The sequence below is a fragment of the Chiroxiphia lanceolata genome, chromosome W, assembly GCF_009829145.1.
Source record: "Chiroxiphia lanceolata isolate bChiLan1 chromosome W, bChiLan1.pri, whole genome shotgun sequence".
NCBI lineage: Eukaryota > Metazoa > Chordata > Aves > Passeriformes > Pipridae > Chiroxiphia > Chiroxiphia lanceolata.
This window is the reverse complement of record NC_045670.1, coordinates 2,899,406-4,052,838: the sequence shown is the minus strand read 5'-3', so window position 1 is coordinate 4,052,838 and position 1,153,433 is coordinate 2,899,406. Positions and strand designations below refer to the sequence as shown.

The window sequence follows — 1,153,433 nt, the reverse complement described above, 5'->3', positions numbered from 1 at the left end:
TCAGTAGTTTACCTTTAAAAACCACAACCAGATGCAATCATGAACCAGTAAAAGGCCTCACAATTTTCACACATGCATCTGGGAAGAACACAAAAAGCTGCAATGACTTGGGTAAATCCTGACACAGGACAATGGGAACGAGAGGTACAGACCATGAACCAAAGTTCTGTACAGGTTCTGGAACTGGCTACCATTCCATTGCCTTGGGGAAATTTTCTGAACAACCTTTTAATGTTGTAACCGATTCCTGTTATAATGCAAAGTTAGTCTCCCGTCTCGAGAGTTCGTTTCTTCAAGATTGATATGGTTTGAAGCTGGTTCCCTGTCAAGTCTCCAAACCTTACCACAAGAAGTCCCGTGTCCCCCCCAAACCTCAGGGAGAAGAGGGAGAAAAAACAACCAAGAAAACTGAAATGAGAGAGAGACAGCTAAAGCAATATATATAAATATATTTACACTTATATTACAGTTATATACAGTTGAAATATATATACAATTTCACAAGGGAAAGGGAAGGGGGAAGGGAAAAGGAACAAAATCAAAATAAAATATATATATATATCCCAATCAGTAACCCGAGATCTAACAACTAAAAGAAATTAGCAAAAGACTATCTTACTACTCTCCTTGGGACAACAGAAAGTCACGCTGGAACGATCGTCGGCAACCTCTGTCTCCCAAGGTCGACAAGGCCTTACCAGACCTCGCTCCCCAACACGACAGACTCAACAGCAGGGAACCTGCACCTCCAAACCACCAGAAGGAAAGAGAGCGAAGGTCTCTCCTCCTTTCTTCTTATAGCCTGGCTTATGTAAAAATAGTAGGGAATACTGGGTAAATCTGGGCACTTCCTTGGCTACAAACTGGTCACCAAGGAAGGCCTAGACCAAACTACCACAGAGATATTGTTAACCCTCACCTGTTTTTTGAAATGTGTTCTGGTTTATTTCCTGTGAATCATAGAAGGTTTGATTTCTATATAATGCACACAAGATCATGCACTGACATGCCAGGGCCAATAACTGATGGGAACCAAGAGGCTGACAAAGCAGCAATGTTTAACACGATACCTAGAGTCTTAGAGCAAGTCAAATTGTCTCACTCATTTTTCCATCAGAACACATGTTCTCTGAAGAGACAATTCCAGATAACACTCAATCAGGCTCGAGACATTATCATGTCATGCCCAGACTGTCAGAAAATCACACCCATGCCAACTGAGAAAGGCGTTAACCCCAGAGGGTTAATGGCAAATGAGATTTGGCAGATATCATACACATCTCCGAATTTAGCACGTTAAATATGTACATGTAAATAGATACACATTCCCAATACATAACTGCCACAGCACACGCAGGGGAAAAGATCAAGGATATCATTAAACACTGGTTCAGTTGTTTTGCTACCCTTGGTACCGCAAAACAGATCAAGACCGATAATGAACCAGTTTTTATCTCAGAAAAGGTAAGAAATTTCCTGTCAGAATGGAGAATTTCACATGTCACAAGTATCCCACACTTACCAACTGGACAAACAATTATTGAAAGGGCACATCACACACTGAAACGCATGTTAGATAAACAAAAAAAGGGGGGAATCTGTGTAGCCCGCAAGAGCATCTGTGGAAAGCCACGTATGTTATCAATGTTTTAAATTGTGACAGCGCTGAAAGAAGCAGGTATGAAAAGCAGTACAAACCTCAGGCTCTTGCCTCTCCCAAACCACCGGTCATGGTAAGAAACTTGATTTCCGGGCAGTGGACGAGACTGTTAGATCTCGTGACTTGGGGATGAGGTTACGCCTGGGTGGTTGCAGGAAAAGAGCTTAAACGGATTCCTTCCAGGTGTGTAAGACCCTACTTAGGTACACAACCACAGCAACAAGAATCAGATTAACACAGAAGTTATAAAGGAGTTATGTTTATGTTTCAGGTTTACATTCAGGGATGACCAATGTGGCAAAAAGCAGTCTGTATAAAATCTATGAATGTGTGTGAGATGAATGGGATGACGGCCGTCAGTGAATGAGGCGTGAATGACTAAGAGAGTTGTTTGACTGGACAAATGTATGAAACACACAAACACCTCACAAAATAACACTACCTCCGTCACATGGTCACTTTAGGAAAATTTAGTTTGCTAAGCTTAGCCTGTTTCTTAAATAAAGTTGAACCCCCCAGTTATTCAAAACCCTCAGATTAATAAAGATTATAAGTCTATGCACAGTTGGGCTAAGGTTTTTAGGTTAATAAAGTTAGTTCTCCAAGTTGCACTACCCTTTAGGAATATAAGAAACTTTTAAAAGGTTTCCAATAGATGTGTAAGAGGCCAAGGCAAGCGATGTACTGGGTCATTGCAAGTTTTGGCAGTTTACAATGTACTGTTCTGATTGTTTGCACTGTTGTTTTTACACTGTTTTTGTGACCTTCTTAAATAATTGTAGGAAGCGTATTCAAGGTACAGGGGACATGTCGGGGCAGAGAAGCCCAAGGGAGCATGCACCTAGATGGATAACCCCATTGGTTAGAAGGTCACATGCTTCTAAGGGATAAAAGGAAGGGTCGAATTTGAAATAAACCTCTTTGTTCACCATGTCACGAAGAGCGTACATCCTTCTTTATCATATAAAGGACCGCCACGCTATACGTGCACAGCAAGAGCTTTCTAGGAGGGCACCTTTGGTCTGGGAGGAATCTTCGTCCATATAAACTTTTGGGCCTCGGATGGCTGATTCAGGAATGGACCTCCTGCCCACCAATGACTACCCTTCCAAACAGGAAAAAAAACCTGATCCTCCCTCTCTCACCTGCTGTTCGTGCAGCACTCTCAGCACTACGTGCACAGCAAGAGCTTTCTGGGCGGGCACCTTTGGTCTGGGAGGAATATTCGTCCATATTAACTTTTGGCCCTCGGACGGCCGATTAAGGAATGGGGCTCCTACTCTCCAACGATTGCCTTTCAAACTAAGAAAATAGTCCTGACCCCCCATCTCACCCCTTTCCGTTGGTGCAGTACTCTAGGCACTATGTGCACAGCAAGAGTTTTCTGGGCGGGCACCTTTGGTGTGTGAGGAATCTTTGTTTGTATGCAATTTTGGGAGTTGGGTTGGCAGCTGGGAGGTAAAGCTGAAAACAGAAAACAACAGCCCTTAATGACAGCAGAGAAAGACTGGAATCTTTGGTTTTGTGATGCATGTGGTAGGTCATGCTGGGCACTCCATGAGCAGAAGAGCTTTCTGTTCTGGTACCTTTGTTTTTGGAGGAATCTTCTTCCGTTTGCAATTTTGGGAGTCGGGCTAGCAATTGGTAGGTAGTTTTCAAAACAGGAAACAACAGCCCATATCCCCAGGAAAGAAAACCTGGAAACTTTTCTTTTGTGTTGTAGTTGGTTTGTCAGACTGATGACTCCTTTGGCAGGAAGAGTTTTCTATGCTGTCACCTTTGGTGTGGGAGGCATCTTCATCAGTATCCAATTTTGGGAGTAGGGTTGGAAGTTTGGAGGTAAGGGTTAAAACAGGAAACAACAACCCTTATTGCCAGGAAAGAAAGCCTGAAGTTTTGGCTTTGTGGTGCATTTGGCAGGGCTGGGCACTCCATGAGCAGCAAGAGCTTTCTGTTCTGGTAACTTTGTTCTTGGAGGAATATTCGTTCATATGTAATTTTGGGAGTCGGGTTGGCAGTTGCGAGAAAAATTTGAAAACAGAAAATAACAACCTATATGGTCAGGAAAGAAAGCCGGGAAACTCTTGATTTGTGTTGCATTTTGTGTCAGCCTGGAGACTCAATTGGCAGCAAAAACCTTCTGTGCTGGTACCTTTGTTCTGGGAGGAATCTTCATCCGTATGTAATTTTGGGAGTCGGGCTGTCCATTGGGAGGCAGATCTGAAAAAAGCAAACAATAGCCATTTCCCCAGTAAAGAAAGACTGGAAGATTCGGTTTTCTGGTGTACTTGGTGGGTCAACATGGGCACTTTATGGGCAGCAAGAGCTATCTGTACTGTCACCTTTGATGTAAGAGGAATCTTTGTTTGTATGCAATTTTGGGAGTTGGGTTGTCAGTTGGAAGGCAGGTCTGAAAACAGGAAAAACAACCCTTATCGCCAGGAAGGAAAGCCTGGAACCTTTGAATTTGTGGTGCAGTTTGTGGGTCAGCCTGGGGAGTCCACGATCAGAACGAACTTTCTGTGCTGGCACATTTGGTATGGGAGGAATCTTTCTTTATATGCAATTTTGGGAGTCGGGCTGTCAGTTGAGAGGAAGGTCTGAAAACAGGAAAAAACAACCTTTATCCCCAGAAAATTAAGCCCGCAAACTTTGGTTTTGTGGTTCAGTTGGTTGGCCAGGTTGTGCACTCCATGAGCAGCAAGAGCTCTCTGTTCTGGTACCTTTGTTCTTGGAGGAATCTTCATCCGTTTTCAATTTTTGGAGTTGGGCTTGCAGTTGGAAGGGAGGTCTGAAAACAGGAAACAACAGACCTTATCTCCAGGAAAAAAAACCTGGAAGACTGTTTTTTATGGTGCAACTAGTGTGTCATCCTGGGCACTCCAAGGGCAGGAAGAGTTTTTTGTGTTGGCACCTTTGGTGTCGGGGGAATCTTTGTATGCAACTTCAGGATTCAGGCTGGCAGCTGGGAGACAGATATGAAAAAACAAACAACAGCCCTTATCCCCAGGAAAGAAAGTCTGGCGGTTTTTGTTCAGTGGTGCAGTTGGTGTGTCAACCTGAGGACTCCATGGGTAGCAAGAGCTTTTTGTGCTGGCACCTTTGTTCTGGGATGAATCTTCGTCCGTATGCAATTTTGGGAGTCGGACTGTCAGTTGGGAGGCAGATTTAAAAAAAGCAAACAATAGCCATTTCCCCAGGAAAGAAAGACTGGAAGTTTTGGCGTTCTGGCGTACTTGGTGTGTCAGCCTGGGCACTCTATGGGTAGCAAGAGTTTTCTGTGCTGGCACCTTTTGTGTGGGAGGAATCTTAGTCCGTATGCAATTTTTGGGAGTTGGGCTGACCTTTGGGAGACAGGACTGAAAAAAACAAACAACAGCCCATATCGCCAGGAAAGAATGCCTGGAAGCTTTGGTTTTTTGGTGCAGTTGGTGGGTCAGCCTGGGCACACCATGGGCAACAGGAGCTTTCTATGCTGGCACCTTTGCTGTGGGAGGAATCTTTGTTTGTATGCAATTTTGGGAGTACAGTTGACAGTTGGGAGTCAGAAATGAAAACAGGAAAGAAGAGTGCTTATGCCCCGGAAAGAAAATCTGGAAGCTTTGGTTTTGTGATGCAGGTGTTGAGTCATCCTGGGCACTCAATGAGCAGCAAGAGCATTCTATTCATGTACCTTTGGTGTCGGAGGAATCTTTGTATGCAATTCTGTGTGTCTGGATGGGAGTTGGGAGAAAGATCTGAAAAGAGAAAATAACAGCCCTTATAACCAGGAAAGAAAGCCTGGAAGCTTTTGCTTTGTGGTGGAGCAGGTGTGTCATTCTGGGCACTCCATGGGCAGCAAGAACTTTCTCTGCTGGCACCTTTGGTGTGGGACGAATCTTAATCCGTATGCAATTTTGGGAGTCAGGCTGGCAGTTGTGAGGTACGATTGAAAAGAGGAAATAACAGGTTTTATCCTTAGGAAAGAAAACCTGGAAGCTTTGGCTTTGTGGTGCAGTTCATGGGCCAGCCTGGGCACTCCATAAGCAGCAAGAGCTTTCAGTGTTGGCAAGTTTGTTCTGGGAGGAATCTTCGTCTGTATGCAATTTTGGGAATTGGGCTGGCAGTTGTGAGATAAGGTTTAAACAGGAAACAACCATCCTTATACCCAGGAAAGAAAGCCTGGAATCTTTGGCTTTGTGGTGCAACTGGTGGGCCAGGCTGGGCACTCCATGGGCAGGAAGAGCTTTCTGTATTGACACCTTTGTTCTGGGAAAAGTCTTTGTATGCAATTTTGGCAGTCGATCTGGCAGTTGTTAGGCAGGGCTGAAAACAGGAAACCACAACCCTTATGACCAGAAAAGAAAGCCTGGAAGCTCTTGTTTTGTGGCGCAACTGGTGTGTCATTCTGGGCACTCCATTGGAAGCAAGAACTTTCTGTCATGGTCTCTTTGCTGTGGGAGGAATCTTAGTTTATATGGAATTTTGAGTGTCGGGCTGGCAGATGTGAGGCAGGTCTGAAAAGAGGAAACAACAACCATTATCGCCAGGAAAGAAAGCCTGGAAGCTTTGGTTTTGGGGTGCAGTTGGTGGGCCAGCCTAGGCACTCCATGAGCAGCAAGAACTTTCTGTGCTGGCACCTTTGTTCTGGCAGGAATCTTTATATGCAATTTTGGGAGTCAGTCTATCAGTTGGGATGCAGATCTGAAAAAAGAAAACAATAACCATTTCCTCAGTAAAGAAATGCTGGAAGCTTTGGTTTTCTGGTGTACTTGGTGGGTCAGACTGGGCATTGTATTGGAAGCAACAGCTATCTGTTCTGGTACCTTTGGTGTAAGAGGAATCTTTGTTTGTATGCGATTTTGGGAGTCAGGCTGGCAGTTGTGAGGAAGGGCTGAAAACAGGAAACAACAACCCTTATCACCACGAAAGAAAGCCTGGATGCTTAGACTTTGTGGTGCAGTTGGTTACCAGGTTACCAATGGGGCGCCCAGGTTGACCCACCAAGTACACCAGAATGCCAAAGCTTCTAGTCTTTCTTTCCTGGGGAAATGGTTATTCTTTGGTTTTTTCAGATCTGCCTCCCAACTGACAGCCCAACTCCCAAAATTGCAAACGGACGAAGATTCCACCCAGAACAAAGGTATCAGAACAGAAAGCTCTTGCTGTTCATGGAGTACTCAGCCTGGTCCACCAACTGCACTACAAAACCAAAGCTTCCAGGCTTTCTTTCCTGGCGATAAGGGCTGTTGTTTCCTGTTTTCAACCCTACCTCTCAAATGCCAGCCCATCTCCCAAAATTTCAAATGTATGAAGATTCCCCGCAGAACAAAGGTGCCAGCACAGAAAGATCTTCCTGTTCATGGAGTGTTCAGCCTGGTCCATCATCAGCACCACAAAGTAAAATCTTCCAGGCTTTCTTTCCCGGCGATAAAGGCTGTTGTTTCCTGTTTTCAGCCCTGCCTCCCAAATGCCAGCCCGACTCCCCAAATTGCATACGGACGAAGATTCCTCCCATAACAAAGGTATGAGAACAGAAAAATCTTGCTGTTCATGGAGTGCTCAGCCTGGTCCACCATCATGGCCAGTCTTCGCGAACGAAGATTTTGGAAAAGGTCTTTACCCTTCAAGTCTGTGCAGTGGATTTCTTTTTTTTTTTTTGAGACACAGTGTGCCCTGAACTGAGCCCACCCTTTCATCCTAAGTTTCATGTGCCAGGGCTGAGCGAGCGTGGATGGTGGCAGCGAGGTCCTCAGGACATAGGTTTGTTTAGAGTGACCTTCTCTTAGATAGATGGTCATACAGGACTGACGAACTCCATCTCTCAGGAGGAGTTCCCTAACCAAGAATTGAACACAGGCCGCGGCGGTGAGAGCGCCGCAGTCTAACCACTAGACCACCAGGGATCCTCACCTGGCAAACCAAGTGCACCACAAAACCAAAGATTCCAGGTTTTCTTTCTTGGGGATATGGGTTGTTGTTTCCTGTTTTCAGCCCTGCCTCACATCTGCCAGCCCGACTCCCAAAATTGCATACAAAGATTCCTCCCAGAAAAAAGGTACCACCTCAGAAAGATCTTGCTTCCCATAGAGTGCCCAGGTTGGTCCACCAAGTACACCACAAAGCCAAAGTTTCCAGTCTTTCTTTCCTGAGGAAATAGCTATTGTTTGCTTTTCTCAGATCTGCCTCCCAACTGACACCCCGACTCCCAAAATTGCAAACGGACGAAGATTCCTCCCAGAAAAGTGCCAGCACAGAAAACTCTTGGTGCTCATGGAGTGTCGAGCCTGCCCCAAAAACTGCAGCACAAAACCAAAGCTTCCAAGCTTTCTTTCTTGGGGATAAGGACTGTTGCTTCCTCTTTTCAGACCTGCCTCCCAAGTGACAGCCTGACTCCCCAAATTGCAAACAGAGGAAGATTCCTCCCACACCAAAATTGCCAGCACAGAAAGCTCTTCCTGCCCATGGAGTGCCCAGCTTGGCCAACCACTTGAACCACAGAGCCAAAGATTCCAGTCTTTCCTTTTTGGGAATTAGGGTGGTTTTTTACTGTTTTCAGCCGTACCTCCCAACTTCCAACCCTACTACCAAAAATGCATATAGATAAAGATTCCTCCCACACCTAATGTGCCAGCGCAGAAAGCTCTGGCTGCTCATGCAGTGTCCAGTCTCCCCCACAAACTGCACCACAAAGTCAAAACTTCCAGGTTTTCTTTCCTGGCGATAAGGGCTGTTGTTTCCTGTTTTCAGCCCTGCCTCCCAACTGTCAGCTCGACTCCCCAAATTGTATACAGACGAAGATTCCTCCCAGACGAAAGTACCAGAACAGAAAGCTCCAGCAGCTCATGGAGTGCCCAGGCTGACCCATCAACTGCACCACAAACCCAAAGGTTCCAGACTCTCTTTCCAGTATTTTTCAGATCTGACTCCCAACTAACAGCCCGACTCCCAAAATTGTATACGGACGAAGATTCCTCCCAGACGAAAGTACCAGAACAGAAAGCTCCAGCAGCTCATGGAGTGCCCAGGCTGACCCATCAACTGCACCACAAAACCAAATGTTCCAGGCTTTCTTTCCTGTATTTTTCAGATCTGACTCCCAACTGACAGCCCGACTCCCAAAATTGCATAGAAACAAAGATTCCTCCAAAAAAAAAGGTACCAGAACCGAAAGTTCTTACCCTCAGTGGAGTTCCCAGCCTGGCCCACCAACTACACCCCAAAGTCAAAACTTCCAGGTTTTCTTTCCTGGTGACCAAGTCTGTTGTTTCCAGTTTTGAACCATGCCTCCCAACTGCCACCCTGACTCCCAAAGTTGCATACAAAGATTCCTCCCAGAAAAATGTTACCAACACAGAAAGCTCTCTATGTTCATGGAGTGCCCAGACCTGTCCATCAACTGCATCACAAAGTCAAAGCTTCCAGGCTTTCTTTCCTGGGGATAAGGTCTGTTGTTTGCTTCTTTCAGACCTTCCCCCTAAATGCCAGCCCGACTCTCAAAATTGCATACAAAGATTCCTCCGAGAACAAAGGTACCAGAACAGAGAGCTCTTGCTGCCAATGGAATGCCCAGGTTGCCCAAGCAGTTGCACCACAAAGTCAAAACTTCCAGGCTTTCTTCCTTGGGGATAAGTGCTGTTGTTTCCTGTTTTCACCCTTAACTCCCCACTTCCAGCCCTACTCCCAAAATTGCATACGGACAAAGATTCCTCCCACACCAAAGGTGCCAGCACAGAAAACTCTTCCTGCCAATAGAGTTTCCAGGCTGACAAACCAACTGCAACACAAAGCAAAAGTTTCCAGGCTTTCTTTCCTGGGGATAAGGGTTGTTGTTTCCTGTTTTCAACCCTGCCTCCCAACTGCCAGTCCGACTCCCAAAATTGCATACGGATGAAGATTCCTCCCAGACTAAAGTACCAACACAAAAAGGTCTTGCTGCTCATGGAGTTCCCAGGCTGACCCATCAACTGCACCACAAAACCAAAGCTTCCCGGTTTTCTTTCCTGGGAATAAGGGTTGTTGTTTGTATTTTGCAGATCTGACTCCCAACTGAAAGCCCGACTCCTAAAATTGCATACCAAGATTCCTCCCAGAACAGAGTTACCAGAACAGAAAGTTCTTCCCCTCAATGGAGTGCTCAGACTGACCCACCAACTGCACCACAAAGCCAAAGCTTCCAGGTTTTCTTACCTGGCGAGAATGGCTGTTCTTTGCTTTTTTCAGATCTGCCTCCCAACTGGAGACCGACTCCCAAAATTGCATACAGACGAAGATTCCACCCACCCTAAAGTTGCCAGCACAGAAAACTCTTGCTGCTCATGGAGTGCCCAGGCTGATCCATCAACTGTACCACAAAGTCAAAGCTTCCAGGCTTTCTTTCCTGGCGACTAGGCCTGTTGTTTGCTTTTTTCAGACCTGCCTCCCAACTTACAGCCCGACTCCCAAACTTGCATACAAAGATTTCTCCCAGAACAAAGGTACCAGAACAGAGAGCTCTTGCTTCCAATGGAGTGCCCAGGTTGGCCCAGCAGCTGCACCACAAAGCCAAAACTGCCCAGTTTTTTTTTCTTTGGGAATAAGGGCTGTTGTTTCCTGTTTTCAACCTTACCTCCCCACTTCCAACCCTACTCCCCGAATTGCATACGGATGAAGATTCCTCCCATACTAATGTACCAGTAGAGAGAGTTCTTGCTGCTCATGGAGTGCCCATGCTGGTCTATCAACTGCACCACAAGTTAAAGCTTCCAGGTTTTCTTTCCTGGGAATAAGGGTTGTTGTTTGTAATTTGAAGATCTGCCTCCCAACTGAACGCTCGACTCCTAAAATTGCATAGAAAGATTCCTCCCAGAACAAAGGTACCAGGACAGAAAGGTCTTGCTGCTCATGGAGTGCCCAGACTGGCCAACCAGTTGCACCACAAATCCAAAGCTTCTAGGCTTTCTTTCCTGGCGCTAAGGGCTGTTCTTTGCTTTTTTCAGATCTGCCTCCCAACTGCCAGCCCGACTGAATCCAAAAAACTCGGTCCTCAAAACTGCTCAGAGACTTTTTTATCTTTAAACATCAAGGTATTTGTTTATTCAACGTTGGGAGCAAGTCAGCTCACGTTGGACAAACTTGCTCGAAGGTTTCACACAAAATCAGTAGTTTTTATACAATCTTCGTATATGATTAAATGCATATTCAAGTGATTACAACATCTATCTATACATATTAATAACAGGTGGAGTATAGGTGGAGCTCAGGTGGGGCTTGGGGCGGTCCTTCTCTTGGTCCTCAATTTTGGTGGGACACCCGCTCTTCATCCAATGGGTCTGGGGGCTAATTCTCATCTTCCTCGACCTGACCTCCCTTCTCTTCTATTGTTCTTACCCGCTCACTGAGGCTTGGAGAAGGCCTTGGCTCCCAGCCTTTTTCTTCAATTCAAATGTCTACCTTATCTTACTGCATTTCTAATTTATTACCTCTAGGTACTATTCTCTTAAGCTTTGGTCCAGTAAGTAGAACAGAACGAGCACAGATCATTTTGGATGTTGGTAGCTTGTTAGCAGGTCGAAACTTCTCAGTTAACTCTTTTGGGCCTGGCCTCCTGTTTCATTCCCCCCTTTTACTTATAACTTACCAATTCCTTCGTAAATGGGTTTTGATAGGTATTCATCACAGCTCACATTATCTGCATCCTTCTGACCATGGTACTTGATTTCTACCATAGCTAAACACTTAAGACCAATAGTAGAATCATGCCAACTCCTAAAACCAATATTGGATGTATTAAATGGTGCTACTTGTCAGCTACTTGTCTCTTTTGACCTCGGCTTGACCCTTAGCCTGATTAAAGCAATAGGTAAAGCTTGATACCAATGAAAATTTGTTTCTTAACATATTTTAGCAATTTTTTGTTTAATGAGATGATTCATCTTTTCTACTTGCCCACTTGCTTGGAGTCTGTAGGGCATATGCAGTTGCCAATTGATTTTTAGTGCTTTACTTATTGCTTGTACAATTTGTGCACAAAAGTGTGAAACTCTATCTAAAGAGATGTTCTTAGGCATTCCAAAATGTGGTATAATCTCGTTCAACAAGACTTTAACCACTCCTTTTGATTCATTTTTCTACATGGGAAAACTTCAGACCATCCAGAAAATGTGTCAGTCGAAACTAAGAGATAACAGAACTACCCCCCCCTTTTCTTGGGAGCTCATAGAAATTAATTTGCCAAATTTCACCTGGGAAATGCCATTTACTTATTGCCCCTTGGTGTATTTTTTGTTCCAGTATTTCAGACAAAGTTCACATTGGGATGTGACTTGCTCTATTGTGGTAAATAAATTTGGTCCTGCTACTCTGGTCCTTAAATGCTAATAGAGTGAGTCTAAGCCCCAATAGTTTTATCATGTTTTACTTTTACAAATTGCCACACTAATTTTTCTAATAGTATTAACTGACCTGTTTTTAGTTAACCTCACCTTGCCTTCATTTTCATGTATCCACTTATAATCTGTTTCTTGATATTCTACCTGTTGATCTGTGTCTAGTTCTTCTAGCACTGAAGTTGCTACTGGTAGTTCTTTACTTCTTGCAGCAACTAATTCAGCTTCTGCATCAGCTTTTCTGTTTCTTATTTCCAGGACAGTGTTACCTTTCAGGTGTCCTTGGCAGTGCATAATTGCCACCTGAGAGGGAAGTTGTACAGCTTCTTATAATCGTAGAGTTTCTTCAGTATATTCCACAACTTTTCCTTGAAGAGTTAAAAGTCCTCTTTCTTTCCAAATTGCTCCGTGAGCGTGAACCATGCCAAAGGCATATTTGGAGTTAGTCCAGGTGTTAATTTGTTTTCCTTCTGCCAATCCTAAAGTTCGAATGAGAGCTATCAGTTCTGCTTTCTGGGCTGAGGTTCCTGCGGGCAAAGGATTTGATTTGATTACCTCAGTAGTGGTGGTTGCAGCATACCCAGCCATCTTCACACCTTGTCTTATGAAACTGCTGCCATTGGTAAACCAGTCTTCTGCATCCAGGGGTGGTTCTTTTTTAAGGTCCAGGCAGTTGGAGTGCACTGCTTCAATGGTTTCCAGGCAGTCCTGCACGACAAGTGCAACCGAGATTCTTCCTTCTAGGAATGAAGCTGAGTTAACAGTGTTAGTCAACTGAATGGTTATGTCATCTGATTCAGTCAGGACTACCTCATATTTCAGAAATTGGGAGGGTGACAACCAATGATTTCCTTTCTGTTCCAGTACTGTAGATACTGTGTGGAACACTAACACAGTCATTTTCTGTCCCATTGTAAATTTCCTGGCTTCTTCTATATTTATGATCATTGTTGCTACTGCCCTTAGGTAGGTGGACCATCCTTTACTTACTTCATTCAATTGTTTGGAGAAGTAGGTTACTGTTCTTTTGTATGGTCCTTGTTGTTTAGCCAGGACCCCCAGAGCCATTCCTTGTCGTTCATGCGAGAACAACCAAAAGGGTTTTGTTACGTCAGGCAATCCCAACGCCGGAGTCCTCATGAGTTCTCACTTCAGCTGTTTGAAGGCTCCACTTGCTTCGGGGGTCCAGACTAGGTTGCCCTTAGTCATTTTCAGCAGGTCATATAAAGGCTTTGCAATTAGTCCATACCGATAAACAACACCAACCTGTCATTCCTAGAAAGGTTTGAAGGTTTCTCACCATCTGTGGTTTGGGTGTCTGGCAGACGGTTTCCTTTCTTATTGTCCCCAGTGATTATTGTCCTTCAGATACTTCATAATCCAGGTACACCACTTGTTTCTGCACCGACTGTACTTTCTGTTGAGAGACTCGATACCCATTTAAGTCCAAAAAGTTTAGGAGGTTTACTGTCCATTGGACACATTCTTCTTGTTTTTCAGTAACAATCAATAGATCATTCACATATTATAAAAGTACACCCTTTCCCGGTGGTGACTGCCATTGTTCCAATTCTTTAGCTAATTAATTCCCAAAATTGTGGGAATATTTTCGAACCCTTAAGGTAACACTGTCCAAATGAGTTGAGTTTTTCTTCCTGTGGTGGGATTTTCCCACTTGAAGGCAAATATCCTTTGACTTTCCTGTGTTAACGGAAGGCAGAAAAAGGTATCTCTTAAGTCTAATACTGTGAACCAAATTACACTTTCTTTTAATATCGTTATAGGGTATATAGGTTCGCAACAGCTGCATGTCATCATGGCTAGGCTTCGCGAACGAAGATTTGGGAAGGCACTATCCACTTTTGCTACAGGCACGCTGGTGCCTTGTGAGGCCAATACGTGACAGACATATCCGATTGCAAAAGGCACAGCAGAAAGACTCCTTAGATGGTGTATTCTGCAAGACACGGTTCTTTCTGCATTGCCTTTTTTCCTCGAGAGTGATCCTGCGTGTGTTCTCGAAGGAGACAGCTGCGTTATAGATGGCGTGTCTCCAGACCTCCCGATTTGAGGCCAGAGTAGACCAGTTATGGTGATCAATATGGCCAAGGCTGAGATGTTGTTTCAGGGAGTCCTTGTATCTTTTCTTCGGGGTTCCTCTCATGCGGCAGCGAGTGGCAAGTTCACCATAGAGCAGGATCTTAGGGAGGCAGTGGTCCTTCATCCTAGAGACGTGCACTGCCCATCGCAGTTGCGTTCTCAGTAACATGACCTCAATACTTGTGACAGCTGCTTGCTCTAGTACAGATGTATTGGTCACATAATCTGACCAGCGGATGTTAAGGATTGTACGGAGGTAGCGTTGATGGAAGTGTTCTAGGAGACGCAGGTGGTGGCAGTAGATGACCCATGATTCGGAACCATATAGGAGAGTAGACAACACTATGGCTTTGTAAACACTGATCTTGGTGCTTTTCTTCAAGTGTTTATTACGCCATACTCTTTTGTGGAGTTTTCCAAAGGCACTGTATGCCTTAGTTAACCTGTTGTCTATCTCTCCGTCGATCTTACCATCTGAGGAGATGAGGCTACCAAGGTAATTAAACTGTTGGACTGATTTGAGCTCTGATTGGCCAATGGTGATGTGGAGATGATGGGGGACTTCCTGAGGTGCAGGTTGATGGAGGACCTCTGTCTTCTTTAAGTTGACTTCCAGCCCAAATTGCTCAGCAGCAACTGCAAAGCAGGATGTTAAACGCTGCAGGGTTGCTTCTGTGTGGGTAACAAGGGCGGCGTCATCAGCATAAACCAGCTCCCGGACAAGATGGTTTAGGGTCTTGGTGTGGGCCTTCAGTCTCCTTAGATTGAATAGACTTCCGTCAGTACGGTATCTAATGTAGATGCCGTCCTGATCATCGAGGTCTGCTGTGGCCCTTTGGAGCATCATGCTAAAGAAGACGGTGAATAGGGTAGGAGCGAGAACACAGCCTTGTTTCGCACCATTCTTAATTAAAAAGGGCTCAGAAAGTGTGTTGCCATATCTGACTTGGCCGTGCTGATCCTCATGAAGTGAGATGATCATTTTAAGGAACTTGGGGGGACAACCTAAACGTTCCAAAATCTGTCACAGACCTTTTCTGCTCACAGTATCAAAAGCCTTGGTGAGGTCGACAAAGGTTACATAGAGACCTTCTGTTCCCTACACTTCTCTTGCAGTTGTCTGAGGACAAATACCATGTCTGTGGTGCTCCTGTTGGCTCTGAAACCACACTGACTTTCAGGTAGAATTCCTTCTGCTATAGTGGGTATTAGTCTGTTCAAGAGTATTCTTGCCAGGATTTTGCCAGCAGTGGAGAGCAGAGTAATACCGCGGTAGTTTGAGCAGTCAGATTTAATACCTTTCTTCTTATACAAAGTGATGATGACAGCATCACGAAGGTCTGATGGTAGTTCACCGAGTTCCCAACAGCGCGCCACAAACTCGTGAAATTTGGTGTGTAGTGCAAGGCCCCCATGTTTCCAGACTTCAGGTGGAATTCCATCAACCCCAGTTGCCTTGCCGATTTTCACCTGCAGTATGGCCTTGAGGGTTTCTCCTAAAGTGGGGGCTGTATCCAATTCATACTTTACTGGTTGTTGTGTGATGGACTGAATTGCTGAATCTTGGACTACACGGTTGGTACTGAAAAGAGTCTGAAAGTGTTCAGACCATCGATTCAGAATGGAGGTTTTATCTGTTAGAAGGGTTTGACCATCAGCGCTGAGTAGAGGGCTTTGTACCTGGTATGTAGGCCCGTATGCTGTTTTCAAGGCCTCATAGAAACCTTTGTGATCACCTGTATCTGCGCATAATTGAGTTTTTTCAGCTAGATCGATCCACCACTTGTTCTGGATGTCACGGAGTTTCTGTTGGAGCTTGCTGCATGTGAGACGAAAGACTGTTTTTCTTGCGTGACAGGATGGCAGTGCAAGGTGTGCTTGGTGGGTGGTTCTCTTCTTCCTCAACAAGTCTTGGATTTCTTGGTTGTTTTCGTCAAACCAGTCCTTGTTCTTCTTGAGGGAGAACCCTAAGGATTCTTCAGAGGATTGCAGGATGTTGTTTTTAATATGGTGCCAGATTGTTTCAGGAGAGGAATCTGCAGAAGCTGTGGGAATGTTTTCGAGCCTAGTTTGAAGGTTTACCTGGAATCTGTCTCTTACTGTGGCTGATTGGTAATTGTTAACTTGGAGTCTTCTCCTTGGGATGCTGTCCATTTTTGGTTTGAATTTGAACTTAAAATTGAGTTTACAGTGCACAAGTCGATGGTCTGTTTGGCATTCTGCTCTGGGCATCACGCAGGTTGTCTTCAGACTATCCTTCTGCTGAAAGATAGTAGTAGTGACGGTGAGTTGTTGCTCTGCACAGAATTCTAGCAGAAGTCGACCATTATCGTTGCAGTTTCCAACACCATACTTGCCTAATACTCCTTTCCAGGCTTCAAAATTCTTGCCTACTCTGGCGTTGAAATCACCAAGGATAATGATCTTATTGTCTGCAGGAACCTTTTGGGTAAGGAGGCGTAGGTCAGTGTAAAATTTATCTTTTTCAGCGGGGTCAGCTTGGAGAGTTGAGGCATATATACTAAAGATGACAACATGTTGCTTGTTGTTTAGTGGAAGGCGTAGGGAGATAATGCGGTCAGAGTGACCTGTTGGCAGATTTTCGAGTTTAGGAACAATGGAGTTTTTGATCATGAAGCCGACTCCTGAGAGGTGTTTTTCGGTTCTGGACTTGCCTGTCCAAAAGAGTGTGTAGCCGGCACCATGTTCTCTGAGGCTGCCTTCTTCATGAAGGCGAACTTCACTGAGAGCGGCAATGTCGATGTTGAGACGAGGCAGCTCATGGGCAATTAGGGCAGACCGACGCTCAGGACATCCATTATCCGCAGAATCGAGCATGGTTCTGATATTCCAACATGCTAGAGTTAGTTTAGGTACACCTTTGGAGGCAGGTGCATACCTTTGTCTTTTGATCTTTGTGCGACCGCATTGGAAGAAGATACCCGTTGGTCTGCGGTTAACCCACCGGGTGAAAGTGGAGATGAGCTTTGTTTAGGCCACCTTTTCTAGGCCCCTCTCCGAGTGGAGCAAACAGTGCTGTCCTTGAAAAGGCTGCTTGGTCGTTCAAAGTGCTGCCCCAAGAGACTGTCATCTCCGGTCAGTCTCAAATGACCAATATCCTGAACCGCCTGCATGCAGGGTTGGGTCTGCGGCTCCCAGTGCACCTTTCACCTGCCGTTTCGACCCTCGCCCATCGCTACAGGACTTTTTGCATGTGGGTAAAGCCTTCAAGCCTGCGCAATGGATTTTTTAGGTGAGACACAGTGTGTGTGGAACTGAACCCACCCTTTAATCCTGAGGTTCATCTGCCAGGGTCGAGCGAGCTTGGATGGTGGCAGTGAGGTCCTCAGGACGTAGATTTGATTAGAGTGACCTTCTCTTAGATGGATGGCCTTACAGGGTTAAGCGAGCTCCATCTACCCGGGTTTGGGATTGGAGTTGTCCTTCTCCTAGGATGACTGCCAGGAGGTTAATGAGCTCATCCTGCCCAAGAATGTGTTAAATCTGGTCCTACGGTTTTGATCTGTCTGGCATGGGTGACCCTACTGGAGGCATGTACCATATAGCTTGCAACCACACGGGGGTACAGATACTATGTTCCTATTAGAATGCTTTGGGCGAGTCTTTCATTTCCTGCTTTATTATCACCTACCTATAAACAAACTGAAGGAGGTACCCAGGGACAACCCTTTGCCCTGTCCACCGTTTCAGGATGTAACAGAGCAAAGTAAGTATATCCAGAACATGCCAAACCTGGGCAGTAGCCACAGGAGAACCAAAACCAGACAGACAGAACAAACAAAGCAAACATTCTGACCCCAGTACCCATCCAGGCGGGGGTGCCTTTTATTGGCCCCAGCCTGGCGGGGACCGCCATTATTCTAAAAGAACCCACTATCCACCCTGACCTTATCCTTCCCCCACTGTGTTTCCACATATCTTCAGGCACACTATTCACCTGCGACATTTCATACGGGATTGTGCCGCTCTCCCTCCTGCTGGTCGGCGGACCCCCACAGCCCGTTTGACGCACTACGCTAATCCTCCCCCCCACCCAACCCCTCCCCCCCCAACCCTGGAACGCCAAACCTCTGTGTGCTCTGAAGCTTCCTTCTCCTCTTTCATGGAGGTGCAGTACCTGCCGGCAAGGCTCCCCTTGTCTCTCCTTTCTCCTGCAACGGCCGCGTCCGGGGGTACAACCGCCTGCGCAGTGCGGGAAAGGCTCCCGGCAGCCCGGGGGACCCGGTCATGAGGCACGGGAAGCCCCCCCAGCAGGGGGTCCCGCCCCCGGAGCACCGGAAAGGCTCCCGGCAGCCCGGGGGACCGGACCATGAGGCACGGGAAGGTCCCCCAGTAGGGGGTCCCGCCCCCGGAGCGCGGGAAAGGTTCCCGGCAACCCAGGGGACCCAACCACCAACAGTTGCATGTATGTTATAGCTATTTTAATTACTGCTCTTAAATCCTGAACCAACCTATGTGTTCCATTTGGTTTTTTTGACTGGTAAAATTGGGGTGAATTTTAATCTGATTCACACTCTACAAAAGCCTTAATTTCAAAAAGTTATCTATTATTGGCTCAATTCCTCTTCTATCTTCCAGCCTCAGTGCATATTGCTTCCTAATTACTGGGTTTACTCCTGGTCATAATTCTGTTTCAATGGGAGCTGCCCTTTTCGGCTTTCCTGGTGTTTCAATAGCTCAAACTCCTGGGTATACCTGATCTAAAATTTGATTGACATTTGAATTACCCTGGCTTGGCTCCACATAGCTCATTGTTAAACTCAGAGCTGCTATTAATTGTTCTTCCTTTACCTTAAGTTCAATTTTACCTTGTTTGAATTCTATTACAGTTCCCAGATTTTCTAGTAGATCTCTGCCCAATACAAGATTGGATAAATTTGGTAAATTCAGTCCATCACACAACAACCAGTAAAGTATGAATTGGATACAGCCCCCACTTTAGGAGAAACCCTCAAGACCATACAGCAGCTAAAAATTGGCAAGGCAGCTGGGGTTGATGGAATTCCACCCGAAGTCTGGAAACATGGGGGCCTTGCACTACACACCAAATTTCACGAGTTTGTGGTGCGCTGTTGGGAGCTCGGTGAACTACCATCAGACCTTCGTGATGCTGTCATCATCACTATGTATAAGAAGAAAGGTATTAAATCTGACTGCTCAAACTACCGCGGTATTACTCTGCTCTCCATTGCTGGCAAAATCCTGGCAAGAATACTCTTGAACAGACTAATACCCACTATAGCAGAAGGGATCCTACCTGAAAGTCAGTGTGGTTTCAGAACCAACAGGAGCACCACAGACATGGTATTTGTCCTCAGACAACTGCAAGAGAAGTGTAGGGAACAGAACAAAGGTCTCTATGTAACCTTTGTCGACCTCACCAAGGCTTTTGATACTGTGAGCAGAAAAGGTCTCTGGCAGATTTTGGAACATTTAGGTTGTCCCCCCAAGATCCTTAAAATGATCATCTCACTTCATGAGGATCAGCACGGCCAAGTCAGGTATGGCAACACACTTTCTGAGCCCTTTTTAATTAAGAATGGTGTGAAACAAGGCTGCGTTCTTGCTCCTACCTTATTCACAATCTTTTTTAGCATGATGCTCCAAAGGGTCACAGCAGACCTCGATGATCAGGACGGTATCTACATCCGATATCGTACTGATGGAAGCCTGTTCAATCTAAGGCGTCTGAAGGCCCACACCAAGACCTTAAACCATCTTGTCCAGGAGCTGCTCTATGCTGATGACGCCGCCCTTGTTGCCCACACAGAAGCAGCTCTGCAGCATTTAACATCCTGCTTTGCAGATGCTACTGAGTTCTTTGGACTGGAAGTCAGCTTAAAGAAGACAGAAGTTCTCCATCAACCTGCACCTCAGGAAGTCTTCCATCATCCCCATATCACCATTGGCGAATCAGAGCTCAAATCAGTCCAGCAGTTTAATTACCTAGGTAGCCTCATCTCCTCGGATGGTAAGATTGACGGGGAGATAGATAACAGGTTGGCAAAGGCATACAGTGCTTTCGGAAAAGTCCACAAAAGAGTATGGCGTAATAAACACTTGAAGAAAAGCACCAAGATCAGTGTTTACAAAGCCATAGTGTTGTCTACTCTCCTATACGGCTCCGAATCATGGGTCATCTACCGCCACCACCTGCGTCTCCTAGAACGCTTCCATCAGCGCTGCCTCCGTACAATCTTAAACATCCACTGGTCAGATTATGTGACCAATACATCTGTTCTTGAGTAAGCAGCAGTCACAAGTGTAGAGGCCATGCTGATGAGAACACAGCTGCGATGGGCAGGGCACGTCTCTAGGATGAAGGACCACCGCCTCCCTAAGATCTTGCTCTATGGTGAACTTGCCACTGGTTACCGCAAGAGAAGGAGCCCCGAAGAAAAGATTCAAGGACTCCCTGAAACAACATCTCAGCCTTGGCCATATTGATCACCATAATTGGTCTACTCTGGCCTCAAATCGGGAGGCCTGGAGACATGCCATCTATAACGCTGCGGATGCCTTTGAGAACACACGCAGGATCACTCTCGAGGAGAAAAGGTAACGCAGGAAGAACCGTGTCTTGCAGAATACACCATCTAAGGAGTCTTTCTGTTGTGCCTTTTGCAATCGGATATGTCTGTCACGTATTGGTCTCATAAGTCACCAACGTGCCTGTAACAAATGTGGATAAAGCCTTCCCAAATCTTCGTTCGCGAAGCCCAACCATGATTATAATGTTAAAGCTTCTTAACCAAACATAAAATTAACTAGATAGATAAACTTTCTTTTACTAAAATGTAGTGAATAATCTAAAGTTCACACAACACACTTTCTTAAATTCTTCTTCACTTCTAAACTTATGTGCCTTAAAAATATTGAAAAAGGAACTGTGCTCATAATACCTAAAAATTGTGCTTTTGTAATACTGAAAAAATTGTGCTCTCAATAAGACTAAAAATACTGTGCTCTTTTGGTAATTCACTGTTACCTGCAACAGCAACAACATCAGTTCTGTTCTGAAGAACCAGCTTCTTTCCAGGGTTTCATTTATGTGCAGATAGCCAGAGAACACCTGTGCACAAAAAACTTACAACACATGAAACACTTTTGCAAGTCAATAGAGGAGAACTGATATCCTTCTGTCCCCCTTTCCTTTGTGCAAAAGTGTGTTAAGAGTTCTTAATTCACTGATTTCTTTACCAAATACTCTTATACTAATAATTCTAAAGCTATAACAGCTTTATTCTGCAACAAGCTGCAGTTGTACTAATTCTACTATTTAATAATTCTGAAAAGATTTCTAGGAATGTTGCTGATCTGTTCTAAACTCCAGCATTATTGTCTTCATCATCATCATCAGAACTGGTATCTGATTCTGAAGAAGTGTCAGTTTCTACAGACAAAAAGGGTTTTATAGTTGCAGTTATTGCATCAGCTATACAAAATGTTCCTTTCTGCTCAACCATCTTTTTCACAGCCTCTATAAAGTCAAGTGAGTCAGCACTCTTATGTGGTACACTCAATATTTGCTTTGTTTTGTCATTGGCATTGTTATAAGCTAACAAGTCTATGAACTGTGCTTTTATGTCACAATGTATGTCTGGATCTGAGTTTATAGTTTGACGCAAACGATTCACAAATTGATCATGTGGTTCATTAGGTCCCTGTTTGAACTTAGAATGTGAGGGTCTTGTTCTTACATCCCTTACTGCAAGCAATGACTGATAAGCTAAGTTCTGACTAGTTCGTAGTACCTCATTTGAAAACTGTGTTTGCAAATTTACACTGTTGTACTGACCAAAACCCATGAGCATGTCAGGAGTAACACCAAAAAGAGGGTGTCCTTTCTGCTTAGATTGTGCAACCATTGCTGCACAACTGGCTCTCCATTCGTTAAGAAATTCCACTTGCTGAGAAGGAGAAAGTAATACAGATATGATTATACAAATATCATATGGTGTTAAAAAGTGAGCAGTAAAAAGATGCCGCAGTACTACTCGTGTATAATCACTCTTTAAACCATACAGCATAACAGTTATTTTAACTTCTTTTAAAATTTTCCAGTCCAAAGCTTCCCAGGGTTCACTCTCAATTAAAGTTGTAACATTAGAAGGGGCTGTATTCAACTGAACAAACTGTCTCTCTCCTAATTTAGACTCAAGTTCTTGAAAGCGAAGCAATAAAGTGTCTTTAAGGTCTTTTATTGCAAGCATAGTGTCTCTCTGGCTTCCATTATCCAAACTCTCATCATCAGAAGACAAACTTGAGGATGGAAATGATGAAAATAGCTCTTTTGCATTACCACGATTAGGTTTGTCTTTCTCCTCTCGCAGCAGAACTGAAGCAGGTGAAGGAACCATGCTCGCTTCAGCAGCGGCTCCGGTCCCCGTCGGAACGGTGGTGGTTTCTGCCGAAATGGCAGATCTCACTAAGACGGCAGCAGTGTCTGCCAAGGTGGCAGTCCTTGCCAAAATAGCTTCAGTTGCTACGGCAGCACTTGTAGGGGTAACGCCGACTACTGCAGCTGCAGTTTCTGTGGCTGGACTTCCTGGTTCTGATGTAACGACTGCTGATGATGTAATTTCAGGCGACATAGTAGTTTCAGGCGGTAGCGATTCAGCGACATCTAGTGGTTCGGAGGCTCCTAGTAGCTCTGTTCCAGGCAGCGTATGTGCAGTGACAGCTTCTGACTCTACAACCAGCGCAGACGCAGTTGGGGGTGGCTCTGCTGACGACGCAGGCTCAGTAGAAGGTGGTAGTGCTGGCAACGCAGGCGCAGAGAAGAACGGTGGCGCTGGCAGGGTGCCAGCGTTGCTCTCCGCTGCTCCTGCTTTTCTCACAGTCTCTGCATTAACCCTTGGCATAAACGTGCTGCTAAACTGAGCTAGTCCCACTGCTTTCATTAGCGTTCGCGACTGTGCAGCCGCAGGCACTAGGACCTCCCCGCAGACAGACTCATCGGCACGGAGACACGCCGCAGTCCCGCTGCTTCCCGACAAAGGTCCCTGAGCAATTATAAGTTTTCACTGCTCCGTACTTAACTCTTGCAGCGATTCAACTACCAAACGCCAGACTTTAGGGTATTTCCTATATTTTTCAACATTTTTAGACCCTTTTTCCATTTATTCCCATAACTGTTCCTTTATAGCATCCCAAATGGATACCTCAAAGGCAGTTTGAGCGGAGGGGAGTAAATTCTTAGCTCTCGCCCAGACTATTAACCCTTAAAGGGTTTTTTTATCATAATTTGGCTCTCTTAGAGAGACTATATATCAGAGGAGCGTTTCCACAACCTCATCCTCTTTGGATGCCATGGACCCCATGCCTCCTCCCTTGGTCGACTCGCTTGGCCAAGACGAGATTCCAACACCACCGAGCGCGCGGCTTTCTCGTAGCGCCGGGGACAGCACTACCTCACACGACCACTTCCCTCAGCTCCTACTGTTCACCTTACATCCTTGCAGAACTCGACAAAGTAGAAGTCCCTGTGCATCGGGTGCCAGATATCGGCGGATGGGGACAGATATGCATACGAATCAATATGATTAGCAAAAATGTCTGCTTTATTAGAGGAAAGGCAGTTTATATGCTGCTTGTGACACACAGGCATGTGATTCTTCCCCAGGTTACATTGGATACATAAAAGAAACATACTGTGGTGTACAGTACTAATGGGATAACAGCAGGTGTCCGTAAAACTTGTTTTCTTGCCAAAACAACTCCTCCTTCACCTTGGCACAAGACCTGCAGCCATATTAATGGTGCAGTATTTTTACTGTTTGCACCCAACCATGCCAAGGCAAAGGTCTCAGAAATGCAATAGAAATTGTTCACCCAATTTCTACCCTGTAACAAAGTCATTTTAGAAGAATTTAGTTTTGTTAAACTTATCCTGTTTCTTAAATAAAGTTGAATCCCCCAGTTATAAAAAACCCCCAGATTAATAAAAGTTATAAGTTTATACACGGTTGGACTAAGGCCCCTAAGTTAATAAAAATATTTCTCCAAGTTGCACTACCCTATAAGAATATAAGAAAGTTTTAAAAGGTTTACCATAAGAGGTCAAGCAAGCGATGTGTTGAGTCATTGCAAGCTTTGGTAGTTTACAATGTACTGTTCTGATTCTTTGCACTGATTGTTTGTTCTGATTGTTCTAATTGTTATTACACTGTTTTTGTGACCTTCTTGAATAATTGAGAGGGGAGTAATGTAGGAGACGTATCCAAGGCACGGGAGACGTACCAGGGCTGAGAAACCCAAAGAAGCATGCGTCTAAAGAGATAACCCTATTGGTTAGAAGGTCACATGATATCAGGGTATAAAGGGACACGTGGAATTTGAAATAAATCTTTGTCTCACCACCTCACAAGTAGTGTATATAATTCTTTACCATGTAAAGTACCCGTCACGCTATGCCAACTGCCTGCAGGACTCCCAAAATTGCATACAGATGAAGATTCCTCCCAGACTAAAGTACCAGCACAGAAAGCTCTTGCTGCTAATAGAGTGTCCAGACTGGCCCATCAACTACACCACAAAGACAAAGCTTGAAGGTTTTCTTTCCTGGCGACAAGGTCTGTTGTTTCCTGTTTTCAGCCCTGCTTACCACCTGCGAGACGGACTTCCAAAATTGCATACAGACGAAGATTCCTCCCACACTAAAGGTGCCAGCACAGAAAACTCTTCCTGCAATGGAGTCTCCAGGCTGACAAACCAACTGCAAGAGAAAACTAAAGCTTCCAGGCTTTCTTTCCTGGGGATAAGGGCTGTTTTTCCCTCTTTTCTGCTGTACCTCACAACTGCCAGACCGACTCCCCAAATTACATACAAAGATTCCTCCCAGAACAAAGGTGTCAGCACAGAAAGCTCTTGCTGTCCATAGAGTGCCAGGGTGACCCACCAAGTACACCAGTATCCCCTTCTTGGGGATAAGAGTTTTTGTTTCCTGTTTTCAGCCCTGCCTCCCAACTGCCAGCCCAACTCCCAAAATTGCATAGAAACAAAGATTCCTCCCAGAACAAAGGTACCAGCACAGAGAGCTTTTGAACTCAATGGAGTACCCAGTCTAACCCACAAACTGCATCACAAAGTCAAAGATTCCAGGCTTTCTTTCCTGGCGATACAGGTTCTTGTTTTTTCCTGTTTTGAACCATGCCTCCCAACTTCCAACCCGACTCCCAAAATTGCATAGAAACAAAGATTCCTCCCAGAACAAAGGTGCCAGCACAGAAAACTCTTCCTGTCAATGTAGTTTCCAGGTTGACAAACCAACTGCAACACAAAGCAAAACCTTACATACTTTCTTTCCTGTGGATACGGGCTGCTGTTTCCTGTTTTCTGCCCTGCCTCCCAACTGCCTGACTCCCAAAATTGCATACGGAAGAAGATTCCTCCCAGGCTAAAGTTGCCCATACAGAAAGCTCTTCCTGCTCATGGAGTGCCCATCCTGGTCCAGCAGCTGCATCACAAAACCAAAGCTTCCAGGCTTTCTTTCTTGGGGATAAGGGCGTTTGTTTCCTGTTTTCAGCCCTGCCTAACATCTGTCAGCCCGACTGCTAAAATTGCCTATAAAAAAAGATTCCTCCCAGAACAAAGATACCATCAGAGAAAGCTCTTTCTCTAAATTCAGTGCGCGACCTGGCCCACCAGTTGCACCACAAAACCAGATCTTGAAGATTTTCTTTCCTGGCGATACGGGTTGTTGTTTCCTGTTTTGAACCATGCCTCCCAACTGCCAGTCCAACTCCCAAAATTACATACAAACAAAGAATCCTCCCAGAACAAAGGAGTGAGCACAGAAAACTCTTCCTGCAAATGCAGTCTCCAGGTTGGCAAATAAACTGCACCAGAAAGCCAAAACTTCCAGGCTTTCTTCCTTGGGGATAAGGACTGTTTCCTGTTTTAAGCCTTGCCTCCCCACTTCCAACCCTACTCCCAAAATTGCATATGGACGAAAATTCCTCCCACACCAAAGGTGCCAGCATAGAAAGCTCTTCCTGCCAATGGAGTTTCCAGGTTAACAAAAGAACTGCAACACAAAGCAAAAACTTCCAGGTTTTCTTTCCTGGGTATAAGGATTGTTGTTTCCGGTTTTCAGCCTTGCCTCCCAACTGACAGCCCGACTCCCAAAATTGCATATAAACAAAGATTCCTCCCATAAAGAAGATATCAGAACAGAAAGTTCTTGTTGCTCATGGAGTGCTCAACCTGACCCAAAAACTGCACCCCAAAGCCAAATCTTCCAGGCTTTCTCTCTTGGGGTAAGGACTTTTCTTTCCTGTTTTCATCCCTGCCTCACATCTGCCAACCCGACTCCCAAAATTGCATAGAAACAAAGATTCCTCCCAGAAAAAAGGTACCAGCACAGAAAGTTCTTGGTGCTCATGGAGAGCCCAGGCTAACCCATAAACTGCACCAAAAAGCTAAAACTTCCAGTCTTTCTTTCCTGGTAAAATGCCTATTGTTTGATTTTTCAGATCTGCCTCCCAACTGACAATCCTACTCCCAAAATTGCATACGGACGAGGATTCATCGCAGAGCAAAGGTACTGAACCTGGCCCACCAACTGCATCACAAAACCAAAGCTTGAAGGTTTTCTTTCCTGGTGATGCGGCTGTTGTTTCCTGTTTTGAACCATGCCTCTGAACTGCCAGACCGACTGCCAAAATTGCATACGAATGACGATTCCTCCCAGAACAAAGGTGCCAGCAGAGAATACTAATGCTGCCAATGCAGTCTCCAGGCTGACAAATAAACTGCACCAAAAAGCCAAAGATTCCAGGCTTTCCTTTCTGGGGATAAGGGCATTTGTTTCCTATTTTGAGCCCTGCCTCACATCTGCCAGCCCGACACCCAAAATTGCATACAAGCAAAGATTCCCCCCACAGCAAAGATGGCAGCACAGAAAGCTCTTGTTCTCAATGGAGTGCCCAGCCTGGCCCACAAACTCTACCACAAAACCAAAGATTGAAGGTTTTCTTTCCTGGCGATACAGGTTCTTGTTTCCTGATTTGAACCGTGCCTCACAATTGACAGCCCGACTCCTAAAATTGCATACGGATGAGGATTCCTCCCAGAACAAAGGTACAAAACCAGAAAGCTCTTGCTGTTGATGAAGTGCCCAGTCTGGCCCACAAACTGGACCACAAAACCAAAGCTTCCAGGCTTTCTTTCCTGGCGACTAGGCCTGTTGTTTTCTTGTTTTGAACCGTGTCTCAAAACTGCCAGTACGACTCCCAAAATTGCATACAAAGATTCCTCCTAGAAAAAAGGTGTCAGCACAGAAAGTTCTTGCTGCCAATGCAGTCTCCAACCTGACAAACAAAGTGCACCACAAAACCAAAGCTTCCAGGTTTTCTTTCCTGGCAATACGGTCTATTGTTTCCTGTTTTCAGTCCTGCCTCCCAACTGTCAGACCAACTCCCAAAATTGCATAAAAACAAAGATTCCTCAAAGAACAAAGGTACAAGAACAGAGAGCTCTTGCTGCCAAGGGAGTGCCCAGCGTGGTCCCTCAACTGCATCACAATGCCAAAGCTTTCAGACTGTCTTCCGTGGGGTTAAGGGCTGTTGTTTCCTGTTTTCAACCTTACCTCCTCATTTCCAACCCTACTCCTAAAATTGCATACGGACGGAGATTCCTCCCACACCAAAGATGTCAGCACAGAAAACTCTTCCTGACGTGGAGTTTCCAGGCTGACAAACAAACTGCAAAACAAAGCCAAAGCTTCTAGGCTTTCTTTCCTGCGGAATAAGGCCTGATGTGCCTCACAACTGCCAGTCCGACTCCAAAAATTGCATACAAACAAAGATTCCTCCCAGAACAAAGGTGCAAGCACAGAAAACTCTTGCTGCCAATGCAGTCTCCAGCCTGACAAACAAACTGCACCACACAGACAAAGCTTCCAGGCTTTCTTTCCTGGTGAGAAGGGTTGTTGTTTCCTGTTTTCAGCCCTGCCTCGCAACTGCCAGCTGGACTCCCAAAATTGCATAAGGATGAAGAACCCTTCCAAACTAAAGTTGGCAGCACAGAAAACTCTTCCTGCAATGGAGTCTCAAGACTGACCCATCAACTACACCAGAAAACCAAAGCTTCCAGGCTTTCCTTCCTGGGAATAAGGGTTGTTGTTTATATTTTTCATATATGCATCCCAACTGGAATTCTGATTCCCAAAATTGCATACAAAGATTCCTCCAAGAACAAAGGTACCAGTACAGAAAGCTCTTGCTGCTCATGGAGTGCTCAGCCTGACCCACCAACTGCACCCCAAAGCAAAAGTTTCGAGGCTTTCTTTCCTGGTTAAAAGGGTTGTTATTTCCTGTTTTCAGTCCTGCCTCACATTTGGCAATCGGTTCCCAAAATTGCATACAAACATTCCTGCAGCAACAAAGATGCCAGCAGAGAAAACTCTTCCTCTCAATGGAGTGCCAGCCTGGTCCAACAACTGCACCACAAAGCCAAATCTTCCAGGTTTTCTTTCCTGACGACTAGGCCTGTTGTTTCCTGTTTACAGACATGCCTCACAAATGCCAGACCAACTCCCAAAATTGCATACAGACGAAGATTCCTCCTACACCAAAGGTGCCAGCACAGAAAACTCTTGTTGCCAATGCAGTCTCCAGGTTGAAAAACAAACTGCACCACAAAGCAAAAGCTTCCAGGATTTCTTTCCTGGTGATAAGGGCTGTTGTTTCCTGTTTTCCGCTCTGCCTCACAACTGCCAGATCTACTCTCAAAATTGCATACAAAGATTCCTTCCAGAACAAAGGTGCCAGCACAGAAAGCTCTTGCTGCTCATAGAGTGAGCTTCCAGGTTTTCTTTCCTGGCAATAAGGGTTGCTGTTTTCTTTTTTCAGCCCTACCTCCCAAAATTGCAAACGGCTGAAGATTCCTCCCAGAACAAAGGTACCAGAACAGAAAGCTATTGCTGGCAATAGACTGCCCAGGCTGACTCACCAAGTACACCAGAAAGTCAAAGTTTTCAACCTTTCTTTCCTGAAGTAATGGCTATTGTTTCCTGTTTTCAGCCCTGCCTCACATCTGCCAGCCCGACTGCCAAAATTGCACATAAACAAATATTCCACCAACAGCAAAGGTGCTAGCACAGAAAACTCTAGCTCCCAATGGAGTGCCCAGCCGGGCCCACCAACTGCACCACAGTCAAAGCTTGAATGCTTTCTTTCCTGGTGATACGGGCTCTTGTTTCCTGTTTTGAACCATACCTCCCAACTGCCAACTTGACTCCCAAAATTGCATAGAAACAAAGATTCCTCCCAGAACAAAGGTACCAGAACAGAGAGTTCTTGCTGCTCATGGAGTGCCCATCCTGTCCCAGCAGGTGCACTACAAAACCAAAGCTTTCAGGCTTTCTTTCCTTGGGGATAAGGGCTGTTCTTTCTTGTTTTCAACCCTGCCTCCCAACTGCCAGTCCGACTCCCAAAATTGCAAACGAACAATGATTCCTCCCACAACAAAGGTACCAGAAGAGAGAACTCTTGCTGCCAATGGAGTTCCCAGGTTGACCCAGCAGTTGCACCACAAAGGCAAAGCTTCCAGACTTTCTTTCCTGGGGATAAGGACTGTTGTTTGCTTTTTTCAGATCTGCCTCGCAACTGCCAGGCCGACTCCCAAAATTGCATACAAAGATTCCTCCCAGAACAAAGCTGTCAACAGAGAAAACTCTTGCTGCTCATAGAGTGTCCAAGTTGACCCACCAAGTACACCAATAAACCAAAGTTTCCAGTCTTTTTTCCTGGGGAAATGGTTATTGTGTCCTGTTATCAACCCTGCCTCAAATCTGCCAGCCCGACACCCAAAATAGCATATAAACAAAGACTCCTCACACAGCAAGGATGGCAGCAAAGAAAGCTCTTGCTCTCAATGGAGTGCCCAGTCTGGTCCACCAACTGCACCACAAAACCAAAGCTTGAAGGTTTTCTTTCCTGGCGACTAGACCTGTTGTTTCCTGTTTTTAACCGTGCCTCCCAACTGCCAACCTGACTCCCAAAATTACATACAAAGATTCTTCCCAGAACAAATGTGCCAGAACACAAAGCTCTTGCTGCTCATGGAGTGCCCAGACTGGCCCACCAGCTGCAGAACAAAGCCAAAGCTTCCAGACTTTCCTTCCTGGCAATAAGGGATGTTGTTTCCTGTTTTCAGCCCTACCTCCCAACTGCCAGTAAGACTCCCAAAATTGCAAACAGATGAAGATTCCTCCCAGAACAAAGGTGCCAGACCACAAAGTTCTTGCTACTGAGGGACTGCTCAGGTTGACCCAGCAACTGCACCACTAAAGTTTCCGGGCTTTCTTTCCTGGGGATAAGGGCTTTTGTTTCCTGTTTTCAACCCTGCCTCCCAACTGCCAGCCCGACTCCTAAAATTGCATACGGATGAAGATTCCTCTAACACCAAAGGAGTCAACACTAAAAGTTCTTCCTGCCAATGGAGTTTCCAGGCTCACAAACCAACTGCAACACAAAACCAAGGCTTCCCGTCTTTCTTTCCTGGTGATAAGGGCTGTTGTTTCCTGTTTCCTGTCCTGTCTCACAACTGCCAGTCTGACTCCCAAAATTGCATACAAAGATTCCTCCCAGAACAAAGGTGCCAACACATAAAGCTCTTGCTGTCAATGCAGTCTCCAGGCTGAAAAACTAACTGCACCACAAAGGCAAAGCTTCCAGGTTTTCTTTCTTGGGGATAAGGGTGTTTGTTTCCTGTTTTCCGCTTTACCCCCCAACTTCCAGACCTACTTCCAAAATTGCATATGGACGAAGATTCCTCCCACAGCTAAGGTGCCAGCACAGAAAGCTATTGCTGCCACTGGACTCTCCAGGCTGACAAAAAAACTGCAACACAAAGCCAAAACTTCCAGGCTTTCTTTCCTGGCGATAAGGGTTATTGTTTTCTGTTTTCAGTCCTACTGCCAGACCGACTTCCAGATATGCATACAAACAAAGATTCCTCCCACACCAAAGGTACCAGTAGAGAAAGTTCTTGCTGCCCATAGGATGCCCAGACTGACCCAGCAAGTACACCATAAAACCAAATCTTCCAGTCTTTCTTTCCTGGGGAATGGCTATTGTTTGCTTTTTTCAGATCTGCCTACCAACTGACAGCCCGACTCCCAAAATTGCAAACGGACAAAGATTCCACCCAGAACTAAAATGCCAACACAGGAAGCTCTTGCTCCTCATGGAGTGCCTAGCCTCCCCCAGAAACTGCGCTAAAAAACCAAAGTTTCCAGGCTTTCTTTGATGGCGATAAGGTCTGTTGTTTCCTTTTTTCAGACCTGTCTCCCAGTTGAAAGCCTGACTCCCAAAAGTGCAAACAAACAAAGATTCCTCCCACACCAAAAGTACCAGCATAGAAAGCACTTGCTGCTCATGGACTGCCCAACCTGGTCCACCACCTGCACCACAAAGTTTCTAGGTTTTCCTTTTTGGGGATAAGGGTGGTTCTTTCCTGTTTTCAGCCTTACTTCCAAGCTTTCAGTCCTACTACAAAAATTGCATATGCATAAAGATTCCTCCCACACCTAATGTGCAAGCAGAGAAAGCTCTTGTGGCCAGTAAAGTCTCCCGGCTCACAATCCAACTGCACCCCAAACCCAAAGTTTCCAGGCTTTCTTTCTTGAGGATAAGGGCTGTTTCCTGTTTGCAGACCTCCCTCCCAACTGACAGTCTGACTCCCAAAATTGCATAAAAAAAAAGATTCCTCTGCCAGCACTGATAGTTCTTCCTGCCAATAGCGTGCCGAGGCTCACCAACCTAGTACACCAGAATGAAAAACTTCCAGGTTTTCTTTTTTGGGGAAATGGTTGTTGTTTGATTTTTTCAGATCTGCTTCCCAACAACCACCATGACTCCCAAACTTGCATAAAAAGATTCCTCCAACAGCAAAGGTGCCAGCACAGAAAACTCTTGCTCCCAATGGAGAGCCTAGCCTGGTCCACCAACTTCACCACAAAGTCAAAGCTTGAAGGCTTTCTTTCCTGGAAATAAGGGTTGTTGTTTCCTATTTTCAGTCCTGCCTCCCAACTGCCAGACAAACTCTAAAAATTGCATACAGAGAAGATTCCTCCCACACCAAAGGTGCCAGCACAGAAAGCTTTTCCTGCAATGGACTCTCCAGCCTGACAAACCAACTGCAACACAAAACCAAAGCTTCCAGACTTTCTTTCCTGGCGACTAGGCCTGTTGTTTGCTTTTTTCAGACCTGCCTCCCAACTGCTGGCCCGACTCCCATAACGCATACAGACGAAGATTCCTCCCAGCCTAAAGTACCAGCAGAGAAGGCTCTTGCTGCTAATGGAGTTTCCAGGCTCACAAAGTAACTACAACACAAAACAAAAACTTCCAGGCTTTCTTTCCTGTTGATAAGGGCTGTTCTTCGCATTTTTCAGACCTGCCTCCCAACTGCCAACCCAACTCCCAAAATTGCTAACAGATGAAGATTCCTCCCAGAACAAAGGTACAAGAACAGAAAACTCTTGCTGCTCCCATGAGCACTCCATAGTGCCCAGACTGGTCCATCAACTGCACCACAAAGCCAAAGCTTCCAGGCTTTCTTTTCAGGGAATAAGGGTTGTTGTTTGTATTTTGCAGTTCTGCCTCCCAACTGAAAACCTGACTCCCAAAATTGCAAACAGACGAACATTCCTTCCAGAACGAATGTGACAGCACAGAAAACTCTTGCTGCTCATGGAGTGTCCAACCTGTCCCACAAACTGCACCCCAAAGCTAAAACTTCCAGGCTTTCTTTCTTGGGGATAAGGGCTGTTGTTTTCTGTTTTCAACCCTGCCTCACATCTGCCAACCCGACTCCCAAAACTGCATATAAGAAAAGATTCCTCCCAGAACAACAATGCCAGCACAGAAAGCTCTTGAACTCAATGGAGTGCCCAACCTGGCCCACCAACTGCACCACAAAGCCAAAGTTTGGAGGTATTCTTTCCTGGCGATGAGGCCTGTTCTTTCCTGTTTTAAACTGTACCTCCCAACTGCCAACCTGACTCCCAAAATTGCATATAAACAAAGATTCCTCCCAGAACAACGATGTCAGCACAGAAAGCACTTGTTCTCAGTGGAGTGCCCAGCCTGGCCCACCACCCGCACCACAAAGCCAAAGTTTGAAGGTTTTTTTTCCTGGCGAGTAAACCTGTTGTTTCCTGTTTTGAACCATGCCTCCCAACTGCCAACCTGACTCCCAAAATTGCATACAAACAAAGATTCCTCCCAGAACAAAGGTGCCAACACATAAAGCTCTTGCTGTCAATGCAACCTCCAGGCTGAAAAACTAACTGCACCACAAAGGTAAAACTTCCAGTCTTTCTTTCCTTGCGATACGGGTTCTTGTTTCCTGTTTTGAACCGTGCTTCCCAACTGTCTGCCCGACTCCCAAAATTGCTAACGGATGAAGATTCCTCCCACAAAAAAGGTGCCAGCACAGAAAACTCTTTCTGCCCATGGAGTGCCAAGGCTGTCCCATCAACTGCACCAGAAAACCAAAGCTTCCAGACTTTCTTTCCTGGCGATTAGAGCTTTTGTTTGCTTTTACTAGACCTGCCTCCCAACTGTCAACTTGACTCCCGAAATTGAAAACGGACGAAAATTCCTCCCAGAACAAAGGTACCAGAACAGAAAGCTCTTGCTGTTCATGGAGTACTCAACCTGGCCCACAAACTGCACCCAAAAACCAAAGCTTCCAGGCTTTCTTTCCTGGGGATAAGGGTTTTTGTTTCCTGTTTTCAGCCCTGACTCCCAACTGACAGTCGAACTCCCAAAATTGCATACAAACAAAGATTCCTCCCTAAGTAAAGATGCCAGCACAGAAAACTCTTGCCCTCAATAGAGTGCCCAGACTGGACCAACAGTTCCAACTCAAAACCAAAGTTTCCAGGCTTTCTTTCCTGGGGATAAGGGCTGTTGTTTCCAGTTTTCAACCCTTCCTCCAAACTGTCAGCCCTACTCCCAAAATTGCATACAAACAAAGATTCCTCCAGGAACAAAGGTGCCAACACAGAAAGGTCTTGCTGCTCATAGAGTGCCCAGGCTGACCACCAATACACCAGAAAGCCAAAGGTTCCAGTCTTTCTTTACTGGGGAAATGTTTTTTGTTTCCTGTTTTCAGTCCTGCCTTACATCTGCCAGCCCGACCCCCAAAATTGCATACAGATGAAGATTCCTCCCAGACTAAAGTACCAGAACAGAAAACTCTTGCTGCTCATGGAGTGCCCATCCAGGTCCAACAGCTGCACCACAAAACCAAAGTTTCCGGGCTTTCTTCCTTGTGGATAAGGGCTGTTGTTTCCGGTTTTCCGCCCTGCCTCACAAATGCCAGCCCGACTCCCAAAATTGCATACAAACCAAGATTCCTCCCAGAACAAAGGTGGCAGCACAGAAAACCCTTGCTGCTCACTGAATGCCCAGGCTGGCCCATCAACTGCATCAGGAAACCAAACCTTCCAGGCTTTCTTTCCTGGTGACTAGATCTGTTGTTTCCTGTTTTCAGAACTGCCTCCCAACTGCCAGACTGACTCCAAAAATTGCATACTGACGAAGATTTCTCCCACACCAGAAGTGTCAGGACAGAAAACTTTTCCTGCAATGGCGTCTTCAGGCTGACAAATAAACTGCAACACAAAGCAAAAGCTTCCAGGTTTTTTTTCCTGGGGATAAAGGCTGTTGTTTCCTTTTTTCAACCCTCCCTCACAACTGCCAGACTGACTCCCAAAATTGCACACAAACCAAGATTCCTCCCAGAACAAAGGTACCAGCACAGAAAGCTCTTACTGCTCATGGAGTGCTCAGGCTGGCCCACCAACTGCACCACAAAGCCAAAGCTTGAAGGCTTTCTTTCCTGGTGACAAAGCCTGTTGTTTTCTGATTTGAACCGTACCTCCCAACTGCCAGCCTGACTCCCAAAATCGCTTACAAAGATTCCTCCCAGAACAAAGGTGCCAGCACACAAAGCTCTTGCTGCCAATGCAGTCCCCAGGCTAACAAACAAACTGTACCACAAAGCCAAAGCTTCCAGGTTTTGTTTCCTGGCGATAAGGCCTGTTGTTTCCTGTTTTCAGTCCCGCCTCTCAACTGCCAGCCCGACTCCCAAAATTGCATACGGACGAAGACTCCTCCCATAAATCAAGAAGATGCAAAAAAGGAACTCGAGAGGCAAAAGCACATCATCATGGAGGTACAGTCAATGCTCTAACTTTATTCCAAAAATACACACATTATCAAGGGTCCTACAGGGTTCACACGCTCTATTCTGACTTTCTATTGGTTACATTCACTTTCACACACTATATCTATAACTTTATTGGCTGTACTAACCAAGACGCATTTCCAGGTCCCCCCATCTTCTGGTTTCTCACACCCTGGATAACAACCTCCTTCCTTGTTTTCCTCTATGCAGCTTTCTGATATCTGCTGCTCAAGGACACACATCTGCTGCTGGAGAACAGAGGTCCCTGTCGTCCGGCACGCAGGCCGGATTGTGCAAGTAGACCTGAAGCAGTATATGTCGTGCATCATCTAAGATTCTTTCAACAGTTCCCTCTTTTTCTTTTGCACAATCCAGGTCTGACTGATGGTCTTTTGCTTGGTTCAACTCTTTGTTCCATGTGGTTCTTGAAAACTTTTATTTTGCAAATGAAATTTCATTTAACTCAGGGTTATGTGTCTCCCACTCTTTATCCAAAGGTGCTTATGCATATGTGAGGTAATATGGTTTACGCATTTGTGAGTAAAACCAGAATATATTAATAATCATATATTCATACATTCACATGCATACATTCACACAACTTTCATGCGTGATGACCATCACTTCATGCTCTCACACAAACATACTTTTGAGTTGTATTTTACTGTGTTTTCTGGTTGTGAACTGAGAAATTATCATTCTTGTGTTTTGCCCTCAGATGAGTAAGATCTAATTATGCATTTCTTGTTTTTATGAAAGTATAACTTGGAAAACATAAACATATTTCTGCTTCATGTTCAATTCAAAACCCAAATACATACAAACATTCTTATAATTTAAAGATAAATATATACTCCTATTTTTAAAACAAAACACGCACTTCTCTATGCAAATGGGCTTTTGGACTTCAAAGAGAACTTGTCAATAGTCACTACAAAAACTTCAAAATCTCCACTTCTCCACCACATTTAAAACAACTCTGGCTATTTAGGCAAGCAACCTCAAGAAACAGTCATCAAGACCATCTCATGAACTTATCTTTCATCACTCCCCCCCCCTTTTTTTTTTTGTACTGAAATTAAACTGTTAGGTTAGTTGTTGCATGAATAAAAAGCTGTGGTGGTTTAGGCTAGGCCTTCCTTGGTGACCAGTTTGAAACCAAGGAAGGGTCCAGATTTACCCAGTATTCCCTACGATTTTTACGTAAGCCAGATTATAAGAAGAAAGGAGGAGAGGCCTTCGCTCTCTTTCCTTCCGGTGGCTTGGAGGTGCAGGTTCCCTGCTGTTGAGTCTGCCGTGTTGGGGAGCGAGGTCTGGTAGGACCTTGTCGACCTTGGGAGGCGGAGGTTGCCGGCGATTGTCCCCGAGCGACTCTCGGTTGTCCCAAGGAGAGTGGTGGGATATTTTCTTTGCTAACTCTTAGTTACTAGATCTCGGGCTACTGATTGGGATATATATATATACATATATTTTATTTTGGTTTTGTTCCCTTTTCCCTTCCCCCTTCCCCTTCCCTTGTGAAATTGTATATATTTAAAATTGTATATATTTCAATTGTAACATAAGTGTAAATATATTTATATATATCACTTTAACTCTCTCTCTCGTTTCGGGTTTTCTTAGTTGGTTGTTTTTCTCCCTCTTCTCCCTGAGGTTTGGGGGAGGGGACTTCTGGTGGTAAGGTTTGGAGACTTGGCAGGGAGCCAACTTCAAACCATATCAAAAGCTTAGCTTTGTTGACTTTGAGCTTAGTGTCCCGTGTAAGGACAGGTCTTTATATGATTTGCCTGTGGCGTACTGTATCTCAGGGGTCTGTCTTAACATCATCTTCTTTTTCACTGTTTCTGTCAAATGTTTTTGGAGAGTTGTCATCTAATAGCAAAATACCAATTAATCTCAAGTTATACAAGATGGTTGTTTCAGGGACGAAGTTCCCATCTATCAGCACTTGCATCATCCAATTAAGCACAAATACATTCCCACTGCATGGTCTGTGGTTGGACCATGCCATTGTTGAACAAGTTAAGCAGCATATTGATGAAAAACAAGGAAAAAAACATAGAATATCTACAACAAAGGACTAATAGTAAATGGGTAGACAATAATATCTTTGTAACCATATCCATCTTTAGTGAAGAGATCAGAATAGGTTCTAGTTGTTCCTGCTTCATTGGGTCAGCCAGGGTCACTTGCATGCTATGCTGTGGTTGGAGGTAACCATAATCTCTTTGCAGTCAGCATACAGGGGGTCAGCATCCTACTGTTGAATGTAGATGTAATCTCCAAGTTGGAATAGATGAACAGGAGTGTTTAATCTCACGGGTTCGGATTACAGAATGAATCTGTGGAATTTCTGCAAAATAGAGCCTAGACTATTAAACAATTTTCACAAAAGAATTTCAAATTTCAGAATTTTTGTAACTTGACTGTACGAGAATATAGGTTTTATAGTACGAAGTGGTTGGCTGTCAGTTACTAATAAAAGGTTGTAGAGAATCACGTAGGACAAAGCAGGTAGTGCAATACAATCTGGCACCAGACACTGTCACTGCTTGTGTTAAATGGTCAAAGCCTGTGTGCTGTGAAGAACCCAAGAGCATTAAGAGCATAAAGAAAAACATCCAGGACATGATCAAGAGTCACTCAATTAAGGCATGCAGTAAAGGAATGCACAAGTTAGATAAAGCATTCAAACAACAGAAATCATCATGCTATGAAGTTAGCAGTCTATCGAAAGATTGCAGGCATGATGCAAGCTAGGGCCTATGGGGGGAGAAAGGGCGTGTGGGTCCAAAAAACATCAGTCTTTCATTTAGTTAGTTTTGCTAACTAGTCACTGTCTTGCTTTCTAACACAGGGATCTTTTTCTGTGAGGCTCAGCACTTCATGCATTGTTATTTATAATCTTGTGTGGAGTTGTAAATTAAAAGGTTTCTTTTATATGTTGCAGCAGTCAGAGAGGAGAGAGAGAGAGATTTTAAACAATTCTTGCCACTTGCTATAAAACTCCTGCGATAAAGCATATGCAAACAATATCAATTTCCATGAGAGACAATAGAAATATACTATCAATAACTATAATATTGTCTGGTAATTTGACAGTATTATTCAAACTATACTAGCAATCCATTCTTTTAAAGTTTTTCCAGTTTGGATATTATGAAGTAAATTCACTGAAGATATCTCTAAAGCCAGTGAGAGATCTTCAAAAGTCAGTTGATATAGAATTTGGAGTTTGTTTTCAAATTCCAGCTAAATTCATAATACAAATTTAATCATATTATGACTTTCTATATTGGAGTCAAAATGTAAGTTTTATTCCTAACTCTAATTCCTGCTTACCAGCAATACAACATAGAACAATAAGTTAAAATACATTGTTGGTATACCAATCTAAGAAGCAAAAACCTTCTTAGCTCTGGTAATATTTATTAGGGCAAGAGACCTACTACATAAGAAAGAAAAAAAGAAAAAAGTATTTTGTTCTTTAAGATACATTGCCTGCACTGAATGACCAATGCATGGCTGTGGTTGTTGTCCTGATTAATACAAAAGATGAAAAAAGTAATTAGAATAGTTTCCTTAATTTACTGTATTCTGCATCATCCTCCCAACTTCTGGTCAAACTCGCTGGAGCCACAGATTGGCTCCTCTATTCATGAGAATTACTAATGACAGATTGAGAATGAATACATTTTTATTTGTGACTCCATTAATTTTAATATTATTTCCAACCTTTTTTTTTTTTTTAATCTCTACTGTGGTATGTGACTGAGGTTTCAGTTTGCAGTATTTCACTTCTCCCCCCCCCGTCCTGTAGGCAGGGAGATTCAAAGAGAGACAGGAGAGGTTTTTTAGATTTTTTACCCTCCCTTCCACAAACTGTAAGGCAAAAATATTTCTTTCCCCAATCAGAAGATTGCAAAGTTGCAGCCTCTATAAAGCAGGAGGTTTGGCTTTTTTGAGTTTGGCCAGAGGAGGTCTCCTACTCAGTTGTTCCGCAACAAACTATCTCTATTGTGTGAACCACTAACACCTTATCTCTTCCTCTGCTAAGGAGCTAGAGATGGAAACCAGAACTGTGGAAAGATGTGTACTTGTTCGTTTTAAATACCTATTCCCCAAGAGTAACAGAAAAAAGAAAGATGACTATTTCTGTTTTCTCTCTCACTGCAGCCTCTGCTGCTGTTCCTGCTCGCTCTCCCCTGCTACCCTCGCGGGGGGGGGGAAGGGAGAGAGAACCCACTGAAGTTGTTTAGTGTCTGTTCTTGCTGCTGCAACCCCGAACCGCGGCAGTTTGAATAATCTCAAAGGGAAATTCCTATACTCCTGTGTCATCCAAGACACCTCTCCCAGACCCTCATCCCTGGGTTTTAACAGTTACTAACAAACCCATGTTCGCTTCTCCACACACACACACAACCCCCAAAACACACACACACACACACACACACTATCACGGCATAGTTAGCCACACCGTGAGCCCACAACGACACACTGGACAGACAACAGAGTCAACACGAGAGTTAACAGAAACACAGGAAAGCAACCTTCTAGCCTGCTCCCCTTCTCAACAAGAAGTGATACTTTTCCGGGGTTGCTCCATCCCTGTTTCCCTCTGGGGTCACTCCTGATTCTTTCTTGCACCAGGGTTTAAATTAAGGGTTGTCAATGTTGTTGCCCTGCTTGATCAACCTGTTGCGGGGGGGGCCCTGCAGACTGGCAGGGCCATTCTGCGTCCTTTCTCAGAAGCATCAACAGCGTTATAGATAGTGTGTCTCTAGGCCTCCTGATTGGAGACCAGAGTACACCAGTTATGTTGATCAGTGTGACCAGGACTGCAATGTCGTTTCAGGGAGTCCTTGTGTCTTCTCTTCGGGGCTCCTCTCATGCGGCAGCTGGTGGCAATATTCATCGTAAAACAACTAGTCCTTCATCCTTGGGATGTGCCCTGCCTATGGCAGCTGTGTTTTCAGAAAAATGTCTTCAATGTTTGTGACTGTTGTTTGTTCTATACCAGACGTATTGATCACATAATCTGACTGGTGGATGTTTAGCATTGTACAAAGGCAGCGTGGTTAAAGTGCCTTGTTAATCAACCATTCTAGTGGCACAGTTGCGGGATTTTGGGATTTTTTGTTCATGTTGCAGTCATTGATGCTAACTATACGAGACAGATTTGTGCTATGGTCTCCACACCTTATGCTTCAGTGACAATTCCTAAAGGGAGATGAATAGTTCAACTTGTATCTTTTCTGAGTTGTGTTCCCCAAGCAGAGCCTCGTGAGCATCCGGATGGAGGATTTGGTTCTACCGATGCACCACAAGTCTTTTGTTCAGTGCCAATCTCTGCACAATGTCCACGGTTGACCTGTACTCTCTACGATACTTGAAGTTTGCTGTCAGTTGTCCTGGTGGACGAACTTCTGCATTCGAGACCTGATGTAACTATCATTGCACAGACATCCTGGCCAGCCTCCTGGTCTGTGGTCATGCCAGGGGTTTGGGTTGTGAGACTGGGAGGTACTGTTCAGAATTTTCTTTTACAACGTACAGATCCTGTGTGACTTCAGCAGTGGTTCATACCTACAGAACAGCTGTTGGCTCTGCAACAGCTTGTTAAAGAGGAGCTTGATGCTGATCACATTGAACCATCTCAGAATCCTTTAATCACCCCTGTCTTTGTGATAAAGAAAAAATCTGTGAAATGAAGACTGTTGCATGATCTCAGATGGTTACCATGTCAGCATTGGTTTATTGACCCCTTCTATGCTTCCTGCTGAATAACCCATTGTTATTATTAATTTGACAGGTTGTTTTTTCACAATTCAGTTAGACCCCAGTTATAGAAAAAAAAATTGCATTTTCAGTTCCATCTATTAATCATGCAGAACCTTACAAGTGTTATACATAGAAAAGCCTCTCCCAGGAAATGAAAATATTCCTATAATTTGTCAGTGGTTAATGATTCCAACATTATCTCCTGTAATTTTCTGACTGTTTTTGTTGTCATTATATAGGTAATATTTCTGCTGGCTGTGGCCACTGAGGATCAGTTGGGTGTGTTAGAAGCTGAAACCAGAAAGAGTCTACAATCCTTTGACCTAGTAGTTACTCCTGAGAAGGTGCAGTGAGAGGAACCCTGGAAGTATTTAGCATTCAAAATCAAGCCGAAAGCAGTTATTCCTCAGCCAGTTCAATTGGATATTAATATCAAAACTCTTACTGATGTACGAAAGCTATTAGGGTCTTTCAATTGGATTAGGTCCTATTTGGAATTGGTAAACACCCAGTTGGCACCTCTATTTGACCTACTCAAACATTTTGACAATCCTCAGGAACCAAGGGAACTGACTAAAAGAGCAGTTCAAACCATCCAGCAAGTAGAGTAGGTTTTATATTCTAAATTTGTTTCACTAATTGATCATTGTCAAATTGTCTAATTTTGTGTTATTTTTGCAGATCACAGTGTTCCTTTTGGGGTACTGGTACAGTGGTTTGACCATTGGTCTGATCTAGTGCACATCACAGAGTGGTTATTTTTTGCCTTATCGGGCTCAAAAAAAAAAACAAACTGCTCCTGGATTGTTTGAGCTCATAGTTCAAATCATCATTGAGGTTAGAAAAAGGTGTGTAGAGTGTTCTGGCAGAAATCCAGCGTGCATTGTTGTACCTGTACAATCTCGTTACTTTGAGTGGTGCCTTGGAAACAAATGTGAATTGCAAGCTGCTTTAGCTGGGTTCCACAGTCAAATTTCTTATCATTTCCCTTCACATCCCCTTCTTAAGTTATTTCTTAGGGAAATTCCAATTGGACAAAAACACTATGCAGCGCAGAACCCCTTGATGTCCTTGCGGACAGCTCGAGGAAGACTTAAAGAATAGAAAGGGGGAATGAAGGGATAACTCCCTCAGTCTCTAGGTCAGACAAAGTTCTTTATGTGTCAAACCTTTTGACCTTCTCTGACGATTGTCTTTATTTACCTTCTTTTAGAGTTTCAGGAAAAATATGCTGTGCTTGGCAAAAAACCTCCTCCAAACTGATAATCTTGTGATCCCTGTGAGAACTGAGGACAGAGCACAGCATGCAGATGCAGAACTTGTCTCTGGTCAATGGTCTGATCCACATGACTTGATAACTTGGGGAAAGGGATATGTTTGTCTCTACAGATAATAGTCCTCGCTGAATACCTGCACGGTATGTACGTCCTGCTGTTGGTCCTGGAAGTCGTCAGTGCAGTTCCTGACCTGTCAAAGTTCACTCCATGGCATAGTCAAAATGTCTGGGTGACTAATGAAGGAACTAAATCACACGACCTTTTGTGCATCACTGGCGTATCCAGAGCAACCATTTCACACCTGTCTTATTGGTGTTCCTCTGAGTGACATGGAAGCATCTCTCCTGGTGCAGGATATCGTCCGACAGCGTGACTTATTGAAATGGGACTGTCATACTGTGCGCGGGTGTCTTGATCATGTTGATAGTTTGGATGATGTGTTGTCTGTTAACACTCCAAAAGTTAGGTATTTTAGAGTCACTGTTTGTAAAAGACTGTGTATTTTAGTCATCGTGTAGGTTATGACATAGAATGAACACGTGGTGAGTCTATGGTACAGGATGTGTTCCCTGAATCGTCTTTCTATACAAATAGTTCCTTCTGGTGTCGGTAAGAATCGGACTTGGAGTACTCCAGCAGTGAGTGCACCTTGTCGACTCCCTACGGGAGTGTTTCTTCTGTGTGAAGATAGAATCGAACCAGGAATCCCTGCACAACCAATAGGGGGGCCTTGTACATCTAAAAAGTTCGTGGTTGTAGTTGTGTTGCTGATACTGCCTTTTCTAGTGTTGCTCCTGCAAAGGGCACTGCAGGATACGATACAGGCAGTCTCTGTTGCACAACTACAGAATAGGGAGGAATTGTGGGGTGTAGTCACAGCCCCACAACTGAAGTTTGAGGGTTTTGGAATGTTTTAAAATGTTGGACCGTTTTCCATGGGAACAGTGGAGCTAATTAGATAGTTCCCATGGACACAACCTTGAACTGCATGGTTGAGTGCAGGTGCAGCATTCCTCGATGTTTTTGTGGGAATATGTTTGTGTTGTGTGTGTGGGAAAGCAGAAGTGGGAGAACTGAATAAAAAGCTGCCTGCTGCGCTGAGCAGGCAGACGTCTCTCTGGCTCTTCATCCGAGTGTGTCTCTTCATCCTAGTGTGTGTGTGTCGCGTGTCTTTCTTCCCCCCCTCGGGTCAAGGCCTTCGACAGATACCCCTCGACAGATGAAGACTCCTCCCAAAATACAGTTGCCAGCAGAGAAAGTTCTTGCTTCCCATGGAGTGCCCAGTCTGGCCCACCAACTGCACCACAAAACAAAAGCTTGAAGGCTTTCTTTCCTGGCAATAAGGGCTGTTGTTTGCTTTTTTTAGACCTGCCTCCAAACTGCCAACCCTACTCCCAAAATTGCATACAAACAAAGATTCCTCCCACACCAAAGTTGCCAGCACAGAAAGTTCTTGCTGCAATGGAGTCTCCATGTTGAGAAACACACTGCAATACAAAGCAAAAGCTTCCAGACTTTCTTTCCGGGGGATAAGGGTTGTTGTTTCCTGTTTTCAGCCCTGCCTCCCAACTGCCAACCTGACTCCCAAAATTGCATACGGACGAAGATTACTCCCTGTTATGGGTTATAAATCTGAGAGAGGAATTTTCCCTTCCCCTGCTTTCCCTGTAAGAGAAACAGAGTTCGAAGGGGGGAAGGGAGTCGATTAGTCTTACGAAGGAACTGGTTGATCTGCTTAATGGGCCTTTAACTGCTGGGGTGATGGGGGAAGGTTTGAGACAGAGATGGGGAGGACACGAGAGACGGCAGAGTGTTCGGACCAGGACAGGGACGGGGACTGTTTTCAGGCATCTCTAGAGGAAAGTCTGGGAACCAACTCTCTTCCCTGGTTTTTCCGTCCTGGTGAGACCTGCCTACCGATCCTGCACTGCCAGTGTCGTGTGATTCCCGCCGGGGCCGACGAGTCTTTGCTGCTTCTTTTCATTGGAGAGGTCTGTGCTTGCTGGAGAAAAACGGAGAGCCTTGGAAACACTATCATCTGGGAACAGTGAGTCCTCTTGAGGGGTGAACTTTTTTTTCCCCCTCACCCCTTCCCTCCATTGAGGAGAAGGGGTCCCCCCCCGTTTCCCTCTCGATTTCTCCTGCGGGCCGGGGTTGCTCCCTCCAGACCCCTCTACCCACGTGGTGGTTGCCGGAACCCACAGCGTCCCCTGCCGACCACAACCAGGTACTGCAGGTCCTGCACCTTCCAGTGATCCCACAGCGCCCCCTGCCGACCACGACCAGGTACTGCAGGTCCTGTACTTTCCAGTAATCCCACAGCCCCCCCTGCAGGCCACAACAGGGCACTGCAGACCCTGCACCTTCCAGCGATCCAACAACATCCCCAGCAGGCCACAATTAGGACTGTGCTAACGGACAGAGGAGTATCCATTTAGACTTGTTGTTGTTATTGTTGTTTCTTGTTACTGTTTTTGCTAACATACATATATCTTCTAATAAAGGGTTGTTATTTCTTCTGTTTTTCCACATTTTCCTCGAGTAAAGCCCCTTAATTTGACATTACAATTGCAAAGAGAGAGGAGGTTGGTCTACCTCATAACTCATCCTCTTTAGCAAACAGTCCAGTCTCACTACGACTGCGACAGTGTGGAATCCCAGTAGTGTGAGCAATTCCCCAATTTGACAGGAAAGTTCTTACCTTTTGTGATATGAAAGCTGGTCCATTGTCAGTCTTGATTTGTTTTGGGGTACTCAGGGCTGCTAAGCAACTAAACCAGTGTCTTATTACATCCTTGGCCTTTTCTCCAGTATGTGCTGTGACAGTTATGTATTGTGAGTGTCAACTGTGACGTGTACATATTTTAATGTACCAAATTCGACTCTGTGTGTAATGTCTGTTTGCCATATTTCATTAGCCGTTAAGCCTCTGGGGTTAACGCCTTCCTGAGTTGACATGGGTGTTAACTGCTGACAGTCTGGGCACGACATGATTATGTCTCGAGCCTGACTGTTATTTGAAATTGTCTCTTCAGTGAGCATGCATTCTGGTGGAAAAATGACTGAGACAATTTCACCTGCTGTAAAACTCTAGGGACGGTGTTAAACATCGCTGCGGTGTCTGCCTCCCAGTTCCCTTCTGCTATTGGTCCTGTCATTTCTGTATGGGATCTCGTGTGCATTATGTAAAAGTCAAACTTTCTGTGATTGACAAGAAACCATACAGAACGTATTTCAAACAACAAGTGAGGGTTGGCAACATCTCGAAGGAGTGAACTTTCGAGACAGGACACTAACCCTGCTGCGTAACAAGAATCTGTAACAATATTAACAGTTTGTTCTGAAAACTTTCCCAAGGCAATAGGTATTAGCAACCAGTTCCAGAACCTGTACAGAACCTTGGTTCATGGTCTGTACCTCTCATTCCCATTGTCCTGTATCAGGGTTTACCCATGTCACTGCAGCTTTTCGGGTTCGCCCAGATGCATCTGTAAAGACCGTGAGGCCTTTCACTGGTTCATGTTTGCATCTGGTTGTGGCTTTTAAGGATAAATTACTGATTTTTGCCCACAGTCTGTGTCTGGGAAAATGAATGGAAATGTCACTGTCAAAGCTTGCCAAGGTAACCTGGAATCCTGCATCCTCGGCTAGCATCCAGTCGAGGTTGTCCTTTGTAGTCGGGATGTAGATGGTTGCAGGGTTTCTCCCATCCAGTTCCTGTAACCATCCTCTGCCTTTAATGACAAGCTTGGCAAACATTTCATTAGTAGTCCACACAGTTTTAGGTGGTGTGTGGGGCAGAAACAGCCACTCCAGGACCCTCAGTGGATCTTTTTCAGTCTGATCCCACTGAAACAAAACCGTGAATGGCTGGTACCTGCTGAGTACGAGGGCAAGGCAGATTTGCAGTTCAGGATTTCTCCTTCTGCCTTTCTTGGTTTCGATCGCCTTGGCACATGTCTCTAACGCCTGCTTTGCCTCTGCTGTCAGAGACCTGCTAGTCATTTGGTTTGAGTCCCCCTTAAGCAGCTCAAATAGAGGGTGTAACTCCTTCCTGCATTCTTAGCAGGGCACTTAAGGCTATGGTTAAAGAGGCAGACCGCTGTTCCACGGAGCCAACTCCTTGGCAGGCTCGAACCAGCTCAGCAATGGTACAGCTCTTCCTTTTAGGAAGGGCCTGCAAAGCTCTTTTACAGTCTGGGTTTGCGTTTTCGAAAGCCAGTTGCCTAAGAAACATTTCTCTGGCCTCATCGTGCTCAACCTGCCTGTTTAAAGCAGATTGCAGTCTATCTAAAAATTGTGAGTATGGTTCAGTAGAACCTTGTAACACTTTTGTGAATGACAGGTTGCTATCCTGGTCCATAGTGGGTAATTTCCTCATGGTTCTCAAGGCTAGTTTTGCAATTACCTCATATATTTCTCTGGGGTAACCTGACTGGGCACCTATTGTGGTGTAATTCCCCTCCCCGGTTAATTGATTTGTGACCATGCCTGCTTGTGGGCCGTTTGCATACACAGTGCAATTCTCCCGATAATCGGTTAACCAGATGCTGTACTGAGTGTTAGTAAGCACTAATTTCAGTAAAGTCTTCTAGTCATGTGGGGTGAAAACATATGTTGAACTTAACGTTTCCAGATATGCGAACGTATTGGTCAAGGACACACCAGTCTCTCTTACCAATTGCCGCAGTTCCTTCGTCACCCCATATGGCAGAGGTTGGAACCGGGGGGCCTGGTCTGGGTGAAAAACGACTGGGCATGCATGGATAACTTGCAAGTCTCCCACTCGAAACGCCTCTTCCCGACACTGCTCCCACCTGTCAACTGATTTTCCCCTGTTTGTCCCCTCGCCCCCTCCCAGTGGAACCATCCCTGGTCCCTCCTCCTCATCCTCCCATACCTCCCCCCCGTGCTCCCAGTAAACCCGGTTCCCCAATGTAGGGTGGTGGTAGATGATGGACACGTGTCATGGTTTGAGAGCTCCAAAATCCAATTCCCTAGTCCAAACCCCTTCCCACATCTCAATCCAGTGTGACATGTGTTTTCCAGACACCACACGAGACTCCGCATTCTTTCTGAGCTTTACAACTCTTTTCTGCAGTGCTGCTGCAGTTTTAGGACTTCTATTCAGTAGGAGTCCATCCTTTCCACTTAGGAAAGGTCACAAAATGAGTTTGGGGGTTTTATGGTTTAGTTCTTACCCCACAGAATGTTTGCTTTGTTTGTTCTGTCTGTCTGGTTTTGGTTCTCCTGTGGCTACTGCCCAGGCTTGGCATGTTCTGGATATACTTGCTTTGCTCTGTTACATTCTGAAACGGTGGACAGGACAAAGGGTTGTCCCTGGGTACCTCCTCCAGTTTATTTATAGGTAGGTGATAATAAAGCAGGAAATGAAAGACTTGCTCAAGGCGTTCTAATAGGAACATAGTCTCCATTCCCCTGTGTGGTTGCAAGCTATATGGTACATGCCTCCAGTAGGGTCGCCCATGCCAGACAGATCAAAACCGTAGGACCAGATTTAATACATTCTTGGGCAGGATGAGCTCTTTAGCCTCCTGGCAGTCATCCTAAGAGAAGGACAACTCCAATCCCAAACCCGGGCAGATGGAGCTCGCTTAGCCCTGTAAGGCCGTCCATCTAAGAGAAGGTCACTCTAATCAAACCTACGTCCTGAGGACCTCACTGCCACCGTCCAAACTCGCTCGACCCTGGCAGATGAACCTCAGGATTAAAGGGTGGGTTCAGTTCCGCGCACACTGTGTCTCACCTAAAAAATCCACTGCGCAGGCTTGAAGGCTTTACCCACATGCAAAAAGTCCTGTAGCGACGGGCGAGGGTCGAAACGGCAGGTGAAAGGTGCACTGGGAGCCGCAGACCCAACCCTGAATGTAGGCGGTTCAGGATATTGGTCATTTGAGACTGACCGGAGATGACAGTCTCTTGGGGTAGCACCCTGAACGACCAAGCAGCCTTTTCAAGGACAGCACTGCTTGCTCCACTCGGAGAGGGGTCTAGAAAAGGTGGCCTAAACAAAGCTCATCTCCACTTTCACCCGGTTGGTTAACCGCAGACCAACGGGCATCTTCCTCCAATGCGGTCGCACAAAGAGCAAAAGACAAAGGCATGCACCTGCCTCCAAAGGTGTACCTAAATTAACTCTAGCATGTTGGAATATCAGAACCATGCTCGATTATGCGGGTAGCGGACGTCCTGAGCGTCGGTCTGCTCTAATTGCCCATGAGCTGGCTCGTCTCAACATCGACATTGCCGCTCTCAGTGAAGTTCGCCTTCATGAAGAAGGCAACCTCAGAGAACATGGTGCCGGTTACACACTCTTTTGGTCAGGCAAGCCCAGAACCGAAAAACATCTCTCAGGAGTCGACTTCATGATCAAAAACTCCATTGTCCCTAAACTCGAAAATCTGCCGACAGGTCACTCTGACCGCATTATCTCCCTACGCCTTCCGCTAAACAACAAGCAATATGTTGTCATCTTTAGTATATATGCCCCAACTCTCCAAGCTGACCCTGCTGAAAAAGATAAATTTTACACTGACCTGCGCCTCCTTACCCAAAAGGTTCCTGCAGACGATAAGATCATTATCCTTGGTGATTTCAACACCAGAGTAGGCAAGAATTTTGAAACCTGGAAAGGAGTATTAGGCAAGCATGGTGTTGGAAACTGCAACGATAATGGTCGACTTCTGCTAGAATTCTGTGCAGAGCAACAACTCACCATCACTAATTCTATCTTTCAGCAGAAAGATAGTCTGAAGACAACTTGGATGCACCCCCGTTCTAAGCATTGGCACCTCATTGATTATGACTTAGTGCGACAGAGAGACGCCCGCGATGTCCTCCATACCCGCGTGATGCCCAGCGCAGAATGCCAAACAGACCATCGGTTTGTGCGCTGTAAACTCAATTTTAAGCTCAAATTCAAACCAAAGAGGGGCAGCATCCCAAGGAGAAGACTCCAAGTTAACAATCTCCAATCAGCCACAGTAAGAGACAGTTTCCAGGCAAGCCTTCAAACTAGGCTCGAAAACATTCCCACAGATTCCTCTCCTGAAACAATCTGGCTTCATATTAAAAACAGCATCCTGTATTCCTCTGAAGAATCCTTAGGGTTCTCCCTCAAGAAGAACAAGGACTGGTTTGACGAAAACAACCAAGAAATCCAAGACTTGTTGAGGAAAAAGAGAACCGCCCACCAAGCACACCTTGCACTGCCATCCTGTCACGCAAGAAAAACAGCCTTTCGTCTCGCATGCAGCAAGCTCCAGCAGAAACTCCGTGACATCCAGAACAAGTGGTGGATCAATCTAGCTGAAAAAACTCAATTATGCGCAGATACAGGTGATCACAAAGGTTTCTATGAGACCTTGAAAACAGCATACGGGCCTACATACCAGGTCCAAAGCCCTCTACTCAGTGCTGATGGTCAAACCCTTCTAACAGATAAAACCTCCATTCTGAATCGATGGTCTGAACACTTTCAGACTCTTTTCAGTACCAACCGTGTAGTCCAAGATTCAGCAATTCAGTCCATCACACAACAACCAGTAAAATATGAATTGGATACTGCCCCCACTTTAGGAGAAACCCTCAAGGCCATACAGCAGGTGAAAATAGACAAGGCAGCTGGGGTTGATGGAATTCCACCTGAAGTCTGGAAACATGGGGGCCTTGCACTCCACACCAAATTTCACGAGTTTGTGGTGCGCTGCTGGGAGCTCGGTGAACTACCATCAGACCTTCGTGATGCTGTCATCATCACTTTGTATAAGAAGAAAGGTACTAAATCAGATTGCTCAAACTATCGTGGTATTACTCTGCTCTCCATTGCTGGCAAAATCCTGGCAAGAATACTCTTGAACAGACTAATACCCACTATAGCAGAAGGAATTCTACCTGAAAGTCAATGTGGTTTCAGAGCCAACAGGAGCACCACAGACATGGTATTTGTCCTCAGACAACTGCAAGAGAAGTGTAGGGAACAGAACAAAGGTCTCTATGTAACCTTTGTCGACCTCACCAAGGCTTTTGATACTGTGAGCAGAAAAGGTCTGTGACAGATTTTGGAACGTTTAGGTTGTCCCCCCAAGTTCCTTAAAATGATCATCTCACTCCATGAGGATCAGCACGGCCAAGTCAGATATGGCAACACACTTTCTGAGCCCTTTTTAATTAAGAATGGTGTGAAACAAGGTTGCGTTCTCGCTCCTACCCTATTCACCGTCTTCTTTAGCATGATACTCCAAAGAGTCACAGTAGACCTCGATGATCAGGACGGCATCTACATTCGATACCGTACTGATGGAAGTCTATTCAATCTAAGGCGACTGAAGGCCCACACCAAGACCTTAAACCATCTTGTCCGGGAGCTGCTTTATGCTGATGACGCTGCCCTTGTTGCCCACACAGAAGCAGCTCTGCAGCGTTTAACATCCTGCTTTGCAGATGCTGCTGAGCTCTTTGGGCTGGAAGTCAGCTTAAAGAAGACAGAGGTCCTCCATCAACCTGCACCTCAGGAAGTCTTCCATCATCCCCACATCACCATTGGCCAATCAGAGCTCAAATCAGTCCAACAGTTTAATTACCTTGGTAACCTCATCTCCTCAGATGGTAAGATCGACGGAGAGATAGACAACAGGTTAGCTAAGGCATATAATGCTTTTGGAAAACTCCACAAGAGAGTATGGCGTAATAAACACTTAAAGAAAAGCACCAAGATCAGTGTTTACAAAGCCATAGTGTTGTCTACTCTCCTATACGGCTCCGAATCATGGGTCATCTACCGCCACCACCTGCGTCTCCTAGAACGCTTCCATCAGCTCTGCCTCCGTACAATCCTTAACATCCACTGGTCCGATTTTGTGACCAATACATCTGTACTAGAGCAAGCAGCTGTCACTAGTATTGAGGCCATGTTACTGAGAACGCAGCTGCGATGGGCAGGGCACGTCTCAAGGATGAAGGACCACCGCCTTCCTAAGATCCTGCTCTATGGTGAACTTGCCACTGGTTGCCGCATGAGAGGAGCCCCGAAGAAAAGATTCAAGGACTCCCTGAAACAACATCTCAGCCTTGGCCATATTGATCACCATAACTGGTCTACTCTGGCCTCCAATCGGGAGACCTGGAGACACACCATCTATAACGCAGCTGTCTCCTTTGAGAACTCACGCAGGATCACTCTCGAGGAAAAAAGGCAACGCAGAAAGAACCGTATCTTGCAAAATACACCATCTAAGGAGTCTTTCTGCTGCGCCTTTTGCAATCGGATATGTCTATCACGTATTGGCCTCATAAGCCACCAGCGTGCCTGCAGCAAATGTGGATAGTGCCTTCCCAAATCTTCGTTCGCGAAGCCTAGCCATGATCTTTCCCCAAAAAACTCTGTCTGTAGAGCTAGTCTACTCTCTCTGCTGCTGGCTCTTCAGACAACTGTGTCTTCTTTGACTGCATGCTGTTGCTGCTTCTTCAGTTATCTCTTGGTTCTTAGCCACAATCTCTGGACGCTGTTGTTGCTCTGTCTCTGCTCATTCACAGTGGAGAAAACTTCTTTAGCTTTCAACCACAGGTACTTAGCCCAACCTAACGCTGTTCCAAGTCCCTGCAGCCCCCTCCCAGTCAGGGCTGGGGGGCCAGAGCCCCCCAGGGGCTCCTACTCTTTCTCCTCGTGGCTTTCACAACATGGTTACTTCTTCTACAACTACTACAACTAACCTTCTCTTCCGTTCTGCTTGTGATATGTTTATATTTCGCAGAAGCGTTCATTGGGTAAAACTTCAAAACTTCAATGGTCACCACCCCCTGGGGTTTTACTATTTTATAACTTCAGGGGGAAAACTGTTTCCCCCCACCACAGTACGGCAGCGGGGAGGGGCTCTCCCCCCCCCTCCATGCCTATGGCTGGGCCCAGAAGAGTCGGGTCAGCTTCCAGTCTGGCGTGCAAGATGGCTGCACCCAGGTCCGTGCACTGTTCATCCACAGTTTGGGGGGCAAATAGGCTGGGTTCCCCCCCTCATCGCTGCAACGGGGGCCTCCTATGCTGATCCTGTGGACTGGGTTCCCATGTTAGAGGCTCCGTTCCCTCCCCGCGACCCGTGTTTCCGTGGCTACCAGCATCTGACCCGCAATTTAAATCACGAATGTTTCCCTCCTCCCCCTGTAAATCCCTTGGATTTATATATATTCAGGTTATTTCTAGTGAGTTCCCTCCTGTTTGTGCATGTCTGCGTGTGGGATTTGGGCTAGCAGTCTGTGATAAACAAAGTCTCGAGTTTCTATAAGTTTCGAATAATAGTTTATTATATGGTAAAAGCAAGCAGTCGGCTGGGTGACAGAAATGGGACCAGTTTCCCAAATCTGCACACCCCTACTACAGGGTACATTTAGTATTTATCTTAGTTACTTCATGCATATTAATTATATCATTTACATATACATTCTACAGGTTTTTGCTAAGTATTTAATATATGGGTTTTCTTACAGCTAAAGCTAAAGGGTTATCTCTACAACCAGTCATAATTCATGCATCCTTGGACGAACAGGCACCTAAAGATTTAAAGTTCTACTATATTTCATTATTAGGATAGTAAGGAGGTTTTAGACCTCTTGACCTTGTGGGGGTCTGTTTTATTTCTTTATGGGGGTGTAATTAAGTTTTACAATCCATTTGTTTTATTTTTATATAATCACCCATTTGTTTCATGAATCACAATTATTTATTTATCACAAACCTGGCTGGGGATCTGTGTGTTAGTGTGGGGTGAGTGTCCCGTTCGCTCATGGGCTCTGTTCAAGGCAGACATTATTATTGTCCAGGCTGGAATGGCATTATTAGCTTGAGGGTTTCCCACCCGGGCTTTCAGTCTCATGAGGTTTCCGATTTTGTCCCATATTTCTAGGTGTAAGGCTTCTACTAGTGGCAACTGTGATGCTACTGATTTAATAAATTGTACCAGTTCTGTTAATTCAGTCCTTGTGGTCTATATGTGGTAAGGTCTCAATAGGAGAGCCAATGCTTCTGTGTCCTGAGATATTTCAGTAGAAAGTAAGTTTCCCATTGTGGGTATTACCTTACTCTGGTTGCTGTGGGTCCACGTGCATGGGGGGTCCTTTGTTCGGCAGCAGCGGCTCCGAATCTGGTTTTGGTTTGAGTTCTGGCTGATCTTTCGCAGTTTTTTGTCACTCCGGTGCTCTCTGTGGCGACTGCTGTTCTCCGGGTCTCTGCTGCTGCTGTTCCGGCAGCTTGCCGGCGATTGGGTCTCTCTGACGCAGTACTGGGGTCCGACGGTGGCTCCCGGCAGCGTCCGACGGTGCAGGGCGGGAACTCTGGCACAGCGCCAGGGCTCTCGGAGCTGCTAAGGGTTCTAGCAGTGGTGCAGGGCTCGCAGTTGCAGCGGGCGGGCAACTCTCGCTGTGAGAGCGGTATGGGGGGTTTCCTGGGGCGTGCGCAAGCGGCGGTGTGGGAGCCCGCGCCCTCACGGCATGCTGGACTGCTTGGCAGCAGCAGCTGGGCGAGGGGTCACGTGACGGTGCAGGGTGGTTGCAGTGGCGGCGGTGGTAGCGGCGGGGGCGAGTGGCAGTTCGCGCGCTAGCAGCGGTGGTCGACTGTGCAGGCAGTGGCAGTGGACGTGTGCAGTTTGCGACGCTTAGCACTTGGCGCTTGGTTTGGCTCGGGCACTAGGTCGTGGAGCTTGCGCCGCTGCTCGGGGGCAGCCCCTGCCGCGGCGTTGGCTGCTCACGCTGTTCATTCAGCTCCCACTGCTCCACTCACCGCTCAGGTGGTCAAGTCAGCTCCGCTCCGCTTTCTACCACAGATGCTGTCCTGGTTTCTCGGCTTCTTCTTCTTTTTCTTCTTCTCTGTTTCTGTGCACTTTTCTCTAATATTTTTTCCCTAATATTTTTCGAACTTTTGCTAACCTGCGTCTCTCAGAACAGGTTGAGACTGACACTTTAAAGACATCTAAGTTTTTTGGTGAAAAATTCCCGTATTCTGTAACGAATACATTCCCCAGAATTTACCGATATTTCCCTGTTACAGGACTTTTAATCTAGCCTAATCTAGGTTCTAAGCCCCTGAGTTAGGGTGCCATGTGTTGGGTTATTAATACAATAAAGAATTAATGCAGTCCATCTTTCAACCGTAGTGTGGCTAAAAAGAGACTTTATTCAAATACCTTGAACCCACGTGACCTTGTGACCAATGAGAATACATGCTTCCACGCATGTCACCTGGCTTCTCTGCCCAGGATGCTCCTCCCGCATCCCTGGACACACCTCGTACACTTTACAGCCTATCATGCTATTCAAGAACTTAATCTGACCACTTCTGTAAAGGATAATAGAAAGTGTTTTTATAAATACATCAATAGCAAAAGGAGGGGCAAGGGAAACCTCCCTTCTTTATTGGACACTGGGGAAATATAGTTACCAAAGATGAGGAAAAGGTTGAGGTACTTCACACCTTCTTTGTCTCAGTTTTCAACAATAAGACAGGTCGTCCTCAGGACAACTGGCCTCCTGATCTGGTAGACAGGGACGGAGTACTGAATAGCCCCTCTGTAATCCAGGAGGAAGTAGTTAGTGACCTGCTGAGCCACTCAGATGCTTACAAGTCTGTGGGACCAGATGTGATCCATCCTGGGGTGATGAGGAAGCTGGAGGAAGAGCTCACCAAGTCACTCTCCATCGTTTACCAACAGTCCTGGTTCACCAGGGGAGGTCCCAGATGACTAGAAGTTGACCAGTGTGACACGCATCCATAAGAAGGGCTGAAAGGAGGATCGAGGGAACTCCAGGCCTATCAGCCTGACCTCAGTGCCTGGCAAGGTTATGAAGTAGATCATTTTGAGTGCGATCACACAGCACCTACAGGACGGACGGGGGATCAGACCCAACCAACATAGATTTAGGAAGGGCAGGTCCTGCCTGACCAACCTGATCTCCTTTTATGACTAGAGGACCTGCCTGGTGGATGAGGGGAAGGCTGTGGATGTGTCTACCCGGACTTCAGCAAAGCCTTTGACACCATCTCCCATGGTACACTCCTGGAAAAACTGCAACCGACGCCTTGGACAGGGGCACTCTCTGCAGGGTTAGGAACTGACTGGAGGACCGGGTCCAGAGAGTGGTGGTGAACGGTACTGCATCCAGTTGGTGGCCGGTCACTAGTGGTGTCCCCAGGACTCAGTGTTGGACCCAGTCCTGTTTAGTATCTTTATTGATGATCTGGATGAGGGGATTGAGTCCACCATTAGCAAATTTGCAGATGACACCAAGTTGGGGGAGAGTGTTGATCTACTGGAGGGCAGGAGGACTCTGCAGAGAGACCTGGACAGGTTGGTTGGCTGGACTGAATCCAACAGTATGAGATTCAACAAGACCAAGTGCCAGGTCCTGCACTTTAGTCACAACAACCCCCTGCAGTGCTACAGACTGGGGACAGAGTGGTTGGAGAGTGGTCAGGCAGAAAGGGACCTGGGGGTACTGATTGACAGCAGCTGAACATGAGCCATCATGTGCCCATGTGGCCAAGAAAGTCAATGGCATCCTGACCTGTATCAGGAATAGTGTGGCCAGCAGGACCAGGGAAGCGATTCTTCCCCTGTACTCAGTGCTGGTGTGGTCACACCTCAAGTACTGTGTCCAGTTCCAGGCACCTCAGTTTAGGAAGGATGTTGAGGTGCTGGAACGTGTTCAGAGAAGGGGAAGGGTCTGGAGCACAGGTCCTATGAAGAGCAGCTGAGGGAACTGGGGTTGTTTAGCCTGGAAAAGAGGAGGCTCAGGGAAGACCTTAGCACTCTCTACAACTCCCTGAAAGGAGGTTGTAGCCAGGTGGGGGTTGGTCTCTTCTCCCAGGCAACCAGAAATAGGACAAGAGGACACAGTCTAAAGCTGCACCAGGGGAGGTTTAGGTTGGACATTCAGAAGAAGTTCTTCACGGAAAGGGTTATTGGGCATTGAAATGGGTTGCCCAAGGAGTTGATGGAGTCACCATCCCTGGAGGTGTTTAAGAAGAGACTGGATGTGGAACTTAGTGCCATGGTCTAGTTGACAAGGTGGTGTTAGGTCATAGGTTGGACTCGATCTCAGAGGTCTTTTCCAACCTAGTTGATTCTGTGATTCTGTAATGTCCCCTTGATTCTATGAGGTTTTGCAGTGTTACAAAGGTCACTTGATTTCATGAGTTTACAAAATGTCGCATGGTTCCTTTGATTCAATGAGACCCCACATGTCACAATGACCCCTTGGTTCCATGTGACCCTGTAGTGTCATAATGGTCCACTGATTCCATGAGGTTCTGCAGTGTTCCTGGGTTCCTTTGGCTCCATAAGGCTGGTATCGAATTTTGAGATATAATAGAACTAGTAGTGGTTACAACAGAATGTGCCATAGAAAATTTCTATGTAACCAAATCACAGTGTAAAGAAACCAGGCAAGCAGTGAAAAGAAACGAACAAGGAACTTGTGGCCAACGGAAGCAGTCAAGCAGGCAAAGGTGGGCTGTTACACAGAATCACAGAATATGTTGAGTTGGAAGGGACCCACAAGAATCATTGAGTGTCGCTGTTAAAGTCGGGACCGGCAGAGCAACATAGAATCTTCTTTCAAAGCAGGGACAGGATTACAAGAAGGTTGTAGTAACTTTTCGCACATCACAGATGTTAACTTTCTGTTGGTGTCTTCATATAAACATATATCAGGCTATACACGTCATCCTGCTATTGGTACACATAGATCAGGCCATCAGACCATCCACATGTCAACCTGCCATTGATACTTTCATGTATACACACACCAGGATTGGTTGCAAACTAGTAAACACAGTTTTTGTTGAGTCATCCTGACTTGTAAAAAGTACAGGAAGTCCATTTCTGTCTTCCATTTTCTTCCTGTCTGAAAGTTGTCCACATTCCTCTGCATGCTGTGTTCTCCTCCTTTCAGGGGTATACTGTAATCCGGTTTATGTCCACTGCTTCATCGATAAATACCAGGTTGCTGACAGGCTTGCTGTCAACCTTGACAATTCCCCCTCTTTTTTATTTTATGCTGTAAAGATGGTTTTGACAGTCTGTTTCAGGGCCCTTTGCAACAGGCTGATCAAACAAGGCATCAGCACTGGCAACCCCTGATTCAAAGCTAAAAAGAAATACAATATCTTATAATAAGGATGAATAACAACACTTCATCAAGAAAAAATTTAGAGAGTTCATCTATCATTTAGAATAAGGATTCACTATAGTCTGACAGATTTATGTAACATTCTCTTAAAGTCTTAATATTCTAATGTAAAGTATTGTTAAGTTCGCACACATATATATTGTAACACATATATATCTATACAGTCTCTCTCTGTAGTGGTTTGGATTTTGTTTTCCCCCAGAGGCTAAGAAAGTGGTAGCCCCCAAGGGGTGGAAACCCCTGGAAGTTTTGAAATTCTGTCCAGTAGGCGCTCCTGCAAAAATGTAAACATATCACAACCAGATCGGAAAAGAAGAGTTGTAGTTTTTGGTGAGAAGAAGTGACCATGTTGTGAAAGCCACGAGGAGAGGGCAGGAGCCCTCTGGGGGGGGCCTCTGCCCCCCCCCAGCCCCAGTTGGGGACTGCGGAGACTTGGAACAGTGTTAAGTTGGACTATGTATCTGTAACTATGAACTGGGGAATGGTTCTTCACTGTGAGCAGCAACCAGAGATACTGAAAGCCGTGGCAACCAGCACTGACCAGAGGAAAAGCGGTGGCACAGAACCAAAAGATAAGAGAGTAGTAAAACAACCATGCAGCAAAGCAGACAGAACTTCTGCAAGCTGGGAGAGAAAGAACAACAGCAGAGAACAGAACTAAGTTCTACAGGGAGAGAGTTTGGGGGTAAGAACTGCAAAACTCCCCCAAACTTTTCTTTGAGATCCCTCCAAGATGGAGGGGGTGGACTCTTACTGATTAGAAGTCCTAAATGGGTAAAGGAGCTGGGAAGCTCGGTCGTCCTGAGAGCTCAGCCAGGACGGAGTGTGGGAGGTTAATCTTGGAACCCTCCCTTGCTGCAAGCTACAAAGAAGCTCATAGCCATCTTGAGGCAGGGCACAGAAACTCTGCAAGGAACTGGAGTCTCCTGAAGATACCAGACCATCACGAAGACCCCCTGCGTCTCGTGATATGACCGTGGTGATAGCGACCTTTGTCTGGGGTGAACGCAGCCCACGGAAGACCCCTTTGCCTGCGTCAAGGGGTCGAGAGGAGCTTGGAGGCCTCCCTTGTGAGTGCTGGCAGAAATCCAACCATCAGCTGCTGCATGAGAAAAGGACAGATGACTGCTGCCTTAGAGACATTGCTGCTCTGAAGAAGGGATCTGTCCTTCTTTCCCTCCTGGACTTTTATTTGGAGAGGAGAAGAGATCTGATCCATTGTAAATACTATATGTCATGGTAGAGACAGTTGTATTTGTGTGTATAATGTGTTATGATATTTATTTGTACAGTCATTGTAATATATTCCCTTTCCCCATTCTGAGTCTGGTTGTGTTTTGTCTGGAAAAACCCATCTCACATTAGGTTGAGATGTGGGAGGGGGATGGAGCTAGGGAATTGGATTTTTGGGACTATCTCAAACCATGACACTTTCATACAGTCTTTTTTCAGTTATTCATTGGTGGCCACCTCAATCATTCTTCACTCAACATACAACTGGAATTTCCATTACACTTCCACACTTCAATCACGCATTTTACATTTCAGGTAGTTATTGGCTATGTACTTTCCAGTTTGTCATTTTTAGTAGTCACATTTAACAACTGCACCTGGTTTGAAGAGGAACTATTACAAGGAATATAGGGCCTATCAAACCTAAGAGAGATTCATAACAAAAGAGATCTATTCTAATTTAGCATTTGTTTATGCATATACATAATCTCTTTTCTCCCTTTTTTTCTTTAATTTAAAAATGTTCATTTGATGTGTAAAATGTTTTCGTGATAATAACTTGTTCTATGAGTGAGTTAGAAACTTTTGCATATTTGTAGAAATAGAATCTGAGTAAGGTAGAATTTGTTTTTTAAATTTCCAAATATAATAAACTTAGACAAACTAATGTAAGGTTGTAATTAATAATCAGTTGTGTTTTATTTTTTGAGTTTTCTAGTAAAATATCTTTGGATGAAAGAGTAACTATACTCTTTTGTTTCTCTTTTTTAGAAAACTTCACAATTTTGAAAGTATTTGAGTTTTTTAGAATGTTTTCTGGTTTTCAGCAACAATTTGTATTAAAAAAAATTGACTAAGGAACAATTTCTACCTCTCAGTCTTTCTGGCATATGGAGAAGAGAATAGAAATTTATCAAAGAAGCTTACATAGTTTTGTTTTTTGCGCATTGCTATAAAAGGTAAAAAAGGTTTTGATTTTCTCTATTCATTTACTAAGCAACAGTTTAGATTTAAAAAGTTGTGTTTTTCTTAGGCAGTTCTCTGTGTTACCTCACAAAGACGGAAACTTCAAACCAGAAATGGTTTATTTATTTTTCTTTTTTTCTCTGGCAAAAAATGCTTTTGTCAAATAAGATATTTTGGAGTTAGGCATTCTACTAAATAAGTTTACCTTAAAACTTCTTCAATAATCTCCAAAAGTTATCTGTAAAATACAGAAGCAATGAAAGAATGTTTACACAGCTGTTTGCGCGGGAAGGGGGGGGGAGGAAGAGGGAAGGTAGCGCAGCTATGCTTAGCACTACCTTTCACTCCGTTGGAGAATCGCTCCCCCCACACGCTTTGGAATTTTCTTATCACAGGCAGCTGTCAGTAGTTACTTTAAAAACTCTACTTCTCCATTCCTTTAATGCATGTATTTTAAAATAATTTTGGTTATTTAAATGAACAACTTCAGAAAACAGTTAGCAAGACTATGTTATGAAATTGTAAGACAATTTCTTTCTCCAATCAGGAGGTTACAAAGTTGCAGTTTCTATAAAGCAGGATAGTCTCACTCCCCTCCCAGTTCTGAGGGGGTGATTAGAGTTTCTGCTTAGTTGCCAAGCAACAGACCATCTCTACCATTCGAAATACATTCTATTTCTCTCCCTGACAAGGTTGAATTTTTTTTTTTTCAAGGGAGGGTTTTTTACTTTTTCCTTTTTCTCCTGGCAAAGAACTTTGTTTCTCTACATACACACACACACAATAACATTGTGAGCTCACAAAAACTCATTCGACAGACACTAGAGTTAACATGAGAACAGAAATGTGAGAAGGCAGTTTCTGCCCTCCCTTTTCTTCCCCCCGCTGTAGGGGTCATCTTCAGGCTTTTATGACATTAAACTTAATCTGTTGCATATTTTTTGTGTTTTGTCTTACACACATTGTGAGACTGAAACAACTGATTAGTACATGAACAAAAAATAGGTAACTCAGACTGCGAAGAAGCAAGAAAAGAAGGTAGGTGTTGACTCTTAAGTTTGATGACTCATACAGGGACGGGTTTTGCTCACTTGTTTTCTGCCCAGCCGCCCTTGTTCTAGTTTGTCTCTCTCCATTCTCCTATACATCTCGATTTGAATTTCTTTCCTTCGTTGTTTTCTCGGTGGAGTCATCTGGTAGAAAAACTGCTTTTTCTGCAGCAGCAGCAATGGAGAGGAGGGGTCCTTTCTTCTTTTCTGTCTCCAGGAGTGAATTATTAGATTTTTCTGCATTTTTCTGGCTTGGAAGTGTGGTTCAAGGACAGTTTGTTACATCGACAACCTGCTTATCTTTCTGGGCAACTGCGTTTCAGAGTTTTAGTTCTTATATGAATTATTGCATAGATTGTTGCCTCCCGTACCCTTCCAAATCTTTCAGGGTCTCACGGAGCAAGTGTCAGGCAAACACATGAAATGCAACAACGTAGTAGCTTCAAAGCCTTATTTTCAGTACTATAACAGCACACGTCATAAATTAAATTCATTAACCTTGAGACTTTTACAATTCAGGAGGGTTTTCTATGTAGATAAAACTACACTTTCCTCCTTCGTTATATGTTGTCCCTTTATCAAAATTTATGTTGCCAGTGGCTTCCCCCCGTTAGCTTATCTAATGAGGGGTCGATAAAGTCTTAGATCCAGATCTTTTCCGCAACCTCCCCTCTCAAACTTCACTGGCCTCCGTCCCCCCTCATGCGTCTCTCTCTCTAGGAGAGAAAATCTCTGCTCTTTCTAGGAGAGAAGTCACTGCACCTTCCTCTCTCTCAGAGAGGAATCCCTCCGAACTCTTTCCCGGAGTCGGAGATAAATCTTCTTCAAACTCTCTCTTGAAGATAAATCTTCTTCGGCTGCAGCAATCACGACGGCAGTCACCAAATGTCGCTGTAAAGGCGGGACGGGCAGAGCAACATAGAATCTTCTTTCAAAGCAGGGACAGGATTACAAGAAGGCTGTAATAACTTTATTGTAACAGGTTGCAAATATTTATACTTTTCACATATCATACATGTCAACTTTCTATTGGTGTCTTCATATAAACATATATCAGGCTATACACATGTCATCCTGCTATTGGCACACATAGATCAGGTCATCAGACCATCCAGATGTCAACCTGCCATTGATACTTTCATGTATACACACACCAGGATTGGTTGTAAACTCATGACTAGGCTTCTCGAACGAAGATTTGGGAAGGCTCTATCCACGTTTGTTACAGGCACGCTGGTGGCTTATGAGGTCAATACGAGACAGACATATCCAGTTGCAAAAGGCACAGCAGAAAGACTCCTTAAATGGTATATTCTGAAAAACACGGTTCTTTCTGCATTGCCTTTTTTCCTCGAGAGTGATCCTGCGTGTGTTCTCAAAGGAGACAGCAGCATTATAGATTGTGTGTCTCCAGGCCTCCCGATTTGAGGCCAGAGTAGACCAGTTATGGTGATCAATATGGCCAAGGCTGAGATGTTGTTTCAGGGAGTCCTTGTATCTTTTCTTCGGGGCTCCTCTCTTGCGGCAACCAATGGTAAGTTCACCATAGAGCAAGATCTTAGGGAGGCGGTGGTCCTTCATCCTGGAGATGTGCCCTGCCCATCGCAACTGTGTTCTCATCAACGTGATCTCTATACTTGTGACTGGTGCTTGTTCTAGAACAGATGTATTGGTCACATAATCTGACCAGTGGATGTTTAGGATTGTATGGAAGCTTTCTAGGAGACGCAGGTGGTGACGGTAGATGACCCATGATTCGGAACCATACAAGAGAGTAGACAGCACTATGGCTCTGTAAACACTACACGGTTGGTACTGAAAAGAGTCTGAAAGTGTTCAGACCATCGATTCAGAATGGAGGTTTTATCTGTTAGAAGCATTTGACCATCAGCACTGAGTAGAGGGCTTTTTACCTGGATTGCAAACTAGTAAACACAGTTTTTGTCGAGTCATCCTGACTTGTAAAAAGTACAGGAAGTCCATTTCTGTCTTTCATCTTCTTCCTGTTAAAACTTGCCCACATTCTTCTGGATGCTGTGTTCTCCTTTCAGGGGTATACTGCAATTCGGTTTATGTCCACTGCTTCGTCAGTAAATGCCAGGTTGCCGACAGGCTTGCTGTCAACCCCGACAATTGAGTCCAACCCTTGGCCCTAAACAGGATCCTTCCCAAGAGTCACACCATGTGCCTGAGAGGATCATCCAAATGCTACTTGCGCTCTGTCAGCCTTGGTACTCTGGCCCCTGCCCTGGGGAGCCTGTTCAGTGCCCAACCACCCTCTGGGGGAAGAACCGCTGTCTAATACCCAAACTAAACCTCCCCTGACACAACTCCAGGCCATTCCCTTGGGTCCTGTCCCTGGTCCCCACAGAGCAGAGCTCAGGGTCTGCCCCTTCTCTTCCCCTCATGAGGAAGTTGTAACTGCAATGAGGTCTCCCCTCAGTCTCCTCCAGTTGAACAGACCAAGTAACCTCAGCCGCTCCTCACACAGCTTCCCCTTAAGGCCCTTCCCCATCTTTGTTGCCCTCCTTTGGATGGTTCAATATCTTCCTTATATTGTGGTGCCCAAAACTGCCCCAATATTGCAGGTGAGGTCGCCCCAGTGGCCCAACTGGCAATACTGGGCTTGATGCCCCCCAGGCCACAGTTGGCCCTCTTGGTTGCCAGGGCACTGCTGACCCATGTCCAACTGGCCACCGATCAGGACCCCCAGGACTCTTTCCTGGCACTGTTTTCCAGTATCTTATTCCCTAATCTGTCCGTATGTCCGGGGTTGCCCCATCCCAAGGGCAGAATCTGACACTTCCCCTTTTTGAACTCCCTATGGTTGGTGATTGCCAGCCCTCTGATCTGTCGAGGTCTCTCTGCAGGGCCTCTCTGGTTTGTTACTCTCCCTGAGAAGGAAACGGAAAGAGGATAGGTAATTTGATGTGTATTTTACCAATAAGATATTCCATACTATGTTACATCAGTTTAGATATAAAAGACGGGAAGGAAGTAAGGTAGTTGAGCAGAGCAGTCAGGAAGTTCCTTCAGGGGAGAAGAGCATTGGTTGTGGGGAAGTATCTTTATTTTTAGTTCTTCTCTGACTGTATAGTGTTTATAGCACCTTCCCTCTTTGTGTAAATATAAACACCCTTTCTTAGCAGCTTCGAGTCCATAGGTTTTTGGTTTTTCATTCTTTTCCCCCTTTCCCCCTCCCCTTCCCTCCAGAGGGACTGGGCACAGGCCCAGTGGATACCTGGTGTTCAACCAAAGTAAACAATAACAGAGGGACTCAACAGCTTCTTCCAGTTTTGGGTCATTGCAAATTTGCTCAGTGTCCCTTCCAGTCCCGTGTCCAAGTCATTTATGAAGTTGTTGAAGAGCACAGTGCCTAGGATGGAGCCCTGTGGAACCCCACTAGTGACAGGTCGCCAGTCTGATGTCATCTTAGTCCCTGTTACCCTCTGTGCCTGACCCATGAGCAAATTGCTCACCCATCGCATGATGTGTTTATCCAGCTGTGGGCTGGACAGTTTGTCCAGAAGGATCCTGTGAGAGACAGTATCGAAAGTTTTACTGAAATCCAAAAAGATGACATCAACTGGCTTCCCTTGATCAACCAGGTGGGTGACATCATAAAAGTAAACCAAGTTTGATAAGCAGGACTTTCCTCTCATGAAGCTATGCTGGCTGGGATACCCCACAGCAGGTTGGGAGTTCAGGGCATCACCTCGACCCCCCCTTTCCCACCACTCTCTGCCCCACGCCTGCCGCAGCACCAGCTGTTGGGTGGGGAGAACATCCCCCATCAGGCCCCTAGGGGATCCCCCACCTCCCTTTTCCCCCCCCTCTCCCACCCTTTTCCCAATTTCCCCCCAATCCCCAGACCCCCCTGTGCTCAACTGGGGGCTCCCATCCCCCTCCCACTTAGTTTGGGGGTCCCAACCTGCCTTGCACTCAGTTTTGGGGATCCCATCTCACCCCTTTCCCCTTCTCTCCCACCCCTTTCCTATCGTCCCACTAAACCACAGCTCCCCCCATGCTCCATTTGGGGGGTCCCACACCCTCAACCACTCAGTTGAAGGGGTCCCACCCCCCCTTTTCACCTTTTCTTCCCTTTCTCCCTCCCTTTTCCCCTGTCCCACCCTGTTGCAGGTGGGAGTGGAAGGCTTAGACAGAGTTTAATAAAGAAGTCCTGCCGTTGAGTCACAAGGTGCAGAAAGGACTCCCTGGCTTTCTAAACTCCTTCTCAGAGAGGAGCCTGGGGGCAGTTGGATTCAGTCTCAGTCTCAGATTATGCCAATGGTTTACATTTAAGGAATTATAGAGGTGTGATCGGATGACCTCTGTCCTGCAGGTTTTAATGATGGCAAATCAGATATATAAAATGAATTATTTATTATGTTGCCTTAAGAGACCACAGAAAACAGGACTCCGAGTCAACTTAGTGTATAAGATAAAGAGAGTAGGTCCTTTAATTTGAGGCCTGAGGCCCACAGGAATACACATGGTGCGTCTCTCGTGTCCATGGCGTTCCACAATTTAAAGTATTAACCAATCCCAGATTTGTCTGCCCCCCAGCACCTCCCCCTGGCACACCCCTCTGGAAATTGAGGCAGAGGTCTCTGAGACCCCCTCTTCAACATCCTCTTCATCACAGCACGTTCAGTCCTTGGAGCTTCTCCAAAGTTCTGAGTTTGAAGGTCGCTGTGCTTGCGTGGTATCTTGTTGCCCAGGCCAGGGTGCAGATGGTCTTAAACAGAATGAAGGCCTACCCTGAGGGAAGTCTAAACAAGCTAATGGAATTAACAGAATTTTGAGACAGTGATATGGAATGGGGTAACGGTGTTGGGTAAATGTGTAAACTACTGTGCTAAGGGTAAGGGATATAATACAGTTACTTCTAAAATCTACAAAAAGCTAAAAATCCAAAAATCCATAGGCATCAGTTATTAAAAATGATCAAACAAAAGATTTTATTCAGAATTTTTTACTGCACAATATAAATACTAAAACTACTAGTAGTACAGTATAAGATAGGACAGTGCACTATCCTAAAGCAATTGTTGAAGCAATTCTACTAAAGCTGGTAAAAAAGAAATAATTAATAATTAGCAATCGATGTAACTCATCCAGACCAATGCTCGTGGGGAGATCTCTCAGCCTCGAGGAGTGACCTTGGGGAGAGTCCCCACCAAAGGAAGGAATCTCCACACACACACATACCAAGAAGAGTTATGCTAGAAGAACCTGTCCCTATGAAAGTGGACTGGATCTTTAAAATACAAACTGATTGACTGTCAGTCATTTGACTCCAGTGGTTGCCTCACCATCAGGATGTTAATTTGGGGTTGAAGCCAGACTGGTTTCAAACAGAAGCTCCTCTCAGCCCACCACTGATACATTTGCAAATAGGGCATTGTTTGCTTGGACATTCCAGGAGGGAATGTCCCGCCACAGGTCTAAAGTCAACAAATCCCCTCTTCCCAATGAATTTCTGAGGTCAATCTGGGTCCCAATGGATGTTCCTCCCCCGCATTCATCTAGGTGCCTATGGGGAACCAGGAGGATATGGAGACCACTAGCCAGCTGCCTTCCCAATGTGATTCATCAGTGTTGGAAAAATTCTTCCTTTGAATTTAGAAAGATGGTAAAAAACCTGTGAGACAAAGGAAGTGTAATGGAAGGTTTTATTTCAGCGTGCCAGGTGTCCCCAAGCCACTAGGGCCTGGAGGCACACCAACCATTTGAAATCTGTGCCTTTTGTAGTTTTTTCGGTTACATAAGCTGTTACATATTCATTGAATGCCATTTTTTAACCTTAAAAGTTAATTTCTCCAACCAGGGAGGGGGTGTTACCCTTCTTTTTGATTGATTGTGACGTACCCCCCTGGACCTCGTCTGGGGGGTCCCCCTGTACACAATAGGCTACCACATGGCAGAGAAGATGCATCTTTATTTTTTGCATTTTTCCCTATTCCAGGTTGCAAAAAGTTCCCTGGTGTCAGGTTCAGACAGAACCATTCACCCTACAACTCCACGCCATGCCTATTTTAATTAAAAAAGAAAAAAACCCACAAAAACCCCCTCTTTGGTTAATAAAAGCCCCGCCCCCCCTTTCCACTTTTCTACTCAGTTCATTTGCTTGTAATAAAACCAGGTTATTTATTTCTCATAATCAGGAACGCGCATCAAGAGGTCTCTGCCCAATCTGGGTCACTGTGGATCATCCAACACAGATCCTCCAATGGATGATGGAGTTGGAGCAACGAACAAAGCTCTTCCCCCAGTTGGGGTACTTGTAGGGCTTCCCTTACTGGTGGGTCCATTGGTGTGAGGTCAAGCCAGAGCTCCTGGAGAAGTTCTTCCCACACTCCCCACAATTGTTGGGCCTCTCCCCGGTGTGGATGCGACGGTGGATGATGAGGTGGGAGCTGCAGGTGAACCTCTTCCTGCAGTTGGTGCAGCAGAAGGGACTCTCCCCTGTGTGCATCCACTGATGCTTGAGGAGATGCGAGCTGGTTTGATGTGGGAACCAGTTAAGCTGTCAGCACCTGCATTCAGTTAATCAGGATCAAAAATGAGTGTTTTGACCTTGACTGGTGTTTTTGATAAAGAGAGTGCTGTGTTCTCAAAGTAAAAACCACTTTGAACAGTCTGCATGATAGTGTGTGTTTTTCTCCCATGTCTGAACACAACCACCACATGATATGAGGTGAATGTGTGGGATCAAGGCACTGGTTTAGGATGATCCTGGGAATTCTGGTTAACTAAAAGACAAACACCAGGTGCTGTTTACAAAGGAACCCTAAAAAAGGGAAATGCTGGAAAGACAGGTGGACAAATCCCGAAATCGAACTCTGTGTGCAGCCTCATTTTCTCCTTCAGCGCCCATAGTTTGAAACCTCTTCCTACACTCAGAACACTTGTAAGACCATTCTCTGGTGTGGATCTTCTGGTGGTAGATCAGGTGGGATCTCTGGCTGAAGCTCTTCCCACATTCCTCACATGTGTAGGGCCTCTCCCCGGTGTGGATACGACGGTGGGTGTCAAGTTGGGAGTTTTGGTTGAAGCTCTTCCCTCAGTCAGTGCAACGGAAGGACCTCTTCTCCATATGCATCCACTGATGTAGGAGGAGATTCCTGCTGGTCTGAAACCTCTTCCCACATTCCAAGCACTTGTAGGGCCGTTCTCTGGTGTGGATGATCTAGTGGGTGAGGAGGTAGGACCTCTGGTTGAAACTCTTCCCACATTCCCCACATGTGTAGGGCCATTCCCCAGTATGGATGTGCAGGTGGGTGAAGAGGGCAAAGCTCTTGATGAAGCTCTTCCCACATTCCAAGCACTTGAAGGGTTTCTCCCTTGTGTGAAGTTGCTTATGGACCACCAGGTCAGAACTCTGGCTGAAGCTCCATCCGCCTTCCTGTCACAGTGTGGGTCTTTCCTCCTCGGAGCACTGTGGTTGGGTTTGGAGCCTCTCCTCATGGGGATCTCTGTGGCTTTTCCTCCCCGTTGACTTCCTGCACTGTGGAACCATTCAAAACAGTGTCTTCCACGAGGTTCTACTGGGGATTTGTCCTCTGTGCTCTCCATCCTCAGTTCAGGGTCTGGGGAAGGAAGGAAGAAGGACAGGGAGGGGATTCACCTCTGTACCAGAGGGAAGGGCAAGGAGATCCCCCCCGATTTGTCCCCGGGGTTGTTCTGCAACCAGGGGCTATGCTCAGCTGGAAGATGCAGGATGAGAGGGGGAAAGGGGCACTGACTTCCTCCTCATCTGCCTGGGTGTCCCAGGACATCTTCCTCTTCCTTGCAGCCTCCTCTTCCATACGGCCAAGGTTTGGGAAGGAGAAATCCTGGTTTGGGGGGAAAAACAAGTTGTGAGCACATTGGGTTGGGGGTTCCTCCTGCCAAAGTCCATCTCTAGAACTCATCAGGCATCCTGTGTCTGTTAAAGTCTCCATTCAGGTCAAAGAAACCCAAACCACCAAGATTCAGCCCCCATAACCCTCCCACAAGTCCCCCTCTCTGGTCTTCCCACTTTGGGGTTCTGGGGGTCCTCCTTCTCTGGGTTAATGGGAGTCCCATTGGTCCTGGGGTTTCCCCCTCTCTGGGGTCCTGTTTAGGTATACCGGGGGGGTTGGGGGTCCCAGGGGTCCCTTCTCCCCTGACTCTCTGCTTCAGGATGCTGGGCAGTCCCAGGGGTGCCCCCTCTCTTGGTTCTCTACTTTGGCATCCCAGGGGTCCCAGGACCCCCCCTGTCCTTGCAGCCCCCTCTCAAGGCTTTCCATCCTCTCCAGGCTGTCAGAGATTCTGAGGGTTCCCCCTCTCCATGATTGGACCTGCCCAGGCTTCCCCACTACAGACTGTTGGGTGTCCCCCCTCTCCAGGTCTCCCATTTCAGGGTCATGGGGGTCCCAGAGTTCCCCCATCTCCCTGCTCGTCCCCACCCTCCAGGCTACCAGGGGTCCCCCAGCTCCAGTATTGCCCATCTCCACTCTCACCACTCAGGGGGTCCTTGGGGTTCTCACCCACCCCCAACTCTCCCAGGGGTCCCCAAAACCAGTGCCCCCCCACTTCTGTGGTTCTGGGCTGAAAATGGAGGTGGCAGTGCCTGACCCAGGAACACCAACCCCCACTGCAGTGGGGGGACCCCGCATTCCCCCATCCACTGCTGGAACTCTGCCTTGAACCGCCACTAGGACCCTGTCGCAGTCTGATGAGACTGGACTGTTTGTTAAAGAGGATGAGTTATGAGGTAGACCAAACTCCTCTCCCTCTGCAATCGTAATGTCAAATTAAGGGGCTTTACTCGAGGAAAATGTGAAAAAACAGAAGAAATAACAACCCTTTATTAAAGGATATATGTATGTTGGCAAAAACAGTAACAAAAAAACCAAGGAACTAGACAGCAATCCTAGAAAAAACAACAACAACAACAAAAAGTCTAAAAGAATACTTCTCTGTCCTTTAGCACAGTCCTAATTGTGGCCTGCAGGGGGCGTTGTTGGATCGCTGGAAGGTGCAGGGTCTGCAACGCCCTGTTGTGGTCGGCAGGGGGCATTGTTTGGTCACTAAAGGTGCTGGGTCTGCAGTACCTGTCGTGGCCTGCAGGGGGCCGCTGTTGGACCACCGAAGATGTAGTGCCTGCAGTAACCTGTCGTGGTCAGCAGGGGGCGCTGTTGGGCTCCGGTAGCCACCATGTGGGCAGAAGGGTCTGGAGGGAGCAACCCCGGCCCGCAGGAGAAACCGAGAAGGGAAATATGGAGGCCCCTTTTCCTCAACGGAAGGAAGGGGTGAGAAAAAAAAGTTCACCCCCCAAGAGGACTCACTGTTCCCAGATGGTAGTGTTCCAAGGCTCTCCCCTCTTTCTCCCAGCAAACACAGACCTCTCCGATGAAAAGAAGCAGCAAAGACTCGTCGGCCCCTGCGGGAATCACAAGACACTGGCGGTGCAGGACCGGTAGTCAGGTCTCACCAGGACAAAAAAACCAGGGAAGAGAGCTGGCTCCCAGACTTTCTTCTAGAAATGCCTGAAAACAGTCCTGACCTGAGTACTCTGCCATCTCCCGTGTCCTCCCCATCTGCCCAAAACATCCCCCCCTCACTCCAGTAGTTAATGGACCATTAACCAGGTCAACCAGTTCTTTTCTAAGGCTAATCAACTCCCTTCCTCCTTCGAACTCTGTTTCTCTTACAGGGAAAGCAGGGGAAGGGAAAATTCCTCTCTCAGATTTATAACTCATAACAGACCCCCTAAAGAAACCACCTCCTGGGGATCTCCAATATCCCCCCAAGGGGCATTTGCATCTCAGCTTTGAAGTGCTATGAGATCCAAACATCTCCCCTCAAAGAATACACCAGAGACCCTTGAAGATATTTGGGGGAGTTCCCCCTCCCCAGTCACCTGCGGGATGCAGGGTGGGTGATGCTCCCAGGGGCGGGGCAGCTGCAGATACAGTGACCGTCCTCCTCTTCCTGCTTCTTTTCTACCTCCATCCCCGCTCTTCCTCCTGCTATTTCTCCTCTTGCTTCCTCCTGCTTCCCTCCTCCTGCTTCTTCTTCTCAATCCCCTGTCCTCCTCCTCCTCCTCTTCCAGGTAACCCTGGCTGTGTGCATAGACTGGGAACAAGAGGCAGGAGAACACCTATGGGAAGGGATCTGGGGGTCCTGGACATGAGTCAGCAGTGCCCTGGCAGCCAGGAGGGTCAACCATGTCCCAGGGGACATCAGACCCAGCATCACCAGCCAGGTGAGGGAGGGACCTGTCCTGCTCTGCTCTGTACTGGGGCAACCTCACCTTGAGTTCTGGGGGCACTTTGGGGCACCACAACATAAAAAAGACATGAAACCATTACAGGGTCACAAGGATGGGGAAGGGTCTACAGGGGAAGCCATATGAGGAGAGGCTGAGGGCACTTGGTTTGTTCAGCCTGGAGGAGACTGAAGTCAGATCTCATTGGGGTCTTCAACATCCTCCCAAGGGGCAGTGGAGGGGCAGGTACCAATCTCTTCACTCTCAGGACCAATGACAGGACTCAAGGGAATGGTTGGAGCTGAGTTGGGGGAGGTTTAGGTTGGATATCAGGAAAAGGTTTTCCCCCAGAGGGTGGTTGGGCACTGGAACAGGCTCCCCAGGGAAGTGGTCACAGCACTAAGCCTGTGTGAGCTCAAGAAGCATTTGGACAATGCTCTCAGGCAGAGGGTGTGAGTTGCACTCAATGATCCTGATGGGTCCCTCCCAACTCAACCAATTCTCTAGTTCTATGAACTCCCTGATCCACCTTGAGACTTGTGCTCAGCCCCCTGACTCACTCCCTGGAGAACAAAATGCCCAAGGGAACAAAATGCCCCAAAAGTCTGGTTTAAACAAGAGGTTGCACCAGGGGAATGAGAAAAGGGAGCAGATTGGGCCCCCTTGTTCTCTTTGTTCTCTCTCTTTTCTCTGCCTCTCTTGGTTCTCTCTCTCTATCCTCTGTTTCTCTTTCTGGTCTCCCTTTGCCCAGGAGATGTATCTCCTGCTCTGGCATCCTCCACTCCTTCTGGAATTGTTCTTCCAAAGCAAATGCAAAGGACAAAGCTGATCAGAAGCAAAACTACTGCTGGATTCTGGCAGCTGGTTCTGGGCAACTGCAGGAACAGACAGGTCTGAGCAACCAAGTGGATCCAAACCTGAAGACAATCACAGCAAATCAAAAGGTCACAATCTAAAAAACATTTACAAAAAGTACCAGGATCTGTTAGGAATGAGTTTCTGCAGGAACAATGCACAGACCTGTGAGCCCCAATATTTCCACAGCAGGGTCCATTCCCCAACCCGAATGATAGGCAAAACAAACATGAAATGACTGTGATAAACCAGGGGAATCTGCCCAGGCACCTGTATCAGGCACAGAACAGTTCTGTGGCACCAGGGGCTTCCTGGGTGTCAGAATAATTCTGGAGCTAAAGTGGTGACAGACATCAGCTCAGGTCAGATAAGACATGCCAGCATTTATCCCCAGCCCAGGCAGTGCCTCCTCCTGCCCAGTCCAGCCTTCCCAGTCAACACACTCTGTTCCCAAAGCAGGATGCTCCTGGCTTTAGCTGTGACCCTAGAGCACAACCCTGGCATGGGGCTGGAACCATGGTCACTGCTGGGAAGAGAAAACCCACCCCCAGCTGTCCTGGGACTGTGAGGGCTGTTTCCACAGGAATGGATCAGCTGGGCTGGGATCAGGCTGATGATCCTCAGTCGTTGTCTTTCCCCTGCCCAGCCCCACAATTCTGGACCACACAGTTCCCCAGCAGCGCTGGGCTGGGGGCAGGAGCTTTGTCATCACGTCCTTGTGCAGCATCACCTTCCAACAGCCCCAGCCCAGGGCAGATGTGGCGGCAGCATGGGGACTCCATGCCCAGGGGGATCTGTGCCCCTCAAGTCTGCAACGAGACACAGACTCTGATATCACAAACAATAGAATCCACCCTCAGACAGCAGTCAAGAGACAGCAGCTTTCCTGCTACTGCAAGGTCAAAGTCACAAGGAAATAATCTCACTTGTTCCCCCCTCAGTCCCACCAATTTACAACAGGAGAATTCCATCCATAACAATTCCAAATGAGCTACAGCCACATGGCCTGGAAGGTAGCCCAAGGCGGAGACTGGAACCTTTGTTCAGTCCAGACTTTCTGGAAGGCAATGGCCCAACTGCTTTGCCAAGTCATGGCTTTCTAAAAGCTCCTGAAAAAATCCTAGAGATGGGAAATGCTCCAAGTGGCACCTGTGGCAGGGAAGGGGTTTGTCACCTTCCCAAACAACAGGGACTTCCAGACATTTCCAGGGTGGAAAGAGGGAAGGTTGCCTCCTTTAGATTATTTCATATCCAATCGATAGGTTTGTTTTTCCCCACAGTCTCCCCCCAACTGCTCAGGTCTCTCTGCCTCTTTGTTCACTCACTGTAAGGAAGGGGTGGTTGGGAAACACGGACAGTGACTCAAGGGACACCAGTGAGGGGCTGGTGACCAACACCCACCGCATGACACACGGGACAGGGGACACCCGTCACTGAGGGGTTGGGGACCAGCACCAAATCCAAGTTCCCAAAAAGGAGGGGCCAGATGCCAGCAAGCTATTTGTCACAGCGCATTTCTCTGCGTGAGTCTTATGGAGTTTGAGACCCTTCTCCATCTCGCCGAATCAGAAATGTCCATGTGCTTCTCGCACAGAAACATATGTCAGTACAGAAGCAGTCCAGCAAACTGCTTCTGTGGAACTATGCTGGTAGGGCCTTAAACTTTGCTTTTCAGCTTTTCCGACAACTACACCAGAAAGCCAAAGCTTCCAGTCTTTCTTTACTGGGGAAATGGTTATTGTTTGTTTTTTCAGATCTACCTCCCAACTGACACCTCGACTCCCAAAATTGCAAACGGACAAAGATTCCTCCCAGAACAAAGGTGCCAACACAGGAAACTCTTGCTTCCCATAGGGTGCCCAGGCTGACCCACCAAGTACACCACAAAGACAAAGCTTCCAGTCTTTCTTTCCTGGAGAAATGGCTATTATTTGTTTTTTCACATCTGCCTCACAACTGCCAGACCAACTCCCAAAATTGCATACAAACAAAGATTCCTCCCACACCAAAGGTGCCAGTAGAAAAAACTCTTGCTTCTCATGGAGTGTCCAGCCTGGTCCACAAACTGCACTACAAAACCAAAGTTTCCAGGGTTTCTTTATGCCTGGGACAAATGCCTCTCTTCCAACTCCCCAGGAAGGGGAGATAAACCCTGCTGGGCAGCAGCCCAGGGTCTCTGATTGTACCTTGCTCTGCTGGGAAAATGCACATTGTGAGAGAGGAAGGTGGCTCCAGCATGGTTGCTGGATATCCCAGCCCCAGCGCTGGCAAGGACAACATATTCTCTAGGGAAAGTGCTGAGGGATGAGCAGGGAACAGGATGAAGACTCAGTAGGTGATCCTCACGCACACGCAGGCAGCACACGGAACACCCACCAGAGTGCTGCCTGCGAGTGATGGGGTTGGGAGAACCCTAGCCCACCCATCTGAAAGGGCAGCTGAAGGGCTGGGGGCTTGGCAGATGGAAAACCTTACTCCCAGCCCCTTCTCTAGATCAACTCCAGAGCGATACCAGGCACCCATCACACCACAGGAAATGGAGTTTCCTCCACAAAACATTTATGATGATGTGAAAAAGGATGGAATGATGATAATGGTAACAGTAAGAGCATTCCAGTGGAAGTGCTGCACCGCCTCCAGGTGTAACAGGAGATTTTGAGGAACGTGGAGGGTCCTGAGGTTTTCACAATCTTCCCAGGTGGAAGAGCATCATCAAGCTCACTCTCCCTATACCTGGGGGCTCCTGACATGGTTCTGCCCTCATAGGTATCAGAGCAGAGATAACACATTTACAGGAAGGTGAGCACTGCATTTGTACTGAGAGGAAAATGAAGTATGGTCCTGCCACCACCTTCCTGAGCCTCGGGTCACATGGTTGGAAGTCTCTCCTTTCTTACTGCTTTTGTCTGCTCTCTCACTACCTCTAACACTTGGTCTGGCTTGGTCGCACCTCTCTCAATCGCACCTGTCCGTGGGGTTGATACGCTCTCTGTGCCCCTCAGTACAAATGCCGAATCTTCACCTTCCTTTATGTGTGTTATCTCTGCTCTGATACCTAAGAGGGCAGAACTATATCAGGAGCCCACAGGCTCCTCGACAGCACCGCATCCGCGGCATGGCATCTCCCTGCCCCCGCCAACCCCGGCTTTCTGCTCCCGACGGGTCGCCACCTCTCCACCTCCTCTCCCTCCTCTGCATTCTTTTAACTCCACTGTCCTTCTCGACCAAATCCGTCCCAGTACTGAGCCCGACCTCCGCGTCTCTCGGATTCTCGTTGGGTGCGGGCTGGTTGCGGAGGGCAGCGCTGCGGTAGTCGGGGCTGTGCACCGCGGAGGCGGCGGGGCCGGGCGGGGTGGTAGGGGTACCGGTTGGTATCGGGGACCTAAAGATTGACAGGTCATGAGCTTTTTTCATCGACATTACCTCGTCCCTCTCATCCCTCCTTTGCTGGCACGTGGAGACTCCTGAATTGTCTTCCAGTGCACGCGATTGTGAGAATGGTCGAACGGCATGAGAGACAGATCATCCCTCCGGGCTCAGCAGCCCAGGTTCAACCTTTCCTGGTCTGTCCCTGCAGGCAGCAGGAGCACTTCTGCTGGAGACAAAGACCACTTGGGGTTTAGTCAGGGGTTGTGGCACCAGTGCTACGGTGAGGCAGTGCATGGGAGCAGCACCTTACCCAGAGAAAACTCGGACGTGGCATAACGTCTCCCTCCTGCTTTGAACTCATGGAGATGGAGTCTCTGTGAGGAGAGTTCTGTTGTGTCCCTCCTCCTGTTCCTCTTGCTCAGAGGACCAGGGAATAGCCTGTCACACCTGAGCTGGATGTACTGGAACCAGCACATCTGCAGTAGGTTGAGGGACACTCAGAGGCACAGTCAAAAATTTCATTCTCTTTCCCATCTCTTTCACCGCCGTAGGAGGATATTAAGGACGACCAGGGAAGGGTGTGATCTATTCCAGGAGACGATGGCTCAGGAGAAGTTAGGGACACACATTGCAGATGACTGCAGTATGCCCAGACTTGCTCTGCGCTGTGCTGTGTATGTCACTTGGCACCCAGACATTCTGTCACAAACCTGTGCTCTGCGTATTACTGAAACACCCTGTCTTCATAGGGGAGATATTTTACTCAACTGTAGAAAAAATTAACTGGGTCCTCTGTTTCTAAGAAAATCCCCTGAAAGTTCCAAAGAAGACGGTGTCAATGAATCCATGTCCGGCAGGGCGCAGCAATACAACGTCGCGTCCCTAACACGGGGACCGGAGAGCCAGAGGAAGGTCCAACCACGATCTCCGGACACAGGAAGCTGCCCCGTTGGGGCCCGCAGCTCTCTGGACCCTTTAGCAGTGCGTGCGAGGAGCTTGGGGTTGTGGTCCGGGAGGTGTCGGTAGAAATGGATAAAATCACCAATTACTATGTTGTCATGTGAGCACTTGATGGTGATTTCACTGCCCTCGCTGGTCTCTGCAAATGGGTACTGCTCCGCCTGGGCTCTACCCGCAGACACTGGCAGGGAGATGAAGAAAAGCCGTCAGTTTGTTTTTGGCACTGGCTGTTGTTTCCCAGAACAAAGGGCACAGAAGAGGTCAGGACCATACTGAGAAGAATTTTAAGAGGATGTCAAGATGTGAAGAGGTGTAAGTGTCCATTAGAATTAGCTGGAGAGATGAGTGCGGGAAGAGAGGTGGATTGGTGCAGACACTGAAGAATGGAAAGCTACTGGTATAAGCAAAGCAAGAGAGAAAGAAAAGTGGGAAAGGGGAAGGACGGACTGCAGGACTCCGAAGGACAGAAGGTAAAGCAAGGAAACAGGAACGACACGACAAAGAAAAGAGTGATGAGTGTTCCAAGGGAATGATTTATTGAGCAGAGGGAAGGACGGACGGGAGGATAGTTCGGAGGCAGAGTTCTGTGAAGAACCGGCCAGGCAGGACGGTAACCTCGAGGGACCTGCACGAACATCCCAGCCCCTACTCCAGCCCCCACAGTCCCCGGTCGCCAGCCCTGAGCACCAAGTAAAAGTTCGACCAGCGCAGCCAACCCCATTCCCTGCCAGAGTCGCATCCACCGATCCACCGCCCGACCTCTCCCTGCCCCTGCCAACCCCGGTTCTCTGCACCGGGCGGACCGCCTCCTCTCCACCTCCTCTCCCTCCTCTGCCTTCTTCTAGCTCCGCGGTCCTCCTCTGCCAAATCCGCCCCGGAACTGAGCCCGACCTCCGCGTCTCTCGGGCTCTCATTGGGTGCGGGCTGGTTGCGGAAGGCAGGCGAGAGCAGCTGGAACCAGCACATCTGCAGCAGGTTGAGGGGCACTCAGAGGCACAGCCAAAAAGTTCATTCTCTTACCCATCTCTGTCACCTCCATAGAAGGATATGAAGGACCACCAGGGAAGGGTGTGATCTATTTCCGTGTGCACTGGAAAACCCCAGGTCAGCTCCCCAGGACATGCATCCCAGACCTGCCAACCACTCTTGGTTGGCACTCACAATAGAACCACTACTTCCAACACTGGTTTCTCACCAGTCCACAGAGTTTTTTTAGCCTTCCCTGGAGAGACACGGAAGGACTAGACAGGGTGTCTCTCTTTGCATTGAACAGACAAGTCTTGAGCACATACCTGGTGTTGGTGTGGGAACATGACCCTGAGTACGTACAGTTGCCATCAGCCTCCTGGGGGGGCCTTGAAGTTATGTGGGATAAAGAGTGTCTCGGTGTCACTTTGCATTTACTGGTACTAAACCCTGACAAAGCCCCTGGATGCAGCCTGGGATGTGCTCCTCTGGACAGAGTTCCCCGTGTCCATCCCTCAGACTGTGGGGCATCTCAGAAAGTGTCAGAGCAGGTGGTACCCCACAAGGGCTGAGTTGCTTCCAGGCTCCGGGCGTGGCAGTAGGAGTCCCAGGAGATACTGCCCCTGTAGCCATGAACTGTCTATCTGTGTGTGTGCAAGGGAAGGACTCGTGTGCCTGAAACCCTTGCGTGATCGAGCAGTGAGTCCCCACCAGGGCACCACTGGCCAACTGGCCATCCACCAGGACCCCAGAGACCATTTACCAGCACTGCTATGCAGCATGTCGTTCCCAGTCTGTCCGTACATCCGGGGTTGCCCCATCCCAGGGACAGAATCCGGTACTTCTCCTTGTTGAACTTCCTCTGGTTGATGATTGCCCAAACCTCTGATTTGAGGTCTCTCTGCAGGGTCTCCCTCTTCCATGAGGACCCAGAGTGTCACAATAGCCCCTTGATTCCATGGGAATCTGCAGTGTTCTGTGTTCCATGGGTAACATGAGGCCCCATATTGTCACAACAGCACTGAAATGAGAGAGGATCTCCTTTCTGAATGACTTAGTAAATCAGAAGATATAGTTAAAATAAAAATGATATCCTAATCAACAAAGGGATTTGCTTTCTTGGCATGGTAGTGGTCTTTTAAGACTACAATTAGTTTTAGGAGAGAGAATGTAGATGATACATGGAAACTAATCGAACGTGTATCGTATGCCCATCTTCAAGAAATTAGCTTACATGCCTCAGAAAACTTGTTTAATAAGAGATTGTTCTGTTAAGAAGAAAGTCAATTAAATATTCTTTAAGCAAAGGGAAAGTTCTAAGACACGTCTTAGCTGGTCCTAGAACATTCAGTTTAGGGGTTAGAGGTCAGATAGATCAATCAGAGATGCTACGAGGCCTGCTTAGCGAGAAGACCATGCTGCGAAAATGACTACCCCCCCCCCCCCCCCCCCCCGGAAGAAATGGACATTAGATGGCAGTCTTGCTCCACGAATAAAATCCAAGATGCTATTTGACCCCAAAATCATTACATAATTATGGACTGCTTGTGAAGGGGGGGGCTTTCAAGTATCACTGTATTTATATTCAGAAATTAATACTGATTCTTTGAATAATGCATGGCAGAGTACCCCCATAAATCCCAAGCTGAGATCTTAAAGAAATGTTTGATCCAATGGTTTCTGGTCACTGGGTTTAATTCTTTTGGTTTACCCCTTTTATTCCATGAAGTTCCAAAGATATCCCAAGGTTTGTTTAATTCCATGAGGTCCCGTATGACATGAAATACAGAACCCGGTAAATTGTTTCAACAGCGGAACAAAATAGAACCCCTATGAAAAGAGGTCATTTCAATCCTACCCAGAGCACAGGCATATGACCAAGCCTCTGGGTGTCAAGTGACATACACAGCACAGCACAGCGCAAGTCTTGGCATACTGCAGTCATCTGCAATGTGTGTCCCTAACTTCTGAGCCATCGTCTCCTGGATCTCCTCCAGGCAGACACTGCGATTCTCTGGTTCATGAGGATCTTTCTCTTTGGATAGGAGGAGGATTCTGCTCTTGCCTTGAGCGTGGAAAAGATGCAGTATGGGTCTGCAAGACTTGGGGTGTCACTCCTCAAGGATCTGAACACTACATCTCGGAGGTGTGTTGAAGAAGCTGTGAAGGCAGACAGTGCGATTGAGAGAGGTGCGACCAAGCCAGACCAAGTGTTAGAGGTAACACTTGGAAGAACTTTCTGTGCTGGCACCTTTGTTCTGGGAGGAATCTTTGTCTGTGTGTAATTTTGGGAGTTGGGTTGTCAGTTGGGAGGCAGGTCTGAAAACAGGAGAAAAAAGCCTGTGTCGCCAGGAAAGAAAGCCTTCAAGGTTTTGCTTTGTGGTGCAGTTGATGGGCCAGCCTGGGCACTCTATGTGCACTAAGAGCTTTCTGTGCTGGCACCTTTGTTCTGGGAGGAATCTTTGTATGCAATTTTGGGAATTTGACTGGCAGTTGGGAGGCACGGTTCAAAACAGGAAACAACAGGCCTACTCACCAGGAAAGACAGCCTTCAAACTTTGGTTTTGTGGTGCAGTTTGTGGGCCAGGTTGGGCACTCCACTGAGAGCAAGAACTTTCTGAGCTGGCAGATGGGATGCAGATCTGGAAAAAGAAATCAATAACCATTTCCCCAGGAAAGAAAGTCTGGAAGCTTTAGATTTCTGGTGTACTTCGTGGGTCAACCTGAGCACTCCATGAGCAACAGGAGTTTTCTTTTCTGGTACCTTTGGTGAGAGAGGAAAGAAAGACTGGAAGCTTTGGCTTTGTGGTATACTTGGTGGGTCAACCTGGGCACTCTATGACCAGCAAGAGCTTTCTGTACTGGCATCGTTGCTGTGGGAGGAATCTTTTTTGTATGCAATTTTTGGAGTCGGGCTGGCAGTTTTTAAGCAGGGCAGAAAACAGGAAACAACAGCCCTTATCGTCAGGAAAGAAAGACTGGAAGCTTTGGTTTTGTAGTGCAGTTGATGAGCCAACCTGTTCACTCCTTGAGAAACAAGAGCTTTCTGTGTTGGCACCTTTGTTATGGGAGGAATCGTCACCAGTTTGCAATTTTGGAAGTTGGGTTGACAGTTGCATGGAAGGGCTGAAAAAAGGAAACAACACTCCTTATCCACAGGAAAAAAAACCTGGAAGTTTTGGCTTTGTGGTGCACTTGGTGGGTCAGGCTGGGCACTCCATTTGGAGCAAGATCTTTCTGTGTTGGCATCTTTGCTGTTGGAGGAATCATTGTTTATATGCAATTTTGGGAGTCAGGCTGGCAGATGTGAGGCAGGGCTGTAAACAGGAAACAACAGCAATTTGCCCAAGAAAGAAAGACTGGAAACTTTGTCTTTCAGGTGTACTTAGCTGGTCAACCTGGGCACCCTATGGGCAGCAAGAGCTTTCTGTTCTGGTACCTTTGTTCTGGGAGGAATCATTGTTTGTATGCAATTTTGGGAGTCGAGCTGGGAGTTGGGAGGCAGGACAGAAAACAGGAAACAACAGCCCTTATCCCCAAGAAAGAAAGCCTGGAAGATTTTGCTTCGGGGTGCAGTTTTTGGGTCAGGTTGAGCATTCCCAGAGCAGCAAGAGCTTTCTGTTCTTGTACCTTTATTCTGGGAGGAATCTTCGTCCGTTTGCAATTTTGGGAGTTGGACTGTCAGTTGGGAGGCAGATCTGAAAAAACAATAGCCATTTCCACAGTAAAGAAAGACTGGAACCTTTTACTTTCAGGTGTGCTTCGTGGGTCAGTCTGGAAACTGTATGGGCAGAAAGAACTTTCTGTGCTGGCACCTATGTTCTGGGATGAATCTTTGTTTGTATGCAATTTTGGGAGTCGGTCTGGTAGTTGTGAGGCAGGTCGGAAAACAGGAAACAACAGTCCTTATCCCCAAGAAAGAAAACCTGGAAGATTTTGCCTTGTGTTGCAGTTGGTTTGTCAACGTGGAGACTCCATTGCAGGAACAGTTTTCTTTTCTGGTACCTTTGTTGTGGGGGGAATTGTCATCCATATGCAACTTTGGGAGTCGGGTTGGCAGTTGGGAGGCAGCTCTGAATGCCAACAGTAACCATTTCCCCAGTAAAGAATGACTGAAACCTTTGGTTTTCTGTTGTATTGGTGGGTCAGCCTGGGCACTCTATGGACAGCAAGAGCTTTCTGTGCTGGCACCTTTGTTCTGGGAGGAATCTTTGTATGCAATTTTGGAAGTCGGGTTGGCAGTTGGGAGGTAGATCTGAAAAAATAAACAATAACTGTTTCCCCAATAAAAACTGGAACCTTTGGCTTTCTGGTGTGCTTGGTGGGTCAGCCTGGGCACACTATGGGCTGCAAGAGTTTTCTGTGCTGGCACCTTTGTTCTGGAGGAATCTTTGTTTGTATGCAATTTTGGGACTCAGGTTGGCAATTGTGAGGCAGGGTTGAAAACAGGAAAAAACAGCCCTGTGATGGTTTCACTCAGGTCTTCCTGGAGACCAACTTGTAACAAGGAAGGAACTAGGAAGGTGATCAAGGAAGTATTCCATGCAATTCCTTTGCGTAACTGGAGGTAAAAATAAAGCCAGCAGGAGGGACCTCGCTCTCTTCATTTCCGGTGAGGTTCGAGAATGGTGGGTCCCTGTCTCGGTCTGGTTTATCTGGAGTTGAGGCGTACAGCGACTGCTGTAATCTGCCACACGTGAGGGGAGACTGCTGGGGCGTGTCTAACCATCCTGCTTGTTCAAAGGGAAGTGGTGAGATTTACCTTCAGTTGGCTGGTTGACTTGTTTGGTCTTTGTCCCTTTTTGTCCTTTTCCCTTTTCCCCAGGAATTTTTTCCTTTGTGTTGCAGTTGGTTTGTCAGCCTGGAAATTCCATTGCAGGAAGAGCTTTCTGTGCTGGCACCTTTGTTCTGGGAGGAATCCTTGTTTGTATGCAGTTTTGGGAGTTTAGCTGGCAGTTGGGAGGCAGGGCCGAAAACAGGAAACAACAGTCCTTATCGCCAGGAAATAAAGCCTTCAAGCTTTGGTTTTGTGGTGCAGTAGGTGGGTCAGGCTATGCACTCCATTGGGAGCAAGAAGCTTTCTGTGTTGACCTTTGCTGTTGGAGGAATCTTTGTTTATATGCAATTTTGGGAGTCGGGCTGGCAGATGTGAGGCAGAGCAGAAAACAGGAAATAATAGCCATTTCCCCAGGAAAGAAAGACTGGAAACTTTGTCTTTCTGGTGTACTTGGTAGGTCAACCTGGGCACTCTATGGGCAGCAAGAGCTCTCTTTTCTGGTACCTTTGTTCTGGGAGAAATCTTTGTTTGTATGCAGTTTTGGAGTCAGGCTTTCAGTTGGGAGGCAGATCTGAAAAAAGCAAAGAACAGCCCTTATCGCCAGGAAAGTAAGTCTGGAAGCTTTGACTTTGTGGTACAGTTGGTGGACCATTCTGGGAAATGAATGAGCAGCAAGAGTTTTCTGTTCTGGCACCTTTGTTCTGGGAGGAATCTTTTTTTGTATGCAATTTTGGGAGTCGGACTGTCAGTGACGAGGCAGAAATGAAAAAATTAAACAACAATCCTTATTCCCAGGAAAGAAAGTCTGGAAGCTTTGGTTTTGTGGTGCAGTGATGGGCCAGTCTGGGCATTCCATGAGCAGCAAGAGTTTTCTGTGCTGGTACTTTAGTCTGGGAGGAATCTTCGTCCGTATACAATTTTGGGAGTCGGGTTGGCAGTTGTGAGGCAGGGCAGAAAACAAGAAACAACAGCCCTTATCCCGAGGAAAGAAAACCTGGAAGTTTTGGTTTTGTGGTGCAGTTGGTGGACCAGGTTGGGTACTGCATTGAGTGTAAGAGCTTTGTGTACTGGCATCTTTGTTCTGGGAGGAATCTTTATTTATATGCAATTTTGGGAGTCGGGCTGGCAGATGTGAGGCAGGGTTGAAAACAGGAAACAAAAGCCCTTATCCCCAAGAAAGAAAGCCTGGAAGCTTTGGTTTTGTGGTGCAACTGCTGGGCCAAGATGGGCACTCCATGAGCAGCAAGACCGTTTTGGTACCTTTCTTCTGGTAGGAATCTTAGTCCGTTTGCAATTTTGGGTGTTGGGCTGTCAGTTGGGAGGTAGATCTGAAAAAACAAACAATAGCCATTTCCCCAGTAAAGAACGACTGAAACCTTTGGCTTTCTGGTGTATTGGTGGGTTAGCCTGGGCACTCCATGGGCAGCAAGAGCTTTCAGTGTTGGCACCTTTGGTGTGGGAGGAATCTTTGTCCGCATGCAATTTTGGGAGTCGGGCTGGCAGTTGGGAGGCACGGTTCAAAACAGGAAACAACAGGTCTAGTCTCCAGGAAAGAAAGTCTGGAAGGTTTTGCTTTGTGTTGCAGTTGGTGGGCCAGGTTGGGCACTCCACTGAGAGCAAGTTTTCTGTGCTGGCATATTTGCTGTGGGAGGAATCTGTTTGTATGCAATTTTAGGAGTCGGGCTGGCAGATGTGAGGCAGGGCTGAAAACAGGAAACAAGAGCCCTTATCCCCAGGAAAGCAAGTCTGGAAGCTTTGGTTTTGTGGTGCAGTTTGTGAGTCAGCCTTTGTACTCCATGAACAGCAAGAGTTTTCTGTTCTGGTAGATTTGTTCCTGGAGGAATTGTCATCCCTATGCAGTTTTAGGCAGTCGGGTTGGCAGTTGGGAGGTAGGAGTGAAAACAGGAAACAACAGCTGTTATTGCCCGGAAAGAAAACCTGGTTTTGTAGTGCAGTTTGTTTGTCAGCCTGGAGACTGCATTGGCAGCTAGAGTTTTCTGTGTTGTCACCTTTGTTCTGGGTGGAATCTTTGTTTGTATGCAATTTTGGGAGTCAGGTTGGCAGTTGGGAGGCACAGTTCAAAACAGGAAACAAGAGCCCATATCGCCAGGAAATAAAACCTTCAAGCTTTGACTTTGTGGTGCAGTTGGAGGGCCAGGCTGCGCACTCCATTGGCAACAAGAGTTTTCTGTGCTGACATCTTTGCTGTTGGAGGAATGCTTGTTCATATGCAATTTTGGGAGTCAGTCTGGCAGATGTGAAGCAGGGTAGAAAACAGGAAAAAATAGCCCTTATCCATAGGAAAGAAAGTCTGGAAGGTTTGACCTTTGTGTTGCAGTTGGTGGACCAGTTTGGGCACTGTACTGAGTGCAAGAGGTTTCTGTGCTGGCATATTTTTCTGGGAGGAATCTTTGTTTATATGCAATTTTGGGAGTTGGGCTGGCAGATGTGAGGCAGGGCTGAAAACAGGAAACAAAAGCCCTTATCCCCAAGAAAGCAAACCTGGAAGTTTTGGTTTTGGGGTGCAGTTTGTGCACCAGGTTGGGCACTCCATGAGCAGCAAGAGTTTTCTGTGTTGGCACCTTTGTTCTGGGAGGAATCTTTGTACGCAATTTTGGGAGTCGGGCTGGCAGTTGGGAGGCACGGTTCAAAACAGGAAATAGCAGCCCATATCATCAGGAAAGAAAGCCTGGAAGTTTTGTCTTTGTGGTGCAACTGGTGGGCTAGGTTGGGCACTCCATTGAGAGCAAGAGCTTTCTGTGCTCGCATCTTTGCTGTGGGAGGAATCTTTTTTTGTATGCAATTTTGGGAGTCGGGCTGGCAGGAACGAGGAGAGGAATAAGCCCCCAGTGTGACCTCCCCAGTTACCCAGTTGTTGCCTATAAAAATATCTTACCAACCTAACATACCTATAGCAGAAGTGGCATCCTCGGAGAGTCAGTAAGTTAACAAGCTGGCAAGCGTCCCCACCAAAAAGCAACGTTGTCCTTGAAGTAAGCTAGCTCCCCCCGAGAGAACACTATCTGTTTTTAAACAATTAATTGAGAGACCACAACCTCCCAGGTGTGGCCAGCACCGCCCAGCCACAGGCCCTCAGTCCCACCTCCCGGTTATGTAAGTGCACCTCTTCTGCGCGTGCGTGAGAACTTCGGAAATCCACACACGCATGCGCAGTGTGGTTTGGGGGTCTATCTTAATTGAGTCTGGGGCCTAACCTTCCTCACTTCATCATCACTTCCTCCTCCAAATGCCCTTGATGGAAAAGTAACCAATCACAGGACACCAATTAAAACAGTTTATACAAGAAGCTCTCTTCAAGGACAACTTTCCCCCTTATCAGTGCTTTTTTCCCCATAACTTGGCAGGGAAAGAGCAAAGCTTTCACAGGTGCCAGGGCCAAAACCAGACAAAAAGTATCAGCATAAATTCACCCTGGTACAAACAGCCCTTATCCCCAAGGAAGAAAGCCTGGAAGGTTTGGTTTTGAGGTGCAGCTGCTGGGCCAGGACAGCAAGAGCTCTCTGTTCTGGTACCTTTGTACTGGGAGGAATTTTTGTTTGTATGCAATTTTGGGAGTCGGGGTGTCAGTTGGGAGGAAGGTTGGAAAAAGGCAAACAACAGGCCTAGTTGCCAGGAAAGAAAGCCTGGAAGTTTTGACTTTGTGGTGCAGTTGATGAGTCAACCTGGGAACTCCATGAGCAGTAAGAGTTTTCTGTGCTGGCAACTGTAGTCTGGGAGGTGTAGAGGCGTGGCTAAAGGCACAAAGGATGTGCCCAGGTACAGAGCCAAGAGAGCATGCCCCAGAGTTAGTAAACTGATTGGTTAAGAAAGTCACGTGGTATGTAGGGATATAAGGACCGGGAATTTTGAAATAAACACTTTTTGTCCACACCACCGCACGAGGAACGTACTTATTCCTTGTTATACAAGGACCCCACCGCTACATATGGCGCCCGAACAGGGACATTTTAGGTTATATTAAGCTAGATATCTGTCTTGTATCAAGAAATTAGCTGGTGACTCCGGGATCGTCTCGATTTTGCAGAGACGGGAGTCTTTACCACAAAAAACCTTGACGTCAATAATCCGTGGTCTCAGTGGCGTCTGAGAAACGGGAAATTAGTTTAGCGAGTTTGAAAAAATTAGAAATAGTGCACAGGAGAAGAAGTTGAAGAAGAAGCCAAAAGGTCAAAGCAGCAACCGGAGAGAGTGGAGAGGGTCCAACGCAACATCAAAAGCGGTGAGTCCAGTTGAAAGGCATTCTGCACGCCTAAGACTGCTCCCTGAGCGCCAGGTACCTGCAGCTCGGAGACCCGAGCCACGGAGCACCTTAGGATCATCAGGGAAAAGCCTGTTGGTCCCCCGTGTATCGGTCACAGGGTAAAAGTGGCTTGCCGCTGCCGAGAGCCACGGTCGGACCACGTGCGCAAAAGCGGCTCTACCGTTACTGCCCATACCATCCCAGCCCCGCCGCACGACCCCCGCATTGCCTTTCCGCTTAGCGGAAAGCGCAAAGCTCCGTGCCACTCCACCACCGGCCCGGCACCTAGTGCCTGTAGACTTTAGCAACTAAAAAAGCCATAGTTTGAAAGTACTGGGGAAACGGCCGAGCCAAGCATGTGTGCTGGCCGCCCCACCGCGCCGCGGCAGGGACCCACGCCGAGAGTGTTGCTGCCCCTGCCAAACCCGCGCTGCGCTTAAAAACCACGTGGAAAAGGTAGAACTGCACCGCGACCCTATCGGAACCCCTGCTGAGTCCTGCGCATCGGAGGAGGTTGGCCGCCACCTCCTGCCGACCCTGCCTGTCTGTAACGACAGTGTAGACCCTCCAAACTGAGGAAAAACTTTTCAGAAACCGCGGAAACCCCAAAGAACTTTTTGCCGCTTTTCACCGCCTGTTGCCGCCGGACCGGTGCTAGGACCGCCCGCCGGCCCCGCGCCACGCAGCACCCGCCGAGCCGCGCGCGCTGAGGACGTCCCGCGCAGAGCCGCCGTCGCTGTAGCCCACCCCGAGGATCCAGCCACCCCCTGCCCGCCAACGTTCATTGCAGGAGCCGCGCACGCCGCGGACGCCCGCGCCCGCCGATCCTGCCCCACACCGAGTCGCTACCGCCGCCGACCCCCCACGCCGTTGGAGCAGCACCGCACCCCCCCCCGCGCCACAACCGAATCAAGCCCGGACCCCCGCAGAGACGTCGAGAAAAAAACCGCAGAAAAAAGACTGCAGGACAAAACCAAACTGCTACAAAAAGACTCAGAACACGTGTGCTCCCATCCGGTCGTAGATAAGGTAAACACAGACACTTGTTTCCATAGAAACCTCATTATACATTGAAACGAAACACAGACACAAACTTTTGCCAGTTTTTGCAACATAAAAGCAGTTTACTCGGTGATAAACTCTGCCTGCACAAGGCACACAGGGAAGAACAAAAAACCCACACCCCAACCCCTGCACACACTGTTGATAGCAACACAACACAACATAGTAACAGAAACTCAGGGAACATACCAGGGGAGGGACCGGGACGGGAGCCGGGAGAACACAGTTGCTGGGAAGGGATAGAATTGCCATGCAAGTTCCTGACCCACGGAACCGCAGCAAGCAATTCTGTTACAGCGATTGGGGGAGTAATTCAGCGTGCCTACCCCATTTCGCTGCAGATGACCAGCGACCACGTGGCCCCGTGTGGTCGCAGCCATGTTCCCCACCACACGGTCCAAGCCCCGAACTTTCTCTTCTGGCCCAGGCGCAGCCCCGCCTCACCCACAGACACGAGGAGGGAGGCAACCCCGCCCCCTACTCACCCCCTGTACCACCCACCATCCCCCCACAGGGAACAAAGGGGGAGAAATGGGAGGGATGGGGGGAGAGGGAGAAGGAGGGGGAGAAAGAACAAAACATGGTTCCAACGGGAGGGAACAAAGGGGCAGATAAAGAGCAATCAACCAACATGTGGGAACAATGTCTAGACAAGGCAATTAGCATGGAAAGCCTGAATGTTAATCAGGCATGCCCAGACGATATTAACCAAAGCCAGCCCCCTCAGAGTCAAGCCCTGCATAGGGCCACAGAGAACCTGAGGCAGTTGATAAGAGGTTCTGGTCTGTCTTTAACCAAAATTTTCGAATATTTGGAGGCATTGAGTTACACCTATCCTTTCACCACATATGACTGGGAAGAATTGGTAAAATTAGTTCTCAGTGACACCCAATATACAGTTTGGTTAACTGATTTTCAGAAATATTGCTCTGTTCATATTAAACACCCACAGGTGAGCATTAAAGCACACCAATTAAACGGGGAAACAAATGACAATTTAGAAGTACAATCAAAGTACCATAGAGAGATAGTCAGGCGAGCCCTAAAAGCTATGGAAAGCATTTTCACTGCAGATCAAGATAATTATCTGTCCCCCATTAAAGGGTTACAAAGTTATACTGAGTTAAAGTTAAGATGCTTGGACCAGTTGCAGTCTGCTTTAAACAAGCAAATTGAATACAATGAAGCCAGAGAGATGTTGTACGAGTATTTGGTTTTTGAAAGGGAAAATGCAAGCAGTGAAAGAGCTTTGCAGAGCCCTCCTGCAAGGGAGAACTGTGACTTTGTTGAGCTGGTACAGCCCTATCAAAGAGCTAGCTCTGAGAAGCAGCTACCTGCCTCTTTAGTTGCAGCTTTAGATGCCCAGATAAGAGTACAGAAGGAAGTCAGACACACAGTCAGTTGTTTTAGTTGTGGAGAAATAGGTCACTTTCAGGAAAGTTGTCCTTGGAAGCCCCTAATAGCAACATTCCATAAACACCCTAGCAGCAGAGAAATGACTGAGTTGTACCAAGGGTACCATGAGCAAGGCAAAAGATGTGCTGCAAGCACCATACTGCTTGTAGGAGCCCTGCTTGCTGTAATCCTTTGTGGTACTACTTTTCATGTGCAAGAAAGGAAACAAATTAAGGCAAACCACAAAATGCCAATAACCAGCCCCCAAAGTACCCGTGTACCCTGTACCCCAAAGAAAGGTGACAGGTGGAAAACCCTGCCAAGGTTAACAGCAGAACACGCAGTCAAAAAACATGCAGAAGCCTTGCAGATCGGACTGCCCCTACCTATAAGGCTTCTAGCAAATTGGTCACGAGTGGTAACTGATTCAAAAAAACATTCCTTTACCATACTCCTTCACCCTGAGGATGCCCAGAAACCCTTCTTTTCCATCATGGTTTTAATCAGTGCACAGTCTATGCAAAGTCACTGCTGGGCTGCCCTTCCTCAGGGGATGCAAAATACCTTGCTAAAATATCAAACAGCCATAATACATCATTATGCAGAGAACACATTAATAACCACGACCACTAGAAATGAACTGCTATTTGTTCCTGCTACTTTAACCAAAACTGCCCAAGGTACAGATCTTCAGGTTGTTTCAGGAAGAATCCAACAACCACCACTCTAGACTTGCCCGAGACAGGAGAACACAGCAAAAGACTCTACACAGGTGACACGGTTCGAGGTAAAAAACATTTGTATTTACACGAGTTGCAGAAACCTCAGAGAACTAGTAATTGCTTAAAACCTGTCTTAAGCATAACCATAGGGGACCTATACCCTCTCTTTGTGTTGCTAAGGGAGAACTCCAACTTAAAGTCTGACAAATCACTAGCTGCAGAGGCAAACCAAGTGTTAGAGAATTATACCAAGGTGATAAAAAGCAAACAGAACAACAGAGATTCTGAAAGGCAAATCTGCCTAGTTTTTGTTTCCAGCAGGTATGAAGCATTGCAGTTTGTTTCAGTGGGATCAAACTGAGAGAAACCCACTGTTGGTTCTAGAACAGCTTTTTCTGTCATACCACCACCTAAATCTGTGTAAGTTGATAATGAGAGATTTGCAAGCTTGTCATTTAGGGCAGAGCACGACTGAGAAAACTGGACGGAGGAGATCCTGCCTTTATCAACATTCCAGCTTTGAAAGACAATTTGGATAGGATGATGCTGAAGACGCCGGATCTTAAGATGCTCTGGCAAGTTTTAGTGGTAATATTTTAATTCATCTCCTTAAGCACAGATTGTGGCAGAAATCAGCAGTTTACCTTTAAAAGCCACACCAGATGCAAAACTGAACCAGTGAAAGGTCTCGGGGCCTTCACACATGCATCTAGAAAAACACAAAAGGTTGCAAAGACTTGAATAAATCCTGCCACTGATCAGTAAGAAAACTACAGCCATGAACCAAGCTTCTGTATAGTTCTGGAACTGATTGTCATTCGTATCACCTTGGGAAAATTGTTGAACAATACTCTGATGTTATGATTGTGTATATTTTGCTATAAGGTTGATATCCTGTCTTGAAAGTTAATTTCCTTGAGATATTGTTAACCCTTACCGGTTGTTTGAAATGTGTTCTGTTTGGTTCCTGTGAGTTACAAAAGGTATGATTTCTATACAAGTGCACACAAACTCACATCCTGACACGCCACAGACAATAACTGACAGAAACTAAGAAGCTACTAAAGCAGCAATGTTTAACACTATACCCAGAGTTTTAAGGCAAGCAATTGTCTCATTCATTGCATCAGAATACAGGTTCTCTAAGAGACCATTCAAAATAAAAACTACATCATCAAAGTATACCCCCACTGTCAGGAAATCATCTAATGTTGTGTCAGAGAAAGCATTAACCCTAGCTGGTTAATGGCAAGTGAGATCTGGCAAATAGATATATACATATCTGAATTGGACATATTGAAATGTACATACAAATAGATTTACATCCACAAAATATAACTGCCACTACAGCCACTAGACAAAACACAAAAGTGTAAAACACAAGTTAGTTGCTTAGCAACATTGATACACTGAAATGGATTAACATTAATAATAAGCAGCTACTTCCTATCAGATAGGAAAATTCTCATGTTACAAGCATTTCACACTAAACCATGACACAGCAAAAGTAAAATCACATTTTGAAACACATGCTAAGTTTAAACAAAAAGGGGGAGAACCAGTGTAACCTGTAAAAACATCTGTAAAAAGCTATGTATGTTATCAATTTTTGAGTTGTGACAGTGCTGAAAGAAGCAGGTCTGAAAAGCAGCACACAACTCAGGTGTTTGTTTCTCCTAAGCTACTAATCATAGTAAGATTTGATTTCAGGACAACGGACGAGATTCCTAGAATTTATGCCATGGAGAGAAAGTTATGCCTATGCAGATATAGAAAAAAAGAACTCAAGTAGGTTTCTTCCAGGTGTGTAAAACCCTATTCAAATATGTGACCACAGCAGTTGGAACCAGAGTAACGCAGAAGTTTGAAAAGAGTTATGTTATGTTTCAAGTTTACATTAGGAAATGACCAACGTGGTGCAAAGCAGTCTCTGAAATGTGCGTGTGTGTGTGTGTGTTCGTGTGTGTTCAAGTGTGCGGTGGCCACCGATGAATGAGATGTGAGAATGAATGAAAATAGTTGTTTGACTAGTCAAATAATAAAAAACAAACACCTCACAAATGATATTACCTCAACCACAGGTCACTTTTAAGAAATTGTAGTTTGCTAAGATTCCCCAGTTATAAAAACCCTCAGATTAGGAAAAGTTATAGTTTATACACAGTTAAGATAAGACCCCTAAGTTAATAAAGTTTTCCATCCAAGTTGCACTACCCTATAGGAATATAAGAAGGTTTTAAAAAAGGTTTACATTAGAGTTAAGAAACTGAGCAAAGCAATGTGCGGGATCACTGCGAAGCTCGGTAGTTTTATAATGTTGTAAGTGTTAAAATTGTTGTTTGCATTGTTTTTTACATTTCTGTTCATACTGTTTTGGTGACTTCTTAATATAATTAAAAGAGGGGATGTGTAGAGGCGTGGTTAAAGGCACAAAGGATGTGCCCAGGTACAGAGCCAAGAGAGCATGCCCCAGAGTTAGTAAACTGATTGGTTAAGAAAGTCACGTGGTATGAAGGGATATAAGGACCAGGAATTTTGAAATAAACACTTTTTGTCCACACCACCGCTGGAGGAGTGTACTTATTCCTTGTTATACAAGGACCCCACCGCTACAGGGAGGAGTCTTCATCCAAATGCAGTTTTGGGAGTCAGGCTGGCAGTTGAGAGGCAGGGCTGAAAACAGGAAACAACAACCCTTATTGCCAGGAAAGAAAGTCTGGAAGCTTTGGTTTTGTGGTGCATTTTGTTTTTCAGCCTGGAGACTGCATTGGCAGCAAGAGTTTTCTGTGCTGGCAACTTTAGTCTGGGTGGAATCTTCATCTGTATGCAATTTTGGGAGTCAGGTTGTAATTTGGAAGGCAAGTCTGAAAACAGGAAACAACAGACCTAGTCACCAGGAAAGCAAGCCTGGAAGTTTTGGCTTTGTGATACAGTTGATGGGCCAGCCTGGGCACTCCATGAGCGGCAACAGCTTTCTGTGCTGGCAATTTTAAGTCTGGGAGGAATCTTCATCCATATGCAAAGTTTGGAGTCGGGTTGGCAGCTGGGAGGCATGGTTCAAAACAGGAAACAACAGACCTACTCGCCAGGAAAGAAAACCTTCAAGCTTTGGTTTTGTGGTGCAGTTGGTGGACCAGGCTGGGCACTCTACTGAGTGCAAGAGTTTTCTGTGCTGGCATCTTTGCTGAGGGAGGAATCTCTCTTTGGATGCAATTTTGGGAGTCAGGCTGGTAGATGTGAGGCAGGGCGGAAAACAGGAAACAACAGGTCTAGTCACCAGGAAAGAAAACCTCGAAGCTTTGACTTTTTGGTGCAGCTCCTAGGCCAGGATGGGCACTCCATGAGCAGCAAGAGCTCTCTGTTCTGGTACCTTTGTTCTGGGAGGATACTTTGTTTGTATGCAATTTTGGGACTCGAGCTGTCAGTTGGGAGGCAGATCTGAAAAAAGCAAACAATAGCCATTTTCCCAGTAAAGAAAGACTGAAACCTTTGACTTTCTGGTGTATTGGTGCATCAACCTGGGTACTCTATGGGCTGCAAGAGCTTTCTGTGCTGTCACCTTTTTTCTGGTTGGAATCTTTGTTTGTATGAAATTTTGGGAGTTGGGTTGGCAGTTGTGAAGCAGGACTGAAAACAGGAAACAACAGTCCTGTGATGGTTTCACTCAGGCCTTCCTGGAGACCAGCTTGTAATCAGGAAGGAACTAGGAAGGTGATCACAGAAGTATTCCATGCTATTCCTTTATGTAACTGGAGGTAAAAATAAAGCCAGCAGGAGGGACCTCGCTCTCTTCCTTTCCGGTGAGGTTCGAGAATGGTGGGTCCCTGTCTCAGTCTGGCTTATCTGGAGCTGAGGCGTACAGTGACTGTTGTTATCTGCCACGCGTGAGGGGAGAGTGTTGGACCGTGTCTAACCATCCTGCTTGTTCAAAGGGAAGTGGTGAGATTTTGCTAATTTACCTACAGCTGGTTGGTTGACTTGTTTGGTCTTTGTCCCTTTTTGTCCTTTTCCCTTTTCCCTCCCCCTCTTCCCTTTTGGGGATCTGTTAGGGATTTCTGGAGTTGTGGTGTATAGTATTCTCATTGTATATATCTGTCTCATATGAAAAATATATATTATATCTTGCTATAGTTTTGGCTGCTTAGGTCGTTTTTTTTCTTCCCTCTCTGGGAAGCAGGTCCTTGTTGTTGGGTTTCGGGGACTTGGCGAGAAACCAGTTCAAAACTTGCACAAGCCCTTATCCGCAGGAAAGAAATCCTGGAAGTTTTTGCTTTGTGTAACAGTTGGTTTGTCATCCTGGAAATTCCATTGCAGGAAGAGTTTTCTGTGCTGGAACCTTTGTTCTGGGAGGAACCTTTGTTTGTATGCAATTTTGGGAGTTGGACTGGCAGTTGGGAGGCAGGACCGAAAACAGGAAACAACAGCCCTTATCTGCAGGAAAGAAAGCCTGGAAGCTTTGGTTTTGTGGTGGACTTTGTTTGTCAGCCTGGAGAATGCATTGGCAGCAAGAGCTTTCTGTGTTGGCACCATTGTTCTGAGAGGAATCTTTGTTTGCAGGAATCGTTTGGAAGGCGGGCGGACAGTTGGGAGGCACTGTTCAAACCAGGAAACAACAACCCGTATCGTCAGGAAATAAAGCCGTCAAGCTTTGGCTTTGTGGTGCAGTTGGTGGGCCAGGCTAGGCACTCCACTGAGAGTAAGAGTTTTCCGTGCTGGCATCTTTGTTGGGGAAGAATCTTTGTTTATAGGGAATTTTAAGAGTTGGGCTGGCAGTTGGGAGGCACAGTTCAAAAGAGGAAACAACAGTCCTTATACCCAAGAAAGAAAGCCTGGAAGTTTTTGCTTTGTGTTGCAGTTGGTTTGTCAGGTTGGAAATTCCATTGCAGGAAGAACTTTCTGTGCTGACACCTTTGTTCTGGGAGGAATCTTTGTTTGTATGCAATTTTGGGAGTCGGGTTGGCAGTTGGGAGGCACGGTTCAAAACAGGAAACAGCAGCCCGTATCGCCAGGAAAGAAAGCCTGAAAGCTTTGGCTTTGTGGTGGAGTTATTGGACCAGGCTGGGCACTCCATTGAGAACAAGAACTTTCTGTACTGGTCTATTTGCTGTGGGAGGAATGTTCGTCCATATGCAATTTTGGGAGTCGGGCTGGCAGATGTGAGGCAGGGCCGAAAAGAGGAAACAAAAGCCCTTATCCCCAAGAAAGCAAGCCTGGAAGCTTTGGCTTTGTGGTGCAGTTTGTGGGCCAGGCTGGGCACTCCATGAACAGCAAGAGTTTTCTGTGCTGGTACCTTTTTTCCTGGAGGAATCGTCGTCCGTGTGCTGTGGGAGGAATCTTTGTTTGTATGCAATTTTGGGAGTTGGGTTGGCAGTTAGGAGGCACAGTTAAAAACAGGAAACAACAACCCGTATTGGCAGGAAAGCAAACCTTCAAGATTTGGTTTTGTGGTGCAGTTGGTGGACCAGGCTTGGCACTCCATGGAGAGCCAGAGCTTTCTGCGCTGGCGTCTTTGTTCTGGGAAGAATCTTTGTTTATAGGCAATTTTGGGAGTTTGGGTGGCAGTTGGGAGGCAAAGCGGAAAACAGGAAACAAAAGCCCTTATCCACAGGAAAGAAAGCCTGGAAGGTTTTGCTTTGTGTTGCAGTTGGTGGGCCAGGCTGGGCACTCCATTGAGTGGAAGAGTTTTCTGTGCTGGCATCTTGTTCTGAGAGGAATCTTTGTTAGTATGCAATTTTGGGCGTCAGTCTGGCCTTATCCCCAAGAAAGAAGACCTTGAATCTTTTGCTTTGTCTTGCAGTTGGTTTGTCAACCTGGAGACTCCATTGCAGGAAGAGCTTTCTGTGCTAGTACCTTTGGTGTAAGAGGAATCTTTGTTTGTATGCAATTTTGGGAGTCGGGCTGGCAGTTGGGAGACAGGTTTGAAGAAAGCAAACAACAGGTCTAGTCGCCAGGAAAGAAAGCCGGGAAACTCTTTGTGGTGCACCTCCTGGGCCAGGATGGGCAGTCCATGAGCAGTAAGAGTTTTCTGTGCTGTCAACTGTAGTCTGGGAGGAATCTTCGTCCGTATGCAATTTTGGGTATCGGGAAGGCAGTTGGGAGACAGGGCTGAAAACAAGAAAAAACAGGCCTAGTTTCCAGGAAAGAAAGCCTGGAATCTTTGGCTTTGTGGTGGACTTTGTTTGTCAGCCTGGAGACTGCATCGGCAGCAAGAACTTTCTGTGCTGGCACCTTTGTTCTCAGGAGGAATCCTTGTTTGTATGCAATTTTGAGAGTCAGACTGGTAGCTGGGAGGCACGGTTGAAAACAGGAAACAAGAGCCCATATCGCCCGGAAAGAAAGTCTTCAAGCTTTTGCTTTGCGGTGCAGTTTGTGGACCAGTCTACGCACTCCATTGGGAGCAAGATCTTTCTGTGCTGTCACCTTTGCTGTTGGAGGAATCTTTTTTTATATGCAATTTTGGGAGTCATGCTGGCAGATGTGACGCAAGGCAGAAAACAGGAAACAATAGCCATTTCCCCAGGAAAGAAAGACTGGAAACTTTGTCTTTCTGGTGTACTTGGCAGTTAAGCCTGGGCAGTCAATAGGCAACAAGAGCTTTCTGTTCTGGTACCTTTGTTCTGGGAGGAATGGTCGTCCGTTTGCAATTTTGGGAGTCGGGTTGGCAGTTGGAAGGCAGGTCTGAAAAAAGCAAAGAACAGCCCTTATCGCCAGGAAAGAAAGCCTGGAAGCTTCGGTTTTGTGGTGCAATTGGTATGTCAGCCTGGAGACTCCATGGGGAGCAAGAGCTTTCTGTGTTGGCATATTTGTTGTGGGAGGAATCTTTGTTTACATGCAATTTTAGAATTCGGGATGTCAGTTGGGAGGGAGGTCTGAAAACAAGAAATGACTACCCTTATTCCAGGAAAGAAACGTTGGAAACTTTGGCTTTGTGGTGCAGTTTGTTTGTCAGACTGGGGAGTCCATGAACAGCAAGAGGTTTTTGTGCTGGCAACTTTAGTCTGGCACGAATCTTTGTTTACATGCAATTTTGGGAGTCGGGCTGTCAGTTGGGAGGCGGGGCTGAAAACAGGAAACAGCAGTCCCTATCGCCAGGAAAGGAAGCTTGCAAACTTTGGTTTTGTGGTGCAGTTGGTTTGTCAGCCTAGAGACTCCATGCGGGGCAAGAGCTTTCTGTACTGGCGTCTTTGCTTAGGTAGTTGGGCTGTCAGTAGGGAGGCAGGTCTGAAAACAGGAAATGACAGCCCTTATAGCCAAGAAAGAAAGTCTGGAAGCTTTGGTTTTGTGGTGCAGTTGGTTTGTCAGCCTGAGGACTTCATGGGGAGGAAGAGCTTTCTTTACTGGCACCTTCGGTGTCGGAGGAATCTTCGTCCATATGCAATTTTTGTAGTTGGACTCTCAGTTGGGAGGCAGGTCTCAAAACAGGATACAAAAGCCCTTAACCCTAGGAATCACAGATTGAAAGTATTGGTTTTGTGGTTCAATAACTTTCTCAACCTGGAGACTCCATGGGGAGCAAGAACTTTCTGTGCTGGCATCTTTGCTATGGGAGGAATCTTTGTATGCAATTTTGGGTGGTGGTGTGGTAGTTGGCAGGCAGATCTGAAAACAGGAAATGTCAGCTCTTATCCCCAGGAAAGAAAGCCTCCAAGTTTAGGCTTTGTGGTGCACTTGGTTTTTAACCCTGGAGACTCCATGGGGAGGAAGAGTTTCCATGCTGCCATCTTTGGTGTGGGAGGAATCTTTCATTATATGCAATTTTAGAATTCGCACTGTCAGTTGGGAGGCAGGTCTGAAAAAAGGAAGCAACAGCCCTTATTGCCAGGAAAGAAAGCCTGGAATCTTTGACTTTGTGGTGCCCTTGGTTTGTCAGTCTGGGGCATCCATGAACAGCAAGAGTTTTCTCTGCTGCCAACTTTATTCTGAAAGGAATCTTTGTGTAAATGCAATTTTGGGAGTCAGTTTGGCATTTGGGAGGCAGGACTGAAAACAGGAAACAGCAGTCCTTATCGCCAGGAAACAAAACCTGGAAACTTAGGCATTATCATGCATTTGGTTTGTCAACCTGGAACGTCTATGAACAGCAAGAACTTTCTGTGCTCGAAACTTTAGTCTGGGAGGAATCTTTGTTTATATGCAGTTGGGTTGGCTGTTGGGAGGGAGGTCTGAAAACTGCACCACAAAGCCAAAACTTTCTAGCTTTCTTTCCTGAGGATAAGTGAAGTCATTTCCTGTTTTCAGACCTCCCTCCCAACTGTCAGTTGGACTCCAAAAATTGCATACGGATGAAGATTCCTCCCACACCAAAGATGCCAGCATGGAAACTCTTGCTCCCCATGCAGTCTTCAGGCTTACACACCAGCTGCACCACAAAACCAAAGCTTGCAGACTTTCTTTCCTGGTGATAAGGGCTAATGTTTCCTGCTTTCAGCCCTACCTCCCAAATGAAAGCCCAGCTACCAAAATTGCATACAAACAGACTCCTCCCCGACTAAAGTTGCCAGCACAGAAAGTTTTTGCAGTTCCTGGAGTCTCCATGGTTACAAACCAACTGCACCACAAAGCCAAAGCTTCCAGGTTTTCTTTCCTGGTGATAAGGGCAGTTCTTTCCTGTTTTCAGCCCTGCCTCCCAACTTCCAGCCTGACTCCGAAAATTGCATACAAACAAAGATTCCTCCCACAGCAAAGATGCCAGGGTGACAACTTTTGTTCCCCATGGAGTCCCCAGACTGACAAACAAACTGGACCATAAAGCCAAAGCTTGCAGGTGTTCTTTCCTGCGGATAAGGGCTGTTGTTTCCTGTTTTCAGACCTGCCTCCCCACTTCCAAACTGACTCCGAAAATTGCATACAAACATTCCTTCCACAGCAAAGATGCCAGCACAGAAAGTTCTTGTTGCTTATGGACGCCCCAGTGTTATGGGTTATAAATCTGAAAGAGGAATTTTCCCTTCCCCTGCTTTCTCTCTAAGAGAAACAGTGTTCGAAGGGGGAAGGGGACTATTAGCCTTACAAAGGGACTGGCTGGCCTGTTTAATGGCCCATTTGACTGCTGGAGGGAGGGGAGGATGGTTGGGCAGACGGGAGGAGAGGTGAGACGGCAGAGTGCTCTGGCCAGGACAGAGACGGGGACTGTTTTCAGGCATCTCTAGAGGAAAAACCTGGGAGTCAGCTCTCTCTCTCCTGGTTCTTTCGTCCTGGTGAGACCTGACCACCAGACCTGCACCGCAAGTGTCTCGTGACTCCTGCCGGGACTGACCAGTCATTTCTGCTGCTTTTCATCGGAGAGGTCTGTGTTTGCTGGGAGAAAGAGGGGAGAGCCTTGGAACACTACCATCTGGGAACAGTGAGTCCTCTTGGGGGGTAAACTTTTTCTTACCCCTTCCTTCTGTTGAGGAAAAGGGGCCCCCTATTCCCTTCTCGGTTTCTCCTGCGGGCCGGGACTGCTCCCTCCAGACCCCTTTCTCCAACGAGGTGACTACTGGAGCCCACAGCGCCCCCTGTTGACCACAACAGGGCACTGCATACCCTGCACCTTCCAGCGATCCAACAGTGCCCCCTGCAGACCACAATTAGGACTGTGCTAAAGGACAGAGAAGTATTCATTTAGGTTTTTTTTTGGTTGTGTGTTTTTGTTGTTGTTTTTTTTCTAAGATTGCTGTCTAGTTCTTTGGGGGTTTTTTTGTTGCTGTTTTTACCAACATACATATATCTTTTAATAAGGGGTTGTTATTTCTTCTGTTTTTCCACATTTTCCTCGAGTAAAGCCCCTTAATTTTAATATTACAATTGCTTAGAGAGAGGAGTTTGGTCTACCTCATAACTCATCCTCTTTAGTAAACAGTCCAGTCTCATCAGACTGAGACACCCAGGTTGGCAAACCAACTGCACCACAAAGCCAAAACTTTCTGGATTTCTTTCCTGGGGATAAGGGCTGTCATTTCCTGTTTTCAGACCTGTCCCCGGATTGCCAGCCCAACTCCCAAAATTGCATACAAACAAAGATTCCTCCCACACCAAAGATGCCAGGACAGAAAGTTCTTGCTGTCTATGGAGTTCCAGGAATGACACACCAGCTGCAAGACAAAGTCAAACCTTTATGGTTTTCTTTCCTGAGGATAAGGGCTGTTGTTTCCTGTTTTCAGCCCTGCCTCCCAATTGACAGTCCAAATTCTAAAATTGCATATAAAGAAAGATTCCACTCACACCACAGATGCCTGCATGGAAACTCTGGCTCCCCATGGAGTCTCCAGGGTTAAAAACCAACTGCACCACAAAGCCTAAGCTTTCTGGTTTTCTTTTCTTAGGGATAAGAGCTGTTGTTTCCTCTTTTGAGACCTGTCTCTCAACTACCAGACCGACTCCCAAAATTGCATACAAACAAAGATTCCTCCCAGACTAAAGTTGCCAGCAGAAAAACTGTTGCTGTTCATAGATGCCCCAACCTGATAAACCAACTGCACCACAAAGCCAAAACTTCCAAGCTTTCTTTCCTGCGGGTAAGGACTCTTGTTTCGTGTTTTCAGACTTGTCTCCCAAACGTCAGCCCAACTCCAAAAATTACATAGAAACAAAGATTCCTCCCACACCAAAGATGCCAGTAAAGAAAGCTCTTGCTGTTCATGGACTCCCCAGGCTGAAAAACGAACTGCACCACTAAGACAAAGATTCAAGGCTTTCTTTCCGGCGTATAAGGGTTGTTATTTCCTGTTTTCAGACCTTCCTCCCAACTGCCGGCCCGACTCTCAAAATTCCTTACAGACGAAGATTCCTCCCACACCATAGGAACCAGTACAAAAACTCTTGCCCCCAATGGAGTCTCCAGGTTGACAAACCAACTGCATGAGAAAGCCAAAGCTTCCAGGCTTTCTTTCCTGCGGATAAGGGCTGTTGTTTCCTGTTTTCAGCCCTGTCTCCCAACTGACAACCCAACTCCCAAAATTGCATACGAACAAAGGTTCCTCCCAGACTAAGGTTGCCAACACAGAAAGCTCTTGCTGCTCAAGGACTCCCCCGGCTGACAAATTAACTGCACCACAAAGCAAAAGTTTCCAAGGTTTCTTTCCTGGCAATAAGGTCTGTAATTCCCTGCTTTCAGCCCTTCCTCCCAACTGACAACCCGACACCCATAATTGCATATAAACAAAGATTCCTCCCACACAAAAGGTGCCAGCACAGAAAGCTCTTGCTCCCCATGGAGTCTCCAGGCTGACAAACCCACTGCACCACAAAGCCAAAGCATCCAGGCTTTCTTTCCTGAGGATAAGGGCTGTTGTTTCCTTTTTTCAACCCTGCCTCCAACTGACAACCCGAATTCTAAAATTGCATATAAAGGTGATAGCAGACAAAACTCTTGCTTCCCGTGGTGTCCCCAGGCTTAAAAACAAAATGCACCATAAAGTCAAAGCTTCCAGTCATTCTTTCCAAGCGATATGGGCTGTTGTTTCTTGTTTAAAGCTTTGCCTCCCAATTGCCGGACCGACTCCCAAAATTGCACACAAAAAAAGATTTTTCCCACACCAAAGATACCAGCACAGAAAGTTCTTCCTCCCCATGGAATCCCCAAGCTTACAAACCAACTGCACCACAAAGTCAAAATTTACTGGCTTTCTTTCCTGCAGAAAAAGGATGTCATTTCCTGTTTTCAGACCTGTCTCACAACTGCTGGCCCGACACCCAAAATTGCCTATAAACACAGACTCCTCTCACAGTAAAGATGCCAGCAGAGAAAACTCTTGCTCCCCATGGAGTCTCCAGGCTGACAAACCAACTGCACAACAAAGTCAAAGCTTCCAGGCTTTCTTTCCTGCGTATAAGGGCTGTTATTTCCTTTTTTCAGGCCTGCCTCCCAACTGCCTGCCCGACTCCCAAAATTGCATATAAACAAAGATTCCTCCCACACCTAAGATGCTAGCACAGAAAACTCTTGCTACCGATGGAGTCTAGAGGCTCTTGCTTCCCATGGAGTCTCCAGGCTGACAAACCAACTACACCACAAAGCCAAAGTTTGATGGTTTTCTTTCCAAGGGATAAGGGCGGTTGTTTCCTATTTTCAGCCTTGCCTCCAAACTGCCAGCCTGACTCCCAAAATTGCATACGGACCAAGATTCCTCCCACAGCAAAGATACCAGCACGGAAACAGAAAACAACAGCTCTTATTGCCAGGAAAGAAAGCATGGAAACTTTGGTTTTGTGCTGCAGTTTGCTTGTAAGCCTGGAGACTCCATCAGGAGTAAGAGTTTTTTGTGCGGTCGTCTCTTCTGTGGAAGGAATCTTCGTCCATATACAATTTTAGATGTCAGACTGGCTATCTGGGGGCAGGTCTGAAAACAGGAAATGACAACCCTTATCCCCAGGAAAGAAAGTCAGGAAGCTGTCGTTTTGTGCTGCAGTTGGTTTGTCAGCCTGGAGACTCCATGGGGTGCAAGAGTTTTCTGTGCTGGTATCTTTGGTGTGGGAGGAATCTTTGTTTGTATGCAATTTCTGGAGTCAGTCTGGTAGTGTGGAGGCAGTCCTGAAAAGAGGAAACGAGAGCCCTGATCCGCAGGAAAGAAAGCCTGGAGGCTTTGACTTTGTGCTGCAGTTGGTTTGTCAGCCTGGGGCATCCATGAACAGCAAGAGTTTTCTCTGCTGACAACTTTAGTCGGGGAGGAATCTTTCTTTGCATGCAGTTTTGGGAGTCGATCTGTCAGTTGCGAGGAAGGGTTGAAAACAGGAACAGCCCTTATCCTCCGGAAAGAAAGTCTGGAAACTTTGACTTTGTGGTGCACTTTGATTGTCAGCCTGGAGACTCCATGGGGAGCAAGAGCTTTCTGTGTCGGCATTTTTGTTGTGGGAGGAGTCTTTGTTTATATACAATTTAGGGGTGTCAGGCTGTCAGTTGGGAGGTTAGGCTGAAAACAGGAAATGACAGTCCTTATCGCCAGGAAAGTAAGCCAGAAAGATTTGACTTTGTGGTTTAGTTGATTTTTCAGCCTGGACACTCCATGGAGAGCAAGAGTTTTTTGTACTGGCGTCTCTTCTGTGGGAGGAATCTTCTTCTATATGTAATTTTAGGAGTCAGGCTGGCAATCTGGGGGCAGGGTTGAAAACAGGAAATGACAGTCCTTACCCCTAGGAAAGGAAACCAGAAAGCTTTGGCTTTCTGGTGCATTTGGTTTGTCAACCTGGAGACTCCATGGGGAGCGAGAGCTTTCTGTGCTGGTATCTTCGGTGTGGGAGGAATCTTGGTCCATATGCAATTTTGGGAGTCAGGTTGGCAGTTGGGAGGCAAGGCTGAAGGCAGGAAACAAGAGCCCTTATCCACAGGAAAGGTAACCTGCAAGCTTTGGCTTTGTGGTTCACTTAGTTTGTTAGACTTGGCCGTCTATGAACAGCAAGCGCTTTCTCTGCTGGCACCTTTGGTGATGGAGGAATATTTGTTTGTATGCAATTTTCGGAGTGGAGCTGTGAGTTTGGAGGTAGGTCTGATAACAGGAAATGACTGACCTTATCGCCAGGAAAGAAAACCTGGAACGTTAGGCTTTGTGCTGCAGTTGGTTTGTCAGTCTGCAGACGCCATGGAGAGTAAGAGCTTTCTGTGCTAGCGTCTCTTCTGTGGGAGGAGTCTTGTTCCTTATGCAATTTCAGGAGTCAGGCTGGCAACCTGCGGCCAGGTCTGAAAACTGGAAACGACAGCCCCTATCCCCAGGAAAGAAAGTCAGCAGGCATTGACTTTGTGGTGCAGTTGGTTTGTCAGCCTGGGGAATCAAAGGGTAGCAAGAGCCTTCTGTGCTGGCACCTTTTCTGTGGTAAGAATATTTGTTTGTATGCAATTTTGGGAGTTGGTCTGGCAGGTCTGAAAACAGGAAACAGCAGTTCTTATCTGCAGGAAAGAAAGCCTGCAAGCTTTCGCTTTGTGGTGCAGTTGGTTTGTGAGCCTGGAGTCTCCATGGGGAGCAAGAGTTTTCTGAGTTGGCATCTTTGCTGTGGGAGGAGTCTTTGTTTATATGCGATTTTGGTTGTCGGGATGACGGTAGGGAGGCAGGGCTGAAAACACTAAATGACAGCCCTTTTCCGCAGGAAAGAAAGCCAGCCAGCTTTGACTTAGTGCTGCAGTTGTTATGTCAGCCTTGGACATCCATGAATAGGAAGAGTTTCCGGTGTTAGCAACTTTAGTCTGGGAGGAATCTTTGGTTGTTACCAATTTTGGAAGTCGGGCTGTCAGTTGGGAGGCAGGGCTGGAAACAGGAAATGACTGCCCTTATCTGCAGGAAAGAAAACCAACAAGCTTTGGTTTTGTGGTACAGTTGGTTTGTCAACCTGGGGTATCTGTTAACAGCAAGAGCATTCTGTACTGGCATCTTTCTTGTGAGAGGAATCTTTCGTTAAATGGAACTTTAGACGTCGGGTTGTCAGTTGGAAGATTGGTGTACAAACAGGAAACAACAGCCCTTATCGCCAGGAAAGGAAGTCGGGAAGCTGTGAATTTGTGGTGCAGTTCGTTTGTCAGCCTGGGGCTTCCATGAACAGTAAGAACTTTCTGGACTGGCACCTTTAGTTTGGGAGGAATCTTTGTGTGTTTGCAATTTTAGAAGTCGAGCTGTCACTTGGGAGGCAGACATGAAAACAAGAAAATTACAAGACTTATCACCAAGAAAGAAAGGCATAAAGCTTTGGTTTTGTGGTGCAGTTGGTTTGTGAGCCTGGGGTGTCCATGAGCAGCAAGAGTTTTCTGGGTTGGCACCTTTGGGGTGGGAGGAATCTTTGTTTCCAGGGTTTTTTTCCTGGTGATAAGGGTTGTCATTTCTTGTTTTGAGACCTGTCACCAGATTGCCAGCCTGACTCCTAAAATTGCACACAAACAAAGATTCCTCCCACAGAAGTGACGCCAGCACAGACAACTCTTTCTCCCCATGGAGTCTCCAGGTTGACAAATCAACTGCACCACAAAGCCTAAGAGTGCAGGCTTTCTTTACTGGGGATAAGGGCTGATGTTTCCTGTTTTCAGACCTGCCTCCCAACTGCCAGATCGACTCCCAAAACTGCATTTAAACCAAGATTCCTCCCAGACTAAAGATGCCAGCATAGAATGCTCTTCCTGTTCATGGACGCCCCAGGCTGACAAACCAACTGCACCACAAAGCGAAAACTTGCAGTCTTTCTTTGCTGGGGATTAGGACTGTTGTTTCCTGTTCTCAGACCTGCCTCCCCACTGCCAGACTGACTCCAAAAATTGCATACAAACATTCCTTCCACAGAAAAGGTGCCAGCTGCTCATGGACGCCCCAGACTTGCAAACCAACTGCACCACAAAGTGAAAGCTTACTGGCTTTCTTTCCTGGTGAATAAGGGCTGTCATTTACTGTATTCAGCCCTGCCTCCCAAATGCCATCCCGACACCCAAAATTGCATCTAAACAAAGACTCCGCTCACAGCAAAGATGCCAGCAGGGAAGGCTCTTGCTCCCCATGGAGTCTCCAGGGTGACAAACCAACTGCACCACAAAACCAAAGTTTTCTGGTTTTCTTTCCTGGGCATAAGGGCTGTCATTTCCTGTTTTCAGACCTGCCCCAACATTGCCAGCCTGACTCCTAAAATTGCATACGGACAAACATTCCTCCCACAGAAGAGATGCCAGCACAGACAGCACTTGCTCCCCATGCAGTCTCCAGGCTGACAAACCAACTTCACTACAAAGCCAAAGCTTCAAGGCATTCTTTCCTGGCGCTAAGGCCTGTTGTTTCCTGTTTTCAAACCTGTCTCCCAACTACCGGTCCGACTTTAAAAATTGCATACGGACGAAGATTCCTCCCACACAAAAGATGCCAGCACGGAAACTCTTGCTCCCCATGCAATCTCTAGGCTGACAAACCTCTTGCTCTTCATGGACGCCCAAGTCTGACAAACCAACTGCAGCACAAAACCAAAGATTCCAGGCTTTCTTTCCTGAGCATAAGGGTTGTTGTTTTCATCTATCAGACCTGCGTCCCAACTGCCAGCCCAACTCCCAAAATTGCCTACAAACAAAGATTCCTCCCACTGTAAAGATACCAGTAAAGAAAGTTCTTGCTGTCCCTAGAGTCTCCAGTCTGACAAACCAACTGCACCACAAAGCCAAATTGCCAGGTTTTCTTTCCTGGCAATAAGGGTTGTTTTTTCCTGTTTTCGGACCTGCCTCCCAACTGCCAGTTTGCCTCCTAAAGTTGCATATAGTCAAAGATTCCTCCCCCAAAACAGATGCGAGCATGCTCCCCATGGAGTCTTCATGTTGACAAACTAACTGCACCACAAAGCCAAAGCTTAATTGTTTTCTTTCCTGGGGAGAAGGGCAGTAATTTCCTGTTGTCAGCCCTGCCTCCCAGTTGTCAGACCGACTGCCAGATTTGCATACGGACCAAGATTCCTCCCACACCAAAGATGCCAGCACAGAAAGCTCTTGCTCCCCATGCAGTCTCCAGGCTGACAGACCACCTGCACCACAAAGTCAAAGCTTCCAGGCTTTCTTTCCTGACTAAAAGGACTGTTGTTTCCTGTTTTCAGTCCTGCCCCCCAACTGCAGGCCCGACTTTCAAAATTACATATAAACAAAGATTCCTCCCACACCAAAGATGCCAGCACGGAAACAGGAAACAACAGCCCTTATCGCCAGGAAAGACAGCCTGGAAATTTTGGCTTTGTGCTGCAGTTTGTTTGTCAGCCTGGAGACTCCATCGGGAGCAAGAGTTTCTTGTACTGGCATCACTTCTGTGGAAGGAATCTTCATACATATGCAATTGTAGAAGTCAGGCTGGCAATCTAGGGGCAGGGCTGAAAACAGGAAATGACAGTCCTTTTCCCTGGAAAACTAAGCCAGTAAGCTCTGGTTTTGTGGTGCAATTGGTTTGTTACACTGGAGACTCCCTGGGAAACAAGAGTTTTCTGTGCTGTCGTCTTTGGTGTAGGAGGAGTCTTTGTTTATATACAATTTTGGGTGTCGGGATGCCAGTTGGGAGGCAGGGTTGAATACAATAAATGACAACCCTTCACCGCAGGAAGGAAAGTCAGCAAGCTTTGGATTGTGGTGCAGTTGGTTTTTCAACCTGGGGTGTCCATGAACAACAAGAGCTTTGGCAGTTGGGAGGCAGGTCTGAAAACAGGAAACAACAGCCCTTATCGCCATGAAAGAATACCCGGAAGGTTAGGTTTTCTGCTGCTCTTGGTTCGTTAGCCCGGAGACTCCATGGGGAGCAAGAGTTTCCATGCTGGTATCTCTGATGTTGGAGGAATCTTTCTTTAAAAGCAATTTTAGAATTCAGACTGTCAGTTTGGTGGCATGTCTTAAAACAGGAAATAACAGCCCTTATCACCAGGAAAGAAAGACTGGAAATTCAGGTTTTGTGGTGCAATTCGTTTGTAATCCTGGACAATGCATGGGTAGAAAGAGTTTCCATGCTGGCATCTTTGGTGTGGGAGGAATCTTTCTTTATATGTAGTTTTAGAATTCGGACTGTCACTTTGGAGGCAGGTCTGAAAACAGGAAACAACAGCCCTTTTCCCCAGGAAAGAAAGTCTGCAAGTTTTGGGTTTTTGGTGCAGTTGGTTTGTAACCCTGGGGTGTCCATGAACAGCAAGAGCTTTCTGTGCTGGCACCTGTCTTTTGCAATTAATCTTTATATGGAATTTTGGAAGTCAGACTTTCAGTTGAGTGGTAGGTCTGAAAATAGGAAACAAGAACCCTTATCGCCAGGAAAGAAAACCTGGAAGCTTTGGTTTTGTGGTGCAGTTGGTTTGTCAGCCTGAGGAGTCTATGCGGAGAAAGCGCTGTCTGTGCTGGCGTCTCTTCTGCGGGAGGAATCTTCGTCTATATGCAATTTTAGGAGTCAGGCAGGCAATGTGGGGGCAGGCCTGAAAACAGGAAACATCAACCCTTATCCCTAGGAAAGAAAGCTAGCAAGCTTAGGCTTTGTGGTGCAGTTTGTTTGCAACCCTGGAGACTCCATGGGGAGCAAGAGTTTCCATGCTGGCATCTTTGGTGTGGGAGGAATATTTCTTTAAATGCAATTTTAGAATTTGGGCTGTCAGTTGGGAAGCAGGTCTGAAAACAAGAAACAACAGCCCTTATCCCCAAGAAAGAAAACCTGGAAGCTTTGGTTTTGTGGTGCAGTTGGTTTGTCAGCCTGGGCACTCCATGGTCATAAGGGGCTTTCTCTCCTGGGACCATTGCTGTGAGAGGAATCTTTGTATGCAATTTTGGGAGTCGGTATGGCAGTTGGGAGGCAGGGTTGAACTCAGGAAACAAAAGCGCTTATCCCCAGGAAAAAAAGACAGCAAGATTTGGCTTTGTGGTGCAGTTGGTGGGCCAGCCTGGGTACTGCATAGGCAACAAGAGTTTTCTGTGCTGGCACCTTTGGTGTGACGGGAATCTTTGTTCGTATGCAATTTTGGGAGGCCGGTTGGTAGTTGAGAGGCAGGTCTGAAAACAGGAAACAACAGCCCTTATCCCCATGAGAGAAAACCAGCAGGCTTTGGCTTTGTGGTGCACTTGGTTTGTCAGCCTGGACACAGCCTTGAGTTGTGTGACTGAAGTGCAGGTACAGCATTCCTCAGTGTTTTGATGGAAATATGTTTGTGTTGTGTGTGTGGGAAGTAGAAGTGGGAGAACCTAATAAAAGGCTGCCTGCTGCTCTGAGCAGGCAGACATCTCTTTGTCTCATTATCCTCATGCATCTTGTGTGTCGTTCTTCCCCCATCAGACCGAGGTCTTTCGACAGGAACCCAGCGACAGGCGGCTGTTTCCTCTTTTCAACCCTGCCCCCAGATTACCAGCCCGACTCCTAAAATTGCATACGGACGAAGATTACTTCCACAGAAGAGACACCTGCACAGACAGCTCTTGCTCCCGATGGAGTCTCCAGGTTGACAAACCAACTGCAGCACAAAGCCAAAGTTTCCAGGCTTTCTTTCCTGGCGATAAAGGTTGTTGTTTCCTATTTCCGCGCTGGCATCTTTGGTGTGGGAGGTATCTTGGTCGGTATGCAATTTTGGGAGTCAGGCTAACAGCTGGGAGGAAAGGTTGAAAACAGGAAACAAGAGCCCTTATCCGCAGGAAAGAAAGCCTGGAAGCTTGGGTTTTGTGGTGCACTTCTTTGTTAGCCTGGGGCATCGAAGAACAGCAAGAGATTTCTCTTCTGGCACCTTTGGTGTGGGAGGAATCTTTGTATGCAATTTTGAGAGTCAAGCTTTCAGTTTGGAGGCAGGTCTGAAAACAGGAAATGACTGCTCTTATCCTCAGGAAAGAAAACCAGCAAGGTTTGGTTTTGTGGTGTAGCTGGTTTGTTAGCCTGGAGACTCCATGGGAAGCAAGAGCTTTCTGTGTTGGCAACTTTAATCTGGGAGGAATCTTTGTATGCAATTTTAGAATTCGGGCTGTCAGTTGGGAGGCAGGTCTGAAAACAGGAAACGACAGCCCTTTTTGCCAGGAAAGAAAGCCTGGAAACTTTGGCTTTTTGGTGCAGTTGGTTTGTCATCCTGGAGACTACATGAACAGGAAGAGCTTTCTGTGCTGGCAACTTTAGTCTGGGAGGAGTTGCCAGCACAGAAATCTCGTACTGCCCACTGAGTGCCCAGAATGACACACCAGCTGAGAAACCAACTGCACCACAAAGCCAAAGCTTTCTGCCTTTCTTTCCAGAGGATAAGTGTTGCTCTTGCCTGTTTTCAACCCTGCCTCGCAACTGCCAGACTGACTCCCAAAATTTCATAAAAACAAAGATTCCTCCCACAGCAAAGATGCAAGCAGAGAAAGCTCTTGCTGTTCATGGATGCCCCAGGTTGACAAACAAACTGCACAACAAAGGCAAGGTTTCCAGGTTTTCTTTCGTGTGGATAAGTGTTCTTGTTTCCTGTTTTCAGCCTTACCTCCCAACTGTCAATCTGACTACCAAAATTGCATACGGACCAAGATTCCTCTCACACCAAAACTACCAGGACAGAAAGCTCTTGCTCCCCATGGAGTCTCCTGGCTGACAAACCAAATGCACCATAAACCCAAACCTTTCCAGCTTTCTTTCCTGGGGATAAGGGTTTTTGTTTCCAGACCTGCCCCAAGATTTCCAGCCGGACTCCCAAAATTGCATAAAAGCAAAGATTCCTCCCACAGAAGAGGCGTCAGCATAGACAGTTCTTGCTCCCCATGTAGTCTCCAGGCTGACACACCAACTGCAACACAAAACCAAAGCTTCCAGGTTTAAGTTCCTCCGAATAAGGGCTGTTGTTTCCTGTTTTCAGCCCTGCCTCCTAACTGCCGGCCCGAATCCCAAAATTGCATAAAAACAAAGTTTCCTCTCACAGCAAAGATGCCAGCAGAGAAAGCTTTTACTTCCCATCAGTAGTAAGAGCTTTCTGTGCTGACGTTTTTGCTGTTGGAGGAATCTTGGTCTGTATGTAATTTTGGGAGTGAGGCTGGCAGTTGGGAGGCAGGGCTGAAAACAGGAAACAAGAGCCCTTATCCCCAGGAAAGAAAGCCTGGAATCTTTGGCTTTGTGGTGCAGTTGGTTGGTAAGCCTTGGTTGTTCATGAACAGGAAGAGCTTTCTGTGTTGGAAACTTTAGTCTGTTAGGAATCTTTGTTTGTATGCAATTTTGGAAGTTGGGTTGTCAACTGGGAGGCAGGGCTGAAAGCAGGACATGACTGCCCTTATCTGCAGGAAAGAAAGCCTGGAATCTTTGGTTTTGTGGTTCAGTTGGTTTGTAACCCTGGAGACTCCATGGGGAGCAGGAGTTTCTATGCTGGCATCTTTGGTGAGGGAGGAATCTTTCTTTATATGCAATTTTGGAATTCGGACTGTCAGTTTTCAGGCAGGTCTGAAAACAGGAAACAACAGTCCTTATCGCCAGGAAAGAAAGACTGCAAGTTTTGGTTTTCTGCTGCAGTTGGTTTGTCAGGTTTGAGCGTCCATGAACAGGAAAAACCTTCTGTGTTGGCAACTTGAGTCTGGGAGGAGCCTTTGTTTATATGCAATTTTGGAAATCGGGTTGTCAGTTCTGAGGAAGGGCTGGAAACAGGAAATGACTGGCCTTATCCGCAGGAAAGAAAGCCAGGAAGCTTTGGCTTTGTGGTGCAGTTGGTTTGTCAGCCTAAAGACTCCATTGGGAGCAAGAGTTGTCAGTGCTGGCATCTTTTCTGTGGGAGGAATCTTCTATGTGCAATTTTAGGAGTCAGGTTGGCAACATGGGGGCAGACCTGAAAACAGGAAAAAAAACCAGCCCTTATCCCCAGAAAAGAATGTCTGGAAGGTTATGATTTATGGTGCATTTGGTTTTTCAACCTGGAGACTTAATGCAGAGCAAGAGCTTTCTCTGTTGGCATGTTCGGTATGGGAGGTATCTTTCTTTATATACAATTTTACAAGTCGGTCTGGCAGTTGGGACGTAGGTCTCAAAACAGGAAATGACAGCCCTTATCCCCAGGAAAGAAAGCCAGAAAGCTTTGCCTTTGTGGTGGAGTTGGTTTGTCAGTCTGGAGACTCCATGGGGAGCAAGAGTTTTCTGTGCTCGTATCTTTGGTGTGGGAGGAATCTTTGTTTTTATGCAATTTTGGGAGTCAGGCTGTCAGTTGGGAGGCAGGTCTGAAAACAGGAAACAACAGCCCTTATCCGCAAGAAAGAAGGCCTGGAAGCTTTGGCTTTGTGATGCAGTAGGTTTGTCACCCTAGAGACTCCATGGGGAGCAAGAGTTCTCTGTGTTGACATCTCTTCTGTGAGAGGAATCTTCTTCTATATGCAATTTTAGGAGTCAGGCTGGCAATCTGGGGGCAGACCTGAAAAAAGAAAACAACAGCCCTTATCCTCCCGAAAGAAAGCCTGGAAGGTTTGACTTTATGGTGCACTTGGTTTGTCAGCCTGGAAACTCCATAAGGAGCAAGAGTTTTCTCTGCTGGCGTCTTTGCTATGGAAGGAGTCCTTGTTTATATGCAATTTTGGGTGTCGGGATGGCAGTAAGGAGGCAGGACTGAATACAGTAAAGTACAGCCCTTTTCCGCAGGAAATTAAGTCAGCAAACTTGGTTTTGAGGTGCAGTTGGTTTTTCAGCCTGGAGACTCCATGGGGAGCAAGAGTTTCCGTGCTGGTGTCTTTGGTGTGGGAGGAATTTTTCTTTATATGCGATTTTGGGAGTCTGGCTGTTAGTTGGGAGGTAGGTCTAAAAATAGGAAATGACAGCCCTTATCCGCATGAAAGAAAGTCTGGATGCTTTGGCTTTGTGGTGCAGCTGGTGTGTCCTTGTTGGCACTCCATGGAGAGCAAGAGCTTTCTGTGCTGGTAGCTTTGCTGTGGGAGGAATCTTCGTTCGTATGCAATTTTGAGAGTTGGGCAGATAATTTGGAGGCAGGGTTTAAAATAGGAAATGACATCCCTTATCACCAGGAAAGAAAGACTGTAAGCATTGGCTTTGTTCTGCAGTTGGTTTGTCAGCCTGGAGACTCCATTGGGAGCAAGAGTTGTCTGTGCTGGCGTCTCTTCTGTGGGGGGAATATTCGTTCGTATGCAATTTAAGGAGTCAGGCTGGCAATCTGGGGGCAGGTCTGAAGAAAGGAAACGACAGCCCTTATTGCCAGGAATGAAAACCTGCAAGCTTTGGCTTCGTGGTGTAGTGGGTTTGTCAGCTTTCTTTCCAGTGGAAAAGGGCTGTCTTTTCCTGTTTTCAGCCTTGCCTATCATCTGCCAGCCCGACTTCAAAAATTGCATATAAACAAAGACTCCTCCCACAGCAAAAATGCCAGCACAGAAAGCTCGTGCTCCCCATGGAGTCTCCAGGTTGAGAAACCCACTACACCATGAAGCCAAAGCCTGCAGGTTTCCTTTTTTGGGGATAAGGGCTGTTGTTTCCTGTTTTCAGGTCTTCCTCGCAACTGCCAGACCAACTCTCCAAATTGCATTTAAAACTTCCTCCCACAGCCATGATGCCAGCACGGAAAACGCTTACTACGCATGGAGTTCCCAGTTGCACCACAAAGCCAAACCTTGCTGGCTTTCTTTCCTGCGGAAAAGGGTTGTTGTTTCCTGTTTTAAGCCCTACCTCCCAACTGACAGCCCGACTCCCAGAGTTGAATACAAACAGAGATTCCTCCCACACTAAAGGTGATAGCAGAGAAAGCTCTTGCTGCTCATGGACTACCAAGGCTGAAAAACCAACTGCACGTCAAAGCCAAGGCTTGCTGGTGTTCTTTCCTTGCGATAAGGGCTATTGTTTCCTGTTTTCAGACCTGCCTCCTAACTGATAGTCCGACTCCAAAAATTTCATATAAACAAAGATTCCTCCCAGACTAAAGTTGCCAGCTCAGAAACCTCTGGCTGTCCATGGAGTCCCCAGGCTTACAAACCAACTGCACCACAAAACCAAAGTTTCCAGTCTTTCTTTCCTGGGGATAAGGGCTGTTGTTTCCTGGTTTCAGACCTGCCTCCCAACTGACAGTCCAACTCTAGAGATTGCATATAAACAAATATTGCTCAAACACCAAAGATGGAAGCACAGAAAACTCTTGCTGCCAATGGAGTGCCCAGAATGACACACCAGTTGCACAACAAAGCCAAAGCTTCATGGTTTTCTCTCCTGGAGATAAGGGCATTCATTTCCTGTTTTCAGACCTGCCTCCTAACTGACAGTCCAACTCCCAAAATTGAATAAAAACAAAGATTCCTCCCAGACTAAAGTTGCCAGCAAAGAAAGCTCTTGCTGCTCATGGAGTCCCCAACTGCTCCACAAAGTAAAAGTTTCCAGACTTTCTTTCCTGGGGATTAGGGTTGTCGTTTCCTGTTTTCATGCCTACCCGCCGATTGCCAGACTGACTCCTAAAATTGCATACGAAAGAAGATTCCTCCCACAGAAGAGAAACCAGCACAGACAGCTCTTGCGGCCCATGGAGGTTCCAGGGTGAAAAACCAACTCAGACTACGACTCCCAAGATTGCATAGAAACAAAGATTCCTCCGAGACTAAAGCTTCCACCACAGAAAGCTCTTGCTGTTCAAGGACACACAAGATTTACAAACCAACTGCAGCAAAAAGCCAAAGTTTGCAGACTTTAGTGCGGAAAAGGGTGGTTGTTTCCTGTTTTTAGCCCCTCCCAGATTGCCAGCCTGACTCCTAAAATTGCATAAAATAAAAGATTCTTCCCACAGAAAAGATGCCAGCACAGAAAGCTCTTGCTCCCCATGGAGTCTCCAGGCTGAAAAACCAATTGCACCACAAAGCCAAAGCTTCCAGGGTTTCTATTCTGACGATAAGGTCTGGCATTTCTTTTTTCAGTCCTGCCTCCCAACTGCCAGCCCGACTCCCAAAGTTGCATATGGACTAAGATTCCTCCTACAGCAAAGATGCCAGCACAGAAAGGTCTTGCTCCCCATGGAGTCTCCAGGCGGACAAAGCAACTGCACCACAAAGCCAAAGCTTCCAGACTTTCTTTCCTGGCGATAAGGGCTGTTGTTTCCTGTTTTCAACCCTGCCGCCCAACTGTAAGCCTGACTCCCAAAATTGCATACGGACCACACCAAAGATACCAGCACAGAAATCTCTTGCTCCCCATGGATTCTCCAGGTTCACAAAGCAACTGCAAAACAAAGCCAAAGATTCCAGGATTTCTTTCCTGGGGATAAGGGCTGTCATTTCCTGTTTTCAGACCTGTCTCCCAATTGCAAGACTGACTTCCAAAATTGCATATAAACATAGACTCCTCCCACAGCAAAGATGTCTTTCCTGGCAATAAGGGCTGTTGTTTCCTGTTTTCAGCCCTGCCTCCCAACTGCAAGACCGACTTCCAAAATTGCATATAAACATAGACTCCTCCCACAGTAAAGATGCCAGCACAGAAAGCTCTTGCTCCCCATGGGGTCTCCAGGCTGACAAACCAACTGCACCACAAAGCCAAAGCTTGCTGTCTTTCTTTCCTGCGGATAAGGGCTGTTGTTTCCTGTTTTCAGATTTGCCTCCCATCTGCCAGACCGACTCCCAAAATTGCATATAAACAAAGATTCCTACCACAAAAAAGCTACCACCACAGAAAGCTCTTGCTCCCCATGGCGTCTCCGGGCTGACAAACCAACTGCACCACAAAGTCAAAGCTTTCTGGCTTTATTTCCTGGGGAAAAGGGTTGTCCTTTCCTGTTTTCAGCCCTGCCCTCAGATTACCAGCCTGACTTTTTAGATTGCATATGGATGAAGATTCCTCCCGCAGAAGAGATGCCAGCACTGACAACTCTTGCTCCCCATAGAGTCTCCAGGCTGACAAACAAACTGCACCACAAAGCTAAAGCTTCCAGACTTTCTTTCCTGGGGATAAGGGCTGTTGTTTCTTGTTTTCAGACCTGCCTCCCAACTGGAAACCGGGCTTCTAAAATTCCATATAAAGAAAGATTTATCCCAAAAGAAAGATGCCAACACAGAAAGCTCTTGTTGTTCATGGACACCCCAGGCTGACAAAGCAACTCCACCACAAAGTCAAAGTTTCCCGCCTTTCTTTCCTCGTGATAAGGGCTGTGATTTCCTGTTTTCATACCTGCCTCCCAAGTGCCAGACCGACTACTAAAATTGCATTCAAACATTCCTGCCACAGTAAAGATGCCACCACAGAACACTCCTGCTGCCCATGGAATGCCCAGGATGACAAACAACTGCACCACAAAGCCAAAGTTTGCTCTCTTTCTTTCCTGTGGATAAGGGCTCTTGTTTCCTGTTTTCTACCTGTATTGGGACGAAGTTGGGATGATATTTTTGGTCTGTGTTTGGCCTTAGCCACCTGCAGAAGTTTATAGTCCTCCCTGCCAAGTTCACTGATAAAAACAGTGAACTTGGCCTTGGAGGGAGAACTTCTGTATAAACTGTTCTAATTGGTCTCTTGTGATTGGTCAATGGTTCGGCAAGGGCATTTGGAGCAGAAAGTGATGATGAAATGAGGAAGGCTCTCCCCCAGACTCAATTGGGAAAGACCCCCAGTACTCACTGCTCCTGCATGAGGGGATTTCCAAAGTGCTCACGCATGCACAGAAGGGGTGCACTTACATAACTAAGGGGGTGGGATTGAGAACCCCTGACGGGGAGGTACTGACCACACCTCCCCGGGGCAGGAGTTCTCAATGAACTGTATAAAAGCAGACACATTTTCCGTGGGTGGAGCCGGTTCTTCACTAAGGACCGAGTTGCTTTTAGCGGGGACGCCTGCTGAAGTGGGAGCCTGCCAGCACTTTGGAACACACAGCTGCTGCAGAGAGGCTTTATTACTGGTTAGGGTGGGTAAGACTCTCTTATAGGCGACACCTGGGTGAGTAGGGTGTCGAGCCTTCTTTCTGGGGTTTTTCTTCACTTTTTTCTCCTCCCTAATCCCTTTTCCTTAGGCACCTGTTTTTTTTCCTGTTTGCCACCTTTCATAATAAATATTTACTTTGTTAACTAGCAACGGTGTTCAGTTTTCCACGTTCCAGAACCTCTCGAACCTTTTTCCCTGATACAGTAACCCCTCCCCGATACACAACCCGACCTCCCAACTGACAGCCCGACTCCCAAAGTTGAATACAAACAAAGATTCCTCCAGCACCAAAGGTGACAGCAGAAGAAACGCCAGCACAGACAGCTCTTGTTCCCCATGGATTCTCCAGGCTGACAAACCAACTGCACCACAAAGCCAAAGTTTCCAGGCTTTCTTGTTGCCGAGACAGAGAGAATGAACAATTTTCCTACACTCTGTAGGCCTTGCTTGCCATGGAAGTGTCAAGCGTGTATTGTTTATACTTATAGACTGTGTGAAAATATGTGATGCTTATACTTGTTAGTTGTGTATCTAATTATAAGGTTTGAGAACATAATATGTTTATAGAAAGAAAACCTTGAGAAACTGAAGATAATGAAACACCTGCAAATTTAGTAAAACCCTAAAAGCAGATTAATTAGAAAGAGGTTTCTATGCCAAGGATGATTTCAGGTCGCGTGGACAGAACAACAGGTCCAATGAACTGGGGACATGAGACGCGTGCACAGACTGAGCTATCCAATCATCTTATTATGAACATGTACCCTGAGCAAACTAAACTGTATAAAAGTTAACTGATTTAAATAATAAATTGACATATGCCGACCATAATGGCCTGTGAGCATTATGTTCATGCCTCCCCATCGATACTTTCTTTCCTGACAATAAGGGTTATTGTTTCCTGTTTTCAGACCTGCCTCCCAACTGACAGACCGACACCTAAAATTCCATATAAAGAAAGATTTCTCCTACAAGAAAGATGCCAGCACAGAAAGTTCTTGCTGTTCGTGGATACCCCAGGTTTACAAACCAACTACAGCACAAAGCCAAAGTTCACTGGGTTTTTTTCCTGGCGATAACAGCTGTTGTTTCCTGTTTTCAGACCTGCCTCCCAACTGCTGGCCAGACTCAAAAAAATTGCATATGGACCAAGATTCTTCCCACACCACAGATGCCAGCAAGGAAAATCTTGCTCCCCACAGAGTCTCCAGGCTGACAAATCAACTACACCACAAAGTCAAAGCTTACTGACATTCTTTCCTGTGCAAAAAGTCTGTCATTTATTGTTTTCAACCCTACCTCCCAACTGCCAGCCCGACACCCAAAATTGCATATAAACAAAGACTCCTCCCATACCAAAGATGCCAACACAGAAAGTTCTTGCCCCCCATGGGGTCTCCAGGGAGAAAAACACACTGCACCACAAAGCCCAAGCTTGCTGTCTTTCTTTCCTGGCGATAAGAGTAGTCATTTCCTGTTTTCACCGCTACCTCCAACCTGTCAGCTTGACTCCCAAAATATAATATGGACGAAGATTCCTCCCACACCAAAGATGCCAACAGAGAAAGTTCTTGCTCCCCATGGAGTCTCAAGGCTGAAAAACCAACTGCACCACAAAGCCAAAGCTTCCAGGCTTTCGTTCTTGGCTATAAGGGTTGTCATTTACTGATTTCAGACCTACCTCTCAACTGCTAGACCGATGCCAAAAATTCCATACGGACGAAGATACCTCCCACAACAAAGATGCCAGCACAGAAACTCTTGCTCCAAATGGAGTATCCAGACTGACAAACCAACTGCACCAAAAAACCAAAACTTCCTGGTTTTCTATCCCGGGAATAAGGGCTGTCATTTCCTGTTTTCAACCTTGCCTCCCTACTGACAGCCCAAGTCCCAAAATTGCATAAAATAAAAGATTCCTCCCACAGCAAAGATGCCAGTACAGAAAACTCTTGCTCCATATGGAGTCTCCAGGCTGACAAAAATAACTGCACTACAAAGCAAAAGTTTCCAATGTTTCTTTCCTGGGAATAGGGGCTGTCATTTCCTGTGTTCAGACCTCCCTCCCAACTGAAAGCCTGAATTCTAAAATTGCTAATAAAAAAAGATTCCTCTGACACCAAAGATGGCAGCACAGACAGCTCTTACTCCCCATGGTGTCTTCAGGCCGACAAACCAACTGCACCACAAAGTCAAAGCTTCCATGCTTTCTTTCCAGGGGATAAGGGCTGTCATTTCCTGTTTTCAACCCTGCCCCCAGACTGCCAGCGTGACTCATAACTGCATACGGACGAGGATGCCTCCCACAGAAGAGAAGCCAGCACAGACAGCACTTGCTCCCCATGCAGTCTCCAGGCTGACAAACCAACTGCACCAAAAAAACCAAAGCTTCCAGACTTTCTTTCCTGACGATAAGGGCTGTCATTTCCTGTTTTCAGACCTGCCTCCCAACTGACAGACTGACTCACAAAGTTGCATACACAAATTCCTCTCATAGCAAAGATGCCTGCACAAAAAACTCTTGCTACCCATGGAGTAACCAGAATGACACAGCAGCTGCACCACATAACCAAAGCTTCCAGACGTTCTTTCCTGCGGATAATGACTGTTGTTTCCTGTTTTCAGCCCTACCTCCCAACTGGCAACCCGACTCCCAAAGTTAAATACAAACAAAGATTCCTCCCACACCAAAGGTATAGAAGACAAAGCTCTTGCTGCTCATGGACTCCCCAGGCTGACAAACCAACTGAACCACAAAGCCAAACCTTCCAGGCTTTCTTTCCTAGCGATAAGGGCAGTTGCTTCCTCTATTCAGCCCTGCCTCCCAACTACCAGTCTGACTCCCAAAATTTCATACAAACAAAGATTCCTCCCACACCAAAAGTGACAGTACAGAAAGCTCTTGCTCCCCATGGACTGTCCAGGCTGTGAAAGCAAGTTCACCACAAAACCAAAGCTTCCAGGCTTTCTTTCCCGTGAAAATGGGCTGTCATTTACTGTTTTCAGCCCTGTCTCCAACTGCCATCCCTACACCCAAAATTACATACAAATAAAGATTCCTCCAACACCAAGGTGCCAGCACAGAAAGCTCTTGCTCCCCATGGACTCTCCAGGCTGACAAACCAACTGCATCACAAAGCCAAAGCTTACTGGCTTTCTTTCCTGGGGATAAGTGCTGTTGTTTTCTGTTTTCAACCCTGCCTCCCAACTGACAACTCGACTTTTAAAATTCCATAAAATAAAGATTCCTCTCACAAGAAATATGCCAGCACAAAAAGCGCTTGCTGTTAATGAACACCCCAGGCTGACAGACAAACAGCACCACTAAGCCAAAGCTTACTGGTTTTCTTTCCTGCGGATGAGGACAGTCATTTAATGCTTTCAGCCCTGCCTCCCAACTGTCAGCCCGACTCCCAAAGTTGCATATGGACGAAGATTCCTCCCACAGAAAAGATGCCGGTACGGAAACTCTTGCTGCCCATGGAGTCTCCAGGTTGACAAACCAACAACACCAAAAAGCCAAAACTTGCTGGCTTTCTCTCCTGAGGATAAGGGCTGTTCTTTCCTGTTTTCAACCTTGCCTCCCAGCTACCAGCCTGACTCCCAAAATTCCATATAAACAAAGATTCCTCCAAGACTAAAGTTGACAGCACAGAAAACTCTTGATGCTAATAGACTCCCCAGACTGACAAACCAACTGCATCCCAAAGCCAAATATTCAAAAGTTTCTTTCCTGGGGATGAGGGCTGTCATTTCCTGTTTTCAGGCTTGCCTCCCAACTGACAGCTCGACTTCTAAAATTGCGTACAAACAAACATTCTGCCCACAGCGAAGAAGCCAGCACAGAAAGCTTTTACTCCCCATGGAGTTACCAGGTTGACAAACCTGCTTTTCTCTCCTGGGGATAAGGCATGTTTATTCCTGTTTTCAGGTCTGCCTCCCAAATGCAAGACTGACTCCAAAAATTGCATAAAAACAAAAATTCCTCCCACACCACAGTTGACAGCAGAGAAAGCTCTTGCTGTTCAGGAATGCCCCAGGCATACAAAGCAAATGCACCACAAAGCCAAAGCTTGGTGTCTTTCTTTCCTGCGCAAAAGGGTTGTTGTTTCCTGTTTTAAAACCTGCCTCCCAAATCCCAGACTGACTCCCAAAATTGCATATAAACAAAGATTACTCCCAGACTAACGTTGCCTACACGGAAAGCTCTTGCTCCTCATGGGCACCCCAGGTTGACAAAGTGCATCACAAAGACAAAGCTTCCAGACTTCCTTTCCTGGGGATAAGGGCAGCTGTTTCCTGTTTTCAGCCCTGCCTCCCAAGTGCCAGCCCAACTCCCAAAATTGCATACAAACAAAGATTCCTCCCACATGAAAGGTGCCAGCACAGAAAGCTCTTGCTACCCATTGAGTGTCGAGGTTGGTAGACTAACTACACCACAAAGCTTGCTGGCTTTCTTTCCTGGGGATAAGGGCTGTGGTTTCCTGTGTTCAGCCCTGCTTCCCTACTGCCAGCCCAACTCCCAATGGAGTCTCCAGGCTGACAAACCAACTGCACCACAAAGTCAAAGATTCCAGGCTTTCTTTCCTGGCGATAAGGACTGTTGTTTCCTGTTTTGAGACCTGCCTACCAACTGCTGGCCCGACTCCAAAAATTGCATACAAACAAAGAATCCTCCCACACCAAAGATGCCAGCACAGAAAGCTCTTGCTGTACATGGAAGATCAACGTTGACAAACAAACTGCACCACAAAGACAAAGTTTCCTGGCTTTCTTTCCTGTGGATACGAGCAGTCATTTCCTGTTTCCGGTCCTGCCTCCCAACTGACAGCCCGACGTCAAAAATTTTATACAAACAACGATTCCTGACAGTCTAAAGTTGACAACACAGAAAGCTCTTCCTGTTCATGGGCTCCCAAGCCGAACAAACCAATTGCAGTACAAAGCTAAAGCTTGCAGGCTTTCTTTCCTGGTGATTAGGGCTCTTGTTTCCTGTTTTCAGACCTGCCTCCCAACTGCCGACCCGACTCCCAAAATTGCATATGGACAAAGATTCCTCCAACACCAAAGATGCCAGCACAGAAAATCTTGCTCCCCATGGAGTCTCCAGGCTGACAAACAAATTGCACCACAAACCAAAGCTTGGAGGCTTTCTTTCCTGTGGATAAGGGCTGTTGTCTCCTGTTTTCAGTCTTGTCTCCCAACTGCCAACCTGACTCCCAAAATTGCCTACAGACCAAGATTCATCCCACACCAAAGATACCAGCACAGAAAGCTCTTGGTCCCCATGGAGTCTCCAGTGTGACAAACCGAATGCACCACAAAGCAAAAGCTTGCTGGATTTCTTTCCTGGGGAAAAGAGTTGTCATTTCCTGTTTTCAACCCTGCCCCCAGATTGCCAGCCTGACTTCTAAAACTGCATAGAGACAAGGATTCCTTCAACAGAAGAGACGTCAGCACAAAAAGCTCTTGCTCCCGATGGAGTCTCCAGGTTGACAAACTGCCGCACAAAGCCAAAGTTTCCAGGCTTTCTTTCCTGGTGATAAGAGCTGTTGTTTCCTGTTTCCTTGTTGGCATCATTGGTGTGGGAGGAATCTTGGTCCACATGCAATTTTGGGAGTCAAGCTGGCAGTTTTGAGGCAGGGTTGAAAATACGAAACAAGAGTCCTTATCCGCAGGAAAGATAGCCTGCAAGCGTTGACTTTGAGGTTCACTTAGTTTGTTAGCCTTGGGCGTCCATGAACAGCAAGAGCTTTCTCTGCTGGCACCTTTGGTGTTGGAGGAATATTTGTTTGTATGCAATTTTGTTTGTTGGGATGGCAGTATGGAGGCAGGGCTGAAAACAGTAAATGACTGGCCTTATCGCCAGGAAAGAAAGCCAGTAAGCTTAGGCTTTGTGGTGCAGTTGTTTTGTCAGCCTGGAGACTCCATCAGGAACAAGAACTGTCTGTGCTGACATCTCTTCTGTGGGAGGAGTCTTGTTCCGTATGCAGTTTTAGGAGTCAGGTTGGCAATCTGGAGGCAGGTCTGGAAACAGGAAACTACAGTCCTTATCCCTAGGAAAGAAAGCCAGCAGGCATTGGCTTTGTGGTGCAGATGGTTTGTCAGCCTAGGGAATCCATGGGCAGCAAGAGCTTTCTGTGCTGGCACCTGTTCTGTGGTAGGAATATTTGTTTGTATGCAATTTTGGGAATCGGTCTGGCACTTGGGAGGCAGGTCTGAAAACAGGAAACAAAAGCCCTTATCCGCAGGAAAGAAAGTCTGGAAACTTTGGGTTTGTTATGCAGTTGGTTTGTGAGCCTGGAATCTCCATAGGGAGCAAGAGTTTTCTGAGTTGGCATCTTTGCTGTGGGAGGAGTCTTTGTTTATATGCGATTTTGGTTGTCTAGATGGCAGTAGAGAGGCAGGGCAAAACCCAGTAAATTACAGTCCTTTTCCGCTGGAAAGAAAGCCAGTAAGCTTTGGCTTTTTTCTGCAGTTGTTTTGTCAGCCTTGGGAGTCCATGAACAGAAAGAGTTTTCTGTGTTGGCAACTTTAGTCTGAGAGGAATCTTTGTTTGTATGCAATTTTGGATGTCGGGCTGTCAGATGGAAGACAGGGCTGGAAACGGGAAATGAGTGCACTTATCCACAGGAAAGAAAGCCAGTAAGTTTTGGCTTTCTGGTGCAGTTGGTTTGTCAACCTGTGATGTCCATGAACAGCAAGAACTTTTTGTGGTGGTAACTTTGGTGTGGGAGGAATCTTTGTTTTTATGCAATTTTGGGTGTCGGGATGGCAGTTGGGAGGCAGGGCTGAATACAGGAGATGACAGTCTTTTTCCGCTGTAAAGAAAGTCAGCAAACTTTGGCTTTTTGGTGCATTTTTTTCGGTAAGCCTGGAGACTCCATGGGGAGCAATAGTTTCCGTTCTGACATCTTTGATGTGGGAGGAATCTTCCTCGATATGCAATTTTGGGAATCAGTCTAGCAGTTGGGATGCAGGGCTGAAAACAGGAAACAACAGCCCTTATCACCAGGAAAGAAAGCCTGGAAGCTTTGGCTTTGTGGTGCAGTTGGTTTGTCAACCTGGAGACTCCATAGGGAGCTAGGGCTTACTCTCCTCATATCTTTGGAGTGGGAGGAATCTTGGTCAGTATGCAATTTTGGGAGTCAGGCTGGCAATTGGGAGGCAAGGCAGCAAATACGAAACTAAGAGCCCTTATCTGCAGGAAAGAAAACCTGGAAGCTTTGGCTTTGTGGTGCAGTTGGTTTGTCAACCAGGGGCATCCATGAACAGCAAGAGTTCTCTGTGCTGGTTACTTTAGTCTTGGAGGAATCTTTGTTTCTATGCAATTTTGGGAGTCAGGCTGGCAGTTGGGAGGAAGGGCTGAAAGCAGAAAATGACAGCCCTAATTGCCAGGAAAGAAACCTTGGAAACTTGGGCTTTGTGGTGCAGTTGTTTGTCAACCCGGGGAGTCCATGATCAGCAAGAGCATTCTCTTCTATCACCTTTGGTATGGGAGGAATCTTTGTTCATATGCAGTTTTGGGAATCGGGCTGACAGTTGGGAGGCAGGCCTGAAAACAGGAAAAAATAGCACTTATCGCCAGGAAAGGAAGTTTGCAAGCTTTGGGTTTGTGGTGCAGTTGGTTTGTCAGCATGGGGACTCCAAAATTGCATACAAACGAAGATTCCTCCCACAGCAAAATGCCAGCACAGAAAGCTCTTGTTCCCCATGGAGTGCCCACAACGACACACCAGCTGCGCCACAAAGTTAAAGCTTCCAGGCTTTCTTGTCGACGGAAGGGAACGGACAGAGTGCTCCAGGATCAATGTACTCAGGCAAATGTCGTCTTTATTAGAAGAAAGACAGATTATATAGTGCTCATGACACTTAGTTTCTTGTTCACACTACATTGGTTACATAAGGAAAACATGCTCTAGTGTCCACTGTTAATTGGACCACAACAGGTGGTCACAGGAGATGAGAAAACTTTATTCACCTGCCAAAACTCCTCCTTGGCATCTGGCATTAATCCACCTTTGTTCTAACTTCAGGTCCTGTAGCCATCTTAGTGGCGCAGTAATTTTTGCTATCAGCATTCAGCTATGCCGAGGTGTATGTATGGTCAGCATCCTAACCACTAGACCACCAGGGGGCCCCTATGCCAAGGTAATACACACAGAAATGCAAAGAAATTGTTCACACAATTTCTATGTTACGACACTTTCTTTCCTGGCTATAAGAGCTGATATTTTCTCTTTTCAGCCCTGCATCCCAACTGACAGCCCAACTCCCAAAATTGCATATAAAAAAAAAAAAAAAAGAGTCCTCCCACAACAAAGGTGCCAGCACAAAAACCTCTTCCTCCCCATGGATTCTCCAGGTTGACAAACAAACTGCACTACAAAACCAAAGCTTGCAGGTTTTCTTTCCTGGCGATAATAGCTGTCATTTCCTGTTTTCAGCCCTGCCTCCCAAATGCCAGTCTGATTCCCAAACTTCCATTAGGACCAAGAGTCCTCCAGCAACAACGATTCCAGTGTATAAACTCTTGCTCCCCATGAAGTCTTCAGGCTGACAAACCAACTAGAGCACAAAGATGAAGATTCCAAGCTTTTTTACCTGGTGATAAGGGTTGTTGTTTTCTCCTTTCAGACCTGCCTCCCAACTGCCAGCCCGACTCCCAAAACTGCATACAAAGATTCTTTCCACACCAAAGATGCCAGTAGAGAAAACTCTTGCTCCCGATGGAGTCTCCAGGCTGACAAACCAAGTGCACCACAAAACCAAAGCTTCCAGGCTTCCTTTCCTGGGCATATTGACTGTAATTTCCTTTTTTAAGCCCTACCTCCCAACTACCAGACGGACTCCCAAAATTGCACACAAAATAAGATTCCTCCCACAGCAAAGTCACCAGCAGAGAAAGCTCTTGCTCCCGATGGAGTCTCCAGGCTGACAAACCAAGTGCACCACAAAGTCAAAGCTTCCAGGCTTCCTTTCCTGGGCATATTGACTGTAATTTCCTGTTTTAAGCCCTACCTCCCAACTACCAGACGGACTCCCAAAATTGCACACAAAATAAGATTCCTCCCACAGCAAAGACACCAGCAGAGAAAGCTCTTCCTGTTCCTGGAGTCTCCAAGCTGACAAACCAACTGCACCGCAAAACAAAAGTTCCAGGTTTTCTTTCCTGGCAATAAGGGCTGTCATTTCCTCCTGTCAGATATACCTCCCAGCTGACAACCCGACTCCCAAAGCTGCATATGGACGAAGATTCCTCCCACAACAAAGATGCGAGCATGGAAACCTTTGGTCTCCACTGAGTCTTCAGACTGACAAACGAGTTGCACCACAAAGCCAAAGCTTGTTGACTTTCTTTCCTGGGGAGAAGAGCAGTCATTTCCTGTTTTCAGCCCTGCCTCCCAACTGTCAGCTCGACTGCCAGAGTTGCATATGGACCAAGATTCCTCCCACAACGAAGATGCCAGCACAGAAAGCTCTTGCTCCCCATGCAGTCTACAGACTGAAAAACCAACTGCACAACAAACCCAAAGCTTGTTGGCTTTCTTTCCTGCAGATAAGGGTTGTCATTTCCTATTTTAAAACCTGCCTCCCAATTGCCCTCACAACTCCCAAAATTGCATATAAAAATACTCATCCCACAGCAAAGATGATAGCATAGAAAGGTCTTACTCCGCATGGACTCTCCAGGTTGACAAACGAACTGCATCACAAAGCCAAAGCTTTCTCGCCTTCTTTCCTGGCGATAAGGGTTGTCATTTCCTGTTTTCAGACCTGCATCCCGACTTACAGTCTAACAAAAAAATTGCATACGGATGAAGATTCCTCCCATAGCAAAGATGCCAGCACAGAAAGCTCTTGCTCCCCATGGAAACTCCAGGCTGACAAAGAAACTGCACCACAATGCCAAATCTTACTGGCCTACTTTCCTGAGGATATGGGCTGTTGTTTCCTGTTTTAAGACCTGCCTCACAACTACCAGGCCGACTCCCAAAATTGCACACAAAAAAAGATTCCTACATCACCAAAGGTGAGAGCAGACAAAATTCTGCCTCCCCATGGAGTCTCCAGGCTGAACAACCAAATGCACCACAAAGACAGATCTTCCAGGCATTCTTTCCTAGTGAAATGGGCTTTTGTTTCCTGTTTTAAGCCCTACCTCCCAACTACCAGACGGACTCCCAAAATTGCACACAAAATAAGATTCCTCCCACACCAAAGATACCAGCAAAGAAAGCTCTTCCTCCCCATGGAATCCCCAAGCTTACAAACCAACTGCATGACAAAGTCAAAATTTGCTAACTTTCTTTCCTGCAGAAATAGGCTGTCATTTCCTGTTTTCAGACCTGTCTCCCAACTGACACCCTGACACCCAAAATTCCATATAAACAAAGACTCCTCTCACAGCAAAGATGCCAGCAGAGAGAACTCTTGCTCCCTATGGAATCTCCAGGCTGACAAACCATGTGCACAACAAAGTCAAAGCTTCCAGGCTTTCTTTCCTGCATATAAGGGCTGTTGTTTCCTGTTTTCACACCTGTCTCTCAACTGCCAGCCCGACTACCAAAATTGCATATAAACAAAGATTCCTCCCACACCAAAGAGACTAGCACAGAAAGCTCTTGCTACCGATGGAGTCTAGAGGTTCTTGCTTCCCATGGAGTCTCCAGGCTGACAAATCAACTCCACCACAAAGCCAAAGCTTACTGGTTTTCTTTCCTGGGGATAAGGCCAGTCATTTCCTGTTTTGAGGTCTGCCTCCCAACTGCCAACTCGTCTCCCAAAATTGCATATAAACAAAGATTCCTCCCACACCAAAGAGACTAGCACAGAAAGCTCTTGCTACCGATGGAGTCTAGAGGTTCTTGCTTCCCATGGAGTCTCCAGGCTGACAAATCAACTCCACCACAAAGCCAAAGCTTACTGGTTTTCTTTCCTGGGGATAAGGCCAGTCATTTCCTGTTTTGAGGTCTGCCTCCCAACTGCCAACTCGTCTCCCAAAATTGCATACAAACGAAGATTCCTCCCACACCAAAGGTGCCAGCAGAGGAAGCTCTTGCTGTTCTTGGACACCCAAAGCTAACAAACCAAGTGAACAACAAAGCCAAAGCTTCCAGGCTTTCTTTCCTGCGGATAAGAGTTCTTGTTTCCTATTATTAGCCTTGTCTCAAAACTGCCAGCCTCACTCACAAAATTGCATACGGACCAAGATTCCTCCCACACCAAAGATACCAGTACAGAAAGCTCTTGCTCCTTGTGGAGTCTCCAGTATGACTGTTTTCAGTCCTACCCCCAGATTGCCAGCCTGACTTCTAAACTTGCGTACGGACGAAGACTCTTTCCACATAAGAGATGCCAGCACAAAAAGCTCTTGCTTCCGGTGGAGTCTCCAGGCTGACAAACAAACTGCAGCACAAGGCCAAAGTTCCCAGGCTTTCTTTCCTGGTGATAAGAGCTATTGTTTCCTGTTTCCGTGCTGGCATATTTGGCGTGGGAGGAATCTTGGTCCGTATGCAATTTTGCGAGTCAGACTGGCAGTTGGGAGGCAAGGCTGAAAACAGGAAACAACAGGCCTTATCCGCAGGAAAGAAACCCTGGAAGTGTTGACTTGTGGTGCAGTTGGTTTGTCAGTCTGGGGCATCCATGAAAAGCAAGAGCTTTCTCTGTTGGCAACTTTAGTCTGGGAGCAATCTTTGTATGAAATTTTGGAAGTCGGTCTGTCAGTTGCAAGGCAGAGTTGAAAGCAGGAAAGAACAGCCCTTATCCTCAGGAAAGAAAGACTGGAAGATTTGGTTTTGTGGTGCACTTGGTTTGTCAGCCTGGAGAGTCCATGGGGAGCAAGAACTTTCTGTGCTGGCATCTTTGCTGTGGGAAGAATCTTTCTTTATATACAATTTTGGGTGTCGGGGTGTCAGTTGGGAGGTAGAGTTGAAAACAGGATATGACAGCCCCTATCGCCAGGAAAGAAAGCCTGGAATCTTTTTCTTTGTGATGTCGTTGGTTTGTAAGCCTGAAGACTCCATGTGGAGAAAGACTTTCCATGCTGGCATCTTTGGTGTTGGAGGAATCTTTCTTTATTTGCAATTTTCTGAGCCGGACCGGCCGATGGGAGGCAGGTCTGAAAACAGGAAACAAGAGTTCTTATCCGCAGGAAAGAAAGACTAGAAGTTTTGGCTTTCTAGTGCAGTTCATTTGTCAGGCTGGAGACTCCATGGGGAGCAAGAGTTTCCATGCTGGCATTTTTGGTGTGGGAGGAATCTTCGTCCGTATGCAATTTTGGGAGTCGGGTTGACAGTTGGGAGGCAGGTATGTAAACAGGAAACAAGAGCCCTTATCGACCGGAAAGAAAACCTGGAAGGTTTGGTTTTATGGTGCATTTGGTTTGTCAGCCTGGAGAGTCCAAGGGGAGCAAGAGTTTCCATGTTGGCATATTTGGTGTTGAAGGAATCTTTGTCCGTATGAAATTTTGGGAGTCTAGCCAGCAAATGGGAGGCACGTCTTAAAAAAGGAAACAACAGTCCTTATCCCCAGGAAAGAAAGGCAACAAGTTTTGACTTTGTGGTGCATTTCGTTTGACAGCCTGGAGACTCAATGGGAAGCAAGAACTTTCTGTGATGGCATCTTCAGTGTGGGAGAAATCTTTCTTGATATGCAATTTTACAAGTCGGGCGGGCAGTTGGGACGCAGGTCTGAAAATATGAAATGACAGCCCTTATCCCCAGGAAAGAAAGCCAGAAAGGTTTGGCTTTGTGCTGCGGTTGGTTTGTCAGCCTGGAGACTCCATGCGGAGCAGGAGTTTCCGTGCTGGTATCTTTGGTGTGGGAGAAATTTTGGTCCATATGCCATTTTGGGAGTCAGGCTGGCAGTTGGGAAGCAAGACCGAAAACAGGAAACAAGAGCCGTTATCCGCAGGAAAGAAAGTCTGCAAGTTTTGGCTTTGTGCTGCAGTTGGTTTGTCAACGTTGGTCGTTTATGAACAACAAGAGTTTTCTGTGTTGGTAGTTTTCGTCTGGGAGGAATCTTTGTTTCCATGCAATTTTGGAAGTTGGGATGTCAGTTGGGAGGCAGGGATGAAAGCAGGAAATGACTGCCCTTATCCGCGAGAAAGAAAGCCTGGAATCTTTGCCTTTGTGGTGCAGTTGTTTTGTCAACCTGGGTTGTCCATGAACAGCAAGAACTTTCTGTACTGACGTCTCTTCTGTGGGAGGAATCTTCTTCTATATGCAATTTTATGAGTCAGATAGGCAATCTGGGAGCAGGGCTGAAAACAGGAAATGACAGCCCTTATCCCCAGGAAAGAAAGCCTGAAGGTTTGGCTTTATGGTGCATTTGGTTTGTGAGCCTGGAGAATCCACAGGAAGCAAGAGCTTTATGTGCTTGCATCTTTAGTGTGGGAGGAATCTTTGTTTATATGTAATTTTAGAAGTTGGTCTTGCAGTTGGGATGCAGGGCTGAAAACAGGAAACAACAGCCCTTATTCCCAGGAAAGTGAGCCTGGAAACTTTGACTTTATGGTGCATTTTGTTTGTTTGCCTGGAGACTAAATGGGGAGCAAGAACTTTCTCCGCTGGCATCTTCGGTGTGGGAGGAATCTTTGTGTGCATGCAATTTTGGGAGTCGGTCTGTCAGTTGCGAGGCAGGACTGAAAACATGAAAGAAAAGCCCTTATCCTCAGGAAGGAAAGACAGGAAGTTTAGGTTTTGTGGTGCAGTTGATTTGTCAGCCTGGAGACTCCATGGGGAGGAAGAGTTTTCTGTGCTGACATCTTTCCTGTGGGAGGAGTCTTTGTTTATGTCCAATTTTGGGTGTCAGGCTCTCAGCTGGGAGACAGGGCTGAAAACAGGAAATGACAGCCCTTGTTGCCAGGAAAGAAAACCTGGAATCTTTGGCTTTTTGGTGCAGTTGGTTTGTGAGTCAGGAGACTCCATGGGGAGCAAGTGCTGTCTGTGCTGGCATCTCTTCATGGGAGGAATCTTCGTACGTATGCAATTTTAGGAGTCACGCTAGCAATCGGGGGGCAGGTCTGAGAACAGGAAATGACAGCCCTTATCGCCAGGAAAGAAAACCTGAAAGCCTTGGGTTTGTGGTGCAGTTGGTTTGTCAGCCTGGAGACTCCGTGGGGAGTAAGAGATTTCTCTGCTGACATCTTTGCTGTCAGAGGAGTCTTTGTTTACACACAACTTTGGGTGTTGGACTGGCACTTGGGAGACAGGTCTGAAAACAGGAAAGACAGTCTTTTTCTACCAGAAAGAAAGCCAGTAAATTTTGAGTTTGTGGTGCAGTTGGTTTGTAAGCTTGGGGATTCCATGTGGAGGCAGAGTTTTCTGTGCTGGTATCTTTGGTTTTGAGGACTCTTTTTTTGTGTGCAACTTTGGGAGTCAGGCTGCCAGTTTGGAGGTACAGTTTAAAAAAGGAAACAATAGCCCTTACAGCTAGAAAAGAAAGCCTGCAAGCTTTGGCTTTGTGGTGTAGTTTGTTGGTCAGTCTGGAGACTCCATGGGGAGCAAGAGCTTTCTGTGCTGGCATCTTTGCTGTGGGAGGAATGTTCGTCCATATGCGATTTTGGGAGTCGGGCTGTCAGTTGGGAGGCAGGGCTGAAAAAAGGAAACAACAGCCCTTATCACCAAGAAAGAAAGTCAGGAAGGTTTGGTTTTGTGGTGCAGTTTGTTTGTCAGTCTGTAGACTCCAGGAATTGCAATAACTTTCTGTGCTGTCAACTCCTCTCAGACTAAAGTTGCCAGCACAGAGAGTTCTTGCTCTTCGTGTATTCCCCAGGCTAACAAACCAACTGCATCACAAAGCGAAAGCTTCCAGGCTTTCTTTCCTGCGGATCAGGGTTCTTGTTTCCTCTTTTTAGTTTTGCCTCCCAACTGCCAGCCTGTCTCCCAAAATTCCATACAAACAAAGATGCCTGCCACACCAAAGATACGAGTACAGAAAGTTCTTACTCCCCATGGAGTCTCTAGACTGACAAACCAACTACAGCACAAAAACAAAGTTTACTGGCTTTCTTTCCTGGCGATAAGGCCAGTCATTTCCTGTTTTCAACCCTACCTCCCAACTGCTAGCCTGACTCCTAAAATTGCATATGGATGAAGATTCCTCCCAAACCAAAGACACCAGCACAGACAGCTCATGCTCCCCATGGAGTCTTCAGGCTCACAAACCAACTGCACCAGAAACCCAAAGATTCCTGGCTTTCTTTTCTGGCGATAAGGGCTGTCATTTCCGGTTTTCAGCCCTGCCTCCAAAATGACAGCCCGAATTCGAAAATTGCATACAAACAAAGATTCCTGCCAGACTAAAGTTGTCAGCAGAGAAAGCTCTTGCTTTTAATGGATTTCTCAGGCTGACAAACGAATTGCACCACAAAGTCAAAGCTTCCAGGCTTTCTTTCTTGCGGATAAGGGCTGTCATTTCGTGTTTTCAACCATGTCTCCCGACTGCCAACCCGACACCCAAAATTGCATATAAACAAAGACTCCTACCACAGCAAAGATTCCAGCACAGAAAACTCTCGCTTCCCATGGAGTCTCCAGGTTGCCAAACCAATTGCACCACAAAGCGAAAGCTTCCAGGTTATATTTCCTGGGGATAAGGGTTGTTGTTGCCTGTTTTCAACCCTGCCTCCAGATTGCCACCCTGAGTCTTAAAATTGCACATAAAAGAAAATTCCTCCCACAGCAGAGATGCCAGCACAAACAGCTCTTGCTCCCCATGGAGTCTACAGGCTGACAAACCAATTGCACCACAAAGCTAAAGCTTTCAGGTTTTCTTTCGTCGAGATAAGGGCTGTTTTCTCCTGTTTTCAGACCTGTCTCTTAAATGACTGCCCGACAGCCAAAATTGTATATAAACAAAGACAACTCCCACACCAAAGATGCCAGCATGGAAACTCTTGCTCCCAATGGAGTCTCCAGCTTGACAAACCAGTTGCACCACAAAGCCATATCTTCCAGGCTTTCTTTCCTGGCTATAAGGGCTGTCCTTTCCTGTTTTCAGACCTGCCTCCCAACTGACAGCCTGACTCCCAAAATTGCATACAAAGATTCCTCCCAGACTAAAGTTGCCAAAACAGAAAGCTCTTGCTGTTCCTAGGCGAACAAGGTTGACAAAGCAACTGCACCACAAAGCCAAAGCTTGTGGTCTTTCTTTCCTGGCGATAAATTTTGTTGTTTCCTGTTTTCAGACCTGCCTCCCAACTGTCGGCCGATTCCCAAAATTCAATACGGACGAAGATACCTCTGTCATGTTGACTTGTAAAATTGCAAACAAAGAAAGATTCCTCCCACACCGAAGATGCCAACACAGAAAGATCTTACTCCCAATAGAGTCTCCACGCTGACAAACCAAATGCACCACAAAGCCAAAACTTGCTGCCTTTCTTTCCTGGGGATAAGGGCAGTCATTTCCTGTTTTCAGACCTGCCTCCCAACTGCAAGGGTGACTTCCAAAATTGCATACACACAAAGATTCCTCCCACACTAAAGATGCAAACACAGAAAGTTCTTGCTTTCCATGGAGTCTCCAGGCTGACAAACCAACTGTAGCACAAAGTCAAAAATTACTGGCTTTCTTTTCAAATGATAAGGACTGTCAATACCTGTTTTCAGACCTGCCTCCAAACTGACAGCCCGACTTCTAAAATTCCATATAAAGAAAGATTTATCCCAAAAGAAAGATGCCAACACAGAAAGATCTTGCTGTTCATGGACACCCCAGGCTTACAAACCAACTGCATCACAAAGCCAGAGCTTGCTGGCTTTCTTTCCAGCGGATAAGGGCTGTTGTTTCCTGTTTTCAGCCCTGCCTCCCTACTGACAGCCTGACTTCCAAAATTGCATACAAACAGATTCCTCCGAGACTAAAGTTTCCAGCACAGAAAACTCTTGGTATTCACGGAGTCTGCAGGATGACAAAGCAACTGCACCACAAAGCCAAAGCTTGTGGTCTTTCTTTCCTGGCAATGAGCATTGTTGTTTCCTCTTTTCAGACCTGCCTCCCAACTGCCGGTCGATTCCCAAAATTGCATACGGAAGAAGATTCCTCCCACACCAAAGATGTCAGTACGGAAACTCTTTCTCCCCATGCAGTCTCCAGGCTGACAAAACAACTGCACCACTAAGTCAAAGCTTGCTGGTTTCCTTTACTGCGGATAAGGCCAGTCATTTCTTGTTTTCAACCTTTCCTAACAACTGTCAGCCTGACTCCCAAAATTGCATAGGGACCAAGATTCCTCTTACACCAAAGATACCAGCACAGAAAGCTCTTGCTCCCCATGGAGTCTTCAGGCTGACAAACCAACTGCACCAGAAACCTAAAGATTCCTGGCTTTCTTTCCGGGTGATAAGGACTGTCATTTCCGGTTTTCAGCCCTGCCTCCAAAATGACAGCCCGAATTCGAAAATTGCATACAAACAAAGATTCCTGCCAGACTAAAGTTGCCAACAGAGAAAGTTCTTGCTTTTAATGGATGTCTCAGGCTGATAAACCAATTGCACCACAAAGTCAAAGCTTCCAGGTTTTCTTTCCTGCGGATAAGGGCTGTTGTTTCCTGTTTTCGGTCCTGCCTCCCAACTGCAAGACCGACTTTTAAAATTGCATAGAAAGACTCCTCCCACACCAAAGATGCCAGCACAGAAAGCTTTTGCTCACGATGGAGTCTCCAGGCAGACAAACCAACTGCACCACAAAACCCAAGCTTGCAAGTTTCCTTTCCTGGGGATAAGGGCTTTTGTTTTGTGTTTTCAACCCTGCCTCCCAACTCAGAGACCGACTCTCAAAATTTCATACAAAGATTCTTCCCAGAGTAAAGTTTCCAACACTGAAAGTTCTTGCTGTTCATGGACACCCAAGACTGAGAAACAAACTGAAGCACAAAGTCAAAGCTTGCAGGCTTTCTTTCCTGGCTGTTAGGGCTGTTCTTTCCTGTTTTCAGACATGCCTCCCAACTGCCATCCCGACACCCAAAATTGCACATAAACAAAGATTCCTCCCACAGCAAAGGTACCCGCACAGAAAGATCTTGCTCTCCGTGGAGTCTCCAGGCTGATAAACCACCTGCACCACAAAACCCAAGTTTCCAGGCAGTCTTTCCTGCAGATATTGTTTTCTGTTTACAACCCTACCTTCCAGTTGACAGCTAGACTCCCCATATTGCATACAAACAAAAATTCCAACTGCCAGCCCGACTTGTAAAACTGCATACAAACAAAGAATCCTCCCTCAGCAAAGATGCAAGCACAGAAAGCTCTTGCTCCCCACGGAGTCTCAAGGCTGAGAAACCAAATGCACCAAAAAGTCAAAGCTTGCAGGCTTTCTCTTCTGCGGATAAGGGCTGTTGTTTCCTGTTTTCAGACTTGCAGTCTCTGTGAGGAGAGCTTTGCTCTGTCCCTCCTCCTGCTCCTCCTGCTCAGAGGACCGGGAACAGCCTGTCACACCTGAACTGGATGTGCTGGAACCAGCACATCTGCAGCAGGTTGAGGGGCACTCAGAGGCACAACGAAAAGGTTCATTCTCTTTCCCATCGCTCTCACCTCCGTAGAAGGATATGAAGGACCAGCAGGGAAGGGTGCGATCTATTCCCATGTGCGCTGACTTCTCACCCAGCCCACAGAGGTTCTTTAGCCTTTCCTGGAGAGACACGAAGGACTAGACAGGGTGACTCTGTTTGCATTGAACAGACAAACCTTGAGCACACACCTGGTGTTGGTGTGGGGAGATGACCCTGAGCAAGTACAATTGCCATCAGCCTCCTGAGGGAGCTTTGAAGTTATCTGGAACAAAGAGTGTCTCGGTGTCACTTTGCATTTACTGTACTAAACCCTGACAAAACCCCTGGATGCAGCACTGGGGTGTGCTACTCTGGACAGAGCTCCCCGTGTCCATCCCTCAGGCCGTGGGGCTTCTCAGATAGTGGTAGAGCAGGTGGCACCCCACAAGGGCTGAGTTGCTTCCAGGCTCCGGGCGTGGCAGCAGGAACCCCAGGAGATACTGCCCCTGCTACCATGAACTGTCTGTCTGTGTGTGTGCAAGGGAAGGACTCGTGTGTCTAAAAACCCTTGTGTGACCGAGCAGTGAGCCCCCGTCAGGGCACCACTGACTCTTGGTCAGCTGGCCATCCATCAGGACCCCAGAGGCCATTTTCCAGCACTGCTATGCAACATGTCATTCCCAGTCTGTCCGTACATCCGGGGTTGCCCCATCCCAGGGACAGAATCTGGCACTTCCCCTTGTTGAACTTCCTCTGGTTGATGATTGCCCAAACCTCTGATTTGAGGTCTCTCTGTGGAACCTCCCTCTTCCATGAGGCCCTAGAGTGTCACAATGGCCCCTTCAATCCAGGGGAATCTGCAGTGTTCAGTGTTCCAGGTGGTGCATGAAGCCCCATACTGTCAGTAGTAAATCAGAAGTTTTATCTTAGAGAAAAATGATATCCTAATTCTTTTAAGAGTACAATTATTTTTAGGAGAGAGAATGTAGATGATACATGGAAACTAATAGAGAGTGTATCGTATGCCCATCTTCAAGAAATTAGCTTACATGCCTCAGAAAACTTCTTAATTAAGAGATTGTTCTGTTAAGAAGAAAGTCCATTAAATATTCTTTAAGCAAATGGGAAGTTTTACTTGGTCCTAGAACATTTAATTTAGGGGTTAGAGATCAGATAGATCAATCAGAGATACTACGAGGTCTGCTTAGCGAGAAGACCACTCTCCGAACATGACTGGCCCTCCAAGATACTATATGACCCCAAAATCACAACCTTATAATGGACTGCTTGTGAAGGGGGGTGGGGTCTTTCAAGTGTCAAATTCCATGAAGTCCTGCATCTGAGCGCCCCTCAACCTACTGCAGATGTGCTGGTTCCAGCATATCCAGTTCAGGTGTGACAGGCTGTTCCCCAGTCCTCTGAGCAAGAGGAGCAGGCGGAGGGACACAGCAGAGCTCTTCTCACAGAAGCTGCATCTCCATGAAGTTCAAAGCAGGTGGGAGATGCCATGCCATGTCCGAGCTTTCTCTGGGGAAGGTGTTTCTCCCATGCACTGCCTTGCCGCAGCACTGGTGCCACAGCCCCTGACAAAACCCCAAGTGGTCTTTGTCGCCAGCAGAATTGCTCCTGCTGCCAGCAGGGATGCTCCCCAGAACAGTCCAGGAGAGGCTGACCCGGGATTCTGAGCCCGGAGGGATGTTCTGCTTCTCGTGCCCCTCGACCATTCTCAAAAGAGTGTGCCATGAAGGAAAATTCAGGAGTCTCCCTGTGCCAACAAAAGAGAAATCTGGAAGATTTGGCTTTGAGCTGCAGTTGGTTTTTCAGCCTGGAGACTCCATGGGGAGCAAGAGCTTTCTGTGCTGGCATCATTGCTGTGGGAGGAGTCTTTGTTTATATGCAATTTTGGGGGTTGTGCTCTGAGTTGGGAGGGTGGGCTGAAAAAAGGAAATGACAGTCCTTATCACCAAAAAAAGAAAACCAGAAAGCTTTAGTTTTGTGGTGCAGTTGGTTTGTCAGCCTGGAAAATCCATAGGGGGCAAGGGCTTTCTGTGCTGGTATCTTTGGTGTGGGAGGAATCTTGTTCTGTATGCAATTTTGGAGTCAGGCTTGCAGTTGGGAGGCAAGGTTGAAAACAGGAAACAACAGCCCTTATCGCCAGGAAAGAAAGACTGGAAACTTCGGCTTTGTGGTGCAGTTGGTGTGTCATTGTAGGCACTCCATGGGGAGCAAGAGCTTTCTGTGCTGGCGGCTCTTCTGTGAGAGGAATCTTCATCCATATGCAATTATAGGAGTCGGGCTGGCAGTTAGGGGGCAGGTCTGAAAACAGGAAACAACAGCCCATATCCCCAGGAAAGAAAGCCTGGAAACTTTGGTTTTGTGGTGCACTTGGTTTAACTGCCTGGAGACTCCATGGGGAGGAAGAACTTTCTGTGCTGCCACCTTTGGTTTGGAAGGACTCTTTGTTTATATGCAGTTTTGAGAGTTGGGCAGTCAGTTGGGAGGCAGGTCTGAAAACAGGAAACAACAGTCCATATCCACCAGAAAGAAAACATGGAAGTTTTAACATTGTGGTGCAGTTGTTGTGTCATTGTGGGCACTCCATGGGGAGCAAGAGCTTTCTGTGCTGGCATCTATGCTGTGGGAGGAATCTTTGTTCGTATGCAATTTTGAGAGTCGGGCTGGAAATTTTGGGGCAGGGCTGAAAACAGGAAATGACTGTATTTATCCCCAGGAAAGAAAACCAGCAACATTTGGCTTTGTGGTGCAGTTGGTTTGTCAGCCTGGAGACTCCGTAGGGAACAAGAGTTTCTATGCTCGCGTCTTTGCTGTGGGAGGAATCGTTGTCCATATGCAACTTCGGGAGTTGGGCTGTCAGTTGGGAGGCAGGGTTGAAAGGAGGAAATGCCAGCCCTTATTGCCAGGAAAGAAAGTCTGGAAACTTTGGCTTTGTGGTGCAGTTGGTTTGCCAGCCTGGAGACTCCATGAGGAGCAAGAGTTTTCTGTGCTGGTGTCCCTTCTTTTGGAGGAATCTTCGTCCGTATGCAATATTCGGAGTCAGGCAAGCAATCTGGGGGTAAGTCGGAAAACAGGAAATGACAACCCTTATCCGCAGGAAAGAATGCCAGCAAACTTTGGCTTTGTAATGCTGTTGGTTTGTCAGCCTGGAGACTCCGTGGGGAACAAGATTTTCCGAGCTGGCATCTTTGGTGTGGGAGGAATCTTCGTCTGTATGGAATTTTGGGAGTCAGGCCGGCAGTTTAGAACTAAGTCTGAAAACAGGAAACAACAACCCTTATCGCCAGTAAAGAAAACCAACAAGCTTTGACTTTTTGGTGCACTTGATTTGTCAACCTTGGGAGTCCATGCACAGCAAAAACTTTCTGTGCTGGCAGCTTTAGTTTGGATCAAATCTTTGTTTATATGCAGTTTTGGGAATTGGTCTGGCAGTTGGGCGGCAAGTCTGAAAACAGGAAACAACAGCCCTTATCCATCGGCAAGTAAGCCTGGAAGCTTTCGCTTTGTGGTGCAATTGGTTTGTCAGTCTGTGGCATCCCTGAACAGCAAGAGCTTTCTCTTCTGGAAACTTTAGTGTGGGAGGAATCTTTTTTTTTATGGAATTTTGGGAGTAAGTCTTGCATTTGGGAGGCAGGGCTGAAAACAGGAAATAACAGCCGTTATGCTCAGGAAAGAAAGACAGCAAGTTTTGGTTTTGTGGTGCAATTGGTTTGTCAGCCTGGAGTCTCCATGGGAAGCAAGAACTTTCTGTGCGTGCATCTTTACTGTGGGAGGAGTCTTTGCTGATATACAATTTTGGGTGTCGGGCAGGCAGTAGGGAGGCAGGGCTGAAAACAGGAAATGAGAGCCCTTATCGCCTGGAAAGAAATCCTGTAAGCTTTGGCTTTGTGGTGCAGTTTGTTTGTCAACCTGGGTTATCCATGAACAGCAAGAGCTTTCTCTGCTGGAAACTTTAGTGTGGGCGGAATCTTTGTTTGTATGCAATTTTGGGAGTCAGTCTTGCATTTGGGAAGCGGGGTTGAAAAGAGGAAAGAACAGCCCTTATGCTCAGGAAAGAAAGACAGCAAACTTTGGCTTTGTGCTGCACTTGGTTTGTGAGCCTGGAGGCTACATGCGTAGCAAGAGTCACCGTATTGGCATCTTTGTTGTGGGAGGAATCTTTCTTTATATGCAATTTTAGAATTCGTGCTGTCAGTTGGGAGGTAGGTGTGAAAAGAGGAAACAACCACCTTTATCGCCAGGAAAGAAAGCCTGTAAGCTTTGGCTTTGTGCTGCACTTGGTTTGTCAGCCTTGAGACTCCATGGGGAGCAAGAGCTTTCTGTGCTGACGTCTCTTCTGTGGGAGGAATCCTCGTCTGTATGCAATTTGAGGAGTCAGGCTGCCAATCTGGGGGCAGGTCTGAAAAGAGGAAATGACAACCCTTATCCCCAGGAAAGAAAACCAGCAAGATTTGGCTTTGTGGAGCAATTGGTTTGTCAGCCTGGAGACTCCATGGGGAGCAAGAGCTTTCTGTGCTGGCATCTTTGCTGTGGGAGGAGTCCTTGTTTTTATACAATTTTTGTTGTCGGGCTGTCAGTTGGGAAGGAGGGCTTAAAACAGGAAATGACAACCCTTATAGCCAGGAAAGAAAGCCTGCAGGCTTTGGCTTTGTGTTGCAGTTTGTTTGTCAGACTGGGGTGTCCATTAACAGCAAGAGTTTTCTGTGCTGGCATCTTTCTCTGGAATAAATCATTCTTTATATGGAATTTTAGAAGTTAGACTGTAAGTTAGGACTCAGGTCTGAAAACAGGGAACAACAGCCCTTATCCCCCGGAAAGAAAGCCTGGAAGCTTTGGCTTCGTACTGCAGTAGGTTTTTCAACCTGGAGACACAATGAAGAGCAAGAACTGTCTATGCTGACATCTCTTCTGCGGGAGGAATCTTCTTCTGTATGCAATTTTAGGAGTCAGGCTGGCAATCTGGGAGCAGGCGTGAAAACAGGAAAAAACAACCCTTATCCCCAGGAAATAAAGCCTGGAAGGTTTGGCTTTATGGTTCATTTCTTTTGTCAGCCTGGAGACTCCGTGGGGAACAAGAACTTTCTGTGCCAGCATCTTTGCTGTGGGAGGACTGTTTGTTTATATGCAATTTTGGATGTTGGGGTGGCAGTTGGGAGGCAGGGCTGAATACAGTATATGACAGCCCTTTTCCATAGGAAAGAAAACCTGGAATCTTTGGCTTAGTGGTGCAGTTGGTTTGTCAGACTGGAGACTCCATGGGGAGCAAGAGTTTCCGTAACTTTAGTCTGGGAGGAATCTTCGTCCGTATGCAGTTTTGGGAGTCGGACTGGCAGTTGGGAGGGCGGTCTGAAAAGAGGAAACAACAGACCTTATCTGCAGGAAAGAAAGTCTGAAATCTTTGACTTTGTGGTGTAGTTGGTTTGTCAACCTGGACACTCCATGGGGAGCAAGAGCTTTCCGTGCGGGCATCTTTGGTGTGGGAGGAATCTTTCTACGTACGCAGTTTTGGAAGTCGGGCCAGCAGTTGGGAGACAGGTCTGAAAAGAGGAAACAACAGCCCTTATCGCCCGGAAAGAAAGCCTGGAATCTTTGGTTTCCCAAATGTCAGACTGACTCCCAAAAATGCATAAAAACAAAGGTTCCTCCCAGACTAAAGTTGCCAGCAGAGAAAGCTCTTGCTGTTCATGAACATCCCAGACTGACAAACCAACTGCACCAGGAAGCCAAAACTTTCTGGATTTCTTTCCTGGAGATAAGGGCTGTCATTTGCTGTTTTCAGACCTTCCCACAGGCTGCCAACATGACTCCTAAAATTGCATACGGACCAACATTCCTCCCACAGAAGAGACGCTAGCACAGACAGCACTTGCTCCCCATGGAGTCTCCAGGCTGACAAACCAACTACACCACAAAACCAAAGCTTCCAGACTTTCTTTCCTGGCGATAAGAGTTCTTGTTTCCTGTTATCAGCCCTGCCTCCCAACTGCAAGCTAGACTTCTAAAATTGCATATAAAGGAAGATTCCTCCCAGAGCAAAGATGCCAGTACAGCAAACTCTTGCTCCCGATGGAGTCTCTAGGCTGACAAACCAAGTGCACCACAAAGGCAAAGCTTGCTGTCTTTCTTTCCTGAGGATAAGGACTGTTCTTTCCTGTTTTCAGCCCTGCCTCCCAAATGCAATCTCGACACCCAAAATTGCATACAAACAAAGATTCCACCCAGACTAAAGTTGCCAACAGAGAAATCTCTTGCTGTTCATGGATGCCCCAGACTGACAAACCAACTGCACCACAAGCCAAGGATTGCTGGTTTTCTTTCTTGTGGATAAGGGCTCTTGTTTCCTGTTTTCAGCCTTGCTTCCCAACTGCCAGCCCGACTCTTTAAATTACATACAAAGATTCCTCCCGCAGCAAAGGTGCCAGCACAGAAAGCTCTTTCTGTTCATGGACACCCGAGGCTGACAAACCAAGTGCACCACAAAACCAAAGCTTCCAATGTTTCTTTCCTGGCAATAAGGGCTGTCATTTTCTGTTTTCAGCCCTGCCTCCCAACTGACAGTCTGACTCCCAAAATTGCATACAAAGATTCCTCCCAGACTAAAGTTGCCAAAACAGAAAGCTCTTGTTGTTCATGGACGAACAAGGTTGACAAAGCAACTGCAGCATAAATCCAAAGCTTCCAGGCTTTCTTTTCGGCGGATAAGGGTTCTTGTTTCCTGTTTTCAACCTTGCCTCCCAACTGCCAGCCTGACTGCAAAACTTGCATATGGACCAAGATTCCTCCCACACCAAAGATGCTAACACAGAAAACTCTTGCTGTTCATGGACGAACAAGGCTGTCAAACCAACTGCAGCACAAAACCAAAGCTTCCAGTCATTCTTTCCTGCGGATAAGGGCTCTTGTTTCCTGTTTTCTGCCTTGCCTCCAAACTGCCTACCTGACTCCCAAAATTGCATACGGACCAAGATTCCTCCCACACCAAAGATGCCAGCACAGAAACTCTTGCTCCCCATGGAGTCTCCAGGCTGACAATCCAACTGCACCACAAATCTAAAGCTTTCTGCCTTTTTTTCGTTGGGATAAGGGTTGGTTTTTTTCTTGTTTTCAACCTTGCCCCCAGATTGCCAGCCTGACTCCCAGAATTGCATACGGACGAAGATTACACCCACAGAAGAGATCCAGCACAGACAGCTCTTGCTCCCTATGGAGTCTCCAGGTTGACAAACAAACTAAACCAAAAAACCAAAGCTTGTTGGTTTTCTTTCCTCAGTATAAGGGCTGTCATTTCCTGTTTTCAGACGTGTCTCCCAACTGCCTGCCCGACTTCCAAAATTGCATACAAACAAAGATTCCTCCCACACCAAAGGTGCCAGCAGAGGAAGCTCTTGCTGTTCATGGATGCCCCAGGCTAACAAAGCAAGTGCACCACAAAACCAAAGCTTCCAGGCTTTCTTTCCTGCGTATAAGGGTTCTTGTTTCCTGTTTTCAGCCTTGCCTCACTACTGCCAGCCTGACTCCCAAAACTGCATACTCACCAAGATTCCTCCCACATCAAAGATACAAGCAGAGAAAGTTCTAGCTCCCCAAGGAGTCTCCAGGGTAACAAACTAACTGCACTGCAAAGTCAAAGCTTTTTGGCTTTCTTTTCTGCGGATAAGGGCTGATGTTTCCTGTTTTCTGACCTGCCTCCCAACTGACAGCCTGACTCCCAAAATTGCATTCAAACAAAGCTTCCTTCCACACCAAAGATGCCAGTAGAGAAGGCTCTTGCTGTTCATGGATGCCCCAGGCTGACAAACCAACTGATACACAAAATCAAAGCTTCCAGACTTTCTTTCCTGGGGATATGGGCTGTTGTTTCCTGTTTTCAGACCTGCCTCCCAACTGACAGCTCGACTCCCAAAATGGCATACAAATAAAGATTCCTTCCACAGCAAAGATACCAGCACTTACTCTGTGGGAAGCATGTCTAAGACACAAGGGATGTGCCGAGGCAAAAAAGCCCAAGAGAGCATGCCCCGACATAAGTAACCTGGTTGGTTAAAGAAGTCACATGGTGTTAAGGAATAAAATCGCGCCGATTTTTAAATGAAACCTCTTTGTTCACCACACCACATGAGGAACAGTTATTTCCTTGTTATAGAAGGACTTGAGACTGCAACACATGGCGCACCCTAACGTGGGACCCTTTTAACTTTTATTAAGTTTATTAGATTATCCTGGATCAGGTAAAACACGTGGTAGATTCCAGTTATCAAGTCTATTATTTTGACTTGGGAGTCTTTTAACCACAAAAAACGTAGACGTCTTTAAAACCGTTGTCTCAGTGGTGTCTGAGAAACGGAAAGTTAGTTTGGAGCTCCAGAATATTAGGAAAAGTGCACGATAGAAGAAGAAGAAGAACGAAGTAAAGAAGAAACCGACAGATCGAAGTGACCGGAGCAGGCAGAACGAACTCCAACTTACACTGGAGCGGTGAGTCAAGCTGAACGCAGTGGCACAACTCACGCGGTAAAGACTTTTCCGTGATCGGTGCGGTGTGCCGCAGCTCAGAGATCCTTGAAACCGCCAGGGAAAGCCTCACTACTAGCCACTCGCCACGGTTCAGCCGTGTGCGTTAAAAAGGTGGCACCGCTGCTGTCGCATTCCAATATCCTCAGCGACTGCCAGCCCTGCGAAGTTTGCACTGGTTCCTGCCCAGCAGAAACCACTGCAGCTCCCCGCCTACCTACCGCTCCTGCCGGTTCCGCGGTGCGTTTAAAAACCCACGCAACCCTGTCGCACCACATTTAAACCGCGCCGGGACCTGCCGAAAGCTCCGCACCACGTTTTCCCGCTGCAGCGCCCGACCCCCGCACCGCCCAGCGATCTGTGGGGACCCCAGAGCTGCTGCCGTCGCCGGCAAGCCTAGCTACTCGGGCGCCGATCCTGCCCTGCGCAGAACCTCTACCACTGCGAACGCTTTTTCGCCGTAGACAGAACCCTCGCCCACCGCCGCCGCAGCCCCCACCGAGGAACCCAGCTGCCCTCCCCTGCCCGCCGTGGTAGTGCCGCCAGCGTAGAGCCTGCCCCGCGCTGGGGGCCGCCACTCGCCTCTCTTGCCCCCCCAACCACAGTCGCCCATGCCGTTGGAACAACTGCGCGCCCCCCCTACCGCAACCAGAGCAAACCCGGACTCCCGCAGAGACGCCGAGAAGAAAAGCCTCAGAGAAACGACTGCCAGACAAACTGAAACTGCTACACAAAAGAACTCCCAGCCATGTGCACCGGTAACTATCTGGAGATAATGTAACACAGACGCTTGTTTCCATAGAAACCTCACAGAGACATTGAAACACTAAATTTACTGCTAAAATCTTAGCATATTCTGAACCAAGACACACAAACAGACGCAATTACCAAACTTGTAACATAGTAATAGAAACTCACGAGACATACGGAGGCAGGGACGGGAGAGGGGAGTCGGGAGAGCCCGAGTCGCTGGGAAGGAACAAAGTCGAAATGCAAGACCCCGTCCGTGGGATCAATGCAAGGAGCTCTGTTACGGTCATGGGGAACGTGACCCACTATACTCAATACCCCAGGCAGTAGATGAACAGCTACCACATGGCCCTGCCTCCCAACTACCAGACCGAATCCCAAAATTGGATACAAACAAAAATCCCTCCCACACGAAAGATACCAGCACAGAAAACTCCTGTTGTTCATGGATGATCCAGGTTGACAAACCAACTGCATGACAAAGTCAAAGTTTCCAGGTTTTCTTTTCTGGCGATAAGGACTGTCATTGCCTGTTTTCAGACCTGTCCCCAGATTGCCAGCGGGACTCCTAAAATTGCATATGGACGAAGATTCCTCCCACAGAAGAGGCGCCAGCACAGAGAGTTATTGCTTCCGATGCAGTCTCCAGGTTTACAGACAAAATACAGTACAGAACCAAAGCTTCTAGGCTTTCTTTCCTGGTGATAAGGGCTGTTGTTTCCTGTTTTCAGACCTGCCTCCCAACTGACAGCGTGAATTCTAAAATTGCATAAAAAAAATATTCCTCCCACACCAAACACGTCAGCATGGAAACTCTTGCTCCCCATAGAGTCTCCAGGGTTAAAAACCAACTGTACCAAAAAGCCAAATATTCCAGACTTTCTTTCCTGGCGTTACGGGTTGTTGTTTCCTATTTTCAACCCTGCCTCCCAACTGCCGACTCGACTCCCAAAATTACATACAAAGATTCCTGCCAGACTAAAGTTGCCAGAAGAGAAAGCACTTGCAGTTCTTGGATGCCCTAGGCTCACAAACCAAATGCACCAAATGCACCTGTTTCCAACCCTGCCTCCCAACTGACAACCCGACTTCCAGAATTGCATACAAAGAAAGATTCCTCCCAGACTAAAGTTATCAACACAGAAAGCTCTTACTGTTTATGGACGCCCAAACCTGACAAACCAACTGCAGCACAAAGCCAAAGCTTCCCTGCTTTCTTTCCTGCGGATAATGGCTGTTATTTCCTGTTTTCAGATCTGCCTCGCAACTGACAGCCCGACTTCTAAAATTCCATATAAAGAAAGATTCCTCCCACAGAAGATACGACAGCACAGAAAGCTCTGGCTTTTCAGGCATGCCCCACACTGAGAAACCAACTGCAGCACAAAACCAAAGCTTGCAGTCTTTCTTTCCTGGCGATAAGGGCTGTTGTTTCCTTTTTTCAGACCGGTTTCCCATCTGACAGCCCGAATTCTAAAATTGCATATAAAGAAAGATTCCTCCCACACCAAAGATGCCAGCATGGAAACTCTTGTTCCCCATGGAGTCTCAAGGCTTACAAAGCAGCTACAACACAAAACCAAAGCTTGCTGACTTTCTTTCCCGGTGATAAGGGCTGTCATTTACTGTTTTCAGTCCTGCCTCACAACTGCCATCCCGACACCCAAAATTGCGTATAAACAAAGACTCCTCCCACAACAAAGATGCCAGCACAGAAAGCTCTTCCTCCCCATGGAGTCTCCAGGTTGACAAACCAACTACACCACAAAGTTAAAGCTTTCTGGTTTTCTTTCCTGGGGATAAGGTCACTCATTTCCTGTTTTGGGTCTTGCCTCCCAACTACCAGCCTGACTCCCAAAATTGCATACGGACCAAGATTCCTCCCACACAAAATATGCCAGCACGGAAACAGGAAACAACAACCCTTATTGCCCGGAAAGAAAGTCTGGAAATTTTGGCTTTGTGGTGCAGTTGCTTTGTCAGCCTTGGTCGTCCATGAAGAGAAAGAGCTTTCTGTGTTGGCAACTTTAGTCTGGGAGAAATCTTTGTTTGTATGCAATTTTGGAAGGCGGGTTGTCATTTGAGAGGCAAGGTCGAAAACAGGAAATGACTGCCCTTATCTGCAAAAAAGAACACCAGAAAGCTTTAGGTTTGTGGTGTAGTTGGTTTGTCAGCCTGGAGACTCCAGTGAGCAAGAGTTTTCCATACTTGCATCTTTGGTGTGGGAGGAATAATTCTTTATATGCAATTTTAGAATTCGGACTGTCTCTTGGGCGGCATGACTGAAAACAGGAAACAACAGCCCTTATCCCCAGGAAAGAAATATGGAAGCTTTGGCTTTGTCATTAACTTGGTTTGTTAGCATGGGGCATCCATGAATAGCAAGAGCTTTCTCTGCTGGAACCTTTGGTTTGGAAGGAATCTTTGTTTGTATGCAATTTTGGGAGTCAGTCGCAGTTGGGAGGCAGGTCTGAAAAAAGAAAATGACTGGCCTGATCCCCAGGAAAGAAAGCCAGCATGTTTTGCCTTTGTGGCGCACTTGGTTTGTCAGTCTCGAGACTAAATCGGGAGAAAGACCTGTCTGTGCTTGCATCTATTCTGTGGGAGGAATCTTCTTCTATATGCAATTTTAGGGGTCAGGTTGGCAATCTGGGGGCAAGTTTGAAAACAGGAAACAACAGCCCTTATCCCCAGGAAAGAAAACCAGCAAGCGTTGGTTTTGTGGTGCACTTGGTTTGTCAGCCTGAAAATTTCATGGGGAGCAAGAGTTTCCGTGTTGGCATCTTTGGTGTGGGAGGAATATTAGTCCATATGCAGTCTTGGTAGTCGGGCCGGCAGTTGAGAACTGTCTGAAAACAGTAAACAACAGCCCTTTTCAGCCAGCAAGAAAGTCTGGAAGCTTTGGTTTTTTGGTGCACTTGCTTTGTCAGCCTGGGGCATCCATGAACAGCGAGAGCTTTCTGTGTTGGCAACTTTAGTCTGGGAGGAATCTTTGTTTATATGCAATTTTGGGAGTTGGTCTGGCATTTCAGAGGCAGGTCTGAAAACAGGAAACAACAGCCCTTATCTGCAGAAAAGAAAGGCTGGAAGCTTCGGCTTTGTGGTGCAGTTGGTTTGTCACCCTGGGGTGTCCATGAACAGCAAGAGCTTTCTGTGTTGATATCTTTGGTGTGGGAGGAATCTTTGTTTGTATGCAATTTTGGGAGTCAGGCTCTCAGTTGGGAGGCAGGTCTGAAAAGTGGAAACAACAGCCCTTATCCCCAGGAAAAAAATCTTGGAAGCTTAGGCCTTGTGGTGCAATTAGTTTGTAAGCCTGGAGTATCCATGTGGAGCAAGGGATGCCAGCACAGAAACAGGAAACAACACCCCTTATTCTAGAAAAGAAAACCTGGAAGATTTGGTTTTGTGGTGCAGTTGGTTTGTCAACCTGGAGACTCCATAGGGAGCAAGAACTGTCTGTGCTGGTCTCTCTTCTGTGGGAGGAATCTTCGTCCGTATGCAATTTTAGGAGTCAGGTTGGCAATCTGGGGGCAGGGCTGAAAACAGGAAATGGCAGCCCTTTTCCGCAGGGAAGAAAGTCAGCAAGGTTTGACTTTGTGGTGTAGTTGGTTTTTCAGCCTGGAGAATCCATGGGGAGCAAGAGTTTTTGTGCTGGCATCTTTGGTGCGGGAGGAATCTTCGTCCGTATGCAGTTTTGGGAGTCGGGCCGGCAGTTTGGAGGCAGGTTTGAAAATAGGAAATGACAGCCCTTACAGACAGGAAAGAAAGCCTGCAAGCTTTAGCTTTGTACTGTCGTTGGTTTGTCAATCTTGCGTGTCCATGAACACCAAGAGCTTTCTGTGTTGGTAACTTTAGTCTGGGAGGAATCTTTGTTATGTATGCAATTATGGGAGTCGTGTTCTGACTTGGGAAGCAGGGCTGAAAACAGGAAATGACAGCCCTTATCTGCAGGAAAGAAAGAAAGCAAGTTTTGGCTTTCTGGTGCAGTTGGTTCACCAACCTGTGTGCTCCATTGGCAACAAGAGGTTTCTGTACTTGTGCTTTTTTTGTGGGAGGAATCTTTGTTACTCTGCAATTTTAGGAGTCATACTGTCAGTTGGCAGGCAGTTCTGAAAACAAGAAACAACAGCCCTTATCACCAGGAAAGAAAGCCTGGAAACTTTGACTTTGTTGTGCAGTTGGTTTGTCAGCTTGGAGACTACATGGGGAGCAAGAGTTTTCTGTGCTGTCATCTTTGTTGCGAGAGGAATCTTCGTCCGTATTGAATTTTTGAGTCAGGTTTGCAGTTTGGAGACCGGGCTGTGAACATGAATTTACTGCCTTTATACCCAGGAAAGAAAACCAACAAGATTTGGCTTTGTGGTACAGTTGGTTTATAACCCTGGAGACTCCATGGGGAGCAAGAGTTTCGATGCTGGCATCTTCAGTGTCGGATGAATCTTTCTTTATATGCAAATTTAGAAGTCAGGCTTATAGTTGGGAGGCAACTCTGAAAACAGGAAACAACAGCCCTTATCCGTAGGAAAGAAAGTCTGGAAGCTTTGGTTTTGTGGTGCAGTTGGTTTGTCAGTCTGGAGACTCCATGGGAAGCAAGAACTGTCTGTGTTGGCATCTCTTCTGTGGGAGGAATCTTCTTCCTTATGCAATTTTAGGAGTCAGGTTGGCAAACTGGGGGGGAGGCATGAATAAAGGAAACAACAACCCTCATCCCCAGGAATAAAAACCTGGAAGATTTGGGTTTGTGGTGCAGTTGATTTGTCAGCCTGCAGTCTCCATGGGCAGCAAGAGTTTTCTGTGCTGACACCTTTGCCTTGAGAGGAATCTTTGTATGCAATTTTGGGACTCAGTCCGGCATTTGGGATGCAGGTCTGAAACCCAGAAATGACAGCCCTTAATACCAGGAAAGAAAGCCTGGAAGCTTTGGTTTTGTGGTGCAGATTTTTTGTAAGCCTTGAGACTCCATGGGGACTAAGAGCTTTCTCTGCTGGCATCTTCGGTGTGGGAGGAATCTTCTTCCGTACACAATTTTCCATTTCAGGCTCACAATTTGGAGGCAGGTCCGAAAATAGGAAACAAGAACCCTTATCTGCAGGAAAGAAAACCTGGAAGTTTTGACTTTGTGCTGCAGTTGGTTTGTCAACATGGAGACTCCATGGGGAGAAAGAGTATTCTGTGCTGACATCTTTGCTGTTGAAAGAATCTTTGTTTGTATGTCATTTTGGGAGTCAGTCTGGCACTTGGGAGGCAGGTCTGAAAAAAGGAAACAACAGTCCTTACCGCCAGGTAAGAAAGCCTGGAAGCTTTGGCTTTGTGGTGCAGTTTGTTTGTCAACCTGGAGACTCCATGGGGAACAAGAGCTTTCTGTGCTGGCATCTTTGCTGTTGAAGGAGTCTTTCTTTATTTCTTTTTTTGTCAGCCTGGGGCGTCTATGAACAGCAAGAGATTTCTGTGCTGGAAAATTTAGACTGGGATGAGTTGCCAGCACAGAAAGCTCTTGCAGTTCCTGGAGTCTACAGGATGACAAACCAACTGAACCACAAAGCCAAAGCTTGCAGGTTTTCTTTCCTGCGGATAAGGGCTGTCATGTCCTGTTTTCAGACCTGCCTCCCAAATGACAACCAGACTCCAAAAATTGGATAAAAACAAAAATTCCTACCACACCAAAGTTTCCATTACAAAAAACTTTTGCTCCCCATGGAGTCCCCAGACTGACAAACCAACTGCACCACAAAGCCGAAGTTTCCAGGCTTTCTTTCCTGCGAATAAGGACTGTTGTTTCCTCTTTTCAACCGTGCCTCCCAATTGACAGCCCGACTCCCAAAATTGCATAGAAAAAAAGATTCCACCGAGACTAAAGTCGCCTGCACAGACAGTTCTTGCTCCAGTCTCCAAGCTGACAAAACAACTACACCACAAAACCAAAGCTTCCAGGCTTTCTTTTCTTGGGATAAGGGCTCTTGTTTCCTGTTTTCAGACCTCCCTCCCAACTGCCAGACTGACTCCCAAAATTGCATACAAAAATTCCTCCCACAGCATAGATGCCAGCACAGAAAATTCTTGCTACCCATGGAGTGCCCAGAATGACACACCAGTTGCACCACAAAACCAAAGCTTCCAGGTTTTATTTCCTGGGGATAAGGACTGTTGTTTCCTGTTTTCAGCCCTACCTCCCAACTGAAAGCCCAACTCCCAAAGTTGACTAAAAACAAAGATTGTTCCAACACCAACAGTGATGGCAGAGAAAGCTCTTGTTGCTCATGGACTCCCGAGGCTAAAAAACCAACTGCACCACAAAGCCAAAGCTTCCAGGCTTTCTTTCCTGGGGATAAGGGTTGTTGTTTCCTGTTTTCAGACCTGACTCCCAAATGACAGTCCGACTCCAAAAATTGCATACAAACAAATATTCCTCAAACACTTAAGATGGAAACAGAGAAAGCTCTTGCTGTCAATAGAGTGCCCTGAATGACACACCAGTTGCACCACAAAGCCAAAACTTTATGACTTTCTCTCCTGGGGATAAGGACAGTCATTTCCTGTTTTCAGACCTGCCTCCCAATTGACAGTCCGACTCCAAAAATTGCATAAAAAAAAAGATTCCTCGCAGACTAAATTTGCCAGCACCGAAAGCTCTTGTTCCCCATGGAGTCTCCAGGCTGACAAACCAACTGCACCACAAAGCCAAAGTTTTCAAGATTTCTTTCCTGGCGATGAGGGTTGTCATTTCCTGTTTTCAGACCTGCCTCCCAACTGACAGCCTGATGCCTAAAATTGCATACAGAAGAAGATTCCTCCCACAGAAGAGACGCCAGCACAGACAGTTCTTACTTCCCATGGAGTCTCCAGGCTGACAAACCAACTGCACCAAAAAGCCAACGCTTCCAGGCTTTCTTACCTTGCTATAAGGGCTGTTGTTTCCTGTTTTCAGACCTGCCTCCCAACTGCCAGCCCGACTCCCAAAATTGCATACAACGAAAGATTCCTCTCACACCAAAGGTGCCAGCACAGAAAGTTCTTGCTCCCCATGGAGTCTCCAGGTTGACAAACCAACTGCAGCACAAAGCCAAAGTTTCCAGATTTCTCTTTTGCTGGCACAGGGAGACTATTGAATTTTCCTTCAGGGCACATGCTTTTGAGAATAGTCGAGGGGCACGAGAAGCAGAACATCCCTCCAGACGAAGAAACCTGGGTCAGCCTCTCCTGACCTGTTCTTGGGAGCATCCCTGCTGGCAGTAGGAGTACTTCTGCTGGCGACAAAGACCACCTGGGATTTTGGCAGCGGCTGTGGCACCAGTGCTACGGCGAGGCAATGCATGGGAGAAGCACCTTCCCCAGAGAAAGCTCGGATGTGGTGTGGCATCTCCCACCTGCTTTGGACCTTTTGGAGATGCAACCTCTGTGAGGAGAGCCCTACTGTGTCCCTCCTCCTGTTCCTCTTGCTCAGAGGACCGGGGAACAGCCTGTCACACCTGAACTGGATGTGCTGGAACCAGCACATCTTCAGCAGGTTGAGGGGCACTCAGATGCAGGACTTCATGGAATTAAACAAACCCTGGGATATCTTTGAAACTTCATGGAATCAAAGAGGTAAAACAAAAGAATTAAACCCAATGACCAGAAACCACTGGATCCAACATTTCTTTAATATGCCAGCTGGGGATTCATGGGGGTACTCTGCCATGCATAGATCAAAGAATCAATATAAATTTTGGAATATAAATACAGTGACACTTGAAAGACCCCACCCCCCTTCAGAACCCCTTCATAATTAGGTTATGATTTTGGGGTCAAATAGCATCTTGGGTTTTATTCGTGGAACAAGACTGCCATCTAGCGTCCATTTCTTCTGAGAGGGGCAGTCACGTTCAGAGAGTGGTCTTCTCGCTAAGCACGCCTTGTAGTATCTCTTATTGATCTATCTGACCTCTAACCCCTAAATTAAATGTTCTAGGGCCAACTAAGATATGTGTCTTAAAACTTCCCATTTGCTTAAAGAATATTTGACTTTCTTCTTAACAGAACAGTCTCTTATTAAAGAAATTTTCTGAGGCATGTAAGCTAATTTCTTGAAGATGGGCATACGATACACTCTCTATTAGTTTCCATGTATCATCTACATTCTCTCTCCTAAAAATAATTGTACTCTTAAAAGAATTAGGATATCATTTTTCTCTAAGATAAAACTTCTGATTTACTAAGTCGTTTAGAAAGGAGATCCTCTCTCATTTTAGTGCCATTGTGACAGTATGGGGTTTCATGTAACACCTGGAACACTGAACACTGCAGATTCCCCTGGATTGAAGGGGCCATTGTGACACTCTTGGGCTTCATGGAAGAAGGAGGTCCCACAGAGAGACCTTAAATCAGAGGTTTGGGCAATCATCAACCAGAGGAAGTTCAACAAGGGGAAGTGTCAGATTCTGTCCGTGGGATGGGGCAACCCCAGATATATGGACAGACAGACTGGGAATGACACGCTGCATAGCAGTGCTGGAAAATGGCCTCTGGGGTCCTGCTGGATGACCAGCTGGTCAAGAGTCAGTGGTGCCCTGGCAGGGGCTCACTGCTTGGTCACACAAGGACATGAGTCCTTCCCTTGCACACAGACAGACAGTTCATGGCAGCAGGGGCAGTATCTCCTGGGGTTCCTGCTGCCACGCCCGGAGTCTGGAAGCGACTCAACCCTTGTGGGGTGCCACCTGCTCTGCCACTATCTGAGAAACCACACAACCTGAGGGATGGACATGGGGAACTCTGTCCACAGAAGCACATCCCAGAGTTGCATCCAGAGACTTTGCCAGGGTTTAGTACCATAAATGCAAAGTGACACTGAGACACTCTTTGTTCCAGATAGTTCAGGAGTCTCCCCATGGCAGCAAAAGAGAAATCTGGAAACTTTGGTTTTGTGCTGCAGTTGGTTTGTCAGTCTGGAGACTTCATGGGGAGCAAGAACTTTCTGTGCTGGCACGATTGGTGTGATAGGAATCTTTCGTTGTATGCAATTTTGGGAGTCGGGCTGGCAGTTGGGAGGCAGGTCTGAAAACAGGAAACAACAGCCCTTATCCCCAGGAAAGAAAGCCTGGAAGATTTGGTTTTGTGGTGCAGTTGGTTTGTCATTCTGTGGCATCCCTGAACAGCAAGAGCTTGCTGTGCTGGTATCTTTGGTGTGGGAGGAATCTTTGTTTGTATGCAATTTAGGGAGTTGGGCTGTCAGTTGTGATGGAGGGTTGAAAACAGGAAACATCAGCTCTAATCACCCGGAAAGAAGCCTTGGAAACTTTGACTGTGTGGTACAGTTGGTTTGTCCGCCTGGGGAGTCCATGAGAAGCAAGAGCTTTCTGTACTGGAACCTTTCCTATGGGAGGAGTCTTATTTTGTATGATATTTTACAAGTTGGGCTGGCAGTTGAAAGGCAGGGCTGAAAACATGAAATGGCAGTCCATATCGCCTGCAAAGAAAGCCTGGAAATTTGGTTTTGTGGAGCAGTTGGTTTGTCAGCCTGTAGACTCCATGGGTTGCAAGAGGTTTCTGTACTTGCAGTTTTGGAGTGGAAGGAATCTTTGTTTATATGCAATTTTGGGTGTCGGGCTGGCAGTTGCGAGGCAGGTCGGAAAACAGGAAACAACAGCCCTTATCCGCAGGAAAGAAAGACAGCAAGCTTTGGCTTTATGGTGCAGTTGGTTTGTCAGCCTGGAGACTCCATGGGAAGTAAGAGCTGTCTGTGCTGGCGTCTCTTCTGTGGGAGGAATGTTCGTCCGTATGGAATTTAGGAGTCAGGCTGGCAATCTGGGGGCAGGTCTGAAAACAGGAAATGACAGTTCTTATCGCCAGGAAAGAAAGCGAGAAAACTTTGGCTCTGTGCTGCAGTTGCTTTGTCAACCTGGGGACTCCATGAGCAGCAAGAGTTTTCTGTAGTGGCAACTTTAGTCTGGGAGGAATCATTGTTTTTATGCAATTTTGGGAGCCGGACTGTCAGTTAGGAGGCAGGTCTGAAAACAGGAAATGACTGCCCTTATCCCCTGGAGAGAAAGCCATAAAGTTTTGACTTTAGGTGCAGGTGGTGTGTCATTCTGGGCGATCTATTGGCAACAAGAGTTTTTTGTGTTTCCGTCTTAGGTGTTTGTGGAATATTTGTTTGTACGTAATTTTTGGAGTCAGACTGTCATTTGGGAGGCAGTTCTGAAAACAGGAAACAACAGCCCTTTAACACAGGAAAGAAAGCCAGCAAACTTTGTTTTTGTGGTGCAGTTGGTTTGTAAGCATGGCATATCCATGAATAGCAAGAGTTTTCTCTGCTGGCATCTTTCTTGCGGGAGGAATATTTCTTTGTATGGAGTTTCAGAAGTCAGGTTGTCAGTTGGGAGGCAGGTCTGGAAACGGGAAACAATAGCCCTTATCCGCAGGAAAGAAAGCCTGGAAGCTTTGGTTTTGTACTGCAGCTTGTTTGTCATCCTGGGGACTCCATGGGCAGCCAGAGGTTTCTGTGCTGGCAACTTTAGTCTGGGAGGAATCTTTGTTTTCATGCAATTTTGGGAGTCGGACTATCAGTTAGGAGGCAGGTCTGAAAACAGGAAATGACAGCCCTTATCGCAAGGAAAGAAAGTTTGCAAACTTTGACTTTGTGGTGCAGTTGGTTTGTCAGCCAGGAGACTCCATGCGGAGCAAGAACTTTCTGTACTGGCATCTTTGGTGTGGGAGGAATCTTCGTCCTTATGCAATTTTTGGCCTCGTTCTAGCAGCTGGGAGGCAGGTCTGAAAACAGGAAATGACAGTCTATATAGCCAAGAAAGAAAGCCTGGAAGCTTTGGCTTTGTGGTGCAGTTGGTGTGTCATTCTGGGCAGTCCATGGGCAGAAAGAACTTTCTCTGCTTGCAGTTTTCTTTTGGGAAAAGTCTTTTTTGTGTGCAATATTGAGAGTCAGGCTGGCAGTTGGGAGGCAGGGCTGAAAACAGGAAACAATAGCCCTTATCCTAAGAAAAATCAAACTTCCCGGCTTTCTTTCCTGAGGACAAGGGCTGTTGTTTTCTATTTTAAGATCTACCTCCCAACTACCAGACCGACTCACAAAACTGCATACAAACAAAGATTCACCCCAGACTAAAGTTGCGAGCAGAGAAAACTCTTTCTGCCCATGGACTCCCCTGGTTGATAAACCAAATGTACCAAGAAGGCAAAGTTTCCAAGGTTTCTTTCCTGGGGATAAGGGCTGTCGTTTCCTGTTTTCAGACTTGCCTCCCAACTGCCACCAACTCCCAAATTTGAATAAAAACAAAGATTCCTCCCACAAGAATGTTTCCAGAAGAGAAAACTCTTGCTGTTCATGGACGAGCCAGGTTGAAAAACAAACTGCACCACAAAGCAAAAGTTTCTGGGCCTTGTTTCCTGGCGATAAGAGTTGTCATTTCCTTTTTTCAACCCTGCCTCCCAACTGCTAGCCTGACTCCTGAAATTGCATATGGATGAAGAATCCTCCCACACCAAAGATGTCAGTTCAGACAGTTCTTGTTCCCCATGGAGACTTCAGGCTGACAAACCAACTGCTCCACAGAGCTTTCTGGTTTTCTTTCCTGATGATAAGGGCTGTTGTTTCATGTTTTAAGACCTGCCTCCCAACTTCCAGCTCATCTCCCAAAATTGCATACAAAAAAGATTCCTCCCACACCAAAGATGCCAGCAGAGAAAACTCTTGCTCCCCATGGAGTCTCCAGGTTGACACAGTTATTGAACAACAAAACGAATGCTTGCAATCTGTCATTCCTGGGGTAATGGTTTTTGTTTCCTGTTTTCAATCCTGCCTCCCTACTACCAAAATTCCATATAAACAAAGATTCCTCCCACACCGAAGGTGCCAGTAAATAAAACTCTTCCTCCGCATGAAGTCCTCAGGCCAACAAATGAACTGCACCACAAAACCGAAGCTTCCAGGCTTTATTTCCTGGGGATAAGGGCTGTCAGACCTGCCTCCCAACTGACAACCAGACTTCTAAAATTGCATACAAACAAAGAATCCTCCCAGACTAAAGTTGGCAGCACAGAAAGCTCTTGCTCCCCATAGAGTCTCCAGGCTGACAAACCAAGTGCACCACAAAGCCAAAACTTTCTGGCTTTCTTTTCCTGGGGATAAGGGTAGTCATTTCCTGTTTTCAGACCTGCCCCCAGATTGCCACCCTGACTCCTAATATTGCATGCCGACGAAGATTCCTTCCACAGAAGAGACACCAGCACAGACAGTTCTTGCTCCCGATGTAGTCACCAGGTTGACAAACAAACTGCATCAAAAAGCCAACGTTTACAGTCTTTCTTTCCCTGCAAAAAGGGCTGTTGTTTCCTTTTTCCGTACTTGCATCATTGGTGTGGGAGGAATCTTGGTCCGTATGCAATTTAAAGAGTCAGGTTGGCAGTTTGGAGGCAGGTCTGAAAACACGAAACAACAACCCTTGTACGCTAGAAAGAAAGCCCGGAAGTTTTGACTTTGTGGTGCAGTTGGTTTATCAGCCTGGAGACTCCATGGGGACAAAGAGCTGTATGTGTTCGTGTCTTTGGTGTGGGAGGAATCTTTGTTTGTATGCAATTTTAAGTCAGGCTGGCAGTCAGGAGGCAGGACTGAAAACAGGAAATGACTGGCCTTATCGCCAAGAAAGAAAGCCTGCAAACTTTGGCTTTGTGTTGCAGTTGGTTTGTCAACCTGGAGACTCCATCTGGAGCAAGAGCTTTCTGTGCTTGCGTCTTTGGTGTGGGAGGAATCTTCGTCTACATGCAATTTTGGGAGTCGGTCGGTCTGTTGGGAGGGAGGTCTGAAAACAGGAAACAACAGCCCTTATCCCCAGGAAAGAAAGCCAGAAAGCTTTGGTTTTGTGGTGTTGTTGGTTTGTCAGCCTGGAGACTCCATGGGGAGCAAGAACTTTCTGTGCGGACATCTTTGCTGTGGGAGGAGTTTTTGTTTATATGCAATTTTGGGTGTCGGGATGGTAGTTGAGAGGCAGGGATGAATACAGTAAATGACAGCACTTTTCCACAGGAAAGAAAGCCAGTAAACTTTGACTTTGTGCTGCAATTGGTTCGTCAGCCGGGGGCATCCATGAAGAGCAAGAGCTTTCTCTGCTGGCAACTTTAGTGTTGGAGGAATCTTTGTTTTTATGCAATTTTGGGAGTCAGTCTGGCATTTGGGAGGCATGTCTGAAAACAGGAAAGAACAACCCTTATCCTCAGGAAATAAAGACAGTAAGCTTTGGCTTTGTGGTGCACTTGGTTTGTCAACCTGAAGACTCCATGGGGAGCAGGAGTTTCCAGGCTGGCATCTCTGGTGTGGGAGGAATCTTAGTCCTTATGCAGTTTTGGGAATCGGGCCGGCAGTTGGGTGACAGATCTGAAAACAGGAAACAACAACCGTTATCGCCAGGAAAGAAAGACTGCAAAGTTTGACTTTGTGCTGCAGTTGATTTGTCAGCCTTGGTCGTCCATTAACAGGAAGAGTTTTCTGTGTTTGCAACTTTAGTCTGGGAGGAATCTTTGTTTGTATGCAATTTTGGAAGTCGGGCTGTCAGTTGGGAGGCAGGGATGAAAACAGGAAATGACAGCCCTTATCCCCCGGAAAGAAAGCCTGGAAACTTTGGTTTTGTGGTGCAGTTGGCGTCAGCCTGGAGACTCCATGGGGATCAAGAACTTTCTGTGCTGGCATCTTTGCTGTGGGAGGGATGTTTGTCCATATGAAATTTTTGAAGTCGGGTCGGCAGTTGGGAGATAAGTCTGGAAAAAGGAAACAAGAGCCCTTATCACCTGGAAAGAAAGCCTGGAAGCTTTGGTTTTGTACTGCAGTTAGTTTTTCAGCCTGGGGTGTCCATGAACAGCAAGAGCTTTCCGTACTGGATACTTTAGTCTGGGAGTAATGTTTGTTTATATGTAATTTAAGGAGTCAGTCTTGCATTTGTGAGGCAGGTTTGAAAACAGGCCTTATCCGCAGCAAAGAAAGAGAGCAAGCTCTGGATTTGTGCTGCAGTTCGTTAGTCAGCCTGGACACTTTCTGTGCTGGCATCTTTGCTATGGGAGGAGTTTTTTTTATATGCAATTTTGGGTGTCCGGTTATCATTTGGGAGACACAGCTGCAAACAGGAAAAAATAGTCCTCATCACCAGGAAAGAAAGCCATAAAGCTTTGGCTTTCTGGTGCAGTTTTCAGACGTCTCTCCCAACAGCCTACCCAACTCCCAGAATTGCATATAAACAAAGATTCCTCCCACACCAAAGATGCCAGCATGGAAACTCTTGCTCCCCATGGAGTCTCCAGGCTCACAAACCAACTGCACCACAAAACATAAGTTTGCAGGTTTTCTTTCCTGGGGATAAGGACTGTTGTTTCCTGTTTTAAGACCTGAATCCCAACTGCTGGCCTGACTCCAAAAATTGCATATGGACGAAGATTCCTCCCACACCAAAGATGCCAGCACTGAAACTCTTGGTACCCATGTAGTCTCCAGGCTCACAAACAAACTGCACCACAAAGCCAAAGCTTGCTGTCTTTCTTTCCTGAGCATAAGGGTTGTTCTTTCCTGTTTTCAGACCTGCGTCCCAACTGCCAGACCGACTCCCAAAATTTCATATAAACAAAGATTCCTCCCAGACTAAAGTTGCAACACAGAAAACTCTTTTTGTTAATGGATACCCCAGGCTGACAAACCAACTGCAGCACAAAGTCAAAGCTTGCTGGCTTTCTTTCCTGGCGATAAGGGCTGTTGTTTCCTCTTTTCAGGCTTACCTCCAAATTGCCAGCCCTACTCCCAAAACATATACGGACGAAGATTCCTCCCACACCAAAAATGCCAACATGGAAACTCTTGCTCCCCATGGTGTCTCCAGACAGAAAAAACAACTGCACCACAAAGCCAAATATTACTGGTTTTCTTTCCGGGCGATAAGGGTTGTTGTTTCCCGTTATAAGACCTGCCTCCCAACTGCCAGCCCAACTCCCAAAATTACATATAAACAATACCTCCTGTCACAGAAGAGATGCCAGCACAGACAACACTTGCCCCCCATGGAGTCTCCAGGTTGACAAACCAACTGCACCACAAAACCAAAGCTTGCAGACTTTCTTTCCTGGGGATAAGTGCTTTTGTTTCCTGTTTTCAGACTAGCCTCCCAAATGCCAGTCTGACTTCTAAAATTGCATATAAAGAAAGATTCCGCCCACACCAAAGATGCCAGCATAGAAACTCTTGCTCCCCATAGAGTCTTCAGGCTTACAAACAAACTTCACCACAAAGCCAAAATTTGCTGGCTTTCTTTCCTGGCGATAAGGGCTGTTCTTTTCTGTTTTCAGACCTGCATCCCAACTGCCGGTCCAACTCCCAAAATTTCATACGGACGAACATATCTCCCACTGAAGAGACACCAGCACAGACAGTTCTTGCTCCCCATGGAGTCTCCAGGCTGACAAACAAACTGCACCACAAAGCCAAAGATTCAGGCTTTCTTTCCTGAGGACAAGGGCTGTCATTTCCTGTTTTCAGACCTGCCGTCAGATTACCAACCTGACTCCTAATACTGCATACGGATGAAGATTCCTCCCACAGAAGAGATGCCAGCACAGACAGCTCTTGCTCCCCATGGAGTCTCCAGACTGACAAACCAAATGCACCACAAAGCTAAAGTGTGCAGCCTTTCTTTCCTGGCGAGAAGGCCTGTTGTTTCCTTTTTTCCACCCTGCCTCCCAATAGAGAGTCCGACTTCCAAAATTGCATATAAAGAAAGATTCCTCCCACGCAAGAGATGGCAGCATGGAAACTCTTGCTCCCCCTAGAGTCTCCAGAGTTACAAAGCAACTGCACCACAAAGCCTAAGCTTGCAGGCTTTCTTTCCTGGGGATAACGGTTGATGTTTCCTGTTTTCAGACCTGCCTCCGAACTGACAGTCTGACTCCCAAAGTTGCATACAAACCAAGACTCCTCCCACACCAATGGTGCCAGCACAGAAAGTTCTTGCTGTTCATGGTCGTCCCAGGCTGACAAACTAACTGAACCACAAAGTCAAAGCTTTCTGGCTTACTTTCCTGTGGAAAAGGGCTGTTTCCTTTTTTCTGATTTACCTCACAACTGCCGACCCCTCTCCCAAAATTGCATACGGATGAAGATTCCTAACACACCAAAGACGTGAGCACGGAAAGTCTTGCTCCTGATGGAAACTCCAGGCTGACAAACAAACTGCAGCACAAAACCAAAGCTTGCTGTCTTTCTTTGCTGCCGATAAGGTCTCTTCTTTCCTGTTTTCAGATCTGCCTCCCAACTGCCGGACCAACTCCCAAAATTTCATATAAACCAAGATTCCTCCCAGACTAAAGTTGCCAGCACAGAAAACTCTTGCTCTTCATGGACACCCCACGCTGACAAATCAACTGCACCACAAAGTCAAAGCTTCCAGGCTTTCTTTCCTGGCGATAAGGGTTGTCGTTTCCTGTTTTCAGCCCTGATTCCCAACTGACAGCCCGACTCCCAAAATTGCATATGGACGAAGATTTCTCCCACACAAAAGATGCCAGCACGGAAACTCTTGCTCCCCATGCCGTCTCCAGGCTGACAAATAAACTGCGCCACAAAGCAAAAGATTCCAGGCTTTCTTTCTGGGGGATAAGGTCTGTTGTTTCCTGTTTTAAGCCCTGCCTCCTAACTGCCCGATTGACAACACAGATACCTGCACAGAAAGCTCCTACTCCACATGGAATCCCCAAACTTACAAACCAACTGCACCACAATCTGCTGGTTTTCTTTCCTGCAGGAAAAGGCTGTCATTTCCTGTTTTCAGACCTGTCTCCCAACTGCCAGCCCAACACCCAAAATTGCATATAAACAAAGATTCCTCTCACAGCAAAGATGCCAGCAGAGAAAACTCTTGCTCCCCATGGAGTCTCCAGGCTGACTAACCAACTGCACCACAAAGTCAAGGATTTCAGACTTTCTTTCCTGCAGATAAGGTCTGTCACCTACTGTTTTCATACCTGCCTGCAAACTGCCAGACCGAATACCAGAAGGGCATACGGACGAAGGTTCCTCCCACACCAAAGATGCCAGCACAGAAACTCTTGCTCCCCATGGAGTCTCCAGGCTGACAAACCAATTACACCACAAAGCCAAAGTTTACTGGTTTTCTTTACTGCAGAAAAGGGTTGTCATTTCCGGTTTTCAGACGTGCCTTATAACTTCCAGACCGACTACCAAAATTCCATACAAATAAAGATTCCTTCCACACCAAAGGTGCCAGCACAAAAAGCTCTTGCTCCCCATGGAGCCTTCAGGCCGACAAACCAACTACACCACAAAGTCAAAACTTCGAGGTTTTCTTTCCTACAGAAAAGAGTTGTCATTTCCTGTTTTAAGCCCGGCCTCTAAATTGGCAGGTCGACTTTGAAAATTTCATTCGGATGAAGATTCCTCCCACAGCAAAGATACCAGCACAGAAAGCTCTTGCTCCCCATGGAGTGCTCACAATGAGAAAAAAGTTGCACAACAAAGCCAAAGCTTCCAGGTTTTCTTTCCTGAGGATAAGGGTTGTTGTTTTCTGTTTTAAGACCTGCTTCCCAACTGGCAGACCGACTCCAAAAATTGCATACATACAAAGATTCCTCCCAGAGTAAAGTTGACAGCACAGGAAGTTCTTGCTCTGCATGGAGTACCCAGGCTGACAAAACAACGGCACTACAAAGCCAAATTTTCCAGCATTTTTTTCCTGGGAATAAGGACTGTCATTTCCTGTTTTCAGACCTCCCTCGCAACTAAAAGCCTGAATTCTAAAATTGCAAATAAAAAAAATATTCCTTCTACACCAAGATGCCAGCACAGAAAGCTCTTGCTCCCCATGGCGTCTCCAGGCTGACAAACCCACTGCAACACAAAGCCAAAGCTTCCAGGCTTTCTTTCCTGGGACTAAGGACTGTCATTTCCTGTTTTCAGCCCTGCCTCCCAACTGACAGCCTGACTCCCAAAATTTCATACGGAAGAAGATTCATTCCACAGAAGAGATGCCAGCACAGAGAGTTCTTGCTCCCCATCGAGTCTTCAGGCCGACAAACCAACTGCACCACAAAGTCAAAGTTTCCAGGTTTTCTTTACAAGGGATTAGATCTGTCATTTCCTGTTTTCAGACCTGTCTCCCTACTACCACACCAACACCCAAAATTACATACAAAGATTCCTACCATAGGAAAGATGCCAGCAGAGAAATATCTTGCTCCCCATGGAGTTTCCAGGCTTAGAAAGCTCTTGAACCACAAAACCAATACTTGCAAACTGTCATTCCCGTGGTTAAGGTCTGATGTTTCCTGTTTTCAGACCTGCCTCCCAACTGCCAACCTGACTACCAAAATTCCATATAAACAAAGATTCCTCCCACACCGAAAGTACCAGTAAAGGAAGCTCTTCCTCCGCATGAAGTCCTCAGGCTGACAAACGAACTGCACCACAAAGCCAAAGCTTCCAGGCTTTCTTTCCTGGTGATAAGGGCAGTCATTTCCTGTTTTCAGCCCTGCCAACCAACCGACAGCCCGACTTCTAAAATTCCATATAAAAAAATATTCCTCCCAAAAGAAAGATTCTAGCACAGAGAGTTCTCACTGTTCATGGATATCCCACGCTTACAAACCAACTACAGAATTGCATACAAACAAAGATTCTTCCAAGACTAGAGTTGTTGAAACAGAAAACTCTTACTCTTCATAGACGCCCAAGGTTGACAAACAAACTGCAACACAAAACCAAAGCTTCCAGGCTTTCTTTCCTGGCAATAAGGACTGTGATTTCCTGTTTTCAGACCCGTCTCCCAACTGACAACCCCACTCGCATAATTGCATATGGATGAAGATTCCTCCCACACCAAAGATGCCAGCACGGAAAATCTTACTCGCAATGGAGTCTCCATGCTGACAAACCAACTACACCACAAAGTCAAAGCTTTCTGGTTTTCTTTCCTGGGGATAAGGGTTCTTGTTTCCTGTTTTCAACCCTGCCTCCCAACTACCAGCCCGACTCATAAAATTGAATACGGACGAAGATTCCTCCCACACCAAAGATGCCAGCACAGAAAGCCCTTGATCCCCATGGAGTCTCCAGACTGAGAAACCAAATGCACCACAAAGTCAAAACTTCCAGGCTTTCTTTACTGGAAGTAAGACCTGTCATTTCCTGTTTTCAGACCTGCCTCCCAACTGCAAGACCGACTCACAAAATTGCATGCAAAAATTCCTCCCACAGCATAGATGCCAGCACAGAAAATTCTTGCTACCCATGGAGTGCTCAGAATGACACACCAGCTGCACCACAAAACAAAATCTTCCAGGGTTTATTTCCTGGGGATAAGTGCTGTTGTTTCCTGTTTTCAGCCCTACCTCCCAACTCGCAGCCTGACTCCTAAAGTTGAATACAAATAAAGATTCCTCCAACACTAAAGGTGATAGCAGCGAAAGCTCTTGCTGCTCATGGACTCTCGAGGCTGAAAAAGCAACTGCACCACAAAGCCAAAATTTGCTGGCTTTCTTTCCTGGCGATAAGGGCTGTTGTTTCCTGTTTTCAGACCTGCCTCCTAACTAATAGCCCGACACCCAAAATTGCACAGAAACAAAGATTCATCCCAGACTAAAGTTGCCAGCACAGAAACCTCTGGTTGCCCATGGAGTCCCCAGGTTGAGAAACCAACTGCACCACAAAGCCAAAGTTTCCAGGGTTTCTTTCCTGGGTATAAGTGCTGTTTATTTCTCTTTTGAGACCTGCCTTCCAACGGACAGACCGACCCCCAAATTTACATACAAACAAATAGTCCTCAAACACCTAAGATGGAAACACAGATAGTTCTTGCTGCCAATAGAGTGCCCAGAATGACACACCAGTTGCACCACAAAACCAGAGCATTCTGACTTTCTTTCCTGGGGATTAGGGCAGCCATTTCATGTTTTCAGACCTGCCTTCTAACTGACAGTCCGACTCCGAAAATTGCATATAAACAAAGATTCCTCCCAGACTAAAGCTGCCAGCACTGAAAACTCTTGATGCGCATGGAGTCTCCAGGCTGGCAAACCAACTACACCACAAAACCAAAGTTTCCAATGGTGCATTCATGGTGATAAGGGCTGTCATTTCCTGTTTTCAACCCTGTCTTCCAACTGCCAGACCGAATCCCAAAACTGCATATAAACAAAGACTCCTCCCAGAGCAAAGATGCCAACATGGAAACTCTTGCTCCCCATGGAGTCTCCAGGCAGAAAAAACAACTGCAACACAAAACCAAAGCTTTCTGGTTTTTTTTCCTGCGGATAAGGGTTGTCATTTCCTGTTTTCAGACCTGCCCCCAGATTGCCAGCCTGACTCCTAATATTGCATACGGACGAAGATTCCTCCAAAAGAAGAGACACCAGCACAGACACCTCTTACTCCCAATGGAGTCTCCAGGTTGACAAACCAACCACACCACAAAATCAAAGCTTCCAGCCTTTCTTTCCTGGCGATAAGGGCTGTCATTTCCTGTTTTCAGTCCTCCCAGGCAGCTGCCATCCCAACTTCTAAAATTGCATATAAACAAAGAGTCCTCCCAGAGCAAAGATGCCAGCACAGAAAACTCTTACTCCCCATGGAGTCATTAGGCTTACAAACCAACTGCACCACAAAACCAAAGCTTCCTGGCTTTCTGTCCTGTGGATAAGGGCTGTTGTTTCCTGTTTTCAGCCTTGCCTCCCAACTGCCAACCTGACTCCCAAAATTTCATACAAACAAAGATTTCTCTCACACCAAAGATACAAGCACCGAAAGTTCTTGCTGTTCTGCGATACCCCACACTGACAAACCAACTGCACCACAATGCCAAAGCTTCCAAGTTGTCTTTCCTGGCGATAAGGACTGTTGTTTCCTGTTTTTAGCCCTACCTACCAACTGCAAGACCGACTTCCAAAATTGCATATAAACATTGATTCCTCCCACAGGAAAGATGTCAGCACAGAAAGCTCTTGCTACCCATGGAGACTCCAGACTGACAAACCAACTGCACCACAAAGTCAAAACTTTCTGGTTTTATTTCCGGGGGATAAATGCTGTCATTTCCTGTTTTCAACCCTGCCCTCAGATTGCCAACCTGACTCCCTAAATTGCAAATGGACGAATATTTCTCCCACAGAAAAGACACCAGCCCAGACAGCTCTTGCTCCCGATAGAGTCTCCAGGTTGACAAACAAACTGCACCACAAAGCTAAAGCTACCAGGCTATCTTTCCTGGCGATAAGGGCTGTTGTTTCCTGTTTTCAGACCTGCCTCCCACCTGGCAACCTGACTTCTAAGATTCCATATAAAGAAAGATTTATCCCAAAAGAAAGATACCAACACAGAAAACTCTTGCTCTTCATGGACACCCCACGCTGACAAACCAACTGCACCACAAAGTCAAAGTTTCCTGCTCTTCTTTTCTGGTGATAAGGGTTGTGATTTCCTGTTTTCATACCTGCCTTCCAACTGCCAGACCGACTACTTCAATTGCATACAAGTATTCCTGCCACAGTAAAGATGCCACCACAGAAAACTCCTGCTGCCCATGGAATGCCCAGGATGACAAACCAACTGCACCACAAAGCCAAAGCTTGCCCTCTTTCTTTCCTGTGGATAAGGGCTCTTGTTTCCTGTTTTCAACCTGTATTGTGACAAAGTTGGGATGATATTTTTGGTCTGTGTTTGGCCTTAGCCACCTGCAAAAGTTTATAGTCCTCCCTGCCAAGTTCACTGATAAAAACAGTGAACTTGGCCTTGGAGGGAGAACTTCTGTATAAACTGTTTTAACTGGTCTCTTGTGATTGGTCAATGACTCGTCAAGGGCATTTGGAGGAGAAAGTGATGATGAAATGAGGAAGGCTCTCCCCCAGACTCAATTGGGAAAGACTCCCAGTACTCACTGAGTCTGCGTGAGGGGATTTCCAAAGTGCTCACGCATGCGGCAGAAGGGGTGCACTTACATAACCAAGGGGGTGGGATTGAGAACCCCTGACGGGGCGGTACTGACCATACCTCCCCGGGGTAGGAGTTCTCAATGAACTGTATAAAAGTAGACACATTTTCCGTGGGTGGAGCCGGTTCTTCACTAAGGACCGAGTTGCTTTTAGTGGGGACGCCTGCTGAAGTGGGAGCCTGCCAGCACTTTGGAACACGCAGCTGCTGCAGAGAGGCTTTATTACTGGTTAGGCTGGTGTAGTGGTTCGAATCTTGTTTTCCCCCAGAGGCTAAGAAAGTGGTAAAACCTTAAGGGGTGGAAACCACTGGAAGTTTTGAAGTTCTGTCCAACGGGCGCTCCTGCAAAATGTAAACATACCACAAGCAAACGGAAGAGAAGAGTTGTAGTTTGGGTTGTTAGGGAGAGGTGGTCATGTTGTAGAGCCACGAGGAAGGGGTTCTGAGCCCCTCGGGGCCTCTGGGGCCTCCAACCCCCGGTTGGGGGGACTGCAAAGACTTGGAACAGTGTTAGACTGGACTAAGTGTCTGTAGTTAAACCGGGAAATGTTTTCTCCAAACTGGGCAGAGCAGAAAGCAGAGACGCAGCGTCCAGAGACTGGCAGAGAGCCAGGATAGATAAGACCTGAACCGGAGGAGCAGCAGGAACAACATGCAGCACCGCAGAGAAGACTCCTGGAAGGAAAGCTGAGGAAAAGAGAACCAGCAACTGAGAGACAGAGTTCTGGGGGTAAGAACTGATACCAGACCCCCCCCAAACTCCTTTGATCCCTCTGAGAAAAAGAGGGAGATGGACTCCTATTTTGGAGAAGAGTTTTGGACATGCAGCACTGGAGAGAGAGAGGAGCTGAGAAGCCCAAAAGACGTCCCGGAGCTGGACAGGGACGGCCAGATGGAATGCGGGGGGAGTTGACCTTGGCCCCCCTCGCTGCTGCTGACAAGCCTAGCAGCCTGAGACAGAGCACAGGAGCTCTGGTAGAACTCTTGAGGCAAAGGCTTGCAACTGAATGCTGCCCAAGATGTTCTGACTCAGGGGTGAATCCCCTGAGGAAGGGACTTTCACGAAGATGCCCCTGCATTTCATGATATACCTGTGGTGACGCGAGTCTTGTCCCTGCTGGTAGTCCACAGGTGAGGCCTTCACTTGGACTGAAGGAGAACCGAGGGGCTTGGAGACCCCCTTGTGTGTATTGAAAAGAGATCCAGCTACAGCAATCAAATTACTGCTGCGTGGAAGACAGAAGAGGAGCTGCTGCCCTAAATGTGGAAGGGATCTGTCCTTCTTTCCCTCCTGGACTTTTATTTGGAGGGGAGAAGAGATCTGATCCATTGTAAATACTATATGTCATGATAGAGATAGTTGTGATCGTGTGTATAATGTGTTATAGTATTTATTTGTACAGTCATTGTAATATATTCCCTTTCCCCCATTCTGAGTCTGGTTGTGTTTTCTCTGGAAGAACCCATCTCACATTGGGTTGAGATGTGGGAGGGGGAATAGAACTAGAGAATTGGATTTTGGGGCTCTCTCAAACCATGACAGGTGGGTAAGACTCTCTTATAGGTGACACCTGGGTGAGTAGGGTGAGGAGCCTTCTTTCTAGGGTCTTTTGTTCACTTTTTTCTCCTCCCTAATCCCTTTTCCTTAGGTGCTTGTTTTTTTTCCTGTTTGTCACCTTTCATAAAAAATAGTTACTTTGTTAACTAGCAACAGTGTTTAGTTTTCCACGTTCCAGAACCTCTCGAACCTTTTTCCCTGATACAGTAACCCCTCCCCGATACACAGCCCTACCTCCCAACTGACAGACCGACTCCCAAAGTTGAATACAAACAAAAATTCCTGCGGTACCAAAGGTGACAGCAGAAGAGACGCCAGCACAGACAGCTCTTGCTCCCCATGGAGTCTCCAGGCTGACAAAACAACTGCACCACAAAGCCAAAGTTTCCAGGTTTTCTTTCCTGACGATAAGGGTTATTGTTTCCTGTTTTCAGACCTGCCTCCCAACTCACAGACCGACACCTAAAATTCCATGTAAAGAAAGATTTCTCCTACAAGAAAGATGCCAGCACAGAAATCTCTTGCTGTTCATGGACACCCCAGGCTTACAAACCAACTGCATCACAAAGCCAGAGCTTGCAGGCTTTCTTTCCTGGCAATAAGGGCTGTTGTTTCCTGTTTTCAGACCTGCCTCCCAACTGCTGACCAGACTCCCAAAATTGCATACGGACCAAGATTCCTCCCACACCACAGATGTCAGCACGGAAAATGGAGTCTCCATGGAGACTCCATTGCTCCCCATGGAGTCTCCAGGCTGACAAATAAACTACACCACAAAACCAAAGTTTACTGACATTCTTTCCTGCGGAAAAAGGTTGTCATTTATTGTTTTCAGCCCTACATCCCAACTGCCAACCCGACACCCAAAATTGCATATAAACAAAGAGTCCTCCCAGAGCAAAGATGTCAGCACAGAAAGTTCTTGCCCCCCATGGAGTCTCCAGGGTGACAAACCAACGGCACCACAAAGCCCAAGCTTGCTGTCTTTCTTTCCTGGTGATGAGGGCAGTCATTTTTTGTTTTCAGGGTTACCTCCAATCTGCCAGTTTGACTCCCAAAATATAATATGGACGAAGATTCCTCCCACACCAAAGACGTCAGCAGAGAAAACTCTTGCTCCCCATGGAGTCTCAAGGCTGAAAAACCAACTGCACCACAAAGTCAAAACCAGTAAGCTTTCTTTCCTGCGGAAAAGTGCTGTCATTTCCTGTTTTCAGACCTGTCTCCCAACTGACAGCCCCACAACCAAACTTGCATAGAAGAAAAGACGCCTTCCAAACCAAAGATGCCAGCACAGAAAACTCTTCCTCCCCATGGAGTCTCCAGGGTGACAAACCAGCTGCATCACAAAGTCAAGTCTTGTTGTCTTTCTTTCCTGGCGATAAGGGCAGTCATTTCCTGTTTTCAGACCTGTCTCCCAACTGACAAACCCACAACCAAACTTCCATAGAAGAAAAGACTCCTTCCAAACAAAAGATGTCAGCACAGAAAGCTCTTCTTCCCCATGGAGTCTCCAGGGTGACAAACCAACTGCACCACAAAGTCAAATCTTGTCTTTCTTTCCTGGCGATAAGGGCAGTCATTTCTTGTTCTCAGCACTGCTACAAACCTGTCAGCTTGACTCCCAAAATATAATATTGACGAAGATTCCTCCCACACCAAAGACACCAGCAAAGAACCCTCTTGCTCCCCATGGAGTCTCAAGGCTAACAAACAAACTGCACCAAGAAACCCAAGCTTGGTGCCTTTCTTTCCCCCGGTAAAGGACTGTTATTTCCTGTTTTCAGACCTGCCTCCCAACTGCCAGACCAACACACAAAATTGCATACAGAGATTCCTCCCACATCAAAGGTGGCAGTACAGAAAATACTTACTGCCAATGGAGTGACCAGTTGCACCACAAAACCAAAGCTTCCAAGTTTTCTTTTCTGCGGATAAGGGCTGTTGTTTCCTTTTTTCAGCCCTACCTCCCAACTGACAGCTCGACTTCCAAAGTTGAATACAAACAAAGATTCCTCCAACACCAAAGGTGATAGCAGAGAAAACTCTTGCTGATCATGGACTCCCCAGGCTGACAAACCAACGACACCACGAAGCCTAAGTTTCCAGGTTTTCTTTCCTGGCGATAAGGGTTGTTGTTTCCTGTTTTCAGACCTGACTCCCAGCTGACAACCCAACTCCCAAAATTGCATATAAACAAAGATTCCTCCCAGACTAAAGTTGCCAGCACAGAAATATCTTGCTGCCCGTGAAGTCCCCATGCTGACAAACCAAGTGCACCACAAAACCAAAGGTTCCAGGCTTTCTTTCTTGGGGATAAGGGCAGTCATTTCCAGTTTTCAGTCCTGCCTCCCAGTAGACAGCCTGACTTTCAAAATTGCATAGAAACAAAAATTGTTCCCACACTATAGTTCCCAAACCAGAAAACTCTTGCTCTTCATGGACACCCAGGCCTGACAAACCAACTGCACCAGAAAGTCAAAGATTCCAAGCTTTCCTTCCTGCAGAAAAGGGCTGTCATTTACTGTTTTCAGACCTGCCTCCCAACTGCAATCCCTACATTAAAAATTGCATGCAAACAAATATTCATCCCACAGCAAAGATGCCAGAACAGAAAGCTCTTGTTGTTCATTGATGTCCAAGGCTTACAAACCAAGTGAACTACAAAACCAAAGCTTTATTTCCTGCAGATAAGGGCTCTTGTTTCCTGTTTTTAACCTTTCCTCCAAACTGCCAGTATGACTCCCAAAATTGCATACGGACAAAGATTCTTCCCACACCAAAGATGCCAGTAGGGAAACTGGAAACAACAGCCCTAATCACCAGGAAAGAAAGCCTGGAAACTATGGTTTTGTGCTGCAGTTGGTTTGTCAGTCTGGAGACTGCATGGGGAGCAAGTGCTGTCTGTGCTGGCATCTCTTCTGTGAGAGGAATGTTTGTCTGTATGCAATTTTAGGAGTCACACTGGCAGTCTGGGGGCAGGTCTGAAAACAGGAAATGACAACCCTTATCACCCGGAAAGAAAGCCAGAAAGCTTTGGTTTTGTGGTGTAGTTGGTTTGTCAGCCTGGAGACTCCATGAGGAGCAAGAGCTTTCTGTGCTGGCATCTTTGCAATGGGTGGAGTATTTGTTTATATGCATTTTTGGGTGTCGGGATGGCAGTTGAGAGGCAGGGCTGAACATAGCAAATGACAGCCCTTTTCCACAGGAAAGAAAACCAGGAAGTTTTGACTTTGTGGTGTAGTTTGTTTGAAACCCAGGAGACTCCATGGGGAGCAAGAGTTTCCATGCTGGCATCTTTGGTGTGGGAGAAATCTTTCTTTATATGCAATTTTAGTATTCAGGCTCTCTGTTGGGAGGCAAGTATGAAAACAAGAAACAACAGCCCTTATCGCTAGGAAAGAAAGCCAGAGAACTTTGGCTTTCTGGTGCAGTTGGTTTATCATCCTGTGGTGTCCTTGAAGAGCAAGAGTTTCCATGCTGGCATCTTTGGTGTAGGAGAAATCTTTCTTTATATGGAATTTTAGAAGTCGGGCTGTCAGTTGGGAGGCAGGTCTTTAAAAAGGAAACAACAGCCCTTATCGTCAGGAAAGAAAGTCAGGATGCTTAGACTTTGTGGTGCAGTTGTTTTGTCAGCCTGGAGACTTAATGGGGAGCAAGAGCTGTCTGTGCTGGCGTCTCTTCTGTGGGAGGAATCTTAGCCCATATGCAATTTTTAGAGTCAGGCTGGCAGTTGAAAACACGAAACAAGAACCTATATCTGCAGGAAAGAAAACCAGCAAGCTTTGGCTTTGTGGTGCAGTTTGTTTGTGAGGCTGGGGCGTCCATGAGCAGCAAGAACTTTCTGGGTTGGCAACTTCGGTGTGGGAGGAATCTTTGTTTGTATGTAATTTTGGGAGTCGGGCTGGCATTTGGGAGGAAAGTCTGAAAACAGGAAACAAGAGCCATTATCAGCACGAACGAAAGCCTGGAAGGTTTGGTTTTGTGGTGCAGTTTTCAGACGTCCCTCCCAACAGCCAGCCCGACTCCCAAAATTGCATATAAACTAAGATTCCTCCCAGACTAAAGTTGGAACACAGAAAACTCTTGCTGTTCATTAATCATCCAGGCTGACTCCCCAAATTGCATACAAACAAAGATTCCTCCCACACCAAAGATACCAGCGCAGAAAACTCTTGCTCCCCATGGAGTCTCCAGACTGACAAACCAACTGCACCACAAAACCAAAACATGCTGGTTTTCTTTCCTGGTAATAAGGACTGCGTCCCAACTGCCAGACCGACTCCCAAAATTTCATATAAACAAAGATTCCTCCCAGACTAAAGTTGGAAGACAGAAAGCTCTTGCTGTTAATGGATAACCCAGGCTGACAAACAACTGCACCACAAAGCCAAAGCTTGCTGGTTTTCTTCCCTGGTGATAAGGTCAGTCATTTCCCGTTTTCAGCCTTGCCTCCCAAATGATAGACCAACTCCCAAAATTGTGTAAAAACAAAGATTCCTCCCAGACTTAAGTTTCCAGAAGAGAAAGCTCTTGCTGTTCATGGATGATCCACACCAAAGCTTCCAGTCTTTCTGTTGTTTCCTGTTTTCAGCCCTGCGTCCCAAGTGCCGGACCGACTCCCAAAATTGCATATGGATGAAGATTCCTCCAACAGTAAAGATGCCAGCACGGAAACTCTTGCTCCCCAGGCAGTCTGCAGGTTGACAAACAAACTGCACCACAAAACAAACAATTCCAGGTTTTGTTTCCGGGGGATAAGGTCTGTTATTTCCTATTTTAAGCCCTGCTTCTCAACTGACAGCCCGAAACCACAGATACCTCCCACACCAAAGATACCTGCACAGAAAGCTCTTCCTCCACATGGAATCCCCAAGCTTACAAACCAACTGCACCACAATCTAAAAAATTGCTGGCTTTCTTTCCTGCAGAAAAAGACTGTCATTTCCTGTTTTCAGACCTGTCTCCCAACTGCCAGCCCAACACCCAAAATTGCATATAAACAAAGACTCCTCTCACAGCAAAGATGCCAGCAGAGAAAACTCTTGCTCCCCATGGAGTCTCCAGGCTGACTAACCAACTGCACCACAAAGTCAAAGCGTCCAGGCTTTCTTTCCTGCGTATAAAGGCAGTCATTTCATTTTTAAACCTTGCCTCCAAATTGCCAACCTGAATCCCAAAATTGCATACATCCTGGCTTTGTTTCCCGGGGATAAGGGTGTTGTTTCCTGTTTTCAGACCTGTCTCCCAATTCACAGCCTGACTCCCAAAATTTCATACAAACAAAGATTCCTCCCCCACCAAAGATGCCAGCGCGGAAGCTCTTGTTCCCCATGGAGTCTCCAGGTCTACAAAGCAACTGCACCACAAAGCCAAAGTTTACTGTCTTTCTTTCCGGAGGATAAGGACTCTTTTTTCCTGTTTTCAGATCTGCCACCCAACTGCCAGACCGACTCCAAAAATTTCATATGAACAAAGATTCCTCGCAGACTAAAGTGGTCAGCACAGAAAGCTCTTGCTCTTCATGGACGCCCTAGGCTGACAAATCATCTGCACTACAATGTCAAAGCTTCGAGGCTTTCTTTCCTACAGAAAAGAGCTGTCCTTTCCTGTTTTCAGCCCGGCCTCTAAATTGGCAGTCCGAATCTCAAAATTTTATACGGACGAAGATTCCTCCCACAGCAAAGATGCCAGCACAGAAAGCTCTTGCTCCCCATGGAGTGCCCACAATGAGAAACAAGTTTCACAGCAAAGCCAAATCTTGCTGGTTTTCTTTCCTGAGGACAAGGGCTGTTGTTTCCTGTTTTAAGACCTGCCTCCCAACTGCCAGTCTGACACCCAAAATTGCATACAAACAAAGATTCCTCCCAGACTAAAGTTGACAACATGGAAAGTCCTTGCTCCGCATGGAGTCTCCAGACTGGCAAACAACCTGCACCAAGAAGGAAAAGTTTCCAAGGTTTCATTCCTGGGGATAAGGGTTGTCGTTTTCTGTTTTAAGACCTGCCTCCTAACTGCCAGACCGACTCCCAAAATTGCATACAAACAAAGATTCCTCCCAGGTTAAAGTTGCCAGCACAGAATGCTCTTGTTGCCCATGGAGTCCCAAGACTGACATAACAACTGCACTATAAAAACCAAAGCTTGCTGGTTTTCTTTCCTGCGGATAAGTGTTGTCATTTCTTGTTTTCAACCCTGTCGTCCAACTGCCAGCCCTACTCCCAAAAACTGCATATGGAGGAAGATTCTTCCCACAGCAAAGATGCCAGCACAGACACCTCTTGCTCCACATGGAGCCTCTTGGCTTACAAACCAACTATACCACAAAGCCAAACCTTCCAGGCTTTCTTTCCTGCGGATAAGGGCTGTTGTTTCCTGTTTTCAGACCTGCCTCCCAAATGGTAGACCCACTCCAAAAATTGCATAAAAACAAAGACTCCTCCCAGACTAAAGTTTCCAGCAGAGAAAACTCTTGCTATTCATTGATGATCCAACCTGACAAGCAAAAATTGCGCACAAAGATTCCACCCACACCAAAGATACCAGCACAGAAAGCTCTTGCTCCCCATGGAGTCTCCAGGTTGACAAACCAATTGCACCCCAAAGCCAAAGCCGGTTGCCTTTCTTTCCTTTGGATAATGGCTTTTGTTTCTTGTTTTCAGACCTGCCTCCCAAATTCTAGTCCGACTTCTGAAATTGCATATAAAGAAAGATTCCTCCCACACCAAAGATGCCAGCATAGAAACTCTTGCTTTCCATGGAGTCTCCAGGCTTACAAACAAACCTCACCACAAAGCCAAAATTTACTGGCTTTCTTTCCTGGCGATAAGGGTTGTTTTCAGACCTGCATCCCAACTGCCGGTTCGACTCCCAAAATTGCATATGCACGAAGATTCCTCCCACACTAAAGATGCCAGCACAGAAACTCTTACTCCCCAGTCCCGTGATGAAGGATTAGATGGACTTTTCGATTGGATAAAACTCCCCTCTTTACCCAATTGGTCCCGCAAAATCATAATCATGCTAGTGATTTCCCTATTTGCCCTTGTGTTCTTGTGTGCCTGTTTGCCGTGCTTTGTCATTTGTGTTCGCCAGATGGTCATCCACAGTGTCTCCGTGAATGTCACCAAGATTGAAAACAGAAAAGGGGGAGATGCGATGGATGAAAAGACAGAATGGGAGAGATATGTGATTTGGAAAAGCATTAATGGAATCTGAATGGACTTTTTACTCACTGGATAATCCACCCAGTAGACTGGCAGTTTTTCCCCAGTTTATTGTTGTGTGTTTATGAACCCTTGTACACCCCGGTTTATTGTCAAAATTTATAGATCCTGCTGTACCTCCATATTGTCCCTATTTCTCCCTCAGGTTTCCCCTTTGAAAACTGTTTATCTCTTCAGCTCCCTCAGATACCCGAGAGTTCCACCCATCTTTCCCCTGTCCCCCTACCACATCTTTCCCTGAGCTGTCAATCTTTTACACCTCCCCAGCTTAGCATCCACCCCTCAAACCGCGGTTTTTTAAACCCTTGTTTCTCTTGAATAAACTGACATTGCAGTACGAGACCTCAACTGCGTCTGAACCCTAATTGCAGTGCTCGGTCCAATTTCCCCTATCCCAGCGGACCATGGCACTGCACTGCAAAGTCAAAGTTTCCAGGCTTTCTTTCCTGGCAATAAGGGTTGTCATTTCCTGTTTTCAGACCTGCCCCCAGATTGCCACCGTGACTCTTAAAATTCCATATGGAGGAACATTCCTCCCACAGAAGAGACGCCAGCACAGACAGCAATTCTTCCCCATGCAGTCTCTAGGCTGAAAAACCAACTGCACCATGAAGTCAAAACTTGCTGTCTTTCTTTCCTGAGGATAGGGGCTGTCATTTTCAGTTTTCAGCCTTGCCTCCTAAATGGTAGATTAACTCCCAAAAGATAGATTAACTCCCAAAATTCATAAAAACGAAGATTCCTCCCAGACTTAAGTTTCCAGCAGAAAAAGCTCTTGCTGTTCATGGATGATCCACGTTGAAAAACCAACTGCATCACAAAGCCAAAGCTTCCAGCCTTTCTTTCCTGGGGATAAGGTTCCTCATTTCAGACCTGCCTCCCAACTGACAGACAGACTCCTGAAATTGCATACAAACAAAGATTCCTCCCAGACTAAAGTTGCGAGCACAGAAAGCTCTTTCTGACCATGGAGTCCCCAGTCGGACTAACCAAATGCACCACAAAGCCAAAGTTTGCTAGCTTTCTATCCTGGGAAAAAGGGCTGTCATTTCCTGCTTTCAGACTTACCTCCCTACTGACAGCCCAAGTCCCAAAATTGCATATAATCAAAGATTCCTCCCACAGCAAAGATGCCAGTACAGAAAGCTGTTGCTCCGCATGGAGTCTCCAGGTTGACAAAACAACTGCACTACAAAGTCAAACTTGCCAACGATTCTTTCCTGGAAGTAATGGCTGTCATTTCCTGTTTTCAGACCTCCCTCCCAACTGAAAGTCTGAATTCTAAAATTACAAATAAAAAAAGATTCCTCCTACACCAAGATGCCAGCACAGAAAGCTCTTGCTCCCCATGGAGTCTCCAGGCTGACAAACCCACTGCAACACAAAGCCAAAGATTCCAGGCTTTCTTTCCTGGTGGTAAGGGCAGTCATTTCCTGTTTTCAGCCCTGCCCCCCAACTGACAGCCTGACTCCTAAAATGGCATACGGATGAAGATTCCTCCGATACCAAAGATGTCAGCACAGACAGCTCTTGCTGCCCATGGAGTCTTCAGGCCGACAAACCAACTGCACCACAAAACCAAAGCTTCCATGCTTTCTTTCCAGGGGATTAGGGCTGTCATTTCCTGTTTTCAGACCTGTCTCCCAGCTACCACACCGACACCCAAAATTGCATACAAAGATTCCTCCCATAGCAAAGATGTCAGCACAGAAAGCTCTTGTTCCCCATGGAGTCTCCAGGTTGACAAACCAACTGCACCAAAAATCGCAAGATTTCTGGTTTTCAGTTTGCCAGCCTGACTCCTAATATCTCATAGGGACGAGGATTTCTCCCAGAGTAAGAAGTCAGCACAGACAGCACTTGCTCCCCATGCAGTCTCCAGGCTGACAAACCAACTGCACCAAAAAGCCAAATTTTCCAGACTTTCTTTCCTGAGGATAAGGGCTGTTGTTTCCTGTTTTCAGACCGGTCTCCCAAGAGACAGTCGAAATTCTAAAATTGCATACGAAAGAAGATTCCTCCCACAGAAGAGACACCAGCGCAGACAGCTCTGGCTCCCCATGGAGTCTCCAGGCTGACAAACCAACTGCACCACAAAGCCAAAACTTCCTGACTATAAGGGCTGTGAAAGCTAGTGCACCACAAAGCCAAAGCTTCCAGGTTTTCCTTCCTGATGATAAGGGTTGTTGTTTCCTGTTTTCAGAACTGCCTCCCAACTGCTGGTTCGACACCAAAAATTGCATACAGATGAACATTCCTCCCACACCAAAGATGCCAGCACGGAAACTCTTGCTCCCCATGGAGTCTCCAGGCTGACAAACCAACTGTTTCATAAAGTCAAAGTTTCCAGTCTGTCTTTCCTGCGAAAATGGGCTGTCATTTACTGTTTTCAGCCCTCCCTACAACTGCCATCCCTACAAACAAAATTGTATACAAATAAAGATTCCTCCGACACCAAAGATGCCAGCACAGAAAGCTCTTGCTGCCCATGGTCTCTCCAGACTGACAAACCAACTGCACCACAAAGCCAAAACTTCCTGACTATAAGGGTTGCTGTTTCCTATTTTCAACCCTACCTCCAAACTGACAGCCCGACTTCTAAAATTCCATATAAATAAAGATTCCTCCCACAAGAAAGATGGCAGCACAGAAAACTCTTGTTGTTAATGGACATCCCAGACTGACAAACCAACTGCACCACAAAGACAAAGTTCCATATGGACGAAGATTCCTCCCACAGCAAAAATGCCGGTACGGAAACTCTTGTTGCCCATGGAGTCTCAAGTACACCACAAAGCCAGAACTTGCGGGTTTTCTCTCCTGGGGATAAGGACTGTTGTTTCTTGTTTTCAGGTCTGCCTCCCAAAAGCAAGGTTGACTGTTAAAATTGCATAAAACCAAAAATACCTCCCACACTAAAGTTGCCAGCAGAGAAAGCTCTTGCTGTTCAGGAATGCCCCAGGCATACAAACCAAATGCACCACAAAACCAAAGCCTGCTGTCTTTCTTTCCGGAGGATAAGAGCTGGTTTTTTTTGTTTTCAACCCTGCCTCCCAAATGCCAGACTGATTTCCAAAATTGCATAAAAGCAAAGATTCCTCCCACACCAAAGGTGCCAGCAGAGAAAGCTCTTACTGCCCATGCATCGCCCAGGTTGGCCCACCAACTGCACCACAAAGCCAAACCTCACTGTCTTTCTTTCCTGTGGATAAGGGCAGCTGTTTCCTGTTTTCAGCCCTGCCTCCCAACTGCCAGCCCGACTCCCAAAATTGCATACAAACAAAGATTCCTCCTACATGAAAGGTGCCAGCACAGAAAGCTCTTGCTACCCATGGAGTGCCGAGGCTGGCAGACAAACTACACCACAAAACCAAAGCTTGCTCGTTTTCTTTCCTGGGGATAAGGGCTGTTGTTTCCTGTGTTCAGTCCTGCTTCCCAACTGCCAGCCAAGCTCCCAATGGAGTCTCCAGTCTGACAAACCAACTGCACCACAAAGTCAAAGATTCCAGGCTTTCTTTCCTGCGGATACGGGCAGTCATTTCCTGTTTCCAGCCCTGCCTCCAAACTGACAGCCCGACTTCCAGAATTTCATGCAAACAAAGATACCTCCCAGACTAAAGTTGTCAACACTAAAAGCTCTTCCTGTTCATGGACGCCCAAGCCAGACAAACCAATTGCAGCACAAAGCCAAAGCTTGCAGACTTTCCTGGCGATTAGGGTTCTTGTTTCCTGTTTTCAGACCTGCCTCCCAACTGCCGGCCCGACTCCCAAAATTGCATACGGACAAAGATTGCTCCCACACCAAAGATGCCAGTACGGAAACTCTTGCTATCCATGGAGTCTCCAGGTTGACAAACCAACTGCACCACAAAGTCAAAGCTTACTGGCTTTCTTTCCTGGGGATAAGGGCTTTTGTTTCTTGTTTTCAGCCTTGTCTCCCAACTGTCAGTCTGACTCCCAAAATTGCATACGGACCAAGATTCATCCCACACCAAAGATACCAGCACAGAAAGTTCTTGCTCCCCATGGAGTCTCCAGACTGACAAACCAACTGCACCACTAAGCAAAAGCTTGCTGGATTTCTTTCTTGGGGAAAAGGGCTGTCATTTCCTGTTTTCAGTCCTGCCCCCAGATTGCCAGCCTGACTTCTAAAATTGCATACAGACGAAGATTCCTTCCACAGAAAAAACGTCAGCACAAAAAACTCTTGCTCCCGATGGAGTCTCCAGGCTGACAAACAAACTGCAGCACAAATCCAAAGTTTCCAGGTTTTCTTTCCTGGCAATAAAAACTTTTGTTTCCTGTTTTCGTGCTGGTATCTTTGGTGTGGGAGGAAACTTGGTCCGTATGCAATTTTGGGAGTCAGGTTGGCAGTTTTGAGGCAAGGTTAAAAAAAAGAAACAAGAACTCTTATCCGCAGGAAAGAAAACCTGCAAGTTTTGGCTTTGTGGTTTGAAGGGGACAAAAACCAGTTCTCAGCAAAAGGAAACTTGATAAATCTGAATCACAAACCTTGGAAAACAAGGGCTGACAAAAACCTCGTGATCTGAAGGAGCTGGACCCTTCTCACAAGACCTGTTAAAGTTCTACCTTATGGATCAAGTCTGGCTCCAGCAGAAATCAGAAAAGACTTTTGAGATGATTGTATCAAACCATGTCTAAACCCCTGTAATCCCTCTATTCCCCATGTAATCCTACTAGAAGAAAAATTAACTATTTAGAAATTGCAGTAAAAACTTGTGTAATTCCATAATTAACATAACTTGTCCCCTTCATTAACATGTCCAGCCTCAGATGCCTTTAAAATAGTGTTCTCGTGTTCAATAAACTATTCCAGTTCCCCCATACTGGGATCGTGTCTAGCTTTTATTTTTCAGACCGCCACTGTGGTTCACTTAGTTTGTTAGCCTTGGGCGTCCATGAACAGCAAGAGTTTTCTCTGCTGGCACCTTTGGTGTGGGAGGAATCTTACTCTGTATGCAATTTTGGGAGACAAGTTGGCAGTTGGGAGGCAGGTCTGAAAACAGGAAATGACTGACCTTATCCTCAGGAAAGAAAGCCAGTAAGCTTTGGTTTTGTGGTGTAGTTAATTTGTCAGCCTGGAGACTCCATGGGAAGCAAGAACCTCTAGACTCCATCGGTAGCAAGAGGTTTCTGTGCTAGCATCTTTGGTGTGGGAGGAATCTTTGTTTAAATGCAATTTTGGGAGTCGGGCAGGCAGTTGAGAGGCAGGTCTGAAAACAGGAAACAACAACCCTTATACGCAGGAAAGAAAGCCTGGAAGCTTTGACTTTGTGGTGCAGTTGGTTTGTCATCCTGGAGACTCCATGGGGAGCAAGAACTCTCTCTGCTGGCATCTTTGCTGTGAGAGGAGTCTTTGTTTATATGCAATTTTGGGTGTCGGGCTGGCAGTTGGGATACAGGTTTGAAAACAGGAAATGACAGTCTATTTCTGCAGTAAAGAAAGTTAGCAAATTTTGACTTTGTCGTGCCATTGGTTTGTAAGCTTGGGGACTCCATGGGGATGGAGAGCTTTCTGTGGTGGTATCTTTGGTGTGGGAGGAATCTGTTTTTGTGTGCAATTTTAGGAGTCGGTCTACTAGTTGGGAGCCAGGTCTTAAAACAGGAAACAACAGCCCATATCCTCAGGAAACAAAGCCAGCAAGCTTTGGCGTTTTGGTGCAGTTTCTTTGTCAGCGTGGAGATTCCATGGGGAGCAAGAGTTTTCTGTGTTGGCATCTTTGCTGTGGGAGGAATCTTTATTTATATGGAATTTTAGAAGTCGGGTTGTCAGTTGGGAGGCAAGGCTGAAAACAGGAAACAGCCGCTTTTTTTGCCAGGAAAGAAAGTGAGAAAACTTTGTCTTTGTGATGCAGTTTGTTTGTCAGTCTGGAGACTCCATGGGGAGTAAGAACTTTCCGTGCTGGTTTCTTTGGTGTGGGTGGAATCTTTGTTTGTATGCAATTTTAGGAGGTGGGCTGTCAGTTGGGAGGTAAACCTGAAAACAGGAAATGACAGCCCTTATCCCCAGGAAAGAAACCTTGGAAAATTTGACTTTGTGGTACAGTTGGTTTTTCAACCTGGAGACTCCATGGGCAGCAAGAGTTTCCGTACCGGCATTTTTGCTGTGGGAGGAATCTTTATCCATATGCAACTTTGGGAGTCGGGTTGGCAGTTGAGAGGCAGGGTTGAAAGCATTAAATGACTGCCCTTATCTGCAGGATAATGACAGCCGTTTTCCCCAGGTAGATGGGAGGCAGGTCTGAAAAAAGGATACAAGAGCCCTTTTCGCCAGGAGAGAAAGCCTGGAAGGTTTGGCTTTATGGTGCATTTGGTTTGTCAGTCTGGAGACTCCATTTGGAGCAAGAGTTTCCATCCTGGCATCTTTGGTGTTGGAGGAATCTTCGTCCATTTGAAATTTTGGGAGTCTAGCCAGCAGTTGGGAGGCATGTCTTAAAACAGGAAACAACAGTCCTTATAGCCAGGAAAGAAAGGTAGTAAGCTTTGGTTTTGTGGTGCATTTCATTCGTCAGACTGGAGACTCCATGGGAAACAAGAGATTTCTGTGCTGGCGTCTTCAGTGCAGGAGGAATCTTTCTTGATATTCAGTTTTACAAGTCAGGCTGGCAGTTCGGACGCAGGTCTGAAAATAGGAAATGACAGCCCTTATCCCCAGGAAAGAAAGCCAGAAAGGTTTGGCTTTGTGTTGCAGTTGGTTTGTCAGCCTGGAGACTCCATGGGGAGTAGGAGTTTCCGTGATGGCATCTTTGGTGTGGGAGCAATCTTGGTCCGTATGCAATTTTGAGAGTCAGGCTGGCAGTTGGGAGGCAAGGCTGAAAACAGGAAACAAGAGTCCTTATCATCAGGAAAGAAAACCTACAAGCTTTGGTTTTGTGCTGCAGTTGGTTTGTCAGCCTTGTTAGTCCATGAACAGCAAGAATTTCCAGTGTTGGCAACTTTACTCTGGGAGGAATCTTTGTTTGTATGCAATTTTGGAAGTTGGGTTGTCAGTTGGGAGGCAGGGCTGAAAGCAGTAAATGACTGTCCTTATCCGCGAGAAAGAAAGCCTGGAATCTTTGCCTTTGTGTTGCAGTTGTTTTGTCAGCCTGGGTTGTCCAGGAACAGCAAGGGTTTTCTGTACTGACATCTCTTCTGTGGGAGGAATCTTCTTCTATATGCAATTTTATGAGTCAGACTGGCAATCTGGGGGCCGATCTGAAAACAGGAAATGACAGCTTTTATCCCCAGGAAAGAAAGCCTGGAAGGTTTGGTTTTATGGTGCATTTGGTTTCTGAGCCTGGAGAATCCATGGGAAGTAAGAGCTTTCTGTTCTTGCATCTTTGGTGTGGGAGGAATCTTTGTTTGTATGCAATTTTGGAAGTTGGTCTTGCAGTTGGGATGCAGGACTGACAACAGGAAACAACAGTCCTTATCCCCAGGAAACGAAGCCTGGAAACTTTGGTTTTATGGTGCATTTTGGTTTGCTTGCCTGGAGACTAAATAGGGAGCAAGAGCTTTCTCTGCTGGCATCTTCGGTGTGGGAGGAATCTTTGTTTGCATGCAGGTTTGGGAGTCGGTCTGAAAGTTGCGAGGCAGTGCTGAAAACATGAAAGAACAACCCTTATTCTCAGGAAAGAAAGACAGGAAGTTTTGGTTTTGTGGTGCAGTTGGTTTGTCAGCCTGGAGATTCCATGGGGAGCAAGAGTTTTCTGTGCTGGCATCTCTGCTGTGGGAGAAGTCTTTGTTTATGTCCAGTTTTGGGTGTCAGGCTGGCAGTTGGGTGGCAGTGGTCAAAACAGGAAATGGAAGCCCTTGTTGCCAGGAAAGAAAGCCTGGAATCTTTGGCTATTCGGTGCAGTTGGTTTGTGAGTCAGGAGACTCCATGGGGAGCAAGTGCTGTCTGTGCTGGTGTCTCTTCTGTGGGAGGAATCTTCGTACGTATGTAATTTTAGGTGTCATGCTGGCAATCTGGGGGCAGGTCTGAAATCAGGAAATGACAGCTCTTATCGCCAGGAAAGAAAATCTGAAAGTCTTGGTTTTGTGTTGCAGTTGGTTTGTCAACCTGGATACTCCATCGGAAGCAAGAGATTTCTCTGTTGGCATCTTTGATGTCAGAGGAGTCTTTGTTTATATACAATTTTGGGTGTCGGTGTGGTAGTTGGGAGACAGGTCTGAAAACAGGAAATGACAGTCTTTTTCTGCCAGAAAGAAAGCCAGCAAATTTTGAGTTTGTGGTGCAGTTGGTTTGTAAGCTTGGGGATTCCATGGGGAGGCAGAGCTTTCTGTGCTAATATCTTTTGTTTGGGAGGACTCTTTTTTTGAGTGGAATTTTGGGAGTCAGGCTGTCAGTTGGGAGGCAGGGCTTAAAAAAGGAAACAACAGCCCTTACCGCTAGGAAAGGATGCCTGGAAGCTTTGGCTTTATGCTGTAGTTGGTTTGTCAACCTGGAGACTCCATGGGGAGCAAAAGTTTTCTGTGCTGGCATCTTGGCTGTGGGAGGGATGTTCGTCCATATGCAATTTTGGGAGCCGGGCTGTCAGTTGAGAGCCAGGGCTGAAAACAGGAAACAACAGCCCTTGAAAGAAAGCCAGAAAGCTTTGGTTTTGTGGTGTAGTTGGTTTGTCAGCCTGTAGACTCCAGGAATTGCAGGAGTTTTCTGTGCTGGCAACTCCTCCCAGACTAAAGTTGCCAGCACAGAGAGCTCTTGCTCTTCATGTATTCCCCAGGCTGACAAATAAACTGTACCACAAAACCAAAGTTTCCAGACTTTCTTTCCAGGGGATAAGGGCTCTTGTTTCCTCTTTTCAACCATGCCTCCCAACTGTCAGTCTGTCTCCAAAAATTCCATACAAACAAAGATTCCTTCCACGCCAAAGATACGAGCACAGAAAGTTCTTGCTCCCCATGGACTCTCCAGGCTGACAAACCAACTACAGCACAAAGCCAAAACTTGTTGTCTTTCTTTACTGACGATAAGGCCAGTCATTTCCTGTTTTCAGACCTGCCTCCAAACTGCCAGACCAACTCCAAAAATTGCATACAAACAAAGATTCCTCCCAGACTAAAGTTCCGAGCACAGAAAGCTCTTTCTGCCCATGGAGTCCCCAGTCTGACAAACCAAATGCACTCCAAAACCAAAGCTTTCAGAATGTAGTGGTTTGGACTTTGTTTTCCCCCATATCTTCGTGATATGACGTGGTGAAACGACCTTGTCTGGGGTGACGAAGCCCACGGAAGACCCCTCGGTTGGTTGGTGATGGGGCCGAGAGAGAGTTTGGATACCTCCCTCGTGAGTGCTGGCAGAGGTCCAGCAACAGCTGCATGCATGAGAGAACCTGCTGCCTTAGAAGAAGCTGCTGCCCTGAGAGACTGGAAGGGATCTGTCCTTCTTTCCCTCCTGGACTTTTATTTGGAGGGGAGAAGAGATCTGATCCGTTGTAAATACTTATGTCATAGTAGAGATAGCTAAAGTTGCATATAATGTATTGTAGTATTTATTTGTACAGTCATTGTAATATATTCCCTTTCCCCCATTCTGAGTCTGGTTGTGTCTTGTCTGGAAAAACCCATCTCACATTAGGTTGAGATGTGGGAGGGGGAATGGAGGTAGAGAATTGGATTTTGGGCCAGACTTAGATTTTGGCACAGACTTTCTTTCTGGCAGAAAAGGGTTGTTGTTTTCCTGTTTTCCGACCTCCCTCTTAACTGCCAGACCGACTCCCAAATTTGAATACAAACAAAGATTCCTCCAACAAGAATGTTACCAGAAGAGAAAGCTCTTGCTGTTCATGGACGACCCAGGCTGAGAAAGAGACTGCACCACAAAGCCAAATTTTCCGGGTTTTCTTTCCTGGCGATAAGGGCAGTCATTTCCTGTTTTCAGCTCTGCCTCCCAACTGCTAGCCTGACTCCTAAAATTGCATATGGATGAAGATTCCTTCCACACCAAAGACACCAACACAGACAGTTCTTGCTCCCCATGGAGTCTTCAGGCTCACAAACCAACTGCACCACAAAGCCGAAGATTGATGGTTTTCTTTCCTGGCGATAAGGACTGTCATTTCCTGTTTTCAGCTCTGCCGCCAAAACGACAGCCCAAATTCGAAACTTGCATAGAAACAAAGATTCCTGTCAGACTAAAGTTGCCAGCAGAGAAAGCTCTTGCTTTTCATGGATGCCCCAGGTTGTCAAACCAACTGCACCACAAAGTCAAAACCTCCAGGTTTTCTTTCTTGCGGATAAGGGCTGTTGTTTCCTATTTTCAGCCCTGCCTCCCAGCTGCAAGACCGACTTCCAAAATTGCATACAAAGACTCCTCCCACACCAAAGATGCCAGCACAGAAAGCTCTTGCCCACGATGGAGTCTCCAGGTCGACAAAACAACTGAACCACAAAGAAAAACTTTGCTGGTTTTCTTTCCTGCAGATAAGGGTTTTTGTTTCCTGTTTTCAGACCTGTCTCCCAACTGCCAGACCGACTCACAAAATTGCACATAAACAAAGATTCCTACCACAGAAAAGTTGCCAGCACAGAGAACTCTTGCTACCCATGGATTCCCCCGGCTGACAAACCAACTGCACCACAAAGCCAAAGACTACAGGCTTTCTTTCCTGGGGATTAGGGTTGTCGTTTCCTGTTTCCAGACCTGCCCCCAGATTGCCAGACTGACTCCTGAAATTGCATACGGAACAGAACTCCTCTCCCAGAAGAGATGTCAGCATAGACAGCCCTTGCTCCTCATGGAGTCTCCAGTCTGACAAACCAATTGCACCACAAAGTCAAAGCTTCCAGGCTTTCTTTCCTGGCGATAAGGGCTGTTGTTTCCTGCTTTCAGACCTGTCTCTTAAATGACAGCTCGACACCGAATGTTGTATATAAACAAAGACTCCTCCCACACCAAAGATGCCAGCATGGAAACTCTTGCTCCCCATGGAGTCTCCAGGCTGACAAACCAACTGCACCACAAAGCCATATCTTCTATGCTTTCTTTCTTGGCTATAAGGGCTGTCATTTCCTGTTTTCAGAGATGCCTCCCAACCCTAAGTCTGATTTTGAAATTGCAAATAAAGAAAGATTCCTCCCACACTGAAGATACCAACACAGAAAGATCTTGCTCCCCATTCAGTCTCCACACTACACAAACCAAATGCACCATAAAGCCAAAGTTTGCTGTCTTTCTTTCCTGGGGATAAGGGTTGTTGTTTCTTCTTTTCAGACCTACCTCCCAACTGCAAGGACGACTTCCAAAATTGCATACACACAAAGATTCCTCCCACACCAAACATGCAAGAACAGAAACCTCTTGCTTCCCATGGAGTCTCCAGGCTGACAAACCAACTGCACCACAAAGCCAAAACTTGCTGACTTTGTTTCCTGCGGATAAGGACTCTTGTTTCCTGTTTTCATCCCTGCCTCCCAACTGACAGCCCGACTTCCAAAATTGCGTACAAACAAAGATTTCTCCCAGACTAAAGTTGCCAACACAGAAAGCTCTTGCTGGACGACCAAGGTTGACAAAGCAACTGCACAACAAAACCAAAGCTTGCGGTCTTTCTTTCCTGGCCAAAAGAGAACACGCTTGGAGAATGTTCGATGGGCATGAGAAGCAGAACATCCCTCCAGGCTCAGAATCCCGGGTCAGTCTCTCTTGGTCTCTTCTGAGGATCATCCCTGCTGGCAGCAGGAGCACTTCTGCTGGCGACAAAGACCACTTGGGGTTTTGTCAGGGGCGGTGGTGCCAGTGCTACGGCAAGGCAGTGCATGGGAGAAGCACCTTCCCCAGAGAAAGCTCGGACGTGGAATGGCATCTCCCACTTGCTTTGGACTTCATGGAGATGCAGTTTCTGTGAGAAGAACTCTGCTGTGTCCCTCCTCCTGCTCCTCCTGCTCAGAGGACCGGGAACAGCCTGTCACACCTGAACTGGATGTGCTGGAACCAGCACATCTGCAGCAAGTTGAGGGGCACTCAGAGGCACAGTCAAAAGGTTCATTCTCTTTTCCATTGCTGTCACCTCTGTAGAAGGATATGAAGGACCAGCAGGGAAGGGTGTGATGTATTCCCATGCGCACTGGCTTCTCACCCAGCCCACAGAGGTTCTTTAGCCTTTCCTGGAGAGAGACAGAAGGGCTAGACAGGGTGACTCTGCATTGAACAGACAAGTCTTGAGCACACACCTGGTGTTGGTGTGGGGAGATGACCCTGAGCAAGTACAATTGCCATCAGCCTCCTGAGGGAGCTTTGAAGTTATCTGGAACAAAGAGTGTCTCGGTGTCACTTTGCATTTACTGTACTAAACCCTGGCAAAGCCCCTGGATGCAGCTCTGGGGTGTGTTTCTGTGGACAGAGCTCCCCGTGCCCATCCCTCAGGCCGTGGGGTTTCTCAGATAGTGGTAGAGCAGGTGGCACCCCACAAGGGCTGAGTTGCTTCCAGGCTCCGGGTGTGGCAGCAGGAACCCCAGGAGATACTGCCCCTGCTGCCATGAACTGTCTGTGTGTGTGCAAGGGAAGGACTCGTGTGTCTGAAAACCCTTGTGTGACCAAGCAGTGAGCCCCCGCCAGGGTACCACCACCCCGCCAACTGGTCATCCAGTAGGACCCCAGAGGTCATTTTCCAGCACTGCTATGCAACATGTCATTCCCAGTCTGTCCGTACATCTGGGGTTGCCCCATCCCAGGGACAGAATCTGGCACTTTCCCTTCCTCTGGTTGATGATTGCCCAAACCTCTGATTTGAGGTCTCTCTGTGAAGACTCCCTCTTCCATGAGGCTCTAGAGTGTCACAATGGCCCCTTGAATCCAGGGGAATCTGCAGTGTTCAGTGTTCCAAATGTTACATGAAGCCCCACACTGTCACAATGGCACTAAAATGAGAGAGGATCTCCTTTCTAAACGACTTAGTAAATCAGAAGTTTTATCTTAGAGAAAAATGATATCCCAATTCTTTTAAGAGTACAATTATTTTTAGGAGAGAGAATGTAGATGATACATGGAAACTAATAGAGAGTGTATCGTATACCCATCTTCAAGAAATTAGCTTACATGCCTCAGAAAACTTCTTTAATAAGAGACTGTTCTGTTAAGAAGAAAGTCAATGAAATATCCTTTAAGAAAATGGGAAGTTTTAGTTGGTCCTAGAACATGTCTTAGTTGGTCCTAGAACATATAATTTAGGGGTTAGAGGTCAGATAGATCAATCAGAGATGCTATGAGGTCTGCTTAGCGAGAAGACCACTCTCCGAACATGACTGCCCCTCCAAGAAAAAGTGGATGCTAGATAGCAGTATTGTTCCACGAATAAAATCCAAGATACTATTTGACCCCAAAATCACAACCTAATTATGGACTACTTGTGAAGGGGGGTGGGGTCTTTCAAGTGTCAAATTCCATGAAGTCCTGCATCTGAGAGCCCCTCAAACTGCTGCAGATGTGCTGGTTCCAGCATATCCAGTTCAGGTGTGACAGGCTGTTCCCCCGTCCTATGAGCAAGAGGAGCAGGAGGAAGGACACAGCAGAGCTCTTCTCACAGAAGCTGCATCTCCATGAAGTTCAAAGCAGGTGGGAGATGCCATGCCACGTCCGAGCTTTCTCTGGGGAAGGTGCTTCTCCCATGCACTGCCTTGCCGTAGCACTGGTGCCACAGCCCCTGACAAAACCCCAAGTGGTCTTTGTCACCAGCAGAATTGCTCCTGCTGCCAGCAGGGATGCTCCCCAGAACAGACCAAGAGAGACTGACCCGGGATTCTGAGCCCAGAGGGATGTTCTGCTTCTCATGCCCCTCGACCATTCTCAAAAGCGTGTGCCATGAAGGAAAATTCAGGAGTCTCCCCGTGCCAGTAAAAGAGAAATCTGGAAGCTTTGGCTTTGTGCTGCAGTTGGTTTTTCAGCCTGGAGACTCCATGGGGACCAAGAGCTTTCTGTGCTGGCATCTTTGCTGTGGGAGGATTCTTCATTCGTATGCAATTCTGGGTGTTGTGCTCTGAGTTGGGAGACAGGGCTGAAAACAGGAAATGACAACCCGTATCACCAAGAAAGAAAGCCAGAAAGCTTTGGTTTTGTGGTGTAGTTGGTTTGTCAGCCTGGAGAAGCCATGGGGAGCAAGGGTTTTCTGTGCTGGTATCTTTGGTGTGGGAGGAATCATGGTCCATATGCAATTTTTGGAGTCAGGTTTGCAGTTGAAAGGCAAGGCTGAAAGCAGGAAACAACAGCCCTAATCACCAGGAAAGAAAGCCTGGAAGCTTTGGCTTTGTGGTGCAGTTGGTGTGTCATTGTGGGCACTCCATGGGGAGCAAGAGCTTTCTGTGCTGGCGGCTCTTCTGTGAGAGGAAACTTCGTTCGTATGCAATTATGGGAGTCGGATGGGCAGTTGGGAGGCAAGTCTGAAAATAGGAAACAACAACCCTTACCCTCAGGAAAAAAAACCTGGAAGCTTTGGCTTTGCGGTGCAGTTGGTTTGTCAGCCTGGAGAATCCATGGGGAAGAAGAGTTTTTTGTGCTGGCATCTTTGGTGTGGGAGGAGTCTTTGTTTGTATTCAACATTGGGAATCGGGCTGTCAGTTGGGAGGTATGGTTGAAAACAGGAAACAACAGCCCTTATCACCTGAAAAGAAAGCTTGGAAGCTTTGGTTTTGTGGTGGAGCTGGTGTGTCATTCTGGTCACTACATAAGCAGCAAGACTTTTCCGTACTGGCATCTTTGGTGCGGGAGGAATCTTTCTTTATATGCAATTTTGGGTGTCAGAGTGGCAGTTGGGAGGCAGGTCTTAAAACAGGAAACAACAGCCTTTATCGCCAGGAAAGAAAGCCTGGAAGCTTGGACTTTGTGATGCAGTTAGTTTGTCAGCCTGAGAAGTCCATGCAGAGCAAGAGCTTTCCGTGCTGGCACCTTTGGTGTGGGAGTAATCTTTGTTTATATGCCACTTTGGGAGTCGGGCTGTCATTTGGGATGGAGGGCTGAAAACATGAAATGAAAGCCCATATCGCCAGGAAAGACACTTTGGAAACTTTGGCTTTGTGGTGCAGTTGGTTTGTGAGCCTGGGGAATCCATGAGAAGTAAGACATTTCTCTGCTGGCATTTTAAGTCTCGGAGGAATCTTTGTGTATCTGCAATTTTCGAAGTCGGGCTGTCAGTTGGGAGGTAGGTCTGAAAACAGGAAACAACAGCCCTTATATGCAAGAAAGAAAGCCGGGAAGCTTTGACTTTGTGCTGCAGTTGGTTTGTCAGCCTGAAGACTCATTGGGGAACAAGAGTTTCCGTGCTCGCATCTTTGTTGTGGGAGGAATCTTCGTCCATATGCAACTTTTGGAGTTGGGCTGGCAGTTGGGAGGGAGGGTTGAAAAGAGGAAATGACAGCCCTTATCACAAGGAAAGAAAACCTGGAAGCTTTGCTTTGTACTGCAGTTGGTTTTTTAGCCTGGAGACTCCATCAGGAAGAAGAGCCTTCTGTGCTTTCAGCTCTGGTGTCTTTGCTGTGGGAGGAATCTTTGTTTGTATGCAGTTTTGGGAGTCGGGCTGTGAGTGAGGATGTAGGGCTGAAAACAGGAAATGTCAGTCCTTTTTCGCAGAAAAGAAAGCCTGGAAACTTTGGCTTTGTTGTGAAACTTGTTTCTCATTGTGGGCACTCCATGGGAAGCAAGAGCTTTCTTTGCTGGCATATTTGCTGTGGGAGGAATCCTCGTCCATATGAAATTTTGAGAGTGGGGTTACCAATTTACAGACAGGACTGAAAACAGGAAATGAAAACTCAATTCCATCGGAAAGAAAGCCTGGAAGCTTTGGTTTTGTGGTGCAGTTGGTTTGTCAGTCTGAAGACTACATGGTGAGCAAGAGCTTTCTGTGCTGGCCCCTTTGGTGTGGAAGGAATATTTGGTTCTATGCAATTTTGGTAGTCTGTCTGGCAGTTGGGAGGTACGTCTTAAAACAGGAAATGACAGCCCTTTTCTGCAGTAAAGAAAGCCAGGAAGCTTTGGCTTTGTGGTGCAGTTGGTTTTTAAACCTAGAGTCTTCACGGGGAGCAAGAACTTTCTGTGCTCGCGTCTTTCATGTGGGAGGAATCTACGTCTGTATGCAATTTTTGTTTTAGGCTGTTAGTAGGGAGGCAGGTCTGAAAACAGGAAATGACAGTCCTTATCTCCAGGAAAGAAAGTTTGGAAGCTTTGGTTTTGTGGTGCAGTTGGTTTGTCTGCCTGGGGTATCCATGAACTGCAAGAGCGTTCTGTGCTGGCACGTTTGCTGTAGGAGGAATCTTTCTTTATATGCAATTTTTATAGTCGAACTGTGAGTTGGGAGGCAGGTCTGAAAAAAGGAAACAACAGCCCTTATCCCCAGGAAAGAAAGCCAGTAAGTTTTGGGTTTGTGATGCAGTTTGTTTGTCAGCCTGGAGACTGCATGGGGAGAAAGAGCTTTCTGTGCTGCCATCTTTGGTCTGAGTGGAGTCTTGATCTATATGCAATTTTCGGAGTCAGGCTGGCAATTTGAAGGCAGGGCTGAAAAAAGGAAATGACTGCCTTTATACGCAAGAAAGAAAGCCTGGAAGCTGTGACTTTGTGGTGTAGTTGGTTTGTCAGCCTGGAGACTCCATGGGGAGCAAGAGCTTTGTCTGCTGGCATCTATGCTGTGAGAGGAATCTTTCTTTATATGCAATTTTTGGTGTCAGGATGTCAGTAGGGAGGCAGGTCTGAAAACTGGAAATGACAGTTTTTATCGCCAGGAAAGAAAGCTAACAAGCTTTGGTTTTGTGGTGCAGTTGGTTTGTCAAGCTGGAGACTCCATGGGAAGCAAGAGCTCTCTGTGCTGTTATCTTTGTTGTGGGAGGAATCTTTGTTTCTATGCAATTTTGAGAGTCAACCTGCATCATCAATGAACAGTAAGAGTTTTCTCTGCTGGAAACTTTAGTCTGGGAGAAATCTTTGTTTTTATGCAATTTTGGGAGTCGGCCTATCATTTGGTAGGCAGGTCTGAAAACAGGAAACAACAGCCCTTATCACCAGGACAGAAAGCCAGCAAGCTTTGGCTTTCTGGTGTAGTTGGTTTGTGAGACTTCAGACTCCATGGGGAGCAAGAACTTTCTGTGCTGACATCTCTTCTCTGGGAGGAATGTTTGTCCGTATGCAATATTAGGAGTCAGGCTGGTAATCCGGGGGCAGATCGGAAAAGAGGAAATGACAACCCTTATCCCCAGGAAAGAAAACCAGCAAACTTTGGTTTTGTGGTGCTGTTGGTTTGTCAGCCTGGAGACTCCATGGGGACCAAGATTTTACATGCTGGCGTCTTTGGTGCAGGAGGAATCTTCGTCCGTATGGTATTTTGGTAGTCGGACCAGCAGTTTAGAGGTAAGTCTGAAAAGAGGAACCAACAGTCCTTATCGCCAGGAAAAAAAGCCAGCAAGCTTTGGCATTGTGGTGCAGTTGATTTGTCAGCCTTGGACTTCCATGAATAGCAAAAGCTTTCTGTGCTGGCAACTTTAGTTTGGGTTGAATCTTTGTTTATATGCAATTTTGGGAATTGGTTTGGCAGTTGGGAGGTGTCTGAAAACAGGAAACAACAGCCCTTATCCGCAGGAAAGTAAGCCTGGAAGTTTTGGTTTTGTGGTGCAGTTGGTTTGTCAGCCTGGAGACCCCATGGGAAGCAAGAGCTTTCTGTGCTGGTGTCTCTTCTGTGGAAGGAGTGTTTTTTTTATATGCAATTTTGGGTGTCGGGCCGTCAGTTGGGAGGCAGGGCTGAAAACATTAAATGACAGCCCTTATCGCCTGGAAAGAAAACCTGTAAGCTTTGGTTTTGTGCTGCAGTTTGTTTGTCAACCCGGGGTATCCATGAACCGCAAGAACTTTCTCTGCTGGAAACATTAGTGTGGGAGGAATCTATGTTTTTATGCAATTTTGAGAGTCAGTCTTGCATTTGAGAGGCAGCGCTGAGAAAAGAACAACCCTTATGCTCAGGAAAGAAAGACAGCAAGCTTTGACTTTGTGCTGCACTTGGGTTGTGAACCTGGAGACTACATGCATAGCAAAAGTTTCCGTGTTGACATCTTTGGTGTGGGAGGAATCTTTCTTTATATAAAATTTTAGAATTCGTGCTGTCAGCTGGGAGGCAGGTGTGAAAAGAGGAAACAACAACCCTTATCGCCAGGAAAGAAAGACTGTAAGCTTTGGCTTTGTGCTGCTCTTGGTTTGTCCGCCTGGAGACTCCATCAGGAGCAAGAGCTGTCTCTGCTGGCATCTCTTCTGTGGGAGGACTCCTTGTCTGTATGCAATTTTAGGAGTCAGGTTGGAAATCTGGGGGCAGGTCTGAAAAGAGGAAATGACAACCCTTATCTCCAGGAAAGAAAGCCAGTAATATTTGGATTTGTGGTGCAGTTGGTATGTCAGCCTGGATACTCCATGGGGAGCAAGAGCTTTCTGTGCTGGCATCTTTACTGTGGGAGGAGTCTTTGTATATATACATTTTTTTTTGTCGGGTGGTCAGTTGGGAGGGAGGGCTGAAAACAGGAAATGACAGCCCTTATCGCCAGGAAAGAAAGCCTGCAAGCTTTGGCTTTGTACTGCAGTTGGTTTGTCAGCCTTCGTCATCCATGAACAGCAAGAACTTTCTGTGTTGGCAACTTTAGTCTGGGAGGAATCCTTGTTTGTATGCAATTTTGGGAGTCAGGCTGTCAGTTGGGAGGTAGGGCTGAAAACAGGAAATAACTGCCCTTATCGTCAGGAAAGAAAGCCTGGAATCTTTGGTTTTGTGGTACAGTTGGTTTGTCAGTCTGGGATGTCCATGAACAGAAAGAGCTTTCTGTGGGATAAATCATTCTTTATATGGAATTTTAGAAGTCAGGTTGTCAGTTGGGAGGCAGGTCTGAAAACAGGAAACAACAGCCCTTATCCCCAGGAAAGAAAACCTGGAAGCTTTGGCTTTGTGGTGCAATTGGTTCGTCAGCCTGGAGACTCCATGGGGAGCAAGAGGTTCCGTGTTGGCAACTTTAGTCTGGGAGGAATCTTTCTACATATGCAATTCTGGGTGTCGGGCTGTCAGTTGGGAGGCAGGTCTGAAAAGAGGAAATGACAACCCTTATCCCCAGGAAAGAAACCCAGAAAGTTTTGTCTTCCCAAATGCCAGAGTGACTCCCAAAAATTGCATAAAAACAAAGGTTCCTCCCAGACTAAAGTTGCCAGCAGAGAAAACTCTTGCTGTTCATGGACACCCTAGGCTGACAAACCAACTACACCAGGAAACCAAAACTTTCTGGGTTTCTTTCCGGGGGATAAGGGCTGTCATTTCCTGTTTTCACACCTTCCCACAGATTGCCAGTGTGACTTTTAAAATTGCATACAGACGAACATTCCTCCCACAGAAGAGACGCTGGCACAGACAGCACTTGCTCCCCATGGAGTCTCCAGGCTGACAAAGCAACTACACCACAAAGCCAAAGCTTCCAGGTTTTAAGAGCTCTTGTTTCCTGTTTTCAGCCTTGCCTCCCAACTGCCAACTAGACTTCTAAAATTGCATAGAAGGGAAGATTCCTCCGAGAGTAAAGATGCCAGCACGAAAAGCTTTTGCTCCCCATGGAGTCTACAGGCTGACAAACTAACTGCACCACAAAGCCAAAGTTTGCTGACTTTCTTTCCTGACGGTAAGGGTTGTCATTTCCTCTTTTCAGACCTGCCTCCCAAATGACAGACCGACTTCTAAAATTCCATATAAGGAAAGATTTATCCCAAAAGAAAGATGTCAGCATAGAAAGCTCTTGCTGTTCATGGACACCCCGGGCTGACAAACCAACCGCACTAAGAAGACAAAGCTTGCAGGCTTTCTTTCCTGGCGATAAGGTCTGTTGTTTCCTGTTTTCAGCCCTGCCTCCCAACTGACAGCCTGACACCCAAAATTGTATATAAAAAAACCACTCCTTCCACAGAAGAGACACCAGCACAGACAGCTCTTGCTCCCCATGGGGTCTCCAGGCTGACAAACCAACTGCACCACAAAGTCAAAACTTGCTGGCTTTCTTTCCTGGTGATAAGGCCAGTCATTTCCTGTTTTCAGACCTGCCTCCAAACTGCCAACCCCATTCCCAAAATTGCATTCAAACAAAGATTCTCTCCACACCATAGGTGCCAGCAGAAAAAGCTCTTGCAGTTCAAGGATGCCCTAGGCTAGCAAACCAAGTGAACCACAAAGTCAAAGCTTCCTGGTTTTCTTTCCTGGGGATCAGGGCAGGCATTTTCTTTTTTCAGACCTGCCTCCAAACTGCCAGCCCGACTCCCAAAATTGCATACGGAGGAAGATTCCTCCCACAGTAAAGGTTGCAGCACAGAAAACTCTTGCTGTTCATGGACACGCGAAGCTGAAAAACCAAGTGTACCACAAAGCCAAAGATTCCAGGCTTTCTTTTCTGCGGATAAGGGCTCTTGTTTCCTGTTTTCAGCCTTGCCTCCCAACTGGTAGCCTGACTGCAAAAATTTCATATGGACCAAGATTCCTCCCACACCAAAGATGCCAACACAGAAAACTCTTGCTGTTCATGGAGGAAAAAGGCTGTCAAACCAACTGCAGCACAAAGTCAAAGTTTTCAGGCATTCTTTCCTGCTGATAACGGCTCTTGTTTCCTGTTTTCTGCCTTGTCTTGCAACTGTCAACCTGACTCCCAAAATTCCATATGGACCAAGATTCCTCCCACACCAAAGATGCCAGCACGGAAACTCTTGCTCCCCATGGAGTCTCCAGGCTGACAAACAAACTGCACCACAAAGTTAAAGCTTTCTGGCTTTCTTCCATGCTGAAAAGGACTCTCATTTACCGTTTTAAGTCCTGCCTCCCAACTGCCATCCCGATACAGAAAATTGCGTATAAACAAAGACTCCTCCCACAGCAAAGATGCCAGCACAGAAAACTCTTGCTCCCCATGGAGTTTCCAGGCCGCCAAATCAACTACACCACAAAGTCAAAGTTTTCTGGCTTTCTTTCCTCGGGATAAGGGCTGTTGTTTCCTGTTTTCAGCCCTGCCCCCGGATTGCCAGCCTGACTCCCAGAATTGCATACGGACGAAGGTTCCTCCCACAGAAGAGATCCACCACAGACAGCTCTTGCTCCCGATGGAGTCTCCAGGTTGACAAACAAACTGAACCAAAAAGCCAAAACTTGTTCGCTTTCTTTCCTGCGGATAAGGGTTGTCATTTCCTGTTTTCAGACCTTCCTCCCAACTGCCTGCCCAACTCCCAGAATTGCATACAAACAAAGATTCCTCCCACACCAAAGGTGCCAACAGAGGAAACTCTCGCTGTTCATGGACGCCTTAGACTAACAAAGCAAGTGCACCACAAAACCAAATCTTCCAGGCTTTCTTTCCTGCGTATAAGGGCTCTTGTTTCCTGTTTTCAACCTTGTCTCCCTACTGCCGACTTGACTCCTAAAATTGCATACTCACCAAGATTCCTCCCACATCAAAGATACGAGCAGAGAAAGCTCTAGCCCCCCATTGAGTCTCCAGGGTAACAAACTAACTGCACTGCAAAGCCAAAGCTTTCTGGCTTTCTTTCCTGGGGATAAGGGCTGATATTTCCTGTTTTCAAACCTGCCTCCCAACTGACAGCCTGACTCCCAAAATTGCATTCAAACAAAACTTCCTTCCACACCAAAGATGCCAGTTGCGAAAGCTCTTGCTGTTCATGGATACGCCAGGCTGACAAACCAACTGCAACACAAAACCAAAGCGTCCAGGCTTTCTTTCCTGGGGATATGGGCTGTTGTTTCCTGTTTTCAGACTTGACCCCCATATGATAGCACGACTCCCAAAATGGCATACAAAAAAAGATTCCTCTCACAGCAAAGATACCAGCACAGAAAGCTCTTACTCTGTGGGAAGTGTGTCTAAGGCACAAGTGATGTGTCGAGGCAGAAAAACCCAAGAGAGCATGCCCAGACATATGTAACCTGGTTGGTTAAAGAAGTCACATGGTGTTAAGGAATAAAACCGCGCCGATTTTGAAATAAAGCCTCTTTGTTCACCACACGAGGAGCAGTTATTTCCTTGTTATACAAGGGCTCGCGACTGCAACACATGGCGCACCCGAACATGGGACCCTTTTCACTTATATTAATTAGATTATCCTGGATCCAGTAAAACACGTGGTAGATTCCGGTTATCAAGTCTATTATTTTGACTTGGGAGCCTTTTAACCACAAAAAACCTACATGTCTTTAAAACCGTTGTCTCAGTGGTGTCTGAGAAACGGAAAGTTGGTTAGGAGTTCCAGAATATTAGGAAAAGTGCACGATAGAAGAAGAACGAAGAAAAGAAGAAACCGACAGATCGAAGCGACCGGAGCAGGCAGAACCAACTCCACCTTACACCGGAGCGGTTAGCCAAGCTGAACGCAGCGGCACAACTCACGTGGTAAAGACTTTTCCCTGATCGGTGCGGCGTGCCACAGCTCGGAGATCCAGGCCGCAGAGCACCTTGAAACCGCCACGGTTCAGCCGTGTGCATTAAAAAGGCGGCACCGCTGCTGTCACATTCCAACATCCTCAGCGACCGCCAGCCCCGGCAGAAACCACTGCAGCTCCCCGCCTGCCTGCCGTTTCTGCCGGTCCCGCGGTGCACTTAAATGTTACCGCAACCCCGCCGCGCCACATTCAAACCACACCGGGATTTGCTGAAAGTGCCGCACCACGCTTTCCTTCCACTGCCCAGCGATCTGTGGGGACCCCGGAGCTGCTGCCGCCACCCGCACGCCGAGTTGCCCGGGCGCCAATCCTGCCCCACTCAGAGCCGCCGCCACCGTGGACGCCCGTTCGATAGCTATAGACAGAGCCCTTGCCCGCCGCCGCCCGCACCGAGGAACCCAGTCGCCCTCCCCCACCCGCCGCCGCCGAGCCGCCTGCGCCGAGCCTGCCCCGGGCCGGGGGTTGCCACTCACCACAACCGCCCCCCCAGCCACAGCCGCCCACACCGTCGGAACAGCCGCGCGCCCCCCCCACTGCAACCAGAGCAAACCCGGACCCCCGCAGAGATGCCGAGAAGAAAAGCCTCAGAGAAACGACTGACGGACAAACCGAAACTGCTACACAAAAGAACTCCCAGCCATGTGCGCCGGTAACTACCTGGAGATAATGTAACACAGACACTTGTTTCCATAGAAACCTCACAGAGACATTGAAACACTAACTTTACTGCTAAAATCTTACCATATTCTGAACCAAGACACACAAACACACGCAATTACCAAACTTGTAACATAGTAATAGAAACTCACGAGACATACGGGGGCGGGGACGGGAGAGGGGAGCCGGGAGAGCCCGAGTCGCTGGGAAGGAACAAAGTCAAAATGCAAGACCCCGCCCGTGGGATCAATGCAAGGAGTTCTGTTACGGTCATGGGGGACGTGACCCACTATACTCAATACCCCAGGCAGCAGATGAACAGCGACCACATGGCCCGGTGTGGCAGCAACCATATTCCCCACCACACTGACCGAACACTAACCCTCCTCTTCCGGCCCCGGTGCAACCCCGCCCCACCCACACACACAGAGGGGAAAGTAACCCCGCCCCCTACCCACCGCCCACCCCCCCCCCCCCACAGGGAGCCAGGTTTACTGGAGGAAGGGGTGAGGAGTGGGGGGATGGGGAGAAGGAACCAGAGATGGTTCCACCAGGAGGGAACAAAAAGGCAAATGGGGGGAGGTCAGCTAACATGTGGGAGCAATGTCTAGACAAGGCACTTCGGGTGGGAAGCTTGAATAATATTCAGTCATGCCCAAACGATATTAGCCAAAGCCAGTCCCCTCAGCGTCAACCCCTGTATGGGGTTACAGAGAACCTGAGGCATTTGGTAAGAGAGTCTGGTATGTCTTTAACCAATACTTTCAAGTATTTGGAGGCATTGAGTTCCATCTATTCTTTCACCACATATGACTGGAAAGAACTAATGAAATTAGTTCTTAGTGACACCCAATATACAGTCTGGTTAACTGACTTTCAGAAAAATTGCTCTGCTTATATTAAATACCCACAGGCAGGCATCACAGCACACCAGTTAAGTGGGGATGGAAATTATAATTCAATAGATACACAATCAAAATACCATAGAGAGATATGTGACGTAGTAGCCAAGCAAGCCCTAAAAGCTATGGAAAACATTCTCACTACAAACCAAGATGATTATCTGTCCCCCATTAAAAGGTTACAAGGTTGTACTGAACCAAATTTGAGATGTTTAGACCAGCTGCAGTCTGCCTTAAACAAGCAAGTTGAATACAATGAAGCTAGAGAGATGCTATATAAGCAATTGGCTTTTGAAAAGGAAAACACAAGCTGTGAAAGAGTTTCGCAAACCCCTCCTGCAGGGGAAGACTGCAACATTATTGAGCTGATACAACCCTACCAAAGAGCTAGTTCTGAGAAGCACCAACCTGCCTTTTTAGATGCAGCCTTAGATGCCCAGTTAAGAGTACAAAAAGAAGTCAGACACACAGCTAGTTGTGTTAGTTGTGGAGACACTGATCACTCTCAGAAAGATTGCCCCTGGAGACCCCTAATAGCAACATTTCATAAGCACCCTAGCAGCAGAGAATGGACTGAGTTGTACCAAGTGTGCCATAAGCAAGGCAAAAGATATACCGCAAGCATTGCACTGCTTGTGGGGGTACTGCTTGCTGTACTCCTTTGTAGTACCACTTTTCATGTGCAAGAGAGGAAACAACTTAAGGCAAGCCACAATATGCCAATAACCAGCCCCCAAAATACCCATGTACTCTGCACCCCCAAGAAAGGTGACAGGTGGAAAACACTGCAAATGTTAAGAGCAGAACACGCAGTCAAAAAACATGCGGAAACCTTGCAGCTTAGACTGCCCCTACCTATAAGACTTCCAACAAATTGGCCACTAGTGGTAACTGGTTCAAAGCAAACAACCATAATACATCATTATGCAGAGGACACATTAATAACCACGACCACAAGAAATGAACTGCCGTTCATTGTTACTGTTCTAATCAAAACCGTCCAAGATGCAGATCTTCAGATTGTTTCAGGAAGGATCCAGCAATCACAACTCTGGACTTGCCTTGGACAAGAATCCACGCAGCAAAAAAGTTCTCCACAGCTGCTACAGCTCGAGGTAAAAAACGCTTTATATTTACACGAGTTGCAGAAGCCCCAGGGAGCTGCCAATTGCTTAAAACCTGTTTTAACCATAACCACAGGGGGCCTACACCCTCTCTTTGTGTTGCTAAAGGAGAACTCCAACCTAAAGTCTGACAAATTTCTAGCTGCAGAGGTAAACCAAGTGTTAGAAAATTGTACCAGGGTGATACAAAGCAGACAAAACAGGAAAAATCCTGAACAGCAAATCTGCCTAGTCCTTGTTTCCAGCAGGTATGAACCATTGCAGTTTTGTTTCAGTGGGATCAAACTGAGAGAAGCCCACTGTTAGTTCTAGAACAGCTCTTTCTGCCACACACACACCACCTAAAATCTGTGTAAACTGTTAATGAGATGTTTGCAAAGCTTGTTATTAAAGGCAGAGCACGACTGCGGGAACTGGACGGAAGAGATCCTGCCTTTACCAACGTTCCAGCTTCAAAGGACAATTTGGATAGGATGACAGTAGAGGACACAGGATTCCAAGCTGCCCTGGCAAGTTTTGGTGGTAATATTTCAATCCATCTCCCTAAGCACAGATTGTGAGCAGAAATCAATAATTTACCTTTAAGAACCTTCACACATGCATCTAGAAAAACACAAAATACTGCAATGACTTGAATAAATCCTGCCACAGAACAGTAGGAAAAACTACAGGCCATGAACCAAGCTTCTGTACAGGTTCTGGAACTGACTGCCATTCATATTGCCTTGGGAAAAATTTCTGAACAACCCTCTAATGTTGTGACTATGTCTATTATGCTATAAGGTTAATACCCCATCTTGAAGGTTAATTTCCTTGAGATATTGTTAACCCTCACCTGTTGTTTGAAATGCATTCTGTTTGGTTCCTGTGATTTACAGAAGGTATGATTTCTATACAAATACACACAAAATCACATGCTGACAGGTCAGGGCCAATAACTGACAGAAACTGAGAAGTTGCTAAAGCATCAATGTTTAACACCATACCCAGAGTTCTAAAGCAAACAAAATTGTCTCATTCATTTTTCCATCAGAATACACGTTCTCTAAAGAGACCATTCAAAATAACGATTAATAAAACTACATTATCAAGGTATGCCCACACTGTCAGGAAATCACACCCATGCCATCTCAAGGAAGCATTAACCCTAGAGAGTTAATAGCAAATGAGACCTGGCAAACAGATATATACATCTCTGAATTGGACATATTGAAATATGTACATGCAAATAGATACACATCCACAAAACATAACTGCCACTGCATCCACTAGACAAAACGCAAGAGTGTAAAACACAATTATTTAGTTGCTTAGCAACCTTGGTACTCTAAAATGGATTAACAATAATATTAATACAACTTTACTTCCTATCAAATAGGAAAATTCTCACAAGCATTCCACACTAACCCATAAGACAAGCAAAAGCACATCACACATTGAAACACATACTAGATTAAAACAACAAGGGGGAGAATCTGTGTAACCAGCAAAAACATCTGTAAAAAGCTATGTACGTTATAAATTTTTTAAATTGTGACAGCACTGAAAAGAGTAAGTATGAAAAGCAACATAAGCCCCAGGCTTATGTCTCTCCCGAACCACCAGTCATGATAAGGAACTTGATTTCAGGAGTGGACGAGATCCCTAGATTTTGTGACATAGGGAGGAAACTATGCCTATGTAGTTATAAGAAAAGAACTCAAGCAGATTTCTTCCAGGTGTGTAAAACCCTATTCAAGTACGTGACCACAGCAGTAGGAACCAGAGTAACGCAGAAGTTTGAAAAGAGTTATGTTTATGTTTCAGGTTTACATTAAGAAATTACCAATGTGGTAAAAAGCAGTCTGTAAAATGTGTGTGTATGTGTGTGTGTGTCAGTGAAGGGGGCCACCGATGAATGAAAACAGTGAATGAATAAAAGAGTTGTTTGACTGGTCAAATAATAAAACACAAAACACCTCACAAAATAACATTACCTCCACCACAAGGTCAATTTAAGAGAATTTAGTTTTACTAAGCTTATCCTGTTTTTTAAATAAACTTGAATTCCCTAGTTATAAAAAACCTCAGATTAATAAAGGTTATAAGTTCATACACGGTTAGGCTAAAGCCCTAAGTTAATAAAGTTTTCTCTCCAAGTTGCACTACCCTATAGGAATATAAGAAGGTTTTAAAAAGGTTTACAATAAGAAGTATAAGAACACGAGCAAGCGATGTGCTAGGCCATTGCGAGCTTCGGCAGTTTATAATGTTCTGATTGTTTGAATTGTTGTTTCCACTGTTGTTTACACTGTTTTCGTGCCTTCGTTTAGATAATTAGGAGAGGGGTGGTGTGGGAAGCATGTCTAAGGCACAAGGGATGTGCCGAGGCAGAAAAGCCCAAGAGAGCATGCCCCGACATAAGTAACCTGGTTGGTTAAAGAAGTCACATAGTGTTAAGGAATAAAACCGCGCCGATTTTGAAATAAAGCCTCTTTGTTCACCACACCACATAAGGAGCAGCTATTTCCTTGTCATACAAGGACTTGCAACCGCAACATTTCTCCCCATGAAGTCTCCAGGCTGACAAACCAACTGCACAACAAAGCCAAAGCATCCAGGCTTTCTTTCCTAGGGATAAGGGCTGTGGTTTCCTGTTTTCAGAACTGCCTCCCAACTGCCAGCCCGACTCCCAAAATTGCATACAGTCAAAGATTCCTCCCACACAAAGATGCCAGCATAGAAAGCTCTTTCTCCCCTTGGAGTCTCCAGGCTAACAAATCAACTGCAACACAAAGCCAAAGCTTGCTGTCTTTTTCTCCTGGGGATAAGGGCTGTCATTTCCTGTTTTGAGCTCACCTCCAAATTCCCAATCCGACTCTCAAAATTGCATACAAACGAAGATTCCTCCCAAAGCAAAGATTCCAGTACAGAAAACTCTTGCTCCCCATGGAGTGCCCACAATGACACACCAGCTGCACCACAAAGTTAAAGTTTCCAGGATTTCTTTCCTGCGGATAAGGGCTCTTGTCTCCTGTTTTCAGCCTTGCCTCCCAACTGCCAGCCTGACTCCCAAAATTGCATTCGGACCAAGATTCCTCCCACACCAAAGATACCAGCACAGAAAGTTCTTGCTCCCCATGGAGTCTCAAGGTTTAAAAACAAACTACAGAACAAAGTCGAAGATTCCAGGCTTTCTTTCCTGGGGATAAGGGCTGTTGTTTCCTGTTTTCAGACCTGCCTCCCAACTGCCAGTCCGACTCCCAAAATTGCATACAAACAAAGATTCCTCCCACAGCAAAGATACCAGGAGAGAAAGCTCTTGCTGTTCCTGGAGTCTCCAGGCTGACAAACCAACTGCACCACAAAACCAAAGCTCCAGGTTTTCGTTCCGGGCAATAAGGGTTGTCATTTCATGTTTTCAGACCTGCCTGCAAACTGCCAGTCCGACTCCCAAAATTGCATACAAACAAAGATTCCTCCCAGACCAAAGGTGCCAGCAGAGAAAACTCTTGCTGTTCATGGATGCCCAAGGCTAAGAAATCAAGTGCACCACAAAACCAAAACTTTCTGGCTTTCTTTCCTAGGGATAAGGGCTGTTGTTTCCTGTTTTCAGAACTGCCTCCCAACTACCATCCCGACTCCCAAAATTGCATATAAACAAAGATTCCTCCCAAACTAAAGTTGTCAGCACAGAATGCTCTTGCTGTTCATGGATGCCTCAGGCTGCCAAATCAACTGCACCACAAAACCAAATCTTCCAGGCTTTCTTTCCTGCAGATAAGAGCTGTTATTTTCTGTTTTCAGACTTACCTCCCAACTGCCGGCCCGACTCCCAGAATCACATACGGACGAAGATTCCTCCCACACCAAAGATTCCAGCACGGAAACTATTGCTCCCAGTGGAGTTCCCAGGCTGACAAACCAATTGCACCACAAAGACAAAATTGCTGGCTTTCTTCCCTGCGGAAAAAGACTGTTATTTACTGTTTTCAGTCCTGCCTCCCAACTGCCAACCCGACACCCAACATTGCATATAAAAAAAGACTCCTCCCACAGCAAAGATGACATCACAGAAAACTGTTACTCCTCATGGAGTCTCCAGACTGACAAACCAACTGCACCACAAAACCAAAAGTTCCAGACTTTCTTTCTGGACGATAAGGGTTGCTGTTTCCTGCTTTCAGACTTGCCTCCGAACTGACAGCCAGACTTCTTAAACTCCATGTAAAGAAAGATTTATACCAAAAGAAAGATGTTAGCACAGAAATCTCTTGCTGTTCATGGACACCCCAGGCTGAGAAACCAACTGCACCACAAAGTCAAAGCTTGCTGGCTATCTTTCCTGCAGATAAGGGCAATCATTTCATGATTTGAGCCCTGCCTTCCAACTGACAACCCGACTTCCAAAATTGCATACAGACAAAGATTCCTCCCAGACTAAAGTTGCCAACACAGAAAGCTCTTGCTGTTCATGGACGACCAAGGCTGACAAACCAACTGAACCACGAAGCCAAAGCTTCGAGGCTTTCTATCCGGCAGATAATCGTGGTTGTTTCCTGTTTTCAGACCTGCCTCCCAACTGACAGTCCGAATTCTAAAATTGCATATAAAGAAAGATTCCTCCCACACCAAAGATGCCAGCATGGAAACTCTTGCTCCCCATGGAGTTTCCAGGCTGAGAAACCAACTACACCACAAAGTCATATATTCCAGGTTTTTTTTCCTGGGGATATGGGCTGATGTTTCCTGTTTTCAGACCTGCCAGCCCTACACCCAACATTGCATATAAACAAAGACTCCTCCCACAGCAAAGACACAAGCATAGAAAGCTCTTGTTTCCCATGGAGTCTCCAGGCTGACAAACTAACTACAACACAAAGCCAAAGCTTGCTGGCTTTCTTTCCTGGGGATATGGGCAGTCATTCCTGTTTTCAGACCTGCCTCCAAACTGCCAGCCCGACTCCAAAAATTGCATACAAACAAAGATTCCCGCCACACCAAAGGTGCCAGCAGAGAAAGAAATTGTTGTTCATGGACGCCCCAGGCTAGGAAACCAAGTGAAATACAAAGTCAAAGCTTCCAGGTTTTCCTTCCTGGGGATAAGGACTGTTGTTTCTTCTTTTAAGACCTGTCTCCCAACTGCCAGACCAGCTCCCAAAATTGCACACAGAAAAAGATTCCTCCCACACCAAAGATACCAGCACGGAAAGCACTTCCTCCCCATGGAATCCCCAAGCTTAAAAACCAACTGCACCATAAACTCAAAATCTGCTGGTTTTCTTTCATGCAGAAAAAGCATGTCGTTTCCTGTTTTCATACCTGTCTCCCAATTGACAGGCCAACTCCCAAAATTGCATATGGACGAAGATTCCTCCTACCGCAAAGATGCCAGTACGGAAACTCTTGATTCCCGTGCAGTCTTCAGGCTGAAAAACAAACTGCACCACAAAGCAAAAGATTCCAGACTTTCTTTCCTGGGGATATGGGTTGTCATTTACTGTTTTCAGACCTGCCCCCAGTTTGCCAGCGTGACTCCTAAAATACCATGTGGACGAACATTCCTACCACAGAAGAGACGCCAGGACAGACAGCACTTGCTCCCCATGGAGTCTCCAGGCTGGCAAACAAACTGCACCATGAAACCAAGTTTGCTGTCTTTCTTCCCTGAGGAAAAGGGCTATTGTTTCCTGTTTTCAGCCCTGCCTCCCAAATGATAGACCGACACCCAAAATTGCATGAAAACAAAGATTCCTCACAGACTTAAGTTTCCAGCAGAGAAAACTCTTGCTGTTCATGAATGATCCACACTGACAAACCAACTGCACAACAAAGCCAAAGCTTCCAGCCTTTCTGTCCTGGGGATAAAGGCTGTAGTTTCCTGTTTTCAGCCCTGCGTCCCAACTGACACCCTGACGCCCAAAATTGCATAAGAACGAAGATTCCTCCCACACCATAGATGCCAGCACGGAAACTCTTACTCCCCATGCAGTCTCCAGGCTGAAAAACAAACTGCACCACAAAGCAAAAGCTTACTAGCTTTCTTTCCTGGCGATAAGGGTTGTTGTTTCCTGTTTTCAGACCTGCCTCCCAACTGCCAGACCGAAACCACAGATACCTCCCACACCAAAGATACCAGCACAGAAAGTTCTTCCTCTACATGGAATCCCCAAGCTTACAAAGCAACTGCACCACCAACTGAAAATTTGCTGGTTTTCTATTCTGCAGAAGAAGGCTGTCATTACTTGTTTTTAGACCTGTCTCCCAACTGCCAGTCCGACACCTAAAATTGCGTATAAACAAAGACTCCTCTCACAGCAAAGATGCCATCACAAAAAGCTCTTGCTTCCCATGGGGTCTCCAGGTTGACAAACCAAATGCACCATAAAGCCAAAGCTTGCTGTCTTTCTTTCCTGCGGATAAGGGCTGTTGTTTCCTGTTTTCAGACCTGCCTCCCAACTGCCAGCAGAGAAAGCTCTCACTGTTCGTGGACATCCAAGGCTAACAAATCAAGTGAACCACGAAACCAAAGCTTGCAGGTTTTCTTTCCTGCGGATAAGGGCTCTTGTTTCGTACTTACAGCCTTGCCTCAAAACTGCCAACCTGACTCCCAAAATTGCATACGGACCAAGATTCCTCCCAAACCAAGGATGCCAGCACGGAAATAGGAAACAACGGCTCTTATCGCCAGGAAAGAAAGTCTGGAAACTTTGGTTTTGTGCTGCAGTGTTCTTGTCAGTCTGAAGACTCCATCGGGAGCAAGAGTTTTTTGTGCTGGCGTCACTTCTGTTAAAGGAATCTTTGTCTGTATGCAATTTTAGAAGTCAGGCTGACAATCTGGGGGAAGGGCTGAAAACAGGAAATGACAGCCCATTTCCCATGGAAAGAAAGCCAGAAAGCTTTGGCTTTGTGGTGCAGTTGGTTTGTCACACTGGAGACTCCACGGGCAGCAAGAGTTTCCTGTGCTGGTATCTTTGGTGTGGGAGGAATCTTTATCCGTATGCAATTTTGGGAGTCAAGCTGGCAGTTAGGAGGTAAGTCTTACAACAGGAAACAAAAGCCCTTTCCGCAGGAAAGAAAGCTTGGAAGCTTTGGTTTTTTGGTGCAGTTGGTTTGTCAGTCTGGGGCATCCATGAACAGCAAGAGCTTTCTCTGTTGGCAGCTTCAGTCTGGGAGGAATCTTTGTATGCAATTTTGGGAGTTGGTCTGTCAGTTGTGAGGCAGGACTGAAAACAGGAAACAACAGTCCTTATCCTCAGGAAAGAAAACCTGGAAGCTTTCGTTTTGTGGTGCACTTGGTTTGCCAGTTTGGAGACTCCATGGGGAGCAAGAGCTTTCTCTGCTGGCATCATTGCTGTGGGAGGAGTCTTTGTTTATATACAGTTTTGGGTGTCGGGCCGTCAGTTGGGAGACAGGTCTAAAAACAGGAAACAAGAACCCTTATCCACAGGAAGGAAAGACTGGAAGCTTTGGCTTTGTGCTGCAGTTGGTTTGTCAACCTGGAGACTCCATGGGGAGCAAGAGTTTCCGTGTTGGTATCTTTGGTGTGGGAGGAATATTCATCCCTATGCAATTTTGGGAGTCGGGCAGGATTTTGGGAGGCAGGTCTGAAATTTTGGAAGCTGGGTTGTCAGTTTGGAGGCAAGGATGGAAACAGGAAATGACTGCCCGTCTCCACAGGAAAGAAAGCCAGGAAGCTTTGTCGTTGTGGTGCAGTTTGTTCGTCAGCCTTGATCGTACATGAACAGCAAGAGCTTTCTGCGCTGGCATCTTCCTTTTGGGATAAATCTTTCTTTACATGGAATTTTAGAAGTCGGACTGTCAGTTGGGAGGCAGGTCTGAAAAGAGGAAACAACAGTCCTTATCTGCAGGAAAGAAAGCCTGGAAGCTTAGGTTTTGTGGTGCAATAGGTTTGTCAACCTGGAGACTCCAGGAGGAGCAAGAGTTGTCTGTGTTGGCATCTCTTCTGTGGGAGGAATCTACTTCTGTATACAATTTTAGGAGTGAGGCTGGCAATCTGGTGGCAATCCGGAAAACAGGAAACAAGAGCCCTTATCCCCAGGAAAGAAAGCCTGGAAGGTTTGACTATGTGTTGCAGTTGGTTTGTCAGCCTGGAGACTCCATGGGGAGCAAGAGTTTCTGTGCTGGCATCTTTGGTGTTGGAGGAATCTTCGTCCGTATGCAATTTTGAGAGTCTGGCCAGCAGTTGTGAGGCAGGTCTTAGAACAGGAAACAACAACCCTTATCGCTAGGAAAGAAAGTCTGCAAGCTTTGGTTTTGTGGTGCATTTGGTTTGTCAGCCTAGAAACTCAATGGGGTGCAAGAGCTTTCTGTGCTGGCATCTTTGGTGTCGGAGGAATCTTTCTTGATATGTAATTTTACAAGTAGGGCGGGCAGGTGGGAGGCAGGTCTGAAAACAGGAGATGACAGTCCTTATCCCCAGGAAAGAAAGCCAGAAAGTTTTGGCTTTGTGCTGCAGTGGGCTTGTGAGCCCAAACATTCCATGGGGAGCAAGAGTTTTCTGTGCTCGTATCTTTGGTGTGGGAGGAATCTTTGTTTGTATGCAATTTTGGGAGTCAGGCTGGTAGTTGGGAGGCAGTCCTGAAAACAGGAAACAAAAGCCCTTATCCGCAGGAAAGAAAACCTGGAAGCTTTGACTTTGTGGTTTAACGGCGGAGAGGCTCGGACAGAATTGCACACAAATCAATATGATTGGCAAAAATGTCCCCTTTATTAGAGGAAAGGCAGTTTATATGCTGCCTGTGGCACAGAGAGATGTGATTCTTCCCCAGATTACATTGGATACATAAGGAAAACATACTGTGGTGTACAGTATTAATTGGATAACAGCAGGTGTCCATAAAACTTGTTTTCCTGTCAAAAGAATTCCTCCTTCACCCTGGCACAAGGCCTGCAGCCATATTAGTGGCGCAGTAATTATTAGTGTCTGCACCTAGTCATGCCAAGGTCACAGAAAGGCAATAAAATTGTTCACACAATTTCTGTCCTCCGACAGTGGTTCAGTTTGTTTCTCAGCCTGGAAACTCCACGAACAGCAAGAGCTTTCTCTGTTGGCACCTTTGGTGTGGGAGTAATCTTTGTTTGTATGCAATTTTGGGAGTCGAGCTGGCAGTTTGGAGGCAGGTCTGAAAACAGGAAACGAGCCCTTATCCGCCGGAAAGAAAGCCAGGAAGCTTTGGCTTTGTGGTTCACTTGTTTTTTAGCCTTGTGCATCCATGAACAGCAAAAGCTTTCTGTGCTGGCAACTTTAGTCTGGGAGGAATCTTTGTATGCAATTTTGGGAATCGGACTGGCAGTTTGGAGGCAGGTCTGAAAAGAGGAAATTACTGGCCTTATCCCCAGGAAAGAAAGACAGTAAACTTTGGTTTGGTGTTGTATTTAGTTTGTCTGACTGGAGACTCCATGGGAAGCAAGAGCTTTCTGTGCTAGTATCTTTGTTGCAGGAGGAGTCTTTGTTTATATTCAATTTTCGGTGTCGGGATGGCAGTTGGGAGGCAGGGTTGAAAACAGTAAATGACAGCCCTTTTCAGCAGGAAAGAAAGCCAGTAAGCTTTGGCTTTGTGTTGCAACTGGTTTCTCAGCCTGGAGTCTCCATGGGGAGAAGGAGTTTCCGTGCTGGCATCTTTGGTGTGCGAGGAATCTTGGTCCGTCTGCAATTTTGGGAGTCAGGCTGGCAGTTGGGAGGCAAGGCTGAAAACAGGAAACAAGAGCCCTTATCCGCCGGAAAGAAAGCCTGGAATCTTTGGCTCTGTGGTGCAGTTGGTTTGTCAGCCTTGGTCGTCCATGAAGAGCAAGAGCTTTCTGTGTTGGCAATTTTAGTCTGGGAGGAATCTTTTTTTGTGTGAAATTTTGGAAGTCGGGCTGTCAGTTGGGAGGCAGGGCTGAAAGCAGGAAATGACTGCACTTATCCGCAGGAAAGAAATCCTGGAATCTTTGCCTTTTTGGTTGTATCGGGATGAAGTTGGGATGTTATTTTTTGGTCTGTGTTTGGCCCTAGCCACCTGCAGAAGTTTATGGTTCCTCCTGCCAAGTCTTCTTATAAAGCAGTGAACTTGGCCTTGGAGGGAGAACTTCTGTGTAAACTGTTTTAATTGGTTTCTTGTGATTGGTCAATTGCTCATCAAGGGCATTTGGAGGACAAAGTGATGAGGAGGTGATGAAGGCACTCCCCCAGCCTCAATTGGGAAAGAACCCCCTCAATTCACTGCGCCTGTGTGACGGGATTTCCCAAGTGCTCACGCATGCGCAGGAGGGGTGCATTTACATAACCTAGGGGGTGGGATTGAGAACCCCTGATGGGACGGCAGTGACCACACCTCCCTGGGGCAGGTGCTCTCAATAAACTTTAAAAGGCAGACACGTTTTCCTTGGGGGTGCCGGTTCTTCAGGATGGACCAAGTTGCTTTTAGCGGGGACGCCTGCTTGAATTGGGAGCCTGCCCCCCCTTCGGAACACGCAGCTGCTGTAGGGAGACTTCATTACTGGTTAGGTTGGGTAAGATTATCTTATAGGTGACACCTGGGTGAGTATGGGATGTCGAGCCTTCTTTCTAGGGTCTTTTTTGCACTTTTTCCTCCGCCCTAATTCTTTTCCCTCAGGTACCTTTTTTTCCCCTTTTCTCTGTTTCCCACCTTTCATTATAAATGGTTATTTTGTCAACTAGCAACGGTGTTTGGTTTATTCACGTTCCAGAATCCCTCAAACCTGTTTTTCCCTGATATAGTTTCCCCTCCCCGTTACATTTTGGGGTCACGGACAGGATTCTGGTCGTGAAAACTCACTGTTGCTAGGGGGCGGGGGGTCCCGTCGGGACCCCAAACCGGGGAACGCGCTGCCCCTGGGTGAGCAGGACCCCGGGGTTAGTGTCAAACCGCGGGGAACGCACCACCCCTGAGTGGGCGGGGCCCCGTAGGAACAAGTTCCCGCCCGAGTCCGGTCTCCGCCGCACTCTGCGGAGCCCGGTTCCTGGCCGAGCCCTGGTCTTTGCCGCGCTTGGCCCCTCCCCTGCCGAACCGGGCCTCTGCGGAACCCGGTTCCCAGCCAAGCCCGGTCCTTGCTGCGTTCGGCCCTGCCCCTGCCGAGTCTGGTCTCTGCTGCCCTCAGTTCTCAACCGAGTCCAACCTTCGCCACACTCGGTCGCCCCCCCATACTCAGCCCCCTTCCCCTTTGCGTTTTATGTGCATTTTTGTTTGTTTAACTACTGGTTTTCCTGCTTCATCCAGGAGCCCCGGTTCCCAGTGAGCGGAGCCCCGGCCCCCGCTGGCTCCCGCTAGTCGGGAGGGGGTGAGGTTTTTCGACACAGCTAGTAACCTTCCGGGATCCCCGTAGGGACAAACTCTGCCCAGAGGCTGTCACAATTGACGTGGTTGGGGGGGAAATCGGAAGGTTGGCTGCTTACCCCAGGTCTTGCCTTCCCATCCCTATGGGATTGCCCTGACCGTACTGCCATGCCCTCCCTGTTCCTTATTGCGAGTGAGTTGGGCTGGGAAGCGTGAGCAAGAAGCCTAAGTATGAACCGGATAGTAAAACTGTTAGCCTCCCAGAAACAGGATGTGGGGGGGGGTACTCCGTTCATGGAGCGTGCTGGGTGGACCCAGGAGTCCTGGAGTGTTCTCTGGGGCCACCTAGAAACCTGTGCTGGGGCTGCTCCTGTACCGTGGAGTTGCAGTAGCCCGACAAAAGTAATGAAATTGTGGGGGCAGTGAGGCAATAACTGCTAACCTCCAAGTCATTATGAGTTTAGGTTCCTGAAAGTTTAAACATCATGTTAATCTTGGGTTCACGCGGTGGCTATTTAGTTCACGTGGTGGGCACGTGTGAACTGGGATCGCAAACAGATACTACAGGTAGGTATTAAATTATGAGTATGGGAAGGGGGGGGGGGTTGATTTGTGTTTTGTCTCCCACAGGACCCCACTGGCTTCCAGCATGTTTGATAAAAGCTTATCATGAGCAGTAAGAATTCTGGATAGACGTAAGTAGATGCTGAGCAGCATGAGACCAGCCCAAATATCACATAGAAGAAAGCATATCCTAAATATGGTTCATTTGTGTTCACTAACTTCTACTAACTGGTGTGATGATTCAGTCATTGTGTGCCTGTCTCTCGTGTGTCTTGTCCACACCTAATGTTGTGATCTGTGTAATGAACAATGCCTTTCAGGTGATCCTTGTCTATCATTTGTAGTTCTCAATGGGCCTGGCCTGGGCCTGGGAGGATACGGCTACCACAGCCAATGACTACTTGAAAATGTGTGTGTGTGAATGATGGATGATTGAGGTGGTCACCTCAGAGAGCATGAAGATTCTTACAAAATTGGTATTCTATTATAGCCTTATATGAAGATTATGAAATTAGAATCTCAGGTAGAGTTTTCCACTGATATTGTTCCTTAGCTGTGTGAGCTGCGCAGGAGACTACCAGTTTTGGAGCGGGTAAAGACCATAAGCCAGCAAGTATTAATGCAGACTGCAGGGTTAGCAGAACCTAGAGCAGGGTGCACCACTATGCATCCAGGTGCTCAGGAACCATTCTTACAATTTGTAGAAAGGCTGCAAGTTGCTGTAGGAAAGCAGGTTTTGTGACACTCCGTTACAAAACTGCTAGTTACATAACTAGCTGGAGGTTATGCTAATACAGGTTGTCAAGAGTACTATCCTTGGTGCGGTAATGCAGGTTTATGTCGGGATGGGGTCCTTAGACCATCAAAAAATTGCATTTGCATCTGCTATTGCAGTAGTGAGGGTCGTTTGAGCTTTTCTGTGTTTTCCAGGATTTAAATCAGGAGTTGTCTATGTTGCTACCTTGCTGGTTCAGCCCGTCATATGGAGGGGGTCCTTGCCGACTGTCAAGGCCCTCCTGCATGCCTTTCCAAAAAACATCTGCAGCGTTGTGGACAGGGTGTCTTCAGGTCTCCTGGCTGGAGGCCAGAGCAGATTAGTTATGTTGATCAGTGTGCTGTGTGCTCAGCAAAATAGACTGTTTGTCTCCTACCAGACTTATTGCTTGCATAATTTGCAAGTGGTGTTGTATTGTCCACTTCCAAGTTTTTTCTCAGCATCATTTGTACTCCAAGGAGCTCCTTTGCAGAGGATTGTTCCAGCAGGTTTCCTATGCTTCGATCCAGTGCAGTTTCATAGTTTTCACCCCTTTTGGAGTTTTGGGAGAAACACTGTGCTTGGCCAAGGACCTCCTTTAAACTGATGGTCTCGTGGTCCCTGTGGGAGCTGGGGCGGAGTGCAACTTGCAGGTGCGGACCTTGTCCTTCTCACAGTAGCATTCCAGCAATTTACTGTGCTGGGGCATTTCCTCTCAGCCAAAACCTGGGCACCACAGAGTCCCACCAGGACGTAGTTTTTTCTGAGTGTTCTTTGTGCTGTGCTTACTCAGGTGGACTTGGCACAGGGAGGTCTTGCAGGTCAGGCAAGTCTTCACAGCTGGATGGGGATCCTGAAGGCAGAAATCACACAGGATCACCTCCGCTTGCTGCCCCAAACTTTCCTCCTTCTGTTTGCATTGCACTTCCTGCTTTTCCTCCTCTTGATGAACACAAGCATCCAAAAGTTCTCCACTATGTTGCGGAGATGGAAGTTGGGCTTCAGCTCCCCGATGGGACCTGTGGGGGAAAGGCAGAGTGGGCACTTGGAAGGGCCCTGCTGGCATTTCTGCTCCTTCTGGATGCACTCCTTGCAAAAGCTGTGACCGCAACCCAGAGACATGGGGTTCCTGTAAATGTCCAGGCAGATAGAGCAGGTCAGCCCGTCCTTCAGCCTGGCCGCAGCACCCGCCTCGGCCATGGCGACTGAACCTCGTGACAGGGCTGAGAGCAAGGAGGAGGGCACTGGTGGGACACTGAGAGCACAGCATACAGAAGCCTTCAAATGTCAATTTAGTTTCTGGTCCAGATTGTCGTCGTGTCTGGACCGTCTATTTTAATACTAACCCTTGAGGTCTTACAGCCCATAGTTCAAAATAGTTTGCAGGTGACCGGGTGTGGTACCAAGCCCCAGGTGAAAGGAGTTCCTACCCAGCACCTGAGACGGCAGGAATGAATGTGTGGGGGGGTGTTGACTTATAAGCATCCTCCATTCCTTCCTTATTCAGGTATCTAGGTGAGTGCAGACGGATGGTCCAACCATCATGGACATGCCTACTCCTGCAATAAGCAGGCTGCATGTATTAAATAATAGTATACATTTTGTGTTTTATCTAGCAGGTCTCTCATTGTACTGGATCCGGGAAGTCACTCTGTCAAAGGTTACAGGAAGCCCAACGTCATGGACATGTTATTCCTTTCGCTTGTGATAAAAGTGGGATAGTTTTTCTACTGATTGTCACACAGTACTCATATTCTATGTTTGTATCTTTGAAATTGATTGGAGCGTTCCCCTTCCCCTTGGTTTGATATAACACCCCTTTTCAGGTGAGCAACTTCATGCGACTTATATGGGACTACTGACATACCCAGGCGTGCGGAAGATGAAGACAAACCACAACAAAAAGGGAAGACCTATGCCTGGTAGGCATGATGATAATGAAAGGATTGTCGGTTGTGTACCTTCCATGGGCGTCGACTTGATCAAACCAGTAACATTGGGTGTTCTGTTTCATTTGTGCCACGGTTTCACAAACTTCCGGAACCCTCCGGTTTGGACAACTGTCTTTTATAGCATGGAGGCAAGAGGTACCAGCACTATCACTCCATGAGGTGGAGGGGTTGGACTGCAGTCAGGGGCTCGCTATGGCAGGATGGCTTACCCCCGATGAGACCTTGAACTTACAAAAGGAGTGCAAACTTCCCGTGGGGGCAATGGTTAAACCAGGCGGTTGTCTGGTGCTAGATCGCACTCCAGGTGTATAGGACCTGCGATGGCTCCCCATAGGCCCATAAACTAGAGTGGCTGGCAGTTGACCGTTTCATACTATAAAAGATGTATCGAAAATATTAAGTTGTTCCATGGTTTAAACAGAGTTCTAAGTTCTTTCATTGCATTGCTTAAGCCCATGCAAGCGGACACACCGGTTCATCCGTCTGACCATGATATCTGCCAACCGGAGAACGTTCGTCCTACGGACTGCTGATTGTCCAGTAACTGATCACCAGAACACACTCGGACCTCCTTTCTGGGGATGGACATGGTTGTCGGGACAACTTTGCCTGGACTCTCCCTATTTGAAACTCTCACCGGTGCCGTGGTCCAAACACAGACCACGTGGTGGCATGTATCGGGACGAAGTTGGGATGTTATTTTTTGGTCTGTGTTTGGCCCTAGCCACCTGCAGAAGTTTATGGTTCCTACTGCCAAATCTTCTTATAAAGCAGTGAACTTGGCCTTGGAGGGAGAACTTCTGTGTAAACTATTTTAATTGGTTTCTTGTGATTGGTCAATTGCTCATCAAGGGCATTTGGAGGACAAAGTGATGAGGAGGTGATGAAGGCACTCCCCCAGCCTCAATTGGGAAAGAACCCCCTCAATTCACTGCGCCTGTGTGAGGGGATTTCCCAAGTGCTCACGCATGCGCAGGAGGGGTGCATTTACATAACCTAGGGGGTGGGATTGAGAACCCCTGATGGGACGGCAGTGACCACACCTCCCTAGGGCAGGTGCTCTCAATAAACTTTAAAAGGCAGACACGTTTTCCTTGGGGGTGCCGGCTCTTCAGGATGGACCAAGTTGCTTTTAGCGGGGACGCCTGCTTGAATTGGGAGCCTGCCCCCCTTTGGAACACGCAGCTGCTGTAGGAAGACTTCATTACTGGTTAGGTTGGGTAAGATTATCTTATAGGTGACACCTGGGTGAGTATGGGATGTCGAGCCTTCTTTCTAGGGTCTTTTTTGCACTTTTTCCTCCGCCCTAATTCTTTTCCCTCAGGTGCCTTTTTTTCCCCTTTTCTCTGTTTCCCACCTTTCATTATAAATGGTTATTTTGTCAACTAGCAACAGTGTTTGGTTTATTCACGTTCCAGAATCCCTCAAACCTGTTTTTCCCTGATATAGTTTCCCCTCCCTGTTACAGTGGTGCAGTTGGTTTGTCAGCGTGGGGCGTCCATGGGAAGCAAGAGCTTTCTGTGCTGGCACCTTTGGTGTGGGAGGAATCTTTGTTTGTTTGCAATTTTGGAAGTCAGGCTGTCACTTGGGAGGCAGGACTGAAAACAGCAAACAACAGCCCTTATCCCCAGGAAAGAAAGCCTGGAAGCTTAGGCTTTGTGGTGCAGTTGGTTTGTCACCCTGGAGACTCCATGGACAGTAAGAGCTTTCTGTGCTGGCGTCTCTTCTGTGGGAGGAGTCTTGTTCCGTATGCAATTTTAGGAGTCAGGCTGGCAATCTGGGGCCAGGTCTGAAAACTGCAAACGAACAACCCTTATCCCCAGGAAAGAAAGCCAACAGGCATTGACTTTGTGGTGCAGTTGGTTTGTCAACCTGGGGAATCCATGGGCAGCAAGAACTTAATGAGCTGGCATCTTTGCTGTGGGAGGAGTCTTTGTTTATATGCGATTTTGGTTGTCGGGATGACGGTAGGGAGGCAGGGCTGAAAACAGTAAATGACAGCCCTTTTCCGCAGGAAAGAAAGCCAGTAAGCTTTGACTTTGTGCTGCAGTTGTTATGCCAACCTTGGACATCCATGAATAGGAAGAGCTTCCGGTGTTAGCAACTTTAGTCTGGGAGGAATCTTTGGTTGTTACCAATTCTGGAAGTCGGGCTGTCAGTTGGGAGGCAGGGCTGGAAACAGGAAATGACTGCCCTTATCTGCAGGAAAGAAAGCCTGGAAGCTTTGGCTTTCTGGTGCAGTTGGTTTGTCAGCCTGGAGACTCCATGCGGAGCAAGAGCTTTCTATACTGGCACCTTTGGTGTGGACAGAATCTTTGTTTATGTAAAATTTTGGGAGTCGGGCTGTCAGTTGGGAGGGAGGGCTGAAAACAGGAAATGACAGCCCTTATCGCCAGGAAAGAAACCTTGGAAACTTGGGCTTTGTGGTGCTGTTGGTGTGTCAGCCTCAGGAGTCCATGAGCACCAAGGGCTTTCTGTGCTGGCAACATTAGTCTCGAAGGAATCTTTGTTTATATGCAATTTAGGGAGTCTGCCTGTCAGTTGGGAGGCAGACCTGAAAACAGGAAATGACAGCCCTTATCCTTAGGAAAGAATGCCTGGAAGGTTTGGGTTTGTGCTGCAGTTACTTTGTCAGACTTGTGCGTCCATGGAAAGCAAGAGCTTCTGTGTTGGAAACTTTAGTCTGGGAGGAATCTTTGTATGCAATTTTGGAAGTCGGGCTGTCAGTTGGAAGGCAGGTCTGAAAACAGAAAACAACAACCCTTATCGCCAGGAAAGGAAGCCTGGAAGCTTTGACTTTCTGGTGCATTTCGTTTGTCAGTCTGGGGTATCCATGAACAGCAAGAGCTTTCTGGTCTGGCACCTTTGATATGGGAGGAATCTTCGTGTGTTTGCAATTTTAGAAGTCGGACTGTCACTTGGGAGGCAGGTCTGAAAACAAGAAAATTACAAGACTTATCGCCAGGAAAGAAAGGCATAAAGATTTGGCTTTGTGGTGCAGTTGGTTTCTGAGCCTGGGGCGTCCATGAGCAGCAAGAGTCTTCACGGTTGGCACCTTTGGTATAGGAGGAATCTTTTTTTGTATGTAATTTTGGGAGTCAGGCTGACATTTGGGAGGAAAGTCAGAAAACAGGAAACAACAACCTTTATCCACAGGAAAGAACGCCTGCAAGCTTTGGCTTTGTGGTGCAGTTGGTTTGTCAGTCTGGAGACTCCATGGGGATCAAGAGTTGTCTGTGCTGGCATCTTTGATGTGGGAGGAATCTTTGTTTCCAGGCTTTGTTTCCAGACTTTGTTTCCTGGCGATAAGGGCTGTCATTTCTTGTTTTGAGACCTACCGCCAGATTACCAGCCTGACTCCTAAAACTGCATACGGACGAAGATTCCTCCCACAAAAGAGATACCAGCACAGACAGCTCTTGCTCCCCATGGAGTCTCAAGGCTGACAAACCAACTGCACCACAAAACCAAAGCTTGCAGGCTTTCTTTCCGGGCTATAAGGGCTGTTGTTTCCTGTTTCCAGCCCTGCCTCCCAACTCACAGCCCGACTCCAAAAGTTGCCAACACAGAAAGGTCTTGCTGTTCATGGATGACCAAGACTGACAAACCAACTGCAGCACAAAACCAAAACTTGCAGGCTTTCTTTCCTGGCGACAAGGGCTGTTGTTTCCTGTTTTCAGACCTGCCTCCCAACTGCCGGCCCGAGTCCAAAAATTGCATACGGACGAAGATTCCTCCCACACCAAAGATGCCAACATGGAAACACTTGCTCCCCAAGGAGTCTCCAGGCTGACAAACAAACTGCAAGAAAAAGCAAAATCTTCCAGGCTTTCTTTCCTGCTGAAAAGGGCTGTCATTGATAGTATTCAGTTCTGCATCCCAACTGCCATAACGATACCCAAAACTGTATTTACAAAGACTCCTACCAGAGCAAAGATGCCAGCACAGAAAGCTCTTGCTCCCCATGGAGTCTCCAGGCTGACAAACCAACTGCACCACAAAGCCTAAGCTTCCAGGCTTTCTTTCCTGCAGATAAGGGTTCTTCTTTCCTGTTTTCATGTCTGCCCCCAGATTGCCAGCCTGACTCGTAAAATTGCATACAGAATAAGATTCCTCCCACAGAAGAGATGCCAGCACAGACAGCTGTTCCTCCCCATGGAGTCTCCAGGCTGACAAACGAACTGCACCACAAAACCTAAGCTTCCAGGCTTTCTTTCCTGAGGATAAGGACTGTTTTTTGCAGATTTCAGCCCTGCTTCCCAACTGCCGGCCCGACTCCCAAAATTGCATATGGACGAAGATTCCTCCCACACCAAAGATGCCAGTACGGAAACTCTTGCTCCCCATGCAGTCTCCAGGGTGACAAACCTCTTGCTCTTCATTGACGCCCAAGTCTGAGAAACCAAGTGCAGCACAAAGCGAAAGATTCCAGGCTTTCTTTCCTGGCGATAAGGACTGTCATTTCCTGTTTTCAGACCTGACTCCCAGATTGCTAGTCTGACTCCTAAAGAGAGACCAGCACAACCAGCACTTGCTCCCCATGCAGTCTCAAGGCTGACAAACAAACTGCACCTCGAAGCGAAAGCTTGCTGTCTTTCTTTCCTGAGAATAAGGGCTGTTCTTTCCTGTTTTCAGTCCTGCCTCCCAAATGATAGACCTACTCCCAAAATTGTATAAAAACAAAAATTCCTCCCAGACTTATGTTTCCACCAGAGAGAGCTCTTCCTGTTCATGGATGATCCAGGCTGACAAACCAACTGCACCACAAAGCCAAAGCCTCCAGGCTTTCTTTCCTGCGGATAAGGGCTCTTGTTTCCTGTTTTCAACTCTGCCTCCCAAGTTCCAGAACAACTCCCAAAATTGCACACAAAAAAAGATTCCTCCCTCACCAAAGGTGATAGCAGACAATGCTCTTGCTCCCCATGGAGTCTCCAGGCTGACAAGCCAACTGCAGCACAAAGTCAAAGCTTCCAGGTATTCTTTCCTAGCAATAAGGGTTGTTGTTTCATGTTTTAAGCCCTGCCTCCAAACTGCCCGACCCACTCCCAAAACTGCACACAAAAAAAGATACCAGCACAGAAAGCTCTTCCTCCCCATGGAATCCCCAAGCTTACAAACCAACTGCACCACAAACTGCATATGTACAAAGACTCCTACCAGAGCAAAGATTCCAGCACAGAAAACTCTTGCTCCCCATGGAGTCTCCAGGCTGAAAAACCAACTGAACCACTAAACCAAAACTTCCGAGCTTTCTTTCCTGACGATAAGGGCTGTTGTTTCCTCTTTCAGACCTGCCTCCCAACTGACAGCCCGACTCCCAAAATTGCAAATAAAAAAAGATTCCTCCCACACCAAAGATGCCAGCACAAAAACCTCTTGCTGTTCATGGACTCCCCAGTCTGACAAACCTACTACACCACAAAGCCAAAGCTTCCAAGGTTTCTTTCCTGGAAATTCTGATGGCTTTTCCTCTTTATGTCCCTGTCAGTGTCTGCAGGCAGAGCCCAGGTTCAGCAGGACAACATTGGTAGAGACAACAGAGGGCAGTGAAATCACCATAAAGTGCTCACACACCAGTCTAGGAATCGGCGATTTTATCCCTTTCTAACGGCAAAAGACTCCTCCCACAGCAAAGATGTACACAGTAACACACCAGTTGCAGCACAAAGTTAAAACTTCCAGGCTTTCTTTCCGGTGTATAAGGACAGTTGTTTCCTGTTTTCAGACCTGCCTCCCAACTGACAGCCCAACTCTCAAAATTGCATATACACAAAGAGTCCTCCCACACCAAAGCTGCCAGCACAGAAAGCTCTTCCCATGGAGTCTCCAGGCTGACAAACCAAGTGCACCACAAAACCAAAGTTTCCAGGCTTTCTTTCCTGGAGATATGGGCTGTCATTTCCTCCTTTCAGCCCTGCTTCCCAACTGACAGGCCGACACCCAAAATTGCATCGAAACAAAGAGCTCTCCCACAGCAAAGATACCAGCAGAAAAAGCTCATCCTGTTCCTGGAGTCTCCAGACTGACAAACCAACTGCACCACAAAGTCAAAGCTTCCAGGCTTTCTTTCGTGCCGATAAGAGCTCTTGTTTCCTATTTTCAGCCTTGCATCCCAACTGCCAACCTGACTCCCAAAATTGCATACGGTCAAAGATTCCTCCCACACCAAAGATACCAGCACAAAAAACTCTTGCTCCCCATGGAGTCTCCAGGCTGACAAACCAACTGCACCAAAAAACCAAAACTTTGTGGCTTTCTTTCCTGGGAATAAGGACTGATGTTTCCTATATTCAGACCTGCCTCCCAACTGCCAACCTGACTCCCAAAATTGCATACAAAGATTCCTCCCAGACCAAAGGTACCAGCAAAGAAAGCTGTTGCTGTTCATGGATGCCCCAGGCTGACAAACCAACTGCAGCAGAAAGCCAAAGATTGCTGGCTTTCTTTCCTGGGGATAAGGGCTGTTGTTTCCTGTTTGCAGACTTACCTCCCAACTGCCATCCAAACAACAAAAATTGCATATGAATGAAGATTCCTCCCACACCAAAGATGCCAGCACGGAAACTCTTGCTCTCCCTGGATTCTCCAGGCTTGCAAATCAATTGCACCACAAAACCTAAGCTTCCAGGCTGTCTTTCCTCGCGATAAGGGCTGTTGATTGCTGTTTTCAGTCCTGCCTCCCAACTGCTATCCTGACACCAAAAATTGCATATATACTAGGACTCCTCCCACAGCAAAGATGCCATCACAGAAAGCTCTTGCTCCCCATGGAGTCTCCACGCTGACAAACAAACTGCACCACAAATTGAAAGATTTCTGGTTTTCTTTCCTGGGGATAAGGGCTGTTGTTTCCTGTTTTCAACCCTGCCCCCATATTGCCAGCCAGACTCCCAAAATTCCATACCGACAAAGATTCCTCCCACAGAAGAGATCCACCACAGACAGCTCTTGCTCCCAATGGAGTCCTGCCTCCCGAGTGACAGCCTGACTTCCAAAATTGCATACGAACCAAGATTCCTCTCAGACTAAGGTTACCAACACAGAAAACTCTTGCCGTTCATGGACGACTAAGGCTGACAAACCAACTGCACCACAAAGTCAATGCCTGTTGGCTTTCTTTCCTGTGGATATGGGCTGTTGTTTCCTGTTTTCAGACCTTCCTCCCAACTGACAGCCCAAATTCGAAAATTGTATATAAAAAAACATTCCTCCCACACCAAAGATGCCAGCATGGAAACTCTTGCTCCCCATGAAATCTCCAGGCTGACAAACCAACTGCACCACAAAGCTAAAGATTTCAGGTTTTCTTTCCTGCGGAAAAGGGCTGTCATTTCCTGTTTTCAGCCCTGCCTCCCAACTGCCATCCCAACTCCCAAAGTTGCATATGGACGAAGATTCCTCCAACACCAAAGGTGCCAGCACAGAAAACTCTTCCTCCCCATGGAGTCTCCAGGCTGACAAACAAAGTGCAGCCCAAAGTCAAAGTTTTCAGGCTTTCTTTCCTGGCGATAAGAGCTGTTGTTTCCTTTTTCTGTGCTGGATCTTTGGTGTGGGAGGAATCCTGGTCCGTATGCAATTTTGGGAGTCAGGTTGGCAGTTTGGAGGCAAGACTGAAAAGAGGAAACAAGAGCCCTTATCTGCACGAAAGAAAACCTGGAAGCTTTGGCTTTATGCTGCAGTTGGTTTGTCAACCTTGTTCGTCCATGAACAGCAAGAGCTTTCTCTGCTGGCAACTTTGGTGTGGGAGGAATCTCTGGTCGTAGACAATTTTGAGTGTCGGACTGTCAGTTGGGAGGCAGGTCTGAAAACAGGAAATGACAGCCCTTATCATAAGGAAAGAAAGCCTGGAAGTTTTGGTTTTGTGGTGCAGTTGGTTTGTAACCCTGGAGACTCCATGTGGATCCAGAGCTTTCTGTACTGCCATCTTTGGTGTGGGAGGAACCTTTGTTTGAATGCAATTTTCGGAGTTGGGCTGGCAGTTGGGAGGCAGGTCTGAAAACAGGAAACAACAGCTCTTATCCCCAGGAAGGAACGTCTGGAAGCTTTGACATTGTGGTGCAGTTGGTGTGTCAACCTGTAGACTCCAGGAACTGCAAGAGATTTCTGTGCGGGCAACTTCTCCCAGACTAAAGTTGCCAGCACAGAAAACTCTTGCTGTTCATGGATGCCCCAGGATGACAAACCAACTGCACCACAAAGCCAACGCTTGCAGGCTTTCATTCCTGATGATAAGCGCTGTCATTTCCTGTTTTCAGACCTGCCTCCGAACTGACAGCCCGACTTCTAAAATTCCATATAAAGAAAGAATGATCCCTAAAGAAAGATGCCAGCACAGAAAGTTCTTGCTGTTCATGGACGACCAAGGCTGACAAACCAACTGCACCTCAAAACCAAAGCTTACTGCCTTCCTTTCTTGGCGATAAGGGCTGTTGTTTCCTGTTTTCAGGCTTGCCTCCCAACTGCCGTCCCGACTCCCAAAATTGCATACGGATGAAGATTCCTCCCACACCAAAGATGCCAGCATGGAAACTCTTGGTTCCCATGGAGTCTCCAGGCTGACAAACCAACTGCACCACAAAGATTCCAGCCTTTCTTTCCTGCAGAAACGGGCTGTCATTTACTGTATTCAGCCCTGCCTCCCAACTACCAGACTGACACCCATAATTGCATATAAATAAAGACTACTCCCACAGCAAAGATGCCAGCACAGAAAGCTCTTGCTCCCCATGGAGTCTCCAGGCTGACAAACCAGCTGCACCACAAAGCCAAAGCTTGCTGGCTTTCTTTCCTGGGGATAAGGGCTGTTGTGGGGTGAAGTCACAGCCCCACAACTGAAATTTGAGGGGTTTGGAATGTTACAAAGTTTTAGGCCGTTTTCCATGGGAGCAGTGGAGCTAATTAGATAGTTCCCATGGACACAGCCTTGAGCTGTGTGGCTGAAGTGCAGGTGCATCATTCCTCAGTGTTTTGGTGGAAATATGTGCGTGTTGTGTGTGGGAAAGTAGAAGTGGGAGAACCTAAGAAAAGGCTGCCTGCTGTGCTGGGCAGGCAGACATCTCTTTGTCTCACTATCCTCATGTGTCTTGTGTGTCGTTCTTCTCCCATCGGACCGAGGCCTTTCGACAGGTACCCAGCGACAGTAGGTGCCCTGTGTGAGGACCAGACGAAAAGAAAAAAGACTGTTGAGTATTGCCTGGGTTGCAGGGGTATCGCGACCGGAGGTAGGTGAGCTGCAGGGCAAGGCGCAGCGATGTCTCGGTGCTCAGGAGCTGTTAAAGCAGCGGGGTGCTGCAGGACCCGGGTCCAAATGTTCTCTACACCTTAAGGCAAGTGTTTCTGTTGCACTTGGAAGGCACAAGTTGCCTGGAGAGCCTGGGTGCATCTGGCACTTGATAAGGTGCAGGTGAACTCCTGGGAACTTTTTCCTAGTCACCATGGGGGCAGACCTTGTGTGCAAACGAAAGACGTGTGTTTGTCATCTGGAAATCTTTGTTACAGCGTTTTGGTGTTAGACTGGTGAAGCTAAGTTATGTCGCTTGTTACTTTTGTGTCTTCGGACTGGGAGAGAGGCTGCTTTGCCTGGGAGGACATTAGAGTACTAAAGAAGAGGGACTGGGCGGAGCCAAAGGGAGATGAAGCGGGACCGGAGCTGCGGAGCGGGGCCGGGGCAACCAAACGGCCCCGCCAAGATGGACGCACTGCTAGTGACTCGGCAGCACTTGTCCAAGATAATCAAAGACAGCTACGGCATGAATGTACTGCTGATGGCCTGGGAGACGATCTTGTGACCATAGTGGCTGAATTTCACCTTAAGGAGCTTTCTACGTCTCCTCCGGACGGTGCCGTGCCTGTGTACTCGACGCCAGGTGCCTGCACAGCCGTGTCTGGTCCGCCCGCTGTGGGTGCCTGCGGAGCAGCGCCGGGTCCGGTGCCGTTGAGTCCATCTGTGCCCGCGCGGGCAGCGGCAGCCGTGCTGCAGCCCTGGTGGCAGTGGTCACGGCCCTGGGTGCCAGCAGACTGGTACCGGCTGCGGTCCCAGGCACCGGCTCTGGGTGGAGCGACCCTGGCCCCGACCCTGGTCCCGGGCGCGGCGGGCGGCGGCAGCAGTGGCTCCGTGCGGTGTTGTACCCGGCTCCAGCCGGTGCGCAGCCGAGGGCCACCGGGATCGATGCGGCGGCCCCGGCTCGGAGCGGTACGCCCACGCCGCAGCCAAAACAGACCCGGACCCCCGCAGGCACGCTGAAAGAAAAAAACCGCAGAGAAAAGACTGTCAGATAAGCCAAAACTGCTACACAAAGGACCCCGAACACGTGTGCTCCCAGCCGCTCGGGGATAAGGTAAACATAAGACACCCTGTTTCCATAGAAACCTCATGAAACACTGAAACGAAACACAGACACAGGCAATCGCCAGCCCTTGCAACATAAATCAGTTACTCCGTGATAAGTTCTACCCTGCACAAATCACACAGGGAAGAACGAAACAACCCGCACCCCATCCCCCGCACACACTGCTGATAGCAATACAACACAACACAGTAATACAATTCACGAGACGTACCGGGGAGGGACGGGAGACGGGAGCCGGGACACGCGAGTTGCTGGGAAGGGACAGAGATTGCCATGCAAGCTCCTGGCCCACGAGACCAGAGTAGGCGATTCTGTTACAGCGATGGGGTGTATTCGTCCCCCTTCGCTGCAAATGAACAGCGACCACATGGCCCACCATGGCAGCAGCCATCTTGCCACCAAAACGGCCCAAGCCCCAACCTTTCTCTTTCGGCCCAGGCGCAGCCCCGCCCCACCCACACACACAAAGGGGAAAACAACCCCATCCCCTACCCACCGCCCACTACTGCCCCGACACAAAGAACCGGTTTCACCGAGGCAACCGGGGAAGGGGAGGAATGGGAGGAATGGGGGGAGGGGGAGAAGGAGGGGGAGAAGGAACCAGAGATGGTTCCAATGAAAGGGAGCAAAAAGGCACATGGGGAGAGGTCAGCTAACATGTGGGAACAATGTCTAGACAAGGCACTTCGTATGGAAAACCTGAATAGTAATCAGGCATGCCCAAACGATAAGGCAAGCGTCACAGTACATCAGTTAAGCAGGGATACAAATTATAACTCGTTAGATATACAATCAAAACACCATAGAGAAATATGCGATGTAGTAACGAGGCAAACCATAAAGGCTATGGAAAACACTCTCACTAGAAACCAAAATAATTACCTGTCCCTCATTAAAGGGTTACAAAGTTATACTGACTCAAATTTAAGATGTGTAGACCTGCTGCAGTCTGCTTTAAACAAGCAAATTGAATACAATGAAACCAGAGAGATGCGGTACAAGCACTTGACTTTTGAAAGGGAAAACGCAAGCTGGGAAGGAGCTTTGCAGAACCCTCCTACAGGGGAAGACTGCAACACTGTCAAATTGGTACAACCCTACCAAAGAGCTAGCTCTGAGAAGCAGCTACCTGCCTCTTTAACTGCAGCTTTAGATGCCCAGATAAGAGTACAGGAAGAAGTCAGACACACAACTAGTTGTGTTAGTTGTGGAGATGCAGATCACTCTCAGGAAAGTTGTCCTTGGAAGCCCCTAGTAGCAACTTTCCATAAGCACCCTAACAGCAGAAAATGGACTGAGTTGTACACCATAAAGCCAAAACTTGCTGGCGTTCTTTCCTTGCGATAAGGGTTATTGTTTCCTGTTTTCAGACATGCCTCCTAACTGATAGTCCGACTCCCAAAATTACATAGAAACAAAGATTCCTCCCAGGCTAAAGTTGCCAGCACAGAAACCTCTGGTTGCCCATGGTGTCCCCAGGCTTACAGACAAACTGCACCACAAAGTCAAAGCTTCCAGGCTTTCTTTCCTGGCGATAAGCGCTGTTGTTTCCTGTTTTCAGACCTGCCTCCCAACTGACAACCCAGCTCCCAAAATTACATACAAACAAATATTCCTCAAACACCAAAGATGGAAGCACAGAAAGCTCTTGCTGCCAATGGAGTGCCCAGAATGACACACCAGTTGCACAACAAAGCCAAAGCTTTATCACTTTGTCTCCTGGGGATATGGCACTCATTTCCTGTTTTCAGCTCTACCTCCGAACTGACAGCCCGACTCCCAAAATTGCGTATAAACAAAGATTCCTCCCAGGCTAAAGTTGCTAGCACAGCAAGCTCTTGCTGCTCATGGAGTCCCCAGGCTGACAAACAAACTGCAGCACAAAGCCAAAGTTTCCAGGCTTTCTTTCTTGGGGATAAGGGTTATTGTTTCCTCTTTTCATGCCTACCCCCAGATTGCCAACCTGACTCCTAAAATTGCATACGGAAGAAGATTCCTCCCACAGAAGAAACCCCAGCACAGACAACTCTTGCTTCCCATGGAGTCTCCAGGTTGAGAAACCAACTGCACCACTGTAACGGGGAGGGGAAACTATATCAGGGAAAAACAGGTTTGAGGGATTCTAGAACGTGAATAAACCAAACACCGTTGCTAGTTGGCAAAATAGCTATTTATTAGAAAAGGTGGCAACAGGGAAAAGGGGGAAAAACAGGTGCCTGAGGGAAAAAGGATTAGGGCGGAGGAAAAAGTGCACAAAAGACCCAAGAAAGATAGCTCGACACCCTACTCACCAAGTTATCACCTGTCTTACCCACTCTAACCAGTAATAAAGCCTCTTTGTAGCAGCTGCGTGTTCCGGAGGGGTGACAGGCTCCCACTTCAGCAGGCGTCCCCGCTAAAAGCAACTTGGTCCATCCTGAAGAGCCGAACCACCCCCCGGGAAGCGTGTCTGCCTTTATAAAGTTTTTTGAGAACACCTGCTCCGGAGAGGTGTGGTCAGCACCGCCCCGTCAGGGGCTCCCAATCCCACCCTCTTGGTTATGTAAGTGCACCCCTCCTGAGCATGCGTGAGCACTTTGGAAATTCCCTCATGCAGGCGCAGTGAATTGTGGGGGGGTCTTTCCCAATTGAGGCTGGGGGAGTGCCATCATCACCTCCTCATCACTTTGTCCTCCAAATGCCCTTGACAAGCAATTGACCAATCACAACAGACCAATTAAAACAGTTTACACAGAAGTTCTCCCTCCAAGGTCAAGTTCAATGCTTTATCGGAAGACTTGGCAGGAGGAAACGCAAACTTCTGCAGGTGGCTAGGACCAAACACAGACCGAAAAATAACATCCCAACTTCGTCCCGAAACAACCACAAAACCAAAGCTTCCAGGCTTTCTTTCCTGGTGATAAAGGCTGTTGTTTCCTGTTTTCAGACCGGCCTCCCAACTACCAACAAGACTTCTAAAATTCCATATAAAGAAAGATTCCTCCCAAAAGAAAGACACCAGCACAGAAAGCTCTTGCTGTTCATGGACGATCAAGGCTGACAAACCAATTGCAACACAAAGCCAAAGCTTGCAGACTTTCTTTCCTGGCGATAAGGGCTATTGTTTCCTGTTTTCAGACCTGTCTCCCAACTGCCGGCCCGACTCCAAAAATTCCATACGGACGAAGATTTCTCCCACACTAAAGATGCCAGCACGAAAACTCTTGCTCTCCATGGAGTCTCCAGATTGACATAACAACTATACCATAAAGCCAAAGCTTGCTGGCTTTCTTTCCAGTAGAAAAGGGCTGTCATTTCCTGTTTTCAGCCCTGCCTATCACCTGCCAGCCCGACTTCTTAAATTGCATACAAACAAAGACTCCACCCACACCGAAGATTCTTGCATAGAAAGCTCTTACTCCCCATGGAGTCTCCATGCTGACAAACCGACTGCACCACAAAGCCAAAGCTTCCAGGCTTTCTTTCCTGGGGATAAAAACTGTTGTTTCCTCTTTTCAGACATGCCTCCCAACTGACAACATGAATTCTAAAACTGCATATAAAAAAATATTCCTCCCACACCAAAGATGCCAGCACGGAAACTCTTGGTCCCCGTGGAGTCTCCAGGGTTACAAACCAACTGCATCACAAAGCCAAATCATCCAGGCTTTCTTTCCTGGCGATACGGGTTGTTGTTTCCTGTTTTCAACTCTGCCTCCCAACTGCCGGTTCGACTCCCAAAATTGCATATAGACGAAGATTCCTCCAACACCAAAGATGCCAGCACAGAAAACTCTTGCTCCCCATGGAGTCTGCAGGTTGACAAACAAACTGCACCAGAGAGCCAAACCTTACTGCCTTTCTTTCCTGGCGATAAGGGTTGTCATTTCCTGTTTTGAGCCCTGCCTCCTAAATGCCAGACCGACTCCCAAAATTGCATACAAACTAATATTCCTCCCAGACTAAAGTTGTCAGCAGAGAAAGCTCCTGCAGTACATGGATGCCCTAGGTTCACAAACCAAGTGCACCACAAAGCCAAAGCTTCTAGGCTTTCTTTCCTGGGGATAAGGGTTGTTGTTTCCTGGTTTCAGACCTGCCTCCCAAATGCCAACCTGACCCCCAAAATTGCATACAACGAAAGATTCCTCTCACACCAAAGGTGCCAACCCAGAAAGCTCTTGCTCCCCATGGAGTCTCCAGGTTGACAAACCAACTGCAGCACAAAGCCAAAGCTTCCAGATTTCTGTTTTACTGACCTGGGGAGACTCCTGAATTTTTCTTCAGGGCACACGTTTTTGAGAATGGTCGAGGGGCACGAGAAGCAGAACATCCCTCCGGACTCAGAAACCTGGGTCAACCTCTCCTGACCTGTTCTGGGGAGCATCCCTGCTGGTAGCCGGAGTACTTCTGCTGGCGACAAAGACCACCTGGGATTTTGGCAGGGGCTGTGGCACCAGTGCTACGGCGAGGCAATGCATGGGAGAAGCACCTTCCCCAGAGAAAACTCGGACGTGGTATGGCATCTCCCACCTGCTTTGGACTTCATGGAGATGCAGTCTCTGTGAGGAGAGCTCTGCTGTGTCCCTCCTCCTGCTCCTCTTGCTCATAGGACGGGGGAACAGCCTGTCACACCTGAACTGGATGTGCTGGAACCAGCACATCTACAGCAGGTTGAGGGGCACTCAGATGCAGGACTTCATGGAATTAAACAAACCCTGGGATATCTTTGGAACTTCATGGAATCAAAGAGGTAAAAGAAAAGAATTAAACCCAATGACCAGACACCATTGGATCCAACATTTCTTTAATATGCCAACTGGGGATTCATGGGGGTACTCTGCCATGCATGGATCAAAGAATCAATATAAATTTTGGAATATCAATACAGTGACACTTGAAAGACCCCACTCCTCTTCACAACCCCTTCATAATTAAGTTATGATTTTGCGGTCAAATAGCATCTTGGGTTTTATTCGTGGAACAAGATGGTCATCTAGAGTCCATTTCTTATGGGAGGGACAGTCACATTCAGAGAGTGGTCAGAAGAAATGGACGCTAGATGGCAGTCTTGCTCCACGAATAAAACCCAAGATGCTATTTGACCCCAAAATCATAACCTAATTATGGACTGCTTGTGAAGGGCAGGTGGGGTCTTTCAAGTGTCACTGTATTTATATTCCGAAATTTATACTGATTCTTTGATCCATGCATGGCAGAGTGCCCCCACGAATCCCCAGCTGGCATATTAAAGAAAGGTTCAATCCAATGGTTTCTGGTCACTGGGTTTAATACTTTTGTTTTACTTCTTTGATTCCATGAAGTTCCAAAGATATCCCAGGGTTTGTTTAATTCCATGAAGTCCTGCATCTGAGTGCCCCTCAACCTGCTGGAGATGTGCTGGTTCCAGCACATCCAGTTCAGGTGTGACAGGCTGTTCCCCAGTCCTATGAGCAAGAGGAGCAGGAGGAGGGACACAGCAGAACTCTCCTCACAGAGGTTGCATCTCCATGAAGTCCAAAGCAGGTGGGAACTGCCGTACCATGTCTGGGGAAGGTGTTTCTTCCATTCACTGCCTCACCATAGCACTAGTGCTACAGTCCCTGACAAAACCCCAAGTGGTCTTTGATGTCAGCAGAAGTGTTCCTGCTACCAGCAGGGATGCTCCCCGGACAGTCCAGGAGATGCTGAACCGGGTTGTTGAGCTTGGAGGGATGTTCTAACTCTCGTGCCCAAAAGTGCGTACCCGGGAGGAAAATTCAGGAGTCTCCCCGTGCCAACAAAAGAGAAAACTGGAAGTTTTGGTTTTGTGCTGCAGTTGGTTTGTGAGCCTGGAGACTCCATGGGGAGCAAGAGTTTCCGTGCCTGGTATCTTTGGTGTGGGAGGAATCTTGTTCCGAATGGAAGTCTGGGAGTCAGGCTGGCATTTGGGAGGCAGCGGTGAAAAGAGGAAACAACAACCCTTATCGCCAGGAAAGAAAACCTGCAAGCTTTGGCTTTCTGGTGCAGTTCGTTTGTCAGCCTGAAGACTCCACGGGGAGCAAGAGAATTCTTTGCTGGTAACTTTAGTCTGGGAGGAATGTTTGTTTATATGCAATTTTGGGAGTTGGGTTGTCAGTTGGGAGGCAGGTCAAAAATTAGGAAATGACTACCCTTATCGCCAGGAAAGAAAGAGGGCAAGATTTGGGTTAGTTGTTGTACAAGTTTCGAGCTGGCTTCCCGCCAAGTCCCCCGAAACTCGACAACAAGGACCCGCCTCCCAGAGAGGGACAAAGGAAAAAAACCAAGCAACCAAAGCTATAGCAAAAAAAAAAATATATATATATATATTCTACATATGAGACAGATACACAAAAGGAGAATACCACACACCAGGAGGGGGGGGGAAGGGGGGGGGGGAAGGGAGAAGGACAAAAAGGGGCAAGGACCGAACAAGTCAAACAGCCAACCGAAGGCAAACTAGCAAAAATCTCACCACTTCCCTTCGAACAGGCAGGATGACCAGACACGGTCCTCGGCTCTCCCCTCACACGTGGCAGATAACGGCAGTCACTGTAGGCCTCGGCTCCAGATAAGCCCGACTGAAACAGGGACCCACCGTTCTCGAACCTCGCCGGAGAGGAAGAGAGAGTGATCCCTCCCGCTGGTTTTATTTATACCTCAATTTACGTAAAGGAATAGCATGGAATACTTCCGTGATCACTGTTTTAGTTCCTTCCTGGCTACAAGTTGGTCTCCAGGAAGGCCTAGAGTGAAACCACCACAGTTGTGCAGTTGGTTTGTCAGTCTTGAGACTCCACGGGGAGCAAGAGTTTTCATGCTGGCATCTTTGGTGTGAGAGGAATCCTTCTTTATATGGAACTTTGGGTGTCAGGGTGGCAGTTGGGAGGCAGGTCTGAAAACAGGAAACAACAGTCCTTACCGCCAGGAAAGAAATCCTGGAAACTTGGACTTTGTGGTGCAGTTTGTTTCTCAGCCTGGAGACTCCATGGGGAGCAAGAGTTTCCATGCTGGCATCCTTGGTGTAGCAGGAATCTATATGCAATTTTACAATTCAGGCTGTCAGTTAGGAGGCAGGACTGAAAACAGGAAACAACAACCCTAATATTCAGGAATGAAAGATTGCAAGTTTTGACTTTCTGGTGCAGAAGGTTTGTCAACCTGGAGACTCCATGGGGAGGAAGAGCTTTCTGTGCTTTCACCTTTGGTGTGGGAGGAATCTTTGTTTGTATGCAATTATGGAAGTCAGGCTGTCAGTAGTATATAGGGACAAAAACAGGAGATTACAGCCCTTATTGTCTGGAAAGAAAGCCAGTAAGCTTTGGCTTTGTGGAGCAACTCTTTTCTCATTGTGGACACTCCATGGGGAGCAAGAGCTTTCTGTGCTGGCAACTTTAGTCTGGGAGGAATCTTTCTTTGCATGCAATTTTTGTAGTCGGGCTGTCAGTTTGGAGGCAGAGCTGAAAACAGGAAGCAACAGCCCTTATCCACAGGAAAGAAAGCCTGGAAGCTTTGGTTTTGTGGTACAGTTGGTTTGTCAGCCTGGAGACTCCATGGGAAGCAAGAGTTTTCTGTGTTGGCATCTTTGGTGTGGGAGGAATCTTTGTTCATATGCAATTTTGGGAGTCAGGATGGTAGTTGGGAGGCAGGGCTGAAAACAGTAAATGACAGCCCTTATCCGCAGGAAAGAAAACCAAAAGCTTTGACTTTGTGGTGCAGTTGGTTTGTCAGCCTGGGGTATCCATGAACAGCAAGAGCTTTCTGTGCTGACGTTTCTTGTGGGAGAAATCCTTCTTTATATGGAATTTTAGAAGTCGGGCTGTCAGTTGGGAGGCAGGTCTGAAAACAGAAAACAGCCCTTATCACCAGGAAAGAAAGTCTGCAAACTTAGTCTTTGTGGTGCAGTTCGTTTGTCAGTCTGGAGACTCCATCGAGAGCAAGAACTTTCTGTGTTTGTATCTTTGGTGTGGGAGGAATCCTTGTATGCAAATTTGGGATGGCAGTTTGGAGGCAGGGCTGAAAATAGGAAATGACAGCCCTTATCACCAGGAAAGAAAGACAGCAAGCTTTGGCTTTGTGTTGCACTTGGTTTGTCAACCTGGGGCATCCATTAACAGCAGGAGCTTTCTTTGCGGGAAACTTTAGTCTCGGGGGAAAATTTGTTTATATGAAATTTTGGGAGTAGGTCTGGCAGTTGGGAGGCAAATCTGAAAACAGGAAACAACAACCCTTATCACCTGGAAAGAAAACCTGCAAGTTTTGGTTTTTTGGTACAGTTCGTTTGTCAGCCTGGAGCACCCATGAACAGCAAGAGTTTTCTCTGCTGGCACCTTTGGTGTGAGAGGAATCTTTGTTTGTATGGAATTTTAGAAGTCGGGCTGTCAGTTGTGAGGCAGGTCTGAAAATAGGAAATGACTGCCCTTATCCCCAGGAAAGAAAGCTAGAAAGTTTTGACTTTGTGGTGCAGTTTTCAGACCTGCCTCCCAACTGCTAGACCAGCTCCCAAAATTCAAAAAATACAAATATTCCTCCCACACCAAAGGTGACAGTAGAGAAAACTCTTGCTGTTCATGGACGTCTCAAGTTGAAAAACAAAGTGCAACACAAACCCAAAGCTTCCAGCCTTTCTTTCCTGCGTATAAGGGCTCTTGTTTCTTGTTTTCAGCCTTGCCTCCCAACTACCAGTCTGACTCCCAAAATTGCATACGAACAAAGATTCCTCCCACACCAAAGATACCAGCACAGAAAACTCTTGCTCCCCATGGAGTCTCCAGGCTGACAAACCAACTGCACCACAAAGCCAAAACTTGCAGGCTTTCTTTCCAGACGATAAGGGCTGTTTCCTTTTTTCAGCCCTGCCTCCCAACTGACAGTCTGACTCCCAAAATTGCATACGAACAAAGATTCCTCCTACACCAAAGATGGCAGGAAAGAAAGCTCTTGCTGTCCATGGAGTACCCAGAATGACACTTCAGCTGCACAACAAAGCCAAACCTTGCAGGCTTTCTTTCCTGGCAAAAAGGGCTGTCATTTCCTGTTTTCAGCCCTGCCCCCAACTGACAGTTCGACTCCCAAAATTGCATAGAAACAAAGATTTCTCCAATAACAAAGGTACCAGAACAGAAAACTCTTGCTGCTTATGGAGTGCCCAGCCTGGCCTATTAAATGCACCACAAAACCAAAGCTTCCAGGCTTTCTTTCCTGGTGATATGGGTTATTGTTTCCTGTTTTCACCCTTACCTCCAAATTTCCAACCCTATTCCCAAAATTGCATACTGATGAAGATTCCTCCTACACCAAAGGTGCCAGCACAGAAAGCGCTTCCTGCCAATGGAGTCACCAGGCTGACACACCAACTGCAACACAAAAGAAAATTTTCCAGGCTTTCTTTCCTGACCATATGGGCTGTTGTTTCCTGTTTTGAAACCTACCTACCTATTGCCAGCCCGACTCCCAAAATTGAAAACGGACAAAGATTCCTCCCAGAACAAAGGTACCAGAACAGAAAACTCTTGCTGCTCATGGAGTACCCAGCCTACCAACTGCACCACAAAACCAAAGATTCCAGTCTTTCTCTGCTGGCATTAAGGACTGTTGTTTCCTGTTTTCAACTCTGCCTCCCAGCTGCCAGTCCAACTCCCAAAATTGCATATAAACAAAGATTCCTCACACACGAAAGGTGACCTCCTAGTAAGCTCTTACTGTGCACGTATAACGTGGCGGTCCTTTATATGACAAAGAAGGATGTACGCTGTTCGTGATGTGGTGAACAAAGAGGTTTATTTCAAATTCGACCCTTCCATTTATCCCTTAGAAGCATGTGACCTTTTAACCAATGGGGTTATCCATCTAGGTGCATGCTCCCTTGGGCTTCTCTGCCCCAGTACGTCCCCTGTATCTTGAATTATCTTCCTACATCACCCCCTTCACAATTATTTAAGAAGGTCACAAAAACAGTGTAAAAACAACAGTGCAAACAATCAGAACAGTACATTGTATACTACCAAAGTTTGCAATGACCCAGCACATCGCTTGCCTTGGCCTCTTACACATCTGTTGGAAACCTTTTAAAAGTTTCTTATATTCCTAGAGGGTAGTGCAACTTGGAGAACTAACTTTATTAACCTAAAGACCTTAGCCCAACTGTGCATAGACTTATAATCTTTATTAATCTGAGGGTTTTGAATAACTGGGGGGTTCAACTTTATTTAAGAAACAGGTTAAGCTTAGCAAACTAAATTTTCCTAAAGTGACCATGTGGCAGAGGTAGTGTTATTTTGTGAGGTGTTTGTGTGTTTCATACATTTGTCCAGTCAAACAACTCTCTTATTCATTCACGCCTCATTCACTGACAACCGTCATCCCATTCATCTCACACACATTCATAGATTTTATACAGACTGCTTTTTGCCACATTGGTCGTCCCTGAATGTAAACCTGAAACATAAACATAACTCCTTTATAACTTCTGCGTTACTCTGGTTGTTGCTGCTGTGGTTGTGTACCTAAGTAGGGTCTTACACACCTGGAAGGAATCCGTTTAAGCTCTTTTCCTGCAGCCACCCAGGCGTAACCTCATCCCCAAGTCACGAGATCTAACAGTCTCGTCCACTGTCCGGAAATCAAGTTTCTTACCATGACCGGTGGTTTGGGAGAGGCAAGAGTCTGAGGTTTGTACTGCTTTTCATAACTGCTTCTTTCAGCGCTGTCACAATTTAAAACATTGATAACATACGTGGCTTTCCACAGATGTTCTTGCGGGTTACACAGATTCCCCCCTTTTTTGTTTATCTAACATGCGTTTCAGTGTGTGATGTGCCCTTTCAATAATTGTTTGTCCAGTTGGTAAGTGTGGGATACTTGTGACATGTGAAATTCTCCATTCTGACAGGAAATTTCTTACCTTTTCTGAGATAAAAGCTGGTTCATTATCAGTCTTGATCTGTTTTGCGGTACCGAGGGTAGCAAAACAACTGAACCAGTGCTTAATGACATCCTTGGTCTTTTCCCCTGCGTGTACTGTGGCAGTTATATATTGGGAATGTGTATCTATTTACATGTACATATTTAACGTGCTAAATTCGGAGATGTGTGTGATATCTGTTTGCCAAATCTCATTTGCCATTAACCCTCTGGGGTTAACGCCTTTCTGAGATGGCATGGGTGTGATTTTCTGACAGTCTGGGCATGACATGATAATGTCTCGAACCTGATTGAGTGTTATCTGGAATTGTCTCTTCAGAGAACATGTGTTCTGATGGAAAAATGAGTGAGACAATTTGGCTTGCTCTAAGACTCTAGGTATCGTGTTAAACATTGCTGCTTTGTCAGCCTCTCGGTTCCCGTCAGTTATTGGCCCTGGCATGTCAGTGCATGATCTTGTGTGCATTATATAGAAATCAAACCTTCTATGATTCACAAGAAACAAAACAGAACGCATTTCAAACAACAGGTAAGGGTTAACAATATCTCTGTGGTAGTTTGGTCTAGGCTTTCCTTGGTGACCAGTTTGTAGCCAAGGAAGTGCCCAGATTTATCCAGTATTCCCTACTATTTTTACATAAGCCAGGTTATAAGAAGAAAGGAGGAGAGACCTTCGCTCTCTTTCCTTCTGGTGGTTTGGAGGTGCAGGTTCCCTGTTGTTGAGTCTGTCGTGTTGGGGAGCGAGGTCTGGTAAGGCCTTGTCGACCTTGGGAGGTGGAGGTTGCCGGCGATCGTTCCAGCGTGACTTTCTGTTGTCCCAAGGAGAGTAGTAAGATAGTCTTATGCTAATTTCTTTTAGTTGCTAGATCTCGGGCTACTGATTGGGATATATATATATTTTATTTTGATTTTGTTCCTTTTCCCTTCCCCCTTCCCTTTCCCTTGTGAAATTGTATATATATTTCAATTGTATATAACTGTAATATAAGTGTAAATATATTTATATATATTGCTTTAGTTGTCTCTCTCACGTTTCGGTTTTCTTGGTTGTTTTTTCTCCCTCTTCTCCCTGAGATTTGGGGGGGGGATGGGACTTCTTGTGGTAAGGTTTGGAGACTTGGCAGGGAGCCAACTTCAAACCATATCACCTTTATCTGGTGTTTGTTTTGGTTTTGCCACTATTGTTTGGGAACAAGTCTGGGAAGGGAGCCAAGTTGGTGTAAAAATTGACCATTGTTTGGGAACACTACCGGGAGAGCTTCCAAGAACATTTTGTTTATATAAACATAGCTTTGTTTGGGAACAAAGGAAAAAAAGTATATAAACATGGCCTTTTCATTAATTTTCTTGGTTAATTTTACCATTTTCATATATGTTTCTGGGTATCCAGTGAAAACTAACCCAGAAGGCATCTACCAATATCTGCCTTTTCTTAATTGTGACATCAAAGGCCTAGTGACTGAGGTCCCTAGGACCAAAATTGGCCCCAATCCTTACCTAAATTGTTTGGCAACGGTTCTACTATTCCTAAAAGCCATGGAAGTGCTGTTTAACATTGGAAAGGTGGTGTGATACTGCTTTCCTTGTTGCAGGAAAGGCCAAAACTCAAAGGGATTTGCTGGAACTTTGGGAAGGGCCTTGAGAAAACCAGTCCCTGGATGGTAAGGAATCTGGGTCAACTTTGGTAAATTGGTAGGGCGCATGACACCTCCCATTAGTTGTGACTTCACACCAGAGCAGGTGTTTGATCCTGACGAGATAGCACGTCAGTTGGCAAAGGGTGTTTTTCTTACGAGGACCCAAATACGCAGTTTTTTGCTTCGTACTGGGACCTGACGAGTGCCTATCGAGCTGCTGTGGACTATACTCAGAAGGCTAAGACCGAGGCAGAAACTCAAACCCTGCCACCTGAGACCAACGCCACCTCTACTACATGCACTGAAAACTGAACCCAGACTGCACCACCTGAGATACCTCTCGCCCCAGGAGTGACAAGGAAGTCGTGGGTATCGACGCCCAACAGTTTAAGCCTACAACCAGATGGAGATCAAAGCAAGTCACAAGATAACAGAGAGGGGACTGATACCAGTGCCAAAACTCCACCTGTACCTCCATGAGTAGTACCACCAAAGCGGAAACTACAGTTTTGCGGTCAATGACCCCAGCAGAACTCCAGGACTTACAAAGAGATTACACGCATCGACCTGGTGAGCGAATTCTAGCTTGGTTGCTCCGATGCTGAGACCGTGGGGCTAAAGGTCACATATTATCAACTACTGAAGCAGAACAACTAGCTTCCATCTCCAGAGACCGTGAACTTGATCACTTAATTGCAGAGACGAGACCAGACCTCAGTCTTTGGGCGCGACTTGTCTTACGTGCGAGACAAAGGTTTCCATTTAAAGACTATTTACAGTGCCCCATGAGGAAGTGGACCAAGGTAGAAGACGCCGTCCAGTACCTAAGAGAATTGGCATTGTTGGAAGTCATGTATGATGACCCAGAGGGTGTCACTTGCACAATGTCCATGTGGAAGAAGATAATCCAGGGTGCTCCTGCATCATATGTTCATACCTTGGCAGGAATAATGCTTCCAAACACACAAGAAACACTTGTGGGCACACTGTGTACAGTTCTACGACATCTAGAAGAAGCAGTAGAATCTAGGAATGAGTTTTCTAGAGACTATTTTGATTCTAGTTACAGATGAAGACCTGAGAAAGACGAACCTTACGGGCATTCTGAATATGAGGATGACTACGGAGACCACAGGGACAGACGCTACAGAGACAGATCAGCAGACTGGTCTTGACCACGATCTCGATCTTGGTCCCTGTCCCACTCGCGATCTCCTTCCTTCACACGCAGAAGGAGCGAAAACCCTAAGCATAAATCCTTAGTGCAGTGAACTGTGGTCCTGTCTGCACGCCCAAGGAGAAAACATGAGGAAGTGGGATGGTGAACCTACTTCCAGACTCGAGGTCAGAGTGAGAGAACTAAAACGCAAGGAAACCGATAAGAAAGTCATCTACGTAGTAGATGCAGATTTCTTCGAAAGAGAACTGAGATCTCCCAGACACAGGAAGACTGGAGTCCGTTTCCAGGATGACAAGAAAGCCTCTGACAAGCCAAAGCAAAGATCTGACGGTGAATGTTCCAACCAGAACCAATAGAGGGGCCCTGCCTTCTGCCAGGAGAAGGAGACGGATGAGAAAGATAACAGAGTTAACTGGACTGTGTGGGTTTGATGGTCTGGCACATCAGATCCTCAGAGATACCAAGCTTTAATAGATACCAGCGCACAGTGTACGTTAATGCTCTCAGGACATGTGAACACAGAGACTGTTTCAATTCCTGGGGTGAAAGGAGGGTCTCAAGAGTTGTCGGTGGTAGAGGCCGAAATAAGCCTGACAGGAGACCAATGGGAAAAACATTCCATTGTGATGGGACCAGAAGCCCCTTGCATTCTTGGCATGGATTACCTCAGAAGAGGATACTTCAAGGACCCAAAGGGGTACCGATGGGCTTTTGGTATAACCGCGGTGACTGAAGAGGAATCCAAACAATTATCTGCCCTGCCCAGCCTCTCAGAAGGTCCTTCTATTGTAGGATTACTGCTAGTCAAGGACCAGTGAGCTCCGACAGCCACTAAGACAGTGCATAGGCAACAGTACCAGACGAATCGAGATGCTGAGATTCCCATCCATAAGATGATCAGCAAGTTGGAAAGCCAAGGGGTGGTTAGTAGAACACACCCTTCAATAGCCCCATTTGTCCTGTACGTAAGTCCGATGGCGAATGGAGACTGACTGTGGACTATCGTGGTTTGAATGAAGTCACGCCACCATTGAGTGCTGCTGTACCAGACATATTGGAGCTCCAATACGAGTTGGAGTCCAAGACAACGAAGTGGTATACCACCACTGACATGGTCAATGCATTCTTCTCCATTCCCTTAGCAGCAGAGTGCAGGTTGCAGTTTGCTTTCACGTGGAGAGGTGTGCAGTACACGTGGAACCGACTGCCCCAGGGGTGGAAGCACAGTCCAACCATCTGCCATGGACTGATTCAGGCCACACTGGAGAAGGGCAAGGCCCCAGAACATATCCAGTACATTGATGACATCATTGTATGGGGGGGCACAGCAGAAGAAGTCTTCGAGAAAGGAGAGGAAATCATCCAGATTCTCCTTGACACCGGTTTCACCATCAAGAATAAGGTCAAGGGACCTGCCAGAGAGATCCAGTTCCTAGGGGTGAAATGGCAAGATAGACGAAGACAGATACCAACAGATGTCATCAATAAGATTGTAACCATGGCTCCGCCGACCAACAAGAAGGAGACACAAGCTTTCCTGGGGGCCATAGACTTCTGGAGAATGCACATCCCTGAGCATAGCCAGATTGTGAACCCTCTTCATTTTGTGACCTGTAAAAAGAATACCTTTCAATGGGGTCCTGAACAGCAGCAGGCATTCAAACAGATCAAGCAAGAGATTGCACATGCCGTGGTTCTTGGACCAGTTCGGACAGGACCAGACGTGAAGAACGTACTTTACACTGCAGTTGGAAATAAAGGTCCCTCCTGGAACCTCTGGTAAAAGGTGCCTGGTGAGACGCGAGGGCGACCACTTGGTTTCTGGAGCCGAAGCTACAGGGGTTCTGAAACCAATTACACTCCTGTGGAAAAGGAAATTCTGGTGGCCTATGAAGGCATACAAACAACCTCAGAAGTGGTTGGCACTGAAACACAGCTTCTCCTAGCACCCCGACTACCAGTCCTGAGTTGGATGTTCAAAGGGAAGGTGCCCCCTACGCATCATGCCACCGATGCTACATGGAGCAAGTGGATAGCCTTGATTACGCAGCGTGTACGATTGGGAAGCTCAAATCGCCCTGGAATTCTGGAGGTTATCACAAATTGACCTGAAGGTGGGAACTTCAGTCTGGCAGAAGAAGAACCAGTGAACCGAGTTGAAGAAGCTGCCAGATGAAGAAAGGCATTATGCCCTTTTCACTGATGGTTCTTGCCGTATTGTAGGAAGGAACCGGAAGTGGAAAGCAGCTGTTTGGAGTCCCACCCGACGAGTGGCAGAAGCTGCCGAAGGTCAAGGCGAGTCGAGTCAGTTTGCGGAACTCAAAACCATCCAGTTGACCCTGAACGAGAAGGATGGCCAAGGCTCTACCTCTACACTGACTCGTGGATGATAACCAATGCCCTATGGGGATAGTTAGACCGATGGAAGAAGGTGAACTGGAGGTGTGTCAAAAGTAGACCTAGACTGGCATCAGAAGGGAGAGTTGTTCTTAACTCAATGGGCCCATGATGCTTCCGGTCATCAGGGTAGAGATGCCACCCACAGATGGGCACGAGACCGAGGGGTGTATTTAACCATGGATATCATTTCTGAGGTTATCCATGATTGTGAAACCTGTGCCGCTATTAAGCAGGCGAAAAGACTGAAGTCCCTGTGGTATGGTGGACGATGGGATAAGTATAAGTATGAAGAGGCATGGCAGGTTGATTGTATCAAATTGCCACAGGCCTGCCAAGGTAAGCACTATGTGCTTAACATGGTGGAAACAACCACCGGATGACTAGAGACTTTTTCAGTGCCCCATGCAACTGCCCGGAATACCATTCTGGGCCTTGAAAAGCAAGTCCTGTGGCGACACGGGACACCAGAATGTATTGAGTCAGACAACGGGACTCATTTCAAAAATGACTGTCACCACTTGGGCGAGGAAACATTGTATCAATTGGGTGTACCACATTCCTTATCATGCACCAGTTGCTGGGAAGGTTGAGAGATGTAATGGACTGTTGAAGACAACTCTAAAGGCCCTAGGTGAGGGAACTTACAAAAACTGGGATAAGAACTTAGCCAAGGTCACCTGGCTAGTTAACACCAGGGGTTCTGTCAATCGAGCTGGCCCTGCACAAGCAGAATCCCTCCACATTGTTGATGGAGATAAAGTTCCAGCAATCCACTTGAGGGGAATGCTAGGGAAAGCTGTTTGGGTTACCCCTGCCTCAGGTCAAGACAAACCCATTTGTGGGATTGTCTTTGCTCAAGGACCAGGACATACGTGGTGGGTAATGAGGAAGGATGGAGTGATCCAATGTGTGCCTCGAGGAAATTTAACCTTGGGAAAAAAATAATTGAATGTCCTGAGTTGTGTTTTACAGGAAACCAGTCACCAGATGAGAGAGAAAGAGACCTGAACTAAACTGATGCCGGTATCCCATGATGAGACAGCCCAGAACGATGAAACAACCCTAAAATCATAACTGTAGTTATGACTGAGGAGACAAAAGATCTGGACTGAACTGAACTGATGTCAGTATTGATTTCCAACGATGAGACAACTGCACAGAAAGACCAACAAGGACTATATATATATATATATATGTGCATATATATGCGCGGGATGTAGGCGAACATGAGATATAGGTGTTACGTAAAAATAGTATGGAATAAGGGGTGGAGAATGTGGTAGTTTGATCTAGGTCTTCCTTGGTGACCAGTTTGTAGCCAAGGAAGGACCCAGATTTACCCAGTATTCCCTACGATTTTTACATAAACCAAACTATAAGAAGAAAGGAGGAGAGGTCTTCACTCTCTTTCCTTCTGGCGGGTTTGGAGGTGCAGGTTCCCTGCTGTTGAGTCTGTCGTGTTGGGGAGCGAGGTCTGGTAAGACCTTGTTGACCTTGTGTCACAGTCGTAGTGAGACTGGACTGTTTGCTAAAGAGGATGAGTTATGAGGTAGACCAAACTCCTCTCTCTTTGCAATTGTAATGTCAAATTAAGGGGTTTTACTCAAGGAAAATGTGGAAAAACAGAAGAAAATAACAACCCTTTATTAAAAGATATATGTATGTTAGCAAAAACAGTAACAAGAAACAACAATAACAGCAACGTCTAAATGGATACTCCTCTGTCTGTTAGCACAGTCCTAATTGTGGTCTACCGGGGATATTGTTGGATCACTGGAAGGTACAGGGTCTGCAACGCCCTGTTGTGGTCTGCAGGGGGCACTGTGGGATCTCTGGAAAGTACAGGACCTGCAGTACCTGGTTGTGGTTGACAGGGGGCACTGTGGGATCACTGGAAGGTGCAGGACCTGCAGTACCTGGTTGTGGTCGGCAGGGGGCGCTGTGGGATCACTGGAAGGTGCAGGACCTGCAGTACCTGGTTGTGGTCAGCAGGGGGTGTTGTGGGCTCCGGTAACCACCATGTGGGCAGAGGGGTCTGGAGGGAGCAACCCCGGCCAGCAGGAGAAACCGAGAGGGAAACAGGGGGGGACCCCTTCTCCTCAGTGGAGGGAAGAGGTGAGGGAGAAAAAAAAAAAAGTTCACCCCTCAAGAGGACTCACTGCTCCCAGATGATAGTGTTTCCAAGGCTCACTGTTTTTCTCCAGCAAGCACAGACCTCTCCGATGAAAAGAAGCAGCAAAGACTCGTCGGCCCCGGCGGGAATCACACGACACTGGCAGTGCAGGGTTAGTATGCAGGCCTCACCAGGATGGAAAAACCAGGGAAGAGAGCTGACTCCCAGACTTTTCCTCTAGAGATGCCTGAAAACAGTCCCCGTCCCTGTCCTGGTCCGAACACACCGTCGTCTCTCGTGTCCTCCCCATCTCTGTCTCCAACATTCCCCCATCACCCCAGTAGTTAAAGGTCCATTAAGCAGATCGGCCAGTTCCTTTGTAAGGCTAATCGACTCCCTTCCCCCCTTCGAACTCTGTTTCTCTTACAGGGAAAGCAGGGGAAGGGAAAATTCCTCTCTCAGATTTATAACCCATAACATTATCCACCCCTAATTTTCTCTCCCATGCTTTCACACGTTATCAGATTAAATCTTTGAACTTCCTACGTACATGCATCATCCTAACTATGTACACATCCACTAATAGGTAGATACAGATACAGAGTTACATACAGATACAAGTATACAGTTGCAGCCATTTTATCCAAGAATAAGGTCTCCTTGAGGTATGCACCGAGTTTCTCCATCTTCCTGCATCACCCACCAGGTGCAGCCAGGCCCTTGGGCAAAAACAATCCCACGAATGGGTTTGCGTTTGCCCGAGGCAGGGTTAATTCAAACCTTTTTTCCTAACATGCCCCTTATGTGAATCACTGGGACCTTGTCTCCACCCACGGTGTGGAGGGACTCTGATTGGGCAGGACCAGCTCAACTGATGGAGCCTCTGGTGTTAACCAGCCATGTAGCCTCTGTTAGATGCTGATCCCAGTGCTTGTCTGTCCCTCCACCCAATGCTTTCAGGGTGGTTTTCAACAGTCCATTATGCCATTCAACTTTCCCTGCGACTGCTGCATGGTATGGGATGTGGTACACCCACTTGATGCCATGCTCCTCTGCCCAGGTGGCAACTAAGTTGTTTTTGAAATGAGTTCCGTTATCTGATTCGATGCGCTCTGGGGTGCCATGTCACCACAAGACTTGCTTTTCAAGGCCCAGGATGGTATTTCGGGCGGTAGTGTGAGGCACCGGATACGTCTCCAGCCATCCAGTGGTGGTTTCCACCATGGTAAGCACATAGCACTTACCTTGGTGGGTTCGTGGCAGTGTGATGTAATCAACTTGCCAGGCCTCTCCATACCTATACTTACTCCAACGTCCACCATACCATAGGGGCTTCAGTCTCTTAGCCTGTTTAATGACAGTGCAGGTCTCACAGTCATGAATAATCTGGGAAATAATGTCCTTGGTTAAGTCCACCCCTCCGTCTCGTACCCATCTATGGGTAGTATCTCTGCCCTGATGACCTGAGGCATCATGGGCCCACCGTGCTAGGAACAACTCTCCTTTGTACTGCCAGTCCAGGTCCACCTGGGACACCTTGACTTGTGCAACTCGGTCTGCCTGTTCATTGTTGCGATGCTCCTCATTGGCTCGGCCTTTGCGCACATGGGCGTCTACGTGGCGGACTCTCACAATCAACTTCTCTGTCTGGGTGGCAATGTCTTGCCACGTATCAGCGGCCCAGATGGGTTTTCCCCTGCGTTCCCAATTGTCCTTCTTCCATCTGTCCAGCCATCCCCACAGAGCATTGGCCACCATCCACGAGTCGGTGTAGATGTAAAGCTTTGGCCACTTCTCCCATTCAGCAATGTCAAATGCTAACTGGACAGCTTTGAGTTCTGCGAATTGACTCTATTCTCCTTGCCCCTCAGTAACTTCTGAAACTTGTCGGGTGGGGCTCCATACAGCTGCTTTCCATTTACGTTTCATTCCTACAAGGCGACAGGAACCATCAGTAAAGAGGGCGTAGCGCATTTCTTCTTTTGGTAGTTTATCGAATTCTGGGGCTTCCTCAGCCCATACCACCTGTTTTTCTTCTTCTTCATCTACTAGACCAAAACTCTCACCTTCCGACCAGTTTGTGATGATTTCTAGGATCCCAGGGCGATTCAGATTTCCAATATGGGCACGCTGCGTGAGCAGAGCGATCCACTTACTCCATGTAGCATCAGTGGCATGATGTGTGGTGGGTGCCTTTCCCTTAAACATCCAGTTCAGCGCTGGTAGTCGAGGTGCCAGGAGCAGCTGTTCTTCTGTGTCAATCACCTTGGAGGCAGCTTGTACTCCTTCATAAGCCGCTAGGATCTCCTTCTCTGTTGGGGTGTAGTTGGCTTCAGATCCTCTGTAGCTTCGGCTCCAGAACCCAAGTGGGCCCCCTCGAGTCTCACCAGGTACCTTTTGCCAGAGGCTCCAGGAGAGACCTTTATTCCCAGTTGCAGAATAGAGCACATTTTTCACATCTGTCCCTGTCCTGACTGGCCCAAGGGCTACAGTGTGTGCAATCTCTCGTTTAATCTGTTCGAATGCCTGTTGCTGTTCAGGGCCCCACTGAAAATCATTATTTTTCCGAGTTACCAGATAGAGGGGACTTACGATTTGACTGTACTCCGGGATGTGCATCCTCCAGAAACCTATGGCACCCAGAAAAGCTTGCATTTCCTTCTTGTTGGTTGGTGGGGTCATTACTGTGATCTTATCAATGACTTCTGTCGGAATCTGAAGATGCCCATCTTGCCATTTCACCCCCAGGAACTGGATCTCTCGGGTAGACCCCTTAACTTTACTCTTCTTTATGGTAAAACCGGCTCCCAGGAGGATCTGGATGATTTTCTTCCCTTTCTCGGAAACCTCCTCTGCTGTGTCCCCCCATATGATGATGTCATCAATGTATTGTAGGTGTTCTGGAGCCTCACCCTTCTCTAATGTGGCCTGGATCAGTCCATGACAGATGGTGGGACTGTGTTTCCACCCCTGGGGCAGTCGGCTCCAAGTATAATGCACGCCCCTCCACGTGAAAGTGAACTGTGGTCTACACTCTGTTGCTAAGGGAATGGAGAAGAATGCTTTTGCAATGTCAATAGTGGCATACCACTTCGCTGTCTTGGACTCCAACTCATACTGGAGCTCCAACATGTCTGGAACAGCGGCACTCAGCGGTGGGGTGACTTCATTCAGGCTACGATAGTCCACAGTCAGTCTCCATTCTCCGTTAGACTTACGCACAGGTCAGATGGGACTGTTGAAGGGTGAATGGGTCTTGCTGATCACCCCTTGGCTCTCCATCTCACGGATCATCTTATGGATGGGGATCACAGAGTCTCGGTTCGTCCGGTACTGCACTATTGTAGTGGCGATTGGCACTTGTTGTTCCATGACTTTCAGCAACCCTACGACCGAAGGACTCTCCGAGAGGTCGGGCAACGAGTTCAACTCTTTAACCGCCTCGGTCTCCACAGCACCTATTCCAAAAGCCCATCTATGTCCCTTGGGGTCCTTGAAGTACCCGTTCTTGAGATAGTCAATGCCCAGGATACATGGGGCATCTGGACCAGTCACAATGGGGTGTTTCTGCCAGTCTTTCCCGGTCAAGTTCACCTCAGCTTCCACCATGGTCAACTCTTGAGATCCTCCAGTCACCCCAGAAATGGAAATAGTCTCTGGTCCCACATGTCCCGAGGGCATTAACGTACACTGAACGCCAGTATCAACCAAAGCCTGATATTTCTGTGGGTCTGACGTGCCAGGTCATCTGATCCACACAGTCCAATAGACACGGTTGTCCTGTGCCTCTACCTGGCTAGAGGCAGGGCCCCTCTAACATTCATCTTCATCCTACCAGTCACCATTTCCCTCTTGTGAATGTTGATGGGAGGAACCCTCTAGCGGATCAGATCCCTGCCCGCAGGATACTGGTACGGCACTCACTTTCTCAGACTTCCCTTTTTCTTTCTCCTTCAACTCTTGTACTCGGGCTGCTAGGGCACGGGTAGGTTTCCTGTCCCACTGTCTCATGTCTTCTCCATGGTCAGTTAGGAAGTACCACAGCTCAGTTCGTGAGGTCTGTCCGCTCTCTCTAGCTGGGGGGCGTCTGGTTTTCACCGGGGCCATATGGAAATTGTTTTCCTCAATCCTCTCTTTCAAGTCCGTAGTTAATTCCTTGAGTTCATTAATTATTGTCTCTACAGAGGAGATGCGGGCCTGTAGTGGTCCTTCGATCATACTGTCATACAATCGAAGTTTGTTTATTACAGACATCACTGGCTCCCGCTTCTCCCCAGCCTGCAAGGATGTCAGGTAACCTTTATGTGTGGACGGCCCCATACGTGTGAAGCTCCACCACATCTGTGGTGTACACTTAACCTTGTCAGGATCGTTGGTAGATTGCCCATCCCTTCCAAACAATACTTTCAGCAATGCCATTTCTCTCAGCCGTAGGATTCCTTCTTCTATGGTCTTCCAGCTCTTGGTATAATGATCTGCCTGCAAGGACTCTCTGTAAATGAATGTCTCCCTCACACCATCCAAAAACCGTGCCCAGAGAGACAGGGACTTCGATTCCCTCACAAATGCCTCCTCAATGCCCACATCTTGGGCAATAGATCTCAGGAATCTCGCTTCACCGCCATCAAGGTTCACAGCATCACCTGTAGAGTCCCAAACTCAGATCATCCAGGCCAGAACGGGTGCACTCGGACGACGAGTAACGACTGTCCGTAAATTCCGGAGGTTATTATACGATAAAGACTCAGTGATGATTTCTGGCTCTGGAGCAACCTTTTGTGGGGACCCTGCCTCTCCATCATCATCAACTGGGCAAACTGATTTGGCTTTATATTTCTTCCTTTGGATAGGGGCAACCTCCGTTGGCTTAGTCTGCCCCTTAGTTTTGGCCTTATCCTGAGTCTCCTTGGTATTAGGCATCTTGTTCTCATCTTTTCCTTTCCCCTGGAAGTGCTGCACCATACCGAGCAACTTCCTGTAGGCAAATGAAAGGCAGTTGAAACCCTAATGAAATTAAAGGCAGTTGAAACCCTAATGATTTTGGGTAAACTTCCTACCAATTTACTGGGACTAGACCTCCTGAAGGGAAGGTCTTGGACTGATGAGGAAGGAAACATATGGGCTTTTGGAAAAGAAATCCCGTATCTGTGTTTACTAAGTCCTGCCCCTGCTCTTCCTCCCTCCCTAGTACCTAATGTCAAACCTTACCCCTTACCCTTGGGAGCAAGGGAAGGAATCACTCCAGTTATTGGAGATTTAAAAGAAAAAGGAATAGTGATTGCAACACATTGTCCTTACAATTCTCCTATGTGGCCTGTCCGTAAGCCAAATGGTAATTGGAGGCTAACGGTAGACTACCGACATCTTAATGCAAAATGTGTGGTTTACTGATGCCTCAGCTAAACGGGAAGGTAAAGTTTGGAAATATCGTACTGTAGCTTTACAGGTACATACAGGAGACAAAATAATAACTGAAGGAGAAGGCAGTGCACAGGTAGGAGAATTAGTAGCAGTTTGGAGTGTATTTAATCATGAAGCCAAAACCTCTGACTCTGTATATGTCTACACTGATTCTTTTGCTGTGTTCAAAGGGTGTACTGAGTGGCTCCCCTTCTGGGACAAAAATGACTGGGAAGTGAATAGAGTCCCTGTTTGTCAAAAAGAGAAATGGCAAGAAATTCTTGCTATAGCAAAGAAAGGGAATTTTTTAGTCGGATGGGTAGCCTCTCATCAAGAAAATGAAAGTCCCGCTAGCCGCTGGAACAACAAAGTAGATGAACTGACCAGATTAGCCCCTCTAAGTGTAAAAACTCCCGCAGAGAACTGGAACAGATTGTTAGAGTGGTTGCATTTAAAGAGACAGCACACAGGAGGACAAGACCTATACAGAGAAGCAGGAAGCAGGGGATGGTCAGTAACTCGAGAGATGTGCCGCACCTGCATATCCTCATGTGAACAGTGCAGAACCCGACTCGAGTGTCACCCTCTAGAACAACCTCCGTTACATATCAGAGACAGAAAAGGGCTGTGGGACACATGGCAGATAGACTATATTGGACTCTTTTGAAAGTCTGAGGGAAAACAGTATGTCTTAGTGGGAGTGGAAGTCAGGTCAGGATTAGTGCAAACAGAAGCTTTCCCTTGAGCAACCAGTACAAACACTCTAGAAGCTCTTAAAATGTGGTTCAGTTTTTTCCCAAAACCTGTATCTATCCAATCAGATAACAGGTCACACTTCACAGCTGCCATCGTCCAGGAGTGGGCCAAGGAAGAAGGAATCCAGTGGATATTTCACACACCATATTATCCACAAGCAAATGGCATAGTGGAAAGAACAAATGGCCTGCTTAAACGATTTCTAAAACCTCAGAAATCCAACTGGACTGAACAACTTCAGGATACTGTAAAAATGGTGAATGACAGATGGGGAGTAAATGGCTGTCCCAGACTCACAGCTTTTTATCCACAGCCTCCCTCTCTGATACCAGCAACATCAAAACCTGAGAGTAATCAAAAACCCTCTCACCTTCCTGGACAACCTGTATTAGTGGAACTACCTTCTGTAGGAACTGTACCAATGGTACTCACCACTCCCTTGAACATATACACCTGGAAAGCAAAAGATGCTTATGGCAAAGAACACAAAATAAGCTCTCGGTGGATTGTTCCTACATTTTAATATTGGGTCCTAAAAGGGGCCAGACAGACCTTTTTCTTTTCTTTTACAGGTAACCGTACAACGGAGAAAAGTATTCAGAACTGTGAATGAATAATCTCAGATTTGGACTATGGCTCAGTTTACTGGTAACTCTAGTTATAATTTGTTAGTATGGTTACTTACCTTGTACATGTGCTCAGCAGAACAGACTGTTAAAAGTGAAAATCAAAGGAACCTTGCCTGGGAACTAGTCAAAGGGTTTGCAAAAATATGGAATCATACCAATCAGGGTATATGTGTAACTTTACCCGAGTCTGCTGAACAAAGATTGCGATTTTTTATGATACCTTTGAATTTATCTTTTGTTTTTAACATGGTTAGTGTGACAGTCCCATTGCCCCTACCCGAAAAGTGGACCAACAAGAACAACGGAGCCCAAATACACTGTAAAGGTACCCCTATAGTGCATGACCTTTACCAAACTTACACCCCACCTCCTAATATGACTCAAGACTGGATGTCACACACCAAATATTGTAAAACAATACGTCCAAAGGTAAATGTAACCATCTTATCTCAAATTGAATCCCCTCACCCATCTATTACATCAAGTAAAGGTGAATTTAAACCTGGAATGATAACCTTTGAGGAATATAATGCTAGACAACCCTGCCTTATTTACACATGGGATCCACTCTTTGACCCATTATACTCACCAGATGTATACAAAAGTAAATATGCCACAGTTTTTAGTCCTTCCTGGTGTGTACAACTTCCTAATGTAACAAATATAACTCCAATTAACCGGAAAAACTTAATGTGGGCATGGTCTGTACAAGTATTTTTTGAATCCAAATTTACAGAACCCAAATTTACCGTGCCTCAGGTAGAAGAAAGTCCTTTATTCAATTGCTCAAAGGTTATAACATGCAAAGAAGGACCAGGAGATCCTCCAGAAACGTGGTTTTCACTCAGAACTTTGATAAGAGATATGTGTACTTGTTGGAGATACCCTTCTAAAGGCTGGAGAAATCAGGATGAATCCTGTAACTCAACCTACATATATCTTCTTAATCCCTGTGGAGTTCCCTACACCCACTACCCAATCCACGGTACTCCAATAAATACTAAACCAAAAATCACCATCCTTGATCATGCAGACAATACTGACTGTAAAACTGCAAAATATATAACCCCTCTGGGAATGGTTTGGGGATGCTCTGATGGAAAGTTTTATTCACATTTGTCATTAGAGCAGCATGCTGGACTTAGGTGTGGACCTGGAATTCCCTCTCTTTGCCCCAGACGTGTCTTTACTTTCACTAAAGGGTCTAAAGAATGTCATCATCATCGCAGTATTATTCCCTCTTCAAAAGCAACACAAAGACCAGAAGGGGCAATTAAAGGAGTTGATTTTCCAGATTATTACACTACTGGGCAAAAAGCATCCCTTTTTCTTGAGAATTTCTTTACCCCCTATGTCACCTTAAAAAGACACCAATTTGTATTAGAAGATATTACCTGGCAATTAAGTGTTTTAAGCAATTGGACACAACATGCATTTGGAGAATTAAACACTCAAGTCCAGCAAACTACTAAGATGACATTGCAAAACAGATTAGCATTAGATACGTTACTATTAAAAGAACAAGGTTTGTGGAATGTTAAATTTATCAGAAACCGAATGCTGTGTAAGGATTTATAATGCTTCGACCTCCATTCAGGAGGCACGAACAACGAGAGAAATAAGTAACCACACTAGAAATTTATTTTATGCAATGCAACTGCAAGAAGTGTTAGATGGAACATGGGTTACTAACATCCTAGAGTCCTTTGGACTCACTGGATGGGGAAAATGGATAGCACAAATTGGAATAGGAATTGTCATTGGAATTTTGTTCCTAAATATTGGCATTGGCCTAGTTAAATGCATGATAGACCGCTTGTTTGTTTCTTTCTCCCCCTCTGTTCGCTATATTCGTATTACCACCACTGAAGAAAACTACCTCGATGTCCCAAGAAACAATGTCGAACCATGGGGTGGCATGTAACAGACAGTTAACATACAAATGCCAAAAATTATGTTTCGCCATTGTTTCTGCCTGTCAAAAAACTTCCTACCAAAAATTCTGTGTCAGTTTTCCACCAGAAGTTCTTACCAGAATTTTCCCACTGGAGTTTTCCTGCCAAAGGATCCTGTTATTGTTCATGGTTATCATATCTCTTCAGACATCTGAATAGGGCTACGTGCCAAGAAACCACACACAACCTCCTTTGAACACTATAAAAGTTGAGGAGAAATTTAGGAAAAGTAGGGAAAGAGGAGTGGGAAAGAGAACTGGCTATAGTAGCTAAAGATCTCTTCTCCACCTCGCCCTCACCTTTTCTTCTGCCACCGTATGCTGCCTGCCATCACCAGAGATTGAACCTCTGCAATCTTGCAGTGGACTGAGACCCACCGTACTACCTGCATGAGTTTCTCCACCCTGACCATATTTCTGAGGGCCGAGAGGTGCAACCAGACCGGGACCTCTGCAAAGCCTGGGACACGACCAGTGTGAGTGGCGAAGCCCACATCCTGGTTGCATTCCAGAGAACTAAAGCTGTAAAAGACCCCCTGCAGCCAAAGAGATAACATCCAAAGCAGCCGAGACAGAGAAAGAAAAACGGCAGAAAACTACTTCTCTCACTCTCCCCCCACCGTACAGACCAACTCGATGGAAAGGTAGTTTTTGGTAGTATCTTTTCTCTACTTCAAAAAGTAATCTTAGCATTTTCCAACCTTTTCTTATTTTTTCCTCTTTGCATCTTTCAGCAATTAATAAAAACAGTTTTGGTATCAACAGAAAACTTGAATGAGTTTTAATTTTGCTCAAGTGAATATTCGAATCTGAAAGTCCTTTCTGCAATATTTAAGCAGATGGTAACACCCTAACCCTAACCCTAACGATTGAGCTGCCACCCAGGAAAGAAAGCCCTGACCCTCCGTTTCTCGCATTCAGTTGGTGCGCCACTCTCGGCACTATGTGGACAGCACGAGGTTTCTGGATGGGTACCTTTTGTCTGGGAGGAATCTTCGTCCATATGCAATTTTGAGAGTGGGACTGACAGTTGGAGCGCACGGCTGAAAAAGGCAAACAACAGCCCTTATCCCCAGGAAAGAAAGCCTGGAACCTTTGGCTATCTGGTGCAGTTGGTGGGCCACCTAGGCACTCCATGGGCAGCAAGAGTTTTCCATCCTGGCTGTCATGCTTTGAGAGCTCCAAAATCCAATTCCAAACTGTAAACCCTAATGCTAACCCTAACCAGAACTAACCCTAAACCAAACCCTAACCCTAAGCTCTAACCATAACCCTAACAGTAATCCTAATCCTAACCCTAATGACTGACCTACCATGCAGGAAAGAAAGCTCTGACCCTCTGTCTCTCGTGTGTAGTTTGTGCACCACTTTCAGCACTACGTGGACAGCAAGAGCTTTCTGTCCTGGCACCTTTTGTCTGGGATGAATCTTCGTCCGTATGCAATTTTCGGAGTGGGACTGGCAGTTGGAGCACAGGACTGGAAAAAGAAAACAAAAACCCTTATCCCCAGGAAAGAAAACCTGGAACCTTTGGTTCTCTGGTACAGTTGGTGGGTCAGCCTGGGCACTCCATTGCCAGCAAGAGCTTTCTATCCTGGCACATTTTGTCTGGGATGAATCTTCGTCCTTATGGAATTCTGGGAATAGGACAACCTAACACTAACCAAATCCCTAACCCTAACCCTAACTCTAAACCTCACCCTAAACCTAACCCTATGTCAAAACCCTAACCCTAATCCTAACCCTAAACCTAACCCTAAGCCTAACCCTATGTCAAAACCCTAACCCTAACCCTAATGACTGACCTGCCACCCAGGAAAGAAAGCCCTGACCATCTGTCTCTCGTGTGCAGTTGGTGCGCCACTCTCGGCACTATGTGGACAGCAAAAGGTTTCTGGATGAGCACCTTTTGTCTGCGAGGAATCTTCATCCATACGCAATTTTGAGAATGGGACTGCCAGTTGGAGTGCAGGGCTGGAAAAAGCAAACAACAGCCCTTATCCCCAGGAAAGATAGCCTGGAAACTTTGACTCTCTGGTGCAGTTGGTGGGCCAACCTGGGCACTCCATGGGCAGCAAGAGCTTTCTATCCTGGTTGTCATGGTTTGCGAGTTCCAAAATCCAATTCCCTAGTCCAAACCCCCTCCCACATCTCAACCCAGTGTGAAATGGGTTTTCCAGACACCACACGAGACTCAAATGGGGGAAAGGGAATATATATTACAATGACTGTACAAATAAATACTGCAATACATTATATGCAATCTTAGCTATCTCTACTGATGCCAATTTTTGCCCCAAAGAAGGCTTGGAAGAACTGCTCAGAGACAGAATTTTCAGTCAATAAGCAGGAGGTATTTAATTTCACGGCTGGGGAACAGCCAGGTCGCCCTGGACAAACTGCTCCGCTCGAGAAACTTACAATTCAGCTTTTTATACACTTTTTGCCGAGCAATTACATCACATATTATGAATATTCATTATCTTGCAACATCTACTTTTAATATTCATATCAGGCGGAGTCGAGGCGGAGTTGGAGGCGTGGTCTCTAATTTGGGGAGAACTTTGGTGGGAGTTCCTGTCGTCCTTCATCATGAACTCGTGTCCTTTTCACCATCATCTTCATAAACTTTTGAACCCTTCCTAATTTGGGTAGTTTCCTCGTGCTTTTGGCAGGGGTTCTCAGTATCTGGCAAGGGTACCTGATTACTGGGCTTGTCCCCTTCCTTATCTCCCTTTGTGTTTCTTCCATATGTCCTTTTTTGTGTGTGTTAGCATTTTTAGTTCTTTCTGTCCATGCTTGTGTTCCCTCATGTCAGAGTGACCTGTATTTTAGTGAATTTATTGCCTCCACTATTTCTTAATAATGAGTTCTTTATGCCTTGCTTAAAGCTTATTCTGCGTTTAACTCTCTCTAATCCTTACACTGCTCTATTAACTTTTCGGGTTTTACCTGGCTTCATTTCCCCCCTTTTCTTAAAACTTACGAATTCTTTCGTCAAGTTCTAATCCTAGAGGGTGTTGATATGCTTGTACCATTGCCCAGATTATTTGGGTTCTTCTGACTATGGATTTTAACTTGCACCACAAACATATATTCACGAGGGTCAGCAGAAGCATGGCCATGGTTATAATTAATATTGGGTGTATCAGGTAGTGAAAGACTTGCGTTGCTGTTGGGGAGTATCCTGTGAAGATATCCCACCAGTGATGCTGACCTACTTGTGCAACTTTTGTCAGAATATTCTTTATACCTTTTGAATTATGCTCTACCTGCCATAACATGCGTCGAGTCGTTTGGTTCACTTTCTGTACTAGCTTTTCTACTTCAGGATGCACGAGCATTTCTTTGAGGAGCTTAGTGTCCATGCCTATTTGTAGCTTGGGTATTTCATGGTACAAAGTATACTCAGCTTCGATTAACTGCTGCGTAGTTATGGGAGCGGTGTAGTTAAAGTCACAGCCTATAGCTTTAGTGAAGTTACATATGCAAAAGTTAGTATCATTAGTCATTTCATGACAATTATCTATAGTAACATTATTGCAAGCAGTTCGAATACAAACACATCCATTCCCTACATAGAACACTTGTGATTGGACTCTATTGTGTGGAAGCATTTCAAAGGTACATACACTGTCTTCAGCATCTAAGCATAGGTCTTCAGCTTCTATAATGGCATTTTCGCAAATATAACCTAATTGCCCTTTAGGGATACATGCTTCTGTACTAATTGATTGCCACTTGTTCTTAGTACTGTCATAGTTTGCCCAGACATTATGGTCTACAGGTTTGACAATGACACTCTGATGTATAGCTCCTAATGTTAAAATAGGAAATATTGCTCTTTCTTCTGCAGCACTAATAGTGAGGACATAGGTTTCAATGTGTTCCTGTTGTGGATCATAAGTAAAGTTAACCAGTTGCCACCAAGCTTGGTGGTCTTTTTCAAATTGTGTAGTGGAGCTATCCCTTAGTATTGTTTCTCTTATTTCTTGAGGCAGTATGCCGGACATTCCTTCTCTTAATATTCCTGCTGCTACTGATTGTACCCATTGTTGTGTCTGAACACACTGGATAGCAAGTGCTATTTCTTTGCTAATATCTCCAGTATAACCAGCAATTTTAGCAAAATCTTCAGCAGTATGGTTGGCTACTAAGGTCATCAGTCTGACCACTAACGATTGTGTCTCTGCCAAAGTTAGCATGGATGCGCTTAAGGGCACTTTAAGCTTTCCCAAATTAGAAGTGACAGTACTTAACTTGTTTACTAATACTTCTTGATCTATAGTGTTCATTATGCCAAATCCTGTGCCAACCCACCCGCTTATATCTCTTTGTGTCCGTTTGTGGTATGACCTAGTTGCTAACCAGGCATTCCAGCCTTTGAGGTTCTGCTGTATAAACGGTTGACAATCTTTCTGTAAATGTGTAATGTCTGTTTGAATGTTTATCTGTACTTTCTTCATAGAATATGTAGGATCTAACAGCAACTTTAGTTCGTTCGATTGTCTTATTACTTGAGGTCCTATAAAGGTTAAATTATGTATTTTCCTGCATTCTAAAGGTGGAGGGGTTTCACGCAATGGGTTTACGACTGGATCTGTCACTAGTGTAATGACTCGCGTAAAGGCTATGCTGCCTAGAGTGCCTTGTTCAGGGATGGGTTTAGTAATCTTGGCTTCTCTACCGCATGTAAATGACACTGATTGATCTAGCTTGATCAGAATTTCACACTGTGCCCTACCTCCTTCAATACTATCCCACTGACATGAGACTGGTCCCTTCCTCTGAATCCAAACAATGGGCATGGGCTCTTCCTCTTCTACTTGGGTATAAGTAATTAAACCCCGTCCAGCTTCTGGCCAAGATCGAATTGTTAATGTTAATTTATCTGTTTTTCCTATTAGAGATTCAACCTCCCGGCACCCTATTTGGATTCGTTCTCCCTTTTGCGCTGCGAAAGGCTTGCTAACCCATTCCATTACCGTGTGTGGTGGTTTCACTCTAGGCCTTCCTGGAGACCAACTTGTAGCCAGGAAGGAACTAGAAAAGTGATCACGGAAGTATTCCATGCTATTCCTTTACGTAACTTGAGGTATAAATAAAGCCAGCGGGAGGGATCTCGCTCTCTTCCTCTCCGGCGAGGTTCGAGAACGGTGGATCCCTGTTTCGGTCGGGCTTATCTGGAGCCGAGGCCTATAGTGACTGCCGTTATCTGCCCGCGTGAGGGGAGAGCCGAGGACCGTGTCTGGTCATCCTGCCTGTTCGAAGGGAAGTGGTGAGATTTTTACTAGTTTGCCTTCGGCTGGTCGTTTGACTTGTTCGGTCCTTGCCCCTTTTTGTCCTTCTCCCTTTCCCCCCCTTCCCCCCCCCCCCCGGTGTGTGGTATTCTCCTTTTGTGTATCTGTCTCATATGTAAAGTATATACATATATATATATATATATATATATTTTGCTATAGCTTTGGCTGCTTGGTTTTTTTTTCTTTCCCTTTTTCCCTCTCTGGGAGGCGGGTTCTTGTTGTCGAGTTTCGGGGGGACTTGGCGGGAAGCCAGCTCGAAACTTGTACACCGTGTAAGGTTGTTTGTTATGTAGAACGTAGACCTCAAAGTGTGGATTTTCTAAGTCTGGTTGTATGCGTGCACTAGACCACGGTCCCTCTGGAGTAGGGTTTTGGGATAAAACAATACTTATCAAAAGTCCAGTGGTCAATATTGAAAGGGTTCGGAAGGGAGTTGGAGTCATGATGCTGGGTCTTCTTGCTTATCTTCCGGAGCTCTCTTGACTCGGGAGTAGTGAATCCATGTAGGTCGCTCCTTGATCCTAACCGCGGTGAAGGTGGTCAGCAGCACTTGGAAAGGTCCCTCCCACTTCTCTTGTAGGGGTTTTCCTAAAAGATTCTTGACATACACCCAATCACCGGGGTTAAACGGATGCAGCTTACAGTCAGGTTGTTTAGGCTGGTGTTCTATTACTATCGTGGCATTCTTATCAAAATGTTTCCCTACAGCAATTACATAATCATATATATATTGGTTACCTATTTGGTCAATAGCATCGCTATTTACAATCTGCATAGCATAAGGTCTTCCATACAGAATTTCAAACGGACTCAACTTTTCTTTTGATCGAGGTTTGACTCTCAATCTAATTAGAGCAATAGGCAAAGCCTGATGCCAGTGCAAGTTAGTTTCTTGGCATATTTTAGTAATTTGTTGTTTAATAAGATGATTCATTTTTTCTACTTGCTCACTGGCTTGTGGCCTGTAGGGCGTGTGTAATTGCCATTTAATCTGCAATGCTTTGCTTATTACTCTCACAACCTTCGCACAGAAATGTGAACCTCTGTCTGAGGATATACTTCTTGGTATTCCGAACCGTGGTATAATTTCATTTAATAAGACTTTAGTTACCTCCCTCTCTTTGTTTGTCCTGCAGGGGAATACTTCAGGCCACCCAGAAAACGTATCAGTAAGAACCAATAGGTACCGATACCCCCCTTTTCTTGGGAGTTCGGAAAAATCAATTTGCCATACTTCACCTGGAAATTTACCTCGGTTTATTGCCCCTTGGTGTATCTTGGTCCCTGTGTTTGGGTTATTCTTCAGGCACCGTTCGCACTGGGATGTAACTTGCTTTATGGTAGTGAATAATTTCGGTCCCGCTATTCTGGTTTGCAAATACTGATAAAGTGGATCTAAACTCCAATGTGCCTTCTCATGTTCTGTTTTTACAAATTGCCACATTAATTTCCCTGGAATTATTAGTTGCCCTGTTTCCAGCTGACCCCATCCATTATCTAGTAATTTACCTTTGTTCTTTCGAATCCAGTTATGATCTGATTCCTGATAATCTGGTTGAAAATTTGTATCTAGCTCTCCTGGTATTAAAGCTGTTATAGTCACTTCTTCAGTCCTTGCAGCAGCTAATTTAGCTTCTGCATCAGCTTTCCTATTTCCTATCTCTGGAACAGTGTTACCTTTCAGGTGTCCCTTACAATGCATTATGGCCACTTGTGTTGGGAGTTGGACTGCTTCTAACAATCGTAGAATTTCCTCTGCATGTTTGACTGTTTTCCCTTGAGCAGTTAACAGTCCTCTTTCTTTCCAAATTGCTCCATGAGCATGCACGATGGAGAAGGCATACTTAGAGTCCGTCCAAATATTAATTCGCATGCCTTCCGCCAATTCCAGAGCTCGGGTAAGAGCTATTAGTTCTGCCTTTTGGGCTGAGGTCCCTGCAGGTAAAGGATTTGATTCGATTACCTCTTCCGTTGTGGTTACTGCATAACCTGCCATCCTTACTCCTTGCTTCACGAAGCTACTGCCGTCAGAGAACCAGTTGTCCGCATCTTCAAATGGCTCTTCTTTGAGATCCGGGCGGCAGGAGTAGACTGCTTCGATAGTTTCCAGGCAGTCGTGCTCGATTGGTTCTGCTGACATCTTTCCTTCTAAAAATGTGGTTGGATTCACAATGTTAGTTACTTGAATGGTTATGTCGTCTGACTCAGCTAGAATTGCTTGGTACTTTAGGAATCTGGAAGGCGACAACCAATGGCCACCTTTCTGTTCTAGTACTGCAGACACAGTGTGGGACACCAACACAGTCATTTTCTGGCCCATGGTAAGTTTTCTGGCCTCTTCTATGTTTATAATTACCGCGGTCACTGCCTTCAGACAGCTGGGCCATCCTTTGCTTACTTCATCCAACTGTTTAGAGAAGTAGGCTACAACTCTTTTGTGTGGTCCCAACTGTTGTGCTAAGACTCCTAAAGCCATCCCTTGCCGCTCATGAGAGAACAGCCAAAATGGTTTTGTTACATCAGGGAGGCCCAGAGCCAGGGCTCTCATGAGTTCCTGTTTCAATCTTTTGAAAGCTCCCTCTGCTTCGGGAGTCCAGACTAGGGTATTCTTAGTCTCTTTTAGTAAATCATACAGTGGTTTGGCTAGCACCCCATATTGATAGATCCATAAACGGCACCAACCTGTCATTCCCAGAAAGGCTCGTAGATCTCTCACCGTTTCTGGTTTGGGCATTTGGCAGATGGCTTCTTTCCTCGTTGTTCCTAGGGATCGTTGTCCTCTGGAAATCTCGTATCCCAGGTATACTACTTTTTCTTGTACCAGCTGCGCTTTCTGTTGAGAGACTCGATATCCACTTAGTCCCAAGAAATTCAACAGGGAAATAGTCCATTTAACACACTCTTCTTCTAATTCAGTCGCTATCAATAGGTCATCCACGTATTGCAGAAGAGTGTCATTTCCCTGTGGCCTTTCCCATTGCTCCAATTCCTTAGCCAGTTGATTCCCAAAAATTGTTGGGCTATTCTTGTAACCTTGAGGTAACACTGTCCAGGTTAACTGAGTCTTTCTCCCTTTGCTCACAGATTCCCATTCAAAGGCAAAAATCTTTTGGCTTTCTGGGGCTAAGGGAAGGCAAAAGAACGCATCTTTTAGATCTAACACTGTGAACCAAATTAAATTATCCTTTAACTTGGTTAGGAGTGTGTAAGGGTTAGCTACTACCGGATGTAGTGTTTTTGTTATTGCATTCACAGCTCTTAAATCTTGAACTAGTCTATAAGTTCCATTTGGTTTCTTAACTGGCAGAATTGATGTGTTATAGTCTGATTCACATTCTATTAATAACCCTAATTCTAGGAATTTTCTAATTATGGGTTCGATTCCTTCTCTATCTTCCAATCTCAATGGATATTGTTTCCTCACCACTGGTCTAGCTCCAGGTATAAGTTCAATAGTGATAGGTGTTGCCTGTTTTGATTTCCCGGGTACATCAGTAGCCCATACCAACGGGTATGCCTCGCTCATAATTCGTTCTATATTATGGTTTTCAGGTTTTGGTTTTATGCAACTGATCGTCAGACTTAAAGCTGCGATTAGCTGCTCTTCATTTACCTGGAATTCAAGTTTGTCTTTATTAAATTTTATTACGGCTCCTAAATTTTCTAGTAAATCCCTACCTAGTAGAGGCTTTGGGGAATTTGGTAAGTACAAAAACTGATGGATCCCCATTTGCTTTCCAATTTTGTATTTAATGGGGTTTAGGAAGTAAGCTTTTTCTGGTTGGCCTGTTGCTCCCACAACTTGTACAAACTCATCACTCTTTGGCACTAGTTCCTGATTTAAAACCGAAAATGTTGCTCCTGTGTCAATCAAAAAGTCTAATTTCTTTTCACCTTCCCCTAACTCTATTTTAACCAGTGGGTCTGCTAGGGAACGACTCACCGGTCCCCCTCAGTCACTGCTCTGGTGTGCAATGGCAGCATTTGCAGGGCTTTCTCTTAGCTGGGGGCAGTTTCGCTTCCAATGACCTATCTGTAAGCAATTGGAACATTGATTCGGTCCTATTCTGGTGGGCTGGGGTCTGAATCCGCCTCTCCCCCTCATAGGGTAGCTATGACTTCTACCCCTGGCATTTGTGTCTGAGAGTTTTGTGTTTTGAGCAGTCACTACTACTGCTACGACTCGAGCAATTCTTTTGTCTTCTCTTTTCTTCTCTTCTTTTTCTCTGTTATTATATACCTCCCAGGCCTCATTCATCAATGTTTCTAAATCTCTGTTTGCTGGATGTTTAAGTTTTTGCAATTTCCTTCTAATGTCAGGAGTGCACTGTCCCATTACTAACCCCAGCAGTTGTTGTCTCCCTTCTTCTGATGCTGGGTCTAGGGGTGTATATTGTCTCATGGCGGTTCTGAGTCTGTCTAGGAATTCTGAGGGGGTCTCATCTTTTCCTTGTCTAACATCATACAAGGCCGCCCAGTTAATGGCTTTAGGTATTGCATTTCGCAGGCCTAATGCTATTAGTTTCCTGTATTGCACTAGCAGCCCATAGTGAATTGGATTGTTCGGTTCCCAGTCTGGATTACTACTTGGAAATACTACATCCAACGCTTCGGGCAATACGGTGGCATGAGCTTTCCCTGTTTTTAACACAAGTTCCTTCTCCGTTTCCGTTAATTCTGATAACATTACATCTATATCGTCCCAGTCAATGTCTAGGTTCTTTGCTAATAATTCAAACCTCCTAGCTACCCCCTCTGGATTTTTCCTAAAATTCTTTGCTTCTTCTCTCCAACTGTTCAAGTCACTTGTCGTAAATGGTACTTTTATCCGTGCCTGCTCTCCTGCAATGGGCATTATCCGTCGGAGGGGAGCTATTGTATAACTTCCCTCGACCCTCTCTTTTGCTTCTTTTCGTGCTACAGACCTGGTATAATGTGGGTGACTAGTCCCCTCCCCGGGGTCTTCCTCTTGGGCCTCTGTGTCCACTCTATTCTTTCTTTTTTTCTTTTCTCTTTCCTCGTTTCGGTTCCTCGTCCTCGCTTCCCATTCCTACACGATCCTCTTCTGCCAATCCCCTTGCATGGTTCAAGCAGTCCAACCGCCTCTCCTTTTGGATCTGGAGGAGACACTGTTGATGCTCAACCTGCCCGGGGCTACACTCTTCGTCTTCCTCTATTCCTCTAGTATCCCTTTTATCATCTATTTGAATTACTATGTTTAATCTCTGTGGACTGTTTTCCTTTTCCCCCTGAATTACAGTGTCACTACCTTCCTTACTGCATCTCATCTCGGGGAAATTATCCTTCCTTCCGTTGCCCGCTGATCTCGGTGGGCTACTTTCGTCCTCATAATTTTCAACTCTTGGTGTGCTACTTTTTATTCTACAGATTCTTGGACCTTGTATGCTGTCTCCATTCCTTGGTGTACTGTCATCTTTATCTCTACTGTCTTGTGATTTAGGTGTACTACTCTCTTCCCCATGATCCCCCGGTCTTGTCGGGCTACTCTCTCCTTTATCAATTTCTGACCTGGGCGGACTGCCTCCCTCTCTGAAACTTGCTAACCCTTGTGGACTACTCAGTCCCTGCGAGCTACTTTCTCCTTGGCGACTCTCTGATTTTGAGGGGCTACTTTCTTCCCAATACCCGGTCTTAAATCCCTTCAGTTCTAATGAAATATCTCCTAATAGACTAGTGTCTTTTTCACCCTCTTTCCGTTTTGGTAGCGGCACCCCGTATCCTGGTGCATAGGGTTGATACTCCCATAGGCTTACTTCACTTTCTCTGTCACTGTCTCTTCTTTTTAGTTTAAGACACTGTTGTCCGATACTACAGGCGTCGCAACAGCGCTCTTTCGGCCTCAGATTTTTCTTATCCTTTTCTAAAGCTAAAACCAAAGGGTCCTGTGGTGCGACATTTACCCCACATTCCCTCTGCCACTCAGGTTTGTTCCTTAACGTAAAAAACATATCGCAATAAATCACTTCATCCCACTTGCCTAGTCGACGTAGGAACAACATAAGCTGTAAAATAGTGTTGTAATTTGTTGTCCCCTCAGGTGGCCATTTTTCGTCATCGTCTAATTTATACAAAGGCCACCATTGCGTGCAGTATTTTAAGAGTGTCTTTTTGTTTATATTTCCCCCTGGGGCTCCCCCTAGATCTCTCCAATGCTTTAAAATACATCCTAAAGGGGTTTTCATATTTATGTCCTTGCTTTGCTGGTTTCCCATTATTCTTATAGGGACTTAACTATGCGGCAATAGTAAAGTTTTATGGAAGGCGGGGGGTTTACCAAGCTAGTACATCCTACCAGATCCTCTTGCTATACGAGCATCGGTAATATGCCAGCCGACCCAGGGATTGTGCTTCCAGACCGGTGCCCAATTAAGGAAATCTTCTACCACCAGAGGGTCGTATCCCAATCTTCCACTTTCTTTTTCTAATTTTCTTATGAACTCGCTTATGTGATACTCTATTATATCAAGCAATTCTTGTCTCTGGATTTGTACTTCTATGTCTAGCCGGGCTAGACTTCCACCAATATATTCTACCTGAGTAGCTTTCAGTATGTTAGTGAATTGTACTTTAAACTGCAGCACCTTTCTTATTCTATTCCACCGCCTCAAGGTGTTCCTTACTTTATTCCAGCACTTCATGTACACAATTTTCCAGTCGCTTCGTCCGTTTCTGGCCTGCCTCCTCGCGGAGAACAGGAACCGCAGAGCAGGACTCCCACTCGCTTCGCAGCGATGCTGCGTCTCAGTCACACTCACACACGCTTGCACACTTAATATAAAAACTTTCCTACCTTCTGGTTTCTATCTGAGTAATTTACGTCACCACGCAAGGTCGCGAGATGGCGCCGCAGACCGTGAAATACGGGTTTGCTGTCGGCTGTCCGATTTATGTTACAAAATCACAGGATGCCGCTGCAAACTATAAAACACATTCCTTACAGAAAATGCAACCAAGATGTTACAAATACTTGTCTATGCGTATGTTGACAATAGAATTTTACCCACTTAGTTTCTGCTAGATCTTGATTCGACCAGCAGCGTATACAATGGAAATTAAGGGTCCGGTTAAGCGCTATCTCTTGTGTTCCTCTCCGACCCAAAATATATTTTCCGCAATTATTACACAAGGTTCTAATATACAGTGAACAATAACAAAAGGGACAAATCTTAATCCTAGGACTTAAGCGCACTGGTAAAAGCTTATTCACTTTTACAGAACTGAGATTGCAATCATTTCCCATGTAGGGATGTAAGACGTCTTACGAAATGTGCTATTTTAAAAACATTTTACAAAGCAATACATAATTCCAGAAGACGAGCAAACCACTACGAACAGTGATTAAGATGTCACTAATGATAGAACTCTTTCTGTACCCTTAAGTCTCAAATAGCATGTTACAGTTTCTTTTACTCGCTAGCATAAACCAGCGTAGTTCGTAAGAGAGACTCTCAATATATCATTCCTGACTGCTGCATTCCAGGAATTCTCCAACAGTACAAAGAGTTCCCCGGGTCCTAAAAGCCCCTAAAAGCACTCCCAAATCCTTGAACAGTCCCGGAAAAGTTAAAAAAACATCAATCCTTCAAATCTCTAAATCAAACACACTTTTAAATGCATCAGTAGACAATATTTTACCCAACACAGACAGTGAACGAGGGAAATCAGAGTGAGAACACATTCAAGCAAGACACCAAAACATAACCGGCATCACAAAGTAAAGACAATTTTACACTGCAGTGTCGGGACTCTAACCCGATCAGAAAAACTCCTTCTGGGGTTCTTCTGGCAGGACTCTAACCTGCTTCTTTCGGTACCTGGGACTCTAACCCAATACCTGGGACTCTAACCCTTTACCTGGGACTCTAACCCAGTACCTGGGACTCTAACCCTTTACCTGGGACTCTAACCCAGTACTTGGGACTCTAACCCTTTACCTGGGACTCTAACCCAGTACCTGGGACTCTAACCCAGTTGGGATTAATGCCGAGGCGTCCCCCGGCTTCCCTTCGGGAGGTAAGTCTTACCCACGTTAATAAAGCGCTTTGACTTAAAGTATAAAAGAACAAATACCTCTTAATTTGGAGCAGGAAGTTCTTGTCCTCCAGCGCGCGTAGATCCAAGGGGTCTGGGAGACTCTGCCGACAAAAATCCAGTCGGGGGCCCTCAGAGCGTCCCGGCCCCCCGGGTCTCGGCTCGGGAAGACCCTCACTCTCCTGTCTGGCTCGCCAAGATTGATGCCAATTTTTGCCCCAAAGAAGGCTCGGAAGAACTGCTCAGAGACAGAATTTTCAGTCAATAAGCAGGAGGTATTTAATTTCACGACCGGGGAACAACCAGGTCACCCTGGACAAACTGCTCCGCTCGAGAAACTTACAATTCAGCTTTTTATACACTTTTTGCCGAGTAATTACATCACATATTATGAATATTCATTATCTTGCAACATCTACTTTTAATATTCATATCAGGCGGAGTCGAGGCGGAGTTGGAGGCGTGGTCTCTAATTTGGGGAGAACTTTGGTGGGAGTTCCTGTCGTCCTTCATCATGAACTCGTGTCCTTTTCACCATCATCTTCATAAACTTTTGAACCCTTCCTAATTTGGGTAGTTTCCTCGTGCTTTTGGCAGGGGTTCTCAGTATCTGGCAAGGGTACCTGATTACTGGGCTTGTCCCCTTCCTTATCTCCCTTTGTGTTTCTTCCATATGTCCTTTTTTGTGTGTGTTAGCATTTTTAGTTCTTTCTGTCCATGCTTGTGTTCCCTCATGTCAGAGTGACCTGTATTTTAGTGAATTTATTGCCTCCACTATTTCTTAATAATGAGTTCTCTATGCCTTGCTTAAAGCTTATTCTGCGTTTAACTCTCTCTAATCCTTACACTGCTCTATTAACTTTTCGGGTTTTACCTGGCTTCACTACCATGACATAAGTATTTACAATGGATCAAATCTCTTCTCCCCTCCAAATAAAAGTCCAGGAGGGAAGTAGGAAAAGATCCTTTTCCACTCTCAGAGTAGCAATGTCTCTAAGGTAGCAGGTTCTCTTCTTCTCATGCAGCAACCGTAGCTGGATCTCTGCCAGTACTCACGAGGGGGTATCCAAGCCCCTCGACCACTCGTCTTCAAGCGAGGGTCTTATCTTCCGTGGGCTGCATTCACCCAGACAACGGTCGTGTCACCACGGTCATACCACGAAGCACGGGGTTCTTTGTGATGGTCTGTATCTTCAGGGGATTGAAGTCCCCTTTGCAGAACTCTGTGCTCTGTTTCAAGTTGCGGGGGGGGCCAAGGTCACCCCCTCTGCATTCCTTCTCGGAGCTTTTCAGCTCCTTTCTGCAAGTGCTGTAGCACTTTAAGACTCTTTCATGTAAGAGTCCATCATCCTCCTCCTTCCTCGGAGGTCTTAGAGGGGTATGGGGTTTTATTTCAGTTCTTACCCCAACTTCCTCTGTCTCTCTGTAGAACCTAATTCTCTCTCTGCTGATGTCTCTCTCTCGGCTTTCTCAGACAACTCTGTGTCTTCCTTGCACAGTTGCATGTTTGTTTCTGCTGCTTCTCCAGATCAGTTCTTATCTGTTGGCTTTCAGTCATAGCCTCTGTTCACTGCTGTCTCTGCCGCTGCTCACTCACGGTGGAGAAAACTTCTTTCAGCTTTCTAGTTACAGGCACCTAACCCAGTCTAACACTGTTCCAAGTCCCTGTAGCCCCCAACCAGGGGCTGGGGGGCCAGAGTCCCCCCAGGGGGGCTCCTGCTTTCACTCCTCATGACTCTACAACATGGCTACTTCTTCTACAACAACTACAATTACCTTCTCTTCCGTTCTGCTTGTGATATTTATATTTTGCAAAAGCACTCATTGGGTAAAAACCTCAAGGGCCACCACCCCCTGGGGTTTTACCATTTTATAACTTCAGGGGGGAAAACTGAACCCTAACCATAACCCTAACCCTAACCCTAACTCTAACCCTAACCCTAACTCTAACCCTAACTCTAACCCTAACCCTAACCCTAACTCTAGCCCTAACCCCAACCCTAACCCTAACTCTAACCCTAACCCTAACAACTGACCTTCCACCCAGGAAAGAAAGCCCTGACCATCCGTCTCTTGTGTGTAGTTGGTGTGCCACTCTCGACACTATGTGGACAGTAAGAGGTTTCTGGGTGGGTACCCTTTGTCTGCGAGGAATCTTCGTCCGTATGCAATTTTGGGAGTGGGACTGGCAGTTGGATCCCATGGCTGGAAAAAGCAAAAAACAACCCTTATCCCCAGGAAAGAAAACCTGGAACCTTTGACTTTCTGGTATGAATCTGAAAAATCGGTCCGAGAAACTGTTCAGAGACTTTTTTTTTTATCTTTAAGCAGCAAGGTATTTGTTTATTCAACGTTGGGAGTAAACCAGTTCTACTTGCAAGTGCAAAACTAAGCCATTTTATACACTTTGATACATGGTTACATCATTTATTATACATATTAATAAGTAGGCTAGTCTCTGGGCGGAGTCTTTCCAGGCATGCGTCGCCTGCTACTTTGGGGGTCTTCTGCTCAAACCTTCATCCCTCTAGTGGTTGACATGGACATCTTCCTCAATTTGACCTCTTCAATTAGGTGACCTGAATTCTACAAGTTTGCAAAATCCTGGCTCTGGGCCTTCTAGATCTTATTCAGATATCTAGTTTACCTAATTTATTACTGTGTGTGTACTACTCCTATTCTTTCTATAATAAGACCTTTGGTCCAGTGAGCAGAACAGAACATGATATTAACCAGTGCTCCTAAAATGTTCTTCTAGCAAAACAGTTATTGAGGTTTCTTAGCAGGTCAAGATATCTCAGTTAACTCTTTTAGGCCTGGAGCCTGTTTCAGGTACAGTTGGTGGTCTCACCAAGACTTTCGATACCATGAGCAGAAAAGGTCTATGGTAGATTTTGGAACACTTAGATTGTCCCCCCAAGTTCCTTAAAATGATCATCTCACTCCATGAGGATCAACATGGCCAAGTCAGATATGGCAATGCACTTTCTGAGGCCTTTCTAATAACTAATGGTGTGAAACAAGGTTGCGTTTTCACACCAACCCTATTCACAGTCTTTTTCAGCATGATGCTCCAAAGGGTCACGGCAGACCTCGATGATCAGGACGTTATCTAAATTTGATACCGTACTGATGGAAGCCTTTTCAACCCAAGGCGACTGAAGGTCCACACTAAGGCCTTAAACCATCTTGTCCGGGAGTTGTTTTATGCTGATAACGCTGCCCTTGTCGCCCACACAGAAGTAGCTCTGCAGCGTTTAACATCCTGCTTTGCAGACGCTGCTGAGCTCTTTGGGTTGGAAGTCAGTTTACAGACAACAGAAGTTCTCTATCAACCTGCACCTCAGGAAGTCTTCCATCATCCCCATTATCACCATTGGCAAATCAGAGCTCAAATCAGTCCAGCAGTTTATTTACCTAGGTAGTCTCATCTCCTCGGATGGTAAGATTGACGGAGAGATAGACAACAGGTTAGCAAAGGCATATACTGCCTTCAGAAAGCTTCATAAAAGAGTTTGGTGAAATAAACACTTGAAGAAAAGTACAACGATCAGTGTTTACAGAGCCATAGTGCTGTCTACTCTCTTATATGGATCTGAATCATGGGTTGTATACCTGCGACTCCTAGAAACGCTTCCATCAACACTGCGTCCGTACAATCCTTAACATCCGCTGGTCAGAGTATGTGACTAACATGTCTGTTCTAGAACAAGTAGCAATCGCAAGTATTGAGGTCATGTTGCTGAGAACACAGCTGCGTTGGGCAGGGCACATCTCAAGGATGAAGGACCATGGCCTCCCTAAGATCATGCTTTATGGTGAACCTGCCACTGGCTGCCACATGAGAGGAGTCCTGAAGAGAAGATACAAGGACTCCCTGAAACAACATCTCAACCTTGGCCATATTGATCAACATAACTGGTCTACTCTGGCCTCCAATCGGGAGGTCTGGAGACACACTATCTATAACGCTGTTGATGCATTTTGTAAATGTTAATGCTAACCCTAACCATAACTAACCTTAAGCTGAACCCTAACACCAAACTCTAACCTTAACCCTAACCCTAACTAACTCTAAACCGCACCCTAAACCTAACCCTATGTCAAAACCCTAACCCTAACCCTAATCCTACCCCTAAGTTTAACCCTCCGTCAAAACCCTAACCCTAACACTAACCCTAACTCCAACGACTGACCTGCTACCCAAGAAAGAAAGCCCTGACCCTCCATCTCTCGTGTGCAGTTGGTGCTCCACTCTCGGAACTACGTGGACAGCAGTAGGTTTCTGGATGGGCACCTTTTGTCTGGGAGGAATCTTCGTCCGTATAGAATTTTGGGAGTCGGGAGTGCAGGGCTGAAAAAAGCAAACAACAGCCCTTATCCCCAGGAAAGAAAGCCTGGAACCTTTGGTTCTGTGGTGCAGTTGGTGGGCCAGTCTGGACACTCCATGGGTAGCAAGAGCTAAGTAGTAAATCATTGCTATTATGTTTGAGGGGTAACATATAATTTTTTTGTTTGCAAAGGCAATTATGAAAGAAGTGTTTTTTACCCTTTTCTTTAACCAAAAAGTTAGTTGTAAAATCTTGGTTTTCAAAAATTCTAATCTTTTCCTACTCTGAGACAGGGGCAAAAGATATGAAAATGTATATTTCTTTAGGTTTGAGAGATTGATAGACTAGTGGAAGGTCTTTAGTGTAATAGCAGGGCTGTGTTTTTATGGTTTTCTAATAGTGTGTGTAAATGCATCGGTTTTGTTTTAAGGATAGGCCACTGTATTACGGATTTAGGGTTATTTGTTTTTTTGGGTTGTTTGTGAATTTAGCTGCAATAGCACTGCCTTTAGGGAAAGTTTGCTGTCAATTGCCCCTCTCCTTGACTCTGTTCTACAGAATGGGTGATTTTAGTGGGTCTAATGGAAACAGAGTTAATGTCTGGGTTATTGGTGGTTATGATGTCTCTGTTTTACTTTGGGATGCTAGTTTAAGAAAACTTGTTAAACAGGTAGATATGATTCTTACATCTGTTCTGTTGATAAAAATGTTTGATATTTCTGTCTTTGTCTCCCATTCTAATTGTTTACTTTGGGTAAAGGTTAATTTATGCGTGTATGTGTTCTGAATGGGTTTAGAGGTGTGTATTATCTGTGTCATTTGTTGCAGTCCAGTAGGACATCTTTGAGCTTGTATTATGTGAGGGACTTGTTTGCTTCGCTTTATCAAAGCTTTTGCAGCAACTGTGTGTAAAGGGTTATGTGTTTCTGCAGTTGAAATTGTAACTGGTTGTTTCTTTGCTACTTGTTTAGGTTTGGCTTTCCATGTTGTGTATGGCATGTTGGTAAACAGCATTTTAAAATAGTGAGAAGTAAATACTTGATTTAAGGCCACTCCTAGTATTTCTGTCCTTTCCTGCAGCAACACAAAAGAACCTTTTATAATTGCAGATAATTTGTTAATTAGTAAGGTTGTCTTTTTGTGACTTAGAAAGTTAAATATGGTAGTTGATAGCTGTATGTCTACTGTGCTTTGTGGTGTTACTTTTAGATCGTTACCTGTGTCGGTGGGTGATCTGTGAAGTCCCAACTGAGATTCTTGCAGCACAAAACCAAGGACTACTAGTGTTGATGCCTTAAGCCCCTAATGGTTTTTTATTTTTCTAATATTTGTAAGACTTGTAAGTTTTATAAGTAGGTTTTAAAAGCAACCTCCCCCCCCTTTTTGTCCCTTGTTCCTTTCCCTTTCTCCAGTACCCTTGTTTATACATTCCTTAACCCTCTTACCCCATTCTATGCTCCCTATATCAATCCTACTCCTGAAACCAGTAGAAATGTTTAGTCTTTTGTCAAGGCAAGGCCTAGATGGTTGACAGAACAGCATATCTGGGCCTAAACCACAGAATACGGTCAAGAATTAGGTAACTATGTACCCTTTGTGCTCTGATGATGGTGAAGGTGATGAAGTAGGTGGTCCCGAAATGCACCCCAGACCCATTTTCAGGGGGTGGACCCTGGGGCGGACCAGAGTAAAGGCCATAGGGTGGACACATCTGGGATTGGATGGATGGTATTATAAAATGTAACCTCTCGGGCACAGGGGCGTGCGTCTTGTAACATCTTAACCTTGGCAAATAAACCCTTTCTTATCTCACCCCTAATTTACTGCTCTGGAGATTTTTTCAGCACCTAAATCCCACGGCAACATGTTGATAGGATAGTTAATATGTATACTGTCCATTTTAACATCGGTAGCTTTGGTTTCACTGATGGTCTTGACTCGGGTAGGCATATGCTCCATGCATTCTCCCAGTCTGTATTCTACTCTTCAGGTTGAAGTAGTAGCTGTAACCATGTCTTCTGCTCTTCTTTTTCTGCAGGATCTAAAACTGCTTGCCTTTTTTCCAATTCTCTCATCTCGCTGAGCTCGGTTTGCCACAGTTCGACTAGGATTTCTAGGGAGTTGTTCTCTTCTTCTTCCTTTATCAGGCTGTCTCCGGCATAGAAGCTACTCTGAGGCTGGCAGGGGCTGTGGGTTGGTTTCTTGGTAGGAGTGTCACGGTGGTGCTTTAACAGTTGTGCATTCGTTGTGTGTTGGTTCCGTAACTGGTGGTGACAGAAGAGGCACTTTCACTTCTGCCTCGCAGCAGGAGTAAACTAGTTGTGTCCATGTAGCTGCGTGGTCGTTCTGCAGCGGTCTCATGGCTGCTGGGCAGCTAAAGGGAGTTAGCGGATCCCCCTGACCCCCGTAATAGCAGTTTGTCCTTTTCCCCCCCCGGAGAAATGCCTGAACACGGCGGCGGCAGCGGAAGTGAAGGTTTCACTTCCGCCGCGCAGCAGGGGTAACATGGCGGCGTTTTTGTTGTTATTTGCTTTCCGCATGTTGATTGCGCAACCGCCGTGGGCTGGAGAGGCACCCCCACCTCTGCCCCATGGCAGGAGCAAGGTGGTTGTGCCCCTTCTGCCACGTGGTCGCCCCGCAACGGTCCCGGAGTCGGGGCTGCTGCATAACCTAACAAAACTAAGGTGTCTCCCTGACCTTCATGGCAGCTACCCGTGCACTGTACCCCCATCTCCACAGTTGGCAACAGGCGCGAGCAGCTCTACCGTGAATCCGGTCGGAGCGGCAACGGTCCCAGTAAACATCAACACGGCTGGCTGCACAGTCGTTGCAACCACCCCGGTAGCCCCGCGCCATCCAGTGCGCGGCTTCGTGGCGGCTTCGGTCGATAGCAACCCCGCTGATGCAGTGGCTGGGATGGCCGTGGCGGGAAACCCTCTGGCTGCAGGCATGGGGGGGACGCCGGCGAACGCAGCATATGGCTGTGTCGTGAACTCAGCGCCATGCGTCTCTACACCACACGCTGCCGTTGCACTGTTCTCCCCAAGGGGTCCCCCTCCCCCTATCCCCCCCCCTAACGTGCACCCCCCCACACCATTGTTCCCATGCCATGCGGTCGGTAGGGGGGCAGGGGTTGAAGCGGGGGGGGGGGGGGGGGGGTGAGGGGAAAAGAGGTTGGGGGGGGGAGAGTCTATTTTCCTGGGTACATTTGCCTTTTTGTAATGCACATTTAAAACTATCATAATTTCTTTCCATGCAGTTAGATTTTTGAGAGCGTCCATTTTTCCTTCACTGGCTTTTTCAATGAGTTTGCTCCATATTTTTCTCCAGGATGATACTTGATAAGGTCCAGTTAGAGGTAATGTAGGTTCATGCATAGAAATCCACTATAATAAGTCCCACAATTTACTTTCTTCTATGTTTCTGTTCTGTTCTTTTAAAAAATGGATGATTACTTCAGCTTTTTATTTAATTTCTGGAGAAACCCTCTGTGGATGGGTAAGCCACCCTCCCATATTCACCAAAGTTTTTTGGTTACCTCTGTGTGCTGAAGCTCTGTTGTCCCCTTTTCATCCTTTTTTCCTTCCTTTTTGTCCCATTTTGCAGAGGTAACCCAACGCGCTAAATTCTTCATTTTCTTCCTTTTGGTTTTGGCGAAATGGACACCCTCAACAGGCACCCCACAGCTTTACTGCTCCTGGTATCCAATGCCTGTTGAAGCCCCTGTAAATCGGGCAGTCACTTAGGTTGTTGTATGAAGCACGAATGCCGCGGCTGACACCATCAAGTGCCAGAGCAGAAATAACTTTAATAAACAAAGTAGCAGTTTAAATAAAGTGTTAAAACGTGTCACATGATCTCTTAACCAATAAAAATCATTGAGCATGCGTGCAAGCCCGGAAAACTACAAATCCCATAATTCCTTATTACATACTTCCTGCCACACCAACCCTAAAAAAACCTAAAATACCGTTACTCTAAACCTAACCCTATCCCTAACTCTAACACTGACCCTAATTGTAAATAACTCTAAACATCACCCTAAACTTAACCCTACTTCAAAACCCTAACCCTAACCATACCCTAATCCTAACCATAACGACTGACATTCCACTCAGGAAAGGAAGCCCTGACCCTCTGTCTCTCGTGTGCAGTTGATGCACCACTCTCGGAAATACGTGGAAGCAAGAGTTTTCTGGGTGGGCACCTTTTGTCTGGGAGGAATCTTCGACAGTATGCAATTTTGGCAGTGGGACTGGCAGTTTGAGCTCAGGGCTGAAAAAAGCAAACAACAGCCCTTATCCCCAGGAAAGAAAGCCTGGAACCTTTGGTTTACTGGTGCAGTTGGTGGGCCAGCCTGGGCACTCCATGGGCAGCATATATAAGTGTTCCTGGGGGTTATATACTGACTCCCCTTTTTTTTTGCCTTTGGAGCATATTTTTTGTGTGTGGTGTGCTCTTTTTGCCATTTTTGTCTTGTGTGGTATGTTGTGGAATGGAATTTCTTCTGATTTGTGAGATATGTTTTAGTTTTTGTTGAATAACATACAGGATCATTGTTTGTGTTTATGGTTTTTGGAATTTCTGAAATTGCAAAACAATTATGTTAGTATTTGGTAGCATCTTTTGTTTTTTTCTAGTGTGCGTTGTTGTATTACTCTTTTTGGAACATGTGTGAATGGATGTGTATTATGTAAGAGTTAGATTTTGTGTGACTAACAAGGAATTATGTGGTGTGTATTTTTTCAGGTAAATGAGGGGTAGTGAAATCTTGAAGGAAGGAGGCTTCGAGATGCGAAAGTAACTTTGTAGCATAGCATGAATCAATTATAACATTCATAGGTTAATTACAAAACAGTTTAAATGTCTTATGTAAATGAGTAAGTTGTAAAACTTATATAGAGTCCTGGTCCATGGTTTGTACCTTATTGTTCCATTGTCCTCTTTTGTTTGTCTAGATGCAGATGGTTTCAGTGTCTCATTTACTTATTTCTTGTAGTCGTTCTTTACCTTTAAAAACAATCTTGGCAAACATGTTAATAACAGTTCAGTCCATTACAGATGAAAAGTGGGCAGGAACAGATGTGAGGATTAGGTGAATCTGTAGTTTTTTTTGCTTTTAAGTTGAAGTCTTTAAGGGTGATCTTTCGTTGTGTAGTTCTGTAGTGGTTTGGACTTTGTTTTCCCCCAGAGGATAAGAAAAGTAGTAGACCCCAAGGGGTGGAAACCCCTGGAAGTTTTGAAATTCTGTCCAATGAGCGCTCCTGCAAAAATGTAAACATACCACAACCAAACGGAAGAGAAGAGTTGTGGTTTTTAGGTTAGAGGAGGTAACCATGTTGTAGAGCTAAGAGGAAGGGGCTCTGAGCCCCTCGGGGCCTCTGGGTCCCCCCCAAGCCCAGTTGGGGGCTACAGGGACGTGGAAGAGTGTTAAGCTGGACTATGTACCTGTAGCTATGAAGTGGGGAATGGTTCTTCAATGTAAGCAGAGACAGCAGCAGCAGACCAGCACTGACTGGAGGAAAAGCGGCGGCACAGAGTCAAAAGATAAGAGAGTAGCAAAACAACCATGCAGCAAAGCAGGCAGAACTTCTGCAAACCTGAGAGAGAAAGAACAGCAGCAGAGAACAGAACTAAGTTTCTACAGAGAGAAAGCTTGGGGGTAAGAACTGTAAAACTCCCCTAAACTTCCTTGGAGATCCCTCCAAAAATGGAGGGAGGTGGGCTCTTACTGATTAGAAGTCCTAAATGGGTAAAGGAACTAAGAAACTCGGTCGTCCTGAGAGCTCAACCAGGACGGAGTGTGGGAGGTTGACCTTGAGGGGGTCCTCCCTTGCTGCAAGCTACAAAGAAGCTCGCAGCCATCTTTGAGGCAGGGCACAGGAGCTCTGCAAGGGGCTGAGTCCCCTGAAGATAAGGACTGTCGCGAAGACCCCCTGTGCTTCATGATATGAAGTGGTGATAGCGCCCTTGTCCTGGGAAACGCAGCCCACGGAAGACCACTCGTTTGGAGAGACGAGTGGCCGAGGGGGATACCCCCCTCGTGTGTGCTGGCAGAGATCCAGCTATCAGCTGCTGCAAGAAACAGAAGAGAGAGAGAGAACCTGCTGCCTTAGAAGATGCTGCTGCTTAGTGACTGCTACTCTGAAGAAGCTGCTACCCTGAGAGACTGGAAGGGATCTGTCCTTCTTTCCCTCCTGAACTTTTATTTGGAGGGGAGAAGAGATCTGATCCATTGTAAATACTTATGTCATAGTAGAGATAGCTAAGGTTGTGTATAATGTATTGTAGTATTTATTTGTACAGTCACTGTAATATATTCCCTTTCCCCCACTTTGAGTCTGGTTGTGTTTTGTCTGGAAGAACCCATCTCACATTGGGTTGAGATGTGGGAGGGGGAATAGAACTAGAGAATTGGATTTTGGGCTATCTCAAACCATGACAAGTTTTCTTTGTATTGGAGAGTTCATTGTTGGTCCTGTTAAATTTTTTCTGGAACGTTTTACAGTTCTCATTTCTTAATAATATCAGAGCAACTGTAACCAGGTTTAATTCAGTCTCTCAGGTAGTTGCGATTTACAAGCAGCTATTTTGTACTCTTGCTGACACTATGTATGCTGTTCTGTGATAGTAAAATGTTTTGAGAATGTCTGAATGTAAGAAATATGGGGATGTTTAGGATTTTATACTTATTATTTGAATAACATTGTTATGATAATTGCATGGATGTGGATGTATTTGAGAATTTAATAAATTCTAATAACTTTTATTTTTAATAATTCAAATAAAACCACTGGGAAGTTAATGAAAAAATAGGGAAAAAATTTTTAAAGCTGTAGTGTTCTGGTTTTGTGGAGATAAATGTTCTTGGTCAAAATGACACCAATTTACATAGTGAAAGGCAATTGCAAAGGCTTTTAGGCAACAAAGAGAATTTTTTTCTCTCTTTACACTATAAAACAGAAGGTTTCAAATCTTCTTCTTCATCTTGAGTCCAGCAATTGATTGGTAATCAGCATGCAATCTATGCTGAAACAATCTGTAGGTAAATTTATTTAATTCAAATTTAACTCCCTAGTAAACTGCTTATATAGCTCCAGTTTTTATAATATGTGTAGCAATTTCGTTTACTGACTGATAAAAGGTTTATCTTGCATTCTTGAGCATGATTAGAAGAATATGAAACTGCTAAACCTAATAAAGGTTCTGTATCAACCAGTTTTATATTTAAAAAATGTGAATTAATGAATATATTGGACTCTAAAATGGTGAGATGTTAAATTTTATTACATGTGTAAATGTTATTAAACTATTTTTTACCCTTTATTTCTATCATTAAGAAAACAATTTACAATATGTTTAAAAAAACTGATTTGAAAACAAAAAACCCCCAAATGTTACAAGTAAAATGTATATCTTCTTGAAAATGTAAAATGCAGTGGTATGAGTGAACAGGTAATAAAATTTTATTTCACTATATTTTGCTTTCTTTTTCCCATATTATGTAAGAAGGGAGATTCTCAGTGAGAGATGAGAGGGGCTTGTTTGTCATTTTTCTCACCAAGAGGCAAGTCACTTGTGTGTTTAGCTAAAGAGTTAGTAGGAAAGTTTTTATAGGATCAGGAATAGTGGTAGAAGATGACAAAATCTAATTCCATCCAGTTGTTAAGCAGTAAACCATTGTTATTATGTTTGAGGAGCAACACATTATTTCTTTTTTTGCAAAGGCAATCATGCAAGAAGTGTTTTTTACCCTTCTCTTTAACTAAAAAGTAAGTTGTAAAATCTTGGTTTTCAAAAATTCTAATCTTTTCCCACTCTGAGACGGGGTAAAAAGTATGAAAACCCATCTTTTTCTAGGTTTGAGAGATTGAAAGATTAGTGAAAGGGTTTTTGTACATAGCAAGGCTGTGTTTATATGGTTTTCTAGTAGTGTGTGTAAATGTATCACCTCTGTTTTAAGGAAAGACCATTGTTTTATTAATTTAGGGTTACCTGTTTCTTGGGTCACTTGTGGGTTTAGTTGCAATAAAACTGCCTTTGGGAAAAATCCGTTGTTGACTTCCTCTTTGACTGAGGCAGTGTCTGTTTTACAGAATGAGTGATTTCAGTGGGTCCAATGGAAACAGAGTTAATGTCTGGGCTATTGTTGGTTATAATGTTTCTGTTTTGTTTTGGGGATGCTAGTTTAAGAAAACTTGTTAAACAGGTTTGGATGTTTTTTAAGGGCCATTGTGAGGTTATATCTGTTCTGCTGTTAAAAATGTTTGATATTCCTGTCTTTGCCTCCCATTCTAATTGTTTACTTTGGGTATAGACCAATTTATGCATGTTTGTGTTTTGAATAGATTTGGAGGTGTGTATTGCTGTATGCTGTAGCCTTGTGGGGCATCTTTGGGTTTGTGTTGTATGATGGATTTGTTTGTTTTGCTTTATCGAGGCTCTTGCAGTGACTATGTGTAAAGGGTTATGTGTTTCTGCAGTTGAAATTGTAATTGGTTGTTTCTTTGCTACTTGTTTAGGTTTGGCTTTCCATGTTGTGTATGGCATATTGTCTAACAGCATTTTAAAATAGTGAGAAGTAAATACTCAATTTAAGGACCCTCCTAGTATTTCTATTCTTCCCGCCTGCAACACAAAAGAACCTTTTATAATAGCAGATAATCTGTCAGTTAGTAAGGTTGTCTTTTTGTGACTTAGAAAGTTAAATATGGTAGCTGATAGCTGTATGTCTGCTATGTTTTGCAATGTTACCTTTAGATTGTTGGTCATGTCAGTAGGTGGATTGTGATATTCCAACTGAAATTCTTGTAGCATAAAACCAACAGCTGTTATCGTTAGTAACGTGGTCCATATATATATTGTCCATTTTAACATTGGTAACTTTGACTTCACTGATGGTCTCGGCTTGGGCAGGCATATGTTCCGTGCTCTCTCCCAGTCTGTATTCTCCTCTTCAGGCTGAAGTAGTAACTGTAGCCATGTTTGCTGTTCTTCTTCTTCTGTAGGATCTAAAACTGTCTTTTTGTCGTCTCTCTCATCTTGCTGAGTTCAGTTTGCCATAGCTCGGCTGGGATTTCTAGGGAATCAATTTCTCTTCTTTCTCCTCCATCAGGTCGTCTCTGGCACAGAAGCTGCTCTGAGGCTGGCGAAGGCTGTGGGTTGGTTTCTTGGTAGGAGTGCCAGGGTGGTGCTTTAATGGTTGTGCATTTGTTATGTGTTGGTTCCGTAACTGGTGGTGACGGAAAAGGCACTTTCACTTCTGAGTAAACTGACTGTGCCCATGTTGCTGTGTGGTTGTTCTGCAGCAGTCTCATGGCTGCTGTGCAACTAAAGGGAGTTAGTGGACCCCCCTGACCCTCCTAATATCAGTCCGTCTTGTTGCCCCCCTTTTGCGACCCCCGCAGCCACCACTCCGCTTGGTCCGGTGTCTGGTGCGGGGGGCGCCACGAACGGACCTCTCGTGGACCCCGTGACACCCTCCACCACTGCTGTGCCCGATGGGGAAGGGCACCGCCACAAGCGGAATGGCGGTGGCCACAGCTGCCAACAACCCTTATTCCCAGGAAAGAAAGCCTGGAACCTTTGGTTCTCTGGTGCAGTTGGTGGGCCAGTCTGGGTACTCCATGGGCAGCAAGATCATTCTGTCCAGGCACTTTTGTCTGGGAGGAATCTTTGTCCGTATGCAATTTTGGGAGTGGGACTGGTAGCTGGAACACAGGGTTGAAAAAAGCAAAAAACAGCCCTTGTCCCCAGGAAAAAAAACCTGGAAACATTGGCTCTCTGGTGCAGTTGGTGGACCAGCCTCGGTGCTCCATGGGCAGCAAGAACTTTCTGTCCTGACACCTTTAGTGTGGGAGGAATATTCCTCCATATGGAATTCTGGCAATCAGACAACCTAACCCTCACCGAATACCAAACCCTATCCCTAACCCTAACTCTAAATATTACACTATCCCTAACCCTCACCCTAAACCTAACCATAACCCAAACCCTAAACTCTAACGCTAACCCTAACCATAACTAACCCTAAACTGAATGGTAACACTAAACCCTAACCCTAACCCTAATGAACCTTTAAATAAACCGTAACTCTAAATCTAACCCTCTCGCTAACTCTAACCCTGACCCTAACAGTAACTAACTCTAAACCTCACTCTAAATTTAACCATACTTTGAAACCCTAACCCTAACACTAACCTTAATCCTAACAACTGACCTTCCACCCCGGAAAAAAAGCCCTGACCCTCCGTCTCTCATATGCACTTTGTGTGTAGCTCTTGGCACTACGTGGAAAGCAAGAGCTTTTTGGGAGGGCGCCTTTTGTCTGGGAGGAATCTCCCTCCATATGCAATTTTGGGAGTGGGACTGGTCGTTGGAGCACAGGGTTGAAAAAGGCAAACAACAGCCCTTATCCCCAGGAAAGAAAACCTGGAAGCTTTGACTCTCTGGTGCAGTTGGTGGGCCAGCCTGGGCACTCCATGGGCAGCAAGAGTTTTCTATCCTGGCACCTTTAGTGTGGGAAGAATCTTCGTCCATACGGAATTCTGGCAATCAGACAGCCTAACCCCCACCGAATACAAAACCCCAAGCCTAGTCCTAAACATAACCCTAACCCTAAACCTAACACTGTCCCTAAACCTAACCCTCACCCTAAACCTAACCATAACCCAAACCCTAAACCGTAATGCTAACCCTAACCATAACTAACCCTAAACTGAACCCTAACATTAAACACCAACTGTAACCCTAACCCTACCCATTACCCTAACCCTTACCCTAACTAACCCTAAAACAAACCGTAACTCTAAATCTAATCCTATCTCTAACTCTCACCGTGACCCTTATCGTAACTAACTCTAAACCTGAAACAGAGCAAAGCCTGAAGAGTTAACTTAGTATAGCAAAACAAGGTTTGAAGAGTTAACTCAGAATGCATGCTCTGAGGAAAGGCATAAAGAATTGATTTTCAAGAACAATGGAGATAATAAATTCATTAAGGAATGTGGACACACTGACACAAAGAACATGAAGTAAGAGAACAAAATACTAACATAGACAAATAGAAGGAAGACAGAGGGAGATAAGGAAAAAGAGATGAACCAAGGCCTAGGCACTCTTGCCTAATATCAGAAACTCCTGCCAAACACATATTGGAGTTCAAAACTTTACGTGAGAAAGAGGAGTAGACTCAAGACCCCTGAGGCTGAAGTAACTAGATGTACCACAAAGATACTCCCCAAAATGAAGACCGTGTCCCTGACTCTACCCTAACTCCTCATGTTATGAATATTAAAACTAGATGTTGCAATATTATGAATATTCATGTAATATGATGCAATTGCTTGGCAGAAATTGTATAAAAGTTCAACTGTTCATTACCACTGCGGAGCAGTTTGTCCAGGGTGACCTGGTTACTCCCCAATGTTGTTTCAATAAATGCCTCACTGTTTATAGACTTAAAACTTTGTCTCTGAACAGTTCCTCCATGCCTTTTTGGGGGCATAAAATTGGCATCATTTTGGTGAGCCAGGCAGGAGCCTGCTCCGCCCGACCCATAATCCAGGGGGTCAGGGACGCTTGTGGGGTCCCCCGACTGGATTTCTGTCAGCAAAGTCTCCCCAACCCCTTGGTTTCACGCGCTGCTCTATACAAAGGTATTTATGCATTTATATTCTTAACTCAGAAGAGAAGGTGCCTTGTTTAAAGGGGATAGGCCGCTGCCACTCGAAGGGGAGCTGGGGGATGCCGTGCATTAGCCCCAACTGGGTTCGAGTCCCAGGTATTGAAGGTTGTAGGTTAGAGTCCTGCGAATGAGGGTCCCACAAGGGCCCCAAAGTGGGTTAAAGTCCCAACACTGCAGTGAAAAATTGTCTTTACCCTGTGTTGCTGTGTTCACCTTTTATGCTTTTGTGTATTGTCTTAAAAGTGTTTTTGCTCTGACTTGTCTGGTTCACTTTCTGTTTTGTGTGGAATATTGTCCAGTAATGTATTTAAAGTTGTGTTTGACTTAAAGATTTGGGAGACTAATGGTCCTTAATTTTTCCTTTTGAACTGTTTCAAGATTTGGGAGTGTTTCTTTTTGATTTTCTTGAGACAACAGACTTTAGGACCCAGGGGAACTTCTAGTCCTACTAAAGAATTCCTGGAATGCGGTAGTTAGAGATAATGTACCGTGAATTTCTTTGCAATGTTTCATTTTTATATGCTACTTTTTACAAACTGTTCTGGTCTGTGTTAAAATTGTAGTTTGTTTGATTATTTACAGGAGATAACCTCGGTAATCCTGAACAAGTAACAGAAACTATACCACGACATTTGAAACTTAAAAGTGCGGTGATAATTAAAGCTTGGAAAAGACCAAGGGAGTGAATGTTATTGCCAAGATTCACTCAGATTAAGTATATTCTGTTCTTAAGTGGTAATGCAATAGAAAACTTTAAAGAACTTAAAAGTGTGCAAATGTGTGTGTGCGTGAGTGTCTGAGACGCAGCATCACTGTGAAGCGATTGCAGAACCAGAAACAGATAAAGCAACTGGATGCTGTATGTATGAAGTACTGAGACAAAGTAAAAGATATTTTAAGACAGTGGAACAGATTAAGAAAAGTGTGAGCTTGCTGTGATAGTGTGTCATCTGAGAGAATTTATAAGACCATCAATTTAGAGAAGAGACGAACTAGAGTACAACCCCCTAGTGATTTAAAATATTTGCAACTGGAAACCTGTTTAGGAACACGCCCCCTGGATCAACTGGTATATTACTGATGCTCAAATAGTTGGAAGATCCGGGGAGAATCTTTCCTTGAAAGATTAATATTTGTCAGCAGTAACTAGTATATTATAGATAGATATTCTGTGCATGACGTGGTGGGACAGATTGAGAAATCCCAGATAAGTGCATAATTGAGTCCCTATAATAATAATGGGAGGCCAGCAAAGTAAAGAAAGCAACCTGCTGGAATCAGGAAGGGAGGAGAAAGAGAGCACCCCGCAGAAGTCAAAAAGGGATGAAAAAGAAAGTAGTTTGCCAGAATCAGAAAGGAATGGAATAGAAAGTAGCCTGCAAAAGTCAGAAAGAGATAGGGAAGAAAATAACCCTCAGAAACCAGGAAGGGATGAAAGAAAAAAGGACGAAAAGCACAAAGATGAAACAGATACTGAAAGCTTAAAAGACGATCCGGGGAGAGCACATGCTGACCTGTTACCAGGAAATGCAGGGGATATATTCCCAGTAAATAATCTAGATTGGCATCCAAACAACCCAATCCAGTATGAATTATTAACACAATGCAGGAAATTAATCACACTGAGTTTACAGAATGCAATACCTAAAGTAATTAACTGGGCAACTCTTTATAATGTTAGACAAGGATGAGATGAGATGCCTTCAGAATTCTTAGACAGACTTAGAGCTGCTATGAGACAATATACACCCTTAGATCCTGCGTCAAAAGCAGGTAAACAACAATTACTAGCATTATTGATGGGACAGAGTAACCAAGATATTAGAAAGAAGTTGCAAAAACTCGAACATCCTGAAGACAAAGATTTAGAGACATTAATGAATGAAACTTGGAAGGTATACAACAATAGGGAAAGAGAAGGGAAAAAGAAAGAGGATGAGAAAGTTGCTAAAGTTGTAGTGGTAGCAGTGGCAGCCCAAAGCTCAAGGTTCCCGGAGATAAATACTAGAGGCAGAGGTTGTGGTTACCCTGCAAGGGGAAGAGGAGGTTTCCTTTCCCAACAAACCAGAATAAGATCAAACCAGTGTTCCCATTGCTTGCAAATAGATCACTGGAAATCTGAGAGTGCTGCTATCCCCATCAGAGCAGTGACTGAGGAGGACCGGTGAGTCGTTCCCTAGCAGACCCACAGGTTAAGATGGAGTTAGGGGAAGGTGAAAAAGAAATAGAGTTTTAATTGACACTGGAGTTAAATTTTCAGTTTTGAATCAGGAACTAGTGTCAAAAGTGACTAATTTGTACAAGACATGGGAGTGACAGACCAACCAGAAAAAACCTTTATCCTGAAGCTCCATAAATATAAAATTGAGAAACAAATAGAAAATCATCAATTTTTATCTACTCATTTCTTCAAGGTCTCTACTAAATAGGGATTAATTAGAAAATTTAGAAACTGTAATAAAACTCAACAAAAATAGACTTAAATTCCAAGTAAACAAGGAATAATTGATAATGGTTCACTGGTGCAGTTTGTGGACTAACCTGGGCAATCCATGGGCAGCAAGAACTTTCTGTCCTGACACCTTTAGTGTGGGAGGAATTTTCCTCCATATGGAATTCTGGCAATCAGACAACCTAACCCTAAACGAATACAAAAACCTATACCTAACCCTAACCCTAACTCTAAACCTAACACTATCCCTAACCCTTACCCTAAACCTAACCATAACCCAAAAACTAAACCCTAACTCTAACCCTAACCATAACTAACCCTAAGTTGAACCCAAACACTAAACCCTAACTGTAACCCTAACCCTTACACTTACATTAACTCTAACCACAACCATAAAATCAACCATAACTCTAAATCTAACCCTATCACTAGCTCTAAACCTAACCCTAATCGTAACTAACTCTAAACCTCACCCTAAACTTAACCCGACTTCGAAACCCTAACCCTTACTCCAACTTTAATCCTAATGACTGACCTTCCACACAGGAAAAAAAGCCCTGACCCTCCGTCTCTCGTGTGCACTTTGTGCACCACTCTTGGCACTACAAAGACAGCAAGAGTTTTTTGGGTGGGCACCTTTTGTCTGGGAGGAATCTTCATCCACATGCAATTTTGGGAGAGGGACTGGTAGTTGGAGGGCAGGGCTGAAAAAAGCAAACAACAACCCTTGTCCCTAGGAAAGAAAGCCTGGAACCTTTGGTTCTCTGGTGCAGTTGGTCGACCAGCCTGGGCACTCCATGGACAGCAAGAGTTTTCTGTCCTGGTACCATTAGTGTGGGAGGAATATTCCTCCATATGGAATTCGGGCAATCAGACAGCCTAACCCTCACTGAATACCAAGCCATATCCTGAACCCTAACCCTAACCCTAAACCGAACACTGTCCCTAACCCTAACCCTCACCCTAAACCTAACCATAAACCAAACCCTAAAACCTAAGGCTAACCCTAACCATAACTAACCCTAGGCTGAACTGTAACACTAAACCCGAACCGTAACCCTAACCCTACCCATTACCCTAACACTAAACCTAACTAACCCTAAAACAAACTGTAACTCGAAATCTAACCCTATCGCTAACTCTAACCCTGACCCTAATCATAACTACCTCTAAACCTCACCCTAAACTTAACCCTTCTTCAAAACCCTAACCCTAACCCTAACCCTACCGACTGACCTTCCACCCAGGAAAGAAAGCCCTTACCCTCCGTCTCTTGTGTGCAAGTTGTGCACCACTCTTGCACTATTTGGACAGTAAGAGCTTTTTGGGTGGGCACCTTTAGTGTGGGGGGAATCTTCCTCCGTATGCAATTTTGGGAGTGGGACTGAAAGTCAAAGCGCAGGGCTGAAGAAAAGAAACAACAGCCCTTATCCGCAGGAAAGAAAGCCTGGAATCTTTGGTTCTCTGGCGCAGTTGGTGGGCCAGCCTGGGTACTCCATGGACAGCAAGAGCTTTCTGTCCTGGCACCTTTAGTGTGGGAAGAATCTTCATCCATATGGAATTCTGGCAATCAGACAGCCTAACCCTAACTGAATACCAAACTCTATCCCTAACCCTAACCCCCACCCTAAACCTAACCATAACCCAAACCTTAAACCCTACTGCTAACCTGTTGGGAGAACAAAGATTGTGTGTGAACAATTTCCTCTGCATTTCTGTGAGCCTTTCCTTGGCATGGTTGGGTGCAGGCAGTAAAAACAACTGTGTAGCTAACATGGCTCCAGGTTCTGAAGCAGGAACAAAGAAGGTTCCCTGCCAAGGTTAAGGTGGAGTTTCAAGAGGGTGAACGTGTGCCCTGTTGTGGTCCAATTAGCAGTAGACAACAAAGTATGTTTCTCTTATGTATCCAATGCTGTGTGAAGAAGAATCACGCATCCGGGTGTAGCAGCAGTATATAATAAGTGTTCTTCTTGTAATAAACAGACATTTTGCTGACCAAATTGGCCTGTGATCAATCTGTTCCGTCCCCCTCCACCGATACTAACCCTAACCATAATTAACCTTAAACTGAACCCTAACACTAAACCCTAACCGTAACCCTAACCCTAATTCTAACCCTTACCTGAACCCTAACTAACCCTTAAAAAAAATGTAACTTTAAATCTAACCATATTGCTAACTCTAACCCTGACCCTAATCGAAACTAACTCTAAACCTGACCCTACACTTAACCCTACTTCGAAACCCTAACCCTAATCCTAAAGATTGACCTTCCATCCAGGAAAAAAACCCCTGACCCTCCGTTTCTCACCTGTCTTTGGTGCAGCACTCTCGGCACTACGTACCCAGAGTCTTCATCCATATTCAGTTTTTGCCCTCGGACGACCGATTTAGAAAAGGGACTCCTGCCCACGAACAACTGTCCTTCCAACCTGGAAAGAAAGACCTGACCGTCCATCTCTCACCTGCTGTTAGTGCACCACTTTCGGAACTACGTGCACGGCATGACCTTACTGGATGGGCACCTTTGGTTTGGGAGGAAACTTTGTCCGTATTCAATTTTGGCTTTCGGACAGGAGAATTAGGAAAGGGACTTCCTTCCACAAACCACTGCCCTTCCAGTAACAAAAAAAAAGCCCTGACCTTCTGTCTCTCAGTGCTGTTGGTACAACACTCTCGGCACTACGTGCACAGCAAGAGCTTTCTAGGCGGGCTGTCATGGGTTGAAATTGGTCCCCCCTTGAGCGTTTGGGGTGGCTCAGAGGTGATCGGGTGCCAGGGCAGTGTTCCCTGGAGAGCCAATCACCGTCCATGTTATTTACTTCTGCTCAAAATCATATCTACACAGCACCGGAAACTGCAGGACACTTGGGACAGTGTATAACTGGACTGAACTCTGCCTGTGACCAAGGTTAGGGGACTTTTTCCCCCCCGCTGCATTTAGGCTGGTGGGGGGTGGATTTTAAGGTTCAACATTTAAGCAGAGCCAAGTAGACAGGCTGATAAAAATCAACTTGGCGCTCAGGAAAGGAATCCCAGGTGAAATTTGAGACGGACCGGAGAGAGGCCCGGAGGATGTCTCTGCCATGATCTAAATGCAGGACAGCCGAAAACCCGAGGAGGAATCAACATTCCAGGACGCAGAAGCTTAATAAGCTAAGTTAGACTGCAGCAACCTACAAACTGTGGTATGAGACTGAGAGAGAGATCACACAGCAGTAGAAGAGAAAGGACTCAAAGCTACTTTCTTGGACTTCGTGAGAAGAAAAACTGCAGTAAAGAGTTGAAGGTTGGTTAGAGAGTGTTTCAGGGGCCCAGAACACTCCCACGAGACAGAGACTGCGTTACATATCAGACTTGAAAGGCTGCTCCTGGACTAAAGTTAAAGGCAGGAACTTAAAGGACTGATAGAAATGTAAATATATATATATAGTTGCTTTTAGTTTGTACAGTATATTCATTTGTGTAAATAAATGTATATACTTCCCCTTCCCCTATAGAAGCCTCTGACCTGAAAGTTTCTCTCCAGTGTTAGAATAAATTGAGGGAAGGGGTGGGGGGAGTCTGGAAATTGGATTTTAAATTTCTAATGTGGATCAAACTACCACACAGGCACCTTTGGTCTGGGAGGAATCTTCGTCTGTATTCAATTTTGGTCCTCGGACGGCCAATTTGGTAACAGGGTTCCTGCACGCAAACGACTGCCCTTCCAGAGAGGAAGAAAAGCCGTGACCCTCCGTCTCTCACCTGCCGTTGGTGCAGCACTCTCGGCACTGTGTGCACAGCAAGAGCTTTCTGGGCAGGCACCTTTGGTCTGGACGGAATCTTCCGTCCATGTTCAATTTTTGCCCTCAGATGACTGATTTCGGAAAGGGACTCCTGCCCATGAACGACTGCAAGTAAAGCAACAAAAAAAAAACCCTGACCCTCCGTGTCTCACCTGCTGTTGGTGCGCCACTCTGAACACTACGTGCACAACAAGAGCTTTCTGGCGAGCACCTTTCATCTGGGAGGAATCTTCGTCCCTATTCAATTATGCCCCTCAGAAGGTCGATTTGTAACATGGTTCCTGCAGGCAAACAACTGCCCTTCCTACCAAGAAAATAAGGGTTGACCCTCTGTCCCTCACCTGCGGTTGGTGCAGCACTCTTGACATTACGTGCACTGCAAGATCCTTCTGGGCAAGCATCTTTGGTCTGCAAGGAATCTTCGTCTGTATTTAATTTTGGCCCTAGGACAGTCGATTTACGAACTGGGCTCCTACCCGCAAATGACTGCTCTTCCAACCACGAAAGAAGCCCTGATCCTTCGTCTCTCACCTGCTGGTGGTGCAGCACTCTCGACACTATGTGCACAGCAAGAGCTTTCTGGGCGGGCACCTTTGGTCTAGGAGGAATCTTTGTCTGTATTCAAATTTTGCCCTCGGACTGGCAATTTAGGAACCAGGCTCCAGCTTAGAAACAACTGCCCTTCCAGCCAGGAAAAACAGCCCTGACCTTCCATCTCTCACCTGCCATTGGTGCAACACTCTCTGCATTATGTGCACAGCAAGAACTTTCTCTGCGGGCACCTTTGGTCTGGGCCTAATCTTCGTGTGTGTTTAATTTTGGCTCTCAAATGGTCGATTTAGAAACGGGGCTCATGCTCAAGAACGACTGCCCTTCCAGTCAGGAAAAAAGGCCTGACCCTCCAACTCTCATCTGCTGTTGGTGTAGCAATCTGGGCACTACGTGCACAGCAAGAGCTTTCTGGGCGGGTACCTTTAGTCTGGGAGGAATCTTCGTCCATATTCAATTTTGGCCCTTGGACGACCTATTTAGGAACAAGACTCCTGCGCAGAAACGACTGCCCTTCCAGTCAGGAAAGAAAAACCTGACCCTCCATCTTTCACCTTCGACTGGTGTGCCACTCTCGGCATTACGTGGAAAGCAAAAGCTTTCTGGGTGGTCACCTTTCCTCTTGGAGGAATCTTCATCCGTATTCAATTTCGGACCTCGCACCACCATGAGCAACGCGACACTCCTCCCCGCCAACAACTACCCTTTCAGCAAAGAAAAAAAGCCCTGACACTCCGTCTCTAACCTGCCGTTGGTGCAGCACTCTTGGCAGTACGTGCACAGTAAGAGCTTTCTGGGTGAGCACCTTTGGTTGGGAAGGAATCTTCGTCTGTATTCAATTTTGGCTCTCGGACGTCTGATTTAGGAATGGGACTCCTGCCCGCAGACGACTGCCCTTCCAGTTAAGAAAGAAAGCCCTGACCCTCCATCTCTCAATTGCCATTGGTGCAGCACTCTGGGCACTACATGCACAATAACAACTTTCTGGGCGGACACCTTTGGTCTGGGAGGAATCTTCGACCGTTTTCAATTTTGGTCCTCGGACGACCGATTTAGGAACGGGGTTCCATCTCGCAAATGATTGCTTTTCCAACCAGGAAAAAAAGCCCTGACTCTTCGTCTCTCACCTGCTGTTGGTGCAGCACTCTTGGCACTACGTGCACAGCAAGAACTTTCTGGGCGGGCACCTTTGACCCAGAGGAATCTTCATCTGTATTCAGTTTTTGCTATCAGATGGTCAATTTAGGAACGGGGCTCCTGTCCGCAAACAACTGTCCTTCCAGGCAGGAAAGAAAACCCTTACACTCCGTCTCACCTGCCATCGGTGCAGCACTCGGCGCACTACATGCAGAGTAACAGTTTTCTGGGCGGGCATGTTTGGTCTGGGAGGTATCTTCGTCCGTATTCAGTTTCGACCCTCGTACAGGTGAATTAGAAAAGGGTCTTCTCTCACAAACGACTGCCCGTCCAGCCACGAGAAACGCCCTGACCCTCTGTCTCTCACCTGCCTTTGGTGCAGCACTGTCGGCACTTCGTGCACAGAAAGAACTTTCTTGGCGGGCACCTTTGACCCAGGAGGAATCTTTGTATTCAGTTTTGGCCCTCAGAGGACTGATTTAGGAAGGAGGCTTCCTCCCAAAAACTACTGCCCTTCCAACCAGGAAGAAAAGCCGTGACCCTCCATCTCTCACCTGCTCTTGGTGCACCACTCTCGGCACTACGTGCACAGTAAGAGCTTTCTGAGCGGGTACCTTTGGTCTGGGCGCAGTCTTTATCTGTATTTAATTTTGTCCCTCGGATGGCTGATTTAGGAACAGGGCTCATGCCTGCAAACGACAGCCAACCTGGAAAAAAAGCCCTGACCCTCTGTTTCTCACCTGCAGTTGGTGCAGAACTCTTAGCACTACGTGCACAGTAAGAGTTTTCTGGACGGGCACCTTTGATCTGGAAGGAATCTTTGTCTGTATTCAATTTTGACCCTCAGATGGTTGATTTAGGAATGGGGCTCCTGCTCACAGACAACTGCTTTAACAGACAGGAATAAAAGCCCTGACCCTTAGTCTCTCACCTGCTGTTGGTGCAACACTCCGGGCACTACGTGCAGAGCAACAGCTTTCTGGGCAGGCACCTTTAGTCTGGGAGGAATCTTAGTTGATATTCAATTTTTGCTCTTGGATGGCCAATTTAGTAACGGTGCTCCTGCCCACCAACTTCTGCCCTTCCAGCCAAGAAAAAAAGTCCTGACCCTTTGTCTCTCACGTGTTGTTGGTGCAGAACACTCAACACTACGTGCACAGCAAGAGCTTTCTGGACAGGTGCCGTTTGTCTGGATAGAATCTTTGTCCGTATTCAATTTTTGCCCTCGGACGACCGATTTTTAAACAGGGCTCCTGCCCAGGAACGACCAGTCTTCCAACCAGGCAAAAAAGCCCTGACCCTCCGTCTCTCACCTGCTGTTTTTGCAGCTCTCTGGACACTACGTGCGCAGCAAGAGCTTTCTGGGCGGGTACCTTTGGTCTGGGAGGAATCTTTGTCCATATTCAATTTTAACCCTCAAACAGGGATTTTAGGAACAGGGTTCCTGCCTGCAAACGACTGCCCTTCCAGCCAGGAAAAAATGCCTTGTCCTCCGTCTCTCACCTGCCGTTGGTGCGCTACTATTGGCACCGCAAGAGCTTTCTCGATGGTCACCTTTGGTCTGGGCAGACTCTTAGTCCGTATTCAGTTCTGACCCTTGGACGACAGAGTGTGGCATGGCTCTCTGCCCCGCAAATGTCTGCCCTTCCAGCCAGGAAAGAAAGTCCTGTCTTTCCGTTGTTCACCTTCTGTTGGTGCAGTACTCTCGGCACTACGTGCACAGTAAGAGTTTTCTGGGCGGATACCTTTGGTCTGAGAGGAATCTTTGTCCCTATTTAATTTTGGCCCTCGGACGGTCGATTTGGAAACGGGGCTCCTGCCCATGAACGACTGCCCTTCCAACCAGGAAAAAAAACCGGACCCTTTGTCTCTCACCTGTCGTTGGTGCAGTACTCTCGGTACTATGTAAACAACAAGACCTTTCTGGGCGGGCAGTTTTGGTCTTGGAAGAATCTTTGTCTGTATTCAGTTTTGGTCCTTGGAAGGTCAAGTGAGGCGTGGTTCTTCTCCCCATGAACAACTGCCCTTTCAGCCAGGAAAGAAAGCTGCACAGCAAGAGTTTTTTGGGCAGGCACTTTTGGTCTGGGAGGAATTTGCAATCGAATTCAGTTTTGACCCTTGGACAGCCAATTTAGGAACATGACTCCTGCCTGTAAACAACTGTCCTTCCAACCAGGAAAAAAACCTTGTCCGCCATCTCTCACTTGCCGTTAATGCAGCACTCTCGGCACTACGTGGACAACAAGAGCTTTCTGCGAGGGCACCTGTGGTCTGGGAGGAATCTTCATCCGTATTTTTTCTGGAATGTTTTACAGTTCTCATTTCTTAATAATATCAGTTAGAACAATTGTAACCAGGTTTAATTCAGTCTTTCAGGTGGTTGTGACTTCCAAGCAGCTATTTTTCACTCTTGTTGACAAAATGTTTTGATGCTGTGGGATGTAGGTGCTAAAAAATCTCCGAAGCAGTTAATTAGGTGTGAGATAAGGAAAGGGTTTATTATGACAAGGCAAAAGATGTTACACGACGCGTGCACCTACTGTGCCCCAGATACTACATTTTATAATACCATCTATCCAATCCCAAATGTGTCCACCCTGTGACCTTTACTCTGGACTGCCCCAGGTCCACCCCTGAGAAATGGGTCTGGGGTGTATTTTGGGACCCTCTACTTCATCATCTTCACCATCTTCAGAGCACAAAGGGTACATAGTCACCTAGTGCTTGACTTCATTTTGTTATTCAGGCCCTGATTGTTCTGCAAACAATCTAGGCTTTGCTTTGACAAAAGACTAAACATTTCTACTGGATTCGGGGGTAGGAGTGATATAGGGTACATAGAATGGGGTAAGAGGGTTAAGGAATGTGTAAACTATTTGTACTACAGGGAAAGGGAGTGGGGGATGCTGCTTTTAGAATCTACTTATAAAACTTACAAGGCTTACAAATATTAGAAAAATAAAAAACCATTAGGGCCTTAAGGTATCAGTCCTCCCTTTAGAGATTAAACAAGGCTCAAAGATCTTGTTCAATCTCTACTACTTATACATAGTACTAACCATATAACAAGTTATGCAGTTTTTACACTCATATGAATGGTTACTCTATTCATATTCAACTTGGTAACTATGAAGTAAGTTTGTAGAAATAAACTTAATGAAATATCTCTAAGAATTACTCAATATATAATTTAAACTTGTTGCCAAATTTTAGCCAAATCTATAGTGCAAATTCAGCACCCAACTTTTAAAGAATGTTTGGTGCATTTTGCTAAAGCCAAATGTAAATTTAGGTTTTAAACTTAATTCATAGTTCCTGGTTATACTAGGCGATACAAACAAGAGAGGAAAACTTAAACACTATTTTAACAGTCCTTGTAACAATCTTTGCTCTACTCGTCTCAGGAACAGAGGTTTTCTTCTTCCTGGGTGAAATTCAGGGTCCTTGATGATAATTCTGTCCACGTTGGAGATGGTCTGTTGGACTTGAAAACAGTTCCTTCTATTTAACTTGCAGGAGTTTCAGTCTCAGTGTTTAACATAAACTCAGTCCTTGGGCTGGAACAGATGAGTAGGAGTGTCCAGTCTCACAGGTTTAGATGACATGATGAATTTTGCAGTTCCTGCAAAGCAGATCTTAAAACATTAAACAATTTCACAAATAAACCTCTTTTTACAACTAGGGAGTCGATGAAGTGTGACTCTCTGTCTGATGACAATTTCACAGGAATTTTGGATCTTGGAATTCCTGCACTTCAATCTTCTGAGAGAGGAGCTTGTGCTTTTATCACATAAAGGGATTAACTGCCAGTCACAGATTTAACAGGCCAGTCAAGAGCTTACTTGAAGCAGACTGCATCTGGATGCAAACAGCACCCTGGCAGTGCCAGTAGTTCACCACAGAGAGCTTATACTCTCTGGACAAATTCTAGGCCTTACCGGGGGCAGGTTGTCCTGTTCCAACCTGTCCCAGACTGCAGTCAATCATCTTTACCTCATAGAGTGGTCTTACAGGGATCCCTTGCCTGCATGGATAAAAGCTTCCTCACCTGTTATAAAAAGGTGCATTTATAGATATATGAATATCATTGAAACAACAAAGCTAAGAAAGCATTCTCAACAAACTATTTAAGCAACTTAAACTAATTATTCCAACAATGATGTTACCAGATTGTCTCAAGGATTGTAAGCAACTCTGCCCTGCACAAGGCACACAGGGAAGAACAACAACAACAAAAAAACCACACCCCACCCCCTGCACACACTGCTGATAGCAACACAACATAGTAATAGAATTCACAAGACATACCGGGGAGGGACGGGAGGAGGGAGTCGGGAAATGCGAGTCGCTGGGAAGGGACAGAGATTGCCATGCAAGCTCCCGGCCCCCGAGACCACAGCAGACGATTCTGTTACAGCGATGGGGGTGTACTCGCCCCCCTTCGCTGCGAATGAACAGCGACCACATGGCCCACCATGGCAGCAGCCATCTTGTCCACCAAACGGCCCAAGCCCCGACCTTTCTCTTCCGGCCCAGGCGCAGCCCCACCCCACCCACAAACACAAGGAGGGAGGTAACCCCGCCCCCTACTCACCACCTGCACCGCCCACCCCCCCCCCCACAGGGAACCAGTTTCACCAGGGCTACAAGGGGGGAGAAATGGGAGGAATGGGGGGAGGGGGAGAAGGAGGGGAGGAAAGAACCAAACATGGTTCCAACGGGAGGGAACAAAAGGGCAAATGGGGGGAGGTCAGCTAACATGTGGGAACAATGTCTAGACAAGGTAATTCGTATGGAAAACCTGAATGCTAATCAGGCATGCCCAAACAATATGAACCAAAGCCAACCCCCTCAGAGTCAAGCCCTGCATAAGGTCACAGAGAACCTGAGGCATTTGATAAGAGGTTCTGGTATGTCTTTAACCAATACTTTTAAGTATTTGGAGGCATTGAGTTACAGCTATCCTTTCACCACATATGACTGGGAAGAAATAGTAAAACTAGTTCTCAGTGACACCCAATATACAGTCTGGTTAGCTGACTTTCAGAAAAACTGCTCTGTTCATATTAAATACCCACAGGCAGGCATCACGGTACACCAATTAAACGGGGAAGCAAATTATAATTTAGATTCACAATCCAGGTACCATAGAGAGATAGCCAGGCAAACCCTAAAAGCTATGGAAAACATTCTCATTGCAAATCAAGATGATTACCTGTCCCCCATTAAAGGGTTACAAAGTTATACTGAGTTAAATTTAAGATGTGTAGACCAGCTGCAGTCTGCTTTAAACAAGCAAATTGAATACAATGAAACCAGAGAGATGCTATATAAGCACTTGGTTTTTGAAAGAGAAAATGCAAGTTGTGAAAGAGCTTTGCAGAGCCCTCCTGCAGGGGAGAACTGTGACTTTATTGAGCTGGTACAACCCTACCAAAGAGCTAGCTCTGAGAAGCAGCTACCTGCCTCTTTAGCTGCAACTTTAGATGCCCAGATAAGAGTACAGAAGGAAGTCAGACACACAGCTAGCTGTCTTAGTTGTGGAGACATAGATCACTCTCAGGAAGATTGTCCCTGGAAGCCCCTAGTAGCAACATTCCATAAACACCCTAGCAGCAGAGAAATGACTGGGTTGTACCAAGGGTACCATGAGTAAGGCAAAGGATATGCTGTAAGCATTGTACTACTTGTAATAGCATTGTTAGCTGTACTCCTTTTTAGTACCACTTCTCATGTACAAGAGAAGAAACAAATAAGGCAAGCCACAACATACCAATAACCAACCCCCAAAATACCCGTGTACCCTGTACCCCAAAGAAAGGTGACAGGTGGAAAACATTGCAGATGTTAACAACAGAACACGCAGTCAAAAAACACACAGAAGTCTCGCAGATTGAACTGCCTCTACCTATAAGGTTTCTAGCAAATTGGTCACTAGCGGTAACTGATTCAAAAAACCATTCCTTTACCATCCTCCTTCACCCTGAAGGTGCCCAGAAACCTTTCTTTCCCATCATGGTTTTAAACAGTGCACAATCTATGCAAAGTCACTACTGGGCTACCCTTCCTCAGGGGATGCAGAACACCTTGATAAAGTATCAAACAGTCATAATGCATCATTATGCAGAGGACACATTAATAACCACGGTCACAAGAAATGAACTGCTATTTGTTCCTGTTGCTTTAACCAAAACCGCCCAAGGTGCAGATCTTCAGGTTGTTTCAGGAAGAATCCAACAACCACAACTCTGGACTTGCCCTGGACAGGGAAACACAGTAAAAGGGTTCTACACAGCTGACACAGTTCGAGGTTAAAAGCATTTATATTTACACGAGTTGCAGAAGCCTCAGAGAGTAGCCCATTGCTTAAAACCTGTTTTAACCATAACCACAGAGGACCTATACCCTTTCTTTCTGTTACTAAGGGAGAACTCCAACTTAAAGTCTGACAAATCGCTAGCTGCAGAGGTAAACCAAGTGTTAGAGAATTATACCAAGGTGATAAAAAGCAAACAGAACAACTGAGATTCTGAAAGGTTAATCTGCCTAGTTCTTGTTTCCAGTAGGTATTTTGCAGTTTTGTTTCAGTGGGATCAAACTGAGAGAAGCCCACTGTTGGTTCTAGAACAACTCTTTCTGTCATACCACACCACCTAAAATCTGTGTAAACTGCTAATGAGATGTTTGTAAGCTTGTCATTTAAGGCAGAGCACGACTGAGAAAACTGGACAGAAGAGATCCTGCCTTTACCAACATTCCAGCTTTGAAAGACAATTTGGATAGGATGACAACTGAGGACGCCGGATCTTAAGATGCCCTGGCAAGTTTTAGTGGTAATATTTTAATTCATCTCCTTAAGTACAGATTGTGGCAGAAATCAGCAATTTACCTTTAAAAGCCACACCAGATGCAAAACTGAACCAGTGAAAGGCCTCAGGGCCTTCACACATGCATCTAGAGAAACACAAAATACTGCAGTGACTTAAATAAATCCTGCCACTGATCAGTAGGAAAACTACAGCCGTGAACCAAACTTCTGTATAGTTCTGGAACTGATTGCCATTCATATTGCCTTGGGAAAATTTCTGAACAATCCTCTAATGTTATGACTGTGTTTATTTTGCTATAAGGTTAATATCCCGTCTTGAAAGGTTAATTCCCTTGAAATATTGTTAACCCTTACCTGTTGTTTGAAATGTGTTCTGTTTGGTTCCTGCAAGTTACAGAAGGTATGATTTCTATATATATATATACACAAATCACATCCTGACATGCCACAGACAATAACTGACAGAAACTGAAAGCTACTAAAGCGGCAATGTTTAACACTATACCCAGAGTTTTAAGGCAAACAATTGTCTCATTCATTCTCCATCAGAATACAGGTTCTCTAAAGAGACCGTTCAAAATAACAATTAATAAAAACTACATCATCAAGATATACCCACACTGTCAGAAATCACACCCATGCCATCTCAGGAAAGCATTAACCCTAGAGAGTTAATAGCAGATGAGACCTGGCGAACAGAGATATACATCTTTGAATTAGACATATTGAAAATGTACATGCAAATAGATATACATCCACGAAACATAACTGCTACTACATCCACTAGACAAAACGCAAAAGTGTAAAACACAATCAGTTTGTTGCTTAGCAACTTTGATACACTAAAATAGATTAACATTAATAATAAGCAGTTACTTCCTATCAAATAGGAAAATTCTCACATCACGAGCATTCCACACTAAACCATAAAACAGCAAAAGCACATCACATTTTGAAATACATACTAAGTTTAAACAAAAGGGGGGAGAACCAGTGTAACCTGTAAGAACATCTGTAAAAAGCTATGTATGTTATCAATTTTTGAGTTGTGACAGTGCTGAAAGAAGCAGGTCTGAAAAGCAGCACACACCTCAGGTGTTTGTTTCTCCCAAGCTACTAATCATGGTAAGATTTGATTTCAGGACAATGGATGAGATTCCTAGATTTTATGACATGGAGAGAAAGCTATGCCTATGCAGTTATAAGAAAAGAACTCAAGCAGGTTTCTTCCAGGTGTGTAAAACCCTATTCAAATATGTGACCACAGTAGCAGGAACCAGAGCAACACAGAAGTTTGAAAAGAGTTATGTTTGTTTCAAGTTTACATTAGAAAATGACCAACGTCGTGAAAAACAATCTCTGAAATATGCGTGTGTGTGTTCGTGTGTGTGTTCAGTGTACGGTGGCCACCAATGTATGAGATGAGTGAATGAATGAAAATAGTTGTGTGACTGGTCAAATAATAAACACAAAACACCTCACAAAATAACATTACCACCACCACAAGGTCAATTTATGAGAATTTAGTTTTACTAAGATTACCCTGTTTCTTAAATAAAGTTAAATCTCCCAGTTATAAAAACCCTCAGATTAAAAAAGTTATAGTTTATACACAGTTAAAATAAGCCCAAGTTAATAAAGTTATCTCTCCAAGTTGCACTACCCTATAAGAATATAAGAAGGTTTTAAAAAAAAGGTTTACAATAGAAGTATAAGAAGTCGAGCAAGCGATGTGCTAAGATCATTGCAAGCTTCGGCAGTTTATAATGTTTTGATTGTTTGAATTGTTGTTTGCACTGTTGTTTACACTGTTATCGTGACTTAGATATTTAGGAGAGGGGTGATGTGGGAGGCATGTCTAAAGGCACAAGGGATGTGCCAAAGTAAGAGAACCCAAGAGAGCATGCCCCAACTTTAGTAAACTGGTTGGTTAAAGTCACATGGTGTTAAGGAATAAAGCCTCTTTGTCCCACCATCCACGAGGAGCGTACTTCTTCCTTGTTATACAAGGACCCTGCCGTTACAGGATACATCTTGCAGGACCATTGTACTATCGTCATGTAACTTATACTCAAACCTGTGATTAAAGAAAACACAACTCTCAGCCGTTAGACTCCCTAAAATATCTAATTCTTGAAGAGGCAAAGTATGTGGGAGAGAATGATCCCACAAATCCCAATTGCCTGTACATTGCCACATATCTTCACAAAGTGGCTTTGTTAAAGGTCTGAGGCCGGTTGCTATAAGGCTGACCTCACTACCATTTAACGGAACCCCTACCAGACAGGTATGAAAAGGTTGTTCAGGATGTGCAAGCGAGGCACAAAAGGTGTTTAAGGCCTTCATTAAGGTGACCCAGACATTGCGTTCCTTCCATGGACTGATTCGATTCAGCTCCTCTTCGTAGGATGTATCAGCAGCGATCATCCCGATGTAGAACAGGACGCACGCACCATGCAGGAACCCAGCGTGGCCCTTCATCTGTGGAGACACAAGCATAACCTCGTCCCCAAGTTAATAACTCCCCAGTAATGTCCCATTGTCCCGTCTGCAAATTTTTTACCTGCACCTTGGCTCCAGGGGAAACAGCTGAATTTCGTGTCAGAGACGCGAAATGGCGAACTATGGGAGGTTCCTGACAACCTTCTGCAATATGCAAAAAGTTAAGCACATATGTTGCTTTGTTTAATCTTACCTCAGGGGATTCACCTGTCATTCCCCCTTTCTGTTTTTGAAGAAAATGTTTGAGAGTGCCGTGAGCATGCTCAACAATACTTTGACCTGTAGGGGAATGAGAGATGCCCATAACGTGTAACACCCCATTGTTGTAAAAACAATGTAACCCTACTTGATTTGTAAGCTGGGGTATTGCCAGTTTTAAGCTGACTGGGTACTCCGCAAAAAGTGAACGCCTGTTGCCAATGGCGGATGACATCTCGGGCAACCTCACCAGCATGGGCAGTGGCAACGATGACCTGTGAAAAGGTATCGATAGAAACATGAACATATTTTAGATGGTCAAATTCTGGAATGTGAGTTACATCAGATTGCCAAATTTGCAGGACCTGAAGCCCCCGCGGGTTGGTACCATGAAACGTAGGAATATGATAATCCTGGCAATCAGGGCAAGAAGCAACAGTGGATCGTGCATCACTTGCTGTAAGCTGAAACTGTCTCATCAGGGTTCGAAAACCCTGATGGAAGAAACGATGGGACTCAACATCTTGTTGACGCAAATTTGGAACTGGGTCTAATGCTAGTGCAGAAACCAAATGGTCGACCCGTGCATTACCTTCGGTGAAAAAACCTGGAAGAGAAGTATGGTTCCTGATATGGAAAATGTAATAAGGATGTGAGCATTTCTGAATGGTCAACCACAAAAGCTTCAGCACACCAAACAGGAGGGCATTAGACACAGACCCCAAAACAACTTTGTCAAGTCATTGAACTAAACCAGCTACATAAGCAGAGTCAGTGACAATATTTACAGGATTAGTAAAATGTTGAAAGACTAACAAAACAGTACGCAGTTCTACAACCTGTGGAGAACCTTCTTGTTGCTCTACAATGTGATGCCATTGTGAATCAGCATACCACACTATGGCAGCTTTTCCGTTTTTTCCTGACCCATCCGAAAAAACGGTGGGACTGGGTACGGGGTCTCTTGAACTGAGTTGTTTTTGGGCAAATGGTACTTGACTTGCCAATTTCAACAATGGATGAGAGGGGAGATGATAAGTAATTTGCCCAGTAAAATTCATCAGTGCTGCTTGCAACGCTGAGCTATTGGTTAGACTCCACTCAAAATATTCAGCTTGGACTGGTATGACAATGTGTCCTGGATCTCTTGCTAACAACTCAGTACAAAGTAGTCGTACTTTAATAATTATCTGAGCCAATAGTTCAAACAAACCTGGGGTAGTTTTCTTACTGCGGAACGACAAAAAGGCCCATTCCAGTACATGAAGGGGGTCATCTCATTACTCATTCCATTGACAAATCATGGCAGTAGGAATCAATTCATCAATCACCACAAAAACTTGAACTTCTACAGAGAAGTCAATACGTCAGATGTGTTTATTCTGAATGGTTTGTTCCACCAACTCAATCACCTTTTTCACCTTCTGTGTTAAATGATGAGGTGCCGATGGATCAGTGTCACCTTTCAAGAGTTCAAATAAAGGTGCTAACTGAGAAGAGGAGAGGCCTAGGTAAGGTCTCACCCAATTGATGACACCAGCCAATTTCTGAACATCATTCAGATTTTTAATTTCAAAATTTATAGCAATGGGTTGGGGTTGTACTGTGCGGTCAAGGACTTTTAGTCCTAGATACGACCATGGAGATTGGCGTTGCACCTTTTCAGGGGCAACGACAAGGTCAAATTGTTGCAAAGACAAGCGTGTCTGATCTTCCATAAAATTTAAAATCTGAGGTGATGGAGCAACCAAAAGAATATCATCCATGTAGTGATAGCATAAACAGTTAGGAAAACATTCTCTGATGGGACTTAAGGCTTGGGTCACAAACCATTGGCATATGGTAGGAGAATTTTTCATTCCTTGAGGAAGCAACTTCCAATGGTATCTTTGTGTAGGTTCTGCACGATTCACAGACAGAACAGTGAAAGCAAATTTTTCCATGTCATTTGGATCTAAGGGGATGGTAAAAAACCAATCTTTAAGATCCATGGCAATAATTTCCCAGTGCATAGGAATCATGGTTGGGGAAGGCAAACCAGGTTGCAATGCACCCATGGTGACCATAATAGCATTGATCCGTCGCAAATCATGCAGTAACCGCCACTTCCCTGATTTCTTTTTGATAACAAACACAGGAGTGTTCCAGGGACTGTGAGAAGGTTCAATGTGGCCTGCTTTTAACAGTTCTACTACCAACAGATGCAGGGCTTCAAGTTTCTCTTGATTGAGGGGCCACTGGTTTACCCATATCGGTGTGTCAGTCAGCCATTTGAGGCCTAATGTGGGTCTCTTTACACCCTGCAATACAGTGACCCCTAGTGAAAATCCATGGTGATGCGTACCCCCCATTGTGAGAGACAGTCCCGACCCCATAGATTCAGGGGTGCTGTTGTGACGAATGGACATACTGTTGCTACCTGCCCCTCAGGGTTAGTAACAGTCACTGGTTGGGTAGCCATTAAGCTCTGTGCCAGACCTCCCAGGCCCATCACACCTTGAGTGGAGGAAACTACAGGCCATGTGGGAGGCCAATCTTTCTGTGAGATTATAGTGACGTCAGCACCCGAGTCCAAAAGGCCAGATACCTTACATTCTGCAGGTGTGGTGTTGTGCTGAGAAAGGACGCAAGTCATCAATGGATGACTGTCCATCAGCTTCTGAGACCAGCACACTTGTGGAGGTCCTGTAGATCCAAATCCACCGGTGCCACGAGTCACCTGTTCAGTCCTAAGAACACAGCTTAGAAAAGGTACAAGTTGAGCAATTCGAGTCCCTTTTTCTATTGTAACTGGGGGAGTAGAAGTAGACACTATAGCATAAATCTGTCCCTCATAGTCAACATCAATTACTCCTACATGAATGAGAATATCTTGGAGAGTAGCACTAGATCTACCTATGAGCAAAGCACTCAGTCCTCTCCCAATAGACCCCCATGCGTCCAAAGGGACTTTGTGCTTTTGTTGTGTTGTTATAGTTACTGTGTCGGCAGTGGATACATCCATCCCTGCGGATCCACGGGTCTTTCCTGATAACTGGTCACAAAGGTTTGTTTGGGTGGATGGCTGGCAAAAGGATTGTTGGGAGACATGGCAGGTACTTGTGTCCAAGCGCGCCTGTTCGCACTCTTCCTGCAGTTTCCCTGGCTTGTAGAGAAAGGGTGACCATTAAGATGATATTTAGATTGACATTGTTTGGCATAGTGACCATACTTTCCACAGCGACGACATATAAGGGCAATTGTTCCCACTGAGACCTTCTGTTTGTCTTTATTTGGGCAGTCTGACTTCTGATGCCCTTTCTGGTTACATGAGAAACATTTCTGCTCAGAGGTTTTCACTGCTGCCATAGCAGATGCAAATGCAACCATTTGATGGTCTGCGGACCCCACCCTGGCACAAGCTTGTATCACTGCATCAAGGGTAGGTTCTCCTCGCAATGCCTCTATCATCTTCCGACAGTCTGTATTGGCATTATCTCTGGCTAACTGTGTAACCAATACCTTCCGTAACCGAGCGTCAAAAACCTGTTTCTCTACAGCCTCTTGCAGTTTTTCTACAAATTACAAGAATGGTTCCCAGGTACCCTGACGTATGGTTGTGTACCTCGCTCTGGGCTCTGCCAACGCTGCACCCTGCAGCAATGCTTGTTGGCCTATAACTTTCACTTGCTCTAAAACTAGTGGATCCCACGCGACCTGATGTTGTGAGTTAGAATAGTTACCAGTCCCGGTTAAAACATCAGCTCCGTTGCCAAATCGGACATCATCCTGTGGGAACTGCAGATTAACCATGGTCTGGGTGTCTGCCAACTGCTGCCAAATAGTAGTAAACACATTGAACTGCACAGGTGGAAACATTACTTGAGCAAGCATTCTTATATCATAAGGTGTAACTTCATCCAGGCCCTTGGCGGCACACCGGCCCCCCCGACTCGAGTCTACTTGCTGCGCCCTCCCAGAGGGCAGGGAAACTGTCTCCTGCCCTGACGTCATCCCCGTCATGGGATCATCTCCCTCCCAGTTGTCCTGAGGAAGGGGGGGTAGTCCCCCTGGGGCAGTTCCCTCTCCCTTTCACTCTCGTTCTCCTCATCAGAGTGGGGCAGTGGTGACGCAGAAAGAATAGACTGAGCTGGTGTTTTGTACGTTCGATTGCCGACAGCTGCTGACCCCCTCCATACATGCCATCCTCTCCCCACAGGGCAGATCTACACCGAGGTTGAAGCGATGCGCTCCTTCCTAATTTCCCTGCAGGTGCCTTATCTTTTGCTGGACCAGACTGAGTCTCCTGATGAGGAGGTGCGGGAGGGGGAGGCGGAGAGCGCGCAGGGGTATTGGCAGGAGGCACCTCACTCTCAGGCTTTTGATCAGAAGATCCTACCTTATCTTTACCATCCTGTGATTTAATGTCCTTCACCGGTCACATGATTTTCCCCTTCCTTTCCTACACTTTGGGGTAGGCTGGGCACTGGCTGCTCTGGTTCTCGGCTCTGCTCCGCTTGTTATGGGAACAGGCATCTTTATTGTTATAACAACTGTGAAATCGTCGGGTGGCTTTAAAATCTCTATAGCACTCGCACCCACTGCAGTTGCCTGCGTGGGATTAGATGTTACAGGGGAAGGAGCTACCCCCCCCCCCCCCCATGCACCAGCCAACACGGACAGGGGAGGCTCTATACTCTTATCTATTTTCTTTGCCCCAGCCTTTCTCGCAGCTCTCGGTGTCTTTGCTACATCCCGACCTCTGGTCACGCTTACCACACCTGGGGCGGTTCCCGAAACAGCAAGGGCAGAGCTGGGTCTCGCCACCCCTGCAAAGTCAGTGGCTCCAGTTCTCTCTCCTGCTGCCACGCCCAACGGTCCCATAGCCGTCTCCGCCTGGGCCACACTAGTAGGAACCAAAACCTCCTCATTAGTCAGAGCAACAAATGGGATTAGTTTTTCCTGTCCCCGCCTTTCTGTTCTAAACTTCAGGATGGTTCCCAACTCTAATTTCGCTTTCTCTGTCACACGCATTCTCATTGTATCAGACACAGGCAACACTTTTTTCTTCACCGTGCCAGCCAGTTCCGTCGCAGTGGTAACGGTCATTCCAGAAATCTCCCCTGCTCTCTGAGCCGGGAGTTCTGTTGCCACGGCAATGGTTGTTCTTATAATCACCTCACCGCCTGCCGTACTCGCTTTCTGCTTTCTGTCTTGATATACTGCCCAGGCTACATCTAATAGTTCATCAATGTCTCTTTCATTGCCACCTGCCTTTTGCAATTTCCTCTTTATATCGTTTGTAGACTGTCCCACAAACAGGTATACAAGGTGTTTCTTTCCCATATCTGATTCTAAATCAATATCAGTGTATTTTCTAACAACATCTTTCAACCTGTTCAAAAAGTCTGTGGGCGACTCATTTGTCTTTTGCCTGACTTGATATATTTTAACCCAACTTATTTCCTCTGTGGTTGCCCCTACAGCAGTACAGTCAACTGTGTTCACAGCAGTTAATCCTGGGGTCTTTCTTGCACTCGGGGCATGTAGCTCCGTTCTTACAGTTCTCATATCGCTATCGCCACCGATAGAATCAACTGCCTGAGCACCCGTCTGTGGTGCTGGGCTACTCTGTCTCACAAACACCCCTACATTTGGGACCATCGCCCCCCCGGGGCTGACGCCTTCACTTCACTGTCACTGTCTAAGTCAGCGACCCTTACGCCTGCCGCCGTCCCTACACTGACCAATTCCGGTGGCGCTTTCGCTGTGACCTCTAAAATCTCTCTTGTTTCTACAACAGATGCCGCATCTATAACAACTTTCTCTGGTGTTACTATGCCAAAAACAACCTTACTAAAAGTTGACTTTTCAGACTTCACAGTTCTTACTTTGGTACTGATACAACTATCAACTTTAGCTGTTACTTGTTCCACTACTCCCGAGTTCACTTCTGCTGTTGCCATGACAACTTTGTCTGCTCCAGTAAAGCTGCTGGCAGCTGCAGAGCTACAGACTGCTTCTCCTATGCCGGCTGGAACAGGCAGGGTAGACCCCGCCTCCATTGCCCCTGTGGGACCAGGAGTCTCTCCTGCTGTTACTCCTGTTGCAACCTGTTATTTCTGAGCTAGCTAACTCCGCAACATCTGCATAACTCCCGCCTTGCTCTGCTGCACTGAAAGCAGCTTCAGTAAAAGTTGATCTCACAGATCTTATCTGCACCTCCGTGCTTACTCCAACCAAACTGACAGGACTCGCTCCTGCTGGACTCGAGTTAACCCCTCCGGAGGCCTTAATTTGCCTAATCCCTCCTGGTGTGGCCAGATCCACACCAGGGGGTCCTTCAATGGCTCCTTTCTGCTCAGCAGGAGCCAGTCCCGGGCCTCTCCCGGGCTGTTTTCTCTCTGCTCGCCTCTCAATCCAGGGTGTGTTAGCAGAAACATGAACAATTCTGCATACCTGATCTCTTCCCATTTCTGTTCCGCATTGAGGAGTGAAATTAACTTCAACACCATGTCTAGCTCAAAAGAACCGAATTCTGGCCAAGCCACTCCTTTCATCTGTCCAAATAACGACCATGCACTTACAGATAGTCTGCAAAGTTCTTCTTTTCTTAAAATTGTATTGGGACCGGTTAACATCTTCCAATGCTTCAAAACCATTCTCAGGGGGGATTCTTTAGGGATCTCAACTTTTGAATCCACACAAACCATGATTACAAAATACAAAAACAAACCACAACCACACACTGGGATTTGAACTTGTTACCTTAGGGTTATCAGGCTGTTCCTGTAACCTCTCAGCTATTCTACCGAGTCACACTGCTTCTGGAGCTCCACTGGTTCCCCCACAGCGTCAGAGTACTGGAAGGCGTCCCTTCCAAAACCAAAACAGCCCTCGGCTGAAACCCCACTCCAACCTGGGTTAGCAAACTACCCGTTCGCCAGCTGGAAAACGACTTTCACGACTATAACAGGTCCAAACCTTCAAGTTAACTTTCCAGTAACCCGTGTTCCCTATCTCCCGGAACACAAAACTTTCCCGCAGCTGCTAACTAACCAGGTACCTTTTCTCTTATTTGCTCTTTTCTTATCTCACCTCTATGTTCCGTGCTTGCTTCTGCAGATTCTGTGGAACTGGGCTTCTCAGTCCGGGGCGGGAATTATCTCAGATAAAAGCCGGTTTGTTGAGGAATTCCTGCACAATGAAAATTTCCAGTCTGAAGGAGTCCCGGTCCAGGTTTCCCCAGCGTACGGGCCACCAGCTGATGCCATGGGATTTAGGCGCTGAAAAAAATCTCCAGAGCAGTTAATTAGGGGTGAGATAAAGAAAGGGTTTATTATGACAAGGCAAAAGATGTTACACGACGCGTGCACCTACTGTGCCCCAGATACTACATTTTATAATACCATCTATCCAAACCCAAATGTGTCCACCCTGTGGCCTTTACTCTGGACTGCCCCGGGTCCACCCCTGAGAAATGGGTCTGGGGTGTATTTTGGGACCCTCTACTTCATCATCTTCACCATCTTCAGAGCACAAAGGGTACATAGTCACCCAGTTCTTGACTTCATTTTGTTATTCAGGCCCTGATATGCTGTTCTGCAAACAATCTAGGCTTTGCTTTGACAAAAGACTAAACATTTCTACTGGATTCGGGGGTAGGAGTGATATAAGGTACATAGAATGGGGTAAGAGGGTTAAGGAATGTGTAAACTATTTGTACTACAGGGAAAGGGAGTGGGGGATGCTACTTTTAAAATCTACTTATAAAACTTACAAGGCTTACAAATATTAGAAAAATAAAAAACCATTAGGGTCTTAAGGCATCAGTTTTGAGAATGTTTAAATGTAACAAATATGGGGATGTTTAAGATTTTATACTTATTATTTGAATAACATTATTGTGATAATTGCATGGATGTGGATGTATTTGAGAATTTAATAACTTCTAATAAGTTTTATTTTTAATACTACTGGGAAATTAATGAAAAAATAGGGAAAATTTGTAAAACTGTAGTGTTCTGGTTTTGTAGAGATAAATGTTCTTGGTTAAAATGACACTAATTTACATAGTGAAAGATAATTACAAAGACTTTTAGGCAACAAGGAGAATTTTTCTCTCTTTTTATACCATGAAACAGAAGGTTTCAAATCGTTTTCTTCATCTTGAGTTCAGCAATTGATTGGTAATCAGCATGCAATCTATGCTGAAATAATCTGTGGGTAAATTTATTTAGTTCAAATTTAACTCCTTAGTAAATTGCTTATATTGCTCCAGTTTTTATAATATGTGTAGCAATTTTGTTTGCTGATTGATAAAAGGTTTATCTTGCATTCTTTAGCATAGCTAGAAGAATATGAAACTGCTAAACCTAATAAAAGTTTTGTATCAGACAGTTTTATATTTGAAAATTATGAATTAATGAATATATTGGGTTTTAAGATGGTGAGATGCTAAATTTCATTTTATGTGTAAATGTTTTTAAACTATTTTTTGTACTTTATTTCTATTGTTAAGAAAACAATCTACACTACTTTTAAGAAAACTGATTTGAAAACAAAAAAACTACAAATGTTACAAGTAAAATTTATATTTTCTTGAAAATGTGAAATGCAATGGTATGAGTGAATAGTTAGTAAAGTTTTCGTTCGCTATGTTTTGCTTTCTTTTTTCGTATTATGTAAGAAAGGAGATTTTGAGTGAGAGGTGAGAGATGAGAGGGGCTTGTTTGTAGTTTTCCTCACCCAAAGGCAAGTCACTTGTTTGTTTAGTCAAAGAGTTAGTAGGAAATTCTTTATAGGAACAGGAATAGTGGTAGAAAATGACAAAATCTAATTCCACCCAGTTGTTAAGCAGTAAACTATTGTTATTATGTTTGAGGGGTAACACATTATTTCCTTTTTTGCAAAGGCAATCATGCAAGAAGTGTTTTTTACCCTTTTCTTTAACTAAAAAGAAAGCTATAAAATCTCGTTTTTTCAAAAACTTCATTCTTTTCTAACTCTGAGATGGGGCGAGAAGCATGAAAACCCATCTTTCTCTAGGTTTGAGAGACTGATAGATTAGTGAAAGGGTTTTTGTACATAGTGAGGTTGTGTTTATATGGTTTTTTAGTAGTGTATGTAAATGCATTACCTCTGTTTTAAGGAAAGACCACTGTATCACGGATTTAGGGTTATTTGTTTCTTGGGTAAATTGTGGGTTCAGCTGCAATAAAACTGTCTTTGGGAAAAATCCACTTTTAATTGACTTCGTCTTTGACTGAGGCAGTCTCTGTTCTACAGAATGAGTGATTTTAGTGGGTCCAATGGAAACAGAGTTAATGTGTGGGTTATTGCTGGTTATAATGTCTCTGTTTTACTTTGGGATGCTAGTTTAAGAAAACTTGTTAAACAGGTTTGGATGTTTTTTAAGGGCCATTGTGAGGTTATATCTGTTCTGCTGCTAAAAATGTTTGATATTCCTGTCTTTGCCTCCCATTCTAATTGTTTAATTCAGGTATTGGTCAATTTATGCATGTTTGTGTTTTGAGTGGATTTGGAGGTGTGTATTCTTGTATGTTGTAGCTTTGCGGAGCATCTTTGGGCTTGTGTTGTGTGAGGGTTTTGTTTGTTTTGCTTTATCAAGGCTCTTGCAGTGGCTGTGTGTAAAGGGTTATGTGTTTCTGCAGTTGGAATTGTAACTGGTTGTTTCTTTGCTACTTGTTTAGGTTTGACTTTCCTTGTTGTGTATGGCATATTGTCTAACAGCATTTTAAAATAATGAGAAGTAAATACTCGATTTAAGGACCCTCCTAGTATTAATATTCTTCCCCTCTGCAACACAAAAGAACCTTTTATAGTAGCAGATAATCTGTCAATTAGTAAAGTTGTCCTTTTGTGACTTAGAAAATTAAACATGGTAACTGATAGCTGTATATCTGCTGTTTTGTGATATTACCTTTAGATTGCTGGTCGTGTCAGTAAGTCGATTGTGTTGTTCCAGTTGAAATTCTTGCAGCACAAAACCAACAGCTACCATCGCCAGCAACGCAGTCAGTACACGTGCTGTCCACTTCAACATCGGTATCTTTGACTTTGCTGATGGTCTGGGCTTGGGCAGGCATATGTTCTGTGTGTTTTCCCAGTCTGCATTCTCTTCCTCGAACTGAAGTAGTAGCTGTAGCCACGTTTGTTGTTCTTCCTCTTTTGCAGATCCAAAACTGATTGGTTTTTTTCTGGTTTTCTTGTCTCCCTGAGTTCAACTTGCTAAGTTTTCTAGGGCATCAGTTTATCTTCTTCCTCCTCCATCAGGTCGTCTGCGGCGTAGAAGTTGTTCTGAGGCTGGCGAGGGCTGTGGGTTGGTTTCTTGGTAGGAGTGCCACGGTGGTGCTTTAACTGTTGTGTATTTGCTGTGTGTTGGTTGAACTGTTGTTAATGGAAGAGACACTTTCACTTCCGCCTCACTGCTGGAGTAAGTTGACTGTGTCCATGTTGTTGCGTGGTTGTTCTGCAACGGTCTCATGGCCACTGCGCAGCCAAAGGGAGTTAGTGGACCTCCATGACCCCCACAGTAGCAGTCCTTCCATTGCTCCCCCGTCGCAGCCCCCACTGCTGTTGGTGCTCTAACCCCGAGCCCCGCCCGCCCAGTTGCGTCCCCACACTCGCTCCACATTGGTCTTATGGTCACCGCATAGCTAAAAGGAGTTAGTAGATCTTCTTGACTCCCGCAATAGCAACCTGCCTATTGCCCCTCGGCTGCAACCCCCACAGTGCTGGCCCTGGCGGTTTGCACCCCTGCCAGCGCTCCGTTCTGCTGCAGCGCAGCTGCCACCATGCCACCCAGTCCGGGACTGCCCGTGAGCGACCTGACCACTACTCCAGCCCCCCCCGCAACCACTTCACTCGGTGTTGGGGGCACAGTCGTAAGCCCCAAGGCGGTGGCCACAACAGTGGTCGCTGGCATGAAGTTGGCAACCCCCCACGTCGCCACTGCCCCGGTTCTACGCCATCCTGGTGCCGCCACAACCAGGGCAGGTAACGCAGTCGCTAGTGGCTTCTCAACAAAACTACCCGCCAACCATGTCACCGCACGCAAAGTCCCAGTCCCCAATCCCCCACTGTTCCCCCCCAATGTAAGTTCAAGGCAGTCATAACCTCTTTCCATGCTGCTAAGTTTTTGATAGCTTCTATATCACATTCACTTGTTTTTTCAATTAACTTGCTTCCTATTTTCCTCCAGGATAACACTTGGTGAATGCCAGGTAAAGGTAGAGTCAGTTCATTTATGGAAATCCAATACAATAAGTCCCAAAGTCTATTTTTTCTATATTTCTGTTCTGTTCTTTTAGAAAATGAATGATAACTTCAGGTGTCTTTTTAATTTCTGAGGAAAACTTCCCCTTATGGGATAACATCTCTCCCATTTCGCCAGTTTTTGGTTACCTCTGTGTCCTATTTAGGAACAGGGTTCCTGTCCACAAACGACTGTCCTTCCAGTCAGGAAAAAAAACCCTGTTCTCCGTCTCTCACCTGCCGTTGGTGCGCCATTCTTGGCACTACGTGCACAGCAAGAGCTTTTTGGGCAGACACCTTTACTCTGGGAGGAATCTTCGCCCATATTCAATTTTGGCCCTCAGACGGCCGATTTAGAAATGGGGTTCCTGCCCATGAACGACTGCCCTTCCAGCCATGAAAAAAGTCCTGTTCTCCGTCTCTCACCTGCTGTTGGTGCAGCACTCTCAACACTATGTGCACAGCAAGAGTTTTCTGGGTGGGCACCTTTGGTCTGGAAGGAATCCTCGTCCGTATTCAATTTTGGCCCTCAGACGGCCCATGTAGGAACAGGACTCCTGCCTGCGAAAAACTGCCCTTCCAGCCAGGAAAAAAAAACCTTACTCTCCATGGCTCACCTGTTGTTGGTGTGCCTCTCTTGGCACTACATGCACAGCAAGATCTTTCTGGGAGGGCACCTTTGATCTGGGAGGAATCTTTGTCCATATTCAGTTTTGGCCTTCGGACAGTCAAGTGCGGCCCGGCTCTCCTCCCCATGAACAATTGCCCTTCCAGTCAGGAAAAAAAACCTGACCCCCGGTCTCTGACCTGCCGTTGGTGTGCCACTCTTGGTATTACATGCACAGCAAGAGCTTTCTAGGCGGGCACCTTTGGGTTGGGAGGAATCTTCGTCCGTAATCAATTTTGGCCCTCGGACGGTCGATTTAGTCACGAGGTTCTTGCCCGTTAACGACTGCCCTTCCAACCAGGAAAAAAACCCCTGTACTGCGTCTCTCACCTGCCTTTGGTGAGCCACTCTCGGCACTACGTACAGCACAAGAACTTTCTGGGTGGGCCCCTTTGGTCTTGGAGGAATCTTCATCTGTATTCAGTTTTGTCCCTCGGACCGCCTAGTGCAGCGCGGTTCTCCTCCCTCCAAATGACTGCCCTTCCAGCCAGGAAAGAAAGTCCTGACCCTCAGTCTCTCACCTGCCGTTGGTGCAGCACTCTTGGCACTACGCGCACAGAAAGAGCTTTCTGGGTGAACACCTTTTGACTAGGAGGAATCTTCGTCCGTATTCAGTTTTCCCCCTCTGATGGTCGATTTAGGAATGGGGTTCCTGCCCACGAACAACTGCCCTTCCAGTCAGGAAAAAAAAAACCTTGACCCTCCGTCTCTCCCCTGTCATTGGTGCAGCACTCTCGACACTACGTGCACAACAAGAAGATTCTGGGCAGGCACCTTTGGTCTGGGAGGAATCTTTGTCCGTATTTAATTCTAGCCCTCAGATGACCAAGAGCAGCACTACTCTCCTCCCTGTGAACGATTGCCCTTCCAGGCAGGAAAGAAAGCTCTGACCCACCGTCTCTCATTTGCCGTTTGTGCGCCAATCTCAGCAAGAGTTTTCTGGGTGAGTGCATTTGGTCTGGGAGGATTCTTCGTCCGTATTCAGTTTTGGCCCTCGGAACAGTCAATTTAGAAACAGGGTTCCTTCTCGCAAATGACTGCCCTTTCCAGACAGGAAAGAAAGACTTGACCCTCCATCTCTCACCTGCTGTTGCTGCAGCACTCCCGGCACTACATTCATAGCAAGAGTTTTCTGGGCAGGCAGCTTTGGTCTGGGAGGAATCTTTGTCCATATTCAGTGTTTGCTCTCAGACGCCCAAGTGCGGCGCAGCTCTCCTCCCCAGCCCTTCCACCCTGAAAAGAAATCCCTGACCCTCCGTCTCTCACCTGTCGTTGGTGCAACACTCTTGGTACTGCGTGCACAGCAAGAGCTTTCTGGGCAGGCACCTTTGGTCTGGGAAGAATCTTCTTTTGTATTAAATTCTGGCCCTCGGATGACCAATTTACAAACGGGACTCCTGTACAGGAACGTCTGCCCTTCCAGCTAGGAAATAAAGCCCTGACCCTCCATCTCTCACCTACTCTTTGTGCATCACTCTCAGCACTACGTGCACAGCTAGAACGTTGTTGAAGGTTGAGGAACAGCAAGTGCCAATTGCCACCACAATAGTGCATCGCCGGCAGTACCGGACGAACTGAGACTCTGTGATCCCCATCCATAAGATGATCCGTGAGCTGGAGAGCCAAGGGGTGATCAACAAGACCCATTCACCCTTCAACAGTCCCATCTGGTCCATGCGTAAGTCTAACAGAGTGGAGATTGACTGTGGACTATCGTGGTTTGAATGAAGCCACCCCGCCACTGAGTGCTGCTGTTCCAGACATGTTGGAGCTCCAGAATGAGCTGGAGTCCAAGACAGCAAGGTGGTACGCCACTATTGACATCGTGAACACATTCTTCTCCATTCCCTTAGCAGCAGAGTGTAGGTCACAGTTCGCTTTCACGTGGAGGGGCACGCAGTACACTTGGAACCAACTGCCCCAGGGGTGGAAACACAGTCCCACCATCTGCCACGGACTGATCCAGGTCACACTAGAGAAGGGTGAGGCTCCAGAACACCTGCAGTACATTGATGACACCATCATATGGGGGGACACAGCAGAGGAGGTTTCTGAGAAAGGAGAGAAAATCATCCACATTGTCCTGGGAGCTGGGTTTACCATTAAAAAGAGTAAGGTCAAGGGACCTGCCAGAGAGATCCAGTTCCTGGGGGTGAAGTGGCAAGATGGACATCATCAGATCCCGACAGAAGTCATCGATAAGATCACAGTAATGGCCCCACCGACCAGCAAGAAGGAAACGCAAGCTTTTCTGGGTGTCATAGGTTTCTGGAGGATGCATATCCTGGAGAACAGTCAAATCTTAAGTCCTCTCTATCTGGTAACCCGCAAGAGGAATGATTTTCAGTGGGACCCTGAACAGCAACAAGCATTCGAACAGATTAAACAAGAGATTGCACACGCTGTAGCCCTTGGGCCAGTCAGGACAGGACCAGATGTGAAAAATGTACTCTATTCTGCAGTTGGGAATAAAGGTCTCTCCTGGAGCCTCTGGCAAAAGGTGCCTGGCGAGACTCGAGGCCACCCACTTGGGTTCTGGAGTCAAAGCTACAGAGGATCTGAAGCCAACTACACCCCAACAGAGAAGGAGATCCTAGCAGTTTATGGAGTACAAACTGCCTCAGAGGTGATTGACAGAGAACAGCTCCTCCTGGCACCTCGACTACCAGTGTTGAACTGGATGTTTAAGGGAAAGGTGCCCTCTACGCATCATGCCACTGATGCTACATGGAGTAAGTGGATCGCGCTGCTCACACAGTGCCCCGTATTGGAAATCTGAATCACCCTGGGATCCTAGAAGTCATCACAAATTGGTTGGAAGGTGAGAGTTTTGGTCTAGCGGATGAAGAAGAAGAACAGGTGGTATGGGCTGAGGAAGCCCCAGTATACGATAAACTACCAAAAGAAGAAAAATGCTATACCCTCTTCACTGATGACTCCTTTCGCATTGCAGGAATGAAACGTAAATGGAAAACAGTTGTATGGAACCCCACCCGACAAGTTGCAGAAGCTACTGAAGGGGAAGGAGAATCGAGCCAATTCACAGAGCTCAAAACTGTCCAGTTGGCATTGGACATTGCTGAACGGGAGAAGTGGCCAAAACTTTACATCTAAGTCATGGCTAGGCTTCGCGAACAAAGATTTAGGAAGGCTCTATCCACGTTTGTTACAGGTACGCTGGTGACTTATGAGGCCAATATGAGATAGACATATCCGATTGCAAAAGGCACAGCAGAAAGACTCCTTAGATGGTGTATTCAGCAGGATACGATTCTTTCTGCGTTGTCTTTTCTCCTCGAAAATGATCCTGCCAGCGTTCTCAAAGGTAACGACAGCGTTGTAGATGGTGTGCCTCCTGGTCTCCCGATTTGAGGTCAGAGTAGACCAGTTATGATGATCAATGTGGTCGAGGCTGAGATGTTGTTTCAGGGAGTTTACATCTACACTGACTCATGGATGGTAGCCAATGCTCTGTGGGGATGGTTGGACAGATGGAAGAAGACCAATTGGAAACGCAGGGGGAAACCCATCTGGGTCGCTGATACGTGGCAAGACATTGCTACCCGGACAGAGAAGTTGATTGTGAGAGTCCACCTCGTGGATGCCCATGTGCACAAAGGTCAAGCCAATGAAGAGCATCGCAACAATGAACAGGTAGATCGAACTGCACAAGTCAAGGTGTCACAGGTGGATCTGGACTGGCAGCACAAAGGAGAGTTGTTCGTAGCTTGGTGGGTCCATGATGCCTCAGACCATCAAGGCAGAGATGCCACCCATAGATGGGTACGAGACCGAGGGGTGGACTTAACCAAAGACATTATTTCCCAGATTATCCATGACTGTGAGACCTGTGCTGCCATTAAACAGGTTAAAAGACTGAAACCCCTATGGTATGGTGGACGTTGGAGTAAGTACAGATATGGGGAGGTCTGGCAGGTTGATTACATCACACTGCCACGAACCTACCAAGGTAAGCGCTATGTGCTCACCATGGTGGAAGCCACCACTGGATGGCTAGAAACACATCCGGTGCCCCACTCCACTGCCCGAAATACCATCCTAGACCTCGAAAAGCAAGTCCTGTGGCGACATGGTACCCCAGAGCACATAGAGTCAGATAATGGGACTCATTTTAGGAACAGCTTAGTTACCACCTGGGCTAAAGAGCATGGCAAGTGGGTGTACCACATCCCATACCATGCAGCAGCTGCGGGGAAAGCTGAACGGCAGAATGGACTGTTGAAAACTACCCTGAAGGCGTTGGGTGGAGGGACATGCAAGCACTGGGATCAGCATCTAGCAAAGGCTACATGGTTAGTCAACACCAGAGGCGCCATCAACCGAACTGGCCCTGCCCAATCAGAGTCCCTTCACACTGTGGATGGAGACAAGATCCCAGTGATTCACATGAGGGGTATGTTAGGGAAAAAGTTTTGGATTAACCCTGCCTTGAGCAAAAGCAAACCCATTCGTAGGATTGTTTTTGCCCAAGGACCCGGTTGCACCTGGTGGGTGATGCAGGAAGATGGAGAAACCCGCTGTATACCTCAAGGGGACCTTATTTTTGGGTGAACTAGCTGTAACTTTATATCTGCATCTGCATGTAACTCTGTATCTGTACCTGTATTTGTATCTACCTATTAATGGATGCGCACATAGTGAGAATAATGCATGTACGTATGGAGTTCAAAGACTTAATCTGATAAAGTGTGGTAGCATGGGAAAGAAAAGCTATGGGTGGACAGTGTTATACGTTAGAAATCCAGGAGAATTTTTCTTCCCCCTGCCCACCCACTGTAGGAAAGATGGAGTTTGAATGAAAAGAGGGAAGAGAGTCAATTAGCCTTACAAAAGAACTAGCTGGTCAGGCCGCATTCCTAACTGATGGAACATCACAGGCTGGAGGGAGAGGGGAGGAGTTTTGGGAGGGGGTGGCTGGTTCTACTCGGGGGGGAGAGAGGTAGACGGCGGAGTTCGCTCTCTTGAACGGAGACAGAGTCTATGTGCGGGTATTTTTGGAGAAAAAAGCCTGGAAGCCGGGTTTTTTCTGGCTTCTCGTCCTGGTGAAGCCGGATCACTGGTCACAGTTGGCTTTGCACACTGCCTCGTGACTCCAGTCAGAGTCTACTTTGTTTTCATTGGAGAGCTCTGTGCTCATTGAGGGAGAGAGAAGAGGAGCCTTGAGACACCGTCATCTGGGAACAACAGTGAGTTCCGTTGGGGGTGGACTGCATTCCTTTCCCCCTTTCTTCGATTAGGGGAAGGGTCCCCCATTTTATTTTTGGTTTGTTTCATAACTCATCCTCTTTAGCAAACATTCCAGTCTCTTCAGACTGAGATGCCCTTAGACAGCCAATTTAGGAACAAGACTCCTGCCCGTGAACGACTGCCCTTACAGCCAAGAAAAAAAACCCTGACCCTCTGTCTCTCACCTGTTGTTGGTGCAGCACCCTTGGTACTACGTGCACAGTTAGACCTTTCTGGGTGGGCACATTTGGTCTGGGAGGAATCTTCGTTCCTATTAAATTTTGGCCCTCGGTCGATTTAGGAATAGGGTTCCTGCCCACGAAAGACTGCCCTTCCAACTATGAAAGAAAGACCTCCCTCGGGTCTCCTCCCCCCAAACAACTTCCCTTCCAGTCAGGAAAACAAGCCCTGACCCTCTGTCTCTCACCTGTCGTTGGTGCAACACTCTCAGCAGTACGTGCACACCTAGAGGTTTCTGGGCGGGCATTGGTTGGAAGATCATATGACATGAACAGGAAGAGCATTCTGTGCTGGCATCTTTAGTCTGGGAGGAATCTTGGTTTAAATGCAGTTTTGGGAGTCGATCTGGCAGTTGGGAGGCAGGTCTGAAAACAGGAAACATCAGCCCTTATAGCCAGGAAAGAAAGCCTGCACTCTTAGGCTTTGTGGTGCAGTTGATTTGTCAGCCTGGAGACTCCATGGGGAGAAAGAGTTGTCTGTGCTGGCGTCACTTCTGTGGGAGGAATCTTTGTTTGTATGCAATTTTAGGAGTCAGGCTGGCAATCTGGGGACAGGTCTCAAAACAAGAAATGACAACCCTTATTGCCAGGAAAAAAAACCTGGAAACAAAGATTCCTCCCACTCCAAAGGTGCCAACCCAGAAAGCTCTTGCTGCTCATGGACGTCCCAGGCTCACAAACCAACTGCACCACAAAACCAAAGCTTTATGCCTTTCTATCCTGGCGATGTCTTGTAATTTTCTTGTTTTCATGCCTGCCTCCCAAGTGACAACCCGACTTCTAAAATTGCAAACACACAAAGATTCCTCCCAAACTAAAGGTGCCAGTCCAGAAAGTTCTTACTGTTCATGGAAGCCCCAGGCTGACAAACGAACTGCACCACAAAGCCAAAGCTTCCCGACTTCCTTTCCTGGCGATAAGGGCTGTTGTTTCCTGTTTGTTCGCCAATCTTCCAACTGACAACCCGACGTCTAAAGTTCCATTTAACGAAAGATTCCTCTCACAAGAAAGATGCCAGCACAGAATGCTCTTGCTGTTAACAGATACCCCAGGCTGACAAACCAACTGTACCACAAAGCCAAAGCTTGTTGGTTTTCTTTCCTGCAGATAAGGGCAGTCATTTCCTGTTTCCAGCCCTGCCTCCCAACTGACAGCCCGACTTCCAAAATTGGTAACAACCAAAGATTCCTCCCAGACTAAAGTTGCTAACACCGGAAGCTCTTCCTGTTCATGGATGTCCAAGGCTGACATAACAACTGCAGCACAAAGTCAAAGCTGGTTGGCTTTCTTTCCTGCGGAAAAGGGCTGTCATTTAGTGTTTTCAGCCCTGCCTCCCTACCGTCATCCCGACAACCAAAATCGCATATAAACAAAGACTCCTCCCACAGCAAAGATGCCAACTCAGAAAACTCTTGCTCCCCATGGAGATTCCAGGCTCACAAACCAACTGCACCACAAAGCGAAAGCTTGCAGGTTTTCTTTCCTGCAGATAAGAACTGCTGTTTCCTGTTTTCAGACCTGCCAGACCAACTCCCAAAATTGCATATAAACAAAGATTCCTACCACAGAAAAGGTGCCAGCACAGAGAACTCTTGCTACCCATGGATTCCCCCGGCTGACAAACCAACTGCACCACAAAGACAAAGCCTGCTGGCTTTCTTTCCAGGGGATAAGGGCTGCTGTTTCCTGCTTTCCGACCGGCGTCCAGATTGCCAGCCTGACTCGTAAAATTGCGTACGGAACAAGACTCCTCCCACAGAAGAGACGCTAGCACAGAAAGCTCTTACTCTCCATGACGTCTGCAGACTGACAAACCAACTGCAACACAAAGCCTAACATTCCAGGTTTTCTTTCCTGGCGATAAGGTCAGTCATTTCCTGTTTTCAGACCTGCCTCCAAACTCACAGCTCGACTCCGAAAATTGCATACAAACAAATATTCCTCCAACACCAAAGGTGCCAGTAGAGAAAGCTCTTGCTGTTCATAGATGGTCAAGGCTAACAAACTAAGTGAACCACAAAGCCAAAATTTGCAGGTTACCTTTCCTGTGGATAAGGACTCTTGTTTCCTGCCTTCAGCCTTGCCTCCCAACTGCCAACCTGACTCCTAAAATTGCATATGGACCAAGATTCCTCCCACACCGAAGATACCAGCACAGAAAACTCTTGCTCCCCATGGAATCTCCAGTGTGACAAACCAACTGCACCACAAAGCCAGAGCTTTCTGTCTTAGTTTTCTAGGGAAAAGGGTTGTCATTTCCTGTTTTCAACCCTGCCCCTAGATTGCCAGCCTGACTTCTACAATTGCATATGTATGAAGATTCCTTCCACAGAAGAGATGCCAGCACAAAAAGCTCTTGCTCCCGATGGAGTCTCCAGGCTGACAAACAAACTGCAGCACAAAACCAAAGTTTCCAGGCTGTCTTTCCTGGCGATAAGGGCTGTTGTTTCCTGTTTCCGTGCTGGCATCTTTGGTGTGGGAGGAATCTTTGTTTATATGTAATTTTGAAAGTCGGGCCTGCAGTTGGGGGGCAGGACTGAAAACAGGAAACAACAGTCCTTTTAGTCAGGAAAGAAAGCCTGGAAGCTTTGACTTTGTGGTGCAGTTGGTTTGTCAACCTGGAGACTGCATGGGGAGCAAGAGCTTTCTGTACTGGCATCTTTGGTGTGGGAGGAATCTTGGTCCGTATGCAAATCTGGCAGTCGGTCTGACAACTGGGAGGCAGGGCTGACAACAGGAAATTACTGCCCTTCTCCCCAGGAAAGAAAGCCATTAAGCTTTGGTTTTGTGGTGCAGTTAGTTTGTCAACCTGAAGACTCCATGGGGAGCATGCTCGCATCTGTTTTGGGGGAGGAATCTTCGTCTATATGCAACTTTGGGAGTCGAACTGGCAGTTGGGAGGCAGGTCTGAAAACAGGAAAAAACAACCCTTATTGCCAGGAAAGAAAACCTGGCAATTTGGCTTTGTGGTGCAGTTGGTTTGTCAGACTGGAAACTCTAGGGACAGCAAGAGCTTTCTTTGCTGGTATCTTTGCAGTGGGAGGAATCTTTGTAGGTAATTTTGGGAGTTGGGCTGGCAGTTGGGACACAGGTCTGATAGATGAAAACAACAACCCTTATGCTCAGGAAAGAAAGCCTGGAATCTTTGGTTTTGTGCTGCAGTTGGTTTGTCAGACTTGGGCGTCCATGAAGAGCAAGAGGTTTGTCAGCCTAGAGACTGCATGGGGAGCAAGAGTTTCCGTGCTGGCATCTTTTGTGTGGGAGGAATCTTCGTCCGTATGCAATTTTGAAAGTCGGACCGGCAGTTGGGAGACAGGTTTGAAAATAGGAAACAACAGGCCTTAGCGCCAGGAAAGAATGCCTGGAAGCTTTGGTTTTGTAGTGCAGTTGTTTTGTCAGCCTGGAGACTGCATGGGGAGCAAGTGCTGTCTGTGTTGGCACCTCTTCTGTGGGAGGAATGTTTGTCCGTATGCAATTTTAGGAGTCAGGCTGGCAATGTTGGGGCAGGTCTGGAAACAGGAAATGACAACCCTTATGCCCAGGAAAGAAAACCAGAAAACTTTGGTTTTGTGGTGCAGTTGGTTTGTCACCCTGGAGACTCCATGGGGAGCAAGAGCCTTCCCTGCTGGCATCTTTGCTGTGAGCGGAGTCTTTGTTTAGATGCAATTTTGGGTGTCGGGATGGCATTTGGGAGGCAGGGCTGAATACAGTAAATGACAGCCCTTATTCACCAGGAAAGAAAGCCAGTAAGTTTTCACTTTGTGGTGCAGTTGGTTTGCAAACCTGGGGCGTCCATGAGCAGCTGGCACCTTTTCTGTGGAAGGAATGTTTGTATGCAATTTTTGGAGTCGGTCTGGCAGTGGGGAGGCAGGTCTGAGAACAGGAAACAACAGCCCTAATCCCCAGCAAAGAAAGACTGCAAGTTTTCGCTTTGTGGTGCAGTTGGTTTGTCAACCTAAGTGTTTTGAAATAAACCTTAATTCTGCTCTGGCAGTGGTTCGTGTCTGAGCGGGGTTCCTGCCTTAAACAACACCTCATATGGCTGCCCCCATCAGGACTTCACCAGGCACCGGGAACCAGGAGTATTAAGCTCTGGGGTGCCTGCCGGAGGTATCCATATTGCCAGGTTAAAAAAGGAAAAAAAAGAAAGAATACAGTGCGCTGGATTACCTCTGCAAAAAGGGACAGAAAAAAAAGAAAAAAGGACCGGAAGAAAGGACAACAGAGCTTCAGCACACAGAGGCAACCAAAAACTGGTAAAATGGGAGGGAGGTATTCCCATAAGAGGAGGTTTTCCTCAGAAATTTAAAAGACAGTTGAACCTATTATCCATTTTTTAAAAGAACAGAACAGAAATATAGAAAAAAATAGACTTTGGGACTTATTGTATTGGATTTCCATAAATGAACCAGCTCTATCTTTAACTGGCGTTCACTTTGAGGAAAATAGGAAGCAAGTTAATTGAAAAAACAAGTGAATGGGATATAGAAGCTATCAAAAACTTAGCAACATGGAAAGAGGTTATGACTGCCTTGAACCTACATTACAAAGAAGCTAAAATAACTGGGTCAGTGGACCTTTTTGCCCTCAGCCCTGCTCTAACCCCAGCCCCCTCCCCGACCGCGTGGCCCAAAAAAAATAGATTAGGGACGGTGCACGTTAACGGAGAGAAATGGGGGGGATGGGAGTGAGGTGGAGCCCTGGGAGGGGACAGTGCAGTGGCAGCATGTAGTCTGGAAGCGCATGGTGCTGGGTTCACCCTGGAACCATGTGCTCCTTTCTACCCCTCCCCCCAGTCGTCGCCTTTGGCACGTGTTCGGGGTCGAGTACAATGCTCGCCACGGGCGGTGCACCCCCCACGCGCAGGATCAGCGACTGGGGTTTTGCCTGTGGTGCCTGTCACCCAGGCAGTGGCGTGGCCGGTGGGTAGTTTTGTTGAGAAGCTGCCGGGATGGCCTGGAACTGGGGTGGTGACGGCATGGGGGGTTGCCTTGCAGCTTACGGCTGCGCCCCCCATACTGTACGCCGGGTCGGGAGGAGGGGTCGCTCGTGGGCAGTCTAGGACCGGGCGACTTGGGTGCAAACAGCCAGCGTTGGCGCTGTGGGGGTTGCAGCCAGGGTGTAACAGGCAAACTGCTATTGCAGGGGTCAAGAGAATCTGCTAGCTCCCTTTAGCTATGTGGTGGCCGTGAGACCACCGCGGAGAGAGTGCGGGGACGCAACCAGGGTGCCGGGACTCAGGGCTAGGGCACCAACAGCAGCGGGGTTGCGACGGGAGAGCAACAGACGGACTACTGTTGCAGGGGTCAGGGAGGTCCACTAACACCGTTTGGTTGTGCAGCGTCCATGAGGTCACTGCAGAACAACCACGCAGCAACATGGACACAGCAAACTTACTCCAACCATGAGGTAGAAGTGAAAGTACCTCTTCCGTCACCACCAGTTCAACCAACTCACAACAAATGCACAACAGTTAAAACATCACCGTGGTTCTCCTGATAAGAAACCAACCCACAGCCCTTGCCAGCCTCAGAACAGCTTCTACACTGAAGATGACCTGATGGAGGAGGAAGAAGAAAAATTGACTCCCGAGAAAGCTTAACCGAGTTGTGGCAAACTGAACTCAGTGAAACGAGAACCAGAAAAAAGACAAGCAGTTTTTGATCCTGCAAAAGAGGAAGAACAGCAAACATGTCTACAGCTACTACTTCAGCTCGAGGAAGAGAATGCAGACTGGGAGAGCGCACAGGACATATGTCTGCCCAAGTCCAGACCATCAGCAAAGTCAAAGCTACCGATGTTGAAGTGGACAGCACGTGTACTGACTGCGTTGCTGGCGATGGCAGCTGTTGGTTTTGTATTGTGAGAACTTCAACTGGGACAACACAATCCACCTACTGACAGAACCAACAATCTAGAGGTAACACTGCAAAACACAGCAGACATACAGCTATCAGCTACCATGTTTAATTTTCTAAGTCACAAAAGGACAACTTTACTAATTGACAGATTATCTACTATTATAAAAAGGTTTTTTGTGTTACAGGGGGTAAGAATAATAATAATAAGAGGGACCCCAAATCAAGTATTTACTTCACACTATTTTAAAATGCTGTTAGACCATATGCCATACACAACATGGAAAGCCAAACCTAAACAAGTAGCAAAGAAACAACCAGTTACAATTTCAACTGCACAAACACATAACCCTTTACACACAATCACTGCAAGAGCCTTGATAAAGCAAAACAAACAAATCCCTCATGCAACACAAGCCCAAAGACACCCCACAAAGTTGCAACATACAACAATACACACCTCCAAATCCACTCAAAACACAAACATGCATAAATTGGCCTATACTCAAATTAAACATTTAGAATGGGAGACAAAGACAAGAATATCAAACGTTTTTAGCAGCAGAACAGATATAACCTCACAATGGCCCTTAAAAAACATCCAAACCTCATGCGGAATCTTGGTTGGACAGAGACCATGACATGGAACGAAAAGCTGACTGAGAATGGAGGCCTTGGTCCTGACAACATGTTGATGCACTCTGAGAAGGGGAGAAAAACACTAGGAGAAAGCTGTCCCGTGAGAACAAGGATGCTGTCCCATGAGAACAAGGACTTATTTTGAACAAAGTGGCTGCATAAAATGTAAACATGATAAGAAAACAATAACAGATGTGCAGAGGGACTGTGAGAAAGTAAGACTGAAAGGGTCCGCCTATCAACTGTGAAAATTATACTTTGTGTATTTGAATTGACCTATCTGTGTAATATACGTGTGCCTAAAGAGTTGTATTTAAAGAGGTGTAAACTGCAACTCCGGGCTGCTGTTGTTTCTTTTTTCTTTCCAATAAACTTTCTTGCTGGATACTTTGTGTCGCAGTGCGTTGCAACAGCGACAAAGCCTATTTAACAAGTTTTCTTAAACTAGCATCCCCAAAACAGAGACATTATAACCAGCAATAACCCACACATTAACTCTGTTTCCATTGGACGCACTGAAATCACTCATTCTGTAGAACAGAGACTGCCTCTGTCAAAGAGGAAGTCAATTAACAGCAGATTTTTCCCAAAGGTAGCTTTATTGCAGCTGAACCCACAAGTAACCCAAAAAACAGGTAACCCTAAATCAATAAAACAATGGTCTTTCCTTAAAACAGAGGTGATGCATTGACATACGCTATTAGAAAACCATATAAACACAGCCTCACTATGTACAAAAACCCCTTCACTAATCTATCAATCTCTCAAACCTAGAGAAAGATGGGTTTTCATGTTTCTTGCCCCTATCTCAGAGTTAGAAAAGAATGAAGTTTTTGAAAACCGAGATTTTATAGCTTACTTTTTAGTTAAAGAAAAGGGTAAAAAACGCTTCTTGCCTTTGCAAAAAAGGAAATAGTGTGTTACCCCTCAAACATAATAACAATAGTTTACTGCTTAACAACTGGGTGGAATTAGATTTTGTCATTTTCTACCACTATTCCTGTTCCTATAAAAAATTTCCGACTAACTCCTTGGCTAAACAAACAAGTGACTTGCCTTTGGGTGAGGAAAACTACAAACAAGCCCCTCTCATCCCTCACTCAGAATCTCCTTTCTTACATAATATGGAAAAAGAAAGCAAAACATAGCGAAATAAAACTTTACTAACTATTCACTCATACCACTGCATTTCACATTGTCAAGAAGATATAAATTTTACTTGTAACATTTGTAGTTTTTTGTTTTCAAATCAGTTTTCTTAAAAGTAGTGTAGATTGTTTTCTTAACAATAGAAATAAAGGGTAGAAAATAGTTTAAAAACATTTACACATGGAATGAAATTTAACATCTCACCATTTTAAAGCCTAATATATTCATTAATTCATATTTTTTAAATATAAAACTGGTGGATACAAAACCTTTATTGCATTTACCAGTTCCATATTCTTCTAGCTATGCTAAAGAATGCAAGATAAACCTTTTATCAATCAGCAAACAAAATTGATACACGTATTACAAAAACTGGAGCAATATAAGCAATTTACTAAGGAGCTAAATTTGAACTAAATAAATTCACCTACAGACTGTTTCAGCATAAATTGCATGCTGATTACCAATCAATTAATGAACTCAAGGTAAAGAAAAGGATTTGAAACCTTCTGTTTCATGGTATAAAAAGAGAGAAAAATTCTCCTTGTTGTCTAAAAGTCTTCGTAATTATCTTTCACTATGTAAATTAGTGTCATTTTAACCAAGAACATTTAAGTTTATCCCCACAAACCAGAACACTACAGTTTCAAAAATTTTCCCTGTTTTTTCATTAATTTCCCAGTAATTTTAAAAATAAAAGTTATTAGAAGTTATTAAATTCTCAAATACATCCACATACATGCAGTTATCACAATAATGTTATTCAAATAATAAGTATAGAATCTTAAACATCCCCATATTTGTTACATTCAAACATTCTAAAAACATTTTGCTATCACAAAACAACATACATAATGTCAACGAGAGTGCATAATAGCTGCTTGAAAATCGCAACTCCCTAAGAGACTGAATTAAACCTGGTTACAGTTGCTCTGTTATTATTAAGAAATGGAGACTGTAAAACATTCCAGAAAAATTCAACAGGACCAACAATGAAATCTCCAAAGAAAGCTACACAACGAAAGATTATCTTTAAAGCCTTCAACCAAAAAGCAAAAGACACTATAACATAGAGTGACTCATCGCTATTACTTCAAAAACTACAGATTCACCTGATCCTCGCAACTATTCCTGCCCACCTTTCATCTGAAATAGACTGAACTGTTATTAACTTTTGCCAAGATTGTTTTTAAGGGTAAAGAACAACTACAAGAAATGAACAATGAAGTCAGGTAAGGCCTAGAAAGCAAATGTAATATAGCAATACGGAAAGTAGAGAGTTAAAATTCAGAATATAGGTTTTAAACAAAAGCACGAAGAATGTAGTCTTAGAAACAGCGGAGGCAATAAATTATTAAAGAATGCAGGACACACCGACACGAAAGAACAGAAGCATATGTACTCAGGAAAACAGAAGGAACTAAGAGGCTAAAATAAGTATATAAAAGGAAAACAAAGGCTGATAAGGAAAGAAGATGAACCAAAACCTAGGTGTCCTTGCCAAGATATCAGGAACTTCTGCCAAATATGCTAGGAAGATAGCCAAAGTAGGAAAGTTCACAAAGTTCATGATGATGAAAAGAGGGCCAGGAACTCGTAAGGCTGAAGAACAGAAACGACCCTCCCAGATTCTCCCCAAATTGAAGACCACACCCCTAACTCCGCCTAAACTCCACCTGTTATGAATATTAAAAATGTATGTTGCAATATTATGAATATTTATATTGTATGATGCAATTGCTTGGCAAAATTTGTATAAAAGGACCAGTTGTGAGTTGCTGGAAAGAAGCAGTTTTATCCAGGATGACCTGGCTGCTTCCTGGTGCTGTAATTAATAAAGATACCTCCTGCTTATGGACTGAAAAATTTTGTCTTTGAGCAGTTTCTCCATCCGTGCCTTTTTGGGGGCATAAAAATTGGCATCAACAAGACACTGAGACCATCTGCGTCTGGACAAAGAAGGACAATTGAACAATAAGGTACAAACCTTGGACCAGAACTCTATATAAGTTTACAACTTACTCATATACGCAAAACATTTAAATTGTTTTGTAATTAACCTATGAATTAACCTATAAATGTTATAATTAATTCATACTATGCTACAGAGTTACTTTCACATCTCGAAGCCTCCTTTCTTCGAGATTTCACTAACCCTCATTTACCTAGAAAAATACACACCACATACTTCCTTGTTAATCACACAAAATCTAACTCTTACATAATACACATCCATTCACACACACTCCAAATAGAATAATACAACAACACACAAAAAATGTTTCAAAGGCAAAAAAGAAGGGGGTCAGTATATAACCCCCAGGAACACTTATAGAAAACATCATATGTTCTAAATTTCTTAAACTGTAATGATACAAACCATAGCAGATATGAATACCAACATAAAACTAAAATACTTTCATCTTCCAAAACACCAGTTATGATTAAAAATCTAATATCTAGACAATGATCAAGACCAGTAGATCTCATAACTTGAGGGAAAATATATGCCTGTGTATCAAAGAGTACCAAATTACAAAGGATCCCTTCTAAATGTGTCAGGTCTTATATTAGCCCTCCCCTACAACAGAAACAATCACCAGAAAAACTGAGTGAAGAAATTAGATTTGAAGAAACACAACCAACAATAGTAAAAGGAACACACCACACATTAAGAAACATACTCTAAAAACACAAAAAAAGGGGGGGGAAAGATATGGATCCAGTCCCTATATGTGCAAATCTACATTAACACTTCTTCAGAACAGGATCACAAAGAAACAATAAATGATACAACAGAACCAAAAGAAACACACAAACAGTAACCAATACAAAACCAAAACTCCATGATTCAAACACGATAAAAGGTTTAACAATGCATGTGTGAGGAGATAATGAAACGGTGGCCACCGGAGTATGAATGAGAAAGTTGAGTGGACACGTATGTGTGTGTGAACGCAAATACACTTTATAGAATGACATCTTAAACATTACCTCAAAAAACACTACCTCAAACACAACATCTACAACCCAGCACATTTCCCTTTCAAATAAAGATGATGCCATTACACAAAATAACCCTCAGATAAAAGGTTCTACACACCTACAAACCCTAGGTAATTTGAGATGGCTTGAATATTGCACGAACCAATAAATTTTTAAACAGTTCAATAAAGGTCTTGTGACGACAGGTCCTGGTTTTTATAAATAGTTGAAATAAGATTGGTTATGATAAGAATGTTTAAAAATGTATTGTCTCACAACTTGTTAATTATATAGAGAGAGGAGAGATGTGGCAGGAAGAATGTGACAAGTAATCATGGGAGTTGTAGTCTTTTCGGTTCTCACGCATGCTCAAACAATACTTGATTGTCATTGGTTGGAAGATCATGTGACATGTTTAAGAGCTGTATTTAAACCAAAGTGTTTTGAAATAAACCTCAATTCTGCTCTGGCACTGGTTCGTGTCTGAGCAGGGTTCGTCCCTTAAACAACACCTCACCCTTCCAACCAGGAAAGAAAGTCCTGACCCTCTGTCTCTCACCTGCCGTTGGTGCAGTACTCTCGGCACTACGTGCACAGCAAGAGTTTTCTGGACGGGCACCTTTGGTCTGGGAGGAATCTTCGTCCGTATTCAGTTTTTACCCTCGGACGTCCAAGTATGGTGTGGTTCTTCTCCCCGTGAACAACAGCCCTTCCAGCAAGGGAAGAAAGCCCAGACCCTTCATCTCTCACCTCCTGTTGGTGCAACACTCTGGGCACTACATGCACAGTTAAAACTTTCTGTAAGGGCACCTTTGGTCTGGGAGGAATTTTCGTCCGTATTCAATTTTGGCCCTCGGATTTAGGAATGGGGCTCTGGTCCAAGAACGACTGCCCTTCCAGCCAAGAAGAAAAGCCCTGATCCTCCGTCTCTCACCTGCCATTGGTGCAGTACTCTCGACACTACATGCACAGCAAGAGTTTTCTGGGCGGGCACCTTTGGTCTGGGAGGAATCTTTGTCCGTATTCAATTTGGTCCTCGGACGGCCCATTTAGGAACTGGGTTCCTGCCCAAGAACAACTGCCCTTCCAGTCAGGGAAAAAAACCCTGACGCTCCATCTCCCACCTGCCGTTACTGCAGCACTCTCGCCACTACGTGCACAGCAAGAGTTCTACTCTCTGCGAATGACTGCCCTTCCAACCAGGAAAGAAAGACTTGACCCTCAGTCTCTCACCTGCCGTTGGTGCAGTACTCTCGACATTACGCGCACATCAAGAACTTTCTGGTCGGGAAGCTTTGGTCTGGGAGGAATCTTCATCCATATTCAGTTTTGGTCCTCGGACAGCCGATTTAGGAACCGGGCTCCTGCCCAAGAACGACTGCCCTTCCAGCCAGGGAAAAAAGCCCTGACCCTCCGTCTCTCACCTGCCGTTGCTGCAGCACTCTCGCCACTACGTGCACAGCAAGAGCTTTCTGGGCGGGCACCTGTTTTCTGGGAGGAATCTTCTTCCTTATGCAATTTTGGGAGTCGGGCTGGTAGTTTGAGCCCAGGGCTTAAAAAAGCAAACAACAGCCCTTATCCCCGGCAAAGAAAGCCTGGAACCTTTGGTTCTCTGGTACAGTTGGTGGGCCATCCTGGGCACTCCATGGGCAGCAAGAACTTTCTGTCCTGGCACCTTTAGTGTGGGAGGAATCTTCGTCCATATGGAATTCTGGCAATTGGACAGCCTAACCCTAACCGAATCCCTAACACTATTCCTAATCCTAACCCTCACCCTAAACCTAACCATAACCCAAACCCTAAACCCTAATGTCAACCCTAACCATAACTAACCCTAAGCCGAACCCTAACACTAGACCATAATATTTGGGCACGTTATGATTGCACCAAAGACAAATGACAATCAGTCAGTACTCAGGCATGTTTTCCTACGGGACAGGTAGGGTACATCTGTGAAAGTGCTGTGGCAGAAAATGAAGATTTATGCTTAGACACTGAAGATAGTGTAAGTACCTTTTAAATGCTTCCCCATGCTAAGACCCAATCACAAGTCTATTATGTAGGAAATGGATGTGCATGTGTTAAGACTTTTTGTGTTTACCATAGGTAATTATCATGAAGTATCGAATGGTACTAATTTTTGTGTATGTAATTTTACTCGAATCATAGGCTGTGACTACTTTTTTCCAGTGTCTACTAGACAACTGATAGAAGCTGATTATACACTGTACCACAATGTGCCGAAATTGCAGATAGGCATGGATATTAATTTTTTTAAGGCAATGCTTAGACAACCTGACATAGAGAAAGTGTTCCAAGATGTGAACAGAATGACTCAGTGTATGTTCTGGCAAGTGGAACTGAAAGTATAAAAACTATGCTAACTAAAGTGGAACAAGTGGGAGAACATCATTCGTGGGACATATTTACAGGGTATTCCCCTACAGTAACACTGCTGGGATTGACTGATGGGTCAAACCTGTCTTTGCCCCTGGTTCAGGGGCACCTTGGGTGAGAAACTTATTCTATGAGCACTGAGTACTGCTTTTAAGGACTAGAGTTTGTGTTTTACTCCATAATATGTTGGTAGATTGCTTTGTATTTGAGTTTGTGTTTGCTTTATAGTATTATTATAAGCCAGGCAGAAAGGGACCTGGGAGTTTGGATTGACAGGAAGCTGAACATGAGCCAGCAGTGTGCCCAGGTGGCCAAGAAGGCCAATGGCATCCTGGTCTGTATCAGGAACAGTGTGGCCAACAGGTCCAGGGATGTGATTCTTACCCTGTACTCAGCGCTGGTGAGGCCACACCTCAAGTACTGTGTCCATTTCTGGGTCCCTCAGTTCAGGAAGGATATTGAGGGGCTGGAGCAGGTCCAGAGAAGAGTAACAAGGCTGGTGAAGGGACTCGAGCACAAGTCCTATGAGGAGAGGCTGAGGGAGCTGGAGTTGTTCAGCCTGGAGAAGAGGAGGCTCAGGGGAGACCTCATCACTCTCTACAACTACCTGAAAGGAGGTTGTAGCCAGGTGGGCATCAGTATCTTCTCCCAGGCAACCAGCAGTAGGACAAGAGGGCAAGATCGTAAGCTCTGCCAGGGGAGGTTTAGGTTGGATATTAGGAAGAAATTCTTTACAGAGAGGGTAATCAGGCATTGGAATGGGCTGCCCAGGGAAGTGGTGGATTCACCATCCCTGGAGGTTTTTAAGATGAGACTGGATGTGACACTTAGTGCCATGGTCTAGTAACCACAGCAGTGTTGGATCAAGGGTTGGACTTGATGATCTCGGATGTCTTTTCCAACACGGTTGATTCTATGATTCTCTGATTCTTTATATATAATTCCCCTCAAAAAAGGGTTGCTGCAGTGTTTTCCAAAACCAAGATGGTAAACAAATGCATGTTAATTTCAATTTTTCTGGTATTATAGGCAACAAGGAATTAAAAATAAATACTCTAATATTAAAATTCATGCTGTAATAATAGTAATAAATAGAAACTGCCTAGGACTAACAAATGCCAATTATAAATTTATCATACGTGTCAAAGATAATCCCCTTGCCATATTTTTTTTTTAAATCCAAGTTTATTTAGCTAATTGGACAATATATGGCCCAGATTTTGGCTCCATTACAGCCTTGTCCATTTACACCACCAGTGGTCAGTATAACAATGAATCAGAAATATTGCCAGGGCAGAGCTATTGTAGGCTGTCTTAAACATTTTCTGCTTCAGGGAGTAGTAGAAACTGAAGTGGAGAAGGCAGAGCAGTTTCAGGAGCCTGGGTCACGAACAGCCCATGGGCAGCTGTGCAAAGTGATCATGTAGAGGTTGGTCCCTGGTATATGCTAGGTTTGTGGGGAGCACTCTAACAGGGTAGTCCATATGTCTGTTACAACTCACATGGTGTAACAACATGCATATGGGCTTTTCCTCAGAATGACCTGAACTTCTGTTGTACCTTCTCAGTGTAATACTTAATTTGTCAGCTATCACAGTTCCCTTCTTGGATGCAATGGAAAGATTCTCACTGACTTTGGTGGGCTTTGGAACAGTCTGTGATTAGCTGATGATCATCCTCAAAAGATCACCATAGACATATATATCTAATTTTATATTTTAAACTGTGATCTTTCATCTGTGCTGCAATTATAAAGACCTATCAATTAAAAAACCCCACAAAAAACCCACTTCTTTATACAATAAACATCAGCTGATCCAAACTGTCAAGTAGGAATTTTATTAGCACCATATAAATAGAAGTTCTTAGAACACTAAACACATGCCAAAGTCATCAAAGTCATTGGGAGACTGGGACATAGAAGGAATGTTGTCTTGTGACATGCTCTGTCTGGTATGCTTCAGATACAAAACACTTCCACTGGACACTGTTGCAATAACATGCCTGTAAGTAAGTATGGCCAGTCTTCGCGAACGAAGATTTGGGGCCCTCTGGTGGTCTAGTGGTTAGGATGCGGCGCTTTCACCGCCGCGGCCCGGGTTCGGTTCCCGGTCAGAGAAAAAGTCCCCCGGGTAGATGGAGCTCGTTAGCCCTGTAAGGCCATCCATCTAAGAGAAGGTCACTCTATACAAACCTACGTCCTGAGGACCTCACTGCCACTGTCCAAGCTTGCTCGGCCCCGGCAGATGAACCTCAGGAACATGCCTGTAAAGAAAAGTCAAAGGACACTCACTTGCCTTTTAGGATTACTTTTGTAAATTGGCCCTAAAAGATGTTTCATAAATTATAGCAGCAAGACTCAACAGTGTGACCAAATCCTGTGAAGTTTGGACCCTTAAGGGCATCATATAAGAGTTGCAGTTAGACTGTTAACACATGCACATGCACACATGCTGCACTGTCTAAATGTTAAGGTCATGACAGCTTTTGCCCTTTGCTGTACTTGTTCAGGGCAATGGCACAGAACAATCTGAGCTATTAAAAATTCTGCTGTACACTTCCTTCTGCCTGCGTGAGTGTGACTAACCATGAAAGGGGACAGAAATCATACACAGGCTCACAGATCAGTGCTATAAGACAGAAAAAAAGACTCTTTTGAGTACTTGAATCCTATGCAGTTTTCCATTAGGTTTGAAGTGGGTTTTTTAAAGTATCCAAGTATTAGGTCTGATCCTTCTGCTTACACCTCCTTAGAGTTAAATTCTGCTCATCCTGTATATGTATTCCACCAAATTTCAGTAGCATTACATTTGCCTTAATCTAGTAAGGAAGATCAGAATGAAAACATATAACAGAATAACTGAAATAGCCCTGTGTTGAAATATGTAGGAACAAAGTGTTGTCCTGGTAGATCAATAAAAGGTCCTGAGTTAACTGCAATAGTTTAAGTAGTTGTTCTGATCCTTAAGTGGTCACAAACTCTCATGCTACTGTACAGGGACTGTACAAACAGTTATGGCTAAGAATAATGGCAGCAAATATGAGTAGGAAAGGTGTTTGTGCTGAAAGTAACAGCAAGAAAAATGCCCTTTTAAAAATATCTTTCTTTGTTTAATGAAAACTTTAACTACAAAGATACCCTCCCCTCTTGGCAATATAGCTTCTTATGTATTAAAAAACCCAACTTAATGCTGTAGGACTTGCTTGAACAGGCAATCTGAAGGATAATGTCATAGACAGCAGATTCTGTTCTCCTCTGCATCAGTGAAAATCAGAAATTATTTCACTGACTTTAGTGAGCAAAACCAGGTTAATAGATACATCTAAGAAGAAAATGTGACTGGTGTGTGCAAAAAGAGTCTCACTAGGAATTCCCTTGCAGTGAAACTTCTACATATTGATGGAAAAGGAGGCAATATGTCCTCCTCTGTTAGAGTTAAATGCATTTTTGAAAACAAAAGGCAATATTTACATCTCTGTTGCAATGTCATCCTTAGATGACAATTTAAAATAATGAAACATTTGATCAAACTTCTCATGAAGGGATGTGCAGTTTACGCCCAGCAAAGGGATTGTTATACAGCAATGCAATCCACACCACAGTAACCCACTATAATGAATTCTTTGGCAAATTTGCTGTGTCTGTTGAGTTGCCATCTGCTCTGTAAATGGAGAATGTTAATTTCTGAAGTTAGTTGGAGAGCTGTCATCCTGCCCTTTCATGCTGTGTGGCAAAAATCCTTGCTGTTCCTGCTGCCAGCACAGCTCCCTTTCGGCTAGTCACAGGGGGAATGTGGGTATAGCTCAGTCTCTGGAGACCATAGGCATTTTCAGTATCATGTTACCTACAACTTCCTGAAGCAGGTTCAGACAACTAGTAGCCAAAAAAGGTTATCAGCATTCTCACAGATGCTTCAAACACTGTGACAGTGTTGCCATTTTTAAGTGGGAATTGCTAAAATCTCTGTAAGACACAAGGTGTTAAGACTGAGACCTGTCTCTATTAAAAATTTCTTTCAGAGGGTGAGTGATGTTTTTCTAGGGCATGCACCCTCTGGAGTGCCTGTCTCTCACTACTGACAATAGGGAAAGAGTCAAGATGACTAGTTTGGATGGGATGCCTAGTTTTTATACAGACAGGTGAAGTGAGGGGATTCCTGCCTTTATTATAATCAAGTCTTAACTGAAACTTGGGTTATTAGTATACAATCTTCACTGTTCCATCTCCTTTCCTGATCCACGTAGTAAATGTTGCTTTGCCAGGCTGCACACTGTGGAGCTCTGAGCAGCAGAGCTGCCTATTTTTTGCACCTAAGGTTTAGTGCAAGATGCCAGGCTCGCTCTCAAGTCTTGTCTTTCCCTGTACAATGGTTCTCCTGAAGACAAACATACAATTCCTGCCAAAGACAAATCCTAGTGAGGAAATCTTCCTCCTTCAATGGTACCTTTCTGTTCCATTGCTAATTGCTATGAATAGAGTTCATCCTGAATCATAATACATATTCTTCTTGTCTTGAATAAGTTACAGTCCAGGTGAAAGAAAGGGAAGAGGTAAGACAGATTTAGAAACCCAGAAAGCAAAATGCACCCACAAAGTGATCTTATTTTATTTTTTCAAAAGTATTTCTTTTTTTGTCCATATATTTTTAGTGGAAAATGCCATGTTCTTTATGTATACACCTATGTACCATGGGTTTAATCTCATTCTAATAATGATTTTTTTTAATTTTTCAGAAAGAGAAAAAGCAAATGGTCATCCTGATCATCAAAATAAAGTCAGTATCTTTCCATTTTATGAAACTTCCTAGAATGAAAAGCACAGCTTCAGGACAGGGCAAATGGTTGACTACTAAAGCAAAGGGCTTGCATGTTCCTTACTGTACATCACACTTTCTACTCTTAAGTAAAAACCCACTGACTGAAGTACATGTAGTAAACACTCCTAATCCCTGCGGTGAGATGAAAAAGGAACCTGACTTGCAGTTGAAGAAGAGTTTTGTAATAGTCCCAAAGTCCTTTTGAAATTTAAGAACTGATCATCTGTTCCCAACAGAATTATTTTACATGCAGAAAACTTTTAGTCAAATATAAAAGCTCTACTCCTTCAATATCTGAGGCATATCATTATAAATGAAAAAAGTCTTGGGGCACTCCTTGTCAAATTCAGGATTACATCCAGCGTCTGGGCTGGTTGTTTTCTCCAAGTTGATCAAAGATATACAAGCCAAATGAGATGCTATGTGAATGTCTATTTTCCTTTCTTTGCATACAACTTCTCTTCCCCTGCTCTTGTTACGCAATTGTCCTGGCCCTCACTGTGGGTTCCTGGTGTGGTATCTGCCATAGCGAGGCTCTCCAGGTGTGAGAAGCAAGTTGTGACTGCTACCCCCTGCTCCTGACCCCTGGTAATGTGGTTAACATAACTAATGCCATTTTATGAGGCAAGTAGCCATTCTCTGTGACTGAGCAGGTAACATATTTGTTCCCTTTTCCTCATTATAAGGCCCTGAAGGTTCTGTGAACCAAGTGGACAAACCAAACAGATTTCTTCTTCTTCCCCTTCCTACTGGCCTCAAGATTCTTGGGTGCCAGGCTGATTACTGCCTTCCTTACTGGCCTTGAAGGTCCCAAGCACCTGGCCAACCAGGTGTTGTTGATGGCCTGTAATAAGAGACTCCCATCTAAGGGAAACAGAGGGCCCAATATGCAGACTGGACCCAACTCACAGGGAAGTCTGCTGTCTCCCAGGGGCTCAGGTAAGGGACATTACTGGAAAACTGTCCAGTCTAGTAAGGCCCTCTGATTACTTTCTGCTATTGGTTGTTCAAACTGGCAGCAAAGAAATAACAAAGAGAAGTCTGAGGGCAATCAAAAGAGCCTTCAGGGCCCTGGGACAATTGGTAGAGGGATTAGGAGCACCGGTAGTGATTTCCTTGATTCTTCCAGTAACAAGGAATAATATTGACAGGAATAGGCAGATCCATCGGGTCAATACATGACTCTGAGATTGGTGTAATCAGAAAAATTTTGGGATTTTTGACATTACTCAACACCTGTTCTACTGACACCTGATGGGATGCCCCTATCTCAGAGGGGAAAAAGAGTTCTGGCACAGGAGCTAGCAGGGCTTGTTGACAGAGCTTTAAGCTAGCTTGGAATGGGGAAAGGGGCAAAACCAGGCTCACCAACCGTGAGGGATGGGATGGTGTGCCAAAACTTGAAGAAACAAGCACTCATGGGATCCCTCAGTCTGTTTCATGAGTTATTGGCTACAATGATTCTACACCAATGCACGCAGCATGAGGAACAAACAAGAGGAGTTTGAAGCTTTGGCCCAGTCCCAGAGATTTGACATCACTGGCATAAGTGAAACCTGGTGGGATGAGACCTGTAACTGGAGTGCCCTGTTGGATGGTTACAGGCTCTTCAGGAGGGATAGGCAAGGCAGAAGAGGCAGAGGGGTTGCACTTTATGTACTGGAAAAGCTCACAGTTGGCAATGGTACAGTTGAGAGCCTCCGGGTAAGAATCAAGGGGCAAACAAATAATTGGGATGCCATCATGAGAGTCTACTATAGACGTCCCAGCTGGGATGATGACGTTGACAAATTATTCTTTGAGGAACTAAGGGACACTTCCAAGTCAACTGCCCTTGTCCTTATGGGAAACTTCAACTTGCCAGAAATTAACTGGGAGCATCACACAACTGGTACAACTTAGGCCAGAAGATTCCTAAAAAACCTAGATGACAACTGTATGGAACAGGTCCTAAGGGAGGTGACTCTGAAAGATGCCCTCCTTGATCTGCTGCTTGTCAACAGAAAGGATCTCGTAAAAAAAGGAGAGACTGGCCACAGTGACCACAAAGTGATCGAGTTTAAAATCTCTGTTGACAGGAGGAAAAGTGCCAGCAAAACCTCAACTCTGGACATGAGGAGAGCAGACTTCAGGCTACTCAGGGAACTAGTCAGTAAGGTCCCCTGGGAAAATGTTTTTGCAGGTGCTGGGGTCCATCCCTTTTCAAACATCACCTCCTAAGGGCACAGGAGCAGGCAATTCCCAAATGTTGGAAGTCAAGCAGGTGAGGCTGAAGGCCGGCTTGGCTGAGCAGGAATTTTCTATTGGAAACAAGGCAAAAAAGGAAGGTGTATGCCCAGTGGAAGCAAGGGCAACATGGGAGGAATACAGATATTCTGCTTGCCTCTGTAGGGAGAAAATTCATGTGGCCAAACCTCAGTTGGAGTTGAAGCTGCCAGAATAGTGAGGGACAATAAAAAGAGTTTTTTCAAATATATTAATGGCAAAAGGCAGTATAGAAATATCATCGACCCATTACAGGATGAGAATTGTCACCTCAAAAACAGGGAGAGAGACAAGGCAGAGGTGTTTAACACATTCTTTACCTCTGTCTTCAAAATGGATGATGAACCAAGGGGGTCTAAGTTCCCTGAACTGAAGGACCATGACTACAAGAATGATCAACTCCCAGTTGACCCTGAAATTGTGTGGGATCTGCTGCTCAAGCAGATGGGCTTGATGGGATTCATCCAAGAATCCTGAAAGAGCTGACTGATGTCATTTCAAAACCTCTCTTGATGATTTTTGAATGGTCTTGGGAGTCCAGAGAGGTCCCAGCTGACTGGAAGCTGGAGAACATTCTTCCGATTTTCCAGAAGGGCAAGAAGGAGGACCCCGAAAACTACAGGCCTGTCAGTCTCACTTCAGTGCCTGATAAAGTTATGGGGAAGATTATTCTGGGAGGTATTGAAAAACACCTGAAAGACAACACTGTCGTTGGTCACAACCAGCACAACTTCACAAGAGGAAAGTTCTGCTTATCAAACCTGATTTCCTTTTATGACAAGGTAACCCACCTAGTTGATCAAGGGAAGCCAGTTGATGTCATCTTTTTGGATTTCAGTAAAGCTTTTGATACTGTCTCTCACAGGATCCTTCTGGACAAAATATCCAACACACAACTGGATAAACACATCATGCAGTGGGTGAGAAATTGGCTCACAGGTTGAGCAACAACACTGAATAATTGGTGTTTGTAAACATATATATGTAGAGTTTATTTTAGAACAATTTTGTTTCAAAGGTAAACAGGTGTGTAGCCATTTTGGTTGTTATCATCTATAGTAATACAACAATATTAAAGCATCTATAACAATATAGCAATATTAAAGCATAGCAATATAGCAATATTAAAGCATAAAAATAACACTTAATAGAATGTATAAGGGAGAGAAAGAGAAAGAAAGGATAAGGGTCCTAAGATATATACAGTCACCACTCACTGGATCCAGCGATGAAACTTGGTAGTTGCAGCTTCCATGTCTGTTGGTTGAAGTGGTGGTTGCAGTCCTGTCGAAGTGATGGTCTTGATCCGTTGGGACTGGGGAAAGGCCCCCCACAACGCAAAGATTTCATGAATTATACACTTCAAACTCAGGTGGGAACGCCTTGTACCTCCCCGGGGGCAGGGAGTTTTACAATGGATAGTGTCACAGGACATGTCACAGGACATGTCACGAGTTTCTGACACCTCTTAAGATGTTACAGCTGCCATGTCATCATCAGTCATGGTCCATCATGGTCCAACATTTGAGATGCATAGCCCAGGCTAGATGCAAAATGTCTTCGAGGTTCCCTGGAGGGATTTTTACAGCAGAGTCATCATGTAAGGGAGGACACTGGCATGGTAAGAAGGATTATTCCACCTCACAGGGATTTGCCTCTTACTAACCTCTTCCCTTATCTGGAAATCCAGTTTGTAGCTTCAGGTATGCACACCCTTCTGCACCTGGGATAGTTGGACAATGGCACCCGCTTATCTGATCTGAAGGTCCTTTCAAATTAGGCATATTCAGGAAAGGGTAGACTTTACTGGGTGAGCAGCTGTGTGTACCTACAGACTGGTGAATGAGATGCTGGAAAGCAGTGCTGCAGAAAGGGACCTGGGGATCCCGGTTGATGGCAAGAATATGAGTCAACAGTGCCCTGGCAACCAGGAGGGCTGACCATGTCCTGGGTAAAGCATCGCCAGCCGGTTGAGGGAGGGGAGTGTCCTGCTCTATTCTGCATTGGTGCGACCTCACCTTGAATATTGTGTTCAGTTTTGGGCACCACATTATAAGAAAGATATTAAGCTATTAGAGATAGTACAAAGGAGGGCAACAACAATGGTGAAGGGCCTTGAGAGGAAACCATATGAGGAACGACTGAGGTCACTCGGTCTGTTCAACCTGGAAAAGAGGAGACTGAAGGGAGACCTCATTGCAGTCTACAACTTCCTCATGAGGGGAAAAGGAAGGGCAGGCACTAATCTCTTCTTTGTGGTGTCCAATGATAGGACCCGAGGGAATGACCTGAAGTTGTGTTAGAGGAGGTTTAGGTTGGATATTAGTGTTGGGAGAGCAAGACTGTGTGAATAATTTCTCCTGCATTTCTGTAGGCCTTGCTTGACATGACTTTGGAAGCTGCAAGCTGTGTGATGTTTATACTTACAGACTGTGTGAAACTATGCAATGTTTACACTTGTTAGCTGTGTGTTTATAAAAAACCAGATCTTTGTGCGACCGCATTGGAAGAAGATGCCTGTTGGCCTGCGGTTAACCAACCGGGTGAAGGTGGAGATGAACTTTGTTTAGGCCACCTTTTCTAGACCCCTCTCCGAGTGGAGCAAGCAGTGCTGTCCTTGAAAAGGCTGCTTGGTCGTTCAGGGTGCTGCCCCAAGAGACTGTCATCTCCGGTCAGTCTCAAATGACCAATATCCTGAACCGCCTGCATGCAGGGTTGGGTCTGCGGCTTCCAGTGCACCTTTCACCTGCCAAAGCCATACAAAGCCATTACAAAACCATAGTGTTGTCTACTATCTTATATGGTTCCGAATCATGGGTCGTCGACCGCCACCACCTGCATCTCCTAGAACGCTTCCATCAACGCTGCCTCTGTACAATCCTAAACATCCACTGGTCAGATTATGTGACTAATACATCCGTTCTACAACAAGCAGCAGTCACAAGCATTGAGGCCATGTTGCTGAGAACACAGCTGTACTGGGCAGGGCACGTCTCAAGGATGAAAGATCACCGCCTCCCTAAGACCTTGCTTTATGGTGAACTTGCCACCGGCTGCTGCATGAGAGGGGCCCCGAAGAAAAGATACAAGGACTCCCTGAAACAACATCTCAGCCTCGGGCATATTGATCATCATAACTGGTCTACTCTGGCCTCAAATCGGGAGGCCTGGACACACACCATCCTGCCATCTACAAATGGTGCCCAAACAGGGACCCTTCAGATTGCCACGTTCCATGAGGACAGGAAGAAAGAGTAGGAAAGCTGGCCGTAAGGGTGCTGCCCCGGCACTGGGAAAAAGAGCTTGAACCAGAGTCGACTTGGAATCTCACCCTGATCAGGTGAGTGGTCGGAGAGGAGATGGGGATAGCACAGAGCAAAGAGGAAAAGGCAGTGCTGAAACTCCTCCAATATATTCTCTCTAAGAGAGAGTTATCTTATAATATGGGCACCCTTAAAGGGTTGTTAAATTAGACCCAAAATAAGGGGTTAATCCCCACAGTAAATACTGCTTTTGAAGTTCCAGTATGGGAAAATATAGGGAAGCAGTTGTGGGAAGGGATCACCCAAGGATCTAAGGAAGCAGCTCGCTACCCTATGTTGTGGCGGCTGTTGACCGAAACACAGCAATCCATGAGAACTGAGAGGCAAGTTACAGTTTTAGCCTATGCTGCATTAGCGAGCAGCGAAACTGAAAGCAAAGAGGGCGGGCCGACTTCTCAGTTTTTATTCACTATTCCACCGATCACGCTGCCGACGAATTCCAAAGTGCAGGCTCCTACCCGACCATCAGCCAGCGGCCCCAACAGCAGTTCGTCCTCAGCCCCAGAGAGTTCTAGCTCTGTGCAGGACGCCAGGGAGGCCACTGCCAGCAGCACCTCCCCCCGTGGTGAGCCCTCCACCGCCCCCCGCCGTTTCTCCCACTACCATTTCTGAGGCTGCTACCATGCCGCTGCATGGAGCTGTTCCCCCCACCGCTCCTGTGCCCGTGCCAAGCCCCGGCCAAGAGTCCTGGAACGGGGGAGCCCCCCCAGTGCCGCCTTGGCCAGGAGCCGCCGCCATGGCCCCCCTGCCGCTGCCACCTGCCTGACCATGCCCACGCTCGCCACTGCCGCTTGCCCGTCCGCGAACGCAATTGCCGCTGCCGCGACTGCCCCTGCTGCCATGGCCCGTCGTACCCTGCTACGTCATCGCCGGGTGACACCAACCCCGAGCCGCCAAGAGCCGCCGCAACCATCACCCCCCCCGCCGAACCCAACGAGACAACCTCAGCAAGAAAAAAAGGGGGGGGGGAAAGGACCACAAACCAACCCACACTGCTGTGCCGTTCTATCTACCACTGCCGCCGCCTGCACCCCCATCCCCAAGTTCAAAATTGGACTACAAGGGCGGAAAGAGGAACTCAAAGGACCAGGTGCAGCTGCAGCTTTGGAGGCATCTATGGCAGAAAAAGAGCTGAGGTAGCAAGAGTCCTCTGCACCTCCTCTGCCATTGTTGACTCTGTCTATCCCCATACAGCCACAGGCACCTCCGAACCCTTTTCTGTCAATTCCACCACTTCCACAAAATCCACTCATGAAGGGGGGAGGGGTTGGGACCGTACCGGGAGGATGTGTGAATCTGCCTTTTGGGGGATCAGGGGCTGGTGAGAGTGGGGAGGGTCCTGTGCAGAGATAGAAGGGAATTCTGCGAGATGCTATGATAGAGGGAGAGTTTATGTTGTTCACTCCTAACGCATTTCCAGTTATAATAGATGCAGGAGGAAATAAAAACTATCAAACCTTAAAGTGGAAGATGCCAAAAGAAACTAAGTCTGTGATTAATTGAAATCAGGTTATACTACATCTGTGTTACAGCATTTTAAAAATAAATATTATCTCCAGTAATAAGGACCTTTTTTTTCTTAGCTCTTTAAGCTTTATCTCAGGTTCTAGTGACAGGGATGCTTGTATGGACTGGGGACACTGGAACCTGTAAGAGTCTGTGCTGTCCCTTGCACTGCAGTGTTCTAGGTCTTTTGGTGTGGTGATTCACCATATGCACTTCCCAGATTTTGACATCTACAGACATTCCTATTTGTTGTGTATATTTTTAAAATGACATGAGTGTTAATAAGGATGAGTAAGGAAAGATAAGTCTGGTTTACAGAAGCTGCAAAAAGATGTAACTTTGTTCTGGTTGAGAAAACATAGTTTTCTTGTGGTTTCTTTTTAAAATTCTTTGTGAAAAGACCATTTCCCCTTTAACTTCATAGCATGATCTTTGTGGTGATCTTTAGCTATTCGAGAGAGTTTTGAAGTTCTTGGACCCCTGGAAGAAATATTAGGGCTTATTTTTTGTGCTCCTTGTCAATCTACTAGTTGATATCAAAGAACCAAGCTGCTGTCCCAGTGTGAATCACAATGCTGGTAAAATTAGATAGTGAAGTGACAGGAGAGTTACTTATTGAGACTTAGATAACTGCTAAATTCTATCAAATCCTACCTTGTTCATGTCAAAAAGACATCAGAATTCATTTCACCTAGGATGGACAGACAAAATGAAATAAACATGTAATCAGTGCTCTCCTAACCCTTCTTCTGTCTGATCAAATTTCAGTCTACACATCTCATTGTGATTAGATGAGAAAGAGGTCTGAAGGCATAAGATATTTTTGTCCTTTACAGGAAACAGTTAGACTGACCTAATTTTTATTTCTTCTCTTTCTGCTACAGATTTCCACACTGATACAATTTAGCTTTCTTAAGATCCTGTTATGGCTTGGATGAGACTTGGGTTACAACACTGTTAATTGAGAGAGTTTAAATACAGGATATGTTCCCTGAATGCTTGCCTTGTCTGTATGCTCATTTGAGCTAAGAAAACTGAAAAAGGACTTTATGAATTTAGGCAGATGAAACATTTTAGAAGGAAAGGAAATGCTGTTGCAGCCCAGAGCAAATACTACCGAGTATGACATGCAATATATGTATGTCTCAGTCTGATGAGACTGGAATGTTTACTAAAGAGGACGAGTTATGAGATAGACCGAACTCCTCTCTCTCAGTAATTGTAAATTCAAAATTAAGGGACTTTAATTGAGGAAGTGTGGAAAAAAACCAGAAGAAATAACAACTCTTTATTAAAAGATATATGTATGTTGGCAAAAACAGTAACAGAACACAAAAAAACTAGACAGTAGTCCTAGGAAAACAAAAAGTCTGAAGGAATACTTCTCTGTCCTTTAGCACAGTCCTGATCGTTGCCTGCAGGGGGCACTGTTGGATCGCTGAAGGTGTAGGGCCTGCAGTACCCTGTCGTGGTCAGCAGGGAGAGGGGGTCCGGAGGGAGCGGTCCCGGCCCACGGGAGAAACCAAGAAGGAAATGGGGGATCCTTCCCTCAGTGGGGGAGAAAGGGAAGGCAGTCCACTCCCACGGGACTCACCGCTATGCCAGGTGACGATGTCTCAAAGCTCCTCCCTTCTCTCCCACGGGCAACACAATTCTCCGATGAAACACAGCAAATCCGGGGAACGGGACAGCCAGCCAGGTCGAAGCCAGCAGTCCGGGCTGCCCAGGACGGGAAAACCAGACAAACAGGCTTCCAGGTCCTCTCTCCAAAATGCCCCGAACACAGACCCCGTCTCTGTCCTCCAAAGAGAAACTCTGTGGTCTCCCTCTCCTCCATCCTCGACCAGCTCCCCCCAGCTTCTCTGAATTTCCCATTAGCAAGGAATGCAGGCTAGTGAACTACATCCTTTGTAAAGCTAATGACCTCCCTTCCCCCCACTCACTCAGTTTTTTCTTACAGGGAAGCAGGGAAAGAGAAAATTCTGCTCTCAGATTATAACCTATAACAATGTACTTTTTCAATGAGAAGGAGTAGAAGTTATAGGTCCACTCTTTTATATTTATATCATTATCTTTGTGCTGACTGTTCGCAGTAACATACTAAGTGGCACAAAACTCTCACTTAACACCTATAAACTCAGTCATGTGCATCACATCCCACAGTTAGCAGAATTGATTATGCATTTAAAGCAGCTTTATCTAGAAATAGAAATTCTTACTAAGCTTTCTTCATCGGTTTCTATTTTCTTTATTTAACATAATTGAAAGCTACTTTAAAATGCATTGATGACATCAACATTTGGATAAGATTCTGAACTGATGGTTCTAGGTTCCAAGCCTTTGAAATAAATGAAAGTTCTTTTCGAAGCATGAAATTACTTTTTCTTGCAACTTCTTCCTTAATTTAAAATTGCTAATCCTATGAGACTGATAGTCCAAGCATCTACTTAAGACTGAAGCCTACTTTGCCCATAGATATGGCACTGTTGTGAAGCAAGAATAAACTAATAAATAAACCAATTTAAAATTAGTGCATCATTCTTATGTACAAAATTGCTTCAGTTTAACTATGCCAGTGCAATACCACCTTTTTTTTTTTAGAGTTGTGTACAGTACACATAAGTCTTTCTATGAGCTACTCTAGACAATGGTTTTGCAACTGAAACAATGCTACTGTGACATTTAATACAGCTTGAATTGTCACATTTCCAGTGCCAAGAGACCCCTTCGGTGCCCTGACATGAGACTGCCTTCTTTGCCAGGTGTTAGTATTTACTTGCAATCTGCATATGCAGGATTAAAAACAAAGGCATAGTTTTAAATGGTGAAAGAAATTCTCACTGTTTGCAGTCTTTGATCACTTCATCTGTAAAGAAGGTATTTATTTCTCTGTTGTAGTTTTAACTTACTAGCTGATATGATTTGTTTGCATTCTAGGGATTTTAAGAAGAGAATGGTCAGCATTCCTTTTGATTTTACACTTACAAATACTATGTATCACATCTTGAATGATATTTATTGAAATTTTGGAGTTGCTGAGAGTGGTTAAGTCTGTAGAAAAGACTTCCTTTTTCTACAGTGTAATCAGATATGACTTTTATCAGTTCTTCAGTCCTGTGGTTTCATTCTTTCAATGGATGGTTCCTCAGCTTTGACAAAACCTATTGTTTTATTGTTAAAATCAGTCAAAATCCTGGAACTCTATTATGTATCCCAAAGCAAGTATTGATACATTGCTTTTCTTTTACAAATCGCATTTAACTGAGGGCCTAAGTGATCTACAGAAATTCTTTTCACCCATATATCTTACTTTATGCTTATTAAAAGAATCTGTACTTCTCAGCTGAAACAGCTTTTGTAGCACAACTGTGAGTTAGATGTTAAGACAACTCCGTCTTTTACTACAGTACGACAAGGGCCAACAGAACCATTTGGGAAGTTTATTGATCAGTTGCATCATGCAATTAATACCCATCCTGACCTAGATGAAAACATGAAGGCAAAACTTTTTGGACATGTTAGCCTATGACTTTATCAAAATTGTTAGAAGATATAGATAGTATACACATACTCTGTTACAAAATAGAACTGCTATAGATTTTTTATTATTACCACAAAAACATTAGGTGAAGAAATTAGTAATTTAAGAGTTCTTAAAACACTTTTGCAAAAGCAGAAAGGGGGAGAAGAGCCAGCCCCCTCGACCAGCTTGCAAAAGTGTTCTATGTGTTGAGTTTTTTGCATACAGGTGTTCAGTGACTACCTGCACAATGGATGAAGCCTTGGAAAGAAGCTGGTACTTCAGAACAAGGCTGCTGATGTTACTGTAGGTAACAGTGAATTACCAGAAAAGCACAGTATTTTCAGTCTTATTAAAGCACAATTTTTTAATATTATTAAGGCACATAATTATAGAGGTTAAGAATTTAAGAGAGTGTGTTGTGTGAACTTTAGATTATTCACTAAGTATTGGTAGAAGAAAGTTTATTTGTGTCATGGTTTGAGATAGCCCAAAAATCCAATTCTCTACCTCTATTCCCCCTCCCACATCTCAACCTAATGTGAGATGGGTTTTTCCAGACAAAACACAACCAGACTCAGAATGGGGGAAAGGGAATATATTACAATGACTATACAAATAAATACTACAATACATTATACACAACCTTAGCTATCTCTACTATGACATAAGTATTTACAATGGATCAGATCTCTTCTCCCCTCCAAATAAAAGTCCAGGAGGGAAGAAGGAAGAGATCCTTTCAACTCTCAGAAGCAACAATGTCTCTAAGGCAGCAGGCTCTCTCTTCTTTTCTTGCAGCAGCTGATAGCTGGATCTCTGCCAGCACACACGAGGGGGTATCCCCCTCGACCACTCGTCTCTCCAACGAGGGGTCTTCCATGGGCTTCGTCACCCCAGACAAGGTCGTTTCACCACGTCATATCACGAAGACGCAGGGGGTCTTCATGACGGTCTGGTATCTCCAGGAGATTCAAGCTCCTTGCAGGGCCTCTGTGCCCTGTCTCAGGCTGCGAGCTTCTTTGTAACTTGCAGCAAGGGAGGGCCTCAAGATCAACCTCCCATACTCCATCCTGACTGAGCTCTCAGGACGACCAAGCTTCTTAGCTCCTTTACCCATTTAGGACTTCTAATCAGTAAGAGTCCACCTCCCTCCATTTTTGGAGGGATCTCCAAGGAAGTTTAGGGGAGTTTTACAGTTCTTACCCCCAAGCTTTCTCTCTGTAGAAACTTAGTTCTGTTCTCTGCTGCTGTTCTTTAGTTCAGGTCTTATCAGTTGGCTTTTAGCCATAACCTCTGGACGCTGCCGCCACTTCTGCTCTGTCTCTGCTCACTCACGATGGAAAACATCCTCCAGCTTACAGCTACAGACACATAGTCCAGCTTAACACTGTTCCAAGTCTCTGTAGCCCCCAACTGGGGCTGGGGGGGCCCAGAGGCCCCGAGGGGCTCAGAGCCCCTTCCTTGTAGCTCTACAACATGGCTACCTCTTCTAACCTAAAACTACAACTCTTCTCTTCCGTTTGGTTGTGGTATGTTTACATTTTTGCAGGAGCACTCATTGGACAGAATTTCAAAACTTCCAGGGGTTTCCACCCCTTGGGGTCTACCACTTTTCTTATCCTCTGGGGGAAAACAAAGTCCAAACCACTACAATTTGTTTAGTTAAAGAGCTTTAGCATTATAAGGTAATAGAGAATTATAAATGTGTGAAAACCTTTTATTATAATTTCTTAGTTAATAAAACACTGACAATGGAACTCAGAAGTATGCTTGTGTGAAATGTGTTTGAATGATGGTGGCCACCGTGAGAATGTGAATAAATTAAAGTGTATGTACGTATGTGTGAATATATGATCACAAATACACAAACACCCTTAAATAAAAACAGAAGACACATAACCCTAAATTGAATGGAGTCTCATTTACAGAAGTGTTTTAGATTAAATAAAAACTCTCAGGAATAAACCCTATATTTAGAAACACCTTTAAGCAAAAGTTAAGAAGCACAAACCCTGAGGTCAACAAGTTGTTATTATACGTAATTGTGTTTGTTGATATGTTATAGGTCACAAAAATGCAGTATAAATCGTTCAAAACTAAAAGGGGGATTTTTTGGGAGAGCAAGACTGTGTGAACAATTTCTCGTGCATTTCTGTAGGCCTTGCTTGACATGACTTTGGAAGCTGCAAGCTGTGTGATGTTTATACTTACAGACTATGTGAAACTATGCAATGTTTACACTTGTTAGCTGTGTGTTTATAGTTATAAGGTATGAGAAAATAGTATGTTTATAGTAGAAAGTTGTGGGAAAACTAGAGATAAAGAAACACCTGCAGGATCTTGGAAAGCCCCTAAAGACGGATCCATAGGAGGGACTTTGAGTGGCAAAAATTATCTCAGGCCACGTGGACAGAGCATCGAGACCAATGAACTGAAAGCATGAGACGCGTGCACAGACTGAGCTATCCAATCACCTTATTGTAAGCATGTACCTGGAAGAAACTAAACTGTATAAAAGTTAACTCATTTAAATAATAAATTGGACATTGCTGATCATATTGATCATCTGCGTGTGTTCCAGAACTCCTGCCGTCTACATATTAGAAAAAGGTTCTTCACCCAGAGGGTGGTTGGGCACTGGAACAGGCTCCCCAGGGAAGTGGTCACAGCGCCAAGCCTGCCAGAGTTCAAGAAGCATTTGGTCAATACTCTCAGGCACATGGTGTGACTCTTGGGAATGGTCCTGTGCAGGCCTAAGAGTTGTACTCGATGATCCTTGTGGGTCCCTTCCAACTCACCATACTCTGTGATTCTTTGATTTCATTGCAAAGACAAAATACAGAAGGGACTAGCGATGTGGAAACCCCTCAGAGACTGAGGTTAAAATACAATACCATCATATTCTGCCCTTGAACAGTGGCCCTGGATCCCAGTGCCACAGAGGCAGTGGCCAATCAAGCACCACCTTTAATTTGTGCTAGACTGAGTCAGAAGAATGCAACTCCCATCAGGCACAGTCAGTGCCAGCAGCCCCTCACATGTCACCAAAGTCCTCAATATCAGACTTATTTGGGACCAAGATTAATACATGGGCCTGTGAATTATGGTTCTCTTGAAAACGTTTTCTCATTTTGGAAATTGATAATATAATTTGCTTTTATTTACTGTGGATATACAATGGAGTTGCTCGATTTAAAAGCTTTTCATTTGGGAATGAAGGACAAAATAGAATAACAATGCTGAACCCTTTCCCATTATGTGGATGTGTAGTGGGTTGACCCTGGCCAGATACCAGATACCCACTAAAGCCACTCTCACTCTCCCTCTGCAGCTGGACAGAGGAGAGAGAAAAGAAACAGCTAAGGATTCATGAGTTAACAGCTGGGAGAGGTCACTTACTGATTACCTTCACAGGCAAAACAGACTCAAAGTGGGGATAATACTTATATTTATTACTAACAGGATAAGAGCCAAAGAGTGAGAAATAAAACAGCCTTAAAAACACCTTCCCCCCACCCCTCCTTCATTCCACGTTCTCCCTCCTCCCCCCCAGCGGTGCAGGGGGACGGGGAATGGGGGTTGCAGTCAGTTGTTTCTGCTGCTGCTCAGAGAGAGGAGTCCTTCCCCTGCTCCCGTAGGGTCCCTCCCATGGGAGACGGTCCTTGATGGACCTCTCTGGCGTGAGTCCATCCCTCGGGCAACAGTTCTTCCCAAACTGCTGTCCTGTGGGTCACTTCTCCATGGGATGCAGCCCTTCACAAATGAGCTGTACCGGCGTGGGTCCCCCACAGGGGACACAAGTCCTACCCAGGAAAAACCTGCTCCAGTGTGGGCTTCCCTCTCCATGGGCTGCAGGTCTCCGGCAGGACCCTGCTCCATCTTGGGCCTCCCACAGGGTCACAGACTCCTTCATGCATCCACCTGCTCTAGCATGGGTTCCTCCATGGGTTGCAGGTGGGTCTCTGCACCCTGATGGTCCTCCATGGGCTGCAGGGGGACAGCCTGCTCCACCATGGTCTGCATCATGGGCCGCAGGGGCCTCAGCTCTGGCACCTAGAGCACCTCCTCCCTCTCTTTCTGCACTGACCTTGGTGTCTACGTTGTTATTCCCATGTTCTCACTCTGCTCTTCCCCGGCTGGAATTCCTTCTGTGCAACAATCTTCTGTTCTTAAATATGTTATCACAGAGGTGTTACTATTACTCCTGATTGGCTTGGCCTTGGCCAGTGGCAGGAGGTCCATCCTGGAGTCAGCTGGCATTGGCTCCACAGGACAGGGGAAGTTTCTAACAGCTTCCAACAGAAACCATCCCTGTAGCCCCCCCCCCCCCCCCGCTACCAAAACCCAACCACAGAAACCCACTACAGGGTGACTTACAAGTTATATTTTAAGCACAACCTTATGTTTTCCTGGATTTTGCCCTGAGTTGGCCAATATGGACCTTGGTGAGATATAAATCTAAGTGTGTGTGCAAGTTTCGAGCTGGCTTCCTGCCAAGTCTCCAAAACTTGACAACAAGGTCTGCTTCCCAGAGAGGGAAGAAAAAAATGAACCACAGGAAAAAAACTGAAAGAAGTTTGAATGAAACGGGATTCTATCAAAAATATATATTTACAATTATATATATACAATTTGAATATATTATCCACAACAGGGAGCTCCCGAGGGGGAAAAAGGGAAAAGGGGGGGGGGAAACTGGGATAAAAAGAAACCTAAACCCAAATATCTCTTAAACATACCTGTTAATAGAGAGTTAGTGAATAAATATAAAAACTAATTAAATACTTCCCTGATCGGGACAGCAGAGCTGTGCAAGGCAGCAGCCAACTTCCCCCCACGCCTCCCAGAGAGACTGGAGATGATGGCAGGTCGGAGCAGGCAAGTTTTGGCCTATACAAGCAAAAACTGTCTGCGAAGAGACCTGTCACCTTCAACCACCGGAAGAGAGAAGAGCGCGAACTCTCTTATCTGCGCCTTTTTATATGTTGTGTTACGGAAAGGAATAGCATGGAATACTTCCTGGGTCACCTTCCCAGTTCCTTCCTGGTTACAAACTGGTCTCCAGGAAGGTCTAGGGTGAAAACTATCACATTCTGTAAATAAATAAATAAATCACAGCTAGATGTTAATGCTGAGGAATGAACACCTAAAGACAGGGTAAAGGGAATGGGGAGATGTACAAATATTCATTTGAACATGAAAGAGATGTTTGCAGTCTTTTTGTTCACTTGTTAGAAATATTTCCATGATCTCTGATTACTGCAATAGTAAGCTAGACCTGAAGCAAATAAACCCTTGCACCAAGGCTATAAAAAGTGTATGAGCCCCTCATGAACCACTAGTACTTTGTTCCTGCTCTTCCAGTCTGAGCCACCAATAGCACCAGGACATGGATAAGAGGAGGCGAGCAGGTAAGGCTAATGAGCTACAGTTTCTTCCCACTCTGCTGTGAGTATGGGCTAATGGAAAGCAGTCAGGGTAGTCCTAATACCTTTCCTCTCCAGACCTAAACTGCACTGTTTCAGTGGTGGTCTCCTGTAAGGGAGTCTTCCAGGGTCTGTTGCACTCAACAGTATGGCTCATTTGAATGCTTTATACCTGTGGTTCTTAAAAAATGCTCCCCCACCCCTTCCTCCTCCTTTTTTTTAGTTTTTATATCTGAGCAGATGTCATATGGTATGGAATATCCCTTTGGTCAGTTTGGGTCAGCTGGTCCAGTTGTGTCCCCTCCCAAGATTTTGCCCACCCCCAGCCTACTGGTGAGGGGCAGAATGTCGGAGACACAGCACTGATGCTGTGCCAGTGCTGCTCAGCAGAAGCCAAAACACTTTTCTAGCTACCAATGCAAAGCACAGCACTGTGAGGGCTGCTATAGGAAAATGAACTCCATCTCAGCCAGACTCAATACAACTATAGACTGTATATTTATATAAGGTCAGCCACCTTTACATTTTGATGCCTACGGATTTTTTTTATTTTTAGCTTTTTGTAGATTTTAGAAGTAGTTGTGGTTAGTTCACCCTTTAGTACAGTAATTTACACATACCCAAACCCTTTTCCCCATTTCATATCAAACCTTCTAAATTCCTTAGCTTGTTTAGACTCCTCTCAAGGTAGGCCTTCTTTCTGTTTAAGAACATTTGCACCCTGGCTTGAACAACAAGATACCCCACAGACAAAGTATCCTTCAAAACCCAGAACTTTGGAGGAGCTCCAAGGACTGGACATGCTGTGATGAAGAGGAAGATGAGGAAGAGGGGATCTCAGGACCCCTAACTCAAATTCCAGAGGGGTGTGTCAGGGGAGGATCTGGAGGGTGGATAAATCTGGGATTGGATGGGCAGACACCTTAAATTGTGGACCCCCCTGGACATGTGCACATGTCTCTGTTCCCCCGTGGTGGTTGAAGGCCTTCTATTAAAACTGTTCTTTTATCTTATCTCTATAATAATTGCCTGGTAATTTTTTGGCTCCCAAACGATTCTTTCAGGCAACAGTTTTTGGCACTGCGAAAGGCAAAAAATTGGGACCTGTGACTCCTCTGGATCGGGAAATTTCATCCAGTAGAAAATTCTTCTTCTGTCAGCATATTTTGGAGAATTCCCTGCACACCGATCCTGAGAAGCCCAGCTCCTCAGAACCACACACAGAGGTAAACTAAAAGAGTAGCTTTTGGTTAATTTTGCTAGCAACTGGAAAGTGTTTTTTTCCAGAAATAGGGGGTACGTGGTTAAGGACTGGGGTGTGGCTTTCTTGGGGATCCCTGGATTGGTAGTTTTTCCCCAGTCTGTGGGCGGAAACGGGACCCAGAAGTGGCTTGGTCAGCCACCGTGGGGTCTGTTTCATGGAGAAAAGCGGGAAACTTTCCACTTTTGTGGAGTTGTCCGAGAGGGTTTTCTTCACTTGGTGTTTTGCCCGGGAAAAGAGGGGGCTGTGGATGCTCCCCCTGCTACTTCTGTAGGCAAGGGAGGTGCAGCAGTGGGCTGTACCATATTCCCTGGATTTGCTAGGGGTTTTTTGATTGGCTCGGTATAGCTGAAAGAGAAAGAGGACGCTCTCTCTCTAAGACCTCTCCTGTAGAGGTTGCCTTCACTTGAAGTCTGTAGTGGCGCAGGGTATTGCGTCTTGGTTTAATAACTGAAGGGACCCGGTCCCGGTAAACTTTTTCTCTTCCGTTTTTTTCCTGCCGAATAGTTATCATGGGCTGTGTTGAATCCATAGAGGAGGTCCTAGCGGGACCTTCTGCGTTTTTATTGAGGCAGTGGTATCACCATCAAGCACGAGAAAAAGCTCCTAAAGTAATAGAGCTGTCAGTTATACAGAGAGATAGAGGGAAACATCATAAAAAGTGTCCCACTAGTCAGATTTATGTCAACGGCTCGAGTGGCGAGGATGGGGACCGGCTGGTCCCTCTGAATACACGAAGAGGGGGACTCCAGGCGCTGCCGCGTCCACGGGACCGGCGGAGGCGGGAGTCGCCCCTGCCGGCACGGCCGTTGCGGGCACTCTGGACGCTGCGGGTGACGCCACACCGGACTTTTCCGCCGCTCCAAGCGGCGTAGTCATAACCGGCACTGCTACTGCCGCTCGGAGTGGGGGGGAGGGGTGGCTGCGGCGAGCTGCGAAACGGTTGCTACTTCGGTTACCGAAGGTGGCTCGACCTCCCCCGCTCCCCCCACTGTTATCTCGGTTGCTGGGGAACGAAAGGGGACGGTGACAGACGGCTCCAACCCTGCAGCTTTTGCGGCTTCCGCTGCCACCCCGGTGAGGAGGGTAGCGCGGGGCTTCAGAGCCCCTGGTGCCGAGGGGAAGCCCGGCTTCGGCTCCGGACCCCCGAAGCCGCCTTGGGCGAAGCCATCGACAGGGTCGGGCGGCTCTCTATCTCAGACAGGGAAGAGCCCCTGGGCAAGCCCCCGGGCCAGCCGCCCCGCCTCCCGAGTCGGCACTGTCCTGCCTACCCAGGTTTCTGGCTCGCAATAGTTGCCATAGCGACAGAGTCCAGGAGTAGTCGAAAACAGGGAAAGATACTTTTTGTAACAGCGAAAAAGGGGGTTCCCAAAAGGAGCCCGGCGGGAATGGACACAGTGCGGGAGGCAGGGTACGGCCCCTCTGTGGAGAAAGGTTTAACTTCTTACAGGAAGAATGTCGCAAGGAAGGATGGGAAATGTAGTCTCCGCATCAAGCCCCCGAAGAAAGTGCTCGACTACCCATGCCCACTGGACGGACTCGAGAATGACCGCTGGGAAGAAGCACGTGCTCTATGGTTACGTAACCTCTGATGTCATTGGGGGTATATAAATGCGTACTTGTCCGTTAATAAACGATTTACCAGCTCCAATCTGGTGGGTCCGTGCAATCACTGTCACAAATGGTGTCCCTGGAACAGGGATTTTAGGAGAGATGTCAGGAACCAGGGCAATAGGCTGCTGGGACGTCTGACCGGTGACAGCCCCTGGCTGAACTCAAAGGAAAGGAGGAGCTCTTCGAGGACATTGCACGCGCCTATCACCTCTGGAATTATAGGACTATAGGAATCAGAATTATAAAGATATGGAAAAAAGAAGAAAATTCAGCACTCGATCCAGAGGTGAGCAGCCAGGGATGGGGAGAGGTAATTCCTGAGAGATGAAACAGAATGCTGAAGCCTTACGCCAGTTGTTAAAAAGACAGAAAAAAGAAATAACGGAAACCAAGCTGTTTGACAAAGAATCGGCAAGAGACTTTATGAGAGAGCGATTTTTAGAGACTTAAAAGTGTTTAGGAACCTAGCCACATGGAGGGAAATAATGGATGCTTTGAAAACGGTGCGAAGGAGAATAGCTCCTGCCGCGGCAATGGGTCCCGTTCCCCCTGTTCCCCCTGCTGCCCCTGCTCTCCCGAGGGTTCCCCCAGAGACGGGGTGCAAAAGTGGGGATGCAGGAGGGTCCTCGGGACTGAGGGAGGAGGGAGAACGGGAAGGAGATGGCATACCGCCCGACCCAGTGCCACCCTCCCACTGCCAACAACGGGAGGGGAATGACATGACACCTGGTTCAGTGCTGCTTTGTCGCCGGCGTGCGGTTCTTGAGGAACCGTTACCTCGCTCATGTTGCACGACCGTTATGGAGGAACAGCCGTTACACTCCTGCCATGAGGCTACTGAGGAGTCGCGAGTTCGCCCCTGCTGCACAACCGTTGCGGAACTGCCATGTGGCTGCTGCTTGGCGGCCAGGGGCAGCCATGTTACTCCCACCACAGGGCGGAAGTGGAGGTTTCTCTTCTGCCCCCGCCAACATGTGTGTCCCTGCCTGAGGAGGCATATGAAGAGTATGATGATCCGGGAGGCAGTGAGTTTATGGAGGACACAAGGAGGGAATCGGTCATGTCCCCTTCTAATGAGGATAGGTGGTCATGCGGTGGTGCTTCCATGGGCATGTGGGAAAGGTGCCAGGAAGAAGTGTTACGTGTGGGCGATTGGAAGGCGGTAAATGCATGCCCTGTCATTTATCGCCCTCGACAACCCCCTCAGTTCCAAAGTCTATCGTATGAGGTTATTAAGGAACTGAGGCAGATAGTTAAAGAGAGTGGTATTTGATCGCCTCACGTTTTCCTTCTTAGAGACATGAAGTAGTACGTATGCGTTCATGCCTCATGACTGGAAGGCACTGTTAAAAATGGTGTTAACAACTACACAGTACAGTGTCTGGTTTACGGATTTTCAGGAAAGTTGCATGGCTTATGCTGGTGACCGGAGCAATTTGCAAGCGGGGATGACTTATACCCATCTAGCAGGGGAGGGGGCGCATGTGGCACCCGGATCCCTGCGAAATCTATGAGGTGATTGCAAAACTTGTGTTAAGAGCGATGCAGAAACTCCCGAGCACTGATAGAGATACAAATCTGTCTTTTGCTAAGGTTTTGCAAGGATCCACTGAACCTTATACCCAGTTTTTAGATCGGTTGCAGGCTTCCTTAGAACAACAGAGAATGAGGATGCAAGAGAGTTGCTTTTTAGGCAGCTCGCTTATGAGAATGTAAATGGTGACTGCCGACGGGCTTTGCAATCTATTCCTAAGTGAGAGCATTGCACAGTTGCTGAAATGGTGCGGACTTGCCAAAATGTGGGATCTACTGACCACCATACGGCTTCACTAGCCGCGGCTTTAGCTGCCCAGTTGTGAGTATGTCAGAGACTGAAACGGTTAATGATTTATGCATTCTAGGAGACTTTTACAGGCTTTTGAGGGACTTTTGCATTATACCTCTGATGGGCAGTTGGACCCATCCCTCCCTCCAGTGCTGAAGGTGTCAAACCCTGAAAAGGCAAGAAGAGCCGAGTTTACCATGCCCTCCACATGAACTCTGCTCTGGGATGTCCGAGACGTTGGGGGCTTTGTTACCATGCCCCTCACAGGAACTCTACCAATCATGAAAGGTGGGAAAAATATTGGGGGTTCATGGCACAGCCGGTGACACTATTCCATGAAAACAACTCCCCACCCTGGGGGAGGTGCAAAAGTATGCTGGGGGTATATATTAACTGGTAACTTCTTTGGAGGTTTGGGTTTTTCTTCTCACCCACCACCAGCGAATCAAGACCATTGCTTTCAGGATTACCAAATTCCATCGCTGGATCCAGTGGGCAGTGACTATATACATTTTTCCACTCTCATCTTTTCTTTCTCCTTACTCTCCCTTACCCTTATCCTGTCTTTCTCTCCCTTACGCATTCCCCCCCCCCCAAAGGTTATCTCTATGTCATATTGTTATATGATAACACCCAAAATACTAACATACCTGTTAAAACAAAATTCTTAAAATAAACCCTACCTATATATGTTTTCAGACACTGATTATTCAGTGTTGTTTCACTCTAATCCACCCCAAGGGAATTATTGATAAGAACCTGGGTTACCTCCCTTCCCTTTTTCTGGGAGTACCTGAAGGGGAAAAAGGGAGGAACGACTGCTTCTGATGTGGAGCACCTGACCACTTTAGAAAGAACTGTCCTAAAAGATCCCCTCCGACAACTTGCCCCAGATGTGTAGAGGGAAGTAATGGGTTGGCGAATGCAGATCCCAGGTCAATTATAGAGGAGAGCCCGCACCATAGAGAAACTGGATGCAGGGCGCGAAGACGCACACCCCTGCCAATCAGAGAAGTACAGCTCAAAGCAATTGACCAGCGACTTATTCACAACCACCACCAGCAGCGCAGGCCTGGACCTGACCTCCAACCAACCAGTGACTTTAACGTCCACTGCAGTGGTCCTGATACCCACTGGGGTATGGGGACCACTGGGGGTAGGGGTCCATGCCCTCTTAATTGGACGTTCGTCTACTACAAAGATGGGTTTATTCATCCTACCCGGAGTGGTTGATTCTGATTCTCATAGTGTGATTCAGATCATGGTTTGGATGCTTGTACCACCTTGTCACATTCCTAAAGGGCAGTGGCTTGCTCAGTTAATTCCTTTTTATAGTGCTTTCCCCCTGGGCAAGGGCAAGAGAGGCAATGGGGCATTTGGAAGCACAGGTGAGCTCCAAATCTTTTGGGCCAAGACAATGTCTGCTTCTCAGCCTATGATGACGTCGTATTGATGGGCGCAGATTTAAAGGCCTAGTGGACACAGATGCGGACGTGTCTATAATTAAAGACACCGAATGGCCTTCTGACTGGCCCACAGTGTTCCCTGCCTCGACCATCTTGCAGGTAGGTGGCATGCAGAGGCCCAGGCAGAGCACATATCTGTGTATGGTATTGGGGTCAGAGGGACAGACTGCCCAGATTGCTCTCTTTATAACTCCCATGCCGTGTACCTTATGGGGGTGGGATATCTTAGGACAATTTGGCACAGTTATGCAGATTGCAACAAAAAATACTCAGGCTTTTCCATAGGGGTCATTGATCAGCTGTTCCACAGAACTATAAAGCTACAATGGAAAACAGATGATCCCATCAATGGTCCCTAAAAAGGGAACAACTAGTACACCTACAAAGCCTAGTGCAGGAACAGCTGAGTGCTGGACACGTAAGACCGACTTCTATCCCGTAGAATACTCCTGTGTTCTTTATTCCTAAAAAGAGTGGCAAATGGCATATGTTGCATGATCTAAGGGCAATTAATGCAGTCATCGAACCGATGGGCATGTTGCAGCCAGGGCTTCCTTCACCTGCCATGCTTCCTGCTGGGTGACCCTTATTAGTGATTGACCTGAAGGACTGTTTTTTCACTATCTTTCTGCATCCTGATGATGCCCCTCGCTTTGCCTTCTCCATTCCTACTTTAAATCACTCGGAGCCTATGCAGAGATATCACTGGCTTGTATTGACACAAGGTTTGTGCAACAGTCCTACCAATTGCCAGTGGTGGCTAACGCAATACAACTTTACCCATCTACTGTCATATATCACTATATGGATGATATATTAGTGGCTACCGCCCAAGAAAAAGAGTTACAGTTGATAATGACTGCTCTAACCAATGCCGTTTGAGAAGCAGTGCTACAGATTGCTCCAGAGAAGATCCAGCACACTCAACCATGGACCTACCTCGGATGGAAGATTACACAGCAAGAGATCATGCCACAGCCTTTGACTCTTAAGGTAACAGACACTATGACATTAAATGACTTACAGTGATTACTTGGAACCATTAACTGGCTTCGACCAATTCTGGGCATCACCACGGAGGAACTGCACCCACTGTTTGAACTCCTAGAAGGTGATCCTGCTTTAACTTCTACTTGATCTTTAACAACAGAGGCAAAGCAGGTTTTAAAGGTATGCTCACAGACCATTGAAAATAGACAGGGCAGGCGACGACATCTTGACCTGCCCACTCACCTGACTCTCATATCTAGCAAATTTCAACCCTTTGCAGTTCTTTTTCAATGGGACCAGACTGAGTCTGATTCCCTGAGAATTCTGGAATGGCTGTTTCTGCCCCATACTCCCTCTAAAACTGTGTGGACTATTAATGACGTTTGCCAAGCTTGTTATTAAAGGTCGAGAGCAACTGCAGGAGATGGATGGATGGGACCCAGAAGTAATCTACATCCCAACAACAAAGGACAACTTGGACTGACTTCTTGCGGAGGACACTGGATTCCAGGCTGCCCTGGCAGATTATATGGGTGACTTGTCTATTCATTTTCCCAAACACCAACTATGGGCAGAAATGGGGAATTTACCTTTAATGGCCACACGCCGCTGCCAATCACAACTGGTAGCAGGCATCACTGCCTTTACTGATGCGTCCGGACAATCAAAAAAGGTTGCAGTGACATGGATAGATCCTGTCACAGACCACTGGAATAGTCAAGTACAGACCATAGACAAAGGTTCTGTACAAGTGTTAGAACTCGCTGCTATTCGCATGGCCTTCGAATTATTCTGTAATGAGCCACTGAACATTGTTACCAATTCGTACTATGCTGCAGGATTAGTCTCACGTCTCGAAACCTCTTTCCTTTGAGGTGTCTCTAATCCATTCTTATTTGCAGAATTACGTACTCTGTGGTTTCTTATCAATCATAGAAAGTCCAATTTTTATATACTGCGTGTCCATTCTCACACAGAGCTTCTAGGACCCATAGTGGAAGGCAATCAAAGAGCAGATGCTGCCGCTATGATAACTGCAGTTCCTAAAACTTTTGAGCAGACCAAACTCTCTCACCTCTTTTTCCATCAAATTGCGCTGTCCTTAAAGAGACAATTCCAACTTACTATGAACCAGACCAGAGACATTATCATGTCCTGACTGCCAACAATTTGCCCCAATGCCATTTAAAGAAGGGGTTAATCCCTGAGGCTTAATAGCTAATGAGATATGGCAGACTGATGTCACTTGTAGAGCTAAAATATGTACATGTCACCGTAGACACCCACTCTAAGTATATTAATGCCACTGCACATACAGGGGAGAGGGCAAGAGATATCATAAGACATTGGTTTAACTGTTTCGCAGTTTTAGGAGTCCCAAAACCTATAAAAACAGGTAATGGTCCTGCTTACTGCTCACTGAAAGTTAAAACATTTCTTAAGGATTGGAGTGTATTTCACATTAGAGGCATCCCACACTGTCTCAGTTTAAGGAGACTGAAGTGTTTTGCTAAGGAGGATGAGTTATGAGGTAGACCAAATTCCTCTCTCTCGGCAACTGTAAATCTGAAATTAAGAGGCTCCAATTGAGGAAGTATGGAAAAAGGAAGAAATAACAACCCTTTATTAAAGAATATATGTATATTGGCAAAAACAACAAGAGAACACAAAACCAACTAAACAATAATCCTGTATCCAAAAGTCCCCTTCAAAAAGGAAACAGTTTGATACTTCTCTGTCCTCTAGCGCGATTCTAATCATGGTTGGCAGGGGACACTGTTGGATCACTGGAGGTGCAGAGACTGCGGTACTTGGTGTTGGTCGGCAGGGGGAGCTGTTGGGCTCTAACGGTAGCCACGTGGGGGCCCCAGATTGCAGGAGAAACCGACAATGGAGATTTCCCCCCCACAACAAGGAGGGGAAGGGGAAAAGGGGAAAGAAGGACAGTTTCTTTCTCACTAAACTCACACTGTCTGCAGCTGGCTGTAGCCAAGACTCCTCCCTTTGGTCGATGAGCACAAACTCTCCGATGAAAACTGAGCAGATTCTGACTGGAGACAGAGCAGGGCATAGGCAAGCCGAAGCTGAAGAGCAACCAGATGACCAGGTCGAGAGCAAAACAGCCTCAGAACTTTTCCAACACACACACACCCCTTGCCTCCGTTAAGGCAGAAAGCGAAGTGTCACTTTCCAAGGAGAGGAGGGGAGAAAAACTCCTTACCCCCCCCCAGCCTTAGAGAGGGCTATCAGGCTGGAATGTAGTTCTGCCAGTCAACTCCTTTGCGTAGGTCAATCACCCAAGGCAGAAAACTGTCCTCCCCATTCAACATCCCTCCCCCACATTGCAACAGGGGAAAGAAAATTCCTGTTTGGTTTTTTAGAACAAGTAAACCCATGACCCACACTCGCCCACAGGACAAGCTATTGTCGAGAGAGCACACTGCACATTAAAAGAAATGTTACAAAAACAAAAAAAGGGGGAATCCATCCATAGTCCACAGGAATGCCTGTGGAAAGCATTATATGTCTTGAATTTTTTAAACTGCGATGACATGGATTACAGTGGATACGAGTGTCAACATGAGTCCAAGGTGCTATTCTCTCCCAAACCACTGGTCATGATAAAAGACAATATCAGGACAGTGGACAGGACCTGTGGACCTCGTGACCTGGGGAAGAGGGATATGCTTGCATATCCACAGGTACCCAGTTAAGATGTATCCCCTCTAGGTGTGTCAGACCTTATATTAATTCTTCTTCTGAACAGGAACAATCACCAGAAATGACAAATGATGAAACTGAAGCAGAAGGAACACACAGTCAATGACTGCTGCTAATTTATACTTATGGTTGAAAGGCAAAAACAGAATAAAGATTTAAACGTGCATGAAGTGTGAGTGTGGTGGTCGCCTGTTAGAGTGGAAAGATGTGCATGTGTGTGAATTCCAGAACACTTCATATAAATAATGCCTCGAATAAAAGTACAATTATGCAACAATACTACCTCAACCACACCAATGTCCCCAGATGACAGTTAAGTACAATATACATACCCTAACACATTTGCCCTTAAAATAAAGTTGATGTTTTTCACTCAGCTAAAAGTCCTACACGACCCACCTGTTAAAAACCCTGGATTAATGAAGGTTACATGGTTAATAAAGTTACTTAGTGTATAGTGATCACCTTCCTAGTTCCTTCCTGGTTACAAGCTGGTCTCCAGGAAGGTCTAGAGTGAAACCATCACATTCTCCACCCCTTATTCCATTCTATTTCTTTACGTAACACCTATATATTGTGTTTATCTATATCCCACGCATATACATATACATATATACATACAGTCCATGTTTGGTCTCTCGGTGCAGTTGTCTCGTCGTTGGAAATTAATACTGACATCAGTTCAGTTCAGTCCAGATCTTTGGTCTCCTCAGTCACATTTGCAGTTCTGATTTTAGGGCTGTTTCGTCATTCTGAGCTGTCTCATCACTGGATATTGGCATCAGCTTAGTTCAGGTCTCTCTCTCTCTCTCATCTGGTGACTGGCTTCCTGTAAAAACACAACTCAGGACATAAAATTAGTTTTTTCCCAAGGCTAAATTTCCTTGGGGCACACATTGGATCACTCCATCCTTCCTCATTATCCACCACGTATGTCCTGGTCCTTGAGCAAAGGCACTCCCATGAATGGGTTTGTCTTGACCTGAGGCAGGGGTAACCCAAACAGCTTTCCCTAGCATTCCCCTCAAATGGACTGCTGGAACTTTATCTCCATCAACAATGTGGAGGGATTCTGCTTGTGCAGGGTCAGCTCGATTAACAGAACCCCTGGTGTTAACTAGCCAGGTAGCCTTGGCTAAGTTCTTATCCCAGTTCTTGTAAGTTCCCTCACCTAGTGACTGTAGAGTCGTCTTCAACAGTCCGTTATATCTTTCAACCTTCCCAGCAGCTGGTGTATGATAGGGAATGTGGTACACCCATTCGATACCATGTTCCCTCGCCCAATTGGTGACTAATTTATTTTTAAAATGAGTCCCGTTGTCCGACTCAATACGTTCTGGGGTCCCGTGCCTCCACAGGACTTGCTTTTCAAGGCCCAAAATGGTATTCCGGGTCGTTGCGTGGGGCACTGAAAAAGTCTCTAACCATCCGGTGGTTGCTTCCACCATGGTAAGTACATAGCGCTTACCTTGGTCGGTCTGTGGCAGTGTGATATAATCAACCTGCCAGGCCTCCCCATATTTATACTTCTCCCATCGTCCACCATACCACAGGGGCTTCAGTCTTTTTGCCTGCTTAATAGCGGCACAAGTCTCACAATCACGGATAACTTCAGAAATTATATCCATAGTTAAATCCACCCCTCGGTCTCGTGCCCATCTGTGGGAGGCATCTCGGCCCTGATGACCGGAAGTATCATGGGCCCATCGAGCTAAAAACAACTCTCCCTTCTGCTGCCAGTCTAGGTCTACTTGTGACACTCCTATCTGTGCAGCTCGGTCCGCTTCTTTGTTGTTATCGTGTTCTTCATTAGCTCGCTTCTTGGACACATGGGCATCTACATGGTGGACTCTCACATTCAGACTCTTCGCTCTGGCAGCAATGTCCTGCCACAAGTCAACAGCCCAGATGGGTTTTCCTCCACGCCTCCAGTTCATCTTCTTCCATCGGTCTAACCATCCCCATAGTGCATTGGCTATCATCCACGAGTCAGTGTAGAGGTAGAGTCTCGGCCATCCTTCTCGTTCGGCAATGTCCAGAGCCAATTGGACGGTTTTGAGTTCTGCAAATTGACTCGACTCGCCTTGACCCTCAGCAGCTTCTGCCACTCGTCGGGTGGGACTCCAAACGGCTGCTTTCCACTTCCGGTTCCTTCCTACAATACGGCAAGAACCATCAGTGAAAAGGGCATAACGCCTTTCTTCATCTGGCAGCTGATCAAATGGCGGAGCTTCTTCAGCTCGGCTCACTGGCTCTTCTTCTGCCAGACTGAAGTTCCCACCTTCAGGCCAATTTGTGATAACCTCCAGAATTCCAGGGCGATTTGAGCTTCCCAATCGTACACGCTGCGTAATCAAGGTTATCCACTTGCTCCACATAGCATCGGCAGCATGATGCGTAGGGGGCACCTTCCCTTTGAACATCCAATTCAGGACTGGTAGTCGGGGTGCTAGGAGAAGCTGTGTTTCAGTGTCAATCACTTCTGAGGCTGCTTGTATGCCTTCATAGGCCGCCAGAATTTCCTTTTCCACAGGAGTGTAGTTGGCTTCAGAACCCCTGTAACTTCGGCTCCAGAAACCAAGTGGTCGCCCTCGCGTGTCACCAGGCACCTTTTGCCAGAGGCTCCAGGAGGGACCTTTATCTCCAACTGTAGTGTAAAGTACGTTCTTCATGTCTGGTCCCGTTCGAACTGGTCCAAGAGCCACGGCATGTGCAATCTCTTGTTTGATCTGTTTGAATGCCTGTTGCTGTTCAGGACCCCATTGAAAGGTATTCTTTTTACGGGTCACAAAGTAAAGAGGGCTCACAATCTGGCTATACCCAGGGATGTGCATTCTCCAGAAACCTATGGCCCCCAGGAAAGCTTGCGTCTCCTTCTTGTTGGTCGGTGGAGCCATGGTTACAATCTTATTGATGACATCTGTTGGTATCTGACGTCATCCATCTTGCCATTTCACCCCTAGGAATTGGATCTCTCTGGCAGGTCCCTTCACCTTATTCTTCTTAATGGCGAAACCGGCATCAAGGAGAATCTGGATGATTTCCTCTCCTTTCTCGAAGACTTCTTCTGCTGTGTCCCCCCATACAATAATGTCATCAATGTACTGGATATGTTCTGGGGCCTTGCCCTTCTCCAGTGTGGCCTGAATCAGTCCATGGCAGATTGTTGGACTGTGCTTCCACCCCTGGGGCAGTCGGTTCCACGTGTACTGCACACCTCTCCACGTGAAAGTAAACTGCGGCCTGCACTCTGCTGCTAGGGGAATGGAGAAAAATGCATTGGCGATGTCGATGGTAGCATACCACTTTGCTGTCTTGGACTCCAGCTCGTACTGAAGCTCCAACATGTCTGGTACAGCAGCACTCAATGGTGGCGTGACTTCATTCAAGCCACGATAGTCCACCGTCAGTCTCCATTCACCATCTGACTTACGTACAGGCCAAATGGGGCTATTGAAGGGTGAGTGTGTTCTACTAACCACCCCTTGGCTTTCCAACTTGCGGATCATCTTATGGATGGGGATCACAGCGTCTCGATTTGTCCGGTACTGTTGCCTATGCACTGTCTTAGTGGCTATTGGCACTCGCTGGTCCTCAACTTGCAGTAATCCTACAACAGAAGGATCTTCTGAGAGGTCGGGCAGGGCAGATAATCGTTTGGATTCCTCTTCAATCACCGCGGCTATACCAAAAACCCATCGGTACCCCTTCGGGTCTTTGAAGTATCCTCTCCTGAGGTAATCCATGCCAAGAATGCAAGGGGCTTCTGACCCTGTCACAATGGAATGTTTTTCCCATTGGTCTCCTGTTAAGCTCATGTCCGCCTCTACTACTGACAATTCTTGAGACCCCCCTGTTACTCCAGAAATAGAAACAGTCTTGGTACTCTTATGCTCCGAAGGCATTAAAGTACACTGGGCTCCAGTATCTATCAAGGCCCGGTATCTCTGAGGATCCGATGTGCCAGGCCATCGAACCCACACAACCCAGTAAACTCGGTTATCTTCTTGGTCCCTTTCCTTCTCCTGGCAGAAGGCAGGACCCCTCTACTGGTCTTGATCAGAGCATTCGTTGTCGGACTTTGACTTCGACTTCTTAGACTTTTTGCCATCATCGAAGTGGACCTCCACCTTCTTGTACTTCCGCGATTGCAGTTTCTTTTTTAAGAAGTCTGCGTCTACTGTGAAGACAACTTTCTTGTCAGTGTCCTTTCGCTTCAGCTCCCTCACTCTAGCTTCAAGCTTAGAAGTGGGTTCACCATCCCACTTCTTCATGTTTTCTCCTTTGCTACAAAGGTATGCCCATAGTTGGTTACGTGACCTACGCTTAGGGTTCTCTTTCCTTCGACGTGTACATGACAGGGATCGTGAGCGAGATCGAGACCAGGATCGAGGTTTAGGCCGAGGTCGTCTTCGTCGATCCCACCGTGATCTTCCCATTGACCTTTCTCTGTAATCTCTATACCTTCTGTCATCTCTGTCTCTAAAGTCGTCCTCATATCTGGAGTAGTCATAATCCCTCTCCATTCTTTCCCTATCATAGGTGCGTCGGTATAGGGGATCAAAGGAGTCTTCCATATTTTCCTCTATGGTTCTTATCCAAGTACACATGGTTTCCACGCTTGGTTCCTCCATCTTTGGATTATATACGGATATCAAGCAGGAAACATACGGTTTAGGGGCACCTTGAATTACCTTTTTCCACATTGGTTGTGTGCAGGGAACATTCTCAGGAATTTGGATATCATAATAATCTGGATCAGAGTAGACAATTTCCAGCATGGCCAATTCCCGTAGATATTGGATGCCTTCTGCCACAGTCCTCCACCTTCTTGAAGAACTCTTCAGGGACTCCTTAAATGGGTATTTCGCTCTCACCGCATGGAGGATTCGGAGCCAAAGACTGTATGCCATTTTGTCCCTTCCCATTTCTTGTTCTATCATGGGATCTCGGGCAATGGATCCCAGTTGTCGTGCTTCATCACCTTCAATTATGTGACTATCAACTCCCTTGTCCCAGCATCGCACCAGCCAGGTGAGGACTTCTTCACCAGGCAAGCGCATATAATCTCTCCGTAAATCTCGAAGCTCCCTTGTGGTCAGTGATTGTGTAATTTCGCTTTCTCGCATTATTTCTTGTCCATCTCTCCCATGTAGAATCTTTTCCACCTCCCTCTTTACTCTTCCGCTCCTACGTGGAACTGCTCCCACCTCGTCCCTGTATCTCTCACGTGGAGGTGGGGACTGAGCATGCCATGGGGATAAGCTTCTATGTCGTTCATGGCATGGAGATGGACTTCTATGCCATTCACGCCACGGAGATGGTCTTCTACGCTGCTCACGCCGTGGAGATGGACTTCTATGCCATTCACGCCGTGGGGATGGACTCTTGCGTCGTTCGCGATACCCAGCGGGTGGAGGTAGTGAGTAGTCTTTCGGGTGCTGAAATAAGGGCCTCCTCCTCCAATCATCCACACCTCCAAGAGAAGGTTGGGTCTGGAGGGGTAGGAATAATTCTCCCTCAGATTGAGGGGGATGTTTTGGCTCCTTCTTTGCATCCTTTGTAATACTGAATGTATAGTCAGGATATAAATCATCCAGTGACAATATACCACGGGTCATTTGTACTGTTGCCTTCTTTTCTCTTGATACTGCTCTACTTTCCTTTGGACGTGCCCCTAGTTCTTTTGGGTGTGCTCCTTGTCTTGCAACCATTTCTTCCTCTCTGGCAGCTGCTTCTTCTCTTGCAATCGCTCCTTCCTCAGTCATAACCACTTCTTCCTCTCTCACAGTTGCGCCTTCGTCCATTGCTGTTGCACCTTCGTCTACTACTTCCTGCGTGGATTGGATAAGTTCTTCTGCTCCTTCTTCTTTTTCTTCTCTTTCTTCTTCTCTTTCTTCTGTGCGTTCTGGTTGCGGAGATGGGTCCGTAAGTTCCTTGATTTCCCTTACCCATGTCTTCTTCTTCTTAATAGGGGCAACAATGACTTTCTGGTTCTTAGCTTGAGTCCCAGTTCTAGTGGACTTAGTAGAAACGGCATTGACTTTAAGTTCTGTTTGGACCCTGACTTCTGTGGACCTAATAGGGACATCACTGGTTTCAAGTGGCGTGGTTTGGGTTTCTGTGTCGACCTTAACCCTTTGAAGGTGGTCTATGGCGGCTCGATAAGCATTAACCAGGCCCCAGCACAAAGCGGAGAATTGCATATTCGGATCTTTGTATGAAAAGCACCCTTCTGCCAAACAGTGGGTCATCTCACCAGAATCAAACATTTGTTCTGGTGTGAACTCCCAATTAATGGGGGGTGACACACGTCCTACTAATCTACCGAAATCTACCCAGGTTCCATGCCACCCGGGGACTGGTCTGTCTGCAACCCTTTCCAAAGTTCCAGCGAGTCCCTTGGAGGCATGATCTTTCCTACAACAAGGAAAGCAATACAACACCATTCTGCCAAGTTTAAGGAGTACTTCCAGTACCTTTATCAATGACAGGACTGTTGCAACAAAATTTAGATAGTAATTAGAGCCAATTTTAACCATGGGGATGTCCTTTACCAAACTTTTGATGTCAAAATTAAAGAATGGAAGCAACTCATTCCATCCATCCTCAAGGTCTGGACGTCTCCCTATAGGGTAGCCTAAAACAGGTATGAAGATGGCTAGAATTATAAGACAAATTAATGAAACAACCATTGTTTTTGTTATTATTTCTTCTTGATCCCAAAACAGTTCTTTGTTTATATAAACAAAGTTTTCTTGGCTGCTTTCCCAGACTCTGGCAGTGTTCCCAGACCTGTTCCCAAAACTATAGATTGGTTTTGCAAAATATCACCGAGCTTGGTTGTCTTCCCAGAAAATGTTTATCAAAACAAGTCAAACTTAACCAAAATATCCCACTTCTGACACCAAAAATGTTGTATGAGTTTCGAGCTGACCTCCCGCCAAGCCCCCAAAACCCGACAACAAGGACCCGCTTTCCCAGAGAGCGAAGAAAAAAACGACCCAAAAGCCAAAGCTACAGCAAAATATATATATATATATTTATATGAGACAGACACACACAATGAGAATGCCACACACCACAACAGAAACCCTAAACAACTCCCCAAAAGGGGAGACGGGAAGGGAGAAGGGAAAAGGACAAAAAGGGACCAAGACCAAACTAGTCCACACAATCCAAAACTCAACAACCAGACAAACCGAAGGTGAACCAGCAAAATCTCACCACTTCCCTTTGAACAAGCAGGATGGCTAGACACGACCCAGCACTCTCCCCTCACGCGTGGCAGATAACAGCAGTCGCTGTAGGCCTCAACTCCAGATAAGCCAGACCGAGACAGGGACCCACTGTTCTCGAACCTCACCGGAAAGGAAGAGAGCAAGATCCCTCCTGCTGGCTTTATTTATACCTCCAGTTACGTAAAGGAATAGCATGGAATACTTCCGTGATCACCTTCCTAGTTCCTTCCTGCTTACAAGCTGGTCTCCAGGAAGACCTAGAGTGAAACCATCACAGTTAGTTAAGATAAGGTTGTTCTATGTTAAGAAAAGTTTTAGAGTTATACTGTTCTGTAACTTGTTATTATAATAAAGAAGGGGGATATGTGAGGAAAGGGTTAACTCCTTACAGGAAGAATGTCACAAGGAAGGATGGGAAATGTAGTCTCCACAGCAAGCCCCCGAAGAAAGTGCTCAACTGTGCATGCCCACTGGACAGGTTCAAGAATGACCATTGGGAAGAAGCATGTGCTCTATGGTTACGTAACCTCTGATGTCATTGGGGGTATATAAACGTGTGCTTATTCATTTAAAAACAATTTGACAGCTCCAATCTGGTGGGTCCATGCAATCACTGTCACACCTCTCCTTCCCTCTACCGTTGGGTTGGCTAATACGGAAAGGGGGGGAGAGAAGAACTATCTGTTGGCCCCTGTGTGTTCTGGGCCTGTTCCAGGCTCACAGTCTGTGAATATTCCTGCCCTCTGTGCCCTGATTCAGCTTGGGGGGTTGTGGCACAACCAAAAGGAGGGTCACTGTTTGTTCTCAATGTGAACTAACAATGTATCAGAAATTGACTGCAGAAAGCCTTTCTCCAGCAGACAGACCTGAAAGCTGTGCCACCAGAACTCAGACTGAGAGTCACGGAAACAACTTTGTGCAGAAGTGAATGAATAGCAGAACATGCTTTAACAACTGCGAGACACACCAATACAAGAGGCCTTATCATCTGAAGTAAACAAGAAAGACCGATAAGGAAAAGCTTCTGTCACGGTTAAGAACTGTTGTAAAATCAGCTTGTGACCTCCAAAGGTGGTGTATACACAAGAATCAAACTGCCATCTGAATAATACTGTCAGAACACCAGACAGTGTAATGACTATTGTTTTTTTGTTTTGTTATCTTTTTACTTTTGTCACTTTTAGACTTCTTTTACTGTTAGTTTAGTTGCAGTAGAATTGAAAGCATATATTGCTTTCGCTACGTTTTTGCTTTAAAGTTTGCAATGTTCATATCTGTACATGTTCTTGATGCCAAAAACAGCATCAAATGACTGCTTAGAGACAGTTTTAAGTCTTTAAGCAGCAAAGGTAGATGTTCAAGAAAGATAATATGATCATTCCTCCCAATATGATTAGCATGGGATGTATTAAAAAATTAAATACTTGCGTTGCTCTGGGAGAGTAACGTACTAGGATGTCCCACCAATGATGTTCTCCGATTCATTCTGCATCGGCTAAAATAGACTTTATATTTTCGGAGTCATGTTTCACTTGCCAAAGCATGCGTTGGGTTGTTCTGTTTACTTCTTGGACTAGCTTTTCTACATCTGGGTGTCTAAGTATTGCTTTAAAAAGATCGATATTCATGCCTATTTGTAATTTAGGTATATCATGACATGGATAGCCTTACAGGGCTAACGAGCTCCATCTACCCGGGGGACTTTTTCTCTGACCGGGAACCGAACCCGGGCCGCGGCGGTGAAAGCGAAGGTCACTCTAAACAAACCTACGTCCTGAGGACCTCACTGCCACCGTCCAAGCTTGCTCGACCCCGGCAGATGAACCTCAGGATTAAAGGGTGGGCTCAGCTCAGCGCACGCTGTGTCTCACCTAAAAAATCCACTGCGCAGGCTCGAAGGGCAAAGACCCTTCCCAAATCTTCGTTCGCGAAGACTGGCCATACTATACTTTCATATCATGACATAAAGTATAATTTATTCTAATCAGCTGTTGAGTTGTTACTGGTGCAATATAATTAAAATCACAACCTATAATCCTAGTGAAATTACATACACAAAAATTAGTACCATTAGTTATCTCATGACAATTATCTACAATAATATTAACACAAACAGTTCTAACACATGTACATCCATTTCCTACATAAAATACTTGTGATTGTGTGTGAGAACATTTCAAAGATACATGTACTTTCTTCGATATCTAAACACAGGTCTTCATTTTCTATTACTGCATTTTCACAGATGTATCCTAATTGTTCCCTGGGAATACAGACCTTGGTGCTGATCGATTGCCATTTGTCTTTGGTTTGATCATAACTTGCCCAAACACTATGACCTAAGGGTCTGATGATGACATTTTGGTGTATAGTTCCCAGGGTTAGGACAGGAAAGATTGCCTGTTCTTGTGCTGCACTAATAGTGAGCACATATGCTTCAATTGGTTCATGTTGTGGATTGTAGGTGAAATTCACTAATTACCACCAGGTTTGATGATCTTTTTCAAGCTGAGTAGTGGAATCTTCTCTTGCTATTAATTCTCTAATCTCTTAGGGTAATATCCCCAATGTTCCTTCTCTGAGTATTCCTGCAGCTATAGATTGTACCCATTGTTGAGTCTGGATACATTGGATTGCAAGTGCAACCTTTTTACTAATACTTCCAGAGTAGTCGGCAATTTTAGTAAAATCTTTGGCTGTGTAATTCACTACAAATGTTAATAATTTGACAGCTAGAGATTGGGTTTCTGTCAATGTGATCATAGATGATTTTAAAGGGACTTTGAGTTTTCCTAAATCAGAAGTGACAGCACTGAGTTTGTTAATTAATACTTCTTGATCTATAGTATTTAATACACCTAACCCTGTGCCAACCCACCCAGGTATATCTCTTTGTTTCCTGGTATGGTAGGACCTAGTTGCCAACCAAACCTCCCATCCTTTAAGACTTTACTGTATATAGGGTTGGTAACTTTTCTATATGTGGGATATATTTGCTTGGACGTTTATTTGTACTCTTTTTAGTGAATATGTAGGATCTAGTAATAGTTTTTGTTCATTGGATTGTCTAATCACATGAGGTCCAATAAAGGTCAAGTTATGTATACTTTCACAGTTTGGAGAGGGAGTTGTGAGTGCCTCAATAAGTGGTTCAGAAGTTGTTTCGATGGGTGCTTTAGTAGTAGGACTCTTTTTAAGTTCAATAAAAAATGTTTTGGAAGCACCTCTTTCTTTACTCTTCCATGAGGACTGAACTGAAATTGATGTATCTAACCATAACTTCATCTCACACTGGGCTTTATTTTGTTCGTTTTCTTTAGTTTCGTCCCATAGGCAAGAAATTGGACCCTTTCTTTCAAACCAAACATTATTATTCGCATTGTCTGTTTGACTGAATATAACAGGTTGGTTCGTCATAGGTGTTACTGTCAGTTTGACCTGCTTTGTCTTTTGTGTTAAGGTATTAACACCCTTGCACCCTATTTGTATGTTATCATCCAGTTTTCCTATTATGATATCTAATGAGTCTTGAGCTTTATTCCAGTCTTGTTGTGTATATGGTCTGTTATTATGTAGGACATAAATGGTTAAGCTTGACTTAGGCTCTGGATCAGCTGAGGAATGTACCCCCACCCAGGGAAATGATTCTATAATCTGTGCACTCGACCATGGCCACTATAAAGTAGGAGCTTGGGATAAGATTATACTTATCAAAAGTCCGAGAATCAGCGTTGCTTTTAGGTCCATGGTTCTGACTTCCTCAAGAGATTTCTTCATTGTCTTCTGGAGCTCTTTTGACTCGGGAATAGTGGATCCAGGTTGGTCGCTCTTTTATCTGGACTGCTGTGAAGGTGGTCAGCAACACCTGGAACAGCCCTTCCCCCTTTTCTTGCAGAGGTTCTCCTAAAAGATTCTTAACATATACCCAATCACCGGGACTGAATGGATGTAGTTTACAATCAGGTTGTTTTGGTTGGTGTTCTAACGCCACCGTAGCATTTTTATCAAATTGTTTTCCTACAACTATAACATAATCATACACATATTGATTGCCTATTTGATCTACCGCCTCACTATTTACAATCTGCATCGCATATGGTCCACCATATAAAATCTCAAATGGACTCAATTTTTCTGTTGATCTTGGTTTGACCCTCAATCTGATCAGGGCAATAGGTAAAGCCTGATGCCACTGAAAATTTGTTTCTTGGCATATTTTAGCAATTTGTTGTTTAATGAGATGGTTCATTTTTTCTGCTTGCCTACTCTCTTGGGGTCTGTAGGGCGTATGCAATTGCCATTTGATTTTCAATGCTTTACTTACTGCTTGTACAACTCTTGTACAAAAATGTGAACCCCTGTCTGAAGAGATGCTTCTTGGCACCCCAAATCTTGGTAAAATTTCATTTAACAGAACTTTGATCACTTCTCTTTCTTTACTTGTTTTGCATGGGAAAGCTTCAGGCCATCCAGAAAATGTATCTGTTAAAACTAAGAGATATCTGTACCCCCCTTTTCTTGGTAACTCAGAGAAATCAATCTGCCAAACTTCACCTGGGAATTTTCCTTTGTTTATTACCCCTTGTTGTATTTTAGTCCCAGTATTTGGGTTATTTTTCAGGCAGCACTCGCATCAGGATGTAACCTGTTTTATTGCAGTAAATAACTTTGGTCCTGCCACTCTAGTTTTTAAATGTTGATAGAGTTGATCTAAGCCCCAATGAGTCTTGTCATGTTCCACTTTTATGAATTGCCATACCATTTTTCCTGGCAATACTACTTGTCCTGTTTTCAACTGACCCCACCCATTGTCCAATAGTTTATCTCCATTTTTATGTATCCACTTATGGTCTGTCTCTTGGTTTTCTGGCTGGAAATTTGTGTCTAGCTTCTCTGACACTAAAGCTGCTGTTGCTAACTCTCCGTTTCTTGCAGCAGCTAATTTAGCTTCTGCATCAGCTTTCCGATTACCTATTTCCAGAACCGTGTTACCTTTCAGGTGTCCTTTACAGTGCATTATAACCACCTGTGTTGGGAGCTGGACAACCTCTCACAGTTGGAGAATCTCTTCCGCATACTTTACAGCTTTTCCTTGGGCAGTCAATAGCCCTCGTTCTTTCCATATTGCGCCGTGGGCGTGCACAACAGAGAAGGCATACTTGGAATCTGTCCAAATGTTTATTCGCTTCCCTTTTGCCAGTTCGAGAGCTCGGGTGAGAGTTATCAGTTCTGCTATCTGGGTTGAAGTTCCTGCAGGTAAAGGGTTTGACTCAATTACCTTTTCTGTTGTAGTAACTGCATAACCAGCCATTCTCACACCTTGCTTCATGAAACTGCTGCCATCCAAAAACCAATCATCTGCATCTTGGAGCGGTTCTTCTTTAAGGTCCAAGCAACTGGAGTACACTGTTTCAATGGTTTTCAGGCAGTCGTGCTCAAGTGGTTCGGCTGACATTCTTCCTTCTAGGAATGAAGCTAGATTGACAATGTTAGTCACCTGAATGGTCACATCATCTGATTCGACCGGGATCGCTTGGTATTTCAGGAACCGGGAAGGTGATAACCAATGGTTACCCTTTTGTTCCAGCACTGTTGATACAGTATGGGACACTAACACAGTCATTTTCTGCCCCATTGTAAGTTTCCTGGTCTCTTCTATATTTACAACCACTGCAGCTACTGCCCTCAGGCAGGTGGGCCATTGTTTGCTCACCTCATCCAGTTGTTTGGAGAAGTAGGCTACTGCTCTCTTGTATGGCCCCAGCTACTGAACCAGGACTCCTAAAGCCATCCCTTGATGTTCATGTGAGAACAGCCAAACTTAACGCTGGAGCCTTCATGAGTTCTTGCTTTAGTCATTTGAAGGCTTTGTCTGCTTCAGGGGTCCAAGTTATGTTAATTTGGTTGTTTTCAGCAGTTAGTACAAAGGTCTTGCAAGTAACCTGTACTGATATATCCATAAACAACATCAACCTGTCATTCCTAGAAAGGCTCGTAGGTCTCTCACAGTTTCTGGTTTGGGTGTCTGGCAGATTGCTTCTTTCCTGTTCCAGTGCCTTACCACCCTCACAGTCAAGTATTTCTTCCTAATATCTAATCTAAACCAGTTCTCTTTCAGTTTGAAGCCATTCCAAGATGGTTGTTCATCAAGGCTGAGCCAATCAGCAATGGTAGTAACACCTCTGTGATAGCATATTTAAGAAGGGGGAAAAAACTGATGCGCAACTGCATCCAGAAGAGAGGGGTGAGAATATGTGAGAGAAACAACTCTGCAGACACCAAGGTCAGTGAAGAAGGAGTAGGAGGTGCTCCAAGTGCTGGAACAGAGATTCCCTTACAGCCTGTGATGAAGACCATGGTGAGGCAGACTGTGCCCCTGTAACCTGTGGAGGACCCTACACTGGAGCAGGTGGATGTACCCTGAAGGAATCTGTGACCCCAAGAAGAACCTGCACTGCAGAAGACTCCTACCAGGACCTGTGGACCTATGGAAAAAGGAGTCCACACTGGAGCAGGTTTGTAGTCAGGACCTGTGACCCTGTGGGGGACACACGCTGGAGCAACCTGTTGCTGAAGCAAAGCACTCCATGAAAGGGACCCCATGCTGGAGCAGGGCAAGAGTGTGAGGAGTCCTTCCCCTGAGGAGGATGGAGTGGCAGAAACAACATGTGATGAACTGCCCGCAACCTCCATTCCCTGTCTCCCTTTGTCGCTTTGTTATGAACCGCCCCAGAAGGCGAGGGTAACCCAGGTTTTTGTTAATAGATCCCTTGGGGTGGATTAGAATGATCGGTGTTTATAAATATATATATATGTAGGGTTTATTTTAGAACAATCTTGTTTCAAAGGAAAACAGGTGTGTAACCATTTTGGTTGTTATCACCTATAGTAATACAGCAATATTAAAGCATAAAAATAACACTTAAGAAAATGTATAAGGGAGAGAAAGAATGAAAGGATAAAAGTAGAAAGATATATCTATAGTCACCACCCGCTGGATCCAGCAATGAAACTTGGTAGTTGCATCTTCGATGTCTGTTGGTTGAAGTGGTGGTCACAATCCTGTCGAAGTGATGGTCTTGGTCTGTCAGGGGTGGGGGGAAACACCCCGAACTCAAAGATTTCATAAGTTATATATACTAAGGCTCAGGTGGGAATGCCTAATATCTCCCCTGGGGTAGGGAGTTTTAAAATGGATGATGTCACAGGACATGTCATAAGTCTTTGACACCTTCTAAGAGGTTACAGCTGCCTATTATGTCAACATCAATCACGGTCCATTATGGTCCATTGCGGCAAAGGTCCCTCACTCTGCACTGTGTGTGGTGAATGAATCCACGAGATTCATTTGTCCAGGCAGAGCTCTCTTGTAACTTTATTACTCCATACAGACTCTCTACCAACCCCGGGTCCGAGCTCTCCAACCAGCAAGATGTTTCCTTATCTCCCCACATACCACACACATCCATGCGATTGCTTCCAGCCACAGAGAACAACCATGCTTCCAGAGGCTTTCCAGCTTGACCTTGTGATTCTTTTCACACACACACTAATCTTAGCTCTGGCTGGCTCAGGACCACAATATTTTTACTTTAGTATTTTCTTCTTCTTTTATCATCCAGGTGGCTGGTGTTGTCTGTCCAGCCGCTCCTACAGTCCATCATCTAAGATGAATAGCCCAGGTTAGGTGTGAATGTCTTCGATGCTCCCCGGAGGGGTTTTCACAGTAGAGTCATAACGTAAGGGAGGACATGGACATGGTAAGAAGGATTATCCCATCTCCCAGGATTTGCCTCTTATCAGTCTCTTCCCTTATCTGGAAATCCAGTTTGTAGCTTCAGGTATGCACACCCTTCTGCACCTGGGATAGTTGGACAACAGCACACCCTTATCTGATATGAAGGTCCTTTTGCAGTAGGCATAATCAGGGAGTGGTGGGTTTTGCTGGATGAGTAGTTGTTTCTTTGCAGTTTGACAAAAGTCTTTTGGTGATCTTAACAATGTTTAAGCCATTTCAGTCTCTGACACACTTAGGAGGAGGAGGTGGAGAATTTGGAAGTGAAGTTGAACCCAGAAAGAAGGGAGGGGTGGGGAAAGGTGTTTTTAAGATTTGTTTTTATTTCTCAGTGTCCTACTCTGATTTGATTGGCAATAAATTCAATTAATTTCACCAAGTGGAATCTGTTTTGCCCATGATGGTAATTGCTGAGTGATCTCTCCCTGCCCTTATCTCAACACATGAGCCTTTAATCATATTTTCTCTCCCCTGTCCAGCTGAGGAGGGGAGTGATAGAATGGTTTGGTGGGCACCTTGTGACCAAAGGTCAAACCATCACAGGATGTTTCTAGCTGGTGGTAGTACATTACATTTCCTTTTCCATCACTGACTGCTCACAGGCTGTTACCTCCTACCAGAATCCCAGGGTATCATATCTTGAAAGTTTAAGTGTTTTTTGATGAAAGGAGTTTTATAAATATGTTTAATAGTATGTTTTAATTCAGTGAGAAACAATATAAAGTATCATTTGTTTCATTTGTTTCATTAGGGTATGAGTCAGAATCAACTTAGTCAATGATACAGGATAAGAATATAAGCTTTGGTTTCTAAAGAACTTGACAAATGAAGTCTAAGTCAATGGGGACAAAAGAGAGATTTATCAAATTTTCTTTATGCACAATTATTTTTTGTAAATGCTGGGGGTTTGTATCATTCATTTTCTCTGGTAGTGAATACTGTCAAGTATGTGATGACAGCAAGGAACTCTACTGCATATACTACTGGTGCTATTTTACGTATATCAGGGATATAATTTACTGATTTTAATCATAGCTTTATTATCACAGGTTTATTAAAATATTTCTCAGCAAAATTTCCTTCCAAGGAACAGAACACTGAATTAGAAGAAAAATAATTCTGAATCATGTGTTAAGATACCCAGTAGTGATTAAATTTAATTAGTAAGCTTTGCCTCTAATGAGACCAGTTGCAGAGTTATCCAATTAATATATCCTTGTTAAGGTGGAGTTAGTCTGAAATACGTGAATACTACCAAGAATGAACTAACTATTTAATCAGCTTTGTTAAGACACTAGGGTTAACCTGTTACTACCTAAAGCTGATACATAATGACTAAAACATATCTGTCAGTAACGACAGGAACTTGATATCAAAAACTGAGTCATCTGTTTTACTACAGGTAATTTCTCTGAAACAATTACAAGGTAAATTTTCTTTGGCATTGGGCAATCCTTACTAAATTTTTTAAAACAAAAGAAATAAAAAGAATGGAACAAAAACTTGAATGAGTGACTCTGACAAAGTAACACTGAAGAAATCTTATGAATTTAACATTGTTGAATGTGTTGAGTGGCAGAGTAGCTTGGAAACCAGAGTGAGAGAAACAGAAAATTTAAAAATGCTGTAAACTTTAAATAAAACATAAAACGATGTTGTGTGTATGTGTGTGGGGAGAGGACCATTACACATAAGTCAGTATTTGATATGTGGCATATAATTACAGGAAGTTTGTAGAAGATGCTATGATACCTGTCAATTATCAGCAGGCAGAAAATGCAGATAACATACATAATTCATCTGCATATTGCCCTTTGTTGTTAAGTCCTGCATACTGCCCTTTGTTGTTAAGTCGACTGATTTAACTCCATAATGTAACTGCTTATTCAAAACAAGACATTTAAAGTTCAAATTAAATGCCATTCCCTCTTCAAAATGTGTTCAGTTGTACTGTTCAAATGTATATATATGCATTGCTAAATGCAAGGATAACTATGACAACAAAAATTTACATACATATACAAATCTGTTGGATTATGAGGAAAAAAAGAGGTGCTATCAATATCGGTCAGCGTTTATATTATTGCATGTTAGTCAATCCTGACTTTTATTAGAAAATATTTAAGAATTTAAATTATTTTAGTGCCCTTAATATATTTGTTATTTATTCTGATAATCTCATGCAAATTATTTTAATATATGCAAATGTACATTAAAATTAATTTGAAATAGTGTAGAGTTAAATTCAGCTTGATTTCTTCTGCTATAGCCTTTAATTGTGCCTGCTGTCATAGGTTCACTTCTTCTAAAACACCAAATAGGAATTTTTCTTTCCCCTGCCCCACTGTAAAAGAAAGATGTTGAATGGGGGAGGGTAGTTTTGCCTTGGGTGATTGATCTACACAAAAGAACTAACTGGCAGGACTGCATCCCAAGCTGATGGCCCTCTCTAAGGCTGTGGGGGGAGGTGATGAGTTTTTTCTTCCTCTCCTTGGAAACGGGTGTACTTCACTTTTGCCTTGGTTCGGGCAAGGTGTGTGTTGGACAGGCTCCGGATTTGTTTTGTTCTCGACCTGGTCATCTGGCTGTTTTCTGGTCCCAGTTTGCCTGTGCACTGTTCTACTCCCAGTCCAGATCTGCTCAGATTTCATCGGAGAGGTTTGACCCACCTACCGAGGAACCTTTCAGGGAGGAGGTCGCCCTTTCTGTCCTCCGCTCCCGTGTTTGGCAGCGGTTTGTGTCTATCGACAAAAAGGGGGAAATCCCAGCCACAACCAGCCACAACCAGCCACAGCCAGGGTGAGTTTTCGTGGGAAGAACCCCCTTTTGTCCTCTTTTTCCCCTTCCCCTTCTCGGTGTGTGTGGGGGGGAAATCTCCATTGTTGGCTTTCTCCTGCACACCAGGGCTCCACGCGGTGACTGCCAGAGCCCAACAGTGCCCCCTGCTGACCAAGACCAAGCAACTGCAGGCTCTGCTCCTCCAGAGATCCAAAAGCACCCCCTACTGACTGTGGTTAAAATTGTGCCAAAAGGCAGAAAGTACCGAACTGTTTCCTTTTGAGGGGGATTTTTGGGTACAGGATTATTGTTTGGCTGTTTTTTTGTGTTCTTTTGTTGTTCTACCAATACACATATATCCTTTAATAAAGGACTGGTTTTTTTCTTTCTCCATACTTCCTCAATTTGAGCCTCTTAATTTCGGATTTACAATTGCTGAGAGAGAGGAACTTGGTCTTCCTCATAACTCATCCTCCTTAGCAAAACACTTCAGTCTCATTAAACTAAGACACCTGTTTGAAGTCAGAGGGATATTAATCAAAAACCATCTATCTAGATAAGGGCTAGCAGTAAGTGTGGATCAGATATTGTGTGGAGGGTTTTCATGCTTTTTTTTCTGAAGCGTGTCCTCAGTTAAAATAAAAAAAATAATCTACCAAGATTAAAAAAACCTAGTAGAAATACAGAGATTCTGGAAATTATTAGTATCCATTGTTTGCACATGAAGAGACAGAAAATAGTTCAATGTTTGGAGGGAGACAGATTTAAGATACAATAGAAATTTGTGTACAATATAAAAAACAAAAAGGAAAGAAATAAAGTGTTTTTATTTACTATTTCAGAATACAAGAAGAAGACACATTGTGAAAATAAAAGGATAACAAATAGAAAAGTCATCAAAGGAAATGCCTTTTCCACAAAAGAAAGGTTTTTGCAGTTGGAGTTCACTCCCACAAGGTGAGTGGGAGTGAAAAACTCTTTTGCATAAGTAGGATTTCTACAAGATTTGAACTTTTATGAGTGATTAGTGCATTCACGCCCAGATATAAAGGAAGCTATGAATGTTTTCATTGTGTATGAAGGTCCATGTTACCAAAGCTGCCACTATTCAATGGATGCATTTCCCTTATGAGGAGGCTGTTTGCATTTGTCTGTGCTAGGTCTGATTCTGAATAGGTAGATGTACTATGCACCTAGAGTACACTACATCCTGTGTATTACTAAATAAGCATAAAAACCTTTTACGAGGTAAATATTTTTTATTCAGAAAATTATTTTCCTATTATATTAAATTGGGTTGCTTGTTCTACTTAGATACACAGCAGTAGGACTGGACAAAGATATTACAGTTGCCATAGTCTTGTATAGTCTTGTGTTTGTTCCCTCTTACATGGCAGCGTCCAACTTTTGCTGCCTGATGTTCATATGCCATTCAGGTTGATAGGATGTAGACATTTTTTTTTTAAATGGCACTACTACTTAAAGGAGAGAAGGAACAATCAGTTTTCAGACCCTTTGAATTTGAAACCTTTCACCAAAACACTAGGGGCATTTGGAGTCTGTTTAGGGACTGTTCAAACTAAAAGAGTTGAGGAGATTATCAATACACAGCTCTATCACTTTCCTCAGCTAATATCACTGAGGCAATTGGTATTGTTCTAGTCTCTAGGTGTAGCTGTTCCAACAGCAATAGTGAGCATGGTTTGACTTCTGTCAAATAGGCTTTGTAGGCTGAGATTAAATGGAGTATGTTGGAACAGGGAAGAACAGGATCACAAGGAAAGCAGGAATGCTAAGGCTGGGGTTTTTTTTATGTTATTATTTATCTGTCTTTTTTTTTAAGGCAGCATAAACTAGCACTGACATGAAATTGGAGCAATAAAAGAGGGTAGGAATAAAACTCTATAGTTGTAGAAGGGAGACCAAACAGGTCAGGATGTCAGGTGGCAAGGAGGAATAACAAAACTCTAGTAAATCCAGAGGGACCTGGACAGGTTTGAGAGCTGGGCCTACGCGAACCTCATGAAGTTCAACAATGCCAAGTGCAAGGTCCTGGACCTGGTTTGGGGGAATCCCAAGCACAAGTACAGGCTTGGCAGAGAATGGATCGAGGACAAATGGGTTCCTTTTGCCTAACTAGGCTCTGTTAGGTAATGCAACTACAGCTATTGTCCAAAGCAACTAACCCCTTACCAAGTCCCATGGCTGTAGTAGGACCTGACAAATATTGTCAAAATACCTCTCACAATTTGTGATTGTAAATACCTAGTTTCTGTAGATTGGTGATTCATAGTTGATTCTTGTTTACACATCTCTAAGAAAATATGACAAAGGAGGAAAAAGTAAAAATACTTCCCTCCTTCCCTACTTGGAGGGTTTAGGAGTTAGCACTAGCTAGCAATTTCCTAAAGTATGTAGTAGGGTATTAAACAGAGGGGATGATGCAAAGGATGAATGTAGAAATTAACACTAAAAGACAAAGTGACAGATCTAAGTAGCTGCTCTAGAATATTGTATATAATTATATGTAATGTTCACAGTCAGTATAAAGATATGACTAGCTGTCCTGGTTTTGACTGGGGCAGAGTTCATTTTCTTCTTAGCAACTGGTACAGTGCTGTGTTTTGGATTCAGCATGAAAATAATGTTGATAACACACTGATGTTTTGGTTGTTACTAAGTAGTGCTTACCCTAGATCAAGGACTTTTCAGTTTCCCATGCTCTGACATCCAGGAAGTGCGTGAAAAGCTGGGAAGGAGCATAGCCAGGACAGCTGACCCAAACTGGTTGTGTGGTATTTAGTCGCTGACTGGAGTTAAACCATGTCAGTCCTTTTTGGTGCTCAATGAGGAGCCCAAAGGGTTGAAATAGTGACAGATCTGACCAGAGCATGTTAAAACAAATTCGTTATAAGCATTCGTTGATTTGGTTTAATAGTTGCTGGTCACAATGTTGATTTATTTGGTCTTAGAGTTGTTGCGCTTGTTCTCTTACTTGCTGCATATGTTCCCTGTGGTGATGTTTATCCTCCATGGGGTCTGAGCTAAGATTATCATTTTGTTGTACTTTGTAGTATTGGCTTATGATAGGATAGCAAAGCTGGTATGTGTACTCAGCATTTCAGTCACCTCTGTACTTTGGGAGTCATCTATTGGGATCTATTAATAATTACATCTTTTGTCTATTCTCCTCAGAGAACCAATCTATGGGGGGAGACCTGTTCTTCCTTCCTTCCTTCCTTCCTGCCTTCCCACCTCACTCTCTCCTGGCTGATTACAGTAGCATTTGAGAATTTTAAAGATTTTGAATATCCTTTGAATACCCTTGAAACCAACCTGGTCCTTTTGCTAGGAACCAGCATGTTGCTGCTGTTCATGTCTTGTTTATGATTAAACAACTATTTAGGAACATCACCCAGAGATCTGCCCTGAAGTTGGATAGTTATGAGTGGCAGGGTGTGTGGAATAGTATAGGTAAGTGCCGAGGGCAGTGGGCACCTCCAATGTTTGGGAACTTCACCCCTGAACAAGTGAAGAATCCAGAAACACTAGTAAAATATTTGGAAAAAGTATGTTGTTGCCCTGGTAATTCCAGAGAGACACAAATCACTGCAACATGCTGGGGCCTGGTTCAGGCCTACCTAGCCCTGTTCAACACTGCTCAGTGCCCTCAAGGGGAAAAGAAGGTCTCTGGACTTGACAACAAAATGACAGACATTATGGCTACTCCAACCCCCATGACAGGCACTGCAGATACTCCAACCCCAACAACAGACCCTGCAGCTACTCCAACCCCAGCAACAGGCACTGCAGTGGAACCAGAGAACCAACCTGTGTCAGTATTAGTTGCCCCTATACACAAGAAGAAATGGACATGAAAGACATCAGGATGATCTGCTCAGCCTGATGGCAGAGATTAAAGAGGAAGTGGAGAGGATAAGGAGTATCAGGGAGTGCAAAAGAGAAACAGACTGGTGGAGTCACACCCTTCCATCCCTGAGGGAAATGCAGTGGATGGAAGCTCAGCAAGAGTCAGAGGAGCCCCGACCCTCTTGCCATCAGGCAAAAGGAAGAGATATAAAAGATGGCATGGAATGGAAACAGGTCCCTGTTCAGGGTGGTAGGAGAATCCCCTCCTGGCCTCCCTCACCTTCCTAAGTGCCCTTACAGAATAAGTATGAGGTTTTGGAACTCAAGGGTGAGGCAAATGGTAGTGAATGTGAAGGTCTATCTGGGGGGTTGCCCAGAGCAAGTCAGTCAACCAGACACATCACAACTACAGCTGTTAAGAAAGAAAGAAGGGTAGTTGTAGTAGGTGACTCCCTTCTGAGGGGAACTGAGGGCCCTGTATGCCAACTGGACCCATCCCATGGGGAAGTCTGCTACCTACCTGGGCATGCCAGTGCTGGGTGTGTAAACTTTAGCCCAACTGAAGTGCATCTACACCAATACATGAAACATGGGTAACAAACACGAGAAGCTGGAAACCATGGTACAGCAGGAAAGTTATGATATAATTATCATCATGGAAACTTGGTGGGATGACTCTTTTGACTGGAGTGCTGCAATGGATGGCTATAAGCTCTTCAGAAGGGACAGGAGAGGAAGGAGAGGTGGTGGGGTGGTTCTTTACATTAGGGAGTGTTTTGACTGTCTAGAGCTCAATGATAGTGACAGTAAGGTTGACTGTCTATGGGTGAGAATCAGGGGGAAGGTCAACAAGGCAGATCTCCTGGTGGGAGTCTGTTATAGACCACCCAACTAGAATGAAGAGGAAGTATTCTATAAATGACTGGCTGACATTTCACAGTCACTACCCTTTGTTCTTGTGGGAGACTTTAACTTGATGGATGTCTACTGGAAAATCAACACAGAGGAGGCAGTCTAGGAGGTTCCCGGAGTGTGTGGAAGAGAACTTCCTGACACACCTGGTAAATGAACCTACCACAGGTGGGGGTCCTCTAGATCTGCTGTTTACAAACACAGAAGGGCTGATGGGATATGTGGTGGTCAGAGGCCGCCTTGGGCACAGCAATCACAAAATGATAGATTTTCGATTCTTGATGAAGTAAGGAGGGGCGTCAACAAAACCTCTACCTTGGATGTCCAGAGGACAGACTTCAGCCTGTTCAGGACACTGGTTCAGAGTCCCTTGGGAAACAGTCCTTAATAGAAAAGGGGTCCAGGAAGGCTGTACATACTTTAAGAAGGAAATCTTAAGGGCACAGGAGCAGACCGTCCCTATGTGCTGAAAGACAAGCCGGTGAGGAAGAAGATCAGCCTGGCTGAACAGGGAGCTGGAACTCAGGGGGAAAAAAAGGGTTTATGACCTTTGGAAGAAGGGACAGGCAACTCAGGAAGAGTACAAGGATGCTAGGTCATGTAGAGAGAAAACTAGAAAGGAGAAAGCTCAGCTAGAACTCAAACTGACCACTGCTGTGAAAGACAGCAAAAAGTGTTTTTATAAATACAACAACAACAAAAGGAGTGCCAAGGAAAATCTCCATCCTTTATTGGTTCTAGGGGAGGACATTGTCATCAAGGGTGATGAAAAGGCTGAGGTACTTAATGCCACCTTTGTCTCAGTCTTCAATAACAAGACCAGTTGTCCTCAAGGTACCCAGTCCCCCGAGGTAGCAGACAGAAATGGGCCCCACAATCCATGAGGCAATGGTCAGCGACCTGCTATGCCACTTAGATACCCACAAGTCCATGGGGCTGGATGGGACCCACCCAAGAGTACTGAGGGAGCTGGCAGAAGAGCTTACCAAATGTCTCAGTTTACTGAGACTGAAGTGTTTGCTAAGGAGGATGAGTTACAATAAAGACCAAGTGTTACGATCTGCTTAAATATTGCAGAAAGAACTTTTAGATTCGAATATTCCCTTGAGCAAAATTAAAACTCATCCAAGTTATCTGTTGATACCAAAACTGTTTTTATTAATTGCTAAGAGATGCAAAGAGAAAGAGGAAAACATAAGAAAAGGTTGGAAAATGCTAAGATTACTTTTAGAAGTAGAGAAAAGATACCACCAAAAACTCATCATCATCATGGCTAGGCTTCGCGAACGAAGATTTGGGAAGGCACTATCCACTTTTGCTACAGGCACGTTGGTGGCTTATGAGGCCAATACGTGACAGACATATCCGATTGCAAAAGGCGCAGCAGAAAGACTCCTTAGATGGTGTATTTTGCAAGATACGGTTCTTTCTGCGTTGCCTTTTTTCCTCGAGAGTGATCCTGCGTGTGTTCTCGAAGGAGACAGCTGCATTATAGATGGTGTGTCTCCAGGCCTCCCGATTTGAGGCCAGAGTAGACCAGTTATGGTGATCAATATGGCCAAGGCTGAGATGTTGTTTCAGGGAGTCCTTGTATCTTTTCTTCGGGGCTCCTCTCATGCGGCAGCCAGTGGCAAGTTCACCATAGAGCAGGATCTTAGGAAGGCGGTGGTCCTTCATCCTTGAGACGTGCCCTGCCCATCGCAGCTGCGTTCTCAGTAGCATGGCCTCAATACTAGTGACAGCTGCTTGCTCTAGTACAGATGTATTGGTCACATAATCTGACCAGCGGATGTTAAGGATTGTACGGAGGCAGCGCTGATGGAAGCGTTCTAGGAGACGCAGGTGGTGCCGGTAGATGACCCATGATTCGGAACCATATAGGAGAGTAGACAACACTATGGCTTTGTAAACACTGATCTTTGTGCTTTTCTTCAAGTGTTTATTACGCCATACTCTTTTGTGGAGTTTTCCAAAGGCACTATATGCCTTAGCTAACCTGTTGTCTATCTCTCCGTCGATCTTACCATCTGAGGAGATGAGGCTACCAAGGTAGTTAAACTGCTGGACTGATTTGAGCTCTGATTGGCCAATGGTGATGTGGGGATGATGGAAGACTTCCAGAGGTGCAGGTTGATGGAGGACCTCTGTCTTCTTTAAGCTGACTTCCAGCCCAAAGAGCTCAGCAGCATCTGCAAAGCAGGATGTTAAACGCTGCAGAGCTGCTTCTGTGTGGGCAACAAGGGCGGCGTCATCAGCATAAAGCAGCTCCCGGACAAGATGGTTTAAAACTACCTTTCCATCAAACTGGTCTGTGGGGTGGGGGGGAGGGAGAGAGAAGCAGTTTTCTGCCCTTTTTTTCTCTGTCTCTACCACTTTGGATGTTATCTCTTTAGCTGCAGGGGGTCTTTTACAGCTTTAGTTCTCTGGAATGCAGCCAGGATGTGGGTTTCGCCACTCACACTGGCCGTGTCCCAGGCTGTGCAGAGGTCCCAGTCCAGCTGCATCTCTCGGCCCTCAGAAATATGGTCAGGGTGGAGAAACTCATGCAGGTGGCATGGTGGGTCTCAGTCCACTGCAAGACAGCAGAGGTCCAGTCTCTGGTGACGGAAGGCAGCATATGGTGGCAGAAGAAAAGGTGAGGGCGAGGTGGGGGAGAGATTCTCAGCTGCTATAGCCAGTTCTCTTTCCCACTCCTCTTTCCCTACTTTTCCCAAATTTCTCCTCATCTTTTATAGTGTTCAAAGGAGGTTGTGTGTGGTTTCTTGGCACGCAGTCCTATTCAGATGTTTGAAGAGATATGATAACCACGAACAATAACAGGATTCTTTGGCAGGAAAACTCCAGTGGGAAAATTCTGGTAAGAACTTCTGGTGGAAAACTGACACAGAATTTTTGGTAGGAAGTTTTTTGACAGGCAAAAACAATGGCGAAACATAATTTTTGGCATTTGCATGTTATCTGTCTGTTACATGCCACCCCATGGTTCGACATTTTTTTCTTGAAAGCATCAATAGCGTTATAGATAGTGTGTCTCCAGACCTCCCGATTGGAGGCCGGAGTAGACCAGTTATGTTGATCAATATGGCCAAGGTTGAGATGTTGTTTCAGGGAGTCCTTGTATCTTCTCTTCAGGGCTCCTCTCATGCAACAGCCAGTGGCAGGTTCACCATAAAGCATGATCTTAGGGAGGCCATGGTCCTTCATCCTTGAGACGTGCCCTGCCCAACGCAGTTGTGTTCTCAGCAACATGGTCTCAATACTTGTAACTGCTGCTTGTTCTAGAACAGACGTGTTAGTCACAGTCTGACCAGTGGATGTTAAGGATTGTACAGACGCAGCGTTGATGGAAGCGTTCTAGGAGTCGCAGGTGGTGGAGGTATATGACCCATGATTGAGATCCATATAAGAGAGTAGAGAGCCCTATGGCTCTGAAAACACTGATCTTTGTACTTTTCTTCAAGTGTTTATTTCACCAAACTCTTTTATGAAGCTTTCTGAAGGCAGTATATGCTTTTGCTAACCTGTTGTCTATCTCTCCGTCAATCTTACCATCCGAGGAGATGAGACTACCTAGGTAAATAAACTACTGGACTGATTTGAGCTCTGATTTGCCAGTGGTGATAATGGGGATGATGGAAGACTTCCTGAGGTGCAGGTTGATAGAGAACTTCTGTCGTCTTTAAGCTGACTTCCAGTCCAAAGAGCTCAGCAGCGTCTGCAAAGCAGGATGTTAAACGCTGCAGAGCTACTTCTGTGTGGGTGACAAGGGCAGCGTTATCAGCATAAAGTAACTCCAGAACAAGATGGTTTAAGACCTTAGTGTGGGCCTTCAGTCGCCTTGGGTTGAAAAGGTTTCCATCAGTACGGTATCAAATTTAGATACCGTCCTGATCGTCGAGGTCTACCGTGGCCCTTTGGAGCATCATGCTGAAAAAGACTGTGAATAGGGTTGGTGTGAAAAAGCAGCCTTGTTTCACACCATTAGTTATTAGAAAGGCCTCAGAAAGTGCATTGCCATATCTGACTTGGCCATGTTGATCCTCATGGAGTGAGATGATCGTTTTAAGGAACTTGGGGGGACAATCTAAGTGTTCCAAAATCTGCCATAGACCTTTTCTGCTCATGGTATCGAAAGCTTTGGTGAGACCACCAACTGTACCTGAAACAGGCTCCAGGCCTAAAAGAGTTAACTGAGATATCTTGACCTGCTAAGAAACCTCAATACTTGTTTTGTTAGAAGAACATTTTAGGAACACTGGTTAATATCATGTTCTGTTCTGCTCACTGGACCAAAAGCCTTATTATAGAAAGAATAGGAGTAGTACACACACAGTAATAAATTAGGTAAACTAGACATCTGAATAAGATCTAGAAGGCCCAGAGCCAGGATTTTGCAAACTTGTAGAATTCAGGTCACCTAATTGAAGAGGTCAAATTGAGGAAGATGTCCATGGCGACCACTAGAGGGATGAAGGCTTGAACAGAAGACCCCCAAAGTAGAAGACGGCGCATGCCTGGAAAGACTCCACCCAGAGACTAGCCTACTTATTAATACGTATAATAAATGATGTAACCATGTATCTGTACAAGTTTCGAGCTGGCTTCCCGCCAAGTCCCCCGAAACTCGACAACAAGGACCCGCCTCCCAGAGAGGGAAAAAGGGGAAAAAAAAAAACCAAGCAGCCAAAGCTATAGCAAAATATATATATATATATATATATGTATATACTTTACATATGAGACAGATACACAAAAGGAGAATACCACACACCGGGGGGGGAGGGGGGGGGGAAAAGGGAGAAGGACAAAAAGGGCAAGGACCGAACAAGTCAAACGGCCAGCCGAAGGCAAACTAGCAAAATCTCACCACTTCCCTTCGAACAGGCAGGATGACCAGACACGGTCCTCGGCTCTCCCCTCACGCGTGGCAGATAACGGCAGTCACTGTAGGCCTCGGCTCCAGATAAACCCGACCGAAACAGGGACCCACCGTTCTCGAACCTCGCCGGAGAGGAAGAGAGCGAGATCCCTCCCGCTGGCTTTATTTATACCTCAAGTTACGTAAAGGAATAGCATGGAATACTTCCGTGATCACTTTTCTAGTTCCTTCCTGGCTACAAGTTGGTCTCCAGGAAGGCCTAGAGTGAAACCACCACATTCTCCACCCCTTATTCCATACTATTTCTCTACGTAACACCTATGTTTCATGTTCGCCTACATCCCGCGCATATATAGCATAGTTGTCTCGTCGTTGGAAAATCAATGCCGATGTCAGTTCAGTCCAGATCTTTGGTCTCCTCAGTCACAATTACAGTTTCGATTTATGGCTGTTTCGTCACTGGGCTGTTTCATCGCCGGATACCAGCATCAGCTTAGTTCAGGTCTCTCTCTCATCTGGTGACTGGCTTCCTGTAAAAACACAACTTAGGACCTACAATTAGTTTTTCCCCAAGGCTAAATTTCCTTGAGGCACACACTGGATGACTCCATCCTTCCTCATTAACCACCACGTATGTCCTGGCCCTTGAGCAAAGACAATCCCACAAATGGGTTTGTCTTGGCCTGAGGCAGGGGTAACCCAAACAGCTTTCCCTAGCATTCCCCTCAAATGGATCGCTGGAACTTTATCTCCATCAACAATGTGAAGGGATTCTGCCTGTGCAGGGCCAGCTCGATTGACAGAACCCCTGGTGTTAACTAGCCAGGTAGCCTTGGCTAAGTTTTTGTCCCAGTTTTTATAAGTTCCTTCTCCTAATGACTTTAGAGTGGTCTTCAATAGTCCATTATATCTCTCAACCTTCCCAGCAGCTGGTGCATGATAAGGAATGTGGTACACCCATTCGATACCATGTTCCCTCGCCCAAGTGGTGACTAATTGATTTTTGAAATGAGTCCCGTTGTCTGACTCAATACGTTCTGGGGTCCCGTGTCTCCACAGGACCTGCTTTTCAAGGCCCAGAATGGTATTACGGGCCGTTGCGTGGGGCACCGAAAAAGTCTCTAACCATCCCGTTGTTGCTTCCACCATGGTAAGTACATAGCACTTACCTTGGCGAGTCTGTGGCAGTTTGATATAATCAACCTGCCATGCCTCTCCATACTTATACTTATCCCATCGTCCACCATACCATAGGGGCTTCAGTCTTTTTGCCTGCTTAATAGCGGCACAGGTCTCACAATCATGGATAACTTCAGAAATGATATCCATGGTTAAATCCACCCCTCGGTCTCGTGCCCATCTGTGGGTGGCATCTCGGCCCTGATGACCGGAAGCATCATGGGCCCATCGAGCCAGAAACAGCTCTCCCTTCTGCTGCCAGTCTAGGTCTACTTGTGACACCCCTATCTGTGCAGCTCGGTCAGCTTCTCTGTTGTTATTATGTTCTTCATTAGCTCGCTTCTTGGACACATGGGCATCTACATGGTGGACTCTCACATTCAGACTCTTCGCTCTGGCAGCGATGTCCTGCCACAAGTCAGCAGCCCAGATGGGTTTTCCTCCACGCCTCCAGTTCATCTTTTTCCATCGGTCTAACCATCCCCACAGAGCATTGGCTATCATCCACGAGTCTGTGTAGAGGTAGAGTCTCGGCCATCCTTCTCGTTCGGCGATGTCCAGGGCCAATTGGACGGCTTTGAGCTCTGCAAATTGACTCGACTCGCCTTGACCCTCGGCAGCTTCTGCCACTCGTCGGGTGGGACTCCAAACGGCTGCTTTCCACTTCCGGTTCCTTCCTACAATACGGCAAGAACCATCAGTGAAAAGGGCATAACACCTTTCTTCATCTGGCAGCTGATCAAATGGTGGAGCTTCTTCAGCTCGGCTCACTGGTTCTTCTTCTTCTTCTGCCAGACTGAAGTTCCCACCTTCAGGCCAATTTGTGATAACCTCCAGAATTCCAGGGCGATTTGAGCTTCCCAATCGTACACGCTGCGTAATCAAGGCTATCCACTTACTCCACGTAGCATCGGTGGCATGATGCGTAGGGGGCACCTTCCCTTTGAACATCCAACTCAAGACTGGTAATCGGGGTGCCAGGAAGAGCTGTGCTTCAGTACCGATTACCTCCGAAGCTGCTCGTATACCTTCATATGCCGCTAAGATTTCTTTTTCCACAGGGGTGTAATTGGCCTCAGAACCTCTGTAGCTTCGGCTCCAGAAACCCAGTGGTCGCCCTCGCGTCTCGCCAGGCACCTTTTGCCAGAGGCTCCAGGAGGGACCTTTATCTCCAGCTGCAGAATAGAGTACGTTCTTTACATCTGGTCCCGTTCTAACTGGTCCAAGAGCCACGGCATGTGCAATTTCTTGCTTGATCTGCCTGAAAGCTTGTTGTTGCTCAGGACCCCACTGGAAATTGTTCTTTTTACGGGTCACAAAGTAAAGAGGGCTCACAATCTGACTGTATTCTGGGATATGCATCCTCCAGAAACCTATTGCTCCCAGAAAAGCTTGGGTTTCTTTCTTGTTTGTGGGGGGAGCCATTGCTACAATCTTGTTGATTATGTCTGTTGGTATCTGACGTCGTCCATCTTGCCATTTCACCCCTAGGAATTGGATCTCTCGGGCAGGTCCCTTGACTTTGCTCTTCTTTATAGCGAAACCGGCCTTGAGGAGAATCTGGATGATCGTCTGTCCTTTTTTGAAAACTTCTTCTGCTGTATCCCCCCATACAATGATGTCATCGATGTACTGGATGTGTTCGGGAGCCTTACCCTTCTCTAGCGTGACCTGGATCAGTCCATGACAGATGGTTGGACTGTGTTTCCACCCCTGGGGCAGTCGATTCCAGGTGTATTGAACGCCCCTCCAGGTGAAAGCAAACTGTGGCCTGCACTCTGCCGCTAAAGGAATGGAGAAAAACGCGTTGGCTATGTCGATGGTGGCGTACCACTTTGCTGTCTTGGACTCCAACTCGTATTGGAGCTCCAACATATCTGGCACGGCAGCACTCAACGGTGGCGTAACTTCATTTAAGCCACGATAGTCCACAGTCAGTCTCCACTCTCCATCGGATTTACGCACAGGCCAGATGGGGCTGTTGAAGGGTGAATGGGTTCTGCTGACCACCCCTTGGCTCTCCAACTTTCGGATCATTTTGTGGATAGGGATCACAGCATCTCGGTTTGTCCGATACTGTCGTCTGTGTACAGTTGTTGTGGCTATTGGCACTTCTTGATCTTTAACTCGCAGTAATCCTACAATGGAAGGGTCTTCTGAGAGGCCAGGAAGGGCAGACAACTGCTTGGACTCCTCTTCAATCACCGAGGCTATACCAAAAGCCCACCGGTACCCTTTCGGGTCCTTGAAGTATCCTCTTCTTAGGTAGTCCATACCAAGGATGCAAGGGGCTTCTGGCCCCGTCACAATGGGACGCTTTTCCCATTGGTCTCCCGTCAAGCTCATGTCTGCCTCTACTACTGACAATTCTTGAGACCCTCCGGTCACTCCAGAAATAGTAACAGTCTCGGTACTCTTACACTCTGAAGGCATTACAGTACACTGGGCTCCAGTATCTATCAAGGCCTGGTATCTCTGAGGATCCGATGTGCCAGGCCATCGAACCCACACAGCCCAGTAAACTCGGTTATCTTCTTGGTCCCTCTCCTTCTCCTGGCAGAAGGCAGGGCCCCTCTACTGGTCTTGATCAGAGCATTCGTCGTCAGAGCTTGACTTTGACTTCTTAGACTTTTTGCCGTTGTCGAAGTGGACCTCCATCTTCTCGTGTTTCGGTGATCGCAGTTTCTCTTTTAAGAAATCTCCGTCTACTACATAGACAACTTTCTTGTCAGTCTTCTTTCGCTTCAACTCCCTCACTCTAGCTTCAAGCTTAGAAGTGGGTTCACCATCCCACTTCTTCATGTTTTCTCCTTTACTACGAAGGTATGCCCATAGTTGGTTACGTGACCAACGCTTAGAGTTCTCTTTCCTTCGACGTGTGAATGACAGGGACCGTGAGCGAGATCGAGACCAGGATCGAGGTCTAGGCCGAGGTCGTCTTTGTCGGTTCCACCGTGATCTTCCCATTGGCCTTTCTTGGTAATCTCTATACCTTCTGTCCTCTCTGTCTCTAAGGTCGTCCTCATATCTGGAACATTCATAATCTCTCTCCATTCTTTCCCTATCGTAGGTGCGTCGGTAGAGGGGATTGAAGGAGTCTTCCATATTTTCCTCTATGGTTCTTATCCAAGCACACATAGCGTCCACGCTTGGTTCCTCCATCTTTGGATTATATACGGATATCAAGCAGGAAATATATGGTTTGGGGGCACCTTGAATTACCTTTTTCCACATTGGTTGCGTGCATGGAACATTCTCAGGAACTTGGATGTCATAATAATCTGGATCAGAATAGATGATCTCCAGCATGGCCAATTCCCGTAGGTATTGGATGCCTTCTTCTGCAGTCCTCCACCTTCTTGAAGAACTCTTCAGGGACTCCTTAAATGGGTATTTCACTCTCACCGCGTGGAGGATTCGGAGCCAAAGGCTGGACGCCATTTTCTCCCTCCCCATTTCTTGCTCTATCACAGGGTCTCGAGCAATGGATCCCAATTGTCGTGCTTCATCACCTTCAATTACATGACTATCAGCTCCTTTGTCCCAGCATCGCACCAGCCAGGTGAGGACTTCTTCACCAGGCAAGCGCATATAATCTCTCCGTAAATCTCGAAGCTCTCTTGTGGTCAGTGATTGTGTAATTTCGCTTTCTCGCATTATTTCTTGTCCATCTCTCCCACGTAGAATCTTTTCCACCTCTCTCTTTACTCTTCCACTCCTACGTGGGACTGCTCCCACTTCCTCCCTATATCTCTCATGTGGAGGTGGAGACTGGGCGTACTGTGGGGATAAGCTTCTATATTGTTCACGCCGCGGAGATGGATTTCTACGCCGTTCATACTGTGGGGATGGACTCCTACGCCGTTCACGCCGCGGAGATGGACTTCTACGTCGTTCATACCGTGGGGATGGACTCCTACGCCGCTCGCGCCGCGGAGATGGACTTCTGCGTCGTTCACGCCGTGGAGATGGACTTCTATGCCATTCACGCCATGGGGATGGACTCCTGTGTCGTTCGCGATACCCCGCGGGTGGAGGTAGTGAGTAATCTTCCGCGTGCTGAGATAAGGGCCTTCTCCTCCAATCATTCATACCTCCAAGAGAAGGTTGGGTCTGGAGGGGTAGGGATAATTCCCCCTCCAATTGAGGGGGATGCTTTGGCTCCTTCTTTGCGTCTTTTGTAATACTGAATGTGTAGTCAGGATATAAATCATCAAGCGACAATATACCACCGACCGTTTGTACTGTTGCTTTCTTTTCTCTTGATGCTATTCTGTATTCCTTTGGGCGTGCCCCTAGTTCTTTTGGACGTGCTCCTTCCCGTGTAGCCGTTTCTTCCTCTCTGGTAACTGCTTCTTCTCTTCTAATCGCTCCTTCCTCAGTCACAACCACTTCTTCCTCTCTCGCAGTCGCGCCTTCATCACTTGCTGTTGCTCCTTCTCCAATTGCTGCCGCTCCTTCGTTCACTACATCCTCTGTTCCTTCTTCTTCTTCTTCTTCTTCTCTTTCTTCTGTGCATTCTGGTTGCGGAGATGGGTCCGTAAGTTCCTTGATCTCCCTTACCCACGTCTTCTTCTTCTTCACAGGGGCAATGATGACCTTCCGGTTCTTAGCTTGAGTCCCGGTCCTAGTGGACTTAGTAGAGATGGTATTGACTTCAAGTTGTGCTTGGACTCCAACTTCTGTGGACCTAATAGGGACATCACTGGTTTCAAGTGGCGTGGTTTGGGTCTCTGTGTCAACCTTAACCCTCTGAAGGTGGTCTATGGCAGCTCGATAAGCATTAGCCAGGCCCCAGCACAAAGCGGAGAATTGCATATTCGGATCTTTGTAGGAAAAACACCCTTCTGCCAAACAGTGGGCCATTTCACCAGAATCAAACATTTGTTCTGGTGTAAACTCCCAATTAATGGGGGGTGACACATGTCCTACTAATCTACCGAAATCTTCCCAAGCTCCATGCCACCCGGAGACTGGCCTGTCTGCAGCCCTTTCCAAAGTTCCAGCGAGTCCCTTTGAGGTGTGATCTTTCCTACAAGAGGGAAAGCAACGGAACCCCATTCTTCCAAGTTTAAGGAGCACTTCCAGTACCTTTATCAATGACAGTACTGTTGCAATAAGATTTATATAGTAATTAGAGCCAATTTTAACCATGGGGATCTCCTTTACCAAACCTTCGATGTCAAAATTAAAGGATGGAAGCAATTCGTTCCATCCATCCTCAAGGTCTGGACGTCTCCCTATAGAGTAGCCTAACACAGGTGTAAAGATGGCTAGAATTATAAGACAAATTAATGAAATAGCCATTGTTTTTTGTTATTATTTCTTCCTGATCCCAAAACAAACTTTTGTTTATATAAACAAAGTTTCCTTGGCTGCTTTCCCAGACTCTGGCAGTGTTCCCAGACCTGTTCCCAAAACAATAGATTGGTTTGCAAAACAACACCGAACTTGGCTGTCTTCCCGGAAAATGTTTATCAAAACAAGCCAAACTTAACCAAAACAACCATCCTCTGCTACCAAAAATGTTGTACAAGTTTCGAGCTGGCTTCCCGCCAAGTCCCCCGAAACTCGACAACAAGGACCCGCCTCCCAGAGAGGGAAAAAGGGGAAAAAAAAAAACCAAGCAGCCAAAGCTATAGCAAAATATATATATATATATATATGTATATACTTTACATATGAGACAGATACACAAAAGGAGAATACCACACACCGGGGGGGGAGGGGGGGGGGAAAAGGGAGAAGGACAAAAAGGGCAAGGACCGAACAAGTCAAACGGCCAGCCGAAGGCAAACTAGCAAAATCTCACCACTTCCCTTCGAACAGGCAGGATGACCAGACACGGTCCTCGGCTCTCCCCTCACGCGTGGCAGATAACGGCAGTCACTGTAGGCCTCGGCTCCAGATAAACCCGACCGAAACAGGGACCCACCGTTCTCGAACCTCGCCGGAGAGGAAGAGAGCGAGATCCCTCCCGCTGGCTTTATTTATACCTCAAGTTACGTAAAGGAATAGCATGGAATACTTCCGTGATCACTTTTCTAGTTCCTTCCTGGCTACAAGTTGGTCTCCAGGAAGGCCTAGAGTGAAACCACCACAGTATCAAAGTGTATAACATGCAAGTCGAGCTGACTTACTCCCAACGTTGAATAAACAAATACCTTGCTGCTTAAAGACAAAAAAAAAAAGTCTCTGAGCAGTTTCTCGGACCGATTTTTCAGATTCATACGAGAAAACCAAAGGTTCCAGGCTTTCTTTCCTGGGGATAAGGGTTGTTTTTTGCTTTTTCCAGCCATGGGATCCAACTGCCAGTCCCACTCCCAAAACTGCATACGGATGAAGATTCCTCGCAGACAAAGGGTGCCCACCCAGAAACCTCTTACTGTCCACATAGTGCCGAGAGTGGTACACCAACTGCACAAGAGAAGGATGGTCAGGGCTTTCTTTCCTGGGTGCAAGGTCAGTTGTTAGGGTTAGGGTTAGAGTTAGGGTTAGGGTTAGGGTTAGGGTTAGAGTTAGGGTTAGGGTTAGAGTTAGGGTTAGAGTTAGGATTAGGGTTAGGGTTAGGGTTAGAGTTAGGGTTAGAGTTAGGGTTAGGGTTATGGTTAGGGTTTAGTGTTAGTGTTCGACTTAGGGTTAGTTATGGTTAGGGTTAGCATTAGGGTTTAGGGTTTGGGTTATGGTTAGGTTTAGGGTGAGGGTTAGGGTTAGGGATAAGGTTAAAGATTTGCTTAGGGTTAGGCTGTACAATTGCCAGAATTCCATATGGACGAAGATTCCTCCCAGACAAAATGTGCCAGTGTGGTGGGGGGCAACAGTTTTCCCCCCTGTAGTCATAAAATGGTAAAACCCCAGGGGGTGGTGACCCTTTAGGTTTTTACCCAATGGGTGCTTTTGCAAAATATAAACATCACAAGCAGAACGGAAGAGAAGATAATTGTAGTTGTTGTAGAAGAAGTAACCATGTTGTAGAGTCGTGAGGAGTGAAAACAGGAGCCCCCCTGGGGGGGTTCTGACCCCCCAGCCCCTGGTTGTGAGCTACAGGGACTTGGAACAGTGTTAGACTGGGCTAGGTGCCTGTAACTAGAAAGTTGAAAGAAGTTTTCTCCACCGTGAGTGAGCAGTGGCAGAGACAACAGTGAACAGAGGCTATGACTGAAAGCCAACAGATAAGAACTGATCTGGAGAAGCAGTAGAAACAAACATGCAGCTGAGCAAGGAAGACAGAGTTGTCTGAGAGAACCGAGAGACAGCAGCAGAGAGAGAATTAGGCTCTACAGAGAGACAGAGGAAGTTGGGGTAAGAACTGAAATAAAACCCCATACCCCTCTAAGACCTCCGAGGAAGGAGGAGGATGATGGACTCTTACATGAAAGAGTCTTAAAGTACTACAGCACTTGCAGAAAGGAGCTGAAAAACTCCGAGAAGGAATGCAGAGGGGGTGACCTTGGCCCCCCCCGCAACTTGAGACAGAGCACAGAGCTCTGCAAAGGGGACTTCAATCCCCTGAAGATACAGACCGTCACAAAGACCCCCGTGCTTCGTGGTATGACCGTGGTGACACGACCGTTGTCTGGGTGAATGCAGCCCACGGAAGATAAGACCCTCACTTGAAGACGAGTGGCCGAGGGGTTTGGATACCCCCTTGTGTGTACTGGCAGAGATCCAGCTACGGTTGCTGCATGAGAAGAAGAGAACCTGCTACCTTAGAGACATTGCTGCTCTGAGAGTGGAAAAGGATCTTTTCCTACTTCCCTCCTGGACTTTTATTTGGAGGGGAGAAGAGATTTGATCCATTGTAAATACTTATGTCATGGTAGAGATAGCTAAGATTGCATATAATGTATTGTAGTATTTATTTGTACAGTCATTGTAATATATATTCCCTTTCCCCCATTTGAGTCTCGTGTGGTGTCTGGAAAACCCATTTCACACTGGGTTGAGATGTGGGAGGGGGTTTGGACTAGGGAATTGGATTTTGGAACTCGCAAACCATGATAGCCAGGATAGAAAGCTCTTGCTGTCCATGGAGTGCCCAGGCTGGCCCACCAACTGCACCAGAGAGCCAAAGTTTCCAGACTATCTTTCCTGGGGATAAGGGCTGTTGTTTGCTTTTTCCAGCCCTGCACTCCAACTGGTAGTCCCATTCTCAAAATTGCGTACGGATGAAGATTCCTCGCAGACAAAAGGTGCTCATCCAGAAACCTTTTGCTGTCCACATAGTGCCGAGAGTGGCGCACCAACTGCACACGAGAGACGGATGGTCAGGGCTTTCTTTCCTGGGTGGCAGGTCAGTCATTAGGGTTAGGGTTTTGACATAGGGTTAGGCTTACGGTTAGGTTTAGGGTTAGGATTAGGGTTAGGGTTTTGACATAGGGTTAGGTTTAGGGTGAGGTTTAGAGTTAGGGTTAGGGTTAGGGTTACGATTAGAGTTTAGTGTTGGGGTTCAGCTTAGGGTTACTTATGGTTAAGGTTAGTTATGGTTAGGGGTAGCATTAGGGTTTAAGGTTTGGGTTATGGTTAGGTTTAGGGTGAGGTTTAGGGTTAGGGATAGGGTTAGGGATTTGGTTAGGGTTCAACTGTCCTATTCTCAGAATTTTATAAGGACGAAGATTCATCCCAGACAAAATGTGTCAGGATAGAAAGTTCTTGCTGGCAATGGAGTGCCCAGGCTGACCCACCAACTGTGCCAGAGAACCAAAGGTTCCAGGCTTTCTTTCCTGGGGATAAGGGTTTTTGTTTTCTTTTTCCAGCCCTGCACTCCAACTGCCAGTCCCACTCCCAAAATTGCATACGGACGAAGATTCCTCCCATACAAATGTGCCAGGACAGAAAGCTCTTGCTGTCCACGTAGTGCCGAAAGTGGTGCACAAACTACACACGAGCGACAGAGGGTCAGGGCTTTCTTTCCTGCATGGTAGGTCAGTCGTTAGGGTTAGGGATAGGGTTAGGATTAGGATTAGTGTTAGGGTTATGGTTAGAGTTTAGGGTTAGGGTTTGGCTTAGGGTTAGTTCTGGTTGGAGTTAGCATTAGGGTTTACGGTTTGGAATTGGATTTTGGAGCTCTCAAAGCATGACAGCCAGGATGGAAAAGCTCTTGTTGCCCATGGAGTGCCTAGGTGGCCCACCAACTGCACCAGAGAACCAAAGGTTCCGGGCTTTCTTTCCTGGGGATAAGGGTTGTTGTTTGCCTTTTTCAGCCGTGCGCTCTAACTGCCAGTCCCACTCTCTAAATTGCATATGGACGAAGATTCCTCCCAGACAAAAGGTGCCCATCCAGAAACCTCGTGCTGTCCACATAGTGCCGAGAGTGGTGCACCAACTGCATGCAAGAAACGGAAGGTCAGGGCTTTCTTTCCTGGGTGGCAGCTCAATCGTTAGGGTTAGGGTTAGGGTGTTACCATCTGCTTAAATATTGCAGAAAGGACTTTCATATTCGAATATTCACTTGAACAAAATTAAAACTCATTCAAGTTTTCTGTTGATACCAAAACTGTTTTTATAAATTGCTGAAAGATGCAAAGAGGAAAAAATAAGAAAAGGTTGGAAAATGCTAAGATTACTTTTTGAAGTAGAGAAAAGATACTACCAAAAACTACCTTTCCATCGAGTTGGTCTGTACGGTGGGGGAAGAGTGAGAGAAGTAGTTTTCTGCCTTTTTTTTTCTCTGTCTCTGTCGCTTTGGATGTTATCTCTTTGGTTGCAGGGGGTCTTTTACAGCTTTAGTTCTCTGGAATGCAGCCAGGATGTGGGCTTCGCCACTCACACTGGTCGTGTCCCAGGTCGTGCAGAGGTCCCAGTCCGGTTGCACCTCTCGGCCCTCAGAAATATGGTCAGGGTGGAGAAACTCATGCAGGTAGCACGGTGGGTCTCAGTCCACTACAAGATTGCAGAGGTTCAATCTCTGTTGATGGCAGGCAGCATACGGTGGCAGAAGAAAAGGTGAGGGCCAGGCGGGGAAGAGACTTTCAGCTACTATAGCCAGTTCTCTTTCCCACTCCTCTTTCCCTACTTTTCCCAAATTTCTCCTCATCTTCTATAGTGTTCAAAGGAGGTTGTGTGTGGTTTCTTGGCACGCAGTCCTATTCAGATGTTTGAAGAGATATGATAACCACGAACAATAATAGGATCCTTTGACAGGAAAACTCCAGTGGGAAAATTCTGGTAAGAACTTCTGGTGGAAAACTGACACAGAATTTTTGGTAGGAAGTTTTTTGACAGGCAGAAACAATGGCGAAACATAATTTTTGGCATTTGTATGTTAACTGTCTGTTATATGCCACCCCATGGTTCAACATTGTTTCTTGGGACATCGAGGTAGTTTTCTTCAGTGGTGGTAATACGAATATAGCAAACAGAGGGGGAGAAAGAAACAAGCAAAGGGTCTATCATGCATTTAACTAGACCAATGTCAATATTTAGGAACAAAATTCCAATGACAATTGCTATTCCAATTTGTGCTATCCATTTTCTCCATCCAGTGAGTCCAAAAGATTCTAGGATGTTGGTAACCCATGTTCCATCTAACACTTCTTGCGGTTGCATTGCATAAAGCAAATTTCTAGTGTGGTTACTTATTTCTCTCGTTGTTCGTGCCTCCTGAATGGAGGTCGAAGCATTATAAATCCTTACACAGCATTCGGTTTCTGATAAATTTAACATTCCACAAACCTTGTTCTTTTAACAGTAACGTATCTAATGCTAATCTGTTTTGCAATGTCATCTTAGTAGTTTACTGGACTTGGGTGTTTAATTCTCCAAATGCATGTTGTGTCCAATTGCTTAAAACACTTAATTGCCAGGTAATATCTTCTAATACAAATTGGTGTCTTTTTAAGGTGACATAGGGGGTAAAGAAATTCTCAAGAAAAAGGGATACTTTTTACCCGGTAGTGTAATAATCTGGAAAATCAACTCCTTTAATTGCCCCTTCTGGTCTTTGTGTTGCTTTTGAAGAGGGAATAATACTGTGATGATGACGACGTTCTTTAGACCCTTTAGTGAAAGTAAAGACACATCTGGGGCAAAGAGAGGGAATTCCAGGTCCACACCTAAGTCCAGCATGCTACTCTAATGACAAATGTGAATAAAACTTTCCATCAGAGCATCCCCAAACCATTCCCAGAGGGGTTATATATTTTGCAGTTTTACAGTCAGTATTGTCTGCATGATCAAGGATGGTGATTTTTGGCTTAGTATTTATTGGAGTACCGTGGATTGGGTAGTGGGTATAGGGAACTCCACAGGGATTAAGAAGATATATGTAGGTTGAGTTATAGGATTCATCCTGATTTCTCCAGCCTTTAGAAGGGTATCTCCAACAAGTACACATATCTCTTATCAAAGTTCTAATTCTGAGTGAAAACCACGTTTCTGGAGGATCTCCTGGTCCTTCTTTGCATGTTATAACCTTTGAGCAATTGAATAAAGGACTGAGGCACGGTAAATTTGGGTTCTGTAAATTTGGATTCAAAAAATGCTTGTACAGACCATGCCCACATTAAGTTTTTCCGGTTAATTGGAGTTATATTTGTTACATTAGGAAGTTGTACACACCAGGAAGGACTAAAAACTGTGGCATATTTACTTTTGTATACATCTGGTGAGTATAATGGGTCAAAGAGTGGATCCCATGTGTAAATAAGGCAGGGTTGTCTAGCATTATATTCCTCAAAGGTTATCATTCCAGGTTTAAATTCACCTTTACTTGATGTAATAGATGGGTGAGGGGATTCAATTTGAGATAACATGGTTACATTTACCTTTGGACGTATTGTTTTACAATATTTGGTGTGTGACATCCAGTCTTGAGTCATATTAGGAGGTGGGGTGTAAGTTTGGTAAAGGCCATACACTATAGGGGTACCTTTACAGTGTATTTGGGCTCCGTTGTTCTTGTTAGTCCACTTTTCAGGTAGGGGCAATGGGGCTGTCACACTAGCCATGTTAAAAACAAAAGATAAATTCAAAGGTATCGCAATCCTTGTTCAGCAGACTCGGGGAGAGTTACACATATACCCTGATCGGTATGATTCCATATTTTTGCAAACCCTTTGACTAGTTCCCAGGCAAGGTTCCTTTGATTTTCACTTTTAACAGTCTGTTCTGCTGAGCACATGTACAAGGTAAGTAACCATACAAACATAACTAACAAATTATAACTACAGTTACCAGTAAACTGAACCATAGTCCAAATCTGAGATTACTCATTCACAGTTCTGAATACTTTTCTCCGTTGTGCGGTTACCTGTAAAAGAAAAGAAAAAGGTCTGTCTGGTCCCTTTTAGGGCCCAATATTAAAATGTAGGAACAATCCACCGAGAGCTTATTTTGTGTTCTTTGCCATAAGCATCTTTTGCTTTCCAGGTGTATATGTTCAAGGGAGTGGTGAGTACCATTGGTACAGTTCCTACAGAAGGTAGTTCCACTAATACAGGTTGTCCAGGAAGGTGAGAGGGTTTTTGATTACTCTCAGGTTTTGATGTTGCTGGTATCAGAGAGGGAGGCTGTGGATAAAAAGCTGTGAGTCTGGGACAGCCATTTACTCCCCATCTGTCATTCACCATTTTTACAGTATCCTGAAGTTGTTCAGTCCAGTTGGATTTCTGAGGTTTTAGAAATCGTTTAAGCAGACCATTTGTTCTTTCCACTATGCCATTTGCTTGTGGATAATATGGTGTGTGAAATATCCACTGGATTCCTTCTTCCTTGGTCCACTCCTGGACGATGGCAGCTGTGAAGTGTGACCTGTTATCTGATTGGATAGATACAGGTTTTGGGAAAAAACTGAACCACATTTTAAGAGCTTCTAGAGTGTTTGTACTGGTTGCTCAAGGGAAAGTTTCTGCTTGCACTAATCCTGACCTGACTTCCACTCCCACTAAGACATACTGTTTTCCCTCAGACTTTCAAAAGAGTCCAATATAGTCTATCTGCCATGTGTCCCACAGCCCTTTTCTGTCTCTGATATGTAACGGAGGTTGTTCTAGAGGGTGACACTCGAGTCAGGTTCTGCACTGTTCACATGAGGATATGCAGGTGCGGCACATCTCTCGAGTTACTGACCATCCCCTGCTTCCTGCTTCTCTGTATAGGTCTTGTCCTCTTGTGTGCTGTCTCTTTAAATGCAACCACTCTAACAATCTGTTCCAGTTCTCTGCGGGAGTTTTTACACTTAGAGGGGCTAATCTGGTCAGTTCATCTACTTTGTTGTTCCAGCGGCTAGCGGGACTTTCATTTTCTTGATGAGAGGCTACCCATCCGACTAAACAATTCCCTTTCTTTGCTATAGCAAGAATTTCTTGCCATTTCTCTTTTTGACAAACAGGGACTCTATTCACTTCCCAGTCATTTTTGTCCCAGAAGGGGAGTCACTCAGTACACCCTTTGAACACAGCAAAAGAATCAGTGTAGACATATACAGAGTCAGAGGTTTTGGCTTCATGATTAAATACACTCCAAACTGCTACTAATTCTCCTACCTGTGCACTACCTTCTCCTTCAGTTATTATTTTGTCTCCTGTATGTACCTGTAAAGCTACAGCACGATATTTCCAAACTTTACCTTCCCGTTTAGCTGAGGCATCAGTAAACCACACATTTTGCATTAAGATGTCGGTAGTCTACCATTAGCCTCCAATTACCATTTGGCTTACAGACAGGCCACATAGGAGAATTGTAAGGACAGTGTGTTGCAATCACTATTCCTTTTTCTTTTAAATCCCCAATAACTGGAGTGATTCCTTCCCTTGCTCCCAAGGGTAAGGGGTAAGGTTTGACATTGGTTACTAGGGAGGGAGGAAGAGCAGGGGCAGGACTTAGTAAACACAGATACGGGATTTCTTTTCCAAAAGCCCATATGTTTCCTTCCTCATCAGTCCAAGACCTTCCCTTCAGGAGGTCTAGTCCCAGTAAATTGGTAGGAAGTTTACCCAAAATCATTAGGGTTTCAACTGCTTTCTCCTCCCCTGGTAACCAGCATCTTACCTTTGCTGTTATCTGGGGTTGTATGTTCCCGAAAGCATCCGCAACAAATATGCCTTTACGTGAGGGAGCGATTCCACATGCAGATGCATCTTCAATTTTCAGGGCAGATACTTGAGCACCAGTGTCTACCAAAAAAGTTACAGGACTTTTGCGGGGACCAATAGGAAAGGTTATTAACAAATCTCCTTTGGAATTTTTGGTAAGCCGTCTAATGTAAAACCAACCTTCGTCCCCCCGCTTACCTACTGAGGACGAAGACAGGAGTTTCCTGTCACCTCCCTTTGCTGTGATCCCTCCCCTTTCTGTGACTCCTCCAGGGAAGGGGCTGTAGTTGGGACAGCTTTCAGGGATCCCTCTTTTACTGGCCATTCTTGAATTAATATCTCTAATTTATCTGTTGGTTGGCCATCCATTAGGGATTTTGGGATTCCTTTTTGCAAGCCCACAATCCAGAGGGCATTCCTTTTTTCCCTGTATCCCCCAGTGTTAGTGGGTCCTCCTTGTCCAGAGGAGAATGTTACCTTTTGGAGTCTTACTGGAGTACTTTTGCATTCAGTGCGCCGAATTAATTTAGTATCAGTAGTAATTGAGGGTACCGGACCATATTTTCTTCCATAATTAATTAATTCCTGTGCCACTTCTCCCCCGGTCCAAATCTTATTTTCTCCACAGTAACGACTGGGGGTTAAAGCTGCTTCTAAAGTGGTTGCAGTTCTTTCCCCTTTGGTGAGGCTTTCTATTTGTCCTTTTAGTTGAATGCCAATGGGCTTCATAGCCTCAGGGAGTCCCCTGATAAGGGGAATCATTCTTTCAGGGTCTATAGGCAGCATCATAGGGGATTCACGTCTTGGTATTAATTCCCTATCATACATCATTTGTAAACAAGCAGCCTTTTGAACACTTTCTACAATCTGATTAACATTTCCCACTATAGCCAGAGGATCTCCCCTTTCTAAGGGGTTGAGTCCTCCAGCCCAATAGGTTGCTCTTTGGGTAAGGGGCCAGGGTGCACAGTTATCTCCTGTGGTCAGGAAAACTCCAGTTCCGCAAAATCCTTCAGTCTCTTTTTCTGATAACAAAATTTGGTCACCCCCAGTAAGAGAGACTCTCCAAACATACTCAGTCTCAGATTCTTTAGGGGTTCTGCTATATTCCTTTTTCAACTTAGCTAATTCAGTTGCTGTATAAGGGACTTCTTTTATAGTTATTTGAGGTGTATCGTCATCCGAGCCCTCATATGTGTATTCTGCTTTAATTAGGGGACGGAGAGACACCGACAGTTTTTCCACTTGGTCACGCAAAGGTTTTAAGTCAGAGAGGGGATATATTTCTTTAGATGACTCCAGCTCTGACTCCCTTTTTCCTTCTCGCATTAATCTTGCATACAGCTCCTCTCGGAGCACAGGGGCTGTAGCCCTTTCATTCCTTATCTCTTCCTGGAGGACAGTGACAGTAGCCTCTCATTCCTCCAACTGCATCTGCAAAGACTTAACTGAGTCTTGCAGTGAGTTAACCACTTTCATGTGAACTTTTTGCTGTTGTTCTTTGTTGTTAATTGCAGTTATTACAGTTGCACCTAATATTGAACAAACGATAGGTTTTCCTTTACCTTTTCTCGCCCCTGCCCACAGGGTAGAGATTCGATCAACAATTGTTTGAATATTATACTAATTATCTTGTGCCCATTCCATTCCCAGAGGAGATGGTCTGGCACCAAATTCATCTAATAGATTAGTAAGTGCTTGCACATTATGTTCCATGTTACCACAAATTCGGAGTGAATACGTCCCCAGGGGGTTCCTCTTAAAAGTTACAGCAAATTTCCGAAGTTCTTCACTCCTCTCCCTGGAAAGGCCGCTCTTAAAATTCGGAGCGATCTTCTCCAGAGAGCCCCTCATGAAAGTTACAGCAAATTTCCCAAAGTCTCACTCCTTCCTCTGGAGAGTTACCTCTTAAAAGTTATGTTACAACCAAAACCAGGGTGAGCTTATCTGGGGGGCCCCTTGTAAAAGTTAATTTCCAAAATTTCACAGCTTTCTCCCCAGAAAGCACAAAGTTACAATGTGCACATTAACTTCAAAAACAGAATAAAATGGAAAAATAACTTGTAAAATCAAAGTCCTTAAGTCACACAGTCATAAAGTCAAAAAAAGGAAGGTACCGTACTCTGATTGTCTTATCACAGAATGATCGATCATAAAAATTAGCAATTATCAGGTTTTGGAATGAACCTTCCTTTTTGCTTCAAGGGAATCGTTCTGACTACACCAATAAAGAAATATTACGATCTGTTTAAATATTGCAGAAAGAACTTTTAGATTCGAATATTCCCTTGAGCAAAATTAAAACTCATCCAAGTTATCTGTTGATACCAAAACTGTTTTTATTAATTGCTAAGAGATGCAAAGAGAAAGAGGAAAACATAAGAAAAGGTTGGAAAATGCTAAGATTACTTTTAGAAGCAGAGAAAAGATACCACCAAAAACTACCTTTCCATCAAACTGGTCTGTGGGGTGGGGGGCAGGGAGAGAGAAACAGTTTTCTGCCCTTTTTTTCTCTGTCTCTGCCACTTTGGATGTTATCTCTTTAGCTGCAGGGGGTCTTTTACAGCTTTAGTTCTCTGGAATGCAGCCAGGATGTGGGCTTCGCCACTCACACTGGCCGTGTCCCAGGCTGTGCAGAGGTCCCAGTCCAGCTGCACCTCTCGGCCCTCAGAAATATGGTCAGGGTGGAGAAACTCATGCAGGTAGCACGGTGGGTCTCAGTCCACTTCAAGACAGCAGAGGTCCAGTCTCTGGTGACGGAAGGCAGCATATGGTGGCAGAAGAAAAGGTGAGGGAGAGGCGGGGGAGAGATTCTCAGCTGCTATAGCCAGTTCTCTTTCCCACTCCTCTTTCCCTACTTTTCCCAAATTTCTCCTCATCTTCTATAGTGTTCAAAGGAGGTTGTGTGTGGTTTCTTGGTACGTAGCCCTATTCAGATGTTTGAAGAGATATGATAACCACGAACAATAACAGGATCCTTTGGCAGGAAAACTCCAGTGGGAAAATTCTGGTGAGAACTTATGGTGGAAAACTGACACAGAATTTTTGGTAGGAAGTTTTTTGACAGGCAGAAACAATGGCGAAACATAATTTTTGGCATTTGTATGTTATCTGTCTGTTACACCAAGCTCCTCCCTCTAAGCAATTGTAAATCCGAAATTGAGAGGTTCCAGTTGAGGAAATATGGAGAAAGAAAAGATAACAGCCCTTCATTAAAGGATATATGTGTATAGGTAGCACAACAAAAGAACAAAAAAAAACCCAAACAACAATCCTGCACCCAAAGTTCCCACCAAAAACAGTTCAGTACTTTTTGCCTTTTGGCACAATTCTAACCACAATCAGCAAGGGGGCGCTGTTGGATCACTGGAGGAGCAGAGCCTGTAGTTGCTCTGTGTTGGTTGGCAGGGGGCGCTGTTAGGCTCTGGCAGTCGCCACGTGGGGGCCCTGGTGCATGGGAGAAGCCCAATGGAGATCCTCCCCCCCACTGAAAGGGGAAGGAGAAAGGGGAAAGGGGGTTCTTCCTATGGACTCATGCGGTCGACAGCTGGCTCTGGCTGAGATTTCCCCCCCCTTCATCGATGGGTACAAGCTGCTGCCAATACGTGAACGGAGGAGGGGAGGGGTGGCCTCTTCCCTCAAAGATGACCCTGGTTTCTCTGATGAAATCTGAGGCAGATCCGGGCCATGGGCAGAACAGGGCACAAGAGAACAGAGGCAGACCGGGGCCAAAGGCAGCCAGATGACCTGACCGAAAACAAAAAGCCCTCCCTCCACACACACACCTTCCCTGAGTCAGGGCAGAAGTAAAGTCAGGATGCTGTTTCCTGAGGAGAAAAAAACTCACCTCCCCCCCAGTCTTCTGAGGCCCATTTACTTGGAATGTGGGGCTGCTGGCTAGTTCTTTTGTGTGTGTGAATCACTCTAGTCACACACACACACACACACCCCTCGTTCAACACCTTTCTTTCACAGTGGTGCAGGGGAAAAAATTCCAAGCTGGGTTGTTTTAGAACAAGTAAACCTATGACACCAAACCTCTTTCCATCATTTACCAGTAGTCCTGGATAAGTGGGGAGGTCCCAGGTGACTGAAAGTTAGCAACTGTGATGGTCGTCTACAAGAAAGGTCAGAAAGAGGATCCAGGCAACTACAGGCCTGTCAGCCTGACCTTGGTGCCCGAGAAGGTTATGGAACAGATTATCTTGAGCGCGATCACACACAACACACAGGGCAACCAAGGGATCAGGTTCATCCAACATGGGTTCAGGAAAGGCAGGTTCTGCTTGACCAACTTGATCTCCTTTTATGACCAGGTGACCCACCTAGTGGATGAGGGAAAGGCTGTGGATGTAGTCTACCTGGACTTCAGCAAAGCCTTTGATACTGTCTGCACAGCATACTCCTGGAAAAGCTGGCAGCCCATGGCTTTGACAGGTGGACTCTTCACCTGAACTGGCTGAATGGCCAGGCCCAGAGAGTTGAGGTGAATGGAGTTAAATCCAGTTGGCAGACAGTCATTAGTGGGGTTCCCAAAGACTCAGTATTAGGCCCAATTCTGTCTAATATCTTTATTGATGATCTGGATGAGGGGATCGAGTGCACCCTCAGTAAGTTTGCAGACAACACTAAGTTGGGTGGGAGTGTTGATGAAGGGTAGGAAGGCCCTGCAGGGGGATCTGGACAGGTTGGATTGATGATCTGAGACCAACAGTATGATGTTCAACAAGGTCAAGTGCTGGGTCATACACTTTGGTCACAACAACCCCACGCAGTGCTACAGGTTGGGGGAAGAGTAGTTGGAAAGTTGTCCAGCAGAAAAGGACCTGTAGGTGCTGGTCGACAGTGGCTGAACATGAGCCAGGAGTGTGCCCAGGTGGCGAAGAAGGCCAATGGCATCCTGACTTGTATCAGAAATAGTGTGGCAGGACCGGAGAAGCGATTGTCCCTCTGTACTTGGCACTGGTGAGGTCATACTTTGATTACTGTGCTCAGTTTTGGGCCCCTCACTACAGAAAAGATGTTGAGGTGCTGGAGCGAGTCCAGAGAAGGGCAACAAAGATGGTGAAGGGTCTAGAGAGTACGTCATATGAGGAGTGGCTGAGAGAGCTGGGTGTGTTTAGCCTGGAGAAAAGGAGGCTCAGGGGAGACCTTATCGCTCTCTATAACTACCTGAAAGAAGGTTGTAGCAAGGTGAGGGTCGGCCTCTTCTCCCAGGTAACTAGCGACAGGACAAGAGGAAATGGCCTCAAGTTGTGCCAGGGAAGGTTCAGGTTGGATATCAGGAAGAATTTCTTCATTGAAAGTGTGGTCAGGCATTGGAATTGGCTGCCCAGGGTGGTGGTGGAGTCACCATCCCTGTAGGTGTTCAAGAAATGACTGGATGTGGCACTTGGTGCTATGGTTTAATTGACATGGTGGTGTTTGGTCAAAGCTTGGACTCGATGATCTTGGAGGTGTTTTCCAACCTCAAGGACTCTTTGATTATATGAGTATCATTGCTATTATATTTTACCTTGTTTCAATTATTAAACTGTTCTTATCTCAACCCACAAGTTTTACTTCTTTTCCTGATTCTGTTCCCCATCCCACCGGGGGTAGGAGCGTCAGTGATCCACTGTGTGGTACTTAGTTGCCAGTTGAGTTAAACCACAGCACTTGCTTCTAGCTCAACCAAGCTCACAGACTTTGCCGAGGGAACGTTGTCTTTTGGGTCTCCCAGTAAAGGTGATGTCAAGAACTATGACAGTCTCTGTTCCACTTTCAATTTTGATAAAATACAGGATACAATCCCAGTTACTCAGAGACAAGACAAAGGACTTTAATTCTCCAGTATGTGGTGGTCTCCTGGTAGCCAAGTATCAGATATTAAGACATCTAGACTCAGACACATACTAGGCACTTATTTTTCTGATTAATTAAAGTAGCAACTGCTTTTTATTATAGAGTTTTCAGATGCAGATCCTCAGATGGTATAGATTATTAAATTCATTGAAGTCGACTGGAACTATGATAATTTATACCAGATAAGAATCTGAACTATCATGGGAAATACAGACTCACTACAGCAATATTAAATGAGAAATGCTGCCTAGTTTTTTTTAATGCAAAGACAGAAAGTAAAACTGGAGAAAGGAGGATGGAGAAGGTTTTGTCTCCTTTCCCCACAGCCACAGATCAAAACTTGTTTCTTCAGATGCCTATGAGAAAGGGGGAAATGATAGTCAAGGGTAGTTGTGCATAGACCAGCAAATGTTGTGCTGAGTGCATGTGGGAAGTTTCTTTGCAAAGTCTAACCTTATGACTTGTTGCAACACAAAATATATGTTGTGGTTTAATCCCAGACAGACACGAAGTCCACACAGTTGCTCACTCACTCCCCAGCCCCCCCAGCGGGGAGGAGAATCAGAAAAAAAGTAAAGCTTGTGGGTTAAGATAAGAAAAGTTTAATAATTGAAAAAAAGTAAAATCTAATAATACTAATAATAACAATAATTGTAATAGAAAGAAGGACTAAAACCCAAGAACAAGTGATGTACAGTATGATTGTTCACCACTCGCTGATCAAAGCCCAGCCAGTCTCTGAGCAGCAATCAGCTTATCCCAGCCAACTCACCCCAGTTTATATACTCAGCACGATGTTCTTTAGTATGGACTATCATAGAATCATAGAATGGTTTGAGTTGGAAGTGACCTTAAAGATCATCTAGTTCCAACCCCCACACCATGGGCAGGGGACACCTTCCACTAGATCAGGTTGCTCAGGGCCCCATTCAACCTGGCCATGAACAATTCCAGGGATGGGGCATCCAAAACATCCCTGGGCAACCTGTTCCAGTGCCTCACCACCCTCACAGTAAAGAATTTCCTCCTAATATCAGTTCTAAATCTCTCCTCTTTAAAACTGTCTGCCCTTGTCCTATCACTTTCTGCCCATGTAAAAAGTTGTTCTCCCTCTTTCTTATAAACCCCCTTTAAATACTGGAAGGCTGCAATGAGGTCTTCCCAGAGCCTTCTCCCGGATTAACAATCCCAGCTCTCTCAACCTGTCTTCATAGGAGAGGTGCTCTATCTCTCTGATCATCTTTGTGGTGCCCCTCTGGACCCACTCTAACAGGTCCACATCTTTCTTGTACTGAGGACCCCAGAGCTGGATGCAGTACTCCAGGTGGGGTCTCACGAGAGCAGAGGGGAAGAATCACCTCCCTCAACCTGCTGGCCACACCTCTTTTGATGCAGCCCAGGATTCGGTTGCCCTTCTAGGTTGTGAGTGCACACTGTTGACTCATGTTCAGATTTTCATCCACCAGAACTCCCAAGTCCTTTTCCACAGGGCCACCGTGAGAGTCCAGATTTGTATCTCACTGGGTTGGTTGTTGTGTCGAATCAACCATCTTGTCTCTGGGGGACGGGGGGGGGGGGGTAGGCCTGTTCACATGGTAAGGCCTGCAGTCAACATGGTGGAGTGCATGGAGCGCATGTGGTATGGGAGTCACGTGGCTGGCATGTCAATCAAATAAGGCCTGCTTGGTAGCCCGCCCACACCACGCTTCCTGGAGCCTCTGATTGGCTATGGCACCCCTCACTTCAGCTAGGAGGGCAATGAGTGGTCAGTGAACAAGATGTCCCGCCTGGGAGGTGTGGCCAAAGTTGCCAGGGCATATAAATAGAGGTGCACAGGGCCTCCATTTTTGTCCTGCCTTCTCTCCTAGAACCTGCCATCATGTGACCTCTGGTGGTAGCTATAGAAGTCTCTATTCTAGCCTCTTTCTCCTTCTTTCTTCACTTAACCTCTTTCTTCCTTTCTTTACTCCTTTCTTTCCTTAATTTCTTGTGGGTAACTTAAAACTGATGGGTTGTATTTTACTTAAGTTGTGGTTGTTGTGTGCTGGGTACTTTTGTGGAATCCTCTAAAACCCTTTTGCCAAAACACTTATTTTATCATTAAATTAAAAGAAGTTCTCTTGGGGAAAAGTGTATAGCTTTTTCTCTGTACATGAATTCAAGGTATCAAAGAACTTAAAGGCTCTGCAAAAGTTCAGTGGGTGAACTCTTGAAAGTCTGAAATAAAAGTAAAATTCCCAGTAAAGCTTGAGGGTTCAGGACTGGAGCTTTACAACCAAAAGTGAGTTCTTTTCCCAGTCTGTACCCACGTCTGGGATTGCCCTGACCCAGCTGCAGGACCTCACACTTGGCCTCATGAGATTCTCATGGGCCCACTTCTTGAGCTTGTCCATGTCCCCCTGGATGGCATCCCATCCTTCTGTTGTGTCAACTGCACCGCTCAGCTTCGTGCCATCTGCAAACTTGCTGAGGGTACACTTGATCCCACTGTCTATGTCATTGATAAAGATATTAAAGAGCACCGGTCCCAAGACAGAGCCCTGAGGGGCATCACTCATCACTGGCCTCCACCTGGACATAGAGCCATTGACCACAACTCTCTGGATGCATCCATACACCCAATTCCTTATCCACTAAATAGTCTACCCTTCAAATCCATATCTCTGCAATTTAGAGATAAGAATGCTGTGTGGGACCACATCAAAGGCCTTACAGAAGTCTAGGTAGATGACATCGGTCCGTCTTCCCTTGTTGACCATTGCAGTCACTTCATCATAGAAGGCCACCAGATTGGTCAGGCATGATTTTTCCTTTGTGAAGACGTGCGGGCTTGTCTCAGATCACCTCCTTGTCTTGTATGTGCCTTAACATTGCTTCCATAAAGGTTGTGTTCCATGATTTTCCCAGGCACAGAGGTGAGGCTCACCAGTCTGTAGTCTCTTGGGTCTTCCTTTTTAAAAATGGGAGTGATGGTATTTCCCTGTTGCTTTTCAAATATGATGGAGAGTGGGTTGACAACTACATCAGACAATTCCCTCAGGACCCTGGGATACCTCTCATCAGGTCCCACATACAATGAGGTTCCTCAAGTGGTCACAAACATGATCTTTACTTACAGTGGGAAGCACTTTACTGCCCCAGTCCCTATCTTGCAGTCCATCCACTCGAGAGGTGTGGGAAGAGAGGTTGCTATTGAAGACCGAGGCAAAAACGTTTATTACCTCAACCTTCTCATCCGTTGCTACCAGTTTGCCAGTTGTGTTAATAGGGGGGGTACACCTTCTCTGACCTTCCTTTTCTGGTTAACTTCTTGTTACTCTTTGCATCCCGTGCCAAGTTCAGCTCCAGACACACCTTGACCTCTTTCCCCTTTGAGAAATGTGAATCTAACCTGATGCCAGCATGCCTGGTGCTGTGTAGTCCATCCCATTGCCAAAAACTAAGAAATTGTGGTAATTACATTAGCCACAGAGCCATGTATTAATAGACTGGGTCCATTTGTTTCTTCCTATGTTGCTACCTGCAACTGGAAGGACAGAGGAAAAAAATTACCTGTGCTCCAGATTCCCTCACCAACCATCCCAAGGCCCTGAAGCCTCTTTTGACCACCCTTGCACTACATGTTGCGGCTTCATTGCCACACACATGGAAAAGCAGTAATTGGTAATAGTCCAAGGGCAGTACTAGGCTAGAAAGTTTCCTAGTGATGTCCTTAATCCAGGCCCCAGGGAGGCAGCAGAGTTCCCTAAGAGGAGGGTCTGTCCATCATATTGGACCCTGTTCCTTTCAGAAGGGAGCCACTTGCTATAACCCATCTTTTTTTCATTGTGGAGGTGGTTGTGATACAGGCACTAGGCCTTTCTGACCTTGGCAACTCTGGTGTATATGGACCGTTGTCCACATCATCCATTGACTGGCCTTTCACATCCAGAACCTCATATCTGTTGTACTGAGGAACCTGGGATTACAAGGTGGGCAAGGAAGGGACTCACGTACCACCCTGAGCGTGGACTTGCCTCCATTCCCTCCTTTCCTTTAAGCTGCTGCCTTCAGCCTGATGGGGGGAGGATACAGGATCCCCTTGATCTTTTTTTTTCTGGTGGCTGTTCCTGTTTCTGTTTCAGGAAGGGTAGAGCATGGTTCCACCAGTTTCTTTCTCAGACTGATCTGAGCAAACAGATTGAAGTTTCATTTCCAAGTTGCCAGTATGGGGAACACCATCCCTTTCAAGAAATGCTCAAACTTAGCAAACAATTTTTCACTTCTAGGACCATCACTGCAGACAAAGCAAAAGATTCTGAGCAAAGAGAAAGTTACATTCTTCCCCTTAGCAGACGTGGTGACTGTGACTCATGAGTACCAGATGGAGGTTGTCACCACAGCATCAATTATTGGGATAGGAAACTGCAACTTCTGTAAGGCCCAGAGCTATTTTAGGAGGACTTTCCTGATGCTAGAATCAGTTCAGGGTGGATCCAATTTCCCATGCCACTTAGAGGGTGGAGTTGACAAAGGACTGGGTTTATAAACTCATCCTTCAAATCTTACATTAGTTCTGCCCTTGTCTCCCTCAGTTCTTCCACTCCTAACTCATATCCTAGTGATTTCTTATTTTCTTTTTAAAGAAAAGATCTCTAGCTTTCCTAGAGAACTACAAAAGCAGACATTCAACTGCAGCCAATGAACTTTTGTTTTAAAAAAGAAAAACCAAAACCTTTATGCTTGCAGAAATAAATTGAAAGGTCAGAGTAGGGTGCAAACTGACTCAGTACCAGTTGTCTAAGTGTGCATACAGAGAGTTTTGGTGCCTGTGCTGATGCCCTGAGCACAGTGAGAACTGGACAGCATCTGTCAGGCTTTGCTGCTGCTGCTGCTCAGAATTACTGAAACCACAGAAGAACAAGGTCATTTTTGTGCTGGCTATAACAAAGCTTTGAGAAGCACATTAAAGTTACTAACTGGGAAGCACTTCTGACTTAGAGTACTGGAGAGATTCTTCCTTCTTCTCAGATTGGGAGAGCAGTAACAGCATCGGATCTTCACTACAGCTAGGTGAATTCAGAGGCTCCATTGAGATCTGTCCCTGCCCAGAGGCTCCATTTTTTTTGGAACCACTAAAAATATGTATTTTACATAAATACACCAAAATAGTTTTCTCTCCCTCCTGCTCATGGATGACAACATCTGCAGGATGACAGGCGGCGATATCTGCCTACAGCCACAGGCAGCCAAACATAGTATCTCCTAGAGCATTTGAACCACACCACACACAGTGTCTTTACCTATTCCTTCTGAAGGACCCCAATACAACCCAGCAGAGGACAGTGTCTAGCAATAAGACAGCTGTCCCATGAGTCCTACCTAATTAACTGAAGGAAAGAAGCATGGATAAGTACTAAGTATCAAGGGGCCCCTTCCCTTCCAGTAGTAAAATGGACAACTTCTTGCAACTCTTAATACCCCCTTTCCCCCGGAAAAGGCTCAAAGCACTAACTTTATGGAAATATAATAATACACTGTACTACTATTTTTCCAAGTGGAGAAGTGCAGCAGAGGCATATCTCTCAGCTCGTCTTAATCCCTGGAGCACAGAAAAGGAAAAGGAAGAATGTTCTCCCTTTCTATTCAGAACAACTTCAAAAGCTGTGTGTTGTTTAGCAACAGACCAGTAGAAAAAAAATTTAAATCCCTGCTCCAAGAAATGGATTCCAAGAAAACCTTTGAAGCTACTAGTCAGGACAGAGCAGTTTGGTTTTACTATAACTAAGTTTTATTTAGTTAAACCCAACCCACAAAAAAACCATCACCTTTAAATGGCACTTTGCTTAAGGATGAAGTTGACACCAAATACTGCTATACAGATACCAATAGAAGATGGAATGTGGGGAGGAGAGGGCAAGAAAAAAATTCAAAACAATTCCCCAGAATGTTATACCCTCACGCTGGGTCTTCATTAATTATTCCTCAGTGCATAGTCCTCTTTGACTAAATGAAGCTTAACCAGATGGCACAGCATCATTTTTCTGCCATCAAGAAAAACTCAATCTCTAATTTCATAGGATGGCTACATTATACAGAAGCACTCATATTTAGAGCACTGGTAGTTTCATACAATCCGAGAAAAAAGTAGTCTGTAAGTACTGACTGGGTGTTTCAGCCACAACAAAGCTAGACGCAGGTTTGTAATATTTTTTGAATACTTGTAAACTAAGACTTTCAGAACCAGTGGGAATCAAAGTTTAAATTGACTGTTAAGAAAAAAATAAACAAAAATAATAAAAAAAATCCTTAAGTCTAGCTCCTTTTCCACAGCTTGCTAAATGCAATCACTGGTGACTGAGACGAAGCAGACATTGTACCCAAGTTTTTTAAAAGAATGTCAACTTTTTCAAACAGGAATGATTTAAGTGTTGTTTAGCTATCTCTGCATTTTCTCTGCCCCCATACTTTCTGCAGATTCTCAGTTATAATTTATAAAGGCAGAGAAGTTCACAGAAGACTGGCAAGTATCTGAAGTAGTTGATGCCCAGTTAGGTATACTTTTCCTTGCACTGCTGTCTTAGCTGCACTGGTGGAGACAAGGGTGTGTGGGAAAAATCCCTCTTTTAAATTTAGGAAGATGGCATAAACTCAGGGAATAAAGAAAAAAGGAAGAATTTATTCAGTGCGCCAGGTCTTTCTCTCACCGAATTTCCGGGGAAAAAGACCCTTTGGGTTTAAATCTTATACATTTTATAGTTTCACAAAATCCCACCCTTTTTCAGATAAGTTTAATATATTCATTTTTGCCTAAAAAGGTTTCTTTTCTCTGAAAAGGGGCTTTCCCTTTCTTCTGATTGGCTGCAAGGCATCCCCTGTCAAAGATGATGGATCTTTCTTTATTCTTAGCCCAAAGAGAGAAAAGAACCCCTGTGTACAAAATGGCCCCAAAAGATTTTAATTTTTAAGAACTTTTGTATTTCCCTTATCCGGCCGAAAAAGACCCTGATACTCAAGTCTAGATTTTGGAACTTGGATATCTTACAACTTCGCAATACGCCTATATAAAAAACCCGTATTTTTATTTCTCATAATCCTCAGAGGGTTTTTTTTGGTTTTTTGTTTTCTTTTTTTTTATAAGTTTAAAGGGATTATACATCAAATCGCCCCCTTATCCTCTGGCCTCTCTCCCACTTGGCTAATATGTCCATGGCTTCATCCATATTCTGTTTTCTTGGAGTGTTCCCATTCAAGCAACAATTTCTGAGCATTCTTTGCATCCTTCGTTTGTTTAGGGACGGGGCGTAGAACCATAATCTTCTGGGTTCCTGGGCCTCTTATTGCAGCAGCTTTCGGATCCATAGGCATATCAACCATATGCATTCCTTGAACAACACTAGTAATCAATCTTATGAAACATGGGATTAAACAGGGTAAAAATACTGATCTGGCAATAGCACATGAAAGGAAAAACTCCACTTGTTTCCACCATGCTCTTCCAAATAGATCAGACCACCACCCTCCATCTAGCATGGATTTCCAGCTTTGGACTGGCACATGGGCTATTTTGCAGATAGAGGTTATTTCCATTACTGCTTCATAGTTATCATCAATTTGTAAACAACAATCTGAGGTGTTAAATTTCCCACACACTCCTCCTTCTTTTGCTAAAAGATAGTCTAAGCTATTCTGTTTTGATATATTGTGGCTCTACTTTGACACTGCTGTTCAGCTATCAATTGTAATCCTGTCGCAGTCTGATTTATAACTATTTCGACCACAGTTTGTAACTGTATGATTCAATTAAGCATATAAATGGGTGTACGGTAACCCCATGTCCCATCCTGCGCCCATGTGGCTGGTCCATAATATTCAATAATCCTTTCAGGGGGCCACTCTTCATCTCCCCATTTCTGGGATTCTCCCACTGAGTGTCCTTTAGTCCCAATATAGGGTACTTTTTCTCCAACTGCCCTTTTTTCTCGGTTAAGTGAATCATACAAAGGGACCCCTAATTCATCTCCACTCTCTAAGGGCAACAGGAAGAACCCAGGGAGGATTATCCCTAAAGTGCGACAACCTCTCCAATTTTCTGGTAAAGCTGTATATGCTCTTTTTCCACAAATCCAAAAGAGCCCATTGAGTTCCTTCCAAAAGAGCCCATTGAGTTCCTTCCAAAAGTCTTTGGAAGTGCTATCAACGTTCTTCTAAAACTTTGATATTTCTTTTATTCCAGAAAAGGGGTTCATTTTGGCTTTGTTACATTTGTAGAGCTTCTGGTTCATATCCCACTCACAACTGGAGTTGCCTTTTTCTGACCAATAATCTGTTGGGGCCTGTGGGAAATACTCACTGTGAGTGAAGTTAGTCTTCAGAGTTCTTTTGCATGGGGTTTCCCCAACTGGGTGTACAAAATGAATTCCTGTTTTCAGTATACAATCTCTTCCAATCACTATGGAGCTTAATAACCACCCTTGTGGCTGACTTATTTTATTACGAGAAAAAGTATAATTCCCTTTGAGTATTTCTCGTGCATCTAGGCTAAAACCCCTCCAGGGCCATTCCTCTGTCATTAAAGGTCCACTACAAACCCAGCAGCAATTTACATTTAGCCCTTTTGCAATTGTTTCTGCTAAATCAACTAACAAGTTTTGTCCTTCTGAGGGGAGTTCCAAATTTCTGATCTCTTCCTGTGTCAATTCAGAGTATAAATCACTCAATTTTGACAATAGTAGATGATCTTTAGCTGTCTCTTGTTCAGTATTTGTAATAATCTCTTCCAATATTAGGTCAGGGACCCCCCACTCGCTGGTGATATCCCAACAAATCCATGTCTCACCCACAGGGCAGCTTAATCCTAGACGTGCTCCTTCCGGTCCCAAATTCTTTGCTACCCCATAGCGTCTGTTACCTACTGTGGTGGGGGAAAAAACAGTTTTCCCCCCAAAGTTATAAAATGGTAACCCCCCAGGGAGTGGTTACCCTTGGGGTTGAGCCAATGAGCACTTCTGCAAAATGTAAACATATCACCCAGACCGGAAAAGAAGGTCAGTTGTAGTTGTGGTTGTTGGAGAGAGGTGGCCATGTTCTGAGGCCACAAGGAGAAGCGGCAGGAGCCCTGCTGGGGGGCTATAGCCCCCCCCCCCCCCGGCTGGGGGGCTACAGGGACTTGGAACAGTGTTAGACTGGGCTAAGTATCTGTAGCTGAGAAGCTGGGAGTTTTTCTCCTCCACCGTGAGCAGCAGCAGGAGCAGTGTACGGAGAACTGTGGCAAAGAGCCAGAAGATAAGGAGCAGTAAACAAGCATGCAGCCAAGCAGGAAGACACAGAGGTATCTGAGAGAGAGAGCCAGCAGCAGAGAGAGAACTAAGCTCTACAGAGAGAGAGAGAGTTTGGGTAAGAACTGAAACAAACTCCCCAAACCCCTCTGAGACCTCCTAGAGAGGAGGAGCAGATGGACTCTTACTTGAGAGGAGTCCTGGAGTGCTACAGCACCGAAAAGAGAGGAGCTGAGAAGCTCAAGGCATCCCGGAGGTGGACTGAGACGGCCGAAGGAATACGGAGGAGGGCTTCGCCCCCCTGCTGCTCTGAGACAGAGCACAGGAGCTCTGATAGAACTCTTGAGGCAAAGGCCTTCAACTGAAAGCTGCCTGAGACGTTCTGACTCAGGGGTGAATCCCTCGAGGAAGGGACCTTCATGGGATGTCTTACACCCCATGATATGACGTGGTGAGGCGAGCCTTGTCCCTGCTACACAGTCCACGGAAGAGAAAGACCCTCGCTTGGAGTTGAAGGGCCGAGAGGGGCTTGGAGACCCCCCTCGTGTGTGCTGGCAGAGATCCAGCTACAGCTGCTGCATGGAAGAAGAGAGCCTGCTGCCCTAGAGACACTGCTGCTCTGAGAGTGGGAAGGATCTCTTCCTTCTTCCCGCCTGGACTTTTATTTGGAGGAAGAAGAGATTTGATCCATTGTAAATACTGATTTATCATAGAAAAGATAGTTATGATTGTATATGATGTATTATAATATTTATTTGTAAAGTCATTGTAATATAATCCCTTCCCCCCATTTTGAGTCTTGCGTGGTGTCTGGAAAACCCATCTCACACTGGGCTGAGATGTGGGAGGGGGGCTTGGACTCGAGAATTGGATTTTGGGACTCTCAAACCATTACACCTACTATACAGGTTTCTAATTCCTTTTTATCATAACAAACTTTCTTCACGTACTCATATGCCATAAAGGTGGTTACCACACCTGTCTCATAGTATGCAGTTTGGTGACACTTTGAGTAACGATCATTGGCAATGGCTGTTAGTTGGAGCACAGCTAAAGCAAGCAGAGGTCCAGTATAGAATATACTTCCACTCCCCATGCCTATCGGGTTGCAGCTGACAGCAGGGTAGAGAGATCTTCTTGTGGCAAGTATAGAGGCTAACCTGGTCTTGCCCTCTGTTGCTTTCACTTCGTGACAGGCCAAAAATGCTGCTTTGTGTACCTGCAAGTTTTGCGACAGTAATACTTCAGTCACTACATCATGCAACCTGTTAGTTTGTCTATACTTGAAACACTGCAAATGAGATGTAAAGCGCAAATCACAGGTATCACATTTAGTCTCTTCTTAGAATTTAACAAAGACACATATCTATGCTTTGGTCTTGTTGTTGAGTTTGTTTTCTTACTACCAGCCTTCACGGCGATGGCCCTCTGTTGCTTTTACTAGGATTCTGGATCCTGGCTTCTTTTGGTGGGAGTGGCATGTCAGCAGCTGTCGTCTCTGAGCAACTGTAAAAGAATTTTACTTTCAAATTATTTTAAATTTCGGGAACTCACCTTCACATTTCCACTCAGGAACAGAGGAAGGAGGTGCCACAGGTCCTTTGACTCTGGTACTGTGAGTCCATCCCTTCTCTATAGTCCTGATTGCAGTTTCGGTAGTTAGTACCACTTGATAAGGTCCCTCCCACTCCGGTTTGAGGGGTTCTTCCCTCCAGGTCTTTATCAAAACCCAGTCCCCCACTGAGATATTGTGTACTTTCATCTCTAACTTCACCATTTGTAGCAGCAGTCCCTGCTGCCTGAGATTTTCTAGTCTTTCAGCTACTATTTTGATGTATTCCCTAAGGTATTTGTCGCCCAGTTCCAGGGTTGGGGTTTTAACACCTTTATAACATGAGGGATAAGGCAGCCCAAATAACATTTCATAGGGAGATACAATCAGATCCTTTCTTGGGGCTGTCCAAATCCTAAAGAGAGCCAAAGGTAAACATTTTGTCCAAGGTAATCCCATTTCTAGTGCCAGTTTAGTGATGGTTCGTTTTAATGTTTGATTCACGCGTTCCACACTTCCTGAGCTCTGGGGGTGACAAGGGGTATGATGTTGCCAATTTACTTGCAAGGCTTCACATACTAGTTTCAAAATCTTCGAGGTGAAGTGTGGTCCACAGTCAGAGTCTATGGTTTCAGGTAATCCAAATCTGGGAATGATTTGTTCTAATAGTACTCTGAGTACACTCTGAGCAGTTGCCCTCAAGACTGGGAATGCCTCCACCCAATGAGTCAAGTGATCTACAATTACTAACAAATATTTCCACCTCTGTACCGAGGGTAACTCGGTAAAATCTATCTGAACTCTTTGAAAGGGTCTGCTTGCAAGTTCTCGTCCTCCAAGGGGACGAGCTCTTTGCACTCTCTTATTTACTTTCTGGCAAATTAGGCATTCGCTTGTAACATGCTTGGCAATTGTACATACCCTTAGGTGCCCATAAGCTCTTAGGAATGTGTCCACCAGGGCTTGAGTTCCCCAATGAGTGCTGTTATGCAGTTCTTTTAACACTTCCCGCGTAATTGCTTCTGATAACATTTGCCTCCCATCCGGGAAGAACCACTCCCCCCTTGCATTCTTCTTAGCTCCTATTTCCAATAACTTTTGTTCTTCTTTGTCAATAAATATTGGTTGTGGAGTTTCCTTCGGTATCAGTACTAGAGCCATTATCTTTGCCTCAGGTACCTTGTGACTCAGGGCTGCCTCTCAGGTGGCTTGGCCTGCTCGATTATTGCCCTGGCAAATTATATTGTTCCCCTTTCTGTGGCCTTTAACATGAACAATGGCAATTTCTTGAGGCTGCTGGATTTCTTTGAGCAAGGTCTCCAGAAGCTCTCGATGGCTTAAATCTTTCCCTTGAGAGGTCACCATTCCCCTCTCATGACAAATTATCCCAAAAACGTGTGCTACCCCCCAGGCATATTTAGAATCAGTGTATATGGTTCCCACCCCACTGCCGATTATGTGTAGTGCACTAATTACTGCATATACCTCGCATACTTGAGCAGACCAAGTATTTGGGAGACTGCCTGATTCTATTACAGTGAGATCTCCATCAATCACTGCATAACCACTTTTTTGTTTTCCTTCCACTACTCTTGATGACCCATCCGTAAACAGGTGCATCCCTCATTCTATAGGGATATCCATCAAATCTTCTCAGATTTTCATCTGATAGTCAATAATGTCTAAACAATTGTGTTCAACTTCCTCATTTTCTATGGCGTTCTGACCATATAAGAACTGTGACGGATCTACACATGAATTGGTTATTATACTTAAATCATCTTTTTCTATTAATATGGTTTCGTACTTTAAGATTTGGGAGTCTGTCATCCATCTCCCGGATTTCTGGCTCAAAATTGTTCTTACTGCGTGTGGTATATGAACCAACCTAATTTTTGCTCCAAATGTTAGTTTTCTCACTTCTTCCACAAGGATGGCCATAGCAGCTACTGCCTGCACGCACGCCGGCCACCCCCTATTTACTGGGTCCAGCATCTTTGACAGAAAAGCTACTGGTTTCCTACTTCCCCCCCAGTCTTGGGTAACAACTCCCTTTGCAGTCCCTTCTGAGGCATTTACATAAAGGTCAAAAGGTTTCTTTAGGTCTGGTAATGATAACACTGGAGCTTGGGTCAAGGCTTCTTTTAGTTTCTCAAAGTTTTCAATTTCTTCTGAGGAATATTCCACCCTCTAAACTTTTCCTGAGGCAGTATCCATTAGTTTTTCATATAGGAACTTTGTTTTACTACTGTAATCTGCAATCCACAGCCTACAAAATCCTACCAACCCCAAGAATTGTCTCACTTCCTTTTTAGTCATTGGTAGAGGAAGGTCCAGGATTCCCTTTATCCTTTCTGGACCCAGTTTTCATCCATCACTGCTTATGATGTATCCCAGATATTTTACTTCCTTTTTTGCAAACTGAAGTTTACTCTTTGACACTCTTAATCCCTGTTCTCCTAAATAGTTTAGCAGCCTCACTGTTCCTTTTTCTACTTCTGTTCAGGTTTTCCCAGCCACCAACAAATTGTCTACATATTGTAGAACAATAATTCCTTCTCTTGGTTCAAATTCATTTATTATTTTTTCCAAAGCCTGTCCAAACAAATTAAGTGCTTCTGAGAACCCCTGCGGGAGGACTGTTCATCTGAGTTGTTGTTTCCTGCCCGTTTTTATGTCCTCCCATTCAAATGCAAAAATATCTCAAGAATTTTTGTCCAGGGGACAAGTCCAAAATGCACCCTTCAGGTCAACCACTGAAAACTATTCACACTCTGGAGGTATTTTGCTCATTATGGTGTATGGGTTTGGTATTACAGGATGTCAAACACGAACTATCTTATTAATTTCCTGCAGGTCTTGAACCAACCTATATGTCCCATTGCTTTTCCTTACTGGCAAGATGGGGGTATTGTATGGTGACATGCAAGGTTCTAACAATCCGTCATGTATTAAACTCTATCACCGGTGTAAGGCCTCTTTTCCCTTCCAGGGGAATGGGGTACTGGCAAACCCGAATCGGATTTTCTGTATACAACTCCACTGTAAAAGGTTCTATTTTCAATCTTCCCTGTTCCCGTCTTCGGCCCACACTTCAGGATTTATACCCAAACCTTCACTTAGGATGAAAAGTTTAACTTCCACCCCCTCCCCTTGAGGTACCACCCCTACTCCCAAGATTCCCTTAGATCTCTGCCTAATAGATTCACCCCCACCTGGGGTGTAATCAGTAAATCTGCTTCAATCTCCTTCCCATTTCCTTTTATTAATACTGATGGGGCTACTGGTACCTCAAAGTGTGTCGTAACATAGAAATTGTGTGAACAATTTCTTTGCATTTCTGTGTGTATTACCTTGGCATAGCTGAATGCTGATAGTAAAAATTACTGTGCCACTAAGATGGCTACAGGACCTGAAGTTAGAACAAAGGTGGATTCATGCCAGATGCCAAGGAGGAGTTTTGGCAGGTGAATAAAGTTTTCTCATCTCCTATGACCACCTGTTGTGGTCCAATTAACAGTGGACAGCAGAACATGTTTTCCTTATGTAACCAATGTAGTGTGAACAAGAAACTAAGCGTCATGAGCACTATATAATCTGTCTTTCTTCTAATAAAGACAACATATTGCCTGATCATATTGACCTAAGAGCATCTGTCCGTTCCCTTCCATCGATAAAAGTGTTCTCCTTTGGCTCCCTGTACTGTTTGGTTTGATACTTTTATTCCCGATGGAGGTTGAGTTACACATATCCTCTGAGCCCCTGAATCCACTAGAAAGATGGTATTGTCCTCCTGGGGTCCCAGTTTTAAATCTATCAAGGGCTTTTTTCCTGTTCCTGACTCCAGGAGGAAGAGCTCCTGACATCCCTATTCTGAGTTCTCCTGTAACTGGAAGACTTGGATGTCTTTTTGGCACCTAGGACAATCCCTTTTAAAATGTCCTTCCTGTCCACAGTAAAAACAAGTTCTTCCCTGTCTTTGTACATTGGGAGGGGCTGTTTGCATCCCTGGTCTTGTTAGTGCTCTGGAAGGTCCTCCAGGGTATTGAGTTCCCTGTCCTTTATATTTATTGGGGCCAATTCCATATTTCCCTTGTGGTACCCATGCCCTTCTCTGCCCTGAGGCTTGTTCCCCCCCTTGCTTATTTACTTCCTCAACTGTAGCTATCATTAACTGAATCTTCTGCTTTTTCCCGCTCTTTGTCTCTCCGAACATATACTTTCTGAGCTTTCTTCAATAGCTCATTCATGTCTTTCTCATTCCAGTCCTCCAACTTTTCTAATTTCTGTCTACTATCTGGCCACGAATGAGTCACAAAAAAAGCTTTCAATAATTGCTGCCCTGCCGGACTGTCCAACTGGACCCCCGAATATTGTTGTATGTTTTTCTTTAATCTTTCTAACCATTCAGACCGTGACTCATCCGTGGTTTGCTTTTCATCAAAAGCCTTAGCCATATTGTGTCCTCAAGGGGCTGCCTCCTTAATTCCTTTAATAATGCAATTTCTGTAATCTATCATATTCTGTCTTCCCCCGTCAGTATTTTGGTCCCAGTTTGGACGTGCAATTGGCATTTTTTGTTCTCCCCCCTGTCCATTTATCCCTTGGGGATGCTCCTGGTCCCAGACTTGGATTCCTGTGGTTCTAATCATGTTCCTTTCCTCTACTGAAAACAATGTTCCCAATACAGATTGCATCTCATCCCCTGTATACATATTTGGGCCTAAAAATGGATCAAATTGTTCAGCCAAGCCCAGTGGGTCCTCCAATAATTTTTTCATTTCTTTTCAAAATTCTCGTACTTCAGAGTTAGTTAATGGGGCATTTACATATCCCACTCCCCCTTGCACTCCCTGCATTGGAACTTCCCTAAGGGGATAGAGTTTTTCAGGCGCTTCAGGTGCTTCTGACTCCTGTTCTCTCCTAGCCCTTTCCCCTGTGTGGGGACAGCTTAGAGGAGGGGCTGTATCTGGATTTTGTGCCCCATTTCCTGCGTTTTCTCAGGATTATAGGGAGGAGGATTTTCTGGAAGGTTTTCTAAAGGGTCCCATATTGGGCCCTTCTTTTACTTCTGGTGTTTATTAGCTCTGTTTGCTATAGAGACTGGGAATAAACCCAACCCAGCATGCAGCATAATTGCTCTCTTTTGCATTAAAAGGTTCTTTTGCATTGACGTAGTGATTTAATGCTCTGCAAATCCAACTCTCAAACGAGCCAAATTGAGGTCAATAGTCTTGCCTTATAGGCCCTTTTGTCCATTCGTAGATGCAATATTGGATCATTGTGGCTTTATCCTTTATCCTGAAAGCTCCCCCCCAAGGGAGGTATCTGGGCCTTCCCACCTAGCCTGAGCGCATATTAACCCATCGGACTCTGTGCTTCGCAGGCTTCCCCCACCCCTGACAGATCAAGACTTTGACCATCACTGACCAACAGATATTGAAATTGCATCAATCAAGTCTCGTCATGAGATCATCGGTGGTGATATCCTTTCTCTTTCTTTTCCCTTATACATTTTCTTACGTGATATTTTTATGCTTTTATATTGCTATATTACTACAGATAATAATAACCAAAACAGCTGCATACCTGTCTTCCATTGCAACTACTGAGTAGTAGATGGATGAAAAAGGTGGATCTATGGGCTTTTCCACCTGCTTTTATCTGGGATCTCTAAAGTGAATTTGATAATTTCTGCCCAGATCTGAAATGACAGAAGAATAATTAAGTAGAGATAACCGACACATGGGCTACTTCTGCTTATTATGGAAGTTTTATTTTTTATTGGCACATCTCTCATTTTTCTAATTTCTCAATTTTCACTATAAAGCTTCTTTATTATGACATGAAGAATTCTTCCAGTGGCATTAGTGTGTTATCTTTATTGCAGCAGGGGGCTAAGACCTGGTAAAGAACAGCCATTACCCAACTTATAAGAGCATTTTTTATTGATTTACTAGACACTTGTGTAAGACCCCAGGCTCGTCCTCTGAGCTCATCGAAGGAGTTTTAGTTTAAAAATATACAAGGCTTCAAAAATTCACCTGCCGAATTTATTAAAAGGGCCTTCAGTTCTTTTACACCTTGAGAGGGCACATGGGAGAAGACGCTACACACGTTTTCTCAGGAGGTAAAATAACGCGCTTTTACAGGCAAACCCATACATGGGTTGGCATGTGTTAAGTCAATGCTTTGTGGAATGCTTTATTTTGGTTGAATGTTGCCCTTTAAACTTTTGCCAAGTTCCCTTATTTTCTAAAGTTTGCCTGTAAAATATCAAGGAAGGAGATTTGAAGAAGTAAAGAAAGAGAGAGAAAAAGGGAGAATTATAGCTACCACCTGGAGTCCTATGCAAGTCCAGCTTCCACATGTCCAGACAGTAGGATCCAAACACATGGAGACCACGTGGTTTTGGTTTTATCTGCTCTAGCCTGCTGTGGCCATCCCCCCCCCCACCCCCCCCCAGGTGGGACTTCTGGCCCACTGGCCATTTTGGGGCTCTGGGGCAGAGTGAGGGGCAGTGTGTTAGCCAATCTGAGGCTGGTGTAGGGGCTCCAAGGGGTGTGGTATGGGGGAGTGCTCCTGGGCTGCTTTTGACTGACAGCTGCTCCGGGGCTGCCCAAGGAGGCTCCAAGGGGCTGGGGTATGGAACAGGGCACCACCTCACCTTCCTGAAATTCAACCTGTCTCTTTCCCCAGTGTCTCACAACTTGTTTAAAGCAGAAATAGTGCTAGAAGAACATAGAAGAAAAATTACTTCAAGATGTGAACAATTATTAATAACAAAGAATAAGTGATGGGGTTAAAATGTAATTTTCCTCTGCTCTTGTACACATGCAATCATGAAGTTCTTAATTTTTTACCTTCTACGTATTCCATTTATCTGCTCCCAGAAATACTGAAATTAATACCATATTAACAGTAAAATAAAGTAATTCATCCTTATCTTTTGTCTGTAGTACTCAGGCTCCCAAATGCCTCCAAAATTTAGTTGGAATTAAGTATATAAATCCAGTAGATCACTTTTAAAATATATGCCTCAAATAATGAATATGCAAGTTAATATCTCAGCAAGGTATCTGTGAATTTATGAAACTGGCACCTCAAGAGTAACTGTTTTGTGCAGTCTATACCCAGAAGCACAAGCATCAGTTTATACTCATTTCCTGTTCAGAAGGTAGCTCTCATGATTCCAAAGAAAAAACACCTTGTAGTATATACCGAAAATGAACTCTGCTGAAAACAGTTTAGCCCTTTTAGTTGACTGCAGTTTAAACTCCTTGGCTAAAAATCATTATCCATTTTCTTAGTATAAACAACTGACAGCAGAAAAAGAAAAAAAAGTTCTATACCTAGATGTAAAAGGATTCTCTACCTGTGAAATTACAAATCAATGCTACTGTCTATGAGCTTAGTAGTATATAAAAAAGCAAATACTTGCATATTTTAAACCATCTTCAGGTTTTCTGCTTATCTTTTTTTAAAATCAGACGGCAAGTCTTATACAGCTCATTGAATTTCCCATCCATTTTTAACAGAAAACACAGTTTCTGCAAAGCTCTTCAATCACCTGTTAAATAAACTATTGGTGTAGTCTTGGTTTTTGGCGGAAACAAAAGTAGATATTAAGTTTCAAGTCAACTTGATGTTATTTGTACTTACTGTAAGTTGCTATGCAGGAGTCGTATCCTCAGCCTGCTACCGTAGCTTATCAGCATTTTGTTTCTTTATTTTTTTTCAGGAAGGCCATTTAATTTGAGGAATTGGTATGATCCCATATGTCGCGGTATGTTTTTTTAATGAATACTGAAAGAAAAGAGAATCCTTGTCACTTCACGCTCTGCAGCAAATACGAGCATTATGCACCGCACTGCTTGCAAAAAATTAACCGAGACAGATGGCCTAACACCAGCCTTTTTATAGACCTTTTCGACACCAAGACAAACACAACGCGTTAATTGCGTTCAGTTTACTCACCGCGGGTCGTGGCACGGAGCCCTTCATCTTGGGCTACCAGAGCGGTTCCAAGCCGGACCACCTGTGAAGCCAGTCGGCTGCGTGAAGCTCGCACCGGTCTACAACCAGTCCGCACACTAACGCGTCCACAGCACGCGCGCGACCAGCAAGCCAACACACGCCAGGCACATGGGATGGGGGCTCACCCCGCGGCCCAATGACCGTAGATACCGTAGTGCCTCTAATAGAAGGGAAATCTGGGTCGCGCCTCACTGAGCCACCTCAAGGGCTTGTTGCGGGAACGCGTGGGTTTAGCCACCCCAGATCCTGCCCCAGAAGAGCAGCACCCCGATAATAACACTCTGGCTTCGCCCATTTCAGCCCGCCTCTGACGCAGGAGCCCAAGCCAGGCCACTCGACCCCACACGGAGCCGCCCGTAGGCACCTTCTACCTGCCCTCCAAGGCGCCTCTACCGCTTCCCAGCAGCCCTCAACTCCCGTGGAACTCCAGCGAAAGGTGGGAGTCGCTCTGTTCCCCTGGGCGAGGCGCTAGGGGCCGACCAGCCCCCACCTTGTCGCAGGTGAGAATGGCCGCCTCAGCCGTTACCGTACTTTCCGGCTACGGAGCACAGTTCTCCTCACCCGCCCCCTACCAGTTTTCCTATCGGAGGTGACCGGATTGAAGCCGCAACGACCCCACCCCCTACCGGTTTTCCTATCGGAGGTGCCCGGATTGAGGCCGCAACGACCCCGCCCCCGCATTCCATTCCGTACATGGTGTCAGAGAGGGGCGCCGCCAGCCACGCTTCCCTTTCCCACCAGGCGTGCGAAGTGCTCTCGGGCTTGCGCACGTGACGTGGGGGGGGGAAGAGAGAGAGAGAGAGAGAGAGAGAGAGAGAAGGCGACACATCGGCAGGGCGTCCCTGCGCCAGGAGCGCGCGCACCATTCCTCATCAACGCGCGGAACAAGCCTTCCTCGGGCTGTTCTATTTATGTTTATGGCGCCGATTTGCATAAGGCTCCGCACCCCACCGTGGGCGAGGCAGCCGGCACCGCCCCTCATGGCCATGTAAGGGAAGAGGGGGCGTGACCCAGGGGGTGGCTCGCGGTCTTCCTGGTGCTGTTTTATAGGGTATATCCACTTCCGCTATCTGCTTAGAAGCAGCGAGATCATGGCGGAGCGTGGTCAACTCCCTTTCCCCTCTAAGCGCCTCTGCTGCAGACCTGGCTATGGCTTGGCGTGCAGGCTAGGCCAGCGGGTGGGCGGCACTGAACTCGGGAGTGGGGCGCTCTGCGCCGGACCTTCCTCCGCAGCTGCTACTGTAGCTGCTGCCGCCGCCGCCCTGGGGCTGCTACCGCTTGGAAAGACCCAGAGCCCCGAGTCTCTGCTGGACATCGCGGCTCGCAAGGTGGCGGAGAAGTGGCCCTTCCAGCAGGTGGAGGAGCGGTTCGAACGGATCCCGGAGCCGGTGCAGCGCAGGATTGTCTACTGGTCTTTCCCCCGCAGTGAGAGGGAGATCTGCATGTACTCCTCCTTCAACACTGGCGCCGAGGATCTCGCCACCGCCCCCGGGGGGGCCGTCGCCGGCACCGCGCCCGGCGGGGGCGCGGACACCGCCGCCGTCGACGAGAACCGCCTGCCTTTTCGCAGGGGCATCGCTCTTCTAGATGGCGGCTGTGTCGATAACGTCCTGCAAGTCGGTGAGTTACCAGCCGGGACCGCGTTGCGGAGCCGGGCCGCGGCCACTTGGGCAGGGTGTTGCAGGCCTCCTCAGCCGCGGGTCATCCGCCTGCTATCCGGGGAGCTGCCTCTCTTCCTGCGCGGCCTGGCGGCCGGAGTCACCCCACCTCCTTGGCGCGTGTGGCTGGGGAGCTCCCTCCAGCCCCTCCTCCCCGCGGTACGGCCTGCACTCTCAGGCTGTAATTCGGGCCGAGCAACTTCCTCTGCCAGTCTCCTCCTCCTCACGTCCAGAATACGGAATAACTCCTTTGCTCTGCTCCGTGACGTATCCACGGCGCCCGCTGCCAACGGTCTGCCTGTTCTCCGACAGGGTGGCTGGGCACGCTGCCCCTCGCCTGTCCCTTTAACTTTCCCGACGCGTTGTGTCTGCTCCCTGAAATCCAGAGTGTGTAATCCCGTTTGGTTCTGCTCCCTCCCAGCTTCCCACATTTGGCAATCCGGGTCATCACCATACTCCGAGCTACAATAGCAAGGAGATGCCTCCGCTCCCCCCTCTTCGGGACCGCTGGTGGAAATGAATCAGCAGAAGGCGGACGACAGGGGGAGAGGGCGGGATGAGCCGCGGTCCAAAATAAAGAATTAAAAGAGGGTGGGGGTCCCCAGGAGCGGGTGTGCGGTGCGGGGGAAGCTGCAAACAAAGGCATTTCTAGGGCGGTGGCAAGCCAGAGGGTGGAGGTGCGATCTGCCCAGGCCCTACTGCTTGAAGGGAGAGGGGAGCGGGTAGATGTGACGGCGGGGAGGGGCCCACGAATTACTTTAGGATGAGCCCCTCCGTGACAACGGCGAGGTGAGGAGAAAAGCGCTGCGCTTTCTTCTGGAACAACGCTTCCCTCCCCCCTTCCGCTGCTGCTCCCGCACCCAGCGGCCGCCGCCTGCCACTGTTCTTCTTCCTCTGCGGGCTGGCACCCCTGATTAACTCCTCCCTACCTCTGTTTAAAGGGCACCGGAGGTTGGTACTCTCCGCCCCGACGGAGGAGGTCCTGCCTATGTGTGAGCTGCTACCCCCACCCGCAAGCAGGTCCCGTTGGGGTGGTGGTGGTTTTGTGGGGAGGGAGTTTATGGCTTCCCCTGGAAACTTCCGCGGGGGATGCTGCGCTGACGCTTTGTGCGGCCCGGGCGCATTGCTGTGCGGCGGTGCCTAGCGGAGGAGGCGGCGTCGGCGACTGGACACTTTGTTCTCACTTTCACGTTTGTGTTCCTATCGGTTTTCTGCACCCTCGCCCCCCTACCATCCCCCTCAAAGGGGAAACCGGACAAAAGACTCTTTATTGCTTCTCACTGCCGGCTCGACAATCGGGACAGGGCGGGATGGCGGCTCCGCGTGGCCGGTCATTGTCCCGCCCTGTGCTGGGCCGGACCGTCCTCTGGCGGTCGCTCGGCTCAGCTGCGGCTGCTGCTCGCCTTTTCTTCGCAGTGCCATGGGGGGCTGAGCCGTGCCGAGTTGTGGCGGCAGCCCTGATCCCGGTGCTGTGCCTCGGGGTCGGAGGGTGCTGGGCTTTCCCTCGGCCTTGTCCCCAGCGGATTTCACTTCGCGGGCATCCTGCAAACTTGCCTTCTACTTTCTGAAGGGAAGGCCTGTTGCTGTTCCTGGGTTAAGCACCTTCTGCCTAGGTGGAGTTCAGCTTAAGACGTGTTTTTTTGTTTGGTTGGTTTTTTGTTGTTTTCTTCTTGTGTTTGGTTTTTTTTTTAATTTTTACTTTTAATTTTTTTTATTCTGGAGAATTTTAAGAGAATTTAAGGGTTTTAAAAATTACTTTTGGGGTTTTTTTTAAGTTTCTTATAAGTTTAATCTTTTGGCTTTCTTTTTTTCAAAGGTCTGAGGTGCATCTGTGGTTCCTCAGGACTGGCAAAACCAGAAGTTTTTTTTTTAGTTTGATTGGTAGTGTTGAGATGTTGTTTCTTTTTCCTCTTTTGCTTGCACTTGATTCTCTTTGCAAGCCATGGAGAATGACAGGAGTGCACATAGGGAGGGATTTTTGGTTGATTGCATTTAAGCTAGGAATTCACTGTGAAAATAAAGCCAAGGGGTGATAAATAAAAGATGAAGTCTTTTCTAGGATTCCCATTGTGGGCTTGACTTTGCTTGCTTTCAGCAGTGGAATAGGCCTCAATGAGTAGCTGTGAAAGAAAAAAAAGTATTTTTTTTTTCTCTAGCTTCAAAAGTGGAATGATGTTGGCAAGGGTCAATGTGAAAAAAGAAAATATGCATAAATAGAACTGAAGTGTTGACTGCTGCTTCTGGATTCCTTAACTGCATTCTAAACGAATGCTATACCTACTGTTGAAAATACTTTTGGTTGGGTTTGGTTTGGGTTTTTTTGTTTGGTTGGTTTGTTTGGGGTTTTAAATTTTTTGTTTGTTTACCTTATATGAGCCTGTTTTGTAAGGCTGCACAAAAATAGTGGAAGCTGGTGATATGAAACATCAATTGTATTGTCAAGGGCATTGCCCAAATGCTTCAAACACTGACAGGCATGGGACATTGTTCCTGCTGTATTTAGCATGGGTGCAGCCTCACCTCTGGTACTGTTCTTGGCCCCACAATTTAAGAACGATGTGAAGGTCCTTGAATTGCCCCCAGAGGAGGGCAACAAAGCTGGTGAAGGAGCTGGAAGGCATGTCCTGTGAGGAGCGGCTGAGGACTCTGGCTCTGTCTAGTTTGGAGAAAAGGAGGCTGAGGGGCGGCCTCATGGTTCTCCCCATCTTCCTGAGGAGGGGAAGTGGAGAGGGAGGTGCTGAGCTCTTCTCCCCGGCATCCAGTGATAGGATGCATGGGAATGGTTCAAAGTGCTGCCAGGGAAAGTTCAGACTGGACCTGAGGAAGCATTTTTTTTTTTTTTTTTTGGAGAGGGTGGTCAAATACTGGAACAGGCTTCCTAGAGAGATGGTCAATGCCCCAAGCCTGTCTGTGTTTAAGAGGCATTTGGATAATGCCCTTAATAACACACTTTAACTTTTGGTCAGCCTTGAATTGGTCAGGACTAGAATTTTTCATTTTTTTAAGGAGAAAATGAATTGTAAACCACTTCCCATCCTAGTTTTTAAAACAAGGAGTCTTCTTTTATAGAAAAGTTTATATTGGGATGACCTAACAAAATTTTTCATTGTTTTGGATCAGTTTTCATGTTTCTCACATTTCATTTTTTCCCTAAATTCAAGGCTTTCCTTGCTCCCAAGAAATTAGTTTCAAAGTTTGCTTTCAGTTTATGAAAGTAATTCCATCTCTGTATATGATCAGATGTTTTGGTATGTAGCAATTCTTGAATTTGAGCTACTTGTCATGTCAACAACTGATGCTTGTGTGCGTGTGTGTTCTCTCTGCACTCTGAGAGGAACAGTTAATTTAAAGCAAAATCTGTGAGGGTAGGCTGAAACAATTTAAAAGTTGGCACTGGACAAATTGGTTTCCTTAAAAATCAGTAACTAGTTGCAATGTTTTGCCATATAATTTACTTTTTTGTAATGAACCTGTTAGATCTCCCAAAACTAGAGCAGGTTTTTGTCTCCTTGAAATTCTAGTTTTTCCTTTTGGTTTACTATCTAAAACTACCTATGTAAAAAACTTCTCTTAAATGAATATGTATGCAGCTCTTGACATGGTTTCATAACCTTTTGTGGCCTATATCACTAGAGATATTGGCTAGTACTATATGCTGGTTTGCATTCTCCTTCTAGCTACATGCCAATGATGATTTATGTGATGCCTTTGTGATGCATTACCATGCTCTCCCCTGATGAGGTAGCAATATGCATTCAGTCTTTGTTGCCTTAGCCCCACTACTGAAGACAAGGATGTCTAAAAAACTTGTAAGTCACTATCTTAAAATAGGTTTTTTCTGACTTAATTCTGCAAATGCATAAACAGACCGGAGGAGTGTAACCTTTTAATAGTAACTAAAGTACAGAGAATTCTTTTGTGGTCAAGTGAGAACTGGTAAGAGGCCTGCTGTAGGAGCTGAGCAGTCATACAGGATACTTTAATGAATTGTGTCAAATCAGAAATAGACTGAAGTGTCTCCTAATGTGGGGTTTTTAACCAACGCTTTATTAAACCCTTCTGAAAAATGAAAAATTAAGTGTAAAAGAGGGGAAACTTTAACTGCATTTGAAGTATATTTTAAGATAATTGTCATGTGCACCATCACATGCTTTAAGGAGAGCTTACTTTTTTTAATTTATCTATTTTTTATTCTCTTTACTCCTTGTTGCAAATTTATATTTGACAGTCTTGAAATATCTGGAGATTTTTGCTTTGGAAATAGATGGACAATGACTGTGAAGGTCTGGTGCTAATTGAAAGTATGCAGTAAAATAACTCAGTAAGCTTAAATTCACACTAGCAGAACTAGCTGATCAGATAAATCAGAAGATCATTTACTAAATTAATGTGTTAAAATTTCAGGTGATTTACCTTTTTCCTGCTTTATTTAACAATCTGCCTGTTTACATAAGGAATCTTTCATTGTTAATTGGTTTCAGACCTTTAATAAATTAAAGAATTGTCAGAAAAATAAGGGGGGAAATGACACTATAGACAGAAATTTCACAGAAGTGGGCATTAATTAATATATATACTTTTTCACAAATTTATTGATGTTCAAATGATCATTTTAAAGGCTGGGCAAATCAAATGTTGCATAATTGTATGACTTTTAAGAGGTGACACTGAACACATGCTAAGTTTAACCGCTAACTGGTTACTGACAGCTGGGTAGTAATGCAGATACAGTGCGGGAATTGTGCAGCTGACTATAGTGTTTAATTTATAATGACTAATGAATAAAAAAAGTTCAACCATTGAGGCACTTAAAATTCAATCAAGTGAGACAAATTTACAATCTGTAGTACAATAGAGGATCAAGTTTGCATGTATTCTAATTATTTTTGTATTTTTAAACTTGTGTTAAAAGCAAGATTTTGGGTTAAAGGCTTTTATCGTCACTGTCTCTCAGGTTTGTTTCCTCATGCTTAAAGTTTGATTCTTTTATACTAGTGGCTTGTATTCTCTCTGCATACTAGTGTTCAGCTATGTGTGCAAGTCATAGTGACAGCACAAACTCTTCAGCAAATTGGCTTCTAGCTTACCCTTGTCAAGAGCAGCTGGTGTACCTTATTAATATTTAATTTTTACATTCAGTATTGATATTTTGACTGGTCCTGAAGCTCATAGAGCACCAGTCCACATTCAGTGATTAATGATGGTATTGATAGTGCATTTATGGTAAGTATAAATAAAAGTAGATAGTATGGTCTTCAGGCTTTCACATGCTTAGGGGCTGGTCATTTTTGCCACTTACCTGCAGTTTTGGCCATAAAAGGATGGCAGATAAAATGACTGTGTTAAAACTTCATTAACAAAAACATCTACAAATAATCTTCTGGAAAACATGAGCTAGTCAGCCACATTTTGTGAAGAGCTTTACAGTTAGCTATTGATTACTTGCACAGCAGTTGCCTCAATGAAGCACTTAGTTTTCCTCATATTTGAGGAATACAGTACGCTGCTTTGGGAGGGTGACAAAGTTTTAATGAAACTCATTTGTGTATTTACAAGGGTGGCCTCTGTGACCACATTAAGCATGACTTATGCTTCTTCAAGACAATGCTGCTGAGTTGACCGATTTCTAAAAGTTAAAGAACAGGGGAAAAAACAATTAATTTAGACTATTGATTAATATATTAGCTAAAGGAAGGAAACCTGGAATGCTTTTATTCTGAAATACTGTGCTATGACCAGTGATAACTGTACTGCTGCTGTTGTACATGCAAAATGAGTCTCAGTTCCTTCATTGATTTAGGTTGTAAACTGAAACCTTGCAAACTGACTAAAATTAGTTTCTTGGGGATAAAATATCAATCCACTATATTTTGTATCTGGATTTAGTGTAGCTATATTATATAAAGCATGAAACTTCAATTTTTCTTCTTCTAGATCAGAGGGATGGGGATGACAAAATGTGTAACTGTTTTTTAGCTCTTTGTTATTGAAGATGAGATATGTGAGAGAACTGTCATGCAGCTTTTTTGGTCAAATCTAAATGCATGAATTTATGGAGGTGTCTTCAGCTAAATGGGCTACTAATGCATGAGTGGTAGGCAGTGACTATGAATGGGACTTGCTGTAACAGATACATTGGCAGTCTGATGGGATGAGGAAGCTGAGAATAACTTGATTAGTCCTACTTCTAGAAGCAGCATATCACTTAGTTTTACTGTCAGTTTTCAGGGATTGAACTTTACATTGTCATGTATTCTGTCAATAATGTAAAGACTTACTTTCTAGGTAGTTATGTAGATGATAAATGTAAGTGGCTGTTTGGTGGTAAGAGTGAAGAAGTGTTTAGGATTAAACAAGAGTTTGGCTCATATAATAAGATATACTTGAAGAGAAGAGAGATAGTAAAATGCTGAGTTTACCTTTATAGATGACAGGCTAGGAAGAGAACTGGGCAAGTGGTGATGCCTGAGATAAGGTAGAGGTCAAAGAGCTCAGTAGATCCCTGAGGAGATGTGTTTAAGGAGGATGTAGTCTGAATGACTGCTCCCTCTACATGGTCTGCTTTCAATGGGCATGGAAGCCGATTGTTTCATTTTGTAGGAAAAAATCTAAGCTTTCAAAATGGAAAGCAGGTTGGCAAAATGTAATTTAGCTGTCCTGTAGCTTTTGAAATTGTAAAATACATTTAAAGTTATGAAGTGGGTGTTTTCTTGCTGTCTTTTTTAACCTTATATCCCAATTTAAATTTTATAAATATTTCCTTTGTGTGTCAGATACATCCTGTTTTTCAGAAAGCACCAACTTTCTATTTAATTGAACGTTGTTTGTTGAACTGTACTTTATCAGAAACAGAAGCTATTTCTGTTGGGTCATGGTTGAGACTCCATTACAGTGGTAAAACAGAGCCATTTACTTTTGTACAACTGTTAGAAACAGATTTATTCATAGAGTTAAATGTGCATTGATAAGATCATAGAATATAATGGATTTTCTTTTATTATAAGATATAGTCAAATTGTGTCTTAATTCTCGTCAACAGGCAATAAATGGCTTAATTTTAGGAAGAGCAAGTATGTGTTTTCTTTTTTTGTTTGTTTTCCCCTCCATAGTAGTGAATATTTGTGATACCCAGACTTGAGAAAAACTGAGAGGGTGGGGGTTTTTTTTCAGGGCTATATATTGTGCTGACATGGGGAATAAGAATGGGGGGAGTGCAATGTTAGCCTGGATAAGTGGGAAGAGATGTGAATCATGAGCATGCGCTTCAGTGAATCATGCCTGTTATGAGGTCCATTTTCCCCTCCCTCCTTGAATAACAAAATGAAGTTAAGTAAAGGTTATTATTGAGAAACATTTACTGAAAGGAGGATATGCAATGAGACACTGATCTGTGATTTTTTTTTTTTTTGGAAGTAAAAGGAGAGTCACAAAAGATAGTAAAGGTCAAAACTTCTGAGAGAGGAGTTGTCAATTTACAGAAGTGCTGAAAGGTAGAGGAATATAAATCCTGAAGCATTTCCAGAAAAGCTTTCCACTGGGGACCTTGGTGAGAACCATCCCAGTGTGATGCACTGCACTGGAAGCAGCAAATGCTCAATGGTAGAATAGCATTCCAGGCAAGGACCTCAGTGTACTCAATTATTTGGCAATGGGAGTCAGAAGATGAGGTGGGGCAGGTGATGTTATAACACAAGCACCTCAGGCGGAAGTTACATGTGTGAATGAGGTGGAGGAGTCAGCAGCATGAGTGTAAAAAGAAGTCTGTATCTTAGCCTAGCATACATGTAGCTTTATTGGTGAGTGGGGTGTTATCTGTAGCTGTGTTTTGGGCCAGGTAGTTTGGAAGGGATAGCATTGCATGTGACTTTGGTAAGGAAATGAATGTTCTGAACCTGGAGATGGGGGAGTGTGGTGTGATGGAATAAGCACATCCACCTGTATTGCAGTTCCTGCCATCTGATGCTGGTTTGAAGTGCAGTGGGAAGGGTATGTTTGCAGTGTGGGCTGGTGGTGGGACTGCTGCTGAGGTAGCCTACAATTTAATCTTTCGTCAGTAGCTGGGTACAAGTAGTGTAAGTTGATAGCAACACGTTCAGCATAGGTTAGAGGGACCTTTGACAGGCTCATCCCCTGCAGAGCTCAGTGCCATCACACCCTGCTCTCAGCACTGAGCAACTCCTCTTTTATGGGCAAAAGCACTACCAGGCCTTTGTTCAGTTTGCTTTTCTGTGGAAATGAATATATTTGTGAGCAGGAGGCTGTTGAAGTTTGCTAGTGATATGTGCTCTATTTGTCTAATTGCAGTGTCCAGCGAGGTGGTTACAACTCCTTAGCCCTGACATGGGCATGCTGGTGCAGTGATATAGGTATTAGAAGTTGGTGTTATGATGAAAGGGCCTCCATTAACTTGAGTTGTGTGTGTTAGCTGTTCAGAGACTGTTGTACTGGTCTACAAAACCTGGGTTATGTCATAAAGGTGGTGTGCTGATCAAAGGCTGAGACCAATAGTCTATGGTCTTTGTAAATACAGGTTTAAAGCTAAAATACAAGCTTGATGTGTGTCTTCTTTCTAGGGCTGGTAACCTTAGGTTACCTGACAAATATAAATTACAAAAGCCATAAACCTTTGAGAGAAGTTGAAATTGTATTTCCAGTTATAATTTAGCAGTGTTATCACTCTTCCCCCTCCCTTTTCTGGCATATTCCTTGTTGACCAAGCCTGATGCTGTGAGGAAAGCTGCTGATACAGCAACACAGTGTGGTTGTAACACTTCCTTATGAGTGGGAGTCCTCCAGGAGCCCATTTCAGAAAGCTTGCTCCCTCTTGTCACTTGGTGAACTCCTCCAAGGATGGACTATGAAACAGGCTTAACAAATGTTTTCCACTGTGAAATACTCTAATCATGAATATGGTAAATAACATAACTGACTCATTTGCTGTGACTCATTTACTGATCTATTCCTCACTGTGTTACTCCCATAACAGAAAACACATATTGCTGTGCTTATAAACTTGTATTTTGGAAAGTGTTTTCATGATTGTCATTTGCAAACTAAGACTACTGTGTCATTCACCCTGAAGTTATGTGGTTGCTTTAGACTGGCTTAAATGCAGCCTGCTGTCAAAGGGATGCTATAGTTCTCAGGTTTGCACCTTGTGCCATGGTTTGTGGAGCTGTGTGGTGAGCCAGGCAACTGCCCTGCTTATGAATTCAGATATTGCTAGGTGAGTTTTACCTGGTTTATTGGCCAAAAAAGTGCTACTGGTGATTCAAGGGAGACTAGATTACAAGATGAGGGCACTGAGAAATGCAGGACTAATTTCTGTGTCAGTCACACACTAGCTTAAAGTGATCGTGAAGCTCTGACTGTTGCCTGGGGAAAGGAGACCAAGCTGCTGTGCTTACAAGTTCACTATTGGGAAAGGTGGCCTGATTGTTCCGGAGATGGCAGCATGGGCCTTTCCTGAGCTGTGATGTGTGTTGGGCCTGTATGAGTGAGCCATCTTCCACATTTCTTCATCTGTAGTGTTTTTTCTTGTTTCAACACCTTGACCAAGGGACTAGTCCCCCTACCATGCTACCCCCAGTGGTTAAAAGCAGCACTAAACTTGTGCAGAACTGGTGGAGGAAATAAGTGCATTGGAAGCCCTGTTGGACACTGCACAGTGTAAATAAGTCCATTTTCAGGATAAAAATTACTTTCCTTTGTGGTAAAGAGAGATTTAATGGGGTTTTATGTGTGTCTGTCTGGGATAGGATGCTTTGGCTTTCTCAACTGCTTGCACTAGGGGGAGATTAAAGCTTATCAACAAGGCTTGCTTTTAACAGTAGCCTGTTTTGATGTGGAAGGATTGATCTGGGTTGTTCACTTCCTGGAGTCCTCCTACAGGTCTGCCTAGAGGATTTTGGCTGTCAGACTCTCTTAAGATATGCATGCGTGAGAGACTGAGTCCTTAAGTTGTACGTAGCAGGGTATTTTACCTCTTTTGGTTGTCTCCTGCTAAAAAGGATCCTACATGACCTCCAACCCTAATTGAAGTGTCCGGTTTCCTTCCTAACTTCTGCTGGTGGTGTTTGTTGTACGTGTTTAGGCTTTTAAACTAAATACTTCACCTTCCTCAAATGAGGAAATTTCTTAGCCTGTTGTCTTTCCTGCTCCATTGCCACACTGCTAAGAGTCTTCTAAAATTAGAGGTCTCCTTTCTGTCAAATTATGTTTTAGGCTGATCACAGGTGTTTAATGTGATACTTTTGTGAACTGACCATGATTTCTGCAAGCCAGGTTTATTTAAAAAGTACCAGCTTGAACTCTAGTCCATTTAGTGAATGAAAAGCAGTCAGCTATATCAGTCCTTCAGTTTTTGTACCAATTAGTTTGTTTTCATGGCTGTCTTCCTTTTAACCCCTCTACTTCTACCCCTACTTCCTTTTTGCTATTTTGAAGACATACAATTGGAGAAACTGGCTGTTCAGAACAGTGTACTGGGCTCTATGAAGTTCTGTTGCTCACATGAAGCTAACAACTAGGAAAAAGAACAAGCTCCACAAGTAATGCAAGAGGTTCTTTAAACATAGTCACAACAAAAGCATTTTGTTTCGAAGCTTGGCTAAGCTATGTTCAGTGTAAGAAGTACTATCCCAAGAAGGATGAAGGCTTACAGGACCTGAGTGGGGGAAGAGGAGTTTTGTCTTTAATCTGGGGAAGACATTTTTCCCCTGAGTCAAAAAGCATTATTTTATTGGAAAGGCATTTAAGAGCCTGGGACTTTTGTGTCCTACAGTTGAGCGAGCCTCCTCAAACCTGCCAAACTTAAAACACAGTGGGTTTGATGTTTCTTAATGGAACAGACAGCTCACAGTGGATGTTCTCATCACAACTCTAAAGTTGAGTGAAAACCAGTCTATCATGAAAAAAACAGAAGAACTTAACTAGTTCTTTGTGTACAGACTTGCTTACAAGTTCAGAATTTTGCAGAACTGGTTAAGGAATCCTGACTTTTACTTGCCATCCTTTCCAAAGCCCTCCAGAAGCATTATGTAAATACTTTCACACCAGCTTAAGGTGAGAATGCTGTCTGGTGCATGGCCAGAAGCTGCTTGCTTTAATTTCCTCTCTTTGGACCTTCATCTTGCACCTTCCCAAAAGACAGCAGATGTATTACTTTCCAGTCACTGTTGGGAGACTGTCCATGGGGCAATTTTTGTAGAGTGATAAATGTGCCACTAGCCATGCCTTTGCATAGTTTTTGTTGCTGCAATAGGTGTGAAGTTATACAAGGTTTTTTGACCTAGTAGAGAAGTCTAAGACAACTCTCAGGTTTTTAATTTTGAAGATATGAGGAAGAGGTCATACTGGGTTCAGATAACTACTACTATTAAAATTGTTTGGGTTTATCCACTTTGGTGTTATTTGAATTCAGGCCAGTGAGTTCCTGACGGTTTCTGGTGGGTTGACCTTGCCTGGCTGCCAGGTCTCCACCAAAGACACTCTATCACTCCCCTCCACAACTGGATGGGGAGAGAAAATATAATGAAAAGCTTGTGGGTCGAGATAAGAACAGGGAGAGATCACTCATTGATTACTGTCATGGGCAAAACAGACTTGACTTGGAGATAATAGTTTAATTTATTGCCAATCAAATCAGAGGAGGATAATGAGATATAAAAAACAAATCTTAAAACACCTAACCCCACCAATCCCTTCTTCCCAGGCTCAACTTCACTCCCAAATTCTCTACCTCTTTCCCCTGAGCAGCACAGGGGGATGGGGAATGGAGTCAGTTCATGTATTAGGGAAGGGTTTGGACCATACTGAATCTGAAATTGTGACACCATTGAAAGCTCAACAAAACTGATATTTATTACCGAGAGGTGGCCAACAAAATGAACAAACCCAAAAGAGAGGAAGGAGGAGAGAAATAAGCCCCCAGCACGACCTCCCCAGGCACCCAGCTGTTGCCCATAAAGTTATCTTACCGACCTAGAATGCCTATAATTACCCATAGCAGAAGCTGCATCCTTGGAGAGTCAGTAAGTTCACAAATTGGCAGGCGTCCCTGCCAAAAGGCAACATTGTCCTTGATGTCCTCTTCCTCCAAAGAGCTATCTGCTTTTTATACAATTAACTGAGTGACCTCAACCTAGGTAGGTGTGGCCAGCACCGCCCAGCCAGAGGCCCTCAGTCCCACCTCCCAGTTATGCAAGTAATATCTCTTCTGCGCACGCATGGCTTTCCCTGCGCCTGTGTACTGCACCTGGGGGGGGTCCTTTCTTAATTGAGTCGGTGGGTTTACTTCATCCTCCTCCTCCTCAATCTCTCCTTCAAGCGACCTTGGAGAACAATTAACCGATCACAGAATCAGAATATCAATTAAATGTAGTTTATACAAGAACTCTTCAAGGACAAATTTCCCATTTTATCAGTGCTCGTTTTCTCATAACTTGGCAGGGAAAGAAAAAAACTTTTACGGTTGTCTGGGCCAAACACAGACCAAAAGTATCAGAGTAATTAACCCCTGATACAGTCCATCACACATTGTCTCTGCTGTTCCTTTCTTTTCATACTCTTTCCCTGCTCCAGAGTGGGGTCCTTTCCATGGGAGACAGTCCTCCACAAACTTCTCCAACATAGGCCCTTTCCACAGGGTGCAGTCCTTCAGGAACAGACTGCTTCAGTATGGGTCCCTCATGGGGTCACAGGTCCTGCCAGGAGCCTGCTCCAGCATGGGCTCTCCATGGGATCACAGATTCCATCCACCTGCTCTGGCATGGGGTCCTCCATGGGCTGCAGATGGATGGATCTCTGCTCCACCATGGACCTCAATGGGCTGTAGGGGTACAGCCTGCCTAACCATGGTCTCCACCAGCTCTGTTCCAGCACCTGGAGCACCTCCTACCTCTTCTTCACTGAACTTAGTGTCTGCAGAGTTGTTGCTCTCGTATTTGATCTTCTGTCCTGGCTGCTGTTGTGCAGCAGTTTTCTCTCCTTCTTAAATATGTTATTGCAGAGGTGCTACCACCATTGCTGATTGGCTTAGCTCTGGCCAGCGGTAGGTCTGTGTGGTGGGGGGAAACAGTTTTCCCCCTGAAGTAATAAAATGGTAAAACCCCAGGGGGTGGTGACCCTTGAAGTTTTGAGGTTTTACCCAATGAGCACTTCTGCAAAATATAAACATATCACAAGCAGAATGGAAGAGAAGGTTAGTTGTAGTTGTTGTTGAAGAAGTAGCCATGTTGTAGGAGCCACGAGGAGAAACAGCAGCAGCCCCACTGGGGGCTGGGGTCCCCCGGCCCCAGCTGGGGGGGCTGCAGGGACTTGGAACAGCATAAAGCTGGGCTAAGTACCTGTGACTGAAAGCTAAAGAAATTTTCTCCACTGTGAGTGAGCAGAGACAGAGCAGCAGCAGGAGCAGTGTCCAGAGAATGTTGGCAGAGAGCCAGAAGAGATAAGACCACACAACAACAACAGGCAGACGGGAACACAGAGAGAACTCCTGGAAGGAGAGAGAGAAAGAGAAGGAGAGCCGGCAGCAGCAGCAGAGAGAGAGGAAGTTGGGGTAAGAACTGAAATAAAACCCCATACCCCTCTGAGACCTCCAAGAAAGGAGGAAGATTATGGACTCTTACTTGAAAGAGTCTTAAAGTGATACAGCACTTGCAGAAAGGAGCTGAAAAGCTCCGAGAAGAATGCAGAGGGTGACCTTGACTCCCCCGCTGCTTGAGACAGAGCACAGAGCTCTGTAGGGGAACTTGAATCCCCTGAAGATAAGGACCGTCACGAAGACCCCTGCGCTTCGTGATATGACGTGGTGATAGTGCACTTGTCCTGGGGAACGCAGCCCACGGAAGAAGACCCTCACTTTAAGACGAGTGGCCGAGGGGCTTGGATACCCTCTCGTGTGTATTGGCAGAGATCCAGCTACAGCTGCATGCATGAGAAGAAGAAAACCTGCTGCCTTAGAGACTACTGCTCTGAAAGTGGAAAGGGATCTTTCTTTCTTCCCTTCTGGACTTTTATTTGGAGGGGAGAAGAGATTTGATCCATTGTAAATACTTATGTCATGGTAGAGATAATTAAGATTGTATATAATGTATTGTAGTATTTATTTGTACAGTCATTGTATTATATTCCCTTTTCCCCATTTTGAGTCTCGTGTAGTGTCTGGAAAAACCATCTCACACTGGGCTGAGATGTGGGAGGGGGCTTGGACTAGGGAATTAGATTTTGGAGCTCTCAAACCATGACGGTCTGTCTAGGGGCTGGGCGGCACTAGCTCTGTCAAATATGGATGAAGCTTCTGGCATCTTCTCACAGAAGTCACCCTTGTAGCCCTCTCTGCTACCAAAACCTTGCCACACAAGCCAAATAGAGAGTTATGCTGTGCAGGTGGCAAGTTTAGTTCATCCAGCACTATCTTTAGATATGTTCATCTTTAAAGATTAAGTTGTGTGCAGACTAGATGTGGCTCATGAAATTACTTTCACCACACATTTTCTGCTAAATGTACCCCAGAAGATCTTAGAGTGCATCAAGTGCTTTGATAGACTTCCATCAAGTTGATGCAAGTACTGGGTCTGTTTTAGCTAAGAATATTTGGACAGAAACAACAGGCACAAAATTGAGTTATCAGTCTTTAAGAGGTACCCTTTAATAGTATCTTCCCAAGAATAACACTGTACCAGGTATTAAAGCAAAGATATTTTTTTTGTGCATAATGACTGAAACCTTGGGCACCTCTCCTGATCTCTGCAACCTTTCAAAGGTGATCGTGAGTGGCCTAGCAATGATGTCTGCTAGTTTCCTCAGCATTCATGGATGCATCCTGTCAGGGCCCATGGAGTTGTGGATATCAAGTTTGACTAAATGGTCTCTAAACCATATTTCCTCAACCAAAGGCCTTCCTTCCTCCAGACCTGGGCTGGCCTTGGCAGTGAAGACTGAAGCAAAGAAGGTGTTCAGTACCTCTGCCTTCTCTGTGTACTCTCTTGCAAGGGTCCCTGTTTCATTCAGTAGTGGGCCCACATTATCCTTAGGTTTCCTTTTTGTTATTGATGTATTTGAAGCAGCACTTCTTGTTGTCCTTGACATACTTGGCCAGATTTAATTCCAGATGGCCCTTGGCCTTCTTTGTTGCATTTCTGCATACTCTGACAACATTCCTCATGTGACCTGTCTCTGCTTTCACCTCATGTGCTTATGGCTGGGTTTTGGCAGGAGTTCCTTGTTCATCCACACAGGTCTCCCAACCCTTTTGCTCACTTTCTTGCCCGTGGGGATGCACCATATTTGAACCTGGAGGGAAGTGGTGCTTGAATATTGACCAACTCTCTTGGACCCCTCTTCCCTCTAGGGCATGTTCCAATGGGATTCTTCCAAGAAGATCCCCGAAGAGGTTAAAGATAGCTCTCCTGAAGTCTGTGGTTACAATCTTACTCATTGCCTTGCTTCCTTCTTGCCCACTACTGAACTCCACAATCTCATGGTCACTGTAGGCCAAGGCTGCAGTGCATCAGTTTTGGAAATACCAACTTCCTTAAAAGAAGGAAAAACGTATCTTGAATGGTGAAATATGGTGAATATACAGGTCCACGCTGCATTTCTCATTGAGCTTCATGATGGTTTTAGTTAATTTCCTTCTCTTCCTTCCCCCCACCATGTAGTAGTGACAAGAAGAAGACACAAAGGTAAAAGCAAAACTGAACCCTGTGCTGTTTATTTTGAAGATGCCACAGAAAGTTGAGATTTGGACCTTCTTTTTGTAAAACAAAATGTGAAATTTGCCTCATTAGATACAGTGGTTATGAACCTTTTGAAATCCTCCAATTTTTAATTGCTAAAAACTTAAAATACATTCTTGATGATTGTAAGGTTTTTAATATCTTTTAGCATTCTGGTTATTCTGAATACAATTTGGTGCATCCCAATTAAGCCTGCTTTAATTTGATGCATGTGGGGAGAGTGAATGGAACTCAAAGGTGAAACTGTATCTGAAAGTTGTAATAGCTTCAATTAACCTGATCCTTTAGGAAAAAATGTATTTCCTCAGAAAATGGGATAAAGTATGCATGTGCTGTATCTTGGTCATCGTTTGAAGTTTGCTATACCTGAAATAAAATATCAAACTTGGAATTGTACCATACTTGCTAGGTTATTTCAGAGTGAAAAACATAGCAGATGAAGAGAATCTGTGGCTTTCAATCAGTTCAGTGAAAGTTATTGTCTCAGTTTAACAAGACAGATGTGTTTGCTGAGCAGGGCGAGTAATGAGGAAGACCAAGCTCCCCCTCTAAGCAATTGTAAATCCAAAATTAAGGGGGTCCAGCTGAGGAAATGTGGAGAAAGAAAGAAAAAATAACAGCCCTTTATTAAAGAATATATATATGTATGGGTAAAACGATAAAAGAAGAAGAGAAAAAACACACCAAAAAACCAAAACAAAAAAACCAACAATCCTGCACCCAAATTCCCAAGAAAAAAAACCCCAGTTAAGTACTTTTTGCCTTTTGGTGCAATTGTAACTAGTGGCTGGCAGGGGGTGCTGTTAGATCTCTGGAGGAGCGGAGGCTGCAGTTACTCAATAATGGTTGGCAGGGGGCGCTGCAGACGAACCCCACGTGGCAAATGACGGATCTCAACCATGTGGGTGGTTCAAGACCTCAAGGTGGGCCTCCACCCCTCGGCTAAGAAAAGCGGCAGCTAGCAAGGGACGGGGGAACCAGGAAGAAAGGGAAAAGCTCACAAGATGCTGGCAGTCTCCGTAACAAGAGAGGTGGAGTGTGGCTCCGCAGGGACTCTCTCACTGGAGGACGAACCGGAGCTCCCCGGTCCTTGGCAGCTCCGAGGGGCACTCAGGCCATGGGCAAAACAGGATGCAAGGGGTCAGAGGCAAAACTGGGACCTCCCTCAGGGCCTGAAGAACTGGCAGGCCGGCCAAAGAAAACCCCAAAACTGAGCCCGGAGCTCACTTCTCCACACTGCACACACCTCGAGTCCTGGGTAAAAGAAGTAAAGAAGTGCTGTCTCCTGAGGAGAAAAGCTCACCTCCCACCCACAGTCTTCTGAGGCCACTTAGCTTGGAATGTGAGGCCATTAGCCCATCCTTTTGCCTTTTGTGTGTTCAGTGTAATCGTCTCCTTCCCCCTTCCCCCCCCAACACCTTTCTTTCACAGTAGTAAAGGGAAAAAATTCCAAGCAGGTTTTTTTTTTTCTTTTTTACAAACAAGAAAAACCTATGATGGTTATGCTGTTCTTGAGCTGTTGAAAGCATTCAGAATTGATATAATCTACCCTGTTAGACTTAAATCGGCCTACCTAGTGTTTCACTTAAAGCAGGAACAGGATCTACAAGAAAATCTTCATTAACCCTATGTGCAAATGGCAACTTTGCTGCTCCTCTTGCTAATGCTTTTGTATTTCACATTAGTGCTTAGCAGGAGGATAGCCTATTTTTGGCACTTGGAGGTTAATTGCATTTATCATACTGTTTACACAGACTAATTTTGAAGGCTGTCACCAAATAAGTGTGGGGAAAAAAAATCTTTCAGAATTTATTGAAATGTTTGTGTTTTGGAGGCTTTCTTCCATTATAAACACAGAAACTATTTGTCAGCTTTCATTTTCTGCCAGTAGTAATAGGTTTTTCAAACATCCACAGCTGTTTATCCTGTGAACAGCTGACAAAAGCTCAGGCTTTCAGGAGTAAAGTGATATGGCCTCTGGGTGGAACAAAGACATTCAGTAGGGTGAAAAAGGATTATCTTTTTTTTCTGCAGAAACATAAGTTTAAAAGCAGCTGGCACCATAAGTTCAAATCAGGAACACATCTGTAAACTTAATTCCCCTGATTGTGGCATTACTGAAGTGCAAGAATTTATTTTTGCCATATTGTATTTAAGGATGTTAACATTTAGCAAATAACATTGTATACTGCTGCTTTTTGAGTTGTTATAAAAATGTTGTAATGCACAGAGAATAATTCTGTTAAAATAGAGGGAAGGACAAATTATGTGATTTGTCTTTCTGAGGAATGGGGGTGTCACTAGGGTTAAACTAGATTAATTAAACCCTGGAACTCTTGACTTTTCCTGAATTTGGCATTATGTGGTAGTGTTATGGAAATATTCAAATAAGCAACCCCTGCTGTTTGTAAACCAGTTATCTTGATATGCTTGCTTTTGTAATACTCCTTCCACAGCCATAGTAGCTCTTCTTTTGCATGTGTTATTACTTAGATATATCTAAAGGAATGCTACTTCTTTTCCTCTTTAATTGCCAAAGCAAACAGCTCTGGTGTAGGCACATCCCGCAGCAAAGTAGGGGATTGCGGGGGATCACAGTAAACAGGACAACATTCTAGAGGCAGGGGAACCCCAGGAGAGCACTGAGACCATGTGGAGCTGGCAGCTTGCCCTAAATTGGCTCAGCGTGGGTGGGGCTGGGAGTGACTGCTCCTGATGCCAAAACCAGCATAAAATAACTGCTCAGAGACAAAATTTCATAAATTCAACCAAATTAAACCAAAGAGCAAATACCTTTTTATGTCAAACAGAAGTCCTTGTCCACCTGTGTGAGAAACTGAGGGACAGGGGAGACTCGCGACCGAAGATCCAGCTGGGGGACCCCTGCGAGGGTCCCCAGACCCCCTGGATTCCAGCACTGGCAGAGAAAGCTCCTGCATGACTTGCCAAAATTGATGCCAAAACCAACATAAAAAAGCTGCTCAGAGACAAAATTTAGTCTTTAAGCAAGAAAGGTATTTATTCTGTGCAATGTTGGAGAACTACCAGTTTGCACTAGGCTAAATAGCTTGTGATAGTTTGAGCCACATTAGAAATCTAAAAATCCAATTTCCAGGCTTCCCCCACCCCTTCCCACAATTTATCCTAACATCGGAGAGAAACTTTCAGACCAGAGGCTTCTGTAGGGGAAGGGGGAAGTATATACATTTATTTACACAAATAAATACTATACAAACTAAAGGCAACTATATATATATATTACATTTCTATCAGTCAGTCCTTTCAAGCCCCTCCTTTAACTTTAGTCCAGGAGCAGCTTTTCAAGGCTGATACATAACACAGTCTTTTGCTGTGGGAGTGTTCTGGGCTTCTGAACGCTCCCCCCTCACCAAGTTCCAGTTGTTTGTTGTAGTCTCTCCTCCTCACGAAGTTCAAGAAGATAGCTTTGAGTCTTTGCTCTTCTGCTGCTATGTGATTTCTCTCATACCTTGGTTCGTAGGCTGCTGCAGTGTAGTTTAGCTTATCAAGCGTCTGTGTCCTGGAATGTTGATTTCTCCTCAGGTTTTTGGTTGTCCTGCATTTTAGTTCATGGCAGAGACATCCTCCAGGCCTCTCTCTCTCTCTCTCTCTCTCTCTGGGGTCCGTCTCCAATTTTGCTTGGGATTCCTTTCCCGAGCGCCGAGCTGATTTTTCAGCCCGTCCACTTGACTCTGCTTAAATGCTGAGCCTCACATCCACTCTCACTAAACAGCGAGAGGGAAAACCAGCCCTCCTCTGCAGCTTGGCTGCAAAGGTGGGGGGGAGGAGAAGAGGGCCTGGCCGCAGGGCCCCCCTCTCTCTCTCTCTCTCCCACTTACCAGTTGTTTGTGAGTCACATCCCTCACAAACATGCACTCATTCCAATGCTGTCTCTAACTCTGACCTAGGCAGAGTTAGGGGGGCCACAGGGCTCCCCTCTTCCCCCTGGAGGGGGAGAGAGGGAACCCAACCACCCCCTGGCCTTCAACACCTACACGCAGCAGACACCAACAGCAAAACAACCAAGACAGAACTGCCAACCGCTTCCGGTGCTGTGATATATGATTTTGAGCAGAAGTGAACAACATGGACAGTGATTGGCTCTCCAGGGAACACTGCCCTGGCACCCAATCACCTCTGAGCCCCCCCAGCCTCTCAGGGGGGCCAATTTCAAACTATGACATAGCTCTAAAGTTTTCAGTGAAAAGTCAGGTAATTTATACAGTTTTGGTGAGAGATTACAATATTTTATGTGAATATTCATTAAAATTACATCATTTAGTTATAATATTCATAATAGGTGGGGTTCAGGCGGAGCTTGAGGCAGAGTCATCCTTTTGGGTAGATTCCTGGGGGTCGTTCCGGCTTCTTCAGCCTCATGAGGGTCGTTTCTCTGTTCCTCATCATCATGAACTTTTCAACTCTTCCTGACTATGTGCAAAAGTCTTACTACAAATCCCTTTACTTAGCTCTTCAACCCCCCCAAATGTCCATCCTATATAATTTATGACTACTAGGCCAACCTTTTTGTTATCTTTCATTAGGATAGAGCATACCAGGCACAAACAGGCCTCTCAGAGCCTGGTACCTTCTCTCCCTTAACTAATCTTATAACACATGCTCTCTGTCTCTGTCATTTTAACCTAAATGCAGCATTCCTCAAAGTGGGATCTGTGAACCTCTTCTCAGAGCAGGATTCCAACATCTAAAAATCCCTGCTCTGTTTCACTCTCACTCATAAGGAGCTCCTAGGGAGCGACCAGGGTGTTGCACAGCAGTGGGATGCCCTTCCGCTAGCTGAGCGGAAGAATTGAAGTACGGGCAACCCAGCAACCAGGCACCAGTCTGTGACAATCTGGGAGCAGCTATCAGAGGCAGCGGACAGACACTAGTTGGTACAGAAGGGCACAAAGAGTCCCCTTCATCCTCACTCTTACTAGTGTACACTCCCTCAAGTGTTGTTTTGACACATCACAGAGCTCATTTCCCCGTAGCTGCTGGAATTACTGCACCAGCCATTTCAGGGGCTTCCACTCAGACCTGATGATGATGATATAGCTCTTCAGGTCTCAGGTTGCTGGGAGTGCCTGATGCCTCTCTGTGAAGCTGGGGCTGCCAGTCATCCCTTCTGCAGAAGGTGTGTTGTTGTTGACAAGCTATGCTGCAAGGTCAAGGAGTTACAGGAGGAAGTAAAGCTGACTGTGCAGCATTTGCAAGAATGAGTGAGAGATTGATGGGGTATTCTCAGAGACCCTACAGTCTCAGAAGTATCAAACCTCCATTGCAGTGTAGAGGCAGGTGGGCTCAGAACCATATCAAGCAGTAAGTCAAAGGTCTGTTAAACATGAAAGATGGAAGCTGGTCCTTGCCTGTACTAGGAGGAAGGCTGCTCCTCCTTCTGAAAACTTAGAGTTGACAAATGGGTTTAGTACGTTTATATATCAGGGATGAGGCCCTGGAACTGGAAAGATAGACAACTGATGAGGTGGATGGAGTGTTTGCCTAGGACAAGACAGCCTATCCCCCACATCCTAACTACAGTGAAGAATATTCTGTAAGGAACTGAAGGACACCTCTAAATAAACCGCCTTTGTCTTTATGGGGGGGCTTCAAATTGCCAGATGTTAATTGAAACACCACACAGCTAGTACAAAGAGGTCCAGAAGATTCTTAAAACACCTGGATGACAACCTCTTGGCAGCCAATGGCAACCTTTTGGCAGCCAATCAGGTGAGCAAGAGACGTGTCCAGGACCATTTGCAGGTGATTTAAACACCTCTAGGCCATCCCCGGGCCTGCGCAAAGCCGCCCCTGGGCCTGCACGGGGCTGCTGCCCCCCCCATCCTCCCCCCCAGCGGGGGAAAGGAGAGAGGGAGCTTTGCTGGCGTGACTTTGTGCCCTCATGAGAATGGAGAGTGGAAGCCTCAGAGCACACAGAGGTTTGCCGGTCTGGTTTGGGGGGGAGGGAGAGAAAGGGTATGGAGCAAGCCGTGGGGGTCCTCGGACTGGAGGGTGGGCAGGTACGCAGTGCGTGGGAAGATACGAAGTAGCACGATGCGGGGAAGATAAGTTCAGGGTGGATAATGGTTTTCTCTGGGGGTTGGGGGTCTTGGCCAAGCTGGGGCCTGGAGAGGTACTCGAGCCCTAGGTGGGTATGGGGGCTGGAACGGTTTTGTTCGTTTGTTTGTTTTTGGCTCACCTGCGGCTACTGCCCAGGTTTGGTATGTTCTGGATATATTTGTTACATCCTGAAAGGGTGGTCAGGACAAAGGGTTGATCCTGAGTGTTTCCCTGGGATTGAATATAGACAGGTGACAGAAAAGTAGAAAGTGTAAGACTTGCCCTAATCGTTTTAATAGTAGGATTGTAGCCTGTGTACCCCATGTGGTTGCGAGCTATGCTATCGATGGTACATGCCTTCAGTAGGGTTGCCCATGCCAGACAGGTCAAAACCGCAGGGTCAGATACAATACATCCTTGGGCAGGATGAGCTCGCTAGCCTTCTGGCAGTCATCCTAGAAGGAAAACTCTAATCCTAAACCTGGGCAGATGGAGCTCATTTAGCCCCATCTAAGAGAAGGTCACTCTAATTAAACCTACGTCCTGAGGACCTCACTGCCGCTGTCCAAGCTCGCTCGGCTCTAGCAGATGAACCTTAGGATTAAAGGGTGGGTTCAGTTCCGCGCATACTGCATCTCACCTAAAAAATCCATTGCACAGGCTTGAAGGCTTTACCCACATGCAAAAAGCCCTGCAGCGACGGGCGAGGGTCGAAACGGCAAGTGAAAGGTGCACTGGAAGCCGCAGACCCAACCCTGCATGCAGGCGGTTCAGGATATTGGTCATTTGAGACTGACCGGAGATGACAGTCTCTTGGGGCAGCACCCTGAACGACCAAGCAGCCTTTTCAAGGACAGCACTGCTTGCTCCACTCAGAGAGTGGCCTAGAAAAGGTGACCTAAACAAAGCTTATCTCCCCCTTCACACGGTTGGTTAACCGCAGGCCAACGGGCATCTTCTTCCAATGTGGTCACACAAAGATCAAAAGACAAAGGCATACACCTGCCTCCAAAGGTGTACTCAAATTAACTCTAGCATGTTGGAATATCAGAACCATGCTCGATTCTGCAGATAGCGGACATCCTGAGCGTCATTCTGCCCTAATCACCCATGAACTGGCTCGTCTTAACATCGACATTGCTGCTCTCAGTGAAGTTCGCCTTCACAAGGAAGGCAACCTTAGAGAACATGGTGCCGGTTACACACGCTTTTGGTCAGGTAAGCCCAGAACTGAAAAGCGTATGTCTGGAGTTGGCTTCATGATCAAAAACTCTGTTATTCCTAAACTCGAAAATCTACCGACAGGTCACTCTGACCACATTATCTCCCTACGCCTTCCACTCCACAACAATCAACACGTTGTCCTCTTTACAATATATGCCCCAACTCTCCAAGCTGACCCTACTGAAAAAGATAAATTTTACACTGACCTGTGCTGCCTTACCCAAAAGGTGCCTGCAGAGGATAAGATCATTATCCTTGGTGATATCAACGCCAGAGTAGGTAAGAATTTTGAAGCCTGCAAAGGAATATTAGGCAAGCATGGTGTTGGAAACTGCAAAAATAATGGTCGACTTCTGCTAGAATTCTGTGTGGAGCAACAGCTCACCATCACTAATACTATCTTTCAGCAGAAAGATAGTCTGAAGACAACCTGGATGCACCCCAGATCTAAGCATTGGCACCTCATTGATTATGTCTTGGTGCGACGGAGAGATGTCTGTGATGTCCACCATACCTGCGTGATGCCCAGTGCAGAATGCCAAACAGACCATCGGCTTGTGTGCTGCAAACTCAACTTCAATCTTAAATTCAAACCTAAAAGGGGCAGTATCCCAAGGAGAAGACTCCAAGCTAACAATCTACAATCAGCCACAGTGAGAAACAAATTACAGGCAAATCTCAAACTAGGCTCAAAAACCACTCCATAGATTCTACAGATTCCTCTCCTGAAACAATTTGGACCCATATTAAAAACAACATCCTGCAATCCTCTGAAGAATCTTTAGGGTTCTCCTTCAAGAAGAACAAGGACTGGTTTGATGAAAACAATCAGATCCAGGAACTGCTGAGGAAGAAGAGAACCGCCCACCAAGCACACCTTGCACTGCCATCCTGTCACGTAAGAAAAGCAGCCTTTCGTCTTGCATGCGGCAAGCTCCAACAGAAACTCCGTGACATCCAGAACAAGTGGTGGATCAATCTAGCTGAAAAAACTCAATTATGCGCAGATTCGGGAGATCACAAAGGATTCTATGAGGGCCTGAAAACAGCATACGGGCATACATACCAGGTCCAAAGCCCTCTACTCAACGCAGATGGTCAAACGCTTCTGACAGACAAAACCTCCATTCTGAATCGATGGTCTGAACACTTTCAGACTCTTTTCAGTATCAACCGTGTAGTCCAAGACAGCAATTCAGTCCATCACACAAAAACTGATAAAGTACGAATTGGATACTGCCTCCACTTAAGGAGAAACCCTTAAGGCCATATAGCAGGTGAAAATTGGCAAGGCAGCTGGGGTTGATGGAATTCCACCTGAAGTCTGGAAACATGGGGGCCAAGCACTCCGTGCCAAATTTCACGAGTTTGTGGTATGCTGTTGGGAACTAGGTGAACTCCCATCAGACCTTCGAGAGGCAGTCATTATCACCTTGTATAAGATGAAAGAAATTAAATCTGATTGCTCAAATTACCGTGGTATTACTCTACTCTCCATTGCTGGCAAAATCCTGGCAAAAATACTCTTGAACAGACTAATACCCGCTATTGCAGAAGGAATTCTACCTGAAAGTTAGTGTGCATTCAGAGCCAACAGGAGTACCACAGACATGGTATTTGTTCTCAGACAACTGCAAAAGAAGTGTAGGGAACAGAACAAAGGTCTCTTTGACGACCTCAGTAAGGCTTTCGATACTGTGAGCAGAAAAGGTCTGTGGCAGATTTTGGAACGTTTAGGTTGTCCCCCCAAGTTCCTTAAAATGATCATCTCACTCCATGAGGATCAGCATGGCCAAGTCAGATATGGTGATGCACTTTCTGAGCCCTTTCTAATAAAGAATGGTGTGAAACAAGGCTGTGTTCTTGCTCCAACCCTTTTCACAGTCTTTTTCAGCATGATGCTCCAAAGGGCCACAGCAGACCTCAATGATCAGGATGGTATCTACATTCGATACCGTACTGATGGAAGCCTTTTCAACCTGAGGCGACTGAAGGCCCATACTAAGATCTTAAATCATCTTCTCCGGGAGCTGCTTTATGCTGATAACGCTGCCCTTGTCGCCCACACAGAAGCAGCTGTGCAGCGTTTAACATCCTGCTTTGCAGATGCTGCTGAGCTCTTTGGGCTGGAAATCAGCTTAAAGAAGACAGAAGTTCTCCATCAACCTGCACCTCAGGAAGTCTTCCATCATCCCCATATCACCATTGGCGAATCAGAGCTCAGATCAGTCCAGCAGTTTAATTACCTAGGTAGCCTCTTCTCCTCAGATGGTAAGATTGACAGGGAGATAGACAACAGGTAAGCAAAGGCATATAGTGCTTTTGGAAAACTCCGTAAAAGAGTACGACATAATAAACACTTGAATAAAAGCACCAAGATCAGTATTTACAAAGCCATAGCGTTGTCTACTCTCTTATATGGTTCCAAATCATGGGTCATCTACCGCCACCACCTGCGTCTCCTAGAACACTTCCATCAACGCTGCGTCCGTACAATCCTAAACATCCACTGGACAGATTATGTGACTAATACATCTGTTCTAGAACAAGCAGCAGTCACAAGTATTGAGGCCATGTTGCTGAGAACGCAGCTGCGATGGGCAGGGCACGTGTCAAGGATGAAAGATCACCGCCTCCCTAAGATCTTGCTTTATGGTGAACTTGCCACTGGCTGCCGCAAGAGAGGGGCCCCGAAGAAAAGATACAAGGACTCCCTGAAACAACATCTCAGCCTTGGCCATTTTGATCATCATAACTGGTCTACTCTGGCCTCCAATTGGGAGGCCTGGAGACACACCATCTGTAATGCTGCCGTTTCCTTTGAGAGTGCACGCATGATCACTCTTGAGGAGAAAAGACAACGCAGAAAGAATTGTACCTTGCAGAATATACCACCTAAGGAGTCTTTCTGCTGTGTCTTTTGCAATCGGATATGTCTATCTCGTATTGGCCTCATAAGCCACCAGCGTGCTTGTAACAAACGTGGATAGAGCCTTCCTAAATCTTCATTCGCAAAGACTAGCCATGATGAGGGAGGGTGGGGAACAGGAGCAGGCAGAGGTGTGGCACAGCAGTTTGTACCACAGTTCATGCAGGCAGGAGGTGACAAGGAAGGGTGCAGCCAACCTCCTGGCTCCTGGTGGTGGGCTGTGTGGTAGATGTGGGTGTGATGGTGTTTCTTTGTTTGTGGTTTTCTGTCGGGTTTTTTTGTTTTTCTTTTTTTTTTACCCCAACCAATTCGACTAGATCCAGCAATGGTTTACAAACAGTCTGTAGTGGGTTTCTGTGGCTGGGTTTTGGTAGCGGGGAGGGGGGACTACAGGGGTGGCTTCTCTTAGAAGCTACTAGAAGCTTGCTCTGTCCCATGGAGCCAATGCCAGCCAGCTCCAGAACAGACTTCCTGCTGTTGGCCAAGGCCAAGCCAATCAAGAGTAATAGTAACGCCTCTGTGATAACATATTTAAGAAAAGAAGGTTGTTGCGCAAAAAGAATTCCAACCAGGGAAGAGCAGAGTGAGAACATGGGAATAACAATGTAGACACCAAGGTCAGTGAAGAAGGAGGGAGAGGAGGTGCTCCAGGCGCCAGAGCTGTGGCCCCTGCAGCCTATGGTGAAGTCCATGGTGGAGCAGGCTTTCCCCCTGCAGCCCATGGAGGACCATCGGGGTGCAGAGACCCACCTGCAGCCCATAGAGGAGCCTATGCTGGAGCAGGTGGATGCATGAAGGAGGCTGTGACCCTGTGGGAGGCCCAAGATGGAGTAGGGTCCTGCCAGAGACCTGCAGCCCATGGAGAGGGAAGCCCACGTCAGAGCAGGTTTTTCCTGGGTAGGACTTGTGTCCCCTGAGGGGGACCCACATCAATACAGCTCATTCATGAAGGACTGCACCCCATGGAGAAGTGACCCATGGGACAGCAGTTTGGGAAGAACTGTTGTCCGAGGGATGAACTCCCGCTGGAGAGGTCCATCAAGGACTGTCTCTTGTGGGAGGGACCCTACGGGAGCAGGGGAAGGACTCCTCTCCCTGAGCAGTGGCAGAAACAGCAACTGACCGTAATCCCCATTCCTTGGCCCCACGTTGGGCGCCAGAACTGACTGTGGTGGGTTGACCTTGGCTGGATGCCAGGTGCCACCCAGCCTCTCTATCATTCCCCTTCCCAACCAGACAGAGGAGAGAGTAAGGTGGAAAAACAACTTGTGGGTTGAGATAAGGCAGTTTATTTAAATCCAAAAGTAAAGCAGAAGCTTGCACATGCAAAAGTGAAATGAAAGATAGCAGAGTTTATTTTCTACTTCCTATGAACAGCAATGGTCAGCCTTTTCCGAGAAGCAGGGCTGCAGTAGGCATGACGGTTTCTCAGCCGGCAGCCATTGGAGACAATGAATGCCTGCTTTCCTGCTCCTTGCCTTAGGTTTTATATCTGAGCTAACGTCATATGGTATGGAATATCCCTTTGGTCAGTTTGGGTCAGCTGGCCTACTTGGGTTTCCTCCCAGGATCTTGCTCTCAACTGAGGAAGGAATGTTACAGTGTTGGTGCTGTGCTCAGCAGTAGACAAAACACTAGTTTGTTATCAACACTTTTCTAGCTGCCAATGCAAAGCACAGCATTGTGAGGGCTACTGTGGGGAAAAGAACTCCAGCTGAGCCAGACCCAATACACAGTCAAAAGCCGTTGCTACTGCTGCCATCAGGAGTGTGGTAACCCAGACATAACCCCCCAAGAAGGATTCAGCTGTCCAGGTCAGTGGCTGCAGGGATTGCATGAGCCTGGTGTTAGTACTGGAGGACAGTGCACAAGACACCTATGTACAGTGTGAATGATCTACTCTGTCTAGTGTCAGAGCTTAAAGAAGAAGTGGAAAGGCTAAGGAGTATCAGGGAGAGTGAAAGGGAAATAGACTGGTGGAGTTACACCCTTCGAACCCTGAGAGAAGCTCAGTAGGAGTTAGAGATGCCCTGCTGTAGTAGTTTGAATCAAGTTTTTCCCCCTGCAGTTGAAAGTGGTAACCCCCAGGGGGTGGTAACTCTTGAAGTTTTGAAGTTTTGTCCAATGAGTGCTTCTGCAAAATATAAACATATCACAAACAAACAGAAGAGAAGAGTTTTAGTTTGGGTAGTAGAAGTGGTAGCCATGTTGTAGGAGCCACGAGGAGAGGGCAAGAGCCCTCTGGGCGGCCTCTGCCCCCCCCCAGCCCCAGTGTGGGGCTACAGAGACTTGGAACAGTGTTAAACTGGACTATGTGTCTGTAGCTATGAGCTGGGAGATGTTTTCTTCACTGTGAGCAGCAGCAGCAGCAGCAGAACTGCACTGACCGGAGCAGTGGCAGAGAACCAGAAAAGATAAGATGCGGCAGAGGCATTACAGCCAAGCAGGAGAGAGACAGTGTTGTCCGAAGAGAGAGAGACAGCAGCAGAGAGACAGAGTTTTGGGGGTAAGAACTGAACCAGACCCTCCAAAAACCCTTGGAGACCCTTTCTAGAGAGAGGAGGAGTAGATGGACTCCTATTTGAGAGGAGTCTTGGAGTACAGCAGTACTGGAGAGAGAGGAGCTAAGAAGCTCGGTCATCCTGAGAGCTTAGCCAGGACAGTGTGTGGAGGTTGACCTTGAGGCCCTCCCTTGCTGCAAGCTACAAAGAAGCTTGCAGCCATCTTGAAGCAGGGCACAGAAGCTCTGCAAAGGGGAATTTGAATCCCCTGAGGGAAGGGACTGCCACGAAGACCCCTGAGCTTTGTGATATGACGTGGTGACGTGAACTTGTCCCTGCTATGCAGTCCACGGAAGAGAAGACCCCTCACTTGAAAGACGAGTGGTCGAGGGCTTGGATATCCCCTCGTGTGTGCTGGCAGAGATCCAGCTATCAGCTGCTGCAAGAAAAGAAGAGAGAGAGCCTGCTGCCTTAGAGACATTGCTGCCCTGAGAGTTAGAAGGGATCTGTCCTTCTTCCCTCCTGGACTTTTATTTGGAGGGGAGAAGAGATCTGATCCATTGTAAATACTTATGTCATGGTAGAGATAGCTAAGGTTGTATATAATGTATTGTAGTATTTATTTGGGGCCCTCTGGTGGTCTAGTGGTTAGGATGCGGCGCTTTCACCGCCGCGGCCCGGGTTCGGTTCCCGGTCAGAGAAAAAGTCCCCCGGGTAGATGGAGCTCGTTAGCCCTGTAAGGCCATCCATCTAAGAGAAGGTCACTCTATACAAACCTACGTCCTGAGGACCTCACTGCCACTGTCCAAGCTTGCTCGGCCCCGGCAGATGAACCTCAGGATTAAAGGGTGGGCTCGGCTCAGCGCACGCTGTGTCTCACCTAAAAAATCCACTGCGCAGGCTCGAAGGGCAAAGACCCTTCCCAAATCTTCGTTCGCGAAGACTGGCCATACTTACATACTAGTATTTATTTGTACAGTCATTGTAATATATTCCCTTTTCCCCATTTTGAGTCCATGTGATTTTCTGGAAAACACATCTTACACTAGGTTGAGATGTAGGAGGGGGTTTAGACTAGGGAATTAGATTTTTGGGAATCTCAAACCATGACACCTGCCCCTCTTGCCATCAGGCAGAAAGAAGAGAACTAGTAGATGGGGGGAAATGGAAACGAGTCCCTGCTCGGGGAGGTAAAAGAATCCCCTCCTGACCCCCATTGCCTTCCCAGATGCCCCTACAGAATAGGTATGGTCCTGGATCTAGAGGGTCAGGCAGATGACACTCGAGAAAAAAATCTGTCTGGAGGGTCTCCCAGTTGCACTCCATCAGGTGCATGACAACCTCAGCTATTAAGAAGAAAAGTAGTTGTAGTAGGTGATTCCCTTCTGAGTGGAACTGAGGGTCCTGTATGCCAACTCGACCCATCCCATGGGGAAGTCTGCTGCCTCCCTGGGGTCCAGGTAAGGGATATCACCAGGAGACTCCCTGAACTAAATCAGCCCTCTGATTATTACCCACTGTTGGTTGTCCAGGTTATCATTGATTAGGTTGGTTAGAGGGGAACCAGGGTAATTAAAAAGGGCTTAAAAGGCTCTGGGTTGATTGCTTGATGGGACAGGAGTGCAGGTGGTGTTCTGCTCAATTCCTTTAGTAACAGGGATGAACGATGAAAGGAACAGGAAAACCCATGATATCAATAAGTGGCTTAAGGATTGGTATCATCAGGAGAATTGTGGGGGTTTTGATCATGGGGCAGTTTTTATGGCACCAGGCCTGATAGAGTCAGATGGGCTTCATCTATCTAGCAAGAGCAAAAGGACTCTAGCCTATGAGTTGGCAGGGTTGATTAAGAGGGCTTTAAACTAGGTTTGAAGGGGAAAGGGGATGAAACCAGGCTATCCAGAGATGAGGCTAAGGGTGGTAAGCCAGAGTTAGGGGTGAAATCAGCAGCTCAGCTGAAGTGCACGTACACTGATGCACACAGTATGGGTAACAAAGAAGAGGAGCTGGAAGCCATCGTGGAGCAGGAAAGCTATGACATCACCATCAAGGAAATGTGGTGGGATGACTCACATGACTGGAGTGCTGCAATGGATGGCTACATGCTCTTCAGAAGAGACAGGTGAGGTAGGAGAGGTAGAGTGGTGGCTCTGTATATTAGGGAGTCTCTTGACTCTATAGAACTTGAGGTTAGTGATGATAAGGTTGAGTGACTATGGGTAAGAATGAGGGGGAAGGTCAACAAGTCTGACATCCTAGTGGGCATTAGTTATAGACCACCCAACCAGGATGAAGAGGTGGATGAATTATTCTATAAGCAGCTGGTAGATGTTTCAAGATTGCCAGCCCTTGTTCTTGTGGGAGACTTAAACCTGTCAGGTGTCTGCTGGGAACTCAACACAGCAGAGAAGAGGCAGTCTAGGAGGTTCTTGGAGGATAGCTTCTTGTCACAGCTGGTGAGCAAGCGTACCAGGGGTGGGGCCCCGCTAGACCTGCTGTTTACAAACAGAGATGGGCTGGTGGGAGATGTGGTGGTCAGAGGCCCTCTGGGGTACAGTGACCATGAAGCAATAGTTTTCAATACTTGGTGAAACAAGGAGGGGCATCAACAAAACCTCTACCCTGGACTTTGGGAGGGCAGACTTCAGCCTGTTCAGGATGCTGATTCAGAGAGTACCTTGGGAAACAGCCCTTAAAAACAAAGGGGTCCACGAAGTATGGACATACTTCAAAAAAGAAATCTTGAAGGCACAGGAGCAGGCTGTCCCTATGTGCAGGAAGATGAGTTGATGGTGAATCTGACTGGCCTGGCTGGGCAGGGAGCTTTTGCAGGAACTCAGAAAAAAAGGTGTTTATCACCTTTGGAAAAAAAGGGGCAGATAACTCAGGAAGTGTTTAAGTATGTCGTTAGATCATGCAGAAAGAAAATTAAAAAGGTGAAGGCACAATTTAAACTTAATCTGGCCACTACTGTAAAGTATAATAAAAAGTGTTTTTATAACTACATTAATAGCAAAAGGAGGGGCAAGGTAAACCTCCATTCTTTATTGGATGTGGGGGGAATAAAGTTACCAAAGATGAGGAGAAGGTTGAGGTTATTAACGCCTTCTTTGCCTCAGTTTTCAATAATAAGAGCGGTCGTCCTCAAGACAACTAGCCTCCTGAGCTGGTAGACAGGGATGGGGAGCCGAATAGTCCCCCTGTAATCCAGGAGGAAGCAGTTAGTGACCTGCTGAGCTACTTAGATGCTCACAAGTCTGTGGGACCATATGGGATCCATCCTAGGGTGATGAGGGAGCTGGCAGACGAGTTCGCCAAGCTGCTCTCCATCATTTGTCATCAGTCCTGGCTAACCGGGGAGGTCCCAGATGACTGGAAGTTGGCCATTGTGGCACCCATCCATAAGAAGGGCCGGAAGGAGGATCCAGGAAACTACAGGCCTGTCAGCCTGATCTTGGTGCCCAGGAAGGATATGGAACAGACTGAGTGCAATCATACGGCACCTACACGATGGCCTGGGGATCAGACCCATCCAGCATGGATGTAGGAGGGGCAGGTCCTGCTTGACCGACATGATCTCCTTTTATGAGCAGGTGACCCACCTGGTGGATGAGGGGAAGGCTGTGGAAGTAGTACCTGGACTTCAGCAAAGCCTTTGACACCGTCCCCCATAGCATACTCCTGGAAAAGCTTACAGTCCACGACTTGGACAGGGGCACTCTTCACTGGGTTAAGAACTGGCTGGATGACCGGGCCCAGAGAGTGGTGGTGAACTGTGCTGCATCCAGTTGGTGGCCAGTCACTAGCGGTGTCCTCCACGGATCAGTGTTAGGTCCAGTCCTGTTTAATATCTGGATGAAGGGATTGAGTGTACCATTAGGAAATTTGCAGATGACACCAAGTTGGGGGGGAAAGTGTCGATCTTCTGGAGAGTAGGAGGGCTCTTCAGAGGGACCTGGACAGGCTGGATAGATGCCCCAAATCCAACAGTTCAACAAGACCAAGTGCCAGGTCCTGCATTTTGGCCACTACAGGTTTGGGGAAGAGTGGCTGGACAGTGGCCAGGCAGAAAGGGACTTGGGGGTACTGATTGACAGCAGGCTGAACATGAGCCAGCAGTGTGCCCAGGTGGCCAAGAAGACCAATGGCATCCTGGCCTGTACCAGGAATAGTGTGGCCAGCAGGACCAGGAAAGAAATTCTTCCCCTGTACTTGGCACTGGTTAGGCAACACCTTGAGTACTGTGTCCATTTCTGTGCCCCTCAGTTTAGGAGGGATGTTGAGATGCTGGATCATGTCCAGAGAAGAGCAACGAGGCTGCTGAAGGGTCTAGAACACAAGTCCTATGAGGAGCAGCTAAGGGAGCTAGGGGTTGTTTAGCCTGGAGAGGAAGAGGCTTGGGGAGACCTTATCACTCTCTACAACTACCTGAATCGAGATTGTAGCCAGGTGTTGGTTAGTCTCTTCTCCCAGGCAACTAGCAATAGAACAAGATGACATAGTCTTAAGCTGTGCCAGGGGAGGTTTAGGTTAGACATGAGGAAGAATTTCTTCACAGAAAGGGTGTTTAGATGTTGGATTGGGCTGCCCAGGGAGATGGTGGAGTCACTGTCCCTGGAGATGTTTAAGGAAAGACTGAATGTGCACTTAGTGCCATGGTCTAGTAGACAAAGTGGTGTTAAGTCATAGGTCAGACTTGATCTCGGAGGTCTTTTCCAACCTAGTTGATTCTGTGATTAATGGTACAGGTACTAAGGGAGCCAATTATAAAAGGTGCCCTCCTTGATTTTTGACTGTTTACAGAGAGTAGCTCATGACTGAAGTGGCGATTGGTGGCCATCCTGGCCACAGCAACCATGAAACAGTGGTGTTCAAAATCTCTCGTGACAGAAGCAAAAGTGCCAGCAAAACCTCAACCCTGGACATGAGGAGAGCAGACTTCAAGTGGCTCACCGAACGAGCTAGTAAGATCCCCTGAGAAAACACTGTTAAAGGTGCCAGGGTTAATCAGGGCTGGTCAGTTTTTAAGCACCACCTCCTAAGAGCACAGGAGCAGGCAATTAAAAAATGTTGCAAGTCAAGCAGATGAGGCAGAAAGCCAGCTTGGCTAAGCAGGAATCTTCTGGAGCAAAGGCAAAACAGGAAGGTGTATGGCCAGTGGAAGCAAGGTCAGGTGACATGGGAGGAATACAGAGATGTTGCTTGCCACTGTAGGGAGAAAATTCATGCGTCCAAACCTCAATTAGAGCTGAAGCTGGGTAGTACTGTGGGGAACTATAAAAAGGTTTTTAAAATATGTTATAGCAAAAGGCAATGCAGAAATAATATCAACCCGTTACAGGATGAGGATGGTCATCTCACAAACAGCAACATAAACAAGGCAGAGATGTTTAAGGGTAATAGTGGGTTGACCTTGGCTGGACACCAGGTGCCCACCAAGCTGCTCTATCAGTCCCCTTCCCAGCTGGACAAGGGAGAGAGAATAAGATGGAAAGCAGCCTGTGAGTTGAGATAAGGCAGTTTACTAAAGCAAAAGCGAAAGTGTGTGTACAAAAGCAAAGCGGAAAAAACCGAGGTTAATTCTCTACTTCCCATCAGTGAGTGATGTCCAGCCATGTCCCAGGAAGCAGGGTTTCAGCATGCACAACAGTTTCTCAGAAGGCAGACACTGTAAGCAATGAATGCCCTCCCTTCCTGCTACTTTCCTTAGCTTTTATATTTGAGCTGATATCATATGGTATGGAATATCCCTTTGGTTAGTTTGGGTCAGCTGACCTGGTTGTGTCCCCTCCCAGGATCTTGCCCTCGATTGGGAAAGGAATGTTACAGTACTGATGCTGCGCTCAGCAGTAGCCAAAACACTGGTGTGTTATCAACACCCTTCTAACTATACTTTTTAGTTTGCCAGCTATACTAAATTGGGAGGAACTGCTGACTACATTGGAGGCAGAGAGGCCCTGCAGAGAGACCTGGACAGATCAGAGGACTGGGTAATCACCAACCATATGAAGTTTAACGAAGACTTGTGCCAGATTCTGCACCTGGTATGGGGCAACCCTGAATGTATGTACAGACTGAGGAGCGAGAAGCTGGAGAGCAGCACCGTGGAAAGGGACCTGGGGATCCTGGCTGATGGCAAGTTGAATATGAGTCAGCAGTGTGCCCTGGCAGCCAGGAGGACCAACCGTGTCCTGGGGTGCATCAGGCACAGCATCGCCAACCAGTTGAGGGAGGTGATTGTCCCGCTCTACTCTGCCCTGGTGTGACCTCACCTTGAGTACTCTGTGCAGTTTTGGGCAACACAATATAAGAAGGATCTAAAGCTATTAGAGAGTATCCAAAGGAGGTCAATGAAGATAGTGAAGGGCCTAGAGGGGAAACCATATGAGGATTGTCTGAGGTCACTTGGCTTGTTCAGCCTGGAGGAGACTGAGAGGAGGCCTCATTGCAGTCTACAATTTCCTCACAAGGGGAAGCGCAGGGGGAGGCACTGATCTCTTCTCTCTGGTGAGCAGTGACAGGACCCAAGGGAATGGCATGAAGCTGTGTCAGGGGAGGTTTAGGTTAGATATTAAAAAGAGGTTCTTCCCCAAGAGGGTGGTTGGGCACTGGAACAGGCTCCCCAGGGAAGTGGTCACAGCATCAAGCCTGCCAGAGTTCAAGAAGCATTTGGACAATGCTCTGAGGCACATGGTGTGATTCTTGGGGATGTCCTGTGCAGGGCCAGGAATTGGACTTCGATGATCCTTGTGGGTGCCTTTCAATTCCAGATATTCTAAGATTCTATGATTCTATGACATTTATTTCCATTACCTCGCTAGCTGGGGTATCCCCAAAGCAACACCTGGGCAGAGGTACACAAGCGAAGACACAGGCACTCAAACTATGCTACAGAATCACTGGCTGCTGTTCACACATGCTTATCAAGAGGTATTCCTAGCTGCAAGGTTACTTGATCAATTTATAATCCTCATATTATAATGGCATTCTGAAGGAGCTGGCAGCCCATGGCTTTGACAGGTGCACTCTTCGCCAGGTAAAAACTGACTGGATGGCCAGGCCCAGAGAGTGATGGTGGATGGTACCACATCCAGTTGGTGGACAGTAACTAGTGGTGTTCCCTAGACCTCAGTATTGGGACCAGATCTGTTTAATACCTTAGTGATGATTTAGACGAGGGGATCAAGTGTACCCTCAGTAAGTTCATAGATGACACTAAGTTGGATGGGAGTTTTGATCTGCTGGAGTGTAGGAAGGTTCTGCAGAGGGATTTAGACAGGCTGGATTGATGGGCCGAGGCCAACGGTATGAGATGCAATGAGGCCAAGTGCCAGGTCCTGCACTTGGGTCACAACAACCCTATGCAGCGCTACAGGCTGGAGGATGCATGGCTGGAAAGTGGCCCAGCAGAAAAGGATCTGGGGCTGTTGGTTGACAGCTGGCTGAACATGAGCCAGCAGTGTGCCCAGGTGACCAAGAAGGCCAATGGCATCCTGGCCTGTATCAAAACTAGTATGGCCAACAGGACCAGGTAAGTGATTGTCCCTCTATACTCAGCACCGGTGAGGCCGCACCTCTATTACTGTGTTCAGTTCTGGGCCCCTCAATTCAGGAAGGACATTGAGGTGCTAGAGAGAGTACAGAGAAGGGCAATGAAACTGGTGAAGGGTCTGGAACCACAGGAGGAGCAGCTGAGGGAGCTGAGGTTGTTTAACCTGGAGAAAAGGAGGCTCAGGGGTGACCTTCTCACTCTCTACAACTACCTAAAAGGAGGTTGTAGCCAGGTGGTGGTCAGCCTCTTCTCCCAGACAAGTCATGATAGGATGAGAAGACATAGTCTTAAGCTGCTCCAGGGGAGGTTTAGGTGAGACATTAGGAAGAATTTCTTCACAGAAACGGTGTTTAGACATTGGAATGGACTACCCAGGGAGATGGTGGAGTCATCATCCCTGGTGGTGTTTATGAAAAGACTGGACGTGGCCCTTACTGCCATGGTGGTGTTTGGTCAAAGGTTGGACTTAAAGATCTTGGTCTTTTTCAACCTTAATTATTCTGTGATTCTATGACTTAAGTGTCTCACCCCTCTTGTCAGGGAATTAAACCACTCAGTCAACCAGGCATTACTGATAGGTGGTGTGAATTGGTGCATTATGTCCTGAAGATATTGGAATATTGTCCTCCATGCCAGTTGTTTCAGCAGTCAGGTCAAAGCAACACATGCCTTCAAACTGGGAACAGCATTTATGTTTTTGAAGAGGGAGGTAGTTCATCAGTAATTGATGTTGTAAGATTCCTTCGTATATAGCAGTTACTTCCAAATTTATGTCAACAATTGCCTTGGATGTCCCATTTAAACATTGCACAAGGGCACTCAGCAGGTGCCCTGTTTTGCTACTCAGAAAGAATAATAAGTTAGTTACTGTAAAAACCAACCACATACAAGTATATACTGGACTGGGGACAGAGTGGCTGGAGAGCAGCGAGGCAGAAAGGGAGCTGGGAGTTTGGGTTGACGAGAAGCTGAACATGAGCCATCAGTGTGCCCAGGTGGCCAAGAAGGCCAGTGGCATCCTGGCTTGTATCAGGAACAGTGTGGCCAACAGGTCCAGGTGTCATGGTTTGAGATAGCCCAAAATCCAATTCTCTACCTCCATTCCCCCTCCCACATCTCATCCCAATGTGAGATGGGTTTTTCCAGACAAAACACAACCAGACTCCGAATGGGGGAAAGGGAATATATTGCAATGACTGTACAAATAAATATCATAATACATTATACACACGACTACAACTATCTCTACCATGACATATCGTATTTATAATGGATCAGATCTCTTCTCCCCTCCAAATAAAAGTCCAGGAGGGAAAGAAGGACAGATCCCTTCCAGTCTCTCAGGGCAGCAGCTTCTTCAGAGTAGCAGTCACTAAGCAGCAGCATCTTCTAAGGCAGCAGGTTCTCTCTGTCTTCTGTTTCTTGCAGCAGCTGATAGCTGGATCTCTGCCAGCACACACGAGGGGGTATCCCCCTCGGCCACTCGTCTCTCCAACGAGGGGTCTTCCGTGGGCTGCGTTTCCCAGGACAAGGGCGCTATCACCACGTCATATCACGAAGCACAGGGGGTCTTCACGACAGTCCTTATCTTCGGGGGACTCAGCCCCTTGCAGAGCTCCTGTGCCCTGCCTCAAAGATGGCTGCAAGCGTCTTTGTAGCTTGCAACAAGGGAGGGCCTCAAGGTCAACCTCCACACTCCGTCCTGGCTGAGCTCTCAGGACGACCGAACTTCTTAGCTCCTTTACTCCATCTAGGACTTCTAATCAGTAAGAGTCCACCTCCCTCCGTTTTTGGAGGGATCTCCAAGGAAGTTTAGGGGAGTTTTACAGTTCTTACCCCCAAACTTTCTCTCTGTAGAACTTAGTTCTGTTCTCTGCTGCTGGTCTTTCTCTCTCAGGTTTGCAGAAGTTCTGCCTGCTTTGCTGCATGGTTGTTTTGCTGCTCTCTTATCTTTTGACTCTGTGCCGCCGCTTTTCCTCCGGTCAGTGATGGTCTGCTGCTGCTGTCTCTGCTCACATTGAAGAACCATTCCCCAGTTCATAGCTACAGATACATAGTCCAGCTCAACACTGTTCCAAGTCTCTGTAGCCCCCCACTGGGGCTGGGGGGGCCCAAAGGCCCCGAGGGGCTCAGAACCCCTTCCTCTCGTGGCTCACAACATGGCTACTTCTTCTAACCACTAAACTACAACTCTTCTCTTCCATTTGGTTGTGGTATGTTTATATTTTTGCAGGAGCGCTCATTGGACAGAATTTCAAAACTTCCAGGGGTTTCCACCCCTTGGGGTCTACCACTTTTCTTATCCTCTGGGGGAAAACAAAGTCCAAACCACTACACCAGGGAAGTGATTCTTCCCCTGTACTCAGCGCTGGTGAGGCCACACCTCGAGTACTGTGTCCAGTTCTGGGCCCCTCGGTTCAGGAAGGATGTCGAGGTGCTGGAGCAGGTCCAGAGAAGAGCAACAAGGCTGGTGAAGGGACTCGAGCACAAGTCCTATGAGGAGAGGCTGAGGGAGCTGAGGTTGTTTAGCCTGGAGAAAAGGAGGCTCAGGGGAGACCTCATCAGTCTCTACAAATACCTGAAAGGTTGTAGCCAGGTGGGGGTTGGTCTCTTGTCCCAGGCAGCTATCAGTAAGACAAGAGGGCATGGTCTTAAGCTCTGCCAGGGGACGTTTAGGTTAGATATTAGGAAGAAATTCTTTACAGAGAGGGTAATCAGGCATTGGAATGGGCTGCCCAGGGAAGTGGTGGATTCTCCGTCCCTGGAGGTTTTTAAGATGAGACTGGATGTGGCACTTAGTGCCATGGTCTAGTAACCATGGTGGTAGTGGATCAAGGGTTGGACTTGATGATCTCAGAGGTCCCTTCCAACCCAGTTGATTCTATGATTCTATATTGATCTTGCAGAAATGTATCCAAGGTATGTGTCGGTAGTACAAGCCCACAAAGCATGATGAGCCAACCTGTGATAAGAAAGGAAAATAGGAGTGTCATCTCCTTCCAGTAATACATACGCTGCTACTCCAGCTCTTTCAAGCTAGTATTGCTTCAGGCTTGGTAACTTGAGATGGGGTAATTGCCCACACAGATTGAAGAGCTGTGGCTTATGCTTTCTCAGATTGAACTTCAATTCAGTGTTGGGTTTGTGACACCAATAGCATAGTTCCAATGCTATCTCCTCTAGATAAGGTACAGGAAATTGTTGAAAATACCTGAAATACAAGAACTCGAGAATATGATATTAACGGAGGATATAGAACAATGGTAGAAGTCTGAGTACAGAACCATACTGCATCATCAGGGGTTATTATATGAATGGTCACATCCAGATTAATAGGTTGCAGTCCTACTATGCAATCCATTGGTGTAAACAATCCAGTTTCCGCTGTGGCTAATATTTTGGGAGAGACACCAGAACAGTTTAATTCCTCACCACGTTTTATACTGGAGGTGTACAGTCACACTATTTTGGCCTGTGATTCTTTCCGTTTCTTGCAATGCTCAAACTGCAGCTTGAATTCGTTTTTCCATCGGGATATAATGTAGAGTGGAGCCTTGTAATACCTTGGACCAAAATCGTAAAGATTTTGTTTACTTTTCAACCCAGTCGTCTGCCATAATCCCCACAAGACTATAACATCTAGAATTGTTACTTCTAATTCAAAAGGATTTCCTTGCTTAGGAGTGTATAATTGGGCATGCTCAATCAAAGCCTTTTTGTAGGCATCAGATGCTTCTTGTTCTTGCTTGGTCCATTGCCAAACAACTTTCTTCCCAGTCCATTTCTGCTGGTTTTGCATTTACCAGGTAGTGTCTCGCTGTGTGGTGGCAGGTGGGGTGGAGAGGGAAGAATTTTTTGTGTAGGCACTAACTTTTGCTAACAATGAAACATTTTTGTTGTTGTGATCTCATTTATTTCTGATCCTGGGACACTGGCTTGCACAAGATCATTCCACATTTGTTTCCTCGTCACCCACAAGGTAACTCTTCGGTTTTGCCAGCTTATGTTCATTCACCACCTGCGCAGTTGGTTCTGAACTTACAACCCCAATTTCCCTCAAGGTATTTGGTAGGACACCTATATTACCAGTAGCACTTATGACTGTTGGTGTAATCAAAGGTTTCAGTGAAACAGGTGCCCCCTTCAACAGCTGCATTTTGACACTTTTCGTTACTGCTGCCCCCTCTGGACTAGATCCTGTAATGAGCAAATGAGCCATCCCCATCCGCCACAGGAAACTAATACCTTCCATTGTACACCAATTTCTGAGGGACAACAGCAATTTGGCAGTATCTGCATAGGCTGTTAAAACTTCTGCACACAACCACTGATACAGCATCTTATACGGCACTGATACCGCTTTTCAAGGCAATCCACACACAACTGTCTGAGTTGTCTGGGGGGTAACCACTGCCCTATCATCTATTTCATGCCATGCTTCTGGCAGAGCTGTTGTAGCTTGGAAAGTGGCCAAGGGGGCCCAGCGCTGAGTACTGGGCCACCCCAGAATACGGGGAGTCACCATCACAGCCTCCCCAGTCTCCAACTTTTTTGCTAGCCATGGAGTGGTTGTTCCCAGATCCTGCCGACTACAACAAATGTGAGTCAATATAGGCAGGCAGCTGGGACAACCACAAATCCACAGCTAGAATGCAAAGAGTAAATTTATTTCCATTACCTCGCTAACTGGGGGATCCCCGAAGCAACACCTGGGCAGAGGTACACAAGCAGAGATACAGGCATCATTAAACTTGGTCTATACCACAGGATAACTGGCTGCTGTTCACACAGGCTGTAATAGGGAGAGTTCGAAGGATACTGAAACTGAAACCGTAACACAAAACCCAATATTTATTACCAAGAGGTGGCCAACAAAACGAACAAACCCAAGGGAGAGAGAGAGAAGGAAAATAAGCCCTCAGTACGACTCCCCAGTCACCCAGGTGTTGCTTATGAAGTTATCTAATGGACCCAGAATGCCTAAAATTACCCATAGCAGAAGCTGTATCCTAGGAGAGTCGGCAGGTTCACAAAACTAGCGGGCGTCCCTGCAAAAAAGGCAACGTTGTCCTTTGATGTGAAGCTTACTCCCCTCCAAAATGAGCTATCTCCTTTTTATACAATTAACTGAATGACGTCTACCTAGGCAGGTGTGGCCAGCACCGCCCAACTAGAGGCCCTCAGTTCCTCCCTTCAGTATGCAAGTGGCACCTCTTCTGTGCATGTGTGACTTACTCTGGAATTTCCCCCAGGCATGCGTGTTATACCTCAGGGATCTTATCTAATTGAGTCTGGGGGTTTACTTCATCTTTCTCCTCTTCAGTTTCTCCTTCAAGTGCCCTTGGAAGGTGATGAGCCAGTCATAAAACAGCAATTAAATATAGTTTATACAAGAAGCTCTCTTCAAGGACAAAGTTCCCGTTTATCAGTGCTCGTTGTCTCATAACTTGACAGGAAAAAGGTAAACTCTCACAGGTGGCTGGACCAAACGCAGCCCAAAAGTATCAGCATCTAATTAAACCCTGATATACAGGCTTATCAAGGGTTATTCTCAGTTGCAAGGTCACTTGATCAATTTACAATTGTCCTTGCCAGTTTTCTGCTTTTTAACCCATTCCTCCCAACAGTCGGTCTTCCCTTGTTGACCAATGCAAATTCCATATCCACTGAATAGTCTACCCTTCGAATCTATACCTCTGCAGTTTAGAGATAAGAATGCTGTGTGGGACCACATCAAAGGTCTTTTAGAAGTCTAGGTAGATGACATCGGTCCGTCTTCCCTTGTTGACCATTGCAGTCACTCCATCATAGAAGGCCACCAGATTGGTCAGGTATGATTTTTCCTTTGTGAAACCATGCTGGCTGTCTCAGATCACCTCCTTGTCTTGTATGTGCCTTAACATTGCTTCCACAAAGATTGTGTTCCATGATTTTCCCAGGCACAGAGGTGAGGCTCACCAGTCTATAGTCTCTTGGGTCTTCCTTTTTAAAAATGGGAGTGATGATTCCCTTTTTCTAGTCACTGGGGACTTTACCTGACCACCATGAGTTTTCAAATATGATGGAGAGTAGCTAAGCAACCACATCAGCCAGTTCCCTCAGGACCCTGGGATACATCTCAACAGACCCCATAGACTTGTGGCTATTGAGTTTCGTAAGTGGTCCTGAACCTGCTCTTTGCTTAGAGTGGCAGGGACTTTGCTCGCCCAACCCCCACCTAGAGGTTCAGAGATTTGAGAGAAGTGGGAAACCTGACTGGCAGCGAAGACTGAGGTGAAGAATTCATTGACTACCTCAGCCTTCTCCATATCTATTGTCACCAGTTCTCCCTTCTTGTTTATCAGGGGGTACATTCTCCTTGGCCTTTCTAAAAGAAACTATGTACTTAGAATCATAGAAACATACAATCAACAAGGTTGGAAGAGTCCTTTAAGATCATCAAGTCCAACCGTCAACCCAACACTACCACTGTAACCCCTAAACCATATCACCCAGTGCCAGATCCAGAAGCCTCTTAAACACTTCCAGGGATGGTTATTCCACCACCTCCCTGGGCAACCTATTCCAATACCTGATCACCCTAACAGTGAAAAGCGTTTTTCTGATATCTAATCTGAATCTCCCCGTCTCAGGTTAAGGCGATTTCCTCTGGTCCTCTCACTGTAGGCCCAGTAGGAGAGACCAGCCCATACCTCATTACAATCTCCTTTCAGGTAGTTGTACATGAAAGGTCTATAGAACATGTCTTATGAGGAACAGCTGAAGGAGCTGGGTTTGTTTAGTCTTGAGAAAAGGAGGCCCAAAACTGAATGCAGTACTTGAGGTGCGGCCTCACCAATACTGAGTACAGGAGGATGATTACTTCCCTAGTCCTGCTGGTTACACTATTCTTGATACAGGCCTAGATGCCATTGACCCTCTTGGCCACCTGGGCGCACTGTTGGCTCATATTCAGTCATCTGTCAACCAGCATCCCCAGGTCCCTTTCTACTGAACAACTCTCAAGCCATCCTTCCCCAAGCCTGTAGTACTGAATAGGGTTACTGCCACCCAAGTTCAGGACCTGGCACTTTGCCTTTTTGAACCTCATGCAGTTGTCCTTAGCCCATTGATCGAGTCTGTCCAGGTCTCTCTGTAGAGCCTTCCTACCCTTGAGCAGATCAACACTCCCACCCAACTTAGTGTCCTCTGTAAATTTACTGAGGGTGCACTCAATCCCCACGTCCAGATCATCAATAAAGATATTAAAGAGAACTGGACCAAATACTGAGTCTTGGGGAAGCCCCTGATGACTCTCTGCCAACTGGATTTGACTCCATTCACCTCAACTTTCTGGGCCCAACCATCTACCCAGTTTTTTGCTAATCGAAGAGTCCACCCATCCAAGCCACAAGCAGCCAGTTTTTCTAGGAGGATGCTGTGGGAGACAGTGTCAAATGCTTTACTGAAGTCTATATAGACCACATCCACAGTTTTCCTCTCATCTACTAAGCTGGTGAGTTTGTCATAGAAGGATATCAGGTTATCTAGTTATAGAATCCCTTGTTATTCTTCATGTCCCTTAGCAAGTCCTCCTCCATCTGTGCCTTGGCTTTCCTGATCCCATCTCTACATATCCGGACTGTATCCCTCTACTCTTCCCAGGCCACATGTTCCTGCTCTCACTGTGACTGTGAATTTCCTTTTTCCTCCTCAGTTTGAGGAGCAGATCCTTGCTCACCCATGTTGGTTTCTGGCCTGCCTTGCTTGATTTCCTACATATGGTGTAATAGGGAGAGTTCGAAGGATACTGAAACTGAAACCATAACACCGTTGAAAGCTCAACAAAACTGATATTTATTACCAAGAGGTGGCCAACAAAACGAACAAACCCAAGGGAGAGAGAGAGAGGAAAATAAGCCCTCAGTACGACTCCCCAGTCGCCCAGGTGTTGCTTATGAAGTTATCTTACGGACCCAGAACGCCTAGAATTACCCATAGCAGAAACTGCATCCTAGGAGAGTCGGCAGGTTCACAAAACTAGTGGGCGTCCCCGCAAAAAAGGTAACGTTGTCCTTTGATGTGAAGCTTACTCCCCTCCAAAATGAGCTATCTGCTTTTTATACAATTAACTGAATGATGTCTACCTGAGCAGGTGTGGCCAGCACCACCCAGGTGGAGACCTTCAGTCCCTCCCTTCATTATGCAAGTAATATCTCTTCTGCGCATGCGCGGCTACTCTGGGGGCGTCTAGGGGTTTACTTCATCACCCTCTTCTTCAATTTCTCCTTCAAGTGCTCTTGAAATGCAATGAACCGATCAAAAGACAGCAATTAATTTCAGTTTATACAAGATGTTTGTTTCAAGGACGAAGTTCTCGTTTATTAGTGCTTGTTTTCTCATAAATTGGCAGGAAAAGAACAAACTTTCACAAGGTGGCTGGACCAAACACAGACCAAAGTATCAACATTTAATTAAGCTCTGATACACATGGGGATGGAGAGCACTTGCACTGTAAGAAAAGTTACCTTAAAGAATTGCCAGTGATACTGAAAACAAACCTCTTAACACCAATTTGTAGGTGTTAAAAACCAGGTATTCTTTATTGCAGTGCAATGGACATTTGGATGATAGCTCCTCTAATCAAGTGTGCTAAATGACAGATAGGGTTGTTTACATATTCATTAGATATTCTTGCTTACTTAATACATATTCATTATCTTGCTTTACATAGTCACACCCCTATCAGAAGTCCTTATTTGGTCCTTCACGGTCTTCTTCTTGACCTCTGTTCTTAGCAGGCACAGCATCATTGTGTTTCACCACAAAAACTGTAACGTTTGTTTTTTATCTTATCTGGGTACACAGAGCTCAACTTACATCCTGTTTGTTTGAGTTACATCCCTTATCTAATTCTCTAGGACTTCTCTAAGATTATATTGTCCTTATTTGGCCATAGCAGAATGCTGTGAGAAATGTTCTATTTTTCCTATCACCAGCTCTGGTCAGCTCCTCTGTCCCCAAGGACAAGTTTCCCAGGGGATCTCATCCACTAATTTTTTTAACAGTTGGAAGTTTGCCCTTCTAAAGTTCAGGATCCCGACTTTGCTCTTTGCCAGGCCCATGTTGCTTGAGATTAGGAACTCCACCAGGGCGTGGTTTCTACAGCCCAGGCTACCTCCAATCTTAACCTCTTTAATCAGTTTATCTGCATTGGTGAGCACTATCAGCAATGGGTAAATGGGACTGCACACACAACTCAGTTTTTGGGATTCTCTGCAGACCTCTGTCTGTGTTTCCCTTTTATTAGCGTTATTTGGTAAACAGTAGCTGGTGTTGTCATTCAGTTAACCAGAATTCCCAGGATTTTTGCTGACCTGATGTTTTGACTTCACACAATCACACACTATCATTCTGTGACTGTTTTCAATCACGGTAAACCATGCAGACCATTAAGTGGTTTTCCACTTTGAGAACACAGCACTCTCTTTTTCAAAACATCAGTCAAGGTCGACACTCCTTTTTGGTTTTAATTAACTGAATGCAGGTGCAACTGGCTCAACTTGTTCCCACAGAGAACTAGGTCCAGTAATATGACATCTGTTCAGCAATAAAAGCTAAGAGGAAAGAGGAGGAAGAGGGCGCACTTGTTATTTATGACATTTGACTTCCAGAACAACTGCTATGTGTACTGAAGGCCTGCTTCCCAGGAAGTGACTGGACATCGCTTGCTGATGGGAAGTAGAGAATAATTATTTTGTTTACCCTTGTTTCCACAGGTGGCCTTTGATTTTGCTTTATTAAACTGCCTTTATCTTGACCCATGAGTTCTTTTCCATCTTATTTTCTTTCCCCCTTCCAATCCTGCTGAGGAGGGGAGTGATAGAGCAGCTCAGTGGGCATCTGGTGTCTGGCCAAGGTTAACCCACTATAAGTGCCATCTGCATTTCTCCAGTCTCAGCCTTGGCCATATTGATCAACATAACTGGTCTACTCTGACCTCCAATCGGGAGGTCTGGAGACACACTATCTATAACGTTGCTGATGCCTTTGAGAAAGCACGCAGGATCACCCTTGAGGAGAAAAAACAACACAGAAAGAATCATGCCCTGCAGAATTTACCACCTAAGGAGTCTTTCTGATGTACCTTTTGCAACCGGACTTGTCTATATCGTATTGACCTTTTTAGCCACCAGCACACTTGTAGCAAACATAGGTAGAGACCTTTCCCAAATCTTCCTTCACAAAGCCTGGCCATGATAGTTGGAAAGATTAAATACGATATAACATGATGGTATAAAAAATTAGGGGTGGATAATGGTTTAGTTTTAGTTAAATTGGGAAGGTTTTTGTTGAATTTTTTCATATCATCACATAGTTTTGGAAGCGTGGGGGAACCGCCCCTGCCCTGTCGGGCCACGCTGAGAAGGGAAGGGGGCCCCAGAAGTGAATTACAGCTAGAACTCAGGGTGGAGAGGATAAAAAACCCCCAGCCATTTCCGAATAGACTCTCTTGTTCCGAGAGCAGGTATCGAGACAGGATCACCACTAGGCTTCTCTCACCATGATTTCAGTCTCTCGCTACTTTCCTACCTTTTTTTGTTGCAGCAGGACCACCCCCAGTGCTTGCTTGCCATGGCTCCCACATCAGGTGCTTTCCAGGACTTCCCGTCACTGCAGCTCCCGTGTGATGGCCGCCGCTTCCTGCGTGGTGCCAGTGCATCTGCTGGCTGCTGCTGCAGTCGCGCCAAAGGGACTCGGAAGGTTTTTCCCTTTGCAAACTGTATGTGGTGCCCGAACGCTGCTCCAGCTATGTCGCATCCACCTGCTCTGGTGTGGGTCTCCTCCGTGGGCTGCAGGTGGATCTCTGCATCCCCATTGACCTCCATGGGCTGCAGAGGAACAACTGCTTCACTATGGTCTTCACCACGGGCTGCAGGGGAATCTCAGCTCCAGCACCTGGAGCACCTCCTCCCCCTCCTTTTTCACTGACCTTGGTGTCTGCAGAGTTGTTCCTCTCACATATTCTGTCTCCCGCTCTTCTCTGGCTGCAATTCCGTCTGTGTGATAACTTTTTTTCCTTCTTAAATATGTTATCACAGAGGTGTTACCACCATTTCTGATTGTCCCAGCTTTGGCCAGTGGCATGTCCATCCTGGAACCGGCTGGCATTGGCTCTGCCAGACATGAAGGAAGCTTCTAGCAGCTTCTCATAGAAGCCACCCCTGTATCCCCCCTGCTACCAAACATTGCCACACAAACCCTATACACCTTCTAAAAGCTGATTTATACAAAACAGGAAGAGGACAAAATATTTACCATGAGAGTTTATCTTTTTGACCTGGTAGATGGTTCATATAGAACCTGTAATGGTAATTTTTCTGACACTTCAGGATCCATTCATGAAGGTATTTTACTTTAATAGGCTTGTTGACTTCCATTTTTATTGGGCAGTCTTCTCACATAATTTGTTTTGTGGTGGGTTTTTTTGATTGCTTATGAAACAAAAGTATATATGTTTTGTTTCTTAAAACCTTTTTGTTTCAACTGCTAGCAAGGGGAAACTGCTCTGATGTCCTGAAATCTTATATAAAGCATTCATGTCAGCTCAGGCTAAAACTTGGCCAAATGCTGTACCTGTGTCAGTCCTAGTGAAAGCAAGCAAAACACAAAGCTACATATATTTAATTTTTCTAGGTACAATGGTAACTGATTTGATATAATGGTTTTAGTTTTTTTGGGGGGGGGGGGGGTTGTGAGGGTTTTTTTGTTTGTTTTTTTTTCTTTGTTTTTTTAAGTGAATTGTAATTTTACCAAATGGTGAATTACTTAAAATTTTTGACTACAGCTGCTGTAGAAATGTGTGTACAGCTGCCGTTTTGGTAAACAAAGCCTAGTAGCCAGATGGCAGTAATATTTAAAAAGTTGAGCGATATGATTTGGGAAGCATCCAACTGCAATATGCTGTGCTTTGCCTAGGTACATTGTATAAGACAATAGATGTGTTGTCACTGCAGTGGCTTTAAAGATCAAATAGACTATTATGTAGAATACAAATAATGCATATTAAAATTGCAGTTGATTCTTTCTGATAGATCATACAAATTGCTGTCAGACTGTATTTACTTACACATAAACAGATGTGCTCCTGCTCTAAATCAGGATAATGATTCCAAACCTAGTTATGCATATTTTAAACAACTGTTAAATACTGTGCTTCAAATAATTTCTGATTTCCTGAAGGCTTAATTTTTCTAATACATCCTTTCCTCACCCTTATTCCATTCTATTCCTCTACTTAAAAGGCTAACATTTGGTACATTTCACTAGCTGCTGTATGACTGAAGAACTGCTTTTGATTGAAGAAGGAAAATAGTTTCTTTGCAGGGTATGGATGCCCAGCATACTCTGCTTTTCTTTGTATATTTTTAATCTCTTAAGTAATTGTTTTCCATGGTGCATTAAAATAGTCAGCCCTGTGCAATCCATAATAAAGGGAGAAATACATATTCCCACACCACACCAGTGATGATAATTTTTGTTTAATTGTGAGTATAAATAATACTCTGTAGTGCTGCAAGTACTAGCAAGCTGCCTTTGCTGTCTTGGAAGCTTTTTCTCCACCTTCTGAAGTAGTGGTGGTGTGAGTCAGTGTTGGGGTGATAAGGGCCTTTGGAATCCTGAGGAAAAAGCAAAACAAACTTCATGAGAGGTTGGAGGCATAGGTTCTTGGTGAGATTACAGTCACTTTCTCTCTTCATTACCCTTGAAAGCAGAGGAAACCTCCCTTATTACTGTTATTTAAGAAAGGGATTTTCTTATCAGAGATGTCCAGACCAGAAGCTCAGAATCCAAAGAAATTTTGTTCTTTTTATTAAGGTTTTTTTCTTGCTTAACAGGTAATTAAGAAAAAATAAAAGTTTGATAGTTTGTTTCAGTAAGTTTTACTTCTGATTTCAATATTAACTCTGAAAGAATAATTACAAGTGCTATTTGTTTTGAGCTGGTCAGATTGTAGAAAATCTTAAAAGTAATTACTCCTCTTACCATTTCATGACAGCAATAAATCCTGCCAGTGTCCTCAGAAAAACTTTGTATGTTTCACTCTAAAAATTAGTTCATATAAAAATTCCCTGTCCGAACATGCTTAACAATAAGGTTGCAGGGACAGCTAGATTAAAAACAAAATCCCTAAAATTCACCTGAAGTATAAATAATTCTTGTGGATTTTCCAGTGTTCATTTACTTGAAAGGCAGACTGAAAAGATAAAGGCTACTTCTCTTAATATTCTGGACAATTTATTTTTCCTGTTTAGCTTTTTTCAGAAATGAAATATTGCCCTGCTTCAACCATCTTTTGTTTTTCATGGTTTAGAAAGTTTGGAATTTTCATTGTCCTTTCATTCAAAAAGCAAATATCCCCTTTCAAAACTCAATGTGTGGACTGCAACATTCTTACTCTTGAAAAGAAAATAAGATCTCCTTTTCTGGATCAGTTTTATCTCACAAGAATATTTTAAAAATATATTAAATTTGCAAAACCAGAATGTAACAGTTCTATTTTCTAGTTAATTAATTTTACATAGATGAATTTTAAAAAATTGATCTTTTCTATAGTAATTTTGATTCTGCTTCATGATTTTGTATTCAGATTTCTCTTCATATGGACTACAAGGAGGTTGCATTTGTTAAATATGCTTATGGTGTAAGAAATAGAATTTTTTTGTTTATTAGTTTCCTGGGAGGTTTTGTAGGGATTTTTTGTTGTTATTGTTCTGAATCTTGCTTGATTCATTTGAGAAAAGGCTCCACTCGCCATCATATGCTTCATGGATTTCAACAGTTGTGACAGCCTTTCCTCACTAATAGTGTCAGAACTGCCTTATCTTGAGGTATTGATGTGTTGTTTGAATGGTTTTACTGCCTAAGGAGATCACCGAGAAAAAGATTCCAGGCCAATTTAGTGTATCAGATAAAAAGAGCTGGTCCTTTAATCAGGCCTCAGGCCCAGGGGAATACACACCATGTGCACCCACCCAGACAGTGGTTCTATGATTTTATAATAAGGTCCATCCAATCCCAGATCTATCCACCCCCTGGTTCTGCCCAGTTCTACCCCCTGATGTGCCCCCTCGGGAATTGGGTCTGGGGTCTTTGGGACCCCTTCTTCCTTATCTTCATCTTCTTCACAGCACGTACAGTCCTTGGAGTTCCTCCAAAGTTCTGGGCTTGAAGCTTACCGTGTCTGCATATCTCCTGGTCCAGGCCTAGGGTGCTGGATTTCTTAAACGGAGGTGTTTTTCTACATTTCTACCTTGAAAAGAAGACTAAACACACTAATGGAATTTAGAGGGATTGATATGAAATAGGGTAATAGGGTTGGGTATGTGTAAACTGCTTAGGGTAAGGGATATAATGCAGCTACATTAAAATCTACATTTAGTACCCAACTACTTCTAAAATCTACAAAAGTTAAAAAATCAAAAAAACTCTGAGGTATCAGTTTACTGCTTAAAAAAAGACACTTTGCATAATGTCCTAGTTTCAGCTGGGATAGAATTAATTTTCTTCTCAGTAGCTGGCAGAGTGCTGTGTTTTGGATTCAGTATGAGAATAATGCTTATAACACACTGATGTTTGGTTGTTGCTGAGCAGTGCTTACCCTAAGTCAAGGGCTTTTCAGTGTCTCATGCTCTGCCAATTAGGAGGTACATAAGAAGTGAGGGAGCACAGCCAGGACAGCTGACCCGAACTGGTTAAAGGGATATTCCACACCATAGAATGTCATGCCCAGTATATAAACTGGGGGGAATTGACTGGGAGGGGCTTATCACTGCTAGGGGACTGTCTGGGCATTGGTCAGCAGGTGGTGAGCAACTGTACTGTGCATCACTTATTTCTCTTGGGTTTTATTCCTCTCCCCCTCTCTCCTTTTCATTACTATTGTTATTACTGTTATTATAATATTTTATTTTGTTTCAATTACAAAACCATTCTTATATTAACCCACAAAGTTTCCTTTTTCTTTCCAGTTCTTCTCCCCACTGGGAGGGGGGAGGTGGGAAGGGGAAGTGAGTGGGTGGCTGCATGGTACTTAGTTACCAGTTGGGGTTAAACCATTACATATATACCCATAACAGCACAAAATTAAGATTAAAATATCCTCCTTGTTGCTTTATAGAATGTTTTAACCAGGTCCAAAATGGGAAAGACTGACATTTTTCTGTTGTTCTGATTGCATGGAAACTGTGTGTATGTGCACACGTGTAACAGCAGGAGGGAAATATGTTGGTCTTTTCTTCTGCAGTACCTCCCTCGTACAGTCTTCCCAGCATCTGCAGTCCACACACTGATCAGGAATGCATAGCAGGTAGCAACATACCTCAGCCTACGGATTTCTCTACACTGTCAGGCAACATAGTGATGTTCTGCTTTACAAAATTCTCAGGGAAGTGTTTGGGTTGCACATCAGAGCAGCCTGCATGTGTGTTGGATGAGCAGAAAGGCCCAGTCCATTGGAGTCTCTTAAGAATGATACTTGTATATTTGTGACATATTAATATAATATGTAAATAAATTACATGGACCCAGCTAGCTTGGTTGGGGGTTCTGAGCCAAATCCACTTTATTCAAATCAAACAACACCTTATATACATGGGTTCAAAGTAACACGTGACTCCCTTGACCAATCACCATGGGGTATCTCACTGCCCATGTGTGTTGGGAGTACTTGAGAACTACATTTCCCAGGGTGCTGTTCGACACCCTTCCTGAAACCTGACTCCTACATATATTGCATAAATAAAAAAAGGAGGGATAGGAAACTCTTGGGCATCCTTTCATATCAAAACAGTGGGCTATTTGACTCTCTGTACTCATAGAAGATAAAAGACTACACCGAGGCTCTGTCTGGCCAACAAGAGGTGTCTCTGTTGCTTTTTCATGTTTAGATCTATTTTTAAGTTTGGAACAAGGAAAACGTATCAGTTGGAATTTTGTTCCTAACATCCTAGAGCCTGTGGGGGTACTTCTATGTTGTCATAGCCCCCAAATCTTCCTAACATCAAAATGATCTGAAAAGTAATTCTAGAGCAAATGTCTGCCTGCATAATCCTGAACGTCTAGTTGAGATAAAGTTTGTTTTAGCTAAGTGTATTGAAATATCCTTTGCCTTACCTTGCACTTGCCCTCCAACAGAACAGATTATCGCTTGCTCCAAAGCGGGTTTAAAGTAGTGTTTCCGGAGGGCATCACTTTAGTAATGCAGAGTAGATTCATTACCTTTTACTCGGTCTGCTTTGGAATTATGTAATAAAAGTCAAAATGTGAGCTGGGAACCATACATGCTAGTACTCGCTGCCTTCTAGACTAAATGACCAGTCATTTTGTCACTTGGAATAATCATATTCATAGTATGTTTTCCCTGAGTTAGGTGTAGGGAGAATCTGTGACACAGTCTTAAGACTCTTTGACATAGGAGCACATAAAGTATTTTCTGAAGGACATGAAACATCTTACATGCTTTGGTCCAACACTTGACTCCAAAAAACTTGTTTCTCTAATTTAAAACTTTGATTTCTTTCCCCTAAAGTAATTTGCTATTGTGAATGAAATTATTAATAACTGTATGTAGTAGAATGTTAATATTTCTACGTAGTGTCCTCTAGTAGAAAGAATAAAATTTGCTGCAAAGGCCATTGCAAGTATTCATATCTCCAGTGGCAGGAGTAACCTGAAACAGGTTTCCCACCAGTTGTCCAAATATGATTCCCTTTCCACTTCCTTTCATATCAAAAAATGTAAAACTTCAGATTGAGGAGTGAAACCCAGGAAATAAACTAAATTATGTTATTAGTTGCAGACCAGATGCTCGTCACATTTGGTTACCTCACCTGGAGTCCTGGAATTTTTTGGTCTAGAATAATCTACAAACCATTCATTTGGGGTTCCGTTACAAAGAACACTAGGGAGAAGGTCTAATAAAATGTACAATGTTTTGCAAAGGGAGTAATGCTACTTAAGAGTACATAATATCTGAACAAACAGGCAACGAGCAGCATATAATTCTGTACATTATGTAGCAGCATTAAATATATATACTAGTAATGTAGCAGATGCTGTAGTTCTGAAATTGCCATGTAAAATAGCAGTCTTTCACAGAAAGATGCTGCTTTATGTTAGACTGGTTCACACATAATAAATACCTAATTTCAGCTCAATAGTCCATGAGAGACCAGAGAGGATCAGGGAGGGGATAGAGTGTTCCAGCAACCAAAACCAGCAGGATGTGCCAAGATGTGCTTTTAATGGAGCAACATCTCAGAACTCTTGAGGGTAAATTCATAAAAAGGGATGCTTATCTGTTACTTTGTATTCAAACTGAAGAATTATTGTTGCAAAGGGACAAGCAGGCATATGGAATGCACATTTCAAGGATGAGACGATAGGTTTCAGTGACTCTTCTGAGTTGGTAGATGTCTTGTATTTTACTTTTTTTGTGTAACCAAAAGATGAAATAAAAACAAGTGAAAGCATACATGGGAATTGGCACTGAAAAGGTGAGCAATCATATGGGCATCTGTCACAACTCTCATCCAGAGATTCAGATTGCAGAGAAGGATTTCTAAGGAAATGGTTAATAATGTTTGCAGCTTCTCATATCTGTCTCACTCCTTATCAGAGGAGGAAACCTCCTCTTTGGCTAAGTAAACAGGAAAAACTGGATGTGGGGAATAATAATCCTTTCTACATAGTCTAATCTACCTTGGTATAGTGAATGAACTATTTAAACTCTTTCTCGACTGATACAAATAACCAAATCATAGAGTGGTCAACCTTCTGGAAGCATGATGATAGTTAAATGGTTCTTTTCTTTCCCATTTGACTAAAGAGGGTATAGATGGAAATTATTTTTTTATAGTTATTTTGATTTTAAAAGTGGACAATTAATTCTGGTACAGTACCTAGCTGTTGCCAAGTGAGAGAGCAGGGGAGACCTGTGGAAAGGGCTGAGGATGTTGTTGCAAGGGACAAGACTGAAGGCATTCTTTTTAGATACCTTAAATTTCTTTTGAACCATTTAATGAAAATCAATAGCCCTCTATGTAAGGGTCCTGACTGAAGTATTTCCAATTTATTTTGATGAGAGCTGGGATTAACATGGCTAGGCTTCGCGAACGAAGATTTGGGAAGGCACTATCCACATTTGCTACAGGCACGCTGGTGGCTTATGAGGCCAATACGTGACAGACATATCCGATTGCAAAAGGTACAGCAGAAAGACTCCTTAGATGGTGTAATCTGCAAGACACGGTTCTTTCTGCGTTACCTTTTTTCCTCAAGAGTGATCCTGCGTGTGTTCTAGAAGGAGACAGCTGCGTTATAGATGGTGTGTCTCCAGGCCTCCCGATTTGAGACCAGAGTAGACCAGTTATGGTGATCAATATGGCCAAGGCTGAGATGTTGTTTCAGGGAGTCCTTGTATCTTTTCTTCGGGGCTCCTCTCATGCGGCAGCCAGTGGCAAGTTCACCATAGAGCAGGATCTTAGGAAGGCGGTGGTGCTTCATCCTTGAGACGTGCCCTGCCCATCGCAGCTGCGTTCTCAGTAACATGGCCTCAATACTAGTGACAGCTGCTTGCTCTAGTACAGATGTATTGGTCACATAATCTGACCAGCGGATGTTGAGGATTGTACGGAGGCAGCGTTGATGGAAGCGTTCTAGGAGACGCAGGTGGTGGCGGTAGATGACCCATGATTCGGAACCATATAAGAGAGTAGACAACACTATGGCTTTGTAAACACTGATCTTGGTGCTTTTCTTCAAGTGTTTATTATGCCATACTCTTTTGTGGAGTTTTCCAAAAGCACTATATGCCTTAGCTAACCTGTTGTCTATCTCTCCGTCAATCTAACCATCTGAGGAGACGCGGCTACCAAGGTAATTAAACTGCTGGACTGATTTGAGCTCTGATTGGCCAATGGTGATGTGGGGATGATGGAAGACTTCCTGAGGTGCAGGTTGATGGAGGACCTCTGTCGTCTTTAAGTTGACTTCCAGCCCAAAGAGCTCAGCAGCATCTGCAAAGCAGGATGTTAAACGCTGTAGGGCTGCTTCTGTGTGGGCAACAAGGGCGGTGTCATCAGCATAAAGCAACTCTCGGACAAGATGGTTTAAGGTCTTGGTGTGGACCTTCATTCGCCTTAGATTGAATAGACTTCCATCAGTACGGTATCGAATGTAGATATCCTCCTGATCATTGAGGTCTGCTGTGGCCCTTTGGAGCATCATGCTAAAGAAGACGGTGAATAGGGTAGGAGCAAGAACGCAGCCTTGTTTCACACCATTCTTAATTAAAAAGGGCTCAGAAAGTGCATTGCCATATCTGACTTGGCCATGTTGATCCTCATGGAGTGAGATGATCATTTTAAGGAACTTGGGGGGACAACCTAAACGTTCCAAAATCTGTCACAGACCTTTTCTGCTCACAGTATCAAAAGCCTTGGTGAGGTCGACAAAGGTTACATAGAGACCTTTGTTCTGTTCCCTACACTTCTCTTGCAGTTGTCTGAGGACAAATACCATGTCTGTAGTGCTCCTGTTCACTCTGAAACCACACAGACTTTCAGGTAGAATTCCTTCTGCTATAGTGGGTATTAGTCTGTTCAAGAGTATTCTTGCCAGGATTTTGCCAGCAATGGAGAGCAGAGTAATACCACGGTAGTTTGAGCAATCTGATTTAATACCTTTCTTCTTATACAAAGTGATGATGACAGCATCACGAAGGTTTGATGGTAGTTCACCGAGCTCCCAAGAGTGCACCACAAACTCATGAAATTTGGTGTGGAGTGCAAGGCCCCCATGTTTCCAGACTTCAGGTGGAATTCCATCAACCCCAGCTGCCTTACCGATTTTCACCTGTTGTATGGCCTTGAGGGTTTCTCTTAAAGTGGGGGCAGTATCCAATTCATACTTTACTGGTTGTTGTGTGATGGACTGAATTGCTGAATCTTGGACTACATGGTTGGTACTGAAAAGAGTCTGAAAGTGTTCAGACCATCGATTCAGAATGGAGGTTTTATCTGTTAGAAGGGTTTGACCATCAGCGTTGAGTAGAGGGCTTTGTACCTGGTATGTAGGCCCGTATGCTGTTTTCAAGACCTCATAGAAACCTTTGTGATCACCTGTATCTGGGCATAATTGAGTTTTTTCAGCTAGACCGATCCACCACTTGTTCTGGATGTCACGGAGTTTCTGTTGGAGCTTGCTGCATGTGAGACGAAAGGCTGTTTTTCTTGCATGACAGGATGGCAGTGCAAGGTGTGCTTGGTGGGCGGTTCTCTTCTTCCTCAACAGGTCTTGGATTTCTTGGTTGTTTTCGTCAAACCAGTCCTTGTTCTTCTTGAGGGAGAACCCTAAGGATTCTTCAGAGGATTGCAGGATGCTGTTTTTAATATGGTGCCAGATTGTTTCAGGAGAGGAATCTGCAGAAGCTGTGGGAATGTTTTCGAGCCTGGTTTGAAGGTTTGCCTGGAAACTCTCTTACTGTGGCTGATTGGGGATTGTTAACTTGGAGTCTTCTCCTTGGGATACTGCCCCTTTTTGGTTTGAATATGAGCTTAAAATTGAGTTTACAGCACACAAACCGATGGTCTGTTTGGCATTCTGCGCTGGGCATCACGCGGGTATGGTGGACATGGCGGGCATCTCTCTGTCGCACCAAGACATAATCAATGAGGTGCCAATGCTTAGAACGGGGGTGCATCCAGGTTGTCTTCAGACTATCTTTCTGCTGAAAGATAGTATTAGTGACGGTGAGTTGTTGCTCTGCACAGAATTCTAGCAGAAGTCGACCATTATCGTTGCAGTTTCCAACACCATGCTTGCCTAATACTCCTTTCCAGGCTTCAAAATTCTTGCCTACTCTGGCGTTGAAATCACCAAGGATAATGATCTTATCCTCTGCAGGAACCTTTTGAGTAAGGAGGCGCAGGTCAGTGTAAAATTTATCTTTTTCAGCAGGGTCAGCTTGGAGAGTTGGGGCATATATACTAAAGATGACAACATGTTGCTTGTTGTTTAGTGGAAGGCGTAGGGAGATAATGCGGTCAGAGTGACCTGTCGGCAGATTTTCAAGTTTAGGAACAATGGAGTTTTTGATCATGAAGCCGACTCCTGAGAGGTGTTTTTTGGTTCTGGGCTTGCCTGACCAAAAGAGTGTGTAGCTGGCACCATGTTCTCTGAGGTTACCTTCTTCATGAAGGCGAACTTCACTGAGAGCGGCAATGTCAATGTTGAGACGAGCCAGCTCATGGGCAATTAGAGCAGACCGACGCTCAGGACGTCCGTTATCCGCAGAATCGAGCATGGTTCTGATATTCCAACATGCTAGAGTTAATTTAGGTACACCTTTGGAGGCAGGTGCATGCCTTTGTCTTTTGATCTTTGTGCGACCGCATTGGAAGAAGATGCCCGTTGACCTGCGGTTAACCAACCGGGTGAAAGTGGAGATGAGCTTTGTTTAGGCCACCTTTTCTAGGCCCCTCTCCAAGTGGAGTAAGCAGTGCTGTCCTTGAAAAGGCTGCTTGGCCGTTCAGGGTGCTACCCCAAGAGACTGTCATCTCCAGTCAGTCTCAAATGACCTGAACCGCCTGCATGCAGGGTTGGATCTGCGGCTCCCAGTGCACCTTTCACCTGCCGTTTCGACCCTCGCCCGTCACTACAGGACTTTTTGCATGTGGGTAAAGCCTTCAAGCCTGCACAATGGATTTTTTAGGTGAGACACAGTGTGCGCGGAACTGAACCCACCCTTTAATCCTGAGGTTCATCTGCCAGGGCCGAGCGAGCTTGGACGTAGGTTTGATTAGAGTGACCTTCTCTTAGATGGATGGCCTTACAGGGTTAAGCGAGCTCCATCTGCCCGGGTTTGGGATTGGAGTTGTCCTTCTCCTAGGATGACTGCCAGGAGGCTAATGAGCTCATCCTGCCCAAGAATGTATTAAATCTGGTCCCACGGTTTTGATCTGTCTGGCATGGGTGACTTTTCTGGAGGCATGTACCATATAGCTTGCAACTACACAGGGTTGTAGAGACTATGTTCCTATTAGAACGCTTTGGGCAAGTCTTTCATTTTCTGCTTTATTATCATCTACCTATAAACAAATTGAAGGAGGTACCCAGGGACAACCCTTTGTCCTGTCCACCGTTTCAGGATGTAACAGAGCAAAGCAAGTATATCCAGAACATGCCGAACCTGGGCAGTAGCCACAGGAGAACCAAAACCAGACAGACAGAACAAACAAAGCAAACATTCTGACCCCAGTACCTATCGAGGCGGGGGTGCCTTTTATTGGTCCCAGCCTGGCGGGGCCCCCCATTATTCTAAAAGAACCCACTATCCACCCTGACCTTATCCTTCCCCCACTGTGTTTCCACATATCTTCAGGCACACTACTCACCTGCGACATTTCATACGGGATTGTGCCGCGCTCCCTCCTGCTGGTCGACGGACCCCCACGGCCCGCTTGACACACTACGTTAATCCTCCCCCCCACCCAACCCCTCCCCCCCGTCCCCCCCCAACCCTGGAACACCAAACCTCTGTGTGCTCCGAAGCTTCCTTCTCCTCTTTCATGGAGGCGCAGTACCTGCCGGCAAGGATCCCCTTGTCTCTCCTTTCTCCTGCAACGGCGCGGTGCAGGAAAGGCCCGCGGCAGCCCGGGGCTCCCTACCACGAGGCACGGGAGGCCCCCCCAGCAGGGGGTCCCGCCCCCGGAATGCGGGAAAGGCCCGCGGCAGCCCGGGTCCTCCGTCCACGAGGTACGGGAGGCCCCCCCAGTAGGGGGTCCCGCCTGAGAGAGCTGGGATACTGACAGTGTTAAAAGTTAAAGTCTCAATTTTCAGTTTACAGATCTTTATCATTGTAACAGAGGCTAGATTATACAATTGAACTCTGTTCTGTTTGTGCCTTTCTTATTGTGATACAGAGAATTACTTCAAATGCTAGTAAGTTTCTTGATTTGAGTATCTTGAGCAACACTGAAACTAATTTATATGTAATCTTGCCTCTTTCTTACTATTTGTGCACTGTGATAACACATTAGGCAGGTGACAACAGTATGATGTAATAATCCAGTATGTTGCTGAATTTTATCTTAAATCAATTTGATTCAGAAAACATTTTTTAACCACTAGTAATAACATCAACAACTATGGTGAATGATTCTATTTCAACTTTTCTGCCAGCAAAGGGCAAACACCCTTTCTGTCTTGCATCCGTTTCAGAGTTCACATAAACACCTGGTTGTTGGGGTTTTTTTAAGAACTTGAAATGTTCTTTATTTTTTCTCCATGATAGTCCAAGGAGAGTGCATCCCCCTGATAAGCAAGAAAGGTCAACTGATGGTGACTGGTATGGAGAAGGCTGAGGTACTCAATGAGTTCTTTTTCCTCAGTCTTCACTGACAGTCAGGCTTCCCACTTCTTTCAAGGTCCTGTTCTTCTGGGTGGATGTGGGGAGAGTGAAGTCCCTCCTACTATAACCAAAGACCAGATTTGGGACCACTTGATAAAGCTGAATAGCCACAAGGCTATGGGGCCTGATGACACTGTCATGACCCACTCGGTAGGGGCGTGATGCTGGCGCCTTAAGAGATAACAGTGAAAAAAGACTCTGGGCCAATTTAATGTAGGAGATAAGATAAAGAGGGTAGATCCTTTAATCTCAGGTCTGAGGCCCACAGGAATACATATTGACCCATCTCCCATGTCCACAGGGTTCTACAATTTAAGGTATTATTCCAACTAATCCCAGACCTATCCACCCCCAGATCCTCCCCTGGCACACCCCTCTGGAAATTGAGGCAGGGTGCTCTGGGACCCCCTCTTTCCCATCTTCCTCTTTCTCACTTTGGAATTCCTCCAAAGTTCTGGGCTTGAAGGTCGCTTTGCCTGTGTGGCATCTTGTTGTTCAAGCCAGGGTGCAAATGTTCTTAAACAGAATGAAGGCCTACCTTGAGGGAAGTCTAAACACACTAACGGAATTTAGAGGTATTGATATGGAATGGGGTAACAGTGTTGGGTAAATGTGTAAACTACTGTGATAAGGGTAAGGGATATAATACAGCTACTTCTAAAATCTGTAAAAAGCTAAAAATCCAAAAAGCTCTGAGGCATCAATGCTCATTGTAAATTTTTATCGGGCTGAACAAAGGACACCAGTCCATGTGTCAGGGAGCTCCTATGCTTTTATTGTATAGTCACCTTAACTTCAGCAACCAGCCCACTATTTAGACTCAAAAGTGTTGGCTAACAAGCTCTTAACTTTTACAACACACTTCAATAAGCCCCCAGTCCTCACAGCAAACTTCAGTGCGGAGTATGGGGTAGAATATAATAGCCGTACTTTGCCCAGACAAAACATGGGAGAAGAGAAATAAAGAAGGAAAAGAGAGAAAGAGAAGAAAGATCAACAGTCCTTAGATCCCCCATTGGTACTGCTGCATGGATGGTCCAGATATAGGGGAGGGGGAGGGGAGGGGGAGAAAGAGGAGAGGATGGAGGGGGAGAGAGAGAAGAAAAAGAGAAAGAGTGAGCAGGACTGATGCACTTCCTTTTATAGTTAACCTGGTGTACGCTTCTTATGTAAACTAGATTTTTCACTCCATTTCATTCGCAGCCAGCCCTTTTGAGCCCTCCAGGAAGTGAGTCGAGGGGGGAGTTGATGCAGGCACACTGAGCATAAGTCTTAAGCCGGGAAAGGAAGTCGGCTGAGAACAGCGCTGCCCCACCTCCGTGGGACCCTCTCTTCAAATCACAACTTTCCTGTTGCAACAGTCAAAATGTCTGAGACAAAACATGCTTACATGCTTATGCCTGCTCCTCCACAGACATGCGTCCCAGGATCCTGAGGGAACTGGTTGATGTGGTTGCCAAGACACTCTCCATCATATTTGAAAAGTCATGGTGGTCAGGCAAAGTCCCTGGTGACTGGAAAAACAGAATCATCACTCCTGTATTTAAAAAGGGGAGAAAGGAAGATCTAGGGAACAACAGTCTGGTGAGCCTCACCTCTGTGCCTGGGAAGATCATGAAGCAATCCTCCTAGAAGATATGCTAAGGCACATAAAAGACAAGACAGTTACCCAAGGCAGTCAGCGCAGCTCTACTAAGAGCAAATCGCGCCTGACCAATCTGGTGGCCTTCCACGATGGAGTGACAGCAACAGTCAACAAGGAAAGACAAACAGATGTTGTCTACCTAAACTTGTGTAAGGCTTTTGACATGGTCCTACATGACATGCTTACCTCTAAATTGGAGAGACACAGATTTGATGGATGGACTATTCAGTGGATAAGGAATTGGCTGGACACAGAGTTGTGGTCAATGGCTCTATATCCAAGTGGAGGCCAGTGACGAGTGGTGTCCCTCAGGGCTCTGTCTTGGAACTGGTGCTCTTTAATATCTTTATCAATTACATAGACAGTGGGACCGAGTGTACCCTCAGCAAGTCTGCAGATAAGATGAAGCTGAGTGGTGCAGTTGAAACAACAGAAGGATAGGATGCCATCCAGGGGGACACAGACAAAGTTGAGAAGTGGACCCATGAGAATCTCATGAGGTTCAGCAAGCCCAAGTACAAGGTGCTGCACCTGGGTCGAGGCAATCCCAGACGTGAGTATAGACTGGGAGAAGAATTCATTGTGAGCGGCCCTGCCAAGGGCTTGGTGGGTCTGGTGAATGAAAAGCTGAACATGAGCCAACAGTGTGCACTCACAGCCTAGAAGGGCAACCGAATCCTGGGTTGCATCAAAAGAAGCGTGGTCAGCAGGTTGAGAAAGGTGATTCTCCCCTTGTACTCTGCCCTCATGAGACCCCATCTGGAGTACTGCATTCAGCTCTGGGGTCCTCAGTACAAGAAAGATGTGAACCTGTGTCTCAGTTTAAGGAGACTGAAGTGTTTTGCCAAGGAGGATGAGTTATGAGGTAGACCAAACTCCTCTCTCTCAGCAATTGTAAATCCGAAATTAAGAGGTTCCAATCGAGGAAGTATGGGAAAAGGAAGAAATAACAACTCTTTATTAAAGGATATTGGCGAAAACAGCAAAAGAACACAAAAACAACTAAACAATAATCCTGTACCCAAAAGTCCCCTTCAAAAAGGAAACAGTTTGATACTTCTCTGTCCTCTAGCGCGATTCTAATCACAGTTGGCAGGAGTGCTATTGGATCACTAGAGGTGCAGAGTCTGCAGTGCTCAGTGTTGGTCAGCAGGGGGCACTGTTGGGCTCTGGTGGTTGCTGCGTGAGGCCCCGGTGCATGGGAGAAACCGACAATGGAGATTTCCCCCCCCACCAAGGAGGGGCAGGGGAAAAAGGGGAAAGGAAGGCGGTTTCTTTCCCATGAAACTCACGATGTCTGTGGCTGGCTGTGGTCAGGACTCCCCCCTCTCCTCGACGAGCACAAACTGCTGCCAAAACACGGGATCAGAGGAAGGAAAAAGAAAGATGACCCCCTCCCCAAAAGGTTCCTCTGCAGGATGGGCCAAACCTCTCCAATGAAATCTGAGCAGGTCCAGCTGGTGACAGAGCAGACCGTAGGCAAGCCAAGGCCGGAGAACAGCCAGATGACCAGGTCAAGAGCAAAATGGCCTCAGAGCTTTTCCAACACACACACACCCCTTGCCTCTGTTAAGGCAGAAAGTGAAGTGCCACTTTCCAAGGAGAAGAGAGGAGAAAAACTCCTCAGCCCCCCCCAGCCTTAGAGAGGCTGTAGTTCTGCCAGCCAGCTCCTTTGTGTAGGTCAATCACCCAAGGCAGAAAATTGTCCTCCCCATTCAACATCCCTCCCCCACATTGCAGCAGGGGAAAGAAAATTCCCATTTGGTTTTTTAGAACAAGTAAACCCATGACACAACCTGTTAGAGTTGGTCCAGAGTAGGGTCACGAAGATCATCAGAGGGATGGAGTACCTCTCAGATGAAGACAGGCTGAGAGAGTTGGGGTAGTTCAGCGGATCAAGGGTTGGACTTGATGATCTTGGAGGTCTTTTCCAATCTAGTTGATTCTATGATTCTATGGAGAAGAGAAAGTTCCAGGGTGACCTCATTGCATCCTTCTGGTACTTGAAGAGGGTTTATAAAAAAGAGGGAGAAGGACTTTTTGCAAGAGCATGTAGTGACAGGACAAGGGGGAATGGTTTCAAACTGAGAGTAGGTTTAGATTGGATGTCTGGAAGAAATTCTTGACTGTGAGGATGGTGAGGCACTGGAACAGGTTGCCCAGAGATGTTTTGGATGCCCCATCCCTGGTAGTGTTCAAGGCCAGGCTGGATGGGGCTTTGAGCAACCCGGTCTAGTGGAAGGTGTCCCTGCCCATGGCAGGGGCGTTGGAATGAGATGGTGTTTCAGGTCCCTTCTAACCCAAGCCATTCTATGATGTTATGTTTATGTAGATTATGTTAAAAGTTAAAAAGCATAGAAAGATAACCTTTCCTTATCACAAAAGGTAGACCTGTAGATATGAGACCTGCATCAAAAAGATTTACTACTACTACAATACCAACATATAGTTTGAGATGAGTAAAATTAACAAACAACCTTGAGTCCTAAAATTAGTCAGCAATGTACTTAGTCTTGTAAGTTTAGTTTCATGTTAATCAGCAAGCCTAACCCTTGACTATTTTAGTAGGCAATGAAGGCTAACAAAATGAAGCATTAGCAATAGGCACAATTCCACAATTACAACACCTACCAGCTTATCACAAATGTTAATATTTGTAGTATAGATAGGTTATTGGATGCTGAAGCCCAAAACTAAGTGGCAAGAGAATGCAAGGATCTATAAAGGAGAGAGAATTACTTCATTGCATGAAAGCAACATGTTGTTGGCTCACTGGTAGCTAGAGAGACTTGCCATCCCTGAGGTTTTTGTCTTCCATCCCCTTGTTTTTGATTTGTCTGCCTGCAGTGCACTGTAAAAATGAAGTAAATGGTGGTGGTTTTGTAATTGTTTCCTTTTCTTCTGTCAAAGAATAGTTGTGTTTCTTGGCTTGACAGTAAAAATTAGAAGAGTTATATGCTGGGTTTTTTTTGGGGGGGGGGGTCTTCAGTCTAATAGCTTAGGCACTGTAAAACCTGTTCTTGGAGGTCAAATCAGACCATGTTGAATTCCAGCAACTTACTTAATAAATCTAAGTGCATTTTCTCCTTTGATTGTGCAGTTCTGGGGTTTTTTTGGTTTCCCCCTGCCTTTCCAAAGTTTTCCCTGTCTCAGTTTGTGTTATCTGGAAAATTTTGATGTTCTGGTTGTGAGACACTAATTTAAAAACAGAAAAGTCTCATATTGCATTTTATTGTTCAACTCCATGCATGTTAACAGGGGCTTGGATAACATATTACATGCTAAAACATTATCTAGAATCTGTTGAATAGTCAGAATAACTATAGCTTGTTAAAGGTCCGGGTGCTGTAGGTTAGAGATAAATATTCCTAAGAATTTCTTGGTTCTGGTGAGGAAGAATGGTATGCCTTGCTCATTCAAGGAGAATTAGTGTGTGGCTTTAGAGGAAGGAGTAGACTCCTAAATTACCTCTTTAAGAAAATTACATATTAATCTTACCTGCATTGTTTGAGGAGGAGGTGCTTTCAATGTGCTAGCATTGGCTTAGTCAGTAGAAGAATGTACATCAGGCTCCCCCATACACACATACCTACCCTTTACCTATTCTAAGTGCTATACTGCATGCAGCTCCCAGAAATTGGGGCCTGAGAACATATGTACTTTTTTATTTGAATTATCATATATTTGTATTTTATAAATACAAAACAATATGCAAGTGACTAGCACTGTTTTCTGTGCTTTTGGAAATCTCTTTTTCTTACATTAAGACTATTTGTTCTGCATTTTATTACTGGAAAGAGGTGATGCATGCCTAATATGGAGGAGTATGGCAAGTCTTTTCAGCCAGTTTTGATGATGGGGTACACTAGCCAGGACTTCTGCATATTGATTTGATTTCATCAACTATTAATTAGGATCTACCCTAACAACAGTATGGAAAAACTGTGAACCACAAGAAGCTGTTTTCATACAATATGTCCCCTTGTGTGGGTTTAGACTGTGTGCCAGTGTTATTAAAGATGTTCTGATTTATAATATATGTGACCTTTGAATGTACCTTTTTTGTTTGGTTGTGGGGTATTTTTCCTTAAGATTTTATTTTTATTACAGTAGTTCCACAGGATTCCAGTCTGCATTTGGTGCTCTACTGTGGTTGGCCCTAGACATCTAGAAAAACAAAGATGCTTCTCCCTGATGTTGCCTCCAGTCATGCAAGGGTCACTCATTTGTGATACTGGTGTGTTTTTAGACTTTCATCCTGGCATTCTTTCAACCCTATGGTTTTAGTGGCTTTTTCTCTGCTGCTTTGTCAGGAAATACTACATTGTACTTCATTATTTTTGCTGGAATCCCTTGTAATGCTTTGGTGACCAGAGAAAACTGCTGAAAACACTTATCTTGTAAAATTTACCATCCAAAATTTTCTGAGCCTCCCCTGAAGTCCTACATTGTTGCTGTTTCTACACTTAAAAACATCTTTTCCTCCTTTTACTTCCATCTTGACTATGAATAAAACAAGTTCAGTAACCATCCTGACTCTTGCAGTAATACACAAACATTTGTTATAAATAAAATTAAAGTAATAAAAGAATTTTGTAAATGCTAAGAATTAAGTCTTTCTGAATATTTATTTTACAAGTGAAAGAATAGAATCATGGCCAAAAAGAAAGGGTCTCCCTTTCTAGGAGTTTTAATGCTATTTTTCATTTGGTAGAGGTTAAGCATTTATTTTTTCCCTTTCCTTTTTTAAACAAAGAAAATTATTTATTCTACATATAGTAATGGAAATGGGAGTGGCAGTTTCCTCTTTTAGGACAAGTGTAATGCTTCCTGATGGAAGGTCAGTTTAGTTTCAAAACTATACTGGCTTGTGCTTTTGCATAGCTTTAACTGTTTGAGTGCAATCTTAAATTACTCAGTCAGTTAAATATTTTATGTTGTTGAAATTACCTAAATGTCTTTTACTTCAGGATTGCCTGTGTTTCAGACATCCTGTGCTGGGTTTTCCTAAACTGTAAGTATGGCTATGGAAATCCAAAAACACTTTTCAGGAAGTAGTTATTTTCTAATATTTTTTAAATCTCTTGCCAAGTTTATATCAGTGACTACTGTCTTCGTCCTTCATAGGATTTTATCCTCTTCCCAATAAATGGTTTTGGTTGGAATAGAATTAATTTTCTTCTCAGTAGCTGGTACAGTGTTGTGTTTTGGATTCAGTATGAGAATAATGCTTATAACACAGTGATGTTTTGGTTGTTGCTGAGCAGTGCTTACCCTAAGTCAAGGGCTTTTCAGTGTCTCAGGCTCTGCCAGTGAGGAGTTGCACAAGAAGTTGGGAGGGAGCATGACCAGGACAGCTGACTCGAACTGGCCAAAGGGATATTCCACACCATAGAATGTCATGCCCAGTATATAAACTGGGGGAGTTACCTGGAAAGGGTCAATTGTGGTTTGGGGACTGGCTGGGCATCAGTCAGAGGGTGATGAGTATATTGTGCATCGCTTGCTTTTCTTGGGTTTTATCTCTCTCTTTTTAATTACTGTAGTTATAATATTATATTTTAATTTGTTTCTATTATTAAATTCTGAGACCCACAAGTTTTACTTTTGATTCTCCTCCCCATTCCACCAGGGTGGTGGGCAGGGAGTGAGCAAGCAGCTGCGTGGTGCTTAGTTGCCATGTAGGCTTAAACCACAACAAATGGAAAAAGTGCATGCATTAGGCCAGTTGAAGGTAAAAGGAGCAAACTGGGGAAGGGAACAAAAAAAATTTGATTGGAAATGGGTTCTTCCCCTCTTTTCCTCCCTTAAAAATGAGCAGATCTTGCTGGAGGTTTTCTTCAGATGATTTAATTTCTGTTATCTCCTTTTGGTGGAGACAGATGATTCTTAATTAAGGGTAAACTGTTAACTGTAGACATGTAATAGGGAAAATTTCACCTCCTAGCAATAAGAACGTAAATAGCAATTGCAACAAATTACCATATTTTACCTGTTTGACCTGCAAGACATCTTTTAAGACTGATAGTCTCTAAGTATTTGCTTTTGTGAATGTATGAGCAGCCTATTTCTTGTTGTGTTGCTTTAAGGACATTTTAATGAAAGCAGGAGGTTTAATCTGAGTTTGTTTGGTTTTGTTGCTCCTCCTCATTTGCAGTAACTTTCTCATTCGTTATATTTATACTTGTACTGTAGTAACTAAGGATAATTTCTCCCTGCAAATGTTGTGATGTGATTACGGAGTTCACCAGCAGAGTGGTTTGTTTACTAAAATTTAACTGTAGCTTAGTAATATTCTTAACCTTTTGTTTCCAGCCTTTGTTATGGCTGAATGTAAGCTTGAATGTGATGCCTGCTGTGATGCCTGCCTGCATTTATATTCCACTCTCAACATTTTAGTGTACACTAGCTGGACTGTCTTGGCAGCATGGTTAGTCAAAAGCTCAATTATTTGGGAGTAGCATCTCCTCGGATGGTAAGATTGATGGAGAGATAGACAATAGGTTAGCAAAGGCATAGAGTGCTTTCCAAAAACTCCATAAAAGAGTTTGGCGAAATAAACATCTGAAGAAAAGTACCAAGATCGGTGTTTACAGAGTCATAGGGCTGTCTACTCTTTTATATGGATCTGAATCATGGGTCATCTACCGCCACCACCTGCGACTCTTAGAATGCTTCCATCAATGCTGTCTCCATACAATCCTAAACATTCACTGGTTAGATTATGTGACCAATACATCTGTTCTAGAACAGGCAGCAGTCACGAGTATTGAGGCCATGTTGCTGAGAACACAGCTGCGTTGGGCAGGACGTCTCAAGGATGAAGGACTACCACCTCCCTAAGATCGTGCTTTATGGTGAACTTGCCACCAGCTGCCGCAAGAGAGGAGCCCTGAAGAGAAGATACAAGGACTCCCTGAAACAACATCTCAGCCTTGGCCATATTGATCAACATAACTGGTCTACTCTGGCCTCCAATCGGGAGGTCTGGAAACACACTATCCATAATGCTGCTGCTTCCTTTGAGAACACACGCAGGATCACTCTTGAGGAGAAAAGACAATGCAGAAAGAATCATGTCTTGCCGATACCACCTAAGGAGTCTTTCTGCTGTGCCTTTTGAAACTGGACTTGTCTATCTCGTATTGGCCTTTTTAACCACCAGCGCGCTTGTAGTAAATGTGGATAGAGCCCTTCCCAAATCTTCGTTTGCGAAGTCTAGCTATGAGCTCCACCTCTAGCAAATTTCTTGAGTATTAATTACCCTTTTATCCTTACCTTCCATTTTGAATTTACTTCCAGTTTCTCTTTAGTGCCAGTGTAGACTTGATGATTTCCACATCACACTTTTGCTGCAGTGAGATGCTGTATGAGAGTTTCAGCTGGTTTCCCTCAGCTCATATAGCTTATTAAGTCTCCCTCAAAAGTTTGAGGTTTACCATATTTCATGCCTGTGGTGGATTGACTTTGGCTGGCTGCCAGGTGTCCACCAAGCCACTCTATCCTCCTCAGTTGGACAAGGGGAAAAAAATATAACAAAAGGCTCATGGGTTGAGATTAGGGCAGGGAGAGATCACTCACTGACCAATTACTGTCACAGGCAAACCAGACTTGACTTGGCAAAAATTAATTTAATTTATTACCAATCAAAATCAGGGTAGGATAATGAGAAATAAAAACAAATCTTAAAGCACCATCCCCCCACCCCTCCCTTCTTCCTGGGCTCAACTTCACTCATGATTTCTCTACCTATTTTGTATTTTGTTTACTGCTGCTCTTATGATACACTGTACTAAGAGAGGAGCTGTTAAACTCTTAGCATAAAGGAACAAAGTTTGTTTTAAATAGATATCCTTTGAAAACCAAATAAAATTGGATTGTATACTAGATAGAGGGTGGCCTGCAGCCATGGATTGCTAGTCTTCTTGACCTGATGGGAGTTGATCAGCATTCACACTTCTAGCAAATGCTTGGCACTATATTAAGCCTTTAATTGAAGAGACGTGTCTTCTGCTTTTTGAGCCATAAGCATCATTTGCCATAGCATCCTAGATCAAAACTTGAGGATTGCTTTTCTAGAGGTAAAGTTCTATGTTACTGCTGTCTGGAAGGTGGGTGGGGTTTTATTATTTGGTGGTAGTGGGTTTTTGGGGTTTTTTTTTACATATCTCTTATTTACATCAACTTTTTTATTTTTTTGCTTTGCCCAGAAAGCTAGTGCTGCAAACACCTAATGTGGGGTTGATTATATCCATATTAAAGGAGTTGGAATGCAGACAACTTTCAGGTTTTTCAGAGATGTGATCTGAGGCTGTGAGCAGTGCTGGTGACAACATAATTCTGTAGTTCGTATGGGGTTCCTATAAAGTGAGTTGGAAGTTGTTTAGTCACAGGGATAGCAGTGAAACTTTGAGGGACCCTTGAGGTCATGGTCATGGGGAGTATGTTTTGTTCAGTGTCTCCACTTGCAGACAGCAGGAGCTGCTGCAGTCTGCATCTGTCTTTAAACAGTCCAGATCTTATGTCTGTTGGGCAGGGGAAGGTGTTTTGCTGTGTTATTTGCTGATTGAATGGCCTTTCCTTCTCTTCAGGAAAGAGTAGTCTGGATGGATGGATGTATCCCATCCACAGTCATCCATGACCCCTGCTTGGACCACAATGTTAAAGTGGTTGCTTTTGAGCAGCAGAGATGTGATACAGACCCATCATGTAGTTTGGCTTGAGGGATTAGTGGAGGCCTTTGTCTAATGAACATAATTAGTTGAACAGTTCTTGGACTTGAAGGCTGAGTTTGATGAAGGAAGTTCTGGAAGAATTTTTTCTTTAATTGCAACTGTTGAATTCATAGTGTTGGGACAAATAAATTTCGTAGTACAAGTCACTAGTGCTGGTACCATTACTGCATGCACATTCTTGGATGTGTGCCAGCAGTAGTGAACTTTATTTCTTGCATTCAAAAGCCTCAAAATATCAAATCCTGCCAATTGCCTTTATGGACGTTAGTCGCGGAATCTGAGCAGTTGTTTGTGACTGATCTTCTGTTAGTGTTTGGGTGTGGTGATAATGCCAAATTTATTCTAGGTGGCAGTGCTCTCAAAGCACAAGCTGTTTTATACCCTGTGTGTTCACTACATACAGTAAAGATCTTATGTGTTGCTTCTGTTAATTAATCTTTCTTACCACCCCACCCTCCTTATTACCTTTGTGCCAGCATATATTTAAGGTACTAAGGGTAAGTATTTTCCATTTTAGATCAGTGTTTTCTCTGGTTTATAAATAGGCTGTTAAAATTAGCTTCAGGCTAAGTGGTGGCATGCAAAGTTTTGACTTCATAATCATTTAAAAGTGTGTTGTTGATCTGTTTTTAGAGTGTTCCAATGTTCAGAAGAATTGAATGTAGGATACCACTTTGCCATCTTAAAGGAAAATTACTTCTTAAAAGACAAAATTTGAATGAGATAAACATAGTTTAGACTTACTTGTTGGAGGGGAGGAAGGAATGCAACCACTGATCTAAGTTAGGAAAATATAGCTAATGGTCACAGTTGGGAACTACTTGTATAAGCATTTCTTGTTGTTGATTGGTAGACAAGATGAAGCAGAGGTGTTTCCCACTTTACACAGTTATTATGTGTTTGCCAAGTAATACAGTAGTCTGAATAAATCTTAGTTTGTAAATCTGCAAGTTAATTTAAATGACTGTTAAAGATGGAGGGTATGATTCTGATTGCCAGCTTAAAGTTACATAGGAGGAAGCTACCCACATAGGTCTTGCTCACTGAAGACTCTCTAGCTCTTGAAACAAGCTCTTCCTTTTTTTTTTTTTTGTCTATAAGTAATCTCATCTGCTGGTCTTTTTCTTCTGGGAACATAAGACAGCTATTTTCTTGTTTGTTTTTAAAATAGGAGTATAAAGATGATTCTTGTAAACTACTTGAAAAAAGGTCATTGGGTCAGTGGAACACTTCCAAATACAGTTAGCAACACATTTCCTAATTTTAAGATAATGCGTGCATAGCATATGAGGAATGCATGGTGCTCTCAAAAGGTACATGGCAGAAAGCCATTGAAAAGCACTGGGTTTTTTAAGCTTTAGGGTATTTCTGTAATCCAGTTCTGATTTTTTTGTATTTTATTTAAAGAATAAACATTACCCAGTATTGAGCTATGTCTGCATTTCACTCAAAGCTTTCAATTACCAGTGTGAACTTAAACTGATTATTTTTATTACCATTAGAATTCTTGAGAGTAAAGGTACATTTTCAGGTTCTGATTTCTAAACTTTTTTTAAGTATTATTATTGTATGTTTATGAGTGTTAAGGAAACTTTCCTATCTGACCATTCAGAAGACACTCCAACAGTCATACTCACGCCACCCCAGACTTTAACTGCTGGGACCGAAGCCCTTTCACAGTGGGTGGCTCCAGTGAGCCAACGGGTGCCCCGTTTGACTCCTTACACACCCCACACTCACACAATCAGACAAGGTTTCCTTACCGGCTCCACCCCAGGTTTCCCATAGCAGTGTCAGACCTCTGGTTGCTTTAAGCAATTTAATTGTGGTGCAGTGACACAATAACAGCTCTAGTTGGTGCCTCTGGGGAGGGAATCCCTGGACTTTTATTACAGTCTGTACACCCATTCCACCAGTGGTGATTTTGGGTCTGGAGTCTTCTCGTGGTTCATTGGCTTCTGCAGGGTCTCTGGGTGATTGACTGGTTGGTGCCACAGGTCTGCTTGCCTTTAGTTAGGCAAAGGGTTGGTGCCTGTTCATAGCTCCTTGCATGGGGCTCCAATCATTTCCCCCACCCAGGGCACAACCTGCAGCTTGCACTACACCAGCACGCCAAGCTACTGGTCCTAGGTTTATTCCTCAACAATAAGAATAGTCTGCTATTTTTCAAGCTGGCAATGTGATTGTTTTGATGTCATGTTATTGTCATTTTTGAATAGTGTCATGGTTTAACCCCAGCTGACAACCAAGTACCAGGCAGCCAATTGCTCACCACCCGCCCCCTGGTGGGGAGGAGAACTAGTAAAAAAAGTAAACCTTATGGGTTAAGAATAGTTTTATAATTAAAACAAAGTAAAAAATAATAATACTAATGATAATTGTAATCAAAAGGAGAGAGCGAGGAATAAAACTCAAGAGAAACAAGTGATGCACAATTGCTCATCACCTGCTGACTGATGCCCACCCTGTCCCCCAGCAGTGATCTGTGGCTCCCAGCCGACTCCCCCCAGTTTATTTACTGGACATGATGTTCTATGGTATGGAATATCTATTTGATCAGATTGGGTCAGCTGTCCTGGCCATGCTCCCTCTCAGCTTCTTGTGCAGCTCCTCACTGGCAGAGCATGAGACACTGAAAAGCCCTTGACTCAGGGTAAGCACTTCTCAGCAACAACCAAAACATCACTGTTATCAGTATTATTTTCATACTGAATCCAAAACACAGCACTGTACTGGCTACTGAGAAGAAAATGAACTCTATCCCAGCTGAAACCAGAACAGTATCCACCCCTTATTCTATACCATTTGTCATGCCAGGTCCCACACTTTGCAATATCCCATCGCCTTTCCTGTCTTTTCATAAATATACCCACAGATAGCTTTCCCTTAGTCTATGGACCATCCCTATAAAGGTCCATTGAGTTCATTTAGTCCATGACCTTAGGCTTCATCTTTCATAACAGTCTTTCAGGCAGGAAAGATGGTGTGTGGTGTTGCATGTTGAAGGCAGTTCTGATTCAATCACTGCTGCACTTGTCCAGTTTAATGTGGAGATTGAAAGGGAGTTGAGTTCAGATCCCTAAATCCAGAGTGGTAGAGACAGAGGCTGCAAGGTGTCCAGTGTTGTGATGGGCATATAACTGCCATAGAAGTGATGATATGCAGTATTATATAGCAACTAACAGCATATGATTTAATTCATTGACTATTCTCACCCTGCAGCAGTTCACACAGGAAGGGCGCTGAGGCACTGTCAGCTCAAGCAGTTAGCTCAGTTGGTGGTCATTGCCCTTGCTGAGGGAGCTCAGGTATGGTGTCCACTCGGACAAAAGTTGCTTACTCTGTGCACACCAGAAAGGATGTGGTGACCCAGAAGGAGCACCCATGAAAGCATGCAGTGGTCCAGGTCTCAGGTTGCAGGGAGTGCCGGAGCCTGGTGCTGCTCTCAGAGAGCAGCAGAGAGAACAGTTGCTAGAGGTGCAATAAGGTGGACAATCTGCTCAGCCTGGTGGCTAATAGAAAGACTAAGAAGTATTAGGGACTCTGAGGAGGAGATTGACTGGTGGAGTCACATGCTACCATGCCTTAGACAAATGCACCTGCCATCCACTTCACAAGAAGCAATGGATCTCCCTCTCTCACCATCAGGCAGAAGGAGTGGACCTTAGAGGCGGAGGGGAGTGGAAACAGGTTTCTGACAGGCGATTCCCCTCCTGACCTACCTTACCTTCCCAGGTGCCTTTATACAATAGGTATGAGGCCCTGGAATCTCAGGACCAAGGAAATGAGAATGTGGATGAAGGTTCTTCCGGGATGGAGGTGTCACCCAGGGCAGAACAGCCTACTCCCTGCATCACGACCTCCTCAATTAAGAAAAAAAGAAGGGTAGTTGTCATTGGTGACTCACTTTTGAGAGGAACAGAGGGCCTGATATGCTGACCGGACCCAATCCATAGGGAAGTGTGCTGCCTCCCTGGGGCCCGGGTAAGGGACATGACCAAGAAACTTTCCAGCCCACTGACTATTACCCACTACTGGTTTTCCAGATAGGCAGCAATGAGGTCCCAATAAGAAGGATGCAGACAATGTAGAGGGACCTCGGGGCCTTAGGACAAATGGTCAAGGGATCTGGAGCACTAGTTGTGTCCTCTTCTGTCCTTCCAATTGCAGGGAATGATGGACCAAGAAAGAGGAAAATCATGCAGATGAATACCTGGTTTCTGGACTGGTGTTACCAGAAGAATTTTGGGGGTTTTGATCATAGGTTGGTTTACATAACACTGAGCCTGCTGGTAACAGATGGGGTCCACCTGTCTCGAAGGGGAAAAAGGTCTTAGCTCAGGAGTTAACAAGGCTCATTGAGAGCTTTAAACTAGATTTGAAGGGGGACAGGGACAAAGCCAGGCTCGACAGAGATAAGGTGTGGGAAGGGGAGAGCTATAGCCACCACCCAAGTAGCAAAAGGAGGTTTAAGAGGTAATACCTCCCTCAAATAAAAGCAGCCAAAGACAAAACTACAAGACAGGACTATGGAGCATCTCCTTGCACCCCTACTGGGATATTGACACACTCAAATACCTCTATAAAGTACCTGTAGAGCAACGTATGCAGTATGGGGAACAGACAGGAGGAACTAGAGATCTGTGTGCAGTCACAGGGCTTTGATCTCATTGTGATTACAGAGACATGCTGGGATAGCTCACACAACTGGAATGTTGTAACAAAGGGCTACACACTGTTTAGGAGAGACAGACCAGCAAGGCGTGGTGGTGGAGTTGCCCTCTATGTGAGGCTACACTTGGAATATATCGAGCTCTGTCTTGGGGTGGATGAGAGCTTAGGGGTTAGGATAAAAGGGCAGACTAGTAAGGGCAACAATGTTGTGGGTGTTTGCTACAGGCCACCTGAGAAGGAGGAAAAAGTGGATGAGGCCTTCTACAGACAGCTTGAAGCAGCCTCACAGGCCCTGGTTCTTGTGGGGGACTTTAACTACCCTGACATCTGCTGGAGAAGCTACAGAACAAAGCACCAACAGTCCAAGAGGTTCCTGGAAAGCATTGATGACAACTTCTTGTCATAGGCAGTGGAGGATCCCATGAAGAATGGTGTGCTGTTTGACCTCATACTAACAAACAGGGAAAGCCTTGTTGGAGATGTGAAGGTTGGGGGCAACCTTGGCTTTAGTGACCATGAGATTGTGGAGTTCAGTATCGGGCAAGGAGGAAGCAGGACAGCAAGTAAGATTGTAACCATGGACTTCAGGAGAGCTAACTTTAGCCTCTTCAGGGACCTTCTTGGAAGAATCCCATGGGAACAGGCCCTGCAGGGAAGGTTGATATTCAAGGGTCACTTCCTCCAGGCTCAAGAACAATGCATCCCAATGAGCAAGAAATCAGGCAAAGGGGGCAAGAAAACTGCATGGATGAACAATGAACTCCTGTCATTACTCAAGCACAAGCAGGAAATACACAGGAGGTAGAAGCAGAGTAAGGCCACTTGGAATGAATAGAGAGGTTGTCAGAGTAAGTAGAAATGAAACAAGGAAGGCCAAAGTCCATCTGGAATTAAATCTGGTCAAGGATGTCAAAGTCAACAAGAAGGGCTTCTTCTAATACATCAATAACAAAAGGAAAATAAAATATAATGTGAGCCCATTAGTAAATGAAGGGGGGACCCTGGTAACAGAGGACACAGAGAAGGTAGAGGTACTGAATGCCTTCTTTGCATCGGCCTTCACTGACAAGACCAGCCTTCAGGGATCTCTGACCCAGAAGACCAGGGCAAAGGAATGTTGGAAGGAAGACCTTCCTTTGGTCCAGGAGGATTGGGTCAGAGACCACCTAGGCAAACTCGACATCCACAAGTCCAACTACCACATCCATCCACAACTACCTGGATGGATGAGGGGAGAGCAGTGGATAATGTCTGCCTGGACTTCAGCAAGGCTTTCAGCATTTTCTCTCACAACATCCTCATAGACAAGCTCAGGACTGGATGAGTGAACAGTGAGGTGGGTTGAGAACTGGCTGACTGGCCTGAGGGCTACTGCATGAACTATTTCCTGCTTGATTTGTTCAAAGGCTTGTCATTGCTCAGGTCCCCATTGGAAATCATTCTTCTTCCAGGTCACTTGATAGCAAAGGCTGACTATCAGACTGTAATTTGAAATGTGCATTCTCCAAAATCATACAATGCCCAAGACAGTTTGTGGTTCTTTCTTACTAGTTGGTGGAGACAGCACTGTTATCTTATTAATCACATCCATTGGGATCTGACGACGTCCATCTTGCCATTTTATTCTTAAAAACTGGATCTTCTGTCCAGGTCTATTGACCTTACTTTGTTTTATGACAAAATCAACTTTCAGAAGGAGTTGGACTATTTTCTTCCCTCTCTCAAAAATTTCTTCTTCTGTATTGCCCCACACAATGATGTCATCAATGTATTGCTGGTTTTCCAGAGCTTCACCCTGTTCCAGTGCAGTCTGGATCAGTCCATAGCAGATAGTAGGGCTGTTTCTACCCCCAGGGCAGTTGATTCCAAGTGAAAGCAAACTGTGGCCTGCATTCTGCTGCCAGAGGGATTGAGAAAAACACATTGGAAATATCAGTTGTGGCACCACTGGGCTGCCTTTGATTTGTATTGAAGTTCCAGCATGTCCGGCACAGCAACACTCAGTGGTGGTGTGACTTTGTTCAGGCCACGATAGTCTATTGTTGGCCTCCATTCTCTGTCAGACTTTCTCACTGGCCATATGGGACTAGTAAAGTGATGCCTAAAGGAGCTGAAGAAAAAAACTACACGGCAATTTAATTAGAGGTAAGATAAGAAAAGGATTTAATTGTGCCTCTCAGGTACAGAGGTTACAAGACGCGTGCATGCCCTCTGCCTCAGGTGTTACAATTTATAATACTGTTCGTCCAATCCCAGGTTTTTCCACCCCTTGGCTTTTGCCCCAATCCACCCCTGATCTGCCACTGGGGAATTGGGGCTGGGGTCTTTTTGAGACCACCTATTTCATCACTTGGTCTTCCTCGGAGCACAAAGGGCATATGGCTACCCAGTTCTTGACTGTACTCTGCAGTTTAGGCTATGGATTAGATGTTCTCAAACAGAAGAGGCCTACCTTGGTGAGAGACTAAACATTCTACTGGAATTTAGGAGGACTGATATGGGGAATAGGGGTGAAAGAGTTGGGGAATATGTGTCTACTGTGCTAAGGGTAAGGGAATAAATGCAGTTGCTTCTAAAATCTACTCCTGCTATATAACTACTTATAAAACTTATAAAAATTAGAAAAATCAAAAATCAAAAGGACCTTAAGGCATCAGGTCCCCCCTTTAGAGACTGGACAAGACTCAAAGATCTTATCTAGCCTCTACCACTTATACTTAACATCGTACTAGTAAGATGGCTAACGTTTATAACACTAACCATACAAGCTATTATGCAGATCTAACACCATATACAACTAACATGACTGGCTGTTTTATCCAGGTCTAGTTTGTTAACCATGAAGTAAGTTTGTAGAAGATATCTCTGTAAACTTAATGAGACATCTTCCGGAATTACCCAATATATATAATTTAAACTTGTTGCCAAATTTTAGTCGAATCTATAGCGCAAATTCAGCACTCACTTTCATGAAGAATATTGGGTGCATTTTACTAAAGCCAAATGTAAATTTAGGTTCCAAATTCACTGGTGGTATTAGACAATACACACAGAAAAATAGTTCAAACACCATTTTAACAGTCCTTGTAATAGTCTCTGTTGTTTCACTTGTCTCAGGAACAGAGGCTTTCTTCCTTCTGGGTAGCAAATTCAGGGTTCTTGCCAACAACTCTGACCACAATGAAGATGGAGATGGTCTGCTGAATTTGAAACAGTTCTTTTGTTTGCCTTGCAGGAGTTTCAGTCTCAGTGTTTAACATAGGCTCAGTTTCTGGGCTGGAACAGATGAACAGGAGTGTCCAGTCCCATAGGCTTAGATAACACGATGAATCTCTGCAGTTCCTGCAAAGCAGAGCTTAAACCATTAAACAATTTCACAAATTAATCCTTATGTGAATAAGGATTATGTTGTTTTCGCCTTGGATTGTATGTGAATTTTTAATATGGCCATAGGCAAGGCCTGAACCCACATCATAGATGTTCTTTGACAAACCCTGTTTATCTGTGTTTTGTGAGTTGATGAAGTGTGACTCTCTGTCTGATGACAATCTCACAGGAACTCTGAACCTTGGAATTCCTGCATCTTGACTGTGTGAGAGGAACTTGTGCTTTTATCACATAAAGTGATTAACTGCCAGTCACAGATTTAATAGGCCAGTCAGGAGCTTACCCGAAGCAGGCTGCATCTGGATGCAACATCAAACACCACCCTGGCAGTGCCAGTAGCTCATCACAGGGAGTTTGCACTCTCTGGACAGATTCCAGGCCTTATCAGGGGACAGGCCATCCTGCCACAGCTTGCCCCAGACTGCAGTCGATCATTAACTTCATGGAGTGGTAGTGCAGGTACCTCTTGCCTCCATGGATAAAAGCATCCTTATGTATTGAGTTAGGTGCATTCATGTATATGTGAGCACCAACAAAACAATAAAGCTAGGAAGCGATTCTAAGCAAATCATTCAAGCAATTTAAACGAATTGTCTCAACAATTATGTTACCAGTTTGTCTCCAAGATTGCAGGTAAGATGCCAATCAAGTCTCAGGGTCTCATGGGAGGGGTTCACAGAACCAGCACTGCCTTCTCATCTTTCTTTTCATCCTAACGCAGAACTTTTTCTGTGAAACTCAACATTCACTCCTAGATGACACTGGGTGAGAAAGCATTTTTAGAGGCATAAATTACATAAATCTGATCTTACAACCACATGAAAATTCTATGTGGACTTTCTATTAAACCATCCTTTCAGGAGGAGTTCTTTCACAAGCTTCAGTAGCCAAAGAGACATAGATGTTTCAAATAGTGTTTACAAACTGCTGGGACAAGATATATGCAAGTATAAACATTACAAACTTTAAAACAATCAGTCTAGCAAAGCAATGTAAGCTTTCAATTCTTCTGCAATTAAACTAACAGCAAGAGAAGCTCAAAAGTAATATAGGACAGAAGATAACAAAAACAAATACAGTAGTCATAGCATTGTTTGGTTTTGTATATGTACCACCTTTGGAAGTCACAGGCTGATCTTACAACAGTTCTCTTATTGCAGTCCAAAACTCTTTGTCTTGGTGTATCTCTCTTGTAGTTGTTAAGGCATTTTCTCACTTCTGTATGTAAGTTGTTTTCACCCGTTTTACTCCCAGCTTGGGTTTTTGGTGGCACAGCTTTCAGGTCTGTTTGCTGCAAAAAGCTTTCTGCAAACAGTTAATTTCTGGCACATTATTAGTTCACATTCAGAACAAAACAGTACCCCCCGAGCTGAATTAGGGCAGAGACATTCACAGGTTGTGAGTCTGAAACAGGTTTAGAATACAGGGGTCAACAGATAGTTTTTTCTATTCCCCCAGCTTAGTCTGCTGGGGACAAATTTTTTGATCCCTTCAAATCTGGACAACTCCTTTTCCAGTGTTTTTCTTTTTACAGAACACCTATCATTTGCCTTATCATGTTGGCAACTGCATCCATGTCCAATGCAGTGGACATTGTGTCTGTGGCATTCCTGGTAGTTACTGGTTTTGGAGACTCAGTCTCGTCCTGCTTTCCCTTGTACATCTTTGACCAATTGGCTGCTCTTGGTCTGAGTGTGATGATGGCCCACACCATTGGGATGACAGCATTCTCAACCTCTGCAGGGATCTCTCCATGGTTCTCCTGTATGAAGAAGGCAGATGCCTCGACATATTTAGTATCAAAAATCATAACTTTTATCTCCCCTTTGCAGAATTTAATTTCAGCTTCTAATTTCTCTAATGAATCCCTACCCAATAAAGGCTTAGGAGAGTTTGACATATAGAGAAATTGATGGGTTACCCAGTGCTTACCCAATTTAAATCTCAAAGGTTTAAAGAATGGCCTGGTTTCATTTATCCCTGTAGCCCCAACCACAGTTACAGTATTATGACTCAATTTCCCTTCCAAAGTATTTAACGCAGAATATGTCATGCCTGTATCAACCAAAAACTCCACTTCTTTTTCTCCCAGCTTAGCTGCAACCAAAGGTTTTGCTGGGATAGAATTCTCTTCCTCCTCTGAGTTATAGCTTGATTCGTCACCAGAGACGTCTGTGCTCGTGTCAGAGAAACCCCTGCCTCGGGTTTCAGCTTTCATGCTTGAGAGTGTTGGTGGTTCTACCTTGTTTGGGAACAAGTCTGCTGGATTTGGAGCCACCACGGGCGGTGGGCTTTTCGGTTTTGGTGCCAACACTGCTGGAAATGCCTCTAGGTGTTGCCCCCCCCCTTTTCGGAATGGGAAACCCTGCATACCATGGGAGAGCAGTTAGAATGATCGCGCCCCCCCCCCCCCCCCGCATACCCAGTGGGAGGGTACGGATAGTGAAAGACTGGGAGGGCTAGAGGGGCGGAGACGGAGCCGTCTCTGCCCCTAATGGCAGAGCCAGAGGCTCCGGTATCGATTGGGGCGGGGACCCTTGCTGCAGACACCGCCCCCGCACCTCCTCCTCCTGCAGCTCCGGCGGGCATCTTGTCTGTGGCTGCCGAGGTACCTTGGGCAGCTGTGTCCGTGCCTGTCACAGCCGGGGGGCGGTCTGCCCCTGCACCTGCCGCTGTCCTCGCTCCGTTCATCGGAGCTGCGGCAGCTCCCGTGCCGGACCCGGACTCTGGCGGTCTCGCGGCTGGACCTGCTCCCACTGCGCCAGCGGCAGCACTTACAGCTACATCTGCAGCCCCTGTGGCTGCGGTGAAACTGGGCGGCTCAGTTGCGGCCGCCCCTCTTTTGGTAGGGGGTGCTGCCCCCCTTTCCGTGGACGTGCTGGCCCCTGTGGGGACTGTGTCGTCCAAGCTCGCAGCTACGCCTGCGCTGGCGGCAGCCCCTGCCTTTGTTACGCTGGCAGGAGCCAAGATAACAGCTGCGGGGGGGAGTACCTTCCCCCCGCTCCTTGGAACAGGCGGGACGAATTCCGCCACTCCCGGCCCGGGCCCCGCTCCCGCTTCGATCGGAGCAGGAACTGCTGCTACTGTGACAACCGCACTCGTTCCGGCAAAGTTGCCGGCCGATCTTAAAGCCCTCACAGCGCCTGCGCTCGCGGCAACTGCTGGCGCGGCACCAGCAGCTGCGGGGGAAAGGGTTACTTTCTCCATGCTAATTGGTACAGGCAGGAGGAGCTCCGCATGCCTCGGCGCGACCGTGCTCACCCCCCCTGTCCCTGCGGGGCCAGGGACCACTTCCGTTGCGGCCCCCGGAGCCCCTGTTGCGACCCGAGCAGGCAGTCCCGCCCCCGAGCCAGCCAGTCCTGCAGTTCCCGTGCCCGGGGCGGCTCTTGGGAAAGCCCTGGTCCCCGCAGCTGCAGGGCTGGGTCCCGCCGCCTCCGCAAACCCAGCGGCCCCCCCCCCCCCCCCCCCCCAGCGCCGCCGTGCTGGACGATCCCAGAGCTTTCACAGCGCTTGCGTCCGCCGCCCCTGCCTGTGTCACGCTGGCAGGGGCTAAAGCCAGAGCCCCCCCGCCAGTTAAAACAGCTGGGACAAGCTCCGCTTGTCTCTGCCCGATTGTGCTGGCTCCCGCAGCCTCGGCAGCACCAGGAACCGTTCTTGCTGTTGAAACGGGCAGCCCTGTTCCTCCTGCGCCGGCCAGGCTCGGAGCCGCCCCCGGCGCTATCGGAGCAGGCAGCCCCGTCGCCGTGGCAACGGCCGTTCCTGGAGCTGCCCCTGGGAGAACCTCTGTCCCTGCCGTGTGGGCAGAGCCGGCAGCACCCGTGCTGCCGTCAGCCGTGCCCGCAGCAGCCAACCCCGGGGCCCCCCCTGCGGTCGGGTCATGCAGCCCCATTCTTACAGCCCTCACGCCGCCACAGCCAACCGCCCCAGCGCCCACTGGCGGCGCTGCGCCGCTCGGTCCCGCAGGCACCCCTGGGGCTCCCGCCGCTCCTGTAGCAACCCAGCCCGGCGCCGCCGCGCCGAAAGCAGCTCCAGCGAAAGCCGGTCTCACAGATCTCACAGCCCTTGCCACGCCGTAACTAGCAAAGCCAACTAGCAAAACACCCGCCTGCGCCGCTGCACCTGCTCCGGCAGAGCCGCCGGCAGCCTCTGACCCAATCGGCCCCGCCGAGCCGGTAAGACTGGTCCTAGGGGCTTTCTTGTACTGCTTTCTCCACTCAGGCCGTATTAAGAGAAATAGAAACAATTCAGCATAACGGATTTCTTCCCATCTTTGCTCCTTATAAAGAAATGAAATCAGTTGTAACACAGTATCCAATTCAAACGTGCCAAATCTCGGCCACGCTACCCCCCTGAGTTTTTCGTATAAAGGCCACACATTCATAGATAATCGACATAGTTCTTGCTTTTTTAAAGATGTTTCTGGGCCAGTTAAACGGTTCCAATGGTGCAAAATTAGGGCTAAAGGGGGGTCCTTTGGGACTTCTCTCCCGGATTGTATACGGCCCATGATGGTTAATAGACAAAGAAAAACTTTCCAGCTATGGGACTCAAACTCACAGCTTCAGGATTACAAAACCACTGCTCTAACCACTGAGCTATATAGCCACCTAGCTTCTGACAGGAACAGAGTACTCCAATATACATAGGGGTGTCCCCATCTTCTTGGCCCCCTTTGGCCAAAATGAAATACAGAATACAAAACTATACTGAGTTTACTCTCTCCAGAAATACAGATGGGTTCTGTCCCTGCATAGCTTGATGGTATTAGGATACACTGTGCACCAGTGTCTACTAGAGCCTTGTACTCCTGTGGGGCTGACGTGCCAGGCCATCAGATCCACATAGTCCAGTAAACCTGGTTGTCCCTTTCCTCCACCTGGCTGGAGGCAGGACCCCTCTAGTCCTGTTCATATGATTCTCCACTTACTTCTTGTAGAAACAGATTAGAATTCCTTTCCATAGAATTGGAAGTAAAATCATCCCTTTTGTTCTGCCTGGGAAACTGCCCATTGAAGACTGGAGTGGGAATTTTCCTGGAAGAACCCCCATTTCTAATTGTTTTTCCTTGCAATTCATGTATCTATGCCTCTAGGGTTGAGGTAGGTTTTCCATTTCTGGTGGGTTGACCTTGGCTGGATGCCAGGTGCCCACCCAGCTGCTCTATCACTCCCCTTCCCAGAGGGACAGGGGAGAGAGTAAGGTGGAAAAAAGGAAACAATTCGTGGGTTAAGACAGTTTATTTAAAGCAAAAAAAGCAAAGCGAACCTTGCACACGCAGAAGCGACAGATAGCAGGTTTTATTCTCTACTTCCCATGAGCAATGGTGGTCGGCCACTCCCGAGAAACAGGGCTTCGGTATGTGTGATGGTTTCTCAGCAGGCAGCCATTAGACAATGAATGCCCACCCTCCTGCTCTGTGCCTTAGCTTTTTATATCTGAGCTGATGTCATATGGTCTGGAATATCCCTTTGGTCAGTTTGGGTCAGCTGGCCTACTTGAGTCCCCTCCCAGGATCTTGCCCTCAACTAAGGAAGGAATGTTACAGTGTTGGTGCTGCACTCAGCAGTAGCCAAAACACCGGTGTGTTATCAACACCCTTCTAGCTGCCAATGCAAAGCACAGCACTGTGAGGGCTACCGTGGGGATGTGAATTCCACCTCAGCCAGACCCAATACACCATCCCACTCCCTCATGTCTTGTCCATGGTCCTGCAGGTAAAACCACAGGGTAGGGCATGACATGTGTGAAAGGGCATTTCTTGAGTGAAAGGATGCTTCCTGTTAATAGCTTGAGATGTGGATCTGTACAAGTGGGGAGTAGCACATATCCTCTTTGAATTGCTGGAACTCCTGGGACAGTTTTTCCATAGCCAAGATGAGGGAGTCAGAGATTGTCTTCATATTCCTGTAGTTAGTGAGCCACTTTATCCACTGTTGGTGGTGCATTGTCTTTCCAGTTCATTGCTGCCCATAGGTTGGTGTGCAACAGTGGTGCACTCCATACAACTTTCTGCCACATTGGTAGTAAGCATTGGACTTTGTCCACTGGTTCAGCTCCATTACCCATTGCTGGGGTCTGAGTGTTTGTAGTGCTTGTCACCAGGGTTTGAGTAACCACAATGCTTGTTGCAGGGGTTGAAGTAGCTGGAGTTTGAGCAGCCACAGTGCTTGACACCAGAATTTGAGTTGCCACAGTGCTTGTAGTGGGGATGAAAGTAGGCACAGGGCCTGTCTCCAGAGTTTGAGTGGCGGCATAGTGCTTGTCACTGGGGTTTGAGTAGCTGCAGTGCCTGTTGATGGAGTTTGAGTCCCTCTCCTCCTCCTTCAAGCTGCAGTGCTTGTCATGGGGGTTGGGGTGACCACCACAACAAGACCTGAACCATATGCAGCAACATGCCGATTCCTACCAAAAGGGCCAGGATGGTTTCAAGGGTATTCAGAGGTGTGATAGTTTTCACTCTAGGCCTTCCTGGAGACCAACTTGTAACCAGGAAGGAAGTAGGAAGGTGACCACGGAAGTATTCCATGCTATTTCTTTACATAACTTGAGGTATAAATAAAGCCAACGGGAGGGACCTCTCTCTCTTCCTTTCCGGCGAGGTTCAAGAACGGTGAGTCCCTGTCTCGGTCTTGCTTATCTGGAGCTGAGGCCTACAGTGACTGCTGTTATCTGCCATGCGTGAGGGGAGAGTGCTGGGCCATGTCCAGCCATCCTGCTTCTCTCAAGGGAAGTGGTGAGATTTTGCCAGTTCTTCAGTTTGCTGGTTACCGGGTTTTTAGATTGTGTAGACCTGTTTTGGTTTTGTCCCTTTTTGTCCTATTTTGTCCTTTTTCCCTTCTCCCTTCCCCTCTTCCCTTAGGAAGCTATTTAGGGTTTCTGGGGTTATAGGTATATAATATTCTCACTGTATATATCTGTTTCATATGTAAAATATATATTTTTTTTTGCTATAGCTTTGGCTGCTTGGGTTTTTTTTTCTTCCCTCTCTGGGAAGCAGACCCTGTTGTCAAGTTTCGGAGACTTGGCAGGAAGCCAGCTCGAAACTTGCACAAAAGGATATGCAAAACCTTTAAAATTCTCAAACACTACTGTTGCCAACCTGGAGAAAAAAGGAAGGTGTCGGAAGGAAAAAAAGAAATACAGAAAGGACATGTTGGAAGATGTTTTTCCCATAAGTTACTTCTCTGAGGAAAAAAGACAAAAGGCATAATTTTTAATAGTTCCCTTTAAATAGCTCCCGAAGTACAGAGGCAACAACAATGCTGAGTACACATACCAGATTAGGTTCATGACCAGCGATTCTATCATATCATAAGCCACTACTGCAAAGAACAACACAATGATAACTTTAGCCCAGGCTTCGTGGAGGTTAAACATCAACACAGAGAACACATACAGCAAGAACACCTGTGAGCACACACGCAGGAACACGCACAGGAACTCTGAGAGCAAACAAAACAACATTGTGACCAGCAACTATTAAACCAATAGAATAAATGTTTATAACAATTTTGTTTTAACACACTCTGGTCAGATCTGTCATTATCTCAACCCTTCCTTCTCCACGTTGAGTGTCAAAAATTACTGTCATGGTTTAACTCCAGTCAGCAGCAAAGTACTATGCAGCCACTCACTCACACGCACACCTCCCAGTGAGGAGGACAATTAAGAAAAAAAGTAAATGTCATGAGTTAAGAGCAGTTTAATAATTGAAACCAAATAAAAAATAATAATAATTATTAGTATTATAATAATTGTAATTAAAAGGAGAGAGGGAGAGGAATAAAACCCAAGAGAAACAAGTGATGCACAATACAATTGCTCACCACCTGCTGACCAGCTCATCCTCGAGCAGCAATCTGATGCTCTTGGCCAACTCCCCCCAGTTTATATACTGAAAATAATGTTCTATGGTATGAAATATCTCTTTGGCCAGTTTGGGTCAGCTGTCCTGGCTGTGCCCCCTCCCAGCTTCTTGTGCAGCTCCTTACTGGCAGAGCACGAGACACTGAAAGTAATTCAAAGTAATTTTTCTGTTAAAGTTCACTTCATAATAGCCTGCTGTATTTTTTACCGAATAAAAAATGGATGCAGCTCCCCTTGAATGAGAGGTTTTTTCTTTAATTACTTTTTACACTTGAGAATTTTGAATTTTTTTTTAATTTCCTTGAGTCACAGCAATGTGAAATCTCAGTGTAAATTTTCTCTCCCCCACAGCATTTTACATGGCTGCTTGTTCTGATTAGGTTTTGCTCATTTTGGTCATTGTCTTTGAAAGTACAGCTTCAGACTTCGGTAGATTGAGGAAGATGCTTTGTAATATAGGGTGACAGTAGAAACGAATTAAGTTTGTGAAATGCTTTTGATGATGCTGGTTATGCTGTTGAATTAGTGGGACTTCCTATTTCAAAATTTGCTTTTGACTTGAGGAACTGAAAGCCAACCTGCTGCTGTTTCCCTGCATTCCACTGTCATTTCTTCTCTTTAGTGCCTTCCACTTTGAAGGTTCTTTTGGTTTTAAAGTATTTCTTTTCTATGACAAAACTCAGAAGAATGTCTGAAGCATATATACTTTTACTGGAAAATACTACATTGTAGTAATGTGAAGTTACACCTGAACATGCAGAAGAACTTCTTTACTGTGCACTAGAACAGATTGTCCAGAGATGTTGTGGAGTCTCCCTCACTGGAAATATTCAAAACCCACCTGGATGCAATCCTGTGCAATGTGCTCTAGGTGAACTTGCTTTAGCAGGGGGGTTGGACCAGATGGTCTCCCAGAGGTCCCTTCCAACCCCAACTATTCTGTGAATTTTAATTAATCAGGTAGCTTTACGGTCCCAGAATGTTTTTACTAAATGGATTGGATGCTGTCAAGCATATTTTGGCAAACTTAATTTGCGGTGACTTAATGCTTTCCACCTGATGGCACTTTGGCACAGTTTCCTTCCAAAAGTACATCAACTGAAAAAGCTACTTTTGCTTTTTCATCATTTTTGTGGCGTTTGTTTCTAAAGTGAGTGTTCAGCATAAACAAAATAACTTTGCATAAACCTTTGATATGTTGTCTTAATCCTCTAACTGCTTTTCTAAAGGCATTTTTATAGAATGCAAAGCTTCTATACATTGAAAATGTTAGCAGAGCTTGAATGTGCTGGTTTGAAAACAGTTAAACATTTTGAACTGCAGCAGCTGAAGGGCAAAGGTGAAACATGTTGCTCCATAAATAGAAGCGAACACACGCTTTTCTGCTTGCAAATCTTATTATATTAGATAATAACAAACAAGCTTTTTATTTTAAAGGCTGAAAGACTAGAATCCTTGGGTTTTTGGGGGGGTTTTTGAGTGGAGAAATACTGCCAACAAAGGTTTGTAACTGAATAAAAGAGTGAATTCCCTTTGAAAGGAAATACGTATTTTGAGTGAGGGCTTGCAGGTTTTAGCTGAAGAGACTTTGTTCCTATGGATCCTAGTGAAATGTCATTATCTTTGAGTCCCCATGCAGGTGATTCCTTTTGCCTTTTTCTAGAACTATGTAACATCTTTCTTTTTGGCAGGCTATAAATTATTGCTGGTTAAAGCTTTCTAGCAAAGCACAGTGCATCAATTTTTTTCCTGCTACAAACCTTTGATATTTTGTTTGAAGACATTGGATGGTTAAGGTTGAAAAATATTAGGGCTATGTTTGCAGAATAGGAACAGCCCTTCCTGTTCAGTACTCTGCGGTGTTGTGGGCTAGTGGAGAAGGCAGCATTTGATCATAGAATCATAGAAAGGTTTGGTCTGGTGCCGTGGTCCAAAGAGGGGATGGGACACGAGGAAGGGTGCAAGTAGAATCCTTTATTCACTCGTGCACCCTGTCTTTTATCAGCTCGGGAGGGGAAAGCGCCAGAACATAGGGCGGAGCATGAGACAGACAAGCGGGGGGACAAACCAGGATAGGGACATGGGCAAAAGGGGGAGGAACGGGGGAAGCAGGGAGCAGGCAAACTCATGGCAAGCCTGGGCTTGTCCAGGCTGTGCACTGTGTAGTGTGAATACAATGAAACCACATTATAACAGTAAAGTCCATATAATAACTGTAAGGTCCATATAATAAAATCCTGTCAATTGCTGTATGTTTTTTCCCACGCCTGGAACTGTTCCCATCACAGTCTGGTTTGGAAGGGACTTGTGATAAACAAAGTCTTGAGTTTCTATAAGTTTTGAATAATAGTTTATTATATGGTAAAAGCAAGCAGCCGGCTGGGTGACAGAAATGGGACCAGTTTCCCAAATCTGCACACCCTTACTACAGGGTACATTTAGTATTTATCTTAGCTACTTCATGCATATTAATTATATCATATACATATACATTCTACAGGTTTTTGCTAAGTATTTAATATATGGGTTTTCTTACAGCTAAAGCTAAAAGGGTTATCTCTACAACCAGTCATAATTCATGTATTCTTGGACGAACAGGCGCCTAAAGATTTAAAGTTCTACTATATTTCATTATTAGGATAGTAAGGAGGTTTTAGGCCTCTTGACCTTGTGAGGGTCTGTTTTATTTCTTTATGGGGGTGTAATTAAGTTTTACAATCCGTTTGTTTTATTTTGATGTAATCACCCATTTGTTTCACGAATCACGATTATTTATATATCACAGACTTTAAAGATCATCTAGTTCCAGCCCCCCCTGCCATGGGCAGGGATGCCACCCACTAGACTAGATTGCTCAGAGCCCCACCCAACCTGGCCATAAACATTTCCAGGGATGGGGCATCCACAACTTCTCTGGGCAGTGTGTTCCAGTGCCTCACTACCCTCTGAATAAAGAATTGCCTCCTAACATCTAGTCTAAATCTCTACTCTTTTAGTTTAAAACCATTCCACCTTGTCCTATCACTATCTGCCCATGTAAAAAGTCACTCTCCTTCTTTTTCATAAGCCCTCTTAAAGTACTGAAAGGCCCCAATGAGGTCTCCCCAGAGCCTTCTCTTCTCCAGGCTGAACATCTTCAATTCTCTCAGCCTGTCTTCACAGGAGAGGTGCTCCAGCCCTTGGATCATCTTCATAACCCTCCTCTGGACCCACTCCAACACTTTGTGCTGGGGGCCCCAAACCTGGATGCAGTACTCCAGGTAGGGTCTCTCAAGGAGAGAGTAGAGGGGGAGAATTGATGTCTGGTAGGTTAAATTTTAAGTTGTACTATGGCTTCTGAGCTGAAATTTCCTGAATTGTTTAGTTACACTGTTACCCAGCCAACAACCAAGCCCCATGCAGCTGCTCACTCGCTCCCCCACCAGCAGATCAAAGAGAGAATTGAAAGATTAAAAAGAGATAAAGACAGTTTAATAGGAAAAGCAAAAGCCGTGCACACAAGCAAAGCAAACCAAGGCATTAATTCACTGCTTCCCATGGGCAGGCGGGTGTTCAGCCATCTCCAGGAGAGCAGGGCCCCATCTCGTGTAGCGGTTACTTCAGAAGACAAACACCTTCACTCAAAACATCCCCCCTCTCACTACTTCTTCCCTCCCCCTTATATACTAAGCATGATGATGTCATGTGATATGGAATATCACTTTGGTCAGATGGGGTCAGCTGTTCCAGCTGTGCCTCTTCCCAACTTCTTTGCACCCCCAGCCCCCTCATTGACAGGGTGGTATGAGAAGTAGAAAAGGCCTTGACTCTGTGTAAGCCCTAAATTATCAACCCTGTGTTCAGCAAAAATCCAAAACACAGCCCCATACCAGCCACTGTGAAGAAAATTAACTCTACTCTAACCAAAACCAGCACACACAGACATTGAAACCTTTTTAAAGGTCATATTTAGTAGCAACAATTTCTTTAAATACACAAATAGAAAAAGAAGAAAATATTTCACGATAATCACCAGGCATTGCACCATTGTTAATACAGAGCTTCTGCATTTTAACCTGCAAGGGCAGACGATTTTTTTGTTTAAATTCTCTGTAACTTAAAAAGTGTGGGTTTGTATAGCAAGGTTTTAGTAGCAGGGGAGCTACAGGGGTGGCTTCTGTGAGAAGCTGATAGAAGCTTCCCTTATGTCTGACAGAGCCAATGCCAACTGGCTCCAAGATGGCCAAGGCCAAGCCCATCAGCAACAGTGGTAGCACTTCTGAGATAACATATTTAAGAATGGGAAAGAAGTTATCATGCAGAAGCAATTGCAGCCAGAGAAAAGAGGTGTGAGAATATGTGAGAGCAACAACTGCAGACACCAAGGTCAGTGAAGGAGGAGGAGGAGGTACTCTAGGAGCCAAAGCAGAGATACTCCTGCAGCCCATGATGAAGACCATGGTGAGGCAGGCTGTCCCCCTGCAACCCATGGAGGTCCATAGTGGAGCAGGCATCCACCTGCAGCCTGTGGAGGACTCCACACTGGAGCAGGTGGATGCACTTGAAGGCAGTTGGGACTCCATGAAGAGCCCACGCTGGAGCAAGCTCCTGGCAGGACCTGTGACCCACAAGAGAGGAGCCCATGCTGGAGCAGGTTTGCCGACTCTGTGAGGGACCCACGCTGGAGCAGTTTATGGAACACTGTCTCCCATGGGAGGGACTCCACACTGGAGCAGGGGAAGAGTGTGAGGAGTCCTTCCCCTGAGGAGGAAGCAGCAGCAGAAACAATGTGTGATAAACCAACTGCAGCCCCAATTCCTCATCCTGCTGCGCCACTGTCAGGGAGGAGGTAGAGAAAATCAAGAGTGGAGTCCAGGAAGAAGGGAGGGGTGGGGAGAAGGTGTTTTTAAGATGTGGGTTTTATTTTCATTACCCTACTCTGATTTGATTGGTAGTAAATTAAACTAGTTTCCCCAAGTCGAGTCTGTTTTGCCTGTGATGGTAATTAGTAAGTGATCTCTCCCAGTCCTTATCTTGACCTACGAGCCTTTTGTTATATTCAGCACCACCACCACCTCCAGCTGAAGAGAGGAGTCATAGAGCGGCTTTGGTGGGCACCTGGTGTGCAGTCAGGATCAACATACCTGTCATGGTTTAGGAATGTTCCCACTGAAACTCCAAACCACACTGCCACTCCTCCCCCTCCCCCCTGCGCCAGACTGGAGAGGAGAATTGTAGGCACAAAAGGTAAAGATCATGGGTTGAGATAAGAACAATTTACTGGAAATGGCAATGAAATAAGAAAACAAACAGTAACAGCAACAATACTAATGACAGAGTGTACAGGAAAAGAAATGTTATTGCTCACTGCAGAAACTCCCAACAATAGACAATACCTGATACCTGACCTTTCCCTCGACCAGGCTTACCAGGCTTACCAGAAGGAACCCCCTCTCCTCAGAAGAGACTCCCTTCCCCCCACCCCTGGCAATGATGTGAGTTGGTATAGAATAACCACTGGGTCCTAGCCAAGACACCCCCCCCCTTCCCCCGTTACTGCAAAAATTAACCCTGTCCTGGCTGGAACCAGGACAATACCACAGTGAACCCATAGGGTAACTTGACTGTATTAGTGCTGTAACTGTTTAGATTAGCATCTGTGCTTACAAATGTTACTGATTGTAAAATGAACCATCAATAAATGTCAGGAGAGAGGAAAGGGAAGCCAGGACCTGCATTTGTGTCTGAATGTGAGTACGGAATTAAAGGCAGGTCGACTGTTTAAATATTTCTGGAGACATCTGTTCAGGAAAATTTTAACCTTCTGAATTCTTGAATTATATGATGACAAATTAAGTGACAATATTGTTGGAGTAACTGATTGGGCATGTTTTATAATATCTTTCATGTTTTTTTCTATCAGAATTAATAGGAGTTTAGCTACTGTGTTGGGTTGAACTCGGCTGGATGCCAGGTGCCCAGCAAGCCACTCTATCACTCCCCCTTCTCAGCTGGACAGGGGAGAGAAAATAAGATGGAAACCAACTCATTAGGTTGAGATAAGGCAGTTTACTAAAGCAAAAGTAAAAGGTTGTGTGTACACAAGCAAAGGGGAAAAAAAGATTTTATTCTCTACTTCTCATCAGCAAGCAATGTCCAGCCATTTCCTGGGAAGCAGGGCTTCAGCACATGTAGCAGTTGCTCCAGAGGCAAACACTGTAAAAAATGAATGCCCCCTCCCCTTCCTCCTCCTTTTCTTAGTTTTTATATATGAGCTGACGTCATATGGTATGGAATATCCCTTTGATTAACATGGGGCAGCTGTCCTAGTTGTGTCCCCTCCCAACCTCTTGCCCACCCTCAGCCTACTAATGGGGGTTGGAATGTTGGAGAGACAGGACAGGAGAAACAGCACACTTGATTGTTGGGCACCACCACCAGCCCGGTCCAGGCCATTGTTGCGCTCTCCTTGCTTCTTGCAAAATTCACTCTTTGTCGTTTCATGTCATTCCTGCTACTTTACTTCCTGCAACATGCAACTCACACCACAGATTATTTTTCCCCCAAGGTTAAATTTCCTTGAGGCGCATACCGAATGACCCTGAGCAAAGACAATCCCATGGATCGGTTTGCCTTTCCTATGGGAGGAGAAATCCACACCACATTCCCCAGCCACTTCCTTATGTGTAATAGGCAGGGGTTTTGTTTGGGCAGGACCAGGGCAGTTGGCAGATCCTCTGGTGTTGACCAGCCATGTGGCTTCTGCTAAATTTGCATCCAAATGCTTCCCTGCTCCATTGCCTAATGCTCTTAACATAGTCTTTAGCAGTCCATTATACCTCTCAATCTTTCCAGAGGCTTGTGGGTGATAAGGGATGTGATATATCCACTCGATGCCATGTTTCTTTCCTCAGGAGTTTATAGGCTTATTTCGGACATGAGTCCCATTGTCTGATTCAATTCTCTCTGGGGTCCCATGTCACCACAGAATGTGCCTCTCAAGGCTTAAGATGGTGTTTCGAGCAGTGGCCTGGTTTACAGGATATATTTCCTGCCAGTCAGTTGTTGCCTCCACCATGGTGAGTATGTAGCTCTTGCCTTGATATGTTCTTGGCAGTGGTCCAATGTAGTCAATTTGCCAAGCCTCACTGTGCTGGTTTAAAAGTGGGAGAAATGAACCCAACTCAAGAGAGATTACAAGTCAGTTACAATTTACTAAAAATATTACAATAAATACAATACAGAGAAAACTGGTTTTAACTCCAAAGACAGATGGAGTTAAACTGAGCACCTTGGGACAAGAACAGAACAGTGTGCTGAGCACCACGTGGCCCCCCAGGGTGCAAAGGAAAAGGAAAACTGTTGGTCCAGATGATGGTCGCAGTTCTGTTGAAGTAATGATCACAGTCTTGTCGAGAGTGGCAGTCGCAGTCCTGTTGAAGTTCTGGTCCTCCTCTGGATCCAATAAGTGGTACCAGAAGTCCCAAACCCCCAAGATTATATATGCTCAGGTTCAGGTGGGAATATCCAGTACCTCCCCCAGGGCAGGGAGTTTCACAATGGGTGATTTAACTCTGTGAGTCATGGGATATTTTTGGAGTCTTTGATGGTCTAGGTCATTGCAGCTGCCTATTATGCCAGTCCAGTATGGCCCATTAGCACAGATGACCCCTCAGGCTGGGTGTGAAAGTGCTCCTGGAGGGGAGATATCACAGCTGAGTCATTGGCATGAAGACAAAGAAACGCTCCCATAGCTTGTAGGGTTCTTTACCACCCAGCTTGTAGCCTGAGGTGTCAGGGCTGCCATGAGCAGCTGCTGCAAAAGATACATTATTAACAGTCCATCAGAAATTACATAGAGGGTGTAGAATACACAGTTTTGGTTATACCCACATAGTGATAAACTGGTGCCGGCCCCTGTAACTAGGACATTATCTACCCCTTTTTCTATACCATCTGTGTCATGCCCAAATTAATACCTTTTTTTAACTAGATACAGATATATATATATAGATATATAAATATACATACACAATGAAACATTACAGACAGCTCGCCCTCAAAATTAGGTCCCCTTGTGGTACACGTCTAAAATCTTTCTGTATTACCCACCAAGTGAAACCAGGCCCTTAAGCAAAAACAGTCCCACAGGATGGTGTTCCAGGCAGTGGCTTGAGGCACAGGGTGTCTCCAGCCATCCAGTGGTTTCTTCTACCATGATCAGCACATAGCACTGACCTTGGTGGGTTTGGGGAAGTGTGATGTAGTCAACTTGCCAGGCTTCCCCATCCTATATTTCTACCACTGTCCACCACACAATAGAGGCTTCACCGACTTGGCCTGCTTGATGGTAGCACTTCTTACAGTCGTGGATAACCTGTGAGATACTGTCCATGGTTAGATCCACCCCTCAGTCACAAGCCCATCTGTATGTTGCATCTCTCCTCTGACCGGAGGCATCATGGGCCCATCGAACCAGAAATAATTCTCCCTTGTGCTGCCAATCCAGATCTACCTGAGATGCCTTAATCCTGGCAACTCGGTCCACCTGCTCATTGGTATGATGCTCTTCATTAGCCCAACTCCTGGGTACATGAGCATCTACGTGATGGACCTTCACACTCAGCTTCTCTACCTCGGCTCTGCCAGTTGGCCTTTCTTTAGCCATCCCCACAGAGCATTGGCCACTATCCACGAGTCAGTGTAGAGATAGAGTCTTGGCCACTTCTCTAGTTCAGTGATATTCAAAGCCAGCTGAAGGCCTTTAAGCTCTGCAACCTGACTTGATACACCTTCTCCTTTGGTTGCTTTTGCAACTCTCTGTGTGAGACTCCATATGGTTGCTTTCCATTTCTGATTTGTCCCTACAATGTGACAGGAACCATCAGTGAAGAGAGCATATTGCTTTTTATCTTATGGTAGCTGGTTATATGGTGGGAACTCCTCAGCATGTGTCACCTGCTCCTCTTCCTCTTCAGATGATAGTCCAAAACTCTCAACTTCGGGCCAGTTTGTGACGATTTTCAAAATCCCAGGGCGATTAGGATTCCCTATCCAGGCTAGCTGTGTGATCAGAGCGATCCATGTTCCTTTGAACAACCAGCCCAGCACTGGTAGTCAGGGTGCCAGGAGGAGCTGTTCTTCGGTGCCAATCACTTCTGAGGCAGTTCAAACTCCTTCATAAGCAGCCAGGATCTCTTTCTCAGTTGGGGTATAGCTGGCCTCAGATCCTTTGTATCCCCAACTCCAAAATCCCAGTGGTCATCCTCGGGTCTCCCCAGGTACTTTCTACCAGAGGCTCCAGGAAGAGCCATTCTCCCTGGCTGCAGTGTAGAGCACATTCTTTACATCCTGTCTGGATCTGACTGGCCCAAGGGCTACTGCATGGGTAATCTCCTGTTTAATCTGTTCAAAGGCTTGCTGTTTTTCAGGGACCCACTGGAAATAATTTTTGTTCCGTGTCACAAGGTAGAGAGGACTTACAATCTGACTGTACTCAGGGATCATCATTGCTAGGCTTCGCAAACGAAGATTTGGAGAGGGCTCTACCCACGTTTGTTACAAGCGCGCTGGTGGCTAATAAGGCCAATATGAGATAGACATATCCGATTGCAAAAGGCACAGCAGAAAGACTCCTTAGGTGGTATATTCTGCAAGGCACGATTCTTTCTGCGTTCTTTTCTCCTCGAGAGTGATCCTGTGTGCTTTCTCAAAAGCATCAGCAGCGTTAAAGATAGTGTGTCTCCAGACCTCCTGATTGGAGGCCAGAGTAGACCAGTTATGTTGATCAATATGGCCAAGGCTGAGATGTTGTTTCAGGGAGTCCTTGTATCTTCTCTTCGGGGCTCCTCTCATGCAGCAACCGGTGGCAAGTTTACCATAAAGCAAGATCTTAGGGAGACGGTGGTCCTTCATCCTTGAGACGTGCCCTGCCCAGCACAGCTGTGTTCTCAGCAACATGACCTCAATACTTGTGACTGCTGCTTGTTCTGGAACAGACATATTAGTCACATAATCTGACCAGTGGATGTTTAGGATTGTATGGAGACAGCGTTGATGGAAGCGTTCTAGGAGTCGCAGATGGTGGCGGTAGATGACCCATGATTCAGATCCATATAAGAGAGTAGACGGCCCTATGGCTCTGTAAACACTGATCTTGGTACTTTTCTTCAGATGTTTATTTCGCCAAACTCTTTTATAAAGCTTTCCGAAGGCACTATATGCCTTTGTTAACCTGTTGTCTATCTCTCTGTCAATCTTACCATCCGAGGAGATGCGGCAACCTAGGTAATTAAACTGCTGGACTGATTTGAGCTCTGATTCGCCAGTGGTGATATGGGGATGATGGAAGACTTCCTGAGGTGCAGGTTGATAGAGAACTTCTGTCTTCTTTAAGCTGACTTCCAACCCAAAGAGCTCAGTAGCGTCTGCAAAGCAGGATGTTAAACGCTGCAGAGCTACTTCTGTGTGGGGAACAAGGGCGGCGTCATCAGCATAAAGCAGATCCCGGACAAGATGATTTAAGGTCTTAGTATGGACCTTCAGTCGCCTTAGGTTGAATAGGCTTCCATCAGTACGGTATCGAATGTAGATACCGTCCTGATCATCGAGGTCTGCTGAGGCCCTTTGGAGCGTCATGCTGAAAAAGACTGTGAATAGGGTTGATGCAAGAACACAGCCTTGTTTCACACCATTGGATATTAGAAAGGGCTCAGAAAGTGCATCACCATAACTGACTTGGCCATGCTGATCCTCATGGAGTGAGATGATCATTTTAAGGAACTTGGGGGGACAACCTAAGTATTCCAAAATCTGCCATAGACCCTTTCTGCTCACAGTATCGAAAGCCTTGGTGAGGTCGACAAAGGTTACATAGAGACCTTTGTTCTGTTCCCTACACTTCTCTTGCAGTTGTCTGAGGACAAACACCATGTCAGTGGTATTCCTGGTGGCTCTGAAACCACAATGACTTTCAGGTAGAATTCCTTCTGCTATAGCGGGTATTAGTCTGTTCAAGAGTATTCTTGCCAGGATTTTGCCAGCAATGGAGAGCAGAGTAATACCACGATAATTTGAACAGCCTGATTTAGTTCCTTTCTTCTTATACAAAGTGATGATGACTGCATCATGAAGGTCTGATGGGAGTTTGCCTAGTTCCCAACAGCGCACCACAAACTCGTGAAATTTAGCATGGAGTGCTTGGCCCCCATGTTTCCAGACTTCAGGTGGAATTCCATCAACCCCAGCTGCCTTGCCAATTTTCACCTGCTGTATGGCCTTGAGGGTTTCTCTTAAAGTGGGGGCAGTATCCAATTCATACTTCACTGTTTTTTGTGTGATGGACTGAATAGGCGAGTCTTGGACTACACGGTTGGTACTGAAAAGAGTCTGAAAGTGTTCAGACCATCGATTCAGAATGGAGGTTTTATCTGTCAGAAACATTTGACCATTAGTGCTGAGTAGGGGGCTTTGGACTTGGTATATAGGCCCGTATGCTGTTTTCAGGGCTTCATAGAATCCTCTGTGATCCCCTGTGTCTGCACATAATTGAGTTTTTTCTGCTACATCAATCCACCACTTGTTCTGGATGTCACGGAGTTTCTGTTGGAGCTTGCTGCATGCAAGGCAAAAGGTTGCTTTTCTTACGTGACAGGATGGCAGTGCAAGGTGTGCTTGGTGGGCGGTTCTCTTCTTCCTCAACAAGTCTTGGATTTCTTGGTTGTTTTCGTCAAACCAGTCCTTGTTCTTCTTGAGGGAGAACCCTAAGGATTTTACAGAGGACTGCAGGATGTTGTTTTTAATATGGTGCCAGATTGTTTCAGGAGAGGCATCTGTAGAATCTATGGAATGGTTTTTGAGCCTAGTTTGAGATTTGCCTGTAATTTGTTTCTCACTGTGGCTGATTGGAGATTGTTAACTTGGAGTCTTCTCCTTGGGATACTGCCTCTTTTAGGTTTGAATTTAAGATTGAAGTTAAGTTTACAGTGCACAAGTCGATGGTCTGTTTGGCATTCTGCACTAGCCATCACGCAGGTATGGTGGACATCGCGGACATCTCTCCGTTGCACCAAGACATAATCGATGAGGTGCCAATGCTTAGATCTAGGGTGCATCCAGGTTGTCTTCAGACTATTTTTCTGCTGAAAGATAGTATTAGTGATGGTGAGCTGTTGCTTCTCACAGAATTCTAGCAGAAGTCGACCATTATCGTTGCAGTTTCCAACACCATGCTTGCCTAATATTCCTTTGCAGGCTTCAAATTTCTTTCCTACTCTGGCGTTGAAATCACCAAAGATAATGATCTTATCATCTGCAGGAACCTTTTGAGTAAGGCGGCGCAGGTCGGTGTAAAATTTATTTTTTTCAGCAGGGTCAGCTTGGAGAGTTGGGGCATATATACTAAAGAGGACGTGTTGCTTGTTGTGGAGTGGAAGGCGTAGGGAGATAATGCTGTCAGAATGACCTGTCAGCAGATTTTCGAGTTTAGGAACAATAGAGTTTTTAATCATGAAGCCAACTCCTGAGAGATGCTTTTTGGTTCTGGGTTTACCTGACCAAAAGAGTGTGTAACCGGCACCATGTTCCCTAAGGCTGCCTTCCTCATGAAGGCGAACTTCACTGAGAGTAGCAGTGTCGATGTTGAGACGTGACAGTTCATGGGCAATTAGGGCAGAACGACGCAGAATCGAGCATGGTTCTGATGTTTCAGCATTCTAGAGTTAATTTGGGTACACCTTTGGAGGCAGGTGTATATGCCTTTGTCTTTTGATCTTTGAGTGACTGCATTTGTAGAAGATGCCCTTTGCAAATGTGGGTAAAGCCTTTGAGCCTGCACAATGGATTTTTTAGGTGAGACGCAGTATGCGTGGAACTTGACCCACCCTTTAATCCTAAGGTTCATCTGCCAGGGCTGAGAGAGCTTGGACGGTGGCAGCGAGGTCCTCAGGATGTAGGTTTAATTAGAGTGACCTTCTCTTAGATGGATAGCCTTACAGGGCTAAGCGAGCTCTATCTGCCCGGGTTTGGAATTAGAGTTTTCCTTCTCCTCTGTGTGCTCCAAGGCTCCCCCTCTCATCTCCCACAAGGGCGTAGTACAAGCCAGTGAAGCTCCCCCTCTCTCTCTCCTTTCCGCGCCCAGGGCCGGACCGCGCCATGTGCCTGCTTCCGGGCTGGGGCCAGGCCGCACCACGCGCTCACTTCCGCATTGGGGCTGGACTGCGCCGCATACCACTCAGGGATATGCATATTCCAAAAGCCTACTGCGCCTAGGAAAGCCCGTGTTTCCTTCTTGCTGGTTGGTGGAGACACTGTGATCTTGTCAATGACTTCTGTCGGGATCTGACGATGTCCGTCTTGCCACTTCACTCCCAGGAACTGGATCTCTCGGGCAGGTCCCTTGACCTTGCTCTTTTTGATGGTGAAACTTGTTCTCAGGAGACTCTGGATGATTTTCTTTCCTTTCTCAGAAACCTCCTCTGCTGTGTCCCCCCATACGATGATGTCATCAATGTACTGTAGATGTTCTGGAGCCTCACCCTTCTCTAGTGCAGCCTGCATCAATCTATGGCGGATTGTCAGACAGTGTTCCCACTCCTGGGGCATTTGGTTCCAGGTGTACTGCACGCCCCTCTAGGTGAAAGCAAACTGCGGGCTACACTCTGCTGCTAAGGGGATGGAGAAGAACGCATTTGCAATGTTAATAGTGGCACCACTTTGCTGTCTTGGACTCCAGTTCATACTGAAGCTCCAACATGTCTGGCACGGTGGCACTCAGTGGAGGGGTAACTTCATTCAAGCCACAATAGTCCACAGTCAATCTCCATTCTCCATCAGACTTGCGCACAGGCCAAATGGGGCTGTTGAAGGGTGAGTGGGTCTTGCTGCCCACCCCTTGGCTCTCCAGCTCATGGATCATCTTATGGATGGGGATCACAGAGTCTCGGTTCGTTCAGTATTGCCGATGATGCACTGTTGTGGTGGCAATTGGCACCTGCTGTTGCTCAACCTTCAGCTGTCCCACAGCAGGAGGATTCTCTAAGATGCCAGTCAATGAATTCAACTGTTTAATCTCTTCTGTCTCCACAGTAGCTATCCCAAAAGCCCATCGATGTCCTTTTGGGTCTTTGAAATACCTACTCCTGAGGTAGTCTATGCCAAGGATACACGGGGCCTCTGGATCAGTCATGATGGGGTGTCTATGCCATTCCTTCCTGGTCAAGCTTACTTCAGCTTCCAGTGCAGTCAGTTGTTGGGATTCCCCTGTCACCCCAGAAATAGAGATGGATTCTGCCCCTACATATCTTGATGGCATCAAGGTACACTCTGCGCCAGTGTCAACTAAAGCCTCATATCTTTGTGGATCTGATGTGCCAGGCCATCAGATCCACACAGTCCAATAGACCCAATTGTCCCTCTCATCTACCTGGCTAGAGGCAGGGCACCCCTAGTTCTGGTCATGGTACTCATCGTTCTCTTCCTGTAAATATGACCTGGAGGTCCCTTCAAGAGGATCGGACTTAACATCATCACTCATACCATCTGGAGTCTTGCCCACGAGAGACCGGAGCAGCATTTATCCTTGAAGAGTTTATTGTGGTAGTCGCTCCTCTTTTCAATTCACGTACCCGGGCTGCTGAGGAAGAGATGGGGTTTCCATCCCACCTCCTCATATCTTCTCCATGCTCATGGAGGTAAAACCATAGATTGCCACATGGAGTGTACCCTCTCTCCTTAGCTGCTCCTGATAGCAGAGACTCTCATTTGTCCTGGCGAGATATGGAAGATTCCTTCCTTAAATTCCTCTCTTTGCTTCTGGTGGCCCTCTTCAATTTTCTCTTCCTGGCTTTGGACATTTTTGGCCAGTTTGGTTTCCACAGATGAGACATGGGCTCGTAATGGGGCGGTGACAGTGTCTTCATAAATCCTGAGTTTACTGACCAACGCGCTCACCTTGTCCTCTCCCTCTCTCCATTGCAACATTGCTAAGTAGAGGGAATACATTTCTGGCCTGAGCTGCACAAATTTTAACCACATCTGGGATGTACACTGAATGCTGTCTGGACTTTTAGGGAATCTTTCGTCCTCTGAAAAGATCATCTCCAGTACAGCTAATTCTCTCAAGCATCGGACACCTTGTTCCATCATGTTCCACTGCCCTTGCTGTACATGGAGGTCCTCCTTACAAAGATATCTCTCCCTCACACTTGACAACAGTTGCTACCAGAGGCTGAGAGTTTCCTGCCTCTTTCCAATCCCCTGAATCTCCTGTGCAGGTCCATTGACCTTGCTTTTCTTTATGGCAAAACCAGTTTTCAGAAGAATCTGAATTATTCTTTTTCCCTTCTCAAACACTTCTTCTGCCTTGTTGCCCCATACAATGATGTTGTCGATGTATTGTAGATGTTCAGGGGCATCACTGTTTCAGTACAGTTTGGATTAGTCTGTGACAGATGGTAGGTTTGTGTTTTCACCCCTGGGGCAGTCAATTCCAGGTGTATTGGACACCCCTCGACATGAAAGCAAACTGTGGTCTGCACTCTGCTGCCAAAGTAATTGAGAAAAATGCATTGGCAATGTCATTTGCAGCATACCACCTGGCTGCCTTCAACTCCAGTTCCAGCATTTCTGGTACAGCAGCACTCAGCGGTGGTGTCACTTCATTCATGCCACGATAGTCTACTGTTAACCTCCACCCTCCATCACACTTTTGCACTGGCCATATGGGACTATTAAAAGGCAAGTGAGTCTTGCTGATCACTCCTTGGCTCTCCAGTTGATGAATCAGCTCATGGATGGCAGCCAGGGAGTCTCAGTTTGTGCAGTATTGCCACTGGTGCACTGACCTGGTAGCAATTGGCACCTGCTGTTCTTCAACTTGCAGCAATCCCACAATGAAGGGATCTTCTGAGAGGCCAGGCAGGGTAGACAATTGTTTGATCTTCTCTTTATTCACAGTGACTACACCAAAAACCCATCGGTACCCAGTTGGATCCATGAAGTACCCCCTCCTGAGGCAGTAGATGCCAAGTATACAAGGGGCCTCTGGGCCAGTCACAATGGGGTGCTTTTCCCACTTGTCCCCTCTTAACTCAGCCTCTAATACAGGCAACTCCTGGCATGCCCCTGTCATTCCAGAGATCCAGATAGGTTCTGCATTCCTGTGCCTTTATGGCATCAATGTGCACTGTGCACCAGTATCTACTAAACCTTTATAGTTCTGTGGATCTGGTGTGCCAGGCCATAGAATCCACACAGTCCAGTATGCCCAGTCATCCCTTTCCTCCTCCTGGCCAAAGACAGGGACCCTCTATTCCCATTCCTGGGCAGAGTATTCACTGTCTGACCCTTGCAGTGCCAGCCCAGAAGTCCCCTCACCAGGATCAAGGGAGGTGATTTCAGTCCTTCTATGTCTGGGAGATCACTGATTGCCTTCTTGTGTCTCTATAGTAACTACACCGACAGCCTTCTTGGCTGGCCCCTTCTTAAGAGCTCTCTTCCCTCTCAGTTCACATACATGGGCTTCCAACTTAAAGGTGGAGTCACAATCCACTTGCTCATGTCTTCCCCCTGGTCATGCAGAAAGAACCAGAGTTCACCACGTGCCCTGTGCCTGGGGCTTCCTTTCCCTCTGACTGGGGCAGGAGAGGACCCATCTCCTGGGCTGCCCCTAAGAGCTGAGGTGCTGGCCCGTAAGGATGTGAAAGTACACAGTTTCTTCTATGTTTCAGATCCAAGAGGATGTCACCTCTGCAGTTGGTGTATCCATTTGCGGGTAATACAATGCTATCAAGCTGTTGGAATATGATGCAGAGGGGCTTTGAATCACCTTCCTCCATGTGGCTTGTGTGCAAAGGACATCCTCTGAATGTTATCATTTTTTTAGATCACCGTAGATGACTTCCAGCACTGCTAATTCTCTCAAGTACTGGATACCTTCGTCTGCAGTGGTCCACTTTCCTGTGGAGTTCACAAGATCTTCCTTAAATGGATACCTTGCCCTCACACTGGAGAGGAGCCATCTGCAGAGACTCCGAATTGCTGCCTCTTTTCCAATTCCTCTTTCCTGATCTCTTGCAAGGGATCCCAGCTGTTGGGCTTCATGACCTTCCAATTGCTGACTATTGGCCCCATTATCCCAGCATCAAAGCAGCCAGGTAGGAATCCACTCACCTGGCTGGTGATTGTAATCTTTCTGCAAGCCTCAAAGTTCTGATGAGGTCAGGGACTGGTTAACTTCAGTTTTCTGTTTGATTTGTCTTACTCCTTTCTTCAATTTCTTTGTTGAAGGACTGGCTTCTTGATCAGACCCTTCCTTATCTGATTTTCCTTCTTTTTCTTCTCCTTCTTCTTCTTCCAGCCTTTCTAGTTGATGACATGGACCGGTAGTTCTCCTTATCCATTTTTTCTTTTTCTCTACTGGGGCAATGACTGTAGTTGTTGTGGCTTGAGTCCCTATCTCAGCCATAGTGTCCTCCATTGCAGTTTGGGTTTCCTTTCTCAACCACAGTCCTCTGAGAGTACTGAACTGTGGCTCGATAGGCACAGGCCAGGCCCCAGTACAGGGCAAGAGGCTACTGGTTTTCATTGGGGTAGGCAAGGCACCCTTCCATCAGGTGACATGTCAGTTTGCCAGGGTTGAATACCTGTTCAGGTGTTAAGTCCCAGGTAATGGGAGGTGATAACCACCTTAGGAACCTGCCCATATCCTTCCACACACCCTGCCAGCTGGGAACTAGATGCCTCAGGGCACATTTCAATATATCCTCACCTAAAATTTATTTTCTCTTACACCAGGATGACACAAGATTCCATGAATTCCATAGTGTGCCAACAGTATTAATTGATAGTATTAAACAGTTCGTGTAAGGGTGAACAAGGACCATGGGAGCCTGCATTATAAAACCATCCACATCGATCCTGGATAGGGAGAGGGAGATATATTCCCTTATCCTCTCTGCAAGATAGCTCCCCCAGCACAACAAGGTCATCAATAGAAGGGCAAAGTACAGAGACATTATTTGTATTAACATGTTCCCAAACTCAGCAAAATAAAGAGATAAGCAGTGCAGCTGACAAACTCTGTGTCCCCCACAGGAGCTTGATACTCAATAACTACTATTATTATAGCATGCTTAATATATAACTGCCACTGTCTCACCCCACACCGGGTGCCAAAAAGGACTGTGGTGGGTTGACCTTGGCTGGATGCCAAGTGCCCATCAAGCCACTCTATTACTCCCCCTTCTCAGCTGGACAGGGAAGAGAAAATAAGATGGAAAACAACTCATAGGTTGAGATAAGGCAGTTTACTAAAGCAAAAGTTTGTGCGTGCACAAGTAAAGGGAAAAAAACCATTTTATTCTCTGCTTCCCATCAGCAAACAATGTCCAACCACTTCCCAGGAAGCAGGGCTGCAGCACACATAGTGGTCGCTCTGGAAGGCAAACACCGTAAATAAAGAACGCCTCCCCTTCCTCCTCCTTCCCTTAGCTTTTATATCTGAGCTGACGTCATATGGTCTGGGATATTCCTTTGGTCTGTTTGGGTCAGCTGGCCTAGTTGTGCCCCCTGCCAGGATCTTGCCCACCCTCAGCCTACTAATGGGGGTCGTAATGTTGGAAAGACAGTGCTGATGCTGTACCAGCACTGCTCAGCAGTAGCCAAAACACTGGCGTGTTATCAACACCTTTCTAGCTACCAGTGTAAAATGCAAAGCACAGCACTGTGAGGGCTGCTATGGGGAAATGAACACCATCTCAACCAGACCCAATATAGCTCCTTACTGAGAGCAGGGATGAGTAGGATCAGGCCCTTTTTGAGTGTTCGAGTGTTAGGCTTTTCCTCAGGTCATAGATGAGAGAGTTTTATGCATGCTTCATAGGAAAGTTATATTTAAAAAAAGATATCTCCCATACAATTTTTTGAGACCACCAATACATATCTCATTTACTGGAAATTAACCTGAAATAGAACTGGATAAGTTTTAACAAATCTTCTTTTTTTGAGAGAGGGCACTCTTGGGAACATGCTATGATTACTTAAAAACCAAAGGGAAAGGCAGAGGGAGGATACTGCTTCCTACAACACACTTTAAATAGAAGAATACTTCATCAGTTTTGGACTTTGAGGGAATGTGGCTTTATATTATTTCCATTATAAATAGTTAATGTATAACACCTTATTTGTAATATCTGTTCTAGTTTTTATGCGTGCAGTCTGTTCAAGTTTAATACTGATAAAGAATATGTAATTTGTTTGTATTGTTTTGTATCTATACCTCTGACTTTATGCTTGAACTAAAAATCAATGTCATGTTTACATAAAATCCAAAAGAAACACACAAATTCTTCAGTGATAAAGTATTGAGAGCCAAATCTGGGTCTTTATGTTGGGAAAACAGAGGTTTAGGTCTGATCTTCAGAGAATAGTTTGAGACTTTGGTTCAACAGGGTGCTTGGTGGAGTAGTAGCTGAAGTGAAAATCTTTCTTATGGTATACCATACCTTCTTACAATATAAGGTAACCCAGGTCTTTTACCTTGTGCTTTATCATGCCGAGTGGAAATGTACACTTCTGAAACAGTGCACGTGTGTCTCATTCATTATTATAAATCTGATATGCTGTGTATCAGTAATCGCAGCAGTTTCCATCTCCAAAGAGCTACACAAACATAGCTGCCCTACAAAATTGTTTGAGTTGAAGCTTTAGCATCAGCTCAGCTAGGGGAGAGGTGAAAGCAATGAGGTTAAGTAACTTATGTCAGTGAATTGGTGGCAGAGTTGAGATTAGGACCAGGGTTTGTGCCACTAGAGTGCACTACTTTCCTCTTATTGAGAGAATGGTTAAATTTGCTAGTAGGTGCAGGTTCTCTGGTGTGAGGTTTGGAAAATTGCTACCAGCTTGCTGAACTACTGGGAGTTCCACATTGTATGCAACTCTGCTTCTGCAGCTATCATTTACCAAATAACTTTTTCTTACTATCAAACTTTTATGAATGTTGTGATGGAATAGCAAAGAGGGCTTGTAAACTAGCTCCTTTTGATTTTATTTGAGATGAAAAGGGTATGAATGAAAGAAAAAGTTCATCATATTTGTAATTAAAGCAAATTCTTTAAGTTATATTATTTCTCAGAAATAGATGATGACTTTTACTTGATTAATGAAAGGGTATTGATAATAAGATATGGTATTTGATTTAATAATGTAAGACCTCCTTTTTTTCCCTTCACAGGTTTCCACTTAAGTGGCACAGTGACAGACCCTGCAATGCAATCAGAGCCAGAAACTCTTTGCAATGTAGCTATCAGCTTTGATCGTTGCAAGATTACCTCAGTGACCTGTAGCTGTGGAAACAAGGACATATTTTACTGTGCCCATGTTGTGGCACTGTCTTTATACCGGATCCGCAAGCCAGATCAGGTCAAACTGCATCTTCCCATTTCAGAGACACTGTTTCAAATGAACAGAGACCAACTACAAAAATTTGTACAGTATTTGATCACAGTGCACCATACAGAAGTTTTGCCAACTGCTCAGAAATTAGCAGACGAAATTCTTTCTCAGAATTCGGAAATCAATCAAGTCCATGGTAAGTTTGATAGTTGTTCTTCCTTTTGTTTCGTTCCCTCTCTGGTTTCTGAGGTCTTTTCTCTTGTGGCACTCACAAGTGTGACCTCCTGAGGTCCCTTTCAACCTGAATTACTTTGTGATTTTTATGGTTGTCTCAGTTTAACGAGACAGAAATATTCCATTAGGAGGGTGGGATATGGGAAAAACAACTGAGCTCCTCCTTCTGAGTAATTACAACTTTGAAATTAAGAGGCTCCAGTTGAAAAGTGTGGAAAAGAAAAATAACAGCTCTTTACTAAAGAATATATATATATATATATAGGTAACACAACAAACAAACAAGCAACAATCCCATAACCCAACTGTCACTGAAAACAATTAAGTACTTCTTTGCCTTTCAGCGCAGTTATAACCACACCCATCAGGGGACGCTGGCGCCTCGGGAGGTAGGGGCTGCAGTGCCTCACTATCGGTCACCAGGGGGCGCTGTTGGGCTCCAGAGGAGCGGAGGATGCAGTTGCTCTCTGATGGTTGCCAGGGGGCGCTGTTGGGCTCTGGCAGCCGCTGCGTCTGTGGGCCCACGCGCCAAACGGAGACCCCCACCGAAGGCGGAAAGGAGAAGGGGGGAGGGTCATTCCTCCTGTGGACTCACGCTGTCATAGACTGGCTCCGGCTGGAATTCCCCTTCCTCGTCAATGGGTATAAACTGCCACTGGCACGGAGGAGGAGTGGGGAGGAAGAGCAGCCTTTCCCCTCAAAAGTTCCTCCGCAGATGGTACCAGCTTCTCCAATGAAATCTGAGGCAAGTCTGGGCCGTGGGCAGAACAGGGCATGAGGGAACGGAGGCGAACCGGGGCCAAAGGCAGCTAGATGACTTGGCCAAAACCAAAATGAACCCCGGAGCTCTTCTCTTCCCACACTTTCCCCGAGTCAGGGCAAAAGTCAAGTGCTGTCCCCAGCAGAAAGAAAAAAAAGAACAAAGAAGGCAAAACAACCCCCAAAACCCAAGCACTTCCCAGCAAAAAGAACTGCCAGCCTCCTAGTCCCCCTTCTCTCTCTCTCTGCAACTGCCACTTCTGCCAAAACCACACAGCAAAAATCTACCTTCCCCCCTTGCCTCGGAGAGAGGAAAACAAAAGAGCTCTGCTTCTTGCTGAGAGAAGCCATTAGCATGTCAGTAAGACAGTCGTTAAGGTCTAAGCCGAGCAAACACTAAAACCTGAAAACTCACCCCACCCCAGCCAAGCGGTTGGTGTGAAAAAATTCACCAGAATCTAATAAAAAGAAACTATAACAATGGTGTTTACATTATGGTCTTGTGGTCAGTTCATCACACACTGTTTCTGCTGCTGCATCCTCCTCAGGGGGAGGACTTCTCACACTCTTCCCCTGCTCCAGTGTGGGGTCCTACCACAGGAAACAATTCTCCACAAACTTCTTCAACGTGACTTCTCACGATCTACAGTTCTTCATTAACTGCTCCAGTGTAGGACCCTTCCACAGGCTGCAGTCCTTCGGGAACAGATTCCTCCAGTGCGAGTCCCTAACAGGGTCACAGGTCCTGACACCAAACTTACTCCAGCATAGGCTCCTCTATCCACAGGGTCACAGGTCCTGCCAGGAGCCTGCTCCAGCACAGGCTCCACATGGCGTCACAGCCTCCTTCAGGCACATTTACCTGCTCTGGCACAGGGTCCTCCATAGGCTGTAGGTGGATCACTGCTCCACCATGGACCTCCATGGGCTGCAGGGGGACAGCCTGCTTCACCATGGTCTTCACCACAGGCTGCAGGGGAATCAGCTTCAGTGCCTGGAGCACCTCCTTCCCCTCCTTCACTGACCTTAGTGTCTGCAGAGTTGTTTCTCTCTCTTCTCTAGCTGCAATTGCTTCTGTACAATAACTTCATTTCTTAAATATGTTATCCCAGAGGTGCTACCACTTTCACTGATGAGCTTGGCCTTGGGCAGCAGTAGGTCCATCTTGGAGCTGGCTGGCATTGGCTCTGTCAGACATAAGGGAAGCTTCTATCAGCTTCTCACAGAAGCCACCCATGTATCCCCCCTGCTACCAAAACCTTGCCACACAAACCCAATACACCCATAGAAGCTACTGTGGAAAAAATTAACTCTATCTCAGTCAAAACCATCACACCAGTCCTTTCTTTACATTTTCTCTTATTAGCACTGGCTGCTTCACAGTAGTTGCTGTTTTCCTTTGATGCTGTGCACTACTGAACAGTTGTTATATTTTACCCAAGAGTTCTGAAATTAAATACAAGATGAAGTGACTTATGTCTGAACTTTGAATCATTTGGGAAATCAAAGGCATAATATTTTGTAATAACTAATTTTATCAGCTTTGTTTCTATATAATTAATGTTTAGAATAATTCTGAGCACGCTAAGTTTATAAAATCAGTTACTATTCTGTTGTGAAGCAATGTACAGCATTATTGGTTTCTAGCTTGGACCATTCAATCTTTGCATAGTACACATGCTTTTTAGTTGTAATCGTTTTCCCATATCCTCTTGACACTGCCATGAGGTGACATTTAATAAAAATTAACCTACATTTCACTTGTATACTTAAATCCATAAGATTTTTATAAAATTAAGTTAAAAACATTCGGTATGGCTGAGTAAATAATGTGGCATGGTTTCATTTGAAGATTAAAACAACTCTTGTTATACTTCAGAAATAAGGACTGGGGAAGCAGTTTACTGCCATCATATTAACTAAAATTTAAAATCATAGAATCACAGAATCATTAAGGTTGGAAAAGACCGCTAAGATCGTCTAGTCCAGCCTGTGACCAATCTCAACCTTGTCAACTAGACCATGGCACTAAGTGCCACACCCAGTTATTTCTTGAACACCTCCAGGGATGGTGACTCCACCACCACCCTGGGCAGCCTGTTCCAAAGCTTAACCACACTTTCAGTGAAGAAATTCTTCCTGATGTCCAACCTGAACCTCCCCTGGCACAGCTTGAGGCTATGTCCTCTTGCTAGTTGCCTGGGAGAAGAAGAGACTGACCTCACCTGGTTACAACCTCCTTTCAGGTAGTTGTAGAGAGTGAGAAGGTCACCCCTGAGCTTCTTTTTCTCCAGGCTAAACAACCTCAAGTCCCTCAGCTTCTCTTCATATGACTTATTCTCTATCCCCTTCACCATCTTCATTGCCCTTCTCTGGACACGCTCCAGCATCTCAATGTCTTTCTTGAAGTGAGGGGCTCAAAACTAGACACAGGACTTGAGGTGCGGCCTCACCAGTGCCGAGTATAGAGGGACAATCACCAGCCTTCTTGGCTACCTGGGCACACTGCTGGCTCATGTTCAGTCACTGTTACCAACACCCCCAGATCCTTTTCTGCTGAGACGCTTTCCAGCCACTCTTCCCCCAGCTTGTAGCACTGCATAGAGTTGTTGTGACCCAAGTGTAGGACACTTTGCCTTATTGAACCTTATTTTGCCTTATTGAATTTACTGTTGTACCCTGAGTAGTTTGCAATATAGGCTATTCTTAGCCTATTTTAGTCAAAGCCCCTTGCTTTGCTTCTATTTACTTTTAAAGTTTGTTCTTTATATATGACACCAGTTCTTGAATGCAGTTGCTCAGTTTGAAAGTAGTTGCTTTTAAAATTGCTATGTAATGGTCAAAGTGATTTTTTTAAAATGCTGCTGCTTTTTACAACTTGGGAGTTGATTACATTTAACATGTAACCTGTTATGACTAAATATAAAAGGCTGTTGCCCTATTTTCAAAATGTATTTGGGTGTTCAGGGTTACAAAAAAATTGTGCACAGTATTCCCGCTTTTATTACTAAGATTGCAATTTAGTAATTTTAGTAAAAGAGCATTAGTATGTATGTATGGCTGTATCTATATACTGAGTATAAATACTTTATTTATTGTATTTAACTGTAAGTACATGATGTAAAACCTATTTCAAAAACCACTCATGACAGAAGCTAACAAAGCCAAAGGTTGGAGAGAGGAAGATTTAATACGTTAGTGTAAGTAATACCCTCAGTTTACAAGTGGGGAAAGGGGTTTGGTCTTGGTACCAAACCGCATTGCAGAAATTAAATTCAGCAGTTTCATGAAGAACTGTTGCCTGTGGGATGGACTCACATTGGAGAGGTACGTGAAGGACTGTCTCCCGTGGAAGGAACCCCAGGGGAAGCAGGGGAAGGACTCCTCTCTGAGCAGCAGCAGAAACAACAACTGACCATAACCCCCATTCCCCATCTCCCTGCACCACCGGGGGGAGGAGGTAGAGTTTGGACAGAGGGAGGGGTGGGGGGAAGGTGTTTTTAAGATTATTTTACTTCTCACTCTTTTGCTCTGACCCTGTTAGTAATAAATTCAATTAATATCCTCACTTTGAGTCTGTTTTGCCCGTGATGGTGATCAGTAAGTGACCTCTCCCAGCTCTTCTCTCAACTCATGAATCCTTCATTGTTTTTTTTTCTTTCCTCTGTCCAGTTACAGGGGGTTGGAGATAGTCGCTTTAGCGGGTACCTGGCATCCAGCCAGGGTCAACCCACTACGGCTGCCCATATTCCTCTCCACAGTCAAACTGTCCATCTCCTGAAGCCTTGTGCTTTTTCAGGGCTGCACTGCACCCCAAGCGAGGACACTGCCTTTGGGTTGACCCTTCAGATCTACTTGCCACCTATTGCTAGGACTTCATTTCACAGCTCCTAAGGTAGCTCCCTTCTGCAGTCCTGTTGCTTGTTCAGATAGTTCCAGTCCCACGTCTTCAGAAGAAAAGCAGCAGTGTAGAAAATCCTCTGTGTCGCTCGAGAGTGATGTGTGTGCTAGTGGGTGAGGAAGCAGACTAGATCAATCAGTGTTCACCTTGTTGAAGAATAAATTTAGGACCAGTAGCTTGGTGTGCAGGTGCAGTGCAAGCTGAAGGTTGTGCCCTGGGTGAATGAAATGGTTGGAGCCCCAGGCAAGGAGCCATGAACAGACACCGCCCCTTTGCCTAACAAAGGATAAGTAGATCTGCATCACCAGCCAATCACCCAGAGACCCTGCAGAAGCCAATGAAAATGAGAAGACCCCAGACCCAAAATCACTATTGAAATGGGTGCACAGACTGTAATAACAGTCCAGGGATTCCTTTGTTTGGGGTCCCTCCCCAGGGGCACCATCTTGAGCTGTTATTGTGTCACTGCATCATAATTAAATTACTTAAAGGAACCAGAGGTCTGATAATGATGTGGTGTGCTGGTTTAACAGTAAACAGGCAGGAGAAATGAACCCAACTCAAGAGAGATTACAAGTTACAATTTACTAAAAAAAAGATTACAATAAATACATTGAGAGAAAAATGGTTTTAACCCCCAAAGACAGATGTATAACTGAGAATCCTGGGACAAGAACAGAACAGTGTTCATTAGCCCCTGTGCTGAGCACCACATGGCCCCTCTGGGTGCACAGTAAAAGGAAAGGAAAACCTGTTGGTCTGGATGATGGTCACAGTTCTGTTGAAGTAATGATGACAATCTTGTCGAGAGTAGCAGTCGCAGTCCTGTTGAAGTTCTGATCCTCTCGATCTGATGAGTGGTACCAAAAGTCCCAAAACCCAAAGATTATATATGCTCAGGTTCAGGTGGGAATGCCCAGTGCCTCCCCCAGGGCAGGGAGTTTCACAATAGGTGATTTAACTCTGTGAGTCATGGGATATTTTTGGAGTCTTTGATGGTCTAGGTCATTGCAGCTGCCTATTATGCCAGTCTAGTATGGCCCATTAGCACAGATGACCCCTCAGGCTGGGTATGAAGGTGCCAATGCCTCCCCGGAGGGGAATTATCACAGCTGAGTCATTGGTGTGAAGACAAAGAAACACTCCCATAGCTTGTAGGGTTCTTTAACACCCAGCTTGTAGCCTGAGGTGTCAGGTGTGCCCTTGGTAGCTGCTGCAAACAATCCATTTATTAACAGTCCATCAGAAATTACATAGAGGGTGTAGAATACACAATTTTTGTTATACCCACATTGTGATAAACTGGTCCCAGCCCCTGTAACTAGGACATATGGGAAACCTGGGGTGGAGCTGGTAAGGAAACCTTGTCTGACTGTGTGATTGTGGGGTGTATAAGGAGTCAAACAGGGCACCTGCTGGCTCACTGGAGCTACCCGCTAAGAGGCTTCGGTCCCAGCAGTTAAAGTCTCAGGTGGCGTGAGTGTGACTGTCGGAGTCTCACCTGAATGGTCAGATAAGAAAGTTTCCTTAACGACCTGATCGTAAGTGAATGTAGTGAACTTGAAAAGTGCCTAGTTGAAAGATGCGGAGATGGTCATGCCTTGACCCCAGAACAAGAATGACATGGGCAGTGGGAGCTGAGGCTTCTTTGGCAGCAACATCAGGATGCCCGGCTGCTGCCAGGGCTGCAAATGGGGTTTGGACTTGTGCCCAATCTGACATGCCATCTCCTTGCCTTGTTATTTCATGGCTATTGCTGAAGACTGCCAACGATGTTGAAAGATAAGTGAATTACAAATCATAGCTGGTGCCAGTTACATGTATACTGAAAGTTCTTTATACATTCTGGTTAAAAATTGTGATCATACTGAGTGTAACCTATATACGATCTTGTGAGGAAATATTACTCTGAGTCAGTACTGTGCTGAATAGCATCATAGAGCTCAGACCCTCGTGTTGGTGTCTTAAGCTTTTACAGTCTTCTTACCCAGTGGCATAAAAACAACGCTGGTCTAAGTATAGCAATGCTGAACCCCTGGGGAAGGTATATTTGGGATTGTGCTGAAAGAAGAGGCCTTGGTGGGGGCAGTGCTGCTGGCATGTGGCAGTGGGCTCCCTTATTCCTGTAAAGGAACCCTTTTTAAAGAATCTGCAGTAGCTGTGTTGAAATTTAGCCTTCTAGCACAAACTGATTGATGAGCTTTTGATAAAATCTACAGTTATGGAAGGAATTTTGGTGTTTTCCCCAAATAGGGAAGCTTACCTGAGAAATCTTAGGCTATTTTTAGTAAAAGTTAAAAGTAGCCATACCAAGATTATTTAAAGATAAATCTCCTTTGAAGTGAGGGATAAATATGCGTGTTTTGTGCAAGGTGATACTGCAAACCTGGGTCTGTTCAACATCTGCACTGCTTCATCTCATGTGACTTGATTTCCCTGTTTATCTAGTTGTTTGAAACTGAAGATTTATCAGCATGTGTTACATGTAGCTGACTGAATGTAAAACCCCTTAAAACTAACATAGTAAAGATGGAAGCACTCACAGAAGGGCAAATTCCCCATTCACAGAATCACAGAATCGCAGAATACGCTGAGTTGGAAGGGACCCACAAGGATCGAGTCCAACTCCTGGCCCTGCACAGGACCATCCCCAAGAGTCACACCATATGCCTGACAGTATCGTCCAAATGCTTCTTAAACTCTGACAGGCTTGGTGCTGTGACCACTTCCTTGGGGAGCCTGTTCCAGTTCCCAACCACCCTCTGGGTGAAGAACCTTTTTCTAACACAACTTCAGGCCATTCCTTTGGGTTCTGTCACTGGTCACCACAGAGAAGAGATCAGTGTCTACCTATCCTCTTCCCCTCACGAGAAAGTTGTAGACTGCGATGAGGTGTCCCCTCAGTGTCCTCCAGGTTTTGTACCATCTTGGGCTTGATTCCCATCTTCTGAGACAGTCTTATGGTTCCCATGGAAGGCAGAAGAGTTCTTTCACATCTTCAAAGACATAATTACTTTTTAATCTAAAAAAAAAATATGTGGACAACAGTGCAGTGTTCACAGCTGTAGACTCTGATGTTGGAAGCAGTTTAGGAAGTTGCTGAGCTGGAAGATTTTTTTTTACTCTCTTAGCAACTAGTAGACAAGACATCCCTCTGACCCTCTAAATCTTCCAGTTGTATTTTCATTGAATAAAGATTCTATCATTCTCTACAACCACTTAAGATTCACCCACATGGCAGAGCTGCAATTGTGAAATAAAGGCTTAAATCAATAGAATCAGTGTTTCTGTACATCTGAAGAGTTGTAGCTATCTTTGCTTTTCATGTTCTCAGGACTTCTTTGAAAGCAAGTTTTTACAAATCTGACCATATAACTTTTCTTCCCTGCCAGTAGCCTTCTTTTAGTATTGGCTACAATGGTAACATGATCTGGGATTTAAAACTGATAGATTGTGTTATGCAATTCTACTTCTAACATCTTCTCAAAACCTAACATAGATAGAGATTACACAGTTGGGACAAGCCCAAAATCAAAATGTCAAGTAAACTGAAGTCTTGGGCATGCTTAAAATGCCTTACATCTGAGTATGGTGATGCAATACCATGAGATGTTTCCCTGACAGTCTAGATAAGTGCTTTTCAACCTTTTCAGTTAGAATACCTTTTTAAAAATATCCAGTGAAGGTGCAGGCTTTTTCAGAAATGTGTAGATTGTTAGATACTGCAAGAACTGTTTTTATTTTTGTCAGCCTTTAGAAAAGGCCACAAGTGGAAAATCACTGATCTCAACTGCAAAATTTGAGTTAGAGCAACCTGTGGCCAAAGCACTTCCTGATGTAAATCCAGTCACTTCAGTTGGCACTAGGCTAATTCAGGTAGAGTTGCTCTATGCTGATGACATTGCCTATGTAAAAATGCTCCTTCAGAAGCACCACAATGTTACACAGCTGTAATTTATTTATTATGTTAATGCCTTTAGTACTTAAAGACTGGATTTGTTTGGGGATTATTTTTTATTCTTTATTCTTTGTTTAGCTTTGCAAAGCCATCACAGCTCAAAGGCACTGATGATTTTTCTCATGTTCATCAACAGCAGTGCTCATTAGCAGTAACTTAAACCTGAGCAAGATTGCGGAAGGTACAGAAATTACATAGGTGTTCTGGGGAGAAAGGTTTTAACATTGCAGTTGTTGAAATATTATGTAAAGTGTAATTTTCTTTGTAAAAGCATTCTAGAATAACTGCTGGGGCAGGAGGAAAAAAAAAACTCACCTTGATTTTAATGTTTTATTATAAATACTGTTTATTTAAATACTTTTTCATAATCTGTCATTTCTAAGTGGTTAAGACTACTGAGGAGAAATTTAGGCCTATTTTAAAGAACTTTAGATTAAAGTCAAAACATCCAAAATGGGGCAATACAAAAATCAAAAAACCTTTGCAGTACTCCTTTCTCCCCTGGACTCACAAACCTCTCTTGTTTATATAGGACATAACGATTTATCTTCTTGCTGTTTCCAGGTGCTCCTGACCCAACAGCAGGTGCTAGCATAGATGATGAAAACTGCTGGCATTTGGATGAGGAACAGGTCCAAGAACAGGTTAAACTCTTCCTCTCCCAGGGTGGATACCATGGATCAGGGAAGCAGCTCAATTTGCTTTTCGCAAAGGTATGATGAGTACTCAAATTTCCCTCTTTTCTCCCCCCACTCCCCCATCCATTCTGTACTTGTTCAGGTCTTACTCAAAGTCCTGTTGTTTTAAAACAAGACAAAGCCCTGGGAACATGATGGCAAGTTAATAATGCAATGGAACACAATCTAGTGTGTCTTGAGATTAGTTTAAATGAAATGAAGTAACATTTCAACCGTCTGCAGTGTTGCTGTTCTCTTCCTTCCTACCCTCAAAATGTTGGAGAAACCTGTAAAAATTATGGGTTTGTAGCAGCTTGCATAATACACCCATGGATTACTTGTGGAAGGAGTATGTTTGCAGAATTGCAATGGGATACTGAAACTAAAAATTATTAAAATTGGGAAGGCAGACTATTTTTTTCTAATTAAAAATTTTAAATCATATATATAAATTATATTTCTTATTCAACAGAGATGGAATGTTTAACACCACAGCATATTGTCTATATTGTGGTTTGTTTTGGGTTTTTTTCAAGTTTGTATTAAAAGACTCATTTCCTAGGTGCGAGAGATGCTAAAGATGAGAGATTCAAATGGAGCTCGCATGTTGACATTGATAACAGAACAGTTCATGGCTGACCCTCGTCTGTCGCTTTGGACACAACAAGGAACTGCAATGACTGACAAGTATAGGCAGCTCTGGGATGAACTGGGTAAATGACTTCAAAATCATTTAGGTGTTCATGTGTATAATGAAGAAACAATGACACATTTGGGATGTAAACTTTATTGTGGTACTAGGTAAAGCAAGTTAGTGTTTTCTTCAGGTTTGCTTGTTCAGTTAAGGTTGGGTGAAATTGAATTTCTGATCTACTATATGAGAAAATTAGAGTTGGAGGAAAGCATGATATAAGTATGATTGCAACAGGTTGTAAGTACCTGAGGATCTATAAAAAGAATGAAGCAAAAAGTGGAAATGTAGCTACACAACTGAGGGTAAGTATAGAAACCACTAGAGCTAAACTGGAAAGTTTAAGGAAGAAATTGATTCACAACCAGAGAGAAGTAGAAGGCAAAAAGAAAAGATTCATTAAGAGTATGAGAAGATAGCAACAAAGGAAAGCAGAATTCCATTACTGAGTAGTAAAGGAGATCAAGTAACAGATCCTGCTTTGCAGGAAAGGTCAGTTGTGACCAGATATGACTTGTACAATGGAGAGAAGAACACAGGCTGAAACGGGAAAGGAATTATTTAAATTGGTAAAGTCAGAAGACACTTGTATTAAAGTGTTCAAGAAACTCACTGAGACAGTTTTGAGCTGCTGCTTCAGAAGTTCTCAAAATCTATAGGAATTTGTGTTAGGGAGGGGAAGTTAAAAACAACTTGAAGGTAAATGTCACCAATATTTTAAAGGTGGGTAGGTGAGTGGAAAGAATAAAATAAGTAACCACCAGCATTGTTTTCCTAAATGTAAGGTACTGGAACAAACCACTAACCAGTTGGTATGTAAGCATATAGAAGATAACAGCGATAAAAGACAACCTGAATTATTTTAAAAACAGTAGTAAGTCTAATTTGTTTCCCTAAAAGATAATTCACTGAGTGTATAAGTGAAGGAATTAATGTGTATATCTTAGCTGCAGTAAGGTTTTGGATGCTGTCTTGGAGGCTTTCTCAAAGCAAATTGAAGAGATGCAGCCTAAATGGAATTGCCTTGTGATTCATGGGTTTTGGAGTAGTTACCTGTGCTGTCATTCAATCTGGAAAGACACTCCAAGTCTAGACTTACAGGAGTCTGTCTTGTTCTGGTCAATATTGCTATTCCTGACTTATGTGGCATGGAATATTAAAATAAATATATATACATATAAAATCAAATCAACAAAACCCCAAAACCAAACAACCTAACCAAAAAACAAACAACTCAAAACTTACTGAAGACATCCCTTGGGACAATATGTAAACACTATGGAGAACAAAGCCAAAACCCATAATGCTCTTGGTATATTTTAAAGGTCCAAAATCAAGCTAAATATTGCATTAAGGGTATAGAAATTTAGCAGAAACTAAAGCCCCTTTGATTCCAGCTGGTCCTCAGAGATCAGAGGGACTGGGTGCAGCTGGGCCTAATTTCTGATTAGAACCACTACAATTCCTAGTCAATTTAATTCCTTCAGTCCTGCATGAGTTGCATTAAGCCAATGCTTAGATTTGACCAGCAAAATTATATAACATCATTCAATTCTGGAATGCCATCAACTGGGATGTGAAAATTGATTCCAGTACCCACCCCACCATAGTTCCAGCTGTCAGGTGTTGCCATTGGTTTTCTGATTCCCTTTTGATTTGTCCCCACAGAGCCAGTGAAAGAGGTTGCTTCCTCCAAAGGGGGCAAAGTGTTAATAGTCCCAGCATGTGTTGGTGTTGCCAGCCCTCTATTAATAAGTCAGTAGACCGTGTTCCATCACTTCTAACCCATACAGTGTGCCCCATGAGGGTATACTTAGTTCTGAACAAATTATGTCAGGCTCAGTATCATTGTTAGTCAAATGAGACCAAGTGTCATTGAGTGGGGTGATATAGTTTCAACAAATATAACCTAATCTGAGAGCTCGAGATGCTGGGCCCAATCTCTGAATTTCAGTTTCATTGGAGTTGCAATTGTAAACTCTGGTACAATTTCAATTATGATATTTCGGGCTGTTTGAACAAGAAACATTAAAATCTGTGTCCAGAACATCAGCCTGTATGGGGTCGTCTGGTAATCCAATCATTCCTTCCCAATCAATGCATCAGTTGGTAGGTTGCATATAATGCAGTCACCGCATTGTGGCCCTCCCCACACCCTTGGAATATGCATTTCCCATAGTGTATCAGTACCTGTATCCTCAGGAGGAAGATAAATTGTCTCAGTTGTGTCACTATTAGTCTCGAATTTCAATGATGGCTTAGTGATGTTACAGTTCCATATAGTTGTATTATTGTTGGCCCACTTTAAAACATTTTTTCCTTCCTCAGTTTGCCAAGTCAGATTTGTGTGGTTTTTCCACATAACCTCACATATTTTCGTCAAATCCATAGTGAATATTCCCCAAGTTACTGGTGAGTTGGCAGATGGAGGAAAAGGTAAACATGTGGTGATTTGACTAACATTATGCGTACATCCAAAAGCTTGGATTTACTGCAACATAAGATTTGAAGTGATACCTGAACTTCTGTCTATTGACAGTAAGAATAATAAACAGTATTTTACCTGCATTATGATAAGAATTTCAGTTTCCAAATTATCACAAAACCAAAGAGTATAAGTACCAACACCAAAACCACCACTAGTCCTTGCAGGCACTCTAGCTCTGTATATGACAGTGCTTCATTCCACATGCAGTTCATCCTGTTAAGACAAAAAGTGGACAAATGCTCGATCTTGTTGTTAACTGGCAATGTTAGGTTGAATTGCCACCTGGTATGGCATGAGCAGAAGGCTCACAAGCCTTCTCAAGATACAAATATCTCACTTCAGCATCATTGAAAGAGTGGGAGCTAAACTCCAGTGGTCTTTCTGGACCTTGTGGCCCCTTTTGCCAAAGGTTACAATGAGACCCGCCCCAGAAAAAGGGGAGTGGGGGTAACCCAGGTTTTTATCAATAATTCCCTTGGGGTGGATTAGAGTGAAAAGACACTTAATAATCAGTGTCTGAAAACATATATTGGTAAGGTTTATTTTAACAATTTTGTATCAACAGGTATGCTAGCATTTTGGGTGTTGTCATATAACAAGGTGGCATAGAGATAACCTTTGGGGGGGGAGAAAATGCATAGGGGAGAGAAAGACAGGATAAGAGTAAGGGAGAGTAAGGAAAAAGAAAAGCTGAGAGTGGACAAAACGTATATAGTCACCGCCCATGGGGTCCAGCGATGACACTTGGTAGTTGCCGCTTCCATGTTTGTCAGTTGAAGTGGTGGCCTTGATCTCCTGGGGGTGAAGGAGGGAAGCCCCCACACGCCAAGAAGTTATGAGTTATTATATCCATGGTTAGTGTCATGGGCCATGCCTCAAGCCTCCAAACTCTCCCTGGGCCTGCGCAAGAGTTTCTGTGTCTGGCCTGGTTCCCGCCTTTTTTGATTGGCAGAGGGGGGATGGGCTTTGATGGGCCATCAGAGGTCCTGCCTTTTCAGGGCTTGACACCTTCAATTGCCCATCAGAGGTATAATGCAACAGTCAAAAACCTGTGAACTCCGCTCTTTACTGGAGGGAGGGATGGGCCCAACTGCCCATCTGAGGTATAATGCAAAAGTCAAAAGCCTGCAAACTTGACTCTTCACTGGAGGGAGGGACAGGCCCAACTGTCCATCCGAGGTATAATGCAAAAGTCAAAAGCCTGCAAGAGTCTCCTAGAATGCATAAATCATTAACCATTTCAGTCTCTGACGGAGCTGTGCTCACTGAACCTCCATTCTACATGGATAGGGTCAGTCAGGTGTATAGGGCTAAGCTGTTGGAACAGCCTCAGTTCTCTTATTAACAATTTTAATGCATTTGGGTGCTGTTCCATCCATTTCCACAATTTTCCTTTTCTGAGCAGATTGTATAAGGGATGGGCAATAATAGAAAATCCAGAAATATGTTTACGCCAGTAGCCTAAAGTTCCCAGAACTTCCTATAACTTCTTTACACTAGATGGGTTCTGCCTGTACTCCATTTTTTCCAGGGTGTCCAAAGGAACAGAAGCAACTCCTTTAATCCACCAGACTCCTAAGAATTTAACTTCTTGTGCCAGTCCTTGGCATTTTGATTCCATAACTTCCAGTCTCAATTCAATTAGTGTTTCACGTATGTTTTTCATTGTGTCTCTTATACTTTCTTGATCATCTCCCCCATCAGTTTGTCATCAATATATTGATATAATGTAATGTCAGGTGGAATAGGAATCATAGAATCATAGAATCATAGAATCATAGAATCATAGAATCATAGAATCAGCTGGGTTGGAAGGGACCTCCAAGATCATCAAGTCCAACCCTTGATCCACTACCGCTGCGGACCACGGCACTAGAGTGCCACATGCAGTCTCTTTTTAAAAATCTCCAGGAATCTCTACTAAGACCTTAGCTAAGGCATTGTGAGAAATAATGAGAGAATGTTTATATCCTTGTGGAAGCCTATTAAAAGTGTATTGGATCCCACTCCATGTAAAGGCAAACTGTGTTTTATCCTGTTCAAGGAGGGGAATCACGAAAAACATGTCCTTGACATTTAGGGCAACCATCCAAGCATGAACAGCCCCCCCCCCCCCCATCAGTGTCACTGTCTCAGCAATGTTTGGAACTGCAGCAGTTAAAGGTGCAGTATTAACAGTTAACTGTCAATATACTGTGAAACGCCCATGCCAGGTCAGTTTCTTTACTGGCCACACCAGTGAATTATAAGGCAAATGAGTCCTTTCAATGATGCCTCTTTTTTCCAAAACCGTCACCACCTCATCAGTCCCTATAAGTGATGCTGTTGGCAGGGAGTACTGTTTTACATTAGTAATTTTAGAAAGCAACAATGGTATTGATGCCTCTAATAGACTGATAAAATTTTCAGAGCCTGAATCATCCCACATTCTTTCAGATTCTATTTGTATCCCCAGAAACCCAGTGTCTTCCACTGAGAAACTCCACAGAGTTCCATCTGGGAGTTTCCAGGTTTACCCATAAAGTAAATCAATTCCTAAAAGTTTTGTTTGGGTGGACCCCACAACACTTCAACCTTAGTAAATTGTTTTTCCCCCAGGAGCCAGATGGAAATTTTTGCTGTGGGACATTATTATACCATCAATTCCAGTAAATTTAAGTTTATGGTCACTGGGTATAATTCCCAAAATATTTGCTGTTTCCTTTGTAATTACCAACATTCAGGTCCCTGTGTCAATTAGAAATTCAACCATAATTTTTCAAGATCTGACTGGAATATCAATAGAAGGTTCAGGGTATTTTCCTTGGAGCCACTGTACTGCTAATATCCATCAAGCAGGCTCAGGAGCTTTAACAACAGTTATCTGACCCATCCCATCCAGCATCCATAATTCACTATTTCCTGAACAGATTTACTCCAGGTAGCTAAACACATCATCTGCCCCCGGCCCCCCAGATGCCCAGGAACCGTGGCATTTAGGACATGAACCTCCCGCATTCCATCCTGAAATTTTGCTACAAAAGTATTGAGGCTGTCCAGAAGACCCAGAATAAGAGGGATTAATCAGGCTGGATCAATAGGGGCTAACATGGGAGACCTTCTAAGCCTATCCCTCTCATACATAGCTTGTATACAAGCTGCTTTCTGCACAGAATCTGTGAGATCAGAGAATCCAGTAGTTTTAATAACCAGTAGATCTCCCCTACCCTGCCGTAGTGGGTTGACCCTTGCCAGATGCCAGGTACCCACTAAAACTACTCTCTCACTCTCCCTCTGCAACTGGACAGAGGAGAGAGAAAAAAAAACAGCTAAGGATTCATGACCTGAGATAAGAGCTGAGAGAGGTCACACTGATTACCTGCACTGGCAAAACAGACTCAAAGTGGGGATATTATTTAAATCTATTACTAACAGTATAAGAGCCAAAGAGTGAGAAATAAAAGAGTCTTAAAAACACCTTCCCCCGCCCCTCCTTCCTTCCATGTTCTCCCTCCTCCCCCCCAGTGGTGCAGGGGGATGGGGAACGGGGATTATGGTCAGCTGTTGTTTCCAGTCAGTTGTTTCTGCCGCTGCTCAGGGAGAGGAGTCCTTCCTCTGCTCCTGTGGGATCCCTCCCAAGGGAGACAGTCCTTGATGGACCTCTGCAGCGAGTCCATCCCTTGGGCAGCAGTTCTTCCCAAACTGCTGTCCCATGGGTCACTCCTCCATGGGGTGCAGTGCTTTATTAATGAGCTGTACTGATGTGGGTCCCCCACAGGGGACACAAGTCCTACCCGGGAAAAACCTGCTCTGGTGTGGGCTTCCCTCTCCATGGGCTGCAGGTCTCCAGCAGGACCCTGTTCCATCTTGGGCCTCCCATGGGGTCACAGCCTCCTTCATGCATCCACCTGCTCCAGCATGGGTTTCTCGATGGGCTGCAGATGGGTCTCTGCACCCCGATGGTCCTCCATGGGCTGCAGGGGGACAGCCTGCTCCACCATGGACTTCACCATGGGCTGCAGGGAAACCTCAGCTCCGGTGCCCGGAGCACCTCCTCTCTCCTTCTGCACTGACCTTGGTGTCTACATTGTTGTTCCCATGTTCTCACTCCACTCTTCCCCGGATGGAATTCTTTCTGCACAACAACCTTCTTTTCTTAAATATGTTATAACAGAGGCATTACTATTACTCCTAATTGGCTCAGCCTTGGCCAGCAGCACGAAGTCTGTCCTGGAGCTGGCTGGCATTGGCTCCATAGGACAGGGGAAGCTTCTAGCAGCTTCTAACAGAAACCACCCCTGTAGCCCCCCCTCCCCTCTACCAAAACCCAGCCACAGAAACCCACTACACCTGCACATCTATTTCTCCTGCCCAGTATACCACCCGTGCAGTTAAAGAATAATCATCATCTCCAGGAGTGGTGGTTAAAAACACTCCCAGACCCCAATAGCCTCCCATTTCTTTCTCACTCAATAAAATCCAACCCCCGTGGTCAGAGAGATTCACTGCACATATTCCATCTTGGAGAAGGTGTTTGGCTCATTAACAGTTATATTTTTTTCTTTCAGATATTTTCCCCATTTTTCTGCTGCAGCCAATTCAGTTTTCAAATTTCCAGTTTCTACCATAAGGGAGTATATGCAAATTTCCATTTTTTTCTCTAGTTCCTTTTTCAAAGACCAATAATGCTTTTAGCTCATTGTTTTCAGACTGAATCACTGAATATTCCACACTTGAAATTTTTTGGGAAGGCAAGGATTCTTTAGCCTTATCTTGTGCATAGGATAGACAAGCACCTAATACAGCACAGATAATTCCTTTCCCTTTTCCAGCTTTTAGTTTGTTCTTTTAGACATTGCTCAATACACATTTTTATCATAACTTTCCAAAACTTTTAGCCCAGTCTTTCCCAGTTTGTGAAGGTGCACACATATTTCTGTAGCAGTTTATCTATGGCAATCCTGCCAACTACACAGATTTTCTGTTGCATTTAAGGGTATAAAAATTTGGCAGAAAATACCCCCCCTTGCGCTTCAGCTGGTCCTCAGAGATCAGAGGGCCTGGATGCGGCTGGACTTAATTCCTGATTATAACCAATTTGGCACTACAAGTCTGGACAAGTTCAATAAGAAGAACTTTCACGAGCACAGATGCACAAATAGTGGGATTGACCAATCCAGTACTGTAAGTCTGGTCACTTCTGGGCTGTCTGACCCTTGCTAAGCAGGTCTAGGCAGTTTCTTTGAAGCCACTCCCTTAGCTTTTCTAATTTAGTTTTATTTATTTGAACTACCTTTCCTCCTATAACCAGTCTTACTTGCTTCTATTATTCACTAGATCTGCAAAACTCCTGGGGCAGTGTTTCTCATTGTAGGTGTCTCTGGTCAGTGTGCACTTGCCTTGTATAAAGTAGTCTAATACTGTTCTAAATTAGAGATACAGGTTGCAGGATTCCATTTAGAGTTTAAATATAAATACATGATGGAACTGGTTTTCTAAGGGTTTTATGAAGGAGATGGTAAAAAATTCAAAAGAAGCCCTTTCCTCTTTGTATTCCCACTCCCTATTCTGTGAGTGATTTTGCAAATATAGGTGACATCAGTATAGTTACCTGTTCCTACTAATAAAGACAAATGAGATAATAATCAATAGACTGTAGATAACAAATTTTGAAGCTGTTAAAAAGAAACTTGTTTCTGCAAGGCAACACTAGTTCATGAAATTCATCATCAGGTGGTGTTGCGTTAAGGGTATAGGAATTCAGCAGTAAATAAGTCCCCTTGCATGCCAGCTGGTCCTCAGAGATCAGAGGGGCTGGGTGCAACTGGGCTTAACTTCTGATTAGAACCAATTCAACACTATAAGTCTGGTTAAGTTCAAGAGAAACTTGCACAAGCACAGATGCACAAGTAATGCAATTTACCAATCCAGTGCTATAGGTCTAGTCACATTCAATAAGGACTTACACGATCCAGATTCACAGATAGCACAGTTTATTGAAGCAATGGGAAAGCAGGTTCAGGATTGCTAGTGATAAATGCACTAACTACAGAGTGTTAATAGGTGTCACTACTGAAAGTATAGGAACAGCGATCTAATAGTGAGATAGATAGATAGATAGATAGTTAGATAGATAGAAATGAATATTCCTGGGTCTACTCCAATGCAGTTCACAGAATCACAGAATCAATTAGGTTGGAAAAGACATCCAAGATCATCGAGTCCAACCTTTGACTGATCTCTACGTTGTCAACTAGACCATAGCACTAAGTGCCACGTCCAGTCATTTCTTAAACACCTCCAGGGATGGCGACTCCACCAGCACCCTGGGCAGCCCATTTCAATGCTTAACCACACTTTCCGTGAAGAAATTCCTCCTGATGTCCTACATGAACCTCCTCTGGCAACAGTCGTTCCTTGTTGTCCTATTGCTGGCTGCCTGGAAGAAGAGGTTGACCCCCACCTGGCTACAACTCCCTTTCAGGTAGTTGTAGAGAGTGAGAAGGTCACCCCTGAGTCTCCTTTTCTCCAGGCTAAACACACCCAGCTCCCTCAGCTGCTCCTCATAGGACTTACTGTCTAGACCCTTCACTAGCTTTCTTGCCCTCCTCTGGACACACTCCACCACCTCAATGTCTGTCTTGTAGTGACAGACCCAGAACTGGACACAGGATTTGAGGTGCAGCCTCACCAGTGCTGAGTACAGGGGAAAAAATCACTTCCCTATCCTGCTGGCCACACTATTTTTGATACAAGCCAGGATGCCATTGGCCTTCTTGGCCACCTGGGCACACTGCTGGCTCATGTTAGCCATCTGTTGACCAGCACCTCCAGGTCTTTTCCCACTGGGCTACTTTCTACCTACTCTTCCCTCAGCCTGTAGCACTGCATGGGTTATTGTGGCCGAAGTGTAGGACTCAGCACTCGGTCTTGTTGAACCTCATGCCATTGGTCTCAGTCCATCAATTCAGCCTGTCCAGATCCCTCTGCAGAGCCTTCCTACTGTCCAGCAGATCTACACTCCAACCCAACTTGGTGTCATTCGCGAATTTGCTAATGGTAGCCTTGATCCCCTGTTGGAGGCACAATTCCAGTTGGAGGCACAAAGCTCACCTAAAGGCATCCCTTCAGGAGAGGAGGAGAGACACAGTCCATCGACCAATCCCAAGCAGACAGATGTGTTTTCCCCCTCCAACACTTTCTTCCCCAAAGTTACCCTTTTATACTATAAATTTTTGACCCGTCCCAATGGGATGGAACAATTGAATGTTACAGGTGATGTTTGGTGACTTTGGTCATACATGTATTACATGTCTCATGCTCTTCCTCATTTTCATTCCAAGTGGTGTGAAAGATAATATGTAAATGGGGCTTAATGAGAGTCTCAGTTACCTTTGGTCAGAATTTATAGTTGACAAAAGAGGTGCAATAAACACTTTTGTCCTCCTCCATGTGCTGAGACATCAGTAAAGGCTCTTTGACCTTCATCAGAGGGTCTTTGCATGCATCCTTATCTTCTTAACAGACCAGATTTACAACAAGGCTTGTTTTTCACAGTGAAGGGGTAGTGAGGCTAATGGCTGGTACAGAGACACGGCTGCTCTTCTCTGCCTCACTGAAACAGCATTGGGCCATGAGACCTCCACTTCACTAGATATAACCTGTTCAACATAAATTATGTTCATTCAAAATGAAGCATTAGACTGGTTGTCTGTAGTTTATATAATAGAATTTTGTGATGGAAAGCCTAATATCAGAGCAGGCAAAGCTCTGTCAGAGAGTGTAGATATAATTACTTCACCTTCAAGCATACCAATCCTCTTAGTATGTAATTTTTATGATACCTTGGCTTGATGGAGAATAATGCTTTCCGCCAAGTTGGACATGTACACAACAAAATTGTATCCTCCCATCCTGAAAACCAGAGCATCTCATGCTTCTTTGACATTGCTTATGCAGGTTGAGCTGGTAGGTGGTGGGAGAGGTAGAAATATGCTCTCCATCTGTTACCTGTAACGGTCTTATACATGCTGACAATAAATATAAAAGGTTTTGTTAAAGTTTTAGTGACTCTTCTTCTTGGTTCATCAGTTCCATGTTAATGTAATTTTCTTGACAGCACCTATCTGAAGGTGGAATCTCTCTGCCTGCAGCATCAAATAATCAATATTTGAGATTAATCTAATTGATTAGTTTACCTCTGTTTTATCAGAATTATGGTTGCCACTCCCAAAAAGCTGAAGTGCAGCCTCCAGCCTCACTACTACCTCAGCTGCTGTACTTGCAATCTGAGGCAGACCTTGTTGTTTCAGTCCTGAACTGCTCTGCTCCCTCTAACAGTATCAAAATATGTAACACAGTTTCAATTGCAAATACATTTCAATCACTTTGAGTGTACAGTAGGCTAAGTGTAGAACTTAACTTGGTTCTTCCACCTCCAACTTGTGTTTATGTTGCTAATCTTTCCATTCCTTCCCCACACAAGTAGGATTCCTTCCACTGGTGCTTAACAAGTTCCCCGAAAATCTCTGTTAATTGGATGAATCTCTTCAACTTGAATCCTACCTTGTGTGAAAATTAGAAGCTGCTGCCATGTTTTTGCTAGGATTTCACTTTGAGTTTTGCTCTAGTTAAACACATTTCTTTATTAAGGTGAAACATGCATATGAATGTGCAAAAGTTGAAGGGAGACCAGAGTTAGTTACAATAGCAAACTACAGAAGGAAGAGCAGGATATCCCTGACGGCCTTTGATCTCTGCCAGAAGTAGCAGAGAAAGACATTGGGTTTAAGGGGGCGATGGTATCACTATATTCTAAAATAATGTTGGTTTCCTATCTTGTCATCTTCTAAGATGTTGGAGAAATATCAATAAAGGGAGTGGGACAGGCCTTTGCATATTCAGTTTTTTGTATTATCTGTTCTGAGTAATTGGGAGTGGCATATATGTATATCTTTTTTTTTTTAAAAAATGCTTTATCTATGATTCATTTATTTCACTGATAAGTAGCATTGTAGTTATAGAGATTTTTAGGACATATAAAGTATGTAAATATAGATTCTGCTTAATGAAGGCTGCCTTGCTTGCTCTGGTATGCGGTCTGCCAACAGCTAGGCATGTGGCCACTCTGTCAGTTCTATTTTGACATAGGTTTTTAAGCATACTTAAATAACTTCAGCTTTGCTCCTTGACTGGGTCACTCGAACCTTTCATTAGAACTTAACTGATGGTTCCTGCCTGCCACTGGGCATTGGTCAAGGATACTGGAAGGACACATTGGGCTCTGATCAGAGTTTCTGCTGAAGTTTATGGTAAATTGTGTTGACTTCAATAGAAGTCAGATTGGGTCAGTCAGTTAACCTTCTTTGTACTCTAGAGGGGAAAAAATGGTCCATGCAACCTTACTACAGCAGTAATTCATTAATAGTAATCCATCAAAAATTGTCAAAGTTTCTTGTTCTCTATGAAAATGAAAAACTTTTCTTAAGAAAAGGATAAAATTTGACTTTGTGCCCAGCCTAGGGATCACGATGGCTGCAAGTCTCTGCTTTGCAATTAAATGTTGGACACTGCCAGATGCCAGACTTTGAGAAGAAGCTGAATTTTGTTGGCAAATGGGATCTGCAAGTTAATTGTTGTTTTCTGCAAGCCTCTGACTGTGAAATGAAATTGGAAATCCTTTAGCCACATGGATAAAACAGGACCTGAATACAAATGTCAAGTTGCCATCAGGGCCCACTGTGAAACAAGTGTTCCCATTTGAACACTGCCATTACAGATCATTTAAATACAGGAATTACATTTAAATGAAAAGTCCCATTTGCCTTTTACTGCAATTTAAATGTCATCTTAGCAAAAACTAAGTGACAAATTAAATGAAAAAAAGTGCCCACGTTTTTAAAGCTGTAATGCAAACCAACCTTTTATTGCTTTTCATGTGCCACAAATGAATCGTTATACTTGTCAACCCTAAACCAAGCCATAATTGGAGCAGCTATTGTATTCAAAGTGGGGCTACTCTTGTGACAGCTTAATAAAGTTGAAACTCTTGAACTAAATCTGAGAGGCTTAACCTGACGAAAGGAGTCAAGTAGAAGAATCTAAGACAAATATCTACTTGGTGGAGCGAGAGAGCCCAACATCTTGTCAACTCATAGATTATAGGATCCGATATTTTTTTGTGAACTACCATTTTCAATATCTTCTTGCTTGCCTTTGAGGTGAAGAAACTTCACATAATTTGCATATTTCAAAACATTTCTAGTAGACCTCCTCCATTTTTATATTTAAGAACAGTTTAAGGGGGAAGAAGCTTGTTTTTTGGGTCAAGGATTAGTTTCTTATAGAACAAAAATATGATGGCTGTGTCATGGTATGGCGGGTTGACCTTGACTGGCTGCTGGGTGCCCACCAAGCTGCTCTGTCAGTCCCCTCCTCAGCAAGACAAGGGGGGGAAAAATAAGATGGAAAAGAACTCGTGGGTAAAGATAAAGAGTTTACTAAAGCAGAAGCTATGTGTGAAAGCAAAGGGAAACAAAAGATTGATTCTTGACTTCCCATCAGCAGGTGATGTCCAGCCACTTCCCAGGAAGCAGGGTCTCAGTACACGTAGCAGTTACTCCGGAAGACAAATGTCAGAATACCGAATGCCTTGCCCTTCCTCCTCCTCTTCTTAGCTTTTATATCTGAGCTGATGTCATATGATATGGAATATCCCTTTGGTCAATTTGGGTCAGCTGGCCCAGCTATGTCCTCTCCCAAGATCTTGCCCACCCCCAGCCTACTGGCCTTTGGGGGTGAAGGGATGTCAGAGGGACAGCACTGATGCTATGCCAGTGCTGCTCAGCAGTAGCCAAAACAGTGGTGTGTTATCAACACCTTTCAGGCTATAAATGCAAAGCACAGCACTGTGAGTGAGAGTTGCTATGGGGAAATGAACTCCATCTCAGCCAGACCCAATACATGGGGAAGAGGGTATATCCAGAGAGCTCTTGCAAGGCAGGGTAGTGGATAAAACTGGTAAACTTTTTCTTGATTGCTGATCCTAATCTCTGTTGGTTCTTGTATTTCATGAAGTTGAGGAGAACTTAAAAGATATTCTTTACTTCCAGCTGGGTACTCTCCACATTTTAATGTATAAGCTTCTGTCTATCTCAATTACATGATTGTATCTATAATTTTTAAGTGTAGGAACCTTTCATGATATTGCTATGAACCTCATTTGTGGGATAAAGCTTTTCTGGATGATGTCTTTACAATCCTTTCTGTTATGCGTACTAAATGGCTTGTTCTCAAAGATATTTCCTGAGCGGAATAATATATCTTTGCTTTAGTAGTTCTAATAGTAGTTTTTCACTAGTACTTTGCCCTACGGGGGGCTGCTTTTTAACTGTTGGAACAGCCTGATGTTCTACTTTGAGTTCACATTTGCTAATATTTTTACATTTTCCAAGTTAGTGATATATTTTTGTGTTAAATTTTATAACTAAAATATCATTTTACAAGGTCATTCATGCAGAGAAATAGCACAATATATTTCCTGAAGGATCATGCCTAAATTTTTATTAGTAACACTTTGCTCCTCATCTAAAACTTAATTCTGAATGTTGAGTTTAGGCAAGGAATCATTAGATCAATTAAGAGAGATCTAATTACTATTTGACCAAGTTAGATTCTTTTAACCTTAACTAAATGAAACTGTTCCCCATCTACAAGACAGACATTGAGGTGGTGGAGTGTGTCCAGAGGAGGGCAAGAAAGCTAGTGAAGGGTCTAGACAGTAAGTCCTATGAGGAGTAGCTGAGGGAGCTGGGTGTGTTTAGCCTGGAGAAAAGGAGACTCAGGGGTGACCTTCTCACTCTCTACAACTACCTGAAAGGAGGTTGTAGCCAGGTGGGGGTCAGCCTCTTCTTCCAGGCAGCCAGCAATAGGACAACAAGGAACGACTGTTGCCAGAGGAGGTTCATGTAGGACATCAGGAGGAATTTCTTCATGGAAAGTGTGGTTAAGCATTGGAACGGACTGCCCAGGGTGCTGGTGGAGTCGCCATCCTTGGAGGTGTTTAAGAAATGACTGGACGTGGCACTTAGTGCTATGGTCTAGTTGACAACGTAGAGATCAGTCAAAGGTTGGACTCGATGATCTTGGACATCTTTTCCTGCCTAAATGATTCTGTGATTCTTGTTGAGAAGAGACCAAAACTTAAGTCCTTTCCATATCTTCACTACTCCTTAAAATCAACTGTTTAATTGGAACATTCTCCAGTGGGACTTCTGATTATGCTTTTTTCTATTGGAGATCTCTCCATGCCTGGAGGAGTGAGGTGGATTTGCCAGTCATTCTGAAGGCATTTGTCCTTCTTTTTATAGAAGCAATAAATATCATACACTGCCTTCTTTGATGTTTCCAAGTGGCTGTCCTAGTGAAAGTGCGTATGTGTTTAGAAACCAGATGTAAACCACTTTAAAATCCTTTGCTGACACTTCTATTTTAAAGAGTCATAGTTTCTGTCTCCTATTATTGTTACTCTTCTGGCACTTCCAATGCTGGAAAATTATGCTTTTGGAATAGATTTGGTTAGGCTCAAATGGGGCACAGTGGCAAGTGTGCAGCATGTGCTGCAGCCAATTTGCCTGTTGCACAAAGAGAATGATCTTGTTTACCTGGCTCCACTTTCTTTGAAATAATTAAATTTTACTAACCTTGTAGTTTTTGGTTTTTTAGTTTTTTTAAGAGAGAGACATGCATTAATGTGCATTCCTACCCAAACCATTCTATGACTCTATAGTTCTATGATTAATGGAAAGAGCAAAGACATGTCAAACATGCATCAGTTTCTTGCATGTTTTAATTTTGCAAATGAATGGATTGATCTTGAGTATATTAAACAAAACTCTAAGGCAAAGGCCAAGTGTCAACCACTGATTACACAGGTATTGTAAATGAGGAAATGCTGACCCAAACCAGGGCTGTTACAGCAGTCCTGACAAGATAGCATAATATATTTAGGTAAAGCATATTTCTTGAGAAAACTGCAATCAGTCTGAGTTGTACGCTGGATCTTCAGTCATGCTCAGCGTCCTAATCCCCGTTAAAACTGTTTCCACCACCCCCCTCCCATTTACTGTGATAAGAGTAAAATATGAAAACTGAGCAATGCTTAATCTCTTGGGAGAGTCTGTATACATTCCTTGCACTTTCTTTGAATACATGCATACACAAGATGTGGTATTACACCAACTTTTACAGTGACTAAATTCTTCTTAATGTTTTTCAATTTGCGTGTTTAAATCCTGACCACTGTAAAGGCATGCTGTTCCTTTCTCCCTCATGAATTCAGAGGTATGGACACCTACTGAGAAATACAAAAGTACTGATGTTCCCTCTGTATGTACAAGGCATGCATTCATTGTGTAAAACAGTAATGTAACCTATTTCTTTGTGGTGTGAGATCCACTAAAGATGAATGACAATCATGCATTTTCAAAGAGCGCTATTTGAACCAAAGGTCGTCTTTGGCAAAGCTGGTTTTTTCAGGGTCAAAAGGATTAGTGTTTTTTTAACCAAAATAGGCAATTCTTCACTGCAGTATGACAGTTCTAATATTAATTCCCTTGTGAAATTAATATCAAATTGCAGTCACAGCATGATTTGTCTTCCAGTTATCTTCTGGGGGCAAAATTTTGTATATAGGTTTGTGATATTTAGCATTGTGCTGTGAGGAGCTTCATATTGGAAAGACATGGGTCACAGTCAATGGATCCAAATCAGAACCTTACTTTTGGTTTAGTTCGGGGGGAGGGAGGAGGGAAGAGGATGTGTCAGCCTTTTGAGATCTGGTATGAAAAGATATCTGGTGCCTGGAGAAAGAGAGATGAAAAAGTGAGCTGTGTTAGAAAAACAGAATATGTAAACACATTCTCTGTTTTGGGTTTTTTTTCCTTTTTTTTTTTCCATTTAATGAGGCATTTGTTCATATTGTGGGTGACATTGGTGACATCATTAAGTCTAGTCAAACATGTAAACTTACTTGAGAATGCTGGGAATGTATTTTGGAAACTGTTTTTGAGTATAGGCTGTTGCCAACAGCAGTTTCCAGGTTGAAGTCACTAGAAATGGATTTAGATACATTCCCCACAAATTAATTACAAATAACTGCCGTTCATTTTTCCATAAGCCTTATCTGTATTATGGGGTAAGTGTGATCAGTAGTTTCTCCATACAGGAACCATTAGGTAGGAAATAGAGAATCCTTTGCTTAAGGCCAGTGTAAGCTTTCAGGTTGGTGGTGACATTTAAGGGGCAGCTCATGAGGGCAAAACAGACTCAAAGTGGGGATAGTACTATAATTTATTACTAACAGGATAAGAGCCAAAGAGTGAGAAATAAAAGAGTCTTAAAAACACCTTCCCCCACCCCTCCTTCCTTCCATGTTCTCCCTCCTCCCCGCCAGCGGTGCAGGGGGATGGGAAGTGGGGGTTATGGTCAGTTGTTGTTTCTTCCACCGCTCAGAGAGAGGAGTCCTTTCCCTGCTGCCGTGGGGACCCAGCCACGGGAGACAGTCCTTGATGGACCTCTGCAGCATGAGTCCATCCCTCGGGCAGCAGTTCTTCCCAAACTGCTGTCCCCTGGGTCACTCCTCCATGGGGTGCAGTCCTTCATGAATGAGCTGTACTGATGTGGGTCCCCCTCAGGGGACACAAGTCCTACCTGGGAAAAACCTCCTCCAGTGTGGGCTTCCCTCTCCACGGGCTGCAGGTCTCCAGTAGGACCCTGCTCTATCTTGGGCCTCCCATGGGGTCACAGCCTCCTTCATGCATCCACCTGCTCCAGCATGGGTTTCTCGATGGGCTGCAGATGGGTCTCTGCACCCCGATAGTCCTCCATGGGCTGCAGGGGGACAGCCTGCTCCACCATGGTCTCCACCACGGGCTGCAGGGGCCTCAAATCCAGCGCCTGGAGCACATCCTCCCCCTCCTTCTGCACTGACCTTGGTGTCTACATTGTTGTTCCCATGTTCTCACTCCGCTCTTCCCTGGATGGAATTCTTTCTGCACAACAACCTTCTGTTCTTAAATATGTTATAACAGAGGTGTTACTATTACTCCTGATTGGTTTGGCCTTGGCCAGCGGCAGGAAGTCCATCTTGGAGCTGGCTGGCACTGGCTCCACGGGACAGGGGAAGCTTCTAGCAGCTTCTAACGGAAGCCACCCCTGTAGCCCCCCCTCCCCTCTACCAAAACCCAGCCACAGAAACCCACTACATAATGCCATCCAGAGGGACCTGGACAAGCTTAAGAAGTGTGCCCATGTGAACCTCATGCGGTTCAACAAGGCTAAGTGCAAGGTTCTGCACCTGGGTCTGGGCAACCCCTGGTATCAATATAGGCTGAGGGATAAAGGGATTGAGAGCAGGACTTGGGGGTGCTGGTGGACATGAGCCAGCAATGTGCATTTGTAGTCTAGAAAACCAACCATACCCTGGGCTGCATCAAAAGCAGTGTGGGCAGCAGGTCAAGGGAGATGATTCTGCCCCTCTACTCCACTCTGGTGAGACCCCACCTGGAGTACTGCGTCCAGCTCTGGGGTCCTCAGCATAGGGAGGACCTAGACCTGTTAGAGCGGGTCTAGAGGAGGGTCATGAAGATGATTAGAGAGCTGGAATACCTCTCCTATGAAGACAGGCTGAGAGAGTTGGGGCTGTTCAGCATGGAGAAGTCTCCAGGGAGACCTTATAGCAGCCTTCCAGTACCTAAAGGGGGCTTATAAGAAGGACAAACTTTTTAGTAGGGCCTGTAACAATAGGACAAGTGATAATGGTTTTAAACTGAAAGAGGGTAGATATAAGGAAGAAGTTTTTTACAATGAGGGTGATGAAACACTGGCGCAGGTTGCCCAGAGAGGTGGTAGATGCCCCATCCTTGGAAACATTCAAACTCAGGTTGGATAGGGCTCTGAGCAACCTGATCTAGTTGAAGATGTCCCTGCTCATTGCAGGAGGGTTGGACTAGGTGATCTTTAAAGGTCCCTTCCAACCCAAACTAGTCTATGATTCTATTCTATAATTTGACTCTGTTTGGGGAGTGAAGTGCGTTGAACAGCGTGTCTAAAACGAAGCAATATGATTTGATTTTAAAAGAAGTTTATAAAAACAATATTGGCTTTATTCACTCCCATGGCACTTAAAAAAAACAAAACCCAACCAAAAAACCACAAAAACAACCCTCACCCCCCAAAAAAAAATTCAAACAAAAGAACAACAAAACAACATGTTCTACTGTATGTCACTACTGTGCATTAGTGTAGTGGATCTCTGGTGTTCTGCACTGTACCATATCTTATTTTGTTGTGGTTTTTAGATTTCTTTGATATTACTTCCTCATTCCACGTCGTCCTGAATAGGACTTGCAGCCTTAAGGATCAAGGTCTGTTTCCACTGGCTCCTGTGCTGTGGCATACCAACATACTGAGTTACTTTAGGAATTAATGTAATGTGATGACCTGTGCTCTGGGTATCCATTTTGTATTCTTAGTTCACAAAAGAATGATTGAATATGAGCATTCTAGTTTCTTGGAAGAACCAGCTGCATTTTATTCTTTTTTTTTCAGCCTGTCATAAAGATTGCATAGTTTAAGCATATTCTTTTATTCTTGGGGCCATCCTGTGCAGGGCTAGGAGTTGAACTTTGGTGATCCTAGTGGGTCCCTTCCAACTCGGAATATTCTGTGATTCTGTGAAATCTCTTGTAGTGTACAAGGCACGTTCTTAATGAGCAAATGAACAGTACTTTCAGATGTCTTCATGCTTGTGTCAAAGTTCACCCTGATGAAGAGACAGCTGATTTAGAGAAAAATCTTTCCATTTGAAAATTGTTGCTAAAGACCCTGATGTTATTTATGCCTGCCCTGCTCTATAGTATCAGGGAGCTTCTAAAGTGATGGTACATAAGAAATGTCAGTGCAAATTAGCTTTCACTTCAAGCTCCATAAACAAAAAATGTAAGACAAATTTTCTAGTGTAGCCAAATTACTGAAGTAGGAGCAGCAAAAATATCTTATTCCTATTAAACTGCACAAAACCAGTGTTTACTGAATCTCCTCTTCTGCTGGATTTTGAGTGTGGAAGTATATGTTTACAAAATGCATGTCTTACTAATGCACTTATTTGGTTCCTGTAATGTGAAGCTGGAAGATACATAGTTTTTGTACAAAAATTAGAAGAAAAACTTGGGTAATTTCCTGCTGTAACTTTATGTGAATTTTTGTTTGCCTTTGTCTGATGGGCTATACATTGTGAACTATGTCTTTCCTAATACAAAAGAGCCATTTAATGCCTTTTAATTGAGAAGGTTGACTTGATACAGTCTTTAAACTGCTTTGGATGGGCCACACCTGGTGTTAGGCATAGCTGGGAAACAAGCAATGTAGCCTTAGGGGAGAAAAAGTGTTAAAGAATAGAAGTTTACAATTAATCATTGGCTGCTGCATTTTTAATAGAAAACCTAATTCAGCAATTTTCTTTAAAATCAGGTGCTCTCTGGATGTGTATAGTCTTAAATCCCCACTGCAAGTTGGAGCAGAAGGTCAGTTGGCTAAAACAGCTGAAAAAATGGAATGGTGTGGATGTTTGTCCCTGTGAAGATGGAAACCATGGAAATGAGCTGCCCAATTTAACCAATGCTTTGCCTCAGGGTGCAAATGCTAACCAAGGTGAGCCTAAATATATGCACTGACTGAAACATAAAATATAGCCTCTATCTTATATACTTGAGCCTTGCAGCAGAATACGGCAGTCTTTCCTGGGACAAGTAACTTTCTTGTTGAGGATTGGTCAGCCAAATTTATTCTCACTAATACTATCCTTGCAGAAAGGATAAATAAGGTTTACTTTTATGCTGGGGCTGCAATGTTTTCGAAGCAAGTTAGGTTTTCTAACTTTTCACTTGGTCCTTCTAAATACTTGTTGCATAAAAATTGGATGTCCCTGAAGCATGTCATGTAAAAGCCTGTTGTTTCTTTGCTTGACTATAATCTTATATACCTTCTGGTGTTGGGTTTTTTTATTTTTTGCAGTTACAAAGCCTTTGGTACTTACTTAAAGGGAGATCAGTTGTGACTGCATTAAACTGTGTGAGAAACTAAAGCAGTTATCTGTGGGATGTGCTCTGTGTTGTGTGGTCTGAACTGACAGGCGTGTGGGGGTGCAGAGGTAACACTGCCTTCTTGGAGGAGATGTCTCTTACTCGATATACGCTTTCTAATCGAAAATGTGATTATCAAACCTGACAGAAACCTTCTCCAGTCATCTTCAAGCAAAGATTGCTACTTTGCTAATAACTGAGGAAGAACTGGGGAAAAAAACCCTCATAATCATCAAACCCCTCAATATTTTGATACATATTTCATAAAAGTTAAAATTAAATGCTTGTGAAAGGTGGTAGAGTTGGACTTAGATGGGTTTTTCCTTGTTTCTTTTTCTTGGAAGTTTACCTCTGAAGGAAATAGACGGTTCATTTTTAAATCTTGCAGCTAGCCGGGGACAGAAGTTCATTCAATATATAACTTCCTACAGAGGTGTTTGGCTTTCTGGATCTCGTGATGTTCAGCCCAACCTGGACAGGCTAGTGGCAACTCTGACATGACATTTCAACATTCATAGACACAGTGCCATGTAGACAGAGCACTTTTGCCATAGGAAGATGGCCAGTAAAGGATTGTCAGTACTATGGTCTTAGTACCTTGCTTTCTTTGCAGTATTTGTATATGTTTATGACAAAAAAATATCCAAGTGCTCAAAGTTAATGTCACTTCTCAAAGAGAACAACTAAAAATATTTCATGTGATGTTTATCTGTCACTCATCCTAGTAGCTCTGAGAAGGAGAGAAGCTGGGGATGCTTGAGTAGCTGTGTGCCATATACTTTCTAGTCTGTTTTTAGGGGAGTTCTGCATGTACTGTTTAATGTCCTTCATCTTTAACTGTTCCCTTTGCAACATCCTATTTAGCATTAGCCATGATAGTTTGTAGATCTCTCTGAACGCAAAGTGAATGGCACACACTTTGCCTGAGCTGTTGGGTAACGATGTGAAATGTCATCTGTGGGCTGCTTCTTGCAGAGTGGGTCAAGGTAGACTGTTGTCAGTTAGGGGTTGGTGAATAGGCAGAAGGCAAGAATACTGTGAATGACTGATTCACATATGAATGAGTAAAAGCTGATGCAGCTTTCTGAACTTGTGAAAATGACAGATTCATCAAACAGGCCACATCGGACGGTGTTCACTCGAGCCATAGAGGCATGCGATCTGCACTGGCAGGACAGCCACTTACAGCACATTATCAGCAGTGACCTATACACCAACTACTGTTACCATGACAACACAGAAAACTCACTCTATGACTCTCAGGGGTGGCCCCTCTGGCATGGTAAGTGGCTAAACTGGAAAGACAGAAAGATGTTTCCATGACTTGCTGCTTTGTTCAGTTTCTATGGCATTCTTTTGGGGGGGAGCTGAATGAAAAGCCTGGAAAAAAGAACAGAGGCTCCCTTGAATGTTGACTCAGAAATAGTCCTTTAAATTTCTCTTGCATAGTTTTAAAAACAAATCAAGGGAAACTAAAAATTCCTTTTGAGTAACCTAGCAAAATAGACCATTACAGACATGGAAGCATTGCTATTCCTCAATTATTTTCTCCATTTTAGAACATGTTCCTACAGCCTGTGCGAGAGTGGATGCATTACGATCTCATGGATACCCACGAGAAGCACTGAGGCTAGCAATAGCTATTGTTAATACACTAAGAAGGCAGCAGCAGAAACAGCTGGAAATGTTCCAGGTTCAGAAGAAAGGTAAATGCGGGGAAGAGAGAAGGGCAAAGGACATGACAAGGTGACAATAACACCGGACTGGAACCTTGCGTGAAAAAACTGCTTTTGAAACTAAAGCAAAAGAGGTGACTTTAACTCTTCAGTCCAAATGATCATAGTGGTAATGTCACATTCTGGATGTTGGAGGGTTTTTTTGCTGGGTTGAGCTCTGCAGGGCAAGGGCTCTGTTCTGCCTTCTGCAATACATCTAACATGATGGGGTTTTTATTCCAATCAGGGTTTTTGGTTACACAGTGTAAATATTCATCCTGTGTCATTTATAGGCTTTTAAACAGAGATTTGCATTTGGAATGTCAGGTATTTAAAATAATTTTTTTCCTCTGATGTATAATTTAGCAGAACTATTTCTGAGGTGGAAGCCTAAAGTTGACTAGGCAAAGTCTGCACTACAGAAATTCTTCAAATTTGGCAATTTCTTCCAGAAGTCTCTTATGATACTTAAAACTTTAGTGGATTCACATCACTGGAAATAAGATTTTTAAAACACTGGCTTTATAAAATCTTCTGTGGTGTTCCTCTAAATGCTACCCCTGTTTTTTGAAGGAAGATTCTAGAAAAAATAATCCTTCACTGAACTTTGTCATAGGTTTGAAGAGGTAGTGGATGACTTTGCAGTTAAAGAATGCATGTGGAAAAATTGGAATTACATTCTCAGCTACTACAAGAACACCTTTCATTCAAATTTTTTTTGAGATCTTTGTTACTACTCTTAACTATGTGTATCCTCATGCATTGTAAGCAAAAATACCAGTGTGTAGTCACGTGTGCCAAGATCACTAGGCCCTGGCAGATGAACCTTAGGATTAAAGGGTGTGTCCAGTTCTGCGCATGCTGCGTCTCACCTAAAAAATCCATGGCACAGGCTCGAAGGTTATATCCATGATGAGTCACATGTGTAAATTTTTTAAGTGTATGTGCAGGTGTTTTCCCAGAAATGATAATTTAGAGATTGAAGTGAAGACAAGGTAGACACCTGACTGAAAAAAATAATTAGTTGGCAGTTCCTATGTGTCTCCATTTCACAATACCCAAGAAAGAAATTCTGAGCACTATTGTGGATCCTAGATTTAAACAAAACTTAAAAGCACTTTGCATTATTACTTGGGAGAATTTTTCTGAGTCTTTTTATTGGGATATATATCTTTCCTTAACATGAAGTTTGTAATTTCTATGTTGCTACTCACTGCTTTGGGGTTTTTTTCACTCTTATGTTTGGAATTTTAAAAATCTTCTTTTAATAGTGCAAAATATGCTGGTCTTCTCCATAAGAAGATTAATTCTGCAACTACAGTTTCAGTTCAGCAATCATCACATGCTTCTACTTAACTGTCATTAATGTGATTGATCTGACATTTCTGGAACTAGTTACGTGATTTAAAGTTAAATCTCTATACGAATGGAGGACTGAAGCCTTTGTTTGACATGACACAAGTGAAGCTCATAAATAGACATAATAGATGAAATGGAATATAAATGAGTCAGTAAAAAGTCATTGATATTAATCCTTTTGGTAATATGTCATTTTTAGCACATGCTATTTGTTAATAAGACAATTACTTACTACATTGTTTTTCATATTACATATCAGTTTATTTTTTATTAAAAAAAAACCACTGTCCTGAACACTGAGTTCAACAGTGTGGTTGTGTTTCACTTTGTAGCTCCACGCATTTAAATAGGCAAGAAGCAAGCTTTTAAAGCTTTGTGATAATACTTATGATTACTCAGAAAGATGACACTGTGAATGAGAGAGCAAAAAGGCAGGTACAAGTTAGTGTGTAATAAGCAGAGAAACAGAGCATCTGTAATGGCTTGTATACAATTTTTAAATGGTCACTTGGGAATCCAGAGAGGTCCCAGCTGACTGGAGGCTGGCAAACTTTGTCCTGATTTTCAAGAAGGGCAAAAAGGAGGACCCTGAAAACTACAGGTCTGTCAGTCTCACTTCAGGGCCTGGTGAAATTATGGAGAAGATTATTCTGGGAGGTATTGAAAAACACCTGAAAGACAACACAGTCATCAGTCACAACCAGAACAGCTTCATGAGAGGAAAGTCCTGCTTATCAAACCTGATTTCCTTTTATGACAAGGTGACCCACCTAGTTGATCAAGGGAAGCCAGTTGATGTCATCTTTTTGGATTTCAGTAAAGCTTTGATACTGTCTCTCACAGGATCCTTCTGGACAAAATATCCAGCACACAGCTGGATAAACACATCATGCAGTGTGTGAGCAACTGGTTCACAGGTTGAACACAGAGGGTAATAGTAAATGGGGTAACATAAGACTGGCGACCTGTGACTAGTGGGGTTCCGCAGGGCTCCATCTTGGGCCCTGTTCTCTTCAACATCTTCATAAATGACTTGGAGGCAGGACTGGAAGGGATAGTAAGCAAGTTTGCAGACAATACAAAACTGGGAGGAGCTGTTGACTCCCTTGAAGTCAGGGAGGCCCTGCAGAGAGACCTCAACAAATTAGCGGACTGAGCAATCACCAACCACATGAAGTTCAAGAAGGGAAAGTGCTGGATTCTGCACCTTGGATGGGGCAACCCTGGATGTACATACAGACTGGGGAATGAGATGCTGGAAAGCAGTGTCATGGAAAGGGACCTAAGGGTCCTGGTCAATGTCAAGTTGAATAAGTCAGCAGTGCCCTGGCAACCAGGAGGGCCAACCGTGTCCTGGGGTGCATCAGGCAAGGCATCGCCAGACAGTCAAGGGAGATGATTGTCCTGCTCTGCTCTGCACTGGTGCAACCTCCCCTTGAGTATTGTGTGCAGTTTGGGGCACCACAATATAAGAAAGACATTAAGCTATTAGAGAACATCCAAAGGAGGGCAACGAAGATGGTGAAGGGCCTTGAGGGGAAACTGTATGAGGAGCGGCTGAGGTCACTTGGTCTGTTCAACCTGGAGAAGAGGAGACTGAGGAGAGACCTCATCACAGGCTACAACTTCCTCATGAGGGGAAGAGGAAGGGCAGGCGCTGATCTCTTCTCTCTAGTGACCAGTGACTGGACCCATGGGAATGGCCTGAAGTTGTGTTAGGGGAGGTTTAGATTGGATATTTTAAAAAGGTTCTTCACCCAGAGGGTGGTTGGGCACTGGAACAGGCCTCCCAGGGAAGTGGTCACAGCACCAAGCCTGACAGAGTTCAAGGAGCATTTGGACGATACTATCAGGCATATAGTGTGACTCTTGGGGATGGTCCTGTGCAGGGCTAAGTGTTGGACTTGATGATCCTTGTGGGTCCCTTCCAACTCAGCATATTCCGTGATTCTGTGATAATGCAACTGATCTCTCATAGTTCAGTCGTGTATGGAGAAAAAGCTTGGGAGTTGAAGGGGAACTACTGCCATAAGACTCTTAGTTAAAAAAGGGATTTGAGTAATCTCTAACTTCTTTTACCACAACCACACTTCCTTCAATTTATTGTGCTAAACAATTTTTTTGTGTTGTAACTGATGGATGAGGGCTACAGAACAAAGTATCCATGAAGGTATCTGTTGACTGAAACTTTAGAATGACAAAAAATGCACTTAAAGGACAATTTTTTTCTTTTATAACCCCTTTAAACATTATACCCTTTTTTTCATATATTTTTTATTAGGAACTGTCATCGTGAGTTTATTACTTCAATAAATATTTAGATGCAATAAGTTCATATTTTATTTATTAAAATGGAACATTTCAGAATAATTTATTTCAGTGCCATCGGCTTCACTTAAAACATGAAAATGGTACTGCATCTTTTGAGTGAGGAAACAGTTGTGATTATTTTACCAAAAAAAAGTCTTTGCTATAATTTTTTGGCAGACATTTTCAGAAGTTACTGGTATCAAGTAAGAGATTTCAAAATATACTGCTGTTGAAATTTTGACCTATAATGTACTTTGCTAGTGCTCGAAATGTTTGACCTTCATCCATTTTCTTTTTTTCCTCTTTTAACATATTTACAAAGGGAGATAAATTCACACTGAGAGATACTGTTTTCTCCTTCTAAGCAGAAACTACTGGAAATACTTTGAATTCTGTGCTGAGAGCATTTTAATCAGTTTTATTTTTATAATTGTTTTGAGGGGATAATATGCACTCTCTTTCCCTCCCTCCTCCCTCCATCTTTTCTGTCACAGAACTTCTCCACAAAGGAGTAACCTCAATAACAAATCTTGAAGGTTGGGTGGGACATCCTTTGGATCCGATTGGCACCCTCTTCAGTAGCCTGATTGAAGCCTGCAGGGTAGATGATGAGAACTTCCATGGATTCTCAGACTTCACGGGTAAGGTCATGCAAAGGAAGCAATCTTCTCTAAGTCTTCAGTAACCAGAGGCATTTTTCTATCTTACCTTTCCCAATTAACTTGGAAGCCAGCATCTTTAAGAACTCACATTTGCATTCCCTAAGAAAACACAAGGGAGAGAGAATGTTTAAAGTAAATTTTTGTTATAAGTTATACGAAAGCCTTCAAAAATTACCAGTTACTCATTCTTGAAGGCAATTCAATATTTTATGCTTGAGATAAAACGGAATAAGACTTTATAGCAGCAACCCTTTTTACATACATTGCTCTGTCCTCTTTTGAGAAATTACAGGAAATCACAGAATTGTTGAGGTTGGAAGGCTCCTCTGGAGATAGTCTAGTCCACCTTCTCTGGTCAGAGAAGGGTCACCTAGAGTAGGTTGCCCAGGACTGTGTCTGGTTGAGTTTTGAATAGCCCCAAGAATGAACACCATACAACCTCTCTGGGCAACCTCTTATTGTGTTTGACCATCCTCACAGTAAAAAAGTGGTTTCTTATGCTCAGAAATTTGTTCCCATTGCCTCTTGTCCTGTCACAGGATACCACTGAGAAGAGTCTGACTCTATTTTCTTTACATTCTCCCAGCAGATATTTATATATTTTGGTAAGATCCTACTGAGCCTTTTCTTTTCCAGGCTAAACAATCCCAGCCATCTCAGTTGCTTATATGGGAGATACTCCAGTCCTTTAATCATCTTTGTGGCCCCTCACTGAATCTGTTCCAGTAGGTCCATGGGGAGCCCAGTACTGAACATGGCACTCCAGGTGTGGGCTCACCAGTGCTGACCAGAGGGGAAGGATCACCTCCCTCAATCTGTTTGCGATGCTCCTCCTATGCAGTCCAGGATGTTATTTGACTTCTTAGCTACAATTGTTCATAATACTTCAAATTGATGACAAAACACTTAAAATTTATAACATACGTATTCTATAAAGTACATGGTCTATAAAGGTTATGAATTGGAAAATAGTGTTGTAGTATTGATTTAGGACAGGATGTATACACCCATTTTAATTTCAGTATTTGCTTCCCAGGAGCTTAACTGATTTATTCCTCAGTCTCTTTCCACCTCTGTGGTAGTTTCTTATCACCTTCTGTGTGGTCAGAAACTTGATTCATTCCTCTACCTATAGATCCTTTATATGCACATCCCAATCTTCTTGGGGCTTTTCCTCAAAACTCATTTTATTCAATTAGATTTTCTTCAATAAACTTCTAATCCCATATCCACCAATTCTGGAAGAATTCTTTGCAATTAGAAAAAAAACCAAAACAACTCCATGAAATAAAAGTAGTGTGTGTTGAAAAGCAAATTCCCCCTACACACACATATGCATTTTGCCATCTCATTTGCTGCAACTGTCCATCTCCTTACATCTGTACATTGCAACTTTTTGTTCCCAAACTAGACTGTAAGCTGCTAGAGGTTGATATAGCATTTTGTCATATGGTATATTGGCGAAGTGCCAAATGAATCAGTAGTACTCTTTAAAGCAAATTATGGCTTGGTCTGTGTGGAATTTACAAGTAATCTTTACTAAAAGTAGCATTTCTAGTGTTAATAAAAGTCAGAAACATTATGCGTGTTTATCATAAATACAACTGTAACAAATAAAAAAGCATGAAGAGAGCTCTAGCAAACAGAATGCTTTAAAGTTGTGGAGTTCCCAGGCCTACTGTATTTGCATAATCCTAATAGCTTCAACTGAAATCTATGCAGGTGTATAAGCACCTTCCCTTTCCATTTATACAACATCAAAGCTTTAAGGAAATGCAGAAATGGGTGGGGAAAAAAATTGAAATAGATCTTCCAATTTTGGCCTTATTAACACAAAGTTGGAGAAACTGTCTTTCTCCAAATCATGCATTTTAAAATGAAAACTTTCATTTTTACTCAAGTGGGCTTTTTAAAACCTAATTGTTTTGTGTATTTCTGCGATGTGGAATTGGATTGGGTAGTTTAGATTGGATGACTGGATATTGAGATTGCACTAGTAATTTAAATAATTTTAAAAAATTAATACTGACAGAGGAAGCATTTGTAAATGTGGCATTATAGGCAGATTATGGATTTTAATGATTTCCTGATGTGTTGTTCTTTGTGTCGCCCTTTACAGAGAACATGGGGCAATGCAAATCTCTGGAGTACCAGCATCTGCCTGCACACAAGTTTTTAGAAGAAGGGGAATCTTATTTAACGCTGGCTGTGGAAGTAGCATTGATAGGGCTGGGACAGCAACGAATAATGCCAGATGGCTTGTATGCACAAGAGAAGGTTTGTCGAAATGAGGAGCAGCTCATTTCTAAGCTACAGGAAATTGAATTGGATGATACTCTGGTGAAGATTTTTCGAAAACAAGCAGTCTTCCTATTAGAAGGTAGCTCAATGTAGATGCTAACTGCTTTTTAAAACTGTCTTCACTTACACAAGCCCACTGAATTAGTATTCCGGTGGAAACTGCCTTACATACTTAAGATGTTTTTTGATGTAGAACTACAGCAAAATTTTATTTCCAATCTCTTATGAAAATCAAACATACTTCAGATATGACATGGCTGTAGAGATAAAGCATCTACTGACCTACAAGCCTTTAGTTTTAAGTTTTATTGCATTTTGTTATTTAGATTTGTTTAGTATCCTAAACAATCCAGGCTCACAAATAATATAGACATCAGTTATCAATAGTTCTTGGGTAGTAAATTTCTAAATGTCATTTGAATCCTGAAAAAGGACTGGTAGCTTTGTAAATGTATGAAGATTTTTACCTCTGTTCCCAAGTGAAGAGCTCAGAAAACTCAAATTTGCTGGGAGAGAAAAATAACATTTTCTTTGTAGCAATTAGGAAAATGAGTTGCCTCCGAAGTTTGTATCATATCTGAAAATTGAAATATATGGGCAAATATTGAGGCTTAAGGCCTGGTCTTGTGACTAAATTTTGATTAAGACAAATAACTTGCATTGCAATAAAATCTGTACCAAAAAGTGCATGCTTTGCCTTATCTTTTAAAAGGCTTGACATACAGCACTTAAGCCTCATGTTCAGAGAGTAGTCTTGTGCGTTCTAAGGTTGTCATTCTAGTTTTTGTGGTTTTTTTAAATCAAGGAAAAAACTTTAAAGGAACCAGTTATTTAAAGGCATGGTCCAAGTTTTGAGTGCTAGCTCAAGGGATGGTGGGGAGTTTGATACTGCTCTGGGTAAGTTGTGAAGATTGTTACATAGCAGTCAGGTTTTGCTTTCTTTCTGTAAGACATTTGTTTTTTAAAACTATTTCTTTAATGGAAGAGATGCAGTATGTTTTTTAGGATTCTCAGCTTTGAGTCACTATTATTGCCCAGATCCTTAAAGACTTTGGTACCTACTGGTGATGCCATTTGAAACTGTAGAGGAGTTGCACCATAAGGAGACTTTCCATTATGGTATGGCTGTAACTGCTGCTTTATGGCCTTTGGACAAGAACATCTTCTTGCTGGATCCAGCTATTTGCCACCATAGAGGGATCCTATGGATTATAAAATCAATTTGATACATCTATTTACTGGTCAGGATGCTGTATGAGGAAAAGGCAGGATTTCTCTCAAGTATTCTCTGATACTTCTAGTTTACTCCTTTGATCACTGATATTCTCTTTGTTTTCTTAGAGTATTAAGTGACCATAGCAGGAAACCTGCTAAAATAGCTACTGACAAAATTGCTGTGGTGAGCAGTGTGCAACAATGGTCTTGCATTACTGTGTGCTGAGAAATTGGGCTTTTCTGCAATAGCTTCAGTTTACTCCAGGCAAGGCAGAAACTGACATCACATGGAGGAAAAACTGTGCAGTGATTTAAGATTCTAATCATATCAATTGTAGTTTGATAGTTGAAGTTCTGTAGATATAATAAAGCTTAATCCAGTATTAAGCTGATTTCTATGCTGTTAATGCAGATAATGTTAATGCATGCTCTATGTAGCTACCATTTGAATGAATGGGAAAGGAGAACATAAGACTGTGTTGCAAGAACTGTTCTATTTTTTTGCTTGAGTTAATGGCAGACTATATTTTCATATAAATACTTTGTCATGTATTCTTTGTGCCCTAACTGAGTTCTGAATGGACTACCAACTGGCAAACATTCATGAAATGGCTTCTTTCATTGAAGCAATGCCAGCTAGTTTTTGAACTTTTCAACTTTAAATGATTGAGACGCACTGTCACCTACTTAATCTTCATTGATGTTTCCATTGTGATTAACTCCAGCCTTCAGAAATACCCACCTATGGAGCTCAGATTTTTTTTTTTTTTACATGCCTAGTGATTTTATCTTTGCATTTTGTGCTAAGGCACCAGTTAAAAACATTGCTGAAACAGCTGTGCTGGTCCAAGTTGTTACCATCTCTCTCTCATGGAGTTCATCATCCCATGCAGCAGAAGTGGTTGAATAAATTTTGTGAGTACTCCTCATCTGCTTCAGTGAAGGGTCAGTCATCTTAGTTTGAACCACTGCTGGAAGCTATGACACGTGACTGCAATGAAGTGCGCTCACACAGTCATTCATCCATCCAAGTGTGGTGGGTTGGAATCTCTAGTAGAAGAGGAAATAGTAACTTCTAGGACTGCTGGCTGCTATTTGTGCAATAATTGTCCAATAATACTTAATGTAAAATTCTTATTCTGTATCTTGCAATGTTTAACACCTGTACCTCTAGCCACTGAAGTAAAAAACTCTTGACACAATTTTCCTATTAATAGGAATAACAGTCTACAGGTTGCAGAAAAAATGTAAAAATGGAATTCTTATGCACCGTGAATATTCAGAACTCAGCAAGCAAATAGTTTCATGTAATTTTTTTTTAAATTGTCATTTCTGTTGTCAGTCTTAACACTGCTGTTATGAAGCACTGCACTGAGTGGTAGCAAAATCTATTGCCCCAACAATGGGAATAGCTTCTCCACAACAAATAGAATTTTTAAGATTGTGTGGCTATAATAGACTAACAAAAGCAGCTTCAATGCAAGATCTGACCTAGTCTTCTCTGGAGACCAAGTCCAAATCAAAGGGTTATTTAAATGCCTAATGTCAGGTGAGACATTAATAGGGATCAGGTGCTGCTGTAGTGATTAGTCATGTAACTTCAATTAAAGATACCTGGTTTTCCACTGTAGACACTTTTTTTTGTGGATTTGTGATAAAGCAATTATGCACCAACAGAGGATGCATAGGAATTCATGTGCACAATATAACGACACAGAGGCAAAGCTAGGATTATCGCTTTCTACTTTTGCATACCATAGATTTTCTGAATGACCCCCATGGAGCCCTGGAACCATTCTGTCATTTGTATATGCACTGGTAGTGTGCTTAGTAGTCTACAATTTACAATGTGTCTTGTTGTCTCAAAGAATAGATGGTATTTAATATACTTGTAACATATTTCAAAAAAATATCAATGAAACTTTACCTTTTCTACAGCAATCTGTCTCTGAATACCAATTCTAACTCAAGGTATAGTGAATGCTTTTAAAGGTCCAGAAGTTGGGTTTTAACAGTCTGTGAAGACTGATATTCTCTTTCTTTTTCCCACAGCTGGACCATATAGTGGTTTAGGTGAAATCATCCATCGAGAGAGTGTTCCAATGCACACATTTGCCAAGTATCTTTTCACCTCTCTCCTACCTCATGATGCTGAATTGGCATACAAAACTGCACTGAGAGCCATGCGGTATGTATTCACAAGTCATCTAGAAAGAACACAAGCAGCAGTTTGAAAAAGGGGGAAAAGCTTGGTAATCAAGAAGCATTGTTCTCTTTAAGGAGAAATTACTTTGGTTGTGTCATCTGTAAAAGCAATCCATGTCTGTACTAACTACAATATAATAATTTATAAATATACAAATAGTGTTTATATACAACTATAAAACAGCATTCTATGTTACAAATCCTTCTATTGGAATGTGTGTGTTTGTGTTAAACAACAGCTTTAGCACATGTGTGTGTTCTCCTACTGGTGTGGCTGTGTGTGTGTATGATGCTAGTAGCAAGGAAATGAGGAAAGAGGCATCTAACCAGCAGTCTTGGGATCATCTGCTGCTTAGCTGCTTCCCCCCACTTTATATAATGAGCATGATGTCATATTGTCTGGAATACCCTTTGGTCAGTTAGGGTCACCTGTCCTGGCTGTGCTCACTCCCAACCTCCTATGCACCCCGTGGTGGGTTGACCTTGGCTGGATGCCAGGTGCCCACCCAGCCACTCTATCACTCCCCAGCCAGACAGGGGAGAGAGTAAGGTGGAAAAAACAACTTGTGGGTTGGGATAAGGCAGTTTATCTAAAGCAAAAAGTAAAGCGGAAGCTTGCATGTGCAAAAAGCGAAGCGAAAGATAGCACGGTTTATTCTCTACTTCCCATGAGCAGTGATGGTCGGCCACTCCCGAGAAGCAGGGCTTTGGTACGCGTGACAGTTTCTCAGCAGGCAGCCATTGGAGACAATGAATGCCTGCCTTCCTGCTCCTTTCCTTAGCTTTTGTATCTGAGCTGACATCATATGGTATGGAATATCCCTTTGGTTAGTTTGGGTCAGCTGGTCTACTTGGGTCCCCTCCCAGGATCTTGCCCTCAACTAAGGAAGGAATGTTACAGTGCTGATGCTTTGCTCAGCAGTAGCCAAAACACCGGTGTGTTATCAACACCCTTCTAGCTCCCAGTGGAAAGCACAGCATTATGAGGGCTACTTTGGGGATGTGAATTCCAGCTCAGCCAGACCAAATACACACCCCCAACCCCCTTGCCAGCATGGCAGTATGAAAAGCAGAAAAGGCTTTTGCTCTGTGTAAGCCCTGCTCAGCAATAACAAAACACATCTCTGTGTTATCAACACTGTGTTCAGCACAAACCCAAAACACGGCCCCATACCAGAAGAAAATTGACTCTACACCAGCCAAAACTAGCACACTCTAGAAAGCTAAATGGGGCGAAAATGTTCATTTCGTTTAGTCCATGTTCAAAGGACTAAATGTGAGGGCATGCATAAGAACAAAACAGCTACTATCAAGTCAGGCCAAAGGTCTACTTATATTGTTTGGGCTTTTTTGCCTCCAAGAGTGTCTAATAGTAGATATTAGGGAAGGAATATAAGAAATATGAAAAGTGACTTTGCATACTGCCTGCTTATGATTATAATTTTAGAATTAGAATTTGTATAATTAGAATTTTTAAAAAAATCAATTTTATAAAGTAGATTTATGTCCTTGTATTTAATTTCAGTCACTACCTTAAAGTGTTTCTCAGAGATTGTGGGGAGCTTTCCTCCTTAAACTAAACTACGGAAACAACATTAAAAGGCCAGAATAGACATCTATCGGTAGCTTTGCACAGTGCACTGAATGCTTCAGTGAATGTGATGGCAACATGCCATTCCTCTTGAAGAAGGATTTGGGCTTTCCCCAGAAACAAATCATAACTGAAAACTTCTTTTCAGGAAATTACCTTTCTCAACTGGAAAAACAAGCAAGGCACTGAAAGATCCAAATCTCTAGTTGATCACAGAGAACTCCAGCTATCTTTTGGCATGAAGCTGCCATCTCATCCAAAGAAGTTACTTCTTAAAGAGACCAGTATAAGAAAGAGTTTTCTGTTTGTTTCTGTCTGGTAAAATCACAGGAGACATAAGCATAATCAGGACTGTTCTCCATAGCTCTCTTGGCATCACTTTTAAGGCAGATGAGAGTTCAGCTTTTTTATATTATTCATTTATTTATTTGTAATAATTTTTATATATTTGGCACTCTTAAGAAATGTGGACTGCTATCTTGAACTGCGGTGACAGCAGATGCAGACACTTTCTATTCCATGTCTGTCTATATTCTTCTACACTTCTCAAAAATTCTTGTAAAGAAGGTTGGTTACTTTTTCCATTCACACCAAAGTGATAGATCAGTGTACAAAGCACTCCTGATGCAAACCAAATGAAAAACTAACTAAACCAAATGTTTTGAGGGGGGGAAAGAAGAAATCAAACATGAAGACAATGTCTATCTCATGTTTATGAGGTGGAATGGATCAGAAGAGGGAAATTTGAGCATCCCTTCCTTCATGGCATGGGTAAAATATTTCCACATAGAAATCTGAGTGGTTGCTCATGCTTTTAGAGATGGAACATATTTTTTTCTTCACTTGAACATTTATCAAAGTTAACTTCCCAAGATGACATCTACTTGCTCTCCAGACATAAGTGTTTAGTGTCAGTCTACACAGGTCATTGACCCATGATGGCAACTCTGGAGTATTTTGCCTCTCTGCATTCAAAATCATCTGTTGCCATTTCTTTTTCTTCTTAATCCTCTTTTAATGTGTGGAACACTCGGTGTGAAATCAATAGAATCTGAGACCATAAGGTCTTTCATTCATGCACCTCAGGTCGACAAGGACAGGGTGTGCTATCTTTGATGGTCACTTCTGTCTGCAGTTCTCTGCTTGCAACACTGAAACATATGAAGTACAGCCTTGGAGAACGTGGATCTGCAGTGACCTAGTTGACTGCTCACTTGGAATCTGAACTTGAATGTTTGGCTTAGTTTGGCTGATTCCCTGTTAAGCCTGGATTTCAACCCAGACTTTGTGAGTCAGACTTCAGTAGTAATGTTTAATCACAATGTAGCTTTGCAAAAACCTAGCTAAATAATTGATGTTTGAAAGTGAAAAAAGTGAAGAATGCTAAATCTGCTTGTGCTTGTTATAATGTTCCCTAATCTTGCCAAAATTGCATGAAAGCCACCAATTCACTACAGCCTTTCTTTTCACAGCAAAGGAACATAGAAGCTGACAATGAAATTCAAAGTGACAAAATATTTTCTTTTCATGCTTTTTGTCTGTTTGCGGTTACTTATAATCTCATAATACTTTTTGCATTAAGTAGTTAGAATTTTTCCTGTTTGTTGAAACGATTTAATAATGCATTTTTTTCTCCCCCCTCTGTGCTTGGAAAAAATCAGCTGGAGAATTTATATGTATTTTATTTTTACATATATAAAGCTATATAGGCGTGCCTCAGCATATATAAAGCTATATAGGTGTGCCTCAGTATTACTAAGGAAGAGATTTGACTCGATACAAAACAAAAGGGAAGTATTTTTTTCATATTAACATGTGCATTATTAGGTATTGGTAGGCTAGAGTTTAAGGACTTTAAAAATTAGTTCATATTTATTTGAACAGCAAAATGTCTTTTTTGGCATCTCTATTTCATGGTCAAAAACCGAATGACTTGTTGAATATCACTCCCCCTTACTTTGAGCATATGCAAGTGAGGAAAGTATATTCCAAATATTGGAAAATACTTACATGTTCTCAATATGATGGAGAACTACTCTATCTTCCTTTCTGAGGACAGTGGTTCAAAGACTGAAATAAGGCAGGGGAAAAAAGCTTCAACTCTATGGATGATGCAAAAACTCTCTGCTGCCTTGGTTAATGAATGGCTGTCGTGGTTTAACCCCAGCCAGCAGCCAAGAACCACACAGCTGCTTACTCACTCCCTCACCAGTGGGACCAAGGAGAGAACTGGAAGGATAAAAACCAGAAAACTTGTGGGTTGAGATAAAGACAGTTTAATAGGGAAAGCAAAAGCCGCACACACAAGCAAAGCAAAACAAGGAATTCATTGACTGCTTCCCATGGGCAGGCGGGTGTTCAGCCATCTCCAAGACAGCAGGGCCCCATCAAGCGTAATGATTACTTGGGAAGACAAATGCCATCACTCCAAATGTCCCCCCCCTTCCTCCTTCTTCCCCCCCCACTTTATATACTGAGTATGATGTCATATGGTATGGAATATGCCTTTGGTCAGTTGGGGTCAGCTGTCCCAGTTGTGTCTCCTCCCAACCTCCCATGCACCCCCAACTTCCTTGCCAGTGTGGCAGTATGAAAAATAGATGAGGCCTTGGCTCTGTATAAGCACTGCCCAGCAATAACAAAACTATCTTTGTATTATCAACCCTATGTTCAGCACAAATCTAAAACACAGCCCCATACCAACCACTTTGAAGAAAATTCACCCTACCCCAGCCCAAACCAGTGCAATGACTTTATTGTCCTGTGAATTCCTGCAGATTCCCACTGATGTAGGCAAGTTTGGTAAATGGACTTTTAAGACTGTCCAAGAAGAGAAGTGGTTTTCTAATATCTTTATACCCAAAACTGCATATTTAATAAAGAAGGTCAAGTGTTCTTGCAGCTTATGAATAACGCAATATAATAATGATGTAAGGAAGAGGATTTCTTTCTTATTTCAGGTTGCGAGTATTGGAATCTACAACTCCTTTGGGAGATATGTCCCGTCCACACCACATTGTATCAGTTGTTCCAAACCGATATCCCCGCTGGTTCACCCTAAGTCACATCGAATCCCAGCAGTGTGAGCTGGCATCGACCATGCTAACAGCAGCCAAAGGTACATTGCTGTAAATTACCTACTTAACTAAGTGTATGCTTTTCATATTTCATGGAATAAACAGGTTATAAAACCTGTGTTTAGGAATTCAAATTGCAGTCTGACAGGAGCTTGAACTGACTTAAACTTGTCACTTAATTTTCTAGAAAAGTGATTAAACTAGATAGATGGTAGCCAGATGGGCTTGATTTGAGGCTGATGAGATAGCTTTTTGTTCTTCTGGCACACAGTATAGATTGTAAAACCCAGGAGTGGACAAATCACTTCTAAAATTCACAAATCAGGATAACTTTTGGCCATATACTATACAAACACCATCAGGCACTAGAGGAGTTTGTGCTGTCTTGCATCTTTTGTTCATGTAATTTAATTATGAAAGGTTTATAAAAAACAAAATGTGTATAACTGAAACACTGTACTATTTCATAGCAATGGCAAGCTCAATTATAATGCATTTCAGGATGTTTTGGAAGCTTGTTCTGTTTACACCTTGCAGGTGATGTTCAGAGGCTGGAAACAGTGTTAGAATCCATTCAGAAAAATATCCACTCCTCATCACACATTTTCAAACTTGCCCAGGATGCATTTAAAATAGCAACACTCATGGACAACTTGCCAGACATCACTCTTCTGAAAGTTTCTCTGGAGTTGGGCCTTCAGGTATTTCCCTCGTTCATTATTTCTACAGTAGAAGACAGGAATTTTACCCTGTGTTGGTGGGTACAGCTTTTTAAGTCACTGAGGAGCCTCTTAAAGACCCTCTTTGGGCTTTGTCTGCAATTTTTAGATTCTGTTTTCTGATGTAAAGCACAGTTGACTGGTAAACACAGACCAAGGATCTGCACAGTCCCTTTGTGCCATTTGAGTGGAAGAGAGAGCTTGGAGCAGCTGGCTGCAGGGTACTCCTCTGTTCAGGGGTGAGAAAAGACCAATGCAATGGGTTTTGGAGTATATGTAGGGATGGCTAGAGAGCAAAATTATTCTACTTTCCAGAAATCATAGTATCATAGAATAGTTTGGGTTGGAAAGGACCTTTAAAGGTGATCTAGTCCAACCCCCCTGCAATGAGCACGGACATCTTCAAAGTTGCTCAGAGCCCCGTCCAACCAGACCTTGAATGTTTCCAGGGATGGGGCATCTACCGCCTCTCTGGCAACTTCACCACCCTCATTGTAAAAAACTTCTTCCTTATATCTAGTATGAATCTACCCACTTTCAAGTTAAAACAATTATTCTTGTCCTATTGCTACAGGCCCTCCTAAAAAGTCTCTCCTCATCTTTCTTATAGGTTCCCTTTAGGTACTGAAAGGCTGAAATGAGGTCTCCCCAGAGCCTTCCCTTCTCCAGGTTGAACACCCCCAACTCTCTCAGCATTTCCTCACAGGAGAGGTGTTTCATCCCTCTAATCATCTTCATGACCCTCCTCTGGACCTGCTTTTGCAGATCTTTTCCATGGCCTTGAGAGGTTTCTCATCATTCCTCCCATTCTTCCCTTCCTTCACCTCAAATGATATTTGATAGGTGTGTCTTAGTTTAAAGAGACTGGAGCGTTTTGCTAAGGAAGATGAGTTATGAGGTAGACCAAACTCTTCTCTCTCAGCAATTGTGAATCTGAAATTAAGAGGCTCCAATCGAGGAAGTATGGAAAAAGGAAGAAATAACAACCCTTTATTAAAGGATATATGTATTTTGGCAAAAACAGTAACAGAACACAAAAACAACTAAGCAATAATCTTGTACCCAAAAAGTCCCCTTTAAAAAGGAAACAGTTTGATACTTCTCTGTCCTCTAGCGCAGTTCTAATCACAGTTGGCAGGGGGCGCTGTTGGATCACTAGAGGTGCAGAGCCTGCAGTACTCGATGTTGGTCAGCAGGGGGCACTGTTGGGCTCTGGCGGTCACTGCATGGGGGCCCCCGGATCACAGGGGAAACCAAAATGGAGATCTCCCCCCCCCACCAAGCAGGGGAAGGAGAAGAAAGGGGAAAGAAAGGCGGTTTCTTTCCCACTTAACTCATGCTGTCTGCGGCTGCCTGTACACAGGACTCCTTACGGTGGATTAGTTGGAGGGGAACCTTCAGGTTCTGGGGGCCAGCCCATTACCTGGAAGGTGAATGCTCTTCCTCCCTGCCCCTGCCACATGGCCCGACCACCCCGTAAGGAGTTCACACAGACCACCAGTAAGGAGCTCACACAGACCACCAGGGAGGGATGGACGAAAGAGGAAGTTTATTGTGAGGTAGGGGTTTATAAGGCTTTTAGGAGGGTCAAAAGGAGACCAATTACAAGTTCAGGGTCACACAGAAAAAACCAATCAGGTAAAGAGTTAACAGCCAATAGGAAGGGGTTAACAAGGACCAATGAGAAACACCTCAGGACATCTTCCCAGGACACTCCTGTATGGGAGACAATAGTCCTTCAAAGGGAGTGTTGGGAAGAAGGAGCAATGACTTTGCAGGAAAGCAAAAGCCATTTTGAAACCTGTTTAAACCACCTTAAAAACTTCTGTTTCTATAACATTTGAACTGTTTTCTTCTTTTTCTTCACTAGTCCATCTCTGGCAGGACTTCTTCCATCCTACATATGGCAAATCCATTGCCACATCTCCTCCTTTTGTGTTTTCTAAAGTTGGATATGCTTTTAATGATTGAAAGGTTCTGACACAACTGAGCAAGCATGGAAAGACACACATAAAGAGAAACACTACAAAAAGTCCTAGTACGATAACTACAATAATTTTCTTAATAGTGGAAGAGAGGCCTTAAAGGGCAGCCAGTTGAAAAAATCATCAAAAGTCAGATGATCAATTTGCCTGATTTCATGAACTAAGGACTTAAGCTGATTGATCTGGGAGTGGATAGATTGGGAATGATCAGAGAAGTTGAGGCAGCAGAGGCCTTCAAACTCCTGACACCCATGGCCATTTACTAAAAGGAGAAAGTCTATTGCAGCACGATTTTGTAACAAGGCTTTCTTATTGGTTTGGGTATCTTGTAATAGATCATCAAGGGCGGCACTGGTGGCATTAGCTTCTTTTGCTAGCCAACATCCCATTCTGGTAAGGAGCACTAAGGCTTCTATGGAGCTGACAACTGGAAGCATGATACCACTTAGAACATTTATGGTGTTGGACCAAAAATGCATGTTGGAATTGCATTCTGCTGTGAATTCACTCAAGGACTGCAATTTTACTAAGGGATGTTCTTCAACTGGAGGTGGGGGTGCTGCAGCCACAGGGACCTGCGCTGCTTTAGGTGGAGAAGGTGGTTTTGGTTGTGATGGATAGAAGTTAAGAGATGGGTATAAACCTTGGAATTGCCTGCACACTCTACGGAGCTTCTTACGTGGGAAGGGTGAAGTCGTTTGGAGGTTAATGTTTCTTTTTGCATGATTTTTGGGAGGACTTACAGGTAAAGATTTCATAAGGGTAGCTGGATTGTACAGTGTTAATTTTCCAAATGTGCAGGGGCCTCCAGCAGCTAATCTATGAATCATATTCCAGACACTAAGTCCACAAATTAAAAAGATAAAAAGACTCCTTTTGGAAGAATAACTGAATCAGGGGTAGCATGTATCTGGTAAGGAACCTTTTCCTTGCACCAGAAACTGAAGTTGGAATAAGGTCCGTAAGAGGTGACATTAATTAATTCAGAAGGGGCAACATATTTGTTGTGAACGAAGTAAAAACAGAGAGGAGATATAATACTCCCCAAGATTTCTAATTCCTCAGGTCTCTGCCACTGATAGCGAAATGTCTGTCTGTCATGTGAAGTTTTTGCTGGTCTTGTGAGACAGTCTAAGAAAGGATTTCTAAACTGATCATGGTCATCACACCAGGGGATAGATTGATTTCTAAAATCACCCCATTCTCTTGGTGTCCAGGGGATTCCTACCAGACAGGTCTTAAAAGGGTGAGAGGGGTCTAAGGTAAATAAACAGATAGAGTCAGTATTTAATGATTGTGCCAGGTTTAGCCAAACATTTTGACCAGAGAGCATTACCCAATTTGGAATTGTTGGAGGAGATGTGGCAAGGGCTCCTGACATTAGGTCTTTCTGATTTGCTGGTGTTATGCTGCACACAAGAAACAGGATTATCCCGAAAGTGATGCTGATGGGGGATTGCTTCCTGTAGTTGGTGCTGAATCCATTGGTGCTGGATCTGCTGCTGGTTGAGCTGGGAGGGAAACTTCTTGGTGGATCCTTACTAGTCTGGACGGTATCCATCTTGGACCTGCTCCTGTGGAGACACAAGCGTACCCTCTTCCCCAAACAATTAGGGGGACAGGACCGAGCCATTCTCCTGTCAGGATATCCTTGTATTTTACCTTAGCTTCCCCCGTTTTTAATTTTCCAGCTCCAAAATGATGTCCAACAGGCGAAACATCCTCATGTAGCCTATTTAAAAAATTGAGGACATACAATGCCTTGTTTAAACATTCTGATGGAGAGAGACCTACAGTTGTTTTTTCTTGTTTTTTCAGCATATCTTTTAAAGATTTGTGAGTTCTCTCTACTATCGTTTGGCCCTGTGGAGAGTGAGGAATGCCAGTGGTGTGAACTATTCCCCGCATATTGAAAAATTCTTTAAGGGAAGCAGAAATGTATGCTGGGGCATTATCTGTCTTTATTTGTTTTGGAATGCCCATTATGGCAAATGCTGAGGAAAAGTGTCTCTTAACATCTTTAGCTTTTTCTCCTGTATGTGCAGTGGTAACAATGAGTCCTGAGCAAGTGTCTACTGATACATGTACATATTTCAATCTGCCGAATCGTGGTACATGTGTAACACCTGATTGCCAGAGATCTAAGGGGCTAAGACCTCTTGGATTAACTCCTACAGATCTCACTGGAGTTACCAATTGACAGTCTGGACATGCAGACACAATGGCTTTGGCCTGAGAGGTAGATAACTGAAGCATTTTTTTCAGTGATATAGAATTTTGGTGGAAAAAGTTATGAGAAATTTTTGCTTTTTCAAAATTGTTAGGTGTAGGTACTGAGTTAACTGGGAAAGCTGAATTTGCTGCTTTATCTGCCACAGCGTTCCCTTCTGTAAGTGGGCCTGGGAGGCATGTATGTGATCTAATGTGAGTGATATAGAAAGGATGTTTCCTCTGTTGGATTAATAGTAACAATGTTTTAAACAGGGTAAACAACTTTTGATTGTTCAAATCCTCTAAGTAACTATTTTCTATGCAACTCACAACTCCTACAACATAGGCAGAATCTGATACTAAATTCAGAGGCTGTGGAAAAAGTTGGAACGCTCTTACCACGGCTGAGAGTTCAGCAATCTGAGATGAACCTTCAACTTGATGAACATCTGTTTTCCATACTCCTTTTTCAAACCAAGCTACTGCATTACTAGACTTCCCCGAGCCGTCTGTGAACAGTGTCACAGCTTTCTTCAAAGGGCTAGTAGAAAAGTTATTTCTCAGTCTGGGTTGAGAGATGGAAAGAAAAGGAATTGCTGGTAAATGGGTTATCAGTTTACCTGTAAAATCTGACATAACCAGTTGAAAATCAAACAGATGTAAATCATCATCACAATTGAGATTTGGACAGTGGAACATAAAGAAAATCTGGGTCTTTCCCTGACAGTTCTAACATTCGGAGCTTGCCTTTGTGTGACTTTTGCAAGCATTTCAGGTAAAGTAACAATTGTCTTTGAAAACTGGTGACTGAGAAATACCCATTCCCACTAAATAAATTTTTTGGTTTTTTGAGTCCAATTGTCCTATTACAGCAAAAGGCTGTTTTGGTCCACGAAAGATTAGCAATGCAGTAGGTAATCCTTCTACTCTCCTGTTTACCTGTTGTTCTGAAATTTTTTGATTGATCACTTCAATAATATTCTCTGCTTCTGGTGTCAACTGAGGAGGAGAAGTTAGTTCTGCTTCTCCCTTTAAGGAGCTGAAACAAAGGAGCTAAGAAATCTGTTGAGAAACCAAAAAAGGATCGTATCCAATTGAGATTTCCCAAAAGAGACTGCAGATCGTTTAGTGTTTTTATATTTTGGTGGGCAAGGTTACTGCTTGAGGCCTAAATGTTCTCTCTTCTATTATCAGACCAAGGTACTTCCACGGGGAAATTTTTTGTTCTTTTTCTGGGGCTATTTCTAACCCATGATTACTCAGGGCTTTTTTTACAGATTTATGTACCAATGTCAATTTTTCAGTATTAGGGGCACTAATTAATAAATCATCCATGTAATGAAAAATGATAGCTTCAGGAAACTGAGATTGAACTGGTTCAATTATATTGGACACTACAGATTGACATATAGTGGGACTATTTTTCATCCCCTGTGGCAATGTGAGCCAACTTAGACGTTTGGAGGGTTCAGCTGCATTAATAGCTGGAACAGAAAATGCAAATTTGTGTGTATCATTAGGATGGAGGTAGATATTAAAAAAACAGTCTTTAATGTCTAAAATAACAAGTGGTCATTCTGCTGGGAGCATGGCAGGGGAGGGTAGCCCAGTTTGGAGGGCTCCCATCGGCTCTATGATATTATTGGCTTCTCGTAAATCATGCAATAACCTCCATTTTCCAGATGATTTTTTGATTGTGAAAACAGGAAAGTTCCATGGAGTGTTTGTGGGGACTAACCTCTTTTTGTCTAATTGTTCTTTTACCAAATTATGAATTTGCCGCAATTTCTCTCCTCTGAGTGGCCACTGGTTTATCCACACTGGTGTGTTTGAGGTCCATGTGAGAGGTGGTGCTTGCGGTTCTCCAGTGGCCCTCATCACAAATTTGGAATGGATAAGATAATTCCCCACTGTGTTATTACATCTCTGCCCCACAAGGTTAGTGGAATGTCCAATATAAAAGGCTTAGATGAAGCTACCTTACCCTGTGGGCCTTGGACCAGAAGTGGTAAAATGCTCTGGAGAGGAATTTTGGACCCTCCTACTCCCTGGATGTCGACAGCTGGTCTTGTTGTACCCCAGGTACTGGGCCAATCTTTGGCAGAGATTATGGAAATGTCAGCTCCTGTGTCCAATAAACCAGACATGGATTTCTGTTGGCCTGAATTAGGAGAGAGAAGAGTACATTCTATTATAGGTCTGTCAAGAGTAACCTTGAGCCCAATTAATGCAAATTCCCTGTTCATCTTGGGTTTCTTCCTCCATGGGTATGACCTGTGCTATTTGATCCTCTGGATTAATCACTGTGGGTACAAAGTTAGGTTTAATTACAACAGACACAACTTTAGGATCTTGGAGACTCATAACCATAGGTAACACAGTAATGCCTAATGCAGTTGCAGCATCTGTTCCTGTGATAACACATTTACCTTTAAAATTTGAAACCTGAGAAGAAGCAGAAGCCAATAGCACAGTGTGATACTCTGTTTTTTCTAAGGTTTGAGGTTTTGAAGTTGCTAGCTCCAATTTAAAGGCACCTGTTTGGGGTTTTTGTTGGGAACTGTTTGAGAGGGGTGGATTAGATTGCTTAAAAGAGTTTTTTATGTCCACGCGCTGCTCTAAGCACTTGTTAAACCGTTTCCCGAATTCTGTGTTCTGTGAATAGGCCTGGGTGAGAGTGGGTTTCCATCTCTGTCAAATAAGGATCGACATTCTATAGCCCAATGTAGCCCTTTTTTACATCTGGGGCAAAGGCCTGGACAAATGGTTTTTTGAGAATTGGGGTTTTTAAATTTTGGGCAGTTAGCTTTTATATGACCTGGACGTTTGCAATTATGGCATATCACCTTGGAGTGATCTAAGGCTGCTGCTAAGGCTTGGGTCATTTTTTCTGCCATCTGCTGAGTTACTTCTGCAATTTGGTTGCCTAATTGTGTATTAGCTTCAGCTAATTGGTTAGACATTGACACTTGAGCTTGGACCAGACTATTTGTTAATTTGTCATTAGGGCTAATATCTTTACAAGCCTTTACCATATCCATGGGGATAGGGTCACGAAGGTTTCTGAGTGTCTGCTGACACTGTGCATTTGAATTGGAGATAGCTAGCTTCAAGAATAGGGCATCTTGTGCTTCTTTCACATTTATTTGTTTTTCTATAGATTCTTTCAATCGCTCTGCAAAATCAATAAAAGATTCATCAGGCTTTTGAATTACATTATTGAAAGGTGGAGTTGTTTGAGAGGCATCAACTACTGATTGTAGTGCCTGTAATGCCATATTTCTGGTAGCAATTAAGTCTTGTTTTGGAATTTTGACCTGATCTGTATTTGCAGCATATGGACCCTCGCCAAAAAGCATTTGTATTGTAGTTTCTATAGGTCTACGTGTAGTGGTACTAGTTTCATGAGCATATTTTCTAATTAAAGCTTTCCATTCATCTAAAACCAATGTTATTTGTACCTTATTTAGCAAGGATCTCATTATATCTTTTAAATCATTTGGAGTTAGTACAAAGGTTGAGAATAAAGATGACAGAATTCCCATTGCATATGCTGAATTTAAACTGTTGCCGTGGGATTTAGGTGCTGAAAAAATCTCCCGGAGCAGTTAATTAGGGGTGAGATAAGAAAGGGTTTATTTGCCAAGGCAGAAGATGTTACAAGACGCGCGCGCCCGTGCCCGAGAGGTTACATTTTATAATACCATCCATCCAATCCCAGATGTGTCCACCCTGTGGCCTTTACTCTGGACCGCCCCGGGGTCCACCCCCTGAAATGGGTCTGGGGTGCATTTTGGGACCACCTACTTCATCACCTTCACCATCATCAGAGCACAAAGGGTACATAGTTACCTAATTTTTGACTTCATTCTGTGGTTTAGGCCCAGATATGCTGTTCTGTCAACTGTCTAGGCCTTGCCTTGACAAAAGACTAAACATTTCTATTAGATTTGGGGCTATAAGTGATATAGGGAGGATAGAATGGGGTAAGAGGGTTAAGGAATGTATAAACAAGGGTGCTAGAGGGAAAAGGATAAGGGACAAGGGACAAAGAAGGGAGGGTTTCTGCTTTTAAAACCTACTTATAAAACTTACAAGTCCTACAAATATTAGAAAAATAAAACCATTAGGGGCTTAAGGCATCAGTCCCCCCTTAGAGACTGGACAAAACCCAAAGGTCTTGTCCAATCTCTACTACCTACACCTACAACAACTATAACATCGGTGCATGCAGTGAGCTATTACACTAACACTAAGTATGTACAATACTAAAATAAACAGTTGTCTCATCCATGTCCAGTTCGGTAACCATGAAGTGAGTTTGTGGAGGACATCTCCTAAACCTAGGGAGACATCATCTAGAGATATTTGATGTAAGATTTTGGTTTGATTTCGAATTGCGGCCAAATCATTATTAATTCTACCAGTCTGATCTATGTAAGAACAGCAACTGGTATTGATGACTTTACACACGCCTCCCTGTGAGGCTAGCAAAAAATTGAGGGCCATTCTATTTTGTATTACTACACGAGACAAGCTTTGGAACTGTTCTTTTAGGGTTTCAATTGCATCCAGAGTGTGATCTTGAATGTTTTCCATAACAGCCGAAATATTTACAATTGCCTTTTCCAATTCACTCACTCCTAGAGATGGGACTAAAGCCCTGACTATGCTGTGGAAAATTGTAGGGCGCTCAATGAGGGGATTGCTAGTTCTTTTTGCTCTTTTTGGATAGGGTTTTTTCCATTCTTGTTCATCAATTGGATCGAGAATTGTTATATTTGGAATCACTGCCCCCAAAGCACAGGCCCGATCTTTATCAAGGGGCAAAACTTTCCAGGCTTCCTTTTCACAAATCCAGTACCATCCTGATCCCTGGGGAGGAATTAATCTCAAAGGGAACTGTGCCATCCCCGCAACAATTTCTGGGTTTATTTCTTCTTTTGAATTGTTTTTATCACAGTGGGGGGGGAGAATGATTTCTCCTGTAGCGTTTATAATCATGCAGGGAACAACATCCTGATTAGAAATTACATTACTTAGGGCCACTGGATAATAAGCCTCTGTAACTGGCTTCCAGGTCCCTGGGAAATTCATCATGGACTTACCGAAGTTTGTCTCATTTAGTAAAATGCCAATTAGGGGCCACTCACTATTCTCATCATCAATTGCTGGTACTTGAGTACAAATCCAGCATTCTGTTTTCCGGAGAATTTTAGATACGTTTTGGACTAGGGCCACATGCAATTTTTGGTCCCAAACTCGGTTCATAGTTACCGGTTGCACGAACAGAATACACAGAACAAGCAGTCTATTCCACATCATCATCATCGGTGTCCAGTTCTGGTTGGCTGGTTGTTCCAGGAGCTGATGCTCTCTTGACTCTGGAGTAGTGGAACCAGGGTTCTCTGCCAGCAACTTTGACGGCAGTGAGGGAAGTCAGCAGGACTTGGTATGGTCCTCTCCACTTGGCTCGTAAGGGGTCACTGTTCCACCACTTGACGTAGACCCAGTCTCCTGGCTGGAATGGGTGAGCAGGGGTGTCCAGTCCTATGGGTCTGGATAACTCGATGACCTTCTGCAGCTTCTGCAAAGTAGAGCCTAAAGCAATCAAATATTTTCGTAAATCGGTTCTCCCTCTTAAGTGTACATCCCCTGGTATGTGTGGTGCTTGATATGGTCTTCCATATAGTATTTCATATGGGCTTATGTTATCCCTCCGCCTCGGCTGGATACGAATCCTCAGCAAAGCTAGTGGCAAAGCTTGAACCCAGGACATAGATGTTTCCTGACAAATTTTGCTTATTTGCATTTTCAAAGTGCCATTCATTCGTTCAACTTTGCCACTAGCCTGAGGTCTATAGGGGGTATGTAGGTCCCAGACAATTCCCAGGATGCGGCATACTTCTTTTACTACTGTCGCAATGAAATGTGTTCCTCTATCTGATGCCATTCCTAGAGGAACCCCAAACCTTGGAATTATGTGGTTCAGTAAAGCTTTTACCACTTCCCTTGCTGTGTTAGTGCGACAGGGGTATGCTTCAGGCCATCCACTGAAAGTGTCAACTAATACCAGGATGTATTTGTACCCCCCCCATGGTGGTAACTCAGCAAAATCTATTTGCCAGTAATCTCCGGGTTGGTCTCCAACTTTTGTTACCCCTAGTACCACTCTCTTTGATGTATCTGGGTTGTTTCGTTTGCAGATTTCACACTTACCTACTATGGACTGCACAGCTTCAGTCATATTTGTTCCTATTACTGTTTTCTTTAGATGTTTCAGGAGGTTTTCCGTTCCCCAATGGGTAGCCTCGTGTTCCTGTTGAGCTATTTCCCTAAGGAGCAGTGGTGGGACTACAACCTGTCCAGTAGGGGTAACAGCCCACCCCCCTTCTTTGATTTCAGCTTTCAGTGATCTAATTAGCTGATTATCTCTCTCATCATACTTAGGGGTGTATTTTGTCAAATCAACTTCCTTTTGTGGCACTATTGCCAAGATGCCTTTTTCTGCAGCCCCTTTTGCTGCTTGATCAGCAAACTGATTTCCCAACTCGGGAATTGTTTTCCCCTTTTGGTGGGCCCTGCAATGCATAATAGCTACCTCCTCTGGTTTCCAAATACTCTGCAGGAGTGCATGAATTTGGTCTGCATGCTTGACTCCACTGCCTTGGGCTGTCAGTAGTCCTCTTTCTTTCCAGATTGCTCCGTGGGCATGTACAACGCTAAATGCATATTTTGAGTCAGTCCAGATATTTACCTTCTTTCCTTCGCTCAGTTCTAAGGCTCTTGTCAATGCGATTAATTCTGCTTTTTGGGATGACACATCTGCTGGCAAGGCTTTTGCCTCGATCACTTCGTCTCTGGTCGTCACTGCATACCCTGTGAAGCGCTTACCATCTCGCATGAAGCTGCTTCCGTCTGTATACAGTTCCCAGTCTGCATTTTCCAGGGGCACATCTTTCAGGTCTGGTCTGCTGGAGTAAGTCTCCTCTATAGTCTGTAAACAGTCATGCTCAGGGACACTGTCAGTTAGTGTTGAAGACAGAAACATAGCTGGATTTACAATAGATGTTGTTTTCAAAGTAACATCGTCTTGTTCCAGCAACACAACCTGGTACTTAAGCATTCTGCTGGGGGACAGCCAGTGGCCTCCCTTTTGTTCAAGCACGGCTTGAACTGCATGGGGTACATACACGGTGATACGCTGCCCAAGGGTGAGCTTCCGGGCCTCTTCAATCAGGATAACAGTTGCTGCAACAGCTCGCAGGCACCCTGGCCACCCTTGGCTAACACTGTCCAGCTGTTTAGAAAAATAAGCCACAGCTCTTCGTTGGCTTCCCAGAGTTTGCGATAACACCCCCAGAGCAACATTCAACTGCTCATGTGTAAACAGTTCAAAAGGTTTAGTCAAATCTGGTAGTCCTAGTGCTGGAGCTGACATCAAGGACTGTTTCAGCTGTTGAAACACATCTCTGGTCTCATCTGTCCATGTTACAACTCCCTCTTTGGCCGTTTTCAGGGCTTCATACAGAGGTTTGACTAGCAACCCATAGTTAGCTATCCACAGCCGACACCATCCTACCATTCCCAGGAAAGCCTGCATCTCTCGTACAGTGTGGGGCTCTGGGAGACGGCAAATGGTTTCTTTTCGGTCTGTGCTGAGTCGCCGATGCCCACGATAGATTTCAAGTCCCAGGTAGATGACTATCTCCTTGGCTATCTGTGCCTTCTCTCTCGAGACCCGATACCCACTTAGCCCCAAAAAGTTCAAGAGACTTACAGTGAGCTCGATGCATTGGTCCCGGCTTTTGGCTGCGATTAAGATGTCGTCAACATACTGCAGGACAACTCCTTCTTGCTGCTGTCTTCTCCAGTCCTCCAGTTCTTTTGCCAACTGATTTCCGAAAAGTGTTGGACTGTTCTTAAAGCCTTGTGGAAGAACTCTCCAGGTTAGTTGCGTTTTTCTCCCTGTCTCAGGATTTTCCCACTCAAAGGCAAAAATCTCTTGGCTGTCTTTGTGTACAGGAATGCAGAAAAAGGCATCTTTAAGATCGAGTACAGTGAACCATCCTAAATCTTCTGTCAATGTGGTTAACAGTGTATAGGGGTTGGCTACCACTGGGTAGATGTCCTCAGTTATTTTATTGATGGCCCTAAGATCTTGGACTAGCCGATAGCTTTTGCCATCAGCCTTTTTCACTGGTAGGATGGGGGTATTAAATCTGGATTCACATTCTACTAGTAAACCAAATTTAAGGAACTTTTCAATTATAGGTGCTAGGCCTTTTCGGCTTTCTAATTTCAAAGGATATTGTTTTTGCCTTACCGGGACTGCTCCTGGCCTGAGTGCGATGCTTACTGGTTCAGCTTGCTTTGATTTCCCAGGGTACTTGCTGGCCCAGACTAAAGGTATGACAGCATTTTCAACTTCTGCAGGGATCTCTCCATGATTTTCCTGTATAAAGAAAGCAGCTGCCTCGACATATTTAGTATCTGGGATTATAACCTTTATGTCTCCCCCCTTGGTGAATTTAATTTCAGCTTCTAATTTTTCCAGTAAGTCTCTACCCAGTAAAGGTTTAGGAGAATTTGGCATGTAAAGAAATTGGTGAGTTACCCAGTGCTTACCCAATTTGAATTTTAAAGGTTTAAAAAATGGCCTTGTTTCACTTACCCCTGTAGCACCGACCACAGTTACAGTTTCATGGCTCAGTTTCCCTTCCAAAGTATTTAAAACAGAGTATGCCGCACCTGTGTCAACCAAAAATTCAACATTCTCCCTTCCCAGCTTAGCTGTAACCAGAGGCTCTGCTGGGGAAGAAGCCTCCGGTCCCCCTCATACACTCTGACTCACAGCCAGTTGGGGGGCTGGGGGTGGTGGGGGGGGAAGTGTGTTTTCAGTTCCCCTCAGCTCCGGGCAGTCTTTTCTCCAATGTCCCTTCTTCTTACAGTTAGAACATCTGTCATCTGCTATGTCCTGCCGACGGTTAGACCTCTGATACCTGGGGTTATGTTTATAAGGCTCTCTATAGCCACCTTCTTGTTCCATCACCCTTGTTTTCCTTTTATGCTCCCTATTTTGATATACCGTCCAGGCTATATCTAACAGCTCACTAATATCCTTTCTATCACCACCTGCTTTTTGCAGTTTTCTTCTTATATCATCTGAGGACTGTCCTATAAATAAATACACCAGATTTTTCTTTCCCATATCTGATTCAATGTCTATATTGGTATATTTCCTGATAACATCCTTTAATCTGTTTAGAAAATCTGTGGGTGACTCATTTATGTCTTGTCTAACCTCATACATTTTGGACCAGTTCACCGCCTTTGGAACTCCATGCCGAAATCCATAAATTACCCAGTCTTGATAACGTTTCAAAGCTTCTAAATTTGCTGACACATTAGGATCCCATCCGGGATCCGTGAGGGGGAAGATATCTTTGATATCTTCGCCTGGAAACTGCCCAGAGGTTTTTTGTATTTCTATTGCCTTTTGAGCAGCTCTTTTCACCATCTCTTTCTCCGTTTGGTCTAATAAGGTATCCATCATAACCTCTAGATCACACCAATCAGGATTCTGAGTTTTGATTGCTCTTTGGACATAATTTGTCATCTTTTCTGGATTATCTCTATATGCCCCCACACAATCTTTCCATTGCTGTAACTCAACCAGTGAGAAAGGGACCTTTATTAATACCGTGCCTTGATTGGTCACGGCTTGTCTTAAGGGGGCTTCTAACGGTGGCTTATCTTTTGCCCTTGTTCTACTTGCAACCGGGTCGGGGACTGCTAACGCTTCGCGGGCCCTCTTTCCCTTTGGTCTTACTACAGGCGGGTCTGCTTCTCCTTCCCCCGGGCTATCACTTAATTCACCCTCTGCTTCCGTGTCCTTATCAAACGGTGGTAAACCTCGCTTCTCCCTTCTCTCAGCAGCTGAAACCGGCTTGCCCTGTCTATGCGTCTCTGTTCCCTCTTCATGAGGGGCAGAAATTGGAAACTCTCTCGGTTCCTCTTTTCTTCCCCCCCCCACAAGGATGGAATGTCCCCCCTCGGGAGGGGAAAGCGTGGGAAAGGGGGCGGCTCCAGCCCCACCTCCCAAGTCAGTCAGGACAGAGGCCCCGCCTGTTGGCACCGCCCCTGCCCCTCCTGGAATTCCAGGGGTTGTTCCTGCTACTGCTCCTGGGGCTCCTCCCCCCGCCACCGCTGCGGCCGGGGCTGGCCCCAAGCCTATTACTCCCGCAGTGCCTGCTCCTGTACTCGTTGCCATGGCAGCAAGTCCCGTACTGACCATGCCCGGAGCGGCTCCCGCCACCCCCGAGCCTACTCCTCCGGAGATTCCAACTTGTCCAATTCCCCCCAGCGCAGCCATACCCGCGCCAGGGAGTCCCCCCACGGCTCCCGCCTGCCCAGCCGGAACTGGTCCAGGAGCCGCCACCCCGGCAGCCCCAGCCCCCCCCGCTGCCGCTGCAGCGGGGAGTCCAATTTGTGGAGCTCCCAGGGTATTTTCCCTCATGTCAGGTGATATCAACATATCTAAATCATCTTCTCCGGTGTTCTTAAATAGGATTTGTGGGACAGGAGCAGCCTCAACTCGATCTTTCCTTTTCCCTCTTCTTAAAGCCATCTCTGCTTTTTCCTTCGGTTTTGAACTTTCATTTTTCTTATCTTCTACACCTGATTCAGGGCGTGTTAACAGCCTCAAGAACAGCTCTGCATATCGAATTTCCTGCCACCTCTGTTCTACATGAAGAAGCGAGATCAATCGAAGCACTGTACCTAGTTCTAACGGACCAAATTCCGGCCACGCCACCCCTCTCACTTGTCCAAACAACGGCCAGGCATCCATACACAGCCTACGCAATTCTTCCTTCTTTAAAGTTGTTTCAACACCAGTTAAAGTTTTCCACTGCTTCAAAATCATTCCCAGGGAGGATTCCTTAGGGATCTCAACTTTTGAATCCACACAACCCATGTTTGCAAAACAAAAACAAACCACAGTCACACACTGGGTTTCAAACTTGCTACCTTTAGGTTACAAGGCTGTTACGTAACCCCTCAGCTATTTACTGAGTCGCACCGACCCCAGAGCCCCACCGGCTCTCCCACAGCGTCAGAGCACCGGAGGGCGTCCCCTCCAAACCACACAGCCCTAGGCTGAAACCCGCCCTGACCTGCGATGGTGAACCACCCGTTCACCTCCTGGAAAGCGACTTTCGCGACTGTCTGGGCCCAAGTCTTTAAGTTAACTTTCCAGTAACCCGTGTTCCCTATCTCGGAACACAAAACACAAAACTTTCCCGCAGCTGCTAACTAACCAAATAGGTACCGTTTCCTTATTCGCTCTTTTTTATCTCACCTCTATGCTCCGTGCTTGCTTCCGTGGGTTCTGTGGAGCTGGGCTTCTCAGACCGGGGCGGGAATTATCTCAGATAAAAGCCGGCTTCCTGAGGAATATTCCTGCACGATGAAATTTTCCAGTCTGAAGAAGTCCCGGTCCAGGTCTCCCCAACGTACGGGCCACCAACTGTTGCCGTGGGATTTAGGTGCTGAAAAAATCTCCCGGAGCAGTTAATTAGGGGTGAGATAAGAAAGGGTTTATTTGCCAAGGCAGAAGATGTTACAAGACGCGCGCGCCCGTGCCCGAGAGGTTACATTTTATAATACCATCCATCCAATCCCAGATGTGTCCACCCTGTGGCCTTTACTCTGGACCGCCCCGGGGTCCACCCCCTGAAATGGGTCTGGGGTGCATTTTGGGACCACCTACTTCATCACCTTCACCATCATCAGAGCACAAAGGGTACATAGTTACCTAATTTTTGACTTCATTCTGTGGTTTAGGCCCAGATATGCTGTTCTGTCAACTGTCTAGGCCTTGCCTTGACAAAAGACTAAACATTTCTATTAGATTTGGGGCTATAAGTGATATAGGGAGGATAGAATGGGGTAAGAGGGTTAAGGAATGTATAAACAAGGGTGCTAGAGGGAAAAGGATAAGGGACAAGGGACAAAGAAGGGAGGGTTTCTGCTTTTAAAACCTACTTATAAAACTTACAAGTCCTACAAATATTAGAAAAATAAAACCATTAGGGGCTTAAGGTATCAAAACCATAATTTGTTACTGCCTTTTTTGCATCCTTGAGAAGGGGTATGGCTAACGGGTCCCATACAGGGGGTGCACCTGGAGTATAAAACACTGGATATGCCTGTAATAAATTTAAACCATTAACAGGTGTAGCAATGTTATTTATATCATTATAATTATTGATATGGTTGGTTCCTGTGGAAGAAAGAAAAGGGTTAAAAGGAGAAACAGAATTGTTAAAATTATTTGACATATTTGAAAATGGATTATTGGAAGAAAATTTGTTAAGTGTTGTTAAGGATTGCGAATGGTTTGTGGTTGGAAAACTGTTTGATGAATCTGGTTCTGCTGAGTCAGTCACAGCTGATTCCACCCTGTGAGAGATGGGGGGAATACTGTCCGTTAGGTGGGTGAGTCTTTGATGTTCGGTCGTGAAGGTGTTCTGAAGCTGTTGTTTTCCTTGCATGTTGTGGCACGATGTAGAAAGGAGCATGGGAGAGCTGGAACTGCAAAGCAGAAGTTGGCCCGTCCCTGGCGCCGGGCATAGACAGGGAGGGGGTCCCGATGACGTCATCCTGTCCCGCTCGGCATCCGTAGGGAACGCAGAAGTTCTTGCTGTTGGTCCGCTGTCGTTGGAAGCTGGAAGTTCCCCGCCTCCTTTGTTTGACCATGCGGTGATGGCGGCTGGGGGCTGCGGCTGTGAAACTGTCTGGGGAAGTCGCAGTTGGTGATCTCCTGACGAGAGCTGCCGGGCGGGAGGGAGGGGGGCTGGGGCCACACAAACGCCTGCTGGATTTTCCTCGGCACAATTCTGCCCCGAAGAGTGCCTGTGGCAGCTATTCTGTGTGAGGGGCGGTGGAATAAAGTTTTGTGTCACTGGGGGTGTGCCTGGAGAGGTGCTGTTAGTCGGGTGAGGAGAGCCTGGTCTCGGGGACGGCGGGATAGGATCGCCTGCCCTCGGAGGGAGAGGGGGTGGGAGGCGGAGAGAGGTCCCGCCGTAGCTGGCCGCGGGCGGCTCCTCCTCCCCTCGCTCCACCGGCAGTCGCGACGGAGGAGCCCGGGACGGGGGAGGGGGCGCCTCGGTGCTGCCCCGGGTCCGACCCGTACAGGGGGCTGGGGCGGGCCAGTGCCAAAACCGCCAGTCGCATCAGGGACGGGATCTCCGTCTCCCTCCTCCCCCGATTCCCGCGGCGACTTCGGTCGCCCCCCTTCTCCTAGACCCAGGAGGGAAGCTGCGCTGTTCTCTCGTAGGGGCTTGGAACTTTTCTGTTGCATTTCAAGTATTGCCAAAACGTGGGTCCAAGCTATGTTGGCATGTACTGCTGCTTTATCATTGGAATTTGCAGCCATCCATATCTGTCTGCCTAATAAGTCCCAATCTTTAGTTGTTAGACAGAAAGGGAGTTTAAAGTCATTTTTAATCATAACTTTGGAAAGGCATTTTAAAGCTGTTTTGTTAGTCGATTTGCCATTACAACTCAATAAGTTTTTCAAACGCTTATAGTTCTCTTTTTCAGTCTTAGAGAGGGATGTACCCATTTTGCAATTTTTTTTTTTTGTTTTTTTTTTTTTTTGTTTGTTTGTTTGTTGGTTTTTTGTTTTGGTTTTTTTTTAAGGGAATTTACTGGCGCCTGCTCCTACTTGCTCGTGGTCAGGGAGGTTGAGGTATTCAAAACAGACTGCTATCCCAAAGGGTTGAGTCGTGGTGACATTGCTAAGTCTGCTAATACCTTGAACCGCTTAGACACCGGTCCGCCGTGGAACGCAGAAATTGCCCCCTTCTGCACCTTAGAACTGCTTGTATCTTCACAGAAGAGTTCAGACAGTCTTATGGCGGATTAGTTGGAGGGGGAACCTTCAGGCTCTGGGGGCCAACCCATTACCTGGAAGGCTAATGCTCTTCCCCCCTGCCCCCGCCATGTGGCCCGGCGACCCCGTAAGGAGCTCACACAGACCACCAGGGAGGAAGTTTATTGTGAGGTAGGGGTTTATAAGGCTTTTAGGAGGGTCAAAAGGAGACCAATTACAAGTTCAGGGTCACACAGAAAAAACCAATCAGGTAAAGAGTTAACAGCCAATAGGAAGGGGTTAACAAGGACCAATGAGAAACACCTCAGGACATCTTCCCAGGACACTCCTGTATGGGAGACAATAGTCCTTCACAGGGGGTGTTGGGAAGAAGGAGCAATGACTTTGAAAGAAAGCAAAAACCATTTTGAAACCTGTTTAAACCACCTTAAAAACTTCTGTTTCTATAACATTTGAACTGTTTTCTTCTTTTTCTTCACTAGTCCATCTCTGGCAGGACTTCTTCCATCCTACATATGGCAAATCCATTGCCACAGACTCCCCCTTTGTTCGTCGGTGAGCACAAACTCTACGATGAAATCTGAGCAGATTCAGCTGGCGACAGAGCAGACCATAGACAAACTGAGGCCGGAGAACAGACAGATGACCAGGTTGAGAGCAAAACGGCCTCCGAGCTTTTCCAAGATACATTGCCTTCATTAAGGCACAAAGTGAAGTGTTCCCTGTTTTTAAGGAGAGGAGGAGAAAAACTCCTCCCCCCTGCCTGCAGTTTTTTAGATGGGCTATTAGCCGGGAATGCAGGTCTGCCAGTTAGTTCTTTTGTATAGTTAATTACCTCTTCCCCCTCTTTGTTCAACCTCCTTCTCTTACAGTGGGACAGGGGAAAGGAAAATTTCTACTTGGATTTTTAGAACAAATAAACCTATGGCAGGTACTTGTTGAATTACTAGAGAAAACCAAGGTCAATCATGATGACCTGTTTCTAAGGCAGACTGTACTAACAGCAGCCCTCTCAGTTCTTTCATCAAATCCTGCACTCCACAAGCTATGGGATGGTGTGCTGGTTTAAAAGAAAATCAGTGGGAGAAATGAACCCCACTCAACTGCTTCCTTTTGATAGTGGAAGAAGAAATACAAGGAGAGATTACAAGTTGGAGATACAATTTACTAAAGAAGTTGCAATAAAATACAATGATGCAGAGGAACTGGTTTAACCAATAAAGGCAGAGTATAACCTGGAACTGGTTTAACCAATAAAGGCAGAGTATAACCTGTCCCCGTAAAACAAAAGCAAAATGGCATCAGTTCCTGCACTGCATACCATGCGGTGTCCCCGGGGGCAAAGCAAAAAGAAAAAACCTGGGAAACTATATCATCCGAATCAGGAATTACCTGCGTTTATGTCGACCTCTGGCAATGGCAGTGTGGGTGCAGGGTCTCTTGGTGGGGGTAGCAAGCAGCAACATGGTCCAGGGTTGGCTTGTTCCCTTACCCATGGATCTCGCGACGAGACTTGGTTGTTGCAATTTCAATGTTTATTGGTAGAAGTGATGGTCGCAGTCCGGATCTGTTGAGTGGTGGGGAAAAGTCCCCCCAAAACAGGGTCCATCCTAGTTTATATTACACTTAGGTTAGGTGGAAACGCCCCAGTACCTTCCCTGGGGTGGGGAGTGTTACACTGGATGATGTAATAGTGGATTACAGAACATTTCATGAGTCTTTGACACCTTCTAAGATGTTACAGTTGCCTGTTATATCAGCGCAGTTGAGTCAATTTTGGCCCATTATGGCCCATCAGCAGAGATGAATACCTTCAGTGCTTCCCCAGAGGGGAGTTATCACTGCTGAGTCGTTTGTTTAAGGAAAAAGAAACACTACTCCTCCTTGCAGGATTTTCCTCTTTCCTTATCTTGTTCAACACCCAACTTGTAGCCTGAGGTGATGGGTGTGCATGTCCTCAGCACTTGGGTTGCAAGTGATCGATCATTAACAGTTCATCAGAAATGATGTAGAATACACATATTGGTCACACCCACATAGTGCTAAACTCTGCCTCCTATCCCTGTAACTAGGACAGATGGTCATCTGTATCAGTCTTAGCTTGATGTGTGCAAGAACCTCAGATCAGTTTTTGGGTTCTTATGAGAGACTTTACAAGTTAAAAGGAGACATGAGTTTTTAGGAATCTGGAGTAATGTTGCCTTACACTGATGAATCTTGGAGTTTGCACAGTTCATGTCAACAAAAATAAATCTCTATCCATCTTCAGGGAGTTCTTAAAAACAACAAAAAACCACAAAACAAAAAAAAATTGCAAAGATCATAAACCCATGTATTACTCTGCTTCAGTAAACAAAGATAAGTAAAGACTTATGGGGAAAGGATATTATCCCAGGTGCTTCTCATGCCAAAGAAAGTTACTATTTGCCTACTCTAGATTTTTAGAAGCTTATGTCAGAAAGCTGAGATTGTGTGCTTTGTTAGCCTTTCTTATTCTGAAAATTGCTGTGAAAATCTACTCTTTTTTTTAACTTCACATCACGTTTCTGCCTTAAATGTTTGTTTACTTGAGAAAGATCCTTATGATTGAATTTAATGTCACCTTAAGCATTCACAAAGTATCATTCAGTGGTAGCAGCACACTTTGGATATGTGAGAAAAAAATCTCTAGTTCCAATTTATTAAAAAACGGCAAAAAGAAAAACACTTGCAGGACAAGGAAACTTGCAGCAAGAAATCCTTTATTGGCAGCGCTGGGTGCAGTCCCAAGCCACTTGCATGGAAAAGCACACGCGATTAGAAAAACGCACGCCCTTTGTACCCTTGGCCACCTAAGATGTTGAATATTCAACAGGTAACAGGTATTTTTACCTTAAAAGGTAATTTTTCGAACTTGGGAGGGGGGTGTCACCTTCCCGCCTGACTGATTGATGACGTATCGCCCTGAACAGTACAGGGGGGTCCCTTTGCATACAAAGACCCGCCACGTGGCCAGGGTAAATTTTTCATTTTTATATATTGTACCCTACCTCGGTCACGAAATTCCCTTGGTGTCAAGCCCTGATGGGGTTTTTTTTCACCTTACAATCTTCACGAGGCATCTAAAATTCCTGAAATTTAATGAAAGATAAGAAAAAATCCCAACACAACACTCCCCTGTTTTCCACTTAAATCAATTTACTTATAATAAAACCAAATTATTTTATTTCTCATAATTCCCCCTTTTTCTCTTTATTCATGGTTTTATTATAAGTCCTTTCTTACTGACTGTCTTTAGGCTTTTCGGGTTCGCTCCCACTTGGTTAGTATATCTTGTGCCTTGTTCATTTCTTTCTTTTGCTTGGCAAGTTCCCACTCAAGTAACGTTTTCTGCGCCTTCTCTATGTCTTTCGGTTGTTTGGGGGCCGGCCACAAGATCATGATTTTCTGAATCTCTGGGCCTCTAGTTGTAGTGGTCTTCGAATCCATTGACATGGCAGTTAATTGCATCCCTTGGACAACACTAGAAATTAATCTCATAAAACATGGTATTAGACAGGGTAGGAACAATAATCCAGAGACAGCGTATAATAAGAAGAATCCCACTTTCTTCCACCATGCCCCCCCAAAGAAGTTAGCCCACCACTCCCCATCTACTATGGAGTTCCACTTTTGGACTGGGACATGGGCTATTTTTCAGATGTTGGAGACTATTTCCATTACAGCTTCATAATTATCGTCAATTTGTAGGCAGCAGTCTGAGGTGTTAAATTTTCCACAGACTCCTTCTTCTGCCAAAAGATAATCTAGGGCCAATCTGTTTTGGTATATGGCTGCTCTGCTTTGACGTTGTTGTTCGGCTATTAGTTCTAACCCCTTTGAAGTCTGATTTATAACTATTTCTACTACAGCTTGGAGTCGTATGATTTGATTGAACATATAAATAGGTGTACAGTAACCCCATGTTCCATCTTGTGCCCATGTGACCGGTCCATAATACTCAATAATTCTCTCAGGAGGCCACTCCTCCTCCTCCCACTTCTGAGTTCCGCCTATTGAGTGTTCTTCAATCCCAATATAGGGCATTTTCTCCTTTACTTCTCTTTTTTCTCAGTTAAGGGAGTCATATAAAGGGACTCCTCCTAATTCATCCCCGCTTTCCAAGGGCAATAAGAAAAATCCGGGCAAAATTATTTCTATGGTACAACAACCACTCCAATTTTCTGGTAGGATTGTGTATGCCCTTTTTCCACAAATCCAAAAGAGTCCATTTGGTGCTTTCCAAAAGTTTTTGGATACGCTATCAGCATTTTTCCAGAATTTTGATATTTCTATTATTCCGGAAAAAGGGTTTATTTTGGTTTTGTTACATTGATATAGTTTTTGGTTCACATCCCACTCACAGTTGGGGTTCTTTTCTCTTGACCAATAGTCAGTTGGGGCTTGTGGAAAATACTCACTGTGAGTGGAGTTGGTCCTTAGGGTTCGCTTGCACGGGGTTTCCCCAACTGGATGTATAAAGTGAGGTCCTGTTCTCCGTATACAATCTCTTCCTATTACTGTGGAGCTTAATATCCACCCTTCTGGTCTATTCACTTTATTATGGGAAAATGTGTAATTTCCCTTGAGTATCTCTCAGGCATCTAGACTAAACCCTCTCCAGGGCCATTCTTCTGCCATTAAAGGTCCTCTGCAAACCCAACACCTACTTACTCTTAACACTTTGGCAATTTTTTCTGCTAGGTCGACAAATAAATTTTGTCCTATTACCGGGAGTTCAACATCTCTGTTCATCTCTCCTGTTAGTTCAGAATACAAGTCACTTAACTGCGATAGTAGGTGATCTTTAAATGTTTTTTGTTCAGTATCTGTGATGATTTCTTCTATTATTATGTCAGGGACCCCCCCCTCACTGGTGATATCCCAGCAAATCCATGTTTCCCCTACGGGACAGTTGAGTCCTAGTCGTGCCCCTTCTGACCCTAAATTCTTTGCCACTCCATAGCGTCTGTTGCCTACTACACAGTTTTCTAGTTTTTCCTTATCATAGCAAACTTTGTTCATGTACTCATGTGCCATAAAGATGGTTACCACACCTGTTTCATAGTATGCATTTTGATGACATTTCTGGCAGTGGTCATTGGCAATGACCACTAGCAGGAGCACAGCTAAGGCAACTAGAGGTCCAGTATAGCATATACCTCTGCCCATGCCTATCGGATTGCAGCCGACAGCAGGATAGGGAGATCTTCTTGTGGTAAGTATAGAGGTTAATCTGGTCTTACCCTCTATTGCCTTGCTCTTGCACTCGAGTAAAGCTGCCACTTCGTGATTTTGGTAATAGTAACACTATTTTCTATGTATTTTGTATGACTAGTTGGTCAGTTATTTACTTTCTAATATAAAATCAACAAAGACTATGGATCGTGGCTTGGTCTTGCCTGCTGGGTCCGTGGTTTTTTTTTTTGTTTGGTTTTTTTTGTTTGTTTGGTTGGTTGGTTTTTACTTAGTTTATTTAGCAGCGGTGGTCCCTCTTCCGCACTAGGATTCTGATTTCCTCTGTGGGGAGCGGTGTTTTTAGCAGTTGTCTTCTCTTGGTGACTGTAAAAAGAATTTACTTTTCGGTTATTTTCAATTTCGGATACTCTCCTTGACATTTCCACTCAGGAGTGGAGGAAGGGGGTGTTACAGACCCTTTGACTCTGGTACTGTGGGTCCACCCCTTCTCTATAGTTCATATTGCTGTTTCAGTGGTTAATACTACTTGGTACGGCCCCTCCCATTCTGGTTTGAGAGGCTCTTCTTTCCATGTTTTTATTAGAACCCCAGTCTCCCACTGAAATGTTGTGTATTTTCATTTCTAGTTTAACGGTTTGGGGAAGTAGCCCTTGTTGTCTGAGATCTTCTAACCTTTTGGCTATTGTTGTGACATATTCTCTGAGGTATTTTTCGCCTAATTCTAGGGTTGGATTTTGGTGATTTTTATGCCATGACGGATAAGGTAGCCCAAATAACATCTCATAGGGAGATATATTTAAGTCTCTTCTGGGGGTTGTCCTGATCCGAAAGTGCTAAAGGTAAGCATTTTGTCCATGGCAGCCCTGTTTCCAGGGCAATTTTGGTTATGGTTCGTTTTAGAGTTTGGTTCATTCGTTCCACCCTCCCTGAACTCTGGGAGTGCCATGGGGTATGATGTTGCCAGGAGACTTGTAGAGTCTCACATATTAATTTCAGAATTTTTGAAGTGAAATGTGATCCCCGGTCTGAATCTATGGTTTCGGGTAGTCCAAATCTGGGGATTACTTGTTCTAGTAATGTTTTAACTACACTTTGAGCCGTGACTTTTAAGACTGGAAATGCCTCTACCCAATGAGTTAAGTGATCTACAATCACCAATAAGTATTTCCATCTATGTACTGGGGGAAATTCGGTGAAATCTACTTGGATTCTCTGAAAGGGTCTAATTGCAAGCTCTCGCCCCCCAAGGGAGCAAGCACTTTGTACTCTTTTGTTTGCTTTTTGACAAGTTATGCACTGGTTTGTTATTTGTTTAGCAATGGTACACACCCCTAGGTGCCCGTAAACTCTCAAAAATGTTTCTACTAGGGTTTGGGTCCCCCAGTGTGTGCTGCTATGGAGTTCTTTTTGTACTTCTCACGTAACTGCTTCTGATAGTATCTGCCTCCCATCTGAGGGAAACCACCTCCCCTCCTCGTCCTTCTTGGCTCCTATTTTAATTAGTTTTTGTTGTTCTTTTTCAGTAAACACTGGCTGGGATACTTTTTCTGGAACTGGTATCAGGGCCATAATTTTTGCTTCAGGTGTCCTGAAGGCTGAGAGCAGCCTCTTGGGCAGCTTGGTCAGCTTGAAAATTTCCCTGACAGATCATATCTTTTCCCCTTTGATGCCCCTTCACATGTACAATGGCAATTTCTTGGGGTCTTTGGATTTCCTCCAACAAGGTTTCAAGAAGTTCACGGTGGCTCAAACCTTTCCCCTGGGAGGTTACCATTCCCCTCTCATGCCAGATTTTCCCAAATATATGTGCAACCCCCCAGGCATATCTGGAATCAGTGTATATGGTTCCCACTCCACTGCCGATTATACGCAGAGTGCTAACCACTGCATACACTTCACATGCTTGAGCGGACCAGTCCTTTGGCAGAGTCCCCAACTCCACCACAGTGAGATCTTCTCCATCGACTACTGCATAACCACTTTTTCATTTTCCTTCTACTATTGTTGATGATCCGTCTGTAAACAAATGTATTCCTCCCTCTATAGGGATATCTAATAAGTCTTCTCTGATTTTTGTTTGATAATCAATAATGTCTAAGCAATTGTGTACAGTTATATCATTTTCGGTATCTTCTTGTCCATACAAAAACTGAGATGGATCTACACATGAGTTAGTCGTCAAGCTTAAGTCATCTTTTTCCATTAATATGGTTTCATATTTTAGAATTTGAGAATCTGTCATCCACCTTCCAGATTTCTGACTTAAGATTGCTCTTACTGCATGTGGAGTGTGTACTTTAATTTTTCCTCCAAATGTTAACTTTCTTGCTTCCTCCACCAGTGTGGTTGCAGCAGCCACCGCCTGGATACAGACTGGCCATCCTCTGATTACTGGGTCTAATGTTTTTGACAGGAAACCCACCAGCTTTCCTGCTCCCCCCCAATCTTGGGTGACCACCCCCTTTACAGTCCCTTCTGAGGCGTTCATGTAAAGATCAAAGGGTTTTTTTAGGTCTGGTAAAGATAACACTGGGGCTTGGGTTAGAACTTCTTTCAATTAATTAAATTTCTCTATTTCTTCTGGGGAGTACTCTGCTTGGTAGACTTTTGGGTGCTGTGTTATTTGTTAATTTTTCATATAGGAACTTTGTTTTACTACTATAATCTTGAATCCATAGTCTGCAAAATCCCACTAATCCTAAAAATTGTCTTATCTCATTCTTTGGGAGAGGGAGGTCTAAGATTCCTTTTATTCTTTCTGGGCTTAGTTTACGCCCTCCATTCTTTATGATATGTCTTAAGTACTTTACTTCTTTTTCTACAAATTGGAGTTTATTTTTTTGACACTCTCAATCCCTGTTCCCCTAGGAAGTTTAACAGTCTTACTGTTTCCTTTTCTACTTCTTTTTGTGCTTTCTCGGCCACTAATAAATCATCTACGTATTGTATGATGATGGTTCCTTCTTTTGTATCAAATCTGTTCATTACAGCTTCTAGGGTTTGTCCAAATAAGTTGGGTGCTTCTGAAAACCCCTGTGGGAGAACTGTCCACCTTAGTTGTTGTTTCCTTCCTGTTTCTGGATTTTCCCATTCAAAGGCAAAGATGTCTCAAGAATTTTCATCTAATGGACAGGTCCAAAATGCATCTTTTAAGTCAACTACTGAGAACCACTCACACTCGGGGGATATTCTACTCATTATGGTGTAGGGGTTCGGAACAACCGGATGACGCGCTCGGACTATTTTGTTGATTTCTCGCAAATCTTGGACTAATCGGTAAGTCCCATCATTTTTCCTTACCGGTAAGATGGGGGTATTGTATGGTGACATACAGGGTTCTAATAGGCCATCACGAATTAATTTCTCTATTATTGGTATAAGACCCTTTTTCCCTTCTAGGGGAATGGGGTATTGTTGAATGCGGATGGGTATATTTGAATACAATTTTACTTTGAAGGGTTGTATTTCCAGCCTCCCTCTGTTCCCATCTTCAGCCCACACTTGGGGATTTATGCCCAAGTCTTCACTTAAGACAAAAAACTTGACTTTCACCTCCTCCCCTTGGGGTACTATTCCCACTCCTAGAATGCCCATTAGGTCCCTGCCTAGTAGATTCACCCCAGCCTGTGATGTAATTAGTAGATCTGCTTCAATTATTTTCCCATTTCCTTTTATGGATACAGCTGGGGCTATGGGTACTTCAAATTTTTCTCCCTTTGCCCCTATCACTGTATCTGTTTGGTTAGAAATTCTTATTCCCGGAGGGGGTTGGATTATGCAGGTCCTTTGAGCTCCTGAGTCCACCAAAAAGGTAGTATCTTTCTCCTGGGGTCCTAGCCTTAAATTTATTCTTTTCTTTCTTCTGACCCCAGGAGAAAGAACCCCTATTCTGAGTCTTCCTGTAATTGGAAGACTCGGATGTCTTTTCGTCTTTTACTGCATTCTTTTTGTCTATGGCCTTCTTCTCCACAGTAGTAGCAACAAATTTGTCTTCTACCCTGTGTATTTGGGGGTCTGTTTTCTGTCTCCTTTCTCTCTGACTGCTTAGTGAACTTGTTGGCATATTGAGTTCTTTGCTTCCTATGGTTTCTAGGTTCATGTCTATACGGTCTTTGAGGTACTTCCTCTTCTTTTTGTTCTGATGTTTGCTTATTCATCTCTTTAATTGTAGCCATCATTATTACGATTTTATTTTTCTGTCTTTCCTCATCCCTCTGGACATACACTTTTTGGGTCTCTTTCAAAAATTCGTTCAATCCTTTCTCGTTCAAAACCTCTATCTTTTCTAATTTCTTTCTAATGTCAGGTCAAGAATGTGTTACAAAACAGACTTTTAATAATTCTTGTCCTGTTTGTGAGCCTAGTTGTACTCCCGAATATTGTCTGTATATTTCTTTTTAACCTTTCTAGCCATTTTGACGGTGATTCATCTTTATTTTGTTGATCATCAAAGACTTTGGCTGAGTTTTGTCCTCAAGGGACTGCCTCTTTAATTCCTTTAATGATACAACTAAGATAATTGATCATATTTTGCCTTCCTTCATCTGTGTTCTGATCCCAGTTGGGGCGAGCTATGGGCATTTTTTGTTCTCCATCTTGACCATTTACCCCTTGAGGATGCTCTCTGTTCCATACCCAGATCCCTGCGGTTTGAATCATTTCTCTTTCTTCTACAGTGAATAAACTCTTAATTATAGATTGCAATTCATCCCACATGAATACATTCGGGCCTAAGAATTGGTCAAGTTATTCAGCTAAACCCAGTGGGTCTTCTAGCAACTTTTTAATTTCCTTTCAGAACTCTCTCACCTCCGTACTAGTTAGGGGAGCATTTACATATCCCACCCCCCCCTTTTGCCCCTTGCATGGGAACTTCTCTGAGGGGATAGAGTGTTTCTGGGGTTTCTGACTCTTGTTCCCTTCTTCCTCTTTGTCGTGTTCGAGGGGGACCAGGAGGAGGGGGAGGAGGAGGAGGAGTCCTGTCTGGACTCTGCGCTCCATTAACTTGATCTCTATCAGGGTTATAGGGAGGGGGGTTGTCTAGACAGTTCTCTATTGGGTCCCAATTTAGGCTCTTTTTCTTCTTCTCGCTGTTATTTGTTTTATTGGTTATAGAAATTGGAAATAGTTTCCAACATGCCGCATAAGCACTTTCTTCTTGGTTAAATGTTTTTTTTCCATTTACATAGTTATTGAGGGCTTGACAAATCCAGCTGTCAAAAGAGCCAAATTGGGGCCAAATAAGGTAGTATGATTTTATTGGTTCCTTTGTCCATTCATATATGCAAAATTGTATCATGGTTGCTTTATCTTTTCTCCAAGTCCATTTTGCTTCATCCCATGTTTCTAACATTTTTACGGGGGGAATCTTGGGGAATATTAGATATTTTTTCTGATTTTTTCTTTCCTTTCCTTTGTATAGTTGTCTTACTTCCTACAACTCCTATTGTAATTAATTTAAATTACACAGTCTTGTCGAAATCCAAAAATACCGAATTTGAATCATGGGAGACTCCTGTCCCAGAGACTGTGGGAAACCTCTGCGGGAAGACCCCACCCAGAGGTTGGTCATGGGAAACCTCTGCGAGAAAACCCCTCCCAGAGGTTGGTCATGGGAAACCTAACACCGCTGCTATGCCTCCGTCAGGCAGCGGGGTGCCGCTACAATCGCTCCCTGCTGGAGCGTGCCACCGCCCCGCTTCCAGAACCTGGGACGCCCGGGACGCGCGCTGCTATGCCTCCACTGCTATTGCCAGAGTGCAACCGTCTTTCCCCAGTACCACTGCCGCCGTCCTGTTCTGTTCGGGACCGTCACAGCACGCTTTAGAACAAGGTGACCCCCTCTCCTGCCGCCAAGCCCGCCGCCAGGGCACGTGGGCACCCTTTAAAAAAAGGCAGCAGTCGCTCTACTACCCCTACCCCACCGGGACACGTGGGGTCTCTTAAGACGTCTACGGTAGCCTTCTCTGCCACTGTCCCTCCTCTGAGACACACAGGGTCCACAGGTTTTAAACCGGCAGCTTTTTCCGTCGCCGCAGCTCCCCCCACCGAGTTCAGGGCTGCGTGCCACCGCCACCTAACTCTCTGCACACAGTGTCACAGCACACCGTGCTGGGTACCCTTTAAGCAAAGACAGTAATCGTTTCATTGCCCCACCGAGACACACGCAGCGCGCCACCGCAGCCCAGTTCTCCGCATACAACACCACACCGAATTCCCCACGCCGCCACTTGCTGAAACAAACTGCACTTATTTCCCCCGCTCCCGTCCGTGTTGAGAACGTGTCAAATTCCTATTGCAAGTTACCTCAGATCTATCCCTTCCAATTTTTATTCCCCTCCCTTTTTCTTCCATGGGAGTTCTCAGTCTTACTTCACACCACACGCTTCGTCTCTTCACTGACCCGTCCTCTCGCGAGAGACGTGGAAACGCAGTTAGAAAGACCCCGTTCTCGTTTCACGCCTTTAGACACGTCTCATCCACTCTCTCGCACTCTCCTGGGTTGCCCCTCCGGGACCCCAATCCACCCCCTCAGATTTAAAATGATTCCCTTACCGGCGTCTATGGCTCGTGTGTTGCCGCGGTCTTTTTAAATCCTATATGCCGACCGGCTCTTCTGCTTCCATGTTTCCTGGGTCCTTCTCCGCAGCCGCCCTGAACCAGGGGGTCTCTGTCCTCGGACCGCCAATCTGGGGGCGCATGCCTTCCTGGACGTTGGCCTCCCAGCCCAGAGCCACTGGGCGTTGGATCCCGGGCGAGGCCCCAAATTTGTGAGAAAAAATCTCTAGTTCCAATTTATTAAAAAACGGCAAAAAGAAAACCACTTGCAAGACAAGGAAACTTGCAGCAAGAAATCCTTTATTGGCAGCGTTGGGTGCAGTCCCAAGCCACTTGCATGGAAAAGTACATGCGATTAGAAAAACGCGCGCCCTTTGTACCCTTGGCCACCTAAGATGTTGAATATTCAACAGGTAACAGGTATTTTTACCTTAAAAGGTAATTTTTCGAACTTGGGAGGGGGGTGTCGCCCTCCCACCTGATTGATTGATGACGTACCGCCCTGAACAGCACAGGGGGGGTCCCTTTGCCAAGTGGCCAGGGTAAATTTTTCATTTTTATATATTGTACCCTACCTCGGTCACGAAATTCCCTTGGTGTCAAGCCCTGATGGGGCTTTTTTTCACCTTACAATCTTCACGAGGTGTCTAAAATTCCTGACATTAAATGAAAGATAAGAAAAAATCCCAACACAACACTCCTCTGCTTTCCACTTAAATCAATTTACTTATAATAAAACCGGATTATTTTATTTCTCATAGATATCACTGTATTCATGGATACCCCTGTGTGGATGATGGTGTCATCAGAATTTCTTCAGTAAGATCTAGTGAAATAAATATAACGAACCTGTACTTTCTCCTAAATCCAGCATTTGGAATAAACTGGTGTAGAACATGTCCACTGTCTGTCCCAAGCTTAGTAAGGTGGTTTAAGAATCTTAAAGGCAGTTTGCTTTCCAGAAGGAAGATGCGCAGCAGTTTTCTGGTAGTAACTCACAGTTGTATAGATTTCTACAGTAACATTTTTCCTGTAAAAGTCTTACAGTGTTGTTAGCACTGTCTTCAGTGGCCTACAGATGCTTTCCCCTCTCCTGACCTAATGGCAATTAGATTGTCTATGTTCGCTATCTAGTAACTGACTGCTTATGACATCTGCCCTATAAAACTTTCTCCCCTCACGTGGCAAACTGAACAGCAGTGTCCTTAACAAGACAACTTGTTATTGTTGGGCTGAGGGGATACCAACAATTTCACAGCTCCATGCAACCTGGCCTTAAACGCTTCTAGGGATAGGGCATCCACAACTTCTCTGGGCAACCTGTGCCAGTGCCTCTCCACCCTCACAGTCAAGAATTTTTTCTTAATATCTAAACCTACTACCAGTTTGAAGTCATTCCTCCTTGTCCTGTCACTACATGCTCTTTTACATTGTCTCTCTCCAGCTCTCTTGCAGGCTCCCTTCAGGTACTGGAAGGCCACGATTTGGTCACCACGAAGCCTCCTCTTTTCCAGGCTGAACAATCCCAATTCTCTCAGCCTTTCTTAATAGAAGAGATGCTCCAGCCCTCTAATCGACTTGGTGGCTCTCCTTTGGACTTGTTCCAACAGGTCAATATCCTTCTTGTGCTGGGGACCTTAGAGCTGGATGCAGTACTCCAAGTGGGGTCTCACAAGAGCAGAGTAAAGGGGCAGAATCACTTCCCTCAACCTGCTGGCCACACTTCTTTTGATGCAGCCCAGAATACAATTGGCTTTCTGGGCTGCACGTGCATATTGCTGGCTCATGTCCAGTCTCTCATCCACCAGCACCCTCAAGTCCTTCTTCTTGGCAGGGCTGCTGAGGTAGGGCCGTTTATCCCCCAGCCTGTATTGATACTGTGGGTTGTCCCAACCCAGGTGAAGCACTTTGCACTTGGTCTTTTTAAACCTCATGAGCTTCCCATGGGTCCACTTTTCCAGCTTGTCCAGCCCCCTTTGGATGGTATCCTGTTCTTCAGGTGTATCAACTGCACCACTCAACTTGGTGTCACCTGCAAATTTGCTGAGGGTGCACTTGATCCTTTTGTCTACGCTATAATGAAGATTTTAAATAACACTGGTCCCAATACAGACCCCTGAGGGACACCACTTGTCACTGATTTCCATTGCAACTCAGAGCTGTTGACTGCTACCCTCTGGATGCCACTGTCCAACCACTTTTTTTATCCATCAAACAGTCTACCCACTGAGTCTATCTCTCTCCAACTTAAAGAGAAGGATGTTGTAGGGGACCATGTGAAAGGCTTTACATAGGTCAAGATAAATGACATCTGTAGCCCTTCCCTTGTCCACTGATGTAGTCACTTCATCATAGAAGGCCGCTAGGTTGGTCAGACAGGACTTGCCCTTGGTGAAGCTGTGCTGGCTGTCTCAAATCACCTCCCTGTCCTCCATGTGCCTTAGCATAGCTTCTAGGAAGATCTGTTCCATGATCTTTTCAGGCACAGAGGTGAGGCTGACAGGTCGGTAATTCCCAGGGTCCTCTTTTCTACCCTTTTAAAAGATGGGTACAATGTTTCCCTTTTTCCAGTCACCTGGGACTTCACCTGACTGCCATGACTTTTCAAATACCATGGAGAGGGTCTTGGCAACTACATCAGCCAATTCCCTCAGGACTCTGGGATGCATCTCATCAGGTCCCATGGACTTATGTACATTCAGGTTCCTCAGATGGTCGTGAACCTGATCTTCACTTACAGTGGGAGGGACTTTGCTCCCCCAGTCTCCATCCTGCTGTCTGTCCACTCGAGAAATGTGGGAAGAGGGGTTGCCATCAAAGACTGAGGCAAAAAAGTTGTTGAGCACCTCAGCCTTCTCTTCATCTGTTGTTACCAGTTTTCCAGCATTTTTTATTGGGGGTTACACCTTCTTTGACTTTCCTTTTCTGGCTGACATACCTGTAGAAGTGCTTCCTGTTATTCTTTGCATCCCTTGCAAAGTTCAGTTTCAGCTTCACCTTTGTCTTGGTTTAAAGACAAAAGCTGGGGTGGAAACTTCAATAAATGAGCTCCCTCCCCTTTTATTAAAACCTCTCCTTTTTTTTTTTTCCACCAATACAGAGAGAAAAAATGTGAGGAGATATAAGTGAAAAAATAACGGTTTACTGACAAGAAATATAGCAGCAACAACAATACAAACAGAATGGTTCAAGTCAATAACAGAAATCACCTCTAGTCTCTCCCCCTCAAAAAAAAATAATTCCAGGGACAAAAAGCAAAACCTAGGAAAAACCATTTGTCCACAAAGAGTTATACTATTACACTGCCCACTCTATGTCACCCAGTCAGGCTCAGATCCTGACCGTAGCAGCAATGTTAGTGTAGGGGCAGCGTTCCCTGCCTTGTCGCTGCCTCCAGCCCTTGTGTTGCCCTGATTGGCTCGGCTGGGGCTCGAACTCCGGCGGCTCGGCTGGGCCGTGGAGCGGCAGTGGCAGTGTGGTCCCGGCTGCAAAAGCGGCAGCAAAGCCACAGCTTCGGCTTGCGACAGCTACCAGTGGCTTGCAACAGTCCCAGAGCGGCTTTGACCTGCCGCAAAACCCTCTCTCCGAGGCGGCAGTGTCAGCAGGCGGCACGGTCCCAGGCGTCTCAGCTCCCAGAAGGTGTATGGCAGCAGAGACTGCAAACCGCACAGTTAGTTTCACTTTTGTTTTCTCTCTGACTGAGGGGGCCGTGCCCCTGGGCAGTTCACTTTTGAGAGGTCCCAGCAGGGGTGCAAGGGAGGGTGATAGTGTAGTGGTGGCTTCCGGGGATGGCTCTGACAGACCATGTGTGACGTGTCTCCCTCTCTCTGCTCCACCAGCAAGGAAAGCATGGTTCCAACAACATGGAGTGAGTTCACTGTGGCAGCGTCTTCCTCTTCCCCCCCCCCCCACTCCCTGGCTCCAGCAAAGGGGGGGTTCATTCTTAAAAAAACAGTTCCTCCAAAACAATGTTGGAAAATGGAAATAAAATACAAAACCTCCTTTAACCATGACAGCCTTGGCCTTCCTCACCCCATCCCTACACAACCATACTTCATCTCCATACTCTTCCCAGGTTACCTGTCCTTGTTTCCACCACCTGTGCATTTGCTTCTTTCCCTTTTGTTTGACCAGCAGTTCCCTACTCAGTCATACTGGTCTCTTGTCTTTCTTGCTCCTGGGGACTGTTAGCTTTTGTGCTCTATGGAAGACTTCCTTAAAGATCTGCCAGCTCTATTCCACTCCCTTGCCCCTGAGGGCAGGCCCCCCGGGGATCCCACTGACTATCTCCCTGAAGAGTTGGAAGTTTCCTTTCCTAAATTTCAGGGGCCTGACTTTACTCCTTACCTGACCTGTATCCCTCAGGACTGCAAACTCCACTAATGCATGATCACTGCAGCCCAGGCTGCCTCCAATCTTGATGTCCCCAATTAGCTGGCTTGCATTGGTGACCAACAGATCCAGTATCACATTCCCTCTGGTAGGGCTTTCTATTATCTGGTTCAAGAAGTTATCCTCCATGCATTCCAGGAGTCTCCTGGATTGCCTACAGCTCACTGTGCTACTTTCCCAACAGACATTGGGGTAGTTGAAGTCCCTCAGCAGGACAAGAGCCTGTGAGCGCAATGCCTCCTGTAGCTAGAGCAAGAAGGCTTTGTCAACAGGCTCCCCTTGGTCAGGCAACCTGTAGTAGACACCAACCATTAAGTTTCCTTTGTTGCCTCAGTCTCTGATTCTCACCCACAGGCTTTCCACCTGCTCGTGGCTGTTCTTCAGAGACAATTCTTCACACTCAATCCACCTCCTAATGTAGAGGGCAACCCCTCCACCTCTCCTTCCTCCCCTGTCTCTTCTGAACATAATGTAGCCATCAATAGTTGCACTCCAGTCATAGGATTCATCCCACCAAGTTTCAGTAATGGCAACAAGGTCATATCTTTCTAGCAGCACAGTGGCTTCCAACTCCTCCTGTTTGTTGCCTATGCCGTGTGCACTGGTGTAAAGGCACCTCAGCTGGGCTGTCAGCTGTGTTGCCTTCCCAGAGGAACATCCCTTAATTCCTTTGAGATAATTCTCTGGTGTTTCTCTGTTGGCTTCTGTTACCTCAGGAGTCCCTGGCTCTTCTCCATAAGATTGCAAGTATGCTCCAGTGTGGCTAGCACATCTGAGAGTCAGCGGCAGAGGACCCTCGCTAGCACCCTCCCCTGCAACCTTTACCTCTCATCCCACAACTTCCCAGGGACAAGCCTGATATTGTCCCCCTCCCCCATCACATCTAGTTTAAAGCTCTGCCAGTGAGCCCCGCTAGTTTCCGAGCAAAGACTCTCCTCCCTCACTGAGAAAGGTGAGTCCTGTCTGACGCCAGCATGTCTGGTGCTGCATAGGCCATTCCATTGTGAAAAACCTAAAATTTTGGTGGTGACACCAGCTGTGTAGCCATGTATTAATAGAATGGGCCCATCTGTTTCTTCCAATGTTGCTACCTTCAATTGGAAGTATAGAGGAGAATATAACTTGTGCCCCAGAATATCTGGATATATCTGGAAGTGTGTGTATATATATATATATATATTTTCATCATAAACAACCAGTCAAATCACAGTACACTCTGACTCCTGTCTGTATTGTTGAAGTCAATGACCAAAAATGCCGATGGGGAAAAAGTTAGACTGGTTAGATTTCCAAACAGGAGTTGACACATTTCCACTTTTAAGACTTGTATATATAGAGGGAGGAGACACAGTATAATTTAATTTAAACAATTGATAATTGATTGGGTTTTGTTGTTGACTGGGGATGGGGGGGCTTTTTTGGGGGGGGGGTTGTTTGGTTTTTTTCTTCTCCCCAAATAAAACAGTTTCTTCTCTAACCTAGAAGGACCTACAGTTGGAATTACTCTCTGTGTGCTCTTCTAGGATATCTGAGCAATATTTATCAAGTCTTTTGATATATCAACTAAAAAGAGGTAACAGTGGAGAGGGCAAGAGGCTGCCATTTTGAACCACAGTGTATTTGAGTAACTCAAATCCCTGATTGTTGGTATATTGTCTTGGTTTTACAATAGGAATAATTTTTATTTTGTTTATGTTGTTTTAATAGGTGATGCGGATGACACTGTCAACACTGAATTGGCGACGACGGGAAATGGTGAGGTGGTTGGTAACATGTGCAACAGAAATAGGTATGTTCTGAAATGCTTCTTAAGGGCTTCTGCCTTTTTTCAGCTAATCTTAGAGGACTTGATCTTGTTTGTCAACACCCAGGCTCTGAAAATATCTCCCACTTTCTGTTCATCTATAAAATTCCTTTGGTTAGAAGACAATAATTATGGGAATGATAAGTGGAGGTTTTGAGCATGTAATAGAATAGGCACAGGCCAAGTGAGACAATAGTTGATTAATGCAGTGTTACTTCTTTCCCCTTCAAAGTAGGGACATCCATAACCCAGATTTCTCCTTGTCCCCTCCATGTTGGGTTTGGATTTGAGATTGCAGCAGAGAAAAGGCTAGTGGTTATGGGATACACTATGCTACAATTTTGCTTGCTCTGAAGGATGAGGCTCCAAAAGACTGGTGAGAGCACTGTCTTGTCAGCTGTGGGGAAGATGAACCAGAAAACAGGTGAATGAAATGCTGAGATTGCCTCCCACTGTGTGGCAGACAAGATCTCATTAAGGGGTTCTCATTGCTTATTGTTTGCTTTCTTGGTTTTGTTTTTTTAAGCCCCTCCATAAATCCAAGCTTAGAGTGTAATGCATCTTTGTTATGTGGCTATGACATTGTGCAGGTCTCTTGTCTACACTAGAAAGCAAACCAAACACTAATGCACCCATCCTTAACCATATAAGGTGAAAACAAGGTGGCAGAACTAGTACTATCCACTAACCACTATGATAGCAGTGGGAAAATAGTGCACCCAACAGAACATTATGTTCAGTTCTGGGCTTTGCCATAAATTTCCTGTCTTGATGAGGTGTCCCTTAGCTTCTGTATTCCAGTTTACCATCTGCAAGATGAGGATACAGAATCTGAAAGTGAAGATAAGGGCAATAAAATCTGTGTAACTGTAAAAAAAGAAAAAATCAGACGCTGTGGTAGAAAGGACAATATAAGTACTATGATAAGGGATCAATTTTAATTCTCGCTAAAAATATTTTTCAAAAGTATGCTTCCCTACTGTATTTACTTTTCTTTCATACATCTGAGTTGGATTGTGTTGCATAGATGCTTCTTGAGTTTCAAAATTGCTGCTGCTTGTTCTCTGGATTATTCTTTGCTTTATGCTTAACTGGGAAATTAATACTGTCAGTAGCATGTGAAAATACACCTTACCTTTGTATGCCCTCAGTCAGAAAATGGTTTGTGTCTGTAAATTTTCATGCAATGCTCTTGTTTTATTACCATTATATCTTTGCTAAAGTAATTATTACTGAAGCTATCTTGCATATATTAGTGCCTGGGTATTATTTTGTTCAGTTACATATTGACAAATAAAATGTTGGTTTTAATGCTGCTTTAAATTAGTTTACATATTCTAAATTAAGCATCCCATAAAGAAACTTTAATGTCATGCAAAGTACTCTTGAGACTTAATCAAGTTGATAAAACAAGGAATCTGTTTATTTAAATGAAGACCTGGTATTTCCTGACTGCTGAATTTTTGCATGAGTGAAGGGGTACACAGGAAACATTACAGTCCTACAGAGAAAAGGACCTCTGGGTGTGGTTGTGGTGGGTTGACCTTGGCTGGACATCAGGTGCCCACCAAGCTACTCTATCACTCCCCTTCTCAGCTGGACAGGGGAGAGAAAATAAGATGGAAAACAACTCATTAGGTTGAGATAAGGCAGTTTACTGAAGCAAAAGTGAAAGGTTGTGCACATGAAGCCAAAAAGGCAGATAATAACTGCTCAGAGACAGTTTTGAGCCTTTAAGCAGCAAAGGTATTTATTTCAAGTAACGTTGGGGGGCTAGCCAGCTCGTACTGGACAAACTAGCTCCGAAGTTCTCAGTGAAAAGTCAAGCAATTTATCACTCTCAGGTACTAGTTCTTGATTTAAAACAGAGAATGTGGCTCCAGTGTTGATCAAAAAATCTAATTCCTTTTTACTTTCTCCTAACCCAATTTTGACCAGTGGATCTGCTAGGGGACAGTCTACTGGTTCCCTTCATTCACCATTCTGATGAGCGATGACAGCTCCTCCTGAGTTTTTATTCGCTAGCTTAGGGCAGTCTCGTTTCCAATGGCCAGTTTGTAGGCAATAGGAACACTGATTTTGTCCTATCCTTGGCTACTGAGAGGGAAAACCTCCTCTTCCCCTTATAGTCTGGCCTCTGCCTCGACCTCTTATGCCTGGTCCTGAGAAATTCGGATTTTGGGTCATAGCAGCTGCTATTACCCTTACTAATTTTATATCTTCCTTTTTCTCTCTGTTGTTATATACTTTCCAAGCTTCATTCATTAACACCTCTAAGTCTTTATTGGCAGGATGATCTATTTTCTGTAACCTTTTTCTAATATCAGGATTGCTTTGTCCCATTAGTAACCCTACTAGTTATTGTTTACACTCTTTTGACGCTGGGTCTAAGGTAGTGTATTTCCTCATAGCACCTCTATCTAAAAATGCTGTGGGGGTTTCATCTCATCCCTGCCTTACTTCATACAAAACTGCCCAATTCACTGCTTTAGGTATGGCATTTCTTAATCCTACTAAGATTAAATTTCTATATTGCTCTAGCAATCCATAGTGCTCTGGATTATTTGGGTCCCAATTAGGTTTTTGTTTTGGAAAAATGACATCTATGTCCCCTCTTAAAACATTTGTAGCAATCTGCGCTTCTACATTTTGCCTAGCTGTGTTGATTACAAGTTCTTTCTCTGTTTCTGTCAGTTCTGATAACATCAGATCTATGTCTGCCCAGTCGAGATCCTGGTTTTTTGCAATCAATTCAAACTTTTGAGTCACTTTTTCATTCTCTGCGGAGAAACATCATAAGCTGTAATATTTTGTTGTATTTAAGACTCCCTTCTTGCGACCACTTTTCACCATCATCTAATGTATACAGTGGCCACAGATTTTGGCAATATTTTAAAAGTGTTCTCTTATTTAGATTTCTTCCAGGAATTCCACCTAATTCTTTCCAATGCTTTAAAATGAACCCAAGGGTTGTTTTAATATTTATTTCTTTACTTACTCTACTTCCCATTATTAAGGGTATATCTGTTTACAATGTACTGGTTATCACTGACAGATATTAATCTCCCAATGAGAGACCCTCACCGGATCGTCCAACTATCCAAGCGTCAGTAATGTACCAGTTGACCCAGGGATTGTGTTCCCAAACAGGTTCCCAATCACAAATATTCTGAATTACTAGAGGGTAATACCCTAATTTGTCCCCTCTCTGGACTAATTGTGTTGCAAACCCACACAAATGACAGTATTACACAAAGCAATTCTTGTCATTGGGCTCTCTGCTCAAAATCTAGCTGAGCTAAGCTTCCACTAATGTCTTCCTTGTCCAACTGAGTGGCTTCTTCTATAAAATCGAACTCTAGTTTAAGACTCAAGACTTTCTTTAATCTGTTCCACCGCCTCAAAGTATTTCTCAGTTTATTCCACCACTTCATGGGTTAAATTATCATTCACTTCATCCGTCTCTGACCGATGCCCTCGCGGGCAACTCGGAACTGCAAATCAGGACTCCTTAATCGCCTCACAGTGAAACTGAGTCTCATACACACTCACACACACACACTTGCATGTTTTATGCTCTTGAAATTATTTTCTATTTCATAAGTTTGTGACGTCAGATTGCATTACCACATAAAGTCACAAGATGTCGCTGTAGACCACGAAATACACAGACCACAAAACACAAGTTTTACAGTGAATTTAAGTGAATACTTAAAATTACATACCGATTAGTTGTTTGGCAATACAATCTCCCCCCCTTGGTTTCTTCCAAGCTTTGGTTACCACCACACCTAATACAATACAAATTCAGAGTTTGATTTAACCTTATTTCTTGTGTACCCTGGGGTCCTAGAATATATCTATTACAATGATTGCATAGGGTTCTCACATACAATGAACAATTGCAGAATGGACAAATTTTAATCCTAGGTTTCAGGCGGCGCGGTGAGGCTTCAGTTATTAGCTTAGGGTTACCAGAGTCACTTCCCATAAACAAATCTCAATTTCTTAGCACAGAACAGTACAACATGTAGAGCGAAGCAAAACAAAGAAACACACAGCACGCTATCGCATTCCAGGAATGCCTTAACAGGATGAGAAGAAAACCGAAAGGAACCTCTGGGTCCTAACTCCCTGCCTCAAGAAAATCGAAAGGAAACTTGGTTTCCCAAATCTTAAGACAGTTCAAAAGGAAACTTAAAGATTATTAGCCTCCCAAATCTTCAAGTCAAAATGAACAATATTTGACCAAATACAATACAACACAACACAAACCAAATATGGGATATAGCAGATAGGGGCTATCCCCCTCTTTTAGAAGGTGTCCCTTCTAGTTAAACCCATGAGAACAGCATCCTGTCTTGTCTTATGGGGTAAATTCAAGCAATATTAAACCAAAGAGAAAATATAAATACCTTTTATATTGAGCAGGAGGTCCTTGTCCACCTGTGTGCGAAGCCAAGGGACTAGGGGAGACTCGCTGACAGAAGATCCAGTTGGGGGGCCCCACGAGGGTCCCCAGTCCCCGGGATTCCAGCACTGGCAGAGAATTTAACCCCTTCCAGGAGGGTCAGATAATGAAGCCAAAAAGACAGATAATAACTGCTCAGAGACAGTTTTGAGTCTTTAAGTAGCAAAGGTATTTATTTCAAGCAACGTTTGGGGGCTAACCAGCTCGCATTTAAAATTCTTGCTCTGTTTCAGACGCACAAACAAAGCAAAAAACCCAAAGATTTTATTCTCTACTTCTCATCAGCAAGAGATGTCCAGTCACTTCCTGGGAAGCAGGGTTTCAGCACATAGCGGTTTGTTGTAAATAAAGAATAAATAAAGAATGCCTCTCCTTCCTTCTTTCTTTAGCTTTTATATCTGAGCTGATGTCACATGGTATGGAACATCCATCCCTTTGGTTAGTTTGGATCAACTGACCTGGTTGTGTCCCCTCCCAGGATCTTGTCCACCCCCAACCTATCGATGGGGGGTGGAATGTTGAGAGACAGTGCTGATGCTGTGCCAGTGCTGCTCAGCAGTAGCCAAAACACTGGTGTGTTAACACCTTTCTAACTATCAATGCAAAGCCCAGCACTGTGAGGGCTACTATGGGAAAATGAACACCATCTCAGCCAGACCCAATACAGTGGTTTAGGTGGGCTCACCGATCTGTATAAACTGTCTCTAGCAATAATAAGACCCTCTAGTTCGCTATAAGATTCAATTTATAGAACCCATTAGTCACTGTTCCCCCTTCTTCCCTACCACCACATACACATGCCAGGAATAAAGTAATACTAAGGAAAATATCTATTTAGGATAATATCCAGTAGTGCATATCAAAAGAAGCAATAACCAGCAGGTCGAGGGAGGTGATTCTGCCCCTCTACTCCTCCCTCATGAGACCCCACCTGGATTACTGTTTCCAGCTCTGGGGTCCCCAGCACAAGAAAGATGTGGACCTGTTAGAGTGGGTCCAGAAGAAGATCATGAAGATGATCCAAGGAGTGGAGCATCTCTCCTATCAAGACAGGCTGAGACAGTTGGGGTTGTTCAACCTGGAAAAGAGAAAGCTCTGGGGAGACCTTATAGTAACCTTTCAGTAGTTAAAGAGGACATATAAGAAAGATGGGGACAAACTTTTTAGCAGACTTTGTTGTGATCAGACAAGGGGTAATGACTTCAAACTGAAAGAGGGTAGATTTAGATTAGTTATTATGAAGAAACTCTTGACTGTGAGGGTGGTGAGACACTGGCACAGGTTGCCCAGAGAAGTTGTGGATGTCCCATCCCTGGAAATGTTCAAGACCAGGTTGGATGGGGCCCTGAGCAACCTGGTCTAGTGGAAGGTGTCCCTGTCCATGGCAGGAATGTTGGACCTAGATGATCTTTAAGGTCCCTTCCAACCCAAACCATTCTATGATTCTATGATATTGCTCAGAGTATTTCCCTAATAAGAATCTTGATGTTCAGGTGCATATCAATTTGATACAAGAGGTATATGAAAAGACTATTGGGAGAGGATAGGGATTAGGATTTTTTATTTTATTTTTTTAAAGTTGTGTTTAGTATTAAATGCCATGGTCTTCTACTAAATGAGACATTTGGCATCCTTTCATATTCTTTTGTGCATGTGCTGTACCTTGAGATGCACATTTAAAAGTTAAAATTGCCTTTTAAATGTTTGGTGTGAGGGTTGCTTTTGAGTGATGTGACGAGACCAAATGAACCAGAATTCGTTATCCAAATTTTCTTAGATAACAAGTAAAACAGCTCAGTTGTCACACTGGGCGATAAAAGATTGTCTTGTAGGCTTTTTTGTTATTATCTGTATTTCAGTGATTGCTACAGTTTGCACAGTTAGCCTTTGTTTTAATGTGATTTTCCAACCATATTATCAGGTTTAGCCTTTCTTGATGAAGCTCATCTACTTCGATGTATTGACAACCTCTTAGACTTTGAATATAATCTTTTGCTGAACTTCTGTATCTGCTAGGTTTTGTCAGTTGTGCCTAATCCTTTCTTTCTCTCCCCAGGTGTTTATGCACTGGATAGTATAATGCAAAACTGGTTTACACTTTTCACTCCAACAGAAGCCACTAGTATTGTTGCTACAACAGTGATGTCCAACAGCACCATTGTCCGTCTGCATCTGGACTGCCATCAACAGGAGAAGCTGGCTGGCAGTGCTAGGACACTTGCTCTACAGTGTGCCATGAAGGATCCTCAAAACTGTGCCCTCTCTGCACTGACCTTATGTGAAAAGGATCACATAGCTTTTGAGACCGCTTACCAAATTGTTCTAGATGCTGCTACAACCAGCATGAGCTACTCGCAGCTTTTTACTATCGCACGATACATGGAGCACCGCGGTTACCCCATGCGGGCCTACAAGCTGGCCACTTTGGCCATGACACATCTCAACCTGAGTTACAATCAGGACACACACCCTGCCATTAACGATGTTCTCTGGGCATGTGTGCTCAGCCACTCCCTTGGGAAAAATGAACTAGCAGTTATAATACCTCTGGTGGTCAAAAGTGTCAAGTGTGCAACAGTACTATCAGATATTTTGCGTAGGTGTACTTTGACTACTCCTGGCATGGTGGGACTTCATGGAAGGAGGAACTCTGGTAAGCTCATGTCACTGGACAAAGCCCCTTTAAGACAACTCTTGGATGCCACGATTGGAGCCTACATTAATACAACTCATTCACGTCTCACTCACATCAGCCCACGACACTATAGTGAGTTTATAGAGTTCCTCAGCAAGGCACGAGAGACCTTCTTAATGGCTCATGATGGACACATGCAGTTTTCGCAGTTTATTGATAACCTAAAACAAATCTACAAAGGCAAAAAGAAACTGATGATGCTGGTTCGTGAGCGGTTTGGTTAATGAAAATGCGTGAAGGGGGGAGGTGATTTGTTTTTACTTGAACCTGCCTTTGTATCCTTTTGAACTTAAAGAAGCAGAGCCACACCGGTATTATATGTGTATAGTTATATTGAGTTTGAAAACTAAACTGTCATGTTGTGAAAGTTTGTGTGTTTAAATTTTTTTTTCTGTTTTGAGTGAGAGAGAGGTTAAAAAAAGGTTTGGTTTACACTGAGTATATGTTGTCAAGTGGCAAAAGCCCACATCACTCTCCTGTTCTTTCTGTATATGTTCACAGCCTCAAAAACAAAACATATATTGCAATGGCTTTAAAAAACAAACAAAACACCTCCATCCTGTGATAAGTACCTCGAATGAATTCAGCTTTACTCCTTTGTAACTCATCCTTATATTTCAGCATATTTAAACAAAACAACAAATGAAATACTAGTAGTTAAAAGGCTGACCATGTAGCTTTGCAGTGCTGTTCATCCAGAAGCATGGCACACAATGCTCGTGCATGTGGAAACTTAGCGACTGTCAACATACATTCTCAGGGATTTATCAAAATAAATTTTTAAAAGTATGAGAGCATTTATTGTACTGTATATATATTATAGTATATGACTGAATATTGAAAAAATATAACGTTAATTTATAAAAAAAATCAAATCTATGTAATGCAAAATACTTGAAGCTGTAGTAGCTTGGTTTTAAAGAAAACCTATCTAAAGGACTAAAGTGCGCCTTGCTTCAGGGTTGGTTCAGGTGGTGAACTATATGCTGGGCATCTATGCAGAGCCACCTTTTGGACTGCATGGTTAGAACGATACCTACTAGGGGAAATTTTATATATATATATATACACATACATACACACATGCTTGTAACAGCCACTATAGTAAAGAGGGACAACAAAAAATACACAGCCAGAGCAGCAAGCCTTAGCATTAAGAATACAGTATACCAGAATAGGGGTTTGTGCCTCCTAGCCTAGGAAACTTAAAGAAATATCATTTTTGACACAAAATGCAAAATGATTGACATGATACATTATGCCTTTCCAGTGAGCTAATAATAAGCTAACCTTTGTGCACAAATATATATTATATATATTCTGCATAGGTATTTTGACTTTGTGCAGGACAGAAAGTTGTGTAGGTATGACTGTTCTACTTTTCCGTTCATTTTTTTAACATATTTTATTTTCTCTAGAATTACTCAAACAAAAGCAGCCTTCTATCTTGCCTTGTCTTAATGCTTTAAATTAACCAATCTGGAGATCTAACTACCAAACCATTCATTATATTATTAAATACCAACTTTGATTACAGTATAGTGTCTTTGCTTCAGCTGATGGTTCCTTGTGCTTTTTAAAACAGTTTTTATGTTTTGGTGCAAAAGTTGTCCAGTGTCTCTTGTTCCCTTCATTAGAGAACATACTAGAGGTATGTTTGTAGGTATTTTTGTTTAGAAAAACTATTTCATGCTCTCCATTTTATTTATTATAATAGATAAAAAGATTGTACTTCATTACCCATGTAAACATGCTCATGAAGTTGAAAGTAATTGATTTGATACACTGATATCAATTTATTTATGCAACTAAATCACTGTTTTATAAACTTGTTATTGATCAAGAATTTTTTTTTGATTAAAATTAGTTTTTTGAAAGTTGATTCTGCCTCCTTTATGGTATCTGTTACTGGAGTTGAACTGTGTATGGGTAGTTCATAGATCTTAAATGCCCAGCTTGCAACTTTGGTGCCTTATGGTGATAAGCAATGTGACCATGAAGACCGGGAAAGAAATTTTTTGTTCTTCAAAAATCTACTGAGAAACAGTAATGTTCACAACTGCAACAACTCCTTTGCTTGTGGAAGACGACCTGGTGTGTCAGAGGGACCAAATACTGCCTGCAATTGAAGATGTGTGGTCTATACAATGAACCATAAGCCTTGACATATTGCCCTGGTGCAATGAGTGTGTGTGGGCATGTTCTCACTCAGTGGATTATTTGGGCGACCATGAGAGTTGAGATGTACAGTAGATATATACAAGGACAGTTCTTGCTGTTCTTTGGCTTTTCTAAAGCATTTTGTGTATTCTGAACTGTGCAACTCACTACACCCAGCATGGAGTTGTTGCTCACCAACAACCTTTCTGCTTTTTTGGAGCCTTTGCTCTGTAAGACTTGTGTAAGTTTTCCAGCCCTCAGTGAATCATGTGATACAGAATGGTTGAAAAATGAAGAGGAGCTTTCTGCTTTACCAAGATCTTTATCATCTTAGGTATGTTATATGATGTCATATTTGACTACGTCATAGGTTTACTTGTTCTAAAAAACCAAGCAGGGAATTTTTCTTTCCCCTGCATCGCTGTAAAAGAAGGATGTTGAACGAGGGAGGGGGAAGGTGTTTGCCTAGGGTAAATGACACACACAAAGGAACTAACTAGCAGATCCACATTACAAGCTGATGGTCCCCTGAAGACTGTGGGGAGGGGCGATGAGGTTTTTTTCTCTCCTCAGAAATGAGAGGCACTTCACTTTTGCCCTAACTCAGGCAAGGTGTGTGTTGGAGGGGTCCGAGGTTCACTTTGTTTTCAACCTGGTCACCTGGTTGTTTCTGGCCCCAGTTTGCCTTCACTTTCCTGCATCATGTTCTGTCCCTAGCCCAGACCTGCTCAGACTTCATCGGAGAGGTTTGACCCACCTGCAGAGGAACTTTTTGGGGAGGAGGTTGCCCTTTCCGTCCTCTGTTCCCGTGTTGGCAGCAACATGTGTCTATCAATGAAAGGGGGGAAATCCTGGCCACAGTCAGCCGCAGGCAGTGTGAGTTTCATGGGAAGAACCCCCTTTTTCCCCTTTTTTCCCCTTCCCCTTCTCGGTGGGGGGGAAGATCTCCAGTCTCAGCTTCTCCCACACGCCAGGGCCCCCTGCTGGCCAACACAGAGCAACTGCAGGGTCTGCATCTCCAGTGATCCAACAGCACCTCCTGCTGATCGTAGTTAGAATTGTGCCAAAAGGCAGAAAGTACTGAACTGTTTCCTTTTTGAAGGGGATTTTTGGGTACAGGATTATTGTTTGGTTGTTTTTGTGTTCTTTTGTTGTTCTGCCAATACACATATATACTTTAATAAAGGGTTGTTATTTTTTTTCTTTCTCCATACTTCCTCAATTGGAGCCTCTTAATTTCAGATTTACAACTGCTTAGAGGGAGGAGTTTGGTCTTCCTCATAGCTCATCCTCCTTAGCAAAACACTTCAATCTCATTAAACTGAGACACTACATTATCTGAATACCTTCACTTTCTTTTTTTAGTATCTGAAAACAGAATTATCATGCAGCAAGCAACTATCAGAGATGCCAGTGTACCTATGAATTCTGACAGTGAAACTTGTGTCACTGGAAGATTAACGAGGAAAAGGTCTGAATCTTTGTACAACTTGTCATGTAAAATATGAGTCTTTACCAAGCCTTGCAAACAACTGAGCTGTCCTGACCTGGTAGTAGTAATGTTCTGTAGCTTCTGTGACTTCTATCCCTTCCAAGTATTGAATTCTCATCATGTGTTTGCTTTGTTACTTTGTCCTAGATTAATTTTCTACTACAGACAATAAGGAATGAGAAGGATGCTCTGTTCTGTAATAGGATTTGCATGGGTGTTGGGGTTTTTTTACCTCTTACAAATAAATCACTATTATGGATATTGTGGATTATATAGATTGCAAAACTGAAGCCTATTTGAAGACAAAGGTTTTAGAAATAAATGTGATCTTGATGGTTGGCACCTGCTTTTGATGAGCACAATGACTTATTCTTCTTTCAGAACTGATCAAAGTTTATTTGATTTGTTTTCATGACTAATTGAAATCTCTTATGTGTCCTCAGTGGTGCTGCACAGTGCAGTTCACACCACGTTAAAAGCTCTCATGGACCAACACATGATTGTCCCATGTCTCTAACAAACATGTATGTACTGCTCTTGTTTTGTGGAGGTAGGAAGAGCCCAGGAAAGAGAATGCATAAAAAAAAGTCTGAGGGCTCTTTTAGCAAAAACTGATCAAATATTTCTAAAACTACAGATTTGAATTAATTTTTAAGCACAAGGAAGCCTAGTCAAAATATGTCTCAAATACTTTATCTTCTTTTCAGAACCATGTATTTGAGATATGTTACCTTAAATCGCCTCTTAAAAGAAACTTCTAAGACTCAATTTGTGAGTTTTAGAAATCAGGCATTCTTTTATTACAATGCACTGCATGGTCACAACACAACGGGTGCCCTTGTAATCAGTTCGCCAAAGTGCACACAGAGGTACCTCCACTACAGCTTATGACCATTCATTTTCAGTTCCCCGCATTCCTGTTACATATTCATGACATTTCCCAACACCTATTAGCATATATACATACCTTATAAGGTCGAGGGGGGAGGCTTCATCAGGGGTCTTCAGTGGTCTTCCCTGTCTTGAGCCTCCAAAGTTCTGACAGCTTTATGACCTTCTTTAAGACAATACACCTGATTATAGAGTAACTTAGTATTGCTTGACTGGTTGTCTCAGTTCCCCTCTTCATTGTTTCTTTACTTTGCTTGATTAGTCCTTTTAAATTACTTGACTCAGTTTTATGTAGTTTCTATGGTACATTCCGCTACAAAAACTATTAGTTCTTGTTACATCTCAAAACTCAGATATCAGATATGCAATTGAACACCTCTGCTATCATTGTCACAAAATGTTATAGTGCTTTTCAACACTCCTTTAAATGAGAACTTTTTTAAAATCCAGGATTGCTCTTAAGTAGTGAAGGGAACTGAACATGATTCTTCCATATCATAGGCTACTACTGAATCTTCATTCTTTTGGTGAGCTGAGTGAAATTCTGAAAGACGTTATATTACTTCTGTATTATGAGACTGTCTGCTGTGGCCCTTTGGAGCATCATGCTAAAGAAGACGGTGAATAGGGTAGGAGCGAGAACGCAGCCTTGTTTCACACCATTCTTAATTAAAAAGGGCTCAGAAAGTGTGTTGCCATATCTGACTTGGCTGTGCTGATCCTCATGGAGTGAGATGATCATTTTAAGGAACCTGGGGGGACAACCTAAACGTTCCAAAATCTACCACAGACCTTTTCTGCTCACAGTATCAAAAGCCTTGGTGAGGTCGACAAAGGTTACATAGAGACCTTTGTTCTGTTCCCTACACTTCTCTTGCAGTTGTCTGAGGACAAATACCATGTCTGTGGTGCTCGTGTTGACTCTGAAACCACACAGACTTTCAGGTAGAATTCCTTCTGCCATAGTTTGATACCGTACTGATGGAAGTCTATTCAATCTAAGGCGACTGAAGACCCACACCAAGACCTTAAACCATCTTGTCCGGGAGCTGCTTTATGCTGATGACGCCGCCCTTGTTGCCCACACAGAAGTAGCCCTGCAACGTTTAACATCCTGCTTTGCAGATGCTACTGAGCTCTTTGGGTTGGAAGTCAGTTTAAAGAAGACAGAAGTCCTCCATCAACTCCACATCACCATTGGTCAATCAGAGCTCAAATCAGTCCAACAGTTTAACTACCTTGGTAACCTCATCTCCTCAGATGGTAAGATGGACGGAGAGATAGACAACAGGTTAGCTAAGGCATATCCATCCATGGCTAGGCTTCGCGAACGAAGATTTGGGAAGGCACTATCCACTTTTGCTACAGGTACACTGGTGGCTTATGAGGCCAATACGTGACACACATATCCAAGTGCAAAAGGCACAGCAGAAAGACTCCTTAGATGGTGTAATCTGCAAGACACGGTTCTTTCTGCGTTACCTTTTTTCCTCGAGAGTGATTCTGCGTGTGTTCTCGAAGGAGACAACTGCGTTATAGATGGTGTGTCTCCAGGTCTCCCGATTTGAGGCCAGAGTAGACCAGTTGTGGTGATCAATATGGCCAAGGTTGAGATGTTGTTTCAGGGAGTCCTTGTATCTTTTCTTCGGGGCTCCTCTCATGCGGCAGCCAGTGGTAAGTTCACCATAGAGCAGGATCTTAGGAAGGCGGTGGTCCTTCATCCTTGAGACGTGCCCTGCCCATCGCAGCTGCGTTCTCATCAACATGGCCTCAATACTAGTGACAGCTGCTTGCTCTAGTACAGATGTATTGGTCACATAATCAGACCAGCGGATGTTAAGGATTGTACGGAGGCAGCGTTGATGGAAGCATTCTAGGACACGCAGGTGGTGGCGGTAGATGACCCATGATTCGGAACCATATAGGAGAGTAGACAACACTATGGTTTTGTAAACACCGATCTTGGTGCTTTTCTTCAAGTGTTTATTATGCCATACTCTTTTGTGGAGTTTTCCAAAGGCACTATATGCCTTAGCTAACCTGTTGTCTATCTCTCGGTCCATCTTACCATCTGAGGAGATGAGGCTACCAAGGTAGTTAAACTGTTGGACTGATTTGAGTTCTGATTGGCCAATGGTGATGTGGGGATGATGGAAGACTTCCTGAGGTGCAGGTCAATGGAGGACCTCTGTCTTCTTTAGGCTGACTTCCAGCCCAAAGAGCTCAGCAGCATCTGCAAAGCAGGATGTTAAACGCTGCAGGGCTGCTTCTGTGTGGATAACAAGGGCGGCGTCATCAGCATAAAGCAGCTCCCGGACAAGATGGTTTAAGGTCTTGGTGTGGGTCTTCAGTCGCCTTAGATTGAATAGACTTCCATCAGTACGGTATCGAATGTAGATACCGTCCTGATCATCGAGGTCTGCTGTGACCCTTTGGAGCATCATGCTAAAGAAGACGGTGAATAGGGTAGGAGCGAGAACGCAGCCTTGTTTCACACCATTCTTAATTAAAAAGGGCTCAGAAAGTGTGTTGCCATATCTGACTTGGCCGTGCTGATCCTCATGGAGTGAGATGATCATTTTAAGGAACTTGGGGGGACAACCTAAACGTTCCAAAATCTGCCACAGACCTTTTCTGCTCACAGTATCAAAAGCCTTGGTGAGGTCGACAAAGGTTACATAGAGACCTTTGTTCTGTTCCCTACACTTCTCTTGCAGTTGTCTGAGGACAAATACCATGTCTGTGGTGTTCCTGTTGGCTCTGAAACCACACAGACTTTCAGGTAGAATTCCTTCTGCTATAGTGGGTATTAGTCTGTTCAAGAGTATTCTTGCCAGGATTTTGCCAGCAATGGAGAGCAGAGTAATACCACGGTAGTTTGAGCAATCTGATTTAATACCTTTCTTCTTATACAAAGTGATGATGACAGCATCACGAAGGTCTGAAGGTAGTTCACCGAGCTCCCAAGAGCGCACCACAAACTCGTGAAATTTGGTGTGGAGTGCAAGGCCCCCATGTTTCCAGACTTCAGGTGGAATTCCATCAACCCCAGTTGCCTTGCCGATTTTCACCTGCAGTATGGACTTGAGGGTTTCTGCTAAAGTGGGGGCAGTATCCAATTCATACTTTACTGGTTGTTGTGTGATGGACTGAATTGCTGAATCTTGGACTACACGGTTGGTACTGAAAAGAGTCTGAAAGTGTTCAGACCATCGACTCAGAATGGAGGTTTTATCTGTTAGAAGGGTTTGACCATCAACGCTGAGTAGAGGGCTTTGTACCTGGTATGTAGGCCCGTATGCTGTTTTCAAGGCCTCATAGAAACCTTTGTGATCACCTGTATCTGCGCATAATTGAGTTTTTTTCAGCTAGATAGATCCACCACTTGTTCTGGATGTCACGGAGTTTCTGTTGGAGCTTGCTGCATGCAAGACGAAAGGCTTTTTTTCTTGCGTGACAGGATGGCAGTGCAAGGTGTGCTTGGTGGGCAGTTCTCTTCTTCCTCAACAGGTCTTGGATTTCTTGGTTGTTTTCGTCAAACCAGTCCTTGTTCTTCTTGAGGGAGAACCCTAAGGATTCTTCAGAGGATTGCAGGATGCTGTTTTTAATATGGTGCCAGATTGTTTCAGGAGAGGAATCTGCAGAAGCTGTGGGAATGTTTTCGAACCTGGTTTGAAGGTTTACCTGGAAACTGTCTCTTATTGTGGCTGATTGGAGATTGTTAACTTGGAGTCTTCTCCTTGGGATGCTGCCCCTTTTTGGTTTGAATTTGAGCTTGAAATTGAGTTTACAGCGCACAAACCAATGGTCTGTTTGGCATTCTGCGCTGGGCATCACGCGGGTATGGTGGACATCGCGGGCATCTCTCTGTCGCACCAAGACATAATCAATGAGGTGCCAATGCTTAGAACGGGGGTGCATCCAGGTTGTCTTCAGACTATCTTTCTGCTGAAAGATAGTATTAGTGATGGTGAGTTGTTGCTCTGCACAGAATTCTAGCAGAAGTCGACCATTATCGTTGCAGTTTCCAACACCATGTTTGCCTAATACTCCTTTCCAGGCTTCAGAATTCTTGCCTACTCTGGCGTTGAAATCACCAAGGATAATGATCTTGTCGTCTGCAGGAACCTTTTGGGTAAGGAGGCACAGGTCGGTGTAAAATTTATCTTTTTCAACAGGGTCAGCTTGGAGGGTTGGGGCATATATACTAAAGATGACAACATGTTGCTTGTTGTTTAGTGGAAGGCGTAGGGAGATAATGCTGTCAGAGTGACCTGTCGGCAGATTTTCAAGTTTAGGAACAAAGGAGTTTTTGATCATGAAGCCAACTCCTGAGAGGTGTTTTTCGGTTCTGGACTTACCTGACCAAAAGAGTGTGTAGCCGGCACCATGTTCTCTGAGGTTACCTTCTTCATGAAGGCGAACTTCACTGAGAGCGGCAATGTCGATGTTGAGACGAACCAACTCATGGGCAATTAGGGCAGACCGACGCTCAGGACGTCCGCTATCCGCAGAATCGAACATGGTTCTGATATCCCAACATGCTAGAGTTAATTTAGGTACACCTTTGGAGGCAGGTGCATGCCTTTTTTCTTTTGATCTTTGTGCGACCGCATTGGAAGAAGATGCCCGTTGACCTGCGGTTAACCAACCGGGTGAAAGTGGAGATGAGCTTTGTTTAGGTCACCTTTTCTAGGCCCCTCTCCAAGTGGAGCAAGCAGTGCTGTCCTTGAAAAGGCTACTTGGTCGTTCAGGGTGCTGCCCCAAGAGACTATCATCTCCGGTCAGTCTCAAATGACCAATATCCTGAACCGCCTGCATGCAGGGTTGGGTCTGCGGCTCCCAGTGCACCTTTCACCTGCCGTTTCGACCCTCGCCTGTCGCTACAGGACTTTTTGCATGTGGGTAAAGCCTTCAAGCCTGCACAATGGATTTTTTAGGTGAGACACAGTGTGCGCGGAACTGAACCCACCCTTTAATCCCGAGGTTCATCTGCCAGGGTCGAGTGAGTTTGGACGGTGGCAGTGAGGTCCTCAGGACGTAGGTTTGATTAGAGTGACCTTCTCTTAGATGGATGGCCTTACAGGGCTAAGCGAGCTCCATCTACCCGGGTTTGGGACTGGAGTTGTCCTTCTCCTAGGATGACTGCCAGGAGGCTAATGAACTCATCCTGCCCAAGAATGTATTAGATCTGGTCCCACGGTTTTGATCTGTCTGGCATGGGTGACCCTTCTGGAGGCATGTACCATATAGCTTGCAACCACACAGGGCTATAGAGACTATGTTCCTATTAGAACGCTTTGGGCAAGTCTTTCATTTCCTGCTTTATTAATGCCTACCTATAAACAAACTGAAGGAGGTACCCAGGGACAACCCTTTGTCCTGTCCACCGTTTCAGGATGTAACAGAGTAAAGCAAGTATATCCAGAATATGCCGAACCTGGGCAGTAGCCACAGGAGAACCAAAACCAGACAGACAGAACAAACAAAGCAAACATTCTGACCCCAGTACCTATCGAGGCGGGGGTGCCTTTTATTGGCCCCAGCCTGACGGGGCCCCCCATTATTCTAAAAGAACCCACTATCCACCCTGACCTTATCCTTCCCCCCCTGTGTTTCCACATATCTTCAGGCACACTACTCACCTGCGACATTTCATACGGGATTGTGCCGTGCTCCCTCCTGCTGGTCGACGGACCCCACGACCTGCTTGACACACTACATTAATCCTCCCCCCGCCCAACCCCTCCCCCCCCTCCCCCCCTAACCCTGGAACGCCAAACCTCTGTGTGCTCCGAAGCTTCCTTCTCCTCTTTCATGGAGGCGCAGTACCTGCCGGCAAGGTTCCCCTTGTCTCTCCTTTCTCCGGCAATGGACGCGTCCGGGGGCACAACCACGCGCGCGGAGCACGCGCGGCACGAGAGCGGTTCACAGTAGCCCGGGGCCTTCGTCCACGAGGGACGGGGGGCCCCCCCAGCAGGGGGTCCCGTCCCCGGAATGCGGGAGCGGCCCGGGGCAGCCCGGGGCCTAAGGCATATAGTGCCTTTGGAAAACTCCACAAAAGAGTATGGTGTAATAAACACTTGAAGAAAAGCACCAAGATCGGTGTTTACAAAGCCATAGTGTTGTCTACTCTCTTATATGGTTCTGAATCATGGGTCATCTACCGCCACCACCTGCGTCTCCTAGAACGCTTCCATCAACGCTGCCTCCGTACAATCCTTAACATCCGCTGGTCAGATTATCTGTACTAGAGCAAGCAGTTGTCACTAGTATTGAGGTCATGTTGATGAGAACACAACTGCGATGGGCAGGGCACATCTCAAGGATGAAGGACCACCGCCTTCCTAAGATCCTGCTCTATGGTGAACTTACCACTGGTTACCGCATGAGAGGAGCCCCGAAGAAAAGATACAAGGACTCCCTGAAACAACATCTCAGCCTTGACCATATTGATCACCATAACTGGTCTACTCTGGTCTCAAATCGGGAGACCTGGAGGCACGCCATCTATAACGCAGCTGTCTCCTTCGAGAACACACGCAGGATCACTCTCGAGGAAAAAAGGCAACGCAGAAAGAACCGTGTCTTGCAGATTACACCATCTAAGGAGTCTTTCTGCTGTGCTTTTTGCAATCGGATATGTCTGTCACGTATTGGCCTCATAAACCACCAGCGTGCCTGTAGCAAGTGTGGATAGTGTCTTCTCAAATCTTCGTTCGCGAAGCCTAGCCCTGATAAGACCTCTTGGGAACAAGTCTGTGGCTTATTCTCTTGATGCTATCTCGAGGTATTAAAGAACCCTATATACATATTTTAAAGTAAAACTCCTGGCTGAGCCTGTGAGCTTTGGTTCCAGGGCTAGAGTGTTACATCTTTGGTGCAGTCAAGAGCAGGGTACCTTTAGAAGTGGTTTCTTTTGTTTGGGGATAACTGTGAATTGCAAACAATGGGACAAAGTATGTCAGTCACCATCAGCCACATGGAAGGTGAAAAGAACCTAGACTGTTCCCCACTTGTTGAGCTATTAATAGATGTAGTGGGTTTGTGTAGCTAAATAACATTTCTTTTTCCGGGAAGGAAACTAGGATAAGTCACCTGACTCGAACAGGAAGATATTCCATACCATGTTACGTCAGCTAAAATATAAAAAGGGGAGGAAGAGGTAGCTCGCTCTCTTCTCTTCCGGGGTAGCTGTGCGGAGTGGTCGGGCAGTTCCATCAGGGGAGGAGATTGTTGGTTGTGGGGAAGTATCTTTATTTTTAGTTCTTCTCTGTATGCATATTGCTTATAGTGTTTTCTATCTTTGTGTAAATATAAATAATCTTTCTTAGCAGTTCTGATCTAGTAGTTTTTTCCTTCCCTCTTTTCCCCCCTTCCCCCCCCCCCTTCCCCCCGGAGGGACTTGGGCACAGACCCAGTGGATACCTGGTGTTCAGCCAAAGCAAACAATAACATAGATTATAAGGCATTCCCAGTCCAAGACAAAGAAAGATAGGCTGAGGAAAACTGGCATAATCCCACGTTGGTATCTGAGAAAATAAGAGAACTGGCAAAAGATGAAAAAAAAAGACACCTGGTAAGGGAAAGGCTTTAGTCTGTACTTTGTTAGGAGTTGGGTTGATGGCTGCTCAAGGAGAGAGATTTGTTACTAAGCAGCACAATCAAGAACTGAATGAGTCCTTAGCTAAGAGTGGCTGTGAAAGCTGAGATCTTAGCTCTCAAAAGGGTGGAGGAATGGTTGAATGCTGAAAGGAGATTGGTTGAATACCTGACAAAGAGGTTGAATGAGTCCTGGCAATTTCAGCACAGGGTTCCTTCAAGTGAATGACAGCCCTTTCCCCCAGGAAGGAAAGCCTGCAACATTTGGGTGTCAGGTGTTGTTTGTGGGTCACCCTTGGCACTCCATGACCAGTAAGAGTTTTTTATTATGGTACTTTTTGCCTGGTAGGAATCTTCATCTGTATTCAATTTTGGGAGTTGGAATGCCAATTTCAGCACAGGACTCCTGTAAGCAAACGACAGCTCTTTCCCCCAACAAAGAAAGGCAGTAGTCTTTGGGTCTCACGTGCAGGTGGGGGACCTCCCTGGGCAGTCCATGAGCAGGAAGAGCTTTCTGTCCTAGCACCTTTTGACTGGGAGGAATCTTCTGTGTTCAATTTTGGGAGTTGGACTGGCAATTACTGCACAGGGATCCAGCAAGCGAACGACAGCCCTTTCCCCCAGGAAAGAAGGCCTGTAGCCCTTGGGTGTAAGGTGCAGGTTGTGGGTCACCCTTGGCACTAGATGAGCAGGAAGAGTTTTCTGTCCTGGCACCTTTTGTCTGGGAGGAATCTCCGTACATATTCAATTCTGGGAGTCAGACTGCCAATTTCAGAACAGGGTTCCTGCAAGCAGACGACAACCTTTTCCCCTGGGGAAAAAAAGCCCTTACCCTCGGGGTCCCCAGTGCAGTCGGTGGACCACCTACAGCACTCCACGGGCAGCAAGACCTTTCTGTCCTAGGATCTTGTGTCTGGGAGGAATCTTGATCTGTATTCAGACCGGTTATCTCGGTGCTGGGCTCCTGCAAACAAACAATAGCCCTTTCCCCGAGGAAAGAAAGTCTGTAGGCTTTGGGTCTCAGGTGGAGGTGGTGGGCCACCATGGGTACTCAATGTGCAGCAAGATCTTTCTGTCCTGTCATCTTTGGTGTGGGAGGAATCTTCGTCCGTATTCAATTTTCAGACTCGTACTGTGTAGGAGGTGCGTCCAACTGTATTTCTTTATTATATAAAGAATTCCTACACGTGGTGAACCTGAATGTGGGACCATAGGACCTACATTAGGTAGATTGGAACTCCCTGCACCAGGGAAAATTCGGTAGGATTCGGGAACGAGTTTATTTCAGAATTCGGAATTCTTTCACCGAAAGAAACTTAGACTTCTTTAAAGCGTCATCTCAGTCGGTTCTGAGAAACGCAGGTTAGTACAGAGAGCTCAAAAAATATTAGGGAAAAGTGCACAGAAACAGAGAAGAAGGAAAAAGAAGAAGAAGAAGCTGAGAACTGGGACAGCAACTGCGGCAAAAGCGGGGTGGAGCCGGCTGGAACGTGAGAGGTGAGTGGAGCCAAACGGGCAGCGTCAACAGTCAGTGCCGAGCAAGGGCTGCTCCTTGAGTGGCCGCAAGCACCGCCACCCAAAAAACCGAGCGACGGAGCACGCCGAAGCTGCACCGGGAGCCCCTGCTACCGCCGCTCGCCCTGCTGAAAGCGGCGTTGCCGCTGCCCAAACAGCCCAGCCCGCCCGCGGGACCCCCAAACACCGTACCGGCACGCTATTCCGCCAAGAGGATAAGCACCGCCGCTCCATGCAGCCTGCTGCCCGCCTGCACTTGCCCGTTGCCGCTGCGAGCCCCGTGCCATGCTAGAAGCCGCGTCGTGAGAGCCCGCGCTGTACCTGAGTCCCCGCCCCGCCCCCCCTGAACGTGCTCACCCCGGGACCTGCCACTGCCGAACCCCAGTCGCCTGCAAGCGCCAGAGCAGCAGTAGCAGAGACCCAGGGAACAGCAGTCACTGCAGAGACCGCCGAAGTCGAAACCGAAACCAGATTCGGAGCCACCGCTGCCGAACAAAGGACCCTTCACATGTGTGTGGACCACAGCGGCTAGAGCAAGGTAAACAAAAATGGGAAACTTTCTCTCTGCTGAGATATTACAGGACACAGAGTCATTGACTATCCTACTGAGACCTTACCACATACAAACCACAAGGGTTGAATTAACAGAGCTTGTACAATTTAGTAAATCAGTAGTGCCAGAGCTGCTGCTTGTAGAAGCCCTACACCTAGAAATATGGGACAAAATCGGAAACCTCATGAGACTGAAAGCTCAGGCAGGAGACCCCCGAGCTAATAATGCCATTCCAACCTGGCAAATAATCATGTCTGCTTTGCACAGAGCCCACGAGTGAACGGTACAATCATCCCACACTAACACACAAACCCCCACCCAGGCTACTAGTCGCAACCCGAATCCCACGCGTAGATACACAAAAGCGCAGAGTTTACCGGGAGGAGAGGGATACATTCGTGAGTTAAGCTACAGATCAGACGTCGGTAGCCATGGGAGCACAGGTCATGGGGAGGGAACGGAGCCTGTAATGTGGGATCCCAGCCCACGGGATCAGCATATGGGGCCCCGTTGCAGCGATGAGGGGGGGAACTCAGTCTATTTGCCACCTCACGCTGTAGATGAACAGCAACCACGTGCACTGGCATGGGTGCTGCCATCTTGCGCACCAAACGGACCCATCTTTTCTGGCCCCAGCGCCGTCCTGCTTCAACCGCAGGCATGGGGGGGAGGGAGCCTCCCCCACGCCGTCTCCATCATCCACCAGCACCCCTTCACAGGGAACCGGGTTTACTGGGGCGACAGGGGGGAAGGCATGGGAGGATGAGGAGGAGGGACCAGGGATGGTTCCACCAGGAGGGAGTAAGGGGGCAAGCAGGGGAAAATGGTTGACAGGTGGGAACAGTGTCGAGAAGAGGCATTTTGGGTGGGAGACTTGCAGGTTATACATGCATGCCCAGTCGTTTTTCGCCCACTTCAGCCCCCTCAATTCCAACCTCTGCCATATGAGATGACAAAGGAATTGAGGCAATTGGTAAGGGAAACTGACGTGTCCTCAACCAATACGTTCGCGTATCTGGAGACACTGAGTTCCACCTATGTTTTTACACCTCATGATTGGAAGACCTTACTAAAAGTAGTTCTTGCTAACACTCAGTACAGCGTCTAGTTAACTGATTATTGGGAGAATTGCACTGTGTACGCAAACAACCCGCAAGCAGGCATAACAACAAAACAACTAACCCGGGAGGGAAATTACACCACAGTAGATGCCCAATCCAGTTACCCCAGAGAAATATATGAGGCAATTGCAAAACTAGTCCTGAGAGCCATGAGGAAATTACCCACTACAGACGGGGATAGCAACCTGCCATCCACAAAGTGTGCAAGTTTCGAACTGGCTTCCCGCCAAGTCTCCAAAACTTGACAACAAGGCCTGCTTCCCAGAGAGGGAAGAAAAAATGAACCAAGGGAAAAAAACTAAAAGAAGTTTAAACAAAACGGGATTCTATCAAAAATATATATTTACAATTATATATATATACAATTTGAATATATTATCCACAACAGGGAGCTCCCGGGGGGGGGGGGGGGGGAGGAAAAGGGAGGGGGAAACAGGGATAAAAAGAAGCCTAAAAACAAATATCTCCTAAATATACCCATTAATAGCGAGCTAGTCAATAAATATAAAAACGAATTAAATACTTTCCTGATTGGGACAGCAGAGCTGTGCAAGGCAGCAGCCAACTCCCCCACACCTCCCGGAGAGACCGGAGATAACGGCAGGTCTGAGTAGCAGGCCCTGGTCTATATAAGCAAAACCCATCTACGGAGAGACCTGTCGCCTTCAACCACCAGAAGAGAGAAGAGAGCGAACTCTCTTATCTGCGCCTTTTTATATGTTGTGTTACGGAAAGGAATAGCATGGAATACTTCCTAAGTCATTACCCTAGTTCCTTCCTGGTTACAAGCTGGTCTCCAGAAAGGTCTAGGGTGAAAACTATCACATGAAGGTATTACAAGGTTCTACTGAATCATACTCACAATTCCTAGATTGGCTGCAATCTGCTTTAAACAGGCAGGTTGAGCATGATGAAACCAGAGAGATGCTTTATAGGTAACTGACTTTTGAGAACGCGAACCCAGACTGTAAAGGAGCCTTGCAGGCCCTTCCTAAAAGGGAGAACTGTAGCATTGCTGAGTTGGTTCGAGTCTGCCAAGGGGTTGGCTCCGTGGAACACCAGTCTGCCTCTTTAGCTACAACCCTAAATGCCCAGCTAAGAGTGCAGGAAGAAGCCAGACCCAGAAGTGGTTGCTTTAGATGTGGTGCCCCTGACCACTTTCAAAGAGATTGCCCAAAGAGACCCTCTACAACAGCATCCCACAAGTACCCAAATGAGAGGAGGGGGCCAAAAAACTCCTCGCAGTGGGGAAACTGGAAATGGGGGGCGTTGTCACGCTCCCCGGTACAACAAATAAATGCAACTCATGGGAACAGGTTTGCGATTTGTGCCCCTCCACCTCAGCCAGCATTGGGTTGGATTTATCCAACCTAGAACCAGTCATCATAACTTCCACTAATGTAGTACTAATCCCTACAGGGCTTTGGGGTCCCTTTAATCCAAGGGTGCATGCACTACTAATTGGGAGATCTTCAACCAGCAGAATGGGTTTATTTGTGCTGCCTGGAGTAATAGACTCTGACTCTTGTAGTGAAATTCAAATAATGGTCTGGACCCCTTCACCCCCTTGTTTCATCCCTAAGGGACAAAAAATTGCCCAACTAATCCCCTTCTACAACGCGTCTCCTGTGGGGGAGGGGGAGTGGGGTTCAGGGGCCTTTGGGAGTGCAGACCAGTCACAAATTTACTGGGCAACAACCATCAGAACCACACAGCTGTGCATGACGTGCCAGGTTGATGGGCACCGAACTACAGGCTTAGTGGACACAGGAGCCGATGTTACCATCATAAAAGACTCCGAATGGCCACTTAACTGACCCACTGTTTGCCCAACTGCAACCATTCAAGGGGTGGGAGGCACACAAAGGCCCAGACAGAGTGCTCAAATGCACACTTTTTTGGGGCCAGAAGGACAAATAGCCAAAATAGCTCCTTTTGTTGCTCCCATTCCATGTACATTGTGGGAATGGGATGTTCTCCGGCAGTTCGGCACAGTAATGCAAATTGCTCCTGCAAGCAGTCAGGTTTTTCAGTGGGGTCATTGACCAGCCGTCCCAAGGACTGATTGAACTGGTCTGGAAAAACAAACAGCCAGTTTGGGTAGAACAATGGCCCATGAAAAAGGCATGGCTTGTACACTTAAGAGAGTTTGCAAGGGAGCAACTTGAAGCAGGTCATATTGTGCCAACAACCAGTCCCTGGAATACTCCTGTGTTTTGTATCCCCAAGAAAAGTGGCTGGTGGAGAATGTTGCAGGACTTACGAGCAGTTAACGCAGTCATAGAGTCTATGGAAGCATTGCAACCTGGACTTCCCTCACCTGTTATGCTTCCAGCAGGGTGGCCACTAATGGTAATTGACTTAAAAGACTGCTTTTTCACCATTTTCCTGCACCCTGAGGATGCACCAAGGTTTGGTTTTTCCATCCCTGCCTTGAACAATGCAGAGCCTATGCAGAGGTATCACTGGGTGGTTCTTCTTCAAGGGATGAAAAATAGTCAGACAATATGTCAAACGGTAGTGGCATACGCTATTCACCCTATCAGATGACATTTTCCCTTAACCTTCATATACTACTTTATGTATGGCATATTAATTACCACGACCACAGAAAATGAACTGTAAATTGTCGTTACTGCTCTAACCAATGCTGTCCAAGAAGCAGGGTTACAGGTTGTTCCAGAGAAAATCCAGCGATCGCAACCCTGGACTTACCTTGGATGTAAAATCACGCAACAGGAAATTTCTCCACAGCCACTGCAGCTCGAGGTAAAAGACAATTTAACTTTACACAAGCTGCAAAAACTTCTGGGAGCCATCAATTGGCTAAGACCTATTTTGGGCATTACCACAGAGGAGCTGCACCCTTTATTTGAGCTGCTTAAGGGGGACTCAGACCTAATGTCTAGCAGGTCTCTGACAACAGAGGCAAAGTAAGCGTTAGACACCTGTGCCAAGGCAATTGAAACCAGGCAAGGTAGAAGGAGAAATCCTGAACTGCAAATCTGCCTTGCCCTCGTACCCAGGAGGTACCAGCCATTCACAGTTTTGTTTCAGTGGGATCAGACTGAAAAAGATCCACTGAAAGTCCTGGAGTGACTGTTTCTTCCCCACACACCACCTAAAACTGTGTGGACTACTAATGAAATGTTTTCCAAGCTTGTCATTAAAGGCAGAGGACAGCTACAGGAGCTGGATGGGAGAGATCTGGCAACCATCTACATCCCGACTACAAAGGACAACCTCGACTGGATGCTAGCCGAGGATGCAGGGTTCCAGGTTACCCTGGCAAGCTTTGGCGGTGACATTTCTATTCATTTTCCCAAATACAGACCATAGGTAGAAATCGGTAATTTACCCTTAAAAACCACAACCAGATGCAAACATGAACGAGTGAAAGGTCTCACGGTCTTTACAGATGCATCTGGGCGGACCCAAAAAGCTGCAGTGACATGGGTAAACCCTGATACAGGACAATGGGAGCGAGAGGTACAGACCATGAACCAGGGTTCTGTACAGGTTCTGGAACTGGCTGCTATACGTATTGCCTTGGGAAAGTTTTCAGAACAACCAGTTAATATTGTTACAGATTCCTGTTATTCTGCAGGGTTAGTGTCCCGTCTCAAAAGTTCATTTCTTCGAGATGTTGCTAACTCTCGCTTATTGTTTGAAATGTGTTCTGTATGGTTTCTTGTTAATCACAGAAAGTTTGATTTTTACATCATGTGCACAAGATCACACACAGAAATGCCAGGACTGATAGCTGAAGGGAACCGGGAGGCTGACAGAGCAGCTATGTTCAACACAGTACCTAGAGTCTTAGAGCAAGCAAAATTGTCTCATTCATTTTTCCACTAGAACGCACGTTCACTGAAGAAACAGTTTCAAATAACACTCAATCAGACTCGAGACATAATCATGTCATGCCCAGACTGTCAGCAGATAACACCCATGCCATCTCAGGAAGGCGTTAACCCCAGAGGGTTAACGGCAAATAAGATATGGCAGACAGACATCACACACATAACCAAATTCGGTACATTAAAATATGTACATGTCACAGTTGACACTCACGCACAGGACATAACTGCCACTGCACATACTGGGGAAAAGACCAAGGATGTAATAAGGCACTGGTTCAGTTGTTTTACGACCCTTGGTACCCCAAAACAGGTCAAAACTGACAATGGACCTGCTTTCATATCAGAAAAGGTAAGAACTTTCCTGTCAAATTGGGGAATTTCTCACACCACAGGCATTCTACACTCACCCACTGGGCAAGCAATTGTAGAAAGGGCATATCGCACCCTAAAAGACATGTTAACAAAACAGAAAAGGGGGGAATCTGTCTATAGTCCGCAAGAGCGTCTGTTTAAAACCACATATGTTATAAATTTTTTAAATTGTGATAGTGCTGAAAAAAGCAGGCATGAAAGGCAACACAGACCTCAGGCTTTTGCCTTCCCCAAACCACCAGTCATGATAAGGGATCTGATTTCAGGGCAGTGGACAGGACCAGTGGATCTTGTGACTTGGGGGAGGGGTTACACATGTGTGGCTACAGGAAAGGAGCTGAAATGGATTCCTTCCAGGTGTGTTAGACCCTACCTAGGTACACAACCACAGCAACAAGAACCAGAGTAACACAGAAGTTATAAAAACAGTTATGTTTCAGTAATAATGTTTACATTTCAGGTTTACATTTTGAGGATGACCAATGTGGCAAAATGCAGAGTCTATACAAAACCCATGAGTGTGTGTGTGATGAATGGAATGATGACCGTCAGTAAATGTGTGTGTGAATGAATAAAAGAGCTGTATGACTGGACCTTAAACACCAAACACCTCACAAGAATAACACTACCTCAGCCACATGGTCACTTTAAGAGAATTTAGTTTGCTATGTTTACCCTGTTTCTCAAATAAAGTTGAATTTCCCAGTTATTTAAACCCTCAGATTAAGAAAGGTTATAAGTCTATAGGTAATGCATGGTTGGGCTAAGCCCCCTAGGTTAATAAAGTTATTTTTCCAAGTTCCACTACCCCTTAGAAATATAAGAAGGTTTTAAAAGGTTTAAGAAAATGTTTACAATAGATGTATAAGTTGTTAAGAAGTCAAAGCGAACGATGTGCTGGGTCATTGCGAAACTATGGTAGTTTATAATGTACTGTTCTGTTGTTTGCACTGGGGTTTTTTGCACTGTTTTCCTGACCGTCTTAAATAATTGAGAGGGGGGAGATATAGGAGACGTGTCCAGGGATGCGGGAGAGGCATCCCAGGCGGGGAAACCCAGGTGACATGCGTGAGAATCTATACCCTCATTGGTTATATGGTCACATGGTTTCAAGGGATAAAAAGAGCGCCAAGTTTGAATAAACTCCTCTTTGGCTACAACCTCAGCTGGGAGTGGACTGTATTTCTTTATTATATAAAGAAATTCCTAAAGTACTGGCTATCTCTGCGTAGGGTTCTTGCAAGGGAACAACAGCCCTTTCCCTTAGGAAAGAAAGCTTGTAGTCTCAGAGTATTAGGTGCAGATGGTGGGCTACTCAGAGCACTGCACGGACAGAAAGACCTTTATTTCCTGAGTTTTTTTGTGTGGGAGTAATCTTTGTCCATGTTCAGTTTTGGGAGTCAGACTGGTAATTTTGGCAAAGGGCTGCTGCAAGAGGCTGACAACCCTTTCACACAGGTAAGATAGCCCTTAACCTAGGAGTCTCAGGTGCAGATGGTGAACTGTAGAAGCAGCTAAACACGACAACACCAGCCACCTAGATGATAGAAGAAGAAGAAGAAAATATTAAAGTACAAATATTGTGGTCCTGAGCCAACCAGAACTAAGATTAGTGTGTGTGTGAAAAATATCGCAAGGTCAAGCTGGAAAGCTGCTTGAAGCATGATTGTTCTTTGTGGTTGAAGGTGGTCACAGGAGTGTCTGTATGGTAGGTGTGCAGATAAATAACACCTGGCCTGACTTGATAGCTCAGACCCTTATTCTGTATATAAATGGAGTAATAAAGTTACAAGTGAGTTCTGACTGGACAAAGTCTGTCTCTCATGGATTCATTTGCTTCAAAGGGTGCTGAGTGAAGGATTTATACTGCAATTGGTGGGTTGTGTGAAGCTTTTTTCTGCACCGTGGTGAACGCACGACCTGACGCGTGAGTAGAGAGAAAAAGGGAAAAATAGAAAAAAAGGAAAAGAAAAAATAGAAAGAGAGAAAAAAAAAAAAGGGTCTCCACAGTCAAACAGAGGTCCTGTCAATAGTTCCTCACACAGGGTACCAATTGAAACAAAAGAATTAAACTCAACAACCAGAAGTCATTGGATCGGACATCTCTTTAATATGCCAGCTGGGGATTCATAGGGGTACTCCACCATGCATGAATCAAAGAATCAGTACAAATTTCGGGTATAAATACAGTATTCATCAAAACCCCTTCCCACAAGTCCAACCTCAAATTATGTCATAATTCGGGGGTCAGATATCCTGGACTTCATTTGTGGAGCAAGACTGCCATCTAGCATTCGTTTCTTCTGGGGGGGCAGTCGTGTCTTCTTTCCATTTGGCAGATTTCCTAGCATCTATGATTGATCCAGTTGACCCCTGACCCCTAAACTAATTGTTTTGAGACCAACTAAGACACATATATTCATCATTGGTTAAAGATAACTAGAATTTCCCATTAACTTAAACAATCTTCAATTGAATTTACTACTTAAGAGAATAATCACTTATTGATCAAGTTTTCTGAGGCATGCAAGCTAATTTCTTGCAGGTGGGCATACTCTCTATTAGTTCCTATGTTTCATCTGCATTCTACTCCGTGAAAATAATTGTAGTCCTAAAAGATGACAACTATGCCAAGAAAGCAAATCTCTTAGTTGATTAGGACACAATTTTATCTAAGCTAAAATTTCTGATTTCCTAAGTCACTTAGAAAGGAGATCTCTTCTCATTTCAGGAAATAGGAGGGAATTTGAAGCCTAGATTTTGTTAATTTATGTGTTGTGTTTGTGAAAACTATCTGAAGAAATGGTGGGAGTGTGTGTAGATATTAGAATAAGTAGAGTTGACATAAGAATAAAGGTTGATAGTTTGAGTGTCAGCAAATAGTAAATCCCCGTGTGTGAGTGCTTTGATTGTGGAGTGCTTGAGACGCGCATGAAGTGAGAGTAGAGCTTGGCCCCGCGGTTCCGACAAATCCGAGAGGATTGCAGCTGGGAAAGAGCAAAGCAAAAGGCGAGAGTGAAAAATGAGGAATCAACAGAGTGAGGAAATACCTCAGAAAAGTCCCTTGGGTTGTATTCTAGCACACTGGAAAGAATTAGGGAATCCTCCAGGAGGTAATCTTAGTCGGAAGACTCTAATAAAGTATTGCAATTCGTGATGGTCGTTGTATAAACTAGATGAAGGTGAAAAGTGGCCCATTCGCGGAAGTTTAGAGTATGAAACTTTATTGCAATTAATGTTGTTTTTAAGATGTAAGGAGAAATGGGATGAGGTGATATATTTAGATATGTTTTTTGTTTTGAAAAAACAACCTGAGTGGCACGAGGCATGTGGAATTAATTTAGCCCCTAGGGACCCATTTGTATTGGTTCTTGAGAAAGAAAATAAAGAAAAGGGAATAGGGAAACTGAAACGCTGCTGCTCCTCTTGTAGTATTAACCAAAGATGTTTAAAAATCCAAAACCAAGAACCAGAGGATAGGTTAGAGGATTATGTAGTACTTTTTGGAGCAAAAACAGAAGAGGCAACTGCTGGTGGTGCTAGAGAATATGATGTTGAAACAAACATCAACTCTGGCACAGTAAAAACAGACGCAGAGACCGATGTTGATGAATAAGTTGAAATAAAAAGAGAACAAATGCACCAAAAAGGAGGGAAAGGCAAAAGCTAAAACTAAGGCTAAGGATACTACCTATACCCCACCAGTGACATGCAGTAAAAAGGGAACAGTTGTGCAATTACCCTTAAGGCAGGCAATAGGACCAGAAGGTTCAGTTAAGCTTAAGGTAAATTTCCCGATAGGAGATTTAGATAGCTGGAAAGAAATAGTCAAAAAATATCAGGATGATCCCTCTGGAGTAGCTAAGAGATTTGCAGGGTATGTGAAAGCATTAGATCCTGACTGGGAAGACATTGATTTAATGTTAGATAGTCTTACAGATGCAGAAAAGGAATTAGTTATGAGAACAACCAAGACCCATGTTATGGCCCAAATAACTGCTGGAAGTATTACGGGATGGTTAAGTGGTTTTGTACCTGAGAGCAGTCCAGACTGGGATTACAATAAACCAGAGGATTACAAAAAACTGAAGCAGTATCAATCATGGGTGAAGTTTGGTTCAGAACATGTAATCCCCAAATCAGTAAGTCGGGGAGCCCTGTATGCTATAAAGCAAAAGGCAACAGACACAGCTACTGAGTTTTTAGATGCTTTGAGAGAAGCAATGCAGAAGTATACTACTCTGGTCCCCTCTTCTATAGAGGGAAAGCAGCAGTTAGTGTCTTTGTTTATAGGACAAGCTTCAGATGATATTAGGAAAAAATTGCAAAAGATGAAAGAAGATCAGAGAGAATTGGAAAAGTTAATAGAGGAAGTTTGGAGAGTTTACCGAAATAGGGATGTGACAGAGACAAAGAAGTTAGGTAAAGCAATAGCCATGGCTACTGTAGCAGCCCTTGGGCAAGGGTCCAGGGGAGCTCCTGGGGGGAGGGAGAGATTCCCTCGAGGTAGAGGGGGAAGGCCACCACCCCCGGGGAAACCAGGAACAAACCAACCACCCCCAAACAGACTAGAAGCAAATCAGTGTGTTTATTGCAAAGAAATGGGGCATTGCAAAGAAATGGGGCATTGGAAGAGACTGTCCTGAGGCAAGGAGAGAGAGGTCTCAACAACCACCCTATACGCAGGTAGAACTTGCAAATGAGTGATGGGGACCAGAGGATCTTACCCCGGCAGATCCACTGGTTATAATAAAACTGGGGAAAGAGAAACAAAAAGTTTATTTCTTAATAGATACAGGGACCACGTTCTCAGTGCTAAATCAAGGTGCATATGCAATATTGAATCAAAAATTGATGCCAGTAGATAAAGATTTTGTAAATGTAGTTGGACCAACCGGTCAGCTAGAAAAAGCACATTTTTTGACACCATTAAGATATCATTTAGGAAAACAAGTGGGAATACACAAATGCCTATACATACCAGAATCTCCAAAGTCACTGTTGGGTTGAGATTTATTAGAACAATTGGGAGCAAAAATAATTTTTAAACAAGGAGATATTGAATTTAGAGTAAAAGAAAATCAGATGATTGAAATATTTTTATCATTGTCTCAACCTGAAGTACAAGGTAAAATACCACAGAAGGTTTTAGATCAAGTGTACCCAGGAGTGTGTACCATTGAAATTCCCAACAAGGCCAAGAATGCAGAACCAGTAGAAATCAAATTGAAACCAGGAGATAAACCTGTTAGGATCAAACAACATCCTTTGAAATTAGAAGATTGAATAGGAATAATTGATAATTTCTTAAAATTCGGACTGTTAGTAGAATGTAACTCATAGTATAATACTGCAATCCTGCCTATGAAAAAAACAGATGGTAAGAGTTACAGATTAGTGCAAGATTTTAGAGCCATCGACAAAATTGTCAAAGACATATCCAGTGGTGGTAAACCCTTACACATTGCTAACCAAATTAAAGGATAGTCAAGTGTGGTTTACTGTTCTGAATTTAAAGGATGCCTTTTTCTGCTTAGTCCTAGCCAAAAATAGTCGGAAGCTTTTCACTTTTGAGTGTGAAAATCCTGATACAGGACGAAGAACCCAACTCTCCTGGACAGTTCTCCCACAGGGTTTTAAGAATAACCCTACAATTTTTGGAAACCAACTAGCTTGAGACCTCAAGGGATGGAACCCTCCAACGCTAAACGGAGTTCTACTACAGTATGTGGATGACCTCCTCATAGCCACTGAGACAGAAGAAGATTGCCTGCAATGGATGGTGAGTCTCCTTAATTTTCTGGGCCTTACCGGGTATCAAGTCTTCCAACAGAAAGCTCAAGTGTTGCAGCCTCGAGTGACCTACCTGGGATACGAGATTTCAGGAGGACAATGAGAACTGGGGAGAGAATGGAAAGAAGTCATCTACCAAACACCAAGGCCCAAAACAGTAAAAGAACTCCAAACCTTTCTAGGTATGACAGGATGGTGTAGACTGTAGATTTACAATTATGATTTATTGGTCAAACCACTGTATGAACTGATAAAAGAAAGTACAAAACAGTTGACTTGGACTGGGGAGTCGAAGAGGGCATTTGAGTGACTCAAAAAGGAGCTCATAAGAGCCCCTGCCCTTGACCTTCCCAATGTGTCCAAACCATTCTGGTTGTTCTCTCACGAGAGACAAGGTATTGCATTGGGAGTACTAGTACAGCAATTGGGACCATACCAAAGAGTAGTGGCTTACTTCTCTAAGCAACTAGATGAAGTGAACAAAGGCTGGCCTGGATGCTTGTGAGCTGTTGCACCAGTTGTTCTCAACATCCAAGAAGCCCACAAATTCACTATGGACCAGGCAACGACTGTGTAAGTGTCCCACACAGTTTCTGAGGTACTGGAACAGGAAGGGAGTCATTGACTCTCCCCATCTAGGTTCCTGAAATACCAAGATATACTGGTAGAACACAATGATGTTAGTATTGTGACAACTAATATTGTTAACCCAGCATCTTTCCTTAGTGAAGCTGCAACCACACTAGAACCAGTGACACATGACTGCCTGGAAACCATCAAAGCGGTATACTCTAGTCAACTGGACTTGAAGGAAGAGCTGCTGGAGGATGCAGAGGATTCCTGGTTCACAGATGGAAGCAACTTTGTGAGAGCAGGGACTCATAAAGCAGGATATGTGGTGACCACTGCATACAAGGTAATCGAGGCAAAACCATTACCTGCAGGAACGTCTGCCCAAAAAGCAGAAATAATTGCTTTAACACAAGCTCTGGAACTAGCCAAAGGAAAGAAGATAAACATATGGACAGATTCTAAGTATACATTTGGGGTGGTACATGCACATGGAGCAGTCTGGAAAGAAAGAGGATTACTGACCACCCAAGTAAACAAATCAAACATGATAAAGAAATCCTACAACTATTGGAAGTCATGAATCTGCCAGAGCAAGTAGCAATTATGCATTACAAAGGGCATCAAAAGGGAAACACCGAACAGGAACTGGGAAACAGATTGGCAGATCAAGAGACCAAACGAACCGCAGATGGGGCTCAGGTAAAGGCATTAGCTTTGATACCAGACAGGAAACCCATTGATACTGATATAGAGTATAACTACTCTAGTGCAGATTTAAAATTAGCAAAAGATTTAAATGCAAGCAAGCAAGGGACAGCTTTTGTCACACCTGACAATCTCATTCTTATTCCCTCAAACATAATGTGGAAATTAATTTCAGAAGAGCACAATAAAACACATTGAGGAGTAGAAGCCTTAAAAACAGAGCTAGCTAAAAAGATTATAGAATGCAATTTGCACACCACCATTGCCCAAGTTACAAAGCAACGTAAAATCTACCAGAAAAATAATCCGAATACCACAAACAGAGTACAAATGGGGGCAATTAGGAAAGGAAATATACCTGACCAACACTGGCAAATTGATTTTACTGAATTCCCAAGAAAAGAGGGGTACAAGTACCTACTGGTTTTGACAGACACCTTTTCTGGTTGGTCAAAAACTTTCCCATGCAGAACAAACAAGGCTAGAGAAGTCACTAAAGCACTTCTGCATGAGATCATACCTAGGTTTGGAGTACCAGCAGTGATTTCCTCTGATAGAGGTATGCATTTTTGTTCACAAGTAACTCGACAGGTTAGCGAAGTTTTAGGGATAGACTGGCAGTTGCATACTCCCTATCATCCCCAAGCTAGTGGGCAAGTAGAAAAAATGAATCACCTAATCAAACAGCAGTCGGCAAAAATTGGCCAAGAAGTTAATCTGTGCTGGGATGAAGCACTACCACTTGCCCTGCTTAGAATTAGAGTCAAACCACGATCTAAAGAAGGTCTGAGTCCATTTGAAATGTTATATGGAAGGCCTTATCAAATCCAATATAGAGGAGATGTTAACCAAATAGAACTAGGCAATATATAGTAAGGCAATATATAGTAGCTTTGGGGAAGCAGTTAGATGAAATAAATGAGTTTTTGGGACTAGAGCTAGAGGTCTGGACCATGCAGTTCACTGTTTTAAGCCTGGAGATTGGGTGTATATTAAAGCTTTTTCAGGTCAACCTCTAGAAGCAAAGTGGAACAGACCTTATCAGGTGCTGCTGATGACCTTCACTGAAATCAAGATTAAGGAGTAGCCCGCCTGGATCCACTATTCGAGAGTGAAGAAAGTGCCTGAAAAAACATGGAAGTCAGAACTGGTAGGACCAACCACTCTCAAGTTTTCCAGACACTGATCCTTGGGACATTAATGAGTATAATGACTTAAAGTTAATTTTTTGCTTTAGACTGGTCATGGTCTTATTTTGGACTTTCTGGTCTTAGACTTGACTATATAGGTGATTATACTCAAATCCGCAAACATAATACAACTGTTGTAGTTTTACAAGAAGAAACGAAGGTTCTGAGAGGATGGCATAATCGAAACTTGGGGGCAAGTATATTAATTGGAATGCTTGGGACAGTAGTATGAGTAGGATGTAAAGTGTTTAATCCACCCTCACAAAAACACTGGATACCTTGAACTGAGATTACTGTGCAAGACTCCCTGAACACATGGATCCCTCCTGTATTGTACGGAAATGTACTTAGCCAACGAGTTCGTGAATCTGATCAATGCTGGTACCCCTTTGTCCTAAACAAACCAGTTTCTGTAGTGTGTAATTGGTTGTTTAAAGAGGGAAATGTATCCAGGAGATTTATAATATATACAGAAACCAGTGCTCCAGTTACACAACCTTCCACAGTGCAAAAGCCTACCAGATGGATTCCTTACATTTATAATATTGAACCATATGTAGTCAAATACACTGGACAACAACAAGTAATGTTTAACCCAATCTGGTCTCTCAAATGAGTAGAACTGAGAATACGAAATGATATTTCAGTGGTTCAACCATCTTGCTCACCCTTTCTTAAAACTTTGTATGTAGGGTTGGCAGCCTGACTACATACATAAACTTTTTTTTCAGATGGCCACCCAAGAGATACATAATCGGAGCACTCTCTACAACTACCTGAAAGGAGGTTGTAGCCAGGTGGGGATTGGTCTCTTTTCCCAGGCAACTATCAACAAGACAAGAGGGCATGTTCTCAAGTTGTGCCAGGGGAGGTTTAGGTTAGATATTAGGAAGAAATTCTTTACAGAGAGGGTGATCAGACATTGGAATGGGCTGCCCAGGGAAGTAGTGGATTCTCCGTCCCTGGAGATTTTTAAAAAGAGACTGGATGTGGCACTTAGTGTCATGGTCTAGTAGCCGCAGCAGTAGTGGATCAAGGGTTGGACTTGATGATCTCGGAGGTCCCTTCCAACCCAGTTGATTCTATGATTCTATGATTAAGCTCCGAATTGGGAATTTTGAATAGCATAGACTCAGAAATACTAATGAATAAGTTATAAACAGTAACAAGTAACTTAAACCAGCTACAACACCTTTTAAAGTCTTCTCTCTCAAGTCTAGGAAACAGTCAAAAATTAGTGTCAAATGTACTACTCCCCTGGAGGAAACTAACGAAAAAGACCACCTGTTGATTGCTAGTGCTTTGGGAACAGCACAAGCAAATGTTTCCCTAGCATTGAACTGCATTCAAGTACAAACTTGAGTGCAAGCAGTGATGGCAAGCATCATCAGAGAAGCTGAAGGTGGTATCCTACCAAGAGAAATTAGGTTAGTCATTTGGCAAAATACAACTAAATTTGAAAAAGAGTTTCAATCATGGTGGAAACTAGTTAATTTCACTTATAATCCTATTAAGAGTATAGCCATAGCTTTTGTATTAACAATACAAAAGGCACAAATTTATAAAATTTACCCAATTATTGCTTTAGGAGTTAATCATAATGGAACTACACTGATACCACTAGAACATAAAGTGTGGGCCCAAAGAAATGCAGATAAATGGCAAAGCATCTGTCACTTCGAAATACATCCATATGAAAGCCCAGAAACTGTGATTGTCTATATAGGAAAAGGGTGTGGCTGTCTACGGACCCTCTGTGCCTCTTTGTATATAGATAAACATACTACTATTACTACTAATCACTCTAATATTTGTGTTTGTAATTTTATTACGATTGAAGGATGTGATTTCAATTATACAACCCCAGTAATCTCTTATTCTCTGCTACGATCTATGTTGTTTCAAGATTTACAACCTACTCCCATTGGAACGAACCACACCTTACTTAAAATACTGGTACATCATGAAGGTTTGCAGCAACTATTGAAACGAATTCAAGAAAGTGGTCGAAAGACTTTAATCACGATTCAGCATGATATAGAGAAAATTCATCAAATCTTTGAACGAGTCAAAAAAGATGGAAAGAACTATTGGTGGGACATTTTTTAGGAAAGTCCCCATCAGCAACCCAGGTTTTAAATGTGTTAATTCACCCCATGTTGATTTTGTTATGTGTAATTTTAATTCTTACCACAGTTAACTTTGTATTTTGGTACAAATTAGGAGTTTTAGCTTCTCACATGTTAACCTTACACATTCTGCTTAAATATGAACAGTACAGAGCCTTGCGAAAGAATTAGCAAATGATGTAATAAAAGGGGGGACTGAAATGAGAGATCTCCTTTCTAAGTGACTTAGGAAATCAGAAGTTTTAGCTTAGATAAAATTGTGTCCTAATCAACTAAGAGATTTGCTTTCTTGGCACATGTAGGGAACGTGTTTTAGGGATGTTGGATGAGGTACCCTGGGAGATGTAGTCCCAAAATGTACTCCAATACACATGGGCAGTGGTAAGTCCTATGGTGGTTGGTTAAAAGAATCACATGTTGTTTTAAAGTGCATATAAAAGATGCTGTTGGTTTCCAATAAATGGATTTGGTTGTTGGGACTCCAACCAACCGGGTCATGTGGATTTATTTATTTTATATATTAATAAAGCCACATCTGGTGCTCTGAAAGGGGACTCTCCCTGTAACAGGGATAATCACAGACTACCTTGAAACAAGGAAAATTACGGTAACGTTCGCACTAGTTCGTTTTAAAGTTCAGGAATGCTTCCAAATGCTGGTTGCTGGGAAAGCCAGAGCAGAAGGTGACTTGAGGACGTGACACAGTGATCTGCTGAATAGAGCTCTAAAAAACCTACGGTACACTAGCGGAAGAAAAAAAGTTGGTAAAAAAGAGAAATGGTGAAAGAAAAAGCGACGAAGAAGGGATGCCGAGAAGACAACATGGGGAATTCAGCTTCCCGGGAGATTGAAAGGGACGCAGAAGCCGTGTGTCTCTTGCTAAGACAATATCCTACCTAGATCACATGCACAAACATAATAGAATTGCTGCAATGGATAAAAACCACGGCTGCCGCTTGTCGGAGCCTTAAATATAACCACCTGACAGAGGATCGGCAGAACAATGAGAGAAAGACCTATGTTTGGAGATGTAGAAGCTTTCAGATGTTTGTTGACTTGGACGGAAATCATGCATGACCTGCAAATCGCTCAGAGAAAGCAGAACCCCCCCAGAGACTCAAACACCCATTTTCCTGCACTACCCACCAATGCTGTTAGGCGTAACCATTCCCCAGACACCAGGAACAGACACGGGGGTTGGGGGGAACCGCCTGCAGATCGAGAGGACCTAACAATGGACTTGGGTTGGGTTTTGTGCGGGCAGGAGTGGGGGGAGAGCGATTTAAGTTACGACAAGGTGTACTGGTTTAAAAGTTAACTAACAGGGGAAACCAACCCAACTCAAAAGAGAGATTACAAGTCAGAATAACAATTTAATAAAATAATACAATAAGCACAACCACACAGACAAGTAACCGACCCTAACCCACAAAACCCAAATGTACAACCCAACACCCCGGGGCACAAACAAAGCGGTGCTCCCTGGGCCCCCCCCCGAGTCCAAAGCAAAGGGAGAGGGGAAAAACCTGCCGGTGGGAGAGCTGCTGCAGTCCAGTCAAAGTGGTGATTGCAGTCCAGCCGAGGGTGGTGGTCTCAGTCCGACTGAGAGCGGTGAGCTGCAGTCTGGTTGAGAGCGGTGAGCTGCAGTCCTCCCCTGGATTCCACGAGTGATGGAAAGGTTCCGAAACTCCAGGTTTATATATTCTCCAACTCAGGCAGGAATGTTCAGTCCCTCCCCCAGAGCTGGGAATTCCATAAAAGGATGCTCAGTCCTTCCCTCAGAGTGGGGAATTCCATAAAAGGGCATGAGGACAGGAACATCCCCCCACCTCGCAGACCTCTACTGACAACAGTTTCTGGGAAATGGTATGGAAGGCTATAGAATACACAGTTTTGGGCTACACCCATCCAGTGATGAATCTGTCCCAGCTGTTCTAACTAGGACATTATCTACCCCTTATTCTATGCAATCCATGTCATGCCCAAATTAACCCCCTTAAAAACTATGTCTCCTTAAAACTATATACACTTATATATATATATACAATGAAACATTACAGACCATTCTCACTCAAAATTAGGTCCCCTTGTGGTACACAACTTGTCTCCCCATCTTTTTGCACTACCCACCAGGTGAAAACAGGTCCTTGAGCAAAAACAATCCCTCGGATGGGTTTACCTTTGTTTGAGGTGGGACTAATCCAAACAGCCTTCCCTAACATTCCTCTGATATGCACCACGGGGACTTTATCTCCATCTACAGTATGCAAAGGTTCTGATTGGACAGGGCCAGCTCGATTGATGGAGCCTCGGGTGTTGGCCAACCAGGTGACCTTTGCTAAATGCAACTCCCAGTGTTTGAGAGTCTCCCCACACAGTGCCTTCAGGGTGGTTTCCAGCAGTCTGTTGCACTGCTCAACTTTTCCAGCCACTGGTGCATGGTAGGGGATGTGATACACCCACTCAATGCCGTGCTCTTTGGCCCAGGTGTCTACGAGACCATTCTTGAAATGGGTGCCATTATCAGACTCAATTCTCTCCGGAGTGCCATGTCACCACAGGACTTGTTTTTCAAGACCCAGGATGGTATTCCGGTCAGTGGCATGAGGCACGGGGTATGTCTCCAACCATCCAGTACTTCCTTCTACCATGGTCAGTACGTAGCACTTGCCTTGACGGGTTTTGGGGAGCGTGATGTAGTCAACTTGCCAGGCTTCCCCATACCTGTACTTCGACCACCATCCACCATACCATAGAGGCTTCACACAAGGTCCCAGGTTTGGTGCCTGCGAACTGCGGCGAAAGGGTGCGAATTTCAAATAGTGAATCTGTTGCACAGGGACAGTTTGTAAATTCCCACTGCGACATGGGGGAGGGGAACCCAGGTAACCCACCTCCCTTTGTTGCTGATGAACTGCGGCCGCGTGGTGAGAAAAGTATGACCTGGGTGGGTCGTCTCTTCTGGCCCCGTAGCCATCTTGCCCCAACTGTGTGAATGGGGGAGGGGATACCTTCCCATCATGGCGACCATCCTCTGACATGCCGCTGCTGGGAGTCAAGTATGTTGGAACTGCGGGTAGTGAGGTATTGGAGGATGCCGAGGAGGAATGGGCGGTGGTTCCTCTAGGTGAGGGCAAGTGCACAAACACAGGGATGTCAGTTAACCGGTGGGAGAAGTGTCGCAAGGAAGCAATGTGGATGGGAGACTAGAAAGTTATTAATGCATGCTTGGTTATATACTGGCCATGCCAAAATTTACCCTATGAGGTGATGAAGGAACTGAGGTAACTTGTTAAAGAAAGTGGCATTTCCTCATCTCATACGTTTTCGTATTTGGAGACACTGAGTGCTACCTATGTATTCACCCCTCATGACTGGAAGACGCTGTTAAAGATGGTTTTAACAACAACACAGTACAGCGTCTGGTTAACTGATTTTCAGGAGAATTGCGCAGCATATGCAAATGACCCAGGCGGTTCACAGACAGGCATGACTTGCAATCATTTGGCGGGGGAGGGGGTCTATGCGGCAACTGATTCCCAGGCAGGCTCCCCCCAGGAGATATATGAGGTGATTGTAAAAATGGCTTTGAGTGTGATAAGAAAACTCCCTAGCACAGGCAGGGATAGCAACTTATCCTTCACAAAGGTCCTTCAGGGACTGACTGAATCCTTCTCCCAGTTCCTCAATCGACTGCAGGCATCTTTAAACAGGCAAATAGAACATGAGGAGGCTAGAGAGCTGCTTTTTAGGCAGCTTGTTTATGAGAATTCAAACCTGGACTGCAGATTCCCTAAAAGGGAAAACTGCACCATTGCCGAGATGGTTCGAGTGTGTCAGCGTGTTGGATCCGTCAAACATCACACAGCCTCTCTAGCTACAACCTTAAGCACTCAGTTGAGATTACAGGATGGGGCAAGAGGGAGACGCAGTTGCTACTGATGTGGCACTGTTGATCATTTTTATAAGGACTGCCCAAAGAAACCCTCCTCGGTAGTATGCCAAAAATGTCACCATGGGAAGTGGGGGTCTAATGAAGGTCGAGGTCAAGTTGACCTGAGAAGAAACCCTTCTCATCAGGGAAACTGCAGATGGGGAGTGAAGTCACATGCCCTGGTCCAGCAAATAAATACGACCCAAGAAAACAGATTAGTGATCTGTTTACCGTCACCTCAGGCAACGCTGGGCTGGACCTGACCTCCAGAGAGTCATAACTTTAACATCTACAGCCATAGTGTTGATCCCCACAGGGGTTTGGGGACCCTTAGGCCCAGGAGTCCATGCCCTTTTAATCAGACGATTGTCAACCACCAGGATGGGTTTATTTGTCTTACCCAGAGTGATTGACTCTGACTCTCACAGTGAGATACAAATCATGGCATGGACGCCAGTACCTCCCTGCTCCATACCTGAAGGACAATTGAATCTGAAAAATCGGGTATAATGAACTGCCCAGAGACTTTGATCTTTGAGCAGCAAAGGTATTTATTAGCAGCGCTGGAAGCAAGCCAGTTACTACTGGAAAAACTTGCTCAAAGGCTTCACACGAAATCATCAGTTTTTATACAATTTTCGTACTTGATTAAATGCATATTCAAGTGATTAAAAAATCTATCAATACATATTAATAATAGACGGAGTATAGGTGGAGCTCAGGCGGGGCTTGGGGCGGTGCTTCGCTTGACCCTCAATCTTGGGAGTTGTTCCGTCCTTCCTCCCATGAGTCTAGGGGCTTAAACTCATCTTCCTCAGCTTGACCCCTCTTGTTTTCCATTGTTCTCGACCCGTTCACTGAAGCTTGGAGAAAACCTTGGCTCGCGACCTGTTTCTTCTATTCAAATGTCTACCTTATCCTACTGCATCTTAATTTATTACCTCTAGGTCTGTTACACGTTCTTTTACCATTCTCTTAAGTTTTGGTCCAGCAAGTAGAACAGAACAAGCACAGATCGTTTTGGATGTTAGTAACTTGTTAACAGGCCCAAATTTCTTAGTTAACTCTTTTGGGCCTGGTCTCCTGTTTTAGTCCCCCCTTTTACTTATAACTTACGAATTCCTTCGTCAATTTCCAATGGGTTTTGATAGGTATGCATCACTGCCCACATTATCTGCAGCCTTCTGATTTGTACCATAACCAGACATTTAAGATGAATAGCAGAATCCTGCCGGTTCCTAAAACCAATATTGGATGTATTAAATAGTGAAACACTTGTGATGCTGTAGGGGAGTACGTCATAAAGATGTCCCACCAACAGTGCTCTCCCACTTTTTCCACTTTAGTTAAAACAGTTTTTATGTTTTCAGTGTCATGTTCTACTTGCCAGAGCATTCGCTGAGTCGTTCTGTTTACTTCCTGGACCAGTTTTTCTATATCAGGATGTTTAAGCATTGCTTTAAAAAGATTATTGTTCATTCCTATCTGTAATCTCGACACCTCATGATGCATTATATAATCAGCTTCAATCAGTTGTCTAGTAGGCATTGGAACAATATAATCAAAGTCACAACCTGTGATTCGAGTAAAATTACATACGCAAAAATTGGTACCATTCACTACTTCATGACAAACATCTATGGTAAAATTAACACAAAAGGTCCTAACGCATGCACATCCATTTCCTACGTAATAGACTTGTGATGGGACTTTAGCATAGGGAAGCATCTCAAAGGTACACACACTATTCTCAATATCTAAGCATAAATCTTCATTTTCTACTACAACATTTTCACAGATATATCCTAATTGTCCTTTAGGAGTACATGCCTCAGTACTGACTGACTGCCACTTTTTCTTGGTGTCATCATAACTTGCCCGAACATTACGGTCTATGGGTCTGACAATTACATTGTGGTGTATGGCTCCTAATGTCAAGATAGGAAAGACGGTCTTTTCTTTAGCTGCACTGATAGTGAGTACATAAGCTTCAATTTGTTCATGTTGAGGATTGTAAGTGAAGTTCACTAACGGCCACCACACTTGGTAATTTTTCTCAAGTTGTGTAGTGGAACTGGTTCTTGCTATTATTTCTCTTACCTCTTGTGGCAGTATTCCTGAAGTTCCTTCCCTTAATATTCCTGCAGCTACGGATTGTACCCACTGTTGAGTTTGGAGACGTATTGCAAGTGCAAACTTATTATGGATAATGCCAACATAGTCGATAATCTTGGTAAAATCCCCTGCAGTGTGGTTAGCTACTAATGTCAACAATTTAACTGCCAATGATTGTGTTTCTGTCAAAGTGAGTAAAGATGATCTTAAAGGGACTTTGATCTTTCCCAGATTAGAAGTGACGGCACTTAGTTTATTCACTAACACTTCTTGATCTATGGTGTTTAGTACACCTAATCCTGTGCCAAACCATCCGGTTACATCTTTTAGGGTTCTGGTATGAGGGGATCTGGCCATCATCCATGCATGCCAACCTTTAAGGCTTTGTTGAATACAGGGTTGACAATCTTTTTGTATGCTTGATATGTTTACTTGAAGGTTTATTCAAACCCTCTTCAGTGAATATGTGGGATCTAAAAACAGCTTCTGCTCATCTGAGTGTCTAATTGCATATGGTCCAACAAAAGTTAAATTACGGACACTCTCACAGGTCGGAGAAGGAGTTGTCAAGCTGGTGGTGGTAGTGGCCTTAGTCAATGGTGTGGTAGGAGGTTTGGTAGTTGGAATACTTGATGAAGCATTCATTATAAATCTCCTGGTTATATTTACCTCATTAAGTGTCCACTGACATATCCCAGAAATTGATTTACTTAGAGTGAAGGTGTGCCAACATTCATCAGAATCATATGCATGTCCACTAACTACATTTCCCAAGTTATATGGGTAGGTAGGTCTTATTTGCAGACTGTCCCGTACAGTAATGTCAACTTTATGCAACCACTCAATCAGTGAGGGTCGTTTATACACTTTACATCCAATTAGAGTTCGTTCTCCAATTTTTCCTATTAGAATACTTGCATTGTACGGGGTGCCAGGTCGTTCCCAATTGTTCAACACTCTTGTTCCTTGGAGGATTATGACAGATGGATTGTATTCGTTTAATTCAGATGGAGTCAGAGAGTGTACATTTGCAGCAAATCTTAAACCAGAACTCTCATTATAGGCCTGAGACCATAATGATTTTTGGGCAAGAGTTTGATCTAACACCAATGTACTTATCAGTCCAAAGATCAGCATTGTGGAGGTCTGATAGTAGTTGATTCCTCTCCCGAGGTCCATGCTGCTTCTGGAACCCTCTTGACTCGAGAGCAGTGGATCCATGTGGGTTTCTCTTTCACCCGGATCGCTGTGAAGGTGGTCATCAGCACCTGGTAGGGTCCATCCCACTTCTCCCGTAGTGGATCTCCTGAAAGATTCTTAACATATACCCGATCACCAGGGTTGAATGGATGTAACTTACAATCAGGCTGCTTGGGTTGGTGTTCTAACACCACCGTAGCATTTTTCTGTAATTGTTTTCCTACAGCTATAACATAATCATACACATACTGATTACCGATTTGATCTACAGCTTCACTATTCACAGTTTGCATCATGTAGGGTCTGCCGAAAAAAATTTCAAATGGATTCAGTTTCTCTTTTGACCTCGACTTGACCCTTAGTCTGATTAAAGCAATAGGTAAAGCTTGGCACCAGTAAAGATTTGTTTCTTGACATATTTTAGCAATTTGTTGTTTAATGAGATGATTAATTTTTTCTACTTGCCCACTTGCTTGGGGTCTGTAGGATGTATGCAATTGCCAATCAATTTTCAATGCTTTACTTATTACTTGTACCACTTCTGCACAAAAGTGTGAACCTCTATCTGAAGAGATACTCTTGGGTACTCCAAGTCATGGTATAATCTCGTTTAACAAGACTTTAACCACTTCTCTTGACTTATTTGTTCTACATGGGAATGCCTCTGGCCAACCAGAAAATGTGTCAGTCAAAACTAACAAATAACAGTACCCCCATTTTCTTGGAAGTTCAGAAAAGTCAATTTACCAAATCTCACTGGGGATGCATCCTCTTTTTATTGTTGCTAGATTAAGTTTGGTATTTGGATTATTTTTCAGGCAAAGTTCACATTGGGACGTGACCCATTTTATTGTGGTAAACAAATTTGGTCCTGCTACTCTAGTTTTTAAGTGTTGATAGAGTGGATCCAAACCCCAGTGGGTTTTACCATGTTCTGCTTTCACAAATCGCCATATTAATTTTTCTGGTAATACCAATTGGTCTGTCTTCAATTGACCCCATACATTGTGTAACAGCTTACCTCTGTTTTTGTATATCCACTGATAATCTGTTTCCTGATACTCTACCTGTTGATCTGTGTCTAATCCTCCTGGCACTAAAGCTGCTATCGGTTGTTCAGTTGGCACTAAAGCTGCTATCCGTTGTTCAGTACCTCTTGCAGCTGCTAATTTGGCTTCGGCATCAGTTTTTCTGTTTCCTATTTCTGGAACAGTGCTGCCTTTCAGGTGTCCCCTGCAATGCATTATAACCACCTGTGATGGGAGTTGGATGGTTTCTAACAATCGCAGGATCTCCTCTGCATGTTTAACAGTTTTTCCTTGAGTGGTCAATAGTCCTCTTTCCTTCCAGATCACTCCGTGGGCATGTACAATGGCAAAGGCATATTTAGAGTCAGTCCAGATGTTGATTTGCTTTCCCTTTGCCAGTTCAAGAGCTCGGGTAAGAGCTATTAGTTCTGCTTTCTGGGTTGAAGTTCCTGTAGGCAAAGGGTTGGATTCAATTACCTGTTCTGTTGTGGTTACTGCGTAGTCAGTCATCCTTGTACCTTGTTTCACGAAACTGCTGTCATCTGAGAACCAGTCATCTGCATCCTGGAGTGGTTCTTCTTTGAGGTCTGGGCGACTGGAGTATACTGCTTCTATGGTCTCCAATCAGTCGTGTACAACAGGTTCCGCTGACATTCTTCCTTCTAGGAATGAAACTGGGTTGACAATGTTAGTTACCTGAATGGTTACATCATCTGATTCAGCTAAGATTGCCTGGCATTTCAGGAATCAGGAAGGTGAGAACCAGTGGTTCCCTTTCTGTTCCCGCACTGCAGATACAGTATGGGATACCAATACAGTCATTTTCTGTCTCATAGTGAGCTTTCTGGCTTCTTCTATGTTTACAACCACTACTGCGACTGCCCTTAGACAAGTAGGTCATCCTTTGCTTACCTCATCCAATTGTTTGGAGAATTAGACCACTGCTCTTTTGTGCAGCCCCAGTTGTTGAACCAGGACCCCTAAAGCTTGACGCTCGTGTGAGAACAACCAGAAGGGCTTCGTCACATCAGGTAAACCCAACACCGGAGCCCTCATGAGTTCTCACTTCAGTCTTTTGAAGGTTTTGTCTGCCTCGGGGGTCCAGGTTATGTGATCCTTATTCACTTTCAGCAGGTCATACAAGGGCTTTGCAATTATCCCATACTGATATATCCACAATCGGCCCCAACCTGTCATTCCTAGGAAGGTTCTGAGACTTCTCACCGTTTCTGGTCTGGGTGTCTGGCAGATGGTTTCTTTCCTCGTCGTCCCCAGGGATTGTTGTCCTCCTGATACTTCATATCCCAGGTACACGATTTTCTCCTTGACCAGCTGAGTTTTCTGTTGAGAGACTCGACAACCACTTAAACCCAAGAAGTTTGAGATATTGTCCACTGAATACAGTCCTCTTTTGTTTCTGTTGCTATTAGGAGATCATCTACATATTGCAGAAGATTACCCTCTCCCGGTGGCTGTTGCCATAATTCTAGATCTCTGGCTAGTTCGTTACCAAAAATTGTGGGACTATTCTTAAAGCCTTGAGGCAAGACCATCTATGTAATTTGCATTTTTCTCCCTCTCTTAACAGACTCCCATTCGAAGGCAAAAATTTTTTGGCTTTCCTGTGCTAGGGGTAGACAGAAAAAGGCATCTTTTAAATCCAACACTGTAAACCAAATCAAATTGTCCCTTAATTTAGTTAGGAGTGTATAAGGATTTGCTACAACAGGATGTATAGTTTTGGATATTTCATTTACTGCTCTTAAATATTGTACTAACCTGTAGGTCCCATTTGGTTTCTTCACTGGAAGGATTGGAGTGTTAAAGTCTGATTCACACTCTGTCAACAGCCCTAATTTCAAAAAGTTTTCAATTATTGGTTCAATTCCTTTTTTATGTTCTAACCTCAGTGGATATTGTTTCCTAACCACTGGTTTAGCTCCTGGTTGTAGTTCTATTTGAATAGGAGTTGCCCATTTTGACTTACCAGAAGTGTCAGTGGTCCACACCAGGGGGTACACCTGATTTGTAATTTGGTCAATATCCTGATTGTTTGGTTTTGGTTCTATACAACTCACAGTCAAACTCAGACTTGCCAATAATTGCTCTTCCTTTACTTTGAATTCAATTTTACCTTGTTTAAATTCTATTACAGTTCCAGGATTTTCTAGTAAATCTCTGCCCAATAAAGGTTTGGGTGAACTTGGCAAGTGCAAAAACTGATGCAATCCTATTTATTTCCCAATTTTAAACTTTAGGGGTTTCAAAAAGAAAGCTTTTTCTGATTGACCAGTGGCACCAATAACCTGTACATAATTATCAGTCTTAGATATCAATTCCTGATTTAAAACAGAAAATGTTGCCCCAGTGTCGATTAAAAAATCCAGTTTTTCTTCTTCTTCCCCTAGTCGAATTGTAACCAGCGGGTCTGTCAGGGAAAAAACAGTCAGTCCCCATCAATCACTATCTTGGTGGGCTATGACAACCCCCCCGAATTTCTATTTGCCCGGGTAGGACACTCTCTCTTCCAGTGTCCCTCCTGCTTACAATAAGCACATTGATTTTGACCTATCTCTGTTTGCTTGAAGGGTAAACCTCCCCTTCCCCGTGTTGCCTGTCCATGGACACAAACTCTGTAATACCGCCCTGCTGTTACAGGGTTCTGTGTTAAAACTGCAATCATCGCCTTGTAAGCCTTCTATCTTCTCTCTTTTCCCTGTTGTACACTTTCCAGGTTTCATTCATCAATCTTTATTGGCAGGGGGGTCTATTTTCTGCAATCTTTTTCTAATATCAGGATTACATTGTCCCATTAATAACCCCACTAAATGTAGTTTACCTTCTTCTGATGATGGATCTAAGGTAGTATATTTTCTCATGGCAACTCTCAGTCTATCCAAAATTTCTGTGGGGGTCTCATTTCGTCCCTGTCTTATGTCATAGAAAGCTGCCCAGTTTACCGCTTTAGGTATAGCATTTTGTAATCTCACCTTAATCAGATCTCTCTATTTCATCAGCATTCTGTAATGGTCTGGGTTGTTCAGATCCCAATTAGGTTGTTGCAATGGGCAAATTTGATCTACATCCTCTGTTAAAACTCCCATCACAATCTGGTTTACTACTTCTTGTCTAGTTGTTTTTATTACAAGTTCTTTTTCTGTTTCTGTCAACTCTGATAACATCAAATCAATGTCTATCCAATCTATTTCTTGATTTTTTGCAATTAATTCAAATCTCTTAGACACTTTCTCAGGATTCTCCCTAAAGCACTTAGCTTCCTCCCTCCAGTTGTTCAGATCACTAACTGAAAAGGGTGCTTTCACTTTTGCCTGCGTGCCTGTGGGTGTTATTACCTGATGCAGGGGTACTAACATGTGACCTATCCCTGCTGTTTGAGCTCTTGTCCTGACCCCGCTCCTCCTTCGAGAGTTCTGTGCCGAAGTCTGACCACGATGAGTGCTACTTATTCCTTCCTCGGGGTCCTCTACACTCTTAGCTACACTCCTGGAGTCATCTACCCCTAATCCTGATTCCTGCGGCATGCCTGGTCCTTGCCTAGTTGGTTCTCTAAAATGTGCCAACTGCAATTCCTGAGGGTCCAGGATACTATCTTCATCACTCCCTCTTTCCCAGCTTAAGACACCTCTGACCTATGCTACAGGCATCACAGCAATGCTTTCTCGGCTTACTATTTTTCTGATCTTTTTCCAATGCCAGCACAAGAGGGTCCTGGGGGGCTACATTAGTCCCACAACTTTTCTGCCACTCTGGTTTATTTCTTAAAGTGACAAACGTATCAGCATACATGACTTCGTCCCACTTTTGTTCTCTACGGAGGAATAACATAAGCTGTAAAATGGTATTGTAATTTATACTTCCCTGTGGGGGTCATTTTTCGCCATCATCTAAAGTATACAAAGGCCACCAATTCTGGCAATATTTTAAAAAGGTCTTTTTACTCAGGTTACCCTCAGGGGTTCCTCCCAGATCCTTCCAATGGCTCAATATACATCCTACGGGAGTCTTGGAATTTATCTCCTTACTTGCACTGATTCCCATTATGAAAAGGGGGGATTAAATCTAAAATATGTTAACCACAACTATTATACTTCAAACAATATTCAACTGTCAGACCTTGTTTTTCAGCAAGGATTTCCGAAAATCACCAGTTTTATAACCAGCTTCTAAAAATCACCAGTTCTGTAACCAACTTGCACTAATACAAAAATCCACAAGATGTCACCCTTAGACCATAAATACACCTGGCTTCTGCAAGAAGCCTGTATATCCACACAAATCTACAAAATACTGCTGTTGACCACCAAATGCACACTCTATAACAAATCTGTATACTTAAAACACAAAATTCAAACCAGATGTTAAGACCCTGGACGTATTGAAAGAAACACTGACCTATGAGTTCTACAACAATGATATCGGACGCACCTAGTTTCCTCCAGAGTTTGATTATTTCCACATATAACACAATACAAATTTAAAGTCCAACCTAATCTTATTTCCTGGGAATATCTGGGTCCTAAAATATACTTAAAACAGTTATTACATAAAGCACGCACGTACAATGAACAATTACAAAATGGACAGATCTTAATTCTAGGTTTCAAGCTATGTGGTGTATTCACAGTCAATTTTTCAGACCCCCTCCCCATACAGATTTAACAAGATGTTTCTATGGTTGGTTTAGGGTGGACAGACACTTCAGGAGCTCAGTATTGCTGCCAACACAAAACCAGAAAACACAAAATTAACCAAGTAATTCTCAAACTGTTGTGACAACTGCTATTTTCCAAGAATACATAATAGGTACCTTAAAGCATAGACAAAAGAACAACCAAAGGAAACTTAGGTGCTTTGTTTTCCCCGATATAAACACTATTAGGCCAAATACAGACAAAACCAGAACATACCAGCCCAGAGGGGATATTCCCCAGGAAGAACATCGTCTCCTGTGCCCCTGTGAGAGACGGCATCCCGTCTTTGACTTATGAATATCCAGAACCAGAATAACCAGAACCAGAATAAACAAAACCAGAAACCAGATATAAATACCTTTTATCAATAGGCAGTGTTCTTGTCCAACCCCCGCAAGAGGCCACCGAAGGAGGGAGCCCCTTCAAGTAGAAAGACTTACCCAAGGGCCCAGGGGGTCCTGTCCTCTGAGGGTCTCCGCAACCAGGTGGAGAAGCTATAATGAATAATAATCGGATATAATGAACTGCCCAGAGACTTTGATCTTTTGAGCAGCAAAGGTATTTATTAGCAACACTGGGAGTAAACCAGCTATTACTGGAAAAACTTGCTCAAAGGCTTCACACAAAATCAACAGTTTTTATACAATTTTAGTACATGATTAAATGCATATTCAAGTGATTTCAAAATCTATCAATACATATTAATAATAGACGGAGTATAGGTGGAGCTCAGGCGGGGCTTGGGGCGGTGCTTCTCTTGGCCCTCAATCTTGGGGGTAGTTCCGTCCTTTCTCCCATGAGTCTAGGGGCTTAAACTCATCTTCCTCAGCTTGACCCCTCTTGTTTTCCATTGTTCTCGACCCGCTCACTGAAGTTTGGAGAAAGCCTTGGCTCCTGGTCTATTTCTTCTATTCAAATGTCTACCTTATCCTACTGCATCTTAATTTATTACCTCTAGGCCTATTACATGTTCTTTTACCATTCTCTTAAGTTTTGGTCCAGTAAGTAGAACAGAACAAGCACAGATCGTTTTGGATGTTAGTAACTTGTTAACAGGCCCAAATTTCTTAGTTAACTCTTTTGGGTCTGGCCTCCTGTTTCACAACGACTTGCCCAGCTGATCCCCTTTTACAGCGTGTCACCAACAAGGGAGGGGGAAAGGGGTTCAGGGGCTTTCGGGAGCACAGGTGAGCCTCAAATATTCTGGGCAAGAATTATTTCTGCAACACAACCAATGATGACTTGTCAGATAGACAGACGCAGATTCAAATGCGTGGTAGACACAGGAGCAGACATTACTATTGTCAATGATGCCTAAAAGATAACTCAGGGAGAGAAAAAACTCTGAGACAACTTAGTTTTGAAGGTGAGATAAGGAAAGGGTTTAATTCATGCCTAGGTGTAAGGTTACAAGATGCGCGCGCCCTCTGTTACAGATGTTACAGTTTATCTGTCCAATCCCAGATTTTCCCACCCCCTGGTTTTTGCCCTGGTCCACCCCCGGTCCTGCTCCTTGGGAATTCGGGTTGGGGTCTTTGAGACCCTTTTCTTCATCATTCATCTTCTTCGGGGTACAGGGGGTACATGGTTACCCAGTTCTTGACTGTACTTTTGCGGTTCAGGTCAGCATTAAATGTCCTCAAACAGAAGAGGTCTATCTTAAAGAGTGACTAAACATTTCTACTGGAATTCAGGGGTATTGATATGGGGAATTGGGGTAAAAGTGTTGTAGTTACTATGCTAAGGGTAAGGGAATAAATGCTGCTGCTTCTAAAACCTACTTCTGCTATATAACTATTTATAAAACTTAGAAAAATTAGAAAAATAAAAAAACAGATGAACCTTAAGGCATCATCAAAGACACTGAGTGGTCAGCTGACTGGTTCACTGTATTTCCTGTTTCATCTCTCCAGGGGATTGGAGGTACACAGAGGCCTAGGCAGAGTGCACGAAAATGCACAATGTTGGGGCCAGAGGGTCAGGTTGCCAAGATAGCTCCTTTTGTTACTCCTATTCCATGCACTTTGTGGGGAAGAGATGTGCTAGGTCAATTTGGCACTGTCATGCAAATTGCAACTAGAGATGCTCAGGATTTTTACTGAGGGCCATTGACCAGCCATTCCAAGGACAAAACAAGTTGACATGGAAAACTCATGACCCTATATGGGTAAATCAGTGGCCCCTGAAAAGGCAATGGCTTGTTCACCTAAGAGACTTAGTCCAAGAGCAACTAGATGCAGGACATATAGTGCCAACCTCCAGTCCATGGAACACTCTGGTGTTCTGCATTCCAAAGAAAAGTGGCAGATGGTGGATGCTGAATGACCTAAGAGCAGTTAACTCAGTCATAGAACCAATGGGAGCATTACAACCAGGACTCCCCTCACCTGTTATGCTTCCAGCAGGATGGTCTTTAATGGCAATTGACTTAAAGGACTGTTTTTTCACCATTTTCCTACACCCTGATGATGCACCATGCTTTGCTTTCTCCATCCCTGCTTTAAACCATGCAGAGCCCATGCAGAGGCACCACTGGGTTGTTTGGCCTCAGGGGATGTGTAACAGTCCGACAATTTGTCAGACTGTTGTGGCAAAGGTTATCCACCCTGTCAGAAAGCTTCACCCCTCAGCAATTATCTTAGTCGCCATGGCCAAAGAGACTGAGTTACAAACTGCTATAACTGCTCTGAACAATGCTGTCCAAGAAGCAGGGTTGCAGGTTGCTCCAGAGAATATCCAACTATCTCAACCCTGGACCTACCTTGGATGGAGGATCACGCAGCAAGAAATCTTACCCCAACCACTGACAATTAAGGTAAAGGACACTTTAACCTTAAATGACTTGCAAAAACTTTTAGGAGTCATCAACTGGTTAAGGTCTGTCTTAGGCTTGACCACAGAGGAACTGCACCCTCTCTTTGAGCTGCTGAAAGGCGATCCAGACTTAACATCTAGTCGGTCCTTGACCGCAGAGGCAAAATAGGCATTAAAGAAATGTTCTCAGGCAATCAAGAGCAGACAAAGCAGAAGGAGAAATCCTGAACTTCACACCTGCTTTGCCCTTGTTCCTAGCAGGTTCCAACCATTTGCAGTTTTGTTTCAGTGGGACCAGGTTGAATCAGATCCACTGAGGATCCTGGAGTGGCTGTTTCTGCCCCACTCACTGTCAAAGACTGTGTGGACAATGAAATGTTTGTTAAACTTGTCATTAAAGGCAGAGGACATCTACAGGAGTTGGACGGATGGGATCCAGTGACCATTGATGCCTTAAACCCCTATTAACTTTTTTATTTTTCTAATTTTTGTAGGTTTTATAAGTTTTATAAGTAGTAGAAGTAGATTTTAAAAGCAGTAGCCCTCATTCCCTTTCCCTGTAGTACAAGTAGTTTACACATTCCTTAACCCTCTTACCCCATTCTATGCTCCCAATATCAAATCTACCCCTGAATTCAGTGGCAATGTTTAGTCTCTTGTCAAGGCAAGGCCTATGCTGTTTAGAGAACAGCATATCTGGGCCTGAATAACAGAACAGAGTCAAGAACTAGGTGACTGTGTACCCTTTGTGCTCTGAAGATGATGAAGAATGATGAAGAGGTGGTCCCAAAAACCCCCCAGACTCAATTCTAAGGGGGTGGACCCGGGGCGGTCCAGAACAAAGGCTACAGGGTGGACACACTTGAGATTGGACGGATGGTATTATAAAATGTAACAACTCGGGCACAGAGGCGTGCGTGTCTTGTAACATCTATTGCCTTGCCACGATTAAACCCTTTCCTTATCTCACCCCTAATTAACTGCTCCTGAGTTATTTTTTAGCACCAACATTCCACGGCATCACCATCTACATCCCAGCAACGAAGGACAACCTTGACTGGTTACTGGCCAAAGGTACTGGACTCCAGGCAACCTTGGCAGGCTATGACAGTGACATTTCCACTCACTATCCTAAACACAGAGGTTGGGTAGAAATGGGTAACCTACCCTTAAAAGCCACATGCCAACACCAGCCAGTAAAAGGCCTCATGGTTTTTACTGATGCATCTGGACAGTCCAAAAAGGCTGCATTGATGTGGGCAAACCCTGCCACAGGACAGTGGGAAAAGGAGGTATGTTGCTGTTGGGACAGACATGACACTGGAAAGTTTCAGTAGAAAGACTTTTACTGAGGGCAAGAAGAACAGAATAGAATAACTTTTACAGCTCCTTTTATACATTTCTTAAGCATACATGCTCTCTACTTCTAGGTTAATCTCAAATATAGCAACATAGTCTTACAGTTGATAGGTTGGTTCTTTCAGTCTTACTTTCTCACACTTTCTCAGCACATCTGTTCCTTTTTCTTGTCTGTTTATGTCTTAGTTCCTTTATCCACAACAGGTTCTTGTTTCTCGCAGACAGCCTTCCTCCTGGTACTTTTCCATTCTTCAAGGGTACACCGATATTGTCAGGGTTAATTCCTTCATTCTCAATCACGTCCTCATTCCATGTCAGGCCCCCGGTCCAGTCCGGGTCCCCCACTATTCCCCCTATTTGTATTTGTGCAACAAAGATTGCCTGTGCCGTCTTCTGCAGGGCCCTTTGCACATGCGACACAATACATGGCAACATCAGAAGCACAACTACAATTATAACAATGATGAAAAGTCCTGTCTTTAGGCAAGAAAGAAGTCATATCGGTAACTCCCATCCCTTAAACACGTAATCTAATCCAAAAAACCCTGTGTCCTGCGTAACCTTTTGAGTTTCCTCCTGTAACTTCACAATCTGTTTATAAATCGATTCAGAATGGGCAGATAAATTCATACAACATATTCCTTCAAACTCCCAACAGCCATGTTCATGAACTAAAAGCAGAAAATCAATGGCAGGTCTGTTTTGTAAAGTAGCATGACAGACACTATCAACATCCGTGGTTAATTGATATAAAATTTGAGATGTTCGATTGGTTTGTTTTGTAATCCAGCAGACTAACCTATTCAAAGTTCCTAATGCTTTCAATGGCAGCTACTTGAGGCACAAAAAGAGAAGAAGCTACTATTTCCCCATGACTCCACAGGTTAACAGAATCCTCATACCCAGAATCAACAGTCAAGGCATGTTTAGCATGAGTGGTTAAATAGATGGGTGTGGTCAAGAAGCACCTTATGAGAAAGTGTTAACAACCCAAGTTTGCCAATGGTGCATGACCCCCCTACCGCTTTTGCAGGGATACCTGACCATGCCCTGTTGCCACAAGTAAAAAAGTACCCCTTGGGAAGTTTTCGGGCAACTGCAACACCTGGGACAGGGTGGGAAATGTTACTGCTAAGGTTCTCACACCAGGTTGAGCTGTTCATATAAAAAAGCGTATTAGGTGATACAACCTGTACAGTCGTATTATTATCCCTAAGAAAGTCAGCGCCTTGAGCATATTTAAGATAAATGCAATAAGTGGCAGTTAACATTCCCAAAATATCCAATTCCTGAGGGGGGAGGGTCACCGGAAGTTTATCATCCCATACATCCCAATTCTCTATACAATTTTTCATAGATTTACAAAGAGATGAGATCAAGTGTTTGAGTCCGGTCACTTGAGATACAATTGTTGGTGCCTCAGAATCACCCAAAGGCACCCCCATCAAACACATGTGAAAGGGTAGTTCAGGCTGAGTGAGAGATGCATAAAAGGTAGTTTGATTCAATGCTTTCATGAGGGTGACCCAAACACTGCGACTATTCCATGGACTAATTCCGTCCAACTCCTTTTCATAGGACACATCAGCAACAATCATCCCGATGCAGAGCAGGAACCCAGCGTGACCCTTCATCTGTGGAGACACAAGCATACCCTCTTCCCCAAGTTAATAATTCCCCAACAATGTCCCATTGTCCTGTTTGCAAATTTTTTATCTGCACCCTGGTCCCGGGGGAAACAGTTGAACTTAGTGTCAGAGACGCGAAATGGTGAATTATGGGAGGTTCCTGAAAACCCTCTGCAACATGCAAAAAGTTCAGCACATATGTTACCTTATTTAATCTTGCCTCAGGGGATTCACCCATCATTCCCCCTTTCTGTTTCTGAAGGAAACGTTTGAGAGTGCCATGAGCACGTTCAACAATACTTTGGCCTGTAGGAGAATGCGGGATGCCCGTAACATGCGTAACACCCCATTGCTGCAGAAACAACAAAATCCTATTTGATTTATAAACTGGGTCATTGTTGGTCTTAAGTTGACTGGGAACTCTGCAAAAGGCGAGCGCCCATTGCCAATGGCAGATCACATCTTGGGCAGTCTCACCAGTATGGGTGGTAACAAAGATGACCTGTGAAAAGGTATCAATAGAAACATGAACATATTTAAGACGATCAAATTTTGGAATGTGGGTTACATCAGATTGCCAAATTTGCAGGGCCTGGAGCCCTCGTGGGTTGGTACCATAAAAGGCAGGAACATGATGACCCTGGCAATCAGAACAGGAGGCAATAATGGACCGTACATCACATGCTGAAAGATGAAATTGTCTCATCAGGGTTCGAAAACCTTGATGGAAAAAACAGTGGGATTCAACAGTGGGATTGATGCAGATTCGGAACTGGACCCAATGCTAGTGCAGAAACCAAGCGGTCCGCTCATGCATTACCGTCAGTGAAAAATCCTGGAAGAGAAGTATGGTTTCTGATGTGTAGAATATAATAAGGATGCGAGCGTTTCTGAATGGTCAACCAGAAAAGCTTCATAACACCAAACGAAAGGTCATTAGATACATCCCCCAAAACAACCTTATCAAGTCTTTGAAACAAACCAGCTACATAAGCAGAATCAGTAACAATATTAACAGCATCATTAAAGTGTTGAAAGGCTAACAAAACAGCATGCTGTTCGACAACCTGTGGAGAACCTTGTTGTCGTTCTACAATATCATGCCACTGTGAATCGGCATACCACACTACGGTAGCTTTTCCTGTTTTTCCTGATCCATCCGTAAAAACGGTGGGACCAGACACGAGGTCCCATGAACTGAGTTGTTTTTGGACAAATGAAATTTGACTTGCCAGTTTCAACAATGGATGAGAAGAGAGATGATAAGTAATTTGCCCAGTAAAATTCATCAGCGCTGCCTGCAGTGCCAAGCTGTTGGCCAGACACCACTCAAAGTACTCAGCTTGGACTGGTGCAACAATATGTGCCGAGTCTCTTGCGAACAACTCAGTGCAATGCAGTCGTACCTTAATGATCACTTGAGCCAATAGCTCAAACAAGCCTGGGGCAGTTTTCTTCCCACTTCTCATTCCACTGAACAATCATGGCAGTAGGGATCAACTCATCAATTACAACAAAAACTTGAACCTCAACAGAGAAATCAATGCACCATATATGTTTATTCTGAAGTGCTTGCTCCACCAACTCAATGACCCTTTTTGTGTCTTGCGTCAAATGACAAGGTGCAGATGGGTTAGTATGACCTTTTAAAAGTTCAAATAGAGGTACTAACTGGGAGGAGGAGAGGTCTAAATAAGGTCTCACCCAATTGATCATGCCAGCCAATTTCTGCACATCATTCAGGTTCTTGATTTCAAAATTTATAGCAATGGGTTGGGGTTGCACTGTTGTATCAAGGACTTTCAGTCCCCCTTTTCAGGGGCAACAACAAGACCGAATTGTTGTAAGGACAGTTGTGTTTGGGTTTCCATTGAATTTAAGATTTGAGGTGATCGAGCAGTTAAAAGAATGTCGTCCATGTAGTGATAACAATAACAATTAGGAAAACATTCTCTGATGGGGCTTAAGGTTTGGACCACAAACCATTGACATATGGTGGGAGAATTTTTCATCCCTTGAGGAAGTACTTTCCAATGGTATTGTTGTGTAGGTTCTGCATGATTTGCAGACGGGACAGTAAAGGTCAATTTTTCCATGTCATTCTGGTCTAAGGGGATGGTAAAAAAACAATCTTTAAGATCCATGACGATTTCCCAATGCATAGGAATCATGACTGGGGAAGGCAAATCAGGTTGTAGTGCACCCATGGTGACCATGACAGCATTGATCCATCACAAATCATGCAGCAACCGCCATTTTCCCGATTTCTTTTTTATAACAAACACGGGGGTGTTCCAGGGACTGTTGGAGGGTTCAATATGACCCGTTCTTAATTGTTCTGCTACCAATAGACACAGGGTTTCAAGCTTCTCTTGATTGAGGGGCCACTGGTTTACCCATATTGGTTTGTCAGTCAGCCATTTAAGGGCTACTGTGGGTCTCTTTACGCCCTGCAACACAGTGACCCCTATTGAAAATCCATTGTGATGCGTACCCTCCATTGCAAGAGACAGTCCTGACCCCATAGGTTTAAAGGTGCTGCTGAGACAAAGGGACATACGGTTGCTATCTCCCCCTCAGGGTTAGTAACAGTCACTGACTGGGTAACCATCAAGCTTTGTGCTAAACCCCCCAGACTCACCACACCTTGAGTGAAAGAAATTACAGACCAGGTGGGAGGTATGTCCTTCTGTGAGATTATTGTGATGTCTACCCCAGTGTCCAACAGTCAAGATACCTTGAGTTTTCCAGGCATAGCGGCGTATTGAGAGAGGACGCAAGTCATCTCTGGGCGATTATCCGTCAGTGTTTGGGTCCAGAACACTTGCAGGGGTCCCGTAGATCCAAATTCACCTGTGCCCCGAGTCACCTGCTCAGTCCTAGGGACACAACTCACAAAAGGCACAAGTTGAGCAATTTGAGTTCCCTTTTCTATCGTAATTGGGGGAGTAGGAGTAGATACCATAGCAGAAATTCGTCCCTCAAAGTCAGCATCAATTACTCCCACGTCTTAAAATATCCTGGAGAGTAGCACTAGATCTACCTATTAATAAGGGGGTGAGTCCCCTCCAAATAGGTCCCCATGCGTCCAAAGGGACTTTGTGCACATGGTGTGTCGTTATAGTTAGTGTGGACATGTCCATGATGGCGGATCCGCGGGTTTTTCCTGATATCTGGTTGCAAAGTGTTGCCATGGGATTTAGGTGCTGAAAAAATCTCCAGAGTAGTTAATTAGGGGTGAGATAAGAAAGGGTTTATTTGCCAAGGCTAAGATGTTACAAGACGCGCACCAACCGTGCCTGAGAGGTTACATTTTATAATACCATCCATCCAATCCCAGATGTGTCCACCCTGTGGCTTTTACTCTGGTCCGCCCCAGGTCCACCCCCTTAAAATGGGTCTGGGGTGTATTTTGGGACCCCCCATTCATCCCATCTTCACCATCATCAGAACACAAAGGGTACATAGTTACCTAATTCTTGACCGTATTCTGTGGTTTAGGCCTTGATATACTGTTCTGCCAACAATCTAGGCCTTGCCTTGACAAGAGACTAAACATTTCTGCTGTATTCAGAAGTAGGATTGATATGGGGAGCACAGAATGGGGTAAGAGGGTTAAGGAATGTGTAAACAAGGGTGCTAGAGGGAAAAGGATAAGGGACAAGGGACAAAGGAGGGAGGGTTGTTGCTTCTAGAATCTACTTATAAAACTTATAAGGCTTACCAGTATTAGAAAAATAAAAAACCATTAGTGGCTTAAGGCATCAGTCCCCCCTTTAGAGATTAAACAAGACTCAAAGATCTTGTTCCATCTCTACTACTTAGACATAGCACTAATCATATAACAAGTTATGCAGTTTTTGTACTAACATGAGTGGCTGCTCTATTCATATTCATCTTAGTAACTATGAAGTAAGTTTGTGGAAATAAACTTAATGAAACATCTCTAAGAATTACCTAATATGTAATTTAAACTTGTTGTCAAATTTCAACCAAATCTATAGTGCAAATTCAGCACTCAACTTATAAAGAATGTTTGATGCATTTTGTTAATGCCAAATGTAAATTTAGGTTTTAAACTTAATTCATAGTTCCTGGCAATACTAAGCAATACAAACAAGAGAGGTAAACTTAAACACTATTTTAACAGTCCTTGTAACAGTCTTTGCTGCTCTACTCGTCTCAGGAACAGAGGTTTTCTTCTTCCTGGGTGAAATTCAGGGTCCTTGATGATAACTGTCCACGTTGGAGATGGTCTGTTGGACTTGAAAACAGTTCCTTCTATTTGGCTTGCAGGAGTTTCAGTCTCAGTTTAACATAAACTCAGTCCTTGGGTTGGAACAGATGAGCAGGAGTGTCCAGTCTCACAGGTTTAGATGACATGATGAATTTCTGCAGTTCCTGTGAAACCAGGTAAAACCTGGAAAGCGAATTTAGTAGAGCAGTGTAAGGATTAGAGAGAGTTAAACACAAAGGCTTTAAGCAAGGCATAGAGAACTTAGTATTAAGAAATAGCGGAGGCAATAAATTCACTAGAATACAGGACACTCTGACGTAAGAGAACATAAGCATGAACAGAAAGAACTAAAAATGTTAGCACACACAAAAAAGGACATATGGAGGAAAAACAAAGGGAGATAAGGAAAGGGACAAGCCAAGAAATCAGGTACTCTTGCCAGATACTGAAAATCCCTGCCAAATGCACAAGGAAACTACCCAAATTAGGGAAGGTTCAAAAGTTTATGAAGATGATGATGAAAGGACACTGAGTTCATGATGAAGAAAGACAGGAACTACCACCGAAGTTCTCCCCAAATTAGAGACCACACCTCAAGCTCCGCCTTGACTCCGCCTGTTATGAGTATTAAAACTAGATGTTGCAAGATAATGAATATTCATAATATGTGATGTAATTGTTTGGTAAAAAGTGTAAAAAAAGCTCAACTGTAAGTTTCTCGAGCGGAGCAGGCTGTCCAGGGCGACGTGGCTGCTCCCCGGCCGCTCCCCGACCGTAAATAAATACCTCCTGCTTATAGACTGAAAATTCTGTCTCTGAGCAGTTTCTCCGTGCCTTCTTTGGGGTACAAATTGGCATCACCTGCAAAGCAGATCTTAAAACAATAAACAATTCTACAGATAAACTTCTGTATGCATCTAGGGAGTCAATGAAGTGTGACTCTCTGTCTGATGACAATTTCACAGGAATTTTAGATCTTGGAATTCCTGCATTTCAATCTTCTGAGAGAGGAACTTGTGCTTTTATCACATAAAGCGATTAACTGCCAGTCACAGATCTAATAGGCCAGTCAAGAGCTTACCTGAAGCAGACTGCATCTGGATGCAAAAAGCACCCTGGCAGTGCCAGTAGCCCACCACAGAGAGTTTATACTCTCTGGACAAATTCTAGGCCTTACCGGGGGCAGGTTGTCCTGTTCCAACCTGTCCCAGACTGCAGTCAATCATCTTTACCTCATGGAGTAGTCTTACAGGGACTCCTTGCCTCCATGGATAAAAGCTTCTTCACCTGTTAAAATAGGTACATTTATAGATACATGAATATCAACAAAACAATAAAGCTAAGAAAGCATTCTCAGCAAACTATTTAAGCAACTTAAACCACTTATTCCAACCACGACGTTACCAGATTGTCTCAAGGATTGTAAGTAATGGTGCAGGTCAGATTTTAGGGCCTTATTGGAGAGTCCACGGAACGAGTGTTGTTGCAGTGCTGTAAATTCCTGGTTAGCAGTCAGAACCAGGATGCCCATGATGCAATGTTGAACATGCTAGAGCAGTACCGCTGCTTTACAGAAGCTGAGATGGCATCCAGGCAAAGGGTCACTGTGCTTTCTCGACTCTGTTGCCTTTCACTACAGCATTGATGCCACTTTCTTATCCGTCCTCTGTTTCAGTGTAGGACTTTCTTTGCAAATTCAGGTTCACATACATTCCTAGATGACACTAGATAAAAAGCATCTTAAAACATAAATAGATAAACATGATTCCACTATCACATGCAAATTCTATGGGTCTCTCATCAAACTGCTTTTAGGGGAAATTCTTCTACAAGCTGCAGTAGTCAGAGAGACACAGATGTTTACAAATTGTTGCTGGAACAAGATATGCGCAAGTATAAACATTGCAGGTTTTAAAGCAATTCATGTAACAAAAGTAAAAGCAATATAAGCTTTCAATTCTTAGCAATTAAGCTAACAATAAGCAAAGTTTAAAATAATATAAAATAGAAAGCAACAAAAGAAACACAATAATTACAAAATATGCATGTTTCTGTACCACCTGTAGTGCAAGTTGATTTTCAATTGTGTCAGAAGGTCTTTATCTACTCACTCTTGATCTGGTGTATTTCATTTGCAGTTAAGACATTTGTCTACTGCATAAAAGTTGTTCCCATGATTCTCAGCTTGAATTTTAGTGGTACAGCTTCCAGGTTGGTTTACTGGAACAGACTGTCTGTGAACAGTTAACTTCTGACACACTGTTAGTCTATATTTAAGACAAATCAGTATTCCCCCCTTACTGAGTTAGGGTAGGAATGTTCTTTCACAGGTTATGACCCTGTGGCAGTTTTAAAAGACAGGGGATGTAAGCGTTAGTTAATAGTTTCTTTTCCCCTTAGACTTAGCTCCCACAGTTTTCAAAGCATCACCTTATTATGGCATATATTGCACCGGCGGGTTTTAGTTTTTGTGTTCGCAGGGAATTTACACTGATTTTGTTTTCCCCTCCCCCCTTTCGGTCTGATGGGAGGGCACGGATTATGCAGGTTTGGGAGGGTTGGAGTGGAAGCAACAGCTCCGTCTCTGCCCCCAATGGTGCAACCAGAGGGTCCCATGTTAGGTTGGGCTGGAACTCCAGTCACAGACACCATTCTAGGCTCTCTTGCAGCCTCTGCACCCCAGTCGATCTCTTGCTCACAGCCGTTAAAGGGTTATGAGTTGCTCTGCTCGTGTTGGCCACAACCACGAAATAATTTACCTTTGCCCCTGCTGCGACCCCCGCTCTGTCTGCAAAGGCGGCAGCACCTCCTGTATCAAACCCAGATTTTGCCTGTCCCGCAGTTGGACCCATTCTTTCTGTGCACGTGGTTAACCCTGCCCCGCCACTCGCATCTGCCGTCTCTGCCTGGACCACACTAGTAGGAACCAAAACTTCTTCACTAGTCAGAGCAACAACTAGGACTAGCTTTTCCTGTCTCCGCTTTATTGTGCTCACCACAGTTTTAAACTTCGGGATCACTCTCTGCTCTAATTTCGCTTTCTCTGTCCCCGGATATTTTCCCGTCACACGCATTCTCACTGTATCACACACAGGTAACACTTTTTTCTTCACGGCGCCAACCAGTTCCATCGCCGTGGTAACGGCCATTCCAGAAGCCTCCCCTGTTCTCTGAGCCGGGAGTTCTGTTGACGCGGCAATGGTTGTTCTTATAATCGCCTCTCCGCCCACCGTGCTAGCTTTCTGCTTTCTGTTCTGATATACTGCCCAAGCTATCTCTAATAATTTCCTCTTTATATCGTTTGTGGACTGTCCCACAAACAGGTATACCAGGTGTCTCTTTCCCAAGTCTGATTCTAAATCAATATCAATATATTTTCTAACAACATCTTTCAATCTGTTCAAAAACTCTGTGGGTGACTCATTTGCCTTTTGCCTGGTTTCACACATTTTGACCCAACTCATTTCTCTTGTCTTTGTTTCTACAACAGCACAGTCCGCCATTTTGCAGCAAACTTTGGGGTCTCTCCTGCACTCGGGGCATGCAGTTCCGTTCTTACAGCTCTCCTATCGCTATCACCACCGATAGAATCAACTGCCTGAGCACCCATCTGTGGTGTTGGGTTACTAGCTCTCACAAACACCTCTACATTTAGGACCGTCACCCCCCCCGGGGCCGACGCCTTCGCTTCACTGTCACTGTCTAGATCAGCGACTCTTATGCCTGCCGCCGTCTCTGCACTGGTCAATTCCGGCGGCACTTTCGCTGTGACTTCTAAAATCTCTTTTGTTTCTACAACAGATGCCGCTTCTATAACAACTTTCTCTGATGCTACTATACCAAAAGCAACTTTACTAAAAGCTGACTTTTCAGCCTTCACCATTCTTACTCCGTTACTGATACAACTATCAACTTTAACTGGTACTTGTTCCTCTACTTTCGAGCTCACTTCTACTGTTACTATGGTAACTTTATCTGCCCCGGTAGAACTACTAGCTGCTGCAGAGCTACAGACTGCTTCTCCGCTCACTGGAACAGGCAGGGTAGCCCCCGCCTCCATTGCCCCTGTGGGGTCAGGAGTTTCTCTTGCTGTTACTCCTGTTGCAATCAAACTAGATGTTATTTCTGGGCTAGCTAGCTCCGCAACATCTGCATAACTCTCGCTCTGCTCTGCTGCACTGCAAGTAGCTTCAACAAAAGCTGATTTCACCTGCACCTCTGTGCGTACTCCAGCCAAAATGGCAGAACTCACTCCCGCTGGACCCGAGTTAACTTCTCCAGAGACCTCAATTTGCTTAATCCCTCCTGGTGCAGCCAGATCCACACCAGGGGGTCCACCAATGACTTCTTCTTGCTCAACAGGGGTTGGTCCCAGGGTCGCTCCTCCTGCAGCTCCCTGGCTGTTTTCTCTCCCATCCGGTGATATTAACACATTTAAATCACCATTCTCCGTGTTTTTAAATAAAACTTGTGAGATGGGGGTAGTTTTAACTTGATCTTTTCTCTCTTTTTCTAACTCTACTTCTGATTTTCCTGCCCTTTCTGAACTTTCGTTTCTCTTATCTTCCACCCCCAATCCAGGGCGTGTTAATAGGAACAAAAACAACTCTGCGTATCAAATTTCCCACCACCTCTGTTCTACATGTAAAAGCGAGATTAATTGAAACACTGTGTTCAGTTCAAACGGACCAAATTCCGGCCATGCTACTCCTCTCATTTGTCCAAACAACGGCCAGGCATTTACAGACAACCTACACAGTTTTTCCTTCTTTAAAGTTGTCTCAGAACCAGTTAAAGTCTTCCAATGTTTTAAAACCAGATTTAGGGGGGATTCTTCAGGGATCTTAAATTTTGAATCCACAGAACTCATAATTACAAAATACAAAAACAAACCACAACCACACACTGGTATTTGAACCTGTTACTTTGGGGTTACAAATGCTGTTCCTGTAACCTCTCAGCTATTTACTGAGTCACACTGACTCCAGAGCCCCACCGGCTCTTCCACAGCGTCAGAGCACCGGAGGGCGTCCCCTCCAAACCAAACAGCCCTAGGCTGAAACCCGCCCTGACCTGCGATGGCGAACCTCCTGGTTCGCCTCCTGGAAAGTGACTTTTCGCGACTATTTCAAGGGCCCAAGTCTTTTAAGCAAACTTTCCAGTAACCCGTGTTCCCTATCTCCCGGAACACAAACTTTTCCCGCAGCTGCTAACTCCTAGGAACCTTTTCCTTATTTGTTCTTTTCTTATCTCACCTCTATGCTCTGTGCTTGCTTCCGTGGGTTCTGTGAAGCTGGGTTTCTCAGACCGGAGCGGGAATTATCTCAGATAAAAGTCAGTTTGCTGAGGAATATTCCTGCACGATGAAAGTTTCCAGTCTGAAGAAGTCCCGGTCCAGGTCTCCCCATATGGACCACCAACTGTTGCTCTGGGATTTAGGTGCTGAAAAAATCATTAGGGGCTTAAGGCATCAAAAGGATTGCACAGGTGGACGACTGGCAAAGGGATTGTTGGAAGACATGGCAGGTATTTGTGTCTGCACTCGCCCCTTCACTCTCCTCCTACCATTTCCCTGGCCCGTGGGTAAAGGTTGGCCACCAAGGCGATACTTAGATTGGCATTGTTTGGTAAAATGACCATTCTTTCCACAACGTCAACACGTAACCATGGTTGTTTCTGTTAAATCTTTATGTTTGCCCCTGTTTGGGCAGTCTGCCTTCAAATGCCCTTTCCGGTTACATTTTTGATCTGAGGTTTTCATTGCTGCCATAGCAGTTGCGAGCACAGCTATTTTATGGTCTATGAACCCCACCTTGGAGCATGCTTGTATCAAGGGTAGGGTCTCCTGGCAATGTCTCTATTATTTTTTGACAGTCTGTATTAGCGTTATCTTTAGCTAACTGAGTAACTAACAGCTTCCGCAACTGAACATCAAAAACTTGCTTCTCTACAGCCGCTTGTAGCTTTTCCACAAGCTGTAAGAATGGTTCCTGGGTACCATGACGTATAGTTGTGTACCTCGCTTTGGATTCTGCTAATTCTGTAGCTGGTAATAATAACTGCAAACCTAATGATTTTATTTGTTCTAAGATCAATGGGTCCCATTGTGCCTGATGCTGTGGATTAGAAAAACGCCCTGACCTGGTCAAAACATCAACTCCATTACCAAATTGTACGTCGTCCTGTGGAAACTGCAAATTAGTTATAGTTTGAGCTTCTGCCAGTTGCTGCCAAATGGTAGAAAATACATTAAACTGAACAGGTTGAAACATGACTTGCGCAAGCATTTTGATATCATAGGGCGTCATTTCATCCATGGTAATAAGATGTAGCAATTGCATTGTGGCAGGTGAGTTTGGACCATATTTAGACACACATACTTGCAGATCCTGAATGACTTTCCAAGTCCATGGCCGATGTTCATCCATAGTCACTAGTCACTCTACCCAGATCTCCTCGCACCACCGGAAAGGTCATAGGATCATCAGTTGTATTAATAGGACTGCCCTCAGCGAGGAGTGCTGTAACAGCTTCTGATAGCTCCCAGTTGCCTGCCATAAGGACTTGTTGCTTTATTTTCTACCAAAATTTAACTGGATCTTTGGGTTGGAGGGTAACTCGGGAGAGGGGAAACTCCCACTACTGGGGTATCTTCTGCTTTCCAGATTCTCGGTAACATGCTGGTCCCCCCAACCTGAGTCTATCTGTAGTACTTTCCCAGGGGACAGGGAAACTGGTTCCCGTCCTGACATCTCCCCTGTCATGGGTCATCCCCATTCCCGTTGTCTTGAGGAAGGGAGGGGGTAATAATTTGATCCCACTGGGGCACAATCCCCTCGGGGCGAGTCCCCCTCCTTCTCAATTTTGTCTTCCTTGTCGAAGGGGGGCGGTGGTGCTGATGGGAGAATAGACTGAACTGGTGTCATAAGTTCAGCTGCTGACTGCTACCAACCCTCTCCCATACATGCTATCCTCGTCCTCACCCCAAAAGGTAGATCTATATTGGGACTGAGGTGGTTTACTCTTTTCTGAGTCCCCTGCAGGTGCCTTATCTTTTGCAGGAGCAGGTTGAGCATTCTGTTGAGGACGTGCAGGAGGAGAGGGCGGGGAACCTGCAGGGATATCAGCAGAAGGCACCTCACTCACAAGTTTAGAATCAGGAGGTTCCGTCTTATCTTTAATAGTCTGTGTCTTAAGATCCTTTACTGTTTCATATAAAAACCACCAAGTTGTAAGGAGGGAGGCAGCAACCTTTTCTCCCCTGGAGGTAGCATCAAAGAGCTTATCACCAATCTCCTTCCAGATGGAAACACTAAAAACGGTAACAGTATCTGCTTCATACCCCTGGCCTTTGCTCCAAAGCAACATCTTTCGCAAAGTCAGTTGGTCTAACTTCACCCCCCGTTTAAGTAGGATAGATTTCCACATTGATACAACACTAGATTCCTCTTTGCTAAGAGTAGTCCCCATTGTTCTCAGTGGTTCACCTTGTCTAGGTGTCTTCGTCTAAGGCCGGCCTGGCAACTTCACCGTTGCTCTAAAAGCTTCACCATTCCCATGGCTGTCCCCGCCACCCAAATTCTCACGGCTTTCTCTGCCATCCGATTATCACATCGACGCAGTACCATGTTGGAGTCACCAGATGTTGCTGTTGGGACGGACACAACACTGGAAAGTTTCAGTAGAAAGACTTTTACTGAAGGCAAGAAGAACAGAATAGAATAGGAATGACTTAGCACTTTTACAGCTCCTTTTATACATTTCTTAAGCATACTTGCTCTCTACTCATAGGTTAATCTCAAACATAGCAGTATAGTCTTACAACTGATAGGTTGGCTCTTTCAATCTTACTTTCTCACACTTTCTCAGCACATCTGTTCCTTTTTCTTGTCTGTTTATGTCTTACTCAGTTCCTTTATCCACAACAGATTCTTGTTTCTTACAGACAGCCTTCCTCCTGGTACTTTTCCATTCTTCAAGGGTACACCGATATTGTCAGGGTTAATTCCTTCATTCTCAATCACGTTCTCATTCCATGTCAGGCCCCGGTCCCACTGGGGTCCCCCACAGAGGTACAGACCGTAAACCATGGTTTGGTACAGGTCCTAGAACTCGCAGCTATTCATATTGCCTTTGAACTGTTTCCTGATCAGCCAGTTAACATTGTTACAGACATGCTATGTAGCAGGTTTGGTTTCACTTCTCGAGGCTTCCTTCCTTTGAGATGTTACTAATCCACACTTACTCGCTGAAATACGTACTGTATGGGTTCTTGTTAACCACAGAAGGTTTGATTTCTACATAATGCGTGTTAGGTCACACACAGAAATGCCAGGGCCTATAGCAGAAGGGAACCAAAGAGCTGATGCAGCAGCTATGTTTACTACAGTGCCTAGAACTCTCAAGCAAGCTAAATTGTCTCATTCCTTTTTCCACCAGAATGCACATTCTCTGAAGAGACAATTTCAAATCACCCTTAATCAGGCTCGAGACATAGTCATATCATGTCCAGACTGCCAACAAATTACTCCAGTGTCATCCCAGGAAGGAGTTAACCCCAGGAGACTGATAGCTAATGAGGTATGGCAGACAGATATCACACACATAGCTGAGTTTGGTTGGCTGAAATATGTTCATGTTGGAGTCGACACGCACTCCAGATACGTAACTGCCACCGCACATGCCGGGGAAAAGGCAAAAGATGTTATAAGGCACTGGTTTAACTGCTTTGCAACACTAGGGACCCCCAAAAAAATCAAAACTGACAATGGTCCAGCACACATTTCAGCAAAAGTCAAAACTTTCCTAACAGACTGGGGAATCTCTCACTCCACAGGCATACCACACTCATCCACGGGACAGGTCATGGTAGAGAGAGCACACCGTACCCTAAAAGACATGTTCAAAAGACAAAGAAAGGGGGAGTCCATCTGTAGTCCACAGGAACGTCTTTTCCCCCACCACAGGAAGACAACATATGTCATAAATTTTTTAAATTGTGACAATGCAGAGAAAAGTAGGTATGAGAGACAACACAGACCTCAGGCATTTTCCTCTCCCAAACCACTGGTCATGATAAAAGACTTAATATCAGGGCAATGGATGGGACCGGTGGACCTCGTGACATGGGGGAGGGGGTATGCGTGCATATCTACAGGTAAAGAATTAAAATGGATTCCCTCCAGGTGTGTCAAACCCTATATAGGTACACCGCAACAGCAGCAGCAAGAACCAGAGTGATAATTGAAGAAACTGCAGACAAAGACATATAACTGATGTTTACTACCGAAAATGACCAATGTGGTAAAAATACAGAATCTTATTAAAAACCATAAGTGTGCATGTGAAGAAAGAATGAGACGGCCGCTGGTGTGTGTATGAGTGAATGAAAGAGAATTGTGTGAGAGTACAAGTACTTTAAACACTAAGCCCTAAAAAGGTAACACTACCTCAGCCACATGGTCATATTAGAAGAATTCAGTTCATAATGTTTACCCCCAATAAACCCTGTTGTTTAAATAAAGTTGAATTTTCCCTGTTCTACACAAACCCTTAGACAAATAAAGGTTAATGCTTCTTGTTTCTCCCAGTTACATAAGTACCACCCAGTTTTATAAAAAACCCTCAGATCAATAAAGTTGTTGTTTATCCCAGTTACACTACACCCCCTAGGGAAATAAAGGTTCAAGTTTATATCAAACAGGTTCAAAAGGTTAAAGAGAAAAATTCTAATAAATAGGTTTGTTGAAGAACCGGGGTGAAGCAGTGAGCTGAGTCACTGTGACACAATGGTAATTGTTAAAGGTTTTACAAGGTTTAAGCATGTACTGTTCTATTATTTGCACTGTTCTATGATTTGTTTTAATAATAAAAGCGGGGGAGATGTAGGCAACGTGTTTTAGGAATGCTGAATGAGGTACCCTGGGAGATGTAGTCCCAAAATGTACTCCAATACACATGGGCAGTGGCAAGTCCCATGGTGGTTGGTTAAAAGAATCACGTGTTGTTTTAAAGTGCATATAAAATATGCTGTTCGCTTCCAATAAACGGATTTGGTTGTTGGGACTCCAACCAACTGGGTCGTGTGGGTTTATTTATTTATTATATTAATAAAACCACAGGCATAGCAGTTGTCTTTTCTTTTAAGGCTACAATTAGTTTCATGATGTAGAATGTAGATGAAACATAGGAACTAATAGAGAGCTTACCATATGCCGACCTGCAAGAAATTAGCTTACATGCCTCAGAAAACTTGATCAATAAGAGATTGTTCTCTTAAGTAGTAAATTCAATTGAAGATTGTTTACACTAATGGGAAATTCTAGTTATCTTTAACCAATGTTGAATATATGTGTCTTAGTTGGTCTCAAAACAATTAGTTTTGGGGGTCAGGGGTCAACTGGATCAATCATAGATGCTAGGAAACCTGCCAAGTGGAAAGAAGACACGACTGCCCCCCCAGAAGAAACGAATGCGAGATGGCAGTCTTGCTCCACGAATGAAGTCCAGGATGATATTTGACCGCCAAATTATGACATAATTTGAGGTTGGACTTGTGGGAAGGGGTTTTGATGAATACTGTATTTATACCCGAAATTTGTACTGATTCTTTGATTCATGCATGGTGGAGTACCCCTATGAATCCCCAACTGGCATATTAAAGAGATGTCTGATCCAATGATTTGTGGTCATTTGGTTTAATTCTTTTATTTCAACATCAAACCATATCATGAGCTGGAAAGACTCCACTGAAAATCCAGTGCCCAAAAAGCAGATCTTGTAATTGCAGCAGAAACCATGAGGAAGAGGACCGAAGACATCCCTGATATTACATGGGACCAATTGAAGAAGTTGCACCAAAAAGCAAGTACTATCATGGCAGTGGCAGGTGCTGAACCCAATCCAATTAACACCTACTTGACCTATTTGGCTGCTGTCTCCAAAAATACTGAAGTAAGACAGTGCCCGAAATATTCGATGGTTTTCAATTTGATTTGTTTTGCCAATGGTCAACAGCATTATTGGGCTCATGTTCTAAACCCATCTGTTTTTAGATCATTGTCGTGGTGGGATCCATAAGTACCCATTTTAAATAATGATTCTACCTGGACAGGGGATACATGACTCCTGTTCGGTCATTAATTGAAGGAAGAGAATGGAACCTTGTATAGTTTAAATTTTACTGACTGGCATAACGATTCTGTTATGATTTGCACTTCATGATTTTATACTTCTCTTGCGACAAGTAATTTAGATGTTAAATTAGTTAATGGTAGCTATCAGATTAATGCAACTAATCCTTTATATGCTAACTGCAGTACAAATAGTTTGTAGGGATAGGACGTTATCGTGGTTTGACCCTAGCCAGATGCCAGGGGTCTATTAAAACCACTCCACTACCCTCCCTCCTCCCCTCTGGAGTTGGGCAGAGGAGAGAGGAAAAAAAAAACCAAAGGAATTTCATGAGTAGGGATAAGGACTGAAAGAAGGGAGTGTTAACAGGTAAAACAAACTCAGAGTGAGGACCAAACTTAAATTTATTACTAACAGAATAAGAGTTAAAGAGTGAAAAATAAAACAGTCTTAAACACACTTTCCAACCACCCCTCCTTCCTTCCATGTTTTCCCTCCTCCCCCTGCATCAGTACAGGAAGAGAAGTCTACCCACAGGGCAACAGGTCTTCCAAATCTGCTGCACCCGTGGGTCACTCTTCCATGGACTGAAGGGAGCAGCCTGCTCCAACATGGTCTTCACCACGGACTACGGGGGGGCTAAAACTCTGAGTCTTTCCCCTGTCCCATGGGGTCCCTTCCCACAAGAGACATTCCTTGATGAACCTCTCCAGCCTGAGTCCATCCACCCCTCGGGCAACAGTTCTTTTCAATCTGTTGCCCCGAGGATGACTTCCCCAAGGGGGTGCAGTCCTTCATGGGTTGAGCTGTACCGACATGAGTCTCCCACGGGGTCCACAAGTCTTACCCAGAAAAAACTGCTCTGGCATGGGTTTCCCTCTCCACAGGTCACAGGTCTCCAGCAGGACTTTGCTCCACTCTGGGACTCCCACAGGGGTCACAGCCTCCTTCATGTATTTTCCTGCTCCAGCATGGACTCCTCCATAGGCTGCAGGAGGGTTTCTGCACTCCAGTGGTTCTTTATGGGCTGCAGGGGCTTCAGTTCTAAGTCTTTGCCCTGCTTCTGCGGGGGGGAAAGAAGTCCCCCCCTTCCCCCCCCCCCGGTTGCACTGACCTTGGTGACTGCTTGTTCTCCCGGACTGGAATTTCTTCTGCGCAACAACATTCTCTTCCCTTGTTCTTAAATATGTTATCACAGAAGCACATCTCATTGGCTCAACCTTGGTCAGCAGCAGGAAATACCTCCTGGAACTGGCTGCCATTGTTTTTTCATAGGACAGTGAAAGTTTCTAGTAGCTTCTAACAGAAGCCACCCTATAACCCCCCCGCTACTAAAACCCAGCTACAGGTTAAACCCATGACAGATGTGTGTTTCTCTTGTTTTTTCTTATAGTCCTGTGAATCATCTGGGGAACAATCAAGAAAATGAGAAGAACTGAAGCTAAGGTGCTGGTTGCTCTCATTGTGAAACCGATGTTCTAAAACAAAAAATGGGGAGATGTAGGAACAGCTAAACATGACAACACCAACCATCTGGATGATAGAAGAAGAAGAAGAAAATATTAAAGCACAAATATTGTGGTCCTGAGCAAGTCAGAGCTAAGATTAGTGTGTGTATGAAAAGGATCGCAAGGTCAAGCTGGAAAGTTCTTTGTGGTTGAAGGTGGCCACGGGAGTGTCTGTATGGTATGTGTGCAGATAAGTAACACCTGGTCTGGTTTGATAGCTCAGACCCTTATTCTGTATATAAATGGAGTAATACAGTTACAAGTGAGTTCTGCCTGGAGAAAGTCTGTCTCTCATGGATTCATTCACTGCAAAGGATGCTGAGTGAGGGATTTTGCCACAGTGAACCACATATACCACTCAATGTGCAGCAAGATCTTTCTATCCTGGTACCTTTAGTCTAGGAGGACTCTTTGTGTTACATTTGGAAATCGGAGTAGCAATTTTGGCACAGGGCTCCTCCAAGAAAACAACAGTCCTTTCCCCCCAGACAAAATGTCCTTAGCCTCGGTGTCTCAGGTGCAGGGAGTGGACCACCCTGGGCACTCCATGGGCAGTAAGAGCTTTCTTCATGGCACCTTTTATCTGGGAGGAATCTTAGTCCGTGTTCAGTCTTGGGAGTCGGATGGGCATTTCAGCACAGGGCAAGCGAAGGACAGCCTTTTACCCTGGGAAAGAATATCCTTAACCTCTGGGTCTCAGGTGCAGGTTGTGAACCACCCAGAGCACTGCAGAGGTAGCAAGACCTTTCTATCCTGGCATCTTTTGTCTGGAAGGAATCTTTGTCCGTAATCAAATTTGGGAGTCGGACTGACTATCTCGGCACAGGGCTCCTCCAAGTGAACATCAACCCTTTCCCCAAAGAAAACAAACCTGTAGCCTTTCTGTCTCAGGTGCAGGTGGTGGGCCACACTGGGTACTCCATGGTCAGAAAGAGCTTTCAGTCCTGGAACCTTCTGTCAGGGAGGAATCTTTGTCGGTATTGAGTTTTTAGAATCGGACAACCAATTTTGGCGCTGGGCTCCTGCAAGCGAACAACAACCCTTTCCCTCAGGTAGGAAAGCCCTTACCCTCGGGATCTCAAGTGCAGGGGGTGGAACACCAACAGAACTCAATGTGCAGGAAGATCTTTCTGTCCTGTTACCTTCCCTCTAGCAACCCCTGTCCATTATGGGGGTACGTGGGGGACGCGGTCATTCCGACTGCCTCCCTTTGGTATGCAGGGTTTCCTATTCCGAAAGGGGGGGGGTAGCCCCCAGGAACATTCCCAGCTTTTGCCCCATACCCACAGGAACTAGGCATGTCAAGGAAAGGTAGATCATTCTCGGGGCAGGGTCTTCCTCACTTTGACCCCTCAAGCGTGAAATGCGAAACTTGAGACAGTGATCTCACCAACACAGGCACGGAGGCTTCTAGTGAAGAGTCAGGTAGTAGCTCGAAGGAGGGAAAACATCCTGTAGCAGAACTAAAAGCAGCAAATTGGTCAAAGATGTATAAGGTAAAGCAGGATAAGACTGAATCCCAAAAAAACAGTAACTGCCAGGAATGCCACAGACACAATGTCCACCACAAGAGTTGTGGATGCAATTGCCAACATGATAAGGCAAATGATAGGTGTTCTTTCTGTAAAAAGAAAGGACACTGGAGAAGGAATTGTCCAGATTTGAAGACAAGGGGATCAGAGGATTCTTCCCCAGCAGGACCTCTGTTTGTAGCTAAGCTGGGGGAATAGAAAAAAATATCTGTTGACCCCTGTGTTCTAAACCTGTTTCAGGTTCACAGCCTGTGAATGTCTCTGCCCTAATTCAGCTCGGGGGACTGTGCGAAAAACCAAAAGGGGGATACTGTTTTGTTCTGAGTGTGAACTAACAATGTGTCAGAAGTTGACTGTTTGCAGAAAGTCCATTGCAGCAGACAGACCTGAAAGCTGTGCCACCAAAACCCAGACTGGGAGTAAAACGGATGGAAACAACTTTTGTGCAGAAGTGAACGAATGCCTTAACAACTGCAAGCAAGATACACCAAGACAAGGAGTTTTGGACTGCAATAAGAACTCCTGAAATGAGTCAGGAGTAAGTAAACAAGAAAGACCAATAAGGAAAAGTTTCTGACACGGTTAAGAACTGTTGTAAGATCAACCTGTGACTTCCAAAGGTGGTATATATACAAGAACCAGCCAGTGTCATGACTATTGTATTTGTTCTTGTTATCTTCTGTCCTATGTTACTTTTAGGTTTCTCTTACTGTTAGTTTAATTGCAGAAGAATTGAAAGCTTACATTGCTTTTGCTACACTGATTATTTTAAAGTTTGCAACGTTCATATTTGTATATGTTCTGTCCCAGCAGTTTAACAGCAGTTTGTAAATACTGTGGTAAAGCAGTTTGTAAACACTGGTCATCTAGACCTATGGGACTGGACACTCCTGTTCATCTGTTCCAGTCCAGAAACTGAACCTTTGTTAAACAATGAGACTGAAATCCCTGCAAGCCAAACAGAAAGAACTGTTCCAAGTTCAGCAGACCATCTCCATCATGGTCAGAGTTGTTGGCAAAAACCCTGGATTTGCTACCCAGAAGGAAGAAAACCTCTGTTCCTGAGACAAGTGAAACAACAGAGACTGTTACAAGGACTGTTAAAATGATGTTTAAACTTTTTCTGTGTGTATTGTCTAATACCACCAGTAACTATGAATTGAGTTTAGAACCAAAATTTACATTTGGCTTTAGTAAAATGAACCCAATATTCTTCATGAAAATGAGTGTTGGATTTGCACTATGGATTTGGCTGAAATTTGGCAACAAGTTTAAATTATATATTGGGTAATTCCTGAGGATGTCTCATTAGGTTTACAGAGATATCTTCTACAAACTTACTTCATAGTTACAGAACTGAACCTGGATAAAACAGCTATTCATGTTAGTTGTATATGGTGTTAGATCTGCATAATAGCTTCTTGTATGGCTAGTGTCGTAAATATTAGTCATCTTACTAGTATGATGTTAAGTATAAGTGGTAGAGGCTAGACAAGATCTTTGAGTCTTGTCCAGTCTCTAAAGGGGGGACTGTTGCCGTGGAGTTTTTGATTTTTTAATTTTTATAGGCTTTAGAAGTAGTTATGTAGTGAATGTAGATTTTAAAGTAGTTGTATTATCCCTCACCCTTTAGCCCAGTAGTTTATACACTTTCCCTTCCCATATCAAAATTCTGTTAAGTCCTTTAGCTGTTTAGTCTTCTCTGCAAGGTAGGTTTGCAGAAAGCACCCTAATGCCTGTCCCAAGAATGTAAACATGGGCACAGTGACCTTCAGGTCCAGAACTTTGGACGACCTCCAAGGGTTGCACGTCCTGATGAAGAGGAAGATGATGAAAGAGGGGTCCCAAATTCCCCCAGACTCAATTCCCGAAGGGGTGTGCCAGGGGGCAGAATGGGGCAGAACCTGGGGGCGGATAGACCTGGGATTGGATGGGTTAACACCTTAAATTGTGGAACCCCCTGGACACAGGGTAGGACAGATGTATTCCCGGAGCCTGGTGGCTCATTAAAGCTTTCTGCTTTCTTATCTTATGCCCTAATTTGACCCCGAGTCTCTTTTTCAGCGGTCTCTTTTAGGCAACAAATCATAGTCTGTATTCAGTTTTGGAGTTAGACTGCCAATTACAACACAGGGTTCTTGCAAGCAGACGAGAGCCCTGTCCCCCAGGTAAAAAAACCCTTACCCTCAGGGTCTCAGGTGCAGGTGGTGGACCACCCACAGCACTCAATATGCAGCAAGATCTTTCTGTCCTGTTACCTTTAGTGTGGGAGAAATCTTGGTTTGTATTCAATTTTGAGACTCGTATCTGCTATATCGGTGCAGGACTCTATCGGCGGAGAGGATAGAGACAGATTGTGCTAAGATCAATATGATCGACAAAATGTCCGTTTATTACAAGAAGGATACTCATTATATACTGCTTCTACATCCCAATGCATAATCACCTCTTCTACAGTATTGTGTACATAAGAAAAACATACTTTGTTGTCTAGTGCTAATTGGACTACAACAGGTGTCCATATGATCCTGAGGGCACACATTTACCCTCTTGAAACTCCACCTTCACCTTGGCACTGATCCTCCTTTATTCTAACTTCAAGGGTTGAAGCCATGTTAGCTAAGCAGTTTCTTTTACTGTTTGTGCTTTAGCTATGCCAAGGTAAGACCTACAGAAATGCAGAGGAAATTGTTCACATGCAATCTTTGTTCTCCCAACAAATCCTCCTTTTAACTTTGAACAATTTAAATTTCTGTAACATTCTTTATTGTACCCGTAACATTTCAATAAACACAATTGCATATGATAATACTACTACCATTAACAAACTTAACAACTTATATCTCAGGGTTTGTGCTCTTTACTTTTGCCTAAAGGTACTTCTAAATGTAAGGTTTATTCTTGAGAGTTTAATCAGTCTAAAACACTTCTGTAAATGGAACTCCATTCAATTTAGGGTTATGTGTCTTCTGTTTTTCTTTAAGGGTGTTTGTGTATTTGATCATATATCCACACACATACATACATACACTTTCATTCATTCACATTCACATGGTGACCACCATCATTCAAACACATTTCACACAAACATACTTTTGAGTTCCATGTCACTGTGTTTTATGAGCTAAGAAATTATAATTATTCTTTACTACCTTATAATGCCAAAGTTGTTTAACCAAACAGATAAACTGTCTTCTACTAATACCTAGTGAATAATCTAAAGTTCACACAACACACTCTCTTAAATTCTTAACCTTATGTGCCTTAAAAAATATGCTAAAAAATATACTTATAATACTGAAAAATTGTACTCTTAATAATAGTAAAGAAACTGTTAGTTATAATAACTTCTGATGGTGTTACTGTTACCTGCAACAATACCATCAACCTTGTTCTGAAGTATCAGTTTCTTTCCAAGGCTTCATCCATCGCGCAGGTAGCCACTGAACACTTGTGTGCAAAAACTTAACACATAAAACACCTTTTGCAAGTCAATCGAGGGGGCTGACGCTCTTCTCTCCCTCTTTCCGCTTTGCAAAAGTGTGTCAAGAATTTTTAAAATTACTGATCCCTTCACCAAATATTCTCTGTAATAATAATAAAACTCTAAATCTATAGCAGCTTGTCATGGTTTAAGAACCCCAGAATCCAATTCCCTAGTCCAAACCCCCTTCCACATCTCAACCCAGTGTGAGATGGTTTTTCCAGACACCACAGGAGACTCAACACGGGGGGAAGGGATTACATATTACAATGACTGTACAAAAAATACTACAATACATTATATACAATCTTAGCTATCTATACCATGACATAAAAGTATTTACAATGGATCAAATCTCTTCTCCCCTCCAAATAAAAGTCCAGGAGGGAAGAAGGAAAAGATCTTTTCCACTCTCAGAGCAGCAATGTCTTTAGGGCACCAGGTCTCTGTTTCTCTCTTCCATGCAGCAGCTGTAGCTGGATCTCTGCCAGTACACACGAGGGAGTATCCAAACCCCTCAGCCCATGGACTCCAAACAAGGGTCTTCTCTTCCGTGGACTGCGTAGCAGGGACAAAACTCGCTTCACCACATCATATCATGGGGTGTAAGACCCCCATGAAGGTCCCTTCCTCAGGGGATTCACCCCTGAGTCCGAACATCTCAGGCAACTTTCAGTTGAAGGCCTTTGCCTCAAGAGTTCTATCAGAGCTTCTGTGCTCTGATCTCAGGCTGCTAGCTTAGTTTGGCAGCAGCGGTGAGGGGGGTCAAGGTCACCCCCTCCACTTTCCTTTAATCGTCCTGGTCCAGCTTTCCAGGATGCCTGAGTTTTTCAGCTCCTCTCTGCAGTGCTGCTGCATTTGGGACTTCCATTCAGTAGGAGTCCATCCTCTCCACTTAGGAAAGGTCACAAAAGGAGTTTGGGGTTTTTTGGTTTCAGTTCTTACCCAAAACTCTCCCTCTCTCTGTAGAGCTTAGTCTTGCTCTCTCTGCTGCTGGCTCTCGTTCTCTTCAGACAACTCTGTGTCTCTCCTGCTCGGCTGCATGTTTGTTTCTGCTGCTTCTCCAGTTCTTATCTGTTGACTCTGCCACTGTCTCCAACCAGTGTTGTTTGTGTTGCTGCTTCTGCTGCTCACGGTGGAGAAAAAACTTCCAACTACTCAGTCACAGACCTCAGTCTAGTTTAACACTGTTTCCGAGTTTCTATGATCCCAACTGGGGGTTGGGGGGCCGTGGCCCCCCAGAGGGGCTCCTGCCCCTTCTGTTTGTGGCTTTCACAACATGGTTACTTCTTTAACAACAACTACCACTACTTTCTCTTCTGTTCTGCTTGTGATATGTTTATATTTTGCAGAAACACTCATTGGGTAAAACCTCAAGGGTCACCACCCCCTGGGGTTTTATCATTTTATAGCTTCAGGGGGAAAACTGTTTACCCCCACCACACAACTCTATTCTGCAACAGAGCATGCTGTATACTATATTCTCTAAAAATTCTGATAAAATTCTAGGGGTGTTGCTGGTCTGTTTTAAATTCCAGCACTATTTTCTTCTTCTTCAGAACTAGTGTCTGAGTCAGAAGAAGTATCAGTATCTTCAAGCATAAAAGGTCTTATTGCTGCACTTATTGCATTAGCCAAACAGGTTGCTCTTTCCTGCTTGGTCATCTTTGCCGCAGCCTCTAGAAATTGAGTTGTATCAGCATCCCTAGGCAGTGTGTTTAAAACTTGCTTTGTTCTGTCATTGGCATTGTCATAAGCTAACAAGTCCATGAACTTTGCCTTCATGTCATTATCCATGTCTGGATCTGAATCTATAGCCTGATGCAAACGATCCACAAATTGATTGTATGGTTCATTGGGTCCCTGCTTAATCGTAGTACATGGGGGCCCTGTCTTTGCATCTCTCACTGCAAGCAATGACTTATAAGCTAAGTCTTGACTAGTTTGTAGCACCTCATCTGGAAACTGTGCTTGCAAATCTGGTTTGTCGTACTGACCAGAGCTCATGAGTATTTCAGAGGTAACACCATGGAGAGGGTGTCCTTGCTGCCTAGGTTGTGCAGCTGCTGCTGCGCAACTGGCATTCCATTAGTTGAAAAATTGCAACTGCTGAGAAGGAGAAAGTAACGTTGTTATAATCATATGAATATCGTATGGCGTTAGTAAATGGGCAGTAAAGAGATGTTGCATTATTAATTGTGTATAACCGCTCTTTAAACCATACTGTGAAACAGTTGCTTTAGTTTCTTTTAAAATCTTCCAATCTAAAGCTTCCCAGGATCTATTCCCTGCCTTGTCTACAAATACAGGGTAAGCACTGGCTTCTAAGAGCTCAAAATTTCTCTCAGAAGTTGCATTCTGTATTATGGTTTTCCAATTTTGTGCTGGATTGCTACCTGCTCTCCCTCTCCCCTTCTCTCCTCCCGGGAAAATTGGAAACTCTGTAATAGAATTTCCTGCCTCGGGTATCCCTGAAAAGGGGTTCCGAGGAACCAGTGTGGGGACTGCAGGCAAAGCTGAAACATTAGAGGAGGCTGTATTGAGCTGAGCAAGCTTTCTCTCCACTAATTTGGACTCAAGCTCTTGAAAGCGAAGCAATAAAGTGTTTATTTGGTCTTTTATTGCAAGCATAGCAACCTTCTTGCTTCCACTGTCTGAGCTTTTGTTGTCAGAATACAAGTTTGGGGACGGAAGTGATGAAAATAGCTCTTTCGCGTTACCATAATTCAGTTTCTCTTCCTTCCCTCGCAGCAGTACCAATGCAGGTGCAGTACCGAGAACAAAAGTTGATCCAGCTATAGGCACTGGTCTCGGTGGAGAAACCATGAACGCTACGGCGGTGGCTTCTGCCCCTGCCGAAACAGTGACGGCTTCTGCGGCAGTCTTTGCTGAAATAGCTTTGGTTGCTGTGGCAACACTCGCAGGGGTCACTGGCTACAGCAGCCGCAGTTCCCACAGGCGGACTTCTGGGTTCAGATGCGACGACTCCTGGTGACGTAAATCCGTGCACCATGGTGGTTCCAGGCGATAGGGATATAGTGACCTCTGACGGTGCAGAGGCTCCTAGCACCTCTGTTCCAGGTAGTGCTTGTGCAGTAACAACTTCTGGCTCTGTGACCAGCGCAGGCGTAGTGGAAGGTGGCAGTGCAGGCTGCACAGGCGCAACGAAGGGTGGTGGCACTGGCACGGTGCCAGTGTTGTCCTCCGCGGCTCCCGTTTTTCCTGCAGTCTCTGCATTTTCTGTTAGTACAAGCACGCTGCTAAACAGAGTTGGTCCCACTGCTTCTAAGGTTTTTAGCATTTGTGACTTTGTTTCGCGCAGAGCTGCACCACGGTCCTGCTGTCTCCTGACAGAACTGCCTGAGCAGCTATGAGTTCTCGCCGCTCAGTGCTTAACTCTTTCAGCGATTCAAAGACAAAACGCAAGATCTTAGGGTACTTTCTATACTTTTAAACATTTTTAGACCCTTTTGAGATCTCTTCCCACAGCATTCTCCCTATTAAGTCCCATGTGGACACATCAAAAGCAGCTTCAGTTGTGAGGATTAAATCTTTTGCTTTAGCCCATTCGAACAGCCCTCTTAGAGCGCTTTCATCATAATTAGAATCTCTCTCAGAGAGAATTAATTGGAGAAGCTTTTCCACCGCCTTTTCCTCTTTTGAGAGTGTGGACCCCATACTCCTCTCTCAGTCGCTCACCTGGTCAGGGCGAAATTTAACTTCACCCCGGGTGGTTTTTAAATTCTTAGCTCCGGGGGCAGTACCGCTTCTTCGACTACTTCCCTCAGCTCCTTTCCGCTCACCTTTCGTCCCGCAGAATGGCAAATCAGGAGTCCCTGTTCACGGACGCCAGTTATCGACTGAGGGGATAGAGACAGATTGTACTAAGACCAATATGATAGACAAAATGTCCGTTTATTACAAGAAGGATACTCATTATATACTGCTTCTACATCCCAATGCATAATCACCTCTTCTACAGTATTGTGTACATAAGAAAAACATACTTTGTTGTCTAGTGCTAATTGGACTACAACAGGTGTCCATATGATCCTGAGGGCGCATGTTTACCCTCTTGAAACTCCACCTTCACCTTGGCACTGATCCTCCTTTGTTCTAACTTCAAGGGCTGAAACCATATTGACTACGCAGTTTCTTTTACTGTTTGTGCTTTAGCTATGCCAAGGCAAGGTCTACAGAAATGCAGAGGAAATTGTTCACACACAATCTTTGTTCTCCCAACAGGACTCCTACAAGTGAATGACTGCCTTTTCCCAGAGGAAAGAAAACCTTTGGGTCTCAGATGCAAGTGATGGGTCACTCAGAGCACTGTACAGGAATGAAGAGTTTTCTATCCTGGCACCTTTTGTCTGGAAGGAATCCTCGTCCATGTTCAATTTTGGGAGTCAGACCAGGTATCTCAGCACAATGCTCCTGCAAGTGAATGACAGCTCTTTCCCTCAAGCACGGAAGCCCTTACCCTCTGGGTCTGATGTGCAAGGGTGGGATACCCAGGGCACTCAATGTGCAGCAAGGTTTATCTGTCCTGGCATTTTTTGTCTGGGAGGAATCTTCGCCTGTATTTGATTTTGGGAGTTGGAATGCCAATTTCAGAGCAGACAACAGCCATTTCCCCCAGGAAATTTTGTCTGGGAAAAATCTTAGTCCATGTTCAATTTTGGGAGTCAGACTGGCAATCTCGGCGCAAGGCTTCTGCAAGCAAATGACAGTCCTTTGTCTCAGGTAGTGTTGTCTTAAACTTTAAGAACCAAAAAAGTCTCCAGGCAAATTTAGTATCGAGATAAGATAAGGAGCGGTCCATTAATGAAGGCCTTCATGTGCAAGGGAGTATGAACGGCCCGAGTATCCCCCAGACAGTGGCTCTACAATTTTATAGTATTGTCCATCCAATCCCAGAACTATCCTTCCCCCTGATCCTACCCCAGCACACCTTTTTGGAATGGAATCAGGGGGCCTCAAGACCCCTGTCCTTCCTCATCTTCCTCTTCTTCATGGCACATTCTGTCTTTGCAGCATCCCCAAGGTTTCCAGGTTTGAAGGTCACTTTGACTATCATGGTATCCTGTTGTTCAAGCCTGGGGTGCAAATGTTCTTAAACAGAAAGAAGGTCTGCCTTGAAAGGAGTCTAAACAAACCTAAAGAATTTAGAAAATTCAATATGAAATAGGGTAATAGTGTTGGGTAAGTGTAGACTACAATTCTAAAGTGTGACAGACTGTATAATTATACTAAAAATCTACATTTACTACACAACTACTTTAAAATCTACAAAAAGCTAAAAATCCTAAAAATCCAAAGGCATCAGTCCCCCCTTTTAGAGGTAGACAAAGTTCTGTCTTGTCCAGTCTCTACCACCAGAAAGATGACTAACACCTACAACATTATTAATACAATAAGCTATTATGCAGATGTAAATATATATATATATATATACAACTAACATGAACAGCTGTTTTATCGAGGTCCAGATTGGAAGGAAGTTTATAGAAGATGTCTCTGTAAACCTAATGAGACATCTTCAGGAGTTGCTCAATGGAGAATTTAAGCTTGTTGCCAAATTTCAGCCAAATCCATAGTGCAAATTCAGCAATTGCTTTTATGAAAAATATTAGATACATTTTACTAAAGCCAAATGTAAATGTTGGTTCTAAATCTGATTCACAGTTACCGATGATTAGGCAACACACAGAGAAAAACTGTTTAAATATCATTTTAACAGTCCCTGTTCTTCCACTTGTCTCAGTGAAACGAGAACCAGGCCTAGAAGAGTTAACTGAGATATCTTGGTCTGCTAAGAAACCCCCCAACACCTGTTCTGCTGCTAAGAGTTGTTCTGTTCTGTTCACTGTACCTAAACTAAGAAGAACACTATCAACCTAGAGGTAATAAATTACAGGTAAACAGGTAAACAACAGTTGGTGGGGTTGTTAATGGGACAAAGTAACCCTGATATCAGAAAAAGGTTACAGAAAATCAATCATCCGGCTAACAAAAATTTGGAAGTATTAATGAATGAGGTTTGGAAGGTGTATAACAACAGAGAGAAAAGAGAAGACAGAAAACTTGCAAGGGTTGTGGTGGTTGTTCTAACTCAAAATTCAAAGACACCGGGACAGAATATTAGGGGTTGTGACCGAGGACAGGCAATATGAGGGAGAGGAGGTTTATCTTTCCAGCAAGTAAGAGTGGGACAAAATCAGTGTGCCTATTGCATGCAGGAGGGACATTGGAAGTGAGACTGCCCTAAATTAGAAAATAGAAACTTGGAAGGGGTTGTCATCACTCACCAGGATACTGAATGAAGGGGACCAGTTGGTTTATCCCTAGCAGACCTGTTGGTTAAAATTGAACTAAGGGAAGAAAACAAAAAATTAGACTTTTTAATTGACACTGGAATGACATTTTGTTTTAAATGAAGAACTGATACCTAAAAGTGATAAATTTGTTCAAGTCATTGGGACAACAGACCAAGCAGAAAAAGCCTTTTTGAAACCCCTAAAGTATAAAATTGGAAAGCAAATGGGAATACATCAGTTCCTGTATTTACCAAATTCACCAAAGCCCCTATTAGGTAGAGATTTACTGGAAAACATGGAAACTACGATTAAATTTGAACAAGGTAAAACTGAATTTAAAGTAAAAGAAGAACAATTATTAGCAGCCTTGAGTTTGACTATGAACTGTGTAAAAACAGAACAAAACAATCAAGATATTGACCAAATTATAAATCAAGTATATCCACTGGTGTGGGTCACTGACACACCAGGTAAGTCAAAATGGGTAACTCCTATTCAAATAGAACTACAGTCAGGAGCTAAGTCAGTGACTAAGAAACAAAATCCACTGAGGTTAGAAGAAAGGAAAAGGATTGAACCAATAATTGAAAACTTTTTGAAGTTAGGACTCTTGATAGAGCTTGAATCAGACTTTAACACTCCAATTCTCCCAGTCAAGAAACCAAATGGGACTTATAGGCTAGTTCAAGATTTAAGAGCAGTAAATTAGATAACTAAAACCATACACCCTGTGGTTGCAAATCCTTATACACTTTTAACAAAATTAAGGGACAATTTAATTTGGTTCACAGCGTTAGATTTAAAAGATGCCTTTTTCTGTCTACTCCTAACTCAGGAAAGCCAAAAGATATTTGCTTTTGAATGGGAATCTGTTAGCAGTAGGAGAAAAAATGCAAATAACTTGGACAGTGTTGCCTCAAGGGTTTAAGAACAGTCCCACCCGATTTGGTAATCAGCTAACTAAAGAGCTAGAGCAACGGCAACAGCCACCAGGAGATGGCATTCTTCTACAATATGTGGATGATCTCCGAATAGCAACTAAAACAAAAGATTGCATTCAGTGGACTATATCTCTCTGTACCAGGGTGAATTTATGCTGATACTTTTGGTCTGTGTTTGGCCCCAACCACCTGCAGTAGTTTAGATTCTCCCTGTCAAGTTCACTGATAAAACAGTGAATTTGTCCTTGGAGGGAGAACTTCTCTATAAACTGTTTTAATTGGTGTTCTGTGATTGGCTGGTTGTCCTCCAAGGTCGCTTGAAGGAGAAAGTGATGAGGAGGGGAGGAAGGTTCGACCCCCAACTCAATTAGAAAAGCCCCCCAAAGCATACTGCACGTGCGTTAGGGGATTTCTGAAGTTCTTATGCATATGCAGAAGAGATGCACTTACATAACTGGGAGGTGGGACTGAGGGTCTCTGACTGGGCGGTGCTGACCACACCTGGGAGGTTGTGGTCACTCAGTTAATTGTATAAAAGTAGATAGTGCTTTCTTGGAAGGGAGTTAACTTCACACCAAGGACAACGTTGCCTTTTGACGGGGACACCTGCCAGTTTGTGAACTTACTGATTCTCCAAGGATGCGGCTTCTGCTATGGGTAATTATAGACATGCTAGGTCGGTAAGATAACTCTATGGGCAATAGCTGGGTAACTGGGGAGGTCATGCTGGGGGCTTATTTCTCTCCTTCTTCCTCCCTTTTGGGTTTGTTGGTTTTGTTGCCCACCTCTTGGTAATAAATATTGGTTTTTGTTAAGCTTTTAATGGTGTCATGGTTTTCAAGCTTCAGTATGTCTCGAACCCTTCCCTAATACACTCTCTTAAATTTTTTAGGTTTAAGTGGTTATCGAGTTTCTCAACAGAAAGCTCAACTGGTCCAGGAGAAAGTAATATATATGGGATGCGAAGTTTCGGGAGGACAACACTCTCTGGGAACAGCAAGAAAGGAAGCCATCTGCCAGACACCCAAATCACAAATGGTGAGCGACCTACGAACCTTTCTAGGAATGACAGGTTGGTGTCGTTTATGGATATATCAGTATGGACTAATTGCAAAGCCCTCATATGACCTGCTGAAAATAACTAAGGGTAACCTAGACTTGACCCCCGAAGCAAGCGAAACCTTCAAACGGTTGAAGCAAGAGCTCATGAGGGCTCCGGCGTTGGGATTGCCTGACATAATGAAACCCTTTTGGTTGTTCTCACATGAGTGACAAGGAATGGCTCTAGGTGTCCTGGCTCAACAACTAGGGCCATATAAAAGAACAGTAACCTACTTCTCCAAATAATTGGATGAGGTAAGCAAAGGATGGCCCACCTGCCTGAGGGCAGTAGCAGCAGTAATCATTAATATAGAAGAAGCCAGGAAACTTACAATGGGACAGAAAATGACTGTATTGGTGTCCCATACAGTATCAGCAGTACTGGAACAGAAAGGAAATCATTGGTTGTCACCCTCTCGATTCCTGAAATATCAAGCAATCCTGGTTGCATCAGACAACATAACCATTCAGGTGACTAATATTGTCAACCCAGTTTCATTCCTAGAAGGAAGAATCTCAACTGAACCTGTTGTGCATGACTGCCTGGAGACCATTGAAGCAGTGTACTCCAGCCACCCAGATCTCAAAGAAGAACCACTCCAAGACTCAGACAATTGGTTTTCAGATGGTAGCAGTTTTGTAAAACAAGGTGTAAGAATGGCTGGCTATGCAGTAACCTCAACAGAACTGGTAATTGAATCAAATCCTTTACCTACAGGGACTTCAACCCAGAAAGCAGAACTAATAGCTCTCATTCGAACTCTTGAACTGGCAAAAGGAAAGTGAATTAACATTTGGACTGATTCTAAATATGCCTTTGCCATTATACACACTCACGGAGCAATTTGGAAAGAGCGAGGGCTATTGACTGCCCAAGGAAAAGCTGTGAAACATGCAGAAGAGATTCTATGATTGCTAGAAGCCGTCCAACTCCCATCATAAGTGGCTATAGTGCATTGCAGGGGACACCTGAAAGGCAACACTGTCCCAGAAATAGGAAACAGGAAAGTTGATGCAGAAGCTAAGTTAGCTGCTGCAAGGGGTAAAGAACTACCAGTAGCAGTCCGAGTGCCAGAAAAACTAGACACAGATCAACAGGTAGAATATCAGGAGACAGATTATAAATGGATACATGAAAATGGAGGTAAGCTGTTAGACAGTGGGTGGGGTCAACTAAAACCAGGTCAGTTAGTATTACCAGAAAAATTAGTGTGGTAATTTGTAAAAACAGAACATGATAAAACTCATTGGGGCTTGGATCCACTCTATCAGCATTTAAGGACCAGAGTGGTAGGACCAAAATTATTTACCACCATAAGGTAAGTCACATCCCAATGTGAACTTTGTTTGAAAAATAACCCAAATACTGGAATAAAAATACATCAAGGGGCAATAAGCAAAGGGTATTTCCTAGGTGAAATTTGGCAAATTGATTTCTCTGAACCCCACCCCGTCCCCCCTTTCACAGTAGAAGCAGCGGGAGCCTCTGTCGAGTGGTCAGGGGTGGCGGCAGTTCCCCTGCTCCAAGTGGTGGCAGTTCCATTTCCAGCGACCAAAGTGCCCATAGCGGCAGTGCAGGTAGGGGCGGTTCCTGCCTCTCCACTTGCAGTGGTGACTGTGCTGCTTGTGACAACGCTGTTTGTAGCAGCGGAGAGATCAGGTGCGGGGTGGCCAGCTGCTGCTCCGCTCACAACCGCCATGGTAGCAGTTGCTGGACCCACAGCGGCGGTCGTTGTTCTCTCCACGAGACCTGCAGCCCCGCCTGCACTTGTACCCCTCCCAGGTCCCACGTTCTAGGCTCCAGTCCCAGTGTCTTTGGGGTGAGTCCTGGGCCCACCGGTCCTGCAGACGTGGCAGCACCTGGGGGCCTCCCTCCTCGCATATTCAGAGTGACTAACAAATCTCTATCCTTGTCGCTTGGGCTACCAGCATAGATTTGACTGATGGGGGAATAGTTTTCATGATGTTTCCTTTTATCTCCCTGTATGATCAAACACTCTATTTCTATCGGAGCTTTTTCCGATGACCTATACTCCTTTTTCCCTTCTTGATGGTAATACCAATGCTGTAATAAAAAGCCCAGAGGTCCCATTGGGATCCCTTGCATTGTGGACTCAACACAGCCCATAATAAGAACTACTAGGCAGGAAAAAAAGGCAGTGAAAAAGTTTATGGGACCAGGTTCAAACTCAGGTCCTTTTGATTATGAGGCAAGGTCTGCAATACCTTGCCACCAGCAACTTCAAACAAGGGCAGGCTATATGGGAGAGGTCTTAGAGAGAAGGTGTTCCCTTTTTCTTTTGACCATACAAAGTCAATCCAAAAAATCCCTAGCGAATCCAGGCAGTGGTGCAACCTGCGGCCACTGCACCCTCCCTTACCTTAGAGAAGTCGTGGGGGGGGGCTTCCACCAACTCCCCTTTAACTGAGGATGGACCAGTCAAACTGCACCCACCTGGGCGAAACGCCAAGTGGAGAAAACCCTCTATGATGAACCACTCCACAACGGTGGAACAGCAGGTAGCTTCGCTTCCTGCTTTCTCCACGGGACAGACCTACGCTAGCCTCTCTAGCTGGGTCAAACTTTTGCCCACAGGTTAGGGAAAATAACTTTCACAACACTAAGGGACCTGCACAAGAAAGACACACCCCAGTCCTAACCAAGTACTTCCAATTTCTGGAAAAAATGATTTTACAGTTGCTAGTAAAATTAACCAAAAAGAGCTGTTCTTTATCTTAACTCTGTGTGGTTCCCAGGAGCTGGGCTTCTCAGGATTGGTGTGCAGGGAATTCTCTAAAATATGCCAGTAGAAGAAGAATTTCTTGCAGGATGAAATCTCCCGATCTGAAGAAGTCACAGGTCCCAAGATTCCCACCTTTTGGGCTTCAGCTGTTGCCTTAAAGATGAAGAGCCAAAAAAGACTCCAGGCAAATTTAGTATAGAGATAAGGACCAGTCCTTTAATGAAGACCTTCATTACCCTCAGGGTCTCAGGTGCAGGGGTAGGACACCCAGGGCACTAAATGTGCAGCAAGAACTTTCTGTCCTGGCACCTATTTTCTGGGAGAAATCTTCATCTGTGTTCAGTTTTGGGAGTTGTACTGGCAATTTGGCACAGGGTTCCTGCAAGCGGACGACAGCCCGTTCCTCCAGGAAAAAAAGTGTGTAACCTTTGGTTTTAAGGTGGAGGTGCTGGGCCACTCTGGGCACTCCATGGGTAGCAAGAGTTTTCTGTCTTGGCACATTTTGTCTGGGAGGAATCTTCGTCCGTATTCAATTTTGGGAGTCAGTTTTGGCATAAGGTTCCTGCAAGGAAATGGCAACCTTTTCCCCCAGGAAAGAATGTCCTTACCCTCAGGGTCTCAGGTGCAGGTGGTGGACTACCCACAGCACTCCACGGGCAGCAAGACCTTTCTGTTATGGCATATTTTGGGTGTCGGACCAGCTATTTTGGTTCAGGGTTCCAGGAAGCAAACAACAGCCCTTTCCCTCAGGAAAGAAACCCTGTAGCTTTTAGGTCTCAGTTGCAGGTGGTGGGCCACTCAGAAGACTGCACAGGAAGCTTTTGCCCTCGTCCACCCCCGGTCCTGCCTCTTGGGAATTAGGGCTGGGGTCTTTGAGACCCTTTTCTCCATCATTCTCGTCTTCCTCAGCGCACAAAGGGCACATGGTTACCCAGTTCTTGACTGTACTCTTGCGGTTCAGGTCAGGATTAGATGTCCTCAAACAGAAGAGGCCTATTTTAAAGAGAGACTAAACATTTCTAATGGAATTCAGGGGATATTTGACATGGGGAATTGGGGTAAAAGGGTTGGAGAATGTGTGTAGTTGCTGTGCCAAGGGTAAGGGAAAGGGTAAAGGAATACATGCTGCTGTTTCTAAAATCTACTTATAAAGATTAGAAAAATTAGAAAAATCAAAAAACTAAAAGGACCTTAAGGCATCAGTGTTAAATTTGGGGAGTCATACCAGCTATCTCGGTGCAAGGTTCCTGCAACAGAATGACAGTCCTTTCCCCCAGGAAAGGAAGTCCTTAGCCTCAGGGTCTCAGGTTTAGGGGGCGGGACGTCCAGGGCACTCAATGTACAGCAAGATCATTCTGTCCTGGCATTTTTTGTCTGGGAAGAATCTTCGTCAGTATTCATTTTTGGGAGTCAGACTGTCAATTTCAGTGCAGGGCTCCTGCAAGAGGATGACAACCCTTTCTCCCAGGTAAGAAAGCCCTTACCCTCAGGGTCTCATGTGCAGGAAGTGGACCACAAACAGCACTCCATGAGCTTTTTGTCCTGGCACTTTTTGTGTGGGAGGAATCTTTGTCCATGTTCAATTTTGGGAGTTGATATGGCAATTTTGGTACAGGACTCCTACAAGCAAATGACAACCCTTTTCCCCCAGGAAAGAAATCCTGTAGCCTTTGGGTCTCAGGTGCAGCTGGTGGGTGTATTGGGTCTGGCTGAGCTGGAGTTCATTTCCCCATAGTAGCCCTCACAGTGCTGTGCTTTGCATTGGTAGCTAGAAGGGTGTTGATAACATACCAGTGTTTTGACTACTGCTGAGCACAGCATCAGCACTGTAACATTCCTTCCTCAGTTGAGAGCAAGATCCTGGGAGGGGACACAGCCAGGTCAGCTGATCCAAACTGACCAAAGGGATATTCCATACCATATGATGTCAGCTCAGATATAAAAGCTAAGGCAAGGAGCAGGAAGGCAGGTATTCATTGTCTCCAATGACTGCCTGCTGAGAAACCATCATGCGTACTGAAGCCCTGCTTCTTGGAAGTGTCTGACCATGGCTGCTCAAGGGAAGTAGAGAATAAACTGTGCTACCTTTTGCTTTGCTTTTCTGCCTGCAAGCTTCTGCTTTGCCTTTGCTTTAAATAAACTGCCTTATCCCAACCCACGAGATGTTTTTTCCACCTTACTCTCTCCCCTGTCCAGATGGAAAGAGGAGTGATAGAGTCGGCACTTGGCATTCATCCAACATAAACCCACCACAGTGGACACCCACGGGAACTCCATGGGCAGGAAGAACTTTCTATCCTGGCACCATTTCTCTGGGAGGAACCTTTGACCAAGTTCAATTTGGGGAGTTGGAGCGGCAATTTTGGAACTGGGCTCCTCCAAGCAAACGACAACCCTTTTCCACAGGACAAAATGTCCTTAGCCTTGGAGGTCTCAACTGTGGGTTTTGGACCACCCACAGGACTCCACATCAGCAAGACCTTTCTGTCCTGGCATATTTTGTCTGGGAGTAATCAATGTCCATTTTTAATTTTGGGTTTTGGACTGTGTCATAGGTTTACTTTGTTTGTGGGTATGGTGCGTTTCATTTGTATTTTGTGTATTTTACTAGGATTTTAAGGAGATAACTTTTTAGTGGGGAGAATGTTTAGTTCAAGAACAACTTTGTGTTACTGAAAAAATCTTGCTTTTTACTGGATAGACTGTGTTCTCATGTAGTGCAGTCCTGAAGGAATTTGAGAAGCATGCTTCAGTCTGTGTGCTGCTGTTGTGATCAGTAAATAACACTGCATTTGCAAAAAGATGAGTTAAGAACACTTCTAGGGGAATTGAATTTGAGTTCCAGGACTGATATAGCTTGGTTTGCTCTGCAACACCCACTTCTGTTCTGTGTAGGAAGGAAAAAAGAAACCTCCTGTTCCTCTGTGTGGTTTCCTATAAACTTTCATATTAGGCACCAGAGAGGAATGAATAGAGGCAGACCCCAATGATGGAGATCAGTGTACTATTTACATTACATTAACACTGGGGAAGTCTATTCAATCTAAGGCGACTGAAGGCCCACACCAAGACCTTAAACCATCTTGTCCGGGAGCTGCTTTATGCTGATGACGCTGCCCTTGTTGCCCACACAGAAGCAGCCCTGCAGCGTTTAACATCCTGCTTTGCAGATGCTGCTGAGCTCTTTGGGCTGGAAGTCAGCTTAAAGAAGACAGAGGTCCTCCATCAACCTGCACCTCAGGAAGTCCCCCATCATCCCCACATCACCATTGGTCAATCAGAGCTCAAATCAGTCCAACAGTTTAATTACCTTGGTAACCTCATCTCCTCAGATGGTAAGATCGACGGAGAGATAGACAACAGGTTAGCTAAGGCATATAATGCTTTTGGAAAACTCCACAAGAGAGTATGGCGTAATAAACACTTAAAGAAAAGCACGGAGATCAGTGTTTACAAAGCCATAGTGTTACCTACTCTCCTATATGGTTCCGAATCATGGGTCATCTACCGCCACCACCTGCGTCTCCTAGAACACTTCCATCAGCGCTGCCTCCGTACAATCCTTAACATCCGCTGGTCAGATTATGCGACCAATACATCTGTACTAGAGCAAGCAGCTGTCACTAGTATTGAGGCCATGTTACTGAGAACGCAGCTGCGATGGGCAGGGTACGTCTCAAGGATGAAGGACCACCGCCTCCCTAAGATCCTGCTCTATGGTGAACTTGCCACTGGCTACCGCATGAGAGGAGCCCCGAAGAAAAGATACAAGGACTCCCTGAAACAACACCTCAGCCTTGGCCATATTGATCACCATAACTGGTCTACTCTGGCCTCAAATCGGGAGGCCTGGAGACACACCATCTATAACGCAGCTGTCTCCTTTGAGAACTCACGCAGGATCACTCTCGAGGAAAAAAGGCAACGCAGAAAGAACCGTTTCTTGCAAAATACACCATCTAAGGAGTCTTTCTGCTGCGCCTTTTGCAATCGGATATGTCTGTCACGTATTGGCCTCATAAGCCACCAGCGTGCCTGCAGCAAATGTGGATAGTGCCTTCCCAAATCTTCGTTCGCGAAGCCTAGCCATGAGATATATATATATTTCTAAGATCTACAGGTAACATAACAAAATATCACTAATTATTGTAACATAACGCTATGGTTTATGTGATATATAAATAATCATGATTCGTGAAACAAATAAAAATATGGATTGTAAAACTAAACTACATCCCCACAAAGAAATAAAACAGACCCTCACAAGGTCAAGAGGTCTAAAACTTCCTTACTGTCCTAAGAATGAAATACAGTAGAACTTTAAATCTATAGGCGCCTGTTAGTCCAAGAATACATGAATTAGGACTGGTTGTAGAGATAACCTTTTTAGTTTTGGCTGTAAATATAGTAGAACTTTAAATCTTTAGGTGTCTGTTAGTCCAAGAATACATGAATTAGGACTGGCTGTAGAGATAACCCCTTTTAGCTTTGGCTGTAAGAAAACCCATATATAAAACACTTAGCAAAAACCTGCAGAATGTACATGTATATGATACAATCAATATGCATATCACAGTTTGTAGTTACAGTGTTGCAAATATAAGTTGATAAGCAAATTATCTCCTTTTTGGTCTTTATTGGTTATCACAATTTCCCCCTTTTCTATTTATCATTAATTTGCTTATCAAACCTTATTACAACTTCTCGGGTTGCACTCAAGGTAAGAATTGGTTCAGCTTTAGATGTTTCTTCGCTCGATTCGGAATATGGTTTTCTCATTACCATAAGTTATGCCGTTTCAATCCTACTTTTAACAAAAGTTACAAATTTATTCAAAATACAAGGACCAAATGTCAAAGTAATTAACAACATTATTAGAGGACCTATTTGGGTAGAAATTAAAGTAGTTAACCAGGGTGATTTGTTAAACCATGATTCAAACCAGTTTTGTTGAGTTTCTCTTTCCCTTTTCCTTTGAAGAATTCCTTCACGTAATTTAGTCATAGATTCACGAACTACCCCTGAATGATCTGCATAAAAACAACATTCTTCTCCTAATGCAACACATAGCCCCTCTTGTTGTAAGAATAATAAATCTAATCCTCTCCTATTTTGTAGAACTACTTCAGAAAGTGACGTAAGAGACTTCTCTAAGTATGATATGGATTTTTCGATTCTCACTAAGTCATCGACTGCTGCTCTTAGAGATGTTATTCCTTTATTTTGTTCAACAAGGGATGCAATTCCTGTCACCGCCCCCGCTGTTCCCAGTCCAAGGAACATGGCAATAGTTATGGCAGTAAATGGTTCCCTTTTTTGTATCCTGTGTTTATTATCATCCCATTGGTCAAGAATCGATTCCTTCGAATGGTAAAGAATTCAGGGTATTATTGTTATTTGAACACAAAAGTCTTTACTTTCGTTAAATATTCGTAAAGACAAGCAGGGAGTGACATCCGTCCTGGAGCATATCCACCATCCTTCTCTGCCAGGTATAACCCATTTCTTGGTTTTATCAAGTTCCTTGATGGTATAACTACATAAGTCTCTTTTCGTTGGAGGTACATTTCCTATGCACACTCCCTGTCCTCTCACCTGTTGGAGAGTGATTCCTATCTGTTTTTCTCCCCAATTACATTGCCTAGGGTTGCCTTGATTGGATATTTTAAATGAGGTGTTCAGAGTTATCCCTTCATAGAATGGAGGTTTGATGTCATAACACAACCAACAGGAATTAGTCAAGTTAGAGTCAGTGTGGTTAAGTGTGTAATAGGCCGCTTGCATCAATTTTAACAATGGTTCTGCTTTCTCATGTACCTTAGTGTCGGTTGAGGTTCTACTAGAGTCGTTAAAACTTACAGTCGGGGCAGTTGAAGCTGTGGAGGTTTTTCCGTTTCTACTCTCTTTCTGATTTAAATTATCCTCTTTTTTCTTTATGACTTTATTGGGTCCTACTGCCAGAGGGTGGTGCGTGACTTCTTGTTTTTTTATGAATATCAACCCTCCCCTGTCTCTACCCTGTTCCCAGTATCTGATTCCCCAAGTTCTTCCTATTAACCATCCTGGGTCTTCTGGTTGCATTACCTGGAGGGTTATATACTCACAATTGCTATACCTCTTTGATCCTCTAGACAAAATAACTTGTGAAGGTTTGCAGCCAGGTGGTCCCCATGTCGTCGTTAGGTACTTATCTCGAGAAGTAGGGGTCCAGGCAGAGGCAATAGTGGCACAATCCCAGTGTGCACAATAATATTGATCAGGGTAGTTACAATATCCCTTTCCTGGATTAGATGCAGGACAAAGATAATAAGGTCTCAAATTTGAACAATGTGGTAAAGGAGCTATTTGACACAGTGTAGCAGAGAAACTGGGAGATCCCACTGTAAGATTAGTCCTAATTGCTTTTAGATCGCTCCATCTGGTCAGAGTCCACTTGTAAGGCTGATGTGGGTTTTCCCTGCTTGGGGAAAGCTGCCACAAAAGTACCACAATCCATATATAATTTCCCATATTTGTTCTCCACTGTATTATTGTTCTGCCTCCTCTGTCTACTCCTTTGCCGGGAGCATCGGGGCTTTACATCTTCTCGGCAGCAGTCAATATTCTTCAGGAGAGTATGGGTTTTGATAGGTTTTCCTTTATTTCTCTAGACCTATGTATTTCATATGCTTTTCTAATATTTCTAAAAGTTGATTGCTTGTGAACTCTGTTTTTCAGGCAATTTTAATGGCACACTGTTCTAGAGTTTTGTACAAAAAAAATTTTTTTAATAGACTTCCCAGTTCTCTGGTACTAACTACTCCTATCCACAGAATAATTTATCAACTTCTAAAACATTCAGTTTCTCATCAGAAGCAATAAAGAACTCTCAACAATTCATACAATGGGTGTCCCGCCTACTCGCTGCACAATACCACTCTATACCACATAATGTACATCTACAACTGACCCAACTCTGGGGGCCTGAAACCGAGTGTTTTATACAGGGTATCTTCTGTACAGGTCTTTCTGGCAAAGTAATTTCAGTCTCAAGATCACAACAATAAGGAAAAGTTTCACCTTTTTCAGCAATTTGGTATAATCCACTTCCCCAGTCTGGTAGAGGATTAGTCCACTCACCGATGGCTATACCGGACTCTTATTAAGGTTAGGTCTCGAGATACTTCAAACTAGGAGTATAGGCTAGGCTGGGTCTTAGTCTCGTTCAGAGTGATTCCTTTACCAGTCCTGTTTTTCTGAACGTCATTCGGAGATTCCCAGGTTGAGAGGTTACAGTCCATTCAGGAATGTTGACTGGTCCCTTAACCCGAGATGCGTGAGTCCATCCTCTTTCAGCGGTACGAATGGCTGTATCTGTAGTGAGAAGAACAACAAAAGGTCCTTCCCAACGAGGGGTTAATGAAGACTCTTTCCAGGTTTTAATTAACACCCTGTCTCCAGGTTGAATTTTATGTATTGCCATATCCAACGGAGGTCTCTGAGTTACTAATCCTTTCTTCCTCAATTCCTGTCTTCTTTTCATTAACTCAATTATATATTCCCTTAAGAGGGTATCTTCTACCTTGGGATTTTCAATCGGGATTCCAAAATCATATGGCATCCCATACAGCATTTCAAATGGTGAAATTCCTGTGTCAGTACGTGGTAGGGTCCGTATATATAATAAGGTCAATGGCAAACACTTTACCCAATTCATTTTAGTTTCTATCATTAATTTAGTTAATTGTTTCTTTATTTCTCCATTCATTCTTTCCACTTTACCAGAGCTTTGTGGATGCCAAGGAGTATGGTACTCCCATTTGGTTCCAAAAAGTTCTGTTGTCTCTTTGATTATTTTAGAGGTAAAGTGTGGTCCCCTATCCGAATCCACTACTGCCACAACCCGGTACCTTGGAATAATTTCTTCTAATAAAATCTTAATTACAGTTTTGGCTGTACATCGGGCTACTGGAAAAGCTTCTACAAAGTGGGTGAGATGGTCCACCAACACCAGTAGATGGCGATACCTGTCTACTTTATGTAACTCAGTAAAATCTGTCTGCACTTTCTCAAAAGGTCTCTTAACTATTTCTCGTCCCCCTTGTACCCGCTCTCTCAATTGCCTTTTGTTTACCCTCTGACAGGTTAAACACCCTTCCAAAACTTTTTTTGCTATTCCATAAACTCCCACACAGGCAAACTTGTTTTCAAACTGATCCACTAACGCCTGTATACCCCAATGGGTTTGCTCATGCAATTTCTTCATTATTCTCTGAGCAAGCCCTTTTGGAAGTACTTCCCAACCATCTGCTAATAACCATTTATTATTTTCTTCCTTTGCTCCAGATTGCCGCAGTTTCTTTTTCTCTTGATCACTAAAACTTTTCAGGACATTTCTGTCTTCTGGCTCTGAACTTGCCATTACTAATAAAGCTGCTTTCTTTACTTCTTCATCTACTAAATTATTGCCCCTAACAGTAGCCTTTAACCCTTTTTGATGCCCTTTAATATGTACTATTGCAATCTGCTTTGGCTTTCTCAAAGCTTTTAAGACTTCTCGTATTAGAGTTTCATGAATAAGTCCTTTACCCTGGGTATTAATCAATCCTCTTCTTCCCATATCTTGCCAAAGGTATGAACAACTCCAAATGCGTATTTAGAGTCTGTGAAGATAGTGCCTGTCTTTCCATCTAATAATTGTAACGCTCTCAACAGTGCATATAACTCACAAGCTTGGGCTGACCATGTCTTATCTAAGGGTCCAGATTCTCGGACCTGAAAATTTTCTCCATCTATTACTGCATATCCTGACTTTCGATTCCCATTAACCACTCTAGAAGAACCATCGATGTATATTTTCTCTCCCGAGCTCAGTTCTTCTTCTTCTAAGTCCTCCCTAATTTTTGTTTGAAGGTTTATTACTTGTAAACAGTCATGTCCTAGATCTTCTTTAGGTTCTCCATATAAAAATTGAGCTGGATTTTGCACATGTGTCATCTCTAACTCCAGATCAGGTGAATGCAATAGGATACTTTCATATTTTAATAGTCGACTATCAGTCAACCATTTCTCAGCTCTCTGTTGTAATACTCCTCTTATATTATGGGGAGTAAATACTTTTAATTCTCCTCCAAAAGTCACCTTTATAGCTTCTTCCACTAACAGAGCTGTAGCAACTATACATTGCAAACAGCTTGGCCAACCTCTACTTACTGGATCTAGCAATTTTGAATAGTACCCTACCGGTTTCCTCTGTCCGGCCCAGGTCTGGGTTAGGACTCCATATGCTGTACCATTCTCTGTATTTACAAACAGATAAAAAGGTTTTTGATTGTCTGGTAGACTTAACACAGGTGCATTTACTAAATCCTCCTTCAATTTTCCTAATTGCTGTTCATCTTCATCACTCCACTTTACCAACCCCTCCTTGGTTAATTTTTCATACAAAAATTTTACTTTACTACTGTAATTTTCAATCCACTGCCTACAATACCCAAATAGGCCCAGAAGTTGTCTAATCTGTCTTTTGTTCCTGGGTACAGGTAGTGACAGAATTCCATTTACTCGGTCAGGATCTAATCTTTTATGTCCCTTGCTCAACCAATGCCCTAAATACTTAACTTCTTCCTCTGTAAATTGCAATTTGGACTTTGACACTTTCAAACCTTTTAAACTTAAGAAATTCAGAAGTCTAATGCTTTCATCTCTGACATCTTCTAACTTTTCTCCAGCAACTAACAAGTCATCAACATATTGAATCAAAACTGTACCCTGGCGAGGTTCAAAAGACTCTAATAATTGTCCTAAGGCTTGCCCAAACAAATTAGGGGATTCTGTAAATCCCTGAGGTAAAACAGTCCATCTAAGTTGTTGTTTCCTATGTGAATCAGGGTCTTCCCATTCAAAAGTAAAGTAGTCTCTACTTTCTTCTTTCAGAGGACAACTCCAAAATGCATCCTTCAGGTCAATCATGCTATACCACTTATGGTCAGGTGAAAGTTGGTTTAGTAAAGTATAAGGATTAGCAACTACAGGGTACCGGGTAACTGTCCGTTTGTTCACTTCCCTTAAATCCTGCACCAGACGATATGATCTGTCAGGTTTCTTTATTGGCAAGATGGGAGTGTTATGGGGTGACTTACATGGTTCTAATAATCCTTGTGTTAAAAGTCTTTCTATGGTCGGTTTAAGTCCAACTATTCCTTTATGTGGGATGGGATATTGTTTCACTCTTATTGGTTCTTCTGGATTTCGAATAGTGACTTCAAATGACTTTATATCTAGCTTTCCCACAGAGTCAGGAGTAAACCACACCTCAGGATTTATTCTTTTTTCATCCTCTGCCGTAAGGGCATATATTTGGACTTGTAATTTTTGATCTTTCACTTCTAAATTTATTCCCAATTCTATTATCAAATCTCTCCTTAATAGATTATACTCAGCCTCAGGGACCAATAGAAATGTTCTTAATGCATATTTATTCTGGGTTTCTATTTCCACATCTTTTATGAGGGGCACCTTAAATGGTTCTCCCTTGGCCCCTATAACTTGGACTGTGTCTGAGGAAGTCATGCAACCCCAAGGTAACGTTTGAACTGTCGATCTTTCTGCCCCAGAATCCACTAGGAACTCAAGTTCTTGTTGCTGGGGACCTATTTTAAGTTTTATCAAGGCTCTGTATTCTTCTGGGTCCCCAGCAAATAGAGCCCCTGACTCCCCTATTCCTCTTGGTAAATCTGTTCCTCTTGCAATCTCTTCCTGCAATTTCTTTGTATATGTCCCTTCTGCCCACAGTAGTAACACTCTATTTCACTTAAATCTAACCGCACACGTCCTTTTAAGGGTTCACGTTTATTAGGTCCACAAGGGATTCTTCGTCTCCGTTCTCTGTCCCCTCTTTGTCCTCCTTTTATAGCTGCCACTAAAATTTTTGTCTGCTTCCTCTGCATTTCTTCTTGCCTTTTCTGCCTTTCTTCTTCTCTTTTCTGTAATTCCTCCTGTCTCTCCTCTTGTTCCTTTTGACTCTCTTCCTCCCTTCGCACATATACTTTCTGCGCAGTCCTCAACAACTCATCCATTTCTTTACACTGCCAATCATCTATGTCTTCCAACTTCTTTTTAATATCTGCCCATGCTCCACTCACAAACTGCATCTTAAGCACTTGTTGTCCCATTCCATCACCTGGATCCATACCAGAATAAAGTTGGAAAGTCCTTCTGAGTCTCTCTAACCATTCAGTTGGACTTTCTTCTTTCTTTTGATATTCACTGAAAGCCCTTGTAACATTCTGCCCTCTAGGAACGGATTCTTTTATCCCCTGGACAATCATTTCTCTCAGGTCACTCATATTTCTTCTATGATTTGCCTCATTATGGTTCCAATTAGGATTTTCTAAAGGTCATTTAACATCTGCAGTTGGACCCTGCCGGTGCCTTTGGTCCCAACCTTTCATTCCTGCTTTTCTAATCATTCCCCGTTCTTCCACAGTGAATAATATTCCTAAAATTGACTGTATTTCTTCCCAAGTATATATATTAGGACCTAAAAACTGGTCAAACCTCTCAACCACTCCCAAAGGATCCTCTAAGAGATTTCCCATCTCTTTCTTAAATGCTCTAACATCTCCTGAATTCAAGGGAACTGATATAAACCCTATCTTATCCCCTTGATTTCTTCCTCCCCCCATTGTAGTCTCTCTTAAGGGGTACAACTGTGATGTGTCCGTAGATAAAGAGACTACTCCTGAAGAACAAGGCTCTGTTTGCATGGACTGTGTAACCATTGGAGATGTTATGTTAGGACTCTGTGTGTCAGGAGCTACTGATTGCTGCACTTCCTGAAGGGGGAGTGGACAGGATGTTTGCTGGTCTCTTACTCCAGCAGCCACTGACAGGGTGGCTTCTTGAATTTCAATAGGGGAGAGAGGTAATTTCGCTGGAGCAGTGGGAGCGAATACACTCCCGTGGTCATTCTGAATTACAGCACCACACAGAGGTGACCTCATGGGCATAGACCAAGACAGGACATATGGGGGGGGTAATTTTTGGAGCTCTTTTAAGTCATAAACCGTCTTCTGTCCTTTCTCTTCACTTAACGGGGAGAGAGATATTCTAGTATCTGCTTCTATCCATAAACTAGCGTACTCACATTCCTCTGCACAAAATGGTCTTTTGCTATTCACATACAAATTCAAAGCCTGACATATCCAATCCTCAAATGAGCCATACACAGGCCAAAACAAATAGTCCTGTCTGATTTGCTTTCCTCCCCATACTTCCATACAATAATGCACCATCTTCTCCCTCGATTTTCCTTCTCTAGAGGGATAATCATTCCAATATTTGATCATAACTCCTAAAGGACTGTCTGGGGGTATGGTGGGTAACCCCACCACAAACTCATTCCCGAGTTTTTTCCTCTCCTGTGGGGTATCCTGCAGCTTCTCCTTATGATCCCCCATTTCACCCTTCCCTTTGGGTCTCAATTCCTCACTCTCAGAGCTGTCCTGCACTAATTCACAGTCACCCATGGGAGTAGAGGATTTACTTTTCCTCTGTCCCATCTTCCAGAATGCTTTCACACACAAATTCACTTCAGTCTCTTCCCTCCTTTCGTGACTTGTCTCCTCTGGAGATACCAGAACCACACTACCGGGAGGTCTCAATCACTTGTCCTGCTGAACTTCTCAATCTCTCGCACTCTGGGGTTCCCTCCCCACCGAGAGGGGTTCGCAAATACTTACCTCTCCTGGATAAGTCTTCATCCAACTCCTCACTGGACGGTCCCTTCCCAAAGCGAGCGGTACCTGGTACTCTTACTGTCTCCTGGAGTAAGGCACTTACTCCCTCTGGAGTAAGTCCCCGTTCAAACTCCTGTCGAACGGTCCCTCCCGACTGAAGAGGTTTCACTACTCACTTTTCCTGGAGTTAGTCTTCGCCCGGGCTTATGCATAAGAATTACAGGGAACTGTAGTCATTTTATTTGCTTATTTGCTTTTTCTAAATCTTCTTGGTCGGAATTTCAGGGTCTGTGCTGCAGAACCCCTCTCCAGGACCATCCAAAAAACAAGGACGGGGTACCCGCCCCGGGTAGTAGTTCCGCCGCCCAGGAACCCTGATCCGAGTCGCAGCACCAAAAATTGTTATAAGTAAAATCCGCACTAGATTTAAATATCGTAGAAAAAAAATTTATTATAGATTTATATAAAATCAAATAAGCAAAACAGCGCTGGGTGACTTGATGAACCTTCCTTGTTCATCAAGGCACACTTCAATAATTTTCAGTCTGCCTTTTTATAGGTTTGTAGTTGCTTGTCTTTGTTTAAAATCCCCTCCTTTTGTCTGATTCCTCTGTTGTACGTCATCAGGTCTCTCTGCGTCGGCTCTGTTCTGTAGCCGAGAAGCTGTACGCATGCGTTATCTTGTTGCTAGGAGACAAGCTCGGCTAACTTCACTTCATCCTTTTGATGTGGTCAGCTTCCTCTGCGCATGTGCCTACTTGCCGCTGGGAAATAGTTCTGTTCTCTTTTCGGGTCCTTTTCTTGACGTAATTAGTTCCCTCTCATATTGCTTTAAGTATCATTTTTTATATATATATTTCTAAGATCTACAGGTAACATAACAAAATATCACTAATTATTGTAACATAACGCTATGGTTTGTGTGATATATAAATAATCATGATTCGTGAAACAAATAAAAATATGGATTGTAAAACTAAACTACATCCCCACAAAGAAATAAAACAGACCCTCACAAGGTCAAGAGGTCTAAAACTTCCTTACTATCCTAAGAATGAAATACAGTAGAACTTTAAATCTATAGGTGCCTGTTAGTCCAAGAATACATGAATTAGGACTGGCTGTAGAGATAACCTTTTTAGCTTTGGCTGTAAATATAGTAGAACTTTAAATCTTTAGGTGCCTGTTAGTCCAAGAATACATGAATTAGGACTGGCTGTAGAGATAACCCCTTTTAGCTTTGGCTGTAAGAAAACCCATATATAAAACACTTAGCAAAAACCTGCAGAATGTACATGTATATGATACAATCAATATGCATATCACAGTTTGTAGTTACAGTGTTGCAAATATAAGTTGATAAGCAAATTATCTCCTTTTTGGTCTTTATTGGCTATCACAATATCCAAACTGGAAAAATTTTAAAAGAATGGATTACTGGTATAGTTTGAATAATACTGTCAAATTACCAGACAATACTATAGTTATTGATATTATATTTTTACTGTCTCTCATGGAAGTTGATATTGTTTGCATATACTTTATCCCAGGAGTTTTATAGCAAGTGGCAAGAATTGTTTAAAATCTCTCTCTCTCCTCTCTGACTGCTGCAACATATAAAAGAAATCTTTTAATTTACAACTCCACACAAGATTATAAATAACAAGGCATGAAGTGCTGAGTCTTACAAAAAAAGAACCCTGTGTTAGAAAGCAAGACAGTGACTGGTTAGCAAAGTTGTAAATGAAAGGCTGATGTTTTTTGGACCTCCCCCTCCTTCTCCCCCCATAGGCCCTAGCTCGCATCGTGCCCGCAATCTTTCGATAGCCTGTTAACTTCATAGCATGATGGTTTCTGTTGTTTGAATGCTTTATCTAACTTGTGCATTCCTTTACTGCATGCCTTAGTTTAGCGAATTTTGATCATGTCCTGGATATTTTTCTTTATGCTCTTAATGCTCTTGGGTTCTGTCTTGGGTTCTGCCTGATTGTATTGCACTACCTGCTTTGTCCTACATGATTCTCTACAACCTTTTATTAGTATGTATGTATGGCCAGTCTTCGCGAACGAAGATTTGGGAAGGGTCTTTACCCTTTGAGCCTGCGCAGTGGATTTTTTAGGTGAGACACAGTGTGCGCTGAGCTGAGCCCACCCTTTAATCCTGAGGTTCATCTGCCGGGGCCGAGCAAGCTTGGACAGTGGCAGTGAGGTCCTCAGGACGTATCTCTGGTGGTCTAGTGGTTAGGATGCGGCGCTTTCACCGCCGCGGCCCGGGTTCGATTCCCGGTCGGAGAAAAAAAACCTTTTATTAGTAACTGACAGTCAACCACTTCGTACTATAAAACCTATTTTCCTCTCGTATGGTCAAGTTACAAAAATTCTGAAATTTGAAATTCTTTTGTGAAAATTGTTTAATAGTCTAGGCTCTATTTTGCAGAAATTCCACAGATTCATTCTGTAATCCGAACCCATGAGGTGAAACACTCCTGCTCATCTATTCCAACTTGGAGATTACGTCTACATTCAACAGTAGGATGCTGACCCCCTGTATGCTGACTACAAAGAGATTATGATTACCTGCAACCACGGCATAGCATGCAAGTGACCCTGGCTGACCCAGTGAAGCAGGAACAACTAGAGCCTATTCCGATCTCTTCACTAAAGATGGATATGGTTACAAAGATATTATTGTCTACCCTTTTCGTATTAGTCCTTTGTTGTAGATATTCTATGTTGTTTTCCTTGTTTTTCATCAATATGCTGCTTAACTTGTTCAACAATGGCAGGGTCCAACCACAGACCATGCGGTGGGAATGTATTTGTGCTTAATTGGATGATGCAAGTGCTGATAGATGGGAACTTTGTCCCCGAAACAACCATCTTGTATAACTTGAGATTAATTGGTATTTTGCTATTAGTTGACAACTCTCCAAAAACATTTGACAGAAACAGTGAAAAAGATGATGTTAAGACAGACCCCCGAGATACAGCACGCCACAGGCAAATCATATAAAGACCCATCCTTACATGGGATACTAAGCTCAAAGTCAACAAAGTTAAGCTTTTTATTCATGCAACAACTAGCCTAACAGTTTAATTTCAGTACAAAAAAAAAAAAAAGGGGGGGCGGAGTGAGGAAAGATAAGTTCATGTGGTGGTCTTGCTGACTGTTTCTTGAGGTTGCTTGCCTAAATAGCCAGAATTGTTTTAAACGTGGTGAAGTGGAGCTTTTGAAGTTTTTGTAGTGACTACTGACAAGTTCTCTTTGAAGTCCAAAAGCACATTTGCATAGAGAAGTGTGTGTTTTGCTGTAAAAATAGGAGTATATATTTATCTTTAAATTATAAGAATGTTTGTATGTATTTGGGTTTTGAATTGAATGTGAGGCAGAAATATGTTTATGTTTTCCTGTTTTCCAAGTTATACTCTCATAAAAACAAGAAATGCATAATTAGATCTTACTCATCTGAGGGCAAAACACAAGAATGATAATTTCTCAGTCCACAACCAGAAAACACAGTAAAATACAACTCAAAAGTATGATTGTGTGAGAGCATGAAGTGATGGCCATCACGCATGAAAGTTGGGTGAATGTATGCATGTGAATGTATGAATATATGATTATTAATATATTCTGGTTTTGCTCACAAATGCGTAAACCATATTACCTCACATATGCATAAGCACCTTTGGATAAAGAGTAGGAGACACATAACCCTGAGTTAAATAAAGTTTCATTTGCAAAATAAAAGTTTTCAAGAACCACATGGAACAAAGAGTTGAACCAAGCGAAAGACCATCAGTCAGGCCTGGATTGTGCAAAAGAAAAAGGGGGAATTGTTGAAAGAATCTTAGATGATGCAGGACATATACTGCTTCAGACCTGCTTGCACAATCCGGCCTGCGTGCCGGACGGCAGGGACCTGTGTTCTCCAGCAGCAGATGTGTGTCCTTGAACAGCAAATATCAGAAAGCTGCATAGAGGAAAACAAGGAAGGAGGTTGTTATCCAGAGTGTGAGAAACCAGAAGATGGGGGGCCTGGAAATGTGCCTTGGCTAGTAGAACCAATAAAGTTATAGATATAGTGTGTGAAAGTAAATGTAACCAATAGAAAGTTAGAATAGAGTGTGTGAACCCTGTAGGACCCTTGATAATGTATGTATTTTGGGAATTAAGTTAGACCATTTGACTGTACCTGGATGAGGATGTGTCTTTGACTCTCCAGCTCATTTTTTGCATCTTCTCGTTTTAGGGAAGACCTCCATTTTCAGCTTCTCCCGTGAACCGGGGTCCCATACGGCAACTGCCAGAGGCCAACAGCACCCCCTGCCGACTAACGCAGAGCAACTGCAGGCTCTGCTCCTCCAGTGATCCAACAGTGCCCCCTGCCGATTGTGATTAAGTATAAGTAGTATGACCAGTCTTCACGAACGAAGATTTGGGAAAGGTCTTTACCCTTCGAGCCTGCGCAGTGGATTTTTTAGGTGAGACACAGTGTGCGCTGAGCTGAACCCACCCTTTAATCCTAAGGTTCATCTGCCAGGGCCGAGCGAGCTTGGACGGTGGTAGTGAGGTCCTCAGGACGTAGGTTTGTTTAGAGTGACCTTCTCTTAGATCGATGGCCTTACAGGGCTGACGAGCTCCATCTGCCCGGAGGACTTCCCTGACCGGGAATTGAACCCGGGTCGCGGTGGTGAGAGCGCCACATCCTAACCACTAGACCACCAGGGGGTCCCCGACTGTGATTAGAATTGCACCAAAGGACAAGATAATCCTGGGTACAGGACTATTGTTTGGTTGTTTTTGGTTTTTTTTGTGTTCTTTTGTTGTTCTACCTATACACATATATCCTTTAATAAAGGGCTGTTATTTTTTTCTTTCTCCATACTTCCTCAATTGGAACCTCTTAATTTCGGATTTACAATTGCTTAGAGAGAGGAGTTTGGTCTACCTCATAACTCATCCTCCTTAGCAAAACACTTCAGTCTCATTAAACTGAGACAGACTGGCTGTCTCAGCACAGGATTCCTGAAAGCAAAGGACAGTCCTTTCCCTCAGTAAAGAAAGCTTGTAGCCTTTGGGTGTAAGATGCAGGTGGTGGACCACCCTGGGCACTCAAGGAACTCAAAGAGCTTTCTGTCCTGGCACCTTTTGTCTGGGAGGAGTCTTCATCCGTGTTCAATTTTGGGAGTCGGACTGGCAATTTCAGCACAAGGATCCTTCAACTGAATGAAAACCTTTTCCCCAGGAAAGAAAACCCTTTCCCTCAGTCTCTCATATGCTGCTGGTGGGCCACCCATGGGCAGCAAGAGCTTTCTGTCCTGGCACCTTATGTCTGGGAGGAATCTTTGTATTCAATTTTTGAAGTCAGACTGGCAATTTCAGTGCAGGATTCCTATAAGCGAATGAGAACCCTTTACCCCAGGAAAGAAAGTCCTTTTCATTGCTCTCTCATATGGTGCTGGTGGGTCACTCTTGACACTCCATGGACAGGAAGAGCTTTTTGTTCTAGCACCTTTTGTCTGGGAGAAATCATCGTCCATATTCAATTATGGATGTGGGACTGGCAATTTCAGCACAGGGTTCCTGTAAGCAAGCCACAACCCTTTCTCCCATTAAAGAAAACCCTTACGCTCAGTCTGTCAAGTGCAGTTGGTCGGTCACCCTGGGCACTCCATAAGAAGCAAGAGTTTTCTGTCCTGGCACATTTTTTCTGGGAAGAATCTTGATCCATATTCAATTTTGGGAGTAGGACTGGCAATTTCAACAGAGGGTTCCTGCAAGTGAATGGTAGCTCTTTCCCCAGGAAAGAAAGTCCTTAACCATGGTCTCTCATGTGCTGCTAGTGGGCCACCCTTGGCACTCCATGGGTAGCAAAAACTTTCTGTCCTGGTACCTTTTGTCTGGGATGAATCTTTGTCTTTATTTAATTTTGGGAGTCAGACTGGCAATTTCAGCACAGGGTTCCTGCAAGCAAATGAAAGACCTTTTCCGCAGGAAGGAAAACCTGTAACCTTTGAGTGTTAGGTGCAGTTGGTGGGTCACCATTGACACTACACGGGCATCAAGAGCTTTCTCTCCTGGTACCTTTTGTCTGGGAGGAATCTTTGTCCGTATTCAGTTTTGGGAGTCGGACTGGCACTTTCAGCATGGAGTTCCTGCAAGCAAACAATAGCCCTTTCCACAAGGAAAGAAAGCCCTTAGCCTTGGTCTCTCATGTGCTGCTAGTGGGCCACCCTGGGCACTCCATGGACAGCAAGAGCTTTCTGTCCTAGCACCTTTTTTCTGGGAGGAATCTTTGTCCATATTCAAGTTTGGGATTCAGACTGTCAGTTTCAGCCCAGGGTTCCTGCAAGCAAACAACAACCCTTTCCCCTAGGAAAGAAAGCCCTTAGCCTTGGTCTGTAAGGTGCAATTGGTGGGCCACCCTGGGCACTCCAGGTGCAGTTTTGACAGAGACAATGTTGTGTTTCTGAAAGTGGAAAATTACTTAATGGTCTGCATGATAGCATGTTTTTTGTCATGGCTGAACACAGTCACCATGTGATGTGAGTGTGAATGTGTGGCATCCTGGTTTAGGACGATCCTGGGAATTCTGGTTAACTAAATGACAACACCAGGTACTGTTTAAGAGAGAATATGAATAAAAGGGGAACGCTGAAAAAGGTGGAGAAATCCCTAAATCAACTTCTTTGTGTGTATTCAGCCTCATCATTTCAGCTCCTATACCTTTTGTCTGGGAGGAATCTTTGTCCGTGTTCAGCTTCATGACTCGGACCATCAATCTCGGCACAGGACTCCTGCAAGTGAAGGACAGTCCTTTACCCCAGGAAAGAATATACTTAACCTCTGGGTCTGAGGTGCAGGTTGTGGACAAACCACAGCACTGCACGGGCACCAAGACCTTTCTATCTTGGCATATTTTGTCTGGGAGAAATCTTTGCCGTGTTCAGTTTTGGGAGTCAGACCGACTATCTTGATGCAGGGTTCCTGCAAGTGAAGGACAACCCTTTCCCCAAGGAAAGAAAGTTTTTTTTTTTTTGGGTGTCAGTTGTAGGAGATGGGTCACCCTGAGCACTTCATGGGCAGGAAGAGTTTTCTGTCCCTGCGCCTTTTGTCTGGGAGGAATCATTCTCAGTATTCAATTTTGAGAGTCAGACCGCCAGTTTTGGCGTATGACTCCTGCAAGTGAAGGGCAGCCCTTTCCCCCAGGAAAGAAGGCCTGTAGCCTTCTGGTCTCAGGTGCTGGTGGTGGACCACTCAGAGCAGTGCACAGTCACCAAGAACTTTCTGTGCTGGCACCTTTCCTCTTGAAATAATCTTCGTCTGTGTTCAATTATTGGAGTTGGACCAGCAGTTTCAGTGTAGGACTCCTGCAATTGAAGGACAACCCTTTCCCCAGGAAAGAAAGTCCATAACCTTTGGATCTCAAATGCAGGTGGTGGGGCACTCAGAACATTGCACAAACAGCAAGAGTTTTCTGTCCTGGCTTTTTTTGTCTGGGAGTAATGTTCATATGTATTCAATTTTGGGAGTCGGACTGGCTATATTAGTGCAGTGCTCCTGCAAGGGAAGGACAGCCCTTTCCCCCAGGAAAGAATGTCCTTACCCTCGAGATCTCAGGTTCAGGTGGTGGACCACCCACAGCAAGACCTTTCTGTCCTGACGTATCTTGTCTGGGAGGAATCTTCATCTGTATTCAATTTTGGGAGTCGGTCTGGCAATTTTAGCACAAGACTTCTGCAAACCCTTTCCCCCAGGAAAGAAAGTCCTTAACCTCGGTGTCTCATGTGCAGGGAGTGGGCCACCCTGGGCCTTCCATGGGCAGCAAGAGCTGTCTTGGCACCTTTTGTCTGAGAGGAATCTTAGCCATGTTCAATTTTGGGAGTCTCAGTGGCAATTTTGGCACTGGGTTCCTCCAAACAAACGACAGCCCTTTCCCCTGGTACAGAATGTCCTTAGCTTCAGGGTCTCAGCTGCAGGTTTTAGACTACCCACAACACTCCATGCCAGCAAGACATTTCTGTCCTTGTGTATTTTCTCTGGGAGTAATCGACATCTGTATTCAATTTTGGGTGTTGGACTGGCTATCTGTTATAGGTTATAAATCTGAGAGAGGAATTTTTCTTTCCCTGTTTCCCTGTAAGAGAAACAGAGTTTCAAATAGGGAAGGGGGAAGGGAGGTCATTAGCTTTACAAAGGATGTAGCCAACCGAACTACATTCCTTGCTAATGGGCCATCAGGGAGGCTGGGAGGTGACTGGCTCTGTTCGGAGGGGAGAGGGGCAAATGGCGGAGTTGGTTCTCGGAGGGAGATGGGGGTCTGCATGCAGGCATTTGGGGAGAGGGACTGGGATCTGTTTTTTTGGCTTCTCATCCTGGTCAGCTCGGACTGTTGGCTTCGACTTGCCTGACTGTCCCGTTCCCCGGATCTGCTGTGTTTCATCGGAGAGTTTGCGTGCCCGTGGGAGAGAAGGGAGGAGTTTTGAGACGCCATCACCTAGGACAGCGTTGAGTCCCATGGGAGTGGACTACTTCCCTTCCCTTTTTCCTCCCACTGACAGAAGGGTCCCCCATTTCCTTCTCGGCTTCTCCCACGGTCCGGGACCACCCCCCCCAGACCCCTCTCCCCGCGTGGTGACCGCCTGTGCCCAACAGTGCCCCCTGTCAACCACGACAGAGAACTGCAGGCTCTACACCTTCAGTTATCCAACAGCGCCCCCTGCAGACCACGATTAAGACTGCACTAAAGGACAGAGAAGTATTCATTCAGACCCTTTTTTTTTTTCTAGGACTACTGTCTAGTTTTTTCGTGTTCTGTTACTGTTTTCACCAACATACATATATCTTTTAATAAAAGGTTGTTATTTCTTCTGGGTTTTTTTTTTCACACTTCCTCGAATAAAACCCCTTAATTTTGAATTTACAATTACTGAGAGAGAGGAGTTCAGTCTATCTCATCCTCTTTAGTAAACATTCCAGTCTCTTCAGACTGAGACACTATCTCAACACAGGACTCCTGCAAGAGAAGGACAGTCCTTTCCCCTAGTAAAGAAAGTTTGTAACCTTTGGGTGTAAGGTGCAGGTGGTGGGTCACCTAGGGCGCTCCACGGGCAGGAAGAGCTTTCTGTCCTGGCACCTTTTGTCTGGAAGGAATCTTCTTCCGTATTCAATTCTGGGAGTTAGAGTGGTAATTTTGGAGCAGGACTCCTGCAAGTGAATGAGAACCCTTTCCCCCAGCAAACTTGTAGCCTTTGGTGTAGGAGTGTGTCCCAGGGTCAGGGGAACCAAGAGACATGCCCAGGGACAGACAACCCCATTGGTTAGAAAGTCACATGGTTTTAGGGGATAAAAGGGGGAGCAACATTCAAATAAAACCTCTTTGATTTCCACCTCACGAAGAGTGGACTGCATTTCTTTATCATATAAAGACCGCGACCCTACATGTGGAACACCGAACTTGGACTTAGAACCTATATTAGGTTAATTTAGCATATCCTGAATCAGGAAGAAAAATCGGTAATTCTGTTTATCCTCTCAATTGTGTGGAGACAGGAATTTTAACCGAAAAAAACTTAGACGTCTGTAAAACCGTTGTCTCAGTGGCATATGAGAAACGGAAAGTTATTTTAGTGAACTCAAAAATATTAGGGAAAAGTGCACAGGAACAAAGAAGAAAGAAGAAAAGAAGAAGGAGAAACAGAACGGCAGGCGGCAAAGAGAGGAACCGGGGACCATGCAGGCAGAAGTGGGCAGCGAAATAGCAAAGCTGAGTTACCAACACTGCAACCCCAACGCCCACCAAGGGGGGTTCGGACCTGCTCTGTTTATCTCACGAGTTACCGCAGGGCACTCTGCAGCTAAAAAGCTACGGATACTCTTGCAGAGGTAGCTAAACCACCCCGTGTTGCCCCCCTGGATGCCCTGGGGACCCAAGATCCCGTGTGCCTACCCTCCGCCCCTCCCCCCGCGTGTGCCACAGTTTGCAAGTACAGGGAAACAGTCGAACCACGCACGTGCTGTTGGTCGACCCTCCTTCCCTTCTTGCCGCAGCAGGAGCCGCCTCCACTGGTCGTCCAGGACCCGCCGGCACCCGGAGCCCCCACACTGCCCAACGTACCGGAAGAGCCCGGAGCCACCTCCTACCGCCCCACGCATGCCTATAACCACAGTGTGAAGCCTCCACGCTGAGGAGAAACACACCAGAAGCAGAACAGACCCTGAAGGAACCTTTCACCGTTTCTCCGTCACTTCTGCACCCCACCCCCCGGAGCCGTGCGCTGCACCGAAGGACCCCCCTGTTGCCGTCTATCATGGCCAAGCAACTATGAGAGCCGGAGAGGACACCGACACAGACGTCAAAAGAAAAAAGCCCCAGAGAAAAAACAGCAATTGAGAAACTTAAACTAAACTCTGCAGCTGAACAAAGAACTCCCCACCCACGTGTGCCTACAGCTCCAAGACTAAGGTAAACATGGGAAACTTTGTTTCCACAGAAACCTCACCAGACATTGAAACATTAACTCTACTGCTAAGATCTTATCACATCCAAACTACAAAGGAAGAGTTACCAGAATTAATAAGATTTATTAGGTCTGTCTACCCCACACTGCCAATAACAGAAGTGTTACATATAAACACATGGAAAACACTGGGACACATTCTGAACCAAAGGACGGAGACAGTCAACCGGGGGGAGGGGGAGGAACTGTTCGTGAGTTAAATTACGGATCACGAGCTGGGGACCATGGGAACACAGGTTGCGGGGAGGGAACAGAGCCTGAAATGCGAGATCCCAAACCATGGGATCAGCGCACGGGACTCTGTTACAGTGATGAGTGGGGTAACCCAGTGTCTCTACCCCCCCTGCTGCGAATGACCAGAGACCGCTGGGAGTCGCCATCTTACCCGCCAAATGGACCGAAAACCGATCCGTCTCTTCCGACCCCAGCACCGCCGCACTCCACCCATAGGCATGAGGGGGAGGGAGGCCCAGTACCACCCCCCCCCACAGGGAACCTGGTTCACTGGAGTCACGGGGGGGAGGGAAAGGGGGATGAGGAGGAGGGACCAGAGATGGTTCCACTGGGAGGGAGCGAGGAGGCAAACAGGGGAAGGTCAGTTAACAAGTGGGAGCAATGTCGGGATGAGGCATTTCGAGTGGGAGGCTTGAAGGATATTCAGGCATGTTCAATCGATTTTAGCCAACGTCAACCCCCTCAATTCCAGCCTCTGCCATGTGAGGTTACAAAGAAATTGAGGCAGTCGGTAAGAGATGTTGGCATACCCTTTAACCAATACTTTCAAGTATTTGGAGACATTGACTTCCATCTATTTTTTCACCCCACATGACTGGAAGAATCTAATGAAGTTAGTTCTTAATAACACCCAATATACAGTCTGGTTAGTTGACTTTTGGGAGAATTGTGCTAAGTATGCAACTAACACCCAAGCAAGCATAACAACAAACCAATTAACCGGAGAGGGAAATTACAGTACAGTAGACCCCAAATCAACCTATTCCCAGGAAACGAACAGAGTAATAGCCAAACAGGCCCTGAAAGCCATAAAAAAACTTCCCAAGACAGCAACCTGTCCTCCACAAAAGTGTTACAAGGTTGTACTGAACCAAATTCACAATGCTTAGATCGGCTGCAGTCTCCTTTAAATAAGCAAGTTGAGTACAATAAAGTCAGAGAGATGCTGTATAAGCAATTGGTTTTTGAAAAGGTGAACACAAACTGTAAAAGAGCTTTGCAGACCCTTCCTGAAAGGGAGAGTTACAGCATTGTTGAGCTGGTTCGACCCTGCCAAAGAGTTGGCTCTGTGGAACACCAGTCTGCCCCTTTGACTGCAGCCCTAAGCATCCAGCTAGGAGTACAAGAAGAGGTCAGACATAGAGCGAATTGTGTTAGATGTGGTGACCCTGACCACTTTCAAAGGGACTGCCCTTGGAGACCCTTAGCAGCAACATCCCACAAGTACCTAAACAGCAGGGAATGGGCTGAGTTGTACCAAGGGTGCCGTGGGTGAGGCAGGGGCCGCGCCATGAGCATCACACTGCTTGTTGCTGTGCTGTTCGCCATCCTTCTCTTTGCCACCTACTTTCACGAGCAAGAGAGGAAGCAGTTTGAGGCAAACCACAATGTGCCAACAACCAACCCCAAAAATACCCCTGTATTCTGCACCTTCAAGAAAGGTGAGAGGTGGAGAATACTGCAAATGTTAAGAGCAGTAAACGCAGTCATAGAGCCTACGGAAGCATCCCAGTCTGGACTTGCCTCACCTGCTATGCTTCCAGTAAAGTGGTCACCAATAATCATTGACTTAAAAGGTTGCCTTTTTGTCACCTACACCCTGAGGACGCACCAAGGTTTGCTTTTTCCATCACGACCTTGAACAATGCACAGCCCATGCAAAGCTATTGCTGGGTTGTCCTTCCTCAGGGGATGCAAAATAACCCGACAAGAAATCAAACAACCATCATACACCATTATGTAGATGACATATTAATAACCACGGCCACAAAGAATGAACTGCCATTTACTCTTACTGCTCTAATCAGAGTTGTCCAAGATGCAGGGTTACAGGTTGCTCTAGGGAAGATCCAACCATCGCAACCCTGGACTTACCTTGGATGGAAAATCACGCAGCAGGAAATTTCCCCACAGTCACTACAGCTTGAGGCAAAAAACACTTCACCTTTACAAGAGTTGTAAAAACTTCTGGGAACCATCAACTGGTTAAGGTCTGTTTTAGGCATAACCCCAGAGGGGCTACACCCTCTATTTGAGCTGCTAAAAGGGAACTCCAACCTAACGTCTAACAGGTCTCTGACAGCAGAGGCAAAGCAGGTGTTAGACATTCGTGCCAAGGCAATAGAAAGCAGACAAGGCAGAAGGAGAAATCCCGAACTGCAAATCTGCCTGACCCTTGTTCCCAGCAGGTACCAGCCATTTGCAGTTTTGTTTCAGTGGGATCAGACTGAGAAAGACCCACTACAAATTTTAGAGTGACTGTTTCTGCCCCACACACCACCTAAAACTGTATGGACTACTAATGAAATGTTTGCCAAGCTTGTCATTAAAGGCAGAGGACAATTACAAGAACTAGACAGAAGAGACCCTGTTGTCATCTTCACCCCAGCTGCAAAAGACAACTTTGATTGGATGCTAGCTGAGGACGCAGGATTCCAGGTTGCCTTGGCAGGCTTTGACGGTGACATTTCAATCCATCTCCCTAAACACAGATTGTGGGCAGAAATTGGTAATTTACCTTTAAAAACCACAACCAGATGCAAACATGAACCAGTGAAAGGCCTCAGAGTCCTCACACATGCATCTGGGAAGAACACAAAAAACTACAGTGAGTTGGGTAAAACCCTGACACAGGACAATGGGAGCGAGAGGTACAGACCATGAACCAAGGTTCTGTACAGGTTCTGGAACTGGCTGCCATTTGCATTGCCTTGGGAAATTTTCTGAACAACCTATTAATATGTAACTGATTCCTGTTATACTGCAAAGTTAGTCTCCTGTCTCGAGAGTTCGTTTCTTTGAGATATCGTTAACCCACACCTGTTGTTTGAAATGCGTTCTGTTTGGTTTCTTGTCAGTCATAGAAAGTTTGATTTCTATATAATGCACACAAGGTCACACACTGACATGCCAGGGCCAATAGCTGACAAGAACCGAGAGGCTGACAAAGCAGCAATGTTTAACACCATACCTAGAGTTTTAGAGCAAGTGAAATTGTCTCACTCATTTTTCCATCAGAACGTACGTTCTCTGAAGAGACAACTTCAGATAACACTCAATCAAGCTCAAGACATCACCATGTCATGCCCAGACTGTCAGAAAATCACACCCATGCCATCTCAGGAAGGCGTTAACCCCAGAGGGTTAATAGCAAATGAGATTTGACAAACAGATATCACACACATCTCTGAATTTGGCACATTAAAATATGTACATGCAAATAGATACACATTCCAAATACATAACCGCCACAGCACACACAGGGAAAAGGTCAAAGATGTGATAAGGCACTGACTTAGTTGCTTAACAACCCTGTGTACTCCAAATCAAATAAAAACTGACAATAAACCAGTTTTACTTCCTATCAAATAGGGAAACTTCACAAATCACAGGTATTCCACACTCATCCATCAGACAAACAATTATTGAAAGGGTACGTCACACACTGAAACATGTTAGATAAAAAAAAAAGGGAGAAATCTGTGTAGCCTGCAAGAGTGTCTGTGGAAAACCATGTATGTTATCAATTTTTAAAATTGTGACAGGACTGAAAGAAACAGGTACAAAAGGTAGCACAAACCTCGGGCTTTGGCCTATCCCAAACCACCGATCGTGGTAAGAGGTTTGATTTCAGGACAGTGGACGAGATCAATAGATCTCGTGACTTGGGAAGAGGTTACGCCTGTGTGGCTGCAAGGAAAGAGCTTAAATGGATTCCTTCCAGGTGTGTTAGACCCTACCTAGGTACACAACCACAGCAGCAAGAACCAGAGTAACACAGAAGTTATAAAAGAGTTATGTTTACATTTCAGGTTTACATTTAAGGATGAACTGTGTGGCAAAAAGCAGTCTATAAAAAATCTATGAATGTGTGTGTGATGAATGGACGACGGCCATCAGTGAATGAGAGCGTGAATGAATAAGAGAGTTGTTTGACTGGACAAGTGTATTGAAAACAAAACACCTCACAAAATAACACTACCTCCACCACATGGTCACTTCAGGAGAATTTAGTTTTGCTAAACTTAGCCTGTTTCTTAAATAAAGTTGAACTCCCCAGTTATTTAGACCCTCAGATTAATAAAGATTATATGTATGCAAGGTTGAGCTAGGACCCCTAAGTTAATTAAGTTATTTCTCCAAGTTGCACTACCCTTTAGGAATATAAGAAAGTTTTAAAAAGTTTACCATAGATGTGTAAGAGGCCAAAGCAAACGATGTGCTGGGTCATTGCAAGCTTTGGTAGTTTACAATGTACTGTTCTGATTGTTTGCATTGTTGTTGTTGCACTGTTTTCATGACCTTCTTAAATAATTGAGAAATTCAAATAAAACCTCTTTGATTTCCACCTCACAAAGAACGGACTGCATTTCTTTCTCATATAAAGACCGCGACTCTACACTTTGGGTCTCAGATACAGGTGGTGAGCCAATCAGAACACTGCACAGGCAGCAATAGCTTTCTTTCCTGGCACCTTTTTTCTTTGAGGAATCTTAATCTGTGTTCAATTTTGGGAGTCTGTCTGGCAATCTCGGTGCAGGATTTCAGGAAGTGAAGGACAGCACTTTTCCCTAGAAAAGAATGTCCTTATCCTTGGGGTCTCATGTGCAGGTATTGGACCATCCACAAAACTCCACAGGCATCAAGACCTTTCTCTCCTGGCATATTTTGTCTGGGAGGATTATTCGTGCATATTCAGTTTAGGTGTCGGACTTTGGTGCAAGGCTCCTCCAAGAGAACGACACTCCTTTTCTCTCTGGTAAGAAAGTTCTTACCCTCAGGCTTTCATGTGCAGATGGTGGAGCTCCCAAAGTGCTGTACGGGCAGCAAGACCTTTCTGTCCTGACACCACGTGTCTGGGAGGAATCTTTGTCAGTGTTCAATTTTTAGAGTCAGACAACTAATTTCAGCACAGGGCTCCTGCATGTGAAGGACAGCCCTTTCCCCCAGGAAAGAATGTCCTTACCCTTGGGGTCTTAGGTGCAGGTAGTGGACCACCCACAGCATTCAGTGTAAAGCAATACCTTTCTGTCCTGGCATATTTTGCCTAGGATTCTTTCTCTGTATTCAATTTTGGGAGTTGAACTGGTAATTTTTGCACAGGACTCCTGAAAGTGAACCAACGTCCTTTCCCCCTGTAGCAGGGAGATTGCCGAAACTGAAACCAGTACATCGTTGAAAGCTCAACAAAACAATATTTATTACAAAGAAGTAGCCAACAAAATGAGAGACTGAGAGACAAGAAAAAGAAGGGAAACAAGCCCCCAAGACAATCCTCCACTCGGGCATTATTTACGAAGTTGTCTTACCGACACCAGAATGGTTAGAATTCCCTGTAGCAGAAACTGCATCACTGGAGCATTGGTAGGCTAACAAAATGACGGGCGTCCCTGCAAAGGCAACATTGTCCCCCATGTGAAACTTGAGTTCTGCTCCCAACAAGAGCTATCTGCTTTTTATACAATTAACCTATGACATCTACCTGGGCAAGTGTGGCAGGCAGTTGTCAGTGTCTCAAAGTTCTGATTTTAGTGGTTTTTTCCTGACAGTCATTTTATAATGATAAAACTGGGAAACCATGATAACATCCCAACAATTATCTTTAAAATTCGTATTACATTTACTATCAATTTAGGTATGTGATTGTGCATATGTAAATAATAAAGTGATAATAAAGTACCAAATAATTTTAATACATTTTAACTTCAAATCTAAGACACAGATTGTCAAAATTCATAGAATCACAGAATGGTTGTGGTTGGAAGGGTTCTTAAAGATCATCTCATTCCAACCCCCCTGCCATGGGTAGGGACACCTTCCACTAGACCAGCTTGCTCAAAACCCCATCCAACCTGTCCTTGGAGGCTTGGTTTTTTCTTTCCTTAGTATCAAAGAGTCACCCAGTATACCCTGCAGCACGTTTAAATGTGAATTTTTCCTGTGACAGCAAAATACCTCCTGGATGGGGTCTTATTGCAGTTCTTTCAGAAAATTTGAAGTCACTGGAAAAATTCTGCTCTTTCAATGTCCTGTTCAACGTCTCATGGGAAAGTACATTCCTTTAGTTTACACTCCCCATGGTTTTGTCTTGGGTTGGGTGGGAATGTGCTGTGGTTTGGATTTTCTTGCTGAATTTTTCCATGTCACCATGGGGTTTGGGGGGGGGAGGGATGTGTGTGTAACCTAAAGAGATCTCATAGAAAAAAACTCCAGGTCAATTTAGTGTATAAGGTAAAAAGAACAGGTCATTTAATCAGGCCTCAGGCCCAGGGGAATACACACAACATGCACACACCCAAGCAATGGTTCTACATTTTTATAATATGGTCCGTCCAATCCCAGATTTATCCATTCCTCGCCTCTGCCCAGTTTTGCTCCCCGACATGCCCCTTCGGGAACTGGGTCTGGGGTCTTTGGGACCCCTTCTTCCTCATCTTCATCTTCTTCACAGCATGTGCAGTCCTTGGAACTTCTCTAAAGTTCTGGGCTTGAAGGTTGCTTTTGTCTGTCATGGTATCTTGTTGTTCAGGCATAGGGTGTGATGTTCTTAAACAGAGGTGTTTTCCTACAATTCTACCTTGAAAAGAAGACTAAACACACTAAAGGAATTTAGAGGGGTTTGATATGAAATGGGATAATAGGGTTGGGTATGTGTAAACTACTGTGCTAAAGTGTGGCATATTATACAGCTACATTAAAATCTACATTTACTACACAACTGCTTCTAAAATCTACAAAAATCTTAAAAAATCCAAAAGTTTTAAGGCATCAGTCCCCCCTTTAGAGATGGAGAAAACTCAGTCTTGTCCAGTCTCTACCACTTATACCTAGCATTATACCAAAGAGATGACCAACACCTACAGCATCGGGTCATGCGATGAGCTATTATACAAACACTAACTATGTATATCACTAATATAAGCAGTTGTTTTATCCAGGTCCAGTTCAGTAACCATGAAGTAAATTTGTAGAGGATGTTTCCAAAGCCCAGTCAGACATCAACGAGAGTTACCTGATGCAGAATTTGGGTTTACTTCTGAATTGCAACCAAATCTTTAGTAATTCTTCCACTTTGGTCTACATAAGAACAACAACTGGTGTTGATGACCATACACACACCTCCTTGTGAGGCTAGTGAAAAGTTGAGGGTCATTTGGTTTTGTAGAACTACATGGGACAAACTACTGAACCCGAAAAATCCGGTATAAAGAACTCTTCACAGTCTTTTTGATCTTTGAGTAGCAAAGGTATTTATTGACAGCGCCAGGAGAAAGCCAGTTCGCACTGGACAAACTTGCTCAAAGGCTTCGCACAAAATCAGCAGTTTTTATATAATTTTCAGATATGATTAGATATCAATACATATTAATAACAGGTGGAGTATAAGTGGAGCTCAGGCGGGGTTTGGGGGGGATGCTTCTCTTGGTCCTCAGTTTTGGTGGGAGATCCGTCCTTCCTCCCATGGGTCTGGGGGCTTATTCTCATCTTCCGCATCTTGACCTCCCTTCTCTTCTATTGTTCTTGACCCTCTCACTGAAGTTTGGAGAAGGCCTTGGCTCCAGGCCTGTTTCTTCTATTCAAATGTCTACTTTATCTTACTGCATCTTAATATATTACCTCTAGGCCTATTCTATGTTTCTTTTACCATTCTTTTAAGTTTTGGTCCAGTAAGTAGAACAGAATGAGTACAGATCGTTTAGATGTTAGTAGCTTGTTAGCAGGCCCAGATTTCTCAGTTAACTCTTTTGGGCCTGACCTCTTGTTTCACTATGGACTTCCTCTTGTAAGGCCATGGTTGCATCTGAAGCCTGATTTTGAATGTGTTCAATAACAGCTGAGATGTTAACAATTGCCTTTTCTAATTCACTTACTCCTAGAGAAGGAATAAGGGCCCTAACTATACTGTGAAAAACTGTGGGACGTTCAAAAAGGGGATTTTTGGATCTTTTTACCCTTTTAGATAAATTCTTACCCATTCTCTTTGTTCATCAATTTGGTAGACTATCATTATGTTCGGGATTACTGAAACAGGAGGCCAGGTCCAAAAGAGATAACTGAGAAATCTGGGTCTGCTAACAAGCTACCAACATCCAAAATGATCTGTGCTTGTTCTGTTCTACTTGCTGGACCAAAACTTAAGAGAATGGTAAAAGAACATGTAATAGGCCTAGAGGTAATAAATTAAAGATGCAGTAGGATAAGGTAGACATTTGAATAGAAGAAATAGGTCAGGAGTCAGGACTTTTTCCAAGCTTCAGTGAACGGGTCAAGAACAATGGAAGAGAAGAAGGGTCAAACTGAGGAAGATGAGTTTAAGCCTCCAGACTCGTGGGAGGAAGGACGGAACTACCCCCAAGACTGAGGGTCAAGAGAAGCACCGCCCCAAGCCCCGCCTGAACTCCACCTATACTCCGTCTATTATTAATATGTATTGATAGATTTTGTAATCACTTGAATATGCATTTAATCATGTACTAAAATTGTATAAAAACTGCTGATTTTGTGTGAAACCTTTGAGTAAGTTTTTCCAGTAATAACTGGCTTGCTCCCAGTGCTGCTAATAAATGCCTTTGCTGTTCAAAAGATCAAAGTCTCTGGGCAGTTCATTATACCCGATTTTTCGGATTCATTTGGCAACCAGCGGCAGCACACCTTCTCCACCTGGCTGCGGAGACCCTCGGAGGACAGGACCCCCTGGGTGTCCTTGGGTAAGTCTTTCTACTTGAAGGGGCTCCCTCCTTCGGTGACCTCTTGCGGGGGTTGGACAAGAACACTGCCTATTGATAAAAGGTATTTATATCTGGTTTCTGGTTTTGTTTATTCTGGTTCTGGTTATTCTGATTCTGGATAGTCATAAGTCAAAGACGCGATGCCGTCTCTCACAGGGGCACAGGAGAGGATGCTCTTCCTGGGGAATATCCCCTCTGGGCTGGTATGTTCTGGTTTTGTCTGTATTTGGCCTAATAGTGATTATATCGGGGAAAACAAAACACCTAAGTTTCCTTTGGTTGTTCTTTTGTCTATGCTTTAAGGCACCTATTATGCATTCTTGGAAAATAGCAGTTGTCACAGTAGTTTGTGCATGTTATATTACTTTGCTAATTTTGTGTTTTCTTGCTTTGTGTTGGCAGCAATACTGAGTTCCTGAAGTGTCTGTCCACCCTAAACCAACCATAGAAACATCTTGTTAAATCTGTATGGGGAGGGAGTCTGAAAAATTGACTGTGAATACACCACATAGCTTGAAACCTAGAATTAAGATCTGTCCATTTTGTAATTGTTCATTGTACGTGCGTACTTTATGTAATAACTGTTTTAAGTATATTTTAGGACCCAGATATTCCCAGGAAATAAGATTAGGTTGGACTTTGAATTTGTACTGTGTTAGATATGGAAATAATCAAACTCTGGAGGAAACTAGGTGCATCTGGTATTATTGTTGTAGGATTCATAGGTCAGTGTTTCTTTCAATACATTCAGGGTCTTAACATCTGGTTTGAATTTTGTGTTTTAAGTATACAGATTCATTATAAAGTGTGTATTTGGTGGTTAACAGCAGTATTTTGTAGATTTGTGTGGATATACAGACTTATTGTAGAAGTCAGGTATATTTGTGGTCTAAGGGTGACATCTTGTGGATTTTTGTATTAGTGCAAGTTGGTTACAGAACTGGTGATTTTTAGAAGCTGGTTATAAAACTGGTGATTTTCGGAAATCCTTGCTGAAAAGTAATATTAAGGTCTGACAGTTGAATATTGTTTGAAGTATAATAGTTGTGGTTGTTAGCATATTTTTGATTTAATCCCCCCTTTTCATAATGGGAACCAGTGCAAGTAAAGAGATAAATTCCGAGAATCCTGTAGGATGTATATTGAACCAGTGGAAGGATCTGGGAGGAACCCCTGAGGGTAACCTGAGTAAAAAGACCTTTTTAAAATATTGCCAGAATTGGTGGCCTTTGTATACTTTAGATGATGGCGAAAAATGGCCCCCACAGGGAAGTATTAATTATAATACAATTTTACAGCTTATGTTATTCCTCCATAGAGAACAAAAGTGGGACGAGGTCATGTACGCAGATGTGTTTTTCACTTTAAGAAACAAACCAGAGTGGCAGAAAAGTTGTGGGACTAATGTAGCCCCCCAGGACCCTCTTGTGCTGGCATTGGAAAAAGATCAGAAAAATAGTAAGTCGAGAAAGCATTGCTGTGATGCCTGTAGCATAGGTCAGAGGTGTCTTAAGCTGGGAAAGAGGGAGTGATGAAGATAGTATCCTGGATCCTCAGGAATTGCAGTTGGCACATTTTAGAGAACCCGAACCAACTAGGCAAGGACCAGACATGCCACAGAAATCAGGATTAGGGGTAGATGACTCCAGGAGTATAGCTAAGAGTGTAGAGGACCCCGAGGAAGGAATAAGTAGCACTCATCGTGGTCAGACTTCGGCACAGAACGCTCGAAGGAGGAACGGGGTCAGGACAAGAACTCTAACAGCCGGGAGAGGTCACATGTTAGTACCCCTGCATCAGGTAATAACACCCACAGGCACGCAGGCAAAAGTGAAAGCACCCTTTTAGGTGATAAGTGCTTTAGGGAGAATCCTGAGAAAGTGTCTAAGAGATTTGAATTAATTGCAAAGAATTAAGAAATTGATTGGACCGATATTGATTTGATGTTATCAGAGTTGACAGAAACAGAAAAAGAACTTGTCATAAAAACAGCTAGACAAGAAGTAGTAAACCAGATTGTGATGGGAGTTTTAACAGAGGATGTAGATCAAATTTGCCCATTGCAACAACCTAATTGGGATCCGAACAACCCAGACCATTACAGAATGCTGATGAAATAGAGAGATCTGATTAAGGTGAGATTACAAAATGCTATACCTAAAGCGGTAAACTGGGCAGCTTTCTATGATGTAAGGCAGGGATGAAATGAAACCCCCACAGAGTTCTTGGATAGACTGAGGGTTGCCATGAGAAAATATACTACCTTAGATCCATCATCAGAAGAAGGTAAACTACATTTAGTGGGGTTATTAATGGGACAATGCAATCCTGATATTAGAAAAAGATTGCAGAAAATAGACCCCTCTGCCAATAAAGATTGAGAGGTATTGATGAATGAAGCCTGGAAAGTATACAACAACAGGGAAAAGAAGGAAGATAAAAGGCTTACAAGGGCGATGACTGCAGTTTTAACACAGAACCCTGTAACAGCAGAACGGTATTACAGGGGTCGTGGTTGTGGACAGGCAACACGGGGAAGGGGAGGTTTACCCTTCAAGCAAACAGAGATAGGTCAAAATCAATGTGCTTATTGTAAGCAGGAGGGACACTGGAAGAGAGAGTGTCCTACCCGGGCAAATAGAAATTCGGGGGGGTTGTCATAGCCCACCAAGATAGTGATTGACGGGGACTGGCTGTTTTATCCCTGTCAGACCTGCTGGTTACAATTCGGCTAGGGGAAGAAGAAGAAAAACTGGATTTTTTAGTCGACACTGGGGCAACATTTTCTGTTTTAAATCAGGAATTGATATCTAAGACTGATAATTATGTACAGGTTATTGGTGCCACTGGTCAATCAGAAAAAGCTTTCTTTTTGAAATCCCTACAGTTTAAAATTGGGAAATAAATAGGATTGCATCAGTTTTTGTACTTCCCAAGTTCACCCAAACCTTTATTGGGCAGACATTTACTAGAAAATCTGGGAGCTGTAATAGAATTTAAACAAGGTAAAATTGAATTCAAAGTAAAGGAGGAACAATTATTGGCAGCTCCGAGTTTGACTGTGAGTTACATAGAACCAAAACCAAACAATCAGAATATTGACCAAATTACAAATCAGGTGTACCCCCTGGTGTGGACCACTGTTACTCCAGGTAAGTCAAAATGGGCAACCCCTTTTCAAATAGAACTACAACCAGGAGCTAAGGCAGTGGCTAAGAAACAATATCCACTGAGGTTAGAACATAAAAAAGGAATTGAACCAATAATTGAAAACTTTTTGAAATTAGGGTTGTTGACAGTGTGAATCAGACTTTAACACTCCAATCCTTCCAGTGAAGAAACCAAATGGGACCTACAGGTTAGTGCAAGATTTAAGAGCAGTAAATGAAATAACCCAAACTATACATCCTGTTGTAGCAAACCCTTATACATTTTTGACTAAATTAAGAGACAATTTGATTTGGTTTACAGTGTTGGATTTAAAAGATACCTTTTTCTGTCTACCCCTAGCACAGGAAAGCCAAAAAATTTTTACCTTCAAATAGGAGTCTGTTAAGAGAGGGAGAAAAATGCAAATTACATAGACGGTCTTACCTCAAGACTTTAAGAATAGTCCCATGATTTTTGGTAACGAACTAACCAGAGATCTAGAATTATGGCAACAGCCACCGGGAGAGGGCATTCTTCTGCAATATGTAGATGATCTCCTAATAGCAACAGAAACAAAAGAGGACTGTATCCAGTGGACAATATCTCTCTTAAACTTTTTGTGTTTAAGCGGCTAGCGAGTCTCTCAACAGAAAGCTCAGTTGGTCAAGGAGAAAGTCAGGTACCTGGGATATGAAGTATCAGGAGGACAACGATCTCTGGGGACGGCGAGGAAAGAAGTCATCTGCCAGACACCCAGACCAGAAACGGTGAGAAGTCTCAGAACCTTCCTAGGAATGACAGGTTGGGGACGATTGTGGATATATCAGTATGGGATAATTGCAAAGCCTTTGTATGATCTGCTGAAAGTGAATAAGGATCACATAACCTGGACCCCCGAGGCAGACAAAGCCTTCAAAAGACTGAAGCGAGAACTCATGAGGGTTCCGGTGTTGGGTTTACCTGATGTGACGAAGCCCTTCTGGTTGTTCTCACACGAGCATAAAGGAATGGCTTTAGGGGTCCTGACTCAACAACTGGGGTCACACAAAAGAACAGTGACCTAATTCTCCAAACAATTGGATGAGGTAAGCAAAGGATGGTCTACTTGTCTAAGGGCAGTTTCAGCAGTGGTTGTAAACATAGAAGAAGCCAGAAAGCTCACTATGGGACAGATAATGACTGTGTTAGTATCCCATACAGTATCAGCAGTGCTGGAACAGAAAGGGAACCATTGGTTGCCACCTTCCCGTTTCCAGAAATACCAGGCAATCTTAGCTGAATCAGATGATGTGACCATTCAGGTGACTAACATTGTCAACCCAGCTTCATTCCTAGAAGGGAAAACCTCAGCGGAACCTGTTGTACACGACTGCTTGGACACCATTGAAGCAGCATACTCCAGACCTCAAAGAAGAACCACTCCAGGATGCAGACGACTGGTTCTCAGATGACAGCAGTTTCGTGAAACAAGGTACAAGGATGGTTGGCTATGCAGTAACCACAACAGAACAGGTAATTGAATCCAACCTTTTACCTACAGGAACTTCAACCCAGAAAGTAGAACTAATAGCTCTTACCCGAACTCTTGAACTGGCAAAGGGAAAGCAAATCAACATCTGGACTGACTCTAAATATGCCTTTGCCATTGTACATGCCCACGGAGCGATCTGGAAGGAAAGAGGACTATTGACCATTCAAGGAAAAGCTGTTAAACATGCAGAGGAGATCCTGTGATTGTTAGAAGTCGTCCAACTCCCATCACAGGTGGCTATAATGCATTGCAGGGGACACCTGAAAGGCAACACCGTTCCAGAAATAGGAAACAGAAAAACTGATGCCGAAACCAAATTAGCAGCTGCAAGAGGTACTGAACAACCAATAGCAACTTTAGTGCCAGAAGGATTAGACACAGATCAACAGGTAGAGTATCAGGAAACAGATTATCAATGGATAGACAAAAATGAAGGTAAGCTGTTACACAATGGATGGGGTCAACTGAAGACAGGCCAATTAGTATTACCAGAAAAGTTAATATGGCAATTTGTGAAAGTAGAACATGGTAAAACCCACTGGGGTTTGGATCCACTCTATCAACACTTAAAAACTAGGGTAGCAGGACCAAATTTGTTTACCACAATAAAGCCAGTCACATCCCAATGTGAACTTTACCTGAAAAATAATCCAAACACCAAACTTAAAATTAATCTAGGAGCAATAAAAAGAGGATACTTTCCATGTGAGATCTGGCAGATTGACTTTTTCGAACTTCCAAGAAAAGGGGGTACCGTTATTTGTTAGTTTTGACTGACACATTTTCTGGTTGGCCAGAGGCATTCCCATGTAGAACAAATAAGTCAAGAGAAATGGTTAAAGTCTTGTTAAACGAGATTATACCATGACTTGGAGTACCCAAGAGTATCTCTTCAGATAGAGGTTCACACTTTTGTGCAGAAGTGGTACAAGTAATAAGTAAAGCATTGAAAATTGATTGGCAATTGCATACATCCTACAGACCCCAAGCAAGTGGGCAAGTAGAAAAAATTAATCATCTCATTAAACAACAAATTGCTAAAATATGTCAAGAAACAAATCTTTACTGGTACCAAGCTTTACCTATTGCTTTAATCAGACTAAGGGTCAAGTTGAGGTCAAAAGAGAAACTGAATCCATTTGAAATTCGATTAGGCAGACCCTACATGATGCAAACTGTGAATAGTGAAGCTGTAGATCAAATCGGTAATCAGTATGTGTATGATTATGTTATAGCTGTAGGAAAACAATTACAGAAAAATGCTACGGTGGTGTTAGAACACCAACCCAAGCAACCTGATTGTAAGTTACATCCATTCAACCCTGGTGATCGGGTATATGTTAAGAATCTTTCAGGAGATCCACTAGGGGAGAAGTGGGATGGACCCTACCAGGTGCTGATGACCACCTTCACAGCGATCTGGGTGAAAGAGAAACCCACATGGATCCACTGCTCTCGAGTCAAGAAGGTTCCAGAGGAAACATGGACCTCGGGAGAGGAATCATCTACTATCAAACCTCCTCAATGCTGATCTTTGGACTGATAAGTACATTGGTGTTAGGTCAAACTCTTGCCCAAAATTAATTATGGGTACAGACCTATAATGAGAGTTCTGGTTTACAATTTGCTGTAAATATAGACACTCTGGGTCCATCTGAATGCAATCCATCTGTCATAATCCTCCAAGGAGCGAGAGTGTTGGATAATTGGGAACATCCTGGTACCCCATACAATGCAAGTGTTCTAATAGGAAAAATTGGAGAACAAACTCGAATTGGATGTAAAGTATATAAACGACCCTCACTGATTGAGTGGTCACCCAAAGCCGACATTACAGTACGAGACGGTCTGCAAATAAAACTTACCTACCCATATCACTTGGGAAATGTACTTAGTGGACATGCATGTGATTCTGATGAATGTTGGCACACTTTCACTCTAAATAAAACAATTTCTGGGATATGTCGATGGACACTTAATGAAGTAAATATAACCAGGAGATTTATAATTAATGCTTCATCAAGTATCCCAACTACTAAACCTCCTACCACACCATTGACTAAGGCCCCTACCACTACCACCTTGACAACTCCTTCTCCGACTTGTGGGAATGTCCACAATTTAACTTTTGCTGGACCATATGTAATTAGACACTCAAATGAGCAGAAGTTGTTGCTAGATCCCACATATTCACTGAAAAGAGTTCAAATAAACCTTCAAGTAAACATATCAAGCATACAAAAAGATTGCCAGTCCTATATTCAAAGTCTTAAAGGCTGGCATGCATGGATGATGGCCAGATCTCCTCATACCAGAATCCAAAGAGATGTAACCGGATGGTTTGGTACAGGATTAGGTGTACTAAACACCATAGATCAAGAAGTATTAGTGAATAAACTAAGTGCTGTCACATCTGATCTAGGAAAACTCAAAGTCCTTTTAAGATCATCTTTACTCACTTTGGCAGAAACACTATCATTGACAGTTAAATTGTTAACATTAGTAACTAACCACGCTGCAAAGGATTTTACCAAGATTATTGACTATGCTGCCACGGTCCGCAGGGGTATGGGGAATGGGACCAGGCACTGCAATTAGGGTTCGGACACAGTTGAGGTCTCGTGCAGCAATGCCGTTTTATTCAAGAGATAGAAGGGTTTAAAAAAATGCGGTTTGAGGGGCGGATTCCAAACTAGGGAGGTGCAAGAGATTGACAGCTCAGGGAAAGATGTGATAGGGGGACAGGGGAAAGATGGGTGGAACTCCCGGGTCTCTGAGGGAGCTGACCAATGGTAGCTCTCTCTGCACTGTGATAGCTACAACCAATCAGTACCAGAGGTCCGGGAAAACAGGGGAGAAGAAGAGACAAACAACTTTCAAAGGGGAAGTCTGAGGGAGAAATGGGGACAATATGGAGGTACAGCAGGATTCATAAATTTTGACAATAAACCAGGGTGCACAAGGATTCATAAGCACACAACAATAAACTGGGGAAAAACTGCCAGTCTGCTGGGTGGATTATCTAGTGAGTAAAAAGTCCATTCAGATTCCATTAATGCTTCTCCAGGCAACATATCTCTCCCATTCTGTCTTTTCATCCATCATGTCTCCCCCTTTTCTGTTTTTAATCGTGGTGACATTCACGGAGACACTGTGGATGATCATCTGGCTAACACAAATGACAAAACACGGCAAACAGGCACACAAGAACACAAGGGTGAATAGGGAAATCACTAGCATGATTATGATTTTGCGGGACCAATTGGGTAAAGAGGGGAGTTTTATCCAATCAAAAAGTCCATCTAGTCCCTCATCACGGGACTGGTGGATATCTCTCACAAGCTTTTTTAATTGATGTATACTTTCATAAATTGATTGTGAATGATCTGAAAAATTCATACAGCACATTCCTTCAAAATCCTGGCACCCATGACCGTGTGCCAGGAGTAAGAAGTCAATGGTTGCACGATTTTGGAGACTAATTTCTTTCAGCTTTTGAGTGTCTGCCAGCAGACCCTCAATTGCTTTCGTGGTTGCATTCGCTTCTTTAGTTAACCAGTAACCAAGGTGGGAAAGCAAGGAAAGGGCATGGGCAGTTCCTATCCTGGGGATAGGGAAGGAAGTCCAAAAGTTTTTCATGCGGGGCCAAATGTGAATGTTGGAATCACAGTCTGCCGGGGAGGGTAGGGGTGGTGGCGGAGCAATGATTGTACCTATCACACGTGGTGTTGCATTAGGGGGAGGAATGATTGGGTTCCTTGGGGCCAAATTTTTTTTATGGTTGGGAGACCATCCTCTTTTTATACAGAGGGACCTTTTGACTTTATTTTTGGGAACAATCGATTGATCTGTTAATTGAAACTTCGCCGGGTTATACAGAGCCAACTTTCTGACCGTGCAGGGACCCCCTTCTGGGTAGGCAGGAATACCCTGCCACGCCTGATCCCCGCACAGGAGGAAAAACCCTTCAGGGAGCTTCATGTTCCTAGGAACGTACTCTGTTGGCACTGTGGTGGCAATTGAATTGTTGCACCACGGCGAAGTGGTCCCTTTGTAAATTAATTTATTGACGGTGACATTGTGGGGAGTAAATAGGTGGGGTTCTGTGTACCGATGGAATATAACGCAATAGCTAGTGGGTAGCAAACTGAGCAAATCTATTTCTTGTGGAGGGATGGTGGTAAACGCCTACCTGGATACCATTTGTGCTAGGGTGACTGAACTTAACTGTAAGAATCCTAGACTCCGGGTTTGTTCCACGAATGTGTCTCAGTCCTTGCCCGGAGTCATGGGAATCCCTACAAGGCAGGTTTTGAATGGATTACTAGCACTGGACAAGGTCAGGCACAAGGTGTCAGTGCCTGTGGCCTTGGCCAGGGTTACCCAGAGGTTCTCGGAGGGCTGGTTCATCCAATCCCTCAGAGGGGACGCAGTGACGTTGGTGACAAATCTGAGAAGACAGATCAGGATAGCGTAGGCCTGGAGAGTGTGCATCCTTCGTCTCAGTCCTGGTGTATCTTCACTCTTCTTGCAGGGACCCACTTTGGTCCGTTGTTGCCTGAAATATATGCGTACCCCTTCCCCCAGGTGATTAAGGGGAAAGGGCCTGTCCACATCTCTGTAATTGGATCTTTAAACATAACTTTTGCTTTTTGCTGTGATGGAGTAAAATCTGATTTGAAATGTCTGTCTATTGGACTTCTGTTTATGTGAGTGTCTTGTTCCTCCATCATATTTAAAAAATTTAAAACATACATAACTTTTTCTAATCTTTCTTGGGGGGGCAGGCCAATACTCCCCCTCTTTTGTTTTTTGAGCAAATTTTTAATGTTTTGGTGAGCACGCTCTACTATACTCTGTCCTGTGGGGTTGTGAGAGATTCCGGTGGTATGGTGTACCCTCCATTCTTCAAAAAACTTTTTTGTGTCCTCAGACACATAAGAGGGTCCGTTATCCGTTTTCACCTGTTTGGGGACACCCATCCTTGCAAATGCGGACAGAAAATGCCTTTTAACATCTCGGTTCTTCTCACTAGAATGTGCGGTGGCCACAATCATCTTTGAAAAGGTGTCAATAGACACATGTACATACTTTAGTTTGCCAAATTCTACCACGTGCGTGACACCTGACTGCCAAATTTCTAGGGCTGTCAAACCCCTGGGATTGGTCCCCTCTGGAACCATCGGTGTAAACATTTGGCAATCAGGACACACTTTCAAAATGTCTTTGACTTGGGATAATTTTAGTCCTAATTGTTTTTGTAACGATCGTGCATTCTGATGTGAAATTTTTGCTTGTTGATAAAGGTTAGGGGTGACCACTATACCTGCCAGACGGTCGGCGATTTGGTTTCCCTCTGCCACAGGACCGGGTAAAGCAGTGTGTGATCTGGTGTGGACAATGTAGAAGCTGAATTTTCTGTTTTCTATTAAAAACAACAATTTGGTTAACAACTTAAAGAGATTTTCATTAGACACTTTTTTTAGATAGGAATTTTCAATCCTTTTCACCACACCTACAACATAGGCTGAATCTGAAACGATATTAATTGGTTCTTCACTAAAAATTTGAAAGGCGCGAACAACTGCTGAGAGTTCTACGATTTGGGGGGAACCTTGAACTTTATGTATATCCTGGTGCCAATTGCCATTTTACTGCCAAACAATAACTGCATTTCCAGTTCTCCCTGAGCCATCAGTGAAAAGGGTTTTTGCATTTTTAATTGGTAAATCTGATTGTACAATTTTTCATTTCAGAGGAATTGGAATCAATCTTTGCAAAAACGGGCATTTGATTTCTCCCGGGTAGCCTCCGATGGCGATTTGAAAATCAATAGAACTCTGCATCAGTTTTTCCAGGTGTTCAGAGGTCAGTGGAAGGTAGATGAAATCTGGCTCTTCCCCACTGAACTCTAAACACCTGGTGCGACCTTTGAATATCAGTTTACCAATCATTTCTGCTAGCGTTGTAATTGTTTTGCCGAATTGATGAGGGAGGAATACCCACTCCCATAAACAGAAGTCTCTATTATCAGTAGTAAACTGACCCAGCAGGGCCAGTGGTTGTCTCTGTTCATTAATTATTACAAGGGAGGATGGCAGTCCCTCCATCCTCCTAAAAGACTGTCTCTCTGATATTTTTCTCTCAACAATGGCAAGGGATTTCTCAACTTCTGTTGTTAATGATCTAGGAGAGGACAGGTCAACATCTCCCTTCAGCAGCTCAAATAATGGGTGCAGATCACTGGTTGTGATCCCCAGCACAGGTCTAATCCAATTAACGGTTCCCAGCAACTTCTGGAGGTCATTCAGAGTTTGGACCCGCTTGTCAATTAACACTGACTGAGGTTTAATAGCCTTCTCTGTAATTTGGAGCCCAAGATACTTCCAGGGTACTTCCCTCTGCACTTTTTCAGGGGAGATCTCTAATCCTTTAGAATTTAGGGTCGAAATGGTTGAATTTAGGGTTTTTTCTACAGTCAATTGTGTTTTGGCACAGATCAATACATCATCCATGTAGTGGAAGATGACTGACTGTGGAAATTTTTTCCTGATTGGTTCTAACACTTTAACCACAAACATCTGGCAAAGAGTTGGAGAATTTTTCATCCCCTGGGGAAGCACTCGCCACTGGAACCTGCGGTGAGGTTCACAAGCATTGATGGCAGGAACAGAGAAGGTAAATTTGACCGAATCAGCCGGATTTAGGAAACTGTGAAAAAAACAGTCCTTGATATCAATAACTACTAGGGGCCTAACTACTAGGGACCATTCAGTAGGGAGCATAGATGGAGATGGCATTCCCTGTTGGAGGGCTCCCATGGGTTCCAGGACCTCGTTTACTTTGTGAAGGTCCTGGAGAAATCTCCAGGAACCTGAGGATTTTTGAATTACAAACACTGGGGTGTTCCAGGGACTGGTGGAAGACTCCAAGTGCCCTTTTTCCAATTCCTGATCAACTAATTTATTCAAAATTTGCAACTTTTGTTTGGACGAGGGCCACTGATCTACCCAAACTGACGTTTCTGTCTTCCAGTTCAGTTTGGGGAGCTGCAAATGCTTGGAGGTAAAGATAGATATATCAGCACCGGTATCAAGTAAGCCCTCCACTTTGACCTTCTGAGGGTGCCTAGGTTGTGAAAAATAAACCAGACATGTTAGAAGTGGGTGGGAGGTTTTCACTGAGGTCGTGCAGTGGACTTCCCTCAGTGCTTCCTCCCTCTGCTCCTCATCTGAGGATTTCACGCAGAACAGGTCGTCTGTGGAGACCATCATTGCCACGGGGAAGCGTTCCTCTAGTTGCACGGGAGGGAGATGCACAGTTAGGCATATAGCAATGTTGGTATTTGTAAGTCCTGTCAGGAGGGTGGGTACAACAATGATTCCCTTAGCCACTGCTGAGAGATGTGATATCATTAGGTATGTTTTGTCAGGATCTACTAAGGCAGATGGCCTGACTCTGGCTAATTGCTCATAGGAGTTTAGGTGTGTTGAAGGGTGAACAACAGAGAGAATGGTCCAATTAAGGGGAACACATTGATTTTGAACTGGAACAGGGTCTGCTAAATTAGGGGAAACACATGGAACAGGAATAGGGTTTGTTGGAGTCAGGGGAATAGGATCTGCCGGAGGTTTTGGGCTTACAGGGTAGCAGGGTGTGGTGTGGGGCGTAGGATTCAGTGGAGAGCAGGGGTGATTTGTGTCATCGGGCCCCCCCGGGCGCTCTGCTCCCCGTTTCCCTAATGCTCACAGGAGCAAGGGCGAAGGGCAGGCAAGGATTGAAATTTGACTTTTTTCCTTGGCCCTGGGGATCTCCTGGGAGGCAGAGGTTCACCACTGAGGTTGGTTATGGACCTACAACTAGAGGACCAATGACGACCTTTCCCACACCTCCGGCATAGGGTTTTAGGTAAATTTGGTTCAAGGTTTAATTTAGGACAGTGCTTTTTAAAATGTCCTTTCTCCCCGCACTCAAAACAATGCTGAGGCCCTGTAAAAGCGGCGTATACATATACAGTAATCAGTTTTTTCCATTCAACCTCAAATACTGAGGACTGTACTGTGGTAAACAATCCTCCTATTACTGCACGAATGTGATAAGGAATTAATGTATAAGCAAGAAAAAAGGATTCCAGCAGCCCGACGGTAAAGGTTGCGCCCAGTCCGTATTCAACGATCGCTTTTTTAATGTCTTTGAATGTGGGGTACGATATTGGTCGGCACTCCGGGGTCTTTCCTTCTTCTACATAAATAGGAAATGCTTTCAGGAATTTGGTACCCTTAGCTGAAACAGCCTCTTCCCTGAAAGCCTTCCAGATGTCTGGTAGTTTTGGTTACCATTCAGGGGAGTCTGTGTCCGGTTGCGGATAGCGGCAGGCAGGATAAACCTCGGTGCCGGAACTGGGTTCTGGATAGCAGTAGGCAGGGTAGGTTTCGGTACCTGAACCGGGTTCGGGGTAGCGGCAGGTTCCGGTGCTATGCAGCTTATGGGCGCGACCATCTTACCGGAAAGAGGCCTTGACCTTCGCCCTGCCCCCTCCCCTCGCTACCCTGCTGCCCCAGTCAGGTGACGGATCCGGGGAAGAGGTGGGAGTGGAGGAGGTGGGTGTATCCGTAGGCGTACCGGGGGAGGGATCCCTGATGCGATCGGGCGGAGGAGGGGACGGTCTAAAGGGTAGAGCTACGGGAACCCACCTTCTCCCGTCCCGCGAGGGCTTTTCGCGCGCTGCCCCTTTCTGCCTTTGCTCCGTGCAATCCCCGTGTCCCTCCTCCTCGATGCCATTTTGAGATCGCCGCGATGGTTTCTTTACCCCCCGCCATGTGGTGTATCTGTCTGCTCAGTGTCCGTCTCTTCCTTTTTAGTTTCGGTTTCTGGGAGGTTGATATTCTTGTTCATCACCTGGTGCTGTAGCACCATCAGGATTAACCTCCATGCGATAAGGGTTTCTTTGGCTAAACGATTCCCCTTATCACTATCCTGCCAGAGGTCGTAACCCACGGCCTGCCACTTCTCAATATCAGCATCCTCGGCAAGCTTATAGCTTTTGCGATCGAACCATCTGGCAAGCGCTTTGACTGACTTTTTATCAAGGGGATGACTGTGTTCTATAACAAAGTCTTTCAAGCGCCGATATACAAATTTTTGAGAGGTCGAGAGGGTGAGTCCCATGGTGATCAGGTCCCCACTCCAGTCTCGGATAGAAAATCCTCTCTTTCAATGTCCAATCGGGGTGTGGGTGATGGGATAGGGTGCAGGGAATGTCCCCATCAGCTCACCTGTCCGGTGTGATGACCTGGGCAGCTTCCACGAGCCCGCAGCCTCCCGTTCTGCTGGAGAGGACCAGTGGGGACGAGTGCCTCTCCTGGCGTCGTCTGAGCCCAAGTGCAGGCACAGGAGTTCTCTCAATATGAATGCTCTCAGCTGTGCCTCACGTTGGGAGCCACTTGCCACGGTCCGCAGGGGTATGGGGAATGGGACCAGGCACTGCAATTAGGGTTCGGACACAGTTGAGGTCTCGTGCAGCAATGTCGCTTTATTCAAGAGATACAAGGGTTTAAAAAAATGCGGTTTGAGGGGCGGATTCCAAATCGGGGAGGCGCAAGAGATTGACAGCTCAGGGAAAGATGTGATAGGGGGACAGGGGAAAGATGGGTGGAACTCCCAGGTCTCTGAGGGAGCTGGTCAATGGTAGCTCTCTCTGCACTGTGATAGCTACAGCCAATCCAGGCAACATATCTCTCCCATTCTGTCTTTTCATCCATCATACTATGCTGGTATCATCCATAAAAGGTTTGCACTTGCAATACAGTGTCTCCAAACAAAACATTGGGTGCAATCTGTAGCTGCAGGAATATTAAGGGAAGGAACTTCAGGAATACTACCACAAGAAGTAAGAGAAATAATAGTTAGAAACAGTTCCACTACACAATTTGATAAAAATTACCAAGCGTGGTGGCAGTTAGTGAACTTGACTTACAATCCTCAACACGAACAAATTGAAGCTTATGTACTTACTATCAGTGCAGCTAAAGACCATCTTTCCGATCTTGACATTAGGAGCCATACACCAAAATGTAATTGTCAGACCCATAAACCATAATGTTTGGGCAAGTTATGACCACACCTAGAAAAAGTGGCAGTCAGTCAGTACTGAGGCATGTACTCCTAAAGGACAATTAGGATATATTTGTGAAAAAATGCTGCAGTAGAAAATGAAGATTTATGCTTAGATACTGAGAATAGCGTGTGTACCTTTGAGATGCTTCCCTATGCTAAAGCCCTCACTCATGGCTAGGCTTCGCGAACGAAGATTTGGGAAGGCACTATCCACATTTGCTGCAGGCACGCTGGTGGCTTATGAGGCCAATACGTGACAGACATCACAAGTCTATTACGTAGGAAATGGATGTGCATGTGTTAGGACCTTTTGTGTTAATTTTACCATAGATACTTGTCATGAAATCGTGAATGGTAACAATTTTTGCGTATGTAATTTTACTCGAATCACAGGTTGTGACTTTGATTATATTGTTCCAGTGACTACTAGACAACTGATTGAAACTGATTATATAATGTATCATGATGTGCCGAAATTACAGATAGAAATGGACATTAACTTTTTTAAAGCAATGCTTAAACATCCTGATATAGAAAAACTGGTCCAGGAAGTAAACAGAATGACTAAGCAAATGCTCTGGCAAGTAGAACATGACACTGAAAACATAAAAACTGTTTTAACTAAAGTGGAAAAAGTGGGAGAGCACCACTGGTGGGACATCTTTATGATGTACTCCCCTACAACATCACAAGTGTTTCACTATTTAATACATCCAATATTGGTTTTAGGAGTTGACATGATTCTTCTATTGGTCTTAAATGTCTGGCTATGGTACAAATCAAGTACCACGGTCAGAAGGATGCAGATAATGTGGGCAGTGATGCATACCTATCAGAACCCATTGGAACTTGACGAAGGAATTCGTAAGTTATAAGTAAAAGGGGGGACTGAAATAGGAGACCAGACCCAAAAGAGTTAACTAAGAAATTTGGACCTGTTAACAAGCTACCAACATCCAAAATGATCTGTGTTTGTTCTGTTCTACTTGCTGGACCAAAACTTAAGAGAATGGTAAAAGAACATGTAATAGGTCTAGAGGCAATAAATTAAAGATGCAGTAGGATAAGGTAGACATTTGAATAGAAGAAATAGGTCAGGAGCCAGGGTTTTTTCCAAGTTTCAGTGAGCGGGTCAAGAACAATGGAAGAGAAGAAGGGTCAAACTGAGGAAGATGAGTTTAAACCCCCAGACTCATGGGAGGAAGGACAGAACTACCACCAAGATTGAGGGTCAAGAGAAGCACTGCCCTAAGCCCCGCCTGAACTCCACCTATACTCCGTCTATTATTAATATGTATTGATAGATGTTGTAATCACATGAATATGCATTTAATCATATCTGAAAATTGTATAAAAACTGTTGATTTTGTGTGAAGCCTTTGAGTAAGTTTTTCCAGCAATAGCTGGCTTTCTCCCGACCCTGCTAATAAATACCTTTGCTGTTCAAAAGATCAAAGTCTCTGGGCAGTTCATTATACCCGATTTTTCGGATTCATTACAACCCCTAGGGCACAGACCTGATCTTTATCAAGGGGCAAAACTTTCCAGGTTTCGTTTTCACAGATCCAATACCACCCTGAACCCTGAGGAGGAATTAATCTCGAGGGTGTCAGTGCCATTCTTATTACAGTTTCTGGTCTTAACCCTATTGTGGATCTGTCTTTATCACAATAGGGAGGGAGAATGATCTTTCCTGTAGCATTAATAAACATGCAGGGAATTGTACAATTTTCTAGATCAGGAATTATGTTGCTTAGGGCTATTGGCAAATAGGTCTTAGTAACCCATCTCCAAATTCCTGGAATGGCAATTCATGAGGTTTCCCCAAGTCCAACAGTCATGTCAAAGTATGTCTTATTCAACAAAATGCCAATTAAAGGCCAGTTGCTATCCTCATCATCAACTGCTGGAATTTGAGTACAAATCCAGCAGTCATTTTTGCAAAGGATTTTAGATACATTTTGGACTAGGGTCACATGCAATTTTTGGTTCCAAACCTGAATCATAGTTACCAACTGTACAGATAATATGTACAGAAGAAACAGTTTAAACCAAATCCTCTTCATCGGTGTCAGGCTCTGATTTGCAAGTTGTTCCAGGAACTGAAGCTTTCTTAACTCTGGAGTAATGAAACCAGGGTTCTTTGCCAGCAACTTTGACTGCAGTGAGGGAGGTCAACAGGACTTGGAATGGTCCTCTTGGCTCACAGAGGATCACTCTCCCACCATTTAACACAGAGCCAGTCTCCAGGCTGGAACTGATGAGCAGGGATGTCCAATCCTATGGGTCTGGATAACTTGACTAATCTCTGGAATTTCTGTAAAGTAGAACCTAGAACCATTAAATACTTTTGTAAGTCCACTTTCCCCCTCATATGAATGTCCCCTGGAATATGCGGAGGTTGATATAGTCTCCCATACAATATTTCATAAGGACTTATCTCTCCACCTTGGTTGTATATGAATCCTCAGCAGAGCTAGAGGCAAAGCCTGAACCCATGGCATGGATGTTTCCTGACAAATTTTACCAATTTGCATTTTAAGAATACCATTCATACTTTTTACTTTACCGCTTTCCTGAGGTCTGTAGGGAGTATGCAACTCCCAAACAATTCCCAGGACACGACATACTTCCTTTACTACTGTTGCAATAAAGTCTGTCCCTCTATCTGATGACATTCCTGGAGGAACCCCAAACCTTGGAATTATGTCATTAAGCAAAGCTTTTACCACTTCCCTTGCTGTGTTAGTGTGACAGGGGTAAGCTTCAGGTCATCCACTGAAGGTGTCAACCAGTACTAGTATGTACTTGTATCCCTCCCTGGGTGGTAACTCAGCAAAATCTATTTGCCAAGAATCTCTGGGAAGGTCCCTGGCCTTTATTGCCCCTAGCACCACTCTCTTGCTTGTATCAGCATTGTTTTGCCTGCAGATTTCACATTTACTTACAATGGATTGCACGACTTTGGTCATACCTGTCCCTATCACTACCTTCTTCTAATGTTTTAGAAGGTTTTCTGTTCCCCAGTGGGTAGCCTCATGTTCCTGCAGAGCTCTCTCCCTAAGGAGTGGGGGTGTGACCACAACCTGTCCTGTAGGTGTAACAGCCCATCCACTTTCTTTGATTTCAGCGTTAAGGGACTTAGTTAACTGGTGGTCTTTCTCATCATATTTTGGGGTGAACCCTGTCAGATCAATTTCCTTTTGTGGTATTACTTAGAATCAGTCCAGATATTTACCTTCTTTCCTTCACTCAGTTCTAGAGCTCTTGTCAGTGCAATCAGTTATGCTTTTTGGGATGACACATCCGCTGGTAAGGCCTTTGCCTCGATTACCTCGTCCTTGGTTGTCACCGCATACCCTGTCATTCGCTTACCATCCTGCATGAAACTGCTTCCGTCCGTGTACAGTTCCCAGTCTGGGTTTTCCAGAGGCACGGCCTTCAGGTCTAGTCTGTTGGAATAGGTCTCCTCAATAGTCTGCAAACAGTCATGCTCAGGCATACTGTCAGTCAATATTGAGGACAGAAACATAGCAGGATTTACAATAGATGTTGTTTTCAGGGTAACAGTTGCTGCTACAGCTCTCAAACACCTGGACCAGCCTTGGCTAACATTGTCTGGATGTTTGGAGAAGTAAACCACAGTCCTTTGCTGGTTTCCCAGGGTCTGTGACAATATCCCCAGAGCAACATTCAGTTGCTCATATGTGAACAGTTCAAAAGGTTAAGTCTGGTAGTCCCAATGTTGGAGCTGACATTAAAGATTGTTTCAGTTGTTTAAATGGAGCCCTGGTTTGGTCTGTCCATGTCACAGCTCCTTCCCTGGCTGTTTTTAGTGCTCCATATAGGGGTTTGAGTAGTAACCCATAGTTAGGTATCCACAGGCAACACCATCCTACCATTCCCAGGAAAGCCTGCATTTCTCGTATGGTGTGGGACTCTGGAAGACGACAAATGGCTTCCTTACGGTCTGTGCTGAGTCGTCGATGTCCACGGTAGATTTAAAGCCCCAAATAGATGACTATTTGTTTTGCAACCCATGTCTTTTTGAAACAAAAGAATAAAACCCAACAACCAGAAATCATTGGATCGGGCATCTCTTTAATATGCCAACTGGGGATCCATGGGGATAGACATGAATCAAAGAATCGGTACAAATTTCAGGTATAAATATAGTATTCATCGAAACCCCTTCCCACAAGTCCAACCTCGAATTATGTCATAATTTGGCGGTCAAATATCATCCTGGAGTTCATTCATGGAACAAGATTGCCATCTCGCGTTTGTTTCTTCTGACAGGGGGAGTTGTTTTCGTGGAGTTTTTTCTAGTTTGGCAGGACTCCTAACATTTATGATTGATTCAGTTGACCTTTAACTCCTAAACTAATTGTTTTAGAACCAACTAAGACACATATATTCATCATTGGTTAAAGATAACTAGAATTTCCCATGAGCTTAAACAATCTTCAATTGAATTTACTTCTTGACAAAACAATCTCTTATTGATCAAGTTTTCTGAGGTATGTAAGCTAATTTCTTGCATGTGGACCTACTCTCTCTTTGTTCTTATGTTTCATCTACATTCTACATCCCGAAACTAATTGTTGTCCTAAAAGAAAGACAACTACTATGCCAAGAAAAGAAATCTTTTAGTTGGTTAGGACACAATTTTATCTAAGCTAAAACTTCTGATTTCCTAAGTCACTCAGAAAGGAGACCCTTTTTCATTTCATTTTCTTTCGAGACTCTATACCCACTTAGTCTTAAAAAGTTTAAAAGACATAGTAAGTTGGATGCACTCATCTTGATTTTTGGCAGCAATTAGTATATTGTCCACATACTGCAGGACAACTCCTTCTGGCTGCTGCCTTCTCCAGTCCTCCAGTTCTTTTGCCAGTTGGTTTCCAAATATAGTTGAACTGTTCTTGTAGCCCTGGGGTAGAACTGCCCAAGTGAGTTGAGTTCTTCTCCCTGTCCCAGGATTTTCCCATTCAAAAGCAAAAAGTTCTTGACTGTCCTTATGCACAGGAATGCAGAAGAAGGCATCCTTGAGATCAAGCACAGTAAACCACCCTAAATCATCTGTTAATGTGGTCAATAAGGTATAGGGGTTGGCCACTACTGGGTGTATATCCTCTGTTATTTTGTTGATTGCCCTTAGATCCTGCACCAACTGACAGCTCTTACCATCAGCCTTTTTTACCGGTAGGATGGGGGTATTGTATTTGGATTCACATTCTACCAATAACCCAAATTTAAGAAACTTCTCAATTAGAGGTGCTAATCCTTTATGACTTTCTGGTTTCAAAGGGTATTGTTTTTGTCTTACCAGTGTTGTTCCTGGTTTGAGTGTGATGCTTACAGGTTCTGCTTGTTTGGACCTCCCAGGATAATCGTTAGCCCACACTATAGGGTTGACAGCATTCTCAACCTCTGCGGGGATCTCTCTGTGGTTCTCCTGTATGAAAAAAGTAGCTGCCTTGATATATTTAGTGTCAGGAATTATGACTTTTATTCCCCCCCCCCTTGCAACATTTAATTTCGGCTTCTAATTTCTCCAATAGATCTCTACCCAGTAAAGGTTTAGGAGAGTTTGGCATATAGAGGAATTGATGAGTTACCCAGTGCTTTCCCAATTTGAATTTCAGAGGTTTAAAGAAAGGTCTTGTTTCACTTACCCCTGTAGCACCAACCACAGTTACAGTATCATGACTCAGTTTCCCTTCCAAAGTATTTAACACAGAATATGTTGCGCCTGTATCAACCAAGAATTCAACTTCTTCTCCCCCCAGCTTAGCTATAACTGGAGGTTCTGTTGGGGAAGAATCCTTCAGTCCCCTTCAGACACCCTGTCCCTCCTGGTCCACAGCCAGTTGAGGGACTGGGTTTCCACTTTTCTTCAAATCTGGACAATCCCTTCTCCGGTGCTCTTTCTTTTTGCAGTAAGAACACCAGTCGTTCCACTTACCATGCTGGCAATTGCATTTTCAACATCTGTAGTGGGCATTGTACTTGCAGTGCTCATGGCAGTTACTGCATTTGTGGGGTGTGTGGCAGTCATCTACCTCCACCTCCAGTGCTTTTACCTTGCCTTTCTGATCCCTATTGCGATACACCATCCAAGCTATATCCAATAACTCACCAATATCTTTCTTCTCACCTGACTTTTGCCAACTTTTTCCTTATATTGTCTGCAGACTGACCTATGAACAAATAGACCAAGTGTGTTTTCCCATGCTCTGAATTGAGGTCCGCATCTGTATATTTTCATATAGCCTCTTTCATCCTATTCAAAAAGTCTGTCAGGGATTCATTCTTGTCTTGCTTCACCTCATACATTTTTGACCAATTCACTGCTTTTGGAATACCATGTCTTAAACCATACACCACACGATCCTGACAGTGTTTCAATGTTCCCTCTTTTCTGGTGAATTGGGATCCCATTTCAGATTCTCTAAAGGGAATATATCCTTAAGTTCCCCTGTGAGTTTTCCAGATGCTAGTAGTAGCTCAATCGCAGTTCGAGTAGCTCACTTAACCATTTCCTTCTCTGTCCTATCAAGTAATGTATCCATCATGACTTCCAGGTCATACCAGTCTGGATTTTGTGTTCTTATTGCTCTTTCTACATAATTAACCACCTTCTCTGGGTTGTCTCTATATTCCCCAACTGAGGCCTTCCATTGTTGTAACTCAATCAGAGAAAAAGGAACTTTTATCAAAATTGGTCCTTGGTTACTCATGGCCTGTCTCAGGGGAGCCTCTATGGCAGTTTTCTCCTTTTTTGTCCTCGTTCTCCTAGTCACTGGGCTTGGATCCGACAGAGCGTCACGCACCCTTCTCCCCCCTCCCCTCACAGTTGCAGCATAAACTTTTGCTTTTGGTTTTACTATGGGAGCCCCACCACAGGCTCCTTCCTCCTCTGAGGTGCTATCTGAGTCGTCCTCAGAGACTTCTGTATCTGTGTCAGTGAAATCACTATCCATGGTTTTAACTTTTATGCCCGAGGGGTTAAAGGGGGGAAGGTCCCGCCTTTGCCTCCTCTCAGAGGCTGGGAGTTCCTCCTTGGGGAACCCATTCCCTTATGACATGGGGCAAAAGCTGGAAACGCAAACCCTGGATGCGCCCCTTCCAGAATGGGAAAAGATGCATACGGGGGGGGGGGGCAGTTGGAATGACTCCGCCCCCAGCATACCTGGTGGGGGGGTAAGGGTCATAGGGGACTGGAGGTTGGAATGCAAAAGAGGTGGTTCCGGCTCTGCCCATAATGGCAAAGCCAGAATCACCAGTGTTGATTGGGGAGGGGCAATGGCCATCTCTGTTCCTCCTCCTGTGGCAGCTACCACTTTGCCCATAGCTGCCGAGGTATTGTTGCCTTAGAGTTTTTGATTTTTTTAAATTTTTATAGATTTTGAAGTAACTGCATTATATCCCTCACCCTTTAGCACAGTAGTTTACACATTTACCCAAGACTGTTCCCCATTCCCTATCACTCCCTCAAAATTCTGTTAAATCCGTTAGTTGTTTAGTCTTCTTTTCAATGTAGGTTTGCAGTAAGCACCTTGACACCTGCCCCAAGGAATGTAAACATAGGCACAACGACCTTCAGGTCAAGACTTTGGAGGGCCTCCAAGGGCTGCACGTGCTTTGATGAAGAGGAAGATGAAAGAGGGGTCCCAAACTCCCCCAGACTCAAATCCCAAAGGGGTGTGCCAGGGGGCAGAATGGGGCAGAACTGGGGGGTGGACAAGCGGGGATTGGATGGGACATCATAATAAAATTTTAACACCTGAGTCAATGGTTGTATTCCCAGAGCCTGGTGGCTCATTAAAGCTTTCTGCTCTTATCTCCTACCTAATTGGGTCTGCAGTTTTTTTCCTCTTGGTCTTTTAGTCAACAGTATCATGGGCAGCCGAGTTGGCGCTGCTTGTAGAAGCGGAGTGTTCAGACACAGAGTGGCTCATGTGTGCTTGCAGCTGCAGAGTGGCCTGCACCTGTGCCTGCCGCAGTCCCTGTCCCGTCTACCAGACCCGCGGCACTCCCTGCTCCAGCACTACTCCCCCCAGGACCCATGGTTGTGGTTCCCACTGCAGTGTCCACCAGGTGTCCAGTCCCCGTCTGTCCTGTGGTAGTAGTCCCCGTTGCCGCTGCTCTGGTAGCAGTAGCTCCAGTAGCGTCCGCTCCCACCAGTCTGGCAGGACCCGCGCCTGCCACTCCGGTGGCAGCGTCTGCAACCCCAGCAACAGTAGCCGCAGTGCCTTCCTGACCCGTGGTAGTGCTGACCTGTCCGGCAGTGCTCAGACTTCCCCCTCACAAATTGGGAGCAATTAAAAGATCTATATACACATTGTTGGGGGGCCTTCCCGTGCCTCGTGGTCGGGACCCCCGGGCTGTCGCGGGCCTTTCCTGTGCTCCGGGGGCAGGACCCCCTGCTGGGGGGACTTCCCGTACCTCGTGGCCAGGAGTCCCAGGACGCTGGGGGCTTTTCCCACGCCCCGCGTGCTCCACGCGTGCGGTTGTGCCCCCGGGCGCGACCATTGCAGGAGAAAGGAGAGACAAGGGGAGCCTTGCTGGCAGGTACTGCACCTCCATGAAAGAGGAGAAGGAAGCTTCGGAGCACACGGAGGTTTGGCGTTACAGGGTTGGGGGGGGAGGGGTTGGGTGGGGGGGAGGATTAGCATAGTGTGTCAAGTGGGTCGTGGGGGTCCGCCGACCAGCAGGAGGGAGAGCGGCACAATCCCGTATGAAATGTCGCAGGTGAGTAGTGTACCTGAAGATATGTGGAAACACAGTGGGGGAAGGATAAGGTCAGGGTGGATAGTGGGCTCTTTTAGAATAATGGGGGTCCCCGCCAGGCTGGGGCCAATAAAAGGCACCCCCGCCTGGATGGGTACTGGGGTCAGAATGTTTGCTTTGTTTGTTCTGCCTGTCTGTTTTTGGTTCTCCTGTGGCTACTGCCCAGGTTCGACATGTTCTGGATATGCTTGCTTTGCTCTGTTACATCCTGAAACGGTGGACAGGACAAAGGGTTGTCCCTGGGTACCTCCTTCAGTTTGTTTATAGGTAGGTGATAATAAAGCAGGAAATGAAAGACTTGCCCAAAGCGTTCTAATAGGAACATAGTCTCTACACCCCTGTGTGGTTGCAAGCTATATGGTACATGCCTCCAGAAGGGTCACCCATGCCAGACAGATCAAAACCGTAGGACCAGATTTAATACATTCTTGGGCAGGATGAGCTCATTAGCCTCCTGGCAGTCATCCTAGGAGAAGGACAACTCCAATCCCAAACCCGGGTAGATGGAGCTCGCTTAGCCCTGTAAAGCCATCCATCTAAGTGGTCACTCTAATCAAACCTACGTCCTGAGGACCTCACTGCCACCGTCCAAGTTCGCTCGGCCCTGGCAGATGAACCTCAGGATTAAAGGGTGGGTTCAGTTCCACGCACACTGTGTCTCACCTAAAAAATCCATTGCGCAGGCTTGAAGGTTTTACCCACATGCAAAAAGTCCTGTAGTGACGGGCGAGGGTCGAAACGGCAGGTGAAAGGTGCACTGGGAGCCGCAGACCCAACCCTGCATGCAGGCGGTTCAGGATATTGGTCATTTGAGACTGACCGGAGATGACAGTCTCTTGGGGCAGCACCCTGAACGACCAAGTAGCCTTTTCAAGGACAGCACTGCTTGCTCCACTCGGAGAGGGGTCTAGAAAAGGTGGCCTAAACAAAGTTCATCTCCACTTTCACCCGGTTGGTTAACCGCAGGTCAACGGGCATCTTCTTCCAATGCGGTCGCACAAAGATCAAAAGACAAAGGCATGCACCTGCCTCCAAAGGTGTACCTAAATTAACTCTAGCATGTTGGAATATCAGAACCATGCTCGATTCTGCGGATAGCGTCGGTCTGCCCTAATTGCCCATGAGCTGGCTCGTCTCAACATTGACATTGCCGCTCTCAGTGAAGTTCACCTTCATGAAGAAGGCAGCCTCAGAGAACATGGTGCCAGCTACACACTCTTTTGGTCAGGCAAACCCAGAACCGAAAAACACCTCTCAGGAGTCGGCTTCATGATCAAAAACTTTATTGTTCCTAAACTCAAAAATCTGCCGACAGGTCACTCTGACCACATTATCTCCCTACGCCTTCCACTAAACAACAAGCAACATGTTGTCATCTTTAGTATATATGCCCCAACTCTCCAAGCTGACCCTGCTGAAAAAGATAAATTTTACACTGACCTGCACCACCTTACCCAAAAGGTTCCTGCAGACGATAAGATCATAATCCTTAGCGATTTCAACGTCAGAGTAGGCAAGAATTTTGAAGTCTGGAAAGGAGTATTAGGCAAGCATGGTGTAAGAAACTGCAATGATAATGGTCGACTTCTGCTAGAATTCTGTGCAGAGCAATAACTCACCATCACTAATACTATCTTTCAGCAGAAAGATAGTCTGAAGACAACCTGGATGCACTCCCGTTCTAAGCATTGGCACCTCATTGATTATGTCTTGGTGTGACAGAGAGATGCTCGCGATGTCCACCATACCCGCGTGATGCCCAGCGCAGAATGCCAAACAGACCATCGGCTTGTGTGCTGTAAACTCAATTTTAAGCTCAAATTCAAATCTAAAAGGGGCAGTATCCCAAGGAGAAGACTCCAAGTTAACAATCTCCAATCAGCCACAGTAAAAGACAGTTTCCAGGTAAACCTTCAAACCAGGTTCGAAAACATTCCCACAGCTTCTGCAGATTCCTCTCCTGAAACAATCTGGCACCATATTAAAAACAGCATCCTGCAATCCTCTGAAGAATCCTTAGGGTTCTCCCTCAAGAAGAACAAGGATTGGTTTGACGAAAACAACCAAGAAATCCAAGACCTGTTGAGGAAGAAGAGAACCGCCCACCAAGTACACCTTGCACTGCCATCCTGTCACGCAAGAAAAACAGCCTTTCGTCTCGCATGCAGCAAGCTCCAACAGAAACTCCGTGACATCCAGAACAAGTGGTGGATCGATCTAGTTGAAAAAACTCAATTATGCCCAGATACAGGTGATCACAAAGGTTTCTATGAGGTCTTGAAAACAGCATACGGGCCTACATACCAGGTACTCAGCGTTGATGGTCAAACCCTTCTAACAGATAAAATCTCCATTCTGAATAGATGGTCTGAACACTTTCAGACTCTTTTCAGTACCAACCGTGTAGTCCAAGATTCAGCAATTCAGTCCATCACACAACAACCAGTAAAGTATGAATTGGATACTGCCCCACTTTAGGAGAAACCCTCAAGGTCATACTGCAGGTGAAAATCGGCAAGGCAGCTGGGGTTGATGGAATTCCACCTGAAGTCTGGAAACATGGAGGCCTTGCACTCCACACCAAATTTCACGAGTTTGTGGTGCGTTGTTGGGAGTTCGGTGAACTACCATCAGACCTTCGTGATGCTGTCATCATCACTTTGTATAAGAAGAAAGGTATTAAATCAGATTGCTCAAACCATAGTGGTATTACTCTGCTCTCCATTGCTGGCAAAATCCTGGCAAGAATACTCTTGAACAGACTAATACCCACTATAGCAGAAGGAATTCTACCTGAAAGTCTGTGTGGTTTCAGAGCCAACAGGAACACCACAGACATGGTATTTGTCCTCAGACAACTGCAAGAGAAGTGTAGGGAACAGAACAAAGGTCTCTATGTAACCTTTGTCGACCTCACCAAGGCTTTTGATACTGTGAGTAGAAAAGGTCTGTGGCAGATTTTGGAACGTTTAGGTTGTCCCCCCAAGTTCCTTAAAATGATCATCTCACTCCACGAGGATCAGCACGGCCAAGTCAGATATGGCAACACACTTTCTGAGCCCTTTTTAATTAAGAATGGTGTGAAACAAGGCTGCGTTCTCGCTCCTACCCTATTCACCATCTTCTTTAGCATGATGCTCCAAAGGGCCACAGCAGACCTCGATGATCAGGACGGTATCTACATTCGATACCGTACTGATGGAAGTCTATTCAATCTAAGGCGACTGAAGGCCCACACCAAGACCTTAAACTACCTTGTCCGGGAGCTGCTTTATGCTGATGACTCCGCCCTTGTTGCCCACACAGAAGCAGCCCTGCAGCATTTAACATCCTGCTTTGCAGATGCTACTGAGCTCTTTGGGCTGGAAGTCAGCTTAAAGAAGACAGAGGTCCTCCATCAACCTGCACCTCAGGAAGTCCCCCATCATCCCCACATCACCATTGGCCAATCAGAGCTCAAATCAGTCCAACAGTTTAATTACCTTGGTAACCTCATCTCCTCAGATGGTAAGATCGACGGAGAGATAGACAACAGGTTAGCTAAGGCATATAGTGCTTTTGGAAAACTCCACAAGAGAGTATGGCATAATAAACACTTGAAGAAAAGCACCAAGATCAGTGTTTACAAAACCATAGTGTTGTCTACTCTCTTATATGGTTCCGAATCATGGGTCATCTACCACCACCACCTGCGTCTCCTAGAACGTTTCCATCAACGCTGCCTCCGTACAATCCTTAACATCCGCTGGTCAGATTATGTGACCAATACATCTGTACTAGAGCAAGCAGCTGTCACTAGTATTGAGGCCATGTTACTGAGAACGCAACTGCGATGGGCAGGGTACGTCTCAAGGATGAAGGACCACCGCCTCCCTAAGATCCTGCTCTATGGTGAACTTGTCACTGGCTGCCGCATGAGAGGAGCCCCGAAGAAAAGATACAAGGACTCCCTGAAACAACATCTCAGCCTTGGTCATATTGATCACCATAACTGGTCTACTCTGGCCTCCAATCGGGAGGCCTGGAGACACACCATCTATAACGCAGCTGTCTCCTTCGAGAACACACGCAGGATCACTCTCGAGGAAAAAAGGCAATGCAGAAAGAACCGTGTCTTGCAGATTACACCATCTAAGGAGTCTTTCTGCTGTGCCTTTTGCACTTGGATATGTGTGTCACGTATTGGCCTCATAAGCCACCAGTGTACCTGTAGCAAATGTGGATAGTGCCTTCCCAAATCTTCGTTCGCGAAACCTAGCCATGAGTGAGGGCTTTAGCATAGGGAAGCATTCCTGTTCCTTGCCTTAGCTTTTATATCTGAGTTGACATCATATCGTATGGAATATCCCTTTGGTTAGTTTGGGTCAGCTGGTCTACTTGGGTCCCCTCCCAGGATCTTGCCTTCAATTGGGGAAGGAATTGTTACAGCGTTGATGCTGTGCTCAGCAGTAATCAAAACACTGGTGTGTTATCAACAGCCTTCTAGCTCCCAATGCAAAGCACAGCACTCTGAGGGCTACTGTGGGGAAATGAACTTCATCTCAGTCAGACCCAATACAATCTCCACCCCTTATTCCATACCATTTGCGTCATACTCAGATCCCATATCTGACTGTCTCCCATGCTTTCACAGATCCCTTTTTATGACCTTCTTCCACCCCTCCAGATCTTGGGCTCCATTCCATTGGGATGGGCACTCAGGGCAGGAGAAGTAACACCATCGATCATTGAGCACTGACAACAGCCTGGCACACGTCATTGTCGCACATTCCTTGCTCCTTGCAGAGTTCGCTCTTCATTGTCCTGTTACTTTACTTCCTACAACATACAACTTAGAGCGCAGATTATTTTTCCCTCAAGGTTAGATCTCCTTGAGGCACACACCGTGTCTTCCCATCTTCCTGCATTACCCACCCGGTACACCCTGGTCTCCGATCAAAGACAACCCCACGGATGGGTTTGTCTTTTCCCGTGGGAGGAGAAACCCACACCAACTTCCCAAGCCACTTCCCGATGCATAGTACAGGGACCTTATCTCCTCTCACAGTGTGTACGAGTTTTGTTTGGGCAGGACCAGGACGGTTGGTAGATCCCCTAGTGTTGACTAGCCAACTGGCTTCAGCTAAATTTGCATCCCAAAAAGACTGTAGTGGGTTGACCCTGGCTGGATGCCAGGTACTCACTACAACCACTCTCTCACTCCCCTCTGCAACTGGACAGAACTGAGAAAAAAAGTTAAGGATTCATGAGTTAACACCTGGGAGAGGTCACTGATCCACCATCATGGGCAAAACAGACTCAAAGTGGGGATATTAATTGAATTTATTACTGACAGGGTCAGAACAAAAGAGTGAGAGGTAAAATAATCTTAAAAGCACCTTCCTCCCACCCTTCCTTCCTTCCATGTTCTCCCTCTTCCCCCCCAGCAGTGCAGGAGGCTGGGGAATGGGGGTTACGGTCAGGAATTCATTGTCTCCAATGGTTGCCTGCTGAGGAACCGTTATGCGTGCTGAAGCCCTGCTTCTTGGAAGTGGCCAACCATTGCTGCTGATGGGAAGTAGAGAATAAACCATGTTATCTTTTGCTTTGCTTTTGTGCAGGCAAGCTTTCACTTTGCTTCTGCTTTAAATAAACTGCCTTATCCCAACCTGCAAGTTGTTTCCATCTTACACTCTCCCCTGTCCAGTTGGGAAGGGGAGTGATAGAGCGGCTGGGTGGGCCAAGATCAACCCACCACAGTCCTTTTTGAGTCTAAGAGATTTCTTTTAGAGTCGATTTTAGACAACACCCCTGTCTGGCAGGAACCATTCTGAAGTCTTGCTGCTGTTCTTCCAGGTACGGTAATGGTCCCTGTAGGGAAAAGCCTGTCCCTAGATCTTCCTATTTTCATGGCCACATCTTTTCTGTCTGGAAAAGAGGTCCTGCCCAGTGTGAAGGGGAGCAGTGGGAGGGCTGCTGCATGGCTGTCCAGTCCACATCAGTGTCTTCTTCTCGTGGTTTAGGAATGGTATTCTCCATTTTCGTACTCCTGTTAAAACCACATGCCGTTTCCCCTCCCCCCTCCAACTGGGGGCACAAAAGGCAAAGATCACAGGTTGAGATAAGAGTAGCAGTGAGATAAGAAAAAAACCCAGCAGTTATATTAATAATAAAAGGTATAAGAAAAAGAAACTATTTACACAGAAAGTCCATGACAGACAATACCAGATGGCTTCCCCTACCACATTTTCTTGACCAGAAGGAACCCCATCTTCTCAGAAGCGTAAGTCCCTATCCCCCATCCCTGGCAATGACGTGAGGTGGTATAGAATAATCTCCATGTCTTAGCCGCACTCCCCTCCCAGCTACTGGAAAACCCTGTCCTACCCGGAACCAGGACATTATCCACCCTTTATTCTATACCATCTACATCATGCCCAGATCCTACAACTTCCAACTATATACATATATATGTCTATACAAGCACATGTATCATTTCCATAGTCAATGGTTGTCCCTCCAAGATTTCTGTTGTGTTCATTTAGTGCATGACTGTGGGTTCGATCTGTCCTAGATGTCTTCCAGGGCAGGAGGGATGGTGTGCTGTCAGTTGGTTGCAAGTTGCATTAGGAGCTCATGACTGGTGTATCTGAAGCAGTCCATCCTCATTGTCCATGGTAGTTATGACATACAGTGGCAGTGTCATTCAACAAATAATATTATACAATTCAACATTACAGACTATTCTCACCCATAAATCAAATCCCCTTGAGGTACACATCGTGTTTCCCCATCCCTCTGCATTACCCCCCAAGTGCACCCAGGTCCTTGAGCAAAACAATCCCAAGGATGGGTTTGCCTTTGATTGAGGCAGGGTTAATCCAAAGTTGTCTTCCCTAACACATTCCTCATATGCACCACGGGGACTTTATCCCCTTCTATGGTAAGTGGAAGTTTTGATTGAGCAGGGCCAGATTGATTGGTGGAACATCTAGTGTTGAATAACCAGGTGACCTTCGCTAAATGTAGATCACAATGTTTGAAGGTCCCACCACCCATTGTTTTCAGTGTGGTTTTTAAGTGTCCATTGTACCGCTCAACTTTCCCAGAGGCTGGTACATGATAGAGAATGTGATATACACACTCAATATCATGCTCTCTGGCCCAGGTGTCTATGAGGCTATTTTTGAAATGAGTCCGACTCAGTTCTTTCTGGGGTGCCATGTTGCCACAGGACTTGCTTTTCAAGGCCCAAGATGGTGTTCTGGGCAGTGGCGTGAGGCACAGGGTACATCTCCAGTCATCCAATGGTTGTTTCCACCATTGTAAGCATCTAGCCCTTGCCTTAGCAGATTTGCAGGAGTATGATGCAATCAATCTGCCCAGCCTCCCCATACTTATATTTCAGCCATTGTCCCCCATACCACAGAGGCTTTACCCGCTTGGCCTGCTTGACTGCAGCACGTTTCACAGTTATGAATAACCTGGAAGATAGCATCCATGGTTAAGTCCACCCCTTGATCACGAGTCCATCTGTATGCCAGTTCAGATCCACCTGAGAAACTTTAATATTGACAGCGTCATCGACCTGTCAGTTGTTGCGATGTTCTTCAGCAACCCAACTCCTGGGTACATGTGCATCTACATGACGCACTTTTACAGCCAACTTCTCCAACTGGGCAGCAATGTCTTGCCACGATTCAGCAGTCCAGATGGGTTTCCTTCTGCTCTGCCAATTGGTCTTTTTCCATTGATCCAACCATCCCCACATCCACAAGTCAGTACAGAAGTAGAGCACTGGCCATTTCTCTCATTTAGCAATATCTAAAGCCAGCTGCCATTCTGCAACCTGACTTGATCCACCTTGTCCTTTGATAGCTTCTGCAGCTCGTGGCGTAGGACTCCATATGGCAACTTTCCATTTTCGATGTTTCTCTACAGTAGGACAGGAATCGTCAGTGAAGAGAGTTTATTGCTTTTCATTTTCTGGTAGTTGATTACATGGTAGGGTCTCCTCAGCATGTGTCACCTTCTCCTCCTCCTCTTCTGAAGACAGTATGAAATTTTTGCCTTCAGGTCAGTTTGTGATGACTTCCAAAATTCCAGGGTGATTGGAGTTTCCTATTCGAACTTGCTGTGTGATCAGCATGACCCACTTTTTCTCCACATAGCATCAGTGGCATGATGTGTGGAAGGGACTTTGAACATCCAGCCTAGCACTGGTAGTCGGGGTGCCAGGAGGAGCTGTGTTTCAGTGCCAATCACTTCTGAAGCAGCTCAAACCCCTTCATAAGCTGCCAGTATCACTTTTTCAATTGGGGTGTAGCAAGCCTCAGATCCTTTGTGTCCCCAACTCCAGAACCCCAGGGAGACACTCCAGAAAGGATCATTGTCCCTGGCTGCTGTGTAGAGCACATTTTTCACATCCTGTCCTGTCCTGACTGGCCCAAGGGCTACTGCATGAACAATCTCCTGTTTAATTTACTCAAAAGCTTGTTGTTGTTCAGGACTGCACTTGAAATTGTTCTTCTTCTGTGTCACATGATAGACAGGGCTTACGATCTGACTGTACTCTGGAATATGCATCCTCTAAAACCCCACAGCACCTAGGAAAGTTTGTGTTTCCTTCTTGAGGGTTGGTGGGGACATAGTTGCTATTTTGTTGACCACATCCATCAGAATCTGACGACATCCATCTTGCCATTTTACTCCTAAAAACTGAATTTCCCAGGCAGGTCCCTTGACCATGATAGTCTACTGTCAGTCTCCACTCTCCATTGGACTTACACACTGGCCATATAGGACTATTAAAGAGTGAGCGACACTTTCTGACCACTCTCTGGCTCTCCAATTCAGGAATCATCTCATGGAGGGGGGTCACAGAGTTCCAGTTGGGGCGGTATTGCTGACGATGCACTGTTGTGGTAGTGATCGGTACCTGTTGTTCTTTGACCATCAGCAGTCCCACAGCAGAAGAGTCTCTGAGAGACCAGGCAAGGTATTCAGCTGTCTAAAATCCTCTGCCTCCACAGCAGCTATCCCAAAAACCCAACAATGCCCTTTTGGGTCCTTGAAATACCCTCTCCTGAGGTAATCTATACCAAGGATGCGTGGGGCCTCTGGGCCAGTCACAAGGGGGTGTTTTTACCATTTGTTCCTGGTCAGGTTCACTTCAGCTTCCAGTACAGTCAGTTGTTGGGATCCCCCTGTCACCCCAGAAACAGAGATGGATTCTGCCCCTACATATCTTGATGGCATCAGGGTATATTGTGCGCCAGTGTCAAATAAAGTCTTATACTCTTGTGGTTCTGATGTGCCAGGTCATTGGATCCACACAGTCCAATAGATAGGATTGTCCCTTTTCTCCACTTGGTTGAAGACAGGGCCCATTTAGTCCTGGTCAGAGTACTCGTTACTCACATCTTGTAAATATGAACTGGAGGTCCCTTCAAGAAGATCAGAAGTAACATCAGCCCTCCTATTCTGTCTTAGGACTTGTCCATTGGAAACTTGAGCGGCATTTATTGTTGAAGAATTTCCTGTGGTAGTTGTTCTTCCTCTCAACTCACGGACCCATGCTGCTAGGGCAGAGGTGGGTTTTCCACCCCACTTCCTCAAGTCCTCTTTGTGGTCATGCTGGTAAAACCACAGGTTACATCTTGGTGTGTACCCTCTCTCTTGAGTAGGGGGCACTTCCTCCCAATAGCAGAGACTCTGGTTCTACTGGTTTAAAGGTAAACCAGCAGGGGAAATGAACTCAGTTCAAAAGAGAGATTATAAGTCAGAATAACAATTTAATAAAATAATACAATAAGTACGATTATACAGACAAACAATTGGTTTTAACCCACAAAACCCAAATGTATAACCCAGTACCCTGGGGCATGAACAGAGTGGTGTTCTTTGGGCCCCCTGAGTCCAAAGTAAAGGGAGAGGGGAAAAACCTGTTGGTGAGAGTGCTGTTGCAGTCTGGTCAAGAACCTGCTCTCTATCTTATCTCTACTAATAATTGCCTGGTGAGTCTATTTTTTTGCTCCCTAGCGATCTTAAGGCATCAGCTGAGAAAGCAACAGAGCCCAACAGGACTAAGGGAGAACCCAGCACGGTGCCTCAGTCCAGCACCTCCCACTTCGTCATGTACCTATCTCTGGGTCGCTCACCTCAGAAACCTTGTGTATGCTCTCTATCAACTCCTTCTTGGTGTAGGCATCTGTAAGGTAAAACATATGCAGGTATCTTCCCCCAGAATGCCAAGGCAGTGGAAAGGGTTCAAAAGGGTTTATTTCGGAAGCAAAGACATTAAAACTTACAAACTTCTCAGCCCTGCCAGGCAGTACTGGGTCTCAGAGGGAAAAGGCAAACTTCCTATTCGTTCCCGGGCTTTATCATCACTGGCCCCTCCCGACTCTCCCCGGGTCGCAGCAGCTCTGTAGCATTTCTGTAAGCGTTATATCTCTCATATATCAGAGAGAGAGGCCGAGAACTTATCTTGTTGGGGGGGGGGGAGGGGGAAAGCATTGAAACTACCTTTGAGAAAGAGTTACCTTTTAGGCAGAAAGTCTTCCTAAGCAAAAACTCTGTCTCCTCGTAACAAAATCTTTTGGAAAAAAAGGGTATTCTATCCTCACGGCATTGCTGGGGCTGCACTGCAGGGCTCCAGCCTTAGTGACCAGGGCAGCACAGCCATGACCCAGCTCCAGCATCCAGCGCTTGATGTTCTGGAGGAGAACAAGTGCATGAGAGAGCCAGCAGGGAACTAAACCTGCATCTGTGATATCCTCTGGGAAACACCAGCCACCCATACCCAGCTCCTCTCCCAATTATCCCAACTCAGGAGGAAGAAAAAGGAAACATGGTTTTGCTCTGCGTTTCTACACCATGTTGCAAGGGGGGGTCTGAATGCTGCCTGCATCCAGCTCTGATAAGAGGTTCAAGTGCCCCTGTCCTCTGCTCCCATGCCCCAGCAGACCCTTTTCTGCCCCATGGCACACCCCATGCTCACACCTCCTCATTCTCGATGGTGAGTGCAGCTGACTTCTCCTCTAGCACCAGTTGCCTGTAGTCATTGGTGAGCTGGTTGGCCAGTATACCCAGTTCATTTGGTTTGGTGGTGAATTTGGTGATCTGCCAATGGAAGAAGAACAGGAGGTGGAGGGTCCCTATGCTGCAACGGGCAAGTGAGGAGGGTGGTTGCCCTGCCTGGATGTCAGGCACCACTTTGTGGGGTGACAGGCTTGCTTGCACTCACCATCTCCTGCACAGTCACTGCAATGGCCTTGGTGATCTGGTAGTCCACAAAGGTCCCCTCTGGTTCACCCATTGGCCCCTCGTCCAACTGCAAGAGAAGAGAAGAGTCTAGCTCCAGTTCCAGCCCAGAGACCTTGTAGGGTTTGACTGACTCTTCCTCTCCTCCACCCCCATCCCTGGCTGGGTCCTCTCCATGCTCCCCTCACCTGGTTAATGGCCTGGGTGATAGAGCCCATCATGCCCCCCAAGACACCCGCAACACTGGCTGCCTCATTCAGGGTGGTCAGGTCCTTCACCACTTCCTTCATCATCTGCTTGGCCTCCTCCAGAGCCTCCTGGGTGTGGGCAGCTTGTTGCAAGAATGAGCCAGAGTGAGGGAAAGCAGGCAGCAGCTCCCCTCCTGCCGAGGATGCCACACACTTGCGGCAGCCCTGGCCAAGTTGCCATGTCTGGCATATGTGTGTCTGACACATGGTCAAGCCTCTCATGCAGCACCCACAAAGAGGAGAATGCTGCTGATACATGCCCCTCCTGCTCACCTTTGGATTCTCACTGACCTCCTTGTCTGTGTACAGCATCTGCAGGGTGGACTCAGCCAGCACTTTGGTCTGGTCCAGGAAGTTCTGCTGCTGCTGATAGCTGGGTATTTGGGAGGCAGTGCTGATAGCTGCTATAATGAGCAGTTCAAAGTACTGAGCTATCTGGGACACCTAGGGAAGAGCAGCATTAGCAGCTTCCAGCCCCATCTGCCTCACACCTCTCCTTTCACCACAAGCTCCTCCGTATGCCTCAAGCACCTAATCAGTAGCTCCCATTACCTTGTGCCCCAGCTGCAAGGCCTTGGCCTGTGCCATGCTGACCATGGGCTTTATCAGGTTGCTGATCTCCTGAACAGCTGTGATCATCTGGTTGTGCAAAGCCTGTCACAAAGAGAGGATGTTGCGTGAGGCTGCAGTCAGACCGGGATGACTGCACACTGCTGGGAGCCAGGGGGAAGGACAACTGCCCCAGTTGCACTTGCAGCAGTATGGCCCCAACCTGCCTCCTGGGAAATATCTTCTCGGGGGCCAGCTGCTGGTTGATGGCAGCAAGAGAGGCCTGGTCCACCTCCTGCACCTCAATGGCCTCATCACACTCCCGCTGTCCTGGAGCTTTGTCCCTGTATGACAGACAGATCAGCCTGGCACTGGCAGGTGCTATGCCCTTTGCCCTTGACCTCAGCTGGTGCTGGCAAGAGCCAGGATCCCTTCTCCTGAGCTGGGGGCAACCTGGTGTCAGAGCCCAGACACATGTCCCCATCAACCTATGCCAGGGCTGGAGGAACATCTCCTGTACGGGTGTAGGAATAGATACATTTCTGGAAGAATTTGTAACAGGAAGTTAGAACTCGTTTCTCTAGGACAGCTTTCTGCCTAAGGTGGTGGCTCTTCCTAAAAGGCAGTTTCAATGCTTTCCCCCTCCCCCCCCGCATAGCAAGAGAAGTTCTCAGACTTGCTCTCTGGTATGCAGAGAGATAATATGTTTACAGACATGTACAAGGCCTCCTTGGGCCAGAGAGAGTGGGGGAGGAGAGAGAGAAGATACAAAAAGCCTTGGAGGAGGAGGGTCTTTGCCTTTTACCCTGGGGCCCGATGCGTGCACCACCGTAAAAAAGTGGTCATTGCATCTGAAATAAACCTTTTTTTTTAATCCTTCCACTGCCTTGGCATTCTTGGGAAGAATACCCGTGTATGTTTACCTTACAACAGGACCAGGGATGGTATCTTCCATCCCATCCCTGCCTGGCAGCAGCCGAGGAAAAGATGAGTCAAAGCATCCCTGGGGATGCTCACTTGGAGTAAGCCTGAGCAGAGGTACCCACCACTGGAGACAGGGTCATAACCAAGTGAACAGGACTTGCCTCACCTCATGCTGGTGATAAACTTCTTGATAGAGTCTGAGAATGTGTGAGAGTGGTCAGTCAACACTGACCACTGCAGTGGGTCCTTGGGGTTGACATCCAGAGAGTGGGCAGTCTGGATGTTGCAGAATAATTCAAATTTAGTAGTAGAATGGCTAAGGCTTAGTAGGAGAGTAGGCCTAGAGAGCAACACTCCAAAGTAGTAGGTTAGCAACCTTGTTCGTGAGAATGGAATGTACTGAAGAGGTAGGAACAATAATCAAAGGATTTAGCCAAGCATGTATATAACAATTTGTTACCTTAGATATAGTAAGGGTCTGCTGAACAGTTTCTAGGGGTAAGACAACTTAAGCAGATTTATGATTAGAGTAGATGATTACCAATTGTTATCAGTATGAAATATGAGTTTGTGTTTGTAACTAAGTGTAACTGCTTTCAAGTAGAAATTGTATGTAGACATGTTTGTGTGAGAGTATAAAAGCTGTATGAAAAACGAGGGTCTTCGGAATCCTGACTTGGGACGCTAGTCCTCAGGTTCCCGGGCCTGAATAAAGCACCGCATAAACCGGCACTCTGTTGGTTTGTATTTTTGTTACGGGCAACATGGATGAGGTTGGCAGAGCTCTCCAGCATGGTCTTGGTCAAACAGATGATGGGCTCCATGACTCTGCACCCCTGCATAGGGAGATGATGGGCTAGTGATGAGCATGAGGGACGGTGTGTGGGAAGTTACTCCCTCCCTCTCCCACAACCCTCACCCCAAAGCAACCCCTAGAAACCCAAGGCTTGCTGCCACCTCCCCACCTCCCACCAAGCTCCAGCCCTGCACTGTGGCCCCATCCCAAGCTCAGGTGGAGGCATAGCTCCTCTCCCCCCTTCATATAGCCCCCATCACAGTTGGGAAAACCCCTTCCTGCCTCTGTAGTATCCTACCTCTGGGCTGATCTGGGCAGGAACCATGACAAACTCCAGGTTGGAGGCAAAGGCTGTCACGTTCTTTACAGCTTCTGTGAGAGGGGAAGTGGTAACATCGCACCACTCCCAGTTGTCCTTGTTGAACATGCTGTCCAGGGCCTGATGTGGAGAGACCAGGGCAGTTTTACATTCCCCACCATGCCCCAAATCCCATCCCCACCACAGTGCTCCAGCAGAGAGATCGCACCTCAATGATCTTCACCAGGTTGGTTGTGCTTTTGGCCACCTCCTTGTCTGACTGGATGAACTGGTGCTTGGCCACAGGGTTGGTGGTGTGGGAGGAGGCCAGGCAGCACATGTTGCACAGGGTCAAAGTGTGCTTTGCTACAATAGTGGCTGCTGACAGCACCTGCAGGGAAGAACAGAGTGAGGCAGGACCCACCTGTCTCCCCATTCCGACAACTCTCTCTTCCCACCAGCCCCACACGGGGAACCAGTGACTGCAGAGGTCCCTCTTGGGACCCAAGAAGGATCATCAAGGTCCTGTATACCCATGCAGTCCCCCACCTGGACTGTCACTGTTGCTAGTTGGTTCCCAGTACAGCTGATGGGGCCTAATGAGACACAACTCATAATTTTGGCCAACTCTTGGGACACAGTTTTTCCTGCTAGCCTCACATTCTCTTTCATACAAGAAAATGCCTGTAACAGTGCCCCACCTCATGCTCACCTGGATGCAGGCAGGGTCGACCAGGTTCTGGCAGACCATCTGGATAGCTTGGTTATCTCTGGCAAACTCAGTGGAGTCTACCAAGCCCTGCTGTCCAGCCTGGTTGTTGGGGTCTGAGACCCCCACAAGGTAGGTAGCCTGGGAGCATGAGTGTCAGGTGAAAAGGGGGGGGGGTTGCCCAACCCTTAGAAATTTATTTTTTCTGTCAGGGTCCCTAGGAAATGGAAACCTTTTAGTGTCCGATTAGTCTGTTGGGGTCCCGTAAGGGGGGAAACCTTCACCCAACAGATTCACCAATTGAGGGATGTATTCGATTTCCCTTTTGTTGGGGGCCTGCATCAACAGAGAAGGGACACCCCCTCAGCAAGTCTTCCCAACATGTTATCCACCACTGGCAACTGTTAACACCTTATAAGGACTCACTCTAACAGTGTACAGAAAACACTCTTTTTATTAATACAAATCGTGACAGGTTAATAAGATTCGTAAGTCATCAGCGATAGTGTCTAGCTACAAAAATACATTTAAAACAATCTATCAGTACCACAAAACAAGCACAAACACAAGCTCTAATACAAAAGCGTCTACTAATATCTATAGTGACCACAAAACAAGTTCTAGTCCTTAAAGCAGTGATTAATGTGCATAGCCTAAATTTCTCACCTGATCGGCATCCCAGGTGGGGGGGGGAGGGGGGGAGGGGGGGAGGGGGAAGGAAGGCAGGTGCAACTCATCAGTTGATCCCAGCAGTTTCAATGGAAAACTTCCTTCAATCTTTTCCACATTTCAATCTCCTTTTATACCTTTTTTTTTCCTTGGAGTTTCTGTGACTTTAGTCATAAGTGTTAAATCTTTGTAAAGTTAGCACCTATTCTTTCTTGATGGATGGATGACACAGGTCAAAAGGGTCACTATGTTCCCTTTCTGCAGGATGTTTTGCGAAGAAAAGCTATGATGACTTCACATCATCCCTTCCCACATTTTCATCTGGCTATAGCAGGTGTTTATCAATGCTTGGGGAACTTTTGTGGTGCATCGTGACCTTATCAGCATCCTTCAGACACCAGCTGGCTTTTTCTTCCAGACTCCTTATTCTCTAACTTTATCTATTACTCCACAATGAGAAAGATAATGAGAGCTTATGCATGGTGGAGAGGCTCAAAGCAGGCATGGACTAGGGAAACTAGTAGCACTGTCCCACAGGGCTTGGAGGAATAGGGGAAGAGTGTGTACAGCAACTATGCACCATGGGTAATGCTCGAGGCTGGGATCAATTGCTTCTCACCTGGGCAGCTACCTCTGTCAACCCACAGAGAGCTTTGAAGGCGGCACTGATAGACTCACCAAAATCAGACAGTTTGCTGTTCTTGGTGTTCTGGGAGATGCCAGCCATGGACTCGCCTAGCACCTGCAGGACACACTGTCATGGGTTTGCTTGTTCTAAAAAAACAAACGGGAATTTTCTTTCCCCTACTGCAATGTGAGGGAGGGATATTGAATGGGGAGGACAGTTTTTTGCCTTGGGTGATTGACCTACACAAAGGAGCTGGCTGGCAGAACTACATTCCAGGTTGATGGCCCTCTCTAAGGCTGGGGGGGGGTGGGGTAGTTTTTCTCCCCTCCTCTCCTTGGAAGGGACACTTCACTTTTTGCCTTAACGGGGGCAAGGTGTGTGTTGGAAAAGGCCGTTTTGTTCTTGACCTGGTCATCTGGCTGTTCTCCGGCCTCGGTCTGCTCTGTCGCCAGCCAGACCTGCTCAGATTTCGTCAGAGAGGTTTGGCCCATCCTGCAGAGGAACCTTTTGGGGAGGGGGTCATCTTTCTTTTTCCCTCCTCCGATCCCGTGTTTTGGCAACACTTTGTGCTCGTTGAGGAAAGGGGGGAGTCCTGACCACAGCCAGCCGCAGACATTGTGAGTTTTGTGGGAAAGAAACCGCCCTCCTTTCCTCTTTTTTCCCCTTCCCCTCCTCGGTGGGTGGGGGGGAAATCTCCATTGTTGGCTTCTCCCACGATCCAGGGCCCCATGAGGTGACTGCCAGAGCCCAACAGTGCCCCCTGCCTACCATCACAGAGCACTACAGGTTCTGCTCCTCCAGTGATCCAACAGCATCCCCTGCCAACCGTGATTAGAATCACGCTAGAGGACAGAGAAGTATCAAACTGTTTCCTTTTTGAAGGGGACTTTTTGGGTACAGGATTATTGTTTAGTTGTTTTTGTGTTCTCTTGCTGTTTTTGCCAATATACATATATCCTTTAATAAAGGGTTGTTATTTCTTCCTTTTTCAATACTTCCTAGATTGGAGCCTCTTAATTTCGGATTTACAATTACTGAGAGAGAGGAGTTTGGTCTACCTCATAACTCATCCTCCTTAGCAAAACACTCCAGTCTCTTTAAACTGAGACACACACCATGCACAGGTTAGAGACCACCTCCCACTCCTGCAGTGGTCCCAGGTTCGGAACTCACTGTGCTTCATCAATGGGCTAGAAATCACCTTTCCTTTTGTCCTCACATCCTTCCCAAACCTCCATCCCCACCTCAGGGATCACCTTGGAGTTCTCCATGATGCTGTCAAGGCAGTTGAAATAGGACATGCCATTGACAGTCTGAGTGGGGTTCTCCAATAACTCCTTCACCATCTACAGGGACATGGGTGTCACATCCAAGGCAAGGGTCCATGCCCTTCACTTGCACCTTTCCTTTGCTTCCTCCCTCCCTCCCCTCGCAGCAAGGTTCAACTGCCCCCTCCTCACCATCTCAGCACCCCTCCATCTCAGCCCCTCCACTGCCTTGGCAAGATGCGACTTCTCATCTCCAGCTCCCACAGGGCATTGTCACACTCCTTGCCAGGGACAGGGGACACACCCACAGATCAATGCCAGCTCCATCACCTGACCCCACTACTACAGCAAGCAACTCACAGGGAACAATTCCTTCTACCATGCTACTGCCACCAGATGGTTCTTGAGGTTGGGGGTTGTGGGGTCAGCAGAGAGCACCTTTGCAGCCAGCAGTAGCTTACTGGAGGACATGGAGATACTCTTCAAGTTGGACACCACCTGGGCCTGGTCTTCCTTATTCTGCAAGGAGCCAAGAAGAGTTACCTGAAACAGGTTTCCAAGCTCCACACCAACCCTGGATCTTCTCCAGTGGTTTCTAAGCTGAGTTGGTTTCCCCTTCATCCAACTAGTCCACCAACAACAAGGATACAACAGCAATGTTCTCTAAACCAATCGAGGTCACTTTCCCTCTGCTGCTGCAGTTTTGCACAGCCCCTGACTGCCATCTCACCAGTTACATGGACCATAGCCATCCTAACCACTGCTGCCTGCCCAGGCACCCCAAACCTCTCACTGTACCCAGGATCCCCCAACAGGCATTTACTGACACCTGAGACTGGTTGGCCATCTCCACTCTTACCAACAGGAACTCATTGAAGTCCTATCCAAATTTGCTGGAGGATGCAGCCAGGTCTTGAGAGGTACCATGTGACACCTGCACCAGCTTGTTGGCGCACTGGTTTAGCCCCACTGTTGCCTGGTTCAGCTGGTTCTGTGCATCCTGGAAACTCTTGGTGCTGGGAAGAAACTGGAGACAAGGAGAAGAGTTAGGAGAGGTGGTTCACCCTGCACAGCCCCTTGCCCAGCATCTTACCTCCAGCTTGTGCACAAGCTTCTTCTTGATGGCATTCTGGACTGTGGTGTTGGTTGCCAAGCTGAGTCCCTCTGCCACCTTGGGTAGCCACTGCTGCTGTTCCTCACTGTCCAGGTTGGCTGCAGTTCCCTGGAGAAAGCAGAAAACCCATCACACCTTGAAGAAACCACTGCATCCCTTGTCCTCCTGACAGCAGTGGTTGTGCTCTGACCTGATGCCAGGGAACATCCTCCAGGTATCCTGTCTGCTTACGGCGTGAGGGTTATGCTTGAAGCCTCTACTAGAGAGCTCAGCAACAGGAGAGCTAACAGCTCCTCTGCTACCACCCACAGCCTCAGGAGGAGCCCCACTCCATTGCACAGGTCCTTTTCTCAGTGCAGGACTTTACTCCAGGAACGGCTCCCCACCCCAGAGACTTCTCATCACCTCCATAGCACTGAGCTAATGGCATCAGACAGGGGCTGGAGCCAGTCCCCATCCTCCTGCATGCCACAAACCTTTGCAGTCTCCACCATTTTGGCGGTGGCATCAACCAGGATCTTGGCTGCACTTAGCAGTTTGCTCAAGTTCTCCAGGTTCGTCTCTCCTTCTATGTCGGTTCTGATGGTGTTGACAAGGTCAGAGGTTGCCTGGACCAGAATACAAGCCTCACGCACCATTTCCCCTGGAAAGAAAAGAAGGGTGACCTGTTAGCAAGTCCCATGGGCTTCCCAATACCTCCCCACCCATCATGCTCTACCTTGGGTGCCATCAGCCACCCTCACCTGTGTCAGCCATGGAACTGAATATGTTCTCAGTGACAATGAGGATGATGCCAGTGGCTTCGTTGTAGTGCCCAATGGGCTACCTGCCCATGATGTTGCTTGATGTGCTGCAGAAGATCATTCAAGGTCTGGGTGATGGTTGTGGCTACCACCCCCACCTGCTTCACAAGACTGCCTTGGAGGCCTCCATGCAACCCTCTGCTGACTTGGCCACTGTCCTAGTTAGAACAACTGGGACCAGCCCATCACTGTGTGGGTGTAAGCCAAAACTGTGTATTCTACACCCTCCATGCCATTTCCCAGAAACTGTTAACAATAGACCACTTGCAGCAGCTGCCCAGAGCATGCCTGACCCCTCAGGCTATAAGATGGGTGTTAAGAGGCCTGTGAGATAGGATGATGCTCCTGTCCTCACACCCATTGTGGAACTCCCCGCCCTGAGGGAGCTACTGAGAATTCCTGCCTGAACCTGAGGATATATAATCTTGGGGTCTTGGGACTTCTGGTACCACTCGTGGGATCCAAAGAAGGACCAGAACCTCGACCAGACTGCAATTACCACTTTCAACCAGACTGCAAACAGCACCCTCGACCAGACTGCAACCAGCACTCTCACCAACAGGTTTTCCCTCTCCTTTTACTTTGGACTCAGGGGGACCATGTGGGGCTCAGCAGGGGGAGGGGGACCCAACAAACACCACTCTGTTCATGCCCCAGGGTGTTGGGTTATACATCTGGGTTTTGTGGGTTAAAACCAATTGTTTGTCTGTGTAATTGTATTTATTGTATTATTTTTATTAAATTGTTATTCTGATTTATAATCTCTTCTGAGCTGAGTTCATTTCCCCTGCTGGTTTACCTTTAAACCAGCACATTTTTGGCGCCCAATGTGGGGCAGAGAGAGAAGTCAGAATCACAATTTCATTTTAAGCATTTGTCTATTTGGATACAGAAACTCCCTGATCACCATGTTGTTTGATGTATTCATGTGGATGTTGTATCTGAGCCTGTTCATATTTCTACATATGGGGAACTATTTGCCTATTCTGATGCTCTCTTTAAGACCAGGGAAAGGGATCAAAATTGCTTTATTAATATATTGTGTTTATGTTGTCATAACATCAGAAGCAGTGAGTTTCATTGTGAATGTGTATTCAGTCTTGTTTGCCTGTCCTGGTTTGGATTGCTACCTCTGGGGCCTCATTAAAAATCGCACCCAGCCTTTTGGGGGAACAGGAGGGAATGGTTGTTTCCAACCTTTCACCTCCTTCTTCCCCTTCAGACCTGCTACAACAGTCTTTGAAAATATTGAGTTTCCTTTTGATGTTAAAGACAGCGTAATGTTGTTAGTGTTGCTTTGTCTGCTCTATACTGTCTACACCATGCTTAGGGTCAGAACAGGGACTTCTAGGGAGGTTGTCTGGACACCTGCCCTGGGAGTGGATAATGCTGAGTGGCATGGGAAGTGGGAGGACATCGGTCAGTATTTGGAGAAGTTTTCTCCTCCAATGATCTGGAAATTCACCCCTGAACAACTGCAGGATCCTGTTAGCATGATAAGATTTGTGAAGGAAAAATGCTCTGGCAGCTCCAGAGATGGCCAGCTCACAGCAACTTACTGGGCCCTGACCACTGCCTACCGGACACTACTTGACGTGGTACAGCACTGTCAGGGGGAGGAGAGAAGGAGCAAATCCACCGGCACCACGTCCACCCAAACCACAGCTGAGTCAAAGGGAAAAAGAAATAAATCAACCAGCACCATGTCTACACAAACCGTCGAGGAGCCAGAAGGACAACCAAAACCAATAGCAGTAGCCCCTGTCCAGAAAAGGAAATCAAAGACTAAATCAGTTCGTACAGGGAATGATGACGAAGAGGCAGGACCTTCATATCCACCGGAGGAGACAGAGCCAGAAATAATCACTCAGTCCCTATCCCTGGGTGAGCTACGTGAGCTCCGGATAGAGTTCACACGACAGGCGAATGAGTCCATTCTGACCTGGCTGCTCCGAATCTGGGATGCCACAGCTAACGATACAATTCTAGATGGGAGTGAAGCCAGACAGCTGGGATCCCTGTCTCGAGATGTAGTCATTGATCAGGGGATTGGAAGGAGGCAGGAAACTCTCAGCCTCTGGCAGTGACTGTTGTCCAGTGTGAGGGAGAGATACCTTTGTAAAGAGGACCTCCACGTACAGCAAGGACAATGGAACACGATGGAACAAGGTATCCGGTGCTTAAGAGAATTAGCTGTACTGGAGATAATCTTTTCAGAGGATGAAAGATTCCCTAAAAGTCCAGATGGTGTACAGTGCATATCCCAGATGAGGTTAAAGTTTGCACGACTTGGACCAGAAATGTAATCCCGCTACTTAGCAACGTTGCAATGGAGAGAGGGAGAGGACAAGGTGGGTGCGTTGGTCAGTAAACTCAAGATTTATGAAGACACTGTCACCGCCCCATTATGAGTCCATGTCTCATCTGTGGAAACCAAACTGGTTGAACATGTCCGAAGCCTGGAAGAGAAGATTGAAGAGGGTCACCAGAAGTTAAGAGAGGAAATTAAGGAAGGGATCTTCCATATCTCACCAGGACAAACAAGAGTCTCTGCTATCAGGAGCAGGCATCCCCCAGCTAAGGAGAGAGGGTACACTCCACATGGCAACCTATGGTTTTACCTCCATGAGCATGGAGAAGATATGAGGAAGTGGGATGGAAACCCCACCTCGTCCATAGCAGCCCGGGTACGTGAATTGAAAAGAGGAACAAGTACCACAAAGAACTCTTCAAGGATAAATGCTGCTCCTGTCTCTCGTGGGCAAGACTCCAGATGGTACAGGACTGATGATACGTCTGATCCTCTTTGAAGGGACCTCCAGGTCATACTTACAAGAAGAGCGCAGTGAGTCCCATGACCAGGACTAGGGGTGCCCTGCCTCTAGTCAGATAGAGGAGAGGGACAATCAGGTCTGTTGGACAGTGTGGATTCAGTGACCTGGCACATCAGAGTCACAAAGATATAAGGCCTTAGTTGACACTCGAGCACAATGTACTTTAATGCCATCAAGATACGTAGGGGTAGAATCCATCTCTATTTCTGGGGTGATAGGGGGATCACAACAACTGACTGTACTGGAAGCTGAAGTGAGCCTGACTGGGAAGGAATGGCATAGACACCCCATCGTGACTGGCCCAGAGGCCCCGTGTATCCTTGACATAGATTACCTGAGGAGTGGGTATTTCAAAGACCCAAAAGGACTTTGTTGGGCTTTTGGCATAGCTACTGTGGAGACAGAGGAAATTAGACAGTTGAACACCTTGCCTGGTCTCTCAGAGGACCCTTCTGCCATGAGACTACTGAAGGTTGAAGAACAATTGGTACCGATGGCCACAGCAACAGTACACCGTTGGCAATACCGCACCGACCGAGACTCCGTGACTCCTATACATAAGATGATCTGTGAACTGGAGACCCAGGGGGTGGTCAGCAAGACTCGCTCACCCTTTAATAGCCCTATATGGTCAGTGCGTAAGTCCAGCGGAGAGTGGAGGTTGACAGTAGATTACCGTGGACTCAATGAAGTCACACCACCCCTGAGTGCTGCTGTGCCGGACGTGCTGGAGCTTCAGTACGAGCTGGAGTCCAAGGCAACCAAGTGGTATGCCACCATTGACATTGCCAATGCCTTTTTCTCCATTCCTTTGGCAGCGGAGTGCAGACCACAATTCGCCTTCACTTGGAGAGGTGTGCAGTATACCTGGAATCGACTGTCCCATGGGTGGAAACACAGTCCCACCATTTGCTATGGACTGATCCAGACTGCACTGGAAAAGGGCGAGGCTCCAGAACATCTACAGTACATTGATGACATCATTGTATGGGGGAACACAGTGGGGGAAGCCTTCGAGAAAGGAGGGAAGATAATCCAGATTCTCCTAAGAGCTGGTTTTGCCATTAAACAAAGTAAGGTCAAGGGACCTGTTCAGGAAATTCAGTTCCTAGGAGTGAAGTGGTAAGATGGACGCCGTCAGATTCCAATGGAGGTGATTAACAAAATAGCAGCCATGTCCCCACCAACCAGCAAGAAGGAAACACCGGCTTTTCTAGGCGCTGTGTGGGCTTTTGGAGGATGCATAGCCCCGAATACACTCAGATTGTAAGTTCTCTCTACCTTGTGACATGGAAGAAAAATGATTTCCAGTGGGACCCTGAACAACAACAAGCCTTTGAACAAATTAAACAGGAGATTGCCCATGCAGTAGCCCTTGGGACAGTCAGGACAGGACAGGACGTGAAGAACATGCTCTACACTGCAGCTAGGGAGAATGACCCTTCCTGGAACCTCTAGCAAAAAGTGCCTGGGGAGACCCAAGGATGACCACTGGGATTCTGGAGTCAGGGATACAAAGGATCTGAAGCCAGTTGTACCCCAACTGAGAAAGATCCTGGTTGCTTATGAAGGAGTTCAAGCTGCCTCAGAAGTGATCCGCACCAAAGCACAGCTCCTCCTGGCACCCCGACTACCAGTGCTGGGCTGGATGTTCAAGGGAAAAGCTCCTTCTACACATCACGCCACCGATGCCACATGGAGTAAGTGGATTGCTCTGATGCCTGCTCAGCTGGTGCTAAAGAAAAAACTCAGGAGCAGTTAACTGAGGGTGAGATAAGGAAAGGGTTTAATTGTGCCAAGGCAATAGACGTTACAAGACGTGCGCTCCGGCTGTACTTGAGATGTTACATTTTATAATACCATCCATCCAATCCCAAGTGTGTCCACTCTGTAGCCTTTACTCTGGTCTGCCCCCGGTCCACCCCCTGAGAATTGAGTCTGGGGGCCTTTTGGGACCACCTCTTCATCACCATCACCATCTTCAGAGCACAAAGGGTACACAGTCACTTAGTTCTTGACTCTGTTCTGTTGTTCAGGTCTAGATATGGGTGTTCTCTAAACAGTATAGACCTTGCCTTGACAAGAGACTAAACATTTCTACTGGATTCGGGGGTAGGATTGATATAGGGTGCATGGAATGGGGTAAGAGGGTTGAGGAATGTGTCAACTACTTGTGCTACAGGGTAAGGGAATGAAGACCGCTGCTTTTAAAATCTACTTCTACTACTTATAAAACTTACAAAAATTAGAAAAATAAAAAACTAATAGGGGCTTAAGGCATGACTCTGATCACACAGCGAACCCAGATAGGGAATCCTAATTGCCCTGGGATTCTGGAAATTATCACTACGACGAATTAGTGGGATGGGGGAGACCTCCAGGCCTTAGGCTGCTAGCCCATTACCTGCGAGGTGAATGCTCTTCCCCCCTGCCCCCCGGCACGTGGCCCTGCGACCCCGCAAGGAGCACACAGACCACCAGGGAGGGACGGACGAAAGAGGAAGTTTATTGTGGGGTAGGGGTTTATAAGGCTTTCAGGAGGGTCAAAAGGGGACTAATCACAAGTTCAGGGTCACATAGAAAAAACCATCAGGTAAAGGGTCAACAGCCAATAGGAAGGGGTTAACAAAGGACCAATGAGAAACACCTCAGGACACCTTCCCAGGACACTCTGTATGGGAGACAATAGCTTCACAGGGGGTGTCGGGAAGAGGGAGACAGTGACTCTGCAAAAAGGTAAAAGCCATTTTAAAACCTGTTTAAACCACCTTAAAAACTTCGGTTTCTATAACATTTGAACTGTTTTCATTTTCTTCACTAGTCCATCTCTGACAGGACTTCTTCCATCCTGTATATGACAAATCCATTGCCACATCTCCTCCTTTTCTGTTTTGTAAAGCTGGATATGCTTTAAATGATTGAGAGTTTCTGGTACAACTGAGGAAACATGGAAAGACACACATAAAGAGAAACACTACGAAAAGTCCTACTATGATAACTACAATAATTTTCTTAATAGTGGAAGAGAGGTCTTTGAAGGGCAGCCAGTCGAAAAAATCATCAAAAGTCAGATGATCAACCTGCTTGATTTCATGAACTAAGGACTTAAGCTGATTAATCTGGGAGTGGATAGACTGGGAGTGATCAGAGAAGTTGAGGTAGCAGAGGCCTTCAAACTCCTGACACCCATGGCCATTTACTAGAAGGAGAAAATCTATTGCAGCATGATTTTGTAACAAAGCTTTCTTATTGGTTTGGGTATCTTGTAATAGGTCATCAAGGGCAGCACTGGTGGCATTAGCTTCTTTTGCTAGCCAACATCCCATTCTGGTAAGGAGAGTTAAGGTTTTTGTAGAGCTGACAATTGGAAGTATACCACTTAGAATGTTTGCGGTGTCTGACCAAAAATGCATGTTGGAATTGCATTCTGCTGTGAATTCACTCAAGGACTGCAGTTTTGCTAAAGGATGTTCTTCTGCTGAAGGTGGGGGTGCTGCAACCACAGGGACCTGTGCTGCTATAGGTGGAGAAAGTGGTTTTGGTTGTGATGGATAGAAGTTAAGAGATGGGTATAAACCTTGGAATTGCCTGCGCACTCTATGATGTGAGAAGGGTGAGGTTATTTGGAGGTTACTGTTTCTTTTTGCACGATTTTTGGGAGGCCTTACAGGTAAAGATTTCATAAGGGTAGTTGGATTGTACAGTGCTAATTTTCCAAATGTACAGGGGCCTCCAGCAGCTAATCTAGGAATCATATTCCAGACTCTAAATCCACAAATTAAAAAGACTCCTTTTGGAAGAATAACCGAATCAGGGGTAGCATGTATCTGGTAAGGAACCTCTTCCTTGCGCCAGAAACTGAAGTTGGAATAAGGTCCATAAGAGGTGACATTAATTAATTCAGAAGGGGCAACATATTTGTTGTGAATGAAGTAAAAACAGAGAGGAGATATGATACTCCCCAAGATTTCTAATTCCTCAGGTCTCTGCCACTGATAGCTAAATGTCTGTCTGTTATGTGAAGTTTTTGCTGGTCTTGTGAGACAATCTAAGAAAGGATTTCTTAACTGATCATGGTCATCACACCAGGGGATATATTGATTTCTAAAATCACCCCATTCTCTTGGCGTCCAGGGGATTCCTACCAGACAGGTCTTGAAAGGGTGAGAGGGATCTAAAGTAGATAGACAGATAGAGTCAGTATTTAGTGATTGTGCCAGGTTTAGCCAAACATTTTGGCCAGAGAGCATTACCCAATTTGGAATTGCTGGAGGAGGTGTGGCAAGGGCTCCTGACGTTAAGTCTTTCTGATTTGCTGGTGTTATGCTGCACGCAAAAAACAGGATTATCCCGAAGGTGATGCTGATGGGGGATCGCTTCCTGTAGTTGGTGCTGAATCCGTTGGTGTTGGATCTGCTGCTGGTTGAACTGGGAGGGAAACTTCTTGGTGGATCCTTACTAGCCTGGACGGTATCCATCTCGGACCTGCTCCTGTGGAGACACAAGCGTGCCCTCTTCCCCAAACAATTAGGGGGACAGGACCGAGCCATTCTCCTGTCAGGATATCCTTGTATTTTACCTTAGCTTCCCCCGTTTTTAATTTTCCAGCTCCAAAATGATGCCCAACAGGTGAAACATCCTCATGCAGCCTATTTAAAAAATTGAGGACATACAATGCCTTGTTTAAACACTCTGATGGAGAGAGACCTACAGTTGTTTTTTCTTGTTTTTTCAGCATATCTTTTAAGGATTTGTGAGTTCTCTCTACTATTGCTTGGCCTTGTGGAGAGTGAGGAATGCCAGTGGTGTGAACTATTCCCCACATATTGAAAAATTCTTTAAGGGAAGCAGAAATGTATGCTGGGGCATTATCTGTCTTTATTTGTTTTGGAATGCCCATTATTGCAAAAGCTGAGGAAAAGTGTCTCAACATCTTTAGCTTTTTCTCCTGTATGTGCAGTGGCAACAATGAGTCCTGAGCAAGTGTCTACTGATACATGTACATATTTCAACCTGCCAAATCGTGGTACATGTGTAACATCTGATTGCCAGAGATCTAAGGGGCTAAGGCCTCTTGGATTAACTCCTTCAGATCTCACTGGAGTTACCAACTGACAGTCTGGACATGCAGACACAATGGCTTTGGCTTGAGAGGTAGATAATTGAAGCATCTTTTTCAGTGATATAGAATTTTGGTGGAAAAAGTTATGAGAAATTTTTACTTTTTCAAAATTGTTAGGTGTAGGTACTGTGTTAACTGGGAAAGCTGAATTTGCTGCTTTATCTGCTACAGCGTTCCCTTCTGTAAGTGGGCCTGGGAGGCATGTATGTGATCTAATGTGAGTGATATAGAAAGGATGTTTCCTCTGTTGGATTAATAGTAACAATGTTTTAAACAGGGTAAACAACTTTTGATTGTTCAAATCTTTTAAGTAACTATTTTCTATGCGACTCACAACTCCTACAACATAGGTAGAATCTGATACTAAATTCAGAGGCTGTGGAAAAAGTTGGAACGCTCTTACCACGGCTGAGAGTTCAGCAATCTGAGATGAACCTTCAACTTGATGAACATCTGTTTTCCATACTCCTTTTTCAAACCAAGCGACTACTGCATTACTAGACTTCCCTGAGCCGTCTGTGAAGGCTGTTACAGCTTTCTTCAAAGGGCTAGTAGAAAAGTTATTTCTCAGTCTGGGTTGAGAGATGGAAAGAAACTGCAGAAAAGGAATTGCTGGTAAATGGGTTATCAGTTTGCCTGTAAAATCTGACATAACCAGTTGAAAATCAAACAGATGCAAATCATAATAACGCAATTGAGATTTGGACAGTGGAACATAAAGAAAATCTGGGTCTTTCCCTGACAGTTCTAACATTCGAAGCTTGCCTTTGTGACAGACTTTTGCAAGCATTTCAGGCAAAGTAACAATTGTTTTTGAAAACTGGTGACTGAGAAATACCCATTCCCACAAAAGAAATTTTTTGGTTTTTGAGTCTAATTGTCCTATTACAGCAAAAGGCTGTTTTGGTCCACGAAAGATTAGCAATGCAGTAGGTAATCCTTCTACTCTCCTGTTTACCTGTTGTTCTGAAATTTTCTGATTGATCACTTCAATAATATTTTTTGCTTCTGGTGTCAACTGACGAGGAGAAGTTAGTTCTGCTTCTCCCTTAAGGAACTGAAACAAAGGAGCTAAGAAATCTGTTGAGAAACCAAAAAAGGATCATATCCAATTGAGATTTCCCAAAAGAGACTGCAGATCATTTAGTGTTTTTATTTTGGTGGGCAAGGTTACGGCTTGAGGCCTAAATGTTCTCTCTTCTATTATCAGACCAAGATATTTCCACGGGGAAGTTTTTTGTTCTTTTTCTGGGGCTATTTCTAACCCATGATTACTCAGGGTTTTTTTCACAGATTTATGTACCAATGTCAATTTTTCAGTATTAGAGGCACTTATTAATAAGTCATCCATGTAGTGGAAAATGATAGCTTCAGGAAACTGAGATCGAACTGGTTCAATTATATTGGACACCACAGAGTGACATATAGTGGGACTGTTTTTCATCCCTTGTGGCAATGTGAGCCAACTTAGGCGTTTGGAGGGTTCAGCTGCATTAATAGCTGGAACAGAAAATGCAAATTTGTGTGTATCATTAGGATGGAGGTAGATATTAAAAAAACAGTCCTTAATGTCTAAAATAACAAGTGACCATTCTGCTGGGAGCATGGCAGGGGAGGGTAGCCCAGTTTGGAGGGCTCCCATCGGTTCTATGATATTATTGGTTTCTCGTAAATCATATAATAACCTCCATCTCCCAGATGGTTTTTTGATTGTGAAAACAGGAAAATTCCATGGAGTGTTTGTGGGGACTAATCTCTTTTTGTCTAATTGTTCTTTTACCAAATTATGAATTTGCCGCAATTTCTCTCCTCTGAGGGGCCACTGGTTTATCCACACTGGTGTGTTTGATTTCCATGTGAGAGGTGGAGCTTGCGGCTCTCCAGTGGCCCTCATCACAAATTTGGAATGGATAAGATAACTCCCCACTGTGTTATTACATCTCTGCCCCACAAGGTTAGTGGAATGTCCAATATAAAAGGCTTAGATGAAGCTACCTTACCCTGTGGGCCTTGGACCAGAAGTGGTAAAATGCTCTGGAGAGGAATTTTGGATCGTCCTACTCCCTGGATGTCGACAGTTGGCCTTGTTGTACCCCAGGTACTGGGTCAATCTTTGGCAGAGATTATGGAAATATCCGTGCCTGTGTCCAGTAAGCCAGACACAGTTTTCTGTTGGCCTGAATTAGGAGAGAGAAGAGTACATTCTATTATAGGTCTGTCAAGAGTAACCTTTTGAGCCCAATTAATGCAAATTCCCTGTTCATTCTGGGTTTCTTCCTCCATGGGTATGACCTGTGCTATTTGATCCTCTGGATTAATCACTGTGGGTACAAAATTAGGTTTAATTACAACAGACACAACTTTAGGATCTTGGAGACTCATAACCATAGGTAACACAGTAATACCTAATGCAGTTGCAGCATCTGTTCCTGTGATAACACATTTACCTTTAAAATTTGAAACCTGAGAAGAAGCAGAAGCCAATAGCACAGTGTGATACTCTGTTTTTTCTAAGGTTTGAGGTTTTGAAGTTGCTAGTTCCAATTTAAAGGCACCTGTTTGGGGTTTTTGTTGGGAACTGTTTGAGAGGGGTGGATTAGATTGCTTAAAAGAGTTTTTTATGTCCACACGCTGCTCTAAGCGCTCGTTAGGCCGTTTCCCGAATTCTGTGTTCTGGGAGAAGGTCTAGGTGAGAGTGGGTTTCCATCTCTGTCAAATAGAGATCGACATTCTACAGCCCAATGTACCCCTCTTTTACATCTGGGGCAAAGGCCTGGACGAATGTTTTTTTGTGAATTGGGGTTTTTAAAATGTGGGCAGTTAGCTTTTATATGACCCGGACTTTTGCAATTATGGCATATTATTTTGGAGTGGTCTAAAGCTGCTGCTAAAACTTGGGTCATTTTTTCTGCCATCTGCTGAGTTACTTCTGCAATTTGGTTGTCTAATTGTGTATTAGCTTCAACTAACTGGTTTGACATAGACACCTGACCTTGGACCAGGCTATTTGCTAATTTATCATTAGGGCTAATATCTTTACAAGCTTTTACCATATCCATGGGGGTAGGGTCACGAAGATTTCTGAGTATCTGCTGACACTGTGCATTTGAATTGGAGATAGCTAGCTTCAGGAATAGGGCATCTTGTGCTTCTTTCACCTTTATTTGTTTTTCTATAGATTCTTTTAATCGTTCTGCAAAGTCAATAAAGGATTCATCAGGCTTTTGAATTACATTATGGAAAGGTGGAGTTGTTTCAGAGGCATCAGCTACTGATTGTAGTGCTTGTAATGCCATATTTCTGGTAGCAATTAAGTCTTGTTTTGGAATTTTGGCCTGATCTGTATTTGCAGAATAAGGACCCTCACCAAAAAGCATTTGCATAGTAACCTCTACAGGTCTACGTGTAGTGGAGCTAGTTTCATGAGCATATTTTCTAATTAAAGCTTTCCATTCATCTAAAAACAATGATACTTGTACCTTATTTAGCAAGGATCTCATTATATCTTTTAAATCATTTGGAGTTAGTACAAAGGCAGAGAATAAAGATGACAAAATCCCCATTGCATATGCTGAATTCAAACCCTAAGTTGTTACTGCTTTTTTTGCATCCTTGAAAAGGGGTATGGTTAATGGGTCCCATACTGGGGGTGCACCTGGATTATAAAACACTGGATATGCCTGCAAGAAATTTAAACCATTAACATTACTAGCAATATTATTTATATCATTACAATTATTGGTATGGTTGGTTCCTGTGGAAGAAAGAAAAGGATTAGAAGGAGAAACAGAATTGTTAAAATTATTTGTCGTATTTGAAAATGGATTATTGGGAGAAAATTTGTTAAATGTTGTTAAGGATTGTGTCTGGTTTGTAGCTGGAAAACTGTTTAATGAGTCTGATGCTACTGAGTCAGTCACAGCTAGCTGCACACTGTGAGAGGTGGAGGGAATGCTGTCCGTTAACTGGCTGAGTCTGTGATGCTCGGTCGTGAAGGTGTTCTGAAGCTGTGGGTTTCCTTGCATGTCGCGGCCTGATGTAGCAAGAAGCGGGGGACAGCTGGAACTGCAGGGCAGAAGTTGGTCCGTTCCCGGCGCCGGGCATCGACAGGGAGGGGGTCTCGATGACGTCATCCTGTCCCTCTCGGCATCCGTAGGGAAGATGGAAGCTCTCGCTGTCGGTCCGGAGTCGTTGGAAGCTGGGAATTCCCCGCTTCCTTTGTTTGACCATGCGGTGGTGGCGGCTGGGGGCTGCGCCTGTGAAACTGCCCGATGAAACTGCAGTTGGTGATCTCCTGCTGAGAGCTGCCAGGCGGGAGGGGCTGGGGCCGGGGCTACACAAACGGCTGGATTTTCCTCGGCACAGTTCTGCCCTGAAGAGTACCTGTGGCAGCTATTCCGTGTCAGGGGTGTGAGAAATAGAAACCCAATCGGGCAATTTCCAATCAGAATTTATTATATGATAAAAGCAAATTCGGCGCTGGGTGATCAGGGAAGGGGTTCAACAACTCCCAACGCCTGTCACACCCAAAGAAGACAGTTGTTCTACATTTATTTCCAGTTACTACATGAATATTCATTATACATAAGTATAAACATTACACATTGTTAGGTACATGAGTATAAACATTATTTCTTAACAAGAATGTTATCTATAAGCATAATATATTGTTAAATCAGACATTCAGCAGATGTTTGCTTGTTATCTATAAATTTTAAGAAAGGTGCTATTATCTAGCTAACTAAACAAAATTCTCTCACTATAAATCCTACACAAGGTAAAAGGGAGGTAACTTGTTTTATCTCTTTGTAGGGGTCCAATTAAGTTTTACGATTTGTTTTTCTTTTCCCTCTCCAGGTCATATTGACCTTACACTGTTTTCTCTTAATTAGCCCGAATCATTTTCTCAGTTTATCACAGGGGCGGTGGAATAAAGTTTTCTGTTACTGGGGTGGTGTCTGGAGCGGTGCTGCTAGTCGGTTGAGGAGGGTCTGGGTTCAGGAACGGCGGGATGGGCTCGCCTGTTCTGGGAGGGAGAGGGGGTAGGGGGCGGGGAGGGGTCCCGCCGGTGTTGGCCGCGGGCGGCTTCTCCTCCTCTCGCTGCACTGGCAGTCGAGACGGGGGAGCCCGGGCCGGGGCAGGGTCCGCCTCGATGCTGCCCGGGATGGGGGTTGCCGCCCCGGGTCTGATCCGCGCAGAGGGCTGAGGCTGGCCAGTGCCAAAGCCACCTGCTGTATCAGGGACCGGGTGCGCGGCACCGCCATGCGCTGACCACGGTGGGGGGGGGTCGAAGGGGTGCCCCTGCCAGACGGGATCTCCCTCTCCCTCCTCTCCCGTATCCCGCGGCGACTTCGGTCGCCCCCTTTCTCCTCGACCCAGGCGGGAAGCTGCGGTGTTCTCCCCTAGGGGCTTGGAACTGTTCTGTTGCATTTCAAGTATTGCTAACACGTGAGTCCAAGCTATGTTGGCATGTACTGCTGCTTTATCGTTGGAATTTACAGCCATCGAAATCTGTCTGCCTAGTAGGTCCCAATCTTTAGTCGCCAGACAGAAAGGAAGTTTAAAGTCATTTTTAACCATAACTTTGGAAAGGCATTTTAAAGCTGTTTTGTTAGTCGATTTCCCATTACAACTTAGTAAATTTTTCAAACACTTATAGTGCTCTTTTTCAGTCTTAGAGAGGGATGCCCCCATTTTTTTTTTTTTTTTTTTTTTTTTTTTAGGGAATATGCCGGCGTCTGCTCCTACCTGCTGGTTGCGAGGGAGGTTGAGGTATTCAAAACAGACTGCTATGCCGCTTGGTGATGCAACCTGCTAATACCTTGCCGCTTAGACGCTGGTCCGTCGTGGAACACAAACTCGCCCCCGTTTGTGCGTTAGGACTGCTTATATCTTCATAGAAGAGTTCAAACAATCGTTGCCTCACCACGTGGCACCATTTACGACAGATTAGTGGGATGGGGGAGACCTCCAGGCCTTAGGCTGCTAGCCCATTACCTGCGAGGTGAATGCTCTTCCCCCCTGCCCCCCGGCACGTGGCCCTGCGACCCCGCAAGGAGCACACAGACCACCAGGGAGGGACGGACGAAAGAGGAAGTTTATTGTGGGGTAGGGGTTTATAAGGCTTTCAGGAGGGTCAAAAGGGGACTAATCACAAGTTCAGGGTCACATAGAAAAAACCATCAGGTAAAGGGTCAACAGCCAATAGGAAGGGGTTAACAAAGGACCAATGAGAAACACCTCAGGACACCTTCCCAGGACACTCTGTATGGGAGACAATAGCTTCACAGGGGGTGTCGGGAAGAGGGAGACAGTGACTCTGCAAAAAGGTAAAAGCCATTTTAAAACCTGTTTAAACCACCTTAAAAACTTCGGTTTCTATAACATTTGAACTGTTTTCATTTTCTTCACTAGTCCATCTCTGACAGGACTTCTTCCATCCTGTATATGACAAATCCATTGCCACATATCACCAACTGGCCCGAAGGTGAGAGTTTCGGACTATCCTCTGAAGAAGAAGAGGAGCAGGTGACATGGGCTGAGGAGGCCCCACTGTATAACCAGCTACCAGAAGATGAAAAGCGATATGCTCTCTTCACGGATAGCTCCTGTCGCATTGTAGGGACAAACCGAAAATGGAAGGCAGCCATATGGAGTCCCACATGGTGAGTTGCAGAAGTGACCAAAGGACAAGGTGGGTCAAGTCAGGTTACAGAGCTTAAAGCCATTCAACTGGCTTTGGATATAGCTGAATGAGAGAAGTGGCCAAGACTCTATCTCTACACTGACTCATGGATGGTGGCCAATGCTCTGTGGGGATGGCTAGAGCCAACTGCAGAGCAAAGGGAAACCCATCTGGGCGGTGGAGATGTGGCAGGACATCGCTGGCCAGGTAGAGAAGCTGAGCGTGAAGGTCTGTCACGTAGATGCTCATGTACCCAAGAGTCGGGCTAATAAAGAGCATCGTAACAACGAGCAGGTGGACCAAGCTGCCAGGATTAAAGTCTCTCAGGTAGATCTGGATTGGTAGCACAAAGAAGAATTATTTCTGGCTCGATGGGCCCATGATGCCAGGGGAGAGATGCAACATACAGATGGGCTTGTGACTGAGGGGTGGATCTAACCATGGACAGTGTCTCACAGGTTATCCATGACTGTGAGACATGTGCTGCCATCAAGCAGGCCAAGCGGGTGAAACCTCTATGGTATGGTGGACAGTGGTTGAAATACAGGTATGGGGACGCCTGGCAAGTTGACTACATCACACTCCCCTAAACCTGCCAAGGCAAGCGCTATGTGCTGACCATGGTAGAAACAACCACTGGATGGCTGGAGACATACCCCGTGTCTCACGCCACTGCCCGGAATACCATCCTGGGCCTTGAAAAGCAAGTCCTGTGGCAACATGGCACCCCGGAGAGAATTGAGTCTGACGATGGGACCCATTTTAAGAATGGCCCCACAGACACCTGGACCAGAGAGCACAGCACTGAGTGGGTGTATCATGTCCCCTACCATGCACCAGCTGCTGGAAAAGTTGAGCGGTGCAACGGACTGCTGAAAACCACCTTGAAGGCACTGGACGGGGGGACTTTCAAACACTGGGAGCTGCATTTAGCAAAGGTCACCTGGTTGGTCAACACCCAAGGCTCCATCAATCGAGCTGGCCCTGCCCAATCAGAACCTTTGCATACTGTAGATGAAGTCCCCATGGTGCATATGAGAGGTATGTTAGGAAAGACTGTTTGGATTAGTCCCACCTCAAGCAAAGGCAAACCCATCCGAGGGATTGTTTTTGCCCAAGGGCCTGGTTTCACTTGATGGGTAATGCAAAAAGATGAGGAGACACGTTGTGTACCACAAGGGGACCTAATTTTGAGTGAGAATGGTCTGTAATGTTTATATATATGTATATAGTTTTTAAAAGGTGTTAATTTGGGCATGACATGGATGGTATAGAATAAGGGGTGGATAATGTCCTAATTAGAACAGCTGGGACTAGTTCATCACTGTGTGGGTGTAACCCAAAACTGTGTATTCTACACCCTCCATGCCATTTCCCAGAAACTGTTAACAATAGACCACTTGCAGCAGCTGCCCAGAGCACGCCTGACCCCTCAGGCTATAAGATGGGTGTTAAGAGGCCTGTGAGATAGGATGATGCTTCTGTCCTCACATCCATTGTGGAACTCCCCGCCCTGAGGGAGCTACTGGGCATTCCTGCCTGAACCTGATGATATATAATCTTGGGGTCTTGGGACTTCTGGTACCACTCGTGGGATCCAGAGAAGGACCAGAACCTCAACCGGACTGCGATTACCACTTTCAACCAGACTGCAACAGCACCCTCGACCAGACTGCAACCAGCACTCTCACCAACAGGTTTTCCCTCTCCTTTTACTTTGGACTCAAGGGGACCACGTGGGGCTCAGCACGGGGAGGGGGGCCCAGCGAACACCACTCTGTTCATGCCCCAGGGTGTTGGGTTATACATCTGAGTTTTGTGGGTTAAAACCAATTATTTGTCTGTGTAATTGTATTTATTGTATTATTTTTAATTAAATTGTTATTCTGACTTATAGTCTCTTCTGAGTTGGGTTCATTTCCCCTGCTGGTTTACCTTTAAAGCAGCACAGCCACCAACTTGCCAGCCTCGATCAGCTGCTCCTGGCAGACTGGGGAACTGATTGTGGGAGCTACTACCTGGAGGGGAGGAGAAAAGACTGGGCAGTGAGAGTGGTATGCTTCTTGTAGGAGCCGTGCAGGGACAACTGTCCCCAACTTCTGTTCCTCCAAAGAGGATATTCAACATTTGAGGGTAGCAAATGCTTGAGGCAGCCCATGCTTCTGGTGCCAGATCCCTAACATCCCACCTGAGGACATGTGGTCCTGGCACCCCTACAATCTCACCAGCTAGAGCTACCACTACCCAGGTGATGCTTGTAGCCACACTGAGACAAGGCCACTTACCTTGGTGCAGGCCACCATCTGGGAAGTCGAGAGGGCACACTGGGTGGCAGCAGTGATCACCTGCATCTGCAGCGCAACTCCATTTTCTGAGCCACGTTCTTGGCTATAAGCACCAGCTTAGTGGTGGTACTGGCCACCACCTTCACCAGCTGCATGAGCATGTCCTGGGGCGAGGCCGAGAGGGTCAGCAAGGGAGCAGCAGTGGAAACACCAGCAGCAGGGGGCAGGGGGCTTTCATCCACCCCAGCCCAGCACCTGGAATGTCTGGCAACACCTCGAACCCATCCCTACTGCATGCAACAACCAGTGGTGAGGTTGCAACCTGACTTTGAACCACAACCTGCACCGTGGTACCTCCTTGCACCAGGATACTTCCATGACCACCACCCAGAGCAGCTGGGGCAACATTCAGCATCACCCCAACACCCATGACCTGTTCACTGTCTGCTCCCCAGGCAACAACCTGCACCAAGTCCCTGACTGTACCATAATGACAACATGCTATGAGACACTGCCAGTACTGTCCAAATTCACGTCCTGTGCCAGGATCTGGCCAAACAGGCACAAGAGGGCACAAGCTGGCCTTATTCACAGCTACACTGTGGGCAGCATCCAGTGCTGTACCATGGCACTGTCCACCCATGGGCTCACTCCACCAAGAGGCAAGTGAGAGATGTTACCCACACTGGTCACCTGTACTGCAGGCATGGCAGCTCTTTTCTATCTCTTTAGTGACAGGTTACATCTCTGCTGTCATTCCCGGGGTTAATGAAGTGGTATGACACAGTAACCAGTCTCCTCTCCCCCAGGGGTGGCAGGAAAAGCATGGGTCCACCCTAACAGCACACAACAGGCAGTGATCAGCACACAGCAAATTGCTTCCCCACTGGGCACCAGACCCACAGTGAGTAGCACTGCACCCTGTGGCAGCTAAACCTCTGGTTGTCAAGCCAAAAATGTCACAGCATCCCTCACCTCCTGCAAGCCAAGACTACTCCTGTTGCAAATCATCACTCTTCCAGACAGGAGAAGAGGCTGGAGAGCATATGCACCCAGCTCTGGAGTGCCCAGACCACAGCATCTGTTGTGGTTTAGGAATGGTATTCTCCAATTTAGTACTTCTGCTAAAACCACGGGTTGCTTCCCCTTCCCCCCCACAGTTGGAGGCACAAAAGGCAAAGATCATGGGTTGAGATAAGAACAATTTACTGGAAACAGCAATGAGTCAAGAAAACAAATAGTAACAGCAACAATATTAACAAAAAAAGATAAAAGAAAAGGGTGGAGGACCGGGCACTTGGCCTTGTTGAACCTCATCCCGTTGGAATCAGCCCAGCACTCCAGTTTGTCCAGGTCCCTCTGCAGGGCCCTCCTGCCTTCCAACTGATTGACATTCCCCTCCAATTTAGTGTCATCTGCAAATTTGCTGATGGTGGACTCAATCCCCTCATCTAAAACATCAATAAAGATATTAAACAGAACTGGGTCCAACACTGATCCCTGGGGGACACCACTGACCGCCAACTGGATGCAGCACCATTCACCATCACCATCTGGGCCCGGCCCTCCAGCCAGTTTCTAACCCAGCAGAGAGTGCCCCTGTCCAAGTCGTGGTCTGCCAATCTTTTCAGTAGTATGTTGTGGGAGACAGTGTAAAAGGCTTTGCTGAAATCCAGGTAGACTACATCCACAGCCTTCCCCTCCTCCACCAGGCGAGTCACCTGATCATAAAAGGAGATCAGGTTGGTCAGACAGGACCTGCCCATCCTAAACCTGTGCTGACTGGGTCTGATCCCTTGTCCATCTTGTAGGTGCTGTGTGATTGTACTTAGGATGATCTGCTCCATAACCTTGCGAGGCACTGAGGTCAGGCTGACGGGCCTGTAGTTTCCTGGGTCCTCCTTCCGGCCCTTTTTGTGGATGGACGTGACATTTGCCAACTTCCAATCATCTGGGACCACCCCAGTGAGCCAGGACTGTTGGTAGATGATGAAGAGCGGCTTGGCGAGCTCTTTCGCCAGCTTCCTCATCACCCTTGGGTGGATCCCATCTGGTCCCATAGACTTGTGAGGTTCCAAGTGGCTCAGCAGGTCGCTAACTGTTTCTTCCTGGATTACAGGGGGGCTATTCAGCTTCTTATCTCTGTCTACAAGCTCCAGAAGTCAGCTGTCCTCAGGACAACCTGTCTTACTGTTGAAAACTGAGGTAAAGAAGGTGCTAAATACCTCAGCCTTTTCCTCATCTTTGATAACTATATTCCCGCCCATGTCCAATAAAGAATGGAGGTTTTCCTTGCCCCTCCTTTTGCTATTGATATATCTGTAGAAGGACTTTTTGTTATCCTTCACAGAAGTGACGAGATTAAGTTCAAGTTGTACCTTCATTTTAGCATGAATGGTTGAGCAGGGAAGGAAACAGAGAAAGACTGGATACCTTCAGATAAGGGCTGAGACCCTGGAGGGCCCCGAGACTGGCCCAAGTTGGAAGATAAGAGTCTGCCCACATGGACATGGAGAAAGAATCCAATGAGGTGTTAGAAGACCCCAGACCATAAATCACCGTTGGACCAAGAGATGGGTGCAGGGTGCGTGAAGAGCGTGTGAAGATCAGGTGCACAGAGTGTGGGGGTATAAAGATCCAGCGATTTCTTTGTTCTAGGTCCTTTTCTGAAGGCACCCAGCTCGAGTTGAAATAAACTGACTCTACCTCAGAACATAGGGTCCAAACTATTCTTTAACACCCTGGGAGGCACCAAGCCTCCTCACCCCTGAACATCTTCAGGCTGGGCCCCTCCTGGGAGGGCTGAAAGTTGCATTACCTCTACTTGGGTTGGGGGAATGTGATGGGTTTGCCCCTGGAGCTTCTCTTTGCCTTCCCACTGGCCTTTCCCCCCCTCATGGCCCCAGCCAGTTCTGCCCTCTTCCTCCTTCCTATTGCCTGCATGTTTTTCCAAGATCTCCAGCATTTCTGTAACTTTTACATTTCTCTAGTATCATGTCTACAGCATTCAACATTCATTTGTTAAGCTTCCCTTATTAAACGTTGGAGGAAATCAGCTTCCCGAAGTCTCTGCTGGGGGTTATCAATGTCTCCTTGTAAAGACATGTTTATCAATAAAATCTGGTTTTCCTGCTTTCTTACCACCTGCATATCAATAAGACTGCCTAGGAAAAAGAAGGGACAGGGAGGCCCATGGGGACCTGCCCTCTCAGTGGTGGGGGCAGAATGCTGTGTAGGTGTTAATACAGCATGGAGGCATGTCCAGCCCCAGGCACCCATCTGGTTGGACCCCTGCTGCTAGCCATTTGTTGACCCTCACAGGTGCTGATGAGGGGCTAGTGCTGCACAATGGGGCCCTGGAGATTTTGTTGCTGAGGGATTTGGACTTTGGGGGAACAGGCAGCCTCCTGGCCATACTCCTGCCACCAGATGAAAGTCTCCCTGGGTAGGGTGCTATAGGGGTGCAGGTGGGGGGGGGCTCCCTGGTCACCAGTAGCCAGGTGGGGAAGTGGCAGCGCTTGGTGTGCAACAGGTCTGGGAACGTGTCTGGAGACCTCCAGACTGCTGGCACTGAGCTCATGCCCCAAAATAGCCCCCTGGGGCCAACCTGTGTGGGTGGCAGCTGTCCCAAGCATGTACCCACCTGTTCCCATCCTGTCACTCAGCACCAGTTTGGTGTGCCCAAGAAGTGGTGGGGCAGGCAGGGATGCTGTGGGATACAGCAGGGACATGGCCAGGCTGTCAGGTGTCCCCTGTCTATAGGACCTATCCACAAAAGTATGATCTACACCATGAGCAGCAAAGGCAGCATCCAGCAGTATCACTGCCAGTGACCCCCTGCCCCTCTGCAGGCACAACCCTGAGAGTGCAGAGGGGTTGTTCCTCTTAGCCAGGCTCCAGGATGCATTTGTGGTTCTCACAGGCATCCCAATCCTCCCAACTGTCCCCTGACAATCAATGCTGACCTGATCTGGCACCAGGTTCTCACCCAGGTATCAGCCAGGCAAGAGGTCCCTTTGAGCAGCCAACAAGGATGGCAAATGGGTGCAGCGTGGCAGTGACCCTGGCATCATCCAGGCAGACTGGGACTATGGGAGTTCTGGCACCCCTGGCACAGGGCTACAAGTGCAACCTCCCTGCTGTGTGCTCCAGGGACAAGGTATGGTGGCACAAACACCCCTAAATCTCCCCTGCTGGAATGAGGGGGTATTTTGGCAGGCAGGTTTGGACAAGTACATGTGGCTTGGAGATGGGATGCTTCAGTCACCAGATACCAGCACCTCTGTGGGGACCCAAATCTAGCTGAGTTGGAGGAAGGCAGGGAAACCACAGCCCGATTTCTCAGAGAGTCCAGGTATGAGGCAAGACAGAGGCATGGGTTGAACCTGGGAAGTTCCTATTAGATGGTGGAACAAACCTTTTCCCAGGAGAGGAGGCTGGACCCTGAAGTGGGGCATGGAGGGGGAATCCCCATCCTTGGAGACCTTAGCCTGGGGCAGGGCTGGACATGGGTCAGCAAAGGTAGGGACTTGCACCCACACCCCTCTGCACTTCCTTGTCCTGGAGGCCACTCCAGAGGATGGTTTTGAGGGCAGACTCATGGGCCTGGGCACTCAGATGGCCCCAACTGTGCTGGTTGGAGATGCCCCTGATGCCTGGAGCAAAGGGGAGGGCTCAGCAAGGGGGAACTGCTCCTTCAAGGGGGACATTCAAGGGCTGAAGCCCTGCCTTGTCTTTCCTAGCTGCTCACACTATGCACATCATCATCTTTCCTGAGTGCTGAGCTCGTGAAGTTGCTCTGGGCTGAAGCATCTCACAGAAAGTCATCCATCCTCTCCCAGGAATGTCAGGAGACGCATCTTCCCCCTCCCCTCAGAAGCCACGTGCTGGCAGTTACTGACTCTCCTTGTCCAAATATGTGCCTAATTCATCAGTATTAATAGTTGCTCTCCAGAGTCCAGTAGTAGATCTTCTGCTGCTTTCTCTTTGGTGCCAGCAGCCTTTCAGTCCTCAGTTGCTCCCATCCCTCCTATGCCCCCTGCAACCCAGGGCTGGAGCTCCTAGAAAGCCACTTTCTCCAGCTCTCAAAAACTTTTTGCTCCTCTCTGCTTGGAGCACCATTGCAGAAAAGTTGCAGCAGGCAAGGGCTGGATGCTGTCCCAGGGCAATGGACTGGGAAAGCCCATGCACTCCTCCTGTCCCCATCCCATCTCAGCCTCCCCACATGCTGCTCCTTCGGCCCCCTCTGCCAGATTCTTCCAGCCCCACTCCCACCCCCCCATCCTGATCCAGAGCCCTCCCCACTCCCACCCCCCCATCCTGATCCAGAGCCCTCCCTGCAGCTGGGAAAACACCAGAAGCATTTATGAGTGTTATTAAGGTGTGTGCTATTTTTGGGGGAGCTGGAATCTGAAAGGTTTGCAATTTTTTGTCTGTGGACTATATTTAGAGCAGAAAGACAAAGCAGGGCAGCTGGTTGTTCGCACACACTGTGTCACCCTGAAATGCTCCCCTATGGGCTGTGCATGGGCCAGGTGTCCCCATGGGTGTCAGAGATGGTGACACCAGGGTGCAAAGCAGTGGAGAGATGAGTGCCAAGGAGCCTACACAGAGCTAAGGCCCTCCTGTCCCACCATTACATAGGAGTTGGATGGGAAGGTTGTGGGCTCAGGTCGCTTCTCTCCTGGAGGATTTTCCCCATGTATGCAGTGTCAGTCCATGGTCTCCCCAAATTCAATCATAGCCCATGGGCATCCCTGAGAGAAATCAGCCTGTGAGTATCCCCGAGACTGCAGTGCCAACCCATGGTGTCCCCAATCGCTGTGCCAGTCTCTGAGGTGCCCTCAAATCAGTGCCAGGAAGCAGGGTCCCAGGCCTCAGGATGCAGTGACAGGGTGTGCCTAGGACAGTGCCAGCCATGCAGTGTCCTCTAGCACAGGGACAGTTCTGACTGGAGCAGAAGCAGGTCTCAAGTCATGGGGGTGGATGGCTGGTGGTATTCCTGGGGCATGGTAACAGCACACTGCCAGTTCATGGATGTCCCAAGTGCAGGGAAAGTCACAGGATGTCCCCCACAGTGGTGAGAAGCAACAGTGTCCCCCTAGTCCAGTGCCACCAGAAATGTCCCTATTGAAATGCTCTGCAGTGTCTCTAGTCCAGTGCCCCTGGGGTACCCCTAGTGCAGTGTCCCAGAGCGTCCCTCACACAGTGCCCTGGGGTGTCCCTCGCCCGGTGCCCCCGTGGGTGTCCGGCGCCGAGGTTGCGGTGGTGTCCACCGAGGGTGTCACCCTCCCATTCCGCTCGGTGCGAGAGCCAGTGGCGAGCTTGTCCCTAAAAGGTGCTGGAGGGCGGCGGGGGAGGTGCTGGGACGTCCTCCGCCCGGCGCGGCCCCTCCCCGGTTCTTAGGCGGAGTAGCGGGGCTGGGGGCGCAGTGCCGGTGCTCCCGCCGCCCCCGGTGTTCCGCATCCCGCCGTCACCCCGCACCCGGTCGCCGCCCCGCCGTCCCCATGGAGGCCATCAAGAAAAAGATGCAGATGCTGAAACTGGACAAGGAGAACGCCATTGACCGCTCAGAGCAAGCGGAGGCCGACAAGAAGCAGGCGGAGGACCGCTGCAAGCAGGTGGGTGTCCCACGGGCTTAGCTGGCATTGCCTGGGGACCCCTGCCTAAGGGTGTCCAGACCCAGGCACCCCGTCTAGCTGGGTGTCTAGCCTGGGGATCCTCCACCTAGGGGTGTCCAGCCCTGGGGACTGGCACCTGCTGTGTGTCCAGCCTGGGGATTCCTGTCCTAGGGGTGTTCTGCCCTGGGGACCTTGCCTCACTGGGTGTCCAGCCAGCAGATCCCAGCTCTAAGGGTGCCCATCCCTTGTGATCTCAACCCACTGGGTGCCTGTACCTGGGGACCTTACCCTGCTGGGTGCCCATCCCCGGGGATCAGCAGTCCAGCATGTTGCCCCTGACTACTCACATCATTCCCCCCAAACATGCCATGTCTGTGGGACACCACAGTGCCACCTCCCTATCCCTCTGCCAGGGAGATCCTTGGGGATAGAGTACTCCCACCCCAGCCACAGAGATGGGAACCTTCTCGGTGCCCCCTGGAGCTGTCCCCCCCAGTCAGGACCTTTCCAGTCCCTTGCATAGGGAGGGAGCTCACCACCCCTTTACCCCCACCAGGCTCAGGGATGGTGAAGGCTGCTCTGGCCCTGGGAACCAAGGGCTCCCTGAGGACATGTGGCCCCAAAGTCAACAGTGGGCATGTCTGCATGCTCCTGCTATGCCCCCAGCCTTGGCCGTCCCAGGAGGAGGATGGCTATCCCCTCCCCAACCTTGTGGGAACTACCAACCTCCTGATCCTCACCCTCTGTCCCTTCTCCAGCTGGAGGAGGAACAGCAGGGCCTGCAGAAGAAGCTGAAGGGCACAGAGGAGGAGGTGGAGAAGTACTCCGAGTCTGTCAAGGAGGCCCAGGAGAAGCTGGAGCAGGCGGAGAAGAAAGCTACAGACGTATGTAGGCGTGCCAGCAACTCCTCCCCTGTACCGGTGCCAGACATGGGGGGGGGGGGAATGCAAAGAAAGAAGAGGGCCTTATATGGAAGGTGTCTGTGGGGAAGACTCAGCATCCCATTCCTGTGATGCTGACACTGAACCCAGCTGAGATGCAGGGCAGGGCAGGGACTGGCCAGATCCTTCTCAGAGTGTGGGGGCCAGGCAGGCTGTGGCAGATACCGCTCAGTCAGCTCTGGAGCTTTGTGGGCAGCTGCCTGTCTGGCTCCCCAACGCTAACAGATATGAGCATCCCAAGCTGTGTCACAGGTCCCCAAGCATATGCCTCTGCAATGCTTACAGAAAACAGTCTGCAGTGCTTGCTAAACTGGCAGGAAAGCAAAAAAGAGCAGAGAAATGGAAAAAGTTCTTGCCTGTGGCCAACTGCCAAGAGCTGGCTGTGAGGAAAGATGTTTGGGGTCTCGGGAGGTAGGCTTGGTCATTTTGGGGTCCAACATGCCCTGGCAAGGGCAAGGCCAGGAAGAGTTTTATTTAGTGCTGTGACTGATGTTTCTTCTGGGAAATGGATCCCGTCAGGGAGATATTAGAAAAGTGTTGAAATTGGCTTGTGCCTGGCCAGGATGAAGGGTGGAATAGCTTTGTGCAGCCATGGGACCACTCAGGAATGGGGTATAATGACCTGTGGTGCCACACAGGGTATTTGACACCCTACAAATAAATCCTCCTTTTGATAGCCAGCCCTTTGATGAAAACCAACCCTGGAAACTGGAGGAGAAGTTAAAGGGGAAGCTGGAGGAGAAGATAAAGGGGAACTGGCTGGACTGCGGCCAGCAGTGCATGGTCAGGCTTTTTAGGATTGATTGAGAACAAAAATTTCAGTCCCAGATAATTTATGGAGATAAATGGGGGAGATGTGTCAAATCTCTGAGGTGGCTGCCAAGTATAGGGATGAGCAGACAAGGATCAGCAGTAGCAGTACATGTCCCTGGGGTGGCCCAGAGCCCCCAGGGAGCACCTGAGGGGTTCCCCAGCATTATTTGCTGACCCTACAGATCTACCCCAGTTTAGTTAGTTGCTAAACCAAAGTAATTAAAACATTAAAGATCCTCTGGAAGGGCATCATTTATCTTGGCGTGGGGCAGGCATGTAAAGCTAGATAGGGTGGCTGTTGTGTGTAGCAGGGATTTGTACTGGTCTGACTGGATCCATGCTGATATGGGACAGAGCAAGCTCAGTACAAGATCTGGCTGATGTGAGGGACTCAGAGGAAGGTGCAAATGGTGGCACAGGGCAGACGTTGACCACAAGGTGCGGAGCAGTTTGCTGATGACATCAGGCTGTGAAATGCCATTCTGGGCAGGGAGGGTGAGTTACTGCACTCTTGGTCCACAGTGGCTTGGCAAGTCTGTGGGCTTCGGCAAGGAGAGTCCTGTCCCAACAGATACAAGGAACGTGAGCCACCAACCCCTGGACAGGCTGGACAGGGAAAAGGAGTACTCCTTCAGTGTCAGGGAGGGCAGGCTGGCTGCAGATGGGTGTTACAGGCAGGGCTGGGAGCAGTTGCGCCAAGGCCATGCTGAAACCTGGACAGACTGTGCCATGTGCAGGGTACTGGAAGTTACCAGGTCTCCATGCCAGGGACACGAATGTGTTTCCTCCTCCCCAGGATGAACCACAGTGTTGCTCCCAGCTCTGGCAAAGGAAGCGCAGGATAGACCCCCAGAGCCCACCCACCTGCCTCCCTGGGGACCATCGTGCTCCCCTTGGCTGCCAGGACAGTGTGTGCCTGTGAGCACAGAGCATCCCCATCTCTTGGCCAGGTCAGGGCCCATCACAGTGATCCAGGCAGGTTCCTGGTCTTGGCAAAAATGTCAACGAATGCCTTAAAAGAATAAATCTCCCCCTGCCCCAGTACTGCCCTGCCTCCAGCATGGCAGTGCAGGAAGCCCACAGGAACTGCGCTAAGGGGTGCAAATGCAACCTTCCCAGGCACTTGGAGGGGAGTGAGATGGTGGCACAAACTGGAGAGCACCTGTCCCTGAATTGGAAGCTCCATGGCACTGGCAGCCCCTTCCCAGCAGCTCTGTGAGGCCACCATGGCCCCACAGCCTCCTTGTCCCCAGGAGGAATAGCCCGTGAGGCCCATGGCATGATGCTGGCAGGGGCTGCTGGACATGGTGCAACCAGGACAGAAGGTTTAGCCAGAGCAGCCCTCTCCAGCCCCCTGCATCCCCAGCTGGTGGTCTGTCCCCAGCCCCAAAGGCTTCACCCAAGTTCCCGCCCCATTTGCTCTCACCAGCTGAGACTTTGCTCTTATTTGGCGATTCCTTGAGCTGGTGGGAGGGAACAGAGCTCTGCTGGGAAGTGACTGCATCCCTAGGTGGGGCCAGAGAAAGAGGCACACAGCCCAGTAGGGTGGCTGCGCCTCAACTTACCCCCTTCCTGCCCACAGCCAGCTTGCCCATGCCCCTTTGATGGTGGGGACCTTGCTTTCTACTCTGGGCCCGTGCACTGGCCTGGGAGTACTCTTGGCACCCAGGCATTGGTCTGGGAGTGGTGCAGGACCAGCAGGACTAAGACCAAGCCTGAGGCCACTTGCTCCCAGGGGACCAGCAGCACTGCCTCTATCAGAGAGACGCAGGGCTGCAGGACTCTGCTGGTGGTGTGGCCAGGTCCCCCCAGGCCCCCTGATCCTGGAGCCAAGGGCAGCCAGCAAGGTCAGCCTGGGAACTGCGTCCCTGGAGGCAAGTGAGAAGTGCAGCCTATGCTGCCTGGGAGCTGTCAGAGCTCTGTAAGGGAAGATTGAGTGCCAACAGTGCCAGCCCCTCCTGATGGATCATAGCATGTGCCCTGGCAAAGATGCAGAGCTGGGAGCTGGGAACTGGACTCCCCTATGGGGCAGAGCCCCAGGGCAGCTGGGGGATGCAGGGGGAACCATGGGCCCCCTTCGGGGCTGCCAGCCAGGTCCCTACTTGGGGAAGCAGATGCCAAGGGGCTGAGTGAGATGGGTGCTGGGGACATGGTTGTGCTCTGCAGCTCCAGCCCCAGGTTCCCCAGGAGGATGCCTGGGAGTGGGCTCTGCCCCAGGACCCCTATGGGGCAAAAGCCCATGACCCCCCCATCTCTGCAGCATGGTACATTGTTCCAGTGTCCATGGGGGCTTGAAGGGGCCAGGCTCTGGCACCCCCAGACTCCCTAGGCTCCTCTACATCATTCTGGGGGAGTTTGATAGGACTGTGCACCCCTGCTCTGCTTGGAGGGGGACTATGTCCTGTATCCTGGGAGCATCATGCACCCTGCCCAGGGAGGGGGAACAGTGTGCACTGCCCAGAAGCCGTTGTGCATCTTGTCTTGGGGGGGGGGGGGGGGGGGGGGGAGGGGTAGGGACAGTAACCCCTGCCTGGGGAGGACTACGCGTCTTGCCCAGGAGGGCACACTATGTCCTATTTAGGGTGGGGAGAACTGTGGACCTCGCCTGATAGAAGACTGTCCCCTGCCGGTGGTGGGCACCTTGCAGGGGGGTCTGTGTACGCTGCCCGGGGGAACGGTGGCCCAGGTCGGTCCGTAGCAGGAGGAGGGGTAGGAGCAGGAGGAGCAGGAAGGAATGGAGGCAGGGCAGCGGGAGCGGCCGCTGCCTGAGTGCTTCCTGCCTGAGTCGGGCGGGTCCCACAAAGGGCTTGGCGGTGTGGCCTCCCCGCTGGCAGCCCCCGCCATGGCAGGCATCAGCTCCATCGACGCAGTCAAAAAGAAGATCCAGAGCCTACAACAGGTGGTCGACGAGGCGGAGGAGCGCGCCGAACACCTGCAGCGGGAGGCCGATGCCGAGCGGCAGGCCCGGGAGGGGGTAAGGCGCAGGACGCGGGGTCATGGCGGGGCGGGGGGCGCTCCGGCAGCTCCCCGGGATGCCCCCACCGGCTCCGAAAACACCGCCGGCATCCTTCCCCGCTGGCTGGCCCCGGCCACCGCCCCCCTGCCCCGGTAGCCGGGCTGTCTGCCTCCGGGTCGGAGTTCAGAGAAGTCCCGGGGGAGCTGGACAGCCCTTTCATTCAGCTACCACGGCAGCATCGCTGCCTCCCGACTGCCTCCTCCAGCTGCCTCCCTCATGGGTCGTTCGAGGGATACTCCGTGCGGCGGGGCTGCCTAGGGCTTCTCCTGTTGACGGGGCACCAGGGAGCAGCCAGCTCTGCCTTGGCTCTGCTTAGGGTCGGGCGCATCCTGGGAAAGGATCTCCTCCCTCGGAGGCCGGCTGTGTGCACGGCTAAAAATCCCACACCCAGACTCTTGTCTGGCTTCCAGCAGGCTCTGCGGTCTGGGCCACAGCAGTCCCAGAGCCTTTGGCTCTCTAGCATATGGGGACAAACCACCCCTTCGCATGGGCCAAAATTTCCACTCTGGCAGTGGGATGGCATTTCCAGGCTGCAGCTTGTTTCTGGTTTGGCTTTTTTATTGTTGTTGGAGCTTGTGAGTTTTTTCTCTCTTTTTCCTATGCCCACTCCTTTAACATTCTCACCACGGGTCACAGAGCTGGGTGCAGTACCCGGGCTAATGTCACTCTGACTGTGTGCAGAGGAAATGGCCCCTTCCTGCAGCCGCAGATTGGGGTCACTGGGTCCTGCTGGAGAACTTATGTTCCTGAGTGTCCTTCCGGGCAGCTCTGACTCACTTTGAGGATGATTGTCTAGGAAAAAAAGCTCCTGCTGGGGTGAGGCAGATGCTGCAAGCAGAGCATTGTCCTGCCAGGGGCCAGCCCCAACTCTTATACAGTTTGGCAAGGGATGAGCTCTCAGTGAGCCCAGAAAAGGGGTGTTCATGGGGTGGAGGCAGCTGTTGTGCCAGCTTTTGAGCTAGCCGCCCACCCAGCACACTGCCAGGCTGGCCCACTTGGACTGGTGCCAGCTGTGCCTGCCAGCTTGCCATGGGGACCATAGATGCTCAGCAGGGCAGCCTCCTTGCTACTTCCATGGCCCCTCTGCTTGGCCAATGTCCCCCATGGGCATTCCCAATTCTGGAACAGGAGGCTGACCAATGTCGGGTGCTGCAACTGGCTATGCCCACTCTAGCCTGTGAATAAGCAGGAGACATTATTCTGTGGTTGGTGCCTGTCTCCCTGCCTCTTGGTGCATGGGGCTGCTCCCCACAGCAGGGTCTCATTGCTGCTCATCTCTTTGCATCTGGGGTTTTAACTCCCCACAGCCCTTCTGACGGGGAGCAGGGCCAGGAGCTGCTGAAGAAGCATTTCACAGTGGTGGTGACGGAGCAGGCAGCAGACCTTTACCTGACTCCACCCCCTCCCTGGGCAACCCATTCCAACGGCTGAGCATTCTCCATGGAAAACATTCCTTCCTGAAGCATTTCACGGTGGTGGTGACGGAGCAGGCAGGAGACCTTTACCAAATAGAAAGACTGTGGGGTCAGGTGTCAAAGGGCTGGCAGGGGCCGGAGCCACTGCTCCCAGACAGCCCTGGCTCCTGGTCCCATGTGCAGGGAGCCTGGGAAAACAGGGAGCCATGGTCTTTCAGGCCCCAGCAGCTGTGGTTTGGCTGGGCTCCAACCTGCTGAGGGCAACATGCTCCATTGCCCCCAGCACCACATTGTACATCAGCCAGGGAAGGGGAGGGAGGGGGCAGGGGATCTGTGCTCAGCTTTGGGATACCCTGTTGCACAGGGCTGGGGAGGGTGCCCCCAGAAGAGGTTCCCAACTCACTCTGCCACCTCTTTAAACAGGAAATCTACTAGTGGCTCCAATCTCCTTTTGTAAGCAAAACTGTACAGGGCATTCCTCCCTGTTTACTCACTGCTCTGCAAACCCCAGATAGCATCCCCATGATGGTGCAGCTGCTCCAGCCACCCTACCCTGGTGAACGTGCTTCATCCCTCTCCAAGGCAGGAGCTGGAGGTGTGGGGGCACTGCACGTACTGGGCTCGGGTTGCATGGCCAGGAGGAGCCAGCATCAAACAGAGTGCTAGGGATGGAGAGAGCCCCATTGTCCCTATAGAAAGGAGCCCAGATGGGCTTGTTGCATGGTGTCAAGGGGTGTTTTGGATAGTCAATGCAAAAATAACTGCTGAAAATGCTTTTTATACCATCATGGCTAGGCTTTGCAAACAAAGATTTGGGAAGGCTCTACCCACATTTGCTACTAGCACGCTGGTGGCTAAAAAGGCCAATGCGAGATAGACAGGTCCGGTTGCAAAAGGCACAGCGGAAAGACTCCTTAGGTGGTATCGACAAGACACGGTTCTTTCTGCGTTGTCTTTTCTCCTTGAGAGTGATCCTGCATGTGTTCTCAAAAGAAGCAGCAGTGTCATAGAGAGTGTGTCTCCAAACCTCCCGATTGGAGGCCAGAGTAGACCAGTTATGGTGATCAATATGGCCAAGGCTGAGACTTTGTTTCAGGGAGTCCTTGTATCTTCTCTTTGGGGCTCCTCTCTTGCGGCAGCCAGTGGCAAGTTCACCATAAAGCATGATCTTGGGGAGGCGGTAGTCCTTCATCCTTGAGATGTGTCCTGCCCAATGCAGCTGTGTTCTCAGCAACATGGCCTCAATACTCGTGACTGCTGCTTGTTCTAGAACAGACATATTAGTCACGTAATCTGACCAGTGGATGTTTAGGACTGTACGGAGGCAACGCTGATGGAAGTGTTCTAAGAGTCGCAGGTGATGGTGGTAAATGACCCATGATTCAGATCCATATAAAAGAGTAGACAGCACAATGACTCTGTAAACACTGATCTTTGTACTTTTCTTCAAGTGTTTATTTTGCCAAACTCTTTTATGGAGTTTTCCGAAAGCTCTATATGCCTTAGCTAACCTGTTGTCTATCTCTCCATCAATCTTACCATCCAAGGAGATGCGGCAACCTAGGTAATTAAACTGATGGACTGATTTGAGCTCTGATTCGCCAATGGTGATATGGGGATGATGGAAGACTTCCTGAAGTGCAGGTTGATAGAAAATTTGTCTTCTTTAAGCTAACCTCCAGCCCAAAAAACTCAATAACCTCTGCAAAACAGGATGTTAAACACTGCAGAGCTACTTCTGTATGGGCGATGAGGGCGTCATCGTCAGCGTAAAGCAGCATTTAAGGTCTTATGGGCCTTTAGTCACCTAAGGTTGAATAGACTTCCATCAGTACAATATCGAATGTAGATACCATCTTCTTCATCGAGGTCTGCTGTGGCCCTTTGGAGCATCATGCTGAAAAAGATTGTGAATAGGGTTGGTGCAAGAACACAGCTTTGTTTCACACCACTGGTTATTAGAAAGGGCTCAGAAAGTGTATCGCCATATCTGACTTGGCCATGCTGATCCTCACAAAGTGAGATGATCATTTTAAGGAACTTAGGGGGACAACCTAAATGTTCCAAAATCTGCCATAGACCTTTTCTGCTCACAGTATCAAAAGCCTTGGTGAGGTCGACAAAGGTTACATAGAGACCTTTGTTCTGTTCCTTACACTTCTCTTGCAGTTGTCTGAGAACAAATACCATGTCTGTGGTACTCCTGTTGGCTCTGAAACCACACTGGCTTTCAGGTAGGATTCCTTCTGCTATAGCGGGTATTAGTCTTTTCAAAAGTATTCTTACCAGGATTTTGCCAGTAATGGAGAGCAGAGTAATACCTCGGTAATTTGAACAGTCTGATTTATCTCCTTTCTTCTTATACAAGGTGATGATGACTGCATCACGAAGGTCTGAACGTAGTTCGCTTAGTTCCAACAATGCACCACAAACTCGTGAAATTTAGCATGGAGTACTTGACCCCCATGTTTCCAGACTTCAGGTGGAATTCCATCAACCCCAGCTGCCTTGCCGATTTTTACCTGCTGTATGGCCTTAAGAGTTTCTCCCATAGCAGGGGCAATATCCAATTCATTCTTCACCGGTTGTTGTGTGATGTACTGAATTGCTGAGTCTTGATCTACACGGCTAGTACTGAAAAGAGTCTGAAAGTGTTCAGACCATTGATTCAGAATGGAGGTTTTATCTGTCAGAAGCATTTGACCATCTGCACTGTGTAGAGGGCTTTGGACTTGGTATGTAGGCCCATATGCTGTTTTCAAGGCCTCATAGAATCCTCTGTAATCACCTGTATCTGCGCATAATTGAATTTTTCCTGCTAGACTGATCCACCACTTGTTCTGGATGTCACAGAGTTTCTGTTGGAGCTTGCTGCATGCAAGGCAAAAGGCTGCTTTTCTTACATGACAGTATGGCTGAGCAAGGTGTGCTTGGTGAGCAGTTCTTCCTCAACAATTCCTGGATCTCTTGATTCTTTTCATCAAATCAGTCCTTGTTCTTCTTGAAGGAGAACCCTAAGGATTCTTCAGAGGACTGCAGGATACTGTTTCTAATATGGTGCCAAAGTGTTTCAGGAGAGGGATTGAATGATTTTCGAGCCTAGTTTGAAGATTTGCCTGGAATCTGTCTCTCACTGTAGCTGTTTGAAGATTGTTAACTTGGAGTCTCCTCCTTGGGATACTGCCCCTTTTAACTTTGAACTTAAGGTTGAAGTTAAGTTTACAGTGCACCAGTCGATGATCTGTTTGACATTCTGCACTAGGCATCACAAGGGTATGATGGACATCCCTCCATCGCACCAAGACATAATCAGTGAGGTGCCAATGCTTAGATCTAGGATGCATCCAGGTTGTCTTCAGACTATTTTTCTGCTGAAAGATAGTGTTGGTGATGGCAAGCTGTTGCTCCGCACAGAATTCTAGCAGAAGGCGTCCATTATTGTTGCAGTTTCCAACACCATGCTTGCCTAATACTCCTTTCCAGGCTTCAAAATTCTTACCTACTCTGGCGTTGAAATCACCAAGGATAATGATCTTATCATCTGGCAGAATCTTTTGGGTAAGGCGGCGCAGGTCGGTATAAAATTTATCTTTTTTGGCAGGGGCAGCTTGCAGAGTTGGGAAATATATACTAATGAGGACAACATGTTGCTTGTTGTGTAGTGGAAGGCGTAAGGAGATACTGCGATCAGAATGACCTGTCGGTAGATTTTCAAGTTTAGGGACAATAGAGTTTTTAATCATGAAACCAACTCCTGAAAGATGCCTTTCGGTTCTGGGTTTACCTGGCCAAAAGAGTGTATAGCCAGCACCATGTTCCCTAAGGCTGCCTTCCTCGTGGAGACGAACTTAACTGAGAGCAGCAATGTCGATGTTGAGATGTGACAGTTCATGGGCAATTAGGGCAGAATGACGCTCAGGACATCCACTGTCCACAGTATCAAGCATGGTTCTGATGTTCCAGCATGTGAGTGTCAATTTGGGTACACCTTTGAAGGTAGATCTATGCCTTTGTCTCTTAAACTTTGTTTGATGGCATCAGAAGATGCCCGTTGGCCACGGTTAACCAAACGGGTGAAGGGTGGAGATGAGCTTTGGTTAGACCACCTTTTCTAGGCCCCTCTCCATGTGGAGCAAGCAGTGCTCTCCTTGAAAAAGGCTGTTTGATCATTCAGGATGCTGCCAAACGAGACTGTCATCTCCGGGGTCAGTCTTAGGCAACCAATGTCCTGAATTGCCTGTATGCAGGATTGGGTCTGTGGCTTCCAGTGCATCTTATCACCTGCCATTTCAACCCTCGCCTGTCGCTACAGGGCTTTACAAATGTGGATATAACCCTCGAGCCTGTACCACGGTCCGCTGGGATAGGGGAAATTGGACCAAGCACTGCAATTAGGGTTCGGACGTAGTTGAGGTCTCGTACTGCAATGCCAGTTTATTCAAGGGAAACAAGGGTTTAAAAAACCGCGGTTTGAGGGGTGGATTCCAAACTAGGGAGGTGCAAGAGATTGACAGCTCAGGGAAAGATGTGGTAGGGGGACAGGGGAAAGATGGGTGGCACTCCAGGGTATCTGAGGGAGCTGGCTAATGGTAGCTCTCTCTGCACTGTGATAGCTACAGCTAATCAGTAACAGAGGCATGGGAAAACAGGGGAGAAGAAGAGATAAACAACTTTCAAAGGGGAAGCTTGAGGGAGAAATGGGGACAATATGGAGGTACAGCAGGATCTATAAATTTTGACAATAAACCGGGGTGTACAAGGATTCATAAGCACACAACAGTAAACTGGGGAAAAACTGCCAGTCTGCTGGGTGGATTATTCAGTGAGTAAAAAGTCCATTCAGATTCCATTAATGCTTTTCCAGGCAACATATTTCTCCCATTCTGTCTTTTCATCCACCGCAAGCCTGTGCCATGGATTTTTTAGGTGAGACGCAGCATGTGCAGAACTGGACCCACCCTTTAATCCTAAGGTTCATCTGCTAGAGCCTAGCAAGCTTGGACGCTGACAGTGAGGTCCTTAGGATGTAGGTTTGATTAGAGTGTCCTTCTCTTAGATGGATGGCCTTACAGGGCTAAGTGAACTCCATTTACCTGGGTTTGGAATTAGAGTTGTCCTTCTCCTAGGATGACTGCTGGAAGGCTAGTGAGCCCATCCTGCCCATGGACACATTTTATCTGTTTCTACAGTTTTGACCTTTCTGGCATGGGAGACCCTGCCGAAGGCATGTACCATCACCAGCATAGCTCGCAACCTCATAGGGGCACACAAGCTACTTCCTCACTAAGATGGTTAGGGCAAGCCTTTCAATCCCTACTTTTCCCCCAGCCACCTATACTCAAACCCAGGGATATTCCCAGGGACAATCCCTTGCTCTGAGCACCCTTTCAGGGTGCTATACTTTTTATATATAGTGAGACATATATGTCATATGGAGTGACCAAGGGGTTTCTGCTCCCCCAGGCTGAGGCTGAAGTGGCTTCTCTGAATCGCCGTATCCAGCTGGTGGAGGAGGAACTGGACCGAGCTCAAGAACGCCTGACCACTGCCCTGCAGAAGCTGGAGGAGGCTGAGAAGGCAGCTGATGAGAGCGAGAGGTGTGACAGGGAGGGACAGAGAGGGTGGTCTCAGGTCACCCTTGATTGCAGGCAGCTCCCTTGGTTTTGCAGTGGGGTTTGGGGATCCCCCTGAAGTGATCTTATGGGGTTTGCATTGGTTTTCCTGCAGACCTCCAAAAGGAAAGAGCAAAGCCACAATGCAGAGAAGTCCCCCAGATATGGGCATTCTTGGCATGCTTTGAAATTTCCACGGAACCCATAAAATTCTGAAAAATTTGATCTGGTGTTTATACAAATATCAGTCTACAACTGAAACCAGAAGGTGCTCGGAGCCTGTTTTCTGTCCCAGAGCAGCCTCTTCTGCTTGAGAGTTGAGCAATGGCCCAGGAGGGGACTTCTGTGCCTGGGAACTGTGCTTGACCTTTGAGAACAAGTCAGCCTCATTCAAAAAGAAGTCCTGCAGTGTGCTTCCCCATCCTCATAGCAAGCAGGTTTACCAGGCAGAAGCCATGCAGGCAAGGGCATCACAGCATTCCTGGCAGTTATGTGAACTCTCCCCTCCATTGGCAAAGACCAGTTTGAGCAGCAGCATCTGAGCGAGAAAAGAGTCTGCAGGAGTCCCTGTTGAGGGGGTTCATGTGGGTTTGGTGACCCCCTGCTTGTGAGCATCATTCCTGAATGGGAAAAGGCTTTGTGACGGGATTTTTTCTAGTATTTCCTAAAGGTTGCTAGCCTGTCAGACTGCTTCTGTGGAGGTTGTGGCCAGTTCATCATGGACTGCACATGTTTTTACCCCCCTGAATGATGAGTTCAGGACCTGCCTGGTTGAGAGGCACTGTGACCACATCTTGGTCTGGGACACAGCCCTGGGGTGGCCTTGGAGTCAGGTCCGCTGCTTTAATTGTGCACAGGAGCATCCTTGGCGTACCACTAGTGTGACCCTACTGTGTGAGGTGGCCAATGAATGCCAGTGTCCCAAATCTCTGGAGCTGGAGGATGGCAGGGTTAGGGCACAGTGGATGGGAGATGCAGGTGCCACCTTGATCCACAGTAACATATTTTGTCTCGTACTTTCCTCAGAGGCATGAAGGTCATTGAAAACAGGGCCATGAAGGACGAGGAGAAGATGGAGCTCCAGGAAATGCAGCTGAAGGAGGCGAAGCACATAGCAGAGGAGGCTGACCACAAATACGAGGAGGTGCGTGCCCACACTCACGTGTCCCCTTCCCCCAGTGCTGATTCCCTGGCAACACCCTGGGCTGCCTCCCCATAGCCCTGTGTCCCAAGCCAGGGCAAGTATGGGGCTGATGTGTGCTCCTTGCTGCTGTCAACAGGTTGCCCGCAAGCTGGTTGTCCTTGAGGGAGAGCTGGAGCGCTCAGAGGAGAGGGCAGAGGTAGCGGAGAGGTGAGTTGGGCTCCCAGTGGGCAGCGTGAAGAGTCCCTGAGTCCCTAGCAGCTGGGGGGGGTGGCTGTATGTCTGTGTGGGAATGGGAATATCCTTCCCCAGGAACAGCAGGTTCTGCTGTCAGGGTGGTCCCTGGGCTCACAGGTTGGGGGCAGGGGGATTCCAACCTGCACATCCTTGACCCTGTTCTCTGCTGCCCCTCCCCGGGGTGTTCCTCTTCTGCCCCAGCCGAGTGAGACAATTGGAAGAAGAGCTGCGGACCATGGACCAGACTCTCAAATCCCTCATTGCCTCAGAGGAAGAGGTACTGGGGCAAGGGTGCAGGGCTATCCACAGCAGCCCCCTCTCTCTGTCGCTATCCCTTAAACTGTGTGAGCCACCTCTCCTCTCTGCACTACTGCCTCTGCCACAACCTCCCCTTGCCTCCCTCTCTGGTGGGCACATCCCTCTGTGCCTGCCCTCCTTCTTGTCAGGGCTGGTGGGAGCCCAGCTGGCAGTGATGCACAGGGTGTCTGTGCAAGGAGGCATGAGGAACAGATGAATAAATGTGTCTCAGCAGCTTCCGCTCGCAGTGGCTCTGTTCCTTCTGCACCTGCACTGCCTGAGTTTTCTCCTTCCTCAACTTATTCTCTCTCTTTCTTTCCTCCTTCTCTACCCACTCTTTCTGCTCCTTCCTTTCACCTTCCCCTTGGCCCCACTCCCACTCCTGCTGACCCTGCTTGGGATGTAGTAAATGTGGTGATCTAGAGGAGGAGCTGAAAATTGTCACCAACAACTTGAAGTCCCTGGAGGCCCAGGCTGACAAGGTAGGACCCAGAGGGGTTGCTGGGGCTGGGCAGAGTGCGCAGGGTCTGGGGCTGCTGGGGTCCTCCACTGAAGTGAAGTATGGTCAGAGGTGTCCTGTGGGGCTCATGACTGCCCATCTGTCTCTACAGTATTCCACCAAGGAGGACAAGTATGAGGAGGAAATCAAGCTTCTAGGTGAAAAGCTGAAGGAGGTAAGGGGTGTGGGGCTGAGACCCCCAAGAGAGGGGCTGGCGCAGGCACAAGTTTGCCATCCCCTGTGGATTTTGACCCTGTTACACCCATGTCCTCTCACCCTTCCCCAAATTGTGGCCTTGCAGCATGGCAGATGTCTGGGTCTGGGATGCCCCCATGGGATCCTGATACCCCAGAGAGGGGCTCTGGCCCATCTGAAGGACTGGTGTTTGCATCCCCAGGGCGCATAGTTCCACTGGGGTTGCATCCTGCAGCCTCATGCTGCACTCTGTTCCTCTGCTTGCCTCTGCCCTGTGTGGTGTCCTGCTCCCAGGACATGCGCTGGCAGGAGCTCATGCCCTGCACACACCAACTTCAAGCCATGTCTGATTTGAAGTGATCAGTCTAGTGTTGGTTGCACACACAACCTATGAAGTGTGTGGGCTCCCATGATGCTTTTGGTGGTCAGGACAGATTGGGATAAACAGAAAGCCCAACATGGAGGCACTTTGCCCAACTGATTCCTTTGAGGATGTCTAAGTTTTATTTGGCTCCCCGTCGAGTCCCAAGACTCAGCACAAAAAAACCTCCAGCAAGGAGCAAAGAAAAAAAACTATGAAAAATCCAGATTAGCCGAACTATATTAAAATAAATGTATTTACATATGTTACAGTTATATACAGTTGAAATATTATATACAATTCCAAAAGGGAAAGGGAAAGGGAAGGGGGAAGTTAAAAAAAGGACAAAACCAAAATAGATATACACAATCAAAAACTCAGGATCTAGCAAACTAAAGAATTAGCAAAAGAATATCTTACTACTTTCCTTGGGATAGCACGATCCCCCAAATGCCACCGCCACTCTACCGGACTCCGGATCAGCAGGAACAACAGGCCCCGTAGGCCCAGCCAGGCCCCAGCTCCCCTACAGAGGCTAGACCGACTGCGGGGAATCTGCTGTCTCCAAACCTCGCCGGAAGAGAGAAAGAGGCTTCTCTCTCCATCTATATGTTTGGATTATGTAAAGGAATAGGATGGAATACTTCCTTCCTTCCTTCCTGGCGACCAGGAAGGAAGGCCTAATACTTAAAACCATTACAGAGGGCAAGCTCTCACCCCTGCTGTTAGTTTAGGGCATGGGGGTCCATGGGGCCTTTGTCCCTCACCTTTCCCAGGGGAGGGCTCATGGGGGGGGGAATACAGGAGATGTAGATGAGGCAGATTTGGGGTGCAGTGCATCATGCTCCATCCCTGTTGTGCCCTGCAGCTTACCCTCTCTCCCCTGCACTCCTGTAGGCTGAGACCCGTGCGGAGTTTGCAGAGCGGTCTGTGGCGAAGCTGGAGAAAACCATCGATGATCTAGAAGGTAAAATGTCCTCACTGTCCCTGTGTCCCTCTTTCCCAGGGAGCACTGCCCAAGATGTGGCCCCAGTAGGGCCAGACAGGGCTTGACCAGGGTGAGGGGCTGGGCAGGGGTCCTGGAAGGGGGGAGGCTGGACGCTGTGGTGTCCAGTGCGGGGGCACAGAGATGCTGGGATCTGTGGCTCTGCCCTCAGGTGGGGAATAAGGTTTCATCCACATCACCTGTGTCCACATGCTCCTGCTACCCTTGGCCCCCTGCTCACAGCCACCCTCTCTCTCTTTGCTGCCCATCCCCCATCCTTACTCTACTGCCTGCCACCCACCCACCTCCTGCCTGCCTGCAGATGAAGTGTATGCGCAGAAGATGAAGTACAAAGCCATCAGTGAGGAGCTGGACAATGCACTTAATGACATCACCTCCCTCTGAGCCCCCTGCTGGGCACTAACATCACACCCCCTCTCCTGCTCAGCCACTTGCCTGCCTGGCCATCCCACCTTTCTCTCTCCCTGCCTGCTCTGTCCCCTCTGTCCTTCCCAGCCCATGCCTGTCCATCATCTCCTTTGGGACAGGAGTCAACCCAGGTTGTTATCACAATACCCCTCTTTGTGGGGAGACAAGGTGTAAGTGTTTAGGGGTGTTTGGCAGAGAAGGGGAACAGCACCCAGGACCCCCTCATGCTGGGTTTGGTGCCCATGCAATTGCAGGTTCATGCCACAGCATTACCCAACAGGAAACAGAGCTGTGCCCAGGAGTCCTTCACTTCAGCAGCTCCCTCCTCAGCTCCCTGGTAGCACAAGCACCAGGGGACATCTGCCCCCCATATTTCTCCAACAAAACCCCCTGATTCTGCTTGCTGAGCCCAGGGCAGGGGGAAGACCTGCACAGGGAAAGTGACCCCTCCACCACCAAAACAGAGATGAAGGCTTAGACCTTTGGGATGGAGGGGAGAGTTAGGTTGTGCAGGCAGCCCATCCCCAGGCAGACAGCCCCCAGGCCCCCGCTCCTCCCTTCTGTCCTTTGCACATTGCTGTTCAGTTTACATTTCATGACTTTTTTTTCTGTTCTGTCCCTCTGAGTATACTGAGCTGGTCTCAATAAAGCATTTTCTCTCCTCCATTTCTCCTTTGTTTTTTTCATGTTCATCTGTCTGTTTCATGCAAGTGCTGGCAGCTAGGTGATAGGAGGTGGTTGCAGGCAGCTCGCAACTGCAGGACCCCTGGAACAGCCCCAGCTGCCAGACTGAGTGGGACAGGGCCCTTTGCGCCTCCACCCAGGGGATGACCCCCACCACCCCCTGGTTCTCTGACACAGCTTTCCTCATCTTGTGCCACCTTCTTTATGACTCTTTTGGCATGAAATATCAGGGTTAGACCTGGTCCTGTCCATTTTCTCTCCTCACTCCTGGACATTGCCCACAAGCAGCAGTCCCTGGCATCATTCCTTCATCACCCTCCCACACCAAAGGGGCTAACCCTACCCTTCAGCAGTGATCCCTGGCCCTAAATGGGACCCTGATCCTCATTCTCCTTCCTCAGCATTCTACCCTGCCCCACAACTCTGTCCCTGAATTGATGGACCCACAGCCCTGTTCCTGCCCAAAGACTAGCTGCCTCTTCCTGCCAGCCCAACTCATTCCCAGTTGCTGTCTGGGAAGGAGCAGGGTTTCCAGCAAGGGCTTTGTGGAATGCTGTCTCTTTTGACTAACTTACCTTTCTTTCTTCCCTCTGCTGTACTGACCTCTCCTTTTCTATAGAACACTCCCAACAGGAGGCCAAGAAAAACCACATTCTCGCTAACAAGCTGCAAGTCATCCTTACCAAACTTAACAACTGAGCTGTTGAGAACTCCCAGCCCAGCCAGACTACTGCACCTAGGCTGCCACCCCCACTCCCTGCCTTATGCCAGGCTGGCTCGAGGATGGGAGTGCCTCCCCACTCCCTGCTGGGGTTAGGAAGTGCACTGGAACCTTGGCTTATCCTCCTGGGGGTAATTGACCTGCTTGGGGGGGGTTAGGGAGTCCTCTGAAGCTGATCAGTTTTTCTTGGGAGGGAGAGAAACGAGGAGTTTTCTGATGTCCTGGGATACCTATGCAGTGATGGCTGTCCCCCAGCATCGGTCTAGCCCTGCCAGGGAGGGATGAGGTAGCTTGTATCACTGCCTTCCTTCCCTTCTCCCAGGGGTTGGCAGCCAGCCTCTTCCCCCTCACTCTGGTCATCCCAGGCGATGCATGGAGGATCCCCTCAGAATGGGGTCCCTGCAGGGTACTGTGAGGGCTGGGACAGGAACTGGAGACCTGGTAGCACCCATTACCCCAAACCTGAGATAGGGAAGAGCCTGGCCAGGAGCTCTGGGAGACAGGACTGGGTGGGCAGAACTCTCATCCCATTCCCATCTCCAGAGGGAAGGAGAATGCTGTTTGGAAGTGAGCACAGAAAGAGGGTGCCTTGGCAGCCAGGTTGTCCAGAAGAGCTCATTCTTGAAGCCTTGTTAGCTCTGCTCCTTCTCTCTCTGCTGTTCTCTCTGCTCACCTTCCCAGACTGCTGTCTCTCTTCTTGACAAAGCACCTCTGGGTCATGCAACCTGCTCTGGCTCTCTGCTTTTCCTGACTAAGGGTTTGTGTGTAAGCCCACAGGCAAATGGTGGTGATGCCGGGGCAGAATGTGCTGTGAGCAGAGCAGGGAGATGGGGCCATACTGGTAGCTGGCTGGGGAAGGGGTATCTATCAGTGGTATCCATGCTGTGGAGGGCCTGGCTGTGAGCAACAAAGTGCCATGGGAGGATGGAAATGCCAAAGAGTGGGGACCATCCACCCTGAGTGACTGACCCAGCTGGCCTTGCTGCCTTGGTAGATCCCAGAGTGGCTAGACATCCTTGCCAGTGGTGGGGTTGTTTGCTCCACAGGGACAGCCTATGCAGCTGGAGGCTGGTGCCATACTGAAATGTCTGTTTGTGTGTGTCTGTGCTTGGTGTGGTGTGTGTGGGTCTGACTGTACCTGGGTATGCTCTGGCTGTGTCCCTTGTGTTTACAGAGAGTCTGGCCAGTGCCAAAGAGGAGAACGTGGGCATCCAGCAGGTCCTGGATCAGACCCTTGTTGAGCTGAACAACCTCTGAGCTGCCCTGGGGAGAACCCGTCCCTCTTCCCTACCCCACATGTGCACCCCACTAGCATGCTCAGGATGTCATCAGCTGAACTGCGTCTTGGCCAAATCCACATATCCATTGAGAAGGGAAGCCCTGCAACCTTACACCATGGCTCAGGGGTGTCTTCTCTGTGCACAGCCTGACTGACTCTGTCCTGTCTTCATATCCAAATATTAAAGTAGTTTGACAAGATGGATGGCTGTGCTTGGTCCTTGCAGGAGAGCACAGGCACTGGAAGATGTGATGGGGGACTCTCTGCCCAGTTCTCGCAAGGAAGCTCTACAGGGTCTTGGGTCCAGGGTGGGATATGGCCAGCATAAGAATATCCTTCACAACCATGGAGGGCTGAGAGCAATAATGCGCATGGTTTGGGCTACGTTCCCATGTCTCCATCACCTCCTTGTGATGCACTGAAAACCTCCAAACTCAGTCCAAACTGGCCATCCTCTTCAAGTGCACAATGATAAAGATATGTCACTGACATGTCCCCTTCCACAACTGGCATGCTACCTGCCTGGCACTTGGGGAAACCCAAGTCTTTGATCTCTTCATGGAGTCTGTTTCACGGTTCATGTTCATGATGCCATCTGAGCACTTATACAAACATGTGACCATGCATGCACACACCATTACTTATCTTCTCCAGGTCTGTGGTTGGCTGCTTACCCCATATACTAGTTTCAGTCCCTAAACACCTGCCTGAGGGACAGCTGTATAAACTAGCAAATATTAATGCAGTAGGTAACCAATTTCCAAAGCATTCAGGAAGTTTCTTCCTGGCTTGATGTGTTTTCTCCAACACAAAGAGTGGTAGGATATGTCTCATCACTGTCACCAAAAAAGGCTGGATTCCCTAGGGATGCCCAAAGTCATGATCTAGTCCTGCCCTCTGCTTCAGACTCCTCCACAGTGGGCACCAAGCCCTGTTGTCCCATGCTACCCAGCGAATATCCTCCAAAAGCACAGCCTCATGCTGCCAGGAAACATAATTCATACTGAACCCTTGCTGAGCCAGGCCATTGCCCCAGCAAGCAGCCAGCAGGGATAGCTTTTATTATCTGCTTTCCTTTATTTGCTACACCTCTCAGTTCAGAAAAGGAGGGTGGTGAGATTGCATCTCTTTCCTGACCAGGTGCTGCCAGGCTCCTTCCCTCCCCTTGGCCCAGCATCTCATTTTCTGGTCAGTCTCCTGGGGTATAGGACCTGACAGAAGTTGCAGATTCCCTCCCTGGAAGACTCCTCCTCTGGAACATGCTGGAGGGGAAGGACAGTGCTCAGCTGTCCTGGTTGGTAGAGCTGGCCCTGAACAAGGGCTGGGGCTCCTCCTTGGGTCCTCCTTGCTTTTCGACAACACATTAGCTGAGTTGTTCTGTTGTTTGGTCAAAGCACCTCCCAGGCAGAGGTTTGTCTGACTGCAAAAGGAATAAGAGTGCAAAACCACTTCTTCTGTGAGAGCCTGTCCCAGTGAGCAGTGCCTCACAATGCAGACAAACCTGCCCTGCACCCCTATCAGTATGGGTCCCCTGCATCCAGCCTCTGTGTGCCCTTGCCTTTCTGCTGGGACAAAGGACCCTTTCACACACAGTGTTTTTCCCTTTTAACTGCCCAGTCTCCTGGTTTGGACCTGTCCATTTAACTATTTACACCCTGCTGCAAGGGCCTTTTTTCCCCTCTGAACTTTCTGTGGTTTGGCAGTGAGATCCTGGCTGCTGTTCCTAGGTGATGCTCTGCCCCCAAAGATGTGATGCTATCTTTCACAGTTGAGCAAAGCTTTGCATTTTCTCCATCCTCCCACTCATCTGCTTCCCCCCATGGTCCTGAAGAAAGATGCAGGCCTGGGAAAGCTCTAGGAGGTCAGGCAGCAGGGCAACTCGACCTGGAGGCATCTCTCCCCACTCAGACCCATGTTGAGGACCACAGGGCCCATCCCCTCATCCCTCCCTCCCTTGCCTTGCATCTTTCTTGATTTTCAACCTTTGGATTTGTTTATCTTGGCTTGATAGACTGAAGATCTCCCTGAAGTGCTTTTAACCCTGGTGTGGGCTACCACCCCTTTAATAAATCACCACATTAACCTCTGACATTAGCCTCTCACCTCTGCAATCATCTCCAGTTTTCTAATTGCTCTGGTGCCTCATCTCATCTCTAAATCCTTCCTGTTCAATATCCTTGAACAACATGCTGGAGGGGAAGGACCACACAAAGAGCACTGCAGACACATTTTGATGAGACATGTTGAGCTGTGCAGAGCCAGACACAAACCACTGCTGCTCCCCAGCCCCTCCTTTGAGGATGATTACCCCCACATTTACAACCCTAGACATTTGGGTGAGGGAGGGAAGAGCTGAGTTGCCAAGTTATGTGGGTTTTGCAGGGCTCTGGGTGATTTTGGAACAGGCCAAGCCACATAAAGCCACACAAAGTCCCCAGTCAATATAATCAATATTACCAATTTATCAATCCCACCAGAGGACAATGCAGCTGGAGGAAAATGCAGACACTTATAACCATTTGGCGCTGTCTCATTTCTATATGAGTTACATGTGTCCTGTATGCAGCACTCGGTATCATGTCCCACATCGGGACTGCACTGCCTGAACTAGGAGTGTGGAGTGGGCACTGCAGGAGCAGTGTGGAGAGCAGGGGGCACGTGGTCCCCGCCTTGCATGCTCAGGAGCTGCAGGGGGCCTGGGGGCAGTGCCAGAGACCCCCTGCACTGAGGCAGGCCTGTGGCGGTGTTGTCCCAAAAATGGGTTCTTTCACCTGGTGTGCAAGAAGCTGATCCATACACAAAGTTGAGGTGTTTGTTTATTTCATATCTGCACAGAGATGGGTACTAGTAACCACACCTGGTTACTGCCAATCAGCATATTTATACTTTCAAAATACATAAGTACATGTTTATCTTATTTCTAAATACACATTTACTTAATAACTATTGGACAATCTTTTACCTGCTTTGATTTAAGGGCACAACACAAATTTATTGCTCGTGTTCAGTGGGTAGGAGTCTTCACTTGGAGGTGGGTTGTCTAAGCTTTAGAGGTGTGGTTTTCACATTGTAATGAGCTAAGTTCATCTAAAGAACATGCTTTTAGCTGACTTAGCTAACTTGACTAAATCTTATGGTACATTGCCAAATGCAGTGTCTAGTATCTAATTCAAGGTCTCTTTATTCTTCTTATCTCTTTACTTATTCTGAAACTATTCTGCAAGACCTTTTACCGCATATCTGGGATTGTATAGTATGCATTGTCCTTTTTTCTATGATTCACTCTGCAAAATCTTTTCCTTAAACTGTTCATCTTTCATCAACAGGGCAATAAGCAGCTAGGGGCCCTCGGGGACAGCTAGCACACCTCACCTAAACCTGGGCATCTCTGGCTGGCCCAGATCACGAGGAGCAGGGTTAGGGTGGTCTTTGTGAGTGCACCAGTGACAGGGTCAAGTTTGCCTGGGTGCAGACTGAGTCCTCCCATTGCAGTCTGTGCCACTCCATAACAGACGCTAGCCCCGCCCTGTAGGAGACGTGTCCAAGGCACGGGGGACTTGCCAAGGCTGAGAAACCCAAAGGAGCATGAGTCTAAATGGATAACCCTATTGGTTAGAAGGTCACATGATACCAGGGTATAAAGGGAAGCGTCAAATTTGGAAATAAACTCTCTTTGATCACCACCTCAGAAGAGTGTACATCCTTCTTTACCATGTAAAGTACCCGCCATACTACACCGCCCCACTCCGGTTCAGTCCCCGTCCCCGCCCAGCGCAACCCTTCCTGCGGCAACTGTGTGTACAGGTAGCCTATGATGTCAGTTGATCCCAGAAAGGAAGTGAGGAAGAGGCGGGGTGCGTGTGGGGGGTGCGGTTGAGCAGATCCAAGCCGCCGCGACCTGTCCCCAGTCCCGTATCCTGCCGCTATGATGCTTGCCATCTTCTTTGTGTGCATCTTCATCACCTTCGGACCAGTGCTCAGTCTCTTCCTCTTCACCATCGCCCACGACCCGCTCTGCATCGTCATCCTTATTGCTGGGTCAATCCTGCACCAACACCGCTGCTGGTGCCAGTGCAGGAGGGGCAGTGGTGCTACGTTGTTACTGGTATTAGTATGGCACCAGTATTGGTGCTGGTACCAGCATGAGTGTGACAGGAACATGACTGGTACTGGCAGACGTGCAATGGGGGGACTACTGCTGATGTTGTTGCGTGCATGACAGCAAGGGACAAAGTGCGTTCACCAGACTGGAGCAGCTGCGCCATCAAGGAGATGATATTTGGGGCTAAAATGGTTTTGCAGTGGGGTTTGGGGATCCCCCTGAAGTGATCTTATGGGGTTTACATTGGTTTTCCTGAAGACTCCAAAAGGAAAGAGCAAAGCCACAATGCAGAGAAGTCCCCCAGATATGGGCGTTCTTTGCACACTTTGAAATTCCCATGGAACCCATGAAATCCTGAAAAATTTGATCTCTGTCACTGTCTCTTGAGGCACACACCAGATGTCCCCATTACCCATTAGCCATTACCCACCAGGTACACCCTGGTCCCTGAGTAAAGACAATCCCACGGATGAGTTTGCCTTTCCCCATGGGAGGAGAAACCCACACTGACTTCCCCAACCATTTCCCCATGTGTAGTACCAGGACTTTATCCCTTCCCACAGTGTGTAGGGGTTTTGTCTGGGCAGGACCAGGGCCATTGTCAGATCCCCTAGTGTTGACCAGCCAAGTGGCTTCAGCTAAATTTGCCTTCCAATGCTTCCACGTCCCATTACCTAACGCTCCTAACATAGTCATCAGGAGTCCATTATACGTCTCAACCTTTCCAGAGGTTTGTGGGTGATAAGGGATATGATAGATTCACTCGATGACATGTTTCTTTGCCCAAGAGTTTATAAGATTATTCCGAAAGTGAGTCCCATTATCTGATTCAATTCTCTCTGGGGTCCCATGTCATCACAGAATGTGCCTCTCAAGGCCTAAGATGGTGTTTCGAGCAGTGGCCTGGTTTACAGGATATGTTTCCAGCCAGCCAGTTGTTGCCTCCACCATGGTGAGTATGTAGTTGATGCCGTGGGATGTGTTGGTGCTAAAAAATCTCCGGAGCAGTTAATTAGGGATGAGATAAGGAAAGGGTTTATTATGCCAAGGTAAAAGATGTTACGACGTGTGCCGCGCTGTGCCCAAGATGTTACATTTTATAATACCATCTATCCAATCCCAAATGTGTCCACCCTGTGGCCTTTACTCTGGACCGCCCCAGGTCCATCCCCTGAGAATTGAGTCTGGGGTGTATTTCGGGACCACCTCTTCATCAGTCTCATCATCTTCAGAGCACAAAGGGTACATAGCCACCTAATTCTTGACCGTGTTCTGCAGTTTAGGCCAAGATACAAGCATTCTTCAAGCAATCTAGGCCTTGCCTTCACAAAAGACTAAACATTTCTACTGGATTAGGGGGTAGATTTGATACAGAGTTGTAACAGACAGATAACATACAAATGCCAAAAATTATGTTTCACCATTGTTTCTCCCTGTCAAAAACTTCCTACCAAAAATTCTGTGTCAGTTTTCCACCAGAAGTTCTCAACAGAATTTTCTCACTGGAGTTTTCCTGCCAAAAGATTCTGGTATTGTTCACGGTTATCATATATCTGCGATGCCCGCGATGTCCACCATACCCGCGTGATGCCCAGCGCAGAATGCCAAACAGACCATCGGCTTGTGCGCTGTAAACTCAATTTCAAGCTCAAATTCAAACCAAAAAGGGGTAGCATCCCAAGGAGAAGACTCCAAGTTAACAATCTCCAATCAGCCACAGTAAGAGACAGTTTCCAGGCAAACCTTCAAACCAGGCTCGAAAACATTCCCACAGCTTCTGCAGATTCCTCTCCTGAAACAATCTGGCACCATATTAAAAACAGCATCCTGCAATCCTCTGAAGAATCCTTAGGGTTCTCCCTCAAGAAGAAAAAGGACTGGTTTGACGAAAACAACCAAGAAATCCAAGACCTGTTGAGGAAGAAGAGAACCGCCCACCAAGCACACCTTGCACTGCCATCCTGTCACGCAAGAAAAACAGCCTTTCGTCTCGCATGCAGCAAGCTCCAACAGAAACACCGTGACATCCAGAACAAGTGGTGGATCGATCTAGCTGAAAAAACTCAATTATGCGCAGATACAGGTGATCACAAAGGTTTCTATGAGGCCTTGAAAACAGCATACGGGCCTACATACCAGGTACAAAGCCCTCTACTCAGTGCTGATGGTCAAACCCTTCTAACAGATATAACCTCCATTCTGAATCGATGGTCTGAACACTTTCAGACTCTTTTCAGTACCAACCGTGTAGTCCAAGATTCAGCAATTCAGTCCATCACACAACAACCAGTAAAGTATGAATTGGATACTGCCCCCACTTTAGGAGAAACCCTCAAGGCCATACTGCAGGTGAAAATCGGCAAGGCAGCTGGGGTTGATGGAATTCCACCTGAAGTCTGGAAACATGGGGGCCTTGCACTGAGACCTTCGTGATGCTGTCATCATCACTTTGTATAAGAAGAAAGGTATTAAATCAGATTGCTCAAACTACCGTGGTATTACTCTGCTCTCCATTGCTGGCAAAATCCTGGCAAGAATACTCTTGAACAGACTAATACCCACTATAGCAGAAGGAATTCTACCTGAAAGTCAGTGTGGTTTCAGAGCCAACACGAGCACCACAGACATGGTATTTGTCCTCAGACAACTGCAAGAGAAGTGTAGGGAACAGAACAAAGGTCTCTATGTAACCTTTGTCGACCTCACCAAGGCTTTTGATACTGTGAGCAGAAAAGGTCTGTGGCAGATTTTGGAACGTTTAGGTTGTCCCCCCAAGTTCCTTAAAATGATCATCTCACTCCATGAGGATCAGCACGGCCAAGTCAGATATGGCAATGCACTTTCTGAGCCCTTTTTAATTAAGAATGGTGTGAAACAAGACTGCGTTCTCGCTCCTACCCTATTCACTGTCTTCTTTAGCATGATGCTCCAAAGGGTCACAGTAGACCTCGATGATCAGGACGGCATCTACATTCGATACCGTACTGATGGAAGTCTATTCAATCTAAGGTGACTGAAGGCCCACACCAAGATCTTAAACCATCTTGTCCGGGAACTGCTTTATGCTGATGACGCCGCCCTTGTTGCCCACACAGAAGCAGCCCTGCAGCGTTTAACATCCTGTTTTGCAGATGCTGCTGAGCTCTTTGGACTGGAAGTCAACTTAAAGAAGACAGAGGTCCTCCATCAACCTGCACCTCAGGAAGTCTTCCATCATCCCCACATCACCATTGACCAATCAGAGCTCAAATCAGTCCAACAGTTTAACTACCTTGGTAGCCTCATCTCCTCAGATGGTAAGATCGACGGAGAGATAGACAACAGGTTAGCAAAGGCATATAGTGCCTTTGGAAAACTCCACAAAAGCGTATGGCGTAATAAACACTTGAAGAAAAGCACCAAGATCGGTGTTTACAAAGCCATAGTGTTGTCTACTCTCTTATACGGTTCCGAATCATGGGTCATCTACCGCCACCACCTGTGTCTCCCAGAACGCTTCCATCAACGCTGCCTCCGTACAATCCTTAACATCCACTGGTCAGATTATGTGACCAATACATCTGTACTAGAGCAAGCAGTTGTCACTAGTATTGAGGCCATGTTGATGAGAACACAGCTGCGATGGGCAGAGTACGTCTCGAGGATGAAGGACCACCGCCTTCCTAAGATCCTGTTCTATGGTGAACTTGCCACTGGCTGCCGCATGAGAGGAGCCCCAAAGAAAAGATACAAGGACTCCCTGAAACAACATCTCAGCCTTGGTCTTATTGATCACCATAACTGGTCTACTCTGGCCTCAAATCGGGAGGCCTGGAGACACACCATCTATAACGCAGCTGTCTCCTTCGAGAACACACGCAGGATCACTCTCGAGGAAAAAAGGTAACGCAGAAAGAACCGTGTCTTGCCGATTACACTATCTAAGGAGTCTTTCTGCTGTGCCTTTTGCAATCGGATATGTCTGTCACGTATTGGCCTCATAAGCCACCAGCGTGCCTGTAGCAAATGTGGATAGTGCCTTCCCAAGTCTTCGTTCGGGAAGCCTAGCCATGATATATCTCTGTGAACATCTGAATAGGGCTACGTGCCAAGAAACCACACACAACCTCCTTTGAATACTATAAAAGATGAACAGAAATTTGGGAAGAGCAGGGAAAGAGGAGTGAGAAAGAGAGTTGGCTATAACAGCTAAAAATCTCTTCTCCGCCTCGCCCTCACCTTTTCTTCTGCCACCGTGAGCTGCCTGCTGTCATCAGAGACTGGACTTCTGATGTCTTGAAGTGGACTGAGACCCACCGTGCTACCCGCGTGAGTTTTTCCACCCTGACCATATTTCTGAGGGCCGAGAAGTGCAGACCTAGACCTCCACAGGGCCTGGGGTCTCCCGGTGTGAGCGGCATGAGCAGCGGAGAGGTCCACAGCCTGGCTGCATTCCAGAGAACTCAGACCCCCTGCAGCTAAAGAGATAACATCTAAGGCAGCAGGGACCAGAGAAAAAAAAAGGCAGAAAACTGTTTCTCTCTCCCCCCCCCCCCCCCAGACCAACTCGGATGAAAAGGTAGTTTTTGGTGGTAATCTTTTCTCTGCTTCTAAAAGTAATCTTAGCATTTTCTAACCTTTTCTTATTTTTTTTTCTCTTTCTCTTTGCATCTCTTAGCAATTAATAAAAACAGTTTTGGTATCAACAGATAACTTGTATGAGTTTTAATTTTACTCAAAGGAATATTCGAATCTAAAAATTCTTTCTACAATATTTAAGCAGATCGTAACAGGGGTGTATAGAATGGGGTAAGAGGGTTAAGGAATGTGTAAACTATTTGTACTACAGGGAAAGGGACAAGGGATTGAGGGTTGTTGCTTTTAAAATCTACTTATAAAACTTACAAGGCTTACAAATATTAGAAAAATAAAAAACCATTAGGGGTTTAAGGCATCATAGCTCTTGCCCTAGCATGTTCATGGCAGTGGTCCAATGTATTCAATTTTCCAGGCCTCACCATATTGGAAATCCAACCACCGCCCTCTATTCCAGGGAGATTTTACTCAGATGGCTCACTTTGCTGCACATATTTCACATTCGTGAATAATCTGTGTGATGACCTCCATGGTCAGGTCCACCCCTCAGTCATGGGCCCATCTGTATGTTGCATCTCTTCCTAGATAGTTCGCCCTTCTGCTCCCAGTCCAAGTCTACCTGAGCTATTCCAATCTTGGCAGCCTTATCCACCTGCTCAGTGGTCTGATATTCTTCAGTGGCAAGACTTTTGGGCATGTGAGCATCGACATGACGCACTTTCAGTCATGTTTTCCACTCATGCAGCGATGTCCTGCCACAATGCAGCAGCCCAGATGGGTTTACCCCTGTGTTGCCAATTGGTCTTCTTCCATTGCTGTAGCCACCCCCATAGGGGATTAACCACCATCCAGGAGTCAGTACAGAGGTATAGCACAGGTCACTTGTCTCATTCGTCAATCTTTAGGGCTAGTTGGATGGTTTTCACTTCTGCAAACTGGTTTGATTCTCCTTCTCCTGCAGCAGCTTCAACAACCCGTCATGTGGGACTCCACACAGCAGCTTTCCACCTCCAATGGTTTCCTACCACATGACAAGATCCATCAGTAAACAGAGCATAGTTTCTTTCATTTTCTGGTTACTCATTACATGGTGGTACTCCAAAATCTCTGCCTTCTGGCCAGTCCATAATCTCTTCCAGGATTCCCAGGAAATTGGGTTTTCCCATTTGGGCTCGCTGTGTGATCAAAGCTACCCACTTACTCCATGTAGCACTGGTTGCATGATGTGTTGAGGGGATGTTCCCTTTGAACATCCAGTGCAGCACAGGCAATCACAGTGCCAAGAGGAGACATGCTTCTGTCCCAATGACTTCTGAGGCGTTTCAAACCCCCTCATAGACTGCTAATATCTCCTTTTCAGTTGGGCTTCTTTCAGTGGACTTCTGATCCTCAATAATTCTGACTTCAAAACCCTAATGTTCAACCCTGGGTTTCTCCTGATGTTCTTTGTCAGAGGCTCCAGGTGAGACCATGTTCCCCAGCTGCAGTGTAGAGGATATTTTGCACAGTTGGTAGTGTCCAAACAGGCCCAAGAGCTACTGCACAGGCTATCTCCTGTTTGATCTGCTCAAAGGCCTGTTGTTGCTCAAGGCCCCACTCAAAATGGTTCTCCTTCCATGTCACTCGATAGAGGGGGCTCACAAGCTGACTATATTCTGGAACGTGCATCCTCCAGAAACCCACAAGGCCTAGGAAAGCTTGTGCTTCCTTCTTGTTAGCCGGTGGAGACATAGATGCTCTTTTGTTCACCACATCCATGGGCACATAAGGGCGTCCATCCTGCCATTTTATTCCCAAGAACTGGATCTCCCATGCAGGTCCCTTTACCTTACTTTGTTTTGTGGTAAAACCAACTTTCAGAAGAATTTGGATTATTTTCCTCCCTTTCTCAAAAACAACTTCTGCTGTCTTGCCCCATACAGTGATATCATCAATATCTTGCAGGTGCTCTGGAGCTCCCCCCTGTTCCAGTGCAGTCATCCATGGCAGATGGTTGGGCTGTGTTTCCACCCCTGGGGCAGTCGTTTCCAAGTATACTGGACACCCCCCAAGTGAAGGCAAACCGTGGTCTTCACTCTGTTGCCAGAGGAATGGAGAAAAACACATTGGCAATATCAGTTGTGGCACCACTCGGCTGCCTTTGACTCCAGCTCATATTGAAGTTCTAACACGTCTGGTACAGCAGCACTCAGAGGTGGCGTGACTTCATTCAGGCCACGATAGTCCACTGTCAGCCTCCACTCCCCATTAGACTTCCGCACTGGCCATATGGGGCTGTTAAAGGGTGAGTGGGTCCTGCTGATCACTCTCTGTTTCTCCAGTTGACGAATTAGTTCATGGATGGGAATTATGGAGTCCCAATTGGTGCGATACTGCTGTCGGTGCACTCTTCTGGTGGCAATGGGCACTTGTTGGTCTTCGACTTGCAGCAATCCCATGATGGAAGGATCCTTTGAGAGGCCAGGCAGGGTAGATAATTGTTTGATCTTCTCTGTAGCCACAGTAGCTACACCAAAAGCCCATCAATACCCCTTGGGATCTTTGAAGTATTCCCTCCTGAGGTAATCAATGCTGAGTATACCAGGGGCCTCTGGGCCAGTCACAATGGGGTGCTTTTCCCACTTGTCCCCTGTAAAACTCACTTCAGCCTCCAACACTGATAATTCCTGGCATCTCCCTGTCACTCCAGAGATCCAGATGGGTTCTGCACTTCTGTGCCTCGATGGATTAGTGTGCGCTGTGCACCCATATCTACCAAAGCTCTATACCTCTGTGGATCCAATGTACCAGGTCATCGGATCCACAGAGGTATAGAGCCAGGTCATCCCTTTCCTCCTCCTGGCCGAAGGCAGGGATCCTCTATTCCTGTTCCTGGTCAGAGTATTCACTGTCTGACCTTTGTGATGCCATATCAGAAGTCCCTTCACCAGGATCAAAGGAGTTGATTTCAGTCCTCTTACTGGGAGGTTGCTGATTTCTTTCTTGGGTCTCTGCAGCAATTACATGGACAGGTTTCTTGGGTAACTCCTTCTTAACAGCTCTCTTCCCTCTCAATTCACGTACCTTTCCAGCTTAAAGGTGGGTTCACCATCCCACTTCCTCATGTCTTCCCCGGTCATGCAGAAAGAACCAGAGTTCACCATGTGGCCTGTGCTTGGGGCTTCCTTTCCCTCTGACCAGGAGAGCAGAGGACCAATCTCTTGGGCTGCCCCTGAGAGCTGAGGTGCTGGCCCATGGGGATGCGGAAGTGCCCAGGGTTTCTTCTACATTTTGTATCCGGGAGGAGATCTCTACAGTTGGTGCATCCATCTGCTGGTAATATAATGCTACCAGGCTACTTGAATATGATGCAGGGGCGCTTTGAACTCCCTTCCACATGGCCATTGTGCAAGGAACATCCTCTGGATCTTTAGGGGCATTATCAGTTCTTAGATTACTATAAATGATTTCCAGCACTGCTGATTCGCTCAAGTATTGGATACCTTCATCTGCAGTGGTCCACTTCCCTGGGGAGTTCAGTAGATCTTCCTTAAATGGATACCTTGCGCTCATGCTTGAGAGGAGCAATCTCCAAAGACTGAAAATTGCTCTCTCCTTTCCAATTCCTCTTTCAGTTTCGCAATCTCTAGCAAGGGATCCCAGCTGTTGGGTTTCATGACCTTCCAGTTGCTGACTATCAGCCCCGTTATCCCAGCATTGAAGCAGCCAGGTCGGAATCTGCTCACTGGGCTGGCAGCTGTAATCTTTCCGCAAGTCTCAAAGTTCTGATGAGGTCAGGGACCTGGTAACTTCAGTTTCCTGTTTGATTTGTCTGATTTCTTTTGTTGAAGGACCGGTTTTTTGATCTGCCCCCTCCCCTCCTTCTACTCCTTCTACTCCTTCTTCTCCTTCTTCTCCTTTTTCCTCTTCCTCCCTTACTAATAGATGATATGGACCTGTTTGTAGCTTGCCTTATCCATTTTTTCCTTATCACTACTGGGACAATGACTGTAGTTGTTGTGGTTTGAGTCCCTATGTCAGCCATAGTGTCCTCCATTGCAGTTTGGGTCCCTGCCTCCACTACAGTCTTCTGAGAGTATTGAACTGTCACTCAATAAGCACAGGCCAGGCCCCAGTACAGAGTAAGAAGTTGCTGGTTTTGATTGGGGTAGGAAAGGCACCCTTCCATCAGGTGACGTGTCAGTTTGCTAGGGTTGAATACCTGTTCAGGTGTGAAGTCCCAGGTAATGGGAAGTGTCAAATGCCCTAGGAACCTGCCCAGATCCTTCCACACACCCTGCCATCCAGGAACTGGGCACCTCAGGGTGCATCCCAATATATCTTCACCTAAAGTTTGTTCTCTCTTATACCAGGATAACACCAGATGCCATGAGCTACATAGTGTGCAGACAGTATTAGTTATTAATAATAACAGTATTAAACAGCTTACATAAGGATAAGCAAAGACCACGGGAGACTTCATTATAAAGCCATTCATATCAATCTTGGACAGGGAGGGGAGAGTGTATTCCTCCATCGTCCCCAGAAGATAAATCCCCCAGCATAACAAGGCCGTCAGTGTAAGGGCAAAGCATGGAGCCATTTTTTATATTAGTATGTTCCCAAACTCAGCAAAATAAAGCCAGCAGTGCATCTGGTAAACTCCGTGTCCCACACAGGAGCTTCCTACTCAATAGCTACTATTACTATAGCATGCAATATATATATATACAACTGCCTTTATCTTGTTCCTGTTTGGTTGCCAAAAAGACTGTAGTGGGTTGATCTTGGCTGGGCACCAAGTACCCACCCAGTCCCTCTATCACTCCTTTCCCCACCGGAAAAGGGGAGAGAGAATAAGATGGAAAACGACTCATAGGTTGAGACAAAGCAGTTTACTGCAGTCGCTGCTGAAGTCGGAATGGTCAAAGCGACACAGATATCAGACATAGTCCAGGTGTAAGGTGATCAGGAAGTAGTTTATTGCTCTCAAGTGTTTCTTTTATACTCTTTGTACACTATCGTGCCACAACACAATTGGTCAAAAGTCTCAAGCATAAAACACTGTATATACTTTAATTGGTAATACAGAAGACACTGCACACACTCTTATTGGTGACACAGAAGACACTGTGCATGCTGTGACATGCTATTGGTGACACTATACACATTTTGATTGGTGACCTGTGGTCTGGGTTGCATTACGTTTGTTCCGTCCACCATTACAGTAAATATTTCCTAAAAGTTGTTTAAATTCCTCGTCACTAATTGCCAGGTTGCTGACAGGTTCTCTGTCAACCCCGACACAGGACAACCATGCAGTGATACAGGATTGGGGAAGAGTGGCTGGAAAGCTGCCCAGTGGAAAAGGATGGAGGGAGTGTTGGTCAACAGTGAAGCCAGACAAGGTCTAGAAAGCAAGTGTAATATAGCAATACAAAAGGCAAAGAGTTAAATTCAGAATATAGGTATAAGCAAGAGCACAAAGAATTTACCAATGCTTAGCTAGAATGTACTGCCTAGCTAGAGATAAGACCAGAGCTTAAGGATTAGATGGTACTGTACACTAAAAGAATGCTTACACACCTACATAAGTAAGATAAGGGGTGAAATGGGGGACTGGAGTCCAAAAGTCTTGCAAAATTCACCATAGAGTCAGCAAAAACCAAGGAAGTTGAGAAGTTCAACCGAGGAAGAAGAGTAAAAATGCGACCCCGCGAGGCTGAAGAAACAGGAACGACCACCAAACATCACCCCAAAAAGACAACTCCACCCCAGACTCCGCCCAGACTCCGCCTATTATGAATATTATAACTAGATGTTGCAATTATATGAATATGCATATGAAAATGTTGTAATCACCTGTAAAAATGGTATATACTCCTGTCTTTTCACTGAAGAGGTAGAACAGTTTGTCCAGCTCGAGCTGGCTGCTCTCCAACGTTGCCTTAAATAAATATCTCGCTGCTTAAAGACTAAATCTTTGTCTCTGAGCAGTTTCTCTGTCCGTGCCTTTTGGGGGCATAAAATTGGCATCAACAGCCAGTTGAACATGAGCCAGCAGTGTACCCAGGTGGTTGATGCCTTAAACCCCTAATGGTTTTTTATTTTTCTAATACTGGTAAACCTTGTAAGTTTTATAAGTAGGTTTTAAAAGCAGAAACCCTCCCTCCTTTGTCCCTTATCCTTTTTCCTCTAGCACCCTTGTTTACACATTCCTTAACCCTCTTACCCCATTCTGTGCTCCCCATATCAATCCTACTTCTGAATACAGCAGAAATGTTTAGTCTCTTGTCAAGGCAAGGCCTAGACAGTTGACAGAACAGCATATCAAGGCCTAAACCACAGAATGAAGTCAAGAATTAGGTAACTATGTACCCTTTGTGCTCTGATGATGGTGAAGATGGGATGAATGGGGGGTCCCGAAATACACCCCAGACCCATTTTAAGGGGGTGGACCTGGGGCGGACCAGAGTAAAGGCCACAGGGTGGACACATCTGGGATTGGATGGATGGTATTATAAAATGTAACCTCTCAGGCACGGCGAGAGTGCGCGTCTTGTAACATCTTAGCCTTGGCAAATAAACCCTTTCTTATCTCACCCCTAATTAACTGCTCTGGAGATATTTTTTCAGCACCTAAATCCCACGGCAACACAGTCAAAAAGGCCAATGACATCCTGGTTTTATCAGAAATAGTGTGTCCAGCTGTTAGGACTTAAAGAGCACAGCCTGTCTTCAAACACTGTCAAGACTACAAAAGGAACTTGCCATAAGATAAGCCACCACAGCTGTGAGGAACTGGACTTTTTTAATTGCCTTAAAACATTGCTACTGGAGTAAGTTGTGCAAGCCTCCTGCCAGGGAATTGAAGATAAGGCTGAAGGGAGGAGGCCATAGCTCACAATACACCAATGACAACAACAACCAAGTTCACCAGAGACCTCTGAAGTGGTGACTATAAACATTTACTTTTTCCTCTCTCTTCCCTTCTCTCTTTTCCCTTTAACTCTTAATCTTCTCTCTCTCTTTTCCCTTACACATTTTCTTGGGTGGCTATATTACAATCAAAATGGCTAAATACCTGTTTTCCTTTGCAATACCTTTATGCCTTTATATTGCCATTTTACTATAGATAATAACAACCAAAATGTCTACATACCTCTTTTCCTTTGCAACCAAATGGTCCTAAAATAAATCATATATATATACACACACACATATATATATCTGCAAACACTGATCATCTAGTATCGTTTTACTTTAATTCACTCCAAGGGATTTAGTAATATAACAAAAGTTACTCCTGCCTGGTAGGGCAGGTTGTAACATTACATTTGGTGTCAGAAGCAGGATGTCCCCTGCATGTAGTGAAATGATCAGTGTGGTCTAAAGCTGTTTCAAGGTTCTTATTTTTCTGAGAAAAGTCTAAAACCAACCCTCCTGGGGGCAGTGGGAAAAGGACTTTGATTCTCAGTGAATTGCTGAAAGGTGTTTTTATGGAGGGCAAGTCGAATGGCGACTGTTCCCTCGTTATGAAATTATGGTGATAATTTTCTCCTCTCAGTTTGTCCTGGGCATATCAGATCTGTTGGAATAGTTCTCTGTTAACCCAGACCTGTGGAATAGGTTCTCTGGTAGAGAGTAAAGTCCACCCTCTCAGGGATTAATAGGAGAAAGACATTAACCTTGGATAGATTAATGACCGATTTAAAAGAAATGTCTGTTAAGGATGAGTTGGACAGGGATTGTCCCCTCTTGATGAAATTAAGTAGCTATAATGCAACCCCTTTTCTCCTCGGTTCCGCATGGGCCCAGAAAAATTGGCAGTACCCACAAGCAGTGGCAGACTGAATAACAATTCTATCAAAAAACCATAAATTAAAAACTGGCAAAGGAAAGGCAGTTGTATGTGGTGTTTTGGGCACGGCTCTTAAAGCCCACAAAAGGAGCAGCAGATCACTCAGAGGTCTAAGAGTGACATGATATGATCTTTACAAGAGTCAATGAAAGCCTTACAGGAAAATTAGAAAAGGAATTCTCACAGCAGCTGAGCATGAAATAGTTTGAATGAAAAGGGAAATTAATCTATTGCTCCCATTGGCTCTTCAGGAGGCAGAGGAGCAAAATGAATCTCTCAAAAGGGAGTTAGGAACAAAAAATAGTGAACTATGGGACAGCAATTTAAGATGCCCCAAACCCGTGGGGAGTGACAGATCCCTGTACCACTCACACAAATTGGAAGAGCTTAGGCAAAAATATCTGGAGGCCAAAGTTGTACATATGCGTCCTCTCATTAAAACTGAAACCACTAACGATGGTCAAAGGGGAGCTCAGTAAACTACCAACCATAAGGATTACCCTGTACAGGGGAGAAACCTCACCTGGTAATCACAGGCAAAACATGCCACCTAGTGGGTCCACAAGATATAGCCTGTGGGTTGAGGGTATAGCCAAAGGGATCCCTAGAGAAATTATGGACTATTTACCCAACACTAATTTGGAAGGCTTGATAAAAAATTGGGATAAGATCAAAGGACGAGTCACCTCCCAGGGGCAACCCTCCTGAGAAGTCTCACACTTTGGGTCCCTCAGCCCCTCCAGAAACCAGGCTAACTAGTTTTGCCAGTTCTGAGTCAGGAAACTGTCCTAGTTAGAACAGCTGGGACCAATTCATCACTGGATGGGTGTAGCCCAAAACTGTGTATTCTATAGCCCTCCATGCCATTTCCCAGAAACTGTTGTCAGTAGAGGCCTGTGAGGTGCCCCCCCCCCCATGCTCCTGTCCTCATGCCCTTTTGTGGAAATCCCTGACTGAGCACCCCCACACCCTTTTATGGAATTCCCCACTCTGAGGGAAGGACTGAGCATCCTTTTATGGAATTCCCCGCTCTGAGGGAGGGACTAAGCATTCCTACCTGAGCTGGAGAATAAATAAACCTGGAGTTTCAGAACCTTTCCACCACTCGTGGGATCCAGAGGAGGACTGCAGCTCACCGCTCTCAGCCGGACTGAGACCACCACCCTCGGCTGGACTGCAATCACCACTTTTGGCCAGACTGCAGCAGCTCTCCCAACAGCAGGTTTTTCCCCTCTCCCTTTGCTTTGGACTCAAGGGGGGGTCCAGGGAGCACCGCTTTGTTTGTGCCCCGGGGTGCTGCGTTGTACTTTTGGGCTTTGTGGGTTAGGACCGGTTGCTTGTCCGTGTGGTCGTACTTATTGTATTATTTTATTAAATTGTTATTCTGACTTGTAATCTCTCTTTTGAGTTGGGTTGGTTTCCCCTGCTGGTTAACTTTTAAACCAGCACATTTTTGGAGCCCATCGTCAGGCAGAGAGAGAGAAGTCAGAATCACAATTTCATTTTAAGCATTTGTCTATTTGAATATAGAAACTCCCTGATCACCATGTTGTTTGATGCATTCACGTGGATGTTGTATCTGAGTATGTTCATATTTCCACAGATGGGGAACTATTTGCCTGTTTTGATGCTCTCTTTAAAACCAGGGAGAGGGATCCAAATTGCTTTATTAGTATACTATATTTATGTCATCATAACATCAGAAGCAATGAGTTTCATTGTAAATGTGTATTCAGTCCTGTTTACCTGTCCTGGTTTGGGTTGCTACCTCTGGGGTCTCATTAAAAATCACACACAGCCCTTTGGGGGAACAGGAGGGAATGGTTGTTTCCAGTCTCTCACCTCCTTCTTCCCCTTCAGACCTGCTACAACAGTTTTTGAAAATATTGAGTTCCCTTCTGATGTTAAGGACAGCATAATGTTATTGTTAGTGTTGCTTTCTCTGCTCTGTACTGTCTACACCATGTTTAGGGTTAGAACAGGGCCTTCTAGGGAGGTTGTTTGGACGCCTGCCCTGGGAGTGGATAATGCTGAGTGGTACGGGAAGTGGGAGGACATCGGTCAGTATTTGGAGAAGTTTTCTCCTCCAATGATCTGGAAATTCCCCCCTGAACAACTGCAGGATCCTGTTAGCATGATAAGACTGGTGAAGGGAAAATGCTCTGGCAGCTCCAGAGATGGTCAACTCACAGCAACCTACTGGGCCCTGACCACTGCCTACCGGACACTACTTGACATGGTACAGCACTGTCAGGGGGAGGAGAGAAGGAGCAAATCCACAGGCACCACATCCACCCAAACCACAGTTGAGTCAGAGGGAGAAAGAAATGAATCAACCGGCACCGTGTCCACACAAACCATCGAGGAGCCAGAAGAACAACCAAAACCAATAGCAGTCACCCCTGTCCAGAAAAGGAAATTAAAGACTAAATCAGTCCGTATAGCAAATGATGACGAAGAGGCAGGACCTTCACATCCACTGGAGGAGACAGAGTCAGAAATAATCACTCGGTCCCTATCCCCGGGTGAGCTACGTGAGCTCCGGAGAGAGTTCACACGACAGGCGAATGAGTCCATTCTGACCTGGCTGCTCCGAATCTGGGATGCCGCAGCTAACGATACAATTCTAGATGGGAGTGAAACCAGACAGCTGGGATCCCTGTCTCAAGATGTAGTCATTGATCAGGGGATTGGAAGGAGGCAGGAAACTCTCAGCCTCTGGCGGCGACTGTTGTCCAGTGTGAGGGAGAGATACCTTTGTAAGGAGGACCTCCACGTACAGCAAGGACAGTGGAACAGGATGGAACAAGGTATCCGGTGCTTAAGAGAATTAGCTGTACTGGAGATAATCTTTTCAGAGGATGAAAGATTCCCTAAAAGTCCAGATGGTGTACAGTGCACATCCCAGATGTGGTTAAAGTTTGCACGACTCGGGCCAGAAATGTAGTCCCGCTACTTAGCAATGCTGCAATGGAGGGAGGGAGAGGACAAGGTGGGTGTGTTGGTTAGTAAACTCAGGATTTATGAAGACACTGTCACCGCCCCATTATGAGCCCACGTCTCATCTGTGGAAACCAAACCAACCGAACATGTCCAAAGCCTGGAAGAGAAGATTGAAGAGGGACACCAGAAGCTAAGAGAAACTGAGTGTGAAAGTCGGTCACGTAGATGCTCATGTACGCAAGAAATGGGCTAATGAGGAGCATCGTAACAACAAGCAGGTAGATCTGGATTGGCAGCACAAAGGAGAATTATTTCTGGCTCGATGGGCCCATGACACCTCCGGTCACCAGGGGAGAGATGCAACATACAGATGGGCTCGTGACCGAGGGGTGGACTTAACCAAGGACATTGTCTCACAGGTCATCCATGACTGTGAGACATGTACTGCCATCAAGCAGGCCAAGCGGGTGAAGCCTCTATGGTATGGTGGACGGTGGTCGAAGTACAGGTATGGGGAAACCTGGAAAGTTGACTACATCACGCACCCCAAAACCCGCCAAGGTAAGCACTACGTACTGACCATGGTAGAAGGAAGTACTGGATGGCTGGAGACATACCCCGTGCCTCATGCCACTGCCCGGAATACCATCCTGGGTCTTGAAAAACAAGTCCTGTAGCGACACGGCACCCTGGAGAGAATTGAGTCTGATAATGGGACCTATTTCAAGAATGGCCTCGTAGACACCTGGGCCAAAGAGCACGGCATTGAGTGGGTGTATCATATCCCCTACCATGCACCAACGGACTGCTGAAAACCACCCTGAAGGCACTGTGTGGGGAGACTCTCAAACACTGGGAGTTTCATTTAGCAAAGGTCACCTGGTTGGTCAACACCCGAGGCTCCATCAATAGAGCTGGCCCTGCCCAATCAGAACCTTTGCATACTGTAGATGGAGATAAAGTCCCCGTGGTGCATATGAGAGGAATGTTAGGGAAGACTGTTTGGATTAGTCCCACCTCAAGCAAAGGCAAACCCATCCGAGGGATTGTTTTTGCTCAAGGACCTGGTTTCACCTGGTGGGTAGTGCAAAAAGATGGGGAGACACGTTGTGTACCACAAGGGGACCTAATTTTGAGTGAGAATGGTCTGTAATGTTTCATTGTATATATGTATATAAGTGTATATAGTTTTAAGGAGACGTAGTTTTTAAGGGGGTTAATTTGGGCATGACGTGGATGGCATAGAATAAGGGGTGGATAATGTCCTAGTTAGAACAGCTGGGACCAATTCATCACTGGATGGGTGTAGCCCAAAACTGTGTATTCTATAGCCCTCCATGCCATTTCCCAGAAACTGTTGTCAGTAGAGGTTAACTTTTAAACCAGCACAGAAACCTAACTCACTGCCTCTAAAAAGTGGGTCGAGGGGCAGCCGGTGGGTACATTTCAGAAGGCTCATGGAAAACAACCAAGGGGATATGATTCTCCTAGGATTCTCCTAGACCCTTTTAAATTCTTGGCTACTTTTGTAGTAGATACAGGAGCTCAGTTGTCAGCACTTCAAACTGAAGTTGCCGCTCATTATGGCATTATGCCAGACAAGAAAAAGATATGGGTAACTGATGCTTTCGGTAAATCTCAACCCCAGTGTACAGCTTGGGTGAAATGCTGGTTACCAGGGGATGAAACAGCCACAGAAGTTGTCATGATTGTGGTGCCATTGCTGGCTAACATCTTGGGGTTAGATCTACTAAAGGGACATGCCTGGACAGATGCCAGGGGGAGAGAATGGGTATTCAGTCTCCCATATACTTCTGTCCATCTGTTGCAAACTGCTCCAAGTCTGCCTCCTTCCTAAATAACAAAGGTGAAACCCTACCCACTTGCCCCAGTAATTGCGGAATTGCAGGAGCAAGGGATATTATCTCTATACACTCACCATATAATAGTCCCATTTGACCTGTCTGTAAACCTAAAGAGAAGTGGCGGCTGGCAGTCGATTACTGACGCCTCAGTGCTAACACTGACCAACAGCTGCTGTACCTAACATAGCTGAATTAATTACCACAATTCAAGAACCGGCTCATCCAATCCTTGCTACTATTGATGGCAAATATATGTTTTTTATGGTTCTCTTGCAGGAGGCAGACAGGGATCGTTTTGCTTTTATCTGGGAGGGTAATCAGTATACCTTTACTTGCCTCCTTCAAAGATATCTGCACTCCCCTACCCCGGCCCATCACACACTCCCCCAGGAGTTGGCCCAGATTACCCTTGAAGAAGGGACTAAGGTATATTAATACGCTGATGATATACTGATTGGTGACTGATGTCACCACAGTGGACCAGACTCAGACAAATATTATCACCCACTTGGAAAGTGTGGGACTTCAAATTCCCACTGAAAAGGTACAATTTCCCTCTTCCAAGGTCAAATTCCTAGGTATATGGTGGAAAGGAGGAGCAGTGTGTATTCCCCCTGAAACCCTGACTACCCTAGAACAAACAAAGATGCCTGAGAGTAAAAAGGAACTCCAGCATGCTTTAGGTGTACTGTTTTTTTGGAAAAAACATGTTCCAGACTTCTCCATTATTGCTCGCCCCCTGTATGTAGACTTGGCTGCTCTTGGGACCCAGTCAGGTGAATAAGGGGTGTTGCCAGGACCATTTGAGGGTAATTTGTACAGCTCCAGGGAGTGCTGCAACCTGGAACACAGCAAACAGGAGTAGACAAACAGGAGCGTGGCATGTCAGTGAGGGTGTGACATGGCAGTTTGCACAGGAGTTCACACAGGCAGGGTGAGCAGGAAGGGCACGGCCACCCTCCTGGTCCTTGCTGGTGGGTTGTGTGATAGGTGTGTGCAGTTGGGTGGTTTTTTTGTTTGGTTTCTTTGTTTGTTTTTTTCCCCACTCCAACTAGCAGGAGTGTGCTAACCCAGACAGAACCCCCCAAGAAGGACGCAGCTGTCCAGGTGACTGGATGCAGGGAGTGTATGAGCCTGGCATTAGTACCAGAGGACAGTGCAAAAGATACCTGCGTAAGGTGCGATCAGGTGAATGATCTACTCTCTTTAGTGGCAGAACTTAAGGAAGAAGTGGCAGAGGTTAAAGAAGAAGTAGAAAAGCTAAGGAGTATTAGGGAGAGTAAAAGGGAAATAGACTGGTGGAGTTACACCCTTTCAACCCTGAAAGAGGCTCAGCAGGAGAAGGAACAGATCAAGTAGATGGAGAGGAATGGAAACGGGTCCCTGATCAGAGAGGTAAAAGAATCCCCTCCCGACCCCCATCGCCTCTACAAGTACCCTTAAAGAACAGGTATGAGACCCTGGACCTAGCGGGTCAGGCAGATGACACTCGAGGAAAAAATCTGTCTGGAGGCTCTCCCTGTTGCCATTCTATCTGTTAGACAGATCACAACCTTGGGTATTATGGGATGATGGATAGAGTTAAACCTAGAGGGGATTCAGAATTTTAAGGTAAAAAGCAGCTGCAACTCCCTGGATGGACAGAGGTCGACATACTCCCCAGTACAATGATAAACATCCGCTCAGAGAAACAGAACGGAGTGTGGAATGAAGTGGAGACTATGTGGCCCCCCTCCATTCTAATCCCAGCAGAATGGGAGAACATTGTGGCACTAAGACTGTACAGTACCTGTCTGACAAGGGAGAATCAAGATGTTCTGATGCTGAAGCCAACAACCATGTCGAACCCCCTCCTCAGGTGCCAAATCACAACCACCACCCACCTCCCATTAGGTACATCAATCAGAAATAAAAAGTATTTATGACTAGAGCCACTTGAACTCCACCCAAACATAAAGAAAATAGTATAAAAGTAATTTGGGGATAGGGGGAAAGTGGGAGAAGACCTCCACCAAAACTGCTGGGATCAGTCAATGGGCTGAGTCCACCTTTTCCCCCCCAGAGGGACGTCTTGGGTGAGAAATATACTCTACATGCATTAAATGCTACTCTTAGGACTAGAGCTTTTGCTTGTGCTTACCCCATAGCATATCAATAGATTGCTTCATATCAGAGCTTGTGCTTGCTTAATATATGTATTAGTAGATTGTTTCTTTTAAGACATATTTTTGCAGTAGACAATATCACCAACAACCTTCAAACCCTTATTAATTTGTCACAATTTGTATTAATAAAGAGTGTTATTCTGTAAACTGTTAAAGTGAGTCCTTGCAGTTGCCAGCAGCAGAAAACACCTTGGCGGGACCCGTTGAGGGATCTTGGCTCTGTTGAACTCCCCCTAACAAGGGAGGTTGAGGTACCCTCTGATCTTGTGAATCTGTTGGTGAAGGGTCTCCTTACAAGACACTGACAGACTGTTGGACACCAGGGTCTCGACTTTCCTGGGGGACCAATGAGCAAAAATCTAAACTCCCACCTTTCATGTGACAAGTATTAAGAAGAAAAGAAGGGAAGTTGGAGCAGGTGACTCCCTTCTGAGGGGAACTGAGGGCCCTGTATGCCGACTGGACCCATCCCACAGGGAAGTGTCCTGCCTTTCTGGGGCCTGGGTGAGGGCTATTACCAGGAGACTCCCTGAGCTAATTCAACCCTCTGATTATTACCCACTGTTGGGAGTCTAGGCTGGCAGTGATAAGATTGATAAAAGAGGTGCCAGGGTAATTAAAAAGGAATTCAAGGCTCTGGGTTGATTGGTTGATGGGACAGGAGCGTAGGTGGTGTTCACCTCAGTTCCTGCAGTAGCAGGGGTGAATGAGGAAAGGAGCAGGAAACCCCATTTTATCAATAAGTGGCTCAAGGATTGATGCCATCAGAAGAATTTTGAGTTTTTTGATCATGGGGCAATTTTTATGATACCAGACCTGCTAGAGTCAGATGGGCTTCATCTATCTATAAATTGGCAGGACTGATCAAGAGGGCTTTAAACTAGGTTTGAAGGGGGAAGGGGATGAAACCAGGCTCTCCAGAGATGAACCTAAGGGTGGAAAGCCCAAGTTAAATGTGAAATCAGCAACCCAGCTGAAGTGCATGTACACCAATGCACGCAACATGGGTAACAAACAAGAGGAACTGGAAGCCATCGTGCATCAGGAAAGCTATGACGTAGCCACCATCATGGAAACATGGTGGGATGACTCATATGACTGGAGTGCTACCATGGATGGCTACAAGCTCTTCAGAAGGGATAGACAAGGTAGGAGAGGTGGAGGGGTGGCTCATGTATCTTAGGGAGTCTCTTGACTCTGTAGAACTCGAGGTCAGGAATGATAAGGTTGAGTGTCTGTGGACCAGAATCAGGGGGAAGGTCAACAAGGCTGATATCCTGGTGGGAGTCTGTTATAGACCACCCAACCAAGATGAAGAGACAGATGAATTATTGTACAAGCAGCTGGCAGATGTTTCGAAATCGCCAGCCCTTGTTCTTGTGGGTGACTTTAACCTGCCAGATGTCTTGCTGGGAACTTAACACAGCAGAGAAGAGGCATTCTAGGAGGTTCTTGGAGTGTATGGAGGATAACTTCCTGTTGCAACTGATAAATGAACCTAACTGCACACACGCAGTTCAATTTCAGGATTTCTCTGCAGACCCTTCTCTGCGTTTCCCTTTTTTTAACCTCTTGGGGTAAACAGCATCTGGTGTTGCCATTCAGTTAACCAGAATTCCCAGGATTTTTCCTGACCTAATGTTTTGACTTCACACAATCATACTATCTTCATGTGACTGTTTTCAGTCACATATCATTCATACTTTTTAAAGTAGTTTTCTACTTCGAGAACACAGCGTTCTTTGTCAAAACATCAGCTCAAGGCTGAAACACTCCCTTTTGGTCCTAATTAACTGAACAGCAGGTGCAGGCTTGCTCAACTTGTTCCCACAGAACCTACCAGGGGTTTGGCCCTGTTAGACCTGCTGTTTACAAACAGAGAAGGGCTTATGGGAGATGTGGTGGTCAGAGGCCATCTGGGGTACAGTGACCATGAAATGATAGAGCTTTCAATACTCAGTGAAGCAAGGAGGGGCACCAACAAAACCTCTACCCTGAACTTCCAGAGGGCAGACTTCTGCCTATTCAGGAAGCTGGTTCAGAGAATACCTTGGGAAACAGCCCTTAAAAACAAAGGGGTCCAGGAAGGATGGACGTACTTCAAGAAAGAGATCGTGAAGGCACCGGAGCAGGTTGTCCCAATGTGCCGAAAGGTGAGCCGATGGGGTAGATGACTGACCTGGTCGGACAGGGAGCGAAATTGACTGGTGGACTTTCGACCCCAAAAGAAGTCCAGCAGGTGACTGAAGCCCTGCCCCTCCTGCCATCAGGCAGATGGAACAAACCAAGTAGATGGGGGGGAATGGAAACAGGTCCCTGATCGAAGAGGTAAAAGAATCCCCTCCCACCCCCCATCACCTCCCTGGGTGCCCTTAAAGAACAGATATGAGGCCCTGGACCCAGAGAGTCAGTCAGAGGACAGTCAAGAGGAAGATCTGTCTGGAGGGTCTCCTGGTTGCACCCCATCTACCAGATGGATTACAACCACAGCTATAAAGAAAAAGAGTAGTTGCAGTCGGTGACTCCCTTTTAAGGGGAACCGAGGGCCCTATATGTCGACCAGACCCCTCCCACAGGGAAGTCTGCTGCCTTCCCGGAGCCTGGGTGAGGGATATTAGTAGGAGACTCCCTGAGCTAATTCGGCCCTCAGATTATTATCCACTGTTGGTAGTCCAGGCTGGCAGTGATGACATTAATGGAAGAAGTACCAGGGTAATTAAAAGGATTTCAAGGTGCTGGGTCTATTAGTTAATGGGACAGGAGTACAGGTGGTGTTCACCTCAGTTCCTGCAGTAGCAGGGATGAATGAGGAGAGGAGTAGGAAAACCCATCTTATCAAGAGGTGGCTAAAGGATTGGTGCCTACGGCAGAATTTTGGGTTTTTTGACCGTGGGGCAATTTTCATGGTACCTAGTCTCCTCAAATCAGATGGGCTTCATCTATCTAGGAAGGGCAAAAGGACTCTAGCCCATAAGTTGTCAGGGCTGATCAAGAGGGCTTTAAACTAGGTTTGAAAGGAGAAGGTATTGAAACTGGGTTCTCCAGAGATGAGCCTAAGGGTGGAAAGCCCAAGTTAAATGTGAAATCAGCAGCCCAGCTGAAGTGCATGTATACCAATGCACGCAGCATGGGTAACAAACAAGAGGAGCTGGAAGCCATCGTGCATCAGGAAAGCTATGACGTAGTCACCATCATGGAAACATGGTGGGATGACTCATATGACTGGAGTGCTGCCATGGATGGCTATGAGCTCTTCAGAAGGGATAGACAAGGTAGGAGAGGTGGAGGGGTGGCTCATGTATCTTAGGGAGTCTCTTGACTCTGTAGAACTCGAGGTCAGGAATGATAAGGTTGAGTGCCTGTGGACCAGAATCAGGGGGAAGGCCAGCAAGGCTGATATCCTGGTGGGAGTCTGTTATAGACCACCCAACCAGGATGAAGAGGTGGATGAATTACTCTACAAGCAACAGGCGGATGTCTCAAAATCGCCAACCCTTGTTTTCATGGGTGACTTTAACCTGCCAGATGTCTGCTGGGAAGTTAACACAGCAGAGAAGAAGCAGTCTAGGAGATTCCTAGAGCATATAGAGGATAATTTCCTTCTCCAACTGGTAAATGAGCCTACCAGGGATGGGGCCCCACTAGACCTTCTGTTCACAAACTGAGAGGGGCTGGGGGGAGATGTGGTGGTTGGAGGCCATCTGGGGCACAGTGACCATGAAATAATAGTTTCCAATATTCAGGGATGCAAGGAGGGTCATCAATAAAACCTCTACTCTGAACTTCCTCAGGGCAGATTTCAACCTATTCAGAAGGCTGGTTCAGAGGGTACCCTGGGAAACAACCCTTGAAAACAAAGGGGTCCAGGAGGGATGGACATGCTTCAAGAAGGAAGTCTTGAATGCGCAGGAGCAGGCTGTCCCAGTGTGTCAAAAGGCAAGCCAGTGGGGAAGGTGACCGGTCTGGCTGAACAGGGAGATTTTGAAGGAAATTAGGATAAAAAAGAGCTTACCGATTATGGAAAATAGGGCTGGCTACTCATGAAGAGTTTAGGAATATAGTTAGGTCATGTAGAAAGAAAATCAGAGAGACGAAGGCACACTTTGAACTCAATCTTACCACTTCTGTTAAGGATAACAAAAAGTCTTTCTACAGATATATCAGTAGCAAAAGGAGGGGCAAGGAAAACCTCCATTCTTTATTGGATGTGGGGGCCAGCATAGTTATCAAAGATGAGGAAAAGGCTTAGGTGTTTAACACCTTCTTTACCTCAGTTTTCAAGGGGACCCCTGGTGGTCTAGTGGTTAGGGTGCAGCACTATCACCGCTGCGTCCCGGGTTCGATTCCCGGTCAGGGAAACTCCCCCGGGCAGATGGAGCTCGTCAGCCCTGTAAGACCATCCATCTAAGAGAAGGTCACTCTAAACAAACCTACGTCCTGAGGACCTCACTGCCACTGTCCAAGTTTACTCGGCCCTGGCAGATGAACTTTAGGATTAAAGGGTGGGCTCAGCTCAGCGCACACTGTGTCTCACCTAAAAAATCCACTGCGCAGGCTCGAAGGGTAAAGACCTTTCCCAAATCTTCGTTCGTGAAGACTGGTCATACATACCTCAGTTTTCAACAGTAAGACAGTTTGTCCTGAGGACAGCTGGCTTCTGGAGCTTGTAGACAGAGATAAGAAGTTGAATAGTCCCCCTGTAATCCAGGAGGAAACAGTTAGCGACCTGCTGAGCCACTTGGATCCTCACAAGTCTATGGAACCTGGACCCCCTGGAAGTAGAGGAACTTGAGGCATTAAAGGGAGTAAGACCATTCCCTTGAGAAAAGTAGAGATAACTGCATGTTCCTATGGAAATAGCCCTGAGTGCTGGATAATGCAAGGTCGGAGCTACTTGACAAACTGCAGATGTTGCATTCCTGGATGTTTTGTAAGAACATGTTTGTAGTGTATGTGTGGGAAAAGTGGAAGTGGGCACTAAAAAAAAAGCTGCCTACTCAGTGTAGCAGGCAGACATCTCTCTGGCTCTTTATCCTAGTGTGTCTCTTCATCCTAGTGTGTGTGTGTCGCGTGTCTTTCTTCCCCCACAGGACCAAGGCCTTCGACAGATACCCAGCGACAGGGACCAGATGAGATCCATCCTAGGGTGATGAGGGAGGTGGAGGAAGAGCTTGCCAAGCTGCTCGCCATCATTTACCAACAGTCCTGGCTCACTGGGAAAAACCCAGATGATTGGAAGTTGGTGAATGTCACTCCGATTCACAAAAAGGACCAGAAGGAGGACTCGGGAAACTACAGGCCTGTCAACCTGACCTCAGTGCCTGGCAAGGTTATGGAGCAGATTGTCGAGGACCAAGAATCAGAATGGGAATGATTTCAGAAGTGGAAAAATATGTACAGCGATTGAAAGGACTTTATGATACAGACTTTACAGTTATTATGTATATACACGTATGTTTCCCCAGAATTTGTATCTCCTGGGCATGCCTGGGCTTGTCCACTTCCCTGCTGATTGACTGGAGAAACTGCAGAGAGGAGACAGTCTCCATTCGCCCTTTATCTCCCCGGTTCCTCCTACGCTCCTCCCCCTTTTGCCTGTGTCCCTATCCCGATTTGTTCCTCCGCTTGTCTGTCTCATACTCCACCCCATGTTCTGGCCCTTTCCCCTCCTGAGCTGATAAAAAATCCCATGCATACTTCAATAAAGCATTTCATCTTCACCCTACCTGGTCTCCGAGCCCATCCGTGCTGTGTCATGGTCCCATCCCCCCCTCGGACCATGGCAGCAGATCATCCTAAATGCAATCACACAGCACCTACAGGATGGACAAGGGATCAGACCCAGCCAGCACAGGTTTAGGATGGGCAGGTCCTGTCTGACCAACCCGATCTCCTTTTATGATCAGGTGACCCGTCTGGTGGATGACGGGAAGACTGTGGATGTAGTCTACCTGGATTTCAGCAAAGCCTTTTACACTGTCTCCCACAGCATACTCCTGAAAAAGCTGGTAGCCCATGGCTTGGACAGGGACACTGTGGTGGGTTAGAAACTGGCTGGAGGGCTGGGCCCAGAGAGTGGTGGTGAATGGTGCTGCATCCAGTTGGTGGTCAGTCACTAGTGGTGTCCCCCAGGGATCAGTGTTGGGCCTAGTCCTGTTTAATATCTTTATTGATGATCTGGATGAGGGGATTGAGTGTACCATTAGGAAATTTGCAGATGACACCAAGTTGGGGGGGAGTGTCAATCTACTAGAAGGCAGGAGGGTTCTGCAGAGGGATCTGGACAGACTGGAGAGTTGGGCTGATTCCAGCGGGATGAGGTTCAACAAGGCCTGCACTTTGGTCACAACAACCCCATGCAGTGCTACAGGTTGGGCACAGAGTGTCTGGAAAGTAGCCAGGCAGAACAGGACCTGGAGGTTTGGATTGACAGGAAACTGAACATGAGCCAGCAGTGTGCCCAGGTGACCAAGAAGGCCAATGGCATCCTGGCCTGGATCAGGAACAGTGTGACCAACAGGTCCAGGGAAGTGATTCTTCCCCTGTAGTCAGTGCTGGTGAGGTCACATCTCAAGTACTGTGTCCAGTTCAGGGCCCTTCAGTTCAGGAGGAATGTCGAGGTGCTGGAGCGTGTCCAGAGAAGAGCAACAAGGCTGGTGAAGGGACTTGAACTCAAGTCCTATGAGGAGAGGCTGACGGAGATGGGATTGTTTAGCCTGGAGAAGAGGAGGCTCAGGGGAGACCTTATCAGTATCTACAACTACCTGAAAGGAGGTTGTAACCAGGTGGGGGTTGGTCTCTTCTCCCAGGTAGCTATCAGTAAGACAAGAGGGCATGGTCTTAAGCTCTGCCGGGGGACATTTAGGTTAGATATTAGGAAGAAATTCTTTACAGAGAGGGTAATCAGGCATTGGAATGGGCTGCCCAGGAAAGTGGTGGATTCTCCGTCCCTGGAGGTTTTTAAGATGAGACTGGATGTGGCACTTAGTGCCATGGTCTAGTAACTGTGGTGGTAGTGGATCAAGGGTTGGACTTGATGATCTCAGAGGTCTTTTCCAACCTGGTTGATTCTATGTTTCTATGATTCTATGACAGGGAACTTTTGCAGGAACTTAAGTAAAAAAAGAGGGTTTATCACCTTTGGAGAAAAGGCAGGCAACTCATGAAGTGTTTAAGAATGTCTTTGGGACCACATGGGATCCATCCTAGGGTACTGAGGAAGGTGGCAGAAGAGCTCGCCAAACCACTCTCCATCATCTGTTTTCAATCCTGGCTCACTGGGGAGGTCCTGGATGACTGGAAGCTGGCCAGTGGGACTCCCATCCACAAGAAGGACCAGAAGGAAGACCTGGGAAACTACAGGCTGTTCAACCTGACCTCAGTGCCTGGCAAGGTTATGGAGTATATCATCTTGGATGTGATCACAGAACCTACAGGACAGTCAGCACGGGTTTAGGAGGGGGAGGTCCTGTCTGACCAACCTGATCTCTTTTTATGACCAGGTGACCCACCTGGTGGATGACGGGAAGGCTGTGGATATAGTCTACCTGGACGTCAGGAAAGCCTTTGACACCGTCTCCCATAGCATACTCCTGAAAAAGTTGGAAGCCCACAACTTGGACAGATGCACTCTCTGCTGGGTTAAGAACTGGTTGGATGACCAGGCCCAGAGAGTGGTGCATCCAGTTGGTGGCCGGTCACTAGTGGTGTCTCCCAGGGATCAGTGTTGGGCCTAGTTCTGTTTAACATCTTTATTGATGATTTGGATGAGGGGATTGAATGTACCATTAGCAAATTTGCAGATGACACTGTAGTGGGTTTGTAACCCTCCCTGGGAGGGAAACAGAACTAGGATAGGTCACCTGATGTATATTTTACCAATAAGCTATTCCATACTATGTTACGTCAACTCAGATATAAAGAGACGAGACAGAAACAACTTCTTTCTTCTCTTCTGGGACAGTTGCATGGGATCGATGGCTGTTTTCAGAGGAGGAAAACACCTGTTGTGGGGAAGTAGTCTTTACTGTTAGTTTTCCCTGTGGGTATAGTGGTTATAGTCCTCTTTTACTTCTCTGTGTAAATATAAAACCGCCTTTCTCAGCAGCCTCGGTTTTGCAAGTTTTTTTTTCCTTTCCTCCCTTCCCTCCCCCTTCTCCCTCTGGGGGGGGTTTGGGCAAAGTCTCGGTGGACACCGGGCATTCAACCAAAGTAAACGATAACAAAATTGGTGCCAAAACCCAGGAACACTGCCAAGAAAGGTTGTTTATATAAGCACTGCCTTGCTTATCTTTTTGTTTTTGCTAACTTGGGAACACACTAATATAAAAAATGGCCTTACGCCCAGTCCTTGTATTTACACCTTTGATTTTACTAACAATTCTCATAGGTTGTGTGACCTATCCTCTAAAAGACCACCAGGGGGATAGATACAATTTTCTTTCCCTTCTTAATTTTGATAGAGATGGCTTGGTAATGAAGGCACCAGTGATTCTTACTAATCCTTGTTTAAGCTGCCTGGCAATGGTACTGCTTATAACCAACACTATGAGAACGTTATGGGGATTGGGGAATGTAGTATTGTCTTTGTTGCCTTGTTGTAGGGCAAAACAAACTTCAAAAGAGAATTTACTGGGATGTGCCTTAAAGGGCCCGGTTCCTGGGTAGGAGGGAATGTGGATAAATTTGGGCAGGTTCTTAGGGGGTTTGACACCCCCCGTTGCTTGGGACTTCACACCAGAACAAGTATTCAACCCCACCAAACTGCCTTGCCTATCCCAATCAAAACCAGCAACTTCTCACCCTGTACTGGGGCCTGGCCTGTGCTTATCGAGCTGCAGTTCAATACTCTAAAAAGACTATGACTGAGACAGGACCCAAACTATAACACCTGAAGTCAGTATTGCCCCTGTAGTGAAAAAGAAGACATGGATAAGGAGTTCTACAGGACCTACAGGCCTACCTCGGCGATTGGTAAGGGAGGAAGAAGGAGAAGAGTTAATGGAAGTAATAACAGGAGAAGAGGAGGCAAGGCAAAGAGCCAATTCTTCACTAGAGGAAGGCTGATCAATCGCAGAGGGAATCAGACAGGAAAGCGAAGTTACCTGGTCACATCAGAACTTCGGGACTTGGTGAACGAATTCTTACCTGGCTGCTCTGATGCTGGGACAACGAGGTGTGGCAGTTTGAGCCACATTAGAAATCCAAAATCCAATTTCCAGGCTTCCCCACCCCTTCCCACAATTTATCCCAACACCGGAGAGAAACTTTCAGGCCAGAGGCTTCTATAGGGGGAAGGGGAAGTATATACATTTATTTACACAAATAAATATACTGTACAAACTAAAAGCAGCTATATATATATATATTACATTTTTATCAGTCCTTTAAACCCCTCCCTTTAACTTTAGTCCAGGAAGAGCCTTTCAAGGCTGATATGTAACCAGTCTCTCTCTCGTGGGAGTGTTCTGGGCCTGAACACTCCCCCCTCACCAAGCTCCAGTTGTTCATTGCAGTTTTTCCTCCTCACGAAGTCCAAGAAGATAGCTTTAAGTCCTTTCTCCTCCATCCTGTGTCATTTCTGCTGTGTGATCTCTCCCTCTCGGCCTCATACCTTGGTTTGTAGGCTGCTGCAGTGTAGTTCAGCTTATCAAGCATCCTCCGAGTCAGTTTTCGACTGCCCCCAGTCAACTTCAGTAGGGCAACTCCCAAGCTCTTGGCCCGTCTCCAATTCTTCCCTGGGATTCTCTCCGGCAACCAAACCTCCTCTGACCCGTCTCTTGGCTCAGTTTCAATACTGAGCCTCTCCTCCACTTTACAGTGGAGGGAAAGAAAAAGCCCCCCTCCACAACTTAACTGCAGAAAAGGAGGGGGGAGAGGACTTGACTGCAAAGCCTGCCTCTCTCCTCTTACCTCACGTGCTGTGAATTTCTTCCTTCACAGCACACACTCCAAAATGCTGTCTCCAACTCCGACCCAGGTAGAGTTGGGGGGGGGGTCGCAGGGCTCCACTCTCCCCCCCGGAGGGGGAGAGAGGGAACCCAGTCACCCCCTGGCCTTCTCCACCTACACGCAGCAGACACCAACAGCACAACACTAAGACTGCCCAACAGCTTCCGGTGCTGTGTATATATGATTTTGAGCAGAAATGAACAACATGGACGGTGATTGACTCTCCAGGGAACACTGCCCTGGCACCCAATCACCTCTGAGCCCCCCCCGAACTCAAGGGGAGGACCAATCTCAAACCATCACACAAGGTTAGAAGGTCACACCTGTTAGAAGGTCATGAAGCACAGCAACTAGGATCTATTGACAGAGATCATGAAATTGAAAAAAATTGGAAAGGAGAGAAGCATTTGCAGTCTTTGGGTTTGGTTCCTCTCAAGTGTGAGAGAAAGGTATCTGTTCAAGGAAGATCTAATGAACTCCCCAAGAAAGTGGACTACTGCAGATGGAGTCGTTCAGTACCTGCGGGAACTGGCAAGGCTGGAAATCATTTACGGTATGAGCACATGTGATAATGTCTTCAACCATCCAGAGGATGTCCCTTGCACGCTGCCCATGTGGAGAAAGGTAATTCAAGGTGCCCCTGCATCATATGTTAACTGCCTGGTAACAATATACCATCCAAAGATGGATGAACCAACTGTGGACACGATGTCTGCCTGGATACGGAGTATAGAAGAAGGTACGGAAGCCTCCTTATTCCCATGGACCAGCAAATTAGATTCCAGAGATAGCTCCGATCTCCGCCACCGGTGCACCCACACTGAGAAGAGGCCTCACAAGTGCCCCAAATGTGAGAACCACCACAGAGAGAGCCCAAGAGATCGGTCTTGGACTCCTTCTGTCCCACTCAGATGGAAAGGAAACCCCAAGAGTAGACCACGTGGTGAACTATGGTTCTTTCTGCGTGACCAAGGGGAAGACATGAAGAAGTGGGATGGTGCACCTAACTATAAACTTGAAGCCCGGATATGAGAATTGAGAGGGAAGAAACCTAGTAAAAAGGTCATCCACGTAGTTGATGCAGAGGCCCTGGAAAGAAATCAGTGACCTTTGAGACACAAAAAGACTGAGATAAACTCCTGTGATCCCTCTGATTGGACAATGCAAAGGTCAGACAGTGAATACTCTGACCAGGAACAATAGAGGGGACCTGCCTTCGGTCAGGAGAAGGAAAGGGATGATAGGGTTTACTGGACTGTGTGGATTCGATGGCCTGGCACATCGGATCCGCAGAGATATAGAGCTTTAGTAGATACTGGTGCACAGTGCACTTTGATGCCATCAAGGCATAAAAGCACAGAGCCCATCTGGATTTCTGGAGTGACAGGAGGATGTGAAGAATTATCAGTGCTAGAGGTTGAAGTGAGTTTGATGGGAGACAAATGGGAAAAGCACCCCGTTGCGACTGGTCCAGAGGCCCCTTGCATCCTTGGCATTGATTACCTCAGGAGAGGATACTTCAAAGATCCAAAGGGGTATCGATGGGTTTTTGGTGTAGCCACAGTGGCTACAGATAAATCTGAACAATTATCTACCCTGTCTCGCCTCTAAGAAGATCCTTCCATTGTGGGATTGTTGCACATAAGAGATCAACAAGTGCCAATGGCCACTACAACAGTACATAGAGGACAATACCGAATGAACCGAGATCTGAGAGTTGGAGAACCAAGGGGTGGTCAACAAGATCCACTCACCCTTCAATAGCCCCATCTGGCCTGTACGTAAATCTGATGGAGGATGGACACTGACTGTGGACTATCGTGGTTTGAATGAAGTTACCCCGCCATTGAGTGCCGCTGTGCCAGACATGTTGGAACTCCAGTACGAGCTGTAGTCCAAGGTAGTGAGGTGGTACACCACCACTGATATTTCAAATGCATTCTTCTCCATTCCCTTAGCAGCAAAGTGCAGGCTTTTACATGGAGGGGCGTGCAGTACACCTGGAACCGACTGCCCCAGGGGTGGAAACACAGTCCCACCATCTGCCATGGACTGATTCAGGCCACACTAGAGAAGGGTGAGGCTCCAGAACACATACAATATACTGATGATATTATTGTATGGGGGGACACAGCAGAACAGGTTTTTGAGAAAGGAAAGAAAATCATCCAGATTCTCCTGGGAACCAGGTTTGCCATCAAAGAGAGTAAGGTCAAGGGACCTGCCAAAGAGAGACAATTCCTGGGGGTGAAATGGCAAGATTCCAACAGAAGTCATCAATAAGATCCTAACAATGGATCCACTGACTAACAAGAAGGAAACACAAGCTTTCCTAGGGGTCATAGGTTTTTGGAGGATGCATATTCCTGAGTACAGCCAAATCGTAAGCCCTCTTTACTCAGTGACCTGTAAGAATGATTTCCAATGGGGTCCTGAACAACAGTAAGCCTTTAAACAGATTAAGCAGGAGATTGCACACGCCGTGGCACTTGGACCAGTCAGGACAGAACCAAACATGAAAAATGTACTTTATTCTGCAGTCAGGGATAATGGTCCCTCCTGGAGCCTCTGGCAAAAGGTGCCTGGCGAGACCCAAGGTTGACCACTCAGTTTCTGGAGCCGAAGCTACAGAGGATCTGAAACCAACTGCACCCCCATGGAGAAGGAAATCCTAGTGACTTATGAAGGAATACAAGCAGCTCAGAGGTGATTGGCACAGAAGCACAGCTTCTCCTGGCACACTGACTACCTGTGCTAAGTTGGATGTTCAAGGGAAAAGTGCTCTCTACACATCATGCCACTGATGCTACATGGAGTAAGTGGATTGCTTTGATTACACAATGTACCCGAATCAGAAACTCGAATTGCCCTGGAATCCTAGAGATCATAACGAATTGGTCTGAAGGTGGAAACTTCAGTCTGGCAGGAAGAAGAACAAGTGGATCAGTGTGGGGTGAAGTCGCAGTCCCGCAATTGAAGTTTGAGGAGTTTGGAATATTACAAAATGTTGGGCGATTTTCCATGAGAACAGTAAAGTTAATTAGATAGTTCCCATGGACACAACCTTGAGTTGTAAAGAGTACAAGGTTAAAACTGTTTGGCTGAGTGCAGGTGCTGCATTGTTGGGTGTTTCTGTAAGAATATGTTTATATTGTATGCGTGAGAAAAGTTGAGGGGAGCGAGTTCAATAAAGTTGCCTGCTACGCTGAGCAGGCAGACGTCTCTCTGTCTCATCACCCTACTGTGTGTCATGTGTCTTTCTTCCCCCACGGACCAAGACCTACCGACAGATACCCAAAGACAATGGTGCCCCGTGTGAGGACCAGAAAAAGACTGTCGAGTATTGCCTATGTTGTCTGGGGTATCACGACTGGAGGCAACTAACTGCGGGGCGAGGTGCAGCGAGGTCTTGGTACTCAGGAACTGTTTAGCAGCGGGGCGTGCTGCAGGATCCGGATCCGATTGTTTTCCACACCTGAAGGCAAGTGTTTCTGCCACACTTGGAAGGCACAAGTTGCCTGGAGAGCCCGGGTGCATCTGGCACTTGGTAGGGCACAGGTAAGCTCCTGAGAATTTTTTCTAGTCACCATGGGGCAACCCATGAGTGTAAACGAAAGGCGTGTGTTTATCGCCTGGAAAGCTTTGTTACGGCGTCTTGGTGTTAGACGCGACAAAGTTAAGTTATGTCGCTTGTTACTTTTGTGTCTTCGGAATGGGAGAGAGGTTGCTTTGCCCACTGTGCGTGGTATTTATCCCTGGGAGGACATTAGAGTACTAAAAAAGAGGGACCGGGTGGAATCGAAGGGAGTCGAAGCGGGACCGGAGGTCGCGGAGCGGGGTCAGGGGCAACCGAGCGGCCCCGCCAAGATGAACGAGCTGCTAGCGATTCAGCAGTACTTGTCCAAGATCATCAAGGACAGCTACGGCATGAATGTGCTGCTGATGGACCGGGAGATGATCTTTGGAACGTAGTGACTGATTTTCACCTTAAGGAGCTTTCTACGTCTCCTTCGGACGGTGCCGCGGCTGTGTACCCAGCACCAGGTACCTGCGCAGCTGTGTCGGGTCCACCCGCTCCGGGTGCCTGCAGGGTGGCGCCGGGTCCGACCTCCGTGCCGCCGAGTCCATCTGTGCCCGTGTGGGCAGTGGCAGTCATGGTGCTGCCCCGGCAGCAGCGGCCGCAGCCCTGGGTGCCGGCGGACTGGTAGCAGCTGCGGTCCCAGGAGCCGGCTCCTGGCGGAACGGCCCCGAGCCCCGGCGCAGCGGACGGCGGGGGGGTCTGTTTTCCCCCGCGCTACCGACAGCCATGGTCCCGAGCGGTGTGATGGGGGGCGGTATCCCTCCCCCTTCTTCAGTAATTCTACTCTCGCGGCGGGTGTTTCCCCTGGCAACCCTCCTCTCCCTTGTGGCGTGCCTGCAACAGTGCTGACCCCGGGGGTTGGCGGGTTGACAACGGCGACCGCGGTGTCAGGCGGTGCAGTGGGGGGGCTGTCTGTCTTCCCCCTGTTTTACACACATACCCCCTCCCCGGAACGTGTCCATCTGCAGCTGTTCCTCCCCTCCTATGTATTGTTCTTTCTCAGCAGACCACGTAGCTAACTTGTGACATGAGGAGAGTAGAGGCAATTTGACTCCTCTTCTTGATTTTTCTCCGAATGAACCTAACCTCTATTCCCCCTCCTCCCCCTCCCTCTCTCCCTCGTCCTCCGACAAATGCTGGTGAAAGCTCCCTTAACGAAGCAACACTTTTGCTTCAAGGGGGGCCGAGTGCTCAAGAGAAACAGGTGACACAGGGGGGGCAAAGGGCAGGAAAAGGTGAAGAAGGGAAGACAAAAGGGGGTAGTCCTGCCTCCTGCAGAAGTGGTTCTGTTGCCTTTATGACAGAGTGCCCTTGCTCTACGAAAAAGGTAGAAAATTTCCAAGGTGATATCCTGTTCTTTTCTTGTCGTATTTGTCTTTTGTATGGAGAGTTGTACAAGATTTACAAGTTAATGTTAGCAAATACGCCATAAATTCCCTTTAAGTTATGAGACTGATGAGAACTACACAACCAATAACTACTTAAAATGTGTGTGTGTGAGTGACGAATGACTGAAGTGGCCACCTAATGCATGACTGGAAATAGACTGTGTGAAAGAGAGAAGTTGCGTGAAGGTGTAACTGTGTAGATTTAAAAATACTTTCTGCCGGTGTCAAGATTTTAAAAAGATGCATAACATGATTCTGTTGAACCATAGTGAGTCCTTATTCTAGATGGTATATGAACTCTTCAAATTCCCACCATAAGTAATTCCACTTTTATGAAAACTGGTGAGGTTTTAGTTATTTCAAGACTAGCCCTGTCTGGCTAACCATTTGATTAGGACTGAAGTTAAATAAGAGATTCTTGCAAAAATTTGGTATTCTATTTCAACCTTGTATGAAATTTGTGAAAGTTAAATCTCGGGTGGAGCTTTTCCACTGGTGTTGTTCCTTTTTCATGTGTCATGCTGTCCATAAATTGTAGCCATGTAGGCTGTGCAGGAGGTCACTAGTTTTGGAGTAAGTAAAAACCATAAGCCAGTAAGCATTAGTGCAGGCTGCAGAGTTGGCAGAGCCCAGAGCGAGGTGCACGACCATGCGTTCAGGTGCCCAGGAACCATTCTTGCAATTCGTGGAAAAACTGCAAGACGCTGTAGAGAAACAGGTTTTGACAGTTACAGAAGCTGCTAGTTACACAACTAGTAAGAGATAATGCCAATACAGACTGTCAAAAAGTACTATCCTTAATGCAATGATGCAGGCTTGTGCTGGGGTGGGGTCCTTAGACCATCAAATAACTGCATTTGCATCTGCTATGGCAGTAGTGAGAGTCGTTTGAGTTTTTCTGTGTTCCAGGGTTTAAATCAAGGGTTGTCGATGTTGCTGCCCTGCTTGATCGGGGGGGGGGGCCCTGCAGACTGTCAGGGCCATCCTGCGTCCTTTCTCAGAGGCATCAACAACGTTATAGATAGTGTGTCTCCAGGCCTCCTGATTGGAGACCAGAGTACACCAGTTATGTTGATCAGTGTGGCCAGGGTTGCGATGTCGTTTCAGGGAGTCCTTGTGTTTTCTCTTCGGGGCTCCTCTCACGTGGCAGCTGGTGGCAGTATTCATCGTAAAACAGCTAGTCCTTCATCCTTGGGACATACCCTGCCCAGTGCAGCTGTGTTCTCAGCAAAATGTCCTCAATACTTGTGACTACTGCTTGTTCTACACCAGACGTATTGATCACATAATCTGACTAGTGGATGTTTAACATTGTACGAAGGCAGCGTGGGTTAAGTCCCTTATTAATTGGCCGTTCTAGTAGCACAATTGCAAGGCTTTTTATTCATGTCGGAGTCATTGATGCTGATTATACAGGACAGATCTGTGCTATGGTCTCCACACCTTATCCTCCAGTGACAATTCCTAAAGGGACACAAATAACTCAACTTGTGCCTTTTCTGGGTTGTGTTCCCCAAGCAGAGCCTCGTGAGCATCGGGATGGAGGATTTGGTTCTGCTGATGCACCACAAGTCTTTTGGTCAGTGCCAATCTCTGCGCAATGTCCACAGCTGACCTGTACTCTCTACGATACTTGAAGCTTGCTGTCAGTTGTCCAAGCGGACGAACTTCTGCATTCGGGACCTGACGTAACTATCATTGCACAGACATCCTGGCCGACCTCCTGGCCTGTGATGATGCCAGGGGTTTGGGTTCTGAAACTAGTAGGTACTGCTCAGAATTTTCTTTTAGAACATACAGATCCTGTGTGGCTTCAGCAGTGGTCCCTACCTACAGAAAAACTGTTGGTCCTGCAACAACTTGTTAAAGAGCAGCTTGATGCTGATCACATTGAACCATCTCAGAATCCTTTAATCACCCCTGTCTTTGTGATAAAAAAGAAATCTGTGAAATGAAGACTGTTGCATGATCTCAGATGGGTTGGTGCAGTCATGGTTACCATGTCAACATTGGTTTATTGACCCCTTCTATGCTTCCTGCTGAATAACCCATTGTTATTATTAATTTGACACGTTGTTTTTTCACAATCCAGTTAGACCACAGTGATAGAGAAAAAATCGCATTTTCAGTTCCATCTATTAATCCTGCAGAACCTTAAGAGCATTATACATAGAAAACCCTCTCCCAGGGAATGAAAATATTCCTATAATTTGTCAGTGGTTTATGATTCCAACATTATCTCCTGTAATTTTCTGACTATCTTTTGTTGTCATTATATAGGTAATATTTCTACTGGCTGTGGCCACTGAGGATCAGTTGGATGTGTTGGAAGCTGAAACCAGAAAGAGACTACAATCCTTTGGCCTAGTAGTTGTTCCTGAGAAGGTGCAGTGAGAGGAACCCTGAAAGTATTTAGGGTTCAAAATTACACGGAAAGCAGTCATTCCTCAGCCAGTTCAATTGGATATTAATGTCAAAACTCTTACTGACGTACAAAAGCTATTAGGGTCTTTGAATTGGATTAGGTCCTATTTGGAATTGGCAAACACCTAGTTGACACCTCTATTTGACCTGCTCAAACATTCTGACAATCCTCAGGAACCAAGGGAACTGACTAAAAGAGCAGTTCAAACCATCCAACAAGCAGAGTAGGCTTTACATTCTAAATTTGTTTCACGAATTGATCATTGTCAAATTGTCTAATTTTTCATTCTTGCAGATCACAGTTCTTGGTACACTGGTTTGACCATTGGTCTGATCCACTACACATCATGGAGTGGCTATTTTTACCTTATCGGACTCAAAAAACTGCTCCTGGATTGTTTGAGCTCATAGCTCAAATCATCATTAAGGCTAGAAAAAGGTGCATAGAGTGTATGGCAGAAATCCAACTCACATTGTTGTACCTATACAATCTCGTTACTCTGAGTGGTCCCTGGGAAACAAATATGAATCGCAAGCTGCTTTAGCTGGGTTCCACAGCCAAATTTCTTATCATTTACCTTCACATCCCCTTCTTAAGTTTTTTTCAGGGAAATTCCAATTGGACAAAAACACTACGCAGTGCAGAGCCCCTTGATGGCCTTACAGTCTTTGCAGATGGTTCGAGGAAGACGGGTGAAGCTGCGGTAGCATGGAAAGCAGAATGTGGATGGCAACATCAAATTGTTCATCAGGGGGGTTCTCTTCAAATTGTGGAACGTCGAGCTGTAATTCTTGCTTTTCAGTTATTACCTAATCGGTCTTTAAATGTTATTACTGATTCTGCATATGTTGTTAATTTGTTACAGCGACTTGATCAGGCGGTGTTGTATTGTCCATCTCCAGGTCTTATTTTTCAACCTTTCTTCGAGCTCTGAAGAACTCTTGCAGAGGCTTGTTTCTTATTTTGTGCTACATGTTTGTAGTCATACCTCTTTGCCAGGTTTCTTCACAGAGGGTAATGCCCGAGCATATGCTCTTGTTTTTGCTGTTGCTTTGAGACTTGTTCCTAACATTCACCAGTAAGCTGTCTTGTCTCATTAGTTGTTTTTTTATCAAGGTGCAGAAGCTTTCAGATGTCGATTTGGCTTGACTCATTCTATTGCTTGCTTAATTGTTGCCACCTGTCCAGACTGTCATAATGCCTATACTCTTGTCCAGACTGTCATAATGCCTATACTCTTGTCCAGACTGTTGTAATGCCTATACTCTTGTCCAGATTGTCGTAATGCCTATACTCCTGTCTATTTTGGTACTAACTCTCAAGACCTTAAAGCCTTACAGATGTGGCAATTGGATGACACTCATGTCAATGAATTTGGTAATTTAAAGCATGTCCATGTGCCCATTGACGTTTTCCCATGTAGTGGTTGCTAATGCACATACTAGACAAAAAAGCCATGATGTCATTAAACACTTCCATTGTGCTTTTGCTACATCTGGAGCACCCGCTCAAGTGTGGAAGGACAATAAACTGTCTTATGTCTGTAAATCTGTCCAAATTTTCTTTGCTTTGTGGAGGGTCACTTATGTTACGACTATTTCACATTCTTCTACAGGACAGGTCATTGTGGAGAGAGTGTATGGTGCCCTGAAGCAATTGCTTCAAGAACAGAAAGAGGGAATGAGGGGATAACCCCCTCAGTCTCTAGACTAGACAAAACTCTGTATGTCTCAAACTTTTTGACCTTCTCTGACGATTGTCTTTATTTACCTTCTTTTAGAGTTTCAGGAAAAATATGCTGTACTTGGCAAAAAGCCTCCTCCAAACTGATAATCTTGTGGTCCCTGTGAGAGCTGAGGATGGAGCACAGCATGCAGATGCAGACCTTGTCTCTGGTCAGTGGTCTGATCCACATGACTTGATAACTTGGGGAAAAGGTTTGTCTCTACAGATAATAGCCCTCGCTGAATACCTGTGCGGTATGTACATCCTGCTGTTGGTCCTGGAAGTCGTCAGTGCAGTTCCTGACCTGTCAAAGTTCACTCCATGGTATAGTCGAAACATCTGGATGACACTAATGAAGGAACTGAACCACACGACCTTTTGTGCATCACTGGCATATCCAGAGCAGCCATTTCACACCTGTCTTGTTGGTGTTCCTCTGGGTGACATGGAAGCATCTCTCCTGGTGTAGGATGTCGTCCGACGGCGTGACTTATTGAAACGGGACTGTCATACTGTGCACCGGTGTCTTGACCATGTTGATAACTGGGATGATGTGTTGTCTGTTAGCATTCCACTTCAAGAGTTAGGTATTTTAGGGTCACTGTTTGTAGAAGACTGTGTGTATTTTAATCATCGTGTAGGTTATGACATAGAACAAACACGTGGTGAGTCTATGGTACAGGATGTGTTCCCTGAATCATCTTTCTATAAAAATAGTTCCTTCTGGTGTCGGTAAGAATCGGACTTGGAGTACTCCAGCAGTGAGTGCACCTTGTCGACTCCCTACGGGAGTGTTTCTTCTGTGTGAAGATAGAGTCTGGCCAGGAATCCCTGCACAGCCGATAGGGGGGCCTTGTACATCTAAAAGGTTGGTGGTTGTAGTTGTGTTGCTGATGCTACCTTGTCTAGTGTCGTTCCTGCAAAGGGCCCTGCAGGATATGATACGGGCAGTCTTTATTGCACAACTACAGACAAGGGGGGAATTGTGGGGTGAAGTTGCAGCCCCACAATTGAAGCTTGAGGAGTTTGGAATATCACAAAGTGTTGGGCCGTTTTCCATGAAAGCAGTCAAGCTAATTAGATAGTTCCCATGGACACAACCTTGAGTTGTAAAGAGTACAAGGTTAAAGCTGTTTGGTTGAGTGCAGGTGCTGCATTCCTGGGTGTTTCTGTAAGAATATGTTTATACTGTATGTGTGAGAAAAGTTGAGGGGAGCAAGCTCAATAAAGCTGCCTGCTACGCTGAGCAGGCAGATATCTCTCTGTCTCATCACCCTACTGTGTGTCATGTGTCTTTCTTCCCCCACAGACCAAGACCTACCGACGGATACTCAATGACAGATCAGGTTGAGGAAACTCCACCATATAATCAGTTACCCAAAGGAGAAACACATTATGCCCTCTTCACTGATGGTTCTTGCTGTATTGTAGGGAAGAACCGGAAGTGGAAAGCAGTTGTCTGGAGCCCCACCTGACAAGTGGCGGAAGCTACTGAAGGAGAAGGTGAATCGAGTCAATTTACCGAACTCAAAGCCATTCAATTGGCCTGGACGTTGCCAAACGAGAGAAATGGTCAAGACTTTACCTCTACGCTGACTCGTGGATGATGGCCAATGCTCTGTGGGGGTGATTGGATACAGGGAAGAAGACTAATTGGAAGCATAGAGGAAAACCCATCTGGACTGCTGATTTGTGACAAGACATTGCCGCTCAGGTTGAGAAGCTGATTGTGAGAGTCCACCATGTAGGTACCCATGTACCCAAAAATCGAGCTAATGAGGAACATCACAACAACAGACAAGCAGATCGAGCTGCACAAGTCAAGGTGTCACAGATAGATCTGGATTGGCAACACAAGGGAGAGTTGTTCCTAGCTCGATGGGCCCACGATGCTTCAGACCATCAAGGCAGAGATGCCACCTATAGATGGGCGTGAGACCGAGGGGTGGATCTCTCCATGGAGACTATATCCCAGGTTATCCATGATTGTGAGACATGCGCTGCTGTTAAACAAACAGAAAGAGTGAAGCCCCTATGGTATGGTGGATGTTGGGATAAGTATAGATACGGGGAGGCTTGGCAGGTTGACTATATCACATTGTCACAGACTCGCCAAGGTAAGTGCTATGTGCTCACCATGGTGGAAGCAACCACTGGATGGTTAGAGACTTATCCAGTGCCTCATACCACTGCCCGAAATACCATTCTGGGTCTTGAAAAGCAAGTCCTGTGGCGACACAGTACCCCAGAGTGAATTGAGTCAGATAATAGGACTCATTTCAAAAACAGTTTAGTTGTTACTTGGGCAAGGGAACATGGCATTGAATAGGTATATCACATCCCATATCATGCACCAGCCGCTGGAAAAGTTGAGCAGTGTAATGGACTGCTGAAAACTACTATGAAGGCATTGGGTGGGGGGACTTTCAAGAACTGGAATCAGCATCTAGCAAAGGTTACATGGCTAGTCAACACTAGAGGTTGTCAATCGAACCGACCCTGCCCAGAGTCCCTTCACACTGTGGATAGAGACAAAGTCCCATTAATTCACTTGAGAGGTATGTTAGGTAAAGCAGTTTGGGTTAACCCTCCCTCGAGCAAAGGCAAACCCATTCGTGGGATTGTCTTTGCTCAAGGACCAGGATAATGGTGGATAATAAGAGAAGACGGAGAAATCCAGTGTGTGCCTCACTCTCAAGGAGATTTAACCTTGGGAAAAAACTAATTCATATTCTGAGTTGTATGTTACAGGAAATAAGTCACCAGACGAGAAAGACACGAACTATGTTGATGCTGGTGCTCAACAATGAGACAACCGTAGAAGACAAGACCTGTATAAGCACGGGATATAGGTGAATGTGGGATATGAGTGTGATGTAAAATGGTATGGAATAAGGGGTGGAGATTGTAGTGGGTTTGTAACCCTCCCTGGGAGGGAAACGGAACTAGGATAGGTCACCTGATGTATATTTTACCAATAAGTTATTCCATACTATGTTACGTCAGCTCAGATATAAAGAGACAAGACAGAAACAACTTCTTTCTTCTCTTCTGGGATGGTTGCGTGGGATAGATGGCTGTTTTCAGAGGAGGAAAACACCTGTTGTGGGGAAGTAGTCTTTACTGTTAGTTTTCCCTGTGTGTATAGTGCTTATAGTCCTCTTTTTCTTCTCTGTGTAAATATAAAACCGCCTTTCTCAGTAGCCTCGGTTTTGCAAGTTTTTTTTCCTTTCCCCCCTTCCTTTCCCCTCTGGAGGGGGTTGAGCGAAGTCTTGGTTGACACCAGGTGTTCAGACAAAGTAAACAATAACAGACACCAAGTTGGGAGGGAGTGTCAATCTGCTAGAAGGCAGGAGGGCTCTGCAGAGGGACCTTGACAGGCTGGATAGATGGGCTGAATCCAATGGTATGGGGTTCAACAAGGTCAAGTGCCGGGGTCCTGCACTTTGGTCACAACAACCCCATGCAGTGCTACAGGTTGGACACAGAGTGACCAGGCAGAAAGGGAGCTGGGAGTTTGGATTGACAGGAAGCTGAACATGAGCCAGCAGTGTGCCCAGGTGGCCAAGAAGGCCAATGGCCTCCTGGTCTGTATCAGGAATAGTGTGACCAGCAGGACCAGGGAAGTAATTCTTCCCCCGTACTCGGCACTGATTAGGCCACACCTGGAGTACTGTGTCCATTTCTGGGCTCCTCAGTTCAGGAAGGATATTGAGGTGCTGGAGCATATCCAAAGAAGGGCAATGAGGTTGGTGAAGGGACTGGAGTCCTATGAGGAGTGGCTGAGGGAACTGGGGTTGTTCAGTCTGGAGAATAGGAGGCTCAGGGGAGACCTTATCACTCTCTACAACTACCTGAAAGGAGTTTGTAGCCAGGTGGGTATTGGTCTCCTCCCAGGCAACCAGCAGTAGGACAAGAGGGCACGGTCTTAAGCAGCACCAGGGAAGGTTTGAGTTAGACATTAGGAAGAAGTTCTTTACAGAGAGAGTGATTGGACATTGGAATGGGCTGCCCAGTAAGGTGGTAGAGTCACCGTCCCTGGAGGTGTTTGAGACTGGATGTGGCACTTAGTGCGATGGTCTAGTAGACGAGATGGTGTTGGGTCAAAGGTTGGACACGATCTCAGAGGTCTTTTCCAACCTAGTTGATTCTGTGATTCTATGATCTAAACCGAAAAAGAGCAGCTTGGGAATGGACCCCCATGCATGAAGAAGCACTAAAACTACTAATCCTTTAAGCTAGTGTGCATCAAACTTTGGGACCAATACATCCCACAGACCCACTCCAAATTGAATGGGGATTTGCAATCCATGGCTTGTCCATACATACATGGCAGGGAGGACCTGAGGGTCCCACTCACCCCATTGGGTTTTATTCCTGCAGTTTTAAAGTTACTGAAAAGTGATATTCTGCTTGGGAAAAGACCTGTTTGTGGTCAGTTTAGCACTGCAAGAAGCAGAAAAAACAATTCAACACCAATCAGTTATTCTGCGAGGGCCTTTTAAGGTTTTAAAACCAGTGTTGTCTGAAACCCCTTCCCCTGCAGGGATAACTCAGAGAGAAACAGTCTGAAAGTGGTACGCACAAATTGAGCATTATGGAAAGGTATGGAAATATCAAGCAGTTGCTCTACATGTTGATTCAGGGGACAGGACGGTAACAGAGGGAGAAGGGAGTTCCCAAGTAGGAGAATTGATAGCAGTATGGAGTGTATTTACCAAAGAATCAGATATTGAGGAAGATGTATATTTACACAGACTCCTATGCAGTATTCAAAGCATATACAGAGCAGCTCCTCTTCTGGGAACAAAACCAATGGGAAGTAGAGTGCTGGTGTGGCAATGAGAAAAAAATGGAAAGACATCCTGAATATCGTCAAACAAAAAATCCTCCTTAGTGGGGTGGGTTGCTGCACACCAAACAGGGAACAATCCCACCTACCCGTTGAATAACCAAGTAGATTCACTGACACAATTAGCTACGTGTCTCAGTTTACTGAGACTGAAGTGTTTTGCTAAGGAGGACAACTGTGATCCCCATCCATAAGATGATCCATGAGTTGGAGAGCCAAGGGGTGATCAGCAAGACCCACTCACCCTTCAAGAGCCCCATCTGGACTGTGCGTAAGTCTGATGGAGAATGGAGATTGACTGTGGACTACTGCAGCCTGAATGAAGTTACCCCACCACTGAGTGCCACCATGCCAGACATGTTGGAGTTCCAGTACGAGCTGGAGTCCAAGGCAGCGAGGTGGTACGCCACTGTTGACATTGCAAATGTGTTCTTCTCCATCCCCCTAGCAGCAGAGTGTAGACCGCAGTTTACTTTCACCTGACATCCCTGAGTACAACCAAATTGTAAACCCTCTCTATCTGGTAACCCACAAGAAGAAGGATTTCCATTGGGGCCCCGAACAGCAGCAAGCATTTGAAGAGTTTAAGCAGGAGATTGCCCTCACTGTAGCCCTTGGGTCAGTCAGGACAGGACCAAATGTGAAGAATGTACTCTCTTCTGCAGCCAGGGATAATGGTCCTTCATGGAGTCTCTGGCAAAAGGTGCCTGGCAAGACCCGAGCCCGTCCACTTGGATTCTGGAGCCAAAGCTACAGAGGATCTGAAGCCAGCTACACCCCCATGGAGAAGGAAATCCTAGTAGCTTATGAAGGAATACAAGCTGCCTCAGAGGTGACTGACACAGAAGAACAACTCCTCCTGGCACCTCGATTACTGGTGCTGAGTTGGGTGTTCAAGGGAAAGGTGCCCTCTATGCATCATGCCACTGATGCTACATGGAGTAAGTGGATTGCTCTGATCATGCAACGCGCCCGTATTGGAAATCAAAATAGCCCTGGGATCCTAGAAATCTTTACTAAATGGTCAGAAGGTGAGAGTTTTGGTCTTGCACATGAAGAAGGAGAGCAGATGGTACGGGTTGAGGAAGCCCTACCATACAATCAACTATCAGAAGAAGAAACACGTTATGTCCTCTTTACTGATGGTTCCTGTTGCATTGTAGGGATGAAACGTAAATGGAAAGCAGAGGCATGGAGTCCCACATGACAAGTTGCAGAAGCTACTGAAGGAGAGCTCAAAGCCGTCCAGTTGGCATTGGACATTGCTGAACGGGAGAAGTGGCCAAAGTTTTACCTCTACACTGAATCGTGGATGGTGACCAATGCTCTGTGGGGGTGGTTGGATACATGGAAGAAGGCCAATTGGAAACGTAGGGGAAAACCCATCTGGGCTGCTGATATGTGGCAAGACATTGTTACCCAGGTGGAGAAGCTGATTGTGAGAGTCTGTCACGTAGATGCCCATGTGTCCAAAAATCGAACCAATGAGGAACATCGCAACAATGAACAGGCAGACTGAACTGCACAAGTCAAGGTGTCACAGGTGGATCTGGACTGGCAGCACAAAGGAGAGTTGTTCCTAGCGCAATGGGTCTACCATCAGGGTAGAGATGCCACCTATAGATGGGCATGAGACTGAGGGGTGGACTTAACCATGGACACTATTTCTCAGGTTATCCATGATTGTGAGACCTGTGCTGCCATTAAACAGGCTAAGAGACTGAAACCCCTGTGGTATGGTGGACACTGGAGTAAGTATAGGTACGGGGAGACCTGGTAGGTTGATTATATCACACTGCCACAAAACCGCTGAATCCGAAAAGTCGGTCTAAGAAACTGCTCAGAGGCTTTGATCTTTTGAGCAGCAAAGGTATTTATTTGCAGCGCTGGGAGCAAGCCAGCTCGCACTGGACAAACTTGCTCTCCGGTTCTTCAGAAAATCAGCACTTTTATACAATTTTTAGATGTGATTAAATGCATATTCAAACGATTACAACATCTATCAATACATATTAAAAATAGGCGGAGAATAGGCGGAGCTTGGGGCGGTGTTTCTCTTGGCACCCCATTTCGAGGGGTACTTCCTATCTTCCTCCATGGGGCTGGGGGCTTTAACTCCTCTTCCTCAGCTTGACCTTTCTTCTTTTCCATTGTTCTTGACCCGCTCACTGAAGCTCGGAAAAGGCCCTGGCTCCAGGCCTATTTCTCCTATTCAAATGTCTACCTGATCCTGCTGTATCCCTAATTTATTGCCTCTAGGCCTATTACATGTTCTTGTACTGTTCTCTTAAGCTTTTGGTCCAGTAAGTAGAACAGAACGGGCACAGATCGTTTTAGATGTTGATAACTTGTTTGCAGGCCCAAATTTCTTAGTTAACTCTCTTGGGCCTAACCCCTTGTATCATTCCCCCCTTTTCGTTTAGGATTTATGAATTCTTTCGTCAAGCTCTAATTGATTTTGATAGGTATGCATCACTGCCCAAATTATCTGTATCCTTCTGACCATGATGCTTGATTTGTACCATAGCCAGATAGTTAGGATCAGCAGTATAATCATGCCAGCTCCAATTACTAATATTGGATGGACCAAATAGTGGAACACTTGTGATGCCGTAGGGGAGTATCCAGTGAAGATGTCCCACCAGTGATGTTTTCCTACTTTTTCCACTTTGGTTAAAACAGTTTTTATGTTCTCAGTGTCGTGTTCCACTTGCCAGAGCATTCGTTTAGTCGTTCTGTTCACTTCTTGGACCAGTACTTCTATATCAGGATGTTTAAGCATTGCCTTGAAAAGATTAATGTTCATTCCTATCTGTAATTTTGGCACATCATGATACATTATATAATCAGCTTCAATCAATTGTCCAGTAGTCACTGGAACAGTGTAATCAAAGTCACAACCTGTGATTCGAGTAAAATTACACACACAAAAATTAGTACCATTCGTGATTTCATGACAAGCATCTATAGTAAAATTAGCACAAAGGGTCCTAACACATGCACATCCATTTCCTACGTAATAGACTTGTGATTGGGCTTTAGCATGAGGAAACATCTCAAAGGTACACAAACTATTCTCAGCATCTAAGCATAAATCTTCATTTTCTACTACAGCATTTTCACAGATATACCCCAATTGTCCTTTAGGAGTACATGCCTCAATACTGACTGATTGCCACTTTTTCTTGGTGTGATCGTAGCTTGCCCAGACATTATGGTCTATTGGTTTGACAATTACATTCTGATGTATGGCTCCTAATGTCAGGATAGGAAAGATGGTCTTTTCTTTAGCTGCACTGATAGTGAGTACATAAGCTTCAATTTGTTCATGTTGCGGGTTGTAAGTGAAATTCACTAATTACCACCACGCTTGGTAATTTTTCTCAAATTGTGTAGTGGAACTATTCCTAGCTATTACTTCCCTTACTTCTTGTGGTAATATTCCTGAAGTTCCTTCCCTTAGTATTCCTGCAGCTACAGATTGTACCCACTGTTGAGTTTGGAGACATTGTATTACAAGTGCAAATCTTTTATGGATGGTACCAACATAGTCAACGATTTTGGTGAAATCTTTTGCAGTGTGATTAGCTACTAATGTTAACAATTTAACTGCCAATGATTGTGTTTCTGCCAGAGTGAGTAAAGATGATCTTAAAGGGACTTTAAGTTTTCCTAGATCTGATGTGACAGCACTCAGTTTATTCACTAGTACTTCTTGATCTATGGTGTTTAATACACCTAATACTGTACCGAACCACCCAGTTACATCTCTCCGAGTCCTGGTATGAGGGGATCTGACCTCCATCCATGCATACCAGCCTTTAAGGGCTAGTTGTATATAAGGTTGACAATCTTTTTGTATACTTGATATGTTCACTTGGAGATTTATCTGAACTCTTTTCAATGAGTATGTGGGATCTAACAACAGCTTTTGCTCATTTGAGTACCTGATCACATACGGTCCAGCAAGAGTCAAATTATGGATGTTACTACAGGTTGGAGGAGGAGTCGTGGTGGTGGTGGTTGTGGTGGTGATGGTAGTAGTGGTAGTAGGGGGTTTGGTGGTCGGGATACTTGACGAAGCATTAATTATAAATCTCCTAGTTATGTTTCCTTCGTCAAGTAACCACATACATAATCCAGAAACTGATTTGTTTAGAATAAAGGCATGCCAACACTGATCAGAATCACATGCGTGTCCGCTAATTGTACCTCCAAAATCATACGGGTAGGTGAGTTTTTCTCGCACTGTATCTCGTACAGTAACTTCAGTTTTTGGTGACCAATCAGTCCGTGTCGGTGGTTTATATACTCTACATCCAATTCGGGTTTGTTCTCCAATTTTTCCTATTAAGGTACTTGTAGTGTAAGGACTACCAGTGTGGTTCCAATTATTTAGTACTCTTGGTCCTTGAAGGACTAGGACAGATGGATTATACTCATTCAACTTGTTTGGAAGAAGGGGGAGTTCTGGGTCTATGAAGAATTGTAGACCAGAACTCTTGTTATAGGCTTGGGACCATAATGATTCTTGGGCAAGGATTTGATCGAACACCACTATACTTATCAGTCCAAAGATCAGCACTGAGGAGGCTTGACAGTAGATGACTCTTCTCCCGAGGTCCATGTTCCCTCCGGAACCCTCTTGACTCGAGAGTAGTGGATCCACGTGGGTTTCTCTTTCACTCGGATCGCCGTGAAGGTGGTCATCAACACCTGGAAGGGTCCATTCCACTTCTCTCGTAGTGGATCCCCTGAAAGATTTCTAACATATACCCAATCACCAGGGTTGAATGGATGTAACTTACAATCAGGCTGCTTGGGTTGATGTTCCAGCACTACTGTAGCATTTTTCTGTAATTGTTTCCCAACAGCCATAACATAATCATACACATACTGATTACCAATTTGATCTACAGCTTCACTGTTCACTGTTTGCATCATGTAGGGTCTGCCAAACAAGATCTCAAATGGGCTCAGTTTCTCTTTTGATCTTGGCTTGACCCTTAATCTAATTAAAGCAATAGGTAAAGCTTGATACCAATGTAAATTTGTCTCTTGACATATTTTAGCAATTTGTTGTTTAATGAGATGATTCATTTTCTCTACTTGTCCACTTGCTTGGGGTCTGTAGGGCGTGTGTAATTGCCAATCAATTTTCAAAGCTTTACTTATTGCTTGTACCACTTCCGCACAAAAATGTGAGCCCCTATCTGAAGAGATACTCTTAGGTACTCCAAATCTCGGTATAATTTCATTTAACAGGACTTTAACTACTTCTCTTGACTTATTTGTTCTGCATGGAAATGCTTCTGGCCAACCAGAAAATGTATCAGTCAAAACTAATAGATAACGGTACCCCCCTTTTCTTGGAAGTTCAGAAAAATCAATTTGCCAAATCTCACCAGGAAAGCTTCCTCTTTTTATTGCTCCTAGATTAATTTTAAGTTTAGTGTTTGGGTTGTTTTTCAAGCAGAGTTCACATCGAGACGTGACTTGCTTTATTGTGGTGAACAAATTTGGTCCTGCTACTCTAGTTCTTAAGTGTTGATAGAGTGGATCCACACCCCAATGAGTTTTATCATGTTCCGTTTTCACAAATTGCCATATCAATTTTTCTGGTAATACTAATTGACCTGTCTTTAATTGTCCCCATCCATTTTGTAGCAGCTTACCTCCGTTTTTATGTATCCACTGATGATCTGTTTCTTGATACTCTACCTGTTGATCTGTGTCTAATCCTTCTGGGACTAGAGCTGCTATTGGTTGTTCAGTACCCCTTGCAGCAGCCAATTTGGCTTCTGCATCTGCTTTTCTGTTTCCTATCTCTGGAACGGTGTTGCCTTTCAGGTATCCCCTGCAATGCATTATAGTCACCTGTGATGGGAGTTGGACGGCTTCTAGCAATTGTAGGATTTCCTCAGCATGTTTTACAGCTTTTCCTTGTGTGGTCAACAGTCCTCTTTCTTTCCAGATCGCTCCGTGGGCATGTACAACAGCAAAGGCATATTTAGAGTCAGTCCAAATGTTGATTCGCTTTCCCTTTGCTAGTTCAAGAGCTCGGGTAAGAGTTATCAGTTCTGCTTTCTGGGTTGAGGTTCCTGCAGGTAAGGGGTTGGATTCGATTACCTGTTCTGTTGTGGTTACCGCATAACCAGCCATCCTTGTGCCCTGTTTCACGAAACTGCTGCCATCTGAGAACCAGTCGTCTGCATCCTGGAGTGGTTCTTCTTTGAGGTCTGGGCGACTGGAGTACACTGTTTCAATGGTCTCCAAGCAGTCATGTACAACAGGTTCTGCTGGGGCTTTTCCTTCTAGGAATGAAGCTGGGTTGACAATGTTAGTCACTTGAATGGTCACATCATCTGATTCAGCCAGGATTGCCTGATATTTCAGGAACCGAGAAGGTGACAGCCAATGGTTCCCTTTCTGTTCTAGCACTGCAGATACAGTATGGGATACTAACACAGTCATTTTCTGTCCCATAGTAAGCTTTCTGGCCTCTTCTATGTTTACAACCACTGCTGCAACTGCTCTCAGGCAGGTAGGCCATCCTCTGCTTACCTCATCCAGTTGTTTGGAGAAGTAGGCCACTGCTCTTTTGTGTGGTCCTAGTTGTTGAGCTAAGACCCCTAAAGCCATCCCTTGACGTTCGTGCGAGAACAACCAGAAGGGCTTCGTCACATCGGGTAAACCCAACGCCGGAGCCCTCATGAGTTCCCGCTTCAGTCTCTTGAAGGCTTTATCTGCTTCAGGGGTCCAGGTTATGTGATCTTTGTTTACTTTCAGCAGATCATACAAAGGTTTTGCAATTATCCCATACTGATATATCCACAAACGACACCAACCTGTCATCCCCAGAAAGGCTCAGAGGCTCCTTACTGTTTCTGGTCTGGGTGTCTGGCAGATGGCTTCTTTCCTCGCCGTCCCCAGGGACCGTTGTCCTCCCGATACTTCATATCCCAGGTACGCGACTTTCTCCTGGACCAGCTGGGCTTTCTGTTGAGAGACTCGATAACCACTTAAACCCAAAACGTTTAAAAGAGATATTGTCCACTGAATACAGTCTTCTTTTGTTTCTGTTGCTATCAGGAGGTCATCTACGTACTGCAGAAGTACGCCTTCTCCCGGTGGCTGTTGCCATAGTTCTAGCTCTCTGGCTAGTTCATTACCAAAAAGTGTGGGGCTATTCTTAAAACCTTGAGGCAAGACCGTCCATGTGATTTGCATCTTTCTCCCTTTGTTAACAGATTCCCATTCAAAGGCAAAAATCTTTTGACTTTCCTGTGCTAGGGGTAGACAGAAAAAGGCATCTTTTAGATCCAACACTGTAAACCAAATCAAATTGTCCCTTAATTTAGTCAAAAGTGTGTAAGGGTTTGCCACAACAGGATGTATAGTTTTGGTTATCTGATTTACTGCTCTCAGATCTTGTACCAACCTGTAGGTTCCGTTCGGTTTCTTTACTGGAAGAATTGGAGTGTTAAAATCTGATTCACACTCTATCAGCAGTCCTAATTTCAAAAAGTTTTCAATTATTGGTTCAATTCCTTTTCTGTCCTCTAGCCTCAGTGGATATTGTTTCTTTGCTACTGGTTTAGCTCCTGGTTGTAGTTCTATCTGAATAGGAGTTGCCCATTTTGACTTACCCGGGGTGTCTGTAGCCCATACCAGGGGGTACACCTGATTCATGATTTGATCAATATCTTGATTGTTTGGCTTTGGTTCCATGCAACTCATAGCTAAACTCAGAGCTGCCAGCAATTGTTCTTCTTTCACCTTGAATTCAATTTTGCCTTGCTTAAATTTTATTACAGCTCCCAAATTTTCTAATAAATCTCTACCCAATAAGGGTTTAGGTGAACTTGGTAAATACAGAAACTGATGCAATCCCATTTGTTTCCCAGTTTTGAACTTTAGAGGTTTTAAAAAGAAGGCTTTTTCTGATTGGCCAGTGGCACCAATAACTTGTACATAATCATCAGTCTTAGGTATCAATTCTTGGTTTAAAACCGAAAATGTTGCCCCAGTGTCGATCAAAAAATCCAGTTTTTCTTCTTCTTCCCCTAGCCGAATTGTAACCAGCGGGTCTGCCAGGGAAAAACCAGCCGGTCCCCGTCAATCACTATCTTGATGGGCTATGACAGCCCCCCCCGAATTTCTGTTTGCCCGAGTGGGACACTCTCTTTTCCAGTGTCCCTCCTTTTTACAATAAGCACACTGATTTTGACTTATCTCTGTTTGCCTAAAGGGTGAACCTCCCCTTCCCCGTGTTGCTTGCCCCCGACCACGACCTCTGTAATATCGTCCAGCTGTTACCGGGTTCTGTGTTAAAACTGCAATCATAGCTCTTGTAAGCCTTCTGTCTTCCCTCTTATCCCTGTTGTTATATACTTTCCAGGCTTCATTCATCAAAACCTCTAAATCTTTATTGGCAGGGTGATCTATTTTCTGCAATCTTTTTCTAATATCAGGATTACTTTGTCCCATCAATAACCCCACTAAATGCAGTTTACCCTCCTCTGATGACGGATCTAAGGTGGTATATTTTCTCATAGCAGCTCTCAGTCTATCCAAAAACTCTGTGGGGGTTTCATTTCGTCCCTGCCTTACATCATACAAAGCTGCCCAATTTACTGCTTTAGGGATAGCATTTTGCAATCCCACCTTAATCAAATCTCTATATTTTATCAGCATTCTATAATGTTCTGGATTGTTTGGATCCCAGTTAGGTTGTTGCAATGGAAAAATTTGATCTACATCTCCTGTCAGAACTCCCGTGGCAATCTGGCTCACCACCTCTCGTCTAGCTGTTTTTATTACCAGGTCTTTCTCTGTTTCTGTCAGTTCTGATAGCATCAAGTCAATATCATTCCAGTCTATTTCTTGGTTTTTTGCAATCAATTCAAATCTCTTAGCCACTTTTTCAGGATTTTCTCTGAAGCACTTAGCTTCCTCTCTCCAGCTATTCAGATCACTAGCCGAAAAAGGTACTTTCACTTTTGCCTGCGTGCCTGTCGGTGCTATTACCTGACGCAGAGGCACTAACATATGACCAGTCCCTGCTGTTTGAACCCTTGTCCTGACCCCGCTCCTTCTTCTACCACTTTGTGCCGAAGCCTGACCATGATGGGTGCTACTTATCCCTTCCTCGGGGTCATCCACACTCTCAGCTATACTTCTGGAATCATCTGCTCCTAACCCCGATTCCTGCGGGCTGCCTGGTCCTTGCCTAGCTGGTTCCGGTCCTCTGAAACAAGTTGACTGCAATTCCTGAGGGTCCAAGATACTATCTCCATCACTCTCTCTCCTTCCCAGCTTAAGACACCTCTGACCTATACTACAGGCATCACAGCAACGCTTTTTCGGCCTGGTATTTTTCTGATTTCTTTCTAATGCCAGCACAAGAGGGTCCTGGGGGGCTACATTAATTCCACAACTTTTCTGCCACTCTGGTTTATTCCTTAACGTAAAAAACATGTCGGCATACATGACTTCATCCCACTTTTGCTCCCTACGGAGAAATAACATAAGCTGCAAGATGGTATTATAATTAAGGCTCCCCTGTGGAGGCCATTTTTCGCCATCATCCAAAGTATACAAAGGCCACCAATTCTGGCAATATTTTAAAAAGGTCTTTTTGCTCAGATTACCCCCAGGAGTTCCTCCTAATTCCTTCCAATGACTCAATATACATCCTACAGGAGTCTTGGAATTTATCTCCTTACTTCCACCGATTCCCATTATGGGAGCAGGGAATTAGATCTGAAATGTGCTAACAACCACAACTACTATATTCTACACAATATTCAACCACCAAACCCTAATACTGGTTTTCAACAAAGATTTCCTAGAATTATCAGCTTTACAACCAGCTTCTAAAATCACTAGTTCTTATAACGAACTTGCACTAATACAAAAATCCACAAGATGTCACCCTTAGACCACAAATACACCTGGCTCTCACAACGAGCCTATATATCTGCCTAAATCTACAAGATACTGCTGTTAACCACCAAACGCCCACTTTTATAACAAATCTGTATACTCAAAACACAAAATCCAAACCAGATGTTAAAATTCTGGGCGTATTGAAAGATACACTGGCCTATGAATCCTACAACAATAATACCTAACGCACCTAGTTTCCTCTATAGTTTGATTATTTCCACATCTAACACAATACAAATTTAAAGCCCAACCTAACCTTATTTCTTGGGAGGATCTGGGTCCTAGAATATACTTAAAACAGTTGTTACATAGAGCACGCACATACAATGAACAACTGCAAAATGGACAGATCTTAATTCTGGGTTTTAAGTTGTGTGATATATTCACAGTCAATTTCTCAGATCCCTTCCCCATACAAATTTAACAGGATGTTTCTATGATTGGTTTAGGTTGAACAGAGATTTCAGAAGTTCGAAATTGCCGGCAACACAAAGCAAGAAAACAGAAAATTAGCAAAGCGATATAGCACACACAAACTGCTATGACAATTGCTATTTTCCAGGAGTACATAATAAAACATAGACAAAAGAATAACCAAACGAAACGTAGGTGCTTTGTTTTTCTTGATGTAAACACTATTAGGCCAAGTACAAACAAAACTAGAACATACCAGCCCAGAGGGGTTATTCCCCAGGAAGAGCGTCCTCTCCCGTATTCCCTGCGAGACGGCGTCCCGTTTTCGACTTATAATAACAACCAATAACCAGACCCAGAATAAACAAAGCCAGAAACCAGATATAAATACCTTTTATCAATAGGCAGTGTTCTTGTCCAGCCCCCGCAAGAGATCACTGAAGGAGGGAGCCCCTTCGGGTAGAAAGACTTACCCAAGGGCGCCCAGGGGGTCCCGTCCTCCGAGGGTCTCCGCAGCCGGGTGGAAAAGGTGTGCTGCCGCAGGTCGCCAAATGAATCCGAAAAGTCTGTCTAAGAAACTGCTCAGAGGCTTTGATCTTTTGAGCAGCAAAGGTATTTATTTGCAGCGCTGGGAGCAAGCCAGCTCGCGCTGGACAAACTTGCTCTCCGGCTCTTCAGAAAATCAGCACTTTTATACAATTTTTAGATGTGATTAAATGCATATTCAAACGATTACAACATCTATCAATACATATTAAAAATAGGTGGAGAATAGGCGGAGCTTGGGGCGGTGCTTCTCTTGGCACCCCATTTCGAGGGGTACTTCCTATCTTCCTCCATGGGGCTGGGGGCTTTAACTCCTCTTCCTCAGCTTGACCTTTCTTCTTTTCCATTGTTCTTGACCCGCTCACTGAAGCTCGGAAAAGGCCCTGGCTCCAGGCCTATTTCTCCTATTCAAATGTCTACCTGATCCTGCTGTATCCCTAATTTATTGCCTCTAGGCCTATTACATGTTCTTGTACTGTTCTCTTAAGCTTTTGGTCCAGTAAGTAGAACAGAACGGGCACAGATCGTTTTAGATGTTGATAACTTGTTTGCAGGCCCAAATTTCTTAGTTAACTCTCTTGGGCCTAACCCCTTGTATCACCGCCAAGGTAAGCCCTATGTGCTCACCATGGTGGAAACCACCACTGGATGGCTGGAGACTTATCCAGTGCCCCACGCCACTGTCTGAAATGCCATCCTGGGCCTCAAAAAGCAAGTCCTATGGTGACACGGCACCCCAGAGCGAATTGAGTCAGGTAATGGGACCCATTTCAAGAACAACTTAGTTACCAACTGGGCAAAAGAGCATGGCATCGAGTGGGTGTATCACATCCCATACCATGCAGCAGCTGCTGGATAGGTTGAATGGTGTAATGGACTGTTGAAAAACACTCTGAAGGCATTGAGAGGGGGGACTTTCAAGCACTGGGTTCAGCATCTAGCAAAATCTACAAGGTTAGTCAACACTAGAGGTTCCATCAATCAAACCGGCCCTGTCCAATCAGAGTCCTTTCACACGGTAGATGGAGACAAAGTCCCAGTAATTCACTTGAGTGGTATGTTAGGTAAAACAGTTTGGATTAATCCTGCCTCGAACTAAGGTAAACCCATTCGTGGCATTGTTTTTGCTCAAGGATCAGGTAGCACGTGGTGGGTAATGCTGGAAGATGGAGAAACACGGTGTATACCTCAAGGGGACCTCATTTTTGGGTGAATTTCCCATAACATTGTGCCTGTATTTGTATGTAAATATCTCTAATATGTATATATTTGGGGTTATGTATGTATGTATATGGTTGGAAAGTTTGAATCTGATATAGCATGTTAGTATAGAAAAAATTCGGGGTGGATGATGTCATAGGTTTGAAAAGAGATGTTGGAATTTTTTCCCAGTGTCTTCCAAGGATGGGGGGGGGGGGAACAACCCAAAACTGCAAGTGCTGGGAAGGGTGGGAGCAGGGGGAGAGGGAGCACTCTCGGGAGTCTGTTGTTCAGAGGTTGTTTTTGGGTTGGGTCCGTGGACCGGACAAAGCAGGGAGCTCGGTTTTCCACCACCTCTTTTTTTTTTTTTCCTGAGAGGAAGATTTTTTTCCCCACGGGACATCTCACAGAGAACGATAGAGAGATCGACCCATCTCAGACCGAGGTATTCTGCCTTCGGACTGCCTGTGGGAAAAAGGACTTTTTTTTCAGTGCTTGCTGCAAGCACACGTGGCTGCGAGCAGCTGTTGAACTGCTGGGACAGTCCTGCCTCCTTCTCCCCCTCCCTGGGTTGCCGCGGGTTTCTCCCACTCACCTGGGGAACTGGGACTTCGTTTTGTTTCTTCTGAAAGTTTTTGATTGCACCATTTGTTGTTTATTCAGATTTTGTTAATAAAAAGCTGTTTCTTTTCCTTTTCCACACTTCCACCTGAAGTTTCTTAATTTCTAAGTTGTAATCTTGTTAAACTAAGACAAAGGGCTAGAAACATGAAAAGAAATGCCAGTGGTTTTAATTTGAAAAAATGAAAAATGCTACATTTTAAGAAGAGTATGAAACACCACATGAGAAAGAGGAACCTAGGAGCAAGTGAAGCTGAGAAACATGACTTCAACTAATAGGCAGTAAATGAGACATGAGTTTTCAGAACATTCCTAAGCATTTCCTAATAGTTATAATCACAATCACTTGGCATCTAATAGGCATTGAAGAGTAACGCTTCAAAATATGAGGTTCAGCATTGCTGTAATACAGGCGGAATTACTGCAGAACAAAAAAGCACAATTCATTGTTAATGAAGTGAATTAAATATGAGTTATGGTTTGGAAAAATAGTTGTGTCGGTAAGAATTATCAGTATGATTTTGTGGTCATTGTATCCACAGAACAGAACAAATAGATAACTTGCTATACAAGACCATCAGAATGGTTGTACCAAGTCAGACCAACAACTCATCTGTCCAAGTAAATATTTAGGAAAGACTAAGTACAAAACAAAACAGATAAATGCAGAAAGTACCAACAGCCTCATTCTGCTCCCTTCTGTGGCTGGACAAGATGCAAGTCCATTTCTGAGAATATGTATATATATATATGTACATATGTACAAGGTGGATCCCTCCAACAGATGGTCTCAGAAACTCAACCTGCCCAGTAGTTGCCCCTGTATTCCAGTCTCCCTGCTGTCTGACACCTGGGCAGACAAACCCCTGAGGCTGTAGCCCTGTTCCAATTGCTAGTACAGACCATTTCACTCATAAACATATGCATAGACACATAGTTGGCCCGGACTACCTTGGTCCTGAAGCCTGAAATTGGCTCTTAAAAGAAACCTCGAAGACTCAATTTGTGAGTTTTAGCAGGAAGAATTCTTTTATTTATGAACTTGGATGCATGTGAGATTAGATTCTCCAAAAACATGCATGCCTGTGTGAGAAACAAGAATCTCAGATTTGAGTAATTTCCAATTAGAATTTATTATATGATGAAAGCAAACAACGCTGTGGTGTCCAAGTCGAGTCTCTGTGACTCAAGATGCTTGTCACCCCGAAAGCAGGCACAGTGTTCTACCTTTATTCTCAGCTATTTCATGCATATTCATTATACATAGGCATAAACATTATACATTGTTATGTCAGGAATTCAACAGATGCTTTTCTTAGACTAGGTTGTTAGCTATACAAAGTTATAAATTCTCATAACTTCGACAAGAAAGGTGTTATCATCAAGTTAACTAAACAGTCTCCTCACTATAAATTTTGTACAAGGTAAAAGGGAGGTAACTTGTTTTATGTATTTATAGGGGCCCAATTAAGTTTTATGATTTGTTTTTCTTCTTTCTCTAGGTTATACTGACCTTACTTTCTTTTTAATTAGCATGAATCACTCTGTTCGTTTCTCACACCTGAGTTACAAAACCCTCATGCCTTTATTCAGTTACCGAATTAATAATTCAAGCATTACTTAATCCTGTCCCTCCCATTTTGAGTTGGTGGTCCCTTTGGGTGGTCATTTACAAGCCTCTGGTGGTCGTTCATTGTCTTTTTCACGTTGTCCTTTTCTTGAACTCTCACTTTTGGCACATCTTCATGCCCTTTGGACTGTGTCACAGCACAAGGCCAGTTTTGACTTGGCCTGCTAACTCTGTGTTCCTTTTATCAGTTCTGCTTCAAAATAAGGAGACCTCTGTCTCTTAAAAAATTCCTTTCTGCTGAGACTACCTATAGCATTTGTAGGGGCACGGACCAAGCAGATGCATGTGCAGCTGCCAAATCGATTATTCGCGCGCTAACAAGTTCTTATATACCTCCCGTGACATCATGTATTTCCCACAGTTCTTAGCCAGTCCTTCAGTGAGCATGCTCCGTTGAGTTCTCTCTCCAGAGGACTTGCTGTGGAGACTACATCTCCCATGGTTCCTTGTGACATTCTTCTTATACAGTGTTAACCCTTTCTGCCACATATCCCCTTTCCTTATTATAATTAGCAAGTTACAAAACAATTTTTAAACTTTTTTCTTAAACATTTTTTAACATAAACTTATCTTAACCGTCTATAAAAACCAGGGTCTAATGTGCTAAGGCCTTTATTAAGACGGTAATAACCTTGTTAGCTTCTGCAACCTTCTTAACTGTGTAATATTCAAAACTTTATTAACTGTACAATCTTCAATTATTCAGGGTTTATAGATATGTAAGACTTTTTATCTGAGGGTGTTACTGGGTAAAAACATCACTTTTATTTTAAGGGGAAATGTGTTAGGTTACAGATGTTGTGTTTGATTTTATTTGCTGTGGTTGAGGTAGTGTTGTTGAATGAGTGTTTAAGGTATTTTTACCATAAAGTGTATTTGAGTTCACACACATACATATTTCCACACAACTTTCTCATTCATATTTAGATGGTCACCTTCTCATTCTCACCTCACACATACATACTTAAACCTAATATTGTGCCTCTGTGATAAACAAAGTCTGGAGTTTCTATAAGTTTTTGCATAGGAGTTTATTATATGGTAAAAGCAAGCAGCCAACTGGGTGACAGAAATGGGGACAAGTTTCCCAAATCTGCACACCTACTACAGTGTACATTTGGCATTTATCTTAGCTACTTCTTGCATATTAATTATATCATATACATATACATTTTACAGGGTTTTTTGCTAAGTATTTAATATATGGGTTTTCTTACAGCTAAAGCTAAATGGTTATCTCTACAACCGGTCATAATTCATGCATTCTTGGACGAACAGGTGTCTAAAAGATTTAAAGTTCTACCATATTTTATTCTTAGGATAGTAAGGAGGTTTTAGGGCCCCTTGACCTTGTAAGGGTCTGTTTTATTTCTTTATGGGGGTGTAATTATGTTTTACAATCCGTTTGTTTTATTTTGATGTAATCACCCATTTGTTTGACGAATCACAATTATTTATCACAGTCTCTATTTAAATCATGAAGTTTTGGTTTTGTAGTGGTTACTGTTTGTGTGTTTCTTCTGGTTATGTTTTATCAATTATTGTTTCTTTGTGATTGTTCCTGTTTTGAAGAAGAGTTAATGTAAGTTTACATATATTTTTCTAAATGTGTTGTGTGGTTTCTTGATAATAGTTTGTTGAGATATGGGGCAAAAAATGACTATTTATAAAATGGATAAAATTGTGTTATAGAAAGGTCCCTTGAAGAAAGCTGTCTCTCGTAGATGCTGGTCTGTTTTTGCAGGGTTGCAGTCACGTTTATGGATGCTTTCATGCTTGTTGTTTCCTAGTTGGAGATTTTGACCAACCCTGGCAGGTTGCTGGCCTGTTTGGGCAGTTCTCTATTGGTCAGCAGTCAGTGGATGGTCTGGACCATGGTGTTGAGATTCTGTGGGGTTGTGGAAGCTTTCACAGATGAGTTCTGCACAGGTGGTTCAGGAGCAGTTATCCTGGCAGGCAGGGTGGGTGTTTTGGTCCTGATGTTCTGTAAGCTGAAGCTCCGTCCTTGGAGCAGGCTGTTGGCATTCATGCTTGCTATAATCTGTGTTATTGGTTGCTCAGGTATGCTTCTAGTGTTTTGCTTTTGTGGGGATAAAGTCAAAAGGCACTTTTAAGGATTTTAAACAATAAAGTTTTTCTCCCCCAGCATCTCTACTATTCTCCTGGCAACACAAAAGAACTTTTTAAAGTAGTAGATAACTTGCTAATTAGTAAAGTTGCTTTTTCGTGACTTAAAGAGCTAAATATAGTAGTTGATAGCAGTATGTTTGCTGTATCTCGCAGCGTTACCTTTGTATTGCTATCTGTGTTGACTGTGCTGGTGAGTTGTTGGCTATTAGCTTGTTTTGCAGGGCTTGGGGTGCACTGGGTCTGTGATCCTGGGAACTCTAGCTGATGTGGGGCAGAGCTGCAGCAGGACTGTGTGCCCGCCCTGTCGGGGTTGACAGAGAACCTGTCAGCAGCCTGGCATTTAGTAATGAGGCAATCGACATTGACCAGATTGCGGTGTATCCCTGAAAGGAGGATGATACGAAAACTGCAGAGGAATGTAAACAATTCTAAGGAAATATTTACTGTAATGCCGGACGGAACAAACGTAATGCAGCCGAGACCAAAGGTCACCAATCAAAATGTGTATAGTGTCACCAATGACAGCATGCACAGCGTCTTCAGTGTCACCAATGAGAGTGCGTGCAGTGTCTTCTGTATTACCAATGAAATTATGTACTGTGTTTTATGCTTGAGACTTTTGACCAATTGTGTTGTGGTACGATAGCGCACAAAGAGTATAAAAGAAACACTTGAGAGCAATAAACAGCTTCCTGATCACCTTACACCTGGACTACGTCACATATCTGTGTCGCTTTGGCCGTTCCGACAATAACAGCGACAACGCCCTGTTGAGAAAGCTTCTGTTTAGTTCTGTTGTTGGAAATGTTGTATAAGTTGTTTGCTTTGAGTGGAGGTTCGGGTGCTGGGTTGTTGTTGCTGACCCGGGCCCCGCGCCCATTGGTCCGTACTGGTCTGTTTCAGGCACTGAGCCGTTCTCCTGCCTCCGTTCTTGCTAAAGTTGTTGCAGTTACCAGTGGTTGTCGGACCAGGTTGCCATGCTGCGCCGGGCTGAGTGGGGGGGTGCCAGGCTGGCCCCTGCCCCCGCTGTTGCCACTGTTGCCGCCGTCCCAGCCTGTACTCGCTTGACTGTGTCCCTGCGTCCGCTCTGCCACAGGTGGAGGCATGAGCAGGGCCGGTGCCCAGCAACCGACCAGCCTGCAGAGCCCAGTCGGGGCAGGGGTGGCCCCCCGGGTCGTAGAATCATAGAATCAGTTGGGTTGGAAGGGACCTCTGAGATCATCAAGTCCAACCCTTGATCCACTCATCATCATCATCATCATGGTTAGGTTTCGCGAATGAAGATTTGGGAAGGCTCTATCCACGTTTGTTACAGGTACGCTGGTGGTTTATGAGGTCAATACGTGACAGACATATCCGATTGCAGAAAGCACAACAGAAAGACTCCTTAGATGGTGTATTCTGCAAGACACGGTTCTTTCTGCATTGCCTTTTCTCCTCGAGAGTGATCCTGCGTGTGTTCTCAAAGGAGACAACTGCGTTATAGATGGTGTGTCTCCAGGTCACCCAATTGGAGGCCAGAGTAGACCAGTTATGGTGATCAGTATGACCAAGGCTGAGATGTTGTTTCAGGGAGTCCTTGTATCTTTTCTTCGGGGTTCCTCTCATGCGGTAGCCAGTGGCAAGTTCACCATAAAGCAGGATCTCAGGGAGGCAGTGGTCCTTCATCCTTGAGACGTGCCCTGCCCATCGCAACTGTGTTCTAAGTAACATGGCCTCAATACTTGTGACTGCTGCTTGTTCTAGAACAGATGTATTGGTCACAAAATCTGACCAGTGGATGTTTAGGATTGTACGGAGGCAGCGTTGATGGAAGCATTCTAGGAGACGCAGGTGGTGGCGGTAGACGACCCATGATTCGGAACCGTATAAGAGAGTAGACAACACTATGGTTTTGTAAACACTGATCTTGGTGCTTTTCTTCAAGTGTTTATTACGCCATACTCTTTTATGGAGTTTTCCAAAAGCACTATATGCCTTTGCTAACCTGTTGTCTATCTCTCCGTCAATCTTACCATCTGAGGAGATGAGGCTACCAAGGTAGTTAAACTGCTGGACTAATTTGAGTTCTGATTGACCAATGGCGATGTGGGGATGATGGGGGACTTCCTGAGGTGCAGGTTGATGGAGGACCTCTGTCTTCTTTAAGCTGACTTCCAGCCCAAAGAACTCAGCAGCATCTGCAAAGCAGGATGTTAAACGCTGCAGGGTTGCTTCTGTGTGGGCAACAAGGGTGGCGTCATCAGCATAAAGCAGTTCCCGGACAAGATGGTTTAAGGTCTTGGTGTGGGCCTTCAGTCGTCTTAGATTGAATAGACTTCCATCAGTACGATATCGAATGTAGATACCGTCCTGATCATCGAGGTCTGCTGTGGCCCTTTGGAGCATCATGCTAAAGAAGACGGTGAATAGGGTAGGAGCGAGAACGCAGCCTTGTTTCACACCATTCTTAATTAAAAAGGGCTCAGAAAGTGTGTTGCCATATCTGACTTGGCCGTGCTGATCCTCATGGAGTGAGATGATCATTTTAAGGAACTTGGGGGGACAACCTAAACGTTCCAAAATCTGCCACAGACCTTTTCTACTCACAGTATCAAAAGCCTTGGTGAGGTCGACAAAGGTTACATAGAGACCTTTGTTCTGTTCCCTACACTTCTCTTGCAGTTGTCTGAGAACAAATACCATGTCTGCGGTACTCCTGTTGGATCTGAAACCACACTGACTTTCAGGTAGGATTCCTTCTGCTATAGTGGGTATTAGTCTGTTCAAGAGTATTCTTGCCAGGATTTTACCAGCAACTGAGAGCGGAGTAATACCACGGTAGTTTGAGCAATCTGATTTAATACCTTTCTTCTTATACAAAGTGATGATGACTGCATCACGAAGGTCTGATGGTAGTTCACCGAGCTCCCAACAGCGCACCACAAACTAGTGAAATTTGGTGTGGAGTGCAAGGCCACCATGTTTCCAGACTTCGGGTGGAATTCCATCAACCCCAACTGCCTTGCCGATTTTCACCTGCAGTATGGACTTGAGGGTTTCTCCAAAAGTGGGGGCAGTATCCAATTCATACTTTACTGGTTGTTGTGTGATGGACTGAATTGCTGAGTCTTGAACTACATGGTTGGTACTGAAAAGAGTCTGAAAGTGTTCAGACCATCGATTCAGAATGGAGGTTATATCTGTTAGAAGCGTTTGACCATCAGCGCTGAGTAGAGGGCTTTGTACCTGGTATGTAGGCCCATATGCTCTTTTCAAGGCCTCATAGAATCCTCTGTGATCACCCGTATCTGCGCATAATTGAGTTTTTTCCACTACCGCTGCGGTTACTAGGCCATGGCACTAAGTGCCACATCCAGTCTCTTTTTAAAAATCTCCAGGGACGGAGAATCCACCCTGGGCAGCCCATTCCAATGTCTGATCACTCTCTCTGTAAAGAAATTCTTTCTAATATCTAACTTAAGCCTCCCCTGGCACACCTTGAGACTATGCCCTCTTGTCTTGTTGATAGTTGCCTGGGAAAAGAGACCAACCCCCACCTGGCTACAACCTCCTTTCAGGTAGTTGTAGAGAGTGATGAGGTCTCCCCTGAGCCTCCTCCTCTCCAGGCTGAACAGCCCCAGCTCCCTCAGCCTCTCCTCATAGGACTTGTGCTTGTGGGTCGTACAGGGGCTGCGCAGAGCTGTGCCCAGTGACCTTGGTTCCGCACCACGGGATGCTTGGGAGCAGCCCCTGTCCCGCGGTAGCAACGTGGCGGGGACGGAGCCCCGGCGGAGCCGTGTGCCTGCCTCGCCGGGAGAGCCCCTGCTACTGCTCCGCCTCAGACCCGGGGGGGGGGGCCGGATCCCCCCCTTCTCCGCTCCTGCGGGAGCTGCCGCCCCGCTTCCCCGGTCTCCATGGCAACAGTCGCCGGGCCGACACACCTGGTCCCCAGCAGGGGCACACAAGAAAACGGCCACGGGACTGGAAGAGATGAGTTCTCGACGGAGAAAAATGGCCGTGACCGTGCAACCACACGGTCTTCACACGGCTGCAACTCTACGGTGGCACCCGTGTCGCTGTCGCGTGGCGGTCACGTGCTGATTGTGCAATCTGCGGCAGTGGAAAGGGAAGCTTCATTTTAGTTGCGCGCTGGTGCGGTGCCGTTGGGCTCTTTGCAAACTGCGTGCCGGCGAGAAAGTAGCATGGCTTCTTCTATCCCCGCGTCATGTGGCATCGGGCAAAGCTTTCCCACAGGGAGCGGTGGCCGCGCGTTACCCTCTTCCCCTTGCTGGTAGCGGGAGAAAAAGACCACTCCAGTTTGCTCTTGGTCTCCCCCTCGTCCCCCTTTCCCTCTCTGCTGCGAGGAACCTCCCGTACCCCTTCTCTCGCATAACATCTCTGGGGAAACCCAAGGTGGGGTTGCGGGGGGGGGGGGGGGCAGGAGGAATGGGGTTTGCTTTTTTGCTGTGAATTTTCTAGACGTTCATTAGATCTTTCCACGTTGCCAAGTTCTTAATTGCGTTTGTCTCTATAAGTCTCTCTCTTATAAAGTCTAACACCGTTTTTTTGCCAAGCAGTCACATTAAAAGTTTTGACCGGTAGAAATGCCAGTATAATTATGGTAATATATATTAATAACGCTTCAGCTTTTTCTTCAATTTTTTGGGAAAACCTCCCTGCCTCCTGATAACTCACCTCTTTTTGCTGAAGCTTAGTTTTCTTCTTTTTTTCCTTTTCGGTTCCTTTTTCTTTTTGTCCTATTTTTTCCAGAGATGAGTGATGCGCGCGACGTGTTTTGAAGACCTCTTCCCTTTTTCCTTTGATTTCTATCAGGAGGATGCTACAGCAGACATCCCAAAGCTAGCGCTTCTGGTTCCTGATGTCTGTTGAAGTCCCATTATAGGCAACCATTATAGCATTTGTAGGGGCACAGACCAAGCAGACGCATGTGCAGCTGCCAAATCGAATATTCACGCACTAACAAACTCTTATGTACCTCCCGTGGCATCACGTATTTCCCACAGTTCTTAGCCAGTCCTTCAGTGAGCACGCTCCGTTGAGTTCTCTCTCCAGGGGACTTGCTGTGGAGACTACATCTCCCATGGTTCCTTGAGACATTCTTCTTATATAGTGTTAACCCTTTCTGCCACAACTACCGACTTTTAATGATAAGCTATAAAGGATCTTGTCCTCTGTATTGGGTCTGGCTGAGATGGTGTTCTTTTCCTCATAGTAGCTCTGTCAGTGCTGTGCTTTGCATTGGGAGCTAGAAGGGTATTGATAACACACCAGTGTTTTGGCTACTGCTGAGCACAGCATCAGCACTGTAACATTCCTTCCTCAATCGAGGGCAAGATTCTGGGAGGGGACCCAAGTAGGCCAGCTGACCCAAACTAACCATACCATATGATGTCAGTTCAGATATAAAAGCTAAGGCAAGGAGTAGGAAGGGGGGCATTCATTGTTTCCAATGGTTGCCTGCTAAGAAACCATTATGCGTGCTGAAGTCCTGCTTCCTGGGAAGTGGCTGGTCATTGCTGCTCATGGGAAGTAGAGAATAAATCTTGTTATCTTTGCTTTTGTGCATGTAAGCTTTTGCTTTGCTTCTACTTTAATAAACTGCCTTATCCCAACCCACGAGTTGTTTTCCTTCCCTCTCTCTCCCCTTTCTGGCTAGGAAGGGGAGTGATAGAGCAGTTGAGTGGGCACCTGGCATCCAGCCAAGGTCAACCCACCACATCCTGTTAAGTGTTTACCACCTATATTTAATGTTAAAACACAAAGATGAACAGCAACTACAATACTGAATCATAAAGTAAGCCAATATACAAACACAGATGATAACTATTACAAACAACTGTTTTATTCAGGTCCAATCTGGTAACCATGAAGTGAGTTTGTTCCAAATATTTTCAAAACGTAAAGAGGTATCGTCGAGGGCTATGTCAGAAGAACCTGACTGTATGAGAGGGACCAGACTTTCATAGTATAAAGTGATTGACTGTTAGTCACAAATTTATAGGCCAGCTTGAAGCTTATCTGTCACATCCAACTTTGGAAGCAGGGTGTGTGTTTGGGGTTTGGTGCAACACTAAAACAGCACCCTGGCACCACCAGTAGCTCATCACAGAGAGCTTGCATGAGAACTTTGGATTGTTTGCATTCTCTGAAGGATTTTAGGCCTTATTGGGGTAGACCATCCTGCCACAGTCCACCCCTTGACTGCAGTCAATCATCTTTACCTCATGAAGTGGTAGTGCAGATACCTCTTGCCTCCATGCTATAAAAGCGTCCTCTGTATATGTGTATGTTATCATAACAAAATTGTTATAAGAATCAGTTATTATCGAATTAGGTATTGCTTTTGGCATCCTCATGTGTTGGGTTAGGTACACTCACATATGTATGTGCATATCATGAGTACCAACAAAATAACAGCATTATAATAACAGAGTATAACATTAAAGTCAGAGTATTCGTTGCAGCTAAGATCAATCTAAACAAATCATCCCACCAGTGATGTTACCAGTTTGTCTCAAAGATTTCAGGCAGGATGCGAACTAGGATCTAGGGGGAGAGTTCATAAAACCAGTCCTTTGGTTGCAGTAATTGGGAGAGTTCCAGAGATTAGTTGACCACTTCCTTCACTTTCGCACGTGCTTCTTAATACAGGATTCTTCTTCGGTGAAATTCAACATCAATAAAACTTATTTCAAATTGTCTGCCACCTTAACAATATTACTCAAGTTAGAGGAACCATCCATCTTTTCGGGACCTTTTCAGTTTTAGATAAAATGCTGCACATGCTGTTAAAGCTTTCTAATTTTTTCTGAATCAGTTTGGATTCTCAAAGTCTGATCCATTTGTACAGATTGTGCACACACCACCTTTGGAAGCCACAAGCAGATCTAGAGTCATTCAATTCTGTTTGACTACCTTTGGAAGGTTGGTAATTTCTTGTTGTAAAATGCCAATTGTCTCATTTTATAATATTTTTTTCTAATTCGAGTACTCCTAGTCATGATAGGAACCCTCTCACAAACTTGTAGATCTGTGGGTTTTGAGTTGCTTTTCCTTCTTTTTTACTTACCCCTTGGGTATTTGAAGCCATGTTTGCTATTATAATCAAGGTCCTGCTAGGATGGTTGACTAATCTAGGTTCAAACAGCCATGTTGTAATACTGGAAACCATATTCTGCAAACGCAAAAAGATAAATCATTTAATGTTTACTGTTGCGTTCTTCTTTCCCGAGCCTTGTTTACTTCTCCTCTGACCTGAGATCTTATCTCAGGAATTCCCATCACAGTCCAAATTACAGTGTCAGAGGCATCTTTGGTGGTCGCAAACAGGCAGTTGCTTCCTTGCAGTTTGAGAAAAAAAATCTCTGATTTTGACAATGTGTAAGACATTAATAACATTTCAGTTTCCCACACCACTCCCTACCTTAAACATTGTACCTAGGGACCTTAGTTCATGGGGGTGATATGTGTCCTGGTCTTAACTTTAGTTAATTTCTCACAATAGGTGTAATTGCGATACCCAGTAAACCTACAAGAACTTGGTACTAAAATACTACATAGTGGATTTTCTGGTAACATGAATCTTTTAGCTTTAAGCACACAGACAAAATCTCCTTATTTAGCATAGCTCTGATAAACTGTTTCAACCACTCTCTCTATTCCTATATGTAAAATTCGACCCAATACAGACGGATTATTAAAAGAAGGATGGTATAATGCTACTAAAACAGTAACTTGAACACTTGAATAGGGGTAGAGATGGGCTCTCCCGCTCCCCCTCCCTTGGTCGGTTTTTACAAGCAAGCAGATTTCAGAGTTTTGGTTTTCCCTGTCTCTCTGCTGAGATAGGGCAGATTGAGCAAAGCAAGAGAAAGATGTAATTAACTCTTATCTCATTTCCCCATGATCTCAGCTGTAGCCTCTGGCAATTTAGATGCAAAACATTTTCTTTTACACATATTTAAAAGTAAACACACCACTCCAACATCTGCCAGGAAATCCACTTGTTCATTCCCCAGTGTTCATCATCATCATCATCATGGCTAGGTTTTGCGAATGAAGATTTGGGAAGGCACTATCCACATTTGCTACAGGCACACTGGTGGTTTATGAGGCCAATACGTGACAGACATATCCGATTGCAAAAGGCACAGCAGAAAGACTCCTTAGATGGTGTATTCTGCAAGACACGGTTCTTTCTGCGTTGCCTTTTTTCCTCGAGAGTGATCCTGCGTGTGTTCTCGAAGGAGACAGCTGCGTTATAGATGGCGTGTCTCCAGGTCTCCCGATTTGAGGCCAGAGTAGACCAGTTATGGTGATCAATATGACCAAGGCTGAGATGTTGTTTCAGGGAGTCCTTGAATCTTTTCTTCGGGGTTCCTCTCATGCGGCAGCCAGTGGCAAGTTCACCATAGAGCAGGATCTTAGGGAGGCGGTGGTCCTTCATCCTTGAGACGTACCCTGCCCATCGCAGCTGCGTTCTCAGTAACATGGTCTCAAGACTTGTGACAACTGCTTGCTCTAGTACAGATGTATTGGTCACATAATCTGACCAGCGGATGTTAAGGATTGTATGGAGGCAGCGCTGATGGAAGCGTTCTAGGAGACGCAGGTGGTGGCGGCAGATGACCCATGATTCGGAGCTGTATAGGAGCGTAGACAACACTATGGCTTTGTAAACACTGATCTTGGTGCTTTTCTTCAAGTGTTTATTACGCCATACTCTTTTGTGGAATTTTCCAAAAGCACTATATGCCTTAGCTAACCTGTTGTCTATCTCTCTGTCGATCTTACCATCTGAGGAGATGAGGTTACCAAGGTAATTAAACTGTTGGACTCATTTGAGTTCTGATTGGCCAATGGTGATGTGGGGATGATGGGGGACTTCCTGAGGTGCAGGTTGATGGAGGACCTCTGTCTTCTTTAAGCTGACTTCCAGCCCAAAGAGCTCAGCAGCATCTGCAAAGCAGGATGTTAAACGCTGCAGGGTTGCTTCTGTGTGGGCAACAAGGGTGGCGTCATCAGCATAAAGCAGCTGCCAGAGAAGATGGTTTAAGGTCTTGGTGTGGGCCTTCAGTCGCCTTAGATTGAATAGACTTCCCCAGTGTTAATGTAATGTAAATAGTACACTGATCTCCATCATTGGGGTCTGCCTCTATTCATTCCTCTCTGGTGCCTAATATGAAAGTTTATAGGAAACCACACAGAGGAACAGGAGGTTTCTTTTTTCCTTCCTACACAGAACAGAAGTGGGTGTTGCAGAGCAAACCAAGCTATATCAGTCCTGGAACTCAAATACAATTCCCCTAGAAGTGTTCTTAACTCATCTTTTTGCAAATGCAGTGTTATTTACTGATCACAACAGCAGCACACAGACTGAAGCATGCTTCTCAAATTCCTTCAGGACTGCACTACATGAGAACACAGTCTATCCAGTAAAAAACAAGATTTTTTCAGTAACACAAAGTTGTTCTTGAACTAAACATTCTCCCCACTAAAAAGCTATCTCCTTAAAATCCTAGGAAAATACACAAAATACAAATGAAACGCATCATACTCACAAACCAAAACCACCACCATCCTACACAAAAAGTTATTTGTCCCACTGTAACTTACAAGCAGAGATTATTAAATTGATTTAGAAATACTTCTCATAAGAATCTGAAAGACTGAGTTAGTGCTATACTTAAATGGTGCATTAATCAACATGTCTAAACATCCCAACATAGTCTGGTTCATTTAATTTTTAAAGTTAGCAACAGACAGAGAAGTTTAATTTTCACTGTTCAAATTGTACTTTGCCTTCAAAAAGGTACAAATTATTGTTGAATTCTGACTTAAAACTTTAGGCAAGACCACCTAAGACTTCATGGTAAAACCTTATTTCAGCTCAAACAGCCAACAGTTTCAGACTTAGAAGTTCTCTCCTTTTCCCAGATGACAGTTGGGAAGAAGTGGATAAAAATTTTCAGTGCATAGTTTAACAAACTGTTTGATACACTTTTTCTTTTTTTTTTTTTTTTTGGTAGGAAAACACAGCTATGAAGCACTTTGCATTCCCCCGATGCCCTGAACTCAACTCTATTTTTCCCTCTAGCATACTGAATCATTGAAGTTACATGAGAGTAAAGCCCCACTCCGCTGTGTCTGCCTTTCTCTCCCCGCTTAGTTGTGCCCCCCCCACGCCGCCCACAAGTGCCTCCGCTCCAGAGGGTTACACTCCTGCCCTCGACCGCACCCCCCACGCTTTGCCCAATTGCAAACAAACATTTAATACACATGAAATACTCCAAATTTCACTACGAACATATTGCATTTAACACCCTTATGACAAATGAAAACCCCATACCACAGGCGTCCTTGTATATATAGAATCATTCAATACTCATTACACTCTCCCATTAACACACACACACTCAGAGCTCTCACAGCAAAGACACAACAGTAAAACAAAAACAAGTGGGGACTCCAGCCCCAAAACCAAAACCAAGTGGGGACTTTTAACACCAAGGGTACCTGTAGGAGGCGTGTCCAAGGTACAGGGGACGTACCGGGGCAGAGAAGCCCAAGGGAACATGCGTCTAGATGGATAACCCTACTGGTTAAGAAAGTCACATGATATCAGGGTATAAAGGGAAGCGTCAAATTTGAAATAAATCTCTTTGTTCTCCACCTCAGAAGAGTGTGCATCCTTCTTTATCATATAAAGTACCCCAAGTGCCATAGGTACTGATGCCTTAAACCTCTAATGGTTTTTATTTTTCTAATATTTGTAAACCTTGTAAGTTTTATAAGTAGACTCTAAAAGCAACATCTCCCTTGTCCCTTTCCCTGTAGCACCCTTGTTTACACATTCCTTAACCCTCTTACCCCATTCTATGCTCCCTATATCACTCCTACCCCTGAATCCAGTAGAAATGTTTAGTCTTTTGTCAAGGCAAGGCATAGATTGTTGGCAGAACAGCCTGAACAACAAAATGAAGTCAAGAATTAGGTAACTATGTACCCTTTGTGCTCTGAAGAAGATGAAGATAGGATGAAAAGAGGGTCCCAAAATACACCCTAGACCCATTTCTAAGGGGTGGACCCGGGGGGGTCCAGAGTAAAGGCCACAGGGTGGACACATTTGGGATTGGATGGATGGTATTATAAAATGTAACATCTGGGGCACAGGGGTGCGCGCGTTGTAACATCTTTGCCTTGGCATAATAAACCCTTTCTTATCTCACCCTTAATTAACTGCTCTGGAGATTTTTTCAGCGCCATAAATCCCACGGCATCAGTTGGTGGCCCGTACGTTGGGGAAACCTGAACTGGGACTTCTTCAGACTTGAAACTTTCATCGTGCAGGAATTCCTCAACAAGCCAGCTTTTATCTGAGATAATGCCCGCCCCAGTCTGAGAAACCCAGCTCCACAGAACCCACGGAAGCATAGAAGCAAGCACGGAGCATAGAGGTGAGATAAGGGAAAAAGGTATCTAGTTAGTTAGCAGTACTCTGACACTGTGGGGGAACCAGTGGAGTTCCAGAGTCAGTGTGACTTGGTAGAATAACTGAGAGGCTACGGTAACAGCCTCGTAAGTTAAAGGTGGCAAGTTCAAATCCCAGTGTGTGACTGTGGTCTGTTCTTGTATTTTGTAATCATGGGTTGTGTGGATTCAAAAGTTGAGATCCCTAAAGAATCCCCCCTGAGAATGGTTTTGAAGTATTGGAAGATTTTAACTGATCCCAATACTGGTTTAAGAAAAGAAGAACTTTGCAAACTATCTGTAAGTGTATGACCGTTATTTGGTGTCATGGTTTGAGATCTCCAAAATCCAATTCCCTAACTCCATTCCCCCTCCCACATCTCAACCTAATGTGGGATGATTTTTTCCAGACAAAACACGAGACTCAAAGTGGGGGGAAAGGGAATATATTACAATGACTGTACAAATAAATGCTACAATACATTATATACAACCTTAGCTATCTCTACCATGACATAAGTATTTACAATGGATCAAATCTCTTCTCCCTTCAAAATAAAAGTCCAGGAGGGAAGAAGGACAGATCCCTTCTACTCTCAGAAGCAGCAATGTCTCTAAGGCAGCAGGTTCTCTCTTCTTTTCTTGCAGCAACTGATAGCTGTATCTCTGCCAGCACACACGAGGGGGGGAAATCCAAGCCCCTCGACCCCATCGTCTCCAAGCGAGGGGTCTTCCGTGGGCTGCGTTCACCCCAGACAAAGGTCACTATCACCATGTCATATCACGAAGCACAGGAGTCTCCGTGACAGTCTGGTATCTTCAGGGGATTTTAAGCCCCTTGCAGAACTTCTGTGTCCTGCCTCGAGATGGCTGCGAGCTTCTTTGTAGCTTGCAGCAAGGGAGGTCCCAAGGTCCACCTCCTACACACCGTCCTGGTTGAACTCTCAGGACAACCGAGCTTCTTAACTCCTTCTCTGCAGTGCATGTCGCACTTCACCCCCCTCCCGTCTAGGACGTGAGGGGTTTCTAAGGAGTTTGGGGGGTCTGGTTCAGTTCTTACCCCCAAAACTCTGTCTCTCTGCTGCTGTCTCTCTTTCTCTCTCCTTCCAGGAGTTCTCTCCTGCTTGGCTGTAATGCCTCTGCTGCTTCAACTTATCTCTTCTGGCTCTCTGCCACCGTTCTGTCGCTGCCGCTGCTGCTCACAGTGAAGAAACATCTCCAGGTTCAGCTACAGACACTTAGTCCAGCTTAACACTGTTCCAAGTCTCTGCAGCCCCCAACTGGGGCTGGGGGGCCCCAGAGGCCCCAAGCGGTTCCGAACCCCCTTCCTCGTGGCATTCACAACATGACTACTTCTTCTACTACCCAAAACTACAACCCTTCTCTTCCATTTGCTTGTGATATGTTTATATTTCGCGGAAGCATTCATTGGCTAAAACTTCAAAACTTCCAGGATCACCACCCCCTGGGGGTTACCACTCCCCAGGGGTAAAACCTGGTTCAAACCACTACATTTGGACAGATGAGAGGAGTGATTTGGCCAGAATTCGGTTCTTCTGAGCTAGACACAGTATTGAAGTTAATTTCACTCCTCAATGTGGAGCAAAAATGGGAAGAAATCAGGTACGTGGAATTGTTTATGTTTCTGCTAACACGCCCGGGATTGAGGGGAGATAAGAGAAATGAAAGCTCAGAAAGGGCAGAAAAATCAGAAGTAGAGTCGGAAAAAGATCGAATTAAAACTACCCCTATCCCGCGAGTTTTATTTAAAAACATGGAGAATGGTGATTTAAATGTGTTAATATCACCCGATGGGAGAGAACACAGCCCAGGAGTGGCCCCGGGACCGGATCCTGTTGAGCAGGAAGGAGCCATTGGAGGACCCCCTGGTGTGGATCTGGCTGCACCGGGAAGGATTAGGCAAATTAAGGCCTCCGCAGAAGTTAGCTCGGGTCCAGCGGGAGTGAATCCTGTAGGTTTAGTTGGAGTACGCACAGAGGTGCAGATAAGATCAGCTTTTGTTGAAGCTGCTTTTAGCCTGGCAGAATAAAGCGGGAGTTACGCAGACGCTGCGGGGCTGGCTAACCCAGTGATAACATCTAGTTTGGTTGCAACAGGAGTAACAACGGGAGAAACTCCTGGCCCCACAGGGGCAATGGTTGCGGGATCTACCCTGCCTGTTCCAGCAAGCGGAGAAGCAGTCTGTAGCTCTGCAGCAGCTGGCAGCTTTACCGGGGCAGATAAAGTTGTCATAGCAACAGCAGAAGTGAGTTCGGGAGGAGTGGAACAAGTAACAACTACAGTTGATAGTTGTATCAGGAATGAAGTAAGAACTATAAAAGCTGAAAAGTCAGCTTTTAGTAAGATTGCTTTTGGCATAGTAACATCAGAGAAGGTTATTATAGATGCGACATCTGTTGTAGAAGCAAAAGAGATTTTAGAGGTCACAGCGAAAGCGTCGCAGGAATTGACCAGTGTAGGGACGATGGTAGGTGTAGGAGTCGCTGAGTTAGTGACAGTAAAGTGATGGCGTCGGTCCCAGGGGGGGTGACGGCCCCAAATGTAGGAGTGTTAGTAAGAACAAGTAGCCCAACACCACCGACGGGTGCTAAGGCAGTTGATTTTATCGGTGGCGATAGCGATATGAGAGCTGTAAGAACGGAGCTGCATGCCCCGAGTGCAAGAGAGACCCCAAAGTTTGCTACAGGCTGTACTGTTGTAGAAGAAATGACAAGAGAAATGAGTTGAGTTAAAATGTGTGAAACCAAGCAAAAAGCAAATGAGTCGCCCACAGAGTTTTTGAACAGATTGAAAGATGTTGTTAGAAAATACACTGATATTGATTTAGAATCAGAAATGGGAAAGAAACATTTAGTATACCTGTTTGTGGGACAGTCCTGTAATAAACAAAGTCTCGAGTTTCTATAAGTTTCGAATAATAGTTTATTATATGGTAAAAGCAAGCAGCCAGCTGGGTGACAGAAATGGGACCAGTTTCCCAAATCTGCACACCCTTACTACAGGGTACATTTAGTATTTATCTTAGCTACTTCATGCATATTAATTATATCATATACATTCTACAGGTTTTTGCTAAGTATTTAATATATGGGTTTTCTTACAGCTAAAGCTAAAAGGGTTATCTCTACAACCAGTCATAATTCATGTATTCTTGGACGAACAGGCACCTAAAGATTTAAAGTTCTACTATATTTCATTCTTAGGATAGTAAGGAGGTTTTAGGCCTCTTGACCTTGTGAGGGTCTGTTTTATTTCTTTATGGGGGTGTAATTAAGTTTTGCAATCCGTTTGTTTTATTTTGATGTAATCACCCATTTGTTTCACGAATCACGATTATTTATATATCACAGTCCACAAACGATATAAGGAGGAAATTGCAAAAGGCAGGTGGTAGTGAAAGAGACATTGATGAACTATTAGATATAGCCTGGGCAGTATATCAAGAGAGAGAGCAGAAAGTTAGTACGGTGGGCGGTGAGGCAATTATAAGAACAGCCGTTGCCGCGGCAACGGAACTCCCGGCTCAGAGAGCAGGGGAGGTTTCTGGAACGGCCGTTACCACGGTGACAGAACTGGCTGGTGCCGTGAAGAAAAAAGTGTTACCTGTGTGTGATACAGTGAGAATGCGTGTGACAGAGAAAGCGAGATTAGAGCAGGGAGCGATCCCGAAGTTTAGAACTGTAGCGAGCACAGAAAAGGGGAGATAGGAAAAGCTAGTCCCAGTTCTTGCTCTGACTAATGAGGAAGTTTTGGTTCCTGCTAGTGTGGTCCAGGCAGAGACGGCAGATGCGAGTGCCGCGAAGGCTATGAGATCGTTGGGCACAGCAGCGAGAGAGAGAACTGGGGCCACTGACTTTGCCGGGGTGGCGGGACCCAGCTCTGCCCTTGCTGTTTCGGGAACCGCCCCAGGTGTGGTAGGCGCGACCAGAGGTCGGCAGGTAACAAAGACACCGAGGGCTGCGAGAAAAGCTGGGGCAAAGAAAATAGATGAGAGTATGGAGTCTCCCCCGTCCGTACTGGCTGGCGCAAGGGGGGTAGCTCCTTCTCCTGTAACATCTAATCCCACGCAGACAGCTGCAGTGGGTGCGAGTGCTGTAGAAATTTTAAAGCCACCCAACGACTTCACAGTTGTTATAACAATAAAGATACCTGCTCCCATAACAAGCGGAGCAGAGCCGAGGACGAGAGCAGCCAGTGCCCAGCCTACCCCAACGTGTAGGAAAGGAAGGGGAAAGTCGCGTGACCGTCGCAGGCGCCGGCACCGCTCTGCGAGTGCCGGGGCAGCGTTAACCACCGGCACAGAAAGAATGAGTCCAACTGCGGGACAGTCAAAATCTAAGTTTGGTACAGGAGCTGCTGCCGCCTCTACAGACAGAGCGGGGGCCGCAGCGAGCACACAAACAAATAATTTCCTGGTTGTGACCAACACAGGCAGAGCAACTCATAACACCTTGGTGTCTACGAGCAGGAGATTGGCTAAGGATGCAGAGGTTGCAGGAGAACCTAGAGCGGTATCTGTGGCTGGAGTCCCAGCCCAGTCTAACACGGGACCCTCTGGCTCCGCCATTGGGGGCGGAGACGGAGCTGTCGTTCCCCCTCCAGCCCTCCCAAACCTGCACAATCCGTACCCTCCCATCAGACCGAAAGGGGGGAAGGGAAGACAAAATCAGTGTAAATTCCAGGCGAACACAAAAACTAAAACCGACCGGTGCAATATATGTCATAAGATAATAAGGTGATGCTTTGAAAACTGTGGGAGCTAAGTCTAAGGGGAAACGAAACTATCTACTAACCCTTGCATCCCCTGTCTTTTAAACCTGTCATAGGTTCATAACCTGTGAAAGAATATTTCCTACCCTAACTCAGAAAGGGGGGAATACTGTTTTGTTTTAAATATAGACTAATAATGTGTCAGAAGTTAACTGTTCACAGACAGTTTGTTCCAGCAAGTAAACCTGGAGGTTGTACCACTAAAATTCAAGCTGAGAAGCCATGAAAACAACTTTTATGCAGGAGTAGACAAATGTCTCAACTGCAAATGAAATACACCAGACCAAGAGTGAGTATAAAGGCCTTCTGACACAATTGAAAATCAACTTGCACTAAAGGTGGTACAGAAACATATGCATATATTGTAATTATTGCATTTATTTTGTTACTTTCTATTTTATATTATTTTAAACTTCGCTTATTGTTAGCTTAATTGCTAAGAATTGAGAACTTATATTACTTTTGCTTTTGTTATATGAATTGTTTTAAAGTTTGCAGTGTTTATACTTGCACATATCTTGTTCCAGCAACAATTTGTAAACATCTGTGTCTCTCTGACTACTGCAGCTTATGGAAGAATTTCTCCTAAAAGCAGTTTGATGAAAGGTCCATAGAATTTTCATATAATAGTGGAATCATGTTAATCTATTTATGTTTTTAAGATGCTTTTTATCTAGTGTCATCTAGGAATGTATGTGAACCTGAATTTGCGTAAGAAGTCCTACACTAAGGCGAAGGACGGATAAGAAAGTGGCATCAATGCTGTAGTGAAAGGCAACAGAGGCGAGAAAGCACAGAGTGACCCTTTGCCTGGACACCATCGCAGCTTCTGTAAAGCAGCGGGTAAAGCCATCTGAAGCCAGGAACTGCCTTTTTCCAACCATGCAGAACAGTTTCTGAGAAACACACTCTGCATGAACCTTCTATGGCCTTTTCTCACTTATCACAGAACCCCAATGTTCTCTAGGGCAGAGAATTTCACAGTGGTGTTGTACTTATGAGAAAATGTATCTCCTTGTTAATGGATGTCTGGTGCTTGTTATTTTTACGGAGTGTCCTTTAGCAGAGAGATAATCATTCTGTTCTTTACATGTTTTGTATTTTTCAAAACTTCAGCATTTCTCCCTCAGTTTTCTTATCCTGTGAGAAAAAATCCTGATATAATGAATCTTATTTCATAAACTGTTCAATAACTCCAGATATATTTTGTCAACTTCTCCACCTTTTCCAGTTCTATTAGGTCTTTTTTAAATGAGACGAAGTACAGAGCTATGAAGGATTTGAAATGTTCACTATGTCTTTACCAGTGACATAAATAATGTTTTCTATTTCTAAATACTTAACTAGTAATGTCTGATATTCTTGTATTTTCAGTACTGCTCTAGCATGTTCAACACTGCATCATGGGGATCCTGGTTCTAACTGCTAACCAGGAATTTACAGCACTGCAACAGCACTAATTCTGTGAACTCTCCAATAAGGCCCTAAAATCTGGCTTGCACCATTGCTTACAATCCTTGAGGCAATCTGGTAACATCGTTGTTGGAATAATTAGTTTAAGTTGCTTAAATAGTTTGCTGAGAATGTTTTCTTAGGTTTATTGCTTTGTTGGTATTCATATATCTAAAAATGCACCTATTTTAACAGGTGAAGCAGTTTTTATCCATGGAGGCAAGGGATACTTGTAATATCACTCCATGAGGTAAAGATGATTGACTGCAGTCTGGGACAGGTTGGAACAGGGCAACTTGCCCCCGGTAAGCCCTAGAATTTGTCCAGAGAGTACAAACTCTCTGTGGTGAGCTACTGGCACTGCCAGGGTGCTGTTTGCATCCAGATGCAGTCTGCTTCAAGTAAACTCTTGACTAACCTGTTAAATCTTGACTGGCAGTTAATCACTTTATGTGATAAAAGCACAAGCTCCTCTCTCAGAAGATTGAAATACAGGAATTCCAAGATCCAAAATTCCTGTGGAATTGTCATCAGACAGAAAGTCACACTTCATCAACTCCCTAGTTGCAAAAGGAGGTTTATTTGTAGAATTGTTTAATGTTTTAGGATCTGCTTTGCAGGAACTGCAGAAATTCATCATGTCACCTAAACCTGTGAGACTGGACATTCCTGCTCGTCTGTTCCAGCCCAAAGACTGAGTTTATGTTAAACTGAGACTGAAACTCCTGCAAGCTAAATAGAAAGAACAGTTTTCAAGTCCAACAGACCATCTCCAACGTGGACCAAGTTATCATCAAGGACCCTGAATTTCACCCAGGAAGAAGAAAACCTCTGTTCCTGAGACGAGTAGAACAGCAAAGACTGTTACAAGGACTGTTAAAATAGTGTTTAAGTTTACCTCTCTTGTTTGTATTGCTTAGTATTGCCAGGAACTATGAATTAAGTTTAAAACCTAAATTTATATTTGACTTTAGCAAAATGCACCAAACATTCTTTATAAGGTGAGTGCTGAATTTGCACCATAGATTTGGCTAAAAGTTGGCAACAAGTTTAAATTATATATTGGGTAATTCTTAGAGATGTTTCATTAAGTTTATTTCCACAAACTTACTTCATAGTTGCATGGTCAGTCTTCGCGAACGAAGATTTGGGAAAGGCCTTTACCCTTCGAACCTGTGCAGTGGATTTTTTAGGTGAGACACAGTGTGCACTGAGCTGAGCCCACCCTTTAATCCTAAGGTTCATCTGCCGGGGCTGAGCAAGCTTGGACAGTGGCAGTGAGGTCCTGAGGACGTAGGTTTGTTGAGTGACCTTCTCTTAGATGGATGGCCTTACAGGGCTGATGAACTCCATCTGCCCGGGGGAGTTTCCCTGACCAGGAATCGCAGCGGTGAGAGTGCTGCACCACTAGACCACCAGGGGTCCCCTTCAATTTCATAGTTACCAAGCTGAATATGAATAGAGCAGTCATTCATATGAGTGTAAAAACAGCATAGCTTTTTATATGGTTAGTGCTATGTATAAGTAGTAGAGATTGAACAAGATCTTTGAACCTTGTTTAATCTCTAAAGGGGGGACTGATGCCTTAAACCTCTAATGGTTTTTATTTTTCTAGTATTTATAAGCCTTGTAAGTTTTATAAGTAGACTCTAAAAGCAACATCTCCCTTGTCCCTTTCCCTGTAGCACCCTTGTTTACACATTGCTTAACCCACTTACCCCATTCTTTGCTCCCTATATCACTCCTACCCCTGAATCCAGTAGAAATGTTTAGTCTTTTGTCAAGGCAAGGCATAGATTGTTGGCAGAACAGCATATCAGGGCCTGAACAACAAAATGAAGTCAAGAATTAGGTAACTATGTACCCTTTGTGCTCTGAAGAAGATGAAGATAGGATGAAAAGAGGGTCCCAAAATACACCCTAGACCCATTTCTAAGGGGTGGACCCAGGGGGGTCCAGAGTAAAGGCCCCAGGGTGGACACATTTGGGATTGGATGGATGGTGTTATAAAATGTAACATCTGGGGCACAGGGGTGCGCGCGTCGTAACATCTTTGCCTTGGCATAATAAACCCTTTCTTATCTCACCCCTAATTAACTGCTCTGGAGATTTTTTTCAGCACCATAAATCCCACGGCATCAGTACCCTTTTCCCAAATCCTTGCATAGCTTTTGCTGGTGACTTACAGGCAGGAAATCTTCAAAACCAAGAATTTCCAAAACCGAGAAAGAATGCTTTTACCTCACATCTGGGGATGTGCTCGGGAAGTCTCTGGTTCAGGGAGCGAGGATATCCCCTGAAACAGAGTAAGGATTTTTAGATGCTGGAATCCTGCTCTGAGAAGAGGCTCGCAGATTCCACTTTGAGGCATGCTGCATTTAGGTTAAAATGACAGACAGAGCATGTGTGTCACAGTCTGAGGAGACTGGAATGTTTACTAAAGAGGATGAGTTATGAGATAGACCAAACTTCTCTCTCTCAGCAATTGTAAATTCAAAATTAAGGGATTTTAATCAAGGAAGTGTGGAAAAACAGAAGAAATAATGACCCTTTATTAAAAGATATATGTATGTTGGCAAAACCAGTAACAGAACACAAAAAAACCTAGACAGTAGTCCTAGGCAAAAAAAAAAAAAGTATGAGTGAATACTTCTCTGTCCTTTAGCGCAGTCCTAATCGTGGCCTGCAGGGGGCGCTGTTGGATCACTGGAGGTGTAGGGCCTGCAGTTCTCTGTGTTGACCTGCAGGGGGCGCTGTTGGGCTCTGGCGGTCACCATGCGGGAAGGGGGTCTGGGGGGTGGTCTAGGATCACGGTAGAAGACCCTTCCCCCAATGGAAGAAAAGGGGAAGGGAAGCAGTTCACTCCCATGGGACTCACTGTTGTCTCAGATGATGGTGTCTCAAAGCTCCTCCCTTCTCTCCCAGTGGGCACGCAACTCTCTGATGAAAACACAGCAGATCCGGGCTGGAGACAAGAGACAACTGGCAGGCAAGTTGAGGCCAGTAGTCAGAGTTGACCAGGACGAGAAACCAGAAAGGCAGACCTCCAGGCCCCCTCTCCAAATGCACGCATGCAGACCCCCGTCTCCATCCCAGAGGAGAACTCTGTGGTCTGACCTGTTCTCTGTCTGGGCGACCAGCTCCCCCAATCTCAAAAACCTTCCCCCCCCTCACTCCAGCATTCGATAGGCCATTAGCTAGGAATGCAGCTTGACTGGCTATACCTTCTGTAAAGCTAATAACCTCCCCTTCCCCCTCCCCATTCCAACTCCATTTTTCTTACAGTGAAGTAGGGAAAGAAAAATTCACCTCTCAGATTTATAACCTATAACAATGTGTTATGATATTAGTTAGGGGAGAGAAGGTACTAGGCTCCGAGAGGCCTGTAAGAGGTCTGCTTGCCTTGGTATGCTCTATCCTAATGAAAGATAACAAAAAGGTTGGCCTAGCAGTCATAAATTAGATAGGATGGGCATTTGGGGGGGGGGGTGAAGGGTTGAGTAGAGGGGTTTTTAGTAAGACTTTAGCACATAGTCAGGAAAAGTTGAAAAGTTCATGACGAAGAGGAGTGAGAAACCGACCCTCATGAGGCCAAAGAAACAGGAATGACCCCCAGAAATATCCCCAAAAGGATGACTCCCCCTCAAGCTCCGCCTGAACTCTGTCTGACATGAATATTATAACTAGATGATGTAATTGTAATGAATATTCATGTAAAATATTGTAATCCCTCACCAAAATTGTATAAATTACCTGACTTTTCACTGAGAACTTTGGAGCTAGTTTGTCCAGCATGAGCTGGCTAGCCTCCCCAACGTTGCTTGAAATAAATACCTTTGCTGCTTAAAGATTCAAAACTCTCTGAGCAGTTATTTTATGCTGGTTTTGGCATCACCCCTGAGAAAAGCTCAGTGCTGGCTGGATATCCCACAGTCCCACAAGTCCCTTGATCTTCAGGAGAGTGATTACTTGTATCTACAGCAACATTATCTACAAGCACAAAATCACAAGAGGTTCTCATGCAAAAGCATCCTTTACCAATGTACACGAGCACTGTTTCCAGGTCTTCATTAGGACAAATCTCAAAATGACAGACATTCTGCTCAGTGTAAAGAAAAATGTCTTGGGCTTTGATGGTATTACTTTTACAAATGAATCCTTGTTGTTCCCATACAATACATGTATCGACATTATCAATTTGCTATTTATTTCCATGTTTTTGGTCCATACTCTATGCTCCAGAGGATAGAGTATAGTTCCATGGTGATTCAATCTTAAGGCAATGATTTGGTATATTTTATATACCAAAGCATTGTGTACCGTCATCACAAAAACTGTGGCTGCGCTGCTGATGGGATCATAGGTAAAATTGACTAGATACCACCAGGATTGAAATTTTCTTTTGAATTCAACTGCATTATCCCAAATAACCTTTCGAATTTCAATGGGTAAGGTGTCTTTTTCACCTTCCCTTAGGATGGCAGTTGCTATTGATTGCATCCATAGTTGAGCTTGGATACAACTGAGAGTCAAAGAAACGTTTGGACAATGTTAAGTGCATTTGTGATCAATTCATGGTCTTTTTCATTAGTTGCCTCCCACTGAGGTAATATGTTTGTTAAAAACCATTGGTTAGTTCCTAAAGCTAAAAGGGAAGACTGTAGAGGGTGTTTAAGTTTATTTAGGTCACTGGTAATTGTGACCAGTTTATTCATTAATACTTCAGAGTCTATGCTATTTAGAACTCCCAATTCTGTTCCCAGGATGCCAGTCACATCCCTCCTGTTTCGCCTGGAGGAAATGAGGGCTCGTTTATTCAACCATGCTGTCCATCCCACATATGAGGTTTTCAGGAATGGTGAGTGAGCTGTTTGAATTATGGAAATATTATTTTGCATTAACAGTTTGACTCATTTGAGAGATCATGTTGAGTTGATTAACATTTGCTGTTCACCTATATTTTTAACTAGATAAGGACCAGTATTGTAGATGTGAGGAGACAGTGTGATAGGAGGTTGTGATGGTGTTAAATATGGTTCTTCAACAATAAGTTCAAATTGAAGGCCCAAACTCACTCGAGAGCTGGGGTCTGTCCAAAGGCACATTACAATTGCTGGATGAAATATTATACAGGTGTTATAATAAACTGAGAGAATGATTCGAACTAATTAAAAAGAAAACAGTGTAAGGTCAATATAACGTGGAGAGAGAAAAGAAAAACAAATCGTAAAACTTAATTGGGTCCCTATAAAGACATAAAACAAGTTACCTCCCTTTGACCTTGTATAAGATTTATAGTGAAGGGACTTCGTTTAGTTACCTAGATAATAACACCTTTCTTAAAAATTTATAACTTTGTATAGATAGCAAACTAACATCTGCTGAATGTCTGACTTGAAAATATATTATGGATGCTTGCATATAGATAACATTCTTGTTTAAGAAAAAATCTGTTGAATGTCTGACTTAACAATGTGTAATGTTTATGCTTATGTATAATGAATATTCATTAAGTAACTGGGGATAAATATAGAACAACTGTCTTCTTTGGGTGTGACAGGAGTTGCTAAAACTCCTCCCTGATCACCCAGTGCTGAATTTGCTTTTATCATATAATAAATTCTAATTGGAAATCAGCTGGCTTTGGGTTTCTATTTCTCACAGGTGTGCCAGCACTCATGCTTAAAAGAACGGGTATGAATGTTGCTTTTTCCTTTGGCATGATTTACAACAATGTGTAAGGCTGTTGTCATGCACTTAGTGTTGTTTTGAATTCAACATTCTATCAAAATGATGTCTCCTTTAATTCCTTTTAGAGCAGGAATGTGTTCATTTTCATTTTTTTTCTGTGATGGTTTACTCCTGTGTCATGGGTTTGAAAAGAGATGTTGGAATTTTTTCCCAAGTGTCCCCCCCATCTGTTTCTTCTGGGATGTGTGGGGGGGAACGGAACGGGGTCGCAAGCACTGGGCAGTGCAGGAGCAGGGGGAGGGGAGGGGGACCGCTCCCGGGAAACGGAGGTTGCCACAGGGACAGCTGGGGGAGTTCTTTGTTCGGGGGCTTTTGGGGTTGGTCTGCAAACTGGACAGAGCAGGGAGCCCGGTTTTTTGGCAACCTCCTTTTCTTTTCCTGTGAGGAAGTTTTTTTTTTCCCATGGGACACCTCGCAGAGGATGACTGAGAGAGAGACTGACCCATCTCAGAGCAAGGTATTCTGCTTTCAAGACTGCCTGTGGGAAAAGGGACTTCTTCATTGCTGGTTGCAAGCACACATGGCTGCGAGCAGCTTTTGAATTGCCGGGACAGTCCTGCTTTCCCCCCCCTGGGTTGCCGTGGGTTTCTCCCCCCCCCCCCGGGGAATTGGGACTTTGTTTTGTTTCTTCTGAAAGTTTTTTGATTGCACCATTTGTTGTTTATTCAGATTTTGTTAATAAAAAGCTTTTTCTTTTCCTTTTCCACACTTCCACTTGAAGTTTCTTAATTTCTAAGTTGTAATCTTGTTAAACTAAGACATCCTGCTTATAAAAGGTAATATTGTTGTGCAATGCTACTACAGTCAAATCTCAGTCAGGTACAGGTATGTCTGAAAGTACATACTCTTTTGTCCATGGTCACCCGGTCGTACATGAATTCCATAATTTGTGTTCCATAATTAGGAAATTAAATACTCGGTTTACACTTCGTTTTTCTCATACACACAATGCAAGCACCGGTTGTGTGAAAGTAAAATTGTACCAGCAATCTGATTCCAATGTTTCACAACAGGTGAAACATTTAGCGATGTAAGTGTGACTTTGCAAAATGTACAACTGCTTAAAAGTTTCTGCCCAAACTGTGGGCAATTGAGATAAAATAGCTTAGAGAATAGGGAAGGCTTTTTAGCACGTAGAGAGGGGTGGGGAACCTGAAACTGCTTGAAATGATAAAACTTTATGTAACTACTCTATAATGGTAAGAATAGAAAGTAAAACAAAATGTCTATTTAGATAAGGCAGACTGCAAAAAGAGTGTGTGTAAAGATAATTTTGAACTTACTACTTTCAAACTGTAAAAAAGGTTATGGTATTTCTTGGCTCAACGGAGTGCACTGGGGAGAACACCTGCCCCTTTGCATTCCCCGGTCGTAATAAAAGTGCTTTTCAGATTGTCCGAAGGTTTCTTTGAATCAACCTGACTGTCATTTGGTTTAGTAAAATCAGTGTTGTATATTTTAATTTCAGTGGCTTTTCTGTGATTGTTCTGCACCCTATTTTTATTTTTTCTTCGGGCATTGCTTGGAGTACTAATATTTCAGCAATGTCATAGTGGTTATAAGTGATTTCAATTCCCTTTTCATCCATTGTTTCTCGTTTCCACTCACTTGTGAGATATAATTCATTCCTATGTACAACCACAACAGTAAGGTTCAAATTGGCTTTACTTCCATGTGGACTTCCCACAATAACATAAGCTTGGGACCATGGCCATTCGGTGTTGTCATTATGAGTCAAGGGAAATTGTGTGTTCAGGTCATAGAATAATAACAAAGATACGACCTGTCAGTTTGCCATCCTCAAAATTTAGGTTTCCAGATTATGATGCACAGTAAAAATAGTATTACAACCAGAACTAATAACAGTGCTCCCTGTGGGCATTCAAGGTCTGTGTAGGTCAATCTGTTCATTCATGTACAGTTCTGTAGTGGTTTGGATTTTGTTTTCCCCCAGAGGCTAAGAAAGTGGTAACCCCCAAGGGGTGGAAACCCCTGGAAGTTTTGAAATTCTGCCCAATAGGTGCTCCTGCAAAAATGTAAACATACCACAACCAGACCGGAAGAGAAGAGTTGTAGTTTTGGGTTAGAAGAAGTAGCCATGTTGTAGGAGCCACGAGGAGAAACTGCAGCAGCCCCACTGGGGGATGGGCCCCCCCAGTCCCCAGTGGGGGGCTACAGAGACTTGGAACAGTGTTAAGCTGGACTATGTGTCTGTAACTATAAGATAGGAGATCCTTCCCCACTCTGAACCGCAGAAGAGATACTGAAAGCAGTGGCAGACCAGCACTGACCGGAGAAAAAGCAGCGACATGGAGCCAAAAGATAAGAGAGCAGTAAACAAACAGGTAGCAAAGCAGACAGAACTTCTGCAAGCTGAGAGAGAAAGAACAGCAGCAGAGAACAGAACTAAGTTCTACAGAGAGAAGGTTTTGGGGTAAGAACTGTAAAACTCCCCTAAACTTTCTTTGAGATCCCTCCAAGATGGAGGGGGTGGACTCTTACTGATTAGAAGTCCTAAATGGAGTAAAGGAGCTAAGAAGTTCGGTTGTCCTGAGAGCTCAACCAGGACGGTGTATAGGAGGTTGACCTTGGGGCCCTCCCTTGCTGCAAGCTACAAAGAAGTTCGCAACCATCTTGAGGCAGAGCACAGAAGCTCTGCAAGGGGTTGGAGTCTCCTGAAGATACCAGACCATCACGAAGACCCCCTGTGTCTCGTGATATGACCGTGGTGGAACGACCTTTGTCTGGGGTGAAGTAGTCCACTGAGGAAGACCCCTTTGCCTGCGTCAAGGGGCCGAGGGAGCTTGGATACCTCCCTCGTGAGTGCTGGCAGAATCCAGCTATCAACTGCTGCATGCATGTGGAGAGGACAGATGACCTGCTGCCTTAGAAGAGACTCCTGCTTTCAGACTGAGAGGGATCTGTCCTTCTTTCCCTCCTGGACTTTTATTTGGAGGGGAGAAGAGATCTGATCCATTGTAAATACTATATGTCATGGTAGAGATAGTTGTATGTATGGCCAGTCTTCGCGAACGAAGATTTGGGAAGGGTCTTTGCCCTTCGAGCCTGCGCAGTGGATTTTTTTTAGGTGAGACACAGCGTGCGCTGAGCTGAGCCCACCCTTTAATCCTAAGGTTCATCTGCCGGGGCCGAGCAAACTTGGACGGTGGCAGTGAGATCCTCAGGACGTAGGTTTGTTTAGAGTGACCTTCTCTTAGATGGATGGCCTTACAGGGCTAACGAGCTCCATCTACCCGGGGGACTCCTCTGACCGGGACCCGAACCCGGGCCGCGGCAGTGAAAGCGCCGCATCCTAACCACTAGACCACCAGAGGGCCCCAGAGATAGTTGTGATCGTGTGTATAATGTGTTATAGTATTTATTTGTACAGTCATTGTAATATATTCCCTTTCCCCCATTCTGAGTCTGGTTGTGTTTTGTCTGGAAAAAACCCATCTCACATTGGGTTGAGATGTGGGAGGGGGATGGAGCTAGGGAATTGGATTTTGGGGCTATCTCAAACCATGACAAGTTCATTTGGCATTTCCATGAAACAAAAAAGAGAAAAAAAGTGTGTTCAGTTGGACAATGTAAGTTAAAAAGAAAAAACAAAAGTTTGAGATTCAAGGGAATCTTGGTTTTTACTTTACAAAGTGCTTATTGCACAGCTGCTGCAACTTCCTCCACATTTTCGTGTGGGGTTCCTCTGATCAGAGGGAGTGAGACTGCTTGTAAGATTTTGGCAGGTGCAGCATGTGCAGTCAGGGATGACTCCTGCAGGAGTCTGCAAAAGGTGTTCAGAAGTGAAAACCTTGGAAGTAAAAGACATGCCTTTTCCTTAAAAAACATATCTTTCGAATCCAGGGTTGACAATTACCAGTTCCACAAAATTTAGAACAGCAGGAGTTAAAAGCATAATATTGGCATACAATCCCCTGCGACAAAAGGTAAACCACAGTTGTCTGTTCTGCTTTCTCAGGACAGACAGGAGAATTAGTAGATTGTGAACAAGTGATAAAGTCTTTTCTGCATTTGTTACCACCCCATGAATACCCAAGCAAGTGGTTTCTTGTATTGTAATTCTTAAGTTTGCAACATTGAGTACCACAGCTATTAACAGGGCTGTGTTGGCACCCAAGTGCTCGTAATTAGGAACTAATATTGGTTGCTTTTCCAAGTTAGTATCAATTACAAAAATTCCATTTTGTGCCACAGCAGGAATTCCCATATCAGGGAGTGCAGGCGCAGTGCAAAACACTGGCACTTACAGTTCTTCTGTGGCAGGAAAATGGACACATTATGAACAATTCATATTTCTAGCTCTAAGGAGTACTAGGCCTCTTTTGACATAACTTTGGAGGTTGCAAGCTGTGTGAAAACTCTGTGTGTTTATAGTTGTAAGGTATGAGAAAACCATGTGTTTATAGTTGAAAGTTGTGGGAAACTGAAGATAAAGGGACACCTGGAAAACCTTGGGAAAGTCCCTAAAGGCAGATCGATAGGAGGGACTTTGGGTGGTACGAATGATGTCAGGACGTGTGAACAGAGCATTAGAACCAATGAACTGAAGGCATGAGGTGCGTGCACAGACTGAACTATCCAATCACCTTGTCGTAATCACGTACTCAGGAAAAGCTAACTGTATAAAAACTAACTCATTTAAATAATAAATTGGACATTGTCTGATCATATTGATAGTCTGCGCATTGTTCCTGAACTCCTGCCGTCAATACTCCTCTACTCATTTCGGGACTGGGGTTAACATTTGAACCAAAAGACCACACATCACAATCTGGTAGAAGCCAGTTTTACCTATTCAGAACATGAAAGCCTAAAATGTTTTCATTGTGAGTTTAAATTGCAAAGCGAACAACCGACCACTTGCTTAGGGGACATAAATTAATTTCAGCAGCTTGACAAATGTTTGCTCCTGGTACTCTGGCAATTTTAACTCTTTGCTGTTCAGGTTTGAATCCTAGCTTCTCGGCATTTTGTGGTCCTGTGTCTATTAGAAATTTTATTAATTGTTGACAATGTAAAATTTATCTTTTTCAGCAGGGTCAGCTTGGAGAGTTGGGGCATATATACTAAAGATGACAACATGTATTATCCTTGGCGATTTCAATGCCAGAGTAGGCAAGAATTTTGAAACCTGGAAAGGAGTATTAGGCAAGCATGGTGTTGGAAACTGCAACGATAATGGTCACCTTCTGCTAGAATTCTGTGCAGAGCAACAACTCACCATCACTAATACTATCTTTCAGCAGAAAGATAGTCTGAAGACAACCTGGATGCACCCCCGTTCTAAGCATTGGCACCTCATTGATTATGTCTTGGTGCGACAGAGAGATGCCCACGATGTCCACCATACCCGCGTGATGCCCAGCGCAGAATGCCAAACAGACCATCGGCTTGTGCGCTGTAAACTCAATTTTAAGCTCAAATTCAAATCTAAAAAGGGGCAGCATCCCAAGGAGAAGACTCCAAGTAAACAATCTCCAATCAGCCACAGTAAGAGACAGTTTCCAGGCAAACCTTCAATCCAGGTTCGAAAACATTCCCACAACTTCTGCAGATTCCTCTCCTGAAACAATCTGGCACCATATTAAAAACAGCATCCTGCAATCCTCTGAAGAGTCCTTAGGGTTCTCCCTCAAGAAGAACAAGGACTGGTTTGACGAAAATAACCAAGAAATCCAAGACTTGTTGAGGAAGAAGAGAACCGCCCACCAAGTACACCTTGCACTGCCATCCTGTCACGCAAAAAAAAGTCTTTCGTCTCGCATGCAGCAAACTCCAACAGAAACTCCGTGACATCCAGAACAAGTGGTGGATCGATCTAGCTGAAAAAACTCAATTATGCGCAGATACAGGTGATCACAAAGGTTTCTATGAGGCCTTGAAAACAGCATACGGGCCTACATACCAGGTACAAAGCCCTCTACTCAGTGCTGATGGTCAAACCCTTCTAACAGAAAAAACCTCCATTCTGAATCGATGGTCTGAACACTTTCAGACTCTTTTCAGTACCAACCGTGTAGTCCAAGATTCAGCAATTCAGTCCATCACACAGTAACCAGTAAAGTATGAATTGGATATTGCCCCCACTTTTGGAGAAACCCTCAAGGCCATACAGCAGGTGAAAATCGGCAAGGCAGTTGGGGTTGATGGAATTCCACCTGAAGTCGGAAACATGGGGGCCTTGCATTCCACACCAAATTTCACGAGTTTGTGGTGCGCTGTTGGGAGTTCAGTGAACTACCATCAGACCTTCGTGATGCTGTCATCATCACTTTGTATAAGAAGAAAGGTACTAAATCAGATTGCTCAAACCATAGTGGTATTACTCTGCTCTCCATTGCTGGCAAAATCCTGGCAAGAATACTCTTGAACAGACTAATACCCACTATAGCAGAAGGAATTCTACCTGAAAGTCAGTGTGGTTTCAGAGCCAACACGAGCACCACAGACATGGTATTTGTCCTCAGACAACTGCAAGAGAAGTGTAGGGAACAGAACAAAGGTCTCTATGTAACCTTTGTCGACCTCACCAAGGCTTTTGATACTGTGAGTAGAAAAGGTCTGTGGCAGATTTTGGAACGTTTAGGTTGTCCCCCCAAGTTCCTTAAAATGATCATCTCACTCCATGAGGATCAGCACGGCCAAGTCAGATATGGCAATGCACTTTCTGAACCCTTTTTAATTAAGAATGGTGTGAAACAAGGCTGCGTTCTCGCTCCTACCCTATTCACCATCTTCTTTAGCATGATGCTCCAAAGGGCCACAGCAGACCTCGATGATCAGGACGGTATCTACATTCGATATCGTACTGATGGAAGTCTATTCAATCTAAGACGACTGAAGGCCCACACCAAGACCTTAAACTACCTTGTCCGGGAGCTGCTTTATGCTGATGACGCCGCCCTTGTTGCCCACACAGAAGCAGCCCTGCAGCGTTTAACATCCTGCTTTGCAGATGCTGCTGAGCTCTTTGGGCTGTAAGTCAGCTTAAAGAAGACAGAGGTCCTCCATCAACCTGCACCTCAGGAAGTCCCCCATCATCCCCACATCGCCATTGGGCAATCAGAGCTCAAATGAGTCCAACAGTTTAATTACCTTGGTAACCTCATCTCCTCAGATGGTAAGATCGACAGAGAGATAGACAACAGGTTAGCTAAGGCATATAGAGCTTTTGGAAAACTCCACAAAAGAGTATGGCGTAATAAACACTTGAAGAAAAGCACCAAGATCAGTGTTTACAAAACCATAGTGTTGTCTACTCTTTTATATGGTTCCGAATCATGGGTCATCTACCGCCACCACCTGCGTCTCCTAGAACGCTTCCATCAACACTGCCTCCGTACAATCCTTAACATCCGCTGGTCAGATTATGTGACCAATACATCTGTACTAGAGCAAGTAGCTGTCACAAGTATTGAGGCCATGTTACTGAGAACGCAGCTGCGATGGGCAGGGCATGTCTCAAGGATGAAGGACCACCACCTCCCTAAGATCCTGTTCTATGGTGAACTTGCCACTGGTTGCCGCATGAGAGGAACCCCGAAGAAAAGATTCAAGGAGAAAGCAGCAGCCAGAACTGAACCAAAGAAGCAACAAAGACATGCAGCACCAGAGAAGGGACTCCTGGAAGGAGACCTGAGGGAAGGAGAGTCAGCAACCGAGTTCTACAGAGTTCTTGGGGGTAAGAACTGATACCAGACCCCCCAAAACTCCTTTGAGACCTCCTGGAAGGAGGAAGTTGATAGACTCTTACTTGAAAGAGCCTTGAAGTGCAACATGCACTGCAGAGAGGAGCTGAGAAGCTCGGACGTCCTGAGAGCTCAGCCAGGACGGTGTGGGAGGTTGGCCTTGAGGCCCTCCCTTGCTGCAAGCTACAAAGAAGCTCGCAGCCTGAGACAGGGCACAGAGGCCCTGCAAGGAGCTTGAATCTCCTGAAGATACCAGACCGTCACGAAGACCCCCTGTGCTTCGTGATATGACGTGGTGATACGACCTTGTCTGGGGTGACGAAGCCCACGGAAGACCACTCGTTTGGAGAGACGAGTGGCCGAGGGGGATACCCCCCTCGTGTGTGCTGGCAGAGATCCAGCTATCAGTTGCTACAAGAAACAGAAGAGACAGAGAGAGCCTGCTGCCTTAGAAGATGCTGCTGCTTAGTGACTGCTACTCTGAAGAAGCTGCTGCCCTAAGAGACTGGAAGGGATCTGTCCTTCTTTCCCTCCTGGACTTTTATTTGGAGGGGAGAAGAGATCTGATCCATTGTAAATACTTATGTCATGGTAGAGATAGTTGTAGTCGTGTGTATAATGTATTGTAGTATTTATTTGTATAGTCATTGTAATATATTCCCTTTCCCCATTCTGAGTCTGGTTGTGTTTTGTCTGGAAAAAAACCCATCTCACATTGGGTTGAGATGTGGGAGGGGGGATGGAGCTAGGGAATTGGAATTTGGGCTATCTCAAACCATGACAGTGTTGTAGCAGTTATGTATTGTGAATGTGTGTCTACAGTTACATGTACATATTTTAATGTGCCAAATTTGGAGATGTGTGTGACATCTGTTTGACAGAACTCATTTGCCATTAACCCTCTGGGGTTAAGGCCTTCCTGAGATGGCATGGGTGTGATTTTCTGACAGTCTGGACAAGTCATGATAATGTTTCAAACCTGATTAATTGTTATTTTGAATTGTCTCTTTAGAGAGTGTGCATTCTGATGAAAAAATGAATGGGACAATTTTGCTTGCTCTAGGACCCTGGGTATTGTGTTAAACATTGCTACTTTGTCAACCTCCTTCAACTATTGGCCCTGGCATGTCAGTGTGAGATCTGGTGTGCATTATGTAGAAATCAAACTTTCTGTGATTGATAAGAACCCAAATAGAACGCATTTCAAATAACAGATGAGGATTAGAGACATCTCGAAGAAACAAACATTCTAGATGTGAGACTAACCCTGCAGCATAACAAGAATCAGTAACAATATTAACAGGTTGTTCAGAAAACTTCCCCAAGGCAATACGAATGGTAGCCAGTTCCAGAACCTGCAGAGCCTTGGTTCATGGTCTGTACCTCTCGTTCCCATTGTCCTGTATCAGGGTTTACCCAGGTCACTGCAGTTTTTTGTGTTCTCCCAGATGCATCTGTAAAGACTGTGAGGCCTTTTACTGGTTCATTTCTGCATCTGGTCGTGGCCTTTAAAGGTAAATTACCGATTTCTGCCCACAATCTGTGCTTAGGGAGATGGATTGAAATGTCACCATCAAAACTTGCCAAGGCAGCTTGGAATCTTGCGTCCTCAGCCAGCATCCAATCTAAATTGTCCCTCGTGGCTGGAATGTAGATGATGGCCAGATCCCTTCCGTCCAGTTCCTGTAGTTGTCCTCTGCCTTTAATGACAAACTTAGCAAACATTTCATTAATGGTCCATACAGTCTTAGGTGGTGTGTGGGGTAGAAAGAACCATTCCAGAACTAGCAGCAGGTCTTTCTCAGTTTGATCCCACTGAAACAAGACTGCAAATGGCTGGTACCTTCTGGGAACTAATGCTAGGCAGATTTGCAGTTCAGGATTTCTCCTCCTGCCCTGCCTATTTTCTATTGCCTTGGCACAAATGCCTAACGCCTGTTTTACCTCTACTGTCAGAGACCTGTTAGACGTTAGGTCAGAGTCCCCCCTTAGCAGCACAAATAGAGGGTGTAGCTCCTCTGTGGTTAAGCCTAGAATAGGCCTTAACCAATTAATGGCTTCCAGGAGTTTTTGCAACTCATGTAAAGTTAAAATGTCCTTTACCTCGAGCTGCAGTGGCTGTGGGGAAATTTCTTGCTGTGTGATCCAAGATAGGTCCAGGGCTGCGATTGCTGGATTTTCTCTGGCGCAACCTGCAACCCCACTTCTTGGACAGCATCAGTCAGAGCAGTAACAACAATTTGCAGTTCATGTTCTGTGGCCATGCTAATTAAAATATCATCCATGTAGTGGTAGATTACTGCAGAGGGAAAACGCTTTCTGATGGGATGAATAGCATTTACCACTACTGTTTGACATATTGTAGGACTATTTTTCATCCCCTGAGGAAGGACAACCCAGTGATACCTTTGCATGGGTTGTGCATTGTTCAAGGCCGGGATGGAAAAGGCAAACCTTGACACATCCTCGGGGTGTAGAAAGATGGTAAAAAAGCAGTCCTTTAAATCAATTATTACCAGTGGTCAATTTACTGGGAGCATAGCGGGTGAGACCAACCCCGGTTGCAACGCTCCCATCGATTCTATGACTGCGTTTACTGCCCTGAGGTCCTGTAGCATCCTCCATTTGCCACTCTTTTTGGGGATGCAAAACACAGGAGTATTCCAGGGACTGTTTGTTGGCACAATATGTCCTGCTTCTAATTGTTCTCTTACAAGCTTTTTTAAATGCTCAAGCTGTTCCTTTTTCATAGGCCATTGGCCTACCCAGACCGGTTGGTCACTTTTCCAGACCAGCTTAATCAGTGCTTGGGATGGCTGACCAATGGCCCCTATTGAAAAACCTGGCTGCTTGCAGGAGGAATTTGCATGACAGTGCCAAACTACTGAGTACGTCCCTCCCCCACAGTGAACAAGGAATTGGAGCAACAAAAGGAACTACCTTGGCTATTTGTCCCTCTGGTCCCAAGACAGTGAGTACTTGGGCACTCTGTCTGGGTCTTTGTGTGCCTCCCACCCCCTGAATGGTTGCAGTTGGGCAAACAATGGGCCAGTCAAGTGGACATTCGGAGTCCTTTATGATGGAAACATCGACTCCCGAGTCCACAAGGCCTGTAAATCTGTGCCCATTAACTTGGCACATCATGAGCGGCTGTGTGGTTGTGATGGCTGCTGCCCAGTAAACTTGTGGGTGTCCTGTGCTACCAAAAGCCCCTGAACCCCGCTCCCTCTCCCCCTCCCCCCCAGGCGACTCACTGTAGAAGGGGATTAGTTGAGCGATTTTCTGTCCCTTTGGAATGAAACAGGGGGGTTGAAGGGGTCCAGGTCATTATTAGAATCTCACTAGGAGAATCTGAGTCTATCACTCCAGGCAGCACAAATAAACCCATTCTGGTAGCAGAGGACCTTCCAATCAGTATTGCGTGTACCCCTGGGCTAAGGGGACCCCAACGCCCAGTCGGGATTAGCACTACCTCTGTGGGAGTTATGAAGACTACATCCCGGTTGGATAAGTCCAGCCCAGTGCTGGCTAGGGTGGAGGGGCACAAAGCGTTGGCTGGGGGGGGGCACAAATTACCAACCTGTTCCCTTGTGTCCCATTTGTTTGTTGTACTGGGGCGTGCGACAATGCCCCTCGCCTCCAGTTTTTTGGTACTCTCTTTGCTTTTGGGTGCTTGCGGGGTGCCACTGCTAGGGGTTTCCTAGGACAATCCCTTTGAAAGTGGTCAGGGGTACCACAAATGTAACAACCATTTCTGGGTCTGGCTCCCTCCTGTGCTCTTAATTGGGCACTCAGTGCTACTGTTAATAAATCAGTCTGATGTGCCATAGAGTCAACCCCTTGACAGGCACGAACCAATTCTGCAAAGCTACAGTTCTCCCTTTTGGGAAGGGTCTGTAGAACTCTTTTACAGTCAGGGTTCGCGTTCTCAAAAACCAGTTGCCTGCTAAGTATTTCTCTGGTTTCCTTGTTTTCAACCTGCCTATCTAGGGCAGATTGCAGCCGATCTAAGAATTGAGTGTATGGTTCTGTTGGGCCCTGCATTATTTTTGTAAATGATAAATTGGTATCTTTTTCTGATGTGGGTAGTTTCCTCATAGCCCGCATTGCATGTTTAGCTATTACTTCATATACTTCCCTATTGTACCCAGTTTGAGAGTCTATTGAACGGTAGTTACCCTCCCCAGTGAGTTGATGTGCTGTTACACCTGCCTGCAATTTTCTCTAAAATCGTTCAGCCACACATTGTATTGGGTGTTAGTAAGACTTATCTTTAGTAGGGTTCTCCAATCGTGTGGCATAAAAATGTAGGTGGAGCTCAGTGTCTCTAAAAATGCAAGGGTGTTAGGGGAGGACACGCCAGTTTCCCTTATTAGTTGTCTCAGTTCTTTTGTTAATTCGTGTGGTAAGGGTTGGAATAGACGGTTCTGGCGTGGGCCAATAACGATGGGGCATGCATTTATTACTTGCAAGTCCCCTATTCGTAATGCCTCCTCTCTACACAAACCCCACCTATCAATCGATCCTTCCCTGTTTGCTACCTCGTTCCCTCCCGGCAGAACCATCCCGAATTCCTCCTCCTCATCCCCCCATTCCTCTCCCCCTGTGGCCCCAGTGAACCTGGTTCCCTGTGGGGGGGGCAGGGTTACCTCCCCCATTGTGCCTATGGGTGGGATGGGGTAGTGCTGGAGCAGGAAGGGACGGGTCAGTCTCCAGTCCTTGTGGCGGGTGAGATGGTGGCACCCATCCCTGGGTGCGTGGTCGGTGGTCATCCGCAGTATGGGGTGGCAAATACGCTGGGTTACCCCCCCCATCGCCATTACGGGGTCCCCTGCAGTGGTCCCATGGGCTGGGATCTTGCATCACAGGCTCTGTCCCTTCCCATCAACACGTCCCTTCCCGTCAACCCGCGTCCCTTGGGTTTCCCGGTTCCCGGCCCAATACTTAAATCACGAACGGTTCCTCCCCCTCCCCCCGCCAGACTTTGTGTGTTTAAGCTTCCACGCCTAAAAATTGGGCTGTTGCCAGTAGCATGAGCGGGGGTGTGTGTGTTGGTGTTGGATGCATGTGTTGTCCGTTCGTGTGCTCTGCTTAATGCAGACATTATGGCTTGCCAGGTTGGAAAAGCATCGTTAGCTTGGGGGTCTCCCCCCTGAGTTTTGAGTTTTATAAGGTTTCCTAATTTGTCCCATATGTCTGTGTGAAGCGCTTCAACCAATGGCAGTTCGGGTTGATGCCTTAAGCCCCTAAGGGTTTTTTATTTTTTTAATACTTGCAAGTTTTATAAGTAGTGGAAGTAGACTCTAAAAACAGCATCCCTTACATCCCTTTCCCTGTAGCACCCTTGTTTATACATTCCTTAACCCTCTTATCCCATTCTATGCTCCCTATATCACTCCTACCCCCGAATCCAGTAGAAATGTTTAGTCTTTTGTCAAGGCAAGGCCTAGATTGTTGGCAGAACAGCATATCAGGGCCTGAACAACAAAATGAAGTCAAGAACTGGGTGACAATGTACCCTTCGTGCTCTGAAGAAGATGAAGATGGGATGAACAGAGGGTCCCAAAATACACCCCAGACCCATTTTCAGGGGGTGGACCCAGGGTGGTCCAGAGCAAAGGCCACAGGGTGGACACATTTGGGATTGGATGGATGGTATTATAAAATGTAACATCTGGGGCACAGGGGCGCACGCGTCTTGTAACATCTCTTACCTTGGCATAATAAACTCTTTCTTATCTCACCCCTAATTAACTGCTCCGGGAGATTTTTTCAGCACCTAAATCCTACGGCAACAGGTACAGTTGCCTTAATAAAGCGTACCAATTCTGTCAATTCAGCCCTTGTAGCTTGTATGTGATATGGTTTTAGCAGGATAACCAGTGCATCTGTGTCCTGCGGTATCTCAGTGGAGAGAAAACTTCCCATTTTACCTTTGAATCTCGGTGCTGTAGGCGTGCGCTGCTGGAGGGTGTTTGTTTATTTGCTGGTTTGTCCCAGTTCTCAGTCGTTCAGTCCGCGTGGGTGGCGGTGGTGTCAGTCGGGCTGCGGCAGGTGCTGGCTTGGCAGCGGTGGGTGGTTGTGCGGGCGAGCGGCGCATTTGCGGCGAGCGGTGGTGGCAGTGACGAGCGGCGGCAGCAGCGGTATCTGCAGTCACGTGGCGGCAGGAGCTGGTGGGCAGCTGGCGAGCCCGGGCGCGGGCTCCCTCTGCATGGTGCGGAACCCGGGGTTGTCCGGCGGCGACTGGAAGCAGTTCCGGGATTCCTGCAGTTTGTTGGGCGGTGGGGGGGTTCGGGTGCTGCAGCGTGAAGTCACGCGTTTCAGTAAGTCCCGTACGGTTTTGAATGTGACGTGGGGGGGTCGCGGTGGGGTTTTTAAGTGTGGTGCGGAGCCGGCAGGGGCGGTGGGCAGGCAGGGAGCTGCAGTAGTTTCTGCTAGGCAGAAACCGGTGCAGGCTTCGCGGGGTCTGGTGGTCGCTGAGGATGTTGGAATGCAGCAGTGGCGGAACCACTTTTTACGCACATGGTCGAGCCGCAGCAAGCAGTAGGTAGCGGGGCTTCCCTTGGCGGTTTTAAGGTGCTCCGTCGCCCGGGTCTCCGAGCTGCGGGCACTGCACCGGTTACGGAAAAGTCCTTGCTGCGTGCGATGTGCTGCTGCCTCTCAGCTTGACTCACCACTCTGGTGTATGTCGGAGTCCGGTCCGCCCTCTCCAGCCGCCTCGATCTGTCGGCTTTTTCTTTTCTTCCTTCTTCTTCTCGTATCGTGCACTTTTTCTAATATTTTTGAAGCTCCTAAACTAGAATTGCGTTTCTCAGACGCTCTGAGACAACAACTTAAAGACGTCTACTTTTTTTTGGTGAAAATTCCCGTCTCCAGGATATGCTAAACTGACTTAATATAAGTTGAAAAGTCCCAAGTTCGGGTGCGCCATATGTAGGGTGCGCAAATGTCCTTATATAATAAGGAAAAACACCTCCTTGTGTGATGGTGAACAAAGAGAGTTTATTTCAAAATCGGCACTGGTTTTATCCCTTAAACCAATGTGACATCTTTGGCCAATAAGGTTGCCTATGTCGACCCATGCTCCCCTGGGCTCCTCTGCCCCAGCACGTACCCTGTGCCTTTGACACGCCTCCTACAGTCTCCTTCTGTAATTTTTATTCTCCTTTAACTTTTAACCCTATCCATTACTCCACAATGGGTTTCACATCTGGACACTGAAGCTGAGGGTCTCCTGTGTGAGACACTGGATTATTATATTATTGGGTTGGAACCAACTCAAGTGTGTGTGTGTGCGTGTGTCCAGGGGGAAGGGTCAGGTCAAATCTCAGGGAGGTGAGGTCAGGCCCTAGCCTACATGGTAGCCCCTGTAGCCTCATGGGGTAACCCCGGAGGAGCTGTCAGTCAAAAGGCAACCTGGGAGCACACCCACACCACACCCCCTGGAACCTCTAACCCAGCCTCTGATTGGCCACACCACCGCTCACTCCAGCCTGGGGCCCTAGAGTGACCAGTGGGCCAGAATTCCCACCTGGGAAGGACGACCACAGGGGGCCAGGGCACATAAAACCAGCACACATGGCCTCCATCTTTCGCTTGAGACCTACTTGAGACCTACTTCCACGATGTGGAAGTTGGACTTGCACAGGACTCTCTGGGGATAGCTATTTTCCTTTTATTCTTCTCTCTTTACTCCTTTTTCTTCTCTTAATCTCTTTTCTTAATATTTTGGGTAACTTAAAACTGGTGGGTTGGATTTTGCTAAGTTGTGTGGTTGGTGTGTGCTAAGTTTGGAATGCTTTGTTTTGGTTGTATGTTACCCTTTAAACTTTTGCCAAGACTTTTTATTTTCTCCCATATTTTCTAAAATTATCAGTAAAATTATCTCCTGCAAAAACATGTGTATCATGTTTTCTTTACGCTACTTCAACATAGTAAAGAACCCAGGGGTCTTCAAAATATTCGGTGGGTGAATTTTTGGAGCCTCATATATTTTTAAAAGTAAAACTCCTGGCTGAGCTTGTCACTTTGGGGCTGGGGTCTGACAGCCCCAGGAGGGGCCCAGATAGGATGTCTCTTCGTTTGAGTCCTTCATTTGTGTTCCTGCCTGCCATTGTACCTCTGTGCTCCTCTGGAGTTGTGGAGATGGACCTTTGATGGGATGATGGGCATGGGAGTAGCTGGGCAGAGTATTATTTGGACTCACCCCTACCACTGTCTCTCTGTGCTCCTTTGTGGGTGTGCAGATGGACTTTCATCATATAACCTAACCGTGGGGTTACATGCACATCATCTTATTTGATAGTTTTCCTGAATCTTTCTTCCATGAATTTGTCTAATCGCTGTTTGAACCATTTTATACTGCTGACTTCCAAACATCTAGTGACAACAAGGTCTACAGTTAAAAGATATATTAAAAAAACCAAAAAATACTTACCCCCTCCCATTTTTATCCTGCTTATTGATAGTGTCTGGAACCTTCTGCTAATTGCTACAGTATTTGAAATAAAAAAATGGGGGACTTAGACAAACTGATCAGGACATTATAAAGATGGATTTCTGAGGAAGGAGTAAGAGTTAAGCTAGAAAAGTTGGCAAACTCCTGAGAAATATAAATGTAGTTATCAAATACATAAAAGTTATATACGGTTTAGATGGAATGTGTTGAAATTAAGGATTTAGTCTTTTGCATAGGTTAATGGATGAAATTTAGAAAGGTGTAATGGGTTTACCCCAGTAAGCTCCTAAGTACCCACCCAGCTGCTTGCTCACTATTTCCCCCACCCCCAGAGGAATGAGGGAGAGAATAGGAAGAGGAAAAGTGAGAAAAACCTCATTGGTCAAGATAAAGACAGTTTAATAGGTGAAGGGAAAAAGAAATAGAAAAAAACCCAAGGGATGCAAAGGCAGTCACCATCACCCACCAGCAGACTGATGTTCAGTCACTCTCTGAACAACAGTTACTTTGGACAGACTACTCCTGAGTTTTATTGCTGAGCATGATGGTATGGAATATGCCTTTGGTCAATTTGGGTAAACTGTCCTCTTTGTATCCCCTCCCAGCCTCTTGCCTACCACTAACCTACTCACTAGAAGAACAGAGTGGGAAACAGACAAAACCTTGATGCTATGCAAACACTGTTCAGCAATAACTAAAACACTGGTGTGTTATCAACAGTGTTTTAATCACAACTCTAAAACACAACACCATAGGAACTGGTATTGATGTCTCTGGATTTTTTGGATTTTTAGTTTTTTGTAGATTTTAGAAGTAGTCATGTAGTAAATGTAGATTTTAATGTAACTGTATAATTTGTCACACTTTAGCACAGTAGTTTATATATACCCAACCCTATTACCCCATTTCATATCAAACTTTCTAAATTCCTTTAGCTTGTTTAGACTTCTCTCAAGGTAGACCTTCATTCTGTTTAAGAACATTGCACCCCAGACCTCTACAACAAGATACTACATAGTCAAAGCAACCTTCAAAACCCAGAACCTTGGAGGAGCTCCAAGAGACTGTACATCCTGTAAAGATGAGGAAGAAGGGGTCTCAGGGACACCTGACTCAATTCCAGAGGGGCATGCTGGGGGCAGAACTGGGGAGGATCTGAGGGACGGATAGATCTGGGATTGGATGGACAATACCATAAATTGTGGAACCCCTGGACACGTGGTACGCATGTCTCTGTACTCCCCGTGGTTGAAGGCCTTCATTAAAAAACCTGCTCTATATCTTATCTCTATACTAAATTTGCCTGGTAATTTTTGCTCCCTAGTGATCTTAAGGCATCACTATGAAAACTAATGCCATCCTAGCCAGAGAAGTGCAAAAGCAAAGGAAGTTTGGCTGGTAGTATTATTTTAAGTGTAGAAAAGAGAAGGGATGCAAATCCTAGTATTTAAAGCTCTCAAAACTAGTTGGAAAAGCATTTTTCTCTTGATTCTCTAGTTAACAGACTGTATTGGGTTTACTTGGCAAGGTTTTAGTAGCAAGAGGGCTACAGGGTGGCTTCTTTGAGAAGCTGCTAGAAGCTTCCCCTTTGACAGAGCCAATGCCAGCTGGCTCCAAGACAGACCTGCCGCTGGCCAAGGCTGAGCCAATTGGCAATGGCAGTAACACCTCTGTGATAACATATTTAAGAAAGCGTATAAACTGCTGTGCAACAGCAGTTGTGAGAGACGAGTGAGAATATGTGAGAGAAACAACTATGCAGACACCAAGGTCAGTGGAGAAGGAGGGACAGGAGATGTTCCAGGTGCCAGAGCAGAGATTCCCCTGCAGCCCATGGTGAAGACCAGGGTGAGGCAGCTGTGCCCCTGCAGCTCATGGAGGTTAATGGTGGAGCAGAGATCCACCTGCAGCCCATGGACGACCTCATACCAGCGAAGGTGCATGACTGAAGGAGGCTGTGACCATGTGGAAAGCCTGCACTAAAGCAGGCTCCTTGCAGGACCTGTGAACCCATGGAGAGAGAAGCCCACACTGGAGCAGGTTTTCTGTTAGGACTTGTGACTCTGCAGGGGACCCATGCTGGAGCAGCCTGTTCCTGAAGGACTGTACCCTGTGGAAGGGACCCACACTGGAGCAGTTAATGAAGAACTGCAGCCTGTGGGAAGGACTCACGTTGAAGAAGTTTGTGAAGAACTATCTCCCATGGGTGGGACCCCGCAGTGGAGCAGGGGGAGAGTGTGAGGAGGAAGGAGTGGCAAAGACAAAGCAGGGGGAAAAGGTGGAGAAGTCAGGAGTGAAGTTGAGCCTGGGGAGAAGGGAGGAGGGGGGGGAAGGTGTTTTTAGGGTTGTTCTTGTTTCTCACTATTCTACTCTGATTTTGATTGGCAATAAATTAATTTCCTTGAGTCAAGTCTGTTTTGCCCATGATGGTAATTAGTGAGTGATCTCCCTGTCCTTATCCTGACCCATGAGCCATTTGTCATATTTTCTCCCTCATCCTGTTGATGGAGGGGGTGTTAGAGCAGGTTGGTAGGCATCTTCTGGCCAGTTGAGGTCAACCCACCACACAGACCTGTCCCGAGAGATGGTATTTTTACTATTTGGAAATTTACTTTTTCTCCCTTAAAGTTCCTGACAAACTATATGATAATTATACATTTCTTCATTATCAACATCTTGCTTTTTTCAGTTCAAAATATCATCTTTCTTGCAACCTTAAAGATTTGAGTCCATTTGTTTTCAAGGTTTCTGTCTGCATTTACAGTCAAAACTGTAATACTGTGTTTAACTCCTCCTCTTTGTTCAAATATCTTTAGTTGTATGAAAGGAGACTGCATATATATACATGTATATACAAGTATAAGGCAATTATTTACTGGCTAACGCATGCAAAAGAGAGTTAGGATTTAATGAGCTACAAGGTAAAACATTAATGTCCTCATCATCCTGATAACACAGTCAAACATCTAGAGGCATGTGGTAGTAAACTCCACCTGGCCCTGGTTTGAAATCCAGAAAATTAATTATAAATAGTTATCTATAAAAAATTGTTATAAACTTCAGTGGAACTTCAAACCCTGATTTCCTATTGTCGCAGTTGTAGTGAGACTGGACTGTTTGCTAAAGAGGATGAGTTATGAGGTAGACCAAACTCCTCTCTCTTTGCAATTGTAATGTCAAATTAAGGGGTTTTACTCGAGGAAAATGTGGAAAAACAGAAGAAATAACAACCCTTTATTAAAAGATATATGTATGTTAGCAAAAACAGTAACAAGAAACAACAATAACAACAACAAGTCTAAATGGATACTCCTCTGTCCGTTAGCACAGTCCTAATTGTGGCCTGCCGGGGATGTTGTTGGATCACTGGAAGGTGCAGGGTCTGCAGCGCCCTGTTGTGGCCTGCAGGGGGCGCTGTGGGATCGCTGGAAAGTACAGGACCTGCAGTACCTGGTCGTGGTCGGCAGGGGGCGCTCTGGGATAGCTGGAAGGTGCAGGACCTGCAGTACCTGGTCGTGGTCGGCAGGGGGTGCTGTGGGCTCCGACAGCCACCACGTGGGCAGAGGGGTCTGGAGGGAGCAGCCCCGACCCGCAGGAGAAACCGAGAGGGAAACGGGGGGGACCCCTTCTCCTCAATGGAGGGAAGGGGTGAGGGAAAAAAAAAAACGTTCACCCCTCAAGAGGACTCACTGTTCCCAGATGATAGTGTTTCCAAGGCTCTCCGTTTTTCTCCAGCAAGCACAGACCTCTCCGATGAAAAGAAACAGCAAAGACTCGTCGGCCCCGGCGGGAATCACACGACACTGGCAGTGCAGGATCGGCAGGCAGGTCTCCCCAGGACGGAAAAAACCAGGGAAGAGAGCTGGTTCCCAGACTTTCCTCTTGAGATGCCTGAAAACAGTCCCCGTCCCTGTCCTGGTCCGAACACCCTGCCGTCTCTCCTGTCCTCCCCGTCTCTGTCTCAAACATTCCCCCATCACCCCAGTAGTTAAAGGCCCATTAAGTAGATCGGCCAGTTCCTTTGTAAGGTTAATCGACTCCCCCCCTTCAAACTCTGTTTCTCTTACAGGGAAAGCAGGGGAAGGGAAAATTCCTCTCTCAGATTTATAACCCATAACACCTATGAAGCAAGTATCTCATTAGACACATGGCAGAAAGACTATCTGATCCCAGAGGGCACTAATAAACCTTAGTGTGATTCAAAGAAACCTTTGAACAATCTGAAAAGCACGTTTATTACAGCCAGGGAATGCAAAGGGGCAGGTGTTCTCCCCAGTGCACTCCGCTGAGCCAAGAAATACCATAGCCTTTTCTACAGTTTGAAAGTAGCAAGTTCAAAATTATCTTTACACACACTCTTTTAGCAGTCTGCCTTATCTAAATAGACACTTAGTTTTACCTCCTATTCTTACCATTATAGAGTAGTTACATAAAGTTTTATCACTTCAAACAGTTTCAGGTTATACACCCCTCTCTACGTGCTAAAAAGTCTTCCCTATTCTCTAAGCTTTTTATCTCAATTGCCCACAGTTTGGGCAGAAACTTATAAGCAGTTTTACATTTTGCAGAGTCACACCTTCATAGCTAAATATCTAATATTTTATTTCGTTTTCTATTTCAATTTCCCCCTTTTCTTTTAACTAATGCAAATTCTTTTGCATCACTTTTTGTACAGTCCAGAGTACGTGTACTTGTTGTGCTATAGTCCTTATTTTCCACCACATCCATAGACTGATGATTGTAAGGAGGAGAGTTGCCAGCATCAAAACCAAGACTGGGTGAATCAGAAAGTTAAATAGCTGAGTTGCCGTGGGTGAATGTCTATTGGTTAATCCCAAAACCATGCTCCACCAATGATGTTCTCCAGTCTTTGTCACTTCTGTAATGATGTTTTTTATCTCTGTTGTGTCGTGTTTCACTTGCCACAGCATGCGACGTGAAGTAGCATTTACCTTTTCCATCATTTGTTCAATATCCGGATGATAGAGCATTTTCTGGAGGATATTAATGTCCATGCCTATTTGTAGTTTAGGCACCTCATGATATAACATATATCTATCCGAGATCAATTGCATGGTGGTCACAGGAGCAGTGTATTTAAAGTCACATCCTATTATTTTAGTAAAATTGCAAACACAGAAGTTAGTACCATTAGTTAACTCTTTACAATTATCAATCGTTATACTTGTGCAAGCTGTCCTGATGCAGGCACATCCCTTACCCACATAATACACTTGGGACTGTGCCTGTGTATTTGGGAACATTTCAAATGTACACACACTGTCTTCTGTATCTAAACTTAAATCCTCCTTCTCTATTACAGCATTTTCACACACATATCCTAACTGTTCCCTAGGTATACAGGTCTTTCTGTTGACAGTTTGCCACCTGCCCATATCCTTGTCATAACTTGCCCAGACATTATGCCCTATAGGTCTAACTACAATGTCCCGGTGTATTGCTCCTAATGCTTAGACAGGGAATATGGTCTGTTCTTTTGCTTCACGGATGGTAAGAACATATGCCTCTATCTGTTCCTGCTCTGTGTTATATGTGAAGTTCACTAACTGCCACCATGCCTGATGTTCTTTTTCAAATTTACTTGTGGTGTCTTGTCTGGATATGATCTCTCTTATTTCTTGAGGTAAAATTCCTGAGGTTCCTTCTCTTATAATTCCTGTTGAAACAGATTGTATCCATTGTTGAGTTTGGATACACTGTATTGCTACTGAAACATCTTTTTGTAATTTTTCAAAGACATTCATCACAACCTGGAAGTCTTTAGATGTGTGTTCAGTTAACAAGATCATCAAATCTGTAGTAAGAGATTCTGTTTCAACTATAGTCATTAATGATGATCTGAGTGGTACCTCCAGTTTTCCCAAATCAGAGGTTACAGTGCTGAGCTTATTAATTAACATTTCTTGATCTATTGAATTTAATACTCCTAGCCCTGATCCAAACCATCCCATTAGATCTCTCTGGGCTCTTTCATGTTGGGATCTAGTTTTTAACCAAGCATTCCATCCTTTAAGACTTTGGAGAATGAAGGGTTGGCAATCCTCTTTTATAAAGGATATATTTGTTTGTATTTTTACTTGGACCTTTTTCAGAGAATATGTAGGGTCCAAGAGTAACTTCTGCTCATTAGATTGCCTAATTACATAAGGTCCTACAAGGGAAAGATTGTGATTTCTTTTCGTACATTCTGAGGGCGTACGTGGTGAAGGAGCAGGAGTCTGTGATGTTGCTGTTGTTGTGGTGTCTATGATAAATTTCTTTGATAGTGCTTTGTCTCCTTTCAGAGTAGCCCAAAGACATATTACAGAAACTGGTGCATCTATGGTAAAGTTGTGCCAGCACTGATCGGACATACAGACGGACTTACCAATCAGGTTTCCTTTTATAGATCCTCTTACAGTGATTTGTGTTTGGGATATTTGTTTCTCATTGTCAGGTATGTTTATTCCTCTACATCCTATCTGTGTTTTCCCACATATTCCGGTTAAGGTACTAAGCCCATCTCTTTTTTCCCAATCAAAACATGGTCTATTTTTGTGCATGACCACAGTGGTCAGGTTTAAATTGGAAATGTCTTTTCCGGACATACCAGTATATCCAATATAAGCCCTAGACCATGACCAGTCTAAGGTAATGGCTTGAGTCAGAGTTATTATACTTATCAGAGTTCCAGCGGCTAGTGTCGAGTAAACCTGAGGGTGGTTGGTCCTACAAGTTCTGACGTCCATGTTTCTCGAGGTGCCTTCTTCACTCCTGAATAATGAATCCTGGTGGGCTGTTCTTTAATTTTGATTACTGTGTAGGTTGTCAGGAGCACCTGGTATGGTCCTTTCCATTTCTCCTCTAATGGTTGGTCTGAAAAAGTTTTAACATACACCCATTCCCCAGGGGAAATGTTATGTAGAGGTTGGTCTATTCCTCTTGAGCAAGTACTCATTACTTGTTTGTTAATTTTTGACAATTGTTTACTTAATGAGATCAAGTATTCTCGTACATATCCTTCTCCAACTTGTATGAGATCTTCTCCTTGATAATAATTCCCATAGGGTCTTCCATATAACATTTCAAAAGGGCTCAACCCTTCTTTAGTTTCAGGTTTGACCCTTATTCGCAATAAGGTCAGAGGTAAAGCTTGGTACCAATGTAGGTTTACTTCTTGACAGATTTTTGCCAATTGTTGTTTTATCAAATGATTCATTTTCTCCACCTGACCACTTGCCTGTGGTTGATATGGAGTGTGTAAATGCCAATTAATTTGCAGGATGTTGCTAATTCTTTGTATTATGCTAGCTACAAAATGTGGTCCTCTGTCTGAGGAGATGATGTCAGGTACTCCAAACCTGGGGATAATGTCATTAAGTAGTACCTTGACAACTTCTCGAGTCTTATTGCTTCGGGTCGGGAAAGCCTCTGACCAATTTGAGAAAGTATCTGTCAAAACCAACAGGTATCTGTAACCTCCTTTCCTAGGCAACTCAGAGAAATCTATCTGCCAGTGTTGCCCTGGGAGATTACCTTTGCCAATTGTCCCTATCTAGATTTTATTGGTGTCATGGTTTGAGATAGCCTCAAAATCCAATTCCCTAGCTCCATTCCCCCTCCCACATCTCAACCCAATGTGAGATGGGTTTTTCCAGACAAAACACAACCAGACTCAGAATGGGGGAAAGGGAATATATTACAATGACTGTACAAATAAATACTATAATACATTATATACAACCTTAACTATCTCTACTATGACATATAGTATTTACAATGGATCAGATCTCTTCTCCCCTCCAAATAAAAGTCCAGGAGGGAAAGAAGGACAGATCCCTTCCAGTCTCTCAGGGCAGCAGCTTCTTCAGAGTAGCAGTCACTAAGCAGCAGCATCTTCTAAGGCAGCAGGTTCTCCTCATCTCATGCATGCAGCTGATAGCTGGATCTCTGCCAGCACTCACAAGGGAGGTATCCAAACTCTCTCTCGGCCCCGTCGCCAACCAACCGAGGGGTCTTCCGTGGGCTTCGTCACCCCAGACAAGGTCGTTTCACCACGTCATATCACGAAGACACGGGGGTCTTCGTGACGGTCTGGTATTGAAGCCAGGTAAAACCTGGAAAGCGAATTTAGTCGAGCAATGTAAGGATTAGAGAGAGTTAAACACAAAGGCTTTAAGCAAGGCATAGAGAACTTAGTATTAAGAAATAGCGGAGGCAATAAATTCACTAGAATACAGGACACTCTGACATAAGAGAACACAAGCATGAACAGAAAGAACTAAAATGCTAGCACACACAAAAAAGGACATATGGAAGAAAAACAAAAGGAGATAAGGAAAGAGACAAGCCAAGTAATCAGGTACTCTTGCCAGATACTGAAAACCCCTGCCAAATGCACAAGGAAACTACCCAAATTAGGGAAGGTTCAAAAGTTTATGAAGATGATGATGAAGAGGACACGAGTTCATGATGAAGGACAACAGGAACTCCCACCAAAGTTCTCCCCAAATTAGAGACCACGCCTCAAACTCCACCTCAACTCCGCCTGTTATGAATATTAAAAGTAGATGTTGCAAGAAAATGAATATTCATAATATGTGATGTAATTGCTTGGCAAAAAGTGTATAAAAAGCTCAACTGTAAGTTTCTCGAGCGGAACAGTATGTCCAGGGCGACCTGGCTGCTCCCCGGCCGTGAAATTAAATACCTCCTGCTTATTGACTGAAAATTCTGTCTCTGAGCAGTTCTTCCGAGCCTTCTTTGGGGCAAAAATTGGCATCAGTATCTTCAGGAGATTCAAGCTCCTTGCAGGGCCTCTGTGCCCTGTCTCAGGTTGCGAGCTTCTTTGTAGCTTGCAGCAAGGGAGGGCCCCCTGAAGGCCAACCTCCCGCACTCCGTCCTGGCTGAGCTCTCAGGACGACCGAGTTTCTTAGCTCCTTTACCCATTTAGGACTTCTAATCAGTAAGAGTCCACCCCCCTCCATTTTTGGAGGGATCTCCAAGGAAGTTTAGGGGAGTTTTGCAGTTCTTACCCCAAACTTTCTCTCTGTAGAAACTTAGTTCTGTTCTCTGCTACCGGTTCTCTACCTCGGCTTGAGCAGCTCTGAGTCTTCCTTGGCTGCATGCTGTTTCTGCTGCTTCTCTGGTTCAGGTCTTATCAGTTGGCTTTCAGCCATAACCTCTGGACGCTGCCACCGCTTCTGCTCTGTCTCTGCTCACTCACGATGGAAAACAACCTCCAGTTCACAGCTACAGACACATAGTCCAGCTTAACACTGTTCCAAGTCTCTGTAACCCCCAGTTGGGGCTGGGGGGGGGGCCCAGAGGCCCCCCCAGAGGGCTCCTGCCCTCTCCTCGTGGCTTTCACAACATGGCCACTTTCTTCTAACCTAAAACTACAACTCTTCCGTTTGGTTGTGGTATGTTTACATTTTTGCAGGAGCACTCATTGGACAGAATTTCAAAACTTCCAGGGGTTTCCACCCCTTGGGGTCTACCACTTTTCTTATCCTCTGGGGGAAAACAAAGTCCAAACCACTACAACTGGTTATGTGAGGATTATTTTGAAGGCAGGTCTTGCACTGTTTAGTAACCTGGACTATTGTAGTGTATAAATTTCGTCCTATAATTTGTCTCCTTAGACATTTGTGTAGTGCATCTGCCCCCCAATGAGTTTTGTTATGTTCTGCCTGTACAACTTTCCATAGTACTCTTTCAGGTACCACTATTTGTCCTGTTTCTAAGTAGTACATGTTACCTTTGCGTTGAGTTTGCTGATCTTTTATTAATTTTAAGTCTACCTTTGAATATGATACATTAGGGCTTACCTCTATGATTTTGCCATCAGGAATTAGGGAGGCAAGTTCTACCTGGTCGTTTTCTGCTGCCTTTTTCGCCTCTCGATCTGCCAATAGACTGCCTTTTTCTTGGTCTGTATTCCCTTTTTGATGTCCTCTACAGTGCATAATAGCAAGTTTTTTTGGTGACTGGACAGTTTCAAGTAATTTTAAGATTTCTTCTGCGTGCTTTATCTGTTTTCCTTGTGATGTGAGTAACCCTCTTTCTTTCCACACTGCTCCATGAGCATGAACTACCCCGAAGGCATACTTTGAGTCTGTCCAAATATTAATGTCTTTTCCTTTTCCTAGTTGCAATGCTCTGGTAAGGGCTATTATTTCTGCTTTTTGTGCAGAGGTACCAGCAGGGAGTGCTTGTGCTTCAATGACGTGATCTGTGGTTGTTATCGCATAACCAGCTTTGCGGATTCCATCTTTCATATAGCTGTTTCCGTCGGTGAACCACATTTCTGCCTCAGGTAGTGGTGCATCTTTCAAGTCCGGTCGGCAGGAATATGTCGCTTCAATTGTTTCAATACAATCATGATACATCGGTTCCTCTGTGGTTGTTGAACTTGATAAGAATGTTGCTGGATTTACGATATTAGTGGTGACGATTTCAACATCATCTTGTTCTACTAGAGTGGTTTGGTATTTGAGAAACCTGGAGGGTGAGAACCAGTGACTGCCTTTCTGTTCGAGCACTGCTGAAACCACGTGTGACACTAGAACAGTCATTTTCTGTCCCATTGTGAACTTTCGGGCTTCTTGTATGTTCAGTACTACTGCAGCTAGGGCCCTCAGACATCCTGACCATCCTTTGCTCACTTCATCTAACTGTATAGAGAAGTATGCCACTGCTCGACGATATTGTCCAACCTGTTGGGCCAGGACCCCCAGTGCAATTCCCTGCCTTTCATGCGAAAAGAGCAGAAAAGGTTTAGTTACATCTGGGAGGCCCAATGCAGGTGCCTGCATCAGTTCCTTCTTAAGCCGATGGAAGGTTTGCTTAGCTTCTCCAGTCCATGTTAATCGTTGATCTCCATCTTGTAGAATCTGGTATAGAGGTTTGACTATTAGTCCATATTTGTAGATCCAAAGCCTACATCAGCCAGTCATTCCCAAAAATGTGCGAAGTTCTTTTGGAGTCTGGGGCAAAGGTATTTTACAGATGGTTTCTTTTCTTTCTGGTCCAAGTCGATGTTGTCCTCCTGAGATTTCATATCCTAGATAAGTAACTTCTTTCTTGACAATCTGGGCTTTGTTTTTAGATACTTTATATCCTTTCAGTCCCAGAAAGTTTAATAAGCTCACAGTCCAGCTTTCACATTCCTCCTGTGTCTTGGTTGCAATTAATAAATCGTCTACATATTGTAAGAGGACTCCGCTGTCTGAAGGTGCAGTCCATTCTTCAAGGTCTTTGGCAAGCTGGTCTCCAAAAATGGTTGGACTGTTTTTATATCCTTGTGGAAGAACAGTCCATGTGAGCTGTGATCGTCTTCCTGTATCCGGGTTTTCCCATTCAAAGGCAAAAATTTTTGACTTTTAGGGTCCAAAGGTAAGCAGAAAAAGGCATCTTTTAAATCTAAAACAGAAAACCAGACATATTCATTTTTTAGTTTAGTTAGAAGTGTATATGGGTTAGTTACCACTGGATGGAGCTCTTCAACAATTTTATTAATAGCCCTGAGGTCCTGAACCGGACGATAGCTCTTGCCATCTGGTTTACGGATTGGCAAAATAGGTGTGTTAAATTCTGATTTACATTCAATTAGTAAACCAAATTTGATAAAATTGTCAATTATTTCTTTAATTCCTTTTCTATCTTCTAGTTTGAGAGGATATTGTTTAATTCTTACCGGTCGTGTCCCAGGTTTTAATCTTACTGTTACAGGTTGAGTGTGTCTGGCCCTTCCTGGGGTCCCGTCAGCCCAAACCTCAGGGTAGATTTGGTCATAGATTACTGGTGGTACTTCTCCCGATATCTGTGGTTGGAATAGAGCAAGACTTAAAATTTCGATTAATTCATTTTCTTTTTCTTTAATTTGCATATCTCCATTGTTGAACCTAATTTCTGCATTCAATTTTTCTAATAGATCTCTTCCCAAAAAGTGATTTAGGTGCATGAGGCATATAAAGGAATTTATGTATACCTAAAGTTTTACCTAATTTAAAACTTAGTGGTTTCATAAAAGATACTTTTTCAACTTGACCAGTGGTTCCTATTACATTTAAAGATACATCGTCCATAATGTTTAATTCCTGATTTAACACAGAGAATGTTGCTCCAGTATCTACTAAAAATTCTATTTTATGTTTATTTTACCCCAGTTCCATTATAACCAAGGGATCCCTGGGGGTAAACCCCTCAGTCCCCGTTAATCCTGGTCCAATTCTGCCATCAAAATAGGTTTTTGCTACCTTTGAGGGCACTCTCTTTTCCAATGTCCATCTTCTTTACAAATTGCACATTGGTTTGGTCTCAACTTCTGATGGTCACTACTTCCAGGGTGCCGTCCAGGTTTCCTGGAGCGATGGTCTCTTTTATCCAGGGTGGCGATGGTTGCCTTTGTGATAGTTTTACCTAATTTCTGTCTTTCTACCCCTTCTCTGTTCCTGTATACTCGCCACGCTTCTTCAATTAATTTTTTGATATTTCTCTGATCTTCAGCTTTTAATTTTTGTAGTTTGCGCCTGATGTCATCTGAAGATTGACCCAAAAACAGTGAAATTAGCTGCTGTTGGCCCTCGTCCCCTGATGGGTCTAAGGTGGTATAAGTTCACATTGCTTCCTTTAATCGATCTATAAATTCAGTAGGGGTTTCTCCAATGTTTTGTTTTACTGCATAAAGAGAACCCCAGTTTACAGCTTTGGGAACTGCATTTTCTATTCCGTGAGTCACCCAACCCCGGTATCTCTGGAGGATTTGATAATGGTCAGGGTCGTTATAGTCCCAACGTGGTTTATCCCGTGGGAAATAGAAATTCAAATCATCTCCAACTACTAACTTGGTTTGTGCATATGTCCTTGCTGCTTTTAAAACTAACTCTTTTTCAGTTTCTGTCAAAGCATCCAACATTAACTCCACATCTTCCCTGTCTGGGTCCAAAACCTTAACATATGCTTTAAATTTCTTTGCTACCCCAACTGGGTTGTCTCTATATTTACGAACAATATTCTTCCAATTTTCTAAATCTCCCATAGAGAAATTAACTTTAAGTTTTATAGGCCTCTGCGGTCCTGCAACCTCTCTTAAAGGGGCTTGTATAGTGAGGCTGGCCTCTGTGTGTGGGGAGACAGATTTTGCTCGCGTTTTACTGCGTGTCCGCCTGCTCAGGGGAGATAAGGGTGGGAAGTAGGAAATTTCCCTTCTTCCCCTTTCTCCATCCCTGTCCCTCCCCTGCTGTCTTGGAGATGCGGACAATTCACTGTTCGGTCCTGAGGGGGGAGCAGAAGCCCCTCCTTCGGCTATTTCATTTGCCCTTTCTCCAAAGGGACTTACATAATCTTCAATTCCACTTTCCAATTCCCTGTTGGTATATTTCAAACACCTCTGTCCTATTGAACAGGCTGAACAACACCTTTTGAGCTCTCCTATACCTTGTTTTAAATTTTCTTTCTCTAATGTTAGAACAAACGGGTCTCGAGGGGCTAAATTAATGCCACACTCTCTCTGCCATTCTGAGTGTTCCCTCAAGCAAAAAAACATATCAGCATAAATGACCTCGTTCCATCTTCCATGCCTCCGCAAAAACAACATTAACTTCAGTAAAATATTATAGTCTAATGATCTGTGCTTTGGCCACTTTGCTCCTTCCTCTAGTTTATAGAGGGGCCACCATTCTGAACAATATTTGATTAGAGTTTTCTTGTTAGTAATCCCACCCTGAGATTCCCCAATTTCTTTCCAGTGTGTTAAAACACATCCTAATGGGTTTTTATCAACCTCTTGTTTCCCTTGCTGGTTTCCCATTTTTAGTTTTTGCTTTGGCCTGCTTTTAGTCGTACCCTTTGCACGATAACAAAGGCGCAAACTTGTGGTTATCTACAAACTTCAGTTATACACTTTCAACACACACCATACACATACAGTACCGGCTTTGAGGCAGGAAAGTTCTGAGTCAGCCCTGTTAGCTTGTTCAAGTATCTCCTGTCTGGTAGCAATCCTCAGTCTGGCAATAAGAGACTCTTTTTTTAGGTGTTTACGAAATAGCCACACTCCACACTTACTGATACAAGGTAACAATCTCACAATCTAAGTATTAATGAGAAAAGAACCACCTTTTATTCCTTTTCACCTTATTTTACCTGCAGATTTTGTTACTCTCTCTTAGATACTGTATAAAACCGTATCTGGACTTAATCACTCCAATGCTAAGATCTCTTAATGCCACTCTTGCCCCTAGCACGCCAAAATTGCCAACATTTAACACAGATTACAAGTATGAGGTGAACAATTTCTACAGATTGAGCAAAGATATGGTTTTGCACTTTCAGAGGTTGTCAGCATCTGGAGTTTGTGGTATCTGCAAGCGGCCAGCAAATCTCCTGGTTCAATCCCTTCAAACAATGAGTGTTAAGGTTCTGCTTAAAACTACAAAACCACAAAACCACTATCTCCTGTAAACACACGAAGGTAGTCTTTTTACCATGGTTAGGAGAAAACCCGTAACATATATAAAAACAAATATCGTTTCCCAGTATGCTGCTTACTTAACATACAACAGTAATTTTATGACATGAGACAATACTCACAGATAAAAACAAACAATACAGTTCAGCAAACACATGGAACACAGACAGATGGTTTAAAACAAAACCCAGATATAATATATTGCCAAACTTATAATAATCGCAATTCCAAACCCAAGTCCCAAATCTAGCCACAACGGTAAACCCAAAATCATTTGTACCTCTTTCCAAATCCCCTTAGACTGAGGAATTTGGTATACCTTTGGTGAGAGTTTTAACTCACAATCAAAAACCTATGCCACCCTTTAATGGGACTGTTAACCCATAGTCAGAAGGATGCAACCCTCTGCCCAAAATTCCTCTTAGCCCGAGGAATTTGGTATAGCTTTGGTGAGACTTTAACTCACAATCAAAGCCATATGCATCCTCCCGGTAGGACTTGAACCTACTATTAAAAGGGTGTTGCTCTTGTTAGCTACTAGCAAGCTCAGAGCCCTAAAAACCAGCGTACGACTTACGGTTTCCTTCCCAAAACCCTAGAGAAAAAAAAATAATAAAAGAGTGCTTTAAAATTTGTATACCTGTGCACAGGGTCTTTATCTACTCCCGTGGTGATCCAGCGGAGCCCGGGGAGCCTCACCGGAGTAACGTCCCGGGGCCCGCAGAGGGTCCCCGGTTCCGGAGGATCCTCACCGGCGAGCAGAGATCTGGTCCCATCTGGGGTGCCAAATTGATTCAAAGAAACCTTTGGACAATCTGAAAAGCATGTTTATTACGGTCGGGGAATGCAAAGGGGCAGGTGTTCTCCCCAGTGCACTCCGCTGAGCCAAGAAATACCATAGCCTTTTCTACAGTTTGAAAGTAGCAAGTTCAAAATTATCTTTACACACTCTTTTAGCAGTCTGCCTTATCTAAATAGACACTTAGTTTTACCTCCTATTCTTACCATTATAGAGTAGTTACATAAAGTTTTATCACTTCAAACAGTTTCAGGTTATACACCCCTCTCTACGTGCTAAAAAGCTTTCCCTATTCTCTAAACTTTTTATCTCAATTGCCCACAGTTTGGGCAGAAACTTATAAGCAGTTTTACATTTTGCAAAGTCACACCTTCATAGCTAAATATCTAATATTTTATTTCATTTTCTATTTCAGTGGCCCTGAACAGCCTCAGGTGAGGTCTCTATCCACACCCTCTGCCTGTGGCCCAAGGGTTCCATTTAAACTCAGCCTTTAGCTTTAGGTTGAGCTTTGTTGTGATTTTGTTTGTCTGTAGTTCTACGACCACCATGGTGGTGTCTGATAATGGATACTATTAACTGGGACCTGTCTCAGTTTAATGAGATTGAAATGTTTTGCTAAGGAGGATGAGTTATGAGGAAGACCAAGCTCCTCTCTCTAAGCAATTGTAAATCCGAAATTAAGAGGCTCCAATTGAGGAAGTATGGAGAAAGAAAAAATAACAGCCCTTTATTAAAGGATATATGTGTATTGGCAGAACAACAAAAGAACACAAAAACAACTAAACAATAATCCTGTACCCAAAAGTCCCCTTCAAAAAGGAAACAGTTCAGTACTTTCTACCTTTTGGCGCAATTCTAACCACGATCAGGAGGGGGCGCTATTGGATCACTGGAGGAGCAGAGCCTGCAGTTGCTCGGTGGCAATCGGCAGGGGGCACTTTTGGGCTCTGGTGGTCGCCACGTGGGGGCCCCGATGCACGGGAGAAGCCGACAATGGCGATCTCCCCTGCACACTGAGAAGGGGAAAAGGAAGAAAAGGGTTTTTTCCCGTGAACTCACTCTGTCAGCAGCTGGTTCCAGCCAAGACTCCCCCAAAGATTCCTTCGCAGAAGGGTCAAGCCTCTCCAATGAAATCTGAGCAAGTCCGGGCTGGGGGCAGAACAGGGCACAGGAGAACGGAGGTGAACCGGGGCCAGAAGCAGCCAGATGACCCGGTCAAAAACAAAGCCAACAACCTCGGAGCCTTTCCACACAAACACCCTCCCTGGGTCCGGACAAAAGTGCCTCCCATTTCTGAGGAGAGAATAAAAACCTCATCACCTCCCCCCCCACAGTCTTCTGAGGGCTATCAGTTTGGAATGTGGATCTGCTAGCTAGTTCCTTTGTGTGTGTCAATCACCCTGGGCAAACACCTTCCCCCTCCCTGATTCAACAGCAATGCAGGGGAAAGAAAAAAATTCCCCCTTGTTTTTTTTAGAACAAGTAAACCTATGACAGGACCTCAATGCACAAACTAACTTACAGGCTTTATCTCAGACCTGTTTTTTTACTAGGGGCCTCCCTAATAAGTGGACTATGTCTGGCTCTGGTTACCCTATGACACCTCATCCTGACTTGTGTATTGACTTCCTGGTTTGACCTTGTACTTGTCTCCTCACCATAGTGATGATCTGGGTTGCCTCTTCCCTCAGGCCTACCACTCTTGCTCTTCTTAGAGGTGGTGGGACAGGGCTATGGTCGGTGAAGCCCCTGTCCTGCTGGATATGTTGTCTGTTTTGGCTCTGGGATCCTCAGCCCTTATGGAGCTGCCAGCTCTTTCTGTGCCGTGACAGATACAGAAAAAGCTCTTCAGTGTTATTTTGAGTAAGTTCTCTTTCTGCCCTAACATTGCCACCTGTGGACCCTTGCTGTAAACCTGTCTCTGGTCCTGTCTCCTCTTACTCCTGACTGGGTTCACTGGATGGACCCTGGACCTGGTTTATCACCTTGCCTTGTCTGGGAATGTTTATGGGCCCTGTTACCAGAACCTCTCTCTGTCAGATACTTAGGGACTGTACCCCATCAGTGCGTGCACTGCCTGCACTGGGGTCACTGCTGGATCCCAGCTCACCTGCCCCTTGGAAGCAGTTGACCCTTGCTGCTCTCTGACAGACCCCTAAACTTAAAGCCCAATGTTTCTTCCTCCAGATACAGTCACTGGCTTTTCTGAGCCACTTCCTCAAGGATCACTTCATCCTCTTCCAGATATTTGAGTTGGGGGAGTGGCCTTCAAATGACTGCTATGCTTTTTCCTGGCAGTTGTGCTCTCTGCACTGGTGTGCAGGATTACCTTTTTACCAGTAAACAGACCCAGCTACAGGGTCCCACACTGACATGGATAATTGTTATAGTTTTTAAAATCTTTCATGGAATTTTTTGTCCCTTGTCAATACAGCTATTTGGGGATGTTGGGGGGGAAACCAGAGCAAAGTAGTTTGTTAGAACTGAGTTTTTTTACTACTTGCTGAAACCAAGTTCGGGTAGTTAGCCAATAATTAGCCTACACAAAAGAGTGGCTAATGAGCCTCTGCATACCAACCCAATTGCTTGTGGGGAGACGGGGGAGCATGGGTGAGGAGTTTGAACTTGGCACAGAAGGGCTTGTGCTAGACTGCGGCCAAAGCAGGGCACCAGATAGATGGGGAAGGGGGGGGTTGAAAAAGTCCCCTTTGGAATGAAATCTCACGGTGTGTGAGTGGTATTTAAGAATTGTAGCCCAGGATTTTGGTCTCTCGGTGACTTGGGGGAACATGGACTGTGAGGAGGGTTGTCGACTTCTTTCCGCTCACCCCCCTCAGTAGTGCCCTATCTCCTGCCTGCCCGTCACTGCCACTGCCTACTTCCCCACCACTCCGCTGCATCTGCTGGCCACCCCCCCGGGCCGAGGGAACCCTTAGCCGTGCCTGAGGACCGTGCCCGCAGCCACCAAAACCGGGGGCGGGGGAGGGGAATTCCCTTTGTGCTGAGTGGTGAATCCTGTTTGCCAGCAGCTGCCATGAACAGTCTGCGGTCACCCCCTGCTGGATGAAAGTGAGTCACTGCAGTTTCTGCCTTGCCGGAACCCAACAGTGCCCTCTGGTGACTGTGAGTGAGTCACTGTAGCCCCTACCTCCCAAGGCGTGCCAGCGCCCCCTGCTGTTTGTGTTTATAACTGCACGGAAAGGCAAAGTAGGACTTGATTGTTTGAAAGTTTTGTTTATGGGTTTGTTGTTTGTTCTGGGGTTTTTTTTGTTGCTGTATTTTTGTGTTATATATTTAGTAAAATAACTGTTATTATCTTTTCTACATTTTTGCCTGAAGCCTCTTAATTTCAAAGTTATAATAACTCGAAGAGGGGGGTCTTCTTTCTAGCCCAGGAAGATTTTCCACCTCCCTTGACAGACATTTCATCTTTTCAAGCTGAGACAATAATACATTCCATTACAGGATTCTGGACCATGCCAACTAACATTCTACAAGACAATGCCTGGGACTGGTACAGACCTGGGACTGTTCCTGGTATCAATGTGGTCATCTTTTGTAGGGAGAGGAGAGCTCAACCATATGGATATGACCCATGCCTTCAGGAGCAGGAAATACCTTTGTGTGCAAATGTATATGTGTAATGCAGCACTTGAGAAACCAAAAGAAAAAATGCTTTCAAAATAAGTTGAAGTTGGTGTCACATAAATTACTCTGAAGGAAGAAAAAGGAGATAAACAACTGACAGTTTTAATGGGATTTTACTAAGAAATGATTTTAAGCAAATCCCTTTATCCCACCATCTAGTAAATAGTCAATTCTATATAAATGTGACAGATGCTGATTTTATAGTTACTGTGAAATTACTCAGTAAGAGATTACAGGAAATTTATTTCTATTTGTAGTTTTCCATTATTTTCTATAAGTAGAACAGTAGGAACAAGCTCAGGTTTAACCAGAAAATTCCTAAAAAACCTTGATGACAACTTTATGGAACAGGTCCTAAGGGAACTGACTCAGAAAGATGCCCTCCTTGATCTGCTGCTTGTCAGCAGAGTGGATCTTGTGAGTGAAGTGGAGATTGGTGGCCATCTTGGCCACAGTGACCACGAGGTGATCAAGTTTAAAATCTCTGTTGACAGGAGGAAAAGTGCCAGCAAAACCACAACTCTGGACATGAGGAGAGCAGACTTCAGGCTGCTCAGGGAATTAGTAAGTAAGGTCCCCTGGGAAAATGTTTTTGAAGGTACTGGGGTCCATAAGTGCTGGTCACTTTTTAAACGTCACCTCCTAAAGGCACAGGGACCAGGCAATTCCTAAATGTTGAAAGTCAAGCAGGCGAGGCAGAAGGCTGGCTTGGTTGAACAGGGGTCTTCTCTTGGAAATAAGTCAAAAAAGGAAGGTGTATGCCCAGTGTAAGCAAGGTCAAGTGACATGGGAAGAATTCAGAGACGCTGCTTGCGGCTGTAGAGAGAAAATTCTTGTGGTCAAAGCTCAACTGGAGTTGAAGCTGACCAGAAACGTGGGGGACAATAAAAAGAGGTTTTCTCGAATGCATTAATGGCAATAGGCAGTGTAGAAACATCATTGGCCCATTACAGGATGAGGATGATCACCTCACAAACAGGGACACAGACAAGGCAGAGGTGTTTAATGCTTTCTTTGCCTCTGTCTTCAACACAGATGATGGACCAAAGGGGTCTCAGTGCCCTGAGTTGGAGGACCATGGTTGTGAGAATGATCAACTCCCAGTCAACCCTGTAATTGTGCAGGATCTGTTGCTCCAGCTGGATCCCTACAAATCTATGGGTGCTGAAAGAAAATGAGGCTGCACACACACAGAGTTCGATTTTGAGACTTGTCCACCGATCTTTCTGGCGTTCCCCTTTTATTAGGGTTCCTTTGTAAACAGCACCTGGTGTTTGTCTTTTACTCAACCAGAATTCCCAGGATCGTCCTAAACCAGTGCCTTGATCCCACACATTCACACTTGTATCATGTTTGACTGTTTTCAACCATGCATGTTTCAGGAGAAACATGCAGACCACGCAGACTGTTAAGCCATGTTTGCTTTGAGAACACAGCACTCTATCAAAAACACCAGTCAAGGCCAAACACTCCTTTTTGATCCTAATTAACTGAATGCAGGTGCTGCTGGCTTAACTTGTTCCCACACAAATCTATGGGGCCAATGGATTCATCCCAGAATCCTCATAGAACTGGCTGATGTCATTGCAAAACCTCTCTCAATGATTTTTGAGCAGTCTTAGGAATCTGGAGAGGTACCAGCTGACTGGAAACTTGCATATGTTGTCCCGATTTTCAAGAATGGCAAGAAAGAGGACCCCAGAAACTATAGACCTGTTAGTCTCACCTCAGTGCCTGGTAAAGTTATGGAGAAGATTATTCTGGGAAGTATTGAAAACCACCCAAAAGACAACAGTCATTGGTAACAGACAGTACAGCTTCATGAAAGTCCTGCCTATCAAATCTGATTTCCTTCTATGACAAGGTAACCCACCTAGTTGATCAAGGGAAGCCAGTCGATGTCATCGTTTTGGATTTCAGTAAAACTTTTGATACTGTGTCTCACAGTATCCTTCTGGACAAAATGTCCAGCAGACAGCTGGATAAACATGTCATGTGGTTGGTGAGCAATTGGTTCACGGGTTGAGCACAGAGGGTAATAGTGAATGGGGTAACATCAGACTGGCAACTCATCACTAGTGGGGTTCTGTAGAGCTCCATCTTAGACCCTGTGCTCTTCAACATTGTAGCAGGTAGATTGACAAAACTGTAACCAGTACACCATTGAAAGTTCAACTAAACAACATTTATTACAAAGAAGTAGCCAACAAAACGAGAAAATGGCAATTCCAATTTGTCAGAAGTCAAGCTAACTCGGCAGAAGGTCAGTTTGGTTGAACAGGGATCTCCTTCTGAAACTTAGGTGAAAAAAAATGTATGAACTTTGGAAGCAAGGTCAGGATACTCATGAGGACTATAGAGGTGCGGTTCGCCACTGTAGGGTTAAATTTTGCATGGCCAAACCTTAATTAGAGTTGAAGCTGGATAGTACTCTGGTGAATAATAAATAAGTCTTTTTAAAATATGTTAACTAACAGCAAAAGCAGGACCAAAGAAAACATTGATCCATTACTTGATGAGATTGGTCACCTCATAAACAGGGTGAACCCCTGCAATGGAAGAAGGCTCAGAGAAGATATGCAAGGATGGTGTGCTCATGAAGTTCAGAAAGGAATGTAGGGAATGACCACAGCTATTGAAAAGGAAACTGTACTTATCTCAAGGGGACCAGAGGATAGCCTCTGTTATAGATAAACAGCTGTATCAGTTGAGTGGATCAACTGGTTATGTGAGTGGTCTTCTTAAAATAATAAAAAGTATTCTCTTCCTGAGCCAGCCAGATCAACATGGGGGAAGGTATATGTGGCTCAACCCGATATAGTAATCAAACAACCAACAAAATGGACTTTAAAGTAAGCAACAGGATTGAGCTGGCTTCAACTGATGTGTTCCTTCCCGGCAATTGGGGATGTCCAGTGTCACAATGGTGAGCGTAGAGATCAGTAATGAGAATCATATTTGTGCTGTGATTCAACTGTATATTGCAATTACCATATTGTGCTTGTGTGGTGGCGCATCCCACTCCCCCCCCCCCGCAGACTGCACTTTGGAGGTGATTAAGCAACCTTAAAACACTAATTTCAAAACAACTTGTGTTGTGATTTCACTATATTGCTGTATCACTTTTCTACATCAAAATCCAGTGTAACATGAAATATCTTCAAATAATAAAATTTAGTATTAAAACGTTAAACCCTCCTCATGTAGAATATCAAAAAAAACCTAGTCAGGGAGTATTGGACTGACCACCTGGACTGGGAAAGTAAGGGTGAGGTATTTGTAGATCCGTGTGCACATGGAACATCAGGACATCTAAGGAGAGATGCAATGTACAGATAAACTTGTGAACAAAGGGTGGACCTGACCATTGAAGCCATTGCACGTGTTCCACATGAACGTGAACCATGTGCTGCAATCAAATGAACCAAGTAAGTTAAGTCTCCCTGGAATGGACAACAGTTGCTGGGATATCAATATGGGGAGATCTGGTGGATTGACTTTAACAGAACATTGCCACAAACCTGCCAAGGCAAGCACTATGTCCTTATCATGGTGGAAGCAACTATTGGGTCTCTAGAAACACACCCCATAAACCATTCCACTACCCACGATACCATCCTGGGCATTGAAAATCAAGTCTTGTGGCACAAGTTACCTCCTCAGGTGATGCTTTGAAATCTGCCTTCTTGTTAGTCCATGAACTCTCTCCCTCTCTCTTTCTCTCACACACACACACAGAGAACTAGGTCCTCTGGAAGATGGAAAAATGCATTTTTACATATTTTCAAAGGCTTCTCCTCCTCATCACCCACTTAATTTTTAAAAAATCCACTGGAAGAACATCTGGTAACTAGAGAGTGAGAGAAATAAAGGTTTATTCTCAGCTATCTCTATGGAAATATAAGACAGATTATTTTTACACTATTTAAATATTTGTGTAGGTGTGTCCTGGTTTCAGGTAGGGTAGAGTTTGTTTCTTCTCAGTAGCTCTTACGGTGCTGTGCTTTGGATTCCGAATGAGAATGGTGTTGATAACACACTGATGTTTTGGTTTTTTGGTAAGTTGTATTTATCCTAAGTCAAGGCCTTTTTTCCTGTCTCATGTTCTGCCAGTGAGGAGGTACGCAAAAGAAATTGGGAGGGAGCATACCAGGACAGGTGACCCAAGCTGATCAGAGGGATATTCCACACTATAGAATGCCGTACCCAGTATATAAACTGTGTATAAACCTGGAAGGGGGGTCAATCTGGCCCCAGTGGCACTGCGTCTGCCATGCAGAAGCAACCACAATGGTGACAGCAGGCTGGGGGCTCTGGTTCTGCCGATTCCAGACGCCGTGGTGCAGGTGGATGGTTCTGACTTTACCTGTGATGTGTCGACACCCCGGCGAGCGACGGGGAGCAGGTGGGTCGGGCTCCGGGAGTGCCTCTGCTCAGGGTGGTGGGGTCTGTATGGGAAAAGCAGTGGACTCACCAACTTGTCTCAGTTCAAGAAGACTGAAGTGTTTTGCTAAGGAGGATGAGTTATGAGGTAGACCAAACTCCTCTCTCTCAGCAATTGTAAATTCGAAATTAAGAGGCTCCAATCAAGGAAGTATGGAAAAAGGAAGAAATAGCAACCCTTTATTAAAGGATATTTGTATATTGGTAAAAACAGCAAAAGAACACAAAAAACAACTAAACAATAATCCTGTACCCAAAAAGTCCCCTTCAAAAAGGAAACAGTTTGATACTTCTCTGTTCTCTAGCGCAATTCTAATCACAGTTGGCAGGGGGCGCTGTTGGATCACTGGAGGTGCAGAGCCTGCAGTGCTCTGTGTTGGTCAGCAGGGGACGCTATTGGGCTCTGGTGGTCGCTGCGTGGGGTCCCCGGATTGCAGGAGAAGCTGAAAAATGGAGATTTTCCCACACACACCGAGGAGGGGAAGGGGAAAAGGGGAAAGAAGGGCAGTTCCTTTCCCACTAAACTCACGCTGTCTGTGGTTGGCTGTAGTCAGGACTCCCCCTTGTTCGTCAATGAGCACAAGCTCTCCGATGAAATCTGAGCAGATTTGGGCTGGAGACAGAGCAGCGCACAGGCAAGCTGAGGCCAGAGAGCAACCAGATGACTAGGTCGAGAGAAAAACGGTCTCAGAGCTTTTTCCAACACACACACACCTTGCCTCTGTTAAGGCAAAAAGTGAAGTGTCCCCCGTTTGCAAAGAGAGGAGGAGAAAAACTCCTCCCCCCCCCCCTGCAGGTTTAGAAGGGCTATTAGCCTGGAATGCTGGTCTGCCAGCTAGTTCTTTTGTATAGTCAATTACCCCCTCCCCCTCCTCGTTCAACATCCTTCTCTTGCAGCGGGACCGGGAAAAGGAAAAGTTCTGCTTGGATTTTTAGAACAAGTAAACCATGATACAACTCCAGATGCTGCGGCGCTGGTGGGTGCCATCCAGAACCTCCCAGGCTCCGTTCCAGCGGGCAGGCAGGGACAGGCTGCTGCGGGGAGTCAGAAACAGAGGAGCCGCACAGAGACTGCAGGAACTGGTGCTGCAGTGGTTGCGAAAGGGCATGGGGCTTCCCTGGGTTCCGTGCAGGCAGCGATGCTCACCAGGCAGAGGGAAAGCCAGAAACTAAAGAGTCCATTCCCGTCCTGCCAACAGTTCTTATCCCCTCCAAACTCCCGCAGGACTTCCCTCGATAACGTCCTCTCCCCTTGCTCCCCCACTCCGTGGTGGTAAACACCCCAAAGTGGGGTCCCTTCCCCTCTCCAGCAGGTCCACTGCCGGCTGCACTGGCAGACAGGTGCCATTATCAGCATGTGCCCCTTAATGGTGGTGTGATAAATAAATAATTGTGATTCGTGAAACAAATGGGTGATTACATCAAAATAAAACAAATGGATTGTAAAACTTACTTACACCCCCATAAAGAAATAAAACAGACCCTTACAAGGTCAAGGGGCCCTAAAACCTCCCTACTATCCTAAGAATAAAATATGGTCTTTTAGGTGCCTGTTCATCCAAGAATGCATGAATTATGACCGGTTGTAGAGATAACCATTTAGCTTTAGCTGTAAGAAAACCCATATATTAAATGCTTAGCAAAAAACTGTGAAATGTATATGTATATGATATAATTAATATGCATGAAGTAACTAAGATAAATGCCAAATGTACACTGTAGTAGGTGTGCAGATTTGGGAAACTTGTCCCCATTTCTGTCACCCAACCGGTTGCTTGCTTTTACCATATAATAAACTCCTATTCAAAAACTTATAGAAACTCGAGGCTTTGTTTATCACAGTGGTATGGGGAAATTACAAGAGAATCTAAAACCATAACACAAACCCAGCAAAGGCAAAAATGTTACCTGGTTCCCCCACCCCTAGGGCAAAACCAAAATTGCTCCCATCCCTGCTCTGCACACCACGTGGTCTCCCCGGGGGCAAAGACAAGATTGCAGAGAGGCTCCCCCCTCTGCCCTGGACCATACAGCCAGGATAACAAAAAAACCAATGTGGCCAATTGTGGGAGCCCAAACCCAGCTTTCAGCAAAGGAAAACAAGGGCTCACAAAAACCTTGTGATCGGAAGGAGCTGGACCCTTCTCACAAGACCTGTTAAAGTTCTACCTTATGGATCAAGCCTGGCTCCAGCAGAAATCAGAAAGGACTTTTGAGATGATTGTATCAAACCATGTCTAAACCCCTGTAATCCCTCTATTCCCCATGTAATCCTACTAGAAGAAAAATTAGCTATTTAGAAATTGCAGTAAAAACTTGTGTAATTCCATAATTAACATAACTCGTCCCCTTCATTAACATGTCCAACCTCAGATACCTTTAAAATAGTGTTCTCGTGTTCAATAAAGTATTCCAGTTTCCCCATACTGGGATCGTGTTTAGCTTTTATTTTTCAGACCGCCACTGCCAATGGGTTTCCACACTTTAAAGCCATCCCACTGACCAGCTAGACAATGGGGAAAAACAGGGGCAAAGTAAAAAGAAGTCTGGGAAGCTATATCATCTGAATAAAGAATTGCCAATTGATGCCGAAAAATCTCAGAATGAGAGAACTGCTCAGAGACTTTGCATCTTTTAAGCAGCAAGGTATTTATTTATTGCAACGTTGGGAGCAAGGTGGTTCACACCACACAAAACTTGCTCAACTCAAAAGTGCAAAACCAAACCATTTTATACACTTTAGATACACGGTTACACCTTCTAACATACATATTAATAAGTAGACTGGTCTCTGGGTGGAAACTTTCCAGAATTTTCCTTGGGACATGCGTAGTTCTTTACTAGGGTGGTCTCCTACTCGAGCCTTCATCCCCTGGTGGTCGCCATGCTTGTCTTCATCAAGGTGAACTCTTCAACTTTCTTTGTTAGGTGACCTAGATTCCTCAGACTTGCAAAATCCTAGCTCTGGCCCCCCCTATATCTACTTAAAACATCTAGTTTTCCTGATTTATTACCTTGTGGTCCATTCCCTTTGGTCCAGTGAACAGAACAGAACAAGACATTAACCAGTATTCCTACAATGTTCTAGTGAGACAGGCAGAACAAATATCTTTAAGCAATTACCTTTTCCTGGCTCAGTAGGGCAAGGTGTACCACCATTAACTCTTTTTGTGCCTTTCTGCCATCGCAAACCCCAGCAATGGCAGCAGGGTGCAGACTCTCTCTCAGTGGGGGCGGGGGGCAGGCAGCAACAGTAGCAACAGCAGTAGTAGCAACACTCACAACTCACAGACTCGCCCCGACTTTGGTGGCAGATGCCACGACTCCAGCAGCAATAAAAGTGAAAGCAGCAGTTGCAACAATGGTGGCAGCAAACAGGGAATGGAGTGGCTCCTCCCCTCTGAAAACAGCAGTGCTGCAACTAGGAGTTGCAAAATCCCTTGGGAGTGGCAGGGTGGCTGGCGGCAGTGGTGGTGGCTCTGGCAGCATCAAGACTTCATAGAGCAGGGCTTGTGGAGAAGCTACCTCCCCTCAGGGCCCTGGGTAAAAGAATGGCAGCATTTCCCCTTCTACCTGCTGCCTTAAAAAGAGACCATCCCCCAGAGATGACGTAGAGGGAGTAGAATACACAATTCAGTCACAAGCACAAACTCTGCCTCTCATCCCTGTAACTAGGACAATAAGAAAAGAGTGAGAAGGAAGGAGCAGCAGAGAGAAATCTCTGTCTTGACCACAACCTGACCTGTGCCACTCATTGCCTCACTGGATGGAGGCAGTGACAACAAGAGAGGAGGAGAGGTGTCTGAAATGAAGCTGAGCTTGGGAAAGGAGGAGGTATGTGTTTGACCTAAGTGTTTTAATGTCTATTGTTTTGGGTTTTTTTCGCTTTTGTGTTGTGGTTTAACCCTAGTAAGCAGTTAAGCTCCTGTCTTGGTTTGAGAAAATTTGGAGGGGTGGAGAACTTGGACAGAAGTCTCCTTCCTCGGATTCAATACCCCTGGTTTTCTCCAATATATATATATAGAGAGACCAAATACATCTGGATGCAAGTGAAAAAATAACTTTTTACCAAGACGAATGCTAAATAACAATACTGATAAAACTGGATTAAGCTAACCAGTGAGGAGCAAACTTCCCAAGCCCCGCCCACCAGACCAAAATGAGATGGTGGCTGACCTCCCCCCACCCATTAAAAAACCTGGCAGGAATGGTTTGGAGGGTCAGCACTGCAGTGAGGCTGCAGTACTGGCACTGGCAGTTGGAGCAGAACTGCAGACCCCCCAGGTGACTGGAAAGACCCACAAGACACTCGCCAGATCCAGCGATGAGAACTGGTCTCTGCAACTCCAGTGCTCGCTGATCAAAATGGTGGTGGACTATCAAAATAGTCCTGATCTGTTGAGGTGGTGGTAGAAACCCTGGGTGGTAGAAGTCCCATGGAATGAAGGAAGAAGACCCCCGATGTTGAGTGAAGTCCAAATGTGGTCTTTTATTGCACTCAGGCTAGGTGGGTTCTTCACTGGATGATGCATTACTCGATTATGGGACATTTCAGGAGTCTTTGACACCTTCTAAGATGTTACAGCTTCCTGTTTCATCAGCACAAGTGTATCCATTATGGTCATCAGCAAAAATGAATATCTTCAGGCCATGTGTGTAAATTGTCCTGGTGCTTCCCCGAGGCGAGTTATCACAGATGAGTCATTTGTGTAAGGACAAAGAAACAACACCCAGCTCGTAGCCTGAGGTGGCAGGTGTGCACACCCTCAAAACCTGGATTGTCTGAGTCATCAGCATTCCAGTCTTTCACACTTGTGGATACATTCTTCTCCTATGATAATAGTACCACCCTTATCTTAAGCTCCCCCCCCTCCCAGTCTAAATTAGCAGGCATATTTGGGGAAAAGAAAAATGAAAAGGTGGATACTGAAAGAAAGCTATACCTCTACCTCAGCCTAGGAATTTTGTGGTCTCCTGACCTTTGTAAACAGCTGTGCCCTAATTAGCTAAGGAATTTGTGTTTTCTTGGACTTTGTGATTTTAACTGTTTTTACTTAAACCTATGTTTAGTTTAATGTCAGTAAAATGAAGATAAAAACCTGAGAAAATTAGAAAAACAGCTGAATCATACACCTGAAGGAAATGGCTTAGGAGACCTGCACACTCCAGAAAACTCAATCAATAGGAGATTGTTTTGCTAGAGAAGTAAATTCAATAAAGAATTGTTTAAGTAAGAAGAGTCCTAGATTATCTTTAACCAAAGATAAATGTGGTGTCTTAGTAGTGGCTTAGAACAATCAGATAGAGGACTAGAGGTCAGCAGAAATTAATCACACATGCTCAGGAATTCACCAATATGGACCAGGTCACTCAAAGGACACATGATGAAGACTCCGGTGTTGACCCTCTGGAGGAAGTCAGACAACCCCCTCCCCAAATTACTTCTAGGAAAAGGACACTAGATGGTAGTCTTTCTCCACAAAAGAAAAGCAAGACGAAATTGGAGAAAGAATCTCTGATGTCATGGACTGGGCAGGTCTTTGGGAGGGAGCTTCAAATGTTACAATGTATTTAAACCCCAAGGAACTGTATCTCAGTGGACATGTTATGGCGAATCATTCCCACATGTCTCCAGTATGCTGTAATAAAGGAATGTCCTGATTCAATGGCACTTGCTGTTGGATTTTGATTTCTTTGTTTCAATACCAGAAATCTTTGTGTAACTCAGGACAGCCCCACACAGCTGCTTGCTCAGTCTCCCCTGGTGGGATGAGGGGAAGAATCAGAAGGGTAAAAGTGAGAAAACTCATGGGTTGTGATGCCTAAAATCGGCTCTTAAAAGAGAACCCCTAAGACTCAATTTGTTTTAGCAGGCAGCATTCCTTTTATTATTATGACTTTGGATGCACGAGAATCTAATTTTTTCAAAAGCATGCATCCCTGAGTTACAAAAGCTTCTTGCTTTTATTTAGTTACCTAAGTAACAATTCAAAGAATTTCCTAATACTATTATACCCACTTCCAAAACCGTCCCTCCCACAGTACCACCTTCACTCCACCCCTGAGACGTCTCCTGAATTTGAGTTGGAGGTCTCAAAGACCCTTTATCTTTATCTTGTCTTCCTCTTCCTCATCTCCTTTGACACAGTAGTACACCTTCTGAAATGGTTTCAAGGTTTCTGAGTAGTTTTGATTGGTTATATCAGATGTCTGTTTCTCAGTACACTTTTACAGATAGAAAACTCTTCTCATTAAAATCCCTTGTATGTTGAAATTCTTAAGAAAGAATGATAAACAGCATTTTTAGAAATTTTGTACAAAGGTACTAGCAAGTTGTTGCGATCTACTTAAATATTGCAGAAAGAATTTTTATATTTGAATAGTCCCTTGAGCAAAATTGAAACTCATACAAGTTATCTGTTGATACCAAAACTATTTTTATTAATTGCTAAGAGATGCAAAGAGAAAGAGGAAAAAACAAGAGAAGGTTAGAAAATGCTAACATTACTTTTAAAAGCAGAGAAAAAGACTACCACCAAAAACCTACCTTTTCGTCCGAGCTGATCTGTGGAGTGGGGGGGAGAGAGAGAGAGAAACAGTTTTTGCCTTTTCTTTCTCTGGTCTCTGCCGCTTTCGATGTGATGTTATCTCTTTAGCTGCAGGGGGTTTCTCTGGAATGCAGCCAGGATGTGGGCCTCTCCGAAGCTCACGCCACTCACACCGGGCAACCCCAGGCCGTGCGGAGATCTCGGTATGCACTTCTCGGCACTCAGAAATATGGTTAGGGTGGAAAAACTCACGCGGGTAGCACGGTGGGTCTCGGTCCACTCCAAGACGGCAGAGGTCCAGTCTCTGGTGACGGCAGGCAGTTTATGGTGGCGGAAGAAAAGAAAATGTGAGGGCGAGGTTGAGAAGAGATTTTGTAGCTGCTATAGCCAAACTCTCTTTCTCACTCCTCTTTCCCTGTTCTTCCCAAACTTCTGTTCATCTTTTATAGTATTCAAAGGAGGTTGTGTGTGGTTTCTTGGCACGTAGTCCTATTCAGATGTTCACAGAGATAACAATACCAGGATCTTTCGGCAGGAAAACTCCAGTGGGAAAATTCTGGTGAGAACTTCTGGTGGAAAACTGACACAGAAGTTTTGGTAGGAAGTTTTTGACAGGCAGAAACAATGGCGAAACATAATTTTTGGCATTTGTATGTTATCTGTCTGTTACACAAGCTAAAGGTACTAACAAGTTATACTAAAACAGTTGAGATAGACAGTTTAATAGGTAAAGCAAAAGCCACACATGCAAGCATTAATGCTTATACTTGGTCAACCTCTTCCTCTTGTCACTTCCTCCTGGTTCTGCATGCCCTGTTTTTCACCTAATAGCTACCTAGTTTAAGAGGGTCCCTTCCTACTGCTTTTTTGCATCTATATTCATGGAAAAGAGGTGATCTTAACCCCCCATTAGAAGTAGTTCTCATGTGAATTTACTTTCCTATTCCTGTCAAGTCTTCTTTAGCAAAATATGTGCATCAGGGTTGACAGCAGGTCTGTCAGAAGGAAAACAGGACTATAAAAGCAGATATCCTGAACTTTTTGCAAAGTCACAATGAGCTTGCTAGAGCTTAGTCACTATGAGTCTACAAATGCTGAATCATTGTGAGTGTGCTACAGGGCAACCAATCTTGAAGTATGTGTATATAAAAGGACCAATTACAGCATAACGTGTATTTTATGTCAATGACTATAAATGTCAGTGATCTGTTACAATAAAGGATCTGTCCCTCTCCTGTCCTATTTTTGGAAGAAGACTGTTTCTGTGTCGCTTTGGCCGTCTCAACAGTGACATGCAAGTATTGCAGTGTGTTGACCCTGGCCAGCAGCTAAGCACTCACAGAACTGCTTTCTCACTCCCCTCTCACACAGAATGGGGAGAAAACAGAAAGGCGATGTTGGGGAATTTTTATGGTAGCCTTTGATTTCAATTAAACATGTTCATGCTTAAATATATATTTAAAAAAAAAAAGAATACTTCATTGGACAAAGTCCTATCACCATAAGTGGTTCTATAAGGAGTTTGCAAACATGTGTCTTGAGCCAATTCCTTATATACACTTGCACCAGCACCAATCCCATGAGTGGTTGCACGGCATGCCTCGGTCCGGCCTTGGGTGCATCATCCAGTTCCTGCCCGTTCTGTCTTTGGGGAGGTGTGGTGTGTGGGGTGTGTGTGTCCCAGCTCTGTTGCCCAAAGGTAGCTGCTTTGTTTTCCATCCCTCTAATCCTCACCCAGAGGCTCTCAACCACATCATCCCTAACTGTAAGGGCTGTACAGTCACATCTCTCCCTTACATACAGTGCAACTCCTCCATCTTTCCTGCCCTGCCTATTCCTCCTGAACAGCTTGTAGCCCTCCATCCCAGCACTCCAACTGTGAGACTCATTCCACCAAGTCTCACTAATAACAATGATATTGTCACTCTGGGAACTGACTAACACTTCCAGTTCATCCTGTTTGTTTCTCATACGGCATATGTTGGTGTACAAGCATTTTAGATGTGCTCCTAAGCCCTCAGTGCTCCCCAGAGCAGCATAAATTAGCACTGCCATCCTCAAGTGATACTATGCCAACCCTTGGCTTACCTACTGCAATCCTGTTGGTATCCCCTTCCCTCATCAATTCTAGTTTAAAGCCCTCTCAATCAGTCCCGTCAGTTTATGAGCAAAGAAGTGTTTTCCCCCATCAGGACAGGTAGATTCTGTCAGGTCCCAGCATACCTTGTGTCTCAAAGACTCTTCCATGGTTATCAAAAACAAAGTTCTGGTGGAACCATCAGTCCTGGAGACAGGTATTGATGTCTTGGGCACACCTGTTTCTTCCAAAGCCTCTCCCCATTACTGGGAGTATTGAGGAAAACACCTGTGCTCTTGAATCTTTTAGCATTCTTCCCAGGGCCTTGAAATCTCTTTTGATTTATCTGGGACTTCTTGTTGGGACACTGTTAGTACCCACATGAAAGAGCAGGAGTGGGTGATATTACAAAGGCTGTATTAAGCTCATCAGTCATCTGATGACATCCCTGATTCAGGCCCCAGGAATGCAACAAACTTGGTTGATCTGACCTTGGTGAAAGTACTTGCATAGGTTCCTCCTCATCTATCTCATTATGTGCTTTGTCTAGCATACCCAGAGCCTCATACCTCTTCTGTAACCATAGCTGAGAGGGTAAGGAGGGGTTCCTCTTACAGTTCCATGCAGTAATCTGCTTCCACTCCTCCCTATCCCTTGTAATGCTGCCTTTCTCCTGGCACAAAACAGAACCTGGACCTGGACCTACCTTTGTATTAGCCATGTTGAGTTGGCTTGCCTGTATCAGATGGCAGAGCACAGCTTTATTGGTCTATCTCCTCATATGCTCCTCAGTCTGTCCACCTCCTCCTGAAGCTTGGCCACTAGGCAGAGCAGTTAATCTACCTGGTCACATCTTCCACATTCATGATTGCTATCACCCTCCATATTCAGGAATATCCTCACAAACCCCCTTCAGTCTGAAACCTGGGTGGTCACATGATCTGACAGGAGCTCTGCCTGTGTGGCTGCGTTGGTTCTACTGGGTGCTAGAAGCTCAGGAGAAGCAGACAACACAGCATTTTTTTGCTAGGTGCCCACAAATGGAAAACTACGGTTCCCGCAGTCATATCTCCTGATTCATAAGAAAAAGTTTTGTACAAGATGTTAAAGAAACCATTGCTTGCTTTTAAAACACATTAGGGATTCTAAGTTCTTTTTCAATCTGGACCTTGATTTCTCCACTGTGCTTTAGCAATGAACAACCCTATTCTCAAAGACTACTGGTCAATTTGACCAGACAAGAAGATACGTGTACATCAAGAAAGACAGGAGGGTGTAGATGACAAAAAAAAGGACAGAAAACCTACTTCAGTACATATATATGTGCTTGATATATATGTTTAGAACTATACAGTCTACTTCCCCTGCTATTGAAATAAAGAAAAAAAAAACTTTTTGAAATTCACATTTAAAAGGATCATCTTCCCCCCACCTTTTTTTTTAATATTGCTTTTATTTTACCTGCATATACTCCGTTTGGTTTGAGTGCAGTTTTTAAGATCTTAAATTTTACTTGTCTTTACTAATACACAGTTGCATTCATTACCTGAAAATACATGTGTCTGCATGCAATCATTCATGTATGGCATCAGTGCACTAACAGGCATGTTAGTGCTCGTGACCAGAAGATATCAAGGAGTTAATGATGCATGTAACAGTTAACCTGATTAGGCCCAAGTCTGTGCTGTGCTGCACATACAGCTTGGCCTTCAGACCTGCATTGTGCTGCACATATCCCTCAACCACAGGATAAACTCAGCATATTGATTGTAAGAGAGGAGCCTGCAGGCAGCCCCCACTTGGTACTAGCAATTACACCACCTGTGTGGCCTTGCTTTCATCTAGAAGTGCAGCAAGAAGTTCTCATGTGAACACCCTTTTCGTTTGACAGTAGAAATTATAAAGAGTTGTTTCCTTGTAAAAAAACCCTATAATACCTTGAATGACCAAAGTGGGGTAACCCTTCCATGGGTGGGATCTGCATGGCGTGCTGCATTCTCGTCAGAAACGTGTTTGATGCTGTAACAGCTTCTGAAGGGACATAAGATTATCTATGCTATCCTCTCCTCCTTTATAGTGTTAGCCCTAATAAATAGCATTTTAAATGATACCTTACAGAGTCTGAATGCCTTCCTTAGTGGTATCATAATGAACTAGCACCACCTGGTGCAAAACCAACATTATTATAAGAGACCACAATGTAATAAAAGTCCCTAAGTTTTTGCTCACAAGTTAGAAGAGCCTGGGCTACTTTCTATACTATATAATATGGTTTAAGAGAGCAACCTAGGGAAAGAAAGGCAGCAGAGTCTAATTTTAATTGCATCTTTGCTTATAATGTTGAAGAAAACACTCCACTATAAATTTCTCATGGCAACAGAAATAACAGGACTTCAGTAGTCATAAAACCAAACACAGAAACAAAAGTAAGTTCTTTCAATGTATTATTCGCTACAATATTTTTCACTCCGCATCACATACAACCCTGAGATTAGTTCAACTGGTTAGAGCATGGCACTAATAACACCAAGGTTGTGGGTTTAATCCCTGTATGGGTCATTCACTTAAGAGTTGGACTTGATCCTTATGGGTCCCTTCCAACTCAGAATTTTCTGTGATTCTAAAAAAATAGCATATGATCAACCATTCAACAGAAATGAAATTCAACATTATTAAACAATATCAGTTTAATGGAATTAAGATAAAGCAAACAACAAGGAAACAACTTTTTCTTACCACTGTTCTGCAGATTTTCTTGCACGAGTAAGAGAACATCTGGTTGAACCATTCGTGAATATAAGTGATAAAGATGTTTTCACTGCTGTCAAAACGGTGTTTTCCCAGAACTCAAAATTTTTAAAACATTTCCCCTAGTCCACTTCTCTTATCCCCCAAGAGTATACAACAAGAAGGAAACAAAATGACAGAAACTGAGAAAAAAAAACACCTTTCATCCTTGGTTAGTACTAGATTATATCAAAAGGAACATGAACTCAGTTTATTTTCAAGAAAAAATATCCTGCAGTCATTGTAAATAAAGCTACTATTTTTATCTCTATCAAAGACTTGACTATGGAAAAAAAATCTACAGAAATACTGTTTCAATGTTCAAATACAATTGCCTCAATTGACTTCTGACACACTGATTCTGCCTCATGTCCACCTTTGGAATCATGGAATTTTTTAATTACATATATTTTTTGAACTTGTAATAAGGGAAAAAAGCATCCATTCCCATCCTTGTTTCCCTGAGGATACGCTAAATTGTATCTATGAGACTGTCAAACCAACTACAGCAGGAATAAGTTTAAGCACAGAATCAAAACCTTCTCACAATCTTTAATTTCTTTTCAGTGTTCAGGTACAAAAATCTATTTAAACAACTAGCATCACATCCTCATGGCTAGGCTTCGCGAACGAAGATTTGGGAAGGCACTATCCACATTTGCTGCAGGCACGCTGGTGGCTTATGAGGCCAATACGTGACAGACATATCCGATTGCAAAAGGCGCAGTAGAAAGACTCCTTAGATGGTGTATTTTGCAAGATACGGTTCTTTCTGCGTTGCCTTTTTTCCTCGAGAGTGATTCTGCGTGAGTTCTCAAAGGAGACAGCTGCGTTATAGATGGTGTGTCTCCAGGCCTCCTGATTGGAGGCCAGAGTAGACCAGTTATGGTGATCAATATGGCCAAGGCTGAGATGTTGTTTCAGGGAGTCCTTGAATCTTTTCTTCGGGGCTCCTCTCATGCGGCAGTCAGTGGCAAGTTCACCATAGAGCAGGATCTTAGGGAGGCGGTGGTCCTTCATCCTAGAGACGTGCCCTGCCCATCGCAACTGCGTTCTCAGTAACATGGCCTCAATACTAGTGACAACTGCTTACTCTAGTACAGATGTATTGGTCACATAATCTGACCAGCAGATGTTAAGGATTGTACGGAGGCAGCGCTGATGGAAGTGTTCTAGGAGACGCAGGTGGTGGCGGTAGATGACCCATGATTCGGAGCCGTATAGGAGAGTAGACAACACTATGGTTTTGTAAACGCTGATCTTGGTGCTTTTCTTTAAGTGTTTATTACGTCATACTCTTTTGTGGAGTTTTCCAAAAGCATTATATGCCTTAGCTAACCTGTTGTCTATCTCTCTGTCGATCTTACCATCTGAGGAGATGAGGCTACCAAGGTAATTAAACTGTTGGACTGATTTGAGCTCTGATTGGCCAATGGTGATGTGGGGATGATGGGGGACTTCCTGAGGTGCAGGTTGATGGAGGACCTCTGTCTTCTTTAAGCTGACTTCCAGTCCAAAGAACTCAGCAGCATCTGCAAAGCAGGATGTTAAACGTTGCAGGGCTGCTTCTGTGTGGGTAACAAGGGCAGCGTCATCAGCATAAAGCAGTTCCCAGACAAGATGGTTTAAGGTCTTGGTGTGGGCCTTCAGTCGCCTTAGGTTGAATAGACTTCCATCAGTACGGTATTGAATGTAGATACCGTCCTGATCATCGAGGTCTGCTGTGACCCTTTGGAGCATCATGCTAAAGAAGACGGTGAATAGGGTAGGAGAAAGAACGCAGCCTTGTTTCACACCATTCTTAATTAAAAAGGGCTCAGAAAGTGTGTTACCATATCTGACTTGGCCGTGCTGATCCTCATGGAGTGAGATGATCATTTTAAGGAACTTGGGGGGACAACCTAAACGTTCCAAAATCTGCCACAGACCTCTTCTGCTCACAGTATCAAAAGCCTTGGTGAGGTCGACAAAGGTTACATAGAGACCTTTGTTCTGTTCCCTACACTTCTCTTGCAGTTGTCTGAGGACAAATACCATGTCTGTGGTGCTCGTGTTGGCTCTGAAACCACACTGACTTTCAGGTAGAATTCCTTCTGCTATAGTGGGTATTAGTCTGTTCAAGAGTATTCTTGCCAGGATTTTGCCAGCAATGGAGAGCAGAGTAATACCACGATAGTTTGAGCAATCTGATTTAGTACCTTTCTTCTTATACAAAGTGATGATGACAGCATCACGAAGGTCTGATGGTAGTTCACCGAACTCCCAACAGCGCACCACAAACTCGTGAAATTTGGTGTGGAGTGCAAGGTCCCCATGTTTCCAGACTTCAGGTGGAATTCCATCAACCCCAGCTGCCTTGCCGATTTTTACCTGCTGTATGGCCTTGAGGGTTTCTCCTAAAGTGGGGGCAGTATCCAATTCATACTTTACTGGTTGTTGTGTGATGGACTGAATTGCTGAATCTTGGACTACACGGTTGGTACTGAAGAGAGTCTGAAAGTGTTCAGACCATCGATTCAGAATGGAGGTTTTATCTGTTAGAAGGGTTTGACCATCAGCACTGAGTAGAGGGCTTTGTACCTGGTATGTAGGCCCGTATGCTGTTTTCAAGGCCTCATAGAAACCTTTGTGATCACCTGTATCTGCGCATAATTGAGTTTTTTCAGCTAGATCGATCCACCACTTGTTCTGGATGTCACGGTGTTTCTGTTGGAGTTTGCTGCATGCGAGACGAAAGACTGTTTTTCTTGCGTGACAGGATGGCAGTGCAAGGTGTGCTTGGTGGGCCATTCTCTTCTTCCTCAACAAGTCTTGGATTTCTTGGTTGTTTTCGTCAAACCAGTCCTTGTTCTTCTTGAGGGAGAACCCGAAGGATTCTTCAGAGGAATGCAGGATGCTGTTTTTAATATGAAGTCAGATTGTTTCAGGAGAGGAATCTGTGGGAATGTTTTCGAGCCTAGTTTGAAGGTTTGCCTGGAAACTGTCTCTTACTGTGGTTGATTGGAGATTGTTTACTTGGAGTCTTCTCCTTGGGATGCTGTCCCTCTTTGGTTTGAATTTGAGCTTAAAATTGAGTTTACAGCGCACAAACCGATGGTCTGTTTGGCATTCTGCGCTGGGCATCACGCGGGTATGGAGGACATCGCGGGCATCTCTCTGTCGCACCAAGACATAATCAATGAGGTGCCAATGCTTAGAACGGGAGTGCATCCAGGTTGTCTTCAGACTATCTTTCTGCTGAAAGATAGTATTAGTGACGGTGAGTTGTTGCTCTGCACAGAATTCTAGCAGAAGTCGACCATTATCGTTGCAGTTTCCAACACCATACTTGCCTAATACTCCTTTCCAGGTTTCAAAATTCTTGCCTACTCTAGCATTGAAATCACCAAGGATAATGATCTTATCGTCTGCAGGAACCGTTTGGGTAAGGAGGTGCAGGTCAGCGTAAAATTTATCTTTTTCAACAGGGTCAGTTTGGAGAGTTGGGGCATATATACTAAAGATGACAACATATTGCTTGTTGTTTAGCGGAAGGCGTAGGGAGATAATGCGGTCAGAGTGACCTGTCGGCAGATTTTCGAGTTTAGGGACAATGGAGTTTTTGATCATGAAGTCGACTCCTGAGAGGTGTTTTTCGGTTCTGGGTTTGCCTGACCAAAAGAGTGTGTAACTGGCACCATGTTCTCTGAGGCTGCCTTCTTCATGAAGGCGAACTTCACTGAGAGCGGCAATGTCGATGTTGAGTTGAGCCAGCTCATGGGCAATTAGGGCAGACCGACGTTCAGGACGTCCGCTACCCACAGAATCGAGCATGGTTCTGATATTCCAACATGCTAGAGTTAATTTAGGTACACCTTTGGAGGCAGGTGCATGCCTTTGTCTTTTGATCTTTGTGCGACCGCATTGGAAGAAGATGCCCGTTGACCTGCGGTTAACCAACCGGGTGAAAGTGGAGATGAGTTTTGTTTAGGCCACCTTTTCTAGACCCCTCTCCGAGTGGAGCAAGCAGTGCTGTCCTTGAAAAGGCTGCTTGGTCGTTCAGGGTGCTACCCCAAGAGACTGTCATCTCCGGTCAGTCTCAAATGACTAATATCCTGAACCGCCTGCATGCAGGGTTGGGTCTGCGGCTCCCAGTGCACCTTTCACCTGCCGTTTCGACCCTTGCCCATCGCTACAGGACTTTTTGCATGTGGGTAAAGCCTTCAAACCTGCGCAATGGATTTTTTAGGTGAGACACAGTGTGCGCGGAACTGAACCCTCCCTTTAATCCTGAGGTTCATCTGCCAGGGCCGAGTGAGTTTGGACGGTGGCAGTGAGGTCCTCAGGACGTAGGTTTGATTAGAGTGACCTTCTCTTAGATGGATGGTCTTACAGGGCTAAGCGAACTCCATCTGCCCGGGTTTGGGATTGGAGTTGTCCTTCTCCTAGGATGACTGCCAGGAGGCTAAAGAGCTCATCCTGCCCAAGAATGTATTAAATCTGGTCCTACGGTTTTGATCTGTCTGGCATGGGCGACCCTACTGGAGGCATGTACCATATAGCTTGCAACCACACAGGGGAACGGAGACTATGTTCCTATTAGAACGTCTTGGGCAAGTCTTTCATTTCCTGCTTTATTATCACCTACCTATAAATAAACTGGAGGAGGTACCCAGGGACAACCCTTTGTCCTGTCCACCGTTTCAGGATGTAACAGAGCAAAGCAAGTATATCCAGAACATGTCGAACCTGGGCAGTAGCCACAGGAGAACCAAAACCAGACAGACAGAACAAACAAAGCAAACATTCTGACCCCAGTACCCATCCAGGTGGGGGTACCTTTTATTGGCCCCAGCCTGGTGGGGCCCCCCATTATTCTAAAAGAACCTACTATCCACCCTGACCTTATCCTTCCCCCACTGTGTTTCCACATATCTTCAGGCACACTACTCACCTGCGACATTTCATATGGGATTGTGTCACTCTCCCTCCTGCTGGTCGGCCCGCTTGACACACTATGGTAATCCCCCCCCCAACCCCTCCCCCCCAACCCTGGAACACCAAACCTCTTTGTGCTCCGAATCTTCCTTCTCCTCTTTCATGGAGGCGCAGTACCTGCCGGTAAGGCTCCCCCTGTTTCTCCTCTCTCCTGCAACGACTGCGACCAGGGGCTCAACCGCGCGTGCGGAACGGGCGCGGCGCGGGGACAAGTCCCCGCTGCTCCGGGGACGGGTCCCGACTGCGGAGGGTCCCGACCATGAGGTTTGAGGCTCGGGAGCCACCCCCCAGCTATTTGGAACTTGCACTGAAGAGTTTAAATATCTTAGTTTTGCTGGAGAATAATAATTCCATAAGTGAACCATTGCAATAGGGAAGATAAGAAGCATGGTCATTTGTATTTCAGCTTTTGTAGGCAGAAGAACGCTCAAGTCTTTTAGAAGTTTTGATGAAATTTGGACAGCTGCATTTTGTATTGCAGTTACTGCTGTTCTATTGCTTACTTTTGGTCCTGCAAGTGGATTCCTTTTCCCTAACTATTTAAATGTCCTTCAGATTCTCATGTTAGACTAACAAAACCATTGAGGGATTTCTGGAACTAATATACAATACAGCAAGAAGTACACAGTCTAGTTTAAGCCCGTAAATAAGTTTGTGTTAAAACTGATGAAATTATGTTGAAATTAATGAATTTAGAAGTATTGCTAAGTTCAACAGACTGATGAAGCAGGACACTCTCATTCACAAATAGAAAACAAATACCAAGAAATGCAAGGAATGCATTGCAGTTCAGTGAATTTTTGATACCAAAAAATCCCAAACCCCAAAGGCCAGAAAAACACATACACAGGGTTTGTGGTTGGATAATTTTTTATTATTATTCAGTAAGTGTTTTTGTTTCTCTTCCATTACCTTTTTGTTATAGTTTACTCATATCGTACTAATTAACTTCCTATATATATATATACTTGGGTTTAGGGCAAGCTGTTTCATTTTCTTTTGTTTTAAGAAAAGATCACTAATACCAACTATGTTTTGAACAAGTTTAGAACTGATTTGTAAGACTGCATGGTTCAGCTGCTGACCACCTCGGTGCCCTTCCAGCACACTGAGGTCTAACACTTATTCACACTGTTGCAGCGCCAAAACTCAGCTGCTCCCACAGATTGAAACTGTGGGAAAGCCAGGGCAGAGAGATTAGTTTGCACCGTAGGACTCCATTTCAATGGAATGACGTTAAATTGAAACCAATAAGCTGTGACAGACACAGGTCAACTTCTAGATGACTAATAGAGCGCAAAAGACACCATGCACATATTCTCCCATAACAGCTTCCCAACCCTTCAGTCCTACCTCACAGGGCTCTTGATTCCTCCAAATACTGAGTATGTAGAAGACTGTCAACCATGGCTAAATGAGAACAACCTGAAGCTTTGCCACAGGCCTTCTTTACTGATATAAAACTTTGCTTTGATACTGTCACAAAGACATGACACATAATAAATACAGAAAAACCTAATAGAAGACATGACCAACAAAAAAACCCATGGACTAACTGGAAATAACTGCTCCTTTCTGATCTAGAACAGATGACCCAGAAAGAAAGGTTGTAAGAATAACCAAAGGATTTAAAATCATAGCAAAAATCAGGGTTTGAAGAAAAGATTTCTTAGAGCAAATTATCTGGGGAGGTTGTACCTTTGCCGTCACTGGAGGTTTTTTGAAAGAATTCATACAAGATTGAAAGAATTTGTGAAGATTAGTAAAGGGCAGTCTGATGTTGATGTCACCTGGCAACTAGCATGACAAATAAGAATTTAAATAACTTTACAGATAAATGACATAGGAATGCATCCTAGTTATAGGGAAAGGAGGCGTGGTTTAGCATAAGGTGGGTGTGACCAATTATGTATTCTATCCCATGTCGTCATTTTTGATGGACTGTCTCTTTAAGCACAGGAGGTGGAACTGTCTTTCCTTGCCTGAGTTGCAGACGGGAATGGACGGGTCCCTTTTAAAAGCCACAGGGTGGAAGCAGAAAGGCTGCCATTGCCATTTCCCTGGCAGAAGACATAGAGGCGCTTCACTGCAGGTCAGAGCTGCTCCACAAATCTTGCCACCACTGCCATTTCTGGGGGAAGAAAGCCGGATGCCGCCAGGAGACCCTGTACCAGCATTGTTACCGTTGCAGCAGTTGCTACTTCTGCTGTTACTGTAGCCACCGTTCCTGCCCACCAAGAGAGAGAACCTACCAAGAGAGAAGGGGCCGCCCTGCCGCAAACCTCTTCAGGGTTTTTTTCGCTAACAGTTACTTGCTAGCAACCGCCGTGGACTGCTACCGTTTCTTTTTGCTGTGACTGTTGCCGCTTGCTGCCCGCCCCTCCCCCCCCGCCCAAAGAGAGAGAGAGAGCCTGCAACCTGCTACTGTTTGCTATCCTCCCGCGGGAAACGGTTTGCTACATTGTTTTTCTTTGTTTTTCCTGACCACGTGGTCGGGGGGAGATGCAGAAAAAACCCTCACACTGCACCATTTGCGGCAAATGAATTCAAGCGGGACAGACTTTTGTCCAAGCAGAACTTGTAACTTGATTACTCCATAACTATATACAGACTCTGCGTCCGAGCTATCCAGCTGTGGGAACAAGCTGAGTTACTCTGCATCTGCATTTAGTTAATCGGAATCAAACTGGAGGATCAATCTTGACTAAGTGCTTTGAGAGAGAGAGAATGTTATTTCTCAAAGTGGAAAACCACTTTAAACAACCTGCATGACAAGCGTGTGTTTTTGTCTCGTGGTTGAACACAGCCACTACACGGTGCAAGTGTGAATGTGTGGGATCAGGGCACTGGTTTGGGACGATCCTGGGAATTCTGGTTGACTAAAAGAAAAACACCGGGTGCTGTTTACGAGAGAATATGAATAAAAGGGGAACGCTGAAAAGTGTCAGTGGACGAGTCCTGAAATCGAATTTTGTGTGTGCAGCCTCATTTTCTCCTTCAACGCCCATATTTGGTGACCCTGACATGCGACCTGCGTTACGGGACACTCTTTCAGCGCCCATGACTCGACGGAGGTGGTAAGTGCAGGCATTCATCCCGTTAGAACGGGACAGCGGAGCCTGCGGGACAGGAATCTGCGGAGTCGTGTAGTAATAATGGGGCAGGGAATTTCCCAAGAACACGGACTTTATTTGAAGATTTTGCAACAGGTCTTGAATGCAGCAGGACATAAGGTTATGAATGAGCAATTCGAACACTTACTTTTATGCATACTTTGCAACCGTGGAGAGTAACAGAGCCGGATGTTGGGACAACGGGATGATGATGGTAATTTTATATTTAAATTTGGACACCTTGAAAATGCACTCTTTTAGACTCGTTGGACGACTTCTTCGGGGAGAAGGAGGATGTATTACCTGCTGTTTCTATCTGCTCTGCTGATCAGCCTATTTATATCCCCTGCTGACGGGGGCTTTAGGACCTCCGGTGCCGGGGTCTGTCTTCTACCTTTACTTGTGGTAATCTCCCTCCGACGGGGGGGTCTGTCTCCTGCCTTTAATCATGCTAATTTACCTCCGGCGGGGTTTTCCCCGCCTCGTCCTTAATCCTAGCGTTTTTCGCAAAAGGTGATTGCTTCTGGCTGAGACCCTCCGCACCGGGGTCGGGCCGCCGTGCAGGATACCGCGGGGGGCGGCGGGGCCCGAGCGGTGGCAGGGGCAACTGGAGGAATCAGCACCGCCCGACACCCGCGGGCAGATGTTTCTATATCTTCACACATACCACACGCACCCACGTGACTGCTCCCAGCCACAGAGAACGGCCATACTTCAAGCGGCTTTCCAGCTTGGTCCTGTGATTCTTTTCACACACACACTAATCTTAACTCTGGTTAACTCAGGACGACAATATTTTTGCTTTAATATTTTCTTCTTCATCATTCAGGTGGCCAGTGTTGTCTATTTAGCTGCTCCTACATCTCCCCCCTTTTTGTTTTAGAACATCGGGTTCACAATGAGAGCAACCAGCACTTTAGCTTCAGTTCTTCTCATTTTCTTGATTGTTCCCCAGATGATTTGCAGGACTATAAGAAAAAACAAGACAAACACACATCCTATTCCTATAAACTATTTGTACTGCAGCTAGCATATAAAGGATTAGTTACATTAATCTGATAGCTACCATTAACTAATGTAACATCTAAATTACTTATTGCAAGAAAAGCATACAGTCTTGAAGTGCAAATCATAACAGAATCATTATGCCAGTTAGTACAAGTTAGTAGACACAATGAATTATCCCTAGAATATTTTCTTCCATGTGACATCTGGGCAGGCCTTGTGCTGCTCAGCATTCACTGGTCTCCTCCCTGCATTCTTGAGGGGCAACCTCTGCATCTGCAGACTCTTTCCAGCTCATGATATGGTTTGATGTATTTTGCGGGAAGCCACCGTGGGACCTTTGGTAGAAGAACACAAACATATCCCTTCCCCATGCTAATAACTCAATAGGACCTTGTCATTAGGTATCTTCTTGTGGGGTTTTGTACAATACTTATTGATCTGAATTCAAAACATTAAGGTAAATACAGCTTTATCTACTTGAGGTTTCATATTCCCCCTTTTTTGTTTTAAAAGTATGGGTTTTAATACAGAGTACACATTTCTTGCACCTGGAATAAGAACAGGTGATAGGATTATATTTATGGGTTTGGTTTCTCTATTTATTTTCCTCTTTCTTTCTCTTTTTTTCTTTCTCTTTTTTTTCTTTTTCTTTCTTTTTTTTCCTTTTTTTTTCTTTTTGTTTTTCTTTCTTATTTTTTCTTTCTTTTTTCTTTTTTTTTGTGTTACATTGTTTTCTATCAGTTGTATTTTCAAGGGAAATTTAAACACTCATCAAAACAATCTCCATGTACATATTTTAAAACAACAAATCATCTGGCATAAATCAAGTAATCAATCTGAAGTTTTACCATTCTTTTTCATCAGTTTTAGTATTATTCTTAACTTTTTTCTTCAAATCTCGGGTCTGGCATGTGTGTGTGTGTATGTACACATGTACCTAGGACTTTTTAAGGCACAAAACACTGTATAAACAACTTCCCTTTTTAAAGTTACCAAGAACAAGACTTAAAAAGTTATAGGCACTTAAATTATCAAATACATTCAATGGTTGCAATGCTGTGTGTTCATGTGTTCATTCTTCAGATAATTCATTCATTTAAAACTTTTCTTTTTTTTTTTTTCTTTTTCCTTTGTTTTGGTTTCATGGTTGGAGTTCTGCTCCTTCTTACTGACTTTAACCACCAGCACCGACATGTTACAGGATGTTGCAGACCTCGGGGGGGGGGGGGGTGGTGACCCGACCCGCAGGCTCTACTGTCCCATTTTGATTGGATGATTGCTAGCGCTTACCCCTGATGTCTATGGATTTTTGGATTTTTAGCTTTTTGTAGATTTTAGAAGTAGTTGTATTATATCCCTCACCCTTTAGCACAGTAGTTTACACGTTTACCCAACACTGTTCCCCATTCCATATCACTCCCTCAAAATTCCGTTAATTCCGTTAGCTTGTTTAGACTTCCCTCAAGGTAGGCCTTCATTCTGTTTAAGAACATCTGCACCCTGACCTGGACAACAAGATATCACACAGGCAAGGTGACCTTCAAGCCTGGAACTTTGGAGGAGCTCCAAGGACTGTGCATGCTGTGACGAAGAGGAGGATGAGGAAGAGGGGGTCCTAGAGCCCCCTGCCTCAATTTCCAGAGGGGTGTGCCAGGGGAAGGTGCTGGATGGGTTAACACCTTAAATTGTGGAACCCCCTGGACACGAGAGGTGCGTCATATGTATTCCTGTGGGCCTCAGACCTGAGACTAAAGGACCTACCCTCTTTATCTTATACACTGAGTTGGTTCGGAGTCCTGTTTTCTGCAGTCTCTTAAGACAACACCCCCCATTGGGTCATGATTTTCAAAAACTCCTGTAATGCACTGTGGAGTATTTACAGGACAATGGACACTTCGTGAACAATCCATACGACCAACTCTGAGGAGCAGTAGACCTCACTTGACATAACTTTGGAGGTTATAAAAGAATAGTTTATAGTTGCAAGTTGGTGAAACTGTGTGTTTATAATTGTAAGTTACGGGAAAACTGTGTGTACGTGACTACGACGGATTAGTGGGAGGGGGAGACCTTCAGGCCCTGGGAGTCAGCCCATTACCTGGAAGGTGAATGCTCTTCCCCCCTGCCCCCGCCACGTGGCCCATAAGGAGTTCACAGACCACCAGGGAGGGATGGACGAAAGAAGAAGTTTATTGTGGGGTAGGGGTTTATAAGGCTTTTAGGAGGGTCAAAGGGGAACCAATTACAAGTTCAGGGTCACACAGAAAAAACCAATCAGGTAAAGAGTCAACAACCAATAGGAATGGGTTAACAAGGACCAATGAGAAGCACCTCAGGACATCTTCCCAGGACACTCCTGTATGGGAGACAAGTCCCTCACAGGGGGTGTTGGGAAAAGGGAGCAATGACTTTGCAAAAAAGCAAAAGCCATTTTGAAACCTGTTTAAACCACATTAAAAACTTCTGTTTCTATAACATTTGAGTGGTTTTCTTCTTTTTCTTCACTAGTCCATCTCTGACAGGACTTCTTCCATCCTACATATGGCAAATCCATTGCCACACGTGACCGATAAAAAGAGAGCTGGAAAGTCCCCTGGAAAGTCCCTAAGGCAGATCGATAAGAGGGACTTTGGGCGGCGCGAATGATGTCAGGACGTGTGGACAGAGCATCGAGACCAACGAACTAAAGGTACGAAGTACGTGCACGGACTGAGCTATCCAATCGCTTTGTTGTAATCACGTACCCAGAAGGAGCTGACTGTATAAAAGCTAAGCCGTTTAAATAATAAATTGAACATTGTTTGATCATATTGATCGTCTGTGCATTGTTTCTGAACTCCTACCGCAACAATGTACATATATAGAAGCAGCCTGTACCATTTCTAACACAACCCCGCGACTCCTTGTTCAACAAGTGCTGCTGTACTCTATTCCGGTAGAGCTGTGGTCACACAAACAAACTTCCTTTTCTTCTCTTTTCTTTTTTTCTCTACTCACCTGCCGGGTCATGCATGCACCATGGTGCAGAACAAAGCTTCACACAGGACACCATTTGCAGCAAAAACCCTCACACTGCACCATTTGCGGCAAATGAATTCAAGTGGGACAGACTTTTGTTCAAGCAGAACTCTTGTAACTTGATTACTCCATAACTATACACAGACTGTGCATCCGAGCTCTCCAGCCAGGCAGATGTTTCTTTATCTTCACACATACCACACACACCCACGTGACTGCTCCCAACCACAGAGAGCAATCATGCTTTGAGTGGCTTTCCAGCTTGACCTTGTGATTCTTTTCACACACACACAAATCTGAACTCTGGTTAGCTCAGGACTATGAGAAATGTCTCATTATTTAATTTTAAAAGATGCAATTACCTGTGAAACAAGGGAACTATAATGACAAGGAAAGCTTTATTTGCAGCGTGCACTGGGTGCTACTTCTACCTAAGTCCCTGGGGAAGAAGGACTCCTTTTGTTTAAATTTCATGCATTTTGTAGTTTCACAAAATCCCACCCTTTCATGTCAGTAAATACATATTCATTTTTGCCTTAAAAAGTTGTTTCTCCAAAAGGGGGGACGTTCCCCTCCTCCTGATTGGCTGCGAGGCATCCCCTGTCAAGATGATGGATCCTCCTTTGTTCTCAACATGTGGGGAGAGGCCCCTGTGCTCGAAATGACCAAAAAGGTTTTCATTTACAGGGGTCATTTCTCCAGCTTTACATTTGTCTAGAATTCCCTATCCTGGCCACAAGGAGCCCTGGCACCAGGCCCAAGCAGGACTGGGTACCTTATAACTTCGTGATACGCCTATAAGTTTTCTAACATAATTTGTAATAAAACCCATATTTTTATTTCTCACAGAACCACAATATTTTTGTTTTAATATTTTCTTCTTCTTTTATCTTTCAGGTGGCCAGTGTTGTCTATTTAGCTACTCCTACAGGGAGAGGCCAGGTTGCACTTTTTTTTTACCTTTGTTGGTTTAAACCATTTTCCTCTGTATCTTTGTAGTTACGACTATTTCCTTTAAGAAATTGTCATTTTTACTTCTATTTCTCTGTATTGCCCCTTCATTACTGGAGGGGGCGGGAGGAGGAAAAACAAAAGGAGAGTGACTTATTTGGAGTTCTAGTTCTCTGGTGGTTGCCCAAACCACCACAGATTGTTTTATAGCTCAAACAACCTAGCAATCAGAAACACTAATGTACATACAATTAGTGCATAAGCAAGAACATCTTTATCTTCTCTTAGAGTTAAATTAAATGCTGCATCTATCTGACTCAAAGGGCTGATAGGAGCCCAGATGTTTTAAATGTTTTGGGCTTTTTTAGAAGGAACAGTCCATAAAGCACAAAACCATGTTATTTTAAGAGAGCATTTACATGGTAGGTCTGTTTTACCTAATGCATTTTCATTAGAAAATGCTATTACCACACTGCGAGTTATATTTAAGCCATAATCTACATAAAGTTGCAAACATCCAAAACCATGAAGGCATACATAACAAAATGATTGGCAGGAAATTCTATGTTTATGTCTGAAGTTTTGAAACAAGATCTCCTACAGGAGGAGCCATGCAATCTTAATGAGCACTCTGCATTTACTTTATGTCTAATTTGAGGTCTATAGTTATGTCTCAGTTTAATGAGACTGAAGTGTTTTGCTAAAGAGGATGAGTTATGAGGAAGACCTAGCTCGTCCCTCTAAGCAATTGTAAATCTGAAATTAAGAGGTTCCAATTGAGGAAGTATGGAGAAAGAAAGAAAATAACAGCCCTCTATTAAAGCGTATATGCGTATTGGCAGAACAACAAAAGAACACAAAAACAACCAAACAATAATCCTGTACCCAAAAAATCCCCTCCAAAAAGGAAACAGTTTAATACTTTCTGCCCTTTGGTGCAATTCTAAGCATGATCAGCAGGGGGCACTGTTGGATCACTGGAGGAGCAGAACCTGCAGTTGCTCTGTGATGGCCGGCAGGAGGCGCTGTTGGGCTCTGGTGGTCGCCACGTGGGGTTCTGGTGTGCGGGAGAAGCCAAAAATGGAGATCTTCTCCCCCACCGAGAAGGGGAAGGGGCAAAGGGGGAAACAGGAGGTTCTTCCCATGAAACTCACGCTGTCTGTGGCCGGGAATTCCCCCCTTTCATTGATGGACACGCTGCTACCAACATAGGAGCGGAGGAGGGAAAAGGCAACCTCCTTCCCAAAAATTCCTCTGCAGGTGGGTCAATGCTCCGATGAAGTCCAAGCAGGTCTGGGCTGGGGGCAGAACAGGGCGCAGGAAAGCAGAGGCAAACCAGGGCCAGAAACAGGCAGGTGACCAGACCGAAAACAAAGTGAACCTCGAACCCTTCCAACACACACCTTGCCTGAGTTAAGGCAAAAGTGAAGTGCCTCCCATTTCCGAGGAGAGGAAAAAAACTCATCATCCTTCCCCACAGTCTTTGGAGGGCCATCAGCTTGGAATGTGGATCTGCTGGTTAGATCTGCTGGTTAGTTCTTCTGTGTGGATCAATCACCCAAGACAAACCACCCTCCCCCATTCAACATCTTTCTTTTACAGCGATGCAGGGGAAAGAAGAAAAAAAAAATTCCCCCTTAGTTTTTTTTTTTTTTAGAACATGTAAACCTATGACAAGCTACTTTACAGAATTGCTTTGTGGTGGGTTGACCTTGACTGAATGCCAGGTGCTCACCAAGACACTCTATTACTCCCCGGTCTCAGCTTGACAGGGGAGAAAAAATAAGACAGAAAACAGCTTGTAGGTTGAGATGGGGTACTTTGCTAAAGCAAAAGCAAAAGTAAAAACTTGTGAGCACACAAACAAAGAGAAAAAGAAGATTTTATTCTCTATTTCTGATTCCGAAAAACTGCTCAGAGACTTTTTTTATCTTTAAGCAGCAATGTATTTGTTTATTCAACGTTCAGACAAGGTTGCCCTTAGTTATTTTCAGTAGGTCATATAAAGGCTTTGCAATTAGCCCATACTGATATATCTGTAAATGACACCAACCTGTCATTCCTAGAAAAGCTCGAAGGTTTCTTACCATCTGTGATTTCAATCATGGCTAGGCTTTGCGAACGAAGATTTGGGAAAGGCTCTATCCACATTTTTTACAAGCACACTGGTGGCTAATAAGACCAATACGAGATAGACATGTCCGATGTTCGATTGTGGTTTGGGTGTCTGGCAAATGGCTTCCTTTCTCATTGTCCCCAGAGATCGTTGTCCTCCAGATACTTCGTAATCCAGGTACACCTCTTGTTTCTGCACCGACTGCGCTTTCTGTGGAGAGACTCATTTAAGTCCAAAAAGTTTAAGAGGTTTACTGTCCATTGGACACATTCTTCTTGTTTTTCAGTAATAATCAATAGATCATTCACATATTATAAAAGTACACCCTCTCCCGGTGGTGACTGCCATTGCTCCAATTCTTTAGCTAATTGATTCCCAAAAATTGTGGGAATATTTTTGAACCCTTAAGGTAACACTGTCCAAATGAGCTGAGTTTTCCTTCCCGTGGTGGGATTTTCCCACTTGAAGGTAAATATCCTTTGACTTTCCTGTGATAAGGGTTAAGAGGGTATATAGGTTTGCAACAACTACATGTATGTTTTAGCTATTTTATTTACTGCTCTTAAATCCTGAACCAACCTATATGTTCCATTTGGCTTCTTGACTGGTAAAATTGGGGTGTTGAAATCTGATTCATACTCTACAAAAAACCCTAATTTCAATAACTTATCTATTATTGGTTCAATTCCTTTTCTATCTTCTAACCTCAGTGCATATTGCTTCCTAATTACTGGGTTTGCTCCTGGTCGTAATTCTATTTGAATGGGAACTGCCCTTTTTGACTTGCCTGGTGTTTCAATAGCCCAAACTCCTGGGTATACCTGATATAAAATTTGATTGACATTTGAATTATCCTGGCTTGGCTCTACCTAGCCCATTGTTAAACTCAGAGCTGCTATTAATTATTCTTCCTTTACCTTAAATTCAATTTTACCTTGTTTGAATTCTGTTACAGCTCCCAGATTTTCTAGTAGGTCTCTGCCCAATACGGGTTTGGGTAAATTTGGCAAATACAAAAACTGATGCACTCCCATTTGTTTTCCAATTTTGATTTTTAGGGGTTTCAAAACAAAGTTTTTCTGATTGGCCAGTGGCACCTGTGACTTAAACATATTTATTATCACTTTTAGGTATTAATTGTTGATTCAAAACAGAAAATGTAGTCCCAGTATCAATTCGAAAATCTAATTCTTCTTTTTCTTCCCCTAGCTTCATTTTTACCAGCAGGTCCCCTAGGCACTGGTCCGCTGCCCCCCCCCCCCTTTCACTCAGTACTCTGTAAGCAACAACAGCCCATCCTGTGCCTGTATTTCCACCTGTTAATTCAGGGCATTCTTGCTTCCAGTGTCCCTCTTTTCTACAATATGCACACTGGTTCTGACCCAACCTTGTCTGTCGGGGAGGCAAACCTTACATCTATTTCACAAGGTTTGTACATATAACCAACAGTTGCAAAATGGACAAATCTTAATTCTTGGTCTTATCCAAAGTGGTGTGCTTATAGTTAACTCTTCAACACTACCTCTCATACCTTTAACTATGTGCTCCTGGATGTTTCAAGGTAAGCAAGGTATATCAGGTACACAGTAACTTTTCCAAAAACAAAGAAGACAACACAAAATGACAATAAACACACACAAAACTATTAACACAATAGCGGCGCCCCAATCCCCAGTTCATAGGGTGGTTATGAACTTAAGGGAACCAATACCATAAACAAAAGAACAACCAAAAGGAAACTTAGATACCTTGTTTCCCTCAAAATAAACAATATTTGGTCAAATACAAACAAAATCAGACCAGACCAGAGGGGATATTCCCCAGGAAGAGTGTCCTCTCCCATGTCCCTGTGAGACAGCGTCCTGTCCTCATCTTATGGGAATCCAGAACAAGAATAACCAGAACCCGTACCCCGCGAGACAGTGTCCTGTCCTCGTCTTATGGGAACTCCAACAAAAACCAAAAACAAGTAAGATACAAATACCTTTTATCAATAGGCAGGACACCTATACCACCCTGTTATATCCCTGAAGGGCAGCGGCTTGCTCAGCTAATTCCTTTTTACAGCATGTCACCCCATGGGAAGGGAAAGAGAGGTTCCGGGGCTTTTGGGAGCACAGGCGAGTCACAAATATTTTGGGCAAAGACTATCACTGCTTCTCAGCCTATGTTGACTTGTCACATAGATGGGCACATATTTAAAGGCTTGGTAGACACTGGTGCTGACGTTTCTATTGTAAAAGACATAGAATGGCCTTCCGATTGGCCCACAGTCTTCCCCGCCTGGACCATTGTCATGGTTTGAGATAGCCCAAATTCCAATTCCCTAGCTCCATCCCCCCTCCCACATCTCAACCCAATGTGAGATGGGTTTTTTTTCCAGACAAAACACAACCAGACTCAGAATGGGGAAAGGGAATATATTACAATGACTATACAAATAAATACTACAATACATTATACACACGACTACAACTATCTCTACCATGACATAAGTATTTACAATGGATCAGATCTCTTCTCCCCTCCAAATAAAAGTCCAGGAGGGAAAGAAGGACAGATCCCTTCCAGTCTCTTAGGGCAGCAGCTTCTTCAGAGTAGCAGTCACTAAGCAGCAGCATCTTCTAAGGCAGCAGGCTCTCTCTGTCTCTTCTGTTTCTTGTAGCAGCTGATAGCTGGATCTCTGCCAGCACACACGAGGGGGGTATCCCCCTCGGCCACTCGTCTCTCCAAACGAGTGGTCTTCCGTGGGCTTCGTCACCCCAGACAAGGTCGTATCACCACGTCATATCACGAAGCACAGGGGGTCTTCGTGACGGTCTGGTATCTTCAGGAGATTCAAGCTCCTTGCAGGGCCTCTGTGCCCTGTCTCAGGCTGCGAGCTTCTTTGTAGCTTGCAGCAAGGGAGGGCCTCAAGGTCAACCTCCCACACCGTCCTGGCTGAGCTCTCAGGACGTCCGAGCTTCTCAGCTCCTCTCTGCAGTGCATGTTGCACTTCAAGGCTCTTTCAAGTAAGAGTCTATCAACTTCCTCCTTCCAGGAGGTCTCAAAGGAGTTTTGGGGGGTCTGGTATCAGTTCTTACCCCCAAGAACTCTGTAGAACTCAGCTGCTGACTCTCCTTCCCTCAGGTCTCCTTCCAGGAGTCCCTTCTCTGGTGCTGCATGTCTTTGTTGCTTCTTCGGTTCAGTTCTGGCTGCTGCTTTCTCCGGCCACTGCCACGGCCACTGCCCATGATGGAGAAAACATCTCCCAGCATAACTATAGGCACCTAGCCCAGCATTATGCTGTTCCAGGTCCCCACAGGCTCCAGCTGGGGCTGGGGGGCCAAAGCCCCCCTGTGGGGCTCAGAGCCCCTTCCTCGTGGCTCACAACATGGCCACCTTTTTCTAACCCAAAACTACAACTCTTCTCTTCCGGTCTGGTTGTGATATGTTTACATTTTTTGCAGGAGCGCTCATTGGACAGAAATTCAAAACTTCCAGGGGTTTCCACCCCTTGGGGTCTACCACTTTTCTTATCCTCTGGGGGAAAACAAAGTCCAAACCACTACAACACTCCACCCCTCGCTCCTGCGAAAATGTCAACATATCACAACAACTGAAAAAAAAACTCTAATCAATATTCAATCTTCAATAAACTAAAATATAACTAAAATCTCTCTACTAAACATCATTAAAGCATTATCACAAACTTTACTCTTAGTACGTAACTTACTATAGTCTTACTCTCACTACAATGGTACAGTCTGTGTTTTGTCTGGAAAACTCTTTCTGTTGCCACAAGCATCATGGCTCTTATCTCAATTTATCTCGATGGTTCGCAACCATCCTCTGCTACCATTTTATGTCATGGTTTGAGATAGCCCAAATTCCAATTCCCTAGCTCCATCCCCCCTCCCACATCTCAACCCAATGTGAGATGGGTTTTTTTCCAGACAAAACACAACCAGACTCAGAATGGGGAAAGGGAATATATTACAATGACTATACAAATAAATACTACAATACATTATACACACGACTACAACTATCTCTACCATGACATAAGTATTTACAATGGATCAGATCTCTTCTCCCCTCCAAATAAAAGTCCAGGAGGGAAAGAAGGACAGATCCCTTCCAGTCTCTTAGGGCAGCAGCTTCTTCAGAGTAGCAGTCACTAAGCAACAGCATCTTCTAAGGCAGCAGGCTCTCTCTGTCTCTTCTGTTTCTTGTAGCAGCTGATAGCTGGATCTCTGCCAGCACACACGAGGGGGGTATCCCCCTCGGCCACTCGTCTCTCCAAACGAGTGGCCTTCCGTGGGCTTCGTCACCCCAGACAAGGTCGTATCACCACGTCATATCACGAAGCACAGGGGGTCTTCGTGACGGTCTGGTATCTTCAGGAGATTCAAGCTCCTTGCAGGGCCTCTGTGCCCTGTCTCAGGCTGCGAGCTTCTTTGTAGCTTGCAGCAAGGGAGGGCCTCAAGGCCAACCTCCCACACCGTCCTGGCTGAGCTCTCAGGACGTCCGAGCTTCTCAGCTCCTCTCTGCAGTGCATGTTGCACTTCAAGGCTCTTTCAAGTAAGAGTCTATCAACTTCCTCCTTCCAGGAGGTCTCAAAGGAGTTTTGGGGGGTCTGGTATCAGTTCTTACCCCCAAGAACTCTGTAGAACTCAGCTGCTGACTCTCCTTCCCTCAGGTCTCCTTCCAGGAGTCCCTTCTCTGGTGCTGCATGTCTTTGTTGCTTCTTCGGTTCAGTTCTGGCTGCTGCTTTCTCCGGCCACTGCCACGGCCACTGCCCATGATGGAGAAAACATCTCCCAGCATAACTATAGGCACCTAGCCCAGCATTATGCTGTTCCAGGTCCCCACAGGCTCCAGCTGGGGCTGGGGGGCCAAAGCCCCCCTGTGGGGCTCAGAGCCCCTTCCTCGTGGCTCACAACATGGCCACCTTCTTCTAACCCAAAACTACAACTCTTCTCTTCCGGTCTGGTTGTGATATGTTTACATTTTTTGCAGGAGCGCTCATTGGACAGAAATTCAAAACTTCCAGGGGTTTCCACCCCTTGGGGTCTACCACTTTTCTTATCCTCTGGGGGAAAACAAAGTCCAAACCACTACAACACTCCACCCCTCGCTCCTGCGAAAATGTCAACATATCACAACAACTGAAAAAAAAACTCTAATCAATATTCAATCTTCAATAAACTAAAATATAACTAAAATCTCTCTACTAAACATCATTAAAGCATTATCACAAACTTTACTCTTAGTACGTAACTTACTATAGTCTTACTCTCACTACAATGGTACAGTCTGTGTTTTGTCTGGAAAACTCTTTCTGTTGCCACAAGCATCATGGCTCTTATCTCAATTTATCTCGATGGTTCGCAACCATCCTCTGCTACCATTTTATGTCATGGTTTGAGATAGCCCAAATTCCAATTCCCTAGCTCCATCCCCCCTCCCACATCTCAACCCAATGTGAGATGGGTTTTTTTCCAGACAAAACACAACCAGACTCAGAATGGGGAAAGGGAATATATTACAATGACTATACAAATAAATACTACAATACATTATACACACGACTACAACTATCTCTACCATGACATAAGTATTTACAATGGATCAGATCTCTTCTCCCCTCCAAATAAAAGTCCAGGAGGGAAAGAAGGACAGATCCCTTCCAGTCTCTTAGGGCAGCAGCTTCTTCAGAGTAGCAGTCACTAAGCAGCAGCACCTTCTAAGGCAGCAGGCTCTCTCTGTCTCTTCTGTTTCTTGTAGCAGCTGATAGCTGGATCTCTGCCAGCACACACGAGGGGGGTATCCCCCTCGGCCACTCGTCTCTCCAAACGAGTGGTCTTCCGTGGGCTTCGTCACCCCAGACAAGGTCGTATCACCACGTCATATCACGAAGCACAGGGGGTCTTCGTGACGGTCTGGTATCTTCAGGAGATTCAAGCTCCTTGCAGGGCCTCTGTGCCCTGTCTCAGGTTGCGAGCTTCTTTGTAGCTTGCAGCAAGGGAGGGCCTCAAGGCCAACCTCCCACACCGTCCTGGTTGAGCTCTCAGGACGTCCGAGCTTCTCAGCTCCTCTCTGCAGTGCATGTTGCACTTCAAGGCTCTTTCAAGTAAGAGTCTATCAACTTCCTCCTTCCAGGAGGTCTCAAAGGAGTTTTGGGGGGTCTGGTATCAGTTCTTACCCCCAAGAACTCTGTAGAACTCAGCTGCTGACTCTCCTTCCCTCAGGTCTCCTTCCAGGAGTCCCTTCTCTGGTGTTGCATGTCTTTGTTGCTTCTTCGGTTCAGTTCTGGCTGCTGCTTTCTCCGCCCACTGCCACGGCCACTGCCCATGATGGAGAAAACATCTCCCAGCATAACTATAGGCACCTAGCCCAGCATTATGCTGTTCCAGGTCCCCACAGGCTCCAGCTGGGGCTGGGGGGCCAAAGCCCCCCTGTGGGGCTCAGAGCCCCTTCCTCGTGGCTCACAACATGGCCACCTTCTTCTAACCCAAAACTACAACTCTTCTCTTCCGGTCTGGTTGTGATATGTTTGCATTTTTTGCAGGAACGCTCATTGGACAGAAATTCAAAACTTCCAGGGGTTTCCACCCCTTGGGGTCTACCACTTTTCTTATCCTCTGGGGGGAAAACAAAGTCCAAACCACTACAACCATTTTGGGAGTAGGAGGTATGCAGAGGTCTAGACAAAGTGCACATCTGCGCATGGTATTGGGGCTAGAGGGACAGACTGCCAGAATTGCTCCTTTCATAGCTCCTATTCCATGTACCTTGTGGGGGAGAGATGTCTTGGGTCAGTTTGGTACCACTATGCAGGTTGTGGTAAAGAATATTCAGGTTTTTCAATGAGGGTCATTGATCAGCCATTCCATGGACTTACCAAATAAAAATGGAAAACAGACGACCCCATCTGGGTCGATCAATGGCCCTTAAAGAGGGAATGGTTAGTTCACCTGCGAGACTTGGTGCAGGAACAGCTGGATACTGGGCATACAGTACCAACTTCTAGCCCGTGGAACACCCCTGTGTTCTGCATCCCTAAGAAGAGTGGCAAGTGGCTCATGCTACAGGATCTCAGGGCAGTTAATACAGTCATTGAGCCAATGGGAGCATTGCAACCAGGACTCCCCTCACCTGCCATGCTTCCTGCAGGGTGGCCACTGATAGTAATTGACTTGAAAGACTGTTTTTTCACTATCTTTCTACATCCAGATGATGCTCCTCGCTTCGCCTTCTCAGTTCTGGCCTTCAGTCATGCGGAACCCGTGCAAAGGTACCACTGGGTTGTATTACCACAGGGTATGAAAAGCAGTCCGATCATTTGCCAGACAGTGGTAGCTAATGCCGTACATCCTGTCCGGAAGCTCTACCCTTCAACCATCATTTACCACTACATGGATGACATCTTAGTAGCAGCAGCCCAAGAGACTGAGTTATAATCTATTATGACTGCCTTAACTAATGCTGTTGGAGAAGAAGGGTTGCAGGTCGCTCCAGAAAAGATCCAATGAACTCAACCCTGGGCCTACCTCAGATGGAAGATCATGCAGCAGGAGATCGTACCACAACCACTGACTCTTAAGGTAACAGACACTTTGACACTAAATGATTTACAGCGACTATTAGGAGTCATTACCTGGCTTAGGCCTATTTTGGGGATCACAACAGAGGAACTGCACCCACTTTTTGAATTACTTAAAGGTGACCCAAATTTAACCTCTACTCGGTGCCTAACCACAGATGCAAAACAGACTCTAAAAATATGCTCTCAGGCTAGTGAAAACAGGCAAGGTCGACGACGACATCCCGACCTACACATTTGCCTTGCCATTATTTCCAGCAAGTTTCAACCCTTTGCCGTCCTTTTCCAGTGGGATCAGATGGAGTCTGACCGCCTGAGGATCCTGGAATGGTTGTTTCTGCCCCACTCTCCATCTAAGACTGTCTGGACTATTAATGACATGTTTGCTAAGCTTGTTGTTAAAGGTAAAGGATGTCTGCAGGAGATGGATGGACGAGACCCCGAGACCATCTACATTCCAGCAACCAAAGACAACTTGGACTAGTTTCTCACAGAGGACGCTGGATTTCAGGCTGCATTGGCAGACTACAATGGTGACATTTCCATTCGCTTCCCAAAGCAGACTCTGGGCAGAAATGGGGAATCTACCTCTAATGACCATGTGTCGCTGCCAGCCACAACCTATATCAGGTTTTTACTGATGCGTCTGGACGGTCGAAAAAGGTCACCATGACATGGATAAATCCTGTCAAAGGACACTGGGTCAATTAAGTACAGACCATAGACCAAGGGTCTGTACATGTTTTAGAGCTTGCTGCTATCCACATAGCTTTTGAGTTGTTTTGTGATCAGTCACTGAATATCATTATTGATTCGTGTTATGCTGCAAGGTTGGTTTCACGTCTTGAAGCCTCTTTCCTTCGAGATGTCACTAATCCTTATTTGTTTGCAGAGATACTTACTATATGGTTCCTTGTCAACCACATAAAATTTGACTTTTATGTAATGCACATCCGTTCCCACACAGAACTGCCAAGACCCATAGCGGAAGCCAATCAAAGAGCAGATGCTGCTGCTATGATTGCTACAGTTCCCAAAACCCTCAAACAGACCAAATTCTCCCACCTATTCTTTCATCAAAATACACGCTCGTTAAAGAGGCAGTTCCAACTCACAATGAATCAAGCTAGAGATATCATCATGTCATGTTCTGACTGTCAACAAATTGCCCCAATGCCATCTAAAGAAGGGGTTAATCCCCAAGGCATAACAGCCAATGAAATTTGGCAAACAGACATTACACATATAGCTGAATTCAGTCGGCTAAAATATGTCCATGTCACAGTAGACACACATTCCAAATACATAAACACCACTGCACACGCTGGAGAAAAGGTAAGAGATGTTATCAAACACTGGTTTAGTTGCTTTGCAACTTTGGGAACTCCAAAAACCATAAAGACAGACAATGGTCCTGCATATTGTTCTTCAAAGGTTAAAACATTTCTCATGGATTGGGGGATATTTCATTCCACAGGCATACCACATTCACCCACAGGACAAGCTATCATGGAGAGAGCACACTGCACATTGAAGGAGATGCTCCAAAAACAAAAAAGGGGGAATCTATCTATAGTCTGCAGGAATGCCTGCGGAAAGTGTCATATGTCTTAAATTTCTTAAATGGTGATGACACAGACTATAGCAGGTATGAACATCAACACAAATCTCAGGTACTTTCATCTCCCAAACCACCGGTCATGATAAAAGATTTAATATCAGGACAATGGTCAGGACTGGTGGGTCTCATAACATGGGGGAGAGGATATGCCTGTGTATCCACAGGTACTTAACTAAAATGGATTCCTTCTAGATGTGTCAGGTCTTATATTAGCCCTCCTTCAGAGCAAGAGCAATCAACAGAAGTAACAAATGAAGAAACTGGAGTCGAAGAAACACACAACTTTTTTCCCCACAGGCAGTCTTGAAAGCAGAATACCTTGCTCTGAGGTGGGTTGGTCTCTCTCATTTGTCCTCTGCGAGGTGCCCCGTGGGGAATAAACTTCCTCTCAGGAAAAGAGAAAGAGGTAGCCAAAAACAGGACTCCCACTCTGTCCAGTCCTGGATCAAACCCAAAAGCCCCTGAACAAAGACCTCCTGGACCAAACCCAAAAGCCCCCAAACAAAGGACTCCCAGCCCTCCCCCGTGACCACTGTGTTTGCCTCGAGCCCCTGCCCTCCCCCCCACTCCCGTGCTGCCCAGGGTGTGCAGTTTCACCCCACCCCCAACCTCCATCCAGGAAGAAACAGATGGGGGAGGGAGGATGGAAGGGGGGGGGTGACATTGGGAAAAAATTCCAACATCTCTTTTCAAATCTATGACAGGGTGACTGCTACCGGCACAGATTGTTCCTCTGGTTCAGCTGCAGTTTGAGGGACCACAGTGCCTGTTGATCTGCTTTCCTCCTCCTCCTGCAGAGAGTGCTGTCTTATGACGGGCAGTGCCTGATAAATAGTAGCCAGGGCCCAGCACGTTGCATAACTTCATGCCTCTGGAGCTGCCACAGCATTTTTCTCACTTTATCAGGGTCCTGTAATTGTTCAGGGGTGAACTTCCAAACCATTGTAGAAGTCCTCCAAATGCTGGTCCGTGTCCACTCATGACTATCCACCCTCGGGGCAGATCTCTGAATGATCTTCCTAAAAATCTCTTTTGTAACTCTAAACATGGTGTGGACCGCACTGAGGAGACCTGACAGACCTAGCAACAAGCACATGCTTTTATTAACATCGGAATGAAATTCAAAATTCTCCAAAAGCTGTTGTAACAGGTCTGAAGGAGGAAAAGGGAGTGAAAAGCTGGGGAAAATCATCTTCCCGTGTTCTCCCCACAGACTGGATGCGGTTATTAATGGGGTCCCAAAGGTAGTGCCCGAGGTGAGGGCAGGAGGGCAACACTGAAGACACATCCCAAATGACCCTCATTGCCCTTGATGTTATCATGGCATAAGCTGATATCACACAGTACAGCAACAAACAATCCTCATCCCTCTCTCGACTCTGAAAAAGAACATTGTGAGGAACACATTGCATATACAGGAGTATATCCAGGGTTAGGTACCACACCCACATGAACAGACCAAGCACTGTGACCAGTGACTCTGTACTTAATACAACAAATGCTTACATAAAATTTGTTTCCAAACCAATGTGGTCAGATCTGTTGTTATCTCAACCCTTTGTGCCTCACATAGGGCACCAAATAAGGGTGTTGTGGTTTAGAAATAGTATTCCCCAATTTAGTGCACCCACTGAAACCACTCCAAACCACGCATCGCTTGCTCACTTCCTCCTCCCCTCCCCCTCCCCTGCAGCAGGCTGGAGAAGGAGAATTGGAGGCACAAAAGGTAAAGATCACGGGTGGAGAAAAGAAGAATTTACTGGAAACAGCAATGAGATAAATTCAGAAGTCAAGTAAAATAAAAAGGAAGCTCTAAAATATTGAAAGACAAAAACACTTTTAATTTACCTAAGTATTGTTGCAATCAAGATTATTTTCTTAACTAAACTCTTCTTTCTTCATGGATAAGGGTACAATAATCTTTGTGATTTCATGTTTAACAGTTGTTAAATACAGTGGTTAGATGTTCAGTTGCTTCTACTGAACTGTATCAAACAGGTCTATTTTATAAATTTACCAGTTAGAGTGGAGAGTGGAGACAGAAAGGAGACGATCGTGGTCCAAATGAAGTCACACCATCACTGAGTGCTGCTGGGCCGGACGTACTGGAACTTCAGTATGAACTGGAGTCCAAGGCAGCTAAGTGGTGCCACCATCGACATTGCTAATGTGTTTTTCTCCATTCCTTTAGCAGGACAGCACAGGTCACAGTTTGCTTTCACCTGGAGGGCATCCAGTACACCTGGAAGTGACTGCCCCAGGGGTGAAAACACAGTCCCACTATTTGCCATGGACTGATCCAGACTGCACTGGGAAAAGGGTGAGGCTCCAGAACACTTGCAGTACATTGATAGCATCATCACATGGGGCAACACAGCAGAGGAAGTTTTTGAGAAAGGGGAGAAGATAATCCAGATCCTTCTGAAGACCAGTTTTGCCATAAAGCAAAGCAAGGTCAAGGGACCTGCCCATGTGTAGTTGGGTTTTGGTAGTGGGGGAGGGGGCTACAGGGGTGGTTTCTGTTAGAAACTGCTAGAAGCTACCCCTGTTCAGTGAAGCCAATGCCAGCCAACTCCAGGATGGGCTTCCTGCCACTGACCAAAGCCAAACCAATCAGGAGTAATAGTAACGCCTCTGTGGTAACATATTTAAGAACAGAAAGGTATTGCAGAGAAAGAATTCCAACCAGGGAAGAACGGAGTGAGAATATGTGAATAACAATGTAGACACCAAGGTCAGTGCAGAAGGAGGGGGAGGAGGTGCTCCAGGCATCGGAGCTGAGGCCCCTGCAGCCTGTGATGAAGACCATGGTGGAGCCCATGGAGGACCATCGGGGTGCAGACACCCACCTGCAACTCATGGAGAAGCCCATGCTGGAGCAGGTGGATGCGTGAAGGAGGTTGTGACCCCGTGGGAAGCCCAAGATGGAGCAGAGTCCTGCCAGGGACCTGCAACCTGTGGAGAGGGAAGCCCACGCTGGAGCGGGTTTTTCCTGGGTAGGACTTGTGGTCCCTGTGGGGGACCCACGCCGGTACAGCTCATTTGTGAAGGACTGAGCCCCATGGGGGAGTGACCCATGGGAAAGCAGTTTGGGAAGAACTGCTGCCCGAGGGATGGACTCACGCCAGAGAGGTCCATCAAAGACTGTCTCCCCTGGGAGGGACCCCATGGGAACAGGGGAAGGACTCCTCTCTCTGAGCAGCGGCAGAAACAACAACTGACCGTAACCCCCATTCCCCATCCCCTGCACTGCTGGGGGGGAGGAGGGAAAACACAGAAGGAAGGAGCGGTGGGGGGAAGGTGTTTTTAAGATTATTTTATTTGTCGTTCTTTGACTCTTATCCTGTTAGTAATAAATTTAAGTACTATCCCCACTTTGAGTCTGTTTTGCCCATGAAGGTAATCAGTAACTGACCTCTCCCAGGTGTTATCTCAACTCATGAATCCTGTTTTTTTTCTCTCTCCTCTGTCCAGTTGCAGAGGGACAGTGATAGAGTGGTTTTAGTGGGTACCTGGCATCGGGTCAGGGTCAACCCACTACACCATGAAATTCAGTTTTTAGGAGTAAAATGGCAAGATGGATGTCATCAGATTCTGATGGATGTGGTCAACAAAATAGCAACTATGCCCCCATCAACCAGCAAGAAGGAAACACAAGTTTTCCTAGGCACTGTGGGTTTTTGGAGAATGCATATCCCAGATTACAGTCAGATTGTAAGCCCTCTCTGTCATGTGACACAGAAGAAGAACTACTTCAATGGGACCCTGAACAACAACAAGCTTTTGAACAAATTAAACAGGAGATTGTTCAGTCAGGACAGGACAGGATGTGAAAAATGTGCTCTACGCTGCAGCTGGGAATAATGGTCCTTCCTGGAGTCTCTGGCAGAAAGTACCTGAGGAGACTTGAGGATGACCCGTGGGGTTCCGGAGTCGGGGATACAAAGGATCCAAGACCTGCTACACCCCAACTGAAAAAGAGATACTGGCAGCTTATGAAGGGGTTTGAGCTGCTTCGGAAGTGATTGACACCGAAGTACAGCTCCTCCTGGCACCCCAACTGCCAGTGCTGGGCTAGATGTTCAAAGGGAAAGTCCCTTCCACACATCATGCCACTGATGCTAAGTGGAGTGAGTTGCTCTGATCACACAGTGAGCTCGAATAGGAACCCCCAATTGCCCAGGGATCTTGGAAGTCATCACGAACTGACCTGAAGGTAAAAATTTCGGACTACCTTCTGAAGAGGTGGAAGAGAAGGTGACAGGTGCTGAGGAGACCCGACCATATAATCAACTACCAGAAAATGAAAAGCAATACGCTCTCTTCACTGATGGTTCCTGCCACATTTTAGTGACAAATCGAAAATGGAAAGCTGTTGTATGGAGTCCTACGCGGCGAGTTGCAGAAACTATTGAGGGACAAGTTGGATCAAGTCAGGTTGTGGAGTTGAAAGCCATCCAGTTGGCTTTAAATGTCACTGAAAGAGAGAAATGACCAGCGCTCTACCCCTACACTGACTCGTGGATGGTGGCAAATGCTCTGTGGGGGTGCTAGACCGACGGAAAAAGAACAATTGGCAGCACAGAGGGAAACCCCCTTGGGCTGCTGAATTGTGGCAAGACATCGCTTCCCAGGTAGAGAAGTTGACTGTAAAAGTACGTCATGTAGATGCACACGTACCCAGGAGTCAGGCTACTGAAGAACATCTCAGCAATCGACAGGTGGTGATATGGTTTGAAACTGGTTCCCTGCCAAGTCTCCAAACCTTACCACAAGAAGTTCCCCCCCCCCAAACTGCAGGGAGAAGAGGGAGAAAAAACAACTAAGAAAACCCAAAATGAGAGAGAGACAGCTAAAGTGATATATATAAATATATTTACACTTATGTTACAATTATATACAATTGAAATATATACAATTTCACAAGGGAAAGGGAAGGGGGAAGGGAAAAGGAACAAAACCAAAATAATATATATATATATATATATATATATCTCCCAATTAGTAACCCAATATCTGTCCACTAAAAGAGTTACCAAAGAAATATCTCACTATTCTCCTTGCAACAACCGAGAGTCGCTCTGGAACGATCGCCGGCAACCTCCGCCTCCCAAGGTCGACAAGACCTTACCAGGCCTCACTCCCCAACAGGGCAGACTCAACAGCAGGGAACCTGCATCTCCAAGCCGTCGGAAGGAAAGAGAGCGAAGACCTTTCCTCCTTTCTTCTTATAGTCTGGCTTACGTAAAAATCGTAGGGAATACTGGGTAAATCTGTGCCCTTCCTTGGTTACAAACTGGTCACCGAGGAAGGCCTAGACCAAACTACCACAGGTGGATAGAGCTGCCAAGATGAAAGTGTCTCAGGTGGATCTGCACTGGCAACATAAGGGTGAATTATTGCTGGCTTGATGGGCCCATGAAGCCTCAGGTCATCAGGGAAGCCATGCAACATACAGATGGGCTTGTGATCAAGGGATGGCCTTAACCATGGACACTATCTCCCGGGTTATCCAGAACTGTGAAACATGCACTGCAGTCAAGTAGGACAAGTGGGTAAAGCCTCTGTGATATGGTGGATGGTGGTCGAAATATAAATATGTGGAGACCTGGCACATTGATTACATCACACTCCTGCAAACCTGCCAAAGTAAGCTCTATGTGCTTACAGTGGTGGAAACAACCACTGGATGTCTGCAGATGTACACCGTTCCTTACGCCACTGCCTGGAACACCATCTTCGGCCTTGAAAAGCAAGTCCTATGGTAACATGGTACCCCGGAAAGAATTGAGTTGGACAAGTGGGTCTTTCTGAGGTGGAGTTCATTTCCCCACAGTAGCCCTCAAAGTGCTGTGCTTTGCACTGGTAGCTAGAAGGGTGTTGATAACACACCAGTGTTTTGGCTACTGCTGAGCACAGCATCAGCACTGTAACATTCCTTCCCCAGTCAAGGGCAAGATTCTGGGAGGAGACACAAGTAGGTCAGCTGACCCAAACTAACCAAAGGGATATTCCATACCATATGACATCAGCTCAGATATAAAAGCTAAGGAAAGGAGCAGGAAGGGGGGCATTCATTGTTTCTAATGGTTGCCTGCTAAGAAACCGCTACATGTTGTTGAAACCCTGCTTCCTGGGACGTGACTGGCCATTGCTGCCGATGGGAAGTAGAGAATAAACCTTGTTATTTTCCGCTTTACTTTTGCACACGCAAGCGTTTGCTTTGCTTTTGCTTTAGTGAACTGCCTTATCCCAACCCACGAGTCATTTTCCATCTTATTCTCTCTCCCCTTTCTGGTTGGGAAGGGGAGTGATAGAGCAACTGGGTGGGCACCTGGAATCCAGCCACGGTCAACCCACTACAGGGACTCATTTCTAAAATAACCTCATAGACAATAGGGCAAGAGACCACAGTACTGAGTGTGTATATCACATTCCCTATCATGCACCAACCTCTGGGAAAGTTGAGCAGTACAATGCACTGTTAAAATCTACATTGAAAACAATGGGTGGTGGGATCTTCAAACATTGCGATCTACATTTAGCAAAGGCAACATGGTTAATTAACACTAGAGCCTCTACCAATCGAGCTGACTCTGCCCGGTCAAAACCTCCATATACCCTAGAAGGGGATAAATTCCGTGGTGCATAATCAGGAATGTGTTAGGGAAGACAGTTTGAATTAGTCCTGCCTCAAACAAAACCAAACGTCTCCATGGGATTGTTTTTGCTCAAGGACCTGGGCGCACTTGATGGGTAATGCAGACGGATGGAGAAACACGATGTGAACCTCAGGGGGATTTGATTTTTGGGTGAGAATAGTCTGCAATGCTGAATTGTATAATATCGTTTGCTGAATGATACTGCCACTGTATGTCATAACTACCATGGACAATGAGGATGGACTGCTCCAGATACACCAATCGTGAGCTCCTGATGCAACTTGCAACCAACTGACAGCACACCATCCCTCCTGCCCTGGAAGACGTCTAGGACAGATAGAACCCACAGTCATGGACTAAATTAACTCAACAGACATCCTGGAGAAACGACCATTGACTATGGAAATTATACCCGTGCTTATGTATTTATATATATATAGTTGGAAGGTGTAGCATTTGGGTATGATGTAGATAGTATAGAATAAGTGATGGATAATGTCCTGGTTCGGGCAGGACAGGGTTAATTTTTGTAGTAACCAGGAAGGGACGTGGCTAGGACCCGGAGGTTATTCTATACCACCTCACATCATTTTCCAGGAACAGGGGAAGGGCTCACTTCCAGGTTGGAGTAGTGTGGTGGAGGGAGAGATCAGGTATTGTCAGGGGTTTTCCATGGGAAGGGCGAGGGTGTGTGTGTGTGTAAAACGAGAAGATGCAAAAAAGGAGCTCGAGAGTCAAAGACACATCCTCATGGAGGTACAGTCAATGCTCTAACTTTATTCCAAAAATACACACATTATCAAGGGTCCTACAGAGTTCACACGCTCTATTCTAACTTTCTATTGGTTACATTCACTTTCACACACTATATCTATAACTTTATTGGCTCTACTAGCCAAGGTACATTTCCAGGCCCCCCCATCTTCTGGTTTCTCACACTCTGGATAACAACCTCCTTCCTTGTTTTCCTCTATGCAGCTTTCTGATATCTGTTGCTCAAGGACACACATCTGCTGCTGGAGAACACAGGTCCCTGCTGTCCGGCACGCAGACCAGATTGTGCAAGCAGACCTGAAGCGGTATATGTCCTGCATCATCTAAGATTCTCTCAACAATTCTCCCTTTTAATTTTGCACAGTCCCGGTCTGATTGATGGTCTTTCGCACCATATCCGTAAGACACTTCAAGATACATGGTACAATTATCAAAATAACGCAAATCACCAGCAAAATAACTATTCCAGATTTTACCAAGTCTTGTAACCATCCTGATAATCCTAGATTGTTTAACCATTCTTCAAATGGTGACGCATTGACAGTAAACTTTTTCATGTTGTCTTTCAACTTTCGGAGATCAGCGTGTATCGAGGTTGAATGATCTGATAAATTCATACAACACATGCCTTCAAAATCTTCACATTCGTGCCCTTGTGCTAAAAGTAAAAAATCTATTGCAGCTCTATTTTGCAAGACAGCGTACCTAATGCTAGCAACATCATTTGTTCCATGTGGTTCTTGAAAACTTTTATTTTGCAAATGAAACTTCATTTAACTCAGGGTTATGTGTCTCCCACTTTTTATCCAAAGGTGCTTATGCATATGTAATATGGTTTACGCATTTGTGAGCAAAACCAGAATATATTAATAATTATATATTCATACATTCACATGCATACATTCACACAACTTTCATGCGTGATGGTCATCACTTCATGCTCTCACAGAAACATACTTTTGAGTTGTATTTTACTGTGTTTTCTGGTTGTGAACTGAGAAATTATCATTCTTGTGTTTTGCCCTCAGATGAGTAAGATCTAATTATGCATTTCTTGTTTTTATGAAAGTATAACTTGGAAAACATAAACATATTTCTGCTTCACGTTCAATTCAAAGCCCAAATACATAATTTAAAGATAAATATATACTCCTATTTTTAAAGCAAAACATGCACTTCTCTATGCAACTGGGCTTTTGGACTTCAAAGAGAACTTGTCAGTAGTCACTACAAAAACTTCAAAAGCTCCACTTCTCCACCACGTTTAAAACAATTCTGGCTATTTAGGCAAGCAACCTCAAGAAACAGTCAGCAAGACCATCTCATGAACTTATCTTTCCTCACTCCCCCCCCTTTTTTTTTTTTTTGTACTGAAATTAAACTGTTAGGTTAGTTGTTGCATGAATAAAAAGCTTAACTTTGTTGACTTTGAGCTTAGTGTCCCATGTAAGGACGGGTCTTTATATGATTTACCTGTGGCGTGCTGTATCTCAGGGGTCTATCTTAACATCATCTTCTTTTTCACTGTTTCTGTCAAATGGTTTTGGAGAGTTGTCAACTAATAGCAAAATACCAATTAATCTCAAGTTATACAAGATGGTTGTTTCAGGGATGAAGTTCCCATCTATCAGCACTTGCATCATCCAATTAAGCACAAATACATTCCCACCGCATGGTCTATGGTTGGACCATGCCACTGTTGAACAAGTTAAGCAACATATTGATGAAAAACAAGGAAAACAACATAGAATATCTACAACAAAGGACTGTGATAAATAAATAATTGTGATTTGTGAAACAAATGGGTGATTATATCAAAATAAAACAAACGGATTGTAAAACTTAATTACACCCCCATAAAGAAATAAAACAGACCCTCACAAGGTCAAGAGGCCTAAACCCTCCTTACTATCCTAAGAATAAAATATAGTAGAACTTTAAATCTTTAGGTACCTGTTTGTCCAAGGATGCATGAATTATGACTGGTTGTAGAGATAACCCTTTAGCTTTAGTTGTAAGAAAACCCATATATTAAATACTTAGCAAAAACCTGTAGAATGTATATGTATATGATATAATTAATATGCATGAAGTAGCTAAGATAAATACTAAATGTACCCTGTAGTAGGGGTGCAGATTTGGGAAACTGGTCCCATTTCTGTCACCCAGCCGGTTGCTTGCTTTTACCATATAATAAACTATTATTCGAAACTTATAGAAACTCGAGACTTTGTTTATCACAGGACTAATAGGAAAAGGGTAGACAATAATATCTTTGTAACCATATCCATCTTTAGTGAAGAGATCAGAATAGGCTCTAGCTGTTCCTGCTTCATTGGGTCAGCCAGGGTCACTTGCATGCTATGCCGTGGTAATCATAATCTCTTTGCAGTCAGCATACAGGGGGTCAGCATCCTACTGTTGAATGTAGATGTAATCTCCAAGTTGGAATAGATGAACAGGAGTGTTTCATCTCACGGGTTCGGATTACAGAATGAATCTGTGGAATTTCTGCAAAGTAGAGCCTAGACTATTAAACAATTTTCACAAAAGAATTTCAAATTTCAGAATTTTTGTAACTTGACCGTACGAGAGGAATATAGGTTTTATAGTACGAAGTGGTTGGCTGTCAGTTACTAATAAAAGACTGTAGAGAATCATGTAGGACAAAGCAGGTAGTGCAATACAGTCTGGCACCAGGCACTGTCACTGCTTGTGTTAAATGGTCAAAGCCTGTGTGCTGTGAAGAACCCAAGAACATTAAGAGCATAAAGAAAAATATCCAGGACATGATCAAAAGTCACTCAACTAAGGCATGCAGTAAAGGAATGCACAAGTTAGATAAAGCATTCAAACAACAGAAACCATCATGCTATGAAGTTAGCAGTCTATCGAAAGATTGTGGGCATGATGCGAGCTAGGGCCTATGGGGGGAGAAAGGGGGGGGTTCCAAAAAACATCGGTCTTTCATTTACAGCTTTGCTAACTAGTCACTGTCTTGCTTTCTAACACAGGGCTCTTTTTCTGTGAGGCTCAGCACTTCATGCATTGTTACTTATAATCTTGTGTGGAGTTGTAAATTAAAAGATTTCTTTTATATGTTGCAGTGGTCAGAGAGGAGAGAGAGAGATTTTAAACAATTCTTCCCACTTGTTATAAAACTCCTGGGATAAAGTATATGCAAACAATATCAACTTCCAGGAGAGACAATAGAAATATAATATCAATAATTATAGTATTGTCTGGTAATTTGACAGTATTATTCAAACTATACTGGCAATCCGTTCTTTTAAAGTTTTTCCAGTTTGGATATTATGAAGTAAATTCACTGAAGATATCTCTAAAGCCAGTGAGAGATCTTCAAAAGTCAGTTGATATAGAATTTGGAGTTTGTTTTCAAATTCCAGCTAAATTCATAATACAAATTTAGTCATATTATGACTTTCTATATTGGAGTCAAAATGTAAGTTTTAATCCTAACTCTGATTCTTGCTTACCAACAATACAGCATAGAACAATAAGTTAAAATACATTGTTGGCATACCAATGTAAGAAGTAAAAACCTTCTTAGCTCTGGTAATATTTATTAGGGCAAGAGACCTGCTACATAAGAAAGAAAAAAAGAAAACCAATGTATTTTGTTCTTTAAGATACATGACCTGCACTGAATGGTCAATGCATGGCTGTGGTTGTTGTCCTGATTAACAGAAAAAATGAAAAAGCAAATAGAATAGTTTCCTTAATTTACTGTATTCTGCATCATCTTCCCAGCTTCTGGTCAAGCTCGCTGGAGCCACAGATTGACTCCTCTATTCATGAGAATTACTAATGACAGACTGAGAATGAATACATTTTTATTTGTGACTCTTTTCATTAATTTTAATATTATTTCTAACTTTTTTTTTTGTTTGTTTTTTCTTTAAATCTCTACTGTGGTATGTGACTCAGGTTTCAGTTTGCAGTGTTTCACTTCTCCTCCCCCTATCCTGTAGGCAGGGAGATTCAAAGCGAGACAGGAGAGGTTTTTTAGATTTTTTACCCTCCCTCCTACAAACTGTAAGGTAAAAATATTTCTTTCCCCAATCAGAAGATTGCAAAGTTGCAACCTCTATAAAACAGGAGGGTTCTACCCCCCCCTTTTTTTTTTTTTTTTTTTTTGAGTTTGGTCGGAGAAGGTGTAAGCCTCCTACTCCGTTGCTCGGTAACAAACTATCTCTATTGTGTGAGCCACTAACACCTTATCTCTTTCTCTGCTAAGGTAAAGGCAAAGTTTTGCAAGAGGGTTTTTTATCCTTTTTGTCAAAACCCTGCTCTTTTTTTTTTCTGAATACGATATTTTTTCAGAAGGGTTTTATAGGGGTAAAATACAGTTAAGAATAAGGCATTTCACTAAGATTTTCGTACAAATACTCATTTCCCGGAAAAACTCCCTAAAACTGTCCGCATACTAGCTTGCAGGTAAACGCAAGTCTTTGGGTTTAAGTTATCTACAAGTGAGTAGAAGGACTGAAGAGAGAGATTTTGCTTTCTTTTCTCGACCACTTGGTTTTCTTTCTCACTGCAGTCTCTGCTGCTGTTCCCGCTCGCTCTCCCCCTCTTACCCTCGCGGGGGGGGGAAGGGAGAGAGAACCCGCTGAAGTTGTTCAGCGTCTGTTCTCGCTGCTGCAGCCCCGAACCGCCTCTCCGCTGCGGCTGCCGGCACCGGCGGCAGTTTGAATAATCTCAAAGGGAAATTCCTATGCTCCTGTGTCATCTGAGACACCTCTCTCGGACCCTCATCCCTGGGTTTTAACAGTTACTAACAAACCCATGGTCGCTTCTCCACACACACGCACAACCCCTAACACACACACATACACACACACTAGCACGGCATAGTTAGCAACACCGTGAGCCCACAACGACACACTGGACAGACAACAGAGTCAACACGAGAGTTAACAGAAACACGGGAAAGCAGCCTTCTAACCTGCTCCCCTTCTCAACAAGAAGTGATACTTTTCCGGGGTTGCTCCATCCCAGTTTCCCTCTGGGGTCACTCCTGGTTTTTTCTTGCACCGCTACGACCGGGCTGCTCTCCTGCCGGCTCTCGGGTGCTCCTGCTTTACCCCCGCGGCGCTGCCTCGCCCTGCTCTGCTACGCCGTGAGGGTTTTCCGGCCATAGTGCCTCTCTGGTGTTCGTCTGCACCACGATTCTCCACGGTTCGAATTCACACGGTTCGGTCGGGGCAGTGTGTGCCAGGCCGCGACGCACTCCCCCCTTCAGCAGGATGACTGCACGACCGAGAAGTTTCGTAGTAGCAGCGAGGGTAGTCAAGTCCCAAAGTCTATCTCCCAAACCCCGCCATTCCTCAAAGGCGAAAAGGAGAGGGGGCACTTTAAAGAAACCGTTTTCACAAGTCCAAACAATAAGCTTGTCGAATACCTTCTCAGCTACTGTTTCACCTCGCTTAGCAAGGATAGCTAACAGCAGTTTTTTAGCTGCAGCAAACTCCGATTCCATGCTTGCAGCAATTGACAGGGGGAAGGGAGCGATCCTTCCTACCTCGGTTCGCACCGACTGACCCCGCGACCGAAACTCCTCTGTCTAGCTCCATCCAGCCTCTCACGTCTCCCACCACGTCTGACCGCAAGGAGATCAATCGACGATCCGCATTCTTCTGCCTTTTCGCGCTTTTTATCACCTTTCCGGGCACCAGATAAAACGAGAAGATGCAAAAAAGGAGCTCGAGAGTCAGACATCCTCATGGAGGTACAGTCAATGCTCTAACTTTATTCCAAAAATACACACATTATCAAGGGTCCTACAGAGTTCACACACTCTATTCTAACTTTCTTTTGGTTACATTCACTTTCACACACTATATCTATAACTTTATTGGCTCTACTAGCCAAGGCACATTTCCAGGCCCCCCCATCTTCTGGTTTCTCACACTCTGGATAACAACTTCCTTCCTTGTTTTCCTCTATGCAGTTTTCTGATATCTGTTGCTCAAGGACACACATCTGCTGCTGGAGAACACAGGTCCCTGCTGTCCGGCACGCAGGCCGGATTGTGCAAGCAGACCTGAAGCAGTATATGTCCTGCATCATCTTGATTCAAAGAAACTTTCGGACAATCTGAAAAGCACTTTTATTACGACCGGGGAATGCAAAGGGGCAGGTGTTCTCCCCAGTGCACTCCGCTGAGCCAAGAAATACCATAGCCTTTTCTACAGTTTGAAAGTAGCAAGTTCAAAATTATCTTTACACACACTCTTTTTGCAGTCTACCTTATCTAAATAGACATTTTAGTTTTACTTCCTATTCTTACCATTATAGAGTAGTTACATAAAGTTTTATCATTTCAAGCAGTTTCAGGTTCCCCACCCCTCTCTATGTGCTAAAAAGCCTTCCCTATTCTCTAAGCTATTTTATCTCAATTGCCCACAGTTTGGGCAGAAACTTTTAAGTAGTTTTACATTTTGCAAAGTCACACGTACATCGCTAAATAGCTAAATTTTATTTCATTTTCTATTTCAATTCCCCCCTTTTCTTTTAACTAATGTAAATTCTTTTGCATCACTTTTTGTACGTGTGTTTGTTGTGCTATAGTTCTAATTTTCCACCACATCCATAGATTGACGATTGTAAGGAGGAGAGTTGCCAGCATCAAAAGCAAAATCGGGTGAATCAGGAAGTTAAATAGCTGAGCTACCGTGGGTGAATGTCTATTGGTTAATCCCAAAAACATGCTCCACCAATGATGTTCTCCAGTCTTTGTCACTTCTGTGATGATGTTTCTTATCTCTGTTGTGTCGTGTTTCACTTGCCACAGCATGCGACGTGAAGTAGCATTTACCTTTTCCATCATTTGTTCAATATCTGGATGATAGAGCATTTTCTGAAGGATATTAATATCCATGCCTATTTGTAGTTTAGGCACCTTATGATATAACATATATCTATCCGAGATCAATTGCATGGTGGTCACAGGAGTAGTGTATCTAAAGTCACATCCTATTATTTTAGTAAAATTGCCAACACAGAAGTTAGTACTGTTGCCGTGGGATTTAGGTGCTGAAAAAATCTCCCGGAGCAGTTAATTAGGGGTGAGATAAGAAAGGGTTTATTTGCCAAGGCTAAGATATTACAAGACGCGCGCCCCTGTGCCCGAGAGGTTACATTTTATAATACCATCCATCCGATCCCAGATGTGTCCACCCTGTGACCTTTACTCTGGACCGCCCCGGGGTCCACCCCCTGAAAATGGGTCTGGGGTGCATTTCGGGACCACCTACTTCATCGCCTTCACCATCATCAGAGCACAAAGGGTACATAGTTACCTAATTCTTGACTTCATTCTGTGGTTTAGGCCCAGATATGCTGTTCTGTCAACTGTCTAGGCCTTGCCTTGACAAAAGACTAAACATTTCTATTAGATTTGGGGCTATGAGTGATATAGGGAGGATAGAATGGGGTAAGAGGGTTAAGGAATGTATAAACAAGGGTACTGGAGGAAGGGAAAGGGACAAGGGACAAAGAAGGGAGGGTTTTCTGCTTTTAAAACTTACAAGTCTTACCAATATTAGAAAAATAAAAAAAAAACATTAGGGGCTTAAGGCATCAGTATCATTAGTTAATTCTTTGCAATTATCAATTGTTATACTTGTGCAAGGTGTCCTGATGCAGGCACATCCCTTACCCACATAATACACTTGGGACTGTGCCTGTGTATTTGGGAACATTTCAAATGTACACACACTGTCTTCTGTCTCTAAACATAAATCCTCCTTCTCTATTACAGCATTTTCACACACATATCTTAGTTGTTCTCTAGGTATACAGGCCCTTGTGTTGACAGTTTGGCACTTCCCCATGTCTTTGTCATAACTTGCTCAGACATTATGCCTTATAGGTTTAACTACAATGTCCCGGTGTATTGTTCCTAATGCTAAGACAAGGAAATATGGTCTGCTTTTTTGTCTCACAGATGGTAAGAATATATGTCTCTATCTGTTCCTACTCTGTGTTATATGTGAAGTTCACTAACTGCCACCATGCCTGATGTTCTTTTTCAAATTTACTTGTAGTGTCTTGTCTGGATATGATCTCTCTTATCTCTTGAGTTAAAATCCTTGATGTTCCTTCTCTTATAATTCCTGCCGATACAGATTGTATCTATTGCTGAGTTTGGATACACTGTATTGCTACTGAAACATCTTTTTGTAATTTTTCAAAGACATTAGTCACAACTTGAAAGTCTTTAGATGTGTGTTCGGTTAACAAGATCATTAAATCTGTAGTAAGAGATTCTGTTTCAGCTATAGTCATTAATGATGATCTGAGTGGTACCCCCAGTTTTCTCAAATCAGAGGTTACAGTGCTGAGCTTATTAAATAACATTTCTTGATCTATTGAATTTAATACTCCTAGTCCTGATCCAAACTACCCCATTAGATCTCTCTGGGCTCTTTCATGATGGGATCTGGTTTTTAACCAAGCATTCCATCCTTTAAGACTTCGGAGAATGAAGGGTTGGTAGTCCTCTTTTATAGAGGGTATATTTGTTTGTTCTCTAATGGTTGGTCTGAAAAAGTTTTACTCATCACTTGTTTGTTAATTTTTGACAATTGTTTATATCCTTTTCCAACATGTATGAGATCTTCTCTTTGATAATAATTCCCATAGGGTCTTCCATATAACATTTCAAAAGGGTTCAGCCCTTATTTAGTCTTCGGTTTGACCCTTATTCGCAATAAGACCAGAGGTAAAGTTTGGTACCAATGTAGGTTTACTTCTTGACAGATTTTTGCCAATTGTTGTTTTATTTAATGATTCATTTTCTCTACTTGACCACTTACTTGTGGTCGATATGGAGTGTGTAATTGCCAATTAATTTGCAGAATGCTGCTAATTCTTTGTAGTATACTAGCTACAAAATGTGGTCCTCTGTCTGAGGAGATGATGTCAGGTACTCCAAACCTGGGGATAATGTCGTTAAGTAGTACCTTGACAACTTCTCGAGCCTTATTGCTTCGAGTTGGGAAAGCCTCCGGCCAATTTGAGAAAGTATCTGTCAAAACCAACAGGTATCTGTAACCTCCTTTCCTAGGCAACTCAGAGAAATCTATCTGCCAGTGTTGTCCTGGGAGATTACCTTTGCCAATTGTCCCTATCTCGATTTTATTGGTTGTGTGAGGATTATTTTGAAGGCAGGTCTTGCACTGTTTAGTAACCTGGATTATTGTAGTGTATAAACTTCGTCCTATAATTTGTCTCCTTAGATATTTGTGTAGTGCATCTGCCCCCCAATGAGTTTTGTTATGTTCTGTCTGTACAACTTTCCCTAGTACCTTTTCAGGTACCACTATTTGTCCTGTTTCTAAGTAGTCCATGTTACCTTTTCACTGATCTTTTATTAATTTTAAGTCCTCCTTTGAATATGATACATTAGGGTTTACCTCTATGATTTTGCCATCAGGAATTAGGGAGGCAAGTTCTACCTGGTCGTTTTCTGCTGCCTTTTTCGCCTCTCGATCTACCAATCAGTTGCCTTTTTCTTGGTCTGTATTCTTTTTTTGATGTCTTCTACAGTGCATAATAGCAAGCTTTTTGGTGACTGGACAGCTTTAAGTAATTTTAAGATTTCTTCTGCGTGCTTTATCTGTTTTCCTTGTGATGTGAGTAACCCTCTTTGTTTCCACACTGCTCCATGAGCATGAACTACTCCGAAGGCATACTTTGAGTTCATCCAAATATTAATGTCTTTTCCTTCTCCTAGTTGCAATGCGCTGGTAAGGGCTATTATTTCTGCTTTTTGTGCAGAGGTGCCAACAGGGAGTGCTTGTGCTTCAATGACGTGATCTGTGGTTGTTATCGCATAACCAGCTTTGCGGATTCCATCTTTCATGTAGCTGCTTCCGTCGGTGAACCACATTTCCGCCTCGGGCAGTGGTGTATCTTCCAAGTCCGGTCGGTTGGAATAGGTTGCTTCAATTGTTTCAATACAATCATGATACATCGGTTCCTCTGTGGTTGTTGAACTTGATAAGAATGTTGCTGGATTTATGATGTTAGTGGTGATGGTTTCAACATCATCTTGTTCTACTAGAGTGGTCTGGTATTTGAGAAACCTGGAGGGCGAAAACCAGTGACTGCCTTTCTGTTCGAGCACTGCTGAAACCACGTGTGACACTAGAACAGTCATTTTCTGTCCCATTGTGAACTTTCGGGCTTCTTGTATGTTCAGTACTACTGCAGCTACGGCCCTCAGACCTCCTGGCCATCCTTTGCTCACTTCATCTAACTGTATAGAGAAGTATGCCACTGCTCGGCGATATTGTCCAACCTGCTGGACCAGGACCCCCAGTGCGATTCCCTGCCTTTCATGTGAAAAGAGCAAAAAAGGTTTCGTTACATCTGGGAGACCCACTGCAGGTGCCTGCATCAGTTCCTTCTTAAGCTGATGGAAGGTTTGCTTAGCTTCTCCAGTCCATGTTAATCGTTGATCTCCATCTTGTAGAATCTGGTGTAGAGGTTTGACTATTAGTCCATATTTGTAGATCCAAAGCTTACACCAGCCAGTCATTCTCAAAAATGTGCCTTGTGGGAGAACAGTCTATGTAAGCTGTGATCGTCTTCCTGTATCCGGGTTTTCTCATTCAAAGGCAAAAATTTTTGACTTTTAGGGTCCAAAGGCAAGCAGAAAAAGGTATCTTTTAAATCTAAAACAGAAAACCAGACATATTCATTTTTAGTTTAGTTAGAAGTGTATATGGGTTAACTACCACTGGGTGGAGCTCTTCAACAATTTTATTAATAGCCCTTAGGTCCTGAACTGGTCGATAGTTCTTGCCATCTGGTTTACGGATTGGCAAAATAGGTGTGTTAAATTCTGATTTACATTCAATTAGTAAACCAAATTTGATAAAATTGTCAATTATTTCTTTAATTCCTTTTCTATCTTCTAGTTTGAGAGGATATTGTTTAATTCTTACCGGCCGTGTCCCAGGTTTTAGTCTTACTGTTACAGGTTGAGCGTGTCTGGCCCTTCCTGGGGTCCCGTCAGCCAAAACCCCCGGGTAGATTTGATTATGGATTGTTGGTGGTACTTCTCCCCATATCTGTGGTTGGATTAGAGCAAGACTTAAAATTTTGATTAATTCATTTTCTTTTACTTTAATTTGCATATCTCCATTGTTGAACCTAATTTTTGCATTCAATTTTTCTAATAGATCTCTTCCCAAAAAGTGATTTAGGTGCATGAGGCATATAAAGGAATTTATGTATACCTAAAGTTTTACCTAATTTAAAACTTAGTGGTTTCATAAAAGATACTTTTTCAACTTGACCAGTGGTTCCTATCACATTCAAAGATACATCGTCCATAATGCTTAATTCCTGATTTAACACAGAGAATGTTACTCCAGTATCTACTAAAAATTCTATTTTATGTTTCTTTTTCCCCAGTTCCATTATAACCAAGGGATCCCTGGGGGCAAACTCCTCGGTCCCCGTTAATCCTGGTCCAATTCTGCCACCAAAAGAGGCTTTTGCTTCCTTTGAGGGTGTTCTCTTTTCCAATGTCCATTTTCTTTACAAATTGCACATTGGTTTGGTCTCAACTTCTGATGGTCACTACTTCCAGGGTGCTGTCCAGGTCTCCTAGAGCGATGGTCTCTTTTATCCAGGACGGCGATGGTTGCCGCCGGTTGTAATAGTTTTACCTAATTTCTGTCTTTCTACCCCAACTGGGTCATCTCTATATTTACGAGAAATATTCTTCCAGTTTTCTAAATCTCCCATAGAGAAATTAACTTTAAGTTTTATAGGCCTCTGCGGTCCTGCAACCTCTCTTAAAGGGGCTTGTATAGTCCACCTGGTCTCTCTGTGTGGGGAGACAGATTTTGTTCTCGTTTTACTGCGTGTCCGCCTGCTCAGGGGAGATAAGGATGGGGAGTAAGAAATTTCCTTTCTTCCCCTTTCTCTGTCTCTTTCCCTCCCCTGTTGTCTTGAAGATGCGGACAATTTACTGTTTGGTCTTGAGGGGGGGGCAGGAGCCCCTCCTTCGGCTATTTCCTTTGTCCTTTCTCCAAAGGGACTTACATAATCCTTAATTCTACTTTCTAACTCCCTGTTGGTATATTTCAAACATCTCTGTCCTATTGAACAGGCTGAACAACATCTTTTGAGTTCTCTTATACCTTGTTTTACATTTTCTTTCTCTAATGTTAGAACAAACGGGTCTCGTGGGGTTAAATTAATGCCACACTCCCTCTGCCATTCTGGGTGTTCCCTCAAGCAAAAGAACATATTAGCATAAACCACCTCATTCCATCTTCCATGCCTTCGCAAAAACAACATTAACTGTAGTAAAATATTATAGTCTAATGATCCGTGCTTTGGCCACTTTGCTCCCTCCTCTAGTTTATAGAGGGGCCACCATTCTGAACAATATTTGATTAGAGTTTTCTTGTTAGTAATCTCAACCTGAGATTCCTCAATTTCTTTCCAGTGTGCTAAGACACATCCTAATGGACTTTTATCAACCTCTCATTTTCCTTGCCGGTTTCCCATTTTCAGCTTTTGCTTTGACCTGTTTCTAGTCGTGCCCTTTGCACAGATGTAAACCCGTGGTTATCTGCAAATTTCAGTTATATACTTTCAACACACGCCACACACACACCGCACCAACTTTGAGGCAGGAAAGTTCTGAGTCAGCCCTGTTAGCTTGTTCAAGTATCTCCTGTCTGGTAGCAATCCTCAGTCTGGCAATAAGAAACCCCTTTCTTAGGTGTTTGCAAAATAACCACGCTCCACACTTACTGATACAAGGTAACAATCTCACAATCTAAGTATTAATGAGAAAAGAACCACCTTTTATTCCTTTTCGCCTTATTTTACCTGCAGATTTTGTTACTCTTTCTTAGATACTGTATAAAACCGTATCTAAACTTAACCATTCCAATGTTAAGATCTCCTAATGCCACTCTTGCCCCTAACAGGCCAAAATTGCCAACATTTAACACAGATTACAAGTATGAGGTGAACAATTTTACAAACTGAGCAAAGATATGGTTTTGCACTTTCAGAGGTTGTCAGCATCTGGAGTTTGTGGCATCTGCAAGTGGTCAGCAAACTTCCTGGCGTAATTCCTGCAAACAATGAGTGTTAAGGTTCTGCCTAAAACTATAAAATCACAAAACCATAAAACCACTATCTCCTGTAAACACACGAAGGTAGTCCTTTTGCTGTGGTTAGGAGAAAACCAGTAACATATATGAAAACAAATATAATTTCCCAATATTTGCTTACTTAACAAACAACAGCAATTTTATGACATAAGAGACAATACTCACAGACAAAAGCAAACAATACAATTCAGCAAACACATGGAACACAGACAGATGGTTTAAGACAAACCCAGATATAATATATTACCAAACTTATAATAATCGCAATTCCAAAACCAAGTCCCAAATCTAGCCACAACGGTAAACCCAAAAACATTTGTACCTCTTTCCAAATTCTCTTAGACTGAGGAATTTGGTATACCTTCGGTGAGATCAAAAACCTATGCCACCCTCTAATGGGACTGTTAACCCATAGTCAGAAGGATGCAGCCCTCTGCCCAAAATTCCTCTTTTGGTATAGCTTTGGTGAGACTTTAACTCACAATCAAAGCCATATGCATCCTCCCGGTAGGACTCGAACCTACTATTAAAAGGGGGTTGCTCTTGTTAGCTGCTAACAAGCTCAGAGCCCTAAAAACCAGCGTACGACTTACGGTTTCCTTCCCAAAACCCTAGGGAAAAATAAAAGAGTACTTTAAAATTTGTATACTTGTGCTTTAAAATTTATATATTTGTGCTTTAAAATTTGTATACCTGTGCACAGGGTCTTCATCTACTCCCGTGGTGATCCAACGGAGTCCAGGGAGCCTCACCAGAGTAACGTCCCGGGGCGTGCAGAGGGTCCCCAGTTCCGGAGGGTCCTCACCGGCGAACAGAGATCAGTCCCATCTGGGGTGCCAAATTGATTCAAAGAAACCTTCGGACAATCTGAAAAGCACTTTTATTACGACCGGGGAATGCAAAGGGGCAGGTGTTCTCCCCAGTGCACTCCGCTGAGCCAAGAAATACCATAGCCTTTTCTACAGTTTGAAAGTAGCAAGTTCAAAATTATCTTTACACACACTCTTTTTGCAGTCTACCTTATCTAAATAGACATTTTAGTTTTACTTCCTATTCTTACCATTATAGAGTAGTTACATAAAGTTTTATCATTTCAAGCAGTTTCAGGTTCCCCACCCCTCTCTATGTGCTAAAAAGCCTTCCCTATTCTCTAAACTATTTTATCTCAATTGCCCACAGTTTGGGCAGAAACTTTTAAGCAGTTTTACATTTTGCAAAGTCACACTTACATTGTTAAATAACTAAATTTTATTTCATTTTCTATTTCAATCTAAGATTCTCTCAACATGTGTGAGCAATAATGTTTCTTTTCTTGTACACTTTGTCATTAGTATTGTTGCTGTTACTGTTCATTTTCATATCTCATTGCTGTTTCCAGTTGTGACAGACAGATAACATACAAATGCCAAAAATTATGTTTCGGCATTGTTCCTGCCTGTCAAAAACTTCCTACCAAAACTTCTGTGTCAGTTTTCCACCAGAAGTTCTCACCAAAGTTTTCCCACTGGAGTTTTCCTGCCAAAAGATCCTGGTATTGTTCATCCTTATCATATCTCTGCGAACATCTGAACAGGGCTACGTGCCAAAACACCACAGACTACCTCCTTTGAGCACTATAAAAGCTGAAGAGAAATTTGGGAAGAGCAGGGAAAGAGGAGTGGGAAAGACAATTGGTTTTACCAGTTGAGAGTTTCTCCCCACCTCGCCCTCACCCTTTTTCTCCTGCCACTGAAAGCTGCCTGCCCGTCACCAGAAGACTGGACCTCTGCCATCTTGGAGTGGACTGGGACCCACCGTACTACCTGCGTGAGTTTGTCTACCCTGACCATATTTCTGAGAGATACAGTGGGACCGAGGCCTCTGCACAAGCCTGAGACAGGGTCGGTGTGAGCAGTGAAGTCCACATCCTGGTTGCATTCCAGACCCCCTGCAGCTAAAGAGATAACATCACACCGAAAAGCGGGCAGAGCCAGAGGAAAAAAAAAGGTGAAAACCGCTTCTTTCTCTCCCTCTCCGCCCCACTCCACAAATCAACTTGGACGAAAAGGTAGTTTGCCTGGTGGTAATCTTTTCTTTGCTTTTAAAAAGTAATCTTAGCATTTTCTAACCTTTTCTTATTTTTTCCTCTTTCTCTTTGCATCTCTTAGCAATTAATAAAAACAGTTTTGGCATCAACAGTTAACTTGTATGAGTTTTAATTTTGCTCAAGGGAACATTCGAATATAAAAATTCTTTCTGCAATATTTTAGCAGATTGTAACACCAGTAAATTGTTCTATCTCACCTCGTGAACTTTACCTTTTGTGCCTCCAATTCTCCTTCTCCAACCTACCGCGGGGGAGGGAGAAGTGAAGGAGTGGCATGTGATTTGGAGTGGTTTTAGTAGGAGAGCTAAATTGGGGAATACCATTCCTAAACCATGACAATTCTTAAAGTAGTCAATTCCTGTAACTTTATCTGTCCCACGGGTCTTTAGATTTTCATATCCAGACATACCATGGGCTGTCACTGCATTTTGTGAACCACCCTAGGTTTTAGGCACTTTAAGAGGAGAAAGCTTACCTGAGTTTTGAACTGGTTTTTGGTTGTTTGGAACAAATTCTTTTTATTCCATCAAGACTTACTTGCCTTTATGTCATTACAAAGTTGGGGCTTTGACTGTTAAGATCTCAACAAATAGTAACCAGGGCGCTTATGTTTATTAGTGAATTATTTTAAAATACTACTTTAATTTTTTAATTTCTAGCTGTGAATCGTTAAATTGAACAGTAATGATGATGGGAATGATGGGAGATGCTGCAAAACCTTGCTTTGCCAATAAAAAATAAGGAACAGTAAATTTTGCATGAAGAATAGCTAAAATCACTTACAGAAAGACTACCAAGTCATGGATGATTGCTGAAATGGTCATAGCAATAAAATAGATATTAGCCTTCAAGAGAAAAAGGGAACACCAGCTCATTATGGAAACAGTCCCAGACAAGGGCCTAGTAATGTTTTGAGCAAAAACCCTGGTTTAGGACAATCCTGGGAATTCCGGTTAACTAAAAGACAACACCAGGTGCTGTTTATAAGAGAATATGAATAAAAGGGGAACACCGAAAAAGATTGGTGGAGAAATCCTGAAATCGATTTCTGTGTGTGCATGCAGCCTCATTCCTTTCAGTGCCCAGAATAATGTAAGAAGACAGCTTCAGAAAAACTTAAGTGAAGACATGTCAGCGATGCAGAAATGAAGCTCTAGTAATCAACATGCATGTTTCTTTATAACATAGCTGTTCAGTGAAGTAGCTTTCTGTGTATTTTACTGAAAAGGATAATTAGAAGATTCATTGTTAAAGCAGTAAGTGACTTTTATTCTGTATCATTTTGCACATGACTGTACTATTGACTATTGACTATACTATACTCCAACAATTTAAACAAATTGTTGATGCATATGATACAGAACTTGTTTTACAAATTGCGTTATGATGCCTTAAGCCCCTAATGTTTTTTTTTATTTTTCTAATATTGGTAAGACTTGTAAGTTTTAAAAGCAGCAACCTCCCTCCTTTGTCCCTTGTCCCTTATCCTTTTCCCTCTAGTACCCTTGTTTATACATTCCTTAACCCTCTTACCCCATTCTATCCTCCCTATATCATAGCCCCAAATCTAATAGAAATGTTTAGTCTTTTGTCAAGGCAAGGCCTAGACAGTAGACAGAACAGCATATCTGGGCCTAAACCACAGAATGAAGTCAAGAATTAGGTAACTATGTACCCTTTGTGCTCTGATGATGGTGAAGGTGATGAAGTAGGTGGTCCCGAAATGCACCCCAGACCCATTTCAAGGGGGTGGACCCGGGGCGGACCAGAGTAAAGGCCATAGGGTGGACACATCTGGGATTGGATGGATGGTATTATAAAATGTAACCTCTCGGGCACGGGGGAGCGCGTCTTGTAACATCTTAGACTTGACAAAATAAACCCTTTCTTATCTCACCCCTAATTAACTGCTCCGGGAGATTTTTTCAGCACCAAAATCCCACGGCAACATTTAGTTTGGTAAATTGGTTTATAAGTGGTAGGGCTAAGTATATTGCAACATCTGTGTAACATCCCTGTCTGCAGTTTTCTAGGTACAATGTCTGAATCTGTCAAGGCTAAAAAAGGGTGTTTCAACTAAGTTTATACAGAATTAGAATATGGAACTAATAATGAGGTCCCTAACTATGTCTTAACGAAGATTAAAAACAATGCATCATAAGTATTGTGCGCACTTAATACTAGTAAGAGACAGTAATATAGCAATAATAAATAGAGCCCCTCCCTAATTTTCTGTGCATGTTGAACTTGCCAAGGGGCAATTGATACTAATAACGAGATTACAAACCCTAAATAGTGAAATGCAGAGGAGAACTGAGGGGCATTGAAGGAAATGGAGGATGATGAAGTCATCAATATCATCAGTTCTTCATTGAACTTGAGCACTGGTATCAGTTGTCACCCAAAAGATAAACTGTGAGCAGGTGTTTGGTGTGTCTCATTGTTAGAAGTTGTACACTTAAGTTCAATCTTAGAGGAGGAAAGAGCAAGAAAGACACATAGAAAGCAGAAACTGCATCAAATTTAACAATCCCCAATCTTTCTACAGAAGGAAAGAAGGGGGTGTGATAGCAGTCTTCAGTTCTCTAAAAGGTATTGAAAAGATAATGTAATAATCAGTTTTGGATGCTTCTAATGCATGCAACACAAAGCAATAGGTTTAAAGTTCAGCAAGAAAGATTCAGGTGAGGAATAAAAGGAAAGTTTTTAATGGCAACAGGCTCTGTGAAGTACTGGGAAGGTTGTCTGTGGAGCTCATGGAACCTGTACCTGAAGGCTTTTAAGAACAGGTTAGGTAAACTTCACTCAGGATTGGCAAAGTTCACTTCAGATTAGCTCAGTTGGTTAGAGCATGGTGCTAATAACACCAAGGTTGTGGGTTTGATCCCCATATGGGTCATTCACATAAAATTCTTTTGGGTCCCTTCCAACTCAGAATATTCTGTGATTCTGTGATTCATCCTGCTGGGAAGCAGATGCACAGAATAGCTCACCTCTTTTGTTCCCTTCAAAAGCTCTAATTCTATGGCAAGTAACAAACAAATACTGAAAATGTTTCTTTTGGAATTCTCTTTTACTTGAAATCTTTTATGTACTTGTCTCTTTCTTTTACCTTTTTACTGATTTGATTGCAACTCATAATGAGAGAGTCAAACAAATTTAAGGTGCTGATTCTTCTGCATGATGTTTAACTTGCCTTTATCTAGTTGTTAGCCTATAATTATATTGCCACTATTGTAACTGCCAAATAATGTGAAAGTATTTACTTACTTTATATTTTATTAAGTTACTTAGTTTTCACAGAAATAAGTGATAAGTTGGTGTGTAACAGACTTTCCTGCAAAGAAATACACTAAATATGTCTTTCTCCAAGTTCTGTCTACACAGATTAGTAAAAAGCTAACCAAACAACTGATGTGGTTATTTGGAATTTTAACAGGAGAGTCACTATGGAAAATGGAAGGGACATGTAAAGTTTAAAAGGTTTAGTTCTACTTCTTTCTGCTTTTTGGGACTTGCATTTGAGTACTGTCCCTACAAACTATGAAGATTTAGTCCTGTTCTGTTTATTCCAGCATAAACTTGTACTGCTGCTGTAAATTGTTACAAATGAAAATCTTACGCTATGATAAGGGTTTCAGAGATAAAGGAATCTGTATAAACTTTCTCAGAAGCACTCAGAACTTGAGAAATTTCATACATCTGGATGCTCTGTATAGATACTTAAGATTACATTTTACCTTTCACTTATCCCATCCATGAAAGATCTGTCCTGTGTATATTCATCCTGGAGATTACATTTTACATGTATTCTTTGGACCAGTACCAATTCCTTTTTTCAAAAACGATGACAAAGCATATTTAAAATAGAAGTGATGTTTATATTAATTTGTTCCAGAACTTTTGTTGTAAGCATAACATGGTTTCCAACACATGTTTATTATGCAAGATATGTAGATTTATTAACCAAAGTGTGTGAATACTTAGCAAGTTAGTTAATTATTGACATATGTAGCCAAGAGGGGCTATTATTTTTTTTTCCAGCTGTCTATTGAAAAATATGAAGACAATACTCATCCACAGACTGCTTTACCCGAAAGGCAAATACACATTAATAAGCAGTTGTAATAATTCATTGTATATTGGCAAGCCTGATGCAGTGTGTCTCAGTTTAACGAGACAGACGTGTTTGCTAAGGAGGGCGAGTTATGAGGGAGACCAAGCTCCTCCCTCTAAGCAATTGTAAATCTGAAATTAAGGGGCTCCAGTCGAGGAAATGTGAAGAAAGAAAAAATAACAGCCCTTTATTAAAGAATATATGTGTATAGGCAACACAACAAAAGAACAAAAAACAAACAACAATCCTGCACCCAAATTCCCACCAAAACCAGTTAAGTACTTTTTGCCTTTCAGCACAATTCTAACCACGACCAGCAGGGGGTGCTGTGGGATCTCTGGAGGAGCAGAGGCTGCAGTTGCTCTCCAGTGGTCGGCAGGGGGCGCTGTTGGATCTCTGGCAGCCTCCGCGTGGGGCCCTGGTACACAGGAGGCAACCAGATGGGAAAACACCCCCCCTCAACCGAAGGGGAAAGGAGAAGGGGAGAAGGTAATATTCCTGTGGACTCAAGTTGTAACTGGCTGTGACTGGAAACTCCTCTTCCTCGTCAGTGGACACAAGCTTCCCCATTGTTGAAGGTTGACTCTGTCTGGGATCCCCTTTTTCATCGATGGGTGCAAGTTGCTGCCGACACGGGGAAGGAGGAGGGGAGGGGCAGCCTTTCCCCTCAAAGGTTCCTCCACAGATGGCACCGGCTTTGCAATGAATTCGAGGTAAGTCCAGGCAGTGGGCAGAGCAGGACGTGAGGAATCAGAGGTGAACTCAAGGAGGAATCAAGTCAGGTTGTGGAGCTGAAAGCCATCCAGCTGGCTTTAGATGTCACTGAGAGAGAGAAATGACCAGCAGTCTACCTCTACGCTGACTCTTGGATAGTGGCAAATGCTCTGTGGGGGTGCTAGACCGACGGAAAAAGAACAGTGGGCAGCACAGAGGGAAACCCCCTTGGGCTGCTGAATTGTGTCAAGACATCACTTCCCAGGTAGAGAAGTTGGCTATAAAAGTACGTCATGTAGATGCACACGTACCCAGGAGTCAGGCTGCTGAAGAACATCTCAACAATTGAAATAATAAAAATCGTGGTGTGGGAGGCAGGGACCTGGCAGGAGAAAGAAGATCCCTGTTTCTTAATCATAATGAATAACAGCTTTGAAATAGACAGCTGACATCTGAAATAGCTGCTGCTATTTTCTGCTAATATCACAAACTTAGTGTGCAGCATTGAGGCACGGACCCAGCCACTCTTGGTGCAAGCAACCGAATTGAATTTATTAAGAACAACAAGGGCTTATATATGCAGTTCAAACCATGACATGTGATCTTCTCAACCAATCACATTCGAGCACTCCATTGAACATGTGCAATGGAGTACCAAGGGACTACAAGTCCCAGACTGCCTTTCAACACTCTACCTGTAACATAAACTACTACATCTCCCCTCTCCTTATTATAATTATAACAAGTAACAGAACAATTTTTAAAGTTTTTTCTTAAACCTTTCATAACATAAACAATCATATTTTAACCATCTATATAAATCAGGGCCCAACCCGGTAAGGCCTTTATTAAAACTGATCATACTACATATTAAATAACTTTATTAACTGTGCAACCTTCATTTGTTCAGGATTTATAATAAGCAGATTCATTTAGAACTTTTCATCTTAGGTTTTGTGTGCAACTGGGTAGAAGCATCAGCTTTATTTCTCTAAGGATTTGTATATAACTGGGTAGAAAACTCAACTTTATTTCAAGGGAACAAGATTTTTTGGAGGATAGGTCTTGTGTTCAGTTGTCCCCCTGATATGTTTATGTGACTGAGGTAGTATTATTATGTGAGTGTATTTTATTTAAGGCATCTTTGGTATAAAGTGCTTTTGAGTTCACAAGCATACATATGTCCACACAATCTTTCATACTCATACTTAGGTGGTCACCTCATTCTCTCCTCACTCATACATACTTAAGATTTTTATTATACCTCTATATTTCAACCACACAGTTTAGGTTTAGTAGTAGTCATTAGTTGTGTGTTTCTTCGACTCCAGTTTCTTCATTTGTTACTTCTGTTGATTGCTCTTGCTCTGAAGGAGGGCTAATATAAGACCTGACACATCTAGAAGGAATCCATTTTAGTTAAGTACCTGTGGATACACAGGCATATCCTCTCCCCCATGTTATGAGACCCACCAGTCCTGACCATTGTCCTGATATTAAATCTTTTATCATGACCGGTGGTTTGGGAGATGAAAGTACCTGAGATTTGTGTTGATGTTCATACCTGCTATAGTCTGTGTCATCACCATTTAAGAAATTTAAGACATATGACACTTTCCACAGGCATTCCTGCAGACTATAGATAGATTCCCCCTTTTTTGTTTTTGGAGCATCTCCTTCAATGTGCAGTGTGCTCTCTCCATGATAGCTTGTCCTGTGGGTGAATGTGGTATGCCTGTGGAATGAAATATCCCCCAATCCGTGAGAAATGTTTTAACCTTTGAAGAACAATATGCAGGACCATTGTCTGTCTTTATGGTTTTTGGAGTTCCCAAAGTTGCAAAGCAACTAAACCAGTGTTTGATAACATCTCTTACCTTTTCTCCAGCGTGTGCAGTGGTGTTTATGTATTTGGAATGTGTGTCTACTGTGACATGGACATATTTTAGCCGACTGAATTCAGCTATATGTGTAATGTCTGTTTGCCAAATTTCATTGGCTGTTATGCCTTGGGGATTAACCCCTTCTTTAGATGGCATTGGGGCAATTTGTTGACAGTCAGAACATGACATGATGATATCTCTAGCTTGATTCATTGTGAGTTGGAACTGCCTCTTTAACGAGCGTGTATTTTGATGAAAGAATAGGTGGGAGAATTTGGTCTGTTTGAGGGTTTTGGGAACTGTAGCAATCATAGCAGCAGCATCTGCTCTTTGATTGGCTTCCGCTATGGGTCTTGGCAGTTCTGTGTGGGAACGGATGTGCATTACATAAAAGTCAAATTTTATGTGGTTGACAAGGAACCATATAGTAAGTATCTCTGCAAACAAATAAGGATTAGTGACATCTCGAAGGAAAGAGGCTTCAAGACGTGAAACCAACCTTGCAGCATAACACGAATCAATAATGATATTCAGTGACTGATTACAAAACAACTCAAAAGCTATGTGGATAGCAGCAAGCTCTAAAACATGTACAGACCCTTGGTCTATGGTCTGTACTTAATTGACCCAGTGTCCTTTGACAGGATTTATCCATGTCATGGTGACCTTTTTCGACCGTCCAGACGCATCAGTAAAAACCTGATATAGGTTGTGGCTGGCAGCGACGCATGGTCATTAGAGGTAGATTCCCCATTTCTGCCCAGAGTCTGCTTTGGGAAGCGAATGGAAATGTCACCATTGTAGTCTGCCAATGCAGCCTGAAATCCAGCATCCTCTGTGAGAAACTAGTCCAAGTTGTCTTTGGTTGCTGGAATGTAGATGGTCTCGGGGTCTCGTCCATCCATCTCCTGCAGACATCCTTTACCTTTAACAACAAGCTTAGCAAACATGTCATTAATAGTCCAGACAGTCTTAGATGGAGAGTGGGGCAGAAACAACCATTCCAGGATCCTCAGGCGGTCAGACTCCATCTGATCCCACTGGAAAAGGACGGCAAAGGGTTGAAACTTGCTGGAAATAATGGCAAGGCAAATGTGTAGGTCGGGATGTCGTCATCGACCTTGCCTGTTTTCACTAGCCTGAGAGCATATTTTTAGAGTCTGTTTTGCATCTGTGGTTAGGCACCGAGTAGAGGTTAAATTTGGGTCACCTTTAAGTAATTCAAAAAGTGGGTGCAGTTCCTCTGTTGTGATCCCCAAAATAGGCCTAAGCCAGGTAATGACTCCTAATAGTCGCTGTAAATCATTTAGTGTCAAAGTGTCTGTTACCTTAAGAGTCAGTGGTTGTGGTACGATCTCCTGCTGCATGATCTTCCATCTGAGGTAGGCCCAGGGTTGAGTTCATTGGATCTTTTCTGGAGCGACCTGCAACCCTTCTTCTCCAACAGCATTAGTTAAGGCAGTCATAATAGATTATAACTCAGTCTCTTGGGCTACTGCTACTAAGATGTCATCCATGTAATGGTAAATGATGGTTGAAGGGTAGAGCTTCCGGACAGGATGTACGGCATTAGCTACCACTGTCTGGCAAATGATCGGACTGCTTTTCATACCCTGTGGTAATACAACCCAGTGGTACCTTTGCACGGGTTCCGCATGACTGAAGGCCAGAACTGAGAAGGCGAAGCGAGGAGCATCATCTGGATGTAGAAAGATAGTGAAAAAACAGTCTTTCAAGTCAATTACTATCAGTGGCCACCCTGCAGGAAGCATGGCAGGTGAGGGGAGTCCTGGTTGCAATGCTCCCATTGGCTCAATGACTGTATTAACTGCCCTGAGATCCTGTAGCATGAGCCACTTGCCACTCTTCTTAGGGATGCAGAACACAGGGGTGTTCCACGGGCTAGAAGTTGGTACTGTATGCCCAGTATCCAGCTGTTCCTGCACCAAGTCTCGCAGGTGAACTAACCATTCCCTCTTTAAGGGCCATTGATCGACCCAGATGGGGTCGTCTGTTTTCCATTTTTATTTGGTAAGTCCATGGAATGGCTGATCAATGACCCTCATTGAAAAACCTGAATATTCTTTACCGCAATCTGCATAGTGGTACCAAACTGACCCAAGACATCTCTCCCCCACAAGGTACATGGAATAGGAGCTATGAAAGGAGCAATTCTGGCAGTCTGTCCCTCTAGCCCCAATACCATGCGCATATGTGCACTTTGTCTAGACCTCTGCATACCTCCTACTCCCAAAATGGTTGTAGTGGTTTGGACTTTGTTTTCCCCCAGAGGATAAGAAAAGTGGTAGACCCCAAGGGGTGGAAACCCCTGGAAGTTTTGAATTTCTGTCCAATGAGTGCTCCTGCAAAAAATGTAAACATATCACAACCAGACCGGAAGAGAAGAGTTGTAGTTTTGGGTTAGAAGAAGGTGGCCATGTTGTGAGCCACGAGGAAGGGGTTCTGAGCCCCACAGGGGGGCTTTGGCCCCCCAGCCCCAGCTGGAGCCTGTGGGGACCTGGAACAGCATAATGCTGGGCTAGGTGCCTATAGTTATGCTGGGAGATGTTTTCTCCATCATGGGCAGTGGCCGTGGCAGTGGCCGGAGAAAGCAGCAGCCAGAACTGAACCGAAGAAGCAACAAAGACATGCAGCACCAGAGAAGGGACTCCTGGAAGGAGACCTGAGGGAAGGAGAGTCAGCAGCTGAGTTCTACAGAGTTCTTGGGGGTAAGAACTGATACCAGACCCCCCAAAACTCCTTTGAGACCTCCTGGAAGGAGGAAGTTGATAGACTCTTACTTGAAAGAGCCTTGAAGTGCAACATGCACTGCAGAGAGGAGCTGAGAAGCTCGGACGTCCTGAGAGCTCAGCCAGGACGGTGTGGGAGGTTGGCCTTGAGGCCCTCCCTTGCTGCAAGCTACAAAGAAGCTCGCAGCCTGAGACAGGGCACAGAGGCCCTGCAAGGAGCTTGAATCTCCTGAAGATACCAGACCGTCACGAAGACCCCCTGTGCTTCGTGATATGACGTGGTGATACGACCTTGTCTGGGGTGACGAAGCCCACGGAAGACCACTCGTTTGGAGAGACGAGTGGCCGAGGGGGATACCCCCCTCGTGTGTGCTGGCAGAGATCCAGCTATCAGCTGCTACAAGAAACAGAAGAGACAGAGAGAGCCTGCTGCCTTAGAAGATGCTGCTGCTTAGTGACTGCTACTCTGAAGAAGCTGCTGCCCTAAGAGACTGGAAGGGATCTGTCCTTCTTTCCCTCCTGGACTTTTATTTGGAGGGGAGAAGAGATCTGATCCATTGTAAATACTTATGTCATGGTAGAGATAGTTGTAGTCGTGTGTATAATGTATTGTAGTATTTATTTGTATAGTCATTGTAATATATTCCCTTTCCCCATTCTGAGTCTGGTTGTGTTTTGTCTGGAAAAAAACCCATCTCACATTGGGTTGAGATGTGGGAGGGGGGATGGAGCTAGGGAATTGGAATTTGGGCTATCTCAAACCATGACAATGGTCCAGGCGGGGAAGACTGTGGGCCAATCGGAAGGCCATTCTATGTCTTTTACAATAGAAACGTCAGCACCAGTGTCTACCAAGCCTTTAAATATGTGCCCATCTATGTGACAAGTCAACATAGGCTGAGAAGCAGTGATAGTCTTTGCCCAAAATATTTGTGACTCGCCTGTGCTCCCAAAAGCCCCGGAACCTCTCTTTCCCTTCCCATGGGGTGACATGCTGTAAAAAGGAATTAGCTGAGCAAGCCGCTGCCCTTCAGGGATATAACAGGGTGGTATAGGTGTCCTGCCTATTGATAAAAGGTATTTGTATCTTACTTGTTTTTGGTTTTTGTTGGAGTTCCCATAAGACGAGGACAGGACACTGTCTCGCGGGGTACGGGTTCTGGTGATTGATCCACACAGAAGAACTAACCAGCAGATCCACATTCCAAGCTGATGGCCCTCCAAAGACTGTGGGGAGGGGTGATGAGTTTTTTCCTCTCCTCGGAAATGGGAGGCACTTCACTTTTGCCTTAACTCAGGCAAGGTGTGTGTTGGAAGGGTTCGAGGTTCACTTTGTTTTCGGTCTGGTCACCTGCCTGTTTCTGGTCACGGTTTGCCTCTGCTTTCCTGCGCCCTGTTCTGCCCCCAACCCAGACCTGCTTGGACTTCATCGGAGCATTGACCCACCTGCAGAGGAATTTTTGGGAAGGAGGTTGCCTTTTCCCTCCTCCACTCCTGTGTTGGCAGCGGCCTGTCCATCATTGAAAGGGGGGAATTCCCGGCCACAGACAGCGTGAGTTTCATGGGAAGAGCCTCCTGTTTCCCCCTTTGCCCCTTCCCCTTCTCGGTGGGGGGGAAGATCTCCATTTTTGGCTTCTCCCGCACACCAGAACCCCACGTGGCGACCACCAGAGCCCAACAGCGCCTCCTGCCGGCCATCACAGAGCAACTGCAGGCTCTGCTCCTCCAGTGATCCAACAGTGCCCCCTGCTGATCATACTTAGAATTGCACCAAAGGGCAGAAAGTATTAAACTGTTTCCTTTTTGGAGGGGATTTTTTGGGTACAGGATTATTGTTTGGTTGTTTTTGTGTTCTTTTGTTGTTCTACCAATACGCATATACGCTTTAATAGAGGGCTGTTATTTTCTTTCTTTCTCCATACTTCCTCAATTGGAACCTCTTAATTTCAGATTTACAATTGCTTAGAGGGACGAGCTAGGTCTTCCTCATAACTCATCCTCTTTAGCAAAACACTTCAGTCTCATTAAACTGAGACATAGCTATAGACCTCAAATTAGACATAGAGTAAATGCAGTATAATTATTTTCATTGCAGAGTGCTCATTAAGATTGCATGGCTCCTCCTGTAGGAGATCTCGTTTCAAAACTTCAGACATAAACATAGAATTTCCTGTCAATCATTTTGTTACGTATGCCTTCATGGTTTTGGATGTTTACAACTTTATGTAGATTATGGTTTAAATATAACTTGCAGTGTGGTTACAGCATTTTTTAATGAAAATGCATTAGGTAAAACAGACCTACCATGTAAATGTTCTCTTAAAATAACATTCCTTTCTTCATATGCCAGTAATGGTAATAAAATATGGTTTTGTGCTATTTGTGCTTTATGGACTGTTCCTTCTAAAAAAGCTCAAAATATTAGCGGAGTAAACCGCTACCCTTCAGGGATATAACAGGGTGGTATAGGTGTCCCGCACTGGGCACCAGAGCTGTGCCAGGGGGCCATGTGCTGTCCGCCAGGCTGTGCCCGGGTCGCGCTGTTGCCAGTGGGGATTGCACCCTCGTGGGAGAGGAGAGGAAAAACTACGGAGCGCAGAGAGGTTTACCAGTCCAATTTAGGAGAGGGGAAGGATGTAGGGTGAGCTGTGGGGGTCCTCAGACCGGTGGGAGGGTGGGTGGGGTCACTAGAGACTGACCCCAGAAATGACAGTCTCTTTTGGTAGCATCCTGAATGACCAAGCAACCTTTTTCAGCAGCACTGCTTGCTCCACACAGAGAGGGGCCTAGAAAAGGTGGTCTAATCAAGGTTCATCTCCACCCTTCACCCGGTTCGTTAACTGTGGCCAACGGGCATCTTCTTCTAATATGGTCAAGAGACAAAGGCATACACCTACCTCCAAAGGTAAACCCAAATTGACTCTCACATGTTGGAACATCAGAACTGCGGATAGTGGACCTCCTGAGCGTCACTCTGCCCTAATTGCCCGCCAACTATCATGTCTCAACATCAACATCGCTGCTCTCAGTGAAGTTCATCTCCACGAGGAAGGCAGCCTTAGGGAACATAGTGTCGGTTACACACTGTTTTGGTCAGGTAAATGCAGAACTGAAAGGCATCTCCCAGGAGTTGGCTTCATGATTAAAAACTCTATTATCCTTAAACTTGAAAATCTACAGACAGGTCATTCTGATCACATTATCTCCCTATGCCTTCCATTACACAACAAGCAACGTTTTCCTCTTTATGCCCCAACTCTCCAAACTGACCCTGCCGAAAAAGATAAATTTTACACCGACCTGCCCCACCTTACCCAAAAGGTTCCTGCAGATGATAAGATCATTATCTTTGGTGATTTCAACGCCAGAGCAGGAAAGAATTTTGAAACCTGGAAAGGAGTATTAGGCAAGCATGGTGTTGGAAACTGCAATGATAATGGTCGCCTTCTGCTAGAATTCTGTGCGGAGCAACAGCTCACCATCACTAACACGATCTTTCAGCAGAAAAACAGTCTGAAGACAACCTGGATGCATCCTAGATCTAAGCATTGGCACCTCATTGATTATGTCTCGGTGCAACGGAGGGATGTCCGCGATGTCCACCATACTCACCTGATGCCTAGTGCAGAATGTCAACTAGACAATCGACTTGTGCGCTGTAAACTTAACTTCAATCTTAAGTTCAAACCTAAAAGGGGCAGTATCCCAAGGAGGAAACTCCAAGTTAACAATCTCCAATCAACCACAGTGAGAGACAGATTCCAGGCAAATCTTCAAACTAGGCTCGAAAATCATTCTATAGATTCTATAGATGCCTCTCCGGAAACACTTTGGCACCATATTAAAAACAGCATCCTGCAGTCCTCTGAAGAATCCTTAGGGTTCTCCTTCAAGAAGAACAAGTACTGTTTTGATGAAAACAACAAAGAGATCCAGGAATTGTTGAGGAAGAAGAGATCTGTTCACCAAGCACACCTTGCACTGCCTTCCTGTCATGTAAGAAAAACAGCCTTTCGTGTTGCATGCAGCAAGCTCCAACAGAAACTCCATGACATCCAGAACAAGTGATTGATCAGTCGAGCTGAAAAAACTCAATTATGTGCAGATATGGGTAATCACAGAGGATTCCATGAGGCCTTGAAAACATACCAGGTCCAAAGCCCTCTACTCAGCGCAGATGACCAAACGCTTCTGTCAGATAAAACCTCCATTCTGAATCAATGGTCTGAACACTTTCAGACTCTTTTCAGTACTAACCGTGTACTTCAAGACTCAGCAATTCAGTACATCACACAACCACCAGTGAAGAATGAATTGAATATTGCCCCCACTTTGGGAGAAACTCCTAAGGCCATACAGCAGGTGAAAACTGACAAGGCAGCTGGGGTTGATGGAATTCCACACAAAGTCTGGAAGCAAGGGGGTCAAGCACTCCACGCTAAATTTCATGAGTTTGTGGTGCACTGTTGGGAACTAGGTGAACCATCATCAGACCTTCATGATGCAGTCATCATCACCTTGTATAAGAAGAAGGGAGCCAAATCAGACTGTTCAAATTACTGTGGTATTACTCTGCTCTCCATTGCTGGTAAAATCCTGGCAAGAATACTTTTGAACAGACTAATACCCGCTATAGCAGAAGGAATTCTACCTGAAAGTCAGTGTGGTTTCAGAGCCAACAGGGGTACCACAGACACGGTATTTGTTCTCAGACAACTGCAAGAGAAGTGTAAAGAACGGAACAAAGGTCTCCATGTAACCTTTGTCGACCTCACCAAGGTTTTCAATACTGTGAGCAGAAAAGGTCTGTGGCAGATTTTGGAACGTTTAGGATGTCCCCCCAAGTTGCTTAAAATGATCATCTCACTTCATGAGGATCAGCATGGCCAAGTCAGATATGGTGACGCACTTTCTGAGCCCTTTCTAATAGCCAGTGGTGTGAAACAAGGCTGCATTCTTGCACCAACCCTATTCACAATCTTTTTCAGCATGATGCTCCAAAGGACCACGGCAGACCTCAACGATCAGGATGATATCTTCATTCGGTATCATACTGATGGAAGCCTATTCAACCTAAGGCGACTGAAGGTCCATACTAAGAACTTAAACTATCTTGTCTGTGAGCTGCTTTATGCTGATGATGCCGCCCTTGTCACCCACACAGAAGTAGCTCTGCAGTGTTTAACATCCTGCTTTACAGAGGCTGCTGAGCTCTTTGGGTTGGAAGTCAGCTTAAAGAAGACAGAAGTTCTCTCTCAATCTGCATCTCAGGAAGTCTTCCATCATCCCCATATCACCATTGGCGAATCAGAGTTCAAATCAGTCCAGCAGTTTAATTATCTAGGTAACCTCATCTCCTCGGATGGTAAGGTTGACGGAGAGATAGACAACAGGTTAACAAAGGCATATAGTGCCTTCGGAAAGCTTTATAAAAGAGTTTGGCGAAATAAACACTTGAAGAAAAGTACAAAGATCAGTGTTTACAGAGTCATTGTGCTGTCTAATATGGATCTGAATCATGGGTCGTCTACCTCCACCACCTGCTACTCTTAGAACGCTTCCATCAGCGCTGCGTCCGTACAATCCTAAACATCCACTGGTCAGATTATGTGACTAATACATTTGTTCTAGAACAAGCAGCAGTCACAAGTATTGAGGTCATGTTGCTGAGAACACAGCTGCATTGGGCAGGAAACATCTCAAGGATGAAGGACTACCGCCTCCCTAAGATCATGTTTTATGGTGAACTTGCCACCGACTGTCGCAAGAGAGGAGCCCCGAAGAGAATATACAAGGACTCCCTGAAACAACATCTCAGCCTTGGTCATATTGATCAACATAACTGGTCTACTCTGACCTTCAATCAGGAGGTCTGGAGACACACTATCTTTAATGCTGATGATGCTTTTGAGAAAGCATGCAGGATCACTCTTGAGGAGAAAAGACAACACAGAAAGAATCGTGTCTTGCAGAATATACCACCTAAGGAGTCTTTCTGTTGTGCCTTTTGCAACCAGACTTGTCTATCTCATATTGGCCTTTTTAGGCACCAGCGTGCTTGTAACAAATGTGGATAGAGTCCTTCCCAAATCTTTGTTCGTCAAGCCTAGCCATGATGATGATAGGTGTCCAAGCCATAATTTGAATCTCGCCTTGAGAATCAGCATCAACCACTCTGGGTAAGACAAACAGACCCATCTTTGTGGTCGAGGAAAGGTCACTTAATAGGTCATGGACCCCTGCTCCCAGGGTCCCCCACACCCCAGTGAGTATTAACATCATGGCAGTGGAGGTGATAGTTATTGGCCGTCTGGAGGCCAGATCCAGGTCGGCACTGTCTGTGGTGGCAGCGGGGGTCTCTACAGCTGGTGGGTGATGCTGAATCGTCCCCATGGTCGTCTGGCTCAGGGTGTTTATATGGCTGGGCTTCCCCTGGGGCCGGGTTCACCAGGCTGTGTCTCTGTGTCCCACTGTGAGTGTGGGGCTGGTGGGAGCAAGGTTGTTGCCGAGCGATCGGCCAGCCCTCAGAGCTGAGTAGGGGCTGGATTGACTCTCTGCCTGCACGGGGACCACACAGAGCCACCCCCAGAGACCCAGGTTCCGCACCCCAGGGTGACCCCAGCCCTCCCCGCTCCTGCACAGCCAGAGCCACTGTTGCTGCCCTGGCCCGGATCTGCCCTCGTTCCTGCTGAAGCTGCTGCTGTCGGCAGCGGACCCTGGTCCTGCCTGCAAACCACTCTGATCATTTGCATAAACTGCACAGTTCTTCCAAAAGTCCGTAAGTCAAAAACTATATTGGGTCATAGTTAATACCATTTTCAACAGCGTTTTCCAATCATGGGGCATAAACACATACGTGCTACTCAAGGTCTCCAGGTAAGAAAACATATGGGAGGAGGAAATATTGCTTCCTTTAACTATTTGCCTCAGTTCCTTTGTCGCTTCATATGGTAAGCTTTGGAACTGAGGGTTTTGCCACAGCCAATAAATCGCAGGACATGCGTTTATCACTTCCCAATTGCCCGCGCACAATGCCTCTTCCTGGCATCTATCCCATCTGCTTACGGACAAACCCGCACTGGCGCCTCTGTCCTCACTCGGGGAAACTACGAATGACTCCTCTCCTGCATCCTCCATTATATCATCACTCGTCGGACTGACATATTCGGTCTCGGGTAAGGGCATGCCAGAAAATGGCCATGCGACTGGAGGAGATGAGCCCTCTCCAGCCACACAGTTGGGACAACATGGTTGCATGACTGGAAGAGAAGGACTTTCTCCTGCCATGCAGCTAGGACAAAATGGTTACTGGAGTGGAAGAGAAAGCTCTGCTTCCTGCTCCTGGTGTGCGCAAGATGGCGGCTCCCATGTCGCCATGCGGTTGCAATTCTACAGCAACTCTACGGTAAGAGCCATCTTGCATGCTTTCCCCCATCTCATGGCAGGAATCTAATAACTGCCCCCTGTAACGGTTCTGCGATTTGAATCATGCACCCGGTCTCTGGAGCCCGCGTCCCCGTGAAAACTTGGCACAGAACTACTGCTTATGATATTTCCCTTCCATTCTTGGTCGCAGGAATATAGTGCCGATTCTGATAATATACCTTCTCCTTCCCATATTTTTTCCTCCCGCATTCCCGGCGGCTCTCCCCCACCCCCAATTCTTTGCCAGGTGTCTAGGGGATTCCTTTACCTATCAGGGTTGGGGGGGAGCAGGATGGTTAGAGTCTGTTTCCGTGGACGAGTTTGATTTCTTTTGTGAGATCTTTAAAGTGTCCATGACTTCTGTCCATGTAGTTAAATTTCTAAAGGCTTCCATGTGGGAAACCAAACAGGTGTTCAGGCTAGAGAGCCAGAGGCAGCTACCCAGAGAGGAACCTCAGAGATAGGGATGGAATGCATCAGACGACCTTAGACACTCTGTGAGAGTGAGAGAAGAAGCTGTTAACTTTAGCGGAAGGATACCTGCGGTGAACACTTGTTACCAAAGTTAAAAAGGAGAAGGAAAAGACTGCTTAAATTATCCCCATTTATGAAATATGTATTGATTTATAATTAAGAATGACAGTGTGTTGTTAGAAATTTTGAATAGTGTGGATAAGCTTGAAAAAGTGTGTAACAGTATGTTAAATAGGTCCATGCATGCCTCCTTCCCTGTAGCCTAAAAATTCCTGAGTTAGGTGTGATAAAATGGTTTTAATGTAAACATTGCATGCCATTCCGCCATTCCGGGTGAATCTGCTCCTTTCTACTGGATGAGGAGGACAGAAAACTAAAACTTCTATTTTTTAGTGATGCAGTCAGATTGTCTTTATTAACAATCAAACAGTAAAAGAGTTTAAAACTGTGTTAGAATTGATTTTAGACATCGGCATTTGGTGCCCGAGGTAGGGACTTGGTTCTGATTCCTAATATTTAGGAACGGACCGAGAGAGCCCATCAGGAATGGCAGGTGGCGGTTACAGGTCTGTTACCTTGGCAACGCAGCGCGACCCAACTGCGGAGACAGTGCCAGAATCTCTCACTGCAGGACAGGGAGGTGAGTGGTCATAAACGGTTGAGGAATAGTTAAATAAGTAGAAGAAAATTGTAATAATGGGTTTAAATATGTGCTCTGAGTAAAAAGATGTTTATAAATTCATGAAACGCCTGCTCAAAGAGCACAGATCGAAGGTAGATGATCTGCCGTTGCAAAATTTGCTACTTTGGGCACAGAAAAATCAACCCGGTTTAACTGTTTCAAATGTTTTTAATGTCTTGGAGTGAGATCATATAGGAATTAAGCTCTGGGATGCTGCAACTTGTCGCCAGAACAGAGAGATTTCTCTGAACAATTTCTCTGCATTCTGTAGGCCTTGCTCAACATTGTTTCAGAAGCTGTAAGCTGTATTGTTTATACTTATAGACTGTGTGAAAATATGCGATGTTTATACTTGTTAGCTGTGTGTCTAGTTATATGGTTTGAGAACATAATATGTTTATAGTAAGAAAGCCTTGAGAAACTAGAGACAAAAGTACACCTGCAGATTTCAGAAAGCCCCTAAAGGCAGATTAATTAGGAAGGGTTTTGCATGTCAAGAATGATTTCAGGTCACGTGGACAGAACATCAGGTCCAATGAACTGGAGACATTAGACGCGTGCACAGACTGAGCTATCCAATCACCTTGTTGTGAGCATGTACCCTGAACAAACTAAACTGTATAAAAGTTAACTGATTTAAATAATAAAGGGGACATTGTTTTGATCACATTGATTGGTTGCTATGTCTCTGTACCTCCTCATCCACAGCAACTCAAGGGAAAAAACAAGCAGCTAGTGTCTTGAAACCATGGCCTTTAGTATTTAAGACTCTAGAAGACAGACCTTCCAAACAAATGCCACTCCCGGAGCAAAAAAAAATTGAAAAACCCGCTGACTCATCCCAGGAGGTGGAGGAAGGGGGAACCATCTCACAAGCTACGGAGTTGCCACACACAGAAAACCCCCACCCCCGAGCGCCCTTAGCCATCGCAGCATCCTTGAGGTCAGGGCTCTCGGGAGGCACAGCCACCACAGACGCGGGTTGGATCCTGCCATATCTATCTACCCTTCCGCCCGCGCTGAGTCTCAAGCGAGCAGACACAGTTGCTTTGATGCCGTTTGGCTCCGTTTCTCTCCCTGGGAAGTTGGCGCTGGCTCCCTCCCAGAGGGGAGAGGTGAGTCAACACCAGGAAGTGATTCGCCTGTGAGATCTCTACTCTGCACTTCTAAGTCCCTTCCTGTTTCAGTTCCAGGTGGGAACTCTTGGGAACTGTGTCCTTACAGTCCAGGACAAGAAAAAAGTTTATTCCCTGTCAATCCATCAGACAGATGGGCTCATACTAGGAAAGTAGCAGCAGCAGCAGGAGATTTGCATATGATGCAAGCCTTCCCAGTTATCTATATGCCAAGTCAGCCACCCCACTGGGAACCTTTCCCATATCCGGTTTTAAAAGACTTACGGAAGGTTCTTATGGAATACGGACTGGAGGCTCCGTTTACAAGAGGGCTTTAAGATTCCTTGTTTGGCACCTTTGTGCTGACTCCTTATGACTGCACAGCAGTAGCAAGAATGCTTCTTACCACCATGAAATATACATTGTTTGAAGTAGAATGGAAAAAGCTAGTAAAGAAGCAGGCAGAGGAGATGTCACCTATGATCGGAGTGCCAGTTGCACATTTTACAAATATTCTTATGGGGGAGGGACCTTATGGGACAGTAGCAGCTCAGGCTCAAATCCCATTGCTTGATTTGGCTCTTGCTAAAAATTTTGCTTTGCAAGCACTTAGAAAAGTACCAGACACAGGAGCGGCTACACAGTCCTTTACCATGATAAAACAAGGTGTTAAAGAACCATTTATGCAATATGCAGAGAGGCTGCGAAACGCAATAAATAAACAAATAGATTATGCTCCAGCACAAGAAATTGTGGTTAAAAATATCGTGATAGAACATACCAACGAGGACTGCCAAAAAATATTACGTGCATTACATAACCCTACCATCGCAGAGATGCTTGAAGCATGCAGAAACGTAGGCTCACAAGCTTCCAAAACTGCCTCTTTAGCTGAGGCACTGGTCACCTTAAAAGACCCTCCTCTAGATTCCGAGCCACAACCATATTCCGAGCCACAAACATTTTGCTATGAGTGTGGACAGAAAGGACACTTTCAAAAAATCTGTCCCATGAAAAAACACAGTGCCAAGCCTGCAATATGCCCTCGTTGCCACAAGGGGCCGCACTTTGCTAGGGAATGCCATTCCAAATATGCAAAGGATGGATCCCTACTGCATCGTTCAGGGAAAGGCAAAAAGCCTTTGGGAAACTGAAATATGAGCGCGCAGAGAGGTCACGTGAAGACAAACATAACCTCCAAACTCCAAACCTTTCACTTAAGCCAGCTAATTCTCTGCAAACATGCACTGCAGGCAATGTTAGAATAGACTTGAGTCCTTAAAAATCCATCAAACTATTTGATAATGAAATACATGTAGTTTCTACAGGAATTCAAGGTCCTCTAGAGGATAGCCACAGCAGTCTGCTAATAGGTCGTACATCAGCCTCTGCACTAGGTGTGTGTGTGCTGCCTGGAATTATAGGTACTAACTTTATAGGAGAGATAAAAATAATGCTGTGGACACCTGCACTCCCTGTCCATATAGAGGCAGGCACCCCCATCGCCCAACTTATCCTGATCCGTACCTATCCAAGAAAGTTTGATTTCGATCGGGAAGAAAGGCCAGACTTCAGCACGACCAAAGACAGATGGGAGATAGATGATTTTCTCTCCTGGGTTCAACCCTTATCATCACAACGCCCAATTCTATGTTGCTCCTTGTACAATTTGGGAAGTAAAGAAACTATCCACCTGATAGGTTTGGCAGATACAGGAGTTGATGTAACCGTGATCTCTATTCGAGATTGGCCACCCTTCTGGGCACTTATGGAGCCAGAGAAAGCACTGAGGGGAGTGGCAGGAGTTACAGCACCACAACAAAGCCTGCATCCAATTGTGATCACAGGCCCTGAGAAGTGTACAACCACAGTTCATCCATTCATCCCGGACTTGCCAATCACACTATGGGGTTGGGATGCATTGGGACAATGGGGACTTGGTCTCACTACAAATTTGTCCTAATGACCACTGAACAGCAGCTGGTCCCCACCCTAACCTGGACGACCGATGAACTGGTATGGGTGGATCAGTGGTCGCTCAGAAAGGACAAGCTGCAACATCTTCAAGTGCTTGTTCAGGAACAACTTTCAGCAGGACACATTTGTGCTTCTACCAGTCCCTGGAATTCTCCAGTTTTTGTGATCCAAAAAAGAAGTGGCAAGTGGCGTCTATTGCATGATCTAAGATGTATCAATGAAGTCATCAAACCTATGGTAGCTGTACAACCAGACCTGCCTTCGCCATCAGTGCTGCCTCAAAACTGGCCACTTACTATCATTGACTTAAAGGACTGTTTCTTTTCCATTCCTTTACACCCCAGAGATGCAAGAAGGTTTTCTTTTTCAGTACCATCTATTAACGTCAGCAAACCACATGCCCATTATCACTGGCAAGTCCTACCTCAAGGGATGAAAAACAGTCCAGTCATATGTCAACTGTATGTGTCCATTGCGCTGTCACCTGTAGGTTAGCAATACCCAGAAGTCTACATATATCACTACATGGACGACATCTTAATCTGTGCAGCTGATACGGAACTAATGCAAAGAGCCCTCGAAGCAACAATTGAAGTTGTCAACACCTACGGCCTACAAGTGTCGCCGGAAAAAGTACAAGAAGAATCTCCTTAGCATTACCTGGGATAGACAATAACCCAAACAGCCATTCATCCCCAGTATGTTTCTCTATCAACCTTGGTGCAAAGCCTCAATGATTTGCAAAGACTGCTGGGAGCTATTAACTGGCTCAGATCTATTTTGGGCATTTCCACTGACGAATTCCACCCACTGTTTTGCCTACTAAAAGGAGATCCAGAACTAACTTCACCCAGACAGCTAACACAAGAAGTTGATACTGCTTTGCATGCTGTAGAGCAAAAACTCAGTTCCTGCCAGGCCAGTCACCGTCTCTTAGATGAGCCAGTGGTACTAGTTATCAACCTGCTCAGCCTTTTGATCTCTTAGGCCAATTGTACAAAAACAACACTCAGTTTTGTTTGTGGGAATGGGTTTTTCTAGGTCATCAGTTTTCTAAAACAGTAATGACTCAGCCAGAAATGATATCACGCATATTTCAGAGAGGTCGCATTAGATGCTGGGAACTTGCAGGGTGTACTGTGTATTTGCCAATGACAATGGAGCATTTACAATGGCTAGAAAAGTCTAGTTTTGAATTTCAAACTGCCTTAAGTGATTTTACGGGTCAACTAAGTATTCACCCATCTGCTTGTTCTTTTTTACAGCGTTTAAACAACTTTGAAGCCGAGAACACACTGTTCCCCAATTCCCTTGACAGATGCCCAAACTGTCTTGACAGACGGTTCAGGGAAAACAGGAAATGCAGTTGTAGTGTGGCAGAAAGATAATGAGTGGCAACAGGACATGTAGATGGGTCACCACAGCTTGTAGAATTATCAGCAGTAATCCACGCACTTACACTATTTCCAGGACCTTTAAATATAGCTTCTGATTCTCAATATGTTGTAGGAGTGGTTCAATGAATTGATCACTCCTATCTGAAAGAAATCAATCATGCAACACTGTTTACCTTATTTAAAAAATTATTATTTGTAGTTGAGGAAAGGCAATTTTCATTCTTTATAATGCATGTGCGTTCTCATACCTTACTGCCTGGTCCAATTTCAGAAGGTAATCGATGTGCTGATGCACTTGCAGGACCAGTAATAGTACCTCGGCAATTTGATCAAGCCAAATTGTCACAACAGTTTTTTCATCAAAATGCAAGGGCATTAAAAAGACAATTTGATCTCACATTAGAGCAAGCTCATTCTATCATAGCATCCTGTCCAGACTGTCAGCTAATCACTCCTACTGCTTCTGAAGGAACCAACCCTTGAAGATTGGAACCCCTGCAGCTGTGGCAAGAAGATGTAACACGCATATCCTCTTTTGGTAAATTAAAATATGTACATGTTTCCATTGACACGTTCTCAGGATTCCTAGTAGCTACAGTCCATTCTGGAGAGAAAAGCTGAGATGTACGTCACTTCCTTACAGCCTTTGCACACATGGGAGTATCTAAACAAATTAAAACAGACAATGGACCTTCTTATGTGTCCAAGCGTACAAAAGAATTTTTTGAGCAATGGGGAATACGATATGTAACAGGCATTCCACACTCCCCCACAGGTCAGGTTGTAATTGAACATGCGCATCGCACGCTCAAAGATGTTGCAGAAACAGAAAAGAGGAAGTGCAGGTTTGACTCCCCAAGAATGCTTGAATAAAGTTTTATATGTGCTTAACTTTCTAAATAGAATAGTAGGAGATCTTTCTCCAGCACAATGTCACTTTGTCCCAGCATGTTTCCACAGAGAGGAAGGCAGAAGTAATATTCAGAGATCCAATTACTAGAGAATGGCAAGGTCCTTGTCCCTTAATAACCTGGGGAAAAGGTTATGCTTGTATCTACACAGATCGAGGACCACAATGGATCCCTTCACATTTTGTGTGACCTTATTTTACATCATCTTCATAACAACAGTCATGCCTCCTGATTGGATCACCTTTGACCAACAGAACATCTGGGTGACGCTCGCCAATGCAACTGGGACTGACACATTGTGTTTGTCTGTAGTTACCCCAACTGATCCGTTTCGTATCTGTTTAGTAGGCCTTCCTTTCAATCGCAGCCAGTGGATTACCTTTCTACATAAGTATCGACCACAGCACTCTAACCTTCACAAGGCACTATTACAACAATGTGCCAGTAATCAAAACCTTGAAAATAATTTCCCTCGAATTCCAATTGAACCCCAAGAAATTCATGTCATGGGCAGTCCGACTGCACCTTTCTGTTTTCAATTCGACCCCTCAGATTCAAATTCAAATCATCATTTGGCAATTGATGTGTCTCCTTCTGGAACATATTAAAATGCCAGTTTTTGGTGTAAATCACCCAATCCTACAGCAATCAGATCAGGGGTGATGCCTCTTGGCTTGCCCAACGGTACTTTCTTAATTTGTGGGTTGCAAGTATGGAAAGGTATTCCTGTTAGAGTGAAAGGAGGACTGTGCATATTTGGAAAATTAACACTGTTTAACCCTCACAAACTACCCATAAGTACATGTATCCAAAAGAGACAGAAAAGATTCGTGTAATGATATGATAAAAATTGCAATTCCAAAGTACATATCTGGGGTCCAGTTGAAAGAGTATTTTCCAGTCTTGTAGCTGGAATTGGAACCCCTCATGCATTGACCACCTTGGATAGACTAGGTTGCTGGCTTGCCAAGGAGGCCAATGCCACCAGTTCAGCAACTGATGCCTTACTAACCAATGTCAGTTCAATTAGGAAAGCCACGTTGCAAAATAGAGCAGCCATTGAATTTTATTATTGGTTCATGAAAATGGTTGCAAGGATTTTGAAGGCCTGTGTTGCATGAATCTTTCTGATCATTCTGAGTTGATTCATCAAAGCCTTGCTCAATTAAAAAGCCTGACGGAACAGCTTAAGGTAGAAAAAGGCTAAAGTTTAGATAGTTTGTTTAGCTGGCTAGATATTTTTAACTTAGGTCCAAAACTCAAGAAGATTGTCATTGTAACTCTGACTGGAATTTTTGTGTTTTTCTGCATTTTGCTTAATGTGTCATGATTTCTTTCATGTGTCTCACATTTAGTTCGCCATAGTTGATGCCACTTTTATGCCCCCAACAAGGCATGAATGGAGAAACTGCTCAAAGTTTGTAGTCTTTAAGCAGGAGGTATGTTTTATTCATGGCGCCAGGAAGCAGCCAGGTTGCCCGGGGCAACTGCTTCGTTCCAGCAACTCACAACTGGTCTTTTTATACAATTTTTGGCAAGCAATTGCATAATACAATATAAATATTCATGATATTGCAACATACATTTTTAATATTCATAACAGGTGGAGTTTAGGCGGAGTTAGAGGTGTGGTCTTCAATTTGGGGAGAATCTACGAGGGTCGTTCCTATTCTTCAGCCTCATGGGCCCACGGTCCTTCTTTCATCATCTTCATGAACTTTGTGAACTTTCCTACTTTGGCTACCTTTCTAGCGTATTTGGCAGAAGTTCCTGATATCTTGGCAAGGTGTACCTATGTTTTGACTCACTTTCCTTCTTTATCAGTCTTTGTTTTCCTTCTATATACTTAATTTAACCTCTTAGTTCTTTCTGTTTTCCTGATTAAATATGTTTCTGTTCTCCTGTCACTGTGTTCTGCATACTTTAATGAATTATTGCCTCCTCTGTTTCTAAGACCAAGTTTTCTGTGTTTTCGCTTAAAATCTATATTCTGAATTTAACTCTCTACTTTTCGTATTGCTATATTACATTTGCTTTCTAGGCCTTACTTCATAGCTTTGCACAAGTTTAAATGTTTCAATTAGAAAATAAAAAAAGGGGAATTGTGGGAAACCAAACAGGTGTTCAGGTTAGAGAGCCAGAGGCAGTTACCCAGAGAGGAACCTCAGAGATAGGGATGGAATGCATCAGATGACCTTAGGCGCTCTGTGAGACTGAGAGAAGAAGCTGCTAACTTCAGCAGAAGGATACCTGCGGTGAACACCTGTTACCAAAGTTAAAAAGGAGAAGGAAAAGACTGCTTAAATTATCCCCATTTATGAAATATGTATTGATTTATAATTAAGAATGACAGTGTGTTGTTAGAAATTTTGAATAGTGTGGATAAGCTTGAAAAAGTGTGTAACAGTATGTTAAATAGGTCCATGCATGCCTCCTTCCCTGTAGCCTAAAAATTCCTGAGTTAGGTGTGATAAAATGGTTTTAATGTAAACATTGCATGCCATTCCGCCATTCCGGGTGAATCTGCTCCTTTCTACTGGATGAGGAGGACAGAAAACTAAAACTTCTATTTTTTAGTGATGCAGTCAGATTGTCTTTATTAACAACCAAACAGTAAAAGAATTTAAAACCGTGTCAGAATAGATTTTAGGCGTCGGCACTTCCACGTCTCTCAGAGTTGTTCTTTCTCTCATAATCTTCCCCATTTTTTGCCAAGCAGTCACATTAAGGGTCTCGACCTGCAGGAATCCCGGTATAGCTACAGCAATACATATTAAAAACACCAGCAGTTTAGTTGCCATTACATCTTTTTAAAAACTGGTGAATGGCTTCAGCATTCTTTTCTAATTCATGGCAGTTACTTTTCCCCATCCTGGCTGCTTACCTGGGATTCGAATGCTGAATTTACTTCCTTTTTTCTTTTTTCTGTATAACTTGATTCTCTTCTCGTAGGACTTCTTTCTACTGATCCCAGGTACTGTGCGCATGCAATTTTTCTAAGGAGCTCCTTTTTCCCCTCTTAGTTCAGCCAGGGATGCTGCTGGCGGACATCCATCAGTAGCTCTCTAGCACTGGTACCTGATGTCCCTCTGCAGAGGGATCTGGATAGACTGGAGAGATGGGCTGACTCCAGTGGAATGAAGTTCAACAAGGCCAAGTGCTGGGTCCTGCACTTTGGCCACAACAACCCCCTGCAGTGCTACAGGTTGGGGACAGAGTGGCTGGAGAGCAGCCAGGCGGAAAGGGACCTGGGGGTGCTGATCGACAGGAGGCTGAACATGAGCCAGCAGTGTGCCCAGGTGGCCAAGAAGGCCAATGGCATCCTGGCCTGGATCAGGAACAGTGTGGCCAGCAGGACCAGGGAAGTGATCCTTCCCCTGTACTCTGCATTGGTGAGGCCACACCTTGAGTATTGTGTTCAGCTCTGGGCCCCTCAGTTCAGGAAGGATATTGAGGTGCTGGAGCGGGTCCAGAGAAGAGCAACGAGGCTGGTGAAGGGACTTGAGTACAAGTCCTATGAGGAGAGGCTGAGGGAGCTGGGATTGTTTAGTCTGGAGAAGAGAAGGCTTAGAGGTGACCTCATCACTCTCTTCAACTACCTGAAGGGAGGTTATAGCCAGGTGGGGGTTGGTCTCTTCTCCCAGGCAACCAACAATAGGACAAGGGGACATGGGCTCAAGCTCTGCCAGGGGAGGTTTAGGTTAGATGTTAGGAAGAAATTCTTTACAGAGAGGGTTATCAGGCATTGGAACGGCCTACCCAGAGAGGTGGTGGATTCACCATCCCTGGAGGTTTTTAAAAAGAGATTGGACGTGGCCCTTAGTGCCATGATATAGTAATTGGAGTTGGATCAGGGGTTGGACTTGATGATCTTGGAGGTCTTTTCCAACCCAATCTATTCTATGATTCTATGATTCTATAATTAATGTCCCTGATTCGGGGGCACCATTTGCAGCATTGAGGCATGGACCCAGCCACTCTTGGTGCAAGCAACTGAATGGAATGTATTAAGAACAACAAGGGCTTATATATGCAGTTCAAACTGTGACATGTGATCTTCTCAACCAATCACATTCAAGTACTCCATTGAGCATGTGCAATGGAGTACCAAGGGACTACAAGTCCCAGAATGCCTTTTGGCACTCTTCCTGTAACATAAACTGCTACGTTAGTGCTTTACTCTCAGTAACAGTAAAACTCTGTCAGAGGGGACTTATTTATTTTTTTATAGTTAATCCTGGTCCATTAATGCATACTAGTTTCCCTTCCCTTTAAGGATTAGTTTTCCTTGTGCTTGCTGATCAAAGTAGAAGTAGGTGATCAGTGACAAAAGCAATAGATGAGGGGAATTTACCCAGGAAGTTTTGTTAAAAGAACTCCATTCTGAAAGAACAATGACCACAGATTTTAATCTAGACATCTCTAATGTATGGAGAGCTGGATCTTCAAAGTCTCACCTCTTTGTGTGGGGAGGATTTGGCCTGGGGATTCAAGTAGCAAATTTTCATTGTAAGACAACTCCTGGCATTTCCAAACCTGCTTCTGCCCTATCTGTAATGGGTGAAAAATCGAGAGGAGGGGAGTATTGCTTTATAAAGTTTTAATAAATCTTTGTTCTCAGAAATTGTCTGTGGCATTACAGAATTTACAGGATTATAGATAGGACTAAATGAAATTGACCCTTTGAGTTTTTAGCAATTACTGTTAAAGAGCTGTCCAGTCAAGGGTTTCAACTTCTCTTTTGAGTCCCACCTTTTTATATTGCTGTACAAGATTTTGAGAGCTACATTCAATTGGTTACTTAACCTCATTTTTTTCACAAAAATTTCAACAAATCCTGTTCTGGCCATAAGTGGGCACTAGCTGGTGAAAGCACTCTTTGGGATGAGCTGATTCTTTGGAGACATATCACTAATTAAAAAGGGTGCATATAGCAAGGCTTGAGAAATTCTGGAGCGAACAGAACCCATGTAGATTCCCCTTTTAGCTGGGGCTGGTTCCCGAGAATAATACAGGGCAGGGATGGGGAAGGGGGCTGATGAAAGATGATCTTCCCCAGCCTCAGCCCTCCCTTTGGATGTCCCCAGATGCTCACACAAAATCTCATATCACTACTGTGTTGTGGCAAAGCATGCCAAGAGACAGAAGATCCCAGAACTTGGGGCAAGAAGGTGTGAGTCTGTTCAGGAGCAAACATCCTACCAGTCCTCCCAAGGGTGACTGACCCAAGCAAATGTTTGAGGAAAATATAAATTCCAGTCCTTGTCCGTGTCAAAATTCAATCCTAGCACAGCTGTGTTTGAAGTGTGGGGTGATTTGATCCTGCACAGCCTTTCTAGCAGGCCAGGTTCCAGCAGTGCTTGATGCTCAGACTGGCAAAATTACCTGGGGAGCCCCAAACTCAGGACCCCGATGTTCAGCAGGGCACTTACCCATCTCTAACTCCGTGCCCACATTAAAGGCTGCAGGATCCCACCACTTTGAATCAGTGCACACAAAAACAACTGTGCCAGCAGTTCCCGATATCCTAATATAACTTGTCCTGGGAGGGGAAAATAAAAACAAGTTACACTGCAATTTCATGCACACAGGCACACCCAACCACCCGTCTCCATGGCCCAGTGGCTGGGGTCCCCCTTGACTCACTGTGTGCCATGGAAAGTCTACACTCTCACCCAAGAATTCCGCAAGAGTCCCGGGAGGAGTATGAGTGCATGATATATATGACTGATGGAAACTCTACTTGCATTGAACAGAAGATAAAAATCAAACAAATAAAAAACAATAAGACATGAGAAAGTTAACCCTTCCTGCACTGTGGGAGATTTTTCACAGTTCTGTTTCACGTCTTTCCCTGCATTTCTTTCCGTCATATCTGTCAGTTGTTGAACTGTTTCCATGATTGCATTTGGTTCCAGACAGTGATATCTTTTGCTTTGATTTAATTTCCCCATATTGAAACTCTCTAAATGCTTTTGTCCCCGTTCCTTACTCCTCAGATCTCCCCTTTTACACGATGGGGTTAATCTTTGTTGCCAAGGGCTACTGTCCTGCTTCCAGTGCGGCCTTGCCAGGGTGTGGCAGGTGCAGTCTGCAAATCATGCCTCTTCACACACTGTCTGCCCTGCTCCAGGCAAATCCTTATGTCAACAGTCGGCTGAGGGATACTGATAGCACGATTTCCAAGTTTTTTCCTTTTTTATACTTCTTAGCTTTGAATCCTTGTTGCACCAACACGACTGTAGGATTTGCGTGACCCTCATCTGTGGGAAGTACCTGCACCTGCTTTGTGCCCTGTCTTATTCTTATTTTTACATTACTCAATGTTTTTCTGAAGTTTCTGGAAACTCTTAAAAAACAAAATGCCTCCTTTACTTAACGTTTTACACTTATTTTGATCTGTTTTTCCCCATAGAATATGAATAGTGCCAAGTGCTTTTTGTTGCACTGTGTTATCTATACTGCTTTAGTGTTCCTTTTTTTTCCCCTCTGCCCTTTCTGATATTTATCTATTTCACTTCTTTCTTTCTTACAAAGCTCCAACACTTAGTGAGTAAAAAGATGTAAAACTGGACTATTTGTACAAAGTTTGACATTTAGAAAGAGTTGGTAAATAGGCTTAGCTTTAAACAAACTAGTAATTTTTTACTTTGTCCTGCAGCTTCCTGATACTTATCTTTGTGAAACAATATGAATAAAAACAAATAGGGGGAATGTGCCTCTATATGTATCCAAAGAACCATTAATATCAGCCTCCTATGGTTTCTTCTTTGGAGCTATTTCACTGGGCCGTTTAGGTCTCAGAATGCCCCAGCGGTCACTGGGCCCCTCTCAGCCCCGCAGGGAAATAATGCCAGGGCCTCGGCTCCCCTCTGCAAAGGGCAGAGTGGCCCTGTCCCCTTACGTGCCCTGCCACGCTGATGCACTGACCAGGGCCAGCCTGTAGGTGGAGGCTAAGGACGAAGGCCAAAGGCTGCTCCTGCCCTCAACATCACCGGCGTTTTAGGGCAGAAATTACTTTGCCTAGTTTTGCGGGCTGATGACCGCCCACGCTTCTCTGAGGGTGTCGTGCTGCTCGAGCTGCCTTGCCCTGCCCTGTGCGGGGCTCCTTTGCCCGGCCCGCCGGCAGGACGCAACCAGCACTGTGATGCTCCGCAGGTGCGGAGCAGATCCCGTCCAGCACGGCACTGCGCGACTCCACCAGGGGGCAGTAGCGCCGCATTGCATCTCGCCTTTCCTCCGCATTCCACCTTCCCCCGCCCACATGCTCACCGCTTCTCGCTTAAATGAGCATGTCTGTAATTAACACAGCGACTGTTCTTGGGTTCGTGTAGCTTAGTTGGTCCTGGTGCTTGCTATAGCCCGCCTCAACCTGCAAAGTGGGAGGCACAGACCTGCGTGTCTTGCCTACGTCTCCTCAGGGCCGCGGCGGGGGAGACCGGCCCGGCCCCCAACCCTGGCAAGGGGGAATCGCCCCTCCCAGCCGTAGAACTATTCACAGATGGCAGAGTCCCTGCGACCCGGCGTGGTGTCCAGGGCCAGCCCAGAGACTCAGATGGGGCAGGCCGGGCCAGCAGGGAGTCAGAGAGGTTCTCCGAGTACGTTGTGATGCGATGGGTGCCTGCGTGTGCAGTACTCCTGAGCTCCTGGGGGCCTCGGTTAGAGGTTTAATCCGTTTGTTCTCGGGGCACTCAGCCAACTGTCCAAAAAGTGTCTTAACATTGGTCTGAGAGGAAGCTGTCTTGCTCGTGTGAGTATAGGAAGCGGTAATGACAGGTCTCGGAGTGGTGCCGCTTCCCAAGCCCGGGCAGGTAATTTCGTGACGCTCAGGAGTTTAACCTTTTCAGGAACAGTTTGTGCTTCAGGGTCAGCGAAGAGGCTCAGTACGGGGCAGGCTCACAACTGAGCGTGGAGAGAGGGGGAGGAGAAGGCCCCCAAATGTGAGGCCAGAGCAGCCCCTGTCCCACTGGGTGACCCGCAGAGCGTGCAGCGTACTCAGATCCCTGCATCTCTTCTCGGCAGCCAGGTACAGGGCTGGTTTTGACTGTCATCTAAGAGATAGGTCTGATTGGTTTGATCGGTTTTTCTTTTTTTTTCCTCTTCTTTCTTTAATAAGTGCGTCAATCTCTTCACTTCTTCAGGAGTTGTCTGGTATTTGCTGAAATTGAAGTGGAAGGTCTTCATAAAGTGAAATTTCCTGTTGAGTAGATAATTATTTGACAACCCCAAAGAAAGAGACGTGTTTAGATGGGTCAAACATTGATTTTGTCTTGGGAACTCAAAAAAAAATCAGACACTCTTGCATCAGAACTTAAAAATAGCATTAACCCAACTTTTAAAAGTACTTTTTTGTTTGTTTCCTTAACGTTATTCATTTCACTCTGCTAAAGATTCCAAAGTTAAGCCTAACTCTTTGATACCTCTACCTCTCAGTCTTGGAGGCAGTGAGAGAGAGGTATAAATATGTAGGTATAAATGGTTTGACAATAACACCTAAAAAGCTCTTTGCAGCATATGTGTATGGAAATGGATGTATCGCACATGCATGAGCAGCTTGGTTAAATGGTGTTTTCTCTGTTTTGGAAGATCTGTCTCAGACCCAACACATCCAAGTGAAAGTGCGAGAAAAGGAACCTTTTTTTGGACCAGGAAGAAATAAGTAAGTTCTGACTTCTGATATAATGGTATCTCAAGAGAAGCTCACACTGCAGAATGTATGGGTTTCTTTACTTAGTGGGAACTTCCACAAGGAAGTGTCTGGAGTCCTTTCTCAGTATAGCTTTGCATTTTATAATCCAGGTGCTCCATTTTTATTATATATTTTCATGTTTATATGATAGCATCTATGTTTAATATTATGTAATAACAGAGATTATATGCATACAATATTGCATATTGCACATAATATGGGTATCTGTAGATCTATAAACAAACACGAAATTCCTGCAGTTTCATATAACATCTAAATGTGGGTTTGCAGATTCGATCCTCCAAATGTTAATTACATCCTTCAGGTGGATCACTGCCCTCAGATCCAAGTTCAACATACCAGAAGGCTTTAAATACTGTTTAAGATAAAAGTTGGTTCCTTTGATGTTCTATAAGTCTAGTTGTTCATCTGGGGAAGAAAAAAAAACATGCAGAAAAATAGTGGACTATCTTTTGAAAATTATTCCTGTCATTTCTGCACCACTTGGGAAAAATAATCCCTTTTAAACATGTCCAGAAGGTGCCAACACCGAAAACCCAAAAAAACCCCCCCAAAAAACCCCAACAAACAGACCCACCTCCATTATGTCAATTCATATAATCATTCATTTTCCTCCTGTAAGAATAATAATCTTGACTAAAATAGTGATGAAGTTCATGAAAGAATCGTTTGATTCTTCTCACATTTTTGCTTAGAAGGAATTGGTTGATACCAGTTTAATTGGAAAAACCCACATTCATTTCTGCAACTAGTTAAGCTCACTACTTTCCTTCTTCATTTATACAGAAAATATAAAGATAACATAATGTCTTTTCTGATGTAGAGATCCCGCATGAATCAATACACATATCAGAGCCCTGTTTTTCAGATGTGCCTCGAAGAGATACACAAATAAGAATCAAATTGTGTGTGTGTAAACAAAAGTAATTTAAGGACCCTTCTTACTATAATGGAAAACTATAGGATTTTGTATTTTACTTCAGTGGAAACAGAATCTTACCTAATTTTGCAGAGTTTTAGAAAGCCAAACATGTACAGTCAAGGCATGTTCAGAAGTTCTCATTTTATTACTTAAATACATTTTTATGATGGTATCACGTTCAAACTTTTTAAAACTTAACTTCCAAAGAACACATCAAACTTTCTGTCTTGGTTTTTGAGACTATTCAATTTTTCCCTCGGAAAAGCATCCTCTGACCTAATGAAAGTTTTGTGTGAGTTTGAATTGAACGACTGAAGTCTTTCTTAAATTATTCAAACAACTGACACAAAAATAATATATCTCACAGTTATCATGTACTTCAAGCAATTTAATCTTGTGAAGAGGACAAAGTGTGTCATTTTCTTTTTAAGCTGAATTCTCCAATAGGGAGTTTTATAGACACATCTCTCCTATGGCAAGGCGTGTACTGACTGAGGACTGTGATTCTGGCTTTAGTACTTTCATTTCTTGGCCAGATAATTTTCAAAGTGGTCTACTTTCTGCTCACAAATGCAGGTGTACTATTTGCAAGTAGAGTTCTGAGGAGAGAAAGTCATTAGAGAAAAGATGGAAAGAGAATTGAAACATTACACCTTGCCAAAATAATTAAAAAGCGTTTTAAATGTTTTATCTCCATTTGTTTATCCAGTAGTTGCAGTTGTGGCGTGGCCCAGGGCCACCCCCCCCCCCACCCCCACCCCCCCCCCCATCCCCGGCAGGGGAAAGGAGTGAGGGAACTTCGCTGACGTGGCTTTGTGCCCTTGTGAGAAAGGAAGGTGGAAACCTCGGAGCACACAGAGGTTTACTGGTCTGGTCTGGGGGGGGAGGGGTGGGAGGGGAAAGGTACTGGGCAGGTCGTGGGGGTCCTCGGACTGGAGGGTGGGCAGATAAGAGGTGCGTGGGAAGATACGAGGTAACACGGTGGGGGGAGGATAAGGTCAGGGTGGATAATGGTTTCCTCTGGGGGGTTGGGGGTCTCGGCCGGGCTGGGACCTGGAGAGGTACTTGAGCCCTAGGTGGGTACGGGGGCCGGAAAGATTTTGTTCGTTTGTTTGGTTTTGGCTCACCTGCGGCTACAGCCCAGGTTCTGTATGTTCTGGATATATTCGTGACATCCTGAAAGGGTGGTCAGGACAAAGGGTTGTTCCTGGGTGTTTCCTTGGGATTGAATATAGATAGGTGGCAGAAAAGTAGGAAGTGTAAGACTTGCCCTAATCGTTTTAATAGTAGGAATGTAGCATAATCCTATGTGGTTGCGAACTATGCTGGTGATGGTACATGTCTTCGGTAGGGTCACCCATGCCAGACAGGTCAAAAACGAAGGGTCAGATACAATACATCCTTGGGCAGGATGAGCTCGTTAGCCTTCTGGCAGTCATCCTAGGAGAAGGACAACTCTAATCCCAAACCCAGGCAGATGGAGCTCGCTTAGCCCTGTAAGGCCATCCATCTAAGAGAAGGTCACTCAAACCTACATCCTGAGGACCTCACTGCCACTGTCCAAGCTCGCTCAGCCCTGGAAGATGAACCTTAGGATTAAAGGGTGGGTTCAGTTCTGCTGATGCCTTAAGCCCCTAATGTTTTTTTATTTTTCTAATATTTGTAAACCTTGTAAGTTTTATAAGTAGTGGAAGTAGATTTTAAAAGCAGCATCCCCCACTCCCTTTCCCTGTAGTACAAATAGTTTACACATTCCTTAACTCTCTTACCCCATTCTATGCACCCCATATCACTCCTACCCCCAAATCCAGTAGAAATGTTTAGTCTTTTGTCAAGGCAAGGCCTAGATTGTTTGGAGAATGCTTGTATCTTGGTCTAAACAGTAGAACACGGTCAAGAATTAGGTGACTATGTACCCTTTGTACTCTGAAGATGGTGAAGATGATGAAGTAAAAACCCCCAGACCCATTTCTCAGGGGGTGGACCCGGGGCAGTCCAGAGTAAAGGCCACAGGGTGGACACATTTGGGATTGGACAGATATTGTTATAAAATGTAACATCTCGGGCACATCGTAACATCTTTTACCTTGGCATAATAAACCCTTTCCTTATCTCACCCCTAATTAACTGCTCTGGAGATTTTTTAGCACCAACATTACACAACATCACCGCGCATACTGCATCTCACGTAAAAAAATCCATTATGCAGGCTTGAAGGCTTTACCCATATGCAAAAAACCCTGTAGCGACGGGCGAGGGTCGAAATGGCAGGTGAAAGGTGCACTGGAAGCCGCAGACTCAACCCTGCATGCAGGCGGTTCAGGATATTGGTCATTTGAGACTGATCGGAGATGACAGTCTCTTGGGGCAGCACCCTGAACGACCAAGCAGACTTTTCAAGGACAACACTGCTTGCTCCACTCGGAGAGGGGCCTAGAAAAGGTGGCCTAAACAAAGCTCATCTCCACCTTCACCCAGTTGGTTAACCGCAGACCAACGGACATCTTCTTCCAATGCGGTCACACAAAGATCAAAAGACAAAGGCGTGCACCTGCCTCCAAAGGTGTACCTAAATTAACTCTAGCATGTTGGAATATCAGAACCATGCTAGATTCTGCGGATAGGGGACGTCCTGAGCATTGTTCTGCCCTAATTGCCCATGAACTGGCTCGTCTTGACATCGACATTGCTGTTCTCAGTGAAGTTCGCCTTCATGAGGAAGGCAACCGCAAAGAACATGGTGCCGGTTACACCCTCTTTTGGTCAGGTAAGCCCAGAACTGAAAAGTGTATCTCAGGAGTTGGCTTCATGATCAAAAACTCTATCGTTCCTAAACTCGAAAATCTGCCAACAAGTCACTCTGACCGCATTATCCCCCTACGCCTTCCACTACACAACAAGAAACACGTTGTCCTCTTTAGTATATATGCCCCAACTCTCCAAACTGACCCTGCTGAAAAAGATAAATTTTACACCGACCTGTGCCACCTTACCCAAAAGGTTCCTGCAGATGATAAGATCATTATCCTTGGTGATTTCAACGCCAGAGTAGGTAAGAATTTTGAAGTCTGGAAAGGAATATTAGGTAAACGTGGTTTTGGAAACTGCAACGATAATAGTCGACTTCTGCTAGAATTCTGTGCAAAGCAACAGCTCACCATCACTAACACTATCTTTCAGCAGAAAAATAGTCTGAATACAACCTGGATGCACCCCAGATCTAAGCATTGGCACCTCATCGATTATGTCCTGGTGCGACGGAGAGATGTCCGCGATGTCCACCATACCCACCTGATGCCTAGTGCAGAATGCCAAACAGACCATCGACTTGTGTGCTGCAAACTCAACTTCAATCAAATTCAAACCTAAAAGAGGCAGTATCCCAAGGAGAAGACTCCAAGTTAATCTCCAATCAACCACAGTGAGAGACAGATTCCAGGTAAACCTTCAAACTAGACTTGAAAACCATTCCATAGATTCTACAGATTCCTCTCCTGAAACAATTTGGCACCATATTAAAAACAGCATCCTGCAATCCTCTGACGAATCCTTAGGGTTCTCCTTCAAGAAGAACAAGGACTGGTTTGATGAAAACAATCAAGAGATCCAGGAATTGTTGAGGAAGAAGAGAACCGCCCACCAAGCACACCTTGCACTGCCATCCTGTCAGCAAGAAAAACAACCTTTCGTCTTGCATGCAGCAAGCTCCAACAGAAACTCTGTGGCATCCAGAACAAGTGGTGGATCAGTCTAGCAGGAAAAATTCAATTATGCACAGATACGGGTGATCACAAAGGATTCTATGAGGCCCTGAAAACAGCATACGGGCCTACATACCAGGTCCAAAGCCCTCTACTCAGTGCTGATGGTCAAATGCTTCTAACAGATAAATCTTCCATTCTGAATCGATGGTCTGAACACCTTCAGACTCTTTTCAGTACCAACCGTGTAGTCCAAGACTCAGCAATTCAGTACATTACACAACAACCGGTGAAGTACGAATTGGATATTGTACCCACTTTGGGAGAAACCCTCAAGGCCATACAGCAGGTGAAAATCGGCAAGGCAGTTGGGGTTGATGGAATTCCACCTGAAGTCTGGAAGCATGGGGACCTTGCACTCCATGCCAAATTTCATGAATTTGTGGTGCGCTGTTGGGAACTAGGCGAATTACCATCAGACCTTCGTGATGCAGTCATCATCACTTTGTATAAGAAGAAAGGAGATAAATCAGACTGCTCAAATTACTGTGGTATTACTCTGCTCTCCATTGCTGGCAAAATCCTGGCAAGAATACTTTTGAACAGACTAATACCTGCTATAGCAGAAGGAATCCTACCTGAAAACCAATGTGGTTTCAGAGCCAACAGGAGTACTACAGACATGGTATTTGTTCTCAGACAACTGCAAGAGAAGTGTAGGGAACAGAACAAAGGTCTCTATGTAACCTTTGTCAACCTCACCAAGGCTTTTGATACTGTGAGCAGGAAAGGTCTATGGCAGATTTTGGAACATTTAGGTTGTCCCCCCAAGTTGCTTAAAATGATCATCTCACTTCATGAGGATCAGCATGGCCAAGTCAGATATGGCAATGCACTTTCTGAACCCTTTCTAATAAAGAATGGTGTGAAACATGGCTGCGTTCTCGCTCCAACCCTATTCACAATCTTTTTCAGCATGATGGTCCAAAGGGTCACAGCAGACCTCGATGATCAGGATGATATCTTCATTCAATACCATACTGATGGAAGCCTATTCAACCTAAAACGACTAAAGACCCACACCAAGACCTTAAACCATCTTGTCTGTGAGCTGCTTTATGCTAATGACGCTGCCCTTGTCACCCACACAGAAGCAGCTCTGCAGCGTTTAACATCCTGCTTTGCAGAGGCTGATGAGCTCTTTGGGCTGGAAGTCAGCTTAAAGAAGAGAGAAGTTCTCTATCAACCTGCACCTCAGGAAGTCTTCCATCATCCCCATATCACCATTGGCGAATCAGAGCTCAAATCAGTCCAGCAGTTTAATTACCTTGGTAGCCTCATCTCCTCGGATGGTAAGATTGAGGGAGAGATAGACAACAGGTTAGCAAAAGCATATAGTGCTTTTGGAAAACTCCATAAAAGAGTTTGGCGAAATAAACACTTGAAGAAAAGTACAAAGATCAGTGTTTACAAAACCATTGTGCTGTCTACTCTCTTATATGGATCTGAATCATGGGTCATCTACCGCCACCACCTGCTACTCTTAGAACACTTCCATCAGCGTTGCCTCCGTACAATCCTAAACATCCACTGGTCAGATTATGTGACTAATACATCTGTTCTAGAACAAGCAGCAGTCACAAGCATTGAGGCCATGTTGTTGAGAACACAGCTGTGTTGGGCAGGGCACGTCTCAAGGATGAAGGACTACCACCTCCCTAAGATCAGCTTTATGGTGAACTTACCACTGGTTGCTGCAAGAGAGGAGCCCCGAAGAAAAGATACAAGGACTCCCTGAAACATCTCAGCCTTGGTCATATTGACAACATAACTGGTCTATTCTGGTCTCAAATCGGGAGGCCTGGAGACACACCATCTATAATGCTGCTGTTTCCTTTGAGAATGCACACAGGATCACTCTCGAGGAGAAAAGACAACACAGAAAGAATCATGTCTTGCAGAATAATCCACCTAAGGAGTCTTTCTGCTGTGCCTTTTGCAATCGGATATGTCTATCTCATATTGGCCTCATTAGCCACCAGCGTGCTTGTAACAAATGTGGATAGAGCCTTCCTAAATCTTCATTCACGAAGCCTAATCTGACATGACATGACAGTTGCAGTTGTATGAAAGATAATTTTTAGAAGAAGTTGTCTTGCCAAGAGATTGGTACCATGCAATCTAATGTGTTTTGGGAGTAAATAATTTTCAATTCAATTGTATGTGTGTCCCCCTCTTAAATTCCTTTGAAAACACTGCTGAATAGCTTACTTTCACATGTAAGGTTGACAAGACACGGGCTTAAGAACTGCATTTTTATATCAATAACTATACATCCTTATAACCTGATCGCCTGGACCAAATTCTGCCCCTTTGAAATAAATTTTAATGGTTTTAGAACCAATCTGGTGATTATTCCCTACTTCATAATCCATTTTTTTCTCCACTTGAATTATTAGAGCTCGAAAGCAACTCATGCCTAACGTCACTGGAACTGATTTGCCCAGAGGGCTTAGCTGATTTCTGAAGGTCAAAAGTAATTTTCATGTGTATCTATATGCATGTTGACATTATTGTATATCTAGTAACTGCTTTAAAGAAGATTAAACCTGTGTGTGAATACATTCTGAAATATATAGACAACAGAAAATGGATAGTCCATACGAGAAAGTGAGTACATATAATCACATAGCAATGTTTACAGACAGTGTAAGAAAAAACCCCTGCAATTTCCAGAGCTAAGTGTTTGTATTTTTGTGCTTCAGGCAATGGCACATCATAGAAAAAAATATGCATACAATTGTTCAAATATTAACTTTTCTGATTTGAAAGAAAATCAGTTCTAACGTTTTAATGTCTGTTCTGAAAATAAGTAAATGAGAAGAGAAACATTTCCATACTCTTTAGAATGGAAAACATTATTTGATGAATTTTATTTTGATACTTAAATAATAGTAGCTTTCTACTTAGTCTGACTTGGTTGCTTCTATTTATTATGTTAATTATTTTATATAACACCAAATCAATACAAAATCAAAGATCATTTTATGTTTCTGAACAAAATATAGGATTTTAAAAATATATATTGGGGGGACTGTTTATCCTAAAGCATCAAAGACATTTTTATTGTAGTGCAACCTATTTTAAAAATATAATTTAATTCTTGTTTATTAATTTCATTTCAACACCATTAATATGATCTCAAGTTATTTTGTTTATTAGGATATAGTATATATCAGGTAAAGGCATCCTAAAACACGTTGTCAAATATGCCATAATTAATTAATGTTTGTTATTTTTCACTCTGTTTAAACATGACATTTCCTATAGTCTTTCTGATGTACCAGTCTTTGCTCCAATTAGTTATATGTCGAATCATATTTTGCCATAATTTGCCTTACAAAGGAAAAAAGGCTTAGAATTATGTCATCTCTGGTGTGCAAATTGTTAATAATTTTTTGACTATTGTAACTATTAGAAATGCGGGAATTTGATTTCAGACGAGGTCTACTCAGGCATTTTTATACTACTACATCTCTGGCAGATATAGATGCAAGCATATTTTCGTGTGTCAATGAATCTTTTGGAAGAATTTGCAATTCACCAAATAAAATTTTAACTAAGAAAATCAGAAGGACAATTACTGTGTCTGCAATACTGAAACTTTTTACTGAGTCCACTGTCAACACCCTGCCAACTTCAGTCTCTCACAGATATAGGTGTGCTGCGAGTATGTCTGCGAAAGAGCAAGGGAGGGACCGCAATTCATAAAACTTCTGGTATTAATCACGAGAACCAGCGTTATTGTATTTAGTCTGGAACCGAAGATATTACCGTACTAATAAGCAGACAGCAGACCTCACCTTTGACGACGCAAAAAGTCTCCATTCCCTGTGGAGACACTTCCTAGTGTTTCTTTCTAATCTATTGTTTAAAACATCAACTCTTGCTTTTCGACCCTAGCTGTCAGTTTGCATTTACAAAGATCTTTAAAATTAATTATTAGTATAATTAGGAATAATAATATTAAAAATAACAACAGGAAGGAGGGCCAGAGCCGGCATCCCATTTATATCCCGTGCAGTAGCCTCGCACCACGGCGCTCTGTGCGCCCCACGTGTGGCATGTGACCCTCATCTGGGCAGGCGGGGGGACATGCCTCGGGCTGTCCTTCACTCCCTTCCTCCCCCTTTTCTCCCCAAACGCTGCACCCCACAGGCAAAGTCCCCAGGGCGCCGCGGCGGGACCGAGGCGTAGAGGTCAGTGTATGGGTGCGGAGGGAGCGCCTCCGCGGAACCCCAGCGGCCAGCACGGTTCCCTCCCGTGGCTTTCTTATTTGGGGAGGGAGGAAGGAGGTGAGTGGGTGGGAAATGTCAGAGAGAAGGGGAGGGGGGAGCCACGTTGCAGTTCAGTGTGAGACAGCACCCGTGGCTGCCCCTCTCCCTCCATCACCCCTTATGTTTTCCTTTCCTGCCTACCGTTGAATGAGCGGAGTTGGACTCGAAAAGTCTCAACTGATCTCTGCGAGGATGTGTGTGACGTATGTGTCGTGCTGAGGGGCTGCGGACGGGAACGGATCGGTGGCAAGCATCGCAGCGGTAAGTACTGGGGCACGGAGCAGTCCTGCCACCCTACGCCGCGACAGCCTCGCCGTTCCTACACACACACACACACACTCTCGCAGGGGTTCGGGCTTTGCCGAGGGCTTGGTAAGGCCAGACAGTGCTCCACTGGGCTCCGGAGGAGGCCACACTGTGTCACCCACGGGGCAGGAAGAGAGTGTCGCGGGAGGGCGACCCTGCCCGCAGTCTCTCGAGGACTCGAGGAGGAAAGGCAGGTCATCACCCCCCACCCCCTCACCGACCTCCTTGCACCTTTTTGCCCTTCGATTCCTCGGATCCCTCGTTGGCTTTCTATGGCACTTCAGTCTTCTGAAAGTTTATGCTGGGCTGAGTGGGCTGCGACGGACGCAGTAATCCCAGACGGCAGCCTGGGAGAGCAGGGAGAGATTTCTCTGTGCCTCCCTGCCCCTTTGTTTCTTACTCTCCTTTCCGTAATTTTTTGCTCTTAATGATAAATCTTATTTAACCGAACAAAGACTATTACAAGCCTGATCACCTGATAGCGACTTACCTATTGGTTTGTTTAACACACACACACATATCTATCGGAGGCTGCATTGAGCTGGAAGCGATAACACTTGTGGGGAAATTGGTATCCACACCGTTTCGGGTAGAACTGGTACACATACAGCAATACGTACACACATGCTCGTATCAGAGAGAGAGCACATTGTCAATTTCTCATCTGACTGTCTTTTAACAAATAATCAAAATAAATAAAAGCTTGCTACTGGTTAGGGTGAGGTGGAAGGGTTTGGTTTTTTGTTTGCTCTGGGTGTATAAGTCTGACAATTGCTTTTCTCAGGACCGTCTGTCCATTAGTTGGATTAAAAAAAAAAGAAGTGCTATCTGGAAACTGTCTATGTGAGGGAGACAGGTGGAAGAAAATAAGTAAAAGTTCTGCTTAGTTAGGTTGACAAAGTAGGTTAGCTTCAGAAACCCTTTTATAATGAATATGCAGGTTTTAAAGTCTAATCTCATTGAGTTCAGTTTTGGAGGTGTGAGGGGAGGTGCCCTGGAAAGGTAGGTGACCTTCCTTTTATCCCACTCTATGAGTCTGTTAGTCGACTGCAAACTGCACTCCTTTGCCAGCCATTCCAAGTTTTCTGCAATATGCCTGCTACTATAGGCTGCAGTCTCAGCCTTGACGATTCTTCAACTTGACAATTGAAGATGACAGGTTGATATGTCCTGATTCATTCGTATTTGAATATGCTATTCTAGTTCTTGATTCATTCATTGCTACTGAAAAACTGGGAAAGAAAAAGAAGGAGGGGGTTGGACACACACACTTGTAGGGCAAGGAACTATAATGATTTTGTGCGTTTGGACTGTCTAATACCCTGTGGTGTTTTGTTAAATAAGTAGTCGTAGTGTTATCAGACACGAGAGAGAAATATATTAGATGTCTGACACTTTTTGCCAAATAGGCATGCGCACAGCTCTCAGCAAATGGCAAGGTTTTAATGAAGGTGCTGCAATTCTCTTTCAGGGGGTTCTAAGAGCGTGGGAACGTGTCCCAGCAGCGGCGTCGGTCAACCGGACCCCGTGGATCCGCTCGTGGGTCCTGCCGGCATGGCACGGAGGTGTGCGACCTCTAGCCCTGGCCGCTGCTCTCTCTGGATTTGGGGGATCAGTCAGTATGGGATAGGAGGATGTAGGCATGTCTCGGGTAAATGAGAGACACTGGTTGCTATTATTTTAGTGTAAAAATTATTATCAGCAGTTCTTGGAGTTAGTAAAAGAAGAGAACAATGTTCTTTGGAGAAAAAAGCCAGGAAAATGTTCGTGCTTGTTCTTGATTTTGGACTAGGTGTGATCAACCAGTATTTAGAGACCTCTTCAGTACTTGAGGATACAAGCTGATTTTTCGTTGATTTTAATGATATATTGGTTCCTTTTAGTAGACATACATTTTCTAAGAATGAATCCTCCTTGGTCTTGTGATAATACTAGCGACGATCTATTTATTCTCAAGACTAAGGTTATTTAGCAAATTTTTTCTCACTTACCTTAATGCACATTTAGAAAAGGCACTCGAAGAACTACTTTGAGTCTCTGCATTTGTGCTCACAGTGCGAAAGTTTAAACGTCTGAAAGGTGCTGCAAATTGTGCCACACACATTCCTCGCTGTAAAAGAACTGTACGTAGTTATTTTTTCGGGCAAGAATAAAAAAACTCCTGCAGGTGCACAAAAAATGTAATTCAAAACAGACAAGTTATTTTCTCCAACTATAGCCCGTTGAGGAAAGCCTATTGATTTACGAAACAACCAAAAATTCCTAGAGTGAGATCTCGGAAATCACTTATCAAAGTACACCTGACTAATGAACTACGAGAATAACAACAACAGAAAGTGGCAGTTAATCCAATCAAATGTGGCCTCCAGCTTCTCGGATGCGTGTCTTCCTCCTAAAAACTTAACGCGATTAGTGCTCCTTCATTGCCATTTGTACTTATAAAAACTGCCTTTTGGCAGCATAAATCTACCCCTTTAATTTTATTTTTAAAAATTATTTAAAAGAGGAAAGGAGAATACAGATAAGGTAAAGAGTAATACGATCAGCTAGAAAGTGTTCTTTCAGCGCAGTATCAACACAAAAATTTAATAAAGAATAGGGCCATTCCACAGGGGCAAATACTAAAATTTTACTCTTGCTTTGTATGATATTGTCATTCCCCTTCTCGAGGTTTATAAGCCATGCTTTTCTTCAAACAGGAACACACAAAGTTATCCTATTTTTTTTAAATCCTGGCAATTCAAATGCAAAGCGCTGAGATGGAGACGATTATTCCTGCTGAAATGTGTTCATGGAATATTGCCTTTCCGGGTGTATGTAAGACAATACAAATAAGGGGAGAGAGGCTGGGGTGAGACGGTAGCAACAGGGAGAACACAGGTGCTGCCCTTCCCTGTGCTCTCAGCGCGTCCTTCACGAGCTTCTCTGGGAAGACTTTGCTCACAGTGAGGCATTTATCATCCCGAACAGGTTTTTAATTTTTGTCAGATACAGCACAGATGTGGAGGCAGGAGTGTGTGTATGCGGGGGCGTGCCCAATGAAACGATCTCTCTAGTAGGGCTGAATTCTTGCTTTATAGCGGGTCACGCAGAGAGGATCGCTCCCTTGATGTGTTCTGCGCTAGGCTGGGCAAAGAAGCGCGGTGCGGTGTGGCCCCTCCTCGCGCCCTAGCCCGTCCGATCGACCGCGCTAGCCGGGGCCGTGCCGAACACCGGTAGATGTCGCTGTCTCTCTGCCGGACGCGACCTCCGCGGGCAATGGAAAGCTGCGCCGTCTGGGACACCCCGACCTGGTTCGGGTCGCCTGGACTGCATCCCCTTCCTGATCTTGCCGGTGTGCAAGGAACCCGCCACAGAGCGGAGCCAAGGAGAGGACTTAGGGTAGGAAACACCATTTCGAGGAGTCATGGAGCTGAGGGACACGCACGCCCTGACAACCTTTTCCACTTGGTTCAGAAGTGGTCTCCAGCAATCGAAGCTGATGTAAAGGAAAAAATTATCCAAACTGAAACAAAATCAGGCTTAGTCCTCTCCGTGAGTCAGTTATGGAAAACAGAAAAATAACTCTTTGTTTCAAACCTTAATTTATTGATTGCTTATTTTATGCCAAACTATAAACTGATTACAAAAATAGAACAGAAAAGACATCAGAACATTTTAGCTAATTTTGTTAGTAATAAAAAACAAACATCGCGTATGGGAACCCAAATGCATTGGCTACTTATCGTAGATTGATGCTGAAGTAAATGTTTTGAATGTTCACTAAAACGTATCTTAATAGAGTTTAATGTACATTACTCCTTCACTCTCCTCCCCAGTAATCTAACAATTTTGCAATTCTTTTAAATATGCATGAAAATCATGAATATTAAAATTCTGGCCCCCACTTCCCCCTTCCCTCTTAGTATCTAGCTTTCTACCTCTAATCAGGGGAGACATTATTAATCTATGAGAGATTAGTATAGTTTTGTTTTGGTTTGGTTTTTATTTTTTTTAAAGTACGTGTATTATGAGGTGCATTCACACTGGACATATAAGGAGGTCCAAAAAAAATTCTCATTTTAAGTTTCGGTTATTCTACCTAAAATTACATGGTTGTAATTTCTCAAATTTTAGTTCAAAGGTTTAAATCTTGGGAAAAAAAGACTTTATCTATGTCTTCCTTCTTCTAAACCAATCTGTAAATAATGCCAAAACATGCATGTTCACACATAGAACATATCAGCGGAGATCTGATTATGATTAATAGATAAAGGTGGCTGAAGAGAAGGAAAATCTAAGTGTAAAATGTTGAATATTTAGATGATTCTACCCATTAAAAACGTTGCAAAAAAGACGAGGGAGGGGATCTATTTCATCAACGCCCATCACGTCAACTCGACGCTCTCCTTCATCTGTAACGATCAACTAGCTGTAACGATTACCCCAAATTTTAATATTATTAATACTACCTTTTTTTTCCGTCTGAAATCCAAGAAATCTTCAGTGGCATTTTGAAATAATATGTGAGTTTTACGAGCCTTTATTTTTAGCTTCAAAAGGCTAAGTATCAGGTAACGAGTTGGGGGAGTATTTATTGTTCATATTCTACTCGTGAAATTAGCGCTAAAGTGGCTACTGAGGCAAGACAGCTGTCCCCACGATGCCCGTGGCACATGCAGAGGATGGGGAGAGGGGGAGGGAGGGGCGGACGGGCTGGAGAAGCGGCCCGCGCACAGCGCTATCGCTGCAGGAGCTGTTGCCGCTGACGGCTGCGGGGCTTATTTAAATGTCGCCCGCTGCCTTTGTGATTCGCGGGGACCCAGCCTCCGCATGGTAATGGGAGGGAGGCAAGTGTGTGGTTGCGACGACAGGGATAGAGACGGAGGGGAGCTGGGGGGATGGGGGCTCAAGCACTGCTCCTGCGGCAGCCCAACTAGGGCAGAGCACCGCCAGCGGCGTCTTCCGTCCTGTCCCGCCGGGTGCGGTGCCGTCGGGGGCAACGACGGTGCGCAGCGAGGCAGCTGCGGGGGTAAGCAGCAGCAGCAGCACGGGGAGTGACGGGGCATGGAATCATTGCCCTGCACCACCGAAGGAACCGGGGACAGGGAGGTGGTCAGGGCCGCGCTACCGCGGGAGACAGACGCACCGCCGCACATTTGTGCTGCGGGCAGAGGGGATGTAACATATCAATATACCCCTGCTCACCAACACCTACACACAGTCCCCACTCTCCCTCTGTGCCATCTGCTACCTGTGCACACACTCGAACTTGGGCTAGACACTCACTTCTGTGGGTGTGTCTGCATATGTTACTACAGATTTATGGAGGAGTTTGATTCATGTGTGCTAATTAAAAGCAGTGAAAATAAGAAGTTTTCTTTTGCCAACTAAGAGTTCCCAACATCACTTGTAAGTGGGGAACTGCACACATCTGTGTAGTCCTATCATCATTCATAAAAATGTGTAAAAAAAAGTACTTTCCTATATAAATTATTGTTCTGTATGGTAAGGTAAGAACTAACCTAATGGATTATAGTATCTGTTTCCGTGATTTTTCTAATGTTTTACGGGTAACCATCTGGTCACTTTTTCTTGAGTGACATATATGAGCACTTCAGTGTAGGTCTTGTACAACTGGAGCTAGAGGTAGCGCCGGATATACCATAAGAAATCCAAAGAAAGAATACATGTTGTGAAATAGGTACTAAGTAATACTAACCAAGTATGACATTCTGATCTTTATTTTTAAAAAAATTATATACATGGCAGTCTTGGAGGGGAGGGAATTTTCACCATATACATTTATGCAGGTAAGTAATCCATGGTGTAACTAATTATCTATGCATGTACTTAGATTTTTTTTTAAAGAAAAAATGTGTGTATGAGTGGGCATTGTTCTTATGGAAAACATTACGATGGAAAACATTATGATCAGGTGACTCACCTGGTAGATGAAGGGAAGGCTGTGGATGTAGTCTACCTGGACTTCAGCAAAGCCTTTGACACTGTCTCCCATAGCATACTCCTGAAAAAGCTGACAACCCACAGCTTGGACAGGTACACACTCTGCTGGGTTAAGAACTGGCTGGATGGTCAGACCCAGAGAGTGGTGGTGAATGGTGCTGCATCCAGTTGGCGGCCAGTCACTAATGGTGTCCCCCAGGGATCAGTGTTGGGCCCAGTTCTATTTAATATCTTTACTGATGATCTGGATGAGGGGATTGAGTGTACCATTAGCAAATTTGCAGATGACACCAAGTTGGGGGGGAGTGTTGATCTGCTGGAAGGCAGGAGGGCCCTGCAGAGGGACCTGGGCAAGCTGGAGAGATGGTCTGATTCCAACGGGATGAGGTTCAACAAGGCCAAGTGCCGGGTCCTGCACTTTGGCCACAACAACTCCATGCAGTGCTACAGACTGGGCACAGAGTGGTTGGAGATCAACCAGGCAGAAAGGGACCTGGGAGTTTGGATTGACAGGAAGCTGAACATGAGCCAGCAGTGTGCCCAGGTGGCCAAGAAGGACAATGGCATCCTGACCTGGATCAGGAACAGTGTGGCCAGCAGGACCAGGGAAGTGATTCTTCCCCTGTACCAACCAGCAGTAGGACAAGAGGGCATGGTCTTAAGCTGTGACAGAGGAGGTTTAGGTTGGATATTTGGATATCAGGAAGAAATTTTTTACAGAGAGAGTAATCAGGCATTGGAATGGGCTGCCCAGGGAGGTGGTGGATTCACCATCCCTGGAGGTTTTTAAGATGAGACTGGATGTGGCACTTAGTGGTCTAGTAACCACGGCAATGTGGGCTCAAGGGTTGGACTTGATGGTCTCGGATGTCTTTTCCAACCCGGTTGATTCTATGATTCTATGATTTCTGGAATATAAAAAATAGAGTATTCTTCTGGTTTTAGTCATGTTTAAACTACTATTTTTTAAAATAAGAATTTCCCCTTTAAGGTAAATAGAAATGAGCTAATATTGTCTTTAAATGTAATTCAAGGCATGTGGATTTTCAGATAAAGAAAATGTAATGATAATGGCAATATTTTAAAATAACCTTTAAAAATGCATTTTCAGTAAAGACTTAGGTAGTTGCTTTAAAACTACACGCTAACATGAACTGCAATACATTTTATAAAGTAGCAGTTAAGACAGAATGTAAAAAATGTCTTCCTTAGAAAAAGCACTCCATACCTGGGTCTACACATTTTAAGATAATATTCTGAAATAAAACATTCCTGAAATCCACAGAGATATAAGTGTGTTCTGCAATGAAATATTATAAATCATTTGAATTAGTTCCCATTAGATTCATTATCTATATTGCCTTATACCTTAAAACAGTAATGTTTTTCCTAATTTAAAGTTAATTAGACCATCAAATTTCCAGGTTCCACCTACTGGTATTATAGTCGAACATGGCAATGATATGTCTCTCCTCTTAAGATCCGATAAGCATGTTGTGCACCTTTATTTGCTTTATTAGCTTCGTGCATATTTCGTAATCTTACACAAAGAGAAGCAGGGAGGAAACTACATATAAAGGCACATACACAGCAGTCATGCCAAAAGGGGAAGGGGAGGGGAGAAAAGAGGGGGCAAAGAAAGGAAGGAAAGATCAGAGAAAAACCAATAACTTCTGACTTTCGGTTAATTTAAAATGCAAATATAACTTTACATATGCATCAATATTAAAAATAATACACAGTGGAACCAACAGGATGAAGAGGAGGGGAGGGGAGGGGAGGGGAGGGGAGGGGAGGGGAGGGGAGGGGAGGGGAGAGGGAGAGGGAGAGGAGAATGGCGGAGAATGGTGTATCGGTGAAGTCCTGAGACGTCTGGAGTAGCTTGCTCTGAGCCAGGCTCTTTTACGTGCCGCGTCCCCGCCGGTCCCGGTCGGCACACCCCAGGCTTCCCGTGCCTAACTGATATTTGTTACTTCGGGGTGTTTGTTGTTGTTGCTTATGGTGTTTGGCGGAGGGGAGAAGGGGAGAATGGATTGTTTGTTTCATTAATTGCGATCTTCATTAATAGGGACGATTGCCCCAGGAATCTTCAGTCTCTTCTCCAAGCAGTAGGATTTGCATATTTATTTGATGCCCTAATTTTCTTGATGTATGTAAATGTAGCTGGATGTACAGTAAACCTCAAACTGACGTCAATGAATATGACCTCGCTGTTAAACTTTGAACGTGAAGTGAGGATGGGGGACGCGGCGGGGGCGCGGAGTTGGAGCCGCTCGGAGTTGAGCCTCATCGGACCGCACCGGGCCAGTTCAGAGCGGCAACTGCAGCGGGGAGGTGGCGGACTGCCGGTAGGCACCGTCCGCAGCAGCGTTGGCTGCTTGACTCTGTTCGCCGCTTTGCCACACTGATGAGAGCCCCTGCCCAATAGAATAAATATTAACAAAAACATTAACCTGGCTTCCCCGCCCTCTCTCCCTACACGGCAACAAAATAAAGCCCACCCTCGCGGTGCCCTATCACCGTCCCCAGGAACGCCACCACTCCTCTTAATCAGACAATAAGAGGGAAATATAAAACACCGATCAAGACGCAAAAAAATTCCCCCCCCCCCCCAATATTGCACGACATACACAGTGCAGGTAAATCATAATTTTGAATGACTGTATTGATACAATGTTAGCAGTTTGGTGTAAGGGATTTGCTGATATCAGTGCCAGTTTAAGGAAGAAGAGGCAGAAAATTAAAAAAGTCGCCAAGTTCTTGGGCAAACCATTCACCCCTCCAGCCAATCTGATCTGCAAGTCAAAACTACTTTCCTGTCTTTGTACTGATTTCTTTCATTTGGCAAGAGAAGTGTTATTAAAGGGGTCTCGGATATCTGACTGTAGAAAGTTGGCTTTATTGTTACCAAGGTAGAAAAGGTATGAGGAATTTTCTAAAGCTGTCTCCTCTATATCTTTCCCTGTACCCTTTCTCCCTTTAGAGAGACATTGGTTTATAATTATGTGAGAACTTTTAGCACTAGGGGAATTTTTACTGGTGAGGCTGTAGAATTGAATGCAACCAATGTTTTGAAAATGAACGGTATTCTTTGATAGGATCTAAGTTTTCTCATGTTTGTTTGTCTGTCTGTTTTGTTATGTTCTAGAACATGTCTTCAGAACTTGACACACTCTTAAAGCAAAACAACTGCAAGTCAGTGGCTACACATATGCACACAGATGCTCATACCCACACACACTCACACGCTGTTTCTCTATTCAAACATCTTGACTAAACTTAAATGGCCAAACTAGGGACTGGAAACATGATTGAGAGATTGATCCAAATTTTTATAAATCCTCTCAGCAGTTTTTTGTAGCCAGGGTTTGCCCCAAATTTTGTTGTTTTAGTCTGAGATTGCATTTTTATTCTTATAGAGTTCTGTTGGTCTGGCTTGTCCTAGGGGCTGTGTTGGCAGGAGAATCCATGGGTGCTGTGCATGACTGGGCTGCAACAGGGGCTGTGAAGGACCGTGGCCAGGATAGGGTGGTTGGACTGCTGTCCCTGGCAGTAGTTGGCAGGAAATCCGTGCCTCTGTGGGCTGACTACTCTCTCTCTGGAGCCGCACTCTGAATGGGATTCCCATATAACATATATATATATATGGAACATACACAGCACATGGCAAACACCATGTGCAGATGTCATGCAAAGTCACCTCAGACAGGGATAGGCTGTCTGGCAGACTCCCAAACTCCTGACCCTCCCCAAACCACCTCTGAGGCTCACCCACCAGCACTGCTGCCCTGTAACCACCCCCACCAGCCCATCTCCTGCCCACTACAAACATCGAGCACAACCCCATTGCTGCGTCCTCCCGGGCACATACCAGAGAACCATCCTGCCTCCCTCTCTTGTGGTGCACTCCCTCCCTCCCCTCACACCTTCCTTGATCAGACACCCCTCCAAACTTCTCCCAACCCACCATGCAGCTCTTTGCCTAGCTCCTGTGCCCTAAAAAGAACTGGTGTTTTCATGGGTGAGATGTTGGTTCTGTGCCACTGATTTTGAACCTGAAGCATTGAATGAGAAGGAAACCACAAAAAAATTTAAGAAGGCCTCCTTCCAGCAATGACTGTGTTGACAAGAGGTCACGCTACAAGTTTCATGATAACAGATTGGAAGGGATTCTTTTTCTTGTTGTTATTATTATTGTTATTGATCGGTTGATCAATTTTGACAAGTTACACAAAATGGTAATACCTCCCAAAACCAGGACCCAGAAGAATCTCTTCTTCAGAAGTTAACTGGAGGAAAACACCTTAGAAAAAGTCAACCATTTGGTGAATTTTTTTTGTTTGTTTGTTTCCAAAGAAATATGTACTTTCCTTCTCTAGGAAAATGTAGCCATTGCTCTTCTTTAGACTAGGCATTTCTAATTTGTTCCATCTGTCAAAATGGGACTATGAGAGGTTTTAGTGTAAATTTATTATCTCTGGCAATGCATAAACATATAGTAGAAACTGGGAAAAGACCGTAGCAATGGATGAACAAAAGGGCTTCTGTTCATCAGCAACAAAAGCATTGGGAAAACTGGTTGAATTTCAGAGCACGTCCTCCTCAGCAGAGAGGGTTGGACTAGACCTTGGCGAATCCCCCCCACCAAAAAAACCCAAACTTGCAGAGCCTCACATACAACACTTCACTTTCTACTCTGAGGCTTAGGAAGCAATATAGAAAAAAAAAGAAAAAAACACCCCAAACCCATACCCTTTTGCCTCCCCCCACCCTTTTTTTTTTTTTTATGGAAGTTTTCTAATTATTTTAGAACCAGTCATGCAAGAATTACACCGTGGAATTAAGTGGCACTTTTAAATAGAGATGACAAGGGGAAAGATCTGAATTTCTGGAGATATGAAAGAACCTTCTTTCTGTCCTTTAAAGGGGTCTTGACCATGGTGGGAATCTTTGTTTTCTACTGGAGATTCACCTAACGATTTAGATCTGGAGTCAAATCTTTATTTTATAAAGAACAAATGTAAGTATTGTGAGGGGGGTTTACAGAACCTGAATTCGTTATAAAAGGGAGCGAGATCAACTTCATTGCACTTCCGCATTTTCCGATTGAGGGAGTGGATATATGGGAACCTGAGCTCAGTCAGCAGCTCTATGACAGGTTCAGGGGTAGGGGCTGCCTCACCTGGCATCAGACAAAACAAGTTATCTTGGGTAGGGCTCCAGGAACTTCCACTGGTGACTACAAGGGAAATTTGACTAACAAGGCACAGTTTTATGAGTTAACATGATGGTTTATATAGGTTAGCTGATTTTGTATGTCTTATGCTAAACTTGTTGGTCTTGTGTGGGATTAGGTGTGGGAACTCTTAATTATCAAGTATATTACTGGTAAAAACAGAGTTATAATGTTTAAGTATGCAGAGAGGAAGCTTTTTAGCAGTACTTGGGTACCTTTCTAAGGTGTATAGACATAGGAACAATCATTCACCGGGTTTTAAATTAGAATAATGGAACTAACTTCTGTTGACTCTACATTTTCAAATTGTTTTCTAAAAAATAAAATTAAAAAAAAATTAAAAAGTTGAACTCATATTTTTGAGTTTGTCAATGTGGAGTTATTCACTGTAGTTAATAAATCCGTCTGCCTCTGTGCTTTGTCGGCCACTTGATGGCAAGCAACCATTACTTGGTTGTCCAAAATGCAGCTTGATCCCTTTGAGCGGGGGTGATTTAATAAATGTTTCACGAGGTTGTAATTATTCCTATCTTGGCCGGGGTGGCAGGTGCAGGTGCGATGTGTCTGGCATAGGCTCAGCCCGACTAAAACGAACACCTTTTTTGGGGGGGGAGGGGGAGGAGTAGGCGGCCTGAGCCATGCCGCGGCTCTAGGTGCCGCTGCCCCGAGAGTCCGGGAATGGCTGCTGCGGCACGGCACAGTCCCGAACGCCGCAGGGTCTGAGGCCCTCCAGGCCACCAGTAGGCAGAGAGCGTAATTGAAGCAAGAGATTTGTACAGTGGTGCTTTTAGTCCTCCCTCTCACCCACCCATCAAAACACCCACCTACCAATTAACATAGCTCTTCAAGAACAATTCTAGCCCAGGATTCATTAAATGGGGGAAATAACTTACCATAAAATAGAAGAACACCATTAGTTTGTAATAAATAGTATACTTTTAAACTAAGGCTGATGTAATCCGTATGATGCAATAACAGTGATTGCATTGTTGTATTTATTTACACATGCAACTCTTGATATAGTAACAGTTTTATAAATATAGGTCATGCCTTTCTAATGATCCTGATTTCAGGACATCGGTGATCTGAAAGACATGGAAATTCGATCAGGAAAATACTGGCTTAATGTGTTTTACATGTTTTGAACTGAAGGGTAGATGGAACCTCCATCCTTTATTAAGTAGCTGGCAGTTTACAGTATGCAAATATATATGCCTTTCAGTATCTCTATTCAGCAGTCCCAAATATTCTTAAATTGTTTTCTTTTTCATCGTAGGTCTCCACAAATAATTATGGAATTTGGTTTTTTTGTTAATAATTAGGTCCTGTAAATATTAATTTTCACATTTAACCCTGCAGATACTGGAGTACATTACTCGTATCTGTTTTATGTTAGATCATCTGTGGGAAATGTGGCTAGTTTTTTCCCTGTTTAATCTAGAGTCAAGTGTTTTAGTAATTTATTGAATAATCTCCAAATGTTAATATACACAACACCTCCTGAACACACATGCATTTATATATTTACATACATTTCATGAACAAGAGCAGTGAAATCATTTAAATTAATAAAAGTAATCTCACAGAACATGTTCTCTAATGGTGTATTCATCTGAAATTACTGTGGTTTTCTTTTTTTTTTCCCTCCCAAATTTTGCATTCTCAATAGTCTGCCTTTTCTTATTTTGTACTATGGATATCCCTTTCCATATCTTATGTTCAACATAACAGAAATGTAATCTACAGCTACCTGTAAAATTCAATTGTGGTCACAAAAGAAATTATAAGACACTTTTATTAGAAGGCAAGCCAGTCAAGTGACTTACCTGGCTGAAAGGAAAGAGAAAGGATATTATGCAGGAAATACTTGCCTGTATTATATTGGTGTGACATGTTTTAAATTTATGTGACTTCTAATCTAATTTAGTATGAAAAGAGGATTCAAATAATGTTATACAGTTATGTACTTCATAGCAGTTTAAATAGGTTCCTATGTGTATTCCATACAGAAGATGGGGATGCCATCATTGGAACAAGTCTCTGTAATAAATACAGAATCATAACTATTCCTCTTAAAATAAATAGAGACTGTTTTTCCTTAAAATATACACCAAGGATCTTTCTTTACATCACAGCCATCTGGAGACTTATAAAAAGATTAGAAAACAAGCATGGCAATCACATACCAATTTAAAGGCCATTAATAGGAATTTATTAGGAAGGCAGGAGGAAAAAATAAATGTTTGGATTCCATATCTTCCAAAATTCAGATCACCCTAAAGTGATTTTGGAAAAAATTAACAATGACTGTATAGATTTTTTTTTTATATATTCACAATGAGCAAATATTTTTTTTTGTGCAGACTTACTGGATACCCCTCAATTTCAAGACCCTTCTAGATGACAAAAAATTAGAAAATTTAATTGGTAATATGGCTAATGTACAGTTAGGTTATAATTTTCGTGTTGACCCTTTTGACTTTCTGAGGCTCCAATGATTAATCAACAAAATGTGACAGGTGTATTGCAGTTACTTCTTTAGTCAGTGTGTGAGTAAGGTGGTCTTGAGAATGGAACTTGATGTTTTAAAGGCATATTTTGCATCTTTGAAACATAGTCATTTACAATAAAATGTCTTGCATTTAACTGCAAATCCTGTAACATGGCAACATGCTTTAATGTACGCATTAATGTGAACATGTGTCTGTGTTAACATGTATTATATATAGAAATATCTATATAAGCATAGACATACACACACATACACAAGGAATACCTGAGTTTTCATGTCTCTGACAATGCAATGCATAAATTCACAATCCTATTGTATGTAACACATACCTATCCACTAATACTACCGCCTCTAGCTATTGCAAGAAAAAACATCTAACTGGCAATTTAGAGAAGCTTATTAGAATTTTGCATATCAAAATGATCATGTGCCTTTAGATATATCAGATGTCTGTCATCCTTGTTGTGCTTGAACAACCTGAAAAGTCATGAAGAAGCACAGTAACGAATAGTACAGTGTTATAAGAATTCTAACCATTTTATGCCAAACTGTATAATCTGAAAAGAGCACTGGCACAATTAGCTTATATGTCTCATGTATACTAAGTGCTGGTGGCAAATTGTAGTGTTTCCTTATACCACAGTATCTAACACACATTTAAAAAAATAATGCTCAATTTCAGAGGCTGATAATCTGAAAGTACAAGTGAATAGCCTCATTAGTAATATCACAACTGAATTCAGGATTTGGTATATTAATAATGTTTATGTGTTACTTCTTGGTGGCAGTATTAATTTTAGACCTTGTCTGATAAATTATATTGCTTTCCCTTTTTCATGCCTTTGTAATATTAATCTATGATAAAAAATGGACTGGTTTATATAGATGTAATTTTACAATGTAACCACATATTATATATATATATTTAAATGCAAACACCTATACACATGTACTTAGTCCTACACATGTATACATGGTTCCCCTGTGTACATACAAGCACACATATGCTTTATTATGTGAGCAGGCTATACAGTCTATAGAACAAGGATTTCAGTTTAACTCCATGCATTTAAATATTTCCCCTTAAAAATAGTAACAATGCAAACAGTTTAATTTACAAAGAAATCTATTTAAATGCAGTGAGATGTATTCCCTATAATTGTACAGGAACATAAAGCATGCTGTATTATTTTTTGTTTTATACCTTAAAAGAATAGTAGTAGCATGAATTTCAAGCAAGAATTTCCTTTAGAACTGTAGAGTAGCTCATATTCTCTGTGCTGAATTCTTCAATATACATCTTATACTGATCACAGTATGTATGAGCTGTTGAAATACATTTATTAATTTCAACAACAAATATTGTAGGTCTCAGTCTGGACTTTCATTGTATCATGTATAGTTGAGAGACCTTTATTGTTTGCACTTTAGACTTAGAAAAGTTCTATACAAATTATAATGTAAATAATTCAAAGTATAATGTGGAGGAGAGGTGAATTGAGAGACTTAAATCCTAAAACTGTACATAATTCATTCTAACAGTTTAGAAAGACTTGCCTTCATCAATTTCTTGAGTAATATAAGCATCATTCCAAATAAACATATAGAGGAAAATGCATTGCACTGTCATCCCAGTGTAAATACCTGCAAATCACTATAGACACAAAACATAACCGAGCTGTGAAGCCATTAAAAACACATCGCAGCAGTGCAAATTGTCAATGTAATTACATATTGACTACTGCATAACACAGATCTAATTCCCAGTCTCAGAAAGCAAGGCCTTATTTTAAGATATAGCAAAGTGCCTTGCATCTCTCTGCACAAGCAGAGGCTGCCAAAAGAGAAATGCAGGCAAAGATTTTCCACAGATCTGAAGCACTTTTACGTATCCTTAGAGAGAGAATTCTTCCAGTCTTTGGAGATTAGAGTGATCTATGCTTGCAAGAAAGAAGGTAAAGGCAACTGGTAGATTTTCCTGCAGTCAGGAGTGGCAGAGGGTTTAGTCCTGGCCTGCCGCTGCTGCCACTGTGGGCTGACAAGGGCAGATTGCTGATCACTCATGCATATGAATAACCATGTGTACCTGAATGTCTCATGACATCATCATTACCTTTGTCTCCTGCGGTCCAGGACCTCTGATCTTGCTGGGTTGGTCCACATTTTGGCACTAAAAGTCAATGATGCCTCCTTTCAGATCGGGGGCAACAGCAAGTCAGCAAGACTTGCATTTAACTGCAAATCCTGTAACATGGCAACATGCTTTAATGTACGCATTAATGTGAACATGTATCTGTGTTAATATGTATTATACTAGACTCCTAGAACTTCCCAGTTCTAGGAGTCCTGAGAAAGCAAGGATATCCCCCTCCCCCCCAACACACATACATGCAAGATATTTGCAATTAAGCTGTCACCATTTTGTAAAAATCTCTATACCATGCATAATCTAAAAGAATCAGGAACTGGATCCTTGAATCATCTTTTCACTTTTTATTGAAATGGGATTTTTTTTCTTCCTTACACTGCACTGGAAATTGATGATGGTTTTACATCTTTATAGAGTCTAAAGACTCTTGTGACTCTGAAGCAATTTATAATGCAAATGGAAGTTCGTGAAGGGATGGATGCTTTTTCAGTCTTATCACAGCTTCATGCACCTTAATAGCTGGGTTTTTCTGATATTAATAGATGAGTTGTTGTCTATCCCTGCTGGAAATTACTGACTGAAAGAAAAAATTCTGAATAAACTTTGAAGACAACAGATCTCTTTTGGATGTTAGTAGCTGAGCACAGTTGCATAAAAGGATGACTATTTTAAAGCAGCATTAGTACTCTTGGAGGAAACTGCATGTCTATAAAAAAATATCTGGATTCTAGCAAGGAAAGTTAGAGGGAAGTGAGTTGTTATCTTTGGTTATCTAGCTGTATGAGTGTTTTGGTCTTCATAAAGCTAGATAACCGAAAGTAAAAACTCCTTCAAGATCATCGTACACCATGCGAAAATAAAAGGCTACTGCAAGAGACAGTAAAAAACAAACAAACAAACAAAACAACCAAGAAAGGTCAGGAGTGCTTATTGAATATAACATTTTTACAGTTAAAGGTGGGAGTGGAGGGAATTAAATGGCATACTTAGTCCAAAATATGAAGTTGTCAGATGCTAAATGCTGAGACAAGGAAATGGTACTGATGGTAAACTTCATGCACAACTATTGCTGTTAAATAAATAAATAAAGAGGAACCTAGACCAGTTAATGTTTAACTGGGCTGAGCTGTTTCATTTTCCAAAATTATTCATTGCAATGAAATGGTTTTAAAAATAAAGCTGGTAGTTGGTTAGGATGATGATGGTGATTGATGGTGGTGGTGATGATACAGTGTGGACTGAACTGGAAAAAAATCAATCGACATTCATCTTAGACAAAGCATTGAGGAGTTTATTTCAAATATGAAAACAGGTTTTCAAAAAAGTTTACATTGGCATGTAGGCAAGCTTAAGAATTTATATCTACTGAGAACTTGGTGGAACTGCACAAGGATGAAAAAGTGATGGCTGATTTTTATTCTTCTGTTCAAAATGCAAACACAGATGCTTGTCTGCTCTGAGAAGGTTTCCATGAGGAAGCTATTGAAGCAGAAAGACATGATGGAGATGAGATCGCCTCCTCCCTTGTCAAAGTGTTAAAAATGTTCTGTCTTACTCTGTGCCTAGCACTGGAAATGAAAGTGACATTTACTCAAAAAATCCATGTGTGCGCCTCCTCTCTTTTTGTTTAAGGATGATCAGATCTATCTAGGAAACAGCTCTGGTATCCCAAACTGGAATAATTAGGAGGTATATAGACCTGACAGAAATGGAAAGGGGATGGGGAAGCTGACGGTAGTTCTTGCCTAATTGATTCTTTTAAACGACTTGCAAGAGATGTGAACTGCTTGACACTCCCATTCCCACGCTCAGGGCAAGTGGCAATTCCATGCCCCAGCAACCTGTGACAGACAACTCTGCTGGGGGCTGGAAAATGAAAAAAACCCATCAACTGCACTATACCATACTCGTCTCCATCACCTCCTTAAGTGGAGGTATTTCCCACCCGCAGCCATCTGCAAGCTCCCAAGTGAGAACACTAACTGCTCTGTGGCTGCACACTGTCTCTTTCTGTTAATTCTGGAACCTCGGTACAAGTTCCTTGGGAGCAAGTTTCACTTTTCTTCCATGGTGCAAGTATCACAGATGATTTAGGAGAGGCAAGGCAGAGGCAAGGCAACCTGGGAGGTGCAGCTATGGAGACTGTGCCTCTCTTCCCTGATGGAAAAAATAGCAGACATAATATGTTGACCTTGCAAACATCTCATGGGTTTTAACAAACACTTGTTTGGATGCTATTCATATTTATAATTATTGCAGTTTAGGCACCTTTTACAGTGAAATTGAGCAGGATTAATTTTTAAGGGTAACGGTTTCTTTTTAACTCAATCTAAACATCTTTCCAAAGGCAGACTAGTGTCTAATACTATCTTAGAAACTGAACATCTCTAAGGTAGATTAAAATAAGATCAGAGATAAGGAAACAATTCTCAACGTTATTAATAAATTAAAGGGTTAACCTTGTACAGGCTGTTTGTTTGTGGTTTTGGTGCTTTGAGTTTTTTTAGGGGTTTTTGTTTTTTCAATCTTTACTTTGTAATAGGATGACCCACATAAAATATTGTTCAGGGGTTTATAATGGAAATACTTACCTTTACATCACATACTCTGAGAGGAAAGAAGCAGACAACCATCAAACAGGTCCTAGAAACATGACATGCATTGTTGATTTAAAATAAATAGTCTCCAAAGTAATCTTATCTTCCATGTAGTTCCAAATACATTCTGTAGGATTTTCAAGGCTTTCTCGGTGGTTTTTTTACTGAGATTCAACTAGTACCCCAGCCAAACTGTATTTACATAAATTCCCACTTTAGCTGTTGTACACTTGCCAAAGTTTTACCACTGTAGTGACCGATGAGAAGCCCCTTGTTTATTTACATTTGAAGCACTGTTTGTGCAACCAGTCTTGCATTTTGAGTGTCTGTATGCCTTTCATTTACTTCTATCCAGGGGTGCTATTTACCTAGAGTGATTGTCTACTACAATTAATATTTACATTACAAAGTATGTGGTTTTCTTTCTGAAAGACCTTCAATTAAGGCAATAAACTGTTTTCTGGGGAAACCTATTGTTTACTCAGGCATCTAATGGAGTCAGTTTACTTAAGTTTTTGCTTGCATCTAGGTATTTTATGCAAATTTGTTAAGAAAAACACCCAGGAAAAACATAAATATTATAATAGTGTTAACCATTGTAATATTAAATTGATTTGTACCATATTGACATTACAGGACTATAAATTAATAAAACACATTGTTATTGTTATTGTTATTGTTATTGTTATTGTTATTATTCCTTCATTGCTTAGAAGTAAAATGACCCTTCTCCTGCAAATCTGACTTGGGAAAAGAGAGCATGTTAAAATGTAGTAGCACGTCCTCCAAGTTTATGCTTCCCTCATGTAGCAAATAATATTATGTAAAATATCTATCTGTAAATTGCTGTTTCCTTAAAACTTATAAAAAACCCAATCAAACAATATGCATCTTTAAATATAAAGAAGTTTAAATATCAGTTGAGCAGTCCTTTGAAGGCTAGTTTTAGCACTGGGAAAAAACAGATCAAGTTTATTTAGCATACCACTCCATCATAAAACAGTTGGAGTGAAGTTGCAGGTTGCGTATGCATGTTAACTAGTAGGAACCCAGACTTATTCTCTGTGAAAAGGGAGCAGCAGATTGCTGTGCAAGGCCAATGTTAAAAAGGCAGCTGAATTTAACACCATCTGGAAGAAAAGATCCTTTCATAACTTTCTCACACCATCAGACAAAACTAGTGTCTCTTGTTCTGGGTCCTTGTCTATGTAACCATACAATACTGAGTCATTATACTTTTGTTGAGAGAAAATTTGAGAACACAATATGAGTAACCAGTGAATGACCAAGTTTCATTGTGCCTGCTTAAGTCAATTGAAATCTAGGTCTAGAGCTATGAATAGTAGTATTGTTTTCCTCACCAGGGCTGTACTAAATGTCAGCACAGTGTAAAGAAAAACTTGAAATCTGCAAATAACTTACCAAATTTCAGTTATAATATTTTCCCACACTAGAACTAATATCATTCCTCAGGTCTACAATGCCCAAAACAAACAAAGAATCAGAAAAATGAGTTAATTTACAAGTTATTTTACTCAGATGAACTTTTTAATTTCTTATGGGAACTTGAATTCAGCATATAGAGATGGCTTATAATTTCCTGAGAATTAAGAAAATAAACTGTGTCAGCAAGCTTGTATCTTGCAATTATTCCAACTCTATCTTGGGATTGATAAAACATACATAAGTGTACTCCATATTACACAGATTGCTTCTGAATGGAGTCTAGGGTAAGATTTATCCTTGAATAATTAAAAGAAATTAGGCTGAAGTCGATAAACAAAGTAATGGTGAGTATTATATTTCTGTAGGTGTTAGTGAAATATATTAATACATCTCAGTGTAGATCCAGGTACCAGAAGAAATGTTTCCAGTTCTCTCAGTTTTTATTACCTTTTTTTTTTCCCCACTTGATAATGGTTCCTATTATAAGTGCTATTCAGTTCAGTCCTCTATTTAGGATTCATATATCAATTGGCACAATGCAGACTAAGAAAAAGAAGCAGTTCAAATACATTGCAAGGAGTTAGTTACATATTTTATTAGAACATGTGTTTTTAATCTAATTGACTGTGATTTTGTTAGTTTCATTAAATGTCATGCAGTTCTTAGCATAAAACTGCAAAGCAATGAGTAACTACACTTTTGATTAATACATCTGTGCCAACCACATTACCTAGTACATTTCTAAGCAGTAACAATATCTGCAACATTTGTCATTTGTAGTAATACTGACAGAGACCACTTGTGAAAAACTTGTATTTTCTTAATTTCTTATGTAACAAACTGTAAGATAGGAACAATAATAGGAATTAGGATAATCCAGACTTGAAGTATGAAGAGCAAAATGACACTAGCACATGTTTAAATTCCATTCATGGCAGGTAGAAGAAAATACAAAAGTCTGTAAGTCTTCTGTAAACCGTAGTGTCATAGTGCTAGTGGGGCTGTTGCACTGACAGTAACAAAAGCTGAGTATTGTACAAAATATGGCAGTGAAGGAAACTATATCTAGTCCAGAATTTGGTTGTATGAACATATTCATGAGTGCATCTATGCCTTCCTAAAGTTGCCATTAGATGCATTAACATAGAAGAAATTAATTATTTGTTTCAATCGAAATGGAAATACTTTATTTCAATATGTAAAATATTTAATTTTATAAAGGACTTGAGTGTGCTGTCTTTTAGGACAGATCTGGTCTTTCCTGTGTGAATTAGAAGTAGTTTTCTCATTTCTGTTGACTATTTCCAGAAGGGAGGGTGAAGTAGTAGTCCCACAGAGACACAACGAAAAAGTCCATTTAGATTTCTAAAATGCACAACACTTTCATAGATTGCACACTCTGGAATGAGCATATTAATTAGCTCTTACCTCCTTCATTATTTTATTTTAGAGGAAAGAAAACGTCAGACTTCTGACAATTAAATTTCCTGACTAAATGGTAAATGCATGAGATAAAAATTAATACATTTTTATGGACCTTTCTTGGAGGGAATGGGAAAGGAGAAGAAGAAAGAAGCCCTTTGGATTTGTAGTTGTCTACTAACAATAACCTATTTTGCTATTCTTGAACCTGTTGAACGTCTTTAGCTATATACACATGTACATGTATATATAGACCTATAGATTCATAGTGTGTGGTGTAAAGCAGGTGTGAAGATTACCTGCAAGGACCATAGTCTAATCTGGATGAAATTGTGTTAGCTTTGTTGGAAGCAGGACTGAGTCTCATACCAGAGTGTTGTTGATTTATATACATACATATAGTAGGAGAAAGGGGAGTGGGGTGTTCAACCTGTCATTACAGGTAATGCTATTCCTCCCCTCCCAATTCAATATGATTAAGATTAATCTATTAATGAGACAAATCCTGCAGTCCTTGTTCTTACTGAAAGAAAGATTGGATTCATGGTTGCCAATACCTATACATGTTGAAGACAGTGTGATTTGCTTTTGGATCAGATGGATAATAGGTCAATGAAATATTTATCATTAGTCTTCATAGATTTGGGTCTTGATCTTGTGTCATATCTGACAGTATTAATTGGGGAGATCTATTATTAAAGTGTAGCTTGCCAAGGAAGGAGTTCTGGCTGTCTACAGTGAACAAACACATGGGTCAGGGGAGAAGAAAGATTCTTTGGCACCCCAATGAAGGAAAGGCTCTGTGCTTTGGCCCTGTAGAGTCCACGCATGAGGATTCCCTTCTAGAAAATGAGGAAACTGCAGGCAACCCTGACAGGGGAACTGCACCTGCTACCCTCCTACCCCCAGTGAGGGGCCTGGCCACCCCTGGCAAACTTGAGGGTTACCCAGGCTGCTGGCCTCCAAGAGAAGTAACACTTCACCCTTTGAGAGATTTTTCAACTCAATTCAGCTGAATTAAACTGAAAATGAGCAGAAACCTTGGTGTTGGAAACTGCTTGCCTGGTCTCCTCAGCCTGCAGCAAGAGACATGCAGGAGGCACCTCTGCAAGACCTAACCCCTGCAACCTCCCACCACCGAGGGCTGCGGCTATGCTGAGATGGCAGTGGAGCAATTCCCTACCAGTGGAGCTTTGAGTGCCTCCTGCAACTGGGGCACTGATTAGCATTTCCTGGGAGACCAGTGGCAGCAGCAGGGCTCTCCCAGGTGCTGCTTGGCCAGGTTAGTTGTGCCAAGGATCACCCTCTCTCACACCTCATTGACTGCCTACCTTTTTTTCCCCCATTGTACATAGTTACATATATATATGTAGTATATATATAGTTTTCCCCCACTATTATATATAGTTACATGCATATGTATCATCATGACTAGGTTTTGCGAATGAAGATTTGGGAAGGGCTGTACCCACATTTGCTACAAGTGTGCTGGTGGCTAAAAAGGTCAATACGAGATAAACATATCAGATTGCAAAAGGCACAGCAGAAAGACTCCTTAGGTGGTATCGGCAAGACATGATTCTTTCTGCATTGTCTTTTCTCCTCAAGAGTGATCCTGCATGTGTTCTCAAAAGAAGCAGCAGCATTAAAAGACAGTGTGTCTCCAGACCTCCCGATTGGAGGCCAGAGTAGACCAGTTATGTTGGTCAATATGGGCAAGGTTGACATGTTTCAGGGAGTCCTTGTATATTCTCTTCAGGGTTCCTCTCTTGCAGCAGCCAGTGGTAAGTTCACCATAAAACATGATCTTAGGGAGGTGGTAGTCCTTCATCCTTGAGACGTGTCCTGCCCAATGCAACTGTGTTCTCAACAACATGGCCTCAATACTTGTGATTGCTGCTTGTTCTAGAACAGACATATTAGTCACATAATCTGACCAGTGAATGTTTAGGATTGTGCGGAGACAGCGTTGATGGAAGTGTTCTAGGAGTCGCAGGTGGTGGAGGCAGAAGACACATGATTCGGATCCGTATAAAAGAGTAGACAGCACAATGGCTTTGTAAACACTGATCTTTGTACTTTTCTTCAAGTGTTTATTTCGCCAAACTCTTTTATAAAGCTTTCCGAAGGCACTATATGCCTTTGCTAACCTGTTGTCTATCTCTCCGTCAATCTTACCATCCGAGGAGATGAGGTTCCCTAGGTAATTAAACTGCTGGACTGATTTGAGCTCTGATTCGCCAATGGTGATATGGGGATGATGGAAGACCTAATGAGGTGCAGATTGAGAGAGAACTTCTCTCTTCTTTAAGATGACTTCCAGCCCAAAAAACTCAGCAACATCTGCAAAGCAGGATGTTAAACGCTGCAGATACTTCTGTGTGGGCGACGAGGGCGTCGTCGTCAGCGTAAAGCAGCTCCTGGACAAGATGGTTTAAGGTCTTAGTATGGACCTTCAGTCACCTTAGGTTGAATAGGCTTCCATGGGTACGATATCGAATGAAGATATCGTCCTGATCATCGAGGTCTGCTGCGGCCCTTTGGAGCATCATGCTGAAAAAGATTGTGAATAGGGTTGGAGCGAGAACGCAGCCTTGTTTCACACCACTGGCTATTAGAAAGGGCTCAGAAAGTGCATCACGATATCTGACTTGGCCGTGTTGATCCACATGAAGTGAGATGATCATTTTAAGGAACTTGGGGGGACATCCTAAATGTTCCAAAATCTACCATAGACCCTTTCTGCTCACAGTATTGAAAACCTTGGTGAGATCAACAAAGGTTACATAGAGACCTTTGTTCTGTTCCCTACACTTCTCTTGCAGTTGTCTGAGAACAAATACCATGTCTGTGGTACTCCTGTTGGCTCTGAAACCACATTGACTTTCAGGTAGGATTCCTTCTGCTATAGCAGGTATTAGTCTGTTCAAAAGTATTCTTGCCAGGATTTTACCAGCATTTGAGAGCAGAGTAATACCACGGTAATTTGAGCAACCTGATTTAACTCCTTTCTTCTTATACAAGGTGATGATGACTGCATCACGAAGGTCTGATGGTAGTTGACCTAGTTCCCAACAGCACACCACAAACTTGTGAAATTTAGCATGGAGTGCAAGACCCCCACGTTTCCAGACTTCAGGTGGAATTCCATCAACCCCAGCTACCTTGCCGATTTTCACCTGCTGTATGGCCTTAAGAGTTTCTCCTATAGTAGGGGCAATATCCAATTCATTCCTCACTGGTTGTTGTGTAATGTACTGAATTGTTGTGTCTTGGACTACACGGCTAGTACTGAAGAGTCTGAAAGTGTTCAGACCATCGATTCAGAATGGAGGTTTTGTCTGTCAGAAGCATTTGACCATCTCTGCTGAGTAGAGGGTTTTGGACCTAGTATGTAGGCCGGTATGCTGATTTCAGGGCCTCATGGAATCCTCTGTGATCACCCCTATCTGCACATAATTGAGTTTTTTCAGCTAGATTGATCCACCACTTGTTCTGGATGTCACAAAGTTTCTGTTGGAGCTTGTGGCATGCAAGACGAAAGGTTACTTTTCTTACATGACAGGAAGGCAGTGCAAGGTGTGCTTGGTGAGCAGTTCTCTTCTTCCTCAACAATTCCTGGATCTCTTGATTGTTGTCATCAAACCAGTCCTTGTTCTTCTTCAAGGAGAACCCTAAGGATTCTTCAGAGGACTGCAGGATGCTGTTTTTAATATGGTGTCAAAGTTTTTCAGGAGAGGGATCTATAGAAGGATTTTTGAGCCTAGTTTGAAGGTTTGCCTGGAATCTGCCTCTCACTGTGGTTGATTGAAGATCACTAACTTGGAGTCTCCTCCTTGGGATACTGCCCCTTTTAGGTTTGAGTTTAAGGTTGAAGTTAAGTTTACAGCACACAAGTCAATGATCTGTTTGACATTCTGCACCCGGCATCACACGGGTATGATGGACATTGCCACCGTGTCTCCGTCGCACCAAAACATAATCAATGAGGTGCCAATGCAAATCTAGGATGCAATCCAGGTTGTCTTCAGACTATCTTTCTGCTGAAAGATAGTGTTAGTGATGGTGAGCTGTTGCTCCGCACAGAATTCTAGCAGAAGGCGACCATTATCGTTGCAGTTTCCAACACCATGCTTGCCTAGTACTCCTTTCCAGGTTTCAAAGTTCTTTCCTTCTCTGGTGTTGAAATCACCAAGGATAATGATCTTATCATCTGCCAGAATCTTTTGGGTAAGGCGGCGCAGGTCGGTATAAAATTTATCTTTTTCAGCAGGGTCAGCTTGCAGAGTTAGGGCATATATACTAAAGATGACAACATGTTTTTTTTTTGTGTTGTGGAAGGCGTAAGGAGATAATGCGGTCAGAATGACCTGTCGGTAGATTTTCAAGTTTAGGGACAATAAAGTTTTTAATCACGAAGCCAATTCCTGAAAGGTGACTTTCGGTTCTGGGTTTACCTGACCAAAAGAGTGTGTAACCAGTACCATGTTCTCTAAGTCTGCCTTCCTCATGGAGATGAACTTCACTGAGAGCAGCAATGTCGATGTTGAGATGTGACAATTCATGGGCAATTAGGGCAGAACGACGCTCAGGACAACCACCATCCGCAGTATCAAGCATTGTTCTGATCTTCCAGCATGTGAGTGTCAATTTGCGTACACCTTTGAAAGGCAGGTGTATGCTTTTGTTTCTTAGACTTAGTTTGACCACATCAGAAGATGCCCGTTGGCCGTGGTTAACCAACCGGGTGAAGGGTGGAGATGAGCTCTGGTTAGGCAACCTTTTCTAGGCCCCTCTCCGAGTGGAGCAAGCAGTGCTCTCCTTGAAAAAGGCTCCTTGGTCATTCAGGATGCTGCCGAACGAGACTGTCATCTCCGGGGTCAGTCTCAGGCGACCAATGTTCTGAACCGCCTGCATGCAGGGTTGAGTCAACCCTTGCCTGTCGCTACAGGGCTTTACAAATGTGGATATAACCCTCGAGCCTGTGCCATGGATTTTTTAGGTGAGACGCATTATGAGCAGAACTGGACCCACTCTTTAATCCTAAGGTTCATCTGCCAGGGCCTAGCAAGTTTGGACGCTGACAGAGTTCCTTAGCATGTAGGTTTGTTTAGAGTATCCTTCTCTTGGAAGGATGACCTTACAGGGCTAAGCGAGTTCCATTTGCCCAGGTTTGGAATTAGAGTTGTCCTTCTCCTAGGATGACTGCTGGAAGGCTAGTGAACCCATCCTGTCCATGGACACCCTTCGGTTTTGACCTGTCTGGCATGTGAGACCCTGCCGGAGGCATATACCACCGTCAGCACAGCTCTCAACCTCATAAGGGCACAGAAGCTTCTCCTCCACTATAATGATTAGGGCAAGCCTTTCACTCCCTACTTTTCCTGAGTCACCTACACTCAAACCCAGGGATATTCCCAGGGACATTCGCCCACCCGTGACCCTCCAAGCAAACATGCATATGTATTTAGCTTATATACTTATATATAGTTATATACAGTTACAATTAATAATTTAGCTTAATAATTTAGTTTTTTCTGTTGGGCTACAAAGTGTGCATTATTAGCCACAACTATTAATTGTTGTTAGTGATTATTATTAATTAACACTTCCTTTACTAAGAAGCAGTCATTTGTGTCCACAGGTTCACACGAAGAAGCTATAAGAGCAGTGAGTCCCCTCCCAGTAGGTATCATAGTGCAAAGTAATTGAGTTATTATACTGGTTTGTCATTATCTCAAGTGCTTTCATTTGCACGTGGAAAGCTCCTCATGTGAATGAAGTGAAAACTCTCCAGGCGGGCAACTGTCCCTCAACTTGAGGGCTGCCTCATGGCCCCTCACCTGGCACGCCTTGCTGCGTGGCCATGAGGACTGCACACCAAGGGAGACACTGGCAACCATTAACGGTTCTGGCATGTTTTTGTGCAAGTATGCATCATCACAACATGGCAATAAGGGTGGTGGTGATGGCGGTACTGGAAGCTGCTCCCTGTCCCCCTTCCCTCCTCACACCACAGGAAAGCCTCCTATGCAGTGGAGAGTTACCTCCTGACCAATGTGTTCTCAGAAGGCTGAGCTCTCCCCTCTAGGTAGAAAGAAGTTGACAAGAGGTTTTTTACAAAAAATTATGAGTCTTAAGTACTTACTAAATCCAGTTAATAACATAATGCATGGACATTTAAACTTGTTGCAAGGATTAGAGAGAAATCATGCTGTGCACAGTTGATGATGCCATCTTAACTCTTCAATTCTTTAAGATGGAACTAAATCCACATCGGTATGGTGCATGATCACTTTCCTTTTTACCTGCATGGAGGCCAAGGAAGCCAAGGAGTAAGGGTTAGTAGGACACAAGGACACCTGGTCAGACAAGGACAGTCCTCAGTTCCAACTGTCTGCTATTGCCTTTTCTAGTTCAGTGCTCTATCAACAGTCAGGGTAAAGCTACATTTCTAAAATGCACTCTAACAACTGATGTTGCCTCCCCAGTATCAAGACCTTGCTAAGTTTTTCCTTTCATAGGTAAACAACAGTGGTTCCAACAGATCTCTGAGTTGCTCTTTCCTAGAGTTCTGCCATAGGCTAATAATGAGGGCTAATTTTTCCATGCTAGACTGTTTTGTTTTAATTACCTCTGATGCAATATTTGATACATTGGAAATGCTATTGGTTATTCTCTGCATCAGTAGTTGATTTCCAGTATAAGAAGTAACATTTTGAAAATTATGTTTTACTTGTAATGTTATTCAATTTTATATCTATAACGTCTTGCCTTTCATTTATTTTTTAATCTGGGCTACACCTAAATAGAGGTATTTGTAAAATAATTTATAGTAGAATGGCAATCACACACGTAATGTAGACATAATCACAGGATGTATAGAGTTCAGGGCAAGATTAAGCTTGCTCCTCCAAGGTTTCTTGCCTGTTGTGAGAACATAGTTTTCAGTTCCCTGATTTCTTACAAAAAACTAAGGTAACATTCCTAACATTGGAATGTAATGATGAACTGATATTGATTCACTTATCCTAAATACTGATTATTTAAATATCTATGCTAAAGTGCAATGTGATAAGAACACAGGTTGTCTTCATTTGCTTGATGTTTTGTAGACTATTATGGTTTTGATGATGCTGAAAACCATGTAAGGGCACAGCAGGGAGCAGGATCACCAACCTTCTCTGATACAGAAACCAAGGAAACTGCAAATATAAAAGATATAGGTAAGGAACTGCCTTTTGTTTACCCTTTCCACTTCCAGTTTGTGTATCAGTATGGAGAAAATAGAAACTAGATCAAAATGAACTTTATAAATGAATGACTATGAGAAATGATCAACATTTTGTCTTGTTTAAAGTCTAAGAAGAGGTGTTTGGGAAAAATAAATATCCCATGCTTTGTGTCAAAGCTTGGTCAGTGTATCTTTGGACTTGAATAGTACCAATATTTGGCCCTTTGTAAAGAACCTGTATGACCTAATCAGGATCATTTTAATTCCAAAATAAACTCTGTGCAAAGTGGCATACAGTTGTTTTTTAAAATCAGAATTTTTAAGATACATCTTTTCAAATAAGTTACATTTTTTCTGTTATTATGTCAGTTCTCTGAAAGGGACATGAACTAAAAAATACTCTGCTGTCTTGTAGAATATTATCGTAAGGAAACAAGAGTTTGGGGTGTTAAAAAGTAATATCATTATCATGATAATATCAGTAATAGTTTAATGTAATTGAAATCTAATACAATAACCTTGTATGAGAAAGCTGAAGTCAGTAACAGAAAACCTGTACAATAAGGATAGAATGTACATGTGTGGGTTTTTTCTCACCTAAATCAGCAGTAGTTGTGGTACATCAAAAAATGTAAAATTAACACTTTTTTGTATAAATATAAATTATTTTGTTTAGATGTTTTCTGTCACAGAAAGTAATTTCTATTGAAGCACTGTAGAATTCTCTGCAGGTACATAGAAAAGTATAACCTTCTGGTGCTACCAACGAAATAGAAGTGGAACTAATTCTTCACTCATTTTTCTGTATTAAATATTTACTTCAAAAAAGACCATTACAACCTCATTTTCTATGACTGTAATTGATGTAAGCATAAATTTTATAGGTTTATTGTTTAGTTGAGTACTGAGGATTTTATGAGGTACCAATATTTTGCCAGAAACCATAAAAATATCGTTAGAAATATATGAATATTAATTTATATCTTCCTCTAAATCCACATAATTCTCAAATGGCATAAATCAGTTTCATATGACGGCTATGTAGATTATCTTTTTACTTTAGAAACATACATGAACAGAATTGGCATATGACCTCAAACTTGTTTGTGTGTATGTGTATGCATGTAAGTTTAAATCCTAAAAAATTATGATCTATATGTGCATGTGCACTTTCATGAAATAAGTTCACTACAGCAACCATAAACTTTACCACATTTGTCTCAAAAAGATGTCATGTGCTAAGAGAAGATTCATAGTATGACTGAGTTAACAAGAGTGAGTAACCTCTGTCACTGGTGTGTTTACACTGACAAGTCAGAAACCTTCCATGTCTTGCCTGCATTACTGTTTACCATTGATTGCTGATGCAATAATCTAAAAGAGACACTCAAGGGTTTTACTGTAAATTAAATTCAATTACATTCTACTGGGAATAATATTTTATTTTTTATAGAATATTCTAATACTGTAGTTAAAAGTCGTATTTTTCAAAAATGAAGCTAAAAAGAAAAAACAGTGTTTATGTTTTCATAATTAAAAAATTATTAATCAAATATAGTCACATTAGATATTATAACATATAAATATATATAAATAAATTACTATAATTGTAGTTGAAATACAACTCAAATTCTTAAGACCATTGCATCTAAATAATATATTATGAATTACTTAATTATTTATAAACACTAGTTAAAAATAACTGTAGGGCAAAGTATAAATTTATTTTCAAATAGTCCTTTTTTTTTGTACCAGGTACAAAAACATTTCAGATGTGTAAAAAAGTCCTCAAGTAATCCCCCCCAAATCACCTCCACCCCTCAAAAAAAAAATCCAAATGTCCAGATTTACTTCATTAAATGCAATATTTTTGTTTAGAGTAATAATATTTTTATGGTGATGCTTATTGTGACCATGCTACCAATTCAAATATAAGTTGATTGATATATATAATTTCTATTAGCAGGAATAAGAGAGTGGAACAATTAATGTGGGTGGGAGGTGAGTGTATATAATAATAACAATAGCATTTTTAAACTTGCCCTGAGAAATATTGAGGAGCTGGCAAGATTTTGGTGGCTATAGATTAGCAGTGAGAGTCAGAGATACATAAAATATGGAAAAATTAAAATCATGGGCTATGTGTATTTTAAATCTAGCATTCAGTGCTAAATGTGAAAAGTCTCAGTGAACTGACTGGTTGTCAGTACTAGACTGCTTTCAGGGATGCCATTTAACTGTATTTCATAGAAGCAGGGGTGGGTTGACCTTGGTTGGATGCCAGGTGCCCACCCAGCTGCTCTATCACTCCCTTTCCCAACCGCACAGGGGAGAGAGTAAGGTGGAAAACAACTCGTGGTTTGGGATAAGGCAGTTTATTTAAAGTAAAAGCAAAGTAGAAGCTTGCATGCACAAAAGCACAAAAGATAACATGGTTTATTCTCTACTTCCCATCAGCAGCAACAGTCGGCCACTTCCCAAGAAGCAGAGCTTCAGCACGTGTAACGGTTTCTCAGCAGGCAACCATTGGAGACAATGAATGCCTGCCTTCCTGCTCCTTGCCTTAGCTTTTGTATCTGAGCTGACATCATATGGTATGGAATATCCCTTTGGTCAGTTTGGACCAGCTGACCTACTTGTGTCCCCTCCCAGGATCATGCCTTCGATTGAGGAAGGAATGTTACAGTGCTGATGCTGTGCTCAGCAGTAGCCAAAACACCAGTGTGTTATCAACACCCTTCTAGCTGCCAATGCAAAACACAGCACTGTGAGGGCTACTATGGGAAAATGAACTCCAGCTCAACCAGACCCAATACAGTTGAAATGTTTTCTTCTGGAAAAACTGAATAAAATGTTTTGGATTTGTTGTTATTAAATTATATCTTTCCATGTTCTGATATTTTTTCATGGAAGTTGAAGTTCGGATTTCTTTTCTCATATATGAATGGGGCTCTGATGCAATGTAGTCTCCTGTCTAATCAAGTTCTTAGATACATCATAGGAGTTGCATGGTCGCAAGTGCATATATACTGAGCAAAAAACCCAGTGTATAAAGGACAAAATAACTGGATTACAAGACTTTTAAGAAAACATGGTACAAAACTTAAACATGGGAATATCAGATATTGCAAATAGATTTTAAAATGTCCTAGAGAAGAGATGTTCCTGTTTCTCAGAGACAAGAATCAGGGATCAATTTAAATGGAAAAAAATAAATCAACGTGACTTAAAAATGATAAAAAAGATAACTGAACATGCTAACTAGCATAGCTAAGAACTGAAGTTATAAAACCAAGAAAAAAATATTCTTAATCTAGAGAAAATCTATGAAACATAACTTCAGTCTTATGTTCTTTGTGCAGATGTATTCTGTTTTGCTTAAGCAAAAAACTAAGAGCCACTGTTTTTCATTTCTCCAAATTGCATATCCATTTCAGACATCCATTCTGTCAGTTTGGGCAGTAGAAATAAAATCAAGATCAGTAGCTAGTGTAGATAAAATGTGGTTGAGTAGTGAAGGGCAAGATTCTATTATGATGATGAATAATTTAAGCAATGCTATGATTTCCCTGCAAGAAAACTGGTAGATTCCAACCGAGACCAATGAAGAACAAAGATAATATCCTTGTTTATTTTAAAAAGTGATTTTAGTTGCAATAATTGCTGTTAATTTTAACAATACTTCAGTAATGCATATGAGCAGAACTTGATGTCAAGCCTGCACTTTTAACACTTTTAAAACCACATCTATTATTCCATGCGGATAAGCTACTGCAGACCTCAATTTATGCCTTCATTTTAAGTTTGCATCCCTCTGTTGAGGATATTTGATTTTCACTGCTTTGGACTTTGTCACAAAGAGAAGAATCCCTAGACTAATTAAATTGCTGTGGCTATTAAATGTGACCGTTTTTACTCATTAAAAATATACTTCTTCACATAAATTGGAAAAAAAAAAGAATTTTTCTTCTTCGTTATTCTTACCTAGTGGATGAAGTGGTGGATGTAGTTTTTCTGGATTTTATTAAGGTTTTTGATACTGTCCCTCACAGCATCTTTCTGGACAAGTTGTCCAACAGTGAAATGAGTCAGTACATCGTGCACTGGGTGAAGAACTGGTTGAAGGGCAGAACTCAAAGGATTGTAGTGAATGGGGCTATATCTGACTGGAGACTGGTTGTTGCATTAAGAGTATAGAAATTTGGCCCCCCTGCCAGAACCGCGTGCAACCCGTGGATCCCCCCCCCCCCCCCCCCCCCCCCGTCAGAACTGCGGGCAGCCCGCGGGACCTTCCCTTGGCTCTGCACAGGGATGCCCCCCGGCGGGGGAAAGGAGAGGTGGAGTTTCGGAGCACACAGAGGTTTACCGGTCTGGTTTGGGGGAGGGGAAGGGTGTCGGGTGGGCCATGGGGGTTCTCGGACTGGTGGGAGGGCAGGTGGGGTAGCCCTGTATTAAGTGTCACAGGTGAGCAGTGTGTGGGAAGATATGTGGTAACACGGTGGGGGGAGGATATGGTCAGGGTGGATAGTGGGTTCTTCAGGGGTGTTAGGGGGTCTTGGCTGGGCTGGGGCCTTGGGAGGTACCCGAACCCCAGGTGGGTGCAGGGGTCAGAACCACTTACTTTTGGCTCACCTGTTGCTACTGCCCAGGTTCGGTTTGTTTTGGATTTATTTATTGCGTCCTGAAAGGGTGGTCAGGACAAAGGGATGTTCCTGGGTAATTCCCTGTGATTAAGTATAGATGGGTGACAGAAAAGTAGGGAGTGAAAGGTTTACCCTAACCGTTTTAGTGGGAGAGAAACCTGTGTATCCCTATGCAGTTGCGAGCTGTGTTGGTGATGGTACATACCTTCGGTAGGGTCTCCCATGTCAGACAGGTCAAAACCGAAGGGTCAGATAAAACATGTCCATGGGCAGGATGAGCTCCCTAGCCTTCCAGCAGTCATCCTAGGAGAAGGACAACTCTAATTCCAAACCCAGGCAGATGGAGCTCACTTAGCCCTGTAAGGTCATCCATCTAAGAGAAGGATACTCTAATTAAACCTACGTCCTGAGGACCTCGCTGCCACCGTCCAAGCTCGCTAGGCCCTGACAGATGAACCTTAGGATTAAAGGGTGGGTCCTGTTCCTCGCATACTGAGTCTCACCTAAAAAAAATCCACTGTGCAGGCTCGAATGTTTAGACCCACATTTGTAAAGCCCTGTAGCGAATGGCAGGTGCTAAGGTGCACTGGAAGTTGCAGACCCAATCCTGCCCACAGGCGGTTCAGGACATTGGTCACCTGAGACTGACCCCAGAGATGACAGTCTCTTTGGGCAGCATCCTGAATGACCAAGCAGCCTATTTCAACAGCACTGTTTGCTCCACTCAGAGAGGGGTCTAGAAAAGGTGGCCTAAACAAAGCCCATCAATCCCTTCACCCTGTTGGTTAACCGCGGCCAACTGACATCTTCTACTAATGTGGTCACACAAAGATCAAAAGACAAACGCATACAGTTGCGTCCAAAGGTGTACCCAAATTGACTCTCGCATGCTGGAACATCAGAATCATGCTTGATACCGTGGATAGTGGATGTCCTGAGCGTCGCTCTGCCCTAATTGCCCATGAATTGTCACGTCTCAACATCGACATAGCTGCTCTCAGTGAAGTTCGTCTCCATGAGGAAGGCAGCCTTAGAGAACATGGTGCTGGTTACACACTCTTTTAGTCAGGTAAACCCAGAACCGAAAGGCATCTCTCAGGAGTCGACTTCATGATCAAAAACTCCATTGTTCCTAAATTCAAAAATCTGCCAACTGGTCATTCTGACCGCATTATCTCCTTACGCCTTCCACAACACAAAAAAAAACCGTTGTCATCTTTAGTATAAATGCCCCAACTCTCCAAGTTGACCCTGACAAAAAAGATAAATTTTACACTGACCTACCCCACCTTACCCAAAAGATTCTGGCAGATGATAAGATCATTATCCTTGGTGATTTCAACACCAGAGAAGGAAAGAACTTTGAAACCTGGAAAGGAGTACTAGGCAAGCATGGTGTTGGAAACTGCAACGATAATGGTCGCCTTCTGCTAGAATTCTGTGCGGAGCAACAGCTCACCATCACTAACACTATCTTTCAGCAGAAAGATAGTCTGAAGACAACCTGGATTGCATCCTAGATCTAAGCATTGGTACCTCATTGATTATGTTTTGGTGCGACGGAGAGATGTCCATGATGTCCACCATACTCACGTGATGCCTAGTGCAGAATACCAAACAGACCATCTACTTGTGTGCTGTAAACTTAACTTCAATCTTAAGTTCAAACCTAAAAGGGGCAGTATCCCAAGGAGGATACTCCAAGTTAACAATCTCCAATGAGCCACAGTGAGAGGTAGATTCCAGGTAAACCTTCAAACTAGGTTCAAAAATCATTCCATAGATTCTAGTATTCTGTTTTTAATATGGTGCCAAAGTGTTTCAGGAAAGGCATCTACTTTCCTGAAACACTTTGGCACCATATTAAAAACAGCATCCTTAGGGTTCTCCTTCAAGAAGAACAAGGACTGGTTTGATGACAACAATCAAGCGATCCAGGAATTGTTGAGGAAGAAGAGATCTACTCACCAAGCACACCTTGCACTGCCATCCTGTCACGTAAGAAAAGCAGCCTTTCGTCTTGCATGCCACAAGCTCCAACAGAAACTTTGTGACATCCAGAACAAGTGGTGGATCAATCTAGCTGAAAAAACTCAATTATGTGCAGATAGGGGTGATCACAGAGGATTCCATGAGGCCCTGAAATCAGCATACCGGCCTACATACCAGGTCCAAAGCCCTCTACTCAGCGCAGATGGTCAAACGCTTCTGACAGACAAAACCTCCATTCTCAATCGATGGTCTGAACACTTTCAGACTCTTTTCAGTACTAACCGTGTAGTCCAAGACACAGCAATTCAGTACATTACACAACAACCAGTGAGGAATGAATTGGATATTGCCCCTACTATAGGAGAAACTCTTAAGGCCATACAGCAGGTGAAAACTGGCAAGGCAACTGGGGTTGATGGAATTCCACCTGAAGTCTGGAAACGTGGGGGTCTTGCACTCCATGCTAAATTTCACAAGTTTGTGGTGCGCTGTTGGGAACTAGGTCAACTACCATCAGACCTTCGTGATGCAGTCATCATCACCTTGTATAAGAAGAAAGGAGCAACTTCTCTGGCCAACCTGTTCCAGTGCCTCACTACCCTCAGAGTAAAGAATTTTTGCTAACATCTCATCTAAATCTCTCTTCTTTTAGTTTAAAACCATTTCTCCTTTGTCCTATCACTATCTGTCTGTGCAAAAAGTCACTCTCCCTCTTTTTTATGAGCTCTCTTTCAGTACTGGAAGGCCACAATGAGGTCTCCCCAGAACCTTCTCTTCTCCAGGCTGAAAAATCCCAGCTTTCTCAGCCTGTCTTCATAGGAGAGGTGCTCCAGCCCTCTGATCATCTTTGTGGCCTCCTCTGGACCCACTCTAACATGTCCATGTCTTTCTTGTGCTGAGGACCCCAGAGCTGGATGCAGTACTTCAGGTGGGGTCTGGAGAGGGCAGAGTAGAGGGGGAGAATCACCTCCTTCGACCTGCTGGTCACACCTCTTTTGATGCAGCCCAGGATGCAGTTGGCCTTCTGGGCTGCAAGTGCACACTGTTGGTTCATGTCCAGTTTTTCATCCACAAGAAACTCCAAGTCCTTCTCCACAGGGCTGCTCTCAATGAGTTCTTCTCCCAGCCTGTGCTCATGTCTTGGATTGCCCCAACCCAGGTGCAGCACCTTGCACTTGGACTTGTTGAACTTCATGAGGTTCTCGTGGACCAACTTCTCAAGTTTGTCTAGGTCCCTCTGGCTGGCATCCCATCTTTCTGTTGTGTCAACTGCACTGCTCAGCTTGGTGTCATCTGCAAACTTACTGAGGGTGCACTCAGTCTCACTGTCTATGTCATTGATAAAGATATTAAAGAGCACCAGTCCCAAGACAAAGCCCTGAGGGACACCACTCATCATTGGCATCCACCTGGACACAGAACCATTGACCACAGCTCTCTGGTTGCATCCGTCCAGCCAATTCCTTATCCACTGAATAGTCTACCCTTCAAACCCATGTGTCTCCAATTTGGAGATAAGGATGTCATGGGACCGTATCAAAGACCTTACAGAAGTCTAGGTAGATGACATCAGTCAGACTTCCCTTGTCAACAATTTGCAGTCACTTCATCATAGAAGGCCACCATATTGGTCAGGCATGACTTACCCTTAGTAAAACTGTGCTGGCTGCCTCAGGTCACCTCCTTGTCTTATATATGCCTTAACATTGCTTCCATGAGAGTCTGCTCCATGATCTTTCCAGGCACAGAGGTGAGGTTCTCCGGTCTGTAGTTCCCTGGGTTTTCCTTTCTCCCCTTTTTAAAAATAGGAATGATGTTTCCCTTTTTCCAGTCACTGGGGATTTTGCCTGACCACCATGACTTTTAAAATATGATGGAAAGTGGTTTGGCAACAATATAATCCAGTTCCCTCAGGACCCTGGGATGCATCTCATCGGACCCCATAGAAAAGTGGTCTCAAACTGTCTCTTCCCTTATTGTGTGAGGGACTTTGCTCCTCCAGCCCCCTCCTGGAGGTTCAGGGACTTGAGACGTGGGAAGTCTGACTGCCAGTGAAGAGTGAGGTGAAGAACTCAAGTACCTCAGCCTTCTCCATATCCATTGTCACCAGTTCTCCCTTCTCATTTATCAGGGGGAGCGCACTCTCCTTGGCCTTTATTTTCTAACCTATGTACTTATAGAATCCCTTCTTGTTATTCTTCACATCCCATGCCAAGTCCCTTATTTGACACTATATGTCTGGTCATGTTTAATAAGAACTTTCATGATCACAGATTCACAAATAGTGTAGTTTATTGAAGCAATAGGTTATAAATTTGTGTTAGATTGCTGGTCATAAATGCACTAGATGTTCAAAATATAAGTGTAAAACTCTATGTACAATTGTTCCCGGGTATGCTTTGACACAGTCAGAGGTGCAAATCATAACAAAGAGACGTCCCTACTTTGGGGAGGAGAGAGGAGCAAGCCCATTGATTTGTCTGCAAAGTGGGATTGTATTCTCATCCTCTGCCATGGAGGATTTCAAATGCCAAATTTATACTTTTGGAAGAAGCAGAGGTGAGACTGTAGTCAAATACCCTGTTATCCTAATGGGGGGGGGGGGCAGACACCTCATATGTAAATGAGGGATATTGAGTTTCGACTACAAAGCTGAACAGAACTGTGACACATTAGTTTCTCTCCCTCTTCCACCTGGATGAGGCAGCAATAAGGGTCATCTGACCTCTGCCTGATAACCTATCACCCCCATCAGCAGCCTATCGTGCCCATGTTAATACCTTCACCACATATCTCACGGCATATCTTGTGGCTTTAGGCCTCATTCCTACACCAGTCACCAGCAGTGTTCCTAAGGGCACAATTTTAGGACCAGTCCTATTCAGTATATTTATCAATGATACGGATGCAGGAGTTGAATGCGCTATTAACAAGTTTACTGAGGATACTAAACTGGGAGGTGCTGCTGATTCTTTTGAGGAACAAGAAGACTTGCAGAGGGATCTAGATAGACTGGAGCATTGGGTAATCATCAATGGCATGAAATTTAACAAGAACAAGTGCCAGATTCTGCACCTGAGACGGAGTAACATTGGGCACAAGTATAAATTGGGAGAAGAGTGGCTGGAGAACAGCCCTGCAGAAAGGGATCTGGGGGTGCTGGTCGGCAGCAGGTTCAGTATGAGTGTCAGGAGACATTCTGACTTGACATTAGGAAGCATTTCTTTCCTGAGAGTGCTGTTGTCTCAGTTTAATGACTGAAGTGTTTTGCTAAGGAGGATGAGTTATGAGGAAGACCAAACTCCTCCCTCTAAGCAATTGTAAATCCGAAATTAAGAGGTTGCAATTGAAGAAGTATGGAGAAAGAAAGAAAATAACAACCCTTTATTAAAGGATATATGTGTATTGGTAGAACAACCAAAGAACACAAAAACAACCAAACAATAATCCTGTACCCAAAAATCCCCTTCAAAAAGGAAACAGTTCAGTACTTTCTGCCTTTTGGCGCAATTCCAACCACGATCAGCAGGAGGCGCTGTTGGATCACTGGAGGTGTAGAGCCTGCAGTTGCTCTGTGTTGGTCAACAGGAGGCGCTGTTGGGCTCTGATGGTCGCCACATGGGGTCCCAGTGCACGGGAGAATCTGAAAATGGAGATCTTCCCCCCCCACTGAGAAGGGAAAGGGGAAAAGGCGAAAAAAGGGGACTCTTCCCATGAAACTCACGCTGTCTGCTGTTGACTGTGGCCGGGATTTCCCCCCCTTTCATCAATGGACACAAGTTGCTGCCAACATGGGAGGGAAAGGGTGACCTCCTCCCCAAAAGGTTCCTCTGCAGATCGGTCAAGCCTCTCCAATGAAATCCGAGCAGATCTGGGTTGAGGACAGAACAGGGCGCGAAGAGGTTTCCTAGAGAGGAGGTCAATGACCCAAACCTGTCAGTGTTTCAGAGACATTTGGATAATGCTCTTAGTAATATACTTTAAGTTTTGGCCAACCCTGAAGTGGTCAGGCAATTGGACTAGATGATCATTGTAGGTCCCTTCCAACTGAACTATTCCACTCTATTTGATTAATCTATTAGTTCAGTGAAGTGAAAAATATTATCAGAAATGTGTTCACCTAAGACTGAAATGTACCAGCCCAAATTAAGGATGGGAATTATTTTCCAGTTTGATTGCGTAGTCGTTGTAAAGTTTATTTCAACATCAAGCAGAGAAGTAATTTAAAATCATAGATACTCCAGTTTACATAAAAATGTATTGCATCTGGATGCGTCTTGTATCAAAGTTGAATTTCCAAATTCATGTTTTAAAAGCACTGGTTTAGGTATTCTGATGGTTCTTGTGTTGAATTTAATCTAATAACTTCTGAAATAAGTTAATAATTTTGTTGCTACATTATTGTGAGTTCTGTAACTTTCACAAATACCAACAATTGTTAAAATTTAAAAGATAATCTTAAAAAATTAAACTGCAATATACCAAAACCAACATCAGGGGTTAATTATGGTGATGCTTTTGGTCTGTGTTTGGCCCTACCACCTGTGAAAGTTTTACTCTTTCCCTGCCAAGTTATGGGAAAACAAGCACTGATAAGCGGGAAAGTTGTCCTTGAAGAGAACTTCTTGTATAAACTGTTTTAATTGGTGTTCTGTGATTGGTTCCAAGGTCGCTTGAAGGAGAGATTGAGGAGGAGGAGGATGAAGTAGCACCCTCAGGCTCAATTAGGAAAGACCCCCAAAGCATACTGCGCGTGCGTTAGGGGATTTCCAAAGTTCTCACGCATGCACAGAAGAGATGCACTTACATAACCGGGAGGTGGGACTGAGGGCCTCTGACTGGGCGGTGCTGGTCACACCTGGGAGGTTGTGGTCACTCAGTTAATTGTATAAAAGTAGATAGCGCTTTCTTGGAGGGGAGCTAGCTTTACTTCAAGGACAACGTTGCCTTTTGGCAGGGACACCTGCCAGTTTGTGAACTTACTGACTCTCCAAGGATGCAGTTTCTGCTATGGGTAATTATAGACATGCTAGGTTGGTAAGATAACTTTGTGGGCAATAACTGGGTAACTGGGGAGGTCGTGCTGGGGGCTTATTTCTCTCCTTCTTCCTCCCTTTTGGGTTTGTTGGTTTTCTTGGCCACCTCTTGGTAATAAATATTGGGTTTTTTGTTAAACTTTTAACGGTGTCATCGTTTCAAGTTTCAGTATGTCTTGAACCCTCCCTAATAGACTATCTTATTTATAAATTTTAAAATCAAAGCAGTCTTTCAAATAAGGCAGCATTTTTATGATAGTTAATAAAAAGATTTTGCAACATAATGGTAATAAAAGTGCCAGTAAATGTGATATCTGTGTGTCAGTTGTGAAGAGTTGTTTGAAATTAGAAATATGTTTTATGAACATTTAAAATGTAAATTATACATATTGTTGCCTAAAAGACCCAGGGAGAAAAAAACTCAAGGGCAACTTAAGTAGGAGGTAAGATAAGGGAAGGTAAACAGGTATGTTGCCATTTTGGGTGTTATCATCTATAGCAATACAGCAATATTAGAGTAATATTAAAGCATAGCACTATTAAAGCATAGCAATATTGAAGCATAAAGATAACACTAAAGAAAATGCATAAGGAAGAGAAAGGGAAATAAAGGATAAGGGTGGAAAGATGTATATGGTCACCGCCCACTGGATCCAGCTATGAAACTTGGTAGTCACAGTTTCCGTGTCTGTTGGTTGAAGTGGTGGCCTTGATCCGTTGCGGTTGGGGGAAGGCCCCCCACAACTCAAAGATGTTATGAGTTATTATACACTACTAGCTCAGGTGGGAACACCTTGTACCTCCCCGGGGCGGGGAGTTTTACAATGGATAGTGTCATGGGACATGTCACTGAGTCTCTGACATCTCCTAAGACAGGTGCAGCTGCCTATTGTGTCAGCATCAATCATGGTCCATCATGGTCTGACATTTGAGATGCATAGCCCAGGCTATATGCAGAGTTATCATGTAAAGGGAGGACATTGGCATGATAAGAGGGATTCTCCCACCTTGCAGGATTTGCCTCTTCTTAGCCTCTTCCCTTATCTGGAAATCCAGTTTGTAGCTTCAGGTATGCATCTGCACCCAGGATAGTTGGACAATGGCACCCACTTACCTGATCTGAAGGTCCTTTGGCAGTATTCAGGAAGGGGTGGGTTTTGCTGCGTGAGCAGCTGCTTCTGTTCAGTTTGCAAAAGTCTTTTGGTGATCTTAGAATGTGTAAGTCATTAACTGTTTCAGTCTGACACCCCACTGGCAACCAAGCACCACACAGATGCTCCTTCACTCCCCCACCATCAGAATGGGGGAGAGAATCGAAAGGGTAAAAGTGAGAAAACTTGTGGGTTGAGATAAAGACAATTTAATAAGTAAAGCAAAAGCTGCACATGCAAGCAAAGCAAAACAAGGAATTCATTCACCATCAGCAGGCAGGTGTTCAGCCACCTCCAGGAGAGCAGGGCATCACATGTAACAGTTACTTGGGAAGACAAATGCCACCACTCCAAATGTTCCCCACTTCCTTGTTCCTCCCCCTCTTTATATACTGAGCATGATGTCATATAGTATGGAATATCCCTTTGGTTAGTTGGAGTGAGTTGTCCTGGCTGTGTCCCCTCCCAACTTCTTGTGCACCCCCAGCCTCCTCACTGGCAGGATTGTAAAAGAAGTGAAAAAGGTCTTGATGTTGTGCAAGTGCTGCTCAGCAATACCAAAACCATCTCTATATTATCGTCTGTTTTCTGCACAAATCCAAAACATAGCCCCATACTAGCTACTGTGAAAAAAATTAACTCTATCCCAGCCAAAATTAGCACATCCATAAAGTTACAATTAACAAGTTTCATGAAGAGCATTTAATTTCCTGTTCACAGCACAGGTTGCAACTAGTAAAACTTTTTTAAAAGTCGGAGCATTATTTACAGTATAAACAAAAGAAGACTGTGGTGAGTTGACCCTGGTTGGATGCCAGGTACCCACCAAAGCTGCTCTATCACTCCTCCTCAGCTGGACAGGGGAGAGAAAATATAACAAAAGGCTTGTGGGTCAAGATAAGGGCAGGGAGAGGTCATTCACCAATTGCCAGCAAGGACAAAACAGACTCAGCTTGGAGAAATTAGTTTAATTTATTACCTATCAAATTGGAGTAGGGTAGTGAAAAAGAAGAACAAATCTTAAAACACCTTCCCCCCCTCCCTCCCTTCATCTCTGGCTCAACTTCACTCCTAATTGTCTCTTCCCCCCAGTGGCACGGAGGGCCAGGGAATGGGGGTTGTGGTCAGTTCATTACATAGTTGTTTCTGCTGCTCCTTCCTCCTCAGGGGGAGGACTCAGTCTTCCCCTGCTCCAGCATGGGGTCTCTCCCATAGGACACAGTCCTTCACAAACTTCTCCAATGTGAGTCCTTCTCCAGCATGGGTCCCTTCCACAGGGTGCAGTCCTTCAGGAACAGACTGCTCCAGCATGGGACCCACACAGGGTCACAAGTTCTGCCAGAAAACCTGCTCCAGCATAGGCTTCTCTCTCCATGAGTCCACAGGTCCTTCCAGGAGCCTGCTTCATTGTGGGCTTCCCACAGGGTCACAGCCTCCTTTGGGCATTCACTTGCTCCACTGTGGACCTCCATGAGCTGCAGGGGGACAGCCTGCTTCACCATGGTCTTCACCACAGGCTGCTGGGGAATCTCCTCTCTGGCACCAGGTGTACCTCCTCCCTCTCCTTCGCTGACCTTGGTGTCAGCAGAGTTGTTTCTCTCAAATATTCTCACTCTCTGACTGCAAATTGCTCTTAAGCAGTAACTTTTTCCTCTTCTTAAATATGTTATCACAGAAGTGCTACCACCATCACTGATGGGCTTGGCCTTGACCAGCAGTGGGTCTGTCTTGGAGCTGGCTGGCATTGGCTCTATTGGACATAGGGGAACCTTCTAGTAGCTTCTGACAGAAACTATTCCTGTAGCCTCCTCCATTACCAAAACCTTGCCACACAAACCCAATACATTCTTAACCAAAACAATCAATTACATTTTAATTTGAATGTAGGAGCTAGTGCTTGCCCAGCATAAGACAGATGGAAGAATAATGTCAGGAACATCAAATTAACCTCAGTAAAAACTGAAGATCTTTTGAGGTTGCTATATTGTTTTTCTTGAAGAGGAGATATTCTTCTGAAACATTATCACTTCTTAAATAGTGAGAGATGGAGGAAGACCAAGAATAGATTAGAATATGCTGTTCAACTTCTTTCAACTGTTCTGGTTCAGTGTCTGGTCTTTCAATATATATTTAGTTATGCACAGGGATTACAAATTTCTCTTTATTAACAGATTAAATAGATTTTAAACACACATATATATATTTCAAAATAAAAATATAGGATTCCAACAATCAAAGAAATTCAGAAACTCAAAATGATAGCCTGTTTCTGCAATAATTTTGCCCTGAAGATGCTATTATTATGGGACTGTGCTGAAGTCATTGATAATACCCTTAATGGAGATAACAGCAATAAGAAAATTACTGTTGAAAACATTTAGTCTGAGCCTCTGTTTTAAATTATTTATTTGATTTCTTCTGTTCCTACATCATTGCTCAGAATATAAACATAACATCAGTGAGAAATACCTAATTCTTCAGTCATTACTGATGTACAATATCCCACCAATGATGAAAATTCATGCTTCAAATGCAATTCTACAGGGTGTTGAGCACATCCTAAGTTTTGTATGTCTCTTGAATTCAGCACCTTCCTGCTAAATTCAAGATTCTTGCCTCTGTATTTACAACTCTTCATAATACTGTCCTACTTTATTTGGCCTGCCTCTGCCCTCTCCTTTCTACTAATGATGTTACTCTTGGTGCCCCTACTCACTGCTTCTCTCCTTGTCTGTCTTTTTGTTTCCTTCCTGCTATTTGCATAGAACATACTTAGTGAACTGTGTTACAAACCACCCACCTTCCCCTTAGTCAGATCTCTGGTTAAAGTCTAGTTTTCTGCATTAAAATTAAAGCAACCCAGATGATCTTTCTGAATGTTTGTGAGTTTATTTATTTTATGAGTTATGCACATCTAAATAAACAGCCATTAGGTAAATTTATTTTTGCTAAAAAACCATAGTTTGTTACTTTTTATCATGATGTTTGTGTCTCTTCTCTGTTCTCAGACTTACATTGTCTTCTAATTTCAGTAAAAGTAAACTTTTCTGGGATAAGAAAACGTTTGCTTTGGGAGTACAATGCCTAACAAAAGGAAATGAGCCATTCTTAGTAAAAGTCAGTAGCAATATTAGTTTTACCCAGAAGTTCTAAAAAAAGTCTGTAATTTTCAGTGGCCTTTGTGTATGGCCAGTCTTCGCGAACGAAGATTTGGGAAGGGTCTTTGCCCTTCGAGCCTGCGCAGTGGATTTTTTTTTTTTTTTTTTTTTAGGTGAGACACAGCGTGCGCTGAGCTGAGCCCACCCTTTAATCCTAAGGTTCATCTGCCGGGGCCGAGCAAGCTTGGACGGTGGCAGTGAGGTCCTCAGGACGTAGGTTTGTTTTTAGAGTGACCTTCTCTTAGATGGATGGCCTTACAGGGCTAACGAGCTCCATCTACCCGGGGGACTCCTCTGACCGGGACCCGAACCCGGGTCGCGGCGGTGAAAGCGCCGCATCCTAACCACTAGACCACCAGAGGGCCCCAGTGGCCTTTGTACTTCAACATCAAATTTAGCTTTGACTTCATGTCAATTAATAAATAGAAAGCAATTAGAGCAAATTTCATTTCTGAGTGCAGCCGTTGAGTGAACATTATCTGTGCATACAAACACTGCTCAGTTGTGATGCCAATTTGTGCCCCAAAGAAGGCGCGGAGAAACTGCTCAGAGACAAAATTTTCAGTCTATAAGCAGGAGGTATTTATTTATGGTCGGGGAGCAGCCAGGTCGCCCTGGACAAACTGCTCCACCCGAGAAACTTACAACTGAGTTTTTTATACACTTTTTGCCAAGCAATTACATCACATTTTATGAATATTCATTATATTGCGACATCTACTTTTAATATTCATAACAGGCGGAGTTGAGGCGGAGTTTGAGGCGTGGTGTCTAATTTGGGGAGAACTTCGGTGGTCGATCCTGTTCTTCATCGTCATGAACTCAGTGTCCTTTCACCATCATCTTCATAAACTTTTGAACCTTCCCTAATTTGGATAGTTTCCTTGTGCCTTTGGCAGGGATTTCCAGTGTCTGGCAGGAGTTCCTGATTTCTTGGCTCATCTCTTTTCTTATCTCCCTTTGTTTTCCTTCTATATGTCCTTTTTTGTGTGTGCTAGCATTTTTAGTTCTTTCTGTCCATGCTTATGTTCCTTCATGTCAGAGTGTCCTGTATTCTAGTGAATTTATTGCCTCCGCTGTTTCTTAATACTAAGTTCTCTATGCCTTTGCTTTGAAACAGGAGGTTAGGCCCAAAAGAGTTAACTAAGAAATTTGGACCTGCTAACAAGCTACCAACATCCAAAATGATCTGTGCTTGTTCTGTTCTACTTACTGGACCAAAGCTTAAGAGAATAGTACAAGAACATGTAATAGGCCTAGAAACAATAAATTAGAAATATAACAGGATCAGGTAGACATTTGAATAGGAGAAATAGACCTGGAACCAGGGTTTCTTCCAAGCTTCAGTGAGTGGGTCAAGAACAATGGAAGAGAAGGAAGGTCAAGCTGAGGAAGATGAGTTTAAGCCCCCAGACCCACCAAAATTGAGGGCCAAGAGAAACACCGTCCCAAGCCCCGCCTGAGTTCCACCTATACTCCACCTATTATTAATATGCATAGATAGATGTTGTAATCACCTGATTATGCATTTAATCACATCTGAAAATTGTATAAAAGTGTTGATTCTCTGGAAAACCTTCGAGCAAGTTTGTCCAGCGTGAACTGGCTTGCTCCCAACGTTGAATAAACAAATACCTTGCTGCTTAAAGATAAAAAAAAAAGTCTCTGAGCAGTTTCTCAGACCGATTTTTCGGATTTAGCTTAAGGCCTGCATTTTGTGTTTAACTCTCTAATTCTTGTAGTGCTCTACTAAATTCACTTTCTAGGTTTTACCTGGTTTCAGTTGTAAAAGGCACAAAGAATGATTTTGAATGCTAAAGTCTAGTGGTGACTTACCTATTTGATATGAACTTCAGAAATATTTGCTATCAGGCTGAGCTAGATTTTGAACTGTATCTGCAAATTAACAGTTATTTGCTCAAATGTTATGGGTACCGTTTTATAAGCTCTGTCAAAGCCCTCTGATAGATAATTATATCTATTGCTCTCTGTTGGAAGTTTCCTCAGACTTTTCAGGTTGATGCGCATGATGAATTTGAAGATGAGTCTGTTTTGTTGTGAAAGGTTATTTGAGGGAAGTAAGGTGGTAGAAGTACTGGTGTTATATCAAATGATCCTGGATTGAATGAATGACCAGAAGTGGTCATTCAAAAAAAACCCACGACTCCCTTTCCCCCTCTAACGATTCCATGTTCTTTCTGATCAGGCACCTCTCCTACTTGCTATGGCTGTTCAAAAATTATCCTCTTCCACCAAGGGTAAGTCTTCCTTGCTCCAACCTTTTCTCCTAGTCTCTGGTACCTGGGATTCCTGAAGGCTGGTCTTGCTAGTAAAGACTGAAGTGAGAAGACATTCAGTATCTCAGCTTTTTCCACATTCTGCATCACCAGGTCTCATTCAACAGTGGGCCCACATTTCCCCAGTCTTCCTTTTGCTGCCTATGTACTTCTTGCCTTTGACATCCCTTGCAAGATTCAGTTTTAGTTGGGCTTTGACTTTCATAACTGCATCTTTGCAAGCTTGATCAGTGCCTCTATATTACTTCTGGGTTACCAATCCCTGCTTCCTTTTTGTGTTTGAGCTTTGCTAGGAACTTCTTGTTCATCCATATAGGCCTCCTGACATTTTTGCCTGACTTCTTGTTCATTGGGATGGGCTGATCTTGAGGAGGTGATCCTTGAATATTAACCACCTTTCTTGGGCTTCTCTTCCCTCCAGGACCTTATCTTATGGGAGTCTTCCAAGCAGATATTTGAAGAGGCTAGTGTCTGTTCTCCTCTCAAGTTCAGGGCTGTATTGTGAATTTGCTTTTTGCCTTGTTCCTTTCAGGATTCTGAAGTCCACCATCTCATGGTCACTGCAGCCAAGGCTGCCCTTGACTTTCATATCCCCAATAACAGTGGAAGGGTATGAACAGAATGCTCACAGACCATTATGGTCGGCAAAATGTCGGCTTTATTAGAAGAAAGACAGTTTTTATATTGGTCATGACGCTTAGTTCTTGTTCACACTACATTGGACACATAAGGAAAACATACTTTGCTGTCCACTGCTAATTGGATCACAACAGGTGGTCATAGGAGATGAGAAAACTTTATTCACCTGCCAAAACTCCTCCTTGGCATCTGGCAAGAATACACCTTTGTTCTAGCTTTAGCTCCTGTAGCCATTTTAACTAACTGATCACACCCAAACTGTGTTAAAGCAATACACACAGAAATGCAAGGGAAATTGTTCACACAATTTCTGTCCTCCGACACCCCAATGAACCCTTCCTTGTTTGTATGAGGTCCAGCATAGCACCTCTCCAAGTTAGCTCCTCTATCATTTGTTAAGGAAGTTGCCATCAATGCTTCCTGGATTGCTTATGCCCTGCTGTGGTGTCCCTCCAGCAGATATTGGGGTGGGTAAAGTCCCCCATGAGGACCAGGACCTGCAAATGTGACTGATTTTAGCTGTCTTCAGAAGGCCTTATTCACTTTCTGGATCAGGCAACCTATAGCAGACACCAACTACAATGTCACTCATACAAGTCTGCTTTTTAATCCTTACCCATAAGCTTTCAAGAGGCTCCTCATCCATCCCCATACAGAGCTCCATGCATTCTGGATGCTCTCTCACTTAAAGGGCGACTCTATCTCCTTGCCTTACCAGTCTGTTTGTTCTTCCTAAAGACCCTGTATCCCTCCATTGCAACACTCCAGTCATGCAAGCCACTACAATATGTCTGTGATCTCAAGAAGATCATAGCTCTGCAACGGCACACAGTTCTCTAATTTCTCATGTTTATTCCCCATGCAGTGTGTGTTAGTGTACAGGCACTTGAGAGAGGTTCCTCAACATGCTGATTTCCCAAAAAGAAAATGCACAACTATAAAAAAATATACAATTAAATACAACATATATAATATATACATATATAGTAAGATATATACATATAAAGGAGTGTGCAAATATATATGACTATATATATTATTTATTAATGGACATACTATTTTATATATATATATTCATGTATGTATATGGGTAAATATATATTTTCTCATGGTTATGTGGGTTCTTACAGCTACCCGTAAGACCACTGTGTGATACAGGCTGGTGCTATATGTTTCCTTATCCTTAAGTGAATGCTGCAAAGAGGCAGAGGACCGAGCATGCAATCAAGACTGTCCTGATAGACAATGATTACTGCAAAAGCAGCAAGATGTAGGCTTTGGGAAACAGGCTGCAGTCTCATGCTCTTAGACACCATAACTACTGCAGAAAGAACAAGCAGATCAGTAAGAGCAATGGAGGTATTGCAGAGCTGAAAGACCATGATTATCTTTTGGACACAGAGGGGTGGCAGGCAGGATGGTGGTGATAAAAGGACTAGTGGGACTATTAGTTCTGGGGCCTTGACTTACAGGCTAACAAACTAGAAAAAAAAGTTACAAGAAAGTGCTAACTAGGAAAATTAAAGAAATTTTGTGTTGCTGCAATTGTTGTGTTGTCAAGGGGTTACCATAAGGCCCCTTCAATGCAAACTGCTTTTCTGAACCTGATGGGCCAGTGAATATATCTCCCACTAGGGCAGAAAATCTCCCCCTTCACTACATGAAGCTTATGAAACATTTGTTTGGAGTGTAGAGCAAGTTTTTGACCATTTATGCCAACTATTTTAACCTGGCAATTATACTCAACTCTGTTTTGAGGCTTTCAGCATGCACAACTCCTTATATTCTCCCACTATTAATTTAAGCAATATGAATGCAGAGAGAATTTTAGACTGCATCAGTACTCTCCTGCAAATTAAGAGAGCTGTGTTTTGATCAGACTTTACACCTTGCTATCATTATTGTAAAAACTTTTGCGGACGGGGTTCACAGAACCCTGAAGTCTATCCTATTCTACATTCCAGAATTATAGACAAAACCCAGAGCTATTCAATTGGTCTAAATAACAGTGACAATAATCTCTGTTTTGCTGGGAGTCTCACAGCACTTAAAGTGGTGAGGGATCTGACATACAGAACTGTTAAGCAGAGCAAAAGAACTACATGACAAACTGGGGTGGTCTGTGCTACCCCATGCTGAGTGTCATGCCTAGTGACATCCCCTTGCCTGAGGATCTGCTACATGTTAATATATGCATAATATCTGTTTATACATATTTGAACACTCCTTTATATACATTTCTATGTAGATATTGTATATAAATATATGTAATGGTTTGAGAGCCCCAAAATCCAATTCTCGAGTCCAAGCCCCCCTCCCACATCTCAACCCAGTGTGAGATGGGTTTTCCAGACAACACACGAGACTCAAAATGGGGGGAAAGGGTTATATATTACAATGACTGTACAAATAGATATTATAATACATTACACACACAATCTCAACTATCTCTACCATGATAAAACAGTATTTACAATGGATCAAATCTCTTCTCTCTCCAAATAAAAGTCCAGGAGGGAAGAAGGAAGAGATCTGTGGGGGATTTCGGCAGGACCGAGCCCCTGAGATGGAATGAGAGAGAGTGACTGAGAATGGAGGCCCTGATCCTGACAACGTACTGATGCATCCTGAGAGAGCAGAGGAGCAACAGGAGAGAGCTGTCCCGTGGGAACAGGGAACACTGTCTCATGAGAACCAGGACTTGTTTTGAACAGAGTGACTGAGAAAAATATAAACATCAAAGGAAAACAGGGACAGGTGCACAGAAATGTTGTGAGAAAGTAGGACTGAGAAAGTCCAGAGAAAGTCCAGCTAAAATCTACCTATTAGCTGTAAGAATTGTAGTTTGTGTATGTAAGTTGACCTATCTGTGTGATATATGTGTACCAAAAGAGCTGTATTTAAGAGGCTGTAAAGTGCAGTTCATGGCTGCTGCTGCTTCATTTTCCTTTTCCAATAAACTTTCTTGCTGAATATTATATGTCATAGTCCGTCCCAACAACGACAGAGATCCTTTCCACTCTCAGAGCAGCAGTGTCTCTAGGGCAGCAGTCTATCTCTCTCTCTTCCATACAACAGTTGTAACTGGATCACTTTTACCAAATACACACTAGGGGGATCTCCAAACCCCTCTCAGCCCTTCAACTCCAAGCGAGGGTCTTTTTCTTCCGTGGGTTGCATTTACCAGGACAAAGATCACTTCATCACGTCATATCACGAAGTGCAGGGGTCTTCGTGACGGTCCCTATATTCAGGGGATTCAAATTCCCTTACAGAACTTCTGTGCTCTGCTTAACAGAAGTGGGGGGGGCGAAGCCCCCCTCTGCATTCCTTCGGCCGTTCCGGTCCAACTCTGGGAAACCTTGAGCTTCTCAGCTCCTCTCTGCAGTGTCCATCCTCCTCCTCCTCTCTAGGAGGTCCCAGAGGGGTTTGGGGAGTTTGTTTCAGTTCTTACCCAAACTCTCTCTGTAGAGTTTAGTTCTCTCTCTGCTGTTGACTCTCTCTCGATTAAAGATCTCTGTGTCTTCCTTGGCTGCATGCTGTCTCTGCTGCTTCTCTCTTTATCTCTTGGCTCTCTGCCACTGTCCTCTGTACACTGTTCTTACTGCTGCTCACGGTGGAGGAGAAAAACTCCCAGCTTCTCAGCTACAGATACTTAGTCCAGTCTAGCACTGTTCCAAGTCCCTGCAGCCCCCCAGTCAGGGGCTGGAGGGTCATAGCCCCCCAGGGGGGTTCCTGTTCCTTCTCCTCGTGGTCTCAGAACATGGCCACCTCTCCCAACAACAACTACAACTACAACTCTTCTTTTCCGGTCTGGGTGATATGTTTATATTTTGCAGAAGCACTCATTGGCTCAACCTCAAGGGTAACCACCCCCTGGGGGTTTACCATTTTATAACTTCAGGGGGAAAACTTTTTTCCCCCACCACAATGCATAATATCTGTTTGTACATATTTGAACACTCTTTTATATATATTTCTATGTAGATATTGTATATAAATATATGTATTTTTATAACTGTGTGGTCCCTAGACCAAATGAAATGGACAACCAGTCAGATGGTGGTCTGAGATCCTGTGGGTATGACACTGTCAAAAAATGACAACCAGCCAGTCACAAAACACATGGGGAATGACACTGTCAAAAGTGGTGGTGTCCCTGTATGTAGTGAGAGGGGGCTTCCTTTTCTGACATACTTCTGGATACACTGGTAGGGGTAACTAGTCCTAGCAGCCAATTACAGGACACTATGAAAACACATGGAGCATGACTCTGCAGAAAATGGTGCCAACCTGCCATAAAATGATGGTTGAAAGATCATGGCACACCCTGTGTATTTAGAGAGAGGAGACTTCCTGCTTTGATATCCTTCTGGGGTAAACAAGAAGTGGGTGGTTGGTCTGGCCAGCCAATCACAGGGCTGTCTGGGAACACATGGGTATGACCATGTCAAGAAATGTCTGTCAGCTAATCACAGGGCAGTTTGAAAACATGGGGTTTATGACTAACAAAGTGGCAGCTCCCTGACATAAAATTATGGCTGAAACAAAATGGTGGTCCCCTATATATGTAGAGGAAGTGTAGGAGGCGTGTCCCGGGCCAGGGGAACCAGGGGACATGTGCAGGAACAGACAACCCCATTGGTTAGAAGGTCACATGGTTTTAGGGAATAAAAGGAAGAGTCGGATTTGAAATAAACCTCTTTGATTTCCACCTCAGAAGAGTGTACATCATTCTTTATCATATAAAGACCGCAACGCTACAGGGAAGAGGTTTCCTGGTCTGATGTACTTTTCGGTAAATTGGAAGGGGCAGCTGGTCCTGTCAACCAATCACAACAGAGCATGTGAACGGAAGATGGGAGTGACTTCCAGGCAGAATGGAACATGTGGTTGCCTGCAGGGGGCAGGACTTCTACTGGAAGTTGGAGGTGGGGCAGCTGTCACTTCTTATCAGTGATCTCTATAATAATGACAGGACCATTGTTTTACTTTTTCTGATTAAACATTAGGGGAGGTTTAGATTAAATATTAGGAAACATTTATTCACTGAAAAGGTTGCAAAGCATTGGAACAGACTGTCCAAGGAAGTGATAGAGTCACCATCCGTGGAAGGGTTCAAAAAACATGTGGATATGACACTTGAGGACATGGTTTAGTGGTGAACTTGGTGGTGGTGCTGGGTTGATGGTTTGACTTGATGATCTTAAAGGTCTTTTTCAACCCTAACAGTTCTATGATTCTATGATTGATCATTTCTTTGCCCAAAGATGTTTGAGTCTAGTAAGCAGATGAGAATGGGGATTATTTTTTCAATTGCAGCATGCTGTGAACAATTACAAAAATCATAGTCAACATTTGTAATAACCTATGACTGAAAAATTTGTGTGAGTTGAAATATATTCACATCAACACATGTAACACTTTCAGGATTATAATTCACATAAATGCTGAATGAATAGGAAATGCTCAGAGTACTGATGCCTGCAACAGTACTATTCTGCTATTCATACAGGAAGATGACTTTTTACTCTTATGCAGATCATTATCAAGGTTTTTTTACTCAGTATAGTGATAGGACCTAGATTTTCTTCTCAACAAAGGCATATTTTTAGCAAAATAATGCAATTGACTGCTCACTTGAATATTTAATTTTACACTCACTTATGCAGAAGCACACCAGCTACTGATACATAAAACCAATTTCTGGTATCACCTATTTCTTATCTCAGTCATTCACATTGCCCAACTTTACTTAGTTTATGAAATATGAATGCTCTGTTTGACTATAGATAAGTACATTCTTGTATCATTCAACAGTTCGTTTCCTGGACTAGTGATTACAATTTAAAAAATTTTAGACTGGGCTCTTAGACATAATCCATGATTTTACAGAAGCTACTAAGTAACTCCCCATCTTTTTGCATTACCCACCAGGTGAAACCAGGTCCTTGAGCGAAAACAATCCCTCGGATGGGTTTGCCTTTGCTTGAGGTGGGACTAATCCAAACAGTCTTCCCTAAAATTCCTCTCATATGCACCACGGGGACTTTATCTCCATCTACAGTATGCAAAGGCTCTGACTGGGCAGGGTCAGCTCGATTGATGGAGCCTCAGGTGTTGACCAACCAGGTGACCTTTGCTAAATGCAGCTCCCAGTGCTTGAGAGTCTCCCCACACAGTGCCTTCAGGGTGGTTTTCAGCAGTCCGTTGCACCATTCAACTTTTCCAGTCACTGGTGCATGGTAGGGGATATGATACACCCACTCAATGTTGTGCTCTTTGGCCCAGGTGTCTACGAGGTCATTCTTGAAATGGGTCCCATTATCAGACTCCGGGGTACCGTGTCACCACAGGACTTGTTTTTCAAGGCCCAGGATGGTATTCCGGGCAGTGGCATGAGGCACGGGGTATGTCTCCAGTCATCCAGTACTTCCTTCTACCATGGTCAGTACGTAGCGCTTGCCTTGGCGGGTTTTGGGGAGCGTGATGTAGTCAACTTGCCAGGTTTCCCCATACCTGTACTTCGACCACCATCCACCATACCATAGAGGCTTCACCCACTTGGCCTGCTTGATGGCAGCACGTCTCACAGTCATGGATGACCTGTGAGACAATGTCCTTGGTTAAGTCCACCCCTCGGTCACGAGCCCATCTGTATGTTGCATCTCTCCCCTGGTGACCGGAGGCGTCATGGGCCCATCGAGCCGGAAATAATTCTCCTTTGTGCTGCCAATCCAGATCTACTTGAGAGACTTTAATCCTGGCAACTCGGTCCCCCTGCTCGTTTTTACAATGCTCCTCATTAGCCCGTTTCTTGCCTACATGAGCATCTACGTGACCGACTTTCACACTCAGCTTCTCTACCCGACCAGCGATGTCCTGCCACATCTCTGCTGCCCAGATGGGTTTCCCTTGGCGCTGCCAGTTGGCCTTTTTCCATCGCTCCAACCATCCCCACAGAGCATTGGCCACCATCCATGAGTCAGTGTAGAGATAGAGTCTTGGCCACTTCTCTCATTCAGCTATATCCAAAGCCAACTGAACGACTTTAAACTCTGCAAACTGACTTGACCCAACTTGTCCTTCGGTCGCTTCTGCAACTCACCGTGTGGGACTCCATACGGCTACCTTGAACTCCAGCTCGTACTGGAGCTCCAACATGTCCGGCACAGCAGCACTCAGGGGTGGTGTGACTTCATTGAGTCCACAGTAATCCACCGTCAGCCTCCACTCTCCACTGGACTTACGCACTGGCCATATAGGGCTATTAAAGGGTGAGTGAGTCTTGCTGACCACCCCCTGGGTCTCCAGGTCACGGATCATCTTATGTATAGGAGTCACAGAGTCTCGGTCGGTGCGGTATTGTCGACGGTGCACTGTCACTGTGGCTATTGGTACCAGTTGTTCTTCAGCCTTCAGCAGTCCCACAGGAGAGGGGTCCTCTGAGAGACCAGGCAAGGTGTTCAACTGTCTAATTTCCTCTGTCTCCACAGTAGCTATGCCAAAAGCCCAACGAAGTCCTTTTGGGTCTTTGAAATACCCACTCCTCAGGTAATCTATGCCAAGGATGTACGGGGCCTCTGGACCAGTCACGATGGGGTGTCTGTGCCATTCCTTCCCAGTCAGGCTCACTTCAGCTTCCAGTACAGTCAGCTGTTAGGATCCCCCTGTTACCCCAGAAATGGAGATGGATTCTGCCCCTACGTATCCTGATGGCATTAAAGTACATTGTGCGCTGGTGTCCACTAAGGCCTTATATCTTTGTGACTCTGATGTGCCAGGTCACTGAATCCACACTGTCCAATAGACCCGATTGTCCCTCTCCTCTACCTGGCTAGAGGCAGGGCACCCTTAGTCCTGGTCATGGTACTCATTGTGCTCTTCTTGTGAGCATGACCTGGAGGTCCCTTCAAGAGGACCAGACGTATCATCATTCCTGTACCGTCCGGAGTCTTGCCCACGAGAGACTGGAGTAGCATTTACCCTTGAAGAGTTCCTTGTGGTACTTGTTCCTGTTTTCAGTTCACGTACCCGGGCTGCTAAGGAAGAGGTGGGTTTCCCATCCCACTTCCTCATATCTTCTCCGTACTCATGGAGGTAAAACCATAGATTGCCACGTGGAATGTGCCCTCTCTCCTTAACTGGGGGACGTTGGCTCCTAATAGCAGAGACTCTTGTTTGTCCTGGCGCGATATGGAAGATCCCTTCCTTAATTTCTTCTCTTAGCTTCTGGTGTCCCTCTTCAATCTTCTCTTCCAGGCTTCGGACATGTTCGACCAGTTTGGTTTCCACAGATGAGATGTGGGCTCGTAATGGGGCAGTGACAGTGTCTTCATAAATCCTGAGTTTACTAACCAACGCGTCCACCTTGTCCTCTCCCTCCCTCCATTGCCAGAGGCTGCCAGAGGCTGAGAGTTTCCTGCCTCCTTCTAATCCCCTGATCAATGACTACATCTCGAGACAGGGATCCCAGCTGTCTGGCTTCACTCCCATCTAGAATTGTATCGTTAGCTGCGGCATCCCAGATTCGGAGCAGCCAGGTCAGAATGGACTCATTCGCCTGTCGTGTGAACTCTCTCCAGAGCTCACGTAGTTCACCCAGGGATAGGGACAGAGTGATTATTTCTGGCTCTGTCTCCTCCGGTGGATGTGAAGGTCCTGCCTCTTCATCATCATTTGCTATACGGACTGATTTAGTCTTTGATTTCCTTTTCTGGACAGGGGTGACTGCTATTGGTTTCGGTTGTTCTTCTGGCTCCTCGATGGTTTGTGTGGACATGGTGCCGGTTGATTCATTTCTTTCTCCCTCTGACTCAGCTGTGGTTTGGGTGGACGTGGTGCCTGTGGATTTGCTCCTTCTCTCCTCCCCCTGACAGTGCTGTACCATGTCAAGTAGTGTTCGGTAGGCAGTGACCAGTAGGTTGCTGTGAGCTGGTCATCTCTGGAGCTGCCAGAGCATTTTCCCTTCTCCAGTCTTATCATGCTAACAGGATCCTGCAGTTGTTCAGGGGTGAATTTCCAGATCATTGGAGGAGAAAACTTCTCCAAATACTGGTCGATGTCCTCCCACTTCCTGTGCCACTCAGCATTATCCACTCCCAGAGCAGACGTCCAAACAACCTCCCCAGAAGGCCCTGTTCTAACCCTAAACATGGTGTAGACAGTACAGAGTAGACAAAGCAACACTAACAATAACATTATGCTGTCCTTAACATCAAAAGGGAACTCAATATTTTCAAAAACTGTTGTAGCAGGTCTGAAGGGGAAGAAGGAGGTGAGAGGCTGGAAACAACCATTCCGCCCTGATTCCCCAAAGGGCTGGGTGCGATTTTTAATGAGGTCCCAGAGGTAGCAACCCAAACCAGGACAGGCAAACAGGACTGAATACACATTTACAATGAAACTCATTGCTTCTGATGTTATGATGACATAAATATAGTATACTAATAAAGCAATTTGGATCCCTCTCCCTGGTTTTAAAGAAAGCATCAAAACAGGTAAATAGTACCCCATCTGTGGAAATATGAACATACTCAGATACAACATCCACGTGAATGCATCAAACAACATGGTGATCAGGGAGTTTCTATATCCAAATAGACAAATGCTTAAAATGAAATTGTGATTCTGACTTCTCTCTCTCTGCCCCACTCTGGGCGTCAAAAATGTACTGGTTTAAAAGTTAACCAGCAGGGGAAACCAACCCAACTCAAAAGAAAGATTACAAGTCAGAATAACAATTTAATAAAATAATACAATAAGTACGACCACACGGACAAGCAACCGGTCCTAACCCACAAAGCCCAAATGTACAACCCAGTACCCCGGGGCACAAACAAAGCGGTGCTCCCTGGGCTCCCCCTTGAGTCCAAAGCAAAGGGAGAGGGGAAAAACCTACTGGTGGGAGAACTGCTGCAGTCCGACCAAAAGTGGTGATTGCAGTCCAGCCAAGGCTGGTGGTCTCAGTCCGACTGAGAGCGGTGAGCTGCAGTCCTCCTCTGGATCCCACGAGTGGTGGTACGGTTCTGAAACTCCAGGTTTATATATTCTCCAACTCAGGCAGGAATGCTTAGTCCCTCCCTCAGAGCGGGGAATTCCATAAAAGGATGCTCAGTCCTTCCCTCAGAGTAGGGAATTCCATAAAAGGGTGTAAGGGTGCTCAGTCAGGGAATTCCACAAAAGGGCATGAGGACAGGAACATCCCCCCACCTCACAGGCCTCTACTGACAACAGTTTCTGGGAAATGGCATGGAGGGCTGTAGAATACACAGTTTTGGGTTACACCCATCCAGTGATGAATCGGTCCCAACTGTTCTAACTAGGACACATGGACTATAGGGGGGATCAAGACCACCAAAGATCCCCGAAGCCCTCCTACCCATTTCCAGAAAGGTCTATGAGACTGGACTGCGCATGATAACTAATTTGCATAGAAAGCGAGAAACTTATCTATAAAAAGGTACCCCCATGAAGACCAAGTGTGTGCATGCTCCAGGACCCTGGATATACCATCAACTGGATCAATGCTGGAACCAGGACCAGTGATCTCTCTTTCTTCCTTTCTTCCTTTCTTTATCTCTCCCCCTGTTCAATCCATCTCTGTCTCTTCCCTTTCACCTGACCCCTTTATCCAAAACCCACTGCTGTGTGCTCACACTGGGAGGTCAGGGACTAACATACCAATTTCCATGCCAAGTGTGCAATTTGCAATTAAAACTTTGTAAGCTTTTGTGGACCCTCTGACTTTTGTCGTTCCTTTCAACCACAAGCATCTAAGAATGTTGGGTACTCCCTTCCCCTTAAGGGTGGGACACCACACATACCTGGCCCAAAGTCTCCATATGTTTTTCACAATTCTGCATGGGCTGCCAACAAGACTACTAGTACTTTAGATTTAGTGCTAAAGGAAGAAAATCCTTTAGAGAATCTTTGTATGCTTATCCTAATGAAATTGGAACTAGATATTTGTGTGCCTAAATACAATTGCTCAGAACAGTAGAATCTGGAGTTCTGAGAGGCTAGTGACTTAAGTTTCTCTGTTCTTGCTGCCTGAAAGTTCAGAACTTGAACACAAGTCAGCCACTGTCCTATGTATGAAGTTCTCTGATAATAAAACAATAAGTGCAAACTATTACCTGGACCATGTAAATGATCAAGGAAGTTAGAACTCGTATATGAATTCAAGATGAAATTTAACAGGACAGTTTCAATGTAGCCAAAATATTTAGGTTTCTTTCATCCATGCATTTAAAAAGTAGTTTATTCTAGTCTCCCAGGTTAGGTAATAGGTAACCTGGGGCTTCAGCTGGTAAAATGGTAACAATCACTGTACAAAAACCTGCGAAATCATTTTGCAATTTACTCAAGCTCTAATATGTTTTTGTGACCAGTAAATATATTTGTAAAGAGATTTCTTGCATTAACCTCCATCAATAAAAATTATTATTCAGTAATGCCTTAAAATTAGTATACTTACATTGAGGTATTAAACTTCAGTCTCTATGGCAAAGAGTAAATTATCTTTTTATTTTCATTTCATAGGAATAGAGATATACATAGAGGTAAAAGAGTTTACTTGAAGTCAAGTACAAGATATTATCAGAACTAGGGTTAAAACTAGGGGTTTTCCAGAGTTGTTCATATACTTACACTACTTGATATTCCCACTTCCTTTGTTCTTTTACTCTAATATAAATGACTTTGTTATGACGAGAATGTTAAAGAGGAAAATATCCAAAAGATGAATGTGTAATTATTTTTGTGTCCTACCATCTATAAAATGAACAATTCATTTTCTCTTGGTAGATAAGCACACATCTGCATTAGTGTATTGCATATAGAATGAAAGCGGGAATATTTAAGTCTTTAAAGTCATATTTAAACTATAAAAATGAACATGTTTTTCAGCAAACATCTAAAATGCACTTTTATGTTTCAAAGCAGTATATGACTAGTGACTTATTTACCTTGAGGAGAATGACTGATATGTCTGTTTGGAATTATTCTTGGAATTAGACCAGCATGAGGTCTTCTCTGCCAATCTAAGGTAATACTGCTGAAAGGCAAGAAGTCCAAAGTGATGTATGTCTAGATGACTGTGCACTGACAATGTCATGCCTGGCAGAAGTTCGATATGCCTTAAGCAAAAAAGACCTCAGGAAAATGGGTAAATCTGGAGGCATCATCAGTCTATGAGGCATGGTAAACATAAATTCCTTTCTCATGGATATTTAGTAAACAGAACCAAAAAACTTCTCAAGTTGATGGACAGGTTTTATTCACAACTATAGTCCAGACTTCTGCCACAATGAAACACCTTCTTAAATTACTGTGAAGATTAACTAACTAATTATTTACCTAAGAATACACAGCATAATGGAAAATACAAGAGCACTGTTTTCAGTTAATTTGTAAAGCCTTTACAACCCCCAGAGATCCTATTAAAAGAAAATCAGACAATTTTAAATGAGAATGTGGACAGTTAATCATAGTCTGATGCTACAAGGACTATGTTTCTTGTTAGAGAAAATGTTCAAATTCTGCTTTCCCTTAACGTGGTGTACATCAAAAAAGATGTTTCAGTTGCAATCATTTTGTATCAGGATAAGTCTGATATAAAATCAGGGCAGAATCAATCCTACTGGGACTTACATATGTAAGTAAGGCAAGTATGATTTGGCAAGCAATATGCATGAAAACTAATTTGATTGCTTTAAAATATTCTTTTGAAATGCTTTCTTTAAGTGATTCTGGAAAAAAAAAAGCAGCAGGGTATATACTGACATCTGAAGTTTATCTGCCTCATTCTGCTTCCTTGAAGTTATGTAAATTATGTATGCCCTCTTCACTTTGGCTAAGTCTGCTCTCAGAAAGATATTAATTATCATGCAACAACTTTCACTAATTGTTTCTCCCTTTCAAGCATCAAAAAATTGGTTGTGTTGACAATAATAAAGGATAATGAATGGTTGTTAAAGTGTCTGTAGTGCAAAATGAAATACTGCTTCTGTTAATAATTTCAGTGAGAAAAAGTCATTATGATTTTAATGATATTATGGGTATGCATTCCCCCCCCTTTTTTAGGGGAAATAATCCATTTTTCTACCATTTACAGAACTTGGAAAACCTCTATCAGTGCACTCAAATTATTATTAAATAGCTCATTAAAATATCCTAAACCATACCACAAACAGTACATAAATTCTTCATGTTCAGAAATCCCATTTTCTTCAAAGGTTTGGTTTGATTTCAGTGGAAACTCTGTAAACAGGGGGTTGAAAATCTAGGTTCTTAATAATAAAAAAATCCTGATGCTAAAAGTAGAGATGACAAAAAAGTCAAACGCATTTTAAGAAAAAGCTTGAACAAAGATATTTTGTACAGCGTTATTGCAGTGAACAGGAGCAGGCAAACAGGGGCGTGGCATGACAGTGAGACCATGTCACGGCAGTTCGCATGGCAGTTTGCACAGGCAGGGAAAGCAGGAAGCGCTCCTCTCTGACCACCCTAGAGCAGCCAATAGAAGCAGTAAACAGACAGTAGCCGGTAAGGAAGAGCAAAGAGATCCTTTCAGCCCAAGTCTTATTAGTGTACTAGTTTAAGCTTCCTCAGTTATGATGTTGACATGTGTTGCAGTCGTAGTGAGACTGGACTGTTTGCTAAAGAGGATGAGTTATGAGGTAGACCAAACTCCTCTCTCTTTGCAATTGTAATGTCAAATTAAGGGGCTTTACTCGAGGAAAATGTGGAAAAACAGAAGAAATAACAACCCTTTATTAAAAGATATATGTCTGTTAGCAAAAACAGTAACAAGAAACAACAATAACAACAACAAGTCTAAATGGATACTCCTCTGTCCGTTAACACAGTCCTAATTGTGGCCTGCCAGGGATGTTGTTGGATCGCTGGAAGGTGCAGGGTCTGCAGCGCCCTGTTGTGGTCTGCAGGGGGAGCTGTGGGATCGTTGAAAAGTACAGGACCTGCAGTACCTGGTCGTGGTCGGCAGGGGGCACTGTGGGATCGTTGGAAGGTGCAGGACCTGCAGTACCTGGTCATGGTCGGCAGGGGGCGCTGTGGGCTCCGGTAGCCACCACGTGGGCAGAGGGGTCTGGAGGGAGCAGCCCCGGTCCGCAGGAGAAACCGAGAGGGAAACAGGGGGGGGGACCCCTTCTCCTCAATGGAGGGAAGGGGTGAGGGAAAAAAAAGGTTCACCCCTCAAGAGGACTCACTGTTCCCAGATGATAGTGTTTCCAAGGCTCTCCGTTTTTTCTCCAGCAAGCACAGACCTCTCCGATGAAAAGAAGCAGCAAAGACTCGTCGACCCCGGTGGGAATCACACGACACTGGCAGTGCAGGATCGGTAGGCAGGTCTCACCAGGACGGAAAAACCAGGGAAGAGAGCTGGCTCCCAGACTTTCCTCTAGAGATGCCTGAAAACAGTCCCCGTCCCTGTCCTGGTCCGAACACTCTGCCGTCTCTCGTGTCCTCCCCGTCTCTGTCTCCAAACCTTCCCCCATCACCCCAGCAGTTAAAGGCCCATTAAGCAGATCAGCCAGTTCCTTTGTAAGGCTAATCGACTCCCTTCCCCCCTTCGAACTCTGTTTCTCTTACAGGGAAAACAGGGGAAGGGAAAATTCCTCTCTCAGATTTATAACCCATAACAACATGTCATAAAGCTCAATCCCTTGTAGCTTCAGGAGTCACTGTACCAGCCGTGTCAGAGGCCTCCAACCAGCCAGACCTGCTGATGGTAGATGCAGCTCTCCAGGTCACAGGTTATCAGGAGTGCCTGATGTCTCTTCATGAGGCTGGGACCAACAGTTATTTTGCAGAAGGTGTACTGTGATTGAAGAGTTGTGTCACCAGGTGATGGAATTACGGGAAGAAGTGAACAGGTTTGGTAACATTCAAGTGAACAAGCAAGAGATAGACTGATTATTCTCAGGGACACTACAGTCTCAAGACTCTTGGGAGTCTCAAACCTCTATTGTAGTGGAGAAGTAGGTGGACTCAGAACCCTGCAGAGTAATTAGTCAAAGGACTGTTACTCAAGGGTCTGTTAGAGATGAAGGCTGGAAGTAGGTCACTGCACGTACCAGGAGGAAGATTCCTCCTCCTTCTCAATATTTGACAGGTAGGACTGGTACCTTCTACAACAGGTATGAGGCTCTGGAACTAGAAGGCCAGACAACTGATGAGGTGAGTGAAGGTTCTTCTGGGGTAATGGGGCCTCCTAAAAGAACACCACCTATATGCTACATCAAGATCTCTGTCAAAAGGAAAAGAAGGGTAGTTGCAATAGAAGACTCCTTCTAAGGGGAACAGAGGGTCTGATATGCAGACTGGACTCAACTCACAGGGAGCATCACATAGCTGGTACAACCCAGGCCAAAAAATTCCAAAAAAAACTGGATGAAACCTTTATGGAACACCTCCTAAGGGTGCCCTCCTTGATCTTCTGCTTGCCAACAGAGTGGATCTTGTGAGTGACATGGAGATTGGTGACTGTCTTGGACACAAAGACCACAAAGCAATTGAGTCTAAAATCTCTGTTGACAGGAGGAAAAGTGCAAGCAAAACCTCAGCTCTGCACATGAGGAGAGCAGACTTCAGGCTGCTCAGGGAATTGTTAAGTAAGGTCCCCTGGGAAAATGTTTTTGCAGGTGCTGGGGTACATCAGTGCTGACCACTTTTCAAACATCACCTCCTAAAGGCAGAGGAACAGGCAATTCCCAAATGTCAGAAGTCAAGCAGAAGACCGGTTTGGCTGAACAGGAATCTTCTCTTGGAAATAAGGCAAAAAAGGAAGGCATATACCCAGTAGAAACAAGGTCAACTGACATGGGAAGAATTCAGAAATGCTGCTTGCTACTGTAGGGAGAAAATTTGTGTGGCCAAAGTTCAACTGGAGTTGAAGTTGGTCTCACTTCAGTGCCTGGTAAAGTTATGGAGAAGATTATTCTGGGAGGTATTGAAAAACATCCGGAAAGACAACGCTGTCATTGGTCACAGTCAGTACGGTTTCCTGAGGGAAAAGTCCTGCTTATCAAACCTGATTTCCTTTTAGGACAAGGTAACCCACCTAGTTGATCAAGGGAAGCCAGTTGATGTAATCTTTTTGGATTTCAGAAAAGCTTTTGATACTGTCTCTCACAGTATCCTTCTGGACAAAATGTCTAGCACACAACTGAATAAACATGTCATGTGATGCGTGAGCAATTGGCTCATGAGTCGAGCACAGAGGGTAATAGTGAATGGGATAACATCAGACTGATGACCTGGAAATTTCGTCTGAGGTCCTGTGCTCTTCAATACCTTCATAAATGACTTGGATGCAGGACTGGAAGGGATACTGAGCAATGGGATAAAAAAAAGGGATACTTTGCAGATGACCCAAAACTCGAAGGCAGGGAGGCCCTGCAGAGAGACTTCGACAGATCAGAGGGCTGGGCAATCACCAACCATATGAAGTTCAACAAGGGGAAGTGTTGGATCCTGCACCTGGGATGGGACAACCCGGGATGTACTTACAGACGGGGGAATGAGATGTTGGGAAGCAGTGCTGCGGAAAGGGACCTGGGAGTCCTGGTTGACAGAAAGTTGAATGTGAGTCAACAGTAGGTCCTGGCAGTCAGGAGGGTTAACCATGTCCTGGGGTGCATCAGGCACAGCATTGCCAACCCGTCAAGGGAGGTGATTGTCCTGCTGTACTCTGCACTGGTGTGGCCTCACCTTGAATATCATGTGCAGTTTTGGGCACCACAATATAAGGAAGATATTAAGCTACTAGAGAGCATCCAAAGTAGGGCAACAAAGATGGTGAAGGGCATTGGGGGGAAGCTGTATGAGAAGTGAGTGACTTGGTCTGTTAAGCCTGGAGAAGAGGAGACTGAGGGGAGACCTCATTGCAGTCTACAACTTCCTCGCGAGGGTAAGAAGAAGGGCAGGCACTGATCCCTCCTCTGTGGTGACCAGTGACAGAATCCGAGGGAATGGTCTGAAGCTGTGACAGGGGAGGTTTAGGTTAGATATTAGAAAAAGGTTCTTCACCCAAAGAGGAGTTGGGCACTGGAACAGGCTCCCTAAAGAAGTTGTCACAGCACCAAGCCTGACAGAATTCAAGAAGTGTTTGGATGATACTCTCAGACACATAGTGTGACTCTTGGGGATGGTCCTGTGCAGGGGTAAGAGTTGGACTCTATGATCCTGGTGGGTCCCTTCCAACTCATCATTTTCTGTGATATTCTGTGATTTCATTTAGCTATCAAAATCTCATGTGTATGTAAGTTAATATAAAGTTGATAAATGTCATGTGTACTAGAACTTATTTGTGAGATATATGGGTGAATTAACATCTCTTTAAGAAAAATACTTCTTTAGCATACATACACACATTTTCTAATAGCTATCACAATTGCATTCTTGTTGCCAAGTTATGTCCCAATACACATATATAATTCTCATTCTTTAAGAGAAGCTACTCACATAATGCTATATATATATTTATTTCTGTATGTATGCACATCCCTCTCTAATTTCTAGTGGTTTCTAATTATAGACATGAAATAAATGTTTACATTGTTTTCAGGTGCAAATGCCCTGTCAAACTCTTATGAAGACAGTACTTAATTTAAAAAATATTTTTTATATTTAAAATGTAACAAAAACTTTAATCTCTTCAGTAGTTTTAGTTGTAGCACCACTGTTACTCTGTGAAAGCATTAATAAGATCTTAGACTGATTTTGATTCTATTACTCATCTTAGTTTTTTGTTAAATATTCATAACTCAATTACTGATCTTTTATGGTATAAGCTAAAAACAACAGAAACTGAAGCATATATTGAACATGATAAAAGTAATTGTCCTATAATAATTTTGTTTCACTGAGAGTAGTGAATACCTTCATTTAAGTACAGAGTGTATACAGGAGTGCAAAATACCTTGTAGTGCTATACCACTGCTCCTCAGGAGAGTTTTGAAGAACTTTCATGTAAATACCAATGTGGTCCACTCAACTCTTGGGAATACAATAAGAATCATCAAATTAATCAACAGCATCACTTGTCTTAGCCCTGCAAAAATAGTTTGGATAGGACAAATTTTGTGCTCAGTTCAGTCAAGCTGACTTGAACCAATAAGGTGGCTGCATTTGTTGTGGTATTTGTTCATCTTCTGAAGAAATGTGATATCACTAGTACAGAGATTTTTTTGTTAAAATACCTATAGGTATTTTACCTACTGATGTTCTTTCTAACTTTTTTTCTCTCTGGTCTACTGAACTTTGAATATTTCTTAGTAAAGTGGGACATCTTGAACAGGAGTGAAGAGTGTCCTCACCCAAGAATAGTCCATTCATGCAGGGCAGGGTCTGATTTCCCTACAGAGAAATGACCTATGGGCAAACCAATGACAGGCACAGGGACTTAGGTGAAATTTAGGCTCGCTTAATCCAGGTCAGTTTAATGTAACTCAACTTTCATAGAATAGAATAGAATAGAATAGAATATCCCGAGTTGGAAGGGAACCACAAGGACCATAGAATCCAACTTCTAGCCCTGCACAGGACAACCTCAAAACTCATTCATTCTGACATCTCTGTCATAAGTGAGAGAGTGGTGGTGAATTTGTGACATAGGTACACAAACAGAGAACAGCTGACCACATCCCAAATAAGGTTATGTTCTTGGAAAGTAAGGGTCTTGAGCAAAGTTCTGACTTCTCTGAAGATTACATAAACAGAATAAGTTACTGCATGGGTAGAGTAGAAGCATACTCTCTCTGATAGATACAACCTACCACTTACTGCTTTTAAGTGTATTTATGAAATGAAATGGCTCTAGAATGAAATGACTTCTTCTGTTCTGAAAGGGATGAAAACTGAGATGAAAACAAAAAATAAATATTGGAGAGACTAAGACAAATCATTCTACTTGCATGAAGACCTTAGAAAATTGTAAGTTTGGAAGTTTCCTAGTAAGTCAATATACCAAAAGTTTCATTAAAAGAGAATCATGCACAGTCAAGCTTTTAAAAGGTTGGAAATGTGAGAATTAAAGCTTCCTTTATAACCTTTATGATACTCTCTTTGATCATATACTAGTTTTCTCACATATTCCATCAGCAAAGTTTAAAGGTAAGATCTTCAAAGCCATAGCACAGGTTTCTTTGATTTGAGTGAACAGAGTAACCAATAACTGAGGTCAGATACTTTTCTGTATGTGGACAGCTCTCAGAGACATATAACACATACTTTGCCTCTGAGTTACACAATCGATACAGCAGTGAAATACTGAAATATCAGGATATCCTAGTGCTGGGAGAAATGCATGTTTCAGCAGTAGTAACAAACACCTAAGGATTTATAAACAACTAAGGAAAAAAAATATTTGGTACACTCAGTCTGAAGTCCATTCCCCTGATGTGGAAACCAAACCAAATGAACCAAATTTATCTCCCTGTTCACAAACTTCAAAAGCTTCAAAGATAACTTTTAGTACCTACATCTGTTACCTATTTTTTGCATAGAGGTTGGTGGAATTACCTTGTATAATTTTCAGTAAATATTTGTTCTTATTTTTAAGTGATTCACTGTAATTTCCTTCACTTTTCTGCATTTATATTGTAAGAAAGTAGTTCACTGGAAGAAACAGGCACTGTAATAGAAATTTTAAAACAAATATTACCAAATACTCGTGGAAAGAAAATATTTAATTCATACTCATGAACATAACACCTTTCATAATTCAGAACTCATTATATGGTGATGTCTCTTGGGCAAGATTCAGCTCCTTTGGAAATGCTCCAAAATATCTGCCTTCTGGTCAGTCCATGATTTCTTCCAGGATCCCTGGGTGGTTTGGGTTTCTCATTTGTGCCAGTTTCATGATCAGTGCTACTGACTTACTCCATGTAGCGATGGTTGCGTGATGTGTAGAGGGGATGTTTCCTTTGAACAGTGTAGCACAGGCAATTGCAGTGCCAAGAGGAGTTGTGCTTCTGCACCAACAACTTCTGAAGCAACTCAAACCCTCTCATACACTGGTAATGTCTCTTTTTCAGTCGAGTTGTAGCAGGCTTCTGATCCTTGATACCCCCTAGAGGTCGACCTTAAGTCTCTATGGTCACGGTCTCTGGCTGCAGTGTAGAGCATTTTTCACAGCTAGTTCTGTTTGGACTGGACCAAAGGCTACTGCATGAGCTGTGTCCTGTTTGATATGTTCATAGTCCTGCTGATGATTTGAGTCCCAGTTGAAATAGTTTTTCTTTCAGGTCACTTGATAGAGAGGGTTAACACACCAACTGTAACCTAGAATATGCATCCTCTGGAAACTTACAGTGTTTAAGAAGGTTTGTTTCCTTTTCTTAGCTGGTGGGGACATAGCTGTTATCTATGATGGAATGAATTACACAGACTTCTGACTTGGTGGACTGTATCGGGGAGGGGTTACTTTATCAGGGAAAAAAGGTTCGAGAGATACTGGAACGTGGAAAACTAGACACCGTTGCTAGTTAACAAAGTAACTATTTATTATGAAAGGTGACTAACAGTAAAAAACAGTACTCAAGAGAAAGGGATTAGGAAGGAGAAAAGTGAACAAAAAAAAAACCCTAAAAGGAAGACGCGACACCCTACTCACCCAGATGTCACCTATAAGACAGTCTTACCCACCCTAACCAGTAATAAAGCCTCTCTGCAGCAGCTGCGTGTTCCGAAGGGCTGGCAGGTTCCCACTTCAGCAGGGGTCCCTGTTAAAAGCAACTTGGTCCTTCGTGAAGAACCGGCTACCCGACACGGAAAGCGTGTCTGCTTTTATACAGTTCATTGAGTACACCTGCCCGGGGAGGTGTGGTCAGTACCGCCCCGTCAGGGGTTCTCAATCCCACCCCCTTGGTTATGTAAGTGCACCCCTTCTGCGCATGCGTGAGAACTTTGGAAATCCCCTCACGCATGCGTAGTGAGTCCTGGGGGTCTTTCCCAATTGAGTCTGGGGGCGAACCTTCCTCATCTCATCATCACTTTCTCCTCCAAATGCCCTTGACAAGCCACTGACCAATCACGGGAGACCAATTAAAACAGTTTATACAGAAGTTCTCCCTCCAAGGCCAAATTCACTGTTTTATCAGTGAACTTGACAGGGAGAACTATAAACTACTGCAGGTGGCTAAGGCCAAATACAGACCAAAACTATCAGACATAAATCGGTTTATTACCCATCACTCAGGGTTTTTATATCATTCACTTTTAACCAGGAGTAGTTAAGCAAATTAAGACAGAACACAGATGCAAGTCACACATCCATCAATCTCTCAGGTTGACCTATCACACAGACACCACACACACAAACCTTGGAGTTTCAAGTTACCCCTTTCACACCCCCACATGGTAAAAATGCAAACAGGATAACTCAACTTGTTTCTGGGCAGTAAATCACGACCTAGAGAAAACAATACAAGGTCATCTAGACATTCCTTAGACCTTTCTGATCTTCTTCCTTTCCCGTTCTCATGCTTGACTTGCTATATCTCCCCCCTTTCTGTATTTAGCACCATGAAGGAAGACAACTATCACTCGGCACTTGATGATTCTGGCTCAAGGGGAAATTCAATGTAGTCACTGCAAAACTTAGCAAAGATTACTACAATTCACACCACAACTTCTAGTTTACAAGGCATGTCACCTATCGTCTAACCACATGATAGCAAATTCTAAGGCATCTAAACAAACCATAAAGGCTTAATTAACTTTGCTTAAATTTTTAACTCTTGCAAGAAGTTATCAAAGGCAGTGCAATCTACACAGATTCTCATTAATAAGGTGACTGCAACAGAGGCAGTAACTAAAGTAACTACTGCTAATATGATACAGAATAGCTAAGCAATACAGACCTTAGATGCAGAGAAGATCAAGGCCAAATAAACTAAACGGAAATTGTCAGGGGTTTACACTGCACCCACTGTTGTCATGATACATTATACTTGCTCATCTAGAAATTCAAGTCAACCCCAGACAATGCTGGTGTCACTGGTCATCTGTTCTCTCTTCCTGGCTCTGTTGTTACAAGGTACCACCTGCAGGCCCTGGATTTCTGGGAGCGGATTCTGCAGTTCGTCGTTACAACTCGTGATATGGCTGAATATATTTAACTGGTAACCACCTAGGTCCTGCAGGAAGAAGAACACACGCAATACCCAACAGGTCCTTCCCACTGATGTGTCTCAGGATCTTTATACCAGACCTTTGGTTTAGATGCTGAAAAGGGTTTTGCTGAAAAATGTCATTGTACTGCAGTAGTTGGAGAGATATCCTGCATATTCAAAAAATTTAAAACATACAGAGCTTTTTGTACTTGATCATGCACTGAGATTAGGGTATTCCCCCTTTTTTGTTTTTCCAGCATGGCTTTCAGAGTGTGATGAGTACTTTCCACAATAGCTTGGCCTGTGGGAACATGAGGGAAACCAGTAACGAGTGACTCCCCAGTCCTGCAAAAAATGCAGCTTTGGAGCAGCAGCGTAGGCAGACCCATCGTCTGTTTTGATAGATTTTGGCACACCCATGACTGCAAAAGCAGCGAACCAGTGGCTTTGAACATCTTTAACTTTTTCACCTGTTTTAACCGATGCATGAATGTAACCAGAAAAAGTGTCAACTGTAACATGTAAGTATTTAAGGGTCCCAAAGAAGGGCACATATGTAACATCAGTTTGCCACAGTTCGTTGCTTGAAAGACCTCGGGGATTAACTCCTCCTGCCATGGGTAATGAGGCAAATATCTGATAATCAGGGATGCATGAATGATATCCTGTGTCTGCGTTCTTGTTAAACAGAAAGGTATTTTGATGATAAAAGGAATGAGACAGAGGTGCCCGTTCAAAAAGATTCGGCACCACAGTTGGCATGGTTAACTACCTGAAAGGAGGTTGTAGCCAGGTGGGGGTTGGTCTCTTTTCCCAGGCAACTATCAGCAAAACAAGAGGGCATGGTCTCAAGTTGTGCCAGGGGAGGTTTAGGTTAGATATTAGAAAGAATTTCTTTACAGAGAGGGTGATCAGACATTGGAATGGGCTGCCCAGAGAAGTAGTGGATTCTCCATCCCTGGAGATTTTTAAAAAGAGACTGGATGTGGCACTTAGTGCCATGGTCTAGTAACCGCAGCAGTAGTGGATCAAGGGTTGGACTTGATGATCTCGGAGGTCCCTTCCAACCCAGTTGATTCTATGATTCTATGATCTGCCACTGAATTACCTTCTATGATTGGTCCTGGCAAATTGGTATGAGAACAAATATGACAAACAAAATAAAGCATTCAAACAGCAGCTTGTCAGAGGATTCTCTGATGAAAGAGTCTCCAATCTGAACTATGATACCTACAACATATTGAGAGTCACAAACAGTATTTAAAACTTGGTCACTGAATAACTCAAATGCTTTTATAGCCGCAGAAAACTTGACAATCTGTGTTGATGCAGAAACCGTAATCACTGCTGACTGCCAGGGAGAATGATTATCAGGTTTCCATACAACAACACCCTTTCCCGTATTGCCCAAACCATCAATAAAAGTAGTGATGGCATTAGCTATGGGAGTCCTGGAACAGAGATCTTATGGCTGAAAAGGTAATTCGGATAATGACTGTAGAAACCTGTGTCTCGGCAGTTGAAAGATGATTTCTCCTAAAAAGTAGGTAAAGGCAGTCTGAAAAGATAAAGATTGCAAAAGTAAACAATGAAAAACATCTTTCTTGAAAGACAGATAAATTACAGCTGGATCCAAGCCAACCAGAACCTGGCATTGCTGATGTGCTTTGTGTACCAGAGAAGTTAGCATATCCACTGTTGTAGTTAATGTTTTAGGAAAAATGTGTGACAAAAAAACCCCACTCTAAAATTATGACTTGTTGGTCCTCTGTAACCCATTGTCCTATCAGAGCATAAGGTTGAAAAGAACTATAAATTACAAATAAAACAATTGGGGCATTCAGACGTCGTCAGCCTGCAAAAGCCGTGTGAATTTTTCGGATGACCAATTGCAAAACTTGCTGGCTTTTTTCAGTGAATTGACAAGGAGATGATAAATCAGGGTCACCCTTCAGCAGATCAAAAAGAGGGGATAATTCTTCTGTAGTAATACCAAGTATTGACCAAATCCAGTTAATGGTCCTGTGGTGATTTCACTCTAGGTCTTCCTGGAGACCAACTTGTAGCCAGGAAGGAACTAGAAAAGTGATCACGGAAGTATTCCATGCTATTGCTTTACGTAACTTGAGGTATAAATAAAGCCAGTGAGAGGGATCTCGCTCTCTTCCTCTCCGGCGAGGTTCGAGAACGGTGGGTCCCTGTTTCGGTTGGGCTTATCTGGAACCGAGGTCTACAGTGACTGCCGTTATCTGCCACGTGTGAGGGGAGAGCCGAGGACCGTGTCTGGTCATCCTGCCTGTTCAAAGGGAAGTGGTGAGATTTTTGCTAGTTTGCCTTCGGCTGGCCGTTTGACTTGTTCGGTCCTTGCCCCTTTTTGTCCTTCTCCCTTTCCCCCCCCTTCCCTCCCCCCCCCCCCGGTGTGTGGTATTTTCCTTTTGTGTATCTGTCTCATATGTAAAGTATATATATATATATATTTTTTTTTTTTGCTATAACTTTGGTTGCTTGGTTGTTTTTTTTTTTTTTCCCTTTTTCCCTCTCTGGGAGGTGGGTCCTTGTTGTTGAGTTTCGGGGGACTTGGCGGGAAGCCAGCTCGAAACTTGTACAACATTTTTGGTAGCAGAGGATGGTTGTTTTGGTTAAGTTTGGCTTGTTTTGATAAACATTTTCCAGGAAGACAACCAAGCTCGGTGTTGTTTTGCAAACCAATCTATTGTTTTGGGAACAGGTCTGGGAACACTGCCAGAGTCTGGGAAAGCAGCCAAGGAAACTTTGTTTATATAAACAAAAGTTTGTTTTGGGATCAGGAAGAAATAATAACAAAAAACAATGGCTATTTCATTAATTTGTCTTATAATTCTAGCCATCTTTACACCTGTGTTAGGCTACTCTATAGGGAGACGTCCAGACCTTGAGGATGGATGGAACGAATTGCTTCCATCCTTTAATTTTGACATCGAAGGTTTGGTAAAGGAGATCCCCATGGTTAAAATCGGCTCTAATTACTATATAAATCTTATTGCAACAGTACTGTCATTGATAAAGGTACTGGAAGTGCTCCTTAAACTTGGAAGAATGGGGTTCCGTTGCTTTCCCTCTTGTAGGAAAGATCACCCCTCAAAGGGGCTCGCTGGAACTTTGGAAAGGGCTGCAGACAGGCCAGTCCCCGGGTGGCATGGAGCTTGGGAAGATTTCGGTAGATTAGTAGGACATGTGTCACCTCCCATTAATTGGGAGTTCACACCAGAACAAATGTTTGATTCTGGTGAGGTGGTCCACTGTTTAGCAGAAGGGTGTTTTTCCTACAAAGATCCGAATATGCAATTCTCCGCTTTGTGCTGGGGCCTGGCTAATGCTTATCGAGCTGCCATAGACCACCTTCAGAGGGTTAAGGTCGACACAGAGACCCAAACCACGCCACTTGAAACCAGTGATGTCCCTATTAGGTCCACAGAAGTTGGAGTCCAAACACAACTTGAAGTCAATACCATCTCTACTAAGTCCACTAGAACCGGGACTCAAGCTAAGAACCGGAAGGTCATCATTGCCCCTGTGAAGAAGAAGAAGACGTGGGTAAGGGAGATCAAGGAACTTACGGACCCATCTCCGCAACCAGAACGCACAGAAGAAAGAGAAGAAGAAGAAGAAGGAACAGAGGATGTAGTGAACGAAGGAGTGGCAGCAATGGGAGAAGGAGTAACAGCAAGTGATGAAGGCGTGACTGCAAGAGAGGAAGAAGTGGTTGTGACTGAGGAAGGAGCGATTAGAAGAGAAGAAGCAGCTACCGGAGAGGAAGAAATGGCTACACGGGAAGGAGCACGTCCAAAAGAACTAGGGGCACGCCCAAAGGAATACAGAATAGCATCAAGAGAAAAGAAAGCAACAGTACAAACGGTCGGTGGTATATTGTCGCTTGATGATTTATATCCTGACTACACATTCAGTATTACAAAAGACGCAAAGAAGGAGCCAAAGCATCCCCCTCAATTGGAGGGGGAATTATCCCTACCCCTCCAGACCCAACCTTCTCTTGGAGGTATGAATGATTGGAGGAGAAGGTCCTTATCTCAGCACGCGGAAGATCACTCACCCAGTTAATGGTCCTGTGGTGATTTCACTCTAGGCCTTCCTGGAGACCAACTTGTAGCCAGGAAGGAACTAGAAAAGTGATCACGGAAGTATTCCATGCTATTCCTTTGCATAACTTGAGGTATAAATAAAGCCAGCGAGAGGGATCTCTCTCTCTTCCTCTCCGGCGAGGTTCGAGAACGGTGGGTCCCTGTTTCGGTTGGGCTTATCTGGAGCCGAGGCCTACAGTGACTGCCGTTATCTGCCACGCGTGAGGGGAGAGCTGAGGACCATGTCTGGCCATCCTGCCTGTTCGAAGGGAAGTGGTGAGATTTTTGCTAGTTTGCCTTCGGCTGGCCGTTTGACTTGTTCGGTCCTTGCCCCTTTTTGTCCTTCTCCCTTTCCCCCCCCTTCCCCCCCCCCCCCCCAGTGTGTGGTATTTTCCTTTTGTGTATCTGTCTCATATGTAAAGTATATATATATTTTTTTTTTTTTTTGCTATAGCTTTGGCTGCTTGGTTGTTTTTTTTTTTTTTTCCCTTTTTCCCTCTCTGGGAGGTGGGTCCTTGTTGTCGAGTTTTGGGGGACTTGGCGGGAAGCCAGCTCAAAACTTGTACAAGTCCCTAGCAATTTCTGTAAATCATTGAGTGTTTTGACATTAGTGTGCAATTTTATAGAAGAGGGAAATACTGTAGATTCAAAAACTTTCCAGTCTAAATACTTCCATGGAGCTTCTCTTTGTACCTTTTCCGGTGCTATCTGTAAGCCATAAATTCTCAGGCACTGTTGTACCACCATAAAAATTTGCTCAACCATCACTGAATTAGCTGCTGCTATTAAGATATCATCCATAAAGTGATATATGTGGGCGTTTGGGAACTGCTGTCTCGCTGGCTGCAACGCAGAATCAACGACTAACTGGCAGATCATAGGGCTATTCATCATCCCATTGATATCGTCACATGGGGGTGCTGTGATTAATACTGGGAACAGAAAAAGTAAATCTTTCACTATCTTTCTCGTGTAACAGAATGGTAAAAAAACAATCCTTCAGGTCCAGAACAACCATGTCCCAAGAGTCAGGGATAAGCGTCGGATTAGGAATTCCAGGTTGCAACACTCCCATAGGTTGAAGGACAGCATTCACTGCTCTTAAATCTTGCAATAATCTCCATTTCCTAACTTTTTTTGGGATTATAAATATAGGTGTGTTCCAGGCAGGGACTGTTAGATGGAACAATGCTTCTAATTGCTCTTGTACTAATTTCTGTGCCCATTCTAGTCGCTCTGATTTAAAAGGTCACTGATCTGCTCAAGCCGGAGTGTCTGTTTTCCAGGTTAATTTGAGCCACGACTGTTGCACAGTGGCCTCTGAGGAAAATCCTGTTTTGAATCCATTTGCATGATTAACTGTCATCATCTGGTATGTTTATTACTGTGGTGAGGGCCAAATCCAACCCAGCGCTTCCTGAGGTGGCAACTTGGAGGCTGTGTATGCCCTGTTTTTCTGAGGGCTGTGAGACGTAAAGTTCCGTGCTCTGTTGTGATTCTTGACAGACGGGACCCTGTTGTGTTTCAGGGCACCGGGCAGTGTGCCCCCTTTAGAGTTTCCTGAAAGGGGTTTGCCGTCATTAGTAAATTTGGATGGGCACTGATTTGCCCAATGAAATCCTTTGTCACATTGCAGACATGGGTGGTGGTGGGGTGAATATTGCCCTTTTTATTCACCAAGGGGCAGTCTCTTTTAATATGTCCTTCTTGATTACACTGATAACAGCAAATAGCAGCACAGGCTGCAACCATCTGTTCAGCTAATGCAGTTGCTAACAAGGAAGTCTTAAATGACTCCATACTGACATGTTGACAAGCTGTAATAAGTTCGGTAAACTACTTAGTCCGATTTCTTAAAGGCACCAGAACTCTTTGACAATCTGTATTTGCATTGTCAATTGCTAACTGAAAAAGTAAAACCTGTGCCACTGTGTCATTATCTATCTGCTGCGAAATTGCAGTCTGCAATCGATTGACAAACAACACATAAGATTCCTGTGGGCCCTGTTTAACAACTACAAAATATGGCTCTCTGTTTTTGGTGTCTGGAACTTTTCTAAGGGCTTTCATGGTCAGATCAGTAGCTTGAGTGAAAACAAACCGTGGTAGCATGATCTATGTTGTTGGAGCAGAGTATTGCCCCTCACTGAGTAGTTCATCATAACCAATAGCCGTCCCGCTTGCTACATTGTCCCTACCTTGAGCATTGACCAGATCATGATATTCAGCAGACCAGACCATAAACTGCGTGACAGACAAAATTAAACACAAAAAACCTTTCCAGTCAGACGGGGTGATAACATAAGAATCAACATCCCTGCATTTTAAGGCAGCCAATTTACAGTCTTCCAAAATAAAGGAATCCACATTAGCCTCCGGGCAGTGTACCGATTGCACTGGCACTGTGTGTGGCGGTGTGGATAACAGAGACTCAGGTTGATTATATTGTGCCTGTAAAATGTCCTCTACTGTTGGAGCAGAAGTAGATAATATTTTTACCTGCTTTAGGGGATATAGAACTGCCTCTTTTTCAGGGGTTACAGGATCCAGATCAAAGGGCTCATTAAGCTCATCAGTCACTGTCAGTGGGTGGTTAAGTATTTTATTACCCTCCAAGGATTTGTCTGTAAATGGCAGTAGACCAGGTGCCTGCGTCATGGTGTCTGTTTGTTCCACAGCTCTTAAAACTGTAAACAGCTTTCCAAGCAAAGCAGTCTTTGTTTGAAACTCCTCACCGACCCTAGCCCATAAAGCAGTCTCATAAGAACCATGTTTAGGAAAACAGGGACAAGAGTCTCTAACCCATATGAGCAATTTGACCACATGGACCATTTTAACAGCAGACCTCTGTTCTTCTAAAATGCAACGCAAAATTTCTGCATGCAACTTATGTTCCTTTAACACCAATTGACCCATAGTTCTGCAACCACTCACCTCTGTCACGATGACGGGTGATGATCCCAAAACAGGATGATGTGTGCAAATGACCGACCCAGTTCGGTTGCAGCTTCCATTATGGAACACTGTTGTGCAATGATTCAGTCTCGTCTGGGTGCCATTAATGATGGAATGAATTACATGGACTTCTGACTTGGTGGACAGAAATCGGTTTATCACAGCCTAGAGAAAACAATACAAGGTCATCTTGACATTCCTCGGGTCTTTTTCTTCTTGTTCTCATGTTTGGCTGCTACAGTTACCTTATTGATCACATCCATAGGGATGTGAGAACATCCCTTTTGCCATTTTATTTGCAGGTCCATTGACTTTGTTGGTTTTTTTTTTTAATGGTAAAATCATCTTCGACTCCAGTTCATACTGGAGTTCTAACATGTCCAGTATGGCAGTACTCCACAGCAGTGTGACTTTGTTCAGACCACAGTAGTCCACTGTTGATTTCCATTCTCCATCAGACTTTCACACTGTCTATATAAGACTACTAAAAGGTTAGTGAGTCTTGTTGATCACTCTTTGGGTCTCCAAAGTATCAGTTTATGGATGGGAAACAGGGAGTCTTTGTTGGTGCAATTTTGTTGCCCCTGCACTGTCCTGATAGCAATTGGCACCTGCTGTTCTTTGATGCAAGCAACCCCACAAGAGAGGAATCTTCTGAGAGGCCAGGCAAAGTAGACAGTTGTTTAATCTTCTCTGTATCTATGTGTCTCAGTTTAATGAGACTGAAGTGTTTTGCTAAGGAGGATGAGTTATGAGGAAGACCAAGCTCCTCCCTCTAAGCAATTGTAAATCTGAAATTAAGGGGGTCCAATTGAGGAAGTATGGAGAAAGAAAAGATAACAACCCTTTATTAAAGGATATATGTTCATTGGCAGAACAACAAAAGAACACAAAACCAACTAAAACAATAATCCTGTACCCAAAATCCCCTCCAAAAAGAAAACAATTCTGTACTTTCCACTTCTTGGTGCAATGCTAACCATGATCAGGAAGGGACGCTGTTGGGTCAGTGGAGGAGCAGAGCCTGCAGTTGCTCTGTAGTGGTTGACAGGGGGCTCTGTTGGGCTCTGGTCCTGGTGTGTGGGAGAAACCAAAAATGGAGATCTCCCCACATACACAGAGAAGGGGAAAGGGAAAAGGGGATGATATGGTTTGAAGCTGGCTCCCTGCCAAGTCTCCAAACCTTACCACAAGAAGTCCCCCCCCCAAACCTCAGGGAGAAGAGGAAAAAAAACCAAGAGAAACTAAACGAGAGAGAGACAGCTAAAGCAATATATATAAATATATATATAAATATATTTACACTTATATTACAGTTATACACAATTTAAATATATATTTACAATTTCAAAAGGAAAAGGGAAAGGGAAGGGGGAAGGGAAAAAAGAACACAAACAAAATAAAATATATACGATCAATAGCCCAAGATCGAGCAACTAAAAGAATTAGCAAAAGAATATCTTACTACTCTCCTTGGGACAATGGAAAGTCACGCTGGAATGACCGCCAACAACCTCCATCTCCCAAGGTCGGCAGGCCTCACTCCACAAACACGACAGACTCAACAGCAGGGAAACCCGCACCTCAAAGCTACTGGAAGGAAAAAGAGAGCGAAGGCCTCTCCTCCTTTCTTCTTATACCCCGATTTACGTAAAAATTGTAGGGAATACAGGGTAAATCTGGGCACTTCCTTGGTTGCAAACTGGTCACCAAGGAAGGCCTAGACTAAACTACCACAGGGGAAAAAGGGACTCTTCCCACAGACTCACGTTGTCGGCAACTGGCTCTGGGTGGGACTCCCCCAAAGGTTCCTTGCAGAAGAGTCAAACCTCTCCAATGAAATCTGAACAAGTCCGGGTTGGGGGCAGAACAGGACGCAGGAGAACAGAGGCGATCTGTGACCAGAAGTAACCAGATGACCCCGCCAAAAAACAAAAAGAACCAAGGAATCCCTCCACACACATCCCCTCCCTGAGTCAGGGTAAAAGTGAAGTGCCTGCCGTTTGTGAGGAGAGGAAAAAACTTACCTCCCCCCCACAGTCTTCTGACGACCATCAACCTGGAATGCAGGTTGTGGTCAGTTCTTCTGTGTGTCAATCACCTCAGCCAAAAAACCACCCTCCCCCTCCCTTGTTCAACATCTTTCTTTTACAGTGATGCAGTGCCGATGCCTAAATCCTACTTTGGTAACAGGTGTTCATTGCATGGTATCCTTCCGCCAAAGTTACAACTTGTTCTCTCACTCTCGCAGCGTATCCAAGACCATCTGATGGATTCCATCATTATCTCTGAGGCCACTTGCTGAACATCTGCTTCTGGTTTTCTGGGTGCAGAGTGATCAGAAAAATTCGTGCAACAACGACCTTCAAAATCCTTGCAACCATGTCCCTGAGTCAATAATAAGAAATCAATGGCTGCTCTATTTTGCAAAGTGGTTTTCCGAACTGAACTTATATCAGTTAGCAAGGCATCAATTGCTGAACTGGTAGCATTGGTCTCCTTGGCAAGCCAACAACCTAGTCTATCCAAGGTGGTCAAAGCATGAGTTGTTCCAATTCCAGCTACAAGACTGGAAAATACTCTTTCGACTTGGCCCCATATATGTACTTTTGAATTGCAATTTTTATCATACTGTTGCATGGATCTTCTCTACCTCTTTTGGATGTGTATACATATGGGCAATTTGTGAGGGTTAAACAATGTCAATTTTCCAAATGTGCATGGCCCTCCTTTGACCCGTTGTATCAGGGTGAATTTATGCTGATACTTTTGGTCTGTGTTTGGTCCAGACAACTGTAAAAGTTTTGTTCTTTCCTTGCCAAGTTATAAGAAAACAAGTACTGATAAACGGGTACCTTGTCCTTGGAGAGAGAGTTTCTTGTATAAACTGTTTTAATTGGTGTTCTGTGGTTGGTTAATCGTCCTCCAAGGTCGCTTGAAGGAGAAAGTGAAGACTATAATGATGGATACCCCCAGACTCATTTGGAAAAGACCCCCCGAGTGCAGTACGCAGGTGCAGGGAAAGCCACGGGGGTGGGACAGAGGGCCTTTCGCTGGGCGGTGATGACCACACCTGCCTAGGTTGAGGTCACTCAGTTAATTGTATAAAAACAGATAGCGCTTTCTTGGAGGGGAGTTAGCTTCACATCAAGGACAACGTTACCTTTTGACAGGGATGCCTGCTAGTTTGTGAACTTACTGACTCTCCAAGGATGCAGTTTCTGCTATGGGTAATTATAGACATGCTAGGTCGATAAGATAACTTTATGGGCAACAACTGGGTAACTGGGGAGGTCGTACTGGGGTCTTATTTCTCTCCTCCTTCCTCCCTTTTGGGTTTGTTGGTTTTGTTGGCCACCTCTTTTTAATAAATATTGGTTTTTGTTGAGATTTTAATGGTGTCATGGTTTCAGGTTTCAGTATGCTCGAACCCTCCCTAATAGACCCGTGCTCTTTGAACAGGCATTTCATAAATTCATAAACATCTTTTTGCTCAGAGGACATATTTAAGCCCATTATTACACTATTCTTCCAATTTTTAACTATTCTTCAACCATTCAAGACCGCTCACCTCCCTGTCCTGCAGTGAGGGATCCTGACACCTTCTCCTGAGTTCGGTCACGCTACGTCAGGGAGGTAGTGGACCTGTAACCACTGTCTGCTATTCTCAATGGGCTCTCTCAGTCTATTCCTAAATATCAGGAATCAGAACCAAGTCCCTGTTTGGGCGCCAAATGCCAACACCTAAATCCTATCCTGACACAGTTTTAACTCCTTTTACCTTTGATGGTTATTAATAAGGACAATCTGACTGCATCACTAAAAAAGAGATTTTATTCTTCTGTCCTCCTCGTTGAGTTGAAAGAAACAGAATCACCCAGAATGGTGGAAAGGCATGCAATGTTTACATTAAAGCATTTTTATCAAACCTAGCCCAGGAATTTTTAGGCTACAGGGAGGGAGGCATGCATGGACCTATTTAACATAGTTACACACTTTTATCAAACTTAGTCATGCTATTCAAATTTTCTAACAATGCACTGTCATTACTACTTATAAATCAATAAATATTTCATATGTACGGTTAACTTAAACTGTCTCTCTTTTTTGGTTTTAACTTTGGTAACAGGTGTTCATAGCATGGTATCCTTCCGCCAAAATTACAACTTCTTCTCTCACTCTTGCAGCGTGCCCAAGGTCGTCTGATGGATTCCATCGTTATCTCTGAGGTCTCTTGCTGAGCATCTGGTTCTGGTTTTCTGGGTTGAACACCTGTTTGGTTTCCCACAATGCAGAGGAAAAAAAAAATTCCCACCTCGGTTTTTTTAGAGAAAGTAAACCTATGACATTATCCACCCCTAATTCTTTTTTTTCCTCATGCCACCACACTCTATCAAATTAAACCTTTGAGCTACATATGTGCATGCATTATTCTACATATATGCACATTCACAAATATGTAGATACAGATACAGGCACAGAATTATGGCCAGTTCACCCAAAGATAAAATTCCCTTGAGGTATACACTAGGTTTCTCCATCTTCCTGCACCACCCACCATGTGCAACCGGGTCCTTGGGCAAAAACAATCCCACAAATGGGTTTGCCTTTGCTCGAGGCAGGGTTAATCCAAACTGTTTTACCTAAAATACCCCTCATGTAAATCACTGGGACTTTGTCTCCATCTACAGTGTGAAGGCACTCTGATTGGGCAGGGTCAACTAGATTGATGGAGCCTCTAGTATTGACTAACCATGTAACCTTTGCTAGGTGTTGATCCCAGTGCTTGAAAGTCCCTCCACCCAACACCTTCAGGGTGGTTTGCAACAGTCCATTACACTGTCCAACCTTCCCTGCAGCTGCTGCATGGTATGGGATGTGATGCAACCACTCGATGCCATGCTCCTTCTCCTAGGTGGTAACTAAGCTGTTCTTGAAATGGGTCCCATTATCTCACTCAATTCGCTCTGGGGCACAGACTTGCTTTTCAAGACCCAGGATGGTGTTTAGGGCAGTGGTGTGGAGCACCGGATGCATCTCCAACCATCCAGCGGTGACTTCCACCATGGTGAACACATAGCTCACTTAATCCAACATCTACCATAACACAGGGGCTTCAGTCTCAGTCTGTTTAACGGCAACGCATGTCTCACAGTCATGAATAATCTGGGAAATAGTGTCCATGGTTAAGTCCACCCCTCGATCTTGTACCCATCTATAGGGGACATCTCTGCCCTGATGGCCTGAGGCATCATGGACCCATTGCACTAGGAACACCTGTCCTTTGTGCTGCCAGTCCAGATCCACCTGTGACACCTTGACTTGTGCAGTTCGGTCTGCCTGTTCATTGTTGCAATATTCCTTATTGGCTGGATTTTTGGGCACATGGGCATCTACGTGGTAGACTCTCACAATCAACTTCTCCACCTGGGTAGCAATGTCTTACCACATATCAGCAGCCCAGATGGGTTTTCCCCTACGTTTCCCATTTGCCTTCTTCCATGTATCCAACCACCCCCACAGAGCATTGGCCACCATCCACAATTCAGTGTAGAGGTAAAGCTTTGGTCACTTCTCCCGTTCAGCAATGTCCAATGCCAACTGGACAGTTTTGAGTTCTGCGAATTGGTTCAATTCACCTTCTCCTTCAGTAGCTTCTGCAGCTTTTCAGATGGGGCTCCATACAACTGCTTTCCATTTGCATTTCATCCCTACAATGCAACAGGAACCGTCAGTAAAAAGGGCATAGCGTGTTTCTTCTTCTGGTAGTTGATTGTATGCTGGGGCTTCCTCAGCCCGTACCATCTGCTCTCCTTCTTCTTCATCTGCTAGACCAAAACTCTCACCTTCCGGCCAGTTTGTGATGATTTCTAGGATTCCAGGGCGATTCGGATTTCCAATACGGGTGCGCTGCATGATCAGGGCAATCCACTTACTCCATGTAGCATCAGTGGCATGATGCATAGAGGGTGCTTTTCCTTTGAACATCCAACTCAGCACTGGTAGCCGAGGTACCAGGAGGAGCTGTTCTTCTGTGCCAATCACCTCTGAGGAAACTTGTACTCCTTCGTAAGCTACTAGGGTCTCCTTCTCTCTTGGAGTCTAGTTGACTTAAGATCCTCTGTAACTTTGGCTGCAGAATCCAAGTGGACGGCCTCTGGTCTCACCAGGCACCTTTTGCCAGAGGCTCCAGGAAAGACCATTATCTCCAGCTGCAGAAGAGAGTACATTCTCCACATCTGGTTCTGTCCTGACTGTCCCAGGGGCTACAGTATGGGCAATCTCCTGCTTAATCTGTTCAAATGCTTGTTGCTGTTCAGGGTCCAAATGGAAATCATTCTTCTTGTGGGTTACCAGATAGAGAGGGCTTACGATTTGGCTGTACTCAGGGATGTTGAAACAAGAGGCCAGGCCTAAAAGAGTTAACTGAGAAATTTAGACCTGCTAACAAGCTACTAACATCCAAACGATCTGTACTCATTCTGTCCTACCTACTGGACCAAAACTTAAAAGAATGGTAAAAGAACATGTAATAGACCTAGAGGTAATAAATTAAGATGCAGCAAGATATAGTGGACATTTGAATAGAAGAAACAGACTGGGAACCAAGGCCTTCTCCAAGCTTCAGTGAGCAGGTCGAGAACAATAGAAGAGAAGGGAGGTCAAGCCGAGGAAGATGAGAATTAGCCCCCAGACTCATGGGAGGAAGGACGGGTCTCCCACCAAAATTGAGGGCCAAGAGAAGCACTGCCCCAAGCCCTGCCTGAGCGCCACCTATACTCCGCCTGTTATTAATATGTATAGATAGATGTTGTAATCACATGAATATGCATTTAATCATATATGAAAATTGTATAAAAACTACTGATTTTGTGTGAAACCTTTGAACAAGTTTGTCCAGTGTGAACTGGTTTGCTCCAGGCGCTGTCAATAAATACCTTGTTGCTCAAAGATCCAAAAAGCCTCTGAGCAGTTCCTTATACTGGATTTTTCAGGTTCAATGTGCATCCTCCAGAAACCTATGGCACCCAGAAAAGCTTGTATTTCCTTCTTGCTGGTCGGTGGAGCCATTGCTGTGATCTTATCGGTGACTTCTGTCGGGATTTGACAACGTCCATCTTACCACTTCACCCCCAGGAACTGGATCTCTTGGGCAGGTCCCTTGACCTTACTCTTTTTGATGGCAAACCTGGTTCCCAGGAGAATCTGGATGATTTTCTTTCCTTTCTCAGAAACCTCCTCTGCTGTGTCCCCCCATACGATGATGTCATCAATGTACTGCAGGTGTTCTGGAGCCTCACCCTTCCCTAGTGTAGCCTGGATCAGTCCGTGGCAGATGGTGGGACTGTGTTTCCACCCCTGGGGAAATCGGTTCCAAGTGTACTGCACACCCCTCCAGGTGAAAGTGAACTGCGACCTACACTCTGCTGCTAAGGGGATGGAGAAGAAAGCATTTGCAATATCAATAGTGGCATACCACCTCGCTGCCTTGGACTCCAGTTCGTACTGGAGCTCCAACATGTCTGGAACGGCGGCACTCAGCAACAGGGTGACTTCATTCAGTCCATGATAGTCCACAGTCAATTTCCATTTTCCATCAGACTTACGCAAAGGTCAGATGGGGCTGTTGAAGGGTGAATGGGTCTTGCTGATCACCCCTTGACTCTCCAGCTCACGGATCATCTTATGGATGGGGATCACAGAGTCTCAGTTCGTTCGGTACTGCCGGCGATGCACTATTGTGGTGGCAATGGCACTCGTTGTTCCTCAGTCTTCAACAGTCCCACAGCAGAAGGATTCTCTGAGAGACCTGGTAATGAATTCAACTGCTTAACCGCCTCTATCTCCACAGTAGTTATTCCAAAACCCCATCTATGTCCCTTGGGGTCTTTGAAATATCCGTTCCTGAGGTAGTCAATGCCCAGGATACATGGGGCATCTGGACCAGTCACAATGGTTTCTGTCAGTCCTTCCCAGTCAAGCTCACCTCAGCTTCCAACATGGTCAACTCTTGAGACCCTCCTGTTGATACCAAAATTGGCAGAAATATAACTGCTCAGAAACAGTTTTGAGTCTTTAAGCAGCAAAGGTATTTATTTTGAACAACGTTGGGGCGCTAGCCAACTCTTGCTGGACAAACTAGCTCCTAAGTTCTCAGTGAAAAGTCAGGAAATTCATACAATTTTCATGAGGGATTACAACATCTTTACACGTATATTCATTCAGTTTCACAATCTAATTATCATATTCATAATAGGCGGGGGTTTGGCAGAGCTTTTGGTGGAGTCATCCTTTTGGGGATTTCTTTGAGGGTCGTTCCGGTTCTTCAGCCTCATGAGAGAGGTCGTTTTCTTCTCCTCATCTTCAGTGAACTTTTCAACTCTTCCTAACTACATGCTAGGGGCTTGCGAAAAACCCCTTGACTCAACTCCTCTATCTCCCTGGATGCCCACTCTATCTAATTTATGACTACTAAGCTGACCTTTCTGTTACCTTCTATTAGAACAGAACATATCAAACGTAGGCAGGACTCTCAGAGCAAGGTGCCATCTCGCTCTGGACTAATCCCTTAATACCTGCTCTCTGTTTCTGCTACTTTTTAACATAAATGTTGCATTCCTCAGAATGAGGTCTGTGAAACCTTCCTCAGAGCAAGATTCCAGTATCTAAACCCTTGCTCTGTTTCATTCCCCCCCCCCCCCCTTTCTTATGACTTACGAATTCTTTCGTCAAGTTCTAGGGATAAAGGGTTTTGATAGGTGTACATCATTGCCCACATTGTTTGCGTTCTCTTGACTATGGTGCTTAACTTATACCACAGGTAGATGTTCAAGAAAGACAATATGATCATCCCTCCTAATATAACTAACATGGGATGTATTAGATAATTAAATACTTGCGTTGCCCTAGGAGAATACCCCATTAGGATATCCCACCAATGATGTTCTCCAACCCGTTCTGCATCAGCTAAAATAGATTTTATGTTTTTGGAGTCATGTTTTACTTGCCAAAGCATGCATTGGGTTGTTCGGTTTACTTCTTGGATTAACTTTTCTATATCAGGGTATCTGAGTATTGCTTTAAAAAGACTAATATTCATGCCTATCTGTAATTTAGGTACATCATGATACAAGGTATGATCTACTTTAATTAATTGTTTAGTAGTTACAAGTACAACATAATCAAAGTCACAACCTACAATCCTCGTGAAATTACATACACAGGAATTAGTACCATTAGTTATTTCATCACAATTATCTATAGTAATGTTTATACACGCAGTTCTGACACATGCACATCCATTTCCTACATAAAATACTTGTGACTGGGCTTTAATGTGTGAGAACATTTCAAAGGTACATGTACTCTGATGTTTAAATGCAGATCTTCATTTTCTACCACTACATTTTTACAGATGTATCCTAACTGCTCTCTGGGAATACAGGCCTCTGTGCTAATCGATTGCCATTTGCCTTTGTTCCGATCGTAACTTGCCCAAACACTATGACCTAAGGGTCTGAAAATGACACTCTGGTATATGACTCCCAGGGTTAGAACAGGAAAAATTGTCTGTTCTTTTGTTGCACTAATAGTGAGCACATATGCTTCAATTTGCTCATGTTGTGGATTGTAGGTGAAGTTTACTAATTGCCACCAAGTCTGGTGATCCTTTTCAAACTGAGTGGTGGAATTTTCTTTAGCTATTAAGTCTCTAATTTCTTGGGGTAATATCCCTGATGTTCCTTCTCTGAGTATTCCTGCAACTATAGATTGTACCCATTGTTGAGTCTGGATACACTGAATTGCAAGTGCAACCTTTTTGCTGATACCCCCAGCGTAGTCGGTAATTTTAGTAAAATCTTCAGCTGTGTAATTTGCTATCAATGTTAATAATCTCACAGATAGACATTGGGTTGATATGACTTGAAGCTGGTTCCCTGTCAAGTCTCCAAACCTTATCACAAGAAGTGTCCCCCCCCAAACCTCAGGGAGAAGAGGGAAAAAACAACCAAGAAAACCGAAATGAGAGACACAGTTAAAGCAATATATATAAATATATTTACACTTATATTACAGTTATATACAATTGAAATATATATACAATTTCACAAGGGAAAGGGAAGGAGGAAGGGAAAAGGAACAAAATCAAAATAAAATATATATATATCCCAATCAGTAGCCCAAGATCTAGTAACTAAAAGAAATTAACAAAAGACTATCTTACTACTCTCCTTGGGACAACAGAAAGTCACTCTGAAACGATCACCGGCAACCTCCGTCTCCCAAGGTCGACAAGGCCTTACCAGGCCTCACTCCCCAACACGACAGACTCAACAGCAGGGAACCTGCACCTCCAAACCGCCGAAAGGAAAGAGAGCAAAGGCCTCTCCTCCTTTCTTCTTATAGTCTGGCTTACGTAAAAATTGTAGGGAATACTGGGTAAATCTGGGCCCTTCCTTGGTTACAAACTGGTCACCAAGGAAGGCCTAGACCAAACTACCACAGGGTTTCTGCCAATGTGGGCATAGATGATTTTAACAGGACTTTGAGTTTTCCTAAATCAGAAGTGACAGCACTGAGTTTATTAATTAATACTTTTTGATCTATGGTATTTAATAACCGTAACTATGTGCCAATCCACCCAGGTATATCTCTTTGTTTCCTGGTATGATGAGATCTAGTTGCCAGCCAAGCATTCCATCCTTTAAGACTTTGCTGTATGTAGGGCTGGCAACTTTTCTGTATGTGAGATATATTCACCTGAACACTTATTTGAACCTTTTTTTAGTGAATATGTGGAATCCAATAACAGGTTTTTTTCATTGGATTGTCTAATCACATGAGGTCAAATAAAAGTTAAGTTACGCACACTTTCACAATTTGGAAGAGGAGTTGTGAGTGTGTCAATAAGTGGTTCGACTGTCATTCTAATAGGTGCTCCAGTAGTAAGGTTCTCTTCAAGTCTATGATAAATGTTTTGGAAGCACCCCTATCTTCACTCATCCATGAACACTGAACTGAAACTGCTTGATCTAACAGTAATTTCATCTCACACTGGGCTTTACCTTGTTTATTTTCTTCAGTACTATCCCATAGGCAAGAAATTGGACCCTTTCTTTTGAGCCAAATGTTATTACCAGTATCTCTTATTTGGCTAAACGTGACAGGTTTTTCATGGGTGTTACTGTTAGTTTGACTTGTTTTGTCTTTTGTGTTTGTGTAATACCTTTGCACCCTAATTGTATTTCATCTTCCAATTTTCCTATTATGGTATCTAATGAACCCTAGGTCTTATTCCAGTCCTGTTGTGTATATGACCTGTCATTATGTAACACATAAATGCCTAAGTCCGGTCTAGGCCCCGGATCAGTTGAGGACTGTATCCCCACCCAGAGGAATGATTCTACAATCTGTGCATCCGACCATGGTCATTCTAGAGTGGGAGCTTGGGATAAGGTTATACTTATCAAAAGTCCAAGGATCAGTGCTGGGAGGATTTGAGAGCAGGTACTCCTTGTTTTTAGGTCCATGGTTGAGTTTTCTCAGGAGCTTTCTTCACTGTCCTCTGGAGCTCTCTTGACTTGGGAGTAGTGGTTCCAGGTTGGTCATTCTTTTACTTGAGAAGCTGTGAAGGTGGTCAACAACACCTGGAAAGGTCCTTCCCACTTCTCCTGTAGAAATTTTCCTAAAAGATTCTTAACATATACCCAACCACCAGGACTGAACGGATGTAGTTTACAATCAGGTTGTTTTGGTTGGTGTTCTAACACCACCGTAGCATTTTTATCAAATTGTTTTCCTACAGCTATAACATAATCATACACATACTGATTGCCTATTTGATCTACTGCTTCGCTATTTACAATCTGCGTCACATAGGGTCAGTCATACAGAATTTCAAATGGGTTCAGTTTTTCTTTTGATCTTGGTTTGACCCTTGTCATGGTTTGAGATCCCCAAAAATCTAATTCCCTAGCTCCATTCCCCCTCCCACATCTCAACCCAGTGAGAGATGATTCTTTCCAGACAAAACACACCAGACTCAAAGTGGGGGGAAAGGGAATATATATTACAATGACTGTACAAATAAATATTATAATACATTATACACACGATCTCAAGTATCTCTACCATGACATAAGTATTTACAATGGATCAGATCTTCTCCCCTCCAAATAAAAGTCCAGGAGGGAAGAAGGACAGATCCCTTCTAGTCTCTGAGCAGGAGTATCTTCTACAGCAGCAGTCATCTGTCCTCTTCACATGCAGTAGGTCATACAGAGGCTTTGCAAGTACTCCATACTGATATATCCATAAATGACACCAACCTGTCATTCCTAGAAAGACTCGTAGGTCTCTCACTGTTTCCGGTCTGGGTGTCTGGCAGACGGCTTCTTTCCTCGCTGTTCCTAGGGATCGCTGTCCTCTGGAGACTTCATATCCCAGGTACACCACCTTTTCTTGCACTAACTGTGCTTTCTATTGGGAGACTCGATAACCATTTAAGCCCAAGACGTTTAAAAGAGAAATTGTCCACTGTACACATTCTTCTTCTGTTTCTGTTGCTATTAGTAAGTCATCTACATATTGTAGAAGAACGCTATCTCCCGGTGGCTGTTTTCATTGCTCTAATTCTTTGGCCAATTGATTACCAAACAAAGTTGGCGAGTTTTTGAATCCCCGAGGTAAAACAGTCCAATTTAGTTGCATCTTTCTTCCACTATTGACTAATTCCCATTCGAACGCAAATATCTTTTGGGTCTCTGGGGTCAAAGGGAGGCAGAAAAATGTGTCTTTCAAATCTAACACTGTAAACCAAATCAAATTTTCTTTTAATTTTGTCAAAAGTGTATAGGGATTGACCACTACGGGATAAATTGGTTTTACTATTTCATTTATAACCCTTAAATCTTGAACTAGTCTATAGACCCCATTTGGTTTCTTGACTGGGAGAATTGGGGTGTTAAAATCTGATTTGCACTCTATTAAGAGCTCTAATTCCAAAAAGTTTTCAATTAAGGGTTCAATTCCTTTCTTGTCTTCTAATCTCAATGGATACTGCTTCCTGACTACTGGTTTTGCTTCTGGCAGTAGTTCTATTTGAATAGGAGTTGCCTGCTTTGACTTGCCAGGTATATCGGTGGCCCAAACTAAGGGATATACTCGATCTAAAATTTGACTGATATTTTGATTTCTTTGCTCTGGTTCCACGTAGCTCAAGGCTAAACTCATGGTTGCTATTAGTTGTTCTTCATTTACTTGAAATTCAAATTTACCTTTTTCAAATTTAATCACGACTCCTAGGTTTTCCAGTAAGTCCCTTCCCAACAAAGGCTTTGGGGAATTAGGCAGATATAAAAATTGATGAACTCCCATTTGTTTTCCAATTTTGTATTTGAGGGGTTTCAGAAAGAAAGCTTTTTCTACTTGGCCTGTTACTCCCACAACTTGAACAAATTTATCACTTTTAGGTACTAGTCCTCGATTTAAAACTGAGAATGTGGCTCCAGTGTCCATCAGAAAGTCTAATTCCTTTTTACCTTCCCCTAGCCCGACTTTGACCAGTGGATCTGCTAGGGGACAGTGCACCGGTCCCCTTCATTCGTTGTTCTGATGGGCGATGACAGCTCCTCCTGAGTTTTTATTCGCTAGCTTAGGGCAGTCTCGTTTCCAATGGTCAGTTTGTAGTCAATAAGAACACTGATTTTGTCCTATCCTTGGCTGCTGAGAGGGAAAGTCTCCTCTTCCCCTTATAGTCTGACCTCTGCCTCGACCTTTAATACCTGGTCCTGGGAAATTCGGATTTTGAGTTATAGCAGCCACCACTACCCGTGTTAATTTTCTGTCTTCCTTTCTCTGTCTGTTGCTATATACTTTCCAAGCTTCATTCATCAATACCTCTAAATCTTTATTGGAAGGATGATTTATCTTTTGCAACCTTTTTCTAATATCAGGATTACTTTGTCCCATTAGCAACCCCACCAATTGCTGTTTACTCGCTTCTGATACTGGGTCCAAAGTAGTGTATTTCCTCATAGCACCTCTAAGTCTGTCTAAGGATGCCGTGGGGGTTTCGTCTCATCCTTGTCTTACATCATACAAAGCTGCCCAGTTCACTGTTCTAGGTATAGCACTTTGCAATCCCACCAGGACTAAATTTCTATGTTGTTCTAACAATTCATAATGCCCTGGGTTATTTGGGTCCCAATTAGGTTTCTGTTTTGGAAAAATGACATCTATGTCCCCTCTTAAGACATTTGTAGCAATCTGCGCTTCCACATTTTGCCTAGCTGTTTTTATCACAAACTCTTTCTCTGTTTCTGTCAATTCTGATAACATCAAGTCGATATCCACCCAGTCAATATCTTGATTTTTCACAATCAATTCAAATCTTTTAGCTACTTTTTCTGGATCTTCTCTAAATCTCTTGGTCTCTTCTCTCCAGCTATTTAAGTCGCCTGCAGAAAAGGGGGTTTTTACCCTGGTTTGATTACCTGCAGGTGTTATTACCTGGCGCAAGGGTACCACTGTGTGACCTGTCTCTGTTTTGGTTCTTGTTCTGACCCCAGTTTTGCTTTTAGCTTTCTGTCCCACAGCCCAGCTACAATGTGTGCTACTCACCCCTTCCTCTGCATCCTCTACACTCTCTGCTATACTTTCCGAGTCGCTTACGTCTAATCCTGATTCCTGCCTGGTCCTTGCCTAGTTTACTCTGTTCTTCTAAAAGGTGCTAGCTGTAGTTCTTGAAAATCCAGGATACTTTCCTCATCACTATTTCTCCTTCCTAACTTGAGACACTGCTGCCCGATACTGCAAGCATCACAACAACGTTTCTTCAGTCTATGATTTTTCTGATCTTTTTCCAATGCTAAGACAAAAGGGTCTTGCTGTGGGACATTCGAGTTTATTTCTTAAGGTGAAAAACATATTTGCGTATATAACATCATCCCACTTCTGTTCTCTGCGGAGAAACATCATGAGTTGTAATATTGTGTTATAATTAAGACCCCCTTCTCATGACCACTTTTTGCCATCATCTAATGTATACAGTGGCCATAAATTTTGGTAGTATTTTAAAAGTGTTCTCTTAAATTTTCTCCTGGGATTCCACCTAATTCTTTCCAGTGTTTCAGAATGCACCCCAGAGGTGTTTTGATATTTATTTCTTTACTCACTTTACTCCCCATTATTAAGGGTGTATCTATTTGCAATGTACTGGTTATCACTGACAGGTATTAATCCCCCAAGGAGAGACTCTCGCCAGATCGCCCAACCTTTTGAGTGTCAGTAATATACCAGCTTATCCAGGGATCGTGTTCCCAAACCGGTTCCCAGTTACAAATGTTCTCAATAACTAGAGGGTCGTACCCTGGTTCGTTCCTCCTCCGAACTAATTGTTTTTCAAACCCATGTAAGTGAGACACTATTTCTTCAAGCAATTCTTGTCGTTGGGTTTCCCACTCTAAATCTAATTGTGCTAGGCTCCCACTAATATGTCCCAGCTGAATGGCCCTTCTTATGGAACCAAATTCTAGTTTGGGTCTCGAGATTTTCTTTAATCTTTTTTCCTCTACCTTCTAGAGGGTCAGATCCCTGCCCACAGGATACCAGTACTGCACTCACTTTCACAGACTTCCCTTTTTCTCTCTCTTTCAACTTGTACTCAAGCTGCTAGGACACGGGTAGATTTCCTGTCCCACCATCTCATGTCTTCTCCATGGTCAGCTAGGAAATACCACAACTTGGTTCGTGAGATCTGTCCACTCTAGCTGGGGGGCATCTGGTTCTCACTTGGACCATATGGAAACTGTTTCCCTCAATCCTCTCTTTTAGTCTCTCCTGTTTATCTTTCACCTCTGTAGTTAGTGTCTTGAAGTCCTTAATCAATGTCTCTACAGTGGAGATGCGGGCCTGTAGTGGTCCTTGAATCATGCTGTCATACAACCGAAGTTTATTTATTTTAGACATCACTGGCTCTCGCTTCTCCCCAGTCTGCAATGATGTCAGGTAACCTTTATGTGCGGACGACTCCATACGTGTGAAGCTCCACCACATCTGTGGTGTACGCTTAACCCTGTCAGGATTGTTGGTGGGTTACCCATCCCTTCCAAACAGTATCTCCAACAGTGCCATTTCCTTCAGACATAGGATCCCTTCCTCTATGGTCTTCCAGCCCTTTGCATAATGGTCTGTCTGCAAGTGATCTCTGTAAATGAACCTCTCCCTCACCCCGTCCAAAAGCCGTGCCCAGAGAGACAGGGACTTTGATTGTCTCACGAACGTCTCCTCAATACCCACATCCTGAGCAATAGACCTCAAGAACCTTGCTTCACTGCCATCAAGGTTTATGGCATCACCCATAGAGTAGCAAACTCGGATCATCCAGACCAGAATGGGCTCATTCGAGCGACGAATAATGTCTGCCCGTAAGCTCCAGAGGTTGTTATATGATAAGGACTCATTGATGATTTCTGACTCTGGACCAACTGCCTGTGAGGGTGCTGCCTCCCTGTCATCGTCAACTGGGCGAACTGATTTGGTCTTATATTTCCTCTTGGATAGGGGCAACCTCAATTGTCTTGGTCTGTCCCTTTGATTTGGCCCTATCCTGAGTCACCGTGGTATCAGGCATCTTGTTTTCATCTTTTCCTTTTCCCTGGAAGTGCTGCACCATACCGAGCAACTTCCAATAGGCAATGGTCAAAGCCCCACATGCAACTGCCAACTGCCTCTCCGTGGATCTATCATGAACTCTCTCTCTTACGGTTTTCATTATTTTTGTAGGGTTTAGGAGTTGTTTGAGGGTGAGCCTCCATGTGGTAGGAGTTGAACAACTTCCTAGGAATTTACTCATATCCTCCCATAACCCATGCCACTTGAGGTTTTCCACCCCTGAGGCAGGCTTCTGGACACATTCTCGGTAATTCTTGGCCCTGGCTTCGTATATTAGGTATACTATAATGGCACAAACTTGCACGAAAAGCCCAAAAAGTAAAACATCTCTGACATTTAAGGAGAATTTAAACTTCCCAGAGGCAATTGCATTGGATCCAAAGGGAAAATGGATGAAGGGTTGGGCAAATATAACTCCCTGCATTTCTCCATAGGGAGGGATGTCATTATCCTTAAACCCCCAGAGGAATCAGTTTAGTCTAGAGCAGTAGTACATCCTTGAGGACATATTCCAGATGAAAATCACAGGTGCTGAGTTTGCCGTGTCATAAACCAAATGCACAAACTCGAAGGTACTTATCGCAATGCGGGTCTTAATATCTGAGCTGAAACACATCAACAGATGGGACAGATATCTTGGCATGGTTATGTGCCAGAGGAAAGCAACAATCCCAAGCATCATGGTGCCTACAGGTTCAAAACGTGTGTAAATCACACAAGGGCAGTTATTCCTTTTCCTTCTTTCCTCTCTTTGGACCTCACGTTGGGCACCAATCATGTCTCAGTTTAATAAGACTGAAGTGTTTTGCTAAGGAGGATGAGTTATGAGGAAGACCAAGCTCCTCCCTCTAAGCAATTGTAAATCTGAAATTAGGAGACTCCAATTGAGGAAATATGAAGAAAGAAAGAAAATAACAGCCCTTTATTAAAGGATATATGTGTATTGGCAGAACAACAAAAGAACACAAAAACAACTAAATAATAATCCTGTACCCAAAATCCCCTTCAAAAAGGAAACAGTTCAGTACTTTTCGCCTTTTGGCGCAATTCTAACCACGATCAGGAGGGGGCGTTGTTGGATCACTGAAAGAGCAGAGCCTGCAGTTGCTCTGTGGTGGTTGGCAGGGGGCATTGTTGGGCTCTGGCGATCGCCGTGTGGGGGTCTCGGTGCGTGAGAGAAACCGAAAATGGAGATCTCCTCCCCCCCCACCAAGAAGGGGAAGGGGAAAAGGGGAAAAAGGGGTTCTTCCCACAGACTCACGCTGTTGACAACTGGCTTCAGACGGGACTCCCCCAAAGGTTCCTTTGCAGAAGAGTCAAGCCTCTCCAATGAAATCTGAACAAGTCTGGGTTGGGGGCAGAACAGGGCGCAGGAGAACAGAGGCGAACTGGGTCCAGAAACAGTCAGATGACCCCGCCAAAAATCAAAAAGAACCAAGGAATCCCTCCACACACGCCCCCTCCCTGAGTCAGGGCAAAAGTGAAGTGCCTGCTGTTTCCAGAGGAGAGGAAAAAGAAACTTACCTCCCCCCCCCCAGTCTTCTGACGACCATTAGTCTGGAATGCAGGTTGCGACCAGTTCTTTTGTGTGTGTCAATCACCCCAGTCAAAAAACCACCCTCCCCCTCCCTCGTTCCACATCTTTCTTTTACAGTGATGCAAGGGAAACAAAAAAAAAAATTCCCAGCTCGGTTTTTTTAGAACAAGTAAACCTATGACACCCTGGTGGCTATACCAAAGACCTAGCAGTACACTTGAGGGTCCTTGAAGTACCCTCTCCTGAGGTAGTCTATGCCAAGGACACACAGGACCTCTATCCACACTAGGATGCTTCTGTCACCTGTTAGGTTTACTTCAGTCTACAACAGAAATGACTAATGGGATCCTCCAGATGGGTTCTGCTCCCTTGTACCTGGATGGCATTAGGGTATACTGTGTACCAGTGTCCACTAGAGCCTTATACTCCTGTGAATATGATGTGCCAGATCATCGAATCCACAGAGTCCAGGAAATGCTATTTTTCCTTTTTTTTTCTTCCTGGTCAGAGTATTTACTATCTGAATCCCGCAGTATCAGACCAGAAGTCCCGTCACCAAGATCAGGAGGAGAGGCAATCTGGGGGATTGCTGCTTGCCTTCCAATATCTCAGTAGCAACTGGAGTGTCAGTCTTAGCAGATGTCTTTCCACACAGTTCACATATGCCCGCCTATAGCTTTGAGGTGGACACACCATCCCACTTTCACATATCCTCCCCCTGGTCACATGTGAGGAACTATAGGGTGTCATGCCGCATGCACCTGGGGTTCCTCCACCTCCCTTACTAACAGATTGTATGGACCCATTGACCTCTGTATCCATTGTTTCCTTTTGACTACTGGGGAAATGACCGTAGCTGGGGTTTGGGTCTCTGTCTCAGTCATGCTGTCCTCAGATGCAGAGGCCCTCCTTCCCCTGCTCCTCTGATGGTGTTGGACAGAGTCTTGATAGGCATAGGCCAAACCCCAAAGCAATGCTAGGAGTTGCTGAGTCTCATAGGGGTAAGCAAGTCACCCTTCTGTCAAGTGGTGCACCAATTCAATGGGATTACGTACCTGTTCAGGCATAAAATCCCAGGCTACTGGAGGTGCTAAGTGTCCCGGGCATCTGTCCAAATCCTCTCACATGCCTGACAACACAGAGATCAAACAGTTTAGGGCACATTTCTTAGTCACATCACTAATCTCTGATTATTACCCAATGTTGGTTGTCAGTTGGTAGTGATGAGCTTGAAAAGTCCAACAGGAATCAAAAGGAACTTCAGGGCACTGGAGCAATTGGTTGAAGGGACTGATGCCGTGGAATGTTGGTGCTAAGAAAACACTCCGGAGCAGTTAATTAGGGGTGAGATAAGGAAAGGGTTTAATGTGCCAAGGCAATAGATGTTACATGACGTGTGTCCCTGTGCCCGAGATGTTACATTTTATAATACCATCTATCCAATCCCAAATGTGTCCACCCTGTGACCTTTGATCCGATCCACCCTGGGTCCACCCCCTGAGAAATGGGTCTGGGGTGTATTTCGGGACCACCTCTTCATCATCTTCACCATCTTCAGAGTACAAAGGGTACATAGTCACTTAATTCCTGACTCTGTTTTGTTATTAAGGTCCTGATATGGCTGTTCTCTAAAGAACCTAGACCTTGCCTTGACAAGAGACTAAACATTTCTACTGGATTTGGGGGTAAGAGTGATATAGGGTACATGGAATGGGGTAAGAGGGTTAAGGAATGTGTAAACTAAGGGTGCTACAGGGTAGAGGGATGTGAGGGTTGCTGCTTTTAGAGTCTACTTCTATTACTTATAAGACTTATAAGGCTTACAAAAATTAGAAAAATAAAAACTATTAGGGACTTAAGGCATCAGTTCAGATATGTAGGTGATGTTTTCCTCAATCCCATTGGTAGAAGGAAGAATAGTGAAAGGAACAGGAACACACCTGACCAACAAGTGGTTTCAAGACTGGTGCCATGGGTGGAATTTTGGTTTTTTTGATCATGGGGTCATTTACACAGCACCAGGCCTGCTGGAGACAGATGGGGTTCACCTGTCTCATAGTGGGAAAAGGATTCTAGTCCATGAGTTGATGGGGTTGACTGAGACGGTTCTAAACCAGGTTTGAAGGGGAAAGTGGATAAAACCAGGCTTACCAGAGACCAGCCTAGGGGCAGCAGGCCAATGTTGGGGGTGAAATCAATAGCCCAGCTGAAGTGCATCTACACCAATGCACACAGTATGGGTATATCATAGTTACAGGGGCTGGGACCAGTTTATCAGTATGTGAATATAACCAAAACTGTGTATTCTACACCCTCTATGTCATTTCTGGTGGACTGTTAATAAATGGATTGTTTGCAGCAGCTGCCCAGGGCACACCTGACACCTCAGGCTACAAGCTGGGTGTTAAAGAAACCCTGAGAGGCAAGGGAGTGTTTCTTTGTCTTCACACCAATGACTCAGCTGTGATAATTTCCCTCCAGGGAGGCATTAGCACCTTCACACCCAGCCTGAGGGGGTCACCTCTGCTAATGGGCCATAATGGACTGGCATAATAGGCAGCTGCAATGACCTAGACCATTAAAGACTCCAAAATTATCCCATGACTCACAGAGTTAAATCACCCATTGTGAAACTCCCCACCCTGGGGGAGGTAGTGGGCATTCCCACCTGAACCTGAGCATATATAATCTTCGGGTTTTGGGACTTCTAGTACCACTCATCAGATCCAGAGGAGGACCAGAACTTCAACAGGACTGCGACTGCCACTCTCGATAAGACTGTGATCATTACTTCAACAGGACTGCAACCATCATCCAGACCAATAGGTTTCCTTTCCTTTTACTTTGCCCCCAGGGAGATCATGTGGTGCTCAGCACAGGGGCTAATGAACACTGTTCTGTTCTTGTCCCAGGGTGCTGGGTTATACATCTGTCTTTGTGGGTTAAAACCAGTTTTCCTCTGTATCATTGCATTTATTGTAATCATTTTAGTAAATTGTAACTCTGACTTGTAATCTTTCTTGAGTTGGGTTCATTTCTTCCACCAGTTTACTTTTAAACCAGCACAGGGTAACAAACAAGAGGAACTGGAAGCCATTGTAGAGCAGGAAAGCTATGATGTAGTTGCCATCATGGAAACATGGTGGGATGACTCCCACAATTGGAGCACTGAAATGGATGGCTACAAGCTCTTCAGATGGGACAGGTGAGGAAGGAGAGGTAGTGGAGTGACTCTGTAGGTTAGGGAGTGTTTCGACTGTATGTATCTCAGTGATAGTGACGATAAGGTTGAGTGCTTATGGGTAAGAATCAGGGGGAAGGCCAACAAGTCAGATATCCTTGTGGGAGTCTGTTATAGATCACCCAAACAGGATGAAGAGGTGAACAAAGCATTCTACATGTGACTGGCAGATGTCTCACAATCACTAGCCCTTGCTTTCATGGGGGAATTAAACTTACCACCAGATGTCTGCTGGAAACTCAACACAACAGGGAGGAAACAGTCTAGGAGATTCCTGGAGCATGTGGAAGAGAACTTCCTGGCAAAACTGGTAAGTGAACCTGCCAGGGGAGATGCCCTGCTAGATCTGCTGTTTACAAACAGAGAAGGGTTGGTGGGAGATGGGGTGGTTGGAGGTCATCTTGAGCACAGTGACCACAAAATGTTAGTTTTTGAATCTCAGTGAAGTAAGAAAGCAGGTCAGCAAAACTGCTACCTTGGACTTCTGGAGGGGCAGACTCCAGACACTGGTTGAGAAAGTCACTTGGAAAACAGTCCTGAAGGGCAAAGGGATCCAGGAAAGCTGGACATTCTTCAAGAAGGAAATCTTTAAGGTGCAGGAACAGGTTGACCCAATGTGCTGTAAAATGAGCCATCAGGGAAGACCAGCCTGGCTGAACAGGGAGTTTTCTCTGGGACTCAGGGGAAAAAAATAGTGTATGACCTTTGGAAGAAGGGACAGGCAACTTAGGAAGAGTACAAGGATGTCGTTAGGTCATGTAGAGAGAGAATTAGAAAGGTGAAAGCCCAGTTAGAACTCAATCTGGCCACCGTTGTAAAAGATAACAAAAAATATTTTTACAAATGCATTAATAACAGAAGAGGGGCTAAGGAGAGTCTCCATCCTTTATTGGATGCTAAGGGGAGCATTGTTACCAAGGTTGAGGAAACGGTTGAGGTACTTAATGCCTTCTTTTCCTCAGTCTTTAACAGAAAGACCAGTTATTCTCAGAGTACCCAGTCCCCTGAGCTGGTAGATAGGGATGTAATATAGGAGGAAGCAGTGACCTACTGTGCCACCTAGACACTCTCAAGTCCATGGGGTTGGATGGGATCCACCCAAAGGTATTGAGAGAGCTGGTGGAAGAGTTCACCAAGCCACTCTCCATCATTTATCAGCAGTCCTGGTTAGTCAGGGAAGTCCCAGATGACTGGAGGTTGGCCAATGTGACTCCCATCTACAAGAAGGGTCAGAAGGGAACTACAGGCCTGTCAGTCTGACCTCAGTGCCAGGGAAGGTTATGGAACAGATTATCCCCAGTCAGAATGGATTCATGAAAGGTAGGTCCTGCTTGACAAATCTGATCTCCTTTTATGTCCAATGGATGAGGGAAAGGCTGTGGATGTTGTCTGCCTGGACTTCAGTAAAACCTTTGACAATGTCTTCCACAGCATTCTCCTGGAGAAGCTGTCAGCCCACAGCTTAGACAGGTGTACTCTTTGCTGGGAGAAAAACTGGATGGATGGCCAAGCCCAGAGAGTTGTGATGAATGGTGTTCCCCAGGGCTCAGTGTCTCGGTTTTAAGACAATGTTGCCAGGGAAACGGGACCTTAGATGGAATAGAGAACCCTCTTTCCTGGACCTAATGCAAATTTAGAAAATAAATTTGAGACTTATGAGAAATGAACTAGGAGCAAAGTAACAATTTTTACTGAAAACCAAAAGGTAAAAAAACAAGAATAAACTACAAACACACAATAACAGAGAGAGAATATCACCCAGAAAATTCTCTTTGTCCACTGTTGTGTTGCTGAACCGGTAACTGAGGTTTCCTTCTGTGCAGTTACAGCTGTGACCAGAAGGTGGGGTTGGCGGTCTTTCTTGGTTACAGTGGGCACTGCTGCAGCAACAGTGGTAATGGCGGTCACTACATGATAGTGGTGACATAACTGCGGCCGCGATGGGCCAGTGGGGAGCTCCCCTGCAGGCACCGGCGACCCGCTGAGTGGGGCTGAGATGGGACAAGCCCTGTACCCAGAGTGGCTGCTGCAGTGATGGTCCCAACCTCTTGGCAGCTGGAACTGGCTCTGGTGGCACAACAGGGGGGTGGTTGTCAGGAACAGGTGCACAGTAGCTCCTTGTCAAGAGCCGAGTAGAGAACTAAACTCTCGCTACACTTCATGGGATATTCCCCTTAGTTATAGTTTCATTTTTTTTTTTTTTGGTGAATTTTCCACACCAACAGTCTTTGCTAGGATAAGATAAGCATCGGGTTTCATTGTTTGTGTAGCTTGGGCCTTAATGACTGTCCTATTGAAACGCTAAATAACCTCGGCACACTGGTTGAATTGCTTAAGGGAAACCCCATCCCCCTGTAACCATGACAGAGGGGCCAGCCCAGGTGGGGAGTGGGGTGGACAGCATTAGGCAGTGAACCTTTTAGAATGTGGGGGGAATTTACTCCATTTCTGCCCTGCTTCTTTGATGGAGACCTCAGTTTTCCACCAGTGTCGATTTCCATCCCCCGCTGGTTCCATTGCCTTCGACACTCAGCGGTTGCTTTTGCTGAGACTCACCAAAGCTTGGGAGGGGTCCTGGCTCGCCCCCCTGACCACTCACACCCTACCACCATTGCCTGGGCACCTTTCGGAGCTGCTGAGGATCAGAGGAGTTCCTGTTTGTCTCCTAGTGAAAGAGTCCCTGCAGTGCTCGTGGCAGGGGGTCCCACACCACCTCTGTTGTCACGGAGGTTACCATTGTCTTGTGGGGCTTTTGGGTCTCCCTGTTCTTTGCTAGACCAACCAGCACCTCCATCCCTTGCCAACCGCCATCTCCATAGCCAAGGGGAAGGGGTCTGGGCCCAGCAAGGACTGTCTGGAGTGAGTACTCTTGAAGATGACCTGCCTGGAGCTGGCACCATCTGCAGAGGAGCTTCCAACTCTCCCCACTCTGGGACACAGCAAACAAACTTAATTACACCCCCATAAAGAAATAAAACAGACCCTTACAAGGTCAAGGGGCCCTAAACCTCCCTACTATCCTAAGAATAAAATATGGTCTTTTAGGTGCCTGTTCATCCAAGAATGCATGAATTATGACTGGTTGTAGAGATAACCATTTAGCTTTAGCTGTAAGAAAACCCATATATTAAATACTTAGTAAAAACCTGTAGAATGTATATGTATATGATATAATTAATATGCATGAAGTAGCTAAGATAAATACTAAATGTACACTGTAGTAGGTGTGCAGATTTGGGAAACTGGTACCCATTTCTGTCACCCAGTCGGCTGTTTGCTTTTACCATGTAATAAACTCTTATTCAAAAACCTATAGAAACTCGAGACTTTGTTTATCACAGTTATAACTGCGCCGAAAGGCAAAAAATGCTTAATTGTTTTCCGTTTAAAGTTTTGGTTGAGATACTGTTGCTTGTTCTGTTTTTGTCACACATATATATATTTAGTAAAGAGCTGTTATTTTCTTTTCCATACCTTTTCGCCTGAAGCCTCTTAATTTCGAAGTTATTATAACTTGGAGGGAGGAGTTTGATTTTTCCTGTCCCGCCCTTCTTAGCAAACATTTGTGTCTTGTTAAACTAAGACACCCACTCCCCCCTATTCCCCTGTCTGTGGGGGGTGGTATCTGCTGGTCATTTTGTGCTTTTTTCATTGTCGGTGAGCACCCTTGCATGGTGGCAATGGGAAAATTCAAGCAGGCAGTATAAACCCTTAACAGTATTGGGGGAAGTTCTTTTTAATATCTTTATCGACAGTCTGGATGCGGGGATCGAGTGCACCCTCAGTAAGTTTGCAGATGACACCAAGTTAGGTGGGATTGTTGATCTGCTGGAGGGTAGGAAGGCTCTGCAGAGGGATCTGGACAGACTGGAACAATTGACTGAGGTCGGTTGTATGAGGTTCAATAAGGCCAAGTGCCTGGTTCTGCGCTTTGGTC

General features: G+C 44.9%; 2 protein-coding genes, 6 long non-coding RNA genes and 3 other non-coding genes across 22 annotated transcripts; 6 read left to right on the top strand and 5 right to left on the bottom strand.

The window, feature by feature from the left end:
• Nucleotides 1-72,239: 72,239 nt before the first annotated feature.
• On the bottom strand, nt 72,240-72,319 carry LOC116780096. Its single transcript, XR_004354328.1, has one exon. It is a non-coding gene; the product is annotated as a small nucleolar RNA SNORD45 (small nucleolar RNA).
• A 9,521-nt stretch (nt 72,320-81,840) lies between these two features.
• On the top strand, nt 81,841-93,318 carry LOC116780012. The gene is made up of 3 exons (XR_004354285.1): nt 81,841-81,871; nt 86,206-86,208; nt 93,252-93,318. It is a non-coding gene; the product is annotated as an uncharacterized LOC116780012 (long non-coding RNA).
• A 103,427-nt stretch (nt 93,319-196,745) lies between these two features.
• LOC116780008 lies at nt 196,746-205,758 on the bottom strand. Its single transcript, XR_004354281.1, has 3 exons — nt 205,666-205,758; nt 200,104-200,108; nt 196,746-196,757 (listed from the first exon to the last, which is right to left on the bottom strand). It is a non-coding gene; the product is annotated as an uncharacterized LOC116780008 (long non-coding RNA).
• Nucleotides 205,759-226,403: 20,645 nt separating this feature from the next.
• On the bottom strand, nt 226,404-1,119,515 carry LOC116780009. Its single transcript, XR_004354282.1, has 3 exons — nt 1,119,462-1,119,515; nt 509,123-509,135; nt 226,404-226,484 (listed from the first exon to the last, which is right to left on the bottom strand). It is a non-coding gene; the product is annotated as an uncharacterized LOC116780009 (long non-coding RNA).
• On the bottom strand, nt 283,293-285,226 carry LOC116780010. Its single transcript, XR_004354283.1, has 3 exons — nt 285,207-285,226; nt 283,443-283,511; nt 283,293-283,305 (listed from the first exon to the last, which is right to left on the bottom strand). It is a non-coding gene; the product is annotated as an uncharacterized LOC116780010 (long non-coding RNA).
• LOC116779989 (zinc finger SWIM domain-containing protein 6-like) lies at nt 427,648-625,805 on the top strand. 2 transcript variants are annotated; one of them, XM_032674492.1, is made up of 14 exons: nt 427,648-428,176; nt 534,207-534,563; nt 543,784-543,932; nt 544,459-544,609; nt 564,584-564,763; nt 566,300-566,476; nt 566,754-566,900; nt 571,073-571,219; nt 573,360-573,620; nt 576,809-576,944; nt 581,513-581,670; nt 582,167-582,330; nt 618,319-618,400; nt 624,943-625,805. In XM_032674492.1, the coding sequence occupies exons 1-14, from the start codon at nt 427,648-427,650 to the stop codon at nt 625,803-625,805; spliced, it is 3,501 nt and encodes a 1,166-aa protein (XP_032530383.1). The 2 variants fall into 2 exon arrangements, with proteins under 2 accessions (XP_032530383.1, XP_032530384.1); XM_032674493.1 differs by lacking the exons at nt 566,300-566,476; nt 566,754-566,900 and having other exon boundaries at nt 564,584-564,745.
• On the top strand, nt 688,314-703,999 carry LOC116780015. Its single transcript, XR_004354287.1, has 3 exons — nt 688,314-688,324; nt 702,370-702,374; nt 703,923-703,999. It is a non-coding gene; the product is annotated as an uncharacterized LOC116780015 (long non-coding RNA).
• TRNAE-UUC lies at nt 722,270-722,341 on the top strand. Its single transcript has one exon. It is a non-coding gene; the product is annotated as a tRNA-Glu (tRNA).
• Nucleotides 779,502-793,905, bottom strand: LOC116780007. Its single transcript, XR_004354280.1, has 3 exons — nt 793,728-793,905; nt 793,091-793,092; nt 779,502-779,511 (listed from the first exon to the last, which is right to left on the bottom strand). It is a non-coding gene; the product is annotated as an uncharacterized LOC116780007 (long non-coding RNA).
• LOC116779995 (tropomyosin beta chain-like) lies at nt 805,809-824,525 on the top strand. 11 transcript variants are annotated; one of them, XM_032674506.1, is made up of 9 exons: nt 805,809-805,922; nt 806,681-806,806; nt 817,571-817,704; nt 818,746-818,863; nt 819,000-819,070; nt 819,801-819,876; nt 820,006-820,068; nt 821,347-821,416; nt 824,443-824,525. In XM_032674506.1, the coding sequence occupies exons 1-9, from the start codon at nt 805,809-805,811 to the stop codon at nt 824,523-824,525; spliced, it is 855 nt and encodes a 284-aa protein (XP_032530397.1). The 11 variants fall into 11 exon arrangements, with proteins under 11 accessions (XP_032530397.1, XP_032530396.1, XP_032530398.1 ...); XM_032674505.1 differs by lacking the exon at nt 819,801-819,876 and adding an exon at nt 819,299-819,374; XM_032674507.1 differs by lacking the exon at nt 824,443-824,525 and adding an exon at nt 823,167-823,246.
• Nucleotides 852,324-852,395, top strand: TRNAD-AUC. The gene has a single exon. It is a non-coding gene; the product is annotated as a tRNA-Asp (tRNA).
• Nucleotides 1,119,516-1,153,433: the final 33,918 nt, after the last annotated feature.

Coding starts and splice junctions, on each gene's coding strand:
- LOC116779989 (XM_032674492.1), top strand. CDS start 427,648: ATGGCGGAGCGTGGTCAACTCCCTTTCCCCTCTAAGCGCCTCTGCTGC. Junction 573,621..576,808: donor AGCAGTCTTCCTATTAGAAG/GTAGCTCAATGT, acceptor TTTTTCCCACAG/CTGGACCATATAGTGGTTTA. Junction 618,401..624,942: donor AACATGTGCAACAGAAATAG/GTATGTTCTGAA, acceptor TTCTCTCCCCAG/GTGTTTATGCACTGGATAGT.
- LOC116779995 (XM_032674506.1), top strand. CDS start 805,809: ATGGAGGCCATCAAGAAAAAGATGCAGATGCTGAAACTGGACAAGGAG. Junction 806,807..817,570: donor CGGAGAAGAAAGCTACAGAC/GTATGTAGGCGT, acceptor CTGCTCCCCCAG/GCTGAGGCTGAAGTGGCTTC. Junction 819,071..819,800: donor AGGGCAGAGGTAGCGGAGAG/GTGAGTTGGGCT, acceptor CTTGGGATGTAG/TAAATGTGGTGATCTAGAGG.